Source organism: Marmota flaviventris, chromosome 1 (assembly GCF_047511675.1).
Source record: "Marmota flaviventris isolate mMarFla1 chromosome 1, mMarFla1.hap1, whole genome shotgun sequence".
NCBI lineage: Eukaryota > Metazoa > Chordata > Mammalia > Rodentia > Sciuridae > Marmota > Marmota flaviventris.
In genome coordinates this window covers 78,155,558-79,274,914 of record NC_092498.1, presented here as the reverse complement: position 1 = coordinate 79,274,914, position 1,119,357 = coordinate 78,155,558, and the positions used below count along the sequence as shown (strand labels likewise).

Sequence of the window (1,119,357 nt, the reverse complement as noted above, 5' to 3'; positions counted from 1 at the left end):
ACTAATTCTTTAAAATATTCAGAGATAGAAAATAGTTTGATTTTCCTTTAATGTCCTGAAGGGTGTATGGCCACAAAAAAAATGATCTGTGATGATTTATAGTGAGTTAAATATTATTTTAAATGTGAAATAATAATTTTATTTATTTTTTTAGACTTTATTTTTTTCAAAGCATACCATGCATATTAATTCACTTGGGCATCCCAACAGTGCAGTTATAGTGTTTTGTTACATTACAAATAAAAGCATAAAGACAAAGACATTAAATGACTGCCTTAGGAATATAAAAATGTCAGAGACAGAGCTTCTTCAAACAAACTTTGTGACTCAGGCTAAATAATTTTCTAGAAATTAACCATGCTGGTTTATACAGTCATGAATCATTAGATCCAAAAGCCTAACATTACTATGGGAACAAGATTCTGGGCAATCTCACTTACCTTTTGAGGAATACATTTTGTAAAGGCAAAAAAAAAAAAAAGTACCTTTCATTACTTTTAGGGGAACTCAGATGGCCATTAAGATTCTCAATACTAATTTGAGGAACTTATGCCGGGAGGACACCAGTGTATTTGTGTTGTGAGTCTGAGTTAAGTAACACTTGGGTCAGCCTATGGTATCTGTGTTTTCTTTCATGCTAGTATCAAATGATCACACAACTATAAAATTTCATAGTGTATATTAGCTATGGAAAGATAAAAAGCAAAATAGATAAAAAGTCACAATGCCTGAAATCCACACTGAAACACCTCAGCATCAACAAGGTGATAAAACGTGTGTGTTTTGTAAGGTCAGCAAGCACCCACACACCTATCAAGAAAGGTTGTTTGAGGAGTGGTTCAATGGCATGCTAATCAAGAATGCATAGTCTTGATGCAGTCACATTGGGTCCTGTTACCAGAGAGAGGTGGTTAGCACAATCCTGGATTTCTGTCTGAATAGTAGCCAATGCTTTACAAATAGGTTATGGTGTATCTAAAATGGGTTCTTACTAGTGACACTGAGGATATGTTCTTAATTTGAGAGATGAAATGGGCTTTTGCTGGTGAAGTGGGAGGTGATCAAGACTTATGGAATACCTAAATTCATTCATTTAGAACTTTATTACTCAAACAAGGTCCAAAGTCTAGTAGCAGCTTGTCAGTGTAAACTCTCAGAATCCACTTCAGACTTGGCTGTTTCAGAATTTCCTTCGGTTGATTCACATAAACTAGTTTTGAAGCATTCCCCACCATTCTATGAGTAAATTAAACTGAACTCTAGCAAGGCCTGGAACTTTCATTCTTAGGTCTGATGCATTAGGCAGAACCCTAAGGGGCCTATCTAGTCAATCACATCCCTGGATTCTGTTAGACCAAACATCATATAATGCTGCTTGGGACAATTACCACTGCTTTGAATAAGTCTTTTATTCAGTACAATGATCTGAGCATATAACAGGCAAACATTTTGATACATCAGATTTATATACAACTGTATATCTGTTATACTATTACATTGTGCCTTTTATCCCAGTGCCATTACTAATCAAGCTTCATTTCACTCTTGAAGATATCGGATTTTTTTTCCCCATGGTGGGAATGAACCTAGCTTCTTGTGTATGCTAGGCAAGTACTCTACCACTGAGTCACTTCCTAAGCCAAAGGTTTAAATGAGTAATTATGTGGTCAGACTCTGTATAAGTATATAATTTTCACTTTTTTGCTTGTCTATTATTAGTCCCATAGGGATAAAAGATGAGAAATTTTTCCTTTTAGGATTCTTTAGTTAATATGATATATCCAGGTTGCCCATCAATTCTGCCATCTTGGTATGTCATCCATGTTAAAATAATTATCATATATTAGTTAATCAGATATTGGTGAGTTGAAAAACAAAGGAGAAATCAAACATACTTTCAAATCCATTGTCTCTAAGTTTTAGGTTCTCTACAAAAAATATTTTGTAATATTTGAAAGAGTTAGGAAGGAAAATGCCCTGGTTCTAAAATTGAAATAATGTTGATGTGGAAATAAATTGAGATAAAATTTTAAAATTTCTTATTCCCAAAACTTAATTCAAAACTTCTTAATGAAGACAAACTCCCAGATTTAAACTTAATCTTTATCAAACCCCATTTATAATAATGTTCAATCAACCACAGAACCATGCACATTTTAGAAAATATTAAATCTTAATCAATGTTTTGATTGTTATCAAAACTTCTTATGGAGTTAATAGTTAAATAGATGGGATTTCAGTGCTTCCTAAGTTCCAAGAATTCAACTATATCATCTACACCAAAATGCATTTGTAACAATACAATTCAAGGCCATTACTCTGTTCCAAGTTCTTAAAGTAAATAAAAAGGTTTGGAGCCCTCGTTTAAACAGATGATACATCTGTGGTGCAGTTTTGGCAATGATGGATTTTCTTGGTGCATCATTGTTACCATAATGGTTATGGATCTTATGAACATAACATTTGTGGTAACCAGTTTACAATTGAGAATGAAAAGATGCATTTTCAAGGTCATAAATAAAGCTAAAATCCCTCTTATTCAAGGGAAGGAATATCCAAAACTTGACCAATTGTACAAGAATCCCAATTAACAAAAATGTTTTTCACTAGTGTGTAGGCCAATGTGCGATTGCCCTGCAATTGTGGAAGCAGCTCACTGTGGACTCAATCCATCTTAGACATTAACTTTTATTCTTAGAGCGTGTCAACTCTTCATATGTTAAACGTGGCAGATAAACTTGAACATTGAGAAATAACCCAGAAATGTATTTATCTGACAAATTTACTAATAACAAAACAATAAATTTATTGGAAAACTGTATTGATCAATCTCAGAATTCCATTAAAAATTTCATCTATTTCCTAAAAACAAGACTGAATCCGGAAGGAAAGCCCAGGACATACTCAGTCTTAGTGTTGCAATTCAATGAAATGCAAAGAACCATCAATTTCTCATCACTGAGTGATTTTATGGTAATCTGTACTGGAAATTTGTAAAGAACTGCTTTCAAATTTTGACATAATCCTGATCTATGTTACAACAGATGAAACATGGCCATGAAATCCCACAAAGCAAATCCATCTGGACACTCAGCATTCATATCAAAACCTAAAGAGAAATGAATGTGGACAATGAAAAACTAAAAATATACTCACTGAACCCAAGTGGCTTTGCCTTCCTAGCAGTTAGTGCAGAATTGGAGTCTAAGAAATGAATGACAACTTAATTCTCACCATTCCCGTCATAACTGCCATGTCAAACAGGTAAAAGTTTAAGTGGCTAGTATGGCCCTCCATATTCCAAGTATTTAACTGTGAATTGCATTACCTTTCAACTTAGAAAAATGAAACTAATGGACATCAACAATCTGTATTAGATCTATATTAGATGGTATCTCCAAGAAATGAACATCCTAGACAAAGCTAAATCAGGAATTAGGCATCATAGGAGTCTTACCTCTACCTGTCCTTGTTCTTTTTAAAAAAATATTTTTTAGTTGTCAATGGATTTTTACTTTATTTATTTATTTATATGTGGTGCTGAGGATCAAACCCAGGGCCTCACACATGCTAGGCAGACACTCTGCCACTGAACTACAACCCCAGACCCCCTTGTTCTACTCTGAACCAGTGACAGTCCAGTATCTGAATACTGCACTATATTCAAATCCTAGTTCAGATACTTGTTTGTCATATGAATTTATACAAGTTATTCACCCTCCCTCTTCCTGAGATCACTCGTCTGTAACATGGGCATAATTTGTAATATCTGTATTTTGAATATTGTTAATTCATTCAGAGATATAAAGCAATGCCTGGCACAAAGAAGTATTTAATAAAATATAATTAATTCATGCTTCAACTGTGTAATGTACTTTCTTCAACAAATATTTAAAGAGAAGTACTTCTGTAATAAGTTCTAGACTGTTTCCTCTTCTTCCTATATACTCACTTGAGTAGGTGATTTCTAGGTTCTTAAACTTTTAAGTATGTGTGCATTCTTCTCAATATCTAAAAAGACTTGAATAACAAAGTGCCCCTTATTAGAGGATGACAAGGTGGTCATCTTACTGAAGTTGGCATTGTTGAGTTTCTCATAAGGTATTCTGATATAACTTATGTGTTTCAATCAAGAATACATACACACACACATACACGCATGCACGCACACACACGGAAATCCCAAGAGAATTTATGAAGCCACTGAATAACTGTAAGACATCTGTGCACAAGTTTAATTATATTTTTTAAAAAGCTGTGAGAAAAAAAACAAATAAAATAAATTAATAAACAAATACACAGAACAGTGAAGTTACAGCAGAAGTCACCATATTCTTAAGCAAAGCATAATAGGGATATTTTTATAGAACAATATGAGAATTGTTACTCAAAACCAAGAACGGTATCTGCCTTAAAGTTCCCAGAAACTTAGACCAGAGATTCTACCATTGATGTGACTATGAACTTGACTTCAGGGAATTTTGCCTCTGAAGACTGGGGAATTCCTGTTTTTCTTGATACACTGCTGCTTGTGCTGACTTCTTCCTCTAAATAGCCTTTAAGATGGCTGAGACATACAAATTTTATCATGACCAAAGACTCAAGTTTTGTATATCTGCTTTAATGTTGTAAAAAAAATTACTATTAAAACTAACTACTTTTGAAAGTTCTCTGTCATTTTACCAAGAGAAAAACAGTACTTTTGTTACCACACTGAAAAGTAGCTTTACAAAAAATTGAAGCTCGAAGTCATTTTTTATATTTATCCTAAGAGCCAGGAAGGAGTGGTCTAGTGATAGACAGTCTGAACAGATACAGAGGAGATATTCTCCTGCTTCAAGGAATAAGGGTTGAAAAAAAATAATATTAGAATAAAAAGGAACATAATTATTAACTCATGTCTAGGGAGAAATATATACAAACAAAAAAAATCAGAGAAATCAAAATTCAAACAAGTCAAGCACAAGTATAAAGTTTGATTTTATATTATTTTGTGTTTCCTTTATCTTTATTGTTCTTGTATATTTGTCTTTTGTTGTTGTTTTGGTTGGTTGGTTGGTTTTGGTAAAAATTCACTTACCTCAAATTGTTATATCCATTATTTTCAAAACACTAACTAAATGTTAACATAACGATACATTTTATTTTAAAGTTTACTTCTCTTCATGATATTCCCTAAGAGAACAATTGGGTAAGAACAAAATTTAACCCAAGGAAAGGAGTGGTATTCAATGGTGAACCAAAAAAAATGTAAAAATGTTAGTAAATCTAAATAAGTATTCACCAACAATGATGATGAAGATGATGATGATAATAATATCTAGTTTTGGGTGATTTAAATATAAAAAGGAACTGATAACTTGATAAAACAACATGAAAGAAGAGCTATATAATTCCTGAATTTTTTCAATGTTCTAGAGAAGGATAAAAAATAGTGATTAAGTTTAGACCTGTTAAATCCAGAACTAGCTGCTCAACTTTAATACTAATATAAATAAAAAGCAGGAAAGTTTAATGAGGGTCAGGAAAAGACAAACCACAAAATAAAATAGTTAAAATTATTCCAATAAAATTATATCAGTAATTATAAGCACCTCCTATTAAATGATACACGTCAAGATTGGATTTTTTTAAAAAAAATGCCATATCTATGCTGAGTTTTCCAAAACTGAATAGCAAATACATATACACAAACTGGGATAAGGAAATTAAGTTGAAGCTATAAGAAATGGAAGAGACTTTTTATATACAGTATGATTTTCTCCACAAAGATGCAGAGGGCTCTTCAGAAAAAAACTTCCAATTAACAAGAAAGTTAAACCTAAACTTCTTTGTAAATATATAGTTTATCTGCTGTCTATAATTTTACTTTCCATCTAAGGCGGGGTTCTCTGGGTTATATATACAGTTATGTGTATGTGCATGTATGTGTGTGTGTGAATGTGTGTGTGTGTGTGTGTTGTATTCAATTTGGCAATCTGTCTTGTAAATAGAATTTTTAGAATATTAATATGTCATGTTTACTATTTTTATATTTGTCTTAACTGTTCTTTTTCCTGTCTTCTCTGGAATGAAATATTTTATGTGGGATTTTATCTTACCAGCACTATTTTGCTTATTGTCTAAACACTTGATTTGTTTCTTCCTTGGTTGCTCTAAGGATCACATCATAAATATTTAACTTGTCACAGTCTACCATTAAATAATAGTCTACCACTTCACAGTACATGAAGGAGCCTTAAACTTCTAATTACTTCCACCCACCTTTTTGTGCTACTGTTGTTATATACTTCATTTCAATGTTAAAATTTTCTAAATTATTTATTATTAGTTTTAAGTGTTCAGTTATGTTTAAAGAGCTTTTAAAACATGTAAAGAAAACATTTCCTATTAAATGACATATTTGATACATTATTATTAAAATTCAAATGAAATATTTAGTATTTCATATGTAATGATGTATTGATCATTTCACATGATCTTCAGTTTTGACAAATTTCCATCCATCACACTTTGTCTGAATTTAACAATTAATGAATTAAAACTTTATAGTAAAGGTCTACTGATGAGATCTCTCTATTTTTGTCTAGAAGTCTTCATTTTTTCCTTAATTTTTGGGAAGATATTTTATTGCATATACAATATAATACAATGATAATTATTTCTTTCAGTACTTTGAAGATGTCACAATAATATCTTTTTACTTGTTTAGCTCAGGACAACTAATCTGCTGATATTTTAAAATATATTCCTTTATAAGGAATGCCCTTTTTTCCTGTGTCTACATGTAAGTTTTTCTTTTTATCATTAGTTCATAAATATTTGATTATGATAGGCCTGGTGTCATTTTCATATTTCTTCTTGGAGTTCCTTGAGTTTTGTGTATTTATTGGATTTTACAATTTTCAACAAATTTGGAAACTTCTTGGCCATTATTTCTTCTATTATACTTTCTGTTCCCCTTCTTCTTCCTTCTGGGTTTTTTAGTACACAATTAAACACTTGGTATTTTCCCACAGGTAAATTTTGAACAATTTTTTTTAAGATTTTTTTTCTCCAGTAGTTCATTTTTGTATAGCTTTCATTGCTAGGCCTTCAACTTCAATGAATGGAATAATGGGACCAGATTTACTTTCAAATATTTAACACCAATGAACTTCTATACTCCCCCCTCCCATGGGTTATGATATGTACATATCAGAGAGTACATTCAACCTTTCATTTTGGGGGACTGGTTTATTTCACTTAGCATGATAGTCTCTAGTTCTATCCATTTACTGACAGATGCCATAATTTTATTTTTCTTTATAGCTGAGTAATATTTCATTGTGTGTAAATCCACATTTTCTTTATCCATTCGTCTGTTGAAGGGCACCTAGGTTGGTTCCAAATCTTGGTATTATGAATTGAGCTGCTATAAACATTGATGTAGCTGTGTCACTATAGCATGCTGTTTTTAAGTCCTTTGGATATAGACCAAGGAGTGGGATAATTGGGTAAAATGGTGGTTCCATTCCAAGTTTTCTAAGAAATCTCCATACTGCTTTCAACAGTGGTTGCACCAATTTGCATTACCACCAACAATATATGAATGAATCTTTTTCCCCACATCCTTGCCAACATTTACTGTTACTTGTATTCTTGGTGATTTCTATTCTAACAGCCTGTTCTTAGGGACCTATGCTCTTGTGATTTCCTTTAGCCAGTGTCTGAAAATTGTTTCTTAATATTTTGTCTATTATTGACTTGTTAAATATTTGAAAGTAAATTTGGTCCCATTATTCCATTAGAGTAAAAGAAGTAAATCTGCTGGGTGTGGTGGTGCACGCCTGTAATCCCAGAGGCTCAGGAGGCTGAGGCAGGGGGATCACAAGTTCAAAGCCAACCGCAGCAATTTAGTGAGGCGCTAAGCATCTCAGTCAGACCCTGTCTCCAAATAAAACATAAAAAAAGGGCTGGGGATATGGCTCAGTTCAATCCCTGATACCAAATATAATAAAATAAATAAAAAGCAAATCTATACTATTATTTTTGTCTGCGAGTTATTGAACGTTAAAAATGTATTTTTTTTTTACTTCTATTTGAAGGTCTTGCTAGTTAGTACGCAATTAATTTTCAAAGAAAACCTGAGTATTATAATCTATCTTTTGTTACTAATAGCACTATACCATATCCTGGGTGAGTTTTAATGAAAAGAGGCTAAGTTGGCTCACAGTTTGGGAGGTTCAAGATCACAGAGCCACAGCTGGTGATGACCTTTTTGCTGGCAGCCTCCAGAAGTGCTGCAGGGTATCACATAGCAAGAGAGAGCAAACATAAATGTGTGTTTTCTTGTGTCTTCCTTTCTTCTTATAAAGTCATAAGAATTCAGTCTTGGGCCCTCTACCCTGATGATTTTATTTAAACCTAATCACTTCCCAGAGGCCCCATCTCTAAACACTGTAGTGAATTAATTTTCCACCCCTTAACACCTCACAATATATTTAATGACTTTTAGAGGGGACACACCATAGTCTAGCAATAGCAACCTGTTATGGAAATAAATGCATTTGGAAACTTGTTAACGGTATATTTTAACATGTCTTAAAGTATAATCAGATTGCTACCTAAAACTGGTTTTTTTATGGAACTAAACGTGTTCTTAAACTTTATTTTCAATTTCTAATGGAAATTGAGTTCTTTAAAGTTCTAAAGATATTTTCAGTAATTTTCTTTTCCTCAAAAGTAAGCAGAATTGGAAATCATGAGACTTTTGGAAAAGAACTTCTCCATGTAAGATTACATTTTCAAAATTCCATACCTACCAGGCACTCTTCAAAGGTTTTATGTTTGTTATTTCTTTACTTACAGAACTTAAAAAGGAAGTACAGTATCTCTGATTATGTTGGGTCTCTCTGTTGTTGGTTCTTCATAAATAGCAGATAAAAGAATTTTATGCTCATCTTAGAGTTTAGGAGTAAGAGGTTGAATGCCATGAAACACTTAAGAGATGTTTTTATGAATAAGATTTATTTCCAAATAAATTTATACATTTGTCTGGGACTTTTCTGTCAATCTCCTGAGAGGTTTCAGGATCAGCAATAGAATTTCCAGCTTGTCTTAACAATATGAAATGAACACTACTCATGGTATCTTATTCAAAGAGAGAATCATGTTAAGATTGCTTGCTTATTTCACTCTGTTTTGTTTGGCTTGGTTTGGGTTTTTATTTTATTTTTTTAAAGCAAGCATGAAAGATTTTCTTTGTCCACAGAAGTGAAATGAATCCACCAAGTCATCCAAAAAATTGAAAAAAGAATTGAACTGAGGTAGACCCAAGACGATTGATCCTTGAATTTTAAATCCCCACAGCTCCATCTAGGTCAGCTAAGCCTTAATCTTTCATTTACAGAGTAAGTGTTTTTGAAACACATGTACTAAGAAAAGATTCTCTGGCAGAGAATGGCATGTTCAGTGGTTGGGTAATGTGCAGTAATGACATTTTGATTGTGTACTCCACAAAACTATTATGTCATTATGAAAACACTAGGTAACATTTGTCAAATCTAAGAGAAGGGGAAATTTCAAAGTTGCACCTATAATTGGTACAGTGTGAAATTAAAAATACTTTCATTTTTACTCCCAGAACCAGAATTTTGAAAGTGGTCAGAGTGTCTTCCAACATTTTAGATTAAATTAGAAGGCACAATTTGTTTTTTCTTTCTCTTTAAATGACAGCAAAGGGAAACGATTTCTCAATTGGGACAGACTTTAGATATGGACTACTGACAATGACTCTAAAACTTATTTGCTATTCCCAGTGATTGTCAAATCCCATGATCTATGAGTCAACTTAAATTATTGGAGACCCCTTGGCATTTGAGTAATTGACATTTCCCATTTAAACTAATAAGAAACATTGAAAAACAATCCTAAACATCTCTGAAACTGAAGTAGATTTTTCTGAGTTGCGAATTTAAATCCCAAGGGCCCAGAGGCTGATGTGGTAGAGGGAGCCTCAAGGTTCACCCCGGGTTCCACCCATCCTCAATGCAGCAGTTTCAAGTTTTCATTTGTCTTCTTTTCCTGAGGTTTTTAATAAATCTTGTGAAGGGAGTAAAACATTGTCTCTGTGGAAAATCCCAAAGAATGTCAAGAGCAAGTCTTGTTGATAGAAGCACAAAGAAAATAGAACAGTCTAAGAAAGCAATGGCTGCTTTGCCAGAAAATAAAGGGTGTGGACAAATTTAAAGCATAGAAATGTGATGTTTGGATGAATGTGTTGACCATGCATTATGAACAAAAACAAGAAAATCCAATTAAGGAACCTACTTAGCCAATCAAATTCTCCAGTACAAAAATTGATCATTAAATGAGATAAAACTTTAAAAGAAAACTTACAGCATGAGGCTATGTATAGGCCACACATCATTCTAAATGGAAATGTAATTCAGGAAAAAGCCAGAAGCTCATATAGTACCCTATAAAGTAACAGGTGGCATAGGCCCTTGTATGTTCCAGAAATGCAAAGAATTGGAGGCTGCTCCATAAAGTCAAAAACAGGCCATATAGAAATAAATGTCTTTGCCCACAGGAATGCTCTGGGTGCTTAGCCTCTGAACCATCAACACCATCCAGAGTTACTATTTTAATTTTAATTTTGCATATTCAGGTAAAGCTTGCTTGGTTAGTGTTTCCTCAGAAATGATGTAATGTAGTTTGGGGTGTATTTTATTGACATTTTTATAATAGCTTTTTAAAATAACTTTACTTCTTTATTTATAGAACTATTAAACATCTGAGAAGATTTTTGTTTTTCTAGTTTTATGTTACTGTTCTTATGAAGGACTTCATAAGCTGGAGTGATATTTCAGACTTGTTATTTACTGAGGATGGTGGAATAGTTTTATGGAAATGAGTGAGTCTTGTTGCACACATCTCTTAAAATGAAAAAAATAATTTTTAATAAAACTAGTCAATAATGTTTGAATATTTGCTGCTATGTTTTACATTATATATTTCAAATGCAAGATTCTATCTGTAGGCTTAGAAAAAATAATATATTTTAAAATTTCATTTCTATGATTAAATTCTTAAATAGTTTTGAAATATACAACATGGTTAAAGAAAAGTTTATTCTATTCAAATATGGTCAGTTTTACAGAAAGTCCTGGGGAAAAAAAATGTTACCTCAGCCCCAATATCCAGGATGCAGTAACAGCTAAACAATCATTCAGCTATTGTTAAATAACAGTTTGTTATGTACATCAGATGTGTAACATGTGTGGCCCAGATGTCAACTAGTATCCACTTATGACTTAAGATCCCATCTAGATTATTCCAACACTCAGAGATTCCATGTTTTGTACACAAGTAATACCAAATCCAAATGGGGTCCATCTGAGCAACTGCTTTCACTTAATAAGCTCAGCTTTAGGTCTTCTGAATGTTTTGAACATGCTATCCTTATCTCCACTGTATCACCCCAGGTGTGTAATTCAGGAGTTTTCTTTAGTATCTGTCAAATCAAAATGAAATCCCCTCACTCAAAATAATGAGGGCATATGTGGACTTTTTAAAGTCAGCGAAGTGATTTACCTCAGGGAATGAAACGTTTGTACTCCAATAATGTAAGTAACTTTACACAGAAAATTAGACACAATAATCTTTAAAAGGTTCCATTCACATATTTCTCAGACAACATCGTAGTAAATGCTTCTCTTTCTCCACCTCAGTTCTTTTTAGGTAAAGACAGATTCCATATCTCTATTCCTTGCCTTCTGTTAATCCACATGCTCAGGATGTTAGCCTTCAGTTTACCATAAAATTTTCTTAAACAAAGATGGCCCCTCACTAAAAAATTTCCAATATCAGCACTTAATGTAATATTTCTTTAGACATTGGAAAAATCACTAAAATATTAACCAAAACTTTAGTTTTCTTAGAAGGGAGAATAGTAGCCAGTTGTTAAAATCGAACATGACTTAATACCAATCATTTTATTGTTTCTCAAGTTTTCACGGACAGAAATTTAGAAGTTCCACTGGGCTGTTTTGAGTCAGGTTATCAATCAGACAATAAGTAAAGCTATAACAGGTGGGACTGGCCTTGTTTCTCTCTTTAGGTATTCTGAAAGTTTTCCCATGTGGCCTTTCCACATAGATTAGCCTGTGCTTCCTTACAACATGGTGGCCTCTGGGAAGATGGACTGCTTATACAGTAGCTCAGGGAACCACTAAGGTTTGAGGTGAGAGAACATAGACTCACTTCTCAAAGTAGCAATGTAACCAAAACATGGTATGGAAGATGGGTATTGTGACCATCTTTGGAAAATATAACTTACCACATATGTTTAATTATTTGTTCTTTATTTTCCCCAATTCTTCTTACTATATAGCAAAAAAATATTAATACTTACCTAAATGCGTTATCTTGTCACTTTATTGCTATTTTAATTAGAGTTCTTTTAGTCACTATCCATATTTTAAAATCTGTGAAATAAATACACATGCATGTATTTTTATAAAAGTAATAACATCATTAACCAGTCTCCTAGCTAACCCTGGTACAGCTATGAAATCTTTGTTAAAAGCATGTTGATGCTACTGATAGTGAGAATCTGAAGGTGGAAGGCGACATTGGTTGGAGCTCTGTTGTAGCTTTATCTCCAATATGACCCTGAGAAAGACATTTAACACTCCTAGGACTTTTCCATAAAAAGACTTTTTTAAAAAAAATCATAATTTATGAGATTTTCTCTTTTTGGAATTATAGGAAAGATAGCATTTACTGTATAAAGGAAGCAAAAATTTCAAGGAAATAGAGTATTTGTCTGAAATTTTAAAACCAGCATCAAAATTAAGACCAGAACTGAGTTCCAAGTTTACTATTCTGAACTGCACAACCTACTCAATCAATATAACAAAAGAACAACAAGGTTATATCCAGAATAAAATTAGGGCAGCTGTAAAATTGAATGAAAATTTAATCTGTCTCACTGATGATTCCATTGATCCTATCCTACTCACCTGTGCTTGCAGATTCCTGTTTGAAGAATGCTAACAGGCCTCACTAGAGATTTATTTCACTCTGGTTCACAAAGGATATCTCAAAGGAGGCTAACATAGCCTACATCCTTGTATTTTTGGCATACCCTAATGAGTGCTTTCCCTATACTCATAATCTGTCTGTTTCCCATCATACTGAAATTAGTACACATAGATTGTTTAGAGGCTATGAATTACAAAGTTACTATGTTAAACTATTTGGAAGATGAAATAGCAACACAAACCTTCCACAATTAATACAGTTAAAATTCATTTTTTAAAAATCAAATGACAATGTAATGTAAAAATGTGCTTAAATGATAGAAAGGTAAAAGGCTTACATTCATTTAGACATTTCTGCATACATTTGCTACCTTCTTTTGACACAGGGTCTTGCTATGTTGCCAGGCTGCCCTCAAGCTCCTGGGCTCAGGTGATCCTCACACCTCAGACTCTCAAGTGTCTGGGAATACATGCATGTACCTCCATGGCCAGTTTACTTTCCTATAAAAAGAATAAAAATGGAAATCCATTGCCATATGATTTAATAATTATAAGCTATCATCTGTCTTCTCATTTTTAAGAATATTTTTGAGATTAGTCTGTCACCCGTATACTTTACCCTGTCTGCAGGGTAACTGATTCTGAAATAAACATTATAGCTATTTCTTGAAATTAAAATTCAGAAGATTTATTCAAAAGAATTATGAAATCCTCAATAATATTGATAATTTTCTAGAGGAAAAAGTTATCAACATCAACCAAAGGAAAAAGAAATAGAAAACTCGAATAGGCTGTTATTCATACAGAAGGTTGCAAAATTATCAGTTATATTTTAAAAAGCCTCCAAAGATGGAAAGTCTTACCAGTGACCTTTTTAGACTGCAAAAACAATTTAATGGTTATTGTAAAACCATTTTGAGCTTTCTAAGTGTATAACCATATCTCTGCAAATAATGATAACTTTGTTTTCCCTTTTTGAAGAGTATATGGATAATCTTTACAAATATGATCACTGGAGTCAGACAGACCCATGTTTGTATGCTCAGGAGGTCAAATGAACATTCCTCTCTAAGCCACAATTTCTTGATTAGCAAAACAATGATACATAAGATAACTCATGGGCTGGTGTTGTGGCTCAGTCATTGAGCACTTGCCAAGCATGCGTGAGGCACTGGGTTTGATCCTGGTACCACATAAAAAAATAAAGGTATTGTGTCCATCTACAACTAAAAAGCCATTAAAAAAAAAGATAACTCACATAGCCAAGTGTGGTAGTGCACGTGTGTGTAATCCCAGCCACTCAGAAGGCGGAGGTAGAAGGATCACAAGTTCAAGGCCAGCTTCGGCAACTTAGTAAGACCCTGTCTCGAAATTTTAAAAAGGGCTGGGGACATGGTTCAGTGGTAAAATGCCTCTGGATTCAATCCCCAGTACCAAAAAATTTTTTAAAAATATAACTCCCATAAATTTCTAAGGCTCATTTGACTTATGAATGTTTTCACTAGAGATCGAGTATTAACTCAATCATTCATTGTTTTATCAGACAATCTGACCAATTCTATAAGACATAAAATGGAAGTAGCATAAAGAAAGGAAAAGATTAAATTACTATTAATATTGGTAATAATAACATTTATTTACTGGAAATTTCTTAGAGTTACCATAAACTGGAAAAGTATTTAATTATATGGTAAATAAGCAAAAAAAAAATAGTTTTCCTTAATAAGTTACAATAGTTATTATAAGTAGTTATTTTATTTCAACATACAACAAAATTTTCCTAGAAGAATAAATGGAGGAATATATGTCAAACAAATTTTAAAGGAAAGAGAATAAAAGGAAATATATCTTAGTATAAAAATGGAATTTTGTTGTTGTTGTTGTTGTTACCAGGGATTGAACCCAGAGGCACTCAACCACTGAGCCACATTCCTAATCCTTTTTATTTTTTATTTTGAGCCAGGGTCTTGCTAAATTGCTAAGGATCTCGCTAAGTTGCAAAGTCTGGCTTTGAATTCACTATCCTTGTGCCTCAGTCTTCTGAGCTGCTGGAATTACACACAAGTGCCACCACACCCGGCTATACCAGAAAATCTTAACCCAGAAACACACATATACATAGTCTCAAGACTTTAATAGAGGACAGAGCAAACATTAAAAATTAAAAATGAAAGAATAGAGTACCGATAAGTATTTTTACTAGCAGGCCATCTGAAAAATAATTTTTTATGTCTTCATCTCTCCCCAGCTCAAAAATTTTCCCTTTCTCTGATAACTACCCTTCCCCTGATTCTTTGGTGAGGAATCTGATCCACAGAGAATGGGCTCCCAGCAGCCAGGGTTCATTCAACATGACCTTGTTTCAGGGCAACATTCAGTACCGTGTCCAAATTAGAAAAACAGGGTCATTTTACTGGGAATTTGGATTGGAAGTGAAAGCCAGATTTAGTCTTTCTCTGGGTGGTTAGATGGATCCCACTGGGACAGGGAAGTCGCAAAAACAAGTGAGACATTTGAGGAAATACACTGAGAACCCAGGCCAAAGAGGAAGAAACAGAGACAGTCTCAACAGCAGGTCTGCCCTGGGTCTTGTATTTCCCTTAAGTGTGGCTGAATCCAGAACAGGGGCTCCATGAAATACCCCTGTTCTCTTCACAAGAACACCCCACCTCCTGACAGCTCTAGAAATGAATTAATTTATCAAAATAAATTCCAGCAGAGGAATAGGTTAAATTTTAAAATGAAGCATAATACAAATATGAAAATATTGATGAAACTTTTAATTCATCTTAAGAAGGTAAATGACATTCTAATAATGAGTCCTATGACAGTTACAAGGAAAACTACATAGAGTTTCATATACAATATCACTCCAATTTGTGAACAAATGGAAAATGGGAAACATCTTCACTAAGTATGACACAAACTTACAAAAGAATTACTTATATTTTTAATGAAAAAAAAACTCATAAAAATGAAGAAATATATTGGCAACCATCCAAAATAAAAGCAAGCAATGGTCATGAACAGACAAATCACAGAAGAAATGTAAAATGTCCTTTAATGTGAAAAATTGTAAAATGTAAGGGGATATTTTCACATATAAATACAATCTACTTGTATCAATACTGGCACCCAGATGTGAGTACTCCATGGCTGGTAGTGCTGTCTAGAAATTAATTTGCAACGTCTCTAAGAACCCTCAAATATATTCAGACCCTTTGGAGCCATTGTACTAAAACAGCACTCCTGCTTGAAAGTGCAAAATCCTAACTCAAAATGCTGCGATGAGAAAAGGGATGAATTGGCTCACACGGGAAAATTCCAAACAGTGCTTGTGTTGGAGCCGGTGTTCAAACATGTAATTACGAATCTCTCTCTGCATATCATTTCTGCTTTCAACTGTGATGGCTTTTTATTTTTCAGGCAGGTGGTTCTTTCCATATAAACAGTGGCAACCTGCACTGTAGGCCTACGTTCTACTGGCTGAATGAGCTGGAAGAAAGAAGACTCCAACTTCCCCAGGACTTTCTGTAATGCACCAATATTATACCTCATGGTATCTTCCTGGCATAACTTGGGTCACATGCTTCTCTCTGAAACAATCACTATGATTAGAGAACTGGCTCAGCTCCCTTAGACATATGCACTGCATGTGGGGTTTGTCCTGTCTGAATTAGTACCTGAATCACAGAGATAGAGTAGTGAAAGGTGGTTCACAAAGGATTATCCAGACGGCCTTTCCAGGAGAAGGGAAATGGATGGTATGCATATAAAGATAATAAGTGTCCTCCAGCCCCCTTCACCCAGTAATTTAAATTCTAAGAATCTCATTTAAGAACATAATTAGCAATCAAAGAATAAAAGTTGTATTCCTTATAGCACAAAAATGAAAAAAACAAATGAATGAAATATTCAGGATATGGTTAAATACAAATGTACTACAATAAAACTACCTGCTGCTCTATAATGTACATCATGTTATCACATCCAGCTTAAGCATTCCTTATCTGAAATACTTGGGACCAGAAGTGTTTGGGTTCTTTTGGATTTTGGAATATTTGCATATGCATAATGAAGTATCTTGGTGATAAGAATCAAATCTAAACTCAAAGTTCATTTATGTTTCATATACACATTAAACACATAGCCTGGACGTGATTTTATACAGTATTTTTCGTGTGATTGTGTTTTGACTGTCACCCCTTTATGAGGTCATGTGTAGAATTTCCCACTCATAGCATAAGTTGCCATTCAAAAAGTTTGGACTTTAGAGAATTTTACATTTCATATTTTTGGATTAGGATGCTTAACCTATACAGGCCATGTATTTATAAATTAACATTATAGTAATACTAATATTAATGCACTGCGCACTGCCCCTCTTTATCACATTACACACCTGGACATAAGTAACACAATAATTTTTCATTAATGACTCAATTACTTGTCTTTCTTTGGATTTTTGCTTTTCAAGTTTATAAATGGGTACAACAATATCTGCTTGTTCCATCTTATGTGAGGTTAACCTCATTGAACATCTACTAGTTCTTGGAATCCTTCCCACCTTTCAGTTGGATATTTCCAAGAAAGCTAAATCTCTTTCACAGAGGTAAGTAGATTCTGAAGCACAAATGGCTAAATCACTGGCTTCACAGATTCAACACTATTTCTGCTGAGGTGTGCAGGACAAGATGACAGCACACAGTACTGCTCTTTCTATGGACCCAAGGGAGTAACAGTTCTTATACAAAGGATCACAGGGATTCAGGGCTGCCCAATATACCTAAGTGCAGCTTATTCCCTAAGAAAACTGGGAAGCTTAAGCTTGCATGAATTCTATAAGTAGTCATAGTGAGGCTGGATGCTACCACAAGTGGCCAAATATCAATGAATAATTCAATAAATGGTGGTTCAAGAACGATACAAGAAAGTACTTGAGGAAGGCATAAGACCTTCTAAGTTTAAGAGCTATGACTTTCTTTCTTTCCCCCTAAAATTCAGACTACTCCTATGATGCTGTGGACTCCTCACCACCTGAGTTCTGCATTTCTCTTCCCTTATTACCACTAGGAAATTGTGTGTAGAACCAAGTTCATCAGGGGCCATGTTCCCTTGCTCTTGCCTTGACCCTGTAGCAATCCTTCAACACTCCAGACATAAGCACATTTCTTTACCCAAATTACTAGAGCTTGCCTGAAATCTGGGGCAGCTGAGAACCTAGCCTGTCCCCACAGGGTAGGAATGTATTAACCACCCTATAAAAGTTATTTTTAAAGTTTTATTTAAGGAACAGCAGCTGGAGAATAAAGAAAGAAAGGCGAAACATGATTCCTTTATACCCAGGCTGTAATCCTTCACACACCAATCTCTAGTAGCTTTCTGTGGGAATTCCATCCATACAAGTGTTGAAGTCTAACCTCTCAAACTGGAAACTGGAGAATCCAGAAACAAAATAAACAGGAATTCAAAACAATCTTGTTGGATCAGACCCTTGTAGTTGTCTTGCTTAATTATACTAGAGAAATTAGACAAAAGGCTTAAAATTCTTTCATTGGATTCAAAAGTAATTACAAAAAAAAAATTAAAGAGACATTAAAATACCATCAACTATAATGAGCTCACTGCCATTTGAAAATTATTTGCAATCGACACACTGTAAATGTTAGCAATGGGAGGTTTCCTAGCAGTTTCTGTCCTGTGGATGAGAGTAAGAATTTGAATAAGGGAGAAAATAAATTTAGCAAACTGAATAGCTATGAAGAAAGAAACAAATACTAATACAGTCTCTATTTTTTTAAAATCTCTAAATTATGATGAAAATCAGTTATTTTAGTAATCCTGTATTTGAAATCTATAATTGCCATATGCATTTTTGTTTTGTTTTTAAGGAAACAATGCATTGCCAGGATGGAATCTGTGACAATTTAACAAGATTTATTGAGACCACTTATTGTATCTGAAAGACAGTTTCCACCTCAATGAGCAAGTATGTTATAGAAGGAAAATACATAAGTGCCTACAGAAACTGAGCATATGGGATGCAAAATGTTATGATGCTGGAGATGGGGAAGCAACACATCCAGTCAAGGGGTTTCAGGAAGGATCCACTGAAAATTACCTTGTGAAATCAATAGAATTCTAGTAGGGAGAATAGGAGGTAACCGCATAACCAAGGCAAGAAGTAAGAAAGAAAAGTGCATGTTCAGAAAACAGCAAGTGTTCCCACAGGAGCAGGGGTGAGCAAAGATTTCAAAGGAAAGTCAGCTCCAAGCCTGGTTCTGGACTTGCTAGCTATTTAACCTTTACCAAGTTACGAAACTCTCTAAGCCTCTGTTTCCTCCTGTTTAAAACTGAGCTTCTAATAAGTGTGCAATGAGAGCAATACCATGACATATCTACCATGGCTGAGAGCAAAAAAGGAATGCAGAGAGGGAAGGAGGAAAGGAAGGAGCAAGGGAGAGAGGAAAGCAGGGAGGAGACGGGGAGGGAGGAAAGGAAGGAAAGAAAAATAAGTCACATTTCTGAGAGGCTTCAAATAGATATTTTAGATCCATTTGCATATAATTCTAAGAGATAAACATAAACACCATATGCAAACACCTTAAATTAAACAAAGTACGGAATAAAATTTCAGCAGATGCCTGTCTACACATTATGGTGGAATGAGGTAAAGACACACAAGGTCACAAGATACCACGGAGTAAGAAAGGAATATGGGTTCTCATTTGTGTCTCACCAAGATCTGTGTGACTCTGAAAAAATTTCTAGACTTTCTTGAGTGGGAAAATATCTTCCTCATGGAACTATGCTGAAGAATAAAAGTAAGAAGAGGTTAAAAAATAAAAATAAAAGCATGTAACACCAGGGTTTGCATATCATTAACTATCACCAGCTACTAGGTTCCTCTTCACTCTCTTGCTTCTCTTAGAGAAAGGAAAAGGAGCAATGAATCTAGGTGTGATACAAAAACGTGGTAGAACACAAGGGAGTCACGGTGGTTTGATGATAGAAGAGGGCAATGAATAAAAAAGAAACTCTCTGGGATTGCTACACAGTTATATTCATCTTTAAGAGTTTGCTTTTATTGGAGGGTTAGAGGAAAGCAGCCAGATTATTTATGAAAATTTGAAATGACTCTTACTTCATGTCAGGTCATGAAGTAAAACACTAAGAAGAAATAGTATATGCGAGTGTTAAGAGTGAGTTTGATTTATTCCAGTTAGTTATTTTTAGGGAACATATAACTTGAAACCAAAAAAGAAAACAAAAGGAAAGAAGAGGTTGAGGAAGAAGGCAAAAGAAATGGCAAGTTCCTGCAGGGAGCCATCCTTGAAAAACACAGGAAGATCTTCTCTCTGCATGTAGGCAGGGAGAGTTTAGGTTTAACCTTGGGAACTACGCATGGCTCTCCCACAAAATAGATTGCCCAAGGCACAGGACCTTTATCTTCCCTCTGCTAGGAAGACCTCGTGATCTCTCTGAAGATCGGCATAACCCAATGGGAACAGGACAGTCCATCTTTAACCTTTTTTGGAGAATATTCTATGAGAAGGCCTTTGATGTCCCCTGATATAAATAAAGCAGTCATGGGCTCCATTTTGCCAGAGTATAGAAGCTCAATCTCTATGATCGGCTTGCCTGTCCTGCCCCCATTTTTTGAAATTATATTCTGTGTCCTGTAGTTTTTTCAACTTTCTATTGCCTTAGCTTTTATTTCTCAGCCATCCCATTCCACCAACGGGAACCTCATATCCATTGCCTGCGCAGGACATGGGGGGGAGGTTCCAGTGTGTATGTGGAACACAAGTAAAAATTACTCTTTGATAAAGAGATACTCCTCCTTTTGAATAAAAGAAGTTTATGGTTGACGTAGACAAATTTCTTGAGAGAATGAGATAATGGGCTGAGAGAGGTCTTACAAAAAAAAAAAAAAGTTCATTTCTGAATCAATGTGTTTCCAATAGTGACTCCTGTTCATGCTTGACACCCCAGAAGTGTAGGTTGCCAATAGCTAAGGATTCCTAAGAGCTAGTGAGCCCTGTGAAAACTACTGTGGTATAGTCTCAGAAACCACATGGAGGAAGAAGAAGGATGATGGACAGGAGAATGTTAAGTTGGTAGAACTGAACCTTGATAGATCTTGATCAGAGTGTACACAGGCACATTCACACATGGAAAATGGGCAGTAGAAAAATAACAGCATGAATAATCTAATTCAATTAAATCAATATTATACACACACTATGTAACTGCAATATCCTTGAGACTGAGGATAATAGGAAAAGACATGGCCTTTGAGGGCTCAAAAACTGAATGGCATATACCTCTATAATCCCATTTGTATAATAACTCTAATCTTCACACATAAATTGCACAACTGCATTATAGTATAGAAGAATTTTCCTTTCTCTATACAATATCTGTTCTGATGATTTGCAACCCAAGCAACTTAAATATTCTCCACAAATTGAAAGCAACAAAATACCAGTCAGCAGAAATTTTAACCTGATTAATCTATTAGTGTGCTTTAGAAAGACTCTTAGAAAAGATGCCAATCCAAAGACTATTCACAAGGAATTGATTTGCCACATACATGGAAATGTTTTTAAAAGGAAACAAAAATTCAAAATAGATACTTCTTTGGATGGAAATATTAAAATAGTAACTTTTCAAAGAAATTATAATTCCAACTTTAAGAACATCATACACTTTCTGAGCTAGATGAGATCTCAGTTTCTTCCTATTCCACCCCATGTTTTGTGGAGGATATAACTGAGCTGAAGGAATTAAGGTGCTTATACCTGTTTATCTTCCAAGAGCAAGAATAGTAGTAAAATTTCAGTTTGCAGATGATACAATAAACAACTGAAACACAACAAAAGAGTAGGGAATAAGCTGAAGGAAGATGTGTTGATGCTGTGTAATGAGTGACAAATGTATTTCAATGTGAACATGTGCATTAGTGCATTTAAGATAAGTAACCCAAATTATTACAATAAACTATTTCATTCTAATATACTGGTTCTGATTTGAAATGAGATCTAGAAGACCTTCTAGTTTCTTCCTTATCAAAGTAAACACACTATACAAGCCCTTTGGAAAAAACATCACAATGTCATGTTCCCCAGATGCTGGACATGGAGCTACAGGACTTATTTGCCCAGCTGGATTTCAGTATTGCTTTGGTCCTATCCCTTCTTTCTATGTCAGTATTCTTGTGAATGGAAATGTTTTATCTGTACCATTATATATTGGATACTTGTAAATTGCTTTTAATTTTATAGAAGCTTACAATGTGAGATTGCTTTGAGCCTCAAAGAAGACTTCGAACTTGAACTTAGAGCTATCTAAGAACTGTAAAACTATGGGGCTCTTGGGAATGGGCAAAATGTATTTTGCATTGTCAATGAGTGTGAGCTTTTGGGGGCCAGGAACAGAATGTTATGGTTTAGATGTGAGGTACCCCCCAAAAGTTCACGTGTGAGAAAATGCAAGAAGGTTCAAAGGAGAAATGATTGGTTTGTGAGAGTCTTAACGCAATCAGTGAATTAATCCCTGATAGGATTAACTGAGTGGTAATTGGAGGCAGGTGGGGTGTGGTTGGAGGAAATGATTAATTGTGGGCATGGCTTTGGTGTAGAGTAGAGTCTCAGTCTCTCTCTCTCTCTCTCTCTCTCTCTCCCCCCCCCCACTTCTTGATCACCATGATGCTTCCCTCTGCCAACCTCTCCAGCCATGATGCTCAGCCTCACCTGGAGCCCTGAGTAATGGAGCCAGACTTCTCTGGACTAATCTCTCTGAAACTGGAAGCCCTCAAATAAACTTTTCCTCCTCTACACTTGTTCTGGTCAGGTCCTTTAGTCACAGCATTGAAAAAGCTGACTAAAACACATACCATTGCAACAGAAAAGTCCACTTAAGGTCCATTGACAAGAACTGTAAAAATCAAAAACATCATTCTTCCATAATTTTCTACCAATCTAAAGGCATTTTCACCTGTATTATTTTGTGCAATTTTGAGTAAAATTTGAGACAACTCAAATAAAATATAAAAATCATCACATGAATCATGGTCAAAAATGCAAAATAAAAAAACAAAAAACCCTTAAGTCATATTTCAGGGATAAGAAAAGAAAAAACTGAGAGTAAATATCATGTAAGTATGTTTTTCATATATGTCACAAATTAAGCATGCATTGTCCTGTTTTATATGACATGATAAAGACAGAAACTTTTTGCAAGTTGATCGGTGCAATTATAATAAACAGAACCAACTGCTAGAGTCAGCAAATGTCATACTCTTTTTGTAAGGTTCCGAAACTCCCCACATTTGTAATTTGGAGACCTAGAATGCATGAACATTTGAAAAGAAAAGGACAGAATTTTCCAAACACCTTGGATTCCCTATGTTATGGAGAATATGCCCTTTTACAACCAGGCAAACAAAACTACTGCAAGAACAATTTAAAGGTAGCCACTGTCATCATAAGAAATGAAGGAAAGATTACGGTCTATACCATGTGTCTGATTGAAACATTTAAACTTAGTAAGAACAAAGCATTATTTCCAGGAGCAACAATCTTTAAAAGTATACTATGGCTCTGGTAAATTTGTGGTCTGTCTAGATACCCATTTCTTTGTATTTGCTTACAAAAGAGTGAGGCTGTCTGTTTTAGTCAGCTTTTTTTTTTTTTTTTTTTTTTTTTTTTTTGCTACTGCAACCAAATGACCTGAGAAGAACAGTTTTTAAAGGAGGAAAAATGTATTTGGCACTCACAGTTTCACAGGTAGCCAGCTCCATTCCTCCAAGCAGAGGTGAGGCAGACCATCATGGTGGAAGGGTGTGGCAGAGGAAAGTGGCTCAGGAAAATGCACCAGGAAGGGGAGGGAGATGGAGAGGAAGGAAGGGGGGGGGGGGGGCTTTGCTCAATAAGGACAGAATATATATCCCAAAGGCACATTCCCAGTGACCTACCTCCTTGCCACAACTTACCTGCCTACAATTACACCCAGTTGATCCCTATCAGGGAGATAACACACTGATTATGTTAATACTCTCATAACATCTCACATCTAAGCTTTGCTGTGTTGCCTCATGCATGAGCTTTTGAGAGATACCTAATATCAAAACCCTAACACACTGTCCATTTATAAAATCATGGATTTTAGCCCAGCATGGTGATAGATGCCTGTAATCCCAGCAGCTCAGTAGGCTGAGGCCAGAAGATCACAAATTCAAGGCCAGTCTCAGCAGTTTAGAGAGACCCTGCCCTTGAGTTCAATTCCCAGTAACTCAAAAATAAATAAATAAACAAACAAACATGTATTTTTAGTTAAAACAAATGAAAATTTAGTTGGTAATATGAATAGTTTGGCCAAATCTTGAACATCATTATTTTTTATATGAATAGGAGAAAATGAATATTTGAAAAAGAGATAATGCCATTGGCTTTAAAGTGATCAACATAGAGTCAAAGAATATAGGCCTTCATCTTTCAACTCAAGAGTTTTATGCATGTATTAGGATTCCTATAAATTCAATTTGGTTTTACTCTCAATCTCATGTTATTTTAAAAACTGCTGAGATTAAAATAGGAGAAAGCTGATGGAAACGCTCCTTGGATCAAATTCGTATTTTTATTAAGCCACTTTACTCCTGGCAACTGCTCCGGTGGTATGGTGGTGGTAGCATTCTTCAAATGCCAACATCCCACTGGTACTGAATGTTGGGACTTTTTGCAAATAACTGAGAGCTCTGAAGTCTAATCCGTGTGAATTTCCCAGTTCGTGACTGGCAAGACTGCAAAATATCAGAGTAGACTGAATAAAATTATAGAGCCTCATGATGTTTGGATTGAGAAGTAGGTTATCACTTTATATTCCCCCTTCATACCTCATAAAAAAATTAGTGAGGAAATTTTTTTAAGCTTTTAATCAATGAAATCTTCTTCCTTCAGTTTGCTCTGGTTTCATTAGTTCATTAGTTAGCTATTAATTAAATCTGTCTTTCATGAGAATCTCCTGGTCTCTCTTCTGATTTCTTTCTTTTAGTATGTTTCTCCATGATGCCAGTTGGGTATCTTAGAGACATATATGACTCTGCATCAGCAGCTCCCTTTCTTTCCCCACAAACGTACAGAAATTCCTGGATCTTCTACATGGGAGGAACAGGCTGTGGAGATCAAAGAGAGTAATTGTGTGGTTCATCCACCTGGCAGCCCTCACTCTCCAAGTGTGACCAAGTCTCAGAGTACAAACCTGACATTGTGCTAGAATGAAACTTCTCTAAATTACGCCTAATTGAGTAGACTCTGATGTCAATAAATATTCTTTGGTATTTGCATGCATCCCTGCATGCTTGCAGGACACCTCCAAGCTTTAAACCACAATACATACTTGCTCTTCCACTATCTGTTTTGTTCATGGATGTATTGATTAAGTTAAGATTTTTCAAAATCTCTTTAACACTCTTAGTACTATTTCCTGCTATCATTTTTTTAAACATCAAAGCATATGCTTTGTCCCTCATGATTCCTTTAACCAAGTTGTCATCTGCTTTCCTCCTGAAGAGAACAAAATGATTCAATGAGAAAAGAGACCAAGAACAGAGGATTTCACAATAGGAAAATTTATTTCTAGATATTTCTAAGTGCCTCCCAATGTTAAAAATATTCTACCTATTGATAAATTTCCCAAACTCAAAGAGAAGAAAAGTGCCCTACTAAAGGCAAATCTTGTGTCACCTCTGTGGGTGGAAAAGTGGCAAGGAACACATTTCTCAAGGCTGCCCAAAGGAATGAGTCACATGGTTAATAAGGACCAGTAGTTAATGAGCACGCAGTAGTTAATAGACTCCAACAGTCTCAAGATTAGAATGTGTACATGCCCTGATGCTGTTTCTCAAGACATAGTCCAAAAATCACATCAGTGACATATTGAGAGGAAGACTTCATGGATCAAGCCTAGATTTATGGAATCAGAATATTTTAGGGTGGAAGTGGGTATTACCCATCTTAACAAGTTTCACGAGTTGGTTCTTATGAACATTGGTGTGTTTTACAAAGGGTTAAGGAAATTTTTCCTCTTATGAAAATTTGCTAAAGCCCGAACTCCACTAATTTACACTAATTCAGTCTAGGATGGGTTGTTTGTCAGAGGTTAAAGAAAAGGGACATCTGTAGAAGAGTCCTCAAAGGGATAGAAAAGAAAAAAAAAAAACATTACAGAACAAAATGAATTATGTATAACAATTCCTGTATCCTTGTGGCTTAGCATACAGCAAATCTCAGTAATTCTTAATAAGTCATCACCAATGAAATTCAGATTTCATTAATTATAAGACTATCCTTAAAGTTATTGACAAGTTCAGACTTCATGAATTTAAAATTTATCAAATTCATATACTAATTGACTAGCACAAGTAAAAAGTATTTGTTCTTATTTACAGATGACAAAAGGTTTGGCAACTTAATCTTAATTTTTGACATTCCTGGGCACACATGATCTTATTCACTTCCTGTCCTATTCTTCACATTCCCTCTAACACCATTTTTTAGCATTCTATGCTCTAGTTTAATTATTTAATTTGGTCATAAAAGGCACTTAATAAGCATGCTTTCTCATAAATTATGGTTTTTATAAGTATGGGATTTAATGTTTTATTTAGAAGTAGTAGTAGTAGTAGTAGTAGTAGTAGCAGTAGTGGTAATAGTATTGGAGATTTGACATGAGGGATGCTTTACCACTGGGCTACATCTCCAGTCCCTTTTTGTTTGTTTGTTTGCTTTTTTATATTGAAATAGGATCTCACTATGTTGGATAGGGCCTGGCTAAGTTACTAAGGCTGGCCTTGAATTTGAGATCCTCCTGTCTTAGCCCCTGGAGCTGCTGGGATTACAGGCATGCATCACCGCACCTGGCCTAAAATTTAGTTTTTAAGTTACATATTGTTAGGAAGAAATATTTATTTTTCACTATTAAAATTTCCCTGGAGAGGCAGTTTCCATGAACAGTCCCAATCTCTCTCAATCTCTTGGAAGAAGAGGAAGGTGCAAAGGGATGCATTTGATTGACAAGATGTGGAACAAGGAATTGAGACACAGCTCAGTCCCCATTCCTTTCCTTCTTCTGAGAACCTCCCTATCTATAGGGGAGTGTACATTCTGGTTATTGCCTCCAAGTTATAAAGTTGACAGAACAATCACTTTCACATCGGGAAGCCTGTGGCTGTTTAAAGCTGGCTGTAACATAGGGGATAAACCGAATTCTCAGGTTTGGTGTTGAGAGTCTCATTATTATCAAATTCTCCCATACACCATTCATCTACATCAAGCTTCTACTTGGATATCCATCTGCTCGAATATTTTTGTCTTTCTCTTAATTGGTTTCAAACCCAGGAAAATAATAGTAGTATTTATTGTACTCTTCTAATCCCCAAAACAATTATATAATTTAAACAGATATCTATATAATCTATAACATATGGCCACTCTCGTGGGATTTTCTTTATGTTCCTCTTTATTGAGGCAGGACTCTGTATTTATATTTAAGAAAAGCTATGGGAGTATGAAAATGGCATAAAAAATGTTCTAGAATAAGAGGTATATAGCAAATTGAAAGGTTAAATGCAGCACCATCAAGACAAGATTTTTTTTTTTTTTATCTTACTGTGGGATAATTGGTAAAAAAAAAATCCTTAGGAGAGAAGTTCCATTCCCCAGTGCTTCTGTTTCTCTGTGAAGGAGCTTCCTTTAGAGTAAATTCCTGACCTCCGACTTAGTGTTCATTTTTCCCCCTTCTGGAGGATGGAGATTTGACAGAGAGCCTGGGAATGCACGCCTCCGGCCACTGGAACCCCATCTTTGGGATGTTCCTGCCTCAGAGGACATGTGCACTTACTATACCCTGATAAGCAGCATTTTAGGTTGCAGCCCTGCCCATTCTCAGCATTTCTTGTGCCCATACAGATAATTTTGCTTAGGACTTGGTACAAAATTATGAAGCCCATTCTTTCAACCAATCTGAGCCAATCCTCCAAATATTTTTGTCAGCATTTATACAGACACGTTCATCTCCAGTGTCCACAACTCTTAGGCCTATCCATTGTTTTCAAATAAGTGAGAGATAAGAAGGTGATATTTATTAGGTTCCCCAAATCAGTAGAACATAAGCTCCACTGAGACTGGGACTTTACTTTTTTGTTGTTTATAGCCTAGAAAAGTGTTAATCAAATACTGGGAGTTCAATACATATTTGTTGAAAGAATTGGTATTTTATTCTTTTTATACTTAAAGAAGAAACAGTTACATATGCCATTGTTTTTCAAGAATAGATAAGAGGAAAGATGAGGAAATGACATTGCTTTATATGTCTGTGCAATCTCTAGGACTAAAAGCTTTCTAAAGTTCCTTCCATTTCTATAATTCTATAAAAAAATTGAATGATTTAGTCTCAGAATAATTTTAAAAACAAAGGATTTTTATATTTTTGTTTCATTGTATAATATTTTTATTAATAATAATCATTTTATTGATCCTTTTTAGTTATACATGACAATAGGATTTATTTTGACATAATTATAAAAACATGGAATATAATTTGTTCTAATTCAGTTTCCAGTACTTTCTATTCCCCTCTTCTCGATTCTCCTCCATTCCTGTCCCTCTAGTCTTCTGATCTGCTATTTACTTATACTTTTCTTTTTAATTAGTGGATATACATGTTGGTGAGATTCTTTGTGGCATATTCATATATAGAGAGAGAAAAGTTGGGTCATATTCACTCCATTTTCTTACCCTATTCCATCCTTTCTCCCTTTCCTTCATTCCCCCTTGTCTACTTCACTGATCTTTCTTTTATTCTTTTGTTTTTCCTCCCTCCCCTACTTATTTTGGATTAGCTTCTGCATATCAGAGAAAACATTCTACCTTTGACTTTTCACTTATCATGATAGTCTCCAGTTTCATCCATTTACTAGCAAATGACATAAAGCCATTCTTCTTTATGGCTGAATAATATTCCATTGTGTATACATGCCATGTTTTCTTTATCCATTCATCTATTGAAGGGCACCTAGGTTGGCTCCACAGCTTGGCTACTGTGAATTGTGCTGCTATAAACATTGATGTGGCTGCCAAACTGTTGTATGCTGATTTTAAATCCTTTGGGTATATACTGAGGAGTGGAATGCTTGGGTCATATGGTGGTTCCACTCCTATTTTTTTGAGGAATCTCCTAATTGCTTTCTAGAGTGGTTACACCAGTTTGCAATCCAACCAACAATGTATAAGTGTTCATTTTCCCCCACATCCTCACCAACATTTATTGTTACTTGTGTTCTTGATAATTGCCATTCTGACTGGAGTGAGGTGAAATCTCAGTGTAGTTTTCGACTTACATTTCCCCAATTGCTAAGGATGTTGAAATTTTTTCATACATTTGTTGATCATTTGTGTTTCTTATTTTGAGAAGTATCTATTTTGTTCCTTTGCCCATTTATTGATCGGGTTATTTATTGATCGGGTTATTTGGATTCTTTTGGTGTTAAGTTTTTTGAGTTCTTTGTATATCCTGGATATTAATACCTTACCTGAGGTGCAGACGGCAAAGATTTTCCCCCATTCTGTTTCCTTTGCTGTGAAGAAGCTTTTTAATTTGATGCCATCCCATTTGTTGATTTTTTTTTTTTTTTACTTCTTGCACTTCAAGAGCTCTTTTAAGGAAGTCAGTTCTGAGCCAACATGTTGGAGTGTTTAGCCAACATTTTCTTCTAGCATGTGCAAATTTCTGGTCTAATTCCTAGACCTTTGATCTACTTTGAGTTGACTTTTGTGCAAAGAGATAGGGGTTAAATTTCATTCTTCTACATAAGGATTTCCAGTTTTCTCAGTACCATTTGTTAAAAAAGGCTGTCTTCTTCATTGTATTTTTTGGCAATTTTGTCTAGTATGAGATAACTGTTGTTATGGTTTGGATGTGAGGTTTCACCCAAAAGTTCATGTGTGAGACAATGTAAGAAGGTTGAGAGGAGAAATGACTATGTTATAAGAGTGTTAACCCAATCAATGAATTAATCCCCTGATAGAGATCAACTGAGTGGTAACTGAAGTGTTGGGGTGTGACTGGAGGAGGTGGGAATTGGAGGCATGGCTTGGGGTATATATTTGAATCTGGAAAGTGGAGACCTCTCTTTCTGCTTTCTGATTATCATGTGAGCCATTTCCCTTGGCCACACTCTTCTGCCATGATGTTCTGCCTCACCTGGAACCCTGAGAAATGGAGCCAGCCTCCTAAGTACTGAGACCTCTGGAACAATGAGTTCCTAAATAAATATGTTCTCCTCTATAATTGTTATGGTTGGGTCTTTAAGTTACAGTATCAAAAAAGCTGACTAAAAGAACTGTATTTATGTAGGTTTGTATCTGCATCTTCCATTCTATCCCATTGATCTTCATACCTGTTTTGGTGTCACTACCATGCTGTTTTTGTTACTATATCTCTATAGTTAATTTGAGGTCAGGTATTGAGACGCCTCCTGCTTATCTTTCTCACTAAGGATTGCTTTGGCTATTCTGGGTCTCTTATTTTTTCAAATGAATTTAATAACTCCTTTTTATATTTCTGTAAAGAACATCAATGAAATTTTGGATAGGAATTGCATTGAATCTGTGTAGTGCTTTTGGTAGTATGGCCAATTTAACAATAATATTTCTGCCTAGCCAAGAACATGGGAGGTCTTTCCACTTCTAAGTCTTCTTCAGTTCCTTTAGTTAATGTTTTATAGTTTTTACTGTAGAGATCCTTTGCCTATTTGTTAGATTGAATCCCAAGTATGTTGTGTGTTTTTTTTTTTTTTTTGAGACTATTGTCAATTGGATAGTTTTCCTAATTTTATTTCAGGAGATTCATCATTGGAGTACAGGAATGCAATTGATTTGAGGGTATTGATCTTGTAGTTTACTGCTTTGCTGAATTTATTTATGAGCTCTAGAAGTGTTCTGGTGGAGTTTTTTGGGTCTTCTAAATATAGGATCATGCCCTCAGCAAACAGAGATAATTTGAGTTCTTCTTTTCTTCTTCGTATCCCTTTAATTTCCTTTGCTTGCCTAATTGCTCTGGCTAGAGTTTCAAAGACTATGGTAAATAGGAGTGGTGAAAGTGGGCATCCTTGTCTTGTTCCTCATTTTAGAGAAAATGCCTTCAATTTTTCTTCATTCAGAATAATGTTGGCCTTGAGTTTATCATATATAGCCTTTACAATGTCAAGGTAAGTTCATTCTATCCCTAGTTTTTCTAGTGTTTTAAACATGAATGGGTACTATACATTGTCAAACGTTTTTTCTGCTTCTATTGAGATGATCACATAATTCTTGTCTTTAAGTCTATTTATGTGGTGAATTACATTTATTGATTTCCATATGTGTAACCAACTTTGTATCCCTAGGATGAAACCCACTTGATCATGGTGCACTATCTTTTTAATTTATTTTGTATGTGGTTTGGCATATTTTATTAAGAATTTTTGCATCTATTTTCTGCAATGATACTGGTGTGAAGTTTTCTCTCAGTGATGTGTCTTGGTATCAGGTGATACTGGCTTCATAGACTGAGTTTAGAAGTGTTCTCTCCTTTTCTATTTCATGAATAATTTGAGGAGGATTGGTATTTAGTTATTATTAAATGTGTGATAGAACTTGCCTGAGCATCCATTCAGTCCTGGGCTTTTCTTTGTTGGAAGGCTTTTTGATGGCTGCTTCAATTTCATTAGTTGAAATTGATTTGTTTAAGTTTTATGTATCCTCATGGCTCAATTTGGGTAGGTCATATGTCTCTACATATTTGTCCATAAATGCAAGATATTTTAGCGTACAAGTTTTCAAAATAATTTTTGATGATCCTCTGGATTTCAGTAGTGTCTGTGTTGATATTTCCTTTTGCATCTCAGATTTTGATAATTTGAGTTTTTTCCCTCTTTCTTTTGGTTAGTTTGGCAAATAGTTTAGCAATTTTTTTCATTCTTTCAAAAATCCAGCACTTTGTTTTGTTAATCTTTTGTATTTTTTTATCTCAATTTTGTTGATTTCAGCTCTGATTTTAATTATTTCCTGCCTTGTACTCATTTTGGTGTTAGTTTGTCCTCCTTCTTCTAGGGCCTTGAGATGCAATTTTAGATTATTTATTTGGTATCTGTCTATTCTTTAGATGTATGGACTCAAGGCTATGAACTTTCACCTTAGAACTGATATCATACTGTCCCAGAGATTTTGATATGCTGTATCATTATTCTTATTTACCTCTATTTTTTATTTCTCCCCTGATTTCTTCTGCTATCCATTCATTATTCAAAAGCATATTATTTAGTCTCCAAATAGCTCTCATTACTGTGACTAAAAGATCCAAGCAAAACAATTGTAGTGGAGGAAAAGTTTATTTGAGGACTCACAGCTTCAGAGGTCTCAGTCCATAGAAGCCCAGCTCCATTTCTTGGGCCTGGAGGTGATGTGGAAGAAGAAACAATGTGGCAGAAGGAAGAAGCTCACAAGATGAATAGGAAGTAGAGAGAGCAACTCCACTCACCAGATACAAATATATATCCCAAAGCCACACCCCCAATGCCTCATCTCTTTCAGTTACCATTCAGTTAATCCCATCAGGGGATCAATTTACTAATTGGATTAAGGCTTTTGCAACCCAATCATTTTTTCCTCTGAATTTGCTTGCATTGCCTCATATGTGAGCTTTTGAGGGACAACTCACATCCACACCAAAACACCAGGTTTTACATTTGTTCTGTTTTTTATCTTATTGTTGATTTCTAATTTCATTCCATTATTGTTTGATAAAAATGCAAGGTATGATCTCTATTTTTTTGTATTTGCTAAGATTTGTTTCTTGTGAGCTTCTATTTTAGAAAATGTTCCATGTGCTACTGAGAAGACAGTGAATTATATCTTAATGGATGAAATATTCTATAGATGTCTGTTATATCCATATTATTAATTATATTTTTTAGTTCTGTAGAATGTTTATTTAGGTTTGGTTTGGATGATCTCTCCACTGGTGAGAGAGGCATGTTGAAGTCATCCAGTGTTATTGCATTGTGGTCTATATGATTCTTACCATTGAGAAGGGTTTGTTTGTTGTACATAGATGCTCTGCTGTTTGGGGCATAAATATTTATGATCATTATATATATCTTGTTGATGAATGATTCCCTTAAACATTATGAAGTGACCTTCTATGACTCTTGGCTTGAAACCCATTTTATCTAATATGAGAATAGTAACCCCTGCTTGTTTAGGAGATTCACGTGAATGGTGTGTTTTTACCCATCCTTTCACTTTCAGTCTGTGGATGTCTTAGCCTATCAGGTGAGTCTCTTGCAGACAGCATGTTGTTAGTTCTTTTTTTTTTTTTTTAATCCAAAACTTCCAAATTATGTCTTTTGGTTGAACAGTTTAGACCATTTACATTCAATGTTATTATTGAGAGACTACTTTGTGAGTTTCTTCTTCTTAAAGAGCCTTGGGTTGGGTGAATATCCAGATAACAGTATTTTAAGTCAATCTGTGACCTCTGCTGAACCCAGTATCAGCATCACTTTAAGAGTTGCCACTGAGCCCCTATTTACTATAAGCACTTCAGAGCCAAGACTTGTTCTATTCAACCTTAAATTATTCTTTGAAGTTTCTCAAACTCAAGTATAAACCTAAAATAAACATCTGAAATAGGTTGATAAAGTTATTAAAATTAGTAAATTTACCATAACTTTAAGTGAGGAATAAAATGGGGGAAGAAGAAAGATTGGGCATATAGGGGAGGGGGAAATAGAGAAAGAAGGGGGGTAAAAGGAAAATTTATGCCAAGGTAGAAAGGAGTAATAAATGAATGGTTGGTATTTGAGGCTATAGCAAATAATGCAAGAGGATGAGTAAGTGGTAAGAGGAGCAGTTTTTAACTACAGCTAGGAAAACAAAGAAAGACTGATTCCAATTAATGCTTTAAACCATTAGATGAAATACATTCAAATGGGTTGAAGGTATAATGTTGGATATTGGGTTAATAATTATTATTCAAGTAAAAGGGTTATATATATGATCAAAGTTGACATTGGAGTTATTTATAGTATATAAACCATGTCAGAGGTGAAGAAAATTTGTTGAATATTGATTTGGATTTCATTAGGTTAATAAGGTTAATCCTAATTTTCATTACGATTTCATTAAGGACATTTAGTGGACATCTATCAGTTTGGGGCTGTAGATCTCTCCCAAGCTGCTGGGGCACAGGAGCCAGTTCCCTAGTTGCTATGTACCTCTTACCAGCAGCTTCTGGTTTGTCAGCTCAGGGTCTGCAGATGACTGCTTGGAGGGTTGTGAATTGGTTGTTTCTATTGTGTGCAGGATCAGGATGCAGGCTCTGGAGCATCCCTGTGATTCCTATGGGTCACAGTGTACCTGCTTCCCTCTACAGGATCTTTGTCATGGTAGTGAAGATCCTGGTGGCTGTCTGTCAGCATCTGGCTGTGGGTTTTCTGTGGTGCAGAAGTATCCCCCCAGCTGAGGTACTGTAGTGAAGGTCTCAAGTGGTTAACATGGACACTAGTCTCCACTGGTCCAGGTTGTGAATGGTGAGTGTTGATTCCCTCTGTTTACTAAATCTGATGCAAGGTCCTGCAAGTATCCAAACAAAGCCCTGTCACTAGTCAGTTGTGATCATTGTTCAGGCTGTGCACCAGATAAGACTGGGACCAGCCCCTTCCTTCTGCATAGACTGGTAATTTCCCACTGGGTCTCTATGACACCGAATATCCAGGCAGCTTCCCTCTGGTACAACCTCCCTGGGGATCCTAGGGACTGTCCCCAGGCTTCCCATGGTGCCTCCCCTAGTGTCAGTCATTGAGGTTTGATGAATCTGCTTTCCTAAGTTTGGGGCCCAAATTACTTCATTACTGTGGCTGAGTGGAGCCAGCAGGGGAGGCTTCACAGAGCTTGTCAGAGCTAGGTGCAGTTCCCCAGCCCATTTCCCCTTCTTCACAGTGAAGAGGAGGGAGGGGGTTTTAGTGATTTGAGGCTAGTAGTGGTTCTTTCTGGCCAGATTCTGAAGAGGTCCCACTGCAGGAGATGTCCCCTGGTTTAATGGCAGCTGTCTTGTGCTTGAGGTCTTAGCATATATCTAAGAAAATATAGGATGATCAACTAGAGTTTAATCATTTTAAGTGTAATTTCTGTCCACCCAGAGGAAAAATACCTGGATTTCAACAGTGTAACTTGATACTACATTTTTAAAAATGCTTACTATTGTTTTTTTATTGTTTGCAAGACTTTAAAAAATGATTGGTATTTTTTACATCTTATAATTTGGGTGTATTAGTTTTCATCTCTGTGACCAAAACACCTGAAAAGAATATTTAGAGGAGGAAAAGGTTACTTTGGGCTCAGAATTTCAAAAATCTCTGCCCATCCGTGGTCAGCAGGCCCTAAAGCAGAAATATCATGGCAGAAGATTGTGGTAGAGAAAAGCAACTCAACTCATGGCAGAAGGAGGGAAAGAGCAAAAGAGAGAAAGGGGACAGGGACAGATACAGTCCAAGGCTACATCCTCAAATGATCTACTTCCTATAGTCACACCCCACCTGCCTATAATTACCACCCAGTAATTAATTCAAATTATTAATCCAGTAGACTAATCCGCTAATGAGATTATAGCCATCATAATCCAATTTTGTCACCTCTGAACATTTCTACCATGCCTAACATGTGTTCTGTGTCAGACATTTTTAAATCTAATACATAACATTTGGGCTTCCCTTTTTCTTATAAAAACTTACAAATTTAAAATTTTTGATAAAATTTAAATTTAAATTATAAGCACTCTAAACTGCTAAGAAATTGTATATGATACTTTATTTCTACTGTTGCATTTTAAAATACATTTGTTATTAATATGAAATGTCAATTTCACAATACCTAGTACTGTTAAAAGTGTAAAAATTTGTTGTTTCTAGATGCTTCTGGAAGATAATTAATAAATTGATGAATAGCTATGCAAATGTTCATTCTTCAACCTAGAACCTCCACTTATAAAAATTTGGTTAAACAAATAGGCACACTGTAAAAATAATTTTTACCAAAAAAAGTAATGACAGGAAAATATCCATAATATATTGCTAAATGAAAAAAAAACATCTTAAATATATTGTTATTTTCAATATTAAAATAAATGAAACACTCTGGCTCAGTTAAACAAAACTAAAAAGGTACAATGTAAACCAAAGGCCAAAATTTGGGCAAGATTTGGAAATAAACAGACTATGGATGCACAGTAGTTAGGACTAAATCCTTATTTCTGAATTGTTCCTTTCTGTTCCTTTCTGCTGCCTGTCTTGCTGAACTCCCCTGATACATCCTCCTGTCCTCTGCTTTCTGTTCCATGTATCAGAATATATTTGGTTTTCCTCTATTCAACAAACTAAGAAGTATAAGGTGAGAATACGTTCATTTCAATTTCAAATCCACTAAGAAAAATTCTCACATTGCTTAGGTGAGCTTGCTACCATAATCTAATCATCTGTATGAGACTCAGAAAGTTACAGTATATGGATGTAACTACAGGAAGTCTTGCCTTAAGATTATTTTTCCTAGGAAAAATACACTCATACATTTATAGAAGATACCTTCTGAGTTTGCTGTCCAAGAGTTCCATAACACATATAATGCATATAGATCAGTAGAGACATAAATCTACGAATGTTCATTAAAAAAAACCTATATGAATATATAAAAACACATCTAAATGCTAAGCAAATACAATCTAATTTTTTCAAGTTATATTAATTTTAACTTTATTCTGTACTTTTAAATATAAATTATTTTTATAATCAAAGCAAAAGTATTAAAATAAAATAAATATCAAATAAAATTGAATATTATTTAAAACATAAGATTCACAAATTACCTTCAGTTATTGTTGCACTGAAGGTATGAGTGCAAATTTTAAATTAAACCAATTCAAAATGCAGCATAATTTTTACAAAGTGAGTGCAAATTCAATGAAATTGTTTGGTAATCATAAAGGCTTAATACTGACTATAGAGTTAGAATGTTATCCTGTTAACATTCACTTCTATATATAGTTATAGGAGAGAATTGTAATTACTGAGAATAATTACTAGATGAGTCTGAAAAACAAACTTAGTTAATAAAGCATTTTAGAGAATAAATGCTGAATATTTTGCTAGGATTATACATACTAACTTTTCCTAGAAAATTAATGTGCTGATCTTTTTTAGGCATATTTTATCCACATTTGAGAAAGAAAATATTCTTTTTTTAACTCACTGAAAGGATCTAGAAAGCTAATAAATAGACACTAAATAGAAAATATTGTCTGGAAATACCTGTTCACTGCACTGTAGCTGCTTCTGTGTATTTTTAGTGAATCTACTAAAGTTTGAACTAAGTGTTCTGTTACTAAAGATATATACACAAAATAAGGCTATATGTCAGCCAAAGTAAGAATACTGACTCCTTGAATGAGAAATTAATCAGAATCTCTAGTTCCAGATGATTTCAATTGTTTAAAAATATTTTAATAACCTTAATCCATTGATTTAAAAAATATAAAATGTCACTTCTCATCCTCATAGAAATATGCTACAATAAGAAAGATGAACATAAATCAATTCCTTGTTTTATAGAATCATAATTGAATTACACGTAGTGAATTTGCCATTGGCGCCCATCAGTGGTCCATTTAGCGGTATCACAGGTTGCCCTTACGTTGCGCCTGGCGACTGCCTACGGAATGCCGGGGCCAAGCAGCTTGATGAAGTGCCTACTTTAAAGGGAGGGAGCATATTTGCCAGGTGCAAACTGCATCCATGAGTAAAGCACCACGTGATTGGAACCTGGAGCTTCCAGGGCTCTTACAGATGTTTGAGGTGGTTTTGAGATCCTCAGAGGACTGCTATGGTCTCAGGAAAGCATGAACAATGTTTGGACTAATGTCAGCCTAATAAAATCCCTCCCTGGCACATTCTGAGTTGGAGGTAAGAAGGAGGAAGGCGAGGTCTGAAAACAATGCCCCCAAAGGTGCCACCTCTGAGGAATGCCAGTGATTCTCCACTCCACCTGCCAGCCACTTCACAGTGTGAGCCTACAGTGTTGTCATGTAACATCTCAGGGAAATGCGACAGAGCTAGATAAAACCATGTGTGTTCACTCTAGAGATCTTGGTTCCATTGGTTTTACGTTCCTGGGTTTTCATCAGATGACCAACAAAAGTAAAATTAAGAATGCCTCTCAAAGAAAGGCCCACTATTCGTGCATTCCAATGCATTTTCTGTTCTCCATTGCCCCGCCCCCCCCCCCCCCCCCCACACACACACACTTTTTTTTCATGTTCCCTTCTGCTTCTACCACGGAAGACTTCCCTGTTTCTGTGAGCTGAGCTGGGGCTGGGGATCCTAGAGTTTGGGGGAGGGGGGCTGTCTTTACATCTCACTAGTTGAGGGGTCTCTACTCAGAAATACCTAATAATATCACTTTGATATCTGAATAGTTGACAGGAAATTCTAGAAAGTCACAAAGGAACACATGAAGGTAGAGGAAAGAACTAGATGTTGAGTTCAGATATTTATCTATTCCAAAAGATAGACTGATGGCAGAGGCCCCAGGAATCACTGGCCTTGAGCCCAGAGCTAAGTTGGGCTTAGGGGTCCATTGTGACCCCTACAGTGCTTGCAGATGGGGAAGCATACAACCTCCTCAGCACCACATGAGATTTTTTTTTTTTTAGTCTTTACCAACTCAGTAGCACAATTTGAGCATCTTGTCCTTGTAGTTAGCTAGAAAATACTACACAGATATGATTTGTAGGTAACTTTTTTAAAGGAATCTGTCAAAGAAATAACACTATTTTATATATCAATGCTACTGGAAAGATAATAAAAATGTGTCTTTTTCCTATATCAATAGTAGGGAAAATTTAAACATAACTCAATAAGATGGAAATGCTAGAAATAGAAAGCCCTTCTATGAAGTTGTATGCCTGCCGTGCTTAAAATTACACATTAATCCAATTTGCAGAGTTGGTAATCTGATAAAAATAAACAAAGCTCATATTTAGATATGAACTAAATTCCTCCATCTGCCAGAAAGCAACTACCATTTAAGCTGCTTTTCCATAGAAATATGCCTATTTCAAGTCTTGCAACCACTAATGTACTAGAATCATAAAATGAAAAAGCCTAAAATTTCATGTAAGATAACCTTTCCTCCACACTCAAAATACTTTGCAATGTGATCTACTTATTAGTTTAAAAGTCAAACTTTGGTTTACATCAGAGGCTGCATGAGTAATGAAAGTGCTGTATGGTAAGCTTGGAAACAGATCAGAACAGAAGAGGAGGAAGTGGGTGGACATGCGCCCCAACTAGACTGCTTCAATCCTGTTTCTGTAATGACCTTCATTAGTCTTACAGTTCATACAACCTCTCTCCTTCCATGCTCCTAAGCCAATTTTATATTTCTCTCTTAGATGCAATAAAAATAACTAAAATTCACTAGATGATTGCTTCAGGCAAGTTGTTACATTAAATACTTATTAACTAATTTAATTCTTCACAAACTCCCCATGGTGTAAGGGCTACCATTAATCCTCTTTGAAAAATAATTAAACTGAGTACATCCATGTTCACAGCAGCATTATTCATTCCATTATTCATTATGAAATAGTCAAAAGGTAGAAGCAGCTAATGTGTCCATTAATGGGTGACTGGATAAACAAAATGTGGCAAATGTGTGCAATGGAATATTATTCAGCCTCGAAGAGGAAGAAAATTCATACCCATGGATGAACCTTAAAGATATTATACTAAGTGAAGTAAGCATACCAGAAACTTCCATATGATTCTACTTATATGAGATATCTAAAATAGTTAAGTTTATAGTGACAGAAAGTATAACAGTGGCTACCAGGGACTGGGGAGAGTGAAGAAAGAGGGCTATTGTTTAATAGATAAACATTTCTGTTATACAACATGAAGAGTTCAGAAGACTGTACTTAACTATAGTGAACCATATGCTTATAAATGGTTAAGGTGGAAAACTCTGATATACGTATTTTACTAAATTTAAAATTAAAATAGGCAAACAGAGACACAAAGAGGTTGAACAACCCCAATTTCATATAGACATTTTGGTTTTCTACAGATGCATAGTAATATGGTTTTAATATTTAAAAATGATTTCCAATTTTTGAAAGGAAGTATGCTTGGACAAGAGTCACTCCTGCAGGATATACCCTCCATTCAGACATCCAAGCCATGACTGGAATGTTTTCTTAATGTCAGACCTTGCTCCCTCTCCTTCATGCCCACCATCCAGTGAGTCATTGCTTCTTACTGATCCAATCAATGAAATGTCTCATTTCTAGTCTCTTCCTTCCTTATCACCTCTGATACTGCTTTATTCTAAGCTGTCATACTAGGGATCCTTGCAGTCTCTCTCTGACTTGCCTCCAAAAAAGACTGTTCATTCTAGAAAAATCTCGTCAACCATCAAACTGATATCTTTCAAAACCAGATTCCTTTGAATGAAGCTTTATGTCCCTGGGTGGTATAAGCAGCCTTACAGAGCACTGTCTTTGCATCTCATATCTCATCTCTTGCTTCTATCTCTGTCCCCTAAGCTCTAGGCATAACCAACGCTTTAGAGATCCCGAATATACAGGTCGCTACTAACATTTTCTACCTCCTAATATGCTGTTCAATCTACCTGCAATCCCTCCCTTTCTTTCTCCATTGAAAAATATTTCTGGCCATTCTTGATGGATTATTTCATAAGCATCTAGTCTGAAAAAGTGTTCTCCATGCTCAGGACTTTAAAAAAGTCATACTGAATGATTTAATAGTATTAATAGAATGTTGTTATATTGGTTTATGTATTTGTCCCATGAATTTATGGCTCTAAAGTGTGATCAAAATCTTTTTCTATCACCATTGCTACCATATAGAACAGTGATGAGGATACAAAAATGTTCAATGACTGTTTGAATGCATTAGTAAATACATCATGAATGAATTAATCAATTTGGCTTCTTCAAATAAGTTCCAGCCCTGTGGCCACAAAGAAAACCACACCTTTCTGCTTGAAATGGGTCAGGTCACTAATTCTGTAGGCTGATCTCTGGGTTACAGAAGAAAATAGACAAATTTGAATAATTCTGTATTCTCCATCTCACTAAGGATACTGGAGACTAGCTGGACAGCATGGAAGAATTATTTAGCCAAAACAAAAGAAGTAAAAGAATAGAATAAAATATTAACCTCTTCCAGGCAGAAGGTAATTCACAGCCAGTCTCAAAAGTTGATCAGTTTTAAAAAAATAACTTGAGATAGACTTGTAAAATAAGTTTTAAAAATTCTACGTTGAAGAACTAGAATGACACAGCATATTTGAAACTGTTTCCATTGAGGCAACATCTTGGTTCTTGGCAATAAAATAAATGACATCCCATTCTTCAAAAAATGGTAAAAAAAAAATGCTGAAAAAAAATCTCAAAATCATTATTGATTCTAACAAGAAAAGGTATACATTAGCAACTGACAGCTTCCTGCAGAGAAGCACAAAGACACTTAGTAAAGTGCTGCTGTGGCCAATTAAGGTGTGAGATATGTTGCTGGACCATATATATGAGATGTGAATAAAAGTCAGTTATTAGTTATCAAACCCAATAACTGCTATCAATAGTTGATGATGCTTGACTGATGTGAAAGGATTGAATGAATGCAGAGAAGGAAGATGAAATTGTAAGAATTGTAGAGTCATTGCTGGAAAAACTGGAGGATCTGAGGATATATGTGACATTTTCTTTTCTTCCAGCTGAAGGTCATGAATTTAGGAAGAAAGTTATAATGAGGTTGAAAAGGAGCTTGGATTAGATCATGGAGCAAGGAATTCTGACAGATTTGGAATTTACCCAATAAGCAATTAGGAGCCATTGAAGTTCTTTGCAAGGGAAGCAAATTTGCATTCTAACTCTTAAAATTAGACTCATGTACACTGAGTTTATGGAATCAATTATGTGTGACATAAATGCCTCTAGAATCTACTAAAACTAAATCATTCTATGAGACTTGAAAGACAAAGTACTAAATTTTGAGTGATGATAGCCTTACTAAGCTTTAGCGAACCTTCCAATGTTGGCCAAATATTCCTTAGTTCACTGTACATTATTTCTTTATTTAATCTATAATGCCTAAAGCTACTTATGAATATAAATGTATATCACATTCCTGGCAGGAGCAGTGCAGGAGACAGAGAATGGTGCCCACACATTATCTATAGAATTACTTCTAAGTCTCCCATCCAATGGTCCTACTAATAAAATACAATAATCAAATGACCCATGTGAGCACACACATACTTATCTTTTCTGAATTATTACACAAAAAGAATGGATATAGTTTCTCCAACTATATAATTTCAGTTAAAATATAAGTTTGTTAACAGACATAAATTTTCTTTGGGATGTCCTCAGAGAAGTTACAATATGGTTTAACAATATGTTCATATGTCTGTCAACTAGAAGGAACATGTCATATTTTCAAAAATATTCTGGACATCGGTAATATAAGTTTCTGTTTCACACTGAAAGTTTCAACTATAAGTGCTTTAAATTGAAAAATGAGATTTAATTGAATGGCTTCTCATTCATGCAACTCTACCTAGTCTGATCCAGAATTGTGAAAGCAGGGTTTTGTTGTTTTTTGTTTGTTTGTTTTGTTTTAAATAGTGTTTAGTGAATTTTTAAACCCAACCCAATAAAATTAGAGTGTGTATGTATCCAGTACATTCACTATATGACCTCTAAATTCTGTGTTTTAGAAAAATTGCACATTGAATCCAGGAGACCAGACGGCTCAGGATATAATCGGTGGGCAGCAGAAGGCCTACTGACTCAACATGCTTCACGTAACAGCTCACATATATATAGCACTTGCAATACCAGGTACTACACTAACACAGATAGGTAGATAGGTGAGAGATGGCAGATGTATGACATTTAATCCCCACTTTTAACAAACATTCTTCTTACCCCCATCAACTAGCTTCTTATCACTCACCTTTTACAGAAGAGGAAATAGAAATAAAACAACATTAAATAACATAGCCAATGTTATACAGAAAGGAAATGACAAGGTTGAGGTTTAATCCTGGATTTAGAATTCATTGTCAATCACCAAGCTTCAGTACTTTTTCTATAAAGTATTTTCTCTCCTGTGTGCTTATATAGCACCCTCTACATGCCTGGGTCACAATGCTTCTCACAATATAGGTAAATATATACCATGGTATCCAAAATACTACATATTTTTACATAATATGCAATATATGCACGCATAGACTCATGTACATAAATATATATATGGTTATCCTGAGCAGGAAGGAATATTATTCTGTGACTCTTTTCACCCATAAATTCCTAACACAGTGACAGGATACGTGGAAAACAGTCAATAAGTATATGCTGATGAAAACTCACCTATCTCTCCGGGTTCAGTACAGCTATTAGGTATTCTTCTCTATTCAGCTGGCATTTGTTGTCTTTAGGACAGTTTATTTCACCTTCATGTTCTGCACCCTGGTCACCAATCAGGATGCTATGCCTGAAACAAAATTAATAATGATATAACATCTCTGGCTACAAAAATAATTATAATAATAGAAAATGCATATTGAACATGAACTAAGATTTCAACCTTGGTTACCCTAGACTGTCACTGTGTCTGGGTTCTATGAAATACAGAGAGAAGATTTTGTTCTGAGGCAGGTCTGCATGTCCTATGTAACTGAGCAAAGAAGCAGAATAAAATGGAATATTTATTTAGAAACATATTTAATCAAGAAACACCTGGAAGAGAAAACTAGTTTCTTCTCTAGAAGAGAATATACAACTTATTTTTTTTCCTAATCAAACCACAGGTTTTTCTTCTGTATCTTAGAATATCTTAGCTGTAGCCAGAGAATTCATTAAATTGAATGCAAAAATCCTACTGATTAAAATTTTAGCTAACATTTCAACTTACTTTTGGAATGCAATTAAGGGGCAGTAACATTGAGTCACAATTTATCTCAATATAATGACTTCTGGCTCTTATAAAAAAAACTATTAAAGAATGGGAACAAGAGCTTTCTTCTTCACAATTAATATTTACTAAGTCTCCAGGGCTGAAATGACCTCAGTCTTTCTCTTCAAGTCTACAATCACAGCTGCAGTTTTTTTCTCATTACTATAGCAACCACAGGAATGCAAGCATTGTGTTTCCTTCCCTGTCCAAAACATATAAAAAGGGCCAAAGTAGCAACAACCACCAGGAGACAGATAAATGTCCTAAAATGATCATAATTAAGAATTTACATTTATGGGAGTATTTTGAAAGCACATCTGACTTCAGAGTACTTAGATCATTCAACTATGACAAAATACATATTCATCCAAGTTTATTGAATCAAGATTAATTAGTGTCATTTACAGAGACTTTCTACAAAGAAATCCTAAATTTACCAGTTTTGTCTCTTTTTCTAAACAAATGATAGGAAAAAAGTCTCCCCTATTGAGGTTGTAGAGAACTTTCCAAATTACATAAAAACAATTTATTTATACCCAAAAGGAGCTATAAAATGACCAAAGCACAAGGACTCCATGGTTTGATTCCCAATTTTGTTGTTTATACTTCAAAATCATAATAATAGGACATTCCTTCATGCCTACATCTGCATCTTTAATATAAGTTCATTATAAGTAACATTAGTATGGTATTTTTAAAAGAACTCAGTGCAGCTTTCAAACATCTGACCCTGTTTGTATGTCTACAGCCCCAATTGGCTATTATATCATGAATTTTAATGTGAAAAAAAATGTGTTATAAATGACAGCATTCTTCCTTATAAATACAATGACTTTGGGTTTGGGACACAGATACATTTGTAGCATTGGTTGATATATTATATATATATTTGAAGAAAGAAAGGGGAAAATTTTTTTCAAATATCCCTCTCTATCCCATCTTCTATTCTGAACTTTTTTTTCAGGAAGAAATGGAAACAGAGATAAAAAAATAAATGGATATAGATAAACGTATAGATGATATAGCTCAATTCTAATAAATAAAGGTCTATATTGCTTAGTATTTTTTTCTTTTAAATTTTCAAATGGGATTGCTACTCTGTTTTCTAATATATTACTTACTTGTACTACCCTTGTCAAGCTCCGTAAGGGCTCATCTTTGGGGAATAGTTTCCTACATTAACATGTAGAATTTACGGGATAAGTGCTATAGTGCACACATTAACACAGCACAAGTGAAACACACAGGATGAGCCCCACTTTTCTTGGAGCAGTTCCCCAGAGGGAGGATCATTTTTGGTTGGTGTTAAACACTCTTCTTTCACCTGTACAGGAATCAAGGTGGAGGAAGTGTGCTGGAAGACAGAACCAGAAAGTGAGCATATCACAATTTTGCACAGGGCCTTGAATGTCATCCCAAGGCATCCGGCCAGACTCTGATGGGTAACAGGAAAACTTATCTTAAAGTAACCTAGTGACAATTTTTAAAGGACAACTGGGAAGATGGTTTGCAGTGAGGAGAGACTACAAAATAGAAAGTCTGGTGTGTTGATTTAAGGAAGACATTAAGTAGAAAGTTATGGTGAAATAGAGGAGAGGGCTGGGGTTGTGGCTCAGTGGTAGAGCACTTGCCTAGCATGTGTGAGGCACTGGGTTTGATTCTCAGCACCATAAATAAATAAATAAATGTCCATAAACAACTAATAAAATATTGTTTTTTTTTTAAGGAGATAGATTAGAAATACAGGAGGGAGACTTCACAGGACTTAATAACTTTGGATGCATCTAAGAGCAAGTAAAATAGACTAGTTGAAGGTAACCCTGACAGCTTCTAATTGGAGAAATGTGGAGGGCAGACACAGGGAGTCATATAGAAACTTCCAGATTTATTTGTAAAATTGCACAGGTGTCAGCTTCTCTCCTTTGAAGTATCCTCTGCTCTCTGCACTCAATCTTTACCACGCAGATGCCCCTCATGGTTGGAAAAATCTGTGTGTTTAACATCTCTGCTCATCTTCCCTGAATCTTAACAGAAAGTAGAAAGTACTCATCAAAGTAGTTCATGTGAAAATGCCACGAAGAAGGAAAGAACTGACCCCGTTGGATTCTTAAACTAAGAATTTGTAACAGTTTATAATTATTCTCCTTAGTGCCTTTGATCTCCATCTCCTCTCAGAAGGATTAAAAAATATGCATATATACTCATATGTGTGTATGTGTGTATATATGTATATATTTGAAGCACTACAATAAATCTAGTTTTATATATTAAAATAATAGCATGATTCTTTTAAAATAAAATTATTTTTCCTATAGTCACCAACTGTGGGATAAATTTCTACTTTCTTTTTTTAAAAAAATAAATTTATTTTAACATCTGGCTTCTTAACAAGTAAGTGTAGCTTTGGAATATGTTACATAATTAATTTTGCTATAGAAGTATACCTTTTGCTAGCAGTCCAAGAAAAAAACAATCACATTATCTCATTGCCATTAACAGATAAGAAAGCAAATAGTGTATTAGAAATGTAAATATATGTGGCATTTTATTTATTTTCCCACTCATCATTATGTTTTCATGATTTTTTTATAACATCGGTTCCTTCGTCTCCAACTGCCCTGTCACACTCCATAGGCAGTGTCCACTGTTTCTTCTGTGGGTTGCTAACCTCTAGGTAGGCTTCATCTCCTTGCTACCAAAAACAACACCCTTAATTTCACTAAGTACAGTAAAATTGCTTTCCAGAATAACCACATAGTTTGCACTTCTACTTTGCAGTGCAAGAAATTGTGTCTTCTCAAATCTTTTCCAACACTTGGTAGTAACATTTTCCATAGATTTTGCCATTCCAACTGGTGTGAAGTAAATAAGGTCTTATTGTTTTGTTTTTGTCTTTGTTTTGCGTCTTGCAATGCTAATGAGATAGAGCATCATTTCACTGACTTTGTTCCTCTTCTATGAATTGCCAAGCCAGACTATTTACCTATTTCTACTTAATTTCTTGTTTTATACACTTACTATCTGAATGAAAGTTACATATCTACAAATTACACAAAATATTTTACACAGATAACTGAGTGTTTGACTATATATATTAAGCAGCTGCCTGAAAATAGACTTACAGAAGATACTATATTTTAAGCTAACAGTTGTAAAGAAAATAAGCATTGAATATTTACTTTCCTGAGAATAAATTTACACTTACATTTATATTTCCTGAGAATTCATACTAACTGAAAATCTCACTTAAAATAAGAATCTATATGCTGAATAATTGGGAATAACCAAAACTTCCACATAAGATTGATGAAGTAAATTCTAGTAGAACATAATCAAATATACTATTGCCAACAAAATTATAACTACAAAGTTGTACAACAATTCATTTCAGGAGCATTTAATGAGTGCTTATAGAATATCAAACACCATGTTAGGTGCAGGAAATGCAGACATTCACCTCAGGCTCCACACAAAGAGCTCATTAACTAGTTAAGAAAAGCACATATAAATAATTATTAACAGGGCTTTCTGTGTATTGTGTAGACAATGTTTACATGCGATGTGCTGTGGAGCTCAAATGACAGGAAGTTGCTGTGGGTAAAAGGGAAACAGTTCAAAGAGGTGTTTAATGTTAAGCGGAGCTATAAAGGCCAAATACTTGTCAAGTGCCCCAGTGGAGTAGGGAGGCTGCCTGTTGGGAAGAATAGGAAAGTATGTGCAATGGCACTGGGGTATGAAAGAACACAGCCTGTTTGAGGACTTTCTGGTTGTTTTTATGGGAACATGTTCAACTGTTGATGGAGTCTGGAGACTGAGGAGACAAGTGGAGGCATGTGGTAAAGCTTCTTTTATGCCCTTCTTAGGAAGCCTCCAAGTGTTGAATAAAAACTTATGAAAGGGTTATGTGCACAGATATCATGGGAGACGGTGATGTCATGGTGAATACATCAGACAAGCTTCTGCTGAAGGTTGTGAAATGAGGAATCGACATATTATTTTAGGTTTTCAATAGTTAACCTGGATTCAGTGTGTAATACAAAGCAGGAACTATGGCACAAAGGCTACTTACATTGCTATTGGAACAATCCCGACCTGAACTAAAGCAACAGGTACACATGATTATGATATAGTTACAGAAAATAAAACAGCAAAGTTTTGGTGATTAGCCTAACAACTTTTGAAGAGTACATCCCAATATGAATGCATATCTAATTAAATCTTCAATAGTCTCTGAGAATACTATTCTTATCACCTCCAAAGATACTGAGCATCATGCTCCAGGAAAACAGAGCAGAATAGAGAGGGTATCTCAGTTCACTTGATTTGCTATTGATTTAATCACCAAACACTAATTAAGGAACTTGTACATGCCAGACCCTATTCTATGATCTGCAAGTAACAATGCTAGCAAAATAAAGCATCCCCTCTTATTTTTACAGGAGTTTGTAATGAGAAGAGACCAATACGTGAAAAGTCAATTACAACACAGTGCAAGAGGCAGCTTGATAAGGTTCTGAGTTGGACCTGCTCATTCAGAACTGTGTGAAGTAAAATGAAGCCCTAAGGTCAAACCAGGAAGGAAAAATCTGTTGCATGAAAGGCAGCAGGGCAGAAGTTTATGTCTTCTCTCATGACTCCTTTAATGTTGTTATCATGGCACTTTTGTACTTTAAAAGGCCGAAAGCAGATAAAGAAAAGAGAATACCCATCAAACACAGAGCAAAGGTGACTTCATGGCAGCCATTCCATTTCTTTGTAATAAAAGAACTCACAGAAACAACACATGTGGTAAATGCATAAGTAAATGTCTGAAAGGTATAAGATAGCTACGTAGAATTTCCCCAATTTACAGAGTTGAGTGTTTAATAATCAATGCCAGCAAGTAGACCAGAGAGGTGAAGCATAATAAAATATCAAGAACTAAGGAGACTGGATCAGATAACATTGTTTGCACTAAATGATAAACATGTCAAATTGGACTTAATTACCAATGATGCCTACAGTTTTGCCAGCTGTATTATAATTCAAATCACTCCTCCATTTCTTTGCCAAAATATGTTTGAGAATTTGTTTTGTGATATATGAGAACATCACGTAAGAAGTAACAAATCTAGATTGAGTTTTAAAAACACACGAATTCGTTTTTCATAATGCATGAGGACATATAATCTCCAAAGTGCTCAAGTAAATTAAGAAGAGTGTTTTGCTTATTAAAGATAATAGGAAGGTTTGGAGTTTAAAAATTGGGGATAAGGATTGCCTGGGGAATCAAATCATTAATTTTATTATTAATTTCACCAGGTAGGTTTTTTTCATAGTGTGATTCATATTGATCATGATGTTCAGCAAATGTAAATGTGAAGAATAATTTCTTCTTTGTTTTTGATGAGATTTTGGTGGATATTGGAAAGAGTACTGGATTTGAAGCTGGAAAGTCTCTAGTGCGATTAACCTCTTGCTAGCTGTATGTTATAGGGAAAACCACATAGTGGCTCTGAAACCCAAATTCCTCAGGCAGTTTCACATAAAGTTGTTGTAATGTTTAAGTGAGATAACATGTGCCAGCATTTGCAAAACAATAAAATGCCACATAAATATCAGTTCTTTATTACTCCTTGTACAATTTTAAAGGACATTATTAAATGCTAATGGAAACCAAAACAGATATATATATATATATATATATATATATATATATATATATATATATATATATATTTTTTTTTTTTTTTCCTACCAGAAGCAGACTTTATCTGCTTTCATTACCTTGTCACCTCATAATATTCATTTTGAAATTTTTCTTGAAGATGTAGGATCATAATTGATGGGCTCCAATGGAACACAGTCCAGAACTTTGGAGAACAAGGAAAAGATTAACAATTCAAAAAATACTACAGGGAAAATAGAGCCTTTAAGGAACACATTTTCTGGGATTCTGTTAACTATCCCTACAAAATTAGCCATCCCTTTTTCCCTTCGTGGCTTGTGTAATTTTACCCTCTTCTTGAGGAAGAAGAAGGACAGGCTAAGTGACTGGTACAAAGCTCAAGCTGGTAGCCACCCTGACATCTTCAGACTTCCAATCCAGGCCTGCATTAGCCATATCACCTATAAACCTTTCAAGTTGCCACTGACTCAAATAAAACCATCACGTCAGCCCATTTGTGCCATTTGTTCCTTTATCTCCCAAACCCACTTGAAATATTACCTTCCATTCTAATGGTCAGAGCTCATGACCTAAAACAGACACACACTCCTCCTGCCACCACTTCTAACCCTCAAGAGACATATCCCAAAAAGCCTCAATAAGAAAGTTTCTGTGAAGAAAAATGACAAAGTAAGGACTTGGAAGCATGATATAGGAAAAAAAAAAAAAAAAAATATATATATATATATATATATATATATATATATATATATATATATATATCAGGTAGAAGTTTCTCATCATTGCACAGAGTCTTATCCTTGACTTTTTGGAGGCCTAACATTAATTGCTTCCCTGAGCTTCTCTTTGTTAAGACTATTTCAGGAGAAAATACATTATCACCAGGCTTCAAAAGTAGCTGGTATTTTACCCTACTGCTACCCTTCATATGAACAATAATAACTTAGGATCCTAAATCTGAGGCAGTTTGTAACAACCAGTTTCCTGATGATACTCAACATCCCATCTCCTTAGCAAAACTATAGGTCAGGCCAGGCACGGTGGTGCAGGCCTATAATCCCAGGGGCTCGGGAAGCTGAGACAGGATCATGAGTTCAAAACCAGCCTCAGCAATGGCAAGGAGGTAAGCAACTCAATGAGACCCTGTCTCTAAATAAAATACAAAATAATGCTGGGGATGTGGCTCAATGGTCCAGTGCCCCTGAATTCGCTCCCCAGTACCAACCCCCCTACACAAAAAACGTACTAGTTAGTGGATTTGGTAGATGGAGTGGAAGACACTCCGAAAAACAAAAGTTTCTGAATAGTTAAAGAAAGACATTGTTGGGACTGGGTATGTGGCTCAAGCGGGAGCGAGCTCGCCTGGCATGCGTGCGGCCTGGGTTCGATCCTCAGCACCACATACCAACAAAGATGTTGTGTCCACTGAAAACTAAAAAAAATAAATAAATATTAAAATTCTCCCTCTCTCTCTCTCTTAAAAAAAAAAAAAAAGAAAAGAAAAAAAAAAAGAAAGACATTGTCCTCTGATAATATGCAAATTAACTCTTTTGGAGGAAGCATAATGGAAAGGTTTTAGGGATCAAACTAGGGACCTGGGCATAGTAAACTGTACACACTCCACCACTGAACTCTACTGTCAGCCCAAATTAACATCGTATCTTTTCTCCGCCTAAATTTTTCTGCATCTCTCAGCCAACAAAATCCCATTAAACCCTAGTAAGAAAAGAAGACCTTTTGGAGTAGCGAGATTTTGACTAATATCGGAATCATTAACACTGAAAAAACATCTGTTTTTCAAAATTTTTACTTATTTCTGCCATAGTAAATAGGAAGAGAAATAACTGGAGCCAGTAGAAATAGAGGCACAACAGCTGAAAGTTTCACAGATGGCGTTTGAACAATTGGAGACACAAACAAAGCTCTGGGCAATGAGAATATAGGCTCCCGTTCAAGGAACTGATTGGTAGGATATGGGTTTGTGAGTACAGTGGGCCAACACCCACCAGGGATGCGAAGACCCAAAGCCAGGATGGTGATCAGAGTGGGCCTGTGTGACAGCGGGCCCCCAACAGAATTTCAGGAGGTGAGCAGGTAGCAAACATCAGTTGACTTGTTGTTCTGTTTTGTTCTTAACTACATCTTATATTTCTTAACTACATCTTATAAATTAAATTCATCATGTCCAGTCTTTTGTCAAATTTATAAACTCTTCTATCATGTGTTGCCTTCATTCTGTGGGAGGAAGCGTTCTCCAGCCTGTTCTAACCAACTAAAATCGTGGGTACTGACTTCAGAGGCCCAGAAGGGGCAAAGCAGGCAGCAGCCCAGTAGACATCACTCTTTCCCTGAATCAGCGCACCCTTCTTTTTTATATCCTGAGCACAGCATGGGAAGGGAGTGTGAGGGATTATCGTACTGACCCCATAACCCCTCACTGAGAAAGAAGTCAAAATTACTGCACAAAAACAAAGGTCTATCCCAATTCCAAAGCAATTTTAATTTTTGTAGTATTTAGAAACAAAATTTGAAATAACACTCAACCTCAACAGTATAGATCATTTTTTTTTATTCCACAAAACTGTTGATTGAAGAAAGAAAGGGTAAAAGTACAGTTTGCTTTTTGGACTGGTCAGATACTGCCAATGAGATCAAAACTAATTACAAAATAGCAATTATGAAGGTTTTTATAATTATTAGTGGATAGATCAGAGCCTAAAGTCACAATTTTTTAATCCCACTAAATATCTACTGCATAATGCTAAATGCAGGTGAAACACATTATTGTTGCTGGATAAAATAAGATGAAATGTTAAGCCCTTCAGAGAATATAAAGGAGTGGAGCCAGATTTTCCTGCTTACAACTCTATATGACTATTTCTATAGAATAAGTATCTGGCTTAACTTGTGTAATCATTTAAAAGGTCCCAAAGTCTCCTTCCTGACTCTCTTCTCACCTCTCAAATGTTAAAAACACATTTCCTGACACAGCGGTGATACATGCCAGCTCCCTGTCAGTGAAGACTAGGAGTGAGAACTTTGACACAACGGCCATCAGCAACTCTCCATGGACGGCCACTGTTTGGAGCCTGTTTCTCTCTCTCTGGTGATGAAGTATCTTCTTGGTCCAGTGCCTCTACTTTTTGTTCTCCATCATTTTCCAGCAACAATCTCTTTGTGGGAGTTTCAAGATTCCAAATAAGCCACGCAATTTGTCTCTGCTCTTGGCCAAGCTTGGTTTGGGAACACAAAATTATTTCCTAACATGATCAGGCACCAAAATAATCAAACCCTTAATTTTCTAGCATTCCTGTAATTCTGCAGTGACTGGAAACTTAAAAGAAAATACACATCCAAAGAAATAATCCCATGTGTAAATGTTATGCTTAGTGGAAATTCAGGAATGAAATGATAAATAGTGTAAAATAAAATTAGGATGAAAGTAGTGTCAAAGACAGATAGGATTGGACAATTTTGACTTGCTACTATTTAGTAAACTTAATTTTCATCAATTAGCATATAGGTATGTAATAAGTACTTGGTGTTAGCCTTCATAGTAATAGTTGGACATCTGTGTATCTATAAACAGCTGTGAAAACAGAAGCATTGGAAGGAAGAAATATATATTATAATATACATAATATTGATTTTTAAAAGGTTAAGAGCAGAGTAGTAGATATTCCTAGGAGACATTTCTTGAGAAAGAATTCTATGTCAAAGGAGAACTCTAAGGAGAAGACTCTGCCTTCTTGTTTACTCTTTAAGTCTGAGAAAATAGGAACATTGTTAGAAAAAGCTAAAATCAAATTACTGAGGCAAGAATTCAAGAATAAATTAATGTAAACCCTTATACTATAAATCCCACGAGGGAATTCACAACACACATAAGCTAAGCCAGGGCCCGAGATGAGATGTCCTGCCAAAAAGAATCCTCCTAAACCTAGGAGTTACAAAATATTTTTGATACAGAACACGTTTTGGAGAAGAGAAAAATCATTACTATGTCAAGAAACATATATGCTAGGGAATGTACTTTAAGGAACAGAAATTCAGAGAATATCTGTGTGCAGAACACTGAACTAAACATACTCATACAGTTTGTATACTCAAAGAACTCAAGTCAGGTGGGTAATACTGATAAGTATGTAGCTCATTACAGAGGAAACAGACCATAGTGAAAAATGTTATGATTAAAACATATCTATATGTTTTATGAACTATACTATCATAAGTGCTATAATGTTATAATATATTAATAACTATTATACTTTAATGTTTTTTTCCACAAAAATGTTAATTAGCTTGTGGTTGCATAATATATTACATATAAATATGATCATATGTTACAGTAATAAAGTAGAAATTTTATCAAGGTCTTGAGGTTCTTGCAGTAAAACCAAACTTACAGACATATAGTCAAAATAATGGAACAATTTATTTTTAATTCTATTCTTACTTTAGCATAAATTTTAAATTAAATACATGAAAATGAAATAGTTATACTTTTCTCTTCTACATCTTCTCACCATTTTATTATATTTAAAAGCACCTGACATCAGATTATTGAGATTAATATAGTGTCATGTTAGAATCATATCTTATTTTAGAATTTGTTATATTAGCCATCAGTTAATATAAATTCATTTTCTTAAGATGGTACAAGAAACACCCATTAATTATTTTTGTTTCTTTGCTCATGTTCTACATAATATGTTCCAAAAAATAATCCATGAAATCTTACAAATGTCTAACTTCAAAATGTATAGCTTCTCAGAGGTAAATCCTGAGATTAAAAACCTGAGACATTTTAACAGCTAAGGACTTTTATTATATTCATAAAAGCATTTTTAATATGTACATATATGCATATTTACATATATATATATATATATAAAATATATAAATGTCACACCACCTTTGGTATCTTTAAATTTTTTCCATTGAAAAGCCTAATAGAAAAGAATATTACTCTGTGAAAAAGAATCTGGTCTTAGACTTTCCCAGAGTGGGAAGCAGAATACACATTGTTATTATGGGTAATACCAATGAGGAGTGCAAATTATGAAGTCAAAACAGTTTATAAATGTCTCATGTATTACACCAATCAGTCCTCAAAACGTTTGTCCCTAAATAGAAGAAAATTAAAATTTGATTATCGAATGAGCTGATGTATTCTAGATGGAGTGCTTAAACTTTGCCTTCATGACACATCATGCAGTACTTCTATAATGCTTAAAGTTGGTATGTCCTTATTAAAATACAAGTTCTAGAGGTTTAAAGCAATAACAATAATTTTCAAATATTCTCTTCAGTCATTCAAAAGAGTAAAATCAAGAAGTGTAAGAATTAATCCACACAAGACCATAACTTCAGCATTAGATAGACAACAAGTTCAAATACTCTGTAAGAGAAAGAAAGAAAAAAATTCCAACAGAGCATCTGCCACCTGCCCTGCTATGAAACCAGTTTGTGGACTCAGAAGGCAAGGCAGGGAAAACTGAAAAGACTCCACCAAACAGCAGAAAACACAGGCCAAACATCCACAGAAAAAGAAAGTGAAGCAACTGCCAAAATGATGTAAACAGGTCTGAACTCAGTAATCCATAGGCCTGGCTCTGGGGAAGGAGGTTGTGTTTGGACCAGAGGCAAAACTGTTCTGTGGTGACATATCTGAAATTCTCTAGGTGGGGTTTAGAATGTGGGAGGATGGAGAGTTAGGGCTCATTTAACCAAATTTCATAGTTAATGTCATGAGGACCATCCAGGGAGGACCCACTTTCAAATCTAGAGCTAACCATGAAGAGTGGAACACTCTCACCCCTGACTCTTCTCACTGACTGCAGAGCTGAGCAGGCGGTGGACAATCTGGTTGGGAAGTTGACCACAGTACTAAACACAGGGAGTGAAGTCAATGTTTCAACAATGAACCACTCATGGTACTCGGCAGACTTATTGAGAAAAAAAAAAAAAGTAAAATTTTCATAGTAATGATATTAATCAATATTTGGAGAACCCAGAGCCAATTATAGTACTAGAGTCTGAATTTTCTGCAAATAAAAACAAGGCCACTGAAACAAAGATAAAGTAGGCATTCAAGTGAAACAGATAAGAAAAGCTGGGAACACACAGAAAAATATCACAGTTAGCTGAAGGCCAGATCTGTATAATTCTCTCACTTATACTCTCTCTTACCCATGTCTGTTTTCACCAGTTTCTGGACAGAATTACTCAAGATCTGTAGTATTCCTTCTGAAATTTGCTACATAATAATATTTAGATGGACTGAGTAGAAATCTGTATGGTTAATATCATTCTCATCAATTATTACCTTCCTAAAGTCCTAAATGTGAAAGTCTCTCAAGTTTTGATAGATATTCAGATGTTTGGTCTGGGTGAACTCTACCTAATTCTTATAATTGTATTTTTGAGTCCAAGGTCAGCAAAGTCAGTTATGTTACAACATTTAGAAAATATGCCTCAGCCACATTTATTCCTGCTTCCACGTGCGATATGTGACACCTTGGCTGGTTGAGAATTTTCACTGAAATGGAGAGAAACTAGCTTTTCGGAAAAACAATAATGATGTGAACAAATTCATTTCCATGTATTCGTTATGTATCCAACCTCAGACACCTATTTTAAGTTCACAAGAGAAAGATATTCCTTTGTTTTCATCCAGTAAAATTTCAGGCAAGGGACTGAATGTAGGGTCTATTTCCAGGAGGCTGTTTTTGCCATTCAAAGCTCTGTCCTCTTCAGACATTTGCCGAATGATGCATTAGCAGGAGCTACAAGGATCACATTGTTTCACACCAAATAGCCTCTACACTTTGATTCATATATCACACATGTTCTGTTTCTTGCATTTCTGTTTTCACACCCACTACCTAAGTGCAAAGGGATTTGAAGACAAGTCCCGCAGTTTCCTAACTTTCAGCTGCTTTGGTTGTATTGATGGTGTAAGTTATGGAACATGTAGAAAATAGAATCAAGATTAAGGAGATCATATTTCTGTTTTATGTCCTGTGATACAGTGAAACACACTGAGTAACAATTAAGCAGAACGTTCATTTTAGCTTCACTGAATTTTCTTCAAATTGGTAAATGCAGTGAAAGAAACAACTATGCTAAGGAAGAATGAACTGGGGTATGCCTTCATAAAGTGGATCAATAAGAATAAATAGTTGTTACATAAAACCCTCTCTAAAATAATTGTTACATGAGCAAGTAGTTCCTTGTACATTTTGAGAACTTTAAAACAAGGAAGTGAATTGGAAGGACTCCAGGAAGGTTTGTTTCTGATAGTTACTGAAATATAATAACATTAAGATACCATAATATATGATAACATAATTTTATTTATGGTATTTAAAAATATACATATAGTCTATTCATGAATCTTGAAATTTTCAGTGGTTACATTTTCTAGTGAGTTCAGAATTCTCATAAATGAATTCAATAGATAACCTTGGGGAGTCCTGTCTGAGCCCATTGATTCACAGTTTACAAATGAGTTTAAATAAGTTCCTGATCCACCAGATGAATAGGTAACAGATGTTCAATTCCTTGAGAAATTATTCCTGAAATAATAGAATTAATTTTATAATCCATGGATCCATGACCATATAACTAAATCCTTTTATTTTATAGAGGAGGTAAGTGAGGCCAAAAAAAATTATAGGCTTGTTTAATAGCACGTAATGGTAACACATCCAGTTCTCTAGCTCAGAAATCCTGATTTCCAAATTAATTCTTTTGCTGCTCTACCTCATTAGACACTCAAACTGAAAGTACAGACCTATAAGAACATACTTCTCCTTCTCAGGTCTCCCATCTGGGCAGACTTTCTAACATGCAGAGTGCCTGGAAAGAGATTTTAATACCTGCTGTTCAACCACAGCAACAAAAATCTTTTGCATAATTTAGTGACTGCCATGGAACACACACATAGAAGCAGTAAGTGCAGTGCCTTGAGGATGAAGTTAACAAAGAGGAACAAGTGATCCTGCACAGAAGAATGAGAAGACGCTCTAGCGACACATTGAGTTGATGAAGGAAGAGGGGAGAGTGACTATCGTTGACGAGAGAACCATGCTTAAAAAACTAAGCATCACATAATAATTATTTTCAGATAAATTAAGAAAGGGACACAGTGTGCTGGTAATAAGGTATAAATAAATGCATAGATTCCTGATCACCTTCTTTTTATTTCAGAATTCTTTCTTGGGAAAATTTCCCATCCACTGAACACTTGCCTACCGTACTACTACTATGTTTTTGTGATACACAGCTTAGCATTATCATCTTTATTCGTTTATGTTCTAATATTTTTCAATTCTATCAAAAGCCTAAAGAACATATTAGAAGCTCTGACTAGTAGACACCAAGACAATTAGGTTGTCCAAAATATTGCCCTGAAAACATATCTTTAAGTTAGAGAAAATTTCTATATAAGTTATACAGAAATATGTACATACATGTTCATGTGTGTATACATGCATATATATACTCACACATACATATACTTACATACATGCAGATTTGACCAAGCCATACATGTAAAGAATAAAATGCTATACTTAGCAAATAATACCACTTAATCATATATCCCCATTCAATATGGTTCTATAACATACAATTGACATGAACAAAAAAAGTTAAAAATCTGCTGGACATAGTGGCACACGCCTGTAATCCAGAGGCTCTGGAGGCTGAAGCAGGCAGATCAGAAGTTCAAAGCCAGCCTCAACAAGAGCGAGGTGATAAGAAAATCAGTGAGACCCTGTCTCTAAATAAAATACAAAATAGGGATGGGGATGTGGCTCAGTTGTCAAGTGCCCCTGAGTTCAATCCCTGGTACCAAAAGAAAAAAGAAAAAAAAATTAAAAACCTAATGTTTCTTAGAGCATGTTAAAATAGAAATTTAATCTTCAAAACTAATTGGCAGTATCTGTAGAGGGTTCCAAGCCAAAATATATCACCTTTAAAGTAATTTAAATACTACATAGAAATTGTTCAATCTCTTCAAAAAACAAAGCTAAAACCTTGCTATTATGATTCATGAAATCCCGAAAGTGTTTGTTTTCTAGACATTGCAGCTATAGATATCCTTGGCTCCCAAATAATGACTGACCACTAAATCACTTGGAAGAGCAGGAGGACAGCCACTCTTAAAAGTGAAAACTCCAATTATAGGGGAGACTGACTGAGAGCTCCAGCAGGGCAGAACACGACATGTGTCAGCAGGGATGTGTCTAGAAGACAACACCACCAGTGTGGACCTGCAAGACGGTGCATTTCCAGGGGAGAGAAGTAAGCCCCTGTCTTTCCTCAATTCCATCAGTTCTTCTCACTTTGTTGGTTCTCTTTACATTTGGCTCTAATGCACCACTGAGAGATGTTAGAATATAGATAGTATATGAAGTACGAAGTCGTCAACATTTTTCAAAGAATCTTACCAATGTTATTAAAGCAAAATGGCAAATCCAGGAATTACATTGAGGTAGTTTTAAGCACGATTCTAAGTCCTCTGATTTTATAGATTCTGCCCTAGAAATACATCGTCAGTTGTCTGAATTCCATTTAGATTATGTCTCAGAATTGAATATTTGCCGACAAATACATGTATGTCAGATGCAAATATTTGATTGTTAGGTAGAATGTAGTAAGACTTTTCTCTTCTATTTGCAGGAAACTATTGTAGCCTGACTGCTTGTGAGATGGTGTGGAAATATAGTTTTTAACCATTTTTTAAAGGAGCCCCTTGACAAAGAGCTTTCCCCTTAATTTGAAGACACCTGGAATAAATTACATAATACTAAGTTTTTATATTTAATTTTGACTTTTTCTAAGTATTTTTTAGATAATGGGGAAATGAAATTTTGGTTTCTTTGTTGATGTGATAAGGAGTTACCATAGTGACACAGGCCTTATACTCCCTGGTAGCAATAAGTCAATAGAATTTTGGTACCAAGTGTACATTTATAAAGAATGAATACTTTCCACTTGGCCATAATCCCTGATAGGACATCTTTATTTACCTTGTATACCTACTCACCCTGCTAAGTATTACTGTGTGATCTAAAGAGAAGAGTAAAACAATTATTAAAATAAAATAATCTAGATGCTGGCAGATACATAATAAACTGGTGGAAAAAGAATCTGCCTCAAGACAAAGGGATAACATTTTATAGTTGATGAACTCTCTGAAGCCACTCTCAGTTCTATCTGCACTTTTATTTATCCACAGTTGTTCTAGCACCATGGTTTGAATGCTTTCAGACAAAACTCAAACCATAGCTATGTTGCCCCTTTTCTTTTTTGAATCTTTCAATCTGTTTTGACATACATCACCTGTCAATCCTCTTTCTAATCTTGTGTCTCTATGCTTTTCCTAAAACCTGTTTACTAGCTTTCATCTATTTTTATAATGAGGACAAAGTACTATGAAAAGAAGGTGAAAAGTGCTGCTGGCATCATCATCATGCCTACTGCACCTCTGTGCTGTTTTGCTTTTCTTTATTGTAGAATTACACAGGAGGGTGGAAGGGAAATAAATGAACACCAAAAAGTGACTTAGAGCAATTTATGCAAGGCTTCAGGCTAAAGCTGAATAATGTCCCATCCCTTTAAAACCAATAAAGAGTAGCCACATTCTGATAAATTAACATATTTGAATTTAAAATTAAAAGTGAAAATATACTGGGAGGATCTTAAAAACAGAATAAATTGTAGCTTGATCTAACAAGAACTTGGATCTATTTAGTTATGCCAAACTGAAATATACCTACAAAGTGAATTCTGGTTTCATAAGACTATGGTTTAGATGCATTAAATATTGAAGTACATTTCATACTTAATAAATTTAAATCATACTTATCAAACTTAAAGTTACTAAAACTTTTGTGCACAGGCACAAGATATTGTAATTAAGAATAGCAAATACATACTTAATCTTAATCAAAATTGTGAAAATTATTTTCTATAAATTTTTCCTATAATTTCTATATATTCTCTCTCTCTAAATCATGAGAACATTGGTACAAATTGCGTGTATGATTTACTTTTAACTTAAGACCTAGAAACAAACCTGATTATCAAACCAATAGTGAAACCTGGGGTCACCAATTTTGGAGACAAATGCACACTCTCATGCACACACATCAGGTTTCTTTTATACAACCTGTAACATGTTCACCTTTCTGACAGCATATGTGTTAGCAGAGGAAGCGCCTCTGTAACAGGATGTTTCTTGCAACAATCACTTCTATTTTGGTTTAGTTAGAACACTAAAACTTATTCACAGAGCTTTACTTTTTTATTATCAGTTTAATTTCAAGCTGAATGTCATTCTTTTAGAAAAATGGTGCTTCCTCCAAATAACCTGGCAGTTCCACACAGGATTATTCCAGCAGCCAGGATGATGTGTCTGGTGATTTTTGCATTCCATGTCATACTGCTACAAAAGCAAACAGAAGTCACCACTGTCCTAGCAAACCACATTGGTTTGAAGTATTTCTCTTTGTGGCTGTCCCAGAATGGGGTCTTGGTGTCTGTTCCCCCTCAGATACTCATTAATGAGACATCCATTCACTACTTGGATCCAAGTTTCACTAAAATGTGATGACCAGAAAATAGAAAGCAAGTGTCCCCAAATGAATGTCATCCTGAGTTTATATGCAAACATTTCTCTGGTTATCAAAGCTTGTTGTGCACACTGAGATAACTTCTCCGACCTCTAATATTTCACAAGCACTCACTGAAAGGTTGATAAATTGAAAAGATGGAAGGCATCTCCTTTCCTGTGTAGTCTTTGCCAGCCTCCCCAAAATTGCCATGTTATATTATATAATACTTCCTTAGCTAGATTCCAAGAATTCTATAGGCTGTAATTTAATCCTAGGAAAACCAAAGGATATTAAATGATCTAAACTGTCTTAGCCAGAAATCTCTTATTTGGCTGCCCTTTGAAGTTTGTATCTGAAACTTTTTGATGTCTTAATATTATTTTAGAAATTGGGGGGGGGGGGGAAGTTGACTTTGTAAATCATTTTAGGATCGCAGAAATGACATTATGATGATGAATGGCACAGGGCTTTTCAAAAAAATAGTCTCTCTGAATATTAAATTAATCACAAGCCAAGGCTGTCTAATATTAGCTCCTGATAACTTAGGATTCTGTGGCATTCCAGATGCTCTATGAAACAGAAATATTCTGTCTGCATTATGAGCACCTTTCCACATCTGCAATTCTGTTATACAATAAAGTCTTGTTCTTTTGTTGCAAGATTGCCCTGGTTCATTTTTTTATTATTAATTTAAACCATGTGGGTAAAGGGTAATCCAGTAAGCCATAGGATTTCAGATCAGAGCTTTCATGCAATCACTTGTAACATCAAACATCTGGATATTTAGATGAATAGAAATAGGGCAAAAATTAGCAGGAGCTAAAGCATTGTCTGAATGAATTGGTTTTAATTGTACAAGTCTTCACTTTGAATATATTTTCTTCACATGCTTAAACAATAGCCATATTATGACAAAAATAAAATCCATAACCCAATTGCATTATTTATATGTGCATTCACAATAACCAATTAGAACAATTTAAATTTAAACAACCTAAAATTTAAACAATTTAAACAACCTAAAACATATTATATAAGTTGCTTTTGCAACTCAGTTTAATTATATCTAAAAATAAATTTAACAATCTATGTAAAGAAAGCATGATATACAAGTTTTCTTGGAGCACAAACTCATATGGTTGTCTATTTAATAAAAAGTCCATACCAGAATATTTGCCTCCAATGATACAGATACACTTTGTATTTAAATTTCTACATTACTCAATTTTACATTGTAAATTAATGTTTTCCATTCCCTGTTTCTTGCTAATGCTGCACTTCTTCCTATTTCTATTTCCATTTTTCTATTTGGAAAAAAAAGGAAGTCATGATGGTATAAAATTGAGGAAAAAAATTTTGTTTTGTTTCAAGTTTTTACATTCTTTCAAGATACCTAAAAGTCACAAACAATAAATAGCATAAGGAAAATGTATTAATTCATTCTCTCAGGGTTTCTAAATCATTTGAAGCAGAATGTTGAACTTCAAAGAAGAAAAACAGTAGTTGTTTTTACTAAGTGTACTAGTTTAATGATGTTTAGCATTAAAATGATATTGAAATTAGTAAAAAGAATTCTGTTTAGTACCGAGAAAGGAGAAATAATATGTCCATCAACAAACAACAACAAAGTTAAAAGTTGACCTCTCCAAATCAGAGAAAATTTCTACTACAATCGAAATCAATTATTTCCAAGCAATTATTCTTAGAGATTTGCCTGAATGGATGTTATTTGTATTCTGTAATCCAGATGCTCTGTATTTTACTGCAGATGCCAGGTGTGGACATTCAAAAGTAAAAACCTCAAGATCAAAGAAACAAAGATTGATCCTGTTGAAATGTTTAGCCACAAGTCATGCATATGACTATAGACTTTTTGTTTCATGAGGTGTTTACATCCTTTGTTGTTAAAGCTATTTATTACCTTTGAAAACAGGTCACCTTCCTTTTTGGAATACTATAGAGTGTGATGTGGTCTTAATTTGTGTTAAGAGAACATCCATGCTCGCAATGAAAATTTCATCTTTTAGGTTATAAAAGAAAAACAGGTCAATACTTAACATAGAGATAATACAAGCTCTTAAATAATATGTGATGTAAAGTAGATGGATATGGAAATACAAAAGCTGAAGTAAACATGAAGAAAGGAAAAATACACATGTATATATAAAACTTAACCAGCTCTGAAAGGTAATTGGAGAAAGGAGAATGGAAATCATAGGTCAGAGATCCCTGGCCTGGGGCAGCATGCTCTTTTTTCTTCAAACAGACTTCAGTGGGTTGATCCGCTGGCTTTAGATGTCTCTTTTTTAATTAATTCATCAAATATTTTCTTAGTACCTCCTGTTTTACCAAGTACTGTACATACTAATAAAAATAAAACAGCACCTTCCCTCAAGGCACTTACAATCTAGGAGAAGAAACAAAAAAGTGCACTCATGTTTTCAGAATAATGATGCAGGTGTTAGATTAAGCAAAGTTGAGGTAGCCACAGCTTTAGTCAGCTTCTTGCTGATTAAAAAACTTGACCAGAACAATTGTGAAGAGGAAAATTTATTTGGGGGCTAATGGTTTCAGTGGCTTCAGTCCATTTCTCAGGGTTTGCAGTGAGGCTGAACATTCTGGCAGAAGAGTGTGGTGAAAAGAAGCATCATTCCATGATGATCAGGAAGAGAGAGAGATTCACTCCCCACATACAAAATATATACTCCAAAGTCAGAACCCCCCGTGCCCACTTCCTCCAGCCACACCCTATCTGCCTTCAGTTACTACCATCAGGGAATTAATTCACTGATGGGTTTAAGGCTCTCATAATCCAATCATTTCTCCTCTAAATCATCTTGCATTGTCTTACACACAAGCTTTTGGGGGACACCTCACAACCAAACCATAACATGGCCATTAGAAACTCCAGGAAAGGGGACCATGGTGGAACAGAACAGATTTTCCAGTTTGACTTTTTCTTGGAGATGAGAAAAACAAACATTAGGCATCAGTCAGAAAAGGAATAAGAGGTGAATGATCCTGGTAGAAGGCTGTGCAGCCCATAAGAAAGTGCAGCAAAGATATGTCATCTACAAGGAGGGAATGAGGACTGTAAAGGCAGGCAATGAGGAAAACTATTGCATAAGGGGCTTAAAAAAATACCTCCAGATTATGAACAATATTGTTCTAATCTCATCTCTACTACCCTGAGAAGAAACTATTGTATCCACTTAACTTCTCCTGTTCATTACTGAGCTCTATGTTAGGCAGGAAATTCTTTTAAGTATTTCTAGGTACCCTAGTGAACTTGCATAGTCCTCCACTCTCTGGTTCATACTGTCAGGCATATGTTCTTTCAAAATGTATAATTTATTTTTTTAAAAGTAGGTCAAAAGTGAACATTTTCATTGGTGTCCCAATATTTGCTACTTAACATAATATTTTGCAAGATCTTTAGGACCACTGTCAATAGCAAGGACTGGGATTCTACTAGACTCTGGACTCTGCTGAAGTTTGCCTAAAAATGGAGGAATTGTGTACTTACTCCCTTTCTGAACAATCTCTCTTGCTGCTTGCTATCTTTTATTCACTATTAGAATCATTTGCATTTGACATGATAATAGTGATATTTACATATTATTATGTTATTAGTATTATGTAATAAAGTTTAGCATCTTAAATCTACTGGGTACTCCCTTGAGATTTTCAGGCATTCTCTAATTATTCTTCATAATAAAGACATAAATTGATTTCAGTCAATATTTCTATTTTACAGAAACTGACAGTTTCTTAAAAAGTAAGTTTGCACACAGACACAATATCACATTATCATATTTTATTGCTCAAAGAAGTCACAAGTTCACTCAGGTCCAAGAGGTGGGCACAGATACTCTCTCTCAACGGGAAGAATGTAAAATAATTTGTGGCCACTTTTAACTACCATACTAAGCTCTTAGCTGGTAATAAAGACATTATCAAATAATATTTAACTTTCCAAATTTCTAAAATTCAATATGCTTAATCATTTTTATGAAAAAAGTAATTTCTATTATGTTAGAAATTTTAATTAGCCTAAAAAATAGCACATAATGTTGACCAGTATCCAAGTATACTTGTTATTCATGTTAGCCACTGGCTTTAAAAATGTGATGGATAGCGTTATTTATGGATAACTTCAACTCAGACCAGATGAATTGTCAAAGATGCCAAGATTCATGATTATAGGGCAGAAAATGGCAATTCTTTCACAGTACTCAAAATAATTTTTTAAAGTAAGAAGTTATGACAGACTGCATAGCAAATAATATGCTGCTTTCAAATGATTTTATAATGATAGCAACAATTTTCATGTACTTCCATGGGAAAATGTTTTTTTCCATAAGTATTTTTTAATGACTATTTGAACAGTACTTGATATTCACACAGAATTTAAACTACTCTATAATGGCTTGATTCACTTCATTAGAAAGTCTGTGGGAAGATCAGCAGCCCCTAAATTTGGGATTAAAAGGTTTCTTCCTATGGCATTTAACTTAAATCCCCAGGGACAAACGTAGGATATGAGTCTTTAAAGTTACATATATAAATGTAGACTGTCCAAAATTACAGAATTAACAGACCTGTTTCAAGATGAATAAAATGTATGACCCCGACCACAAGGGAGTTGTACAAAGAATGTTTGTGATGTTGAGAAGTTAGAGATCTAGGAGTCCACCGCTGAGAAAAGATATAGTTAAAAGTACACATTCACACTATAAACTACCAAGCAATAGTATCAATATGGAAATTAATGTCACTGGAAAATTATTTTGAATTCTCAGTTATTAAAATTTTTAAGCATATTTGGAATAATTTAGGTAAGTTAAACTATTGTTTTACAATAAATTTTATGAAACTTTCACACAGATAAATGTCTGCAATGAAAACCTAGTGTTCAAACCAGGGTGGCGGCACATGCCTGTAATACCAGAGGCTCAAGAGGCTGAGGCAGGAGGATTATAAACTCAAAGCCAGTCTCAGCAACTTAGAGAGACCCTAAACAATTGAGCAAGTCCCTGTCACAAAATAAAAATAAAATATAAAAAAAGGCTGAGAATGTGATGTCCCTGGATTCAATCCTTGATACCAAAAATAAATAAATAAAAGGAAGAAAACCCAGTGTCCAGTACAATTCAAGTGCACTGTAAATGTGAAATATAAATTGGAATTTAAATACTTAATAATAAAATAATGTAAAGTATCTTATTAATAATTTTCTTTGATTAAATGTTGAAATATTATTTTGATATATTACTTTCAATGTACCATTAAAATTGCTTTCCCCTGGATTTTTTTACTATATAATGTGACTGGCTGTTATCAATTTATTTCCCATGAGCTTCAAAGTCATCTTTCATTGCTTCATGACAATGAGCTAGATTCTTAAAACATTTCTTGTTTATAGACTACATAACTTTAAGCATTGTCAGTTGATAGTTCTAGAGATACATTGCAAGATGACAGAGACTCCCCTTCCTGGTTCTCTGCTGAGCATTTGAGTTCTATCTTGCTCCCATTTCACAGTTGGTCAGTGAGGGTGTTTAAAGACATTGGTGGAACTGTGCCCAGCATGTACCCACAGCATGAGGTCCCTCAGCACTTTCACAGCCCACCTCAGGTCAAATAATCCCCTTCTCACCACTCTTCTTATACCAACACAGCATGTTTCAGGCTTCACACCCAGAAGGCTACCCTGACTCTTTCTGGACACCAGCCTATAGGCCCCAACTTGCCTACACTGCAACCCCTCTATGTAAATTGTTTCTTGCTGCTCAGTGACTATGGACCATATCTGGACCAGTCAGCTAAGCAAACTTCTCGGGCCATCCAATTGGGTAAAATCACACTTTTTTTTTAAAAGATATATGAACCTTGATTTTTTTTTTTAAGAGAGAGAGAGAGAGGAAGAGAGAGGAAGAGAGAGAGAGAGAGAAATTTTTTTAATATTTATTTTTTAGTTTTCAGAGAACAACATCTTTGTTTTTTGTATGTGGTGCTGAGGATCGAACCCGGGCCGCACGCATGCCAGGCGAGCGCGATACTGCTTGAGCCACATCCCCAGCCCTGAACCTTGATTTGAAGTGGGTCTCCCATTGCACGGTATTTTTCCTTTAGTTTCCCAAACAACCCTGGTATTCCTTTTAAAGTTATTTTTCTATTTTCATAATTTCTGTCTTAGCTTAATAATTCTGTATATTAAACTTCCCTGGTTTAAATTGCAGTGTGATATCTGTCTCCTAATTGGACGCAGACTGATTTAGCAAAAAGGTGTAGAAAAATTTTAACTACACATTTGACTTGCAACCCATCTATTAGATGATGCTGCTATACCATGTAAAAACAGAGGAGATAGGGAAAGAGCAAGAATTTGGAAACCTTGAAAACAATGATGAAATATTTTAATTATATTTAAGTATAATTAAAAGTTGAAAGCAGGTTCAAGCTTCAAGAGACAGATAAAATGTTTGAATTGGCACTTCAAAATGATATTGAAATATGACCCTCCCACTAAGACAAAATGATTGCTTTGAAGAAAGTCTGGAAATCCTAGAGGTTAGAATCTTCTTACCCTGAAAGGCAGTTTAAGTCCCAACCCACAACTGCATAAAAGAATAGAGAGGAAGAGGTACATATGACCCCTGCTCCCCAAGGGAAGTAAAATTGGCTAATCTTTAGACACGTTTGGCAAAGGCCAATATGAAATTAAAGATAGCATTAATTTGCACAATTAAGTCATTATTAGAATAGTAATATATGAGAAAACAGTTCCTGTGTTCACTAACAGCTACTTACTAGTCCAGTTCTCAAGTAGCATAAAGAGCATTAATTAAACCATAAAATAAAACCACATTTTAACCTTACAATTTGAATGTATATAAGCCATGTTTTTCAAATATAAACAACTACTTAGAAATCTTTAGACAGAATTTCATTATTTATTTTTCAGGAGATAATACTTAATAGTGTCTATGTGAGCCAGGTAATAATAATTTTGATTTCATGTTTGGTGTGTAATTTTTTCTTACTATTTCTCAGTCAAGAAAAACACTAATTTTTATACATGTTTTAAGAGAACAACTATTTGGATGCTTTTCTACATAAAAACTAAATAATCTTTCTAACACTAGAAATATTAAAAATCATCATATTGATCAAAAACAATTCTCATCAAACAGCAAAAACAGCAAACTTTCTGTGACGTAAATTCCATTGCTCTCCAACTGTAATTTCAGTCATGTAAGCACCAGAATATTAAGCCATCAGAAAAATAATCCATGGGAAAACTGCTGATTTCACATATCTTGGACTGAATATAGCCCTAAAAATATGTTTCTGAAAGTTTGTTTAGTATTATATAACTACTTGGGTTATGTGGTTTTCATATTTTTTTGTCTATTTACTAAAACCATTGGTCCTACGTTTAATTGTTCACCACAAAAAAAGAGTCTTTCCAACCTTCCAGAATTATAGAATCGCATTAACTTGTATCAAAGTTTATGATGAGAATTGCATTAAGTTTCATACTGATAATAAATGTAATCAAGATATTTATTAAAACATGCTCAGTATGTGTGCCTCATTAAAAAGATTTATTAAAATTATTATATAGAAATCTTTCCTAAGGTTTACCAAAATCACATAAAGCATTTACAAACTGAATTTTAGAATTTTCTACCTGCATTAAATGTTACATATATGATCTAAACAACAGAGCTCAAAGCAATCTTACTGAATTGCAGGTGACACGAAACTGGGAGACTGAACTCAAGAAAAGCATACCTGAATAATAGATTAGAATGCTAATCTGATACCAAAAACATTTAAGATTTTGGGAATTACCAAGTCTACATCCAAAAAAACCAGATCTGTTCTCAAGCCACCAAAGGGCACATTCTTCAAACCCTCATTATTAATTTTTCATCTGGGCTGGGTACCAAGAAGTCTGCTGAGTGAATGCACCTCTCACCAACTCAAGAAAGCTACAGAATAGCTCAAAAGAAGCTTTGCCTACTAAAAATAACTTCTTCTTTTATTTAAATAAAACAGCTTCATTGAAATGTAACATATATAATAAACTACATATAATTTTATATTTTGATATTTGTATACAACTGTGAAGCTTCACACACACAAAAAGTAAGCACATCTATAACTGCCATCAATATCCTCATGTCCCTTTGAAATTTCTCCCTCTCAAGCATATAGCCCTCATTCGCTTTCAACCACTTACCTGACTTAAATTATTAGAGTTTGCATTTTTAGAACTTTATATGAGTGAAATCATAAAATATATACTCTCCTTTTTGCCATTCTTCTTTTTACACAGTGTAATTATTTTTTGCTTCAGTCATGTTGTACTGTGTATCAATAGTCCATTCCATTTTAATTGCTGAATAGTATGTCATTGTAAAGATGTAATAACGTTGTTTATCCAATTGTCTGTTGATAGGCATTTAAGTTGTATCCAATTTGGGTCTGTAACAAGTAAAGCTGCTGTAAAGCATCTGTGTGCAACAGATATACTTTCATTTGTCTTAAATGCCTAAGGGTAAACAACTGGATAATAAGGTAGGTGCATGTTTAACTTTTTAAGAAACTACCGAACTATTTTCTCTAGTAGTCATAACATTTTACATTATGACTAGCAATGTATAAGATGTCTAAACTCTACACAGTCTTGCCAGCACTTAGGTTTTTTGGTTTTATTTTTTGTTTTTTGTTTGTTGTTGTTGTAGTTTTTGTTTTGTTTTGTTTTGGGTACCAGAAATTGAACTCAGGAAAACTTAATCACTGAGCCACATCTTCAGCCCTTTGTATTTTGAAAAAGTTCTCGATAAATTGCTGAGGCTGCCTTTGCACTGGCAATCCTTCTGCCTAAGCCTCCCGAGCCTCTGAGATAACATGTGCACCACTGCATCAAGAGCTAGCACTTGGTTTAGTCAGTCTTTTAAATTTATCCATTTGATAACTGTGTAATGGTATCTCATATGATTTTAATTTATATTTTTCTTTAATGATGTTAAGCTTTTTTCAAGTGCTATTATAATAAAAATATTTTCTTTGATGCAGAACTTATGCAAAATTTTGTCTAACTTTTGTTGGATAGTTTATTTTCTTATATTTAATTTTTCATGGTACTTTTAGTGTATTTTAAATATACTTCCTAAGTATTCAGTTATCCAAATTGAAAATAATTTTGCCTAGTCTATGATTTGTCTTAAATGCCATTTGAAAAGCAAATGCTTAAATTTTGATGAAGTCTCATACAGAATTTTAAATTTTTTGAATCATGCTTTAGAATCCTAGCTAAGAAATCTTTGCATAACTCAAAAATCGCTACACTAAGATTTTTCTCCTTTGTCTTTTCCTAAAATTTTATAGTTTGAGGTTTTACAGTCATGACCCATTTTTAGAAAAATTTAAATTACGTTCAATATACATAAAATTAAATTTTCTGATGTAGGATCACAGAAGAAATTCATGGTGGCTAATTAGAGAACCAAAAATTCCAGTTACAGATTGAGTGATGAAACAAATTTGAGGATTGTTTAAAAATTCTAATGCCATAGAAATTTTTAGGTATTTTTGTCCATTTTCTCTTTGTTTCAAGTAGTAAGGGAAGTTCAGTTCCTATTATTCCAGCTTGTCCTAAAAGTGAAAGTTCCTTATTCTTCTTTTAAAAAAAAAATCTTTATTTTATTTATTTATATGTGGTATTGAGGATCAAACCCAAACTCAGGGCCTCACACATGGTAGGCGAGTGCTCTACCTCTGAGCCACAACCCAGTCCCCTCCCCCCATATTCTTTATTTAAAAAAAAAAAAAATGGATGTCAACTCCAAAATTTTTATATTTATTTCTTACCTGGAGAACTGAATACAAAACAGAATGTTGTAGTAAGGGGACTCATGTCATAAGTCCTAAAGAGTACTATGCCCTATCCCAGAACATGAAGAACAATCTAGAACAATGAGAAGTGAGAGAAGAGTCTGGAGAGATTAACAGTGATTAGATTACTGAATGCTCTTTTCAGTAAGTCACAGATTTCTTACTCCATCCTGGGAATGGTTGAAGTCACTGAAAGGTTGTAAACAAAATTGGGGCAGATTTGAGATTTGCAATGTTAAAAGAACTACTTTAAGCTTCAGAGTGAAAAATGTGTTACAATAGGGCAGGATATTCAGAGACCAGTTAGGAAATGTGAAACATTTTGGACAGAGAGGTGACATAAGGTAAGGAGAGCAGCAGGATAAAATGAGAGGCCCAGGTGTACCATGATCAAAGGCAAATAATCAGAATGAGAAGGCAGGTTCTTGGAATGGCTAAGAGAAAGCATGTGAGGTTTAATGGTAATTTAGAATACAGGGGGATTCTGAAGGTTCTCTAATGTCACTCAAAGGATTTCATTTTCTAACTATATACCCATACACATAATATTTGTATACATACACATTAACAAAAGTATCAAGAAATCAAATGTAAGAAAAGTTATTTAGGTTAATGATAATATGGATTAAAAGAGATGAAGATGAGTTTCAAGTATATTAGAAGATAATTTCAGATACTGAACCAATGTGACATGGGATTGGAGTACCTTCATAAAAATGAAAATTCAAATTAGAGGGGAAGTTGCTTTTCCTAGTTTTAGAGCCTTCCATTACTTAAACCAATTTCATTTCTCAATTCTGCCTTATATAAATGATTGTCTTTTATAAATTAAAATATTGCTTAGAGCTCAAAAATATTTTATGTGTTTAAGGTACCCTAAATATAGGGCTTTATATCACTTTTCTTTATTATGTGAATCTTTTTATTATATTTAGCATTATTTTAATCTATAGAATTTTTATTAGGATTAGCACTTTAACTATAAAAACTCTATTCATCTTTTAACTTTCATGCTTAAGCATTCAGTAAATTGAGGGCAATAAAATGATTAAAAAATAAAATAAATTATCATCTTCATGACTATATTAGTTATCAACAAAGGAAAAATGATAATAGATTGATGCATGTGTATTTGCCTTTTACAAATATTCTCAGCAAACTGAGTTTTATGATGAAGAAAATATATTACATTGCTATAATTTTAGATTTGAGTTGGATTTGATTTAAATTATTATTATAGAAAAACAACTGATTTTTCTTTTCAGTCTAAAATCATTGCTTCCCTATATATTTTGTTTGTTTGTTTGTTTTTATTTTTGTTTTTCCTACACAGTTTTTGCTTTGATAATCAAGCAAATCTGGTCAAAGTGACCAGATTATGTATTACAGTTAGACAAAAACAAATCCTTCAAGTCTTGCTTTATCTACTAAGAATGGATCAATTGTTGGAAACTTTAAAATTCATTTAACCAGTTTTTTCTATAATCTTAAAAGTATAAGTTTTATATCTAATTTTCTCTGAAGTCTCCAATGAATAGATCATCTTATAATTTTACCTTGTCATGAAAAAGAAATCAATCATATAATTCCTAGCACATTCTCCAAGAGAGTCAGAGATCAAGTAGCTCATGATAAGTATAATTCTGTAAAGTAGAACCTCAAATGGAGGTTTTGGACTGATGATAATCAAACAAGTCTGGAGATAATGGTCCCAAAATCCACTTCAAAGTCAGTTAGAGAATAGCAGATCAAATCCAGGGAATAGAATCATAAATCCAAGTAGGAGTAGCATACTAAACTGTGAAGCCTGAGGAACAGGGGGAAAGACTGAGACTACATCCATATGTGGAATAAAATCAAGTAGATGGAAGACTCTAGAGCAATTCGATTCTTCTTAGACACTGTGGGTGAGGTAATCTTACTTTTTAAGAATCTTTAAGCCACTGATGTGTGGGTGAGTGAGTGTGGCCATAAAGGAAAGAGCAAAATAAGCCCAAAATAGGATGTTAGAAATGCCCAGCGGAATGCATTGAAAAAGGTCTTCCTCTAGGAAGGAGACAACAAGAGAGTATGTCAAACCACTTTGTCAAATAAGGTGACTGATATGACATTACTGTAAACTTGGATGGAGCATGGGAAAATTTGTTCTAAAAATTAAAATCTTCTTTTGGTATAGAGCAATACTTGTGAGAGTGTTCCTGAAGGACACCATCTTTCAAGACACACAGAGATAAAGACAGTAATGGCTCCTCCATGATAATAATTTTCTCTATCCATGATACAAACCAATATGGAGCTTCTGTAATCCTCAAATGATAGCTATAAGAAGCCACAAAGAGGTTAAAGACAGTGGTGGAATACCCAGAAAATCCCGTCCAAGTGTTGGAGAGTCAAAAAGCAGGAAAATGGTTAGGGAAGCTTTCACTTCAAAGCTGTTAGTTCTGATACAGCCAGCATTTTAAAGCTTAAGTAAATCACTTAAATTTAGAAGAGATAATATAGGACAGAAATAAATCTAAATGATACCCTTGGCGTCATTACTTAAAGTTATTTAATAAAAATATTTAGTGAACCCACTGCAATATTCTTCACTGAAGAAAAAGATAAGCACAGTATATACATGTGTGGAAATGTCACGGTGAAGACTATTAATTTTGCAATTAATACGATTGAATAATTACAGTTTTAAAAAGTATCTAAAGAAAATGCAAATAAAAGCTGAGCACGGTGGCATAAGCCTTTAATACCAGTGGCTCGAGGCAGGAGGATTGCAAGTTCAAAGCCACCCTCAGCAATGGCAAGTCGCTAAACAATTCAGTGAGACCCTGTCTCTAAATAAAATACAAAATACAGCTGAGGATGTGGCTCAGTAGTTGAGTGCCCCTGAGTTCAATCCCCAGTACCCCCCTCCAAAAAAAAAAGAAGAAAAAGCAAATAAAATTAATGATGTAAATTTCACAGAAGGGCTGTGTAATTTTTGTTTTGGCTTTTTAGTACTGAAGATTGAATCCAGGGGTGCTTTACCGTTGAGCTATATCCCCAGTCTTTTTTTTTATTTTTATTTTGATACAGGGTCTCACAAAGTTGCTGAGGGTCTCCTTGAATTGCTGAGGCTAGCCTCAAACTTGTGATCTCTGTCTCAGCCTCCCACGTCACTGTGATTACAGGCATGTACCACTGCTCCCAGCCCCATAGAAGAACTTTTTAAATAGTTGAAGAATTCGTGTGGTAGGCTCTGTGCTGATATCAGAAAGATTAACAGGTATTAGTGGGAAGTAGTGTATTTAGTGAATCAAATTCCTGAGCTCAGTTTCTTGAATCCTGACTTGAATCCTGATTTACACATTATGAACTCAACTGTTCGGGGCTTCACTTGAAAAATGGAGAAATGATGGAAACTCTTGTATAAGCTATGGTGTGAAATAAGATAACACAAGTAGTAGGTAATTATCACTTAGTAAGTGAACATTATTATACTAGTCTCGAGAGAGTCCATAGTCTAATGAGAAAGAACATAATTGTCAAGTGTAACTCAGATTATAACTTTCAAATTTTCCTTATTCAATGTCCTCAAATTGGAGAGATGGTTGAAGGCACTGGGGATTCAGCTGAAAATCAAAGATAAAATTCTGTGCTCATAATGAGATCATTTAGGAACGAAAGGGGGCAATGTTTATGAAAGATAAAGAGGGAGGTAACAATTGGGCAAGAAAGTCTTCAGATGGTAACACAGATATAACCTGTGACAGGAAAGAAATGGGGAAGAAGAACTGGGCAGGAGAACACAGACTATGCTGCAGACATGACAGTGTCTCAGCAATACAATGGGAGCTATAGTGCAAAGTCTTTCTTTAGAAGAGTCACACATGGGGCAAGAGTAGTCAGGTCTTAGTATCATCACCACCAGACCCAGTCATTGACTGGAGACTGCCTTGGAAGATCATGTCCTGGTCTCAGAAGATGCAGTTTCAAGTTGTAGATGCTGCAGTAGAAGGCTGTGAGCTAACAATACTCCTGGGAACTGAACAAACTCTTTCTAGAAGGGTGCGGGTAGGTACACCTTCATGAATACTACAGTTCATTCTTGGTACCACATGATCACCTTTACATGCATTAAGCACTGGCTCCTTCAAGGTTCCAGTTGGTCCATCTTTCTGAGCAAATATTTTAAAACGAGAGGTAAATGGAACTAGCTATCACCCCATCACAACAATTCCTCTTGAGGCTACAGTGGTACTTCTTGTCTTCCTTTTCCACTCTACATTCCAATTTTCTGCCACCTCAGCCATTATCTCTACTAGGATAACCATATTATCTAGGTTATCTAGGATAACCATATTCATCTCAGAATTATGCAAAGGAACTGCAAGACTCCCCCAAATGGATCACCTGAGTTTCATATATTTTCCTCCTACTTCATTCTGCTTAACAGTGCCTGGTGCCTTCTTTTCATGCCTGGTTTTCCCTGGACACAAAACTTAAAAATGTCTACCTGGGACCCATACCTTGTAACTGAATGGTACCTTTGGTGTCTTGGAATATTAGTCAATTGTCTTTGAAACTCAACAACTCTATTAAGCCTTAAACTTGGCTTTTGGGTTTTTTCTGCTCTGATTTCAACTTCTCATCATTCTTCACTAGGATATCATCTAAACTTATTAACAGCCAGTCAATTCCATTGTTCTTTGCATCCCCCATACTTTAAAAAAAAAAACAAACCTGAATTGTTATACCACCAAGTTACCCCCAATGAAACTCTTAGCAAATATACCACCATTTTGTACCAGAGTCTACCTGTGTCCCACATACCACACAGGATGAGGTCCTCATTAGCAGTCATGTGAGGTTTGACCCACTTCCCAAATTTCAATTTAGTATACACCCATAACAACAACATCAGTTCAGGTTCTTCACAAAGGAGATAGTAAGGCCTAAGATTGAGTCAAGAATGCTGTAGGAATTTTGGTTTTGTTTTTGTTTTGCAGGGAGAGGGGAAGGCAGTGGAGGATGGCAACTACTGTGACAGATAAAAGGAGAAAGAAATAATTGACCTGGGAAAGGCTTGAGATCCTAATACTAATCTAATATCTATGAAAGGAAAGAGAGCAGGAATTAGACTGAAAAAAATCTCAGAAAAAATCTTGGGAGCTTTGGAGAAAATATCATCTGTAGAGAAGTCTGTGTTGGGTAGCAAGGGCCAAAGCCTAGTATTTCCTTTTTGTGGGGCTGTCCAAAAAGTGTCTTGTCTAGCTTTGAATCCTGCATTGTTTCCTTAAGGCACTGCAGAAAAATCAAAATACCTAATTGCAATCATTGAAGCTAAAAGAGAAATCCAAGCTGGGCACTTTCATAGTTACCAGCTGGGAAACTGGAATATTCTAGTCAAGGAAACTGGAAGTAAACAAGTGAAGAAGTAAATATAGATTGTGTCATGTTGTTTGTGTGTGGTAGAGAAAAAGCAAGGCAAGAGAATTAGGGAGTGAAGACAGAGAAAGAAGAGTACTAATTTATTTAGACTGGTTAATAAACCACCCTACAGATCACAGAGTGGCTCTCTGATAAACTGGGATTGCCAAAGGACCTAATTGAGGTAACGGAAACTGTCAAATACCTATGTGGGTATTTGAGAAAACGTATTGCAGTAAGAGATGGAAAGGTATTCTTTTAGCATAGCTCATGCAGAGTGAAGGAGAAGGAAAATAATGAGATGAGTCCTCACAAGTTTTGGACAGGAAATGTAGCAACTTGTAAGACAGAGTAATAACTTTTACACTGAGATGGAAAATTACCCAGTGTTTCCATTTGACCATCTAATAAACATGAAACTTAAGATGTTCAAAGCTGATCTCCTGATTTTCGCCCTTCCCCAGATCACCTCATCTTGGGGTCTTTCTCATTATCAGTTGATTGCAACTTTCTTTTCAGTTGCTTAGGCCAAAACCTTGGGATGGTGTTTGACTCCTTTCTTTCTTTCATGCTCTACATATAATCCATCAGCAACTCTTGCTGATTGTTTTTCAGAATATATCCAGAGTGCAACCACTTCACATCACTGCAACCACTACTGAACACGGTTACTAAAATAGCCCCTTCCTTAATAGGTCTCCCTACCTTCTCATTGCCTCTCATAGAATTTATTCTTCACACATTAGCTAGAGGAATTTTTTTAATGCTAGTTAACTTTCTAAAAGTTCCAATGAATTCCATTTTAATGGAAAAGCTAAGAAGTCCTTCTTGATACAACCCTGCCCCCATATTACCACATGGATTGAGAACTTTTCTTGTCCCTCACTTCTGTCATGGTAGCCTTTGTGATGTTCCTCCAATATCCAAGGTGCTCTCCCACTTTATCTTGTTTGAAATGTCAGTTTTCTTTGAAACCTTCTCACCTGGTGCTTATTGAAATAGTAACTGTTCCCAACTTTCCAGTGCTCCTCATGCCCCTTATGCTGAAAGTTTTCTTCTATAGCACTTACCACCCACAGCACAATGCTGAATTTTAAAAATCATGTTTCCTATCTTGTTTGTCAATGTATACTAAACCATTAGATCAATGTCACAGAGATCCAGCACATCATAAGCATTCAATAAACATTTTAAATTTATTATGCAATAAATTTAGTATATAATAGGATAACTTATCCATATCTGTTATACATTAATACAAGTTGTATGTTGATGTATGATTGATTACATTTTAATTCCACGTTTTTACTAAATAGGAATGTTTTTCAATATATTAACTTAATGCCAAATGAAACTGCCCATATTTCAGGTTTAAAATGGTTTGATTTTGGCAGTTTCATATGCTTCAATTTAATATTAATACTTTCCTTGTATCATAAATGAATAGGATAATAGTAAAAAATTTTGAAAAATTATTAAATTGCAAAATCACACATATAATATTTAATCTACAAATATACAAAGAACTTATGGCTTTAAGGATGAATGTAAGACCTATAAAATTTATTACAAAGGAAAGTCACCATTAAAAATAATGTGCAAAAATATAGTATAGGAAATGAGAAAAAATGGAAATTATTTGAGGGTAGTAGTTTATAGCATCCTGAGGGATATTTTTTCCTTCACACCTCTCTAATTTTCCACATGTTTTCAAAAAAGTGAAGAATTTGGAGAGGGTTCAAACAACAACTAATGTAAGAACTAATATAGATGAAAATTTGGAAAATAGATTTATCCCAAAGGCTAGTGGAAATGGAATTAATTCATATGAAGAAGAAAAGCTTGAGGCAAAGAAAAATGTAATTTATTTTAAGCAGTTTTTACAAATGACACTTTAAAAATATGTAAGGGAGCATGTCTGTTTAATCTTTCAAATCATCTTCTAGTGTTTTAGGTACCAGCAGAAATCACATTGGAATTGTATCGTTGCTCACTTTTTAATCTGCTTTTGAGAATTAAATTCTGAGTCCCAACTTCCTGTTGCTCTTCCATCCCCTAAGGCCAGGGTCAGCAAACTTCAGTCTGAGCAACAAGTTCTGCCTGTACCCATTTAAAGTAAATAAAGTTTTAAATAATAACAGCTATTCCTTTACATATTATAAGGCGTCTTCACACTACAATGGCCGACTTGAGTATTTGTGACAGACTATATTGCCTTAAACACCTAGAATATGTACCATCTGACCATTTACAGAAAAGGTTTCCAAACCTGCTATAGGTGCTATCCTTGTCTACATGGCTAATTCTAGCTCACCATGACTATCCACATTCCAGGCAGTGGGAAGAAGGACAAAGACCAAATGGAGGGGAGACTACTTCCTTTCCAAAATGTCGACTTGAAGGGCACATATAACTTCGGCTCATATTCTACTGATGGAAGGTAGTGAATCAGAAATGTGCCCACCTTGCAACCACTATGGAAAGCAGTATGGAGATTCCTCAAATAACTAGGAATGGAATTACCATTTGATGGGGGTATACCACTTCTAGGCATATATCCAAGGGAGTTAAAATCAGCACACTACAGTGACACCGCTACTTAATATTTACAGCAGTTCAATCACTATAGCTAAGCTATGGAACCAACCTAGGTGCCTTTCAACAGATTAATGGATAAAGAAAATGTGGTATATATACCCAATGAAATATTATTCAGCAACAAAAACAAATGTCTTTAGGACATTTGGTGGTAAATGAATGGATCTGGAGAATATCTAGCTAAGTGAAATAAGCCAATCCCCAAAAAACTGAAGGTCTGGTGTTCTCTCTGATAAACAGATGCTAATACACAACAAGGGGTGGGGGAGAATAGAAGTTCAGTCGATTAGAAAACTGGGACTGAAGGGGTAATAGGAATAGGAAAGATAGTGGAATGAATCTAACATGATTTTCCTATGTACATGTAAGAATACACCATAGTGAATCTCCACATCCTGTACATACACAAGACTGCTATCCTAAGTAGAATAAGATGTACTTCATGTTGGTACAAATAGGTCAAAATATATTCTACTGTCATGTGTAACTAAATAGAACAAATAAAATTTTTTAAAAAAAGAAATGTGCCCACCTTAAATATATGTGAATGAATCCATTATAAAAGGCAAAAAGAGAATATAAAACTGGGGAGCAGTGCACATCCCTCTTAGGCTTACCCATGGCAAAAAGAAGGTGGTGTAGGTGAAAAGGATAAGCCTCTAGAAGCAGCTGTCTACTTCACTGAATCAGGCAAAACCACACTGAGATTTTTGAGCATGAGAAGCACTTCACAAAGTAGAAGTCTGCTTTGTCCAAGAACTGGGCCTTGTTATATGTAATTCACCCACAACCTGATGATATTTTAAGGAGAAGGTCATCAGATTTGGTATTTGTTGTCAGTGATTAGAAAAGCCTTCAATCTCTGCAGTAGCTATGTTAATGTGGTATGTATCCCTCCTCTTGTTAGACTCTACAACACCTCCCATAATTTCAAGGACAGAAGCTACAGATTCAATTGGTTCAGGAGCACACGTACACTCCCTTTCCACTACTTCCTCTACCCCTGCCACACACATGTACACACGAAAACAAGATATGCACTCAACAATTTCATACTCACTTGTATTTTTGACTCCTTACCCTTAGTAAGTCTCCAAATTAGGATTACCATGGATAAGATTATTACATAGGGCAGGGGTCAGCAAACTATGGCCCAAGGGCCAAGGCTAGCTCTCTGCCTTTTTGTTAGTAAAATTTTAGAGACCATAGCCAGGTAAGTAACGTTCTGTTGCTATAACAAATACCTGAGGTAATCAACTTAGAAAAGCAATGGTTTATTTTGGCACATAGTGTTGGAGGTTGGCCCATTGATTGTGGACCAGTGGTGAGGCGGTACTTCCTGGCAGGGAGCACTTGGTGGATCAAAACTGCTCACCCCATGGATAAGGAAGGAAATAGAGAAAGAAGAAGACACCAGAGACTGAAGCGCTTCAAAGATATACCCACAAGTGACCTCAAACCTCCTATCAGGCCCCACCTGTAAAGTTTCCATGGCCTCCAATACAACTAAGCTAGGGACCAAACCTCTAATATGTGGGGGACATTCCAGATCCAAACTATAGCAACAGCCATGCTCATTCATTTACATATTGTCTATGGCTACTTTTGCTCCACAAAAGCAGAATCAAGTAATTGCAAAACAGATAATCTGACCTATAAAACTCAAATTATTTACCATTTCAGCCAATGAAGAGAAATTTACCAGTCATTATATACAACATTCTAGGGAGCCTTTACTTACTTATATTCTGGATTATAATCAGAATAGCAAGATATTATTTGAATGTAAGCAAAAATTTCTTAACTTTAAATATATTAAAAAAAAAACTCTACAATTGATTTACCCTCCTTGGTTTTTCACCTGGAGTTTTAAAGGACAGAAAATATGCCCATGTAGCTTAGATATTTTTGTTTTGTTTTGGCTTTTGGGGTATCACTGGGGATCAAACCCAGGGCCTTGTTCATGCTATGCAAATTTTCTACCACTGAGCTACATCCCCAATCCTTAGAAATAATTTAATAAAATAAATAAGTTTAATAAGAAAAGGATGACCTTTCAATAAATGGTGATGTGCCAATTAAATATCTAACAAAAAATTAAATAAATATTTACCACTTTTTCTATTATACATGTAATACAAAAATAATTTCTACAAAATTACTAAAATTTTGTAAAATTAGCTTTCTAAAATGTTATTAGAAAAAAAATATTAAAAATAACTTCAAGATATTGGAATAGATTCAGATTTTTAAACATGACATAAAGAGAGGCAAGGAGTCAAAAATGATTATTTGAACTACAGTAGAAATAGGATTTTTTTTCTCATCAAAAGATATTATCAAAGAACTCATACTTCCTGATTTCAAAATTTACTAGAAATCTGCAATAATCAAAAGAGTTTTGTACTGGCATAAAGACAGACATACAGACCAAAGTCATAAAATAGCACAAGAATAAGTCCTCACATATATGATTAGATAATTTTTGACAAGGGCCCCAAGACTATTCAATAGAGAAAGGACAGACTTTTCAACAAATGGTGCTAGGAAAATTGTATATCCATATTCAAAAACAATGAAGTTGAATCCTTAACCTAACACCATATATAAAAATTAACTCAAAATGCATGATAGGCCTAAATGTAAGACCTAAAATTATAAAACACTTAGAAGACAACATGGAAAAAAACTTTAAAATATGGGATTTGGCAGTAATTTCTTGAATGTGACATATAAAACATAGGCAACCACAATAGAAAAAGTAAACATATTAGACCGTGAAAATTTTTAAATTTTGCATACCCAAAGATGATCAACAGTGTAAAAAGGCAACCTACAAGATGAGAAAAGAACATTGCAAATCATTTAACTAATTAGGGATTGATATACAGAATATATGGAGAATTTCTTTTACATAAGTGTAGAGAAACAATTATTTTTCTGAAAATACTTTTCCTATATGTACCATATTTCAAAGTGTATAATACATAGTCCAAACAATAGAAATCCAATAAAGCTGCTTGGAAAAAAAGAGAGAAACAAACCAATTCCCAAATGGACAAAGGACTTCACTATTTCTCTAAAGATAAACAAATAGTCAATAAGTACATGAAAAAGGTGTTCAATATCTCTGATAATTTAGAAAGTGATAATCAAAACAATGATGAGATGCAAGCTCATACTCATTAGGATGGCTACTATCAAAAACTAGAAACTAACAAGTGTTGTGAAGATGTAATTGGAACCCTTATAAATGTTGGTAGCACATTAAAAAGGTGCAGCTGCTATGAAAAGCAGCACTTTTCCTCAAAAATTAAAAATAGAAGAACAATATTACCAGTAATTTCACTTCTGGGTATATATCCAGAAGCTTTGAGAGCAGAGGGCTCAAAGGGATGATGAATGCTGTTCAAAACAGCATTATTCACAAGAGTAAAACAAGAAAGTGACTCAAATGTCCATCAGTAAATAAAAAAAAAATAAGCAAAATATATATGCATAGAGTGGGATATTATTCAGCCTAAAAGAAAGGGAATTCTGATGTATAATGCAGCATGGATCACCCTTGAGAACATTATGCTAAGTGAAGTAAGCCAACAAAAATCAACAAAATAACAAAAATACAAATGTATAATTTCCTTTATATGCAGTACCTATTACCAGATTCAAGTCTATTGCACAATAGGTCAAGTGAGACAAGGAAGACAAATATATTCAAAACACTGACTTTATTTAAATCATCAGCTGAACAAGGAAAAGGACTCTTGTCCAAAGTACATCTTGCTAGGAGACTGATTTAGGGGTGGTTTGTGTGGGAGAGAGGTGATGCAGACTGGTGGGCACATTTTCATGTGTGGAAATTTGTGGCCAAATGATGCACAATCTGACCCTAATCACCTAGTCAGGAGATGCTTTTCAGTTCTGCAAATCTCAAGAACAAAGCTGAATGTTTCCCCACACTATTCTTGTCATTGATTAGCTTGCCTGTGTACAGTTTCTGACATGTTACACAATGACAAGCCAGAGAGGGTGACTGCTCCTAAGTCCCTCTTATGATCATCAAACTCACAGTAATGGTGTTGAAGACAAGGGTCAGGTGAGGTTAAATAGGTAGTTAGAAACAAGATTCAATCTCAATGTTCAACTTCATACCTAAAGGAGTCAAATTCATAGAGTCAGAGAGGAGAATGGTGGTTGTCAGCAGCTGGGGAGGGAAGAGAATGGGGAGTTCTAGTTTGGTGGGTATAGACTTCCCATTTTACAAGATAAGAGTTCTAGCAATGATAGTGGTAATGGTTGCGCAACACTACGAATGTATTTTATACCACTGATACTTAAAAAGTTAAGACAATGTTTTTTAAGAGTACTTTACCACTATACAAATGGGAAAACATTAGAAGTAGATTTTTAACTATACCATAGAGAGAGTGAAAGTGAAAGCCACAGAGTTGTGAGAACATATTTGCAATACACAAATCTCACAAAGGACTCATAAAAAAATCAAAAATTAGCAAAACAATTGAGCAGGCACTTTATACCAAGGAGCCAGAATCTGGTCATCTAATATGAAATGGTACTCAATTTTACTTACCATCAGAGAAATGCAAGTTATAACCTCAATGTGATACTCATACACATCTTGAGCAGAGCTTAAATAAAAGAATAGAAAATGGCAAGTATTGACAAGGATGTGAAGAAATTAGAATTCTAGTACATCATTTGTGACAATGTAAATTATTACAAATATTTTGGAAAATAATTTACCAGTAACCACTAAAGCTGAACATATCTATAAACTGTTCCACTTTGGGGTATGTCCTAAACATGAATGAATAAATATACTCACATAAAGACATATCCATAAAAATGCTATTTCTAATGCTAATTTCTAATAGCTAAACACTGACCAGTAGAAGCAATAAGTAATGTTGTATTCACATTCATGAATCCTATCCAATGAGAATGATATGCACTAATCTCATACATAAAATGTTGAGTGAAAGTATGGAGTATGATTTATTTTTATTTATTTATTTTCATATTATATTAAAAATGGATTGAATTAATCTGTCAGATACTGATATGTTGGGAAGTGATTAGTAAACAGATACAGCCAAAAGATTATGGGTGAAGGCTTCTAGGATGCTTGTAATGTTTCCTGATTTGAGTGCTGGTTATAAAGATGAGCTTACTTTGTGAGATAGTCTCAAACTATCCACATAAGTCATCTGTATTTACATTGACTCAGACTTCAGTAAAGCATACTGTTTCTTGATTTGGGCACTAGCTTCATGGGTATTCTCATTTTATGAAAAATAATTGACCTACATATATTTGATTAGTGAATTTTAAGACATATTTACTGAACTTCAAAAATGTTTAAAATATAAAATGGAAAAATTAAAAATGGATATATTGCTCTATCTCTGAAATCAGCTATGACTATAGATATACATAAAACTGAAATTGAATAGAAAGAGGATATAAGTCCCTTCTCTGTCAGCTGAAGTAATACTTCTTAAGCCATTTTCCCTGCAAAGATCTTAAATACCTACCTACGCCATTTTTAATCATTTGTCCTAAAAATATATAATGAATTACTCAGCCATAAAAAAGAATGACAATGACTTTATGACTTTTGCTGATAAATGGATGGATCTTGAGACTGTCATGCTAAGTGAAATAAGCTAATCCCCAAAAAATCAAAGTTCAAATGTTCTCTCTGATATGCCAAGCTAACACATAATAAGATGGGCAGGGGTGAGATTAGAAGTTCAATGGATTAGACAAAGGGCAATTAAGGGAGGGGAGGAGGGATAAAAATAGGAAAGATGGTAGAATGAATCAGACATAACTTTCCTATGTTCATATATGAAAATACCACTGGTGAAATTCCACATCATATACAACCACAAGAATAGTATCCTATTAGAATAAGTTATACTCCATGAATGTATAATATGTCAAAATACACTCTGCTGTCATGTATATCTAAAAAGAACAAATAAAAAAGGAAAAAATAAAAATATATAATGATTCTGAAAGAATGAGGGAAGGAGTATGAAAAGGGGAGGGGAAGGGAGAGCTTTAACAAATTTGAGAGAATTAGAGATTTACTTTATTCACTGAAAACTTTTTTTTTTTTGTACTGTGAATGAAACTTAGGGGTACCCGACCACTGAGCCACATCCCCAGCCCTATTTTGTATTTTGTTTAGAGACAGGGTCTCACTGAGTTGCTTAGTGCCTCACTGTTACCGTGACTGGCTTTTAACTCATGATCCTCCTGTCTCAGCCTCTTGAGCCTCTGGGATTACATGTATGTGCCACCGTGCCCAGCCCCCACTGAAAACTTAAAATCTCCCTTTCTCTCTGCTTACCCCTCTCCAGTCCTCTTGAGAATTATTGCTCAAATATTCATGGTCACTTGCCTTTTTTTTTTTGCTTCAATTCTAAATTTAAGATACTAGTATAAACAAAATGTTTAATGGAGTTGACCAATAGAGAAAAATTAATCATCAAATAAATAAAACTGAACATAATAACAGGTGTGGTGGCACATGCCTCTAAACCTGGCTTCTTGGGAGATTCAGGTAGGAAAAACATGAATTAGTTTAGGGCCAGTTTAGGCAACTTAACAAGACCCAGTTTCAAAATAAAAATTAAAAGGCTGGAATATAGCTCAATGGCAGGGTGACTTGACTGCCTAGCATGCACCAGGTAGTGGGTTTGATCCCTAGTACCCCCTCCACCCCACCCATACAGAGAACGAAAAAGAAAGAAAAAACATGAATATCACAGTTGTCATTTCCTGATTATTTCCTGATATATACTGAGAAAAATTTGTGGAGAACTTATCAGACTCTCTGAAAATCTGTATATATGCCACTGAATAATTATAAACTATAGGCCTAGAACCCAGGGGAATTAAGGTTAAATTTAGCTTTTTTTTAATTCCTAACTGGGTTTTTAAAAATTGTGTCTCTCTTAATTTTCAAATCTATAAATGAAAATAATGATTCCTTTTAATAGGATCAACTGCTTTGAATTACTTAGCATTTTATAAATTACTGCATGTACTATGCATGTTTACTATGAAAACAAATGCAAAGAGCTTTTTTAAAATAAAGTATAGGATCCTAACTAAGCAGAGAAACATTATTTTGTTTATTCCTATAATTTATGATTAGAAATAAAAATATTCATTATCATAACTTAGATTTATGCCTTTTTTGCTCTAATTATGGCAGCATGATTAGAAAGATCCTCATAAGATAAACAAATTAAGGTAGCATGAACTTAAATGTTTATCTTGGGTTTTTTTAATTTAAAGTTTTAAATTATTGTTACAAGTATACTTATTAAGACATGTTTTTTAACATTTCTAATTTTTTAATACTAGTATTTCAACAAAGCTTGAGTGCTGATTTTATTAATTTTGTTATAGTTAAAATATTCATTTCCTTTACTAAAATCATAAGTGATTTTAAAGGAAAAAATTGTCTTCTTAGAGTCTCATTACAGCTTCTGATCCCTATTTTATTAAACTTTACATTTAAGTTCTAGTATGTTTTCCTTCATTAAGTGCCCTAATATATTTTTATTGCAGAACTAGATCCTCACCTGACTCAAGTATACATCCACTTATATAAATAAAATAAAAATAAATCATGGAGAAACACTTAACATGATAAAAAAAAAAACAATTTCAAAATTTGTCCACATATTTAATAACACAGTTAAACAGGGACCAGAAATCATATTACTGCTTATCAAAACAAAAATAAATTTTTTCACTTACTGGTTCCTTAATTACTGTTTCATTAACCATTTTTATTTTTCAATTTTCCTTTTGCAAGAAATTTAATAAAAATCAAATAGGTGATCATCGCAAAGATTTCTTTTTCATTAACATATTTGAAGGAGAAAATTTTCACTTCTTTTCTGTCTGTATAACCACAAAATAAATTGGATAATGAAGAGTAAACACAAGCAGGAGAAGAGAAAATCTATTAAAGGACAAAGATAAAGGAAAAACCTAATCAAGGGTTTACAACAGAAGAAAGATTCAAGGTCATATTGCATTTTTTAAATTAAATTTATTTTAACTGGTACAGAGAAACACAAAAAATGTTCATATTAATAAGTATGATGTCATGTTTCAGCATATATATATATATATATATATATATATATATATATATATATATTACAATGTTTAAATCGGGTTAAACACATTATCTTCTGAAACATTTGTCATTTCTTTATGGTACAAAATTTCAAAATATTTTCTTCTAGATTTTTGAAATGTACAGTGCATTACAATTATCTATAGTCACTCTACTGTGCAACAACACACCAGAAATTCTTGCTTTGATTACCCCCTGGGAGACTAGAAAGAAGGAAAATAATTGTGCTTACTTGTAAGAAAGGGAAGGTTTCTGGGAGCTGTCCAATGTACTGAGTGAACTTCATGGCCACAGTTTACCCCCTTAATAGGGGCTGCTGTCCTCGTTGGTTCTCTCTGAAACTAGGGTGCTTCTGTAATCAGGGTTCAAGCTATTTCTTCTAAGTCACCTTTGATATTATTTTCCAAAGTGTTGCTCTGCCCCGCTTGGCTTTTTAAATATGTTTACAATGAATAATTAACCATAGCTATTGGTAAACAAAGAAGGGGGGAAAGCCTTTCTTTGTTAAAATTAGGGATTTTATGAAACTAGTAAAATTTTATTTTAATCATACTAGATTTAAATTTTTTTTTCTCAAAAAGAAAATATCTAAAGACAGCCAATAAATTTCCTGAAGCAGAATTCACTAAGGTATAGTTTCCACTCTTAAAACCTACTTGTAGACGGAACCAAACAAATGGATGAAAATAAGCCCAATAAGAGTGTCAGGATTTTTCTTTGTTCACAAGTAAATACTTGATCAGCAATTTAAAAGTCCAAAGACTCCTCAGCAGAGGGGTGAGCTGATCTACCCTTTGGCTTAACCAAAGATAAATCGTACTTTTGAAAGGAGATTGAAGTAGTTTTGTTGGGGGGTGGGGGGGTGGCGGAGGGTTTGCTTTGTCCCCAACGCTGACAATTATACAGCTAGAGAAAAATTTGTGAACTACCATTTTTCATTTTGTTGTCATGATAACTTTTTCCCTGTAATAAAATCTCCACGTGAGTGGAAGATGAGGGTAGGGAAAGGAAAGTCAAGTATCTCAATTGTTAGGCTGATTGCTACAAACAGACATTTAGAAGTCAGGGTTTGTAACCACGCAGCAGAGTTGTTTGAGATGCCCTAGAAGGAAAAAAAAAAAAAGAAGAAGAAGAAGAAGAAGAAAGCCGGTTCCAACAGCGACTCTGGGGAATGTGCTCTAGGCCCCCCCTGCCATGCTTACTTAAGCTAATGGAAGGTCTTGCCTTTCAGCAGCCGCTGCACTGGGATACCAGACAAACAGCTCCCCTCGACCCCTGGCAGGAAGGGCCCCTCTTCAGGACATCATTAAAAGCACATGCACTTGCTTCACATCCATTGGCAGATGGTGGCAAGATTCAGGACTTCTACCCTGACGCCAAGGAGAAACCATCGCGCTGGAAAATACCTTCGCTTTGAAAATCCAAATCGAAATTAAAGAACTACATGAGATAAGGAGCCTGGAGAACATTAGTTGGCTGCGGGGGTGAAGACAGACACAAAAAGCACACAGCAGGTAAGAACTGGGGTTTGTTGCCAAGAAGGAACTGTCCGCGTGGCGCAGCGAAAAGATCTCAGAAGTGGAGGCCTTTCCTTCTGCGCCCTCCAGGCGTACTCAAGCTTGTCTTCCTTCATTAGCTTCCAGAGGAGGGACGTTGTCAGAGTCTCCCCAATCGGGGCGACTAATCCTGTTATCAGCTTGGTAATAAATATTAATGTCCCCCAGCCAGCCGGTGATGGTGTTCCATCAGACCCAAGGCTGTTAAGAAGCCCCATCAGCAGCTTCGCCCCTCTCTGCGAAAAATCGATGAGACGCAGGGCCAAGTTGAAGCGATGGCGGCCTATCCCGAGAGCTGCGTGGACGCCTCTGTGCTGGACTTCGTCGCAGACCTGTCCCTGGCCTCCCCGAGGCACCCTCTCCTTTGCGACTTTTCGCCCGGCGTCCCCTTTGGGGACCCGGCACTTGAGCTCCGAGAGGGAAGGCCCAGGAGGCTGGCGCAGTTTGAGGAGGGGACCCCGGAAGAAGAGGATTGCGAAGTAGATGAAGGGGATGGGGACGAAGAGGAGGAGGAAGAGGAGGGACGCGGGAGAGGACCCTCGATACTAGGCCGCCCCAAGAGGAAAAGGGTGATCACCTATGCCCAGCGCCAGGCCGCCAACATCCGCGAGAGAAAGCGGATGTTCAACCTCAATGAAGCCTTTGACCAGCTGCGGAGGAAGGTGCCCACTTTTGCTTACGAGAAGAGGCTGTCTCGGATCGAGACCCTACGCCTGGCCATCGTCTACATCTCCTTCATGACTGAGCTCTTGGAGAGCTGCGAGAAGAAGGAAACCGGCTGAGCCGGGTGGGATGGGGGTCATCCGCCCCCTCCTCGCCTGAGCGCGCGTGGGTCTGGGGTGTTTCAGGACCTAGCAGTGAGTGTCGCTGAAAGGCAAGTAGGGACGCCCCAAGACAGAACGGCTGACCTTCCGAAGATCGGGTTCAGTATTGTAAAATCCCCACAGCCCTCGGGAAGTGTGGCAGCTGTAGAGTTAATATACATGCGGTCGCCCTCAAAGGAATGGAGATTAGGGGCCAGAGGGCTGTTAACTAGGAGTCTGGACTGTGTGAGGCTCAAGCCCAGCATCTTCTGAGGGCTGAGTGGGTGGAAAGTTCACCTTCTCAAACGACAGAGTTCAGAGCTTCTATGGAGTACAATCTTTCCTCCTTCTTTTTTAAATAGAAATAAAAAAAAAATCCTACTTTTTAATTAAAAAAAATTTTTTTTTTTTAAAGACTCAAGAGTCGGGGCTGAACCATCCCCTACAGGAGGTCCTGTCTGGCTTGTGCTGGTGGGCACAGAACCACTAGGGGTGCGATGGTGCTGAGTTTTCTGATTAGTCAAGGGGTCTCGACCTCCCATGGGGTGGACAACGTGCAACAAGTGCACCAACCTCTGAGAAAGAATCATTCTCTCTCCTCTCTCCTCTCTCTTCATTCGCCCTTCTCCCTCTGGTCTCCACCTGATTAGGGTGATCAGAGACGAGCTGCCATTCTGATATTCCCAGAGAGACCTTAGCTCATAGCAAGGCAGCACGTAGCCAGATCACAGTGGCATTTACTCTGCGCCTTAGCTCGCGTGCAGATCGCCGCGTTGGCAGAAACAATAACCTTCTTTGTGACACTTCCCGCCCTGCTTGCGAGAGGTGGGCTGGCGGTACTTCTGGCCCTAAAGCTCGGGACTCTTCTCCACCTGTAGGAGGCCCTGAGCGCGCCCACGCCCTAACCGCCCTTGGGCTTCCAAATTTCGGTGCTCTCAGAGGGCTTGGGTCTTTCTAGGAGCTATGATGCCCGAACGCACTTAAATATCTTCAGCTGTTGGGAAAGGGAATTGCTTTCATTTTAAGGGTCTCCAGGGAGGCGAATAGTTAAAGGAGGAGATACATTTTGACACTGCAAAATGCTTGCGATGGAAAAGAGATTGAAGCAGGTTCACTGCTGAGAGGCGCCTCCAGTTGAACCCTTTGTCACTCCACAATTCTTCCTTCTTTGTGATTTGCTAGCACCTGAACTGGGGGTTTTAAGAAAGGAGAGGTTAAGTGAAGAGAGGAACTGGAGCAATGATGCCCGGTTAGCTGTAAATTCACTGCTCCTAAAGAATAAACCCCCAATGGTTATTCTAGCACTTCTTTTTGTCTTTCATTGCGCATAGGCATATTCAGGTGTGGAAGCACACATAGATAATTCTCTATCACACGTTTAAGATACTTCATATAATAGAATTCGTGTTATGAAGATGCAACATATACGTGTTCTGGAAAGTTTGTGAAACAAAAGTTCAAAAAAGAAAATTTGAATCATCCCACACTAAAACACTGTCAGTATTTTCATCTGTTTTCTTCTAGTCAATGTCTCTCTCCCTCCCGCCCCCCCTCCGCCCTCCCCTTTGCCCCCTCCATCCGATGTACTGATAGATTCAATGCATTTAACAAATACTGACTTTATTTTCACCTGGCATTATAGAATGAGCACTTTTCCCTTGACTTTATTATTCAAACATGATTTTGATTACCGTATTGCATTGTCATGTGGATGTATCACAACTTAATCCAAATCCTTTACAGTTGGGTAGCTAAGACATTTCCTTTCAAAAAGTACATTAGGCCACAAAAAGCGTTCCTATAAATGCTTCTTCTTTGTAATTTTCTAATATTAGATTCCTAGAGCTGAAATCTCTGGGTAAAATGAACATACAGGTTTGTGAACACAAATGGCCAGAATTGCTTTTGCCAGTTCACACTCCATCCAACCAGCACAAGAAGGATTTTTCCTGTCCCCCCAGCCCCTTTGTCAGTACTTACAGCCCTTGAAACTTTTCCCATTTCTCCTTAACATAGGAACTGGATTAGTTCTGAAATGAGCCCCTTCACCTCCACCCCCCCCCCCTTTTTAACTCTCTCTTTCCACTAGGATTCTTTTCACCTCTGCTATAAACACATTGGAACAAACAGGTAAGAGAAAAAAATATAAACACTAAATTAACCAAACAATAACAAAACCAGGAAATTAATTATTTTCTAATTCTCTATCTCTAGCACTTTCATTAAGATAAACTGAGATTTGGAAAATGACCTATTTATCTGTTTTATGAAGTAAAATTGTTTGTTTTCCTCTTCTTTCTCTCGACAACGTTTTAGTTACCTAGATGATTATATTCGTATCTTTTAAGATACATTTAAAATTACTCATTTTGATACATGAAACAAAAATAGTTATTTCCCAATCCAAACAGTATTCTGTTCCCCAACTCCTCATAATCTCTAGTGGCTCCATCAAAACCCTACATTAATTTACCCAGTTGTCTATTCGTTCAATCAAGTATTACCTTTTTATAGATAGTGTGGATGGTTTCAAAATTGAAAAGCCTTCCTTCAAGTTCTTCTGGAAATTAAGCATCATTTTTTGAATATCTGCAAATGTTGAATAAGTAAAAAGATATGGGGATTCAATTCTTGGAGTCCTTAATATTTTGTTGGAAGAACCAGTTTTGAAAATCAGAAATAACACAGAACTAGGTAGACAAGGGACCAAGCATCACTGGGTCCTGAAAAGTAAATGCAGCCATTCATTTTCCTTATTCCTCTTCCTCATATTTCATCTTACTGTTATGATCTGAGTAAGCACATAATATTCCTATAGTGAATGCCTCTTCGGCATAGTAAATAATATCTAATGAACTTCTAAATGGAAAGGTATTACTCTATTATCTTTGTTGTCACTAAAAAACTACATTCACTGTTCTTATAACTGTTAGATTTTACAAATTCTTTGCTTTTTGTAAGTTTTTACAAGTCCCAGAATGTGATATCTTTTAAGTCATTATCATAATCATTCTACCACTAAAATAATTTGAAGCCTAGTAAGGATCAGAAACACAGAGAAATTAATTGATTTTTATTATTTACACCAAATCATCAATAGAAATAGAATGAAATGATCCACATCCCAACATTAAATCTGATGCACCACCATACTTTCACACAACTTTTCTAACCAGTGTTTTGTTTTAGTTCTCCCTATGGTAGGTCCATGTAATCAGTGTACTTTGTAATAAAAACCTTTTTTTATAATACAGCACATGCTAAGTTAAAATTGGTTGTTGGTTTACTCTTTATAATTGTTTTAGTCAATATTGATGGAAACATCAGTATACATTGACTTTTTAATAATTTCTACCATTTTTTAATCCTAATGGTGTCAGTTACTTTAAAAAATTATAATTGGTTCTTGAAATCTCAAAGTTACTTGAACATTTAGAATCTACATTTTTAGATGTTGCTTGGAAGCAATTTATTCTCTCTCTCTCTCTCTCTCTCTCTCTCTCTCTTCACTAAAAACTGCCTTTTGGTTTCAAACTAAGTTCCACATAACTCTCAGGTTACTATTAGTATTCAGACATGCAAACCATGAAAAGATATAAATGAAATCATATTTGAAAGGTATAATTAAACTTTTCAAAGAAAGCAAAATATATCAGAAGCTTTTTCATTAACAGGGAGCCACTCAGACTGATTATCTTCTACAGTTAGTTGCCCAATTTGAAAGCAGATCTGGGAAAAATTAGTGTTGGAGGTTCAGCCAAATATTCTGCTAGTATGCATGATTCCTGAATGAACATACAATTAAGGCCTGTAGGTTGGTGTTCATTATCACACTTGTCAGCATTCCCATTATAAAACACTCTGTGGAATTATGACATGGTTATCAAAATTGTGAGATGAATCTTGGTGAGCAAAATTTTAGGATATATTTTCTTCTTGATTACAAATCTTCAAAAGAAACTTCAAGCAGAAAGAAGCCACAAGTACATTTTACAGTTCCAAAATGTACCTGTAACTTTAAAAACAAGCGGATTCATTTAATACAAATTAGATAATTATTTTGTTTTCATTAAAAAAACTAGTAGATAAATACTGAATATTAAATATTAAGCTGACTTCTTCAGATTGGTATTATTCATTAAATTGTGTTTCAAATGTTTTTCTATAAGTGGTGAAGTTTTGCTATATATCTTATAGCTTGGCTTAAATTCACTCAAAGATTTCTGAACTTTGCCAACATTTTGGGTGAAGTTAGGCCCAAGTTCTGGTCAGCACCATCTCTTCCTGTGAATATTGGCCTAAAAAAAGGTTACAAAACAAGAGTCAGCAGTTCTGACCATTTTGTTTTGACTTTGGGGTTTCTTTGAATCCAAAGCTCAAAACCAAACCTGGCGGAGAAGGAGAAGGAAAGGAAAGTAGCAATGCAAACTGACAGGAATAAAATACCAGAAAGATGGAAAAACTTCTGCAAGTCTCTATAAACCAAAGCCTATAACTTTATGACACCAAATTTTTCATTCTGTGACTAGAACACATTCCTTAGAGGAGTAAAAGAAAATGCAAAGAAAAGCATAGATATATTTTAAAACATTATTTATGACTGATACTTGGTAAAATATCATCCTTTATTTGGCAGAAAGCAATGAACTTTAAATATTTGGTAAAATCAAAAATTTGAAAAATAAGACTGATAGAAATCATTATAATAAAATGCCTTATATTTCTTAGTGCTTATTTTAAAAATACCATCCACTTAGCTTCTCTAATTTGATCTTCTGCATTGAATTTCCATAAGATCTAGAAACTCTCAATTAAATTGAATCATCCATGTGCCATCTTACACATTCTTTCTCTCATCATTGAAAACAGCATGATGCTGAGCTTCCTAAAAGAGGACTGATGGTCACATATAAGCACACATCACTTTGAAAGATATTGCCTTCAAAGATCAAAAGCACCTTAACACGTTCTGTGGATGATAAATTATACAAAAGGCTGGTAGGGTCTGGCTTCCTTAAAGGCCAGATTTTACAACTTTCTATTTAGGGCTCTGTGAAGGAGATTTCCACCTGCAGCCAACAAATGTAGATGACCTCAAAGCAGCTGTGATGGACAGGTTTGTTTTTTTTTTTTTTTTTTTTTTGTAATATATATGATTTCCAATCTTCAAAAGGGAAGAAAATGCCTATGAAAATATGGAAATAGATCAGACAATTGGTGAACAATATAACACAAAAATATCATGTGTTCAAATGACTGAATGGATGATCACACTCTTAGTATACTGCAGATAATTTTGTATCTTCTTCCAGTAGTAGTAAAATCCCAAATATATTTGTTACTGGTCAAACCTTGAAGTGGTAAACTATATCAGTTCCCAGAGTTTAGTGAAATGTTGATGAAACCAGAAGTAGTCTCCAGGGAATAATCAAATAATTAGATCATTAGATCTAGATGAAGTAACAATAACCATAATAATAAGCAGTAATATCTATGATAATATATCTGTTGTATTGCTTGCTTTTGACAGCACATGTTCTAAACCTTCTATTGAGTTTGTATATGACTTTTAAAGTCCTCCTAATATTTTTAGGGTATAGACACTTGCTTCTTCCATAGTGCTGAGGAAACTATGGAGTAGAGAAGTTAATTTTCCCAAGCTCAAACAGCTACATAATAGTGAAGCTAAGATTTATACCAAGATAGGGATTTCAGAGATCAGATCTGAGGGGCTACTATTATTTGAAAACAAGTCTATACGATCATTATATTTAAATAGCAATGCTATAAGAGAAATGAACAGCTAGTCATTTTTGCATTGTCCTATGATCTCATAATTATTTCAAAATAAAAAGTAAAAAAAATGAAAAAAAATCAAATGACTATTATGCCAAACCTTTTTGACCTTGTAGAGCACCATACAAATATAAATTATCATTAATTTAAAATTATCATTAAATTATCATTAATTTTAACAGCCATCCACAGAGAGTTGAATCATGCCTTATTTTATAATTTTGCTTGAAGAGTTTCATGAAAGTGAAACTAATATTTTGTATGTGGTATTATACGGATTCTGAAATAAAAAATGGAACTTGCTTTTTAACCTGATCCTAAAGGGTATAACTAAGAAACTGAGTGTCTGACTCTGGGTCCCTTGGTCTGGACTGACATGCTTGGCCAATACAGTCTCAAGTATAGATTTGTAGCATTTGTACATCCCAGTTCTGCAACTTACTAAATTAGATAATCACTTAAAACTTAAACCAATCTCTTCTGATCTATAAGTTAGACATCATAAATACAGTTATTTAAATAAATAGAAAAGATAATATAAAGAGCTAAGTATAGTGCCTCACATAGAATAAATATTTAGCCAATGTTGTTGTTGCTGTTGTATATATTATTTCAAACTTGAATGTGTATAGAAGACAAAATGATTCTGCCTTGTAGAAGGGCTCATGAGAACATATATGAAAGCAATTTTAAAATTCTCTTTTCCGGTAGATAAGCAGAAAACTCCTACCTGAGATGTTTAAGTGGCTTCTACCTGTCTCCCACAAAAAGACATCAAGGATGAAAAGAAAAAGGGCCCCTCTTTGAAGCATCAAAAAGGGAATATGGGTCCCAAAGTACATCCTTGGACATCTTGTGTCCTATCTGTCATTTAGGCAGTCTTTAAAACTTTGACACCTGACATTACCCTCTTTTTTTTTTCACATAGAACTTTTTTTTTTTTTTTTGCACACTGACACTAGAATATTTATACAATATTTCACACACACACACACACACACACATGGTTTGTATTTTCTGGTCCAGATTCTTTTGCAAACTAAACAACATTTTTAAAAGATAAGGTTGGCCTTAGCGTGCAAATAATCTCTCAACATTTATAAATGGGTAGCTCTATTTTTTTCATATGTACTATTTCATATAATAATGTTTCCTCCTTACCTATAAAATTAAAAGGGGAATTATTAAATATTCTATTCCTTTTTAAAGTTTTGATTTAACTTTAAGTAGCTCATTTGAGGGCTGATGGTAAAGGACCATCTGAAATTTACTAAAATTTTTCCAACTTAGGAAACGTACCCAATTTCAAATATTCCGACCATGGGTTCATATTTTTGGCCAAAAAAGTGTGGTGACTATAGTTAACAAGCATTTGACAAGTAGTGGTTTTGCTAACTGCAGATCTTATTGAACATGCCACACCATTTCTTTCATCATTATTCATTTGCCTAATCTCACTAAAACCCATTAAAATTAGAGCAGATGAGCTCAGTTAAAATATATATTGGATGCCACTTTGTTTCAGGATGACAGAACCACAAGTTAAACTGCATACTCCTTATTAGTATACTACATTTCATCAAATGAAGTCAACTGCTTCTAAAGTTAACATGAAACAGGCTGAAAAATGCCCCAAACTCAGAAGCATTGCACGACAAAACACAACAAAAATCTTTCCAAATTACATCCACATGAAAATATGCACCATACCTCAATCCAAACCTCAGGGTCTTTACTCTGGATACTCTCAGACTTCTACTTATAAATCCAATCCCACACTCCATTGTACGGTCCACATATAAGCAAACCTGAATACGTGCAAAACTATTTCCATCAAAAAACCTTCACATGTACTTTAAAATAAATTGTGCATATATAAATATTTTACACCTAGTTTAAAACTTTATTTTTTTTTCTTTTTCCATCATGATTTGGTCATTTCACTTTTTTTCCCTACAAACAGGCGTGTTTTTTCATGATACTCCAAAAGTCATAATATTAATGATTATTGAATTTACCCATCTTTTGTCACTGAAATAGTCATTTAAGTGAGCATCAACATCTTTTCACATAATGAAACCAAGCACAGGAATTACTCTAACTTTTCATCAAGCATTGGACCCACTTATGTATATCAAGCCTGAATATAATTACTAAGACCAGCAACCAGACAATGGTAGAGAAGAAAGTGTCTGGAATTGCCATTTGAGAACCTACAGAGTGCTCATTGATTAGATGAGGGTCATTGACTCAACGAGAAAAACAGAATTTTCCCTGGGAGCAGAGCTGCTTCCTCTTGAGGAGATTCAGGAGTATCTGCAGTTCAGGTAATTTACCATTTCAGAAAGGTTTAGAAATGATTCAATCCTCTCTGAACCTTGGCTGTGATTGAGAAGACCTAAGCCATATTTTACAATATTATGACATTTTGTGGGTTCTTACAGCTTGCCTACAGAAATTTTCCTTGCAGGAATTTAGCCTAAGGAAATAATCAAAACTATGCACAAAGATTGAACTATCAAATATGCACCTCAGTATTGTTAATAACATCAAATATGGAAAGTAACATAGAAAAACAATGCTGTTTTGGGGGGGAATGTTTAAAAAGTGAGACCCCATTTAAAACTATTATGGCCATTGAAAGTATACTGTAGAAGAATAGTTTATACTGGTGAAGATAATTAAACAAGTGGCAAGAAAAGTATTTTATAAAACAATATGTAAGGCCTGATTTTATTCCTATTTCACATGAGACTGTGTACAAGTATATATGTTTATATATCCATACCCTTATACCTATAAATATAAATGCTCATTTATACATTCTAGAGAATTGGTTGTATTTTTGTGCTTGTTTGTATTTTTCAGATTGCTATCATCCTTTTGTAATTAGGAAAATGATAAAATTACTTTAAATTAAGTGGACAATACAACCATACATTTTATGAGCTTCACTCTTAGTGGAAGGGCAGGATGCTGTGACTGAGAACTCTTGCTTTCTTAATTTTAACACATTTAAACTAAGTATTTAAGGTCCTGAAAAGTGATGTTCTGTAACATTTTTCTTTTGGTTCTAGAAAGCAGAACCTTCCCAGCACAAAAGAGGCCTTTCCCGTCATTGCTTCTTTCTCTTTGCAAGGATTTTCTATATCCTGATTTCTAACAACCTACATTAATTCCCCAGTTTTTGTATTGTTTCATATAAAGAAAATTTTTGAGGTTTTTTTAAAAGATTAATTTTAATTCATAAATCTATCTTTAATAAAATATGTATTCTGGTGGCCCTCTCAATAAAACAAAGTTGAAATTACTTAAGAAGCTATGGATTAAATTTATTATTGCATAACAGATTAAAATTATAAAGAAAAAGTTCTTGGCAAAAATTCACTTCAGTTTTACTGACATTAGAATGAAAAACTCAACTAAAATACTGAGGGTTTCTTCTAAAACACATTTGAATTTACCCATAATTTAAACACACACACACACACACACACACAAACACAGAGTTTCTCTCTTTCTCAAGATAGCTAACAGTAATCTAAACTAATCCTAAGACATTTATTATCTCTTCAGGAATACATTTAGCATTTCTAATAATACTCTAGTTTTTATGCAAAAAAATAGTACTATAATAAATAAATAGTTTTATAATAAATAGTATTGTATTTATTATTTAATCTAGTGTGTGTGTGAGAGAGAGAGGATGAAGATAGAGACAAAAGCTGCAAAAATAAAATGTAACATTCAATTTTATTTTTTAAAAGATACATTAGTAAATGAAAAACCCTAAAGTTTTACATATTCATATATTTTTGCATATGTATTTTCTCATATTTTGCATATTCATGATTTGAAAACTTTGACATATAACAAAAGAAAAAAACACATTTCTAACATACATAATTTCAAAATACTTAAAACCTGAGCTGCTTTTAATAACTTTTATTGTTTTTAACATGTGACATTTTATCCCCATTAGCAATAACAGATGTCTAATGCATTAAAAAGGAAAATCCTGCACACGTGTTGAAACAGAGGACTTTACTGAAAGGAAAGCATGTGCTTTGATTTATATTAGTCAAAATTTAGATACTGTACTTGGTGCTATTTCAGGAAATGAAAAGGTGAGGAAATAGTTATATACCAGTAAACCGGAGCAAAAGTCTCCATAGAAACCAAAACAGTTTAAGTGGGAGCCACTTAAGCTAAATTAATACCTAGAATATGGTCATATTAGCCCCAAGAGAGCTAATTCGAACAAAACAAAACCCTGTCCATTGATTCACGGAGTTACATAGTATTTACAATTCTTCTTTGTTCATATTCAGTTGTAAAAATTAATCAGTCACTGAGATTATGAAAATTCTGGTGAATTCCCAAAACAAAACAGCATTTTTTTTTCCATTGTATTCAACTCTTCACTGATGAATAAAAGGAATACAAAGGGCAAATTCAGAAATGGTGATCAATAAATCCAATTTTGTTTGTTTGGCTGGTGTTTTGCCTCCACTTGCACAGGCACCTTCTTCCCTGCAGGCTGTTCCACAGAGTTATTGCAACCTTCCACTCACTGAAGACAGCCCAGAGATAGGTACTTCAAAGCCAATGGAGATGGCAATTCATTTACTGAACAACTACAGTGTACTAGCTGTTTGCATAAATTTTGTCATTCAGATTTTACAAAATAGCAATATGGGTATTAATATATTTATTTTACAAATAAGGAAACAAGTTTGAATTAATTAAAACAGCATGCCCCAATTTAGACAATGGTGATCTAGTTGCCTCTATCTCTAGAGGTAACCTTGACGAATGCTGCTCTACTGTAGCCAGTGCCCATGAAAATGAGATGCCAGCTTGCATAAAATCCTTGCAAAAGTGACTCAGCATTGTTGGGGGTGGAGGTGGACCATGAGCACTTTTACAAGCACTAACTGAAAAAAAATCTCTATAAAGTTACTATTCCTATTGTTTCAATTTATATCATCTTTCCAAAAGTATGTGTTGCAACTGGGGTAATTTCTATTTCATTTAATTTGTATGAGGTTTCCCTAATCTCATTTTACATATTACTATTTCTTCAGGTTCATACAATGAGAAAGAAATAGTGCTCTGAATCTGAATTTTTTTTTTAAGCTTCAGAAATACACGTAGGTGTGTGCACGCATGCACATGTGCATTTGCCATATATACATATCTCCTTCTGTGAATGATATAGTCAAAAGGCTACTAATGCAAGACCACGCCACCCTTGGTCTTTCCTTCCAGCAATATATTTCATTAAAGTCTCTGCTTCATAATCGATCATATTATAGGGTGTCAGATAAAATATCCTATTTATGATTTTTATCCTATTTATGATACTTGAAATAGTAGAGGGAGAGGAAGCAGAAAAAGGAGAAAGTACAGGGAGAGAGAAAGAAAGGAAGAGAATATGACCATTAGATAAATCTACATCCTGTGTTTTAGTTCAAGTCTATCTCCACTATGGTCAAAATGGATATCAATACCCTTGTGCTATTGGGCAAAGTTACTTACTTTCAGGTTTATTCTCTTTTCCCCCAATCTCTTTAAAATTGTTTTTTTAAATGAGATGAATTTTTTAAAATATAAAAATCTAACATTAAAACAAAGAAAATTTGTAAAGATTTGTGCAATTTGTGGGTTTTAAACTAAGCCTAGATCATGTCCATGTGCAATGCTAGTATAAGAAGTAGTTTGCTAAGTTATACTGTCACAGACAAGGAGTCCAAATAAATGACAAGAGCAGCAATGAGGTCAGGAATGTTAAGGCCCTGGCCAAGAGCACAGTGTGTACAAAGGCCAAGGAAACTTTCTTTCACAGAAGAAGACGCTACTCAGACTGACAGTAACTGTGAGTCCGAGGATGGCTGGAAAATTTTCATGAAGGTTTACATTAAATTTATTAGCAAATGGATGAAATGACAAAAGTAAATGTAATTCTCAGATTTATGGCCTTTAATTCAAAAATGAGGTTCAAGCATTGGGAGAATTTCCCAAATCAAATAATGTTATTTATAACAATTTCTTCATCAGCTTAAAGTACATTATTACATTTCTAATTTTGTGGATGTTCCTTAAAAGTACTTACTCTTTTCATACATGTAATATGTTTCATTTGTGCTCTGATTTTCTACAATTTATCTGTAGTTGCTTTTTCCTGCTTCTATATCATTAGCTATTGGATTTCCATGTATTATTCTATTTCACAGTTCTATTCATTGTTCATTTATCATCCATGACACAAATGACTACCTAAAACAGAACAAATTAAAAAGTCATTATAGCTCTCTTATACTTTCTTATTCTTCTCTCCCAGTTCCTTCTCTCTCTCTCTCTTTCTCCCTCTTACTTACCCACCATCTTTTTTATTCATTTTATACAGACATTGTCAGTTGAATTCATTGACTAAATTTAATATGCTACCATGTAAAATTAAGTTTCTTTTAAAGACTATTTCCTTCTGTAAAAGTGTACACAAATTGTATGCTTCCTACAGAAATTACAGAGGAACAAAACATGAAGATATATTTTATTTTAGCTTTGTGAAGTTATTGGTCTACATAAATGTCTCCTTTGGGAAATAGGAGTTGACAAAATGATCAAGAAGGTGAACAATTTCCTGACTCCCCTTACCCAAGTCAAATGTTCATGGTCATTCTTATGTGCAGCCCTAAACTAAACAAGCACATAAATGTCATGGTGAGGAGAGAGTGAAAAGTAGCAACAATGCAGGATCAGTTTACATTTAAATTGGGCTGGATCAGATTGAGTTTTCTTGCTGTGTTCAATATCCAACTCTTGTGCTAATTTTCATTACCAATTTAATAAAAATCTTTCATCTATTTACTGGATACCTTCTAAAGACATGGCTCCACTCTCTAACAGTTTTCTATTTGGGTAAGAATTTTTGCCCCAAATCAGCTCATAGTAGAATTAAGGACATAAAGTTTGACCAATATATGCAGATATTGGATAGGATATATGGGGAAACAATAAAATGAGCTACTATGATGAGATAGGAGAATATAAGTCAAGTATTGTAAGTTCTATAGTGTTTTATACTGCAATATCCATAAGTTGAGGCTACTGGAGATCGTAACAGGTAACAGATTGAGCAAAACTGACATAGAACTGGAGTGCAGATCATGACTAAATGCCAAGGAGTAAGTTCTAACATTAGAGCTAGTTGAAACCAAGAATCACTCCTGTTCATTATTTTTAAGAGTCTGATAGTGATTTGCCAATATCCATTCTCCATTCTTCTTTTTTTTTTTTTTTCCAGAAGTACAATTTGGGAGGTTTTCTAGCTGTGTTAGTCAGCTTTCCACTACTGTAAAATAGGCCTATGATAATCAACTTATAAAGAGAATAAATCTATATTGGCTCACAGTTTGGGAGGTTTTAATACATGACTAATCTGCCTTGTTGCTTTTGGACCTGTGGTGAAGCAGCATATCATAGCAGGAGTGCAATAGAGGAATTCCATTCAACTATGGCCAGGTATGAAAGAGAAAAAGAAACTAGGGTCCTATAATCCCCTTTGGAAGCACCCCCCCCCCCATTGACTTAAAACCTACTATTATGCTCCACCTCTTAAAAGTTCCATCATTTCCCAATATTGCCAAAGTCTGGGAACCAAACTTTTAACACATGGTCCTTTTGGTTACTTTGCACATCCAAACTATATTTCTGCACTATGTCCACTGCATGCATGTCTATATCATAAGGCAAAATGCATTCAGTTCACCCCAAGAGTCATCAAAGTCCTAACAATTCCAGCATTGCTCAAAAGCCTAAGTTCAAAGTCTCCACTAACACAAGTCTAAGTTCAAAGTTTCCTCTAAGACTAAAGGCAAATAGTTCTGAGACCCTGCAAAAAAGCAACAAAAATAAATAAATAAAGTTACCTGCTTCCAGGATATAATCCACAGGGCAAACATTTTAAACATTTAACATGACCATCTAACTAATGAATGTGTTTCAAGGTCTCACTTGCATTAGTTGTAGCCATATGACTAAAATCTAGTATTGGGGTATCAGCAGAAGTCACAGATAAAATTTCTACAGTGGAATCTTAAGGACAAAACTGACTTTCTTGCTTTTCATTCTTTCCACCAGATGAAATACAAAATTGGCATGAGACCTGGAGTGGTCATTTCTGTCCATGAAATTGCAGCCATATTTTTGAGGATGGCAAAGCAGTAAGTAAAATCTCCATCATGGTTGAGGCACTGAGCCAAGCCTACAACACATATTCAAACTCTTCATAATATAAACAAGCGCCTTGATTAACTCACTATATATATTTATTTTGTATTTCCTTGTTATTGTGCCGTATCTTACTTCATCCATCACTTCATCTCAAGTATCTGACACACACTGTGTTCTCATTAATATTAGGAAATCCCAAGGGACAGAGTAGTCTCAGACTATATTAAAGATTTTCATGTATCAAAGCAGAGTACAAGGAGACAAGGGCCAAGCTGAAATTGTTGTGTGTTAGGATGACATGAGGGAGGAGGTGCTACACACACTAGTTTATAGTACACTTCAGTTCCTCACAGCCTAGCTTCATCTCACAAGGCACCATTCTGATTTTCAGAAGGGGAAAACAGCCTAACTATATAAAATAATAAGGACTGAATCCATCTCTGTAGTGATTTTTCTGTCTTCGACAATAGAGATTTGGGCTGATGTTACTGAAATGTAGCTTATGATGACTGAATGATCATTGTTATAACCTTACCTCCAAATAGAGGTAACAAAGCATCCCAGTTAAGCATACATCCTTTTAATATTTTGGTGGGCTCAGTGTACCTCTTAAGAGAAAAATCATCATTTCATTGGTAACTTAGAATATTGCATTTTATTATCAAATTTCAGTAAACACAAACTCAAGTCACTTCTCAATAACTTCCCATATCTCAGTTAATAAAAATGATATTTACAGAAGATAACCAGAAGTATATGTATTCTTTTAATCTTGAAAACCTATATGTCTATATTGCGATTCTGTCATATGAGCAGAAGGAAATTTGCCTCTAGTAAAATTTTAGTAAATCAATTGTTTTGTCGCCACCATAGTGCCATAAACATACATTAAAAGTTCTTACTTTTTTAGAAAAAAAATAAAACTTTCTGAGTTTTAATATACACATATTATCAAGAAGATTATCCTTTATGATTTTTAATGCTTCTTCCTCCATGAAGCTAAGTAAAAAATTTTGTTTCAGGTCATAATACCAGGAACAGTTGGGCATCTTTCAGACAGTGTATGTGCGTGTGTTTCTGTGTGTTTGTTTCCTTATGGATTCCATAAATCTTAACAATGGTATATAATACCTGTTCACATTATCTAGTAGATTTAGAGTCAAGTGTTGGACTCACCACTGAAAAATACATTAAGAAATTGTACATACATTCTACTGCTAACTCAGTTAAGTTTTACTTTATCTTGTTTGCTTTTTTAATTAATTTATCTTTGTTTTGTTAAATGTCTTCCTGATTTTCTTTTGTTGACATCACTTATTTCCATTCTTTTTCTGTACTTAAATGTGTATTTAAAAATGAACATTTTTATAAAATGTTCTTGTTTAAGAATGTTTTATTTTGTCCTTTGTTGCCATTTTTTAAAACAATTAATTACACCTCACTCTTTGTTTATTGCATGGCTATACATCACAGTTCTTGGAAGTATCTTTCTCAATAAGCTAAAAATGTATTTGACTCTTTTTTTTCCCTTTGTCTTTCTATATTTTTACTTCATGTAGTCACTTACATGCAGTCTTAGCTGGGTATATAAACTTGTTAGACGACAATATTCTTTGACATTTGTTCTTATCAAGATCCATTTGGTAACCTGATTTTCATTCCTTTGTAGATGATTAATTTTCCTTACCTGGATACCTATATAAGATAATATCTTTAATAGTAAAAAATACCCTGAGAATATTTATGGTTATAGATCTGCTTTCATGAACTTGGCCCAGAATTTAGTGTGCTATTCCATTTTATGAACTCTGTTATTATTTGGATATGTTTTCTGTCATTTACTATTAATTATTGCTTGTTTTCAATTTGTCCTTGTTTTTTCTTAGGAAAATGAATTATCTCTAATTTCACAAATATTACCATAAATTGTCCTCTTTCCATAAATCCCTATGTCCCTTCTTTGGTTTATTTTCTCTCCATTGCAGTGATCGTAATTGTTTTTCAGTTTCAGTCCTCATCTTTTCCTCACACATACTCACACTTGTGGTGACATCTCTCAGTTACATAGCTTAAAATTCTATTTATATGCTAATGAATTCCAAATTTTACCTCCATTCCACAAACTTCAGACTCACATATCCAATTGCTTCCCAACAATTCCACTTGGATTTCCAGCTGACAACTCAAATTTAACATGTGTGAAACAGAGCTGTCTCCTCTGGAATAGGTTACATCCATAGCCTTCTCTATCTCAGTGGTTGCCAGTTCCCCTTTTCTTTTGCTCAGATCAAAAGACTTAAGATTTCTCTCTCTCATACTTGATGTTTTATTTTTAGTAAATCCTGTTGGCTTTACCTTCAAAATATATCTAGAATCTAACCACTCCCCCGCCCCACAACTCCAACTCCACTGCTACTAGCCAAGTTTAGGTCACTTCTCACTTAGATTACTGCAATGACCTCCTAACTAGTCTCTCTGTTCCTCCCAAAGAAAAGCCCACATGTGACATCAAAGTTGGCTCAGTTCTATGTAAACATTATTCCTTCTTGGACAAGGATATTGTGGTCAAGTAAATACTCATGAGTTATGATCAGAATGGACCATTCCTTAAATGGATGTGTCATTCTGAGGAATCAAAAAGACAAAAATGATATTTCAGCAGTCAAAAAATAAACTGTTCTTTTATTCTAATGGCCACAGCCTCTGACTGGGTACTTCACTTTCTCCTGCTTTATTACACAAATGTCTGTTGTTGTTTTTAAATTACACAGTTGAAAGACCCTCTTCTTCCAGCTCAGGGTCAATGACTTAACTTCTTCTTTGCAAAGAACATAAAATAGAGAGTTTACAATTAATTTTTGCTTTATTGCAGGTTTTTCTGCTCACCAATACTTGTTCTGTGTCATGTCATTCTAGCGCTATGATACAAAACAGGATAGTGTCCCAATTATTTGTTAATAATGTTTAGGTGATAAAGACCAGAGGTATTTATTGAGTAATTTTAGAATCCAGGAAGATATATATGAGTCTTAGTGGGAGATTACACTCCTTTCATGAGGACTTGGATGAAAAAGGTGGCCTGAGAAAGACTGAGAATTGACAGTGGTCTATATTATTAGGCTGAACAATCAAATATCTACTAAAATGTACTGATTTGCACTGATGGGAAGACTAGATTATTTGAGAATAGCGATAAATTTGAGATGTTTGTAAGAAACTCACTATGGTAGCTCATAGACAGTTGAAGATAACAGCTAAAAAGATTCCACACAGTTCAGAAGTTGAAGAGATAGCATGCCTCCTGCTACCATTCCTTGACAGATAGGACATGGATAAATGATTGAACCTCCTCCAATTAGTGTCCTTTTCCTGAACTTTGAGTCTTTAGGGAATGATGCATGGATATAAAATTAGCTGCTCTTCAAACAGAACTGGATCATCAATTAATTTCATTTACCCCTTAAATCCTTCCTTTTGCACTTAGAATTGAATGCTATTGCTTAATGTCAAGCTCCTGCATAACTTAATCCTTATTCAAAATAATAATATCAAACATATACAAAGTACCAGCCACCATTGTAAGGAGTTAGCCCTTATCAATTAATCCAATCATCACACCAACCTAATGATACTCAGTATTCCTTCCCTTTCATAGGAAGCATGGAGGGGTAAACAAATTATCTAGGGTCACTCAGGCATTGAGAAGAGAATCATATAAACCCAGGTGGACTGTCTCCAGAATTCAGGTTCTTCTCCACTACACTGTTCTCTACAGTTACTCTTCCTTGCCAGAAAAGAAAGAGGCATTCAGAAGTTCTAAGTCCTCTTATAGTCCTAGTACTCTGAGTTTTTGCTTTTTTTATAAGCAGTTTCCCCAGTTCTATAATTATAATGGTTTAAGACATTAATGATAAATGAAAATAGAATGATCATCTAATCTAATTGCCTTAAAGATTACCTAGGTTCCTTTTGTTTTTAATTAAATTTATTTATTTATTTTTGGTGGTGGGGATGGAACCCAGGACTTTGTGCATGCAAGGCAATAGTCTACCAACTGTGTTTTTATTCTATGGCATTATTCTAATAATCAAATCTCTGACATACCTATTAACACAGAGAAACAGTAAAACTAGGGACTGTGATTACAAATTCTACTGCTGATGTATTCATATGTAAAGTTGGATTGGCTTTCTGTCTTTCAAAATTTGCCATAAAATTCTCTCCAATTTAAAAAAATGTTTTCAATTTTCTAACAAAGTATTATGGTTTAGATATGAGGTATCTTCAAAAGACTCATGTGTGAGACAATACAAGAATGTTCAGAAGTGAAATTATTGAGTTGTGAGAGCCTTAACATAATCAATGCATGAATTTACTCATACAGATTAGCTGGTATAACTGTAGACAGGTAAGTGCATGGTTGGAAGGAATAGGGTAAAGCTCTATTTGCTTCCTGCTTGTGTCATTCTGAGCTGTTTTCTTCTGCCATGCTTCTCCACCATGATATTCTGGGTCACCTTAGGCCCAGAGCAATGGAGTCAGGTGTCTATGGACTGAGACCTCTGAAACTGATAGCCCTAAACAAACTTTTCCTCCTCTAATTGTTCTTTTGGTCACAACAACACAAAATCTGGCTAAATCGAAAAGTATTTAAAATATCTAATAATTCTCTATAAAATATCTGAATGCCCAACTTTTATATAAGAATCAATATAATGAAAATAACAGTGAAAGAATGTTACTTACATCTAGGAGTTTATTTTTCCTAAGGTTATTTTGGACTATAGTCTATTGTGGTGGAGGGACTGGATAAAAATAAATTAATCAATACAATTCATTTGCCATATCTGTTCCCCAGATATTAAAAATTATTGCCTATTTGCTTGAGAATTAACATCTTTAGTTTTTTTAAGTTATATTTAATTATTACTTCTCCTCAGTCTTGAAACTTGCTGTGAAGTTAAAATTGCCACTAAAGTGCTCACGATAGTTTTGTTTTTTTCAATCTTCATTAAATATACTTCATATTGCCTGGAAATATCTCTACTCTTAAACACAACCACAATAACAGATATCAACACATTTTTGTCAAATTACAAAAGAATCAATAGGCACATAGCTATTAATTGATGCTGGTTGAAACCAGAATTCAGAATGCCCCCAAAAAACAGAATCTTACAGTTTCTCAAGGTCTTGACTACAGTGAGAGAGAATAAGTCTCATCTCTTGCAGCTGTCTTTCCCTAAGGTAACTAAGATGGGAAAGGCAAAGGCATGGAGCCTCACTTGCCACAAGAAAAAAACAACTTGACTTTAATTGTGTAGGTCAAAGAAAATAACTTATGAGCTAAGAGTCTAGGCAACTAAATAGGATTTCTAAAATTCTATCATGGTTAGTAGCACTTTTTATGAAGGAATAACACAGTATTCCCTAGATGAGATACACCCTGAGATCCAGTAATGAGAACATATTACCATCTTTACCCTAATTTAGGGAAGAGAACACCCAGGAGGTGGGCATCAACCTGAATTAAAAGTTTCATGACATTTCAACCTGTCTTTTGTTATTACAACTTGGGCAAGGATGACAAAGATTTTTAAAACTAAATGTCTATGCCAAAGGACAGGCAACTACTTGCCACAATGTCTCTGAGGACATAGAGGTTAATAATCTGGGTGCTTTCCTATTTCCTACAAAGTGTATTAATTTCTTTCTTCTGATTTTTTAGCCTTCCATTCCCTTACTATCAAGCTTCATTCTCTCTTGCTTTCTATCACTCTTACTTGCCCAGGCTCCCTCTTTCACCCTCTCCCCAGATTTCGTTCCATCTCTCTTGATCTCCTCCTTGTTATTCTCCTTCTCTCTCCCTCCCTCCCTTCCTCCCTCCCTTCCTTTTTCCTCTTCTTTTTCCAGGTCTCTGGTTGATTGCCAGTTCCTCCAGCAAAGTCTCAGAGAATGTGATTAGGGACATATCTGCTCTAAGAAACAAATGTAATGCAAGAGTTTAAGCTGAAACTGAAGCAAGATTCTCTAGCCTAGCTGTCCTAGCAATCCAGCAGAATGATTAAATTCTTCCAGAAAAATATCTAAGACATAATTCATTTTAATTTACAAAGTAAGCCAATGCTCTCAAACCTTTCGAGAGAAGGAAGCAGAGAGAGGAAAAATATCTTAAATAAAATATTGCGTATAATATTTTGGGGGAAGTGTATTGAAAGTATCTTAAGAAATTCTATTTTCATATTTATGCAAATAATTTATTAACCTGTCATACACATTTAAATGCATTTGTCAAACTACAAAACATAGTTTCTGTGGAATTTTCTATATAAAAACACCCCAGACAACCAAATTGAAAATTCAAACTTTCTATTGCATTTTGAAATATTCATTTTTTTTCATCTCCAAGCATGACTTTAAAATTAACTAACTAAAATTCTATGTCATCAAGAATTTTGTACAAAATTGTACTAGTGTATTATAAACATTTTTATTTGAATTACAAGAGTAGCATTTTTGTATATTTTCAGAAATGCATACTTTTATTTGGGGCCTAAATAAGGAAAAAATGGTATCTTAGAGACATCTAAAGCTTCAATAATAATGCATGTTTGTTTTTAAAATTCAATAAAATTCATATAAATCAACCAGACATTTCCAAAGTGATACTCATTAATTGTGTGGTATTTCTGCTATTTCGTTAGCTTTCTTCTATGAGCTTTTTAAATTAAGTTCTCTGGGAAATTGTGTCCTCTTGTGGTCACTGGCAAAAACAACATGTTTTCTGAGGGAAGAACCAAACCAAACAATGGAATTAGGACTCTGAGCTTCAGGAAAACCCACGTGTGAGAAAAGAAGATCCCCTGAAGCAGCAAAGAAAGATAAAGGGTATGAGTCTCTGAAGGGAACTTTAATTAGGAAAACATCAAAATTGTTCGATTTGTATTTAAATTACCAATCATCGGATGGTTAAAAGACACACAAATGCTTACTAGGCAGCACAACTAACATTGATAAGTCTAATGAGTGACTGTACATTTCTTACATTATTTTTTCAGTTATTCCAGCAGCTCATTGTAGTAAGTTGTGGGCATGTATATCAACAAAGTTAATTGGCATTTGAGATGGGATACCAATGGACAGGCTGCACTTTCCTATATGGTTAGGAAAAAAAAAAGGGCAAAATGTTATTCAAGACCCCATATATTTCCACACCAAACTTTATTCCTGTTCCCCCTATGTCTCTTTATTCAATCTTCAATTTGAGAACAAAATGTCAGACATTTTAATGATTAATATCCATTTGAAATTTCCATTTGCTCATTTGAGATGCTCCTCAATTTCTTTTAAAAATAATTTTATTTGTTCCTTATTCTTAAAGAAATTCAGGAAAGGAAAGGTAGGATCAAAAAAATTCAGAAAAAGAAAGGTAGGATTAGTTATGTTCACAAATTAAACCACCTCATTAAAAGAGAAAGAATGAGTTCTTATTTAGGGCAAGATGTTCAAACATCAGTAAGACTACCTGGGTAATCAAAGAAGAATCTCCTTTTACACAGAGTTGTCAAATTCCTTCACTCCCGCAGACACAGACTTTATATTCCACTTTAATCAAATTCTGTCATTTAAATAACACATTGGGCAGTCTCTGTAAAGTGTTCAAATATCATTCAACCTATGATGTACAACCTCATCTGAGATCTACTCAACTGCAACCCTTCCAATTTGCGCCCCCTTCTGTAGGAATGCTCCTGGGTTTTGCTTAGGCAATTCAGAGAAATTAGTTCACAGAACTCAAAGCCAAAAAAACAGGTGACAAGTCATCTAAAGAGAATGAAGCAGAGGAACAGATTGGAGAACCCACATTTTGCACAAGCCCAAACTCCCAAACTTAGTAGCTTACTAAAAATTCTACAGTACATTTCTTTTCCCTATTTGAGAGTATTTATAATTCATTGCTGCTAAGAGAATGTCAGTGCATATTCAAACTGTAAGGATACAGAGACTTATTGCATTTGCTCAATATGAGATTTCTAGCTCTGTAACTTCCAACAGTATTTTTTTTTTCAATTTTTTAACACAGCACACATTCCTCAGGAAGGACTGCAAACATGCCAAGTTTGCAGTTTGAAAACAAAGCTCGTTTTTAATTATGCAAGTGCAAAAGAAAATTTTTTTTGCTTTCAGTTAAATTTTTTTTTCAGGGACCTTATTTTAGAAGTAGACAAAATGATCAAATCCCAATTAATCTAGCATTGCCAAAGAAGATAGTCCTCCACTGACATCCTTCCAGACCAAGTTCAGTCCTCTTAGAAAAACTCCTAACACGATTTTCAAAAGCCTGAAATTTGGATTTCAGAATGAAGTACGCTTTCACATATTAAACAAAACATTGTGGAAATTAAAATTATTGTTGCATATATGAGATATCAAGAATTATATCTGGCTTGTCAGCACATTAAAAAAAAAAGCCATTCTTGCTCCAGCAAGTGTGGAAAAGAAAATTGTTAGATAAAATGTTAGAGCCCACTATACATGAACAGAGTGGACAGCCTGCCACTGGCATATTGCAGTTTGCAAAAGCAAAGATTATCCAGCCCCAGGCATTTTTTGAAAGGTAATTCACCTAGCAAGCTACTACTTTTGCTCAAAATGTAATTTTCCAGCCTCACTTAAGAACTCAAAAAACTGGTCTCATCCTCTACTCCTTGCAAGAGTTCAAGAGAAATTTTGTCTTAGAACTGAAGTCATTAATTGTGACCTTTTGGGAAGCTTCCATGACCAGGATACTTCTGGTTAGGTCATTCATTTTAAACTCTCTTTAAGCATTCTGGCATCCAGAGCTTGGCCTCAGCTGTGAGGTCCATCTACAGAAGGCCAGGAGCCATTCACCCGCTGGAAGTTAGTGCCAGGGAAGTACTAGGCTCCCTTGTTTAAGAATTAGTCTTAGAGATTGATGACTTTGCAAGTCACACCGGCTAATGACCCCTGGTTGCTGCACCATCATGGACTCTGCTTCTCCACCTTGTACGACCCTTCCTTCTCCCCAATTCCCTTTGGTCAGGTAAGGTTTCCTTTACACTTTGCCCACACTTTCCTGTCTTGCTTACCCCCGTCACAAAGGAAAGAGTCCAATCATTCGATCTCTTTCTTTTTGAGACTCAACTACAGGGGGGAAAAAAAGTAAGATTTGAGACTGATATTAGCATAAAAAAAAAGACAGCTAAAGTGGAAAATTTTCAAGATTTCTGCAGCCTCGTTCAAAATAAGAATTTTTGAATAATCTGCAATTCAGACTTTTAAAAAAGAGAACACTTGGTAGAGAATGGAGCATAATTTCTGCCTTGTCTGTTTCCAAGAGATAAAATCCTATAGGCAGAAGATGCAAATACAAGGGTGCACGGGATGACTTTGCTTTGACAAGAAACGCCTTCGTGCTATTGAAATCAAGTGGAGGTCAAGTAGAATCTGATTTTCTGACAGGCTGTCATTTTAAAATATGGCAGCGGCTCCAGAAGCAGGCCAATCGGCATGCTGCGGTCATTGTTTCTGAATATTTCTGTGAAAATGGTGAAGGAAAACCCCAGCAGGGTTCCCATCCCTTGGAAACACAGTACTGTTTACCCCTCGCGGGAGAGATAACTCTTGCCCTCACGTCCCAACAAAGGCTTAGCCTTTCAGCCGGCCCAAAGAGCTCCAAACCCCAGGGTTTCCGGGACCGAAGCTGCGAGCCTCAGCGGGGCACAGCCACGTGGCCTGCCCGCGCGTCGCCTGGGCTCCCGCCTCCTTCTCGGAACATCCGTGGCCAAGACCCTCGGTCCAGCCCAGAAAAGGGTGCTTGCTGAGTTAGCAGTTCCCACCCGCGAGTTCGGACTAGGAAGCCAGTGGGCGGACCTCTCTGCCTGTGCAGGGCGAAGCACACAACTGGGTGTCCCCCAAATCTGCCCTAAACTATTGCCTTTGGTCTTTAGTTTGATTTAAAATGTAAAAGATGAACATGAAACTGTTATTTCACCCCAACTCCTTCCAAAAGGGAGCAAGGATAGCTTTGCCAAGATGGGCTTTTCTTCCACAGCGGCTTCTCTTCCCGCTCAACTTTGTTACTTCCAGTTTACCAGAATCTGCCTGAACACCCGCTTTGGGGATCTTTGATTTAATTCACTAGATAGAAATGCTTAAAGTGAAAACGTGTTCAAATAATTGGAATGCACTTGGGGCGTTGGGAGCATAACTGCCCACTGGACCTCTTTGGAAGGGGAGCTGGAAGATGGGTACTCTCAAGAGCAGGCAGCCCCAAAAGTATAGGCGCTATCGAATCCCCGCATCACTGTCTGATGAACTGACCTTCCAAGGTCACATGCGGAGCCTGACTTGGCAGTGCGATGGGGATGAAATGGTCAAAGGGTTCTCCACCTTGGGCTGCTGCGCCGGGTAACCGGGCCGCGGTGAAGGCGTGTGCTGCCCTCCTCCAGCTTTGCTCCTTCCCCAAAGACAAGGCTTCCCTCGTCGTGTGGGTGGGGGTGGGGGAGAGAATGAACTTCTGCCTCTAACACTTTCAGAGGCGCAGTCCTTTGGGTACAGAGAGGCTGTACATTGTGTCACTGCAGAGGGAAAAGGAGGGCCCAGATGCTTCTCCCGGAGGGGTAAGAGAGCAGGCCGGGGCATAGATCCACAGCCCCTGCTACGCAGCCACGTCCTCAGAAACGCCCTCGACCTTAAGCCCCGGCCGCCGCGGTTAAGCCCTGAGGACCCCAGGAGTTCGTCTACCTGACCACTGAGTGGACTCCGCGGTTGACACTTTCTTGCCACTCTACCCCCTCTTCCCCGCGCCCAGGACTCCCAAACCGGCCCCAAAGACCTATAGGGATCCGAGGAGGGATGAGACATCACCCACTGCGTAGAAGCTGTTGCCACCGTTGCTGTCACAGCCACTCCGTTTGGGGCAGCTACAGCGGCCAGCACAGTCCCCTCTGGCCGTTTCCCGGCGCTGTGATAGGGTGCGGGGGCGCTCCCCAGCTCTACGGCACGGAAGGAAATCGCCCCACTCCTGGCGGAGAGGGAAGGGGGAGGGCAGCAAGGAGGCGGGCGGAGGGGCCGGCCGCCCGGGCCAGGTCGTTTTTGAATGGTTTGGGAGGACGAATTGTTAGACCCCGAGGAAGGGGGGGGAGTGGGACGGGGGAGGGGGGTTGGAAAGCGGAAACTTTCCTATAAAACTTCGAAAAGTCCCTCCTCCCCACGTCAGGCCAATGACACTGCTGCCCCCAAACTTTCCGCCTGCACGGAGGTATAAGAGTCTCCAAGTCTGCAGTTTTCGCCCAACTCCCAGACACCTCGCGGGCTCGCCAGCACCGGCACCGTTTCTCGGAGGCCGAGCCGGGTGTGCGTGCGGCCGTTGGGCGCTTTCTTTTTGGACCTCGGGGCCATCCACACCGTCCCCTCCCCCTCCCGCCTCCCTCCCCGCCTCCCCCGCGCGCCCTCCCCGCGGAGGTCTCCTCACTGTCCCTCCTCCCGCTCCCACCTCGGCGGGCCGCACCGCCCGGGCCGGCGCCGCGCGCTGGGGAAGCTGGCGGGCTGAGGCGCCCCGCTCCCCTCCTCTTTCCCGGGCTGCCCTTCTGCCCCGGGCCCGCGAGGCCGCACGTCGCAGCTCAAGAGATGATGCAGGACGTGTCCAGTTCGCCAGTCTCGCCGGCCGACGACAGCCTAAGCAACAGCGAGGAGGAGCCGGACCGGCAGCAGCCGCCGAGCGGCAAGCGCGGGGCGCGCAAGCGGCGCAGCAGCCGGCGCAGCGCGGGCGGCGGCGCGGGGCCCGGCGGGGCCGCGGGCGGGGGCGTCGGAGCCGGCGACGAGCCGGGCAGCCCGGCCCAGGGCAAGCGCGGTAAAAAGTCTGCGGGCTGTGGCGGCGGCGCGGGAGGTGGCGGCGGCAGCAGCAGCGGCGGCGGGAGCCCGCAGTCGTATGAGGAGCTGCAGACGCAGCGGGTCATGGCCAACGTGCGGGAGCGCCAGCGCACGCAATCGCTAAACGAGGCGTTCGCCGCGCTGCGCAAGATCATCCCCACGCTGCCCTCGGACAAGCTGAGCAAGATTCAGACCCTCAAGCTGGCGGCCAGGTACATCGACTTCCTCTACCAGGTCCTCCAGAGCGACGAGCTGGACTCCAAGATGGCAAGCTGCAGCTATGTGGCCCACGAGCGGCTCAGCTACGCCTTCTCGGTCTGGAGGATGGAGGGGGCCTGGTCCATGTCCGCGTCCCACTAGCAGGCGGAGCCCCCCACCCCCTCGGCAGGGCCGGAGACCTAGGTAAGGACCTGCGCCTCAGCGACTCTTTGTCGCTCAGGTGATGGACAGTCGAATGGCCAGGCCGCGGCTCCTCGCCCACCTCGCCGCCTTCCCATTCTCGCACTCTCTTCTCAGCCTTCCCACCTAACCAGACACCGCTATCTCATTTCACCAGTGTCCCCGGAAATCAGTTCAGCCCCGGGTGGGGAGAGAGTCCCCAGGGGTATGCGCCCCTTGTGAGAGGTGTGCTTGTGTGCGTGAGTGTGTGTGACCGACAGGAGGGGAGACTGAGAAAGACTCAAGGTTCAAGGGTAAGGGAACGGATGGTTTTGCCAGGGCCTCCCTTTCTTTTGGCTTTAAATTTTGTTCTTCTTAAAACAAATGTTCCCGAATTCCACCTCCTCCTTTCCGCCCACCCACTTCCTCTTGCCCTCCAGCTGAAATCCTTCCAGGTTGTTCAGCATAATTTCTCGGTGGTAGTGATAACAGAGCTCACTAGTTTTAGAAAACAGCGGCAGAGACCTAAACAATAACCAACTTTCCCCCCCTCTGGGTTTTTGCAGATGTCATTGTTTCCAGAGAAGGAGAAAATGGACAGTCTAGAGACTCTGGAGCTGGATAACTAAAAATAAATATATATGCCAAAGATTTTCTTGGAAATTAGAAGAGCAGAACCCAAATTCAAAGAAACAGGGCGTGGGGCGCACTTTTAAAAGAGAAAGCGAGACAGGCCCGTGGACAGTGATCCCAGATGGGCAGCGGCACCATCCTCACACCTCTACATTCTGATAGAAGTCTGAACAGTTGTTTGTGTTCCTTTTTTTTTTTTTTTTTTTGACGAAGAATGTTTTTATTTTTATTTTTTCATGCATGCATTCTCAAGAGGTCGTGCCAATCAGCCACTGAAAGGAAAGGCATCATTATGGACTTTCTCCATTTTAAAATGGTAACAATCAGAGGAATTTTAAGAATACCTTTAGAAATAAACGTACTAGGATAAAACTGGCCAGAAAAATCATAGTCAGTTAATTCCTTTTTTCATTCCTCTGAGGGAAATAAATACTTAAAATACAAAAAAAAAAAACAACATTCTATTTATTTATTGATGACCCATGGTAAAATGCAAATAGATCCGGTGTCTAAATGCATTCATATTTTTATGATTGTTTTGTAAATATCTTTGTATATTATTTTTCTGCAATAAATAAATATGATTGAAAATTTTAAGAATCTTAGAGTTTGGTCTATATTTTTAAAGCTCAGGATTATGTTGGTGGTAAATACCTGCTTGTTTAACTCCAGAGGCACCCAGGAGGGAGGGGGCACTAATATAAACAAAGCAATGAAAAACTCAAATAAACCAGCTACTGACAGGCACAGGCATGTTATTTAAAAAGACAGCTTTATTATTATTCCAGTTTGGTTTTCAGTGGAGCTTAATAGCATCTCTCCATTTCTTATCAATCCTCCAGCAGCAAAAAAATGAGCAAATTAATTTGCCCTTTGCTTCTCTTTCTTATAATTTGAAGTAACAGCTCTAAAACATTCAGAAAAACAGTACAAAACTAGCAATGTTTTCTCTTGTTACTATATATTTTTGTCATTCCCTCCACTCTTAAAGATGAGGATTCTTAAATGTTTATTTCAGTGAAAGAATAATGTGTTATGAACATTACATACACAAATAAATACAAATGCTTGGAAAATGATAAATTCAGCAGGAGACAATTTCACTTATAATTTGCTTAACTTTTATTTCATGAATAAGTATGACATTCAGTGTCATGTTTGCTAAAAAGAAAATATTTCACTTTGTTTTTCTTATCTGTTTGAGAAGTATGCTCCTAATTTACACATAAAGATTATACATCTAAGTACAATGAATAAACAACCTGAGTTTTCAGTATCCTTGGTAACTGTTGGAACAATTACTGTTGTAAATGCATAACCATTCAGTTTCTAGTTTAGTTCTTTAACAAATATATTCTATTCAAAATTACATAGTATTTTCCCATGGAGATACACACACACACATACACACACCCCTATAATCTCATGAAGTAATGAAAAACAATAATGAGGACAAATGGTGCTTGATTTTTCTTTCATTCTGATTATTTCTGGGCCAGGAACATATTGACTTTTATGATTAATATCATTAAAAGTGATGATTCTTATCTACAATTAGTTCTTAATTTTTTTTTTTTACATCTAGTTTACTATGTTCAATTATAATTAGGGAAGCTATGAAACTGGAAAATTATATGGGTGCCTAATTCAAATAATGAGTATGTCAAATAAGTATGTGTATCTGAACAGACTGTGTTTGCTTAACTAAGGTTGAGGTTATTTTATTGCCTGAATATTTTTCTTTATTTCTTCACACAGCACCACAGAATGCTGACATGACATCATTATGAATTTATTATTGTGAATATTTTAGACTGTATTTTATAATAAGCTTGTAGCATTTACTTACATTAAAGGATTAGTGAAGGCTGGGGATTATTATTATTACTTTTATGATTATTAGGATTTTGATAGTCCTTTATCAAATAATGAAAAGGGAAGTTTATCCATAGGATGTGTGGGTATTTTTTGTGGGGTGTGTGTGTGTGTATGTGTGTGTAGGATTAGGGAGAACATCAAAATGATAATTCTCTCTTTTGTGCATATCATCCAATTACCTCCATTTTCTAAATTGTTCATGGGGGAACCTTCTTGTTCACTAGCTTGGTCTGACTATTTGATATTTCAGATTTCTTGATGTACACCAGAATGGAGCTGACCATCATTGCTGACAAGGTAAACTCTACCTTACTTCTTGATGTAAATATTAGATGTTTCAAAGAAAGAGAGCCTACTATCTTCTTTTTTTTTTTTTTTTAAATAGTATCTTACTTTTTTTTTTTTCAAAAAACATCTGGAGGAAAACAAATGCTACATTTGTATTGAGGAATACTAAACACAAAACTGAATATAATCTTTCTCCAGATTTTCAGAGCAACAAATAAATAAATAAAAGAAAGGTGGTAAACAGTTTTGAGGAGACTTCATAGTGGAAAACATTAATTTTTCAAATATAGTTTTCAGCTTGCAAACTATTTTTGCATTCCTACCCCTTGTACACATTATATAAATGCTTATTTTTAAAGAGTAGTAATAAGTCACCTGTGTTTCTTCCCTTCCACCATTATTTCTTTTCATTTTGTTTCATTTCACTTTATTTATTACTTACACTTATTTAAAGATCACATCAAACGAATTGCCACTTTTTCATCACTAAGAAGCTAACTCTTTTCGTTTAATGTGGCTACATTCAAGGTCTTTGCCCTTCAACCAGAATGCATTCACTAGGGGAAAGTATTGTATAAAAAGATCTTGGGTGGCTTCTTTAAAAATTGAATTAAGATTGCTTCCTTTATTGTGAAAATAATTCTTTTTATCTTGTTTTAAATTTCAAGTGATTGATCCCCTTCAGTCATAAGATACTTGTAAGTTTTTGTTCCCATATACGCATAGTTATCCTTTTAGTGCATATACATGCTAAATATATGCACAGATAATAATTCATGCACAGTTGCTGATACCTTCCCCAAAGTGCAAGCTATAAAATACCATTAAATAGCTGAAACTACGTAAGTACTTTTTTTTCCCACATTCGACAGGGGCAGAAGCTTCTTGCCCCTTCTGTCTTCAGGCTTATATTCATAATGGAGCTTTTTAAGGGACACTTGGCCTCTTGCAAAAAAGTAGAGCATTTTGCACATTCCACGGTTTGGCAAAGTCAGAACTAGTTATTTTCTCTAGACCGGTATCAAGTTCTTCTCAGGCATATGATTTCACTTGAAGTTCTGCCCAGGAATCCTTCAAAGTGAGCGTTTGTCCCGCTCTCATGATGTCAGGCGGTTTTCCCTGCATCTGTAATTTGAAGAAAAACAAACAAACCTGCGGGGAACAAACGCCACGGAAACCCAAACAGAACTCCGTGGGGAGCGAGGGTCTCACCTGCGGAGGGCGCGGAAGAGGGGCACCGGCTCAGGCTCCCCTGCGTGGGTGGCGGCCCGGCCCGCACGGTGGAGCGAGTGACAATGTTGGTGCCCTCCTTGGATGGTGTGGACCGGCCCGGCCCAGCCTCTGGCCGCTGCTTAAAAGCGGCTGCGCCAAGTGTCAGCGGTAGCAGAGGGAGCAGCAGCAATGGATTCAGGCAAAGGCCCAACCTCAAATTTCCAGAGACAGGCCCACATTAGCGACAAACAGGGGTCGGGACAGGGATCCCCAGGGGCCACTTTTCCAGAATTTTCTGCTTATGTGTCATAAAGAGTGCCCCACCCCCCAGCACCAGCGAAAGTGGAAAGGAAGGGCACTGGCAAAATGGAAAGAGAAATCGGCTTCTACATAATTTCTCAGAGCCGGCAACTCTACCGTTTCTCAGACACCTCCCAACTACTCTTCGCAAACTGAACACCGGAAAATGCAAGCTGAAGCATCATTAATTGTATTTATTTATTGAACAGCAAAAGATACTCTAGGTAATCACTGAATGGGCTACATTTTCCATTCGCTTTTGTTTCAAGGCCCCAGGATGGAGCCCACTTAATGTTCTTAGCAAATCAAAGCACGTGTCCTTTTGAAGAAGGTGTGTAATTGGAGTTTAAGGCATGTATGGAATTCCCAGATGTCTATAAAGTAAGAAGGAGCATGTGGGCAGGTCACTGGAAGGTGGGGCAGGTTAAAATCACTGGCACGCACGTTCCCATTTTATATTCTCCCCTTTTATAAAGGCAAAGATAAACCTTGGGGAAAGTTTGGGATGGGATCATAATAAATATTCATTTTCTTGTATCAGTCATAATAGCCATGGTAAAAAGCACATGGTCAGAAAACCTCAAAGAAAACACTCAATTATAGCCGGGATTTCGTGGGCGCCCGGCAACGAGATCGTTTGGGGTTTGCTGCAGTGAGGGCCTCCAACGGCCTTCTTTCTTGTTTACGTGGACTATTTTCTTTTCCTACTGTTTTTTTTTTTTTAACCCCCAAGTCTGTGGATGTGTCGTCGGATTTCTGCGTGAGATTTAGGCTGAAGCCAGAGGAACAAAACTCCAGATTAGGAAAAGAAAAAAACAATTCTAAGAGCATTCATTCCAGAGGCAGCCTTCTTGGGGGAGGGGAGATTGCGCGCGAGTGAAATTAAATTTCTATAAAACATGCAGTTTAAACATCTATCAGATAGAGGGAAAGCTCATGAAAAGACAATCATCAAAGTCAGCAGCTCGCCTTACTCTTTCTTTGAGGAATGTATGGGCTTATAAGAGACTGTGGAACCCGAGTGTAAGTTTGGATATTGTTGATGAGGCGGCTTTTGTTTTGGTTTGGTTTCTCGGTCTGGAGCCGGAATAGAAATGTGATTTTTTTTTTCCCGTGGGTTCAAGATATGCCCTCATTTACCTGCCCAGTCGAGCAAGAGGCGGTAAAGAAACTGGCCCTAGCCAAAGGCTGGCACTGCAAGGAGGCGAGGTTGGGAGTTTGGACTGGGAGCCAGAGCACAGAGGACTGGGACAAAGAGCGCCACAGAAGCCACCACTGAGGCAGGCAGGAGGGGGAAAGGGACGCGCCCAGGACTCGAGTGTGACAAGTGAAAAGTTAAGCAGGTACCTGAAGTTTATCTTGCCCAGATGTTAGGGCTTTTATAAAATGTCACGTGAAGGGAACAGATGTACAACTTGCGAATGGGGCCACGCCTGTAAATACAAGGAAGGCGAATGCTTGGAGGGAAATCCAGGCATAAATCATCAACCTTGCTTTTCTAGATATCCATTTTCTCCTTTAAATATTTGCTTCCGGAAAGCGAGGGAACATATTAAAGCTAAGTGGTCTTCCAGGAGAAATCACCATTCCACTCGTGCCCAGTCAGTACAAGCATTCCCTAGGTTCTTTGAGTGCGGAGGTTTGGGATGTGGGGCGTACTTTGCCCCCGCCCCGTCTGTTTTCCTTTTTCACTTCCCCATCCCCCACATTTCTTTCTGGGCTTCTTGAAGACGTTTGATCCTGAGAAACATATCGGATCTCGGTTTGGAAAAGCTGAAACTAATCAATTGCCTTTTTGAAGGGGTAGAGAGTGATAAGAAGAGCGAAAGAATGCCAGGCCTGACAGACCCCAAACCTCCAAGATACTTAGATGGGCTGAAAGATGAGCGGGTGATCTCCCTCCTGGGGCCAGGAACCAACGCTCTGAGTATCCCTGAACCCTTGGGAAGGGCTTTTACCAAGATAAGTGACCGGTCTGATTGAAAAGGATTTTTAAAAATGACTTGTACACACAAGACACTTTTCCTCCCTCCATGTATGAAGGAAGCTCAGCTTGTAAACAATATTAAAATGAATTAGCAGTTGTCCAGTTGTGAAAGAGAGTCCAATTTCTTCATCTATGTTGAAAAGAAGTGTTCATAAAGTCGTTGTGAATATTAACATGTGGCACAGACCTGGGTCTCTACACTCCATACGATTTTTAAAAATTTGTTGACTCATTTTAAGACTGTATGTTAAACACTGTATATTAACAGCTATGGCTCTTCTGTTAAATGCAACACTATTCCTACATCTCTATTAAATTGACATTGCATCTGGCTTGTCATATGGCCATACATATAACTCTCTAGACAAAATTTAAAAGTCAGGGTATTTTCTTCTACAATATTAAATCCAATTTTATTTTCTGAGTTTATCCTGTTCTTCATAGGGTTTCCTACAGATGTGGTCAGAAATGAAATACATTCAGAGTGATCACCTCAGCATTAAGGGTTGACAATTTTTTAAATGCCCAGGACCAGATAAGCAGATAGGTCCTTACTCTACATAGCAATTAATATCAATATTCATCCACCCATACCTAACCTTAATTTATTACCTTTAGGTGCATATCATATTATCTGGTTATAGCCTCCAAAGCATTCTGGACCTAGACCTAGTGGTCAGATCCTGCTCCTCTGGGTTTGCCTGACCTCCAAGGAATCATTGGATTGAACCCCAATTCCTCACTGTAATGCTTTTTTGGGGGGACTTTCAGGCCTCCATTTTCTAAACATACAACTGGATGAAACAATCTTTTCTTTTTTTTTTCCTTCTTTCCTTTCTTCCTCCCTTCCCCTCAAAACTTAACACCAATCAAGGACTTGGACTGTTGTTGAAAGAGAACTTGAAGCAGAGATCATCTCCCTACTACAAATTTAGCAATGACTTATAATCCTTCTGAGAGGAATGTGGATTCACCCTAATGAAGTCAGTGCTCCATTCCTGAGGGCAGACTTTTACCTTCCAAAACGGTATTCTTTAAAGTGTTCTTATAAATTCCTTTTCCACATTATGACAGAAGGAAATTTCTGTTAGCCTGTGGCAATGGTTGCTTCTGGACTCACTCCACCCCTGACTTCTCTTGCTACTCACATCAACACACACCTTTTAAAACCTAACTTCGTAACATATAAAAGAGACCTGGAATGGAGAATCCCTCTTCCTCTTCCATCTCTCCCAGCCGGACTGAGTGAAACTTAAAACATGTCTCATAGATCAGTTTTCCTCCTCTGATGTTAGGTACAGTCCACGACCCGGATTTTCAAATAGCCCAGGCTGGAGTCTGCAATATTTAATCCAGTCAGCTATTAAATGTCCTCCGGCTAAATCAAGAGTATAAGAAAGAATCCATACCGGGGGTAATGATACCGAGAGCACTTTGGTGGAAGGAGGGGGGGGGGGTTAGCTAGGAGTGGGCAGACAACTCCAGGGATCCTTTGATTTGGAAAATCCTGTTTTTAGAACTCCTGTCAGAGCAATAACAAAGCTAAGAAACATGAAAGAACAACTCTTTGTTCCAGGATATGGTTTTAATGAAATACTACTAACACACACACACACACACACACACACACACACACACACAAATCTATTAATAACCGCTTCAGAGACTCCGCTTTTCCTTTACCTATTAGGGACTGGGAGGGTTCGTAATGTGATCCTCTCCCTCTCCCCCTTTCCTGCTGCCTTCTTTCCCCAATTAAGCCAAAATGGTTGTTCTGATGAGCCCCGGCCGGCACGTAACTGCTAACTGAGGCTGCTTTCCGCATCCCCGGACCTTGCCCCAGCGCCAGCCTTCTTCATGCAAAGCCAGGCCCACGGGGATTTGGCTGAGAGTACCTCGCCTTCCTCCTTCCAAGCAGGGCACCCACACCTGGGGCGCTTTCCTGGTCCCGAGCTGGGGGAATTCTTAAGACCCCAACAAATGTGGCACCAGGCAGATGGCTTGCCTAAAATCTGCCTTCCTAGGCTCCCTACTGACCCTGCCAAGTTCTTTTTGTTGATTTAAACCACCCGGAGGGATTGCAACGAAGATAGCAAACGGGGTTGGGGGTAGGGCTGGGAATCCTAGAGGCAGGGGGTGGAGATCCTCAGAGAAAAAGCAACAGCATTTGGGAAGGGGGAAGAGGCAACCTCTTAGGCAGCAGGGATGAGGCATTTTAGCAGCCGCATCTGTCATCTGTAGCAGTGGACAGATAAAACCGTTCCTGATCAAAGACGCTCGTTCATAAATCACCCGTAAGAAATGGATTGTGAGGAGTAAAAGACACGTGTCGAGTAATCTCAACCCAGGAGTCTGCTTGCTGCCGCGCTGTTCCCAAAGACCCCTCCCGCGATCAATGCGTGGCGAGCGAGTCTCGCGACTGGGAATGTAAGATATGGGGTCCCCTTCCTGAACCTCCCTGGCCCCTATCCCCGCCGCCCCACGACCTCCTCCTCAGGCATCCGCCTGGGCCATCTCTGTTCCGGATTTGAGGTTATTTCAATACAGTCGGTTGCCCCAGCAGGGCAAGAGTTGCGTCTTTTTAGTTCTGAAGCGAGAAAGTTCCTGTCTCAAAAATCGAAGACATCTCTTTTTCAGGTCCCTTAGTGTCCTTACCCGCCCTAATAGTCTTTCCTCTGAGAAGAACGCAGAGATTTGCTAAGTATATGGTGCAAACAGAACGCAGCGGGGAGAGTTTAGCGAGAGCTGAAATTGGCTAGACGGGTGTTCGCTGTTCGGGTTTTCTAAGTTTCGGGCTATCGGTGTTTTGTACTTGGTTTTGCCGCCCTAGTGTAAGATCTAAGGGGCAATTGCTGTCCTCTGCTGGAGGACCAAATAGAATCTCTTTCCCCGCCTCCCACCTCCCAAGCCCCAGACTCTCTCGCACCTGCTTCCTCTGGTTGAAAAAAACAGGCGAAGGCGAATGTCCAGTCCGTGTGCTAAACGCTCTGGCCAGCTGTTGCGAGGACCTTAGAAACACTTACTGGGCGGGTTTAGAAATGCGGTGCGGCTATTTCCAAGAAGGCAGTAGACAATGCTAAGAAATAGTTTGTGAATTTGTGTGGGGGGTTTTACAGCGAAAAATGCCCCTTACCCCTTCCTCTTCCCTCAGTTTTAGCATTCTGCAGATAAGTGGGATTTTGCATATAATAGGTGTTTATGGTTCCAGGAATTGCTCTTTGATCTAGGATTTGAGGGGTGGAGTGTCTAAGCGGTCTCTAGACGCTTGTCTGATTTGAATGCTTTTCAGGATGATTTATGGCAAAAGGCTCTTTTCTGACACTTCCAGATGCCACAGCTCTTCTCTTCTAGGAAGGGATGGGGGAGACTCGCTTCCAACAGCTTTGCGGATAGAAGCCCTAGCGCCTAATAAGCCTGCCAGTCTGTCATCCTAAATTGACAGTAGTGTGCACCAGCCTCCTTCGAGAGCTGCGGACACCTTTCCCGTCTTCTAACTAAGAGGGCGAAGGGTTCTGCTATATATGATGACAAAGCTACGAGGGAAATAGAGTCACCCGCCTGCAAAGTTAGGCTCTTCCAGTAAGTCTACTTTGTGCGATTGACCACCTGCTCCCCACCCGGTTGGTGGCTTGGCGTTAAGGCGATTTAACACTTCCTCCTTTACCCCCAATGTGAAGCAGGATAGGAATAAGCCCTCCATTGGGACACTTGGTGGTTTCAGCCTCCAGCCTCAGCCTGTGGCCACAGCGGAGCAGACCGAAGTCCTGGTTCCCGAGGGGTGGAGGCACAGGCAGCGTTCAGAAGCTGCCGGGTCCTCTGGGGTGGGGGTGAAGAAGGGGGAGGAGGTGATGTCTTTCCGAAAACTCCCTGCAGGCTCAGGACAGCGAGGCGAGGCCAGGAAAAATAACCCTCCCGATTCAATTACTGCGAGCTCCACCGTGAAGCTGAAAAGCTGAAATGTGCGCCGTGGCAGGGGGGCAGGTCAGACAGGGCGGACGCTAGCGCGATTTTAGGGGACCCCTAGGGCTGAGCGAGCTGAGAACGCGCCGAAGGCATTTGTCAACCTGAAGCTAAAGGTGGGCCCAACCCTCAGTAGCCTCCAGCGGACGCTTTTCCCAAAGGAAAGGAGGTTTTCCAGTTACTACTTCTTCTAAATGTAATAGATTGGGGTGGGTGGCGGGTGTTTTCTTTCTTAGAGTGAAGGCAAATTAAGGAAGGAATGAGCCTGGCAGGCTAGGACACCAGTGGTTAAGAGGTTTGGGGCTAGGGCACTGCTAGTAAATGTCTGCTTACAGAGGAAAGTTCAGCCCTGAGTGATACTTTACTAGAATCCTAAAAGGTATGCATCTGTAATATTTGGGGGAACGGTATCTGACTATCTGTCTTTTGGGATATGTCTAGGACTTCACTCCTTTCAGGTTAGTAACTTGAAGGTCAATGATTTGCATACTCCATTGAGAAAAAAAAAGGCCAGTTTCCTGAATAAAAGAGAATGGATTAATTCTCTGAATAAACTTATTTTCCAATGCACAAGCTTTTCTCATTCTCTATAACATTGCATTACAAAACACAGAACTAGATCAGAGTTTATTGGTTTATGTAGAACCGATCCTGATTTGATAAGCTTAATCATATGACAAAAAGGCATAGGATTTTCCCCTGCCCTCTCTCAAAGGGCAGTCTAAGAGTTTTTGAAAGTCACTGCCTTTTTTCTAGAGTTTGATCACTACATCAAAAGACTCAGGTCACCTCTTGTCTTTTCTGTATGTATAGAGCATAAAAATATTAAATTAAAAAAAACTTTCCCAACTTCAAACCTATCGAATGTTTAACAGCTGAAGGATATTCATCTTTAGGAGGCAGGCCAAAATGTCAATAAAAGTTTAATTATTTCTGAAACATATGGGAGCACTTACAAAACCCAAAATGTGATACTAAGTATTGATATCGAGAGGAAACTTTACAATATACTTTCATATTTGCTGATCAAGACCTTCTACCCCCAAAAGGTTCCACAAGCCACAGAAATGTTTATTCTTCCTGACAGAGTTTCTAAAAGTAGTATAAAAGACAGGCTGGTGGCCAAAGGGATCACCTATATTCTGTGTAAGGAGAAATCAATATTGAACTCATATGTGTTTATTTTCTGTGGAAAACTATCTGTATTATCTATGATAGCAAATATTATTTCAGTAAGAAATGGGCGGGGTGTACCTCAGTGTGGTCATTTTTGTTAGCAGCTAACACAAATTGCCTTCTGAAATGTTTCATCCAAATATTCTTCCTAGCCTATAATTTTGTGAGATGTAAAGCCATTGGAAAATGATACTGGTGGTGTTATTTCTATAGTTGGCTGTGATGAGCAAGACTGATGATGTGTGACTTGGAATAACCTCCAAAATATAAGTAGAATCTTTCGATAGCTACTCCTTCCACTACAAGCTGCAGTTTCTTTTCCAGGTATATATAGTTTCTAGAGGACTATTGATCTTTTAAACTTGGCATTCAAATTTCAACTATTGAATTGCAGTTAGTCTTTCAGTCAGCTGCTGTATGGGGAACATTTCTTTGATAATCCTAGAGAGTGGGTCTGATGTTGTTGTCATAATGATTTTCCCTGTGGTTCTCTTCACAATGCCTGTTTCTTTGAGTACCTAGCTATCTTCCTCCCAAATTGAGCAGTTACCAGTACTAGCACTGATCTGTTGGTAACTTTTACATCTTCTTTGATTGGTTATCAATAGGCCCTCCACAACTGGAATAGTCTCTATTTCTCTCAGTGTTCATATTCTTTTAATTCAACCATTTACTTTATTAGAAGGACCCAGGCCCAATGTGTTTGAGATTTTTGCCCAAGGCCAATGTACCTTGGTTCAGTGCTTGGTTCTTTCCTTGGAGACATGGTTTTCAGATTTTAAGCAGGATAGTGAACTCCCAAATTGGCCTAGATACCAGAACTACTCAAACAAGAATTCCCTAAGGCTCACCAAGTTTCTCTTTTATTACAAAGTTTTGTGCAACAAAACAGACAACAAGGTCCTTTCTGACTTTTAATAAATGAAACTAGACACTAATCCATGAATCTACTTAACACCTGGTAAACTGCAAAGGCCAGGATACAAAAATGAGTATTACTATTTAGATATCACATTTTTTCATTTCCCAAGAATGAAAATGAGTATATTTATTCAAATTAAGATTCTAATATTTTGAATACATTAAATTTCAGAATACTTTTATTTTGATTTTGACAATTCCTGACACAAAGCCTTATTTGTAGAAAGGTGTCCTAAGACCATGATTTTTTACCTTTTATAAGGATAAGTAAGTACCACTAAGAAGATTCTTCTGAATTCAAGAGTGATGAAAAAGAAAGGTAATTTAAATAATATGTGCAGAAACTGTGCACCAGGCAGAAAATAGGAGTGCAGTTTGCCCCATGGAGTGATTATGGACTGAGGCAGAACCAAAGGAGAGTGGTCTATGGATATTTTTTACTACTCTGTGCAAATTATCCCAGAGACCTTTTCACTTTGTGATCTGTGATACCATTCTCACGTCTAACATGATTCCCTAATAACTTTTCATGAGTTTCTGATGTGAAGAACAACATGTCATCAGATTGTAGGTTACACAGTTCAGAAAAATAACAACTTAGGTAAAGAGTGTGTGGACTTGCTCAATTGTACATCCACAGGTGACTCTCATTTACTCATGTAAAATGATCTACTCAGTTATCTGTATAGACAGAGTTAAAAATCATCGAGATCAGCAGAAGCAATTTTGAATTGTTCACTCTTCCCCAAGTCATTTCCCCAAGTGACAGGCTGTGTGGGTGGCCACTAGGACACTGCTTTCATTCAAATAAATGAATGATGATCAGTCAACAAACAGCATTGATTTCTCACTGAGATGTAAGGGCCATTCAGAAGTGACAATGAAGAAGCCACTGAATCCAGAAGACTGGTCTCACCTGAAAATATTTCACTAATGCACAGTGGGGGCCCCAGAAGTGGCTGTTTTACCCCTGCTTTTCTTGATATTTTGGGGTGGTATAGAAAATTAGGTACCCACTACCTGTGAAAGAATAAAAGGGAGAAAAGAAAGTATCTCTGCATGAACATTCGGAAAGTATAAATTTTAGAACAAAATGAATAGAGATAAGACCAGGAACATTTTATTTTGCATTTACTGTTTTTCTTTAAATTTTTCATCAATCCATAACAACATCTTATCCATTAGCAATCACTTACCAGATTATGTAGTGTTTTGCCTACAGGAGCCTATCCATATCACTGATGTCATCCCAGCACCTTGCTTAGCACCTGGCACATGGCATTTTTGTTAATTTTAAATAACATCCCCCTTTATACTAACAGAAAATGAAGGCAGAGAGGCCAGAATCCACATATAAAAGAACCCAAAATTATCAGTTTAGAAGTCTCCTAGTTTTGTGAAGAAGGAATTCATATTAATATCTCTTAAATTTATGGTTAGACTAGAAACCCAAGTAAGCACATACGATGTTCAGAAGACAGTTATTAAAACATCAGATTAAAAAAAAAAAACATCAGATTAAGATGTTTATTTTACCTCAAGTCTTTTAGAATTAAAATAGCTATGAAACCCCAAACTGCCATTTGCCTATATGATCTCTTTGTTTTTATAAGTAAAGGGACACCCTTTTCTGAGGGCTTATGGCTTAACCTGATGAACAGGGCTTATTTCAGCCCCCTAAGACTTGTGGACCAACCACCTTTGTTCAGTGAATATTCCTCACAACCATATGTGGTAAACTTGGCACCCCAAAAGCAATAAAGAAGTTTAATGAAATACTTGGCTAACTTATTATCAGTCCATTTTAATGTCTGTGAAATTGATTCCACTTGATTCCTAAGACAGCTCCAAATAAACTCCCCATATGTGCTTCTTGACCAAACTAGGGCATCCTGTTCCAGAAGAGTCCATCCCTTCTTCTGATTCAGTCCAGTGAAAGTTCATTTTCTTATTTTTCTGTGCTCTAAACAGCTGCCCTTTGCTCTGTCACCTCCTAGGACAGCATAATAACTAATAACTAAATTGTACTCATCAGTCTTTATCTTTCAAAAAACTGAAAATTTGAGTTATTCATTATTGGTATGCACCCATTGTTTCAAAGCCAAGGGTGGTGGTTTAGACACTGAAATGTAATTGATTGTGAATTGAAAAGAAGCATTCTAAAAAAGATTTTAGATCTGGTATGATTAGTATGAATGGAGAATGCTGCTTCTCCACCCCCATCTTTCTCCTGCCTCCCCTCCTCACTCCAGGGATGCGGTGAACTTGTGTAATTTAAGGCAGGTGGTCCACATAGTGGGCTGACCACAGAGGATGAGAGAGTGTGCATTTGATACCCTGACTGCTGCTATTTAATAGACTTTAAATATACTCTATTATTTGGCTTTTGGCTATTACATTTATTTTCACTTTCTTTCAAAGGCTTTTCCCTTTCATTTCGTCATTTTCCACACACCAAAATGTAACCCTGGTCCAACAGCACCAAAGAGAGGATTTATCTATATTGTCATCAAGCTGGATGAAAACAAAATATCAAAGGGGAGCAGAGGGCACCAGTATATTTGGCTCTTGAATGCTGACACAAAATGCATGCATTTTTCTTTGCCTAGGTAATAACAACACTTTATTTTTATATAAAGCCTTTCATCTGTGAATCTCAAAGGCCTTCAAGATGTTGTTTGGGTCTGGCATTCTTCAATTGGCTGCCCTTTGTCTCTTTCAGTAAGGAAATATTGCTGTTGGATGTCATTTCATAACTGAACTGCACTTGGGTATGCATATTCAGAGGTCCAAGGGCATCGGGTGTTTCTTGAATGGATCAAATAAATGACCAGTTATGACATTCTCAAAACAACCCTTCGGGGAAGATGGGTGGCAAAGGTGATTATTGAATGTGCAGGTGGAGCAGTTGTGACACAGCAGGGTTAAGTGACTCACCTGAGGGCACACAGTGCAGTCTTTGTTACTGCTAGAATTAGAAGCCCATGTACCAGAGCATGAGCAGGGCTGTGTTTCCCTGACATCTTACCTATCTGCTTCTTCTCCTTTCAAAATGAAAAGCTCTAAGAAAAGGCACCCTGGTGCAGAAAAGAAAACATACCAATGCAAGGGAGAAAAGAGTAACAGCTTTGGACTTATTGAAAATAAAGAAATGTGTCTAAATGAGCCTAAATATAAGAATATTACTTGAACATTGATTAGAAGCATGATTTAAAGTTTCATCACTTTGAAGTTAGAAAGCATGTGTTAATCTCAGCCAGGGAGAAAAGGCATACTGTGTTTTGTTATATGCAACATAGACACACACACACACACACACACACACACACACACATATATATATATATAGCTATATACATGCACACATATGTGGATGAATATATGTATGCTTTAAGTTACCTGTATATTTCAAAACTTAAGAAGCGTTTTTTATTTTTTATAAATATCTTATTCTTTCCTAGATTTTTTTTGTCTCTGATATTCAAACTTAGTAATTTGCCCTAACATCACAATTATTAGGCTGAAGAGCTCTGAAATATAGACTATTCTTTCTTGACATCATTATGTAATTTACTATTAACCAGGGTTTGACTTAAACACTTTTGTTTAAGTTGCTTAAAGATTAAGTGTCTATTTTAAATCATTCATATCTTTACTAGCCAATATTAATCTTATTCAAAAGCTCATAGCCATGTGACATGCATATGAGACACAAGGAATGTATATGTTTACCTGATGATCAGTATGCTTATTACTGATCATAGAAATGACAGGTAGCAGGGATGTGTATTGGCTAGAAGTCTTCTATAAAGTACTAGTTTGTAGTTCTTTATCACAGTTTCCTTTTTCACCTCCATCAAAGTAAGGGTTTTAAACTGGAAACTTTCCTTAGGATCCATTCTGTGTCTTTCCACTGAACATTTATGTGTTAATATCCTCTTGGGACATCTGTCATGATCTATGTTTAATTTAAAAGCTCATTTTGAAGTTTGGGCCAGTTATCCTAACTCTGCTTTTACATGTAAAACAACTTCAGTATTTCATTCCAGTGAGAGTAGCTAATGAAAGGACTATGTATATTTTTGACAGAGAGGACTTCATAATAAAGGAGACTAGTTTTCATCTGAGAATAATTATACATTTGAAACAAAAACATTTTTAAAACAAAATTTATTTGTTTTCATTGTTCTTTCTTTTATTTTATATTCAATTTGAGTTTTTACATTGGAATTTCTCTTTCATGGTAAATGATTATTACATGTAGCCAGAAAAAGTTCTGGAACAATTCTAATAATCATACATATTGAAGCTGTTATTCATCCATCTTATTTGTAGTTATTTATTTTTTAAAAAGTCACAGATATATGTCTTTTTAATTTTCTAAGTTTAGAAAAATATAGATCTAAGCTATGTAATTTAGAAAGTTTAGCAAAAGCTGCTCCATATATCGCATTTTTTTTTATACTGTGGATAGAAATCTTGAAGTGATATGCTCATGTTCTTTATCTGTGCATATCATCTAGGTTCTCAACTTCATTTTGATCTGCTCCAGAAGAAATATGCATAAACAAGCAAGAATAGTGATGAAAAATGTTAAAAATTTAATTATCTTTGCCTGAATTTGGGCTTCTACAATTTGTACTGCATTTTGTTTCTCTCATTCATGAATCTTTGTTGCTTTGTGCTTTCTGTACAGATGAGGTAGTTTTAAGAACATGAAATTATGAAAGATGCTTAAAAATATTTCTTCCTTTATTAGATGATTTAAGTATGGTGTTTTGCTCATATTTCATATCTACAGCAATCAGATCATTAATACTGCCCTTTTTGATGTCATATGTATCCTTGTTTTGAATTTATGAAGTCTTTTGCTTTATTCATTTTGCCTTAAATGAGAGTTCCATTACACGTGCATAGTTTAGGTGTATAGAGAAAAACAAGTTTAGTTTAATAGTTTAAACTTTTCCGTGTACTAGTTGTGTTTTGGCCAATTAACTGAATTTATCTGGACATCAGCTTTTCTATAATTGGAATTATATCAAAAGCATTATCCTTCTGTCATTGTATGATCTAATATCTCAGGCAGTGCCACAATAAAATACAACGTAAAATTGATGTTTTAAATTAAATTGTCAAGAGGGTTTTTTGTTTTTTGTTTTTTACTGCCAGATGGAAAAATTTAAATATATAGGATCAATTAAAATGCTGCTTTTTCTAAAATAACTTAAAGATTGTAAAGTGAAGTATTATTTTAAAAATCCAAAAATTCTTTCTGAATCTCAAGATATACAGTTAATAAAAATAAAAACTTGAGATCTGAGAACAAATACAAAAATAGTGATAATTCAGTATCATTTCCTTGCTATGAAAAGTCTTTTTCTAATAGCTTTACTTTGTTATTTTCTTGTTAAAGAAAGTAGTTGTTACTAAGTTGCTTAAAGAGTGAGTCTATCTTAAATCATCCACATCTTTACTAGTCAGTATTAATCTCATTCAAAAGTTCATATCTTCAAACTTAGTAATTTTCCTTAACATCACAATTATTAGGCTGAAGATCTCTGAAATATGAACTACTCTTCCTTGACATCATTATGTGATTTACTATTAACCAGTGTTTGACTTAAACACTTTTGTTTAAGTTGCTTAAAGATTAAGTGTCTATTTAAAATTATTCATATCTTTACTAGTCAATATTAATCTTATTCAAAAGCTCATAGCCATGTGACATGCATATGCGACACAAGGAATGTATGTTTACCTAATGATCAGTGTGTTTATTGCTGAGCATAGAAATGACAGGTAGCAGGGATGTGTGTTGGCTAGAAGTCTTCTATAAAGTACTAGTTTGTAGTTCTTCATCACAATTTCCTTTTTCACCTACATCAAAGTAAGGGTTTTAAATTGGAAACTTTTCTTAGGATCCATACTCTGGAGTATTTCTGTTTCTTGTTTTGTTTTGTGGTCACTAACCACAGAGAAATTTGTCTTTTTTTACATATGATGGAAATAATTTACTGCTTTTAGAAATATTAAACCACAAAAAAACTCAATGTTAAAGAAACATTATGGGTCTGTCGAAGCCCTCAAAAAGCCAGGAAATTGAGAGTTAATGCAGAAGCTCTGATCTGGCTCTGTCCCAGGGACTTAAGGACTCTGAAGAATGACAGGTAGTACCCAGCCCACAGATATGTAAAAACTAAAACAAAAACAAACACTGCATTGGCAGGGTGATGTGGTAGAGGGCACCCGTGGTTAGGGCAATGTATCTGAGACACTAGTTTTCACGTCTACTTAATATAAAATAATATTATTTATAAACCCCTATTCTTATCCTAATGTGTAGGTTAAAAGTCTAAATTCAAAGATGTCTAATATGACCAGGTAGATTTTAATTGATGATATTGATATATTTAATGATATGGGCTTGACAAAAATAATGTTCTTGAATGAGTTTTAGAAGTAATATTCATTTGAATAATATGTGCATGTGGTATACATGGCAGAAATTATGCTTTTAAGCTGAACTTTTTCTTACTGATCTCACTTAAAAGGCCAGAAATCCAGGCTCTTCACCCAGATTAGGTCTCCAGAAATAAAAATCTCCTTTTTGTACCTAACATAGAAGCAAAAGTTCAACTGTAGAAGTCATATTTTTAAGTGTTGCTTCTCAAACATTATTTTTCATATATTCATGTAGAAACTGAAAATCATGAATCAGTCAAGAAAGCAGATTTGTACTGATAAAAACATTTCATCTGATTTGCTATTGTATTGTATTGAGTTCATTTAAATTACAAAACATTTTTCTTCAAGGTCTTACAATTGTAACAAATTAGAATAAATAAATATTTTAATTTAAAAAATCTTAACAATTGCCCATTGTTTTTATCTTAATATTTAATTGTTGTTTAGTGCATAGAACATATCTTGAATTTTGAATAAGTACATTTACACCAAAAGTGGTATTGTTTTTAAAGAAGTTACTTAAAATGTGATTTATCATCACAGTTAAGCTTAATTTATATCAGAATGTCCTTCTGTATTGAGTACAATGCTTTAAAACTTTTAATGTATAAAAATAAAAAGATTGACAGTTCTCAAACTATACACTTCCCGTTGGCAATATTATTCAAAGGTCATAATCACATAGGGATAATAATATTCTTTTGAAAGTATTTTGGTTGAATTGGAATTTTATCAAAAGAAATAAATGATGATAATTAATTGATAAACAGTATATTACTTCATTTATAGCGGTAATATTTGCTCTTTTGTGAATGATAAAGAAGGGTGGTAATATCCAAATGTATTCGTTATTTAAGTAAGCAAATTTGGACTTGGAAAGTTAAAGATAAATTTACTTGAGTTAGAAAGCACAAACAACTTTCAGTTTTAATCAAAAAGAAAATAACATTTTTTGGTTTTTGCCTCTCCAAATACAAGTTTTTATTTTAAAAAGCGCTCTACCTATTTTATAAGCAAATTAATTATAAATTGTATTAATTTATATATTTAAAAATACCCAATCCCATTATACAATTAAATTTTATTAAAAGCTAATAATATCTGCCTACACTAGTGATTTCAGTAAATACTGGCAAAGTAAGAAATATTTAACAATCTACTAAGCAAGGAGTAAAATTTAATTAAATTTAATTGATGCTTTATAGAAATACCTTCTGTACTGATTGAATCTTACAAATTAAGATCTAAAAATCTTGTGAAATGTTTAAAACATTATTGAATAAAGATTATATAACAAAGTATTTACAGATTCTGATGCATAATTAAAATTTCTCACAGTACATATTTCAAATTATAGGTTTGATTGGGTTGCAGTTATATGAAAGTAATGAAATTATTAAACCTACTTTTAAACATAGTTTCCCCCATAAACATGGAAAACATGTTATCAAAGGGAGAACTGAGTACAACTTGTCATTAAACACTTCTAGAAATTAAAATTTGTAATTTTAATAATCACAGCTTTGCAAATAAGAGGAAGTTTGCTTTTTTTACTCTGGTCCTAAAGGAGGGCTTTGACACATTTACATAGCAAACTTAGTCAGTGTTTGGAAATGCTTTGTAGTGGTCAAAAGCTGTGCATTTCCTTCTGTTGATCTGATTTTTTTTTCTTGCAATAAAGTAAATTAATAGAAGATGCATCAAACAGGATTATTGCAGATGTGCACATACTGCAGTGCTAATTGCTCTTATTTTTTTTTTTTACAGTCAAACCCTGCACATGCTTTAATTTATATTTGCCTGAGTTAGCTTTTTAGTGAATTAGCGGCACTCTGCCACACACTGAATAGTAATGTGCTTGCGTCACTCGATTATCTCAGATACATTATTGCCTAGAATCCATGCTTCTAATTTCTTTACCACCCACACCCATTCCTTTCTTCTGTTTGGAAGGCTGATTTGTGTTAATAAGGGACCACCAAGCCATTAACTCTAGGTCGTAACTAGCATTGTGCATAGAGAGTGTGGCTTATGATCATATCACATTTTAACTCTTCCTCCAGCATTATCCTTGTTTCCCTCAATGCTTTCAAGAGGCAATAACTCCAAATGCCTCGCATGGAAATGATAAACTGCCTGTTGTGCCTTTTCTTTGAAGGAGTTCTCCTGCAGAGTATCATATTTAAATAAATTGCCATTGAGTTTAGCAAGCAGCACAATCATGCCCATTGAGGTGGAATCTTTTGATCATATTTTGTAATGCAATCAAGGATCACATGAGGATTCTCAAACAGACCAGCCTTGCTGTGTGCTAACTAGGCGACAGGAGAAAGAGAACATTACTTGCTCTGAATTCCACTGACATAACAAAGCACACCTGTATCCCATATACTACAGACCCTAAGGCAGTGGCCACATATACAACCAGGAAATTTTTTTCACTTGATTGATTAGTAATTTCAATCAAACTATTTGATTTTTAAGAAATGCCAATATACTCAAATTGTCAGAAAGGATGAAATATGTGCTCAGAAACACAGGACTTATGTACTTTTCTGCAAGGGAATGTAGTAGATGTGAGCAGGAGATCTGGGCTCTAGGTCTACTTGTTTGTTGATTGAGTCAGATAACATCTTTCCCAAGGTTTTCCCTTCTTTCACTTCTTATGCAGACAATAATGGTCATTTTTCTGCAATAATTGTCTTAAAGATTAGAGGAGAAAATGTTCAAAGAGGACATTGGGGAAAAAACACCATACAAATGTACTGTTCTGATAACTGTATAGACTGTATAAGAGCAGTGTTCTTCTCTCATTGCCTCTTTGTGAGAATTTTCCCCTATTATTATTTCTGAAAAAAATAAGGGACTTGGGGTATCTGTCATCTACCAAAAATACAGGGTCACTAGTGAAGAACTGCCTGTTGACAAATTAATGGAGGAAACTTGGAGACACTGCTGTACTTCAACAAATAGATTTAAAAAGAGGCAGCAGATGAAGAAGTAGGCCTAGTAAAGAATTTCCTGTTATATTGGTCCAGTATTCAGACTTTCTGTAAAACTCTGAAAAATGAATGAGAAAGAACTAACTGATACCATCCCAAATCATTTCCTGCTGACAAATACTGTTTGGTAACTTGCTACCCTGCCTACTCTCTCCCTCTTGTTTTTAATAGCCAAGGAAGAGAAGTGAGAGAATGAAAAACTGAGAAAATAATTAATAAGCAGAGTTTTTTTTTTAATCTCTACTAAGATCAGTTAATGGAAATGTCATTTTTTTCTCTATAATGATTCAGTGTAGAGGTCTAGTCCAAGACTGATACCTCACCTTTCTGCCTAAAGGGAAAGGAACCAAGGGGACTAGAAGTAGGGATAGCATATCTTTGGTCCTAAACAGTGATGAGTGAGCCTGTTTCATAAAAATTAAGCAGTGCTTATCATTCTGCATCCTTATTTTAAGCAGAATTTTAGGCAACATATATGTTTTCTCTAATCCTCAAATTACAGTGTGATGTATACATAACACTCATTTTACAAATAAGGTAATAAAGTTCAGAGGGGCTTTAATAATTTACCTAAGGCTCCACAGTAATTACTTGACAAAGCCAGAAGTTCATTTTAAGTCTGTCTAGCTGAAAGCACCATGACCTCATCCTTCCCAGACCAAAATGGCCACTCTAACAGGGCTAAGGCAATACAGCTAATTACAACCTGACAATATTCTTATATATTCTGCTAAAACATTGTCCAAACATTACTCGTCTTGTTAGTAAAGTAGGATTGAGTATTCATTTGTTGTAAATATAGCACGTGTGATTAAAAACTGGGTGGTATTTTTCTGAAAAGAAACAAAAATCATTCATCTTTTCTAAAACTGGTTTTCTCATAACTTGACTTCAACTAATCTTGTTAATCAGGACAATGAAGAAAAAATTTACAAGACCCATGAGTCAGCCCATTGCAGTTTCTCAGTGTCAGCATATGGTCTTGAGCTCAGACGCATCATTTTCACAGGGTGCATCTTTGGCCATTCCTTACTGGGGAGGTGGGAGGAGAGGGAGGCAGTCTGCTTTGTTATACATTCAGGAACGCAATTAAATGTCTTTTTCCCCAAAGGCAACTCGGCAGTTTTGGGCTTGATGCCCACATTGTTAAAGCTGTGTTTGTTCTCAAGCCTTTAGAAGGATTTTTTAATATTTTAAATATTCCTGTTTCTTCATGTCCCCTCCCTATTCTCTAGAGGAATTGTTTAAATCATATGATTGATCTATTTTTAGGGAGCAATTCTGTTATAACTTTTCAGCAGGGTTACTTGTTTCCTTTTAACTCTATGATAATTTATAGGGCCCTTTAGTTGTGTTCATAGAATTTCTATCAATTTTGGTCCTAGTGTCACCTGATTTTTTTAATGCCTTATGAATTAAACATTCTGTATATTGCTGAAAGTCTTTCTTCCCAGATGTTGCATAATATGTTCTAAAAATAAGTGAAGTTTCTTTTCCCTCCATATTCAATGGTAATGATTGAATTTTAATATGGAATAGAAAAAATATATAGGTTCCCAACGAGTGAATTAAATTAAGGTACAGGCCATGTGTCTTCTTCACTTGCCTGAGATCTACCATTCACAGCTACATATGGGTGAGGCCCTTGGCTTCCAAGATCAGTTCCCTTGATTAAATTTTCCCCTTGTGTCAGCTCAGCAACATGATGGTATGCAAGCTGCCCAATCTCTCATGGCTGTTTTCACCTTTACCAGGTTGGTGACATTGGTGCCTATCCCTAGAGCATGGCGGATTAAATGGGGTCATCTATGTGAAGGATTTAAACCAATGTGTAGCACATCATATTGCCTAATAACTACTTAATCTTCTATTGTTAAGCAACTATTATCATTTCAGAAAGCATGAAAAAAATAATTCTCCCACAGTCATAATATGTATGAGGAGCCTAGTAGGAGGTTATCATGTGGGACTGCATCCATAGACTCCTTTATTATGTCTGTCTCTCCTGCCTTTCTAGCAGGACCTGTGTGGCAGCCTTCTTCACCCTAACAGGTGCTCCAACCACAGGAAAATGAACTAGAGTAAAGCATGTTTTGGGTGTTATGTATGACTTTACATATGGTAAAACTCCAGGCATTTGAACTTGCTATCTTGCTCATCAGTGTCACATGTAATCTGCTTCATCATTCAAATCAGAGGAAATAATATGTTCCGCATTTTTATGAAATGCAGGACTCCCTTGCAATTCCCGAGATCTGAATTTGGAACTGGAAATGAACCATCCCAGAACTAAGTTAAAACTAATGTTGTCAAGCCCAGTATCATGATTCAGAGGGAAAAAAAGAAAAACATCCAACCAAGGTTCACCAAATAAAGGTTTTATCAGTCCCTTTGGTCATCAAATGCCTCCTTAGAAACCAAGCTGATGAATTATATGTTGATGAATTAGAAACAGAGGAATGACTAACCCCAGCCTTCAAAGGGAAAAAGTATTTGGCCATATACTCTCATATTTTCTAAATATCATTCAATTCTACAACTGATATGTTGAAAGTAGATTTTTTTATAGTTTTATTAGGAAATAGTGCACATACCATACTGTTCACCCACTTAAAGAGTACAAGTCAGTGATTCTAAATACATTTACAGTTTAAGAACCACCACAATTTTAGAATAAGTTTATCATCTCAAAATCAAACCCCAAACAATTCAATTATCACCTTAGGTGATGGTTAATTTTAGGTATCAAATTGATTGGATTAAGAAGACTTGGAGCACTATTTCTAGATATGTCTCTGCGGGTGTTTCCAGAGGAGCTGGCATGGGAGTGGCTGGATGGAGCAGGGAAGATCTGTTCTCATTGTGGGTGGTAACCATCCAAACAGTAGGACCTGATAGCATGAAAACACAGAGGAAAGGCAAAATCTCTTTCTTTTTCTCTTCCTTCCTCCCTCCCTCCCCCCCCCCCTCTCTCTCTCTCAACTCAGAACCTTTATTCTCCCATTCTTGGACATCAGAGCTTCAGATTCTCTGGCCATTGGATTCTGGGTTTTGCATGAACTGCTCCCTGGGTTCTCAGGCCCAACAGACTTAGACTGTTAGGTCAGTGCCCTTCATTATCAGGCTAGTGGACTTGGACAGAGCCATGTCAGTGACCTTCATGGTTCTTCAGCTTGACTAACTATGGAATTTCTCTCTCTCCAAAATCATGTGGGATAATTTCCTAATAAATTCCTTTTCATGTATCTATCTATGTACCTACCTACTTATTTGCCTGCATTCTTTTGGTTTTTGTCTCTCTGGAGAATCCTAATATACTACCCTATGCCTCTATGCTCTCTAGCCCTGAGTGACCGCTAATCTACTTCTTATCTTTATTGAATAGTCTATTCTGAACATTTCACATAAATGGAATCATATAATGTAGGGTTTTTTTTTTTTTGTTGTTGTTGTTGTTGTTTTGTAACTGGCTTCTTTCATTTAGCACAGTGTTTTCAAAGTTCATCAATGTTGTAACATAAAGCAATATTTCACTCCTTTTTATGATCCTTGTTTGAATGGACCGCATTTTGTTTATCCATTTATTAGCTGATGGACATTCAAATTATCTCCACTTGTTAGCTATTACAAGTAATGCTTCTTTTTTTAAAAAAATATTTTTTTATTTGTAGTTGAACACAATATCGTTATTTTATTTATTTATTTTTATGTGGTGCTGAAGATCAAACCCAGCGCCTCACACATGCTAGGTGAGCACTCCACCACTGAGCTACAGCCCCAGCCCCACAAGTAACGCTTCTATAAACAATCATGTGCAAGTTTTTGGTTTGGATGTCTGTTTTTTTATTCCTCTTGGATAGTTGGAAGTGGAATTGCTGAATCGTATGATATCTCATGTTTACCAGTTTGAGGATCTGCCTGAGTGCTTTCAAAGTGTCTGCACCATTTTTGCAGAACTGTGTATTCAAATCTTTCAGTGATTTTGAATTGGGCTATTTGTCTTTTATTATTGAGTTGTATGTATTCTTTGTATGTTCTGGATATAAGTCTCTTACCGTATGTATGTTTTACAGAAGTTGTCTTCTGTTTTGCATTTCCTTTTCCTTTCTTGATAGTATCCTTTAAAGCATGAAAGTTTCCGTTTTGGTGTAATTCAGTTTACTTCATCTTCCTTTATTGCTCATGTTTTACTTTTTTTTAGACAGGAAATTCACTTTATTTATTTAGTTATTTGGTACAGGGCATTAAACCCAGGGACACTTTGCCACTGAGCTACATCCCCATACTTTTTTTTTTTTTTTTGAGAGTCTCCTGAAGTTGCTGAGGCTGGCCTCAAAATTACAATCCTCCTGCTTCAGCCTCCTGAGTCACTGGGATTTATAGGCATACACCACTATGCCTGGATTTGCTTGTACTTTTGTTATCATACATAATAAATCCTTGCCAAAATCTAAGGAAATCCACAAATTTTCTTCTAAGAGTTTCATATTTTGTCTCTGAAATTGGAGTGTTTGGTTCATATTGAGTTAATTTTGTGTGTGGTCTGAGGTATGGGCCCAAATTCATTGTTTTGCATATGGCTACCAAGTTGTGTGAAGCACAATTTGTCAGATAATTATTTCCCCATTGAATGACCTTGGAAAATCAGTTGACTATAGTCACATGGGTTTATTTCTAGACTCTAAATTCTACTCGTTTGATCATTATGTCTATTCTTATGTCAGGATCACACTGTCTTGATTAAGGTTGCTCCGTAGTAAATGTGAATCTCATTTTGATAATTTTTCATTATTGTTTTGACTGTTTTGCTCCCTTAACAAACATTGCTGAAAGAAATTAAGGAGTATCTACATAAATGGAGAAAATTCCATGTTCGTGCACGAGACTTAATATTATTAAGATGACAATACTGCCCAATTCATATAAAAATTTTACTCCCCAGTAGATTCCCTACTGACTTCTTAGTGGAAACTGGCAAGCCAATTATAAAATCTGTGTGGAAATTAAAGAGACCAGAATAGACAATTGTGTGGCTTCCAATTACAAAATCCATAGGTCTCCAGAAGGATTTGACCTGCTGAAAGGCATCCTAATAACAAAAAGTTCAAATACATAATTTGATATAAGTAAGTAAGATATAAGTAAGTTCTTTAACTTTTTGTTGATAAAATTATAATAGAAATTGAAAAACTAAAGAGATCCTTAATTTTTTTTTCCTTTTTTTAATTTTTTTTTTGCTTTGGATGGAATGGGAGAATCATGAAAAGTATGAAATTTATATTAAGCCTTTATAAAGTAGTAGAATATAGCAGTGCATTTTCTATTTTCTGATTTTATATATTTCCCTCTTAACTAACCATACAATTTATGATGTCTTTCAAATATGATTTTTTTATTCTTCCTCATGTTAAGGAATCATATGTTGTATATCTTTGTCCTTCTAGAATCTAGAATAATTACTGGTACATAGTAGATATTTAGAAATTGTGTCAAATATTATGAATACTTTCAACACTGATTCTTAAGTTGCAAACCTATTTTCTCTTAAGAAGTGTTGTGAGGGTGCTAGGGTTGTGGCTTGGTGGCAGAGCAATTGCCTAGTACATATGAGCCACTGTGTTCAATTCTCAGCACCAAATAAATAAATAAATAGAAGTATTGTGTCCATCTATATCTAAAAATACATATATGTATTTTTAAAAAGAAGTGTTGTGAGCTCGCAAATTTTCTGCCAAGGGTGCTGTTATTTGAGAAAGTATGAGATGATGCATTTATTTAACAGCTTCCTGTAATCTCATCTAGTAGCATAAAGAAGCCAAGTAAGCCTCCACAAAATTAATTGTGTGTATATTTGGTGTCCACGTAGGTAAGAAGCACAAATATGCAGAATTATCTGCTCAGGTTTCATTTTATGCAGAAATAATATTACAGGTGACTTGTCAGGTAGTAAGAATAAGTAAACTAGAGAATCCATCAGAATGGTTAACAAACTCATGAAGAAGGAGATTAGGTGGTGCTGATATGTGCAGGTAGCAGCTAGTGAATTCCACAACTGGAACAGAAGAGGTGGAACTTAGGAACAGATTGGGGCAACTGTTTCACACTGAGGTCCAAGACATAAGAGTGTAGGAGGCAGATTTTAATCAGTCCCTAGCCTGTATTTGATGACATAAATGGGAGCCTATTTGCTTTTCATATTTTAGATATGTAATAAATGGTCTTATTTCATGGTATTTTTTCTTGGAGGGAAGAAGAGAATTCACATTTTTAAAAAATATTTTAAATATTTATTTTTTGGTGTAGATGGACACAACACAATGCCTTTATCTCCATGTGATGCTGAGGATTGAAACCCGGTCCCGCCCGTGCTAGGCGAGCGCTCTACTGCTGAGCCACAATCCCAGCCCCGAGAGTTCACATTTTAACACTACTTCTAAATGGGTCTATCAACATAGGTAACTCATTAACAAGCAGAGGTGTCTAGTGGCATAAATTCTACACCCATTTTACAGATGAGGCAAAGGAAATTCAACGAGTTTAATAAGGTAGCCATAGACACATAGCTAGGCAGTAGCAGAGTTGGGGTTTATGCTACTGTATTGCACCACAGATTACAAAAATGGGAAATTCAGAATATGAAGCTTCTACCACAAAAGAGTAATCAGTCCCAGATTGCATTTCTGCTAGAAAACTGGACAAAAATATATGAAGCAATCATTTTCAGATATTAGACTATAGACAGTGCAGGACTGTGATCTTTGTAAAAGAAAATAAACCAATTAAGCCTCACAACGGTACCAGCTTTCTGCCTGAAGGAGTTTTCTGGACTATGGGGCAGGAAGGAGGAACAAAGAAGAGCACAACAACTTCATGAGTAAAAGAAGAGATGAGAGTTCTGGGCGGCTGAGGCAATTTAAAACACAAATGCTGGAGAGCAGGGAGCCAACTAGGAAAGGAGCACTGGAGTCTGCATGAGTGTCTTGAATCTGTAGCTGGTTATGAAATCATGCTCACATAGGAGGGAACTTCATGAGGTAGGGAGCTACTGGGGAACTGTAAGCTGAACAACTCTTAGAGCTCACGTGGGAATGGAGGATATTTCAGTTCCAGCAACTAGACAAAAAACCACCTGTTGAACACCTGGGCATTCAGCACTAAATACTAAAGTACAATGCCTTAATAGTAAATCAAAACTAGATGTAGAGTAAAAGGCATTCTAGACTTGCCCTGATATAGTTTAAAACTAAACTTGGAAACAATCAAGCTGTCCTGCAGGTTACTTAACTGCCAGTCAAATCAAAGTTCAACACATTCTAAAGAAATTGACTATATTCAATCAAAACATATGGGAGGGGAAATAGAAGCATAACGCTGTAAATATTTCACTTATTATGTGATGTCTTATAATATTACTTGAAAATACACAGCAATGTGTTAAAGATGAATATTATAAACTCCTGAGCAACTGTTTAAGAAAAACAACCAAAACAAAGAGATATAACTAATAGACAAAACATACTGATTATTCTGAAAACTAAAATGATAATTTAAAACACATCAGAAAAAGAGAAAAAAATGAACAAATAATCAATAAGAAAAAATAAAAAAGAGCATGCACTTAAACCCCAACATATGAGTAATTGTATTAGTTGACAATAGTTTAGACATCACAATTAAAAAGTTGAGATTGTGGAGGATGGGTTTGTAGCTCAGTGGTAGAGCGCTTGCCTAGCACGTGTGAGGCATTGGGTTGGATCCCCAGCACCACATATAAACAAATAAATAAAATAAAGTCATTGTGTCCATCCACAACTAATTTTTTTAAAGTTGAAATTGTAAGAATGAATTAAATAAACTTGACTATATGCAAACACTAAGTGCTTCATAATACAGGAAGCTATTCTATTGCTTGTTTTGCCTCTTCAGCTTGTGGATTTTTAGCTTTTTTTTTTTTTGTAGCATGTCTTGTAATTTTAAAAATTATTGTTAACAGCTAGACACAATGCACTTAGGTGAGTCGGCCTTTAGAACAGAATTTTATGTTCACTGTAGATGTAGATTAAAATTCCCTTGGGTTTTTGTTTTGTTTCTTTTGTTTGTTTTGTGTCTCTCTTGTTTAACCGTGGATCCTTGGACTTCTTCAAGTGCTACTGTTCAGAGAGAGTCTGTGTCTTGCAGCTCATTTATCTACAATCCACGATCTTATGGGTAGTAAGATGAAGAGGGGAGGGAAGATATTCTATAGATTAGGATTACACGTTAATCTTTTAGTGGCCCTATATCCTTGAGCTAAGAGATGACTTCCCAAGTGTTTCTCAGGAGAAACAGGAAGTATAAAGAAGGCTAAAGTAGGAGAGATGTCCTTCTTTCAGTGGGGTAAGGCACTGGTCAAGTCTTTACTATGAGGAGTAGGAAGAATAGACCACTGTTACACTCAATGGTAACCCTACATCTTCCCTGCTAGAGCCATGAGAGTATCTTCTTTGCTCTTACCATGAGGACTTGGTAGGATTCCTGGGAGTAAGTCCATAGAAGTCTCTCACACTCACACTAGTCCACACTCCAATAATCCAGTAATTCAATAATAATTCAATTGCAATTGAAGTGTTACTACCATTCATGACTCTGATGACTTTTGCTTCAGGATTTGTCTCTCCAGATTCAGTGTGTGATTTACCCATAGACCTTAGTTCTTCAATGAGTCCAAAAAAAGTAACTAATTTTCAATGTGTTCAATTTATTTTTTCCTTATTTTAAGGATAGGATAGTGGCTTCTGATTTCATTACAAATTGAAGAGGAAACCAGTCATATCCATTCAATTTTTTATTTCAGTTATTATAATTTTTAGTTTCACAATTTCTATTTGATTCTTCTTTACATATGCTACTTCTTTGTTGAGACAAATAAACAGCTTGTTTGTTTCAAGAGTATTTGTAATTGCTTATTGATGCATTTTTTATGATGGCTACCTTAGAATTCACATCAAATAATTCTCACATCTTTGTGTTAACATCTCTTAATTGTATTTTCTTATTAAGTTTGAGATGTCTTTGCATGACATGAGTTTTTATTGAATGTTTTGGGTATTATGTTACAAGACTCTGGATCTTATTCAAATTTTGTTTTTTAACAAGCTTCCTCTCACACCTCTCCACTGAGTGAAGGAGGTGAGGGTACTTTATCACTATTGCCAAATGACAGTAGAAATCTAGATTAGTGTTCTCAATAGGTCTCTGCCGATACCACACTGGCCATTTCTTGGGTCCTAATGTCATTGATTTGTGTGTCTTCTTCTCCCAATTGTCTTATATTTGTTGTGTTTATAACATCTAGACTTTTACATTTCTTCAATAAAACATTCTACTTATTCACCAAAATAACCAAATTTAAACAAGACTCACCTTACAAAAAAATTGAAAAGATTTAGTTCCTAATTTTTTTTATGAAACCAGTAGCAACTTAAAACTATATACAAAGGTTAGAAAACTTAGACTAACATTCCTCGTGAACATAAATACAAAAATCCTTTACAGAACATTAGCAAATTGATGTTGACAATTTATCAAAAATGTAATGCACCATGACTGAGGAATGTAAAGTTGATTTTACACTTAGAAATTAATCAATAAACTTGGGAATAGTAATAGACTAAAATACCTACTATGATCTTAAAATGTACCAAAACACCTACTTGAAAAAATTAAACATCAATGTGAAAAACTCCAGAAGACTTAATATAGGAACTTTAATCTAATTAAGGACAACTATTGCAAAGATATAGCTTACTATTCAATGATTGAATATTTTCCCATTAGAAACCATCAAGAACCAACCAAGGATTTCTTCTATCAGCAATGTTATTCAATATTATACTGAATTTCATAGGTGCTACTAAAAAGCAAGAAGAAATGGAACATAACAATTAGAGTAAGGAAATACCTCTACAATAACTGGATAGCAAGCCACAGATTTAGAGAAAATGTTCAAAATACGTATCTCTTACACAACACTTGTATTTATCATATACAAATAACTTATACAATATCAATAATAAGAAAACTCAACCTAAATTGGACAAAAGCTTCAAATACACATTTTACAAAAGATTTACAAATGACAAACATACAAAAAGATATCAAGGAAATGCAAATTAAAACACTGATGAAGCATTCTACTTACTGTTGGAATATCTAATTTAAAGAAGACCGACCTTACAAAAAATTGAAGAGAATATAGAGTAACTTGAACTCTTGCATGATACAAATAAGTGTATGACCAATATAACTAGAAAATAAGTTGTAGTTTTTAAAAGATTTTAAAGTTTTTAATTATGCTCTTACTAGCTCAAGAGAATTTAGAAACATATATTAGAAAAGTTTAAAATGTAAATCTTTTTATAGCAGCTGACATTTATACAGCTGTGTTCTCAATAGGTCTCTGCCGATACCACACTGGTCATTTCTTGGGTCCTAATGTCATTAAAATTGCCCCCAAATGGAAACAACATATTGTGGACGTCAGCAGCAACAATGTGGAACCCTCATATAAAATTTTATTTCAGTGTCAAGATTGATGCCACATATATAAAGTAGGAAAAATATAGCAATCATATGATGAAGTTTTCTGGGAAAGAAAGGGCAAAGATTCAAAAGAGACGAAAAAGAAGAGTTTATGGTTGATAAGGGGTGGTATGAAGGTGAGGTTTCCTGTGTGTGTGAGCCAAGGCTTGTATAGTTTGAAATTCCTACTTGCACCAGGAGTTTTTCTGCATTCTCTTAGATGTGGGATATGAGGGTAGGAAGAGGAGTAAGACTTGAAAGTTTTCAGCAGTTACATTAAAATGTGGTCAGTAAAATACAACTCAAATGTCCATCAAGTGACTATATAAAGTGACTGCAGTATACTTGCATAATAGAGTAGTATTTACAAAAATAGTAGGCTCTTTACATACAGGAGAACATAGATAAATTTCAACATCATTTTGTGAGCAAAAAAAGTCAGGCATTTTCATGAAATTCTAAAATGGGCAAAATTAACCTAAATTAACATAAAGCATCAGTGATTACTTGGGCTTGGGGAAAAAGGGTTACTGACTTCAAAGGAAAGAGGAAATTTTTTTGATGAAAAATTTTTTGATAGAAATATTCTACATTTTTATTATAATGTTGACCACATACTTGAATATACTTGCAAGTATGTAAAAATTAACACTAGAAATGGCTACATTTAGTTATATGTAAATTATATCTCAATAAACTTGATTGGAAAAAGAGGAACTTTATAAAGAAAAAACAATGATGTATTAAAGACTTAGCCTTACAAATTATAATTGACAAGGATTTATATTTTGATCAAATTTAGAAAAAAAATGTATGAATCAAAGTGTTTGGTTTAAATCCTAATAATGAATTACAAGCTGACAGTTTAATTTGAGAAAGTTATTTTATATCAATGTGCCTCTTTTTCTACTTCAGTAAATGAAACAAGTAATAATCATTACCTCAAGAGTTATTGTGAGTACTAGCTGAATATACCAAAGTACTAGAACAATGAAGAGATAAACCATTCTTAAATATTAGCTTTATTACTTTTTACAAGCATCCAGGGAAACAATGCTTTCATAAACAGTTGCTGGAAATATAATTGCATTGTTTTTTGAGGTCGCAGCATACAAAATCCCTATAATATACTTAGGCATTTGGATAACAATTTCATCTCTGGGAATGCATGCTATACAGTTGTATGCAATGAGTTTTCCCAAGGATATATAATAACTTAATTGTTTATAGAAGGAGAAAAAGGAAGGAACACAAAAACTCACATTTCTAGTTATGAGGCATTAAGATGTATTCACACACCACAGCTTAGAGGGAAATACACATTTACATACAGCAACATACACTATATATTAGTGGAGAAGTAATTAAAATTAATGATTGTTGATAAATTAATACAAGAATGATTGTATACATTACAGCAAAATACAAAATGCTAAAACAATCAATATAAGAAATTTTAGGACTGAAAAGGACAATCATATCCATATGGAAATAAAATAGAACCATATCTATAAAAAATTTTAACTCTGACACTTGTTAACTGTACGATCATCAATTTTTTAGAGCTTGTTTTCTCAAGTGTTACAATAGGGCAACTATGTGATAAAATGTATATTCACATGATATATTTTTGTGAATACTTCAGTCATATTGATGGAACATGTTAGGTGATGAATAAATGGTAATTGTTATTATTTAAATTACTTAATTTAATAAGTCATTTAAATGCATAGACTAATATGATTTTTTTGGCTAGTAAAACTAAATATGATAAAGATAAAAATCTTAGCAAAAATTTAGGAAGCCCTATGCATATTTGGTGAAATATTTGGACCATTAATTTGAAAAAAATAACAGTAAACATGTCTATAAAATTTTTGAGGAAAAATGAGACAAAATGATGGATATTACAATATATTTTAAAGGCACAATAATTTTAACAATGTGACTATGGAAAAAATAGCCAAGTCAGTGGAATGAGAATTTATAATGAAAACATATCTTTATTTACTCAAATTGATCTAGATGAAGATATGTGTATAAGAAGTTAATATGAGGTAAACTAAAATCAATGATAAATCATTTCCTTAACATAAAATATCAGGAAAGTGAATAAGTATTTGAAAAACTAGTACTTTATTTCATAACATAACTAAAAAATATATTTCAGATCAAGAAAATAATTGAAGAACGAGAAAAAAAAGATCAATATGTATCTGTTATCTAAAAATTTCCATAGCTTCAATGAATAGAAAGAGTAACAAAAATATCAACTAAACATCAAAATATCTATGATCAAAATACAATAACCCCCATAAATGAAATCAGGAGACAAAAAATGAGAAATGTCTAAAATACCTGAAATGAGTATGAGACTTGATATTCTTTTTTTTTTTGAGACTTGATATTCTTGATGTAAATATTTTCGTTTATGTTGTTTACCTTGAAACCTTTTTTTAAAATTTTTTCAAATCACTTTAAATTATTTATAATGTTTTTAATTAATTAATTTATTTATTGGATCTAATTTGTTATACATGACAGCAGAATGCATTTCAATTCAGAGTACACACATGGAGCACAATTTTTCATTTCTTTGGTTGCACACAAAATATGAGTCACACCATTCATGTCTTCAGACATATACCTAGGGTAATGATGACCATCTCATCCCACCATCTTTCCTACTCCCATGCCCCCTCCTCTACCTTCCCTCCTCTTTGCCCTATCCAAAGTTTCTTTCATGCTTTCCACCCCACTCTTATTATAGATCAGCATCCACTTAGAAGAGAAAACATTTGGTCTTTGCTTTTCTGGGATTATCTTACTTCACTTAGCATGATATTCTCCAACTCCATCCATTTACCTGCAAATGCCATGATTTTATTCTCTTTTAATGCTGAGTAATAATCCATTGTGTGTATGTATGTGTGTGTGTATGTATGTATATATATATATATATATATATATATATATATATATATATATATATATCACAATTTCTTTATCCATTCATCTGTTGAAGGGCATCTAGATTGGTTCTACAATTTAGCTATTGTGAATTGTGCTGCTATAAATATTGAAGTGGCTGCACCACTGTCGTATGCTGATTTTAAGTCCTTTGGGTATAAACTGAGGAGTGGGATAGCTGAGTCAAATGGTGGTTCCATTCCAAGTTTTCTGTGGAATCTCTACACTGCTTTCTAGATTCGTTGTACCAATTTGCACTCCCACCAGCAAACTAAGAGTGTGCCTTTTCCCCTGACATCCTAGCCAACACTTATCTTGTAAAATGCTTAGTAGATTTTATGATTTGATAAGAACAAATATTTGATGAACAATTAATAACCAAATTTATCTATGAAAATGAGATGATTTTGTAGAAGTGACAGAATCTAAATATTCTTGACTTAAATGGCAAACTAAGTACAGAATCCCACAAATAGTTTAATTAAGTTTTCTTACTCTATGAATATAAGTATTTTCAAGTGCATATAAATTAAAAAGAAAAGAGAATCTAGGAATAGTAGAATAAGAAAAATAATGTTGATAAAAACAAGTACAATTGATATTGAAAAAGCCAAACCTCATTTTGTAATAAAATGAATGAAAATTTTAAAAAGTTCCAGTCTTGCTCAGAATAGCAAATCTACCCTGATTGCCTCATCATATTGATGGGTAGGTCTGATGTTCACTCATTACCTAAGGGGCAATAATGATAGTTATTAGAGTGTTCCCTAATGAAATATGAATAAAACTTTATGCACAAAGTTATTTGCAATAGAAATAGATATAATGTTAAATATTGTATGTCATGTCCTACATTACAAGTAAACAAATGTGACATTCTTCAAAGCTGAACACTTATCCAGAAATTAAGTTATTTTCTCAAAGATTTTTGAAGATATTGAATGTAATAATGATAAGTGAAAAAAGATAAAAAACTATTGTGTAATTTTAACTATGAATTATTAAAGTGCTTATAGAAAAAAGACTAAAAAGTGGGTATGATTATGAGTATTGTTTTCTTATAATTTTTGTTATTCCAAATGTTATATTGCATTGCAGTAAAAGTTATTTCATAACAATTGTTTTATAACAGTGCAAAATGTGCTGTCTATAAAAATTCTTTTGTTATGATCATCAAATTTAGCATTGGTATATTATAAAACATTGTAGGTCATTTGTAAAAATAAATTGCTTTACTTTGGACTGATAAAAGGATGGATTATGAGTATGTTAAATATCTCTTTGGATGAACAATTCCAATAAGTTTTCATGTTACTTTTTAAAAATTTGGTTTGTATTTGTGCTTAACATTAAAAAACAAAATTCCTGATTTACTCTTTCCTCCTACACTGGAGAACACAAAGTCCTACAATGTGGAGGAGACAGGAAACTATTTGGAATTATCTTTTCAAGATGACAGAATTTATTGTTTAAAAAATTTTTTCTGAAACATTTCATTGGGTGGATACTATTTTAATGCTAATACAGTGCCAACTGTTGGTTTTTAACATTGCTTTGTTTCTTTTCATTTTTTATTTGTTCCATCATGGTATAGTCAGATTGGAGGACAGTTTCTCAACTCTTTAGTGTTACATTGTAACATGAATTGCTGCTTGATGAGAGAGTTCTCTAAAATGTCATTAGCAAAATTGATCTTTAAATAATATTCAAATTTTGAACTGATGAAAACATAAAGAATAAATGTCAGAAATGATTAAAAGCATATTAAAGTCTTGTAACATCATCTTTAAGTATACTTTAAAAGAAAGTCAATAGAAAGAGTAATTTCATTAAAAATTAATGGTAGGGAGCTTGGAAGATACCATGTCAGAGTTTCAAATAGTGATCCTGTCTTCTTTGAGACACTGCTGTGCCAGAGGCCAATAAGTATTATTGTTTACATATGAAACACTACTTCATTAGCTATAAATCCACATAATTTTCCCATATTCATTAGTAATAATAGATGTTTGCTACAGGCATGTTAATTCATGTGCTGCTTAAAACACTCAGAAGGATCTATATCACTTTCCTAAGTATTTTCTTCTATTTTGGTGTCTTCTCCATCTTTTTATTACTTGGACTTTAGTTCCATGCTTTGTATATTTTCCCAAAAAAGAAAGTCACCTGATGAAAAAAATTACCTTAATCTTCTTTGTAGTAAACAGGGCAGCTTCCACTGAAAGAGTCACAGAAAACACTAGAAATTGGAAATAAGAAATGTAGACCAGTAATAAATGATATTTGCTTTGCCTTTACCATTTGTTCACTGGTTTATATGTATTCATTTATTTAATCTTCAGATTTATTCCATGAAGTGAAAAGTTTAGGAAACTGATGCCTACAGAGGTTATAAAACTGATTCAAATTAGGTGGCTGGTAGAGGGACATGTTTTCCTGGAATGCAACTGTTTGGCTTCAGAACTCACACTGTTAATCACTATACTATGTAGAGTCTCAGAGGTTAGCTGAAAGCTTACAAACTACCCAGTGCTTTGTTGAGCTTTTCATCAGAAAGGTTGAACCTATCACAGACAAAATTAATGGTTCATTCCTAAGTACGTTAGTCTCTTTTCTGGCTGGAAACAGGATCACTATGTTGAAATTGTGGAATATACCCAGTTCCCAGGCTGAAGAGGAAGGATTCATCATGATTCAATGAAAGTATTCATCAGGAAGCATTCACTATCAGGTGAATGTCTCACTGGCTATTTAATAGTGCAATTAAGTGTGATGATCACACATAATATATGCAGCAAAATCACAATAGGGATGCATAGAAAAACACAAGTTATTTTGGTCAATATTTGTGATAGAATTAAATGGTGGAAACATTATGGTTTCTGAATTACAATCACAGATCTTGTTTATTTATATTGTGAATTAGTACAAAATACTCCCTACAAACTTTAGTTTTCTCATGTACAACAAGCTCACATGATGCCTAGTCATGATGTTTGTTATAAAGATTTTGATACTAATTTGAAAACATCTACCTTGGCATCTCACACACAATACATTTTGGTTATTATTATTTATATTGTATGGAAGAGTATGCTAAAATTGTGTATGTGAAAAATGAATACATTCATTTCATCATTCATTCAATAGATAATTATCCAGTGCCTAATCCATTCTAGGTGATGAATGGAGACTTGTTTTCACAGAAAGGCTACAGGTCAGAGAAATCTTGGATAATAGACATACACCTAAATCAAGTCATTTATAACTGACTTGTCCCAAACACAAATTGACAACAAGATCTGCTTGAGAAAAGTTAAAAGCTAAATTTAAGGCTTAAAAAACAATAAAATATGATATTTATAAGATTTTTTTTTTTAAATTTTAAGGTTAAAATTAACTTCAAGTAGTTCTTAATTAACTTTAAAATAAATTTTAATTAAATTTTCATGTATTTTTTTTTAAATCGGTTAATCACTAAAAAATAAAGCCAAATGATTTGAAATCTAGATGATTGATGGTTGAAAATCTTTAACATATAGATAAGCTATATTATCTGATCTAAGATGATCCTCACAATATCAGTGATTTGACAAAATAGTTGCTTATATTTTACACATGTACAGACCAATATAGGTATTTTGGTGGGATAATGAAGGAATCTAGGCTCTTTGAATAACCATACCATCTTCAAACACATGGCTTCAAAAAGCCACTGTATATTGGGGAAGAACATGGAACATAACATATGGAAATTTATACAAACATCCCTGGAAGTGATAGATCTCATTCCATCCACATTGTATTAGTTAGAATTTCCTACAAGGGGGACTATGGACTAGATCAGTGGCACTCAAATTGTGGTTCAGGGACTGACTGCTCATCTACAAACTATTTGTTACTGATCCTCAATAAAATGAAGAGCTTTTTCTGATGTAGATACTATGTCACTAAGGACATCCAAATTTAGTAACAATTTTCTTATTGAAGAAAGTAGTGTTGATTTGCATTCTGTTGCAAACTTCTAGCAGAGGTCTGGCATGTTGAGTAGCATTAGAATAACTGTGTGCCAAGGACAAAGAAACAACTTTTGTGACCAATAACCAGTCTCTGCTACACCAAAATATGTAATTCATGTAGATGTATATTGAGAGGCAGTTTTACTGCTACCAACTTGTCCCAACCTAGTGAGAGAGCTCAGTTATAGACACAAGTTACAGAGAGAAGATATATTACTTATAGACCGCAAGGGACAAAAGAGCTTTAGATTCATTGTGAGCTGCTCTCTCAAGACTCAGGAAAGCTGTTTGGGATGATGGAGTCTCTACTGCATGTAGCCCATCTACATCATAACTGAGGGATCCCTAAAAACAGCATTTCCAGGATTTTAAATTCCAGGGCCACATGACTTGCTGGGTTAAAGCACTAAAAGATACTTTCTTTCTAGGGAGGGAAGGTCTGGGCAGTCTTGGCTGTTCCTTTCTTTCATAAATGTTGCATTACTAGTGCATTCTATAGATATTTTTGAGCACTAAAAAAGTAAAGGAGGGGTACCTGGCATGGTGGGGCATGCCTATAATCCCAGTGGTTCAGGAGGCTGAGGCAGGAGGATCACAAGTTCAAAGCCAGTATCAGCAAAAACAAGGCACTAAGCAACTCAGTGAGACCCTGTCTCTAAATAAAATACAAAATAGGACTGGGGGGTCTGGGGTTGTGGCTCAGTGGTAGAGCACTTGCCTAGAATGTGTGAGGCACTAGGTTTGATCCTCAGCGCCACATAAAAATAAATAAATAAAATAAAGGTCTATCAACAACTAAAAAATTTTTTAAAAATTTTTAAAAAAGCCCCAGATGTGGCTTAGTGGTCTAGTACCCCTAAGTTCAATCCCCAGTACCCACCCCCCCAAAAAAAAAAAGTAAATGAGAGGGAAATTCAGTAAATGTAATACCATCTGAAGAACTGTCCCACATGTATTTCTGAATGATTAAGTGTGTTTTTTAAGAATCTTTAAGAGCCTATTGATATTATCATCTCTTATCTCAATGAAAAAATATTATAAGAAACAAGTCTCTATAATGTTCATTGAAAATATGAAGGCAAGAACAAAATTAGAACAATTTAAGACAAATGATAATATAGGCGAATGTAATAATCCACACTGTAAGTTTTCAGAGTCAAATTTTACTATCATTGTAACAAGTAGCAAACATGTGACACACATCAAACTCATTAGATAAGTATACTCAGCTAACTCACTTTAAATCTAAAGAAGTGAGATTTTTGATGCTAAGAGATTCAACAAAAATTATGAGACTTGGAATGAGGAGTTTTACATTCTTTCGTTGTGTAGATAAATGACTGTGTGATACTGAATAAAGAGTGAACATTACCAGGAAGATTGATGGAATTAAAGCTGTCAAATACATTTTAATTCTTTTGCAACAACACAGCTATTGGGAGGATTCAGAAGCCTGATTCAGGTCCTAAGAACGCTACAAACAATAAGAAATATCTACTAAAGACTGAAGGATAAGAGCCACAAATGAAGCCAATATTTGCTATGCTACATTATTTATTAGGTTCTTTATGTTGTTAAAATAAATTTTCTTTTGGAGATTCCAGGCATGACTATGATGAAGTAGACCAATGGGTAGATGTGCAATAAGGTATGGATAACTGAACAGGAAAAACAAGGAAAAGTGAGATGATTAGAGAGTGACTTCATGTTTAAAGGAAACATTTAAAACATAATGAGTCCTTGTTTAATGTTAGCACAAAGCGCATTTCAAATTTAGATGTCTTTTGGATTAGTCACTCTTTTGAGTAATCTGCAAGCTGTTTCTTTCTTTAATGTGGACAATCAAGAGTTTTTCTGGATTGCATATTGTACCATTATGTGACCTATTCACTTGAGCATAGAAATGGACCAGCATGGTAATACTTGAGAGATTCTACCATACACATCATAAACAAGGGTGGATGCAATACATCTAAAGGGGCACATGTGATCTATACCATATAGGGAAAAGCCAGTGTAGCTGCAGATGGAATTAATGAAACAGGATTTAGGATGTGCATGCATATGTTTGACATTCCTCTTTAAAACATCTCATATGGAAAAGGCAGTCTGTTTTGGTTATTCTACCTTTGATATACTCAGTGAATTCAAATCTAGATTATAGAGCATTCACATTGATCATTTAGAATGAAATGTATCTCCTGGTTTCTTTGTGATATTTTTAAGGTATCATTTTTTTTCTTTATATTCTTGCAAACTACTGTTTAAAAAGCTAGGATTCTAGTGTTAGCTCTGCCACTATATGAGCAAATCATTTTGCCACTCAAGATGTTGGTTTCTTTATCTGTAAAACAAATTGGTTCAAATAGATGCTCTGTCATACTACATTATCCTGTTTTAATCAGAGCACCAAGGATTTCCTGGTTTGTGACTGACAGGTAGGAATCCAAAGAATCACATGAAGGCAGAAAGACAGACCTCAATGGTGATAATAAAATATTTTCTGAGTGTCAGTAACCACCTACAGAATACCCAGGCATTAAATGAGAAGCTCCAGAGCCATCCTTTATTCTCCATCTTCAAATGTAATTTATTTCCTTTGACTTATTGGGTAGAATGGAAATGACTTGAGTGACTTAAAGCAAACGTCACTTGGATTTTTTTTTTTTTTTTTTGGCTATGCAATTTCAAACAAGTTAACTTAAACTTTTTGAGCTTCAGGTGTCTCTTTGTGTTGGAGTTCATTCTATACCACACTTCAGCTCTACTTTCCTTTTTTTGACTCCTCACCTGGAGAAACGAAACATCACTTAGTTCCTTTCCTTCAAGGCTCACCTGTTGCCTTCTCCAAAATCAGTTCTTGCTCTTATTATTCTACTATAACTGCTTTTGTTCCCTCCCTGAAACCACACGAAGCTTAAAGGCTTATCCTCTGCAACACTTATCCTGAAATATTGTGATTTAAAAATAACTGGTAAAAATTTTAAGAGCTCAAAAGACAACTGCCTCATGAGTGAAATACCTCACTGATTTTCCAGTCTTTCTTCTTCCTTTCTTAAGTGCCCCAGTGGAGCTGAACTCCTTTTATAGTTTCACTTGATAGTTAGAATATCTCAATACCAGAGCTTCTCAAACTCTGGTCTCAGTGCGCTTTTACACCGTCAGAAACAATCAAGCAGTCTGTGGAATTTGTATACCTGGATTATATGGGTTGGCATTTACTTTATTATTATAAGTGAAAACTTAGAAAATGTTTTAACTAAGCATGATGGGGCAAGCCTGTAATCACAGCAACTCTGGAGGCTAAGGCAAGAGAATAACAAGTTCAAAGTCAGCCTCAGCAAAAGGAAGGCACTTAGCAACTCAGTGATATCCTGTCTCAAAATAAATTACAAAGTAAGGTTGGGGATGTGACTCAGTGATCCAGTGCTCCTGAGTTCAATCCTGGGTAGAAAAAGAAAAAGAAAAAGAAAATGTTTTACTAAAGAATAACTATTTTCTAAGGCTCAGAAATACAAAGAACCAATTTTTTTGGTTTTTAAATTATTTTTTTGTTTCAATTTCATTGATTTCAGCTCCGAGTTTAATTATTTCCTGTATTCTACTGCATTTGGTTGATTTGTTCTTCTTTTTCTAGGGCTTTGAGATATAATGTTGAGTCATTTATTTATTTACTATTTCTTCTTTTAAGGAATGCATGGATGCAATGAATTTTCCTCTTAGAACTGCCCTCATAGTGTCCCAGATATTTCAATATGTTGTATCAATGTTCTCATTTACCTCTAAGAATTTTTTAATCTCCCCCTTGATATCTTTTGCAACCCATTGTTCATTCAATAGCATATTATTTAGTCTCCAAGTGTTGGAGTAGCTCTTATTTTTTCATTGCTTTCTAATTTAATTCCACTGGGGTCTGATAGAATGCAGGGTAGTATCTCTACTTTTTTTGTATTTACTAAGAGTTGTTTTGTGACATAATATATGGTCTATTTTAGAGAAAGATTCATGTGCTGCTGAGAAAAAAGTGTATTTGCTCGTTGATGGATAATATACTCTCTATATATCAGTTAAGTCTAAGTTATTGATTGTAAAAGTCATGTGTTACCATAATGAAAATTTCCTGATGTCTAGTTTAAGAAAAGACAGTAAGATTTGGCTCCTACATTCACTTGTGATATGTTGTTTTGATTGTTAATATAGTAAAATTCTGTACTCTCAAAATATGAAGTTAGGGAAAGGAGTTTTTAGTAGCCTTATATAGATAATTGTCAATATTTTCTTTGATATTACACCAAAACTCAACAGTGGCCATTTCTTAAAACTTTATTTTAATGTGGAATGTGAAATTACATCATTACACTCTTAAAACTCTCTTACACTAAAATCTATTAGTCTATCTGGTACTATGAATACATTTTTTCAGTGTATGATGCTATAACATTAGGTATTTATCATTTGAAAAATGCTTATCAATACTGGAGTTATACATAACTTCCAAATGCTTTATAATACCATTATTAAAAACTGACATTCATTAATACTACCATCCAAGAAGCATGAAGTATTGGCAAAGAAGCTCAGACTGCCTGATGTAAGTTTTTCAAAATTTTCTAATTTTGTTAAAGAGATTATATTATATCATCAGCAGAAGATATTTTTATTTGTTTTAAAGCAACAGGCCCCTTTGGATAATTTTCAAAAAAAATGTCTGCCAAATATCCATATCTGAATAACCATAGATTGTCTAGTAGTCGTTCTTTCCAATAAAAGATGACATCAACCTATTCCTCCTGTGTCTACTCTTGCCACATGCACTTATAAACAAGAAAAATTGTTTTTTATATACAGTATGTTACATAGAGATTGGCATAGATACATGCTATATTTTGAATATATACTGAATAGATAGATCTCACTTATCCTGATTGTGTCAGTTGTCTCACTGCCCAGTGGTGAAGTGTCCAATTCAAAGTCATTCTCTATTTTAATATACATAGACTGACATGCACAAACACCTATATACAATATATCTAGCTATATTAACACTGATATTTATCACATATGTGGCAACATTTACTAAAAGGAGGACAATCGCTCAGAAAAGTGTTTTTCCTGTAAGAATCTGTTTATGTTCTATAAAAGCCTCAAGCACACATAACCCTGACATATTTATGTTGAACATTACAGAAAAGTTGTTTCCTAATGTTAAATTCTCACAACTCTTGAAAAATCTGGACATTTATTTCAATTTTTTAATCAGAAAAAAGAAGTGATCACTTTAACAATGAGAAGCTGTAACTCATGAGTGGGGATAATTGATACATATAATCATCTGGGTCAATTTGTGTCTGTTCTTCAGTTTAAATTTACAGAAAAATCTGGTGATTTAATTCCAAAAGCATGTAGATATTATGCTGAGTGTGATTTTTTTCCCCTGGGCGTTTCTGTAGATGTCAGTAGAGTAAAATGCAGAACTAAGACAACTGAAGAATTTGATCAATACAGACAAGCATACTGATTTTTTTTCCTGTTAAAACATTTTGGATACTTAATTTAGAAAATTGTCTCCTTTCTTTTTACTTCATTGTTCATTCTAGTATTAGAGACAAAGCATAAATGTCTTATAGCTATTATTATTTTGGGCTAAAAGAGTACAGAGTAGGAATAATGTTGATGCTGGTGTGTGTGTGTGTGTGTGTGTGTGTGTATGTGTGTAGTTTCTCTCAAAGATTATATAAGGCAACACTGGTCTGAAATATTTGTAAATACAATCTAGAATTTCATTTGTCTAGAAAGTTAGGCTGGGAGAAAGATTGCTCACTTCAATAAAATTTAAACATCATGTGCTAGGTTAGGAATGTGTTTTTTAGGTCTTAGGTAAATGATATTTTCAAACTCTACGTAGTCCATCTTTCTTAGAGAATATACTTTTAGTGACAGCATCAGGAGAGTTCTCAACCCATTCATCATATTCTGATTTCATCTTCACCTACTAGAATTGGGCTATTTGAAACTAAAATTTTGCTGATAAGTGAATCATGAGATGAACTCGATATTGATAAATGTAAAGAATGTAAGAACATCACTCAAACTTCTCATTTTCCTTTACTTCTCATGAATGTTTTAATAATGTGGCTCAATCTTAACATTATATTAACACTTGTTAAAACCATGGAACCCATAGCTGTAAAGAATTAAACATATTAAGGTTTGAAACACACTTGCACTTTAAAAATTTTTTTAACTTTTATTTTTACTGAATTTAATTAATTTTATTGTAAATTGACAGATTATAGCTGTATTTGTGAAATACAAAGGGATATTGTGGTTTATGAATGTATTGTAGAATAGCTAGTCAAGCTAATTAACAAGTTGTGGCCTTTTTTTTTTTTTTTTTTTTTTTGCTATACACTTTCAGACAAGTTATTCAAACTTTTTGAGTTTGTAAGATAGGAACAGAAATACTTTGTGAAGACCAGAAGAAATATTTGTCTAAGTACACAATATAGACTCCTTGAACAGAAAAACATTTGGTAAATATTACTATTTTCCCTTGTATTTTCCAATAATATGTCAGGTAAAATAATACTCCCAATTAAGTTGAGACATTAATCAGTGTCAACCATTAATAATTGGAATTTCAGGATAGCAATGGGGCTAAAATACTGGGAAATATACCCAATTGTCACAGGATTTGAGACAGGAGTTGTCACAGGAATTTGTTCCATTAATAGGAATGAAATGCCCTTTTTTGGTTTGGTGACTTTCTGATGTTGCAGAATTACTCTTCTAATTAAGTGGCAGTTACTGCCATTATGCATCATTATTTTAAATGGAGTATCTGGAAGATGTCTCAAGTAGACAGTTCTCTCAATTAAGTGTGTCCTATAGGTTAATAGGAATCACTTCCTCCCCCTTGAATAATACTATTTGGAAAAAATACTGAGGGCCCAATCATTAAAAGGTCAAAATTATACTTCTCAGTGAACGGTCCATTAAGCTGAACTGGGAAAGTTTGCCATGAGTTCTTTGTTGTTGGTGTGGCTGTAAATCAATTGAGACATTACATTCTGTGTTACAGTGTAAGGTATACGTTGAGGCAAAATAATTCACAGAGAGGTCCACAATACTCTTTAAAAAGAGCCCAAAGTCTAGCAGTTCTTACAATAAGTCACCATATTATCAGGCTGGCTACAATTCATAAAATATTTTTTAAAATTTTAAATCTTCAGACAAGATAGAGAAAAAAGAAGATTGAGATGATAAATGCTAGAGGCAAAAAAAAAAAAAAAAACACTTCACAAAAGAATGGTGAGCTTAAAATAGTCACATTATCTAAAGTACAAAACATTTTGCAGGATGACAATAAACATCAAGACACTGGAAAATCTTTTTGGCTGTGGAGGAGACTTTGAATACTCCCCGACTGCTACTTCTGCCACTAAGTCTGCAGTTAATGGAAACCTGGGGTTACATGAACAAAATTTATAGATTACAAATGTCTCAGCCAAAAATATTGGATGTATGCAAGAGCCAGGGTTTTACCTGATTTTACTACCTCAATATGCTAACTTATACTATTCATGGGCTGAGAAAAAGTCACAGAAGGCAAACAAATCTTGGTCTTCCTGACTTATGATACATACAGCCTCAAATTCTTTGGCTAAAAGGATTGAACATTGTCAGAAACAAGTACTAGTGAGAAAGACTTTAAAGGAGAAATATTTGTATTTTTTTAAATCCCAGAAACAATTATGTTTCTTCAGGGCACACATAGAACAAGAAAATATAAAGGAAGAAGTTAGAACATTGTTAACGAAATCTTGCCAAATACTCCAAGAAAAATCACAAGATAATTGCATTGTTTAAATATCAGTTCATAGTCAGGAGTAGATATAATAAAAAATTTAAAAATAGCCATTCATTTATAATGGATTCATAAAATTATGTTTTATGTTATTAAAGGAATGTGCTAACATTACTTGTGACATTAACATTCTTAATGTTTTTCTTATTTGCCTCTTAGGAACTCAATAATGAGTCCTGTGGATTCATTTGTAAGCACCCTTAATATGCTTGTGATAATATTTTTATAATATCCATAATTTTCTTTTCTAAAAAGGAACTATGCCATTTTTCCAAGTTAAAACCTGTTAAAAAATCTTTGTCTTTTCCCTGGGTAAATTTAAGCTTTTCTAACTCACTAGGCAATGAAGATTCTTTATTGGCATATGGTTTCTTTGTCAAAATATGCACATACATATGCTTGATGAGCAGGATGTAAACAGAGAATAGTATTGCAAGGTCTGTTGAATAAGCAGGATCAGTATCCTGTGGAATGGGAGATTCTAATCTCTAGTTCAGATGAATCTTGACACCTGAGTTGGAGCACTGTAGTGGGTGGCTTAATCGAAAGCTTCAGGGAAGTGAAAAATGGAACCCAAACCTAAGTCCCCAACCTCTGACTTAGAGTCATGTTCTCAACATCATGCTCAATGGAACCATCTATAGAGCCTAATATGGTGTCAGGAATGGAGAAGCACCTTGCTAGTGAGAGAGATGTGCTTACTGCTCAGAACCCACCTCATGGAGAATGTTCCTTGTCTGTCAATAGACAGTCTTCCCCTATTCAGCCCTTCAGGATTCACCTCAGCTACAGAGGAACATCTGGACTGGCGTCACAATTTCCCAGAGCAGCTCACATCCAACAACTGGTCACGGTGTGATTAGAAAATGTCCAGTTCAGATACAAGTTACATAATTCTGAGGGCTATTCTAACTTCAGATCTTACCTGTTAGAGTCTGTAAACAAGTCAAAATAACACCTGGCATTTTGCCAGGGGAATGTTAGAGTTCGTAAACAAGACTGGATGGTGCCTGGCAAAATGCCAGAGGGAGTGGTTTGAGAAGTAACAAAAGGGAGCCATTAAGTGTGGAGATTCCTTATTGGTTGACTGATGTATCTAGTTTATGCTAATTAGATAAGCTGTGTGGAATGTATATATACCCCTCCTGTCCTGCAATAAAGGGCTCCTTCTCCTGCTGTATCAATCTACACAAGTTATTCGTCACCCCCCCCCCCCCCCGGTTATTTTGCTGCAGCCGTACTCCGGCACTTACCATGAGGTTGACCACAGTTTCTTGGGGCCTACATCTAGATTTCTTCTATGGCTCTTTCTGCCGTCTCCCTTTCCATTGCACCTGTGCTAGTCCCTAAAAACTCTGCTTCTAGAGAACTTAGTCTACAATAAGCATATTACAAATTTTTGATTGTCTCAGCTTCCATTATCTCTATTTGCTCTTTTACTTTGATGGTATTTGTTTTATGTCTAATGGCTTTTGCAAGGTATCATCTTAAGTGTCCAAAGATATTAGTCTTTCTCCTTGAATCATGTGGCAAATCTTGTGTTCTAAGGGCAGACAATTTTTGGTTATATGATATTATTATGAAACTTGTACTTTGTAGGACCTGTACTTAGTTGCACTTATGACAATATAACCCATAAAGTTACTTATTTTGTTAAAGAGAAGCATTTAATTGTGTTTAAAGGGTAAAAATAGCATTGTGTTTATTATTTTAGGAAGTTCTGGAATTAAGCTACTTGCATTTGGTCCTGGCTTCTATGACAAACTTTATTACAATTTTTGATGCTTTGACATAACTGATCCATCAATATTCACCTGTGCCATTCTGAAAGACAATGTAGAAAGAAAATCTAAATGAGAACCCTAAAAAACAGCTCAGTGTTCTTTAATTTTGCCTATTATGTATTTTTTCATAATAATTATATTCCTAACATCTATTTTGAACATGTTTTTATTAGTGTATAACAGCTATACATACTATTGGGTTCCTTTTGACATAATAATGCATACATGAAATATAATTTGCTCCACTTCAGTCCCTAGTACTTCCTCTTTCCCTCTCCTCTTCCCTCCCCATGTTCCCCTTCTTCTACTTGACTGGTTTTCCTTCTATTTATTTTTAAATTTTTAAAATTAGGGCTTTATAGATACAAATAAAGGTGAAATTCACTGTAGTAAATTCATATATGTACAAAGCACAATTTGGTCAATTTTATTCCAAAGTTCATTGTTTTTCATCTCCTTCCTGCTACCCCCTCCATCCCCTTCCTCTGCTCCACTTATCTACCTTTCATTTTTGCAGGACTCATCCCTGTATTTTTGTCCTTATTTTGGTTTGTCTTCTGCATATGAGAGAAAAACAATCTTTGACTTTCTGAATATGGCTCATTTCACTTAGCATGCTGTTCTCCATTTCCATCATCTACCATCAAATGTCACAATTTCTTTCTTCTTTATGACTGAATAAAACTCCATTTATATATAAATGGAATTTTATATTATATATATATATATGTGTGTATATATATGTGTATATATATGTGTGTGTGTGTATATATATATATATATATATATATATATATATATATATATATATATATATATTACATATATATACACATATATACACCACATTTTATCCATTCATTTGTTGACAGGCACCTGGGCTGGTTCAATAACTTGGCTATTGTCAATTGTGCTGCTAAAAACATTGATGAGCCTACATCACTATAGTATGCTGATTTTAGTTCTTTGGGATAAATAGCAAGCAATGGGATAGCTGGGTTACATGGTGGGTCTGTTCCTAATATTTTGATGAATCTCCATACTGCTCTCCAGCGTGGCTGTACTAATTTGCAGTCCCACTAACAATGTATGAGTGTATCTTTTCATGCACATTCTCAGCAGCATTTACAATTATGTGTATTTTAATGATTGCCATTCTAACTAGAGTGAGAGGAAACCTCAACATAGTTTTAATTTACATTTCTCTGATTGATAGAGATGTTGAACATTTTTTCACATATTTGCTGGACATTTGCATTTCTTCTTTTGAAAAATATATGTTTAGTACTTTTCCCCATTTAGTAATTAGGTTGTTTTTTATGTTCGGTTTTTTAAGTTCTTTATATATTCCAGATATTAATCCCCTGTCTGAGGAATAGGTGGCAAAGATCTCACATTCTGTAGTCTCTGTCTTCTCACATTTAATTGTTTCCTTTGCTGTGAAGGAGCTTTTTAATTTGATGCTATCCAACTTATTGATTCTTGGTTGTATTTCTGCTTTTAGAGTCTTATTAAGGAAGTCAGCATCTACATCAATATGTTGAAGTGTTGAGCTTATGTTTTCGACTAGTAGTTACAAAGTTTCTGGTCTAATTCCTAAGACTCTGATTTACTTTTGAGTTGAGTTTTGTGCAGGTGAGAGACAGGATCTAGTTCCATTTTTCTACATCTGAATATCCAGTTTTATCAGCACCATTTGTTTAAAAGGCTATCTTTTCCCTAATGTATGTTTGTGGTACCTTTGTTAGGTATTAGATAACTATATCTATGTGTGTTTGTCTCTACCCTATTTCATTTATCTTCATGTCAGTTTTGATGCCAATATCATGCTGTTTTTGTTACTATAGCTCTGTGGTATAATTTGGAATGTGGTATGTTGATGCCTCCAGCTTCAACCTTCTTGCTCAAGAATTATTTTACTATTCTGGGTCTTTTTATTCCTCAAAATATATTTAAAACTGTCTAAAAACATTGAAATAAATCTGGATCCATTCATATAAAAATGCTGGAGAAACTAGGGATAGAAGAAACTTACTTTAACATTGCAAAGGCTATATATGGTAAACCCAAGGCCAACATTACATTGAATAGAGAAAAACTAAAAGCATGTCCTCGAAAAGGAGGCATAAGAAAAGGAAATCTACTCTCACCACATGTAAGTCTTAGTCAACATAGTTCTTGAAACTCTAGCCAGGGCAATTAGTCAAGAAAAGGAAATTAAAGGGATACAAATAGAAAAGGTAGAAGTAAAATTATCTCTATTGATGACATTACCTTAGATCTAGAAACTCCAAAACCTCCACTAGAAGACTTATAGAGCTGGTAAATACACTCAGCAAGATCAACATAAATAAATCAATGACTTTCCTATAATGTTGCCTCTTCTGAGAAAGATGTCAGGAAAACTATCCCATTCACAATAACCTAGAAAAAATGCTTGAGAATAAAACTAACCAAAGAGGCAAAGGACTTTTATAAGGAAAAACTTCTATACACTGGGGAAAGGAATTGAAAGGACATTTCTTGCTTTATAAAATCAACCTTCCTGAATGTCACTTACAAAGGGTGACTCACATTAATTTTTGTATATGTCCCAGATGATTAACAATTGATGACACTTCTTTCTAATGGTCTAGTGGTTTAAATAGCCAAGTTTTCCCTCTTGCTGGATACAGTAGAAAATGCTGGCTAAAAATGAAATTTAAAAAAAATTTTAGGGTATCAATGAGCTGATAAGACCATAATGAACATTGAAAAGTAAAAAACTAATAAAATAGGAACTCAAAAAATAAGTACAATCCTACATCTGGCTTTACCTTATAGGCATTTACCTAATTCCGACAAACTTGATAATGGTCTACAGCCCATGTTTGGACAGATTCTAATACAAGAACATATAAATAAGGCTAGAACCCCAAAGAGTTGCACCTTACTATATGTCAGGTTGATTTGTAATTAAATCTAATCCCAATGCCTAAAGGGTTATAATGAAAGTGGGCTATTTCTACTTTGTGATAAAGGGCAATTTTTTTTCTCTGAGAGCTAAAAAATAAATCCGTCTTACGTAAGTGTGCAAAATGAATTTATACTTCAATGATTTAAAAATCTGTAAATAGACAAAATCTGTTTAGTTGGTTTTAATTCTTTCTGCATTATATGGCCCCATTTGCCTGTCAAAATCAAACATATACCCGTATTAGTCAGCTTTTTATCACTATGACCAAAATACTTTATAAGAATAACATAGAGGAGGAAAAGTTTGTTTGGGAACCGTAGTGTCAGAGTTTCATTTCATGATCAGCCAACTCCATTGCTCTGGGCCTGAGGTGAGGCAAAACATCATGGTAGAAAGCCATGGTTAAGAAAGCTGCTCAACTCTTGATCACCAGGAAGTAGAAAGAGAAACACTGAGGAGCCAGGGGTGATAAACCTTTCCAGGGCTCCCAGGGACCAAATTCCACCAACGAGGTCCTACCTCCCAGTGGTGTCTTCAACTATCAGTAGATTAACCCATTGATGAAGCCAGAGCCCTAACCACTGTCTAAAAGCCCCACCTTTGAACTTTGCTATTTTAGAGATCATGCTTCCAACACATGAGTTTTGAGGACATTACAGATCCTAACCATAACAATGTCCTTTCAGGAAGAACCCGTATCCATGTCTTGAAGTATTTAGACAGATAAAATTCTCAGGACTAGAAGCTCACACTAAAATACAAAGCAAGACAAGAATATGTATACATCTATTTATATATTTGTATATACATATATAAATTTAAAAAAGGAAAAGAAAATACCAAAAAAATTAGATATTTTAAATAGGACATTTAAAATTCAAAAATAATAGGATAATTGAAAGTCAAACCTCAAGATGGGCTTAGAAATCTATAATCCAGGGCACTTTCTCTTTTCCAATTTCCCTTTTTGATCCCTGTTCTTCTCTCCAACCTGTTGATGTTGAAATACTCCATAAGTCAGTTCTTGGTCTCTCCTGTCTTTACTGTCTCCCCTTGGTGTTTTCCTCCAATGGTCTGGCTTTAAATAGCATCCAGATTTTGGGACTCCAAGTTGTATGTACTTAATTCAGATCTCCCTCCCAAAGTAGAAATTTATGTTTCAAGCTGTCTCCTGATATCTCTGCTTATATGTCTGCTAGACATCACAAATACTAGATGTTAAAATCTGAATTTCTTGCTCTTCTGAAGACTGACCCACCCACAGTCTTCTCCATTTAATTCAAAAGCATCTAACTCTGTCTTTATAACACCCACACTTCAGCACCATCCTTGATTCTTTCCCTCTTACAATGCACCCAATCCCTCAGTAAAGTTGCTTGGTTCTGCCTTCAAAGATCTACATGTAACTTGTTCCTTACCTACTGCCTTCCTGATCTGAGCTAACATGATCTGCATCAGTGGCTTAGCTTCCAAATAGATCTCTCTGCCTTTAAGTTTGTTCTTCTAAAATCTGTTTCTAGCAAAGCAGCCTAACTGATCCTTTGAAGACATAAGTCACATTGTATCACTCTTCTGCTCAGCACCATGCAATGGATCCCCTTTTCACTCCTGCCAAGATCTCCAAGGCCTCCAGCATCAGGTCAGTTGCCTTTTTCCTCATGTCTTTCTCTGTGAACCAGCAGGCTGACGGACCAGAGGTTCCTCAGCACCCTCCCTGGGACTACCTTTGCTCTCACAGCTCCCTCTGGACAGCTCTTTCCTCAGACTTTCTTTAAGTCTTGGCCCAAGGTTTGTGCTGGAGCATGCTTTTACCAATGACAGACAATTACTAAATATTCAGGAACTTCACAAACCATTTTTCAAACTTTTGGTAGCTTGAAATTGACCACAGTGGGAGTATTTATGGCACAAGAAGTAATGTCCACTTGATCGTTTCATTTAAAATGTCAATTTTCACACTCTGTGAATCCAGATTCCCCTGGTCCCATTCTACTTTTTCTTTTTCTTACAGAAATACCATATAACTTATTGTTTAATGTGTTTATGGCTTTCATTACTGATTACCTATTTCTGAAGGCTAGGGTATAAGTTTTACTGTGGCAAGAGTTTTTGTTTATTTCACTGAAGACAAAGTATCAGGCATGTAGTAGGAATTTAATAAATGTGTATTGATCAAATGAATTAAAGAAAAGATAGGTGTTTTATCTTACTGAGAGGCAGAAGTAACTCTAGGTGTTATTTCATCCATAACTTCTACTTGTTTTTTTTAATCAACTAATACTAGAATAAATGGCAAAATGTGGTTAATGACTTCAAATTTGAAATTATTTTCTCTGAATGACAAAACATTTTTGTAAGCAATGTTCATTAATTAAAGGAATATTAAAACACCTGAGAAGTATTTGAGATGGCTTCATAAAGAAGATATCATTAATAAAAATTGATTTAGATATTTTCCATTTTTGCCAAAATTCTAGACAGTCTATGTAATTAAATTTATCTTAAATGGTTATTCTGCAAATAGGAATAACATACCTAGTTAATAAAGCGGTAATGCACAGAGAAGTTAATCTTTAAACAACTATATTTTACATATATATATATATATATATATATATATGTATATATACATATATATATGCTTTTCCTTTATGAGTATTTATTTCCAACTGTTGGAAAGCAGAAAACTATCATGACTTTGACTATTCTAAAATTATAAAGAATATTAGAGTTGAAATAAAGTCAGTTACTTCTTATATATTTACATTTCTTCATTGTGGAAGTCTCCAGAAGCAATGATGGGACTGGATGTAATGTTAACTGAAGACAATTTCACTTAGTAGATATGAAAAGGAAAATGTAAATGCCCATGTGTATGTGTATACACTCAAATATAAAAATCACATATTCCATTTCAACAATTCATTCTCTAAAATTACGTGTCTAATTACTGCCCAATGTACTCACTTTCAGTTTGCCTATATATTACCACTTCTATTTAATAGACTTTGGACACTCAACATTCTCAACAGGTAATTTGGCTTTTAAATGACTCTGGTATGTTAACTTGATTAAAAAATATCTAAAAATGTAGAGATGAAAAAAAAGAGAGAGAGAGAAATGTGTCACAGTAGATTGGGTAGAGAGAGGTGATGGGAGGGGAGGGGAGGGGAGGGGGGATAGGAAGGGCAGCAGAATAAAATAGACACTAGTATTGCTGTATGTATATACGTGACTATATAACCAATGTGATCCTGCAACTTGTACACGTGGAAAAATGAGAATTCATACCCCACTTGAATCAAATGTATGATATGTCAAGATAATTGTTTTGTCATGAGCAACTAATAAAAAACTAAAGTAACAAGGATGGAAAAGAAATACAAAAAAATGTAGAGATGGCAAAATGCACACATATTTTATAAAACATGAAAGAAATAATATATTTATATAATAGTTTCTTGATCAGATGTCATTGAAATAGCTTATATAGTCGTAGAAGTGATGTGTTTTTGCTGTGTGCTTTTAAATATTCCCTATTGGTTCCTTATATATTAATGAAAGTATAAAGTCTTTTTCATATATAATATGTTTTTTAGGGTACATTAGGTATACTCAAATAGTTACATTTCTCTAGCTACAGATGACAAAGAAATCACTTTTGATGCTCTCATCTTGCTTGTGTTCATACACTAGTGTCTTATTCAAGATCAGAAAATCTGCAACATTTTGTACATTTAAGCATTGTATTAACATTTTTATTTTATTTTATTTATATAAGCCAAAAGTTTTACACAAAAATATATCAAATGAAATGAAATTAACCTCTTTTAAAAAGACAAATCTTGGCAGGACACAGTGTTACACACCTATAAATCCCAGCAGCCTGGGAGGCTGAGGCAAGAGGATTGCAAATTCAAAGCCATTTTCAGCAACTTAATAATCTTCTGTCTCAAAATAAAAAAAATAAAAAAAAATTAAAATGGGCTAGGGATTTGACTCTCTGGTTAAGCACCACTGGGTTCAATCCCTGGTACTAAAAAAATAAACAACAACAACAAAAAAAAGCAAAACCAAAAAAAAAATAGAAAAGACAAATCTTCACACATGCACAAATATTCTTATTTCCAGGAACTATGGAATTAGATGAAATGTCAGAGGCCTTTTAGTAATCTTAAATATATTTCAAAATTGTTTTACTTTCTTAACTTTTTCAAACATAGAGAACCCCAACCCCACCCCATTTGCTATTTCCTTGGTTTACTACCACCACAGTGGGGAAATATTAGATTAATAAAGTCAATCCTGGAGTACGGTGGGATTAATACAAATCATATTATACATTATAAATAAATTAGAAAATAGTTTGTGATGAATTGGGGAATTTTCTCATAAATCTAGCAATAACAATGTGTAATCAGTACGGGACCTCACTTCAGTAAGTCTCATGCTTACATAATTCAACCACTCCAAGTTCTTTTTCTGATTACTCACAGTCTTTTCTGCCAATATTAGCATGGCTTCATTTCATTTTCATTTCAAAATTCTAGTTATTTATTTCTCTAAATTGTATCATAAGATCTTAAATCCATCTGCTGTCTCCAAGTCCACAAGATATTTCATGATTTCAACAGATACTTTTGTGTAGTTAGAAGTCACTGCTTTTTACTTCCTCTCCTCTGACTACAAAGGCATTGGGTTTAGCTCAAGCCTCAGAGTAAATGCAAAGATTTCGGTGGGATCCAGTGGTGGGCTTAGTAAAGGTGGTTTGGTGTTCATAATTTTTGTTGTGATAAATATTTCAACGAAAGCTTGTGTAGTGATTGCACTTATTGTGGGCCATGTTTTGAGACTTTTATCAATTAGCAATATGTTCTGCTGAAGAGAAGTGATAACATACACACCATAGCTAAAACAACTAAGCACCGTCCCTCACCCTTATAAACATGAATGCCAAGGTAAGTTGCCTGCAGCTGATGCCAATGCTCAATAGTGTTAGGGATCCAGGCTCCTTCTGCATCCCTTGTGCGTTGCCATGCTTAACATGTTGACTTTCATTCTTATGCTGGTCATTTCTTGGTTCCAACATGACTGACATAACAGGAAGCAATTAAGTCCATATTCCCAAAAAGAAGAAAGGAAAAGTACCAAAGAACTATGCTGCTATGTTTATTTTTTTATGGGAAAAGGAAAAGCCTTTCTAGAGGCCCAGTACAGTTGACTTCCTTTATCTTATCTTCTTATAGCTTAAGCCACATGACCAGTTCTAAACCAATAACTGACCGAAAAGAATAAGGTAATTACAATGGTTTAGACCAATGGAGATTTACCTCCTCGCCTAGGGCAAGAACCAAAAGACTCTGAGATCAAGGGATGGCAGGCAACTCATGAACAATCTCAATCAGTAGGAAAAGGTAATTGGGTGTTTGGAGGTAATGGACAGATGCTTCAACACCCATAATTCTACCTCATTTCTCTTCAAATTAAATAATGTTAAAAAACAGTCTATAAAGCCAAAGTATAAATTATAGCCATGGTTGGCGAAGAACATACTTTGATCTCCACCTTCATTTTCTGCCTAATTTTTAGGTATGAGGGTTATAAATGATATCCAGTTTTATTAATAACTTGATTTGTAAGGAAACGTTAGTCCCACAATATAAATGAAGTATAATATTCAGGATGTTGGCTTCGATTCTCAGTTCTGGCATATGTTAGCTATGGGACTCTTTGAGGCATGTTAACTAAGGCTCAGTGTTCTCATATGTACAAAAAGGAACATTATAATTTATTGTAGGGACATATGCCATAGTGTGATTGTGAAGATTAAAAGCTTTAGGAGCTTAGCACAGAAGCTGGCATCTTCTAAATGCCCCATAAATGTTTGCGATTGGGATTGTTGATTGTTATTACTATTCCTATGTTCAAGGCTGATTGGATGAATAAAATCATCTCAGCTCACTCAATAAGCAGTGTGTAAGGTGAGAAGAATGGGGAGAAAGTATAGTATGTCCTCTTCAGAAATTGTGGTCTCAGTTAAGGAAGTACCTAAATTTAAAAAATTATATATAAGTAATTATATATAATATTATATGTACAATTTTAAATATATTATATATAAAATTATATATATGATATATACTGCTCACCTTTCATGAAATTGCTGACCTTACGATCCAGGGAACACTTCTCAACAAATTGGGGACTTCATGGGAATTAGTACAATTTCGGGAATTTTTGGAAGACTAGAGGGAAGTGAATTCTTCTTGGATACCTTAACAAGTCAACTGCATAGTAACTACATTTTAAAGTTCAATGTGAAAGCAAGCTCCTAAAAATAAATCAATCTATGTCAATCAGATTCTGTCTATAAAGACAGGATCCATTTTTAAATGATAGTTTTAAAGCAGCCATATTAAACATTGAGCAGATTTACCCTTGACCCATTAAAACAAATCCAACTAGGCTTCATTTCTTTTTTTTTTTCATTTGCTTTTAAAAAATATACATGACAGTAGAGTGTTTATATGTACATAGAGTATAATTTACTCTACTTATTATTCCATTCTTGTGATTGTACATGATGAAGAGTTTCACTCTTTGTGTATTCATATATGGACAAATTAGTACCTTTCATCCAATCAGAAAAGCAAGTCATGTAAACTTTTCACAGATGTAAGATAAAAAGAAAATTGTTCAAAGAGCAAAAGGCATTGCATTTGAAGCATATGGATTCAGAGTCTTGTAGCTATTTGAACAGAGTGACTTGGGATGATATAACAATTCTTATAACACTATGTTTTTCTTAGTCTCTTTTTCAAAGTATAATAGGGCTGGGGATGTAACTCAGAGGTGAGCACTTGCCTAGCATACATGAGTCCCTGGGTTTAATTCCCAGCACTGCAAACAAACAAACAAACAAAAAGTTTGTCAAATGTGATAAAATAACCCTTCCAACTGAATGTTCCTTGCTGTAGGGATTTTACTAAATGTCATCTAAGGATCATTAAGAGGGGAGCTTAACACACCAAGAGGTTATTATTATGCAACAAACTTTATTGAGCACTCATTATATTTAAGATACTGTGCAAAGTTTGTGGAGAGTAAGTTTATTTTTGGCCATTTTGTTTTTTAAAGCTAGTACTGTAAAGTGCTAAGTTAATTGACTTCTCTCTTTGAAGATAACATGTAAAATCTTTTCATTTTTCTATGTATTTTCCAAGGGACTAAAAAGGAAAACAGCCTGGAGCAGTGGCTCACACCTGAAATCCCAGCAGTTTGGGAGACTGAGGCAGAAGGATCATGAGTTCAAAGACAAGTCTCAGCAATTTAGTGAGGCCCTAAGCAACTCAATGAGACCCTGTCTTCAAATAAAATATTAAAAAGGGCTGAGGATATGGCTCAATGGTTAAGTGCCCCTAAGTTCAATCCTTGGTACCAAAAAAAAAAAAAAAAAAAAAAAAAAAGAAAGAAAGCAAACATTTGAAGTTCCAGAGCATTCCAAGGGTAGAAAACAGCTTGCTGGAATTTTCTTCAAAACTTGAAAAATCTAATTATTACACATTAGAAAAGACATAAGACTAGTATGACAGGGCTCTCCTATGCTCATTACTAAACCAAAAAGATATCTTTATATAAAATATGTTCCTCTACTTGTTTTCTACAATGCTTATGTAATTTCTGTATTCCTAATCTAAAAATGTTGCAGTTTGTTTCTTTCACTCCGAATCAGCCATCACAGTTCAGAATCTGGTTCTTTGGTATAGTTTTATTAGCACGTACCATGTCAAGAGAAGTTATTACCACTTTCACCTTCTGTGACATCATCCCTTTGCAAACTTGGCCCCTCTAAACCTACAGTTTGCATATCCTTTTGGGATAAAAAGTGTTGATATTTGGGATAAATATAGTCAATGGTTGATCTTTTAATTCCTTCCATGTCCAGCAGTCATTGCTTTCCCCACATAGAACCCCAAGTAACCAACCAACATCTACACCCAAAGCCTTTCCAGTGAAATGCTTTCTCTCCTCCCCATTCCACCATCTTGTTGGAACACTGACATTTTTTTTTTCTGATAAGTGCTAATAACCAATGCCTTGAATATCTATCTCTTATGCTAACACCTGATTAATTTGAGAGCCCAATGGGAGCAAGCTGGGAACGCTTCTCATATGGGCATGTGGTCTTTTCTCTTTAGGTAACACAAAGATATTTATGGTGATCCTAGGGACACCATCTCTTTCCACCATTTGCTTCCAACAAGAGCTTATAAACAATCCCTACTGAGTAGTATTTAGTTTATTAAATTCTTATTGAAATATTCATAAGCTATAACTTATTTTTTTTCTTATTTTCCACACATGAAGTTTTATAATTTTTTTCTTCTTATTTATCTGCCATAACTTAAGTGTAAATTAGCCATGTATTAGATGCTTTGGAAACCAGTTTTGAATTGGCAGAAGGATATGTGATTGGCTGATGGCCAAAATTTGGGATCCCACCTCCAAAATTCCTAACAAAATAGGAAAATCGATTATTTAAGAGGGATTTCATTTTTATCTGTTTCCTGGTTAAGTTTTAATTAGTTCCAGATAGTATACTAATATTAGTATTGCATTAATACTGTATATATCTAATAAAGATGTTTTATAACATTAATTCTCACAACCAGGGCTAGATTGACATTGCAAGTATCTTAAATTGAATATTGAAGTCCACTTCAAACTGATCTGAAATATTTAAAGACTTGATTTAATTTACTTAATTTAACATTCTTTTGTTTTAGTTAATATTTGAACACATTTTAAGGGCATTAAAATAAACCAGTTTTCTTGTATTATAATTAGGACTATACTACTTGAATAGGATACAACATAACATTTCAAATTATTGACATTGCTTTTGTTTCACAAATTTTCCATTGTTCATTATTACTTAGCATCAGCCACTCTTATTCAGTTAAAGGTAAACATAATGTTTAAATTTTCTTTCCCACCATCTTCCTCTTCCTCACCACTGATTTTCATATAGGCAAAGTATTTTCTGATATTTGTTTTCAATTTTCTTTTTTGATTATCTTAATGAAATAAGTTCCTGGAGATCAGATACAAGGTTGCCATTTTTAGATAGAAATATAAATCACCTGATCTGATAATATGCCCCATGCTGCCTGAGACTGAAAGTTGTACCATATAACCTACAAATGTCTGTGAGAAAATTTTCAATAAAGTCAGGCAAGAGTAAATGATGAGTGTGCTTGATTTCTTCTCTAGGGTGCTGTTTCAGGGAAATCAGGGCCAATTGACCTTTTGCCAGTTATATAAGAAGTCCCCTGTGGAAACTTGAGTTATCTGGGACCATTTTCCAGTGATATTTCAGTAGCTTCTATAGTTGTCTTCCAATGCAGAAGTCCAGCTAGACTACCCACCTCGGTATGACTTGGCTCACAACAATCAAAGTTATCAAGTTAACATTCCAGACAGTACTTCCTTCTAATGGCAGGAAAACCCCACTGTGGCAACTGCAAAGAACAGAAGTTCTTTGCAGACAAAGCCCAACTAATGCAGAGTAGTGTTTTTTCTGTCATATATTAATCTGCACAGGCTTCACAACTTAGACTCTTGGAAAACTAGATTGCTACTTTTGACTGTAATCAGCTTTGAATAAATCAGTCAATAATCCATAGATTTTTTTTCATTTCTGTGTGAATAGATGGCTGTAAGAACTTATTTTTCTATTAAAAATTCTTGACTTGGTACAGATTAATTGGAAAGACAGAGATCCATTTTCTACTAGAAGAAAATTAATTGTAGCAAAGGGTCATACATAGCTAACCCTTTTGAAGTTTCTACAGTTTGTATATAAAGTAGAATTTTGTTCTTTGCTCTTTCAGCTGTCTTTTCTGAAGTGTTTTTTCTCTCTTGGTGATTTTCCTTCAAGTATTCACAAATATGGCTAGTTTGTAAATTCTGCTTGTTCATACTACACTGTGGATAGATGAATTTTCATCTAATATATGGTCTTTTCTAAGGGTTTTGTGTTGTTCCTTATACTGTTAACAACTTTCCTTGTGTTAAATATATGTCTGCCTTGATGGTCTGGTTTAGGAATTGATTTGGCAAAGTCTTAAGTAAGAGCTTATTGGACTTGCTCAATAGATTCTCACAGTTGCTCATCATGGGGAAATTGCATCCAGAGAAATAGTGGGGTAGAAGAAAATCATGTGAACTGTGGTGATATATACACTGAAAAAAGAATTCAGATTTTTTAATCCTGATCTCTTCCTACCTGCTCTATCAACCACTTCATTAAAGATTTTTGCTTTCTTTGTGTTCAAGTTCATTGATGAAAGTCCTTATAATGTTTGTACATATTTTATGTAAAATGAAGGAGCAATAAGCAATTATATTCAGAGTATTTTATGAATATTTAAAATAAAATATGTGCATTATCACTATTTGAACTCTTAGTCCAGAATTTTACTTTATGACATTAAATTTACATTAGAAGAGTGAAGCCAACAGTTAAATGAATAGACCATAAATTGACTCTCAGCAAATACAAAAAAAAAAAAGATATAATCCCTTGCATTTTATCAGATTGTAATGGAATAAAATAAAAAATCAACCTGAAAAAAATCTACAGAAACTACATGTACACGTGAGATTTAACAATACACTTTTGAATGATGAATTGGTGACAGAAGAAATTAATGGAAAAATTAACAAATTCTTAGACTCTAACAACAATAGTGATACAACATATTACAACCTCTGGGACACTAAAAAGGCAATTCTAAGAGTAAAGTTTATAGCTATAGTGCCTATATAAGAAAATCAGATCCCAAATAAACAACCTAATAATGAAAGTCAAAGCCCTTGAAAAAACAAATTCCAAAACCAATGGAAGGAAGGAAGTAAAATCAGAGTCAATATCAATGAAATCAAGGATAAAAAACAACACAAAGAATCAGTGAAATAAAGGGTAGATTCTTGGATAGGATAACAAGATTGATACGTCCTTATCCAAACTAATCAAAAGAAAAATCAAGAAGACCCAAGTTACTAAAATTAGAGATGAAAAAGGAGAAATCATCACAGACATCGTGGAAATCCAGCAGATCATTCTGGATTATTTCAAAAATGTATATTTCAACAAACTGAACAACCTAGAAGACATATATACATATTTAGACATATTTGATTTGCCAAAATTGAGTCAGAAAGTCATAGAAGATATAAACAGACCAATATCTTGTAATGAGATAGAAGAAGTAATAAAACACCTCCCAACAAAGAAAAACCCAGGACCAGATGGACTCTCAGCTTAATTCTAACAGACCTTTAAAGAAGAATTAATGCCAATATTCATCAAATTATTCCATAAAATAGAAAGGGATGGAATACTTCCAAATTCATTATATAAAGCCAGTGTCACACTCATACCAAAACCAGATAAGAACACATCAAGGAAAGAAAACTACAAATATTCCTGATGAACTTAGTTGCAAAACTTATTAATAAAATAGTAGCAAATTGTGTTCAACATCATAGTAAGAAGATTGTATAACACAACCAGGTTGATTTTTCACAGGGATGCAAGGATGATTTAACATAGGCAAACCAATAAATGTAATTTACCACATAACTAGAATTAAAGACAAAATTACTTAGTCATCTTGATAGATGCAGAGAGAGCCTTCTGTAAAATTTAGTACCCATTCATGAAAAAAACACTGAAGAAACTAGGAATAGAAGGAACCTACCTCAACATCATAGGCTATATATGAAAAAAAACTACCTCAACATCATAGGCTATATATGAAAAACCCAAAGCAATACTCATAGTAAATGGAAAAAAAAATTTAAAGCATTTCCTTTAAAATACAAGAACGTCCATTCTCACCACTCCTGTTTAATACAGTAATGGAAATTCTAGCTGGAGAAATTAAGCAAGAGAAGGAAGCAAAAGGGATAAAAATTGTAAAAGAAAGAGTCAAATTATCACTGTTTGCATGTGATATGATCCTATATTTAGAAGAGCCAAACAAACTGTATCAAAAGACAGCTAGAGTTAATAAACAAATTTGGCAAAACAGCAGGTCACAAAATTAGCATACAAAAATTAATAGCTTTCTTATATAACAATAATGATCTGCTGAGAAAGCAATCAGGAAAAAAAATTTATTTAGAGCAACCAAATCTAACCAAGGAGGTGAAAGACCTCTAAAATTCAAACTATAGAACACTGAAGAAAAGAAATTTAATAAGACTTCAGAAGATGGAAAGACATCCCATGTTCATGAATAGGCAGAATTAATATTGTTACAATGACCATACTACCGAAAGCAATATACAGATTCAATGCAATTGCTATCAAAATACCATTGACATTCTTCACAGAACTAGAAAACAATAGTCCTAAAAATCATTTGGAAGAATAAAAGACCCCAAAACAACCTAAGCAATCCTAAGCCAAAGGAACAATGCTGGAAGCATCACAATCCCTGACTTCAAATGATACTACAGAGATATAGTATCAACAGCTACATGGCAGTGGCATAAAAACAGACATATAGACCAATAGTACAAAATAGAAGGTACAGAGACAAACCCACACTTCTACGGTCATCAGATCCTTGATAAAGGTGCCAAAAATGTACAGTAGAGAAAAGATAGCCTTTTTAACAAATGGTGCTGGGAAAACAGGTTTATGTAGAATAAAAGTAGACCCTTATCTATCACACTACACAAAAATCAACTCAAAATGGATTACAACAGGAATTATTTAGGAATTAGAACAGAAACTATGCAACTCCTAGAAAAAAACATAGGTCAACACTCCAGCATATAGGTACAGGCAATGACTTTCTCAATAGGACCCCTAAAGCTCAGGAAATAATGCCAAGAGATAATAAGTGGGATGACATTAAATTAAAAGGCTTCTGAACAACAATGGATACAATTAGGAATGTGAAGAGATAATCTACAGAATGGGAGAAAATCTTTACTAATTACCCTTCTGACAGAGGATTGGTATTTAGAATATATAAAGAACTCAAAAAACTTAACACCAAAAATTAATAAATGAGCAAATAAATTAGATACTTCTGAAAAGAACAAATACAAATTGCCAACATATATATGAAAAAATGGTCAACATCGTTAGGAATTAGGGAAATGTAAATCAAAACTAAACTGAAATTTCATCTCATACCTGCCAGAATGGCAGTTATCAAGGATACAAACAATAAGCCAGGCACAGTGGCACATATCTATAATCCCAGCAGCTCAGAAGGCTGAAGCAGGAGGATTGTGAGTTCAAAGCCAGCCTCAGCAACTTAGCAAGGCCCTAAGCAACTCAGTGAGACCCTGTCTCTAAATAAAATACATATTCAAAAAAGATCTGTGGATGTGGTTCAGTTCCCAGTACCAAAAACGACAACAACAACAACAAAAATTGAATTTCCTCAAAAGACTAGACATGGAACCACCAGCTGACCCAACTATATTACTCTTCAGTAGTTGAAGAACTAAAGTCATCATGCTATAGTGATACATATATACAATTAGTTAACAGAAGAAGAGAAGACTTAGCCATGATATACAGTTGCCACCCAACAGCTTCAGTGCTATTTGGGGCATCCCTGAAAAACAGTAATAAAGTAAAATCCTTCCAGTGGGCAAAACTTCAAGCAATGCACCTGGTTTTTCATTTTTCTCGGAAAGAGAAATTACTAAAGGGGATTATATACCAACTCATTAGCTATGGCCAGTGGTTTGGCTGGATGACCAGGCAATTGGAGGGAACATGACTAGAAAATTTTAGACAAAGGAATTTTGGGGAAGAGATATGGGGAGAGACTCTGAATGAAAAAATACCACTTATAATGTTTGTGTTCTGTATATGTCTTATTTGTATATGGTATTATTCAAGTTTTTTTGTTGCTTTTCCATCTAGTTGTTCTACTCATTATTAAGATGAGATATGAAAATCTCCTACTATTATTGTATTGCTGTCTATTTCTCCCTTAGTTCTTTCAAAGTTTTTATATATTTAGGAGTGCTGGTATTGGGTACCTGTATGTTGATAACTATATCTCCTTGTTGAATTTACCATTTTATCATTATGTCATTTCCATATTTGTCTCTTGTCACAATTTTTTATTTAAATTCTATTTTGATTGATGTTAAGTATAGACACATAACTCTATTTTTATGATTCTTTGCATGGAATATCTTTTTCTTTCTTTATCAACTTACCCTATGTTCTTAGATTTAAAGTAGGTCTCTTATAGATAACATGTACCTGGAGCCAATTTTTAAAAATATTTTTAAAATTTGTTATACATGACAGTAGAATGTATTTTGACCTATCACACATACATGGAATATAACTTCCCATTCTTGTGGTTGCTCATGATGTGGAGTTATACTGGTTATGTATTCATATATGAACATAGGAAAGTTATGTCCAATTCATTCTATCATCTTTTCCATTTCCATCCCCCTCTCTCCCCCCAATTCCCTCCTCTCCAATCCAGTGAACTTCCAATCCCTGCCCACCAACTGCCTTTTGAGAGTCAGCATCCACATATCAGAGAGCATGATAGCTTCCAGTTCCATCCATTTACCAGAAAATGCCATAATTTCATTCTATTTGTATGGCTGAGTAATATTCCATTGTGTATATGTACCACTTTTTCTTTATCCATTCATCTACTGAAGGGCACCTAGGTTGGTTCTATAGCTTAGTTATTGTGAATTGAGCTGCTATGAACATTGATGTGACCATGTCACTAAAGCATGTTGACTTTACGGAGGTACTGGGAATTGAACTCAGGGGCACTCAACCACTGAGCCACATCCCCATCCCTATTTTGTATTTTATTTAGAGATAGAATCTCATTGAATTGCTTAGCACCTCACCATTGCTGAGGCTGGCTTTGAACTCATATTTGTATCTGTGCCTTTTCCTCAGACTTGGAAAATTTCAGCCATTATTCATTTAAACAGCCTTTCTATGTATTTCTCACCCTCTTTTACTACTGATTTACATAATGCATATATTAATTCATTTGACAGTGTTTCTTAAGTCATTTCGGCTCTATTCACTTTTATTCATTCTTTTTTCTTTTTGTTCTTCTGATTGAATGATTTGAATGGCCTATCTTTACATTTGTTAATCCATTCTTCTGCCTATTCTTTTGTTGAACCCTCTAGTGAAATTTTCAATTTGATTATTATACTTTTCAGTGCTAGCATTTTTTTTACTTTTAAAAATTGTCCTTTTGTGGATATTGTCATTTTGTTCAAAGATTGCATCATTGATTTCCTTTAGTGCTTTATCTGTGTCTGCCATTAGTAGCCTTAAGCATATTTAAGACAGTTGTTTTAAAATCTTTGTCTAAAAATCATGATGCATGTTTCTTCAGGCTGTTTCTGGAGGTTTATTTTGTTTCTTCATATGTTTCCCTATTTTTTTTGTATGTTATGTGATCTCTTGTTGATTATTGGGCATTTGAAAAAATATCCACCTCTCCCAGTCCTTGAAGACTAGCATGAATGTCCTTTACTGAGACTTGAGTTTAGCTTGGGAAACCATAAGTTTAGCTTGGGGACAATATTCTCAAGTCTTTTTCTGGGCATGGGTTCTGTTTGAGCTTATGGATATGCTTTTCTTTTGTCCTAGTTGCCTGTGAATATTTTAATTTTCCAAAGAGTCTTACTCAAGTTTCTTGGGGTCTACATATTTTATTTATTTCTCCAATTTCTTGCTCCCAGGTACTTTCAAGTCCACAGTATTCTTGTAGTTTTCACATGCCATGATGCCCACCACTACTTTTTATGATTTCCAACCTTTAAACTATGCCACTATTTATTTCCTGGGTTCTGAGTTAGATAAAGTGATACCATTCCTTTGTGCAGCTCACAGATAGATCAAAACTTTAGAAACAAGTTTCCTCCCTCTTTTTGACTCAAGTGAGGGAACAAGGAATTGGACTATATTGTGGACTAAATTCATATTAATTTGAAGGTCTGTTTACCTTCAAATTAATATATAATTCCCAATCTGATGTTATCAAAATGAGACTATTTGGGAGTTAACTACTTTTAGATGGGGTCATTAGAATGGAGACCCTAGGATGCAATTAATGCCCTATGAGGAGAGGAAGAAACATCAGTTTCCTGTCTCCTCATGTAAATGTGCAGCAAGAAGGGTAATCAGTTGCAAGCCAGAAGAGGGCACTCACCATAACTAAACCGCGCTAGCAACTTAATCTGAAACTTCCTGGCTCCACTATTGTGATAAGTAAAGGTTGTTTAAGTCATCTAGCTTATGGTATTTTGTTATAGTAACTGAGCATACTCAGACAGATAATTTTCTTCTGACCTGAGTACATGGAGTGGAATAAGTGTGGATGAATAAAAACACAAGAGAATTTTCTATGATTTGATTGTGACTTTTTCTTTATTGGGCATTTGTTTGATTTCCATAGGTCATTGACTGGTTTATAGAGCTCCTATGAAGTTATTTTGTTAAGTCCATAGTTGTTTATCTGATATTTCTGTTAGGAACAAATTCTTAGAGCATCGTCTTCCACCACCATGCCAATGTGATCTCTTCATAATTTAGAGTGTTTATTTTCAGAAATAGGAAATAAGACATAATGAGTTTAAACATGACACATTAGTGGGAGTATGATTATAATTACCTGGGAGTTTTCCAAGTTGGTCAAATATTTAACTAATATTTTAATATAAATTAATAGAGATGCTTCATTTTTACCAATTCATGAATTTGACTCCACAGGCCATTCTCTTCATAGGCAAATATCCTGAAGTGTACGTGGTGAATAGCCAAGTTTTATGCCCATGTATATATACTCTACATGTATACAGAGACATTCTTGAGCAATTACAAATCATGGTCTTGTAACAAACACTGTGTTTTTCATATATAACAAATGCATTATTTCCTAGTGCCCCAAATGAAAATTTGTAAATTACATCCAGGAACTCATCAAATCTGTTAGATGAATTATGTAATTCAATTTGGCAAAATTTTTGCACACAGCACAAATAGTTTTCTTTGGTTTTCTTGGATTCTGTTCTGAGAAGGAGGTAGCTGGAAAAAAAGTGAAAAATTACAGGATATGATTCATAAAAATCCCACATCTTTTTTGTGTGCTTGTACATTCTTTTTTGAGGGAAAATGTTTTTGTCCCACAGCAGTGGTTCCTCTTTCTTTCAATGAGTACTTTTTAGTCAGAAAGATATCCACACACAATATAATGAAATGATTAAAAAAAAGGATATCCCAAAACAGAGGATGCATGTCATTTAGCAGCTATAAGTACATGTAACATATTTATTAAATCTCTTTTTCATTAGAAAAGAAAGTGAAGCCTAAACTTGAACACTGCCACAGTATATACTAGAGAGCAAAGAAATGAAACCTCAGCTTTGTACGTCCTGCCAAACATTAGCCCATGTCTTTCACCCTCCAACATGTAATTGGTATCTGTTTTCCTGTCATGTTTTGAGAGAGAAGAAAATGATGCTCCTGTAATCCTATCCTCATTTCTGAGTTTCAAACAAGTGGCACTCACTAGTATTCCTTCCTCTTTTCATTTGCTGCCAACAGTAAGATTAAGCACATACACTGAAAGAAAGGACTACCAGCACTCCATTATTAGAGGTAATTTTCAGAGGTTGAAGTAAACATCAAGTAATTAGATCTCTGTAGATGGTCTATCTGTTTTTACCTTTTGATTTCTGTCTTGAAGCAGCCTAAAAACACTTCACTCACATTTGTTTTATTAAAAACTGTTATAGCACTGGTTGCTCATTATCCCGGCGGAGGAGTGCTCTTCAGTAATGGAATTCTGAGTAGTTTCAGAAACTGAAGTGTCAATTTCATGCATATGAAGAACTCAGACTATCAGAACTAAAGGGACTATAGAGTTAAGGTATTCAATTCTCTCATTTCATAGAAGGAACCAAAATCCACTTCCAACAATGTCCATATCAAGGATCTTATAAACTGCAACACTCTTGACATTAGGTTCAAGGGCAGCTGGACAGAATTTTCTTTTAAATGTGCAGCTATATTTATTTAAATTAGAAAAACATCCATGCACCAAAAAGGAAGAAGGCAATGGAAAAGAAAGTGGCAGATGGAGCACTGATGCTATTGTTGGTTTAAAGAGGTTGGGAGGAATGGCAGTCTGTGTAACCCAAGGATCTCTGTTTTTTGTGCAGAAAAGGAGATGAATACTTGAAACTTCTTAAAATAGAGAATTGGAACTGAGAAACCAAGCCTGTCACACATGTTCATAATTAACCCAGGATCCTTGAAAGGCTGTCCCCTAAGTGTTGGGATAGACTCAAGAAAAATCTGCCAGCAAACAATGGAATCACAACAAATAGGTGGCTGTTTCTTCCTGGAAACTGGGTGGGGCAAAATATTTCTCCTGAGAACTGTTAAGTCTAGACCAAGTTTTGTGATGTTAATTCACATTAGTCATGTGGTCAGAGAATCCATAAACAGAAAGATGAGCATTAAAATTGTTGTAGGTGGTAAAACTACGGGAATGTCTCTGTCAAATGGAAAAGCAAAATTGCCTGAGAGGAATATGTCCTTAATCTAGATAACAGGGAATTCCATTGATGAAAATCTTACTGAAAATGAGTTCAGAATTTAAAAACAATTAGAGTAAATTAATAAAAAGTAAGTACTTGAGTATTTAGATCAAAGAGAATTCAAATAGGAATGTGTAGAAAATTTATAAAAATATTAAAGACAAAATCCAAGCAGTAAGATAATAAGACACTAGAATAATGGAATACTGAAAAAATGAGTATGCTGTTAAAAAAGAATGAAGAAATTCTTGAAAGTTAAAATTTATAGGATAAAAATGCATACAATTAGACCTGAACAATGAAAGGAAATTGCTGAAATGCCAGCATGAAATGGCAATGTAATGGAAAATATAAAATTCAAATTTACCAACAAAGGTACAGTGAGGACTTTTATGTGTCTAATAAAAGTTATGTCTAATAATTATTAGTAAAGAAAGGAATAGGAGATTGTAAGAGCTATTGTCAAACATAAGTAACTAGAATTTTCCAGACCAGAGGAAAGGATTAAATCTTGAGATTTAGGAAACTCATTAGATCTCTTGCAGGTTGAATATAAAAAAGATCTCAGCTGCTCATGAAGAATATCTGAATAGATATTTCAGAGAGGAAGAACAAAACATAGATAACATTCAAAGGAGCAACAATTAGGCATTTGAAGACATCTTGGCGATGTCAAGGCATAAATTCGATAATAAGATAAGGTTATCATAGGGTTGAAAAAAAATCATTGGTAGTGCAGAATTCTATACCATCCATAATATCATTAAAGAATGAGCATAATAAATAAATATATTCTAAACAGGCAAAATAGGAGTAAGTTAATTATTCTCAGCCTGAAAGAAAAAAAAAAAACTGGGGTGAGCAAAGTTACCAAGCAAATAAATTACCTAACATGACAAAATCTTCATAGTTACTGACTTATTATTTTTTGTTATTATAAATAAAATATATTAATAGTCATTTGTACACAACAATAACTGTCAAGGCTTACAAAACAAGGGAAATGAATACTAAACAATGATGTGTGGGCAACAGTACAAAATTGAAGATTCTCATATTCTGCAAGAGGAGAGTGGAAGAGACATGATTAACACATTGGAGTTTCATGTGTAGGCAGCATTTTAATAATATAAGTTATCACTAAAATAGTAGAAATTTAATGTATAATTATCATTAAATGGGAAAACTAAAGAAGATAAAAGACTTATCAAATGTCACAAACTAGGGCATTATAGAAATAAGGCTGGAAACCAAAGTCTGGATTCTGAGGCTAGAATTTTCTTCTCTGGAAATATTCTGACCATGTATTTACCAAACTTAAATATTTTATGGTGTAAGTAAGCAAGAGTTGTGTTCTTAGTTGCATCTTTTGTTCTTTTTTTTGGGTACTGGGGATTGAATTCAGAGATACTTGACCACTGAGTCACATCCTCAGCCCTGTTTTGTATTTTATTTAGAGACAGGGTCTCACTGAATTGCTCAGCACCTCACTGTTGCTAAGGTTGGCTTTGAACTCACAATCCTCCTGCCTCAGCCTCCTAAGTCACTGGGATTACAGGCATGTGCCACCCTACTGGCTTCTTAGCTGCTTTTAATTCTTAAAGCACTATTTCTTAAAGAACTAAATGCCTGACTTGGTTGATCTTACACACACACACACACACACACACACACACAAATTTGTAAAACTCTGTTAGATTCTTATATGGGGCTCCATATATTTTTCCATTCACTTCCCATTGAATTTAAAAGGTGTAGTTACAAGAAGGAACTATTTCATAGCATTTGTCAGTCCTTTATAAATAGAAAATAATTATAAAGCAGAGATTTTGACTTCTGTGGCTTTGGGTTAAATTTAGTTTAGTGGAAGAGATGGACATGTATGTAACTAAAAAACAAAAAAAAAAAAAGAAAGAATAAGGGTAGGTGATTATTAGAATGCATCTGGTTAAGAGTAAGCAGACTTTTAAAATGGAGAATTTATTTCAAAATGAAAGCATTGTTTTAGTGGCACAGAAACAACCTCTAACTTCATGTCTGATGAGGGTACTACATTCTCTCAGGCTTTGGAATCTGATGAAGGAATTGAAAGTACTGCTTTATTTAAGATCAGTGTTGTAAAAAGTAAGAGGTCAGAAATTATGTTGTATAAAAGGGCAAATGGAGAGAATTAGAAATGGTTATCGCAGAACTTGATTATTGGGACTTGAAAGAAATCATTATTAGTTGTTATTTTAAAAATAATGAAAGAAAAGCAAGTGACTAGAATTTATGGAGAAATTTCTAGGGAGATTTTTAGGGATTTCTACAAAATTAATATCGACATTTCTAAGTTTCAACACTATCTGCTTTCATTGAATATACTAGTTTGGACACCAGTAAAGAAAATGGACTCTATGTAAGTCATCATGGAAAATAGTAATGGTAGTTTCTCAAAACATTAAAATTAGAACTTCCACATGATCCAGCAATTATAATACTGGGTTTATATCTAAAGGAAATGAAATCAGTATCTCAAATCAGTATCTCTCAAAGAGACATCTGGCCTGGTATGGTAGTGCATGCCTGTAATCCCAGCAACTCAGGAGGCTGAGGCAGGAGAATCCTAAATTCAAAGAGAGCCTTAGCAAATTAGCAAGGCCCTAAGCAACTTGGTGAGACCCTGTCTCAAAATAAAATTTAACAATTACTGGGGATGTGGCTAGACATCTAAGCCCATCTGGGTTCAATCTCTAGTACCAGCCCTCCCTCACCAAAAAAAAAAAAAAAAAAAAGCACGTGCATGCTTATGTTTAATGCAACACTAGTCAAAATAACCAAGAACCAGCAGTGGTGGCACACACCTGAAATTCCAATGGCTTGAAAGCCTGAAGCAGAAAGATCGAGAATTCAAAGCCAGCCTCAGCAAAAGTGAGGCACTAAGCAACTCAGTGAGACCCTGTCTCTAAATAAAATACAAAATAGGGCTGGGGATGTGGCTCAGTGGTCAAGTGCCCCTGAGTTCAATCCCTAGTACCAAAAATGAAATAAAACAAATATCCAAGAAATGTAAACAAACTAGGTTTCCATGAACTGATGAATGGATTAAAAAATGTGGTACTTATACACAATGGGATGCTGTTAAGCTTAAAAAAAAAAAAAGGATAAAACCCTATCATTTGCAACAACATGGACTGAAATGGAAAACATTATGTTAAATGAAATAAACCAAACACAGAAAAATAAATACCACATGATCTTACTTGTATGTAGAACCGAATAAAGTTGACACCACAAAAGTTGAAAATAGAATACTAGGAGAGCAGGGAAAGGGAGATTTGGTAAAAGGTGGTCAATGGATAGTAAGTTATAGTTGGAAAAAAAAAAGATATTTCATGTTCTTTTGCATAGTAGGGCAACTACTGGTAACAATAATGTACTGTATATTTCAAAATACATAGAAGCTAAAGGGAAGGATTTTAAATGTTTTCATCACAAAGAAATAATAAATTTATGATAAGGTAGATATGCTTACTCTGATTTGAATATTGTACAATGTATTCATGCATTGAATCATCACTTCATTTCCCATAAGTATATATAATTTTTATGTCATCTAAAAGATTTTTAAAAGAATTTAAAAAGAAGATGAGCCTTGTTCTGACATAAAGTTTCAATTTTTTTCATGTATTATATTACTCCTCTCAGAGGATTATGGTGAGATATAAATTAGAGCAAAAGATAAGTGTTAAATAATTATTAATATTTTTAATTTTATAATAAGTAGAACAACTGAAACAAAATACATTTAGCAAAGGAGAAAAAAAGTAAAATAATGCACTAAAATACATTCTTAAAGGAAATTACCTCTTTTTATGTGGATTTTATATCCACATATGTCTACATTCAGTTAAGAATAAATCTTCATAAGTATATAATTAAATTGTTATTAAAATAATCATTTTATTGTATCATTAAGTTGATTTTATTTATTATGTACTAATTTTTAAATCTTATTGTTTTGGAAACAAATCAACATTGGAAAAAATGCACAGGGAATTATATCATATTTTAAATGTACTGTGTAAACTTTTGACATGGAGTTCACAGTGTCTTTTCTAGATCCACTAAGAACTTCAAATTTAACTTAATGTGAGGTGAATGCAATCTTTTCTATTCTCTTAATTTCTCCAATTTTTAAATATTAAAAAGAAATTTATTCACCTCTTATCTTGAATCTTGCTTCCCGATTGTTATAACGTTTAAAAGACTAGATAAATCTTTTCCAAAGTACTTATTAAGATGTGTTAGGAATGATCCATTGACGGTCAACCTGGAGGGCTGTAAGAATGAGCACAACCCATTGATATTGGAAAGCCCAGGAGTAATTCCAATATTTGTAAGGACTGTGAGTTCAATAATTGTAAAGCACCATGAAAGTGTTAAGTTAATGATAGAAATTCATTAGACTTCTATTTTCAATTATAATCTACTCTTTTAAAAGGAACAGTTTGACATTCATTCTTATTTTTCTACTTATACTCTGCTGTTGAAGTTGCTTTCTTTTCACCATGGAAACTTAAAATAAACAAAGAACCATGAAGTAACATTTGCCATTTGACAAATCTGATTAAACCAAAGGTGTTTACCATTGAAACAGACTCTACTCACTCACTCCATCTCAGGTTTACTTTCTGTTAGACAAAATATTACTATCTTTTCCTAAAAGGAACCCAAACCATTGTCCATTGGAAACAATTATGCTTTAGAATGTTAAACATTGCAGGGGGTTATAAAATACAAAACTATGTATTGGTTTTGGAATAAATTTCAAGAGTTTTTGGAGTATGTGTTTCAAAGACATCTTAGAGTTACTGGCTAGATTTTAAAAAGATGTTGAAATCAGGAAAGAAAGAATCGTTTTGTAACTTGTACTTACTGTACAAACCTAGCCACAATTACTAGACCCATTTAAGATAGTAATTCAATAAAATGTTAAGGTTAGCAGAGATTGAGCATACAGTCTATTCTAAAGGTTAATTGTAGTTTTTGGTTAAAATATCTTTAGTATGCCATCTTTGACATATAATTTATGCCATTTGGAAAGAGGACAGACTTTAAAGCTAGATAGACATAGATGAAGATCAAATCCTGTCTCTTCACAGTCTGCAATAGATGAGTGAGTTAAACTTATTTGATGCATGGTATCCTCATTGGAATTTGCAAGTATTAACACACATGGTATAGAGTTCAAGTGTGGTGAAGTAGAATTCTGGTCAGTGTTTAATAGAATAACAGGCACATGGTTGGTGCTTAATCTATGTTAAATCTTATTATTCTTTATCTTGACCAGCAAACTACATTCAAACCAGCAACTCTCTTTCAATTTTCTTTCTTTTTTTGTGAGCTCTCATTTCATTATAAGGAAGATTTATTTGCAAGTCAATCTTTTCATTTTTAGAAAGTGGAACAGTATATGTCAAGATAAGTCATAATTAATATTTTATTTATTCAACATATATTTTTCAAATATCTGGTATGCAGAATCTAATGGTAGTCATCTAGGATGTAGGAAAATAAGAACAGTTTTATTTCAAATAGCTTTTATTCACATAGGACTAGAGGAAAATCTAATTCAGTAGAAAACACAAGACAATAGGGCATATTTCATTTTTTGAAGAAGAAGAAGAATCGTGACATTAACAACATCAATAATTTGGAACACACAACTGTGTTTTCAAATACAAAAAAAAGAATCAGAAAGAAGGTGAACATTCCATGAGCATGTTCAACAATAGTATTGTTATTAGGTATTAATCCTTAATTAGATAATTATTTTGCACATCTGGGAAAACACCACTGGCAGCACAATTTTAAGAAAAGAAGTTTGGCAACATATATTTTTCTCAGCATCTCTGAATGTCAGATCTTGGTGAATGCTAGCCAAAAAAAAATTAAGGGCAAAACCACTGGCATACAGAGGACAACAAACTGATCTTATTACAAAGACAGATATCAGACCACAATAGAAAAGACACTTTAATTTTACACTAATCCAGAAACTCCAGATTATTGGCACACAGATCAGTAAGCCTGGTCTAGAGTGTTTAATCACAAAAGCAATAAATATTGGTTTCCTGCCTGACCTGCCCACCTGATTTCAAAATATCAGGATATTTGCTTTCTAATGACATAAACTGTCAAATCTCTAACCTACAAAATGGCTATTTATGTTTTACAGTATGCTGGTTTTCCCCAGAAACTACTGAAAAGGCAATTTCCTATAACCTAGCTGTCCTGTGGATAGATTCTGACATCAACGATCCAGAAAGAGTTTGAGAATCTCACAATTTAGGAAAAGCAGATGAAGATTTTTATCTGCAGTCAACTCCTCAGATTATAGAATAAGAATTTTTAGAGTTTTTTTTAAAATTCCATTTCTATTCAATTTTAAGTTAATAAGACCAATAGGCAGATATTGCTGCAATCATTCTATCAATTATTACAAAATGCCATCTTCAAGATCGGGCACCACAATGAAGGCTAAAGGATATGACCACAATGTCCCAGAAAACATTTGCCTCTCCTTATTCTATTGGATGTTGTAACTTGCCTAAGGCCCAAACAAGAAAATAAAGGAACTCCTATCTTCATTGAAGAATCTGGCATTCTTTTACTTCCAAGATATACGGATTTAAAACTGCTTCTTTTGCCGTGTTTTTCTTCAGGTGGAAGTTTATGCATGTGGGTTTGTCTCACAAAGACATCTTCCAAAGGGCAAGGAAATTATATGTACAACTTGGATGTAATAACAGCACAACATAATTGGATAGTAGTAAGAATGGTAGAAAACTATCTTTGAAGCAAAAAGCAAATTCTGAATTAATAAAATAAAGTGCCAAGTCCCAAACTACAGACTCAAACACAGTAATTTTATTTATCTTATTTTGAAAAAAAAAAAAAGTTAAGTGGTTCTGGAAAAGGAAGAGATCAAAAAGAATGATAAAGATGACTAGCTTTAGTTTTTACATATAATGGCATGAAGGAAAGCATGTCCTGTGGAGTCTTGGAAAAGAAGCTGTCAAGGATGTTTCTGCTTAGAAAACACAAAGTAGAGATTTCAGAAATTATTCTGATTGTTTAGACACGGCAATTTGGAACTGGCAGGAAAGCAGGAGAACAGAGAAAGGAAGAAAGGAAAGTATTGGTTAAAAAGATTGGCACTGTAGAGTGAATTCACTGTGTATTTGTTAACTGTTCCAGTTTGAGAATTAAGATGCTTTGAAAAATTGTTATAACTCTAATACTTTGTCACAGGGATCAACTCCAAGCAGCTCCAGATCAATAGTCTAATGTTTGTTTAACCTAACTATTTCCAACATATTGATAACTGACTTAGTTGTTGCTTAATGCATTATATAAAACCAGCCACGAATATCATAGGAAAAATGAACTGCAGTTGGTTTGGGGAAACCGAGTTCTACGGTGTTGTGTGTGTATACTGTGTTCACTGAAGTGGTTGTCCTCTGGCCATGTGAAAATCATGCTCTGCTTCACGCAACATGTGATGGATCAAAGCAAGCTGTTCTGGTTAGGAGGCCAGGTCTATGATTTTCAATATAAATATGCCCCAAAATAGAAACTGTAAATAGGCACTTATATATATTTTAGTGATGGTGTTGATTAAGGTGATAAAATAATTAATAATACTTCTATTAAAAGGAAGTAAGTAGTACAAAATACTGAAGACCAAATATAATTGTGTCCTTTGGGAACACAAGAAATTTGATGGTGATCATGACCATGAAGAAGATCAGTTTTGAAGACAACAATAAAATGCCTTCACCTCTTAGGATAGGTCTTCTGGTTTTCATTTCTTTTGGAGGTGAAAATGTTCCCTTTATGGAAATGGTCTAACAGATGTGTTGTTCCCTACTTCTCCCCACCCAATTCTTATTGTCTCAGCAGGCAAGTGAATTCATTCCTAAAGCGGGAAAAGTATGTAAAGATAGATACCACTAGGAATGACAATGTCAAACTCTGAAAGAATGGTTATGTCAAGCTCAGAATAAATCTCTTTTAACACAGAAAATCTGCTTTGTTTCTTCTGGGGCTGTTAGATTGCAATACTTATCTCCAGTGAGAAAAATTGAGAGTAAATTTTCAGAAGATAAATAGTAAAAAATATTTAAATAAATTGTCCTAAACATAAATGCTGGGCATATAAACATATATTTGCTTATTAAAGAGGAATTTTCGCCCGAGAGACTTTCCACATGATCCTTCTATTTTACTTTCATATGGAGTCTATAAAGAAACCCAGAAAATCCACAAGGCTTTTTGATTGATCTCCAGAAATAAAACAGGACTGAACTATCAGGAGACACTAGTCCTGTGTTTTCTGAAGTCTTTGTGGGAGAAGAAGCACTGTTTTCCAAGGTTACCATGTTGTCAGTGATGCCTGAGCGTATCCCATAGGGTTATATTCCAAACCAAAGGCAAAATTATGTTCCTAGGAAATAGGAAATGCAAATTGTAGAAGTTTGTTTTTAAAATAAATATGTTTTCTCCAAAAGCTGACTTCTGTCTCCATTATCAATATGTAAATCTGTTAAAATATTTTAAAATATTTCATTTTAAATATTCTCATTTACTAAATGATAACTCCTGTTTTCAATAGAGATTCAGTTTGCCCACTACTTGAATAAAACTATTTATCAGTTTAACATACCCCTCCAAATTATGCTATATGATTGAGAAAATTAATTTTCTTGTTTTCTTTCTGTATCTATTATGAAATCTCATTAAACTCATAGCATTGTTTACTAGTAAATTTCCCCTAAATTATTCTTTTTATTTACTATGTAAGAGAGATCATAAGACTTGAAAGAATGTGATTATCATTTAAAATATGGACCAGGATAATTGGTAATGCTCAGGGCGCCACTCTTCTACCACCCTGTCATTGGGAGCCATTGTGAATGATAAAAATTAAATGTGTAAGTGAAGAAAACTATAAAAATTAAATGTGTAAGTGAAGAAAACTAGAGCAAGTGAAGTGCCTGTTCAAAAACTGCTGGTCTATTTCAAACAAAAAGGTTGATATTCTCAAAAGGCTCCATTCTGTCCCTCAGGGCTATGGTCCATCTTGTAATAGTATAATCAAAAAGCACTGGAGCTCTGTTCTTACAACTGCATTCAGCTGTGATTAATCTTCTCCACAGTTTATCCCGGTATCCTAATGATTCTAACTGCAACCAACTGGGCACAGTGTCACCTGGAAGGATGTGTGATTAACTCAACATGTCATGTTTTAAATCTCATCGACCATGGCCATGTCCTAGTGAGTTGTCTTTATCAAATTGGTGGCTCAGCAGAAGTACGTGGCTATCTTGTTGGAGGAAAGAAACATCAGTAAATTAGTATGAATGTGCTACACTGTTTGAATTTCTATTTCAACATCTAAAAAAAAATATTTGGGAGGACTGAAAGGTAATAACGGGGGATTTATAATTACAAAGTTGCTTTTAAAACTTCACAATTATGTTTCTAATTAAAATGTGATATAAATGGTGGTTTTGTTTGTTTGTTTTCTTTTTTAAGGGAAAAGGTTTCTTTTTTAAGCCTTTGGCTTCCCTGTTTGGTTTTCTTTAAGTAAATTTCTTCAAGAAATTACTACACATTAATAAGAGCTAGCAAATATAATTGGGATAAATTTCTCTGAAAATATCAAGAAAATGAAATTTACAAGAAATTCATTGCTCTTATGAGTTGACTGACCTAACCCTTGTGCAATGAAAGTCATTTCTACCTAATACTAAGTTACATTCCATTTCAGATTTCCTATTTCAAAGGGTAGCTCAAATTTCTAAGATGTTAAACCAAGTATTGAGCCATTTTTGTATATGTAATAAAAGTCTTTAAAATTAAAATGGTAATCCTAAAAAAACCAAATGCATGAAAATATGGTCTGACTGTATAACAAAAGAGAGTTATATAATTCTACTTGAGTGAAATCTTTCATCTTTGATTTACAGGTTAGAGTCCTCTCTAACTAAAACCATATTGTTCCATATCTTTCATATCATGGCCTTTCCTAAAACCTTGTTTTAATTAAGGTTTCTTTCAGATTTCTGAATAAAAGCATGACAATCTTCACTTATGGCTTTAATATATCCGTTGAGTTAGGAAAATATGTAAAAAGAAACATCAACTCTTTTGAAAGTATTGTCAGGTATTAAATATGCGAGGTATTCTACCTTGGTGTCCTTAGGTGTTTGAGTTACACATTGAAATAGAATTTTCAGAGGTAGGGATAACCTGCTTATTTATATTTAGTAAATTTCTTTGAATCTCAGAAATAAGTGTCCTTTGTTTTAAACCTTTGCAACTAAGGCAACATGTGCAAAGGTTAAATTTTGTGTTTGTTTTCACACGAAGGCACAGCTTCTAGGTTAACTCAGTTCCTTCATTAACAGTGCCTTCATTAACACATTTCCAAATCTAGAACATTCAGTGACATTGTTTAAGCCATCTTGCTTCAACAGTCTCAAAGCTAAAAGAACACAATCAGATAATGCAATAGTGTTAATCTGAAAAGTAAACAAAATAAATGGAAAAACTCAAAGCCCCTGAGGAATAGGGGAGATTATGAGTAATTGCCAGTATTTCTAAAAGAAGGAAGGATAAAAGGTAAGGGGGAACAAAAAGAAGAAGATGAAGCAATGGAGGGCAGAAAAGGAAAGGTGAGAGAATAAATTCTTGATAGCTTTGGAACAAATTAAGACCATCTTTGAAAAGTCATGTGCTTTTTTTCAAAGACTGCAAATCTTCAAGGGAACATACCTTTAGAACCACTGTCATCAAGACAAGGAAGGTATGCGGGGAGGGAGACCTCATCCTCTACAAAATTGCAAATCGTCCCTGCCTGAGAACCAGGAGAGGGATGCTAGGGAAGTAGGGTAATTTTCCTCAAAAAAAAAAAAAAAAAAAAAAAAAGACATAAAATATTGCACCATTACATACATATGTGAGTTTCCTTTGGCATGTGGACTTTGAGATACAGCATGGTTGATTCCACTGAGAAAAGCCTCACCCCAGGTCCTCCATCTTGAACTCTTGCTAGGAAGAGTTGAACCATGTGTTAAAACGAAGGCAAAACACAAAAACAAAACTAAAAAAAAAAAAAAGAAGAAGAACCACGGCCCACGGCGATCTGTCTGGAATTGCTACCCGTTCAAGACTGAAAGCAAATCCTGGAAACAATTTAAGACTGACAAAATTTACCCAATAAAAAAACTGATCAGAATGTTAGGAATGAGTATGTTTCAGGTTTTTGCCCTAAATTTCACTGGCTGTTACAGCTTCTGAAATTAACAATATCTAATATGGTAATGGATGTTTCTAGTTCATACTTTGTCTGGGAGTGGGTCACCCAGCGTAATAAAAGCGCGCTGGAAGCAGTTTCTTCCAATCGTGGTTTACTGTAACTTTAGAATCACAGCAGTTACGTTTCAGGAATCTTTAATGCCCTTTCAAGTCCATCCAAAGAACAAGTGAAGCTGCTGTTCAGAATTTTGTGCCCAGTGTTTATGTTCTATCGAATCTGTGCCACCCAGGCAGCAGACAAGACATGTCTGAGGGTGCTGGGGTGGGGGCATACACAATGATGTCACACACAGGAAATATTGGGGGAGACTTGGCACTTCACAAGGCTGGCTCCTCTTCCATGGGCTCACCAGCAGTTCTGTAAAAATAAACAGGCAATCAGAATACGGCATAAGAGTACACAATGACATTGTAGATTTTCATGCATAATCAAAGCTGATTTTTCAGCTCTCTCTGATGTTTATTTGTGTTATTCAGTTATCCATAAATAGAGTTTCTTTCCTAGGAAGTATAAACAAATGTCAAGTGGAAAAACATTTTGGATCCAAGCAATCATTGGAAATGTTCCTGTTTATATTAAAACATGTCAGGATATTTTATAACTCTAGATTCCAAAATGTACATGTTTTGTGTCTAGTACAGTCCAATAATTTATTGCAAAAATTAACTACAATATTTTATTTTAGGAGCAATTGCAGTGATTTCCTATGGAACCAGTTTGCTAATGAGAGCTAAGGACCTAGCTAGCTTCCGAAGGAGACTCACCAGGGCTCTGGTTTTTGCTTCTGTTCTTTCATAACTGGGTTGGCTGCCTGCCGGAGGCATTTCAAATCAAATTCTGAATTTGATTAGCAAATCGCTGCTACAGAACCAACATTTTATAAGAAATGCACTATGGTAGTGTGTAAATAGTTTTTATTCGGCATCATCTGTGGGGTGTTCTGCTCGGGCAAAACCAAAACTAATTGCTTGAAAATTTATACTTCAGATTTAGCCTTAATTTAGTAACACTCTGAGGGTGTTTAAAGGCAAACTTTTAGAATGATTTTTAATTTAGTCAAAAGAACAAATTGTAGCAGGAATCCAAATACATGAGGTAGTTGGATTGTGGGGGGAAGTTGGATTACTGGGATTTGAGATGCCGGGAGAACTGAGTTTGAGTCTGAGCTCTGTAATTTGCAAATGTTGCGATTACTAATGTTGTAACTACACTTCTGTGAAGCTATGGTTTCAGGCATAAATCAGAGGGAAAAGATGTTCCTTACGGTATTAGTGAAGGCTAAAAAAATAATAATAAATAGAGAAGGATGTAAATAACAAACGTTATGAGACATTAGTTATTTGATGTGTGGATTCATCTCTTCATCATCTACAATTTGCATTAAATCGAGTAGAGTGACACACAGATACATGACACACAGTGTCATGCCTGTCCTACCAGAGGAGAACTCACTATTTGTACGTTGGTTCTTTCTAGCTGGTGGGATAATAGGTACGCGGTTTTCATTTTCTTTTCATAGTGTTTATCTTCTTGCCAATGTTGTATAATGAATCACTTTCATATTAGGAAAAATGCTATGTTTGAAACACAGCTGTTTATGAAGACAAATGAACTAGTTAGCCATGTTATTTTTCAGATTTATAAAGAAAAAGTTCCAAGATTTCAATGCATCTTTAAATAAAGCAGTTGCTATTTTAGCTGAGCATTTTTTATTATATATTTAAAACAATGAAAGTAAGATATTATCCATGGAGTGGTAATAAAAAAGATTTTAACACATCCTTTAAAGAATGAGAAACAAAAGATATTCATCATTTAATGTTAGCAAATAGAAAAAAGTTCTAAAATAGTCTGTGAAGAGTACTAAAAAAAAAAAAAGAAAAAAGAAGAAAAAAAAGAAAAAAGTCATTTCTGAGGAAGTTATACCCTGTCCAAGAATGTTCAGGATACAGAGGCTGTGAGAAAGTGTTTAGACTTGGTATAAACACTTATACCAAGATTAAAGCTAGCTAAATGAGTCATACTTAATTAAAATCCTTTCTATCTAAACTGATCAGCACTCCAAGAAGAAAAATTTAACATTTAAATTTTGAAACAAATTTATGTGTAAATATACAAATTTATTTACATCTGAGAATATGTGGACAAAGAACTTGTAGAATACTCAAACTGAATACTCTAATGCAAACTGAATTGTCCTAAATCTAACCAAAGCCACAGTGAGATAATTTTTTCCCCCACATACAGGACTTGGAATTCCACAGAGAATGGGATGCAGGAAATATCCCAAGGGTCACCCACGTAAAGGATCTCTCTTTCTGGTGCAGAATCTGTGCATTCCTCACAGGTCCAACCTTGTTTTTGAGGGTGTGGGCAGGGTGTCTACAATTTTTGTCACTCACTGGTGAAAACTGAGCCTCTTCTGTTGGATCACAGAGACTTGCAAGTAGAAAACCCTTCTATCAGATATTTCTTTGTCCCTAACCTTTAAAATGATTTCCTACTAACTTCTGTCTTGAAGGTAGTCCATTTACTGTTGCACACCTTTTACCGAATCACATCCACATCCACACAACTGACCAATTCTTTCATGTCTTGCAGCTAGATGCATTTATACATAGCAGGTTGGAAAATAGCTCATATATAACGGTAGATGATCTATCTTCAAGTTCCAGCTCTGTCACTTTCTACAATTTAACTTTGAGCAAGAGTCAGTGTCTCTAGATTATCTAGATTATCTATTTTCTCTTCAAAATGGAAATAATAACCCCTTACTTGCCCTTAAGGGTGTGGGAATCCAATAAGTTAATGAAAGAGAGCGTGCTAATGGATCATACAATGTTAAATAATTACAGAATAATTGCATTACATGTATCTCCCATTGCAAAAATTTGTAGAATCTCCTGTCTTTTATTCATAGCTCTCAGTGCAAGAGGCATGATCTTTTCTTACTACTTGTCTCTACATAAATATTTCCTATGTTTTCATGTTTTTAAAGAAACACGTGGAAAGTGAGTTAGTGAAGGATCTCTGTCTCTTTAATGGCTGTTTTTGGGGGGGGAAGTGAGAAGCAATGCTCTGGAAATGTGTGGGGGGGATTCCCACTTTACTCATCCATAGAGCTATGCTCAGTTTACCTTGATTAATAAAAACACAGTCATGGAAAAGGATGGAGGAAGGGAAGACATGCAATTTCTACGTCTTTGAACTTAAGTTCCCTTACAAGCAGGGAGGTAGAGACAGTAAGCTCAGAGATAGCTGTAAAGTAAACCCACCAAAGATAAATTTTAGTACAAGAGTTTAACTAATTGAAAGACAAAAACTTCTACTACTACAAGCCTGCCTCACAGGGAACACAGACAGTTCTCTATCAATGAAGAGCAAAAGATTATTTTTACAATAAAGGGAAAGATCCAGTCAGTTCAGCAATCATAGATTAAGTTAGTTTACAAAGGTAAAAGCAGGAAGGAAAGATAAGGATAGAAAGATAAAGCATAAAATTAAATTCCTATATTTTCCCTTAAATTGATATTTAATTTTCTATGATTTAAAAAAAATATTTGTTAATCCATACTAAGATTGTTATTTGGTAGGACATATTTCCTCTTATTATGTTTATTTAATTTAATCCCTGCATTTCATTTTTCCTCCTCAAAGACAAGCAATCTGATGCTTGTTGCATAAATTATTTGTGTTCTTTAAAGCTATATATTACTGTTTTATGGCATATCTTTTTACTTTATGTAAATTTCATCTTTATACACACATGCATCATTTCTGTTCTTAATTTACTCAATACTATATTTGTTAGATGCATCATTCATATTTATTTAATCTGTAGCTACTAACTACTACATGGCATCCCAGTGGTTTGCATTCATATTTTAACTATCCATTCTCACAGTAATGGACATAGGGCTTGACTCTAACACTATAGCCATCATGAATAAAGCTGTGGTCAGTCTCCTAGCACATGAACTACAATGACTCCAGATGAGGATATCTTGGTATACATTTCCAAGAGCAAGATTACTGGGTCAAATATTTTATTGTACACTAAATGGTGTTAAATTGTTATCTAGCATACTGCCATAGTTCATCTTCCTATATATGGGAAGGTTTCACAGCCCCACAACTGCAATGCTAGCACTACCCAGACTACTGGTCTACTGATTTCTCTTGCTTACCTGAAGTACTGCAGATTGAACCCAGGAGTGCTCTGCCTCTGGTCTACATCCCTAACACTTTTAATTCTATTTTGAGACAGGGTTCTTGCTAAACTACTAAGGCTAGCCTCAAACTTGTGATCTTCCTGCCTCAGCCCCCTGAATAGCTGGGATCACAGGTGTGTGCCATTGCCCCCAGATCTTTCCATAGACTCTTGAAATAGACATAGAATGTTCACTTTGTGCCCTGGACCTCTTTCAGGCATTGGGAAGACAGCAGTGAACAAAACAGACAAAAATCTCTATTCTTATTGAATCCCTGCTCACATTTTAACTACTCATTTTCCCAAAAATGGACACAGGGCTTGACTAACACTGTACCATCATGAACAGAGCTGTAGTGAACTTCCTAGTACAGGAGCTCCAGTGACTCTACACTGACCTTATTATCTTCTGTTTACCATCTAATGTACATAAAATAAAACTTGTTCAAATTTGCATTTCTTTGATTACTAATGAGTTTGGGCATCTCTTTAAAGGATTTGTCTTCCAGCAAACCACACAATGCAGAATAAAAAGAGAATCAAAGGACTCTCATAAGTATGTGCTATGATATGTGTCTGTCCTGCAGGTTTCTTTAATTTGCTCTTTCCAGTGTTCATGAACTCATTTTATACTGTACTGTTTTGTCCTTATGTGCTTTATGAATTATATTTTATGTTCTTTCTCTCATTTCTCTCATTTCACTTTTCTTTTTGTCTCCCTGCTCTAACCATTTTATATACCTAGTAGACATTCCATAAAAACTTTATGAAATGTTCATAAACATATGTTGGGATGATTTTATAGCTCTTTAGAAGTAATATAAATCAAGAATAGAACAAGAATTTTAGCAAAGGATAGAATTTCCCAAATTATTCTTAGTTTAAACTACAATGCCACACCTGAATGTGTGATCTGGATATGTATATAAGGATCAAATCACAAAGGCATGCAGGAATCAAAAACAAAATGAGAGCCAATACACACATACACACACACACACACACACACACACTCACACACATAACAATATTACCATATGGTTGGCTGCAAGTTTTTGTAGTGAGTAGTCATAAATTTTCTAATAGTTCCCATTATCCAGTCCTACCTAACTTGCCTTATTAGTTCATTTTCTTTATTTTTCCACTTCTTAATTCTACAATGTATGTTCACCTTAACGCAAGCCTTCCTTTTCCTCTCTCATCTAATGGCAATCACCATCTATATGCTACTTCTTTTTGTCTGTGTGGTGCTAGGGATCCATCCAAGGGCCTTACATGTGCTAGGCAAGTGTTCTACCACTGAACTATAACACCAGCTCAAGAATAATACTTTGGCTTTCTTTCTCTCCTTTCATAAATTGCCATTTGTGCATGATTCTTCAGAAATTTACCTACAATATGCTTCCTTTCTCTACATTTTTTCTCCCATCATTATTTAGCTTTCTTATCACAATTGTCATAAGAATTTCTTGACCATCTCTTTAGTATTATGCTAGCTCCTATTCTATACTGTTGTCTTTTAGATACATAGTCCAATGCTGTCTGTCTCCTGTTTTGGTATCTTACTACTAAAAAGAGGATGCAACCCATGTTCCTTTGGTAATAACTAAATATCCTCCCAAGCCTTCTGTACCCATCTTTTTCTTCCCAGCCTGCCAACTTGGAAAAGAACAAGATTACCTTTCCTAAGGGCTGTACTTACATACTCTCTCAAATGTCTCTGTATTTCTGCTCTTTTGTTACTAAAAACAATTTTTAAGTACACATAATGGATTTTATACTGTTTTTGGAGATATAATGGTAAGCAAAAGGGGCTTTTATTTATAAGAAACTTATAGAAGAAAACATATCAATCAAATATTTATTAGATAATTTTCATTTATATCATATGGAATAATGCAAAGATATAGAGGAGGCATGAAAAAGAGTGACCAATTTAATTTTGCAGTTAGTGTTCAGTGAATATGTTCCCTGATCAGTCAGTGCTGTTTGGTTTGAGATCTAACAGCTAAGTTAAAAGAATGAAGAGCTCATTATAGAGTTGGTGATACGAGGAAAAGGACAAGATATGTATTCCAAGCACAGCAGAAGGTGTGCTCCAAGAAAACCTCAATATGGAAAAGAGTATGGTTTTTAGGAGAAAACTAAAGTGAGATCTCATTTCTTCACCCCCACAGGAAAGGCTGAAATAGTAAAGACTGATTATACCACATTTAGAAGAACTGTCATTCATTGCTAGTGAGAATAAAAAAAACGTATATCCATTTTATAAAGCAGTTTGAAAGTTTCTTATGAGGTAAAACATATGACTTCCTTATAACGTAGTAATTCACTCTTACCTATATGTCCAAGAAAACAGATGCTGTTTACATATGTACACACACACACACACATACACACACACGTGTGCACACACACACATGTGCACACACACGGTTTGTATAAAAAAATTATAGAGATTTAGGATTCTCAAAATTAAAAACAAAGTTACCATATGAGCCAAAATTCCAACTTTTGAGTATATAGCCAAAAGAGCTAAAAATAGAGTTTTGAAGATATATTTGTATACTTGTGCTTATTGCAGTGTTATTCACAATATGTTAATTGACAGATGTATGGAAAAAGAAAATGTGTCATACACTTATACAAGAATATTATTTAGACTTAAAAAGAAGGAAATCTTGTCATATGCTACAACATAAATGAACCTTGAGGAAGCTTGGCTAAAAGAAGGAAGCCAATCACAAAAAGACCAATACCCATGTTTTGGCTTACATGAGGTATTTAGAAGCCCCAAGGCAGTTGCTAGGGGCTGAGGTGAATGAAAAGGGACAGCAGTTGTTCAATGGCCACAGAATTTCAGTTTTGCAAGATGAAATTCAAGAGAGCTCTTGCACGACAGTGTGCCTCTCATTAACACCACCAAACTGCACACTTAAAAATAACTCTTTTTAAGTGGTAAGATTTATGTGTTTTATACCACAATTATGAAAAATAATCCATAGCAGATTTATCCATAATAGCCCCAAATTGGAAACAAGCCAAACACCCACTTGCAGATAAGTGGATAAACAAATTAGGATATGTTAATGCACTGGCATAATGAACAGCACTGCAAATGAATAAACTACTAACTGTCAGTGAAATGAATGGATGTCAAAAATATTATGCTTAGTGGAGTAAAGGAAGCCAGATTAAAAATCAGTATGAAGTGCATAATTTCATTTAAATGAAATTAAAGAACAGGCAAAACTGCATGGTGTTAAAAGGTAGTTACTGCTGGGAACTGGGAAGAGGTACAAGTGAACGTTCTTGGGTGGTGAAAATGTTCTCCTTCTTGCTTTGGGAGGTGTTTACATGTGGTGTAGGTAACAGTCTTAGGGTCTGTGCATATTATTCTATGTGCCTCGGTTTATAAAAAAAAGTCGTTGTGGTTGGAACATAGACCACAAAATAGAGAGGAGAAATGTTATGGATGAGACCTGAAATACACATGAGGGTAAGCACACAGAGCTTATGAATCCTGTTAAGATGACAGTCTTTATGCTTATAGAAATGGAAGGGCATGGGAGAGTTTCAAACAGAAGCACAACCAGATTTGCTTTACCATTTCTCTCTCTCTCTCTCTCTCTCTCTCTCTCTCTCTCTCTCTCTCTCTCTAGCTTCCTGGTTATAGAAACTAGAATAGAAAGGACACATATGGATATGGGAACTAGTAAGAAAAGTACAGTAAGTGTTTAAATGAAAGATAAAGGTAGTTTGGACTGAGAGATACAAACAAAATTGATTGTGTGCTCAAGTTATCATCTTTCTTTGGATGCCTGTCAAAATCCTACATATCCTTCCACCTTGTCTCAATTGTCACTGATTCAGTGATTAGTTCCCTGGTCCTTAGTCTAAGTTAAGTCTTCTTTCATCGTGAAGGATATTATCTCAATCTTATCAAGAAATGTATACTATATCTGATCAAATAACTTATATCTGTTTGTCAAGTAACATATGTTCTTCCTGTTTTTCATACTTGATTCTGTTGTAGGAATAAAACTCTCATATCCATGTCTTAATCTTTGGAACCTGTGAATATGCTATCTTGCATGGCAAAACTGACTTGGTAGATGTGGTCAAGGTTATGGACCTTGAGGTCAGGAAATGATCCTATTTTTCCCTGATGAGTCCAGTCTAATCACAGAAGCCCTTAAAATCAGAAAACTTTTCTCACCAGTCAGAGATAGATATGATGACAGAAGAAATGTCAGAGAGATGGAAGTTACTAGCTTTGAGGATAGAGGAAGGAGGTCAGGAGCCAAGTGATGCAGGCAGCCCCTTAAGCTGGAAAAGGTGAAGGAACAAAGTCTCCCCTAGAAACTTCAGCAAGGACTGCAGTCCACCACTACCCCACTTAGCCAGCGAGACCTGTGTCAAACTTCCAACCTACAGAACTTTTGTGTTAAGTTATTACATTTTTAGTAATTTTTTTTGCAGCAGCAGTAGAGAATTATTACAATCTCCAAGTAGATGAATGTTTTGAAAACTGCAAAGTAGCTTTGTGAACTTGCTCTTAGCACTTTGACACAGAAAGAATCAGAGTATGTCTGAAAGTGAATGAACTCAGTGTTCTCACATGTTCTCCTCATGCTGCATGTTGGAGGATGGTCCTGTAATCAACTAGTATCACTTCCATTCCTTCTCTGCCCTTGAATGCAATCCTTTTTCCACTCAAACAGATATTTTGTGCAATACCTGCCCCTCTTAGTATCTTTTCTCAGGCAAACCACCTATATGACATTAGAATGGTATGGATGCTAGTTAGCTAACATATTCTGAAAATGGACATTGTCAATTTGTACTACACAAAAAAGTAAATTACACATTTTGAAAAATCTCACAAAAATATAACAACATGTTTTCCTGTAAAGATAGTAAACATTGAGATAAGTAGAGCTCATGTAGCATTACGAAATGCTGTTACAATGTTAACAATGTTTTGTCTTCTGAAGGATGCTTTTACTCATTCAATAAATATGTTTATTATCTACAATGTATTATACATTATAAAAGTCTTTGAGTTAGATCAGCTCACCATAGAGTAGTTAATTTAATCAATTTATTACTTAGTCCTTATTTATCGATCTCTTATTTTTAGTGACTACATTGCTGATTTAACCAAGTTAAACCTAAAGATGCTACCTCTGTTCTTATATTATAGATCTCTATATCATGAATAGTGTATCGGGGAAAGAAAAAAACAGCAAATTGAGGAAAAAGTAAAATGATAGAAATAATAATAAAAATCAGCCTTTACTGAGGAATTCCTTGTGTCAAGTATTAAGTTCTTATAATGTGTTCTCATTTTATCTTCACAGCCCTGTGAAAATTTTCTCTAATTTTAAAAACAGAAAATAAAATTTAGAGACATTAAGTAACTTGCCCTTGAGTACATAATTATTAAATGCAGAAGGCCTAGGCAAGCTGACTCTAGAGTTGAGCTCCAGTCTTCCTCTGCAGTGGCAAAAGAATGGGAATACAGGGACAGAGCAAAGACGAGATGGGAAGCTAAACTTATCAGCATCTCATTTTACTTATGGCTCTATTTGATTTTTTCAAAATAAATGCTGTTTTACAAGGAATTTAGAATGGAATGGCTAAAATACACAATAGGGCATTGAATTTATTCCCTGATATACCAAGTCCAATTTCATACATACGCAAAGACTATATTAGGCACTGAAAACAGATAAAATCATGGCTCTGGGAAGAGGAGGAAAGACAAGAGAGCACGGATTGCTCTTTCTTTCACCAGGAGCTTCTAAATCTCAACTTTTCAACTAAGGCTTTATTAACACTAAGAGAAAATTAAAAATGAAATTTATTTTAGAATGTTTGCCTACTTAGGTAAACATGTGCTCAAAATAATGGCATAGAGAAAAATCAGAAACCTGCATAATTTGTGCAATATTAACTTCTGGAAGCCTTAGAGATATAATCCCAATGAATAGGATATTTGGACAAATTCATGTTTCTAAGTATATTAGACATGAATTTGTACTTACTAATGGTTTGTATTTCTATGTAAATCACTGGATTGAGGAAAATGGAGTCATTAATATTCTCAGAGGTACTGACAAGCCATTCAAAGCTCAGGCAAATGATACATAGGATTTTTCAGTTTATTGTTATACTTTTAAAAGTATGAACAAGATAGTTACTGAAAAAAAACAAAATACCAAGACTTGGACTCATACATTTTCTCATGGTTCTGTATTATATAATGACTTGAAACCATCTCTTTCATGAGAAAAGTTGCCAAAAATGGAACGTTAAGTGATTAAATAAAGAATCATTCCAGACTCCATTTAAAAACTCTAACATGATTTACACTATAATCAACAGGTCATACTGACATTTGAAAATCTAACTTTCAGTTTTTGCTTTGCAATAAAAAAAAAAAGAGAGACAGTTAGGAATTTTAGAGTGTAAATGTGCTCCTAAAAACTTGATAGTCGATCACCCTGAAGTTTTGATTGCCAGAGAGAACTTTTCTTGATTTTCATCACAGCCTGAACTGGTATCCAAGAATAAATCTGAGTACATTACTAACCCTTCCAATAGAAGTGTTTTGAAATGGCTATCTAACAAATGTAGACTACAAATCTTTCAAAAGTACACTTTCTTAGTAAACAAGAAAAAAACTCTAATATTACAGTTTTTGCTTCTAAACAATATGCTACATATAAACAGGCCTATCTATTTAAATCTTTAAAAATATATCTGGGACCTGCTCAGGGATGGTCTTGCTTTTTTTTTTTCTTCCTGAACCATCAGTGACTTTTCCCCATTCAAATTCTTTGCCACCCTAAAATTGTGTTTGAAAACTGTGTATCAGTTAAACATCCACAAGACGAATTCCCACATACCAGCCCTTTCCTAATAATTTGTTCTTCAAGGTCCATCAGTGTAGGTATAAAACTGAAATGACTTTTTGCATGGTGTTGTCACCCTCCCCCATCCAAGAAAAATGAACAGAAAATACTTACAATGGTTCTTAGCCAGGAGCATTTTATCCCTTATTCACTAGTGGTAAATGAGTCAGATATGAGTTGGCCAGGAAAAGAGCTGCTTTACCCAAAATCTTAGTATGAAATGAGTCATCTCACTCCAAACACCAATATATCCTCCAAAATAACTGGCAAGAATTTCCTATAAAAAGAACCTTGCCTTCACTCTTTTCCATCCATTTAGGTCTCTGATTTTTCTAATTTTTCAATTTCCTGCATGTTCATAATATTGCATTTATAACAAAAGCCAGGAACATTTCCACCTCTTTATCTTATTTTGAAAATCATCTTTGCGTATTGAATAGGGGAACAATTTTGATAGCTTCCTCTGAAAAAACTAAGAGCTCTGTGACTCTCAAGGACCCCCCCCCCTCTTTCTCTCTCTCGAAATGCATTCATGGTTCAACTGAAATACAAGAGCCAGTTCTAGAAGAATTTTTTCTTTTCCTCTGTTAAGAAAAGGAGTTCAAAGCCACAGAAAATACTTCAAGCAAAATCATTTTTCTTCCCACAAGAAAAATCAATCACTTTAGATATAATCTGTTCAAAACTGATAAATGAGTATGAAAGCAGACAACAAACTTCAACTCTGCTTTCCTGCACAGCAGGACATTAACATTTCCATTTGCTCTCTGCCATCAGATGAAGCTTAAAAATCACTCTGGATTGAAACTGAGGTTAAGTCCTGTAGATTATCAGGAGTCAACACACTATTCACCTGAGGATAAACAAGTGTGCTTATGAAGCCAATTCTTGCCAATGTGCTGAGATTTTTTTTTTTTTTTGTATTACTTGAGGCTCATAAAATCAATTATTATTGCTAATTATTCTAAGCTCTGCAATTTAATGGACAAAATTACGGACAATTCATTTCACTGAGGTTGGAATTTAGCCTCGTTTTTCTATATTAAATGAATTCTAGAGAATAGCTATGCTCCTTTTATATTCAACAGTAACAGATGTTAGTTTCCTCGGTTTTATAGCCCTCAGATGACAGACAACTAACTGTTTTTGGCCTTGGGAATAATTGCAACACCTTTGGATTATGAACTTGGTTCACTTCTTAGCTGGAAACATCAGGGGGTTCGTTCATATTATCAAAGACATAAAAGAAAACAAATTTCCCTGTGCTTCAAAAATCATAAGAAAATGACTTCTAATTCAAACAATATACATTTTTTTCTCTACTGATAATCTGCTCCTTAGTGCTCAGAATAAGAGAAAATACCTGCATAAAATTGAAATCTCTTATTCAGTTTATCTTTTGCTCTTGGCCAAAACAAGATGTTAAATCCATTAAACTCTGAGTATCCAGTAAAAGCAAGAAAGCTAGAATTGTTCAAATTTGTGCATTCTTGGGAAAATAGCCAACTTATGCACTAGTAGCAGGATCTGTGTAATTAATGGTGATGTTATTGATGGAGGGAATCTGATTTTCTTCTCAGAAGCAATTTGAGAGTATAAACTGGCAGAACTTTAGCAAAGCCTTTCCTGATTCAATTTCTCATTGAGGAAATAAGACCTTGAAGTCAGCCATAGAAAGTACCAATGTCAATGTACATTTGTGGTGATTTTGGTCGTGGTAGACTTTAAAGAAATCCTGAATGTAGCACTGTCCATAGAATACAATGATGGACCCAAAAAGGCACAAACTGACAAAGATTCCTTAATAAGACAACAAGGGAGCCCAATCTTAGATTGACCTTTAGTTTTTTCCCCAGAAAGCTATGTTCATATGAAGTTGAACAGAGACCAATTCCTTCCTATAATGTAAGTAAAGTAAGACTCAAGTCCACACTCAGTCTACACACGCTCTGTCTCATTTGCAGACAACTTCCACATTCATCATGTTGCTGGACCTCAAGAACAATCACAATGGACAAAGTGCGAATGCAGTTTTGGCTAGCCACTGCCTCACATTACCTCCAGCTTCTGCTCTCCTCTTTCCTTTGTTATATGAGGAATTTCAAACTGATGAGAGGAAGAAAAAGAACATCTGGAAAAATAGAAATAACTAGGGAAAGAATTAAGGCCACAAGCAGCTCTTTCCATAATGATCTGCACTAAATTACCCAACCAGGAGTGATTTTTCTCACCGACTATCTCATTCTCTCTAGTTCTCTGTGAACTGCAACCACATGCTCCAGGTCTGTGTTTCCCATGAAGAACAAAACAATTGAATTTTCTATAACCCAAAGCATGTGCTCTGGCATCTGTGGTTTTGGAGAAAACAGGTGGAGGAAGTGGGGGAGACAGGTGAAGGAAAACCAGGAGCAAGGTTCATGAACATCAGAGATGAGCCTGGATGTTACTGACCCACATGATTCCCCACACTGGATTCATACCTGCTGTCTTCCTGAGCAAAGGGCTGTTCCACATCCACCGTCAGGGAGGCCAGAGCAGAAACGGTCTCTGTCTCTTCTTGCAACTGAGCGCCAGGCAGAGCACAACCCCTTGGCACAGCAACCATCCTTACCGACTTCCAGTACTTGCCTAGAAAAAACATCCATCATACTTTATAGGAATTTTGGTTAGAGCAATAGTAATAAGAACACTCGAATAGATCCAACTCAGAACAGTTGTTAAAATTCCCCCTGTTATACACAGTTGTAATTTGGTTCCTTAACTCTTATGATTAAGTGGGTTTTTTTTTTATATATGAATGTTAAGTTGTGATGAACTCATATTCCCAAGTTTAAATCTCTCTTGCTCTAAAAGTAATACAGTGAGGGATAATCCATGATCTAATGAACTCACTAAAAGACTGACAGCTGTCTGTACAACTAAGTAAGCAAACTCTAGGCACCATTCCCCCTGGGAAACCCTTGAGAGACCTGGAGGTAGAATTTTCCTGGAAAAAAATGAATGAAATAGTAATGTTAAAAATTACTACTTGAACCATTAACTTTTAAAAAATGAAGTTAGAGTATTAAAGAAAAAAGCAAAGCCCGGCAATGCCAGCATGAATCAAATGACAACTTTGCCAGAACAATTGGGCTTGTTAGTCCTGGATATTCTCTCTTTCTCAACCTCAGGGTGTGTACTAGAACAATAATTGACTGAAAACTTTAATATATGCACTGGCTGATGTTGGAATCCTTCCATGTGTCATATTGATATTTCTTTTTGTGAGACAAGGCAGAGAAGGAGAATAAGAGGAAAATAGTCATTTCATGAGAACATGCTAGTGGGCTAAATATAAAAGAGGAGAGGCAAAGCCCTCCTTCTTGCAGCCCCTAAGCTTTTTTTTTTTTTTTTAGTGTATGTGTGTGAAATGTTGAGTCTCAAATCAAAGCCGGAAAATCTCCCTAGATGCTGACATGACTCATCAGGTTAGAGCTATCTTTACAACTTGACCAATTAGATGGAAACTTGGCATGCTGAGGATTTGCTTATTTCAAATAAAAAAAAAAAATAAAGTCTTGCTTGAGTGCAAAAAGAAGATAGATGAATACTGGACTAGAAAGTAAGCTAACTGGGCTCTGGACCCACCTCTGCCTCTGGACATCCCTATCATGCTCATAGGCCTGCTAGGACTTTATTTCTGCTTCTTCCAAGATGGGGATTGCTTCAAATATTTTCCAGCTCAAATACTTTGTGATTGGACTTCTTTACTTTACTGTTTCACAAAGGAATGAATGTCACATTAGGGAAAAAGACTCAGTCTCCCTGTGCATTCTGCATGCCAAAAACACTCTCTGACATAAGTGTCCACACTACTTTACTTACTGTGATCATCTGCTATGTCCAAAGTCTGAAAGTCACAAATGTTTTAATTTGAATCAAACAATAGTTATGTCAATGAATCCACAAACTAATATTTTTTGGAAGCTGAGACTATGCTAGATGTTGATGTCACAAAGAGGCTCCTAATCCTAAAAAATCCATTCTGGTTGAGTTAATCCTACTAGTTAACAATGGCACATCTGTGTGTAAAAATTCCATATTATCCTTGGGAGGGAATAAACGCAACATATGCTTACAGTGATAGCAAAATAAGGGAAAGTTTACTAGGGAAAAAAATAGCACTTTGTCAAGTATTTGAAAGGCAAACAGAAGCTGATCAAACTAAAATAGGGAGAGGTGGTGGTGTGTGGGTAACCCTAGAAGAGGAAATACTACATGCAGAGATATAGAAACTAGGTCTCTGTGCTTTATTGGAAGTGCAAGTGAAACACAGAAAGAGTCTGGCGTGTAATGAATGACTGCTATTGTAGGCAAAGGCAAACTAACACAATCTTGAACAACATGCCGATGATCTTGGACTTCAACCTTGTACTTATAAGTAGAAGAGGTACATAATCAGATTAATGTTTTAAGAAGATTTCTCTGGAAAGATCATGGAAGATGGATCAAAAAGTGATGAGGATAGTGGCAGAAAGACCAATTTTACATCCTGGCAAAAGTCCAGGTAGTAAATCAAGATGGAATAGAAATGAGAAGATGAATTAGGGACCTTTAGGAGGTAAGCAATGGAAATATATCTTGGCTTTTTCTTCAGTATTCCTCACATCTCTCAAACCTGAAACTTGTCCTTGAATTGATAATTTCTTTGCAAGTGCCTAATTACTCTAGAATACAATGTCATTATTATCCTACCCAACTTGGAAATGCTATAACCATCAATTAGTTTAGTAAATAGAGTTGCAATGAGTTTCACAAAATGTCACTAAGCACTACTTTAGCACATTATATTCACAAAGCTAGTGATGTGGGATGGCATTCTTTCCTTGTTCTCTGGAGTGACAAGTGCAGGGACTCTGACAAACACACCACAAATAACTGATGATTGATGGTCAAATTATGTTATAAAAACTACAGGGAGGAGACACTAGCATTACTGAACACCTAATATATGTCAAAGACTGTGTGATAGGGATTTTTAACATTTCTAATTTGTTTTCATTTAATCTTCATGTTAGATAATTTTTTCAAAGGTCACATTGCTCAGGATCAGAGGAGCTTTAATTCTTTCCCAGGACAGATTAATTCACAAATCTCTTCCTTTATACTATGCTGTCCTCCTCCATCTTCCACCCAGTACACACAAAAATATTCTCAATATATGAAAATCTTGACTTAAAAGTATTGTGCACATTACAGATTCTTCACTTTACCAGAAAAGAAATATCAAGCTATCTTTGTTCCTTAGATATGTGACTCCGCACACTTTTTTTTGGACTTTCTGGTGTGGATTTTTTTTTTTTTTTTTTTGCACAAAGAAAGACCACCATGTTCAAACTTGTTTTTTCTACACTTTATTTTAGTTTGGATATGTAGTGCTCCCCCAAAATTACATGTGTGAGACAAAGAACGTTCAGTGGTCAAATGATTTGGTTGTGAGAGTTATAGCCTAACCAGTGAGTTAATCCACTGGTATGGATTAACTAGGTGATAACTAAAAGCAGGTAGGGTGTGGTTGGAGCAGGTGGGTCACTAGGGGCATGTGTTGGGGATTATATTTTGTCCTGGTGAGCGGAGCACTCTCTCTGCTTCCTGGTGGCCAAGTTCTGAGATGCTTTCCTCCACCATGCCCTTCTACCATGATGTTCTGCCACACTGCAAACCAGAGCTTTGAAGTTGGCCAGCTGTAGACTGAGACTTATGAAGCCATGAGCCAAAATAAAGTTCCTCCTCTAATTGTTCTTGACCTATCATTTTGGTCAGTGACAAAAAAGCAACTAAAGCACTTCATTTCTCATAACCTTGTACTATTGCAAGTACTAGGTTACCAGGTGAGTCATCAATGAATCTATGATAAAACTGGAGACCAATGTTCACTGAAAAGTATAAATACAAAGTACACAAAGGTGGAGCTCTGAACTAAAATACAAGATTTTCAGACTGCTAATCTTATGCTAATTTTAGGAAAGTCATGGAATCACTTTGAAGAACAGTCTCCATATTTACAAAATAATGGCACCGAGAGTTTAATGATTATGAAAGATTTAATTCTGCTCTAATTCTCAGTAATGGTGATTCTTCTGATCTTGTTAACAAATCACTCTTGGATATTATCATACATTTGTTATGTTAAAAAAGCATTACATTTCTATGAGCCTATGAACCCGCGAAGAGGTTATTAAGCATTGACTTTCAGATAATGACATATCTACAATGACTGAGGACTTTCATTTTCAAGCACTGTAAATTTTTCCTCAAGAAGAAAACTCTTGGCCATAAATAACAAACAATTTTGCTCCCAAAAGACAATGAAAAGGCATGTATTCTTAAGATTAATCTTTAGGAAGAATGACTGACAATGATCCTTCAAATTTTGACCTATAAGTATGTGATTTTAAATATTTGAGATGTTTTTGGATAAAATTTAATGTGTATAAAATATTCTGCTGTTAAGATCAAATAATAGAAGTTTGGCTCTTATCCAAATATGTGAGGTTCCTGACTTAGAATTTAAAGATTTTAAATTCAATTTGGCCTTTAGCAAGATGTAAAAAAACAAGAAAAATGTTCTACATTAATAATGTACTTATAGACCACTATCTATGTTCACAAAAGAGAATAATTAAAATGCAAGTAGGTATAACACAGACTATGCAATATGTGGACAACTCAGACCCCATAATTTATGGGTTATATTTTCATGTGTTGTGTAGTTTTTTTTTTTTTCTTTCAGAAACAGATGTTCAAGAAACTCATATCTATTGGCGTGGGAATAATAATGCCATTAGCACATAAGAGAAATGAACCAAGCTTTATGAGTAGAGTTCACAGGAGTTGCTATTCATAAAGTAAAATATTAGCAACCGGCACCACTGAGTTGCTCTCCTATGGCAATAAAACTGCCAAAGGAGAGGAGTTTTCCATTCAAACTGGAGTGCACACTCCCTCTTCAGTCATATCCTTTATCCTTATTCGCTTTTCCCACTATGTAAATCTTCCCACTTTTCAGCACTTTTTTAAAGAACTACTCAGCCCTCATTATTCTGCATTTTTGTTTTATCTGGCAAAGGTAAAGCAAAGAATGAATGCACAATAAAGGTATGAAGTAGATAGTGGAAGGAGGACAGTCGGGATCAGGGTGGGAACCACAGATGGAATTTCACTGGGCCAGATAGGAGTCAAGAGAGGGCATCTTATGGGTGGGTACTGTGTAATCAGACTTCAGGAAAAACCATAACACTTCTGGTAATGAACAATTTGGTAAGATAATAGTTGTCAACTTATGCAAGTCTGTCTTAGAAATAAAGCGTTCACCAAATGTTTTCCCAATCAAAGCCTCCGGACAATTTAAAAATCACTTGACCCTCAAGTCTCCTGTTCCGTCGTCGTCTGGGAGCCTCAGAGTCATGCCTTCTGATTATTTTTTTAAAAAACTTCTTGCCATTAGAATGATACTGCCTATCATCTTTACACACCATGTTCTCACAGAAAAAGAAAAAATACTAAATTAAACCTCTTCCTGTCCTCCTCATGCTTAGAGTTTATCAACGCCTAGGGTTTATGAGAGAACCAGGCTTGTACATTCTCTAGAGATTCTTTTTTTTTTTTTAATTTTTTATTGTGGGTTGTTCAAAACATTACAAATTTCTTGACATATCATATTCCACACTTTGATTCAAGTGGGTTATGAACTCCCACCTTTACCCCATACCCAGATTGCAGAATCACATCAGTTACACATCCATTGATTTACATATTGCCATACTAGTGTCTGTTGTGCTCTGCTGCCTTTCCCGTCCTCCACCCTCCCCCCTCCCCACCTCTCCCCTCCCCTCCCCTCCTCTCTCTCTACCTCCTCCACTGTATAACCCTGAGGGTCTCCTTCCATTACCATGCAATTTCCCTTCTCTCTCCCTTTCCCTCCCACCTCTCATCCCTGTTTAATGTTAATCTTCTTCTCATGCTCTTCGTCCCTACTCTGTTCTTAGTTACTCTCCTTATATCAAAGAAGACATTTGGCATTTATTTTTTAGGAATTGGCTAGCTTCACTTAGCATAATCTGCTCTAATGCCATCCATTTCCCTGTAAATTCTATGATTTTGTCATTTTTTAATGCAGAGTAATACTCCATTGTGTATAAATGCCACATTTTTTTTATCCATTCGTCTATTGAAGGGCATCTAGGTTGGTTCCACAGTCTTGCTATTGTGAACTGTGCTGCTATGAACATCGATGTAGCAGTGTCCCTGTAGCATGCCCTTTTTAGGTCTTTAGGGAATAGACCAAGAAGGGGAATAGCTGGGTCAAATGGTGGCTCCATTCCCAGCTTTCCAAGAAATCTCCATACTGCTTTCCAAATTGGCTGCACCGATCTGCAGTCCCACCAGCAATGTACAAGTGTACCCTTTTCCCCACATCCTCGCCAGCACTTGTTGTTGTTTGACTTCTTAATGGCTGCCAATCTTACTGGAGTGAGATGGTATCTTAGGGTAGTTTTGATTTGCATTTCTCTGACAGCTAGAGATGTTGAACATTTTTTCATGTACTTGTTGATTGACTGTATGTCCTCCTCTGAGAAGTGTCTGTTCAGGTCCTTGGCCCATTTGTTGATTGGGTTGTTTGTTCTCTTATTGTCTAATTTTTGGAGTTCTTTGTATACTCTGGATATTAGGGCTCTATCTGAAGTGTGAGGAGTAAAGATTTGTTCCCAGGGTGTAGGCTCCCTATTTACCTCTCTTATTGTTTCTTTTGCTGAGAAAAAACTTTTTAGTTTGATTAAGTCCCATTTGTTGATTCTAGTTATTAACTTTTGTGCTATGGGTGTCCTATTGAGGAATTTGGAGCCCGACCCCACCGACTGTAGATCATAGCCAACTTTTTCTTCTATCAGACGGCGCGTCTCTGATTTGATATCAAGCTCCTTGATCCATTTTGAATTCACTTTTGTGCATGGCGAGAGAAAGGGATTCAGTTTCATTTTGTTGCATATGGATTTCCAGTTTTCCCAGCACCATTTGTTGAAGATGCTATCCTTCCTCCATTGCATGCTTTTAGCCCCTTTATCAAATATAAGATAGTTGTAGTTTTGTGGATTGGTTTCTGTGTCCTCTATTCTGTACCATTGGTCCACCCGCCTGTTTTGGTACCAGTACCATGCTGTTTTTGTTACTATTGCTCTGTAGTATAGTTTGAAGTCTGGTATCGCTATACCGCCTGATTCACACTTCCTGCTTAGCATTGTTTTTGCTATTCTGGGTCTTTTATTTTTCCATATGAATTTCATGATTGCTTTCTCTATTTCTACAAGAAATGCCGTTGGGATTTTGATTGGCATTGCATTAAACCTATAGAGAACTTTTGGTAATATCGCCATTTTGATGATGTTAGTTCTGCCTATCCATGAACAGGGTATATTTTTCCATCTTCTAAGATCTTCTTCTATTTCTCTCTTTAGGGTTCTGTAGTTTTCATTGTATAAGTCTTTCACCTCTTTTGTTAGGTTGATTCCCAAGTATTTTATTTTTTTTGAAGATATTGTGAATGGAGTGGTTGTCCTCATTTCCATTTCAGAGGATTTGTCGCTGATATACAGGAATGCCTTTGATTTATGCGTGTTGATTTTATATCCTGCCACTTTGCTGAATTCATTTATTAGCTCTAATAGTTTCTTTGTAGAGCCTTTTGGGTCTGCTAGGTATAGAATCATATCATCTGCAAATAGTGATAATTTAAGTTCTTCTTTTCCTATTTTTATGCCTTTAATTTCTTTCGTCTGTCTAATTGCTCTGGCCAATGTTTCGAGAAATATGTTGAACAGAAGTGGAGAGAGAGGGCATCCCTGTCTTGTTCCAGATTTTAGAGGGAATGCCTTCAGTTTTTCTCCATTCAGAATGATGCTAGCCTGAGGCTTAGCATAGATTGCTTTTACAATATTGAGGTATGTTCCTGTTATCCCTAGTTTTTCTAGAGCTTTGAACATAAAGGGATGCTGTACTTTGTCGAATGCTTTTTCCACATCTATCGAGATGATCATATGGTTCTTATTTTTAAGTCTATTGATGTGGTGAATAACATTTATTGATTTCCGTATATTGAACCAGCCTTGCATCCCAGGGATGAATCCTACTTGATCATGGTGTACAATTTTTTTGATATGTTTTTGTATCCGATTCGCCAGAATTTTATTGAGGATTTTTGCATCTAGGTTCATTAGAGATATTGGTCTGTATTTTTCTTTCTTTGAAGTGTCTTTGTCTGGTTTAGGTATCAGGGTGATGTTGGCCTCATAGAATGAATTTGGAAGTTCTCCCTCCTTTTCTATTTCCTGAAGTAGCTTGAAAAGTATTGGTATTAGTTCTTCTTTAAAGGTTTTGTAAAATTCTGCTGTATACCCATCTGGACCTGGGCTTTTCTTAGTTGGTAGTCTTTTTATGGTTTCTTCTATTTCCTCAATTGATATTGGTCTGTTTAGGTTTTCTATATCCTCCTGACTCAATCTGGGCAGATCATATGACTTAAGAAATTTATCTATGCCTTCACTATCTTCTAATTTGTTGGAGTATAAGGATTCAAAATAGTTTTTGATTATCTTCTGTATTTCTGAAGTGTCTGTTGTGATATTGCCTTTTTCATCCCGTATGCTAGTAATTTGAGTTCTCTCTCTTCTTCTCTTCGCTAGCATGGCTAAGGGTCTGTCGATTTTGTTTATTTTTTCAAAGAACCAACTTTTAGTTTTGTCAATTTTTTCAATTGTTTCTTTTGTTTCAATTTCATTAATTTCAGCTCTGATTTTAATTATTTCTTGCCTTCTACTTCTTTTGCTGTTGTTTTGCTCTTCTTTTTCAAGGATTTTGAGATGAAGTATGAGATCATTTATTTGTTGGTTTTTTCTTTTTTTAAGGAATGAACTCCAAGCAATGAATTTTCCTCTTAGAACTGCTTTCAATGTGTCCCATAGATTCCGATATGTTGTGTCTGTGTTTTCATTAATCTCTAAGAATTTTTTAATTTCCTCCTTGATGTCTTCTATAACCCATTGATCATTCAGTAACCTATTGTTCATTCTCCAAGTGATGTATGCTTTTTCCTTCCTTCTTTTATCGTTGATTTTCAGTTTCATTCCATTATGATCAGATAAGATGCATGGTATTATCTCTACTCCTTTATATTGTCTAAGAGTTGCCCTGTGACATAATATATGATCTATTTTTGAGAAGGATCCATGTGCTGCTGAGAAAAAAGTGTAACTGCTTGATGTTGGGTGGTATACTCTATATATGTCAATTAGGTCTAGGTTATTAATAGTGTTATTGAGTTCTATAGTTTCCTTATTCAACTTTTGTTTGGAAGATCTGTCCAGTGGCGAGAGAGGTGTGTTGAAGTCTCCCATGATTATGGTATGGTGGTCTATTAGACTCTTGAACTTTAGAAGAGTTTGTTTGACGAACATAGCTGCACCATTGTTTGGGGCATAAATATTTATGATTGTTATGTCTTGTTGTTGTATGGTTCCCTTAAGCAGTATGTAGTGTCCCTCTTTATCTCTTTTGATTAACTTTGGCTTGAAATCTATTTTATTTGATATGAGTATGGACACTCCTGCTTGTTTCCGAAGTCCATATGAGTGATATGATTTTTCCCAACCTTTCACCTTCAGCCTATGTATGTCTTTTCCTATCAAATGCGTCTCCTGTAGGCAGCATATTGTTGGGTCTTGTTTTGTGATCCATTCTACTAGCCTGTGTCTCTTAATTGGTGAGTTTAAGCCATTGACATTTAGGGTTATTATTGAGATATGTGTTGTTCTTCCAGCCATATTTGTTTATTTCTGTTACTAAACATGGTTTGTTTTCCTCTTTGATTATTCCCCCCCCTTTATTGTCCTACCTCCCACTGTTGGTTTTCATTGTTATTTTCCATTTCCTCTTCCTGTAATGCTTTGGCGAGGATGTTTTGAAGAGATGGTTTTCTAGCTGCGAATTCTTTAAACTTTTGTTTATCGTGGAAGGTTTTAATTTCATCTTCCATCCTGAAGCTTAATTTCGCTGGATACACAATTCTTGGTTGGAACCCATTTTCTTTCAGTGTTTGAAATATGTTATTACAGGATCTTCTAGCTTTCAGAGTCTGTGTTGAGAGATCAGCTGTTATCCTGATTGGCTTACCCCTAAATGTAATCTGCTTCCTTTCTCTTGTAGCTTTTAAAATTCTCTCCTTATTCTGTATGTTGGGCATCTTCATTATAATGTGTCTAGGTGTGGATCTCTTATGATTTTGCACATTCGGCGTCCTGTAGGCTTCTAGGATTTGGGATTCTGTCTCATTCTTCAAGTCTGGGAAGTTTTCTTGTATTATTTCATTGAATAGACTTCTCATTCCTTTGGTTTGGAGCTCTGTACCTTCCTGTATCCCAATGACTCTTAAGTTTGGTCTCTTAATGTTATCCCATATTTCTTGGATGTTCTGCTCATGGTTCCTTAACAGTCTTGCTGAGCTGTCTATGTTCTTTTCCAGTTGAAATACTTTGTCTTCATTGTCTGATGTTCTATCTTCTAAGTGTTCTACTCTGCTGGTAGTATTCTCCATTGAGTTTTTAAGTTGGTTTATTGCTTCCTGCATTTCTAGGATTTCTGTTTGTTTGTTTTTTATAACCTCTATCTCCCTGTATAGTTGCTCCTTTGCTTCCTGGATTTGTTTGCGTAATTCGTTGTCGAAGTGGTCTTTCATTGTCTGATTTTGCTGTTTAATGTCTTCCTTGATACTCCAGATCATTTGAAGCATGTATATCCTGAATTCTTTATCTGACATTCCATCTGCTGCAGCTGTTACCTCTTCTAAAGTTGCGTTGACCTGCATTGCTTGTGGTCCTTTCTTTCCTTGTCTTTTCATACTGCTTGCGTATCTTTCCTGCAGGTGCGGGCGGCGGCTCTGCTCTCTCCTTATTCCAATTGGGGTTTCGTGGCTACCACGCCGGCAGGTCACTGGGCCTGTTCTGGGAGCTGGCGGTGGCTCTGTTCTGCCCCTGCTCCGATTGGGCTGACGAGTGTACCACGCCGGCAGGCCACCGGGCCTGATCCGCCGGTCGGTTGCAGGTTTGCCTACCCTGCAGGTGCGGGAGGCGGCTCTACTCTGCCCCTACTCCAAATGGGGTGACGTGTCTGTCGTACCGGCAGGCCACTGGGCCTGTCCCGCTGGTCGGTCGCAGATCTGCCCACCTTTCGGGCACGGGTGGAGGCTCTGCTCTACCCCTACTCCAATTGGGGTGTCGTGACTACCCCGCCTGCAGGACGCTGGGCCTGTTCCTGGCACGGGCGGCGACTCTGCTCTGCCACTACTCCAATTAGGGTGGTGTTTGTACCACGCCGGCAGGCTCCTGGGTCTGATCCGCCGGTCTGTTGTAGGTCTGCCTACCTTGGAGGCGTGGGCGGCGGATCTGCCCTGCCCCTCCTACCACGCCTGCGGACCCCTGGGCCTGATCTGCAGGTTGATCACTGGTCTGCTCGCCCTGCGGACACGGTTGGCGGTTCCGCTCTGCCCCCACTCCAATTGGGGTCACGTGACCACCACACCGGCAGGGCCTGATCCGGGCGTGGCAGAAAGATCTGCTCTGCCCCTACTCCAGTTGGGGTGATGTGTGTACCTCACTGGCAAGCCACTGGGCCTGACCCGCCAGGGTGTCACAGGTCTGTTTACCTTGCCCGCACGAACGGCGGCTCTGCCCTGCCCCACCTACCACGCCCGTGTACCACTGGGTCGTGGGTCTGCCCACCTTGCGGGTGCGGGTGGCGGCTCCGCTCCGCCCCCTCTCCAATTGGGGTCACGCGGTCACCACGCTGGCGAGTCGCTGGGCCTGCTCTGGGCGCTGGCGGCGGCCTGGCTCCTCCCCTCTGGCTCGAGGACAAATTGAGGAGACTCGGGTGACTGTGCCTCACCCCCCCTACCAGGAGACCAACTGCTTATGTCACCGCTGGTATTGATGAAGTTCTCTCCTCCGCCGCTTTCTGCTGACATCAGATCTCTGCCATGTTGGTATCCTATGCGAATGGCAGCATTTCGTTCCCCTTGCCAGGCAACCAAAGCAACGGGTGAGTCCTGACCGGCCCTCAGCAGGACCCGGACCGAGAAGCAATTTCCGCGGGCTCCTAGCCCCGGGCCAGGGAAGTTCCGGGAGCCGGAACTCGGCCGCTCCGTGCTCTGTGTAAGCTCCTATAAGTGTAAGCTCCAAGAAGCAGTCCCGCGGGCTCAGTTCCAGGAGCTGGAATTCGGCTGCTTAGTGCTTGGTGTATGCTCTGATAGGCGCAGGGTCCAAGAAGCAGCCTCCACAGGCTCCGCAGCCCTGGGCCAGGGCGATTCCGGGTCGGTTCCGGGAGCCGGAACTCGGCCGCTCTGTGCCCTGTGTAAGCTCCTATAAGTGTAAGCTCCAAGAAGCAGTCCCGCGGGCTCAGTTCCGGGAGCCGGAATTCGGCTGCTTAGTGCTTGGTGTATGCTCTGATAGGCACAGGGTCCAAGAAGCAGCCTCCGCAGGCTCCGCAGCCCTGGGCCAGGGCGGTTCCGAGTCGGTTCGGGAGCCGGAACTCGGCCGCTCCGTGCTCTGTGTAAGCTCCTATAAGTGTAAGCTCCAAGAAGCAGTCCCGCGGGCTCAGTTCCGGGAGCCGGAATTCGGCTACTTAGTGCTTGGTGTATGCTCTGATAGGCGCAGGGTCCAAGAAGCAGCCTCCGCAGGCTCCGCAGCCCTGGGCCAGGGCGATTCCGGGTCGGTTCCGGGAGCCGGAACTCGGCCGCTCTGTGCCCTGTGTAAGCTCCTATAAGTGTAAGCTCCAAGAAGCAGTCCCGCGGGCTCAGTTCCGGGAGCCGGAATTCGGCTGCTTAGTGCTTGGTGTATGCTCTGATAGGCACAGGGTCCAAGAAGCAGCCTCCGCAGGCTCCGCAGCCCTGGGCCAGGGCGGTTCCGGGTCGGTTCGGGAGCCGGAACTCGGCCGCTCCGTGCTCTGTGTAAGCTCCTATAAGTGTAAGCTCCAAGAAGCAGTCCCGCGGGCTCAGTTCCGGGAGCCGGAATTCGGCTACTTAGTGCTTGGTGTATGCTCTGATAGGCGCAGGGTCCAAGAAGCAGCCTCCGCAGGCTCCGCAGCCCTGGGCCAGGGCGATTCCGGGTCGGTTCCGGGAGCCGGAACTCGGCCGCTCCGTGCCCTGTGTAAGCTCCTATAAGTGTAAGCTCCAAGAAGCAGTCCCGCGGGCTCAGTTCCGGGAGCCGGAATTCGGCTGCTTAGTGCTTGGTGTATGCTCTGATAGGCGCAGGGTCCAAGAAGCAGCCTCCGCAGGCTCCGCAGCCCTGGGCCAGGGCGGTTCCGGGACGGTTCCGGGAGCCGGAACTCGGCCGCCCCGCGCTCGGTGTTCGCTCCGATAGGATCAGGTTCTAAGAAGCACCCAGGCGCTGTACCCTAGCAATCTGTCTGCAAGCCGCAGGCGAATTGCAGCCTGAAATTACCTGATCTATGGCTGAATGAGCTGCGGTCAGTCGAAAACAGGGGTGGTGACGTCAGTTTAGCAACATGGTGGCTGCTGGCCTCCTCTGTGGTCTGACCGGTGTGGAGAACCGAGATGGACCGCTTCCTTCCCCCATCTCGAACCCAGAATTCAGCCCTGAGTACGGTGCTTGCGCGGCTGGCAGAAACTGCAGCGCTGTAACCCTGCGTCTCTATCCCAGTGCGCTCTGCAGACTTTAGCCGCGGGGCGATTTGCTGAATAAGCAGTGTTACCCACCGTGCAACAAACCTCTCGCGTTTGAGTCCCCGTAGCCGATCCTCATGCGATGGAAATCCTTCCTCCAGGTTCCGGAGCACCCCACTATTGCTGGAAATTCCTAACAAAATATCCTTTAACCGTCCTGACTTGTCATACTCCCACACAGTGAAGCAGCACACGGGGACAATGCACTCCCCTCGCCGCCATCTTCCTTCCCCTCTAGAGATTCTTAATACTTAATTGAGCCCATTTTATCCTAATGTCCCAAATGTGGAACACCTAGAAAAATTTAAATATAGTATATAATATATAATTATATAATGACAATAATTATACTGTAGTGATATTAATTAATATAATAATTTATATAAGCTCTGGATTATTATTTCCAACCTATTTTAATGCACCTATGTCAATTTCCTTGAAATACTATAGAATTCAAAACATGGGACTTAATGGTTAAGATTTTTTTAGCTAAATGAAGAACTTTATCAGGTTCTAAAACATTGTATAAATGTAAAGATAAAAAATGCATTGAAAATTGGTGTAAAAATTGAGTAACCCAGTAATTAAATTTTTCATCCATATTGTGGTAATTTTGAGGTTAAGTAGAGCCAAGGATAAAATTTACATTATAAAAATATTTATTCATCAAAAAATTATTTTTAATTTAGACCCATGGAATAGTCCTATTCAAAGCTTACTTTCACATGAATATTCAGCTTTAAGATGCATAAATAAAATCTGCTTAAGTCATGTATCTCAAGGCACAGAAACCAGTATATTTATAGTGATTATAAAAATGTTAGAAAATAACATAAACATAATTATGCTTGGTAGATATTCATGTATGATAATTCTTTTGTGGTTATATTGTTCACCTACAATATCACTAATATTTTTATGAAGAATAAGCTTTCTGTTTCAAAGGAATCCAAATATTTTAGATTTTTTTTCATAAAACTGCTTACAATTTTTTTCAAAGTTAAAATTTTACAGTTAACTTGAAACTGTTGGTGTCTTTAATTTTTCTTTTCAAGAGACAGTGATATTTTTGCTGAGAAATACTATCTCTACAAATCTGGAAAACTCAGAGCAACTTCTACTAAATGGGATTGTTTTCATATCTAGTTTTTAAGATATTGAAATAAGTACTGTATTCCAAAAGTTTTCAGGACTACTATCTTTTTTTTCTCCTTTCAAAATAGAAAACATCTTTGTCAAATATTTTATAAGACAAAACAATAAAAAGTTTCCTATTTATGAATCTTCAAAATTTAACAAATCAGATGCAGAAAAACTTTTGATATTTTTTACTTCATTCCATTCCAGATCAAATATGAGTTTATCTAACTGTAAGAGTTTGATCAAAGATTCCATCTATACACAGAGTTCTTAAATAAATAAAATTTTGTGCATGATTTGAGCACTTATCCTTGCTCAATTATTTCCTTGCTTTAATAAGGATCAATTTAAATATGTTTCTTCTTACAAGCACTATTTACTGTCATTGAAGTTCTCCAAAAGCTTCGAAAACATATTTTTGCTCCATTTGGTAACTATTTCTTATCAGCTTCATTGAGCTATAGTAACACTGAATAAAATTTGCTAATATTAGGATTTAATTAAGATGATGCTTGTTGACAAATGTACGCAGTCATATAATAGGTATAATAATTAAAATGCAGAATATTTTCATCACCCTGAAAAGTTCCCCTTGACCCTTTGGAATCAATTCCATACTCTCCTTCCTTCTTGACCATTGTCAACCACTGAAATTCTGCACCATATTTTTGTTTTTTCTTGAATTTGATATAAATGGGACCAGATAGTACAGTTTTGGCTTCTTTCACTTGACATAATACTTTTGCAACTAATTTTTTTATCTCTATCATCTATACCTTTGTTTCTTTATATGTAATATAATTTTTATTAATTAATTAAATTATTTTAATTATGTATATATTACAGCAGAATACATTTTGATTCATTGTACACAACTGCAGCACAAGTTCAATTTCTCTGATTGTACAGAATGTAGTATCGCATCATATGTGCAGTCACACATGTACCTAGGGTAATGATGTCCATCTCATTCCACCATCTTTCCTGCCCACAAACCCCCTCCTCTTTACTCCCTCCCCTTTGCCCCATCAAAGTTCCTCCATTTTTTTCTCATGCCTCCCACCCACAATATAGATCAGCATCCACTTATCAGAGAAAACATTAGGTCTTTGGTTTCTTGGGATTGGCTTACTTTGCTTAGTGTGATATTCTCCAACTCCATCCATTTACCTCCAAATGCCATAATTTTATTCTTGTTTAAAGCTGAGTAATATTACATTGTGTATATATACAACAGTTTCTTTATCCATTCATCTACTGAAGGGCATCTAGGTTGCTTCTACAGTTTATCTCTTGTTAATTGTGCTGCTATAAACATTGATGTGGCTGCATTACTATAGTATGTTGATTTTAAGTTATTTGGGTATAGACTGAGGAGTGGGATAGCTGGGTCAACTGGTGGTTTAATTCCAAGTTTTCTAAGGAATCTCCATACTGCTTTCCAGATTGGTTGCACCAATTTGCACTCCCACCAGCAATGTACATCCTTGACAACATGGCAGTTCTTGATAACTGCCATTCTGACTGGCACGAGCTGAAATCTTAGTGTAATTTTGACTTGCATTTCTCTAATTACTAAAGATATTGAACATTTTTTCATATATTTGTTGATTGAATGTACATCTTCTTCTGAGAAGTGTCTGTTCAGCTCCTTACCCCATTTATTGATTGGGTTGTTTGTTTTATTGGTGTTAAGATTTTTGAGTTCTTTAATCCTGGAGATTAGTGCTCTATCTGATGTGCATGTGGAAAAATTTTGCTCCAAAAATGTAGGCTCTCTCTTCTGCTCATCGATTGTTTCTTTTGATGAGAAGAAGCTTTTTAGTTTGATCCGATCTATCCCATTTATTAATTCTTGATTTTATTTATTGTGCTTTAGGAGTCTTATTAAGGAAGTCAGGGCCTAATCCAATGTGTTGAAGATTTGGACCTACTTTTTCCTCTGTTAGGTGCAGGGTCTCTGGCCTAATTCATAGGTCCTTGATCCACTTTGAGTTGAGTAATGTACATGGTGAAAGATAGGGGTTTATTTTCACTTTGGTGCATATGAATTTTCAGTTCTTCCAGCACCATTTGTTGAAGAGGCTATGTTTTCTCCATGTATGTTTTTGGTGCCTTTGTCTAGTATGAGATAACTGTATTTATGTGGTTTTGTCTCTGCATCTTTTATTCTGTACCATTGGTCTACATGTCTACTTTGGTTCCAATACCATACTGTTTTTGCTAGTTTGCTTTGTAGTATAGTTTAAGATCTGGTATTGTGATGCCTCTAGCTTTACTCTTCTTGCTAAGGATTGCTTTGGCTATTCTGTATCTCTTATTTTACCAAATGAACTTCATGATTGCTTTTTCTATTTCTATAAGAAATTATGTTGGGATTTGAATTGGAATCACATTGAATCTGTATAGCGCTTTGGGTAGTATGGCCATTTTGATAATATTAATTTTGCCTATCCAAGAGCATGGGAGACCTTTCTGTCTTTTAAGGTCTTCTTCAATTTCTTTCTTTAGTATTCTGTAGTTTTTATTGGAGAGGTCTTTCACCTCTTTTATTAAGTTGATTCTCAAGTTTGTTTTTTCTTTTGAGGCTATTGTGAATGGAGTAGTTTTCTTAATTTTTTTTTCCAGAGGATTCATCACTGACATATAGAAATGCATTTGATTTATGGGTTTTGATTTTATATCCTGCTACTTTGCTGAATTCATTTACTAGTTCTAGAAGTTTTCTGGATCTTCTAATTATAGAATCATGTCATCAGCAAATAATGATAGTTTGAGTTCTTCTTTTCCTATTTGCATCCTTTTAATTTTTTTCATCTGTCTAATTGCTCTGACAAGAGTTTCAAGGACTATGTGGAATAGAAGTGATAAAAGAGGGCATCCCTGTCTTGTTCCAGTTTTTAGAGAGAATGCTTCCAATTTTTCTCCATTTAGAATGATGTTGGCCTTGTGTTTAGCATAGATAGCTTTTACAATGTTGAGGTATATTTCTACTATCCCTAGTTCTTTTAGTGTTTTGCATGAAAGAATGCTATATTTTGTAAAATGCTTTCTCTGCATTAATTGATATAATCATGTGATTCTTATCTTTAAATCTACTGATGTGATGAATTATATTTATTGATTTCTGTATGTTGAACCAACCTTGCATCACTGGATGAACCACACTTGATCATGATGCACTATTTTTTCAGTTTGTTTTTGTATGCAATTTGCCAGAATTTTGTTGAGAGTTTTTGCATCAAGGTTGATCAGGGATATTGGTCTGGAATTTTCTTTCCTTGATGTATCTCTGCCTGGGTTTTGGTAGCAGGATGATACTAGCTTCATAGAATGAGTTTGGAGGGGTTCCTTCCTTTGCTATCTCATGGAATAATATGCGGAGTATTGGTATTCATTCTTCTTTGTAGATATTGTAGAATTCAGCTGTGAATCCATCTGGTCCTGGACTTTTCTTGGTTAGTAGGCTTTTGATGATGTCTTCTCTTTTCTTGCTTGAAATTGATCTGTTTAAATTGTGTATGTCCTCTTGACTTAGTTTGGGTTGATCACATGCCTCTAGAAATTTGTCAGTGTCTTTGAAGTTTTCTGTTTTATGGAGTATAAATTTTCAAAATATTTTCTAATTGTCTTCTGTATTTCAATAGTGTCTGTTGTGATATTTCCTTTTTCATCACAAATTTTAGTAATTTGAGTTTTCTCCCTCCTTCTTTTTGTTAGGGTGGCTAAGGGTTTGTCGATTTTATTTATATATTCAAAGAACAAGCTTTTTGTTTTGTCAATTTTTTGAATTGTTTCTTTCATTTCAATTTCATTGATTTCCACCCTGATTTTAATTATTTCCTTTCTTCTATACTTTTGGTGTTGTTTTTTTTTTTTTTTCTAGGGCTTTGAAATGTAATGTCAGATTGTTTATTTGTTGACTTTTTCTTCTTTTTTAATGAATGAATTTGATGCAATGAACTTTCCTCTTAGCCCTGCCTTCATAGTGACCCACAGATTTTGATAAGTTTTTATATCTGAGTTCTCATTTACCTCTAAGAATTATTTTTATCTCCCTCCTGATGTCTTTTGTTTTCCATGTGTCATTCAAGAGCATACTGTTTAGTCTCCAAGAGTAAGAGTAGCTTCTCTTTTAACTTTTATCATTGATTTCTAATTTCATTCCATTATGGTCTGATAGAATGCAAAGTAGTATCTCTATTTTTTTTTGTATTTGCCAAGACTTCCTTTGTGACATAACATATTATCTATTTTGGAGAAGGATCCATATTTGCTCATTGACAGATGGAATATTCTATATATGTCTGTTAAGTCCAAATTATTGGTTGTATTATTGAGTTCTATAGTTTATTTTACTTAATTTTTGCTTGGAACATCTATCCAGTGGTGAGAATGGTGTATTAAAATCACCTAGTACTATTGTATTGTGGTCTATTTGGTGCTTGTATTTGAGAAGAGTTTGTTTGACATACATAGATGCCCCATTGTTTGGGGCATAGATATTTATGATTTTTATGTCTTGTTGATGTATGAATTCCTAAAGCAGTATAAAATGTCCTTCTTTATTCCTTTTCACTAGCTTTGGTTTGAAGTCCCCTTTATCTGCTATGAAGATGGAAACCGCTGCTTATTTAGGTGTTCCATGTGATTGGTATGTTTTATTCTCACCCTTTCACCTGCAGTATGTGGATGTCTTTCCCTGTGAGATGAGTCTCTTGAAGGCAAAATATTGTTGGGTCTTTTTTTTTTTTTAATTCCAATCTGTCAGTTTATGTCTTTTAATTGATGAGTTTAGGCCATTCACATTCAGGGTTACTACTGAAATATGATTTGTATTCCCAGACACTTTGGTTATTTTTGGTTTTTAATTTGACTTGGTTTCTCCTTTGATTGGCTTTTCCTTTCATGTAGTTCCACCCTTTGCTGATTTTCATTGTTGTTTTCCATTTTATTCTCCTGGAATATTTTGCTGAGGATGTTTTCTAGTGCAAGCTTTCTTCCTGTAAATTCTTTTAACTTTTGTTTATCATGAAAGGTTTTTATTTCATCATCAAATCAGAAGCGTAATTTGGCTGGATATAAGATTCTTGGTTGGCATTCATTGTCTTTCAGTGTTTAGTTTATATTGTTCCAGGATCTCACTGGCTTTGAGGGTCTGGGTTGAAAAATCTGCTGAGATATAAATTGGTCTGCCCCTGTATATGATCTAATTCCTCTTTCTTGCAGCCTTTAAGATTCTATCCTTATTCTGTATGCTAGGCATTTTCATTATAATGTGTCTTGGTGTAGATTTGCTTTTATTTTGTACATTTGGTGTCCTGTAAGCTTCTTGTATTTAATTTTCCAATTCATTCTTCATGTTTGGGAAATTTTCAGATATTATTTCATTGAAGAGATTGTGTATCACTTTGGTTTGAATCTTTGTGCCTTCCTCTATCCCAATAATTCTTGGAGTTGGTCTTTTTTTTATTAGTTGCTCAAAACATTACAATGATCTTGACATATCATATATCATACATTTGATTCAAATGGGGTATGAATTCTTATTTTTCCACGTGTACAGATTGCAGGATCACATTGGTTATACAGCCACGTTTATACATACTGCCATAATAGTGTCTGTTATATTCTGCTGCCCTTCCTATCCCCCCTACCCTCCCTCCCCTCCCATCACCTCTCTCTACCCCATCTACTGTAACACATTTCTCTCTCTCTTTTTTTCCTTCCCCCTCACAACATTTTATATGTAATTTTGTATGCTATCCATAATTCTTGGATGCTCTGCTCATGGTTTCTTACCATTTTCACTGTGTGGTCAACTTTATTTTCAAGATTGTATATACTTTGCCCTCATTATCTGAGACATTCTGTCTTCCAAATGATCTCCTCTGTTGGTGATGTTTTCTATTGAGTTTTTTAATTTGGTTTATTCTTTCCTTCATTTCAAGGATTTCTGATTTTTTTTCAGAATCTCTCTTTCTTAAAGTAATTTTTGCTACCTGTATTTGCTACCTTATCTCTTTATTGGAGTGATCAATTTTTGCCTGTATTTGCTCATTTAGGTCTTTCTTTAATTCACAGATCATTTTAAATATGTATATTCTGAACTTCTCTGACATTTCATCAACTACACTGTCCACGGATTCTGTTATTGTAGTATCCTGGTTTGTTTGGGGCACTTTTTCCTCTTGTTTTTTCATGTTCTCTGTGTGTCTTCCTTTCTTGAAGTATGGATCTGAGGTATTATAGTTTCTATCCTATAATCTTATAGTGTCCCTGCTAATTATCTGTATCTCACCTTGGTGTTGGGCTTCCAGACCCTGCTGGTGTCCCAGGATGGATGCTACTACAACTAAAGTAGTAGCAATATCAGAGTGACTCAAAATAGCAGTGGGGTGTCCCAAGATGGATGCAACCACTTTCAGAGATGGGGCTGAATGAGTAGGCCTTATAATGGCTTTGGACTGCCTGTTATGAAGTGTAGCTGTTTCTAAGCCCTGTCTGTTTTTGCAAGGTGGAGGCTACTGTGTGGGGAGGTCTATGGCAATGGCTGCAGTGTTCCAAGATGGAGGTGGGCTAGGCCTGGCTCCCAGGTGGGCTCAGGGTTTGGTGCTGTGCCTCACCTGGGCCTGAGTTCAGGCGTGGGTTTGCTCATCTTTTAAGATTTGATTATGATGTTCCTCAAGGTGATCGTAATGGTTGATCTGAATTGTCAGATTGATTGGATTAAGAGATGCTGAAGATTAAGAGACTTCTGGGTTTGTCAGTGAAGGTGTGTCTAGAAATGATTGGCACGTGGGATAGCAAACTGAAGTGGAGACCCTCCCTAAGCACAGGCAGCACCGTCCAATAGGTTGGAGGCTTGGAAGGAATAAAAGTTGGAAGGAAAAGGAAGCAGCGGCAGATGCAAGCTCCATTCTTCTTGAACAAGTCCTTGATTGCTGTTGTGACTTCCTGAAGATTTCAGACTCTCCCTCCTTTGCTCTTCCAAAGCAGACTTTGCCAGTAATTCTCCAGGGAGTTTCTAGAAGACTTCAATCTTGAATTGGGGTAGCATCATTGATCCTTCTTGTTCTGAAACTTCAGCATTTTGAGATGCTCACTACTAGTTCCTCCAGCTCTCCAGCCTGCAGAAGGCCACTGTGGACTCTCCTGCTTCTGGTTATTTAAGCCAATTTAATAAATCCCTTTTTTATAATCATACCTCCTGTTGATTCTGTTCCTCTAAAGAACCCTAATAGAGTGATTTTATTCATTTTTATTCCACCTGAGATTCATTGGGTTTCTCTAATCTGTGGATTCATAGATTTTTAACAAGTTTGGAAACCTTTTTCCATCATTTCTTCAAATACACACATATATGAACTCTTAGCTCCAACTTCAGATTTGTTAGACTGACTGATGATGTCCCCATATCACCGATACACTATTTTTATCAGTTTTTTTTTTTCTTTCTGTTCTTTACTTTGGACAGACTGTGATACCATGTCTTCAACTTCACTGTTTTATTTTCTTTTTAAAGTGTATAAACTGCCATGAATCCCTCTCAGTTGTGTTTCTTGATTTCAAATATTGTGTGTTTCATCCTTAACTTCTTTGCATGCCTAGTGATTTCCATCTGGATGCTTGGCATTATTAGATTATTTTTGTTTTGAAAGAGAGTTGGACATTCTTTTGACATATCATTAATCTACATATCATATAATCCTCTGGAGGCTTACATGCACTCTTTTTAGGGTGGTTCCCAAGCAATCTTCCATTATGATGTCTCTATGTGATACCTTGTGAATCACGAGGTCTCTCGACTTAGGTTAACAGGATTGAAAACTATTCCCAGTTTTGTATGAACTCTTTGAATTGCTTCACCTGCTGTTTTCTATTGGTTATATCCACAGCTTTGTGGAGTTTCAACTCATACATGTAAAGAAGTATTCAGATACATGTAGCTCCCTGTGTGCATATGAACTTCATCTCCAAGGTTCTGCCTCTTGAATTCTAGTCACTTCAGTCTCCTCAAACTTCACTCTATTCTCAGCTCAGTAAAACAACTGGACCTTTTTTAGTTTCTTTCTTCTGTGCAGACAACCTAAAATCTCCCACATTAGGAAACCTCCTCATTCCGAAAAGAATATATAAAATGAAAAGGACTCAGAGAATGATGAAGCCAGTAAGGGAACATATGGATAGAAGAGAGAACGGTTTTTGAAAGAAATCCAGAAATAGGAAGAGGGAAGGGGAAAGTATTTTAAGAAAGAAGGCATGTTCAATAGTATCAAATGTTTTTGAGGGGTTAACTAAAATGAAGAATTAAATTCGTATATTGGACAAATACTACGTATCTAGAATATATATAATATTTTCTAAATTCAACAATGAGAAAATTAAAATCCCTATTTAAAAAATGAGCAAAAGATCTAAAAAAACAATTCACCAAAGCAGATATACAGAATCCAAACATGCATATAAACATCCTCAAAATCATTAGATATATGGAAATTAAAATTAAAATGAGATATCACTATATACCTATTAGAATGTCTGTAAAACAAAGAAACAGTACCAAGCAATACCAAGTGAGGATACAGAACAACAGCTTTTACTAGTGCGAATGCAAAAATAATAGAGATGCTATGGAAGAACAGATAAGCATTTTCTCATCAAGTTTATAATGAAGTTCCTATAGGACTAGGCAGTCCAACTCCAAGGTTCTTACCCAAGAGAAATGAAAACTTATGACTACATAAAAATTTGTATGTGAATGTGGAGAGCAGCTTCTTTCACTGTCACCCCAAACGGGAAATGATGCAGATTATTCAGTAGGTAAATGGACAAAAAAGTTGTGGTATATCCCTATAATATATACTACCCAACAATACAAAGTAGTGAACTCTTGATATAGTCGGAAACATGGATGAATTTTAGCGTATTTTCAAAGACAAAGAATCCAGGCTCAAAGGGCTACATATTTTATGATTCCTTTGATATAAAATTTTGGAAAAGGTAAAAACAAATTAAATAGAGAATAGATTAGTGATTACCATGGGTTAGGAGTGAGGGGAGTAGATAAGTACAAAGGGAAAGCATGGAGGAATTTTTGGGGTGATGATCTGTGTTAAAACTGTGGTGGCAGGCAGGGACATGAATGCATGCATTTTTCAAAACCCATGTTACTAGTCAACAGAAAGAGTGATTTTTTTTTACTGTTTGTAAATTTGTAAAGACAACTAAGACATGTGGGAACCCAAAATGGAAGACACCACAATAAATGAAATTAATTATGTTACAAATGAATAACATTAATACAATGAAAGGAGGGGGAAAAAAACTAAGGTATTAGATAAGGTGAGAAAGCAATTATTATGGTTTAAATATGAGGTGTCCTGCAAAGGCTCATATATGAGACAATGCAAGAAAGTTTAGAGGTGAAATAATTCGGTTAAGAGAGCCTTAACCTAAACAAAACATTCATCCACTTGAATGGATTCACTGGGTGGTAACTGTACGCAGGTAGGGCGTGACTGGAGGAAGTAGGTCACTGGGGCGTGCCTTTGTGGTTTATATTTTGTCCCTGGTGAGCAGAGTTCACTCTCTGCTTCCTAATGCCATGTCCTGAACTGCTTTCCTCTTTCCACCCTGATGTTCTGCTTCACCTTGGGCCCAGGGCTATGGAGTCAGCTGACCATGGACTGAGACCTCTGAAATTGTGAGTGCCAAATGAATTTTCTCTCCTCTAAACTTGTTTTTTTCAGGTCTTTTGTTCATAGAAGCAAAAACGCTGATAAAACAGCAGTGTTTTGACTAGATACTATAAGACTAAGGACAAAAAGAAGTGAACACAAATGTTGAGCTCTAGTTCAAACATGGATTCTTACAGGGATGTGGATCAGCGATTCTGAAACTGCTTTATGTGCACGTAAGAGTTAAAAAATAAGTAGTATACTGTCGATAATGAGAGCCAGATTTCTCACTTTTGGAGAAAGAAATTATAAATAAGGAAAAAGGGAAAGCTAGAATAAACCCTGTGGTATTGGAATTGAGTCAGATATATCAGTAGGAAATATGTTTTAAAAATATATGTAGTTATAATTAGATATGAAAATAAATATAGATGTGTGTATACATGGCTTAGCATAGTCACGTATGTTTCCTGGCTGCATTCACAGAAAGGCCTGGAAGCAATGGCACTCCAGTAGCAATGAGCACATATCATCATTTCGAAACAGATTTTTTCCATTGAAAGAATCCAAAGCTCCTTGGAGATGAGTGAATTCCAAGTCCAGGACAGTGTGATGGTAACTCTTCTGTGTTTACTTGAAACTGGTCACAGCATACCCAGATATTTTGTTAAACATTATTCTGAGTGTGTCTCTGAGAGGAGTTACTTCTGAATGAGATTAACATTTGAATCAGTGGTCTGTGTAAAACAAATTGCTTTTCCTGTCCAATCTACTGATGGGGAAACCATTAAGCTGGGACACCCATCTTCTCCCACCATTGTCTTTCGACTTGAACTAGAACTCTGTACCATTGGCTCTCCTGGTTCTCTGGCCTTCAGACTCAGACTGAAACTTGCATGGTCAGCTCTCCTGGGTCTTCCACTTGTCAACTGCAGATCTTGGGACTTTTCAACTTTCACAACCATGTGAGCCAAATGTTCATAAATAATCTCTTTTTATGTATATCTCCTATTGGTTTTCTTTCTCTGGAGAATCCAGACTAATACAGGCAGGAAAACTAAACTAATACTTTCCAAGGTAAGCATGGAATATATTGTGAGGCCAGAAAGTAAATGCTCATAGAAAGACAGTCATCTCAGAAGGACATGGGAACCAGCCTAAAGGAGTTCTAAATGGCTAGAACTGAAACAATTAAAAAGCATAAAGAATATATATATATATATATATATATATATATATATATATATATTATAAAAAATGATCATATTGGATTATGATTCATAGAATAAAATAAATATCTATGAGCCAGAGTGATATAAATGTATAATGAAAAAAAATAGAACAGAGAATACAGCTTCATATTAAAGATTGTTTCCACGCAGCAAACACAGAAGAACTAAGGAAAACAAAATCAGCACTGGAACACCTGTGTAATAATTGTTGTAGGCAAGATCCACTAATGGATGCTAAAATTAGGGGGCAAAAGTTAAAGAAGTATCTTCCTACTACATCCGTAATTCCGAAGGGAAATATTGTAACATTACACTGGAAATCTGCTTAGTCAAATGATCCATTAATGTCCCCAGGAGTAAGATATACTGACATCACATACCCCTGATACCATGCATTGGGAAGGGTACAACATCACTGCTGTGATGTTGCCAGAAATTTATCTATTCAATGTGATCATGAGGAAACACTGGAAAAACCCAAGCTGAGAGACATTCTATAAAACAATTGACTAACATTCTTTGAAAGTGTTATGATCGTAGAAGGCACAAAAAGGAACAGTCACAGCTGGGAGAAGACAAAAAGAGATGACAGTTAAATGCAATACAGGATCATGAATGAAAAACTGGAATGGACTAAGGAAATTAGTGAAAAACTCAGCTGGAATCCAAAAGATGTCATAGTAGAGCTAATAGTGTCATACTAATATTAACTTCTTCATTTTGATGTGCTTTTGGGTATACAATATATCTACATTACAGGAAGCAGTGAACATTATAGAGGAGAGCTCTGTATTGTACTTGCAACTTTTCTCTAAATCTAAAAATGTTTCAGAAGAAAAATTTAGTAAGATCATTTTTTTTTAAATCCGGCAGTGGGGATGCTGCTGGGAACCAGAGCAAGATGGCAACCAGACCAGAATGATCCAAGTGGCGTAATATATTAAAATATTAACTAGGTAGAAACATTTTTTCAAAAACATGTTTCTGAAGGGTTTGTCAAACTCTAGATTGGTAAATTGGTGAAAGAGTGAGTGTGATGGGCTTGATTTTCTTTTTACCAGGAATTGAATCTAGGAGTGCTTACCCACTGAGCCACACCCACACCCTTTTAAAAATTTTATTTATTTTTTTAAATTTTGAGACAGGGTCTTAGTTGCATAGGGACTCACTAAATAGCTGAGGCTGGTCTTGAACTTTTGATCCTCCCATCTCAGCCTCCTGAGCTGCTGAGATTACAGGTGTGCATCACTGTGCTCAGCTTAATTCACTTTTAAGATGAGAGGATTACAAGGGCCACTTGAGTTGGGTGATCATAAACTTACAGGAGGTGAAATTGCTGTGTTTCATGACAATCTCTATTAGACCTACTTATTCAGAACCACATTTGAAGAAAGTTTGTAGAATATACCCAGAGTTGAGATTTTTCTCAGATAGGTAAAGTAGAAAAGTAAGACTGGAGGTAAAGTAGACTGAAAGTTAGAAGGGCAAATAAATCTAAGTGTTATTATTTGTAAACTGTACATGGAAACAAGCAAAGAAAGGAAATGGATAATGAATGAGGAGAAATGAGGAATTAAATAGGAAATAAAATAGATTCTGAGGTATTCAGGTCAACAATTCCATCACATATGGGTCTGATGGTCTAACATATCTGTCTTTGGCAGGGAAGTGCCTGCCAGTGCTGGTTTATGATTCAGTTTTTTTTTTTTTTCAAATCTGCTAAGACAATAACAGATGGTCATCTGCTGTCCAGGTTCCTCTTATTTCCTTTTTCATTTTTTATCCTTATGAGTGTATGATTTAAAAATGAAAAAAAAAAGATTTTTTTTTTCATTTTTAAATCATACACTCACCAAGGATAAAAAAACCCAAAAACTCTATTATTATTTTGGTAGGGTTCCATGGAGGAGTGAGAGCAAACGAGTACTCTTTGTCTATTATCTGTTGAAAGTAGTCTCCTTCCTCCATTTTAACCCACAAATAAGAGTTGTTCTTGTGTCACTTGTCTTGCTTCTGCTGACCCTTCCTAGTGCCTTATGTCCTTGTGTGTTGAATTTTATTCATTTCTTCCATTGAGTCTGTTATTTATTTTTTTGAAATCATAGTTTGTTGGATGTAATCTCTGTATCTACCAATGGTTTAAATTACAGATACTTCACTACAGAAAGGAATTTCATGAATTTCCTCCAGAACCCAGGAGTGGATAAAGCTGAAACCTCTTCAAAACCTGTCAAATTCATAATGCAACTTTGACACAGATCTTATTTTTGGTGCATTATAGCACAAATATCATCATTGGCTCCAAGGATACTCCCTTTTATGTTACTCAGTGCTTACTGCACCTTATTAAATTTCAACTTCTGTTTTGTTTCTCTCTCCTATTTCCTTACATTCTAGCAAGTGGAGTAATGTATTAAAATAGTTTATTTTACCATTTGCAGACCCTCTTGTGTTTTTAGGAGAGCCCAGCTACAGAATCTATCTAGCTGCACTTGGGAATAGGAAGCCTGGTGGAACTCTGTTCTTACTTGCAAAATAGGGTGGAAACAAGAAGGTTACGTAGATGCTTCAATAGAAATAAGGTGGGCTTTGACATCACAGCCCAACTAGGTATGCATTCTTGATTTTATTGCTTCCTAGTACAAAGACCTTCAGCAAATTACCTAAACATTTATTGAGCCTCAATTCATTCATGAACAAAATGAGGAAAATAATTATGCATTTCAAAGTTGCATGAAGACTAGACATAATTTATGCAAATACTGTGCAAACATCTCTCACATTCTTCCAGTTCACCCTATCTCAATTGGAGGTATCACATGTGCATGTGAAACTCACCTGCTAAGGACTGAAGATATTAAAAAAAAAAATCACAAAGTGCCCCTGAAGAGTTTTCATTCTCAGAAGCATGCATAGTTTTATTTATTCTTTTGGTTTGATTCATTTTGTCTTGGAAGAAATGTGAGTGAAAAAATTCATAATTGCAGATGCAGTTGGAATAAAAATAAATTACCACGGCAAGTTAAGTTTCTAAGCAGATGGCAGATTTTCCTTTTTATTCTGGTACATTCTAGTAGTAGGGCTCCAATACACAATAATCAGAGTTTCAACATTTCAAGAGAATGGTTAACTAAAAATTCAGAATCAACTTTGAAAAAGCCATGTGTACGAGTTTGACCTGGCTCTGATACAAGTGAGGGTTCATGGGGTTAATAGTGGGAAAATGCCTAGCACTGCTTTTCTTCAATGAAGGTCTGCCTGGCCCAGGGCTCCAACATCAAGGCCTCTGTCTGAAGCCAAAGAATATATGACAAATAGCAGCTCACACCTGACAACAGTCAGGGTTTAAACTCAACAGGGCAGGGATTTGAAATTCTGCCAATCCTTGCATTTTTTTCTGATTAGAAGTATTTTACAAGTTTACAAGGGGCTCAAAAGTGGACTCAAGAGCTCTGTGGCTCCTTGTAATTTGGCACTGGGCTTTTAGAATGGACTATGCCTCAACTACAATTAGCCCAAACTTCCAAAATTCCACATTTTAAGTTAAAATGACTTTTTTTCTAACTATATCAGTTTTGGAAGAAGTGGGGAAAAAGTGTCTACAAAAGTTGCATGAGGAATTAATTTACTTGTGAGATAGCATAAAATATAGTAGGGGGGAAGATTCTAGAGCTAGACTGCTTGATTAATGATCTTCCTTCTGTCCACTCATTATCTTTGTGACCTTTAGCAAGTTAATTAACCTTGATGTTCCTCACTTTACTTGGCTATAAAATGGGAGTAAAAATGGCACTTATCTCATAGGGTTGTTAGAAAGATTGAGTGAATTTATATTAACAAGAGTGTTTAGAATAGTACCTGACACACTGTCAGCATCCAATGATTGTTATTTTATTATTTACTACAAGCTTATAGTGCTTGTATTTTATATACATAATGTCCAGCATCCCTCTATAACTTTGGTATAGAGAAAAAATGTTTTTAAGATGTGGCTGCAATCCCTCCAGTCTTCAAGACTCTCAACCAGCAAGGTTTCTTTTTTTCTAAGTTTCTTCTTTTGTTGGAAACCTTTTCTTCTTCCATTGGTTTCCCATTTCAAAAGGTGATTGCTTCCATCTTCTCAGTTTTCCAACCAGAAAATGTAGAAAGCAATCATCTCTCTGTGCCAATTGATTACCACCTCATACCAATTCAACTTCTGGATTAAACCATTCACCTCTGACCATAAACTCTGCTCCTCTCCTGTCTTTGGTGCAGGCATAGTGGTCTTTTGAAATGTAGGTTTGATGATGCTTCTTTCCAGCTTGAAATAAAATCTCATTTCCCTGTAAATAAAAAGCCCCTTTCTAACACTGTGGTTATCTTCTTGTCTTTCTCCCCTGGATTTCAGTAGGATAGAAATGGAGGAAAGAGGAAAAGTGGGATATGGGGGAAAAAAAGCAGCAAACCAAAATGAAATAGGAAGGGACAAAAATAGAGAGAGGAAAAACTGCACTTGGGTGTGGAATCCAGACGTTAGTCAAGCTTGTGAGATGATTTATGCGGCACATGTTGCAATCTGGGGAAACAACCCCTTTAACTATGTGCATGGACCCCTGAGGTTAAAATATTGGACAATTTCCCCATAGCAAGAGATGTATATACATTCCTATCAGCTTAGAAACAATCTGGATTTTCTTCTGGGTTGTCTGATGAAAATCACCTTCTCCATGGGAGGGATAGGTAGTGTCCTGCAGTGATGGAGGCAGGGCCAGCAATAGCATTTCAGGTAAAGGCAGAAAATGGTTCTTACCTTTATAGCAAATATTCTCTTACTCTACTCTAACTAGCTCTTTTTCATTTGGTCCAGATCTCTTAGCACCAATATAACATATTATTTTCTTTTTTAAATTTTTATCTATCTATCTATCTATCTATCTATTTATTTTTGGTACAGGGATTGAACCCAGGGATGCTTAAACACTGAGTTACATCCCCAGCCCTTTAATTTAGAGACAGGATCTCTTTAAATTGCTTAGGGACTCACTAAGTTGCTAAGGCTGGCTTTGAAATTGCTATCCTCCTGCCTCAGCATCCTGCAATGCTGGGATTACAAGGTGTGCCGCCACACCCTGTGAAGCAACATATATTCTGATTACCTATTTTAATGAAAAATCATCAGTTTTTATCATAATATTTTACCAACTAGTTATCTCCCTTTGGAAATAGAGTAAAAATAAAGGTCAACAAAGTAAGCATTAATTTGTTCTTTTTCACATCAGTGGTTATATCTAAGGGTAGTTTTCAGAACTGTAGCTAGAATCAAAATAAGAAAAAGAAAAGAAGCAGAGTTAAAAAAAAAAAAAGCAAGAGGATGAGGAGGAGAAAAACATTCACTAAATAGTACATATACAAGTCATAAAATTAAGCATACTTTTGGAGGAGATGCCAAATATACTTTCCTCTCAACTTCCAGGAAAAAAATCTGATCTCATTCTTATTTCTGTAGAATGTGTGAAAATGTATATGTGGACAACTGGCTACCCTATAGTCAGTTACCCAATTATTTGTAATATTCTTCTGCAACAAAGGAAATCATAGCTCTCTTGAAATTGTCCTCAAAAGTTGGGTAAATTCAGAGGACTAATAATTCACTTCTCATTGCCCTAAATAATACTCTCTGTGTGTATGTGTGTGGGTTAAAAAAAAAATAGAGGATTAGCTATACTGACAAATTTTATATACGAGAGAGCTGGAAGCTGATCTTCCATTTATGTAGCACACAGTTGACAAGAACAGATGGTGAAATTGCAAATATTGTTCCTTACTCACTCTGGCATGTGTCACCATTTTGCCTTGGTTGCTATAATAAGGAATTCAGAAAGACCCCAATCCTCTCTAAAATAAAGTATCCCGAATATGAGTAAAAGATAAAAGTGGGGTTTCGGAGGAAGTATTCCTACTATTTTTTTGTGATTACCTTCCTGTGTGCCACTTTGTTGCCAAAGGAACCCCAACTTAGAAAAGCAGCACGGTGACATGCCATCTCATTCCTCTATAAATCCCTCAGAAAAGCGGCTTGCTCAATCATCCCATGGCTGGTGAGTGGAGGGGAGGATTACACTCAAATTTATATCAGTTTAAAATTCTCTACACTGGTGTTTTTCAACTTATCAGCTATAAGCCATGGAAGGGTTACAGCAAATTTTTTAAAAAAACTCCTCAGATCCTTGTGCACATATTTATTTCCTCGATCCGCAAATCAAAAGATACTGTGATTATCACTATTATCATGCAGGAGGTCTACAAAGTTGGTTGACACTTAAAAGGAGTACTCTTCTTACTAGAAAAACTTAAATAAATCAAAGGAAACCTTTGGTCTATATTTGTGGTTCTCATATTTTGGGGTTTCACAGATCAATATCAATATCCTTCATGATATGTTTTTAGAACTTAAAATTATAGTCTTTTGAATGAAATACATTTAGTTTTATAAAAAAAAAAAAAAAAACTCATTTCATGGTTCTTCCCCTCCACCATCAGTGAAAATTTTATCATGGGCTGGTACCGGCATGAAGAATGGTGTTTGAGAACTCTGCTTCTCACCGCACCATGCAGCACAGTGGAAGAGTCCAATGTTGCACAGACTCTACAAGTTGTTAGCATGGGTCTCAGGAAAGGAAACATACATTTGAGGGTCCCTTATCCTACTCTGCGCTGACTCTGGCATCACTTGCTGGAGATGACTGCCATGCAGCCAATAACTAGATTCCGCTCCAAAAATTGTCAGCTCCAAGCTTTGCCATGGCAGCTCACTAAAGTAGTCTGTGCTCTTCCTAACTTAGAAATGATTCATCCTGTGGGTTGTAAAGTAGGGAGAAGAAATGGGCTCTCATATAGTTTTTCTGCTCTTCTTAATCTCCTTTTCTGCATTGTCTTGGCCAAGGAGTATAAATATCTTAAATTAGTTTAAAAATCAATCTTGGCTTAATTTTAAAAAAGTGGGACAAACATTGACAGTTTGAGTGATTCTCAATCAACAAACATTTGCAGAGCACCTATTTTATGCTAGTTACTGTGCAAAAGGTATAGCAATTAAAGACAAACGAACAAAGGAGAACATCAGCAAGAACAATCTGATATAAAAGAACATTATGCCAAATTGGGACCTGTTACAGACCTTTCTTTCTTTAAGGCTGAATAATATGCCACAGTGTATATATACCACATTTCTTTACCCATTCATCCACTGATGGACATTTAGGTTGTTCCCATATCTCCTCTATTGTGAATAATGTGGCAAAAATTATCTTCTCAAGATCCTGCTTTTAGATTTTTTTGCATAAATATTCAGAAGAGAGATGACTGAATCATATGGTAGTTCTATTTTTAAATTTTGGAGGAAAAATATGCAGCATTAAAAAAAAAAAACTATACTTCCCTTTTGTCTTTGCAAAGAAGGTTGACCCTTATATCTCACTTACCACAAGATACAATCAGTTCCTGACCCTCAGAAGGAGTCTCTACCTGTCAGGAGAAACGGTGGCCTTGCTGTGGCTTTATAAAGCCTTTTCTCCTCAGTCAAACGAGTAACTTAAGTAAGGATGGGACAGCAATGATGATACTGCTGCAAAGTACTTGCATACGTGTAGCCAGGCAGCGAGCCAATGTTAATCACAGCCTCCAGCACCTGCACACCCTCAGCTGGGGGCTCAGTTGTCAAGAGAAAGTCATAGAAGGCCTGTCAGCACCTTGCCGTGTGCCTTGGGACAAGGCTATCTAGGAACTGGACTGAATTCCCACATGCTACAAGGCTCACTTCTTAACATTTACAGAGTATTTAGATACTGTAGTCCAAACCACAACACAAAAGAAACCTTCAGAACCTGGGCTAGGAGGTGGGCTGAAACAGGGACACCACCCAGAGTTGAAAGGAGACACCTATGTGATGCTCAGAGACATATGTGATGAGGAAGTACTTTGTTTAAACAAAGAGTACCTTCAGGGCCTGCTTTCTAACAGGCGAGGGTCTCAGGCTCATAAGGGACCCAAGCTCGAATCAGTTCTCTGCTGTGGCTTCTTAAAATTCTTAATAGCATTTTAGCAAGGAAGGATTCACACATTTTCATTTTGCACTGGGCACTAAAGTAGCCATTATTGACTACTTTCCCTACTAAAGGGGAAACGGAGACCCCAATCAAGGACCTGGAATCCTAGGGGAGCACTTGAAATGGAATCGTAGGATATAAAACAGGGAAAAGTAAAACTAAGAATAGGCTTTTACATGTTGTAAATAAATCCAGCATTGTGTGCTAAGCCAAGAGCCCATGATTTTAATTTTCCAAGCCATTATGAAGTTTGAGACTCTAAAATGCTCACTCTACTTTATTACTCCATGGACATTACATACCCTTTTTCAGTTCCTTTAATCTGAAAGAACAGCCCCCAAAACAATACACATATAGAACCACATAAAAATGCAGTACATAGTGTCAAAGCCGCAGTGTTGAACCACTTTGTTCTGATTTTCACCCATGTCCCAAAGGGTGAGAGATCACTTTGCTGTGTTGTGCTTGGCTTTCCACCACTCAATTCCTTCTTAACCACAATTTGAATTCTCCTTTTGGTGATATTTCTATCAATTTTTCTTAGTAAATATATATGTACTTTTTTTTTCATCATTATCACTTTGATTTTCAACCGGACCAGGCACATAACTTGTAGGGTCTAGCGCAAAATGAAAATGTAGGCCCCTTGTTCAAAACCTACCAAGAATTTTAAGGTGGCAACAGCAACAGCGTTAAACCAAGCATGGGCCCTTGGAAGCGGTGGGGCCTACGTGACTTCACAGGTTGACAGCACAGAAATCTCCTCAATTTTCCTTGGTCAGAATTGGGAAATGTACCCATTCCTTGATCAATCACTGTTAAGTAAATTGGATGATTCAGCTTTGGAAGAAGAACATCTATCTCCCCTGGATCTGGAGATAGTTCATTTCCCCGAGTTGCATGTTGTCTGGTGGCAAGGATTCATAAGTAAAATCAGACTCCTTCTGAGTAGGTGTGGGGAGCATATGGCTGCTGGGGAGACCAACAACAGTGCCTGCTCCATCATGCCCTTGACTTTGAAGTGGAGCTCTTCATTAAAAGCTCCCCTTGATGCACACTTTGGCTCCTCTGACCTGAAGAGCTATTCAAATACCATCTACTTAAATCTACCTACATTTAATTCCCAGGCTCCCCTACACCTCAGGCCTCATCCCTGCTGCCAGCCTTCTCTGTAGGGATATTCAGGGATGCAAAAATATTGTTGTTGTCTCCTATTGCTCATCATGAAATTAAGAAACCAGACTAATAGTCATTAAAATACATAAAACCTAAAAAAAAATTGAAAATAAAGTTACCACTGAGCAAAACCTATAGATCAGTATTGTGAAGTCATCAAATTATTGGTTAACAAATTGTATGGGACACTCAGGAAGAGTTTAGAAGAAAACAGATTTTTTTAAATGGAAGAAGTGGTCAGTGTTGGGTGGTACGAAATGCAGTGTAGAGCAGGATTCTCAAGCAGATAAAGCAAGTTTTGATGTAGCACAGTGAATCCTTTCTAGGAGTCAAAAAGTTTGCATGAAGAGAACAGACTGTGCAAGCGACTTCAAAATATCAGTGTTAGGGGAGGAAAAAATGCTCTGAAGCAGATGTCATTACTAAGAAATTAGATCCAATACAAAAGGCAATGGTACGGTTTCTGATAGTATGTACAAACTGTGACTTGTCACCCCTACGTTGCTTCTGTTACTCCTTTCAAAGCATCTTCTCTTTTTTTTCTACAGTTATCCAAGTCCCACTCAGCCCTTAAGGTCAAGTTCAGAGTCTATAGTTGCAAAGAAGACTGTCTTGACCCTTACTGACTTTCCAGCACCTCTCTCCCCAGCTGACAGGGACTGAGGAAAGAAACTGTTCCTTCTCCATAACCTCAGTGCATCCTGTGAACACATTCTGTGAACTACCAACCTTGCTCGCTCTCACTCACTGGACTGTAAAGTCTTTGATGCAAGAAACTCTGCCTCCTTCTTCATAATCTCAGTGCCTTGATAACTGATGAGCATGTAAAGATGAAGTACTCAAGATGCCTACTGAAGTGACATGCTCAGAAGATACCTAGGAACAATATCTAGTAACACTCTGTGTGCAATGGCAAAAGAATGCTCAGAATAAAATACAATAGTGTGTACAGGCTGAGATATTGTTATATTATTGGTGACATTGGATTGGATGTGGGTGAACAGGAGGAGGATGTTGTCAAAGATCACTTGAAGATTCCTTGCCTCGATATCTGGAATGACATGATATGGACCTTCCTAATCCACCCTTTGTAGAAGAGAGATAGTTGGGATTCAAATGAATAAATGGTCTCCAGCCTTCCCTCTGGGTCTGTCAGTTCCTTTTTCTTGTCTCAGAGACTTTGCTCCTAGGATTTGAATTTTTATTTTTCTGTTCTCTGATAATCTTTGAATTTCATAGTTTATTCGACTTAGGAGACAATAATGCTTCTTGAGTAAAAATGGCCACACTTCATGCATGAGTGAGATTAAGGAAGGTGGAGAAGTACTCTGAGTTTATGTAAGACATGATTCAAAAATGCAATGTCAAAAATACTAGAAGGTCAGTTACACCCCTGTCTCACAAGTCTGCTGAGCAAGTGCAGCACTGACTCCAAGAGATGTCTGGAAAGAGGCTTCCCAAGTGTTTTAAAAGTGCTTCTACAGGACACTAGTAAAGCTCAGGTGTTTTCGATCCTCTTAATCTGTAGTTCTGCTGTGTGGCTGTGTGGCTTTCCTCTTCCTGACAAATGTCATGCTAATTTGTAGCAGAGCGCTGTAGATGTATGTAAGGGGAACTAAAAAATAAAAAGTCTCTGCCTTGTCTTGTTTTACTAAGTTGGCCTTCCTCATAATGAAGTCTTTCTCATTATTTTTCCCCTCCCAAGCTTAAAACCGAATTTTAACATCATTAGAAAAAAAAAGTTATTTCTGGTTAAGATTTCACTACACAATCACAATTTCCATATTTATTTCATTTTCCAGGTGAATGCTTAATGATAGAAATAGAGAAAAAAGTCTAAGTACATAGAAAATATTAGAAAAACAAGATTCTAAATCTTATCGTCTCAGTTATGTCATCAGTGTAAGATAAGATTGTCACATTAAGAATAATGCAATAAAACATGTAGGGAAGAACATTCATTATATGCTAATTAAAATAACTCTAAATATGTTTCTTTGTGCTCTAATTCTCAATGTCATTTCAATTAGCTTTACCTGGTTAGAGAATTTTTAAAAATAAAAATTTTAAAGACATACTCTGAATCTCAATGATCTTCTGTAAAGAAGTAACAGCATTCATGTTCGGGGTTTGATGGAGAATATCTTCAGCAAGTGGCTCCAGCTGCAAGAATATGAGATAAGACTATGAGCAGAATATTATGATTTTACATCAAGTATCAACAGAAGCAAAGCAAACCGAAGAACCTAATCCTCAGGAAAAGCTTGCTCCAAGAACTGATTAACATTTTGCTGATATCAGTACTAAAAGTGTAGCCTGTTTTATTTTCTGTTTTGCATCCATATAATTAAATTCCAAGGGGCTTTTCTATTGGTTACAAGATTAATCTATGAAGTCCCTGAAGCAGGTGCATGTCTGTGTATTAGTCATTTAAGATATGAGTTATTTGTGTAATTTTTGTAGGTTCTTCACAAACCAAATTCCATCATGTCTGTATACGCAGCTGGGCCCTGCAAACAAAATCTCAGGGAAGTTGCAGTAGACAGAGCAGGGAGTCTATTATCCATATTTTTGCCGTGTTTTCATATCTAACCACCTAACACATTTGAACACTTAACGGTGGAAAGCCACGAGACAGCTGTTCTTATTTACCTGCCATTGAATAAAGTAGTAGATAAAATGTTCAAGTTAAAGCAAAGGTAAAATAACTGTACAGTTTCCCTTAATTTCTACATAATTCATAACTCTGCTGATGTCTGCCTTTACATCCAGGATAAATTCCTTTCCTGAAAATCTATCATGATCTCTGGAATTACATCGATTTTTCATGGAGGAGCTCAGCAAACATTGCTTTACAAGAAATGAAAAGGAGCTGTAAATAATTTATGGAGCTTATTTGTCAGAACCAAGTCTGATGATGCAGCACTGAAAATGCCTTGGTGATGATCGTGGTGCATTGCAGGATCCTCACAAACAAAAGAGCCATCCAGCTATTATGACCCCCCAAAGCAAGGAGAAAATAGCAATAAAAGGGTTAGCAAAAGTGCAGTTTTCCTAGAAAAAGTTAATAGTCTCAAATAAAAACTGGGTGGTTCAACTATGATGTGGCATGAATGGAATTGCTGTCACTAGACGTACCAAAGCACAGACTCATCAATGCCTCTTCATCTTCAGGAAAAACTGAAAAAAACTGAGGGATTACAAGTTTCCACAGCACATGTGAGTGAATCTTCCCCGCAGGGTCTCTCTGAATTGATTATTCTATACTTCAATCATGGAATCTCAAACAATAGCACCTTTCTTCCAGATGCTGCAGGAAAACAGACTAGCTCAGGGATATTTATACATGGGTAAATTCACTAAATATAACTTTCCAGAGTGTTTTTCTTAGCTGCCAATGAAAAACCTTTAAAACATCAAAAGGCTTATGTTCAATGGTTTGGTGAGAGGAAAATACGCTACCACCACTCAGTGTCAGTGAAAAGTTCTGAAATCTTAGACTCTTTAATTTTGTTAAAATCATTTTTTCAAAATATGGTATTTCAGATCATATCTTCAAGAATATGCTACCCTTCTACTACCCTCCCAACTCAGAGGAACTACTGAATCATCAATCAGGAGTACCTCGGAAAGCTCATTTAAAAATTAAACAGGGTTGACGGAGCCACCTTGCCCATAAATAAGCTTCTCTTTCACTTATTTCTCAGCGCTCAGGGAAAATGACTTTTAATAGAAATTGGGTGGGTTTTGCTAATGAAATATTTTGAAGCATCCCTATTCATATTTTTAAGAATACAAGCTCAAGGTGATGTCAGCATGTTTAGTTCTTCATAAGTGTCTCTGTGACTTCAGATTTAAAAATATGACAATAAATTGAAAGGTGCTGGCCAGTGGAAAGAGTGTTACAGGCAGATCACCAATGCAAAAACTAATTTCTGGAATTGTCCCACCTGAGGTCTATATAACCTGGTTATATAGAAAGTATATGTGGTTCAAGTGTTCAGAGTAAAAATGCATACACAACTAAACCCACAATTTAGAATTTTCAGTGAGATATGATAAAGTTGTGTCAACTTACAAAAGCATCCCAGAGAATTATGACAATTAAATTGATCATTTAAGCTTCCCAAACCATTTCCCTGTATGTTTTAAGTGAATGTCACTTAGAGGATTAAACCTTCAGTAAATTGCCCCAATTTGTTTCATTTGGGGTGTATATGCACAGACAGAGCTGAATTCAGAAAGTTCTCAGTGTAGGTTCTTTATTTTTCCTCTGGTAGCTCTGCAAAGGAGGCAATCGGTAATATTCTGTCCTTTGGCAAGAAAGGAAACAGCATTTAGAGTCTGTTTTCATAAAAATTAAAACTTTGTATGGAAGGACCACAGAATCAAGTTGTTTTTTAGAGAGCTTGTTGACTTAGTTACTCATATTTATAAGTATTAAAACCATGAATTGAAGCACCTATTTGATAAATATTTATGAGTCTGGTTATTAGTAGTAATTTAATAAGCATAAAATAAAATAATATTAAATAAATGGTTATTTTTTATAATTTTGGGGCAAAAAATGAGAATATACACTAAAGCTATGTGATGTATTTAGTTGGGGCAATATACTGCAAAAATATTGGCAATTGAGGCTAATCAGAATTATTAAAAGATAAATAAGGAAGAAATTTATGCAAACCAAAGAACTTTTGCATGCAAAAAGTTCCAGTAAGATAAAACAGATGCAATGTAAGAAATATTATGCAACCATTATGCTATCTCTGTGGAGCAATTCCAATAAGTAATAGTAATTATCATGGAATTAAGATACACTAGATACAACCTCTAGACACACAAATCTCTCATTCAGCTTTGCTATATGTAAAGCTTAATCACAACTGTTACTTACAGCCATTCTTCATATAGAGTTGAGAATCTCAGCTCAATGATAGGAAATTTATTTTTCTCCATCTTTATAGAAAGATGAGATATTCTATGGACACGACTCAGAAGTTTGTTCAGTTGTGCATACCGTGTGATCTCTAAGTACTCTAGCTATTTTAAAACACCATAAAAATTGTGGTCATTATCATTTTCAGGTTCTTTAGAATAAGATCATCTAAATCATGAAAAGTATTTTCCGTTGGTCAGGATCCATCTGTGGAAAGAAGCAAAGCTTATCCTTGGAGAAGCTCTTGATTAAGAGTTTTAAAACACTCTGTGCTCGTGAGACATAAAAATCAGCTCACTGTTATTTTCATGATTCAAAACAGAACAAGAGAAGTTAAACAGAGCCCTTGCGAATGTAACAGGTACATAAGGTTGAATGCATTCATTAAGCAAGTAAAGGATCTATTAAATATTCTTGTAAGCTTTTATGTTACATTCTGATATTTCCCTAATATCCCAAATGTTTTCATACTTCTATGCTTTTATCGATTCTGTTCCTTCTGACTTCTTTTTCTCTACCCTTCACTGAATCAGCAAAACTGCTAATCACTCAAGGACTAGCACAAATATTGTCTGCTTCTCAAATTCTCTGATAGAAAAAATTATTTCCACCTCTGTGGCATCTCTCCTGACCAATACTCTTGTTTCCTATGCACATTATATCACAACCACATTTACCATTCTCTACTCTGTTGTGAGACATTTAAAGACTAAAATAGAGCTTGATATATGGTAGGCATTAGAGAAAAAAAAAAGGTGGAACAAATGAAGGAGGGATTAATTGAAAACAAACATGGAGATGTGGTCTTCTTTCACTCTCTGTAACTGACAAACCTGAGTGAAATATATTCTTCTACTTGGTTGCCAGCTGTGATCAAGGGATGGTTTTAAGGTGACAGACCAGAAAAACAACAGTGACAATCATTTTGTTCCCTTAGAAAACCGTGCCCACGTTTGAGACAGTTCCTCTCTTCTGTGTGTGTTGGCAGGGTTGCCTGATATGGAGACAGGTACTTCTCCAGAAGATATGCAAGAAAATGGAAAAGAAACCAAGTCCCAGAGCAAGCAGACGCAGAATGGAAATGCCAGTGGATAACAGAGGAAAATAATCACTCCAAACTGGAAAGGAACAGAAAGCCATAGCATGGAGGCAAAATTGAATGAGAATTTAAAAGGCATTGAGATTAATCCAGTTTGGGGGTAATTGGGGTCTCCACAGTACCTAGACTTTCAACCCCCACACATGGTATATTCTTTACATTTAGTCAGATGTTTGGTAATTTCTCTGAAAATAACTTACAGTGTGTCATGCATAGGGTCACATTTTTGATAGATTTATGTTGTCTACATGTTATGTTTTGATGCTTTTGCAAATTATGTGTGTGTATGTAATTTTATTTAGGAAAACTTTCTGAAGATAATCTTAGACTTGTAAAGATTTACGAAGATAGTGCCAAATACCCATATAAGGAGAAACAGGAAACTTCACCCAGTTTCCCCTAATGGTAATAGGTTACAGGAAGTCGATACATTCTTAAACTTTATTTTCTACTGTTATGGCTGGTATACAATATACGTAACTTATTTTTATGTGATATTCTGAACGATTTTTGAATTTTCATTGACTTCAGTTGACTAAGAATCTTGTAAACTTACATATTAATTTGTAATTTAAACAGAAATAAGTTTTATAGATTTTCTACATACCTAATCATACATAATCTGTGAATGAGACTTATTTATTCCTCTCCAATCTTCTTTGAATAGGTTTTCTTTTACTTACCCTATTGTACTACCTAGGATTCACATTGAAATGCTGAAATGAAGCAGTGAGAGTACATGTATTGTTTATTTCTTATAAAAGTTTTCATATTTTACCATCACAGCATTGTACATAAAAACTCCAAAACTTCAAAAAATTTCCACATCCATCAAAGTTAGAATATATAAATAATCTATAGCATTTTACTACAAATTATTTTTATGAAACTATATACAAATTATTTTTATGAAACACTATACAATGAAAAATGAACAACGTGTAGCTAGTTGCAACAAAAGAAATCAATATTTCAAATAAAATGTTGGAGCAAAAGGTGTTAGAGTCAAAGAAATACATGATATATGGTTTCACTACATAAAGTTCAAAAATAAGCAAATGAAACACAGTGTTAGAAATCAGAAAATAGACCCCTTATGAGATGGGGTATGAGATGGGGTACTGATTTGAAGAAGAAAGATGGGGTCTTTTGAGGTGCTGGTATTATTATATCTCTTGACCTGATTGATGGTTACATAGTTAATCTTTTGCAACACACCATTGATTTGTACATTCATGTACATTCTGTTTTCTGTACAAGTATTATATTTTCTAATTATAAACTACTGAAGAAAAAGTAAAAGTCTCCCAAATGACATAAGAGAACAGGGACACAAAGCCTGGATCTTCAGAACATGTTCTTTCCACTACATTATGGTGCTTCTGAAAAAACAGTGAGATTATATGTTTTGCAGCAAGAGCAACAAATTACATTCTTAGATACAGGCCATGATTCACTTACAAAGGGAGCTGAAAGTCCTCTGCAACATTTAAACTGACTCCGACAAAATGAAAAATGTGTTTAATCGTCAGGATCCAAGATGTTGGGGGAACTTTCAAAGAATATGATGATTAAGACCAAGAGGACAAGAGAAGCAGATTGTGATATAGACTTGAACTTTTGTGCTGATGAACTATTATCAATTCCCTAGTGAAGAGGTATTGGTGATTTAAACTCAACTCTCATTTAAATAATTGGCTTAGAAATGCCTGCAATTAGTTGTATATGTTTAATTTGATTGCATAAGTCAATCTGGTTATAATTTTATCCATACTGTGATGAATGAGTCAGTCATTCTCAAAATAACCCTTCTTATTTGTTTGAAGTCACTAATATCCTTGACCAAATAGATTGTGGGGGGCACTGAAATCAGGGTAGATTCTATTGACAATCCGTCTATAATGACAGACTGTGAGACTATTCAGATTAGGTCTGCCTGCACCCTACCTTCGTGTGGATGATAAAAAGGATGACATCAACACAGCAACAAGGAAACATCTCTACTCAATAGCACTTCTACAAGCCCAAGAAGTCTTATAAGAGTAATGGGAGGACCATGATGCAACAACAACATCAACAACAACAATAACAAAACTGTGTTGGTCATTCAGTGCCTGTGAGATACTGAGGAACATTTTTAAACAAGATAAGAGGAACCTATGGGCTGGGCTCTAATATTATTGCTGTGGTTATTGAATAGTGGCATAGTGGTCTATTGGAAAGTTAAAAAATTCAATTGGTAATGAATCCAGTTCTCTGGGTAAATCTGACTAGCGATATTCTTGTTATTAGGTAAGATTGTAAGTCTACAGCATAAGGAGAAAGCACTTTGAACCAGAGTGAAGTTAGGGAAGTTAGGGAAATACCACATACATTGAAAAGCCCAGGTTTTCAATATTTATACTGAAAACTGATGTTTCAATAACATCAAAGGGGAGTTGGTTCAGTGCTTTCTGTGTAGTTTTCCAGCACACTGCCACAGTTTGGACATCAATTGTTAGGAAGGTGGTTTATTTCATAGTATATGTACCAAATCTTGTGTTTACTTGCCCCTGTTTCCACAAATAAGTGGAAATTGGACAGTTATATTTCATGAGTCCTCAGTGCTCTATTTTCTTTGATCCTGGATATCCTTCTACTCATTTGTTTTTTATTTCCTCTTCCTTTAATCTGCTAATTTTCATGGTTTGAATTTTTTTCCTTCTTTTGTTTTAATAAACCTTTTCTAAAGGCTGATTTTTCTGCTTAAGAAGATCTGTTTCATTTCACGTAACAGTGGTGTTCTGATAAACATTTAACCACTAACTGTCCAAAAAAATAGCCCTCATTTGGTACTTGCTAATGTCTGTGGTGTCGACATTCCCACCAGGGCCTGTCTGAATCTACCATTGTGAGGACAGGGAACTCACACTTGAGTAGAGATGACACACTTGGCTTTCGCAGGCCCACAGGAGTCAACTGTGGCATAAAACTGATGTAAACTGAGTCAATTTCATTCATTGCTCCCAATGATTCTCTCCCCAATAAACTATTATTTTCTTGAATGAGCTTCTGCCATCTCTATAACAAAAAAATATCACTGTGTGGTGGTTGTTGCTGCTGTTATGTTGGTTGTTGTTTTGTTCCAAAGCATGGATTCATTTGACCAAAGCTTCCATATTTTTCACACAAAGTCTAATCCTGTGATATTCTATTCCACTGATCCTGCCTTACTGTTTACTTTATTCCACTCAAATGGCCTCCCCTCTACCAAAACCAAAACAAACTAACTTAAGAAGAGCCATCCACAATTCCAGAAAGTCCTTATGACTTTATCTATGTTTTTATACTATACAATAAATCTTTTCCTTAGATATTAGTTTGTCAAATCACCTTTTAAGATCTAGGTTAAATGCTACTTCTTTTAGAATATTCCTCTACCCTTTTAGCTAAAAGCAAATAATCCTACATTATATTCCCAAAACACTTTGATTATATTCCTTTGACTTTTACTTGTATTAGAACTTTTGCCAACAAAATAAATGCCCACTAAAAGGCTATTTGTTGAATGGACAGATAAATGAATGTTATAACATGTTTGCTTCATTACAAAAAGATAAATGGATAAAAATAATGTGATGTATATATGTATATATGCATATATGTAGACACACACATATACATACAATGGAATATTACTCAGCCATAAAGAAGAATGAAATTATTGAATTTGCCAGTAAATGGATGGAACTGGAGACTATCATGCTAAGTGAAATAAGCCAATCCCCAATATCCAACAGCTGAATGTTCTCTCTGATATGCAGATGCTAACACACATTATAGGCCAGCAGAGAATAGAAGTTAATTAGATTAAACAAAGGGGAAGGAAGGGAATTGAGGGGAGATGGGAATAGGAAAGACAGTAGAATGAATCAGACATAACTTTCTTGTGTTCATACATGAATTCCCCACCAGTGTAACTCTGCACCATGTACAACCACAAGAATGTAAAGTTATACTCCATGTATGTATAATATATCAAAGTACACTCGACTGTCTTGTATAACTAAAAAGATCAAATTAAAAAATTCAAGTATAAAAAAAAAAACTCGTGACTCACCCCAATAATTTTTTCAAAAAAGAAATACTTTATTTTTCTTTTACTGGTAACCATAAACTATGAGGTATCCAGTTTCACAACCCACAATTCTTTTAATAGCTCCTGAAAAACCTAAACAGATAATACAGGAGAACTGCATAATGGAGTTTTGAATTATCAAAATATCAATGGTTCATTTGGCATTTGCTGAAACAGACAGCTTGCTTTCTCATAAGCAATGCTGAAATATACGGAACATAACTTCATAGGCCATATCTACACTGGAAAGTATCTTTAAGTCATATTTTCCAAAACAGTTTTCCTCTTTTCAGATCATTGATAAATTCTCTTTCAAAGTATGGAGACACTTCAGTGTCTGAAAGAAGACCGAACACACTGCTCTGGCATAGCACACATTTCCCTGGTATTCAGCTCTCTCTTTTATTCATGAATTGGAACCATTTAGGACCTTGTAAGCTTTCCCAGATTCACACCAATTCCCCAATGGACTACACTTCAGCCATACATAATCTAAAGGATGAAAAAGAGGGCAAAACAACTTCCCTATTCAAAATCCAGTGCAAACAGACCCCTGATGAGCAACTTGGACAACAGCATCTCAAGAGTTCACCTCAGGGGTGGTTGTCAACACTCACTAGCGTCAATTCAAGAGACTTTTCCAGCAGCTTTAGAGCAAAAAGTCATCTTAAAAAGATTATCAACAAACACCATCACTGTTTAGCCACTGTTTGTGAAATCCAAGTCAAATGAAAGCAGCTAAGCATACTCAACAGGAGATGGTACTTATTTAAAAAAAAAAAAAAGAAAAAGAAGAAGAAGAGAGAAAGGAAACAGAAATCAGAATTCAAACTTCAAAAAGAGTGAGGAAGATCTAGAAAAAAATATATATATTGTATACTCCTGAGCAAAAGCACTAAACTTTCAGTACTAGAGGTCACAAGGCCATCTCAACAGCTTTCAGGTCTAAGACGATGTGGGTTTTTCTCTCTCTCTGGCTCACTCCCTCTCAAGCTTAAAGCCATCATTTATTGTGTTTTGACAGGTGGTCTTCTAACCTCTATGTTCTCAGCTCACTACCAATGCTCCTACTACCTATCTCCCATCCTTTACTTCTCCAAGGTTTTCAATGTTTTCCTTTTGGATTCCATAGGAATGGCAACTGCTTAAAGTTTTTCTCACCTCTTGGGAAAATTTCTTTCAGAGGAATCAACCCAGGGTGCCACTAATTGGCTTTGCATAACAGTAGGTAAATTTGGTCTTAAAGCAACTGTGACACTGTTTGCCAACCAGCTCCAATACAGATTACCAAAATCAGATTCCCGGGGAATTCTATTACCAGTTCTAAAAATTATGTGGCTATTCACTTAAGTATCCCTGATGCTTTTCCAAGTAAACTCATGATTCTTTTCATGTAGATATTTACTTCAATTTCTTGCAAATCCCAAGCTGGTGTTTCTAAGCGCTTCAATGAAGAAGTTCAAAAATATTCATCAAACACTGATTGGACCAATAAATCTAAGTTCTAAACTTTGCCAGGGAAAAGAAAAAAAAAAAGACTCTGGTATGTCTTCCAAATCAGTTGCCTCTAGGAATTTCCTGTACCATGCTCAAATTATTTTTAATCCAACAGTATATTATTTTGACTGACCTTGTGCATATTTCTTAAAAGAATAGTTAAGAGATGTTTTGCTAAGTAGATCATGTTGTGATAAAAATATTTAAAAAGAAGAAAATACTGGTTTGGGGTACAACACTCAGATAACTTGATTTCTTAAACATCAAGAGTTTTGGTACCCATCTATGTGTCTACACCAAGTGGAAGAGCCAACAGATCCTGCCGATTTTACAATTCCTTTGGGTTATGAACTGCATATTATTTTGCTGATAATAAGCCATAAGAAGCAGTATTTTGCTATATTGACATGGCCTGGCCAAGAACAACAAGGAAAAGAAATAGCATTCAAAAAAAAAAAAAACTGGCAAAATGTTTATGAATTCTAATCCTCTGCACATGAATAAATACATCTGACAAAGTGCAGAGTCCCTCAAAAAGGCCCTTCTTGACCTTTCTAATTTGAGTTCAATTGCATGTTCAGTGTTGAGAAGCCAGAGTGGGTTCTGCCAGTATTTTAAGCTCAAGGTTTAGTACATTTTTTGTTATTTGTAAAAGCGAAATCCCAGATAATAAGTTATAATTGCTCTATTAATCACTTGAAAAGGAGGTTTGGAGGGAAATTGAGATTTGAAATTGCAATAATTGGTATCTGAAAGACGTCTCTTTTATTTTCTTACCTAAAGCTCACCACATAAAATTGTTGTAAAAACTGCATGTATGCGCCTTTTAAATGGTGAGGTACATGCAATCTGCCTTTTATATTATTTTTTCTAAAGGAATGAAATTTAAAACTTCAATGCAGTCATGATGATCTTTGACCTGGAAAAAAATACCAAAAACCAGGCCTTGGATTATAAATTATATTGTCAATGAAAGTGAGAAGAACTCTTTGTTTCTTGAGTTGTTTCAAGTATTACATTTTCATTTCCTTTTTCCAAATGAATTATAACGTACAACACACTTGTATTTTTCTTCCATTTTTCATTTTTAAAAAAATCCTCTTTCTCTTAGCTTTGTTCCTCTGTGCACTGATAGACCTGTTATAAAAAAAAAATTTCCCTTTCAATATTCAATGTAACAACTCCATCTGTCGTCCTCACAGTATCTTGTGAGAAATCTATATTCTTGTGTACGACTCTAAGAAACTTTAATAGAAAAAAATACAGAAAGATTAGATTATTCAAACTTCCTTTATTTCACAATGAACAAATTTTTGGTTATGCTCACTCAATTGAAGATGGCCAATCAAGAGACAGGATCATATTTAGGGTATTATAATAACGCCATTAAACGTAATGTCAGACATCCAGAAAATTGAAGTCAATTTAATAGTCAATAGAGCCAAAAATAATCATTTCGGTTTTCATTTCCTGGAATTTTTTGAGCAATCTCTACACCCCTGTGGGCAGAATTAAGAATGACCATTGATATTTTTGTACCTGCCTGGTCTTTCTAAAAATGTAGAGAAAAGGCACAGATCTCAAACTTTAGCCCAATACATTTTAAAAACCATGTAACTGCACTCAGCTGAATCTGTTTTGAAACCTAATCATTTCTTAAAGAGAGGGATCATAGAAGAGATTATTCCATCCTCACTGGAAATACTCTCTTGAAAGAACAGAGTTGGACCAAGTGCAGAGATTACAATAGCAAAATGAGAATTTCATTTGAATGGGGTGTTCAAAGAGAGCCACTGAAATCTGTAATTTCCTTCCACTTAGTCAGAAAAGTAGTTTGCTTTTGGAGCCAGGTAACATTTCTTTCTGAGCAGGTCAATCATCAGTAGCCATAATCCACAACCTATTCTGATTTTCTGCACATCTGGTGTAAGCCTTTATAATGCAAATATTAAAACCAGTCTGCTTCTCTAAAATATTTCTATAGTATTTAAAATCAAATAGGGGATTTGAATATACACAGGACGTGCAAAAGATGTTATCAGGTGTTCAGGCAGAGTAGAACATATTAGCTGATAAACTAGGTAATCATTTATTTTTTGCATCTTTATTGCCACACCAAAAAAATCCAACATTCTTTTTGATGTTGATGGATCACAAGAAAATGAAAAAGATTCTAACTTTTAAGGGAATCCTAGAAACCTTGACTTGTGTGTGATCTGAAACAGCAGAAGTCCATTGTTGACACTAATCATTATGTAATTGCATCCTGTGGGTTATTTTGCTGTCTAAAATTATGCAGCCCAATATGTAAAGCACTTGAGAAGTTATCAGATTTTCTCTCTAATGTTTTTATTTTGAATTAAAAATATATATACTTAATTCAATAAATATGTCAAAATAATGATGTCAAAACAGTATAGGTTTATAAGATAATGATGACAATAAAAGATAAATGTTCAATGCAAGGAAAAAGGTACCTTTTTTCCATAAATACTATAGGCAAACCCATGTGATACTGTTAAAACAATATGAATGATAATTTTAAAAAATATATATTTATTTCATAAATAAATTTATATTTCAAGTTCACAAAAGAAAGGCAAAATATATACAATTTCATACACTATCAAATAAGTGAATTATAATAAGTGAATTATAATATTAATGCATATAGAATTGGACTTTTGGAGGGTACTAGAGATTTAACGCAGGGTTGCTTAACCATACTTGAGCTACATCCCCATACTCTTTTTCAAATGTTTTTATTTTGAAACAAGTTCTCACTAATTTGCTTAGGCCTTGCTAAGTTGATGAGACTGGTTTTGAACTTGCAGTCCTCCTGCCTCAGCCTCCCAAGTCACTGGGATTACAGGCATGTGCCACTGCATCCATCTCTGAAATACTTTTTTGAGTTGCAATTAATTGGTCCAAAAGTTTGTCAGGATTTGGACATAAAACTCACAGAAATTCAGTCCTAATTCTGCAGAGTGGTCAGTAAAATGTACTTCAATTTAATTATGTAGTATTAAATAAAAAAGAAAGACCTATAGCTATTTACATTCAAGCTCAAATCTTGGATCTAAGGCATTCTGGCTGCATGCATTAGATCAATGGATTTCTCAACTTTTTAAATAATATTCCCTTCTTATTATGGAGAATTCTTAAATGATGATAAAAGTAGATTATCAATATTTCTAAAAGTTTTATTTTTCTGAACTGACAATCCTACAAAAAATCTTAAAAAAGAAACAATGTTAAAATTTCATTTCTTATTGAACATTTTAATGTTCATTTGATTGGGTCTTATTCCCAGAGTTTATCTTTACTCATTTTTGAGTTGTGTGAAGGGAGTACTATGTGGATTCTGTGGCTGGAAAAAAAAGTTGTAGCATATATAACATGAGAGCTGTTTAATTGCACTTATTCATAGCTTGCTTACTTCCTTAAAGACAAGAACAAAATTGAGTTTTATAAGTAAGTGGAATTTTAAAAAGACATTAAAATATGCATTCATACATGTCTAAGCCTTTTATTTGACTCTTTTGCACTTGTAAATTTTACCTCATTTCCTAGAAGGGCATTTACACAGGCTTCCGACGCATCACAGATGGCCGTGAGATCGTGTCCTCCTTCCAGAGCCAACACCACACGTCCATCAGCCAGTGTCATCAGTTGCTCCGTCAAATGACCAAAGCCTACCGTGACACAAACAGAACATTTCAAAAGCATTAAATCAAAGAAAATGACCACTAGAATCTAACAGTGAGCATTTATTCTGTGTAAGTACTTTCTCAGCCTTTCCAGTGAGAACACATGTAGTGCTCATAAAAACTTTTTGGTTTGGTCCTGTTATTATCTCCTTTACAGAGGAGGGAATCAAAGCCCAAGATTACACAGCTAAAAAGTATCACAATCAAGACTTGCACCCATCTGGCTCTTTACCAGTGCCCAGTACGGTCTCTTACGACACATGCTACATGTATCTGGATGAAAAACTTGAATATTACTCAGCTGATGTTAACAAGGCAAACTATCCTATTTGCTTCCCATGTGCCTCCCACCTCCATCATGTGCCTTTAGTTTATTATAAAAGGAAGTGTTTTATACCTCACCTCACATTACTTGGCTATCACATTAGGTCTTTATAGATATTATTTTATTATGAAATATTTGATAAGTAAAACATAAATTATATCTATATATGTTATAAAGTATAATATGAGGAACATCTGCTTATTCATCTTCTACTTTAGGGCAAATAACATTAGCAATGCCTTTGAAGCCCCCCATATCCCCCTTTCAGATAGTATCAGCCTTCCCTGTATGAAATCAGGATCCTTTGCTGCTGTCAGTAGGTCAATTTATGTCTATAGAATTTATTTACCCATTCTACTATTAACAGATTTTGTTTTTGTTGTTTCAAAAAAAAATTCTCCTTTTTTGTTATTACAAACAATGTTGCTATGAATATTCTTATGCAAGTCTTCTGGTGCACATATGTAAGAATGGAATGAAACTGTTGAGTGAAAATCTGCTAAACAATGCCAGATTATTTCCAAAGGGCTATTACCAACCCCCAGTCTTAGAAGCTGTGTGTATAAGAATTCCAGTCCAGTCACATCCTTGCCAACATTTGGTATGATTTGCAAAGTGGATGAATAAATAATGTCAGCTTATTGTGGTTTCATTCAGTATAAGGAGGGAACTTTCTATTTCTAGCTTGAATTAGAGTTTTTATTCAAATGGTTATAGAATTTAATTTAATTCTTTCTCTACATGGATGGTATTTTTTCCTACAATTTGTAGTGTTGTGAGTTACATCTATTAATATTTCTAATATTACATTTATGGAATAAAATAAACTTATTCATGATTAATATCTTTTTAATACACATCTGGGTTTGTTTTACTAATGCTGTTTAGAATTTTTCACCTATATTAATGAATGGCATTAATCTATAATTTTTCATTCTCGGATTGATCATGTAAAATTTGATGTAGTTCTTCACTTGCTGTATCTCTTTCATTATCTGAAAAGAAGATTAGGTAGACAGCTCTGGCAAAACCATATGTGTCCTGCATTCTTTGAGAAAATTTTAAAATATTGATTGAATTGTAAGAGATTATAGGACTATTCATGCATTCTATATTTTCCTGGATTATATTTTTCTAGGAATTTGGTTCCTTTAGGAGTTTAAATTTACTGAAATAAAATTATTATCTTTTTGTTTATTTTGGAATTCAATTATATGTATGAGGACATTATTATCCAATATATCCTCAGTGTCTCTTGAGTTTTCTTTCATATTTCCATCTCTTTCTGTCCTGCAATGTGTATGTTTTTTATTTAAATCTATCTTCCAGACTTTCTCTCTTCAGATGGCTCCACTCTCCTGTTTAATTCCTCTATGCATACCTTCACTTCAGTGAATGTATTATTTAATTCCACAGTTTCTATTTAATTATAGCACACAACTTCCTAATTATTTTCTAAAAAATGATTCTTCTTCCTTGTTCTTGCTTTTATTTTTTTAGCATAATTGTTTTGTGTTCTGTATCCAAATTCTGAATTCTTCCAGTTTAGTTTGCTAATTGTTGTGTCTCCTGATTCATCTTCATGGTTCCCTTAATTCTCCTCTGTTTATCTAGTTGTAGTTTGTTTGTTTTTGTTTTAGAGGGTTAATTTGTTGCCTCTTTGTTGTTTATATTTTTGCTTTATATTCTCTGCAACTTTATATCTAAAAAAATCTTGGAATTCCAGTACAATGGACAGAATGTGTGTGCCATCCCAACCCCTACTCCCACTTCAAATTCATGTATTAAAATACTGACTCCCATAGTTATGGTATCAGGAAGTGGACTTTTAGGCCATTAGCTAAATGAGATGAATGCCTTTATAAAAGGCCTTCTCTGGCCTCTTTTGTCTATATGAGAATATAGGGAAAAGCCAGAAATCTATAATCCAGAAGGTCCTCACCAGAAACTGACCACGTGGGCACACTGATCTTGGGATAATATCCTTCAGAACTGTGGGAAACACACTTCTGCTGTCTATGAGCCATCATTCTATAACACTTTGTTATAGCAACCTTCACTAAGGCACTGGTGGGAGTGAGTGTGATATCTATCTTTGAAGCCTGGGAAAGTGTGATTTTGTTTGCTTCTGCTGGGGTATTTGGGATACCACCATCTCAAATCAATTTTATTTTATTTTATTTATTTATTTATTTATTTTTTTAAACTTCATTCAAATCAATTTTAAATTATCAGAACTTGTGGAGTAGTTTTGTTTGTTTTGGCATATATATTCTAACTCCAAAACTTGATTATAATTTCTTAAGAAGGAGGAATTCAGCTTTGTTCCTATCTTTCCCTTCCCCTTCTCTTCCTCTTTTTTGCTTCCTTAATTTTCCCTTCTTTCAAGATCCCTTCTATTGATAGTGACAGCTGAGATTTGTAATTGCACTCATCAGTATATTTTCCTACTCTTCCCTTTCTTTTGAGATCACCTTTTGCCATTCTTTATTTAGACCTTCAAATTTCCTTCCCATTTTAGGTTCAAGGTATTGAATTTCTTTTCCAAAACTATGCAGTAGACTATCACTGTTCAAGTTCTAACCAGATAGAGATTATTGTTATATATGCCCCCAGGATGGCCAACAACTTAGTATGTGCTCACCTTGCCTCATCTTTTGAAAGTCATCCATACATTAAAATGGCTGGTTTTCAGGTTTAACTTAGTATTTTGAGATATGTTAATGTAGGGATATTTCATGGGAGAGTCTCTCATCTTGCCAAAGTTGGACATTTCTTATCCAATCTTTTAAAAAATTTAGCATTGCATTTAAACTATTCAATTCCAAGGATTATTACAAATAGGATAAACAAAAAATAAACAAAAGCATGTGTTTTGGTATGACATTTTGCTTTTGTATGCTTTGTGAACTTATAGGAAAAAACATTTATTTTTTAAGTCAAATGCATTTTTATAACCAATAGAATATTTTTTTAGAGCATATTGGAGTTTACAGAAAAATTGAGAAGAAAATACAAAGAGCTCTTCTATTAATTCCCTTATTTTCTTGTTATATATATTAACATCATTCATTAGTATGGTCCATGTGTTATAATTTAAACACCAATATTTATATATAATTGTTATCCAAAGTCTATAGTTGGTGATTATACCTTGTGTTACACAGTTATACAGATTTTGAAAAAGGCATAATATGTATCCTCCATTACAGTGTCACACAGAAGAATTTACCTGCTCTAAAATATCCTGTAAGATTCATTAATTCATCCCTTCTCTCTGCTCCTCAACTACTCACAATCAATGTTCTTTTTTGTCTCTATAGCTTTGTCACTTATTTTTTTAATGCTTACAACAATTCAGAATTTTAGCTTCTTATATTATCCTTTCTAAATTAGAAGAACCATGATTTCATTGTCCCTTATTTATAACACTTATATCATTTAAAACATATATATATATATATATATATCTCACAACCTTGGTTGACTAAGAGAATAAACTTGAATATGCAAGTGTATACTCTTCAAATATAACTGGGTTACTCTCAAATCTAACCTTAGTTTTTCTCTCAAGTAGTGTTTGTCTTATGTTTGAAAATAACTCCTCAGAATATAGTTGCTAGAACTAAATGAAAACATATAAAATTGTCAATCAATAAGAACCGAAACCTAAACCAAGTTCCTTTTATTTTGGAACAATAAAATACTATCATCTTAATTTTGGGGAAAGCATTAAGATTTCTACCAAATAAATAACTGCCCAGATTTTCAGTTCTGGTCTAATACTTGAGGTTAGCTATGAATGGGATAAAGCAATTTCCCCCCTACTTTCTTAAAGCACTGTTAATAGTTTAAAATCTGGAATGTCCCCCAAGGGCTCCTGTGTTGAAGGTTTGATCCCCAGCTGGTGGCGCTATTGAGAGGTGGTGGAAATGGGGAGGTGGGGCCTTGCTGTAGGATACTGGTATGGAGGACATAGCCTTGAAGGGTATATCATGTCCTTTGACCCTGCTTCTCTCTCTCTGTGCTTCCTGACCACCATGAGATGAGCATCTCTATTCTGTCATGTGCTCCCCACCATGATATTATGCTTTACCAAAGGACAAAGGTTTTGGATCATGGACTAACACCTCTGAAACCATGAGCCAAAATAAACCTTTCCTTTTTAAAGTTGATTTCCTCAGGTATTTCATCACTGCAACGGAGAGCTGACTAATGCAAGCACTTTGGTGTTGATTTTAACCACTTAGCTACTATTTGGATGAAAATCAAGAGCCATTTATAATTATCCCATATTTTTATTGGAAAAATATTCTAAAAAGCATTTTAAAATCAGGGAAAAACTGTTTTATAGCATTTCAGTATTTCTCACTTCATACGGACCTCAGAATGATGCCAATAAGAATCTTTTACATAGACAACTGAGGAACGAGGCTGAGCACAGTAAACTCCACGCCTCTGCTAATCATGTGGTTAAATATTCCAGACAGCTTTTCCAAAATTTAACCAGGGCCACGGTAAAGATTGAAAAATACATAACAATAATAATGATAACAGTAACAAATCAGGCCAGTCCACTCCATCTTTCATATTAAAGGTTCCTAGAAATTGACAATTCAACCATCTAAACTCACTACTGAACAAGTTAAATTATATGTGTTTCAAAAAGAGACAGAGAAAGCCCCAAATCTGACTTAAGTTCACTCTTTCCTCTGGGAATAAAAAAAAAGTACCATAAAATACCAAATTTAGATGGGATAGTAAAAAGTGGAAGGAAAGAGTGGAATGAAGCTAATCTTTGATCTCTATCCAAATTCCTCTTTCTTTTACCTACAGGGTTTATTTCCATTCACATGTTGCCCATGTGATCTCTGGAGTTAGAGATGAAGGCAGCTGCACTCTGAGGTATGCATGCACAAAACATTCAGGTGAAGCAAAGAGATGAAATAAGCAATTTAAGAATAATCCTTAGGTTTTATTATCCTGAGTTCTACAATGTCCATTGCTGTTGTATATATTAGAAACTTCAGAAATGCCAGCTGGTTGTGATGACCAATATCAAAGTATTCATATTTTTAAAGATATGGGAGAAAAATGCTTCAGTGAAATGTGTGCCCGTGTGTGTGTGTGTGTGTGTGTGTGTATGTGCGCGCGCGCGCTTGAGTTTGTGTAACATGGTTTATAAGCACAGTCACATTTTTTATAATCACATTTACTTCCATCTTCACAAAACCCCCAAAGGTCTTCCTATAGTTGTCACAATAAATGTTTGCATAACACTCAGAGTAGAAAACATCACAGAGACCTTCTTCAGGGGAGCTAGAGTGTTCTGAGTGTGAAGACTGGTGGACCAAATAATCAAGGGAGAAAAATACTTCCATATTTCATGGAACATGAAAAGCTCAAGAAACCACTGGATGCTGAGATGAAAATCAGTTTGCAGAAACCATGCATAGCTTTAGTTTTGAAATTTTGGAGGCAGGAGTGCACAACTGCAGGAGAAACCTGGACACCTGTGCACCTATGTGGGCAGGCTTAGGTTAGTGACTGATATTGGCACACAATGACTGATTAGCCTCAGTAATATTCCTACCACTTGCATTTGATTGCAACTGAATTTTTCAAGAAATGTGTTTTTTTTTCCCAAAGATAAATTTGCCACCTAAAGCCCTTGAGATAATCTTGCAGATTAATAAATTACTACCATTATCTACACCACTACCAAAGAATCCTACACGTAATCTACTTGTTTTAAAAACAGTCTCATCGGCATGAACATTTAAGCACAAGAAGGAAGCTCTGTGTATCAAATATTTACCTTTATAACTAAATATTACACGACTGAGACACCATAATGGGACACCATTGCAGAAACGTGTTGGAAGGTCATTTTCAATTGGAAATGCTGTTTCTGTTTATTTAATAGAAACTAATTTAATTGTGTTGCCTCAAAAAATAAATATGGGAGTGATTTAAATTATAAATTTCAAGTTGATTTCCTGAGGCTCTATGGAGTCATAGCGTGTCAGTGTTCTTATTGGTTCAGAAAAGTTGCTTGAGATGAAAAGTTGTTCAAGAAGGCTCCAAGATTAAACCTTAGGTATGCAGCTAATAACTAAGTCACAGGACATCAACAGATTCACTCTTCAAAATGGCACATCTCAACTGCTTCTCTCTAATATTTCCAAATAATTCCCAGAGAATAGTGGAATAGGGAAACAACCCTGACTAGATTTATTTTCATTGTCTTTAAAAGAGAAACTATTTTGAAAACTAAAATTAACCCATGTTCATTGCAGAAAATTTGGAAAATGATAGATAATAGTAAATAAAATAGCAATATGATATATAATAAATATGCTACATGTTATACAGTATATGAATACAATGCCTATCATTCAATAAATAAGTAAAATAAACAACAGTTATGAAAAAATTTTATAGAACAGAATAAAAAGTCCATAGTTCTATCAACCAGAGATTGATTCTGCTTTTGTGTATTTGATGCCTGTTGTTTATAAGCATTTTCTAAATACAACAGGCTTATTAATGTTTTTAACTTACCTTTACAAATGTCAATATGTGAAAACATTTCTCATATCTTGTTTAATATCATTTTAAATGTATTAATGTATGAGCCAGTTCTTTGTTTTTAGATATTTAAGTTTATCGAGTTATTAGGTTTTCGATTTTATAAGAAGGCAAAAAATAGGGGCTGAGGCTGTGGCTCAGCGGTAGAGCAGTGGCCTAGCACATGTGAGGCCCTGGGTTCCATCCTCAGCACTACATAAAAACAAACAAACAAACAAACAAACAAATAAATAAAGGTATTGTGTCCAACTACAACTTAAAAATAAATAAATAAATAATTTTAAAAAGAGTGCAAAAAATAGTCCCATTTATGATAAAAATCAACACTGTATACAAGAATTTATTTGATTACAGTGTTATTATGTATTATTCAAGGAAAGTATTGAAAGAGACTTGCTCTTTTTATTGCTAACTTCTTTTTAACCAGAGTATTGGACAGAACATCAATGGTAAGGCATGTGAAGGCAAAATGGGAACTAAGTGCAGTCAACACTTTATAAACGTCATTATTTTATATCCTACGTGTTTGGCAGTGCCTGTTGTAGATGACTCTAACATTCTTCTAGAAGCTCAGAAAATAAACAGTACTCCCAGAAAGACTGTTTTTAATACGAAATTGCAAATAGATCTAGAAATCTCTGTGGAGGCTGAAACGGAGGGAATTCTGCTACAAGTTTAAGAGGGAATTCTCTCCAAATTAATATTTAGCTACTGTTGTGATCTTGCCATCCTATAATAAAACACACTGGAGTCTACAATCAGCCACCAACTCCCCATGAAAGGTACCTGGGTTATGCTTCTCTTGATTATAAAAAGTCATGACAGAGTGATTGCTTAGGCAAGTCACTTTACTTCCATTAATGAATGTCCTAATGTTTCCCTGCAAGGCATCCTCCACTATTATTTTCTGCTTAAGAAAATCTTATAGGGAAAACCCAAAAGTGATATTGGCAGCCTCCTTCCCCACGCTGCCATTCAGCAGAGGTAGGGAGGTCAGCAGTGTGAAGGTCTCTTTGGAAGAGATGATTATATCATTTTTGTAACTGCTATGGCTAAAAAAAGCCTCAATACCAATATGCTCATTTATGAACACATTAGTTTCATTCGGGCCTGAAATGTTCATGAAGATTTCCTTGCAGAGCCAATGCAGTAGGGATCACACACATTTTTGCCCCCATTTTAACTTTAAATTTAATTTTGCACATGCACTTGCATACTTTTATAGCAATATGCAGAAAGGATTACTGAAGAATGCATGTACAGAGAAGTCCAATTACAAAAACTGTAACCATTTCCCTCTCTAAACCCCTTGGTCATTAAGTGACTGTGGTGTTCTTTAGGAAAACACAGTCAAACTCAAGTTGAGAGAGAAGTTTGGGTAGCATGTGGCAGTCTCATGTATTGTGAAGCTCTCTAGCAGCACTTCAAAGCAGGATCTGATTGTTGCAGATGGGAGGAATGCTTTCCACAAAAATACCTTTTTAAGACTCATGGTGCTGTAATTCATATGGTAGGCACTTGTGATTCGTTCCTGATGATGTTGGGATCATTTAACTCACAAAACCATTGTCGCTACCATAAAATCCTTTCATCTGTAGCCAAAAAGGTTTATTTCATGCAAATGAAAATTTTTCATTAAAGTATCACCTTAATAATGGGCAAAGATATATATATTTCTGGTCATGTTTAAATGTAAATTTATGAACATATTCTAAAGATTCATTTCATGTTAAGATCTCTACTTATTTGATGTCCCAGGACTCTTTCCAAGTTCATTGAAACCGGAAATCAATTCTAGAAGAAATATGGAGATTATTATCATTAAATCTCTCAGTTGGCTTACTCCAAGCAGCCCTATAAATATTGCATACATTTTAAAGAAGGCACTTTTAACCACAGTAAAAATCCTTTTACTTTTCTAGTCAATGATGCTCCTTGAGGTAAGTTTATAGTCTCAGCACCTTTGAAAGCAAATAAACAGTTGCTTTGTGTCCTAACTGAAGTCTAAAACAATGGAATCCTTCACTGCCACTATTTTTTAAAAATAAAACTTATCCTCAGGAATTCCCAAGAATTAAAAGGGCAAGAAAGGCTGACTGGCATTTTGGCTATATATCAGTCCATCCATCTATGGTCCAAGTACAAATCAACCATTATTTAGTAAATACCCACTATGTGCCATCATTTTGTGTATAAATCTAATACTTCAAGTGGTATGTAAAAATATAAACTCTATTTGAACTTCAGTTTTCTCACCCATAAATATAACTACTATTTTTTTTCTACATCACAGATTTGAAATGAACACCTGGTCATAAAAAGACACCTAAAATGATAAACACAGAATATGGAACAGATCTTGGTACATAGTAGGTGCTTGGTATGTATATTTTAATGAGAATTTTAATCCTAATAATTTAGATCTAGAAATGAATTTCAAATTTATATATTCCAATTCTTTCATTTTAAGGATGAAAAAAACAAAGACGCAGAAAGTTGAATTTTCAGGGCAAACAGTTAACAACAGAGCAGGAGTTAGAACCTCAGCCGTGCCTTTCCCACTGTTCCTTGCTGCCAATTTAAAAGATATTAATACAGGCCATATTTTCGGATATTATTTTCAGTTTAAAAGGAGCTACTTTAGAAGGAGTTCCTAGACACCAAATGGTTTTTACAAATCATTGCTTTGGTGTGTTAAGTGTAAACAAACCAGAAGCATATGAATTAAATTTCCTTTAAAATATGCAAGTATAAAACCAGCGAGGGGAAAAAAATCCCTAGAAAATGCTTTTGGATATCATAGGGCTATTCCTTGCCACCCCTCAACAAAATTGATTTGTGCCAAACCCCAACTGCAGCTTGATTTGCCAATCACTAGTTTTTACTGCTGTTTTCAATAACGCATCAAACACATGGGATCCATTCTCTCATCGATGCTCATGCATAATTGGCCAAGTGGGATGGAATAAGAGCAGATCAGACTTGTGCTAAGCAATGATGATCCCATTATGGTAGTTTGTACTGCTCAAATCCAACCAGCATTTCCTGAGCACATCTCTAATAATAGCAAGGGAAATACAAGGAGGAATAGGCTGTATCGTTCTGGCTTCCAAGGGACTCAAATATAAGGGACACGTATGCAGATAAGTATCATTTAACACAGAGAAAGTTAATGGCTATAAAATAAAGTGTCATTAAGGTTAACAGAAGGAGGATGTAAGTCTGCTTAGAAGAGACTCAGAAGATAACAGAAGACATACACTTAAATATCTGTAGTGTTCTACATTTGTAAAACTTGGCCTTAGCTTCCCATTGCTGACATAGGAATAGTAATTTGGATTAGTTTACCTGAAATAATATATGTAAAATGCACTCACTGGCTCATGGCACACAGGCAAGGTCAACAACTATTACTGCCTCATTTCCAGTTCATTGACCCTATTCATGGTTTCAAAGCACAATTAGATATATATGTATATCTACTAGATGTTATCATCATTTTCATTTATTTACTTTTTCTCTTGCTATAAAATCACTCAATTTCATCAATATAGAACCAGAAATACTACAGTTCCCAAAAGAGCCAACTGGAGAATGAAAAGATAAGGCTTAGTGAATAGGAGCCTATACTTCTATTGTTTTTTAAAATTTGACTTATTTTTTATAATCTTCTTATTGGTTCTTTTTAGTTATACATAACAGTAGAATCTATTTTGATATATTTATAAAAATTTGAAACATATCATTTTCTGGGGGATATCAGGGATTGAACACTCAGGGGTACTCAGCCACTGAGCCACATCCCCAGTCCTATTTTGTATTTTATTTAGAGACAGGGTCTCACTGAGTTGCTTAGTGCCTAGCTTTTGCTGAGGCTGGATTTGAACTCATGATCCTCTTGCCTCAGCCTCCCAAGCCACTGGGATCACAGGCATGCACCACCACACCTGGCATGAAATATCTTATTCTAATTAGCATCCAACTCTTGTCTATGTACATGATGGTGAGATCCACTGTGGTTTATTAATATATATGTATATATATTGCTCCTGTGAATAGCAAAAATATCTTTTAGTTGACTGAGTAAATTGAGAGGGAGATTTGGGGCACTGGTGAAGGTGAGGGAGGGAGATAATCTAATCACATAAACCCTTTAAAAGCAGTTTGTCCTTTTGGTCATAGAAGAAGTTAGAGAGATTTGAAGCAAAGAATTACTTGATGTGTCCCTGATGGTTCTAAAATTGAGGACAGCAAAGGAATGTTGGTGGCTTCAAGCCAGCAAGGAAATGGGGACCTCATCTCTCCAACTGTGAGGCACTAAATTTTGTCAGATTTGGGGGGATTCATCCCCCAAACCTTCAGATTAAAGATCCAGCCTGGCCAATCATTTGGTATCAGTCTTGTGAGACCAGAAGCCAAGACCCAGTTGAGTCTGTGTAGATTTGTGACCTACAGAACTTCGAGGCAATAAGTGGGCAGTGTTAGAAAGCGCTAATTTCCCCACATCTCTGGGTGTTCTAGAGGCCTAAGGAAATCAGTTTCATCTCCAGGAGACAAATTTGAGAATATCAGGAAGGTTAGAATAATACAATGATTAGTGATTCTAAAAATGTTTACCCTCCAGCAAATACTGAGCTTTATACAGGTGTTTCATCCAGTTCTCATGCTCACTCAAAAAATACTGGATCCAATTTTCCACTGAGGAGCAGAGAGAAGTAGAATAACTTTCCCACAGTCACACAACTAGAAAGTATAGAGTCAGGAGTCATTTCAGGTTTTCTGACTTTAGATTCTGAAGCACGGACCACTGAGCATACTGCCTCTTAAAAATAAGTGAGAAGAGCCCAAAACATTTTTTTTTTAATTCTATACACAAGCATGTGTACTTGGAATGCATTAAAATAACCACTGCATGCTGCCCAAAGGGTTCATCTGCTCTCATTATTCTCCACCAAGTACCAAGTACCCATATACTAAGGTAAAAGACAGGAACCTTGACAATGCATAAATAAATTATCTGTGGTGTATGGTAGAGGTGGGTTGCTAGAAGAAAAATACAGTTGTGATGGGGTTTCAATTATGATGAGCTATTGCAGATGAGTCTCAGTGCTGCTTACTTCTCCATGACACTGAGCCAAAATCAAAATCTATGGACCGTTTTGTGAAAAAGAACCCATAAACATCACTCCTGGATGAGTCTGGGCTCACATTTTTGGTAATCTATCTCAAGCAGAGTGACTGATAGAACTGCAAACTCTTCCAAGAAACCAAGCATTTGTCATATACCTGTTATTGGCCACAGCAGATGCAACACAACAGAGTTTTTCTGACTGGTGTACTTTGCTCTCAAGGAGGTTATAGGTGACTAAGAGAATGTGCACAGTAGGAGAAGACCCTGACTCAGGAGATGGACAAGCACATTAGAGGAAACTTTAGGCTCTCTAGTGCAGAGCTCAGGATGCCAGCCACCCAGCCACCTGTCACAGGCTTCTCAGGCTTTTCATGATTAAATTCAGGTCTTTCATTGTCATGGTCTCTTGCTCCCTCTTCCCATCTTGTGCCACAATCTCATACTCACTCCTCTCTCAATATGGAAGCAATTATTGCCCAGTTTGATGAACACTGCAGTCAAATGGTGGCCCATAATTCTGAGTCTCTACTGATGGAGTACCTTGTCCACCCCTAACTAAGACACTCATTTGTTGACCTCAGTGTGATCATATCCTAATCCCCCACCATGGGAAATGTAGATATAGTCCTATGTCCTATGTGCTGCTTCAGACCCATTTTTTCTCTATATTTGTTATTTTATTAGGCTACTCTATTAGTCCACAAACTGCTAGAGGACAGGAACCACTTCCACCTGACTTTGCACATCTAGTATCTAGTACAGTGCTGGGCAATTACAATATATTTTTAAAAAGTTACTGGTGAATAAATAGTTGATAGAGTTGAAGCAGAACTCATGAAGCTGGTTGACTGTGATGATAAAGTTTATATGGCATTTACCCCAGGCTAAGTTTGATGCTAAACACTTTAGAACTTGTAGAACTCTCCAAAAATTATACAAGAAGAATTGACATTATTCTTATATTAGAGATGAGAAAACAGAGAAGTTAACTATATTGCCCAAGGTAAAATGGCAAAGATAGGATTTAAAGTTTCTGACTACAAGAGAGATTTGAAGCATAAGAAACTATGGAATCCAGTTTTGTGACTATAATATACAAATTTTAATCAGGAATCAGGGTTCATGGTTATATTAGAGATTTTTTTTTTTTTTGGACAAAAGTAAAACAGGAAAAAAAACAAGTGAAGAAATGTGTGAAAAGTGATATGTCCTTATGATATACCTCCTACAAAAAGTTTTCCTTTCAGAATATTTTAAAAAATACATAGTGGGAGCATATGCAGAAAATCTTTTTCAAGGATTAAGGATGGGGGAGGTGAGAAAAAAGGATTGTCTAAAGAAGCTCAACCCAAAGAAATACAACACACCAAAAATAAAAACCAAGTCCTCCTTGTCTCAGATTGTTTCTTACATAAGTCTATTAAACTTAGTAGGAATGTCATTCATTTAGCTTCACAGAGTGAAACTAAAGCACCACACCTTTGAGAGGACTGAATAAAATAGCTATGGGAGACCTATTCACAGAGGAGGTCATCTGTTGGGAGCCTACTATGTGACCCAAGAACTGGGCTGGATCATGAGGACATGAGTTGAACAAAAGTGGTCCCTACCTTCTCTCCTTAGTGAGAGCTAGCAGAACCAGACACCACGCCAAGTGTCTGAAATGCATTATCTCATTTAGTTACCACACAGCTGCCCAACAGGAAGATGAGTAATAAGGAAATGAACTTGCCCAAGCATCTAGATCAGTAAATGGCAAAGCTGTGCTGACAGACTGGTCACTTGACACAGGGACCTGTCCTCCAAACTGCTGGACTGTGACTAAATCCAAATGATACCGAAGCACGAGTTTAATATGTTAGTGCTATACTCATAATGCCACTCTTATCTGAATAATAAATCTCAAGCCCTAATAATTAACCTATTCCTCTTACTCAAACTTTAACTTTTCAGGGGGAAAATTCACTTTTATTCTTTGGATATGCTTCAGTTTGAAAAGAAAATATAACTTCCCTTACCCCTCACTTCTCCCCACCAAGCAAACTAATTTTTTTCAAACTAGCCAGTGAATCTAATGTTCACTTCCTTTCCTCGAGATAGCGTCTTGCTTCCTTGCCTAGTCTGGCCCTGAACTTCTGATCCTCCTGCATCAGCCTCCCAAGGAACTGGAATTACAGATAGGGACCACCGTGCTAGCTTTAGACTGGCATTGCAGCCTCAGCATTAATTCATGGTGGCATTCCCCAAATTCAGTTCAGACAATGATGTAATTGACTATTTTGGGCTACATTTGTAATTGAATGCTATTGTCAAAAAGCTTATCCACCAGGATTCCTTATTATCCTCCTGGTCACTTCATAATTAATTGCTCTTAAAAAAAGAAAGAAAAAAAAATTGATATCCTCATCCAGCACAGTATCTGACACATTCTACCAAAAGCTGTTTTCCTTTTTAAAACAGATGAACAACAAAATCCCACTATTGAATCACAGTATGCATATTACTCATAAATAGGAGAAAATTCCTCTTCAAAATACTGGATAAATATCAGCTAAATTATTAATATTCGTTGAATGGTAGAAAAACAAGTGGTTCCCTTAAAGGAAAAGGGGGACAAACTTCTCATTGCCAAAACATTCCTTGGAATTGCACTTCCCAAATGAACTAGGTTTATAATTTCAAGGCCCAAATACCTGATTTTAAAAGATAAGTATCCACCCTCTGGGCAAAACTGATGATTTCTTATTTTTCCTGCCATAAAAGGAGATTCAGGAACCCTTCAAATTAAAGGTTTCAAGCAACCATTTAATTTAGATTAAATTAGACAGCAATTGTATGTTAAATAAATATAAAATGGCTCTAGATGTATTTGTTAAAGATTAAGAATTCCATAATACATAGGCTTCTATTACACATTTGTTATTGCTGATTTTTAAAATAAATCACCATTTAATTGAAATACTTAAAGAACATTTGCAAAGGAAAGCATAGCACTTAGCAAACCTCACGAGAATCTAATAAGCCCAATAGGGTAGTTCTGAAAAAAAAATCAGCTTAGTTCCCAACATCTTTGCAGAAAAAAATCTGCCATGTAAATGCAGCCAGAATCCTATATGATCTTTATAAATGCTATGATTCAACCTGCCAATATCAGCAAAATAAAGATTTCGTTTTGAATATTATCAAAGTGGTTTTGTTCTGCTTTAGGTTATTCCCATTTGTCATTTAAGAAAAAATCATTGGATGAAAATGTGAATTTCATCATGTATATAACAGATATTTCAATATAATTATTTGAGGGAAAATGTCAAATATTCCAGAGTACCTTGCTTCACAGCTTCTATCTTGCATTTTCTTCCTGCTTTCCCATGTTGGAGAAGCGGGGAATGAAAAAGAATCGTGCTAAAGGTCTGCAACTTAAGGCACAGTTTCTTGGTAAACGAGGCCCAATATTCAACTTATAAAAAATACTTCAAAAATCTTAATAAAGAGAAACACAAGCATTTTGGGGGGAATGGTGGCATTTTTGTTCAAACACTCCAAGACACTTCAGGGATCTGAAAGATGATGAGATTGTGGAATTGAATGTTGAGAGAGTGAAGTAAACAAAGTCCAGAGTCAGGATGGGTAGATCAAAGGTACAACATTTGGGACTTGCTGGGTATGTACCAAAATACATGAAGAAGTGTAATCTGCTGGCCATTCTAGAATCATTAGGACTGGGAGGTCATAGACATCTTTCAACAAGAGTCTGTAATGAGATTAGGAAACCGAATTTCAAACCAAAGATGCTCACAGATGCACTAGGCTGGAAGTCAAGCTGGAATACACATGGGATGTGCAGCTGTTGGACCCATTGCTTCTCCCTTAGCGTGTCTGTTCAGATATTCCAAAAATAGTTAAAATTTTATAACCTGGATAATTGACAAACCCATAAAATGAAAAAAAAAAAAAAAAAAAACCTAAGGATTTTGTTAAGGTGAGACTATCAACATTTTTTCTATCCCAATTGCAAGTGTAATAACTTCAGAAAAAAAAATAGCAACTGTGCATTTAAAATTGCCTGATTAATCAAGGATGACAAAGGGAATTCCAAGCGACTATTAAAGGAATATGGCTTTTATCATAACCGTTACATCTCAAAAGAGTTGTGTAACTCATCATCATAATTTTCAACCTCAGACAAATTCATTAAAGAGAAATTACTTCTCTTAAGAGACACCCAGATGTTCTCCGCCAGCTGCTTAAATCCTCCCAAGGCTTTTGCCAATTATTATTTCCTAAAAATTGTTAGCTGCTTGAAAAGATGATCTGGTCTGCCTTGGGAAGCATCAGTAACAGAACCAGGGTAGCACCACAGGTTCTGAATTTGGATAACATTAATCAACAAATACAGAAGGTATTACCAACTGAATTCTAGTTTAGGTTCTACGACCTGCTGAATAGTTGGACCTGCCAATCCCCATCTCAAGGTTTTCACTTCTCTATGGGTCAAAAACAGAGGTGGAACAGGTTTAGTATTTCTTAAAAAGTGGTTAACTTCTGGCTAATCAGAATCACACAGTTGTTTGTTAAAATGCAAATTTCTAAGCCTTATCCCAGACCAAGTTTGAATCCGAATCTCTGGGTGAGACCCATACCACATTTAAAGTAAGTCCTCCTGCTGAGATCTAGTCTTTCTACTGAGATCCTTCTACCTGCATTGAGCTTCCAGAGCCATCTCAGACAAAATCTTGAAGATCCCTCCCAGATCTGTCATTTGGTTGATCCTCTGATATCTGTAGTAGCCAACAATTTAAAAGCCTACCAAGAAACAATAAGCAACACATAAAGAGACTTTTGTTTTTGTTTTAGTTTATCAACAAGATAAATGTTGTGTTTAATCAACAAGTTTTAAAATAAAAATCAAGAGTTTGTGTTACTGCAGGTGAGGGCTTCCATATGACTATATGAGAGGTAGTAGCATTTCAAACTGACCTTCCTATTCTGGTTGCATCTGGACTTCCTTTCAAGTGCTGCCTCCCTGTGCCCTCTCATGCCCATGAATCTGCTTTCATGAAGGGCTTGAAACAATGAATTTTATATCAACGGGCTGTCATCATCAGGTAGCTTTAGATTTGAGGGCTTCATTTCAATATTTAAATGTTAAAAGTAGAAAAGTTCATAGAAGAGTGTCTGGCCCATTTTAAGATATCTATAACAGCATGCTAATTCTGGAATGACAAAAGACTTTCTATTAAGAATTTTTTTCTCCATTAAAACTGTGTCCTAGTTCTCACTAAATACCGTCTTAAAGGAAACTGTTTATTCAAATTTAAGACCAAACCTGGTTACCAACATTTCGGTTAGTCTTATGATAGATTACAAAAGGTAAAATGCCAACATGAAGAAAATCCTCTGCTGAAGATAAACAAATGGTTTAGTGCATCATGATAACGGGCACCTCCTTGGAAACAGTGTCACATAAGTGTCCTTGTGCTTTCATCCTAACTAGCTAAGGATTTTAATTGTACTCTAAGCATATTGAATTGTCTTTATGAGTAGGCCTTTAAATTAATCATAACATTTTAAAAATCAAGTTATTTACTGAGGAACATTTTCTATGCTGTACTGTTTGTTATCTATTACTTACAAAGTAATAGGTTCAATTCTAGTAGAGGATCTGTGACAGATTAAACAAAAAGGACTTGGGCCACATTGAACCACTATTTAAGATGACGGTATTCTCAAAAGGAAATAACTTTTCAGGTTCCTGAGGTTAAAATAAAGCTTGTTAACAGGAGAATTCTGGTTCTTCCTAACAGCCATAGTTTAACATATAAAGAAGTACAGGTTCCTAGGATATCTCATTATTTCATTTGGTCAAATAATAAAATTATCAAATCTACTGAAGTCAACTTTCTGGTTGAAACAACAGAGGTGGCAGCATTTGTAGGGATGTATGTCCAACTGGCCATGGGTGAAGACATTTCCCAAGAATATATTAATCTCTTAGCAGAAGAGAGGCAGATAATAAATATGAAAACATAAAGAATCTGGTTAGTTGGTGGCTTAAATTAGGGGCAACTTTCAATGACTTGAAAAAACCCTGAAAATTTTATATTTATTCTTAATGTAAATGGGAAAAAACATTAATAATCACATAATATCTAATTTAAATTCATTAGACTATAAATACTCTGGACAAGTATCTCTTGAGTGGTACTCTGCTATTAACATTATATCTCCCTTCCTTCTGCAATGCTCTTCTCAGCTGGCTTCATGCTGTCATGTTCTCAGACTTTCCCCCTCCTGTGCCTTCTCTGCTTGATCTAGTGGTCAGCTCTTCTATCTTCCTCCACCTGAGAAATGGTGTGAGAGTCCCCAAGATTCTGTCCTCAGCACTCCTCTCTCGCCTCAAGCTGCGCTATCCCAAGCATTCCACTGTACATAAATGTCTCACTGTCATAGCTAAATCCATCACTAAGTCAGGAACTGAAATTGCCACCTCCTCCTGCCCTCCTTTCCTCTTATATCCAATCACAAACTGCCAAGAGTAACTGCATTTCTTGGCACACCCACTAGCCTCTAATTAAACACTTCTAAATATTATCCATTATCTGTCTTCCTCGGTTTCTCCTGCTGATGTCCCTACTTTGGCCAATAGATCATCTAGTTTGTGAAACCTTAATATCTGTCCATGATAATAACAAACTAGCTCAAAATACTCAATGACAAGTAAGCTTAAACTTTAGAGGTTGGTAATAAAGGCCATTATATGCTGTTATTGTCCACTGACTTTCCTGATAAGGTTTTCCTCTTGAGAGTACATTAGGTAAGAGCACAGATTTTGGAGTTCAAATTACATCTCTACAAATGGTGTCATCCCAGACAAATCCCTTACTTCCCCTGAGTCTCCATTCTTTTCTCTATAAATTGGGGATAAAAACACTTGAGGTTATGGCGAATAAATGGAACACTGCACATATTTACTTAGCACTGGGCAGTTTACTTAGTAAAGGCCAGCAAATGTCACTGGAGAACGAATGTGGTACAGTTGCTTGTATTGTGCTTTCTGTCAGCTTTGCTCTTTCTCTCATCTCTGTGTGACTCATCTCCAAAAACCAGCTCTGCTGCCCTGCAACAACTACATTCTCAGAAATTCTCTGATTGCACTACATTCTGCAGGAAAGTAACTTAATTGAAAGCTGTCTTTTCTACCATGGATGTCTTTTTCATTTTCAATTTAATCATATGATTCTGAAAAGAGTAGCTCAACATCCCAATTCTTGGCATGTCAGCCATTAAACCAGCACAGTCCTTTATACTGAAAAACAATGTCACTTTCCAACACACTCATGTCCAGAGAGTCATTTGGATGACACAGTGCTCCTCCTGAATCTCAGTTCTTCCTCGTGACTGTCAGCAAGCATTGTGATAGATATCAGTACTCTGGCATCCTTTGTTCTTTCTCAAGGAATGTATGAAAATTTCATACTTATAAACTTTGGAAACATTTCAGCTCACTTTTGCTATTATCTCTCCATCACACACGCACACAGAAAGAACTTCTTCTCCATTTGGGCACATCTAGCCTCAAAATCTAGCTTAACATGAACAAAACATGGACTCTGCCCCATACTCAGGAAAACCTCTCAGGGTCCGGAAATAAACATTCAGGGATGCTCTGCAGGCCAGATGTGCAGACTGTGAGATGGCATTGTGGGAGAAGACAGAATGAACCCAAGCCTATTAAACTTGGAATATTCCCAGAGCAGCTTGCTGTGCTCTGCAAAGACGTGGCGGGAAATCCTTTACTCCTGATTGCTATATGCTTTCTGATCATTTGGTAAAATCGATTAAAGAAGCAGTCAGGGGTTAGTTTCAGAGTAGTGGTTCTGATAGGCAGATTGAACATTGAGCCTCAATCCAAAGTATTTATAAGCATGTTTCTCTCTGAAGCCCAGTAGCTTCTAAGGCTTCTATCATCTTCTTAGCCAAATCACAGAATTCATTAAAATTCCATCCATTGCTAGCTGTAACATCTTTAACAAACCATACTGCCACTATGAGACCCAGTGTCCTTCACTTCCTTATTTTTAAAACTAACCGTTGGAGACGATGTCAAAGTCCCTTTGCAGGATGATTCTACATCACTCAAGGATTCATCTTTACCCCTGCAAAACAGAGCTCTACAGGTCAGACTCTAATTACTCTCTTTAGGGCTCCAAGAAATGGCTGCCAAATTTCTGGCTAGTGACTGACATTTCATATTCACGCTAGTACACTTTCAAACACAAACCATCCCCAAGCCTTCCTTTGTTCTTTTGAGATGTCTGTTTCCGTCATCCTAAGAAAATGCAAGAACAGTCAAACGCAGGTGTTTGGGCATGGCCTAACAACTAAGGTTCTTTATCTTTTTTTTTTTTCTTTTTTTAAGAGGGGATCTGTTTTAATGTACAGGAAAAAAAAAAAAGTCACAAAGCCTGATCCTGAAGCCTTGACATCCACTCTCGTTGTCTGAAATTCCCTCTGAAGTCCATGGGAATCCCGCACTCTGTCGGTCCAGGCCCATAATTGCTAAACGAGGAAATATCCAAGGCAACAAAATGTGAAAATTAGCAAAGGATGGGGGGAAGACCCTAAATCCAGAAAAAGTGATTTTGTTGTTGTTGTTGTTATTGGAAAAAAATGGAAGTTTAAACAGCACATTTATTTCGTTTTAATTTCTGGGCTGTCAGACATCAGCTCTGAAGCCCTGATTCGGAACACATGCAGGGTCCCTTTGAAGTTCTGGCTGCTTTTTTTTTTTTTTTTTTTTTTAACAATGGCAGCAAGATATAAAGAAATTAAATGGCAACATAATCATAAAACAGAACTTCTGGACTCCTGATTTACAAATTGTCATTCTTTCATTTCTTTTTCCCAAGGCTTCATTTTCAAAGCCTTATGTGGCACATAACTTTTTTATAATTTTTTTTCTCTTTAGGCTTAGTCTTCATCTATTCTTTTCCCCTCAAAAGTGAGGCATTCTACTTTTATTCAACTAAAAAATAGTTGATTGTGGTTTTCTGAAGTAAAGAAAGAAACAGGAAAACCCAGAGCAATTTACTAAATGGAATCTTTTTGATAAAAGCTGTGGAAATACAGGGTTTAACTCTTAAAGTACCCAATTTTTTGGCATAAAGACAAAATGTGCCTTAAATTTTCAGGCTGTCCCAAGAAAATGCCTATCTGGTTTTCATGCTGTAATCACCAAAGATTCTTACAAAAGATTTCAAGGATACTTAATAAAAACTGTTCATTTCAAATTTGGCCCAACAGATGTCACATTTGACAATACATATACCGCCCCCTCCGCCAGCTCCCACCAAAGCATACACATGTACAAATAGGAACAAATTGAGTTAATGTTGTCAGTCACTGGTTACACACATTAATTTGAATGAGATACCCAGAAATCTTGTGATTCAACAACCCCTTTTAAATGTAAATGCACACATAAACAGGCTAAAAAATTCTTAGTAACCACAATCATCTTTCTCATTCGGAATTTTATCTATGATTCCTTCTAGGATTCATCATATATATTATTCTAATATTTATACTCTTCTCAAATAACTGCTGTACTTTTTTCAACTTTTTTACATTTTTACAGTGAACTATCCTAGGGTATTTCTCCCCTTCTGTATATCCTTAATAGTCAAATTTTTTAAATTATTTTTTTTCATCCAATGTATTAACCTTCATCTACAGAATATATGTCATCTTTGATATCAAGTTCCAAATCTATATGTCAAAGTGAAATGGGAAGTTGAAATAACTATTCCTATCAGTAGTGTGTTGAGGCTGGCTCATACTGACTTATAAGATTTTAGGAATTTTGTGAGGCTAGTGTAAGTGTAGCTATTAGTAAATATCAAATTATGTGGGCTTACAATTTATAAATTATATGTTAAATATTACTAGATACTACAAATTCTTCATGTCCTCATTACTTTATGACATTTGCTATCCTTTATATTTTAGGGTTCTTTACATCTATTGTATTCATATGGTAAGAACACTCAATGAGGTGGCATATGCCTATAATCCCAGGGGCTTGGAAAGCTGAGGCAGGAGGATTGTGAGCTCAAAACCAGCCTCAGTACTTGGTGAGACCCTGTCTCAAAATAAAACCTAAAAAAAAAAAATGGGGCTGAGGATGTGGCTCAGTGGTTAGGTGCCCTTGGATTAAGTCCCCTGGTAAAAAAGGGGCAGGGGACACTCAATGATGATTTGTTATTGCATCTCTCTTCTCAAGTCATTTTAGTAACTTCCATGGTAGTACTGGAAATTGATCAACTGAGCGACTCAGTCAATCTGGGCTGCTATAACAAAATGCTATAAACTTGGTAGCTTATAAAGACTGGAAATTCATTTCTCATAAATTTGGAGGTTGGGAAGTCCAAGATGAAGATGTTAGCATTTAGTGTCTGGTGAGGGCCTACCTTCTGGTTTATACATAGCACTTTGTCACCATGTCCTCATATAGTGAAAGAGGGAAAGGCAGCTCCTTGGAGCCCCCTTTCCAGGGAACTACTCCCATTCATGAGGGCTCTACCACCCTTATCCTTATTCATCTTCCAAAGACCCCATCCTCTAACACTGGGGATTACATTTCAAGATGTTATTTTAGGGAGATAACAAACATTCAGATCACAGCAGTGAGAATAGTTTGTTTGTTTTGCATTTATTGTTATTTGGGGAGCTACTTTTTAAATGTGTACCTGCAGAGGTATCTGAATTTACTGTCCTCTGTACCCAAACTATTCAGAAAAGCTAATTCACAATTTACAGTCATTTCCTTTTTACGTTTTATCTTGGATATTTCAAGAAAGACCTGGAAGGTGGAATTTATTTGATCCTGTCTTCCTACTTGGGGTAGTGAATGGAAGAATTAGAACATACAGAATGCTTTCTGCTTGTCCATGGCCTGAAACTGCTCATAATTCCTTAACTGCATATAACTGTTTGATCCCTGCACTGCTAGTCAGTGTTTTGATTTTTCTTTTTTACATTCTCATCTTCTAGCATTTTAACTTTTTTTAACCTAGAATAAACTGCATCTTTGCAATTCCAGAATCACCTCTCATAACTTTAATGAAAACTTACATTCTCTGTGATTTCAATAGTCATTAGGAAGGTTGATAGAAGTTCCTCTTATTTTCTGGCACAGGTTCAGGTACATGTGGTCCAAATGAAACAGGAAGAAAATTATACATATTATCTTTTTTAAAGGAGGGAGGAGTAAAGTGTGGATTGCTATGTCATTACCTTAGAATTTTGGACTGTAAGAGTCTGGAAGGGAGGTACCAAGTATGTCAAGTAGCCTAATCCCTTAAGTATTAAATAATCATCAGATGGTTTGCCAAACTTCCTCCCATTCCACTCTGACAACAACAGCCTCCATCTACAAATGAAAAACATTTCTATGTCAAGTGGTTTACATTCTATTATTCTGATATGAGTGACGGTCTTGAATACAAACAGATTTTAGATATAGGAAATTAAGATCTCTTTCTCCAGAAGGGATGTGGAAAAGATTTGGCTAAGAACTAGAGAAAGTATGACCATGAAAATTAGCCATGTGTTGAAAAGATTGCATTATTTATATACATTTGCACAGCCTTTGGTCTAGTTCTCAAGAATGCTGGATTCTCTTTACATCCAAAAGAGAAAGAGAAAAATATTTAAGCAGGGAAAATAAGCATTTATATGTGGTACAGCTGAATAGTAATCTTTCCACTATTTGGATAGTTTTATAATATTTAAGATTGGTATTATTCGTAGTGCATGGGTAAGAAAATGACTAAACATATTATGTAAACTCTGGTTTAACATAATTTTCAGGATGGAAGTAGGAACTTGCTCTTCATGAATTATAATAGCTATATTTTAAGCATGTCCAGGTTTAACACAAATCTGTCTTAGTGTAAATTCTAGGCAATAGAGGATAACATTAATTTTTATTAGAATCCTTATAAGTTATGCCATATAGAATTGTTTCTCTCTCTTATTTTAATTAAAATAGGAACAATATGTCTCAGACTTCACACTATTGACATTTTGAAACAGATAATGCTTTGCTCTGGGCAGCTCTTCTGTGCAACATAGAATGTTTAGCAACATTCTCTGGGTGCTCCTGGCTAGATGCTGGCAGCACCCGCAACTTGCAACAACCACAGTGTCTCCAGATATTGCCAAACAACTCCTGGAGAGCAAAACCACTCCCAGCTGAGAACCACTGAATTAAACCAATTTTTAGGGGGGAAAAAAAGGTTACTTTGACAAATATTGGCTTTTTTGTTTCTCATCTGCTGTTAAAGAAGAAAAATCTATAGTAATACTACTTTCTATCATTTACTGAATACTATTACTGTTCCTAAAAAGTTTTAAAACATTATCTTAACTAATTATCATGAAACCTAGAAATATAAGGATTTTTTTCCCAGTTTCACAGATAAGAAAACTGAACATAGAAAAGGAAAAATAACCTCTTAAAGATTCCCCAGCTACTATGCAGGATTTAAATATACTTAGTTCTGACATTCATATCCAACCTATTCAATTCAATGAAAGTTTGTTAAGCTCTGACTATGTAAAGGCACTGCATTGTAATGTGTGGTTCTTAGCCTTCATATTGTTTCTACTTCTAGACCATAATCTTTTCTAAGAATATATCTCATTTATGAAGCACCAATTGTGCAATGTTTTTAAATGATCTTCATATAAAGTTCTCTTTTTTAAAAGCATATGTTAAGAGGCAGTTCAATGAATTCTTTTCCTTTAGAATAAAATATATAATATCATGGGGAAAGTATTGTAAGAATGAATGGGACATACAATGTATGCCTACTATATATTCACAGTAAAATGTACCATGGTATATTTTTAGAGGTATAAATTTGATCAGAACCATTTTTAGGAAGTTTCCTTCAGTCTTCACTTTCAAGATTCTTCTCCATGTGGATGATACTAAAAGTGACTGGACATTCTAATACCCACCCTCAAGATGTCACTATTCCACCAACATGTCACTACCTTACCAAGAATAAGGTAAACTATAAAAATGCATCATATACCTTGCATGTTCCCCTTTGGTAGATTTTGCTTTTGCTCTGCAATAATGTGACTGCACATCACTGGGTTGCCTGATGTGGAAGACAATGGGTCAACTCTTGTCCTAGGAATCACCTATGACTCCAAAGGTCAGTGGCTCTTGTCAAAGGTAAGGGCCACTATGATATCATCACTGGATTCTACTTTGCTTGTTTTGGTTGTGGTATAACCTATCTTTTCTCAAAATTTTCCTGTCTAATAACATGGCATCACAAAATGTGTGGAGACTTCTTACACTAGCAATTAGAACCAAATGAGAATAAGGCTAGGTCATATGATATTTTAATATATTTTTATTTCTAATTGATACATAGTAATTATACATATCTATGGGGTACACTGTGACATTTCAATACCTGTGTACAATGTAAAATGACTAGATCAGAGTAAACGACATAAATCATTCTTTGTGTTAAAAACATTCAGAATCCTCTCTTCTAGCTATACTCATCTAATTATCATCAATAGTTATCCCTCTGTGCTACAGAACATTAGAAGTTACTCTTGCTATCAAACCGCACCACTGTCCATTAACTACCATCTCTCCCCACATTTTTGCCAGATTCTGGTAACCATCGTTCTAGTTTTTATTTCTTGAGATCAACTGTTTAGCTTTCATATAAAAGTGAGAAAATTTAGTGTTTGTCTTTCTGTGCCTGCTTTATGCATTCCAGTACCATACATATTGCTGCAAATAACAGAATTTCATTCCTTTTAATGGATGAATGATATTCCATTCTATAGTTATAACGTATTTTCTTTATTCATCTATCAATGGACAGCTAAGGGTAAAGTAATCATGACATAGTGACTTATTACTTGCCCCATTTAAAAATCTTTTAAAATAAACCTTCACTTATGGGTTAAGTACTTTGAATCTCCATTATAGCTCACTTAGTAACAAACATATTTAACAATTATTCTGGACAACATTCTGTTTTTCTTGGCAAACATTTTTCACATCACAGAATTCTCATGAGTTGGGTGAAAATCTACCTCCTTATGTACCTGGAAACGATTTTTTTCCATTTAAAATATTATATAAAAAAAAAACCTTTTCATGTTGTGAACGTAACACTGTTAAGCCAGATCCCCGCCTTGAGATCTTGTACCCCTAATACCTCCTCGTGGTTCCCACCTTTGAACACAAAAAGGTTTCTTCCTTTCTCATGCAGGTGTTCCAAATGTGAGGATAATAGGGGATTTTCCTTCCAGTCTACCTATTCTTTATCCCCGGGTTTACACTCAGACTCTCTTATCATTGATGCAGATTCCTGGAGAGTTTCTAGTTGAATTATGCCTTTCCTGGGCTTAGAAACTTTAGGAAAAGTACAATATAGTCATGGTCATATCCGCTGTTATATACCATTGCTAGGTCCGTGGCCCTAAAGTTTATTGTATATATTGAATAAAGAGCTATCAGATTACCATCTCTGGTTGTCACAGTGAGGGATCTCCATGTTAAACAAGTCTGTTGGGGTTGATTTCAGAAGGAGGCCCACTCTTTCTCTAGGAGCCATGAAGGAGCAGATGGACTTGCCTTCCTTTACCTCTCTTGTGGACTCTCTTATCTGCTCTCATTTCTTCCTGAACATCCTCTACAAACTCTACTTCACCAAGTTCTTGCATTTGAATTAAGATATAAAACAATATTATTTAGCAACTTAAAATGTTCCTTGCCAGAAGCTGTCTTTATTTATAAAAATTGATTACAGACTATTTGGGGATAAAAAATTAGACCTAGATGTTGTAGTTAATGAGAAAAAAAATCAACATAGAACTTAATTATTCCACATTAGAAAATACACATAATTTGAGAATGGTGAAGAGAAACTATGAGGACTAAGTAATATGTCCAGGTTTGGATCTTAAAATGTAGAGATGGCTAAAATACTTTTAGGAACTGGGGCGCTACATTTCATTCTCATCTGTGATGGAAATCTCTTCAATTTCCCTAAAACAATAAGGACTTTCACACACAGAAACTTGTAGGTTTGTTTCACTGTGAAAAATTTAAAAAGGATCATATTAGAATCAACATGGCACAAGATCGGAACGGCACCAGCGAGGTGTGGCAATAGTCTCTATGATGAGTTTATTGGCAGGAAGCTGTGCACAGAGCCACAGCACTTAGAAAAACCATAAGTACCCCCACTGCCTTCACCAATTCATCCCTAGACGCTTGCAGAATCTTGGGGAGAAACACAAACTTTTCAAAGTCTATGGAAAGGAGGTTTGAATAAAGCTTATCTGATTTTGAAGGAACAGGGTAGCCTTAATGTACATCCACCTACTCTGTATAAAATTGCCATGCTAAATCTTCAAGTGTCTGCAGGTTGGTAAAGGACATAAGGCAGAACCATGGCCATGGCATATAACAGTGCAAAGACAGAGGTATTAGCAACCGGAGAGATTCCAACAGTGTCGTGAGTGGTTAACAAGAGATGGGATGATTAGAGGGCTCCTGTTAACTTATGTTGATTATCTAGAAAGTGGGAAGGAAAGATGATAAATCAGTGAAATACTTGAAGAGCCCAAGGATTTCAGAGCTTACACTTTCCAGTACATATTTCATCTTCTTCCTGGTAGATATTAACCTCCATGAGAGCAACGATTGCATCTTATGTTAATTACAGTTTGTCATACGGTGGCAACACAGCACCCTGGCCACCACAGCTACCCTGTCACCTCTTTCACTTGTAAGCTGCACTGGCTCCTTCTCCTCTTTTTAAAAAATAGGCATGTGAAAAAGTGTGTATGTTTCATAATTATTTTCTACTTTTATTGTATAGATATTCAAAGTAGACATTAAACCTCAGAATGTGAGTAATTTTCTACTACCTTTTACTAAAGTAGAAAGTAAATTTTATCAACTTTGCAAGAAATTGGGAATATACACTTTTTTTTTTTTTAATCTAAGGTATTTTAAAGCTTGTACTTGTTCCAATTGTCGGGTGTTTTTGGAAAGATAAGAATTGTGCCTATTGTAATTATGACGTTTGAAACTATAGACATTCAGCAGAATCTCTGTTCCCCACCGGAGCCAGCATTATTCTGATCCCAGATCCTTTGCCAGTTGTGTAAAGGTCATGTGGAGGTGAACAGAGTATGAGGTATCTGGCTCCAATTCCAGTTGGAACATTAAAGTGACTCCAGATTGATAAAATAGACAGAGGGAACAGCACACTTGACTACAAAGATCTCTAGCCAGAGCCAGCCAAATGGTGCACTCTCCATTAATGGTGACAGACACTGAAAGAGGGAAGGGAGCTGAGGGATGGTAGAGAAGGCCTACTTAGCAGGGCTTAGTTTAAGATGTAAGGAGAATGTGTGGCAGAAAGATAACAGAAGACATGAGAGTAAAAACTGGCAAAAAGGATGGAGAAAACTGTTAATATTTCCTTTGAGGACGTGAAAACTGACCTCTTCTGTGGTCCAAGTACTTGCAAGCCAGTGAGATACTGACTGGGAAAAGAAAAAAAAAAAAAAAGAACAAGGAAGCTAAAAGCAGACACTCCATGGTTGTTCTCAGAAAGCGGAAGAGAGGAAATTCCAATGGAGGTCTTTTTGAAAGATTGGCAAGAAGAATATGAAATAAGGAAACCCAAGGAGATGAAAAAGGATTGGAACATGAAAGGATTATCACCGATTAATTCTGACCTAATACCACTGCTAAGACACCATGCCAGTATTTTACCTGAACTGTGAGAAAAGTGCAGTTTTCTCTTTTTCACAAGTTAGGAAATGGGTTTTGGAAATGAGTGATTTGCCTAAAGTGTGTTGCCAAAGCCTCATTTAGTCAGCACCCAAATGCAAGTTTATCTAATCCTACCACCCTTGCTGTCATTAACCATAAGGCTGAAATTCCAACCATCCTGCTCTTGATTAACACACATATTCCCTGGCTTCAACCTGTAAATTGTTTGCAAATAGCTTACACAAAAAGAAAAAGATTGCTGAATACATCTGTTAACATTGCCCTGAATAACTTTGTATCATGTTCTATTATATCAGATTGACCTTTCCTATCAAGCCAGGAGTTCTCTGCCCGATTGCTGTTGCTCAACTCATACCTCCTTACTCCATAAATCAGCCCTGTTTACTGCTGACGATTATACTTGTTTAAAAACTCAAAGCAATGACATAGTGAGAGTTATGTACTCCAGTTAGAAACATGTTTTACTTAGAAATAGTATGAACTTTCCTTTTCCCCACACTTCCTAGTCCTCAGATACTAAAATCAAAAGTGTTTCTCTTTCACCGATGTGCTAATTCTGTTACTGAGCAAAATAATTATATTCCAGGAAATCCAACAAGATGTTGAGCCCAGGTAAGCATATTTTTATTTATTTCAGTGATGAGGTTCACTCAATCATTTCCCCGACCCTTGTCAATTGTTTCAGTTGCTCACAGGCAATCCTATTAGAAATGAAATACTGTTAGAGGGGTTCTCAAAAAGTGCTTTATCTTCATTATATGGAAAATTCTGTTCCCAACGAATCTTTAGGGAAATCTTTTTACTGACATACTTTTCTTTCATAGTTTTGTTTCAAACACAGGGAGGCTTTCCTGCCAAAGCCTCATTTTTCTCCCTCTTTTTGGCTAAAGGCCGTCTTCTGCAGACTTCATATCCCCCTTCCCTCAGTGGAGCGCACACCGAGATGACTCTCCCAAGGACACATTAGAGGGTTTTGCCCTAATCCATATTTTACTAAACAGCCCCAGGAGTGAGAAGGACCTTCACTAAGATTTGATTAAACAAATTCTTAAAACCAATAAAGTTTTTCCAAGTGGTACGAGAAAACAGCATTAGCACATGTCCCCCAACAAGACAGACATTGCACTTTTCAGTCACATTTGGTGATTAGGCGTTGGGAATGCAGCACACTCTCCCTGGGATTAGTTCAGATGCTTCAGCCTCTGGGGCAATCACCCCGAGAGTGACTTTATTGCATTGCATTGGCTGCAGTTGTGACTGAAGTGTTTCCATACATTTCAGGGCAATTTTATGTGTAACTTCTCCTCTGTCACTTTACAGGGTTATTGAAAGAGTAGAAGAAAACAAAGTAGGTAAGACCCGGCAAAGCTTGTGATGAAATTGAATCTGGCATAAAACAAAATGACATCCCCCCCCCAGGGGAAATGAGGGACAAAGCTACTTGTGACATACATGGGTTAGAAATGTGTGTATGCAGATGAGAACTTTAAAGAAAAGTTTGGTCCAATATACAGAACCTACTTTTATGATGAAATAGGATTGAAAATAGTCCTATTGAATGTTTTAGAAATGGTTAAAATGGACCAAGTTGAAAATAGTCCTATTGAATGTTTTAGAAATGGTTAAAATGGACCAAGTTATTTGGCTCACGGCCATATTTATATATGCTAAAATACTCATAAGATCCAATGAAGAGCTATCTGGCAGTTATGTGGTTAATTTGTTCACTATACATAATCATGGAGATTCATTTGTTTGGAGGAAGGGGGTATCCCCTACAGTCATCAAAATCTCCCAGTTGGCTGATAATAACAAACAGGCTCCCAAGGAACAAATAGTTGTAAAATCTCCACTATATTATGTGTTCAATAGACACAGTTTGAATATCAAGCCTTGCTTTTCTTTTTCGTAAAGTCAATAATGCAGACAAATAACAGGCCTTTTGAAAAGGAGGACCTTTTTTTTTTTTTAACTTTGGAATATTTTAATTCCGTCCCAGCAGAGAGATGAAAAATCACAGGAGAAAATACATTATTCTCACACACGAGCGCGTGCGCACACACAGGCACACACACACATGCTTTACATATATATATTAAGCATCAGATCTGTTGCAGGATTGGAGCCCTGGGAATAAAACATCTTGCTGAGAATCTCTGTAGTTTTTTATTAGACGATCATGATTAATGTCACAGAACTTGAGCAATCTTTGAAAAGAAGTCAAAATGTGCCACAAAAATTCATTTGATTGTGCCAGTGGGAATATTTCCTAACATAGTCCCAAACTTCAAAAACAGTATACAGCATGCAAATGGAGTAAGGGGCGGGGTCCATCCATTTCTTCCCAACTATATTTAATTTATTCAACAGAAAAAATGCTGGGAAAGTTGTGATCTCATTAGCATGAGAAGAGAGCATGTGGAGGTATCTGCACACTGGCCTGTTCACATGTGTTTTCCCAGGACAGGGGTGGTACTCGTATTTCTTATGGCTTCATGTCACCAGTCTGCAACCCAGATTGTAACTTTAAGATGTTATCTCTTGGCTGCTCAGATAAACAGCCCATTATGTTTTTATGGTGGGCAGTTCTGAATCCTCAGGGGATTAGAAGATATTGGCTGGAGTTTGTGGTTCCCTGCTAGACTATCAAGGGCTCCGTGGAATCTGGTCCGGACTATGTCTTTAAGCAAACACCTCTCTCATAATGGTGTTCTCACACTGCCTTCTTGGCCATGGACTTCAAAAGCTGATTGCAGGGAGGGCCAAAAAGGCAATAACCCTTAGTATAACAGAGCCAGCCTAGCAGGGACAGACAGGGCAAAGGTAAGGCGTCTCTGAGGTTGGCATTTGTGTATTTAGCCACATGGGGTGATTAGGGGCCATCTGTTCTTCGGCCCACTAACTCATAGTTTTCACGCCATCCCAGGATCAAGTACATTTCGTGCTCACTGGTGTCAGCCCCTCTGTAGCTCTCCTAATCCGAACGATACATATTTTAAGCTCACTTACCTTTGATCTCTAAATAATCATGTATGAGTAGGTGCTTGTCTATATGTGTGTGCCTGCACGCATATGAGTGTGCATGTTGGGAGCTTCTAGTTGTTTCTGCACACTCCAAAGTCACATGACACAGAGCAAAATTCAAACAGTTATTCCAGAGGAGAAAAACCTCTGGAATATTGTGTTGATAGAATATTTTTTTTTTTAGTGCATTGTTTGACTACTAATAAAAATTAGAGAAACTCCCTGTTTGAGATTCAAATACAGAGGAATCTTTCTGTCATCTTCTAATAGTGGTGTGTGTGCTACAATTCCTTCAATGAAAGCTTCGTTTAAAAAAAACACAACATTATCAATTTTTGAAATCTGTAAAACTTGAATTTTTTCTGTCAACTTTTTTTATTCATTCTTTTTAGTGATAAGTGACAATAGGATTCATTTAGACATAAAAGCATGGAATGTAAATTGTTCTATTCAGTCCTCAGTACTTCCCCTTGCCCTCTTCCCTCCCCCTGTTCCCTTCCCTCTGATCTACTCTTGATCTTTCTGCTTATAGTTTTTTGGGTTTTTTTGTAACTAGTGTCTTGTGACATATACGACTGTACATGTTGGTGAGATTCACTGTGTATATTCATACATGAAAGTTAGATCAGAGTCATTCCACTGTCCTTCTCTATCCCATCTCACCTTCATTCCTCTTTTCTGTTAATATTTTCATACCAAAGACAAAATTGGCTTTTATATGCTAGATCACAGAGACTATGCAACTTATTAAAAGTCAAATATAATGAATGTGGATATGTGCCCTTATTCACACTATTTTCTAATGACAAATAACACAGAATAATTCAAGGTTTATATAGTGATTTAAGTGTCATTACCCCATTGTACTTATATTAATTATTTTGTAATATAAGGTAGCTACCGTGATTTCTAAAGGAATAATTAAAATGCCATTAATTTTAACTGGAATAAATAAAATGATCAAAATTTGTATCTTTTGGAGCCTATAAAATTTTAAAAGTAAAACATATTTAATAGATACAAAATAAGTTGAAATTTGCCACTGGTGGTTGACCATCTTTCATTGGTCAATATCTTTAATGTACTTCAGCCTAGGCTTTTAGATTCTTCATTCTTCTTAGTAGAGATAATGAAAAAGAAGAAGTCAAGTTCATGTCCAGGTATAGGAAGAATAGGTAACTTTCAGAAAAAGTGATACTATGCTAACACAGGAACATATGGATAGCTGTTTACCAAGGAAGGGCTCAGTTTAATCTAAGCTCTGCAACAGAAAATACCCTCTATTGATGTGACATCCAATTAGCATTTTGATTTGGAGGGCGGTAAGTCTATATCTCATCCAAAAGTTATGTTTTCAATCAGTGAAACCATGGCAAATATATCCTAAGATTAAAACATGTTTTATCATTAATAACAGTGTGCTTAGTAGAGATTCCAAAATCTAAGCCATACTTTGGAAACTTTCCCTAGGCAATAACTTCCTAACTCAGCAATCTTCATACTTTCTTGGTAGCATAATCTTATTTCTTTTAAATTAAACTTATTTTAACTGATATGTAAAAACATAAAAGTTGTACATGTTAATTGGGTACCATGCAACATTTTGATAATGCACATACTATAAATGTTTATATTAGGTTAAACATATCTACCTCCTCATTTATCATTTCTTTATGGTGAAAACTTTCAAAATTCTTTCATCTAACATTTTGAAATATACAGTACATAACGGTCATCTTTAGTCACCTTATTATGCAACAATACAGCAGAACTTCTTTTCTCCTGTGTAACTATAACTTAGTACCCGTTTATCACCCACCTGCCATACACACACATACTCTTCCAGTCACTGGTAACCACTATGCTTCTCTCAACTTGTACAAGGTAAAGTTTTTAGATCCACATATAAGTGAGACCATGCATTACTTATCTTTCTAGGCCTGGATTATTTCATCTAACATAATAACCTCTAGTTCCACTTATGATGTTGCAAATGACAAGATTTCATTTCTTTTCACTGCTGAATAGTATTCCATCATTTTATAAACCACATTTACCTTACCTATCAATCTAAAGAGAATTTGAAAAACTACAAGCCTTCTTTCATATTTTAAGTGGGTTTGAGTTAGTATTTTTAAATGTGTACTTTTTAAACATTTTTAACAGATTTTAAGATATTTTAATATTAGAGCTCTGAATTTTGCTTATTCAATTTATTGAAAATGTTCACCATACAATCAAATTGACAATACTATTTCTATTTGTCACACCAAGAAACTGAATCAGAATGACTTCTTTTGGGGGTAGGGGCTAGGAAATGCCTTATTTACTTTTTCCATTCATATGATCTGAATGTGGATTCTAACTTAAGTAGATTGATAATGGATAAGTGGACAGATAGATTAAAAAGATTATCACTCACTTTGCTTTCCAATCATAGGAAGCTCCCTCAGAAAGAATACATTCTCTTAGTCACTCTCCTTCACATACCCAAGCATTATAAAACGAGTCCACTCGCTTTCCTTCCAAACCCCTGAAAATACAATGTTCTTTTAGAATTTCTTTAGCCGTCTATTCCATTTAGCCAAATACCTCTCTTGTTTTACTATACTCATGTTACCTTGTCCGTGATGCTTTCCTCAACCAGGTAAATAGCTTCGTCTTCATTTGTGTTTCCAAGGGCTATTGAAGGTATTTTATAACTAGTTATATGCATACCTTTCTTAACAGACTAGGTGCTCATCATGTGTTAAAAACTCAATAAATGTTTTCAAATGAAACAAACGAACCAAGAACTCATTAGATCTTAATAATTTCACGAAGAAACTTCTAAAACTGTGCTTTAAACCAGGTGCAGTGGTGCATACCCGTAATCCCAGTGGCTTGGGAGGCTGAGGCAGGAGGATCGCAAGTTCAAAGCCAGACTCAGCAAACACAAGGTGCTAAGCAACTCTGTGAGACCCTGTCTCTAAATAAAATACAAAATAGGGCTGGGATGTAGCTCAGTGGTAGAGCACCTCTGGATCAATCCCCCAGTACCAAAAAAAAAAAGCAAATACAATAAAATAAAATGGTGCTTTATAAGGACAGTAGCCATGTATAAATAAATGCTCCAGAGGAAACAATTCCTTGAAAGGAATGTATGAAATATGCTTTATGAACTTCTGTACATACAAAAATGTATGTTATTATCCCTCTTTGTTTCTGAAGAGATTGACTTGTCCATAACATTTTGAGAAAGACAATAAAAAACAGTGTCTAGAAAGACCACACAGGGACATGGGCTTTTAAAAGTGTTAGATCTGTGCATAGCTCCCTGGTGGACAGAACCATCACTGGAAGGGGGCAAAAAAAAAAAAAAAAAAAATTAAAGGATGCTTGGATGTGGAAAATATACATGTGTTTTATAACCACTTCTAAACTTTAATTAAATCCATTTAGCACACATAAAATAAAAATTTTGAATGAGACTAATTCTAAAAATAGAACCATAGTCCATCATTCACACCTTCCAAGTGGCCAAATCAAGCAGTTTAACCAGACGTTCTCTTGCCCAGCACAGGCAAAATGAAGGTTGCTGTTAAGTTTGAATATTTGATATTCTTCAGATAAAGTTAGCAGAACACACAGTTTCAGAATGCCCTAAACAGCGTCCTTTGAACAATTTAAACTGAAACATGGATTTTCCGAGTTATGTGGTGTTTATGTATTCTCTGCCAGCTATATTCTAAGCAAACAAAGGTGTGAAGTCCTAGACTTACAGAAAACCAGTTTTCCCCAGGTCTTTGAGGATTGTTTAGATTTCTAGGCATTATTCAAGAAATGATCATTTGGGGAGGTGTTTTTACTTTTCTTCAACGTCAGCCACGCTTCTCTGTACATCAGATGTACAAAACTTAAATTCTCACATTTCTCTATCATACTCTGTTACAAAAAATATCACCAAACCCATCTCTGAAAAATTCAGTCAGACCAGATTTTGTTCAATCAGCATTTTCTCCAATTTGACTTTTAAAAATAGAAAACATTAGTGAAGAAAAAAAAATGGGAGAGATCAAAAAAGTAATAGGTCACGATTTTAAATTAGTTGAAAAAAATCCTAGCATCAGTATTTCCTGGACTGAATGGACGCAGGCCCGTCAAATCTTAGAATGTCATATGCAGAGGAAGTTCAAAACATTTTATTTTTCTTTGTTCATGGTTGGTTTCAGGAATTTAGAATGACTTTTCCTCAATGGACAAATTAGAGCTTATTTTATCTACTTTTACCATTTCTCTATGGATATCCTTTGTACTAAAAGTTTCAATAACAGATCTTGCACTCTGTGAGCTGGGGCTGATGCAATATTCCTGCTTCTCTAATAAGACACAGGTCCTCAGGAGTGGCATGTGACCCGCGCTTACCTCATTAACAAAATGACTTTTGTACCAAAAGAAAGATTTTTATACCTAAAAATAGAATCTTAAGACACATTGTGAAAATTATCGGAGCTGACATTGGGTTTTATTATGCTTTGCGTTATTCATGAGGGACAAAGAAGATCATGCTCAAGAATGAAAAAGAAAACACTTAAGTGGGTCTGGGCAGTTTTAACAGCATGAGTGAAATACAACACCAAACAGGATGTCTCCATTCCCTTTGAACTTGAGGCATCCCATGGACCTAAGCTACTGAATTCTCTGGTTAGTTATGTGGTGCCAGACATTCAGTGGCACTTACTTCAGGAAGATAAGTTTCTACCCTGTGCTTTTATAGGTAATCGTGAATGAATCCTGTCTGACCAAATTGAGTGCTTTAACAAACTGACCGTAAAATTGTAGAAAATAATACATGTTTTTCTTGAGTCTTAAAGTAATTTGTCTCTTTTCTATTTTTTTAATCATTGAATGCCAATAAATCATCAAATCAACAGGCAGAAACATTTCCACATTTGTGTCTCACAAGGTATTGTAAACATTGGTTTGTCCATTTATTTTGGAAATAAGATTCTAATGGCAAATAAAATTTAAATTTAAGCATCAACTAATTATATGTCATTGAATTTTTCTTCTATTATAAATAACACTTAGAATTCCCTGCACATTAGGGAATCTTGCTTTTTGCCTTTTGTATTAGTGAAACCTCTACCTGCTCCTTTTTGAGGTCTCATGATTATAAAAATTAATTGTTGGTTTCTATATGGTGGGACAGTCAAAGAGTACAGAAGCCAGACCTAGCACACTGTCATTCCTCCTATTTGGAAATATATTCATGTAAAGAGTGGCTAAACATAATTAAATAATGTCTTACTATTGTATTTGAAGGCTTGTATTGTATTTGATGTCCCTAAACAGAAAACTCTGGGAAATTGGGTAGAACAAGAAGCTTCAGCCCCAGATCAAAAGTAAACTCCAACTATCAAGTCTTACACAAGTCAGAAAGATCTATCTGCTGGGCGCAGTGGCACACATTTGTTAATCCCAGCTGAGACAGGAGGATCGAAAGTTCAAAGCCAGCCTCAGCAACTTAGCAGGCACTAAGCAACTCAGTGAGACTCTGTCTCTAAATAAAATACAAAATAAGGCTGGGGGTGTGGCTCAGTGGTTGAGTGCCCCTGAGTTCAATTCTCAGTTACCCCCACCTTCCCCCCCAAAAAAAGAAAGAAAGACCTATCTGATGCAAAGGGGAATGTGCTGCATTGTTTTCTTTTTTATTTCAAAATTTAAGCATCAACCAGTTGTACCTCATCAAAAATGTCTTCTTTCACAAAGACATAAAACTTTTACTGAGGGGTCTGGGGTTGTGGCTCACTGGTAGAGCACTTGCCTAGCATGTGCGAGGCCCTGGGTTCAATTCTCAGCATCACATACAAATAAATAAAAGAAAGGTATTGTGTCCAACTACAACTAAAAAATAAATATTAAAAAAAAACTTACTGAGACAAGATCTACAAGGACCAAATAAAAACTTAAAATGTCTCCCTTCCTGCTAATTTTTTTCTATTTTAAAATCATGACCTATAACTTTCTTGAACTCCCCAAAACTCTTTTTTTACTAACATTTTCTATTTTTTAAAGTCAAATTGGAGAAAAATGCTGACTGAACAAAATCTGGTCTGACTGAATTTTTCAGAGATGGGCTTAGTGATTTTTTTTTATAACGAGAGTGTGATAGAGAAACGTGAGATTTTAAATTTTATGTAGCTGACATACAGAGAAATGCGGCTACCCACTGAAGAAAAGTGAAAAAAAAATTGGTCCTTAAGGGTGGGAATTACAGACTCGCGCTTTCTCTATTACCCTGGTCTCTTTCCTCAGCAGTAATTAGAACCTTTCCATAATACCAGTTGTAGTAAGTACCCTCCCTTCTCATCATTACCTCCTGTCACAACTTCAGTGATTCTGGGCTCTGCAATCCAGTGACCTTACCAACTTTTCCTTTCTTGTGTCCCCTTCATTATTCTCTTCTCCCTTTTTAAAATTCATCCAGCCTCAGGTAACCATGTCTTTGCCTCTTTCACTCTAATTCAACCCGGGCTACATCCATTCTGCCTTGTGGGCACCTGGACCTTTGCTGAATGTGGTGGGTGAAAATTACATTGTTATGCTCCTGGTCTCACTTTAAAGTGGTGTTCATGAAACTCGTCTTGACCCTTAAAGCTCTTCCAAGCCATTTTCTTCTACTAGATTTCCTTTCCCACTCTCCTGGATAATTATGTTACACCTTCGATGTTCAAACCTCAAACTCTCTTTCCCATTCTAATTCTCAAGATCTGATTCTTATTTCACAGAGGAGACAGTCCATCAGAAGGACACTTCAGGTACCCCCCATCACTATATCCACCCGTTCGCAGCATCTGGACCACCTGCTCTGCCTTTCCCGTGGTCACTGTGGATGCATAATCACATACCTAAGGCCAGATCTTCTATCTGTGCACTAGACTTCATCCCCTTCTCAAATTCAAGAGCATTTCTACAGCAGTCTTCTTCTCTCTCTGTAGCAGCATCAATTTTCCTTTTATACTAGGTCACTACCAGCATTACGTAAATCTGCTGCTATTTTATCAATATTATTTTTAACTATACATTCAACCCCTTGTCATTCCCTACCCACTGTTCCCTTTAGAGCAAAATTCCTCAACGAGCAGTCCATTTGTACAGATTACAGTCCCTTTCCTACAATTCCCTCTTCTCATCAGGCTTTTTCACTCACCAAACCCATTATTGTCCAGGTCAGTAGTGACCTCCATGTTACTACATGGAATGGTCAGTTCTTATCTTACTTGTCCATCAAGGACATCTGATGGAGCTCCTCTTTGAACTGCTCACTTTAGTTGGGTTGCAGCACAGCACCCTCTGCTAGTGGAAATCAGCCATCCTACATCTGTTCCCTCCTCCACATGGATCCAATGTCCTAATGTTGGGATTCACAAGCCTCAATCTTTACGTTTCTTCTTGACCTACGCTTGTCCCCTAGGTCATCTCATCTGGGCTTATGGTTTTAAATACAGTGTTGAGAACAACTACATTTATATTTTTAGCTCTGAATTTTATCCTGAACACAAAGCACATATATCCAGTTGCCTTCTCAACAGCTCCACTTGGATGTCTGGGGAACTATTCTAATCTAACGTGTGCAAAGCTGAACACAAATTGTCAGTTTAAACCCATTTCCACACCTTTCCCCATTTTAGTTAGCAGCTATTTCTTCCTACAGTTATCTTTTCCTCCATTCCTGTCTCCAGCCTCTCCCACTATACAGATCCCATCCATTAACCAGTCCAGCTCAGCCACCTTTAAAATAAACCAGAATATAACTACTTCTCACCACTCCTCTCACCTTTGTCTTCATCACTCCACCTCATACTTGTTTCCCAGCTTCGTCCTTGAGCACCCACGTTTGGTCCTGCCTCAGGGTCTTGGCCCTGGCCTTTCCCTGTGCCCACGAGGCTGTAACATTTCCACATCTCTTCCTTCATCACCTCAAATCTTGATGCAAACATCATTTATGAGTGAAGCCATCACTGATTTCTCTTATTAAAACTGCAAATCTCACTTCTTTCACCAAACCTAATCCTATCCTTGCCTTAATTTTATTGATAAAAGACCAATTCCAAGTATACTGTTTATTTATTTATTGGTATTGGGTATTGAACTCAGGGGCACTTAATCACAGAGCCATATCCCTCACCCTTTTTTATTTTACATTTTGAGACAGGGTCTCACTAAGTGGCTTAAGTTGCCAAGGTTGACTTTGAACTCATGATCCTCCTGATTCAGCGTCCTAAGCTGCTAATATTACAGGCATGCGCCACCATGCCTGGCCTGTTTATTTATTTAATTTAGGCTTTGACCACTAGACAATGCTCTCCAAAATAACTTCCTGTGATGATGTAAATGTTCAATATCTATATTGTCCAATGTGGCAGTTACTAGCTATGAGTGGATGTTGAGCATTTGAAATATATAGTTTAATTAGTTTAACTTGAAACCTAAATATCCACATGCAGCCAGTGGGGAGGTATCCTGTTAGAGAGCATAGTTTAAATACAAGCTGCGTGACAAGAGTGGTTTTGGACTGATGTCACTCCAGCACCTGCAATATCAAGCACACAGCAGGTGTCCAATGTATATCTGTGAATGAAATGAATCACTTTCTTTTCTTTCTGGTTTCATTTCCCTGGTTGAACTTTGCCTCCGCCCATGGTATTTGGTTTGTGAAAGAAACAAAGGTTACATTTCAGCTCCCATCACTCCTCAGTCCATTGTGCAAAGCAGAAACTACACTGACCCTGAGTAGGTAACTTTATTTTGCAGATAATCACCTCGTTGTTAGAATCTGCAGGTTTCTCTCTGCTCTCTACCACCACTGTCACCAGCAACATGAAAAGACAGGCAAGGATATGGGGAGAGAGGCTCAGACGTGGACGTGTTTTTCTATCTCTCTACTGTCACTGCTTTAACAATAAATGTACTTAGGGGGTCCATGATTTTTGTTTGTTTTAATCCTTTACCCACTTGAAACCCTGCATAGACTCTCTAGACTTAGCTTCAGAAACAAAGGCCAGATATGAGAAGCAGCAAGTAATAGCCTGGGAGGGAGAAAAAAATTACATTTATCTAAGATAAACTTAAGCTCTTTAAACTCAACAGTAATTATCCTTAGAAAAGAAATCTCATCTCTCCACCCAGAAATAAATTTCATCAATCTTACATGGGGCACATTTAACAACAATATGAAAGACACAAAATCAGATACACCTTCCTGATAATTGTGAATTTATTTGTGTGTAATCAATCTCCCTTTTCCACTTTGTTCTGCCCCTTGTTATCCTTTCATCATGAGAGAACAGGCAAACAGGGACCCAAGTTTACCTCTTTCCATCTTTGTAGGACTGAGTTCAAGTTCTTCAGGGTAGATTGATGCTGTCCATATACAAAATGTTTTTCAAGGACAGAAGGAAAGATTGTGGAAATAGAAGAGAGGAAGAGAGATTGCTTCTCCTTGTTTTCAAGGTTGGTTTCTAATGTAAACATAAATAGAAAAATGCATTTCACCAGGTCTAAAGTCAGATGTCTTGTGAATCCAGATCTAGCTCTTCCATAACTTGACTGTTTCTTATCATTTTTATGCTTCACTTTTCTCATATTTAAAATGGAGGTTCTACTAATATTGCTTATTTTACAGTGCTATTATAGAGATTAGATGGTAAATGTAACGTGCTTACTGTAGATTAAAATCATTTATTAAAAGTAGCTCTCTCTGCCCTAGATAGAGAATTTTAAGTCATTTGCATTAGTGGGTCTAAATATTACATTTTCTAGATGAAGACTGGAGATACCAATTTTTTAAACAAAGAATGTTTGATTGAGGACTAGTCTACATTTTTTAGCTGGTGTTTTTTTTTCTAATAAAACACTCTCATGCTCATCATTTCCCCTTATTTCTTTCCACTTTTTTTTAAGAGAGAGAGAGAGAGAGACTTTTTTAATATTTATTTTTTAGTTTTCGGCAGACACAACATCTTTGTTTGTATGTGGTGCTGAGGATTGAACCCTGGCCACACGCATGCCAGGTGAGCGCGTTACCACTTGAGCCACATCCCCAGCCCCTTTCCACTTTTCTTGATGGTCACATGGGAGTAAAAGGAGTAAGTAGACCTAGGAGAATTAGAGGTGGAAATAGTAGTTTTAGTTGCAAATAAGAATTTACTTATTCTGCTTTTCAAGTTTTTTCTTCATCTGCATGGGAGGCATCAAATAGATCAGCTGGAAACTCTCTACCCACCCTCAGAGGGCATGATCCATTCACCCACAGATCTTTCAGACTCAGGGCAAGGGTATCTCTGTCCTAGGAGAAGGATGACTATAGCTGACCTTGGATAAATAGACAGGCTAGTGAAGGAGTTTTCAACTTCCAGCTAATAAAACTTTTAAATATTTGGTGATCCACTCTACTGGGATTGAGAGTTGATTGCAATCGCCTTTCCTCTTGCTAAATACCTGAACCCTCTGGAGGCAGTCACACTAGGAGCTAAGACCCCAGGCACACTGGAAAGAATAAGCAGTCAGACTACCAACATCCTTAGGCTGTGACTTTGGCCTGGTACTTGCTAGCTATTAAGTTTGGTACTCAATGATTTACTCTTCAAGTGCCTGCAGTAGTGTCCTTTCCTAATTGCTGATCTCATTTTGCACCCTAGTGCCAAATGGTCCCCTGGAGACTACTGAGTAAAACAACAGGAAAAGTTCCAATAACCATCACAGATCCTTAATAAAATGCAGCTTTTAAAGTAGACGACCTTCCTGGAACCATCCCAAGAAGCCCAACACTCCTATTTTCTTTAGGCACTTCATGTGCCTGTCAGTTACTGAAATTAGCTCCATTTAATAAATGATTCCCTCCGCTGGCTACTTGAGCAATAAAATGGTTTTAGGGACTCTTATGTGTGCCTTATTTAGATAATTACCCTAAAACAGGAAGGAAATATTTTGCCTAAGGACAGTGCTATGGGGAGAAATTTTTGACTAAAAATAGCAACATTTGAGAAAACTGTTTATGGTAGATCTAGAAAACTGCAAATAAATGAAGAGAACAGGCAACCCATTTGAATCTGAGATAAGAGTCTAAATGTGACTGTTGGATTTTATATAGTCCACAAATATGTGCTATGAAATCCTGATCAGAGAGATTTGCCAAAATAGCCTACGTGGTTTGAGTTATATATGGGTGGCCAAATAAATCCTGAGAACATTACCTGGGCCTAATTGTCAGCCTCTCTGGGATCACCTTTGTCTTTTCATGACCTTTTCCACTCGATCTTCTGTCCTTTTGTTTTTTTTATCTTCATTTAGTTTATATCATGGTACTATAAAATAAATTTCTATACTATGGTTCAAAAATAACTTTTCATGACTTAACATAGTACATTTTCTCACTGTATATTTTACATATTTTCTTTTTAAAAAAGGTAATCTAACACAACAGATATGGTAAAATCCCAGTCACACATAGGAATGTTTCCTCAGATTTATTCTTTGTTTTTATCTTGAGCAACATGAAGACTCTTGTTTTTTCTATATGGAAACCTTTGAGATGTCTACAGAAATGCTTCCTAAATGAACTTTAATATGTAGTAGATAACATTAGTCTGTGTATATCAGCCACTATGCTTGGCTGGCTAGACTGACTCCCTGTTATAAAGGGTCTGAGAGGTTCACTCCATTGGCAGACAAGATCTCCCAAACTCTTGACTCAGGTATTGCAGCTTTGGTTAACTTAACTATCCGTTATTACTTCAGTTGTCATCTGTAAGTCAACTTGAAGCATTTAAAACTCAGAGGGCTGCATGCTGATATCACAATGCAGTCCTAGATCTGTTTAGCTTCCATGTGTAAGAGCATTAGGCTGTGTGTGCATCTGACTTGTTGTAGTCCAGAGATGTTGAAGTTCATGAACATGTTAAGATTATCTAATGCTGCCTAACATTTGTCAAGTGTTTGCTCTTTTTAAATGGGCCATGTTATTTAATTGCTAGAAATCTATGCAATAGATAGTTTTATTTTCATATGAGGATATTAAGTTTCCTTAAACGGTAAAGTAAGTTTCCCATGGTTACACTATTAGAAATCTTTCATAACCAAGTCCTAGGAAGTCATACTACAGAGTTTGCTTTTTAGAATCACTGCTTAAACCACATGGCAGGCTGGTTATGATTTATTTTTCTCTTTTAATAACAATACACATGGTACGACAAGAATTCTTATTATGAAAATAAATTGAATATATATATATACCCATGTACAAAATTTTCAAGTAAAAGAAGAATGAAAACTTAACTTTATAGAACTTATTTGATTATTTGATTTTTTTTTTAGAATAGCAATCATTCAGAAAATGAATTCAATAAATTTGGTGTCTGGACAATGGGTGAGATGATGGTTTGGCTCCTGGGGATACATGGTAGTCAAAGGAATACTATAGCTTTAAGTAGCATAGTTTTAGCAAACAGATTAGGGAAGGGGGTGGAGGATAACAAGGTGGGTGCACTGGTCAGGAAAGTGACTTCTGAGCTGAGAAGATAGTCAGGTAACACTGAAGGAAGGAGGGTTCCAGAGAGAAGACAGAGGATCTTCCTGTGTAAAGACTCTGAGATGATCCTGATCTGTTTGGAGAGATGGAAAGACTTGCAAAGCGGAAGCACAGTGAACAAAGGAAGGGCAGAGAAGAATAGCATGATGTGGAGACTGAAGAAAGGACATGTGTGTTAAAGTATGCATACTGGATTGTAGCTACAAGAAAGGCAAAGAGGGTCATCTGTCTCAGATGGCCAGTAAAACAATTTCTGCAATAAATATTTTCTCCAGTAGACAGACATTTTTTATCTCGGTAGAGAAAAGAGGAAAACAACAGGGAATAAAGGCCTTATTTATAGATTGTATTAATATATATGAAAAAAAAAAACAAGTCATTCCTGAAAAAAGGTTAAGTATCACAAAACATGTACTAATCAAAGCAGAGATTTCCAAGTTCATAACTTCAAGTTCATGACTCTAGCTATTTCTGCTTCTCTTCCTTTATTAAATAAACACCTATTTTGCCAGGTGACTCCCTTAGATTTAAAAAAAAAATCCATGCTTTAAAAATCTAAAGAAGCCAGGCATGGTGGTGCACACCTATAATCCCAGCTACTTGGTGAAGGATCACAAATTTGAAGGCAGCCTGGGCAACTTAGTAAGACCATGTCCCTAAGTCAGAAAAATAAAACACAAATCTTAAGAGATAATAGAAGAGAAATAAAAGCTTGTAATCCAACTCAAATCCATCTCACAGGATGAGATGCTACTAAGATCTGAGATTGGGGTGAAGGTGGGAGATTGGATGAGGATGCTTCTTTAAATGCACCCCTCTCTCCTTCAGTGTCACTTGACGATCTTCTCAGATCAGATTTTGCCTTCTCAAGTCACCTTTCCTGAAGAGTGGGCCCACTCCCTAGTCATTCTCCATTCCCTTCCTTAATCTGTTTACTAAAACTATGCTACTTAAAGCTACAGTGTGCCTTTGACTACCATGTATCCCAGGGGCCAAACCATGATCTCACCCATTGTCCAGAATCCAAATTTACAGAATTCATTTACTGAATAATTATTATCCTTAAAAAATCAAATGACCTAATTTAAGATGCATTTATGTTTTATAAAGTTAATGTATATTTTTTCTTTTACTTGAAAATTTGGCGCATGATTATTTCTTTAAGATATTTTCAGGCTGACTGGGAGTTGTTTTGCTGTGGCTCAGCTTTTGAGCCACATCTTCAGTAAGATAATATCGAGACATTTTGTGACTGGAGTATCACCATTCTAGTCACTTCCAAATGGTTTTGTGCATTTTATTTAATTTTTAAGCATATTCATTATTCAGTTAGTTTATGGGTAAGAAATTAGAACAAAAATTTGTGAGGATCAATCCCATTTGGTAGAGTAGACATGGATCACAGGTAACTCTGAACACATAGCTTTGATTTTTTTGTAAAATTTGAGTCCATAGCATTCTGATCAACCTTGTGCTGCTCTGTAACCTTGTAGTTCTCTTTCTTCTGTGTTGAAGAGCTCATCTTCCTATTGTCTAGGTTCCTGAAGCAGCTTCTTCTTAAATTGAATAAACATCAGTGAGGTGTTTTTTTGTTTTTTGTTTTTCACATTGATGATATCAATTTTGATGTCATTGTGATGACAAATTTCTGGTGTGTTCTACCTGGAAGTGCTCAGTTGAGGAAAAGAGTTCCAGGCACGGGTAGTAAGCTACTGCTTAGCTGCTTCAGGAAAATCACTGTCTTGCCTCTGTGGCACTCAGAATGGATGCCTAGGCAGGTCCCAGGGGCCATGCTAGCTCCTAGTCTCCCCCACATACTGTGGACTGACAGATTTGTTGCTATGACTCAACTGCTTTTGAGGTACATTTTCAGTAAGACAATCTAGGCATTCTTTTGACTCGGGTACTGCCATTCTAGTCACTATCAAACAATTTTCTCTAAGTAGCAAGAATCTTTTCTTTTTTCAATTTTGGATTTAGTATCTGAGTACTTCTACTGTACATGACCTTTCTGAGATATGGAACTGATCAAGAGTATCTGCCAATTCCTCTGAGGAAGACAGGCTTTCCACTGCAGGGAGGTGTCCTTTTCTTGGCCTCACTTGCCTTGACATTCCTCTTTCTAACTTTGTCACTGGCAATGGTCTCCTTGGCTTCATCAGTCTTTTCAGTATTTGCCTTTTCTTATCCACCATCTTGCAAGATGGGAAAGAACAAAGTCTTGTATTTTTAGAATAACTTGGAAGAAAATTATACATTTCTATCATGTCACATTTCATGTTGTATATTGAAAATGCATCCAATTTTGAGATCAAGAGAAAGTTCATTTCTACAGAGTTCTGTCTACCAAGGGATCAAGCAAAGTTTATGGTACTCTACCAATAAGAATTTACTAGGGCCATGAGAAAGTGGAAAGTTTATGGAGGTGAGTCTTGGTTGAAACTACCTGTGGGAAATATTGGGCAGAGGAGGCTGAATACCTAGCACTCTCGAGAATCATAAGAACTGATCTATGAGAACGGCTGCATTTCCTGGTGACTTGCCTGTGGCACTGAGCCCCAGTGTCACATGAGATAAACCTGGAGGGTCTGTTGGAAAAGAGCTAGGGAGAGGAAGAGTTACGTGGAAATCCAGCCATCTTCCTATGAAAACCAATTAAATATTTAAAATGTTTAAAAATATCTAAAAATATACAAATATATTAATCACTTTGATATTTTACTACTAATTTTCATTCATAATTATAAAAGCATTTTGACATATGAATTCTGACCCTAGCTAATATGTATGAAAACAACAGTATCCCTAAATGACATGTGTATCTTATCATTGATATCTTATTCTTTGTAGAATGTCACATTTTGCAAAGCATTTCCGGAAGTCCATTACCTCATTTGATACTCATAAAGGCGCTATATTTAGCCAAATAGATGTAATTGGTATTATTTCTATTTAATAGAGAACATCAAGGCACAGAAGGGTGAGTTAGTTATTTACCAATTAGACCCAAATCAATCAAATCAAAATCCTGTGTCCCTCCTTCCTCAAACTAGCCCAGTGGTTTTCAAAGTGTAGCCCTAGTCAAGAGTCTCAGCAACACCTGGGAACTTGGAAATGCAAATTGCAGGCTCCAGTCCAGACCTAAGAAATTAGAAGTTCTGGGAGTGGGCCCAGCACACCTAATTAGTCCTTCAGGCTATGCTGGTCCCTGATAGTTTGAAACCACTATTCTAGCCTACAGTGACTCTGCAACCCACAAGAGTAGTGTAAGGAGAATTTCCTTTGGGAGCAAGGAACACATTCATTTCTCAAAATTTCCTTGATTACTTTATCAGTCATGCACATGTTGGTAGACAATTCATGGTCACACAGCTGTGGCCCTTTGGCTTACACTATTGGCACTATAACATTACTTCACAAATTGTTTGATTCTTTCTTCTTTTTTTTTTTTTTTGTATTGGTTTGATTTATGAGATGAGTCAGAAACCATTTTCTTTTATAAAATCATAATAGTCAGAGCCTATGGTCATCAAAGTTTAAGGCCAAGGAAAAAACATCTTTGTGCTAAAATCAAACTAATAATATTTCTGTTGTTTGTGTTTTAACTAATTTATGCTTTCTTAAGTTTTTTTCAATTAAAAGAACTTTAGAAAGAAAATATAAAATGGAGGGCTGGGGTTGGGACTCAGAGGTAGAGCACTCACCTAGCATGCATAAGGCACTGGGTTCAATCCACAGCATAACATTAAAAAATATAAAGATATTGTGTCTACCTATAACTAAAAAGTAAATATAAAAAATATAAAATGGAAATCAGAACTATAGTTTTATTATGGCCTCTGACTAGGATTTTTAAAAACATCTCAAGGAATAAAGTACTGTATTTCACTGAATCTAAGATTCCATCAATTGGAGCACTAATTAATTGTGTGAACATTATTTTATATACTGCTCGTGAGTTAGGAAAACATGGCCAATCTAACAATGAAGTACCATCAAGCATAAGTGGCAACCAAATTTTTAGACATGTTAAAATATGAAAAAGTACATCTTAGAATTAATAAAATACATTCCACAATTTAATGTGCAGCTTCAGCTGCTATCATCCTGCAGGGCTAATTTTGCTTTTGTATTTTCTTTCCATAAGCAATGTTTACCAGGTCTCTGTTATGGCACAGTTAGAGTAATTTTGCTCTTCAAAGGTAAGCAGCACAATCCTAGCCTAAGTATTGTTTTATCACATCAGTAACTAAGTACTGCAGATGGAAAATATTCTTCTATAATTTGGTTTCTAAGTTGTCATATGGTGTAAGAAAGCAGGTAATGGAGAGAGAAAATGGAGGAAAGATAATAGTAAAATATGAAGAACTCAATCACTTGAATAGATCTTTTGGTTGTCACTTACAAATGAAATTATTCTAAAACCTAAGATAGGTTATGTTTTATATGCTGACATTTTTCTTTCTTAATTAGCTGTTTCTCATTATGTTAGTAGTTAAATACATATAAGTGAACTATGTTGCATAAATTCATAAATGTTTTGCAGATCCACTCCCCGCTTTTTAGCATGAGCTATGTACTTGCTGGAGAATATACTAATGACATACTGATGCATGGGAATTTTGAGCCAGAATCAGATCCTGACTGTCACATAGAATACTCCACATAAAATAAGAAATACAGCCTCTACCAACTGGTAATATGCTAGAAAAGCTCTGCTTGTATTTTGATTTGGAGAATTTAATTCAAATAAGAAAATCATTACCAGGAAATTTTCTATATTTTCAAAATTTAGAATAAACTTCTATAGTAATTAAAAGCTCTACTCACTTATTTGGGATATTTTTAGTAACTCTAAACCTGGTTGAAAAGATATGAAGGTGAAGATCAAGAACAGGAGATCAAACTGTGGTTCTGTTCTTCTTCAAGCTCTGTAACTTGAGCAAGGTAGTTAATTTTTTTTAATTAGAAATTTAATGGCTATTAAAACCTCTTTAATAATTTCTGGGTAATAAAATCCAGTAAAATAATAATAATAATAATAATAGAAATAGAAATAGAAATACATTCTTAGTATTACCTTGCTTAATCATAAAACTGAAATTAGATAATAGAGAGAAATATTGTGCAAAGTGCCTAGCATAAAGTAAAAGCTCAAATGTTTCTATTAGTTTTTATTATTCTATCATCAATAACAACACTAATGGGGTGAAATTAATGTTTTCTGATCAACCAAGAAAATAGTTTTCAAGAGGTTGCGATCATTCTAAGGGCCCAGGTCCAAATTATGACATTGGAATTGTCCTCTTGATTTGTTTTTTTGGATAGTTTGTTATTAGTACATAGCACACTATTGACTTTTATATGTTAATACTGTATACTCCAACTTTACTGTATTCATTTATTGGTTCTAACAGTTTTTATTGGATTCTTTGGCATTTTCTATATATGACATCATGTCATCTGCTAATAGAGATAATTTCACTACTTTCTTTTTGATTTAGATGATTTTATTTATTTTTCTTATCTTATTTCTCTGGTTATAACTTCCAGAAGAGTGGGCATCCTTGTCATGCTCCTGATCTTAGAGGAAAACCTTCCCACTTTTCACCATTGAGTATGGTATTAAATATATGTTTTTCATGGATGGTCTTAATTGCATTGAGGTACATTCCTTCTATACCTAGTTCCTTAGAAGTTTTAATCATGAAAAGATGCTGAATTTTGTTGAATGCCTTTTCTGCATCTATTGAGGTGATCATATGATTTTTGTCCTTTATTCTGTTAAAATGGTGTATTTATTACACTTATTAATTCCCTATATTGAACTATCCTTGCATTCCATTAATAAATCTCACTTGATTACATAGTGAATGATCCTTTTAATGTGATATTGAATTAGGTTTGGTAGTGTTTTGTTAAGATTTTTTTCTGATTTAATTGTGTTTATCATTCTTAAGCATGTTTATTTTATATAGCTCAATTGTTAAAAAATATGACTGGATAATTTATTCTATATCAGCATATTAAAAATGTTAAGCATAAAGCACACCTCCATATGCCAAAACAAGATACAGAGTTTTAGGAAGCAATGACTGAGATATCCTCATTGTAAAATAATAAATCCTTTATTTTCTTTTAAAAGAACTGACATTTATTCCAATGGAACTGGAATTATACAAAGTAGGCACACTTACAGGTATAGAAATATGAAATGAAGGCACTTCTGTAACTAAACTGACTTTTAATTGAACGGACAATACAATTATATTTACCTAGAATTCTGTGTTGCTTCCTGGGATTTCTGGCCATCCTCCAAGTTTTGTTCAATTAAGAACCTAAAGTATCTTCCAACAATATTTGTGGCGTATATTTTGTATTCAAATACACTATATAAATGCCCAGACTTTTATTGAATTCTAGAACTGTCAAAATGATATTGAAAATAAAATTAAAGCTATTAATTCATAATATTTAATCATTTATTCCTTATGTAATAGGAATAATTGTCATCTCTCTACTCTCTATCCCATTTCTTTATGATTAAGAAACGAATTTGATTACAAAGTTAGTGAGGGACAAAATTGAGACTTGAACATAGATCTCTGACAACCAAATAAGCTCTTCTATACTCTAATTCTTCATGCCTACTTCAAGTTTAATATTTTAAGGATTCAATAATATCCCACTACCATGCTTTTCTGAGCAGGAATGAAATGAGTTTATCTCACCAATTAGAATGTAGCAGGTGTTAACAGCTGGACTAGACACTCTTATCTAAGGCCACTGTTATAAAGGGTAAATCATTACTTCCCCATTTAATCCTTATAGTCTTTTCCATATAATTTCTATTAAAGGAACATATTGAACAAGTCATATGTTAGGAACAATTTACAGAAATATGAGTGTGTGGTAATTAAAATAGTATAAGAGAGATGAATATGTGATCCAAAACAAACAAACAAAAAATAGAAGAGGAGGAGGAAAAGGAGGAAGAAAAAGAGGAGGAAGAGATGGGGGAGTAGCAATGATTAAAAAATAATAATAAAGAAATCCTAATTCATATAACATTAAACATAACAGGAGCATCTATATGTTAGCATTCTTCCTTTAAAATATGCTGTGTACCAGGCCTTGGGCTGATTTCCAAAAATACAGTGCAGATGTACAAAGAGGGTTTAATATGATGGTAGAATGCTTGGAATTATCAATACTGCCATGACATTCCCCAGCTTTCAACCCAAACTAAAAGCATAGAAACAGACAAGGCTTCAGGCTGACCCTTCATGAAGAGTTATCTGTTAGGTGTCTTCTAGACACTCTTTTCTCCACACTCATTTGCTGTGGTTTGATACTGGCATTCTATTATGAGAAGATAAGACATCAATTCCCTAGTTATAGATCAATAGTAAAAAATAGACACATCACATTAGCTGAAATACATTTGCTTTTAAAAAAGTATAATCATACAATAAATAAAATACAAAAGTAAATGTAATCAGGTTCTTTATAGATTTTAATAATGAGAAAATTAGAGATGTAGGACAGCCACTGGCAATTTAAAGTAGATATAGATTCACTGGTGAGAAAAAGAGAGAAAAAATAAGTCAATGTCACAAAAATGCACTTTGTTTAAATGGACACAGCTCAATCAATATTCAACTGCTTGGACAAATTATACATGTAGATAGAAGGCAGTTGAGTTGCATACCTTATATATATGTATACACACACACACACACACACACACACACACAGAGGATGAAGCCTATACATCATTATTAACAGTTGGCATAGACCAACTTAGCCTTATATTTTGATAAAACTTGTGTCTTGGCATTCATTTGTAGACTGAATTAGCACCTAACTTTTTAGAAACTTGTGTTTAGGACTGGTTAATCAGAGAATTTCTGTATTTACCCCAGGTTAACTCATAGCAAAGCTTGAATTCATTTAGCAATTATCTGTCCTCAAAGAATTTTCTCTCCCTGTTTTCACAGACCTTCATAGGAATAAAGAATAGGAGGATTACCAAAAGGAGTAACTCTCTGTCAAAGAGAAGACAGTAATTCAAGACTCTAAGATATGCTATTTGATTTTTTCCTCCAACTAGTATTTCTGAAAAAAACTATGTATTCTCCAAGGGAAATGATTTATATTTCAGACTATAAACTATTTACTAAAGGAACATATTTTATATAAAAGGAACCTATTTTTATGAGACACTATCATAATACAAGGACTTTTGCATTATCCCAAAGCCAGAAAAAGTTCTATCCACATGATAAAAGCAATTTGTACACAGGAATTGACTTCATATACCAAAGAAAGTAGAATGCATTCATGTGTTAAATCGAAGAAAAAAAAATATATCTTGTTATAAAATGAATTTGAACTACAATGGTAGAGTGTCCTTGGGTTCAATCTGCAGTACTGGGGAGGGGGATAAAATAAAAATAAAAATTGCTGGGTGTGGTGTTGTACTCCTTTAATCCCAGTGAGACCAAGGGAGGAGGATGGTATATTCAAATTCAGCCCCAGCAATTTATCAAGACCGTGTCTCAAAATAAAAAAATTAAAAAATAGGAAGTGATATTGGCCTAATTATATTGTCACATTTTGTACTGTGTGCATGTATGAATATGTAACAATAAATCCCATCAGTATGTACAACTATAACATGCCAATAAAAATGTGAGAATAAATATTTTTTTAAAAATGATGTTGAACTAATGAACCTAGTCTGTTCTTTTTTGTTTAAGTTGACAATACTAGAAAGCCAGTGGGGACTGCAATATGGTGAATCGATGTTATTGTTTGAACCTGGTACTGAGTTGTCATGGAATCTTGTTTTTTTTTTTTTTTTAATTTATTTTTTAGTTGTAGTTGGACACAGTACTTTTTATTTTATTTATTTATTTATTTTTATGTGGTGCTGAGGATCAAACCCAGTTCCTCAAACATGCTAGGTGAGTGCTCTATCATTGAGCCACAACCCCAGCCCTGGATTCTCCTCAAACTATAACCTGAAGACAATTCTATCTGAACCAGTGTATTTAAAATGATAAACTGATACCTTCAAGATAATTCTTACACTGGGCTTAGGGCAAGAAATAAAGCTACTTATTCCTTGAAGGTTGGAACTTAAGCCTGGTCCTTAAACACAAGAGAGGGAGGATGGAAAACGCACTAGTCACAATTTTAACCACGTCTATATTCAGGCTGGGACTTTTGACATATACCTACCTTTCTGTTTTGTTTTTCTTTTTATTTATTTTTTAGATTGCTAACTAGATGTATAAAATAAACAAAAAGTTCTGCTGTTTTACTTGCCCTCTCTTTTTCTTTTGGAGATATTAAAAAATTATTTTAAAAGATTGATTCAAGGTGCTAAAAAAATAAGACTTAAGTATGTCTGACATAATAACCTCAAAATAACTCTCTAACATTATTCAGTGTTCTACTAGGAACACAGATGAATGTGGCCAGAATCCAAAAAGTTTAGGAGAGGAATTTGCTTTTGTATCTTATACCTACTTTTTTATGTGAGTTTTTTTAGCTCATTTCTAACTTCATTTTGGGACTCCCTGCAAATGGAGGTGATTTCTGCCTTGGGACAACAGGAGCCCAGTTTTAATTGCCTGTCCTGAACTTTCAGACTAAAGTAAGAGCCTGGTGGTTAGGAAGCAAACAAAGAAAGCCAATGGTGAACCACTGGGGGATAACTGCAGAGCTGCCCATAAACCCCGGCTTCCACCCTGTTAGTGTGGCAGCCTTACTAGAAAATAGCGCCAGCAAACTAAAGCCTACAGGAGATGATATATACAGCTGCCCAGCAGTGAGGCTCTGTTGTTAGTGTCTATCACAGTCCCTGATAGTAAAGATAAGGGTCTTGGGCATGAATTTGGCCACTGTAAAGTGTGCATGCAAATTCTCTACTAACATGCAGTTGATAAAATGATTTTGTCTTTAATGGAAAAATCTAGTAAATGCATCAAGCAATTTCATCTAAGTACAAATTCAGGAAAAGCATTTTGGTTTTAACCCCAGCTATTTCAGATGATAAAAAAAATTAGCTTCCTTATCTATGAAACATGTGAATTGGTTTGGACTACCTCTCCTATAATCTCTTTGGAGTCTAAGATCCTCTCTCCTTGTTGAGTATCTATGCCTTATCAATAGGCAAATATTCAACAAATGGGCAATTGTTACATCACCTAAAACCTGCATCTGTTTGTTTTTCTTTTCTTTTTTTAACTTTTTATTTGTTTATTTATTTATTTATCTTTTAATGTGGTGCCGAGGATCAAACCCAGTGCCTCACACATGCTAGGCAAGTGCTCTGCCACTGAGCCACAACCCTAGCCTATCTATTTGCTTTTCTTAAGAAACAGGCACCCAACAAAAAAAGTGTATGGTTTCTGGCATAGAAAAGATATTCAAGGGAAGAAATAGATATAAAGGGGTTAGAGGTGGGGGGAGAGGGTAAAGATTATATTCAGATTTACTCTGGGACAGAAAGCAATGAAGAGCTCTCCCCAAATGCATAACAATGCAAATGGATTGAAAAAAAGGTTTTATTGCATTCTTCTTGTTATTATTTGGCCTTTAAGTGTCTTCCAAGATTCCCATGTGGTAAATAAAGACTTAGTCCTCAGCTTGGTGCAATTGAGAAGTGGTGGAAACCTTACGAGCTGGGGACCAGTAGGAGATCCTTAGGTCAATGGAAGCATGCCCTTGAAAGGAACTGTAGCACCCTGTTTCTGTCTTCTCTCTTTTGTTAGCTGGCCATGAGGTGAACAGTTTTGCTTTGTCACACACTTCTCATCATGATGTACTGCCTCAGCAAAGACCCCAAAGCAACAGGTTAGCCAACCAACCACACTGTCAGCCAAAATAAACCTTTCTTCTGTAAGTTGATTATCTCAGGTATTTTGTTACAGTAATGGAAAGCTGATTAACATGATGCTGAAACTAAAAGTGGTAGAGTGGTAGAACTCATATTTCTTACATTCATAACCAAAAAAAAAAAACATGCTACTACTACTTTCTATTCTACCTTTCAAGATGACATTTGAGATTTGAACTAGATTTGGCAAAAAAAAAAAAAATGAGCAAACAAAAAGATTAATCCCTTCCAGCTAGTTTTCAGAAATGGACATGTTACAACTTCCCCCTTGGCAGGGAAAAAGTCCTGAAAGATTACCATTCCTCTCCCCTGAGAGATATTTTTGGATCCAATGGCAAGGAGCACCTTTTATAGATTTCTTTCTTTGCTTTCCATGTGTTTTGTATTGTTTGGGTTTTTTCTTAATTTGGGGTACTTTATTTATTTTTATTTTTTTAAATTTAAACTAAACTATTCACCAGTTTTAACCCAAGTGAGTTTTATCTTCAATTCAAAACTGACATCTACTTGAGTTGAATTCCATGAACAACAACAAAAAAGGATCATAAAGATAGATTTGACATAAGCAAACACCTCTTTATTGAATTTTAGCAAAATTATGCATTATTATGTTTTTTTGTCTTTGTGGAGTTGCCTGTTTTAATATGTTTTCAATAGACAACAAGGCACCAAGAACTCTGAGTAAATAATAGATGTTAAAAATAGCTACTACCTAACAATGTTACTGGAATAATTAGAGTACAGAAAACTCTCTCACATGAGCAGCCAACTAAAAACAAAGGTTGGCATGATGCTGTTTCTTTGGTTCTTTTCAAATTAATACAGCACACTTGTTCCAAACTCATCTCTCCCACTTAAAACTATTTGGGTTGTTTTTGTTTTGTTTGATTTTCAGCTCTCCCTAAAATATACAATAGTGGTTCCTATTCTTTGTGTAATTTTACATTTTTTCTTTTATAGATACCTATCCTGCCAGCATACATTTATATGCATGAACTATACATATGCCTTACTTTCACACCCAGAGCAAGGAAATTTCTTTCTTAAAGAAAGCCTCATTTCTAGCCAAATTCCATTGAATTGTGTTATTTAAATGTAATATAACACCAAAATTCATTTCTTGGTTTGGTGTCTGGTTACTACAGAACACAGACAAAAAGTTCAGCTTTGCAACACAAGAGAACACTAGTAGAGACTCCGAGAATTTTTCATAGACCACACAGAGCCTGTGAGCAAGGAGACTACTACACTTTTGCCTTTGAACCTGGAAGGGCATAACACTATTGAAAAATAGCTATCTCCACACCATGTACAAGGAAACAAAGACAAAGACTTCCATTCTTCTGGCAGAAAAAAACCCAGTAGCTTTTCCAGCATATTTTAAACAGAAGCCCTATCACTTCTGTCTTTAAATGAAAAATGGGACTCCTGAAAGGTATAAAGGTCCTGACATGTCCCACCAAGTTCACTAAAGAAACCATTCAACTTTGTTTTCCTTAAAGGCCAGTTTTCACTGAGACATGAATCTGACAGAGCAATAAACACCATTTGAATCATTTTGGTGCAGTAAATCACCAAAATTTACTGGACTTGTGTGAAACATATTGTCTTTCCAAAATCCTAAAAGATGTTATGATAGCATAGCATTTCATAAAGTCCTGAATGAGAGACTTACACTTTGCTGTCACCTTGTACCCCCCCAGAGGAGGGGTGTGGCCTTCTAATGCATCAAATCCAGCGGAAACCAGGACCATGTCCGGATCAAACTCTTTGGCCACAGGCATCAGGACAGTCCTGCACAGTAAAAAGGCAATAGTCACACATGGGAAATGCACATACTTTTAAAATTGTTTCAGTGAAAACAACTTGGCACAACTTTCAGAACTTCCCGGGAATAAAGAAAATGGGTAAAGAAAACACCATTTGAATGGATCAAAAACACATCATTTCCTTAATACTGCATCACTATTATTTTTGCATTCCAATTCAGCCTTTTCTCTTTCATCTTTTTTTCTCAGAATTGAATATACACACATAGACACACACCCGCATTCTGCAGGTACATTCTAAAACCCATCATATTACATGCACATCTGTAGCTGTTTTATCCTACTGCCTATTAAAAAAAAAAAAAAAAAAAAAAAGCCTTCTTCTTCCAAGGGAGTGACTAATGTTTTACAGAGGAAAATCGAAGCTTTAGCAAAAACCTAGCTTGCTCTAGTTAGTGGGAACTTGGTGTAAATTTGAACTATAAATTTCTTTTGGGAAAAAGTTTGCTTTCCTGACTTTTTTTTTTTTTTTAAGAAATATTTTAAAATATTTGTCATGGTAGGGGGTGACTCTTACAAAGGAAAAACACAAAATTCCTTAATAGAATCCAGACTATAATGTTAAGTGAGTCCAAGGTCAGACACACCAGGAATGTGGCAGCTCATCCATGACAGCAGCCCCTGCTGGCCCCACTCAGACACATCAGCACTTACCTCTCCAACCTTCTCAGAGCCCCCAACCCTCTCTCATCAGTGTCAGTTTTGAGGGAGAATGATGAGTGCATGCCACAGGACTTGATGAATTTTTTTTTTAAAAGTCACCCAGGCCTGAGACCAGCGTACCAATGTACAAATTCAAAGACTTTAATAAAATGGGAGCAAATGCACACTATCATGATTTTAAAAGGAATATGTTCTCTACAGTGTGTTTCTGAAAAATATCTAAGACAAATATTAAAGTGGTGTTTCTTGAGCAGTGGAATAATTCTTTTAATTTTTGTGTGTGTAAATTTCCCAGATTTTCTACAATAATCATATATTAATTTTACATTTAAAAATAAATTTCATGTCATAAGTGAGAAGTTGTTAAACTTAGAAAATAAAAAATGATGTAAATAAACTTTATCTAGAGATGTAAATTAATTAAATATTTTAATAACTTTACCACGATCATGCAAATTTTATCCTTCAATCTTATAAATGTACATGTTAGATGATTTCCATGGTATTCCTTCCAATAATTGGAAAACCACATAAAACTGGATAGCCCATCAGTGAAACTTGTAAAACCTTAATGTTATTTACTATGTACAATTAAATTCATTATTTTTTTCAATAAAATTAAGAATTTCTTCTATAGCTCTATTGTTTGAAGAGATATATTGGATCCTTTCCCTCGCCAATAACATCAGCTCTTACATTGTAAAAAGTGTCACATATAACTAATTCACTATTTGTCATATGAACAAAATAGCCATGTGTTGTTGAGATACTGGAGCAAGTTTTCTCAATGAAGCAAGAATGTTTTATCAAAACTCTACTTAGTTTTATTAATCCTAGGTACTTTCTTGAAGAACAAATAATTTGGTTTTTGTCTTAAGCAAATAACACCTTTCTTGGATCATTCCTGCATTCACACACATAAGGGTTTTACAATTTCACACAGGTTTTCAAAATGTTCCATCTCACAGGACTAATCCTATACATCTGAAGTCACTCAAGAAAATGACAAAAATTTTTGAAAAAAAAATGACAGAAATTTTTGGAAAAAAAAAACACATTATCTTATAGACTCCTTTCACATAAAATAATACATGCTTACAATTGTAGTTTGTTGAATAGTAGTATGTTGAATGAATTAGTTGTGCATGATTAGAACAGAGCAGTGTGATATTATACTCAAAAATATGCTGTTAATTATGTACTAACCTATATGGCAACAGATGTTCATAGATGGTGATGTTGGTGAAGGTTTACTCATTCATTTTTAGCAAACACATATTGAGTACCTATTATGTTCCAAACACTGTTTTGGCTTAAAGATGTGCTGAATTTTGAACTGAATCTTATTATATTTTCCTATTGCTGACCTTAAACTCTTTCTTGACACCCCCCCCCCCCAAATTGATATAATGAAGACACCACAGATCTCTTCATTTTTGCAATTATTTAACAAATGTACATGGACCTGTTTGCCTTCTTCTATTTATGACAGTCTGGATTGACGTTTATTCAAATAATCTAGGGTATCTATCTGTTAATGGTTTGAATATCTTTTCCAAAACTCATGTTGAAATTTGGTGGCTATTGTAAGAGTATTGGCAGGGGCTCTAAGAAATTAATCATTAGGAATTAATGAATTCATGCCAGCATTATGGGCCTGGACTCTGACAAAATGATGTTCTCCTGTTCTATTTTGTTTTTTCCCTCTCTCTTTTCCCACTTGCCTTTCCACCATGTTAGGACAGCATGTAGGCCCTGGCCAGACACTAACTAGCACCAAAGTCTTGAACTTCCTAGCCTCCAGAAACATCAGTCAAATAATTTTCAGTTTAATATCAATGACCTTGTTTCAGATACTCTGTTACAGAAATACAAAGTGAACGAAGAGAATGTTGGAAGAACTAAAACACTTGTACTGGAGCATCAAGTGGGAAGAATAGAAAATTTTTCTTAGAACAAACACTCGAATTCGTTTATTTAATGTTTTCTCTGAAGGACTGTATTTTCTGGCTGAAGATGGCTAACCAAACATACTTATCTTTCCCAATATCCTACTAAAAAGTAATATAAGGATACACTTATGAACTCATGGCTTTTACTATATATCAATTAAATAGACATAGAAATAACTTTAAATGCATGCATATGTATAAATTTTCTAATAACAATGACACATCTGTAACAAGAAACATACATACTATTCAGATTTTGTTTTCTAATTTTAATCTCCAATAAAAGTATCCAGGGATCCTTGAAGTGGTTGATTCCAGAACTGCACCCACAGAAAACAGAAGGGGACTCTAAGGCATCTTGTCATGACATGGTTAAGGAAATGCTCAAAAAGGAAAGAGGGGATGTCAACAGAACTTAGGAACCAATGCAAAAGAGCTCTCAATGGCTAACGCTAGAAAAATTTTAAGAAAAAAGTTAAAAATTATACTATGGATCATATTCATAAAATCAAGTAAGTATTCATGTGTCCATAGTATGATAAATAAATCACAGAGTGAAAAGGGACAGACACAGTAAGAAAATAACTCTTCCTTACAGAAAAATATCAACAAACAACTCTGAAATAATGGGGAAAATAGAAACATCACTAATTGAACAAGACAGAAATATTTGATGGAGGCAAGACTTATGGATGGATACTAAAATTACTAGGCAAAAGTTTGAGGAGAAACATTGTATTTCCATACTGCCAAAATATCTATCCAAAGATATCGCACTGGAAAAAAAATTAGATACTTTACAATAAAGAAGACTTGCAGGCATTACCTTAATTAAGTGAGCAAGGTTAATATTTTCAGAGATATGGCCCTTTGGGTCCATACTCCATGGTAAGATGTATGAAGAAAGGCAGATTGGTTCGGTGGTATTCCTGTTACAAAAATATAACCTCAAGTCTAATGATGGTGAAACATCAGAAAAAACTTAACAAGGTCATTTAACAAAATACTAATAGTATTCTTCAAGAGTCATGGCCACAAAACAAAAACAAAAAGCAAAAAAAAAAAAACTAAGGAATATTTAGACTATTACTAAATGTTGGAAGACCAAGGAAGTCTGACATCTAAGCTTTATGTGGGGATTGAATTTGATTCAAATCCCAGAAAGACATTAGTGGAAAATTTACAGTCCCACATATAATTTGTAGTTTTAACTAACAACATTATACAAATATCAGTTTCTTTATTTTGATCAACTTATGATTTCTATAAGTTATTAAGACAAAGAAAACACTACCATTTTGACAACTTTCCTATAATTCCAATATTATTTACAAATAAAATGTTGACAAACATCAGATTTCTGAAAATATTTAAGAATAAAAGAGAACGAGGGAGATGTCAACGAACAGATTTTTAACAAATATCCAGAAGAGGGAAGTTGATGGGAGCATATAAAAAAGAGAAGAAAAGAAAGCTACTGTCCTGCACATGATCTGCTATCAGGGCCCACAGAACAGGTGAGATACACTCTACCTAGTGGAGCCCCACTGAGGGAAGAGGTCTGGTGAAGGGAAAGAGAGACAGGGCTGAAAACAAATTAAAGAAATGACAGACAGTTAACAATACCAAGCCGGGTGCCATGGCCCAAGCCTATAATCCCAGTGACTCTGGAGGCTGAGGCAGGAGGATTGAGAGTTCAAAGCCATCCTCAGCAACTTAGCTAGGCACTAAGCAAATCTTTGAAACCCTGTCTCTAAATAAAATACAAAACAGGGCTGGGGATGTGACTCAGTGGTCAGGTGTCTCTGAGTTCAATCCCTGGTACCCCCACCACCACCCCCCAAATAAAAAAAGAAAGAAAGAAAAGAAAAGAAAAGACTATCTCTTGATTACCTTTTTCTATGCCAGCAACCATAGAGGACATTCAGATTCTCTTTCTTGAGGAAAAGGACATGGTAATCAAAGCTAAGGTTCTACTGTAGTTATAAGTGCCCCAAATATAGTCCTTCTTATTTGGTCATTTAAGGGAATTCAGAGGCCATTAAATACTTCTTACAGTGCTAATCCTAACTTGGGGTTTAGCAGAGGCAAAGGGACTTCAGCTCTAATACACTGTAAATCTACTGGATCATTTATGTGATCCCTGGGAAAGAAGACACCAGCTACTAATTCCTTAAACACCAATGGAAAATCAGGGATTTCTTGACAAAGAAGGAGATCCAGTGGTATGGGAGGGCGGATTAAAATGAACATACAAATGACTAGGTGAAACAGAGATAAGTAAAGAAATAGAAATACTATTCTCAGAGAAACTCAAGAAAATCTTTTAGTTTCAAAACAAAGACATGCTGAGCAATCAAAGAACTCTGGAAATAAAGACAAATGACAATCACATCTATTAACAAAATAATAGATGCTCTGCAAAGTAAAATTCTCAGAAGTTCCAAGAATATACTTCTACAAAGAAAGGAAGTAAATCAAAGAAATGGTAACACCTCAAGGGGAAGCAAATATGTCAACTATACAGTAGGTGAGAAAATATGAGACAAATAATCATTGCAGAAGCCTTGTATTTGAATAATAGAAGTCCCTGAGAAAGTCAAGAAAAGAGAGGAGAGAAAACTATCAACTCACAATAATTGTTGATACTTTTTAGGGACTGAAACTTACTCAAGTCTATGACTTAATAAATCTAACGAATTTGAAGCTGTTTTAAAAATGCAGCCTTTGTTTGACACAGGCTCATGATCTTCAGACAACCCAAAGATCTTGAAGAAAGAAAAAGGATATCCTCTAAAGAAACCAGTAGATAGCAATAGACGTGTCTTATGAGGAGCAGTCAATGTGTTTTCATTCTGAAGGAAAATCATTTTTAAACTTTATTTCTACTCCCAGCCATTACAGGCTAGTATTTCAGTGTGTCCTTAAATAAAAAATACTTTGACAGGGAAGGACTTCCAAAGCACCTTTTCTAAAAAACTCAAGAATGTACTTTTGCAAGGCAAGAAAGTAAATCAAAGAAGCAGGCATTGAACAAAATAGTTGCTATGCCACAGAAGAATAAAGAAGGCCTAATCTTGGTTTTCATGTCCATTTCTTTGCTAGAAAACAAGTGATTGAAGCAATACTAGTAGCATACATGGTTTTTGTTTGGTTTTGTGTTTTTGTATTCCTGACCTCTGTTGATTCTGTCACAGTCTTCTTGAAGAACAACCTTCCTCCTTCTTCCTTGCATATCTCCATCCCAGGTGAGAGAACATTGAACTTATAAAAATAAAGGTAAAGGCTACTACGAAGGAAGACATAGATCATATGACTAGAGACTGAACACACTCAGGAAAAAAGAATCCCATTTGCGATATCTTTCCAGTTGATTTGGAATCATTGATTCAGATTCTGAACCTCCTCAGTTGGAATCAGATCCCTGGAACGACTTCATCTCTAGTCACTGGCCAAACCATTGGCCACACTGACATTGAGTCCTGTGCAGGCCTGTCCTTAAGCTGAACCGCACTAGTCATTTCCCAATGACTCACTCCAGCAAGTGCTGAGTGAAAGAGTGAGATGCTACCCACTCATCTCCTGCTCAGCTACAAGACAGGCGCATCATAGAAGAGCGGCTCTGGCTTCCTGCCTGAAGCTCAAATTGTAAGGCATTCAAAACCCCTCAGTCTACAGAGTTACCCCAAACTATGTTTGTATTCATTCAGTGGCCGCTTACTGAACCCCTCTATGGAAAGTGCTGAGATGGAGCCGGGATACAAGGATACAAATAAATTATAACTGTGCCCTCAAGGAGACTGTGAATTCGAAGGAAAACTTTTCTTTGAGTTTGGTGTAGGAAAAGCTCAATACACACAATGTACCAAGAAACAGGAGTGTGGGCAACCAGCAGGGATGAAACCATAAGAGGAAAGTTCACCAGCGGGGACATGAAAGGTGAGAGATGTTAGTGTAGGAGGTTGCCAGGAACAAAAGTAGGGAAGATGATTCAGCAGATGGAGGGCAAGGGAGAAGGCATGGGAAATTGAAAGGGTGTGGATGAATAGTTTGCTGTGCATGGGCATATGGTGTAAATGGGGATGCAATGGAAGAGGAGGCTACAGGACCAGGAGATCCAAAGCCACACGCCTGAAACGGAACCAGGAGAGCCTGCTTTTGAGCCAATTGGGGAGGAAGGACTGTGGGCAGTGGTGAGCGTTCCAAGAACTGGAAAGTAGACAACTGCACAGTGCTTCACACAGTTACAAAGTTCAATACATTCACTTTTTTTTTTTTTTTGGCTCAGTAAATCTTTACCAACTACCTATGTTGTGCCAGGCACTGTTGTAGGACAGGGTTCACATCAGAAAACAACCTAATTGATCTCTTGCCTTGATATAATTTACTTTTAAATAGGGGAGAAAGTATATAAACAAGCAAACATGTAGTAAAGACTAAGGAGAAAAGTAAGTCATGAGAATATATGGAAAACTGCTCAATATCTCTAGCAATTAGAGAAGTGCAAATCAAAACTACACTGAGATTTCATCTCACTCTAGTCAGAATGGCAATTATCAAGAATACAAGCAACAATAAAGGTTGGTGAGGATATGAGGAGAAAGGTGGGACTGCAAATTGGTGCAACCACTCTGGAAAGCAGTAAGGAGATTGCTCAGAAAATTTGGAATGGAACCACCATTTGATCCAATTATCCCACTCCTCAGTCTATACCCAAAGGATTTAAAATCAGCATACTACAGTGACACAGCCACATCAATGTTTATAGCAGCACAGTTCACAATAGCTAAACTATGGAATCAACCTAGTTGCCCAACAGATGAAAGGATAAAGAAAATGTAATACACACACACACACACACACACACACACAGTGGAATATTACTCAGCCTAAAAGAAGAATGAAATTGTGGCATTTGCCAGTAAATGGATGGAACTGGAGAATAACATGCTCAGTAAATAAGCCAATCCAATAGAACCCAAGGCTTAATGTTTTCTCTGATATGCAGATGTTAATTCACAATTTGGGGGATGCTAGGGAAGACTAGAGGTACTTTGGATTAGACAGTGGAGAGTAAAGGGATGGGAAGGGGTAGAGGGGGGAGAAGGATAATAGAATTAATCAGACATTATTACTCTACGTAAATATATGATTATATGACCTGTGTAACTCTACATCATATACAACCAGAAGAATGAGAAGTTAGACTCCATTTAAGTATGATGGGTCAAAATGCATTCTACTGTCACGTATAACTAATTATAACAAATAAGAAAATACTAAGAAAAAAAGTAAGTTATACACAAAGTCACAGGTTGGCACAAGTTTAGATGTGTACACAGAGAAGGTCAGTGGAGGTGGTAACAACAGAGCTGAGAGTGGTACTGTATGACACAAGAGGCAGGTCACCTGCAATTATGAGCAAAGAGAAGTGGCCAGAGAGGAGAGCTCCACCAAACACCTTGACCCTGGAGGGTCTTCCAGGTATTCAGAGCATCACATGGATGTCACTGCAGGTGACACCAAGTACATGACAGGAAAAATGGTTGAAAAGAGGTCAGAAATGTGGCAATAAAGCCAGTTCCTGTAGGGCTCTGGAGGCCACCACTGGACCCTGAGTTTCATTCTGAATAAGAAAGAGAGCCTGGAAGTTTTGAGTAGGGAGTGCCCTGATCTGATTTATGCCATCTCCAAGACAGCAGACTTGTCCCTCTGTGTCATTTATCATGGCATATATATAATGGTGCATATGTGAATTATAGGTAAAAATCCAAGTCTGCATTTTTTATAGTCTAGTTGTAGGTCATGGCTTAAAAGCATCAGATTATAAAATCAGACATTTTCAAATGGTGTAAGTACTTCTGTTGATTTTTTTAAAAGATTTTTCTTTAAAATGTGTAATTATATTATGCACCTTTCCCCGTCCATTCATATATGTTGGTGCATGAAGGACAAAGGAAAGGTGCTTGCAAGGAAAACTCTTCCTGACCGTCTGCACCTGGACAAGTGGCCAAGGCAGCACATCAAAGAACATCAGCTGAACAGATTCCAGGCAGCTGCTAGGGCTGTCGGGGCTTCAGGACATCTGCCAGCACCTCACTGACCACTGGACGGCAGTGGGGAAAGCACCAAATGAAAGGATATTATCATGGGCATCTCTGGAAGAGGGTCATGTCTGGGAGCTGTGAGGACATAGGCACAGCTGGTGCTCATCTCAGCCCTAACCTGAGTAGGTCCTGTTCTACTTCCTTAGCTCAACTTTACATCTCCTCACACTCCAACACACACACACACACACACACACACACACATTTCGTTGCTTCTTCTCTCTTTTACCACCCTCCCTTTTCTTTTTTGCCTCAATTCCCCATCTTTGGCAGCTCCCCCCACACACACACACACCATAGCCAAACTATCAAATACTACTATTTACACTTTTAAAACATGTCCAGGAATGTATCACATCCCAAGTCCTCCACTGCTATCACCTGTGTTAGCATTATCACTTCCTGATGAAGACTATGGCTAAGACAGAGGCTCCCTTACTGCCTGTTTTCCCTCTTTATCCTCCATCTCTTGCTCACAATATCTCAACATGACGGCCATCAGGTCCACAGGGTTTAATCAGACCTGCATTATGTCTCTCAGCATAAAGCAAAACCTTTTATTTTTATTTCATTTTATTTTTTTATTATGACCTACAAGTCTCTGTCTCTTGCCACTCTCTGCCAGGATTCTATTTACATACATGCCTGATGCACTCTGGGAAAAGGATTTTTTTTTTTTAATGGAGGGGTACCAGGGATTGAACTCAGGGGCACTCAACCACTGAGCCACATCCCCCGCCCTATTTTGTATTCTATTTAGAGACAGGTCTCACTGAGTTGCTTAGCACCTAGCTTTTGCTGAGGCTGGCTTTGAACTCATGATCCTCCTGCTTCAGCCTCCGGAGCCAATGGGATTACAGGCATTCTTCACCATGACCAGCTGCAAAAAGGCATTTTTAAACAACAACAACAAAATATGTTTTTGTAGTAACACGTGCCTAACATAAAATGTACCATTTAACTATTTTTGCAATACAGTTCAATGTACATTCATTGTTATGCAACCCATCCTTCAACTCCAGAAGGGTTTTCAACTTCTCAAACTGAAACTCTGTATACATTAAACAATTACTCAAAAACTCACATTTCTCCCCTCCCCTAAAGCCCTGGAAATCACCATTCCACCTTGTTTTCTGTGATTGCAAACTTTTTAAAGGGTGATAAATTATTGATTAATTTCAATCATCTTGAAGTTTTTCTTTTTTTTTCCACCCTTCCTTCCCTTCTCTTCTCTTCTTCTTCCCTCCTCCTCCCTTCCCTCTTCCATTTCTTTCTTTCTGTTATTGTAAGAACACTTAACATGAGGTCCACCTTCTTAACAGAACTTTGGGTGTACAATATGGTATCGTTATTTACAATGCTGCCCAGCAGATCTCTAGAACATATTCATGTTGCATAACTGAAATTTTACACCCTTCAAATGACTTTCCACTCCCCCCTCTCCTCAGCCCCTGGTAATTACTATTGGACTCTCTGCTTCTATGAAGTGGACTATTTTAGATATCTCATATAAGTAGAAATAATGCAATATTTGGCCTTTTGTGACTAGTTAATTGCACCTAGTATAGTGTCCTCAAGGTTCATACATGTTGTCACATATGGAGAATTTTCTTTTTTAAGGCTTTTATCCAATAGTTGGATAAAATAAAATGTAGTGTTTGCATGTAAACACTACATTTTCTTTTATCCAACTATTGACAGACAGGCTGTTGGATATGAAGAACTGGAAACTTGTACACGGTTGCTGGGAATGTAAAAAGGTGAGAAACAGTGTGAAATGTCCTCAAAAAAATTAAAAATACATATACCACAAACACCATGTGATTTAGCCATCCCACTCTTGGAGATTTACTCAAAAGACTTGAAACTGGGATCTCAAAGAGATACTTGGTCTCCTCTGTGCATGGCAGCATTGTTCACAGAGGTGTAGGGAATTTACCCTGACTCTTCTTTCTCCCTAGAAGGCTTCTTCCTAGATGACTCTCTCACTTCTTTCAAATCCTTATTTATCTATTAATTTTTCTCAAGACTTTTCTCCTATACCTACCACTACCTCCAAGACTCTCTTTTGCCTTTCCCTGTAACACCTTCCAAAAAGACACACAATTTACTATGTTCACTGTTTTTCTGATTTTTCCACTACATGCAAGCTCCCCAGTGAAAGAGAGTATTTGCCCCTTTGTTTCCAGATGCATCCCAGGAGTCCAGAAGGAGGCCAAGTTCATGTCATGGTAGATATGGAAAAAAATAGTTGTTTTCTGGGCTTCTCACTCTTCCTCAGACTCTGCACATTTCACAAATATATTTAAAATGCCTCTTTTAGTGAAAGGCTGCTCTTGTTGCTTCATTGTATATAAGCTTTTTCTTTGTGTGTCTTAGTTTCCTCAACTATACCTTGGGCTGGGGAGTTGCCTAACTGATGTTCAGAGTCAGATGCAGCTGTCACATACTGTGACTGATTTATGTGCCAGAGCTTGTATGTCAAAGGAGCATATTTTCTCATTTTCTTTTCTTTTTTTTTTAGAGAGAGAGAGAGATAATTTTAATATTTATTTTTTAGTTTTTGGCGGACACAACATCTTTGTTTGTATGTGGTGCTGAGGATCAAACCCGGGCCACACGCATGCCAGGCGAGCACGCTATGGCTTGAGCCACATCCCCAGCCCCCTCATTTTCTTTCTCTTGCATTTGATAAGAAGAACCATTGCTTGAAGCTCAGCATTCTTTATGATCAAAATCTTTGTTACATCCCTCTCAGGACTCTACACGCTCAGGTACAGAGCAAACCACTTTTACTCTAAGAACAAAGTTGACATACACTATAATCCTGGAGAAGAACTATCACTCCTTCAGAGACTGGAGTCCTAATCATGACATTTAGTGAGTTTTTTTTTTTTTAAATTATGCTAACAGGCCAATGTTAATTATAGTGCTTTGTGTTTTTGAAGAAATGGATCCTTGATAAGAATAACTAACCTATGTACAAAAAGCACATATGTATTGTAATAAAACCAGACATTCTAACTAGGAATATGCATGTGTGAGTTTTCATATATATCAATATTATAAGAGTCCAGAAGTTCATTCTTTTTGTGAGTTTACAATATGATATTTAGTAAGTTTATATTGTTTTAGTATAGTAAAATGCCAACGCTAATTTTATGATGATGCTTTTTAAAAAGAACATATATTTGAAGTGATTAAGGTACTTTCCTTACCTAAGGAGTATCAATCAGGTAGCGTCAACATTTTTACTAATTCAGAAATACTGCCCGATATTGCCCTGAATTGAGAGCTGGGAGATACTTTCTCAACCATTTCTCTTCCAGGTTTTGTGATATTGCCAGGGAGTACAGTATTATTTTCTTTATAGTAACATATTTGGTGCTCCTCTTAATGCAAAATGATGCTGCCTCTGAAGGTAAAATTCTACACTTAAGCATAGTAAGCTGCATGAAATTTTGAGGTTGCTGTCTATCAAAATAGATAAAGAGATTATTGTCTGATTAGCATCTAAAAACTAAATGATATAATAAAATGCTCAGATTCTGCTGAAGTCTGGTCTAGAAAAATCAACACACCAGAATTAGGAACTTGTGAGGCATGCTTAGAGTTTCTAGAAGTGATTTAAGAGTTAATATTAAAATGTTGGTGAAATAAAAATTCTTTTGCTGAGAAATATAGAAAGCAATATATTTATAAACATCTGCATTTATAAACATATTTATTCTCCATCCCAGTCATTATTGTATAAAATTATATAAATGCCATGTATTTTAATATTATAAAAAATGTGGCAAACATTTTACAACAGCAATTCTTAAGAAATATTTTGTTATAATTCCAAACATAGGTCCAGTAACTCACAGATGGTTTTATGTGTATACGTTTATAAGCATTACTGAGAAAAATCTTCATATTTGTAATGGTGAGGGCTAAAAGGAAATAAGGTTTATCTCTTGTTCTGTTGCTATCCAGTTATAGAAGGCTGAGTCATAGGTGGCCAATTCTGAGCCACACTGAGGGGTGGGAGAGAAAAGAGTCTCCTCAGTATAAAAATCACCAGCAACTACCAGAGTAGATGTGATTTTTCCTCATGGTGCCCACAGTGGGTGCCCCTAGAGATGTTAGCTGAACATCTCTGTAGGCAGCTGCATGTCTCTCCTGTCTATCTTTATTACCCCTCCTTCCTTCTTTTCATTCTTTTATTTTTTCCATCTCTTAAATCTGTTTAAATCCAATTTATTCTTAAAGGACTTGAAAAGAATCTAAGTTGGGGGGTGTGGAATTCACACGAATGAGAACACAAATTTTTCAACTTTGTTTCCTTAAGATCAACTGGATAACCAAGGAAGAAAGTACATTCAAAGAACGTAATCCACATGTTATGGGCAAGAGAGGCAGAACAGGCTCCAGCGACATGCTTCTTTCCAATTCTTTGTTTATTTTCATTTCTATAGCAACCTGGTGGTTGTAAAACATTGCCATAATGAATAGAAAAGAGAACACAAATGACAGAAAAGTTATTATGACTGAAATTGCAGAGAATCGTTCAGAGAATGCGGTTCTGATTTTCTTTTTTTTTAAATGGGCCGGTGGCAGGAAAAATGTCAGCCTGAGTCAATAGTAAGTTGTCCTTCCAGAGGGACAATAAGATGTTTGCGACACGTGAACTCTGGAAACTTAATTATGTGCCCATTTCTTGTTATGACTTTCTTTATCCAAAAAAATCCCTGAAGAGATTTTACTACCATCGAATCAGTCATAAGGATTTTTCTGCTTTCGGTGGGGTGCAACGCGGAGCTTAGTACACATATTGCATTTCCCATCACCCTAGGAGCAGCACAAAATATTCTTTTTGTAGAGTTTCAAATGGGCCTCTCTTTGGTCTTTGCACAAGTGATTGCATTCCATAAAACATTATTACACAAAGCCAGAGAACCCTGGCTAAAAATTAAATTCAGTATTCCAATAAAATCATACATACACACTCACACACAAATGCTGGTCTTTATATTCTCCAAAGAAGAGAAGAGGGAGCTTTGGAGACATAAAAAGAAAGAAAAAGAAAGGTCAGACTTTGCTGTAAGTCAATGTTCTGTGGTTTATAGAATTCACAAAACAAATTACAGCATGACATCCTTTTCAAGGAACTGTTTGTGTCTTCGGAAAAAGTGTGTATTATTTTTGGTGAACTCTACCTTTTGATGTGGCCTTTCTGAGGGAGACAGCATCATCAAGATTTTTTTTTTTTTAATTCAATAACAATGTGAGATGAACAAAACAAAAGGCAAGCTCATTTAGTAACTTAAATCCTTCTCCTTCCCTGAGGCCTAGCCAGAAAAAGACCAAAAAAAAAAAAGAAGAAGAAATGGAGGACTGAATGGAGCTCTGAAGCTTAAAGACAGGCTACCTCTCAACCAGGAGAGCAGGCCAACGTCCTTTAATCTATATCTAAGATGACAGGTGAACAGGATTCATCCAAAAGCTAAGGAAATAGTTCATTTATGTTGGGGGAAAGTTAACTCTTTCCTTCTAGCAACAATAATAAAATTATCAACCATTTAACAGTATACTCTGTTCCAGGCAAGGAAATATGCAATCTATATGCTCTTAATGTTGTAATGCCCACGACAGAACTGAAAATACATATTTTGACCTCTGCTTTTATAGATAATGAAACTGACACTCTATGTATTACAAGATTTTGCTAAGTTGATTAAGCAAATGACTGGCTGAATTGGAATTGCTCTGAGGATCCAGACCTTTCTGAATCCAAAGACCATGTGCTGTGAAACTTGATAGTTTCACTACTTTTTAACTACATTATTGCATGAAAAATTAATTTTTCTAAATGATATGATTCTATGAGGCTGTTAAGGAATTTCATGTGCATCTAATTTTTTTAATCACTTCAATGTTTTTGTGAATTAGAACTGCTGTCAATATTTAGGCAACAGCAACATATTATTGGCACAAATCTAACCCCCATATACATTCCACTCACAAGCATGGACTTCCCATAATGGCATGATAAAGTCATTCATATTCACTATTTTATTAGCTATGAGAATATACACAATAATTAGACTATGGCTTGTCAGTTGAATTAACATGAAAACAATATCCAAGTACACACAAACATTCCAGATAAGAGGTGAAAAAATAAACTAATCATTCATTTTTCCAAATATCCAGATGCCTGGATGCAAATACACAAATAGCTATAGTTATCTGACCATTTTCACGTTTTAAAAATTGGATGTTATGGTGGCACGTGGGTACTACGGAAGTGATACAGTGACATGCTATATGAGCCGCTGAACAATTGGCAGACCCCAAAGTTCCAAAGGGTGAAAAGCTTGACAGTTAATCTTCCATGAAAGCATATTTGTCTTAGAACCAAATAATGCTTTACAGTCATCAGTACAGCAATGTGACACCCTCACATTAATAGATATCAATTGTTACTATTATAAATCTTTCCAAATAGCAGATATTGCATAAATATATCCAAATTGGTTTCTATATGTCATATTCCCATTTGAGAACAAAGTAGCTGGAGCTGAACATGACAACTTTGTCTTACTCATGGATTTTTTTCCATTTGTTCATTCAAAATGTATGTCCCAAACATTCATTGAGCATCTGCACTGAATCACAATGCCAAAGTGCCAAATGCTGATTTCATACTCTGAGGACAGGTCCCTACATTTAAGAAGCTCACGTGGCACATGTAAATAGATCTGCAAACAAATTTTCCACAATGAAAAGTAATATGTTCTCTAATACTTTTTTCTTCCATTCAAAATGATAACTACTCTAAAAAAGCATTGCTGTGCATATAGATGAAGAAAAGGCAGTTATTAATTATTCCTATGGAATAAGAAGCACTATGAAATGCTATTCGAATTGGCTGCTTAAATAATGTCTTAGTGGGTTTCAAAATTCTCAAACTACAATGAACTGCAAAAATTCTCAAACTACAATGAACTGTGATACGTGTATTCACACCACACACACACACACACACACACACACACGACTAAAGCATGTTTTGTGAAACATTACTTGCACTCCTGTAAATTTTATTATATCCCATTCCATTCCATTATAAATGTCAATATTGATTGACACAGTAAATCAATTTTAAAGCGTTTTAGTGAGTTGCTACTCATAGTTAAAATACTATGTTATTTTTTATGATATTCATTTGTATATATTAATTGTATAAAATAATGGGAATCTTTGTGACAATTTCATACACGTATACTTATGTACTGGGATCATATCTTCTCTACTTCTCTCTTCCCTCCCTCCCCAGGGTCCCTGTTCTTTTCTCCAATAGTCCATCTTCTATTTTTTTTCTTAGACTTCACATATACAAGAAAATATGTGATGATAGTTGTCTTTCTGAGTTTGCTTTATTTCCCTTTGTTCTCCAGTTCCATCCAGTTTCCCTCAAATGATATGAGTTTATTCTTCTTTATGGCTGAGTCATAGTCTTATGTATAGAAGCTACATTTTCTTTACCCCATTCATACACTGTTGGGCACATGGCCTGATTCCATAACTTTTCTGCAATAAATGTGGTGATGCAGGTGTCTCTACAGTATGGTAACTGATGTTTTCTAGTATATACCAAAGAGTATAGCTAGATTGTATGGAAGTTCTACAAAAATCACTATATATTTTTTTAAAAGGAACAATTTCTCACTGAAAGAAAATAATTCTTTACAAAGGGAATAGCATGTTCCAGTCAAGAGAATTCTGTGAATCCTTAACAGAGAAAATGGCAGAAATTTCAATGGAGCTGAATCATAACATGCATATGAGTGAAGAGTTGGAAACTAGATCAGAGGAATTAAGGGGAGAAAGGAAACCATAAGGCTAAGAGATGGGAGAAAAAATGTAGGATCAGATTTCAAAAACTTAGACACTTATTTCCTTCAAAGGAATATTTTAGTGTGACGGCAATGGTCCTGCAGAGACCATGAAGGTGGGACACGGAGCCTCACCCTTGCCTTAGGAAAAGTCTTTTTTTTTTTTTTTTTTTGGAAACTGCTGACTTATATTTCAAAGTGCCTAGTATAGTGTCCTGCACATAGCTTAAAAATAACTATTTTAACAATGACTAACATTTCTTTAATCCTTATTATATCCCATGTACCATGCCAAGTACTTTTATTTACTTTTTATTTTTTTTAAATTTTTATTGTTGGTTGTTCAAAACATTACATAGTTCTTGATATATCATATTTCACACTTTGATTCAAGTGGGTTATGAACTCCCATTTTTACCCCATATACAGATTGCAGAATCACATCAGTTACACATCCATTGATTTACATATTGCCATACTAGTGTCTGTTGTATTCTGCTGCCTTTCCTATCCTCTACTATCACCCCTCCCCTCCCCTCCCCTCCCCTCTTCTCTCTCTACCCCCTCTACTGTCATTCATTTCTCCCCCTTGTATTATTTTTCCCTTTCCCCTCACTTCCTCTTGTATGTACTTTTGTATAACCCTGAGGGTCTCCTTCCATTTCCATGCAATTTCCCTTCTCTCTCCCTTTCCCTCCCACCTCTCATCCCTGTTTAATGTTAATCTTCTTCTCATGCTCTTCGTCCCTACTCTGTTCTTAGTTACTCTCCTTATATCAAAGAAGACATTTGGCATTTGTTTTTTAGGGATTGGCTAGCTTCACTTAGCATAATCTGCTCTAATGCCATCCATTTCCCTGCAAATTCTATGATTTTGTCATTTTTTTAATGCAGAGTAATACTCCATTGTGTATAAATGCCACATTTTTTTTATCCATTCGTCTATTGAAGGGCATCTAGGTTGGTTCCACAGTCTTGCTATTGTGAATTGTGCTGCTATGAACATCGATGTAGCAGTGTCCCTGTAGCATGCTCTTTTTAGGTCTTTAGGGAATAGACCAAGAAGGGGAATAGCTGGGTCAAATGGTGGTTCCATTCCCAGCTTTCCAAGAAATCTCCATACTGCTTTCCAAATTGGCTGCACCAATTTGCAGTCCCACCAGCAATGTACAAGTGTACCCTTTTCCCCACATCCTCGCCAGCACTTGTTGTTGTTTGACTTCATAATGGCTGCCAATCTTACTGAGTGAGATGGTATCTTAGGGTGGTTTTGATTTGCATTTCTCTGACTGCTAGAGATGATGAGCATTTTTTCATGTACTTGTTGATTGATTGTATGTCCTCCTCTGAGAAGTGCCTGTTCAGGTCCTTGGCCCATTTGTTGGTTGGGTTATTTGTTATCTTATTGTGTAATTTTTTGAGTTCTTTGTATACTCTGGATATTAGGGCTCTATCTGAAGTGTGAGGAGTAAAGATTTGTTCCCAGGATGTAGGCTCCCTATTTACCTATCTTATTGTTTCTTTTGCTGAGAAAAAACTTTTTAGTTTGAGTAAGTCCCACTTGTTGATTCTAATTATTAACTCTTGTGCTATGGGTGTCCTATTGAGGAATTTGGAGCCCGACCCCACAGTATGTAGATCGTAGCCAACTTTTTCTTCTATCAGACGCCATGTCTCTAATTTGATATCAAGCTCCTTGATCCATTTTGAGTTAACTTTTGTACATGGCGAGAGAAAGGGATTCAGTTTCATTTTGTTGCATATGGATTTCCAGTTTTCCCAGCACCATTTGTTGAAGATGCTATCCTTCCTCCATTGCATGCTTTTAGCCCCTTTATCAAATATAAGATAGTTGTAGTTTTGTGGATTGGTTTCTGTGTCCTCTATTCTGTACCATTGGTCCACCCGTCTGTTTTGGTACCAGTACCATGCTGTTTTTGTTACTATTGCTCTGTAGTATAGCTTGAAGTCTGGTATTGCTATACCGCCTGATTCACACTTCCTGCTTACCATTGGTTTTGCTATTCTGGGTCTTTTATTTTTCCATATGAATTTCATGATTGCTTTCTCTAGTTCTACAAGAAATGCCATTGGGATTTTGATTGGTATTGCATTAAACCTATAGAGAACTTTTGGTAATATCACCATTTTGATGATGTTAGTTCTGCCTATCCATGAACAGGGTATATTTTTCCATCTTCTAAGATCTTCTTCTATTTCTCTCTTTAGGGTTCTGTAGTTTTCATTGTATAAGTCTTTCACCTCTTTTGTTAGGTTGATTCCCAAGTATTTTATTTTTTTTTTGAGGATATTGTGAATGGAGTGGTTGTTAGGAATGCACCATATGACAGGAAAAAGTCATGAAGACCTCAGCTAAGGGAGTGGCCTTGGGCATGGATAGTGATGGGCAGTTTCAAACGTTATTCCTAAGAAGGGATTCAAGTTAGCTAGTTGGCATTATAGCACACAGAGCAGGAACAGAAAGGATGAAGATGAAAACAGTATAAATAAAATATTTCTGTCTCTCAAACTTAAACTAGTCATAGAGATTCATGTATTCAACTGAATATTTTTAGCAAATCAAATAGTTTTTAAAACTATCATTACAAATAAACATTAATGGTTTTCTATGGATGGTCATGAAATACTTGAAAAAAATCCACTTATTAGCAGTCAGAAAAGGGTAAATTAAGCAGAGAATATGCCATCTTTACTTATCAATTGACAAAAGATTTTTTAGAAATTGTTTTAATTTGACCTAAAATGTAGAACAGTTCATATTAATAATTTGACTTAAATTATATTTTAAAAAATAAATAATGATACAAGGAAATTCTAGTGTCAATTTTAAAATGAAGGAGTCAAAATAGATGTGAAAGATGTAACATGAAAACTATTGAAGATTATTTCAAGATTGGTGGATTATAGGTAATATATTTTATTTTATTATTTACTCTTTTATGTTATGTTTTCTATAACAGAAAACACTGATTTTGTAATTATATAAAACTTGTCAGTATAGTTGTAGATAATAATTACAATCACTTATACATTAATTAATACATATAGAGGTTTTTTAAATTTTGTTTTCTTTTTCATTGAACAAAGATCAGATTACATGAGAGGAAATGGCATTTTAAAAGTGTAAATGTCTATTAAAATATACATTTTTTCCTACTAATACTTTTTTGACATTTATTTATTTTAAAAATTTTTACTTGTTATTTTTAGTTACACATGAAAGTAGAATGTATCTTGACATTATACATACATAGAGTAAAAATTCCCATTCTTGTGGTTGTATGTGATCTGCAGTTACATTGATCCTGTATTCATACATGAACATAGGAAAGTTATTTTCTAGCAAAGACACTGAATTAATAAAGTTAAAATGGCTTCTGGAGAACAAAAGTTATCTAATTAGCATTTGTAGCTGAGTCCAAAGTCAAAATACTAAAAATCTTACAGGGTTCTCAATTTAATTTTCCCAAGTGGAAAATAAATTAAGGCTTAGTATCTACTAAAAATTAAAATTACACTATTAGCCAAATACAAACTTTTTTTCTAATCATTGTATTCATCCTAAAATCATTATGCTGTCTTTTGTGAGAAGTCTTACTGGTGCTGGTTTTTATCACATTTCCATTTTCCAACTTTTCTCTAGCATAATTATATTCTTTTTATCAGCCTGAATTGTGAATGTAAACCTTTCTACTACTTAGATCAAGTTCCCAGACATAAACAGAGTTGAGACAGTACCATGAATACTCTACCTGCCAGGGAGCAAAGTCAAATAAGAAAAAATAAAAGAGAAGGAGCACTTAAAATTGCAGAAAGAGATTCAATAGACCATGATGCTATAAAATGCAGGAAGCTTACACATTTCAAGGGGAGGGATAAATACCAAGTAACAGGGAGAGAAAGATAAGAGGCTTAACAACAGCAAAAACAACAACAAAACTATTGTCACTTTGGATTTTGTGAATAGGTGCTAGCCCCCAAAATAGTTTCAGTCAAGAAATGAAAGCAGTTTATGTGGATGATAATGATATCTGAATAAATAGATATGGTGAGCTCTTTTCAATACAAACCACATCTTGACCTAAAACATCTCTACAACATTCATGTATTCCCCACAACACATTAATATTATCACACCCACCTGTCTGCATCCCACAACATTTTAAGAAGCCCAGAAGCCCTTCTCTATCCAGTGAGAGACAGGAACGAACGTGAGAAGGAGGGAGGTGCCCTGGAGCAATCTCTAGATGTACCTCGGTTTAGGCAGTCTTTTTGGACCTCAGATACTCACATGGTTCTATGCCACCTTTTTCGTAAAAAGATATGCATTTTATGCAATAGCAAATTGTGGTACTATAATGTGATATGTAACACCTAGAATACATTATACTAAGGGTTGGGTGCGGTGGCACACTCCTGTAATCCCAGTGACTTGAGAGGCTGACACAGGAAAATCAAAACTTCAAAGCCAGCCTCAGCAACTTAATGGAGGCCTTATGCAACTTAGTGATACCTTGACCTTGTCTCAAAAAAAAATGGGGGAGAGGGTGCTGGGGATGTGATTCAGTGGTTAGGTGCTCCAGGGTTCAATCCCTGGTACCAAAAATTATTTTTAAAAAAAAAATATATATATACATATATATATGTGTGTGATATTAATAAATATATATGATATATTATACTAAGTAATATGAAAACATAATTTTCCTAACAGTGTTTGGGGTGCTTTGTATCAAAAATGTGAGACCAAGTCCTTAGTCAGCATATTCTTTCTTTAAAAACAAGTTTGTTTTAAACCTTCTCTAGTAGCAAAACATTCCCAAAGCTTGGAAGAGAACATATGATCTGCATTGGCTAGTGTTGTGATAAGAAAGAATTAAAATTCTTACATGGTAGTAAAATATTTATTTGATTAGATCATTAAACATACATTGATATTAAGTGTTAAACTCAGAAAAACTACAGCAACAGAGTGTATAGTAGGAAAACTTAGCATAAATTTTTCTCTAGGTACTTATAACTAAAACAACTTTATCACTCTAGAGAGCCCATGTCAAAATATTAATAATTATAATATATTACTATGCATCAGGTTGTGCGTAAATAAACTAATCTATTTTGCAAAGACTCTCAGAAAGCATTTCTGTTAATTTTTCCCATCTTGCAGATATAAAAAATTGAGACACTTAGGTTAAGTGACTTTTCCAAGGTCCCACAAGCAAGAGGAGATCAGGTTTAAACCAGACATTCTGTTTCCTGACTCAGATACTTAACAACTTAGGTAATTAGGCAACCTGTCTTTTAATACTGTAAAGAATCAGAAAATCAATTTCCCAAATAAAAATAGTTTACACTTGAATTGACATTACATTTGATTATATTGTTTCTATTGTCCAGAAAAGCATAGAGAAACAATTCATTTAAGTCACTGTGTTATATCCAAAGATAAATATATACAAAATATTTTCATTTATACACAAACTAATAAACTGAAATTAAGGGAAGATGCTAATGCATTTGTAGAAAATAGTCTTCTTGTAGCCCACTCCAAGTTCAATAAAAGAAACATAGAGGTTATATATGCATAGTTTCTAAAACCGATCACATCCCTGCCCTCTGGGGACCATTTCTATGTAAGTAGCCCTGAGTGGTGGGAAATGATCACGTGCTAAAGCCCCACTGTTATTCATAATGAACAAAACAGCAAAATAGATTCAATTGAACAAAATAGATTCAAATGAACAAAACAGCAAAATTGTTTCAAAATAGGATCAATTCAGATATTGAATCTGCAATTAAAAATCTAGCCAGTAACTCATAGTTTCTTTAGGGCTATGAGCCTCTACCCTGAACCTATGATGCAATATCTCTTAGGACCAAATATTATAAGAGCACCTTCTTTCAAAGTACTCATTTTAAGAGAACAGCAGGATTCAGCTCCCATTACTAAAGCCTGCTCCAAAGATACTACAGATGTTGGGTCTGCGTGCAAAACAAACATCAGTCCTGCTAATGTGGTCTGTGCTGAATTCTTCATACTTAGACATTTATCCCAGTGCAGAGTCAAGGTCATTAGAGTGAAAGGCTTTAATGCTCACAGTTATTTTGCCCCTTATGTCTCTTTGCATGAATTCAGGGAAGACAAAGGTGGACAGAAGTAAAAGAAGGAATGTTTTCATGATTGCAAAGGTCTCTAGCTACCTTAGAGGCTGGGAAACATAGTCCAAGTGGGCAGTAGAATCAGCTACCATTTTTGGTTAGACAGCTTGACCTGGATTTGGCTAAGGATCTCCTCCTATCTCTTCTCTTCCTTTCTCTGCCTCTGACCTATGCAAGGGAAACATTAACTGACAGAATGGCAAGAAAAGAATCAAGAGGCTAGCAACCACAGCCTAATTAAATTTAACATACTAAGAAGTGGTAAAACCACAAGCAGCAGAGGAGTGTGCAAGTTCAGCATGGCTACTGTTTCTAAGCACAGTGGATGCCACAAGCTGGGATCAGGAAAGTCATGCTCATGTTGAAGAGCTGAAACTTCTCATGAAGACAGGAATGAGCAGAACAGAGCTACTGACAATGGGCCAGGTTTAAAAAATAATAACTGAAATTATTTTCTCTAAAGAGAAAATGTACATTTATATCAGGTATACAGAGAACAGCCAACAATAAATTAGTTTCAAACTTCCTTCTCTATAATAACACAATGATGGGGCAAGATGAACCTTTTGGGAAAGTATATTTCAAAAAATTTGCCATACAGGCAGGGCGTGTTGGAACATGCCTATAACCTGATCAGCTCAGGAGGCTGGGGCAGGAGGATCATGAGTTTAAAGCCAGCCTCAGAAACGGTAAGGCTCTAAGCAACTCAGTGAGATCCTGCCTCCATATAAAATACAAAATAGGGCTGAGGATGTGGCTCAGTGGCTGAGAGCCCCTGAGAACAATCCCTGGTACCTGCCACCAGCTTCCAAAATTTGCCATATAAAATCTAACTTACAGACAGTCCTGGGCCATACACCACACAATCAGGCTCTGCCATTCACTGGCTCTATGACGAGACATGTCCTGTTATTTCTCTGGCTTCTGACTGCTTTTGGAGAGTAAAGGATAGAGATTAAGGGAATACTTCTAGCTAATTCCTTCCATTCTCAAGTCTGATGCTGATTACTTAGCAATCAATTATCTTCGTGTTCCCATTATGTTATAAAGGCATTATTTTAAACCTTGGAGATATTAAAAATACTTAACAACAATGCCATAGACTTGAGCAGTTTGTGCAGGCACTGACCTTGTTGCTTTCCTTTGGGGTTTAAGTGAACTGTTAAAATACTTAAATCATAATAGATACAATTTCAGTGATAGTGATGAAATATCATTTTCATAAATTGTAGCAGTAATTTAAAATAACAGCATTTGCTATTTTTTTTCTTGCTTTGGTATCACACTTATTTTCTGTGTTAAAAGATACAGTGGCAGCCTTGGAACTCATTCAATGACCAGTCTGTACATCAACACAATCCCATCTCTACCATGAGCCCCATAAAAATATTGTTTAATTAATACTACATCTGAGATAGCAGAAATAGCATTCAATCGCTCAGCTCCTAATGTATGACAATGGATGATTTATCAACCAGCAGAAAGAACTAAGCCTTTCTCAGGAATGTGTTTTAAAAGTTCCTTTTCATTTTATTTTCTTATCCTGCATATTGGCAGATAGCTCCTCACTGAGGTGCTTGCCAAATACCCATGACTACATCACATTAGGCAAATTTCTGGTGCACTGGTGAACAGATTTGTTTTTTTCACTTTCTTAATAATTCACTTTAAAAAAATTCTTCAAAAAATAGGTCACTGTTTACTTCCACCAGAGGAATTAAGACCATGTCAATATGTTCCTTGCCTAATTCTGGTTTTAGTGAATGTCATAGTCCGCTCGCTGCATAAATTACAATTTAATCAAGTTAAGATAAAAAGACAAATGAATCTTTTACCCAGTATTTTTCATCAGACAGGTAGCTTCTGAGAAAAATGCCAACCAACTATTTAAAAATCTGTTCATTTTTATTAATTCCCATGGAACTGAATCATATAATCATGTGCATTGGGTTAACCAATGCATACTAATGAAATCTAAGAATAAAAAAGTTTTCTGCTATTTATAATTTCTGTTTAAATTATTAGTTCTGAGTTAATAAAATGGTAATGACATTTAACCACTGTAACTTAAACTATTGAGTTTTAACAGTTTTGAAGATATATTTTAAAGGTAAATATGGCATATATTTAATTCCTAATATAGTAAGGAGGCCTAGTATTAGATTTATAAAGATGTTCTGAAGACATTTTGTGAATCATGATGTGCAGATCAAATTTTCAAAACCCAGACAAAAGAATATTCTAAATCATAGAATAAATTACCTTAGAATTGATGCTCAGTGTCTGAAGCTTCTATTGCTGATTTTAATGGCTGTTTTTAGAACATTCAGAATTCATAAGAAACCCCCAAACTCATTTTCCCTAATGGATTTAACCCTACCCAGGGTCACCTGCAAATTTATTCTGGTATGTATTGAAGTCTTCCATTTGTTTTAATAAAAATAATCATGCAAAAGTCCTGGACATATTTATTTAATATTTTTTAAAGGAGACTAGGATGTCAAGGGTATTTTCTCTGTTTCATTTCATTAACATAAATCACTCTGGTTAAGATGAAACACCGTACATGTGAACTGCATTAAAGCAACCCTACCCCTTAGGAGGAAAGTTAGCCAAGCCAGCTCAGGGAGTAGCCTCAGTCCAGATTTTGAACTGTTCACAAACAGGTGCAGAATTTTCACACCAAAACCAACAGAAACCTGTGTGCTTCCACATAATCATTGGTAACTCTCCCAACCCCTATTTTGCTTTGTTTTATGCTATTTGGGTTGATTGAATGTACACACAAACACACACACACAATAGAAGAGAAAAAATTTCTTTACTTTGATTTCCTTAGCATGTGCCTTCAGATGAAAAACGTATCCCAGTTGAATTTATAAGTTTAAGACAAATTCTGTCATTTCAGTTTCTCTAATCTCTCAGCCTTGTAGCATTTTTCTTCTTCCCATTACTACCTAGCATAGTCATTAATTTTATCTGAGGCTCATTATGTAGTGTTGTATGTTGATTCATTCCAATTAATGACAATATAACTCTTAGGGTTTATGAACCAAGACATATTTATTATAAAGCTAATGAAGCAAAAAAAAAAAAAAAAGTTCACTCACATGAACCCTTTCGAAGTCCTTGTACCTATTTTTAATTGTTTTTGTATTTCTATAGTTATACAGGATTGAGACCCACAAACTGAAGCCTGTGTGGTTTGAAATCATCCTTGCTTGACTATAATTGTCCCAAGGCTCCTATCCATGCCCACAGAAGGCTGGGATGCTTATAACATTTATATCAGCAGCCCTTTCTTTTAGTTGTGATTTCTACTACATGTCAGTATCCCATGTTCTGTTCATTCTATAATTGTATCATAGTGATTTTCTCTTTGAACCTGGACTCTTGAATACTTCTGTATCTTCCATACAATTACCTTATAGTTTAGCACATAGTAGGTCACTTTCTTATAGGAGAGCTTTATGCACATTCATACTCATGAAAGTTACCTCCTCAAAGCCACCAGGGCTTAGCTGATCAAGAAGCCAGGACAGTTCTATGCCATTTCTGTGTCCCTAAGCAGCCATGTCAGAAGACCTCTCTTCCAATAGACTCGATTTCCATAGCATTTCCCCCACAGGACTGTACCTTCTGTGAGAAGGGACAACTTCATTGCTGAGTGTTTTTTTTTTTTCCTAAAGATTTTTTTTACATGCTGATATTTTTATTAATTTCTTTTTATGTGGTGCTGAGGATTGCACCCAGTGCCTCACACATACTAGACAAGTGCTCTACCACTGAGCTACAACTGCAGCCCCAGAGTGGTTGGTTTTATATTTTGGAAAAGAAAGAAAGTCTAATGAATCTAAGTGTCCAGGAGACCAACTTCAAGCTCCTGATTCCATAAAAGAAAAATATCAATGGAAAATGGTTTACTTTGATAAACGTATTTTAAAAGAGAAAACTAATTACAGTCATTTGATGCTAATGCAATTTTTAAAAGCTGATTGGATGACGTAACATAAAGCACAAAAACCAACCAACATTTCAGAAAAATTACATCATATAAATCTAATCCTTAACCTTTTATGTACATCCTGTGACAATTAAAAATGAAGCTTCAATAGAAGGCAAATAAAGGATGACGATTATTAAGAGATAATACTAAATCAAAGCAAGCAACAGTAAATGTAGAAGGGCAGGAGGTACAGCCTAGACGCTCCTGGTGGCAATCTGGTGAAAGCACGGGGAGCCACTACTTTTGAACACTGTGAATCACCACTAATGCAATCATGAGAACCAGTTAGTTCTCAATATAGTCTAAGTCCATTCATGATGGTTGTGGGAATTGCCATTATCTGAAAGTTTGCATCCATCCAAATTTATATGTTGACATCCTAACCCCCAAGGGGGATGGTATTAAAGGTGCAGGTTGTGGAAGGTGATTAGATCAAGAGGGCAGGGCTCTTAAGAATGGAATTAGTTTTCTTGTCAACAAAATAGGTCCCAGAGATCTGCCCTGACCCTTCCACCATGTGAAGACACCATCTATGAATCAGCAAGTAGGCCCTCACCAGACAGCATTAAAATCGTCTAGCACCTTGTTGTTGGACTTCCCAGCCTTCGGAACTCTGAGAAAGAAATTTTGGTTATTTAGAATTTCCCTCCCCCAACTTATGATATTTTGTTATAGCAGCCCTAATAGACTAAGTCAGGAATGTACTCCATTTTCATTTTGAATCGATGTGAGGACATAGTCCGTGGCATTAATTTCCTGTGTGATCTAAACACCTTTTCCATTTCATAAGCATGTTTGGGGATAAATGAAATACTAGAATAGATCAGAGCTTTTGAGCTTTCAGAAGACAGATCCTTTTTCAGTATTTTAGGCCCAGGAAAAACTTGTTAGTGGTTCACAGAAGGAAGCAATCTGTAGGTTTCATTCCAGGGAAGAATTCTTCCCTGAACTACCACTTTGGGAAGAGAATTGTCACACCTCTGGCTCTCCAAGAGCAAAAAGTACAAGAGTCTATCATCTACACATTGTGCCTTCCAGCCGCCTGGTGAGTTCCCAGGCACTCCATCTCACTGTACAAATGAGAGCTGCTGTAGCCAAGGAAGGCTGCATCCTGCCATGTCATTCAAGAAAAGCATTTTCTTCTTTTCCTATTTTAACCAGGAAAATGTGACAAAGGTCCGGTTGTCATAATATGTTTCATGACACCTGAATGCTTTCATATACACGGAGCTCTTTGCTTGCTTTATTCACTATACAATTCAACCCAGATGGAATTCCTAACGGCATTGGTAGAGTGCTTCCTCATGCAGTAAAGCAAAAGAGGGTTTTAAGGATGAAGGACTTTAAGGACTAACTGCTTTGATAGCTATAATATCTTTTGAACAAATATATGATATATATATATATATATATGGTTTAATAAAGTTCAGAATATCTGCATATCTATAAATGTTACATTTGGGATTTGGGAACAAAATGGAATTACCACTCCATGATAGCCACAGGGTCTACACTCAAAGCTGTATTGTTCTTTAACCAGGGAAAGTTATACATTTTGACTTACTGTCTTATTTCAGGGTGTGTTTTCATCATGGACTATGCTCATGTAATGAACCCTCTCCCTTCAATAACAGAGAGACAAACTTATTATCCGTTTCTTTTCCTCAACAAAACATGGTCACAAATAATGAATGAAGTCTTCAACCTTTGTAATTCCACAAATGGATTTATTCACAAAACCAATTACATATTCACATTGCAATTAGTTTCTAACTGCAAGAGTTTAAAAAAAACTCAAATCCACATTTTTAATGTGTCATATCTGATAATAAAATACATTTGGGAGATAATGTGTCTATATTTAAACTGAAACAAAATATACAGAGTGACTGTAAAATATCACCAATTTGCTATAATTGTGAATGGCAGTAACTTTACCCTAAGAAAATTCACTGGGTGATTTAATAGTGATATCAAAGGAAACTGACCTTCTTTTCCCTTTCACTTACTTTGTTGATTTTGTTTTTCCTCCTTTCTTTCTTTGTCTTCATGATGGTATGTTATCTAAGAACCACTACGATGCAACCAGTGGGGAATGGAGAGACCACCTGTAGAATATGGGTTACTCAGGGCTCAGTGTATGTGATAATATAATAATGTGTAACGTCTTGCAACTATTTTTATTAGATTTTGAGATTCTTAGGGGCTGGTTTATTTTACTTACTTTTATATTATTGTGTTTATTGAATTGGCTATGAACTAATCAAAATGCCCACTAATTTTTTTTCTCCCCTATATATCAGGATTTTAAAACTGTGTTCCATAGAATACTAGTTTCAATGAGATTTTATATATATATATATATAATGTGTGTATATATACACACACCCACATATATATGTATAATACATAATTACATATATAAATGTATGTATAAATATATGAGTATATATATATACATAATATGTATGTATGTGTGTGTGTATATATATATATTAAAGCTGGGGGAGCTAAGAGTCCTTTGTTCAAATAACTGGAGGAGATACTATATGAAATAACATAAAATTGCTGCTGTAGTTCTTAGTTTTAACTATGCTTGTACATAATATGTAATTTTAAGAGGATATTTTTTGAATACAGAATACTTTATTATGAGAAGCATTTATTATTATCCCTTATATGTAGTGTTTAGCAGAATATAGTTTAGAGGACACTTTCTTTGGTATCTCAAATTTGGAGTCATTACTGCATCCTTTGGTCTTGCAAATATCTTTATTTTGCTGATCTCACTCTGTTGAGGCTGCTATAGCAAAATATAATGAAGCAGATAGTTTAAACAACAGAAATTTATTTTCTCACAGTTCTGGAGACTCCAAGTCTAGAATCAGCATGTCAGCATGGTTGGGTCTGGTGAGGGCCTGCTTCCTGACTAGCAAGCAGTCTTTATCTTACAGTGTCCTCCCAAGGCATTTCCTTTGGGGTGTGTGTGCAAGAAATCGGAGGGAGAAAACAAGCTCTCTACTGCAGCCTATAAGGGCACCAATCCCATCAGTGCAGGGCCCCATCCTCAGAACCACACCTAACCTTGATGAGCACCCAAAAGGCTCCATCTCCAAAAACTATCACATTGGGGGTTACAGCATCAATATATGAATGTAGGGGCAAAAGTACATAGTCATTTAGTCTATAAGAGTATCCAATGAAAAATGAGCTAATATTTCAAATGAGCTGAGTAAGATTCTTCCTTCTTCTGGTGTGACATAATAATCAGTTCATGTGTCATGGACAACTCTGTCATGGACAACAGCTCTGTCAAGGACCTCCTTAATTTCTTTTAGGAGAGGCTGGTGAGTAGTGTCTTAGCTTTGTCTTCCCATTACTTCCCATTTGTCTTCCCATGTCTTCCCCCTAGGTTCTCAGTATGGTTCTTAGGCTCACATATACATTATCCTAGTGGAGAGTTAGTGTTCAGTCCAGCCTGTGCTCAAGAACACTAAGAGAGAAGTGTCAGATGAATGGTCAGTAGGATCATACATGAAATTGGAACACATTAATGTCAAGTTCACTTAAATAATGCAAAAGCAAATGCTTAACTTTTTCTTTTACAAAGAACTGAATCTGATGACATCACTTGTGACTTTCTTACCCAAAGGTGATGAATAGGGCAGGAAATAGGCCCAGACTGCATGTCCCTTGGCTTTCATAGCATGACCTGATCTCCTCATCTGAGAGAACTAGGGGTTGGATAATTGGTAATTAATTCAGATTCATAATCCATCTTTGCCAATTGGGCCACAAAGAGCAGCAGCAAGAATAGGAAAGACGGAATGCTCAATGACACCACAGCCAGCCTATGAGAAGGAAACTTCCTCGATTTTGCTTATGGGTGTCGAGGTATACTGGGAGCACTTTTGTGCAACTTCTTTGTCAGAGACGCTAGAAGCTGGGATTTAATTTTGTAGAGTCTCCTGAGGGGTCTTTATTCCTCAGGGTGTCAGGACAACTCTCACACCACAGGAGGGGTCCTCACTTATTTCCACTTCAAAGGGGCATTAATAATAATCCTCTTTATTACAGAATCCAACCAGACCTTCTGGTGTGATGATTAATTGGGAGGTGTTGTTCTTTGGGTTTTTTTCTTTTTCTTTTCTTTTTTGTTTCCATATATCATGTGTAATCATTTCAATCCCTAAATATAAATGTTCTCTCTTCTAAAAAAAAAAAAAGGAGGCACAAACAAAAATGTTTTGAAAAGTAATCACTTGTTTAAAAAATGGAAATTGGGCTTCTGTGTTGTGAGGAATGTATGTGCGTAAGGGTGAAATTCAACACTGGTAAATGATCTGACTACCTCAAAGTGAAGTTTTTGCCTTCCTACAGTGGCCTTTAACCCTGCCCTTTCCTCCAATCTGAGAAGAGCTGATGTTGATGGAACATATAATGGCCCCTTTCCTGTGTAGTAAAGTCAGCCATAAAGCTTAGTAATTAAGGGTACCAGGGAGGCCCAGCCCAGCAGGCTAGTGGTGTGGCGAACACTTTTAGAACTTCAAACAATATCAAAGTCACTGAGAAACGGGCCTAGCTCAGTTCTGGTTTGAATTAAGCCTCACTTCCACACGCACTTTTCAAATCCAAGCTCAAACAAGAAAGCCAAGGCCTTCTGGATTTCATTAGAGCCAATTATCTTATCTGTTTCATCTCAGGCCTGACCCTGAGGCTGGCAAACAGCTATTCAGTGCATTTGTGTGGTTGTTGGAGAAAGCCTCCAGTCAGCCATGGCCTGAGGACCTGCTAATTAAAACACCGTTGCCCCCCTGCCTCCAGTGATTAAATATTTTCAAGCTTTTGTAAATAATTTTTCCATTCTTTGCCCCAAGCCTCAAAGGTCCAATACATGCAGTAATTTATTTAGTTTGTCAGAGAATACTGTTGGAAATAGGGTCATAATGGAACCTTTGGAAACTTTTATATGTCTTCGTACTTCTGAAAGTGACAGTTTATAAACCAGCCAAATGTGTATACTGTTTCTGATGTAATTATGTCCTAATGGCCTTTCTCCTTTTGAAGTGATATAGTGTGTAACAGGCTTACATTTTGTCAATAATCATATTTCCTCAAATGTCTACATGATATCTAGAGTCAGAATTTAATGAGATCTTTTAAGTCCTGGAAATTTGGTCAAGGTATATTGCCTTTTTGTTTTTTTGCCTGAGGCTGGGTCATAGTTCCACTCTGCCTTCGAAGATGACTGTCAAACTCCTGTGTGCTCTCTGTGACAGGGACCTGCTAGAGAACCACTGAATTTTTTTTTTTTTTTCCATCATCAGATTCTAAGAACTCAACTCAGTGAGTGATATGGTGACGCCACTTCAGAAAAGAAAACATTCGGGGAGAAAAAGAATTTTTAGAATTAGAATTATTGGTTAAAAATATTCCCCAGACCTAGTTTATATGGGGAATGTTCTGCACTAAGATGGTCTCTTATAGTTGGACTGTGGGGAAAGGGAAGGCATTAGGGACTGCAGAATCCAGTCACAAACAGTGAAGCATGCGTGGGCTTGGTAAACACCCCAGGAAGCCACAAGGACTTCCCTGCCTCCCAGGCTCCTGTGCTCCATATGGCCACGTGTCCCAACGTGCATGTGACTCCAAACCTCTGGAACAAAACAAGACTGAGCGGCTGAGCACAGCCTCTCCTCCCTTATGCCCTGGGCACAGTCGCACAGACTGCACAGAATCGCAGCTTCTCTAGCCAATCCACTCACGTTTTATTAGAGGAAAATAAAAAACCCAGAGTTTTGTTTGTTGTTGTTGTTGCTCTTTTTGAAGTATTACAAGAAAAATTTTTTTCGGGCTCATTAGCAACATCCAGTATGCACTAATACACCTATGAAAAAGACCTATGAGACGGAACAGCTCTGCTTCTGTTGTTTTTAAAATGACACTTTGGTCTTATCCTAAATAATAGGCTTTTAATAAAAACATCCACCAAAGGCAAACAATTAAACAATACATAAAGCACCAGGGGGCAACCTCGTGGTTCAGTTACAGTCTGGAGCCATTCCAAAGGAGAGCATGTGGGTATTTTACAAGGAACAATACACTTCTCCAAAGATATTATAAAACAACAAAATTTTAAATTGGGCCACATAAGCCCTTCTAACTTGGTATAGGATTTTATGGTCAGCCCTGGAAATGGGATGATTTCGTTAGCTTCTAATTTCTCCTAAAGCATATTAACTGTACCAAATCTTACATATCACTGTGATTTTAAGAGGAAGACAAAATAATAATTTGCTAAAAGTTTTTTTTTTTTTTTTTTTAAAGTTGACACTGGCAAATACAGGCAAGTGATGCTTCTTTCATATTAATCAAATATTTTTCTTTTGGATTCTAGATGTAATCATTTGATTATCATTTATTGTCACATCCTCAAAAAGTTAAGCTAAATGGAACATGTTAGGAAACTTGTGGCAGACTTTGGTTCTCTGAATAGTTTAGAACTTAATCTCTTAATTTAAACTGAGTCATAAAACACAACACCCACCAGACATTATCATTTTTGCCTCTAATGTCATTATAGTTATCAGAAATAAGGCATCACTAAATAATTTCTGCAATGATATTTTCATTATAAAGTCCCTGGACATAAAAGAGAACTAGTACAGAAACTTGTAGAAGGGGAAGGACTTGAGTGTATGAATCAAATCAGAGACCCAGTAGGGCAATTCTAATATCTAGGAGACTTTCAGAAACTGGAAGTACAAAATGAGGCATCAAACTCTTTGGGTTACAAAACTTTTAAATGAGAAACCTATTCCTGTTTTTTTCTTGCTCTTGGTTTTAAATAAACTCCCCTTTGTTTCTTTGCCTTTGGCTATTATTTCAGAAAAACTGTTTGTTTCTGAAATTCAGTCCATTTCAGTAACTCCATTATTGCCTTAAATTCAAGAAGTTATGAACCAACTAAAAATATACAGCAAGTGAACCAACATTTTGTTTTCAAATGCAATGATATATTTCTTTACATAATAATACTTACATGGTCTTTCTTTCTTTTTTTTCTTTTTTTGATATAGGGGGATTGAACCCAGGGGGTCTTAACTACTGAGTCACATCCCCAGCCTTTTGTTTAGAGACCAGGTCTTGCTTAATTGCTGAGCTTGGCTTTGAACTCACAATTCTCCTGCCTCAGCCTTCTGAGCTGCTGGGATTATAGGTATGCACCACCACACCCTGCTCTAAATGTTATTCCTTGGTTTTCTTTTCCTATAAGTGTTTGTTTTAAAATGCAAGATATCATCACATTGAGATGTGGATAGACCTAAAATTCTGCTGAGCTTGAAAGTCTCATCTATCTCCTTTCTCCTCCCATCCACTTTAAAAATTGTGAAATGTGAACTCTAATGGCAAGAATGTTATTTTGCTGTCTTTTCCATTAAAAGCTACGTAGTTCATAAGCTCATGGCCCTCTGTATGGCTTTACAGCATCAATGCTGTACTTCAAAATAGAAGATGTTTAGACAACCAATACCCAGTACTGTGGTGCCCACAAGAAAAATGGGCAGATTCATAACAGATACCAGAATAAGCCATTGCCCTTGTAGAAGAGTGCCAGAGGAGTCTGAATGCCTGCATAAATGAGAACAGATGTTCGTTTGTAGTTTCATCTCCATAACATCAAATCATTGGGATGAAATATGGAAAACTGAGTTTATCATCCAGATGCTTGATGTCATGCAAGGACTTGAACCTCTCCCTGATGGTCTTGCCCACCAAAAAATGGTGCGAATTTCAACCCTGAACCTCAAAAGTAACATCTGAACAGATTTTCAATAGAATTTTCATGAGGATGATTCCTGCACCTGGGAAAGCCAAGTAAACTCCCACTATTAAACCACAATATATATCTAGTTTTCCCAAAAGGGACTAAAAATCTATATGTATAGGATATCAAAACAATCTCTTTTTCACATTATTCATCACCTCAAAAAATCTAGTTATAGTAAACTTTAGATATAAAATCATGAAAAAAGAAAAAATTATTCAATTTTGAGAACACAACTTAAAACCCCAAGTCACTGAAATTTGGCTAAATGTTCAATGAGGATAAGTGACTATTATTTGGACCAGAGCTTTATCTTACCAATAAATGAAGCAAAATCTGCAAATACTTATTGGAACACTGAAAAAAAAAAGTGTGACTTCATAATTCCTTCATTATAATTATCTTCCATTCTGAGTATATCATATCATAAATAACTACACAATTCCATTATTAGTAGATGAGATAATTTAAGTTGATGAATTGATCTGAGCTGTTTGACAGTCCAAAAGATCTGCTATTTCTAGCCTAGAAATCTTCACAGTATGTCATGAAAAGATTTCATTTCCTGCTATCTCAGAATACTGCACATATGTTGGGAGGATTTTGTGCAAGGCAAGGGCTTTATAATTCAGTGTTTCATCTTAAAAATAAAAACAAATCATTCCTGGGCACACAAAGGACCGGCTTATAAACATTAGGGAAAATAGTTAATTAAGCATAACAACTCTTTTATTTAGTCCTTATTATTTGAAAACCAAATTTCTGAAAAAAATTGGCTTTAGAACTACTCTAAGGCAGAAAAAATTGTTTCATAGTTGATCTAAACTTTTAAAATACTAATAAAAATAAATAGTAGCATTTGAACTACTTATTCACTGCACATATCATTTGCTTTTCAAAACTTCAGGCACTTCAAGATACTTCCTGGACTTTTTACCTGACCTCTATACTGTCTAATATCATATCTCTTTGATGCTCAGCTCAAAAATCAAGTTTGCAAGTTTCCCAAGGAAGACAGGTGTGCATAAGATCAATTTACTCTAAGGGTCAAAGAGCAGAAATTCTAAGGGTATCTAGAGACACACACCTATAGAAATTGTAATTTTTTGATGAAAATTGGTACAATATGTTACACAGATGAGAGAGGAAAAAAATGTTCTTAAATTATGTTTATTCCTGAAGCTAAAGAGCAGATAGAGCTGACAGTCTTCTAATATTTATTCCTTTGGATTTTTTCCTTGTGATGTTTTGATCAAATATATTGAAATATTGCAACATGATGAATATAGAGAATAGAATATGGATAATGAATAGAATTGTAGCTCACACAACCATAAATTCATATGTATTCCTTCTTATTGAAATAGAATATTAATAGATGAAAGTCATTATTGCTTTGTTCCCAAGATTGATTGACGGGTTCAGATTTGAGACCCACATCTTATTTATTAGCCAAGTCTTTCAGAAAGAGAAAATGTGGGCTTGATTTGTGAGCTATGATAAATGGTCTGGGAAAGATGGTAGTCAGGCCAATTTGATATGTACAGTATTTCATATTGGCAAATTGTTTCAAGAAATTCTACCCTCTTTCCCCAAATGTCTTGGCCATCTTTGGGAAAGCGTACACTATCATGAGTATAATATATTTGCTTGTCACTAACAATTGAGAATCCCTTCCAAGACTGGGAAGCATCAATCGTAGTTCTCGTAGACAAAACAAGACCCCAAATCATTTGACAGTATTGAGTATGATTCTTGGATGACAACAAATCATTCTTTATTTCAAAATTGGATCTAATAGTTCATTTATCACTTTGTATTGTATTTAAAATTTTAATTTGATGTTTCTGAAGTTTAATCACATACCCTTACAAAAAATCTAAATGCATACATAAGGAGGAAATATTTCTTGTAATAAAGATGGAAAAATATATTTCCAATTGTAAATAGAGTGGTGATCAGAAGAAAAAAGTGTTTTAGGGATTTAATGGGATAGGCTCTGTTCTTCTGTCAGATGAGGAAAAGGCACAAGAGTGGCTTGAAGATATTATGCGAGATAAGAATGATAAAAAATCTAGGAAGGATTTTTCAATTTTAAAATAACATCACCAATTTAGATGTTCAAGCCAAATGATGGACAGGCTAACAGGCATTTGCAAAGGATTTTTCACCATATTATTTTGTCACCTGCTATCCTTTACAGAGGAACCACAATTTGGGGACAAAGAGGACTGTTTCCAAAATGACACTTGTTGCCACAAACCACTAGTCACCATTTACCAGCTGTGTGACACAGAGCTACTGGCACTCAAAAGGTTTAGAATTTTTATCTGGAAAATAAGAACACTTAAGAACCTCTCAAGATTTTTAAAAATAAGCAGCTGGCAAAAATTAAATTCTCAATGAATATCCTATATTATGAGGGCATTATTAACATTATAATTTTTAAAAATGGTATTGTTTTCTATTCATTTAACATGAAATTACACTAAAGTAAAATAAGAAAAATAACCATAAAAATATTTACTAAGTGGCCCTTACCAAAAGAGAAAATTTAAATATTTACTTATGCTCCCATTTTATTTCTTAGGTAGATGAGAGACTATTCTTTTTCAGTCTATGTACATAACAACAACATTCAGAAGTTAGTCTTTTAAAATTAATTATAATAATGATGATTGTTTGATAAAATAATGAGAAAAAAATACAATATTGTACTACTTTATTTGCCTAGTCCCCAAATTATCTACCATCATTGTAAGGAAGAAACCAACCACCTTGGTACACTGTAGTTGACCATTACTAACTAGCTGTCTGAGGAGCATTTGCTCTATGAATATGACAAAAAACTCTATTCTCCTCTGTTTGAGTTAAATGCACATTTTTTATTTTTACCAGAAGCAGGGGAGGAATTATGGAAAGCCATGATTTCTATTTTAAAGACTGTCTCAGGAACAAAATTGGTGAACTAAAAACAGACATGATATCTGGTCTGTTTTCCAACCATTGCTTTAATAGATTAGAATATTTTTTGTGTGTACTATAGCAAAAAAGTATAAGCCAAAGACAAGATAAAGAGTTACAGGCTGGTTGAGTTATTTACATGTGTTCAATGGTTTAGTTCTGTAGCAATAACACTACCCTTATAAAAATTCTAGTTGGTTATATGGCCAAAATAATTTAGCAAAGCTTAAACTCATCACATTTGATAAAATAGAGATACTTCATAATCTGATTAAAGGAAAAACAGGTGGTTTACAATGAAAGCATCAACTTTTTAATTAAATTTTTATTTCCTAGATTGGACAACTTTCTTAAGTCCAATTTTTCAATCGGCATCCTGGAAACCTCAGTGAAATTGAATCATTCTGGTTCAGTTTTGCCCTGAGATAAATTTCTCTGAAGAGCTGATATAGATCCTTTGCCTTTTGAAAATCTTTATCAATGAAAAAAGTACTAACTAAAGCAGCTACAGATTATAACATGCTGACTTGGGGAGATCTTTTAAAATCAAAACTTGCTTGTATCTAAGCAATGAAGATCAATACTTTGTGATGTTTTCTTAGCTAGTCTTCAATGTTTGCCAATTATCATTTATTATCTCATCAAAACCTGAATTTAAGTACCTTGTACAGTCCTTCCTCAGTATCCAAGACTGACCATCTTAGATAATAAAATGTGTGAATGTTCAAGAGCCTTATAAAAAACTGTGTGGTGTTTGAATATAAACTATGCATATCCTCCTATTTACTTTAAGTTATTCCTAGATTACCTGTAACACCTAAAACAAAGCAAATGCTATACCAATAATTCTTATATTATACCATTTAGGGAATAATTACAAGAAAAATGTATACATATACAGAATAGATGTAATTTTTTCAAGTATTTTCTATCTATAGTTGTGTGAATCCACAGATATGGAACCCACCTGTGGATATAAGGGGCATGTAACTGAACTTCTTTTTGGAAATTGAAAGGCTACATGGGGATTGTCATTCATTCATTTACTCAATCATTTGTTCATTCAATAAAATAGGCATAATTTCAAGGAGTACTATCACCTGACTTCTGAACTGAAAATCACTGTTTACCAAAACAAAACAAAATTAAAAAGTTCTTTAAAAACCCACAAGGGTTGGGGTTGTGGCAGAGCACTTGTCTCACACATGTGAGGCACTGGGTTAGATCCTCAGCACCACATAAAAATAAATAAACAAAATAAAGAAATACCCAACCATACTTTGAAAAAGAAAAGCAACCCTTCAAGATGCCTTCCTTATTAAATTTAATTAGAAGTATGACATATACTGCTTTCTCTTACCCACTATAAATGAACCATGTGAATTGTCATATATAAATGATCACTTTAACATTTGAAAGACCCTTACAGACTTAGTCTTTAGGGAAAAAAAATAACATTCTGATGCTCATCAAGGGATCATGAAGAATTTAAAACCATTGGAACAATCTTTTGAAATGACCGGGATAGAGACTGCTGAGCTGGCATCCAGTAAACACCTGTTGAGTAAAGAGAGAGCATCTGACATCTGACACTCTTACAGTCAAATGAACAGACATTCAAAGTTGTCTGTAAAGCTGACTCCTTGAGAGGTCAAAAGATGTCATGATAGGTCTTAAGATATTATGTAGCTTCTTCAGGCTTTTCTAGGTTTACTTAATACTAGAACTTTCAATACTCCTCTTTTAGTTAGCATCATCTCTCATCTCTGACTAATTGAACCAATATTATTGAATACCTCTTTCTTTTTTTTTTTTGGCCATGCTGTGCATGAGGTATCCATGGGTTAGGGCAGGAGGCAGTGGGACACAAAGGTCTTACATTTTGATAAAATTCACTGTGCTTTGGCACTCCTGAGTATTTTAAGTCCAACAGTAGGAAAGCAGCAATGTGGCATGGCAAAAGGAGCACAGTTTTTAAATCCATAAACTGAGTTCACATCATGGCTCTTCCAATTCATGGTTCTGTGATGTATAGATAGAAAGCATTTTGGAGTTACCCATAATGCCTATGAAGTTTCCAATCTAGGACCTGGCATGTAAGACCTCAATAAATATAACCATTATTACTTTAAAATATGGTAACCTTGGAAACATATTTGATATTGTGGAATATTTTTAAAACTCTCATGAAAAATTTAAGTATACCTTTCAGTTATTTCAGGGATGAATGACAACTGCTTGGAAGAAATAAGAAGTTATCTGAAATAATATAAAAATCATCTTTAAAGCTCATAGCAAACATGAGAATGTTGGCTTGCCAACAATTTTACTTTTGTCATAGAAAAAGCATGTAACAGAACCCATATATATTATATATATGTCAATTTTTGGCTAGTAAAGGAAGTAACCATCTTATATCCCACTATAAATGTAGCTTTACAGACAATGAAGCTTCCCTTCCGAAGATACTTATCACATTCTAGAAATTATTAAAAAATAAGAAAGTAGAAAATGCATTGTTTACTCCCCACCTCCTTTTCCTGCACCCACACACACATGCCAGAATGAATGAGCTTCCATTTTAATACTGAGAAACAATGATTGTATTAAGAACGGATGAATGTGTTAGTTCTTCATCACTGTGACAAAGTGCCTGGGATAATCAACTTAAAAAGTGTAAAGGTTTATTTTGGCTCATGATTTCAGAGTTTTCACTCCATGATTCCTCAGCCCTGTTGCTTTTGGCCTATGATGAGGCAGAGCATCATGGCAGAATTCACTTGGTAGAAGAAACTGCCAATGTTATGGAGTCCAGAAGGAAAAAGAGAGAAAGGGGTTTGGGGTCCTAATTTCCCCAGCAAGGCACATACCCTCAACTGACTTAACCTCCTTCCACTAGACCCCACCTTCTACAGGTTTCACCATCTCCCAATATTACCATCAGCGAGGACCAAGCCATCAACACATGAACCCTTGGGGGACATTTTCAAATGACAGCAGTAGGCTTATACAATAATACTACATCAAAAATTATGGGAAATCTATCTTACAGACAGACAGATGATGATGATAGACAAAAGTGGGTAAAAGACTTTACGAAGTATGATCCATTTTACTTCTACCAATCCCACCCTCATGTCCTTGAGGCAATAAAGAAAGAATACTTCTTTGTAATCTTGTGACCAAACACAGGTTGAACAATACTTGATGAAATGAATGAATGACAATCCCCATTAAAACATAGGTTGAACAATACTTGATGAAGCCTTACCTGAAATCCTTCAGAAATAGTTATGTATTTTATTCTGTCTATGCACTGCTATTCTGTCTAAGCACTGCTATTCCTTAGAACAATAAATACCACTTTTATAATGATCCCTGGGAGCAAAGACAGTTCTGAATTGCAAGTGCTCACCACCATGCTTGGCAGATATGTTCAATGAATATTTTTTGAGTGAATACCTTATTTTCTTGATTCTTCCATAAACAAATTCACAGGTATTTCTGAGCATGAACATTGAATGGCAGATATGATATAATTTAAAATTAATAGGATTATTATAGCTTAAATCTGGAATAACTATGAACACACACACACACACACACACACACAAAACCCAGCAATTCTAAATTTTTACAGTTTAGGTAAATAATGACACTTTTCTACTTAAATTCAGGTAATGGTGACCTTACTGGGGAGTTCAGAAAATTTTGCTAATATAAAGTGTCTACATTTCAGGCCCAGAGATGTGCTGTTCTTGAGGACAGCCACTTTTCAGGAAAATTTAATTTACTTACCATTTCAATTAAAAAACAGTATTGTGCACTTATATCTGTTTTCATATTATTTAGTAAAAATTGTTGTGCTCATTCACCATTCCCTTTCTAATATGAGAAGTAACAGGCATGAAATATAAACTGTCCTTCACTGTTGTGCGTACACAATACATTTTTATATGAAAGCTATGTCACAAGTAGTATTACAATACCAGGAAATCTGATCTGTATTATAGATCAATGGATATGATGTTATGTTATAATGAGACTGAGAATTAATTTATATCATTCAAGTTACCAGCTTAACTTGGGAAGCAGACAAATTCATATATCATATGTATTCAAGTCTATTCTCTGATTCCTTTGAGACATCGTGATGGTTTGGATATGAGGTGTCCCCAGAAAGCTCCTGTGTTAATATTGCAATAGTCAAAGGTATCTGATTAGGTTATGAGAACAGTAACCTAATCAGTCCATCCTCATTGGAATAGACTGACTGGGTGGTACCTCTGGGCAGGTGGGCATGACTGGAGAAGGTGGGTAACTGGGAGAATTGCCCAGAATGGTTCATCTTTGCTACAGACACTTCCCCTGTCCTCTTTGTCTCCTGACGTACATGGATGAGTCATGGTCCTCTGCCATGCCCTCTGTCATGATGTTCTGCCTCTCCTTGGGCCCAGAGCAATGTAGTCAGTACACCATGGATTAAAAATCTCTAAAACTGTGAGCCAAAATAAACTTTTCCTCTTCTAGGTTGTTCTTGTTGGGTATTTTGGTCACAGGGAAGAAAAGCTACCTTACACAAAATAATCTTGTTTGTGAAGTTCCAAATATAGGAAAAGAAAATTTATAATACTTAGACCCCTATTATTTCTTTATTATAATATTCAGATATTTTACTGCTAATTAAAGCAAAATATCTTCCTACACAACCCAAGTTTACATTATTTCAGCTATTTTAAAATAAATATTGTAGACATTGCTGTGTATATTTGTTTCCCAAATATCTATAATGTAGGTAGAATTTTCCTTTCTATTTTCAATACCAAGCCAAATATATTTAATTTAAATGCATCTTTAGAGTAACTAAATAGTTATTGTCACTTTTCCTGGATTACTTTTCTAATGAGAAGTCATCTTTAAATGAGAAAATTAAGTATGCGTGACACATAAGATGGCAGAAACCCATTAAAATTACATATATTGGAAAATTTTCCCATTATTTCCCAAAGTCTCAAATACAATATTAATAGGATTTTAATTCTTGGGAATTTATAAATGGTAAATTTCGAAACTCTGAAGTTCTCATATTTCTTTTCATGCAGTTGTTTGCTTTTACTTTTAATTAAACATCTAAGCAATTAGGTATTACCGACATGCTAAAATCTCCTTCTAAAATTTTGCAAGCGAGGCTCATATTGACACATTCTGATATTTCTTCTTAAATAGACACCTTTCCAAAGACCGAACTTTAAAATTTTTAACTGCCCTTTCTTAAATTACATTTCTAAAAAAAAAAAAAAAAAAAAAAAAAAAGCATGTTTAAATTGATTTTAAAAATTCTTTGCTTTCAAAGAGAGAAAAAAAGTAGCAGAATACATTATGGATACATTTCATTTACTCCATAGAAACTGAAAACAGCCAATTAATTGGTTAATGTCTTAATGTGAGAGGGAAAACATACAGAAGTCATTAACTCTACCATAAAATGAGATAGCCAGGGCCTCTGTTCCTGAGGTAAGCTGGCTCCTCAGAATGAGGAATGCCAACCTAGCTGTGTAAAACAGGGATCTGAGTCCAGTGGAGTTTGGGAAATACCTGTTCAGCACAGTTAAATAGGTAGTGAAGGACTTTTCAGAATATTTAATATGCTAATGTCTATTGTAAATCACGTCATGTGTTATAATAGGCAGAATTTTCCAGACAGAACTATTTAAAAATAAAGTCTTTGCACCCTTTCTTTGAGGGAAATGGGGAGTATATGTCTGGGCCATTGGCCAATATACCTGTATAAATACAATTAGGTCGTGATATACTTTTTTTTTCTTACACATAGTCCTACATAGCTTTTAGTGATACTTTACCTTACTTAGAAATTTATGTTTCTCTTTCACATTTGGTGTTGTTCCAATGGACATTTGTTTTTTTTTAGTATTTGTCTTTTTTCTTTTTCTTTTTTTTATTGGTTGTTCAAAACATTACAAAGCTCTTGACATATCAATTTGTCATTTTCAGAAAGAAAGAAGTACCAACCTGAATGCTTCAAGGTACTCAACATCTCCCATGGGGGGATCAAGGCCACCTGTCCAGGCAATATTTATATTGTAGCCTTCTCCAAGGCCTGTCCCAACCTGGGAAGAGAAAAACACCAGAGTAGGTAGAGAAGAGGGCAAAGGGAAGAAAGCAAACAGAGAGGAAAAACAAGCACATGGGACCTCTTGAAATAAACATCAAACAATGTGTCAAATCAGCCCAGCCTGGCTTGACAACCAGTGCTCTGGGTTCTGCACTTGTTCTGCACTGGATCTTAGTCCTGTGGGACAATTCAGTAATCTCATGTAATTTAAAACACCAGCAAAGGACAAGAAAATTAGGGGTAATCATGCAATGTAATTACCTGAAAGATACAAATAAAAGTGGGGCTCTAAAGAAATAAACCGAACCTCATTTGGGGCTCCACTGCCAGGGAAAAAGTTCCCTTCATCATAGCGATGGAGTGAAATGTACAGGATGCTGGGGTCAGCATAAAAGGCCTGCTGTGTACCGTTTCCATGGTGAACATCCTACAGGGAAAAGAAAACAGATGACACATACAGTCATGTCTAACTCTGTATGGAGACAACCTTTCTGATTTCTAGTTCCCTGTCTTCCTACCCCACCCTCCTTCTCATTTTCTGTCTTCTCACTGTGTCCCTCTCTTTCTTTCTTCCATTCAGCCTGTTTCCACACCACCCCCTTTACTTCCTGAACTTTCAGGCAAATTACCCTTTAATGCACTCATTTTTTAAACTGGCTTCTAAAAATCAGGAAACCACAGCGAGCATGCCCTGGAGACTCCAGATGAGCAGTCATTGAAAAAGCCCAGTCCTTTGGTACAATTAGATATTTATACACCGGCCCTTTGTACTCTTTGCTTCAGTGATGGAATCTCGCATCCTGTTTTATGGAGGAATTTTATGACTTATTAACTGCCAACAGTTCATAACCCCTCAGGCTTAATTAACTGGCCTCATTGGCCCCTGAAAAAAAGACTAATGTTTAAACTACAAACTAGTATTTTGCAGAAGGATCTATGGCTTACAGAGCATTTTCGCAATTCTTGACAGAACACTAAACATACGTGTATGCATTGATTTGCCAAGTCCCACCATTAAGGTCAAAGGCTTTGCAACCAGCTGAATAAATTGGCTTTCTTGAAGCATTCAGTTCGGTTAGCAATCCCTCAGCAGTTAGAATCACTTCAAAAGAGGTGCCAGATGCAAAAAGGACTTCATACTTCATTTTGGTAAAATTGTGACGGCAAGAGTCGAAGACACAGGGAGTATGAGCTCATTAGCTCTTAAATCATTTGGGCTGAAGCAGAAAGATGGGATGGGGCTTTGTGCAATCTTGTCTAATCTGTTTAATTTTAATATTATATCATGGCTCTCTTCCCAGCTTTCCTCCTGATCTTTTTTTTTTTTCTTTTCTGTTTCCACACTACTCCCCCTTCCAAACTAAAAAAATAAAAACAAAAGCCTGTTTCATTAAAATGAATGAAACATTCTTCAGATATTTGCATATGATAATGGCTCCAAACTTGATAGTTCTTTTTTGTTGTTGTTGTTTTAATATAAACAGGTTCAGAATTAATATAAGAATGCAAAATAAAACATAGCATTTTTTAAAAAAGGGTCTTTAATGTCTTTACAGGTATTAAGAACTACAGTTAAATGCTTACTATCTTTGGAACAAAAATAAAATGGAACACTCTTAAATGTTGATAATCTATACAATAAGGTTTCAGGCAAATATTATTGCTATGTTATTAACTTATAAAGTATATAATTTCTGGTTCTGTTATAAAAGTTTTGATAATTTGCAACTACATGTTTTACATTAGTAAGAATCACACTATTTTTAAAAAATAATTCAAATAATTTTCAAGTTAGGCACTATACTAAATACGTTGCATGAATTATTTATTGATTATTATGGTGTATGTGATATTAGCCCTAATTTTAAGAATAAGAAAAATGACAGAGAGTTTCAGTAATTTACTAAGACGATATAGAGAGTAAGCTGGAAGACTAGGTCTTGAATTCATTTCTTACTCTAAATGAAAAATTCTTAATTATCACAGTTAAATTCAGATCCATTATCTCTTTGGTCCTCTTAGCAAATTTGAAAGGTGAAGTCATTGGACATTATTTCTCATTATTGAGATTTATTTAACTTGTCTCCACTCCATCCTCTAGCCTGGAACTGCTTCACTAGACACTACCAAAGCCTCCTTTTGGTATTTTCTGAAAACCTACACTAAGCCTGTTGTTCATGCAGTAGACATACAATGATTCTTTCCACCTTTTGTATAGCATGCCTACCCCAAATTAACTAAGAAATCATAACATTAGGGAAGATATGGATCATCTCAGAAACTTATTTCAGCTAAAGACACATACATCAGGGGGAAAACGTAACTTACTGAAAATATATTAATTCCTGGATTTCTAAATATTCAAAGAAAAGGAAGAGATAGCAAAATTATTTCCTTCATGGGAACAAAAATGAAACAATTTAACCCACAACGACTTTTGTGTTTGCTACTAAATATCTAGAGAATGGACCAAAAAAACATTAAAAAATAAGTGAAAAGATGTTTCCATTTCCTTAATACAACAATAATATTTAGGGTTGTAAATGTATATGCAATTGGCAAATCAGAAAAATATTGCTTTGATTGCTCTTGTTTCTCTAGGAACATTGAACAAATTTATTTTTAAAAGGTCAAATAAAATGATAATTTGAGATATAAAATTATTTTTTCTTGAAAAATATTTGGGTACTTATTAGTCCATACTCTTCTAAAGAAATACAATCTTGTTCACAGTATAATAAAGGTTTGAACTAACATTCTTCATTGAAATACACAGACCCATTCTACTGTTTGAGAAATCCATGATTCTGTATCATATTCATTAAGTATTTAGAGAATAAAGTTAAATCCAAGTATGTTTTTTGTTTTGCGTAACAACTTACAGTATAACTTTTAAGATGTCTTTATTTTTTCAGTTTTTCAGTTTTTATTGCTATAAAGTATTCATAAAAACCACATGCATACATATACTCAAAATAATCTGAGACCTGTTTCTTCATAACAACAAATATATACTATATATAGACTAAGGTAGGAAAATTATTGGTGCTTCTGAAAAATTATTATATAAATGAAATAAATTGAATCATTAAAAGCCTTAAAATAAACCATGCCTCTCAGATCTGCTGGGAAATGCAAAAACTTATCTCTGGTTAAAAAAGTATACTGTAAAAATGGATTCTGCATAAGAAGTTAGAACCAATATGTTTTCAATTTTATGTCAAAATAACTTTGAATACATCACATATTCTACCAGCTAATGTTATCACTCAAAATTATTTAGTACAAGGACTTGTGACAAAGGTCTAAATGTACTTGAACAAAAAAAGGAATTTCCCCAAATCTAAGTACATTTGTAGTAGCTATTCTTTCAAAAAAAAAAAAAGAAGAAGAAGAAGAAGAAGAAGAAAATCTAATAAGTACTATTTTCTAATTAAAAGTCACATTGCCCAAAAGCTACATGAGTCGTGCAGACAAATCTACCTCTAGGATATAGCCTGAACACAATGGCCGGTCTCGAGTGTGTTAAAAGACTGTTACACCTGCTCCCTCTCCACAGAGTGAATGTTTTTAGACTCTAAGGAGAAATGGAATGAATGACCTTCACCCACCAACTAGAATCATATCTTCCCACAATGCTCAATGCATTTGAATTTGGCTGTGACCCAAGATAGGAAGTGAATTAAGAACTCTGGTTCTGTATTTACTAGGCACATGAAAAGCCCCAGACTAGCTGTTGTACAATGGAGTAGCTCCACTTTTTGTTGGCCCTAGAATGTGTGGAGCTAGTTTACACCCACCAGCCAACATTAATGACTCTGGATGTGCAGGAATGAGGCTTTTCCACCACTGGAGAACCTTCACCCTGTCTCCTTTGCAAACTCACAGAATAGACCTGTCAGCCAGAGAGAACGGATGTCTCAGAGCCACGTGGCACTTTAAAACTTCCTTCTCCACAGCTGGAAGAAACAGGAATTTCCTCAAAGTAGCCCTGCAGCTGCAGAATTTGGAAGACTTGAAAGTAAGAATATGGGGGCTGGTGGTGAGCTCAGAGGCAACCCTTTGGACAGAACTTCATACATTTAGAGAATTTGAAACAAAAACTTCTCGTCTGATACAGCCTATTGGGAAATCAGCATCCTTTATGATTGGATAATGGAGCAAATTCATAATCAAAGGCCAGCAAGCTCACAGGAAACTACTTGGAGCTACCAAATAAATTATTTTATAAATTGTATCAGATTATCTCCAGAAGTCTTTTATTCCTGTGTTAATGTACAAAAACAAAACTTTACATGTAAATCCTCTGAAGTACAAAACATCCATCTATCATAAGATAGGCATTTAGATTACAATCCATTGTTTTTGAATGGATATCACAAATGTGCTTTCAAAAGGGACCCTAAACATTTATTATCTTCATAGAACCATAAAATGATAACAAAAATTTTTCAGAAAGTAATCACTGAAAGACTCTTAAGAATAGGATGAATAGCTGACCAATCATCTTGCCACATAATGTGGACAAATTTAGAAAGCTTAGCAATTTTATTTATTTTTCTTTTTGCACAATCTTTGGTCTTCATCTACTATCCTCTTTTTCCATTTCTGGTCTATCTTTCTAGCATAGAATTTACAGTACCAAGAGCATACTAATTTCTTCAAATGTAATATCCTATAATTCATACAAAATTAGTCATAAATTACTTAAAATGTCCTTTTTGTATGAATATGGTATGTCTTTATTTTTGCAAAAATTTTAAGACCTTGCTGCTGTAGTATATCTAGGTCTTCAGCACATTTTTTAATGGGGAACTGTGACCTACACTAAAACGTATGCATGTTTGGAAAATGCATGGAAAGCTAGGCTTCAATATTCTTTGCACAAAACTGTACACAGGAGGGATACAATAGTGAGTGTGAAAAACATCCATTCCAACCAAGCACCAGAAATGGTTATCTATCTTCCATTCCTTTTATCTTCATTTTAACTTAACTAAGTATTTCTTCACATGGCTTTGTTTGTGCTCTCTCAACCCTTTGGTGTGCCTGTTTAACTAAATCAGAGGGCTGGAGGGTGAGGCCACGACTTCCAATAAGATTTAATTATGAGTGCAGATATGAACAAGATTTAGACTATTAAGCCTTGCACTTCAAAAAAAACCTTTAACATATTTTGCCTTTAAATCTTTTATCACCTGCAAAAATTAATTAAGTGCAGATGTAGCAGGTTCGGTTTGGATGCCAGGGTTCATTTCCTGTCTATGCCTTGTCAGACAACCTATTACACCTCCTCGTGAACTGGAGGCAAACCGAAAACGGGGCTCATAAATCACCATTCAGCCTTCTTTCGCCCTTTCCTGGATTGGTCCTTTTTTGTATGGGGCAGATCTCCAGCTCATTATTCATGAATATACTTTAGACAACATGCCAAGTGTCATCTGCATTTAAACAAACCATTTGTTAAACAAATTATAACTATTGTGTAAGAATGCATCAGGTTGAAATGCAAGACTAAGTTAATGCCTCTGACTTTTAATCATTCAGAGTTCCTGCAGGGAGTCATCTCAAACTGGCATCTGAGATCCGAGATCTTTTCAGAAAAAAATGACATGCTGACTTGTTTTAATAATACCACTGTTGCACAACAAGCGACAATGATTGCTAACCAGGGGAAGTGGCCAATTGGTTACCAAAGCAACAGCATTCTTTCCAGCACATCTGACTATTTAAAGTCTATATTCTGTAGGGAAAAGTAAATTCAGGTTCTGTTGGGTTATTTTAACTGTGGAAGTATCAATTCATTTAAGGATCATAAAAGTTGCCCTGATCTGCGCCTTCTTCTCATTAAATTGCAGTTAACACCATGAAAGTGAAACGTGAATGTTTATGGTTTCAGAACTGCAATCCTGAATTTAATGAGTTTCCACATTCAAAGGAAACACACCCTTCAGTTGTTTGCAAGTGCTAAAAGCAAGACAACCTAACAGAGAAATACAAATCCACTTCCTTTTATCTATAGAGTCGCTGGAAACACAGCACTGGCCAGGAATACATACCAGATCTACAATCAATATCTTGCTTATATTTAGTTGGTCTCTCAAGTATTTGGCGGTAATTGCAACTGAATTAAAAAAGCAGAACCCCCTGTGGAATAGAGAAGAACAGAGAAATAAGAAAGCAAATCATCCAGGAAAACCATTATAAATAATGTTCAGAGCATTTTTTAAAATGCTATATGATCTCTGAAGCCATAAATCTGCTTCTGGGAGTACCTCGCAAGATTTTTCAGTCCATCTGCTAACAATTAGAGGCTTCAGAAACATGCATGGGGCAGGTGACCGCCAGGAACTGTGGCGCTTGGAGATGGGCAACAGTTCCTGGTACTTACATGGCTGCAGATTCTTCAGCGTGATGGCCTGGGGGCCTCACAACAGCAAACCCATTCTGTAAGAATAAGACAGGTTTTCAGTGGCCAGATATGAGGGGCTTGCTTGGATCTCTACACCCTACAGAACATTAGGTACACACTTAAAATACTGACTCTTAGATGCTCCTGATCTTGTTTTCTTGCCCCTATTACCATATTGCAGAATGGATAGAAACAATACATATGATCACACTTTCTCAGATCATGTCTCAAAAAGAAGGCTCCCACAGAGCCAGGGGAAGAACAGAAACTTGGGAGCTATACCTAGCTGGCAGACATGCATGTCAGCTATTATATTTGCATGATTCATTTTCAAGAACAACTTCTTTCATGACATCAACATCCTACAAAGGGAGAAGAAATTCACTCTTGGTGCAACTTTAGGTCAACGTTTGGAAAGACCTGAGAAGATCCAAAGTGAAAAATTTTTAGCTAGATTCCCTCAATGATTATTTCCACTTCGATGTCAGCAAAATGATAAATTTACACTCACACACTCACATAGACATAAAAGAAACCTCACAAAGGTGAAAAAGAGAACAATGGAAAGCCCATATTTCTTCCAGTCTATAAATTTAGCTTGGATGACTGCCAAGACTTGCAACTTTATTGGATTCCCTAAGTCAATTTCTAGCCCAAGTTCTGGAATTTTATAAAGAATTCCAGGGCTGAGTAGCAATCGGATCTATCCATGATCAAGGAATGCCTTAACCTACAGATTAGTTGGAATGCATCACGGGAAGCTGAAGTAACTCCAGCATGAAGGCAGGGAACTATAAATCCTTGCAAAGCCAGTGTGCTCAGAAAACTTGGTTGTCTGTTGTGAAAAATAATCATTCATCACATGGTTCACACCACCTTTCACTTAACTATGACTTAAGTAACATGCTCAAAAGAGAATATTTCTTTAATACATAATCTTTAAACTTTTGAAATAATTTTAATATACCCAAGGGAGTTTTTCCCCCAATTTTTAACTGTAAGCATGAAAGTATTGAGAAAACCATCTATGCCCTAGGTCTTTAAATATACATACAATTTTTCGTTACAGTGATTAACAATAAGTTGATTTGCTATATATTTTGGTGTGTGTATATAATGACAATCTCAGAAGCAAATTAGGAATTGCTATGCTTGAATCTGTGTCCTAAAAGTTATGCACTGGGAACTGATCCCTAGTGTAACTGTATTAAGAGGTAAATTGGTCTTGAGGGCTCTGTACTCATGTGGGAGTGCATTAGTTAGTGAAGTATTGGGTTCCTGATGAAAAGAATGAATTTGGCCAGAATTTCCTGTATCTTACGTGTGTTGCTTCTCTTTTGCCATGTTATGACTAAGTATGAAAAGACATCACAAGATGCTGATGCTGGGCTCTGAGGCTTCCTAGCCTCCAGAACAGTAAGTCAAATAAACTTCTATTGTTTATCCATTACCCTATCTGTGTTATTTTGTTATAGTAGCAGATAATGGACTAAGACATAAGATAACAAGCTGATTGGAAATCTTGTGAGGCAAGATTACAAGTTTGAGGCCAGCCTCAGAAACTAGCAAGACCTGTTTCAAAATAAAAAGGACTAGGGTGTATGTAGTACAGAGGTACAGAATATAAGAGAGAGAGAGAGAGAGAGAGAGAGAGAGAGAGAGAGAGAGAGAGAAGGAAAGAATGAAGGAAGAAAGGAAGGAAGGGAAGAAGGGAGGGATGTACGAATAAATGACTCCTGGAATGGTAACAAAACAGTCCTTTCTTTTTCTTAAGAACTCTCTCTGGCAAAAATACATTAATATGAAAGAAATATGAAAGTTAAAGAACTATACAAAACAAGACTGAATTTTTTTTAAAAAATTCCCTATTTTCTTCTTAATCTTTTAATTTTTTATCTTTACTGGTGCATCATAGTTTTGTATAATGGTGGGATTTGTTGTGACATATTTCCTGTATCTGACATGTGTGGCTAATCTTAAGTACATGTGCATAATATAACAATATCATTTGGCCCATATCTCTCTCCAGTGTTTCCACCCTCCTCCCCACTTCATAGCTTTCCTCTGATCTTCCTTTGCTTTTCATGTGATCACCCCCTTCCTTTCTTTTTGTTCTTGTTCTCTAGCTTCCACATATGAGAGAAATCATACAACCCTTGACCTTTTGAGTTTGGCTAATTTCACTTAAATAATGACCTCAAGTTTTATCCATTTTCCTGCAAATGATATAGTTTCATTTATCTTTGTGGATGAATAAATATAAATAATAAATATCCATTGTGTATATATACCACACTTTTAAAATTTTTGGTACTTTAGCTCTTTTTATGTTTTATTTTGAGACAAGGTCTCACTAAGTTGTTTAGGGCCTCTCTAAGTTGCTGAGGCTGGCTTTGAACTTGTGATCCTCCTGCCTCAGCCTCCCTAGCCACTGGGATTACAGGCATATGCCACTGCATCTGACCCATACTTATTTATCCACCTGGAAAAACAATAGGATGAAAACAAAAACAAATATAAGGCATGAGAAATATAATTAGCACGTAAAAATCTTAAATTAACAATATGAAAAATCTTTTACAAATAAATTTAAAATATTACATTTTTATGGGTAAAGGGCAAAGAAGAAAACATCCAGTTGTCAAAGATTATAAGAAAAAATATTCAACTTAACAAGTAATCAAATAAATACAGATGAAAACCTGAATGAAAAGCCATTGTTTTCTACCCAGAATATTCAATATTCTAATTGAATATTAGAAAATTCTCTCTGCTGACAAGAGTTATAGCTTAGGGTAACTCACATTCTTGCTGGAAAATAATCCACCTGATATATCTGGAACCTTTAGAAAAACAATCCTATCCCTTGATTTGATGCTTATAGGATTTTTGCCTTCATGGTATTATTAACTATGTATACAAGTATTTATGTAAAATTTCATGTCTAATTTATAATTAAATATTGTGAATTATCTATATTAGCTAATATTAATAGAATGGTTAGTAAATTATGACACATTTATACCAAGGAATATTAGATAGTCATTAAAACTTTGTTAGCTGAACACACTGGCACACGCCTCTAATCCCAGCAGCTCAGAAGGCTAAAGCAGGAGGATTGAAAGTTCAAAGCTAGCCTCAGCAACTTGGTGAAACCCTGTCTCAAAATAAAAAAAAATAAAAAGGGCTAGGGATGTGGCTCAATGGTCAACTACCCCTGGGTTCAATCCCTGGTACCTCCCCCCCCCAAAAAAAAGTTTGTTATAAATATTCAGTGAAACAGAAAGGACTTTGTAACATTAATTCAAAAAGTATTAGGGTCAGCAATATACACAATGATATCTCTGAAGCTAAGGTAATAGATGTGATTTTATTTTTCGTGATGATTTCATATATTTTCCAAATGGCTTTACAAAAATTATGTGTTATTTCAAAGAGAAAACTAAAAACCAAAGAGAAACCTGAGAGGTAGATGTTAATGGGTCATACCACAAGAGTTGTATTCACATAGATAGAAATGGATTTTTAAAGGACATTCTGGACAGAGTAAATGCCAGCATTCAAAGAAGAAAGAAGCTTAAGAAAGCATTATGTACAGGAAGTCAATCCAAGTAAAGTTCATGTTGAGAAAAAATATATAAAAATGAAATTACATAGGTCATTAGCTGAGTTATAGAAGAAAAAATGAGAGAGGGAATTTGAACCGCACCCCCACTTTCCCTTTCAGTCATTCCTTGAACAGAAGTCCGCCTTTCACTTACAGTCTTCTGCTGTGACTGCCACCATTCTGCTAAACTACTTCTAAACTGCTTGATTTTAGGTTAAAAATTATCTCCTTCCCAATCTCAATAAACTTTTTCTTAGTCATCAGCAGCTACTCAAATCTTCTATTGTGCCCCTAGGAACATCCAATCCCCTACACCCTCCAGCTATTCTCTGCATGCACCACTTTTCCTAGAAACCTGCTAGGACCGCCTCTCCTGCAGTCTGCTCACTGTGGTGCTTTTCTCCAAAACCTCCCAGACCAGCTTGCAGTAATAGGCAGAGACGGAGTTCTTCTGTTTCTCACTGTTGCTTTGAGATCATAAAACCCACTTCATCCACTCCCAGAACACATTATTGTAAAACAACAACAAAAGATTAAGTACTCAGGGAAAGAGAAGATAGAACACAATAAGATGACGGAGAGAGTGCTGGCTAAGGCACTGCAGGTCCCTTGTGCCCTGTTGCTCTAGAGGAGATGTTATTCTCACCACCTGCAGTTTGGATCCCATCCTCTCCTACTCTCATTTATCCACCTTCTTTCATCCACATGTTAAATTTATATTAAAATTTCCCTCCCTATTAAATATGGCCTTCACTGCGATTCAAATAGGCTCAGGCTTCTACCATTTTGGAGTATAGACAGATAGATACACACATGCATCCTAAATCTCATCAATTCCACCACTTTCCACACTTCTTTTCTTCTTTTAACAGCCACAATTCTGGTACAGATAATTTATCCTGTTTCATCTCTCCTTCTCCTAATCTCTGCCTCAATCAACCAACTACATCACTAAAGAAGCTCTTACAAGTGTGTCAATGAATCCAATAATTTTACTCTCAATCTACTAGCCCCTCATTAAATTTCAACCCTACTGGCTACTTTTTCATTTATTAAAGATTATTCCTGTGGCTTCTTGATTTCACTCTCTCTTACTTTTCTTACCTCTCTTTTTACTTCCTAATAAGTCTTCTATTCATCAGTTATTGATGTTATTCAAGGCCACATCTTAGGCTTCTACAATTTTAGAATAGATAAATGGATGAATTCAGTGGCTACCCATTATTAGATATTCCATGGATTTATGTTTCCAGGATGAATTTTCCTCTGAGCACAGACCATCATATTAGCCCACATACTTAATATCTTCATTTGGATATCTCATGGTCATTTCAAATTCAATATATTCAAAATCAAACCTTGATCTCCAGCCTTATTTAATTTTAGCAATTGCCGCAGTCCGGCTGCAGCAAAATAACCGGGGGGTGACAAGCAACTTGTGTACATTGATACAGCAGGAGTGGGAGTCATTTATTGTAGGACAGGAGGGGTATATATACATTCCACACAGCTTATCTTAATTAACATAAACTCAATACAGCAATCAACCAATAAGGAATCTCCACACTTAATGGCTCCTTGGCATTAGTTCACAAACCACTCCCTCTCGCAAAATGCCAGGCTCCATCTTGACTTGTTTACAGACTCTAACAAGCAATGATATCATGATTTGTCATTGGATCAGTTAGAGACCAATAAAGTTAATTGTCTTTAGTGGTTCCTTCTCCATAATCTTTCTTCATCTCATTTTCTCTCATAAACAATCCCTATAGATTTTATTACTTAAATTGACGTACTCATATATGTGCCTGTTCCTTGAATATTCTAACTTTTAAATTTCTACCTTTCTTTCCATCATTCCTTCAGTAATTATTGCTATTGATTTCAATATCCACACAGAAAATCCACTCAAGCAGATTTTCTCCTTACCTTTTATAAATTGGTTTTCTGTTTGTAGTCATACTCCTAGACACTGTCATTACCAATAAAAACTTTACCTTCATAATTTCAGTGCCAAACATACTAATCGCTCACTATCATGTCTTTCCAATGAAAACCTCAGATGCACTGGGACTTCCAACCCATTGACCTTATTTAATTTCTGCTATACACCATTCATCCCACCACCGTGTGCAATTTCTTCCTTATCTGGTTTGGACTTTGGTTCCACGATTATATTCACTAACCTTCTGTACTCTGTTACTTTGTCCCTTTCTCCCTAATATCCCCCTGGTCTATTAGTCTACTCAGGCTGCCATAACAAAATACCACAGTCTGGGTGGCTCAAACAACACAAGTTCATTTCTCCCTTTCTAGAGGCTGAAAATTCTGGGTCCATGCTTAGCAAGGTTGGACTGGTGAGGGCTCCTTACCTAGTTGAAGATAACCATCTTCTCACTGCAGTCCTTACATGGCCTTTCCTCAGAGCACTCAGAGAAAGAACACTCTTCTGTCTCCTCCACCTTACATAAGGGCACTGGACCTTATTAAGGTCCTTCTGATCTTAAGTAACCTTTATCATCTCCTTACAGGTCCTATTCCAAACAGACATACTAGGAACTAAGTGTTCAATGTCTGGATTTGAGTGAGGCACATTAATTCCTCAACACACTTTCGGTTTGTCCCTTTCTCCCTCCAACGCCCTCCTCTGGTACCATATTGGAAGCAAAGGACAAACCTCACTAGACAATCCAAATTGCCACCATCTTGATTGTGGGCTTCCAAGTCTCCAGAACTATGAGAGAACACATTTTAAAAAAAAAAAAACAAATTACACAGTCTGTGGTATTTTGTTTTAGGAGCATGAATGAATGAAGATACTCAGAGACCTGCCAAATACTCCTTCTGAGAACTCATCTACATTTGTAATGATATGCCTATAAGATTAATTGTTTGATTCATTTGTTTTCATTATTGTGATGAGTATGATCACAACCTCATTCACCAAAGCATTTCTTTTTTCCTTACTATTTTATTTTCTACATTTACACAGTACCCAGCAGATAGCAGTTGTCCAGTAAAGAATGATAAAACTAAATTTGTGAATAGATTCTATGCTAAACTTTTTTCTTTTCCTGCTGTCCATTTCTCCAGTCTGGCCTTGGCCAGACTGGTTCTTTAGTCTTGCAAAGGTTCACATTTTTGCAACCCAGTTATTTGTAGGAAATCACTTATTAGACTTGAGAGTACCTTCTTTCTCAGAAATACATAAAATACTTTGCACTTTATAAACAGAAAGAGGCCTGACATCCTTTAAAATAAAGATATTATTCTTACAGAAATATCTCTCAAATCGGATTCTGATCTTTTGACAGGGAATGTGTTTAGTATTTTTCTGTACCCCTTAATGTCTGGTACAAAGATTTGTTGTATTCATACCACATCAACCAGGTTTTTCCTTGGCTGAAGCACATATATTTCTTCAATTACTATTTTTTCTTTCTTTTTTTGGTGCTGGGGATTGAACCCAGGGCCAGCTTACCACTGAGCTACATCCCTAGCCTTTCATTTTTATTTTGAGCTGGGTCTTACTAAGTTGCCAGGCTGGCTTTGAAATTACCATCCTCCTGCCTCATCCTCCCAAGTTGCATCAATTGATATCTTTCAATGATTCTTTGTAATACTTAATTTTACTCATTTTTTTTTATTTTTTTATTGTTGGCTGTTCAAAACATTACATAGTTCTTGATATATCATATTTCACAATTTGATTCAAGTGGGTTATGAGCTCCCATTTTTACCCCATATACAGATTGCAGAATCACATCAGTTACACATCCATTGATTTACATATTGCCATACTAGTGTCTGTTGTATTCTGCTGCCTTTCCTATCCTCTACTATCCCCCCTCACCTCCCCTCCCCTCCCCTCTTCTCTCTCAGCCCCCTCTACTGACATTCGTTTGTCCCCCTTGTATTATTTTTCCCCTTCCCCTCACTTCCTCTTGTATGTACTTTTGTATAACTCTGAGGATCTCCTTCCATTTCCATGCATTTTCCCTTCTCTCTCCCTTTCCCTCCCACCTCTCATCCCTGTTTAATGTTAATCTTCTTCTCATGCTCTTCGACCCTACTCTGTTCTTAGTTACTCTCCTTATATCAAAGAAGACATTTGGCATTTGTTTTTTAGGGATTGGCTAGCTTCACTTAGCATAATCTGCTCTAATGCCATCCATTTCCCTGCAAATTCTATGATTTTGTCATTTTTTAATGCAGAGTAATACTCCATTGTGTATAAATGCCACATTTTTTTTTATCCATTCATCCATTGAAGGGCATCTAGGTTGGTTCCACAGTCTAGCTATTGTGAATTGTGCTGCTATGAACATCGATGTAGCAGTGTCCCTGTAGCATGCTCTTTTTAGGTCTTTAGGGAATAGACCGAGAAGGGGAATAGCTGGGTCAAATGGTGGCTCCATTCCCAGCTTTCCAAGAAATCTCCATACTGCTTTTCAAATTGGCTGCACCAATTTGCAGTCCCACCAGCAATGTACAAGTGTACACTTTTCCCCACATCCTCGCCAGCACTTGTTGTTGTTTGACTTCATAATGGCTGCCAATCTAACTGGAGTGAGATGGTATCTTAGGGTGGTTTTGATTTGCATTTCTCTGACTGCTAGAGATGGTGAGCATTTTTTCATGTACTTGTTGATTGATTGTATGTCCTCCTCTGAGAAGTGTCTGTTCAGTTCCTTGGCCCATTTGTTGATTGGGTTGTTTGTTCTCTTATTGTCTAATTTTTTGAGTTCTTTGTATACTCTGGATATTAGGGCTCTATCTGAAGTGTGAGGAGTAAAGATTTGTTCCCAGGATGTAGGCTCTCTATTTACCTCTCTTATTGTATCTTTTGCTGAGAAAAAACTTTTTAGTTTGAGTAAGTCCCATTTGTTGATTCTAGTTATTAACTTTTGTGCTATGGGTGTCCTATTGAGGAATTTGGAGCCCGACCCCACAGTATGTAGATCGTAGCCAACTTCTTCTTCTATCAGACGGCGTGTCTCTGATTTGATATCAAGCTCCTTGATCCATTTTGAATTAACTTTTGTGCATGGCGAGAGAAAGGGATTCAGTTTCATTTTGTTGCATATGGATTTCCAGTTTTCCCAGCACCATTTGTTGAAGATGCTATCCTTCCTCCATTGCATGCTTTTAGCCCCTTTATCAAATATAAGGTAGTTGTAGTTTTGTGGATTGGTTTCTGTGTCCTCTATTCTGTACCATTGGTCCACCCGCCTGTTTTGGTACCAGTACCATGCTGTTTTTGTTACTCTTGCTCTGTAGTATAGTTTGAAGTCTGGTATCGCTATACCGCCTGATTCACACTTCCTGCTTAGCATTGTTTTTGCTATTCTGGGTCTTTTATTTTTCCATATGAATTTCATGATTGCTTTCTCTATTTCTACAAGAAATGCCGTTGGGATTTTGATTGGCATTGCATTAAACCTATAGAGAACTTTTGGTAATATCGCCATTTTGATGATGTTAGTTCTGCCTATCCATGAACAGGGTATATTTTTCCATCTTCTAAGATCTTCTTCTATTTCTCTCTTTAGGGTTCTGTAGTTTTCATTGTATAAGTCTTTCACCTCTTTTGTTAGGTTGATTCCCAAGTATTTTTTTTTTTTTAAGATATTGTGAATGGAGTGGTTGTCCTCATTTCCATTTCAGAGGATTTGTCGCTGATATACAGGAATGCCTTTGATTTATGCGTGTTGATTTTATATCCTGCCACTTTGCTGAATTCATTTATTAGCTCTAATAGTTTCTTTGTAGACCCTTTTGGGTCTGCTAGGTATAGAATCATGTCATCTGCAAATAGTGATAATTTAAGTTCTTCTTTTCCTATTTTGATGCCTTTAATTTCTTTCGTCTGTCTAATTGCTCTGGCCAGTGTTTCGAGAACTATGTTGAATAGAAGTGGTGAGAGAGGGCATCCCTGTCTTGTTCCAGATTTTAGAGGGAATGCCTTCAATTTTTCTCCATTCAGAATGATGCTAGCCTGAGGCTTAGCATAGATTGCTTTTACAATATTGAGGTATGTTCCTGTTATCCCTAGTTTTTCTAGAGTTTTGAACATAAAGGGATGCTGTACTTTGTCGAATGCTTTTTCCGCGTCTATCGAGATGATCACATGGTTCTTATTTTTAAGTCTATTGATGTGGTGAATAACATTTATTGATTTCCGTATATTGAACCAGCCTTGCATCCCAGGGATGAATCCTACTTGATCATGGTGCACAATTTTTTTGATATGTTTTTGTATCCGAGTGGCCAGAATTTTATTGAGGATTTTTGCATCTAGGTTCATTAGAGATATTGGTCTGTAGTTTTCTTTCTTTGAAGTGTCTTTGTCTGGTTTAGGTATCAGGGTGATGTTGGCCTCGTAGAATGAATTTGGAAGTTCTCCCTCTTTTTCTATTTCCCGAAGTAGCTTGAAAAGTATTGGTATTAGTTCCTCTTTAAAGGTTTTGTAAAACTCTGCTGTATACCCATCCGGTCCTGGGCTTTTCTTAGTTGGTAGTCTTTTGATGTTTTCTTCTATTTCCTCAATTGATATTGGTCTGTTTAGGTTGTCTATATCCTCCTGACTCAATCTGGGCAGATCATATGACTTAAGAAATTTATCTATGCCTTCACTATCTTCTAATTTATTGGAGTATAAGGATTCAAAATAATTTTTGATTATCTTCTGTATTTCTGAAGTGTCTGTTGTGATATTGCCTCTTTCATCCCGTATGTTAGTGATTTGAGTTCTCTCTCTTCTTCTCTTCGCTAGCATGGCTAAGGGTCTGTCGATTTTGTTTATTTTTTCAAAGAACCAACTTTTAGTTTTGTCAATTTTTTCAATTGTTTCTTTTGTTTCGATTTCATTAATTTCAGCTCTGATTTTAATTATTTCTTGCCTTCTACTTCTTTTGCTGTTGTTTTGCTCTTCTTTTTCTAGGATTTTGAGATGAAGTATGAGATCATTTATTTGTTGTTTTTTTCTTTTTTTAAGGAATGAACTCCAAGCAATGAATTTTCCTCTTAGAACTGCTTTCAATGTGTCCCATAGATTCCGATATGTTGTGTCTGTGTTTTCATTAATCTCTAAGAATTTTTTAATTTCCTCCTTGATGTCTTCTATAACCCATTGATCATTCAGTAACCTATTGTTCATTCTCCAAGTGATGTATTCTTTTTCCTTCCTTCTTTTATCGTTGATTTTCAGTTCCATTCCATTATGATCAGATAGGATGCATGGTATTATCTCTACTCCTTTATATTGTCTAAGAGTTTCCCTGTGACATAATATATGATCTATTTTTGAGAAGGATCCATGTGCTGCTGAGAAAAAAGTGTAACTGCTTGATGTTGGGTGGTATATTCTATATATGTCAATTAAGTCTAGGTTATTAATTGTGTTATTGAGTTCTATAGTTTCCTTATTCAACTTTTGTTTGGAAGATCTGTCCAGTGGTGATAGAGGTGTGTTGAAGTCTCCCATGATTATTGTATGGTGGTCTATTAGACTCTTGAACTTGAGAAGAGTTTGTTTGATGAACATAGCTGCACCATTGTTTGGGGCATATATATTTATGATTGTTATGTCTTGTTGGTGTATGGTTCCCTTGAGCAGTATGTAGTGTCCCTCTTTATCCCTTTTGATTAACTTTGGCTTGAAATCTATTTTATTTGATATGAGTATGGATACTCCTGCTTGTTTCCGAAGTCCATATGAGTGATATGATTTTTCCCAACCTTTCACCTTCAGCCTATGTATGTCTTTTCCTATCAAATGCGTCTCCTGTAGGCAGCATATTGTTGGGTCTTGTTTTGTGATCCATTCTACTAGTCTGTGTCTCTTGATTGGTGAGTTTAAGCCATTAACATTTAGGGTTATTATTGAGATATGGGTTGTTCTTCCAGCCATATTTGTTTATTTATGTTACTAAACATGGTTTGTTTTCCTCTTTGATTATTTTCCCCCCTTTAGTGTCCTACCTCCCACTGTTGGTTTTCATTGTTATTTTCCATTTCCTCTTCCTGTAATGTTTTGCCAAGGATGTTTTGAAGAGATGGTTTTCTAGCTGCAAATTCTTTTAACTTTTGTTTATCGTGGAAGGTTTTAATTTAATCTTCCATCCTGAAGCTTAATTTCGCTGGAAACACAATTCTTGGTTGGAACCCATTTTCTTTCAGTGTTTGAAATATGTTATTCCAGGATCTTCTAGCTTTCAGAGTCTGTGTTGAAAGATCAGCTGTTATCCTGATTGGCTTACCCCTAAATGTGATCTGCTTCCTTTCTCTTGTAGCTTTTAAAATTCTCTCCTTATTCTGTATGTTGGGCATCTTCATTATAATGTGTCTAGGTGTGGGTCTCTTATGATTTTGCACATTCGGCGTCCTGTAGGCAATTTTACTCATTTTAAAGTAACAATAATGTACTACCCTTTCAAAAAATACAATTATAAGAAAATGTGCATAATGTACAATAAAAGATTTAGTGACTTGGTTTATGATTTTGTCATAAATACTAATGATAATAGGTAATGATTTTTATTTTGTATATAAAGTCTGTTCTCACAAACTTTGGAGAACATACAGTATACTTACTTATACTTTTTCCCTTTTAATTTGTGAACATTGCATATTATAGTATAAAACCTAGAAATGCCATATTATTCAATACCATTTTGTTTCTTTTCTACTTTACCCATTGTAAATCTCTTTGATTTATATTTTATTCAAGTTTATGATGACCAAGTAATTAATATAAGTAAATGCATATTAAAGTACTTTTTATGGACTTATATGAAATTTATGGCAATATATTTTTTGTTTCAATAATCTGATTTACTCCTGTTCAGTTTTATATTTGCTCCAGTCATGAGCATGACCAATCACAGAGCTTCAAAAGTATTTTAACATCATCAACATTAACAATGTTTCAAGTACTGAATGTGCTCCCATCCCCACTTTATTGTTTAGATTAGCATATTGATGTTTCTCTTTGGTTTAAAGGGAAGAAATGATGTGTTCTTTGGTGTCACCATGTGGGGAAATACAGTAGAATATTAGATTACCCTATATAATCTATGTGACATCCAGGAAAAAATAAATCTATGATTACTGCCCACATATAAGGATTTGAGGAAAAGGAATCTAATCATTTTAGATTAGCCTATTTTTATAACTGATAAAATTTACATTTTTTCTGGGAAAATTTATCCAAATGTCAAATTTGTTCTTTTATTCCTTATATACACAGTGAAAATTTCCCTAGGCAAATAAAAGGAAGACAGTAAACAAAGTACTGAAACCACTTTAAACATTCAGTTTTTGACTCCACATAAGCTGAGTTTATCCATGGTCATTATGGGTACAGAAAATTCAGAATGTGAAAATTATCTAACCATTTCACTTGTGTTCATAAGGTTGGGCAGAAGAGATGCACATCCCACGTCCATGGCCATTATGAATGATGGATGAATTTCCATGGTTCCATTACTAATTCCAACCTGAACAGTACAAGCTAGGTTTCAAAATCAAAGAAAACAAGAGTCTAATCACACTGAGAGTGACATAGTAAGAGCACATTATGTACCAGAATCAACTATAAACACAGAATCTAAAACAGAAAAGCAAAGATGACTTGTACAAACTTTAAGAAAAACAAGGGAACTAGAGCTTAAACTAACACTACCTAAAATATCCAGCCATCCCATTAGTTACTTACTAATTTTTATTTAATTACTCTGGATAAAAGGATAACAGTACAGAGAATAGAAAGCCTATTTGACCTTTATGAACTGACAACAAGAGATGAAATGATTGGTTTTCTTTTTTAGAAATATTTATTTATATGTAAAATATATATATATATATATATATATATATATATATATATATATATATAAATTATGATGATTAAATATTATATTCTTACTTAAATTTTTAAAAAATGTATCTCTCTTTTTTAGAAATAGTTATATGTAATATAAATATATATAAATTATGATGATCAAATATTATATTCTTACTTAAATTTTTTAAAACATGTCTCTCTCTTTTGGAAAGCTATAAGAACATCAGATAAACCCATCCTCTGGAATAAAATGTTTTCTTCATAACACAACTGCCTACTATCCAAAGATTAATTGAGCATATCAGAGAAGCTGATTGGGAGTTTGTTTTAAAATTTTCTCTTTTAGTGCACTGCTAATTTAGAGCTCATTAATTTCCTCCCAATTGTAAGTATCACTAGTAAAGTATTTCTAAATGTACCAAAGTATAAATGGGTAGTGAAACAAATGTAACAAAACCAAGCACAACATGGAAAAATTCTACAGCATGCATTTCCAAGTAAAGATGTGATGGTTGAATTATTACTTCCAATGCATTTGCTGAACTGGAAATTCATATGCAATGTTTTATGTGGTTGAAATATTTCACTGGAAGCCAAAATCCTAGCTATGCCAAAAAGATTCATATTGATGCATCATCAATTGCGAAAATGACTTTAAGAAACAGTCCTTATCTATATATAGGTTGAAGGATTTTTTTTTTAAGGAAAATAGTTGGGAATATTTTAATCTACTTTGATATTAAATGTTAAATGTAGTTATCAGATATGTGCATGTACCCTTTTATTTTGGTTAAAAAAAAGTGCTGGAAGCAGCCAGAACCTAAAATTTATATGATTATGCTAGCATGGCACAACTTTTGTTCCCCCAATTTGGTTGTCTTTTCCAACATCTCAATAGATTTATTTTCCATGTATACAAGTCCTTTACCTATAAGACAATAATGAAATAAAGGATGCATTTTCTCAATTAACAGGTTTTAAAAAATTATCCGTTGGAATAAACTTCTTATTCTTTATCTTAGGTAGCACAGAGGTCAAGAAGTGAGAAACATGGTAAAGACATAATGGTTTTGAAAGATTTAATTGAATAAAGATCCTAAAGTTCTCCCATTATACTAAAAGTTTGTTTTTAAAAATCAGTACTTGAAGGGATTGTGTCATCTGTTGGTCTTATTAGAGTTTTTTAGCTGTTTTTGGTGTAGAAAGGAGTGGGTAATCCCATCTGTTCACAGAATTTAAATATGCATAATGTTGCTCATTTCCTACAGTAGCCCTTCAGTTATAAGAATTCCCCACCTCTATTCAAGTAACATTGAAAAAGTCCATCAAAATTCTCTAGGGCCTGGTGGAACACCTATGACAGTTCACTTGAACTTGATTTGACTATACTTCCCCAACTGAAATAGTGCAAGTTACACTGATCATAGTGGTATGAAATTCAATTCTTAACCTGAAAATTTTCAAAGGAAATTAAATGCAGTGTCCTTGTTGATATCACTAGATGTTTACATTTTAGGGTAAGATTGTACAGGAAAGTTGGATGGACAGTACCTTCCCTCCTAGTAGCCTCTGATAATAGATTGGAGAATTTAGATTATCAGAACACAACTCAGGAGCAGAGAAGGACAAATATATTCTCTTCTTCTGTCTTAACTTCTCCCACTTCTGTTTACCTTGTAAGAGTTTGAGTGACAATTGGCTCAGATTCCACATTTCAGGAATAGCTCAGGAAGAGCTATGCTGTTGATGAGCTACTAATTAAGCAACAATATCAATTTGACCATTATGAATGTGACAGATTATCATTTATTCAACATGTCTTATATCAGCTTCCTTCAAGGTCCCTATTGATAATAACTGTAAATTCTTGGCTTATTCCAAATACTTTCCCTTCAGCTACACTAATTTCTATGATAAAAATGGTTTCACATGATTTATATTGTGAAAACAATATGGTGAAAGTAGAATATATCTTTTCCAAGATTTAATTTCTTTGAAATAAAACCTTTCTTAGAAGTAAAAAGAAATGTATTGTCTATTAAGGGTTGCAGATAGTTGTGAATCTTTACGAGAAAGAAAGGATCACTAGTCAGTAGACATTTCCTAACAATATCTGAACTATTTCTAAAATTTTATATTTAAATTAATAAATTAAGGTGAGTCTTTTGGGTTGTCTTTAACTGTAGTTCACTACTATGCGTAATATTTTGGAATACACAAGTTTAGCTTCTAAAACTCATTAACTTTAGCCTTAAAAAAGAACTTCTAAAAAGACAAGGTTGCCTTAGAATTAATGCTATTAATCTACAGCCTCTAAGGGAAAAAATGTTTCACAAAGAAAGATTGTCTCAATCATACTAGAATCTGGGAGGTTAAGGGAGGTAGGGAGAGTTGCCAAGAAAACAATAAGGGACATATGGGAATACCATTTTGTTTCTTTGAGGAAGCTCAGGGGAGCCAGGAAAACAGGAGCCTAACATTAGCAGTTTAACTGAATGGTGGACTCCAAAGCTTATGCCCAGCTGCCAGCCCCACTCCCTGAAGACTCCAGAAAGAAAGCGGTTGATGACAGTCCTGGAAAAGTTTTTAGGAAGCCTGGCATCTGTGGTCCATAATGCCCAGAGCCTTGAGCCTGGCAAAGCTGTGGCTATAGATGGGTCTAAATGGATTCGTGAAAAACCAGGCTCCTGGTAGGAAGGAGATGAGGCATCCGATGCTGCTTATATTACATGTAATTTAAGTTGAGCCTTTTATGAAAATAATAACAACGGATCCACTATGAAGAAGGTTTTGTTGTGAGGGAGGAAGTCATCAGGATGTGGATCTTGGTAAGGCAATAATAACCCCCTGAAAGCAATTTGTTTAGTTTATCAATCAGTGGTTTCATTTGACACAAGGCCCAACAATTCAATTGGCTGAGTTTTTTGAAATATGACTGTTTTTTGGACCACAATGACCAAAAAAGAAAAAAAAATCAGGTATTTTTTTTTTTTATCATGTAAACAGAGCCTCAGTATGAAAAACTTCAGAGAAACAGGAATGAGGGCAAAAGTGTTCTTGCTTTCACTTTTTTTTAAAGAACCAGAAATCATTTTTTTAAAAGAAAAATAATCATAGACATTTTTTTAAAGGCAGTATTACAAAATAATAGTAATGACCAAGACCTGAGCATAGATCATGCTGGGGGAGAAGGATTTATACCAATGAATAGTAAGATCTCTTTTGTCATTATACTCATATCTTTCTATAGTATATTTGTTTTCAACCAATATAGTAGAGGTAATATTTTTGATACCATATTATGCATACAAACATTTTCAACTGGATTTATAACATTTCAAAAATTTTTAAAGTAACTATTACGTTATTTGGTTAAATAATTTTAACTTTGGCCATATTGTCATTATTCTGATTATAGAATTTCTTTTTGCATTTAAATTCTAATTGTCCATGACCAGGATCTAGAAGGAGAATAGCTAACAAGCAGGTTGATCAATTCAGTTACAACTAGGCAGTTCAGTAAAATTTTCAACCAAAGAAACTGTGAATAATTAATATACGTAATAGCATTATTCAAAAAAAACACAAAGTGAATTGACCAGACTTTATTTTACAGCAAATTCGTGTGTGTGTGTGCGCGCACACACACACACACACACTGAATTTACTGCTATATAAAATTACAAAAGTGTAAAATACTTATGTTTTCTGAGTATGTATGATATGTGCAATTTGGACACTGGTATCAAAAAAAGCAAAACAATGTCTTTTGCAGAAGTTGAAACAAAAAAGCAAGACCATCTGCAATACACATAAACCAGCAGGTATCAAATTTAACACTATCAAAAGACCAAAAACAAACATAAATTATTGGAACACATTTTCCATTTGATATTATTTGTTTGTTGTATATTTTAAACAGTGAGGACAAAAACAAAGCACTAGAAAACCTTGTAAGCATGTGCCAAATTTGAGACTAGAATTTATTTCAGGAAGCATTTTTGCTGATGTCAGTTATTTATTTTTTTAAAAAAATATCATTAAGACTTTGACTAAAAGTGTAAAGTGTGTGTCAGTGACTGAGAAGAGGTCAGCAAGATTTAGAGGGGAGGCAGACACAGAATCTTAAGTAAGATACAGCAAACTTTAGTCAGTATGAGCTAAACCACAGACGAGTAATGAAATCTGGACAGTTCAAAACCAAGAATCAGATGAAGAGGCTGGATATAGGCATATCCAATTACCATGGAGCAGGCAGTTAAAACTACAAACTAGGAATTGAAATATTAGCCATCAGAAAAGCAGATGGGTAGGATAAAAACCTAGCGGGAAATGGATGTTGCAGTGGGAACATACCAGGCAGGCCAAATAGGTAACAGGTCTCCAGCAAAAAAAAATCAAAGTAATAGGCAGACTTGCTTTTTACTTCACCTAAGATCTGTTAAATGTTTCCTTGTTTGTTACTTTTCAGTGGTGTAAATCAGCACAGAAGTTGACTTTCAGGTTTTTAGAAAGCATTCAGGCACCTAGTACAAGAGGAAGTAGGAGGCTGAACGACAGCAAGCAGTTCCCCACAAGATTGACATGTAACTGCCAAGTTTTCTCCCTTCCTGTGATGTTAAAGTGGCCATTCAACAGTACCTATGCAGCCAGTATATTGGCAACATATTTGTTCTTTCCTTCATTTAAGTTGAAGAATCAAATAGAGAAACAATTTAATATGGCATTCTAATCAGTTATATTTGTCCTTTATTAGTGAGAGACATAAAATTTGCAACAGGAAAGAACTTCAGCATCCTTTCAACTATGAATTTGTTTTGAAAATACACACCTGATCAGAAGAAGGGTGTGCAAAATCTTTAATCCTGACAAACAAAAAATAGTCAAGAATGACTTTTTAAAATCATTGAAGAAGTTTGAACACAATTTTTTTAAAAACTCAAATTCCAAAGAAACAGCCCCTTTCTAGCCTTTATTATTTTTTAAACACAATGCCAAGCATATAATCAAATGTTACAAGACACAGGAAAAAGCAAAAATCATAATAATAATGTGTAAGTGGAAAATAAGGTAATACAAACAGATCACAAGTGACTCAGAATTATCAGATACTTTACCATTATTATGGGAAAGAATAGGTGTAATGGAGAGAACAAAAATTTCAAAAGAGAGATGGAAGCTGTAAAGAAGAACTAATTAGGAATCTTAGATATTGATAGTATAATGTGTGAAGTGAAAATTATTTGGATAGAATTTATAGCAGATTGGAAAGAAGACAGAAACAATGAACATAAAGATAAGTCAAGATAAATTATCCAAACAGGGGTACAGAAAAGAAAGCAAGACTGAAGATAATGAACAGAGAATCAGTGTCCAGTGGGACAGCATGAAGTCATCAAATACACACACAACAGGACCCTCAGGAACACAGGATATAGAGAATGAGGCAGGAAAAAAAAAGTGTTTGAATATTAATTAAAAGTTCTCTAATTTTTGTCAAAAATAGTAAGCCACTGGCACAGGAAGCTCAATAAACTTCTACAGAATAAATACAGAGAAATTGTATCTAATTCAAAAACCTCTAAAAAGAATAGGTAAAATATTTTAAAGATAGCAAGAAAAAAAATTAATGACATCAATGATATGAATGACAGCTGATTGCTCATCATCAAAAAAGTTTTAAAAAAGAAAAATGTAGATAAATTGGAAAGACCAAGTGTTAAATAACTGCCAATTATAGAATTCTAAACCAAATGATAATATCATTCTGAGGAAAACATTTTCTTATAAACAAAAGATGAGAGAATTTGTTGCCAACAGAACTGTAATGCAAGGAATGAGGAAGAAAATTCTTCAGATTGAAAGGAAATGATACCAGATGGAAGCTTGGATCTGCCTAAATGGATACCAAGCACCAAGAAGATTAAATATGTGGTCTAATATGAATAACATTTAGAATTTTTATTTTGTATGTATATATCTCTCTTTCTTCCCTGCTTTCTCTCTCTCTCTCTCTCTCTCTCTCTCTTTCACACACACACACACACACACACACACACACACACATATACACACACTTTTAAACTTGTTTAAAAATTTTCAGCTAATTTAAGAGAAATTACTGGTAATTTAATATGCATATTTATTATATAAAAAGTGTAACATAGAGAAAATAACAAAAAGAGCAGTAGGAGATACACAGAATTATAAACTTCTGTAAATGTGAAAAACAGTTAAATCATACAAAGTGTTTTCTGACCCTAGAAGATTTAAATTATACATGAATTACAGAAAGCAAGATGAAAAACAAACAAATACCCAAATAGTCAGACACTAAACAACACACTTCTAACTTACTCAAATGTCAAAGAAGTCAAAGGGGAAGTTAGAAAGTATTTTGAACTTAATGAAAACTAAAACACAATATAACAACATTTATAGTACCCAAGCATAGACATTTATCAAATGACACCATATCATTGAAAAAAAGGACATTCCAATCAATATAACTTATACCTTGATTAAAAAATAAATTTAATTACCTAATTCTCAAAAATCTCACTGGATTACTAAACCGCTTTCCACCTAGACAATAATAATGTTGAAGAATTGAATTTTGAGCAACTGGTTGTGGTAAAAATGTGGTCTCCCAGAGATGCCCATATCCTAATCCCTGGAATCTATAAAAATGTTACTTTAAAGGACAGAAGAGTCTTTGCAGATGTGATTAAGATTAAAGAGGAGATGGGAGGATTATCTTGCATTATCCAAGTACATTTAATAAAATCACATGCTTGCTTGCTGTTCCTTTTTGTGCCATCACCTCTCTATTTTCCCCTCTTCTGGCCCCTGGCAATCATCATTCTACTATTTGTACGAGTTTGGCTATTTTATATCCCATATATGAGTGAGATTATATAGTAGTTTTTCTTTTTGCATCTGTATTACTTCACTTGAGATAATTTCCTCTAGGTCCATCTATGTTGTCACACATGGTAGGGTTGCCTTCTATTTTTGTAAAGCGAAATGATATTCCTCTGTGTGTGTGTGTGTGTGTGTGTGTGTCTGTCTGTCTGTCTGTCTGTCTACATTCATGTGTGTTACCACTAATTCTTTTTTTTCCATAATTTTATTGCTGCACTATAATTTTACATACTGGTGAGATTCATTGTTACATGTTCACACCTGCATAGAATATAACAATATACTTTGGCTATTATCAGTCTCCAGTATTTCCCCTTGCCCTCCCATCCTCCTTCTCTATAGTTTCTTTCTTCTACTCTCCTAATCCCCCTTCAATTTTTATGAGATTGCAACCCTTACCCTGTTCCACCTTTCTCTTTTTTTCCTCGATAGCTTTCACCTATGAAAGAAAATACACAATCTTTGACTGTATGAGTTAAGCTTATTTTATTTAACACAATGATCTCACATTCCATCCATTCTCCTGCAAATGACATAGTTTCCTTCTTCTTTATATTGAATAAAACTCCAATGTGCATATATGCCACATTTTCTTTATCTATTCATTCATTGATGAACACATTGATGAAATACATGGCTGGTTTCCTAGTTTGACTACTGTGAATTGTGTACACATGTACCAGTACAGTTTATGCTGACATTAATGTTTTAGGATAAATATCAAGGAATGGTATAGCTGGGTCAGATGGTAGTTCCATTCCTAGTCTTTTGAGGAACCTCCATCACTGATTTCCCTAATGGTTGTACTATGGAACAACAGTGTGAAAGTGTAAAAATGTTCCTTTTTCTTCACATCCTCTCCAGTATTTATTATTATTTGTATTCTAAATGAATGCTGTTATAACTAGAGTAAGATTAAATCTCAGTATAGCTTTGATTTGTACTTACTTAATTGCTAATAATGTTGAATATTTTTCATATATTTGTTGGCCATTTGTATTTCTTCTTTGGGAAGTGTCTGTTAATTTTATTTGCCCATTTATTAAATAGGTTGTGTTTTTAGTGTTGAGGTTTTTTAAAATTATTTATTAATATTCTAGATATTAATTCTCCATCAGAAGAGTGGGTAGCAAAGACTTTCTCCCACTTTGCACATTATCTCTTCACATTCTTAATTGTTTCCTTTGCTGTGCAGAGGCTTTTTAATTTAATTCTATTCCATTTATTAACTTTTGGTATTATTTCTTGAGTTTAAGGGCTCCTACTGAGAAAGTCATTGCTTTTGCCTATGGGTTAGAATGTTGACCCTATGTTTTCTTCTACAAGTTGTATAGTTTCTGGTCTAATTTCTAGCTAGGTCTTTGATCCATTTTCAGTTGACTTTTGTGTAGGGTAAGAGATATGGATCTCGTCTCATTCTTCCAAATATGGACAACCATCTTTCCCAGCACCGTTTGTTAAAAAAGATATCTTTTCTCCAATGTATGTTTTTGCATTACCACAAATTCTTTATCCATTCACCTGTCTATGGACATTTAGATTGTTTCTATATCTTGGCTATTGTGAATAAGAGAGTACAGATAACTGTTTGAGATCCTGATATCAACTCTTTTGATCAAATATCTGGAGAGAAGATTGCTGGATCATATGGCAGTCCTATTTTTAAGTTTTTGATGAACATCCTTTTTGTTTTCCATAATGGTTATAACAATTTACATTTCTACCGATAATGCATCACACTTCCCTTATCCTATTTTTTTCTTCTTCCTCACCAAAATTTATCTTTTTCTTTTAAATAAAAGCCATCCTAACAGATCTCATTTTATTTTAGACTTGCAGATCTCTGTCAATTAGTGACATTGAGTGCCTTTGCATATACCTGTTGATAATCTGTATGTCTTCTTTTGAGAAGGGTTTAAGATATTTATTTGGGTCCTTTGTCCATTTTTCATCATGTTATTATTATTACATTATTGTTTTACTATTGAGTTGTGTGAGTTCATATATTTTGAAAATTAACTTCTTTCCAAAATTATGGCTTGTAAATATTTTCACATCTCACAGATTTCTCCTTTATTTTGGTAATTTTATCTTTTGTTGTGCAGAAACTTTTTATTTTGATGTATCCCACATGACAATTTTTGCTTTTGTTGCCTTGCTTTTGGTGTCATATCCAAAAAAAAAAAAAAAATCACTGCCAATACCCGTGTCGAGAAGCTTTTTCCTTGTTTTCTTCAAATAATTTTGACTTCAGGTCTTACATGTAGGGCTTTAATCCATTGAGTTCATTTTTGTTTATGATATAAGAAAAGGGTCCATTTTCATTCTATTATATGTGGATAGCTAGTTTTGTCAGCACCATTTTTTAAGAAACTAACCTTCCCCAATTTTATGTTCTTGGTATCCTTATTGAAAATTAGTTAACCATATAGGCAATGGTTTATTGCTGGGCTCTACATTCTTTTCCATTTTTCTATGTGTCTGTTTTTATGCCAGAACCATACACTTTTGATTATTGTAGTTTTATCTTATAATTTGAAATCAGGAACTGTCATGTCTCCAGCCTTCTTCCTGTTGCTCCAAGATTGTTTGACTATTTAGGATCACTTATGGCTCTATATAAATTTTAGGAATTTTTTCCCTATTTCTGTAAATGCCATTGGAATTTTAATAGAGATTACATTAAATCTATATATTGTTTGGGATTGCATTAACGGTTCAATAGTATTCATTTTTCCAATCCATGAACATGTACTATCTTTCCACTTATTTGTGGATGCTTCAGTTTCTTTCATCAGTGTTTTATAGTTTTAAATCTACAGATCTTTCACCTTTTAGTTATATTTATTCCTAAGTGTTTTATTCTCTTTGCTTCTATTACAAGTTGAATTTATTTTCTTAATTTCTTTTGCAGATAGTTCATCATTGTATACATAAATGCAACTGATTTTTGTATGTTGATTTTCTATGCTGAAGATTTACTAAATTGTTTTAATTAGTTATGACATTTAAAAAAAATTCTTTGGACTTCTATACATTTTGTAATTTTTTTATCGTAATTGCTCGGTCTAGGACTTCCAGTGCTATGGTGTAAATAAGTGACAAGAGTGGTTATCATTGTTTTGCTCCTGGTTATAAACTACACATTATCCAAACAGAAAAATCAGTAAGAAAACAGCGGAATTGACTAACAATACTGTAGATAAAATGAGACTTGCAGGCATAGATAGAACATACCATCCAACAAAAATAGAATATATATTCTTCTAAGGGACCCAGAGTAAATTATCTAGGATGGAGCATATGTTAGACCACAAAACTGATCCTAACAAATTTAAAAATATTGAAATTTTATAAAATATCATTTCTAATCACAAAGTAGAAATCAGCAACAGGATGAAAATTAGAAAATTCACCAATAGGTGGAACTTAAGCAACACATTCTGCACAACAACAGTGGTGAGATCTTTTCAAAAGTGGTGAGTCAAATGTTGCTACCTTCCAGAGTCCACTGGCCCACAAGGGGGGGAGGGAATATCCTTGCCTACCCACAGTGTCAGTGTCCATGCAGCTATTCTCCCCTTTCTCCTGGGTCTGCACCCTGCACACTTTCAGCCAGCTCTCCAATTGCACTTCTCAGGTGACAAAAGCAGTCATTCTTGGCCTTTACATAAGCTCCAGAACTCCTAACACATGGAGGCCCCCTAGTGAACTCCTTCATGCCCTGCCTTGATAGTGCACTTCTGTAGCTCAGCATAATCAAACTAATGACTGAAAGGCCACTCCTTGCATTTACAGACAGGAGTGATTTCCTTAGCCCCCTCCCCCCATCCCCTGCACATTTGGCTTAGGTGGGAGGAAAACACATGAAGGGAACTGAGCGGAATAGCCAAAATACTTAAATTCCCCTTAAAGAATCTTCCATCAATTACAGCTTTTGTTCTTTTGTCTTTTGTTACATGAACTGGACTAGGTAAGATAACTGCAGGTCTATTTGACTTTGTTTGAATGAATTAGTCGAAGAGCTGTCTAGCACACACAGCTAACATCCATTGCCTTCCGCTTAGGAATTTAGTCAAAACTGGAGTAAACACAAATATTTCACACTTTGTGAAACCATTTAGGACTGATGACAATATGGCATTTAAAAAAAAAAAAAGACAAACTGGTGGTGAAGTGGTAATATAGCTTTCTCATGCATAATCAGTACTCAGTGTAGTATTATCCTTATTATCCAAGCTATCAGAAACAGACTCTTAGGTTGTAATGTTCCTTACATGTGTAGAATGCCGTGAACACTGTATTTCAGTGTCTGTAATGTGCATGCATCCTTACCTGGCCCTTCAGTAATGCTGTGCTGCTGGCCCCTTAAAGAATCATTCCCCTCACTGAACATGCAAAACTTTTCCCCACTCTACAAGAGAGATTCTATATTTGCTTTTCTCCTCTATATGAAATATTCTTCCCCCATAATCTCTGCATTATTCTTGCCTTTCTTCAGGTCAAATGTCTCCCTGAAAGTAAGGCCTTCATGAGATACCACTCCCTCAGTTCTCCTCTAGCTGCCTTTCAAGCTTCATGTTTTGTCCATACCACATATTTTCACATGAATTTGTTTCCGATGCCTATTTTATCTCTTTATCATTGCTCTCCTTAAGGGCACCTAATTTCCCTCTCTTGGTCACCATACTATTTTTAGTATTTATAGTAGATCATCAAACAAAAGAGATGCTCAATATATATTTGTTTTATAAATGAAAAAGTAATTGAAATCAAGAAGGTTACTTTCAGCTGGGTGCAGTGGCACATGTCTGTAATCCCAGCAGCTTGGGAGGCTAAGGCAGGAGGATCATGAGTTCAATGCCAGCCTCAGCAAAAGCAAGGTGCTAAGCAACTCAGTGAAACCCTGTCTCTACATAAAATACAATAAAAGGGCTGGGGATGTGGCTCAGTGATTGAGTGCCCCTGTGTTCAAACCTTGGTACCAAAAAATAAATAAAAAATTAACGAAAAGGTTACTTTCAGTCTGAAGCAGGTGAAATGTCACAATGTATGTTGCATTAAATATACTTTAAATTTGGTTTGCTAATATGTATTATAAACAACATAATTAATTGCATACATAGTAAATAAAATACAGAATATCAAAGTCAAAATATGACATGGAAATCTATTAGAAAAGATAGAAAATCTAAAAAAAAAAGATCATTAGACTATAGGTTGATTTTTCCTTATTAAAATCAGAAGCCAAAGGAGCAGAGATAGGGAACTTTAAAATTTATAAGAGAAAGTATCAATCTTTAACTGTGTACTTACTAAATTATCTTTCAAGAACAAGGGCAAAAAGACAGCATAGATAAATAAAAATATGAGAAACCATTACTAAAGAAACTTTTAAAAAATGTGCTAGAAGAGAAATAGAATCCCAGAATGGAGGTTTCAGATACAAAGATATGTGATGAGTAAGGAAAATGGAAATACACAGGCAAATGTAAAGAGACATTGATGATGGAAAAGAATGTCTCATTAGGATGCTATTTTTTTAAAAAATAAAACTAAAGAATAAACATATAATAACATGTAATTTAAGATATAACTATTGTCTTTAAAACATTCTAAAATTCTTTGTTAATGGGGAGCAAAAGACAGTGGTAAAGATTTAGCCTTTAGTAAAGGATAAATTTTAAGAAGTAATTATTAAAATAATACAAGCAGTGTGTATATATTCCCCCAAAATTAGAATAAGGAAAACAAACTAAAAATAAATTCATCTGAAAACAAAGCAAGGGATGGGTGAAGGAGAAGGGACAAATAGTGGGACAAAGAGGAAGCAAAAACCATGATGATCAAAGTACATTTGAGCATATTACAAATCATAAGAAATATTAGTGAGTTTCTAATATGCAAAACCATATTAGAAAACAAATCCAGCTATTTTTAAGAGCTAGATATACTTCATAAAGAAAGAGAAAATTTGGGATGGGGTTGTGGCTCAGTGGCAGAGTGTTTGCCTAGCAAGTGTGAAGCACTGGATATAATTCTCAGAACTGCATGTAAAAAAATAAAATAAAGGTCCATCAACAACATATATATATATATATATATATATATATATATATATATATATATATATGAACATTTGAAAATAAAGGAATATTAAATGATAAACCAGGCAAATACTAGAAAAGGAAAAATAATTTGGTTCTGCTATATTAATATTATGTGAATACTGAGGACAAAATTTATTCAGGATAATTTTTAAATATTAATAAAAGGTTTTAAAAGAAAATAATAATTTTTCCAGATCTAATAACAGTATCAAAATATATAATACAAAATTAAACATTATATAAAGTTAAATAAATCTGTCATGATATTTAGAAACTCTAAAATAATAGTTTAAAGCATCCATTGTAGGGCTGGGGATGTGGCTCAAGCGGTAGCGCGCTCGCCTGGCATGCATGTGGCCCGGGTTCGATCCTCAGTACCACATACAAAGATGTTGTGTCTGCCGAAAACTAAAAAATGAATATTAAAAATTCTGTCTCTCTCTATTTAAAAAAAAATAAAATAAAATAAAGCATCCATTGTAGAACCCTGCAAAGATCATGTGACAAAATACAGAATATTGAACAAAATAATTAATAAGCTCTTATTAATTTTCATATAAAGTTCTTTATACACAAGAACATACTGATACAAATTTGCTTGAGTACACAAAATATATTTTACAAATAGCAAGAATTTCAGGCAAGAAAATTGATCTCATAATCTTGTATGAATTAGAATGACACACACCAAATTCTATGAATGTCTTAAGTTTAAGTCAATAACAATGACCATAACTTAAACAGACTTTTAATGCACTAATGGTACAGAAAAAGAAAAGTGACATTATTTTTAAGTAAAACTCTATTGAACAATATAGCTAGAACTTATATATTGAAAAAGACTAAAATTTTAAATATAATGAGTTGAAGAAATTACTTAGAAAATTATTAAAATAAATATTCAAGATGTCCCTCTTTTAAATAAAAAAGAAAATAGTAAAAAATAAAAGAAATTCATAAAATATAAACTATATCTAAAAAGGACAAAAGTTTATTCTATGTGAATTATAAACCTCTGAAAGAAGTGATAAAGGTAAAGAGAAGTAAACACCAGAATAATAAAAGAGATGTATCACTAAAGCTCCTTCAAACACTGAAGTATTAAAAGAGGATATTGCAAGCAAATTCATGTTAACAAGTTTATTTGGGGGGAGGGTACTGGGGATAGAACTGGGGGCACTCGACCACTAAGCAACATCCCAAGCCCTATTTTGTATTTTCATTTAGAGACAGGTTCTCACTGAGTTGCTTAGTGCTTCACATTTGGGGAGGCTAGCTTTGAACTTGGGATCCTCCTGCCTCAGCCTTCTGAGCTGCTGGGATTACAGGCATGTGCCACCACACCTAGCTTCATGTCAGCAATTTAGAAAATTTAGCTCCAATGTGCAAATATCTAGAAAAACCTAACTAAATTGATTTGAAAGAAAAATTCTAAATAGTTTTATAATTATGAAACTAATTGAATCAGTGGTTAAAAATCTTTCCAAACAAGGCTTTATAACTTTAGAGTCAAGTTCTATCAAATTTTGAAGGAATGAGCTGCCCAATTTTACCCTAATTATTATTCTGAAGTAGAGTAAAATAGAGATAATCTCAAAATTGTTTTATGAAGTCAGGAAGAATTACAGACCAATTTCAGTACTGAACATATATGTAAACATCTTGACCAAAATCCTTCAAGTCATGTATGAAAAGAATATTAAATTATAACCAAGGCAGGTTTATCTCAAGAATATATAATTTTTAATATTAAAAAGTTAATCAGAGCTGGAGTTTTAGCTCAGTGGTAGAGCACTTGCCTCGTACGTGTAAGGCACTGGGTTCGATCCTCAGCACCACATAAAAATAAATAAAATAAGTGTATATAAAAAAAGAATATACTCTTAAAAAAGATAAAGAAGAGAAATTGCATCCATATCTCAGTAAATGCAAAAATGGAATGACAAATTCAAAATTCAAGACTTAATTGTAAAAACTGTGACTTCAAAACAGAAAATATAGGGGCTGGGTGTAGTTCAGTTGGTAGAGTACTTGCCTCGCATATACAAGGCCATGAGTTCAATAGCACCACGTGCACATCAGATAGATCACTAATCTCCAGGATATATAAAGAACTCAAAAAACTAAATACTAAAAACCAAGAAACTCAATCAATAAATGGGCTATAGACACTTGTAAGAAGAAGATATACAATATATCAAAAAATATATGAAAAAAATGTTCAACCTCTAGCAATTAACAGAAATGCAAATCAAAACTACTCTAAAATTTCATCTCACTCCAGTCAGAAAGGCAGTTATTAAGAATACAAGCAACAAAAAGTGTTGGTGAGGATGTGGGGAAAAGGCACACTCTTATATTGCTAATGGGACTGCAAATTGGTGCAATCAATCTAGAAAGTAGTATGGAGATAGGATCCTTAGAAAACTTGTAATGGAACCACCATTTGACCAGCTATCCCACTCCTTGGTTTATACCCAAAGGAATTAAAAACAGCATATTACAGTGATGCAGCTACATCAATGTTTAAAGCAGCTCAATTCACAATAGCTAAATTGTGGAACCAACGTAGATGCTCTTCAATAGATGAATGGATAAAGAGACTGTGATACACACACACACACACACACACACACACACACACACAGGAATACTACTCAGCATTAAAAGTAATGAAATCATGGCCTCTGCAGGTAAATGGATGGAGGTGAAGAATATCATGCTAAGTGAAGTAAGCTAATCCCAAAAAGCCAAAGGCTGAATGTTTTTTCTGATAAGTGAATGCTAATCCATAATGGAGGTGGGGAGAATGGGTGGAATGGAGAAACTTTGGATAGGGCAAAGGGGAGGGAAAGGAAGTGGGTATAGGGTAGGAAAGATGGTGGAATGGGATGGACATCATTACCCTAGGCACATGTATGAAGACATAAATGGCGTGACTCTACTTTGTGTACAGCCAGATAAATGAAAAGCTATGCTTGAAATTGTGTACAATGAATCAAAATGCATTCTACTGTCATGTATAACAAATTAGAAAAAATAAATTAATTAATTAACTAAAAATAAATAAATCAAACAGAAAATATAGAATATTTTTATGACCTCAAGATCGGAAAGAAAATCTAAAGCCAGTCTTAAACCAGAATAACAATGAAAAAATAGAAAATGTCTTCTTGGAATACACAATTTTAAAAAATTAAATATAGCCTCCAAACTGAAATGTGATACGGTACCAGTATTCACAACGCCTTTAAATTTTTTTAAACATTAATTAGAAATGCAAAACTAAGTAAAAGACACATAAAGCATTTAATATTATATGCAACCTAAATGGAAAATAATGCTTAGGAGATACAAATTTAAAACATTTTAAGATACTTTTTACACCCACAAGATTGGCAAACACTTAAAAATTTTAAAATGCCAAATATAGACAAGAATGAAGAGTATTGGGAAGTCCTTTGTGCTGGTGGTAGGGGTGAAAATTGGCAGAAAAGACTTTGGAATTATTCTCCACACTGTCTTCTCATTATTGTTATTCTGCTATTTTTCCATGTCTGCATTTTTTTGACTTAAATAGACATTCTTCAATGTTCTCTTTTAGCTTTCTTGTTCATCCTTTCTTCTTTATTTCTTGCTTGCTTGCTTATTATTTTCTTAGTGGTTACCATGTGGATTACAATTAACATTTTAACTTTTAACAATCAAGCTCAGGCACCATCCAAAATTTGCTTTGTGGTTATGTAGCCAAAAATTCTGCTTTGTTGTTATGTAGCTCCATCTCCCATGCCTTCTTTTGTGCTCTTATTGTCATACAAATTATATCTTTATACACAATGTGCACATAAACACAGGCTTATAAATATTTCTGAGAAGAGAAAAAGAATTACAAACAAAAAACACATTTATACCATAATTTGTATTTACCTGTGTTTTTTACTTTTATTGGTACTCTTTATCTCTTCTTGAGGATTCAAATTACTGTGTAGTGTAAAGTCCTTTCATTTCAATCCCAAGGACTTCCTTTATCATTTCCATAACACTAGTTAACTAGCAATGAATTCTGTGTTTTGCATTCTTGGGAACATTTTGTTTGTTTGTTTGTTTTTTCAGTGCTGGTGATTAAACCCAGGAACTTCTACATATGAGGAAAACGCTCTACCACTGAAACACATCACAGCCCAAATTCACCCTCATTTTTGAAGGACAGTTTTACTGGATGTAGAATTCTTTAATTGATGGTCTTTTTCTTTTTTAGCACTTTGAGTATGTCACCACACTGCCCTCTGGCTTTCATGGTTTCTGATGAAATGTCAGTGTTAATCTTACAGCGGACTGGAGAATGAGCTGCTCCCCTCTTTTGGTTTTCGAGATTTCCTAATTACCTTTGGCTTTCACAGTTTAATTACAATGTGTCTAGGTGTGGATCTCTTTGAATTTATCCTGCTTTGAGTTCACTGAGTTTCTTGGATATATAGACTAACTTTTTATAAATGAGATTTAGGAAGTTTCTTCAAAAAACAATGAAAACCATTGTGTCTTAATATTCTTTTGTCCCTTTTCTTTCTCTTCTTGGGACTCCTATTTTGCATATATTGGTACACTTGAACATGTTTCATGGGTCTTTAACTCTGCTAGTATTTCTTCATCCTCTTTCTGTTTTTGAGACTGAGCTCTCTCATTCTGCCATCTTCAAGTTTGCTGAATTTCTTGCTGTCAGCTCATGTCTCATAAGTTCCTCAAGTAAGTGTTTCATTTGTATCCACTGTACTTATCAACATCATAATTCCTATTTAGTTCTTTTTTACCAGTTTCTTTTTGTTAATATTGTATTTTAGAGACATATATTCTCACACAATCTTTTAAAAATGAATTGAATTATTTCTTTGAAAATATTCAAAATCCCTGACCACCTTTGTCTAACAAGTCTGATACCTGAGCTACCTCAGGGACAGTTATTAGCTCTGTTTATTCTTGTGTATGGTCCTTACTTTCTTGTTTCTTTGCATAACTCATGCTTTCTTGTTGAAAATTGGACATTGTAAACAAATAGTATGGAATCTCATCTCTCCCCAGGGATTTTTTATTATTATTTGTTATTATTTTGCTTGGTGACTTTTCTGAACTAATTGTACCAAGTTTGTTTTCTATGTTTTATGTGGCAATGGAGTCTGTCATTTAATGACTGGACGGGGAGATTTCTTTAAATGCCCTGAACCAATAACAAACAGTACTCTAGTCTTTGCAAAGGATGTGTGTGTGTGTGTGTGTGTGTGTGTGTGTGTGTATTAGCTTATATATCCTTCAATATTTAGTCAGGCCTTGGCCTCCACCTTGACCTTCACTCTTGTTCAAGCAGAACCTCCCTTTCAGCTTAAGGTAAGAGGTCAGGGCTTTCTCAAGTCTTTTACTTATCCTGAGTGTGCACATAGCTGCATCAGGCAAATGACAGTCCAGTCTAGATTCTTAGGTATTGGATGGAACTTTTCATAGTTCTTTTGTACTTCTCATTCTTAAGTTTTTCCACTGAAGCTTTTGGTTGTCCACTATTTACCCCACTGTTATCCACCACCTCAGGCAAAGTTTATCAATTACCTTTATTTTTTTCAACATGTGCTTCTGCGTGAACCCCACATGCAGTCAAATAAAGACAGTCTTGCAAGTGGGTATTGCAAGGAAGCACCAGACAGGACAAATAATGACAATTATTTAGGAATGAGACTTTGAAGATGCTCCAATCCCATTATATCCCCTCTGGAGACTACCAAATTACTGGTTTTCACTGAGAATGCAGACTGTTATTTATTAAGTTTACTGTGGTACTGTAAAGGGAAAGATGGGAACAGGGTGACTTAAACCACCACAAAGCTCATTGTTCATATTAACATTCAGTCAGTTTGTTTTCTGAAATGCACTTACTGAGTTGTTGTGGTCCTTTCATTAATTTCCAGATTTTTGAAGAAAAAATCATCCTGACAACTTTTGCCAGTTTTGTCATTGCTTTTATGGAGGAGAGAATTATCAGAGGTTTAGGCTACCATTTATAAAGATGTCATTGTGGGAAAATTATTTTGGAATTCCACGTGGCATTACTTACTGAAATATGTTATATGGCTAGCCTAGTAGCCAACTATTTTAGTTATACCAGAGTAAAAGAGCAGGCATGTTAGAGTGTTCATGGAGCATTGTTCAAAGACAAAATTCTAGAAGCAATTAAAATGTCCAACAAAAGACTGAATAAACAAATTCTGATTGACAAGGGGAATATTTTATAGCAATGAAAACAAATGAATCATAAATGTATATCCATGAGGACAAATCCTCATAACAATTTTAAAGGGGAAAAGAAAGCTGAAAAATAATACAAATATTCCATTTTTATAAAAACAGAAAACAAGTTCAAAAGTGGTAAAAAAAGAAAAGGAATATTTTTAAAAAATACAATAGATTAATAGCTATCTGTGGTTCAGAAAGATAGGTATAAATACTGAAATAACATTAACAGTGTGAGCAAAATTCTATTTCTTAAGTTGGATGAAGATATAGGATTTATTTATTATAATGTTTTGTGATTTAAGAAGTAACTTGTCTTTTTGTACCAATTGAACATTTTATAACACTAAAAAGAAAGGTTATAGACCATTTAAAACAGATGATTTTAATCCTACTTATTCTTATTATATTTGAGCTACCTGAACACAAAAATCCTGATGTAGTAGCTGTAAGTAAACAGAGGATTATGAGATTTATAGTCTTCTGATTTATCATCCTATATGCAGGATCTGAAAAGGTCACTTCATGTCTTCAGCCAGTATTCTGTTGGTGGCCTTTACTTGAAGAGAACATTGTAAGAATGTTACAAGTTATATATTCACTGCCCAACCCACAGCAGGTATCCAATGAGGAGCAGGTGTTATTAGCAACATGACATCACAATTTCCACTTGAACATTAAAGAAATCTATCCATCATTCAGATAGTTAGGTGTCTTGCAGGTTTTGTATGTTTTGGGGGAAAGTTGTTTTGTTTTGTTTGGCAAAATGTACAGAGAGCTAAAGCAATTTTAACTTCTTTTTACAGACTGTAACATCTTAAAAATAGCACCAAATTGAAGTTTTACAATAAATTTTCATAAATATTGAACCAATTTTTATTTTAAGTTGAAAGAGTGTTCACCTTTTAGAGATTATTTCTGTTCCATATGTACTTTCTAAAATGTCCCATAAAACACACAAACAAGTATTTTAAGATACCTATTTTTCCAATATACGGAAAAATTCAGCATTTTCAGAATATTTGTGCTCCTGAATACCAGAATTTGCGAAACAGCTAAATGAGGCATCTGTAGATTTGAGGAATTATTTCACCTGTATGCATATGCCTCTGTGTGTGTGTGTGTGTGTGTGTGTGTGTGTGTATTAATAAATTGTAAAAACCTAAAAACCTTGAAAGTTCCCATAATTTCTACTGAACTTCACTGGGAATTTCCAGTCTGTGCCAAAAGTATGCTGATTTACTGCTCTAGTTTGCTGCATTATATTATATTAAAGTGTCAACATGAAACCTGCCTCATTGTTTATCTCATTCTTCTAATTCTTTAGTATTCCCAGGTGAAGAAAGAACAGAGTCTGTCAGACACGTGGAAGGTGGTCATGGTCAGTCCAACATCAAGCAAAAGTTCTAAGTAATCATATTTGTCATTTTCTTTCTTTGTAAATAAAAATAAATAAATAAATAAATGTTGAACCAATTTTTATTTATAAGTTGAAAGACTGTTCACCTTTTAGATATTATTTCTGCTCCATATTTCTGTTTCTAATCTTCTAGGGTTGCATCCTGCATGAGTTCAGTGACCTCTCCCTAGCTATCCTTCATCTCTCAAGATAGCACCCCACCCAAGCCCACCTTATTTGAAATATGGCTCTTAATTCTTTTCAATTAAAAAAAATTAGAACAATCTCCAAAGAAGCACTATTATAATATGACAATGCCATTTCATTACAGTATTGATTGACAGGAAGAATGGGGTAGAGCGTATGAGACTTGGATGTAGATGCAAAATATTAAAAACAAAATGCTTTTTTTTTATACTTAGCAGAGGGTTACATATCAGCATCCTCAAATAAGCATCCCTATGTTCTTCTGAGATCTGAATGAAGTGATGAGTAATAGTGTACCTGGCCAACAGGTACTCCACCTGTGCACTGGCATCTGAGACAGGTAGACATTGACAGGTAGACTGGGTTGAACAGGGGTCCCCAAACATGGCCCTCTACCTAAGTTATTTGGGTTCTTCACTGGCTCCAAATCATCTTTGATTTCTACCCTTCCCATAGTGGCCTACCCAAACTCTCCAAAAAGTAGGTGTTTTGTCTTGGCCCATCAGGATAGGTACCAGTGCCTCTGGTGTGGTCCTGCTGTGTTAGATTTTTACTCTGATCTCGACAACCAGAAAGGTAATTCAACTCAAAAATCTTGGATTTCATCAAAACATGCTGGACTTCATTTTGGAATACCCACTATTTGATATGTCTCAGTGTGCATAATTGAGACTCTCTGATCACTTTTCATTCACAAATAGCTAAAGTTCATGCCACAGACAACTTTCAACATTATCAATTCCACTTGATGAATTTGCAGAACAGGAAACTGAAGCCAAAAGAAGTTACATGATTTGTCAAAAATGGCACAGTATTTACGAGGCACTGTGGACCAAAATTTCTTGACTCTTAAACTGGTTCTTTTCCTCTCTTTCTTTTCTCTTTTAACCACATTTGCTGATTCTTTAACTAGAGGGATATAAACCATTTCTACAAATCCTTCTCCTTAACATAAAGAGTCAGCGTTGGTACAGCTGGTGATCAGCATGTCCATACTATATTTTGTTGATACTTAGTTTGTAAATGGCAATTTTAAATACTTACCTGCTAAAAAGGTGGAATTCAGTTTTTGTTCAGTTTTGGTTTTGGTATATAAATCTGTCCATTCCACACAATGAGGCTAATGATGATTTTGATTAATGTAAATATTATGTGGGTATTCTACTTGAAAAGGTTTCTGAATTATTGCTTAAACTTCCATAAACTTCAAACAATTAGAATTTTGAATGCTAATATAATCATGTGGGATTGTGCTAGCTTAATATTAAACATTATAATTTTGTGTTCTGGTTATTGTCTGTCATTTGAATTCTCCTGAAAATAAGGCCCTCAAATGTTCTTCTTTTAAAATGCCAACTTATTATAGTATATAACATTACTCACACAGGAAGAATTATTCTTAAAATGCTACTGGACTGGGAGATAGTCAAAACCTGCCCATGGAGCTGATTCCCTTCCACTTTTTAACTTCTCATTACTAAAGGTAAAGCCTGAATACTAACTACCAGGTTAATGGCTCCAAAAAGCCCCAAGATGAGCAGTTAGCGTCCTCACACTGATCATGTCAAATTTACAGAGACAGCTCTTTTTTTTTTTTAATATAGCTCATCTCATCAAAATTTTATTTCTGCATATTGTGACTTCTGGAACAGATGATGCATTGTAAAGTGTGCATTCCAGTCCTACATTTTAAAACCTAAGTAGAAGGAAGAATCAGGTGTAATTGAATAAAAATTCATTACATATAAAGAAAAATATCCTAATTAGATTTTTACCTTAGATTAACAAAACTCACAACGCATGTGTTGTTGGTCATAATATATTTCCCTTAAGCCCCACAATTGCTAAAAATACCGGATCAATCACCATCCAGATTGGGTTATGAAGTGTGTGAACTAGTGCATTATAAAGCTGTGTTAGCACCAACAAAGTTTATTGGGGTAACTGCATTCAAGGCACACATGGCATACCTTTAAATAGCACTGTTAAAATACCAAATAAAATGTCAACGTCTGTCAGGTCTCTGGCTTTTATAAATTGTTTAGACTGGGAAACGTTGGGGTTTAGACATTGTTCGTTTCATATGATGTAGAAAAGAAGAGACCATAAAAAGAAAAGAACAATAAAGCATAGCTCATTTTTGAAGTTCTTTCATGGAAAAACATACTCTGGATCATTACCCTCCTAATCAACAATTTCCTTCTTCCTCCCAATCTTTCCCGTCTGGTATTTACCTTTCTCCCCCCTCCTCTCTCTGGGTGGTATTCTGAGCTTATACATACTACTCAGTAATCATATTTTTAAAATTGTTTCAAAAAAGAATCCCAGGATGGCATGACAGATATGTATACACTAAGGGTATTTTTAACCTAGACCATGACTTTACTCACCATTTCTACGCTCTTAAAAACATACCAGTGTGCCCTGACCACAGAATATACTCCAGGAGAGGAAGGCCCTAAGAGCAGGATCAGCTGCTGTCTACCTACAGAGGAGTTTATTATCACACCTTAGTGGCCATCTCCCCGCCCTCCTCCCTCCATCTCCTTCCTTTTATTACCACACCACAGTCCCCACAATTCCCAAACAACAACATCTCAGTTTCAGCTTCTTTTCTGGATTTCCCACACTTAATGCAACCCAGACCTCACCTTCAGCTCTCCTGAGGCCACTCTGGAAGCCAGCTCGATGACACAGCCAACAGCCATGCGTGCAGCACCGGACGAGTGCAGCTCGTTCCAAATGGTGTCACTGTCCACCTGAGCAAACAGCCAGCAAGGAGTCCGTAGAAAGAGAGAAGAAAATGAAAGAGAAGGGAGAGATGAAGGAGGGAGGGGGCAGGAGGGCAACAGAGAGAAAGCAAATCCGTGAGGAAGGGCTGGCAGGGTAACCGCCTATGTACAATAACATTAGTCTTCCGTCTTGGCCAGCTGAGAAGGCCTTCTGGACATGGCTTTGCTTATACTTTTTCTCTACACTGACTTCTCCAATGGAAACACATTCCTGCCATGCCTCACTGCCATTCCCTGTTTAGATTTCTCATTACAAACAGCATTACATAGGCCGGATCTGGCTTAGTTACAGGCCTGGTAGAAACCAGGCCCCAGTAGTAGATAGAGTAAAAACTAAGAGCACTTAGTTATACATAAAAATTGGATTTGCAAGTGCTGGAGGGGGAAAATTCAAATACCTTTCTAACTGCAGGTTTACAGGGAGCCAAAGACAATTTTTAGGCAGGTAGCAGTAGCAGTCAGTGAGTAGGAAGTAGCAACCGCAGCTCAGGTTCTGAATCAATGGAAGGAACATGTGGTCCTCACCCTTAAAACCCTCACAGTAGTGCAAGGCGCAATGTGATTTTCAAAGGAGAAGCCTAAGATTTCTAACATTTAGTACAGTTGGCTGGATTCACTGCATGCTGCTTTCATTAAAAGTAGATAGGTCAGTAAAATACATGGTTCCTCCTATAGTAGAGAGCACCATTGTCAAAAAAGACTACCCCAGGGGCTGGGGTTGTGGCTCAGCTGTAGAGCACTTGCCTCGCATGTGAAAGACCCTGGATTAGATCCTCAGCACCACATAAAAAAAATAAGTGAAATATAGGTTAAAAAAAAAAGACTACCCCAATACTCTGGATTCTCCTTTAAATATTGGGAAGGGAATCTTTCTCATGCATGTGATATGAGATTATATATATATGAAATTTTATATATATATATATATATATATATATATATATATATATATATATATAATGAAAAGTACAAAGGTAGGGGTTTATAATTATTATATATTGCATGTTTTATGTATAAGGTATTTCTAATGTAATAAATAGAAGTATCAGATAGAAGACAGGACCAATTTTAGGATGCATGTATCATGTGAAGCACTAGAGAATGAAATACAATGTTTGTGAATGTTAAGCCTCCCCAAATGAGGCAAAAAACAAAAGTTTTATATCAAAAAATGAGAATTAGATTCAAGAGGCCTAATCACATGGAACAAATACAATAAATAAAAGTAACATATATTTACAAATTACTAAGCAGTTTTCTGAGTATGTTCACAGCTCTCTCTTTTTCTCATGCAGTTCTTCTCATCTTAAATGTTGTTAAGAACAATGAATAAATAAATAGTAAATGAGAACCATAAGTTAATAAATAATGACATACAAATAGCCTTAAATATATAAGTAAGTAGATAATTAAGATTCTCTAAAAAGTAGTCAAAAGAGAAGTCTCTGGAATCAATCTGTAAGAGACAGAATAGTGGCTTGATCATTACACCTAAATGACACAGAGCAGTTAATTAATATCTCTGTGCCCTGGTTCCCTTGCCTGTGAAAATGACAACTTTTAAAAAAAGTACCATGTGCATATGACTTCGGTCAGGATTAAAATGAGTAAGTGATAAGCAAAGGTTAGCTACTTCTATTTTGTCTACTTTTGTCCCCATTTTGAAATGCTTGGCACTCAGTGGAGTTCTAGAAAGCGTCTACTGAGCATAACAGTTTGCACCATACTCTGCTGGTTCTAAACCCTCACACAACCTGAGGCCCTGTCAGCACAAGCCCTTTACCACACCCCTGAAGAAACCTGGGGTTTCTAAAAACATTTGGCTTGTGTCATAGTCATCACTGCTCACTCAAGAGTGAAGGAATCACTCAAGTGGACACTAGATGCCAACCATTTTCCTTCAAATCAAAAGTTTTACTGAACCAATGTAAGTACATACTTATTTGGGATTCATGTGGATAAATCTTGGAGGAAGATGGCTGTGTCAATTGAAAAAGTCAAAACCCAAATGTACATTATATGGATGGTTTTGCATATCATTACAGACCTACAATGCCACACAAATGCCTGGACTCACCAGATGTTAAATTACTGGGAAGACAAAACAAATCACCAAATTCCAAAAGACTTATCGGTAACCCCAAGACAAATATAATTCTAAACCCCTTTCCACTTTTGAATATAATATATTTATATTATATTTATAATATACATTTTATTTCTTCCTCTATTTCTAAAAACAGTAGAGAAGAATTTCTGTTAGACTTTAAATATGGGATGTCCTCCAAAGGTAAAAATGAATAGATTGTGAGAGCTGTAACCTAGTAAGTCCATCCTAATTTGAAGGGACTGGTTGGGTAGTCAGGTGGGTGTGGCTGGAAGAGAAGGGTCACTGGGACTGTGTCCTGGAAGAATTCATTTTCCCTATAATCTCTTCCCCTCTTTCTCTGTGCTTCCCTGCCCCTTGAGGTGAGCAGAATTCCACCACCACACCCTTCCACCATGATTTCTATCTCACCATGGGACCAGAACAACAGAGTCAGCCCATCATGAACTAACCCTCTGCAACCATGAGCCAAAATACACTTTTTCTCCTCTAAGTTGTTCTCTCCAGGTATTTTGGCCACAGCAACAGAAACCTAACTAACACAATTTCCTTCCAAAAAATATTAAGACTATACTTTATTAGAAAAATGTTCCGGCAGCTAAGAACAATAGTAGCTACAAAAAATTTATGTGATATCCTGCCTGTCCATACTTATCTTCCTGAAAGTATTCTTGTAGAGCTAACACTCCATATGATTGTCATTAATTTTGGTGTATAAATAACCAGTCAAGAAAGTTTTTGTTTCAATTCAGCTAGCCTCCATACTACTACTACTATGAGTGAAGTTTTTTTTTTTTTTAAATAAAGATATAGTTATTGTTCTCAAGAAGTGTTGGGCACATAGGAAATCAATGCATACTAGAGGTTTTTGGTCTTTAGCCAAAGTTTAGTAGGTTAATCTCTGACTGGATTCTCTTTAGGAACCTACAGAATTTATCATTCATTCATTTACTTACACATAAAGAATATTTATCTAAATTCGACTTCAACCTATATTTTATATACATTTAGTTTATAAATAAATGTCAATAACTGTCAAGTTTGTTGGACATAATCTGATCAAAATGGGTCATTATATTGAATTTTGGGTTTATGAACAGGTTTGTCTTAATTCAGGTTGCTATAATAAAATATCATTGACTAGGCAGCTTCTACAACAGCAATCTACTTCTCACAATTTTGGAGGCTGGACGTTCAAGAGCAATGCTGCCTGAGTCTGTTTCTTGGGAGAGTCTCTTCTTGGCTTGCAGATGGCTACCTTTCTACTATGTCCTCACATGGCCTTGTGTTTGGGTTCCTCTTGCACTAGGATCTTTATGACCTTATTTATCCTATTTCCTAAGATCCTATCAAATACAATAAAATTAAGGTTATGAGCTTCAACATATAAATTTAAAGGGGATATGATTAACTCTATAGCAAGGTCATACCCCCAAAGCTTGTTCGCAAGCATTCTTTTCAAGTCATCATATTCCAAATGGTGCTGCAGGATCAAATTAACTACCCCAAACTATCCACATGCATTGCCAAGTCTTAGAAGAGCTCCAACAATGAAACAGAAGTTATAGTCCTTGTGACTAGAAGAAACATCCTTGTCTACTCTTGTTCTTCCCTTCACAATGGTAGAGAATAAATATCCCTTTTATGTTCCTCTTATTAGTGAAAGAGTTTGCCAAAAACACTTTACTACATCAGTGACAGCATCAAGAGAGTCACCTACATATGAGAGTTCTGATTACAACTACTGCAGGATTTCTTAACAGTAGGAAAAACTCTGTGAAGGGATAATGGTTGTGTTTAACCACTGGTAGTAGTTCTTTCCATGGAATAATATTTGGGGACTGGAAAGGAAGGGGAAAGACCAAGGATTATTTAAATGAGATGGCTACAAATGAGTAGGATCAAGGGGCTTAATTAGCAATCCCATGATGGTGGAAGCAAAGACTAGATAGCTTAGAATAAGAAAATTGGCAGGCATTCTAGCTTTTGGAAGTTGAAGAGCAGTGGTACAGATTTGGCTGTGAATATGAAAAATAACGTAAGATGTAGTTGGTGAGAATAATAAAAGAGGAAAAAATGGAGGTGGAGCAGGAAATTGGCACGCTGACCAAGTTAGGTCGTTACTAAGATCTTTCTGAAATAATACTAAGATATGCAAGGCGATCTCTTAACAATAGAATGATTTCCTTTTTGAAAAATAAAAGTGTTTTATCATTTTTTTCCATGCACTTCATCTGTTCTCCAACATCTTGGTGGGCGAGTGAGTGTGTGTGTGTGTGTGTGTGTGTGTGTTGTGTGAATTAAGGGACAACATCATATGAGCTGAAAAGAAGATTAGAATTGAAATAGAAGAAATGAAAAGGACTGGTTGTCCCAGGATCACAGTCCTATGTTAATGACAGCAATGAGAAACTGCCTCCATAATGATAGTTCAGGGAGTAGATTCTTTCTACCTGTGACCACTAGGTACTGGGCTTGCTGATTATGCTGCATATAAGATACGATGACAGAAAGGAAAATAATAAAAGCCATCCTTCCAGTCCTGAGAAACTAGAGAAATGCAGATCCAAAAGCAACAGAAGCAGAGAGTGGTATGTGAGCAAAAGAGGCAAATGTTTCAGGAAGCTGACAAAATGGTGAGTCTTTGCTCTGATTCACATTTGGGACCTTTGGAATCTTGTCTGCACTAAATTGGGAATAATCTAATAGACTGTAGAGCAGTGTGGAAAAAAGAATAGAAGTTCAGACTGAAGCATTACTAAGATGTTCTTGGTTCTTGTGTCGCACAAATGGAAGCCTCAAATTCCCACAATCCTCAAGGGGTATGCCCTGGGAGAGCCTATGGAATGGACTAACTATGGTTGGGGCCAAGCGCAGCCCATGGGGGAGGCACAGGGGGTCATTAGCACCAACATGAGACAAGGGGAGGGTGCTGGAGCCCAGGGGCCCTGACAAGCTTCAGTTTGTGGAAAAAGCTGAAATCAGGAGTTAATCCCTTGGCAAACTCAGCTTCAAAGAGAGAGCAAGGCGACATTGGGAGACTGACATGAAACCTGAGTATGCAAAGAATAGCTAGAGGATCCAAGGACCCCATCAGGTCTCCATCCCTTCTTTAGGTATTGAAATGCCACCATTAGAGGAAAATCTGAGCGACTGAGCAACTACTTAAAGAGAGTCAGCCTAGCAATAAAAGTTGATCTATAACAGACAGAATTTTTAAACTGAAAGGAGGTTGTTTAAACTGGAAGGGACTGAAATATTTTAACTGGAGAGAAGAGCAGTGTAGTTGGGAGGAGAAAGACAAGACGTATTCATCTTACCCCTGAGGAAGTGTGGATAAGGTTGTCTCATTTTCAAGGTCAGGAGTGTAGTCTGCTGGATAGCAGAGGAGAAATCTAGCCAGGATTCTAAACAGAAGTTCCCAAGAACATGCTGCTTACGTGGGCGAGCAGGGTATAATTGTATGTTAGAATTAATATGGCAATACCCCAATTACTGCCCCCTTGAAATTCCTCTGGCATCTTTACCAACCTTGTGTTTATGCGCCATTCAAAAATAAGGGAAAAGAAAGTATTTTCAATTGTGAAATATTTCTGACAATGTAACTAATGTTCAAAACATAAAGTAGTCTGCCCAGTAATCTGTCTACAGAAACCTTATTTTATTGCTGGAATAAAAAACTATTAATCTCAAAATAGTCCCCCTAAATTCAACTCACTTTATCAATATGTAGGAGGGCCTGAATCTAACATGGGTCCAAATCTACAGTTCAGATGTGATAAGGGAGACAGCCCACAAAAAGGCTTTCACAGAGAGGAATCTAACAAACTTAGTAAGATAGGGTGGAACTACACTTTGTAGGAGAGTTGTATGAGCTTAGCCTTCCAGAAAGATTTGGTCATCAGTGGAGAAGGTGCAGTTCCAAAGTCAGCAGTCTGTCACTGAGATCCCCTCAGCCCATGCCCTCAGTGACACAAGTCTACTTAGTAGGGTAGAGAGGGATGGGTGGAGAGAAATACAGTTATAAGTAAAACCATTACTTAGCAGACCAATAAAACTGGCTTTGTGTTTTGTACATTAGTTACATTGTCAGAAATGTTTGATAGTCATGCTAAGTTAAACAAGCCAATCCCCCCAAACCAAAGGCCAAATGTTTTCTCTGATATGCAGATAATGATCCATAATCAGAGGGAGTAGGGAAGAAAGAGAAACTTTGAATTGGGCAGAGGGGAGTGAGGGGAGGGGCGGGAATGTAGGGTTGGTAAGGATGGTGGAATGAGATGGATATTATTACCCTATATACATGTATGACTGCATGAACGGTGTGACTCTGCATCATGTGCAGTCAAAGAAATGAGAAGTTGTGCTCCATTTGTGTACAATGAGTTGAAATGCATTCTGCTGTCATGTATAACTAATTAGAACAAACAACAACAAAAACAGAGGTTGAGAAAAAGAAATGTTTGGTAGCAAGTAAACTGAAACAGGCAAAATATTTTTCTCAACAAATAAGAATAAAGTAGAAAGCTTTGGAACCAATTTTTAAAATATTATAAGCTTAAAGGAGGGAGAGAGGCAGATTCTCCACTTGCCTATAATCTTTAGAGAATCCAGAGCAACTGGCATTGCCAAAATGCATGAATATTGATACTATACATCAACAGCAGACAGCAGGATTCATTGATATGAAAGAGGAAGGGAGGGAAAGAAGGAACAAAAGAAGGAAAGGAGGAAGAGAGAAACATGGTAGTATTCCTATTATTCATTACCCAAGTCTTCTAAAATACTTAGGGAGATACTCACTCTATGGAGCAAAGGAGGAACTCTAATAGGAGAAAAGTAAAGGCCAATACACAGTTGTTAAATATGTATTTTAAGAAACTTTCCCTCTACATAACACTATTCACATTTGAAAGCAGAACATGTTGCAATCTCCCTCACGGATAGTGAAAGAGAGTAAGGGATAATGTGTAAACCTGTGTCAACCATTAGTGGTGGAGCACAGAGAGTAGAAATTGGACTTCACCACTCAAATTCAGCAGAGAAAGTCAGAAAACTAAGATGCATAGCATGTTTCATTGTATATCCCCTACCCTAAAATTCTGTTCAATTTTCTACTGCTTAGAAATAACAAAGCCAATAACAGTAATGATAGTTATCTAACAGTCATGGAGAACTTATTATGCTCCCAGAATTGTGCAACCCTCTTTACCTATATTAATTCATACCATTTTTACCACTACCATTGACATAAGTGTTCTAAATAAGCAGTTTCACATATGCAATTCACAGAGAAGATTCAGCTTGTAATTAAAGAAACTGGAATGAGAACCCAGAAGAGTATGAGCTCTTAACCCATATTGATTTTCATGCTAGTAAAATCAAAATTTAAAAATTAAAATGAAGCTTTTAAAAATATTTATTTTTTAGTTCTGGGTGGACACAATACCTTTATTTTATTTTTATGTGGTGCTGAGGATTGCATCCAGTGCCTCATGCATGCTAGGGGAGAGCTCTTTCTCTAAGCCACAACCCCAGCCCCTAAAATGACTTATTAAAAGCACATTCTAATCATATTTGCAGACTCTACAGAGTTTCCTAATTATTTCCTAAGGCTACATAAATGCCTTATCTTCAGAATTATTAAACTTCATCCTCTAAAAATTGTTAAAGTATTTTAAAAATCAATTGTTTCAAGTTGTACCTGATATAATTATGCTTTTCCTGAGTGTTGTAATTTGTTTGCCATTATTCTACAGCAGTGATTCTCAGTGAAGGTGGTTTCACCTCTCAGGGGTCATTTGGCAATTTCTGGATACATTTTTTGTTGTTATGACTGAGCCAGGAGGTGTGCTACTGGTTTCTGGGCGAAAGCCAGGAATCATGCTAAAATATGACCTGCAACAAGACAACCCCCAGGACAAAGAATTGTCTGATTCAAAATGTCAGTAATGCCCAAGTTGAGGAATCCTGCCCTAGAAACACTGAGAAAGATATAAATAAGGGTGCTGCCTTCCCTATATTGGCTGCTGGAAATACCAAAGCCAAAAATGGTAAAATGGTAACTACATGTACTTTATGTACGATCTTCATTCCTGGATCACTGTATTTTCATCTTCAGATAATTACTACTCTTTATTTAAATTGTAAATAGCTATGCTTGTTTGTTTTGGAGTCCTTTATTTGTTATTTAAATTCTTTTACCATAGGAATTAAAGGAAAAACAGTTATGTGCCAAACAATGGTGTTTTGGTCAATGACAGCATCTATGTCAGTGGTCCCATAGGATTATAATGGAGCAGAAAAATTCCTATCGCTTAGTAACACTGTAATCATCATCATGTCATAGCAAATATGTGACTAATGTGTTCGTGACAATGCAGTTACACAAACCTACTGTGCTGTCAATCATGCGAAAGCATAGCACATTGAATGCTCTACAGTACCTAACACTTGATAATGAGAATAAATGATTATGTTACTGATTTATGAACTTACTAAACTACACATTTTTGTTATTTTAGAGTCCTCACATTTATATTAAAATAAGTTTACTGTAAAAAAAAAGTCTGCTGTGTTATGCAGGCAGGGACCTAATTTACCTTGTTTATCACATCTCTTCACTGCACCCCAAGGCCATCCTGAGTGATCTACCTATGCTATGTAGATTTGCGTAAATAGACACTACTATGATGTTTGCACAGAGACAAAATCACATAACTAGGCAGATGCATTGTTCATAACATACCCTCATTGTTAAGCCATGCATGACTGTATAGAGCAAGATGGAAGAAAAAGCAAAAATGGAAATCCAAGAGGATGCCCAGAAGGTGTGGAGGAGAGGAGAGAGTGGGAACGTCATTACCCAAGTCTTCTAAAATACTTAGGTACTCTCTCTGCAGAGCAAAGGAGGAACTCTAATAGGAGAAAAGTAAAGGCCAATACATAGTTGTTAAATATCTATTTTAAGAAACTTTCCCTCTACATAATACCATTCACATCTGAAAGCAGAACATGTTGCAATCTCCCTTACGGATAATGAAAGAAGGTAAGGGATAATGTGTAAACCTATGTCAACCATTAGTGGAGGAGCACAGAGAGTAGAAGTGGAGAAAAGTACTTTCTATTTTTATTATTACTTTTAAAATAATTTTGTTCTTTTCAGATAAACATGACAGTAGAGTATATTCTGACATATTTATACAAACATGCAATAATTCTTATTCTCTTTGGGATCCCAGTCTTATAGTGTGCATGATGTGGAGATTCATTGTGGTGGATTCATATATGTACATAGGAAGTTGTGTTAGATATTCCATTGCCTTTCCTATTCCTGTCGCCCCTTCCTCCCCTTCATTCCTCTTTGTCTAATCCATTGAACTTCTATCCTCCCACCCTTTTTAATGTGTTAACACCCACATGTCAGAGAGAATTTTCAACCTGTGGTTTTGGGAATTGGTTTATTTTATTTAGCATGATAGTCTCTAAATTCTTCCATTTACTGGCAAATGTCATAAAGTCACTTTTCTTTACGGCAGAGTAATATTCCATTGTGCATATATACCACATTTTCTTTATCCATTCATCTGTTGAAGGGTATTTAGGTTGGTTCCATACTTTAGCTATTGAGAATTAGCTGCCATAAACATTGATGTGGCTGCATCACTGTAGTGTGATGATTTTAAGTCTTACAGAAATTGTGCTTCTTGTCTTGCTTTTTATTTGGAATATGACCAAACATCATTTATAGCAACACTGTCTTTCTCCCGAATTTATCTAAATAACTCTGTCAGCTGAAGAGTCAATGCTGCTATTAACCTAATCTTTAATTTATTTATTTAGGTATGAGGGATTTAACCCAGGGGCACTTAACAACCGAGCCATATCCCCAGCCCTTTTTATTTTTCATTTTGAGACAGGATCTTCCTAAGTTGCTTATGGCTTCGCTTAGTTGCTTAGGCTGGCTTTGAACTTGCCATCCTCCTGCCTCAGCTTCCTGAGACGCTGGGATTAAGGGCATGCACCACCATGCCTGACTTTGCTATCAACCTATTCTTAAGCATGGTTCTTCCCTCAGTTTCACAAATGTTAGTGACAGAGCCAGGAAAAACTTTTTGTGGTTTTTCCCATTTTTTGCTTCAGCCTCACCTTATATATATATATATATATCCTTAACACATCAAAAGAAAGTCTGCAACTCATGTTAATGATTTAAAAAAAGAAATAATTATATATCATCAGTGGCAAAATAAAAGATCAAAGGACATCATATAAATATGGGCATCTCTACAAAACAAACAAGAACAAGAACATAGACAACTTCCACCTACTAAAAGTAGGGTCGTTGAGTAGCAGTTGTTCCTGAAAACCTTAGTTTGGCCCTGCCCATTGGCAGACAGGGACAGCACAGAGAGCCTGCTGCCTTTGTGCAGCCCTGATTCATTGTGTTGCATGAATATGTGAGCACCATTTTTGCATATACTAATCCTCCCAATTGCTCACTTCCTTTGAAACAGATTCTGAGCAGCTGAGAGATGGGTATAACATTTCAAAAACCATCATTTTCACAGTTTGTTCATTCCACTGTAAATTAGGATTTTTAAAATGGTAAAAATCCAGGGCCACCTCAGGATTTTGCAAGAACACAGATATTTCCTGCATGCTCTATTATCCAGAGGCCTCTGTGCTTTTGGAAACCTTTAGGGCAAGCCCTTGGTGGCCTTCAGTAGTTCTTTGTTTTTGTTTTTTTTTAAATTGTTTATTCTGAATTTGACCACATAAAAAAAATGGACAAGAAAATAAAAGTGTGACTAGAAGTTTACAAAATGATCAGAGTTTCCAGTAAGTTAATTGTCCATAAATGTGTCACTGGACAATATCCATTATGTTAATTTATATTTCAAAAAATAATAATAACAACTGCAACTTTCTCCCCTAAGATATTTCCTCAGATCTGGAACTGAAATAATTTAAGTGTTAACAATTTTATGACGCATTTTCTTGATGTTAAAGAGATGGGTTGACAAATTAGACATATTTGGACCAAGCAGAGTTCCTGGACAGGGACAAGGTATTAAAAAAATTGGAGAGACTTGCATATAGAGGGGTGTAGATTAGGGCTAAAGGTGTTTGGATGACTCCCAAGGCCAGCCTGGTAACATACTGTGACATAATGTAAGGTAAATGGCAGAGGCATAGGGTGGGGATGGGGGTCCTTTGGTTGGAACTGTGGTTGAATAGAATGTCTTTGCCCTGTCTAAAAGGGCAGGGTCTACACAGTTTCAATCACTTTTTGTCATAAGGAAATGATGGAATGATATTTCATTAGTAGTCCTAAATATAGTGTTCTAAGGTGCAACATTTCAATATTTAATATTGATAAAGAATTCACATTTTTAAAAAATCTTAGACTAGGCTAAAATAAGCCTATCTGTGCTGAAGGCTGTCCCTGGCCTGCCAGTGTGTAACTTCTGCTATCCAAGGTGTTTTAAAATAATAATAATAAAAAAATATTTCTGTGGTGCTGAGGATCAAACCAAGGGTCTTGTGCAAACTAGGCAAGTGCTCTATCATTAAACTACAGCCCCAGACCCTGGAATGATTTATTCTTACACACAGTTTGAAAATTCTAGAGCAGGGAAGGCAAAACCATGTCTCAGAGGAACTAGCTGAGCTGACGCTTTGTGTGGTCACCATCAAAACTTAACCTAAGGAGACTTCTTCCATTTGGGCACTGGGGAAGTCTAACCAGTCTAACTCTTAAGAACGAGCATTCATGAAGGATTCCAGCCTCTGCCTAAGGATAAGAATAGAGAATGCTCTACTGAATCTAATGAAAAATGACTAGGGTTATTTTTTACTATGTCTCTTTTGTATCTCATTTTTAGTCATTTGTATTTATTGCATCTTACAAAAGTATTGTTTTGTAATGTGACAGATGGGAAATAAAACATGAGTAAACAAAACCTTTTCCTTCGCACACAATTTGAGAAGCATTAATTTCACTGAGAAAGGATTTTACTTGCAAATTGTACAAAGAAAGAACTCAATCTGGGAAAAAGGGATACAAAGAAAGGTGAAGCCACAGCAAGACTGGAAAGGTGTTTTAGGCATTTTGATTTCCAAGTTAGCCTTACCAAGCGAAGTTGTACTAAGAAAGAATGGCTTCCAATAATTTACCTGGTAGTAATCTCTATCTGGAGCTTTCCACTATCCCTGGATTTGGAGAATTTGTCAGTTTCACTTTTACTTTTACCAGATGTGACAAGGAACCAATCTTTGGGCAAAGCTTCCTCTGATTCTAGGTGGTGGCACTGGCAAGGGGATCATCCCCATTTAGTACAATAGCACTTATCAATTGTGTTGATTTGAAGGTTCGAGACCTTGAAAACCAGGACATCCACTTGCAAACTATTCAGACTTGGTTAAGTTTATTAATGGATTCAAATTCTGCCCCCTCCATGAAGATAATACCATCTTTCTCATAGGATTATTGTTAGCATTCAATTAGTCAATGCATGTGGAGTGCTTCACATAGTACAACTCAATGCCGAAATAGTAAGCTCGCAATAAACGTTAAACAAGGAGAAAAAAAAAAAATCCCAGAGTTCTGGTTCTAACATTACTTTCTATTTAGCAGCACATCAAAGAACAAAAATCATCTGTGATAATGCTGGAAGCCAGAAACTACCTCCAATCAGACAGCTACATTTTTTTAAGCAACATATGGATCTAGTTCAACTGGAGTTTCCTGAATGAACGTGGGCCTTTGCAGACTCTGCCAAGCACATGCAGCAAAGCTCAATCACTGGCACTTGAAACAAAGCTAATGCTCTGAAAAGCCGCACATGATAGAGATTAAGCTACCTGTCCTCAAAGTGGATGTGAAGGTATTTAAAATGGAAAGGGAATGACTGAGAAGCAAAGGAATTTAGGCACAGTCTCCTTTGTATAATCTAAATGCAGCTTGTTGATTTCTTTCGGAAATATTCCCAGAGTTAAATATAATACCATTGTGCCCATTAACAAAACAGATTTCATATGCACTGTACATGGTTAACGCGGTACATGACTCTTGCTCAGATGCCTTGAACATTTCACCCTGAAAGTTGGGAAATAAAACTCCTCACCCAATACTAAGCAGTTTAGTAAGCTCTTGCTGCTATGCTCTGCTGCTAGGGCCACAGGGCATTTTTGAATAATTGAGTTTAAGCTTAAATAATGATCAGATGCCCCTAGAAACCTACTGACAGACACCAGACTCAACAAAGAAACAGAGGTTTTTCATCACAGTATTGATTCAGCGCCATTGTAGGCATGTTGTATAAAAATTCACTGTAAAAGAAATTCTATTTTTAAGTTTTGCATTGCATTAGGTAAAGTGTACTTTTTAAAGAATCATCTATTGTGGGTCAAATACTTCTGTATACAGCATCTTGATTTGGTAACATAGAAAGTAGTTCATATTTTTTAAAAAATCACTGAAATCATTCTTACTTGCCTTAATGACTACAATTTTATTTTTATTTTTTTTTCTGACTAGCTTACTCTGTTTTAAGCCCCATACATTGTGTAAAGGGACAACTGCAAGCCAAATTTCTTATTTGTTGGTTTTGAGAACTGGTATTATTACCTTTTCCCACTTCAGAGGTATTTGAGCATCTCAGTATTTTTCTCTCCTCAATTCTCTATTTTTAAGGCTAGAAGTGAGGTTTCTAATAGATATGTTGTTTCTGAACATGGAGATTAGAGAACATGGGAAGAGTGAAATTCAGAGGGAAATATATCAAACTTATTAGTAGATTCAGTGGAAAAGGTAATGAAGACTTATGCATTGTCCAAAGATAGCAAAAAGCAAATAACTTCAGTCAGCATTTAAAGAAAGATGTAGGCACTGAGATTGAGGCCCTGCATAACAACTGGGCACCTTTAAGCATTTTAAAAAACATTACCCATAGCTTCCTCTTATCATAGTCGAATAAGTGCATTATTGCTTTCACAAAAGAAGAAACTGAGTTTTCAAGAGGTTAAGGAACTTAACCAAAGTTAAATAGTTGATAAAGCAAAAAGCTGAAATTTCAACCAAATTTACCCCTGGACATTGATATTGTTATAGTTGTGAAGCCCTAAACACCAACGTAGTTCTATTTGGAGATAGTGCCTTTAAAGAAGTCATTAAGTTTAAAGGAAACCTTAAGAGTAGAGCTTTAAAACTAAATGACTGATGTCCTTATAAGAAGAAAAAAAGAAACCAGGAATGCAGATTTATTATGAAGAGGCTCTCTGAGGACACAACAAGAAGACAGCCATCTGCAAACCAAGGGCAGGAGCCTTAGGAGAAACCAAATCTGCCAACACCAAGATCTTGGACATTTAGTCTCCAGAACTGTGAAAAAAAATAAGTTTCTCTTTAAGCCACCCTGACCATGTTATTTTGTTATGGCAGTCCAAGATACACCACAAATATGGTGATCTTTAAGAAGGTTTTAAAATCCTTTAAAAATTGTTTTATATTGTTTGTTCTATAGTACTCTTCATTTTTATTTTATTTTTTTTTTGTAGTTGTAGATAGATACAATACCTCTATTTTATTTATTTACCTTTTTGTGGTGCTAAGGATGGAAACCAGAGCCTCACATGTGCTAGGCAAGCACTCCACCACTGAGCCACAACCCCAGACCCTATAGTACTCTTCTTGATGATAAGCCATGAGAGCTAGAGTAAGTGCCATAGGTGTAGGGATATGGTATCTGTTTTTACACTGTACCTTCAGGGTTTGAAACATAATAGCAATGGATGTTTAATAAATTCTGTTAAGAGAATGAATTAGAGACCAAGAACACATTAATCCTATAGTCATACTTTTCCAGACAGTGTTTATAAATGTTGCTAAAATTTAAAATGCAATATAAAATCCCTCTCCTACTCAGGTCCTGCAATACATATAGGACTGTGAAGAGTCTTCTCTCCTCTTCAGGCAGCCCCATCCCTAGACTCCCAGCTCTCATTGCCCATATTTGATGCCTCCTTTGATGCATCATCTTGCAACATGGCTCTTAACTAAATCATCCACCAACACCTGCAGTGTGCCCCAATACCCTGGACCTCTATCACCATAGAGCATCTCCACCTCTTATAGAAACTCCACTACACATTAACTATTTGCTCAAAGAAAACAGATGACTTAAGACTTATATCAGTTAAATTCTCTATGACAAACTAATGGGAGCCTGCTAACTGATCTTCCAAGAAAAATTAATTTAAAAAAATCTGTTTTAAAATTAGATTATGTGAAATCTGATTATCAGAGAGGACACTAAATCACCTTCCATTTGTCACCTTATTTCACAGACACAGAAACTGAGGCCCATAGGCCTCATTGTCTTACAGGATCTGGCCCCTCAGTGTGGTCCACAGTGAGTAGCACTAACATCACCTGAGTGCTTATGAGGAATGCACACTCTCAGGCCCCATTCAGGCCTTTTGAACTGGTCTCTGCACATTCGAGCTGGAAAACCACTTTTGAAGCAGTGACAGTGTGAAGATTTGAATCCAGATTTTTTTTTCACAACTAAATCAAGGTTCTTTGCCCTGTGCATCATTACTGGGGTTTCTGAAAGCACTGTAACCCCCAGTGTATAGCACTCCCCATGGTGCCATGATTTGAATGATAAACAAGATGTTGGGTAGGTAGGCCAGGTGAGACCTCAGGGTTGCAGAGCAGCCCATTTACTTTCTGCAGAACTGGACCTAATCAAGGCTCCCCTGTCCCACTGCCTGTAGTAAATCAGTGCCCATTTCCACATACAGCTGCCATTGATAACCTATATCATCCCATTTGATTCACCATCATTTAATAAGGGATACTTGTTTAGTTCTACTTCTTAGATGAAGAAACTGGAGCTCAAATAAGTGAAATAAAAATCATCAGAGCCTTTGTATTACTGGTTTCTTAGATTCCATCTGGGAAGAGGGACACATACCCTAAAATCATAAAATCACTCAGAGCATTTCTCCAGACACTTAGGTGTCAACACTTTAAAACCTCCTGAGAGCTCTCTAAAGTTTTGGGTGATTGTCATTTTCTCTTCTGTAGAATAATGCTGAGAGTCAAACTTCTGGGCTGAGGACCTCTCATGTTCTTTATTGCAATCTTCTTCAATCATCTCTTCAGCCTATAATAATGGGTACCCTCTCTTCTCATGAGACACAACATGCCATCTCCTTAAATGTATATATTCATTTCATGTTAGTTGTTCTGCTGAAAACCTGAGACCCTTGAAATGGAGCTGGGATGGATTTATGATGACAATAGGTGGGTAAACCCACATGCTTTCTCTCTTTTGTTCAACACTGGGAGGAAGACATGAATGACAGCTCATTCCCTTGGGATCACTTATAGGTTATAATGCCCACACCTTAGCTTCTTTAGTCATGGTAAGATGAAAAAGAAACAGAGTAGCTACAGGGAAGACCTTCAGATTCCAAATAAAACCATGGATATGATGAATGAAGACTGTGACTGATATTCCATATGGAAAGAAGGCGTGAACTATTCACACGGCAGCTGGAGGAGACAAGGGGCACATGGGGTGTGTTAATACTCTGCCACAAGCTGTTCCCAGTATGATCGACTGCTTTCTGGAAGCTCCATTGACCTTGCATGTGCAATTTCTACTCACTCTTCATCTTCAGAAAAATGTCCCTTTGCTATTTACTTGCCAGTAACAAGAAGAAGTAGTGAAATATGTTTATTCTGGCAAAAATGCTACATCATGAGACTCTTAGGACATTGACATAAGATACTAGTGCACTCACAGATTTGACAAGTCATATACAGATTCCTGTGGGCTACATGGCCAGTCAAGGAATTTGAGTCCCTATTCTTATTCAGTTTCAGTGAGTTCAGACCTACCAAGACTCAGTTAGAAATAGAGCCAAGTAATTTCATTTTAGTATTTTCCTATTGCTTCTTCATTTAATCTGATGTACATTCTGCATAAAGGGTACTTCATATTATTATTCACTAGACAGGGCATACTAGAGCCCTGTTTTTATAGGGAGAAGCTTAATAAAATTTAGTCTGACTCAGTAGGTGTATGAAATGAGATTTTAACTCATCTCACAGTGGTTTGGTCCAAAGCAGAGATGCTAGGCACAGATGTGTAATTTTTTTTACCCCAAATTGATGATGTTTGAGTGCTTAGATTTAACACTTCATAGGAATTTCAATAAAAAGGAGTATGTTCTTGGCAAAAGAATTAAGTGTGCTTTCTTGTGGCTAGGGCTGTTCTCATTTAGGAAGGGAGTATTGACACTCATGTGAGGTTGGAATTATTTGAGCTTTGAGTGCACAGTCTTGTGGTTAAGAGCTTGGAAATCAAGCATCTCTACCCCCCAGCACCTACTAATTGTGTGACTTGAACAAGTTGCCATTCTGAGCTTCAGTTGCCCTTTCTGTAGAAAAGTTAGCCTTAGTATTTCTTTAGTAATAAGAACCTTGGGATTATTATGAAGATTAAAAGAGATTGAGGTAGGTTTTCACTGGAAATAGAGAATGGCTACTATTTTCTGTAAGACTTTGAATCAGTACAGTTTTTTTTTTCTGAAACTAATAGAATATATTTCAAAGGATTCTCTAGGTCCTGCTTACTCCAGAGAATCTTACCTTTCCCATTAGGACAATGTCATCATTAAAACCAATATTCTGGATACCACTAGGGTCAAAATTAAGGGTTATTATTTTATTTAGTTAGAGTACAGTCCTAAACAACTGAGTCAAAATGTTTGTTGATATGGTCTCACTTATTATTTAGGATACTGAGGATTAGATATCAATAGTTGATAATAAAATATATTTCTCAAATTTAGACACCAAAATTTGCATTCCTTTCACTATATACAAGAAACACAAAATGTGATGCAAGAAGATTGAGAACTCATTATCCTTTGGTTAATGCACTAACCAAATGGCATCAACCAGTCAGTTATCCTGGATCTTGCAGTTCAGATATAAAGAATTCTTTATCTATATCTATATCTGAGACAACTGAGGCCAAAACATAGGCATGTCATTCAAAGAGACACTAAAATGCAGGTACAAAGGCACTGGGAAATGTCATATACATGTCAGGGCATTTTCATCAACTTGAAAATGGGCAGGTATTAGAGTAGTCTAATTTTAGATGCTGCACCATTTAAACAGGAAAGTAGGTCCAAATATCATCCTTAAGGACTGGGAGCCCAAAAGTGTACAGTGCTGCTAAGATGTAGATCCACTCAGACAAGCATCTCCAAGCCCAGAGACTGCCACTGAGTCCCAGATCTTTGAGTATAAAGATAAGTGTGCCCTTACCATCCCCCCTCCTCCAGACATCCAAGGCCAGACTTTAAGAGAGATCTCTGGATCTCAGAATGAGCCTGTACCTACAACTTGACCCTTCACCACTCCTGCCACACCTCAATCCAGAGGTCAAAAGAAAGTCCAGGTTCTCTCTTCTGGAAAGAACAGCCCTACCTCCAGTTGTCCATGCCTTCATGGAAGAGAATGGGGATGGGGCACCAGAACTCTGAGCTGACTTGGCAGCCCTCTCCCCACTCGCTGAATTTTCCTGGTTCCTCACCACTCTCAGTACAAATCTCATTATTCTCTGTACTCCTCTTTAGTCAGTCACCACAAAAATCTAGGACTCCCAAGTCACTCACACCCATTGATTTTAATCTCAAAAATGCAATACTTCCCACTGACCTCAGTTCCATCCCCAGCCCTGCAAGACTCCATATGCACTCTTTGCTTTCTTTTCTCCATAACATTCACCAACACACAAACACACATACAGGTTAAACTCACGCATATTTTTTTAAATCTTTCTCCCCCAGTAGAGTATAAACTTCACCAGGATATTTACTATTTTAATTTTGTATTTTAAAAGAAACACAAAATATTGTTTTATATTAACAATGTTTTGGTCAAAATACTTCACAAACACAAATCCAACAGTGATATGTCAGTACTATGTGTTGGGTATAGGCTTGTCACAGGGATATCTGAATCTGCAAATTTTCAGGGTAGAAAAATGACAAGGGGAAAATACAAGTACAGTTTTTTCATGTCAAAATGAAAAGCTGAGCTGGGGCTCAGTTTACCTGCATTTCAGACCTAGATTCCTTTTTTCTAGGTAGTGCCATATTCTTTGTCTTCTCCAAATTTTTATTTGACCTAATGTCTTACATTTTCTTGACAGTCAGAAGTAGCAATCAGTAGATGACTGCACATTTAAATTTAGCCAAGTATCTTTTAATTTCTCTGAATTTTTATTGCAAAGAACCATAAAACTTCTAAGTTAGATAGAATCTTACAATTCATCAAATCTACTTACCTTCAGCTACCACAGAGTCTAAGGCTCAATTTCTCTTGGTCTCAATGTTTACAATCAAGGCATATATGAAACTGGGGATAATTCTCATGGGACAAAAATTATAGAAAAAGAAACTCTAGAAATGGATCTGTTTTCTTCCTCCCTGATATCCTGTTACTGACATTACTTTGGTTTACATAGTCTGTGTGTGTGTGTGTGTGTGTGTGTGTCTATAGGTGACGTGGTACCAAAAACACAAAAACCACATATGTAAAGCTTTGATGATGGTATTTTCCAGCCATCCTATTTTGTTGACAACCAAAGAACTTTCATAGCTTTTTGATATTCATGTTTATTTTAAAAAAGAAAATGAAGTATTCTTATTTCAGAATGCATCATCTTGCACTTAGCTTTAATGTCAAAGCAACTGAAAGAATTTAATCACAGATGGGATGCTACAGCTAAGTGAATTAAGGAGGAAGTTAAGGTTTTCATTTCTAATTTTCCTCTTCCTGCAATGGACATCAGATGCTTAATGGTTCTACAAAATATCACATTTTGTAGTAAACACAGAGTAATGTATACATGTTTATCTCTGCTCAGAGTGTTGTCTATATTCCTACCACTATTATTCAGTATTTAATTAGCATAATCTGTGCAATACTGGAAACTTCTTTTGTTTCCTAGAAGGAATTCCTTGGCTCCAATAATTCTTGGTGCTATATTTTCCAAGTCTAGAGCAACATAATCTTTTTGTGGAATCCATAGAATGAAACAAAACTCTCAAAACAATTTCATTAAGGCAGTTTATCAGTTTTACTTTTTCCAGGTGCCGTGGGGTGTTCCTGTTAGTATCATTTACATCAAGTTTAAAGCTAATGAAAATCCAAATACAATTAGGAGGGGAGATGGGGAAAAGAGATTCCAAATCAGGGTGGATCCTCTCCTTGTGCTGGAAGGAAGAAGACTGTGATGCCTCTTTGATAGTGGCAGCAGAGGAAATGAAGCATTGATTGCAAGCCAGGTTTGAGCGGAACATTAATATGAAGGAAATCAACATCATCCTGATTACTTCATGTGAGAAACAGATGCCGACCCCCTCCCCTTTCTGCTGATGTAACAAAAGGCATTGTGTCTACTCAGGGTAATTGGGTGGGAATAACACACGATGAAATCTAGTTATGATAAAAGAAAAAGGGTCCTGAGTCAATATGAAGACCTTAGGAACATCCAAAGTCTGGGCAAAAACCTTAAGTGGTGTACTTTACAGGGGGTGGGGGAGTAGGCAATTTCTCTACCAATTGGCAACAGTGTGGTACAACTATAAATAATACAGTGTATCATTCTGGCCTCAGCGGTTAATGCCTGGCTGCCTTACTTTAATCCACACTCATAACCAACCCTCCATGTGCTACACACATAGACTCAGTCATTATTAAGTGTTCTTGACTCGAAGTATTCTTGAAGATTTAGTTTATGACTGCTTGAGTGCCCCCAAGGCCCTCTTCATCCTTTTCTATTTAGAAGGCCTTTCCTTTGTGCTCCAATAACATGACATTTGTCCAAATCAGCCCAATGGGTAGGCCCTGAGCATCTAAGAACAGCAGCCTTGACTCATTCGTCTTTGCATCCCTGCACCTTGCCTAATCATTGGCAATAAGTCTGGCCTGACTTTTCCCAGCCCTCCACTCCTCATCGAATGGCATAAATCATACTTTCTAAAATATTGGTATTGTTTTAAAGAAGATCTTCCATGTTTGTCAACTTTCCATTGCTATGACCAAAATATGGACAAAATTAATTTAAATGAGAAAATATTTATTTGGGGCCACACACAGTCTTAGAGGTTTCAGTCCATGGTTGGCCAGCTCTATTACTTTGGGCCTGACTTGAAGCAGATCATCATGGCAGAAGGGCATGATGAAGGGCATGGCAGCCAGGAAACAGAGAGAGGGGGTGGGCAGAGAGAAAGGGACCAGAGACAAGAAATGCCCTTCCAGAACATGTTTCCTGTGACTCACTTCCTCCAAAAAGGCACCACCTCCTAAAGTTTCTGCCACCTCTCAGCAATGTCATCAAATTATTAATTCAACAATGGATTGACCACTGATGAGGTCAGAGCCCTCATGATCCCTCAAATCCCTGCCTCTGAACACTGCTGCATTGGGGACCAGGTCTTTAATACATGAAACTTTAGGGGACATTCTAGATCCAAACTGTAATGCTATCCTAAATTACAGTAGTAAAATACATTTCAACAAAATCTTTCTATTACATTGAATTTAACTATATGTCCATAGATTTTGTCTTAAGTCACTCTCTAGTATTAGAATTAAAAAAAAAAAAATCAGAGCAGTTCTTCAAATGGTTTTCCATGGAACTGTTTCCTGTTTCTAAATAACTATTTTTTTTTTTTTTTTTTTTTTTGGTACTATGGGCTGAACGCAGGGCTGCTTAACCACTGAGCCACATCTCCAGCCCTTTTTAAAAATATTTTATTGAGAGACAGGTTCTCACTGAGTTGATTAGTGCCAGGTTTGAACTCATAATCCTCCTGCCTCACCCTCCCCACCCACTGGGATTACAGTGCGTGCCATCACTCCTGGCTCTAAATAACTATTTTTGAGTAATAATTCTAAGTAACTCTTGGGGAGAATAAATGTGGAGGATCAATGTTGTATAATATATAGTAAAAAAAAAAACAACAATATAAATGTATAAACATGGTATAAAATGACAGAATTTTCTTCTGAATTCATATGTATTTAAAATATTTTTGTGCATATATATACACATAGGTAAATTTATATATCAGAAGGAAAAGCTTACATATTAATTCTGACAGGGTGAAAGAAAATGTAAGATATTTCATCTGAATGTGCCTCCTCGACAGTAGGTATTGTGAGCATGTACCCGAGAGATCTTCAGAAAACCTCTGAGCAACTGCAAAGAGTCTTGAATCATACACCCCCAATAATCACTTGATCCTTTGCCCAACGTCCCCCTCCCCCAAACACAAAAAAAGACATTTTAAATCCATGCAAGAGTGTGAGATGTAGGTGTAATCAAATAGAATATGGGCAAAGTACAAATTTGTAACATGAAGCTGATTTTGTGTTCATAGACTCATCAAGCTGCTGCTGTAAACGGTGCTTTGGTTTTTGGCCCAACTTTGACCGGTCGGGTAGGCCCAGATTCTGCCCAGGCTCTGCAGCTCCTCAACCCTTCTAGAGAATTGTTTCACCTCTTCACAGCTCCTCCTCTTCTAATCAAGGGTCTGACACTGCCCATTGACCACATTTATTTTTCTGCCTTTTGGCACTGGGAGTTTGTCTGTTGCAGGATAAAAGTGGAATTCTCTGCTGTCTGCAGGGCTTTCCCCAGGGAACAGAGCATGAAACCCAAACTTATATAAAATCATATCCTGTTTGCAAACATCATATTCCCTTTGCTTCGCACTAATCTGGTCCTGTAAACCCCAGCACAGCTTGAGAGCCCATTCCTCATCTAAACAAATGCCATAAGCCCCTTTATACTTTTACAACCATGTCAAAAAATAATATTGCCTGCCAATAGTGATGTGATTGGAGTTGCCTCCTCCGAGCCATAAAAGAAGCGCAGAGTCTGTTATCAATTTCTCTAAATGTATCAGGGGAATTATGGGTCGATTCAGTTCCAAGTTATAAATGACAACTCAAAAGCCGCAGAAGCGTTTGAAGCTGGGAGCTGATGACGACATTATCATAAAAGCCTGCTCGTCCTTGCTTTTGTGGTTTTTTTTGTGGCCTATCAAGTGAAAAAGGGAGAATAAGGCTGAGAAATGACTTCAAGATTTCTTCACACAGCAGCAGGTCACATGGTCAGGAAAATGATCACTATTTTTAGTGATATACCCTGAGGAGTACGCACTAGCTTGGTCCTGAACTGGTTTTGTTTCCAAAGTTCCTTAGTTATCTATTTCCTTATACAATGACCAAGTCCTGGGTTTTGGTAAAATGCTCTTTTCAACTGGCATATATTCTTATAGATCAATCACATCATTAGAAATGAGTCATGCCATAGTAACTAAATAAAAATGAGATGCAAAAAGGAATTCGAAGATCTTGAGATTATTCATAAAATGCAATTCTGGACAGCATAATTTAAGGCACCTTAAATATCATTTTCCCACTGAGTTGTTTGACCAACACTCCAATACCACAAGCAATTGGGGGGAGGGAATTTAATAAGTAGAGGATTTTGATTTTATAATGTTCTAAGATATCTCCAAAACCAATGAACCCATCAGCATTCAGTAGCTATATGTTAAACCACTCTATAATGAAGTTATATATCCTAAATAATGTGACTTCACTTTAATAGTTGGAAATCACTGAGCATTTTGGAGTTAAACCAATGGGTCTATTTTTAGATTGTTTAAATGAGGAAAGTGTCTTAAACAAAAGGCAATTTCAGTAGTTTCCAAGCTTCCAGGTTACCCCCATGATGCTAAATCAGATCACTCCAAGTTCATACTTGGTATTTTGCATAGTTAATGTGTCTAGGATTGTTCTTGAGGTGAAAATTTAGACTGGTTCAAATGCAAAGGACCCAGAGTTTCTCCTAGCACTTGTGTCAAAATCAAAGATCTGAGAAAACAAGATCTGAACTGATAAGATTATGACTTAGTTTCTGAAAACAAAAACACAAAAAGAATGAATCCAATTGGTTTGCTAGAGCATCAGCAAGTGGGAGTTTATATGCACACTTGTGTTCCCCCATCCTCCCAGTCATGCATAAATTCCCCAGAAGACATAGAGACTATTTCAATAAGCAAAATGCCCTTCTTTAGCCTTCTCCAGCCCTGAGACAGCCAATCTCATCCAGGCCTCCTGCCCCAGAAGTTACCATGTTACATGTTTAGAGCAGGTGAATAGAGGTACTTTGTGTTCAAGGGATGGTGAGTCAGTGGCACATCCCAGCTCAGATTTGGAGGATGAGTCCTAGGGAGTTGTCCTCAGTTCTACTCTGGGTCATGAATTCAATGTACTTGTAAAGGACTGGGGTTTGACACTCACCATTCTTTTAACGACTTTGATGTCCTCCCCATCACTGTTCCCATGAAGTCATCATTTACTTTGTTTAATTCTTTGCCTCATTTGCAGGTTAATTATTTTTTAAAGTCGTATTATCTTAACGCTTTAAAATTCACCAGTGCAATCACTACAGTTTATTAACAGAACAAAGACATTGAATCATGTCTCAATAGGTAACTCAGCAACTTGTCAGAGAGTCTGTCTCAAAGTAAAAATTAAAAAAGGGCTGGGGATGTAGCTCTGTGGTAGAGTGCCCCTGGGTTCAGTCTTAGTACTGCAAGAAAAAAAAAAAGTGAAGAAATGTTTGGAAGTGATAGATATGTTTATCACATGGATTGCGGTGAGGGTACCATGAATGTGTACTTGTGTCTAAGCTCACCAAATTGTGCACATTAATTATTTACAGTTTTTAATACTAATTATACCTCAATAAAACTGATAATAAAATGAAAATCCAGAATAAAAAAAAGCTCTTCTCTTAAAATAGCCACTTGGGGTGTGAGAAAATAAGATCAAAAATCAATGAACTCCTTTGAAAAATCAGTTTATCCTTTGAATTTAAGAATGAGTTTGCAAGGTCCCACAGGAGATTTGCTAAAATGAGCAAGGATTAATGTGGAGTGGTGATAGTTCTGTGTCAAAGGTCAAAAAGCAAAAGTCACTGGTGAGCTGCCATAAGGAGCCATGCTACCTTAGCCACACCGAAATGCTGCTAGGCTGAAGGTGGGGTTGGGGCTGCGGCTCACTGTTAAAGACTTAAAATAAGATCTTTCAGAATGCTTTCACGTGAACATACACAGCATTCCCATACTTTCAGCTTTTCACCCTTTTCTGTGGGACATGAGGAGAGTAACTTCTCTGAGCATTTAGACTCTCATCTGCAAAATGGCATAATTAATAAAAAAGTGGCCATCACACTGGCTTCCTGAAATTCAGTTGTGCATTGATAAAGTATGAAATCCAAATGGATATCCTTATTTTCGGGGCGGAGGGAGGGCAGAATCACAGGCAAAGGAACACAGAGATATTCCTTATTAAGTCTGGCATCATTAAAATGATAGAATGAGGGCTGGGGTTGTAGTACTGTGGTGGAGCGCTTGCCTAGCCTGTATGAGGCACTGGGTTCAATCCTCAGCACCACCTAAAAATAATGGTCCATCAACAACTAAAAAATGTTTTAAAAAAGAGTAGAATGAATAAAAACTATGTGGGATTTTCCTGTATAAAATTTAGTTATAACTAATGACTGTCTAAAATATGATCCATAAACAAATAGGTTTGTTCTCTCTTTTCAGTATCCAAGTAACCTCATTGATTTAAATACTTTAGTCCATAGAGGTCTGACCTAGAATTGTGTGGTCCTAACATAACTGAGCATTTAGTTCTATGTTACTGGTAAGGGTTAACTTTAAATAGATTGCAGGTTATAGAGTTTGTTCTAATCATCTACAAAAATGTAGACATTTTTCTTCCTATGTTGCTGGATTCAAACAAATTTGTCCTTGAAATGTGGTATAAATATCCTGGGTCAAAAGGCTTTGTTAATTATTGAAGACAAAAAAATGGCCTCAAGGGGTTCACAAACAAATGCCCCATAATGCAAAGCACTTTGTGAAGTTTATGCCATTTTCATCAGGAATATAATGTATGTGCATAGTTAGTGTGATTCTATTGAAAACTGAATTCCACTGCAAAACTGTGTTAAAACTTCTTGCATTAACTTTTCTCCAGCTATGTGAAAGTCCAGCAACACTGTCTTCATGAGTGTGTGGCCGTCACACAGAAACTTAAAGTTTGAAGGCCCTCAAATTCCGTTTAGTTCTGTTGCCACCATCTTGAAGTGCTATTTAAGTTTTTAACAAGTGGCTTTGCATTTGGCAATTAGCTCTGAAAATTATACCACTAATTCTGAAGTACAATATAAGCTTTACTGGAAAAAAAAAAGTCTTAAAGGTAATTTTATAGATAAATCAAAGGAGATATTTTTTTAAGTTTCTGTTATTTAAAAAGCAGTAGTTAAGAACAGAGTAGGGATGAAGAGCAGGAGAAGAAGATTAACATTTAACAGGGATGAGAGGTGGGAGGGAAAGGGAGAGAGAAGGGAAATTGCATGGTAATGGAAGGAGACCCTCAGGGTTATACAGTGGAGGAGGTAGAGAGAGAGGAGGGGAGGGGAGGGGAGAGGTGGGGAGGGGGGAGGGTGGAGGACGAGAAAGGCAGCGGAGCACAACAGACACTAGTATGGCAATTTGTAAATCAATGGATGTGTAACTGATGTGATTCTGCAATCTGGGTATGGGGTGAAGGTGGGAGTTCATAACCCACTTGAATCAAAGTGTGGAATATGATATGTCAAGAAATTTGTAATGTTTTGAACAACCCACAATAAAAAATTAAAAAAAAATAAATAAAAAGCAGTAGTTAAACTCATACTTACCCCAAGTCCACCACAAGGTAAGGAGGAAAAAAACTTTTGAGAGTCATCACCTATATGGTAAGAAAACATAAAAAAATATACATTGTGAGTATTATTATTTATGTGGATTAACATATAAATTGTGTCACATAGTATTTATCATTGTACTCATAAGAAAAATCAATGAAATTTTGGACCAATTATTCAAAGAAGTTCATTTTAAGAATGCATTGTTCTGTTTATATAAATACATAAGTAAAAACTCAAAGCAAATGAATATTAATATTATTATATATAAAGATCTATTACCCCACAGGATCAAACACAAGCCCATGAAATTTGGGATAAAAGATTTTTTAATTGGTTTACTTATCCATATTGTATATTATAATTTTAAAATTATAATTTATTAAATTATAATTTATGAAAACTCACACAGCTATTGACTAAGTGCATTCCTCCAAGATGATACTTGATCCACAAGTTTTATGAAACTATATACTGTCATTTTGAAAATATTTGAGACACTAAGATGTCTTCTCAAGTAAACACTTATTCATCATTTCTATTTCAGAAACAGTTAATATACAGGATCTACTTAAGATGTAGCTAAGGTCAAGTATACCCATAAGCCTTTCTAACATGAACAGGTTTTTAAACAAAACACTATAAAGAAAAATTTCATTTGGGAAATTATAATATCAGTATCATTATAAAAAGTCTCCTTTAAAAATATATGCCAAAATCTTTAATTATGATTCTTTTTTTGGAACTGGCATTTCATGGGACTTTAAGCAAGTATTTCATTTATCTACACTTTAATTTTCTGTACTTATCTACTTCATGAATAGACAGACAAACAGTAAGTGTTCCCAAATTTCTGGCACTAAAATCTGTCTATTCATTAACTAAAAAGAAAGATAGAACATTTCTATCTAAGATCTTAGTCAAATGGTTCTAAAGTGACTTAGATGGGTTATTCAGAAGACCAGTGGTAGAAGCAGGTGACAAACTCCTTAATTCACCTACCCCTTTATTTGTCCTGATAATGATCAATTACATAAATAATTAAAATGGAAAACAGGTTTGTGGTATAATTTACATGCCATGTTAGTAAAATTCTAATAGCAGATTGTACTGTCATCAAAGAAAGTTTATTTTAAAAACAATGAGTTGCATAAGTTTATTTTTCAAATGCAATTACTAACAGATGGAAAATAATAAAGGAAAATGTATGCACAGATGAGGACATGTCGTTATGTAAAGACATCTTTTTCTTAAAAAAAAAAAAAAAGGATACAGTTCAGTGGTGGAGTGCTTTCCTGTGTGCTAGGTTCAATCCTCAGTACTACAAAAACAAAAGAAAACAAAACAAACAGAAAATGGCAAACAAACACACACACACACACACACACACACACACACACACACACTAAGGCAAAATGTTAAAATTAGAATGCTGGCACAAGTAAAAGACACTTCAAAAAAATTCTGGATGACATGAAAGGTGAAGTTTTTTATGTCATTGCTCTTAACAAAGGTATCTCTATATCTTTGAATATTTTGCAAGACTGAATCTATATATTGCCAGTAAATTAAAATATATATATATATATATATATATATATATATATATACACACACACGCACACACATACACACACACACACACACACATATATATATATATATATATACATACATACACATATAGATAGATATCTGAATTCTTCATTTACAGTTAAAAGGGATAAAGATAATATTAAAACATAATAAAATAAATTTTAAAAAACTTATTAAACCCTAAGAGAATAGAGAAAATAAATGCTATGCCTCTTATGAAGAATATTATGTAGTAATGTTTATATAACATAAAAGGCAAATAATTGATAATGTAAATTTAGCAGTGTGTAAAAAATTTAATTCACTGCATTGACTGAATTTATTTTTTTAATGACATTACAGTACCTCGTTAATGGACTAAAGTCTGGCTAGCTACAAGGTAGAAACTGGTAATAACAATGACAGGAATATTAATGTTAAGGAAAACCTTGGTCCAGAAATGACTAGAGAGAATGTTTTCAAAGTGTCACCTTACAGAATCTTAAGTATTTAAAGAGATAAATTGTGCCTATTTTCAAATCTAATTATTTTATAATCTATAGATGTCTTTCAAGATACAAAGACTAATAGTTCTGATCCTAGTGAACTTTCAGTTAAATCCTTCCTCCTAACCTAGAACATAACTTTCAAGAGCAGTATTATCAATTTAACACAGAAATGCCACCTCCCATCTGTGTTGGAGGGACTGGGCAAGATAGCTGTATAGTAGTGAAAGAAAAGGATAAAGAGAGCAAATTACTTGATTATTAATTTCTATACATTTGTATATGACAGCTTCAATGTGATCTTTAGTTATAAATGAAAAAACAAACTATAAAAATCCAAATGTCACAAAGAACAAAAAAGTAATCTTTTAAGAGAAATAAATAATTCACTTTGAATAACAACAGAAGAATATCAGATAAATTTCTGAATTCACCATAATAAATGAAATAGTTTGGATATGTCCAAGTTGAACTTTGCACTTGACCTCAGGCCTCACAGAAGGCACCATCCTTGTGTGTGTGGATTCAGGTAGTCTACATTGAAAGTGCTGCTCTGATCACTGAGAGATATCTCTCAAACTCCACAGGTGTACAGAATGTTGCCCCAATCACCAATTGTATGAATGCTATTTCCCATTAAATATTCAAACCCAATGAGATAAAAGGCTAATTATCTGTCCTAAAAATTTAAAAACTGAATCATCAAAACTAAGTGCTTGCACCACATACATACAATGAAAAGAAGCTTTGTCCAAGTTCCAAGTTGGAATTCATTTTTGAATCAACCAAATTTAAAGTAACAGAAAGTTTGAATATTTTGAAAAAGTTAGATTTGTTCAAAATTGTCAAATTCCTTTTCTAAAAGCAGTGGTACTGTTGTATTTCATAAATAAAAGTTTGATGTTGTCAAAGTGTAAATTTCATTTCTTTTAACAAATATGTCTTCCTTCTTAAATTGTGGCATTTTGATATTAACAATTTGACCAATCATATTCCAGTCCAGTAAAGTCCAGGAGTACCTAGTCTTATGACTGAGTTGGTGGATACTTTGGGACCATAGTTAAAAAAAAAAAAAAGAAAGAAATGAAAAGAGCGAAAGAAAAACGTTTTCTATTTTCTCTTAACTAAATTAAAAAGTAATCACATAGACACTTTCCTATTTTAAATGCTTGAGTATTTTGATCAAATAAAACCATGAAAATCACTGCATCTTTGTGCTTAGTTGGGTAGGATTATTAATTCATGTTAAAATAAGAACATTTATTATACAGCAGCCAGAAAAAAAAAAGAAATACTTTATGTAACATACCTGCATGTAGAGAACTGGTTCCTTTGAAGGAACCAAGGGAAAAAGTCTGGAGCATAGATGTTTAGATCAATTTATTTGTATTTGTATTAAAGCATAACTTTAATTTTACCATATAAATTGTTTTTCATCAAAGGTTAGCAATATTCTCTCTAAACAACACTGAGTGGTCTGTGTGTGCCCCTTTGTGTCCATTTCTCTTCCAGGTACTTCTGTTGCCTATCCTGACACACATACAAACACACACACACACACACACAAACACACACACACATGTGCAGACACTCCCCAAGTACTTCGCCACACATCTTTAGGGATACTTGCTGTTCATCTTTAAAAGCAGTTTGCATGTGTTTTAAAGGATAATTGTTAACTTCCCCTTATAATTGCTTTCCAAAATACTTACATATTACTTGTCATATATTAGTTCCCAATCATTTAGGGCCAATTAACATAAATTATTTAAAATTATTATTGAAAAGAGTTATTGAAAGAGTTCAATAATTTGGAACTGACTCAACAAGTTTGTTTGAAAGAAAGGGACAAGAAAGTGTTCTAAAATAGGTTTTAATTAAAACTCTTAAAATATTAGCCACGTTATGTACTGTTGTTATTCAATTATAAAGGTAATTAATAAAATATAATTACTTCTACTAAAATAATGTTTTGTCAGTATTTTTCCAAAAATCTGTTGTTTATAGCATTCATATAAAGCTTACATAAAACTCTGCAACTTCAATTTTATTTTAAAATCTGATGATGAAATTTTGAAAAATCGTACATTGACAAAAATTATGTTTATTGATTTTCTATTTGTCATTTACTGTGGTATTTAATACCCACAGGGAAGGTGTGCACTAAAAAGCTTACGCTGCTATTTTAAATTCCATCTTACTATAAAATGTAGTATCTTAGGCACAATAATAGGACTTGTCTCTGATATTAAGTTGTACTATCATTTTGTGTGTTAAGGTCATGGGAAAAAAGCCTGTAAGACACAAAACAAATGGGAAAGGTAAAGATGAATTTGCACAAAAGGGTGAAAAGGTCTTATTGTCTTTTAGTTCAAAAACCCAAGTAAACAAATTTGGCAATGTATATATCCCTATATGCAAAACTACACTACACATCTGCTATCCAAAGAAAGGTTAATTTTAAAGTCAACATTATAGAACACACATTGTCTTTTGTAGTGCAGGATTTTCTTAATCTACTTTGAATTCTCTTGTACACGACTCATTCCACAGAGCAGTGCTGTTGGAAAAACTGACTTTTTGTCACACTGCTTGCCAAGTATTTTGGACTGACACTTGTACTGACTAATGATAGTTCTGGAATGTGCTGTTCTCAGTCAAATGGAGCCCATACAGACCTAGGAGTATCCTGGGGTCCAGCTTCTGTCCATCCAGGGGGCCGGTGCCATACAACAGTGAGTGATGTTCAGAATGAACAAGCTGTATTTCCTCCAAGCTGGCTTTTCGACCTTGAATCCTCTGAAAGAAAATAGCAGAAACCTACAGTACCTCTCTGACAACATTTAGAAGAAAATGAGACCCCCAAGTCACATTTAAGATGATTAATAATGGGCTGAGTTTCATCAGGCAGGAATGTGAGACTGATCTGCTTGGTAAAATACTCTAATACTACTTGAAAAATGAGCATATGCAAGGTTGAGATGCGATGGATTGCTTATGCCCATGTAGGAAATTGACATAAAGCTTATTCTTCTTTGGCATAAAAAAATAAATCTATAACAAAGAAATTAATGGTTGTCTCTTTTGTAAAAAATATGAGCTTAAAAACACCAGGGCTAATGTTTATCTGAAAAACAAATTTATTACCATCTTATTTTATACTTACCTGAAGTTGTTGAAATGAATTTTTCTTAAAGGACATGGGTAAATACCATGATAGTGTAATGTATTTTATGCTCATTACTTCATGTGAATGCACCTTACCACAGCATTACTCTGTGTAATGCTGTTACAATGTTACTCAAAGCTTGTCCCATGGGACCCGCAACAGTTGAGGATCTGCCTGTCAATGGCCCATGATGAGATCAGTACAGAAATTCAGAGTAAATATTTAGAAACTTGTATGGCAAATTTATGTCTTTTGAATTTAATAAAATCTCATATGACTTAAATTTTTATTTCACTTTTGCACCATTTCACTTTTAGTGTGTTTTATTAAAGTTTTAGTATATGACAGATTGGAAATTAAACGGAAACAAAAACTGCTGTTTAACCAGAGATAATTTGAGACATTCTAGACTCAATTCTTTACACTTAGGCTAGGCAGAGAGTTTTTGCCCCATCTAACAAAGAAAGGTCCTTTGACACAAACATAATTGTACTTTAAGTTAAACCTTATTAGCCAACATACAAAGTGATCTTCTTGGTCCCATTTCTTACCACATCTGTGAGCCTGATAAACATCATGCTGGTGTATGAAATTAATTAACCTTCACTTTCGGAAATGCCTATGCTTCCTAAAACTACATAAACAATATGAAGTTTTTCTTAAAACACACACCATCACAAGACAGGTCAGGTAATACTTAAGTACGGAACTCAAGAGAAATTCAGAGAGTCTGTTCAGGAAGTGCTGACCTCCCATGTTCCTGGAACCACCAGTTGACTTGGAAACATCCGGCGACAACCACACCTCTCTTGGGACCAGGACAACTCCGTGATCAGTCTCCCTTGTGTAAGGTGATGGGGCTGCTGGCAGACTCTTCAGTGTTTATGTGTAGGTTACTAGGGGTCAGGCTGGGAAAATCTCTAGGTAATGACACTTCCTCAGGGTTTATTGGACAGGAGGCAGAGTTTGCTTGTCACTGAAAATAAATGATCAGGTCACAGTGAGGGAGGAATGGTGCGAACTACAGGGGTAACAGAGGAGCATGATTTAAAGCAGAATCTCAAGATTGCCTTTATGTGCCAAACCAACAAATACCTGTGGAATTTTCTTTGCCATTACACTGAAGTTCCCTGTTCTGGACACTATCATTCAGCATTGTGTAACCCAATTTACATTTCTAGAAAAATGAAATAAGCTTTTGAGAAATCATTTCCAGGTAGTTAAGAAAACAATCCCAATACTGAAGACGAAGGCAAATTTAATGATGGCATTCAGGTCTGCCTTGTTCTGATCAATAAACAATTGTATTGAACAGGGTAATTTGCCGGTAAACATGAAATATGCAAAGGTATATGGAAGACAAACAAAAACCAAAGAAGTAGAATGACAGGTAAAGAGATAAAATGAGCAAGAGAAAAGCAAGAATCAATATTAAAGGGAAATATTTTAACTTCAAGATTTCAGAAGATGGAAAATCCCCCAAGATAAATGGTAGTAACTCCATGGTTTGAGTCATCTAAAATTGGAATGAACAGAGTGCTGAAAAACAGACTGTGACAATCAGTCCTAGTCTGGCATAATAATGAATACCATGAAATAACAGAGCTTCCAAGCTTTCACTTCTATGGGTCTATGAAATCCATAGCCACAGATATCATAAAAGCTGATACTGTGAGACATCAAAATCCTAAATAATGTCAATTCTAAAACTAAGAATTGGAGCCATGTTTGACTACTGGAATATCATAAAACTTCATCATTTTTTTCCCCTCTCTCCTTTTCTATTAAGATTTTTTTTCAGTTCCCAGTTGAATTTTTTGGCTCTAACATTAAATATCACTATTATTATGTTTTCATACACTAGTCATATATATTATACACTGTACACTCAATGCATGTCCCAAGTTCATTTCTTATTCTCCTACAATCCCAGTAGCATTCCAACTAAATGTTCAACCACACATTTGAACAATAATCTGCTAATAAGATTCACCGTAGATGACGATAGCTCAAGTGCTAGCAAATCATGAGGATGCCTGCCGAATCTTTCATCTCCCAGTGTAGTAGCAATCAACTGGCAGTATGGACACAGCATCTGGATAAGTTACCTAGCATTTACTTATTCAAGAGTTTTGCTTCTGATTTATACTCTAGTTCTTACCTCACTATTAAAATGTAAAACTGCTCGTACATTATCCCTTTGATTCTTTTTCCCGCTTCTCCTTCCATTTCCTTTGACTCTCTGAAAGAACATTACACTGGCAGATTGTGTTATTATAATAAATAGTTCTTAGAAATTATTGCAATCAAAATAAGGATGTAATCATTCTTGACAACTACCTTCTGCTTCTCTAGCTGCTAGGGAACAAACCCCATAAACACAGTGCCTGTTTCCCCCCAAAGCAAGGAAAACCAATTCAGCCTGAAAACAATCTCTACCTATAGAAAGGATCTGGAGAAAGCACATTCTAGATTTGTATCTTGCAGAAACACTACTATGGGAACTTGGATGACTAAGCCAAGAATCCTGAAATAGCAACCGCTTGCTTTAGTTCTTAACACACAGGGTCTCCTGGAGTAGTTCCATTTTGCCTCCCTTTTATCAGATGCCTTAAATTTGTCACATTCAGCTCTCTTCTCCTATCGAGATCTCCAACAGTCCCATTTTTTAATTTAGAATTTCATTTGCTCAGGCTTAATATAGATATTCTCATTTTGTCTCTTCCCGAATGTTCTACTTCCTGTGTACCCTGTATTCCTCCATTTCTCTCTTAAGATGCTCTCTAGAGTCAAAGGTCAATAGCATAATGACTAACAAAATAGGATAAAGTGCTCTGATAATCTTAATTTAGGGAGATGCTGGTTTCCGTTCTCAGAGAAAAATCAGTCTGCAGGATGTCTATGTGAAGTCATCTATGATGCTCTGACTAAAAAGGCTTTTGAGCATATTGGAACACTCGATGCATATAAGGGATGGAGTTTATCTGGAGAGTTCTCACATGAAATCCAAAGATAGGTCTTGAATTCTTTAATAGGCCTAGGAACAGAAGCTTCCAGCTCTTCTTTCAGCTTAAAGAAATGCTGTGATTTAGGACTGCTTTCATTCTGACATTATTATTCTGTGACTTACATTCAATCCGGGTCTTTCCTGGGAGTGGAAAAGTAGCCAGGACTCAGCCTACTCTGTGCTTAGGAATATGATCATATTCAATACAGACCCCCAGACAGCCTCTATTCAGGTTGGAAGTTTGACTAAAGAAGTCATTTGAAATCACCATATCATTGAGTCTCACAATGCACTATGGTTCTTTCCTAAAGAAATAGTCTTTCTGAAATAAAGCCTGTTAATGCAAACTGATTATAGAAGGAATGTTCTGAACATGATCTACAAAGTCATACTGTGACAGGATAAAACGCAGCCTACCCACACCCACCCACACACAGAGCACACACACGGTATAGATTCATATTTTTTTTCTGCCAAGGAGCAGAGAAAAAAGGAAACAGTTCTATTCCTTCCCTGCTTGTGTTCAAAGCCTGGAGTGAGGCCAGTGTCCTAATCAGTTCTCATTGGCCTGGAGGAATCAGAACCTTTTGTAAAATATAATAAAGGGCATAAAATCATGATAAAATGCATGAAAAAGCAATGCCTTTGGTTAGGGAACTAGAAATAATTTAGCAGAACAGATGGATTGCATTGGTTGGGTATTATTGAGGACATGAAAGGGCTCATTTTGTGGCAGTTCCAAACTAAGAGAAAATGTCCAACTTAAATTTGACAAGTCAAAGTACCTGCCTCCACTGGAGGAGACTCCATTTTCTTTAATCATTTTCAAAGTAGTGACATATTAGGCAAAAATGTCTACTGAAATACCTCATTTTCTGAAAATATTTCATCCATTGTCTCTAAGTAAAGGAAGATTTTTATTTTTTCCTCCAAAAATCTACAGTGCTGCCAATATTCAATTAAAAAACATAAATGAGTTATGTCAAAGTTAGATTCAGTTTTTGAATACCATATTTAATACTTAAGGAGTCAATTCGTGGTTCATTAATTATTCTTGATATATTTTTTTCTCTTAAAACAAACACAAAAATGTGGTCTCATCCAAGCATATCTCCTAGAATTTTCAAATGATAACAATCAATTGTTTCTTTGAATATTTTATAAGTCGTTGTTTTTTTTTCTAATAGCCACCCCCTAACACAGAGCTATACAATCTTTCCTCATAGCCCTCATCATATAGTAACCTGTTATCAGAATTTTTTCTCATGAAGTAGAGTAAAGGGAGGCAGGCAGTAATAGAACAGGCAGGCAGCCTACCAGACTTCTCCCTTCTGTAGGGCACATGGAAGAAAAGTAGACTGCAAGCTGAGAGCCAGAATTCTTATCCTGCTTCTTGAATGTTTTCCCTGTGCCTACAGCCAGCTGTGAAACATCTCTACAGGCCTTAGTTTCTTCATCTATAAGCATAAGGAAGTTTGCCTAAGTTTTTTCAAAGCTTCATTTTAGCCCTAACTGATAAGATTCTATGTGGCAAAATAACTTTATACTCGGTAAAAAATTCAAGAAAATATGCTTTACTTTGATTGATGAATTTGCCTGAGGCAAGCAAATACAATTATAGTGATCTATTACTGTGGTGGAGGCCAGAAAATAGGCCCATGAAGATTTTCAAAAGCAGTCCACCTCTTCCTTGAAGCCCATTTCTTAAAAGTTTAATCACTGTTGAAAAATGAGAGGATTTTCAAAGCTTATACTACTATTTGACAACCTCAAAATAATAAACACTTTCCCCAATTTCTAAATTCTTTAGGGTACAGAATGTCTGGCTTTGTTTGTATGTTTTGTTTCCTGATGCTGGGGATTGAACCCAGGGCCTTGCACACACTAGGCAAGTGCTCTCACAGTGAATTACACTCCTAGCCTGTACTTCTGACTTAAAGCTACCTGTGTGTTTCAAGTAAATGCTTGAACTCTCTCATCTCCAAATATTTGATCCATCTGCCTATTTGTCTCTACCTGTTAAGTTTATGCAAGAAGTTGAGTTTGTGTTGCAGAGGTTCTTGAAACCAGCTGCGGATGTTTAAGAGGTATGATTGGAGCTTTAGATTCACTTTGTGTGGACACAGTCTGCGCACTGGATACTTAAAGCCACTGAGTGGATTCTAATGGGTAGAATCCTGGGTCAAGAACCACATGTTGGAAGGAGCAGACTATGCTTCCTACTCATAAATTAATTCAAGATATTGTCACTATGGACCAATATTTGGGACTATGAAATATTTTTTGTTTTTAACATCAAGGAGTAAAAAACAAAATTCTTGTCTTCAAAATTAGCAAGTATCTTTACTTGTCTTAATTTTATTGATTCAGTCATTAATATTTATTTTCAAATATTTCAGAGCACATAGCAATTTCTAAAGCACTTCAGAAAGCCAGAAAATCTTATTCAACAATAAAGGTCTGGGGTGGTCATAAGCATATGTTATGTATGTTTTTTAAATTTATTTTCATCTATTTCAAATCATTATGTTCATACAACAAAAAGAAATTATGCCTTAGTTTCATTGCTCCATTTTCATAATTTTTAATAAAACCAAATCTTATACCTTATAATTTTTAATTACAAATATTTTAATGATTTAGTCTAAAGCATTGCTTTTTCAAATATCACTCATGTATGCAACAAAATTTCTTAATAAATATTTATACTTGAATACTGCAATGTTCAAATGACTTAAAAATATCTAACATTCATTTTTATTAATAAATCTTAAGCTGCTATCTAAAAATCCCTGTATTATTTTCCAAATGATTCAGAAAGAAAATCTCTCATTGTTCCTTTTATTGATTGTATTCTACAAGCAGAATTTTTAAAACTTCCATGTTGTCTCAATTTTGATTATAAACTGTGCATTGACTTTTGATGTATGTATCTGCCTGGGCCCACCTTACTGTGATATATAAATATCTCTCAGAAAATGACATAATGCATCCTGGTTTACTCATGATATCTAGATCTTCTGCACTACTTCCACCTCCGCACCCCGCAACTGCCCTATCCTTTAGAGACAATTCACAGGACTCCCTGTTTGACTTTCTTACTGCTTTGTGGTTAGATTCTAAGACACAAACATATTTAAAAAAATTTTTTTTTTACAAACTAAACAGAACAGTAAGCTGTTATGTGCTGCCATCTAGTTAGACTACTCTATAAAACAAATGTTTAATTGAATTTGCATTAACTTGCAGTATGCAGAGCTTCACAATCTTGATGTCAGAAAACCTGTACATTCCAAAAGCAATACATCTCCTTATTTGGATTTAAAAAGGGTATTTTAAGTCACTTGTGTGTGCTGGCAAGTGTGCTGAAGACATTATCCTTGAGCTGCTGGACTTCTTAAGATTTTATACTAAAGTTTCTCTCCACTTTGCTCATTGGAACTGCTGAGAAATCCCAGAAGGGGCAACAGTAGCTTGGTTTCATGTCCCAGAATTGTTTTGTAATTACTTTGTGTTGGCACTTGAATAAAAGAGTTAAACATTTCAGCACAGTATGTTGCTTATGGCTTTTACTTATGAATTAAGCGAAACAAAGTTATTCAATATTAGTCACAAAGAGGCAATGCAAATTCCACATAATGTGTAATCCAACAAAAGCATTATAAAATGTTATTATTCTCAAAACAAATGTGAAAGCAAGCAAATGTCTGTGGGTGGTTTGGTGGGGCTGGGAGACATGAGCACTTCTGGAAAAACAACTGCAAGTGCATTTCTAACAGATGATGGGTCAATCTCTATTTTTTTTTTTTTTTTTTTAAGCTCAGAGGAGCACATTCCTTTCTCCAGGAGCACAGGCACTTTAGAAACCCAGCTACCTAATCGAAGAGCTTGTTTTCTCAACAGGATACCAAATTACCCCCTGCCCCCTGCCCCAGATCCATTTCTCACGGTGACCAGAAAGCTGCTGGTTTTGCTTTGTGTTCCCAACAGAATCACTAAACTAAGTATGAATGATTCAATAGGGGAAAAAATTAAATGGTATTGGCATGAAGGACTACTAACCGCTCAACTTTTTTAAAACAGTGCCACGTCATGCCAAAAGAAGTTAACCCATGTAACCACTGTAATCTAATATAATAAGGACTAAAGTTTTCTCTGGCTGCTAATCAGCACTACTCAGCAAAGCCAATTTACACTATAGCTTACAAACTAAGAGCAAAGTGTTTACCAAAACATGCTAAAAATTTAGTCTGCTGTTAAGAAGAGAGAGTGTTATGTCTAAAGTGAGCTCCTTAGCCATTCTAATTTCATACAATATTATATCTGGAAGAAATCCTAGAGGAATTCTGCATAATATGCCCATCTATAGCATGAGAAAATGGAAGATCAACAAGGTTAAATGATTTTACTAAAGTACACAGATAATTAATGGTCGGGCTAAAGTTAAATCTATTGTTGAATAATTACCTTGGAAGGAATCCATTTTGATTAATTTACCACATTGCTAAATGAGTTGATATAATACAAAAGTTTGATTTGGGGGTCAGTCTAGCCTTTTGAAATGAAGGAGTCCTTTTAATGTTTTCAATTTGCCCTCTTTTCTATCATTTTATTGTCATTTCATTAGTGGACAATTGACCGCGCCATTGGATGAGGAAAGTTGACTTTTCTCTATGTGCCAGCAGAATTGGGACTTCTTATCTTTTTCCCAGAGAAATAGACAATAGGAACCCTAGTAAATGAAGGAAACCACATATTGACAAGCAGAAGCATGGCAAGTTATTCGACATAAGAGACACTTTCTCCTTCACACTGATCTAAAACATCACCTCCTCTCTCTTGTTCACAGAACCCCTCTGAAGCTTTCAAGACAAAGAAGGCAGCTGGCCACCGTCTTTCTCTTTTTATTTCTTTCCTAAGCCAAATCAATAAGAATCTTCAGAATCACAGCAACATAAACATATTGGCTCAAACCCTTTGCAAATTTGTAATTATATATTTCTTTGTATGATCATTTGACCAAAGTCAGGTGAGTTCACTAAATGTTAACCTCCTTGAAGATAGTGAATATATCTTTCTTCCTCTATATTATATCTCCTGCTCCTTACAGAGGTACCAGGAAACCTCAAATTCATATCAATATCATTGAACAAATATTCTGCTGTTGTCAAGATGTGGTAACTACATCAGCAATATCAGGATCAACTAACCACGTTGGAGAAAAAAATACTTAGACCTCCATTCAGACCTACTGAATCAGAAGCCCTAGGGCTAGAGCTCAGCCATCTGTGTCTGAACATCCCCAGAGAGGATTCTAATAGATGCTATTTGAGATTTTCTTCTCTGAAAGCACAAGTTGATTTCTAACCATGGGTGGTCACATAGATGTACAGGGCAAATCATGTCCAAAAACGGCAGATAACTATCTGGATATCGGGAAACAATGTGCTGATCCAGCTTGGATGCATTCCTATTTGATTATATCCTTTTCTGTGGAATCTAATAAGTTCTCTCTATTATGAAACTATTGAGTTAAGTTCTTATTTCCCACCATCAAGAGAGAACATTGTCCAGACCACTTAGGAGAGCGATACCCTAGTCTTGGTACTCTAACCCCTGGAGAACCAGCCAGCAAGATTGCACCTTCTCTTGTTCATACTAGTTAGACAAACTGGGCAAGTGAACTAGAGTTCAACATCCTCATAGCTCCTCCCAGGCAGTTTAGTAGGAATGGTCTCCATTCTGTCTTTATTTGGGTCTTTGGGGTGCTTGCTAAATAGGACTCTCACCAGAGCTGCAACCCCACTTTCTCTTGGAGTAAATACATTAACTGCAGGGAGCAGATAACTGTCATTGGCTTGGTTTCCTTTGGTTCAGAAACACTAACCAGGAAGGCTTTCAGGGGAGCCTTTTCCCTCTTTCAACTAGCTTAAGTCCCACACAGAGAAGTCTCGCTCCATAAGATCACTTGCCTTTTATGGTGGGTTTTCCCCTCAATTCTTTAACAATTCTGAATCTTATGAAGTGTGATAAATTGCTAAAATACTTGTTAGTAACTTTCTCAGTTTTTTTTCAAAATATTAAAATTCTCCAAATAATTCAGCATGAGATAAAAAGTTTAACATTCTTAGAAGAGGATTTAATAACATATTAATAAATTTGTATGTAGAATTGATTTATTAAATAACATATTTTAAGAGAAAACCATAAAAATGTGTATCAATTATTCCAAATGTGTTTAGTAAAGGCCTGGGCTGGGCAGTCCTGAATGATGGTGTAGATTCTACTCTTTCTGAGTGGAACTAAACTGCTTTGGAATAATCTGTGTTCCTTTTCATTTTCTTCTCTTCTCTTCTGGTAAAAACAGGAAGAAAAAGAAATTAAGTCATGGAAACCTTCTTTCCCTTTTGGTTCTATGTTTTATCTTACATGGAACTAAAAGTCTCCAGAAAAGGAGAACATCTATTTAGTTAATTATTTCTAAAGTTCCATTTTGAATCCTCCTAAAATCATTCACAGACAGAGGGACATTAAACACCTAGGTGTCTTAAAGTGAATTGTTTGTTAGGGCTTTTAGAAATTCCATTACATGTTTTTATTTGTTTACTTTTTACTTTGGTTACCATATCATAAAGTCAAAGAGCAAATAAATTCACATGTGCAACCATTCCTGCAATTGCACAGGAATTTGGTAACATAAAATGTGGGAAACAATTTCTTCACTTAAGAAACTAAACACTTGGGAAGTTGCCATCGAACTATGTCTGAAAACGGTTTCTGTTTGCATGCTTGTGAAGTTTTTGATAAGACACTTGTTCATGGTCTTCTTTAAGAGCTACTCCTCTGATCCTGGTTCCCAAGTGAATTATTTTTAATTCTGTGATTGTTACCAGGAAGACTCCTGTTTTCTGACTGGGTTGGGGCTTACCTAACCCATTCTCAACAACTCGAGTCCTTCCGACATTTCATCCTGTGGTTGACAACACATAAGCCAGTGAGATATAATAGAATTGCATGGTTTGAAATAATATAGGAATAAAATAAAGTGATGTAGGAGGAATTCATGAAAATGGCTGACTAGAAAGGGATGATGACAAACATTTTTAGATTTTCAGATCAGTGTGAACTATACTACATTCCACATAATTCTGCACTCTGCTCCATTCATAAACAGTACTTCAGGTTATAGCTTTTCAAAATTCCGCTAGAGCCACTGCCAATTTGGAGAGGTTGGGAAAAGGCCAAATGCTGCCATATATAACAAAGAATTGAATGTGGAAAAATGCAAGTGGCAATGTCTCAGCTGGCAAGAGCAGAAAAAAAAAATTTGCCAAGCAGGAAAATATCCATAGCAGTCACAAAGGTGAGACAAGAAAGGTCACAAGAATAAATGAGTTTTGTGTGTTAAGATCAGTCTGTAATTTCTCCATTAAGATCAGACAAACAAGTCTCCTTGGCTGCCCACTTTGTGTATTCCATATGGGGTTTGTGGAAAAGAGAATGGTTTGGCCTCCAAGCTGCACTCTCAAAAATATGAAATTCTTAAAGTTAACTCTAAAATTATCCAAAGAGCATGAAAGCTTTCTGCCATATAATATGGATGCCACTGGCAAAGGATGAATAGGACTTTACTCAGGAAAGAACCAGAGAAATATATGTAGCTCATTTTCTTTCACTTTGGGATTTTTAGGTAAAGGAAACATTTAATCAGAAGCAGAGCTTTAAATACAAAAAATGTTTGACATTTCCACTATAAACATATAATAAAATTTGTGAGACCAGTGTTCTGTTGTATTTATTCACAATCTCAACTCCTGATTGACCTACAGGACATTATCAATAATTTGATGCAAAGATAATTAATATCCTTGTAAAATGAAATATATTATTCTCCTATATCACCTTTTAAAGACAAAGTCTATAAGGAAAATTTTTCTTAGTAACGAGCAAATTGCATAAATGCTTTGCATCTTCAAAAGTCAATATTTTCACTAGATTGCAGGGAAGGACCAGACAGATGTGATTCACATTAGCAAGTATAGGCAAGTGCACTTGACCTTTAGGATCATTTTCTCTTCTTTGGCATTTATATTTCAACCAAAACATTTTCCAGGTTCTTTTAAAACTACATTTGCATAGGAATTATGTTGAATGCATTTTCAGTTGCCAAAAAATAATACACTACAGAAAGTTTTCAAAGATAGTCTATGGGTTAATATCAATTTATAATCGCACTTTTAAATGTCTGACCTTAGAATTGATACACTATGCAAAAAGTCACAAGTAGTTTGCATATAATCTGAAAAGTACTAACAAAAATCAATTTTAATTTTATTGAAGTATAATGAATTTCATTTGGTCTCATATCAGTTTTCTCATACCACAATTATAGTCAAAATATTATCCATTTATTTTTTCCCCTAGGCAAGTAAAAACTATGTTGAATTTCCTTCATTGGTAGGTCAACAGAACCAAATAGAAACATCATAAAATGGCAGCTTGTGAGATCAGGAATATTATCTGTCTTGTGAAATTTGCAATTTCAGTGGCTGAAACACATCTATAATATAATACATATTTAATAAAAATTTTTTAAAACAATCAATGATAAAATGAAGTGAGAAAATACATGGAACGTATTTTTTTAAAGAATTGTTCATATGTAAATGCAAAAAGTTACTGAATTTTAGGGAACAATGGAAATTTTTATCAATTAATCAAATAGCCCATGATTATTATATATTTTGCAAATTTGACAATGGGAGTCATTATGAATTGCTTTCACTTTTGTTTAATCTTTGAAAGCCTAAAGAAATAATTTTTTTCTAAATGAAAATGAAACTGTCATCAGAAATTTACAAAAATGAGTCTAAAAATTGGTAAAATGAAAATATTAAAAGCCCTACCATAAAATTACAAACTTATTAGCTACTTCATTAAAAAGGAGTATATTTTCTTGGTGCTAAAACTGTTATTCTTTGAATTTTATTCATTTCCATGAGGCAAAATTGGCATATATTTGAGTTCAAAGGGCAGTTTCTAACAAAAAAAGTACCAATTACTTAACATTTAACACTGCAAGCAGTTTCTCAGAAGACTAACTCAATAAATGATGTCCATTTGCAAACAAGAATGCTATCATGTGTATGTATGCTGCAACAGAACACACATATCAGGCAGCTGCTTAATACATCAACCTTGATTACCTACTGTGTGCCCAGCTCAGAGTCAGATGGTGAGTTCTATGCTATTTGTTTATGACTGATCATCAATCACAATGTTTGCTCTACATGGTTAACATTTTTTTACTACTACCCAAATGAATGCTGGCCTCTTTACATGATTTATTTAAGTAAGTAAAAAAGTGTGGCCAATTCAGGATTACCTCACATTTATTTAGCAGCCCAGTTTCTTGCAGCCGTGACCAGATGCTCTGTATTCGTCCAGCATGCTCAGGGTGGGTGGTGGAACTGCCACAAACGCACTGGTGTTTCAGCATCAGAGGGTCATAGGCAATTCCTTCAAGACAAAGAAAACATACATGTAATGGAACAAGGTAGTGGATACACACTGGACAATAACATGATCACTCCAAAAAGTTATTCTTTTTAAAATGAAATTTACAAAGAAAAAACATCTATATCCTTAAGACCCCATAGGAGGATTTAATCTGTGTATCTGCATATGTCTGCAAAAATCTCCATTAGTAGATTAACTAGTACTCAGACCTTAGTTTAGTAAATCTGTAAAGTGATAAAGATGGTGACATTTTAGGAAACTTCAGATTAAAAAAAAGAATGCCATAGTTTTACCAGTATGTAAAATCATTGTTAACTGGGGGCAGATAACTCAATTTAGTAGAAGTTTTCATTTTATCATTCACGCCACAAAATGAGCTGGTTTCTAAATCCTGAATTTATTTAATGAGTAAATTCCACTTTTCCTTTGGATCAGGGAACATCTTTGTAATAAACTGAACAATTTTCTAACTCTTTTCCATTTTGTTTAGAAATGTCATCAAAGATGGGTACTCAGTTTCTTCTTTACTTATGTTTTCCTAAAAATTTGTAGCATTTTATAAAATATATGACTATTGTAAATCTATGAGATATACAAGTCCCGTATATTGTGAGACATTGGAAGTAGTTCTTTTAAAATATAAATGATTGCTGTAATTCCTTTAGTACAGAGTTCAGTTACTTAATGAATAAAATCTATTAGAAGGTAGTATATTTCATGTTTGAAAAATTTGGTGAAATCAATTATCAAGAGTATATAAAAAAGGACTTTTTAAAGGAACAGATTAGATGATAATTACAACTCTGGTTCATTTTAGGATTTCTACCCATAACCATTTCCCTTGAGAAAGGGGAGAACATGTTACTTACAAAATTGACTAACATAAGATTATTTAACAAATCTGTTCTAATATTTGACCATCAAACTACATTATGGGGTACAGGGACTGAAGTATCCATGATAAGAAATTAAAGAGCAAAAAAAATAAAAAATAAAAAAGATCTATTCAGGAACAGATAAGTACCGAAATTTGACTTACTTACATTACTGTGTTAAAGGAATGTTTCTCAGAGGGGAAAAGTATTTGCCCCTGAGTATACCAAAATCCTACAGAAAAATATAACATATGCAATTTGAAACCATGTGGTAAAAATTATGTATAAGAAAAAATATCATTTTGCTGGTTCAAATAATATCCATTCTTAAGAGTCAATGGCTTCAGAACCCATCTTTATGCCTGCTCCTGACTTGTATGTTTTCATCCTTAGCCCTGACCTCTCTTCTGAGTAATATACTATAAACTTACCTATTCAATTGCCCACCCAAAGCTTCCATTTGGATGTCTCATAGATTTCATAAAGTAAGAATGTCTTCAATTTTGAATTCATGATCTTAACCCACACACAGTGTTCCTTATTTTAACAAAGGACACTAAGATCCATCAATGAGTATGCCAGAAACCTTTGTGTCCTCTTGACATTCCCTCTTCTATGAACCAAAGGAGTGTCTGTTTTCCCTTCCAGACAGATCTTGAATCACTCACTTCTTATCTCCACTGCCAAAACCATACACAATCCAAACAACTATTATCACTGATTTGAACTCCTGAGACAGCCTCATAACTGGCTACCTGACTTTCACTCTATGCCATTCACCACAAGACAGTAGCAATTTTTTGCTTAAACATTTCAATGACTTTACTGAGACTGAAATTCCTCAAGGTCAACATCCATAGGCTCCTCTCCATCTCTCCAGCTTCATCACATTACTCCTCCCTCCTTTGATCTCAGTTTCTCCTACAAAGGGCTCCCTTCCTCTCCTTAAAAAGGTCAAAGTCCCATCAGCCTTTGTACATGCTATTCCATCTGGGCCAGAAATTCTTCCTTCCTGATCTTCATAACTATAGCTCCCAACTGGCTAACTTCCTCTTCATCCTTCATGGTATAAAATTTTAACACCATGTCCTCAAAAAAGCATTCCCTGAAAACTAAGTGGGATCTCCTCCTCCTCTATCTGGTCTCATAGCATCCTCCATCTCCTTCGGAGCATTGCTCACATTTATGTAATTGCTGCATGTAATTTTGTTAACTGTGCATTTTCTTCACTAAATGTTAAGATATATGAAAGGACAGGCTACAGTATTGTTTATCTTTGAACTTCCAGTGTCTATCCAGTAGGTCCTCAAAAGTACATTGTAATGAATGCATGAAAGACAAATAAATGGATGGATTCAAGAACTAGGCTAGGTATTTCCATGATTTAGCCTTCCTTGGTAAATCTAATCAATGGGTCTCCTTGGCGTCTTGAAGTTCACGCAGGCTTATTTCTTTAATATTCTACTTTTTTATTTTACATGCCTTATCTTCCAACCAGGAATCTATTTTACTCAGCTTTGTATGTCTACAAAGTATTTTTCACGAAGTCCATTTTTTCCTTTGTACAAAACCCAACATAAAAAAATATTTTGCAATAAGGTCAAATGGAATACTTTAAGATAGGCAGAAAAGAAAGCAGGTAGAAGAATGGCATTCAGAACACAACATTCATGAGACATGTCTTCACAATTCAAATTTATCAAGCATTTATGAGTTGCTATTTCAGAACAGGAGCTGTTTAACATATTTTCAACTACAGTTTTGTACTACAAAAAATAAATGATATACTAATAATACAGAAACCAAAAGTATAGTATTGTTTTGTTTTGAAAATATATTCTTCAATAGTAGGAATTTTAATCATTGTGTTGCTTAACTATTTCTACTTCATCTCTTAACATATCCAAGCTCACTTCCATCATAATTTTTCCCCTTTTAACATCATTTTCCTCATAACTCACTGCCAATAAAAAGAAAATTACAAAACAAGTTGTGGTAGTTAGAAATTATTGCCAGGGATCTGGAGATTATAATAGAAAGTCCAGGAGCTTTTGGAAAGACGTTCGAATTTAAGGGGAAATAAATAAAATCTGGATCCCCCAACCTCCACTGCCTCATCTTAATGATGTATCAATGAGGTGTTAACAGGTAGACTGGAAGGTGAGACTTTAACCTCATCCTTCATCTCTACTCCTTTCCTCTTTTTTTTTTTTATTCCCTCTCAAAACTAGGGACATATAGGGTGAAAAATAAGCCTACTCTTTTCTTCAGGATTCATATGGAATTCTATTTTTCTTTGACTCTTTCTACCCCACTGGTTGTCACTGGCAATGCAAGCCAATGGATCACTCTTTCTCTCGATTAATAGGACAAAAGTTAAAAATTAAGAATTGGAAAAGTATATGAAGGAGTCTTTTTTTAGTCAGCTTTTTCCTTGCTGCAACTAAAAGATCTGACCAGAACAACTGAAGAGGAGGAAAAGTTTATTTGTGAGCTCAGGGTTTCAGAGGTTTTAGGCAGCTGGCTCTATTCCTTGGGCCTCAAAGTGAGGCCAAACATGATGAAGGAAGAGTGTGAGAAAGAGTGTGGTGAAAAGAAGCAGCTCACCTGATGATTAGGCAGCAGAGAGAGAGAGAGAGAGAGAAACTCCACTTTCCAAATACAAATATATACCCCAAACCATAACCCTAATGATCCCCCTCCTCTAGCCACACTCCTCCTGCCTCCAGTTACCACTCAGTTAACTCCTTCAGGGATCGATTCACTGATTAAGTTAAGGCTCTCACAACCTAATCATTTCCACTCTGAACCCTCTCACATTGTCTTACACGTGAATCTTTACCTGTATTTTGAATCCTAATAGTGAGTTTCATACCAAACAAACAAAACAAACCCTCCTCAAAATTCTGAATATTTTAGATAAGCTTTGAGCTTTCTCTAGGTTATTTTATTAAATGAGATAACGTATTTGAAACACTGAGTATAGTGTCTTTCCCTTCCTAAATCATTACATGTAGGTAAGTCATTTTTTAGCTCATGGAATCTATTCATGTCTATAATAGGGTTTATGTTCAGTCTAGTAAGATCTGATTGAGTAGAGCTGGTTTATAAGGAGGAGTCTAGCATCTTTAGATGCCTTCTTCTGTGTCCTAGCTACTAACATTCAGCTAATTTGCATTTCTAGAAACTGCCTGAAGTTTCACACCTTCTAAAGACATTTACTAAACACTACTGGAGCTAAGTGAGAAGAGGGAGGACTAGCACAAAACAAAGTTATATGACAGGGCATTGTAACACATAATGATGGTTCACTATGTTCAAGGTATTGGCAATTTCAATTTATTACCATTAAACTTACAATCTAGTAGTTAAAGTGAGACACATACAAACACATGACATGCATTTGTAAAACTTCCGTATGCTAAGGAAGGAAAAAATGTGGGATGAGTAAGAGGAGCGTTCTTAAAAACAAAAATATTTAAATGACAAAATGACTTGCAAATGATGGAAGGTGAGGCCATTAATAGAATGGACAGAATGAACTACGGTCAGTGCTCTCTATCCATGAATTTCATATCCACCCAGTGATTCAAAAATATTGTCGGAAAAAATTATATCTGTCTAGACATGTACATACATTTATTTCTTATAGTATTTTTTCTAAAAAAAAAAAACAGTAAAATAACAATTTACAGAGCAATTACATTGTACCAAGTGTCAAAAATAATCCAGAGATGATTGAAAGTATACAGGAGAATGTGTAAAGGTTATATGCAAAAACTAGGCCATTTCATATAAGTGTCTTGAGCATCTAGGGATTTTGGTATTCTTGGAGGTTCCTGAAAACAATCCTCCACAAATATCAAGGAATGAATGCATTTTGAAACAAAGATCATTTCTAACAATCTTCAAATACTCATAGTGGCCATTTTACTTTTCCTATATATAGTTCCCATCTATCCATAAAGCTTATCTTGCCTTATTTTTTCTATTTCCACCCCACTCTCTACATTCTACTACATTTAATATTTGCTATAAGACCTTTGATTTGGAATACATAAATAAAAGCATCAAACTGTACAATTTTAATTATATTTAATACATAATTTAATTAACTTGGTGTGTCAAGCAAGCAAATAATGTAGTATCAAAAAATGGTTATTTAAAATGTTGGTAACTTGTGCCTTTTACTAGGTAAGAAATTCCCTAAGACAATTTTGTTTGTTTTGTTTTCTCATGTAACTCACATTATTAGAGTATCAGGAGAAAAGGGAATGGCTAGAAGAAAGGTCCTTAAGAGTCTATGACCTGGATTAAGGGTTGCCACTCAGCTAGAGAGCCAGGAAGGAGCCTCAGCCAGCATGTAAGTTGGCAAAAAGTGAAGCCAAACACAATCACTACACATTTGCTGGAGGCAAAATATCTGGAAAGATTTTTCTACATTCAAGAATAAGTGATCAGGAAAAAAAAAGGACCTATGATAATATGCTACATAAACTGTAAAGGAAAATGTCATTCATAGATCAATGAACATGAGCTACGGGAGGAACCAATATGATTTTAAAGGAAATGTTTTGGCATCTTCAAATGTCAAAAGATACTGGCTCAATCAACTAGGAACCAAAAGCTAAAGGGAGAGATCTAACTCAATTAAAAAGACAATGGAATTAGTGAAAAAGAAAGAGAAATATGATAAATAGGGATAACAAAGAAATTTTGAAGAAAAAAATTAAAATCTATACAGGAGACAAAGACAGTAATTTATACATTTCAGAGAATCAGACTGGTGCTCTTGAACACAAATTTAAGAAGCCCTTGGAACATGAAGAAAAATTTCTAAGAGATGGACCCAATGAGATGAAAATGGGAAATCAGAGGATAAAATAGCTGAAGAGAAAGCTGTGATTGCCCTCTAGGAGAAAAATCAGACTAACTGAATAATGGGAATAACTAAAGAAGCTTCCCATAAGTAAGAGAGTCATGTGCATCTGTTAGTGAACACTCATCAGAAAGGTAATTTTTAAGTTAACAGGATAAAGAAAATACACCAATTCCAGAAAAGAAAAATGAGGCTGCCCACAAAGAAACACCTATCAGATTGGCCTCAGACTCCTCCCCTTTAGCGCTAGCACCCTTGAGCATAGGACATTTCCAAACTTTTCAGGCAAAAATATGTGTCCAGTAAGTCTATATTCAGACATGTGTGAAAACAAAAAGATGACATTCTCAGGTATAAAGACATGTCCCCAAATATGTATATATAGCACACAAGGAAGATGAATACATAATGATATATTTATAAATACACTATGTATGTGAATATGTTTTGATATGATACATGTCATCGAGTTGAGTTAATGTCCTAAATAAACAAGATAGCTGTTTTTATCATCTTAAGAGAGAATGAGATGAGCAAATTTTGGAGTTAATCTGAGAAATTTCAAACAGACATTAGAGGACAGCAATTTAAGAAAATAAATTACCTACAAAAAGAAATTAACCTCTCATTTCTAATATAGGTAATAATAGAAATTACTTTGAAAAATCTTAAACATATACATACTTACAAACACAACAAACACATGCATACAAATAAATATACATAAAAGACAATGCAAATTTACACATACACACATGCATACAGATATGTACAAAAATATGCAAATATATTTTTTAAAGAGAAGCCTAAGGAAGAGGTAAAACCACTGATAATATGAACAAACATTTAAATTTGTTTACCTAAAAGTAATAAAATAAAGAATGATTCTCTTGTACATTATTCTAGATTTACCAATTTGCCTTCTATGAACATGCATCAATTTTTGTAATTAGCAAAAATGTAAATATTACACAAAAATATCACTTAATATTTTAATGATTTTTCTGTATAATGCCATACAATTCACATATACTTAATCTCAATTCATTCAATTATTTATTTCTTTGCTGATTCTTTTGTTTTTTATACAATAAATGTATATATATCCACACACATATATATACATATACACACACAAATATATGTATGTATATATATATATATATATATATATGTATGTGTATATATATATATATATATATATATATATATGTATATACTAGCACCTTTCATGTGTTAGTAATGTATCTAAGTTCTAATGTAACCAAGTACTAATGTTAGAGAGAAGTGAAAAATAGTTATTTCTCAGAGACTATCCATTGTAACTTAATCTCCCAAATAGATAAATAATTATAACTTTTGATGGAAAAATACAGTCTGTTATAAAGCTTCCTGAAGGAAGTAACATATAAAGTGAAACATGAAGAACCTGAAGAATCAGATGGAATTAGCCTTGACTCACACTGAAAAATATTCAAGTATATTTAACTACCCATCATGTGTGCCACTGACTAAATATCAATTTTTAAATCTATTTTTAAATTAATTATTTAATTAGATTATTGGTAATGATAATGATTTGATTAGATTATTGCAATGACTTTCACAAGTGTTGGTTTAAAACCATTTCAGCACTGTGATTATATTTCATATTAGACTCTGGCTAAAAAGATAATGTTATAAGGGAAGAACTTATTTATATGGATTATGTAGAGTATCCTGGTATTTGAAAGAAAGAAGACTTTAGATTATCTGTTGATGTGTAAGATAAACCCCATCACATTATTAACATTAATTTATTGTTCTGATGGATACCATTTGGTATGAAGGAGCACAATCATCTTTCAGAACCTCTCTTGTAACCCATGGCCAAACCTCATCTTTATAAGGAGTAATTGAGTAGAAGAGATTAATTTAGCAGAGAAAATGAACACAGTGCCTTTTCCTTAATTTTCAGAACCTCTAATAAACACAATGCATAATCTTTAATTAGAATTTTTAAAAGCACCTTTAAAATTGACTATTATTATCCATAATAAAATAGAATATAAAATCCATATAGGATCATGGTAACCTAGCTATAATACACTTATTCTTCATTTTCACTACTGCAGCTACAGGACCCCTGTTCTTTTGGGGTTTCTTAAAACAGTCTCTCTCCGGACGATGACAGTTCTCTGTGGGCCACCAGGTATTGGCTACATCTTATGCTATGTTTGGGAATCCTCTCAGGAAATGGACTGGGGACTTCATCTTTAAACAACTGACTAATATATCCACCCTGGAACATTGCTTCGTTTTTTCCAAAAAAGGAAGTTGAGTGACTATTCCGGTTGGCTGCTAAAAATCCACATGGATAGTGAAGGTTTGAATGTCATACCTTAAAAGTTATGTAACATTAGTGTTACACAATGCTCTAGTTGTACCAAAAAAATATAGGTCTTACAGAATGGATTTAAGTCAATTTCCTACTTTTATAACTTGCTCTTCTTCGATGGAATAGCTATTGAGTGTATGAGATAGTATGACTTTTTTTTTTGAAAAAAAAAATTCCCCAAGAACACACTTGAATGTCACTTTGATCTTTTCTAAATATGCACAACAAATAAATAATTAAAAGTCAACAGAAAGGAGTTTTATGGTCAGAAATATATTGTTTCAAACATACTATAAAGAAAAGTCTTCATGTACATGTGTACATATGTATATATAAAATATATATGTGTACATATGTATTATACACATATATAATGTTATATATTATCATGTCTATATTATTATGTTTCTGGTCCATTCTTGGATCTGAATTCTTCTAAGGCCTACATAGCCTTTCTAATTAGAAACTCTTTTCTCAAACATGTCAGATTTCTCAGAGATCTCACTTCATTGATATCAAAGGAATATGTACACACTGGAGGAATCCAAATCATGTCAGGAAAGGGTGACTCCTCTAAACCATCGGAAGAAACCCTACCTGGAGTATTTCAATAACTGTCAACACCACAGGTGTTAACATCAGTATGAAACTTTATATTTAAGCTCACTTTTCAAATAGAGAAATTATTTTAGTCAATACAAATGGCACTACGACAGGATGGCTGTTATTCTGTGTTCTCTGAATAAAAGACACTTTCAGGAAAACAGAATTGAAAAGTATATAATCCTTAAAGATAATGCTCTTGCTATATTAAAACAGGAATTTCTCTATGAGCAAAATCTTCTTTGCTAGACATACAGGGCTAGTCGTAGGCATGATTGATTTTGAAGGCTTCTACTAATACTAGGTTGCAGTAACAGTGTGTTCAGGATATCTGGGCAAGTTTGCTGTGCTTCTGGAAATAGAGGGATTGGATGGACTGGTTAATCTGGCAAAAGAAATATGCTCAGCCTTTAAGGTCCTAGCATGGAATGTTGTCTTAGGATATAACACCTTCTACAAAGTAGCCCCTATGCACATTTATTAAAGATGCCTATCACAGTTAAATAACTTGGCTATTTCAGACATTGATTTTTAACTGAAAGATGATATCAAGGCTTAGGAACATGATTTCCAAAAATGTATTTTAAGTTTTAGAAGGATGAAGGCTTGCATGAGATCACAGAAGTAAAAAAAAAAAAAAAAAAAAAAAACCTCTTGAAAAAATAAAATCAGATAACCCATAAGAGCCTTTGGAGAAGGGGTACACATGCATGAATGGTCTCCTTGCTGCATCCAAGTTGTGAAACTCTTAGGGCTATAATATCTTTCATTTGATCAACCACAGTTTGAGAGCATGGAACAAATAATGAGGTACAGCAGAAGAACATGAATAATTTTCCACCCATAGGTTCACAGCACAGTTCCTTTGCAGAGGGAATTGTACCCCACGACCACCACCATTATTTTGTGTGTGTGTGTGTGTGTGTGCACACGCATGTCTTCCAGACTTGACCTTCCTCTGGCCTTAGAAATATCTAGCTTGTTTTCCTCTATGGGCAGCCATAGACTAAGGAAGAGATTGGTCAAAAAGCCCACCCAGAGGTACCATAATAAATGGAAGTGGTACTAACATATCAGGCACGGATTGCCTTGGTACTATAGACTCCCGTGAGTCACCTGTGTGGGAAGTCAGACAAAAACATCCAAACAAAACAACCAGAAGACAAACTGAGGAAACGACGCTCTTTAGAGTCCAATGAGGAAGCCAAGTATCATAAATTTCCGAGTGGCCAAATCCTAGAAGGAAAGATACTGAAGAAACTCCTAAAGAATGTTGTAGGGATTTTTGTTTCCAAAAGGGACCCATGCACCTGTTGATGTATTTTCCAGGCCCTTGAATGATAGCCATTTATGAGGCTATTAATACCAAGCCCAAGATTTATCAGATGTGCTGTTTGTCTTGTGGCCACTGTAACCTCATAAAATTTGGGTTGCATTGGGTTAAAGTGGAGCGTTCTGCTGCTGGAGTTATTCTGAGCATTTAAATCGGCTAATCCTACAAGAAGGGTGCATTTCGCTTGCCTATTAGGGAGAGTCTTTAGGGATTCCTACCAGTTGCAGAGCCAGGCTGGAGGGGGCGGTCCGTTGCAGGGTGTGGTAAAATGGAGGCAGCAGGGGAAGAATGAGTCCTGGAGAGAAGGCGATGTTTCTCTAATCCATCCATGCCAACCACAGCCAGCTGAGCCTGGCGCGCCGAGAGCGCACGTGTGTGCGGGGGCTCCGGGAAGGGCTGCTGCAGAGCAAAGAACACAGTAGACAGAAACGTGAGACCAGCATCCAGGGAGACATTGAGAGCGACATGTCAACAAATTAAGTTCATCAGGTCAGAGACATAATAAACGGTGTGAAGGGAAAAGAAAAAAAAATAGAGAGAAAGTGAGAGAAAAAACAAGATCCAGTCAATAAATCCATTCAACAGATGTTTTCACACTGAAGGCCAGAGACTGTCTGCCTGGCCCTGGAGAAGGTGATGGCAGGACACCTGTCAGTTTCAACTGATTGAAAGGAACAGACCTTTAACCCCAAGAGTAACGTTGACTTACTCGTTTCCTACCTTGATACCAACGTTTTGAATACAGCCCCAGAAGAGTTGCAATACAAAAGTGGGAGAATAATTCAACTGCTTTCCAAATAAGTCTCAATTATGAAAATCCTATCCTGAATTTATTTCAGTAATATTGTTAATGAAATTGATGGGCGCCTCTAAAAATGACCAATTAAATGGTTTTATTTTGACATCTTTCAATTTTCATATAATGGTGTAGAACAATGAGTTTTTCATGGTTTACAGGGTATAATCTCAACAATGTAATTTGTTTCTTTGATAGAGTATTAGATGTATTAGGTGTATTGTTTTTCATACTTCTAAAGTTGATCAAAGGACCAGAGTTTAGGAGCTTCCAGAAAATTCACTTAGTCTATTTCTCTGTCTTCAAAGAGACACTCTCTAAAACACAGTTGGCAGCTAATTTAACCATCAAAACTATGCAGTAATTATTTAATCTCTCACCAACAGGAATTCATGAATTTCATGCTGTTTTTTAAAATATTTTTCCTAAGGAATATGGAAAATGGCTGAACAGTGCTACAAAACCTGATTATCGCTTGCCATCAATAAGGATGGTAAAGTTCCAAAAGGTTAACAAAATTTAAAAAATGCAAGTCTAATCCCTATAATTTGAAAAATGTGTATGTTGCTTTGCTTTGACCTACAAGGCTAGCATTTCAGGACTTGATGCAAGCTTCACTTTTCTTTCCCTTTAGGTTAGATACTCCACTGCACCCAACATGTCATACTCTTCCTGCATTTCCCACACAAGGATTGACAAATCTTAGGTACATAAATCACTCACTAAGGGAGGAAGCTCACAAATCTACATATAACACAACTGTGCTCCATGCATAGTATGTGGTTTTATGTCATTATAGCTTTTTCTGTACATGACATGAATTAATGCTATACATCAATGCATGTTTGATGATGAAAAAATATAACTTTTAAAATAGTTACAGAATATAGACAGAGATTTCTGAATTCAGAAAAAATATGAATCATTGAAAGTTAACTTTAAAATGGATTATAATCAACATGTATGTGGTTGCTTCAGTTTTGCTGAGCAGAATATTCAAACCATCAATCAATTGGAAGGCACTCACTGTCATATGCTCATGCTTTGGTCATTTGCTTTGTTGACCAGAATGGCTCAGTCAATGAGGTTTAGAAGAAAATTTAATGCATTCCCAAGACCTGAACTTTTTTGTTTTCTTGAGTATCTCTATGTTCAATGCCCTGAGAATACAGAAGTATTAATTACAAAGAATATAAATATATACATATCACTTCAGGCCTTTCTAATCAGGAAAAGGAAGCTTTTCTGCATATGATCTAAACTGCACAGGTAAATATTCAAATATTGAATATTCAAATATTCTCATTTATCTTCCTGTAATCTCTTTAACTCTCATCTAAACCAACACAAAAGACTTCGAATTGAGCACTTTACTTAACCAGCCTTATTTCTTCCTACACGCATTCTCTTCCTAAAGCCCTGCTGAAAGCCAAAAGTTGACACAAAGAAGCTCTGAAGGCCAGTTGAAGTTTAAAGAACCTTCTCCACCTGTCTTTTCAGCTCTCCTTAACCTGAGGCCAACCTACATTTTCAGCCTTAGGTCATCTTTCATATTTCTAGGTTTCTAGCCAACATACTGCCTCCTGTACACAAGCATCTCCAGGGCTGCCTTATCACTTTCAACAGCCCTGCATCCTTTTACCTTACTGGGTCCTTTCCTGCCAAAAACCAATATTATAATTTTTATACCCACATTTGGTTCATTATTATATATTTATTAGTATTACATTCATTCTTTCCTTCAGCTTAACAAATGTTTCGTGGGCCCCTAAAGGTACCACAGTCCTGGTCTGTTATGTCTAAGGGTCTATGGACCTTAATCATTCCTGCCTCTACCAGCCCATCCTTTCTGTAACTCCCCTCTGCAGGTGCCTAGAAAGCTCCATATTCATCTGATACATATCTACTAAGGTCCACTTCAAACTTCAAATAGATCCTTTTTTGAGCACCCATCTAAGCCTTCTTTCTCTTTCCATTACATTCCCATCACACTTCATTTTTCTCTGTGCTTTTCCCTGCCATAGTCTTTTATAGATTTGAGATGTTTCATGTAGTCACTATTTCTCAAGCTCATAGTTTGTGCCAGACACTTTGCTAGTATGTTGAGCTTTTTATGCTTATTGTCTAGTGAGGAGAGAGACACTAAATATTTATAGTTATAAATATAATGAATACTATATAGGAAAAATTCAGGATGCTTTAAAAACTGTTTTTAAAAAAGCTGATAAAGAGGGTTAAGTAATTTTCATCTAAGAAAATACATTCAATTTGAAATGTGAAGGATTAATTAGAATGAGCCAGAGACAGAGTGGGAAGAAGCTCTATAGACATTTTACTCATGTGTGAGTAGGTGCTCACCTGTATGAAGTCATCTTTCTTTATGTAATATTGAAAGCTTTTAGAAGCAGGAACTAGATATAACTCATCTGTTGACTTGCTCTGCTATATTTTATCTTTTCTCATGCTTTCTAAATAATTATTTGTGCATTAAGACTATGTGGAACAGACACTTGTAAGTTAAAGGCCATTTTTTAAAAAATAATATCACCAAAATTTATTTATTTATTTATTTATTTATTTATTTATTTTTGGTACCAGGGATTGAACCCAGGGTTGCTTAACCACTGAACCACATCCCCAGCCCTTTTCTATATCTTCTTTAGAGACAGGGTCTTGCTGAGTTGCTAAGTGCCTTGCTAAATTGCTCGGGCTGGATTTGAACTTGCAATTGTCTTGCCTCAGCCTCCCAAGTCGTTGGGATTACAGAAATGCACCACCACTCCTGGCAGCATAACCAAATTTCAAACCAGGTGCAATGGCACATGCCTATAATTCCAGCAGCTCAGAAGGCTGATGCAAGAGGATTACAACTTCAAAGCCAGCCTAAGCAATTTAGTGGGGGTCTCACTTAGTGCCTCACTAAATTGCTTAGGCTTTTCCCTAATTAGTAAGTTCCATGAGGAAATGAGCTTTGTTTGTTATATTCCCATGCAATGCTGTACACATAGTCGATGTTAATAAATATTTGAATGTTGAATAAATAAATTAATAAAACAAAGATAGCCATCCTTAAAATTTTATTATAAGATAGATCAAACAAGCATATTAAAAGCAATCATAACAATGAAGAGTTAAGGAATGGCTGAGAAAAAAATATGAGAAATAGAGTCCAGACAAAACAATTGTCAAAGGACAATACCCTGAAATCAGCACTGGTGCCAAGAGATAATGAAGGAAAAGTTCCGGTGATTTGACGATTATTTTTCTTTGTACTTTCATGTGGTTTCCAAGTTTTCTGCCTATCATATATGTTAAAACTTTAATTAAGAAAAATGGTAAATGTTATTTAAACTAAATGGTCCAACCTTTCAAACACTTCATTAGGACAGATTCATAATCATTATACATACAAGCAGACAGGGTCAAAATGTTCAAACCTGCTTCCAAAATAGGAAAATTTAAGAAAGAAAAGGTTGTTAGTTTTCAAAATTAGTTGACTAGAATCATGTATTTTTACAAATGATGTATGACTTTTAATGTGCAGGGAGAGTTAGAACAATCCAGGAAGCCACACATTAATACAGTGCACATGAGTCACTACTTTATCAGAAAATGCTTGGCCACTTTAAATTCAAATGTCTCCTTCCTCATCAATAAAAAGGTATCCTTCTTGAGGATGAAAACTTGAGATTACATTTTTCTGTTCTAGCTGAATTGGAAGAGTTTCACTAAACTTTTTTTTCACTCTACCTAATAGAAGAGAATTTTATCTAGGTAATTTTGGGTACTTTTAAGTATGAAAGTACATGTTTTTTCTTGCATTGTCAGAAAATTAAATGTCAAATACATGAGAACCTACAGTTATTAAAAATTGGATGTATACCCAAATTCACATTTCACTTACGGCGCACAATTAGAAATGTGTCATGTCCTTCATGTAAATAGGAAGCACGTCCACCACACAGAACTTTTGATTAAAAACATTTTAAATACACACATTGAGTCTATTTCTTTTGTAAGTGTTAGTCTTTCTTTTTTTTTTTTCAGGTGATATAACTTAGGGCCTGATTTTTTTTTAATATTGATTTTTTAGTTGTAGTTGGACACAATACCTTTATTTTATTTGTTTATTTTTGTGTGGTACTAAGGATTGAACCCAGAACCTTGAACGTGCTAGGCTAGCCCTCTACCGCTGAGCCATAACCCCAGCCAAAAATAGGGCCTGATTTTGACTGGTTATTTTACCAGAGTGTCATTTTACTTTACTGGGATGTATAGGTCAACTTTTCCTTAAATAAAGTGGTCTAAACCCATTGTTCCTAAACACCAATTGCCTCCTCCCACTGGTAAAAACTAAAAAATTACTTTCACAGAAGAGTTATTACATACCTACTTTATAAAATCCTGAATATTGCCTTGTAAACATCAGTGTTGTTGTGACCCTGCCTTTCAATTGGCATAGAGCATTGCCAGTGCAATCTATTCAAAATAGGTGGAGATGGTTATGGAAGTTCTTTCTGTAACAAGCACAATGTTCTTGCTTAGAACAAAATATTTATTTTGGGATAGTTTGCTAATAGAGATTTTGAGGTAATAAACTTCTCAGGAAGACTTCAGGGTTCTATTTTGCTTACAGTAATAGTGACTTTTGTTCTTTCTGTTTTGCTTCCCTGTTGCTCTTGCTCAGAAGCCTAGTTTATGGCTTCTGGGTTTTCACTTTGTACTGAATGGTGGCATTCATTTCCAGGCACATGGATGGGTCCATGTGGGCTATAATCAATATCCTCATACAACTTTAGCTGGAGCAAATAATAGAAATCATAACGTTTAATCTTTGAAATATGCAGAATTATTTGTAATGGTTTCATAAAAGATAAAAATTAGAAGTAAAAGAAAAAAAATAACATGAGGGAAAAATAATTGGCAAAAACCCCAGTAGGTTTCCATTTTAAATTTGATTTCTAATGCCATTTCTTTAAATAATGTGACACTGTTTTTTGGTGTTGAGTAAATTGAATTTTTGTTTTGGTTCACAGTGTTTTTAATTTCAGAATTATTGCTTTTACAAAAAATTTAGAATCTTGATTATCCCTAGAGGTTATCTTGTCAGATGCCAGGGGCATTTGCATATTTAAAGACTTTGTATTATTCAGGAGGAGTGTAGAAATCTTGGCTAATTTCAAAACTCCTAAAGCTAAACATCCCTGTTAATAATTTAAGAGTAGCTATTAAATAAATAGAAATAATGTGTCTTATTCTAAAGTAGACAAAAAAATTTAAAGAAGCAAAACCAAGAAAGAAACAAATCTAAAAATAAACGGAGAAAAAAAAAAACCCTGAAGCATTGAAAAAGCTGTACAAAAATAAATCACAAAAGTGAGATGCTAGAAACAAATCCCCATATATCAGTAAACACAGCTGATTTGAATGCAATTTACCAGCTAAATGATGGTGTCAGCAAAATTGATTTGACTGAGAAATATTAAATTGAAAAGTTCTATGAAGAAATACCAGGCAAACACTAATATGATAAAGAAGTAAAATTCCCATATAGTCAAATTAAAAAGACACAAGATAGACATTAAGGAAAATTGTAGGGATCATTGATGGGATTCTTTGTAAATAATACACATATTCAATTAACAATAGAAAACTTCTAAATTTATCTGTGCCTAATAACTTGAACTCAAAATGTAAAATACTAAAGGGCAGAACTACTGGGAAAAGCTGAGAAATCCACATTACAGAGGAGTTTTGTGAAAAATTTATCATGAAACTATTTAATTTATAGAAGATTTGAATAACACAGTTCACTAGATTGAAATATATTGAATTTTCAGCCAATAAGCACATTATTTCAAGCATATGAGTTATTACAAAATTCACCACTGCAACAATGCAATGGTTAACAAACTTAAGAGAATTAATATGTTCAATGGACCTTTTTTCAACTTTACAAGGGAAGAAAGTTCCAGAATTTTCTTGAAAATATTTAGGAGATTTTGTGTGTGTGTGTGTGTGTGTATGAGATATATATTTTTAGGAAACAGAAACAGAAGCAGAAAGATGGACAAATATTGTGAATATTTTAAATAATGAAATATTTCAATAAGCCAACAAATATGTTAATATAAATAATGTACTGATAATCAGAAAATGCAAATTAATACTGTCATGAAATACCGTTTTATACTTATCACATTAATCAGTAGATCAAGTCTGGCAATACCAAGCATTACTGAAAGAAAATAGAGCAAGAGAAACTCATAGACTGCTTATAAGAAAGAGCAACCTACTTGAACCAATATAAAGAATAATTCACTAATATTTAACAAAAATAAGGATAGACAGCAAACTACAGGAAAAATGGTGAGTGGAAAAAAAGCAAAAAAAAAAAAAAACCCACATTAATACATAGGACAATTATTGAAGTTTTAAATTATACAAATTAATACCATATATTGGGGCTGGGGATATAGCTCAGTTGGTAGAGTGCTTGCCTCGCATGCACAAAGCCCTGAGTATCAATCCCTGACACCACAAAAAGACAAACAAAAAATTAATACCTTATATTAAGGAAATGCATGTGTAAATATAATAAATAAACATGAATAAAAATAATGAAAATATCTTAAAACGCAAGGGAACCTCACCCAGCAAATTCAGAAGAGAAGGAATAGAAGGGACTTGCAATAGGAGAGAGATACACAGGAAATCTCAATTGTATTTGTAATGTTTTATTTCGGAATCTTTATTTAAGAGTCTTCATTACTGCAGTATTTTTTCTTCATATATGAATATATTTTTAACAAACTTTAAATGTTTAATATGTGTTTAAGGGGCAATGGCAAGACGGCTGAATAGATGCATACAGCACTCACCTGCTCCTCCACAAAGAACCAAAGCAACAGGTGTATAGCTGCATACTGAGGTGAGTGATCATGGGAGAACAGTAGAAATCAACAGGAGAAAAATGGAAACCTTGTAAGATCCAGAGATCTGGGATAATAGCAAGAGAAACAAAATAACCTGGCACCTGCCACCCTGAATGCATAGTCAAGGAGGCGGAGCCTTCCATCTCCAGGGTTAGACATGAAGGAGAGTCCCAGAAAACTCTATCAATGCAGTTACGGGCAATCCTAGCTATTGGAAACTTTCACAAGACTCACAGGATTATAGTAAACTAGATAAGCAGTCTGAATTCTGCCTAATAGCCTGGCTTTGGAAAAGAAGTTCACATCACCTCTTAGTGTATGCCCAGAGTGCTATAGCCAGGAGTCATTTTGAGAAGGGATTTACTGTCTGATTTTTTTTTTTCTTTTACTGCACTAGGAATCGGAAACAACTTCATGTTCTCATCTCTGGGACCCCAGAGACATTCCTCTGCACTGACTCAATGGGTACTTTACTCACAAATACAGTGTAAGTCAGAGTGACTCTGACGCAAATCTGCTGAGAACCCTGCTTCATGGGGGATGGGTGTTTCCACACGGAGGGGAAGGAATGGTGCCACCTTAACAAACCCAAGAAGCGGGGGCTGCCCTCAGAGTCCTGAAAGGTGGCCAGGCATTTGTGGTTTCATGTTGGTGCCGGGACTGAAGGCAGCCACCCATTCAGTTCATACCACTCTTCCTCCCAACACCCCCCGTGGCATCTTTTACTAACAAAGCAGGGGAGAGGTCTGTGGTTCCACTGCTTCCTGCCCACAGGTACACTGTCTTGAGCGATGTCCAGACTAACAAGATCCAGAGAAAGACTTTACTCAGTGCCTGCTGTGTTCTGCTCTTGCCTCTCTACTTCAAACACTTTAGGTGGGTAGAATTTTACCTTATTCTGACTGAAATCCACTCCTGATCCATCACTGGATTCAACCCTAGAGCTGAATCAGGGAGGAAAAAAGCCCAGTTACTGCCCTGTCCCAGGTACACATGGCCAGAGGGGATCTGAGGCCCCACTCCTGGGCATGCATATCCACAGTAACAACAGAGAGGAACACCACAATTCTTGCTGACAACAAATCTACAAGTGCCCCTAACACTGATCATTCAATATCTTGTCTGACCTCACACTGCTGACAAAATTGGATGGGAGGACCATGGAGGTGATGCTGTGATTCCGCCCCCCCCCCCACCTTTCCCTGTGAAGCACTTGGGCCTGCAGCAGTGTCTAATCAGAGGACAAGTGCTTCAGGCTTCTCACTGCTACTGGAACACCCAGAGCCAGACCCCTAACAAGTTACAGACCCAAAATCAGCAGTATTGATATCTGAAAAACCTCTGTCAGTTGATAGGGATCACTATTCTCATCAAAGGAGTAGCTACATAGGGTGCAACCCACACACTCTGCCACCTGTACCACACCAGCCTGAACTACTAGAGTGTCCTCATTTTTATGGGATCTGCAAATTCAGTCTCTCCAACTCTGACACATTATACAATGTGACCAAACTCACTAATCACAGACAAAGAAACTATGGGGAGATTACACTATGGTAACCAGCTGGAAATAATATTGCATACAAATAATATTGTAATATTATTACCAGCTGGAAATAATATTGATACTGCAAGACACATCTTTAGGAGAAAGCTGCCTACTATGAAGGCCCCAGACGTGCAAATGTCAACATAGGAACACAAAATTATGAAAAATCAAGGTATATGACATCTCCTAAAGATCATGACTCTATTAAAGGACTCCAAAAATATCAAGATGAATGAAATGCCTGATTAATATTTCAAATGAATGAATTTTTAAAGGCTGAATAAGATATAAGAGAATTCAGGTAATGTTAAAAGAAATTAGGAAGACAATTCAGGATGTGAATTAGAAATTCAGAAAAGAGAGTTGGTTCTTTGAAAAAGAACCAACCAGAAATCTTGTAAATAAATAGCTCAATAAATCAAATAAAAAACTCAGATGAAAACCTCAACAATAGACTAGATAAAGCAGAAGAAAGGATGTCAGAGCTTGAAGACAAGTCTATTGAAATATCACATTCACACAGAAAAAGAAAGAAAGGAAGGAATGAAAGAAGAAAAATAGGAAAGAATGAAGAGAGCATTCAGATCTTTGGGACAGCATTAAATTGTCAAACATTTATATTATTGTTGTATATGAAGGGGATTTTTATAGTTTAGATATTTGCTGAATGCAGCAAAGTTCAGAGGTGAGAATTTGCAGAAATTATTAGATCATGAGGCCTCTGAACTCAACAATGGATTAACTCATTGATGGATTCATAGATGATGGCATTATTGGAAGGTGGTGGAAATTGAAGGAATTGTGACTTAGTTAAAAGGAGCAGGTCCTTGGGAATGAGGACTTGCGAACTATCTTGTCCTTGATCCATTCCTTTTTCTCTCACTCTCTGCTTCCTGGCTATTTGGAGGTGGGTAACTTTCCTGCACCACCCTCCTGCCATGATGTTTGTCTCTCTCCAGGCACAGACCAGTGAAGCTGACCAACCATGGACTGAAACCCTTGAAAATGTAAACTGAAATGAAAAATTTCCCCTTTAAATATTTTTTTTTCATGTATTTTATCACAGTGATGAAAAGATGACTAACACATGGAGGAAACAAAGATTAAAGGCACAGAAAATCTATTCAATAAAAGTAGCAGAGAATTTCCTAAACTTATGGAAGACAAGGACATAGACCTGAACAGAAAAGATATGCAAGTTGATATGCTATAGTCGATCTGTTAAATGTACAGGACAAAACAAACAAACAACAGCAACAGCAACAAAAAGAAATTTAGAATCTATAAGAGAAAAATAGCAAGTCATATTTAATGGTAACTCCATTAGATCAACAGCAGATTTCTTAGTAGAAATCCTATAGGACAGATGGTCATGAAATGATGTGTTTGAAGTTCTGAAAGAAAGGAATGGCTAACCAAGATTACTGTACTTTTATCAAGCCCTTCCTTCAGAAAGAAGGGAAAATAAAGACCTTCCAAGAGAAATAACAAGTCCTATCAATTCAAAGTAAAATTTATTACTGATGTAGTACAATTATGTAATTTATAACATATTTTTACATGTACCTGTGAAATTATAAATGTGTGTGTATATATGTATATATGCTGAACTATTTTTGTTTGTGATAAAAAAAATTATAGACCAATGCATATAAGTTGGAAGGTGAAGTGGTCCTTTTTGTTAAATAAAAATTTTGGAAGGTAGAGGACATGTTTGACAACTGTGAAGGTATTTATTATTCCTCCTCCCCATAGCAACGTAGCATTTCTGGATTTAGGTATGCATGAGTGGTACACAGTACAAGAGGAGCTGGATCAGCAGGTTTTGGCTGACCAGCAACAGAATGCACTCACTACTTTCTGCCAACCTTCCTTCCAGGGCCAAGTACTGATTGCTTGCAGCAGAAGTCAGGAAGAAGGTAGATGAAATACTGCCCCCTATACACTCACTGATCACATCTAGTGAGGGCAAGTCCCTTCCTTCTTCTCAGGTTCTTATTCCACATGTGAGTCTTTGTCCAGCACATTTTTCATGCCAGTAAAGAAAATACACAAACATGCACCTAAAGTAAAGTGCTAAAGGGAAGTAAAATTTTGCATATCAGATTTTAGCCTCATATTCAAATTATGAGGAATCCATCAACAATGTCAAAATTCACAAAGCAGAACTGTGATACACTGAACACTTTGGAGCTTTTTAGCCATAGCCTCAAAAGCAAAATCCAAGGGAAATGTATTCAAGAGCAGCCAGTGTTAACAAGTGAGCAGTGTAGCAGCAGTATTCAGTTAAACCATGATTCTGACTGGAGGCTTAGGGTTTTTTTTGCTAACTCTGCAGCTGTGAAGATGAACCTACTTAACAACATTATTCTTAAAATGAGCAGAATGTTAATAAAAGTTACTACTTTTTGCACAAAGTTTATAGATAGCTTCCAGTACACTTGTAAATATTCCCAGATATAAGGGTTCCTTATATCTTTATTTCCAGATAAATGGGAAAATAAATTAACAATTTTGTTGCACTATGTTCTTACATCTGTGCAAGGATAGTTGCTTTATAAATGTTTAAGATCCACCCATTTGGAGCACTTTTAGAAAATGACCCCTATAAATCAATGGAAACTGTACTCTGTTACTGAATACAAAAGAAACCACATTCAATATTTGAAATTAAATAACTAGTCTACAATGAGCAATTTCTTTCACAATAAAAAAGTTTTTTAAAAAGTTATATTTTTGTCCCTTCAATTGCTTTTCAGCTCCTACAATTTTACAATTGCCTGTAGAAAAAAAATGTTCAAGAGAGCAGATTGAAATTATTTTAATTAGGTAACAGCCCAGAGGAAGATGAAATTTTACAATGGCCTAGACTAGTATCTTCTGTCTGGTCCATAGCCAATGGACAGAACAGGATGAACAATAGGGCTCTGGTCTAGAAATAATAGCCTGAAGATAAAGGAGGAAAAAGATGGTTCATTTGAATATGATGAATCTCTTGAGCATTTTCTTTATTCCTCCTGTTAGATAATTAGAATCCAGATATAAAATAACTCAGAATTAGAGAGTTAACAAGCAATATATCATTGCTATTTAAGACACATGAATTGGATAGATTTGTCTTGAATAGATGACCCAAGTCTAAGATCTGCAGAAGAATTCTGGTGAATATAAAACTCCTGGAATTATACCCAAAATTGTATAAGAATCTGAATTGTAAATTTTTCTTAAGCCCATAGCTTTCATCAAAGGGGTCTTTAGTTTTTAAAAATAATATTATGAAGCACAGCTCTAAGAACAAATTATTAGACATAATAAATGCCCACTAATTACAACTTTTATGTTGCTTTCTAAACATAACAGTTTTAACCATGACAGATTTTTCTTCATAAACCCATGGGTTCAGACATATCATTAGTTGGGTCACGTAAGTAAAATAAGAACTCTTGCAGCTTCAGGCATGAAGCTTTTATACCCTTTCAGCCTAAGAGAGCATTTTACTAACCTTAACATAAGAGAACCGCCTGTATTTTACCACCAGCCTCTAAATCCAATTGCTTGTGTGTAAATTACCAAACATGTCAAACTTAAAAATACGAATTTATTCTTATTTTATTCTTTCTCTCAAAGTTTGAGAGAATCAAATGTAAGATATAGATATTCCAAATTTATTTTGTTACTGAACTGAAAGCTAATTGCTGATAGTACCTTGCTAAAATATTAGGGTAATGAAAAGTGGGGTGGATATTGTTTAATCTTTAATCTGTAAGTATTTTGGTATTTGACCACAAACAATCTCTTAATTTTTTTTTTCTTTTTTTCATCTCAGAATGACACAGCTCAACTCATAGCATGCAAAATAAATAAATATAATCTAGAATATCCTAGAATAAATGCTTATTGTTATTAAGTTGAAAATTGGATATTTAAAAATAATGCTATGGTACATTTGCTAAGATGAATGTAACATACAAGTGTTCATTTAACATTTATTTGAAAGGCAGCTTTTCTTAAGTTATTTCCTCAAACTTAAAAATAATGATCACAAATAAAGTATTTGGATTTGAAAACAGTTATGTAATTATTTGACGTTAGTGAAATTAATTTATTAGTTCATTCATTTTATATATCAACGCTTTGTGTTAGAAACTAGAAGATACAAAAATGAACAAAACAGATATAGTCATTCCTCTGCAGGGAGTTTAAAAAACTCCTGAGGGAGGCAAATATTCATCAAATTTCCTAATGTGCTTTCTTAAGTAAATTGAAGTTATTTTTAAAAAGCATGGGATTCAGAAAACAAAACAAAACAAAAAATACCAATAACAAAAACCTCCTGAGTTTATATTCCAGCCCTACCATCTTACTAATATGTAAACTAGAGAAAATATACTTAGGCACTCAAAGAATGTTTGTAAAATGAAGTGACAATTTGTATCTGACAGTATCTTTAGGAATAAGTGGGTTCTCTGAAAAACTTAATAAGGATTACTAATAGGGATTAACCTAATAATCCTAATAAGGATTAACCTAATAAGGATTACCATTTAAACTTGAGTAGTAGTATGTATTCATCTGTATAAGACAAAAAAATTCATTTTTAATAATATATCATTATCAGTGAATTTGCTAAGATGAATGTAGCATACAACTTAAATATTCATTTAACATTTGAAAGGAAGCTTTTAAGTTATTTCCTCAACCTTAAAAATAATGATCACAAAATTAAAAAACACAAAAATAAAGTGATCGGATTTGAAAACAATTATGTAATTATTTGACTTTAGTGGAATTAATTTATTAGCTCATTCATTTTATATATTAAAGTTTTTTTTTCTTTTTTATCCAAACTCAGATTGACTATAATAGCACAATGCATTAAAATAGGCCACGGTTTGTCCCATTTTGTACCTTCTCCTTGGTCTCCAAAATTGATGTGTCAGTTCTAGGTATTGTTTCACAGTGTTGCCCAGATCAGTAAGAAGCTAACACAGTGCCTCTGAGCTGCCAAACTTATTTAGGAACATCTCCAGAACCTAGATACATACTTAGTTTTTTATATATATTTTATTATGCTATACTAAGATTTTATATTGATAAAATTTCTTGTATTAATGTCCTGCATAGTTATCAGGATGACAAAAAAAACTCCATAAGTCTATTATATTGTCTTTATCTTTTTTAAAAAATTAGTTTTGACAAGTAAGAATTGGATATTGATGATATATAATATGATGTGTTGATAAATATATACATTATGGTATGGTTAAATCAAGCTAATTAATAGATATATCTTCACATACTTCTTGGTCTGTGTTTCTATTCTTCATGTATATTCTAATGATTGATTTCAGAAATGGTCCCTATATTTAGTCTCATGGGTCAATAATTTTTCTATCAACTAACCTAAAAATAATACTTACCATCAAACTATTATCCTAACAGCACAGTTTAAATAAATCATGTCCCATAGCAACCAGATTGTGCTAAATTCTCACTAGTTTACATGAATTGTTCACATCTATCAATTGTTCACATTTATCCTTTTATTCCACTTACGTCTTACAATTGTTTATAGCAGTTACTTCCCACTGAATGGGCACTTGGTACTCTCTAGTCTTGCCATACACCTTGAATCACTTCAGAGTCAAGTTAGATTAACTTCACCTACTTAATTTTAGTTATGCTCATTAAATGGAATGGAGAATAAATGGAAATTCTAAAATGTTAGACAATGCTTAACAACTTATCTTGTCTGATATTATTTTAGTATGTCAGACACAATTCTAAATAGAATCAATAGAAAACAAAGTAAATCTCTCTAAAATAGTTTTCCGACTTACATGAATAAACTTTTCAATTTAAAAGTCAATTGATTTGAATAAAGGGAAGGGCGTGGGAATAGGAATAGGAAATATAAATATAAATCTGATATAACTTTCTTATATACATGTATGAATACACCACAGTGAATCTCAACATCATGTATATCCACAAGACTGGGATATTAATTAGAATAAGATATATTCCATGTTTGTATAAATATATCAAAATAGATTCTACTGTCAAGTATAACTAAGAAGAGAAAATAAAAAATTATATTTATAATTTTAGTAGAGTGATATCAAAGCTATGCTGGATAAAAATCATATATCCAGAATGTGCAAAGTTTGCACTGTTTATTTTGAAGATAGTACAAATGTTCTATCAAGAGACATATGAAATAGGGAAGAATAAACATCATGAAATAAAAGTCAGTTCATTTCCCTAAAGAACACAAAATATTGTTATGCATATATTATGATTTATAAAGTACTAAAAAATGCTGTTAAAGTTATATTTAAAATATAAGACCTAAAATGTATACTAAATACGAAAAAGCTATTAAAAGCAGTTATATTTAATTGTCACCAAACTCAATTTTATTTGATTTATAACCTATCCATGAATCTACAATACCTATAGTATGTACCATATTATTTTTCCCCTCTAGTTGGTTCTTCAGTTATTTTTGCACCACTTAAATTAAAACAGTTGTCATGAGCATTCTTGGATGGTAAGAAATTTTTTTATTGGTTATGTTTGGGAGACTTTAAACCATGCATTTAATAAATAGTGGCTATTTCTAAATTAACAGAAATAAACATTATTATAAATGTGAAGAATAGGTAAATATGGCATTCCACAATGGCTCAATGGGCAACTATTTGTTTTACAATAATTCTGCATTCTAGAGCATATTTTTTCTCTAGAACATGAGGTTTGAAATAAGGTTTGTGGAAGAAATTGTTGCAATAGACACAGGAGGAAAAAAAAAATTCAAAATGTCTGGTGAATAAAAAACCTTGACAACCATATTTAGAACCTGAATTGTCTTCAACCTAAAGACAATGAGAAGTCATTGACATGTTTGAAGGAATGGAAGAACACTATTATATTAGCAATTAAGGAGTATTTAGGGTGCCTCCATTTAATTGAATTGAGATTTGAAGTTGATGAATCATGACTATTGGGTGAGTGGGTGAGCCACATGTCCTTCATCCTGTTTGTGTGCCCTCTATGAACATTTGTACACCTGCACTAGTTGATATGAGTTGCATTTGTGTTTTCTTATTTGATTGTTTTTCCTGAAGGAAAAGAGAGGAATTCTGGCAAGAAATAAGTGTAAGAGAAGAGATAGGAAAGGATAGGGAATAAAGAATAGCAAATATTATTCCTGCAGGTAAAAGGTGAAAGATCTGTTTTTATATGAGATTTAGAACTCAAGCACTATTCTTATAGCCTTGGGTGGCAAAATGCAACAGAGTTTGAATGTCTTTTCATTTCTGATAGAAAATATCATCAGGGACTCAAGGGAAGACAGATCAAGTTGGCACTCTGAAGATGGTAAATTCTGAATGCAGCGGGGCCAGCAACTCTAGTGTGGGCAGCAGCAGCGGGTGTAGCAGATCACAACATGTGTTGGTGGCTCTCAATGAAGTGCAGATTCACTCTGGAACACTTGCAAGACTGCAAAGAACACTCAGAAGTCTAAGTACCTGAGGGGCATTGACCCAGGCTCCTGTTTCAGAGTTATGCTGTAAGGGACCGTTCTGATACCAAGAGGTTGGAAATTCATAGTGATGTGAACTTCTTTGAAACCATCAACCAACCACTAGACTTACAATAAACCCAGAAGTCAGATTCCCAGAAACAGGCAGGAGGCATACATAATCCAGTTGACTAAAGTCAGTTCAGAGTTGTTGCTGTGGGTTGAAAAGAGAAAGATGGGTCCATGGAAGACAGAATGAACATGACTTGTTGAATTAGGAAGATGTTCTCTCTAACTGAGGGCAATGAACAGCGATGATAGAAGTTACTTAAATTCTTGAAGCCTCAATTGTCCCATATGTTTGAATTTGTGAATTTTGAATAACAGTAGCTATTATATAGAAATTTTTGTCAAATTTAAATGAAATGACAAAAAAAAAAAAAACAGTGTGAGGCAAGTTCTAGGCACTCAGACATGCTAACAATTACCACCCCATCTGCAGAGAATATTTAAAGTATAAGAAGCAAATTTTAATTTTAGAAAGTTATTTGTACTGTCTGCAAATTTGAAATGTATTATCTCATCTATGATTGCTAGTTTAAAATTTATATTTATTTACCTGTATAAATATGCACATATGTACAATTGGCTAAGCTTTATAATCCAACGATTAAGCAATAAAATGTCCCACATTGATTTTTTTCTCTATTTCACATGCTCTTCATTGTTATATAAATTCAAGTACTTTCTTTACTAGGGGCATAGCACAGAAAATTTCACTTTACTTAGCTTATCAAAGAGCATTTGATGTACTTTCAACTTGAGATATGATTGCCAGCCATCTGTTAGATGAACAGATGTATTAACATAGACATTATGCCCAATATGCTGAATTTTGATGAGCTAATATTTGGAATATTTAATCTCCTTTGAATTTTGATTATGCATAATTTACTGCCAGGTTATGTGCATGTGTGTATATCATGTATATAGGCTTGTGTATTTATGTGCATATATGTGTATGTGTGCATGTGTGTATAAGGATACAAATAATTACTTTTAAGTAAGATTACAAACTTGAATTCAAGATATTAAATAATTAAACAGATATACGAGCAATAGAAGAAGAATCATTAACAAATTGTGATCACAAATATTCAAAGTCTTTCTTCCCCTACATTTCTCAAGAGATAGTATTCTGTCTAGTTGGGACACACCTGGGAAATCCTTAAGTCTGGGGGTAAAGTGAGGAATAGAATTACAGGATAAGAAAGGTGCCCAGCTATTTGGACTATGATCCTTTAAGTTCCATCATTTAATTCTAAATCTGTGAAGGAGAAAAATATGTCTGCTTTTTCCACAATAATATTCCCCAATGACAGACACAGACATATTGTTCAATCAACATTTATTGAAGAGATTAATTAAATTTTAATGGATTTGATCTTTCAAAAACTCTTGATATGTTCTTAAATTTTTATCTCATTTAAAAATTGTTATAATTGAACCCATTTTACCAATGAGAAAATCAAGTTTACTAATGTGAATGTGACTTGTTAAGATATAGAGCAATTAAACATCTGAAGCAAAACAAAGTCCACTATTCTTTATACTTGTGGAGAATCTGTTTTAACAGTCATGTTATTCTCAGAATAATATTTCAAATCACATTCAGTTTTCCCTTGGTATCCAAGGGAGATTGGTTCCAGAAATCCCTGTAGATCCAACTTCCAATGATGGCAAGTCTCTCGTATGAAAAGTAGCAGTATTTACCTATACCCTTGTACATTCTCCTATATATTTTAAATCATCCCTACATTTTTTAGAATTCCTAATACAATGCAAATGTTATGTACACTGTTGCTACACTGTATTGTTTTACTCAATCTTAAGAAAATAAGTCTATACATACTTAGTACTAATATAACTTTTTCCTGAATATTTTTGATTGGGGTTTTGTTGAATCCACAAATGTGAAACTCATGGGTGTAGAGGGCCAATTGTATATTCAGAAGGTGTACGTTTGCATACATGCATGCATGTGAGTGAGTGAGTGTGAAAGAAAGGAAGGAGAGGTATTTAACCTCCACAGTTGTTTTGGTTTGCTTTTGCAGGAGTTTCTTCAAACCACATAAGACTGGAAGCTGTGCTTTCACTGTTCAGGGGCCTATTAACTGAGAAGTCTGAGGAGACACCAACTGCTCTACGCCTCCAACCTACTCATCCTAGAATATTACCTTCTAATACCCGTTCACACCCAAACCTCTCATCATTAAAGTTTTCCCACTCCCTGACTCTCATTACTTGAAATTGTAGACCTCATGTGATTTCCATTCCTTTCAATCCTCCTTGGTCTTTATTTCTGTCCCCTTCTAGCATAAACTCCATTGCTTCTCACTTCAGGCACTCAAAACAATAATAATGTTTTTCAGGGTCTTACATAGAGGGCCCATATGATTAGTCTTGTTGTTTCTGCACAATCTGCATCCTTTTTTTTTTTTTAACCAGTCTTACTATTTGATTTGTCTATTTTAAAACTACAGTTGCAGCCTGCACTGAAGAAAGCCATGGGACTACACAAATAGATACCTTTCAATAAAAATTTCGTCTTTAGCCTCAGCTGGCCTCCTTAAGGCAGCTGGGAAATCTGTGTGTCCCAAGTCCCTTTCCTCCCTCCTCCTTAGCAGCCCTTCTGAATCCCAATCATTCTCAGTAAACCCTTGACCCCACTCAGCAAATGACCTCACCTTCTACTGCACAAAGGAAATAGAGGCCAACCGAACAGCAACTCCCTCAACTTCCTGCCCCCTCCTCTACACTCTTATCAGCACCCACATCCATCCTGACGTCTTTTCCTCATTTTTCAGTTGAAGCAATGTCTCTCTTTTTGGCCAAGGCTAATCCCACCACCTGTGATCTGGATTCCATCCCTCCGGCTCCCTCAGGGAGGTGCTCCATCAATCACCCAAGCTCCTGTATCTTCAGCCTCTTGAGGTGCGAGGGATCCCTCCCTCAACACACAAAAATGTTCTTATTGCTTCCAACTCAAATACAGACATACAAGTGCATGCAGGCTTGCGTGTGCACACACACACACACACACACACAGGCACACACACACACAGTCACTCCTTTTCCCTCCTGTGTTCCCTTCAAGTTACTGCCAAAACTTCCCCTGTTCTTTATCAGACAAGCTTTTCTTTTTTTCTTTTTTCTTTTTTTCTTCTGGTTTCAAGAGTAACACATGCTTATTTTGGACATTATTTGGATATTAATTTTCAAAAAAGAAAAGGATAATTGCAAGTGGTATCTACCATACAGGGATACCAACTATGAATATTTAATATTTAGGATTTTTTTCCGTTTTCTTTTTCCTGCCATCCTGGCACCCTTTTTCTATAGCCTTCAGTTCCCATCAAAAACATCTCTGAGTTGTTAATGATTTCACTCTGTAACAATTTAAATGCCTTCTTTATTAAACTGTTAGACTATCTTCCATTCCTATCTTCTATAAATAATCATAAAAACACTTCCTGAAAACAAATCCATATTTTTCCTCTCCTCCCATTCACTTCTCTGCCTAGGACTATCTACCTTCTATCACTTCTAAGACCTTCATCACTTGAGATTTCTCTCATTAGAGTAACTCATGACCTCTTTCCAATATTAAAGAGAAGTTGAGTTTACTCACTCAGCTTCTGTGAGCTATTTGACATGGTTACTGGTTCTTTCCTTGAAGCCATCTCCATGCCAACTCCCTGCTTTCTGCCCTTCTAGGTCCTTCTTATCTCCTCTGCAGGCTTTTCTTCCTGGGCTTACATTTGACCATTGGCTTCTCTAGGCTCTTGGCTCCATTTCCATACTTCCCCCGGGAGGAACCAATGCCTAACACTCCTGTGCTGCTGGCATCCAAGATGCATACCCAGCCCACGTTAGCTCCCTTGAGGAGCTGTCTCTGCCTCTCTGTTTTGCACTCTGAATTGTTTTTCCATTTGCAAACCATTATGGCATTCTTTATGTGACTCTATCATGGCAGACCTGACTTCCCAGTAAGTTGGTGGACTTGCCCTTCTCTTTCCAGGCTTCTCTACACTATTGAGATTCTAGGCTACATAATTATTTTTAGTGTGACTCTGTCCTGTGTTGTGTAGGATGTTTAGTAGCTTCCTTTACTGTTACCCACTAGATACCAGTAGAAATCTACCCCAAAAGTTACAATAAAAAATGTCTCTAGACATTATTACATGTTCCCTGGAGACAAAATCTTCCCAGTTGAGAACTACTGTGTTACACTGTGAGTTTTGCAAGGCTGGGACTTGTGTATTCATCACTTCTTCCCCAGTATCCAGATTGGTGTCCTGCATATAAATTATATCTAATAAAGAGATGGGACAAATATAAGGCAAAATTGGGAGAAAAATTGTGGGAACAGGTTTATTTTTATAAAGGGATTCAATTTTTATTGTCAATTAAGCAAATATTATATTACTAATAAATTTCTTTGACTCATGGTAGGTATTAAAAATCACATGGGGGCAGGAAAGATGGTGGAATGAAATGGACATCATCACCCTAGGTACATGTATGACTGCACATATGGTGTAACACTAAATTGTATACAAGCATAGAAATGTAAAGTTGTGCTGCAATTGTGTATAATGATTCAAAATGCATTCTGCTGTCATATATACCTAATTAAAATAAATAAATAAAATTTAAAAAAAATCAATGAAGTCCTTAAGTTCAGGGAGGTTCAGTTTTTTAGGGGAAAAATGAATCAAACAAGCAATCAGCATGCACATGGAAACTTAATTACACAAATGAAATGTTAAAGTTTATGGCAATTTGGAAATTTCCTTGCTGCTCAGAGAGGCAACAAAAAAGGAAAATTTTCAGAAAAGACATTTTACCACATGTGAACAAAAGATATGATTGGTATAAAGGTAAGAATAGGGTAATTTCCAGTCTTATGGGAAATACTAGGGAAAGGTCTCAAATATATGCCTCAGTCTCTGAGTCTTCAAGGACACAAGTCTACCCAGACATCAAGGAGAATATTCTTTTCAAATATAGCATTAATTTAGTAACCCATATATGTTCTTGGTTTGCTCCAGTGAAATATATCCTAATGGCTAGAGGTCTAGGACATCTGAATTAATTCAATTCAGCTCATAGGCATAGATAGAAGTGTTCAATCAATCATTGGATAGAAGATGGGAACCCACTTAGATGTGAGCCCATGTGTGGAATCAGGCTGTATACTTTATCTCAGTGGGGTGGAGTGTGGGCAGAATTTGGTACCACATGGGACACAGGACAATATTTAGAGGAATTTTTTATACAGACTGGTAGGGGGATAGAGAAGGTGTGCTACTGACATCTATGATGTAGAGGGTGGAAATGCTGCTAAAATACTATTACACAGGAAAGCCCCCCCAACAAAGTATTAATGGGCTGACATTTTGGAATTCCAACAGAGCTGAGTTTGGGAAACTCTGCTCTAACCTATGCTTACAGATTCACAACACAAACTAGTATGTTAAAGGATCCAGCAGTCTTACAGTTCAGTCAATCACCATTTAATGTCTTTAAACACCAGATCTCACCAGATTATTTTATCATGAACCATGGTAATATATTAAACATCTTGGATAAAACATATTTAATGAAATAAATGTATGTTGTAAAAATAATTTTATTTATCTCTTTTTATTATTTAATGTGATTACTAAAGAATTTAAAATCACATATTTGTCTCACATTATATTTATGTTGGACAGAGCTGAACTACACAATTTTTTTACACTAATAAAATATTCCATTTTCTATAAAATGTTGAAATCCTATTTTAACCAGCAGCAATTGCTATGTTACTTATCTTTCCTCTTCTTATTATTATATTTTAATTTAATATTTAACTGCTGGTGACAACTAGTCTATGTCACCTCTTTTTTTAAAAAAAACTGTCTTTTTTATACTTAAAAAATTAATTATTATATGTAAGGTAATACCTCTCATGCTCTTCAGATGTCTAAAGTCACATTAGTTTTTCATCAGGTATTAAAATTACTAATATGTTAAAATTTCAATTTTTTGATTTTATCCTTGCTTCAAATCCTATATTTGTCCCATTTCTGAAACACTAAAAGGAAAAGAATATCAAGGTGAAAGCAGATGAGAGTCTATTCAAGTATGTCCACATGGCTACCAATGAGAATGTGTCAGTCATTTGAGGAGATTCCATACACACAAATTTAATTAAGTAATTACAAACACTTAAACTCTTTAGAGGAAAAATGGGATGCAGTAAGGGCTTTCCATAGTACATGAACAATGTTGAGACTTGAAGTCACAAAAGGTAAGGAAGAGCCCACAATATTTCTAGTATTTCTAAACAAAGTTTCCTATTCTCCAAAGTTAGCAAGTCATAGAGGAAGATGCATGGAAGCAAAAGTAGGAGTGGTATATGAGCTGGGATGTTAAGAATCTTTCTTGATCTGTGTAAGCCAAATAAAACCTTGCCAAGGTCATGTTTGCAGGCAGGCCAGCAGAATGCCTACACATCATTGGGCCTTCATGACAGCCAAGACACCCCTGGGCCCTGGGGAGCTAATAGAGGACACTTGCAGGGTAGAAGCATGTATGCTCTATTTTGAAGAGCTGTTTTTGACATTTTTGCTCCAAGCCACCCTTCTCCTCCAGCCCAGAAGTTGCAGAAATGCCACATTTGTTAAGGCAGGACAAGGTCAGAGCTTGGCCTAGGATTTGGTTGTAGGAACTCACAAAAGGAAGTGCCTAAAATTTGTAATGGATTGAATGTGTGCCTGTGTTGTGGAGCAAAGGAATAAAATGAGGAGCAACCCCAGATCCCACTGGCATTGTTCTTCTGCAAGCAACAGGAATGTGGCGGTCCAGGACACTGGAAGGAGAGGGGAGCCTGTCAGCATATTCTTCCCTTTTGTTTTCAGACCTTTTTGCTGATCTCTCTCCACTGTTTTGTCTCCAACTCTTCCAATTCAGTATCCTTTGTAAATATGCAATAATGTTTCACTCACTATTTCACTATGTCTAAGTAAAATGAGTAATTCAAACCACGTTTGCTCAAACATATTTTGTCTTCTTAAAAATCAGTTATTAAATTGCACAATCAAAAAATCCAGCAATAAGCTTTTCCTGCTACTGCTACTTTTGATATATTTTATTTAATTACAAAAATGAATAATTTGTGGAACTTGTGCTTTCTGATATGTAAATATCCCTAACAATTTGATGGAAATAGGAAGTCAAAATATAACTATATTATAGCCTAAAAAAATACCCTAATACTTTGTATATTTTTATTTCCTCTGAGCCTGTTAAAAAAATGAAACACATTTAAATTATTGTTTTTATACAGAAAATATCAATCAGAATTATTTATTTTTTAAGGAAAAAATATATTTTTATAGTATATATGCTATAAAATATAGTATTAGAACAGCTACGACATTTACATATAATATAAAATATAGTATTTTTTTCTTTGATTAGATCTGGGAGTTTTAGAAAAGAATAAAATGTAAGAGATTTTGAAGACGAGGTCATTGAAACAGATGTTATTTACCACAATATTTTCTTGAGTCCTTACAGTATTTGTCCTACAAATGGAATAAATTTTGGACTCAGGCAGTATGTGTAGATTTCAAAATATGCATTTTCATTCAAGTGGAAAAGTCTATGATTCCTATGGGATGGGAAGAGACAAAAGATGTAACTCCCTTACTCTTGGAGCAGGAAGTGCGTGCCTGACAGGGGGATGTTTGAAGTTGGACAACAGCTTACTAAATGTTAAGACAAAACCACAGTTTGGTTGGAAAGAGGAAAATGTGGGCAGAGATTTTTGATAAATGTCAGAGTGAAATGTTAATTCTAATTGTTCTGTGAAGTTGTCCTTGATTCGTGACAGGTTTGTTACTACACAGATTTCCCAGCTGCCACCTCCCATGCGGGGACTTCACCCTGTGAAGTTACCCAGACACACCCTCTTGTCCATCTCACCTCTTTAGTCCTAATTACCTTGTCCCTGGATTCTCTCAGGATAGCATTAGTGTTGTCCTAATGCATTTTTTATTCTGATCCACTGACAAATTAAGCCATCTAATTTAGCAAAAAACTCAAACTTGAGGCCTAGAGATGAAAAGCCTCACAGGTGGCATCCCCAGAATCCTGCAGACTAGACAGTGGAAGAATTCCTTCTTCCTCAATGTCATTTTCTGGAGGTGCTGCAAGCAGCCGTGTATCTATAAACGCTCTCAAGGTTTTGACTTTTGTCCTTTATGTTTTCACTATAGCCACAGAGATCTTTCTTAAAGTAATATGTGGACCAGCTCTATGTGGACCAGCAACATTCAAACAAAAGTGCTGTCTCCTTTCTTGCTCGCAAAGAGTGCCTGACATGTAACTTATCAGAAAGGTTGCAACCCCTTTTTGGGGTTGAGGTAGTTAAGCAGTAAGAAAAAAATAAAATGGGATGGAAAGCAACCAACACTCCCTGAGACTATGCCTTTGGCATTGCTACTATAATTCCACATCATTCCTACAGAGATACAGAAAATTGGAGGATTGTGTTCAAGGTTACACAATGACTACCAGAATTTTAAGCCATGTCTGTCTACAATGTGCATGCTCCTTCTTCTATAGTCTCTCCAGATGGATTTATGGGAAATCACCACTAATACACAGGAATTGAGGACCTCTTTGGACATGTATTGGGTGTTCCCTATCTATTTCATACATGAATAGCTGTGAGATTAACACATGCCTGTATCCACAAATTACTCAGAGCTTTGTCTTCTCATGATGAGATTATTGGTAATTGGTCCTGATTTTAAAACACAATCTTCAAACCACTTTGCATTTACTTTTAGGGAAAGCATGTAGGATATTTAGTGTTACATGTCTAGGAGATGTTCATAAAAATAACTAATTCTTAAGAAACTGCCTTCATCTGAAAATCCATGTCAACATTAACCAACTGAGTTTCATAGTACCAAGGCTGGGATATAGCTCAGTGGTACAGCACTTGCCTAGCATGTACCAATGAGCCCCTGAGTTCAGTTCCCAGTACTGCAGGAGGGAGAAAAAAGCTCATAGTACTAACCTATGAATTTCTGGGTTTTTTTATTTTTTATTTATTTTTTTATTTTGAACAGATGGCGTAACAAGATAAATTTCTGTGATAAATAATTTTAAAATGTTTTTTTGGCTTGCCATATCTTAGTTGTGTAAAACACATGCATTCGTTATTCTCCTAAATATCTCAGATGATTAGAGTGATACACCCAAACTGGGAGAAAGTCTATCTCTGAGCATTGTTTTCTTATTTGTTTTATTTTTTCTTTGTTCTGATTGAAAGAGGGGGGAACCACTATGGAAAAGTACTTTTCATAAACAAGTTTCAATATATTCAGGCTTATTGACCCTAACATGAGTTTTTCAGAAACATAATTTAACCATCCTTATAATTTTTGTTTTTTTAAATTTGGCCCTTTATCTGACTAATCAAATGGATTTCAAAAATTAGGGAGAAGGTAGCAGGAAGGGCCTCCTGTGGATCATTCCTTCCTATATACAGGACTTAAGTAGTCCCCTCTTGTGGTGATTCTGAGCTTGGTTATTGGATATGCTTCCATCAATGAGATAAGCACAGGAGTGACAGAAGCAAATACTAGAAAAATGCTTGCCAACTGGGGCAAACTCCTTTGTCTACTGGACACCCTAGTGGCATGCCATGTGAGCCTACCAGGACTAGACATCTGGGGATGAGCAACTGTGTGGACAGAGGCCCCAGAACTCCCAGCCAGGTCAACTTTCCCAGACATGCGGTGGGAGAAGGAGTGGCATCCAGATCTGTATAAGATCAGAACCATCAGCTGATCAGCAGACACAGGAGAAATAGCATGTGATAGGCTGGTTTGTTACAGAACAAAAAGTAGCCAACTAAGTACTGTTCCTCCAAAAGTATAAGTACAAATCCAGCTAAAGCATACAGTGATTGAAAGCTGTCCTAATGCGCAGAGATAGAGATAGGCCTCACTTTTGATCTCGTCGTGATGAACAAATAATTTTTTCAGTTATTTTCAGGAAACCAAACTCTCAGATGGCAATCTGAGTGTCACCAGTCTTCAAGTAAAAGACAGTGAGGGATGTCAGGGGTGTCGAGTGAAGGCAGTAAAGACAAGACAGCTTATTCATAAGATGAATGCAAAGACTTCTAAAGAACTTTCTCTCTGTTACCCCCCCACCACACACACCCACACACACACACACACAAACATACACACACACACACACACACATATTGTATAAGGAAACACCCAAATTCTCTAATTGCTCCAGGACTTCAAACCTTTGAGAAAAGTTACTTCTCCAAAAAGAAGACATTTAAAAACATAATCCTGAACCTTCCAATGCCAGAACAAGCTTGTCTGTTATTTCATAATCTATAACATCTTATTTTCTTAAAAATATATTTCTTTAAAATATTCCAAATATCCCACAAAAATAAGATGTTGAAGAATACTCAGTAAATTGGAACAATGCTAAAATGTAAATAGAAAAATTATAAGATTGTACATATAATATGAATTTACTTGTGTAAGCATTTAATGATTTTATAAATGTAAGAATAAACACTAAAATAATGTATCAAAATAGAAGATTTTAACAATTTCTGAGAGTTTTATTTTCTAGTTTTAATCCTCAGTATTACTAATATGTTTTTTTCAAAATAAATTAGTATAAATATAATCATTGGGGGGCATCTTAATATATACAGCACTATTCCAAGAATCAAGAAAAAAAATCAAGAAATTTGGATCAAATTATAGGCAATGAGACTTTCCAAGCATAAGTGGGTTTTCACTACAATAGTAAAAGCACATTCCAATTTTGAGCAAATAAGTAGATAGATGAAACTGCATGACATGAAAAGTACTGCTAAATCTTGTAATCATATTCCTCATTTTTTTTCCATAAGTATGTACTTCTTACTTGCATGAAGAATCTCTCATTGGAAACATAGGGAATTACCTCACAGGTCTTGCAAGTATTCTATCTATTTATTCCCATACACACATACACCCCTGACCCCTCCCCCTTTCTCTCTCGCTCTCACTCTCTCTCTCTCAAGATTCTAAAAAACAGACATTAGATATTATTTAAAAGAATCCACTGAATCATTGCAATATTTAGATACATTATCTATTATTCAAACTTCCACGCCAAGCTAATAAACTGGAAATATACTCACATAATCCCCTATTGTCTATGCAGAAAACTTAAAATATAATTACATTGAGAGATGCAATTTTAAAATAAGGTGTGAATCAGAAGACCATGTCTTAATGGTTTCCCAGGTAGCTCACAGTCATAGACACTGTAGATTTGAGACTCCAGTTAGTGATGTAACATGATTTTGTATGTGTTTTTGAGGTGCTGTGGAGTAATAGATTATGCAGATGAATTCATACACACTGCCAAAAAATAATCTCCTCCATAAGGTGTAAATAGGAACTTTACTTCTCCCCAGCAAATAGGATGACTTTATGAAGCTCATTGCTGACCTTTCAGCCTTAGTACTTGACAGTGTACCCTTGTTTGCTGAAATATTTTGCAAACAAAATGTGACTTGGAATTTTAACAGCGAATGTGATACAAGAGTAATTAATGTTGTAACAGAAAAAAATAAAATAGAGAAATCAGAGTTGCCTCCTCCTTGAATGAAATATCCACCTATTACTGACCACTGTGACCTTTCTGGGAAAAGTCACTTCCATTGGACAGGGCAGTGGCCGCAAGGCAGCAAAACACCACTCAGAGTAATTCTTTACAGATGCCAGGAACCGGAAGTCTCAAGGGGAAAAATGAAAGCCATTCACTCTTCCAATGACATAGTCCTTTGATACCACAAAGCCATTTGGTCTGAGAGCTCCAAGGTCAGAAAGGCACACAAAGATTGGTGATTAGAGAAATACTATATCAGCAAAGTGTGGCAAGCTATTAAAAGAAACTATAGCTTTTATGATTGTGTTGCTGAAGCTCCCCAGGGCTATTTGTATTAGATATTGAGTTAAGCATAACTTATTTAGGCCTAACATTCCAGAAAACATTTTGATGTCAGCTACTGCAGGAAAGTAAACACAAAGCAAAGGAGGAAACAGAGCTGATCTCAAACAGATAAAAATGGAGTAATTTAATTTTCTTGAACCCAGGCGTTTTAGAGCATTAAGAATGAGGAATTTTAGAATGGTTCTTTCAACTCAAAAACTAAAGTTTATTTAGGCATTCAGTGGAGGGGGAGAGAAGTAGCACAGGGCTTACATAATCAACTCATTGAGCTTTTATTAAATTTCGATCAAAAACTATTTTAATGTATTTAGTGAAATATTCCCAGAGTTATAATCTGCATTTGTGAGAAAACTTTCCCTTTTGTTTCCCATGCCTAATAATCACGTAATTTTTGTTCATGCATCTATTCCTAGAGGCTCTAATTTTAATAGTACTCATATCATTGGTTCATGAGGTACTTAAAAAAGGTTCATTACACATTTCCACAACTACCATCTAAATTTTCTTTATAAAATCAAGGCTTTAAACGTTGACCACACTAGCCATGTGATATGCAAACTTAAAATGAAAATCTTGGCAGGAAGGAGCATAACAAAAAGTCTGTTTACTTCTATTCTGCACCAGAGAAAGGAATGCTAGAACTCTGAACCCTTGGCTCATGCTAACATCGATGAAAGAAATCTCCTCACAGATCCTATGAAGGCTGAGCAAACCTTGGTGACTCAAGGGACAGAGAGAAGTCATTCCAACACATTAGCAATATCAGTGTCTAAAAGATTAATCATTGAAAAACATCATCACAGGTGATTTTATGATTGAAAGCTAATGAAGTGGTATAATACTTCTACCTCAAAGTGTCGGAAATTACCCAAAGAAAGACATATTGACTATCTTTGCAAAGCAGCAAGGCAATTTTCAAGAGGGGAAGGGAAACACCACTAGAAGGAAACAAAATTCTAAAGTGCTTGCCTCTGGGTGATAGAATCATGGGTGATTTTTATATTTGTCTTTTTTGCTGAGTTTTCTCAGCAAGATGCCAAGATATGTATTTCTTAGGATCAAAAAATTAAAAGAGGAGGCTGGGGCTGGGGCTGGGGCTCAGCGGTAGAGCGCTTGCCTGGCACACATGAGGCACTGGGTTCGATCCTCAGCACCACATTAAAAATAAAATAAAGGTACTATGTCTACCTACAATTAAAAAATATATATTGAAAAAAAATAAAAATAGGGAAACACATAGCCCTTTTCAAAAACATGTAAAGACCCTAAGCCATCTCCCTTAGGCTCGGTCTAGCCCTGATGAACATGGCCTGGGCAGAATCCTAGGGAAGTTATTGTAAAATTTACTGGCTGCTAAAGGGAAACTGCACGGCCATTTTTAGAAGGAAAGCCTTCTGAGTGAAGTGTTTAGGGCTTTAAAAGCATTCCTCAGGTATCTTTTACGCTTAGCCAACTCCAGGATCTATTATTTGTGTCTTCTCTAGCAAAGGTAGTCTCCTGGTTATTTTTACTCATTTCTCTTTGAAAAGCTGTTTTTCCTTGTTTATGGAAAGAATGATAACCTAACAGATATCTTTGTAATCATCTTTCTTACTCACCCAAGACTGCTGAGGATATAATGATTGCTTTGCAACTTTCTGTTCTATTCTGGTTGGTTACTGCCCAGGTAAAATGGTTGTTCACTATATGACTATCACCTGCAAACTGTATAGCCATAAAGTCATAAGAATGACCTCAGCTTAATCAGTATAGACATTACATAACTATAACTATGTAATGTATAATATGTTCTATCATATTAATCAAAACATATGTAACTATATAATTATATAACTAATACATGTAAGTATATAGTTGCAATAGATTTATATAATCATGCAACTATGATATAGTTTGATATTCTATGATGCCATTTAAGATGATTTAGTTATAAGCCAGACATGGTGGTACACATCTGTAATCTTAGGATGCTGAAGCAGGAGGATCACAAGTTTGAGACCAAAAATGAGACTGTGACTCAAAATAAAAAAATAAAAAGCCTGGTGATACAGCTCAGTGAAAAAGCATCCCTGATTTCAATTCACTGCCCTCTAAACAGAAAATTTAAATATGATTTCACAGCTAATCTATTTCAGTGATTATTTGGAAGTAAAAGTCTGTTTGGCTTAAAGAAGTCACCATTTTAGAATACCACATTAATGTATTTAGTTGACAGTAACTGATTGAAAATACTAAGGAAAAGACTAAGCCGAAAATGCCATTCAGAGCAAAAGCATTCTACCACATTTTAACCATGTTTCCTGAATGCAGTATAATGCTACAATAAAAGATATTAAAAATTTTACTTTGCAACAAATAAGGTAAGGATTTAAGTGTACTCTGCAAAATAGTCAAACACAAAATATTATAGAAAATATTTAACATCTAGGTTCATTATACTCAAAATGTTAGCAAAAGAAAAAATAAAAATGTGAAAGGAAAAAAACAAATGAAGGCATTATTTTAAATTTAAATTAAATTTAATTTAAATTTAATTTTTTTTGTGTGTGTGGTTGTTCTTAAGGTTCAGGTGAGGATAAGTTCCTGTTGGACAGTCATAATCCACCTATTCATTCTAAATTTAGAACACCAAAGAACACAAACCTGACACCAAAGTCAAGACAAATCCCCATCTATAACCCTGGCAACATTCTGAAAACATCAGAGAGATTATCAAGTAAGTGTCTGTTCATTCTTTCATGACTTCTAAGTCCCAGTCAGGTTGCTGGTTGAAAGTGTCAACAATATGGCATCAACCTATTTCTTTTACTGTTTCAAGTCAGTCTACTAAAACATACAGCAGACATGAGCCGTGCCATGCAAATTCAATGTTCATTTTTTTTGTCACAATTTTATGTTGATATTATTAGTCAAATAGCATAGCTGAAAAGAGAAACACAAAAGGCCCAGATGATTCCAAAACTTTCCCTGTGTGCATTATTATATGTTCTCTCCCCAAAGAATCCCCATACTGACATTATTTTTTTGTCTAGTTTGGTAGCTGATAGTCTAGCTACAAATACAATTGCTAATGGTGTCATCTTTTTTGTCCCATTACTCTAAAGGAAACCTGCTTGATTGCAAGACTGTTTCCTCCAGTGAGCTTGGTTCCAGACATATAGTCTCAAAAGTCCTAAAGTATTTAGAACTTCATTAGTTTAGAATAATGCTTAAAATGTTAAGCATCATTTATGTTCAAGCTAATTCCTTGCAGCAAACTTCAGACTAATTACAATTTGACCTCCTTAGATAAAGCATTAAGAAAAGTTAGGGTCTGAATAAAACTTTTTTGAAAAGTCACTTGTATGTCTATGTAAATTAGAACAAGAAGTAGAAGGAAGGAAGTATCAAACACATATTCTTTCATTAATAATTCTAAATAGCAAAAAAACTCTCTTAAGGATGTTGACCCTTTGAAGATAAAGTTCCATTTGCATAACCTAAAAGGGCCTCTTTAATCCAGTTTTCATTATCTTGACTCCAAAGTGACTGATGTCAAGATCAAGGGAGTCAACCCTGGCAGATACATTCCAGGACACCATGGAGAAATAAATCAGCCCATCCTCTAACCCAGGAGAGTCCTGCTCCATGAAGGGGATTTGTGAATCTCCTTTCTAAAACAGGAGGCCAAGTTCCATGATGCTAGCACTGACTCTCATCCTTTAGAAGTTGCTCATTCTTTTAGGTAATTGGGATGCCCTGCATCAGTTATCTAATAGGCTAATGAAGTTTAGAGATAAACCAGTTCCTGACCATTTCTTGCCCTCTGAACACTCCTGGGACACTAGCCCTATTCAGTCATTTATCTTATTATGTTTAAGAGAGAAAATTAACCCTGAAGAAAATTAGATAGCCCCATGGGTGTTAGCTGAATGTAGTATGGGTCTTCTTGTGAGGAGAGAAAGAAAAAGAAAGCAAGAGGATTCATCACATTCATTAGATCCTCTGTGACAATTAACCCTTTGTCTACCTCAGAGTTTTCTCCCATCTACAATTCAGCCTGTTATCCAATTTCTCGCATGTTGCAGTAGGTCTACTGGTCATCATAGGTGTGGGCAAATTAAAAAAAAGTCATCATTTGGTCTTTATTTCACAAGCTTGACTTAGTGCTGTTTTCACTTGCAAAATAAAAATGTGAGATCTATAATTTATTACAGTACTAGCAATTCAAGATGTTTTGCTTGGATCCTTTCTGTGCAATCGGTTACCAACATTCCAGCCTGTTTTGCTTTAGTTGGCTACTAGTTTACTACCCTCAATTTCATTCTCTAAATCTGTGTTTAAAAACAATTTAACTACACTTTGATTCTGTTTGGAAAAGCAGTTCTGAGATTCCCCTTCACTAATTCAGAGCTACATATGCAATGGGGTTAAAAAAAAAAAAGTCCTATGAAGGCAAATGACAAGATACAAATGATTCATTCGGTGCTTCTTAAATTGTACACATATTAGTTTATTAGAGTAGGTATCAGAGGCTAGGTCACTTCTGGAGTACTTGAAGAGTTTCAACCAAAGACACTTGAGTGGCCTTGAAACCCCACACTCATTGAAGTCCTGGAACATGTGGCTACAACCAGCCTTCCTGCTCTGTGAGCAGCCCCTACTGGACAATGGATCAATTTTGCTGCTGTTGGAGTAGAAACATCTATTCTCACTCCCTATTGTGGGCAGGATTTTTCATTTATCTTTTTGAAAGTAAATTATCACTTTCCTCCTAATATTGAATATTTAGTGGAAACAGATATAATACATACATCCTATAAAAATATATAGACCTTGTTAAAATATGATCTGTGGCTCAGTGGTAGAGTGCTTGCCTAGCATGTCTGAGGCCTGGGTTCGATCCTCAGCTTTACATAAAAAATAAATAAATAAAGGTATTTTTAAAAAAGAATATTGTGTCTATTAATTCAAAATTTTAAATTTATCCATTTTTTTTCTCAATTCGAGAACATCTTCTATATATAACAAACAAAGAATATCTTTAGTTTTAACAAATGTAGCTCAGAATTCTAATAACTATTATAAAAGTAATGCAATATATGGAAAAATAGGGGAAAACATTTCAGTTTGGCTATTTACCTCTATTTGTGATAACTATGTTAGATATGACATTATCTTACTTTATTGCTTCGTATGAGGGCTTTAATGATATCTGAGTTGATCTAGTTAGCATTCTTAACTACCATAGTATTTAAAAATAAATGTTTATGTTATGTTAATTTACCATAATGACAATATCAAACACCAAAAAAATGCTTAATATACCAGACCCTATAGCATACCTAACATCACATGGCAATGTATTTGTCACCAGCTACTGGATGTGATTATTGTCTTTTACTGCAAACATCTGACTACAAGATTTTTTTCCCCAACAATGGCAGAACAACAACAAGAAAATCATTATTTACCAGTACCCAAACAATGCATTTTTCATTTTTAAGATACGCATTTTTATAATCAATGGCAGAAGACACCAGATTGTCAGCTCCATATGCTTTAAAGCCTTATTTATATACAAGATCAGCAAACAACCAAACTCAGCCACATCAGGCTGACAAAGTAGGATATACTAACCAGATCTCCATTCATTCTTTATGACTTACAAAGTATCTTTAAAAGAGAGATTGTCAAGGAGAACAAAATTTAGTCCGAGATAAATGGACTCTCACCCAAATCATCTTTCCCAGTTGCCACAAAATAGTTAGGAGAGATAATTTGTTATAGTTTATACTTCCCTTCTGTTTTGTCATGTAAAGACTAAGAAGTGAGGAGTTAAGAACTTATTATGAATGTTCTAGGACAGAGTTTTAAAAAGTTTGTTCCACAGGACAATAATTTTTTTAAAAAATTCTTGGCAATTTTTAAATAAAATTCAAGTTAAACTATGTACATAAGTTGCTTTGTTACAGGATTTCTCAGAGCCAATATTTGCTAAGAAACATTGATGTCTCCACAAGGTTTATATAGAATGCAAATTTTCCAGAACTCAGCAAACTACAGAATATCTCTCTGGAATGATGTTTCAAATACACAGTTTTTGAAAATTCTCTCTTAAAATCACCCTGACTCTCTCTTTCCAGAGCTTTTAGGGAAAGTGATATTTCATTCTTTTCCAGTCAGCAGTTACCAGATTGATCACTTGCTCTGTGATAGACATGAAATATGCTCTTCTTTCTGAAGCTCACTCACCATTTCTCCCAAACCCCCAAAGACAGGGATTATTAACCCCATCTCATTGATGTGGAACTTCAGCCTCAGAACTCAAGAGGTCTCAGGACAAGTGAAGTGGCCAAGCCAGGACTCAAACACAAGAAGTGCTCACCACAGGGCCAACCTCCTTTCCCCTTTGCAAGAACCATTCTCTTTTGGTGAGACTCTTTAGTGACTCTTCTGGTATGTCTAGTACATGTTCCTACTCAGGATCAAGATGGAATATCACACACAGGCAATCCTGATGGTTTGATCTTTGACCACTGCAGACTATGTAAACTTGAATTCTATTTTGTGTGAAAAAAGTTCACATATGATGCTAATTTCATTCAGAACACTATCCATCCTAAAGGACTCTTACTTATAACACACACATTAGGAGAATACATAAATGTTCCACTGCTAACCAAAGATAAATTTGGAAATAACCCAAAGGAATGTATGTTAAAGAGTAGTTGGAGATCAACAATCATGTTATTGGTGGTCTATGGTTTCTACCTTTTTACTGACAAGCAAAATACTACAAAGCCCAAAACCATGATGCAATCCATTCTATCTCACAGTAACAAGACATTAATAACCCATGAAAAAAAGCAACATAAAATTCAGTTTTACACTTTTCATTAAAGTCTCTCTACTCCCTGGCACTAAAATGAATATAAGATGGAAAAGAGCAAGACTGATCCACAAATCATTAGAAAAATGTTGGCAAAACATACAAACTTCTGAATGACCTGTTAGCATTTATTGGGACATGTTAAACACTTAAATTGCAAAGAACTATTTTTTTTTCTATCAAGAAGCAAAAGTTAAGCAATACTCCTATGCAGAAAGTAAGTTTGAGTATACACATTCAATGGTTTGCCGTGTCCTGAATGTACTGTTTTGAACACCTCTTCTCCATCATTAACTAAGATATTAAGAAAATACCTTAATGCATGTGTAAATATTGCAAACTAAATGAAGTTAGCATTTCCCCAGAATTCTCTCTGGGATATGAAAATTTCAGAGGAGTCATTCATAAATAAATATGCATTAAGCAAATACTTGAGAATATTGGGATGTTTTGTTCTTCCTCATAATTCCTCAGTGGAAAATTAAAATTACACGATATAAGATCATAGAGAAATATGCCTTGGTCTGAGTGAGGGAAGGCAAAGTCTCTAAAGACATTAAACAATTCTATTATCAAAACTTACATATCTTATAATAGAAAAAAAAGGCACAAGTCTGAAGAATGCTAGTTATAGGCACTCAGTCTTGTTTGAAAAATTACTTTATGGTATCTTTCCATTTTAGAGAGTAGTTTCTCCTTAAACAATTATAATTTTCTCTATGAGGAAATCAATGCACAATATTTATGAGCTATTTTTAAAAAATACTGATACTTTAGCAATCCAATCTTGGTGAAAAAAGAAAGGGGGATCCTTTTCATTTTTAGAACCCCAGCAAGAAAGCAAAAACAACTCTAGGTCAGGGATACAACACATCAGATATGTGTGATGGAAATTGTCCCACGAGAGATGTATTCACTAAAACATTATGATCACCTTTTCAGCATCAATCTGCAAAGCAAAGTCAAAGTTTAAAGACACCAATTTTGTCCAAAACAAAAATAAAATGTCTAATCCTCCTGTCATAAAATCTATGAACAGTTGTGGGATATGACTTACAAATATTGGTTTTCATAAATGCAAATTGCTGCCTACGCATCCTGCCAGTTACTTCTCTTTGTGATGTCTACTCAAAGGCATTTTAATACACTTCAGTTCACATCTAGTATCCAGGAATATGAATCACGAATAATAGGCTCCTGAATTACTGATAAGGGGGATTTTGCAGAAAGAGTTGAGAAACTGACAGCCACATGCAGTCTGGAATTGAATCAACTCATCAAACATGGAGTCTCATTCTGCTATGGCTATCTCCACGCATTTTCAAGGATCCTCACCCTGGGTTTGCTGAAACACCACCATTTGATGTCATTAAATTTTGATTCAAGGTATAAAATCACCCATGGAAGAACGTCTTATACATTCATGATGAAATCAGTGTCTTCCCTTATTTGCTATATGTAAGCACATGGTTTCTTTTCTTAATGTCATTTGGAAAATTTGGATTACTCTTTCTCCCTAGAGAGTTGCACTTGACATGGACATCAAAAATGCTTAGTTTGGGCCAAGGGATAGCCACAGGAAAAAAAAAAAAATACCACCAACCAAACCAACAATATCCTGTTTAAATCAAAAGAAAACAAGGCTGCTCATGATCTTAATGGCCGTAAGCACAACATAAACCATAAATCCGTCATGCTAAGCACTAGTCCTGTTGCTAAGATGGTTGCACAAAACTGACTAGAAACAGCATTGCCATAAAACCATAAACTGACAAAAGCTTTGCCCTTAGTGTGAAAATCTCCAGGACTCTCAGGCAGTGGTCAAGATAAATTTCAGTACATTTCTAACACATTCCTGAGGAGTCCCATTGGTTATAATTATGTTTTCATCCTTTTTACCATTTGAATCATTCCTCTTGGGTCACTTAGATCCTCTGTAGTAATTGCCATTTACCCTTATGACACTGCTTCCCAGCCATATATTACTAGAAAAGCCAATGACATTTCTGAATTTTGAAATTTGTAAAGAAGCCCATAGTACCTGAAACCTCTACCTCTCAGGACTTAGTTTAAATTCATTATTTGTTGCATAATAGGAGATTAAAGATGTATTCATTTGGGATCTATACATTTTAGAAGCATAAATTTCCAAAAATCCAAATTATGGAGTTCTTCCTCAAGGTTTGCCTGGCTTCTAGCAATCAATGTTTAGGTTTCAATGGTGTTTACAAGTTATTTTTCAATATATGTCTTTTAATTTAGTTGTTCCTAATTACTAATTTATGTGAGAGAGTGCAGGTTTAGAAGCAATAAAATTAATTCACTTTTAAGGTAGATTATGATTGAAATTTCCATTTAGTTAAGCTATTTTTCCCTTACTTCTTCTAAATCAGTGATGTTTGAATTTATTTCACTGGAAAATCATTTGTGCCAGGTAGTTAACAATGGTCCAAGTGTCTCATGGAAAGATATTTACTTGTCTTAACCTTTCTTTGCAACCCTTTGAGTTCTTGTCATTTTGACTTCCTTTCAGCTAGTGACCTCTGCCCTGCTCCAATTTAAAGATAAACTAAAAGACATTTCCCTTGAATGTGTGCTTCTGCTAGTTTTTCAGTAGAAGCAGTAGGATGTAGTTCTCTAGCCAATTACTCACTATTCGAAAGGATATATGAGTTAGATAATTGAATATTGGAAGATGGAGGTTTAGAAAGAAGTAAACAGGAATGTAGATGTGCCAACTGTAAGCAAACCCAGAATTATGTGTCAAAATAAGAAAAAAAAAACTAGAGATAACAAACAAGAAATATTTTATGAATCAGTTTTTACAAAGCAATATGTGGGCATAGGTGAGAATATTTCCAAAACACTTGATTTAAAAATATGACTGGAATTGGAGTTAGCACATCATTTTTTAAAAATATTTGCACATTATTCATAGATTTTGTGTGGAAATGCACTAGAAGTGGGACATTCATTATGTAGAAGTTTACAGAAGCATCTCAGTATCACTGGTCAAACTGAGACGAGACTAAACAGACTTCTGTCTTTATACAACAGCATTTTCCCTCCCCATTTTGCAGCCATATGATCCTTTATTGTGCTGCTTTGAAATCCTATTTTTAAATTCCTTTTGATTATGACAAACTAAGAGAAGTATAATGGAGTAATTTCAAAATGATGACTAGAAAAATATTCTAAATAGCATACATGTTCACACATCTATAAGAACTCATTAAGTATTGCCATTGTTCTTCAATTTTGAAGTTATTCAGGCTGTTTGTGGGTCTCCAAGTTTTCAGTGAGCTTATGCAGGGAAATTTGATAGTCATTTCACTTCTTCACACATTACATAATGGAAAAGTAAAAAGCAAAAAAAAGGAGGAGGGTATCTAGCTAAGGCTTTACTAGATAGTGTGGATCATTTATTGGGTAAAGACTAAAGCAATCTTTATTACAAAAGAACACACCTCAGCAGACAATGAAGGAAAACATCTCCCTGTGAGCAAATAAAATACAATCCATCCATCTAACTAGTGGTTAAACCCTGGAGAGATGCACAGCTTTACCCTCCTTCCTGTGTTCCTATGCATTTGGAGGCAGGCCATCCTAGGCCATTAATTAACCTTCAGGTCTTTGAGGTCACCTCCTTGGATCTGTTCTCTATATAACAAAAAAAGAGTTATCCCCTAGTATCATACTTACCTGAATATTGACTATAGTGCAGAAATAATATATGTATTATATTTACTAGAATGCCTGGAAAATGAAAGAATAAAAAATGCACTAAAATAATTTTGGATAGCAAAGGTGTTCCTTAAGATAGACTATTTTCCAGTCAATGGGTATTCTATGATAGTATCAATTATAACGTAAAATAGTATTGTATGTATTATTGAATATCTGCTGTTGCAAGAACCTTACACTATTTTGTGGTTTTGCAAGTAAATATACATAGAGGGAAACCAGCATGACCAGTGAATTGGGTAAAAAGTTTATTTAAGTAGCATCTACTTAAATCAGTTGTACTGCATACTAGCTTGCATACTGAATAGTTTATTGTTGTGTTGCAAAATGTATAAGCTAGGAAACGTACATATACAGAAATCACATTAACAAAGTCACATTAAAAATTTTCAAAGAATCAAAAAGCAAATATAATGCATATATTAACTATTTATGTGTATGCTGTACTACAAGGTATTTGGAAAATTCAACCTTTAATAATTATAAAAATATAAAGTCTCAAAGTACTAACATATCTGGGCCTATCCTGTAGTACACTTCATTGTTTATTTAATAACTATTTATATAAATGCCTTGTTCTCTACTTACTAGATTATGAGATGCTTAAGCCAGGTAGGATCTTGCCCAACATTTAAGACAATGTTCTGCACATCACAGATGTGAGATCACAAAGGTTTTTGTAAAATGTTGACAGAGTTAAAACTGCAGAATACTCTGGGCAGGCTAAGGAGGCTTAAGTCAACTGTGGGGAGTTTATGTCAAGTTATGTGCTTAAATTTGTATTTTTTAATATATACTAAGAAACAAAGGGAATGGACATATATATTTAAATAAAAATTTTAATACCCAACGTAAATTCTACATCAAATACAACTAGTAAGCATTGAAGAGTTGGGAATTCCATAAATGACATTTTGCAGACTATTTTTCCACACCTGGAATTTATATTCAGTAGTTCATGAATCAGATCTGAGTCTCCATAACAATTTTGCCATAAATTGGCTGTGAGACTTCAGTCTGGTCTCTTAACCTCTCTGGGTTTGTACGGGGCATGGAATCTGGCTTCCATCATTTTTCTGATAGATGAATTTATGCAACGGCTTCACCACTCATGGCAAAGCCTCCACTTCTTCACTTGTAAATAAGGGATAAATGATTAAACCATATAAAGCATTTGGCAATTAATTTGTCTTCAATATATACTACCTTTTATTTTTGCTATTTTTGTCATTATTGAAATGCCTGCCATTAATAAAATTTTGTCATTCTATACTATTTTTAACAGTGCTTTCTGTAAAACTTTAAATACTGGTACTAGCTGACTATTTTTGCAGATATTTTGACTAATTTAGCTGTGTTATTTTCACCTCTGAGAAACATCAAAAACTCTGTCAGCATAGAATGTGTTTCTCCCACTTCTCCCTCTCTTTATTTGCCAATTCAAGTTCAAAAATAGTAAATTAGCATTCACTTGACATTTTTTTAAACATTCCACAAGGCTTTTTTATTTTAACCAGTTGGAAATTTGAAGAAAATCATATGAATATAAAAGAAAAAAAAAAGAGAAATTTTAAAACTAAGATGGTCATTCCATGTTGGTCTGCCTGCCTGATAGCTGTCAATAGAGCTGTGGATAAATACCATCCTTACATGCCATGTGGGAGAGAACTAGTTTTCAATTAAAATAATGAGGCAATTGAGATACATAACCTGTAGAAATCCTATAAGTGACCAAGAACAAAGAAAGCCTGGCTCTTATGATCCTTACTTCTCCAGGTCAGGGACCAGCGTGGCCAGGGAGGCTGCTTCCCTTAGGTAAGTAGATGAGGTATACGGTAATATGTGATTAAAAGTACAGCGTAGTTACATAATGGCACTTAATTTTATGAGCTTTCTAGCAAGTTCTAGCAATACACCAGTAGATTTTGTAGCTGGAGAACTGCTGTTTGCCAGGATCTATTTATTTCCATGTACTCCAGTTAACCTTTCTAGAGTTGTGGTAAGCCACAGTGAGGGTGGAGGACAGTTTCTGCTCCATAAATTAACTTCAAAGAGCAATTCAATCATATTTGATTCAACACCAACAAAAAGTGGTAGGACCTTAAAGAGGAAGAGAAACATGGAAAAGAAAACCACATTAAACTGAATAGAGACAAGCATGTTGCAGAAGAAACTATTTTCATTCAGATTTCAAATGTTTAAAATCAAAAGAGATGATTAAACAGCCAGAAGATTGACTTTAGGAAACAACTTTGATGGGGGAAAATTTTCATGATACCATCAGAAAATGTGTGCAAAGGGAAAAGATCCCTCATGGGTATACACATGCACTTAGACATATGTGCATACACATTGTGTATGTGTATTTATGTGAGTGTGGTATGTGTAAGGTTACTTTAGAAGATAATTGTCTTTGATAAAATGAAACAAGGTTCCCAAGCCACTGAAGAATAATAAATTCATAGCTTAATTTTTAAGGACCTGGATCTTATGTTTAAAAATTAGGAAATGTATAATTTAAAAAATAGATGCCTTGCTTGAAATAATGGCACAAAAGATATCTTTAAGTCATCTAAAAGGTATGATTCAGGGTACAAATCAAAACTCTTTCAGTAACATATGACAGTTTTGATAAAAAGTTTAATTGCCAATAAGATGGACAAAAAAATGTCTTCTGATGCTCATGGCTTAGATATTATGTTATGCTGGTATAAATACACTTGAAAATGTAAAAGTTTCTGTGAATGGAAGTATATTAACATAAATTACATTTAAAAACCTCGGATATCTCAAAGTTTGATGACTCCAGCTTGTTAACAAGCATAGTTGAAATAAAACAAAGATTTGGTTTCTGCTTATAGTATCCTATTTTTATTTAAAAAAACTTACAGAAGTCATATCAGTCTTCTAAAAAACAGGCATTTTTCTACGATCATAAACAAACAAAAACTATTGTAATTATCAATGAAAGTCATTTCTCAAAGTCTCTTAGTGGGCAGCAGAAGCTGTGTACTACTGCAGGAGTCCAAGGATCCTTTCTACTCTCAGCACTCAGGAACAAAATGGTAAATCCTCCATTGACCTCTGGGTTCTACTCACCAGAGGCAATGTTACTGGACAGAACAGAGACACTGTCTGTGTTTTCTGATCACAGTTTAGCATCTTAGAAGTACTGGTCTCATACAGATTTGTGCTTCATATATTTTTTACCACGGCAGTACAAATGTCACAGTATTTTCGAAATTATTTATCTGTACCTTTCTTTGAGAGACTAAAGAAATGTACAAAAAAAAAAAAAGAAGAAGAAGTTTGAAGGCCCTAGAGCTACCTAATTTCTCCTCATTGCAAATTAAGTTCCTATGTTTCAGTATATATCTATATCTATCTATATATATAGTATATATCTAGCTGTTCCTAGTACAGCAAAGTTGTTCGGTGCACATTTATTGAATTGGTATGAGCAATCACTGTTTATTAGGTTAAACTACAATCAAAAAATAGATTGAGGGCCATTGGCCAATGTATACGCATGGTCAGACATTCATAAATGTATGTTTAATAAAATTTTAGGATGATGTGTAAAGAAAATTTGGATCAATGTTTACTGAAAACTACCTTAATTTATTATTATAATTACAAGGACTCTGACACAGTTTGCCATTTCTAAATATTTACTTGAAATTGCACAAATACTGCAACATCATTTTTTTTTGTAAAAAATAGTATTTCATAAAGATTATATTTTCTAACAGAAAGAAAGGTTGTATCATTTTAATATCCTGATTCAGAATCTTCCTTTCTGTTAACTAATGAAAGTTTAGACAAGGGGAATGAAGGACAGGGAGAAGGATAGGAAAAGGAAAGATAGTGGAATGAATCTGACATATTTTGTCTATGTGCATGTATGAATACACCACAGTGAATCTCACCATCCTGTACATCCACAAGAATCGGGTCCTAATTACAATAAGATATATTCCATTCTTATATAATCACTTCAAAATGGATTCTACTGTCATGTATACCTAAACAGAACAAAAAAAAAAAAAAAAAGAAGAAGAAGAAGAAAGAAAGAAATCTTAAGGAGATCTCTATTATTGAATTGTCACCTAATGATCAATTGCATTTCAAACTTCAGTGATATTATAATTTATAATATTTTCAACAAAATATTACTTCTAAAAACAGACTTTTATGAAAAATGACTTATTTCTGCCATAAGTATATATTTTTTTATAATATGGGTATATACCATATACCCATAGTATATGGGTATTTCTTAATATTTAAAATATATTAATTCTTTAAGAGTTACCAACAAAATGAATTTTCTTAAATGGATATTACTTCACTTTAAAATCCATGTGTGAAGGTGGTAGTGATATGTGTGTAAGTAAGTGTGTGTGCCCTCAGAAAAAAAAATGACACTCTAAACATACATGTAAAAGGAAAAAAAATGAAAAGTTAATCATGTATAAAGAACTGTAGAATATAATATTGGGTCTGAAAATAGATATGAAGACTGCAGATTTAAGTACAATTACACAATAGAACTTACACTGAAAAGCACAGAAGATCAAAAGCACAATATTCATTTCATTGTTGATTGTTTACTTGTCCTTAAATAAAATGCAAAATCTATGCAGGTCATGGGTCTCTTAACAAGGTTTATTCACTTGTGGCAACTATATCATAAGATTGCTGTAAATGTCTGTATTATGAATATAAATTACTTTTTAAAAACTTAATATATTTTACATTGTTAGGTCTTAATGTCATTTCTTTTACTATTTAAACTTTTTGTCTCTAAATTGAAAATTAATCAGAGGTAAGAACTTTACTTCTCACTATCAAAGTGAAATCTGCAAAAATTCACCAAAACAGAAAAAAAAAGTATAGTTTCTTCTGTTTAAAAAAAAAAAAAAAAAGGAAACAATGATTCTATTAACTTTAGACAAAGGATACTTCCTTTGATGCGAATTGCCATTTTTTCAGCCTAGGACCTATGGGTTGCTCCAAAGGCCAAGAGATGTCAGAGGGCAAGAGCAGCATGTGGGCACTGGGGTGGTGGCACATGCTGACTAGATGTGCAGTGTGATGTCATTTAACATAGTGCAGTCCTTCCTGATGTTCTAGCCATATGTATTTTTGAATAAGACACTTATTTTTGCAATTTACAGGCTCCAATAAGTTCATCACCTTGGACAAGCCACCATGACTCCTGGAAGTTGCTATTAATGTTGCCAAAAATTTGGGCAACTGTCCTCACTGCAAATTAAGTTCCTAAGTTTCAGTATATATCTTTAAATTTCTATTTCTTTTCATATGTTCTTCACAGATTTTGAAGTTCTAAAAATTTTAGGAATATATTAACAAATATAATTCAAGATAACTTTATAAATTTGAATATATTGATTACAAGAGGGAAACATTTAAATACTTTCAACCTTAAAAGAAAGGGTAAAATATTGGGAACAATTCTGGAGATGACTAACTGGGTTAATCACCATTATTTTTTATGAAAACAAAGTTGAATCTTTTACCTCCCCCCGAAAGAAATCAAACAAAATATTTTATGAATTGACTTTAAGATTTAGAAATTTGAAAAGATGAAGAAAATCACATACATATACATGAACCCCGGAAAAGAGGTTTGAATTAAAATAACAGTTTGTCAACTAAGCTAGGGCTAAAATGATACAATGTAATTGCCGTTCATTTCTACTAACAAAGCAGTAACAAGCCAATTCAAAATTTCTGATTAGAAAATGATTGATGTTCTCAACCCTTTATTAAACCTCAGAGAGCAATAGCTCTTCTTCATATCCTCAGTATTTCTTTTTCACTATCTTAAGGCCAAAATGTCATTTTTATTTTTGTGCAGAACAAAAATCAAAGCCAAATGGTAAAAATGCAAAGATTTGGTTAAACAAACAGTGAGAATTTCAGTGGTTTTATCTGCAGCATCCCCAGCAACTAAACAAAGCTAAGATATTGTCCATCTCTTTGACAGACAAAGAACCTCAGAGGTCCAGAGTGACATGCCCGAAGGCTGGCATGTGATTGGACTAATTAAATTAAATAGCAGGAAACAGCTTTTCCATATGCCACTGCCTGGCCACACACAAACTGTAACAGTAAATCTTTTATACTAGTAGAGGAAAAGTGGAAACATTAAAAAATATACAGTATCAACACACCAGCCAAGAATCAAAAGTCACATATCCACATAACCTCCCTGGGCCTTGACTTTAATGCTAAACATCTAAGAACTTCCTAATTAATTTCAGAGTCATCTAAAAGTCTATAGTAACTGCAGAGGATGAAAAAGAATCCCACCCCCCCCCCACCCCCAGCAAAGTCTCACCAACACTTTAACTTAAGCCAATATTCTGATCCTTTAAGACATAGTTCTATACAAAATATAATATAAATCTTAATACTTCTGAATCCAAGTTAAAATGAATTTTATTGCACGTTTTCCACCATTTTTGCATATGCCTTTCCCATTACCCAATTGAAGATTAAGACACAAATTGGGAAAAAGAAAAAAAAAGGCATAGAAGTTTTTGGAACATTTGAGAAACTATCCTCCTAGGTGCTCCACAGTTTCTCACCCAACAGAATAAATTTTTGAGTTTGTCATTACAGCTGTAGCATTTTATTCAAATTCCATTTTAAACACATTCATGTATTCATAGTTCTAGGATTTCCATGGCTTGGTAGATGCCACTCATTTTAATCAATCATGATTTTCATTGCCATTTATTTCTAATACAAAAAGCAAGTACTATGAAATGGCAATTGTCACCCTGAAGAGGGCCAGGACTAGGTATTGTGGTAGAAAAATAAAGGCCAGGAACTTATTTAATAAGGATCCTGAATTAGAAGTCTGTAGAGTAGTTTTAACTGAATGACACAGAAAATGTGGAATCAAAAAAAAAAAGAAAATGTGGAATCACACCGTAACTAATCTGTTTAAATGAAAACATTACATTTATAAGACTAATATTTTTTCATATTCCATATGAGTGAGATTATGGCATATCTGTCTTTTTGTGCCGGGCTTATTTCACTTCATTTAATGTTCTCCAGAATCATCTCTGTTGTTACAAATGGTAGGGTTTCATTCTTCTTTATGACTGAATAGTACTCCATTGTGCTTATGTAGTATTGCATTTTCTTTATACATTCATCTGAGAGTGGACATTAATGCTGATTCCCTATTTGGGATATTGAGAACAGTATCACAATAAACTTGGGAGGAGAGATATCACTTATATACTGATGTCATTTCTTCTAGATATATGCCCAGTAGTGGGAATGATGGATCATTACAGTAGTTATATTTTGAAGAACCTCCATACTGTTTCCATATTTGCTATACTGACTTACAATTCCACCAAAAGTAAGGATTCCCTTTCTCTAATACTTTAATCTCTGCCTTTTAGATAAGAGTCATTTTCAAATGTGTGAGGTGATATTGTGATTTTGATTTGCATTCCCCTGATAATAAATCATTTTGATCATTTAATATACCTGTTGGCCATTCATGTATCTTGTTTGAGAAATACCTAGGCCAATTTTTAAAATCCAGTTGTTTTCTTACATTTGAGTTGCTTGAATTTCTTAAAATTTTGAATATTCACCCCTTACTAAATATATACTCAATCTTTGTTAAAACTGTGTATTAGTCCCTAGGACTAATCTTCACTGCTTCTTTACTTCTTTTTTAGGAAGCCCACTACGTACACACACATTAAAATATTAACAATAAAAATGTATAATTCAAAAACATAATTAGAAAATATTTTCTGAAGACTATCTCTTCTCTTTGTAGAATATTTACTTTGCTGTTCAGAAACTTTCTAGATCTTTGAAATCTCATTTGTCTATTTTGGTTTTTGCTGCTTCTGCTTTTAAAGTCATATTCAAAAAATTGTCACCCAAACCATGTCTTAAAGTGTTTCCTCCATGTTTCCTTCTAGAAATTTCAATTTTAAAAATTATATTTAAGTAAACCATTTGAGCTGATTTTTTGTACCTGGTGTATATGATGAGAGAAATATGTCTTATTTCATTCTTTTGCATGTGGCTATCTGGTTTTCCCAGGACTATTCAAAAACCTTTCTACAATATGTGTTCTTTTTAAAAAATCAGTTGGCTGTTTGTTGTGTGAGTGTATTTGTGGGTTCTCTCCTCTGTTCCCTTCGCCTATATGTCTTTTTATGCCAGAACCATGATGTTTTGATCACTATAGCTTTCAAATATGGAATCTTAAAAAGCTGATTTCATAGAAGTAAAAAACAGATTGTTAGTTACTAGAGGTTTGGGTGGTTAGAAGGTGAGGGAAAGGTGGGGCAATATGGTCAAAGAATGTATAATTACAGAAAAAAACAGGAGAGATATATTTTTAAAATATGTCCAGAATAAGTATAGATGTACAGAAAGTAGATAAATTATTGCCAGAGTGAGGAGAATTGGGGAGACAGGACAGGTTTGTGATGAGGGAGAGAAAAGGTGAGTGAATACTAATAGCTATGGAGTTTCTTTTTTATGTGATGACAATGTTCAGAAATTGACTGTGGTGGTCACAGCTCTGTTATCATACTAAAACTACTGGATTGAACATTTTAACATTTCATATAGCTCAATTAAAGGCTATGCAAATTATATCTTAATAGAACTGCACATACAACCATTAAATATGTAATGTAATAAACAAATTATAAATGGCACTCCCTTTTTAACATAAAAGTGGCATTTATGGTACCCAGTATTCAGGGGTCCTAAGTATTCATTATCTATGCATTTTTAACACTGATCTTAACATTTTTCATTAGATTTACTATTTCTTACTATATGAAAAGGTTGATTAAATTCATGCACCATGATCCAAAAAAAAAAGTAGTATGATCTTTGACTACAAAGACAAACCTAAATCACAGGGATTCAATGTTGCTTAAAAAAAAAAAAAGTCAGTCTAACTTGTTAAAGTTAGATTTGAGAGGGTTTTTGAAAGTAGGTGGCATTATTATTTTCATTTGTTTTATTTTGTATAATTGTAGGATAAAGTTAATTCAAAACACATGAGTTAATAATGCCCATTCATTTTGTGACTGTGTACATATGAGCAACTATTCATGCTCGTTACCCCATATCTATGTTTGAAATTAGTATTTGAATATAAAGATGATCAAAATCAAAAATATCCACAGCCCCGGCCAAGCCATAAAGAATTATCTTGGTAGGCACTAGTAAGAGACCAACCAGTTTCTTAGGTAAAGACAGACCTAAAACTGAGTCAAAGCACTGCTTTTCCTCCCAAACAGCTGCATTTCTGTCTTTACACCTTTATTAAATCTTGTCCTTCTTTTCATCTTCACTGCTGCTCTAGGGCACTAGGGTAGCATTGATTCTTCCCTGGGGACATCGATTCCTGACAACATTCAGGGAATTTAGTAGTGGCCCTGAGAACTCACAAAGTAGTGAGCAAGAGAGAAGCTACAATGAGAGTAAAGGCTACCAAAAACCTGGTGCTAAAAACGAGAAAGTCTCAAGAGGTGAATATTCTTTCAGAAAAGAAAACAAATTTAAATTGTCTAGCATCTGATTAAAGCTTCCTAGACATTAAAAGCAGCAAGAAAAGATGAAACATATTAAAAAATTAAGAAATGACAGAGATAGAATTAACAAAAATGGACTTTAAAACTAATATGAATATGCTCAAGGAGTTGAAGAAAAATGTGAATATAAAGAATAAATAAATGTAAAATGCATAAAAGAATAAAAGGAAACTTCTAGATCTGAAAAATGCATGTCTTAAATGAAAATTTACTTGATGAATAAAATTTATCTACTAGGAAGAAAAGATGTGCACAGCAATAGAAGATATAGAAATTGAAATAGAAAAACGAACAAGAAAAAATGTATACAATTAGAGAACTAGGAACAATATCATGAAATCTACCCCATATGTACATGAAGTCCCCAAAGATAAAAAGAAATAACAGGATAAAAAATATTAGAAGAAATAATGCCTGACATTTTCTAAAATTTAAAAAAGTGAAAATTCACAGATAAAAGAATCTCAGTAAAACAAAGCTGGGTTCCACACAAAGAAATCTGTATTTACGCATATCATAAACAAATTGCTGAAAACCAAGAAAATCTTAAAAACAAGCATAGAAAAAATATACTATCTGATTTTAAGACTTACTATATAGCAAACAGTAACCACATATTACCATAAGATTCTGTGCTATTAGTGTAAAGTTAAACATAGTGACCAATGAAATAACATAGTTTGGAAATTTTCTCACAAATTTATGTTCAAAAAATTTCTAACAAAGGTACCAGAATAATTAAAAGGAATAAAGATAATCTTTTCAAAAAATGGTCCTGAAAAATTTAGACATCCATGTAAGACAATGAGCTTCAATTTATCTTCATACCATATACAAAATTAACTCAAAGTAGATGTTTGACTTAAATGTAAAAAATTAAACTGAAAGAAAACAGAAGCAAAATTTTCTTTTTTTTAGGTCTCTAAAGAACTAGCCATAGAAGAAATAATTGATAGAATTATACCCACAAGATTTAAAATATTCTGCTCTTCAAAATATATGACACTATGTACACATGTATTTGTGTGTGTGTAGATGTCAAAGAATTTAATTCAAAATGTGTGTTACTCATATAGCCAAACAAAAACAATATAACTGAATTACCAGCTTATCAATGAAAGTATACAAATGACCACCACACATACAAAAATATGCTCAACATTAGACATCTTGGAAACACAAACTAAAACCACAGCAAGATTCCACTAACATTCACAGAATGCATAAAATTAAAACAAAAAGTCTGACAATACCAAGTGCTGATAAAGATGAAGAGTGATAGAAAATCTCATACATTGTTGATATAAATGTAAAATAATAAAACCTATTTTCTAAAATGATTGGGCACTTTCTTATGAAGTTCAAAATACACTTATCATACAACTCAACAATTTCACTCATAGGTAACTGCCCCCAAAGAAATAAAAAAATATTTATAGCAGCTTCATTGATAACTGTCCATGTCTAGAAATAACTGTATTTCCACCAGTAGATGAATTATAAACATCTATGATATAGACATAGTAGAGAACAATATTTAGCAATACAGACAACCATATTACCAACACATTATGATGAATCTCAGGTGCATTTATTTTGGCTAAAAAAAATCCAGACTGAAAATATCACAGATACATTTTTATACTATTTAATTATATGAAATTCTAGAAAAAAATCAAAACCAATGAACAGTGACATAAAACAGATGGATAGTTGCTTGGGGCTGAGTGAAGAATGGTAGTGGGTGCTTCCTTGATTAACAAGGAAGAAATGAATTCTTTGGAGTGATGTAAATATTATATATCTAGATTGGAATATGTATATACATTTGTCAAAATTCATTGAACTAAAAATATACAATGAATGAATTCTGTAAATAATACTTTTGAAAAGTAGATTAAAAATGCAATGATATTTAGGAAGTTTAAGTGACCACAGTATAAATCTCATTTTAAAAGTTTAATTCAACTTATCATGGAACACAATCCAGGATACTAGAATTTGGAGTGTTTTGAATTCCTGGGAGAGCCTTTTTTTGGACTTTTTATATCCAGAAATATCCTACTGAGGTAGAATATCATACTGAGGTACAAATACCCACTATGTGTGCATAAAGGTAAAAACATATGGAGATGTGGATCTTTGTATGTGGGTCAAGAAAGTAACAAGTACATAAGTCAAATTGTATATGAGTTTATCATACAATTTAAGATATTTTTTAAAAAATCAAGCCACTTAATATATGTACCAGAAAACTGAATAAGAAAGTTCACAAAATATAAAGAAAATAGGGGTTTAGTCACATCATTTACATGACCAACACATTTAAGACTGTAGAAACATTGTTATCTAATTCTTTAATAGAAGGCTCCTCACTATTTAAAATCAGGAAGCAAATTACTTAGGTTCAAGAAATCATTTCAGGATGTCTCCTTCTAAGTTCTGTTAGCATCCTCCAAACTGAAGATAGTAGAAAACAAACAAGATTCTTAGAGTATTTGTTAGAAAGCAAAGACATGGCCACGGAATATTGTTTATTTCATGCTGATTCCAAAGAAAGGCAGGTACAATACAAATGTGACAAACAAGAGAATATCTTGAAAGCTATAAGCAATGCCAATTTTCTGGGTTTTGCTTTCTGATTGATTGATAATAGGGTGGGAATTAAATTTATAAAAAACATAATTGCCAATCATATTTAAAGAGTTAGTAAACTGAGACTTGGTAGAATTAAGTAATTTGCTCCACATGGAATTGCCAGTAGGTGATGGTGTTGCAGATGAAGCTCCTGCAGTCTGACCATAGATTGAGTGTCACAATTACTAAGTGGTTACTTCTGTGGGGCAGTTCCATGCAAGGATCTCAAAGACAATGAAAAATGCCATTGTTCAGGGTCTGGTGCATACATTGTCAAGACAACACATCGATTTTCATAATAATTTTCTTTCAGTAATAATTTTCTTTATTTAAATGTGTATAAAGATGAGGTAGGTTGATTTGCTTTTTGAGAAATATCAATGTATATGAATCATTCTGTTGTCTTTACAAATCCTAATTTTTAAAAATTATCAGTAGGTTACATGGAAATAGAAATATTAATAAAGAGGATTTATTATTTGAAATGCTGTATTGTAATCTAAAAATACGTGCCAGATAATATAACAGAAGCAACAGTGATTCATATGTGAATATATTTGTAATATCAAATAAGAAATTCATCAAGAAAACAATTTACATCCCTTACCAGTGGCCAAAGTGAAAACTGAATAGCAGCTATTTTTACTAGAGCTGGCTTAAAGAAAATATTACTAATGAGGACACAGCACAAGAACTAGTTCATCAAGTTAAAAATAATCCTATACATTCACACAGAAAACAAAAGTGAGCATGTAGAAGAACGAGGAAGAAAATGGCTGTTTGCCATTTTCATCTGAATAAGGGAAAAGAAAAATAAAAATCATTCAAATGAAGTCTAAGTGAGCACAGGTTCCTTGGATGGTGGTAGGAATGAAGAGAAACACAATATATTTCCCTAGACTCAAAAGACAAAAGACAAAGATACAAAGGTAATGGTTACAGAAGAATTAAATGGTGATTTATATGGAACTGATTCCAAACTGGACTGGAGAGTTCAGGTGGGTTAGAGAATTCAGAGATGCCACAGGGAGAAAGCAGAACAGGGTTTGGAACAAGGAAGTCTAAGGCTTCCTCAATAGGCTCAAAAGCTGAAGACAAGTCCTGTGGACTGGAGCCCAAGTGGGAAATACACTAAGGTGCCTAAGTAATTAGAATATATTGGGTGGGGCAAGTGTAACATTGAACTACAAAAATGGGAGTTCATAACCCACTTGAATCTAATGTATGAAATATGATATGTCAAGAGCTTTGTGATGTTTTGAACAACCAATAAAAAAAATAAAAGACATAAAAAATGAATTACAAAGAATATAACTTCGTGATACCACTCAAAGAAAACAATGAGGATGAAATCACCAGGTAAGTCATGCCACAGACAATGGGAATATGGCATTGATAAATCACAGTATATTAATCAAATTTGTAGAAACATCCCAGTGATTCCAAGGAGGCTATTGCAATGATAAGACCACAAATTTATTTTAGTATTAATGAAGGTAGTTCCCCGGGGAAGCAGAGCCAGAGGGAAAGTGAAAGGATGGTGAGTTTGAAATTAGAAACAGGAAGACTAACTACACATATGAAATAAAGGAGAGAAGATTAACAAAGATAACTTCATACTAATCCATACCTGAGTCTAAATGTTTTCACTGACAAAATAAAGGAGCAGAAAAAAAAACCCAGCACACTTTAGAGATGAATTTACTAACTTTAAGATGAGAGTAAGTGCCGTAAATGAATTGTCCTTCTAACTAATATTAATGATAAAACTGATATTTAATCATCATTTTAAGAGGAGAAAAAAATCTTTGAACCCTTAAACCAGTAAGATGTCACATATTTCTTCTAATACTTAGATTTTGTGCCTCTGTGTCAGACTAAGAGCAATGGAAAGATTCTGGCAAGAACAAATATTTATTGGTTCAGGTTTTATAGCCCACTGGTTTCCAAAATGATGTGATGAGATCTGAGATGATGAGATAGAGATGATCTAAAGCAGAAATAAAAATATACAATGTAAGCCAGAAATTTAATTCACATATATAATCTCAAATTCCCTAGTAGTTGCATTTTAAAAAACAAGGTTAATTTTAATAATAGGATATTTAAAATATTATTATTTCAATATGTAATCAACACCATGCTTAGTAAGATATTAATAAAATTTTATACTATGTCTCTGAAATCTGGTGTGCATTTTGTACTTGAGGCAGATCTCAATTCTCACCAACCACATTTTAAGTGCTGTATAGCTATATGCAGTTACCAGTTTTAACACAGTAAATCAGGGGGTCTTTCCAGATTTTATATCAACAGAGGCATAAAAATCAAAGGAAAGACACGAACAACATGAACTTTAAGTGCAACATGAAATTTAAGTGCAAAGTAGACATAAGTGAAAATGAGTGAAGGGCAGGATTTTAAAATCATATCTATGAAGAGAAATAACCAATTTAGTTTTTAAAAAGTACAAGGAATAAAGCATCCCTTAAAGGAAAATAACCTTAATTTTTCACTCAGTTTGTATCAGACATAATCAACATCAAGACTGTGGCATTTAAATGGTTCTTTGGGAAGAAAAGGGTGAATAAAATGTATCAAATACTAGAAAGCAACAAGAATTAGCAGCAGGAAGGGCAGAAACACAGGACCAAAGTCAAAGAGAAATAAGGAAAACAGACGATGCATGAAAAAATGGAGCCAGTCATTAAGATAGTATCTCTTTAAGAATAACTCAAATGCATGGAAGAAAATTTTATAAAAAATAGTGTATGTAACTCAAAAGGGGTCAAAGGCTTACAAGTGAGTACCACAGAACTCTGAGAAGGAAGAACAGGGATCAATCTTTGCAATTTTGGATTAAGCAATGGTTTCTTAATTACAATACCAAAAGCACATGCACCGAAGGAAAAAGAGATAAAATGGATTTAGTAAAACTTAAAATGTCTGCTCATCAAGGGAATCATATGTCTGATAGGGGAATAATAAGCAAAACGTATTTTAATACACTCTTACAACTTAATAAGCCAGTTTTAAAAGTACGTAAAGACTTTGAGTAGACATTTCTCCATCATGCATCTGGCAATAAGCAAGTGAAAAGATGATCACAATCATTACTTCTTTGTGACATGGAAACCAGAGCAAAAATGGCAGCACTTCACTCCCATTAATATGGTACCATCAAAAAAGCAGGAAAACGATGTGTCAGAGAAGATATGGAGAAATTGGAACCCTCACGTATTACTAGTGGGAAGTGAAAATAATTGAGCTATGGGAAAACAGTTTGGTGGCTCCTCAGAAAGTTAGTATTACTCTATGACCCAGCAATTTTATTCCCAGATATATACTGCCAAGAAATAAAAACATGCATAAACACAAAAATTTGTATATGAATGTTCATAACAGCATAACCCATGAGAGACAAAAACTAAAACTAATCCAGCATCTGTCAACAGATGAACTGATAAACAAAATGCAGTGTATCCATACAAGGGCATAGTATACAGCTACAAGAAGAAATGGACTGATACCTACTACCACACAGATGAACCTTCCAGAGACAAAAGACCACATAATGCATGATTTCATGCATACAATATGTCCTCAATAGGCATATCCATACAGATATGAAGTGGGTGAATGGTTCCAGGGGTTGAGAGCATACAGGAACAGGGAGTGACTGCTTAAGAAGCAGAGATAATGAAAATGTTCTGGAATTAGTAGCATTAGCTGCAGAACATTGCAAATGTGCTAGAAACTAATGAATCGTACACATTAAAAGTTTAAAATGGTGAATTTTATATTTTAAAATTTTATCCCAATTTTTAAAAGCACAACAAATAGCACAGAAACTTTTAAGAAAAATAATTAGCCAAATCTTGGTCAACTACAGCTCTAGAAATAAGCTTAGAAATAATTTAAATTAGAAGAAAGAACAAATACTATCAATGGAAGGAATACCAGTGAATGTAGTGATGATAAATCACAGTCAGGTCAAAATAAATAAGAAAACAAGGGTAATTATACAAGAAATATGAGAAGTATATTCTGAAACTATGAACCAAAGAATTGAGAATCTCAGGTAAAAGCTATTAAGAATCAGGCCACAGGTTAAGGTCGTTAGCCATCTCCAAAGTCATTTCTGAACCATTCTCCCAAATGGCTTGAAATATGTACATTCCTGAGCTCCATGTCAGGACTACAGGATCAGAACCTATGGGAGTGTGGTCAGAATCTGTTTCTCTCAAAAGGACTTTTCTGCACATTCTAATTAGAAAAAATGCTTCAGAGGTCTACAACTCAATGGATGATTCTGTTTTTCCTTCCTCAACATTTTATACAGAACATGTAGGTCAAAATGATTATCAAGTGCATGCCTGACGGGTTAAAAATGTTTTAACAGAAGGGTCCTACTTAAAAACTGGATTCTGTGCCTTGGCTGGGGAATTAGATGAGCAGTGGTGAAGGTCAACTTGTCTGGTTGAAGTCCTTTTTCCCCAGGTACAGTCACTCTGTTTTACTCCATCTCAGTACTGGAACTGGTCAGGGACAAAATAAAAGAAAACCCCCCATGTTTTCATGATTAAAAATGACTGAATATATCATTGCAGGAATTAGAACCCTCAGCTGTTAGGGAAAATAAAAGAATCCTAATCTTGTAATTTGTAGCAGTAATTAAAAGAAGAGAGAGAGGCAAGTGATTCAAAACAGTTTGGTAAATACTAATGGGAGGTGGATGGTGGATGGACTGGATGGAGAAGTAGGATCAATTGAATATACTGGTCAGAAGCAGGCATAATGGGACATGTCAAGAGAACTGCTGCACAAGCTTTCGAGCAGTGCTAAAGCTTGAGAGCAAGGACTCTGGTGCCACATTAAAATTAGACTGCCACTAACTGGGTGACCTTGACTTTTACTACTCAGTGCTCAGTGCTCTTAGCTCTAGGATGGGATGATAGTGTTATTTACTTAATAAGTGAGGCCTGAACAAGTTGACAGATGTGAGTAGATTGAGAGGATTAATAGATACAAAGTGCTTGCAAGGATGTCTGGTTGCACTGTAGGGCTACAATCATTGAAAGTAAAAATCTTTTGGCAAATCAAGATGATCCAAAAATGAAACATTGTTTAAATAGTTCATAAGCCTCAAAGAAGTTATTACAAAAAGATATGAAACCGTATGAATAGAAACCTTTTTAAGTCCAAATATATTCTGAGCTTCGTGGAAAAATCATAAACCCATTTTCCCTTTATTTGTCTGAATTCTTTGATCACTCTCCTATATTAGATGGAAAAATTATCAATAATAAAGGGAAAGATAGTTTCAAAAGCCTTCTCTTGTATCTCAAAGCTTCTCAACTACAACTGGTTACAATTAAAGCCCTCAACTATTTATCACTGTAAATCCTCAAATGTACACCCACCATTTATACCTTCTACAGTTACTTATAATATCATGTTCCAATTATTGAAAAAAAAAACACCAAGAAATGCCAAATTAAAAAAAAATCTGTTATAGATTTAAAAATTCCTTTATAACATCCTTTAGAAGAAAGAAGTATGAAACAAATAAAAACTTCTTAAAGGCAATCTATGAAAAGTAGTACTCTACCCTTCAGCAATCACCTTCACCAGGGAGGAGGCTTACTGCAGAAGAAAAACTCTAATGATTTTTTTATACCAAGTCTTGGCAAGAAATATTTTTAAGGAGAAAAAAAAATGATGCTTTTTATTAAAATGATTACTTTATATAATATTTCAGAAATCAGATATACACTATAAAACCATTATTTCATCAATTCCTATCTTATTTTAGGATCTCTTCTGAATTAATCTTTTGAATAATAGTCCAAAGCCAAATTTCAGAAAATTATAACTAGCATTAATGGTATTTCCAGAATTCTTACCGAGTTATCCAAGTTATGGTCTCATAGAATGATAATGCATTATGTAATATTTAATAATTATAGCTCTATATTTCTTAACACTCTAATGCAATACTGTTGTAACTTAGAATAACATAAATCTGTACGACACTACTGAAGATTAGATTAAGTGAACCAAAGAACATAAAAAATTACTTTTAACCTATTGAACCAAAACACAGTAACACATTATGAAGCATTGACTCGAGTTTTGCTGGCAACAGCTCAGAAGAGGAGTAAGTAGATACCGCCTGGCCCGTGGGACTAGTATGGTACAGTTCCCTTTACCTGATTAGGCTCTTTGTTCTTCACACTAGTATTACAGCAATTGTTACCACGCAAGGGGAGCTCATTTAATTACTATTTTCTCTTTAAATTTATTCCCTGTCACTATATATGTGTAGTTCAAGATCTCATTGTGATAAGCGTAATTATTATAATAGTTGGAAAATTATTCATTTTAATATTTACTGAATGCTTGTTATCATCAAGGGATTATAATAAGCTTTTTAAAAATAATTTTTAAGTTGAGCAAAGTTAGGAACTGACATCTATTTATTTGAAGTTTTATATTTATAAGTTGACATTTTAATTTAAATACCAAAGATGATAGCATATCATGGGAAAATTCACACTGGGAAAAAGGAGAATACAACAAATTTTACATATGTTTGCTATTTGATAATGGCTGGTGTAAATAGTTTAGAGTCGTTATTGTCGAATGATTATTTTTTAATGGTATTAGAAGTAACTTCTCAAAATATCTTTATTTTCTTGATTCAACAAAAAAAAAAATGGCAATATATTTTGGCATATGAGACCTGGCATACAAGTTTCAAATTCAATTAAATATATAAAGTTTACACAAAGCCAAATGTATGAAAGGGGATCTTTTAAAAAAACTTTATTTGAGAAAGGAAGAGACTTATAACAGAAGGCAAGAAGGGAAACATACAAACAATATATTTACAACACAAAACAAGAGATCACCTTCAAGGGTGTAAATTATAATAAATACAGTAGATTTTAAAAGAAACATTTATCAATTAGTTCTAAGATTATTTAAGTCCAGCTTTCCTTTTCACTGGTTCCAGGTAGTTTCTTGATTAAATTCAAAGACTATCAAATTCAAACAATTAACGTCCACCAACTGTACTGATGAAGCTCTCTCAAATGACATTATAAAAAATAGTTTTTTTGTTTGTGATTACATATCTTTGAAGTAATATTATACAAAAGTCTGCTCAGCCACATGTTCCTCCCCAAATAAAATGTATTTTAAAAGATGCACTATCCCTTTTTTTATGAGATTGAAAAAAGACTTTGAAGAAAATGAATATTTATGAGATGGAAAAAATATACAATTTTATCTTAGGCATGCCATATTTTTAATGCAAAACAACTGACAAAAAAGTCATTTTAATATGAAGGAATATACTAGCCAATATGTTGGTGATAGGGAGTGTTGCCTATTATAGCTATTTGTCAAATTATCAGAAGGACTTTCATTATATGGAAAAGTTTTAAACTTTCTAACTTCTAGTTATGTTAATTTAATTTGAATGGAGCCTTTTTAAAAAAGGATAATGTATCTTTAGCAGTAACATTTTTAAAGAAATATTTTTAAATGTCACAGCAAAATGTAAACAACACGTGCCAGTAACACAGTTGAACAATGTCTACATTTGGCAAAACTGCTATATCTCCTTTGAAACAGGATACTACACCTTAAAATACCTTGAATTTAGAAATATAAATATTTTAATAGAAAAAAACCTCACAAAGATTCTAGGTCAATTTGGATTATCCATATTAAAGGGATCTTAATACAATGAACCTTTAACTAGCTTAACAAAAGTAAACCTATAAAACAAGGTAAACATATCAAAAGGGAATATGAAGGAAATGTTCCAGTGAAAAGCTTCCGTAACAATTTCCCTACTTGTGGTGTTATTTTCTTAGACAATAAATCAATTCATAGAGTGCCCTTTAAAAACAGAAAGAGTAAAACACTATCCTCAGACTTTTTTTTTTTTCCTACATTCCTCAGTACATGAATCACTTGGACTTCCTGTTTCCACAAGGCATTTCCTGTTCAGCCTCACAGAATCACTTTTCTGTAGGAGAACAGCAGGAACCTGACAAAGAACTGACTTAAATAAACATGGTCTTCTTTGCCTTCAAAGTTGTTTGTGTTTTATAGCATCAAAGGACATAGTCCTTCTGAAGGTGCATTATATACAAGTAAATTATTTTGTTAAACCCAACTTTCATAATTTTTCATTTGCCAAAATGATATGGCATGTGCCATGTCATTATGGAATTATATCTAAGAGCATCTAGTCATAATGATTATAAAATACAATACACCTTTTTTAAAAACTGGTTTTGACTTGCTATCAGGTGACAATCATACTGTATTTTCTGCAGTTGTAGATACGATAAGTATCTGATTGGACCATAATGTTGCACATTACTTCTCACCAACATTTGCATCTGCTTAATTTGATCTTTTTTCAATGCACAATGTCATCAAATTACACAAGATAAAAGTAAAATGTGCAGTGCTAGGTGAGACATAATGTTATATTTAAAGTACTCCAATTTGCATTTACATATTTAAAACCGCCTGCATTTCTAATATTTTCAATTGCAATCTACACAATAGCCTAGGACTACTGGTATGGTAACCAGAATATTTATATTTAACAAAAAAGAGAGAGGAAGGAGGGGCAGACTACCTTTAACAGTGCTCAAGACAGTAGTATGATACATTATGTACAGTGATGTGAAAATCGGATTCTATATGTTCAAAAAGACCAAAAACTAATAGGATGTTTCACTGATCAGACTGGATGAGTACACCAGCAGTCACTGATCTCAACAGATAAACTAAAAATAGCAGTGAGTTCATTTTCCTTAGAAGTAAATGGTGCAGCAGGCTTTGGAATGAATTTAAAGCCTATTAATTACTTGGATATTATGTAGCATAATTTTAGTGTAACAGGTATTTTCTTACCAGTGGAGTTTCAATTAAATCTTGATATCTACTTAGAGATCAACATAGACAGATCTCTACATAGATATATATATTCACCTGTATTAGAATCCTCAAACACTAAAATCAGATCCTTCAGAGTTATAAACTAATAGGAAATGATATCCATTTACCAAAACCTGCAATGAATTTCATGTTCAGATAATAACTTTAATTACAAATCCTGGAGCTAAATCTTTGCCTATTACCTGTTGCATAAAAGCAGCCTGCTCCCCAGATTCCATTTCCTGGATCTGAGCATCTTCATCACTGTCCACTGGCTCTTCCTTGACCTTCACAGCCCCAACTTGTCCCAGTGTGTCATCCACACAAGCACTGCTGTCGCTCCTACTGCTGTTGTCACTAGAGGGCGCTCTGTCTTCCTGCATGGCCTGGTCCCCCTGAAGCTCTTCCTCAGCTTCCTCCAGGTGACTGCCTGGTTGCTTCAGTTGTTCAATAGATTTCGAAAGCAGCTAGAAGAGAGTGTTCAGGGGTTCAAAAGTCAATAGTTCTTGATGGTAACAGCAAATTATACTTTGACCTCTAATAACTCTACTGCAACACCCTCTGATTTTTAATCATTGCTCATAATTTCAAAATAAATTTGTATGCAACAGCTTCCTCAGTAACACAAAATCTGAAGCAGTCCTTCCATCTGTATTGGCCTTTAAAAAAAGAGATTACTCCCTAATGCGCTTAGAAAATGGGGGAAAAGGTAAATAAACTGTGTCCTTGGAAACCATGAAACTTTCACAAGGACAGGTTTGATGTAGGTCATTTAATACAAATAAGCTTGGAAATAATACTTTTCTCAAAAGAGGAAAGGGAATAATACAAAACTTCCCAGATCTAATTTTTCAAAAATTTTAACCTCTATAGAAGCCCCAAATACAAATGCAAGTAGCCTTTCATGTCTATCTAATTTTTCAATACCTACACAGTCAAATTATAGTCAAGTGATAAAGCACCTTCACAGATACACTTATAAAACACAGAGACATTTATTTTGAAATTCTGAACTTTAAAAAGGCACAGGACTCTTAAAAAATTTGATACACTCAAATGTTTTTATAAATCCAAATGAAACTGAGTAATGGGAAAGAAACAAGGAATTAACTTTCAATCTAAAAATTATTATTTAGACATTTTGGTTATTTTATAGATTAAATTACATGTAATCTTCAAAAACATTTAGGTTAGCTGCTTGTTGATTAAGAAAGACAACTGATGATATTCCTAATTTAAACAATAACAAAATATCATAACAAAGACTCAATAAATGGCGAAATAGTTTAAAGATGATTTCATGTTACATGGGCCTTTTGTTTTATTTCATAATAGTCCTATTGACTGGTCATCTGTAGACCTCAAACTGAGTTTTCAAGGGTGGTAAGAATTTTTTTTGCTAAGTCAATGCCTATGCAAGCAAGATGCCAATTATTATAACTAGCAGCACACTTAGAATACCACCACTAAAAAACCATGAATACAGATTTTTATACATAAAATTTAAGTTAACCTCCCACTCAGACATAATTAGGTTTTAAAACTAAACATGTTTTAAAGTTTGAATACATAATTACTCAAACTTTGAAGGGCAAGCTCTTTAGGCTTATAGATATCCTCTGGTCCACACCATCTCAAATATTTCTGAACACACCAACAGATCCCCTCATTTTGACTATAGGTAGATGTCTTGGGAGTTTTCATTCATTTGTTCAATAATCATCTCCGTCTTTAAGACAGCATGCTCAGCATGAGAAAAAACCACTGTGCTGCCCTCAAGGCCTGGATTTCAGTGTGTGAGAAACTCATGAAATAGATAAATAAACTTACTATTTTTTAAGAAGGAAGATTTTATTTTTACGTAGGAAAAATGCTTTAAAGAAAGGAACATGGATGCTATGCGGGTCTATCCTCCTTGATATAGGAGTGGGAATGGGGAAAACGGGAGTTTCCCTGAGGAAAGGCTGGTGGGATTTGAAGACTGGAAGAAAATGCTGGAAAGATGAGGCTGGAGTTTATGCTGTTTGGGTAGAGAATCTCCAGAAATAAAGCATAATTTAGAATGAACCATATATGAGAACTAAGTATCTTGGGACCTAAGTCAGACAGGATCAAGCTAAGAGAACACGTGCTAATTAAGACCCATATCAAACTGAAGAAAGCCAGTTTCAATATTTATGTCCTCGGTGCCGACAGTCTAATTGCTATTTTTCCTGGGCAGTCAGCACAAGGAGAATATTCCTGTTATCTTGTTCTGAATGTCTTAAAGTAATCTGAAGCAACTATATTCTGTACTTGTGATCCAATGCTAAACATTAACCAGCAATCTCTGTCTTAAATTCGTAATAGTTTGCGGACCTCTGTGAAGCTGAAGAAAAGAGAAATGTAATAGTCCTGAATTCTGACTACACAATTGTAGGATCCCATGAATTTGCTTTTAGAAAGAGAACCTACAAGATCATAAAAAGCATGACAGATTTTAAATGAAAAGTCCTGGTTTGTGCTGAAAGAGGGATAAGAAAGAACACTGAGTGGCAAATGTCCACTATTCTTCAAAGACGGAAAGGACATCAGTCAGGCCCACAGCCCTTACTTCCTATGAAGAGAAAGTTAGAGGGTCTTGTGGGAAGAAGGGATTTATCTGAAAAAAGTTGAAGAAAGCTAAGGAGCCCTTCCGAGAAAGTATTTGCAGTAAGAATGTTGACAGTTCACCTGGATGGATGCTCACTCAGCTGTAGAAATGCTCCCTCTTGCTATCACAGCTTAGCTGGAAAGGTTAACGGGAGATGGCTCCTTAGAGCTGGTAGAACAACGACACACAAGAGGCAAGCAGACACCCCCAAGAGGGTGGTGGAAATGATTCCAACGACATGAAAGGCCAGAGAGCACGGGCCGCTGCTCTATGTAATGTCATGTCAGAAGACCCTGCTTACTAGAGGGTGGCTCTGAACCTCAGCCAGCTTCTGGATGTTTGTTGATATTATGGGGAGTATTCAATAATCCAGAGGAGGTTATGGTCACCTCTCATTAAGCAAAAAGACTTTTCTCCTGCTGCTTTTCTTTTTATTTATTTATTTTTCCTGGTGCCAACATGGCCTCTCAGTCACTTGAACTCCTAACCTCCAGAGTTGGGGTCTTCTGTTCTAATTCAGCTCAAAATACCAAGATCTTACCTTCCACGTCTTCAACAGTGACTGCACAGAAGTCTCCTAGATCTCTATTTCAAGCACCATTCTTTTGTTTTGGATCACTCTCTGAATACTGCGGACTCCAACCATTCCTCACCTCCAGTGGGTGCTCCAAGCCAAATCTCACTGCCCAATGCTCCCCTCACTAGCTAACTTCCCTTCTTGCTGGACTAGATCCCGCTTAACCCTCCTCAATATGAATTTTACTGGACAAAGAAGACTCCTAACCTTGGTTCACACTAAATCTCTGCCAAACTCAAACAGCTGAATGAGCCAGGAAATAAACAAACTAATTAAAATCATGCTGAGTGTTTCTCTTTAAATTCATAACCCTGCGCCTCTGATGGCCCTCCATGCTGCCTGCAAATCCTCCTCCCTTTCTCTAGTTAATTCACTTTTACTTTTCCAACTATTGCTTCGTAGTGCCTTCTTTCTTCTCAAATCTGGACATCCCTGCCTTTTCCTCACTCCCTGCTGATCCCTTTGTTCTTATTTCACCGAGAATATAGAAGCAGCAGAAGAGAAACTCAGCATCCTTCTATCACTGCAGTTACCAAGTGGTTCCTTCCAACTTTCCTGCTGTTACAATGAACAAAATGTCACTCCTATCTCATTTTATGTCCTGGATCCCATCTACTCCTGCAGTGAAGCACTCTGCCCTCTGTCCTATGTGGCCCTTCCTACTGGGACATTTTCTCATTTATACATGTTTTAGTAATATGGTCTATCTTAAGGGAGAAACTTCCCTTGACCCTCTCTCTGCTGCTGTATCTCTCCCTCCACCACGAAACCCCTTCATTGTCATTTCTCTTTTTTTTTCATTCTCTTTAGAATCTATGTCAGCTAGGTTTTTATCCACATCATTTGACCAGAATCTCTCTCATTAAGGTCATCCATGATAGCACAGATGCAAAATCCATCAGCCATGTAAATGAGATGTTAAGAGGGGTCAGTGAAGGTGGACCAATTTAGGTAGTGGAAAAAGACAAAAATCAGAGCATATTGAAAAACAAGACTGATGTCACTTGGTGCAGCCAAAGATCAGACAATCTGAGCATTAATGTGCTAGAATATAATTTTCCATGGACACCAAGTCAAAGAAGACTCTAATTCAGATAAAATCTTGAGTGTTCAATGTCCATTTTAACAGAATCCTTTCTGAAATCTTAAAATTAATGTATTTCTGAAAAATTAATGTATTTCTGAGGCCAGTGAAGTACCCAGAAATCACCTCTATTAGTTAATCAATCAAATTTTATCAGTGTTCACAACCTCACAAACACAGATACATATATGACACCGTACATAATAATTTTTAGTACACAATACAGAAACAATGGCATTTGTTCCAGTAATTCCTCTGACTTCATCTACACTCCTGATGTACTAAGGGAAACAGAAAGGGGGAAAAAAAGCCAGAATGAATAACACTGGGATCACTTGGTAATAAAAAGCCAAATGGCAAAATGTTCTTTTTTTTCCAAAAGTAGAATTCCTTAACAGTTTATAAAAGAAATATTTTTGACATAAAAAAGCAATTTATGAGTAGAAATCATATAGATATAAAATTCTGGGGTTGAAAAATGTCTAATAACATTCTTAAGACCCTTATTTTATAAAAAAGGAATCTCATGCCCCAAAGAAGCCAACTTAATCTCCGAGATTGCAAAATATGAATTTGATTGTTAAAAAAAATAGCAGAAACCTAAAACATTCTATTCTTTTCTTTGTATTCTCTTCTGAAAACTATATTATGATGACAACCGAATTAATATAAACAATTTTAATCTCTCCCCTGAGCTCTAACCTTGCATATTTAGTTGCTTACTAAATGCTTAGGTCTAAAATATCTAAAAAGTATCGTCATAAACTTTAAATAGTTCAAAAATGATCTTTAGTCTCATCCCACCCAAATGTACTGATCACCCAATCTTTCTCATCTGAGTAAACAGCATCACCCAACTGCAGGAGTCAATAATCTAGGTGTTGTGCTTGTTTTTCTCCCATCTTTTCTATTCCTTCTATTACCAAGTCCTCAGTAATCCAGTCTTCCAAATGCAGCCTGTATCTGGACACAGTTCTCCACTTCCTCTGCCACCACTGCAGTCTTAAATACCATTGTTTTCTCTAAGAACTTCCAAAATAATCAACTATTGAGGCTTGCATCTTGCCCTCTTGGACTTCAATGGTTCCTTCTCTTAATGTAGTTCTAGTAATTCTTTTCAAAATATAGTTTAGGTGATATCAGTTCTCTATGTGCAGTCCTCCAATGGCTTCTCCTTAGGCTTATAATAAAATACAAATCTCATAACATGGTGCATAGACATTCTAGGACCTGGCCCCACCTGACCTCTCATAATATCTCCTCCAGTTTCATTCTTGGACTCCAGTTACATACAGTACCTTTGCCTGTCCTAAGAACATGAACATGCCAACCTGATTCTCCCACAGGGTCTGAGGAGACACTGTCCTCTCTTCACTGCCTCAAATCTTTAAATTCCTAACAAGTTCCTTCTTATCAGATTTTACCTCTATAGTTGTCTCATTGATATTTCCTTTATATCCCTTCTAACTGTCTGGCATCATGTGACTATTTTTGTTTACAGTCGTAGCTGTTCACGTCCCTCAGTAGAATTTAAACTTCATGAAGTCATGAGCTTGATGTTTCTCATCATATTCTATCCTAGTACCTAATAATCAATTGCATAACACCTAGCTGGAGCTTCATAAATATATGAACACTTAACTTAATGCTGAGCAACAATGCTTTCACACTTTTCTCCTAGGTTATGAAGCAACGTCAATGTCTACATGACCAGTAACAACCACTTTTTTATCTTTTCTGGAATAAAGTTTCTTTTTGTATAGAGCCACCAAATTAAGAGAGAGGGAGGGAGGGAGGGAGAGAGAGGGAGAGAGAGAGAGAGAGAGAGAGAGAGAGAGAGAGAGAGAGAGAGAGAGAGAGAGAGAGAAATGGGACATCCTAGGGACAGTGTTATAAAAATGTATAAATGCACAGAGAGAGTTAACCTGCACTTCTGATTTTACTTGAGGTATTTAACTAAAGCTGTTTTCATTTAAACACTCAAATTTGCCAGAATGGAAAAATTAGCAATTAACATCAGCAAGGAAAATCCACAAACAAAAGTCACAGAAAAATATTGCCTGCCAGGTTTGACTTATTTCAGATTTTTAAAATGAAAAGTTACTTGGTGCTATTTGTAAGCATTTAGACAATGTTGTGTTCTATGTGTTTTTGAACTACAAATATCACCATTACAAGGATGGTATGGCTAACCCTTTTCTAATTTGTACTGCTGCTGAGTGGCCCCAGATGCAGTGAAATGTCTGCTTACTCTCAGTGGGGTACCAAGGTCTGTCTTTGGTTGAACATCTGGAGGTGATCCTCCAGCAAAGTTGAGCTGTTGCCTTGCTGGCTAGAAAACAGAAGACGAAACATCTGTGTGACAGATAAAATGTGCAAGCCTGCATGAATCTCTGGTGAGGCCCCATCTGTAAAACACTGTGAGCCACTCCTCTGACACCAGGTGAGTTACTATGGGGGAGACCCCAGCTGAGATGAAGACAGTGGCTGCACAGCTTCTTCTTTTCCTTTTATCTGTGCTCTTACTCATCTGTCAGTGACTCTAGTATTCTCCATAAAACTGTACAGCCATTGTGCTGGACACTAAGAATACAGCAGGCAATCCACAACCATTCCGGGCTGGGAACACCCATATACTAATACACATTGACACAGATATTCTATATGCCAGATAGCATGGCAAATGACCAAACGTCTAACACCTTCAAGTATTGCAACTAAACTCTTCAGATTTTATCAATGCCTGATGGGGTTAGAGCAAATCACAACTTCAGTATTTTACCTTCCCCGTAAGCATCATATTTTATCAGCAAATGATGCAAAATTCAATAAATAATGTTTAAAGGCCATGTCATTAATCTTTAAATATTAGAACTTTAAGCTCATCTCTATGAAACTTACATGGTTTAACACAAGTCTACAAGTCAATATAAGCATAAGTGCCTTTAAATACAATATCCTTAAATTCTAGGATTTAATTTTTTTTCCACAGAAATCCTTCATAGTCCCCACAAATAGCTTCAGATATGAAATACCAAGTAAGTATAGGAATAGGTAAAGAGAAAATCTGCTTAGGACGGACATCTACTTTTCTGACATTGTCAAGAAATCATTAAGCACATGTGTTAGAATGTGATTATTACATGACGCAAAATGACCTTTAACACAACTCACCCCTTCCTTATTTGGCCTCAGGTTTTAAGACAGATTTTGATTCAGGCAATGGCAACTGCACAAGTTCATCATTTTTCTTTTCTTTTTTATTTTTTTGTGAAATAAATGTAATATTCTTCTTTGGGAAAATAAAACCTTTTTCTTAAGCTCCAAGGAAACTAGATTTAAAAATAATGATAAAATTCTGTCTCAAATTCACAAATAGATTAGGTATGTACCAACTGTTCTCAAAAACAACAGGCAGAACTTGGAGAGCTTTCAAATTGAGAGGTCTACTTACAGGACTCCCGCCTCAAGCCAAAACATGTCATTTAAAACTTCTGTGCATTTTAGGAAAATAATCAGAGGAACCAAAATTAAATAACAAGAGAGGAAAGATTTTCTAAATATTGGTTCATTATTTACATAATTAAAAGTTTTAACTGGCAAACATCCTTTTTCTTACCAATACTGAAGAGGTATAAAATTAATCTAAGGACCAAGTGGATTTTTAATAAACATCTTTTTAACTCTAAATGTTTGTTCAAAACAATGCCTGTAATGAAAATATTTCTCAAAATTTCCTAATATTTCAATAACTTAACTGTTTTCTTCCTGAAAGGAAATTCAAATATTTTTTCTCTCGGTTAGTTTGAGAGAGGTGTCCACCCACTCTTTCATTATGTCAACAATTACTTTTATTGAGCTCTTACTACATGCAAGTTCCTGAGGAGAGAATGGTTAATGAACCAAGATCCCAGCACTGAGAGACACAGAAAGGGAAAGCAACAGAGGAGTCCATGTGTCACAAACGATGGGGGGGAGGGATAAGTATGCATGTCCATTTTAGTTTAGGTGGGCAATGAAGGCCCCTCTAAAGAGAGAATGTTAGCACTAAGACAGACCCCCAATAACAAGCTCAAATCCTGAGAAGACTTGGAGGCTGAGTACTCCATACAGAACTGTGGCTGGAGCTAAGTAAAGGAGGGAAGAGGAGATGAGGGCAGGAGTTGGGTCATGACAGCTTGGAAGCCCACATTAATGTTTTCAGATTCTATCCTACATTCAGTAAGCCACAACGGGGGAGCATTAAGCAATGCTCTGATCTGCATTTTAAATAATCACCACGGCAGCTATGAAAGATTGAACTTAGGTAGGTAATGTGCAAACAGGAAGGCTCGACTTTCAGAACATACACTCCTCAGCAAGAGAGTGTAGCCAGAGTTCTTAGGCAGTATTCTTTAGAACACAAATAAGCTGACTTCCTTTTTGTATGTCTTACATAATGGGATTTTTTTTCCCCCCTTGAAATCTTTCCGATCTTCGGTTGAGAGTACCTTGTTTTTCTTAAAAGTTTTCCTCCTGTGCTCCTTGAGGGTAAAAATTAAAGGCTTGGTGAGAAAAGGTATTTTCATTTTCTTTGCTTGGTGTTTTTGAGTGACCGAACACTCAAACAGATGTTTGAGTTCTGAGCAGACACCATCTCAAAGCCAGTGGTCCTTGGGTCACTCAACTGGAAGACCTCACCCTTTCTCCCTGAGGACCCATTCTTGGCTTTGGTAAACTGCAGAGTAATTTAAAGCTCTAGATGATAATTACACAGGGAAACAGGGGCCCAGTGTAGCTGGACCACTCAGTTTCTCAGAGAATGCCAGAAATCCATTATTTTTAATCTGAAATCTTTCTATTTTTAAGAATTAACTAATCATTTGAAAGCTTTTTAAGACACCAGGAAGGTCAAAGACAAAAGACCCATGGATGGGCCCAGTCCATAGACTGCAGCTTACAAACTCTGAATATAATCCCTAAAGTCACTTCTTGCTTGAACATTCTATGATTTAGATCAGTTAGGGATGATATCTGTGTGCTCTTAAAATACAACTTCCCCCATACTTGTGATTTGTTTTATGTCAGAAATTCAACCACTTCGCCAGGAGTTGGGGGTAGGGTAGAAATCGACTACAAATGAGCAGCACAAGGACATTTTAGAAGTTGAAACAACTGTTCTATATCTTGAGTGAGATAATTGTATGATGATATACTTTTGTCAAAAATCACTGAACTGTATATCCAGAAGAATAAAGTTTACTGTGTGGAAATTATACTTGATAAAAAAAAATCCAATCACTAAATATATTACTGTTCCAAAGAGAAAATGAGCTCTGTTTCATGGTGAATACAGAAACACAGGAGAGAGTTGGAACAAGCTTCAGTGATTTGGTTTACAACAAAGTAACCTGATGCAATACTGAGGCAAGTGGGAAATGTGTGTCTTGAAAATTTTCTAGCACTTCCAGACAACATTTTTTTTTTAATTGACAGAATAAGAAAAACAGAACCACAATGCTACAGGAGAATATGAACACTGTGATTTTGTTAGTGCTTACCAAGTTCCTAAAGTACCTTCACATAATCCTCTCATGTAACTCTCACTTTGCTGATTTGAGAATTATTGGACAAACGTTGAATACCTTGATGCAAGTTGCAAAAGTAATAAGTAGTTGTTCAAGATCTCAGTGACTTCTTTTGGAAAAGATTACCAAGCAATTCAGGTTTTGCAGTTCACACTAGCTATGTTTTAGACACAGCCATTTTTGATAATAACTTCCTGTTTGCAGGTCTGAGAGACAGTCAGGGAAAGAATCTGCCTTCTTCATTTGGATTTACAGTATGCAGCATAATGGTTGTTAACAAACAGGTCTTTGTGGAACATCATCCATTTCTCTATGCTGGGATGTTATTTTGTTGAAGTGAGTTTTTATTGCTGGTTGACAGAATTAAGTTAAAAGAAGACAATAACAGTAAGCTTAGGGTCTAGGATCACAGCTCTGGATGTAATTCTTCCTGAAGACATGGGAATACTCTAGACCAGATGACATTAAGGTCATTATAATCCTTCAGATTTCCTAAGTATTTAGAGAAAGAGCTGAAAGACGCAGGAAGAAGAACTAAAATCAGGAATTTACAAACTACAAAAGCCTTAACAAAGACACTGCTACACACTGGTGGTTTTCATGTCCACAGATCAATTAGCTATATTAAAAATTCCTCAGTGAGACTTAATTATTTCATTCTGTCAAATAAAACTATTTGTCAAGGTTGGGAAACAATCAAATTATTTAGCTTCCCTCTTCCTTTGAACTCCATGGAATCAACATTAGTTAAAGTATTCATATGGTTTTATTCCCCAGATATTTTTTCTTTCCCCTATTTTCTTACCTCATAGTCCTGTCCAACTATTGTTTTTCTCATTCAATGAAAGCGTCTCTGACTAGATTAACAGTGAAGAGTGAAAAGGAAAGGTCAAGGTCCCTCCCCTTGGTCTTCAAGTTGTAAGAGCAGCACTGGGAATGTTTATGAATGCTACACATTAATCCACTGAAATGGTCCTTTAGTTTCTTTTCCAAACAGGGGATTTCATCACATCCAATATAAAACAACAAGTCATTTTCTGTATATTATAAACCATCAGCTTGTAATTATATAGCAAAATGCTTCTATATAAATTCTCTGTGGTGATGTAAGCTGGTACCGTAGCATAAGTGGATTTTTTTAAAGCCCACATACCTATGAGGATCTATTTACATTGGGCTAATCAGGTCAAAATAGCATCTATATATGTGAGGGTAAAGTCAAAGTTTCTTTTATAAACCTTCACAGATAGATAAATAATCTAGAAGGCTTTTTACTGTTATAAAACTAAAACTGCCTTTCAATGATTGCTGAAGTTTCTGAACATGCTATCCATCTAATGGGCAAAACGTAATCCTAAATTGGTGATTAAAGACTCTGCATGGAAACAAGCTGTCAAATGAATGGAGAGAAATTAATCCTGACAACAGTAATGCCTACTTTCCTAAATGAAAGCCCTGTTCAAATTTCTACTCATCCATTTTTCAAGACTTAAAACAAAGCATTCTCCAACCACCCATAGATGAGATGCCAACATTTGCATTTCAGTTGAACCTGATGAAATCAGTAAACTTCAGCTTCAGGCTTGCTGAGCACTCACTCTTGTGAGTAGATGTTTGTCCAATCAAAAAAAAAAAAAAAAAAAGATTATGTGGCAACATACAAGAAAGGAACAAAATGTGATGTGGTTGTAGCTGGCCCTGTGGCTCTGCACTGCATGCACACTGCACCATTTGGAAAGCCCTGCAGTCCATCAGGATATCTGAATGTCCCACCGCCAAACCCAAGTGCAAACTGCGAAGTGAGTAACTGAATGGAGGGCAAAGCATGGGAAGCTGGGAAACAGGGTAGAGAAAAGGGATTTCTTCATCCTGGCAAATCCAAACAATTCACAATGATCATAATAAGATGGTCTTTCCTTTTTTATACATGTTTTCTTGCCTTGTTTTTAATTATGAGATCTGTACTTTGAACAGAATTAAAATTAGGAAAAGCTTATCGTCTGCTTGGTGACAAGAACAAGACTGAAATTACAGGAACAGGCGGTTAAGAACACAGACTTTTGTGCCATACAATCTATGTTGGAATTCCATCTCTGTCAACTGGTAGTTTTATCAACCAGATTAGTTTGCTTAGTTTAAGCCCTGTAAAATTCACATTCTGGAAATTTAAAAAAAAAAAAAGTGAGTTGCTAAGGTTGAGGATACTACAGATACAGATGCTGTTATAGAGAAGTCAGCCCATGCTAGATCCTGCATAGAAAGGGATATGGTGTTATTTAAGTTCAACTAGTTGTCTTAAGGTATCTATGGAGAAGGTGCTAATTAAATTCGCAAGGACACTAGGAGCAAGAGGGTAGCAATAAAACAAAGATTGGTACATGTTCTTTATATAATTATGTTTAAAATTTTAATCCACGCACAGGTAAGCCCTGGATAAAATCATATTTATTAGAATAAAGCTAATATAAAACATATACTTCTTGTTTTAGAATATAACGTATTACTGAAAAAAAATGTAAATGTTTGGGGCTTTATACACCTATAGAATTTGTTTCCTTGGTAATATATGTACTTTTTTTCCAATAATGCACAAAATAATTCTATATTGCAATGGACTTTGGGGAGATTTTACAAGGAAACATACACAAGCAAGCTATGCTTATATGTGACCTCAGGCATGAAAGAATGTATTCTCCTGGGCTATCATGGATAAATGGTGGTAGATGGGGAATGGGTTTGAATCATGAGGGATTATGGAGAAAATCTACCATTGATGCTTTAAAATTATTCTAAAAGAAAGGAATAAAACATATACTACTTGAATAAAGGGTTGAAATCTCTCCCAAAACAACAAAACAAAACTAATGAAAGATCCCCATTTACTCAGATCCAGCATTGAACATAATCATATTCTGCCTTGCTTGTCAGAAAACAACATCTACCTGTTTTAATAGAGGCAACCCAGGACATCTGCTTGGCCTCCCATTTACCGGTCTTGTCTTAGATATATTTTTATTATGATAAAATAGTACTCATGTCAAAATGCCTAAGTATCATAGTAATAAATATATAATAAATACTTATATCTAGACTGAACCTTGACATATATAAGATATCATCTCATGATTTATGCGTGTTTTAAAAAAAGTGTTGGCTGATATCCAGTCATAGGAATGTGTAAGAAATTTATCACAGAGCTAGAAATAAGGGAGGAAAAAGAAAGTAAAAATGGAAAGAAGAAAAAAATATATAATAAGGACAATATAATCCAGAAAGGTAATTAAATAAATTTCTAATGTTATTTTGTAAAAGAAGTCAATTTCTTCCTCACATTGTCTATCTCAATACGAAGCAAGCCGTGCTGTTTACTTGAGTGGGCCACCCTGCACTCTGCTCTCTCCTCGAGGGCCCAGAATGTTGTTTACTTAGTGCCTGAAACAGTGTCTGCACAAAGTGAGAATTCAATAAGATTTTGCTGAATACACAAATGAGTATTTCAGTCAAATAAGTACGAAACAAAGACTTCTCTTAAAATTTCTGCTCACATAGATGTGATCTGATGGAATATGAAAAACAAATATTAGAAAATTCTAGATAAAAGAGATACAAATTAATGCTACTCTATTAATACCATGACGAAGAAATAAAATTAAAAGAATAATGTTGTCATAAATGGGGGTGGGGGTGGGTAGTGTTTGCCAGAAATGAATTTAAAATACACTCTACAAAAATGTCTGAAGAGTTTGGAAAAGCTGCACATAACACCCAGATATTGATGTAGCTAGAGATGGTCCTTTTGTTTTGCAAGCAGTGATTAGAAAACTCTTTTAAAATCATGAATATGTCCAAGTAACTTTGGTGTGTTTTGTTTTAATCAATCATAGTATTTATTGTTTTACCAGAAAGTTAAATTGGTAATACTGAAACTTCAAGTGGGCTCAGGAGAAAAGTACTAATATCCTGTTTTTTTGTTGTTTGTTTGCTCTTTTGTATTTTGGGGTGAAAATTCTATTTTATAAATGCTTTTTCTTCCAACAGGAAAGACAAAATATACTGGCAAAAAAAGCAACAGTCTTCTTTTGGTACTGGTATAAAGAAACTTCATTTTTTGAAAAAGCTTACCAAAATGTAAGTCATCACAGTATAAACATACCACATATTGGCAACAGAAATTGTTTAATGCATTTGTAAATTTTAAAAAATGTCTCAAAAAAAAAACCAAAAGAAGAAATGTTTTAAGCCACAATTTTCTTATGATTAAACTTTTCAAAACACTTTGAGTGAAAATGAGGTATTCACACTCATGAGCAGAGATAAATCATTCTGACAGGATTTCCTCTGCAGTCAGCACTCTCCTTTCTAACATCCTGCATTATTTACTGGCAAATATAACTTTAAAAATAACTGTATAAACCAACTGTAGGGATATTTCTGCTAAATTCTTGAACTCTTAGACCATAATTATGAGTCAAATAATCTTTAAATACACAAATATCCCATGTAATTATCATGAAAGTATAAGACCACAGGCAGCTAACTCATCTGTTAGGATTACTAACATTTATGTTATATAGATATATATGATAGATTCTTCAAAATTTAATATTCATCATTTTATCAATGATGCTTCTAGAACTCTAGGTTTGCTTCTAATTCTTCTGAAGTTGATGAGCAACTCAATCACATCACTACAAATTTCAGACAGAAAGGGCAACTGTATTCATCTGATGTTGGCTTACATATAAATCTACTTATTTTTTTTCTTTGTTCAAACTTCATTTCTTGCTTTCCTAAGTACTCAAAATAAGAACCAAAGAGAAGTTAAGAGAATAAAAGTAAAAGACATTTTGAATATGTCATGTGCATACCTACAGGCTCATGTGTGCCTATATTTCTTGCTATGGTAAGGATCTCATGAGTGATGGCCATACTTTCATGATGCCAACTATCTAAACTCCAGTTCTAATGGATTTAATAAAGATTCAAGCATGATAATGGAGGAAATGACATGTATAAGATTCTGTGGTAATTTCTTACTAATCAGTATTCTAAATGGTTAGAGTACCCATGAATATATTTCTGTATGGAAACTTAGCTTTTGGCATTTATGTTATAGTCCTGACCCAGTATGGAGTAAATGTCTTCATCATCCCAGGGAGGAAGATGAAGAGTCGAAACTCCCTTCTTGAAAGTTTTATAGATAATATTTAAAAATAGGACACAGGTCCAATATTTTCTTTAATAGATTCTTCTCTGTTTTCTTAGACAACTGAGGGCAGGTAAAATATTTTCAAAATCTGGAGAATACCTGATGTGCACATGCCACTTGATTAAACATATGGAATACATACTTGGAGGAAAGCCAACTGGAGACCTGTGTGAGTAATCTAAACACCCAAGCTGAGAGGGGTTAACATATAAAGATCAGCTTTGTACTTTGAAGTTTTCTGGTCTTCATTTTGCCTAATTAAGACAAGATTTAATAATCAAACCACTGTACAAATAAGTACCTTAAAGTATAGGTTTGTTTCTAATTTTAGGAAGAATTCTTAACAGATTCCAAGGAATCAGCTCCACATGGGAAAAGTTTTCTGATAAGGCTTTCTTTTGTCATTGCTACAATGCAAATGCCTGCTTTTCATCTTAGTTTTATCCTGTGACTGGGGTTAGCATCCGCCTGTCAAAATCTCAAGTATGACACCAAGAAAGAAAGATACCATCTGAGCATTCCATCTGAGTCTGAAACTGTGGTAACTCTAGGTTAAAAAATACACACACACACACACACACACATGCGTGTGTGTGTGTGTGTGTATACGTATATTCTTAAAAGTATTCAATGTAGACTATGATTTCAAAGGGATCAATTTACCTAATTTATCTATAGCAGAATATATATATCCACATATTTGAAGGAAAGAGAATCACTCAAACATACACACACACACACTTCAATACTAATTTTTATAAATAAACCTAATCCCAGGTCAAAGGATTTTAAGGCAAAAAGTAGAATTGCTAACATTCCCTCCCACATAAGTTTCTTGCAGTAGACACTCAACAATTTTCAGCAATACCTAGTAATTTTGCATTGTGCTGAGAAACCACAAAACAAATAACAAACCTAACTACCATAATAGAGCAAACGTGTATTCAAGTTGATGGGCATTACACCATTAAGCAGGAAAAGAAGCTGGCTCTCTCTGAAGGAGATTGATTTTATACAAAATTATTTGACAAATTTAGACAGTCACAATTTTAAAAAGCATTCAACTGATGACACAGAGTGCAAAGCACAGAGAAATAAAGCAGAAAGACAGTTGGCCTTGCCAGCCATCCCCACTCCCAACACTCTACTCCCACATGTTGCACACACCATCTTTGAAAGCAGCAAAGTGCTGGGCTGGAAGAATTTTATTTTCAGTTCTGCACTCTGCAGCCCATGTTCCCACACCATGGCTCCCTTGGTAAGATGGAGGCCCAAAAGAAGAGAAAACGTCAGCAATATTATCAATAGAGTCAGCACATGATGACAATATCTTTTCCTATTGTCATTAGAAAGCTAATGAGACCTTTTCTCATGAAGGTTTAATGAAGGTTTACTTTGTTTTGCTTTGCTTGTTTTTTATATCACAATACAACAAAGCATTTGCTAAGTCAGGTTGTAGTTATCGTCCTTCAGTAAATAGGGTCTCACTTTTCAACATAATCCCTCTAAAACATACTTGTAGATGACATGGCACAGAAGAGAGGGAAAGATCATTTTGCGTACAAATTTGTAGAACATGCTTTACTGCTCTGACAGGTATCATACTGTAATCACTGTTTTTGTTTTTTTTGTTTTTGTTTGTTTGTTTTTTCTTTCTTTTTTCTTTTTTTTTTTTTTTTTTGTAGTTGCTTCAGCAGGAGAGCTCCTAAGCATTTGGAAGGACATAGATATCCACTGTCCATTTCAGCCTCAGTAGGGCCACCAGAAAGAAATTATTATAAGTTTCTGAGAATCTGATTCAAATGCTGTTTGGAATGAAGTGGGACATACTAAAATATAACCATAAACTACATGCATACAACTTGCTAAGCAATACCTTAGTCTTGCTATCTGCCATCACCTATGCAAACTTTTTAACTTGTCAACACATGTATGCAACTCTACTTCAAGTCCTTTTTGCAAAAATAGGGGCTTCATGCACATGTGCCTGGATGTGCTTGTATATTACAACAGGCATTCAATCATAAAATATCTTGCTAATCTATGATCTTGATTTTGCTACCTATCTCCCAAGAATGTAACAATGGTGACAACACTGGTATTGTGATGACATTTGTGAGCCCATATAACTGGGCTAAGACAGTAGTTTCCTTTCTCCTGTAACGGATTCCAAAATTCTCCTCTTAGATACCCATATCAGTAATAGAACCCCAATTTCCAAACCAACATTACAATATTGGTCACAATATTCTGGCTTGATTTGCAGGCTTACTTTGTTCATGTGGATCTGCTGCTGGTATTGTTTCTGCTTCTCCAGGAATTGCTGGTGTTGCTGCTGAATGACCAGCTGAGCCAATGTGCTCTGAGGCAAAGGTGCCGACTGGGTTCGATTCAGGGGTCTGTGACGGGGAAGTTTGTGGGTACCTCTAATACCAGGTGAAATTCTCTCTTTCGTTGCCAAGGGAGACTGAGGATGTAAGGGAACTCCACCTGAAAAACAATTATTTGTATGCGTGAATGAGTGTATGTGTGCTTACATATGCCTATATATAGATGTATTCACGCATAATTTTAGGAAAAGGTAAGAAGCCATGTGCCAGGCAAGCCTCTGAAGGAGGCTAGGCCAGGTGGTGGAACAGGAATGTGTCTGAGCAGGTGACTCAAGTAGGCTAGCCTGGTATGTATCAAGATTAAATGAAGGGAGTTCTCTCTCCACCCCCACCTGACAGATCTAGAGGAATAAATAAAGGATCATAGCCTTTCCCCGTGGTACCAGGTGCCAGGGAGATCCTTGTATGGCACAGTAAATCTTTATCAGGGCCTTGAGACATTATACTGGATCACTGATAAAATAAAAGTCCTGACATGACCTGTGAATGGTGCCATTATTAAATTACCAGTCACAAGAAGCTTTTGTTGCCGCATTTGTTCTTTCAATAATAAATGCTGCAGGAGAGCCTGGTGGCTGCTGTTGGGCTTCCCCTCTAAAGCCACGTGAGGATGGCTTGAAGATGCCGGGACGCTGCCCCCATACTGCCCAGGCAGAGGAACACCTTGCCTGAGCGTCTGTGTCTCACACTTCTGCTTTTCTTTGAGCGAATTCGAAGCCTGTGAGAAGAAATAACAAAGATATTAATCCTCTTTCATCCATGTGGGTCACTAGGTCTCTTCATCGGTAGATGAGTTTCTTATGCTATAAAAATGAAGAACATATCCAATGGCTGAGTCAGGGACATGGGTAAGAGTTGTCTTTAAACTAACCAAATTAACAAATAACAAATAAAAATAGGTTTGAAGCACTGTAAAGTATTTAGTAACTGGGCATCTGTACAGAATCTTCAAATTTTTTTTTAAAATATTAACAACAAAGCAAGATACAGAATTTTAGATGGGAAGGACAGGTTCAAGAGGTCTACTGTACACCATGGTGATTATGGTTATATAAATAAAAATATACTTGAAAATTGTGCAGCATGGATGATAAGTGTTTTTAACACAGAAAAAGTAAGGTAATATATATCTTAAGTAGCTTGATTAAGCAAATTTGATTACACATACACATGAAAACACCATGTAAGCCAGGCACAGTGGCATATGCTTGTGATCCCAGGGAGGCTGAGTCAAGAGAATTGGGAGTTCAAAGCCAGCCCCAGCAACAGCGAGGCACTAAGCAACTCAGTGAGACCCTCTCTCTAAATAAAATACAAAATAGGGATGGGGATGAGGCTTAGTGGTTGAGTGCCCTTGAGTTCAATCCCTAGTACCCCGCAAAACAACCATCATGTAAATCATGAATATATATAATTTTATGTAACCCATATGCAGATATAATATTTCTGTCAAAAAACAAAATAGTACTAATTTCAGACTTAATACGTACACAGTTTACTTCTAAAAGATTTTAAAATCTGCTGCTTAAATAAGAACTATGCTGAAAACATAAAATTTATTTGACTAGTTAAAGACTATATCATAGGGATAAAAAGAAAGCAGTCCAAAGAGAAAGCAGTTTCAAGCAAAAATATCAATTGACTCTTTCTCTGCATGTCCTCTAATAATTTCACAGAACTGTAAGTTTCCAATATTCAATTTTTAAAATGAAATTCTTAAAATAACTCAATGAAAGGAGGTACAAAATATGCAGGAATTTGATTTAAATATGTATTTTCTATTAATTCATAACAGATCCGAAATCTCTAAATATTAAAAATGACACTCCATATACTTTTGTATAATAAAGTAAACTACAAGTGAAATCAGATATCAAATAAAAATGCTATTAAGAATTTGAAATGTATGATAACACAGTAATAAGGCAATAATAATCATATCATCAATAGCAATAATGAATTATCCTATTCAAAGAATTTAATGAATGGTGGTCATTTTGGTATTACAAAAGCAGAAGTCTAATACCTCAAAATTATGTGGCATGTTTCTTTTCAAAACTCATGTTTCATCTTTCAAAATTGCTGTGCACCAGGGAAGCAAAGCAATTTTCAGTGATGGAGAAATTAAAGGACAAAGAGGTAAATGGTTTGTCTGAGTCACAGAGCTAGTCAATGCAATGTTTAATCTAGGAGTGATGCCTGGTCCTGGCCTCCTTTCCTTAAAATTTCCCACAATTCAGTGGGGAAATGGAATATTAGAGAGATCCTTTTGCCAGAGCAATGTTAAGCTTGAGAAATTAATTGTGATCGCCTCATCCACACCAAAATGCAAGAAAAAAAAAACATGAGACTTTAATCCAAACCACATTGGTTTATTCATTCAATGGTACCAAATTGCATTACCATCGAAACATTAAATGGTCTGGCTTTAGTACTTGGTCCTTTGGGAAAAAAATCTCCCCTGACCACATTAAAAGTGATACATGTGTGAATTATCAAGGAGGAGCAGCTTAGACTATTCAAACAGCAATAGCGGCAAAACACCTCTGCATGTGTCAGACACAAGAAATTTGGGGGTTAGTGTTTGTTTACTTATCATTACAAGAAGTGGGAAAAATAGGAATAGAAGAAAAATAAGTTTTAATAAGCAAGTATTTGAAAATATTATCCATGAACATTTGCTTCCTTCTAATTCCATTTTTTCTTTTCACTAGACCCAATTATTTACAAATGCTTCACATGGAATTTCAAGGGTATAGCTGAATTCAGGATTTTCAAGCTTTGTTCTTTCATCCATAGAAATAAAACAACAGCCAAAATTTGCTTTTTCCAAATTGGTATAAGATCCTAGTATCATGGGAGATAACATATTCTGTTAAAAATCCAGATATAACAAAATTCCAGACATAATTAAAAGTCTCAGACTGATTTTATAATATGCATTGAAGATACATGTGAATCTGACATGCTGGACTTGCTGCTAAAGACTGGCAAAATTGGTGACAAGGGTTGGAACAAAATTTTTTTTTAAAGCTAATATATTACAGGACATCTGTGTATGTACAGCTTAATTTACTAACCTTTCAGATATGAATTATTCTGGGTAAAGCCTACAAATCTTTGAGAAAAACTAAATTTATATTATTTTAGGGAATGCACATAAAATAATTATTGCTATCTTCTGCTAGTAGGACAATTACCTCTAAAAGATCCTATTTCAGTTGTCAGAACTTTTAAACTAACTAATTCCCTTTGGATCTCCTGGGAATAGTTTAATGTTATTCTTAGAGAGTTTTTCCAGATATGTATTTTTCAGGACCACAGCGTCAGTAACTTAAATTCCCAAAATAAAGTCATTCACAAAATAAATTCCATAAACATATGCTGCTGTGTTTGGAAGCTGTAGCTGTCAGCTCTGGCCAGTGTTGTTCCAGGCCTGGCACTCAGTGGCTCTGTGATCTCAAACTTTTAGACTCTCCTTGTCTTAGCTACCTCTTCTGTAAAAAATGTGGACTATCCTGTTTCATGGGATGGTCATCTGGAGCTATAAAATCATATATCTGGAGAGTGCTTTTTTAAAAAAGCTATAAGCCATTATACAAATGTTAGCTGTTTTATTATATGATTATGCAAACCAATATAATTCTGTGATTTCAAACTAACTGAGCACTTTTGAACAGTGTAGCAAACAAAAAATAGCACAGGACAGGTTCACCCTAAAAAGTTTTCTCATGTCTAAATATATAAGAAATGAAAGGGAGTTCCCATATGAACATAGGACTTGGGCTGTTTTAGGCAAGACTGTGTAATGACTTACATTGAGCTGGGATGGTCCTGCTGGAAGTCCCAAGGTGATATTGGGCAAAGAAGGAGAGGTATAAAGACTTAGCAGGTTCATGGAATCGTCATGAATTAGAATGCGTTGCTGTGAAACCAGCTGCTGTTAAAAAAATAAGTAAAGGAAAGTCTCACAATATCATGACATCATGAATTTTATAGTAAAATAGACACACTTCATAAGAGGTTTTTACATTATCATAATTCAGAAAAATATTTACGTTCTTATTTTTTGATTTCTGTATCCAAGGGTTACAATTGAAAAATTAAGTAAGAATTTCTTCAGATAGAAAATCATAAGAAAGGGATTAACAAACAAACTTAGGTTTTATTTCTTCTTAAAAGAACATGTCAGATATTTGTGCTTGCAAAGTAAGAGGTATCTTGAGATTATTAACATTATATTGATATTATTATATTTTATAATATTAATTTGTAATTAATATTATAATATTAATTTGTAATTAATATTATAATATTAATTAATACATTAATTAATATTATAATATTAATTAATATATTAATTTTGCAAAATTCATTTTTAAAATTCTGGTTTTATAGAATATAATAAACATGTTTGCCGTCTCTTGGTAAAGTACAACAATCAAATTAGGTAATTTCGATGAGTTTATATATGCAATTGTTTTGTATTAGTGAGTGAAAATATACATATACAACACCATCACAGTCATTATCTTCATCAGAATTAAATGTCATTTCACTATCAGAAACACATAAGAAAGTCCACACCATCACATAGGGCTTCTATAATATCACATCTTTTTGATACAAAAATCTACAAATAGACAATTCTGTGTGGTGATTTTCTTTAGATCATTCACAGTCAGAAACAGAAGTAAATGTTAAAATGTTAGGTGTTCCCCATGCCACAATAGCTTTCATTACACAGTTTTGGCATCACAGAGCTTTTTTACAACAAATACTTTTTTTAATCCAATACTAGTCATGTTTTCCCACATGTGGCCTAATATGGCTGCTTGAATTACATTTTCTGTTTAACTCTTGCTTCCCTCCAGAACTTTTATACAATAAGAGTTACAAAGGTCTTATTAGACTAAGGAACTCTGGCCTGATATGGTCCCCAAGGGAACAACATCCCTGAAAAAGAATACTCCATGTAACGGTATGACACAGTGACTGCTTTCTTCCCAAACAAAAAGCATATGGGACTCCAATAATAGACCACCTCCAAGAGGGATACTGCACACACGGGCTTTGACTAAAGTAAATATAATAACTTGTCAAGCATGTTTGGGGGAGCTGTAGATTTTCCTCTGGACAAACCTGGGATATCAATTAACTGGGGAAAAATATCACGTGCTAATACAATGCAAGCTCAGAATGTCACTGAAGAGTGATGCGCCACCAAAACACAGGATGTTATTCCAAAACATTGTCTCAATCATATGTCTGTTTGGAGATGAGTCCTAGCCTTAACATAATAAGAGCAGAAGGCTAAATGGAGTTTTCTCATTGCAACTTGGAACTCCCAGCTAACTCAGATTTTGTTTCTTCTCAAAAGAACATGTCAGATATTTGTGCTAGAAAAGCAAGAGGTATCTTGAATTTATTAACATTATACTGATATTATTATATCACAAAATTTTAAATGTCTAAAATGCAAAAGGATGAAGATTATTGGAAAGTATTTTTACATTATATTGTGTGAGATAACAATTTTATTTTAGTGACTATCAGCAATTCTTCCAAATTTGCTCTAAACAAAAAGGCCAGGTATGATTTTGCTTATCCAAATAGAGATTTTAAAATCAATTTTACTATAAACATACACCTAAATAAGAACCAAAAGAATGTTCAAGGAAGTAAAAATATTTTAACTAGCTTACTGGCAGTAAATTGTAATTTAAAATAAAAGGATAATCCATTCACTGATCTGTAGCCACAGAAAACAAATATGAAAAAATAAGCACTTTAATATATAATTTTCATTCAAGATTGTTAAAAAGTTCACAGCACTGAGATTTAAAATAGACTGTGGGAAGGACACTGTGTTTTTTTTTTTTTTCTTCTTGCCTCCCAGTGTCCTTCCCACAGCTTTCTCAAAGAGCTTATCTTTGTTTCCTAGAGAGAATTCTTGTGATATTCTGAGATGTCTTTCATCACAAAAAGCAGACATACTGAAATGAGAAAGAGATTTCTTCTTAGATAGATTGATGGCAGAGTATGCTGCATGTCCACACTGCTTTGACTAAAGTAAAAAGGATTTGGGACATTCCTACTAGGATTGCAGTCTTCTGCAGTTTCACATACAAATTGAGTGGTTCCATCTCCTGTGATGGTGCACTGATTTTCAGCGCCCACCATGTGCTAAACCCTATGCCATGGGATATTTGGAGGTTAACCTATTCTTCATATGTACTCTTGAGTTACCATGATGCTCCTATTGTAGATGAGGACACTGAAGAAAATGAGCAAGGTAATGGTGCTTCCCACTGGGATGAGCAATGAAACTTAGATGCTGCTGTAGAAAGTGCAAACTACTCTGAAAATATTAATAATAATGGTTGCTTAAGAAAACGAGAGAAAGCAAATGTAGGTCCTATGACTTATGAAGGGGTATATGGAGTACAACTGGTAGCCACCTGAACTGAGAAAAAAGCCCTATGGCTTTTCAGATGTGAGGATCTTCAAGTCATGTAGAAAATTCATGAGGATGCAAGGAAAGCTCTGTGTTCTCAGGTCTGTGGGTAGAGTCTTTTCCCACAGAGACTAATAGGCATGACATTGTATCCTACAGATTTCAGGGACTTGGACATTGCTTAGCTTCTCTCCTTTGATAATAGATAAGGAAACAGGCAAAGAGTTTATATAGATTTTCAGTGTCCAGAATTATACTTAATAGAACTGAACAACCATTTTCCTCAAATTGGCTTCTTTAAATACAGCTATCCTCAGCTAAGTTTTCTTGTGGGAGTCATCTATCTGTTCCAGTTTAACGAGTCTTAATAAAACCTAGAATGGTATTCTACACTGCTATCTGAATGCACACAAATTATGGGGAAACCATTCCACTGAGACAATGAAGGATCCTGACCAGGATTCCTTCAAGATGAAAAGGCCACCCGACCTTAGCATGGAAGTAAGCTAACAAGGATTTTCAGGAAAAGTCAAGATTTTTCCAGGAACCAATTCTGAAACTGATTCAACCCTTAATTAGTGCTATACTGCTGAGATGCCAACATTTCACAGCTTAGAATGTGGGAAAGATGGTTTCAATGTGAACATTTTTCAGAATTAGAAACTTTTATTGTAGTTAAATAAAATAGAAATATTAAATGAGTGATTGGCTATCACATAAACCTCATGAAGCAGTTAATGAGTAACTCCTTTGTGTTACTTTGATGGTGCTAGGCATATAGAGAGGACCTAGGCCTCACAGACTCACACGCTAGTCAGGTTGACAGCAAAGCAGAGGACTAACTCACAAGACTCATGATAACCACTATAGCTACACAGAGTATGTTAAAAATTTTGATGGCACAGAGAAAGGTGTCAATCTAAACCCAGGTTTTGATAGATAATTAGCCTTTACCAGATGGAGCAGGATGTTGAGATGGATATGAACTGTGCCTGGTGTTCGGGTTGGGGGAAAGGGTCTACTCACATTTTAGTAAGATCCTTCAAAATTTTACTCAGTCTCTTTTCTCACTATCACATCAATTGGAAGAATCTCTCTCTTTCTCTCTCTCTTTTTGTCTGGGGTTATACCGGGGATTGAACTCAGGGCACTCAGGCACTGAGCCCCAGCCCCAGCCCTATTTTGTATTTTATTTAGATACAGGCTCTCACTGAGTTGCTTAGCTGAGGGTGGCTTTGAACTTGTGATCCTCCTGCTTCAGCTTCCCTAGCCACTGGGATTATAGGCATGCCCACTGTGCCCAGCTGAGAGAATATCTTAAAGATAATATTTGCAGTTTGAATGAATAAAATACATGTAGACAAAAGACTGAAAATAGCCCAATAAAGCTATTTATTTAGTAATTGGAATTAAGGAGCTATTAGTTTCAATTGAAAGACTCAGCATCTGACAAAACACTGACAAAAATTAGAAAAATGGGCAATATCAAACATGGGGACATAGAAAAGCAAAATCCCTTATACAGTGCTAGTAGGACTGTAGAAGAGTCCAGTATATCTGGTGAACAATTCTACATTATAAACCAAAACAATTATACTATGCACTATGACCCAGTGATTCGTCTTCTGGGAATCATAACTACAGGAAATTCTCTCTTTAAGCTATAGGATGTCCATGGGTATATACTGAAGCTTTGTTTTTTGGTGATGGGTGGGCATTGGAGGCTGCTGGCATAGTTACCTGAGTAATGAAATGGATGAAATGGAGCAGCACCCACCAGATTTCTTCCATGATTGAAAGCATCCATACACATACAACCGGGTTTATAAACACATGGTTAGTGATAAAGAAAGGAAATTAGATAGGTGACATTGTGCCATTTAGATCTAGTAAAGTACATGGGTATAAAGCAAAAAATGCATAGTATGTAAGAATTCATGTAAATGAAAATGCAGGAGAATACATGCATGTAGTACAAGGAAAACGGAAATAGGGGAAAAAAGAAGGAACGGGTGAGGGAGGGAAAGAGATTTGGTGAGGAAGGTAAATGAGCACCTTTCTTGCTCTTAAGGGGAAAAGAAGTCAACCAATGACCCTTGATGTAATACTACATAATTTTATAATTATATATTTTTAAAGAGATAGGAAAAGTGGATGTCGAATTTTCTGTTTCTTGTTTGTCCAAACTTATCTAGAGTTTTGGGAGAAGTTTGGACTAGTAAAAAGTTAGTTTATTGCCTTATAATTGAACTCTACCACTCACTGGCTGTGAGTCTGTCTAGTCAGTCACCTACCTTCCCTGGATGTCAGTTCAGCCTAAGACTGAAGCACCTCTGAATAGCTCTATCAGATACCAGCTGTGTCTATCAGAATGGTACAAGGTAAGACATGCTCATAAGTGTCAATCAACTTTGACTTTGTAAAGTGTCAAATTCCTGAATCATGCTCAACTAAAAAGAAGAAAGCCATTTTTAGATGAAAATTCCCTTAATCATCTAATGTTTGTCCATGCAGTTACTATTATTTTTCAAGAATGTATTTATTTCAACTCTTCTTTTAGATAACTGATAGAAAATTAAGAGTTTCCTGTAATAAAAACAAAATTATTCAGGTAGTAAAAATCTCCAAGTCCTCATGTTTACTGGATTCTGAAAAATGTATTACTATTATAGAATGTATGTGAGATTTTTTTAAAAAAAGGAAAAATCATTTACAGGATTTGCTTTGCAGTTCAAAGTTGTTTTAAGCTTTGCATTTATGTTTTGTTAAAAATCCTGCTTTACAATATTGGCTCATGTTATTCCTAGTAAATGATTATTTTGTCATAGCAACCTCTTTTCCAAGGGGGAGTGTTTTATTTGCTGCCATCTAAAACCATAGCTCTACACCCACTCAGATGGGAGCATAACATTTACAGCAAATGTCACAACAGCTATTATGAAACAATAGGCAAATGAGTCATGTGAGATTGGGGCAAAACAAGTGACATTTCATATGATTTTAGAACATTTAACCTTATTATTAGAATCCTTTTACAAAATCATTTGCATCTACTGGAAGAAATATTTAAAAAATAGCAGAGCAAAGATAGCCACTGATGTTCAACTAGAAATAAACCAGCAGCTTGGCTACTGTTAAAATAGCTATCAAATAAATCTACCAAATCTAAAGTAATGATGCTGATATCCATGGAAACACATTTGAACCCCCAGGCCCACAATAATAATAATAAAGAAACTAGATAGGTAAAGACATCTCTGACTGCAGTTAGAAATAGAAACCCCTGAAGTTTAAGCTCCCCAACCAAGTTTACAAATGAGTGAAACAAGTAGCTCCAGCAGTCTTAGTTCTGGGACTGACATATGTAAGAAATAGTAGAAATGGAACAGAAGCGGTCAGAGCAGATGGAGACTCACTTTCACATGAGGGCTGCTGGCTTGAAGACAAACAAGCTAATGAGTTTTTCCTACCGGGAGTCAGCACTGATAATAACAACAAAAATGAACTTATTCCTAACTTTACAATTTACCACCTGCCTTCTGAACACAGATGCCTTTCAACCAAGTTGTTGGTGTAGGCATTATTACCTTTTACTAGATCAGGAATCTGAGAGTCAGTGGAAATTTGGTGACTTGATCACTCATCATGAGTGGTTGGTTTTGCAGTCAGGTTCATACCCAGCCTCTGAATTTCCCCTCTGTGTGCTCTATTACTCTGTGCTGTTTCCCAAGAATGGACTTATGGATACGTTCTCCTTTGATTTCTATTTTCCCTTTATCTAAATTAGGCAGGACCTGTGAATTCTGAGATGGAAAAATTTGTTTTCAACTGGGGCTCAAGAACTTTAGATATAACCTTACATATCTATTTCCTACTCAGCAAAAGGGGGTAGAATCCCATTCATTTACAAGGGCTCTGAATGAATGGGTCGGCATGCTTTCCTATTTACAGGTCATGGACTAGGCAATTCATTCAAATGCACACTATTATACTGCCATAAAATAAAACTTGCCTCTGCTGCTTTAGCAAAGATAGCAGAAGAAATCTGCTATCTGTAAATGATGAAGTATGCAACTAAATTCATGAGCATAAAATGATGTAAATAATTTGTACCCCCAAATTTTCTGTTGCTATGAAATCATTCTTCTATTAATCTCAAAAGACATCTGTAAAAATCATAAGCAATTCTAAATGATGTTTAATCAAGTATAGCTAAAAATATTTTTTCTTTCTCTGGTTTAGGTAGAAACATTTAGTGTTACAAAGCTAGGATATTAATTTGCTGACAGTCTGGGTCTGAATTCTGCTGCCTCCTCGTCTATCCAGAATGAATTACACTACAGATCTCTGAAAATGTAATGCAGCAGAAAACCACATGTTAGCCATCAGGGTTGCATTTTTTGTTCTGGGCCACAGAGAGGCTACCCATCAGTGCATAAAGGTCTGCCCACCTGGCCTTTTGGATCATAGTTCAGGCACACAATTAATTCATTATGAGGTAAGTCACTGCTTGCTTTTGAACTAGTCTTTCCAACTTTGGAGGTGAATGTCCTGTCAATGACCTGAAGAAATACCTCTACCCTTTTAAACTCCATTAAATCACATTTCCTTCTGTTTTGTTTTGTTTTTCTTTTTTTTTTTAATGGTGGGGGAGAAGGAAAAGTTTGTAGTGACAGAATATATTGAACAATTAACTGAAAAGCTAAGGCATCTAAACAGATAATTTGGGAGAGCAAAGGGTTTAGGAATATAAAACAGAACCAAACCATATAAGCAAACTCCATGAATTTATATTCTCTTTTATTTGTATATGTGTGTGTGCTGTGTGTGTATGTATGTGTGTGTATGAAGTTCACACAATCTTGGAGATTTAATTTAATAGATCATAAAAAGTTTGAAGTAAAGATAAAAATCTATTTCCAATCTTATCACTGTGTATCTCTTGGCTGTTCTTTATGTCCTGTTAAGTACTATATCCTCATATATATGCATTTATGATGATGAAATATATATATCAGCTTCTTTAGTAACTATTAAACCGTATCTCTCCTCTTCCTCCTTCTGAAAGGTAATCATCACACTAAATTTTGTGCTCATCACCCTCTTGCCATTTTAAAATAAACTTTTTACTACATATTCCCAAACAATATTATATCACTAATTAATTAAATCCTAATAAAATATAATCATAGTCTAAGTGGTCTTCTGAAACTTACTAGATTGACAAGAATTATATATAAGAATCATATATGCTACTGAAGGTAGTGGGAGTGAGTTTCTTTCAGTTTCCAAGGGCATAAAATCCATACATGGACCCATGAGAACTTATATCCTTTGGTGTTTATGCAGTTACTGAGAATCATATTATTAAAATTGCAACCATACTTTTTAAAAACTATTTGTAAATGATTTTTTCTTTTCTTAGAAATTAATTAAAGTGTTGAAGAAAACCACCTAATATTGATAATATAAACACATGAAGCAACCCAATATTCCAATAATCTTACTTATGTCTCTGGGTCATAAAATTTGTGGAATATTTATTCCACCTAGTATGTTTTTGAAAAGATACAAAGAGGGGTGACAAGATGACAAGAAACAAGAAATAGATGAAGGAACTAGAGATAATGCAAATGTCTGAATATTATTCTTCAAGTAACTGAAAGATCACCACAAGAAAGAACATCTCCCTTTCCTACTTAAGGCCCTTGAAAAATTGAGGGCAATTTTTGAGATCTGGAATGAAGGACTGTACTTCTAGGGGGATTCACATTTGCCTTTCATAAGCACCTGGGAAACTAGAAATATTTGGCCACTGTAAACCAAACTAACAACTAGAGGTTGTGTGATTTGGGGGACATAATACCATACAAGGACAAACTTGTGGTTACAACTTCTCAGTATTTGCCTCCTCCTCTGCCCTGAGCCAAGCCTGCTGTGGGGTGAGCCACTCACCAATGTAGTAGAGATATGGGCCTTCTGGGTCCCAGCTTGGTGTTGGGGGAGGGCGGGGACAGGGGTCACCTCTTAAATTATACTCCTTGGCAACACTAGGCTTTGCTTTCTATCTCTTGACTTTGTGAGGCCCAGGAAACCAAAGCTCAAACTCAAGCACACAAATGTCCTTAAAGTAAACGCAACTTCACTGGCTTCCATCCTTTACGTATCAAGGACAACATCTGGGTTTCTGCCTGAACTACATTTTAGCCTAATAATTTCATAATGTACAATAGTTTATTACACAGCCATATGTGTGTATTTGTGCGTGTATGATACATGCGAATTTACAGAACAACTGATTCTTGGCATAATGTCTGAAAGATATTCCTATTGGTCAAGATAACTGTTTAAAATCAACTGGCTTGTGTCAGGAGACAGTGGAGTAAGTTCCTTTAAAGGGAGACATGTTCTGGTTGAGGTTGGATAATCACATGGCAAAAAAGCAATAGGTGCAATCCAAGAATGTGAGATTTCAACAGTTGCTATCAGACACAAAGTACGATGACTCTATATGACACAAGAAATATGTCACAGTTATGTATAGGGAGTGATCACACCACCTTTCCTTGCCCAGAGGAATGCACAGTGAAGGAGGCATTTTAATGACAGAAAAATTAAGACTTTCAGTCAATGGACGGTGACCTCAAAACAGTGAGTTCCGCGAGAAAGGCTACTTTCAGACTCCTGGCTTTGCTTGGTCTAATACTTAAACTACAAAAATTCTTGTCAGCTCACATTTACTTTCCTCTTATCTTGTATCATTAATTACAACAAATAAATAATGTGACTTTAAAGTAATTTCTTTTAACATGTCATCATTAAAGGATAGAGTACTTATTTATCTCTATATGTCCATCACCAGGTAAAAATGACTGGCATGTAATAAGTACTTAGTAAGTGTTGGCTCGGTGGCGCTCAGTGCCCCTTGACTACAATAAAAGCACTTCAATTATTGTTCACTACTCTTTAAGTCAATTGGATAAAATTCATCTAGTTGCTAGTTGAACTTCTGAGAGGATTGTGTGAACTTGTTTTTACTTACTTATGGGTTTAATCCCATCAGAACAACCAATAATCAAACAGAAATAGCAAAATGTACACTTTGTGTACATACTCAGGATCACTAAGAATGTTTAATTTGAGGACTGTATTTCAGCACTTCCCAAACCCTGCTTGTTATCCAAACATCCAAAAGTGTCTCATCCATAAATAATATCAAGTTCACTCCATCCCATATAAAACATATTTATTTATATCAGTTAATAAACAACTGTTATTTCTCTTATAAACAACTGTTATTTCTCTTATAGGTTTAAAACATATAAAATTACGAAAAATCACTTTGTATGAGGAAGCTAATCAGGGAACCAGTTTGTAAAAGAACCAAAGAAAAAGGGTCTTACCTCTGCATGAGGAGTAGGGGGCAAAACCGAAGTCTCATTTTCAGTAACACTTCCAGTTGGCCCATTGTTGGGTGAACTGGGGCCAGACCCTGGAGAACTGCTACTGACTGAGGATTCTGAAAAACATTGCAAAATATTTATGAACAATATACCAAGATGAACTTTAGTTACTGTGACTTACAGCACTAGGCATGATTTTATCTTACTCCTAAGTGAGTGACAAGTACTGTTTCACTAAACAAAAGAACTAGGGAAGTTTATGGAATGTTTCTAAAATTTCTATTACTCTCTCTTTCCTTCTGTATTCACTGTAAAAACTACAACATAGTATTCAACAATTTCTAGAGAAGTAAAAAGATAACAGAAATAATCATAATGAGGGAAAGAAAGTAAAGAAAGGAATCTTACTTGCTTTTGTGTTATCATAAAAAAAATAAACAGTGATAGAGATGATGAACTTGCACACATCAGAAAAGCAAGTCATCAACACATGGAACTCAGAGCAGTTCATGCTGTGTTTGAAGAAAACTGCTTAAATGCTAAACTATAAACTACTCGTCATTGTATATGCTAATGCTGTACCTTATCATATAGTGCAAGCAAGTCGGAGTTGTATAAAGAAAATATAGTAGTATGTAAAATCTCAACCCTGCATCAATGACCTTATACAACATAATCTGACCTTCACTTTGTACAACTTATTGTCCAGAAGATGAAATGTTGCCTAAATTTAATGTGAAATCTTAATACCAAAAAGAAGAAATTCCTTTGAACAAAACTTAGATAACAACAACACAGACTATTTATTTAACTAATCTCTTTCTTCTTTAGGCATAAAATTCACACACATCTCAATTTATGAAGAAACTAATGTATTTACTAAACATCTAATTAAAAAATAGAAATTTCCAATTCCTAGAAATCCAGCTGGAGAAATCATCTTATCAGACCTTGGAAAATTACTAAGTGAGGTCTAATTAATTCCTCATCATAATTTGTTTAGTTCAACAATTTTCATTTGCCTCATCCTTACATTGTGTAAACCCAACTCTGCCCAAAAGAACTTGCCTCATACTTTTCAGAGATTGAGGGCGTCTGATCTGGTTTCCACTAGCATCTTTTCTCTGTCCTACAGTCTTCTTATGCATTTTGTAGGTAAACTGTTTCTCCTACAGTGCCTACCTTGTAAGTCCTAGCAATGTGGCTTGTTATTAACCGCTCTCTCTCAAATGGCACCAAATATGAAGGCTTTTGACAAATCTGTCCTCATCCTCTTAATCATTTATATAGTAACAGTTTCCAATTCCATGTTCATTATTCCATCTCACATTTCCTCCTCCTCCACCTATTCCCCCAAATGGACATTCACCTAACTTTGTGGCCTTATCCCTTTTCTCTTTCCTTTGTCAAAGCGACTCAATATGGTGACTTTAAATGTCATTTTTAGGCTGAATATTCTCATGAAAATTTTATTTCTTGCCTTAAATGCTTCATAAATTTCAGCCTGAATTCCTATGGAATGCTGGATACTTTCAATCTCCCATGACAATGCTTTCTAATATTCAATGTTTCCTGCTTGTCTTTGTATTTTATTACCCACTCCCTGACGTCATCCTCACTCTCTTCTTTACCCTAAAGAGTTAGTAGGGTTTGTCCTTTATATTATCTCTCCTCTATGTCTCACTGTAATCATTTTACAATAAGTATTCATTATTCTCTCTTGAATTGTGGCAAAATTATTCCTGAGTCACTACAGAAGTCTCCCAAAACATTCTTTCAAACTCTTGCCAGAAGGATCTTACTAAGACAACTTTCACCATGTCCATCTGCTCCAAAAGGGAGCCCACTATTATTTCCTACCATTGCCCTTTCTGCACAGTCACATAAAATCACATACTCTCCATAACTAACCTTCTCCCATTCCAGGTCTTTTTATCCTCCTTTCTCCCACTCACTTCATTGCAGGCCAATCCCACTTGTAAACTTAAAAGTTTGTCATGTACCATCTGTGGCCCAGACAACAGGCGCTCCCAAGGTCCACACAGTATTTTCTTGCCTTCCCTCAAATCAACCAATTACTTTCAATCTTCTATTATAAATATTTCTCTACTCAGATATGCATTGCCATTGGTGACAGAATTCTGATCCTGCCAGTTACTTATTGTAGCATTTGAACAAGTTATTAGTATTATAAAATGCTTGAACACATCGTGCTCACTGTCTTTCTGTTCATATTTTTTGCTTACATTTTGATTAATTTGGTCTTTTTCATCATTGTCTTTTATCTTGATGGCTCTTCTTTTAATCAAGCAAGTGAAAATTAAAACAAAAATTCTTAACTTCCCTTATCTTTCCAGTTATAAGTATGGTTTCCTATGAAAGTCTGATTACCATTTCATTTATATTTCCATATTTTTAATTTTTTCCCATTTTTTAAAAAAAACTATTTCCTTAAAACTTCTTGACTTACTGATTTGAAATTCTATTGTGAAATTTGAAATTCTATTATTATATTATTCTATTTGATATTCAAACAAAAGTATTTCTTTCTTTATGTAGAAATCACTGTACTAAGCATTAAAAGTTAAGGCAGCAACTGCTGTAACAGGAGTCTACATCATCACACAGGATAGGAACTGGGAAGAGACAGCAATTACTTTCCCAGTAACACTGAGAAAAATATTAGAGAAGGTATGATATTGAAAAAGTGTAGTTCATGAAATGGGGCAACAGAGAAGAGAAGAGGGGTAGAAAGGGCCCTGCAGGCACAGGTGTCCATGCTGAAAACTTTTTTAAAAACACAGCTTTGGGGAATCAGAGGAACAGAAGGCACTTGAATCTGAAAAAGGAAAATAGCAAGTGGTTTCCACACATCAACTGTAGTGATTTGAAAGGCGGCATGGGTTTAAGAAGAGTATACACTTAAACCCATGAAATGCAGAAGAGAGTGAAGACACAGAGGAAACAGAATGACAGCAATGGCAATTTAACTGCCATTGCACCATGGTGGCTTCTGATAGATGACTGAAAGTATTTACTATTAAGATCCAAATACAGCTCATCCAAATGTGATGAAAACTGGCAGAGAAATGGGAAATAGGACAGGTGAAGACAGCTGTGTCTTGATAGTTCAGAGCTGCCAAAGGCATTTAGAGTAAGTGCAGCATACCACTTAAAAATATCTAGCAAAGCATCACAAGTGCTGGCTCACAGGCCAGAGATGTGTGCTCGCAAATGCACTAATTCCTCTTCAAATACACATGATTTCCTGAAATAATGTATGAAAAATGGAGTTACTGCCTCACAAAATTAAGAAAACCCATCATATTTTAAATATAATGAAACTCAAATGAGAAAATGACCATGTCAGAGCCCTTATAAATGAGAACTAGCCATGATTCAGACAGGCTTAAAGATAAATTCCATGGTAATTTTTAAGGAGGGAAAAATGTGGACAAAAGTTGTAACCAAGAAGAGACTAATAGGAAAATAGAAAAGAATATGGGTGTAAATATGAGGATAGATATTAAGATTATAATGTAGAAAAAGATAGAAACATGCACACTTTTCTCTTTTCAAGTTTTTCTGTTAGTGGGAATCTACACTCTCCAATTAGAAAAACCACCTATCTTCATTTACATCGGGCAATTGAGATGTTTATTGTTCTTTTACATTCATTAAAACAGATTCACTCCCCAACCACCCAATCCCACAAAGGACCTCTATTATGAAAAATGTCTTCAGATTCTTTTTTACTTAACATATGATAATATTTCTTGAAAAAAGCCTATGATTTCAAACTTAGAATTAAATTAGTACTAATTAGTGATTATACTGATAATGATAAACAAACATAAACTTTCATAAAAGTTTTATATATTGTTCATTTCTTTAATATTCTTAATCCCTCAAGGAAAAATTTTCCCACTGCGATCACCAATACTCTTCTGCCCATAAGAATGCCAATCTATCAGAATTAATAGGAGATAATTATTTTTTTCTCAAACAGCCTATCATACTGTTAAGTTGCATTTGTATTCTGTAACCAAATATACTTTTCCATCTCCACTTCCACATTCTTTCCGTTACCTCCCTATACTAGACACTGACATGGCCAAAAGAGAGAAAGAAAATAAGTCATGTTTTCAAAACAAACTAAGGATAATATTCCAGGTAGTTATAGTGACACATACCTGTAATCCTTGCTACTCAACAGGCTGAGGCAAGAGGATCACAAATTCCAGGCCCATCTGGCAACATAGGGAGACCATGTCTCAAAATAAAATGAAAGGGACTGGGGATGTAGCTCAGTGGTAGAGCACTTGGCTAGCGTGCATGAGGCCCTGGGTTTAATTCTCAGTATCGAAAAACAAAACAAACAAAAAAAACTGGTCTTGGAGAACTACAACTGACTGACTACACTGGCAAAAGCACAATTTTTTTTGAGAATGGAGAAAAATGGTTGCAGATCACCACTTCTTTCTTGAGGCAACCAGAGGAAAAGACCAGGTATAATGCATGGCTCTAAGAAAGTAATTGATAAACAGTAGTCAGTAATACTTTGGCTAGCCTTTTTGGTTCTCGAATCCTTAGGTCTTCTCTCATTTCATACCAGGTCCAACTGGGACTAAGGGGGTTTGTAAGACATCAGGTTGAATTTCCTAACCTGTTCACCCCACTACTAACCAGGCAGCTAAAAAAATATGAACTCTTCCATTTGAGACTAGTGAAAATGACAGTTTCTTCCCCTTCATAAAAAGCAATATATCCCCCTCCTGCCATAAGTCCCAATTCACTAGTAAACACATAAAGTCATTTATGAGATCTGTAAATTTGTTGAAAAGTCAAGGTCTTGCTGTTCCACATAGTTTAATTTTCCCAGATGCATTTTGTACATTCGTGTCTGAGCATGGGGGAAGTGTTCTTCTTGGACCTCCCTCTGCTTATTTCTGATCAGATTTCATTAAAAGTTATAGTCTCCTGGTTGGCATTCCCAAAATGGACTGCCTGTTTCTGAGAAGAATAAGGTGGCTTTGGTATTCCCTGGGCATGCCTTGATTGACACATAGTTCTGTTTTTTCATTCATTTCCTGTTTAACACAGTTGGTGAATGCATAGCAAGGTTTACTGAACTATTTGTGAGTTTTCAATAAAATTTACTTTCAAGAAATATTTCTCCTCACATTAACTTTTAATATGCACCATGCATATTTATTCTAAACTAGTTTTTAAAAATTCCTGCTACCAGCATTTGTTAGTGTATGACTGATCAATCCTCAATTACCTGTCACCTCAAACATTCGCTTCTTGAATGAAGTGACAACATTTCCATCCTTCCGCCTGAGTAAGGGGCTGCTTCTCCTCTCTGCCACTTTCTGTTTTAACCTGGACCGCACCTTCAAGTTGGGCTCAGAGGCTGGGGATTGAGACAAAGAAAATAGATAAAAATTAAAAAATAAAGAGCCATTTGCTCCTGTGTTTAAAGAAAAAGTCTAAACCTTTCCTTGCTCCCTTCTCATTCTCAAATTTAAAAACCCAAGCATGTACATAAGGCATTGACTCTAAAATAATTAAACAGACACATATAGTGATCATTTTTTATAAAACACGTGAAATGTTTTTCTACTTATCTAAACATTAATGTGCAAAGGGAGGAAAAAAATCAGTTTTCTACTTAGTTCATCTAGTAGGATTGGGATCGTTCATGGGAAGTTTAATCACTAATCATGTTTGGGTCAGAGTAAGATTTATTATACTTCATTGTCAGGCCTCTTAATTCTCTCAAGGGTGAAACTCAATAACCACAAAAGCAGTAACTTAATGTGATTTTTGAGACTTTGACCTGACTTCTGGTAATAAGAAGACACCTCTGTAGCATATAATTTATGTCTAATTCTGACTCCTGGAATATTTCTTTGTCAGTAGTTTCTAACCTAAAACCCTGGGAAAACATACTCAGTGAAATAACACCACACCAGCCAGAGTCACTGTGAATAAAACTTTCTATGTACTCATTATACCATCATCTAGAAAGGGAGACTGACCAAGTCTTAGAAGTGAAAGTCTGAAATTAGGTTATCCAATATACATACAAATATTATTTATTATATTAAATATTATACTTATGCTATTATTTCTTTGGTTACATTATTCTAAATAGTGAAGCTACAGTTTTCATTTATGAGGATTTTAAAATCAAATTTTAGAAGAATGGAAACATTGGATTGGGTCTCTGTAATAGAAGTCGATGATGATGATAGAAAGGGTATTTTTAATGATGATGGTGGTGACAGAAAGGATATTTCTCATGACAACTAATATTAATATCATGCTTTCTATGTTCCAGTACTGTTCTTATCAATATTAACTTGTTTGACCCAAAGAACATCCATATGGCATAGATATTGTTTATAATATGATAATACTGGTAAAATAAACAAAAAAACCCAACCAAACTACAGAGGATAAGTAACTTGCCCAAGGTAACAGGGGTAAAAGTGATCTGTACCCAAGTAATCTGGTCTTTTCTAAATATTGAAGATAATGCTCCTCTACCTTTCCTTAAGAATAAACAGTATAAAAATTGTAAGATAATTTTCCAAAGCACCACTATCTGAAGCAGATACAATGTAATAATACAGCTGGACTTCTTAATTAGTGAAAGAACTTTTGTTTTTGAAGGAATTTATATTTTTGCCAGACAAATGAGATCAAAAGGGGACCTTACACTCTTTCCCCTTCTTTCACTTTCAGGCTTCAAACATTTATAATTATTTTTCTCTGTTTTTCTTTTTTCCATTATCTGTAGTTTTATACTAGTACTGAAAATTCTTCTGTTTGCTTTCTTGGAACTGGCTAGGTGAAATAAAGACTGGATCAAATACATAAAGGACAGAAAGTTTCTGTTTTGTTTTGTTTTTTGTTTGTTTGTTTTTAGTATGTATATGTTGGGTACCTGATTTTATGCCTGAAAATATTGAAAAGGTAAAAAAGCGAAGGCCTGAAAAATATTGTAAAAGTAGAAAATAAAGAGGTGGGGAAGAGACCAGGGGCTGACAACAAGATGATCAGTGTGACAGAGAACTGAAATGTGTTACCGTTCCTTTCATAACTTCTGGGGCTAAAAGCCCATTTTACCAAAGTGCATAAGACTGAATCTCAACTGCTAACACCTAACTTACCCAGGCATAAAGTAAGAAAATAGGACTGTATTAATTTACTTAGTTTTGTTGCCATGTACACATTTATTTTAAAATTCATTTAAAATATCAATCTTAACTCTAAAAAATCTGCAAAGTTTTTTTTCTTAGAAGAAAAATGAGGTACTAGGAGTCTCTCGGTGCTAACTACATTGACATCCTCTCTGCAGCTTTGTCCGTAACCTTGGGACCCAAATCACAGACTCTCAGATATAGACAGAAATTTATGATGGAACCTAATAGATTAAATGCTACAAACTCGCTGTCCATAGAAAGTCAGTTGCAGTGGGTGGAATAGCAAAGACAGTGCATCTTCAGGGAGCAGATGTGGGGTTGAGTCTGCACCTCACCCCTTCCCAGCTAGGGGATTCTCAATGAGACTCTAGTACTTCCTGAGCCTGATCATTCATTTGTGAAACAAAAACTAATACTTTCCCCACTTTCACCAAGATATGGTCACCCACTCAGAACCTGAGAAGAACTAAGATCTAGCTGAATGCAAAAGGAAAGAAAAAGCGTATGGAATCTATTTTATTAGCAGTACTGGTGATGGTTACCCAGCTAGGAATGGCTGAGCCAGGACTGAATGCCAAATCTCCTGATTCTCAGTCTTGTCTAACTTTTCCTAACACACTGCACCAGCTGGGACTCGGTGTCCACAGTCAAGACACAAAACTGATGACAGCTTGAAAAAACAGCAAATATCATTTAAACATTCAACGAGAAGCCTAGAATTTCACAGACCCTTCATAAAGAAATGATTTTCAAGTTTTGGTAGATAGCTTTTACTCTCATATCTATTTGAGGAAGAGCTGAACATATTAGTTCTTCAGGAAGCAAACTCCAGAATAGGAATAAGGACTGCATTCTAGTCTTGCATCTACCATCTAATTAAAAAAAAAAAACAAACACTGACCTTGAAAAATTCATAGACTCATTGAACATCTGCTCATTTATCCAAATCAGCTGACACCCACATAATGCAGTCCTGGAGTTAAAGAGGTGTGCAAGTAAACACTGACTCCACACATTAGCTATCTAGCTTTGAATGGATTACTCGACATCTTTAAATCCCCATTTCTCATGTTATAACGGGGATTGCTGTATCTGGATTTTCTTCATCTGCCCAACAGATTCCATTTTTCTTCCTTCTCAGCACCCGTGGCAACTGGTTCCCAGAAGGACACCATTCTACGCCTTTGCTGGAGTGGTTAGATTTCTTCTGGACTCAATCTACTGACAGGATACACTGGTTGCAAAATGATCAAAGATCAGGGAGGGAAGAGTGTATCCTGTACTCTCTCAGGTATGGTGCTCACCATTGGCCATAGCTTTGCACCCTTCCAACTGCACTTCCCTCTGGAGGCACCTGATTCATGGCTTCAATTCTCTGACACTCAAGAACAATTTACTCCTCTTATTTCTCTAGTCCTGGGAATAGAAGTGGCTTCCTTCTGCAGCTATTTTCTAGTTCTTCCACATCCCTCCACAGTGCCTTTAACTCTGCTCACTTCATTGCAAGCAGTCCTTCATAAAAGTCTATGACCCACGCCACAAAGGCCTGTTTCTGCCAGGGCCCTGATTAACACAGTACATTGGAGGTAGCAGTCATGGTAGAATCAAAATGTCCTGAAAGGGGAAGTCACTGGGTCTCAACTAGGGAAGAGCTTGCCCCCAAGGGATACCTGGCAATGTTTGGAGATGTTTTTGGTCATGAGTATTGGGGAACTGCCAAATAGCTTAAAGAATTATCTGGATCCAAATGTCAGTAGTGCCAAGTCTAAGAAACCCTGGGGTGAGCAATCAGTGAATGGCAGTTATTAATAAGTCTGTTACTCTGGGATGATTAAAGGAGATAATAACAACTGTCAGAGATCCTCAAAAAGTATCCCCCAAAAGGGTAAGCGAAGACGATTAGAAATTGGAGAATGCTATATATACCTTGAAAATATTAAATATTTCCATAAATTTTACTCTCAGAAAGGAATTTGAACATGTTTTTAATTTTTCTATTATTTCTATTTTAAAACTATTATTAACAGATAATAAGTGTGCATCCTTATGGCGCATAGTGTGATGTTTTGCTACCTTTATACACTGTGAATTGAGCAACTCGTGCTACTTAAGTAATCCCTCATCTAAAAAAGTCATAATTTCTTTTTGAGGAGAACATTCAAAATCCTTTCTGCTAACTCTTGTGGATTATAATATGATATTGTTAACTACAATTACCCTCTGTGTAATAGAACACCAACACATATTCCTCCTACCTGGCTGAGACTTTGTGTAACCCTCATTCTCTGATAACCACTATGCTGCTGTTTACTTCTATGGGTTCAGATATTTCAGACTCCACATGTAAGTGCAATCATGTGAATACCATTAACATTTCTAAAGAAAGCCAATCTAGTCACCATCTCTATTGGTAGGTGGAAACACGAGAAAGGCATAATTTTCAATTGTAGAGAGGATAATATTTGAGACACTGTGATTTTTTTTCATCTTCATAAATTGAAGTCATAACTTTCTAAAAACTAGGAACTACTTATATGTAAGTGCAACATTAACCTGTTTTTGCAAAATATATAATACATACTTTCTGTAAAGAAGGGGCCCTTATCCAATGGTTTAAGGAAAAGATTCTGCCTAGATTTCAATACTGGTTTTGAGTCACCAGACCTATCTCAGGGGAGAAAGTGAAGAATGGGATGATAGCTAGCCATCATATAATCCTTGCAATGCTCTATAAACTTACTACTAACAGTTTCAGAAGCCCATACACCAAAGCTCAGCATGATATGTACCTAAGCCCTAGAATTAATGACCCAGTGTGCTGACTCAGTTTGCAGTTAGAGTTAGTTCCATTTTTAATGCTCTGCTCTCCCCAGAGGCTGAAGACTTCTATGCTAGAAACTTACTAATGGGATGCTAATCCTCAGAGCCCAGAAAGAAATCACTAGATGGGGAGAAGTTCTGCTTACATGTGAATGCATTTTATGGCTACTTGAACTAATTATCTTTCTATTTTTACCCCACACCCATAACCATCTATATCTCAATTAATCACAGAAACAGAGAGCACACTTTCTACTAGCATATTCAATTAAATGCAATTTTCTGCTAAAATGATAAACTTGCAAAAAATATTATGCATGAGACCCTGGGTTTGCAAAAAATTGATCTAGTGAAAACAACACTAAAATAAATGAGAAAACCTAAAACTTTTATCTTCTCACTTGAAGGAAAAAAAAAAATTGAACTAAAGTCAACAAAACACGGAAAGAATGTTGCGCGAAGTAAAGGTATTTCAAATCTTTGTTCTCATATTGATCTGTATGGTTCGGACCAAACTTAGGGTATGAGAACAAAAACTGGGAAATAGATAGTGAAGTTAGGTAGTAGACACACAGGTTATAAAACCAGGATTCTAAGGCACAGTAAATGGCATCCTAGACTTGTCTTTTCACTAGGATGTGTGTGTGTGTGTGTGTGTGTGTGTGTGTGATAGTGTACATGAGAGTTCAGTGTCATGATCTGTTCGTGTAAACACACATACAAACACACAAACAACCTTTTGTAGAAGTATGCAGGCCTCTGACATAATGAGACCATAGTCTTGATTTCAATGGTAATTCTTTCATGGACTAACCATATGCCAGATAAGCTGATCAATCTGTGGATCATTTCATCATCTATAAAAAAGGAATGACATTCCTTATCACACATCTTGGTAAAGGATTAAAGAGGTAGAAAAAGTTTAGCCAATTGGCTGTCACATTGATGTTGAATAAATGCATGCGTCATAAGGCTAAGAAACCTAGGTTAAAACACAATAAACAAGATAAAAAATAACTAGAGGGTTAGATGGCTCTGACTGGAAGACTCCTGAGCCTAATGAATGTTATCTATAAAAACAATGAAATAGCAATAATCCTTTTCTGAACTTTTACTTAGTATATTTAAAAGACTTTTTATTAATAACTGACTTTACATATTTTCCCTACTTTTTGAATTGATCTATTTATAAATTCTACTCTATTAATTTGTTTTTTAAACATATTGCAACACATTAATGTACTATATGGACATTATTTCTGTTCACTTTTACTCTTAGGTTATGACTACTCTTTACATCAATAATTTAGACAAAAAGGTCAATACTACATATCATAGTATGTGGAAAATCTCTGTTCTCATTGGAAATTATCAAAAGGTGAAAAAGAACTACTTCTCACTGTGATAAAATATTATTATTTATGTTAATACTATTTAGAACATACTATTTCCTAATACTAAGGAAGATAATTATTCATCAAGATTAAGCACTAGATTAATGTTTCTTTACACTAAAGAATGTTAACAAGATATTCAACAATTCCACCTGCCATGAACATTTATCTCTAAAGGCTACTAAATGGAGGTCCAGCCTCCACTGTCAGCCTCCAATTCCTTTAGTGGCATTGTCCATTCTTTCTGAATGTACTGGACAGCTGTTACCTTATCCAATGGGCTGTTTTTCTCAAGAGTTTCTCCTGCTATCTCTCACTCAAAGGGCTGCCTTAAAAGTTGGCATTTCAAACATTCTGTCACTTGGAACCAAACGTGAAATCTATCACTTGCTTACTCTCTGTCCCTGATGATGATTGGGCCTCCTGGAATAGGACCTGCCCCTGTCTCTCCTCTTACTAGTCATGCAGAAATCCATGTCCCATGTGAACTGTTCAACTGAATACACATTACAATTAGGAAAGAAACTTTGGGGACAGAGTAGGAGCCTTTAATCTAGTTGATCAAAAGAGATAGGCTATGCTAATTATGAGTTTCATAATTAGACAAAAGCTATGTATTTTCAAAAGTAGAGTTTGGTAATAATAACGCAATAAATGTATCACAACTTATGCCTTTTTTTGGCTTGGGTAATATGAATCTTTAATGTTGTGAGTCAAGATTTTATACACTTTAATATTAAGGATCAAAATTTCTAATCTATTTTTAATTATAACAATTTAACAATATGAAATTCATATATAAAAGTCTTTTAAAATCACTGGGGAAATTTTGGCTTCTAATAACTAGTCATATTTATAGAAATATATGAATGTAATTTCCTGAAGAACCCTTCAATTGAAAAATACTACTGCAAACATATTTCCATTCTCTTACTGCAAACATAAAAAAGTTTATTTGGTAAAAAAAACAGTTATCCTTTTATAAAAATGATTTTGGTAAACATTACTTATATTACACAATTTACAGTGAAATCTTCTGAAAAGTGTTTATTTTGTAATCACATTTATTATTTTCTTCTGGTTATCTATGCCATACATGATTGAGATGCTTAAGACTAGGACAACTGAGGACACTTTCCAGCACATTTCCTTTGTGTTTTATTGTAAAAGAAATTGAAAGTGAGAACCAAATTGTATGTGTGGTTATGTGTCTCTTTCCACACAATTATATATTTAAAAAAATACATGGACATAGTTCACACTATCTATGAACATTTACGTATGATATGTCTTATTTAAGTGTATGATAATGTTGAGTATGTAGTTGGTCTGTAGTGTTTTACTTTGAAAGACAGCACAGCGACATATTATTATGAATCTCTATAGCTATTCATATTTCCTTCCATCAGTTTAAAGATGAATTTAATTACTGGGTTACTTTCACATATCAGAACAAAAATACTGACCAATGACATCCTCCTAATGACTAGAAAAAATATACTAACAGGCATACATGGGAAAGAATATTCCTAAGTTACCTAAAACAGCTCAGAATAGCATGAGAAGCTAGAGTGGGGACCTGGGTAAGGGAGCATGACCCCAAGAGGACTAATAGCTCTGGGATGGCATTTCCCTGCATCACCCAGTACGCCAGAACAGGGGCCCCTGGAGCTCAAAGCCCATGACAGGACACTCAGATGCCTCAACCTAACAGTGGTATTATCAGCCAAGCAGCTTCTTAGTGATCAGCTGGCTTAGATGGCTCTCGGTAAAACACATTTAATGAGTGAATGAATGAATGCAAAAAGTGATAGTCAATACTGCCCTTTTAAAAAAAACTGGGACAAGGAGTGAATTATGGTTTTATTCAAAATTTTTGGACATTTTGCATACAATCTACCATTTTAACAGATAAATATAGTTTAATCAAGCAATATGATTCTGGACAGAAACAAATTATAAGTTGTAAAATACTTAAATTATTCTTATAGTTAAAATTAAAACCTCCTGTTGACCTGATTTTATTGTTTAATTAAATTCAATAAACAGCTATGAAATAATTATGAGAACCAAGGCTTCAAATTTCATGAGGAATGGAAGCATATTTAGTTATATTCCATTGTTCTTTTTAAGCATCAAAGCAATGCCTATTATACGGTATAAACCCACTAGTTATTTAAAGAAAGGAGGAGTTGAAGGATGGGGAAAAGGGTGTGTGAAATGCTCAGGCATCTGCCTCAGAGATAAGGTGGACAGCTTTACTGCTAATGCCTAGCAAGAGTGAACATCAGCCTGGCTATGATCAATGCCCTGTGATAAGTATAAGCAGAGTGTTGTGGCTGTAAAGAAGAACTTCATTTGCTTTAAAGGATGACGCCCCAGGGCTGAGTGAAATGCTGACAGATAACAGTGGGAGGGGAGTACAGTGCTAAGCAAAGGGAACAACCATATCCCACACCCTAGGGAGGATGCCCACAATTTTGAGAAATGAGGACTAGACATAGTGCTGGGAAAAGGAATATCAAATGAAAATATATACACTTAATATATGTCTTTAAATCCTCTCTCTTTTTGGCTCTTTTCTCTCAATATATAGTTCATACTTAAATCTTTCACATTCAAATAGACACAGATCTTACTTTCTATTTCCTGCATTTGAATTTTAATTCAAGTCAAGCTTTATTTTTTAAGTAGCTTTGTACTTGCCACCATCATTTCCTTAACCTCAAGACACTACAATGTGGTTCAAGTACTCACTGAATCACTGAAACTACTATATTGCAGAGAGTGCTCAGAACAGTGAACACTGTAATAGATTTTTTTGTCTGTTCTCAGTACCTAACAACTACATAGGTTCATGATAGCAGTCAATAAAATGATTTTAAAGGAATGAATGCATGTTTATAAATGTATCCAAGCATGAAAGGAAACTTACATTAAAAGTCTGGATTTTAAATGTTGAGAAGTAGCTGAACTTCTTTTTTTTAATGCCTAAGAATTTTGTGATGCTGAATGTTATGGCAAGAGGTCTTATAGATCAGATGTGGAATGCAGAAGGAATTTCATTTTTCTGGCAAGCATCACAAATACCATGCTTTGGAGTCAAGGGACTCCATATCCCATATCCCACACAGCTTAAAACGCCTTCATATGCTAATTCTTTTATGCTTTAATTTTTCAAATACAAAGTATTTTTTTAATTTTCCCACATAACATACATACTATTTTAAATAAAATGTTAAAAATAGTCCTATTTGTGGATGTAAACTCCTATTGTAGTCCATATATTTATATCTACATGAGAAAGTTATTAAGTGCCTATTATGAGTTCTTTGAAGATGCTGGGGATACAATACCAAATAAGCTATATTTTCCTCAAGGTTTGCTCAATTGAGTAGAGAATTTTACTTTTAATATAGAAATTCATGCACAGAAGTGTGTCCAGGTATATTTGGGCATATATACTTGTCATAAAGAACACAATGAATATTGGAGACGAAGGGACCAAGTAAAGCTTAACAGAGGGGGAGCATGTGTCAGCTGAGCATTTAGAGATGACCCAAAGAAAAAACATTTAGTTTTTTTCCAAATGCAAGGAGCATTTGGAAAACCAGGTGTTAAATAACTTGTGTGAGTGCAAAACAGAAACATTTGTCCATGAACTTCCAGTTTAGTAGCTCTAGGACCTCTATAAGGTGGTGGAGGCAAGAGAGAAGGCTAGGGAGGCGGGAGAGGTTGTGCTTGCCATGGAAGAACTTGTCTTGTATGTCTCAGAAGAGAATGCAAAAGTAAATGTTTTTTTTAAATAAGCGGATAGGAAGACTAGATTTAAATTTTAAAAGATAAATGGCTTAATGGACAAATGAATCTGAAAACAGAGAAAGGTCAGTAACTGGGGATTGAAATAAAGGGATTGAAATAAATGGGAATGAATTAAAACAGCAGGCTTGATTAAAAAAAGAGGAGGCTTCAGAACAAACTTTATCTGATAAGATAAAGGAGAACTAAGAGCTCCTTGCAGCTCCCATGTTTCTGGATTAGGTCACCATGAAGAAGAGTCTCTCTAGGGAATCACATCATTTTGCTTAGTTCAGGTGGCTTTCTGGTCAATCTTCTCATATACACATATTTTTAACAATCCACTTCTTGCTACTTAGAATGCTCCCTCTCTTAATTTTAAGCCTTCAGGTGCAATCACTAGTCTGCTTGGCTCTTCAAAATTCAAAACCCTCTACTATCCCCACTCCCAGCAGAATACAAAAGACACTAGTATGGCAGTATGTAAAAACGTGGATGTGTAACCGATGTGATTCTGCAATCTGTATACGGGAGAAAAATGGGAGTTCATAACCTACTTGAATCAAATGTATGAAATATGATATGTCAAGAGCTATGTAATGTTTTGAACAGCTAATAGAAAAAGAATTATATGTTAAGATATCTAAATTGATGAAATACTCTTAAATAAATCTAATAATATCTTAACTATAAAAAAAAATTCAAAACCCCTCTGACATTAGGTGTCCTGCTTCGGCAGTGCCAGCAATGAAGGAGCAGCACTAACTTCCCACCAACAGGTATCTGTCTTCTACCCAGATACCACCTCATCTCTTGCTCCTTTCCCCTTTCAAAACCTTCTAAGTCCTTAAGGAGGTTATTATTATCTATTTTCCTTTGTAAATTTTGACTTTATAAACTTTGTGGTTTTGGAATGTTCTCGGTAATTCAGTTCTGCCTCAATGGAATCTGCAGCTTTATTCCACCATAAATCATGACTTTTCCTTTTAGTGTGTATTTATAAGGAAACACCATTATCTCTGTCAAAGTATATAAAAGGCAAAATTTCATCTCTGGATTTATTCAAGTCACCTAGAACCCTTTTCCAGAGACTTTTTGTTAAACACCTTCTATGTAGTCTACATTCTCTAGATGATTTGGGGATGAAGAAACTTCAGTAGTATTTCAAATAAAATGGTAAACTGGTAGTATGACCAAGTATACTATAGAAAATTTCAAAATAAAAACTCTAAGCAGTTGGGATAGGAAGAATAATAGTCCAATCCAAAGATGTCTATGTTCTATTCCTCATAACTTGTGAACTGACTGGTTCCAGGATACCTCCCCTCCCCTGCTTTGTGGACACTGAAGTCTTGGATGCTCAAGTCCCTCATATAAAATGGCATTACATTTGAATGTAACCTGTGCATATCCTCCCATACCCTTTAAATCATCTCTAGAGTACTTATAACAGATACAATGCAAATTCTATGTAAATACTTATTATACCACATACTGTTTAGGGAATAATGTAAATGCTTTATATACTGTTTAGGGAATAATGACAAAGAAAAAAGAGTCATGTTCATTCAGTGCAGGCATTTTTTAAAAATATTTTTGATCCCCAGCTAGTTGAATCTGCAGATGTAGAACCTGAGGATACAGAGGACTGACTATATGTCACTTTACATGCTCCAAGGGGAATTGAAGATTTCTAAGATTGTTGATCAGCTGACTTAAAGATAAGGAGATTAAACTGGATTAAATAAGTGGGCCCAATGGCAATCACTAGGGTTCTTTTAAAATATAAAAGAGACAAGCAGTGATATAGCTTGAGAAAACCTAGACTGATTATTATTGGCACTGAAAATGGAAAGCATCCACAACCAGAGAATGCAGCAGCTCCCAGAAGCTGGGAAATGTGGGAAAATGGATTTGCCCCTGAGACTCCAGAGAGGTGTACAGCATAGCTGACACCCTGACATTAGCACAGTGAGACCCATTTTGGACTTCAAACTTCTAAAATGGAAGGTAATGAATATGCATTGTTTTCACTGTGTTTGTGGTAATTTATTAAAGCACCCAAAGGGAACCAATAGAGACAACTAATGAATTCCCAAACTGGCACTGTTTGGAAGTCTGAAGATTCTGAAATACTGCTTTTAAATAAATTTGGTTTTATTGTGCTGTTTTGTATCTTATTTTTAAGGTGATAAAGAAGGATATCAAAGAGAACTATTAATGATATATGCCCATAACCAAAAGTGTTGGGATAATAATTTAAAATTAATTTATTGCTTTATCACACTTAAGTTTCTACAAAGGTAAAGACTTTAATATATTTATTTGCAAAAAAATTGAACAGTTTAAAAAGAAAGGCAAAAAGGATAATTTTTCCTTTTAAATCTTTCTGTGAAAGTTTCATGAGGGTATAAGTTAAGAGTTATTTATTGTAACCTTAAAAAACTGAGAGTACTTTGTACCTAATTAAATAACCATGATAAGCAAACAATTTCCAAGTCTTGAGTGGGAACATTTTCCTTTTCTTTTTCTTTAGATTCCAATTGAGGTATTAAATTATTAAGCCAAAAACTCTATGATAAAGACTATTTTTCAGAACAGTCCCTTTTTAGTTCAACGTAAATAAAAGAGGAGGAGAACCAATTTAAACCTCTAATTAGTTTCAAATTGTAGTTAATTAAAATATTTTTGCTTTTATATAAGATCTTTATGGAATGAGATACAATCCCAGGCTCCTACAACTTAATCAGCTAAATATAAAATGTAACCTTCCATCTGGTAAATCAATTTAACAGACATAATTGTGCCCCACCATAACTCAATAAGACACTGAGGAAAACCATTGAAATGCTATTTCCTTTTCTTTAGAAGAGAATTATGTACAATTTCAGCATGCTTTGCCTTTCTAAAAGTTAAAGTCAACAGGGAGGTATCACTCTCCTTCACATGAGTTTCCCATGAGAAAATCAACAGCAAAGTATAAAGCTTGTGCTGTTATTCATGAAACACTCCATAATGCTAACTTGGCTTTAACCAGAACATATTATTTGGCAGCTAAAACCTTTAATTAGAGTTGTGGTTTGAACAGATTTTCACTGAATTTATGTTCTGTAGGGGCTCAAAGAACAACTTTGTTTTTCTAACCAGTTTATTCTATTTCAGGTGGTTTAAATGTACTTGAGCGAGTGGTGGAAAAAAATGAGAATGTTGTTCTGATTCTTATTTTGTTGGCTTTAATTATGATTCACCATTTCTTAAGGAGTACTAAGCATCCGACAAGAGAAGGAAAATGCGACACTCCTTTCAAGAAATATTTCCTGAGTACTTGCTCTGTGTATTTATACTAGGCGTTATGGAAGGGAAAAAAAAAAAAAAGAAAATCAAGACGATTCCTTCTTAAGGGAAAAAAAGCAAGTGGAAAAATGTGTTGGCCTGATGATAGACTGGACAAGAGGAGAGAGAAAGAAGGTGATGGGGTCAGACTTGAGTCTTAAGGTGGAGGCTGCATGACACTGGCATTAGTAGAATGGGGAAATCAGGAGGAGAAGAAATTCCTGAGGTGGAAGATGGGTGTCAACTTCTATGCCTGTTTAGGACATCTTAGAAACACTGTGTGCAGTCTACAAAAGGGCTGACAGGTAGAGATGTGGATTTAGACCTCATAAAAATAACTTAAGGGAAAAGATGAACATTGTCCTGATCAGGGTTCACATAACAGGTGAGAAACCTGAGTTAGGCCTTAACATTAGAAATACTGACCTATCAGAATGGATAAGAACTAACATCATTAGATAGTGATGATGATTAAAACAGAAAAATGAAAACAACAGAAGAAGGCATGATTGAACTTGAAGATCCCATTTTTCATGGCCTACAGATGTGATGCATGCCTTAGTAGAAAACAGAGGGGGAAAAACAGATGAATGGAAGCATACAAAACTAAAACTCCAAGGAGCATGGGGTGATCAACTGGTTAAAAGCCACGGAGGGAAGGAATGTAGAAAGAGAAGGAAGGAGGGAGGGAGGGAGGGAAGAAGGGAGAAAAGAAGGAAAGAAGGAAAAGCCTGAGAAAAATTCCACTGAAAATGATTTGGGAATCCCTGGTGTCCTTTGAAAATATTGACTTAGAAGAGACTAAAGAACTGCATTGGAAGATATAGATTTCTACAACATCATAACCTAGTACAGAATTATTTTGGAATAGGTGCTAAATAAACATTATTCGGAACCCAATCATATTATAGGTGATGATAAAAATAGGCTCAGAGTCTGATAACTAAAGAAAAAAGACAACAATTATAGCAACATCACAGGGTGGTCCATCTACATAATTTTTTTATTTTTTAAAATTCACTTTTCAGGAGAGGGCTGGATTTTGAGGGTTTGGAAGCAATATTAAAGGAGCCTGTTAATTGGTAAACCCAGAAGATACTGTATTAAGGGTATAATTGCACAAAGTCTATTGGAAACAGACTCTGAGTAACTTGAAATCAAAAACTGTCTCTTAATCAGCTCTGTGTGCTCAGAGTGACCACAACTTCTGGCCCAGAGTAAGTGCCGAATAAAAGTTTGTTCGCATTTCCTTTTTCTCCTGTCTCATTTAGCAAGACTGAATGGGGCCACTGTGAAAACTATTTCTTTCTTTGCAATAGCTTGAATTTGAAGATTAGTAATGAAACTCTGGGAAGAATGACAAAAATAAATGACTGATCATAATATTTTCAGTCCCTTCCAATCTTCATTCTTTGAAGCAGCCCAAAGGCAAAATATACTCAATGTCAGAGGAAGAAGTCTCATTGATCACCACCTAAATCCCTGAGCTGCTATTCAGTTCTTACTCACCTTTATTTTCCTTCTAGTTCTAAGTTAAAAATATACAATTTCTTAGACTATGCCCTTGAATATAATTTCTACCAATATGGTTCAAAAATACTTTTCTAGTCAGTCTAAAGTTTCACCTTTTAACATTGACAATTTTTAAAAACTCAAAGAGCGACTGTAAACATAAACTTCCTGATTTTTGCCTTTTACATTCTCCTTTTAGAATCTGGACCTTAAGAGGTGAGGCCAAGAGTTATGAGGTTCCCTTATGTAGCAGCATCTCCATTCCTGCCTCTGTATTTTCCTGTGGCCTTATGTCTTGCATCTCTGCGATTTTCTCAGTACAGATTCTGTACTTATTTTTAAGCAATTGAAAGGTATTATAATGTTACCAATGTTGTCCTTGAAATATCCAACATGTTATTTCTCTTCTTGCCTCCTGTTGCAGAGTTCATCACTGAATTCTACATCTCATCTTCTTTTCCTACCCTGAATTTCTCTGGAAATCTTTTCAAGACTCTACCATTGCTGTGCTTATCCTTAAGTCCTCTTCACTTCCCAACCTCTCCACTACCATAAGCTCTTCCCTCTCTCTTTCTCTCTCTCCACCCTCCTTTTCTCTCGCCCCTCTCTCCTTCCCTCCCTCTCTCTCTCCTCTCTCCCCCCCCTCCTCCATCCCTCTCATCTTTCTTTTCTGTACAGCCCATAAAATCATTATATTTGCAATACATAAGCACACTAATTCTTGGAGAGAGATAAATATTATTCTAATAATGAATCCAAAGGGAAGTTACTTGACATGTATGCATACGCAATAGTAATGGAAAACATAATGGATCTGTCTGTACCAACATTTATAAAAGCTGGAGAAATATTCTTCATGTTTTTCTTACAACTGTAAGTGAATAACATAATGAGTCCACAGTCCTCTGTTCCCCTATACAAATGTACCAGATTTGGAAAATAATTTATTTGTGTATAGAAACTGCAAACTGACATATTTTGGCACTAATTTTACATTTCCAGTTCTCAGAATTCTGTCACTGATCAACAAATTAGTTCTTATACTTATTTGTGACAAACATTTGGAAATCCCAACTTTCAATGATGATATTATACTTTTGGAATAGTTTATTTGGAAAAAAAAGTTAAATATTTAGATGTAGAAAGAACATATCAATTTGTGGTTTTTGAATAATTTCCTTTCAATGGAAAAATGTTTGTCACAATTGGCCTTACAATGAAATGAATAGCCCAAACTAGCATGCTATTTCTAAAACATTTTGAACATTACTCATTATTGGACTGAAGTTAACTTGCAAATAGTACAACCTAATTGTTATAAATTTCTACTTTTACTGGGATGGATGCAATGTAGTACTTTGATTTTAGTAAAATTGCCTTTTTCAATGATACTAGATATGGGTTATTTCTGAACAAAGTGTAAAGGTTAAGGGACCAGATTCTGAAATAAAATTCCTGTCTTCAGACATGGCATTGTACATGCTGCTTTGGTAAATAAAATGAAAACTGAGTGAAATTATTAAACCTCCGATTGTTCTCTTATCTATAAAACTGATAAAAATTAATGAATTATATTTTGGGGATTACTGTGTGCATAACATATGCAGGTAGAACGTTCAGAATGACGACGGGCACATAGTGTCCAATGTAATCTGTTTCTACTATGTAAACATAGCTGGTTGTTGATTCTCTTCAAAAGTATTACTTAACAAATATATTTAAAATGTATGTATTATCCCTGCTACTTGTGATCTCAAAACCCAGTGATTATCTATTTACTCCTCACTGAATATCACACGAAAGTAGTTTGCTGCATTTTTATCAGTGGAAAGATGCAGTGTCTGAGCAGGTAAATCACTATCAACATCTAATTAGTTATTATGTTCCTCTTAACATTATATTCTCCATTCCTAAAACATGGTCTATATCACAAATGTCTCAGTGCATTTCTCTGGCAATTATAGTATTTGTTTTATAAACTTACATGATCACCTTTTGTAATATTTCACAGCAGGATGGATTTGACAGAAATGTATTGTGTTCTTATCAACATTTTAAATAAAATAAATCGAAAAGACCTTACAGGAAAAAAAGAGTATGCTTTGTTTTGTTTTCAGATATGTGTGTGCATTTATGTTGTGCATCAGTTGGTCATAGCCAAAAACATTTTTTGAAAGACAAAGGTATATTCACATGAAAATAGTTTGATTGCTATCATGGAGGCTACGAAACTAAAACATAAATCCTGCCACTGAGTAAATGTCATTATTACAGAGGAGGCAAGGGCAAATTAAGGGAACTCAATTGTAAAAGATTCCAACATCACAGCTTCAGTCAGGGAAGGTAGAGAATTGGGGAATGTTCCCTGTAAGTTGTAGTAGTTAAAATGGCTTTTGAAGAATGAGCAGGCAATTTGGATATGAAAAGTTCACTGAGGAAAGAACCAAAGCATGTGTGAAAAATCACACAAATTTTCAGTAAGAGAGTACCAGGGTCAGAACTGCCCTTTGGAAAGATGAATGCTGGTCAGAGTTTCACTCATTCTACATTAAGAGTCATAATCAACTCTATCCAAACTTCCAGAATGGACAGGTAAAGCAGATTCTTTCTTCCCCTCTACCCCCAAGGCCTCCAAGTAAAAGAGTCCTGAAAACTGGAGAAAAGAGTACTTGTTTTTACTGTTCTTGTAAAGCTGTGAAGAGTGAGTCTGGGCTGTTCTGCATTATGCTCTCCTTAATTTGAAGAATGTATTCATCATTGTGTACAAAGACCAGCAGAACCCAGACCAGAACTCATATTTCTAATATGAACATTTGAACACAATGAACTCGCATTATCTAAGCATCTAGACACTTAGAAGAATTTAGTTCAATGAAAACCTCCCAATACCCTCCACCTTTCAAATGAAACTGGTTTGTATTTGGTTCTTGCTCCTTAAAAATAAAAGAGCCTGAAAAATAGAATTCTTCTCAGACATTATTTCTTCTTTGGGTAATGTGATTTAGAATGCTTCTAAGGAAGGTCATGACCAAATCCAAAGGGAAGAGTTTTTTGCTGTGACTGATGAGTAAACTCTTCTCAGTGATCTCTGCTACGGGGGTTCCTGCCTTGGTTTATATCTGTGTTGTCCTATTTGACAGTCACTAGCCATGTGTGGCTATTTAAATTTAGATTTAAATTAACTCAAAGTAGTCAACAAAAATTAAGCTTCTAAATCGTACTAGCCACAATTCAGTTGTTCAATGTCTAATGGCAATTTGTAGCAAACAGTTACTAAATTGGGTAGAACCAATAGAGAACTTTTCCATCACCACAGAAAATTCTACTAGGAAGAACTAGTCTATGGTATTTTCAAGGAAAAATATATGTATAATTACACCAGCCAATGAAATCTCTTTGAAAATTTTCTTAAGTAAAATACCCAAAAATATTAAAATAGAAGTTGCAGAATAAAGACACTGAAAGTTTAGAAAAAGAAAAAAAAATCAGCACCTTAATGTCTTCTTTTCTATATTCTTCAGGTGGATCTTTGCTTTTACTCAAGAATGCTGATGATCTGTACATCTGAAGTACTTTCCCAAGAAGGAAGGTGGTTCAAATGCTAATACATTAATGTCCAATCAACCTATTAGAAACCGACTCCATATGCTTCATTGTGAAGACTGTGAGCTCCTTAATGTCAAAATTCTTTAGTAATCTACTGATTTCTTTCTTACTCAGTACTAAGGCCCAATGCAAAGTGTGTTTTATCAAATAAGGAATGAAGAGGTAACAAATACCCTCTTCAAGGACACTTTTTAACCACCTATTAAGGAATTAAAAAAAAAAGGATACAAACAACATGAAATTTGATACTTAACAATTGACATATAATTGCTAGTGTTTTATAGGAATAGTTATAATGACATGAGAATGAAAATAAGGGGTATTATGGTTTGGTTATTAAACATCTCTTGAAAAGCTGATGGGCTAAAAAACACAGGAATGTCAGAGGTAAAATGATTATAAGAGCTATAACCTCATCATTGGATTCATTAATTTGATGGATTAATAATTTGGATGAACGATGGGGTGGTAAATGTTGGCAGGTGGACCACAGCTAGAGAAGTAGATCACTGAAGGCATGGCCTTGGAGATCATATTTTGTCACTGGATCTTTGATTTCCTCTCTCTCTGCTTCCTACTTGCTACAAGCTCAACAATTTTCTTACACCATGCCCTTCTACCTTGAAGTTCTGACTCACCTCGGACCTAAAGCAATAAAGTCAGCTGACCATGTCTGAGACCTCTAAAACTGAGAACTATGAGGCCCACATCAATTTTCCATATTCTAAATTGTTCTCATTGGGAATTTTAGTCAGAGTGAGAGAAAGCTGACTAACATTAAGAGGAGAGTCAGAATAAAGGATTTATGAAAAACAACACTTGAATTTATTTTGCATGTGGATAGGTAGGATAAAAAAGGGAATCAGTATAAATAGTTGAATAAAAATAAAGAGGCTAAAAAGCAAATAATCTATAAAAGAGGAAGTTGGTGGACATAAAGAAAGATAAGGCCTTTGATGAAAATTTTGCATGCTTTGATAAACTGTTATTATGTACTGGTTTAAATACTAAGGTTCTTGAACAAGCATATGGCAGTCCACCTCCTCACCCCCAGGTATCTTTGTCACAAAGGACATTTTAATTTCAAAGGAACTGGGTGAATAAAAATTTAAGGAGAATATAATCTCACAAACGTTATTATTTATTTTGTGTCATGCTTTAATTTTTCTCATTAGCTATGTCTAGGGACACGTAAGTGCGTATATTTGCAGGAATATTTCCCCAGTGTTTCAAGTTCTACAGTTGTGAATATTTCAAATGAGAAGTCATTTTTCAATCATCTTCATGATTGTATAACAGATGGCTAAATGCTTTTAAAAGTCTTGATTATTATTTTTTGCCAATTTATCATGCCAGTCTTATCTAAAATGTCCTGCCTGTTTCTAATTGAGCATTTTATGGGGAGAGAAAAATGTGTCATTGGACTTTGCTGCAGTTAACTATTATGATGAATTTGAGATATAATCACACATAAGTACAATTTTTATTTTTTACTTAAATATTCTTCAAATCATCAATATTTTCTTATATACTGGTCATGAAGACAAATGATATATTTTCTTCTTATACATAATCTTAGGTACCATTTGGTGATTTTCATTTAACTAAGATATCTAAGATCTAAAATCATGAAGTGATATGGTCAGGTTAGATGCCAGGGTTAAGAACAGAACCCAAGTCTCCTCTTTCCTGTCAATTATTTTACATTGCATTATATGGCTAATGTTAATGATTTTTATCACTAATGCTGCACCATTTTTCTCAGCAACTCATACTGGCAACATATATACTGAAACTGCTGCATGTCAGGCACTTGGCAGGACACTTTCAAGTAGTAAGTTTATTGCCCTACAAGGTAAACATTTTCCACACTTGATATTTGAAAACTAAATTAAGCTCAAGGAAGTATTATAACTTATAGCTCTAAGCCAAGCTAGAATTCTCAGCCATCTCTATCTAATGCTAAATTATGAGATTCTTTTCACAATTGATACTTATACTAGGCTGTAATTACTTATCACAATAATCGCATATACAATCAACATCTCACTTATTGAAATGTAAAGTTCAAATAATTTTGTTCATTGATTCTAATCTAACCATAATTTTTTTAAAAAAATTTAATTATAGATGGATGCAATACCTTCATTTTATTTATTTATGTGGTGCTGAGGATCAAACCCAGTGACCTACACATGCAAGGCAAGTACTCTACTACGGAGCCACAATCCCAGCCCATTAACCATAAATTTTGAATAAAAAAAAATTCTTAGAAACATTAATTTCTGTTATGTTTGATTTTAAAATGAAAAATTATATACTATAAATTTGTTTTCTTTATCAAAAGAAAATTTTCTATCCTAAACCACTTAATTCTTCAGGAAATTTTATGGTATTTAATCAATTATAAAATGTATGATTACCTATAGTACCACTTTTAAAAAATATTACTAGAACACCTATAAACATTATCCACTAGATCCATTCAGATTTTAGACACATTTTAAAGAAATAAGCATCTTAAAACTGATAAAATATGATATTTTAAATTAATTTTCAAAACTGAAATTATTAAATCTATCAAACACCATCATTCGAAAAGTAAATTATCTGGTAAAAAATTAGACCTTATTTTTAAAAGGAGATGAAATTTCTAATATTTGGAGGATCAAATATTGGTTTGATTTTATTACCTTCTAAAATTTAGTGGGGTGGGTATTATGAGAAAAATCCAGACATATAAAGATAAAAAGTCCTTACAATTCCCAAATATTGCTTAGTTTATATTCTGTTCCAACACAATATTTTATCAAACTTACTGTCAAAGTAACAAAACTCAATGGACTGTTGATTTCTATTAAGAAGTGACACATAAAAGAAAATTTAGAATTTTTAAAAATCTAAAAATTAAACAAAAAACATAATTAAACAAAAAACTTTAGCATAAAGTTTAACATTCCTTCCAAAACATGACAAAATTATCTTAGTCTGTTCTCTCCCTCAATTTTTAGCCTATGGTCTTGTTAATCATGACCAAGAGTCAATCACTGATATAAATCTTTTTAAAAAAATCTATAATCATTTATTTGAGAGAATAATACTGTGTAAATATGAATTTATCACTTCAAAAAATTGAAAATTGAGTGTTTGAAAATTTATTTTAAATTTACTATAGATTTTAAAGTCAATGGCAAATTTCTGCTTTTATGCCCAACATGTAAAGATCTTGAAAGTCTTAACCTCATCCTAACAACAAATACAAAGGTGAACAAAGTAAAATGAAAATTATTTTCTTATAACTATCAGAGAATTAAGGCTTCAGGATGAAATGACACCATAAAAATCTAGAGATAATGCACAATATGTAAATTCACAGCCTGTCTCATCATCCTGGGAGCAGAAGGCACTGGAGTCAGTAACTAATAGGAATACTTAAACAGCACAATTGATGAGTTGTTGGAGGTACAAACTGTTGGAAGCTGACAGTAGAGCAGTGTGTGAGTTAAAAATTTAAGGGTCCATCTCAGGGAGATCCTATAGTTTCATCGTCTTTTTTTCCCCCAGGGACCCAACTAGGTTCTCTGAGTGAAGATTAGAGAAAAAAAAAAAAAAAAAAAAACAATTTTTAAAGTAAGGGTAGGATACAGGGGCAATAGCAGCGAGAAAAGAAGGTATTCTGAAATATGCCCATGGCAAAAGTAAAAATTTTGATACATATACAGAGCATTTTTTATAACAAAAGCTTTGGGATAGAGATGTAGGTCAGTAGTCTAGACACAACCACTTGTCATGTAGGAACACTGGTTTCAATTTCCAGTAGGAAGGAAGGAAGGAAGGAAGGAAGGAAGGAAGGGAGGGAGGGAGGGAAGGAAAGGAAGGAAAGGAAGGAGGAAGGAAGGAAGGAAGGAAGGAAGGAAGGAAGGAAGGAAGGAAGGAAGGAAGGAAGGAAAGAAAGAAAGAAAACAATAGCCTTCTTTCCAAGGGAAAATATTTTACAGAAACTCTCTGACCTGGGATTGGCAACTAGCCAATCTCAGCCTTCTATAGCCTTCCTTTATCACTGCAAGGCAGGGAAAAAATGGGAATCACAGGACATGAAATTAGGCCCATTAAAATATGAGATGTGAACATAAGTTTACAGACACTTCTGGACAGCACCTTACCACCACATCATCAGTATAAGAATGGTGGATTAGAATTGAGAGAGTTGAAGGACACAGACTCTATTTAAGAAAAAAAAATGTTAGGAAACTCCAAGACAAGAGGGGAAAGAAAAAAGAAGTAAGAAAATTGAAGCCTCTGACATCTGCAGCTACAACAAATATTAAATAGAACATAGTTCCAGCCAGATTAACATAAAACCTCACACCAAAAACATAATTATGAACTTTCTAAATTCTAATATATCATTCCAGCTTTCAACAAAATTACAAAGCATGCTAAAAGTCAAGGGAAACACAGTTGGAACAGCCAAAGCAAACACAGCCTCGACTCAGATATGACACAGACTTTGGAATTACTGGATAAATAACTTAAAGTTACTATGAGTAATATGTTAAAGGCTCCAAAGTAAAAATTCGATGGTATACCAGAACAGATGTGTAATGAAACAGAGAAATGGAGATGGACACTCGAAGAAAGAATAAAATGGGATACTAGAAATGAAAAGTACAGTAACCAATATGAAGAATGTCATCATGGACTGGAAATTACTGAGAAAAGAATCAATGACCCGAGACATGTCAATAGAATCTTCCCAAACTAAAAGGCTTAAAAAAATGTTTACATAAAACATAATGACCCCAAATTTCAGTACAATTACAAAAAGTATAACTAACAAATAATGGGAATACCATAATATCAAGAAAAGAAGAGAGGAAAGGAGATTAATTTGGCAATAGTAGCTGGGAATTATCCAAAATTAAGGACAGATATCAATACAGGAGTCTCAGAGTGTTAGAGTCTGTAAACAAGTCAAAATAACACCTGGCATTTTGCCAGGGGAATGTTAGAGTTCGTAAACAAGTCTGGATGGTGCCTGGCAAAATGCCAGAGGGAGTGGTTTGAGAAGTAACAAAAGGGAGCCATTAAGTATGGAGATTCCTGATTGGTTGACTGATGTATCTAGTTTATGCTAATTAGATAAGCTGTGTGGAATGTATAAATACTGCTCCTGTCCTGTAATAAACGGCTTCCACTCCTGCTGTATCAATGTACACAAGTTGTTCGTCACCCCCCTGGTTATTTTGCTGCAGCCGGACTGCGGCATCAGAGAACATGAAGCAGGACAAATATAATAAACTGAACATGTAGGCACATTGTTTTCAAACTACAGAAAAACCAAAGAAGCCAAAGAGGAGTAAGGACTTTTTATCTAGTAGCAAAATAAGAATTACAAAATAAGAGGTGTAAAAATAAGACTTATATTAGATTTTGTGTCAGAAATCAAGCAATTAAAAAGAGTGCAGTCAAGTGTTGAAACCATTGTAAGAAAAAAACACAAATAAAACACATCTAGAAATCTGTATTTAGTAAAATTATCCTTCAAACATCAAATTAAAAAAAAAAAAAGACTTTTTCAAACAAAGGAAAACTGAGGGTAGACTTGCCTTGCAAAAATGTTAAGTTTTTCAAGGAGAAAGAAATGGATATAGGTCAAAAACTTTGATGTATATTAAAAAAGAAATGTATGAAGGCAAAATATTTTATGTTTCACATTATTAACTGATGTAATAGAGAACATGGAGGTTAAATGGGTAATAAAGCAATATTATGAATAACCCTTTGTTCTTTAAAATCAGATAAAATGAATCATTCTTTTGAAAAATGTAAACTACTAAAATATACTCAGTAGAGGTAAATAATATGAATAGGTCTATATCTAATGAAAGAAACTGAATCAATAACTAATAACTTTCAAGAAAGACAGTAAAAATTTAAAGGATAAAGAGTATCAAAACTATCCCAGAACAAATTTTGGGAATATTTTAGCTCATTCTATGAGGTTGGCATTATTATACTACCAAAATCAGATAGACATTATAGGAATAGATATCTTTCTATATGCATATTTCTCATGAATATAGATAAAAAACTTCAATAAAGTATTATCAACTCAAATATAACAATATGCAAAAATATTATGGAACAAAAGCAAATGCAATTTATTCCAGGCATATGAGGCTGGTTCAATGTCTGCAAATGGGTTCACGTAATCTATTGCATCAACCAATTGAAAAAAAATCACATGGTTATATTTGTGTGTTGGGGGGGTGTGATGCTGGAGCCTGAACCCAGGGCCTTGTGCATGCAAGGCAAGCAAGCAATCTACCAACTGAGCTACATCCCCAGCCCACAAGGTCATACTGATATAAAAAAAGAACTTAACAAAATTCAATTCATGATACTCTTGGGAAACGAGAAATGAAGAAAACTCCCCATTTTGATAAGGAACATAAATACACAATCTACATCTAACCTCAAACTTATTTGATGAAGAAAAAAAAGATGCTGCTTGCTAAGACTGGTAACAAGGCAAGGCTGTCCCCTTCTTACCTCTTGTATTTGACATTATTCTGAATGTCCAAGTTAATGCAATGAAACATGAAAAATAAACGGAATGTATACAGAGTGAAAATAAAGAAATAAAACCATGTTTGTTCACAAATCACATGATCATTAATGTAGAAACATCTCAACATACCAACACCAGCAACAACACTGCTAAAACCAATTAACTATTTATGACAAGTTTGCAAGATACAATGTTTTTGTTTTTAGTGCCAGCGGTTGAAACATATATGCTAAGCACACAGAACTACACTCCCAGCAAAATATAAAGTTAATATTAAAAAGTTAACTGCCTCCCTATATCAGCAATGAACTATTGAAATTTGAAATTAAAACACAATAACATTAATAATAATACCAAAAAATAAAATAGTTAAGAACAAATCTAATAAATATATAGAATTAAAATGAAGAAAAAAAATAAAACTTTGAAGAAACCCAAGGAATTCTAAATAAAAAGATTATCTGCATTCATGGAAAGAACTCAATAAGTTCAGATGAAAATCTTCCCTACTCGACATATAAATTCAATATAACCCCAGTCAAAAATACCAGTAAGTTATTTAGTAGCCGTAAACAAAAAGATTCTAATATGGAAAGGCAAAAGACAGATGAGTCAACTCACTAGCAAAGAAGAGCTCCAAGACAATACTAACTGACTGTAAAAACTACCTTACCTGGGCACAGTGGCAAATGCCTATAATTCCAACAGCTCTGGAGCCTGAGACAGGAGGATTGCGAGTTCAAAGCCAGCCTCAGCAAAGCAAAGTGCTAAGCAACTCAGTGAGACCCTGTCTCTAAATTAAAATACAAAATAGAGCTGGGGATGTGGCTCAGTGGTCGAGTGGCCCTGAGTTCAATCCTCAGTACCAAAACTATAAATAAATAAAAATAAAAAGAACTACCCTAGGGGCTGGGGTTGTGACTCAGCGGTAGAGCACTCGCCTAGCATGTGCAGAGCGCTAGGTTCAATCCTCAGCACCACATAAAAATAAAATAAAGGTATCGTGTCCAAGTCCAACTACAACTAAAAGACAAAATATTAAAAAAAAAAAAAAAAAAAAACTGCCATAAGGCTTCAGTGATCAAGACAGTGTGTTACTGGCAAATCAAAGACAAACGACCAATAGAACAAAATAGAGTCCAGAAATAATTCCACACAAATGCAGCCAAATATCCTTTGATAAAGTAGCTAAGCAATTCACTGGAAAATAGATGGGAGCCCTTTTGACAATAATTGCAGGTGATGTTAGGCCTTCATATGCAAAGTGATGGATCTAAACAAAGACCTTATGTATTTCACTAAAATTAACTCAACATAGATCTAAATGTAAAGTATAAAACTGCAAAATTTTTATTATGTGCAAGTTGCGCATAGCTTAATAAGACAGCATAGAAGAAAATTTAGGTGACCATGGGTTTGACAGTAAGTACGTGGATATAAAGTTAAAAGCAATATCTACAAATGATAATGCTGATACATTTAATTTCATTAAAATTAGAATCTTCTTTGTTGTGAAAGACACCAATAACTGAATTAAGACAAATCACAGATTAGGGAAATTTGTAAAATGCTGAATCTGACAAGTATAGTAGTTTTATACAAGAAACTAAACATAGTCTTACCATAAGATCCAGCTAACATGCTCCTACATATTTACCCAATTGAGTTAAAACATGTTCACAAAAAATTCTGCATATTTATATAAGCTTTATTCAGAGTTACCACAATTTGGAAGCAACCAAAATGTCCTTCAATAGGCAACTGTGTAAATGAATTGTGGTTCAGCCACACATGGAATATTATTCAGAGATAAATAAGCTTCAAGCCAGAAAAATACAAGGAAGAATCTTAAATGCATATTGCTAAGTAAAAAATAGTCAGTCTGAAAAGTCCACGTATGGTATGATTCTAACTTTATGATACGATTCTGACTACATAATATTCTGCAAAATGATAGAGACAATTAAAAGATTACTAGTTACCAGGGGTTGGGTATGGGGAGGGATAAACAGGTAAAGCACAAAGCATAGGGAATTTTTAAGATCGTGAAACTATTTTGCATTATACTCTAATGATGGTGTTTTAGTCAGCTTTTTTAATGCTATGACAAAAAGACTTGATGAGAACAATTTTAAAGGAAGGAAGAGTATTTGGCACTCAGTTTCAGAGGTCTCAGTCCATACTATGGGCTCCATAGCTCTAGGCCTTCAGTGAGGTAGAACGTCATGGCAAAAGAGTGTGGTGGAGGGAAGCAGCTAAGAACATGACAGTCAGAAAGCAGAGAGAAAGAGACTCCTTCTTTCACCACAGAGAAAATATAAACTCCAAAAGCATGCCCCCAATGATCCACCTCCCCCAGCCACACCCTGCCTGCCTACAGTTACTACCTAGTTAATCCCTATCAGGGTATTAATGCATTGATAATGTTAAGGCTCTCATAACCCAATCATTTCACCTCTAAACTTTCTTACATGTTTCACACATGAGCTTCGGGAGGGATACCTAACATCCAAACCATAAGGTGATATTTTGCATTATTAACCACTGAACTTTACAACAGAGTAAACCTTAATGTAAACTGTGGACTGCATTAATAATAATCTGTTAATAGTGGTTCATACCCCCAATGTATTGATAGTAGAAGGGGGGGGTGGTCAAACAAAGGAACTTTGTACTATCTGCTCTATCTTTCTATAAATCTAAAACTGTTGTAAAAAGTCAATTATTTCAAAAAGAAGTGAAGAAGAAATTAAAATTCAGTTTGGCCCTTGTAAGCACAGAGCATCAATTAGAGCTCCTCATATGGTAAAGAAATGCAACAAGCTGCTGCTACTTTTGGACACCACACTAGGATCTGAAATGCCAAGGAATATGCAAAATCAAAAACCTTTATTCCTATTTTGACATTAGCCTTGCAAGTTGCATATAGCTTAAAAAAGAAAACGTTTATCACTTTGTCCTCAGGTTACTTGTTTTATCATAAAAGGTGAAGGAACAGAAGATCTTAAAATGATCTTCCACAACAAAGAGGAATTTAGTTTTGACATAATGAAATTAAATGAAACTGAAATTCCTTAGTAACTACAACCTAAAATCAAGACTAAGCACTCTAGGAGTGGGGGAGAGAAGAATAGAAGTTTAGTGGATTAGACAAAGGGGAATGAAGGGAAAGGAAGGGAGATGGGAATAGGAAAGATGGTAGAATGAATCAGATATAACTTTCCTATGTTCATAAATGAATACATCATAAATGAAACTCCACATCATGTACAACCACAAGAATGAGATCCTAATTAGGATAAAAGACTCCTTTAATGTATAATTTGTTGAAATACACTCTGATGTCATGTATATCTAAGAAAAAAAAAATTTTTAAATAATAAAATAAAATAAAGAATAAGCATTTCCTAAATCCTAGGCATGGTCCTCAGTGCTCTACATGGATACACGCAGCTGAGTCCTCAAGTTAACTGTATCAATCAAGTGCAACCACTTGATTGATACAGTTAACTTTATGACCAGGGAAGCAAAGTCCAGAGATGCTACATTGCCGCAGTCTGGCTGGGCACAAAATAACGGAGCCACCACAAAGCCTTGTAGATTCAAACAGCAACTCTTTATTCCCGAACTCTCACCGGCACTCTACACGCATGTTCTGGGAAAAATACACTCCCTCCACCAGGCTCTGCGTACCAATTCTCCCAGAACCCCGTGAGAACTCAACGGGAACTCAAGAAGCTGGCGCCTGAGGCAGCAGGATACGCCATATTCCCAGCAGGATCCACCCTAAACCCAGAGCCACCCTAATCCAGCAGGATCCAGCCTAAACCTGGAGCCACCCTAATCCCTGAGCAGGGTCACCTTTCAACCAAAAATGCCATGTGTCATTCCTACTTGACTATGGCTCTCAGCACTACATCATCCAGGCTTGAGGACCCGAATTTCAAACTGGCACATGTGGATTCAAAGTCTTTGTTATGGTGCCACACTTCTCAGTTCTGGGAAAACTGGTATAAAAGTTATATGAGGAGGATATTTCAGTAGTGTTAAGCTAGATTCATTGCAACAATGTGTCTAATACTAAAACACGTGAAAATGCTCCAGTGTTTGTCAATCTGAGATAAGATTCTGAGCAAGTATTTTTGTAAGCGTAAGTGCTAAGTTACTGCGATCTTGGAAGAACTGTGTGCATGTACATGTGTCACTTGACCATGTGTTTGTATACTATGAGAAAGGCAAAGAGAGGAGAAAGAGAGGGGAAAGGCGGGGGGGGAGAAAGGAAGAGAAAAAGAGAGATCTTAAGGCTTTTAAAAAATTTCCTTGTGTTCACTTTGGATTATAATAACTTGAATAGGTCACCAAGGTACCACAACATAACTGCTGACTGCTATACCAAGGGGAGATTTATAAAGCTATATATCTCATCTCTGCCTCCTTTCCAATTTACTCAGTGTGGAAAATGCCATTGGCCTTCCAAAATCTTAACTTATGTTTGGACCCCTTCCATCTTAGAGTCTTATTCTAGTGTTGCTGACTATTAAAATGAATATTTCAGTAGGGCTGGAACAGTCTTATTAGTCCAAGCCAAGCTTTATATGACTTGTGCACTTTAAGAGGTTAATCTACCCAGCCAGCTTGCTTTGTTCAGAAGTATTAAATGGAAAGACTGTAACATTCAAAGGAAGGCAAAGTTCACTGGGTAAGCCCTCAATAGTATAATGGAGCATAAAACCTCCAGAAATTTTTACAATAATATTTTATGAAACATATGCGCACACTCATTGGAACAGAATCCACAATAAATGGTTTTGAAGGTCAGCTCAAAGTCACCACATATTCAGTATCTCTGTGAGAAACAACCACTATTTAAAAAGTGCCTGGATCCAGAAGCTTCCATTCCCTACTTTGAAGTTTATTATCTGTCCATCAGTGTGTTATATAAGGAGGGAAAAGTCACCTACTGTAACAATAGTACTATTTTCAGCCAAAGTCTAAAGTTCAGTAAAATATTCCAAATTTCCCTATCAACACATACTTGTATTATGAACAAAAGGAATCACAGAGTGTAATTCTAGGAGGAAGTGCTACTTTAAGTGTGGGCAAAAAATATAAAAATTAAAATAGTTATGTTATTCTCTACTTCAAAATCAATTATATAAAGCTTTGATGTTCACTGTTGTAAAGGAATAAAAGACACTTAATTCCAACATTTAAAAGTAAAGTAAACTAAGAATCAGCATGATTAGAGCCAACTATTAGTACTATTCTGATGTTTCTAAAATGGGATTCTAAGGGCAACTATGGTTCTCTTAAGGGGAAGGAAATAAAGGTCCACTTTACAAGACAAAGGTCAGATTTCTGCAGGCAAAGGAGACTTCTATAAGTTGACTGTTCCTGAATTGTCACTGGGGGTGGAGGGACTAAAAGGTCAAGAGAGGTTCCAAATTGTGCTCACAGCTTAAGGGACACCCCTGGGGCCACCTTAATCAATTTAAGGTCATTAGGAATTTTCTTTCTCTGGTTCCAGTTTTCCTCTCTTAAATCTTATTAATATGCATAGGTAAATCAGTACTGATGTTGATTTAAAAGAAATTAAATGTATTTAGTATTATATGCTGATCAAAAGATAGAATACACCCAACAACCTCTTTTAAGTCTAAGACTGAATTCAATGAAATCCAAGTAGAAAACAGAAGTTCTAATCTAGTTCCAACAGCAAAGAATGATTATATAATAACTATTGTGGTATTTTGCTATGTGATCTATGACACTCCTATGGAGTTGATTTATTTATTTTTTATTTTTTGTTGTACTGGTGATGAAACCCAGGGCCTCACACATACTAGGCAAGTGTTCTATCACTGAACTACATCTTCAGCCCCATAGATTCAATGTAATATAAGACAGCATCTCACAAATGTTATTACCTTCAACAGTTTCCCCAGTTACCACCTGCCTCATTATGGTAAAATTTAATAGTTTACCTTTTAATAATGACTTATGAATCACTGAAATACTACAAATGATTTAGTAAAAGTACTGTTTGACAGTATTCCAATGCTCTTCTATTGAGCACAAATACATATCTAAATTTTCTCACAACAGAATTGGCAATAACCCAAATGTATTAAATTTCTAAGACTTGGAAGAGTTCTGCCTATTTGTAATTAATGAAGGATATCTCTAAGTATTTTAGATAGATAGCGTGTAGAAAACATCTGTATTTAATTATTTCATACTTTTCTTAAACAAGACAATGGGAATTGAATTAGGAATATTTTGAAACCCCTATAGAGATATTAAAGTATTAACGGCTGTTCAAGAACTTTATTGCTACAATGCTTGAAAATGTTTAGTTTTACAGATCAACAGCCTGACACTTCATAAATATCAGATTTTCAATATAAAAGGAAGAAACTTGAAATACCGGACAAATACAGAAAATATATTACTCGAAAGAGCCAAGAATTTTCACTATTACTATATATCAAGTAAACAGGCACAGAAAAGGTCTTGCACATTTGCAAAGATTTCAATAAGAGTGTGTAACATATATCCTGATCAGAATTTCTCTTGAATTTTGCTGTGAACTGAGAATTTCAATGAGAATAAATTAACAGCTTGCTATTCATTCTTCGGAGAAGAAAAACTACAACCTGTTCTCATGGAAACAGAGACAAAGTATGTGTTTTTAGTACTTATCCCTAAGTTTTGAAAAAGATCAGATTTTCTTTCTGGATGCTTACTGGTCCCAAATGCCACTTCTTTTCAAAGACAGTGTCAGCTCTGCAGTCAGTTTTCAATCTCCCAGTGGTAAGAATATATTCAAAGGCTGTGTGCTCAGCAGGACAGAAGTCTTTCTCTGTGAATGTAACTGTATCACTCATCAGTAACCTGCCATAAGGGGACTCAGTATTTTCTTTCCTTTTAGTGATTCTTTGGGCTCTTGCATGCCAGTGACTCCCTGAGACCTGGGGCAATATTCACAAAATCTTTGCCCCTAGCTCTTCCACAAGATACTGGTGCAACTAAATGTAAAGGTTGTAGATCAAAGTCCCCACATTCTAAGTCACATGTCCTTTAGGAATCAATTTTCATAAACTATATTCCATGTTTTTGAAATATATAGAGGCTACTCTTTACTTTTTTCCTTTTATCCCAGAGAAGTTTATTTATGAGAAAGGCAATATGATTTGTTGATAATAGTGAGAAATACTGATACAATATGTAAAACACAGTCATTCATGAGTCTATGCAGGCTTCCATAGAAGTATTTTACTACACCTCTCAACTCAGAAACACTAAATCCTTTAGGCTACAAAAATAAAAAGGCACAGATTGCTTTGTGACATATATGACATGTAAACATTCTTTCCCAGTATCTGGAACAATATGAGCTACACTGTGGGTAATACATTTTTATTCATGATTGATTTTATTTTTTAGATCTTCATTATGCTATAGGTAAATTATATGACAGAAAATAGCTTCAATATATGTTTTTACAATCCACATCCTCTTTAATTACTCAAAACTTCTTGGAGAATGAATATAAATATTTGAAATCATTATTACTCTATAGATTTTATATACAGAAATCTATACTTTTTAAAGTAGTCCTGAATAAAATACAACAGACTAAACTATTCTTTATGAAAACTTTTCAGATAAATTATGGATATAATTTTTTTAAAAAATGACAACTGCCCTATCTAAAAACTGTATTTGGTAAACATCATAAGATTTAGAACAGAATGTATACAAATGCTACTTTTCTGTATATCTAAATAACGTTTAAATATACTTTTTATAGTGTATATCTAAATAATGTTTAAATATACTTTTTATAGTGATAAGAGCACATAACACATTAAGTATACACATCTCAGAAAGCTCAGAAAGGAGAAGAAGATGGGAAAACAAACACAGCCCTTAGAGCTACTTAGAATTTTACTAAATTCTAAATACAAGCTTTATTATGCCAGTTCCCCTAAATAAATTTTAATATAACTATATGAGATAATTAGGTCCAAATTCTTGTTCTCAGTTCTTCAATCTGTGAGACAGTAGGCAAGTCACTTACTCAGGAAGGTATCCTTGGCCTTACCTGTTTTCACCACATAAGCAGTTAAAGTTAAAAAAATACTTTTTCAGGCAAAATAAAATTTTTATACCCATTTTTGTAGAAAATCATTGAGGCTCAGGAGAAAAATAGTGGAGGCAATTAAAGGGCTTCACTAATGGAAAATAGTTAAATTTTCTGAGGGATCAAATTTCTATTTCCTATTACTCTATTCTTCATTGTGAATACAAAAATATTTGGCTAACAATCAAATATGATTGTCTTTTAAATTTAAAAAAAAGTTGTGATTATATAGTGAATCAAGTGATGGATAAATAGGTAGGGAAGTATGTGTCTGTGTGTGTGATTCTGTGTGTGGGACTGTTTGTGTTTGCATGTGTACCCAACCATGTTGGGATGTTTGTGTGTGCTGGATGCAGGGGAAGGGAGATATTTAATACCTATAGTTCAAACTCTTTGATTTTCCTCTATAAGCGACCAAATAAAACAATCGGTAAGTTATGGAAGAGCAAGTGGGTTTGTGTTAAGCCAACTTACCAGTTTTTCGAAGGGGAAAATCGTCCTTGGTATCTTGTGCTCCTGGTAATGTGTATTTGTAGGATGGAGATGTTCCACTTAAGGGCGGAGAGCTTTGATCCAATGATGTGTGGTGGGCAGCCCTGCAAAAGAAGGTTCACCATTGACACTGGAGTTTTTACTGCATGTTGGTCAGCAATAATCAGTTGCACATGCTGTACACGCGCCTCAGCTGTGTTTATGTTCCTTTTTCCTAGTGTATACAAACCACAGCTTCATGTAACCACGTTCACTATAGAATTATGTTATGGAGTAACCTAGGATGCCTAAGAATGCCCACTGTGTGTTTGGTCATACAGTCACATAGAAAAGTTCACCTCACTAAAAAGGAGAATTTACCAAATGCCAGAGGTTTTGATAATTTGAGATTACTGTGCATGTTTTCTTAAGTGCCTTACTAGTGGGAAAAAACAATCATTGTCTGGATCCCTTTTTACTAATCAATGTAGAACAATCAAGGTATAAACATATACAAGGAGTTCTTTAAAAATAGCTAGATAGCACATTCAAGTACTTGAAGATGACTTCTTTAGTGACAAGACAATACACTGCCAAAAGTCCCAGGTCTCTTGAGTTCTAGAACAGTTCCAGAGGTGTGGCATGGAGACCACATTCTTCCTAAATATGAAACTAAATTTTAAAAATATTTTTCTTTCCTGGGTGAGTACACTGAAAAATATGCAATTGTGCTACTGGAGAGTGCTTCATAGGACTGAAACAAACCACCTCGCCACTATTTACCTTTATAATTGTTATATACAATGAAAACAATGAACAGGGCATAGCACCATTATCACAATGGTTGTTCTATCAGTACTATTTATTTGAATATTCTTAAGAATTGGTTGTTTTAAGGATATTTCATCTACCTATAACTGGAAAAAATGGTATTAAATTCATATTCACAGATTAATGATTTATGGTTATCTGGAGGTGGACCCTACTGAAGTTCAATTAAGTAAGACAGAATTGCTAAATAACATGTGAGAGCCACATTTAATATATTCAAGAGAACAGCCAAAGAATTTGCAGTTGAGAATTATTTTCATGAGGTTGTTTCTAAGTAAAAAATAGCATTATCTTTTCTTAAAACAGGCTTTAATTTTAAGGGACATATGAATTAGTTATAAATTATGAATGCAATTTTGGCTAACAATTGTATTTCTTTTAAAATGCTTTGGGATGTTGATTAAACATCTGAAAACTTCAGTAGTCAGTTTCTCAAGTTAACTGACATGCATGTGATTATAAAAACCATTAAAATGCGTAAAACATTCTGGAATCTGCCTGTTACTTTTTATTCAGGATGCACAAAAGGGTAGATACCTATAAAATAGACTTATAATTATAATAATTGTATAAAAACATCTCCTGGGATGCTTGCAATTTCCATATAATAGAGTAATTGAGTATTTACTTCCTATCCTTGATGATGTGAGCAATTAAAAAATATGTTCATTTAAAATCCTATGGTCATTCAGTAAACACATTTATGAGAGAAATGAAACCATTGTCTATTAATCTATTAATCTAAATGCGATTTGCCTTTCAATCTTTGCTCTGATTACCACATCCTTCATATTTTATAGAAAAAGAATTATATATTACATAATATCTCTTTACTGGACTTGGGAAAATACAATTCCATAAAAACTCAAATACCACAGGGCACCATGTTGTCCGTGTATGTGTCAGAAGCCATACACTGGAAAGAAATGAGGTGTAGTGGGCAGGGGTAAACTACTCACTCACTGAAGACTTAAGATTTATTTATTTAACTACCTCCCTTCTCTTCCTTTCCTTTTCCTTCTTTCCCTTCCTTCCTTATTATTTTTTTTTAATTGAGTCAAAAAGCATCTGGACTTCTAAATATAGCCATCACTTCCATTTCATATCAAGCTAAGCAAAATAAAATAAAATCACAATCTGCCAAATCTTTAGACATGTAGATATCAGATGTACCATTTGAGAACAGAAAGATTAAAAATACAAATTTATTTCTAGGTCCCACCGCATTTGTCAGTTATTTGTTCAACAAAGAAAAAAATATATTTCTTTGTCCTCAAGATGACAAATGCTAATATTTGTTAAGCACTGCTCTCGGTTATGAGTCACTTTATCACCTTATTTCATAGGACCTTCCCAGCAACCCTAGAAGGCAGGTACTATTATTATCCTCTTTTTATGGAGAAGGAAACTGATCCTTAGAGAATTCAAGGAACTTGCCCAGAGCCACACAGCTGAGAAATGGCAGGCCCAGGATTTGCGCCCTGCTCAGCTAAATACAGAACCTGTGCTCTTTACCCCTGAGAATGAAAATAGCCAAACACTGAACATACGTGTACCAGAGCTTGGGATGGCGGCTCACGGAATGATTTTTTCCATTAGTTGGAGTGTCTTTCGTTGCTGATTTACTCAACAGGAATTCTTGAAGCTTCTGCTTTACTTCTGTACTTGCCACTGCCCCTGAAAAACACACACACACACACACACACACACACACACACACACACGAGAGAGAGAGAGAGAGAGAGAGAGAGAGAGAGAGAGAGAGAGAGAGAGAGAAACAGATGTTGATTGTGAATCTTGTCCTCTCATGCATCTAGAATATTTAACAATGATTAAGAAGTAACATCACTGGTCATAGAATATAAAGTTTTCCTATTAAAATAAGAAACCAGAATCTAAAGAGGCTTTAGAAAATGGCACGGCAATACTTTGCAACTTATTAGTTAAACTGCCAATTTCCAAAAGACCTTCAATGAGTTCTTTAATTGCTTTTGCAGAAAGGGGATTCCTGGAATTAATATTAATGTCTTTTTAAGTTTAAAAAACACTGCTGAGGAACAAAACACTGTGTTTTAAAAATCAAGATTCTTGGGGGACCATATCAGATCCCTTAAATACATTAAAATGATCTTTTCTGGGTTTATAGTTTGAAAAACTTAACATTTTTAAAAACCCCTTTGAGCATTAAACAAATAAATATTGCTGACAATTCAGTTCAAGTCATCAAATTTAAACCTCGCTACGACCTGAGTTTGAACTGACCTAATATGGGGAATTATTTGGATTTGTCTCCCTCTTGTGGACGGAACGTTTTCAAGTGTGCTGTCTTAAATCTTTCCAAAGTCTGAGTATTCAGAAATTAAATGGAGGCTAGATGTGGCTTATGGAACAATGCTTAATTACTTGGCCAGGAGGAAAGAAATAATGAGGCTATGTGGAAGCAACTTTGTTATTAAACAGAATGGCTTATACAAGACTGCTTTAGTATGACATTATGTTTAAGATCCCAAAGAACAAAAATATCATCTTTCCACTGCTGCGTTTACTTCTATGATATCCTGCAGACTGAATAGAGAGCTGATATATGAATGTCACAGCCTTATACTTGAGTCTATAACTTATTATCTTAATTAAACACCGGCAGTTTTGATAAGTTTAATTCCACTGTTTATCAGGCTTCTTTACAAATGATGATGAGTTCAAGGTGAGGGAAGAGAGTCCGTCTTTTACCCTGGTGCTTCTTACTTTCTCGTCCTCTATCTTTGCCTCTGAGAGGAGGAAGCTGCTGTTCTCTGCGATGCCTCTCTACTTCCTGTTCTTGCCTCTGCTGCTCCAGTTTCTGCTCCTTTTCTAGGAGTTCTTGTTGCTGTTTTATGGCTAGAAGTTCCTGTTGCAACTTGCGAGAAGAGAAAGACATGAGAGTGTGCAATTTCTTTAAGCTTTGTAGTCAACGTTGACTGGTCAAAAGTGAAATGCTATGAGCTTTTGGAACTTGTTTGTCATTAGTTCATAGTTTTACCCACTCTTTTTGAAAAGCATCAAAATCTGAAGGCAAGCAACTAAATGTCAAGATGGTCTTATTATCACTGACAGATACGGTTTTTAGCTAACTCCATTCCCTGTGTCTCTTTATCAAAGATAATTACCAAATCATATATTTTAGTTTATGTTGATTAAATCTTTAGTTCTCTGACAAACTCCCTGTACATATGAAATATACAAACAGGCAAATGCAGGGACTGCCCAGAAGTCTATTTCACAAAGTCTCTCACATTATAAATAAATAACCTAAATCTTCAGTTCTTAACCTAAGAAATGATGTGAAAATAATCAAGGTGAATAAAATGGTGAGATATGAGTCAATTGGGGGAAATATACCTGAAATAGAATGAAGGCTGAAAATGTCAAAACCTTACAGAAAATGTTCTCAATAGACTAAGGCAATCTGGGTGTCCATAATAGGTTCATCTTTCAAAACAGCAGAAGTCTCTAGACTTTCATATAGCACATAAAAACGTTTAGATGAGAGACACTGGTTAAGATGAGATCACTTCCATGAAACTATAGTCTAATGCACTATTGTTTGGCTTTCTGAGTTCCATGAATTCACTTCTAAATAACGAATAACATGAATATGAAATATTCCTAATAGTTATCTCAAGATGTCAGCTTCCTTTTAGGCTGAGAAATTTGTATCTATGAAGAATAGTAAATGTTCCCACTGAGGAATTACTGGACTCTCTGAATTCTACTTAGCCTCCAACATTACTAGTATGAGACCTGACAAGTTACTAAACTACTCAGAGCCTCAGTTCCTCATAAGTGAGATAGAGAACAGTCTTCCTCATATTTCATATTCATAATGCATACAAATTTAGTTTTTTGGTTTGAACCATACTAGTTTTCATTATTACTATTTGTAACTTTTGACACTAATGAAAGTATATTTTTATATTAGATTAGTACCTAAACCTCTGAATTTTATACTGAAAAGTTATAGAACAAAAACAAAAAACCTCTATGAAATGGCATCAGGGTCTGTCAGGAATAACAGGAAAGCAAGTATGCAGGTCAACCATGATAGTCTTGTCACTAGCAAAGGACAAGGTTAGAAGCAGTTCTGGTTACTCTTCATATTAAAATGTTTCATTGTGGCTTAAAAAAAAATTCACTCTGATTACACTGTTTCGATGTTACTTCTACATAGATATTAGGATTGGTCACATTGATTCAGTGCTTCATCCAAAGCCCCAGTGCATCTAAACTTCAATCTCTCTTAGGAGTCTAGGAAAGCACACAGTCTCATTACCATAGCTACTATTCACTACAAAGACTGCAGGAAGGAGGTTTAAAAAATAGAAAGAAATAAAGACTTCACCCATATATTTCCAGATGTTCTGACCCCTGAGCAAGGCAGGGTGATTTAGGAGCTGTGGGGGTAGACAAGGTAAGACTATAGTTCTTGGAACAACTACTTTCTGGCTATGTAGCTTTGGAAAATTACATGATTTATCTCTACCTCAGTTTACTAGGTGGAAAAATGGGATAAGAGAAACCAAACTCAACAGATGTTGATTATTAAAGAAGCAAGAGAGTTAAAAGGGTGCATATTTAAAGCTCATGGACTGTACCTTCCTCGTGCAAGTAAAATCTTAATGAGAATTAAAAATATTAACTTTTAGCCTTATCCATAAAAAGAAACAAAATGAAATAAGTTAAAAAGTAAATAACTTCCTAATCTTAAAAGGAAATTTTAAATATGTCTTTAGCTTCTGAGAAAAATAATGCATTAATTTGGAAATCACTTTAAAAGCTAAATTTTCCTTTTAGCTTTCTCATAATCCTTACACTCTTAAGAGCTCTTTTCCAACATTTTCCAGATGTCAATAAACCTATACTGTATCATTTTGTTTATGCCACAGAATCAATTATCTACTTTCTACTATTAGTTTTTGAGTAAAGTTAAATAATAAGCTATTTTCCAAAAATTATACTAATCTTCTGACTACAAAAGGCACCAAATAAAAATGAAAAGTAGAAACTTAAAGACAAGCAACTAATATGCTAATGACTTATTGGCATTACCCTGTATTCAGGGAAACATGACTCATAGAGAAGTAAAATGAACTACACAGTTCCTTCACCAACTAGGTGGAGAGTACAAATCTTCCTCATGCATCACTTCCAACCAAACACATCTGGGAGGACTAAGGAAAGAGATCAAGGTGTCAATGTTCCCATTATTATTTCAAAATCAAATCAAAACAATACTTTTGCATTCACTCAAAAATAAGTTCATAAACTGAATAAAGTTTACTCATATTTTAAAATACAGCCCTGAGCTACAGATTCCATAAGGGACCCAAAAGTAAATTCTTACTTACTTTTAAGGTATCTTCTATATCAATAATATGAAAGAGTTCTTTTGGTAATGTTCATTAGAAAAGGAAAAGTTATATTTTGTATCAGATATTTGAGTCTTTCTTAAAATGAAGATAGATAATATAGACCTCCAGGCTAAGGAAATATCTTAAGGAAACGTATGGAAGGAGATAGTATTCGATCTTCCCAGCCACTGGAATATTAACATGGTAAAATTATATTATATTTGCAAAGATTAGTTACCTATACCAACCTCACATTAGTGGTTGTACCTGATATGCAAGCAAAAGATTAAGTTCCTAGAATACAGACTGACAAAATATAACAGAGTTCATTATATTAATAAATTAACATATGTTGAAGTCATCTTTGAAGGACTTAGATATAAAAATAAAATTTTATCATAAATATATGCTATTTTATATTATTGTCATAATAAGTTCAAATCAAATATTTACTTCATCAAATTTAAAGATCCTTGCTTTTAAAAGTCTTTGTCAAATTGTTGAAAAATATGAATAAAGTATTTCTATCTGAAGATACAAAAAAATGAATACATGGTTGCATCTATAATAATCTGATAATAGACCATTGAGAAAATAATTCTGGGATAGGATATGGATATATTTCTTTCGGGATAATCTAAACAACCCAAATCATAAAATGTCAACTCTCCTCAAAATTCAATAAGTTTTTATCTACAGTCCTATATAAACATTAAAATATTTTCATCAGTTTGTCCATATAAAACACCCTTGAGGGGCTTGGATATAATGGCATGGTGGCAGAGAGATTGCCTAGCATGTCACATGCAAAGCTCTCATTTCAAGCCCCAGTACTGAAAAAAAAGTTCTCTCGGTTCTTATAAGGTGACTAATTTATCCTTTCTGGTAAACTGTTTATGCAGATTCTATATAAATATAAAATGGGTCTTTCCAGGTTCATGGTTCTTGATGGTAAGAAGATGGGGCAAATGAACATATTGGAGAGAATCTAAATGAGAGGGGGTAGCTGGGAAGTTACTATTCCTTAGGAGTGATTCTGTTAAGCCTAAGGATAAGAGTGGTAGAGATTTCTCTATTAAGCAAAGCAGGTTTTTAGCAGGTTCTTACCCAAGGTTTTTACTAATACAACACAAATTACCTTCAAGCCATATATCCACGTCTTAATCACACTGAAACTTCCCCCTCCGTTCTCCCATGGGTACTTCTCATGCCCATGTATGTCATGGTGCAGATGCCCCGACTAAGATCAGAGACAAAAGAAACATTTGCTACCTTGATGTGTTCCTGAAGCTGAGCCTGGTGTTGCCGGGTCAAGTTCTCATGTTGTTTCTGAAACTCTGCTATCAGGAGTTGCTTCTGGATTTGTTGCTGCTGCTGGATAAGAAGTAACTCCTGCTGCAGTTGCTTTTCACGGACAACAGGGTCCACCACAGGCATCATCATCCTGAGGTCTGTCCTTAAGTCTAAAGGCGAAATGGGCTCCAGACCCACTGGAACCTCTGACTTCACATCCACTGGAGAACGAGGAAAAATAAAAGGAAGGGGGGGGAATTAATACAATAATTTAGAAACAAACAAAAAATAAGATACTATACTATATCCCGTATAACAAGTCTTAGGTCAATGATTCTAGTCATTTCTTTATAATCACAATAGAAAGGCTTTTGTATGTCAGTTTTGATAAATGGAACATGTGCTAACTTTCATTCAGTATTTTGTACTCTGCCCTGAATCTTCTGCTCTTCTCTTGTTGTTCAACAAGATGAGTTCACTGGTATCAAAGTCATTCATAAAATTTCTCAACTAGACCACTTAAAAATATTAAGTCAACTTGGGACCAAGAAATAAGACAACATTAAGAGAAAGATGTCATATATCAAGAAAGAAATTCTGCAACAACTCAATTTGTGCATTTATGAACTTTTCTAAAATTAGAGTCAGAAAGACATTTGACCATAAAAAAGTAAAACTTGTAATATATTTACAGGGATATTGGGCCTAGCAAAAAAAAGAATACAGATCTATAAGACAACTGTGGGAAATGTCAATTAACCATAAAAATGATGCAAATGGGTGGCCAAAGCCAAACACCAAAGCAGTCAAGTTTCTAAGTGCCACTCTTTAAGCAGTAATCATCTGTATCTCCATAACCTCATTTCTGAAATAAACAAAGCAGAAGTTAAGGAAACTGAAAGTTATAATTAATTAAACCACCAAAGGAAGTAAGATCTGCTGATCTAAGGATAACTATAAAATATAATATTTAAATTGATGAAAATCAAATGAGATAATGCATGTAAAGTGCTCAGTACAACTTCTAATAGATAAGAATGTTGCTTCCTAACAGTAAAGCAAGAACGCTCACTCACTGGGTCATGTCCAGATGCACTGGCTCTTTATGCCTAGTGTCCATTCTGATTGGTCAGTGTCCATGCCAAACTGGTCATGAAATATTTTGAGTATGACTCTATCCCACAGAAATCAGGAGAGATTTATAATTAAATGAGACAAATTAAAGACAGCAGGGATTTTGGAATGGAAACTGGATGTTATGTCTCTTTTGAAAGAAGTGAACTACTATTCGGATCCAACCAATTATTCACAGGGAAAATACTCAAACCCAATATACACATTAAGATAACCAAATTTTTAATTGAAATTTTTTTCAAAAAAGTAAGCATTCTGGGAGCTTAACAAAATGCTTCTATAATCCAACTCTAATATGAAGGCTGCTAGTTTTCAACTTCTGCTCTAAACTCTGAATATCTATTCCCATTTTTCCAGCTGTGCAACCCTGAGGATGTTATTGACTTCTCTAGGTATCAGTGCCTTAAAATGAGATATCTACAATAATAGTAACAATCAGGTTGTTAAAAGGCTCAAGTTAGATCATTCATAAAACTTATAGCTTATAGGACATTTCTCAATAAAATTTTTGGTTTTGCTTTTTTAAATTATATTAAAATGGCAATATCTTACATATTATAATAAATCAATATAAGAAAAAATAGGAAAATAAAATGGTATTATTTCTATTAAATATTAGAAAATAAATACACTAACACTTCTAGAAAAAGAAAAGCACACAGTGTAGCAAGTGAAAAATTACCTTCACTAGTAAAGAAATTAGAATTATAAATAAAAATATAGCATAAATATTCAATTATCATATGATTCATGTATATGTATATATCTGTGTGCATATAACACACCATTGTACAGTGCAAGCCTGTGACCAAATCATTTATTGAAAATGGTGCTGCCAATTGATATAAAAGTTCTGCAAAATCAATTTGATGATATGTGTCAAGAGTTATCAAATATTTCTGCCATTTGATTCAGATTTCCCACCTCTTGAAATATATCTTACAGAAATAATACTAATGGAGAAAAAAAGACAAGTTCAATGACCTATTGTTTACTGCAGTATTATTTTTACCAAAAATTGAAATCCCCAACTACAAGAAAATGTCAAAGTAAAATATGTTACATCCATTTGGTTAAAAAAAAAATATATATATATATATACACACACACACACACACACACACAATCACTAAAAATATAATGTTTATGAGAACATTAAAAATGCTGTTATATCATGAAGTGAACAAACAATAATAAAGATACATTTATACTACAAGTAAATAAAATTAATTTAGCCAATATACTAAATATGTATTACTTATCCCCTTAAAGTCCCTGTTTTTTTTTTCTATATGATGGGTTCAGTAGTTTTTAAAAGACAGAAATCCCAGCCCTCACTAATTATATATTTTATTTAGATTCTTAATCATATAGGTCTGTGAATTCTAATAGCAAAGACTGGTGATACAGGGAATAGGGTATGGTTGTAATTTGAATGGAAATATGAGTGATTCTTCTCCTTTTTCTTCTTTTCTCTATTTTTCAAAATTGCAACTAATATTCTGACTATTCTTATAAGTATCTAACTTTGATTTTCAGATTCCGTACTGGGAACTGCAAAGTTAATATTCCATATGGATTTAAGAGCTATTTTCAATGAGTTAAGAAAGCCTAACAGAAATCCTGTCTGTAGATGTTACAGTTTCAAATACTAAAGCTGTAAATGTCCTTGCATGTCGTTTGAATTGTATGTGCATGTGCATGTAGATGAGTACCAATCTTGGGTGTTAATATTGGCTATTTTTCAGAATTGCATGTACTGATCAGAGGTTTTCACTGATGGCACTTTTTGTGACACTCTAATAAAAATGAGAAAATGATTCATTAATAAACTCTAGTTTAATAGACAATGTCTTCTAAAACATGATATTTATGAAAGGAAAGAAATTAATTGTGACAAGTCTGAAAGCAAATGAGGATGATGGCCTATGAGATCTCTTAGTTGTAATGCCCAGTGTAGAACTTTCAGTCAGTTCTAAGGTAACATGAGATTTTGAGCATTAACTTAAAAAGCTGGCATAATTTCAACCCAAAGCAATGACTGTTAATTATATATTTCATTTTACATTAAAAAAGCCAAACTATGGCCTTCAGTTTTTACATGAAAATCCCAGTAAACAAAGGTCAGATTTTAACTCAATAAAGACAAAATGTAAAAATCCAAAAGACCCTGCAGTCTCTCCTTACTGGCATTCCTATTATCCATAAAGTATAAAGATCAAACCCTTAAATTTATTTTTCGGCAAAAAAAAAAAAAAGATAAGAAAAAAAATCCCACAACTCTCTGAAACAGTTATTGTAAACCTCAAAGGGTAATTTGACTTCTTAACCTGCTATCCCAACACAAATGATTGTGTATAACTGCTTGCCTTTGTTCAGAGACTAATCACTAAATTGTGAAAAATCACCCTCAACTTACAAAAACTGCTCTTGATTATAAATAATTGCCCAAGACTGAGAGAAAGCGGCAGGCAAGATCCCAGTCTTTCATCCAATTTATTCAGCAGCAATCCACATTCCATTTGTCTAGACTAAATATAGCAACGTTTATACAAGAAATCAATAGTGCCTGCAGAGAGGAGAGCAAAGGCATGAATATTTCATCAAACCCAGAGAGAAATGGCAATCAGCAAACTGATGGTTCTGGGTAGGTCATCTTTGGCCTGCTGGATTAGTTCCTGTTACTTGGACAATAGCTCATCTCTGCCTAATCATAATCATATCATAGTCATTCTTTCTATTTTTAGCATTAATTGCATTGTGGGTGACAAAGGCTCATCAGATTCCAAAAGGGATGTTATATTTTTCTTACATCTTTTGTGACAGGCTAGTGAGCCTCCCCAGGAGCAATAATAGTAACAATGCTAAAGCTGAATTTCAACAAGTTGAGTCCATTTCTTATCAGAGAATGTGAAAGAGCGGACATTGTCTAGAACTGCTCTGTTATCATAAATAGGAATAATCAATTACAAGGAAAAATTAACCACCAGTTTTAACAGTGAGTAAATGGAATTCTCTCTGTTCACAATGTACCTTGTTTGGAAATATTAACATTCCTCAGAAATTACTCAGAACAGGTGGTCAAGGATACATACTTTAGAAGGAAGGTGATAGGGAAAAAATAGTAATACTAATATTAGCTATAAATGACTCAGATTCTTTTAAACAGATCTCAGTACCTCGTGGACACATTTGAGCAAGAACCATGACGGAGCTTTACATGGACTCCCCCTGTTTGAGATTACAACTATATGCAAATATATGTGATTTTATATTATTCTACTTCTTATATACCAAATGCCCAGTCAGAACATTTCTACATGTATATTCTCTAGTCTGAATTACCATTTTATAAAATCCTGTTCATTCTTTCTTCACAGCTTACTTCTTTGACTATGACTCCTTTATCTGTGGAATATTTACCTACTGATATAATTATCTAGAAACAGTTTTTCATGAACCTATAAATGAAAAAGTTCCCACTTGAAAAACAAAAGAAAATCCAAGATCATACAGATGTTTAGAATAATTATGTTTATTTAAGCAACATACATATATATTGTTTAAATTACTGTGAGAAATATGAGTTATTTTTTCAATTCCAGAGCTGTTATAAAGTTAATTCGGAGTGCTAAGAATAATACAGTAGGCTTCACTTTAGATGCCCTTATTCTTAGCAAAGGTAAGCAGGGAGAATTTTCACATGTTCAAAAACAAGACTTGGGTTGCTACTTCATCAGCTGGTTTGCAAACAAGGAGCCCCCATTTTGAGAATGTTTTAGGGAACACTAGGTAAGCCCCAGGGATGGGACCATTTTAAGAATACACTCTTTTGTCCATGTACAACCACATTAAGGCTGAAGAGAGATTGTGGTGCTCTCAAAGCAACGGTGTTCAAAATACAGGTTTTCACACAAAAAATTGGCTCAGTCATACCACCAATTTGTGCATCAATTAGTTAATTTTTCCACTCAGAACTGCCACAAAAATTGGAACCATGTTTAACAATCTCATGGCTACTTTATTACCCTTAGCACTCTGAATTAACTTTTTAACAGCCCTGGAATTGAGAAACCATCTCAGTTAATATTCATAATTGCAGAGGCAGCAACTCAGGATACAGTATCCCTGCTGAGCTAATTCACACTTATGTTCTTTACACCAAAGAATGGTTGTCCAAACCACTGACAAATGGACACAGGCACTAAAACTTCTAGATCTGGGGAGAAAGAGAGGCTGCTCTGATCATGTATTCTGTTTTCTCTCTTCTTCCTTTCATGCATAGAAAGCTGGGAGAATTTGGGCCCGATGGCTTTGTTCACTGGGAGAGGCAACCTGTTGTCGTGTGTTCTGCTTTAACGTTGTCCAAATAGAGTTAATATCACTAGTTTGGGGTCTGGAAAAGATTGCAGAATAGCTGCCTCAGAATAAATGCAGTCAGGGCTTCCTCTCAGTATGGTGATGTACATGCCAAATTCTATAGGAAATTCCTTACCTAAAACCTCAGTAGGAATAGCTAAATTCTATCATTAACTTTTTCCTATTTCTATTTTGTTGATGATTTTAAACTTGGCCACAGTGGGCTAGTTCTATTCTAACACATCAACATGAATCCTGTGATACTGTGTAATCTTAGAAACTCGGATCTAAGATAACGAGATGTGTAATGATACTAGTTTGTATCAGAGAGATGATCTTCTCTCTGTGGTGTGCAGACTTTTCCTCTTGCTTCTGTACTTTTTGGCCAATCCCAAGTTAGTAAGGACTAACTTATTATAGAGACACCCAATACCAATTAGGAGGTTTTTTGGCTTAAAGTCACTAAATCGAGCTCTTTGTAAGCACATGTGCAATTGTATTGGTCATTTGTCAGCTAACTTAAGTACAGTTTTCAGTATGAGCCTTCTTGAACAGATATTAAAGTCCTTAAGGCCTGGGTGGAAGAAGACCCATCAGTAGCACGTTTTATTTCTATTTCCTAACCATACCACTTCATGTGTGAAATGTCAACTCCACCTGGAAGAAGCTTCAATAGTGCTGTGTGGTGTAGTTTCCATGTTCCTGAGAAACTAGGATTCTAGCATTCTAACCATTGCTTATGTTAACCACCTGATAAATGTCCCCGAAGGATTCACACTAGTTTATATTTCCTTCACATCATTAATTTGGCCATCCTGAGATATGATAAAGAGACTGGGCCACCTCCGAGAGCAAGTTCGGGACCTATGAACTTTTCTCCAGAGCAAAAGAAAATGAAAAACAGGCTCTTTCTTGATGACACAGGGCTCAGAATCCACCAAAGGAAGCCCATCACTGGTACTCAATACTGCTTCTTTCTAGCAGGCTGCCAGTTGTGAAAAGGTCATAGTCAATTTCAGGCTAAGATACTCATTCAATGACACTGACCTGAAAGGGGGCCTGTGGGCTACCACCCAGAAAAACCCTGTCACTTCACTCACACTGAATGTCACCATCTTCCTCTTCCAGGTTAGCATCACAAAATCCTCTTCCCCAGAAGCTACTCTTCCCCTGTGCAGAGAGCTCTGGCAAAGGAACCTTAGGGACTCTAGTTACCTAATGTCTGCAAGCAGGGTGGAATGGTTTGTGCCTGCAAAGCTTTTATTTATAAACAAGTCTGTTTTTCAATTTCTTTCTCCTAATCTGTGCTATGTGTTTTAGTTTGGGTTTCCTAAAACACTGCTTGATCAACAAAATTCGTCATCATCAGATTTTGCCCCACCTCTCTAGTTTACCCCTTTCAGAAGCTAAACCACAGTCTCTAACACATAGTATTCCTTCAGGCCCTGTAGCACTGTTCTGTGCCCAAATGTCCTCCCTTATTAATTTAACACTTTTTTTTTTACTGTATGCTATTACTCTCTTAAATATAATGGAAATAAAAATGAAGAGTTTGAGGTAGTCCCTTCTTGTCAAAGGTCACAATAAAGTACATAAATATTGTAATGGGCAGAATGGGATAGGCTGATTCAGTTCTGTGGGTAGAAGAAAGTCATGAGAGGCACACTATAATCAGAGGCACAAAAAATATACTATCTTGTTCATTACAGGACATTTTTTTTAAAAGAAAAGTCACTGCTTATTCCAGGTGGTGTGAGAAAAAACTTCACAGGAAAATTATGCTTGCCTGACCCTCCTACACCATTCAAAAGAGAAGAAGGGAACTCAGGGCACACAGCAGTATGCACGAAGAAAAAGAAATGGGCAACTGCACATGGCTTGGTGACTGGACCCCATTAAGCACAGGTGATTTAAAAGGTCAGAAAGAGGCAGGAGACAGTTATTTCACAAAGCAGGCAGTATAGCCAATGCCAGAGCCACCAGCATCAGCATCACTGTAAAGACAAGGTGTTCAACCTGCAGTGGCCTCTGAGTTTATTCCCTTCCACAATCTGACCTACCTAGTTTTGAGTAATTTTGTCAGCACTAATTGACATCAGCTGTTTTTAAAGAGAAGCAAGTGTGAAAAAATGGCTTATGCAGTGGGAGTGGAACACATGGAATGAGAGAGGCTAGAGGAAAAGAGTCTCTTCTCACCCTTTCTCCTTTCTCTGCCAGATTAATGAATTAAAACAGTGGAGGTAGGGAAACAGTAAGGGAGATAAATAGGAGAGAGGTTTTCAGGCAGAATTCATAGGCTTTGCTAAGTTGAATAGCCTATGTCTTTTCTTGAGTCCTTGAAAATTGCTTTAAACCACACCTTGATATTTCCCTTGTCTGCTACCACAACCTACCCCTTGCCTTCAAACACTGACTTGGTTTAAACAAATACAATTCTGCAATTTTATTTATATTTTTATCCTTTAAATTCTGTTGGTTTTATCATAGCATAAGCTGACTGAGGACAGAGCTTATGGATGCCCTTTTGCATTTTGTTTGTATGATTCTTTGCCTTAATAGCTCCACTGCAGCATCAGTTCTTCATATTACGCTATGTAAAGAAAATACAGGAGACTGTTAGGGCTGTATCTAAAATAACACTGAAGTCATTGTTTTTATTGCATCATGAGGTCGACACTCAGTCCCTGATCCAGCAAACATTTGTAAAGCCCCATGACATGCCAAAACAGTTTTTTTTTTTTTTTTTTTAGTCAAGACAAGGAAACATCACCTCTGCCTTCAAGAAACTCACACTCTGATGCAGGAGATCGACCCATAAGCCATGTAGAAACTGATGCAGTGGGGACAATCAGTCTGGTGTTCTCCTCTGGAAGCCCTCTGGGCCCTCTTTATTTTCTCTCTAGGCCTCTCTATGGGAATCTCTTTCACTCCAGGGCTTTATTTTCTTCTTATATGGTGACTATTCCATCTCTGATCTAAATGCCAATTCCACACAGAGGAAAATAATGCCTACCCATTCATGCTGATTGCCTCAGTAGGGTTACCAGGTATAGGCCATCTTCTGAATTATATAAATGATAATGCCTCAGTCATGAATGTGTACCCATGTAATCTTATTAGAATATTAAATCAAAATTGGCAAAAATGTAAAGTGAGAATTTTATTTTTCAAATCTCCACTTTGAAAGGTGAATTAAATAAATGTATATAAAAGGTAAAGTCTCTTAAACTTATTTAACCAAAATTCTTTGACATTTTACCTAAAATAAGTACCAGTGATTTTTTGAACATGCTAAATAATTTTTTACTGAAAGTTCTTTGTAAGAATGTGTAGTCTTGGAAGGCATATATTTTTCTAGAAAATTAAATTATAAACTTGAATCTATATAACAAAAATGGGAAATAGGAAAAAAGTAATACAGCCTTGTTTGATAATAATGCTGCACAAATTTCACTTTAGTAATGCAGATATTCCCAAGTTGATTTTCTGCTATTAATATTTATGACAGCATCATCATGAAAAAAGAAAGAATTGCTAAATTATCAAACATTAAAAGGATAATTTTTATAAGAATTTAAATTGGTTAGTACAGAAACACAATTCTCCCTCAAAGTGATTTTGTTCAAATCATAAATGTCTTCAGTTACTTAAAGTGTACTAATACATGTTATAAATGAAAAGAAAATAAATGCAAAAAGCAATCTGGGCTTTGATTTACTATTCCCTTATTTCCCAGGAGTATGAACAGGAAACAAAATAACCACAAATGACTAAAATATCAGTAGGCCTTGAAATATCAACTTAAGTTAAAGCAAACTAACTTTTTAATCAAAGCCTATATTATTTTGATTTACTTAATTCAAACTCCCTCTCTGCAAATATGCTTTTGAATTAAGCAGTCATAACAAACCATAACACAAACATGAATTGCCAACTAATTTGTAATACATACTTAGTTCTGAAGTATTGCAATGTTTGCTAGTTCTTTACTATTTGGGAACTGGGTGAAGGCTTCATTGAGCTCCTTGCACTATGGCAACAAAATCAAGCCAATTTATGTAACTTTTAGAGTAACAGGAGCTAAGAACCTAATCCATATTATTTTGTAATTTGAGATAAAAATGTAATCTGATATTAAGGTACCTGAAAAAAGAAACCTTGAATAGATGAGAAATTTTAACATTTTAAAACAGAAAATGCTGGTATTAATCTATAAGACTCATTTGTTCATTCATGTATAATTCTTCATCCAAGATCTAGAGGAAATTCATTTCTAAAGAACTACAAAGAAGGTACACAAACTGTCCTCTTCCCTATTTTTTCTACAACATATATTTTCCAACAGGTTGTTGACAAGTACTATTTGCAAATGGTTAACAAAACTTCCTCCCATGAAAACATATCAGAAGCAGAGGATTTCCTTGTAACTCCTGAACCTAGTATGTTATGTGGCATATAATATAATTTTAATAAATATTGGTTGAATAAATGATCACAGCACATACTCTAATAGCACTTATTCAGCAAAGTTTTTCAGAGTGTATTTGTACTCTTATATCAGAAACCCATATTTGTAGAAGCATGTAACCATGTGATATTTTGACAAAAGGAGAAAAAAAAGAGTTTTATTGGTTCTTGTGTGCTGTTAGCAATAAACTATTACTTGAACCAGTACAAAATTATTAATATTTTTGAAAGCTTTAATGCTTACTATATTTAAGGCACCAATATTCATTAAATGTAAAGGAGAAATAGAAGAAAAAGATAGAAATGCTGTGCATGAGAACTCCCTTCATTTCCTCTTTGATCCAGAATGTCTTTTCCTTTTCTCCCCTTTACTCTTTCAATCCTTCCGAATGGGAATAGGACTTTGATTAAACAATTCTATTTTTACTCTCAAACTCTGTGACTTCCTAATGTTTAGGAAATCTTTATTACAGAAACAAATTAAAAAGTCATTGAGACCTACTAAAGCTTTCTAATATAGGATAGCACTGGCTTTCAAAAAGCAAAAGCATTTCTTTAAATAGCTGGATACTTTCTTCAAAAAAATCTTGTGAGTAGTACCAACATATAAAGCATGAATGCAAACGTTTTGGAGAACAGGAGAAGGAACCAGTGTCCCATCCACTCACTGCCCTCCCTGTGCCTTCCCTCTGGGAATTCAAGTTCCCCGAACTCAGTTTGAAAATCACTATTCCGGGCTGGGGTTGTGGCTCAGTGGTAGAGCACTTGCCTGGTATGTGTGAGGCACTGGATTTGATCCTCAGCACCACATAATAAATAAATTAAATAAATCTGTCAACAAATAAAATATATATATTTTACAGGGGGAAAATCCCATACTGCTCTTTCATAGAACAATGTACTCTTATTTTAGAAGAACTAGAATTGTGGATATCTGAAAATTTTGAATTGAAAATAATAAATGTACATGCAATTTAGAAAAAAAGTGAGGATTAAAACAAAAAAAAAAACTCTAATATTGCATAATTTCAAAACTCACCAAACCAAATGGACTGGCAGCTATATTTATGTTATTGCCACATGGTGGCACCACTTTTGCTTGTAAATAGAAGTACCTACTATCGTTTGTCAGCAAGCACTTTGAATATGTGAATTTTAAAATATGTGAGTTTTCAGGACTCAAGCATTCTAATAAAATGTGACTTTCCTATAATGGTTCCACCAGAGTCTTTCCAAACATGGGTTAGGACAAAGTTTATCAGCAAAATGTTGATTGTTCTGTTTTTATTATTTAAATTATGAAGCCAACACTAATATACTTGTAATGTATCAAACACTGTTCAGAACAGTGTTAATTCATTTGTTCTTTTTTACAGCATTTTGAGGAGGTACTATTGGGTAACCTGTTGAGTATACACTAGTATGCTTCTCATTTACAGATAAGGAGCCACACAAGACCTTGGCAAGGTCACAGATATAAGGTAGAGCAACAGAAATAGAACACACATTACCCAGACCCAGAATCCAAGATCTCAACCACTCCATTCTAATTCTTCTTCAGTAATAAAAAATAGGCAGTCTATTTTATTTATGCACTTCAGAGTATGCCTTGGTATAAATGAGACCAAAATGTTTTTGTTAAAATAATATTACATATTTTTATTTTTAGAGGTAAAGAAAAGCACTTAACTTGTAATTGCCAATATATTCCATAGAGAGATGTATAACTGAATACATTTCTGCATATTTTGACACATTTGTATATTTTCAGGTGAGCCTAAAGCAGTTTTCTTAACACATGTGTTTCAAGGCTCTTTTTAAGAAACAGTTCTGTATTTAATTCCAAATTTAGGATTTCACCCTTTCTTTTAGTTACATAAAATTCTGTTGTGTCTAGACAATTTCCTTTTATTCTTCCCCGTTAAATTCACCATGGCCTTACTCTCCAATCTGTATATCTACAGACTCAGAGGAAGACTGCCTAATAATGAAGTCATCTTTGGTACTTGATTAACTAAATCCCATTGGATTTTTTTTTCAGAAGTAGAGATACTGAATCATAATTAACTGTAAACAGTGTTAATGAGGTCTCAGTGTATTGTTCATAAATTTTTAGACTACTTTTTTAAATTGAAGAATGTAGTACAAAAAAAAAATAATAAAATAAAAGGCAGCTGTTTTTTGACAGTGTGAGAAAAGATTTGACAGGATAGACTGTAGTAGTACAGTTTCTTTCTTACTCCAGGGTTTTTTTTGGTTCATGAATCCTTTGCATTTTGAGAAAGAATTACTGCCCATGAAAGGATAACTTGATAGATAAACAGAGAGTCTACCTTAAAAAAAAAAAGTCCTGAAGCTGTCAGAAAAACCAAGTTTCAAATACATAAATATATATCTGCATTAATTAAAGACATCCATAATTTGACATAAGAAAATGTAATAATTTTTCATGTGGCTTCTATTTAATTAGACTGTCATTAAAATTTCTATTTTTGGTGGAACTCATATAAGTATCTGTTCCTAGAACTAAACTGAATGGTGGAACTGTCAGCATTGCAAAATGCATCTCTATATTTCAGTCAGTCTTGAGATATCTGTGTACAACTTAAAGTAGAACCTCTCTATAAACAAAAGCATAGGAAATTCTAAATCATATTAAAATTAAACTGAACTCTGTAGAGCAGGGATCAGCAAGCTATGGCTCATGGGACGAAGCCAGTCTCTCTGTTACTTTATAGCCTCTGTTCTAAGAATGATTTTTACATTTTTTAAATGGTTGGAAAAAATTCTGAAAAAAAAATAAAATTATACAAAATTCAATTTTCAGTGTTTATACATTAAAGAGAACATAACCATTCTTATTCATTCATGCATTATCTACAGCTGCTTTTACACTACAAAGTCAGAATGGAGTGTCACACAGTTAGTTGTCTACAGAGTCTAAAATATTTCCCACAAGCCCCTGGCAGAGAAAGCTTACTGACCATTGCTGTAGAAAATCTTTGGTCAATTTTTATTCTCACACAACAGAAGTAAACCTTAACCCAAGATACCCCTCTCACATTTGGCCAATGTAGAAGGTTAAAAATTATCACAGTTTATTTCATCTAAAATAGGGCATGATTAGGGAATAGAATGTGCTGACAAGGAAAATACTATGTATAACAAGCTCTAAGAATTTCCATTAGGTTAATGTATTCTAGACTTTACTGTTTGCACTTCATATTAAACAGTTAACTAGAAAACAAGAATCTAAAGAAGAATGTTGGCATTTTAAAATGATTATATGCTAAGCATTTGCTATGATTTTTGTACGGTTTTTCTCATTGAATGCAACAGCCTTATTATTTCTATTTTACGTGAGGATAATAAGCAACAGACAAGTTAGAGTGACTTTGCCAATGTCACTCATACAACATTACTTTTTAAGTGGTACTTTTCTATTTGGCTTATTTAAAAACATGATAAATACTCAGAATAGTGATAAATGGAAAACACTGTATAATAATGCCATACTAAAAGACTTAAGTGGGTCCTCTTCCTGATTTCTTTTTCTAGGAAACAGAGATAATATTCCTTACAAAAATTAAAGTATAGAACAAATACTGGTTCAATTAAAATTTCTTTTAATAAAATAAAATGAAAGGCGGCTCTAATCTGTGTAGCAGTTGCTACATAGCTACATACTTTTATAAATTTATCTTTGAAAGGTCATTGTATCTTCTAGAAATCAGTATTTGAATGAGTTTTGCAAAGGAATGTTTGGAAATTAAAAATTATTGTGTTTATTTGGTATTTAAATTTTTGTTAATAATGTGTACGTTGATCTTTCTTTATACAAAATACTTTTAAACCTTGGGGTTTTAAAATACCACCCTATGTACCTCAAAGCTGCAATAATAATACTACAAGATTGGCAATTATATCCTATTGATAGAGTTGTAGCCAAACCACTAAAAAGATCTGGTACCTCAAAATCGTCCTGGTAACTAAGCACTATTTAAAAAAAAAAAAACTTATGGAAAAAAATAGTTCCAAAAAATGTTCCAAATTCATAGGAAATACATTCCTAATCATAGAGCTTAGCAAAGCCACTCTGAATCCAATAGCTTCTATTTATTTTCCACAGAATTAATAATATAATTTAGAAGAGACCAGTAAACAATCAGCAGTTTGAAATTCCTTTGTTATACACAATTTTAAGTCTCAGTTTTTTTAAAAAACGCTTTAAATTAGTGGTTTATATTTTGTAATCCTTGAAAATAAAAAAAAAAATATTGCCACAATCAAAAGAGAGAAAACAAGAGTAGATGTGATTTTTCTCTATCTTAAGAGAAATTGGTTTTTATGGGGGTGGTTCAGGTTTCCTCACCTTGCAGGGTAGAGGGAGAAGCATGAAGACAGAATTTCATGTGGTTCCTGAGTTCAGTAAGGAAATTCAACCTGGCACTTTAGGCATGTCTCCATTACACTTAGGGAGTCAGTCCAGTTGGGTTTATTCCTACCAAGGTAAATTTGGCATGGTGCATTATACAGTCATAGCCAAGGTTCAGAAATTTCTGGGCATGTCTGGAGAGCAGGTGGGGATGGCACAGCAGATGTCCATTTGCATAAATGTCTAAGGCATTTCCTAAGAAAAACTCATCTTCAGCAAAGGGAAAGCCAGACCTGACACACTTGACCTGATAACCAAGACTCAACATCTGATGGCTTGATGCCTAGTACCCAACAGCCTTCTCTTCTGTGCATGCTCACCTCCAGGACTTTGGATATGAGCCTAATTTCCACCTTATATGCTGTGCTTAAATGCTTTCACCAAACTTTTCAGTAACATCACTGTTAATATCAAGTCTTTCCTTATATGATTCTTTCAAGCACAGGATATAGAAGTTATAGAAAATAAAGCAATGAATAAACCAACCTATCTGTTGAACTTCTCTCAATTGCTGGCTAATGTCCTATATCTTGTCAATGGACAGAAGTGGAATATGGCAGAAAGAACTCCACAATTCTTATCCTGATCACTCCACTTCTATAAGTCTTTGGTTCCTCCTATTTACAGCAAAACAAAAAACTGATGTAGCTTATTCCCTCTCTTGTGGCAAGACTATTCCCTCCTCACTCCTCACTCCAAAATTATACATAACATTTTTGCATTATTTTATTTTTTAATCTCTATATGAAAGTATGTCTTATGAGAGAGATAATTACTCTTGGTCTTCAGTGACCTCTGTGGGTAAAGCAATAACCAGGAGAACAAGTTCTGACCAAAGAGAAAGGGATGGACCCTCACAAAATAAGAAATGACAGAGAACTGAATGTTGGAAAACTTTATCTAACTAAAAATTACCCTAGGTCAGGCTTTGCTTAAGAAAGAAAGCTGAATTATAGTCAAAACTGTTTATTCCTGATTGTGGTATTTGGAAACTTCTCTTCAAGCCTTCCATTCCATTTCCTTTTCTGTTGCAATAAAAATATTTCTTTTCTCTAAGAGTTGATTCTCAAGAGGGTATAATGCATAAAATATCTATTTTTGTAATTCATTACTTAAGAAAATTAGAATAGACATATTTCTCATTTAAAAAGTTTTACTATAGAGCAATATAATTCCCAGTTTGGGGAAAACCAGAAATAATATTCTGATCCTATGAAATGGAATGGATATTCAAGGACTCCCACACTGCTTAATAAATAAACAGAAAATTTCCAGGAATCATAAACAACAAAACACACTTAAGTCACAAGGCTAAAAATGAATAAAAGAAAATCTACATTATAAATATCTTACAATTCCCTTGTTTGGTTAACAATAACAACAACAACAAAAGATTATAGTACTTCCAAAGGCTTATATTTTTAAAAAAGCTAAAACAATACCACCAATTTGCTTTTATTATTTCAGTGTATTTAGATTTTGCAAAATGCATCTATTTTTTCCTTTTGTGACTTAAATGATCCCCCTTTCTACAGAAGTATCCTACATTGTCCAAAGCATTTAGTCCTGTTCAATAGCTAAAGAACTCTTTCTCCCTCCCCCTCTACTTTGGCTGCAAGTCAATTCTGTTTTCCTCGTTCCAACTGTTTTGGACATATGCTGGCCCAACTAACAATGGTAAACACAGCAAGCTGTCTCTGATATGGTGCTGATTAAGTCATACTGTAAGCAAGCAGAGTTTGGATATTAAGATGCTAAAAAAAAAAATTACTCTCAGAAATTCTCCTCCCTTTGAGAAATATTTATTCTATTTTAAATTATATGGTAAACAAACCATGGGACACTTTTAAAAATATATTTATTCAATGCTAGCCTAGGCATTTGAGATACAAAGGAAGCTAAGACATGGTCCTTATAATCATGGATTCATGGATTTACAGTCTAAAATGATAGGGGAAAGTAGAATAAAAGTGGGAGCCCAAAGAAGAACTTAAAATAATGTTTGAAGAAGGGTGCTTGCTAAGACTTAGAATAAAGAAAAGGTATAAAGTTAAAATCATGTATATTTTGAATACTATTTTGATAAATTATTAGTATAGACATAGTATCTTAACCAAAAATCTAGGAATAGAGACCCAATTACTATCATAAGCATGTGACATTAAATAATTTAAAAGAATATAAATACTGTAGTGTTTATAACAATTCTTCAGAATGGAAAAATTGTTTTTAAAAACTGTAATCTTCTTCTTTTGCACATTGGAATTGAGCACTTATTTTCCACTTAGCTCAGATTACTATATACTAGCTCCCCTTCAGTATGCAAATAGAACAGATAAAACCAAATTATAAAATAATGCCAGAAAAGATTTTTTAAAAAATCTTTTTTGGATGCTTAATAGGAACAATCAAGTTAAAAAAAAAAAAAAAAAGTAGGACTTCTACCTTGAAAAAACTGGAATTGCTCATTTATTTATCAATAAAGGTCTCACCAAGTTAGCAATTAGCAATATCCATAATTTGACAGACATAAAAGAAGAACATTAATTTATAAATATGAACTTTCTTTTTCAATTGTAGGATTGCAACTTTACTCTGTTTTCTTAGTTCGAAAATACAGGTGCTGAAAATACAAAGGTAAGAAGAATTAGGTAGTCATTACTGTCAATAAATTTGTAATTTAATCAGGGAGTGGAAACTTGGAGGGAAAACATAAAAAACATAGAATAAGCTAAATTATACACTAGTGATTCAAACAAATTGGGCTGGAGTTGTGGCTCATTGATAGAGCACTCACCTAGCACATGTGAGTCACTGTGTTCTATCCTCAGCACCATATAAAAATAAACAAATAAAAATAAAGTTATTCTGTCCATCTACAACTAAAAAATATTTTTTAAAAATAGATTACATAGAGATGGTGACTTGGGCCATTGAAAGATATCGTTCTGACATCGTAAGTACATTGTAAGATCACAGAAATAGGGAAAATTAATTGTCTATTAAAAGAAAATGAGTCAAAAGAAAGGCTTCCAAGAAGAGGCTAAAGGACAGGGAAATAATGAAAATTAGCTAACAGCAACAACAACAAAAAATACACCTCACCAATAAAAGATAGCCATTGAATAAGTAGGCCTACCAAACAAAATATAAGAAAAGGATGAATTTGAGAAACATTTCCAATGTATATTCAGCAAAGTCTGAAGTCCAACTAGATGAAAAAAGCAGGTAAACTTTTAAAATTCACTAATATATCTCTATTATGGTAGCACTGCCATAGCATACTGAACTTTTATTATATTAAAATCAGAAACCAAAAGAACATATTTTTTTTTTCCTTAAAGAGGCAAAATTATTTGAGAGCAATATGCAGGAACAGAAGTGACAACAAAATATTTTTTTAGTCATCACAATAACTGTAAAAAAATTACATTATATTTAGAAATTCTCAGAAACTTTTGATCAGTTTACTCAATAAAACAAAATAAAAGGTCAATAAAACCTGACCCACATCAAATTCTTAAGAAAAAATTTAATGAAAGAAATGAAACACTTATGCATTTAAATTGTAAAATACTGTGAACAGAAATTAAAATTGATCTAAGTAAATGGAAATACATTCCATGTTCATAGATAGGATATTTAATATTAAGATAGCAACAGTCTCCAACTTGACCCACAAATTCACTGCAATCCCTATGAAAATTCTATTATTTTTTCCACAGAAATTGACAAGTCAGTATTATAATTCATATGGAAATTAGGAAAGGGATGAAGATCAGTGGTGGAGCTCATGCCTAGTGGTAAGACATCTGCCCAGTATAGGAAGCCCAGGGTTCAATCCCTAGCACTTAAAAACTACAACAACATTCAGAATAGCCAAATGAAGAATAATATGGCAGATTTAAAATTCCTGAGTTTGAAATACACTACTACAAAGTTATAATAATCAAGACAAGTAGCATAAGAATAGATGGTCAATGGAATAGAGTCCAGAAACAAACCTTTCCATTCAAGGTCAATTGATTTTAGACAAGAGTGCCGCAGTCTGGCTGGGCAAAGTAACTGGGGGGTGACAAGCAACTTGTGAAGGTTGATACAGCGGGAGTCACTTTATTGTAAGACAGCAGAGGTATTTATACATAACTGAATACACAGCTTGACTCAAGTTAGCATCATCCAGTTACAGCAATCAGTCATTAAGGAATCCTCATCATCTTAATAATTATACACAGCTTAACTTAATTGACATAACCTAGACACAGCAGTTAGTCATTAAGGAATCTCCATCATCTTAATGGCTCGCTGGTGTTAATTCATAAACCACTCCCTCTGGCAAAGTGCCAGGCGCCATCTTGACTTGTCTGTGGTCCTCAACATCTCCCCCTTTTGTTTAATTAAACAACAAGTATGTGGCTTAGGGACCGTGCCTGTTTTAGGTTGTCCAATACTACATATGGTCCTTAGACATCATTGGATGGTCTGACCTCAAATCGTCAGCCTCCTGTCTTAGGTTGGTACCACTGTAATTGGATCTTACCCGTCTTTGACTACCAGCCCAGCATTATTTAGCCATATTTGTGGATAACCTGCTACAAGCAGAAGGGGGAGGATACAAAACGCCACGATACAATTGATGGCTCCAAGTAAGAAGCCCTTGGAAAAATTGCACCACAGATGACACCATCAGCAAAGATACGTTGGCACCATTACAATTTGTTTTCTCAATAGAAATCACAGTCCAGGTATATCACAGTGCAGGTAAGTTCACAGTCCAGGTAAGTTCTGCAGGCAGCTAGCTTAAGCTGTGGCCCTCAACACAAGAGTATTAACAATTTAATGCAGAAAGGATAGTCATTATAATAAATGATGCTGGGACAACTAGATAAGCATATGCTCTCAAAATGGACGATAGACCAAAATGTTAAAACTGATAGGAAAAACAAAACAAAACACAGGAGTGAAACATTGTGACCCTGGATTAGGCAAAGGTTTCTTCAGTAACAAAACCAAAAGCACAGTTGATGAAAGAAAAACAGCTAAACTGGACTACATCAAAATTAAAATATTTTGTTGAATATGATACCATAAGTCCACAGAATGGAATAATATAATTACAAATCATAGATATATACCTAACATCTAGAGTATATATCAAATAAGTTTTTACAATTCAACAACAAAACACAAATAACCCAATTTAACAAATAGAAAAAGAACTTGAAATGACATTTCTCCACAAAGATATTACAAATGACCAATAATCACTTGAAAAGGTTCTCAACATTATTAGTCTTCAGGATGATGCAAATCAAAACTACAATGATATACCACTAGAATAGCCATAATCAAAAATATAGATGCTAGAAAATCAAAGGCAGATCAGTAGAGGAAGCAAGGAAACTAGAAAATGCCAGGGAATAACATTGGCCAAAATATACTGTAATATTGTGAGTATGTAAGAATATGTAACAATGAATTCCACTATCATGTACAATTATAAATCATCAAAAAATATGTAAAAAATAAAGTAAATGTTCCCAAGTATACTGGCTCCAGGGCCCGGGGGTGATAAGAGTTGGCAAGCACTTATGACCCAGCAATTTCATTCCTAGGTATACACAAGAGAAATTAAAAGATATTTTCTACAGAAAAGCTTGTGCATGAATATTCTTAGCATTGTTATTCACAATAGCCAAAAAGTAGAACTAAAATATTCACCAACTGGTAAATGGATAAATAAAATGTATTATATCCATACAATGGAATAATACTCAGCAATAGTACATATAAATTGAGTCCTGAAACAGGTTACAATATAGTTGAAACTTGAAAACACTGTACTGAGTGACTGAATCCAATCACAAAATAAATATATTGTATGACTCCATTTAGATTAAATATCCAAAATTGGCAAATTTACAGTAACAAAAAAGTAAATTCGTGATTTTTATAGCTGATAGGAAGGAAAGGAAAAATAGGAATTTATTACTAATGGATATGGAGTTTCTTTTGGAGGGACAAAAAGTAGTCAATATTAGATTGTAGTGACAGTTACACAACCATCACTACTATTTAGTGAATATACTAAAAATACTGAATTGTATACTTTAAGAGGATGTTTTTTTTTTCAGTAAAGCAGTTAATAAAATCTAATTAAGTTGTTTATACTGAGACCTGAGAATAACAGGATAATATGTAGAACAATATATTTCTTCATTTCAAAAATACAAGAGATACTCAGTTGGGACCATTATATACTATTTCCTTTAGAAAATTCAAAGTATGCACAGTGACAGTTGTCAGTAACTTACTAGTATTTCATTCTAGCAGTCAAAAACTTTATGGAGAAGCACGTGATAAGATACAGGCTGGGCTAGGGTTGTAGCTCAGTGATAGAGCGCTTGCATAGCAAATGTGAGGCACTGAGTTCGATTCTCAGTACCACATATAAATAAATAAAAGAAATCTTCATCAACAATTAAAAAAAATTGTAAAAAAAGGCACAGACTTAAAATACCACCACAAATACAAACTCCATGCTTTTTAAAGATCTAGGCAATAGATCTTTGAAGGGAAAGAGAAAAATGGCTCATTTTCTTGACCCCTTTATTAAAAATCTCCTGACACTTTAGGCTTTCTGAAACTAACTGATATAGTGTGTAGTAACATAGATGGTCTCCCTTAAGAGTTTCCAAGTGGCCACTTTCTAATACCTGGAGCAAGGGTGAGGACAACATATGCTCTATGTAAAACATCTAAATGTGTAACTTGATTTCTGTGGCCTTCCACATTCACTTATTGTCTTCTCCTTAGAAACCACTCAGCTCATGTTCCTTCTTGACTCTGGGTGAACTGGTCCCATAGTCCCACAGCATCAAAATATTTCACTTCTGTTTATTTCCCTTCTGTCAAAACACAACAGGCCTTCAGTGAAGAAGCTTAATTTGCACATTCTTTCATTCAAAAAATAACTACTGTTTACCAGGTGCCAATCATTAAATTGAGTGACAAAACATCAAAGAACATATTAAGTTGCAGACGAAAATAAATATTAACCACATTACAATGAGGAAGTGCTATGTCAGAGACATATATGTACAGGGCACCATGTGCACCCCACGGCACAGCAAAGTTTTGGAGCTGGGTCTACGTAGGGAGGCAACATAGGATGTTGGTAGTAGGGCAGCTAATGTTGAAGGTAGGGGAAAAAACAGGATCATGTTATGTAACAAAGTGTGGGACTTAAAAAAACTGACATTTATTGAGTAACAGAAACTGTACCAATCCTTTGAAATCTATTTTTCTCAGTTTTTACAACTCTGTGGTGTTTAGTATTATGTTTCTATTTTACAAATGAAATACTAAGGTTTACCAAGATTTAGTTATGTTCCATGCCCAATAACTCTTAACAGATAACAGATAACATATATGTAACACTGAGTCAGGTCAGTTTGAGCCCAATTAGAACACTATTTATTATCAGTTATTCATATGGATCTTGAGGTTTCCAGAAATGTATAGAAAAGAACCTTAACAATAGCTAATAAAATATTAGAAACAGTGACTGAGATACCAGAGCAGAAGAAAGATGTACTTGTCATTATATATTCTTTCATATATTTTAGATTTCATAACATGTTATTTATTATCTATTCAAATAAATGAATACTCAATCTAAATAAATAAAGGATGACTTTGAGATGTGTATTAGCTTAGCTTATCTTTGGTACCTAAATCTAAATAAATAAAACATGACTTTGAGATGTGTATCAGCTTAACTTAGCTTTGATGCCTAAATTTATATTTATGTAGTAGAGTTAGCACTACTGCTTCTAAAACACACACACACACACACACACACACACACACTTGTATAAAAAGACTTTACAATGAAATATTTAAGTGTAAAAAGTATCTCATAATTTACATTATGTTTAGAAAAGTTATATTCCCTAACCTATTATTAAAATAGTTGTTTCCATTTTGGCTGAAGCCCCAAGAAAGTAGGTATCAACTGCTTCCACCTTCCAGACCACCAATGCACAAAGGAAAAGGAATAACTGAAAACCAGTCTGGGTACCCTGACCTCTGCAAAACTCAAAGGTATAAAAGGGCTGTGGTAAAACTGGCCGACGTCTTGGAGAAAAGAGATGGAAAATTTCTTGAGAGAGTTGTCAATGTTCCATACCCTCTTCCTCACTCTCCTTAGTGATAATGGAAGGTATACTTGACCCCCACCTTCAGATTAATGAGAAGGATGGAAAAAAAAGTACACTTAAATTGATAGGTTTCCTGAAGTTTTGGGGTCATGGACTGGTATCCCACACGAGCCTGAGGAATCAAAAAGATGAATGCCAAGGATGAGGAAGTAATTGGCCAGTCAGGGAGCATTTCACTTAGTCCAAGGAACTGTAGGTGAATGGACCCTGACAAGCACCCACCAGACAAAGCACCAGCTTTAATCATTTGTTCAAACAGGGACGTCAGTTCCCCAGCAGCAACATATTTCCTGCCTCCTGCTTTTTCTCCATGCTTCCCAGTTTCACCACCTCCATCAAGCTGGAGTGCAGGGCCAAAAGCTGGGGGAAACAGCTATGTGGGCACCGCCTTTCTTTATTTCAGGGCTGTCCATGCAGCTGGCCTGAGCCAAGGGAATGGAGGAAGTTTTATTTTGAATGAAACTTGACCGTTACATTAAGAATTACTAAACTGAAGTCATTTCAAGCTAAGGTGTCTTGAAGACTTTTAATTATCTGAATGTGACCAGAGCAGATAGGGAGCCTGCAATTTAGTACTCCTTCAGTCCTGGTTTGAGTGGGCAGAGGAGAGAGCTGAAAGCTGGCTTTCAATATTTAATATTTAATATAAGTTACAAAAGTTGTGAGAAACAAATTAGCCCAAAGAGGGACTAAATCTATTTACCATGTTGGCACCTGAGAACTAAGCATTACTGTGTCAGGAGAAACACAAGCACATTGTCCACATCTGCACAGAGTGGCATGTGGCTTGAGTAGGGTGGTCCTCAAATGCAATCTTGAAACAAACCCACTACATGGTTTTTAGATGACAGCGGCATCACAAAGGCCCTGGAACAACATTCTTGTCCTCCTTCACCACTTATTTCTCCATAGTTAGTCACTTACCATGGCCTGTGAAAGAAATGACAATAACTGGAAATATCCTATATTTAGAAAAATTTTGTTACACTTATTTATTTTTAGCAGTAGGAGAAAATGAATATGTTTTCTGGGGATTCTTAAAATATGTAAAACATGAGAAGAATAACTATTAATAATGATTGGTTAGAAAAGATGACTGGTTAAAGGGCATCCTCTGGGGCCCATTTTTTTTTAGTGAAAAAAAAATACTTTCTGTATTTGGGGACCAAATATAACAAATATAAGACCATTCTTTAAATAGCTTTTTAAAATATTAAAAGTGCTTGCGCTTGTTCTAAGTCTGTATATTGTTAAAAACTTTAAATGCTACATTCTTTTAAGATCAGCAGCTGGTAAGCTCCCTTATAAAAATAAAAAATAATTGTAAGTAAATGCTGAAAGTCAATTAAATATTTATTTAGCCCCTAAAACACCAAAAGCTTAAGGTAAACCTACAATTAGTATGTAAATAAATAAAAAATTTATCTCTTTGTTTTAAACCATTAAAGTAGTAGTATGTTCATGGTAAAACATTCCAGCAGTATAAGAAATAAATGGAAGATCGAAAGCCCACTTTCTCACTCACTACCTCCTACTACAACTCCTAGAACAAATTTCTATTAAGTTTCTGAGAATTCTTCACGACATCTGTCTTCCGTGAAATGTTATGCTTCTATCTCCCTGGACAAAACAGATACCATCAGATAGCATAAGAATTCTATTTTTATTTGCATTTGTAATGAAGAAAATTTAGGAAGAGATGACTTTAACATGTATCAGGAAGTTACAGATTAGATATAAAGAAGAACTCTTCTTTGCTTTCAAGTTATCAAAGCCCCAGGATGAAACACCGAAAGTGTTTGCAGAATCTCCTTTGACCTACATCTGCTTTTTAAATTTTAAGTCAATATCACATGGAGAATAGATCTAGAATGTTGAACTAAAAGGATTCCAAAATAACTTGTTCTAGCTTTGAAAATAATCATAATCATCTGAAGTAGCTGGGAATTTGTGTAAAGAATCTTTTCTGTTGCTAATAAGATCCTTAAAAATTCTTCTTGAGTCTATCATCAGGTAAATTTTCCCATGGAAATCTGTGCAGAAGCCCTCTAAATAAACAGCGATATTAATAGCATTCTGAAATTGCCATATAGAAAGCAAATTAAAAGACTAGTTAAACAAATAAGAAATCAAACAGTACTTGATATATTTATTTAATTACTCCAAAGAACATTTTATCACATTACCCTTAAAGCAATTTTAAATGATGTAAAATCCATTTAGTTTTCTGTGGAATTATGTAGCATTCCCAAAAATTTAGCAGACACATGAAAATGTGTGGTAAAACACTGAGAAACAGAAGTTTTATTGAATTAAATATTAAGATAAGTGACAGTAAATTTTTACATATTCAATTTACTTCCAGAGGAATCGTTTTCCATATGTGGTATTTGGCTGCTGACTTCAACACTGAAATGAGACAGAAATCAGGGAACCTAATTAAAGATCTGAAAGAACATCTGGAAATTTCAGTAAATCTTACTTATAAAGTAAAGATGCTTTGGACTTTTGATCAGATAAGATATTGCTGGCACAATGGAATTTAACTTTCTTCCAACTTTTGCCCAAAAGGTAAGAGGGGAGTCATTTTTAGCTATCAACTCCTTCTATATTTCTTATTCCTGGATCCCTAGTATTCGATCACATCTCAATGGGTAATTGTTGAATGAAAGATTGAACAAATAATTTTGTGAAAAATAATATTAAGGAATACACCTGTCTCAATCTATTTTGTATTGCTATAACAAAATATCCAAACCTGGGTAATTTGCAAAGAAAAGAGATTTATTTTGGCTCACAGTTCTGGAAACCAAAAGTCCAAGCTTAGAAATCCAGATATGACAAGGAGTTGATATCATGCCATAAGATGGCAGGTGGCATTACATGGTGGGAAAGTGCATGATGATGGCAAACAATGCTGGCAGAGAAGGTGGACCAGGTAGGATGGAATCATCTTATAACAACCTACACTCCTGGAAAGAGGAGAAGAGTTCTAATCCCTTCTGAGGGTAGTGCTCCTACGATCTAATACTTCCCACTGGGGCCCACTTTTTAAAGGTCTGACACCTCTCAATACCATTACACCATTCTAAACTCTGAAGGACAAATCCAAGCCAAATAACATCCCCAGGACTTTTAGGCTGAATTTATACAAAATTTTGTCGCCATTTTCATCTCTAAGAAGTTTGCAGATTCTTACTTTATCCTTATAGAATATATTACATAATCCCCTCATTATATTCTAGCACAAAGTGTTACTTTTACTCAAACATAGCCATGATTTGCAGCAATAACATTTTGGAACCACCTGTACAAAAACCTAGAACTTTTGAAACATATATCTAAGCTCTTTTAATAGGATTTTGATTGATTATATGTATTTTCTTTGTCTAAAAAGTTATTATACATTCATTACAAAAAACACACAACAACCACCAAATAAAAGGATAAAAGCCCAGGATTTCACCACTTAGACTAAACAATCACTGAGATCTGCTTTGGAAGTATATAATAAGGAGACCAACCTATGTAAAAAGTTTCTCATCTTGTGTTTTTCACTGAATATTGCAATAGTGACATTGTACCACATTATCAAAATTTCTCATATGTGTTGTCTTTAAGTGTAATAAAATAATCTAGCGTGTATACCCACAATAATTAATTTAACCACAAGTTACTAATGGACATTAAAATTGTTTTCAATAACTTGTTTTTTTAATCCTTTACTATGATGCCTGTATAGTGAATTTTATAGAAAATTAAGAAATACACAATAAAATCAGAAAATATAAATATCAATTTCCAATATCCAGAGGTCACCATTGTTAATACCTTATATATCATGTTGAATTTTTTTAACCTATGCATATCTGTGTATCCATCTTTGCATAATACTAAAATAAGGTTACAGATTCATATTATTTTGTACATTCAAATTGTTTTGTATTTTGTATTATTTTTCTGGGCCAATAATCTCTACCTTTTAACTTCAGGATAATTTCATCTCATCTAAAAGCCAGATAATATTCTCACATAATTCCCCATAATTATCCCAAAATTATTCATTAGAATGGTTTATCAATAATTAGCAAAGTCTGTTTTTACTACCCAGAGTTGTTGAAGACTTTCCAACTTTTTGCTATTAGTAACAGTGCTGAAATGGAGACTTTTGTGTATATGGTTTTTTCTATAATTAGAATTGTTTCCTTAGGATAGGTTCCCAGAAATGGAATTAATGAATCAAATGCCATGAACTTGTAAATCTCTTGATACCTACTGCCAAATGACTTTCCCAAGGCATTGTACCAAATTACATTTCCAACAGCAGAGCATGAAAATGCTTTTAGGATGAGTAATGTTAAATATTACAGGAAACTTTTGAACAGTTTTAATTTGATGTCAAGAATAATGAACTACACAATATAGATGCCTCCATCATTTACCAGTTAAGTACAGGTCAGTTAACCGAACATGTACTATACACATAGAATTTAACTAGTTAGGACGGAGGTATGGTACAGTTCCTGCCTGCAATATGTGTCTACTCTATTGAGCAGCTATAATATATCTGTAGTACATGATGTCAGTAGAATGCTGGAACACAATGTTACATATCCAAGGATTTATAAGAGCAAAGTTGGAGTCATCCAGTTCAATCAGAAGAGAGAAAGTTCTTGAAGTCTTCTTGGAAATTCTAACAATGTAGTTTTTCTTGGTGATTAAATAGGAGTTATCCAAGAAACATGATTGAAGACAGGACAGTCTAGCAAAAAAAATCAGAATGAGCTGTGAGGAAAGTGATTCAGAATACAATGTGGTATGCATGGGAGCAATGGCCTGCCATTGTTTTATATAGTTATTTTATTGTATTTTGTATTTTCTCAGCTTTTATGGCACATATAATTCCTTCAACAAAGTTTCAACAACACAGTACTATAATCACTTCCTATCCATGTAGCAATATAATCTACATCTCCCAAGTCTTCTCAGGAGATGGAGTGTAGCTAACGCTTTTTTAGATGTAACTTACTACCAGAATAACTGATAGTGCTACATTTACTAGGCAGGGACCAGGAAAGCTCTGCTTACTGCAATGTGTCAAATATTCCCACACAAGAAAAGAACTGTCTACTTAAAATGTCCCACTCTCCATTCTTAAGGAACACTAGACACACTGCAACATCCTTGAGGACAAAGATGACATTTTACACATCTGTTACCTTTACTGCACCTAAAACACATAGGTGCTGGATATATAATAAACAGAGTAAATATTGCATGATAAATTAATACAAAAATTAGAAAAATTTTAAAAATAAGTAAAATGTTCCAAGTATATCACCAACTGTTATGAATGACTCCACTACCTACCATGCATCACCAATGAGTAGTCTTACTAGGAAACAATGAGGCTATTAGGTAAAATAAATGACAACCATCTATCAAATGTTTACCCTGGCAGAGGGAAAGCAAATCAGCCTCAATCCCATCATCTGGCACAGGGGGGAACATCCCTAGAGACATTCAAGATCTGTGAAAACTTATTTTTAAATAATTGTGATCCAAATCCCTAACCAATGGACACTTGGAATTCTGAGGCTTAATAAAGAATTAGCTCACTATGGCAAGTCCAGAAGAAAACCATAAGTTCACACAGTACAGTTTGTTCTTAATTATTTGATTGGACTTTTGAAGTCCGCAGCATGTATTGCCTTTAAAAGTTTCTTCTTAAAACAAAATTGCCAGGATTTATTTTTTACTGAATCTTTACACACTATTAAAAGCACAGTCATTTAGTCTTTAAGACAACCATACTGTTCTTGGGGGAAAAAACACCCCCAAAACATAGGATTCTTAAGATTTTTATTTTACAATAAAATAGGCCACAGGCAAATAAACACAGTTCTGAGTTAAAAGCAGCAGAAGCATCAGATTTCAGAATTATCGTAAAACAGGAAGGTTGTAAGGGTGTAACAGAGGATGAAAGCAGCCCGAACCCTGGAGCCTTCCTGCTGATTCAGGTCATGCCAAAACACACAACGGTTTACACACAGCACAAACACGCACAAAGGTGCACACACACCATACTCCAAAGACAACCTACTTGGGAGAGCTATTCTCTTTCAAAAGGTCCAGTTCAAAAATCAGAAATAATTAAAGGAAAGGTTCAAGAGCTAATTCAACTATTCTTAAAAATAACACGCTGCCAGGACAACTTGGATTAGAACATGGTTTTCAAGCATGTGCATATTAGCAGTTTCTATTAAGGTAATGCCATCTGGGAGAGCAGTCTTCTCTCCTTGGTGATAACTCCACAGACCAGACACACACTTATATGCCTGGAACAGGGTGTACCCCATGTTGGTGCTGCATTTTTCCCTGCACCATTTCTTTCTAAACAACATCTCAGAGAAAACCTAAATATCTGCATTGGTAAATATGGCTCTGAATACACATTGCGGTAAAGAAATATGCATTGTGGTAAAGAAGGCCATATCTATATTTATAACCACATTCCAATAAAAGAAGTGAGAGAATATGCCAAATGGAGGTAGCAGCTAAATTGCTCACCAGAAAAATAAAAGAAAACCCGGTCATTATTTTCCCTTCTCTGAAATACAGCAGCAGCTCCTGCTTGGTTTGGAACAGTTACTGCAAAAAGGGAAGCTTGTGTTTATTCAGCTCTGTTCTCCTCAGCAATGTGGTTCATCAGGTTTGTAGTATATCTTTTTTTCTCAGTTTGCTTTTCATTTTTTTTAACTTTGTTGCATTAATCTGTGGATACTGTAAAGCCTTTTCAGTAGGTGGCAACTCAGAAGCCAAGAATTCAGATGCAAGCAGGAGACAATATAAAACACATGAAATACAAGCAAATTAATTTCAAAATCTAGTCACTTTACTAAGATCATAAAAGTGCATTCTTAATAATTTTATAGTTTCATTTATATGTACTTGGTATGTAACTAACAACTTGATGTGCTTGAAAAAAAATTTGGAAATACTCAATAAGAAGAGCATAAACTTGCATATATTAGTCAATTCTTGATATAAATTTCTGCATATATTAAACCAAAGTTATTATAAAGGATTATTTAATAATTACAAGTCAAATGTCCATCATCTTTTCAAATGCACAGGTGCACAAGAACAGGAAGCCAAAAAAGTGTTAGTTACAAAGGATACTAATCATAACCAAACTGATCCCATTAAAGGAGTTTATTTTTCTTGAAATAATTACACATAAAATACATTTAAATGTAGCCTCATAGAATAAGTATAATGGACATCTTATTAATACGTCACATCTTCATCTTCTGTAAATAGTGGGCCAAATAGAAACAAAATCGCCGCAGAAACATTATTACTACAAATCCTAGTTCTTAAACAATTTAAAACAAAAATGATTCTTTGAAACCTAAGCAACAAAAACAAGAGCACTTGTTCCTAGCAGGCTAAATTCCAAACAAAAAAAAATTACCTTGTTTCCCAGTATAAAAATAGAATAAAAATAAAACTAGGTGTATAGAAAAATGTTAAATCACATCACACCCACTTACACTGATGGTAATAGATATATTTTAGGAAGTGGATCCTCTCTGATATTATTCTTCACTTGGCTTAGAGGACAGGACACTCAGGATTCGTCCCACACTGGTAGCTGCTGCTTCTTGGTCATGTTTTATGATTCTTTCTCTTCTTCATGACCTTTTAACTCTGGGGTTTCCCTGGGTCTAGTCCTTGGTCCTCTTCTCTATCTATAGTCACTGCCTTGGTGATCTCATCTAATCTCATGATAAATATCACTATGTGTCAGCAACCAATTCCCAGTCTAGACCTCTCTCCTGAATTCCAAATCCACATATTCACTTCCTATAAGCAATGTCTACTTGTATGCTTAAAAGATAAGGCAAAGAAGATAAGACTTTTATATCTAAAAGATAAGTCTAAAGTACTCCTGAATTCCCCCTCAAACTTGCTCCATTTCCATACTGGCCACTGGTAAGTAACTATATCCTTCAGGGTACTCAGGTCCAGAACATTGGAGTCCATTTTTAACCCTTCCATTCTCCCAAAAGCCATATTTAATTCCACAATGTCCTTGAAATCATCCAAGCTGTTGCCCATATCAACATTTTGTTCATTTACATTGCTGTGCAGTATTCCACGGTATAGATGCACCCCAGTTTATGTACGACTGTATTATGTACAGTAGTACACCTACTGTACATGCTTACATATGCAATAAAGATACAATGAACAACTGTGTATAGTTTATGTGTCTATGTGTGTATGTGAGTTTTCATTTCTGTAGGACAAATTCCCAAAAGAGCAACCACTGGTTCATGTGGTAAGTATATTTTTACATTTTTTAAAACACAGCAAAACTATTTTTCAGAATGTCAGTATCATTTTACATTTCCATCAGCAATGTAGGAACAATTTAATTTCTCTGAATCCTAGTCAGGATTTGGTAATGACACTTAAAAAAAATTTTTTTTAGTTGTTCTAATAGGTGTATATTAACATTTCAGAGAGGTCTAAACATCATTTATGTAATGTTAGTGATGTTTAACATCTTTTCACATGCTCATTTGTTATTTGTAGGCCCTTATCATTTATACATCTCTTAATGTTTTTGCCCATTTTCTAATTGCCCTGTTTGGTTATTTTACTGTTGACTTTTGAGTTATTTAAACCTTCCAGTAGGAACCTTTTGTCATAAATGTAGGGTTTTGCTTTTTGTATATTCAAGGTTACACCTACAGATTCATATCAAAGACATTTACTAAAGCAGTAAACACAAGAGCCAATTATACATAAAATGTAACTACACTTCAATGACTGATAAAAATTCTTTTTGGTTGTTTCTCCCTTAGTTTGCCAGTGTTCACTCATATTATCTCTCTGACCTTTTTCTGCTTCTTCAGAAAAAAAATTAAATTAAAAATTCAATATTTATAAATATATATTCTACATTCATTTGTATATTTCTGTAAATCTATGGTACATATTATTATAAATCTATTACCACTCCCCCACACACACACAGAGTTCACACCCCTTTTTCAGATTTTTCTATCAATGGAACAAAAGTCTCAGTTTCAAACTTACTCTTTTTGACACTTGATGGAACATGGACGAATGGGTTTCCTTTCAATGTACACTAAGGTTTCAACAACAGTTTATATTGTACTGAAAATCACACTTATTTTCTTACTGTATTTGGTATATACCTCACAAATCCCTTTGATTTTTGTGGGGGCTAGGGAGAGTGTTATTAGGGATTAAACCCAGAGACACTTTACCACTGAGCTACATCCCCAGCCTTAAATATTTTAAGACAGGTTCTTACTCAGTTGCTTAGAGCTACTGAGGTTGGCTTTGAACTTGTGATCCTCCCGCCTCAGCCTCCCAAGCCTCTGGCATTACAGGTGTGCACCAATGCACCTGGCACAAATACATTTTGATAAGGACTTTATTTTTATTCACAATAATTCTTTTTCACAAAATGAAAACCTAGCTGTTTAGCAAGTTAATCTCATGTTTATGAGTGAGGTTTACACCCCTCTGTTTCTCCTGATTTTCCTTTGAATATTACATCTTTTGTAATATTCCATCAGAGAAATACAGCTTATACAAGTTAGTTCAACAGAACAAAATTAATACAGCAGAATTGGTTGGAGAGTTCCTGGGAGAAAACAGAGGAAGATGAAGTAACCAGAGATTTTTACAAGTTCTCCTACATCTAGGATCAGAGGAATAAAGGACCCAACATTAAAGCCTAGAAGCTAGATCTAGCAGGAGGGATCAAAATCCTTATAAGGCCACCCAGGGTGCCACATTTGTGAGAGTTACAAGGCCACGGCCAGGAAAATGGACCTTGGACTATGGAGAAAATGCAGTCATTTGGGGGGAAATGGAACCTTGCAGATGTGGTCATCATGGTAGGAGAGGGATCCTAGAGTCTTAGGAGCACAAAGTGTAGCTGGGGCAGAACCAGAGTTTCCCCATCTGTCGTTAAATCTCCACCTAATGCTTCCCACAGGCTGAACCTAAGAAAGAAACAGTTAGTAAAAGGGCCTGGAAGATGACATTTGCCAGCCTCAGCCCCTTGCAAAATAGAACAGAGTAGATGTTCAGAGAATGACCAGTACAATTGTGACCAGGGCTAATGTATAATAAACTGATCTGAGAAAGACAGCCAGATTTCACAGCAAAATGCATCTGGGCAGCTCTAATGAAAAAGAGTAGAAGCTCAAACAACTATAGAAATTTAGCTTTACATACAGTCTTGAGGTATGATTATTTATAAGGTCTATGACCTTGAATCCTTAAGGATGGGCTGTAACAATTGAGCAAGGACAGAGAATACACAATGAGCAGAAGTTGCATTGTGACCACTCCCTGTTGGGAAAGACTGGAATGGACCTCTGGGTGACTCAGTATTCCCCAACTCTGTCCCTGCTGGGGAAATTTCTAAAGATATGTTTATAACTTTTGATGTATTATTGTCCTTCATCTTTAGGAAGGGAAATACTATACAGGCTAAAATATCAACAAAACCTATCTATTTTAAAATGATAATGTTATATAAGCTTCATCGTAGGTGCTAAAAGTCAAACAGGAGACTTAGAAAACAGAGGACAGTGCCAGGTTGAGTCAGGTTGGAATGAATGGGAAGCAAAATTACAGTTTATTGAACCTCCCCCCTCCAGTGTCCCATAATGTGAAAGACACTTACCATCAGCTAACTAAGTCTGATCCTCATGACAACTTTAAGAGTTTTTATTCAAAGTTTACAGGTGACAAAAGAAAAAGAGGCAAACAGGCTGCACACCTTGTTCCAGGTGTCTCAGGGTGACTGCGGATGTAGGAGAGTTATTCATCTCTTTCTAAAAGGTGACTTTTGCCACTATACCAGGAATGCTTCTCTAAGTTTATACACTGAATCATATTCTTATATTGAAAGGATTCTCTTTTACTTAATATAAAATAGAATGACTTACTCTGAGGAGAACATCTCTTTTAAATGTCTGTGTAAAAACTGGGCAAGGGCATGGAGAACTTGGTCAAAGTGACAGGGAAAAAAGAAGCCAAAAAATGAGACCTATGCAAACTGTGCCCTCTCATAATCCATCAGAATAAGACCAGAGTTTTGTCAGTGTGCATAATAGGAGTGAGGAAAGAACTTGTATTGATTTTTTTAATGTAATCTAACTGAAAGAAGTAAACTTGCAAGTACTAAACTCAGAAAATTTTAGTCTAGCGATTCACAGACCAAAGAATAAGAAAGCCAACCTTTGTTTCTCCCTGCTCTGATTTCACTATATATAAATGTTCAGGGATGTCATAGTGTATAGTGAATCCATGGATAGAATTTCACTATTTACCATTTCACCACCTTGACATAACAGTGCACATGTACCTATGTCATATGTTTATTCCATACCCATCATTTCATTTATTATATTTGTTAAATTTCCTTCCATCCCCAAGTGGGTTTTTTTTTTTTTTTTTTTTTTTTGGCTTCTTACATCTCACATCTGGATGTGGCGCTGTGCTGGATGCTGTGGATATGAAGTACTGATACACAATATCTAATTCTAGGGAACTTAAAGTCTAGCACAGTGTTTCCAAAATTTCTCCTTCATGGTACCTTAAGCATCTCGGTAATTTTTTTACTACAGCCCTTAGGCCAAAAGAAATACTTATCAATGGATCAAGTTAAATTCAAACAACTTAACTATTTACATACTACCAGCTTAGCACCTCCGGGCACTACCCAATTTCTCAAACTTTAGAATCAGATTGGGAATTGCCACCTTTGCTTCCCATTCCATGGTGTTTTTCACAAGACACTTGATTTTTATTACAGCAACTTCCAAAATCCCAGTTGTGCAGAGATATGATATTAAAAGACATAAAGAGAGCTAACGATGAAACTGTGAATTACCTTGAGCTAGTCATTCACATGGTGTTGGATAAATGTTTCTGTATGTCTGTTGAAGCTTTAGAATATATCATGGCCTCCTGTGGGTCCACCCTGGGGTGACTAAGCACAGAGTTTTAAAATTGCAGGTTTAATGCCAGATTTCTTAACTCTGACATTGTGACCATTTGGGGCCATAACAGACCTTTGTTGCTGTCCTATACATTGCAGGATGTTTTGCATCATCTTCTGCCTCTGTCCCCTACATACCAATAGCACCAACTCCCATTTCCCAGTTTAACCACCAAAATTTCTCCGGACATCGCCTGAAGTACGTAACTGCTTGCATTTGAGATTCACAGGTTTAATGGAAGAAATAGATAAGTAAATTGAAATTTGCCAAGGAACAACATCATTGCCATTACAGAGATAGCCATCTGGTAATGACCTCTGCAAGGGCAAAGGTAGTGGTAAATTTTTAATGCATTTGATCCAGGTGATTAATGCCCCTTTCTTGAAACACTTTTATGGGCTTCTATGATCCGCGTGTTCCCTCATCTCATTAACCACCTCTACTCAATGTTTTCCTCAGTATTTATTTATTTATTTACTGCTCTCTACATGATGCAGTGGCCCAGAATTCAGATCACAGGCTAGTAATAGCCCTGGTGAGAATATAAGCACCATAAATTTAAGTAATATCTAAATGCTGATAATGTTCAATTTTATAACTATATTCCAACCCTCCTCCTAAAAACTATCCTCCAAATATCTTCACAATGATATCTAGTGGGCATCTCACAACCAACACAGTCAGTAAGGTGTTTTCATTCCTAACTATACCTGCCACCTATTGTTTGCCACACTTAAATACCACCAATATCTATCCTACTTAAGCCCCACATCTCAAGAGCTATCCTTGAAGCTTCTCTTTATCCCAACCCTATACCAAATAACAAATCTTGTCTGTTCTACTTCAAAATATCTTCAAATCTGATAACTTCTCACCTCCAGTGTTGTCACTCAAATCCAAGATACCATCATACCTTAGCTAAACCACTCTCACAGCTCTGATTCATCATCGTGCTCTGACATTTGCCCCTAAAATCTTCTTCCCACAACAGACAGAAGGATGCTTATTTAAAATAAGATTATGTTATTCACATGTTTAAAACCATACATAGAGTGAAATCCAAGATATTTACAATGGTCTTCAGAACTCCATATGACCTGACATCTGCATGTCCTTCCAAGCTCATTTCTTGCTGTTCTCTTGTCTTTTCTTGGCCTCAGTCACCTGAGCCTGTGTTTTATTCCTAGAATACCTTAAGTGAGCCCAGGACTTTTACATATTCTGTTCCCTAAACTGCAATGCTTTTCTCATAGATATTACTATTGTCATATCTAATATTAATATGTCATATCTAATATTACTATTGTCAACTCACTTGCTTCTTCAAGATGTTAAACAAAATCCCTTCTTAAGATAAATTTACTTTTCAAGATCTCCTCTCACCACAAGTGTATAGGCACCATGAAAGCAAAATTTTGGTTCAGTAAGCATATTTAACACTTACTATGGCATCTGGCATATAGTTATACCTCAATTCACATTTGTTTGATAAGATGAATGATAATCAGAATATATGAATGAGTGAAGAGGTCTGCATGTAGTGCCATAAAAGTACAGAGGAGCAGGGCATATGAACATATGGCAGGGGAAAGTGTCCTGGAGCAGGAATTGTTTTATCTTGGTTAAGAACAGAATGAAAGAACACTTGAAGTGAAGAAAACAGGTTAGTGGGTCAAAGTTCAAAGGGACAAAGCAGTAAGACTTATTCAGGAATCTCTAAGGAAGTCTGCAGAGTTGGGGAACTGGGCAGCAGTACTTGGCCATTTTGTATTCACATCACACAGATTTACACCTCACCTATTGTAAGATCTTGCTAGTGCTTCTACTTATGGTATATCAGAATATCTTAAGGTGTGGAGATTGAGGAACTTGGAAAGGAACCTAGTGTTATGGTTTAGATATGAGGTGTCCCCCAAAAGCTCAGATGTGAGACAATGCAAGGAAGTTTAAAGGTGAAATGATTGGGTTATGACAGCCTTAACCTAATCAGTGTATTAATCCACGGAGAGCAATTAAGTGGGTGGTAATTGTAGGCAGGTAAGCTATGGCTGGAAGGAGGTAGGTGTGCGTGCCTTCGGGGTACTATATTTTGTCCTCTTTGTCCTCTTTGAGCTGTGGTGCTCTTTTTTTCCTGGTCCCATGCTCCCAGCTGCTTTCCTCCACCACACCTTTCCACCATGATATTCTGCCTCCCATCCAGCCTAAAGTAAAGGAGTCGGCCATTTATGAACTGAGATCTCTGAAACAATGAGCACCAAATAAACTTTTCCTCCTCTAAAATTATTCTCTTCTTTTGGTCACAGTGGGGCAAAAACTGACTAAAACACCCAGAGAGAATAAATAGTTAGATAAATAGGCAGGATCTTTCAAAAAAATTTTAAAAGAGGTATGTTTCTGTGGATACACACGCTTGCACACTCTCAAAAGTGACAGGGGTATTTTGAACATGGCAAGAGCATTTCCCCAAATTTATTAAACAGTATTTGAAAATATGATAGGTACATGGTGCATTATATACATATACCGTGAGCTATTTTATCATTCTTGTATAAATGATATATTAGATTGCTTCTAATTATAATTGTCATTATAAATATAAATATCAGGGTAATCAACATATTTCTTTATTAATTTTTAAGCAAATTACTTCCTTATGATAGAGTTTTAGAGCTAGATTTATTGAGATATACTGCTTAAAGATCTTCCATAAAACGTGGCCTACAAAGAACATAGCCATATAGTAGTCTTCCTTCAGTAACATATTACTGCCTTTACCATACTCTTATCACTATTTTTAAAAATATATTTTAAAAGTATTTTTAAATTTAATACTTAAGTCATGTATCATAATATTATTTTGATATTTCATTTATTAGTGATACTGAACTTTGTTTCATGTATTACATGTCACTTGTCAATTTCCCTTTTAAAACATATCCTTTGGAAAGAAAAAATAATTTTCCTGTATTGCATGACTATTGCTAACATTTAAAAGTATTAGTTTATTACTACAAAAATTTATTAACTCAAGTATGCAAGGATATTATTTATACAATATATTTATATTGTATGACTATTGCTAACATTTAAAAGTATTATGTTTATTACCACAAAAATTTATTAACTCAAGTATATAAAATACATAAAGTGTTTTATGTATTTTGGTTCATTTAATCATCACAACATTCATACAAAGGAGGCTTTATTAATAAATTTATCTTACACATGAGGAAACTGAGGTAAAGAGAAGTTTTTCATCTATCATCAGAGGGAGGTAAAGTTTGTCTCAGACATGCTGTTAGCCTCTCTGGAATGAGAAGGTTCGAGGGGGAAATTAGTTTAATTTTGTATGTGTTGTTTTTCATAAGTCCATAGAACATGTAAGTCAGTGGTCCTCAACTGGAGATGGTTTTGTTGCCTGGGAGTGTTTTAGCTATTTTGAGATACTATTTATCATTACAACATGAAGGGGAGCTGGTGCTACTAGAACCTGCTGGGCAGGGGCTAGGGATGCTGCTGAACATCCTACGAGGCAGAAACGGTACCCACCGTGATGAATTGGCCAGTCCCAAAATGTTAATAGGATTGGGGCTGGAAACCCCTGATTTAAATGGACATACACTATCTTTATAGAGTTTGGAACTCAGAAAATCTGTCTAGGTCAGAGAGAAAGATGTGGTATAAACAATACAGAGTCACTGTGAACATATTCTGTTCTCTAAAACCACTCACTAGAGGCTTGGTATCAAATTTATTGTTACACTTTTTAGAATTAACCAGACTACAATATGTGAACATTTAGATACATATTAATTCAGTTTTAGAGAATCTTGTTTTTCAGGGATTGTATATAGAATTATGAATTCCTCTTTTTGTTCCAACAAAAATATTTTAAAAGAAAATCCCATATAATTAATTATTCTGTTTGTACCAAAATATTTGCAAGCAAATGGTGTCATTGCTGAGTAATACAGAACATAATATTTTAAACAAGCTAGGCAATTCCAACAATAGAAAAACACAAAATTTAGGAGAAAATATATTAGAATTACAATAGCATTATAAGCACACTGATAAATGAGTAAGCTCCACTTAGAATCAGTTTATGAACCACCTTGTGAAAGCATTATTGCACATGCCTCAATGTGGCAGGACATCCTTGTTGGTTCAAAGATATTCATCAGGAAGTTAAGTGGTACTTCTGCCATTCTGGAATCCCGGCTGACACACCAGCCTGCCAAGGTCACGTTCTTCTGGCAGGCAACACAGTCAAAGGCATCCGTCCATGCACATTAGCAAGGGGCAGAGTGCCAGCTGGAGGGCACAGCAAGGCTACTTGCTTCCAGAAAATAGAAAATGTTGTAACCAGTTGTATTTTAAAGGATTTTTTTTCAGAAAAAAATAAAGGTTTCTTGGACATTTGAAACATTTTATGCTTATTTCTAGTTGGAACACTTTATCAACCATCACCATTGATGACATGTGGTTAGTGGGGAAAAGTGTGTGCTCTGGAATCAGAAATCTGGATTCAAATCCTCACTCTCCCACTTACTAGTTGTGTGGTCTCAGGCCCTTTACATGCTTGGTGACTCAGTTTTCTTTATTTGTAAAATGAGGATATGATAGTGTCTACATTCTACAGTTCTTATGAGAATATTGTAGGTTTGGACATCTTTAAAATAGTGCTTTACCTATTCTACATGTTCATTAATATTGAATATTTTAATTTACTTTTGAAACAAAAACACTGTCATAGTTAAATACCAAAAAAAAAAAAAATGCTCATTTCCTAAATGCAATAGTCTAATATCTCAAACAAGGAAGCTCTCTCCAAGTTTTTTGTGTCTCCTTTATGGAAACTCATCATTTACCCAAGGATGTCTTTTGCCTCCTTGGAAGTTTCAGCATCATAATTCACTGCATTTAATACAGCACTGACATTATCTTGAAATACTATGTAAATGTTTCACTGCTGCTTAACTCCCCGTGCCCTGACTTTTCATAGGAACATTTTATTGTGTCTGCTGTCCTGCAGTGGAACAGGTGTTCTCAGCATCTAGGACACATCAGGCTCTCCTTTACTTCTAAGTCTCAGCACAGTGCTTGACACATCAATGGGATCCAATCAATATTAATTAATAAAAGAATAAACATATTTAATAAGGTGTTATTGATTTGATGACAATATTATATGTAAAAACAGAAGGTTCCAATTTTATACTACCTATGATTTTTTGCTTATGTCTCATTTATTTAAGTTACCTTACTGTACCCATTCACTTTTTTCCTCTTGTTGCCTTACTTTTAAAACTGACATGCTAAAAAACGAACATTTTTGGTATATAGGTCTATACATTTTAATACATGTGTAGACTCACAAAACCATAGTTACAATCGAGATGCTGAACAGTCCCATCCTCCAAAGTTCCAAAGTTCTCTAATGGCCTGCCTCACCTGTTTTAGTCAGTTTTTTCACCACTATGATCAAAAGACCTGGCAACAACACTTAAAGGAGGAAAAGTCTATTTGGGGCTCGGGGTTTCAGAGGTCTCAATTCTTAGACCTCTGCCTCCATTACTCTGGGCCCGAGGTGCAAGGGCACGTCATGGCAGAAGGGTGTGATGGAAGGAAATGGCTCAGGACATGACAATTGGCACAGCACACTCCACTCACCATGAACAAAATATATGTCCCAAAGGCATGCCCAAATGACCCACCTTCTCCAGCTATGCACTCCCTGTCTTCAGTTACCGCTCAGTTAATCCCCAACAGAGGATTAATTCACTGATTGGGTTAAGGCTGTCATAACCCAATCATTTCACCTCTAAACTTCCTTGAATTGTCTCACACATAAGCTTTTGGGGCATACCTCCCATCTAAACCATAACAACTCTCCAACCCTGGCATCTACTGCTAGTTCTATGCCACTGTGAATTTTTCAACTTTTTGTTTTGGATTAATTTCCTATTTCAGGAAATTTCCAACATAGTATTTCCAGTACCTATATCCCTTTCAACTAGTTTCCTCTATGGTTAACATCTTACACAATCATGAGACATTTGTCAAAACTAAGATGTTGATATCAGTACAATATTACTTACTAATTTATAGATTTTATTTGGATTTCACCAGCTTTTGCAAGTATCTATTTCAATATTCCAAGATTCAATCCAGGGTCCCTGGTTGTATCCACTTGCCATGTCCCCTTCTATCTCTTCTGATCTGTGACAGTTTTCAGTGTTTCCTTGTTTTTCATGCCCTTTAGACATTTAAAGATTACTGCTAAACAATTTTGTAGAACATTTCTGAATTTGAGCAGTCTGAGATTTTTCCATGACTGGACTGAGAATTTGAATTTTGGGGAGGGGAAGTACCCTTCTTGTCTCATCACACCCTCACAAGTGCAATAGATCCAGAGGTCTTGGCACTGGTGATGTCCATCTTGATCATTTGGTTGAAGATATTCTGCCAGGTTGCTCCAATGTAATATTACAAACCTCCCCTCCCCACCCCCCCACCTTGTCTATACCCGATTTACTGGAATACCAATTTAAAAATGCTACTATGACTAACTATTGCAAAAATATTTTGTCCATATCCCTACCAAGTAAAAGTCATCATGTGAAAGGTGTTTTCCATTTTCTTGTCAGTGCACACAGGAGACATGTTGTATCATACTGATCTTACGAGGGAATTGAGACTCTTGGGAGTTAAATAGTTTTTAGTTAGAAAGAGGCAGATGTAAAATTGAAGCTCACAAATATCTGAGTACCAAACACATTCTCTTCTCACTAGACTGCCCTTTCATCTACCTCAAAATAAATGTCAACAGAAGTGAAGCAATAAATTCCTGTCACTGTTTATAAGTATGCAAGTCACATATTTTACCTTTCCTCCTGAACATACCAACATACTTGAACTAGAGTGTTTATTTCACAAGGATGTTGATGAGCTATGTGATAATTAGCAAAGTGATAGACAGGATCTGTCATTACTGGGGGTACCAGATGACACAGATTAATAGTACCATGTCCAGGAAGAGGAGGACTAAAGGGAAAGTGAGATCCCATGGGAGGATAAAAGTGAATGCATGGCTAGAAAAGAAATTCAGAAGTTGAATGCTAGAAAAGTTTACAGAACATAGTATATAGACAGCTTAGAGAAAAACAAAAGTATTGTAACCACAGTATTTCCTTCTCTCCATACAATCATTAATGGGGAATGAGTAGCCTACTGGAAAGTAAGTTCATGATAACTTGTGAAGCACAGAAGAGAGGTTGTATCAGGCACAGAGAACAGCTCTGCCGAAGGGCGATGGAGGAATGGCAGATGTGGCCCTTCTATTGAGGCCTCAGGAAAGATGCTGGTCCACCTTTATGCTCTACAGCTGAAACTGACATGCTCAAGTTCAGGGCCTGGGCATTTTCAAGCGTTGCAATGTCTATGAACACTGAATACTCAGATATTAGCTGCATGCCTTGACCCTAAACTTTCTCCCCACATAATGCTAAGGTCAGATTGGGTTGCACTGATAGTCTCTCCATCTGCAAATCTTTTCCCACACCTAAAAGAATTCCCAGGGCCTGATGGCTACTATAGGCTTTAACATCTCGACTCCACAAAATTATTTTTTTTCCTGCTCTGTATTTTTCATCTTTTCCATGCCATATTATTGATCCTGTCATTAACATGAATTTTTTTTTAAAAAAAAGAAAGATGGTAAGTTTCTGCTTTTGAGCCCATAAAAAATAAATCTACCCATTGTGGCCTTTGTGTGGGTATTTGTATTTATATAACTGGGGAAAAGGAATGCAGCTCAAACAGTGTAAAACATAAATAAGAAGCAAGTCTACTAAGCCAACTACTTCCTTCCTCTTATGACTTTTCCAAACCTTTTTCCCTTTTCACTTAGCTCCGTACTTCTCAGGACAACACAGCAACAAATAAATTTCTTCCATTCTCCTGGCAAAGAAATTGCTTATCTATGCCTATCTCAAAATTTAGTCCTTAGAGTCTCTTTCATCCCTTTCAGTTAGAAGATGTGAAACCACAAAAGAGAAGCATGAAGACAAAATTTTATTCAGGTTATGCTTAAAATATTTGCTATGAAATTAGGCCTCGTAAATTGCTGAGATAGAGGGAAAGTAAGTTTGTCCCATGTTTCCCATGATACCAGGAGAATAGGGGAATGTAAAATATGTTAGCAATAAGGACATTCTAGTAAGCTCATTTTCAGAAGAAAATGAGAAAAACACACATAAATATGTACAGAACATTTTGTGCAAGGATTTATTTCATAAATGTGTAAGTTTTTTTTTTTTTTTTAGTTTTGAAAGACTCCATATTCCATGAGGGTGGTAACTATGGCTAACTTCATTAATACTTTTACAAGCATACACCCATAAATTTACAGAGGCTTAGGGAGGATTTTTGTTGAACACTATTAAGTTCAGTGATCTTCTATTGCCTTAACATACTTTAACATCCACACATGTGTTTTCATTAGCACAACAGCATCTTGGATATCCAGCATTTTAATCAGATGAATTATTCAAGAGGGTTTAAATTTCCATATAAGTAAAGGTCAAACTTTGTAATTGCAATATATTAGCTATTTTAAGTGGAAGTCTTTCTTAAATATACCCATAATCCTCATGTTCTGAAAAGGAATGCATTGAATATAACTGAATATTTCATTGACTGTGGGTCATCCAAAGAATTAGATATTTTACTTTTTGCACATATAATAATATCTACTGAGGAATATATAATTGTTTCCCAAACAATTAAAAAAAGTACTTTCTTAATTTGGGTTCTAAAGTCCATGTGGTTTACTTGGGAGATGATTCTAGAAAACATCAGTATTACAGTTGGGAAATGAGAGAGTAAAGGAAGGCAGCCAAGAAGCAAGTGTTTTACCAAGATGGACAATCAGAGCTTCATCCCACTGGAGATCTCTGCTCACCAGCACCCAACACATACTTCAGACTTAACCAAGGGGCAATGAAGTTGAGTGATCATCAACTCCTGTCAGTTACTGTTTGCAGGCTACTTCCTGGTAGCAATTCTCTGACTCCTCCAATCTGTCATACACCAGGGCTAGGCCTGTGAGGTGCAGGCTTGAACTACTAGAGAAAGCCTTCAGGAAAAGAGAGACGTATGCTACCAAGTGGCTGGCCAGGAAGCATAAAAATGATGGAACCCTGGGAGGTTTAGGTGGGGCACCTACATATTCCACCACACGTTCCCACTAGGAATCTGGGGTTTCTTTGCTCATCATTTCTAGTTGATTATTTCTTGCTGGCTGATAGTCTTCTCTTTTAATCTTCTTCTGTTTTGTTTGCTAACTTCTATACATTCAGAATGCAAATTTCAAAAGATGATGAACCTAGTTATGAAACAGAAAGTTGATGGTTTCTTTGCTTAATTCCCTTACAGGATAACCTCAGATAAATATTTGTAGATAAATATTTATTAATAAAACATGGTTTTCCTACCTCTTTTGGATACATTCTTTGTTCTGGCATTTGTCACTAATAAAATAGGGTGGAGAGCTGAGAACTGTGTATTTATGAGCTATTATTAGTAAGAAATGAACATATGTGGATATAAATACATCATTGACAGAGACCACAAATGTCTATCTAAAATTTTAGGCTTATAACATCCCCTCATTAAAATTATAGATATAAACATGTCAGGCCCATGATAATAATGGGTTTCTTCATAATTCTATTTTAGGAAATTTCTTAGAAAAGCTCTTGTATTATTATCTTAAAATATCTTTTGTTTCAAATAATAACAAAAAGAACACCAACAATAACTTTGATAATACTAACTTTGTGTGACTTCAAACTTTATATGTAAGGCCATAACATGGCAGTAAAGAATGAAAATACTATAAACCTACAATGAAAAAAAGAAATGAGAGAATAATCAAGAGAATTCACTGAATCTCTAAAGAAGGAATATGCATTGAATAGTGATAACAGCCTCACTGAAAAAAAGACAGCACAACTTGATGTTTCTGCAGTGAGTGAGCAACCAAGAGACTCAAGCTAGAGAGGTTCAAAATCTAAAGATCTGATTACAGAGTAATAAACCATCATGTCCTTTGCCCCATGGTCAAAGACATTTTCCCTTTTCATCTTTCCTATATGCTGTTCCCTTCAATCCCCAGCAATGGAAAAAACAAAGTCTCACAATCACCTATATGCTACTCCCTTTTCCACTAAAACATTGGTGAAGTGGGTCCAGTCCTAGCAGAAAGCTTGGTGCACACATAGGGCTGCAAAGTGACAAATTAATTGCCATTCTGCATAGAACTCCATGAGTTTCAGCAGGAGAATCCTGGATTCTTCAGCAGAAGAATCTAGGAAGATTCTTCTCTGGAGACATCCAATAACTCCCAAGAAGAGAACTAAAGATAGTAGGTAAAAATTTCTTCTAAATATCGTCAACCCCTTCCCACATAACACACACACTCAAAGGACTGCTAAGTACTCAAGACTGGCAGTCCTCAAGTCTACTACTCCTATATAATAATGAGCTTCCAATCTGTAAACACTCAAATATAAGTCTCCTACATGCACAGGAGATCAAAATAAATGTGGAAAGGGACAGAGCAGAGAAAAAGTCTGAAGTGCAGGTAGAAAAATAAAAATCTGATTCTAATTAATAGAGGAAGTTCCCTACTACATTAAAATAAGAACAGTGCACTTCAATAAAGGCAAAATTAAAAAAGAAATTTTCAAGCTCCTTGAAATTAAAAATAGTAACTTAAGTTAAATGTTCACTAAATCATTAAATGTCCTTGGTGATAAAATGAGGTAAATCTACCTGAAAGATATACAAAAAAAAAAAAAAAAGCAGAATCAAATCAGTAGATCTCATGTTCAATTATGAGGAATTCCAGAAAAAAATGAGAGCAAAGAACACGAAGAAGAAAAATACTGCAAGGAAATACCCAAGTCCTGAAGAAGATGAGCCTCTGAATTAAAGGGGACCACAAAGCTCTCTGAAAGATGCATAAGGCTGAGACTATCATTTTAAAATAACTGAGATAAAGAGAACAGCCTAGAAACTTTCAAAGGAAAGAGAATTGAGCTGGGATTAGAATCCACAATGATGTTCACCTTGTGTTCTATGCCCAATCACACAAGCCTTTTAATGATAAGGACCTAAAAATGACATTTTCAGACATATCAGAACTCACTAAGTACAAGCTATTGTACAATGTCCTTCAGAAGATAAACACAAGGATATAAGCAAAAGAGAAGCCATAAAGTTCTGAGAAAGGGAGGAGCACACAAGAGAAGAACAAAGAAAAAGATCCAGGCTGCGTGAACTGCCCAGAACAGCTTCTGCAGAGACAAAAGGGCAATGCCAATGAAAACAGACCAGAAGTGTTGCAGGCATGGGAAATATTTTCTATAAGCATGTGGCAGAGAGATTTAAGCACAGCAAACCAGATAGACAGAAGAGGGGTGAATTAGAAATAAACTCCAAGGAATAGGCTGACTTGAACGAGGAAAATGGCATGATCCCAGCACATGACTTGGCTCAGCAGTGATCAGCATTTGATTGTCATAAACACTAACCATGGGTTTGATACACCTAGGGGAGGGTGTACATATTTATGTGTCTGTGTGTGCATACACGCAAATGGGCATTTTTGCACATATGGGTATAGGGAGGAATTTTTTTCAATGCCCAAGGCAAGAAAACAATGTATAATGATTAAAATTTCTAAACTAAGAATTTTCTAAGTATTATTTAAAAATAATAAGGTTAAAAAATAGAAGAAAGCAAGCAATGTTGAATGTAATTGCCTCTGTGGAATGAAAAGGGGGACTAGGGATAAGCAAAGCAAAGAACTGCTATTATCATCAAAAGAATTTTTTACTTATTAAATTAAACACATGCCTTCCTTCTATTGAAAAGAAAGACTATAGAATACACAACATTTTGATAATTTTACTTATTAGTTTGTAATAGAACTTTAATTTCAAATCATGCCAAATGCCTTGAGTAGCTCTAACTATAGTCAATATTGAGATGTGAAAAAATAAAAAGGATGCTTATGATTTCCTATAAAAACTGTACCACTTAATGAGAAATTAAAAATTAATTTCCAGAACTGGTATATTTTAAATAAATAATTAGACCACTTCTCTTCTCATTCCTGTACTATGAAACAATCAAATATTTTAATCTAGCTTTAGAAATAACTATTTAGGATAGCTTGTGTTCTCACTATAGAGAACAGTGTCCCTGGACAGCTGAAATGTAATGCTTTGATATAGAAGTGTTTTAATTCATTAAATATTTTAAAAGCTATAAATAAAAAATAATCTATTTTTTTGTTTGTTTTTCAGATTCGCCAACATTTTGATAAAACATAAGAGTTAATTTTTCATCACACAATAACTTTTAAACATTTACTTGTTTGTACTGAAATTGAGTTCAGTATATCTCAGTTAACAGAAGTGTGGTTCTGGGAGGTTAAAGGAATCCTGTTGTACTTACATAAGCACGTAAAGGCAGAATTGCATTCGTATAGTTCATGAATCAGGAAGAGTAGTATGAAGGGAAAAGAGGATTTTCTTTTTTTCCTTCCTATTTTCTTGTTCATAAGAAATTCATCACTTTGTCTACTAAAGGCTGTCAAAAAGCAGTATGCAGATCTTACATTAACTTGGGTGTTTTGTTTTTTCAATCAGACCAAAAGGTGACCTCTTAAGTTTTTAGAAGTTTTTTTTAAAATTTAAAGTTGTTTTAAAGAGTCCATTTCTTATTTGGCTTCTACATATTAGCACATCAGAAAAAAGTTTGAAGAAATTAAGATAAATCATCCAACAAGTTCCTACAGCTTACGTCATGGTTTAAATTTTTATTTTCTTAACAAAAATAGTAATTTAAGTATAACCACAGTCTTAATAAAGCACATTTATACGGTATTTATAGTTTTTCTACTTACTTAAATTCCAAACACTCAAATCTACACATACGTTAACAGTATGAACACCAGTAAAGACCCTTATTATTCCTGGGTTTACTGAACACTAATAAAATTTTTTAAAATGATAATGATAAATGGAAGACCTAAGAATAGTACTGTAACTATATTATGAAGTGGGAGGAAAAGTTTTTCTTATTACCATGCAACAAGTCTGTAGATAATTTTTAAAGTGAGTAAATCAAAATTAGTATTTAAAGATATAGAGGATATCACTAGAGTGTAAGTACAAAACAAATGTTACAATTTGCAAGTACAGGAAGCAAGACTGAGGAGCAAGTTGAAGTGAGAGGACAATTTCTTTTCAGTATAAGCCTTTCTATACTGATGGATTTTTTTAAAATCATGCATCCAAATTTAATCCTCAACACTTTCACAAATGTTACATATAAATCTTTATATACACATACATGTATATAAATGAATATTTTATATTTCAAATTAAGCATGTAATACTTTTACAAAGATGAAACATAACACCAGAAGATTTGACATTAGGGGAAACCCTTGAAGAAGTTGGGGAGAGCCTGATTGTGAATTCATGATGCATGAACAATAACCCATTTCTGAATTTTGAATAAAATAAAAGGTTAGCTAATGTAAAACAAGAAACTTCATGCCCTTTCATAGACTTCAACAAGTTTCCTTTTATTTTTTTCCAGAATATTTCTTATTAGCTAAAAATCATCCTGTCATCCCACTAAATGGAAAGACAGAATAAATAATCTGCTGGAGCCCCACAGAACTAGAAGTAGCTTCAGCAAGTGCATCATGTTCTATCCATTAATATCAAACACTGGATATATTCTGAAGGAGTTATGACATTGGCTGACAATATCAGCAAGTCCACCCTAATTCTGAAAGCAACTTCCATAGGGTATAAACAATGTTGTTTTCAGGTAGAATAAACATTATTTTATAATAATGCCATTCTTAGAGTAATAAAGATATATTTTAAAAAATAATTTGAGTAGAAATCAAAACAATGTTGTAGATACCTAATGTAACAAATGGAAAAAAAGTTGTTTTTTTTGTGATTCATATTCAAATAATAGATGTCATGACAAATTATGAACCTTACTAGATCAGTGGAAAGCAATGAGGATTTTTAAAAATTGGTAAAAAGGCTAGTTCAACCCTTTTTCCTTAACAATATGTGCATATATTTTAACCCTAAATAAATGAGAAAAATGCCTATATATGAAATAATCTTCATAATGGGTATAAGCATAAATACACAAAATGCACACAGTTGTTAGTTTTCTTTTCCGCCACGTTAAAGTCCTCATAGGACATTTCTCAAATTTCTGGATGGAACAAACTCTCTGCTGACTTCCTCAACCTAGCTTGCCTGTACTTTGAAAATCTTAAGTGTGTTTATTTACCCATTAACCACCAATTCCACCAAACCAAGTGTTTGATGGAAAATTTTCTTGGAATTGAGTAAAATAATATCTTTGTACTCATTAGGGTCTGGACTATACCTCATCCTGCTTTTCATTGGCCGATTTCCTATCATCCTCCTATGCGAAGTGAAGACCTTAGGGGGATGGGGGATGAGAATAAAGGAAGAAAGGAGAAAGAAATGAGAGCTATCTTTCCTAGGAAGGGTACTCGAAGGCATTTTATCATACTCTTTTTGTTTTGTTTTTACTTAAAAATTATTTATTACTAAGCTGTCTTTGGTGCAAGATGAGGATGCACATAATACTCATGAATATAGATTAAAATTGAATAGTCTAAGCCAAGATACATCATTTCTTTGTGGCAGTTTAGCAAGCATTCCCATCTGAAAAAAAAAAATTAGCACATTAGCTGCTACTGATTTGTGTATTATAGGCAAAATACTACACTTAAGAAAATTTACAATAGTGTTGCAAAGTATGGACTTAATAAGATGTAATCTTCTGTGTCTCAAAATTCTGCACTGCTCTCCTTGGTTTCATAATCTGATGCACCGTGCTGTGCCACAGATACAAGATGCGTCCCAGTGCTCTGAACAAACCAGGCAAATAGGCTTTCAGAATTGTACTAAATTCGCACATGGGCTAAGAATTTTAGGCTGCAACTACTGGGCTTCATAAGACAAATGTGCATCTGTATGCTACTGGCAAAAATGTTGTTGTTCTGTTTACCTTTCTTTAATTTGTTCAAATTAGTTATACATGACAATAGAATGCATTTTGACACGTTGTACACAAATGAAGCACAACTTCTCATTCCTCTCGCTGTACATGGTGCAGAATCACATCAGTAGTGTAATCAAACATGTATATTGGGTAATAATGTCTGTCTCAATCTACTGTCCTTCCCATCCCCACAGCCCTATCCCACCCCTCACTCCCCTTTACACAATCCAAAGTTCCTTCATTCTTCCCTATCCCTCCACCTCACTGGATATATAAAGAACTCAAAAACTAGACACCAAAAAAAAAAAAAAAAACCTAATCAATAAGTGGGCTAAGGAACTAAAAAGATACTTCACAGAAGAAGATATACGATCAATCCACAAACATATGAAAAAATGTTTATTAACTCTAGCAATTAGAGAAGAGCAAATAAGAATTACTCTAAGATTTCATCTCACTCCAGTCAGAATGGCAATCATCAAAAATACAAGCAATAATAAGTGTTGGTGATGATGTAGGGGAAAAGGTACACTCATACATTGCTGGTGGAACTGCAAATTGGTACAATCACTATGGAAAGCAGTATGGAGATTCCTCAGAAAACTTGAAATGGAACTATCATTTGACTCAGGTATCCCACTCCTGGGTTTATACCCAAGGACTTAACACAATCATACCACAGTGATGCAGCCACATCAATGTTATGGCAGTTCAATTCACAATAGCCAACTATAAAACCAACCTAGATGCCTTTCAACAGATGAATGGATAATGAAAATGTGGTACATATACCCAATGGAAGAAGAATGAAATTATGGCATTTGCATGTAAATAGATGGAACTAAAGAATATCCTGCTAAGTGAAATAAGCTGAACCCCAAAACCAAAGGCCAAATGTTTTCATCATACTCTTGAAAGGTATTTTTATCCTCTCTGGCTATTTCCTGTCTCCTATTCTTAATTTTCTTCTTGGCTACAGGGATTTTCTACTCATTGTTATTTTGTTTAGTTCTTGAGGCCCTCTTATATTGAGTCATATAAGGAAAGGGTTTATAATTAGACAAATGTTGTAGAATCCAAAGAGTCCCATGATGGAAGGACAAAGCCACCCTACAAGAAAATGAATGTAACACAAATACCCCAGAAGAACTCCAATGACTGAAATGATAGCTTCACCTCAGGTATTTGACTTTTGTGGTTCCTTTGTAAATGGATATGATTTCAAATATACATTCACTAGATTCAATTTCACTGTTGAAATTGAAAGGAAGAATAGTAGAGATGGAGGAGTACTACCCTTTAATAATATTTCACATACTGTAACACAACAAACTACCATGTTTCCATAATAGTCCCACTCATATTGATTCCTATCTTCTTATATCTTTTACTCTCATAAAAGTTATTATTAATGCCAGAAGATTTGTAAATTGGTAAAACTGTAAAACTTTCAGAAATGAGTTCCTAAATTAAATTTTTTACTAAAAGGAATGTTCCTAATATATGAGCTTGTTAAATAATTACTCCATTAAAAAATTGTGGAAAAAAAGAGGCAAAGGAAAATGAACTTTAATCTTAAAGGTGATATTCAAAATTTTAAATAAAGGATCCCAAAACCCAATTGATCTGAAGACCTACAAAAACTTTATTCCATTTCCTTCACTGATCTTACAAATGTATTGGTTTACTTTAATAATTTTTGTTTCCATTATACTATATTAGTACTCTTTATTTCTAGTTACCAGCTCTAACTTCTACCTTCTCAAAATAAGTAAATTAATTTTGACTTAAACACTTTTTGAAAAATACCTCATGACCATAGATAGATAGATATAGATAGATAGATATAGATAAATAAATAGATAGATGATAGATAGATAGATATAGAAGTGGAGAAGGAGAGGAAGAAATCACTCAGTTGAAGTTATATTCTGTGTAGACAGTTTCCATGTAGTTGTCTTAAGAATAAATTTTAATTCAAAATTATTTATTATTAGCATGTACATAGATACATATATAGTACAAACATTCCAGTAAGTTTAGAACTCAAGAAAATAATAGGCTAAAAAAAATTAATCATGTAAATCCCACATCAGCATATTAATACTGGAAATTCACAGGTTGGTGCCTTAAAGATTTTAATTGTAATTTGATCAAACATTTTCTGTAAAACCTAATTACCAAAAATGCTAAATTCTGGGCAAGATATCAGACTTATTAGCCTAATTATAATTCTTAGAATGTCTTTTGAATTATGATCGTTAATTTAGAGAAAATCAAAACAGGGGCTTTTTTCAGAATTATTGCAAATCTAACAACTTCCTCATTGAGCCACAATATTTCTTTCATTGACTTCAATTTTGTGGTATGACCCAGAGATTTCCCCAAAATTTTCTCAATGCTTAAGAAAAATTTTCAAAATTAATTTACTTAATTAGACATGCTTCATATGAAAGGAGAAGAGGGGAGCAATTGGAAAGAACAAAGACAGCAAAATTTTGATCACTTGGCTTTAACTAAAGTTATGCAAAAGGCATGTAAGTTTTACTCTTCCTACAAGTTTTTCCCCAAAATTAGGGTAAGGTGTAGTTTCACAGTATAAAGGTATATTATTGGAATCACTACCACGCCTGGATCTTTTCTCTTAATGTCCTTGCAATATTTTATTTTTTTCCTTAATTATAGTCCAAGAAACAGGACCAGACTAAGGATCATATGGAAATGATTGCTCACTATTAAATCCATGTGAATTTTTAGTTAGCTTCAAGACCATTTTCTACCTCTTATTCTTCTAAAAGTGCATCTTTTTCTTTACTAAATCACTTCATATTGCTGACTTTTTTTGTTAAATGTCTTTAGAATATAGAATATTACTTCTACATTCTGGCTTACCTTTCTTTCAAAGACACTTTCACTGAATTTCATATTGACTACACAGAACATTTTTAAAAGTTCGACCTAAGACCCCTTTGCCTTTGAATTAGTTACTATTCTCCATGTTCCTGACTGACCCTGTGTATCCTTTTTTCTCAGGTTGTACTTCAGGATTCTGTGAAGATCTAGTTGAATTTTTTCCTTTTATGGGGGCTATCCTAAACTATAGATCCTTTGTACTACAAATAGAAGTGGTGCAGTTAATTGAAGGCTTCCTGCTGCTGTATATAGTCGGCTACTGAGGTAGTTTGAAATTCCAGTCAATTCTTCTAACGTGGAGCCAAAGGCAACTTTAATTTCCTTTGAGACCCTTATGAGATTAACTCTGATAGTATGTTTGCTGACACATTGACAAGAATTGGTTCTCCCACCTTTCACATCTATTATATGACAACTAGCAAAGTGTGCAGCTTCAGATGTGGACTCAGAGCAGTAATAAAGATAGAATTATTTCAAAATCGGCATGAAATTTTCCACTGCTCATCACTTAGCATCACTTTAATATTTTAAAGCTTTTATTGTAGTGATCATTAAGTTCTAATAGTTGACTTTGCTGTGTGTACAGTATGCTCCTTTATGGTGTCAGGAATGATGAGTGGGAGGATTTACACATCAAAAAGTGATTCTGGAAACAAGAACTACTTACATAGTAACCACTTAAAAATAATGCTGTATTATCCAAACAAAACATTATATATCAAGAAGATCATTTGATAATCTATTGTGTAATCTGGTCCAATTACTTTAAAACTGCTTTGTAAAAATTTCCCATGCAGATTGCAGTCTTCTTGAGGAAAGTCATTCTTTATGTGCTCACCAAACAATATCTCAACAAGTTTTATGTGGTACAGATGAGTGACAAGCAAAGAGGCAAAATGGCGCAATATCTCTTAGGAGGAGAAAGTATGGACTGCATATAGAAGTGGGACCAGAAGCAGCAGCAAAGGTTCAAGTTCAGATGAGTCAGAAGTCATATGCAGAAAGTAGAAGAGATACAGAAATTTTAAAAAATAAAAACAAGAGTAGTAATTTCTCAAAGTGAGAAAGAACCAAGGCCAAAGGATCTTCAATTCAGACAACAGGTAGTGGGTATCCTGCTCTGCTCTTTGAGACCAGACTTAGTTTACAGAACAAGACCTAGACTAAAAGAGTGGTCCTATTTTTTAGCAGGTCACTAATATATTCTGTCTTGGTAACATTTTAAATGACATCTTTTATATTATACATGAAAAACTGGAAGGTAGGAGTATATAAAAACAGTAGCTTAAAGAAAGAAAGAAGAGCAAGTCAGTTTATAATGTCTTGGGCAAAATGGTATAGAATGAATATCAAATATCTATATAATTACTTTAGTAAGGATTGCACATGAATTAGAAGAGTATAGTTCCCGGGGGAAAATTAACTGATTTTTGAAATAATCAAACTCAGTAATTTTAAAGAATTATCTTTTATGATCAGCAAAGTGATTAAGAATTTCAAATGGGGACAGGAATGGTGGTGCACACTTGTGATATCAATTATTCCAGAGGCTGAGCCAAGGAACCTTGCAAGTTCAAGGCCAACTTCAGCAACCTAGGAAAACTCTGTCTCAAAAATTTTTTAAAAGATGGGAGCATAGCTAAGTGGTAAAGCACCCTGGTTTCAATCCTCCAGTACCATGAAAGAAAAAAAAGAGAGAGATAAAAAGGAAGGAAGGAAGGAAGGAAGGAAGGAAGGAAGGAATTTCAAGTGGGAAAGAGACCAAAGAAACAAACCTTTTTGTATTTTTAGTCACTTTAAATATTTATCCCAATAAGATTTCTATCATAACTTATTATTTTTTTTAAAAAAAAAACATTAATATTTTTTTGTTCTGGTGTTACATCTGGTCTCTGTCCAAGTCATTATGTGTTTTCTCAGCTGTCAACACATTTGCTCTGGAATTAAATTTACTGAATAATTAACATTTTTTTCCTCCTGTAAGAATGGCTAAGGAAGCATACTATCATGTGCAAATCTACGAGGCTTTACTGATTTCAACTGATTTATTAGGATTTTTCTAGTTAGTAATGAATGGCATACTAAAAATTAAATGCATTATTTATTTCTTAAAATGATTTCAGAGTTGCCTAAAACTTCTTGAGTCGTATCTTTTTTTTTTTAATTAGAGCATTATGTTTATACTGAGTTGTGTCTTAAAATCATTACATTACATTTAGAAGCAACTTTTCTTCTGTATACATTCTTTTCCATATGTATACATTCTTTTCCATATGTATACATGTATTTATTACATATGAACTTAAATCATTATGTTTTAGCACACTCCCCTTTTACCCAAAATCTCATACAAAAATTCTCCATTTAGACTTCAGCCCAAGGGTTGGGGTGGTAAGAATCTACTGGGCAATGCTGTAGTTCATGTCCACTCACTCTGACTCACTTTCTCAATCTCTTTGTTTCTCTCAATCTCTAGAAGAAAGAGTAAGAGAAAATATACATCCTCACCCTTTTAATTCTTCTCCCTCACGCTTGAACCTTCCCCTGTATGCTTTCATTGCTTACATTTTTTAAATTTTCGTTCTTCCTCTACCCCTCATTTTGTGAAAACTGGTCTCTATTCCCTCCAAGCCCAACCCCCACCTCTGTAAGTCCAGAAGAGTTGCAAGATAAGCAAGAGGAAGAATAAGAAGATTGACTCTTGAAAGCACTAAGTGAGTAATCTCCCCTGTTGTTACTTTTGCTGCAATTCTTCATCTCACTGATTGTCCTTCAAGTCTCTGTTAAAAATTCTACCTTCACAAAAACACCCACTATGATCAGTCTATGTAATGATGCAACTCTCTCTCCCACCCATGATCCACCTTTCTCTGCCCTATTTTTCCATATGTAATAGAATAGCATTTATTACTACCCAACTACATAATTTAGTTCTTTATACTCATTATTCTATGTTTCTAACACTGAGACAGACAGACAGACAGAGAGGCAAATACTATACATTTCAAGGTCCACAAGGAAAAGTACATAAGGTTGTAAGTTTTGTTCCCTCATCTATTTAGATACCTCAACAATGTCCAGCATATAAGAGACATTCAAAAACACTTGTTGAATGAATGAAGACTGGTATCTCATCTGCCTAGTCATTCATGCTGGAAACCTCAGAGTTAATCTGTATCTGTTCTTCTACCTTTTGAATTAATGACTGATTTTTCCATTTCTGGTCCTTCTAGTTCCCTCATCATCCTCTCACTATTTCTGCCTGGGCACTTATAGTTAACAGTTAATGGAATGTGATAATTGCATAACCTATTTTAAGGAGGCTTCCATCCTTTCCAGTGCTGCCCAAGTTACAATTCCAAGAAGTTTTTCTGATGATGCAGAAATCCCTGTCCTGATTTTTCAGAGGTTCACAGTTACCATCTTTTCATGGAATTAGAGATGCTTAGTCATCTGTCTCCTGCCTGGTTAACAGCTTCATCTCATAGCAAGATCATAGACTGTGTTCTCCCACTACCCTAAAGCACCCTGAAATTCCCTTCCTTTATCTCCTTTGAAAAGCCTGCCAGACCTTCCCAATCTTGCCTATGCTGGTTTTGCCTCTTGTTGAATTAAGTCTACTTTGCCTTTTTCCTCCAATCTAGACAGTGCACTTTTGGAAGCAAGTTAATACATTGCTCACTTTGGTCTAAACATGGTGCCCATCCATGAATGCTTGTTAATAAAGTGATTCAGCCTGTTTGAGCTCAGTTTCCTCACTTAAGTGTTACCACCTAGAACATGATCTCCTGGGAGACAGGATAAAATACCACGTCAAAAGTTCACAGCATTTAGTACATGCTCAATGAATGTTATTATTCCTCCTGAAGATATCCCCATAGCCCTATTTTAATTGCCTCAGAGGGTCTAAATATAATTAGATGAAGCAAGAAATGAAATGCATGGTTTTCTCGTTTGTTGGTTGATGTTTTCTAACTTCGTTCTCCTTCAGTATTAGTAAATGAACTTTATGATGCCTCTGAGAAGTAAGATACCATGCCCTGGGAAGAAATATGACCAGGAATTGATGATCAATCCTCATGATGAAGAGAAGCAAAGGTGGCCAGCCACCTGGGTGTGAGCTCCTAGTACCTTGTTAGAAGACTGTTGTTCTGAGTTTCTCAACTTGTAGCTTTTTCCTGCAGTCCTCCACATCCTTATCCTTTACTCTGTTAAAACTTCCATCCCTATACTAAAGATGTATTTCCTAATCAGGTATCTTTTGATTTAAAAATCCTTCATAGTGTGTGGCTTGTACTTCTGAATGGCCCCAAGTGGGTTTTTTTGTACTTGGCAGAGCCAACCTAGCCATTCACAGAGAGGCAATCTCTCTATAAATGAACAGATTTCCACACGTGGGCTGTAATATATGCATAACACATTTCTCACGGTGTTAATTTTGGCTTAACATCCTCCTGATGGTCTTGATTACCTTGGAGACTTACATCCTGTCTTCTGTATATATGTAGTTGTTAGTCACTTCTACTAAGTTGTCTCACCACCATTTCTCAAGAATGATAACAGAAGACACAATATTTCAATAACTGATTTTCCTTTCAACAAATGTTCATTCAATCTCCTGTTTCAAGGCACTGTGCTGAGGCTTAGTTAAATCTTACGCTCATGTAAAATGGAAAAATTCTGTAAAGGTCCAGTTAGCTTTACAGGAAAAATAACTGGAGCTATCTCAGAATATTAATCAAAAGATTTTGTTAAAGTGAATGGCTTTGACTTGCTTTCCTATCCCTTTTCTAAAAGCTGGAGCTCCTGGACAATTATTTCTGATCAGTCATGTTATTTACAGGACTGCAAATATTATGTGAATATAAAGTATCTTGAGAAAGAAATAGCATACAAATAAACATAGTTAGAGTGTTCAGTGATAAATGCCATTTGGAATAGCATATTAACAGTGAAAAGTAATAGAGAGTAATAATTTTTAATTGGGATTATTAGAGGCTTTATCCACTTTGCTTATTTTATTCATGATGTGCTAATCAAATAGATGGGTGACTGGGCACAGATTCCGTGTAAATGATCTATGTTGTGACAAATCTCAAGGCATCTGGTTAGGTCAGATATCTCCCTTGGGGAATTAAAATGAAACAAGAAGTGTTTTTGTCCTTAAAATCTGTACTCTGGTAGATAGGATCCAACAAAGAATTAAACATTTCATCTAACTTTTCCAATGCCATGTTTCCAAAGGAAATTACATTAAACTTGTCCATTCAAAATGCAAAAGCAAGACATCCAAGAATGAGATTTCCAGCAGAATGTAATTTTAAAGACATGATTTTCCCCCATTACTGGAGATAGCAAACATTTTAAAAGCCTGTTCTTTCATAATTGGATTCCAGATCATTATTTTTTTGGCCAAAAAGAAAGGTTTTCTGCATTCTTAAAATAATTAGGCAAGATTTCAAATCAAATTATCCAATTTCAAAGCTCTATTTTTCTCTCTAAAATCCCTGTTAGAGAAGGACTGCCGATGACTAAGCTTTGTGTCATTCTCATGGCTTTATTAGGAGAATGTTCTAAGTCCTTCACTTTCTATGTAATCAGAACTATAATTTCTTCAGGTTATTTTAAGACCCAGCTATGGCTAAAGCAGGAAACTCAATTTTATTCTGAGCTCTAGACATGTCGACACAGCAGAGCAGGGCTCCAGCTTTCTGGGCTCTCTTCTTTTATAAACCCTTTTGCCTGATGTCAGACTCAGCTCTAAGCTAGCTGAACTTCAACTCTGGATATCCGGTAACTCCTTCCAGGACATCGAGGGTAGTAGGACTGTTATTTTGGAAAATGTGTGTTGACATATCATTACTCTACAAATGAAGAGCTCGTTTGTCCATAGAACACTACTCTTCCTAACTTCTACTTGAAAACCATATTCAACAGAAGGACAGTTGAGAAAACCCAGGTGCCAGAACCACTTCGTAAAAAAGCAGAACAGAAAGCTCTAACTACATATGTCTGCTTAGTTCATCATGCTCCCTTAGAATTTTATAACTTAATTAACCAGCCATTCAAACAGACTGGTTGCCTCTAATTATGCTGAAAAATTTTTTCCATGTTGCAAAGTAATATTAATAGTGAATGCCATTTCTTAAAGTAACAGGTAATCCACTTCTTCTGTAACTGTGAGCCATATCTGCAAAAGGTGCTTTTTAGAATGAAGAGAAAAATATAGCATCAATAGTATTCTGACACTAATATATCAAAAAGGCTTATATATGATACACACACAGAAACATACATATTTTTTCACAGAAGTAAGTTTATTAATATGTTTAAGCTAATATATTGCCATAAAAATATCTCATTTTAAATTCATGTATCATGTCTTTAACAAATTGCTCCATGATTTTTTTTCATGCTTGCCTTTTTTTTCATTTGGTTAAAATACAACTTTTCTAAAAAATAAAGTAACATATTTACAAAAATTTTTATTTATATATGTGTGTGTGTGTGTATATATATATATATATATATGTATATGTATATATACATATATATATATATAATATATATATGTAACTTTTCTATTGCTATTACAACAATTAAAAAACAATGTTATGGCTCTATTAGCTGAGTTTACCATGTTATCTATGTATTTATCTATCTGTCTAATCTATCTAGTTCTACATGTTTTTCACTCAACAGTATATTGAGCCTGTTCTTCTATGCTAATATTTCTAGACATTACTTATTACTTTTAATAATTATATAGCATTTGAGTAGATGGAATATGGCCGTTTGTTTCTGAATTGACCAGTGTGTAAACTGCCTTCAATTTTTTGTTACTATAAAATCATACTATAAATAAATATCCCAGTACACAAATTCTTATGCATTCATGCAAGTACGTTTGTATAACAATTAAGTGAAATTACTGAATCACAAGATGCATAGATTTTTAATTTTTTAGTACTGACAATCTGTGCTCCTCTAAAATATCATCAGCATGTTCTTCCATTGATGTGTGAGAGGGGCCTTTCCTCCAAACCCCAATCAATATTTAGTTTTACATTATTTTATTTTTATTAATATAATAGATACAAAAATTGTACCTCATGAGATTTTGACCATACCAAGATCGATCACTTACTCATACATTTATTGGCCATTTATGGTTCTTCCTCTGTGAATGTCTTCATTCCCAGCCTTTGACCATTCTTCCAACTGAGTTATTAGTATTTATTAATGATTTATAGTCCTTATTTGTGTCCTATAGATATTAACCTCTTGAGCATTCAATAAATGTTAACTTTTTCTTGCCATTAACATAGTGGAAAATAGAGGCTTAATTTGACATTTAATCTCTGACCTAGAATGCCAAATCAACTGTCATTCTTTTATAATTTTCTCTAGATAGGTTATTACGACTCATTCTAGGAAAGATCTAAGTCAGTGTAATCCTAACTCATAAGTTCATTAGTAGACTAGACTATGTAAAAATCAAAATAAATAATTCCCTTTAAATTCTCAGGTAAAACATGCAAAATATGCATTTGTCTATGGTGGAAATGTCTTACAACATGTTATTTCAAATGGGAAAACAATGAAAAATGTATAATTGACTGCTGCATAACAATGTATGAGCATGTGAGTGTAAGAACTAGAAAAAGAAAAGGAAAGGGAGTTTCTGTATTTTTTTAAAACATAAAACTGTACTTCAGCCAGAACAGGTGTCATTCCAATCACTACTTTACTAGTCAAGAGTTCCTCAGGGCATAAGAGAAGCTGCTTTTCTTAATACCCTGTTTCTTGTCAACACTTCTTTAAAAGTCCACTTTCCACCCTGGTGTCGCAATCCTGGCAGAAGCTGAGGGGTAAAAATGGAGAGAAAGAAAAAAATAAAGGCAAGAAGTCCTCTTCCTTAGCTAAGGGAACCTGGCTTAACTTTTATGCTTCTCCCTTCAAGGTCTTGTCACAAAGGAGGGCACATGACAGATCAGTGTTGAGAAAAGAGGCTGGCTGAAAGTAAGAGAACAACAAAGCTGGTATAGGATGTGAAACACACCACAACTCATTCTTTAGAATAAGTGTATGGAAAAATAGCAGCTGTGCTACACTCTGAGCATGTGAGAGAGGAAGAAGCAGCTCCAAGCCAGTCCTGCCTCTCACAAGCTTACCCTTCAGTCCTTTCATTCCCAAGCAACATACCAAGTCTGTCTGCAAGGATCAGGGTTTATGTGAGCTACAAGTGGAGAGGAGCAAAGAAAGCATCCTCTGAACTCATTTTCATGATGCATTCTATGAACTTTTACCATTTGTAAAAAACAGAGTCAGAGGCAGGGCCATGAGGTAGTTGTGAAGCTGGACCCTATTAAAAGACCAGTGTCTTCCACATCATAATGTGCTGGACTGCTGCCCTCTACATCAGCTGCCCTCCACATCAGAATGTTGTGGATTGTGTTTGTATTTAAACACTGGGAAGTAAGCTTTTTCTGTTGTGAGGTCACCAATTTTGAGCCAAGAAACTAAGCTTTGGAATAAATAATCTGGGTTTATTTAGAGGGAAATCAGAAATATAGAGAATTCTGGAAGAATTGGTTTTTATTTTGTTCTTTCCCCTAAAGAAGACTAAAATCAGAAGTTGGTCTTTTAAAATAATCATTTTATGTAATTTTTTTATGACAATGTCAGATGTTTGATTTTTCAGCTAAGGCAGATCAGATGCTTAGTGGACTATTTTCTCAGAATTTGAATGTGACACACATTAGAACATTCTCTAGGGCTCTCTTCTGAAAAGATAGGAAGGAGGCTGACCTGGACATCTCCTGTTAGTGTTTCCTGGTGAACAGGACCTGGAGTAGGACTCAAAGGTCATATTTTTTTTTCCTCTGGAGGTCAGTAATAATCCTAGCTATCCAGAATCTACTAAGGACCTAAGCATTTGACAACTTATTGTCCAAACTACATGGATATGAACTTAACTGAATAAAGTTGACCCAGAAAAAAAAAATTCTTCTTAAAGGTCTTGTAACTCCTGCTTTAGAAGCAGAAGGTATAAGTCCATCCATCGCTTATTTCATTCCTTAACTACACTGCACACAATAAACTAGGATAGAATGTGTCCACTGGAAACAGGCCTGCAACTAGAAAGTAGAGTTTAAAATCACATCTGCAAAGCCATTTTTGTCTGAAGGAAACAGCCCAAAAAACTTAAATGTCACTGAAAGATCTCCATAGTTGAAATATGACATAGTTAATATTCATAATTTATGAGCACTTAATAAAAAATACTGAAGAACAAGAAACTCTTCCTTCACATTTTTGAATTAAAAATTGGATTTTAAAATCGATTATTTATATACAAATAAATACAAAAGTACATGTGCAATTGAAATATCTTTTGCTGTAAATGGATAATATTCAAGTCACTCACTCATTCATTTACTCACCCTACAAACATTTATTCAGCAACTATTAAGTGTCAGGCATTCTTACAGGCTTAGATTTGCTTATTTCAATTTCCATGTTTTAAGTAATTCAAGAATTTTACTTTCATATATTTTTCCCTAAATGTTAATAAATGTGTTCAGAGACGGAACCCACTTTGTTCTCCAAAATTATCTCATTGACAAAACAGAAGACTGATTAACATCATTCTGTTAACTGGTTGCAAAATTAGTGCAGGACACCATGGTTTACGGAGTCCAATCTATCTAGAACTCTCTCTCATGTGCTAGAGTCTAATAGTTAGCCCTAGATTGCACATAATATGTCTAGGAGTTAGAAATCTTTGCAAACTGGCTTTCACCAACTATCCAAGTAGCTAAAATAAAATTTCATTCTCAGAATACGGAATATTTGTGAATGACTGATGTGTTTTTGGCAAAGAAGTGAATACTTCAGTGAGGCACACTATATTCAGCAATGAGATACACTTAACATATGAAAGAAAAATTTCCATGCATTACATTTCAAAAGATTGGAATGAAAAAGAAGAAAAATACTCTTGTTATCTTGATTGCAACATGTAGCTTTGGCATCATCTAAATATCACCCATAGTAGGTGTAAAACCCAATATAATATGACTTTAGAACCAATAACCAATATAATCTCTCTCTCTTTTCAAAATTTTAAACATATAAACTGGAATTCAGAAAAAAGTTATGAATAAAAAAACTCCTAAGAACTGTCATACTTATTCCAAAATACTGTTACACAGAAAATTGTCCCAATTAAAATAAATTGGGAGACAAAAAAAGATAAGTGAAAATAATTCCTGATCTATTAAGTAGCTGACCTGTAGCAATTCATTATATTCAACAGTAACATTCATTACAATATTTGACTGAAGTGTTTGCTTTTTTATAATCACTGCTATTATAGTGCTACTTAAACTGAAATTTCTGCTCAATTTATAAGCTGAACAAAATCTTAAGTTTCTGATAATCAAATGATAACCTTTATTACTAAAATGAGAATCAAATGTCTAGTTCCAAAGTATAAGAAATTTAATACATACTCCTATTTTCCTCCTATTTCCATAAGGAGACTGACATGATTCTTTCTACAGAGATAGAAAAATTATTCAATTATAATGCATGCATTATGTATGTCCATGCATATACACACATATACACACATAGCCATACAAACAGTTATATTTCGCATAATGGTAAACCACATATGTGACTGTGATGAACCTGAAAAATTCTGTTCACCTAGTATTTTCATTTTACCCTTTTATGTTTAGATGTGTTTAAATACACAAATTTTAACAGTTGTCATACCATTGCCTACAGTAGTCAACACATCAAAATGCTATATGAGCTTTAGCCTAGGAACAACAGACTACACTACATACCACAGGTATATAGTAGACTATATCATCCAGATTTATGTAAGTACATTTATGCAGCACTGAAATTGTCTGATGACACATTCCTTAAAATGTTTACCTATTATTAACACACAACTACTTACATATATAGAGAGATTGATTTTGATTGCTGTAAGTATCAAACTAAGGTAGACAAGTCATAGCAATGACTAAACAGTTCTTTGTAAACAGGTCAGATCATAACATGTTTGTGAAAAGGTAATATGTTCAAAACCAAAGTCATATACAGTATAAGCTTCAGTATAAACAATAAAGATCAAATAAACTAGGGCTCAATGAAAGTTTAAACCTAAAATTTGTATTATTATAAATTGATAGTATCAAGCACATTCATTATCACTGGGATTATTTGCCCCTTTAACCAAAACTGCTGTCACTGCACAAGGAAGACATGGTCTTGCAACCTGATCTGTTATAGGTCATTAACAAGCCAAATTACTAACATTTTAAAATACATCAGAGATACCAAAAATAATCCATGCACTGTCTTATGGCTTACAGGTGCCAAGAGAAGACAACTACATTTTCCACCATCACATAGACGAAGGCCAATTGTGGTCTAAACCCCCCGACTCCCCCAAACCCTCTGTTTTGTTGAAAATGCAACAGTCCCTCTGGTCTTCATTCTAAGAACAGTCAAATATTTTAGGTCATAGGGCCTCTGCACTGACCATCACCTCTGTCAGGAATGGCTCTCTTCCACTTTTACATGGATGGCCTCTTCCAGTCCCTAAAGCCTCTGCTAACACTCACTTCCACATTCATCTTCACAGATCCTATTCAGCAACTCCCTTTTGGTGAAGCTTTAAGATTGAGTTATCTGTCTATCTTCTTTGAATGAATCATCACACATTTATTAAAAATAAATGTATTCTATTTCTGCTTTTGCCCAACAACCATTATTAATACACCTTGATGTGACTTGAAATCTAGCATTATTCTCCCCTTTTGTTGCTCTAAATATTGCCATTTGTGCACACTAGCTGGTACTTTTGAGTTTTACAATCAGTACACCACACTTCCTAATAGATCCTTGTTAGGATTTATATGAAATTGCACTGGCTTCCAAAACATATGTAAAGTCCAGAAGAAACTGATACACTGATATTTTGAGGCAGGGAATTGAATGGCTGGTAGAGTTGGCATGGATGAGAGATTTACATTTTGCTATATACTGTTATTTATTGTAATTGACTATTATTATATATCACACATCTATTTTTTAAGGAAAGCTATTTTAAAGACAGAAATTTATAGATAAATTCTGAAAAAAAAATAGCTGTTTTAAAGATATAGTCTTCCTATTCATGAATACATGATCTCTCAAGTCTGATTATGGTTTCTTGAATGTCCTTCTGTGTTTCGTTGTTTCTGATACAGCAACTCTTCTCATTTTTTTATCTTGCCATTTCTTATGTTGTGCAGCACTGACCCTGAACTAGCAATCTGGTTGAGCTCCTCATCAGTTCAATTACTTTCTTTACCCTTGAATTCTCTTCAGTCTTATGGAATGTTCATGTCTTGGAACAGTGACAAAGCCCTCCAAAGACAAAGTTCCTGACATTAAAGAAAATATGTTTTAACTTTCCTCTTCTATTTTTAATTTAATAAAAGTTTCTATCCTAGAAGGGTACTAAATTTTGCTTGAATATTTTTCTTAATCCAGTGAGATAATCCTATTTTTTTTTCATTGAATCTCTTAACAGGATGACATTCACTAGTAGACTTTTTCCCCTTAACCATTCTTACATTCCTGGAATTACCTCTACTTTAAAAACATGGCTAATAACATATTAAAACTGTTCAAGTCCATCATAGTGAGGGAAACACATATTTAAAAAGTAGTAATACCATATCATTTTTCATCTCGTAGTTTGGCAAATGTCTACAGTCTGATAATATCTAGTGTTGGCAGGGATATGGGGAAAATGGATCTCACAGACCTGACTAGTGAAGCATAAAGATAATGTCTTTTGGTGTCTGAGGAAGTTGACTGTACAATGGATAATCAGATAGAAAGATGTCTCCCATGTCTACAAAGCAACTTCATATATTTTCTAGCCATCTAAAAATGAACTCCTATAAGGGTTTCTAATGTTATATATCCATATTCATATTTGAGACTGTGTGGTAGAAAAAAAAATGTTAAGAAACAGGATCACTGATCTTTACAGGTCAACAATATGGAAAAATTTTCATTTACTATTGGAATAAGGAATAGAATGAGACAAGAGCATGGTTTTTATTATGTTTTATTTATCACCAGTTATTTGAGGTTTCTTTTCCTTCTTGCAACATATTAGGTTAAGTTGATACACAGATAATTTTTTTCTAATGTTTTAATATCTTTCCAGAAAAAAAAGAGCAATCCCAATGAACTGAGTTTATAGCTCCAAACATAAAAAGTCCCTGGAGAGCTGCTCGAATTAATTCTTATTTTTTGCTAATGTTTAATATAGGAATGGGAAAATTCTAAATCCAAGGTCAGACCAACCTTGATTTGTTCTGTCTCAATCTTATTATTACACCAGTCAGAAACTTAGCTTGAACCAATAATGATGAGAAAACACAATTGGCAACACATGCTGAGCTACAAAGATGCACTCATCTGCTGGGTTCAATACCTATCTCATAACTTTGGTTTAATTATACATCTCCTTTCTTGGCCTACACTTCTATCATGAATTAACTCAATTTCCTGAGACTTAGTGCCTTTAGCTTAACTTGTGCTGAGATTTAAGGCTAAAACAGAGCAACAAGACTACCCAGAAAAATATTTCGTCTTTCCCTATGGATACTACTTCTTATTCCCTTCACCATTCCTCTCTTACTCAGACATAAATATATTTATTTCATTCTTCTCTTTGAATTGCTGTGCACAGAGATTGATTCACCCCTTCCATCTGTCTTTGCTTAATATCTCACTATGTGATTTCCCTATTCTGACATTTTACTTTAGATAATTTTAAAAATTACAGATACCCTTGGCATTCAAAATTTGCTTATTAAATTGTTTATCAAAAAATCCTATTTTCCTGCCTCCTTGTCAAAGAATATGGCCAATTAAATAATGCCTGAATAAATGTAGATGGGCTCTAAATAGCAAACTGAGGAGAATTATTTCAAATTGATACTATTGTTAAAAGAAAAATTCATCCATTTTTTGTTCTTTATCTAAGAAAATTATCTGCATAAAATATCACAGAGGGGAAAAATAGTATTAAATATGAAGTGGTATTTGAATAACGTAAAAGTACACCTGTAATCATTTTCACAACTAAATTTATTCTTCTCCTTGGATAAAAAGTATGCATTTATATTCAGGCAGTCTTAAATTAGCTATTTCACACTTCACATTTTGAATGCAGAAACATATCTCATGAAATTTCTATTGGCATTACTCATTGAAAAATAAAATTAAATAAGAATATTTCAAAATTCCATTTGTTCAGAATAACTGAAACATTTAAATATATATAGCTAAAGCATTGAAGGTCATTCTTGTCTTAAATTCTATATTGAATGGTTTTAATTTTTGAGTGAAGGGCTCTAACACCCTAAAATACCTATATTTTTCAAATTTACAAAGACACTGAGGAGTTATTTCCTACATAACAGAAGAATTATTTCTAAAAAATATGTAAAATTAATAGAAACATACTATAGCTCATTTGATAGAATGCTTGCCTCGCATGCACAAGGCCCTGGGTTCAATCTCCAGCACCACACACACATACACACAAAAGACAAAACACATTTTGCACAATAACACTGTACTCTTTAATCATTCATTCAGCTAAAAATAGTCTCAGGGATCAATTATGTGTGAGGCACTGTAGGAAATAAAAATAGAAGTAAAATGATCCTTTTCCTCTCAGAGCTTATAATATAACTAATTAGGGGGATGGGGACACATGTACATAAATAACCACAATGTAAAACAGAAAATGGAAATGTTCTAAGAGAGTAGTAAAGGCTCATTGGAATGGAGAAAGAAAAGGAGAAGGGGAAGAGGAAAATAAACATGACTGGGTAAGAAGGAATCAATGACTGTTGGGCATTGGGGAACTTGGATCAAGACTTGTGAGAGTTAGGATGTCCCCCAGTGAATAGTTAGAACACTGCAGAAAGGTACCTCAGAGAAAGGAAATTCCTGGATATTGTTATGTGTGGGTATGTACCCAAGTGTTGTATCAATAATAACAATAGATAAACAACAAACCTCGATTAAAAATACAGCTGTCAAGAAGTAAAAAGTACTAACTGAATGAGACCATTTGGGGGTGGGGCAGAAAGTGTAATTGCTATTAACTCTTCATCAAGCTACACTACAAATCCACAGAGCATGTTGGCCAGGACTTTGGCTCAGTCCTGGCCTTTTTAAGGGTAAATCATAGCTGATAGCTTCCCTTAGTTACCTCTCCTAAGAGCTGATACAGGCCTCTCCATCCCTTCCAAGGCAGAAGTATGCGGAGATTAAAATAGCTTCAGAATACTTCCTGCTCTGTCCTAGCTATGCTTTCATTTTATTTGACTTAGACCAATTGGAATGCCAAGGGAAAACCCCATGAGGCACTGAGCATGTGAGATAATGTGTCAGTCCCTCAAAACTGTTTGTCCAACCTATTGTGCATATCCATCATAGTTCACCATCCATGAGAAAGCACAACATGTAGGGGAAACAGCTCTTAGCACACACTGCTGTTTCTTCTTTTTTAAAAATAGATGTGTCACCTCCATTAAATACTTCCATCTCAACTATTTTAATAATTTGTCACAAATCTAGCCATTTGCCAAAACAATGAAGACTATGTATTCTAAACATTTGTTTGGAAGTTACAGTTCTCCACTCAACTAACAAAGGTGCTACTTGACCCATTATTTATATGAATCAAATACCTGGCCCAAGTTAGGTACATGTGTAATGAATACCGTATTTCTTATCTCTAAAAAGTGTGTAATATTGCACTTATGACAAGATTTTCTGACTTCCAACTTCAGCTAACGACAATCTATCTACTACTCCCCTTCTTTGGTGGACCCCAGGGAAAAGAATCTGTTGGTTTTGCTGAGCTACTAGCAAGCTCACATTGCTTGGGGAAGAAGTTTTAGCACAGCTGAGGTCAGAGCTGGAATGAAGGACAAAGATGGACATTTAGAAATAAGGAAAGCTAAGGGATTCAGAAAGGGCCTTCACTTACAGTCAATAACACTAATCCACTTGACTCTTCTCTCTCTCTCTCTCTCTCTCTCTCTCTCTCTCTCTCTGGAAAACAGAAAACCTTGGATAACAGAATTTCTCTGGCTCCATTACTGAACTACTGCTAAAGCTTCCCCATTCCTTCCCTAAGGCAGAGGTAACTAGGGATTAAAATAACTCCAGAATACTTTCTGCTCTAACACTGCTTTCACTCTATGGGACTTAGACCAAATGGCATGCTGAGGGAAAGTTTACTTTTTTTGGAAAGATTTCCTTCATGGTTTAGCCTTCCCCAAAGGCTTCACTTAACTACACTAGTTAACAGTGCCCTTCCTACCATCAATCACTTTCTATCCTACTGCCCTATTTTACCTTAGCACTTATTACTATTTACAGTAGACTTATCCATCCATCATTCAATTGAACAATCAATCAGGTGTTTCTTTGTCTGGTTTCACAGTCATGTCCTCTGTGTCTAAAATAAAACCTGGAATGTGGTTGGTTTTCAAATATTCTGTAGTGAAAAAATGAACAGATGAATGATTATTTCACCTCAGCTCCCAAAACTCCAAACAATTTCATCACCTCTGAAACCTCAACCTGAAATTACAAGAATGATCAAACACACACTTTATGCTGTTCCTTCAACTACGTCTATGTCCATTATCTACACCTATTTACATCTTGGTTTCTTTTACTATACACTTTAATTGCTGTGTAGTTCCTGTTTTTGTCTTTCATTTTGAAAATGCCTAATGGTCAGTGGATTCCTTTTATTGGGAACAAAAAAAATTATCTTTTAAGAAGACAATATGGCATTTTAGTAAATGTTATTGTTCTATTTACAAGAACTGATAAAATGATGAGTATTCCTAAAGAACCTTATTAGTTATCCATTCTAAACCATTATAACTCATTAAATGTATTAACATACCATTTTAAGATTTTTATCTAGCTTTGACTTAAGAATCAAGATATATAAAATGAAAATATTGACATATTAAAATCAAAATTCTACTTTGAGAGCAAAGAACCAATTACTAAGATCAGAATAAAGCACACATGAGGTAAACTAAGACAAATTTTTCATATATAAAACTTCACATTTTATTGTATTTGAAAAGAAATAGTTCAGCAAGAATTTGTTATACTAAAATAGAGGCTTAACTTTTTTCATATGCTGAATACAGTGTCTTATTTAAATGAGCAAATTAAACTAATATACCTTAATTACAATATCTTTTACAACTATTATATATTACTAGATGCATTTTAACATAATTAATTATAACAAATAATACGAATATAATTATAACATAATTAAATAATACAAATACATATACACCTATTTTCCTATATCTTACCGTCAACATGTATGTTCATTGTGTTTAATAATGTAACAAATGTTTTTCAAGAACAATCTCTTTATGGATTTAAAGAAATCCTCTAAATCTATTAGAGAAATTGAATATAAGTTAGATTTCTTTAAGAGTTATAACTTTTAAAAATAATGGAATCATTTGTGTGTGTGCTCCTGCCCTCATGAAATGCCACAGTCAGTGGAAGGGTCAATATCCCCAAGGAGCCCTGTTTATGAGTGATATTAACACCAAACAGAAAGCTTAGCAAAGTCTGTTCTAAAAATAACCCTGTGTGTCTCTTGTTGTCATCATCAAGCAGAGTCTCCTGTGCTTTGTGGCATAGCATCCAGGCCTCCTCTTTGCCTTTCTACAAGCATTGCTACCCAAGACCTCCCCTTTCTCTCAAGGTGGCCAGGATAAAAAGAATTCTGCAATCGCCCTAAACATTCATTAAACAACATTATTGCCCCTTGAGCAGACAGTTATCATGTTGTTTTGGCAGCAGGAAGGAATCTGTGGTTTCACTTGAATGTTATTCTTCTTTATTTAAACTACTAGAAATAACCCAAAAATGACAGAATGCTCTTTCTATAAATAATCATTCCAGAGTAGAGTTATATTAGGAGGTAACTCAGATGGCATGATAACGCCTAACAAGCTAATCTTAGACCTGCAATGCCATAAGATAGAAATACAGAGGCTAAGAATAACTGACCCAAAGGAGTCAGCCTGCTAAAGAGAGGCACAGACTTGTGGGCATCTGCAGGTTCTAATGCATATAATGATCTGAAACCCTCTTTCGTCCAGGATGGCAATAAATTATGTTGGTCATTAATATTATAATCAATAATGCTTTATAACATATTGATTTATAGAGATGGCTCAATATTCTTCTTATAGCAAATAAGAGTATAAAAATTGGTTGATGGAAACCAAAGAATTGGCTCTTTCCTAAACTTCATCACTATCTAATTAGTAAACTTTACGCTTGTGACCTACAGAATATGCACTTTCCATCCAAAAAATGTAAAATTTAACTCAAGAAAAAGTAAAATATAACATCATGACTATATATAAATATTACCACTCAATTTTCACCAAGAAAGTTCAAACTGGACCTGAATTAGACAAATTAAACATAAATTGAATTGAGTTAGCTAGATTAAACCTTTATTTCAGCTCAAGAATTTCACATTGCACATTAAAATCAGGATTTGAATGGGTACACAGACTTTATTAATCCCACGTTTCTAGATAAAGACCAAGGTGGGCATAATTCAAACATTTTGGCAAAAAGAAATAAATCCATTATATTGATATTTCAAAAAAAAATGCTCTCCTACTAAAACATTAGTAATAATGTGCTGTTTAAAAGCTGGACTAACCTTTGATCTGTGTATTGTAAAACCTTGGCAAACAGATGCCATATGCATTAGGAACACTGCTTCTGTCCAGAGTATCTGCCCCAGGACAGAGATCACTCTCATAGAACTTTGGAGTTTCCCTGAGCTCACCGCAGCTCTGGAATCTGTTTGTCAAGCACTGAGAATGTGAAGTGAGACTCTTCCAACTATACTTTCAATATGGTTTCCTACTTGTACCTTAATTCTCTCAGGATTAAGAAGTCTGCATAGACGTTTGTTTATAAATATAGCTGATTCCACATTTTTAGTACCCACCAGATATGAATAAAATTATCCTACGCTGAATGTTATTCTCTTTGAGAAAAAGTGACAGGAGTTGAAACCAGAGCCTGCCATTTCCGACCCATGGTAATCATCAGTGTTTCAGTCAGCATTTTTGCTGCTGTCATCAAAAGACCTGACAAGAACAATTATAGGAGAAAACGTTTATTTGGGAGCTCACAGTTTCAGAGGTTTTAGTCCATAGATGGTCAACTCCTTTCTTTGGGGACTGAGTTGAGGCAGAACATCATAGCAGAATAACATGATAGAGGAAACTGACTCAGGACATGGCCGTCACCACAGACAAAATATATTCCCAAGGCAGACCCCCAATGACCCACCTCCTCTAGCCATACCCTACCTGCCTACAGTTACCAGTTAATCCTTACCAGGGGATTGATTCACTGATTAGATTAAGGCTCTCATAACTGGATCATTTTACCTCTAAACTTTCTTACACTTTCTCATACGCGAGCTTTTGGGGTACACCTCATATCTAAACCATAAAAATCAGTAAGTGCCTTACCTTTCTGAACCTGTTTCCTCAGCTGTAAAATATGAATACTGCAGCAACTACAGCATAAATCAGTGATAAGGCAATGCATGGAACAGAGAAACTCTTGAACCATTAGCTATTATATCAATAATAAGAAGACTGACAAAAAAAAGAAATAAAAAAAGTTTGATCCCTCACTTCCTACATTTTCACTAAACAACTAGAAAATCAGATGGGAGTATAGCAGAGAAAAACATGAAAAGGGCATCTGGTAGTGATACCTTTGTATTCAAAATACATACCTGAATTTTAATTGCATAGAGATTTTTAAAGGATGATTAAGAATAAATTATAATGATGTTCAACTCATGAAGAGCTTTTTCTAGTTCACCTTACATGGAATTCCCTGAAAACTTTTGCGGTAAATTTTTTTACTAAAGCAAGAACTCTCAAACTACAATGTCACTTGAAGAAATTTAGTGAAATATTCTTGCTGTTTGTGGGTTGGCTTTTTGTCTTAATTTGGTTTATTTCAATTTTTATTTTAATTTCAAGTTTCAAATTTTTGAAACAACTTCATGACATTATCATATCTGAAGCCAGTTTGGAAATGTCATGCCTTAGACACTCATCAAAATTTACCTAAAACAAATGGCCAATAACATTCACATCACTGCAAGTGGGTCAACAATGAACAAAAACTATGAATTTAAAAATTTATGACACAAGTGGTAGAATATGAGGAGAAGCAGAAAAGTAAAGTTGTGGGTATTTCCAACCTTATCAGCATGCAAAAGCTCAATCATAAGTAAATGACTAGTTACATTCTGTGGTCTGGTAAATTTCTTTCTTCCTTAAAAGTGGTTTCCATTGGATTTAATTATTGGGTATTTAAAAAACACTATGTATAAAAGACCCATCACTTACTTCACTGTGGAAAAGTTAACATTATGATAATGAATGGAAAATATATTCTTATAAAAATAACTTTATAAGATATTCTTATAAAAATAACTTCTTATAAGAATAGCTTTGTTTTGTATTCATGAACCATAGCAGCTTAGAGTAACCCTAAACATAATATGCTCTTAACACTTAAAAGGATAGATCATTTAGTGTTGTAAAAAAAAAATCTTGTTTAAATTAAGTTTGTTTTGTGTAATTGACTTAATTGAAAAAGAATTGAACTAGAAATACAAGGTATTTTCTAGTTCTTCTGCCTTCCTATTGCCAATCTTCTGGGGTTAGCAAACAGGAAAACTAACCAGACACAGTTGTGCATGTCTGTAAACCCAACTATTTGGAAGGCTGAAGCAAAAAGGATTATAAGTGTGATGTCAATCTTAGCAATTTAGTGAGACCCTCTCTCAAATTTTAAAATGAAAAGGGCTAGGGATGTAGTTCAGTGAAAAAGGGTCCCAGGCTCAATCCCTAGTACCACGAAGGAACAAAGGAAGAAGGAAGGAAGGGTAAGGGAAGGGAAGGGAGAGGAAGGGAAGGAAAATGAGGAGGGGAAGGGAAGAGAAGGAGCAAGAAGAGAGCTGCTAACAGCAAAGACACCTAACAACATCCCAAGCTAACCACTGGCACTCCAACTTCCTTGTCAGAATAGGATAACCCACAGCACAGCCACACTGACTGGAAGCACATTCCAATGTATCTTTGAATTTCATTTTTAAACTTTTAAAAAATCATTTCATAAACTTTCATTTCAGTTGTTTTCAATGTAGTACAATTCAGAAAAACAGTTAAAATGTAGTTATCATTCCATGATGTAAAGATTGTTCATTATTCTTAAAATGTAATTATGACAACCTACTGGCAAAGACATTGCATTCTGAATATTTTAAAGATCGTCTTTCCTTCATATAATGAAAACAATTCATATATTATTAAATTTCTCTAAAAATTTTCTTTATCCCTGAGAGTCAACCTTAAAAGAATACTGCATTTAAGTTCACAATAAATACTTGTAACATATCAGACAGCAATTTTGACTTTCTTCCTTTCTAAAAGATTATTACAATCTAGAAAACCCAGTTTTCTTCCACAATTATGTACTGCTATCTTTTATTAGGGGATCCTATCTAACAAAAGAGAGTTCAAAGAAACACAATCTACTCAGTACTAGTAAAATGTCATGAAAATGAATTAGCAGCCACGATTTAATTAAAATCAGAGCCCATTTTCTTTACTTATTTAGGTTTTCAGAAACGAGTTTGATCACCAATGTTCACACAGTGGAAAACACTGCTGGTACCTAGCTAACTTCTATTCTTGATACTTCTGTCTTCTTCCCAACAGGTTCATATAGCCACCATTCCCACATCATCCAGAGCAACCATTCTTCTCAAAACTTGTTGAAAAATGGGTCAATGGAGATAGGTGCTATTTGGGCCAATGGGTTATGAAGGATAATTTGCTTAGGAAGCTCCCGTTAAGATCCTTTTCTTAAAAGGACACCTCAAAGAAGCAAAGTTTCCCTTGTTTGTCTCTGGAATTTGTCCTGTAATCATTACCAGGACGCCTGGACCTGCTACTGAGGGGTTGTAACTATTGGAGAATGGATCCTATGATCACAGAACCCAATGCTAGAACTAGTATAGTGGCACTATATGAGGGAGTTGAATGTCGCTGACATCACTGCGTTTCTGGTAGTGCCTGACCACCCAGCTTTATTAAATGATAAAAGTCCTTATTCGTCATTTTGACCAAAGTTTTCTTTTACTTGCAGTGGAAAACACCTAATATACCTAGCTCTACAATTAATCATTGTTAGTATTCTGGTGTAATAGCTTTGTGTGTGAAGATGAAAGGGACACTTTTTAGAAGATGTATTCCTATTTATTATAAAAAGTTCACAAAAGGCAGAAAAAAATTTCATAAAAACAAATTTCCCTCCCCTTCACCAAAGCACAAACAAACAAACAAAAATTTCTCCTGATTTCTTTCTATCTGTACATGAATTTGTTGGGGACGTGAATAGATAGATAAAAATAATAACTTCATCAAGATCTTATTGATGTTATTTTTTAAAAAAAAAAAACTGAATTTTAATTTAGCAGATTTAAAACTGTATTTGAAGGAACTATAAACATGCTTCCTCATCATAAAGAGATACTATTTCCAAAAATATCTAAGGTTAAATAAACTAATTTTTTTTTTAATCAGTGTTTGGAATCTTTTTTTAAACGTGTGTTTCTATTTTAAGCAATAGAGAATCTGTTCCTGCTCAGGAAAAAGATATCAGCACCTCTCACATCTTTCCATCTCACCTCTCCCCAACACCTCACATTGGTTTGTTTTATTAATATGTCTACATTGCCCTACTTTATAACATTTACTTTCTTTCCTATAACCACAGTCACATATTGTTTAAATGAATTCATCATCATCCCCGCCATGACTTTCACAAAGTTTTCTCTCCTTCTGAATTTACCTTATGTTTTAGGCTACTCTTGGGTGGGTTTTATTGTCAAATAGTCTCTTTTAGGTTTAAGGAGTCCCACTTTGTCCACCTATTTTCTTTGCATTTTAATAACATCTTAGCTGAGGGTAACACTAGATTGTCTTTCTTTTAGAAATTCAGAAATTTTCTTCACTGTCCTCCATCATGGAGTGTTAAGGTTGACAAGCCTTCCTAAATCTTAGGAAGGCACTTCCTCCCAACCTCCCTGTCCACAGACTCTGCTTTCCCTGCCTGAACACCTGAAGAATTATTTGTCATTAGCCAATCAGAATATGAACCAGTACTGAACACTTACATCAAATTTCTCTAAAATATGGGGAGCTCTTTTAATATGCACATTTTCCCTTTTCTTTTTTAATGAAATTATTTTTTCCCTTTTTATAAAGATTCCTTCTGTTTCATTGTTTTAGGATATCAACTTCTGGGATGCAAATAATCTTTCTGACAATTGACCTTTGTCTTTCAAATGTATTGACTTTTCTCTAATTGTATTACCTCATTTTCCTTGTATCCTGACAGTTTCAAGCTTTTCCTCCTTGTCAGTCAAGATTTTCCATTAAAGTCTATTCAGTTTTCTGCTATTTCTAAGAGCAATTTTTGTTCTATAATTATCATGTTTTTTTTTTATATTCTCAAGTCATTTATTTAGATCTAAATCTCCCTTTTCATCTCATTTTATTGTTTTATAATTCTCACCTTCAAGATCTTGCTTTGTAGAATTTATGTTTTTGTTAAAGGGTGCAGCTCTAGGAAGCAATTATTAGACAACTTGGGGTTCAATGAGTTTTCTTCTTGCTGGGATCTCTAAGATTAGTGGAGGAAGGGGCATCTCATCTCAAGGTGCTAAGGCTCATCTCCTCAGTTAAAAAGCTGTTTTCAAGCCTCCCCTTCTCCAAAGAGAGCACGTTTGTTCACCTTCCTCCATCTCACCAGTTTCTCTCCCAAATCATTTCTCATATTCCTCAGTCAAAACAGAAAACGAGAACAACCAAACATGCTGAGGGTATCCACCCTGTTTGCTTCTCTCCAGATTTAGAAATGTTATAATTCTCAGGAAGTTGTCAACTTGCCAGTAAAATCTGAAGAAGGCCCAGGAGACAAGTCTTTATGTTCTGATAAAAAATTCCTGCTTCCATTTTTTTCCCTTGGCTATTTGTACCATGATGTATGTTCTACTGGGTTATATAGATTTATTTCCTCTTATTATTGAATATTGTAGCAGGTAGAGCAGGTGTTTGCTGACTTATATGTGTGGGGGTCACTTAAGTATCTATTGATGCTGAGAAATTACATGGTATATTTCCAAATTTTTCATCTCCAAAATTGAAGTTACCTTTAGTATTTTTTTAGTATTTAATATCCGAATGTGGGATTCTTTTGGAATCAATCCTGCAGGGTTTCATTGAATTTTCTTACTTAATGAACATAAAAGTCTTCACCTCTGTCATCCTCAGAATTATGAAACATTCTTGCCCCCATTCTCAATGGGCCTGTTTATAATTAGTTTTTGATTGATATCTATCAATTATCCCAATTGGTAACAGATTTATAAGTGAAGAATCTGACTTAGAGAACAGCAAAACAGTAATTATAGGGAATATTAGAGGTGATTCTCGACATGACAGTGGCATTTCTTAGACTTATATTTTCATAATTGGAGTGTGCTTTTCAAGTAGACATAAATTATTGAATCCAATATGTTCCCTTCTTCTCATACCACACACCAAGGAACAAAAGGATTAAGGAAAAGTAAAGACACGTTTTAATAAAAATTTTAGGATTTAGAGTTAAATGTTTTAGTTTCATACATTAAAATGAGAATACATGGTGAAAAATTGAGTTGTCCCTTATTATAACTGACATTAGTTCTCTACAAACTCTAGGAAATTCCTTTATAATAACTGTTCCAGTATGGTGTGGACAGCTCTGCAGTCCAACATGTTAGGCAGCATGCCTGGGAACAGGAAAATACCCCTGCTTCTGCCAGCGCCTGCTGAGAGACCTGAATCAATATTTGTATATGCTTCAGTTTCTGCCACAGTTATCACTTACATTGGCCCACGCTGGCCACAAAAGGGGAGATGTACTTGGAAAAAAATGTGTCAATCATAGTGAATTCCAAGATTCACTATTATAAAAATTTTTAACAGAAAGATATTCACAGACTATGTTATAGAACTCTCTATACAACATCTGAATCTTACCCAAGTTATCTAGCATCACTGGGACCATATTAGGAAAAAGTACAATCATATACAACATTTGCAATCCAATAGAACATAAAAGATGCTGGATTTTATATATATACACACACACACACATACACATACACGTGTGTGTGTGTATGTGTGTGTGTGTGAGAGAGAGAGAATGCATAATGGCCAACAGAATTAAAATATTAAGTGGGAACTCTGAAGTAACTGCTAATGACAATTATACAAGAAAACTAAAATCTTTAAATAATTAATCTCAAGAAAACTTCCATAGGGATTTCATTGTTTGATTACATCCCCTTCAACCTCTTTGTCTTTTATTATTACATGAGACACACACACAAGCCATCCAAAAGTACAGACACAATTTACATAAGAAAAGGACTAGTCTTATCAGACCAAGATAGCCAAAGAAATAATAGATTTATATGATAGCTAAAGAAACCTGGTTACGGGAATAAAAATTAATTTCCCCATGTGACCTATAATCTAACTCATCTGGTAGAACATGGCATGGAAGAGTGAGGATCCTAGTTTCAATCAGTAAAAATACTAATAATTGTACCAGACATTTTAAATACATGCTGATATATCTGAACCTTAATAAGAATGCTAAGAGATCAGGAGATGGACACAATTATTCTTCACTTTGAAGATGAACAAACCCATTATACAACTGGCTAGCAATGGAGTTCATGTGCGAATAAGCTCCTAGGACAGGGCTCTCTCCAAAACTCTGCACTGCAGCCAAGTATCTTTTCTCTCTTTCAGATTCAAAGACTCCATCCACTTCTTGGCCTACAAATCACAACCAGGCCATTGGTCCAAGAGGAAGCTGAACAAGATCGGTGAGTAAATTAAGACAAGCAAGCCCCTAATTCATCAATGAATTCAAAGGGCAGACCCTACTGATGCTGGTTCACCATCATCATCACCCATTCTCTACCCCAGGCCAGTTTTCTGAAGGTTGCAAGAGCTGGGGAGATTTAAAAACCCCAAAGTCCATACTGTGGCTCTCACTAATGAAAACAGATACTTTAGGGATAGATTCCAGGCATCACATTTTGTAGAACACTTTTGGGCACTCTGAGAACCAGTGCCTCACAGAAAATCCACAATATAGATTGAGTAAATTACATTCAAGGACATACTATATGAAATAAAATCAAATACCATACAACATCATCAGGAGGATGCAGTTATGTTTCAAATTTCCAAAGTAAGTAGAACACAGAGTTTCCTTATTTACAAACAGGTTTGAGAGTTGATATTAACCTACATCGTTTTCCATTTAATAGCTAGTCCTTCAGGGCTGGGGTTGTGGCTCAGTGGTAGAGCACTTGCCTCATATGTGTGAGGCACTGGGTTCAATTCTCAGCACCTCATATAAATAAATGAATAAAATAAAGGTCCATCAACAACTAAAAATATACTATATATAAAAAAATAGCTAGTACTTCAGTGTTGCTTCTGGTATAAAAGGTAACAGCATGGACAATCTCAAGCACTTCCCTGTTAAAAATCTCATCGCTTTGAGTACAAATCACTAAGAGTCAGGGAAATGACAATTTCAGCTGAAATGGAAGTACAGGTGTGTGTGATGATCAAAGACATGGAGAACTGGCAAAGCTAGTAACACCTGCGGCCAACCTGTGTGGAAGGCAGGGCTGTGTTTCTGCCATATGAAAGAAATATCAAACTTGTACTTAGAGGCAAAGACTAGAAGGATATAGCATAGTACTGAAAAAAATAGCAAAAAGAGTTAATTTCAATGAGTCCCTCAATATTTTAAAAATATAATTAAAGTAGATATTAATATATATTTTAATATTTAATATAAGTGACAACTTCCATCTGAGATACACCTGCTGACCTGTCCAGAAGCTCACGTCAGCTTTCACTCTGATAATAAATTAATGTAATTCTGGTAGGTTTACTTTGATTAAGCAGACACGACTTGTTAGTATAGTTCCTGTCACTTAAGTCACCAAAACTGTATAAAATTGATTTATTCTGATTTCATGAAAAGACTGAACCAACAGAAGGATCTTAAAATCAATGTGACTACCAGAGTTTTAAAGAAAATTTGCTTCAAACAGGATACGCATAGATGAGAAGGTGTGTTAGCGCCAAAGCAGTTGCCCTACCAACCTGTGGAATATTGATTGTTTTTACGCCTAGCCCCACAGTGTACAGGCTGCTTTATGTTACATTCTTATCATGGAAAGCTAGACAGTGATCTGTAATTACAATTAAACCAACATGGGAACTTAGGAGATCTGAGGAAGAACTTTAAGCCAATTTAGGTAGAAGCATTCAGAAGAAAACAGAAACAAAGAGTCCCAAAATCTGAATTAGTAATAAGAAATAAATGCAAAAAGCAATAATTACAAGTAAATAACATTTCCTGGAGAATATGCTCTTTTGACAAATATAAACTGATAAAGCTGACAAGATTCATTTCCCATCAGCACATCTTTGAGAGCACAAGCACACACACAGAAAAACAAGAAACTGGAATCTGTTCCTGTTATCCTTTAAAATGTTGCACCTGCTTCTAACACATTTATGTGTATGCCACTGCATCTGCCTGACGATGCTAGACTTCCCAAATGTTTTTGACAACAATTAAAATAAGCATCTACTAATAATAATTTTATTTCATCCTAAACAGTTTCATTTTGGGCTGAGGAGAAAAAGCCACATTGAGGGGGGAAAAAAAACTACCTTTAAAACTCTGTGACAAACACATTTCAGAAGGTAGGTCTATAAATAGATGTGCTCTGTATGCACACTGTAAATATAAAATTGTCAGGCTGGCCCAGGCTGCAATTTAAACTGAAGCCCCAATATGAACTTACCTGATTTTCAAGTCCTATTAGCATATGCTTAGAAATCACTTCGAATCTCCTTTTTCTAGTTGCATAGTAAGGCAAAACACCTTCCACTACATTTTACTTATCTCACTCTCATCTTTCTTCCGAAGCAATACTTTGCAATTTCATTCAGAAGCAGCCTCCTTAAACAGACTCCGGAATATGCACAGAAACAGTAATGGAAGGGATCTAAGTTAAACCCTACAGCGGCACCAAGAAAACATCAACATCAAACAGAAAAAGCAGTCATTTCTGAAGAGAGGTGCTTTTCTTAGCTGCATTTCCCAAGCCAGCCCTCTTTCAAACATAAAAGGTCTCAGTTATGAAAGAGGATCTTACCTGAGCTGATCATACTGTGCATTCTTTGCTGAGCCAAGAGCTGCTCCCGTCCAGCCACCCCATCTGAGGAAAAACAAGAGTCACTCTCGTAAATTGTCTGCAGCATATTCCAATCACTCTTACTTCAGCTACATGAAAGATTCATCACTGCTCAGTGCACTGGCCCCAGGAGCTACCCTGGCTGGTCCTCCCTCCTCCCTGAGGAGAAGCGGCAGAGGATCAACTTCGACAATGATTTCATTTCTGCTCAGACGGACAGACACTTTTAAAAAGACCTGGACACTTTCCCCCGCTACCAACCTGTGTGCAAAGCAGAAAGGACAGAGTGGATGCTATAGCTCTCTGGAGTTTTAGGTTATCCAGGAAACTAGAAGCAGGTGGGAAATAGGAATGTGCTTCGGGGTTATTTCTTTGTCAGAATAAGTAGCAAAATATTAACTCTACCCACGAGAAAAAGAAACCAATTAAACCTGGCTTATAGTTCTTCAGGCTGCTAGGGGTTTCGTTGCAAGAACCTTCAGTCCTGCAAGTGGCTCCAGCCGGTGCCCTTGTATCTGTTTGTGTGTGTCTCTCTTCCCTTTCTCAGTCTCTCTCAGCTCAAGTTGGCTAAAGCTAGTGATAATCCATTTGCATATGAATCAACAACAGCATGGCCCACAGGCACAGAAATAGAACAATGGTCGGCCTGAGCCAAAAATAGGTCAAGCATGGCCGAGTGATTGGAGCCTGCATTAATGCATTTAAAAATACCCCAGCAAACCCAGCTGTCCAGCCTCTATCTTTCAAACCATAATTCTCTGTTGCAGGGCCTTAAAAGCAATTAACTCTTTCCTGCCTCCAAGCTCGTTTTACACACTGTTTTCATACTGGCGATTTGAGTCCAAAGGAAGGCAAGGAAAAAAATTAAGAATCATAATTCAAAGAGGGCAAATGCACATACATTTAATTTCATTTTATTTTTGTAGTATGTGTTTTTGGAAGAGAGAGAGAGAGAGAAAGAGAGAAGTGCAGAGCTCTGTATTGGTTCTAAAATAATACTGGAAGCTTTTGCTCATAATGTGGTTTCTGCCTCACCCACGCACAGCAATCCTGGTGTTCTATTTTTGTTGCCTGTTTCTCTGGCTACACTGCAGTTGGCTGTAGCACTAGAAGCTTTTCTGCCTTCTAGTTTCAGCACTGACAGGAGATTTAGTAGAGGTAGTTTCGGAAAACAAGCACACTCCAGAATAAAATTTTTATGAAGGACTGGTTTGATTTTTTTACTTGCTATTTATGTAAGGCAATTGTCCATTTCACGAATCCTAATGTGGTCTTAGTACCACCTGTCAATTTTATTGCATCCAGTTCCTACTCTATCTAAAAAACAAAAACATAAAACCATGGATGGCTAAGATCTGAAATTTCTCCGTCTTTCACTCTCTTAAGCTAAATCCAATTGACTTGAAAAAGGAAAAGAAAATTTTGATACTTTCCTATGGATGCAGAATTACCATGATTGTGCACCTGTCGATAAATAAGTAAGTATATTTAGTACTTAAATATGAATATTCTGGGTTTATCTATACATTGGTTGCCTGAAATATAGATGCCACTTTTCTTTGGAATAGCATTTATGATAGTTGATAGATTTCCAGACCAGCACACATTGTGACATTCACCTGTAAGGTAAATGCACTACAATAGGTAGGATAAAAGTTCTACAGTCTCTGGTGTACATTTATATCAGTGTCTGTGAGAAATAAATTCTGCATCCCAAAATGGAATGCCATCATCTAACCGCTCCCAAGGGCAAACACAAAAGTATAATCCACTGGTCACTGAAGCTCTTCACTCTTCATGGAAGCTTTTCTAAACTAGATCAGCAAGAAAAATACAATTCCTAAGGCATTAGTAGCATCAGGGGAAAGAAAGAGGAAAAGCAGATTGTTGCAAGGTCCTCAGAGCAATCTGACAGAAGAAAAACTTGGTCAACCCTAGGGTATGGGACAAGGAAAAGCAAAGAAGTGTTCATAGAATTTTGGCTTAAAAAAAAAAAAGTTAAATTATTTAATAGTGAACCCACTGCTGAATTCCTCTTTTTTCATAGATAACTTCTGTTCAATATCCCACTTCTTGAAAAAGCAAACTTAGACGGGTGAGTTATAAGATTTTTTTTAAAAAAATAGTTATTTCAAACTGCATTTGACTTAAGTTAAACAACAAAATCTTATGTTCCTATCAGTGGAAAAACTATTTGATTCCATCTGATATTACAAATAAGCTTTCCATGAAGAAATATGTGTGTAAAATTCAAGGGATAGAAATAATGTGGATCTGATAATTTTCCTTGTGGATGATGTATTTATATAGTGATCACATATAGCATTCTAAACCTGGGGTTAGAGTGGGGAGGTTGGCCACAATAATCTTCAAATTCTGCCTCAGGAAACCACTGCAGGATGTAAGGGTACCTGGAAGCTGCCTCATTTTGCCCAGATGAGGCCGTCCCCTCAACAAGGGAAGTTCCACTTATATCGATTTACATTTGGGAGTGCAAAATTCTGTTTTTTCATTTTACTTTAAAAAAAAAAAACATTTTTAGGGGCCAGAGTTGTGGCTCAGTGGTACAGCGCTTGCCTAGCATGCATGAGGCACTGGGTTCAATCCCTGGCATCATGTAAAAATAAAGGCATTATATCCATCTACAACGAAAAAATATTTTTTAATTATAAATAAGTATTTTTATTAAGGTATATTTGATAAATTAAGGTTGTATATATTTAAAATATACAATCAGATGAGTTGAGACAGCATACACTGTGAAAAAAATCAGCACAATCAAGCTTTTATCCATCTCCTTCGCTAGTTACTTTCCTTCCTTCCTTCCTTCCTTCCTTCCTTCCTTCCTTCCTTCCTTCCTTCCTTCCTTCTTCCCTCCCTTTCAATCTTTCTCTCTAATGGAGTCAGGCCTAAAGAGGCTTGCTAAAGGTAACCCAGGTAATTAACCATGCAGGTCTAGCATTCATGCTCTCTAGTCGGCCATCTTGCCCCTTACTAAAATGATGCAAATAATTACCTGAGATATTCAGAATAAAATTTAATAGAATCTACAGATGAAAAATAGAATCACTGTTTAAATGTGTCAAAGTATTTAACAGAATATACAAAAATCATGATAAATATATACAGGATAACAAAATCATAAAAATGTCTTTGCCATTTTGTTCAATTACACCATAAAACTGCAATTGATAAAAAAAAGTATCTCCAAGCTTTTATAGTCATAAAAAAAAGAAAGAAAAAGAAAATTGAAGAAAGTTCCAGAAGAGTATCTCCAATTTCTCAGAAATTCTGGGAAAGGGCATTCTAATGTGTATTCTTCAAGTTTTTAACTTGAAGTTCATTAACATTTCATCCCTACATGCCTTCAGCATTTTTTTTCATTAGCAGTCTTGTCTCTCATTTAACTCTTGATAATGAAAAATTACTCAGTGTGAAAAGATATTGGACACATTGTGAAATAGATCCACTTGTCTCTGGGAAGAAATATAAACATCTTCAAAACAACCACCAACGATGCTGATTGCCACAGTTCCATTATCCAAAGCTTAAATATTAAGAATGTTAATTTTTTTTCTTATACCATCAAAATATCGGTAAAGATATGTGATTAATTTGATTATTAAACCAATTTTACTGATTTGAGGAAAAAGACGTACATTTTCTTTTGTATGAATCCTAATAAACTGATATAAATGTCAAGCTAAAATAGAAGGGTAGTATTATGGTTTATATATGAAGTGTCCTCCAAAAGCTCATGTGTGAGACAATGCAAGAAAGTTTAAAGATGAAATAATTGGGTTATGAGAGCTTTAACATAATCAGTGCATTAATCTGTGGATAGGAGTTAACTGTGTGGTAACTGTAGGCGGATAGAGTGTGGCTGGAGGAGGTGGGCCATTGGGGTTGTGCCTTTGGGGTATATATTTTGTCCCTGGAGAGTGGAGCTGTCCTGTCATCCTTGACACAGCTCTACCCCCTTACCTTTCTCTTTTCTTCTCGATTCCATGTCCGGAGCTATTTTCTGCACCCCACTCCTCCACCATGATGTTCTCCCTTGCCTTGAGCCCTAAGGAATGCAGCTAGCCATCTATGGACTGAGAGTTCTGAAACTGTGGGCCCTCAAGTAAACTTTTCCTCCTCCAATTGTTCTATCCGGTCTTTTGATAACAGCACTGAAAAAGCTAACTAAAACAGGTGGTTTTTAAAAAAAAATCAATATAATAAATTCTAATTCAGTTTAATAAGCATTTTGAAATTGATCTAAATATATACTTTATATGTATACAGGTTAAAAAAGGCCAATAAGCAAAAACAAAAATCCACATTCTCTATTTACTAGAAAGTAGGAATGGGAATCAAATCCTAACATGAAATATTACTTAAAAATTATGATAATTACAATTCTTTTTATGCAAGTATGTAGGTTAAAAAATCAAAAATGTATTAAAATTCTTATTACAGAAATATCTTCATATCTGTTTTTCAGATCAGTCTTAGTAATACCTGAAGACCCCACTGTAGAGAAGCAAGGCACATAGTATAATGTGATTTATATTACCACACAATATATATTCTGTTTGTGTGCAATAAAACAGACTTTTCATGCAGTGCCAAATCCTATGATTATGGACTCTATAAAGTTTTAAAATTTGTCTCCTTGAAATACTGAACTGTGCTTTACAAGAAAGCTACAAATTACTCATCAATAACTAGTATCCTCCATTCACTCATTCACCAACACTCTCTCTTTGCTGGTCCTCACATTTCTCCAACGACTGTTAACAGCAATAAAGTTATACACATTTGTTTACAATCAACAGGGTTAATTCTCTCAGACCCCCAAGAAACAGGATGGAAGGGGAATGATAAAGTAACTTTTGCTTGGTAGTTAGCTTATTTATCTGAATTTTCTCTTTCTTAAAGGAACAGCACCCATTCTTACTAAATAGAAGATACTGCATTCATAAGTGATTATTCCCCACTGAAGAATCCTAATTGGTCATCAAATGGCTTTCAGCTGAGAAAAGCATGTCTGGTCCCATCAGCAGGTAGTTTGAGAAAATACATCTGCAATGAAATTTCAGGGAGCCTGTTTTACGTAGAAACAAAACAAATCAACAATAACAAAAATTTTAGAGTCACAGGCCTTGCTTTGCTTGAAGTGAATTTCTTCTTTCTTTCCTTCAAATGTTGATCCATGACTTATTCTATTTTTAGGAGATTACAGGGGATCAGGGTCACCTGGGAACTTGTTATAAATGAAATTTATTGGGCTCTACCCCAGAACTACTAAATCAGAATCTCTGGAAGGAATCTGTATTTTAACAAGCCCTCCAAGTGATTCTGATGCACAAATAATGTTTGAGAACTACAAGATTAGATCATCTTTTCCAAAGCAATAATTAGATGGCTAAAAATATAGATGGATAAAATATCTTTTATGGTGCAATTTCAAATTAGCAAGTATTATTAGAGAACGATTTTTAAAAATGAAAATAATTAAACTAGGTAAGAGACTAAAAACAATGCCAATAATATTCAAAATATAAAGAGACTGAGCAACACCAGAAAGTGATCTTTGCCTATTGCAAAATGAGACCAGCATTTTACACTCAGATGATGGCATGTGTCCACTGCTCTTCCCAGCTGAGCCACTCTGTTCTAGATTCTATTTTTCTGAGTGTTTGCCCATCCATCAGCCCTTGGGCAACTTACAGCTCAAAGCAGCCAATGCAGAGGGAGAAATCAATATAGTAATGCGTGGTCCTGTAATTAGAGGGACAAGTAAAACTTAATGGTCCTTTGAGAGAACCAAGGGAAGCTGTTTTTTTCTTGTATGAAAGTCAGTTAATCATATATTGAACATTTATTTCATAACTACAGAGCGAGCTCTGAAGATATAGATGCATAGAGGGATGTCCCTGCCTCTAATTTCATGGAATCGTCAGATTTAGAAGAAATACTGAAGATTTTCAGATTTAGAGGATAATGACCATACAGTGGGATAAGAAACTCTGTAACAGATGTTATTTCAATCTTCCTTAAATTTGAATTGATAATCATGGATTCAAAATAATAAACCTTGTAGTGTTGTTAGGAGGATTACAGAGAATGATATCATACCTGGCAAACAAACAGGCATTCAATAAATGGTAACTATTATTACTATAACTAGTAACAATGAAAATGCCCTTCTGTGAACCTCTAACTGCAGTGATTAAAATATCTGAGAAGCTGTTACTCATCTCCTTTTCTAAGGGACTGTATAATTTTAAAAAAATAAGTTATGCAATTGATTAAATATTGAGTTCCTTATTCATAGCCATAAAAGCTTCATTCATCAACTTGAAAAGCTAGTCTCTTTGCTTCCTGTTGTATCTGGCATGTAGTATGTCACAAAATAAATACTTCTGTAATGACAAATGATTTCTTCTCCAGGGGATGCTATTAAGTACCTACTGATCTGGAGTAAGTCCCTAATGTGCTATTTGACAGCTAATATTTCCTTGTTACTTTGCATTTTATCATAGTTTCTTATTAAAACACCAATTCAATAATAAGTAAACCACAATAAAAATTTCATATCTGAAAAACAATCCTTTGATGAAATCATGTAATGTTTAATTACTCTTTAATTCATTGCCTTTCTCTTGCCTTATCATTGACCCTGCACATAGAATATCCAGTGGAAAGATTATAAGATAAATGATCTTGCATGGTCTCCTCAACTATGATTGTCATCTTGTACAACTTGAGTGAACCAAGAAATAAAATATCTTTCTCGTGAGATATTTAAGACATTGACACTAAGAAACTAATATAAAAATGCATTCATAGCCCCACTTTACAATATTGTATCTAGTAATGGGCGACAATGGCGGAGCTTCTAGAAAAGTCTAGTTGTCAGTTGCACTGGCTAGTGTCCACATGCTCTGCTTTCAACTGGTGAATTCCTTTGAGTTTATTATTTCCTCTCAATATTCTGAACTTCAGATCCAATTTTCCCCTCTTTCAAAATTCACTTGAGAAACTTTTAACATGATTTTCAACATTTTGTACATACAATATTTCTGTGACTGTGAAACTAACATTTCACATAAGACAACTAAGCAAGTTAACATTATTTTACATTAATGAATGTGGTATATATTCCTAAATGTAGGTATCAGTACGCAGGAACCAGAAATCCTTGCTTTTGCTTAAATGGCATGTAATGGGCGTCCTATTAAGGAATTTGGAGCCCGCCCCAACAATTTGTAGATCAGAGCCAACTTTTTCTTCTATCAGGTGCAGAGTCTCTGATTTGATATCAAGCTCTTTGATCCATTTTGAGTTAACTTTTGTGCATGGCGAGAGAAAGGGATTCAGTTTCATTTTGTTGCATATGGATTTCCAGTTTTCCCAGCACCCTTTGTTGAAGATACTATCCTTCCTCCATTGCATGCTTTTAGCCTCTTTATCAAATATGAGAAAGTTGTAATTTTGTGGATTGGTCTCTGTGTCCTCTATTCTGTACCATTGGTCCACCCGCCTGTTTTGGTACCAGTACCATGCTGCTTTTGTTACTATTGCTCTGTAGTATAGTTCGAAATCTGGTATCGCTATACCGCCTGACTCACACTTCCTGCTTAGAATTGCTTTTGCTATTCTGGGTCTTTTGTTTTTCCATAAGAATTTCATAATTGCTTTATCTATTTCTACAAGAAATGCCCTTGGGATTTTGATTGGCATTGCATTAAACCTATAGAGAACTTTGGGTAATATCGCCATTTTGATGATGTTAGTTCTTCCTATCCATGAACAGGGTATATTTTTCCATCTTCTAAGGTCTTCTTCTATTTCTCTCTTTAGGGTTCTGTATTTTCATTGTATAAATCTTTCACCTCTTTTGTTAGGTTGATTCCCAAGTATTTTATTTTTTTGAGGATATTGTGAATGGGGTGGTTGTCCTCATTTCCATTTCAGAAGATTTGTCACTGATATACAGGAATGCCTTTGATATATGTGTGTTGATTTTATATCCTGCCACTTTGCTGAATTCATTTATTAACTCTAGTAGTTTCTTTGTAGACCCTTTTGGGTCTGTTAGATATAGTATCATATCATCCTCAAATAGTGATAATTTAAGTTCTTCTTTTCCTATTTTTATGCCTTTAATTTCTTTCGTCTGTCTAATTGCTCTGGCCAGTGTTTCGAGAACTATATTGAATAGAAGTGGTGATAGAGGGCATCCCTGTCTTGTTCCAGATTTTAGAGGGAATTCCTTCAGTTTTTCTCCATTCAGAATAATGGTAGCCTGAAGCTTAGCGTATATAGCTTTTACAATGTTGAGGTAAGATCCTGTTATCCCTAGTTTTTCTAGTATTTTGAACATAAACGGATGTTGTACTTTGTCAAATGCTTTTTCTGCATCTATAGAGATGATCATGTGGTTCTTATCTTTAAATCTAAGAGTTAATAACTAGAATCAACAAATGGGACTTACTCAAACTAAAAAGTTTTTTCTCAGCAAGAGAAACAATAAGAGAGGTAAATAGGGAGCCTACATCCTGGGAACAAATTTTTACTCCTCACACTTCAGATAGAGCTCTAATATCCAAAGTATACAAAGAACTCAAAAAATTAAACAATAAGAAAACAAATAACCCAATCAACAAATGGGCCAAAGACCTGAACAGACACTTCTCAGAGGAGGACATACAATCAATCAACAAGTACATGAAAAAATGCTCACCATCTCTAGCAGTCAAAGAAATGCAAATCAAAACCACCCTAAGATACCATCTCACCCCAGTAAGATTGGCAGCCATTTTGAAGTCAAACAACAACAAGTGCTGGCAAGGATGTGGGGAAAAGGGTACTCTTATACATTGCTGGTGGGACTGCAAATTGGTACAGCCAATTTGGAAAGCAGTTTGGAAATTCCTGGGAAAGCTGGGAATGGAACCACCATTTGACCCAGCTATTGCCGTTCTTGGACTTTTCCCTGAAGACCTTAAAAGAGCATACTACAGGGATACTGCCACATCTATGTTCATAGCAGCACAATTCACAATAGCTAGACTGTGGAACCAACCCCGATGCCCTTCAATAGATGAATGGATAAAAAAAAATGTGGCATTTATACATAATGGAGTATTACGCAGCACTAAAAAATGACAAAATCATGGAATTTGCAGGGAAATGGATGGCTTTAGAGCAGATTATGCTAAGTGAAGCTAGCTAATCCCTAAAAAACAAATGCCAAATGTCTTCTTTGATATAATGAGAGCAACTAAGAACAGAGCAGGGAGGAAGAGCAGGAGGAAAAGACTAACATTTAACAGAGACATGAGGTGGGAGGGAAAGGGAGAGAAAATGGAAATTGCATGGAAATGGAAGGAGACCCTCATTGTTACACAAAATTACATATAAGAGGTTGTGAGGGGAATGGGAAAAAAAAAAAAACAAGGGAGAGAATTGAATTACAGTAGATGGGGTAGAGAGAGAAGATGGGATAGAGAGAGAAGATGGGAGGAGAGGAGAGGGGGAATAGTATAGGATAGGAAAGGTAGCAGAATACAACAGTCACTAATATGGCATCATGTAAAAATGTGGATGTGTAACCGATGTGATTCTGCAATCTGAAATTGGGGTAAAAATGGGAGTTCATAACCCACTTGAATCTAATGTATGAAATATGATATGTCAAGAGCTTTGTAATGTTTTGAACAACCAATAAAAAAAAATAAATGGCATGTAATGGTTCATACTGATAATGAGACATCACCTTTCTTTAGTGAATATGTACTTTGAAATACGAATCAACCTTGACTAACCTATCTATGTTGACTAAGGCTTGTATGCACAAGCTCTCTATGGGATCAGAAGCTCTTAAAGGAAATTTCAACTTCAACACAGTACACTATTTTTGGCTGCAGTGCTATGAAAATAAAAATTCTGCAAGTCCAGTTAAATCATATTAGCATCCTGATCTCTACCACTTGATAAGAATCAAATGTGTAAGTTCATGTTATTCTACAAAATAAGTCTTTTAACATTTAGAAGTAAATGGGATTCTGAACACCAAAAATCAATTCGGTCATGTGTAGAATATGGATAAATACTACCCTTTAGACCTGTGATAAGACTAGTTTTCTATGAGCTGATATAAATATAGCAGATATCATAAAACCAACCCAAATCTTTTCATGTATTTGTTACTATAAATGATAGTGTGATATTCACCAGACCATGCCATGACCGGTCACCCAGTTAAACTGACAGAATTCTGGAATGCTTGCCTCTGAAATTAGCATATTTTTTAATGTTGCTATTCAATTCTGACTTCAGAATTCAATCTAGTCAGGTGACAAATACCAAATCTAAGAAATAGAATATACCTAAAACACAGTTTATATGCTTTTGTGAGAGATTAAAAATATATATAGCAGAGGCATATAACTAAATTATACACATTTGCGATTGTCCATGTCCCACAGTGATATGGAGTCATGGGTACAGAATTGGTCCCATTTCACGACTATCATTTCAAGAGCAGAGGGGAAGGGTTCCAAGGCCATTCAAGTTCTGACCACAGTCTGACTTAGCAGCTCAACCTTTTTTCTTTTCAAAAGTTACACAATAGACATGATGCACTGGTGACCTCCCCCCCAACACAAATTCTTCATTATTCTAATCTTTAACATCTGCTATTCTTATAATCCAGAGTTTTTATCCCTCTTTTTCTATCTGGTCAACTCTTTTTCATTTTATTAGTATATAATGTCCTTTTTGCCTATTCAAATTCTTTTTGCCTATAAAATTAGTACAACACATTTTCTTTTTGTTCATTTTGCCTGGTAGAAACCTTCCTATCCCCCTTTTTTTTTTTTCATCCTTTCCATACCTTCATTTTAGACATGGCTTTCTCTTATAGGCAGCATATTCCAGGATTTCTTTCTCCTTAATCTAATATAAAAATCTCTTTGCATTTGGTAAGTTCACAGAATGGAGACAGCAGCCCTTGCTGGTATAGTCTTCTTGGGAGCTAATAGTAATAAAATCTATTCATTCTTCAAATCTTGGTTCAAAAGGTTATCTGTGGGAAGCCATTCTCGCATGTGATCTGAGTTACCTCCCTCTCTGGGTGTTAGACATAACTGTGTCAGAGCCTTCCCCACCCTGTTCCAGGTGCAAGGGCTTGTCTGTGTGGAGGTGTGCCTGGCCACTGACCCGAAGACCAATCACTGACCCTGACCTTGGAATGCTGCCCCCCCTCGACCTTCATTGGATGGATTGGATGGAATTTTCCCTTGAATTTTTTGTTCCTCAATAAAACCTCACTCCCTGGCGTGTTCTCTCTCTCTCTCTCTCTCTCTCTCTCTCTCTCTCTCTCTCTCTCTCTCTCTCTCCTCTCTCCCTCTCTCCCCCTCTCCCCCTCTCCCTCTCCCTCCCTCCCTCCCTCTCCTCTCTTGCCTCTTGTGTTAACCTCACCACCACATTAGGTGGCTGGAGGCGGGAGCTAGGAGAAGCTGGGCATTAAAGGTAACAAGAATGTGTCTCTTTAATTTTAAAACTCACTAGTTAATTTTTATGCTTCGAACCTCTTTTATGAAGCTCGCATGCTGGTCGTGTGGCAGAGTTTTCTCCTTTGGAAAGCATTCCCTAGCCTCAGTAACCATGAATAAGAAAACCTAACTCTGTTTTCCAGTCGTGACATTAAATCCCAGAATATTTGAACAGTTTCTTTACATGTCTATTCCCCACAAAAGACCTCAGCAATCACTGAACAGAGAAAGGTCTTTTATTTATGTGCCTGTTCTACACTGCCTAGAAAACAATGAATACTAAACTCGTGTTGATTGAATGGATATACACAAATCTACATACATACACATGATGCATTCAATATCAATACACTTCCATGCATAGTTATTTTCAAAACCAAACTTCAGGCACATAATTTCTATTGTCTTCTGCACCATCTCTCCCCATTCCATCTACCACTCTTCCTCTAATCTCATCTTTGGACTTGGTTTCCTCCTTAGAAGAGCTGACCTTCCATAGCTACCACCATCACCTGGTCACAGGATGATGATTGTATTATACACAATACTTTTCAGGACTATTTTATAACATAATAAGTTTTATATCATCAATATAAAACACAGGGAAATCAGATTCTTTATAATGCTTTACTTTCTCTAGGATTTAACACAGCAATTAGAAATACAATATTCCAGAGAACTTATTGAAAATATCTCAATTTCTACACTAAAAATATTTTTTAAAAAAAGATTTTTTGAAATCCTGACTATTGTTCCTATGCTCTCAGGATTCTCTGTGGCTCTGTCTAATGGGCATGCTGGCTCCTATTACCCTTCCTCCACAGGACACATGGATATGGCTCTTCTAACACTATCGAAGCTCCAGTTAAAAGGAATTCCACCTTACATTCCCATTGACTTGAAGGGTCTCTTTTCAGTTTTTCAGATACAGTACTTGACCTAATCCTTTTGAAATAGAGCACTTAGTTCTTAAATTTTCTAGATCAAAGAGAGATATTCTGGAAAATATGGACACTTTGGCTTCAGATACTAATTTAGGTTTGATTCCTGAGAATTAATGCATCTTTTACATGAAAGACAATCACAAAACCTTCCAAATAATGTGGCATGTTGTATGGAGAAATGTCTCTGGGTTCAGAAAAAAAAAGTATCTAATTTCTGTGTCTGTCATTTATTAGGCAGTTATGAACTACACAACTGGATAAATTAACCTTTCTGAGTCACAACCCTCTCATCTTATAAATGGGGTTTTAACATCTGCCTTGCAGTATACCATTAATATTTAGAAACAGTAATTTTAAAGTTTCTAGCATTATGATAAGAATATAATAGTACTCAATATACAGTAGTTATTATTATTATTGTAACCTAGTATTTGTATGTAAATTAAGAACTGAATAATTGAGGGCCTACTTAGGTTTCTGAGTTCTGAACTAAGATAATTCCTATTTATCAAGATCACCTATAAACATCATAAAACATTATGTGAAAATCAATAGATTCCTCTATTTGAGGTAAAATAGAAATTAGATAAGAAAGATTAGAATGGAAATTCTCATCACATTAATATTATTTTCCAGGCTGCTAAATAAGCCATGAGTATTCAACAACTCACTGATTCCTAACTGCTAAATGATAAATAAGAAAATTATGGTGTATGCTAGGTTATTTGCTATGTTCTATTTGTGAGGCCAAATCTAGCAACGTAACATGAGGAACAGAACAGGATAACAACACTCACAAGAACCAGAACCTTCACAGTCAACACTGAATGACATCTATGTTTGGCATTTACTCATATCATAGGAATATCCTCAATACCCAGTCCATTCCCCAATTAATATTTTCTTTACAGATGGCAGGGATGGTCTATTTAAAAATCAATATACTGGGCTGGGGTTGTGGCTCAGTGGTAGAGCACTTACCTAGCACAGGCGAGGCCCTGGGTTCGATCCTCAGCACCACATAAAAATAAATAAACAAAATAAAGGTATTGTGCTCAACTACAAGTAAAAAAAAATTTTTTTTTAAATTTAAAAAATCAATATACTAACATTAGTTATTTCACCTGAAGTTCCTGGTCCTGTAATGAATTGGGGACTGTTGTCTTCTTATTTTGGTCCTATCTGGAGGAAATTCTCAATATCCCTGACTATAAGCAGAAGGAACCTGATGGAGGCCAATTTCAGTTATTTTAAATTTCAAACCTTAATTGGACTAAAATTTGCTACTTTTTTAACTATTTGAAAAATTACATATTGATTTCACAATAACCAGTCCTACCAAGGAAAGCTAACATCTAGAGGCAATTAATACTCTGAGGGCTAAAAGATGAGGAATTAAAAAAATGAGTCAATGGTATCCCCTTTATAAAAAGGGGAAACATTGGTAGAAAATGACATTCAACAACCTGTGTGATTGAACTTCACTTAAAATATACATTCTCTCTAAATAGGGTCAGCTGTACGTGTAACGTTGCCTAAAAATATGAAAGCTTAAATTCATATGGGGGTGAGAAAAGAGAACCCAGAATCACCTTCAAGATCTATTATAAGGAACCTATCACTGTAATTTATTTAAAGTGTAACAACTATAACCAAATTTTAAAAATTATTTGCAAATGGATCATAAACTATCTTTTAAAACATCTTGAGAAACTGAGAAACATTAAATAGAATCTATTGGCTTTCAGACATTCAAATATATATGATTCAAATCCTTTGATAGGAAAGAGCAAGATTAAAGTGATACTCAAAATTTTGAATCTGTGTCATTAAAACAACGTATGCACAGTTATGATATCTGCTTCTCTGATAATAAAATCTGGTAACTTTGAATTCTCATAAATTATCTATGTAGCATCGGTTTTAGAAAAATTGAAACTTAAAGACTGAATTAACTTGATTTGTATAAATTTTAATGACTGCATATGTCCAAGGGAAAAAATGTCTCCCAGGAATTGCTACATCTATCCAGAGGCAATTTTAAATATTCCAGAGTTAAGCTTCTTCACATGGGGTGAACTGAATAACAAACCACAATAGAACGATGAAGACACTCTTCATTCCATGCACATTCTTTTCTAGGATTTTCCTGTGATCATGACAACAATAATGTTGGCTGACACATTTTACAAATCCATTATCAAACAGATTGTTGGTGAAAATTATCTCCACTTTGCCTTTATGTGTTGATTTTTTTTTCTTTATTTACTTTTCCTAAACTTGCCCTCATTTTTCTTTTGGTTCTTCAAAATTACTGTATCCAGACTATCTATCAATGCTTTCTCAAATGTCCTTTCCATTTTTTTAAGTATCATCTTCATTTTGACAATCATTGCCTATTCCTTGAGACGTTCATTCAAATACGACTGTTTGATGCTTTAGTTTTCTCACATAGAAATCAGAAGTCAAATTTCTTCTTACCCTAAAGCTAAGAATATATTTCTTACCCATTAGTTTCCATAAAATTTTCTCCTTCTTTCATCTTTCTTTGTAGTATATATCAAATGCATAATTCAGTGTCTGGCTAATTTTCTTACTGGGAAAACTGCAGCAGAGGCAAAAGTAACACTTGTGACCATTACTTTAAAAAAATATATATTGCCGTGAAGCAAGACATTAGCATTTGCTTTAAAAAAAAAATTTAAGAGTTTCCTCATATAGTTGGGCATGGTGGCACATATCTACAATCCCAGTAACTCAGGAGGCTGAGGCAGGAGGATTGCAAGTTCAAGGCCAGCCTCAGCAACTTAGCAAGGCCCTAAGCATCATAGTGAGACCCTGTCTCAAAATAAAACTTAAAAAGGGCAGGAGATGGGCTGGGTTGTAGCACAGTGGGAGAGCACACCCCTAGCATGTGTGAGGTACTTGGTTCAATCCTTTGCACCACATAAAAATAAAGGTCCAGCCATAACTAAAAAATAAATAAAATTTAAAAAAATTTAAGGGCCAGGGCTGTGGCTTGGTGGTTAAGTATCCGTAAGTTCAATCCATTGTAGCTACCCCTCCCCCCAAAAAAAAGTTACATCATACTGTGACATGCCATATAGGGACATTTCAGTCAATAACAGGCCATATCTTTTTTTTTTTTTTTTGCGGGGGGGCGGGGGGTACTAAGCACTGAACTCAGTGGCACTCGATCACTAAGCCACATCCCCACCCCTATTCTGTATTTTATTTAGAGACGGGGTCTCACTGAGTTGCTTAGTGCCTCGCTTTTGCTGGCTTTGAATTTGAGATCCTCCTGTCTCAGCCTCCGGAGCTGCTGAGATTACAGGCATGCACCACTGCACCCAGCCAGCCCATATTTTTGATGGTGGTCCCATAACATAATAATGGAGGAAAAATTCCTATCACTTTAGTGATATCACAGTGCAACACGTTACTCACATGATTGTAGTAATTCTGATAGCATAAGCAATCACATACAGTACATAATACAGTATAGGCTTTTGTAAATTTAGTGAGTCCTAAATGTTCACTGTTCATTAATGTCCTTCATGCTCTGGGCCTTCACATTCACTTCCCACTTGCTCAGTGCCTCACCCAGGTCAGCTTCCTGTCCTGTCCCACAAGCTCCATTCATGATCAGGGTCCTATACAGGTACACCATTTTTTATCTTTTACTATGTATTTTTATTGCAGTTTTTCTGTTTAGATACACATATGTCATCATGTGATCATTGCCTATGGTATTCAGTACAGTAACAAGCTGTGCAAGTTCATAGCCTAGAAGCAACAGGCTACACGATACAGCCTAAGTGTATAGAATGCTCTACCATCTAGGTTTGTGCAAACACACGGTGATGTTTGGATAATGACAAAATCACCTTATGGCACATTTCTAATGATGTGTTCCTGTTATAAAGCAACACACTTTAAGACTTAACACTTAATACAACCCACAGGCAATTACAGTATTTAAACAACAAGTATTGTCTGCTCTGACAAATGGTGGTTCTTCCAAAGGCTCATGGGTAGAAGTAAATTCAGTATTCAAGCAGAGTTAGCATGATCAGAGAGGTCTGTGACTAGACAAGAATTTCAGGTCTATCTAAGTGTCACTACTCCCTCCATACTGCTTTAATCTATGGCCTATGAAGAAAAATCATGTCCTTGGATTCCTAAAACTGTACTCTTAAAAGTATGCCATGTGACTCCAGAAAAAAAAAATAAATAAATACATGAATAAGGGTATTGTTTGATTGTGTTTCCTTCAGGATTCATGTTCTTAATTCTTCAATATGATTTTTTAGCCTTGTGCATATTCATTTCCAAGATTTCTTTAGTATAATAACATCATAAACATTATTGCTGGAAAGTAGTTGATACCAAGACAAAAATACAAACAGTATTCACATATGGGGGAAATTATTACAAAGAAATCCCTACAGTGAAGCAGCCAAGGAGACCCTTTGACAGTGTGACAGTGCATGGTGGGGAACCATGATCCTGTCCTTGGTTTTGGCTCAGAGCCCCTCTACCTTGCCAGAAAGAACAGAATCAACTTTGCAGAGAAAATGCAGCACAGTCAGAGGTACAGAGGATCCTGGGTGAATGCTCATCTCATGCCTCAGGAATACACAACTTACAACAGGTATTTGCTGAAATATTAGAAGGAAAACAAGCCCTCTTAGAAAGGCAAGTGACAAAGACTTGGCACTTAAAGTGATCCACAGGCAATTACAGAATACAGAATAATTTTTCTTCAAATAATAACAAGGCTCTTGATGTGATGGGGTAACAGTTAAAAGTCAATGATGTGGCTAACTCAGAAGAGCAACTATAGCATACTATGCAAAACAAATCTAGATGGATTTAACTCCAGGGAGGTAAGAACTAAAGATTCATATCAGGATTTATCATTTGCATATATGATCGTGTTTTCTCTAACTATGCAGGAAAATAAGCAGTTTATTAAATTGACATTAAACTGTTTTATTATCTTCGTTTCAAACAGCTGAATTAAAAGGAAATTTCTAGATATTCTGATGTATGCTGTGGCAACAGTATTTGGCTACTGGAGACAAAGACTCTGATACTCAATAAAGAGTAAAACTGTCCCAAAGCATCCAGCATTTACAATAGCAGCATGGTGATCAAGCATACCCATTTCATGAACCCAAAAGTAATATCTAAGTAAGTCAATTCCATTATTTATGGTGTTTGAACTCCATGAAGAAAACTAGAGAACAATAGCCATTCACGCATGTAGCTATGACACAACAATCATGTTCCGGCTAAAACTCATATTCTGGTACACATGTACTCTGAGAAACAACTTTATTGGATGATAGATGATAGGGCTATTGGAAAACTGTTCGAAATCTGTTGTTGTAACCATACTACTATATTCATCATTATCATAATTATCCTATAATAATATTATTATATATATTCATAATTATTAATCAGGGAATAAGTTGAATTTCCCCAGCCTACTGCACACCCCCAAAAGCCCAACAGCTCATCTTGGCTAGAGGTCCCACGGTGGAAGGACAAATACACAAAACAGTAAATAACACAGATAAGGAGGAACACTTGGGGGGGGGGGCGGCTGAGACAATGCTGAGGCCAGTGGAGCTCTGTGGCAGGAGGCTGCACCTCACATGGACATTAGAAGTATCTCCTGCCATGGGCCAACATCTTGGCCAGGCTGGGCATGTGCATGAGAGACTCATTGAATACTTTGAGTTTTAATTTCTCATAACATATTTGTAACTGCTACTGCTGGAATATAGCAGCCCATTGGTGCCCATTGGTCCTTTTCATTTCTTATTGAAGGTTATGATTGTATTTTTACTCTTTGGGTTTTCTCATGTCTAGCAAAAATTCACATATGAACCAACAACACCTTATACTTTACTATTCCCTACTTACTTAACATTTTTATTTGATTTTTGTTAGATGAATATGTGTCCCAGTAAACCAGACTGATCATCTGTAAACTCCATTAAAGGAGAATCAAGGTGATGAATTAGAGGCACCCAGCACTTGTCTGCTTCTCCCTGAGACAGAATCAAAACAAATGGAGTATAGCTGCTGATTGGGAGGGGGCAACCAGGGGAGAACACTGGAGTTCAACAATGGACTAAGACTTAGAGGAAGCAAGAGACTGACTGTGGAATAGAGGTAAAAGGGTGCCCCAGCACCAATCACATGGGTATACACTAGGGAGCATAGGGGGTGCCCCACTCCCCTGTAGGAGTAGAAGTGAAAGAGAAAACCAGTAAATGCCACTGGCACAGCATTCAGCACTCTCTAGAAATAACAGTCTTAACAGGTAAAAGACCTTGGATTTGCATAGTTAACTGGATCTGAAGAAGTTATCAGCACTTCCCAGTATTTTCTCGCAGTGCTCTAAGTAGGAGCCATTTTCAGAAGGGCCTTATTGTCTAAGCTTACTTCTGTGGGATTCAGAGGCCCCTGCACTTTCCTGTCTCTTGGACCCCATGGCAATATACCTGCACTGGCTAGCACAGGCAGCAGCCTTGAGAGTCAGACCAGCCCAGGGAAGAGATTAACACAACTAGCAGAGTTCTATGGGGCATTACAACAGACTGTGGGGCTTGGGGGAATGAAAACACTTCCCTTTGGAACTTGTTTTACTGTAGGCTAGTCTTCGAAGTCCAGAAGAATGAGTAGTTATGGGTGACTTCACTGGGAGTCAGGGCTGGAAATACCAGAATCCTGTGCGCGGGAGCACTAGGAACCTGCTGCCATCCCCCCACTGCGTAGATCTTTGGGACTCCATAGCCTCTCCCCACTTTTGGAAGCCAATGTGGTCCTGCCACAAAGCCAATGTTATCCCTGCCCTACAAAGGTAATAGTCTTCATCACATTAAATTCTGAAGAGAATCTTCAGGGCTTTCAAATAACTCCAGAGAGAATCTTCATTTGGGGAGCCCCAGCTCTTACCCACTCACTGAAGCACCTTGGAGGGGATGAAATTTTTATTTTTTATTAATACACTTTTATTGTTGCTGTTTTGTGTTTATTTCTCTTTCTTATTTCTCCCTTTTAATACTTGACTTTTCTTTTTCCCTTTTCATTTTATTCCTGATTTCCCTTTCGTTTTTCTCTTTTTATTCCTTGAAATTTTTTTCTTCTTTTTCCTTTTTTTTTACTTTTCTCCTGAAATCTTATTTTCTTTTTAGAAGTTCATTAATTTAATTTTTATTAATTTTTAACATTTTAGTCTATATTATTTTTTCCTCCTCCTTCCCAGTGCTGGGGAAATTTGGATGAGTTGATCGGGTACTCTGACACTAGGTTACAGCTCTAGCCTGGCAAGAAGGATTTGTACATTGCTCCAGCTACAGCCTAGTCCCTTGAACCTTGGTAGATACTTCAAATTAAAGAATGGAGAATAGGGGCTGGGATTGTGGCTCAGAGGCAGAGCGCTTGCCTCACACATGTGAGGCACTGGGTTTGATCCTCAGCACCACATAAAAATAAATAAACAAAGGTTATTGTTTGACTCTTTAGCAACAGCAGAAAGAAATGACACAATTGTTGCATGCACTGCACCTACAAGTGATCTCACATTGATCACACCCACACCTTATCAGATGACACATTGCTGAAAAGAACAGAGGTGAGCACCACAATGGAAGGTTTGACACCAGCCCCTCCCTCTCCTTGTGCAATAAATGGAGCTGCACCTATGTTTAAACAGAGAATAAAAGCTCCAGTACCATCACCATGATTGGAAAGTTCACTAGAAAAACTGCTTTCAAGTAACACAGCTAATATCATCAGAGCCCAAGGAAACCCCAATATCCTTTAATGGCTTCCATTCCCATTGCAGGAGTAACCACATGGGATGCACCTCACATTTGCTACTGTCTACACTACACCTGCCTGAATTATCAGAGGGGTTCCATCTTTCTTTCCTTCTTCCTGCCTTCCCTCCCTCATCCCTCTCCCTGCTTTTCTTATTTAGTACAAGGGATTGACTCCAGGGGCACTTAACCACTGAACCACATCCCCAGCCCATTTTTATGTTTTATTTAGAGGCAGGGTCTTGGTAAGTTGCTTAGGACCTTGCTAAGTTGCTGAGGCTGGCTTTTAATCTCTAGATCCTCCTACCTCAGCCTACCCAGTTGGTGGAATTACAGGCATGCGTCACCATACACAGTGGATTTCCCACTCTTGTGAGACCTACAAATATAGTGGGTCCCTCAGGCTCTGACAAAGTACATATTGTATCAAAATCCACTAATCACAGCCAAATAAGCCAAAAGGAAACTACACTCTGAAGTCAAGTTGGCATTAAAATTCAACACTAAACAGATTGATACCTGAGGACACCATCAAGAGAAGGCTACTTACTTAGAAGGCATTCACATAAAAGTGGAAGAGATGTTCATCCTAATAGATGTGCAAATTTTAACATAGAAACACAAGAAATATGGAGAAAAAACAAGGCAATATGACACCTCCCAAAACTCCTAATTCTCTAGTAAGGAATTTCATAAATATGGGAGTAGATGACAGTCTAGGCAAAGAATTCAAAAGAATAATTTTTCTAAAGCTCACTAAAATCAAAAAGAATACAAAGGCAGACAATGGAGGAAATGAATGAGCACTTCAATAAAGAGATAGAGATTTTGAAAAAGAACCAAATAGAAAATCTTTTAAATGAAAAGCTCAATAAGTCAGATGAAAAATTCTGCTGAAAGCCTAAACAACAGACCAGATCAAGCAGAAGAAAGAATATTTGAGCTTGAGGAAAACTCTTTCAAAGTACCATATTCAGACAGCAATAAAGGGGGAAAAATTAGAATGAAGAGAACATACAGGATCTCTAGGACAACATTTAAAGATCAAACAGCCGTATAATCAGCATACTGGAAGGAGGAGAGCTACGTGCTGAAGGCATAGAAAACCTACCCAGTGTAATAATTGCAGAAGATTTCCTAAGTCCTGGGGATGGCATGGATATCCACATATAGGAGGCATTCAGAATCCTAAATAGATGTGAACATAAAAGAACCTCCTCACCACATATTATAGTTACATTGCCATAATACAGGACAAAGAAAGACTATTAAAAACGATAACAGAGAAGCACCAAGTCACATTTAAAGTCAAACTCAACAGAATAACAGATTTCCAAGAAAACTCTAAATGCCTGGAGGACATCAGATGATGTATTTCAAGTCCTGAAGAAAAATAAAATTTAAAAAAAAATTGCCAACCAAGATTACTATACCTGGAAAGATTATCCTTCAGAATTGAAGAAGTAATACAGACCTTCCACAATAAGTATAAACTAAGGGAATTCTTTACCACTAGACTAGAATTACAAAAAAAATACTTAAGAGAATCCAGTACCTAGAAGAGTTAAAAAGATTAACCCAACCATAAGAGCATGGGAAAGAGTAAATTTCACTAGAAGAGTAGACACTCATGAATATAGTAAACCATCAAATATCCAAGATGAGTAAGACAGGGAGTAATGAACACAGACTGTTCAAAATAACCTAAATAAAATGATGGAAACAACTACATACTTTTATGTAATAATCCTGAATATAAATGGTCTTATTTCTCCAAATAGAAGACACAGACTGCCTGATTGGATTTAAAAAAGAAAGCAAGATCCAATAATATGGTACATGCAGGAAACTCACCACACCTGAAAAGGCACACACAGTCTGAAAATGCAATGATGGAATATGATATTATGAGAAAATGGAATCTTACAGCAGAGCAGGTGTAACCTTTTTTATATGACAAATATAAGCCAAATCAGAAGAGAAAAATGTCACTACATACTGATGAAGGGAACAATTCATTCAGAAGATATAAGGAATATATATATATATATATATATATTGATTGATTGTTGAAGCATTTGATTTTATAGAACAAGTACTATTAGAAATAAAGGGAGAGATATCTCCCAATACAACACTAGTGGGTGACTTTAACATCCTTTTCTCACCAATGGTTAGGTCAACTAAACAGAAATCAATAAAGAAACATAATAGTCAAATTACAATATAGATCAAATGGACTTAACAGACATCTACCGAATATTCTATCCAACAGCTACCGAATACACATATCACCTCTGATTAAACGTCAATTTAAGATCTTTCTTGGTACTACAGGCAGGATGGTGCTGGGAGAGAAATAAATGTGTGTGTACAGCTCTGACTACAGGGCTTTCCAACATCACGACCTGGGGCAAATTTTCCTCAGTTCTATCTACTCATGGCTAGTACCATACATAACTAATGCCAGAGTCGCTGTGATGACATAACATGTCTGACACAAACCTAAGAATGGCTTCTGCTGAATGCATATCATTTTCACACCATCAGAAAGTCAAAAAAATCACAAGTCAAACTGTCATAAGTTGAGGACATCTATAGTAACTAATTAATTAGTATGTCTTAAACATATACTCAAAATCTATTTATTTTTATTTTAGAAAAAAAATTTAAAAAGTTAGCTGGCAACAGTTTAGGGGGAAGAAATAGAAAGGAGGAAAGGGTGCTGCTAGAAACAGGCAATCTTCCAGGAAAAAAAAAGTCAGAAATGAACTTGTAAAATAAAGGAAGAGCAAGAAAAGCTAAAATTAGCAGATTTCAGACCTTTCTAAATCATAAAATCTAGAATAATTGAATGTTGGCACACATGGGCTGACTTTTTTTGGAGAAGAGGGTACCAGGGATTGAACTCAGGGGCACTTAACCACAGAGCCACATCCCCAGCCCTACTTTATATTTTATTTAGAGACAGGGTCTCACTGAGTTGCTTAGTGCCTCGGTTTTTCTGAGGCTGGCTTTGAACTCACGATACTCCTGCCTCAGCCTCCTGAGCCACTGGGATTACAGGTGTGTGCTACTGCACCCAGCTGTAGGCTGACTTTTGCACCTAAATATTATATGATATAATAAACTATTAACATATTACATAATGTTAAACTAATGTTAATAAAGATAGCCTGAGTGGTAGTAAAAAAGTGCCTCCACTTGATAAGTATTAGATGAAAGAAAATACTAGATTATGGACAGAAAATAAGTCAATAATATTAATATCATCACCTATAAACTAATTACAAAATTTACATGGAATATCACAGCTCCAAGAAAAGTCACAAAAATTTGAAAGAGGTCCCAATGAGAGTATATGCTACATCAGATTTCAGAAGGTATTTATTGTTATAATAATGTTATTCATTCAAATATAAACAAATAGCTAAGTTAACAGAATAAAATCAACAAAAGATTAGGCCCAAATACAGGTGGAGTCTTTAGAGATGTCAGTACTAGTATAGATAAGTGTAGATTTTCATTAACTGGTGTTAAGAGAATTGGTTTTCTCTGTTAAACCATTAGATCCATGTATTAAAACTACACACACACACACACACACACACACACACACACTCTCATGCTCACTCACAAAATCCAAGTATTTTAAATATCTGTTTACAAAGGTCACGTTTCACAAGCTTTGGAAGAAAAAAATATAGAAGAACATATTGAAGTCTTCATATTAGGGATAGATTTAAGTGAAAACAATACAAATCATAAAGGAAAAATTGATAAACATGATGTAAGAATATAGTTTTATGCAAAGTCACCTTTAAAAAGAAAAAGAATTTATGACAGATTTTTAAAAAGTTTACAGTGCATCTAATCAATGAATAATTAGTTTTCAGAATATATGTCAGCAACATTTACAAATATGTTAGAAAAGACCCAATCCAAAATATACAAACAGGGAATTCTCTGAAAAAGAAATTCTAATGTGCAATCCAGTCATGAAAATGTTCAGGCATAATATAGTCAAGAGACAAAACGGTAAAACCACAATGAGATACCATTTAAAATCTAGTGGATAGGCAAAAATTGAGTCTAATAATGGCAAGTCAAATATCAGTAATAATGTTGAGTAATAGGACTTTTATACATTGATAACAAAAGTTTATTTTGTTACAGGCATTTCATTTAACAAACGCTAGGATTTCTCAAGAAATTTCCACTTGAAGTGGCAACATTTTGTATTTTCTAAAACAACTAAGTATTCTGGGTAGAATCCTAAATTGAATCTTGGCTAAGTTTACCTTCCTCTTTTCTTTTTTGCTTAATTTAAACTAAATGTATTCTTTTGAAGATATTCTTATTGTAATTCTGCTATCAACAATGAGAAATCACTATAGCACTTGAAATAAAAGTTGATTTTAAAATTAAGTAATGTAACATAAAAGGAAAGAGCTAATGAGCAGCCCATCATCTTGATAGTGCAGTACAAAATTAGTAAATGCATAAATTGCACTTAAAAGCACAATTTCTTTTCTAAAGATGATTACTGCTTTAAGAAAGGCTTCATGTCTGTTTATAGCCCTCAGGCAATTAAAGTATTGACTGATCTTTGTTTTCTAGTGTCAAAAGCAAGAATTGTAAAATGCAGATATAGTCATGATGGGCAAATGCATTTTAACCTAAAATGGAAACTTCTGGAACTATTGTTAAGATACTTTAATAAATATATCACTGGAAGAAAGATCAGAAGGTAGTTATAGTCTGTGAAATGTTAGTATTAGATCAAAGACAATTTATGGTTGTTCTAAAGTTCTCTCCATTTTTTGTGAATATATGCGATAAATGTAATTTGCTATCATGACGCATTTAAGAATCAACAGAATATTAAATTCTAGTAATATCACTTGTGTCATTGCCAAATGATAAGCTCCTCATCAGTTCTAAGTTTCAAAAACTCTTAAAAGCTAGGAAATATGATGAAAAATGAATTCTAAGACTATCTCAAAGCTCTTAAATTATAAAAATATATTTTACTATTAAAGAAGCATTTTCTCCATATAGACACAATTTGACCTCAATTTTCTAAATATCTCATCTTGATTATATCCATCTCAAATATATTTTGTAAACAGTTTTCTGGTTTCTTAAATAAACACATGTGCATATATGGACATATAGATATAGATATACATATAAAAATAATTAACTTCTCTGTCAGTTTTGATTAAGGAATTTTCACACACTGGATACTAGGCTTCCCTTGGATAGATTTTAGCTATTTATTGTCAATTATTAAACTGTCAATACATGGAGTCCAAGTTAGCTTTCAGAGGTTATTAGTATCTTCCTTATATTCAAGTTATTAGGGATCTAACTTAAATCAGAAGACATATAAGAGATTTCAGACTAGTCAGAGTTTACTGTAATGTAACTAAGTATCTATTGAATTAAATATCCATCCAAAGGAGTTTTAGTTAGCTTAGGAGTCAAAGACAACATCACACAAAGGTGAACATTGTCAATGCCCACCCAAGTTCTCTGGGGAGAGAGTGTCCCATAATTACAAATAGGAAGTGTTATTTTTCTTAACAGCAGAATGTTTTCCTAGAATTATTAGGTAAATATTTTGTAAACCTATTTAACATGGAAGGTGAGGTCTCCAGCAAGTATACTTAACAAACAGAATTCTGCCCTGTAACTTGAAAGGCTGGGGCAGGAGGATTGCAAGTTTAAGGCCAGCCTCAGCAATTTAGTGAGGCTCTAAGCACCTTAGTGAGATCCTGTCTCAAGAAAGAAAAAGGGCTGGGAATGTGACTCTGTGGTTAAGTGTCCCTGGGTTCAATCCCCAGTATCAAAAAAGGAAAAGAAAACAAGTGCAAACAACTAAAAAGTTTAGCTAATTTTAGGCTTTTCTTTTCTGGGTGGGAATAAAAAAATGGAGTCAGAACTTAATTGTTCAAAAAAATATATATCTGTGTAGAGAAAGAATGAAAAAATAAAGCAGAGAAATGGAAATAAGGTTACTGGCTGCTAGGGTGGAACATTAGAGGGGAAGAACCAAGATATCTAATGAAAATTTTAAAGGACGGGTATCATTATGTGATAATCATCTCCCTTTTCTCTTACTCTCTACAATAGTCTAAAATACCTACCAATGCCTTAAGTCTTAAAGTTTAAGCAATTAAAGTTACCTTTGAGAAATGCAACAAAATACAGAAATTTATTTCACATTCTGTCTGGGTCAGACCTGAGGCTCTCTGTGGTGAGCAGGCCAACATCTGGGTCCCTTAGAGGCTAATTCATCCAGCCATCTTAACCTCATGCTACTACACATTCAAGTCACATAACTAACAAAAATGGATTTGAGTCGAAATTCTGCCATGATACTTCTAATTATAATTTGTTTTTCCAGAATTTGCTGTTCAGAGTTCATGAGGATATCGTCTCTTGGATACTTTTCTTTATGAGTATTCATTTTATATCAGGGTTGATTGTGTCAGTCTTTGTAAGCATCACCAATGTGAATTTGTTGAGGTACTGCCACCCTGCAAGGACTTATTGCAATCATCCTTTAATCAGTGTTTTCTGAGACCTTTACCCCGCCTCCCTGCAGAGTGATATATAAATATCACACCTGCTACTTCTATTTAAGTACAATAGTGCTGTTTTGAATGTCATCTCCAAAACTCACATTGAAATTTGTCACTAACTTAAGAGTTGTTAAGAGTTGGAAACTTTGAGAGGTGATTAGGTCAAGAGGGCAGAACCCTTATGATGGATTGAGGCTGTTATGGAGGGATTGGGTAGTTATCACAGGAGTGGTTCCTGATTAAAGGATGAGTCCAACCTGATTTTCTCTACTTTGTTTTACTCTCCTTTTTTTCCATGTAATGAGGGAGCATATGGGCCCTCACCAGATACCAGCTCCATGGCCTTGGACTTCCCAGCCTCCAGAACCGTGAGTCAAATAAACTACTGTTGTTTGTAAATTATCTAGTCTGTGTTATTGTGTTCTAGCAACAGAAAATAGCATCTGAAAACAAAATTCCAAAAATTCCAGTTTAAGAATGTAATAGAAGTTGTAAGTCCAAAGAATTGGTATATCATTGGCAAAGGAAATTAAACATGAAATAGGAATTGTGCCTTATAAATACTTAGATAGCTCCAAGAGAAGTAATCCACACTGAGCTATAGAAAACACACATAAAAGGAGTCTTATTACTTATCAGTTGTACCACAGAACATAACTAGGTATGCCATTTTGATTTTAAGATCTTACACAGTTATGTGCAGAGTAAATAATACTGAAGTCACATCTGAATGTTCTGGAATAGTAGTGTTCTTAACAGATTTTGCTAATATTTTGCTGTTTATGACTGACATTCGCAGAAGCTAAAGCCTAACACAGTCATTCCAGAAGAAAATTTCCCTGCAATGAACAAAGCCCTTTTGTGCTTCTGGTAAAACATGACTCCACTAAGGCAATTAGCTGTTTTAAAAATAAACTAATTCATTTTGGAGATCTGATGTATAATTATGCAGCTGCATGGACTGGGGAGGCATAGTGACTGGCTAGAGTGTTAGTAAATTTAGAAAAAAAAAAAAAGAATCTTCATGCTGACAGTTAAAGCACTGATTTATTGTCCAATTGCCACCTATGCCTTTTTTGAGGCTACAGAATGAATCTCTTTCTACCATAAATAAATTTCTGATAATGAGAGCAGCATATCTTCAGGGATTGCAACTAAAACACATGTATATAGATCCATGCTTCTAAGAAGAATGGCACCCTCTGTAAAATTAACTCCTATCTCCATAAAAATATGACTTGAAGAATTTAATTCACTCATTCTTACAGACAGAATAATTCCACACTGGTACAAGAAACAGAATATTCGGTAACATGGGAATTTGTATGGATTCAGGGAAATGGCCAGAAGATTAAATGGCTCATATTCCATTTTCAGAGATTTGTTTCTCAGGCAGGAGCCTCCTCGGGTGAGAAGATCAAGACGGGCTATTAACCACCTCAAGATCCTTCCAAGCTTTGTTGGGTAAAGAGCTACATCTGACTGTGACACTATACCAGGCCTGGCTTACAGCCTGAGTATCCACAAAACCCACAGAGTCAATTCATGCCACATAATAAACTTTAGCTTGAAATTCTATTAACATGTTTAGATTGTCTTTCAATTACTTATATACTTCCTTAGTCAGTGAAGATAGCAACATCCACACAATGTGTCTTTATAGCTACCTCTTCCCCTCCTCTGTCCCTGTCTCCCTCCTTTCTCTTCTGCTCTTGTCTTTTTTCTCCTCCCCCTTAATCCCTAACTTCTTCGTTTCCTCTCACTTTCCTTCCTTTATGTAGTCCACATTGGAGTTATGGATGGTTTTACATCTTAGTATTTTTGTGTCTCTAACTTTCAGGTTTCTACTGCTGTATTTATTAAGAAGTAGTTCTCTAATATCCTGAAAACAGAGAATATGAGTTTCAGCTCAAAATAAACACATAAAATAATCATTATATATCTCAAACATGCTTTCAAATTATCTGAGAATGTAAAGGTTTATTAAAATTTGGTAAAGAGTCTGTCTTACTCCTCAAAAGGTGGGCGGGGGGCACTGTAGCTCAAAGACAATAAAATACAAATAAAAGACTATTTTAACATCAGTTGTTATAAAGTGCTGCTTCCTTAGGACAGTTTTGGTGCATTATAAAACTTAGACACAAACTTTGTTTCTTCAAATTTCATTTTCCCATGTCTCTGATTTGGTCAGCTTAGCAAAGCCTACCATGGAGGTTACTATGCCCAGAGTCATTTAGGGGAAAACTGATGTGGTGGGGTTAGCTAAAGAGCCTGTCTACAATGGTAAATCACAAGTCCAACTCCCCTGAATGTTGCTCATAGTTCATTAAACATTTCTTAGATAATTTAAAATTTAGAGAAGAGGTGAGAGAATATTGTGAAAAACTCCACAAATCCTTTACCTAGATTTACCCATTTTTAACATTCTGCCATATTACATTGCTAGTTCTAAATTTAATTTAATGGCACTTCCATAAAATGCAAAAAAAATGTGTGCATACACAGAAAAAGATGTGAGCCATAACTGAGGCTCAACAGATATCAGCTTGGGCAGAAAGACACAGAGAGCATTTCCAAGAGAAACATCATGGCGCTATCTCCTTCCTCCATAACTTCTTAGTTGGTCTCCAATCACACAGGTAAGAAGGGGAGATGTTCAAGGACAGAGCAAACTAAGAACTACTTATTTTATTTTTCCATTTTAAGTGATTCATATGGAACACTTTAAACTCATACAGGAGCCTCCTTACAGGATTATTTATTATACAGCTAATATAATGTAAGGTTCTTCTTAGATTCTACCTAAAGAGATCAGAGGCCCTGGCTTTTTTAAATACCTTTTTTTAAAAATTTAACTTTGTTTTGTTTATTTATTTTTATGTGGTGCTGAGGATTGAATCCAGTGTTTCATACATGTGAGACAAGTGTTCTACCACTGAGCCACGACCCCAGCCCTAGAGGTCCTGATTTTTGAAGTACTTTAAGACCATTAAAACTGAAAGGTTGATACATCAGCATGAACCTCTGAGGAAAACATTATAACAAAGCTGTAGCCAGTGAGAAGTGAACCAATTGCATATCTATAGCATGAATAATTAGGCATGTTCCAAAAAGAGTTATAGGAGAAAAAAATACCTTTTGTTTCTTGCATTTAACTTAAAAATTTCCAAAAACAATCCCTCCTTATATACTCAGAGGTTGTTTTAATGCCTTATGGTAATGGTTTGGTTTATGCCAACACTTCTTAGAGACACAGTACACTCTGTATACATGCAAATATGCATCTGGGCTATGGGTGCACATATAAATGGAAAAGAAATATTGTTTCTTAGAGATTTGTGACACTAGTGTATACATAGTACTGTTGCTTCAGCAGAAAATAGAAATGCTGGGTCTTCTCAAAGGACAAACTAAAAATAAGTCCCCTGAGTTTAATGTTAGAGTTAATGTCTTGTGTTAAGGTTCCATCATACCTACCACATGTTATTTCTCCCAGCCTGGCAAAATTTTTTTGCTGAGCTCTACAAACATGTTGGCACAGATACTCAGAAGGGCAACACAAGAGCATGGGTATAAAAGTTGCTGAAAATCCCCAACACCTTTCTTTGAATGGGTGTTAAGTCTTGCTGATGATCCCTGTATCTGCATTTGTTTCTGGGAACAGAGATTCAGCAAATCCAATAATCACAGCTTCCCAGAGTCTGAAAGGTACTGATTGCTGATCTCTGTTCATCCTGGTTTTGATATCATTCAGATAGGTGAGCTAATTTAGACTGCTGGACGTATAGAATGTTGTCTATCATAGATGATTTGGAAATTGCCAAGAGGTTTTAGTCCATTCACTTCTACAGCAGAGCACCTAGTATACCGAGTACTGTTCTCATACCTGGTATAATGCAAGATCCCTTTTCTCCCAAGGCTTGAATTCTAGTAGAAGAGGCAAATGATGAATGAGTACATCAAGAAGTGAGATTGTAGATAGTGATCACTGAAACACTGAAACAAAGCAAGGTCATGGGATGTAGAGCAATTTAAGAGGCATGTACCATTTAGAAATGACGGCAGAGAAGGTATCTCTAGCTAAATTGGTGGCACTTGAGCTAAGATCTAAAACACATGAGTCAGCCTTATAAATACCCGAGGAAGGCCCATTCCAGACAAAGGAACATCTGCAACATCTGCAATTTTCTGCATCACATAAAGCAATGGAAAGAGGTATACAAGATGCTCTCAGAAGGGATAGCGTTCAGAAGCCACCAGGCCTTGCAGACTATAATAAAGAATGAGAGAGTGTAAAGGATTTATGTGGGTAATGGGACCTTTAATTTGGAGACAACTTCATTCTCTCTAAGGGACCTTACCCTATGGAGCAGGCCCAGGACCACACTAGGGCAGCACATGTTTGGGTTACAGCTAATCAAGGACAGTACCAGCAGTGAGTTCATTAGAGGCAATGGTCTGAATATTATCAGTGTGTTGTATACCATGAGATTGAATTGAAAACTTGTCAGTAATGATCTTTTCTTAGACATAGACATGGATATGTATTATAAGTAAATACAATCTGATAGCAAAAACCATACTCAAAATCAAATCTCCCAGCTAAAGGCAGCTAAAGCAGAACACCAAATCAAAGCATCTTGTTTAGAGGAAGTCTACAACAATTACAGAAGAGGACCATTCACAGTGGAGAAGGAGACAGAGAGGAAGGTACTGGCATGGATTGCTTAGACTGGTTTCTATTAATAGTAGAATTTAAAAGCTGGGAACAGCTTTGGAAAACCAGAGTATAAACAGCCATTTACAAGTTTAAAGGAGGGGGGCATAAAATCAACATACCTAAACTATTTGAATCTTCCTAGCATATGTTTCTTCCACATTTTTCTGGTTATAGTCTGACTTTTCTCTCCACAAGGATGGTAACATTATGGGACCACAGAACTACTAACCAAGTAATTAAAGCACTTGGCTTCATCTGGGTTAATCCGGTTTTCATTGCAGGAATTAAAAACTAGCACAGAACAAGATGTGTGCAAAGGCCTGGAGGTACAAAAAGGTAAAGAGTTGCATTATGTAGGGTGGCAGACAAGGAGAATGTCCAAAGCCAGTGACACAGAGGTCTCACGTAACCCATTGTTCTTTTTTTTTAAATCATTATTCTTTTATTGATTTTTTTAAATAAATGACAGCGGAATGCATTACAATTCATATTGCACATATACAGCACAATTTTTCATATCTCTAGTTGTATATAAAGTATACTCACACCAATTCATGTCTTCATACATGTACTTTGGATAATGATGTCCATCACATTCCACCATCATTGCTACCCATTGTTCTAACAGACACTCTTAGGATGGCCATACTGATTTCTGTTGAGTACAGTGAAGACATCCTTAGCTAATATAATCATCAGTGCTTATAAATGTTGCTTTGGAGCCATAAATATTGGAATGACACCCTCATTGGCAAAATTCATAACCCCAAAATTACTCAAAAGAGATGAAACATTGAATAAAAATTGAAAGCTAAGATGTAAAAACCATGGAAGCTGTGCCTAGGGCTTGGTTGCTGGATATCAAACAGGGAGACACTCAAGCCATTTGGATTTAAGGCTTCACAGTATGCTGCAAGGGAAGCAATGTGCAAAAGTTCATTTGTTCTTTACACAAATCATTTCTCACCATAGCTCTACAGTGCCAGGCCGGGTTTCAGGTAATAGAAATATAGCACTAAACACAGAAGAAAAGGTTCTTGCTTTCTTGTATTTTCATTTTTGGACTTAAACCCAGCAGAAAATTTTCCCATCATATTTTCTCTGTCAATTATTTGAAATAAGAGTTCCATCTGATAAGGATCTCCTCCACACACTTCAAAGTAATTCTTCAAGCTAAATGAAATGCCTCAGGGATATTGTAGAGACAAATTCCTACCTCAGTTATCAGGGTAAGTAAATGATATAGATGTTCTCAAACCTAAAGGTAAGTAAGAATACTAATATAGACAATTAGTTAAATATCCAATTCAGGTTGGTATAAAGACTTATTCTTTGCATTTTTATGAATGCCATAAGTCTGAGGTTGGGCAAACTACAGAAAATTTAAACTTCTGATTTTCTAAGTATTGTTGGAATAGAGTCACACCCTTTCATTTACATATCATTGTTTTCTGCTAAAGCAGAGTTGATTCATTGTGACAAAGACCATAAGGCCCTCAAAACCCAAAATATTTATTCTTCCCTTTTAGTGAAAAAAGTTTGCCAACTTCTGCCTTAATTGATGCCCAAGTAGGCCGCCTAATGTCTGTAGTGAAAGTTTCTTTTGAACACTGCATTTTAATGATTTTAAAACAATAATTTTATTTTAATACTGAAAAAAGAAAATTCCACAGCCTTAGCTGCCATTAGCTGGGAGAACTGATTTTGAGTCTGTTTTTGCTTTCAGATTCTATTTACTTATAATACAAATCCCTGCATACATCTGAACATATGAAAGTAAATATGAAGCACATTGAGATTATCCTTATCAATTTTAGTAGCTTAAGACAAGTGGCTTTTCTGCTTTGGTTTGTTTTTTGTTTCTTAAAATCAAACAAATATATCCTTGTTTTAGAAGCCATGGAACACAGACATCACCTCCATTTAGTCTCTGACGTATTTCCTTATAGTCCTTGTTATACGTTAATTGGTTATCAAATGCAAAAAGTCATTCTGAGTGACATGATTTTACTCTCAAAGTTGACCTTACCTACAGTTCATTAGTTCTATTGTTAATAAGTGGCTTAACTGTAAGTCTCAAATTCCCACCACTAAACTGAGCTAGATGCAGGAAGGGACTGTAATTCATTCATTTTTTTTTTTTTATCATAGCTCCCCATATACTGCTTGCTACTTAGTAGGGACTCTAAATGTTCATAGAATGAATGATAGAGAAAGCTATTAGGTATGTTCTTGCATGAAGTCCTATTTATGGGAATTTTGTGAATTGCTTTCATTCATGAAATACAATGTGGTACCATTAGGTTGTTACTATTGAACACCTACACACTTTCACTTGCTCTTTTAAGTTCCCTGTTAGATGTGTCACCATTTAAAATGTGCTCTTTTTTTCCCCTTCTTCTTCTTCTTTATGTGAGTTTTGCAAGGTCAACCCACAGTTTCCCAAAATAACTCTAGGTCTGGTGTTTCCCAGAAATAGCATATATAAATAAGACATTTAATGCTGCCCTTTGATTTATGATATCTGTATTTGATGATTAATAATAGTGAGAAGTTCCCAAATTTAAACAAAAAATGTGCTGCTCTTCCCCAAAGAGAAAGTGACAGAATATCATAAATAATTTACCAAGTGCATCCACTTGCCCTCACCTCCCCCCGCCCTTCTCTCTCTCACACACACACACACACAATTGAAATATACACATGTAGGTCCCAAAACAAAAATCTTCTAGCTCCTCTTCATAGGTTTTGACTTAATCACATTGGAAAACTAAGTAAAACTAGAAGTTATAAAAACCCAACAGTTAACTATGGGGAATCACAAAGGCAATGAACAGTGCATGAGTCAGAATCATTATAGAGTAGGTGATTATAAGACATAAAGGAAAGCAGGATGACAAAAAAGCATAAATAAACATCTGGAATGAGACAGGCCTAAGGTAAAAATGATATCATCCTTGTAAACACAAGTCTAACATTACAGAAAATTTATTTTTCTTTTAAATTTATTTTTTGGATCATTTAGTTTATACTTGTAGAGTCGTTTGGAGGCTCAAAAATATGAAAAATAACGAAGTGACTAGAAATCAAAGACAACTCAGGAATTATTCAACACTAAATAAGCAGATTGCTGTTTTCTTATCTTTACAGGTCCTATTAATTCATTCTTGCATGCACTGATTTAAGCATGAAATAAATACTGATTTCTACTAGAAGCCAGGCCTTTCACTAAAATTTTAAAATAGAGATGACATCTATTTTTCTTGAGCTTATATTCTAACCAAGAAAGTACAATTTAAAATATTATACCTCCCAATGGTGAAAGCTATAAAAATTCCAGCAACAAAATCAAGTAGTATTGAATTATAACACAAAGAGTAAAATAAATGTTCATATACCCATATTGATAGAATAGCACTGGATATAAATAAGTGGTTAAATAAATGAATGCATGAATTCATTTTTTCTCATGCAGAAAAATTCTAAATTATTTATGTAGATATTTTCTTCTCAAGTAGGAGAAGGAGTTCTTTCCAACCCCTTGATTATGAGCTGCACTTAGTGACTTGCTCCCAAAGATTGGGGTATGGACAGAAGAATAAAAAAATAACTCTACACTGGAGATGTCTAGCCAACATTACCTCAGCCACGTAATCATCTGGTATGAGTCATATGGATATGTTCCTGTGAGAAAAAGGCACTTCACCTCTATGGTCTTCCCCTAAAAACCCATAACCTGAATCTAACCATGAGAAAAATATCAGACAAAACCAAATTGGTGGGATTCTATAAAATATTCATCCACTACTTCTCAAAATAGTCAAGGTTATCAAAAATGAGGAAAGTCCAAGAAAATGTTATGGACTAGTGGAAGCTAGGGAGACATGATGCTGAAATATAAAACAGTTATCCTAGATGCCTAGATGGACCACTAGGAGAAGAAAGTACAAAAAGGAAAGTCTAATGAAATCCAAAGAAACTATGGCATGTAGCTAATATTAATGTACCATTGTGGATTCCTTGATTTTAATGGATGCAGTATAGTAATGTGAAATGTGAATAATACAAAGGACAAAATTAGTGAGGGATATACAGGGACTTAGATGTATTTGGACATTTTTTCTGTAAATCTAAGATGTTCTACAGTACAAGGTTTACTTTATAAAGTTATATAATTTATCAATCACTTACCATTATTATGAGTCACAAGTATAAGATGTTATGAAAGCTCTGGGATTCATAGAGTTTTCCTGAGAAAGTGGTATTTATCTGAGCTTTAAGGGATAAACATAATATACCCAGCAAATAACAAGAAGAGCAACAAAGAGAGTTGTTCCAGACAGAGAAAACATCAGAGGCCTGGAGTATAATGAAGGCCTCATATGTTAGTTAGACTTAGCAGAAATATCCCAGAGATAGTTATAAAGAAGAAAAATATCAATGACTAATGGAGGTGGGGTAGGAAGGAGAGAGAGATACAACAAATGATCACTAAGTTTCTGGTCTGCTTATCTTATTGGGATTATAGGGGTCATTACTGACAAAGAAATAAGTTGAGGAACTGTAGGTCTGGAATAGTTGAGTAGGACTGAAAGACAGTAAATTATTTTGTATTCATTAAAATTGTTTGACTGCCACACATCCAAGGAGAAGTGTCAAGTTGGTAGTTTTACCTTTGGTCTGGCATTCAAAAGAGATTTGAAGATCACTGGTATACAGATGGTCATTGAAGCCACCTGAAATAATAAAAGTACCCAGGAAAGATAGAGAAATAAATAATCTGGTCATGAGAGTAAAGGAAAAAGAGAGAGACTATAAATAGGAAAAAAAAAAAAGGAAATTTAGAAAATGAAGTTATTCTGAAACAATAGAAAATCTCCAAAAAAGGAAATGGGAGCACTTGGTACACAATGGTGGACTGAACACAAGCTGTGACAGACAGAATTTTGGTCTCCATGATTGCTGGCCTTGGTTTTACTCCTATGAATATGATACATGGAAAAGAGGCATTAAAGATGCAGGTGGAATAAAGTTTGCAATCACCTAACTTTAAAATAGGGAGATAATCCTGGATATCTCAGTGGACCCAGATAGTCATATGTGTTCTCAAAAATAGAAAAGGAACCAGGCATGGTGGCACATGCCTCTAATCCCAGAGGCTCAGGATTGACAAGTTTGAAGCCAGCCTCAGCAACACAGTGAGGCCCTAAGCAACTTAGTGAGACCCTGTCTCAAAATAAAAATAGTTTTTAAAAGGGCTGAGGATGTGGCTCAATGATTAGTGACCTTGCATTCAATCGGAAGGAAGGAAGGAAGGAAGGAAGGAAGGAAGGAAGGAAGGAAGGAAGGAAGGAAGGAGGGAAGGAAGGAAACATTAGTGCATTAGTTGGTCAGAGAGACACAATGATGAAGAAGACACAATTTGAGGCATAACAGGAACTCTACTCACTGCTGCTAGATTTCAAGATGGAGGAGGAGGGTCATGAGATAGGAAAGTAGGTGGCCTCAGGAAGTCTGGCATGGCCCTCAGCTGACAGCATGAACACAGTACCTCAATCTTACGAACACAGTTCCACGGTCTGCCAGCTCCAAGGCAGAAACACCATGACAGAAGGCCATGGCAGAGGAAAGCTGCTCAGCTCATGGCAGCCAGAAAGCAGGGAGAAAGACAGTGAGGGAGGTACAAGACAGAGCTCCCAAGGGCAAGCCCCCATTGACCTATTTCTTCCAACCATTCCCTACCTGCCTTATCGTTTCCCTCCTCCTCCCATTAGTCTGTTCAAATTATGAATCCATCAAATGAATCAACCCACTGTTGAGGTCAGACCCCCCTTATGATTTCATCCCTTCCTATAAACCTTATTTCTGGACATTGCTGCATTGGGGACCAAGCCTTCAAGAATGTGAGCCTTTGAGAGACACCACAAACCCAAACCATAACAGAACCAAAACTATTAGCCACTGGCCTGGTTCAAAAGACAAAGACTAGGAACACTAAATATTGACGAGGCAGTAGTGCAACTAGTACTTTCAACAGAGTGCTGGTAACACTGTAAAGTAACACAACTACTCGGGACAACTGTTTGATACCGAATATTAAATTTCATTGTATTCATAGGTTACACAATGGAAAGGGAAAAAGGCATGAACAACAACATATTCATAATTGGTCAAAATTGTGATATAGTTAGGGAGTGGATACTACACAGCTGTGAAAAGCAGCAAACTAAAGTTACAAACAGCGCTGTGGGTAAATGCCACAAACTTAAGTTTTCATGAAAAGGCCAGTCACAGAAGAATATGTTCATTATAATGACAATTATGTGTACTATAGAAACAGGCAAAATGAAATGAAATTAATAGAAATCAAGATGGAGATTACCTGGGGGAAAGAAGTTGTACCAGAGATTGGAAGGGACCTCGTTGCTATGAAGTGCTGGTTGAATTCTATTTCTTCATCTGGGAGGCAGTCTATTCATTATTTTCACTGTGTGGGTTTTATCACATTAAAAAAGAAAAAAGGCCTGGCCTTAAACAGTACTTTTTAATAACAGAAAAATAATGTGAGTCTGGTATTTGAGTAATAATATACGTAGTTATATAAAGCTCTGGATGAGAAGAGGAAGCCTAGAGGCAAGAAAGAAGATGAGAGACTATAACAAACAATAATTCATTTATCAGAGATTAAGTACTGGGAGGCAACTATTGAAATGGAATTATTATAACATCATTACTTGAAAGGTTAACAGAAACACTTTTATATAACAGACTTTTAATTTCCAGCCCATTCTGTTTTAAATGTCAAGACCAGCAGCTTCAAAGTTGGGTTTACAATTAATTAATGGATACAGACAATACTAAACCATAAGAAGATGTACTTAAACACAACCATTTACAAATTTATTGAGCATGAGCATGGTACTGAACTTCTTGGGTCTCAATTTTCTCATCCTAATTTAACACCTGGGAGGTGTCACTGAGTTAATCTATGTAATGTTCAACAGAATGCTTGGCACAGAATAAGCACCCTTACCCATAAGTTAGAATCACCATCGTCAAATCACGTAAAAGTGACTAACGTCATATTAGTTGAAACACAATTTTAGAATCCTATCATTAATCAAATAACGGGATAAAGTCAAATAAAAGGATAAAAATATCATGAAAGAATGTCATTTAAGCATGAACATACAAGCAGTAATAAATCATATGTAATGGTGAAAATAAAGAAGAGAATCTATTTCTTGTAAAACTTTACAGGAACTAAACCTAATAGGAAAGCAGAGAAACTGGTCTTAAAATTGGAGGAGATTTCTATTCAAATGCTCCCTGGACCTACAAGTAGGCAGATTAACTCATAACAAAGTGATTATTTCAGTTTAAATTTGTCAGGAAAAGTTAAGGTGATTTTTAGAAAGCAGGTACTTTACACACTGTCAATATAAGTGTTATTTCATGATAAAAAAAAAACAGGAGTCCTATTATCAGAAGGAAAATAACATAATATTTCCACTAATAAAAGCAGGTGCAGATGCTATGCCACCAGGTTACAATTTTGTAGACATTTTTTGAGAAATATTGGATTTAAATAAAATCTTTTGAGATTAATCTTTTTTAAAGTTGAAAACAAAATATTTTAGAAACCTTTAATTTTGTAAGAAATACTTTCATTAAAATTCCCATTTTTATCACTTTAACTTAAACCTAATCTAAAATTTCCAAATCTGCTTCAACATTGCATAACAGATTTTTATTTTTAAATTTCATGACTTTTATAATTTTATCATAGGATCAATCTGTCAAAAAGAACTAACTTTACATTCTAAATATCAATCTGGTATCAGTTTCCAGCACTTAACCAAATACTTAGGGTTCCAAATCTTTTTTCTGACTGTTAAATCCATGTATGTCTGATAGAAATATGTATGTATACGTATGTATACACATGGTACACACACACACACACACAAACACACACACGATAGACTTTTTGCTAGATTTGATGCTGTTATTCCTTTCTCCATTTAATAGGCTTCACCACAGAAAGACTGCTACTAATTTAATTTTCTCTTTCTGGCTCTTCTAATCTTCCTTAGGAACCACTGTTTATTTTCCAGAGTCTATTAAACAGGTTGAGTTGCAAATGTTAGTCACAGCAGAACATTTGTTTTTATAGTTTTTCTATTCCATCTACCTTACAGGAAAACACAGTATTCTTTCCCTCCAAATATTTTCTATCTGAGTTCAGGAAAAATCCACTCTTGCTACCAAATAATGAATTTGAAATTCATAAAATATAGAAACTGTGACTTTTGGCCACCAAATACAGCTGTTCTATACCACCATTCCACAAAATTTTATGTAGTTGAATAAACAACTATTTAACCTGCCCTGATATCAAGCTTAGTTGCTGTCAAAAACCCTTTGTTTTCTCCTTATAATCCATAAAGGTTAAACACAAGTACTTGTAATCCTATATTTATCATCAATATGGGGATGGGCTAGGTATACATTGTGCTCATATAAAACTGCAATAACTAAGAACAAATATACAGTTGCCTTTCCCAATCATTTTAACTTCATCTATAGCAGTATACAAACTGAAGATCTGAAATATTCTAAAATAAAAAAGCCATGAGGTTTTCAGATTCTGTAGGTAGACGAACACTTTTCTTAAACATGAGAACTAGAAGGTATGCTGTAAGAAAACCAAAAGCCCATTTCCTTTCCCTTTAATAAGGAAGTTAGATGATGTAGCCCAGGGGGGTACCCCATCTTAGAGAACTCTACTAGGCTTCAGCACCATCCCCCCAACTATACTCACAAATGTTAATTTGTAATTTGAATACCATGAAAATTAAATCATCACCCTAGGCAGGCTGAGTCACTGGCAAGGGAGCAAAAATTGGAGGCTAAGGGCTATTTTCTATGGTTGCCATTAGTCAATTATAGTCAGTGAAATGAAGCTTGTCTTACCTGTTAAAAAAAATTGCCTCGCCACAAAACAGACCACTCAGAGGGAAAAAATAAAATGAAAAATTAGCCTTTTGAACATGAGCTTGAATATTATTAATATGGTATTTCATTTATTTACTCATCATTCTCATAGAAAATTTCTTTCATTCCACTTCTACAATTTTAATATAATTTTATGCTTTTTTTCCTATCCAACACTTGCTTCTCTACAGTATCTTTTTAAAAATCAAACTTGTCTGGAAGGAGAAGAATTAATTCTTAGCATTTTCACCTATGACTTAGCTATTAAAACTTAATAGGAAGTAAGGACTTCAGGCGCTGGCAGCTAAGAGAAAGTGATCTATGGAGCTGAGGTAAGAGGCAAAAAATTAAATAAATAAATAAACTAGGAAAAGGTGAAAAACCCAAAGATATACACAATCAATCTGCAAGTTTTGCCCAGCTGGTAAACCTGCTTGTCCAACTCATGCCTGCTACCAACAACAACCTCTTGGTCAGTTGCCCATAGTGGAATTGGGTCAAACATGTCTTGGCCAAAGTTGACACTGACCACAGTTTTGACCCATAGCATGGGAAAGGAAGTCACCCACTCATGTTCAGCTTACCTCTAAGAAATCCAAGAAGCTGGGTGAGGTCTGGATTTACCAAGGAAGAAACTATAGTGGACACAGAGCTGCACACACAGTGTGAGGGTCCATGTGAGGACTGGTGGGGTAGGACAGTCAGGTTTAGGAAAGAAGGGCCCTCCGTGGGAGCATGGGCAGCAAACAAAAGCCACCACCTGTAGTTCTCTCTTCTGAACTGCTCTGGGTAGAGTTCAAGAACTTAACATTTATGAATTTAAGGTCACAGCCAGACACACAACAACAACAAAAGATATTTTCAGATAGAGATATTCTTTTATGGACTTTACCTACGATATAGAAGACTGCAATATGAAACTAAATATGCAGTAGTTAAAACCCATGGGCTATGAACTCTGAAGTAAATCCATTTTTTTTTTTTTTGAGGTGGTATCCAATCTTTTAAAGGACAGTACATCTTAATTCCCTTGGAAATAAACCACTAGGATATGAAGAATATTAGTGGATTGGTTAGTACTGGTTGTAACACAAAGTGATCTGAATTCTATATTTATTGAGATAGCTTGGAGGTCAGATAATTAGGGTGCTTTTCACAGTTTCCTAGTAACCATTTTCTTTCAGAAATATTAGCCTTATTTCACATATGCTCATATAAGTTACCAAGCCTAAAAAGAGCTCTTCTCTAGATGACTCGGCCTAGTTAAGGTTCTTATTTTAATATATTCTTTTTGATGGTTTCCTCCCACAAATTGTGGTCAAATGTCCACATTATAATTATTAGCATGTGGATACTGACAGGGTGAATGCTTCTTTTGATGACACAATACTTCTCTGGGGCAAAATGCCAAGGAATTGTCAGCACAATGGCACTTACTATTTGATGGCAAGGTAGCACATGTCACAACAAAACAAATATGATTCATCTCAACAATTTTACAAAAATCAAGCCCACTTGAAGCATGCAAACCCATAAACAACTTCAAAGTGAGAAATAGGAAGAACATGGGTTCCATATTCCATAGTATGCATATGTGCATTTGCATATGCAGGTGTCCGTCCATTAAGCAATACATGCAGTATATCTTCCAATGGCAGAGATCTATCAATTGTAAGAAATAAGACTGATCTAATGGTAAGAAAAATCCATTTTAAAATGGTTATCATCTGAAAAACTCTGATATCAAACACAGAGAAGCCAGTTTAACACTACTTTTGACTAATCCAGAAAATGGAACTCTCTATAAATTTACTATTTTTGAAACTCATTAATGCCTCAACAAGGATGCCAAATTCAGTTGACATAAAGGAAAATTAATTAGAGCAGATTTTTATAACATATAATTATAAGACTATTAAGGTTCATACACAGAAACCAACCAATCTGTAAATATGAAGGGTCATCCACACAGAGACAGGCAATAACTAATCAGAAAGAAACCCTTAATTAAAAGTCTAAGAATGATATGATTATTCTTTGTAAAATAATATTTTGTAATTAGTTAACATTAAATTAAAATTTCAAAAGCAAATACATTCCTAGTGTCTCATAAATTTTATTTCTTAGTTAATAAACCCCTGCAAAGAATTTTCCCTTTCAGTTACTAACAAGTATTTATTTTATCCTAAATTAAGAAAGTAAGGCATACAAATTAATGAGATGGACACCAAGTAGTAAACTCAAAATGCTATAGGAAAAATGTAAACAGAACCACATGCATATCTTCTGGGATCTGAACACAATATATTTTCTTCTTGTTTCTTAAGAAAGGATTAAGCTGAGGAATGGACATGTGAACCAGTCATAACCTCTGAGATTCAATGAACATATCTGGAGGGAATCCTGGGAAAAGTAATCTTGTATTTCCTACTAGGTTAAGATCTCAAAAAATGTAAGCACTTGGGCTGCACTACTCACTTCCTATAACAAAACTGGAGTTTGAAGCCAATGCACCAGAGAGCAAAAGGATGATGAACAAAATCATTTTGTTATTCCTGAAGAGAGCTATATTTGAACTTGGTTTGACCTCATGAACCTTCATTTAAATCACACACTGCTTCATATTCAACTTAGTATTGGAAAAACAGATTTGAAAAATTGTTTGCCAACAAAAAGTTTGTTAATCATTCCCTTTCTTAAGCTGATAAAGGGATTGTTGACCCATTTGATGAGCCCAGAAAGAAAGAAGGGTAGAAAAAAATCAAAACCTAAGTAGAACAACTACATCTTAAATTTATTGTAGTGTCATTCATAACTGTATTTCCTACGATTTTATATCAACTGGATATCAGGCTCATGAATTTTATGAATGAAAGTAGTGAATATAAGTAAACTTAAGACTAAATGTGGCTCAATAATGCAAGTGGATCAATGCATAGTGGAAGGAAATTATCTTCATAAAATTTGTTCTACTTCTATGATTATTTAATCAACAACAGGGAAAAGAAATGGGGGACTTATTTATTTAAGGTGCAATTACATTCCTATCCCATGGAAATTTGGGATGTAGAAACTTACAAATATTCCATAACTTAGTTAAATTTACCTAGCAGGTTAAAAAATTCTTTTGTTTCTTTTAGAAATATTTTCCTTACTTCTTTATCCTTTGGTTTCAATATTTTTTTGTTATAAATGATGTTTTCAAGGTTGACACTAATTGATGATAAAGGAAAATTTTAAAACAGCAAGGAAAACACTTTCTAAAGCTGCTTTATAGCTCTCAGTAATCTAATTTGTGAGAAATGGAGAGAGGAGCACCACAGAGCGCTTTTCAATAATTTATGGTGGAGATTCATCTCCTAAGTTTAGAAACATAATTTGTGACCCAACTGTGCTGTGAATCTATTTGTGTAATTAGATGGTTGGCTACATCCCCAACTCAGCTTATTCTTCTTGCACTCTCTTCTGGGTGTACAACAGATTTTGTACTTAGATCTTTGGGAAAGTGATAAAATAAAAACCATTATTTCTAATATATTTTTAAAAATTCTGATGATTACAGAAACATAGACTTGTCTAACAGATTCTCATTGTAAGAATTTTTCCCTCTGTGGTTTGGAAGAGATAAATACCAATACATAATTTTTCCCATTTCATTTAAATCCTTTAATCACACAGGAATTTTTGATTGTGTAATTAAATCTATGATCTGTTCAAAATTTCACTCAAAATGGTAAAAAGGGCAAATGATATTATAACCATAAGTATTTCCAGTTCAAGTTTTACAGGACTCTTTGAGTTAGACTTAACAGTTTTAAATGTCAAGAAAAAAAAGAACTCATTTTATCTTTTATTTACATAAGTATACCTAAGCTACTGAATATTAATTTTCTTAGAAGAAACAAGAAAAGACTTACCCTTTTTTAATGCTTAACATACATATCCCTGATTCTATTTTTTAAATCTAAATGTTGGACTTTGACTGAAGCAAATAAACATTCAGTTAAAAAAAAAAAAAGGAAAGGAAAAATTCAGACAACAGACAGCTGTGAATTATGTATGATCTTCATGCTCAGGGGCAACTAACTAATTAGAAACCAGCTGAGAAAAAAGTAAATGCTGATGCTATCCTCCTCCATTTTTAGGTAAAAGAAAACTTTTGTTTTGAACATTTGTTCTTAGCAAGAACCAAGCTCTGCAATGAAGATTAACTTATGATATTCTACTTTACACAGTTATAAAAAAATGATTATATTTAACCTAGTAATGAGAAAACAGAATTGTTAAATAAAACTTGTTTAATTAGTTAATTATCATATGCACCTTTTCTTAGGATAATTGCTGAAATTAACAGCTGTCTAATAACATAGAAGACAGTTTTATTAATTAGAAAACTAATAAAACAAATTTCCTGTTACCTACAGATTCTTAATTTAGTGAGCAATTAAGTAAATGAATTAAATTTTATTTTGCTTTATAATGATTTAGATTTTAAACCTTTTAAAATATGTTGGACTTAATGTAACATAAGGAAAGAATTTAGGGGGAAAAAAACAATACTTGAGTTTGACTTCCAATTCCACCAGCTTTGTAAACTTGATTAACTCAACTATGGATACTTTATGTAGAAAATGGAAGAAGTACTTGACCTATTTATATTAACAAGTAAATTATCTCAAAACATCTCTTTGCAAACTGTAAAGTGTTATTAAAATATAATATACTTCTATTATAAAATTTTCCTAAGCTTTAATCTAAAATTGGAGTGACCTACCTAAAATTAGAAGGTTAATTACATCTCCTAAGAACTACAATTCATCAAATTGTTAATTAAAACATTTTTGAGCTTAAAAATTTAAAAATTTCTGTGTAAATCTCTAATATTTTTATAAGATTAATAACTATATCATACAAACCCAAGATCGTTTTTGCTCTAACTAAACCAACTTTTGATTTCATAATTAACACTTTAGAAATTTTAGCAATCTATAATTATTAATGTAGTCAATTATGCTTTCTGAATAATATGTCTGTTTTCATATTAATTTATGAGGCTCTCAGCGCATAATATAATTCCCAGAATATCTTGGTAGTTGCTAAATAAATATTTCTGCAATTAAACTAAAAAGGGACAATTTCCCCCATTTACTCAAGACTTATGAGTCTCTCCGCTTTTGTTTACAGGCAAGTATAATGGGAGTTTAGTTTTCATCTATATTGTTCAGGCAAGTATATTATTTCAATTAGATCTTACAAATGTAGCATTGACACAAATTTCCTTTTTGTTTCCATGCTGACCTTGTGTATCACCATTACACCTAGATGTGATTTAATATTATTATAAATAATCCAGTGTGAGAAATGCATAAGAAGCAGATGACTACCTTGGGTATGTAAAAAGATACACTGTAAATTCCAGCTTTTGAGACCACAGACAGACAAAAAGCAGGTTTCGCCCTAACCACATGATTAGAGAAGTTCCTAAGAAAAATTCTGATCAGAAGATCTAAATTCAATCAGCGAGTACTTTCTAACTTATTTTGTGAAAAGCATCAGAATAACAGGAGAAAAGTGAAAGCATGACAAACTTGCGTTGGGAAGCAACAACAACACTTCCTAGTAGGGTGCCCACGTGTGTCTTACCTATTGATGCAACTATGTCTCCTAACAACCCACCTGCTCTTTGTCTCTACCTGTGTAAGCAACAGACCTATCCTCCTGTGGTTTCTCACAAATTTCTCTGGACAAATCAGCTCATGGTCCAACTTTTTAGCCACAACTGTACAGCATGGGCCTCAAACTCCAAGATTCATTTCTGATACTCTGGTTGTTTCTAAGGATGTCATATATGTTCTTAAAGGCCTATGTTGCCCAGTGTTCCTACAGTTACTTCTATTTTATATTCGCCCTCATTCCTTTGCTAATTTGGGCCTATTCCTGCTCTGGCAACATTTTTTTTACTGTGTGATGCTTAATGTCTGTGCATCTATCACACTCAGCCCAGGACCTGATACACTGCCCTCCCTGGGTAGCTGGCCTCTGGACTCTAATTTGATGAATTGATCCACAACCACTCACACCACTGAGTGAGGTTCAGATGCTGGATTCCACAGCAAAGTTACCTGAGACATATACTTTTGCCCAGTCTCTCTTTTTGGGTCCTAGGCAATCCTTAACGTCCAGGGTTAAGCATCTACCATAAGGATGGCTGAACTGGGGTAGATTCAGGTAAAACTACCAGGCTGTTCCCAAATCCACAATTCTCCCAGTACCCAGGTCACCCTGATCCCAGGTCTCTGTCCCCAGGGCCATAAAGTCCTTCTCAAAATCAACCTTCTGTTATGCAAGTGACTTTAGCCAGCCTTGGGAAGGGGTGATGATAAATAAAAATGAAGTATATAAGCTCTGTTAGAAATTCTTCTGCCGCTAAAATAAAGCCATTACTGGAGACATCTAACCTTTCATTTGCTTAAGCAAAGGCTCCCATTAGCATTAATTCTGCCAATCTTCTATTTTTAAAATAATGGCAAAATTGATGAGTAAATATTGAAGCACTGGAGTTGAATCAGTTATCACAGCTGTGGATGTAAAGATCAGAATCAGGTGCTTCAGCCTTAGCAAACATTCCGTGATACTCTTATTGACTCTAGTTGCTTACATATTTTAGGCAATCAGAATTAGATGGACTTCCAAAACCTAATTTATTCACAAACATATTGAAGAGCCTAGTATTTTCCAAGCACTATCTTGGTCTAATTCCCTTTACTCTTCTAATAAGTGGCCCCTCAGCCTCAGCTTGAATGTTAAGAAAGAAAAAAAACAGGAATTTTTTTGAGAAATCTGTTTTATTTGTTAATGTCTTTATTAGAAAGTAATTCCTCAATTGGAAATAACTTATATTCTCCAAAATAGGGAGATTGCAAATATATGTTAGTACTTTCAGTCAATGAAATATTTTTAATTGAAAATATTGAATGTCATGGAAAATAGCATCAACAGAATGATAAGTGAAACAAAATGTATGATAGTTCTCAATTTCCTAAATTAAAAAGACAGATATATATTGGAGGTAAAAACTGGAGATTTTTCATTATTTGAGATATTGAGACCATTAGTGTACTTAAATCTCATACTAAACCATGGGGGCACGGACAGAAGGGGAAATATTTTCTCAAAAATAGATATATAAAACATACAAATAAAGAAATGTAAATATGTACTTAATAAAATTTAAGGTGTTTTGTTTTGTTCATTGGTTTTCAATATGTGGACTAAACCTAGGGCCCTGCACATGCTAAGCAAGCACTCTACCATTTGCAACATCCCCAGATCAGATTTAGGTTATTTTTATAACTCTGAGCTCCTTCTTAGAATGAATTGTTTTGTGTGTGTGTGTTGGGCAGGGAGATAGGGCAGGGAAACTTTTTTAATATGAACTTTTATTTGAATGTTGCATACATTCAGAAAAATAAGCAAACCACAGTAGTAGATCTTAGTGATAACACAAACAAACAGAGCCAAAATACCAGCAGAATTTTGGTATTTCTGAGAAGGTTCTGAGAACCACAGAAGAGCTCCTCATTCCCTCTTAGACACAAACTCCCAGAACTAGCCAGACTTCTAAAATTATTGATTAGGTTTGCCTAATTTTTAACTCTAAAAATTAAATCATACTCAAGGCACTCTTGTGTCTGTTTTTGCCTTTCAACATTGTATTTGTGAAGTTCATCGATGGTTATTTCATGTAACGGAAAATTTCGCTCATTTTCATTACTATATGATATTCCCCTATATGAATTTTAAAAATTTATCCTTTTAAATTTGAAGTTGTTTCCACACTTTTACTATTATGAATAGACTTCTATAAACATTGGTAAATACATTTTATTCATATATATGTAATTTCTATAGAGAATGTATCTAAAGGTCTATGCTAGGTCTTAGGGCATATGTATGTTCAGATTTAATATAATTTTTTTTGGATTTAATTTTACCAGCAAAACAAGTAATAATTCCTAATACAGTCTTCAGCTCTGCTGAAATATTCTAGAACTTATCAATTTTTCCAAGAGTTTTTCTTACTTTTTGGACATGCAAATTATTCTCTTTGCAACCCAAACCTCAATTTCCTTTAAGCAATCTAGCAGGCAACAAATCTTGTAGGGTCTGCCTTATTGAAGTATCAATAGGTCAAATTCTGCCAGAATTTCAGTTTTGCTCTCTAATGTTTTGTCAACTGATGTTTTCAGCAAAATTAATAAAATTCCAAATCTTCCAAAAAAATGTAACTTGACTTTGCAAATCTCTTTGCATTATGTTTGCAACATATTTTTGAAGACTCTCTTTCAAGTTCTATCAAGAAATCAACAAGAGACAGACCATAAATAGTGGTATTAAACAGGTGAAATGTTTGAGTGGAAAAAAATTGCTACATTCAAATTACCATGAAATAGTTATAATAACCCATTCTTCCTTCTGTGACCCTAATTAGTCCCAGAACTCTAATGAATATTCAATTAATTTAAATACGATTAAGAAAATATAACAAAGTAGTGTACTTCTTGGTAGTGGAGTCAAAGGTGTTATTGTTTTGTTTCAATACTTTTCATTTTGTACAATAAATAAGCACTGTTAGTACATAAAATATCCATAAGGATTAAACCACAGTTGAACTGTTTCCCTGTTAATATCTACTCATTGGTCTTAGTTTCATATTGCTTAAAATATGAGAGTTCTTGATATACTTTATAATAGTTATGGTTGTCTCTTCTCCACAAGATAAATACCTACAGATCCTCCTACAGTTCTTTCTGACATGTGCACAGGGGTTCATATCAATCTACAAGTTATCTATTCCCTTCACACACATTATCTATATTGTTCCAAATATATATCCTAATAGGACTACACACACAATAGGAGCCAATGAAGTTTCAAACAATCAAAATTTTTGATTTTATAAAGTATATGGTGATGATTTTAGGTGTACATGATGTTTATTTATAAAGTTACTGCCACAATATCCAGTCTGGATAAGAAAGCATAGGGTATAAAAGCTACAAATGCACATATTTTTGAGAGACATAAAAATCTCAATTTTTATAATTTCAATTTGCACAACAAAAGTCATTACTCTTGAGTTTACTTTTATGCATTTCAAATTCTAGGCTACACATGAAAAAAAAATGGTGATAGACAAGGCAACATTTCCATTTTCTCATGGACTACTAATCCAAATAGTTCCACAATAATGGTTAAGTTAGGCAAATCTTAATCTCTTCTGCTTTATAAGTAGCATAAAATTATCAGTATTTATTTTTATCTCTGGAAAAGAAACAGTAAAACACAGTTAATATTGGAGATTATCATTTTCACAAGCGGTGTAGAAATATTTCACAAAAATACAGTAATCATTAAAATAAACACTATGAGGTATTTTTCTTCACACAGAGTTTATTTTAGATTCAATGTATTTCATCATAAATCATTTGAAACCCTTATTTTTATTTTCATACACTGACATCTAAATTTGTATTTTTTAAAAGGTCATTGATGTCATAGACATATGAGGGTCAATAAACATTTCCATTATTTTAAATACATCAGTAATCCTATATTATTTTTAGGAATGAAAGAAAGAATCTGTCAACATGGGAATTTGATGACATTTACCCAAATTTCCACAACTGTTTTTAAAAATGCAAAGCTCACATGGTTACAAGCATTCATTGATTAAAATGCACACAGATATTCACTAGTTTTTGTTTTGGGGTTTTTTGTTTTGTTTTGTTTTGTTGAAGTAGAGGGGAAAAAAAGAACAGACTAAATAAATACCCAATAGTTAGGAAAAAGTTTGATCACATTGTGCCTACACTGAATAATGTGCAGCTGTTAAAATATATTGAGAGCATTTATAGCATTTAATATAAAAGGCCATCCTTGATATGTCATTGTTTTTCTTAAAAAGCATCTTGTACCAGCACACAGATATATACATATTATCATATACACATATACATATTGTGAATATGTATATGCATAACAAGATGTATATGTATGTGTGTACATACACACATATATATGTGTATGTGTATATATGTATATGGGGGGGAGAGAGAGAGCGAGAAACACATTTGTATTATCTAAAATTAGAGGGACCAATATTGCAAAAAATAAAAATAAAAAAAATAAAATTAGAGGGAAAATAAAATACCTGAAAGAACCATATTAACAGTCTTTCCCCAAGGAAACAGAAATAGAGGGAGAAAGGAACCTTTAGTATTTTTAAATTTTTTGATAAGATATCTTCAACTAAGATGCTATTTTTGTCATTAAAATACCTGAAATATTTACATAATTACACACAGAGCATGTTTAGAGTAAAGGATAAGATATGAGTCAAAAACATATCCGTAAGCCTTTTCCTTCTTTTAAGATTTGTCAAATCTATTCTAAATTCAGTCCTTCTCTTTTTTATTTTTTAAGCCCACCCACCACAAAGCATATGAAAGAATAGTGACCAGTGTTGATGAATGGCTCAGTTGAAAGCAGTGATGTCATCCACATAAACCTAGAAAACTGTGAATATAATCCGAATATCACAATAAACTATTTATTTTTGGCCATCTTCTGAATTCCAAATTAGACACAGTTCTCTAACTTTAGTGGGAGCTCTGTGTGTGTGTCTGAGAGTGTGGGAGCCAACAAAGGGTAGTGTTTGTCCCACTGAATTTAAATGTCTCCGCACATTATCCTCTTGGTTGGCCAGATGACAGAGGCCTTTGCCAGCCCTGCTCTCTTTAAATAGAGACCTACACTTTTTAAATAGAGCTCACTTGTTCCAGAGAAAGGTTCTCTTCCCTTGGACTTAAATTTTGTTCTTTAAGAAGCAAATGAGCCTCTATGGCGTCAGCAGCTCATGTATATATCAAGAAGTGTTTGACTTATAAGCAGGTTTTTGTTAAAAAGGTTAAATTAAAGTCTTCTTTTTATTCTCTGCTTTCATTTCTACCACCTAATGAAAAGGTCAAACCAACTTCAGGATAATTCCAAATATGGCTGTCAACTATCCAACTTAGCCATGCGTAAAAAGAGGTATTTGATTCCAGCAAGCTAGTTCCAAAACAATGCTTTCATTGCTATCTGTAAACAGCTCTGCTTCTGGGCATTTAGGAACAGACAGGCCTGGTTATAACATACAGGAGAACAATTACATATAGGCACTGACGAACAATGTTTGATTTAAATTTTCATTAAAAATGGCTCAGAAAGTTCTATGAACATTGACTCATATTATCCTAGGCACTTCTTTCTCTCAATAATGACAGATGCAATCTGAAACGCAATTATAGGGTCCACTCAGTCCTGCCATATTTCACCATTAATTATTTGTACTATGAGAACTTAGGAAAATTCTTTAGTGAGCAGAAAGTTACCAGCTTCTCAACACATAAAGTTGATTAGTACTATCGAATAGAAAATAATGTAAATATATAAACAAATTATACAACTCATTCAAAAATAGTCTATAGTGAAAAACTAAGTATTCATCAAAAAGTTAGAATAACTCAACGTAATTGGATTTATATTATTAAAGTTGTGACTTGATCTAATAAAACTAATTTTACCTTCATGATTAGTGAAAGCTGATTACAGTTGATTAAGAATGCAGTCTGTTGCCATGATAAGATTATTGTCTTAAAAATGCATAATTCATTTTTCTGCAGCTGTGAATTCTTGCATCATTGATATGGTGAATATAACCTCCTGCCTTTCTATAATACATACATTGGTAAGAGGACAGGGCCTTCTCAGGTCATAGAATGATTAAGGCCTCACATAATTTAAGAAACTCAAATGTAGCTAAGACATCCAGCCCTGATCAGTTGTATATTCTAGGGAAATTTAGTCATTAAATGAAATAAATGAGGAAGAAAATGTTTTATATTCTTACTCCATACAAAATAAAATAATAGAAGTCATTTTATGACAAAAATTATGAATAGTACTTGATATTAATGAGAAAGAAGAGGGTTAGCAAAACCCTACTTAGAGAAAAATGACAATGTAACAGTGTTATCAGTCACCCAATTTAAGTTCTCATTCCAAACATTTATTAAAACATTATGGTTTATACTATTTTATTGGTGATTAATGCCTCCTTTGGTCATGGCACAGTATAAAAACTATGAATTTGCAAGAGAAAAAAAAAAGAATCCTAGCAAAGTCAAATAACCAGATACCTTCATCAATCATGAGGATACCATTATCTCATCCCATACACTTAAAAAAATGAATGCATTTGGAAATAACAATTCAAATACTAAGATGAATATTGAACATATAGTGTTTGGAGGATAAAGTATAGTAATCTAGCTTTCCCCTTTTATTTATAAGATAAGCTAATATATGCAAAAAATATGTATGAAGATGTCTATTCAGAGATTTACTGCAATATTGCTGTTAATAGTAATTACTATCTTTATTATTAGTGGCCAGAATGAAGCTTTTCTTCTCCAGATAGGTAGGTAGGTAGATACTATATGCACAGGGAGTATGTTCCTGTATATGTGTGTACAAATTCAAGCTGAGTTCTAGTGTCATTCAAAACATATTTAACCTCATGAATTCTATTTTGTAAATGACATGCTGGGCTTTCTAGTTAATAAAATACTTGTCTTTAAGCCAATATATATTTTACATTATATATTTATATTTTACATATATTTTAAAATACATATATACTGTGTTGGAAACTTAACTAATATTCATTTCCAAGGCTGTTATTACAAGAGGAAGACCTTATTTTTAGAATGGACCATAGCTAACACGTGAATATTCAAGTCTTAAAAGATTATCTATATTCAATTGTCTAATTGTACTTACTTCCTGTTTATTTAACTTTGTTTCCTTCTATGAGATATATGTGTTTGTTCATTCAAACTAACCATTTTCCAACGAGGTATTTGTGAGAGAGGTGAGGCTATCTGCCAATTGGTCTTTTTTGGTTTAATTTTCTGTCACAGAAAATACACTTACATTAAATCACTAAATAATTTTCACTGATCATTTTATCACAGTGCACAAATTAGTGCTAAAATATATCTTAACTTATCACTGTAGGATGCACAAACAAAAGCATAGAATGGAATTTTCTTCAGAAAGGAACCCAATAAGCCACTTGAGGCAAATGTAGGACCCTGCCATCCCTGGATCATCTGTGTGCACTGAGATTCTGTCTCACTTCTGTGGAAGAGGGTTTGTATCAGGACAGGGACTGCTATAAAAGATGTTTCTATCTGTGATACCTTAGTAAATCAGAGACTGCCACTGATTAGCATTAGCTCAGGAAAATAATTCAGATATTAGGAACCAATCAGCTGTCAGTGTGGGCGCCTTGGCCATCTACTGTAGCTGAATTCCCAAATACAGCCCCTTGTGAATCTAAGGTCTGAATCGAAGTCACTTTCCCTAATTTGTGGCTGAGATGAGGCTGAATGGGCCTCTGGAGATGGAGACAAACTAGAAGCTAATTAGCCAGGCACTGTCTTGACTATCAAACCACTGAAAACCCCAGAGAGAAGGGAAAAAAAAAATGCCGCTTTTCCATGACATTGCAGCATAAAGAATTACAAATAGATATTGCAAAGTAGTAGGATGGTGTAAACTCTTTCACTCTAAAGTACAAAACCTATTGCAGATGTAGTTCAGTTCAGATTACTCTGAGAACAACTGTAGTATTTCAGATAATGTTTCCATTGGAAATCCCAGGAATTCAAACAATGGTGGGCCCCTTTAATGCTGATGAAATCAATGCATGAATATAGTAAGCAAAGGTGGAGGGAGAGTGAATAAGATGCATCACCAAGACCATATGGAGTGCAGATCTCAACTTTTCAGAAAAGCAAGAACATCAATTTGGGAATAATAGTATTTGGTCATATAGATTGTTGAAAATTACCTATTTCCAATAATTTCGGTGAATCTTAAATCTACAGGAGTGGCGGGTATTGTAAGAGTAATGAGTAGAACAGAGAAAAAGTTTCAATTCTTCCCACCCACAACTAATGTAACAGTAGAAAAAGTTCAGTGTTGATAGGAGACGCATCTTGTGTATAATGTTAGTCATTAATGTTGTGATTGCTGTTCCTCTCTTTAGGTTGCTCAGACTTTGAAGAGTCCTTACACTGGGATTTGAAAATCTGTGTGAAAATTAATTTCCCTCTGTGCTTAGATAGCCCTTCTAACTGTATAAATTCTTCTCTGGGTGGAAGATGGAGGGGAAAACAACGGGAATCTTTTATAATTTGTTTTCTTGTTTCCAAAATAAAAGTCATCTGAGTTTCACCCCTAAACAGGTGAATATTGAAAGAGGTCATCAGAATGTATCATAATATGTAATCTCTGTTATGCATGAATGAAAATAAAACCTGAGATAAATCATAATACATTATTTCCAAGCAAGTGTTATACCATTTCTACATTGAAAAACTATATATTTTAAATATATAAACATCTGACTTTTATATACATAGATGTACTTATAAATATATTTATTTAAAAATGTAATAGTTTGAGTTGCCACACAGTACTAAAATATTAAAAATTCATTAAAAGAAAAGATAATCCAAAAATAGAGGGAAAGACAAATGATCAAGTAAAAGGTTACAATAAGAGTTGAGAAATGATATGGGTAAAGTAATGGAATATAGTTACAAAATAAAGGCCAGATGTCTACATAACACTGAAAGACCTTATGAAGTTGCTGTCAACTTGCCAAACTCTCTAAGAGCAGAGTGGTAAAGTTGAAACTAGAAGCCAGAACTTTTCCCTAATGCACTTAATTAATGTGGTAGATCTCATTAACTCTTTTGGGTGGGGCAGGTACCAGGGATTGAAATCAGGGTCACTCGCCCACTGAGCCACATCACCAGTCTTATTTTGTACTTTATTTAGAGACCGGGTCTCACGGAGTTGCTTAGTGCCTTGCTTTTGCTAAGGCTGGCTTTGAACTCTGGATCCTCCTGCCTCAGCTCCCCAGTCTCTGGGATTACAGGCATGTGCCACTGCACTCCAATCATTGACTCTTATTGTGGAATTGGCTTTCAGAACATTAACATGAAAGCGTGGAAGTCAAGCAATTTGACTTCTAGCTTGGAAGAAAAGTTAGCATTTTAATAGAAAATTGACAAATATAAACACTTTAATAAGAAGGAGAATCCCAGAGCTTTACGTTTTGTTGTATTTGTTTATTCTGACAAACATAGTAGCTATGCCATTTTTTAGAATCATTAGAATCTGTATGCTTCTTTTATTTTATTTGAGAAGAAAAGGAAGTATTTGTTGTAAAAAAAAAGATTTAATGTATCTGTAAGGGTAATGAAATACAAAGAGAGAAAGCAAGAATAGGTCCATAAAATAATGCCAGATATAAGAAGAAGAAATAAGAATAGGGATAAGATGAAGCCAAAAATAAGACTAAATGAGATCCTTTTATGAATGTGTGGTGTGTGTGTGTGTGTGTTTGTGTGTGTATTCATTTAAGGATGAATAGTTTTACTCTATTTAACTGCAATATAAAGAAGTAAACATAGATGGGAACCTATTTCACAGTGTCCTAATGATAAAAATAAAACAAGATAGGTACAATTATTCTTATATTAATACCATACAGGAATTTCTCCCAGGAGTCTCTATAATGATGCGATGGAATGAGTAACTTCCTTGATAACATCTCAAGTGTCAGTGCAATGATAAACTTCAGAAAATATATTTTTTAATGGAACTTCAGTATAAACTAAAGCTTTTACTCCAAAGTATCATTAAGTGAAGCCAGTTCAGAAGATAGGGGCTTTTGAACTTCTTGACTGCAACTCACAATAAGAATTAACATTTACATTGTGTATGTATGTGTACATAACCCATACATATACATATGATAGTACATACTAGGAGGAGTTTTATGAGATGAAACTTAGCTAGCTACATTTTGTGCATTCTGACATTTTCAATCCTGTTGAAAATATTCATTTTAATCCACTACACTGATTTCTCCAACTGCTAATTGGTCTTTCTGTCAGTGAGAAAACAGTAGCAATGAAGGCTAAGATCTCAAGAGCTTCCAGGATTCTATAGAGACATGAGGGGAAGAGGCAGCAGTGCTTGTGAGCATCATCTGTGCAGAGATGAAGGGGAATTTGTGCAGAGATGATGAGGAACCTGAAGAAGTAGAAATGAGATGGCTAAAGATCTTGACAGACTATAATAAGACTGACAGCCAGACAGATTTAATTTGTTGCCTTGATTTAACCAATTTTAAACATTACAAAGCCTCATATTACCTCTAGGAAGTCAAATGACAATTCACTTACAGTATTTATATCAAAGTATTCTTAGATTTTATGAGAATGAGAGAAGAGATGAACAAAGAGGCAGAGTGGGGAAAACAAACTGCACAGAATCACAGAAAGAGAGCATGAGAGAGAATATGAATATGAAAGACATTGATATTGATTTGAAAACTCCCAAATATGGCAGTCTTCCCATTTTGAATCTCTGAAATTACCAGAGGAAAAATATTTAGCATCATTCAAAACCACTGGATTCAATAAACAATGAATTATGCAGGTCAAATTAACTGCCTGTTAAGTGGAAGCTATTCAAACTCATCCAAAGTTACATATGATGCACGTCAACACAAGTACAGATACTAAGAACAAAGCTGTACCAGGACACGACATGCACACACATTATTTTGTACTGTGCAGTGCATTTGAAAGTAATTTTCACTTCACTGATTCACTAAGTGTTTACTATTATTAGGATGATGCAAGCAGAAATAACTTAAAATTATTAAATATTAAAATTTTAGCCTCATAAAATTGAAACAATTCATTTGTTTATAGAATGAAGAGAGAACATTTCCTTCCACAGGATTGACAACTGCTAAGAATTTGTTATGTATTATTGCAGAACTTTTACTGAATATCTACACACACACACACACACACACACCACATATACACATTGATACATTATATAACATGTCATATAGCATATATTATAATATATAGCACATATATTACATAGCATACAACTAGTCCTTTCACTTAGCAATATGTCCTGGACATCCTTCATGTCCAGTTATACATATCTCATTCTAACTATAGACACATCACAGTGTAACCCTTCTATAATTATTTTATGATTGAAAATAGAAAGTCTACATGCATGAATTTATACAAATGTATAAATAGTTATTTATTATATGTTGATTCTAAGAAGTCAAACTCCTGACAAAGCATAAAATTTAAACTTTTTAAATGAAAAATTAGCCCTTAAATGTTTCTAATAGCACATCATATTGCCCAGGTTCCCACACCATCACTGACACTGGGTCATACCAATCTTTTAGAAAGATCCTCAGGGTAAATAAAAATGTATCATTTTATTTGATCACTTATTCACATAAACATATGCCATGTTTATTAGCCATCTGAATTTCTTCTATGAATTTTATTTGCTTAGCCTTCGTCCACGTTTGTAGTACTTTCGTGATTTGCAGGAACCCTTCAAATATTAACATTATATTAAAAATACATATTTATATATTTATTCAGCATCATATATATATACACACACACACACATATATATTACATATATTGTATATCAGTGTACAACATGTCAAATTTGCAATCTTTTTTATGGTTTCTGAAGTGTATATTTTGATGACGGCAACTTTTTAAAAACAGATTAAAGATAGCACATAGAGACTCAAGAGGTTCTCAATGAGCTGTCCATGGTCACACACATATACACTGGTGATTCAAAGGTCTGACTTCAGTAGGCTAAAGTTCCTCTGGATACAGCTCAAAAAATTTACAGTAAACAAAGAGGTCATATGATATTTTTGGCAAACTTTCCTTGCTGTTCTTGAATATATTATATGTATATAAACACATATACATACCACACACAGATACATATACACTCTTTAAAATTTCTCCTTTTACCCTTCTACATAAAAGATTACTTTCTACAGATCATTTTAGCTTCAAATGAAGTGAAATTGAGCCTAAAATCAACTTTAATTAAAATCAGCTCAGAAAACTTGATACTATGTACTATGAGGAGATTTACAGAGTTTTAACTAGTATATAAAACCTCCAGTCCCATTGGAAGAGAGCCCTCAAAATTCCTCACTTCACAATTAGCTTTATCCTAAAGGGAATAAGTTAATAATATACGTTAGTTATATCAGTACAGTTAGATTTTTTCATCAGTAAATGATATGTAACAGGGCTTGAATTTCAGGACCAGAAAGCCAATTATTTCCACCACATTTTATCTACCCTTATCCATCTACATTTTCCTTCAAAAAATAAACAATGCTAAACCACCATGTATGTTTCATTTTAGCTACTACTAAGACATGAATGATCTAACTACAAATTATGTACTAAATAAAGCCCCATTTAACAATATTAATTTTCATTAAAACAATCTACTGAATTACAATTACCAGGTACAACCATTCATAGCAGATACTAAATGTTTTACACCCTTTCCTTTGCAAAGGAGTTAAATTAAATGCTTGTCATAAATGTGAAGCACCAAATACCCCTCATAATATTTCCATAACTTAAAATCAGTTCAAAAATTCAGACAGATGGGTTCATAAATATAAGTCTATCAGAGACTAGTGTGAAAACAAACAACCACATGTAAATTTTTTAAATGAAAAATGAATGGAATCAAGGAATCTTTCCCACATTTCTTATTATCACTCACAAGAGTTCCTAATAGAATTAAACCAACTTTCAACTGAAAGTTACACATTTTTGTTCCTTTCAGATTACCACATAAATCTTTGAATGGAGGACTGTGCAATAATTTTTACATAATCTTATTTGAACTAGAAATATCCTATTTTTAATCAAATTCTGATTGAACAACCTTTTAAGACTGCAGCAGTAATAAATTTTATGCAACTACTTTATCTCATACATCACTACAATAGCTCCAAAGAAAACATATAGGAGCCATCAGTGTAAGTATTGTACAAATATTGCTATTAGTATAGTACAAATAATATTTATTTGACTCTCGTTGTTGTAATCTATATAACAATAGACTTTGCTCCTGCCAAGAGCCCTTTATCAATGTTTCAAGCATGCAAACTGAACATTCAAATATTCAGTTAGCATTCAGGAGGTTGACAGTAGCATTATTACTGATTCCAGGTGAAGATGTGGATATGAGTGCATAGGAATGCTTCAAAAAAGGTCCAGAATCTGAGGGACTAGGGATAGCCTGAATCACCAGGCTTGTAATGAGAAATTGATATCAAATTTTGCTGAATGTTTCTCCATTGATTAATTCAGTATTTGTTGTGTGTCTGCTGTATGCAAGGTCCTCATATTAGCCTCTGAAAATCCAGATAAATAAGTTAAAATATATGTCATCAAAAGAGTTCAAAGTCGGACTAGGGATATAGCTCAGTTGGTAGAGTGCTTGCCTCACATGCACAAGGCCCTGGGTTCAATCCCCAGCACCATACACACACAAAAAAAGAGTTCAAAGTCTATCAGAATAAAACAGAGAAGTAAAGCAAAAACAGACATTGCCACATCACTCTGCTACAACCAAGGAATGGATGAGGAGGCTGACAGTGTCTACACAGAGCTAGAAGGAGATGCCTCCCAGAGAATTTACCAAACTTAATGGACTAAAAAACTGTCCAACTCAGAGCTTGAGCACCCTGGTAGGTGCTCAGTAAGCATTGTTTTTAATTTTTATTTTTTTATTGGTTCTTTTTAGTTATATATGACAAGAGAATTAATTTTGACATAATTATAAAATCATGGAATATAATTTGTTCTAATTCAGTCTCCAGTACTTCCCTTTTCCCTCCTCTCCTCCCCATCCCTGTTCCCTTCCCTCTGCTCTACTGATCTTTCTGCTATTTATGTACAGTAATTCATTTTAAATTAGACTTCTAGAACTAATAAATGAATTCAGCAAAGTAGCAGGATGCAAAATCAATACCCATAAATCAATTGCATTCCTATATTCCAATGATGAATCCGCTGAAAAAGAAATTAGGAAAACTATCCCATTCACAATAGCCTCAAAAAATTCAATCTAAAAAAAAGATATGATGGATTTCTAGAATGAAAACCATAGAACACGAAAGAAAGAAATCAAAGAAGACCTTAGAATCTGGAAAAATCCCCCATGTTTTTGGATGGGCAGAATTAATATTGTCAAAATGGCCATACTACCAAAAGTACTCTATAGATTTAATGCAATTCACATCAAAATTCCAATGACATTCTTCAAAGGAATAGAAAAGCAGTCATGTAATTCACTTGGAAAAATAAAAGACCAAGAATATCCAAAGCAATCCTTAGTGAGAAAAGCAAAGCAGAAGGCATCACAATAACAGTCCTCAAATTATACTACAGAGCTATTATAACAAAAACAGCATGGTATTGGCACCAAAACAGGCCGGAATACTAATGGAATGAAATAGAAAACACAGAGACAAACCTACATAAATACAGCTATCTCACCTTATACTAGACAAAGGTGCCAAAAACATACATTGGAGAAAAGACAGCCTTTTTAACAAATGGTGCTAGGAAAACTGGAAATCCATATGTAGTGAGAGACCCTGTCTCTCACTCTGCACAAAACTCAGAATTAGAACAGAAGCTCTGTACCTGCTAGAAGAAAATGCAGGCCCAACACTCCAACCTATTAGCTCAGGAACTGACTTCCTTAACAAGACTCCCAAAGCATAAGAAGTAAAATTAAAAATCAATAAGTGGGATGGCATTAAAAAAAAAAAAAAAGCTTCTTCCCAGCAAAGGAAACAATCAAGAGCATAAAAAGAGAGCCTACAGAATGTAAGTAAGCATTTTTTGATAGGTAGATAGATGAACGTTTAATTATCCCCTAGAGAAAGGAAAATTGATAGAGATTTTGAAAGGCATGATTAGATTATTTAGACAAATAGTGCTAAAGGCATGAACTCTTGTTTTATTCAGGACTCTTCAAAAAGTACTTGTCCATGGAGAATGTAAGAAGGAATGTGCAGGAGATGAATCCTGTGTTTGTGGTGTAGGCAATGGAGATGGTATTCTGCACACAGTTCTTTCCATACATACCAAGTTTTCAATAAATTTTGTAGAATAAATTGATTTTTCTCACAACAGATAACTTAATACAGCAGCAAGATATTGATATGTAATTCGCAGTCCTAGTCACAATTGCAGGTACCACAAGATATTGACATCAGAATATAATGCACTTGTTCATCAACACAGCAAACACTTATTACCTGTTTATTTTTTAAGGCAACATGCAGGTGTAATGGTATTATGATAATGGGACAATGATATGTACATCTGCAACACTGTAGTGCATGTCTTTAGCCCTCTGTTTTTCAAAGCCCGTTTGCAACTCTCTCTCTTGTTTTTTCCTTCAGCATTCACAGGGTGATTAGGGATATAATGCTCACGTTAAAAATCACCCCCCAAATTAAAGCATAACACCTTTTGGTTAGATATCAAAATCACTGTCACAGATAGGAAAGAAAGAAATTGAAAAATGGCAAATGCATGTTTTTACCATATTATGGGAGTTGTTTCCCCAATTCTCATGAATTTTTCAGGCTGGGACACTTGAAAATACCAAAAGAAGGGATCTAAAGAATATCATCCACTTTTGTGCCCTCATGGAAATAAAAAAGTTCTCTACATTTAATATAACATCTTTGATGATTACTGTCTCTAAGCATTATTTTTTTTCCTGTCCATCTGTAAGTTCCAGATCATCTAATTTTGTTCACAGTACTTCAAATATATAGGAGCAGTTTCTTTCATTCTTTGTCTGGATTTTTTTTTTTTTTTTTTTTATTTACCAGGGATTGAACCCAGGACTGCCTAACCAGTGAACCACATCCTCAGTCCTTTTTTTTTTTTTAATTTTGATACAGGGTCTTGCTGAGTTGTTTAGGGCCTTGCTAACTTGCTGAGGCTGGCCTTGAACTTGTGATCCTCCTCAACCTCCCAAAGAGAGAGCCACTAGAAGCAGTTTCTAAAACTAGTGAGTACATCAGAAAGCCAATTTAGCAGGTGGTGAGACAGGATGGGATGGGCTGGGATAGGCTAGGCTGGAATTGAGTAGAAAATATCAGAATGCATCTATAATACGGGTATATATGATGTTTGTATTATACAAAGAAACTTTTGTTTCAAAAATATGTATGTGAAAATAATCATAATTTATAATTGTCTCATTACTATAGATCGCAGTTCACAGTTGGAGAAACTCTAGTCTAGGAAAACAAGTTCAAGTTCTTAATTCAGACTGGGTCAGTTTCCAAGCTATGTTATTCCTGGCTTTGTGTACTTCAGTAAACTAATCTCTCAGAACCTTTAGATTGCTGATGTGAAATAAGGATGGTATTCTCTACCTTTATAAAACTGTCGTAAATTATCAATTTTTAAATTAATTAATGTATGAAATACCTATTGGAGTTCCTAACACTTAAGTGTGTATAAAAATTAATATTACTTTACATTGTAGTCCCTCAGGAAATGTTAGTGGAATATAACAAATGAATTATTTTAGCATTTCAATTAAATATTGGGAAAAAGAATACAGAAGGATCCAGTCCATTGAGAACAGTTTCAATTCTATGCCAGCTATCTGATTTAATTGGAAGTGTATCTAAATTGCAAAGGAATTCCATGATTCGGGTCAAAGAAATTATGAATTTCTGCCTCTCCAAATTTAAACTTTATGCTATGTGTTCATTCTTGAATGACTTGCAACAACATGAGGAAGTTGTATCAAAAACATTATATGAAATTTATATTCCTTTTTGTTTTTATTGCAAACATTACAGGCAGGGTAAAGACAAGTTTAAAACACACACGTGCACGTATGTTTGCACACGCGCACACACACACTCTCACACACAGAGCCAGACTTTTGCAGGCCATCTGGAATTGAGGACATTAAATAAGTCCAGCATCCATCTGGAAGTAACTTTACTACAAAACTGGTTGGATGGGTAACACTTCTATAATTGATGCCAAAGAAAAAAACAAATTCTCAAGATATAAAACTGAATGACAGAAAGTGGTGGTGGGAAGCACAAGACAAAGGAAAGAGCAAGAAAAAAAAGATTAATTTTTTATTCATTTTTTTTTTCGTTCAAGAAATACAAAGTGTTTATTAAATCCCTATTTCGTGGTATGCATTGTTCTTGCACTAGGGCGATGGCAGTTCCAAAATAAAGTCTCTGCCTCCATGAAGTCTGTGTCCTAATGAGGGGAGACACACTATAAGCAACTCATCAAACACCTTGTGGGTTCCTAACAGTGCTTTGGAGGAAGCAGGATGCAGAGAAAAGCAATGTGGAGGGGGCATGATTGCTGTTTTTACTGGGTATTCCAGGACAACCTTTCTGAGAAGGTGACAGTTGAGCACAAATCTGAAGATGGAAGATAAAGAGCCACACAGGGATCTGGAGCTGAACTGCCTGAGAGTGAGAGCTCTGAGTGCTTAAAGCAGCACCTGGGTGCGCTCAGCATGCCCAAGTCCAGCCAGGGGCCAGTGCCAAAGGACAGGGTGATGGAGAGGAGTTGCAGTGAGGGGTACCATAGTTTCTTGTGAGCCATGAAAAGCATTTTTGCTTTTACTCTGAGGAAGATGAGAGACTACTAGAAGGTTCTGAGCAGAGGAAACACCAAGATATGACTCCTAAAATCTCAAGGGGGATTTTATTCCTTGAGATTTTATTCCTGCTGGCTTTGGAATATACCAGGGCTCCAATTTCTCCACATTCTCCCCATGTGTGTCTTTTTTAAAAAATAGCTATTCTAACAGTTGTAAAGTACTATCTCATTGTGATTTTGATTAGCGTTTTCCTAGTGATTGGTGACGGTGGACACTTTTTCATACACCTTTCGTTCACTTGCATGTCTTCTTTAGATGAATGTCTTATAAAAAATCTGTTATAAGGGTAGGCTTCGTGTTAAGTGTTTGTACCACTTTTTAATTGGGCTATTCATTTTATTACTATTGAGGTGTAAGAGTACCTTATATATTCTAGTAATAAATCCCTTATCAGATATATACAGCATGCAAATATTGTCTTCCATTCTGTAAGCTGCCTTCTTACTCTGTTGATAGTTTCCTTTGCTGAGGAGAAGTTTTTCAGTTTGTTGTATGCTGTTGGTAGAAACACAAAGTGGAACAACTGCTATGGAAAGGAATCTAGAATTTCCTCAAAACATTGAAAATAAAAACACCATATGGTCCAGCAATCCCACTTCTGGGTATTTATCCAAAAGAATTGAGAATCTAAGTGTCCATCAACAGTGAATGGATTACAAAAAAAAAAAAAAAAAGGTACCTACATGCAATGGAGTATTATTCAGCCTTTAAAAATGAGAAAATCCTACCATGTGCAACAACATGACTAAAACACAAAAACAGTATGCTGAGTGAAATACCTCAGTCCCACAGAGACAAATCTCCATGATTTCACTTACATGAAGTCTCTCAACAGTCAAATAGAAACAATGAACAAAATGGTGGTTTAGGGTCTAGGAAGGTGGGGGAGTATAGGGGATTAATAATCAAATTCAGTTATACAAGAAGGATAATTTCTAGAGATTTTCTGTACAACCTTGAACCCAGAATAATGATACTATATTGGATACTTAAAAAAAATCTGTTATAAGGGTAGGCTTCGTGTTAAGTGTTTGTACCAAAATAAAACAAAATATTAGAAGAAAGGAAAAGAAAAAAGAAGGAAGGAAATGTAGCCAGTCTTGGTTGAATCAGAGGGGGGAATTTAAAGAAAAACAAAGAGATCAACTAAATTTATTACACATTGGAGACCAGGATCAGCAGAATAATAGTAGAGGTGGAGCAGACAGGACTTGAGGATAGATTCATTATGGGATGGTAGAGGTAAGAGGAGTCGAGGAAGGCTTCTTGACTTGATATAGATTATATAATATATAATAAAAGGTGAGATTCTAAAACAGATAAATGAGTAAATAAGTTGGTAAGTAAATAAATAAGCAAGCAAGGAGACATAATGTACAAATGTTTGCATTTAGAGGACTCAGAATAGATCTTCTTCTGCTAATGACTAACAATTGGCTGCCAGTTGAGGAGTGGGTGGCTAGGCAAGGTGCTCCACGAATAAGACGAGGGTACAGGTATGAATAAGCAGCCAGACTTCTTTAAGGGCTCATTTTACATGAATTCTGGAATAGGAAAACAGAACCTTCAATTTGAAATAATCATTCAGTCATTACAGGCAAGCATATTAGGATGTTGTTGTACTGCCAACAATTGGTTGTTACTCTCCAGCCAGTTAATACCAGCCAGGCAATGAAGGTAATTTATCCAAGGATCAAAGAGTTGAGCTCCTACCGAGAAGCAAGTGCATGCTTTGCCAATATTTCATCATTCGGAGGTACTTTCCTTCTTTTCCTAATATGAAAGCTATAAAAGGGGAGAAAAACAGCCGCTGAAAGTGCTATTGTTAAGACCAAAAACTAATTAGTCATTGCTTCTCAAAGTGTTATGTGAAATGTCTCCAGAAATAATGGTCTGCTTTCTCAGATTTTATAGGTTTGCTGAGTCTAGTGTTCTCTGGAATTTCCTGTTTCCCTTGCTAGGGAAGACTGAGTAAACTTTACAAGTCATCTTGAATAACACAAACCTTTCAATAAAGGCGATCATTTGTGGATTCATAAAGTATACAACTAGACTTGAAATAAGGATGAGAGTGGTAAATAAAAGTGATTTTGAGATTGTGTATGTGAGTCTGACTAAATTGTTGATAATTATACGCCTGAAGTAGTCATTCTCTTTGAAGATGCTGATTGAAAATTTCACATTTCCTCTCAGTGTATTAATATTTCAGATAAGTTATGGCTTATTAATATTTGTAAATAATATGAGCCAACTCAATTGCAAATCATATAAATACTCCTGGATAAAAGCTGCTACTTAATATTAGGTACCCTTGTCATTGTACTTTACTACATTAAGTATTTCTTACTAAGATTTAAAAATGTATTAGTTTTTGTGGAAATACTGCCAATTTATGGAAACTCACTTGGTAAATTGGTTCTTAAAGGGAGAAAAAGAATGAAAAATTATTTTCATAGAATATTCGCCTTCAGAAGTTCCCATGAACAAAAGATAATAAATATAAGCCACTGAGATTTTTCTTGTAAAGCTCTTGATATCTGTTGTATACCCATCGATTCCCTGGAATTACTCCACCTGATTTTGTTGTATGTGCCTTGTAATTATGCCTGATTTATTCTGAAGACACACTGAACCAAATATCAGATGCAAATAATGAGTCTGATTTTCTGCAGTTGTGTATCCACACACTGTTGTGCTAATATATGGATGGAGTCTATTCCCCATTCAGTGTCAGCAACTACTCAGTCATGTCCAAATGAAAACAAATCTTTCTTCTGTTGTATCCTCCCAATGTTGAGAATATATGCTGGCTTGATAGAAGTTAAGTTGGGCTTGAATTTATCACAAGGGATATAATAACTGAAATATATGAAAGATCTCTTAAAAGACATGATGATCTCATCTACCTGCACAGATTCCCAAAGATGGTGTTAAAGGGACTCAAAATTAATTTGAAAAAGAGCCTAAACCTTGGTGGAGCTAACAGGGAGAAATTTCCTCTCAATATATTCTAAAAATGTAATGTACAATGAGTTTTTCAATGTTAACTCCCCAGAAACACAACCCACATGGCACTCTCTGCTTCCTGCCAAAGCACTGATAATTTAGTGTTAACTGGAGAAGGAAGATCCTCCTCTGGAGCTACGTGTAAGACTCTGTTAAATGTTAAAATATGCCAGTGACTTCATACACTCTAATATTTTGAAAGCCCAAAATTCAAATTAGTTGACAAGCCTCATCAGAGGAAAATCAGAAAGTAGCTCTCTCCCTAACACGTGTCACCTGCCCACTCAGTTATGAATGGGGAAACATGTCATGCCACCCTTGGTGCTGCATTTTTCTATTTCATGGTAACATGAGTACTTGCTGGTTAATCTTAGCTCTTATCTGACTTTCAAAATAGAGTCACTATAATACATCTCAGATGCAAACTAGCATTTTCCAACTATTTTTATATCTGTTTGAACAAAATTATCTACAACAAAATTGCTAGTAATAATTTTGCATTTTTTCGAAAACTTTTAACTTAACTTACTTGGATGTAAACATGTAAGCTATCTACAAATTTCTGTCCAATTGATTTTGGTAAAAGCCAAGGTTCAACATTATGAAGGCTATTTCATCATGAGAAAAAGAAGTAGTCTACTATACCTGGAGATTGAATTCAAAAATCAAGTATTTCCATAAACATCTCTTAGGTAAACCACAAATATCTTTGCTAAAAATACACGTTCTAACATGGTAATTTAAATACATAATAATAGAACAGTCTAAACAAGATAATCATGAAATATAATTATATTGCTATTGTTTCATTTAAATATTAAATGCTAATGGAGGGGGAAATATCTCATGAGATTTTTTGATGATCATATTATAAAAGTCACATGATAATGTCATATTCATAAAGGCAAAATTTCTTAGCTTATAAGAAATGCTGTCATTATAAAGAAGTAGAAAAAAAAAAGAATTCTGAAAAGTGAAAACTTCATGCAAACACTAGGCACCAGTGAACCTAAAACCTCTAGAATTTATATCAAACTTTGATTTTGTTCTCCAAGTATTTAGATAAGAAAATAATATTATTATTGCTCTTGCTAATATAAGATCTCATTACAATAACTAAATCCAAAATTGAAGAAGGCTATATATCCCTAAACTATTTTAAAACAATTTTACATAAGAAACTTAATTACTATGTTGAAGGAATGTAGGGGAAGAAAAACCTACTATGTTCCAATAAAATACACCAGAAATTATATTATGTGATATATATAAGAATTTTACTTAACTTCATACTAATCCGATGAATAAAATATAATTATTCTCATTATACAAATGAGGAGAATGAGGCCTGAATAATTTCAGTAACTTACCCAAATGTCCACATTCAAAAGAGGGTAGATTTGTATTCGAACTCAAATCCATCTGTCTTCAGATTCTTTTCAACAAAGCATGGTATAGAGAATACTTTCAAAATAAATCAGTTGAGTGTGAATCAATTAAAGGTGAACATATAAAAACTGTCGGACTTGTAGAACAAGGGAAGCTCTTTATTATTAGATCAAAAATCAAAAATAAATAACATGGAGCTGGTATGGTGACACATGTCTGTAATTCCAGCAATTGGGTGGGCTGAGGCAGGAGGATCACAAGTTCATGGTCAGCCTCAGCAATTTAGTGAGATCTTGTCTCAAAAAACAAAAACAAAAACAAACAAACAAACAAACAAAAAAAAACTTTAAAAGGGTTGGGGATGTAGCTCAGTGCCCCTGGATTCAATTCCCAGAATGAAAAATATAAGAAGAATAACAATAACAATAAAAACATGAAGTGTCACAACTCCAAATCAAGGAAACATGAGCTCATATTGAGAAAGAATGAATTCAAAATTATGCACAATATTTATAGGCTATACATATCAAAAGGACCTTTATAATTAAGAAACTGAGCTTTCTTATTATATTCAATGTTATATTTGTAAGAGGAGTGCTCTAGTCTCCAATATAGCACCCAACAATTCCTTCCCTCCATGTAAATGAACACAATTCCTCCCAACAAAATTTGGAGACCATTCTCCTTCCCTCTGAATCTGGGCTGACCGTGTGACTTGCTTTGCACCATACAATGTCATGTAAGTTGTACTGTTCACTCCAAGTCAAACTTTTAAACAGATCTAGCCTTCTTCTTTCACTACCTCAAGAGTTATTCTCCTTGTATGAAGCTTGTGATTATGAATGACAGAAGGCCTTGTGGAGAATGGCCCTGAGGAACTAAAAGCCACCTTGGACTTGCAATCTTCCTTCTCAGCTAAGAGCAGACACAAACCATTCTGCCAAGTGCTCTCCAAAATGCAAAACCATGAGCAAATAATTTAAGTCACTCCATACCCACTCTTAGGAAATGAAAGTGGTAAATTAGCTCTTTTCATTTAAGGCATTGCTAGCACCCTCTAACATTTTCTAAACGTATAAATGAATACTTCTATGGTACAAATAAAGCACCACCAATACACACGAAAAGTGAAAAAATCAAGAATCATTTTTTGAAATATTTTTTCTGTGAAAGCAGTTAAGTTTTAAACATCCATCAAAATAACCAATGTAGTTTTTGAAATTAAAGCAAAAAAAAAAAATCTGTTCTGAATAAACGACACTGTTCCAGGTAATTGGATTGTAAAAACAAAAACAAGTATTAATACAATCTGCTAGTTTAAACCTGTTATATGTTTAGTAAAGTGCATCTCAATTACCCAATAGCAGTCTGCTATAAAGTGACTTTTGATAGAAAACTGATGTATTTGTAGGTATTAATTCCATAGAACTCTTTGCATAACACTTTGGGGGCATATGCAGGACTATGAGATTTTTTTAAAGTTTTAAGACTTAGGTGTAGAGAAGCAGCAAAATTATTAACATAAGATAGGAAATGAGTCTAGACGGGGAAAAAAATAACATTCAGACCAACCAATTCTAAGATCAGTGATGTGTGTGTGTGTGTGTGTGTGTGTGTGCGCACTTGCGCGGGCGCACAAGCTAATGACAGGTTTGGCTGTGGCCTGCTGCTACTTTTTTCTCTCTTCAATCCCAAACCCCACAGTGATTCCTTCCTTTCCCATGACCTATTGCCAGACTTCTGCTTTCTTTCCCCACAGGCCTGCCTTCCTCGTCTTTGAAGATTCTGTTTTATAAAACCAGTGCCTCTTGCTCGCCTATCAGAGTGCTCTTCTGAGACCACCGCTAGCAGCCCACTGAAGGAAAGTGAGCCATGGAGTAGATTCAGATTTTCCTCCTGTGTATATGTTTATACTCTATTTATAATTTGCCTCTGCATTCTCTACCCAGCCTGTCTCGCCTGACAATATAAAATCTCTTATTGCTATTGCTTGGCTGATTATTAGTTGCCAATGATTCTCCTTTCAAGTCCTTTCTGCCTAATGATTACTTCTCTGTGTTTTCTTTACTAAAATGGTACAGGTATGAAAAAAAAAGCCACGAGACAGTGGGAAATTGAGAAGAATGGGAGGAGTTGATAGCATTTTTTCCTCACCATTTTATTGTCCACTAGAAGATCAATGCTACAAAATAAAGTCTTTAGTGTACTTGGAGAAAGAATAAACTAGAACTAAGGCATTAACTTCCAGAAGTAACATGTGTCCTGTTCTGATCATCTGAGAAAATAAGTGGTATGAAAAATGATAAGATTCACCTTTAGATATAGTGAGAAAATGCAAGGATCTGCAGTATCTCCTAAAAATAGATTCCAACAGAGAATGACATAATGTCAATAACAGAGAAATAGGATCAAGGGATTAAAGATACACCCAGATCAAGAGCCACCACCACCAATCCTTGTTGGGGTTGGTCCAGGGCTCAACCACCATGAACAATAACAAGCAGCCTTTCAAGATTTAGTGCTGTCCTTACAAGAGACTGTTTTCACTCAAGGTCCTCATTAATCTTGTGCATTCACCCTGAGTCGAATCACGTGGCGAGCTAAGGTTAAGAGTCTGTTCTTGGGGAGCTAACTGCTTACTTGTGAGGTAAACTCACTCATCCGTGACACTGAGCTACCAAGAGGGCAGTGAAAGAAATAATTTAGGAAATTATGTCCTGGAAGTTTCCCTTTATGAACATGGGAATCTGTCTCCCAGCTTCAAAGTTACTACATTTGGGAAACAGTTCTCTATCTTTCCAGACATAAAAAGAATTGCATGTCTTCCTTCCTTCCTTCTTTCCTTCCTTCCTTCTTTCCTTCCTTCCTTCCTTCCTTCCTTCCTCCCTCCCTCCCTCCCTCCCCTCCCTCTTTTGTTTTTTAGAGACAATATATTTGCACATTTTTTTAAAAAGTAAGTTTTGAGATGAAAGATATTTAGGAGATTGTTTTGAAATTTACCTATTTGTTAAGTAACTACTTTTAAATGAAATCATTTTGTAAAATTATTCTAAATATGAAATTTCTTGAAGACATTACAGAATCAGTTAGCTAAAGACAATATTTGCATAGTTGCTGAACAGTGTAATTCTCATTAAGGATGTGAAGGGTAAGGGAGGGTCTGAACAGTAAAAGTGCAAGCAAATCAAGGGGCAAGTTCAGAACAGAACTACAGAAATGTGTATCCAGGTCTGCATCATAGCTATGTCTTTGCACTAGCTGTTACCTCCGTCTGAAATATCCACGCATAAGATTTTCCCCTGGCGGCCTGCGTCTCATGTGGGAATGAGCTTCTATGTCACCTCACTGGTGGGGCCACTCTTGACCACACCATGTACAGCCAGCTTCCAGCACACTTCATTGTTTCCCTGTTTTACTTTCTTTTGAGCTGTATCACTACCTGGTATGTTCTTGTCCATTTTATTCACCTTTTACACAAAAAGCCCCCCAATTAAAACACAAGCTCCAAAAGAGCAAGAATCTTCCTTTTTTTTCTTTTCACCCAAGTCCCCATGATCATCCCAGGATCCACATGACTGTCTGGAAGAGATTAGCTATAATATCAATTTGTAGAATCAGTGAAAAAAGCAAATAAATAAGTGAGTGCTTTCAGCAGAACTTACTTACCCTGCAGCATGAATTTTATGAGTTATTGGTATGAACAAGCTTTATCAAACAGACACTGAAATGTCACCAATACAAGGCTGTAACAGAAACTATAAAGAGAACAGGTACCCTATTTATTGTTGGATTATTACACCAGAATCTACACTTCAAACCCAGTGTGACTTACTAGGTTTTACTGTTACAGATGAGGTGAGCACACTAAACTTTGATATTGTTGGCACCACCAATCACAAAAGGTAACGAGAGAAGTCAGCGATTTCTGCAAAGAAAATAACAGCAGGAAGTACACCTATTCTTGGGCTTGAAATTCAGACTTCATGTCAACAGTCTAGAAAGATAAATAAATCATCCTGGGTAATCAGATAGTGTGCTTGTCCCAAGTGCAGGAAAACTACATTTAGGAAGAGAATGTTTGTTCCTGCCCAGCCTTCCAAACAACTCCAGCAATTTATCTAATCTCAGTGGTTTATGAGTTTTGTTTATCTCATCTAGGTCCATTCCTCAGTCTCAAAACATTTCTGTAGAACAGCAGAGCTTTTTGGTTTTACAAAATGGGACTGTTCTCACAGTGTCTGTGCCTGAGGCTGTAATCTGCAGGTGCTGGCCTCCAAGATTCATGGGCAGCCATCGCTAGAAAGCTGCGTCCTTCCCAAAGTGCAGGAAATAGGCTGTGACAACTTTTCACAGTCATGGTGTATGCTTGTAATTTTTAATGAACCTACCCACTGACATATCCTTGCAGCTATTTGCACAAAGAAACCAGAACAGTTTTATAAAAATGGTAATATTTTTAGGAGATTTAATGAAAGAAAAGATTTATTTAAAAAAAAATAGGTCACATTTCTTGTGGAATGTCTGTTTCCTTTGGTTTCCAACTCTTCAAAGGTCTAAAAGGCTTATTTCAACAAGAGTGTAATTTATCATTCTCCTTTTTAAATAAAAGCTCTGAATAATAACAGAAGCGATAAATAGTGCATAGAATAGAGTCATTTCTCTGCTTTGGAGATTCTGAATTGTGTCTGCAGAGGAACAGTGCCACTATTAGAAAAAAAAAATTAAAATCTCATCCTCTCACTTGGAGGCAGCGAAGCACAGTCTTTGACACCCTGGGGTCTCATCTAGAGCTTCACCTTCACTGTGACACCTGCAGTTATTGAACTCTTTAAGACTCAATTTCTTCATTTAAAAAAATAAGAATAATAATGGGCTTTGAACACTGTTGTAAAAAATAAAAGATATACTTCTTTGTACATCAATTATTAACCCATTCATTATCATCATAAGGCAATTTTCTCACTGGCCATATACTCATAACAAAGAGGGCAAGGACCAAGTTAATTCCTGTTTTCTTGTCATACAGAAACAATATTAGGAACTTATCAAATTTTTTTAAAAAAATCCACCTCCCAATACTGCTTTGAAGTATTGGAGCAAGGGTTCAGTTGCATATCTATTATGGAGAAAAGGAAGAAACTGGCCATTCAGACGTGTCCATTGTCCATGTTGTATGAGTTGTATAGGTCAGAATACACTATCCCCTAAATAAAGATACTCAGAAAGAGAAACATTTTCTGTTTTCCTAAATAAAATCTATTGTTAATCAATCTCTGAATAAAAAGTAGGTAAAGATGTGCTCACTTCAGCAGCACATATTCTAAAATTGGAATGATACAGAGAAGATTAGCATGGCCCCTATGCAAGGATGACATGTAAATTCGTGAAGCATTCCATATTTAAAAAAAAAAAAAAAAACATATGTAAGGCTAAAAGTACCTGTGATTAGCCAATTGTCTCCAAACTACTGAAGAACAGAACACTAAAACAAAAATTTTAGAGGAAATCAACACAACATGAACCATCCTCCTGTACTTTTGTCAGGTAATGACTTTTTTAAAAGAATCTGTTTAGTTGTAGATGGACACAATACCTTTATTTTGCTTATTTGTTTTTATGTGGTGCTGAGGATAGAACCCAGTGCCTCTCAGGTGCTAGGCAAATGTTCTACCACTGAGCCACAGGTTTGTCAGGTAATGACTTTTAAAACAAAATCGAAACCTTACCATCCTTCAACCATCATAATAAATTGATAAAGCATGAAACTCCATCACTAATAATTATGAAGGACAAAGGCATAAAATAAAGAAAGTCTTACAAACGGCATGAATTCAGTTTTGTGTACATTCCTTAAAGATAATTACTCATACAGAGACACAACTTTGGGAATCACCTAATTATAATCTATTGCATTGCCTATGAATATTTCATTTCACTAACTCATTGAAGAAAAACTTAAATGCATGTGTGTCCACAGTTTTTGTTGTTGTTGTTTGTATGCTTTTCCTATTTTTAAAAATGAGTAAGTTTTTATTTTCTGAAAAGAAAAAAATTAAGTATTAAGATGTATTCAATAGTGAAAGTACTTCCACCTATTCTGAATTTTACTCTCTGAGGATGGCACTTCAGGATGCAGTCTCAAAGTCTTCCCACTTCCACTCTGTACCAAATATCAAGGAACTCCAGCTTTCGATCTATTTGAAGTAACAAGAACTGAATTTGCCTTTCTGACTGAAACAACTGGAACTGAAACAAACAGGGCAAAGCCAAAACAATGGTTTTCAAGATTCCGGACTTGAGAAAATAAAGGCTAATAATCCTGAGAAATGGAGAGCAAAGGAGATAAGGCCCACAATTGTCCAAAGTTGTTGCACTTCTGGGGTAGCATAGGGAGGTGAAGCCCAGGAGGAGCCTGATGGACTCCCACAATGGAGAAGAGAGAGCTAGGATGCCAAGGAGAATGAAACAGAGTGTTCTTCACAGACTACCAGAGAGAAGAGGGCAGAGGGCAGACTTTGAAAATCTGCAGGGGGTTTCCATTAACTATTTGGCAGCATAGAAATTAACATGTACAAGTAAGGGAACTAAGGCCAGGAAAGAAACACCCCACAGACATGATAGTAATAGTGATGAGCAGTCACCAGAAGAGCATTTATTCCTACCAGCCTGACTACAAAAGTTTATAAAATTAAATGCATTCATTGGGGTATCCAGAAGGGTGTTGTCTCAGTGTTGGGAAGTAAGTAGTCCAAAGTTAAATACTTCTCTAGTCCTAATAATAACAAATCTTAAAAGCAACACCCAAGAAGACAAACACTTTCACCAATAACTTAATTGCACTGAGAAAAAAGCAGGACTTACAGTAGCACATAAGTATCTAGCAACCAACAAGTTAAAATTCACAATGACTAATTTTCAATTAAAAAAATTATCTGGCATTCAAAGAATATGACCAAAGTGAGGAGAAAAAGCAGTCAGCCTAAAATGAACTAGCACTGAAACAGATGCTAAAATGAGCAGGCAAGAACATTAAGACAGTCATTAAAAACGTAATCATTTGTTTAAAAGGTAAGTGGAAATATCAAAGATACAAAAACAATAGAAATTGGGCTCTAGAAGTGAAAACTACATTGTGTAAGATAAAACATGCATGGGATGAGCTAAAATAACAGAGAAGGCAATGCCAAAGAAACTTGAAGACATAGAGAAAGAAATTACTCAAAAGATAATACAGAGGGAAATGGTATGAACACTGGGATAATGGGAGGAGAGAAGAAAAATTTAAAGGAAATTAATTCCATGATATATATAAATTCACAGGTCCAAGATTCACTGGGAAGTGAACCTCAAGCATAGAAAACATAAAACTATATCAAAACATATCATAATCAAATTGTTCAAAATATATAATAAAGAGAAAATACTTAAATTTGGAGTAAAAAAACAAATAATATACAGAATAACAACTAAGAGTGACAGCAAATATGCCATAAGAAACAATATGGGCAAAAAAATAGAGAATAAACTTATTTAAAGTGTTGGAAAGTTATTTTTTTAAAAAACCACAAAGGTAACATCATTACAGATTCTTTAAGTATTACAAGGATAATAAACACAATATGATCAGCCTTTTCAAATTACTTGAACAACATAAAGGAAATGGACAAGTTCCTTGAAAAACACTATCAATTTCACTGGAGAAAAAAATAAATAACCTGAATATCCCTGTATCTATTATAGACATTGAATATTTGTTTTAAAACCTTCCCACAAAAGAAAACTAAAATGCTTCACTTAATTATTCTATCAAACATTTTAAACACCAAATATCAATACTACATAGCTCTTCTAGGAAAACAAAGAATATATAATATTATCCTATATGGCATTACTCTGATACCACATCCTGTCTAGGATGCAACAAGAAAACTACAGAGTAATATCTCTTGTAACATGGATATGAAAGGTCTAAATAAAAATTAAGCAAATCAAATACAAAAGTAAGTAAAAAGCTAATACATCATGTCTAAGTGGGGTTTATCCCCAGAATTCTTAAGTGGTTTGAAAATTTGAAAAGCAATCAATGCGATTCTCCATATTAACAAACTAAACAAAAAAGTCAAGAACTTATTAAAGATGTAACAATAGTTTTCCACATTTGAAATCCATAAAACACTTGAAATCCATAAAATATATGTAGATTCTTTGAGTTACTCCAGAATTAAAACTTTATATGATCTTTAAAAGGAATATGTTTGCAAAACTTAAAGTGAACTTAGGTGCTAGGAAAGTTTGATACTACATAATAACTTTCTTGTATTTTGTTTCCAGACATTTCTCAACACACACACACACACACACACACACACACACACACACACACACACACTGTTTAGAAAGAGAAGATGAGCAAAGCCTGGAATCAGCATTTTTGTGAAAGTAAATTCTCCCTCTTATCGCTATTATGAAAATGAAATAAACCCTCAAAGACAAATATGGTAGAGTGTAGCTCAGTATGAAAACCTGAAGTGCTTTACTAATCCTTCATCCAACTGTTGGGAGCTAGGTGCCTCATTTTGCTACTAAGCTGAGTTTTAAGGGCACTGCTAACAGGGTATGGAGCCCGAGATTCATGGGGGCTGCTGAAATAAAAGGGGAACAGTGCAGAGGCAGTGGTTACTCATTGGCCAGTGTGGAAATATTTCAATATTTTTAAATATATTTTTTAAAAACTGATACAATTAGATATGAACTGGCTAACTATTGGCCCATGGACATTGTGGTTTAAATAGAAAACATGTACACTTCAAGCAAATGAGAACTATACCTCAGTCTAGCAGTATCATGTTCTAAGAAATAACTCCTTTAGAAACTCAGAAGAGCAATGTAGCAAGAGTCAGGAGATTAAGTTTTTGACCAATTAGCAGCTGTGTAAACTCTGTCAAGCTGCTTCAAGCCTCTAAGTATCACTTTTCTTATATGTAAAAGGAGGGGGAAAATAGGGGAACCACAGGGAAGAAGGATGAGAACCAACAAGGTAAGGAGGAAAGGAAGAAGCAGATCACAGAATAAAGATGCAAGGTGATTCTAGGGAAAATACAGAATTAGGACCAAATGTAAGGCATTTTGCATGAAAGTATTCTCTACATTAAGGATGAGGAGAGAAATAAGTTGAGATAAAAGAAACTATCCAAGTCAACGATCCTCTGCTTCTCCAATAAATATGAACTCAGCCAGGATGGTCTCCAAAAATAACACATAGCCTTTCCTCTTGATTGAAGTTATATTTTTTTCTCAATCTCTTCCAAGTTTCTTACAATGTTCTTCTTTATGTAGGAGTGACTGTTGATATCCTAATAGTCTGCCTACATAATGTGCTTATTCACTAAAGAACAGACAACTAATGAAAATAGCAAATGCAAAAACCTATGTATCTCAGGATCATTCCTTTACCTGTAATTTATTTGTCATAAATAGCTAAAAGGCATTTTATGTAACATATATAATTAAAGACACATTACTGAATAATTTAAAATATGAATAAAATATAGAGTGAAAGGTATGTCCTTGTAATTAAACTGAAATAACTTGTTTCCCTCAGCTGAACATGAAATTTAGTTTTCTCTTGGCCATGGCAAAAAAAAAAAAAAAAAACTATAAGCAAGGAAGGAAGAGGACATATCTTCTATTAAAAACATAAATGTGCTTCTTTTTTACTTTTGTCCTTTAATGGACATTATGTAATATAAGGGTCAAATTCTTCAATACATTGCTAAATACTTGAAGTAAAATAGTTTGGTAACAAAAGAAATCTGAAAGCCCTGCTTTGATCAAATACTTTTCAAATTTTCATGTAAATGCATTTGTAAAGTAAATGTCAATTAACCGTGTCTTTTAAATGTTTAAGTATTTTAATATCTTAGTAGCTGCACTCTAGTTACAGTACCTCAGTTTTAAAACATCATTCATTTCCTTGTAATTTCTTCCCTCTGGCCTTCCAATTTCCTTTTAAGCTGAAGGTTCTCATGTGTGGTCTTGGTCTGAAGTGAGTTTATGAGACTTTCACTTAGATTTCTTTTTATAATAAGCTTAGATGATATTAAAGAAGTATCAAATATTAAAGTACGTTTAGCTTGACACACACATGAATAGCACCTACCACAGAGTTAATCACTATTAACTAATAACACAAATGATAAATACCTTCATGATAAATATGCAGCATAAAAAATCAACCTTAGTTCTGCACTGATGTATGAGGTGCCATTTTACTCACCTATTTGTGTAAGTATTCAGGCTAGTGATTACCCAGACTCTTCACTATTTCTTCCTCTACGTACATGTTTATTTCAAAGATGTTGCCCAGCAAGCACATTTTTAAAGAATATGGCTACTTATGCTTTATAAACAAAGACACATCTCATAAATGGAAAAGACAATATTTTCAAGCTATTAATGTAGTTATATAGACTGAAAAATTCAAGTTTACGTCTTATTAGCCCTACATGGAAGAAAGCTATTAGCATTAGAACTTTTGAATTATCAAGAAGAACACAGATTTTTAACTTGGTGAATCCTTAGGAATTCAGAGATGGACTCATTTATCTGAAACCAAAAATTCTGCTCCTTTTTTCTTAGAGTTTTTTAAATGAAACTAGAGAATTGGTAGTATATTATATTTATCACACAATTTCTTCAAAGTTTGACAGTTCTCCACTTCCTTGTGTCCCACCTTGCTTTTGTGATATCCTTGTATCAAAATGCAATTCACAACTGAAATATTTATAATAAATTAAATACTATTATTTTTCATTTCTCTCAAATTACAATGAAACCTTCCTTATTTAGTTGGTTAAAGCTAAAGAATGCCTTTAAATGGAACTTTAGTCAATATACACTCCTGACTAAGAAGTTTTACAATTTGTTTCTAAAGCTAAATTATATTTTAATTATTCTGAAAATGAACATATTTTAAAACCTTGTTATTGATGTGGATTAAGTTGTTTCATATTATACGAGTTTCTTAAAGTTCTCAAATCAACACTCTTTCTTATGAAACTTTAAATTATGAAAGAATATATATTGTCAGTGCACCTTCATTTTATTGATATGTGATGCCGAGAATAAAATCCAGTGCCTCCCACATGCTAGATAAGCACTCTACCACTGAGCCACAACCCCAGCCCATGAAAGTATTTTTAATCAATACTCTTCATCTAGTGAGAACTTGAAAAAGTTAAAGTACTAGTGTAATGAAATGGGTAATTTCTTTTTCACCTTTTTTGAATTTTTACTAGATGAAGAGTTTCCATTTGTGAGACTTGTCTTTTCTTCTACTTTGTCAATTTTCATTTCATAGTTGAATTATGAAAACTGGAGATATGTGTCCTGTTGAATTGACATACACTTTTAAGTTTCAGGAACACTTGCTTTGTTTTCTGTCAATGTGATGAAGAGCGCAGGCTTTGGAGCAAGTCAGATGTGAATGTGAGTCTTGCAGGGATCTAATGGCCAACAATTTATTCCACCCATTTTCAGGGTCCTCTTCTATCAGGGGGTAGTCGTGTCTCCATCAGAGGAGGCCTAGAAGACTAACTGATGAAAGCAAATGATCATCACTAGGCACATGCACAAAGCCAGCCAACACAGCTGCAAGCATTCAGGACTACTTTCTACCACAACAGGGAAGCCCTCCTTTTCTGAAACCCTTGCCTCTGCCTCCTCCTCTGACTGTTAATATCTATATTTTAGACGTTTATGTTTATTAATGTTTTCTCAGTAAAATCTTTTGTTTGTTTGTTTGTTTGGTCTAGGAAATAAAGAATTATATTAGACATAACCCCACTGCCTATTTTTAAGTAATTTTTTTTTTCTCCTAGGCAGGCATCTAGAGAAAGACATATATAGAAAACAAGTCCCTGATAAATCCTGTGAACTGACTTGCAACTTTCTGTAAGGTGAGGTCCCCATCAGTACACCACACATTGACCAAATAATTCAGCTGGTGGTCCTGGCTTATTAGCTGTTGAGCACCCCCCAAATATGGCAGACATGCCTCTGCTACTGTGCTAAGCAGCTTAGCAGCTTTTCACTTTGCAAGAAATTATTTCCAAATACTTCCTTGACTAGATTATAATTCTCTGCACTCCTTTTCTCTTTACATCTTTCCTATAAAATCAAGTTTGTACCTTACAACCTCAACAAAACAGGGAATATTTGTTAATCTTATATTTACCACATTTTTTTCTAAGACAATTTGTTTGGTAAGAAAATCATTTGGAGTACTTTGAAATTTAAAAAAAAAGTTAAGACAGATACCTTAGTAAATGCCTCTTTTCACAACTTCATATATTTTATCAGGTCAAAAGAATCTATCATTTTTCCTTCCTGAAGCAATATATCTACCACCAGCAGCCTTTTTTTCTTTCTTTTTTTTAAGTACTGGGGATTGAACCCAGGGGTGCTCCACCACTGAGTTAGCCATTTTGATTTTTAATTTGAGACATAGTCTCTCCAAGTTGCCTATGCCAGCCTTGAATTTGTAATTGTCCTGCCTCAACCTCCCAAGTCCTGTGTGTACCACCATGTCCAGGTCTGAAACAATATATTTCTAAAGAAGAAAGTAAAGTAAAGGGAACAAATATTTAAACTTATTGTATGTTCTGTCACACAATTAAAATGACTTTTTAAAAAATATCGATTGATTGTTTGATACAACAGGGGCACTTAACCAGTGAGCCACATTCCCAGCCCTTTTTATTTTCTATTTTAAGACAGAGCCTCACTAAGTTGCTGAGGCTGGCTTTGAACTTATGATTATACTTCTGCCTTATCCTCCCAAGCTTCTGGAAATACAGGTATATACTATCAGACCCAACTAAAAATGGCATGTTAAAACACCATTACATTGACTTTTGAGTCCTTACAAAAATATAGGGTCTTAATGTTTTATGTATATAATATGTATATATAGTGTGTGTAATACATATATAATTTTCATGCTCAGAAAACATTCTTTGTCAAAATAAAGTTCTGTGGCTTCTTGGCAGGCAGAGTTTTGCAAAGTTCTTATGATTGATGTCAAAACTAAAATCCCTAACAATATTGTCTATCCAGGATTCTCTCTTTCTTTCTTTCTCTTTGTGGTACTGGGGATTGAACCCAGAGGCACTTTACCAATGAACTATATCCTTAAATCTCCAGCTCTTTTTATTTTTTTTTATATTTTTATTTTATTTTTATGTAAGAGGAAAGGATCTGACAAAGTTGCCAAGGCTGACATTGAACCTGTAATCCTCCTGCATCAGCCCCACCTTCCCAGCTCAGCACCACTTCTTTCTTCATGCTAATGCTGACCAATGCCTTCCTGCAGTCTGGGTCTTCAACCTCTCCATGATACACCTATCTTGCCTTCAATCTGTCTGTTACTGCCCCATGAGTCCCACCTTACTTGATGCTTCCTCATCCTGACCACAGGCAAACCAAGTTAGAAAATATTCATTTCTTTGAAGAATAAATTTGAAGAGAGATTCTTTCTTTCTCAGTAGAAAGTACAAATGGATTCAGTTCCTTCAAACAAAAACATTACATTTTTACCAAGACAGTGAAGAAACTACAACATAACCTAGCATTCCAAAAGAACAATTTTAGATTATGATTTAGAACTAGGAAAAACAAACAAAAATTCCTCCCAAAAAAAAGGATTAAAAAAAGATTGAATTAGAACTTAAAATAAATACTTTCTATTATTATTTTTTTCTACCTGTTTCTTAATTCAAACTAATTCATTTCATGATTTCACTCAGTTAAAACCAGCTATAGTTCCAATTACAGTGTTACTTCTAAGATTTGAAGGGAAATGGTTAATTTAGCCAATATTTGAGGGTGGTTTCCCTCTTAAAACCACATGTAAAACATAGGAAAAACATAGCTTCTAAAGAACTACAAACATATCACTTTTTCCAAAATTTTGTTAATTATGTGGTATCACATCACTAGCCACAGTCTATGTCTTTACATTTCCTGATGAAAAGGCATGCTCAAAAGAGGAAATGTGCTAACATTTAAGTATAACATAAGTATAATTAAGCAAACACTGTCTTCTGAAGGGAAAATTAAAATGTCAGATTTATACCATTTCATATGGTAGAAGCAACGTCTTATGCAGAGGGCAATTTCCAAGAGTAGGAAGGTGAATGCAGAGGGTACAACTAAACTCAGTTTCAAAGAGGTAACTCTAGGCTAATTATGTTCCTCTATGCTTCTGTCTATAAGCATTACACTTTTCACATTTCTATGAAAAAAAAAGACCCATAGTTAATGAGATCCATAAAGATTCCTTAATCAGCTTATATTGTGTAAGAGTATTAAAGTCTCCATTTTCACAACAGGCACATGAAATATACACTTTTATGATATATTACTAGCACAGGAACTTACATCTCTCTCCCCTTGAACCACCTGCAAATTTTAATAGTCATGTATCGCCAGGGTACCAGAAACTCATAAAAGTTTAACCTGCCAATTAACAAGTAGGTAAAGCTCCAGCCCTGCACCATAATTTGTTTGCTTCCAAGACAAGTCAGCAAAACCTAGAAAACATTTCCTTGAATTTTTTGCAAGGCAGCTATATTCCAGGACTGTTTCTTTACCAACATCACCAAAAAGGAAAGGCACACAAACACCTTACCAATGAACTATATCCCTATATCTCCAGCTCTTTTTATTTTATTTTTTTAATATAAGATAATCATGTCTGTAGGGAGTGCATAAAGTTAGTGAAATTGTGGAAGTTTAAAAATGGATTTGATTATCTCTAAAAACTTGCTGCTTGAAGAATTTTATTTGAATAGGTTGTTCTTATGTCAAATTCATTTGTGCCTTTTTAAGTGCTGTGATATGGATATATGCCATTTCATTCATTTCAGCAAGAGGTTGCCTTAGAAAATATCACATGTTTATTAGGACTATTTGCTCTTAAGTAAGTATCCAAACCACAAACCCTGCTCCCAAAGGCAGAACTCACAAAATACAGAAATCTAAAGAAACCACTCCAAGAAAGAAAAAGGATCCCAATTCTCTTCTGTTACAATGGCAATGGCTTCTAAGGACATTCCGATAGGATGACTTCAGGCTGTGTAAGTTTCACAAATGGCCCATTAGTGTCAAGGTCCTTGGTCTCAGTCCCAGCCCAGCTAGTCATACTAGGAATTACTACCATATTAAGAAATTGGCTATTTTTCTGAACTTATAGTACCAGGCAGAGCTATTTTATTTTCTAGAGCTTTGTTTATGTGAACTAGCCTCCTAAGAGGGAAATTAAAAGATTTATGCCAAAAAGTTAGTAGAAGTATTATTATGGTGTCCGATTTTGCTGTAGTTGAGAGAATATATACATACTCAAAGGCAAACAGACAGATACAAGTAAGGAAGTCATTCATTCGTTCATTCCCATTTCACTGAGTGCCTCTACAACTCAGGAACTTTACCCTATAGATAGAATAATTTGAAAAAAAAAAAAAAAAAACAACCTTGCTTTCATGTATCTGAAAATGTACTCAGGAAACCCATTTGGCTGGTTCTTCTTCTGCTTTCTCACATTTGTAAAATGAATAGTAACTACATTCATTGTGAGCTAACTTTTTGCCAAGTATAATTCTAAGTACTCCATGTACATCATCTTATTTAATTTTTCCAAAAATGCCATGACACAAACACTATGGAAGTTTGAGTTGCCATCCACCCACAATCATGACCAAATCTCAAATCCACTCTGTTAGAATTGACAACACCTCTTATGACTTTATCATCTCTATCTGAAAAATCATCTATGACCCAATCTTAAAGGATCTCAACTCAAATAAATTTTCAGTGGAATTTATATATCTACCAGAAGGAAACACAATCAGATTTTCTTTAAAAACTGGGAAGAGCAGCATCCTTTTCCTTAATAGTCTCTAGAGCACAGTGCCTACTGACATCTGAAAAACAGTTTTGAAGGTTTACTATTGTTCTATGGAATTGATGCTTCCCGGTCCTCTAACATTTAACTCATAAATGCTCTGCAAAGGTTCAAGAATCCAAACAATGCAACTTATTAAGTGCCTAGACATACTGGGCTAAAGACTGTGTGCAGTGGGGCTGTTTTCTGTCAGAGATCTTGCTTATGAACGGACCAATCACGGATGGCTGGGCACTGACTTTGAATCTTCTATTCCTGTTGATCATTCAGACATTTTTGGATTCTTTGCCTAAATAGATGTGGTCCCACGGTGAGATTTGTTTCTAGTATGAAGCCTTAGAATACGATGGATAGACAAGATTTTAATGTGCAACATTTTTGTCCCTGGTGAACAACTGATAGCTAGAACAGAGATGTTCAAAGGAACACTTTCTTTGGGCAGAAAAGAAATGATTCTTGGTTCTGAAGAAAAGATGATCAAACAGAACTCAGACTTTTTCTAGAAACAGAGCAAAGCACTCAATAAGTAGGTCTATAAAATCTAAAGATAAAGGAGTTGATTAATCTTGAACAGGCTGAGAAAGAATTGAAATCTAGAATAAAAGGGGAAAAAAAGACTTTGGACTTGGGGAAAACTATACAAAATGAGGTCAGCAGATCTTTGTATGAAAGACTACTTACCCAAGATGGTCCTTTATTTCCTCATATACCTTTAACTACTCATAGATACATAGTTTCTATAGTCCTATGACTAATTTCAATGCATGTAACCAGACTGTTTATTTCCTCAAAGAAGATATATGTGATTATTTCTGAGAACCTGTCTCAGATGAATCATTTTAAGTAATACATTTTATTTATATCAACCCATTGCTATATTCATAGGTAATATTACTTTTAATAACCAGGAAGAGAAAGAAAGAAACCAAAACAAAGAACCTAATACTTCAGATATAAGAAAAATGTTATATGCAGTATGATTAGCTGCTACATCAAAATTAGGAACCAAAAAAGTTGAATGCAAAAGTGTTTTAGCAAAAGTGCAAACATGGTTTAAAAATGTTCAGATGAAAAAGTAGGACAATATTTTGTGTACAGTATAGGCATAATTATGAAAAATTCATATAATTTTGAAACAATTAAATGATATGTAGACTAAAATGAGATTCTAGGTTATCAGTATTTTTGTAGAATGTTTTCAGTATGCTAAAAATCTTGGTGACTAAAAACCTATGCTATTTATGCTAAGTATCATAATTAATTAAGTCATACATTTATAACCAGCAATGGTCTGAAAGTAGTCTATTGTGTGATAACTTCTGGTAGACAGTACTCACAAAGCCTGGAGGTGAGGGGAGGCATGTTACCCAGAAATTTGGTCAGAGAAAAGAAAAAAACCTGCTAGGTAACCACAGTTGACTCAACAAGAAACCAAGGGTAGGGAAGACATCCCCAGAAAACTGAGCAGTCTGAGTTTCAACCCATTAGTTGTTTCATTTTTCTGGTTTTTCATCTTTTGAATTCTACAAGTTAAAGTGCTAAATTACTGCTTTTGTTCAAGCACTAAAATTGAAGGTAAGAGGAAATTATTATCAAAATTGTATTTTAAAAGAAAAAAATTGAGGCTGAGGTTGTAGCTCAGTGGCAGAGCACTTGCTGAGCATATGTGAGGCCCTGGGTTTGATCCTCAGCACCACATAAAAATAAATAAATAAAATAAAGGCATTCTGTTCATCTACAACTACAAAAGAATTTTTTTTTAATTCAAGGATGAATATTCGAATATGGTAACATTATTAACAATGTTGCCTACTTCTTTCTCCAGCTTCTTCTTCTTTTCTTTTCTCTCACTGGCAAAACTGTTCTGTACTTTACAAAGTTATTTTTTTCCCTTTTCATGCTCCATCCCTCTTTATCTTTCCAGAAAGATGCCAACATAAGCTGGCTATTGTATTTTCAATATGATGAGCAAGAGTTGTTCCATTTGAGAAGGGACCAAAAAGGCTATTCCTGCTGCTCTGTGGCTTATGTGTGCATTTACACTGACCCTGCTGATTTCCACCTGGGGAAAGGAAGATAAGTAGAGGGAGGGCTATGGGGGGAAAAAATCCGTGGAGAGACACTGAAAAAATAATCAAGAAGGGGAAATCAGTGACAGTAATTAAATATTGTAAAGGAATACCTACAAACTAGAACTATACCAATCTATAACAGGGTCAGAATTGGCATGTGAGAACAGATTGAAGCCTCTAAAGTACACACATCTAAGTATTCAATCTAAAAGAAAGCAAAATAATGAGTGCAACAGGGTGTTTATGTTGTATGACAGAAAAAATATATGGGAGCACATGGGAAGAAATAGCAAAACAACAACAAAATCCAGCTAAGTCTGTTCCTCTTTTCACCAATGAATTATTATTGATCAAATCATAAAATCTAATATAGTATTCCATAGTAATGATAATTTTACCATTAGAGTCATTGAATTTCATTACATCTTGGATATGTTTCTGACTGAAATAAAATGGCAAATTAGCAGTATCTTATCATGTAAATATATACCTCACTATATTTATACACTGAACAGGAAATCTATGCCTGTATGTACATATAGTCAATATAATTCGTGCTCCAAATTTGTAAATAAAGATATTTTCTATCCAGTTCTCAAAACATGTAATCAGATATATAGTAAGAAGTGAAACGTAAACATATTTCCCCAAGCCACTGATTTACTATCAAGCAGAGGACTTTAAGGACCAACCCAACTCTGACTCACAACTATGCAATTCTCTGATTGCATCTGCCTCAGCCACAGCCAGCATTTTATATAATCACTCTGTTTAGAACATCAGATTTCCTGTGGATTTTTTTTTTAGACTTGCTATGTTACCCCAAATTTTCTCCCTGAAGGTTAACAATAATGTACATTGCTTTTGATTGAGCTTGTTCTTGAAAGCAATGCCTCATCAAAGAAGAGCATGAAAGCAACCTTTCATTCAACTGTGTTGAATACAGGATTCACTCTAAGCACAAGCAATCCCAAATATTAACCAGCTCCCTCCTTCCAGAGTAATGACCCATATTGTCACCAGACTGCATTCTGTAAACCAACAATCATATGCCTCTCACACATCTGAAACCTTCTGAGGGCGCTCCAATGTATCCTGGATAAAAGCCAAGCCCCTTGGCTTGGCATTTGAGAACTCTCTATGAGTTCTACTCAAGGTTCATCTCCTACCTCATCCAATCTTACCATCTATACTTCGTTCCTATTGAGAAGGTTGTGGTTCCTTTACTCACCGAGCTGTGCCATGCCCTCCTGACTTCGCTAATGTTCTTTCCTCAGCCTAGAACTCTCCCCACCCTGGGCTGGTATTCAAAACCCTCCATGAACCCATGAACTCCTACTCAACTTTTTAGATTTTACTTCAAGAGTTTTTCCTCTAAGAAACCCTCTCTGAACTCTTCATCCTGGGCCACATGACTTCTTTGTTTCCAGAATAATTTGAGATCCCTGGATGGCTACACTGATTATATTATTTTTATATAATTTACTTCCCTGTTTTACCTCTGCTTAGATTGAAAGATCCTTGAGAACTGAAGAATGGGGAAGCAAGTCTTATTTTTCTTTGGTATCCACTCCCAAACCAGCCATGTTGCTTAATGCAAGATTGGTGCTTAATAAATAATCCTTTCCCAAAAAGGTACTTAAGGCATTTGCCAAATAGATTGGTGAGAGAGAGATATGAAACAAGTATATAAACAGCCATAAATCAGGAAGTGAATATGACAAGTGCCACAAAGGACAGTACAAATAAAAGCCAATGAAAGAGGAAAGAGGAAACAGAAGATTGACAACATGAACAAAAGTTCTAACTGAATTGGATCTTTTTGAGTGGGTAAAAAATTGATAAAAGAAAATAGAAACCCAGAGAAACTGCCAGAGGCCATAAAAACAGCTTGTGAACTATGCATAGTAACTGGGCAAGAGAGGTGTATATATAGCAGGATAACATGGAGCAAAAAGAAAAGGAGGATAGGAATAGAGTGTGATGGAGCACTTTGAAGGCTCATGGATTTAAGGAGTTTAAACCATATCAGATGCAAGTAAGGCAAAATCCACTTCAGGGTTTCAGTTATTTTTGTGTCTTTGTTGTTTTTATTTTTTGTCTTTGTTTTTGTTTTGGCTTGGATTTTTGGTGCCAGGAATTAAACTCAGGGCACTTGACCACTGAGCCCCATCCCCAGCCCTATTTTGTCTTTTATTTAGATACAGGGTCTCACTGAGTTGCTTAGCACCTTGCTTTTGCTGAGGCTGGCTTTGAACTCGTGATCCCCCTGCCTCAACCTCCCAGCTGCTGGGATTACAGGCAAGTGCCACTGCATCAGGCTTGTGTACAGTTTTGACAAGAGGCAACATCACTAATCATTGTTTATTAAATGCCACTTTACTATTAGGATTATTCTCCACCCCTGTCACTACCACCCCAGTATAATCAGGTCTTATGGCTTTAAATACAGCTGAGGGGCTGAGGGGCAGAGGGTGTGGTAGGCATGGTGGGGTCAATATCCAGCATCAAAAGTAAATAATAAATAACTCTAAATTAGAAGATATTAAAGTCCCCAGTTTAAAGAAGGTCCAGAAGGGCTGGGTGTTTTGCACAAGAACAAACCTATGAAACCTCAGCAAAGCTGCTCCCTCCTCTTCTCCTCTACTCCATCTCCAACTGAGATAAACAGTTATAAAATCCTGTCAAGCAGCTGAGGGAAGATGAGATGCCCAGTAGACATGTACAGATTAGAAAGGAGAGAATATAAAGATAAGAGAGAACTGTCCTTTCCTCTAGTATAAATGGTTTTCTCAGAGTACAGGAGGAGATTATCAAGTGATTTTATTTCCTATCAGCCTATAATTTCAAAACTGTGTCACAATATAAATGTATAACACTTCATAAAAATACCAACTTCTGGTAGTTTTTATAGAGCAAATCTTTGACATGCCCAAACTAAAAGGACTAAAAAGTATTAAAAGCTGGACAAAAGGCAAGAAGACTCTAAGACTCCAGAAGAGTCATAAATAGCCTAAAATCATTAAGTATAGATTGAAGAGTTTCCTATCATTTTCATACAACACTTAAGGCTTACACAAATTATACTACAGGCTGAGTGTGCCTCATTCAAAATAATTATCACTGGAGTATTTTGATTTCAGTATTTTTTCAGATTCTGGAATATATACATGAGACCTAAAGAATGGGACCCAAATCTAAACAAAATATATTTATGTTTCATATATTCCTTACATGTAAGCCTGAAGGTAATTTCTTATATAATTTTTAGTGTATCTGCATTCTAACTGCAACTTGTTACATGAGGTCAGGTGTGAAATTTTCCACTTGAGGCATCATGTTGAAGTTTTGGATTTGGGAACATTTTAGGTTTCAGATGTCTAGAGATGTTCAATTTGTACTGTGCTTATTTAGTATCTGGTAACTCATCCTTAACACTCATATCCCTCTACGTTAGCTGATGGCCCAACCTAAACACTCACACCCTCCTATGATAGAAAAAGAGAACCTAAGATAAAATTAGTTTTGCAAATTGCAAAATGGAGACCTGTATGAAAAGATCACCAGTTCTGGAAGTGGATTGTCACTGAAGGCCACCCTTCCTTTTCCAGAGGTCTTTGGTTAATTGCTTTCATCACACTTGCTGTTCCTTCACCTCACCCATCTAATTCATCTTCATCCTTCTCTACTGATTCAAATAAATTGAAGCTGGGCTTTTAATTTTCTGTGTCACTTGTCACTAACCTCTCTTATACTATAAACCCTGCTTCCTTTATATCCATTCTTTTCAAATTCTCATTCATACCTCTTCAACCCCCTCTTAGTAAATGACCATTCTTTCAACTTTTGTGAAATTAAGAAGTCATCTGTTGGGAGGGAATGCTCTCACACCCTGCTTCTTTAACAACCACTTGTCTGAGTCCACATCATCCTTAACACCTGTCTCCCATGTCAGGAGTAGAATATGCCCTTCTTCCTGACCATCACTATCTTAACCAAGTACACAACTGCTGAACAGCAGCTATGTGGGAGATTTTATATATTGTAACCTGACAATCTAAACATCTCTCTTTCACATCTATACAACACATGACTTATTGTTTTGCCAAGTGAATAAAAAAAAAAAATGGAAACAAATTCTTTGGCCACTTTTTCCAAAGGCATTATAGCTATTTTGCTCTTTTCACCTTCCTCTGAGACATGACCCCAAGCAGTATGTTCCTTCTTCCATCTAATGTTATCTCCAACTCTCCAAGCTAGCCATTAAAATAAAAATAATGAAGGACTCATCAACTCTCCAAGTTCCTGGGGTTTGGTTCTTTTGGGCTCAAGGAGAGTAAGAAGGGGACCTGTGACCTCCTAAGCATAGATTGCTTCAACATGTCCTTGCAATTCCCAAGCCTAAAGAGCTAGAAAAAGAAATGTGATTTTGAGCTTACCGGGAGAGGGCTGCCAGCTATACAGGAGCTCCGGCACTTCATGCAGCCCAGCTCCCAGCTTCTTTCTTGGAAGTTGGCCTGTGAATATGCTGGAGAGGAGTGATGATCCTCTACTCTGCTCTGCAAGACACAGAGCAAACATTCTACTGAACCTCCAGGGAAGATGCCTCATTCTTCTTGATTAGAGTGTAATCCTAAAGCTCCTCTGAGAAAATGCTATGCTTGGGGAAAAGGCACCTTGCAGAGGAGCATACCTATTTGAATGACAATCACTTTCCAGGTTGCTATGATATGGATCACCTCACTCACCCTTATTACTGTGAGTTCCCTTGTCGCCAAAACAACAAACAAAACTTGAATTATACTGTGTTTTAAACAATATCCATTACATCAATTTTTGGTCATTCACATCAATTTTTTAAAGTTAAATGTAGCTGAAAATTTCCATATGCTTTAGTTTTTCCTTTTGTTCCTTTTTTAATCACAGATTTTTTTTTTTTTCCGTCATTGTACTAAAAATCTAGAAGAAGAAAAAATGTCACTTTTTTTTTTTCCCGTTTTGTGACACCAGGGATAACTCTCACTCTGGTAAATTTGGTATAGTAGTGTGGGTTTTTCAGTTTCCCCATATTGTTTTACTCAGTACCACCTGATAAAAAGCTTATAGAAATTAGCTTTGCCACACACCACTGACCTGCGGAGTCATTTTTCAGCTTCATGAACAAGTCCAAAGAAGAGGAAATTATTTTTTATTAACCAGGTACTAAAAACTAAAGCCTTTTATAAGAGTTGCTTGCTTCTTTCCACTGAGACCAGTGGGCGAAAGAAAAGAAATCCAACTGCAATAACTTTGCACATAGGTAGCTTTATTAAAATCTATAAGGTGAAATTTTTTAATACAATCAAATCATCATAAAATATGTTAGGTATTTATGGTAAATACAACTATTATTATACACCTTTCTCCTATGACACCACCCCTGGGAGAAAGAGATTTCGTTTGTTTCAAAAATGAGCCTTTTTGTAAGGTGCATTTGGGCTCCTTTAGTTAAGGTCAAGTTGCATTTTCCATTATAAACCTGTTTCCAGGGGTTTATGACTTTGTCATAAAAATCTGCTTGGGGCTGAAATATGGCATATAGAGTCTTAGCTCAGCAGCACATTCTTTTTAAAAATGTATCAGAATTGGCTAAACACAGTTCAGTCACATTTAAATGATAAAATTATGACTGAATACATCTTAAAGAATCCAGTGTGCTAACGCGGCTCAAACACTGACTAAGTCCAGGCTCACACTTATACCCCTGTATCTTTCCACTTGTCCAATTTAAAGATCTACAAAGTCCACTAATGTCTCGAGCAAAAACCTGGCAAATGCATTAAAGTCTAAAAAAGATATAACAAAAGGAAAAGCAAAAGCAAACGAACTCTAAAGCAGTACTGTGTTTTCTGAGATCTAAATAAAAGTTTTCCAACAACAAAACCTTGATTCACCGATATTCACAATGAAAATACTTTCTTTTCTTCCTGGAAATAAGAAGACATCAGCTAAACTGTGAAAAAAAAATAATCACAAAACGGATAGAGTTCATTATGAAATGGAGCTAATCTGTGATTGTTTTTTTTTTTGTTTGTTTGTTTTTGTTTTTGGAGAACTGTCTTGAATAGTTTTTGTTTATTTTGAAACATTGTATGTTGAAGAAGGACAGTACTTTGAAGCAGCTGTCAAAAACATTCGTAATTTGAAGCTACCAGGGATACCTTCTAGGATTAGGTTGAGAAATAAATTATGCCACCCTGGAATATGAATTTACTTTGGAATTTAAGATTGAGTATTTTATCCTTGGGAAAAAAATCACTTTACCTCAGCAGGTTTCAGATTCCTCAACTGTAAGATGACAGGTTTGGATTTATGATTACCAGTATCCCTTCCAATTCCCCTTTCCTAGGATGAAATATATAGGCAATACCTGGTTTGGGGTATTGCTACTGTGTGACGTTGTTAAAGGCCACAGGAGAGCTCCTTCTCTGGCCTTCTTGACTGTTTTGGTCCTACAATTAATGGATAATAATTGGGAATGTGGAATTTTTGTCTTTGAACTCTGATGTGAATCTCACTACAACTGGCTTTTTATTATCAGGTAACCAGGGGAGGAGGTCATAGATAATGAATATCCATATGGCAGAATGTTTAAAGACCCCTTGTATTTTAATCTATCCATATGTCACATGAATTTTTAAAAGAAGATTGCATTTCTGAATGCTGTCTTAGAATTTTACATTCTCAAAGACACTCATTAACATCCACTGGGAGGAGAGGAACCTAGATATTTTCTCAAGAGGTGATATTTACATTTTGCAAAAACAGTAAATAAATTGCCCAAAGAATTCACCTAGGGAATAATCGCTAGGCTGAGCCTACATGATGCAAGAGCATTATTGACTTCAAACTGCTATTTTGAGATTCCGTGAAGTTTTTCTTTCTGTAATAAACAAGCATTTGCTTGCCTTTCACTCCATTCTAAGTTGATAACACCATATCTTAACAATAAACAGCTTCATTAGCTTAGTGCTAATGTGGCTTTATTGTTTTCCTTTCTTTGATAAAAAAGATCTGGACATGAACATACAATGACCACTTACCCCCATTCTCTTCCTCTCATCTTTATCCACTTAAAACCTGCATGTCTTCTATTTTATTCATATCCATATTTTTCTTAATCATTTACTTTTACACATTTTAACTGTATCCTCTCCTCACCCTTCTTGGTATGCCTAAAACTAGGAAGCAAAAATGATCTTTTCTAACACAGGATTGATTTTTTTTTTTTTTTTAAGTAGGCTGAATCTTGCATTTAGGAATGGAACTGGGAGTGAAGAGGTATTGCATCAATAAAGTAATTTTTATTTAGTAAAAAATAAATAAAAAAGAAATTTGTTTTACAAGATGACACCCTTCAGCCCAAAAATGAATCAGAAGAGTTTGTATGAACATACTAACTGAAGTACTTGTCTCAAGTAAAATTTCAAATATTTTGCAGTCTTTAATATATTGACTGAACATGATTATCACCAGTAATCAGACACCTGGAATTTTAAGCTTGGTCTCCATAAAGGAGTGTGAAACTCTGGGGCACCACCTCTTAAGAGTGGCAGTCAAGGGTAAAAATTAGCACCTTGACCTCTATCCTTTAAAACAATTTACAGGGTTAAAATGGGGTTCAAATAAAAATACAAGATCAGCCTCAAAGGTTAAATAAAATTAGAGAGGAGAATATATGGGGAAGCCAAGGTGGGATGAGGGGTGAATGTCAGCTCCGTTTCCAAGCTGTTGAGGATACTGATGACCTAACTTCACATCCTTTGTGAAATAAAGTGAGTCCATTCATATCACGGTCTGTTCCCTTTATAACTGCTCCCTATAAATACCTCCATAGTCCCTATCATTTCTGTAATCAGTGTGTGAGTGTGTGTGTGTGTGTGTGTGTAATTTTTAAAAACTCTACTTAATGTCCATCTGTCCCTGGAACATAAATTCTCTATGAGCAGGAATGACTCCATGTTTCTTCTTCATATTTACTCCCAGTGCCTGTGCCTGGGACATAGTACCCCCTCACTAAACACATGTAGCAGGAAGGGAAGGAAGACTGGGTAAAAGGGGGAAGGGAAAAAAGGAGAGAGGAGGAAGGGCAAATACGGAGTGGAGACAGAAATGACAAACAATTTGGGTGCTACTTAGGATACTCAACTAATAATTGTACATAAAGAATGCCTTGTCCATACATCCTTCTTAATAAAATGAATATTTCAAAATATAATACTTTATCATTGTGTGAAACCAAGTCTAAAGTAGAATCAGTTACTGACTAATATGTAGCTTTTGAAAAAGGGCACCTCCAAGTTTTTTCATATAGAAAATTTATATTAAATTTTAATGGTATAAATATGAAATCATACAGCTCTAGATTTAAGTACACATGTCCAAAGAGCATGCACACACACTACTTGACTACCACATGGGAATTCCAAAGCAGGATCCAAATACGTGTACTCAAGAATTCTACAGGGAACTCTGATTAAACATCAAAATGCAGGTTATTGCTATAAAGTATAAATTTGTTTATAAAAATAAAGTTTTAGGCTTTTTCTTGGAAATGAGGTATTGGCTTCAGGAGAGCAGTGGTTGAAGTTTAAAGTGTTAAATAAAAAATTCTAAGGGTTGGTTGGGGTTGTGGCTCTGAAGTAGAGTGCTTGGTAGTGAGCATGCGTGAGGCACTGTGTTCGATCCTCAGCACCACATAAAGATAAAATAAAGGTATTGTGTCCACCTAAAACTAAAAAATAAATATAAAAAAATTCTAATATGTGTTGACAATGTCAAGTTTCTAGCACATGGACTATATCTTTTATAATCCTAAGTAATATCAAAGAAATCCAATTCTGAGAGAATAATCATATTTGAGAACACCCTAACAAAGAATGCCATCCTTCCCAAAAGAGTAAATAGATACTATTTGAAGTGTTAGATTGCTAAAAATATAAACATGAAAGATATCTGACATAATTCATTTCTTCTACAATCTACAAACACAAAATTACAACATGACATGCCCATATGCACATTTCCAACAGAAAGTGCAAAGCCCAATCCAAACAAGTAATGAGACTGCTTTATTTTTATGTAGCATTTTCACACAGTATCTCCTTTTCACTTTAAAATAATCTCATGAGATTGATAAACCCTGTTTTAAATTGCTTTCCAGATCACACAGCTCGTGGGAAACCAAGATTCAAGGCCTGAACTTACTTGAACTTTCAAGGTCTGTCCATTTTATCATAACTGTGTCCACATACCTTATAATACTTTCTTCAGCAGAATGCCAAATGTAGAACAATGATCAAATTAAATCTACATTGTAAAATTGCTATATTATCATTTTGGCCAAATTTTTTTTCTGTAAATCATATCAACTATCATAATTGGATCAATGCTAAATGTCTTATATTTATTGTTTTATTCAGTAGAAGTTCTGTTTTATTTTGTTAAATTATGTTAAATGAAAATTTTAAAACTACCTATTAATTAATAAATGCATAGGTATCTGTGTTGTTGATTGATTTGTAAAGTGTCCTTTGATACAAGAAATGAAACATTCACACATAAAACAGCTCTAGTAAAGCTTGGCCTTGCAACCTTATAAGCACTAGCCTTGCTACATCTTGGCAGGCAGGCAATCTGCAGAGTGTAGTTCTTAAATGATAAAGTTCTACAAAGAGGAAATTTAGCATATTATAATAGCCCTTGATCCTGGGATCTGCTTTAGAATAACTGTGGAACTTCCACACACATGCACACACATGTCCATCCAGAGCATACACACTACTTGAACTACCACATTGAAATTTCCAAAGCAGGATCCTAATATGTGTACTCAAGAATTCTACAGGGAACTCTGATTAAAAGTCAAAATACAGGTTACTGCTATAAAGCATAAATTTGTTTATAAAAATGAACTAATTTTTAAAATAATATTTTATGGGATTATATACAAAAATGATACTGAACTATGGGCCTTTGCTCCCTCTTGATATTTCAGCCCCATACCACCACCAATAAGCCCAGCTTTCTCAGTCTCCATTTTAATTTGTTAAAATCAACAAGATACCTACAAGATTTTAGTGAGGAGATTAAGAGGTTCCCCACCTCTGATGGTCCCTTTAACAAACAAGGTATCACTGTAGAGGCCAGCCTCTTCCTAAATATTTAAGGTCCTTTTAGAAATGCTAAGTGGAGATTATTTAAAGACTTAAGTACACAGAAACCTGACACACTCATTTTTAATGGGGAGGTAGACTGTTGTTTATTTAGCTTTTGAAATCCATCCTAAATTTGGCTTTATGGAACCAAAAAAAGTCTAGCTTTAAATTAACAGACTGCTTTCTACTGTCCAAGGGATAATTTGAACTTCATGGAGACATGCCTATGAACGGAAATAAAAATAACTCACATTGAACTCTTAAAGCTACCCCACACGCATTTCACTTGCCACAAGGACCACTGTTTCACGCATTGCTTTTTAGCAGCCTTTAGGAAACTTTCACTGAAACAATTTCCTACAACCAAGAAAAGGAAGGCTAAAATGATTTCACAAGAAAGAGAGGAGAGAGAGAGAAAGAAAGAGAAAGAGCGAGAGCAACATAAACTTCCTGACCTTTTAGCATCTGGGGTATTAAAGCATCTCTGTCAGGGAAGGAATGGGAGATAGGGGACTCACAAAATAGTTCAAAATTCTGTGGCTTTAGTTTAGCTCACCCTCTCCTGTGCTCTAAACAAGAATGTACTCCACATGAAGTATTCCTCCCAGTCCTAAATACTTCTCCCACCTTATCTCAATTCACCCTCGCTTAAAACCTTAATTCAAAATTTAGAAATATTTCAAATAACTAGAAAAGTAACAAAAATAATATGAGAAGCATGCCTGGTTTGAAACTGGTTAATATTTGCTATATTTGCTTCAAATCTCTTTTGTTCCCTCTTCTCCTTTACCAAGCACAGCTTATGCATCTTATGATAACCTCTCTGGTCCTACTGGGCCAAAATTATCTCTTCTGCAAAACTAACTCTCTCTCTCTCTCTCTCTCTCTCTCTCTCTCTCTCTCTCTCTCTCGTCTAATTCTAATTTTAATTAATTTTATGTTTTATTTCTTGTCCAGAATCATTCTTATAAATTTGACTAGTTCACTCTACCCCTTAGGCTAAATTAAGTTGTATAATGTTTAATGACTCTTAGGTTTTCTATTTCATCTTGTGACAATGTTTTCCTTTTAAAAAAAATTCCATTTTATCTAATTTTTAAAAGTTATCAGTGCACAGTTTTATATTTATTTTTATTTTAACATCTCTATTAAATCAGTGTTTTCATTTCCATTTCCAATAAAATTTATGTGTACCTCCACACTGATTTTTTTTTTACAAACCTTGGCAGAATTGGGGGTATTTATTAATCTTTTCAGTTACTTTTTGTCAATCATATCCAAAAAGTTCAGCACTTATCATCTTTTTGAGCATTTTAGTGAACTCTGAGTGTCAAGTCCAGCAAATAAACAGAGACAACAGAAATAGTATTCAATTGCTTTCCTCATCCCTCCTCTGGCTGTTTCTAAGCTACATAAGATCCAACTGAACACCTCTCTAGTGGAAAGTGAAATACCATATCCTCTAAAAAACAAAAATCATGACTTGAAAGATTTTGTTGCAAAAAAAAGTCAATACTTAAAATATGTCAACAATAAAATGATGTGGATGCCTAATACACAGAGGGGAAAATCTTACAGTTCTGGGAAATTTTATGTTACTTAGACTGCAGGTGTCTGAGAACGTGACACTGTCGGAATGGGATTTAAGCGAATATTACAATTACAATAACAGCAATAGTTTCCATTTACCAAATATTTATGCCTGTCAGTAACTGAGATTAGTACCACCCATACAGAATACATACATACATACATACATACATACGTATGTATGTATGTATGTATGTATTCTGTATGGGTGGTACACAACACAACACACATGCACACATATGTATATATATATGTGTGTATGTGTGTGTGTGTGTGTGTGTGTGGTGTGTTTGAGAGGAAGAGAGATAATGAGAATAACTAACTGAATAGTTACAGAAAATTGGCTGGTCATAATAGTGCTAGTTGATAGGAAATCTACAGTTCAGGTCGACTAAGTAACTTGCTCAAGTGACAAAATTTATATTGTGGTTCTGGGATATAAATACAAATCTTTATAACTCTACAAACCTCTCTTCTCACTGTGTTTTGCTCACTTCATTCAAAAAAGATATAAGTGATGAGGATGATAATCTCATTTCATGTTAGGAAAAAGATATAAGTGGAAAAAATAGGAAAGTAAAATTTATGTGTATCTCCACACTTAATTTTTTTTATAAATCATGGCAGAATTTTGGGTAATTTATTAATCTTTATTAATCTACTTAATTATCTTTATTAATCTGCTCTCCTCCAGGTACCTTTTATTTTGAATAATGATAAAAACAAATTTTACTAAAGACTTACATCATGCCAGGCCCTCCTCTGAGCAGTAAACATACATGTCACTCTTGTTTTCTTAAAAATAAGCCCATGAGGAAAAACTTCTATCACCCTCATTTTACAGAAGAAACTAGGGAAACTAGGGAACAAAAAGGCTAAGTAATGTGCCCAAGCCTGCCCATGTAGCAAGTTACAGTTCTTGTCATTATATCCAAGTGTTTTACTCCAGAGCTGCCATTTTTATTAAATGAGAATGAGGAAGAAGTTAGAATATTTTGGGGAGATCCCTAGTGTCATCAAAAGTAGTTCACTATTTCGAGTTGCAGCTTCTGGGGAACACTTGTTGGAGTGTTGATGTGCTGTATAAGTAAAAGGATCTCATGGTCAACTAGAGAATGGTAGGAAGGTTAAATCCAGGTAAACAGGTCCACTTTGCAGCAGGACTTCTCAGAAACTAAAATATATCACCAATTTTATATTACTAAGATAAGGACATAGAGCACAAGGTTTTCTAATCTTCTTTGACCAAGAAATAACTATTGCTTCACAGAACAGCTGTTGACACTTAACAGTCCCCTAAGTGATTTCTCCATGATAATACAGCTAGTTAGAGGTAGACCCAGAGCTAGAACTAAAGATCTCTGGCTTCTGAGTCAGGTGCTACCTGGCACAGATAGTAAGGGATCTCAAAATTTATCCTATGGACAATGCATAACAATTTAAGATTTTCATGAGCAGGAAAAAGTATGGCACATAATGTACTGAAGTGGTGAGATATTAGCAACCTTTACAAAACCACTGCAGAAATTCAGGAGTGACATGCAAAGCAGCCTGATCTGGGATGGGATCAGAAGCAAGAATAGAAGCAACCATCCAAAATCAAAAGAAAGCCTTGTCTACTGCTAGGAGCTGGTAGTTTTGAGAGACAGAACTTGCTGCCCTACTGGTATTTTAGGTATAATTCTGAAAAAACTAAGATTGGGCATTATACCCCCTCTCCAGCTCTACAAACTTATCCTAGGGGACAGTAACCACATAGTTTCTATAAAATTAAATCTAGTCATCATATTAACGTTACTTATAAATGCAGCTAACTTCAATTTCTTCCCAAAAAATCCCAGGAAAATCACTGGCAAACCTTTGCATAAATTTTCAGTTTTCATCCCTCATCTCATCCCTGACTGCCTCTTTTTTGAACTCATATGCATGTGTGTGTGCAACTGTGTGTGGTCTATCATTTAGGGGCAAGCACAACTGAGATCTAAAAATACCTTATTTTTTCAAAACAACTACACTAACTAATGTGTATAAAGAAAACGTTACTCATGTTCACAAAATGCCAAAATAAATTTTTAAAAAATCCATTCTCAGGAAGTCACACACTCTTTAAAGTATATGACTCTTTAAAGTATAAAGGAAACTCTGATTAACCCCCTCTTTTCCTTTGCTATACAAAACAAACAACAACAAAAAACCTTCAAAATAGTTGTATCTTTCATAGTATCACATAATATTAATAATTAGGTAACAGTTTCATTTTCATCTTTTGGTGCCTTATTATCTAGTCATTAAGTCCAATTGTCTTTATGGTGCTCATTTTCTTTTTTCTTATGCAAATCTTTGATGTGGAGAAATTCCTTCCCATCAGCCTATGGCGAATGCCACTGGTAGTTAGCCACTAAAAGCATTTCTCCTCTGTCATACACAGGCCCTTTTCCTCTATAGTTAGGGGAACTGACATCACTCTATGCAGAGGCACTGAGCAAAGGTAATATATGCCATTCTTTTTAAAAAATATATATTTTTAGTTATATATTGTCCCAGTATCTTTGTTTTGTTTATTTATTTTTATGTGGTGCTAAGGATTGAACCCAGTGCCTCACACGTGGGAGGCAAGTTCTCTACTGCTGAGCCACACCCCAGCCACCATTCTTGATCCAGGCTCTGCAGAATAATGACTAGCATTCCTTCAGATACCGTCTCCCTTCCAGTGCCTGGGATGCTGATGTTCTGGACAGCACTGGAAGCCATGTGCTGAAGATTCTGAAACTACCTCAAGATAGGTCCCTGAATTGTCAGAGAAGAAGAGTGGTTGTGCTGACCTAAAGGCCTGTAACCTCAGGACTCATACAAACGAGGAATAACATGTCACTGTTTTAATTCACTCATTCTTTTGTGCTAAATTGCCACACCTTGTCTAGCTTAACAGAGAAACAGAATTGACAATTTGAGATAGAATGGGATTGCAATAAAGGCCCAAAACTTTAATTTTGGCTCTGTGTCATAATAGGGTAGCAAGGAGACAGATGTAGCAAGCTAAAAAGCTGGCAGCCCATGCCAGAGAATAGCCATTTAATATATGTGAAGTCTACTATTATTCAAAGGCAATCCAACTTCCTAAGAAACTGCAGTTCTGGAGGAAGAGATATCAAAGGGCCATGATGTTCTTGTGCATTCCTTGTTCCTTACTACTTTTTTTGGTGTGACAAGAAAAAAAAAAAGATTAATCTGTACAAAATTTAACTAGTTTGTAGACAGAAATATCACAAAAATTTGGGACTTCATAGAACTAAAAAATCAGACTGTGTCTCATTCTCAAACAGCAAAACTAAACACAACACTAAAAGGCTTCAAACAGATTAGAATAAAAAAACTTTTAAAAAATGTTTTTAAAAAAGGTTTTCAACAGTAAAAGTCCATTAAAAATTCCCAAGTGATATCTGTGACCAAAAAAATACTGTAGTGTAGATGGTGCCACCTCTACCACTTCCCCCAATCCATTCTTTCAGATGAACTCAGAGTGGCCATAGGAAAATAAGAAAGAATCCAGAAGAAGGAAGGGAAGAAATAAAGCAGAGTTAAGAAGTATGTTTTGGAAAACTTGGGATGTTTTTCCTGACCATCAAACTAATTGGAAGTAATATGTTAGAACCTACTAAGTTCCTGAGGGAACTAAACCACTAAAGAAACTACAGTCTCCAGTAAAGGAGGCAAACGATCTGATCACAGTCCCAATAGACATTGGAAGCAGGTCCTCAAAAAACAAAGCAAATAAAGAAACAAAAATCCACTTCTCCCTTCACTCCTCTTCCATCCTTATAGGTTAAACAAAATAACATTGGGGTTCAAACCTTCACCACTGGGAAGGTGTCTCCAGAAGGTGTCTAACATTGGTTACCTACACCACTGCCCACTTCAGATGTGCTCAGGGAAGATCATGGTGAAGGGAGAATTTCTCAGAAGATCATGAGAGGGGCTACAGAGAACATAAAAAAAAATGTTGTAGGGGCAATTTTGGAATAAATTGGGGACAAAATAATGTTCCTGGTACAATTTTGCATCATTTGATTATCTTAGCCACAGACACAAATACAGCTAGGTATTGTTTTTTTGAAAAAAAAAAAAAAAAAAAAAAAAGCCCACATGGTTAAGTCAAATAGATTCTTTTCTCTTAGACAAGATGAATACACATGAATCCCATGTATAATTTAAAATATTGCTACTATAATTAAAAACACAAATTTTAGAAACCCTTTAAAATAAGAAAAACATTGGGTTACTGAAATCTAATGTCAATGGAAAGCTTTTTTCCTCTCATGGATTATTTTGTCCCCTATAACCTATTTTGACATACAAAAAACAGTTATAGTTTTAAAATAATGACATGATATAATTTATTATTGCACTTCCATACCCGTAGATCTCAATAAATCATATAACCACATCATATCATTAGAATTACTAGAGTATGTTTTATTCAATAGTTTCTCTTTGTGCCAACAATTATTGTTTAATCATTTATTTTTGCCACTGAAAAGAAAGATTTTAAAAGTTCGCCATGCCTTAATTATTTCTAAAATTCTAAAGATTAGCAACGTTCCTCTACCACTGGCTTGGCAAGAGTACTATTTCAGTTGGAATTTCTCTCTGTTCAGCCTACCTCCTTCCTCATTTTCTATGAGTAGTCAAAATAGCAGAGTATCACTTTTGGAGTGACATGGCATTTCAGGAAAAGCCCACACGACAACTGTTTAAAATATTCTTTGCAAGCTTCTGACTGAGAAATAAAACACAGGCGATTCGGAGAAAGCTTTAATTGTACTCAGATTCTATAATAGGAGAAGAAAATGAGATGCAGGAATTAAGAAAAATGGGCAGGATTATAAATCCAACATTTCACTGAGCACCTTCTATACACAAGACTCTCTATGGGGCACCCATAAAATCATAAATAGAACCAGAATCGTTGTGAACCAAAAAAAAAATTGACAAAGCAGGATTCCCCCTTTGATTCAGCCCATGCTGAAACAGAGAAAAGGTTAAAGTTATTTTTAAAAGGAGCTGTCTAAGGCAAAGATAGAGACAGTCACTCTTTGGAGCTGGAGATACTATTTTCCTTTAAGTCTTCTTTTATCCTCAAAAACTCAGCTCGCCACTCCTCACCTAGCAGCAGAATTAGACAGATCTAAGACCAACAATGTCCATGAAAGACCAGGCACAAGAGGAGTGCAGCACAGACTTGAAAGGACTTATGAGCTGCTGGACTTGGGGAGGGAAAGAAAATGGTGAGGAAGCTGAAAGCAGAACATGCATTTGGCCATGAAGTGTATCCCAAGACACTGAGTCAAACTTCCATGAATGGATCTCAGTCAAAGCTAAAGACACTAAAGGTGGCAGTGAAGAATCTTCACTCTGGGAATGCACAGGGGTGAGAATAGATTTGCTGGAAGCTGAAGAAACTGAACACTCTCCTTTCTAGTTGTTACTTCATCATAATAGGTCATTTTTATTAACCTCCTACTAGGCTGCACAAAAGGGACTCTGGAATCACCTTGTATAAAGCAATGTTAAATGTGATAAACACTTAAGAGACTAATTCTCCTCCTCTGGCAGATAGGCAAGTTCAAGGTGTGAGTATAAGTTAGGGTTTAGTCTCAGGTCCTTATAAGAGCAAAAGGTATGAAGTGACTTATATAAGGGCAAAAAATCTTATCCCGCAGAGGTCATTGCAAAATAAATAAATAAATGAATTAATTAATTCATACATACAAAATGAGGTTTTCAATGCAAATTCAATGAAAATAAGACCCCATTTTAAGCTGTAAAACTGGAATCAATAGGAATTAGAAACCAAATAATGTGAGGAGTGAAGAATTATCCTGGGGGGAAATCGCATATATAATGAAGGTACCCAGCATGCATATTATGGGGCTGTCATAGGGCTTAGCTGCACCAGCAAGAAAACGTCCAAAATAGATTGCACAAGGTACATGGTATCAGAGATAGAAGTGATTAAGCTATGATGTTCAGATTTGGAGATGTGTACAGGCTTCCTGGATAAGCTATGCTGGGCCATTCAGGCAGAGAGAGAGACATGTAAGACAGAAAGACCAGGAAACTGAAAACACGATGATCAAAGGAAACAGAAAATGGATAAGCATCATCATCTGAATATTAAATGCCATAATTTTACTGAAACAAAGGATATGTTAAATAATAAAAGTGGCTTGAAAGGTAGCCTTGGGCTATATGAAGTGTGACTGTTTTTGATAAGCAATGAGGAAACTACTAAAGATTTAGAAGGAGGAAAAAATCCAGTGAGAGTAACATTGTCTGCACTACAGGCTGCCCAGCAGGCCCTGTGCTAGAGAAGTTTTCCTCCAGCTCTTAACAAATTCCTATAATGGCTGCAATGTTACATACCGCCTCCTGTCCCTAAAAATAAAGGATCAGAGGCTTCAGTGAATTGGGTTTGTTTGTGCAACAAAGTGCTCACTATCATGCTGTTTAGAGGTATTTTTTAAAGCCAACTTAAAAGAAAACTGTCAGCAAACAGCTCCAGAGGAACAAAGTCCTAAATATAACTATGGCCCTTGTTTTAGTCATTTTGAAATTTGTTATATTTAGTGAGATGTTTCAAGTAACACTCTTCTGTGAACAGAAGCAGGGAAGACCCCAAACACAGGCCAGAGAACAATACCATATCAATAGCAAAATACCTTTCCAAACTACACACAAACTTATTTTAATATATCCCAAACCAAAACTGAAAACTGGCTGCAGTCACCAGCATCCTAACACAAATTTATTCATTTCTTATGGTGCTATTACCCAAAAGGGAAATGATGGGACTTGAGCAGCACACAGGCTGAGAGAAGAAAGATATATTGAACATACACCGGTCTGGTATAATTAACAGTCTCAAAATACTTCTGCACTTGAGAAGTGCTTATTTCTTACCTGAAGCCATAATGCATATATTTGATTCCACCACTTTGCCTCTTTTTGCAGCAAGGCTCCTATAACACATAAAATTAAGAACTCCATAATCCCTATGATAAGGAAATAAACTTTTCCTTCTCAACATCAACAGTCTTGGCCACCATAGAATTTGAATGCAAGCTTTACAAGTCAGTGAGGAAAAGAAGGATAGAAAAATTATCTCCCAGCACAGAATCACATCTGCAAAAGGTGAACAGAGACAGAGAGAGCTTTCTTTTTATCCAACTCTGATGTTGTGTCTCCAAAAGCCTATCATTTATAGGAGAAATATATAGATTTTATCACTTCCTTGAAGGACTGAATGGGAGGGACATGGAATGATCTGGGGACAGGCATAGAAAGTAGGATAAAATAACCCCCTTCTGCTGATGAAAGATCAGGATAGGGTTTAAACTTCACCTTTTTTTCCCCTTCTTTGTCTCTAATTTGATATCTAATAACACAGAGACCCAAGCTGATGCTGGCTAATGATGGATGGGATTGTACAACCATGGGCTTCCAATCCCAACTCTGTTGCTTCCTAACTGAGTCTCACTGAACCTTAACTTCCTGACATTTTAAAAAAATTATTTATTTATTTTCCTGATATTTAAAAACAGAATGCTATTACATATTTTCAGAGATTGTTGAGGAAATTTAAAAATAATGCATGTAAAAATACTGAATACTAGATACTAAAAGTATATTCAATGCCTATGTTTCCCTTCAAAATCCTGATACATACTCCTTTTTATAATAAAATGTTTATTGCAAAAACAATAAAAGAAAAATGTGACCCATAATCTCCCAACCTTTAATGAATGGCTAAATGTATTTTTATATCTATTTGGTATATGTATATTTTGAAATTTTTCCAAAATGGTATAAAATAAACCCAGTATTTTTTGTGACTAGTACATTTTAAGATTAAAAAAAAAACTTAAAATGTTGTAGTTTTTTCATTTACCAATTTGCATCCTTTGCGTTCATGCTAAAAGACATTCTTTACTTTGATGTTAGTTAAATATCTATCTTCAAGCTCTTTCCTGCTTTCTTTCTTTTTTTCCTTTGATCCATCTGCAATTTATTTTTGTATATAATGTGAAGTAAAGGACTCTTTTTCTTTTCCAGAGAGTTTGCCAGCATTTCCAGAATCATTTCTGAAATAATCCTTCCTTTCTTTACTAATTTAAATGCCACTTTTATCATATACCAGAATGGATGCCAAGACGTTTTGCCAACTTTGATAGCCAAATACTGCCTATATGGAGCATTCCACGGCCCTGTGCAGGCCCGGTAGGAAAGTGTGCCAACATCCTTCACCAGTGAATATTTGCCATAGCAACAAGATGCCACAAATGTCCCATCCCTGCTCTAGTTGATTAGTTTCTAGATTTTCTAGCTCAAGTCTACTGTGGCTTTGTGATATATATGTAAAATCTTGCAGGTAGAGTACTCTTTTATTTTTCTTCTTAATCAAATTATTCATGGCCATTTCCTAATGTTTATTACTCCTGATGAGTATCATATTCACTTTATAAGTCTCTTCAAGAATTTTGGTAGGATTACTTTATAATCATAAATTTACTTTTAAAATATTAAAAGAAATGCCATCTTTACAATAATGAGTCCTTCTAAATAGAAATATAAGTAGTTCGATTAAGTCACACATTCTCTCAATTAAAAAAATGTGTGTATTTGTATTCATACATTTACATACACACACATGTATGTTTTTGTTATATGCTTAACACGTTTTTGTAAAGTTTGTTCCAGATACACGTTATGTTATTTGTTGCTATTATGAGTGAAGATATTTGTCCTTTGAAGGTGGTAGTCCAAAATACCTTAAGATGCTAAAATTGACACTATCCAGAAAAATGTTACACACAAGTTTATATTTAACCTTAGATATCCACTGGCATTAACTCTTTTCATGAACTAACCAAGAGTCCACATACCTGAGGCAAAAAAAATATGAAACAAGCAACAAAAAAGTATGTAAAATATTAAAATATTTTCTAAGGTAATGTGTACTGCCAAGTCCTGACATACATTTTCCTAAGACATACTCTTCAACTCATTTGTCTATTCTATTAAATTTGTATCTCATTAGTATTTTATTTTAAAAATTAGTTTCTTCATATTGTTTCAGAAGTATTATCTAAATTTGAGTATTGAGTACATAGTTTCTTTTCTCTCTTTTTTAACAAAATAAGCATAGGTCTGAAATCTGCCTATTAATTGTAATTTTGTCATATGTCACACATTATAATATTTTTCCTATCATTGGAACTATTTTCTTAATTGTCAGTAATTACAGTTTGATTTCCTTTTGATCCAAAAATTTAGAAAAGTGGTTTTCCTTTTATGTCTCCAGTAATTTCCTTATTTAAAAGCTTTGTTATTAATTTATACTGTATTGCTTTGTGGTCAGATAATGTAAACTGTTCTCTTTCTAGTTTGAGATATTTATTTAACCATATTAATGATATCCTCAACATTTTTTCCCAAACCATTTGTCAAAGGCTTAGAATAACTGTATACCTAACACAATTAATCTTCGTTTGCAGAAGTTTTGATTCATAAATATGAAGAGACAGCTTTCCAGAACTCCAGAGTATTAAAAGTAAAGACACTTTGGAAGCCCAACACTAATTGCTCTTTCCTTCCAGATCATGATGCAGCTTTACAAATGATGAGCTTGTTTAAAGAATGAAAAGAAAAAGCCCTCTGAGAGCATATAGATCATATAGAGTTTCCCAGAATGGTGGTAAAAGCCTACATATGAACAGATTCCAATATACCAAGTATGCTGCTGCCCCTTCTCCTTTGTGAGGTCAGTACTTGGACGGCACCTGGGTCAGGAGAGTCAAGGACAGCTGCATTAGAGGCAAAGGAAAAGCCAGCCCAGGCCACCCCGCACCCAGTAATCAATGCATCCTCCATCTCTGTACAGCCTATTCTCTTTTGTTTAATAATATACCCTGCACAAACTTATGGCAAATCTAAAGCAAATAATGTCTTGGTCTCCATTTTGCTAATTTAAATCACCTAACAACAAGGATACAATTTAATAAATGTCATTCCATTTAATGTTATTTTTTGTGTTGGTTTTGGTAAATGAAGTACCCCAACTGCATTTTAACTATAGGTATTTCTATAAATTATTTAAAATATATTCATCTCTTCCTTACTTAATGCTTTTTGTCCTACATACCATGAGTTGTTATATCATATTCCCTTTTGACTATATACGAGTTAGAATATATTTTAACCCATTATTGGATTTTAACCTTGCTGGGTCATTTTTTAAAAAAACCTATCTGAGAGACTCTAGCTTTCAAAGAAGAAATGTGTACTTACATTTGTACTTATTCATGTAAGTAAATGTCTCATTTTACTTAGGGACTAGCAAACTATAGCAAGACTAAAATGAGTTACTTCATTCATTTACACCAGGAGGGAGAAGCATGAGGGATTTTGCTCCCACTGGTAGTTTTCTTGGATAAGAGTCAGCTGCAAGACCCAAATCCAAGGGTGTTCCAGGAAATTCAGATTGATCCATCAGGAATTCTTCAGCTCTCTTACATCTGCTTTCAAAACCATATGAGAAAATCAAAAAAACAGAGAACTTATCATTATTTGCCACGAAGTGCTGTAAGCCCGAGAAAAATAACTGTCTCATGAAAGGAAAACAGCAATTGCGGAAAAAATTTAGTACCCTTGTAGTATGTTCTGAAAGTAAGACAGAAATGGATTCAAGATTACTCTCCTTGAACTTAAAGTTCTGCTTGTGAAGCTAGGTTTTGTGTGTGTGAGTCAATAAAACATAACTGGTGGACTCCCCGATTCTTTACCTCAGATTTCTGATATAGGACAGGAGGCTATCCAAAAGCAAAATAGTGAAATGCATTCAAAGATCTGTGAATGATTAGTATTGATTTCCCTAAGAAGATGCTCACAAAATAAACAGGTTTTTCATTGGAAGACAAAAAAAGTTGTTTCCCTGTATACATGACTCTGAGGCCTGTTTGCTACACCAGGCAAATGTAGTGGTTTGCTTCAACTAACAAAAGTAGAAACCAAACAGTGACCGCAACAGGAGATACTGCTTCCACAGTTTTAATTTATACTTATCTAAACTGACAATATAAACCATATAAACTAATGATATACTAAAAACAATGTAGCTCTCTATTAGTTTCATTTTCTATTATTCACACCATCAAATTTTTGAGTGGTGGACTTTGCAAAGCATTACTAACAGTATTACTAAAGAGAGAAGCCATTTATAATTTATAAGTCATACATTTCGAAAGCTGCTCCTTGACAAAAAGAAAAAAAACCCAGATCCCTATGTGTGATAAAAATAATGAAGTCTAGATAGAAATATTTTGAAAAATAACTTTTGGTTTTATTTCACTAGGTATTTGAATAAAATTGATGAGCCCATAAATCAAATAACCAATTAGAGCTTTAGATAAAATTGAGTTAAGAGAAGGCTTTCCACATTTAGTTCTACTAAAAACAATACAGATATCATTTAATAAAAACAAGCTTCCTTTTCTATCTGCTTTATTGCTTCAATTTCTCAGACATATTGAAGGGAAGGCATTTTGTTTTGTTTTGGTATGGGCTATGTTTTCATAAAATGCATGTTTATGCCAAAATAGACACTATGCATACACATAAACATATTTATATGCATATAAACACACATGTGTAAATAAATACATATCTACGGTTAGAGGTGTGTGTGTGTGTATAACTTCATTTTATCCTATCCAAAAACATAAATTTGACTTTTTTGACTAATTATTTCCTATGTGAAATTAACCTATTCTCAGATATTTTTATTTAGCATTATTAAAGATAGTGTAATATGGTCAGCAATTAAGTGAAACAAAATAAATTTATTTTATAAATATACAGAAACATAAAATAAATACATGGTTTATTAAATATAATATAAATATACAAATATATAAATATGTATACAATATGCACTAAGTAATTTACTCTTTCAGAGATTGAGCTGTGGCATTTGCTTACACTGAAAGAAAATTTTTATGTGTGTTGACATTTTTACAGGTGAACCCCTCTGATTTGTCACCTGCCAGTTACTTTAATCTCTTACATTTTCCTAAATCTGCATGAAATCATTCAGTCACATTTGTTAGTCCCTGGGTACTGTCAGCATGGGGTTCCCTTGATAGAGTGGCACCTGATTGAGCTTCTTTGTCTATTAGGGCTTTCTTTTTTTGCTGCTTCAAAACCCTAGAAGCACTTCATTTTGCTGACTAACCATTTAAAGCATCATCTATTTTCAAGTCTCCAGATTCACTAGTTTTGATCCACCTTCTGAGGAATCTGAGACCTCCTCAGGTTTTCTGGAATGCAAGTTAAGTATTTCTCAAGGTGTAAAATTGAACCACTTCCATGTTCCCTTGCCTATTTAAAGGACCAGGATCTACTTAAAATCTTAAAGGAAAAATATAAAAAACAAAATTATTCTCTTTATATGAGTAACTGTAAATTTTTTAAATGCTGAAATGTAATCGCATCTCAGTGAACTATCGTTACACCATTATTATCTCTGGAGGACAAAACACAAGAGATAGATCAGGATAGCTGCTCATTCTCTGTTCCTCTCTCCACACACACACACACACACACACACACACACACACCACACAAAGACATACACATAGTCTGTCTAATTTACAGAAAGAATAGAGTGTACCTGTAGAGACTGATATTTAAATTTCAAATTATACTAAACACATTCACCACATTCACCCTGTTAAGACGACTTTAAGACTTACCAAAAAAAAAAATATTATCTTTATTATACCTATGCTTCCTCAAATCAAGTGTTGTAAATGTGAAAAATGAGTACATTGTCCATTCTTAATGGGAAAGAAAATAAACAGATCTTCCAGAATAAATGAGTAATCTATAGGGTTAATAAATACTATTAAGTGGTAAAATACCTGCAGCATTTTGTGAGTAAAACTTGAGCTTATTTTTAAAGAAAACCAATTTTTAGTTGCTACAGACTAAAGTGTGTGTGCCTCCAAATCCCTATGTTGAAATCCTAGACCCCAGTGTGAAGGCATTAGGAGGCGTCTATGAACGGCTGCCATCTATGAACAAGGAAGCAGGCCCTTGCCAAAATTTAACCATGCTGGCACCTGGATCTTGGGTTTCCAGCCTCCAGAACTGTGGGAAATAAATTTCTCTTGTTTATAAGCCATCCAGTTAATGGTATTTTATTTTTATAGCAGCCTAATCTGACTAGGACATCAATGTTTTTAAGGGGAAAAGCCTGATTATTGATGAAATAAAGTAACTCTAAAAGTAGAAGTACTAGATTAGAGATGAACAAAGGGTTGACCCACAGATTATAATTAATTTGATGTTCACCCAGTCATCTCTGCATGCTTTTTCTTAATTCAAGAAAAGGAAAGGGAGCATCACAGTAGTGTTACAGTTAATAGAAGGAAGCCAGCATCAATATGGTGCAGGAATTAGTTCATGAATGCCAGCCTCCTTAAGCAATAGAAATACAGACTAATCAATTCAATAATTAGACAGAAAATGGAAATATGCATCAATTCAGTGTGCCAGCAATCCCAATATACCAAAGATGATGAATCAAAGCATTCTACTTATGAATCATGAAAAAGTATACATTCATTCTATGGAATCAAAATTATGGCATTAGGGAAAAATTAGTAATTTTTAAATATTATTTATATCTTGGATACAGAACTATTATAAATGTATACATTTCATATCTTATTTAGGAAGAAAGACTATTTCTACTTCTACACTGAACTTATTTTGATAAAAATTTGTAAGCGGGCACAGTATCTGCCTCTCTGTTTCCTGTTGTTTGCTGGCCCAAGCAACATGGATGGCATGTTCTAATCACATGCACACAGAGGCCTGCCACCACTCCCACGCCTACCCCATAGGGTCTTACTTATTAGGCCACCTTTTCCTTAGGCTCATTCCCAATCCTCCCTTGCTCTTCCAATAACACAACTTTGGTTCAGGAGAGTTAGAGAGCTCTCTCGGACCCTTCTTTGAAAACACCCACCTAACTGAACTATAACACTCAATATCAATAATCAAAACATTGTTTTCATCTTGCCTATTCTGTTTTATTACTTTATTCTTTTTAGCTATACATGACAATAGAATCTATTTTGATATATATTCTACAAATAAAGAGTATAACTTATTCTAATTAGGATCCCAGTGTTGTAGAAATACAAAATGTTGAGATTTGCTGTGATGTATTCATATAGGTACAAAGAAAAGTTATGTCAGATTCATTCTAATGTCTTTCTCACCTTACCTCCCTTCCCTTCATTCCCCTTTGTTTAATCCAATGAACTTCTATTCTCTGCCACCTCTTGTTATGAGGTAGCATCCACATATCAGAGAGACAATGCAAACTTTGGTTTTGGGGGATTGGCTTATTTCAGTTAGCATGATAGACTCCAAATCCATCCATTTACCAGCAAATGTCCTAAAGTCATTCATCTTCTTGCCTACTCTGTTTCACAAAAAAACTATTACTTGTTTTATGGGGGTTGAATTTTTGGAGTTCTTTGTGTGTCCTGGAGATATTAATGCTCTATCTGAAGAGCAGGTGGTAAAGATTTTCTCCCATTCTGTAGGCTCTCTGTTCATGATCTTGATTGTTTCCTTTGCTATGAAGAAGCATTTTAGTTTGATGCCATCCCATTTACTGATTTTTTACTTTATTTCTTGTGCTTTAGGAGTTTTATTTAGGAAGCCCATTCTTGAGCCTACATGATGGAGAGTTAGGCCTACTTTTTCTTCTAGTAGGTACAGAGTCTCTAATCTAATGCCAGGGTCCTTGATCCACTTTGAATTGAGTTTTGTGCAGGGTGAGATATAGGAGTTCAATTTCAATCTACTACATATGGACTTCCAGTTTTCCAGCAACATCTGTTGAAGAGGCTATCTTTTCTCCAATATTTGTTTATGGCGCCTTTGTCTAGTATGAGATAACTATATGATGGTTTGTCTCTGTGTCTTCTATTCTGTCCATTGTTCTTCAATCCTATTTTTGTGCCAATACCATGCCATTTTTGTTACCGTAGCTCTGTAGTGTAATCTAAGTTCTAGTATTGTGATGCTTCCTGTATTACTTTTCTCATTAAGGATTGATTTAGTTATTCTGGGAACCAACCTAGGTTCCCCTCAACACATGAATGGATAAAGAAAATGTGATATATATACACAATGGAATATTACTCAGCCATACAGAAGAACAAAATTATGACACTTGCTGGTAAATGGATGAAACTGGAGAATATCATGCTAAGTGAAATAAGCCAGTCCCCAAAACCAAAGGCCTAATGTCCTCTCTGATATGCGGATGCTAACCCATAACAAAGGAGGGTAGGGAAGGGGAAGTATGGCAGTTCACTGGATTAGACAAAGGGGAATGAAGGGAAGGGAGGAAGATGGGTATAGGAAAAACACTAGAATGAATCAAACATACTTTCCTATGCTCATATATGAATACATGACCAATGTAACTCCACATCATGTTCAGCCAATGAATGGGATTTAAATTGTAATGGGTTACACTCCATGTAAGTATATGTCAAAATACACCCTACTGTTATAAATATCTAAAAACAACAAATTTTAAAAACTATTACATAACAACTGGCATAACATATTAATTGCATAATTATTATTTCCATAAACATTATTTCATTTCATCTTCAAAAAATGACATGAGGATTAGCATTAGAGGACAGATATTGATGCCTGCTCTATAGCTGAGGAAATGGATATGATAGGGTCACATAGCTGTAGGGCAGCGACAATTCAAGCCAGGACTTCAAATTCTCACCTCGGGGCTTTAAGTGGTAGCTCAGGCTAGTGTGGTAACAGTTCCACATCAGGGCTTGAGCTGATTAAGAGAGATGGCTAAATTGTAAGACCCACTTACTCCTCAGCCAGGGCTCAAGGGCAGAGTATTATCTGAGACAATAGTGGTGGTCCACCCAAGGGGAAAGGCAAAGGATAACTTATTAAGTGCTTGTTTTATGCCAAGTACCTTACATAAATTATCTCATTATTCTCCCAAACAACCTTATGAAGTAGGTTTTATCATGTTACTTTTGCAGATTAGGAAAATATATCTCTTAAGAGGTTAAGTGATCATGTTCAAGGCTACACAGCTAATAAATAGGGTAAAATAAAAGTCAAAAGCATGTAAGCCTGTCTGAACTGGATGCTTATCTTCTTTTTTCTGGAATACTTCTGCTTCTACTAGACACGCTACAGAGTGAGTAGAGGAGAAACACATGTGAATGCACATGCACCCACACTCACACACTTACACATACCCATACTACCAATAAACCATAAAATATCTGTGTGTGTTTATATATGATCATATATAGCATATTGATATGGTTAAAACATACATATGTATGGTTTAATAAATAACAAAGAATGTTCATTCAAAGTAAACGAAATACATCTAAGAGGGAATTAGTTACATTTTAATTCCATTCTTTGATTTTAATAATTAATTTTTTTAGCTTTGTGTTACGAATTTTTTAATCTGATGTTTTTGGTATACATGACAAGAGAGTGTATTTTGACATATTACACACACATGGACTATAACTTATTCTAATTAGAATCCCATTCTTATGGTTGTACATGATGTGGAGTTTCACTAGTGGTGCATTCATATATGAACATAGGAAATTTATGTCCAATCCATTCTAGAATTAATAATTATTTGTACATTTGCTATATTCTAAATTATCTTACAACATGAATAACATGAATAAATTAATGCCTCCCACATTACTTTGGAAGTAGTCAGGTTAACTATCTAATTTTAGAGTTCTTTTCACATTTCTAAATATATCAAGATCAACAGAAAAGAAATTGAATCAAAAGTATAAGTTCACTATTTCTCTTTAAAATTTAGCATATCTTAAATGCCAGAAACACACACACACAAACACACACACACACACACACTATCCTCTTTTTTATTTTTCCAAAACAAATGAAATTTCAAGGTAAACTGAAAAATGTCAGTGATTAGCAAAGAAGGGTTACCTCAAGAGTTCAGGTTTTGGTGTGTTCCTTTCAAGGCTCCTTGGGTTTCACCTGGTATCAAGGGAAGCAGCATTGCAAATGTGGCATTTACACCTCATTTCCTGCAATGGAATCTCTAATCTACTATGAAATACTATTAAAGTAGAAAAATGTCTTCAATATTCAAACAAAAGAAAGTTCATCAGGATCTTTGAGGTACATGGACACAAAGATAAACAGAATAGCTCTTAATATCATTGTTAAGATCCTCTAAATATACATATTGTTCTATAATAATTACCCTAGAAGAGTGACACTATAACTATTGTCCATTTTATAGATGAATGAGTAAACTGAGGCACAGAGAGACATACTTAAGACAGCTCTTTTTATATAACATATACCATAGGTCCTCAGTAAAAAGTTTTTGAAATTATAGGACTTCACATAAATCATAACTTGAAATTTAATACATGAACAAATATACTTTTTCATACAAAAAGTAACATGCTCATTGGTGCTCACCAAGAGAGCACTACAACTGCAAATTAAAAAAAATTAAATATGCAATTTATAGTTTATTAAAATACACTACTAAGGACAGAGAAATCAGTTATATGGTTTCTCTATTGATTGCTTGTTCAAAATGTCTTGTTCTCCTTATAACCTCCAACAGCTAGCTACTATCATAACATCACCATTATGACCACCCACACCACTGACACAGGGAAGTCTGCCAGAAGCTTCCCAGCTGGTCAAGAAAGCTTTTTCTCTGGCTTTGGCAGATCATAGGCCTCCAAAGGAACTAGAACTACTTTGGGCCCAGGTTGGTGTTTTAAATTTTTCAGGAAATAATTATACCAGCAATGTCTTTTTAAACTTCCATCAAAACATTTGCGACCATTCAATACTGGCCCTAGGAATGGGAACAGGTACCCATATTAAGCAAATCACAATCTCTTAAGGATCAAAACCTTTATTTAGCAGCTGAAATGATCTTGAGACAATAGGAAACCCACACCTGGAAAACAGTCTGCTCTTGCCTTACCAGCTCTCTGCTGTGGTTCAATCATTGCTCTGCCATGCCTATCTTGGTTCTCAGGACTGAGAAGCCCTCTGAAGAACAGCAGAGCAAACTCCTGCTTGGGATGGTTCATTGGTATCCATATAATTCATTCTGCCTGGAAAGTCTGCTATTCTCACCATTCCAAATTAGTGTGATCAATCTCCTTAGCTCAGTGGCTTTCACCTTGCCTGCACCTTGGAATCAATCACCTGGGAAACATTAAGAAATACTCATGCCTGGGCCTCATCAAATTGGTTGAGTGTATGTTGCCTTATAGGACTGGTGGGGCTCATCCAGAGTCCAAGAACGCCTCATTTATAGTGAGAAAATAATGGATTAAAGAAGATCACCAGTGTCACTGCAGGTTACAATTCAATTTCAATTGGAAAAGTCCCAAAGTTGGCTTAAGATCTGCTTTTTCCTCAAGACTCTCAGGGAACAGCAATAGAGAGCACTATTACTTCAGTCTCCATATTAAAGGAAGAATATGACCAATATCAAAGAATTCTGTTCTTGCCCATTACAGGTAAACTAGTTTAGAACATTGATATATATATATATATATATATATATATATATATATATATATATATATATACACACACACAATATATATATATATATACACACAATATATATATATATATATATATATATATATTGTGTGTGTATATACACACACAATATATATAGTGTGTACATACACACACACACCCATAATATCATATTAGAGAAATTGATTTATAGTTCTTAAACAACTTCAGATACTTTACAGACACAAATCCCTAATTGATTTCATAATTATTTAAAAAGATATGAGACATGAGAATATTAATAGCCGTGACAGATTGCAGCAATTAATAACAGAGCCATTTTTTTCCCCGCTATTGTGTCTGCTATAGTGCTTTCAGGGAAATTAGTTCCCATTGTTTGTTTGGGGTTTTGTTGCACAATTCTTAATATGTTCCAATACATGTATTATAATAGACATAATTTATAGATACCAAAATAGACTTACTATCGTAACAGTACTAGAATCAATGAGATAAATATATACACAAAAAGATTCTTCATCACAAGCACTTATTTAGTTAACTCACTAAATTAGAATTTTAGGAGGAAAATTTGTTTAAAAAAGTTATCTAACTTCCTATGAACATTAATTTTTAAAGGCAAACAATCGGTTGATAGATGCCTACTACAGAAAAGAAACAAAAACAGAATCTCCTGTATTTAAATATCCACATTAAAGTTATTTTTGCAGGGGAAAAAATGTACACGTACATATTGTTAAACTGAAATCCATACCTTGATTATTGCTGCAGAACAACTGGCAACGTTTGTTTAGCAAATTTCATGCCAAGCTTCTGAAGTATGCACTCTACCCTTGTCCACACATAATTCAATATAAACACTTTTCTTCTGACAGACATTTTGAAAGATCAAAGTACAGAACAAAGGCAAAGAGTGACATGAAGCGCAAGTTCTGGACCATTGAGATGAATGGATGGATTAGCCAGAAAATTCACGATGACACCTCAGACCTGCAGAAGTGGTTCTGTTTATGTGATTATAATTTCAATGCTTAAGAGACCCAAACCTCTAAACAGCCATTTTCCTCTATGCTCCTTCAGGAAACTCTACAATCTTTCAACAAGTCCATACATCAGTGCCAATCAGTGCAATTCACCTGACATCTCATTATAGGTTTTAAGCAACTGGATGTCATCAAAAGAGGACAAATAGTTCATTACACAAACCATTGTGGACCAAAGAGAACTCTTATGCAAAAATGCATCAAACTAAATCCAGTATATTGCCAGCAAGGGCTAGATAAAAGTCCAATAAAATAACCTCATTGTAGAATATGCTCCTCATAGAGAACACAATAATCCAAGTGTCTCACACTCACAATTTGCAGACTTACATTATAAGAAGCAGTGTTCAGCTTGCATATATATATATATATATATATATATATATATATATATATATATACACATACATATATAGTTGAAATAGAGAAAGAGATTAGGAATGAAGTTTTAACTACACAGACTTCTCTGATCTAGGAGTAGAAAAAAAGGAGAATGTTTGGGTTCACTAGCTGGAGTTCAGTGTTTTCAGCAATTTCCAGCCACCCTCTAAATTAATGTTTTCAGCAGTGTCGTATACCATCATGTTGATTTTAGAATATGGCAAAACATCAAAATCCTGGCCAATGTTACTCCTTTCACTGCTAGCCTGAAAGGATATGCAATTAATTATATCACAGATTTATGGGATTCTAACTGGAACCACACTGACGGGCTTGCTAGTGAGTACAGGAAGAAGGTAACCCACTTGGGGGCTGGAAGAACCTATAGGAACACATGCACAATGATTTGCAGGAATAAATTTACTTTCTTAATAACTTGTGCACCACCAGTCTGTGAAAATTCAGCCTCCCCACCCCCTTGGAGTATCATTATTTCCATTGACCAATGATGTTTGTAGCTATGGAAAAAAAGAGAGAGAGGCTGAAAAAAAGCAAGTCTTAAAAATCCTTTAAAAAAAAAAAAAAACACCTCTTCTTGAATATTCTTTGAACCTACAAAAAAAAATTATTGCATTGGCAGGTGGTGGAAAAGTTGACCTTATAATCCCTTCCTACCTGAGAGTGATTTAGAGATTCCCTATAAACCCTTTTTTCCCTCCTGAGCAGCAGTTACACTGATGCAAACAATCCCACTTGGGGGCGGTGACAGAAACAGGCGCACTGAATGGCATACTTCCACAGTCTCTCCTTGATGGACCATGAAACACTTTTCAGAAGTTGTTCTGCATCATTCTGAAATGATGTTTAGAATAACAATGCTAGCTGTCTTGAGTCCCTTGGCTTCAGGTACAGCCTCCTTTTCTGCAAAATCCACAGAGTAGAAATTGGGGAAAATTTATTTGACACATAATGAGAAATGCCACTGAGAGAGTCAGTAAGTCAATAAAGACCAAAAGCTCAAGACAAAGTTTTCCCAAGATTTCTACATAAGGACACAAATTTACAAACATTTAAGTGAGAAGAAAAAGTATGAAAAACAGAAATGGAAAGGAAGAGAGATGAAAAAAAAATGACTAGATCTAAAAGTGAACCGAGAAGTTCATTTTCAGAAACACAGAAGCATATTATGACAATATTTAAGTACTATTATAAAAAACAAAGACACGGGTTGTTCATTACTTTTTTCTTTGAATTCACTAGAGGCTTTTACACTTTAAAAAATTTCAAAGCATAAAAACTTGTTTACACAAGCAGCATTTTACTCTTGTACTGTGACACTGAGACAGAACAGACTCAAAATTATTCATCAGCAACAACTCGGGGATTTAATTTCATTTCTAATTTAGAAAAACAGAACTATAACATGATTCCTCCATTTCTTTATAGTTACAGGTACAAAAATTTTAGGAGTACCTTTCATTTTAAACACAGAAATGATACTGAAGTAGAACAAAGGGAAGAAAACGAAGAAAAGCCCTCATTGCATGGTATTTAAATAGTGTGAAAGCCCTTAGCCAGGTGGTAGAGTTTCAAGGGATGAAAAAATGGATTTAGTAGATTTTTAAACATTAGCAGATGGAATAAAAAATAATTTATAATCACTGTGTCTAAATACCGGTAAGGATTTTTGTCAGCATTGTATTTAAGGATAAGGCTGTGGCCATTATACCCCTTGCTCCTGCCCACGGCTGCTGTGGATGGCATTTCCCTTCTTAACTTGGCCGGTGGTTGTGGAAGAATTTCTGTACCCAGTTTTGCTGCCCTGAGTGTGTATGTGAAAGCTGGACATGTTTATTCTACTTCTCCAGCATAACCCAGTGGATCCTCATGAAGCCCAACAGTGGAGAGGTGAATGTTTCAACCAGCACAGAGGGCATAGGAAAGGAATGGAATTGAACTGGTGACCTCATCCTGTAAAATTAATTTAAACTCTTTTTTTCCCTCTCAGGAAATAAAGCACAGTTTAACAAAAGAACATGTTTTGTTTTACAAACACTGAGAATATACGAAAGGCAAAGCTCTCATTGATGGAACTGCAGTCCAGAAACAGAACCCTGTGTTTGATATATGACCATTTGATCTGTGGCATTAGTGACACTGCAGATCACTGGGTAGTCAGGGATACTTGGTTAACCCGATGGAAAACAAAAATCAAACTGGATCCCTACCTTGTGCTTCACACAAAAAAAATTCCAGGTGAATTAACAGGTAAAATGTAATTGGTAGCTTGAATTTTAGAAAGAAATGCAGGGGGATATGTTTATGGTGCTTCATAGGAAAGAACTTTTAAACAATACATAAAAGAGTGTTAACTGTTAAACAAAAATAACAATAAATTTCAATCTATCAAACTTTAAAACTCCCATTATCAAAGGACAGTAAAAGAAAGCAAAAAAAAAAAAAAAAGGATCTATGATCTGGGAAAATTTACACAGGATTAGTATTAGAATATTTTAACAACTTCTATGAAGTCAACAAGAGATAGAAGCAATCCCAAAGAAAAATAGACAAAAGAGGTATTTCTCATAAAAAGAAACATTATTCTGGGGGAATAAAAACATAAAAATATACTCAAGCTCATGAGTATAACTAGGGAAGTGAAAATTAAGATCACATAAACATTGTCTGGATGACAAAAATTAAGAAATTTTTGTCAAAGTCAGTCTCAGCAAAAGCAAGGTGCTAAGCAACCCAGTGAGAGACCCTGTCTCTAAATAAATAAATAAATAAATATATATATATATATATAAATAAATAAATAAATAAAAATAGGGCTAATGACGTGGCTCAGTAGTCAAGTACCGCTGAATTCAATCCCCAGTATCCTCCCCCCCCAAAAAAATCTGAATATTTAAGAGTTGGTAAAGATGGAGCAACTGGAACTCCGCACAATGGTAATGGTGTGGGGTATAAATTGGCTTCACCATTTAAAAAATAATTTGGAATTATTAAACTGAATATGTATCTACCCTATGACTCTGTAATTCCACTTCCAATATGCCTCAAGGGAAAACTCTATCTGTACCAGAAACACACAGAAGCATATTCAAAAGAGTATTGGCCTAATAGCAAAAAAACTAAAACACGATGTAAACACCTGTTGAGGAAAAAACTAATATATAAGCCAATATGTTACATTCATTTCATCTGTAACTCTATTTGGAAGTTACTATTATCATTCAGGTGTTAAAGATTAGGAAGTGGAGTATTTTGTCCTAGGAAAAGGTTAGGTTTATTTGCTTCTGTATGAAAATCAGACCTCAGAGTAGGGCATTTCATTGCTATTCATTCCTTTGATTGCATTTCCTCTTCCTAGACTAAGCATTCCTGGAGAAAGATCAAATAATCCTGCAGGGATTCAGCACAAATCCATGTGATAGTTACTTCTGTATTTCTGTTGGCTAACTTCACACAATGCCAGGTGATCCTTCATCCCAGAGACAATGAATGGGTAAGGCACACACCACTTGATCACCAATGTCAGGAACTGCTCACAAGCATAGCTTTTTTGCCTGCTGATACTATGTTGGCCTCAGAATCCTTCTCAACACAATATTTTTCCAATGCTTTTTTTTTTCCTCTTTTAACTCTCTGTCCCATCTCTTAGTATCTATGACTTCACTTACACATTATTTTACAATCTCTCACCACTGTGTGACACTCTACTGCCATGGTATAGCATATTCTATTTTTTCTAGTTCATGAAGATAAATAAATTTCATCTCAGTCCCATTGCATTTTAAAAGAATCATCTAATATCATTCCAGCCCTGCTTATTTTTGTTAGTTTCTTTAAAGAATTAGCAATACCTATTTCCTCTCTTTGTTACCTATTCTTTCCTTCCTGTTTTCCCCTTAAGGGCTAGTAGGCAAATTCAAAGGCTAGTTTAGTCTTAATCTCATTTGTCTTCTCTGCTGCAGCTGAAGATATAGACCAGGACTTATCATATTTTAATGTGAATCCCTGGGGATGTTGTTAAAATGCAGATTTAACTGTCTGAGATTTAACACTGAGGTGCTCAATTTCTAGAAAGCTTCCAGGTGATGCCCACACTGCTGATCCATGGACGACCCTCTGAGTAACATTGCTAAATACAACTCTCCATTTTTGAATCACCATCTCTTCTTTTTACTTCCAAAAAGTGAAGTGAAAAAAAAACTGATTCTTTCCACATTTTTATTGCCCATTTTGTGCCCCCTTATTGATTTGTTTTCTTCTCCTTTATGCCTAATCTTTTCAAATTTCTGATATGAACACATATAATACTATTATTTTAGCACTATGTGCCAGTCACTGTCCCATAGAGCTTCTATTATCTTAGTCCTTACAAGAACCCATGAGAAGTTTCAGTACTATTAAAAAACAAAAACAATGCACAACTAGTATAGAGTAAAAATTCAGTCCCAATGAATTTAATTAGAAAGACTGAGATTTCAACCTTGGCAATCCTGCTTCACAATAGTTTTATTCCAGAAATCATGAGTAAGTCAGCTATGCCCACCTTGCGCTCTAAGGTAAGTGGACAGAAGGTGTGGTAAAGATGGGGGAAAGGCTCCAGAAAGAGGGCTTATGAACCACTGCAGGAAATGAGATAGACGAGGTAGAAGAACGAGTGGATTGCTATTGCAAAATAATCTGATAAAGTCCAACCATTCAGAATAAAATTTCTGAGGCTGAGTAAAAGTTGAAAAGTTTAGGAAAAGTTGGACTGAGACATAATAAGGCATTTTGCCAGGTGTTTTAGCCAACTTTTTCATCTCTGTGACCAAAAGACCTAACAAGAAGTACATAGAGGAAGAAATGCTTATTTTGGCTTATCGTTTCAGAGGTTCAGTCCAAGGTTAGCCCACTCCATAGCTCTGGGCCCAGGGTGAGGCAGAACATCACGACGGAAGGAAGTAGTGGAAGAAAACAGCTCAGGACATGGCAACCAGGAAGCCGAGAAGAGAGCTTCGCTCACCAGGAACAAATTATAAACCCAAAGACACAAACCCAGTTACCTGTCTCCTCCAGCCACACCCTACCTGACTGCAGTTGCCACCCAGTTAATCCAGAGGTCCACCGATTAGGTTAAAGCTATCACTCTTTAATCATTTCACCTCTGACACTTTTTGCATTGTCTCACACATGACCTTTGGGGATATTTCCTATCTGAACTGGGACACCAGGGAAATCTCTGAATGGACTGATCCAGTGTGCTGCCCTTTGAATACAAATGCAAAAAAAGTCATATTCTCAGAACTGAGATCAGCCACACAGCAGACACCTGGTAATGTTACCTTTTGCCTATATTTATTCCTTCCTCAATGCTCAGTCCACTGGTCTTCTTTAATTAACCCTCATAACACTGCACTTCTGAGGGGCAAATTAGAAGCAGAAAACGTTTCCATTTTGTAAATAGGAAGCAGATGCAGTGACTTAGTGGCACTTAGTGAATCAATAACAGAACTTCAAAATCAAGCCTAACTCAGACCGTACTGATTTATCTACACAGCACAGTACCAAATGCAAACCCCAAAACATAGCACAACAAATGCTGACTTCTGTCTTAAGAAAACATATAATGGGAAACTCTTCAAAATTCTTTTTCTTTTTTCTGTTTTCTTTCTTTTCTTTTTCTTTTTCTTTTTTGCTAACATAGACCGAATTCCATAAAATGGGCAAAAATGTGCCAGTTCTTCTTCTAGGATCAATAATTAATAAATTTCTTCAAGAACACAAAATTATTTAGAAGTTTGCCCATTAATCCTCACAATCATCTTTAGAAGTATCTGAGATCAGAGACTAAGAAGTCACAAAAGATATGTACCTCATTTGACATGAAGAATAAAGTAAAGAAGGAAATTATATGAAAATCCACTGTGGCTAAAATAAAAGCCATGGATTAAAGGTTCTAAGAAAAACCACCTAATTAAATCCTATCCTTCCTTAAAAGAGATAAATAGAATTAATTATAATTAATGGTTGCAATTACTTTCGTAATGTGCTTTTCTTGTCATAAACATTCTTTAATCAATCCAAAATGCAAAATTGCTTATTAGTGAGTTTACCACTTTAATACGTTTTATCAACACATGTCTAAAACTGGCACCTCTAAGTACTTGAATCAATCTGGAAGAATTTTTTTTTCCTCATAAATTCAACACTTTTGGTAATTGTCAGGCATAAATTCTTACTAGAAGAGAGATACAAACTAAACATAACAAAGCATATTTTCTGACCTTTAAAAAATGAGCCAGAACTTTTATTATTCAGGATTGCTCTACCTTCAAATACAATTCATGAATAATTCTTGCTAAGAGGTAGACAGTATAAAAGCCAGGATATGAAATTTAAGCAGGGCTATGGGTGTAGCTCAGTGGTAGAGGGCTTGCCTAGCATGAGTGAGGCCCTGGGTTCCATCCCCAGCACCTCAAAAGGAGGGCAGGTAGGAAGGAAAGAAATAGAAAAAAATATCCCCAGCATGATTAGTTGATGTGTAATGTGAATAAAGGTTATAATGTGAATAAAGTTTATAAGAAAAAAGACTTTTGCTCACCTTTTGAAATCACTACTTATATGCTTAACATTTGCACTCATAATAATGCCAAACTATCTATGTCTGTATAACCTATGCCTATTTATTGCTTTTCATGCCTTTATGAATCTTAAATCTCCACATTCCCCAGTGTTTAAAATTGTTATCATGATTTTGATGACTGGGTCATCCAAGTTACCAGGAAACTTGTGTTTCTAAGTTATCGAGATTGATATTTTTATAAAAAGTTAAGGCTCTTCTACATACATAATATACATATATCATTCCCCCCCCCCCCCCCGTCACAGATGTATAATAAACTAGGTTTGCAACACATAAGCATCACAGATTTCTATCCGGTGACAATAGAATCCTTAGGTGTCTGCAGTCATATAGTGAAATTTGGAAATGAGGACTGAAACATGATAAATGCTGAGAGTCCACATGGTCAAGTATGAAATGTTAGATCATTTGCAGCCTAACAGCTCATTCTGTTCTCCCAGAAACAATTCATAATCAGTGAGGAGAGCTACGACTCCCAAGAGAAATGCAGAATTCGCTGGTGCTCCACTTGCTCCCCCAAGGCACCTCCTTAGGAGCAGAGAAAGCTCTAAGTCAGCCCTGAGATGGTGGCCCACGCTGAGTCAGCACTTGTCCTTGAACCAAGAAATTCCAGAAGGGTGGGGAGCTGGCAAGGAGAGAAGGGAAGAAATACAGAGGACTAGGAGGAAAATAGCATATCATGTACTGACGGTAGGTCTCCTGAGTGCATCAGTAATAAATTGGCTTTCCGCCAAAATGTTTCTCTCTCTCTCTCCCCCTGCAATAAAGGAAACAGTACATTAAAGTGTTTTGTGGACTATGGACAATTTGGAAAATTACACATTTGCAACAGTATTGCTGTATGAATTAAAGTTAAGGTCTTTTCCTTAAACAGAAGTAGTATTAAACATACAGTCACCAGAAATCTAATCCTCAGTAAAATTTTATACCTATTGAGTCAGTCAGTGTTTCTAAAATAAGAGAAATGAATGTTTCGTTTGGTTTCCCTGGTGTAATATAACTAAATGTCACTGTTTACCAAATATACGAAATGAGAATGTTTAAATTAAAAATTTAATTTTAAAGTTTAAGTTCTTCCTTGGGTGGGGGCAGAAATGCTACCCAAAGGAGAAACAAGCATTCAATGGTGGAGATGTTAAAGAGACAGAAAGCTCTGGCGTGGGTAACCTCAGGAGAGAGGAAGTGGGTGAGGGAGCAGGTGCCATCCACTGTCACTTATGTGTGCATTGCTTGAGATACCGTTTCTCTCCTTGCTAGGCTGTACCAGAGAAAGGAATAAACCTCTCCAGCTTTTAGAAACTTTAGTATATTTTATAAAATACACTATTGTTCAAGGCTAGAATGTACGGAGACAAAAAACAAAACAAAAATACAGCCGGGCAGGTAGGACCAAAATTTTCTAACTAAAACACTTCCTTATAATTCTCGGAAGATGAGAAACACCATTCTACTCTAGGAAACAGGCTATTTTGGAATAAGCCTAATGAACTGAAAATTTGCCTGTAACTGTGGCATGTTACAAAACTGATACCAGACGAGGATAATTCTTCTGCCACATTACCAGTGAGAGAGTCAAACTGTCCCTCAAGAATAATGGACAGCCAGGCATGGTGAAGCATGCCTGGGATCCCAGCGACTGGGGAGACTGAGGAAGGATTGCATGTTCAAGGCCAGCCTGAGCAATTAGGGTGACCCTCAGCAATTTACTGAGACCCTGCTTCAAAATAAAAAAAAAAAAAGACTGGGGATGTAGCTCAATGGTAGAACACCGCTGGGTTCAATCCTCAGTACTTGCTCCCCCAAAACTGGACAAAGAAATGATGTATTTTGAGAGTAAATAAGCATGAAGAAATTGTTGCAGCCCTTGAAAAGTAAACATCTACTAGTATACAAGACAAATGAATAAAAACTGTCAGCAATAAATAGTAATAACTTTGAAATGAGTGCCATCAAAAGTACTATAGGGCCTAAAGAAAATAGAAATTATTCTTTAATGGTAGAAATGGAAATCTTCAAAAAGGAGATGATACTGAAGTAGCCTTTAGAAGATATAAAGAGTGTATTAGGTTAAAGTGATAGTGAAAGAACAGGCATTGGACAGAGAAGGACGGTGGGGGAAATGCTGACTCTTAAGTTTTCCTTCTTTTCACAGCAAATGAGGAGCCTCTGGAAACTTTTCATGAAAGAGATGTTTTAGGAAGTGTAGGAAAGAAGATTAAAGCAAGGATAACAAGTTGTGAGGTTGATACATGTCTAGAGCAGAGAAAATAAAGTAAGACAAAGATACTAAACAATATTACCAATGGTGGTGGGGATTGAATGCTAGAATATGAAAAGATGGAGGAAGAACTTCAAGAGGCCACTTGTGTAAATGAGTAAAATGATGGTGTACAGCAAGTCTTCTTGGTGAGAGAGATGATGAGTTTTTGGTTTTCTTTTGCTTTTTGGTTTTTGGGGTGTTTTCGTTTTTGTTTTCCAGAAATATTGAAAATGTAGGACTATAGATAGGTCAGGATGTTAGGACTGAAGACTAGTCCCTAAACTGGACCCATAGTCAAATCCAAAAAATTTATAAGGATTTTCTTAAAACAATCTAAAAAATGAAGAGCAGAGGACCAAGAACTAAAGAGTTGAGAGGGGATTGTGGACTGAGAGGGGGACAAGGCAGGAAGAGGAAGTGCTACCAGCAGGTGCCTTAACAGGACAGGAAATGGGTTTAGGGAACTATTTTTAGGTGTTGGAAGGAGATCCACTGGAGACAGAAAGCAAGTTCTGGGAAGTATGGCTACATGGAGGGCCATTGCACTGTTGAGTCGACTTTAGTGTGATTTTGGAAATTTCCTTAAGTTTTAGAAAAAAATGAATTTCAAGTTCAAGGCATGAAATGAAAGTTGAGGAAATGCAAGTGAAAGGAAGAAGAGAAGTAGAATGGTAATTTGGGATAACAGCAAATATCCTTCCCTCCTTCTCTTTGCCATCCCAATTTATAAGCATCCATTAACAATGCAAAAATTAACAGGGCAGGTTTGGGCACAAACTCTTGTGGGCTCAAATATCAACCCTGAAATGTATTTGATATTGTCCTTGGGCAAATCACTTAGTCAGTATTCAAGAAATCCCAGATTATGTGATGGCTACCTTTATATGCATTATTTCATTTAATTTTCATGACATTCTTACAACATGGTTATTTTATCTCAGTTTTCCAGTTTCAGGAGGATTAGTGATAATACCAGTATCCGAGAGATAGCTGGTAAATGTAAACCCAGAAGCCCAACGCAGGTCTGTTGATAACCGAACCTGTGTTCTTAACTACTAAATGAACTCAGAGTGTATACCTGACAGTATAACTTACTATGCCACGCCTTCGGCCAGCTTCCTGAGCACAAAGACTTGAGTATCTCCTAGATCTTTGCTTCTACACCTCTTATTTAGCATATACCCAAACCACAGCTATTTCAGAGTTAAACTCAAATGCCTCCAAGAGCCAATCAGGTAACACATGAATTTAGGGGGCTGAAGAGCCACCTAACTCCGAGATGGGGCTCAAGGAATATTCACCACCTAGTAGCAGTCAATGGTTGCCATGTGTAAAGCAAATCTATGTTCACAGATCTTCAATTTTTCAAAAGTGGATTAATACAAAGATGTATATTCTGATAATTATTCCAAAGTGTTCTGAGATGACTATATAGGGTAAGCAAAATATACAAGTCCTTTCAGCTGGGTCAAAACCCCTATATGAGTGCCCAAAGTTCACTTTTACAATACTGGTAGCTAAGAGAACAATGCTATTAGCATTTCTCACAATTTCTGGTTGATGGAAAATAGTGTGTCTGCAACAGTAAGCCTTAAGAAGTACTGTGCATGACCTGATGAGTCTTCACCTGATGAGACACATTCTGTGTTGAGTTCAGCTTAATAGCCTCCAGTGATTTACTGATGTTACTGGAAATATAACCAACACCAGTATAGTGCTTCATACATGCCAGCTAATGTTCTAAGTGCTTTGCATATAGCTCTTAATCATCCTAAGATCTATAAGAAATGGGTGCCTTTATTATTCACATTTATGTGAAAGAAAACTGAAGCACAGAAAGGTTAAATAACTTGCTCAGGGTCAGAAAGCTAGTAATCTAGGATATGATACAATTTAGCAGTTTTCACAAATGTGTTAAGTCCATATTATTTTAATGTGTTACTGAAATATTTTGGCATTCATGAATGTAAATATATATATTGCATTCGAGAGATAAACATTTATTCAAAGATATATAGATTATCTCAGTGTTTTACAACCAATGTCAGCTTACATAAAACAAGAAACACAAAATATTAAGGCTTTCGAAAGTACTTTTAAGTATCCTACCAATTATTAACTACTACCTCAGTGTAGCCACACTTAACAAGCTGAAAACTATGTATACATTTAAAGAAAAAAAAAATGGAGCTTTTTCTTCTACTGCCTACATCAGTGGACTCAATACATTATTTCCTATTCATCAAGTGCAGGTGAAATTCAGTTGCAAGCATATCTGTTGAGATTAGGACTGCCACCTAATTTCTTCCACATTTACTTCAGCCCCTCTCCAATCCATTCTCCATAGAGCAACCAGAATTATCTTTTCAAAAGCTCAATCAGAGTATGTCACTGGTTTTCTTTTGCCCATTAAAGCCATTACGACACCTAGAAACAGATCCAAGCTCTTCACAAAGACCGATTGGTCCTCATTCACTGTTCTCACAACTCCAGATCTTCCCTGACTCAGGAACTCTTATACTGTGTTCCACTTTCTAAAGAACTCCTTGCCCAATTCTTTATGTGGTGGGGTTACCAAAAGTAGCACACCCCCGCCCCCAAGCATTTTCCTGATTCTCCAGCCTCAAGTCAGCTAGGAGTTCCATGTCCTGTCCTTTTTCTTCTTTTAACTGATTTCAATCCACAATTACATATTACTTTTTGTTTATATGTTGATTTTTCTACCTCCTGCACTGATTATAATTTCACAAAGGCATAAACTGTGCTGTGCTCTCACTGTTGTATAGGTGGAAACAAACCATGTCCAGCACACAATTAGCCTGCAGTCACAGTTTAGTGAGAAAAAGAAAGAAGGGGGAAGAGAGAGATGGGAAGGAGGAAAATAAAGGGAGAAGAAAAATAACCATTAAGTTCACCCAAATTCGATTTTTTTAAATCACTGGATTGTGTGTTCACACATTTCTGATTATTTCTTACTATTCGCATTTTTTAAACTTATGCTTCTTTGTCATATATATATATATATATATATATATATATATATATATATATATGTATTTGGACATATAGAAAGAATTTCAGAACCAAAGCAAAGATATAGACATCTGTTTCAGATGTCTACATTGAAATCAACTCCTATAAATTCTATATCATCTTATAAGATCTCAAAATTATATAATTTTAAAGATTTTTTTAAAATTAAGTAACAACAGAGAAAACGCCACTGATTATGGGGATGAGAGAAGACCAGTTATTTCATAAAATGATCATTTAATACTAATTAGTTTTCCTCTTCAACCACTATTTATTGGTTTCTACTGTAAAATAAAAATAATAATAGAATAACCAAAAACCAAACCAAGATGTTTAAGTCTTAAAAATTGTTAAAAGCCAGCAGCTCAGGAGGCTGAAGCAGGAGGATGGCAGGAGGATGGCGAGTTAAAGCCAGCCTCAGCAACTGCAAGGTTTTAAGCAACTCAGTAGGACCCATCTCTAAATAAAATACAAAACAGGGCTGGGGATGTGGCCCAGTGGTTGAGTGTCCCTGAGTTAACTCCCCGATTAAAAAAAAAAAAAAAAATTTCTTACAGATTTTTAAGTCCTGTGTTCCTAATTATTCATACCTTAAGAACTCTGGAATTATATTTGTCTTTGGCATAGCCCAGTTCTTCCAATGTAATCTTATAAACTTAAAGAGATTCAGGGATTCTTGTCACAATCTCCTGAGCGACAGCCCTTTCCTATGCAAATGCTGGTTTTATTCTTTGATTCATTTTTAAGAGTTCCTAAAGGAAGGTCCTCAGACGTGCAGGTCCTCAGGACAAACCCCTGGAATGGGACAGTTAATCTGAAGCATTGTGGCTTTCCTGATGTTTGTGAGTTACTGCACTTTGTTCTGAAAAGGTAAAATTTCTGGGATGATATGTCTCTCAAATAAAAACATATGTGCTGCCCTCTAGAGGCTACAAGGAATATTGACTCAACCAGATAACACCAAAAAGGAAAAAGAAAGCAGGACCTGCTGATCCTCACTGTTTGGCTGGCCTAAATATCACATTTGGTGTCAGGCTTTAGATTTTTTTTTTTAAATATTTATTTTTTAGTTGCGGTTGAACCCAATATCTTTATTTATTTATTTTTATGTGGTGCTGGAAATCGAAAGGCTTTAGATTTTTAAAGTAAATAAACTTCACAGGGGGAAAATTAATTGTCTGAAAAACAATTCCGTATCATTATTTTTTCTTTTCTAGTTTTTATGTGCATTTTAAATCAACTCTATTTAGGTATGCTTATGTACTATAAATTTAGTCATTTTAATGATACAAATTCAATGCCTATTAAAGTACTCTTAAACCAGATTGTGCAGCTATCACCATAATCCAGCCAATTTATTGCTAATATCCATTCTCATACTAACCCCTGAAAAATACCTATTTTCAGATATGAGTGTTATTTCACTTTTAAAAAACAGAAGTATAGAATTAAACACTCTATAACAACATTTAAGACAACTCCTGTATTTTGTAATGCTGCTTTCTTCTTCAAAATATCCAGCTTTAATCAATGTCATTAAATGGAAGTTAAGCTACTTAATGACCCAAACTTTTGGGGAAAGAACATGTAAATGGCTAATTCTCAACATCTCATACAGTATATACTTAACCTTTTAAGGATTTGAGGTTGATGTTAAGTCTGTATCTAATATCTCTATGAAAATTAGCCATGTGTATACTTTTAGTGTACAGATCAACGGTCCATTTCAAAATAAGTTCTCATGTCCCAAGGTTTATAAATGATTTTAACAATTTGCCTTCATTGCTGATGAGAAACCCATTTTAACTGCATGTTCAAAAAAATCTAAATTGTATTTACTTCTTTACTAAGGAGCTTTTTAAAAAAATTCCATTTTAAATTTGTCAAAACATTTTAGTCTAGATGATGTGACATACACCCTTTGCTAAAAACAAAGATCCCCTCCAGAACCGAGATTCTCAGGAGGTTAGAACAGGGACTCAGTCTTTTGGAATGGGAAACTGGCTCTGAAACTTACTGTTACTCGAGAAAGGAACCTAGTTTTTCTGTACCTCAGTTTCCTCATGAAAGAATGGAGATAATAAAAGTTTTTATTTCATGTGTAAGTGGTGAGAAGTATGCTTGGAACGTAGCCCACAGTGACTGACTGCAATCAATAGGATCTGAAAGTTATTTTACCATGGATAATTATCATCATTTCTGCTTGAAAATAAAGAATGGGTTTTGATTGATCATAGAAAAACAGCTGAAAATAAGCAGACTGAAGATTTTTAATCATCAATTTACAATTATTTGTATCACAAGCTTTGTGGATCGTCAAGGATGTCTGTGGTCCAGTTCACTTATAAGGGTAAGGACCAAACCAGGCAGAATTCAAAAGCTGGTCTCAAAGAAATAAGTCACATCAGAGCTTTTGTGTCACAAATGTGCTGACTCTCTAATGCTTTCTGCATTGCCTGCTTTGGGTCCTTCTGAAGAGTATTTCCCTCACCATCCAAATGAGGAACTGCTCATCTCACTGAGGTTAGATTATGGGATCACAGCAAGGTGGAAGTGGAATATATTTGAGTCTAGATAGGTCAAATCAAACAAATCAAACGGGACAAGAAAGCAAAGATGGGTATTCATAGTTTTGATTAGGCCTCATTATTTTCTAAGCAATTTAGGCTTTAAAGCATTATTAATTTAGGAACAGTGTATATCTTTGTGAATCAAAACCAGTGGAGAGTTAAACCACTATAATTAATACAGCCAGGCCTGCTGACTCACCTCCACTAAACACAGTCTCTAAAAGCCAAATCCGCACATTAATTGCGATTAATGCTTCTCTCCTCTTTCAAGCACCATGGAGCAGTTTTATAAACACCAAAGTGTGTTAATTTAAACAAAATATAAGAAACCATTTTTTTTCTAGGTGGTAAAGCTGGGTCTACATATTTTCATTATTGCATAATGGTTACCTTTAGCCCATAAACCTCAAGGTCACACTAAGGTCACAATGAAGTGGCAAATGTAATAAATGAGAAGGAAAGTAACTAGAGAACATATTTAAAATGACTTTTTCTAGCTAGGTAAATAAATGTTCTTTTAGTATAGCTCATTGAGTAGGGCCGACTTAAAATAGCATCTCTACTTAAATCGTTCATCTACACTCCATGGTAAAAATTTTTAAATTTCTTTTTAGTGTTTATTTTCTCCTCCTAAAACACACATGCTAGAATTTGCTCTGTCCCAAATGGTGAGACTGAACACAAAGGCAAAGCCATCCTTGGCTTAGAATGTGCAGACACTAACATTCAAATAAAAGAACGCAAAACAAGTACTATTTAGATTGTGAAGACAACATTAAAATAAACAAAGAAGAACAAAAAGGATAAGTCCAGGCTCTTTGTGCTGCTAAAATCCACATCCCTTACATGTACATGGGGTGGTAGTAATCTAACACTAGGAGTTCATAATTTTAAAAAGCTGTGTACCTGCTACTTTCAATGAAACAAAGGCACAAGCTTGCTCAGGAAGAAAACTTGAGATCTTTCTGATCCAAATGTGTTGGTCACATGGTGATACGGCCCAGTCCTTCTGCTGTGTTTTTCATTTATATGCTGTTGATACCCAAGGTACAGCAAATAATGTCATCAATTTCCTTCAATTACCTCATAAAGGATTCATTTGCACTCGGGGAATAAAAAGGTTGCGACAGTAGCTTTAGGATCACTCAGCAGCAAGAATCGGCATTAATAACTATCCTCAGAGGCACAGAGGGAGGGAAGAAAGCCATTTACTTAACATTCTTTAATTCTTTGTGGTATAACAAGACTATGTCATGATTTAGAGCTGAAAAGCACAGTTGTTTTGCTCACAAGAAAAGTCTTTCATAGCTTACACATTTTTGTGACGCTTGGAGTTATAAGATCTGAGGCTGCCTTTTACATGGTATCCCCCTGCAGAAAGCTCTCAGCCTTCAGAGTCAAACAGAAAAAGAAAAAGGAAAAAAAATCCCAACATTACTTTACTCCCGAGACATCAAATATCCCAGGTCTTACTGTTGTATAAAGAAATTTCTTTGTACAATACTTAGATACTGCTGAAGAAAATAACTTTTGTATGCTTCTATCGTCATGTAGGGTCATGTATAGCTAATGAAGCATTCTTCCTTTGGTTTGATTACATAAAGAGTTGGTTTTGTAATATAATAGCACGTGAAGGTCAGTATGGTTATGAAAGAAACCTTAGATGCTATGACAAATCCAATAACTATCAGGGTATTTGTTCATAAAAGCAGAGCATTTCTCAAAATATTTTGCTGATTTGTTAAGGTATAGGGAGGCATTCGCTGGTTTCAGGGCTGACCTATAAGACCCTATATAGTAAGACTGACAGCAGAGTTTCTTAAAAGGTACAGATTTGTATTTTAGAGTAAAGAGACAAAAACAGGGATCATAAAGTTGAAGTGCACAAGTATCTAAACCAAAGGGGAAAAGACACAAAGATCAGGAACTCCTAATCTGCACCACCCAGCTTCACCAACTCTGGGACAGCAATGTTGAATCACTCTCCATATGGTATTTCAAAGTCCTGTTTCAGGCCATTCCCCCCCCCCCACCCAGTCTAGCATGCCAACCATCTTAACAAAAAGAGACTTGACTTTCACTTTGTGTCCCTTTTGAGTATTTAAAAGAGTGAGTGATTCACATCTTAGAAAGTAGGAATCTTTGAAGTGAAATTTCCTGAAACTTTAAAGGTACCAGACTCTCCTACAACAAAAGTAGGACTGCACTGCCCTCCAGAGGGGACTTCTTGGCAAATACGTTCCCTCAATTAATGAAATGGGAACTAAGGAGCTATGTTACAGTAATCCTCATTGCAATTTATTCCTTCCACCTCAAATACGATTTACAATATACACCTACAAATCAGTGGTGACCTACTGTTTCCCTCTAGAGTATTCAATTGTTTCAGCTTTTCTATCTTACCTCACTTTTTTTTGTCCTACTCAAAAGTAATATTTGCTACAGCATTTGCTCGTTGTTAAATATTAATTATTTTGGTTGGAGGGTGTACTTACTTATGTGCATTTTTCAGAGAAATTAGACTAAACTGATAGCCTAAGGACACCTTAACAAAGCTGAGGATCCTCAGAGATGACTTACAGGCACACGAAAGAACAGATAAGAAATTGAATATTTTACTGTTTAATTATGTTGTCATCACCTCACTGAAACTTGAAGGGTGCCCACAGCTATTGTGAGAAAAAATACAAATTTATTTTGAACTTTTTTCTTCTTGAGCTTTTGTTTTCCACGGCTGTGTAAAGTCCTCTGTCCCATCCCACATATTACTCTAAATAGGAGGTGTTTTTTGGATTCTCGCTTTCTATTTATTTACTATATCAGTTCAAAATTTTTGAGACTTAAGACAAAGTAATAATTTCTTGATAAAATTGTGATAACCTGTGCGCCTATATGAATGAAGACAAACACAAAACTGAAAAGAATTTACATGGTAAAGTTAAACTTTAACAAATATTTATGTAGGGTTTTGCAAATATGAACACATTTCATTATCATAACATCTATGGTATATGTATTATTTTTATCCACCCCTTCTACAGATGAAACACAGAGGTTAACTCAAATTGTATAGCTGGGATGTGACAGGGTTGAGATTCAAACTCAAACAGACTGGTCAATTAACTAAAAAAAGGGATTACAAAATGTATTTCAGGTTGCACTCAGAAAACAATATTCTTGCACCAAGCCCAGGCCAGCCAGTTAGCTAGCGGCTGGGTTCAGAAACTAGAAGGCCCCTGGGAAAGCTGTCGGTAACTACAAAGCTAATGTGGTCAATGCTCAGTGTCGTTATGGGGATTAGACAGGGGTCACAGCTTCACGGCAGCACCTGCATAGCTATGACATAAGCTTATATCGGACATAAATCATATCCCTTCTGTTTTGAAAGCAAATAATAAAATAGTTGTTCCATGTCTCTTGACCTTTACTTTGTGAAACTTGGATTTTCCCCTTATTGCTACAGAATGTACTAACCATCCCAGAGAAACAGACTTAGAAACTCCCAAACAGAACACACGTATAAATGTCTACCTCCTCATTTCCAAAGTGCTTTGCATCTTAAACATCACTAACATACTATTAAGTTTTAAAGTAGCTTAAAATGAGGAAAGGAAGGATGAGAAGGAAGGAAATTAAGAAAGAAAGATGGCTAAAAGAGGATATTAAAATGCTAGCCTTGACAAAGATACATGATCTACCAGCTGGTGATAAAGGGAAATCAGATGGACATTGCCACAAACAGTTGCTACATGTTGCTTTGCACAAATGTCAGTAAACCTGGTGTACAGTGAGCTTCTGAATTTATCTTTTGCATAGAATCTAAATACTTAAAATGGCTGCTTCCCCAAAACCATTGCTTTTCAAAACTTAGCATTAACATTACATAAAATTCAGTAAAATAAAATTGCCAGAACCTGAATTTTTTTTTAAGAAAAAAGACAAGGTGGATAATTACTCTTAAGACATTGAATTAAACATATGTAAAATAATTCTGACATTCACACATTCAATTTTCTATAAAGGAAAAATGCACTGTAAAAGATATTAGCAAGGAAAAAAAAGAAGGCCCTCTGGAAACCTATTGAATTAACATTACCACATTTATATAATACTAATGTCATAAAGACCAGAGCTAGTGGCCAGGAAGCATACCCAAAGAGAATACCATTTAAGACTGAGGTAGTATCTAACCCTCACATGGAATCCCATGCTGTGGCTTCGAGGGGAAAGACTAAGCAAGGGACACTGGCTATTAATACAGAATAGCTACCTAGTTGCTTGAATAAGGGATCTTATAAAACACTCTTTCACAGAAAACCTAAGTATTCTTTTTTAAAACATTAAATAATACTTTTTATTTAAATATGCACAAGGCAAATCTATGAGATTGATATTAAAACATGGCATATAACTTTAAAAAATTTTTAATGTTATTTGTTCTTTTAGATATACATGACAGTAGAATGTATTCTGGTATATTATGCATCCATGAAACCCTAAATATTCTACATAGAAAGATATGTTTTATCTTTTGCATGGTGATATTTCTATTGGTACAAAAAGTGAAACCCAACAACACATTTTTTGGTTTAGGAAATTTGTTATGAAAAGTTCAGCTAATACAGACAATGTTAGTATACTTCTCAAGAAATTAAATAAAAATTTTTAATATTATGAAAAGTACAAAATTACTAATATAATGAATAGTGACTCTGTCCCCTAATTCAAGGTTCAACATGCAAATATGAGAGTAAACATAAACAAAGTCACTGTTTTAAGAACTTACATTAAACTAGGGAGAAATTAAAAATAAATTAATAAAACCATATAAGATTTTAGCTGTTAATTAGTGCTACAGATAAAGAAGTCCAGCAAGGAGGAAAGGCAGTACTGTGTGTGCCCATGCTGACACTCCTGCACATGAGGTCGCCTGGTAAGATGTCACTGATAAGATGAAAGAACTGGTCCCTTATGTAGGAGAAAACAGTTCCGGGCTGAGGCAACAGAAAGTGGAAAGGTTCTTAACTAGGTAAGGCATATCATGCAGTGCTTTGTGGACCTCAGTAAGGTCTGGATTTTTCCCTGAGAGAGGAAGTCATTGGGAAGCCAATATGAGAAATGCATTTCCTAATTTTGGGGAAATATGACTGTACTTAAGTTATAGGAAGAATTTATATGAAAAAAAATGGTCAAAACTTGGAACTTGAACCAAGACATGGGTTAAAATAATTTCTATTATACTCTATCATATCTATAAGACCCTATCCCAACTAATGAATTTCTCAACCTTCCTTTCAATGGTCATCATTCCTGCAATGTAGTATTATTGAGAAGACTAAATAATACAAATAGTGCCTGAGAGCCTGGATTACATTAAGCGCTTATGAAGAATAGCTGTTGCTTTAATAGCATTGTATGACACTGCAAAATGTGACTTCAGGCAGAAAAAAAACACAACTTTTCAAAGGGCTGAAGAGAAGGGGAAAAAGTTAATATTTAGCTTTTGAATCCTGAAAGATATTAAGTGACTCTTGATCTCTAAGTAAATCTCCAAAAAGATGCCAATAAGAACCGTATATCAGAATAACAAACATTTTTTAACTTTATTTTATTTTATTTATTTATACGTGGTGCTGAGGTTCGAACCCAGGGCCTTACATGTGCGAAGCAAGTACTCTACCACTGAGCTATAACCCCAGCCTAACAAACGTTTAATTTCATAAGAGAACTTGGTATACAACACAAATGCCTAATTAAGATAATTAAATTATGACCCCTCCACTATACTCAATGAATTAAAATAGACATACAGCATGATAGAACTTCTATATTTCTTAGTACATATCTAATTGAATACTCCCCAAACCTGTGAGTATGACAGTAAATTCATTTTTGAAAGAGAAACAGATTCAGAGAATGTAAAAGACGTGGCTAAAGTCACACACCTAGTAAGTGTGGCCATATCTGGCCAAAAGTAAGTGCTCTGTAAATGTTAATATATAAGTGTTTCCTAAATGAACATAAGAATTTTTACTCTGAATCTCACCTCTTAATTGCTAATACTGCTTCTACAGTTCATTAAATCAGTGGGTGCTCCCTAAATTCTAATCATAAACAGTACCTGAGATGTTTGTACTTCTTTGTGTCCCACTGCAAGACCCAGAATCTTTCTTGGAGCAGCCTAGAAATTGATATTTTTAACAGGGAATTCAAGAGATTCATACAATGAGATGAGTCTGAGAAACAATAGTTACTGTATAACACCCTTTTCAATTTGTAGTTGCTACTGCATTCTCTCTTTTAAAAAAAGTAAGAATACCTGGCCCTTTAAACCCTCTACCTACTTTAAAACTGCATACTTATTGAACTTATGTGCAAAGAGAGATACACAGATTTTTTTAAAAAAAATATTGCAGTGTTTCTACTTTGCCTTAAGATCCCTGTGGTTATTTCATCTGAATGGGAGTAAACACAATTTACATGGGAGCTATTGGTTGTACTTTTGGTTTTCCACTACTAGGAATCCAAGCAAATATCTAAGGAAGGATGGTCTAAGGCTGGAAGTTCCTTCATGAACTAGTTATAAAAAATACCCTTCCTGACCACCCCCAGAGGCTCACAATCAAATTTTCACAGTATCATGAAATTTCACTTCATATTTTATTTCTTGGTAACAGCACTAAGAGTGTTACTGATGAAATGCTCATTTTCCTTTACTTTCTGGTAGGAGTGGGAAAACAGTCTTCATTTGGAAACTTTTTAATATGCTTTAAAAATACACATGCTGTATATTCTGGCAGTTGTTGGGTGGTATGAAAACTTCACAGTGCTACTAACTAGGATTGGATTGGATGCTGTTACATTAATATGGTGAATTATTATATTTTTCATAAAGTTATGTGTTCTAAAGAGAAATTATGTAAAATATTCACTCAGTGTAGTGCAGAGAATAAGAGCAATTTTTAAAAACTCCCATTCTATGATATGATGTTAAAAAAAATGGATCTGTCCAATAGTATCCTATTATCTTTGTGCCACCACACTCTCCTATGATTGCCCATGATTTGTGTGCTTTGCATTAGTGTGACAAAAGACCTGAGGCAATTAACTTGTACAGAGAAAACTTACAGTTCTGGACATCCTGTTCAAGATTGGGCAGCCCCATTGTTTTGAGTCTTTGGCGAGGGTGCTGGATGGCAATGGCGGGGAATATGTATTATAGTAATCCACGCATATCCCAAGCCAGGAAACAGAGAAACAGAGAGATCTGGGTCCATCTATCTTCTTCAACGGTATGCCTCTGGTGAACTGGTAACCTAATGGCCTCCCATAAGCCCCACAGCTTACAGGTCCCCACACCCTCCCAACAGTGTCATTGGTGAACAAATATTTAACATATGGACTTTTGAAGGATACTCATCCAAAGTATAGTAGTCCATAAATGAGTAAAGACTAGGAAAACATATCAAGGTGACAGACAAGCTATTCTTCTCTTTTCAGACCAAGAAAAATGACTATAAACTTTTATCTTCTGGCTCCCAAGAAAACAATGAGAAACTTCTACTTTTCCTTGCTGTGAGATGTCAGTGAATATTAACTGATGAGAATCGCTGATAAAACATGACACTGTCTGTTGGAAATGTAGAAAAACAACGTCCTCGGTTCCACCCACTATTACAAACAAGCAATAACATTACAAAGGTTTTCAGATGAGAGGAACATTTTGAGTGCATATTTTCAGAACATACTATTTCCAAGTCAGAGGACTTTTTTTTTTCTTTTAGTAACAACAAAAACTGCAGTTCTTTTCTTCAAATTAAAACAATTGGTTCTCAGGAAATATTCACTTTCATATTTTAATTCAACTCAAAGTTTTTAAAAAGAAAACTATATAATGAAAATTGAGGCGTCCAATAAATGCAAAACTACAAAGGCATGTGACAATTTGGGGGTTTAAGTGACCCAAATTCTCTCATAAAGAAATTGCCATAAAGGGCTGGGGTTGTGGCTCAGCAGTAGAGCGCTCGCCTAGCATGTGTGAGGCCCTGGGTTCAATCCTCAGCACCACATAAAAATAAATAAATAAAATAAAGGTATTGTGTCCAACTACAACTAAAAAATAATATTAAAAAAAGAAATAGCCATAAAGATATAATGGCAATGGGTGATCATTATTCCAAAGCAATATCAAGTTAAAGATGCTTGAAATCATCCATTTCGATATATTTGCAACATTAAGCTATCCATTTCAAAGGTTTTATGAATTCTTTTAAAATGCACACATTTTGTTTTCTCTTTTTATAGCACAATTACTGCTATCTTAAGAGGAAGAAAGAAACTTTCTTCATTATGGACCAGAATATAACTTTCTTTTAGCAAATGATTTGTAATTAAACCAATTATATGCAGCATTCAAAAATTCAAAATGTCTTTTCTGTATGTTCTAAATTAGCATTGGTCTGCTTTAGCCTCTCTAGGGAAATTTAGAGAAAAAATGAACTCATGAAAATATAAAATACATACCTTCAAACTCAGAAAGCCGCTGCTGTGTTTGGAACACAAATATTAATTACTACAGGAGAGTTCTTTAAGAGAAACACAATTCAGAGGCCTGGAAAATATTCAACTCTAATGCACGCCAAGAGCCAGCAGGGGGAGTAAAACCCTGAAAATATAGGTTAAAAGGGAAGGAAAATGCTGAATGGAGGTGCAGACAGCACCAACACAGAAATAAGGAGAATCCGCCACTCAATCAAACAAGGGATAATAATCATATTCTTTAGGGTCTTGTCCCAAGGATATAATATGCACTGGAATTATACCTCCTCCATCCCATGAAAAACGAATTTATTTCTTTCTACATATGTTCTATGGAACACAATTAGCTTATAGGGCATTTCTTCATCAGTCCTCTACTACATGAAAAAATGTCTTTTTTCATCTTCTGTTAACTAGCAAAGAGAATGAATCACCCTACTAAAAGAAAACCAGGAACTAACATTAAACAAGTGTATTAGATTAACAAATTTTTGAGTTCTGCTACATGAATGGCTAGAAGAACTGTGATTCCTATTGTCAATGACTTTTTCATCAGACATTTGTTCTAGTATGAGATAGAAAATGACATCCAACATGAGCTGAATGATTTAACAATGTAGAGGCAAAGGAGAGGGTAAACTTTCTGAAAGCAATGAACAGTAGGCTAGGAAAAAAATTCAACCTAGGTTAAAATACACTCCCTTTTCCTAGTGTTTAATACATTTCATACATAGGGACACAGCATTACCTCTAGAAGAATGGAAAATTTTAGTCTTTGAAAACACTCCCTCTCCATACATAGAATTACTAACACATATGATTCATGTACCACCTATAAACCTCTCAGAAGCAACTACCACCACTGAACACGTGTTTTCTGTCTGATTATTTTACTCACTAAGATAGTGAAGAGCTGTACACTTCACTTGCTCTTATTCCATTAAGATGCAAGGCCATGAGGGTTTAGTAGAGGGTTTAGTTGACCAGACCAGCCAACTCCCAATTATGCCATCTTTAGGAATCAATCTCACTGACCCTTTAATAGATTTGTTCATCAAAGGCATATCTTCTTATGAATTTTACTTTTCAACCCTTAGAAGTTGGTGAAGAATTTCTTAAGAGTTAAAAAGAGAGTTTTGCTAGAAAATCTTCAACTGTGCAGTTAACACTGAATTTGATAAACAGTACATTCCCAGCAACAGTCACCAAAATTCCAAGTTAAATCTGTGCCCTTGGAACAACGCCAAAATGCCACAGCATATTTGCACTTTGAGCAAATTTCAAATTCTTAAATCCTATTTTTTTCTGCCAAAACAAAGGCTTAAAATATGTGGATTCTATCTTCTCTGAAAATTTTACAATAGTAATTTTGGATGCAAATAAAAATGATTTTAAGACCAACAGAATGGGAGATTAATTTGTCTTTCTATTTTAGTACTAATACCACCTAAACTATTTCTGGAGACCACATGTAAACACAAGTACCCTGAAAAAGACACTATCATGATCTGTCTTTGAAATTAGACAACTTCATTAGAATTTTGGCCATCTTGAACCATATCCTTAACCACTCTACCTCAGTTTCCTTATCTTTTGGATGGAGATAACAATGCCTCACAAGCTTGGTGCAATGAAATAATACCTGTAAAGTTCTTAACTAGTTTCTACCACATAGTATCAATAAATGATCCTACCACTATCATAACCTGTTAGACAATTGCACCTACTTGGTTCAAGACACAATTATAACATTTGCAAAATTTAAAAAAGGCATTTACAATTTTCACTTATAATCTGAAATGCCCTGATTTTGCATATTTTAGATAATGAGAACCCTAAGATACTAAATATTTTCTTTCAAATATACCAATCCCGCTGCCCCTCTCCCCAATACTAATTAAGTAGAGGATAGGAAAGGCAGCAGAATACAACATACACTAGTATGGCAGTATGTAAAAAAAGTGGATGTGTAACCAATGTGATTCTGCAATATGTATACGGGGTAAAAATGGGAGTTCATAAAAAGAAAAAAAAAGACCTTATGGAAGGATATTCCTATTGAACTGCTCATTGCAGAAGGAATTCTAGAGAAGGTACAAACGACTTGATCATGACCCAGTACAAATGGTTAACTGAAAAAAATAAAGGTTCCTTCAAAGCATTCCTAGAACATACTGGATTGTTTCTTACTTTAGTGAGCACCTTAAAATAAATACCTTCTTATATTTTTAATAAAAGAATACTATGATTCTTTTTGGCAGAAATAAATACATACATAAAGGGGGAATTTGCTGAGAAAATAATGTTTTCTAAAGGAAATTTAGATTAGTGTAGAAAAAATTTATACTGAAATGGTTCTTCTTTCACTGAATGTGAGGGACAACCTGGAGGGGTTAAGAAGGCAAAGCCCTCTAGTGAGAATCAAGTTAGAAATTTATTCCTGTTTTATATTTTACTGTCTTTTAAAAATAATAAATTTGACATTATTATTGTAGTCTATTTTATTTGAACTGAACTTACTTTTTAAATAAAAATACTGATACATAAAAACATAAAATTGAACATATTCATGGAGTACCATGTGATACTTTCATACATGTATATACTGAAAAATGTTTAAATCAGATTAAATATAACTATATCTTCAAACATTTGTCATTTCCTTATGAAAAAAACACTCAAATTCCTGTATTTTTAAATATATAATAAATTATTATTATATACAATCATCCTACTATGTGATATACCAGAATTTCTTCTACTATAACTATAACTTAGTACCTTACAGACCTCATATGCTTTTAAAGGGGAATTTGGATTCTAGTTTTAATTGTGCTGTGAGGAATAGTTCCTTTCCACATTGCCATATTCTGCAACGTGACACAGCAGAGAACGTGCCAGACACCTAGGCAATTTTTCTGTAGATAACATGAATTCTATGATGATTTGAAATGTGCCTATTTTTTCCACTAAATTATGTTTAATGTATTGTAACTGCATGTAAATAATTTATATACCATAAACTGCCTTGGAAGTTTTAAATAGCAAGTTACTAATTACCTCCCTTGCCAAAAGTTCATAAGACATGAAGTATTTACTATTAAGTAGCTCCTTCTATCACTTTAGGGAACGCTGAAATGATTCCCAACGGGTAATTTCAGTGACCCATGCATTAAAAAAACTGATGACTAAGATACCATAGTGACATGTTAAAATCCTATGCTGCTGAGTTTGTTTGGTTAAACAGAATAGATTTATTGAGAAAGATGAAAGTAAAAGAGAATCTTCCTTTACAGGTGATTTTATGCAAGGGAATACAAATCATGAATACAGGACTCAGTGAATCGGTACCGGGAATTTTTCAGGATAGAGACTATCATTCTCAAAAGAACATTTTGAGCTTGGGAGGCTAAGGCAGAGGATCACAAGTTCAAAGCCAGCCTCAGCAACTTAGCAAGGCCTTAAGCAACTCAGTGAGACCCTGTCTCTAAATAAAATACAAAAAGGACTGGGGATGTAGCTCAGTGGTTGAGTGCCCATGGGTTCAATTCCCAGTACCAAGAAAAAAAAAATCACAAAAAGAAGATTTTTAGTGTTATGTTAAGTGTCCTTAACAAAATTTGTCCCCAAAACCTTTACCCAACTTCCTATATTAACAGTTACCATCTGTATGTCTTTCAAGACATATGATTCTTCTCTCTCATTCAGTATATCCACTTAAACTTTAGCTTGAATAAAACATAAACATTTAGCTTTTTTTAACAGAAATAGAAATTTAATTTAATATAAGTGGACAGGCATTATAAGTAAAAGAGTGTTGCATGTGATTTTTAACTTAAAAATGATAACAATGAAATATAAACTCTTTAGGGAGCTGATAAGTATCTGTTCAGTGCTTTAGAGTGCTGTTTCATTTAAATCTCTCAACAATCCTAAAAGAAGACACAACTATAATTTATAGATGAGAGACTTGAATTACAGAGGTAAAATACTTAGCCTTTTTGATAAAATGGAGAAACATAAGCATTAAAACATTATTCTCATCATATAAATATTATTTTGAGTAAGAAACTTCTACTTATTGTCACGATGGTATATGTAATGGACCAGACTTACTCTCCCATCTGAAGCAATCATAAAATGAACAACTTGTCTGAAATGAGTTTTAAAACACTAGACCTCAGACAATAAAGAATGGTGATTCCTGAGATTTGTAAAATATTCAAGATGAACCCAGAGATTGTTCCAGCTTAATTCCTTGAAAGATTTTTCCAGTTAAGGTACAGTGAGCAGAAACCCAGGAGGAACTCAGAAAACACCCAGAGTTGAAGGGGCAGAGTCCCAAGTCTGTACACCAAAGTGTTCACAGGTCAGAACCAGAAAGAAGAGAACAGCACCAAGAGACAAATTCTAGAGCTATACATAAAGCCCCTTGAGTAATCAGCAGCGTTCTCATCAGTACATTCGTGTAAGGAAACTAACCCAGGGAAAAGCCACCATAAAGGACTGGCAGCAATAGTGCCTGACAGTCACTAAGGAATACAAATAACACCTATTCACACTAAGTAGAGAGAAAACCTCATGAATCATGGCACAGTGGATACAGAAAAACTAAAGAGACTTCCCTCACAGAAATAATAAAGTCTAGATAGCACTATACTAAGCATGACTAAAAGGAACACAAAGGATAAAAATGTTAAATCACTGTGTCCCTCAATAAAGCTGAAGAATATTTTTAGGAATACAAAAAGTTTCCACCCAAGCAGGTAAATTTTTTATTACTTGGCCTATAATAAACATTACCAAGCATGCAAGAAGCAGGAAAATATGACCCCAAATAAGGGGGGAAAAATCAGTCAAACAAGGCACAAAACTGAGAGATGCTAGAATTAACTGAAAAAATAAAACATACTAAAATGGTTATGTAACTATGTCCTGTGTGTTCAATGTTAAATAGTGAGTGCTTGTATTAGAATGAACCAAATGAAAATTCTAGAAATGGAAACTATCATATGTCACATGAAAAACAACTTTGGATGAAGCTACCAGGTGATTAGACATTGCAGGGGGTAAAAAAGATTATAACTTGATGACATGGCAGCAGAAACTGCCAATGTGAAATGGATAAGAGAATTTTCAATTTTTAAATAAGAAAGGAGGAGTGTCAATATCTGAGACTATTTCAAGTGGTTTTAAAAACACGTATTTAAAGCTCCCAAAAGGTGAGAAATGTTTGGAGAAATAATGTACAAAAACTTTTCCAAATTTGATGGAAACAATAAAGACAGATCCAACAATGTCAACAAACACCAAGCACAATAAACAAAAATACAGCAAAGCTGTTATAATCAAATTGCTCCAAAAGAATCATAAAGGAAGAGAATATATTCACAGCTATTGGGGGAAACACACACACACTTTAAGTGTAGAGGGACGAAGATAAGAATGGCAGCATATTTCCTGTCAGAAACACTGTGACCAAGAAGACAGTAGTGGAACATCTTTTAAGTATCAAAAGAGAAATGTCAACTTGGATTCCACATACAGCCAAAACATCCTTCAAAAATGGAAAGACTTAGCCTGAAAGCACTCATCACCAGAAGATATGTAATACAAGAAATACTGAAAAAAGTCTTCAGGCAGAAGGAAAATGATCCCAGACGGAAGAAATGGATTTATACAAAGAAATGAAAAAATACCAGAGAAGGTAACTATGTGGGAAAACACAAGTTTTATGTTATTTAAATTTCTTTAAAGATAATCAAACATTTAAACAAAAATCATTAACACATTAATTATAATCTAGGGCTTATAATTAAAATAATATTAAAATCTATGACAATAAGAGTATATTAGGAGGGTAAAACGGGAGTATAGTTTCCATAAAATTATAGTACTATATATGAAGTACCATAATATCATTCATAGACTATGATAAATTAAAGATGAATACTATAAATTCTAAAATAACAGCTAAAATATCCCAAAAAGCTGTAAGTAATAAGCCAACAAAAAGAGATAATATGAAATAACTTCTTTTTTAAAAAAAAATGAATCATATTCCCGCTAAAAACTGGAACAAGATAAGAATGTCCTCTTTCACCACTTCTATTCAACATCATCCTTGAAACTCTAGCCAGAGCAATTAGACAAAAGAAAGAAATTAAAGGGATACAAATAGGTAAGGAAGAACTCAAACGATCACTATTTGCTGATGACATAATTCTATATCTAGAAGATCCAAAATATTCCACCACAAAACTTCTAGAACTAATAAATGAATTCAGCAAAGTAGCAGGATATAAAATCAACACCTACAGATCAAACACATTCCTATACATCAGCGATGAATACACTGAAAGAAAAATTAGGAAAACTACTCCATTCACAGTAGCCTCAAAAAAAAAAAAAAACCTAATAAAAGAGGTAAAAAAAACCTCTACAATGAAAACTACAGAACACTGAAGAAAAAAATTGAAGAAAACCGCAGAAGATGGAAAGATCTCCTATGCTCCTGGATAGGCAGGATTAATATTGTCAAATGGTCATATACTACCCAAAGTGTTATAAGATCTAATACAATTCCTATTAAAATCCCAATGACATTCTTCATAGTAATAGAAAAAGCAATCATGAAATTTATTTGGAAAAATAAGAGACCCAGAATAGCTAAAGCAATCCTTAGCAAGTGAAGCAGGAGGCATCACAATACTAGACCTTAAACTATACTACAGAGCTAGAGTAATAAAAACAGCATGGTATTGGCACCAAAATAGACCTATAGACCAGTGGTACAGAATAGAGGACACAGAAATAAACCCACAAAAATACGGTTATCTCAAACTAGACAAGGGTGCCAAAAACATTCAATGGAGAAAAGATAGCCTATTCAACAAATGGTGCTAGCAAAACTTGAAATCCATATGTAGCAAAATGAAATTCAATCACTGTCTCTCACCCTGCACAAAAATCAACTCAAAGTGGATCAAAGATTTATGCACTAGAACAGAGACCCTGTGCCTAATAGAAAAAAATGGGCCCAAATCTTTACCACGTCGACCTAGGATCTGACTTTCTTAACAAGACTTCTAAAGCACAAGAAGTAAAATCAAGAATCAATAAATGGATGGGCTCAAATGAAAAAGCTTCTTCTCAGCAAAGGAAACAATTAATAACATGAAGAAAAAGCCTAAAGATTGGGAGAAAATCTTTACCCCATGCACCTCCGATAAAGCATTAATCTCTAGGATATATAAAGAACTCAAAAAAATTAACACAAAAAAGCAAATAGCCCAATTAATAAATGGGGCTAAGGGACTGAACAGACACTTCACAGAAGAAGAAATACAACTGCTCAACAAATATATAAAAAAGTGTTCAATATCTCTACCATTTAGAGAAATGCAAATCAAAAGTACTCTAAGATTTCATCTCATTCCTGTCAGAATGGCAATCATTAAGACTACAGGCAACAACAAATGTTGGCAAGGTTGTGGTGAAAAAGGTACACTCGTACATTGGTGGTGGGACTGCAAACTGGTGCAACCACTAGAAAGCAGTATGGAGATTCCTCAGAAAATTGGGAATGGAACCACTATTTGACCCAGCTATCCCACTCCTTGATTTATACCCAAAGACTTAAAATCAACATACTATAGTGAAGCAGACCCATCACTGTTTATAGTAACTCAATTCACAATAGCTAGACTATGGAACCAACCTAGATGTCCCTCAAGAGATTAACGGATAAGGAAAATGTGGTATATACACTCAATAGAATATTACTCAGCTTTAAAGAAGAGTTAAATTATGGCATTTGCCAGTAAATGGTTGGAGTTGGAGAATATCATGCTAAGTGAAATAAGCCAATTCCACAACCAAAGGCCAAATGTTTTCTCTAATATGTGGATGCTAATTCACAATAAGGTGGGGGGCACTAGGGAAGAATAGTGTTACCTTAGATTAGGTAGAGGGAAGTGATGGGAGGGAAGGGGAGGGGATGTGGGGATAGGAAAGATAGTAAAACTAAACAGACATTATTACTGTATGTATATATGTGACTGCATGACCAATATGACTCTGCAACATATACACTCAGAAAAATGAGAAATTATATGCCATCTATGCATGATATATCAAAGTTCATAGATGCATTCCACTGTCATGTATAACTAATTAAAACAAATAATTTTTTTAAAAAAAATGAATCAAAAAATAAGTTACAAAAGGAAAAAGGAAAGAACGGTTTAGACAAGTAGGAAATAAATACCAAAACCAGATTTAAACCTAATCTTACCAATGTCTAAATACAAATGGCCTAAACAGTCCATTTAAAAGGCAGAGAGATTGCTAGATTGAATTTTAAAAATGTACTCAACTATATACTGATTTTTAAAGATTTATTTATTTATTTTAATTGGGTATATATGTCAGCAGAATGCATTTTGATTCATTGCACACAATTGCAGCACAACTTTTCATTTCTCTGTGCACTTAACATCAAAAAAAAAAAAAAAGGAGAAAGAAACAAAGAAACAAACTAAAGAAAAAACAAGTTCAAAGCTAGCCTTAGCAAAACTGAGGCACTAAGCAACTCAGTGGGACTCTGTCTTCAAAATATAAAATAGGGATGGGGCTGTGGCCCAGTGGTTGAGTGCCCCTGAGTTCAACCCTCAGTACCCCCCTGAAAAAAGGCAAGTTAAAGTGAAAGAACTGGGAAATGTATACCATACTAACAATCAAAAGAAAGTTTGACACAAAACAGATTCCAAAGCAAAGAATATCACTAATGACAGCCATTTCATAATTGTAATGCAGTCATTTTACCAAGAGGATATAGCAATTCTAAACGTTTATGAACTTTTATAAATGAGCCTTGACAAAAAACTGATAGAACTGCAAGAAGAAAAAAAACAAATCCATGATTATACAGTAGAAGATTTCAACATTCTTTACTCAATAGTTAGTAGAAAAAGCGAATAAAAAATCATTAAGGATAGACAAGAGTTGAATAGCACAATCAATAAACTTGACTTCATTAACATTTATATAAAACCCCATACTAGAATACACATCCTTTTCAAATGGGTATGCAATATTTACCTACAAATGTGGTTTTATACACATTAATGGATTAAACACTATAAAACCAGTTTAAATAAATGTAAAAGAATTCAAGTCACAGAAGTCATGTTTAATGACACCAATAGAATAAATTGAAATCACATATAAAAAAGATAAATGTAAAAATCTTCAAATACTTAGAAAATAAATAAAATACTTCTAAGTAATCTGTGTATCAAAGAACAACTTAAAAGGAAAATTTGAAAGTATTTTTGTTGTGTAAATTTAAGGTATACAACATGAAATTTTGATACATATGTATATCAATCATTAAGTGATACACATGTATATCAATCATTAAGTGATTATTATAGCCAAGAAAATTCACATCTATCATTGACACAATTTTCCTTTTTATTATTTTAAAATATTTAAAAATAATGAAAACACAGCATATAAAAAATCTGTGTATTGCAATTAATGTACCAGTTAGAGGAAATTTTATAGCACTAAATAGCTATATTTGAAAATAAGAAAGGTCTGAAGTCACTTACATTGGTTTCCACTTTAAGAAAAAGAGAGCAAGGGTTTTTTTAAAAAAAAGCAACATTATTCAAGTAGAATCCAGAACAATATAAAAATTGTCTTATTTTCATATATCTTTATCAAATGGGATTTATCTTAGTAATGCAAGAGTGGGTTATCACACAAAATCCATTAATAAAAGACACCACATTAGCAGAGTAAGTGACAAAAACCACATGAAATCTCAACAGAAGCAGAAAAAATACTAAACTTTTTTTTTTATCATCTTGTCATTGTAGGCCTATGCATATTCTCTATTTCTTAGATATAAATTATCTTAAATACAATACTTGTTTATTTCCCTTCTTATTACCAGAATAAAGGCACTTAATTCTTTTGAAGTTCTAGATTGCAAAACAAGAGTGAAAAATAATAACAGCTAATTCTTATATAGTACTTTATACTTTTCAAAGCATTTTTATATCAATTTTCTCATTATCTCATTTTTCAAACTCTGTGGGTTCACCAGAAATGGTAGCATTATCTTTATTTTATAGTTGAGGAAATTGAGGTCCAGAGAGGTTAAGTGAGTTACCCATCATTCACAGCTATTTAGAAAGAGAGTTTCATATACATGCATTATCTTTCTTGAATGTAGTGGCACATGCTCAATTATTTCCTCATAGGCCCCTTCAAATACTTTTAATATGAAAGCTTTCTAACATGCTTCTAAACCGTCGGTAATAAAGTTGATTATACATACTCGAACAATCTTACTCTGTTATAAGAGGATCAAACCAGTCAAAGAATGAGCAAGTGACCTTGTGAGGAAAACTAGATCAAGGAACTAAGAACTCATTTTATTATAACATTTGATTCCAAAATATGAAACATATTCTTCATACTTCTACAAAGTTACTCCATAACAATAAATTCTCCTTAATGAAGGAGCTTTTCAAAGCGTTATATAGAAATGCTAAAAAAAATAATACATAAGTCACTTTTTAGATCTATATCATGGAACCATGCAGTCAATTTAGCTAGAGAAATAATTATCTTACTCAAAGTACTTAACAGAGACTAATTCAAAGAACTCAAAATATACTCTGGAGATCTCTTCATCCAAGTTTAGTGGAACTGCCTCTGCACAGCTGACAGGAAGAAACGAAGGAAGGCTTTCCTCTGCTATAAATAAAATACAGAAGTATGAGACGGGGGGAATTTGAAAGTTGGTTGATTTGCTGTTCCTCTTTTAAAAGTCACTAAATTAATGTGAAAATAATTCATACAGTAAATTGTTCAAGGATTTCTCCGAACAACTGCAAATCTTTGGAAAATAATTTACTCTGTCACTATTTCTAAAATAGTCATTATTATAAAATAATGTCACTGGAGAAAAACTAACAAAAGCACTAGGAGATGAGTTTCAAGGCACAAGCAGAGGTTATTTTATTTTAATTATATAATGTTTTAATTTGGTGATTATAAGATATTCTGACAAATTAATTTCAGTTAAAATTTAAGTATGTAAATTTCACATAGCCACCATTTCTTTTTTCAACACACTGTCAGAGTGTCAGTTTTTAAATAATTACTGTAAGTGATATGACACCACTAATGTTTAAAGAAATGCCTCCATAAATGTTCAACGGCTTCCTCAAAAGACAATAGATAAGGAATAAATAGTGGCAATACTTTGTCATCTGTAAAATATGAAATGAGCATAATATCTTCAAATTGGAGCGTGACTTTTTAGAAATATTTAACACAAGATTACATGAGTAATAATAATTAAATCTCTCCTAAATGGTTAGAAACGCAACCAAGTTTCTATCAGTTTTATTCTTTAAAATATAGAGAGGACTTCTTATATACATTCAGAGTGAAAAGTACCTATGTTAAAGTGAAGACAGTGTTATTTACAATAAAAAGAGACTCTGCTTACTGAATCCAGAGGGCCCTGTTTGCTTATCTGTAGTTAAAAACTTGAATATGTAGAATGCATCTAAATCAGTGTTTCAAAGTAAAAATGTGAGAGGGAAAAAGAGATTAAAATATAAAAGTGGAAAAACAAAGCTAGACAATATTTATGTAAAAGTTAAAATGAGGCTAAACCAAATGCCAATAACAATAATAAGAAGAAGAATTATCTGACCTGACAGAACATATGCTATATATGTAATTATTCTTTCCATTTTACAGATGGGTAAACTGAAGCATTAGAGATTATAATACTTGTTCAAAGCCCTGTATCTAGCAAGGAATTGAGTTCATTCTAGGAATTACTAGAAAAGGTAAATTCTTAATTTTCTTAAAAAAATTTTAAATTGTTATGAACTAAATACTTTTATCATTATATAATTTATATTATCAGTATAGCAACAGGAAAAGTAACATAAACACATGAAGAAGTTGAAAAATACAAAATTTTGTGCAGCTGAATGTTTTTGAATGATATTAATTCATGTCTTACTTCTGTTTGCCCCTTACATATGGATTAGTCTCTTCCCCACCATTGTACTGGCCATGATCCCTTCCCCATTCACCATGTCTGCTGATAGAAAGAAGTAGTGATTTGGAATCAACCCATGTAGAGCATATTTTATAGTCTCGCCCATTTCTTCTTTACTTCCTGCTTTAAGTAAAACATTCTAAGCATTCTTAGAAAGATAAACAATATCTTATCATTCTCCCTTTCCTAAAAATGAGTCTACTTTCCCCACGATGTCTTGTGGTGATCTTCCTACATATTTGGAAATACAAATGTCATTATCATTCAATAGTTACTCAATAATTAGTAGAAAAAGCAAATAAAAAAAGCGTCAGTAGAATCCTGGAGGCTAACACAATGAAAAACAGGTCTTGAGTCTTCCCAGGGTTGAGTGAGTTCACAGCAAATCTACCTATATTAAGACTAGAATGGACCTGGTCTAACTTGGAACATGGCAATGTGCAATCTAAGAGAAGCTGTGATGTGGGATCTTCCAGTTACAGACTTATTTTTTAAGGAAGCCACAAGACTGGAACCTAGGTTTGTTGGTGGCATAGAGACTGTGCAAGACGAAGAAATGAAGAGAGCCACAGAGTCAAAGAAAGATGTGAGAAGATTGCTATAACTGAGTGTAAGCCAGAGAAAAAGGACCCACAGTAGAACAAAAACACTGTCCCCTTATTTAATTGACATAATATATTTCTTATTGCTCTGATGCTTTTGCTTTTTTTTTCATTCCCTTCATTAATTGCATTTCTTTTGGGTTCCTCTTTGTTTTCTTCCCATTTTCAAGGTTTTATTTATTTCCTTAGAATTGGTCATTCTCCTAAAAGATGGTGAGCATGGAGGGCATAGACTGACAATTCTCACATCCAGAATGTAGACTTTCACTTAATCTCCTACTTACCAACCACATTCCTCACTCCCAGTTTTCCATATCACTGGCATTATGGTTTGGACATAAGGTGTCCCCACAAATCTCATGTGTTAATTCAGGAATATTGGAAGTAAAGTGACTGGATTATGAAACCTGTAACCTAATCAGGCCATCCTAGTTTAAATGACTGGGTGGTAACTATAGGCAAGTAGGGCATGGCTGGAGGAGGTGGGCCACTGGGGGTATCTCCTAGAAGGCTGCATCTTCTCTGTGGGTCCCCTACCCATTTTCTAGCTTCTTGGCTTCCATGAAGGGAGCAGCTTCCCTCCTACATGCCCTTCCCCCTGATGTGCTGACTCATCTTGGGCCCAGAGCAATGGAGTCTGTCATCTGTGGACTGAGATCTCAGAAACTGTGAGCCCCAAATATACTTTTCCTCCTCTAAGCTGTTCTTATCAGGTCTTCTGGTGACAGTCACACAAAGCTGACTAACATACCTGGTGTCCCAAACTCTCAAAATCCTATGCATTGATTTCTTCAAATGATCAGCTTCTCAAACTCTGATGGATAAGAAGGAGACTATGCTAGGGTATTCCCCTAGCATATAAGATGGTGAGGGTAGGAGAGAAGTGTGATTAGTAATCTAACTGATATCTAAACCTATTTCCAACCAACCATTATATTCAGCCCTTAACTCATCCCCACCCATTAATCCTGGAGTCTTTAGAGTTCAGGGAACAAAATATCTTGCTTCTCAATATCACACTCTCTCTAGACATTGAATGTGAATTTCCTCCATGGTACTAACACCTCTACATCTTCCAAAAATGTGTTGATACTCCTTCTCTGCAATTTCCTTCTCTCCTATTCTCCTTGTCCTGTGTATTCATACCTTCAATCTTTATTACTACTTTAATGGCATTTCTGAAAGTAATGGAGATAAATATGTTTATTATTTGATGTTCTGGATTTGATATCATTAGTATATCATGGAATATAAGACATACAGCAAGCATGCCTTGGGCATATCATACTAAATTACTCATTGAAATACATTATCCCATATAGTGACAAGTTATATTCTTTCTGGTTTATTAATATTTTTCCCGGGAATAAATAGTAAGCTTTATTCATATTTTATTCCATCTCTAGAGGGATTTTGATCTATTTCTGTGATTAACTGCTAATGAATTCATAACTCAGCCATCACTGGTTTAAGTGAATTATTTCATTAAGATATTGCTAAATTTCATTTGCTATTTCACACTTAGACTTTTTGTCTATATATTTAAAAATGGATTGGATTACGGATATATTTTTGGCGATGTGATACTTTGTCAGGTTTTAGAATCAGGTTTTTGACTTTCAAATTAATTAAATTAAGTTAACCATTAATTGGAATGCTTTTATATGAATTCCTATTCATAAAAACAAGAATTAACCTCTTAAAAATTGAAAAGTTTACTGGTAAAAATATTTTGAGGAATAATTTTTAAATGATGATTTATCCTTTTTTCCACTTCAAATATTGCAGTTTTATATTCTGAAATTAAGAGTAGTTAGGCATTGATAATTTTCCTGCCATTAAGATTCATGGTATATCAGCATATAATTTTTTATTTTTATTAAATTTAGAAGTTCATTTCAACTTTGTTACTCATTTTTAAAATAATTATGCTTCATATTTTTTCTGGAGGCTATATCCATAAATTTCTAATAATTACTTTTAAGAAAAAGTTTTGCATATATGAACTCTACTTGTTATTGTTTCTTTAAATTTTATTGTTTATCACATCTCATTTCTCAATATTTCAATATGTTTAAGTTTTATATAATTTTTGTGTGGAGAACAGTCTTGTATTGACAACATTTAATGCTATATATTTGAAATGAGTAGAGCTTTGACTGAATCTCATGAGATATTTTGAGTTTTTCCTAAATAGTGATATTATTCTTTAAAAAAATAAACAAACACAATTACAGTTTCAATTTCCTCAGATCCTGCAGGTTTTAATTGTTTATTTCTTCCAAGTATTTGTTTGTATTATCATTCTTTGTTATTATTTCTAGTTACATATTGTGATCATACGGTATGCTATACAAGGTATCTTGGCATATAAATTAATGCCTGATAATATCATTAATCAAATATGGCATGACCATAAATTTGAGCATAAAATAAATTCAGACTTCCAAAACTACAGCAAGGGATCCTGGAGTAAGTTTATGTCCTCACAATTGGGTGTTTGTCAAAGGGTCTTTCATATCCAAAATTAAGCAAGGTCTCCACTTTCCTAATCTTATAAGATGTATGTAGATTTATCTGCCTTTAACAAAATTACTTTCTTACAGTCTACTCAATGTGAAAAGGAATGAGCATGGTGGTTCACATCTGTAATTCCAGCTACTTGACAGGCTGAGGCAGGAGGATCACAGGTTGAAGGCCATCTTGGGCAAATTAGTGAGTCTCTGTCTGAGAATACAATTTTTAAAAGGGCTGGGATAAAGCTCAGTAGTAGAGCATTTGTCTAGGATGTACAAGGCCCTCCATTTGGTCTCCAGTAAAATACACACACACACACACACACACACAGTTGAATATGAAAAAGAATAAATTCCTTCAACACAAAAATATAAACCAAATTGAAATGTGGATTTTTCAATCATTTTAAATAACCACTATCTTTAATTCTTGCATGTTTCTTACCAATGTATTAATTGACATCCACAAAGATTCAATGATGGGCCTATAATCTTACATATAGTTTAGAGTGGTCAAGGGGCACAATAATTTTTTGGATCCTGGTGCTATAGTTCCTTTCTTAAGGGCCATCTCCTTTTATTGGTCCAAATATTGAATGTACTCACTAATTTTAAGGAGTTTTTCATTAACTGTATTAGAAAAACCAAGAGCCAAGTTTAAATGCTGAGGTTTTCATCTGTCATTTGTTTGTTTAGAAAAATCAGAGAGAATGAGAGATTTAAGCAGACACTTTGAGAAATAAAAAATTGTCTTAAAGGTGTGATAAAGAAGTCTGTCAGAGAAACTATGGCTATCCTGGTCACTTCATAATATTTACTGGTTAATCTTATTTCCACCAGAATATTTTGGTTCTGAGTTTGAAGATAATCAGGAAAAATATTAAGTATCTGTATAAATTTCTCACTCCTAGAAAAAAAAAATTAATTAGAACTTCAAAGAAATAAACTGCACTAATTTTAAACAAGTTTAAATTTTGGATGGCTAGCAAATATGCTGATGGGAAGCATGTTGAGCTGACATAAGTCTAGTATCAGTGTTTCAGTCCTGTCCCTGTGACCTGAGCATCTCATACTACATGCTTCCCTAGATCTCCCAGACCTGAGAAGCTCTGCATGGGTAATGACTCCCACCCCTCTGAGCTTGTTTTTTGTGGACTAGAGTTTTCAGATGAAGGCTGTTTTTTGTTTGTTTTGTTTTGTTTTTATTTCAGGTAATATCTATTGAGAATAGAGTAAATGCCAGGCAACAGTGCTAGGTTATAGGTTATACCATTTAAAAGGGGGTAGTTATGGTCCCTAGCCCTAAAAAATATCTTGTAGCAGTCCACTACTCTGCACTTCAAATAAGATGGTTAATGAGAAAATTTTTTAAAATATCATCCTTCTAATATTTGTGTGTATATTTTGTACTTATTTGGGAGTTAAAGTTGATAAAAAACAAAAAGCAAAAACATTAAACATTTCTGCTACATTCTTCAAGCAATAGTACAAGGATCAAAATTACATTTCATCACACACCTAATAAATGATAGTGCTATATTTATCAGCTCCATTTTTGTCTGAGATGATTAGAGGTATTTGAAGTTTTAATTGAAAATATATTTACAAAAAAACCCCTGAGCATTAAAAAAAAGACAATATTCTGGTATGCCAATAATAGCAGAGATTAATAATCAAAGCCAAGGGATAATTAAGAATGGATATTTTAAATAAATGGAATTCAAAAATGTCTGACATGCTTGATTGTTTGACTAAAATTAAACAACTAATCTGAATATGACTGATGGGAATGATGCTAAAGGAACAATTAAAACAGAGCAAATCTGATAACTTCAATCATGTTAGGTCTTTTAATTCTCACTTTACCTTCTGAGGGGTATACCTGAAATGCAAAACCTACAATTTCTCATATCTATTTATGGTTGTAGAAACAAAGAAATCAGTGTGTAGCTGGTCCACTCAGACTGCCCTCCTGGATCATGTCTGTGAAACCCCTCTTGGCCTTTAATTTCCCTGATTCTCCTCAGGGTTGTTTGCCTGATGTTAGCAAAACCAGGATGCCACAGTACAAAACTTGCTTCTCTGCCATTTGTTTCAGATTACTCTTCCTACATGCTCCAATTTGCATAACTTTATTGTTTTGTGGATTCTAAGCTTATGAATTTATTACCAAGGCACCTGCCAGTGTTACTGTATTTAAGGAACTGTCAGCAGTTTCTATTTTGGGGCTCTAAGTTAGCTACAAAAATTCACTCTGGGTTGAATTTTGGCATGTGTTATAGGGTAACAAAACCAAAAGCGAATTATTTTTAGAAAAAAAAAGGGGGGAGGCAGTGGAGGGGAAATAGTTCTTGGGTTTTTCCCCCCCTCTTCCTTGAGGTAGAAATATAAAATTCAGAAGTCGGTGGTTATAGAAGTATTCTGAGCGATTAACTCTCTTCAGTTTTTCTGAAGGTTAATATCTTTTTCAACCCATTAGTCTACATTGCAGACCAATACCTTGAGGTATTGTGGCAAAATATTAAAATTATCTCTTCTAGTCAGAGACATTACACCTTGTATATGCATTAATTTTAATAGTGGAATAGCAGTTTCAAGAGAAAAGGAGTATTCAGTTAGTGAAGATTAGACTAGAACCAACAGGTTTCAGGTTCTTGACCAACATGAAAGCATCTGAGATACAACCTTCAAGGGTCCCTCTCTTGCTGCATACATTCTCACCAACAACACACAGATCTTCACTAAACAGACAAGTATTAGGGATTCTCTGAGTTTCATTGACTGCTGGAGTTTTATCTCTGGAAATAATCTTCACACTTTCCATCTTTATTTGGCAAGCACAAAAGACTTGAGAAACATACAGAACTTCTGCAAAATAATATAATCAGATTTTCTTTTTTATTTTCCCAAAGCAGAAAGGCAAAAGGTAGGTATCATGCCTTCCTGTTTTCCTCCCACATAAGAAAACATGCATGCACACCCACAGAATCTTAAGCATACAATATACCCAAAATATCTTAAAAGTAACATATATAATATTTCCAATGCAAAAATTATAAGAATGTTGAGGCTAGCTAGATGGTGATATAAATTGTTTACATATACCTCGAGCACTTTTGGGGGATAGGTACTTAGCTAAAAAGTTGGGTTAGTAAGCTATATAAAATACTGGCCAACAAGGAGAGTACACTGTGAAGTGAATAAAAGGGAAAAAAAGCTATAATCTATCTCCAAGCACTGTCAACAGGACACATATTCTGGTCCAGTCTTGAGCAAGCTGGTCCCTCAGGCAGGTGCATCACTTTTGTAGAAATGGAGGCACCAGACTGTCAGAGAACAGTATCATCGAACATGTCATACATGGAATCATACAATTCTCGCTCAAGCTCAGCCTCACGAAGTGACCTTCTAACTACACTCTGATTCCCTATAGAGAAAATTCCAGTAAATAAACACGGAGTTGGTGTGTATCCTAGATGATTTTAATTAAAGAATTTGTATAAACCAATTTGTATAAACCAATATATTTGCATTTCAGTTCCTATGTTCATACCTTGGGAGTTTGGTTAATGCAAACCTTGCCCTGTATGACAGTGCTGTCCCAATATGCTAACCCAGGAAGTGTCAGAATGGCCACTGCTAAGCTCCACTGTGAGTCTGGAAAATGTGAGTCTAGCCCCAGCACTTAACAAGCACTTTTTAATTACTGAATGAGTAAAGGCAATGCCACCTTGTGAAACCCCTGGAGGGTAGCCACTTCTCCTATTAGCGTGCTTTAGTTGCTGTGTGGTTTTCTCTCCAATTTCAACAGGAACTAAAATTCAAAGAGAAAAATAGTCATGGTTTAAGTTTTTACAATTTCATTTTATTTTAATGAACTCAATAAAAAAAAGGAGTGGAGCTAAAGCAGAGGTTTCTAAACTATACCTCATTTCCACTCTGATGTTTTCCAGTCATAATTACTGCTTAAATAAATATTCTTCAAACCATGTTATATTTTTCCTATTTGTTGGCAGTCAATTGCTAAAAGGCACCTTAGACTACTTCTAACACAACCTCCCTTTTTACAAAGGAGCAAATTAATGTTATTATTTCATCTAATCCTACAACAATAATAAAGGAAACAAGTACCAAAAGAAGATTAAAATAACCAAGAACTGATTCTCCACTAATTAAAATCAGGAAGTTTGATGAATATGATGTTAGGAAACAGAAAATTATTTCAAAAGATTCGCATATTTTATTTTTTTGCTGTTTATCCAACTTGAGTTGGTAGGCTCTTCAACTTGGTCTTCAATTTTCTGGTTAATAATAGTTTTAATTAGCTTTTTCACATTTATGTGATGATATAAAAACAAGTTCCTCCAAAATGTTTTTCTTGTTTTTTTAAGCATAAAAATTTGCACCCCAAGATGAGGTGTCACCCATTCTGTGTTCTGTTTGTAATTGTTTTAATTGGTGTAACATTCCAAATTTTGGCTTTGACTATTAGTTTGAATCATATGCAACTGCCATATCTGTAGGTCAGAAATGGTCAAATACCCGCAATTACATATGGCTCAAATTAATGCTTGTTGGAAAATGTAGTTTTTACTACAAATTAGCTATCTTCTGATGTTATCTTTTCTGCCCAATAGTATCTGGGTTCTGATATGTAAACTAAGAATAACAACATCTTAATTGCCAGATTAAATTTAATTTATAGCAAATAACTCTGCTTATTATAAAAAATAAGTATATTTTCCTGAAAAAGTATTTGTAATCATATAAGCATTCCATATACTAATTAAAAATGAAAAAAAAAATGTTTCCTTACTTAAATAAGTCTAATAACCAATAAATCAAATGTCAAGTCGTTTCATATAAATATAAATGTTAGGGCTAGGGTGGGTAGCTTAGTGATCAGGCTCTTTCCTAGAATGTATCAATCCCTAGAACCACACATACAAAAAAATAATGAATAAACAGAAATAAAAAATCAGGGTAAGAATTCATTTATGGATATCTTGTCACATAGCTATATGGATTTTAATGAGTTATTAGCAGACAGGAACGATGAAAAAAATCCTTCAAGTCTTAATTGCTTTTATAAATACCATGAGACATCCAAAATCCTAGGAAAATGAAGAGATGATGGAAAATAATATATTTAGGGTGAAGATTCTTGCTTATCTGAATAATCAATCCATGGAACAGTCGATCATTCAAAACACTACCTAACAGAAGCTCTTCTATGGATTCTAACTATGAAAACGTCAGAATTCTTCAAAATGTTTATCTTATACAAAAGGGAATATATCCACAAAGAAGTAGTTTGCAAAGATGGACTTGCATCCAAAGAAAACAGCCCACAGAGTTACACAACTCTTAACCTGCCCTTCTTAGAGTTGTTAAAACTCTGAACAATTTAAAAGTGAGGGCTGGGGGTTTGGCTCAGTGGTAGAGTGCTTGCCTACCATGTGTCAGACACTGGGTTCATTCCTCAGCACCATGTAAAAATAAATAAATAAAATAAATGTTAAAAAAAAAATTAAGTGATGGCAAATCCAATGATTACATCCATCTTGGTTATAGATGGAATGCTACATTATCAACATACTCCTCTTACTCTTCATTCTAGGCACTGAGAACATGCCAGTATGCATTGTTGTTTTGGGACAAAATCAGAAATGTGTAAGAGAAGAGGAGGAATTCAGAACTGATAATTCCTAAAGAGAAAAATTAAACATCAATTTCATTAAATAGCCAAGAAAATAATATAAATGCTTCTCAATATCTTTTACCCAAGTTCCCCTGTCCCAAACAATTTGTAAAACTCCTAAGAATGTTATAATTTTGAAGATAGATTCTTTCAAGTAATTTTATTAAAATAAACAGTATTTGAAAAAATAAATAGGAACTTTCAGTTGAATTAAGTTCTGAAAGTAAAAACTAAAATTCCTGCTAGCAAAAATGCAACTTGAAGTAAGACAATAATATATATATATACATTACCTAATACTATATACAAAATACAACTAACTATGAATAATTTGGTCCAATTTGCCATTGAAAAGGCGGTTCACTATTTACACTTATGTTATCAAGAACAAAACTCCAGCAGAATTTATTCACTTTCATTAACCATCACTAATGTAGCCAATGACAAAAAACACCAATTATCTTAAATTATTATTTTTGCTTATATTTCACTAGGCTATGTGTTTTTTTAACAAAAAATTAAAGAGAAATTATACTATACTTGACAAGTTTATACGCTAATTTTAAAAAGCAAAATGAATTTCAAAAGTAATCAGTACCTCACAGTGATTATATGGAACTTTATCATCTTCTTTCTCTAAATTGCTTTATTTAAAGCTGTTCTAGTAATTTGCAATGGTCAGCTTGAAAAGATGAAATTATTACTATTAAAAGCAGAGTAATTAATACATCAATGTTTTGTTCATAATGTTAACAAAGAAAATTAAGATTTTTTTGTTTTGTTCCTTACTTTTGTATTTTAAAAATGGAATTTTCCTTCCCAAAGTTCTGAGCTTCAAAAATTGAAGTAATTGCAATATTTTCACTAACATGTTTGTCCTCTTGACCTCTCTCTCCATAACCTAGTTTATCCATATACTTAAAATTATCACATAATTTTTATTACCTTCTGGTACTTCTTGTTCCTTTTCTTTCAGACAATGGATTCAACTCGTATTTGTGGGTCATTTGTTCACAATATACATGAACAAATAAAGTTCTTCACTTATATATAATATGCTCTATGGTTTATAGCTTTTGAGGATGCAGAAAAGAAAAAGAATTCATTGTAACTTTAAGAACTTTCAACTTGATCTTCAGAAAAAGAACTTCATACTATTTTCAGTTTGAGCTTTACTTCCCCCACTTTGTATAATCTATAGATGAATGTTTCTGTACTCCCTCCAAGTTTCCTATGGTGGAATCTCATCCTCACGTGCTGGTTTTCGAAGGCTAGGCCTTTGAAAGGTGACTAAGTCATGAGGCAAAGTCCTCATAAATGGGATTTGTGTCCCTATAAAATAGACCCCACAGAGCTCCTCCACCCCTTCCCTCATGTGAGCACACAGTGAGAAGGACAGTCATCTATGTGCCAATAAACAGGCCCTCCCACCAGACACAGAATCTGCTAGCACCTAGTTCCCCTTCAGTTTCCCCAGTAATTCTTTCATCCAGCTAGTGTTAACACTTGTAGAATGTCACAGTTGTCTGGGTGGAGGATCCTCTGATCTTCTTTGCCAGGGGTCAAAAGCTTGAGACTTGGAACATTGTGTTATCTATTGTTGATATCCAGTGCCTAAACATGGGAGCTTCTAAAAGATACAATGCCCAGACACCATTCCATTCAAATCTGTTATGGGTTAGAGCCTAGGTATCAACTGGTTTGTAAAACTCCCCCAGAGGATTCCAAGGTGCTTCCTGGTAAAAATCCCTCATGTTGAGCCTCACAGAATGCAGTTAAGGACTTGAATTTTCATTCTCACAAGATCCCTCTAGCTGATGAGTTCAGAATTGTCTATAGGGGAACAATGTCAAGCCAAGAGTCAGAGGCCACTGTAATAAAATGGCTAAGAGATAACAGTAGCCTGGGCCAGAATCATGCCAGGGGAGTAAAAGAGAAATGGTCATGGGCCTAGGTACATTTTCCACAAAAGATCCAATAAGAATTAAAGACAATCAGATATGGGGCTGGGAGATAGAAATGGATTAAGGATAACTGAGGTTTTCAGCTTGAGCACCTGTAAGAGCAAGCTTTCTATGGGCCAAGATAAGGAAGCCTTCAGAGGGAGTAAGAAACATGTAAATGGTTGACACTGTTTGTTCCAGAAATAGGCCAACTATCCCCAAGGTCAATGTCATTTAAAATGGAGCCTGCCCTTTAGGAGTGGGGTTCTAGTCCCGTCCTATTCTGTTCCTCCTAAACCTCTCTTCTCCAAGTCAGTTTCCCAGCTTTTCCCACAGTCCCCCTTACCCTCAAAGATCCTTTCTCAAATTTTCCCTGTATTTCCTGGATCTTTTTATCTCAGGGGCGGGGGGTACTATTGTTGTACCTCCATCCTGAAACTAGCTGCCATTTTCCTCTCTCTTTCACCTACCCAATATGTTGCCCTTGATTTTTTTTATCAAATCCCTACTTACTATTAGCCAGGTTTGCCTGCTTTCTTCTCCTGCACTACGACACCTTTGTTGCCCATCAGCAATCAGCATAAGCCATGCCAACTTTCAATTAAGGAGAGAATAAACAAAAAGCTAACTCTCCCACTTTCTATAAAATTGAACTATTCAGACTCAACTTTTTCAATATGAAAACAAAATCTCTTGCTAAGTAGGAAATGTGAGTTATAGTGTATCAAAAATAATATGTTCCCATTAAGTAAACCCTGAAAATTATTTTCACAGACAAAACAATCATGTATCTAACTAGAATCCTAAAGGGAAATTGTACTCTGTGGTATCTGATTTAGTAATCCACAAAAATTAGTCACTCTGTGGTAGTTTATGATCATGGAAATTACATTCAATACCTCTTCCTTCATATCGAAAATCACTTTTCTCTTATGCCCAAAGTCTGTGATTATGAAAAAGAAATAAACTGAGTAATCCAAATTGTGTTGCTCACATTTAAATCCTAAAGTCCTAGACCAAAAATGCAATTTTCAGGTTGTGCCACACTTTACAGATGAACGGTGTTTAATGCAGCTAAATCCACAGAGAAGGAGGAATGATTTTAATATCAGCTTTACCTTTGAGTGATATTGTTCTACTTGTTATTGTCAGAAGATGGTTCAAATAAAAGAGAAAGGCCCTTGGGAAGCTGAGTGATCTGAGAGCTATACATTTCTTCCACTAGAAATCTCAAAGGAATTCCTACCTCAAAGAAGAGTAAAATAAATTTAAGTAGCTTGAAAAGTTAAATACCTTTGAAAATGAGGCTAATACATAATGGAAAACAGAAATATTTCAATTTCTGCCCTACTTTTCATATAAATTCTAAATGAAATATTCAAAGCAATAAAAAAGTTACCACTCTGCAATTTAAAAGAAATGGATACCAACATTTATATGGTTCTATTGTGCACCAGGGTGCATCTCATCTGTGGCTCACTATATAATTTGATTGGAACTTGGCTTGTTCAGGAAAGAAAAGTTAATAAGGCAATTATTCATGCACTCACTGCCCAAGTCAGACAGGAACCTGAGTCTTCAAAAAAGGCACAATACATGAAGGAATAACCCTCCACAGCTCATCAGTATTTGCCATTTCTGAACTCAATCAAACCATTTCCCATTTAATCTTATTTCTGTAATTCCACAATCATACAAATTGTTTTCAAAAGCTTACAAAATGATCCTGTGGTTCAAATGGAATATCTTTAGCAATATAAAGGCATATCACTCATTTAGAATGGCCTGTCCTTGAGCTAATCATCGTTGTCTAGCTCATCTTCATGTGTCTTCTTTTCCTCTCTCTTGCATAGTGCGTAGATTCTGGTAATCATTAAAAAGGCAGTGAATCAGGAGGCAGAGAAGAGAGGTAAGTGGACTGATCATGAGAGGGTAGAATGGGAAGCACATGAAGGTCTTGAAGGTCTGGAGTGAACCAGGGAGGAGAGAGAAGAGTATGAAAGGGAAAAGACAGGAAAAAAAATGTAGTTGCAAACACTAAGAACAATTTCTGTTTCACTATTTGGACTCAAGCCAGATCTGACTTGAGTGGGAAAATCTCAGAAACATCTATAGAACTTGCCTTATTTATATCAGAGTCCTTAGGCCTTGAAATGTGGAAAGAGAAAATTACTAGGTCAAATCATGTGAAATTGCCTATCTTATAAAAATGGGAACTGTATGTGGCTCAACCTAAGATAAATATTTTTATAGCAATGCTAGTTATCTCCTTAATTATCTCTCCTTTCTCTTCCTCCCAACCACAATTTAAATAAATATGCTTGGAATTGGGCAACAAGAAAGTTTTCCCAAAGAAGCTAGAGCATGACTTGAGTTCACACAGCTAGCCATGGTTTAGCAGGAACCAGCGATCAGGGTCCCCCAAGACTGGAGCCCTTCCACAGCACCCTTGTGCCAATATGTGGGCAGGAGGATGTCCAAAGAGAAAAACGGAGTGTAAGGAAGTCATGTCAAATGTCAGACTTAATCTGCACACTCACAATTTCACTAAGGGACAAAACTTTATCTACCAAAATAGAACTAACTCCCTTCCTCCTCATGTCCCAGAGATCAATGAAGGAATAAAAATGAGTCAGCAGGAAGAATGACAGTTGCCATAAGTTAGTGGCACTTTTTAGAATAAATCCCAAGTTTGCCAAATTCAAGAGTCCTCTGCTAGTGATTAGTCAGTGTGATTGACAATAAGGGATACTTAAAAGAGTCACTGGTCCTGCAGCTCCACATTTTCAGGATTGGATAGGGAAGCCAGTACAAAGATTTGATACTCAGTATTATTACTGTTCTGAAAAATAGGAGCTCATACCATTCACAGCAAAGCTCCCCCATTAGCTGAAAGTTACAGAGAGATTTTGAAGTCCACGGAGGTGCTTCTAGTGGATTTAATAAGATCAACCATGGATCTCATGGAAGGGGGAAGACAAAGAGTATAGTCCAGTTATCTGACCAACACAATTAATCTCATAAACAGATAAAAATAATTGGCTGTTACTTTAAGCATCCTTGATCATCACTGGACACCTGAATGTGTTTGAATGTCCTTAAGACTTTCCTCCCACAGATTTGCTGATGAGCCTGTTAAAAGCCAGGCTGCCTATGGGGTGAGCAGCAGGTGCTGAAATAATGGGCTAAAGAGTGAGAGAAAATCTTTTGTTCCCACTATCTTGAGTAGTTTAGGTTAAAATTTGAAACTGAAAATTGGTCAACACTGACAAAAAACCTGCTACATTAACTAAAATAGACTCTACATGAAAAAAACGAGAATTGCTTTTCTCACTCGGTTTGTACTCCAAGGAGGGGAAATCAAAATATTGGGTGAATGTTGAGATTGTCTACCATGAATGGTAATGCATTTAGTTTCAATAACTGCATAAAAATCTTCTAAAAGCCTTCAACAATCATGTCAATAATATTCAGACTTGCCTCTTGATGACAAATACAACTTTACCTTCTTTTCAAAATTGTATGGCTAGAAACTTCTTCAAGGAACAGAATAGAGGTGATTTCAAATTTAGCTTTTTCTATACTTTGGCCAGAGTTGAATTTTACACACACACACACACACACACACACGCACACACACACACTCACATATACACACATATAGATGAATTCTAAAACTCAAATAAAGAAGTTAAATTTAGCATAGACAGCATTTACAATGGTGATTTTTCACTCCAATAATGAAGGGAACTCATAAATTTTAGGCTTTGCAAGAATAAGCAGATTTGTTTGGTTTATTTTTAAACTTATAGGCATCAACAAATAGCATAGTTTCCAAATATTTTATTTGATCTGATTTTTTTTTAATCTGGCTGGGAATTTGCTGAAAACATTCACAAGTTTCCATTTTATTGGTTGCTAGATGAGTTTTTATCTGTGGATACATTATGTCTACTCTTAAACTGCTTTTTTGGCTTTGTAGTTTACATTTAAATGCATAAGCACAAAAAGAAAAAGAAAATAACTAAAAGCTACTTAAGATCTGAGATGCAATTTTGGAAGTTTTGAAGCACAAACTCATCTTTACCAGAAACTACTCATTAGTAACAAAGAACAAAAAGAAAACACAAACAAAATGTTTTTGTTTCAATGATCAAGTGTTTTTAAGATTATCAGTTTATAACTGAAAAACACCCCCAAACATGGCAAACACTACTACACTAGCAAACGGTAACAGATTCGGATGGAGGAGATCTGGGGTGGGCCTGAGATTATGCACTTCTAGCAGCTTCTTGGTGATATTGCTACTATAATCCAAGGGCCAGATTTTAAGTAGCAGAACCTATAATGTACTAGTCAACTCAATATTAGGCCTAACTGTCTTCACCATTCTGAGATATAAAATGAATTTTCCCTGCCTATCAAATAAAGAAACAGAGGAAAAGAGAGATTTCATACAACTATTTAAGTGCCAGAACCAACATATGAAGCCTGGTCCCTTTGAAACCAAATCCCAAGCCTTGTCTACAATAATTCACTGCCTTCGTCTCTCAAGAAAAAAAGAATCTATCATTATCAATAGTTAGTGCTCCTTACTGGCAACCTGCTAATCCATGATGAATTAATTCAAATCAACAATAGAACAGTTTAAAAATCCAGGTGCTTCAACCCCACTCCAATATAGTTCTTTGTGCATGAATGTGGTGGGAATTGAGAATTCTAAATATTTTCACCATCTCCACAGGTGACTCTGGGAGTCACCAAAGTTATTCATTGGTTATGCCTTCTGAATAGAAAATCTGCTGCAATAAATATCATCTGCATTCCATTTGTTATTGAAAACGGCAAGTATGAGGTGTGGCTGATCAAGCAAGTGGGCTTGAGGGAAAAGACTTCATCTTTTCAAAAAGTTGGATGTTTATTTAGCATTTTCTATTGGATTAAAGCACTCAAACTGTAATCTTTTGATGAATCCTTTGTCCTGGGCTACAATCTTTTTGTAAATCTCCCTTATTTCAGGAAAGGCTCTGACCCAAGAGATGTTGGCATCCCCTGCAGCTTCAAGTAGAAAACCATCAATTCTAGACTCTCCCGGGGAAGCCAGCACTCTGGGGTGAAGCAGGGTCTGGCATGGTTCCTTTCTCTCTCTTTTAATGCTGTTTTAAAGGCAAGCACATGCCATCCGAAAGGATATGATTAGCCAGAGCTCCTCCCAAAGACCATCATCATCACATTTTCAGAGTTCAAGCAGGGCAGCCTTCACTCCCATTTCCACTCTTACAAGCAGATTTTTAAGAAGAACCCATCATTTTATACTAGACCATTTGTGCAAGATGGAGCAATAACATTTATGGGAAACTCTGGAGAACTCGCAAAAAAACAAAACAAAACAAAACAAAAAAACATCTAACAGAAAGAAACGAGACACAGAGTGGGGCCTTACACCACGGATTTTTTTTCCTAAGGAGAAAGTTCTATCAGTCTGAACAACAGCTCCACATGTGCCTGGAGGCTCTTTGCCTGTCTGCTCCCAGCTCCTGTAGGCACCAGTTGATCTGGTAGTTATCAGAGAAAATGGATCAGCACTAGAACAGCGTGCCACCAGTGACAAACTGGAACCAGTTACTCAAACCATGTTAGGAAAACCATGTATGTCTTACCACTACCCTGTCTATCAACATTAGAAGTGACTGGCTATCCCTATATAGTTTTTCTTCCAAAGTCTACTCTGAGAACAATCTTTACCAGACAGAAGTACAACATACTTAATTTTAGCAATTCTTTATTCAAAATATATAAAGAGCAATGCTCTCAGCATCATCAATTTACTTTTTTAAAAAACGCTTATTTTTTAGTTGTAGTTGACACAATACTATTTATTTATTTATTTATTCATTCTCATGTGGTGCTGAGGATGGAACCCAGGGCCTTGCACATGCTAGGCAAGTGCTCTACCACTGAGCCACAACCCCAGCCCTCATCAATTTACTTTTTAGAACAATCAGGAAGCCATGGCGTATAATCACTTTAGCCAAGAAAATCCTGCTGCAAGAACTGAACATATGACACCAAGTTATTCAATTACATTTCTCATTCACTGTGACACACCGAGAGGAGAATTTTTCATGTGGATAGTTTTTTAATGGAGTTTTATTCCAAAGAGGACTCCCAATGTATTTTGGGGGAACACAATGCAGCACAAAACCAGAGTACAATGCACCACTTCCCAATGAGAACATTCTAGAGACCATGTTTCTCATTTCTTAAATATTGTATGAGCATATTTTAGCAGATGACCCCAAATGAGTGCTAAATTAGCCACAGAGATGCTCTGTTAATGTGACATTTAAGAGCTCTTGTTCATAGAAACACTTCCTCTATGTGTATTGTGTACTACCTTGATGTTCAAATATGGTCCCGTCCTTGGACTAGAAGAAGCAGCAGCACCTGGGAACTTGTTAGTAATACAAAATCTCAGGTCTCACTCCTGAATCAAGAGTCTGAGTTTTAACAATATCCCCATATGACTAACAGGCACTTTAAAGTTTGAGAAACACTGGTGTTGCACTTATGGAGCAGATATTTTATATATGTTTTTTAAATTGAATTCTCATACCACTATTATATATGGTTAGATATTATCACTTTCATCACTACCATTTTATAGATGAAGAAACAAGACTTGGTAATAACTTTCCCAAAGTTCACATTAACAGAAAGGAACAGACACAAACATAGGTCCTTCAGATACAGAAGTCCAGTTTGTTTCTCTCTGCTGTTTTGAATCTACAGCATCTTCACCCAGTGTCTACAGTCAGGTGTAGGGCAGTGTACAAAGTAAGTGCACTTTCTTATGAAAAACTTCATAGTTTTTAACCAACTTTCAAAGAAATGTACATCCCCTCAAAGTATAACAATCAGTGCTTGAAATTCTTGTCATAAATACATATAGATGCAAACAATTGAAAAGCAAAGAGAGAACACAATCCACACACACACAAAAAAATTCTTAACATTGATACTTTAACTCCCAACATGTGAAGAGGACAACTGCAAATTTAAAAAAAAAAAGTCACATTCTAAAGGACTTCCAATGTATTTTGGGGGAACACAACGCAGCACAAAACCAGAGTACAATGCACTACTCTATATATTTTCTTTTAAAAGTCTGTGGTCATGCACTTTTTATTTCCTGCTGATTTTAGGATGCTTAAAAGTATAAATAAAAGCAGTATTATAAATAAAGGACTCCACACTAAAACTTTAGACCTAAGTGAAATTCAGCTCTCACTACAGATTTTAAAATGTGGTAGTTAAGAGCAGGCCTTCTAATGGAATTCAAACAAATCCTGGGTTTGAATTTTTAGGTAAACCTCTTACTGTGTACATAATAGCCTTGAGAAAGTCATGTGCATTTCTAAACTGCAATTTCCCAATATAGAATGAAGATCAGATCCAACCTACGTTTGTTATTTTACGAAGATAATATGTACAGTGAGCAGAGTGAATTGGTTACACTGATTTTAATAATTATAACCAATTATAATTAAAATCATGGTCTAATCAGTGATTATTATATTAGGAGATTTATGTAAATTTTCCCAGGGTCCAAGAAAGCTATTCATTGATTGTGTGGTCTTCTTAATAAAAGCATAGGCATTTCAAGAATGAGTTGCTGGCCCAAATGCAAAGGAAAAAAAAAGGGGCAAATGGCACCTAGTATTTTTCAATTTGCATTTTTAGAGTAAATTTATGGTTCTTAAAGTATGGATCCCAGACAGTAACATTAGCTTCACTGAGAACTTGTTAGAAAACTCAACTCTCAGGCCCCTCCCCAAATCTATCCAACTAAAATTCTGCAGGTAAGACCAGCAATCCATGTTATTTTACAAGTCCTCCAGCTGATCAGATGCACACTGAAGTTTGGGATCCTCTGTTATAAATGAAGAAAAGTTTTAGGTGAAGGATCATCTCTGGAAAGTAGTTCCCCTTGTCTCTAGGGTCCCTTTTCAGTGCACATAACTCAAGGCTGTGATAGATGCTCTCGTGATCTGGGACAGATGTCATGATAAATAAAGATCTATTTGCCCAGGAAGAAAGTCAGTTTGGACTGAGACAGAGGAAATGCACATTTACATAAATATGCAGTTCTCAACTTTCAAAAGTTAAGGTGTTTTCCTAACTCTACCCACCTCCTCAAAGGGGATTAATTTCATCATTTACATTATGTAGGGCTGTGAATACTTGAACCAAAATAACTTATCATCACTTTTTAGAGAAATAAATTCCAAGTCTCTGATCACAGGGCAAGTTGGACATCTCCTTAGGGTTCAAGTAGACATTGTTAACTAACAAGAGGCAAAATGAGGAAAAGTTTGAGGAACAGAGGTCAAGAGTGTTGACTCTAGCTGGGTATCCTGGCTCAGGACTGTGATCCTAGCTATTCGGGAGGCTGAGGCAGAAGGATCATAAGTACAAGGTTAGTCTCTGCAACTTAACAAGATCTGTCTTAAAATAAAAGTGGCTGAGAATTTAGCTCAGTAGTGGAGAGCTTCTGGATTCAATACTCAGTACACACACACACACACACACACACACACACACAAAAGGGTTGACTCACTCCAAAACATTGCTGCCTATTTTCCCACCTGGGCTTCCTTTGCAGTTACAAGCTCTGTGACCTTGAGCAACTAATGAACTAAGCTGTGCCTCATGTCCTTTATCTATTCCAAGGGGATGATTATAGCAGGACCTATCTCACATGAAGTCAAATATCAAAGGAATTCAGATATGCAGAACACACAGAATAGTGCCTAACACCTAGTAAGTGTTCAATAAATATTAATTTTAAAAGAGCATATGAAACAATGGACAAATGATGTTTTTTTTCAGATTTCATCAGTCTTAAAAAAAATCCATTTCCTTGAATATGAGGTTTACACAAATGCCTTCTGTTTTGATACTCTTCGTGACACCTAAAATAAGATCACAATCTCTATGTGGCTATTGTTACTTAATCATTCCATGTACTTTTGCCAGGTTTTTTTATTATTTTTTTTCAGGCAGATTGCTGAGAATCATGAGGACAGGACCTTTCTGATATTTGCTTTTATCCCCCACTGCTCCTGCTTCACACTAGACGCTTTAGACGCTTGGCACATATTTATCTGTCATGGTACAATATAAAAAATAAAAATCTGAATTAGAAAACACAAATTTCAGACTTCATTCATTCAAAAAAACAAAAACAACCACAAACTTGGAAATATATTCATGTAGCTTAAACCTTACTAAACTTACTTTAAATTTATGACTGCAATGTATCTACCCATCAAGCCATTTCTGTATCAACCACAGCAATTCAACTGTCTCATGAAGCTAGAGTCAAATTGCCTTAAAACTCTGTTGACAACCTACCCCACAATAACTAAAAACATGTTTATAGCACTGAACACAAAGAGCAATGAAGGTTATACCATGCATCCCTTCCAAAACCCCTTTAGGTTGTCCAGTAACACTCCAACAGAGATAAAAAGAAAGTTATTACCTGAAATAAAACCTTAGCTTCAATTTATTGCCATATTTCCAGGCATTCCATATCAAACATAACTATAAATAGCAAGATCCTCAAAATGCAAGTCTAGTCTACTTCATAATTTATCACCCCACTTTGCCTGCCTTTCTGTCCTGGAATTCCCCAGCTAAAAGAAATACCTTCCTGGTTTATCACTTTGGTTGAGAGAGTCACTGCTGATCTACTGCAAATGGGATATTGTCCCCACAGCAGGGCTGCGATGTGGAGATAGGGCGGCAGTCTTATTGCCATCTCCAGAAGACAATGGACTCCACACCCCCATTTCCCTCCCCTTGGACTCTCCTTTCTAACAGCACAGCTATGAGTTTCTATAGAACCTGTCACCAGGGAACTGTCCAACATATTTTGGCAAAGGAATGATTTCACCCTGCAAGGAAAGAGGACAGGAAGATAGTAAAAAAGAATAATCTCTTGTTTGGATGCTGGCCATCTAATTAAATTCAGAAAAGTATTGATTCTGTCCACTTAGATTAACTTTAATTTCATGTGTAATCAAGTTGCAGATTCAAATTAACCAATGTGGGTCCCTGAAACTCCTCCAAAAATGTATCAAATGGCTCTAAGTAAAATTTCCCAAGTGAATGTGATTGCAGTCCAACTTGATTTGCTGTTTATTTTCTATTCTAACATGAAATCTCTTGGACAAAAGGATAAATTGAGGCAATGTGTTAAATAAAATGCAGGCTACATGATTTAGCAAACAAAGCAAAATCATTCTCATTTTCATTAAGGGTTTGTTATTATTCCAGGGGTTTATAAAATATTCAAGAGTAACATTTTAAATTAAATTGTTGGCATGTGTAATAATTTTTCACCTAACACATCATACATTATAAAACCATTTGCATATATTAAAATCCAAATATTCCAAAGTTCACTCATGGTGACAAGGATATCAAATCTTGAAGCCTGAGCTTGGCGAACTGGTATCTGGCTAGTGTGCTTCACGTTTTTGCTAAATGCTGAGCAAGAGGAAATGAACTAAGTATTTGGATCTGAGTCTTAATAATGCTCAGTGTCAGGTCATAAATCTCCTGACAGGAAAATATTAAATTCTAAAACTACTTCTCAAAGAATTTGCAGCATTATTTTCTTCAGATTATTTGCTACATAGCACCAATGTTGTTATTTCTAAGGCAGTGTGAATATAATTGAGTCAGAAAACACAGAATGGTCCACATCACTTATCCACACATTTCTACCAACTTTCCACTTGATTGCCTTGCTGGTCTGTTTTCCATATAATTATCACTCACTAATATTGAATACTTTCTTCCTGAAATAAGCTAAAACACGCTTGAAATGCATGGCTTACAGAAAATTCATGTGGTCAGGAAATGTTTTATTTTAAAAACTAAATTAACAGTCCCCATACCTTTTTTCAAAGAATAAGACAAAGAAATAGCTATCTATGCATTTAAGTAAACATGTGCCTTATAGTTAATAATCCAAATATCCATGAATTATAGGGGGAAAATGATTTTTATGGAGTTTTTAGAATAAAGCAGATAAAACTTTTAGAGTGCAGTTTTTTTCTCCGTCTAGAAATAAACACTCAAGGTCCCTAATCAACCCATTAAATTGTTAGAAAATTGCATTTCTTGAACTTGTAAAGGGGATCACTTTAATCTTCTAAGAGAAGATTGTCTAGGACAAGATACAAAGATTTCTTATTATGATTACAGTTCAGAAGATAAAAATAGCCATCCGAGAAAATTGAGATCAAGCAGCTTCCTGACACACATCTGACCTAATTCAAAAATCTGATTTCTATCAGTTCTTGCTGAAGACTCAGTGTGGCAAAGCTTCAGCTAAGAATCAGAGACCACACAGAGGACTCATAACCCTACAGGAAATTTACATTTAAAACATTCAGGCTTGCAAAAGATTAGAAATTATCTATAATGTCTGCCAAAGAAGGTCTGTTCTGTTAATTTCAGAAAATTCACACAATGAAACATTATATAGCTGTGAAAAAGATGAAGGCAAAAAGCACTTATGTATACAGAACAAACTCTGAGTAGTACATCAAGAGGAAAAAAAGCAAGTAACATAATCTATAACATGTTTATATTTACTGCACATACCCACACAGACACACGTAGCACAACATTCTGGAAGGCTGCACAAGAGAGAAGAAATAGTGATTATTTCTGAGAAAAGGAGAGAAACAACCAGAGAAAAGGGGGAGAGAGATAGACTTTTCACTTCTTGGCCCTCCTATTTTTGAATTTTGTATCTGTACACTGAATGAATATTTTAAAGACATATCTAATCATGCCAGGAAAAGAATAATCCTTGTGTTTCAAAATATCAAGCTGTGTTAGAAGTCCTTCAGATCTAATGGTATGCCCAGGGAGGAGTCAGAACAATAAGGCCTACCACATCATTTCTTTCTCTCCCTGAAAACAGTGAATACTTTCTTTCTGAAATCAGCTAAATCATGCTTAAAATGTATGGGTGCAGAAAACTCACACAGAGGCTCCACATAACAAAGGTTTGGAGGAGCATCTTCTCTAACTACTGGGATTAAAGTCAACTTCCCACGGTAGTCCAAGAGGTATTTTAGTGGCAAAAGCCATTTCCCCTCCATCTTAATCTCCATTTGCCTCTTTATAAAAACTTCCCCAAACACTCTGGAGGGAGGAATAAAGAGGGGGTGGAGGGGAGAGATGCTTGTGATGGAAAGGCAGCTCCAAAGCCAGGCTCCAACACATCCCCATCCTTCATCTCTAAATTCCTCTACTCAAAAATTCTGAGGTAGCCACTATATTGCCCCCATATTTAGGAGAAAACAAATCCCAACTTGATGTATCTTTCTTGATAGTATTACAATCTTAAAAACAGAATATAACTTTAGCAGTGAAGACTTTGAAACAGACTGCCTGAATCCAGGGTTTAAAGACAGCAATTTACCTACCCTCTCTGTACCTATTACCTTATCTGCAAAATACAGATAATAATATTAGCTATCTGGTGGCACAATTATTCATTCTATATGTTGCAATACTTTAGTGTGAGTGATGAAATCAATTTGTTGAGTCTCAACTGGTATTTTTTTTAAATGGAATTAGATATAATGAAATGGAAAGGAATAGAAAAGAAAATATGAGCTCTTTACCATGATGAAAGTTGATCTGAAATTTTTCCCACTCATACATTATATAATGTATATATGTATAAATGTATAAATGTATATAAATGTATAAAGAATATATATATGGAGAAAGCATATGTATACTAAGTCTCAATTTTTCACTAAGGTCATATACAAAAGATTAAAAGCCTATTATATTTTAACTGTGAGGATAAAAATGTATTAATTCAACAAAAAATACATTGTACTTAAAACATTGCCTTCCTTACTTAGAGTAAGTCTTCTCAGTATTAACTGCATAATTCTTGTTGTAATAACACTGGTTGTCATCACCTTTATCATCTCTCTCCAGAACTGAGGGGTAAACAAAATCAATATATTATTAACATAAGTAATAAGTTATATTAAAATAATACAAATCTTCTTAAAGTTTAATTAATAATATAAAAATATCTATAGAAATAATTGTCATCAATTTACTTGGAAAATTTCTTAAAAACATAATTTGAAAAGAAATGATAGAGTAATTTATATAATGTGATTTAACAAGAGAGAGACTGAATTTAGGAGCCCTCAGCAACATGGTTAATGATGGACTCTGTGTGTGTGTGAATGTGGCTGTGCACACAAAGGGGAGTTATACAAGCTCATACAAACCTGAAGAAAATACCAACTTTCCTTTTCTTTGATTCCACATTCATGAAGTAACATCCCTGTATGAGATCCAGATCCAACCTGCAGTAACATGTGGAAGTAGAGGGCTGAATTGGTGTCATGGGCAATACTATTTATTACTGGACACACACATGGTAGGGATATTCCCATTTCTACATATTGAATTGTGCACAGTGAGAAGATCAAGATGTAAACACAAATCCATGTGCACAATGGTTATGGCCATGCCTCCATTGCAACTAGGAAAATCAAGCCGACTTCCTGATCTGAGCATAGATAGGTTCCTTAAGAGTCCTTAGCACCAGGCTGTCACTGACAAACAGATCCACTGTGACTTCACTCACCAAACTCAATTTCAGGTCACATACATGCCTAGAACAATGGAAACACAGTAAGAGATGCTGTCACTCCATGAAGAGTTTCTGGGCCACCATGCATCCTCCTCTAAAGAAAGATCCATCATAGTTGTTTTCAAACCCTTTCAGAACCCAATATAAAACTTAATCCTATGTAAAAGAGGCTCTCAGAGTTGAAACAGGTGTGGAGGAATCTGGAAACCATCTCTGATCATTCCCCTCGAATCCCTCTTCCCTCCACATGGCAGAAATTGAAGGAGGTCAGTGGGATAGTCTGAAAATCTCTACTCTATGGTGCATCAGAATGATCAGGAACACTGGTTAAAACCCACTGGGCTGGATTCCACCTGGGTCTGATTCAGAAGGCCAAGAATGCACATTTCTACAGGTTCCCAGGTGATGCTGCTCCCGCTGGTCCTCTGCCCTATCATCTCTCCTCAGCATGTGTTTGACATCACAAACAAGAATAATCTACATTGTATTCCTTTGTAACTAATTTGAAAGATAAATTTATTACAATAACATCCTAAAATATCTAGACTTTGAAGTCATTATATTTGAGGGTATTTTTTTTTTTCTTTTCAACCAAGCAAGTTTTAAATTCTGATGATTTTGTTTCATTAACTCAAGGCAATCTCACCAAGGGCATGAAAAGGCTCTGATAAAATGCCATCACAGCAAATGTTTCTAAAAGTTCTTTAGGTTCTGTTTGCTTACAGAACAATAAATGTTCCCTGTTTGGAAATAGTCCCCAAATGTTCCCTCTTGTTTAAACTGCAAGAATTTCTTAACATACGCGGCACACATATTGTAATCTATGAGTGAATGGAGGCCTTTCTCTTCTCAGGGAGGATGGCCGGATGCTATTTTGGGGAACAGTGAGGCTACCTTTACCATTTTTTTCCCCTAAGTCGCAAAATACTGCAATAAAGTATTGCTCAACTCAGACTGAAACAATTTTCCCATCTGTCAAAATATTTTAAATAGTATCAAGCTGGTATTACTTTGTCAAAACATTTCATCAGAGACAGTATCTAAATTTAAACAAGCAGTTCCTCGAACTATGTAAGTAAGGTGAATAAACTGTCACTGACAAAGTGTATTTTTTGGAAAATGTGCAAGGTCTCATTACAGCGACCTTGAAGGAAATGGGTGTTAAGTCAAGGATAAGTGTGCACGGGGCAAAGGAAACTAAATACCACATAAAAGGCTTAACATTTCATTGTCCTTGACATGACATATTACAGTTCTTCCCAAAGCCATAAAGCAAGCCCGGCTTTACAATAATTCTGGTCAAAGTCTCAGTAAACTTATAATTATGCAATGAAATGTGAGTGGTATAGATTTGATGTTGGAATCTGGACAAGTACATGCAAGAGCCTGGGATTTGGAATTGATGCTCACTCTCCTCTCATCAGGCATAGGACTTGGGCAGTTTCCTGGAGTTTCTGGACCTCAGTTTCTGTCTATACACACAGGTGATGCCTGCCTTAGAAAGTGGACCTGAAGATAGGGCATTACAAAGGTATTCAATGGATCTTATTTCTTGCCTCAGTATTAATCCATGAAAACTCATGGTAATTCCAGAATTTTAGTTTAAGACAACATAAAGAAGAGGGGAAATAATGGCTAGCAACCTTCATACCTACAATATTTGTGACTTACATCCTGGCTTTATATATTCTCTACTTCTGTTTGTTATATGTCTGGCATATGAAAAGGATTAGCAGAACATTTTCTCCAGGGCCGTCATATCTAACATTTGTTTTTCTCTGCCAATATTCTAGAAAAGATGTGAATATTTTCTCTTTAAGATACTTAGAATCTAGTAGCACATGATAAATTCAGGTTGAATATCACTTTAGGAGGGAGTATGGTATATGTAGAACAAGCAATGATTAAGCTATAAACTCTCCAAAGCTTAAATAATAACAGATCTGAGTTCAAGTTTAACTTATCTCATGGGAAAAGTTCTCTGCTTGCTCATGGTTAAACAAACCACACAACTATGACAGAAACAAGGTTAAAATCATGACTCTTTTTCCTCTTCAATATTTAAAAATATTCTATGTAGGCTTGATTTTCTAAACTTCACATTCTAATTAATCTAGTTCAGCAAAATTTCTAGAAGGCAGTTCATTGGATGAAGAGGTCTTTAATAATCAATATTAGTGTCACTGTTAAAATGTCTGGTTGGGCATCTAAACATAAAACTAAAGTGCTTAAAATTATACTTAAATTAAAGAGCTTGTGTTCTTATATTTGTAATATTTTCATAATATATGAAATATTTTCATAATATATTTGTAATATTTTCATAATATGCATAACAATATAAATATGTGAAATATATAAATATGTAAATATTTATATTTGTAGGTCTCAGAAATATTTTTTTTCTTCTGCCTTTTGAAAGCTTAAAGCATTTTTATTATCTCAAAATTACCAGGCCCCTACCTAGAGATCAGAAAGTTTGTTTCTTTGTACCCTCCATGATGGCAGGACAGACTTTGAGTGGTTTAAATGGTTATCAATTACTACAGCTCTCAGTTAACTTGAAAGAGAAACCTGCTGATAAAAGGGGAGTTGTAGTTTATTTAGTTTGGTGTTTCAATACATTTCTTTGGACATATATGATCTGGGAGAAAGAGAGAAGGTGAAAAGACTAGCAAATTAGAATATGGTGTTCTGGCTTTGGTAAAAGCCAATTTATCCAATACGTGTTTTTATTTTTGTTATTTCTCAGGATTAGTTGAGAAGGTACAAGAAACTAAAACATTTTAGTTTTCTCTTACTCAACTCTGAAACCATTCATCCATTTTCTTATTCAACAACTATCTATTGAGCACCTGCTATGTGTGAGGCACTAGCCAAGAAGATCTGTACACATTGGCTGGGGTTGGATGGAGATTTTTGCTATTGTGGCATTAACAGTCAAGGGTGGAGATGAAAGATCATGGACAATATACAAGTAAAAACAAATGCACAGACAATATTAGAATTATAAAAAGGGGGATTCAAAGAAAAAAGAATCCAGAGAAGAGAATAACCAGGAGAGAAAGGGACTCCAGATGGAGCTGGCTGTGAAAGGTCTCCTACCTGGAGGGATGAGAATGTGAGCAAAAGCCAACTTCATAGCCTATCAGAAAGTATCACTTAGAAATCGCAGCTGACACTTGACTACTCTGTTCAAAAAATGAGAACTACATCAACTGCCCTGTTAAGAAGGATTCCCTAGTGGGCAAGTAAGCAAGAAGGAGTGAGGCACATACGAATTTCCAGGACATGCTTGATGCTGATGCCTCTTCATTCAGGGTCCCTGTCATTCCATCCCACTTGAGAATTATCTTAGAGAAACACAAGCCTTATTCTTAGATATGTAAAAATGGCTTCCCCATCCTATCCTCATTGAAACTGAGGTATGCACCTTGAAACCTTGATTTGATACAGACAGTATGGAATGTGTCATATTCTATGCTCTCATGGTAGACAATCTAATTTCTATGATTCATGGATTTGTAAGATTTCCTTCTTAGTCACACAGAAGCTACTTCTGTTCAGCTTTTATGCAGTGTTTGCACTGCAATGCCTTATTTATGCTCCCGGGTCCCCTGCCTCAAGCTCCTCACAACACAGCCTGCAATGTCTTACCCACAACAGATGCCCATTTAAGGTTTGATAAAGAATAACACTATTAGCACCTATAGAATAAATTAATATTTCCAGGCATTGTGTTAAGAGCTGCTAATATTGCTTAAGATTGTGAGTTCAGGAATCAAGTAGTCTGAACTTAAAACCTGCCTCTGTAATGACTAGCTCTCGACCTATTGGGAAGTAATACACAATCATTATTTCTCTGCATTCCCAATCATAAAATCCAGATGATAATTTCTAACTTAGAACTTGATCAAGAACATTAATTGACAGAGTATATTAGCACTGTACCTGGTATCGTAAATGCAAACTGTTAAAGCTCTTACACAATCCCATAATAGTACCACATAACACATGAGGGCACCTAGGCATAGAGATTCAAATCTGATCTCCTAATTGTTAATGATGGGAAGAACCTGGATCAACCAAATTCCATGGGACTCATTATCAGTCAGTGTCTAGGTTAAGCAGTTAAAACAATGAAGTCAGATGATAAATATACAGTAGTTTGAACAGAGACGTTTATTTCTTTCTTGTACGACACTTCAAATTGGTGGGGCCTTCAGCCACCAAGGTTCTTTTCACCTTGCTTCCCTGACAGTTTCTAGATCACCAAATCATCTGAGGTTCCAGCAAGTAGGAGGGAGAAGGAACACAGAGAGCCACAGACATCTCAAAGCCTGGATCCAATAGGGGCACACTGGCTCACATTCTATTTCTCAAGAACTGAGCCACGCCTACCTGGAGGTGGTAGTGCCTAGCTGGTGGACCATGTGCTCAGAGACAACTCTATTTCCATGGAACAATGAGGAGTGAATGTTGGTAGACAGCTAACATGTCATGGATGTCAACACCTATGTTTCTCAATGTAAAAAGTTTAAGGTCTCATTCTATTGCTACCCTTTTGCCGCCTCTAAAACCTTAGCTCCTTATTCCAGGTGATATTGCCATGTTACAGTGGAAATCAAGTTACTACACACTCAATAGTTGCATTAACCAGTGTTCTAGCCTTTCTGTGAAAAACTATCAGTCTTCTATTGGCAACTTTATGCTACTGCATCCAGTGAAAATCTATGCTTTTAGGAAAAAATCATTTATAAAAAGAACAACTGATAAAACTGCACAATATTATATATGTAGGAAAATGGAACCCGGAAGAAAAAGTTACTTAACTGAAGTTTTAACTATTGTTACCTAGTAACTTAACCAGATGCAGAACTCTGAAAAAGAAGAGCATAAAACGAATATTTGCTTACTACCTTCCAGCATTCCAAGTGACTTAATAAAAATAATAACTGGCAGTTTTTAAACCTCAAATACTGTACAAAACACCAAACACTGCCTATGCCTTCTAAAAAGTTAGTTTCTAGCTTTACATAACAATTTCATTTTACCTTTGATATCACCTCACATAGTAGACATTATAGGTGAAGAAACTGGGACTCATGAAGGCAAAATCAATTCTTTTTGGTCTTCTAAAAGGCTAGGTTCAGACTTTACATAAGTTTTTCATGTGCTGGGAGTGTAGCTCAGTGGCACAGCACTTGCCTCACATTTTTGAGGCCCTGGATTCAATTCCCAATTGAATACCACAATACCACAAAAAAAATCATTTTACTTCACTACTACCTAACAAAGTAGATATTATATGAGAAAAGCAACTCTGGAAAGTAAAGTCAGTTTGCAAATGTCACTCAAATAGTTAATGATTATGTGAAAACTTAGGTCCTCCTGACTCTGAGACCAATGTCTTTTCTGTGATACTCCAAGCCCCAGATCCAACCATACCATGCACATTAACAATGCCTTAATCAAAAAGCAATATATCACATACCCAATATCATCATATGAATTCTTTCACATTTTCTAGCTAAAACTATATATAAAAACTACATATGCCAAGTCAGTCCCCATTGGAACCATACATGATTAGAGAACTATGCATATGGGCACAAATCACAAGTGGCAATTACATGCATAAAATCAGTAGCCCTGACCCAAGAGTGCAGGCCAACAAGCAGACTGGAGTATTATTAATCCTGTACATTTTCTACTTAATTGCTGTACCATTTTGGCTCTTAAATTTAAACTCTTAAATTTCCATTCATGAAAATCAGACTGATGATGAGACCTCTGCTCTTAACACCTAATATTTTATATTTTAGAAAACTGCACATATGATTTCAACAGCAATAGTCTCTGAACATTTAAATCATTTAAATGAATTAATTACTTTGTCAAATGCATATACACAAAAAATGACTAAGCTCAAAGATTTTTATGAGATCCATTTTCTTACATGTTGAATTTGGTGATGGTTGAGAGGGAATAGGAAAACCGAGACGTGTTAAGTCTTTATCATCAGGAACACCTAATTAACAAGAACTTTCCATTGCGTCATTCACTCACACCATTAGTGTCTGGTGGGGAAAAGGGAGAAGAAGGTGGCACTTCTCTTTTGAGGACAGACTTATTCTGATTTCACGGTCTCTATAGAATAAGTCACAAAAACAGATAAGATATTATTTTGTTCTATAAACAAATTTATTGTCGTATGTTTTTATATATGTAAATTCATACATTCAAATACAGTAGGAGTCAAAGTGTTGTCTCCATTTCTGCATTTAAATACCTAGATAGTAATATAAAAGAAAGTATTAAGCTATTTACTATCCCAGTGGGATACTAAATGAAACCTAAATAAGTCTCTGGAATAAAACTGAGGATTAAATCACTTTATGCAAGAATAAACATATATGTACTATGTCTAGATTGCTTTCTGCTATAATTACTTTCAACATAAGCTTAAAAACCAAGAATACTTCATGTTTCATCATAAAATGCAACTCTGGCTATAATATTTAAATTAATTTGCTTTATATAAGAAAATATACATTGTTATCTTCAAATCACTTAAACAACAGCTCATGATGTTTAAAATGTAATTCTGATGCTTATATTGAAAAGCAGGAAAGTTCCAATTGAATGAATCAATTTGAGGGAATATTCTTTTTAGTAATTTCACACAAAATGTGTAGGATATGGTCATATTACCTATGTAATGAATATTTTATTTAGAAAACTACATTGCAGGAAAAAAAGTGTTTTCACTTACAGAATGAAAATATTGATATTTTTCAACTTCAGTTTTAAAGAGAAAAGTTAATTTAACTCTCCTTAATTTGACAGTAACTTTCTCAGCATGGGTCTTAAAGAATGGTATAAGCCATAACTATAATCCATGATATAAGAATGGATATAAGCTATTAACTATAATTGATGATTTCAGGATTTTCAAATGCTGTTTCATAATCATTATAAAAAAATTGAAGTTTTTTTTATCAATTACATATATAAAATCACTTTGTCTTCCTTAAATATATACAGAATATTTCTTTTCTAAACCAAGACAAAGATCTGTCTAGTTTTAACATAAACTGTTTATGTGAAATAAAGTTCACATTGCACAGAGCTCAAGAACTTTATAATTATTAAGATATTTGTTTAGTTGGGTGTGGTGGCACACACTTGTAATCCCAGTGGCTCTGGAGGCTGAGGCAGTAGAACTGCGAGTTGAGAAACAGCCTCAGCAATTAGTGAGGCCCTAAGCAACTCAGCAAGACCCTGTCTCTAAATAAAATATAAAAAAGAGGCTGGGGATGTGGCTCAGTAGATAAGCGACCCTGGATTCAATCCCCAGTACCAAAAAAAAAAAAAAAAAAGAAAGAAAGAAAGACATTTGTTTATATTTACATTTACTTATATTTACTTAGGAAGATATGTCAAAGGTGAAAAACTAAGTTAATTGCTAAGGTTGGCAGTATAGATCAGTAGTAAAGCTTGTGTCTGCCATGCACAAGACCCTGGGTAGATCCCCAGCCCTGCAAAAAATAAATAAAAATTTTCTTATAGTGTGTGTTAATTAATTTTGATAAAATAACTCCTCTATATTAACATATTGCTTTATAATCTGCTTAGTTCACATAGTATTTTACAGAAATATTGTATGTGTTATTCAACATTTTTTAAGTGTCTTACACAACCTACTTTTAAAATGTCCTTCAGTTCATTGTTTCTTCATTAAGGTATTGTTAAAGCAAGAGAACTGATGTTTACTAAAGGAAGCCTTCCACAGTGTGTGAAACCAATTAAGATCAGATCTTACCCTAAACATTGCTCAGAAAAGTCAGCATATCTCAAAAGAGGTAGCTCTATGACGACGAAGAAGACCTGAATTTTAGGGTGGAGATATCTGAGTTCCTGGTAAAGTTACTTAGTGTCTCTTGAGACTTCAAGGGTTGCAAAGAGTAGAGATAGTAAAGAGTATCTTACCTGTCAGGTGTCTCTTGACAAGTCATCAAAATTTAACATCTGCTACTAAAATATGCCATTCACAGTTACCAAGAAGGAAAAAGTATTCACTATGGTGGGGGTTTATTGGACCCTTTTCCTCTAGCAGCTGGGCTCTCCCTGGCTGAACACTGGAATGATGTATCCCCAGGATTTTCCTTTACTAAGAGACCAATTATACTTTTCATCCAAGCAGGAGTTGTCTCCTGCCTTCTTGAGCTGGTACCAATCCATTTTTCTCATTCTATCAAGTCACAGACTTTCTTTCTCTATCCTTTCAGGATGAACAAAACTCTTTTTTTCCCTTATTGTAAAAAATCAAATTATGTCACCTCATTTCAAGGAAAAGATCTGCAAATGGCAGCCAGACTAAAAACTTCACTGTATGCAAAGAGAATTAAACTTCTGGAAAACTCCCCTTGCCAGTAGAGTGTGGTATCATTAAACACAGAACAAAACTTGAAGCAGCAGTAGTAGGGGAAAAAAATGTATCTTGAAATGTGATAAGGTCCATTATGTTGCTTAATGAGACTGCTTGCCTCTTCAATATATTACCCAAAGGCACTTACAAAACTGAGAGAATATATTACGTAGAAACTATAGAACTTTTCTAAATAGGTCAAATTTTGAAGCAAAGAGGGCTTCAAATCTTATGCAGTGTTACCAAAAAAAAAAAAAAATTAGGAGCTATACAAAGTGCTAATCACTTTTTAAAAATCTTACTCTTGCATAAACATTAAATGCACCACTTTAAAATGCAGAGCCACACACCTGAGGCTGCTCGTTCACTGTCATCTTAATTCAGTTTCAATAATTAACTGAATTTTAATTATACAAATATCTTTATTCATTGGGAAACCCTAGAAAAGTTGGGCACCAAAAAGGAGTCTGAAATCTAACTCATTAGATTGAGCCACACTCTTAACTGTAAATATAAAATGTTTTTCACTTACTGAGTTTTCATTTGTTTGTGTTATTGTAAAATTCTTATATAATGTTTTTAATAAAATTTCAGTTTTCTTATAGGCAAATCTATAATTACAGGTTTAGTATTTGTTTTTATAACTTTTCATATGGGATATTTAAAACAACTAGCAGTCATAGTATATGCCCAAGAGTATTTAGGCAGCAACAAAATCACATGAACATTGACTGAAGAACATAATGAATTCAAGTACAAATTAAAGGAAATTAATTGCTTTGAAAATAAAAATTTGCTTTGAGAAAATTATCTCAGATTAACAAATGTAAAAATTTCAGTCTTACATTTCTCATTTATGTTTATGAATTTTTGATAAATTGGATTAAAATAGAATTTATGAGAGTAATAATAATATTACCTGCTAGCATATATCTGCCCTGGTACCTGCACAGTCCATGTCCAGGCACTGCCTCAGATCCAAGCAATGAAGCACCAGTGCAGACACCATCTGGAAATGAATATAGCATGCCAATAACAGTGCACTCTGAGTTCCTGCTTATAGCACGGAATTGACACATTCACATCAGTAACCAGCAGAACTAGGAAGAAAGAGAATGTGCCCCATAACTTTTAAATGGGCTTGAGAGAAGAAAGAAGAGAGTGAAAACCATCCTCTTCTAACAGGCAGAAAGGAGATTCATGAAGGTTGGAGGAAGAAATGCACAAAAGGAAAAGTTCTTTGAATGTTCTTACACTTATCTAGACTAACTCCTTATTTTAAATATAAGAAAATTTAGGATCCTAGAAAGTAATAGAAAGAACGATAGCTCTAGAAATGATGTCTGCTCATGACATATTTTTACCAAGCACTGAAGCCAGCTGGGGTTCTTCTGCTAATTAAGCTCTTTTGAAGCTTATGTCCAAGTCTTATAAAAAATCCAAAACATATATTTATTGTCACAAAAATCTAACCTATGATGTATGTTTTAAAGATCAGAAGAAGAAGCATATGAATGCAAATAATGTGATGGAGAATTTTAAAACAAAAAGTAGCAAAAGGCAATAGGAAACACTCATAGGGTGTTTTAATCCTTCCATGACCTATGGATAGTGCCTAAATATTCTTTCTTCCTTCTCATTTCTTCTTTTCATGTGGCTTCAACTTTTCTCTCACACAAAAGTCTTTCCAATCTCTTCATCGCCAGTTCTGCTCTCTCAAAAAATCACTATATCCACATCTTGAATTGCTCAGAGAGGGCCAATTTGAGATGTCCTACTGCCGGGGCAATCCCAAGTTAGATAGAGAACGTGGTGTCACAGTCTCCCTTCAAGAAAGCACAGCTTACCAAACCAATGTGTGCCGCTTGTCCCCTACTCCCTTCTGAGATTCTGTCAATAAATCCTGCTCTTAAAGCAGTGTTGTCTTCATCTTAGGCTTCTCATTTATCCTTAGTTGCGGAGAGTCACAGGGGAAGTCTACTCTCTTCTTTAGGTGCCACTGCTCCCATCCTTGATACCTGATCTCACAGCATGTACCTACCTGCATTCTTAAAGAGGCATTGAGGATTTTTGTCCTCATTTCCTCTTTGCAATCCATTCTACAGGCACAGGTATTTTAAAAACTCTAATTTCAAACCTTGTTTGGGGAATACATATATATGTAGTAGGATTTTAATGCAAATGAAAGAAACAATAAACCCTAATAAGGGAGGAAATTCACAGGAGACTTTACTGATACTGGTTAAATTTAATACCCTACCTTGTTTGTAAGCATCAAGGAGTTTACTACAGTTATATAAACATGCACACTTAACAGTAAAAATATAATTTTATAATAAAGTAAAATTTTTTTAATTTTTTTAAAGAAGAGGGAGGTCAATACAGGTTTTAAGAAAACCAATCTAATAAATTTCAAAATTATTTTTTAATATTGAGACTTCCCTAATAGATACTTTAGCTTAGGAACCAACTACACATAAAGGTTTCAGTTCTGATAAAAGAAGTCTAACATTGGATGGAACACTGTCTTCTATTTATAAACATATAGATGGATTCTGTTGAAAATTAGTTCTGCAGGGGTAAAAAACTTGAAGCCACGTTAAAGGAAGAAATAAGAAGGAAAAAAGAATATTTAGGCAATATCCACAGGTAATGGATTAAAAACACATTATGAGTATTTCCTATTGCCTTTTGCTTATTTTTATTTTAAAATTCTCTATCATGTTATTTGTATTCATATGCTTCTTCTGCTGATCTTTAAAACAAACATATATTTATTGTCACATTTTTGTGACAATAAATATATGTTTTGGAATTTTTATAAGACTTGGACATAAGCTTCAAAAGAGCTTAATTCACAGAAGTTCATACAAATGCAAGTTACTTTTATTTCTTACTTCATTATATTAAACACACAAACTCCACCTGAAAACCAAAACCAAAGATCGAACCTATAGGTACACCATGAAAAATAAAGTAGGAGATCCCCATCCTTCGACAGAAAAGTTCTAGTGATGATCTACCACTGATGAGGCCTGATGTGAAGCACTGAGTAGATGTGCATCTTCTGTCAATAAACCCTCCATTCTACCATGGTGCTTAAAACAGCATCATCTTCATCTTAGGATCCTTCAGTCTCAGTTATAGGAAGTCCACTATTTTCTTTTGGTGCCACAGCCCATGAAGGCATTGAGTTTATTTGTCCCCATTTCCTCTTGGCAATCCATTCTACAGAAAATCCATTCTAGAGATTTTAACAGAAGAGTTCTGCTGACAATCTACCACCAACAAGACCCTATGTTGAGCACTGAGTAGATGTGTCCGAATTTCTCAGCCTTGGCACTGTTGACATTTTGGGCCAAGTGATTGTTGTGTGAAGTTGTCCTGTACATTGTAAGATGTAAAGCAGCATCCTAGGTCTTTCCCTACTCAGTGGCATACTTATACCTCAGTTGTGACAATCAAATATATCCACAGACATTGCCAAATGTGTCCTAGGGATAAAGCTACCTCCAGTTGAGAACAATTGCACCTGCTGTCCTTGACACTGGAAACTCACATATGAAGAATCTGAATGGATCAAGAATTTTATACTTGAAGGGAAATAAATTTAAACCAGCACAAACAGTATATTATTGTTTTCCTGAACACTATGCAGTTTCATGAAAATAGAAATAAGTTATAAATATATTGTCACTTGCGAAAATAACATGGCTTGTACTCGTCTTCTTGCCTTCATTTAGTCAGTAGTAAAACTGATTAGTCAGGATGTCAACATGTGATATAATTCTAAAGAAATAGCATTTTGCCTACTTATTTCACATCTATGAACTCCATATGACCAATTCCAATTCTCTGATGTTTTTTTTTAATAATTTCTTAGCTCTTTAGCATTCAATATAGGTAATCAATCCTTCCTCCTGATTATGCTACCATCTTATGTCATCCTAAAAATCACAATATTTCTGGTTTCCTCTTTTCTCACTTATCTACCTCCCATACTAGATCCTTTACCTCTACCCAGCTTCTAAATTTTGGAATTCCCCATGGTTGAGTATGGAATTCCCCTTGGTGAGCTTTCTTCAAGTCATACATCTCCCTACACGATCACATCCATGGCTTCACATACCACTTCCATGCCATCAGCTGCCAAGTTGACATATTTCCTCAAATGTTTCAAAAGCATTTCATCTGAGGTGGCCAAGCCTGCTCTCCTTTCACTGTGCCAGTCTTCATAGGTACCATCTCCTGAGACCCAGCTGTTCACACTACAAGATCATAACTGACACTTTCTACACTCTCACTTTCTCATACACTTCTTTATAAAGTCCTAGTAATTATGCAGAATTTCTCACTCTGTCCACTGTCTTCATCCCTAAGGCCACTCTGCAGGTGAGATTACCATCATTTCTAGACTAGGCAATAGTTTTCTGACCTGTTTCCATGTTTCTATTCTTGTACCTCTTGAATCTATCTCCCATCTGCAACTAATTTTAAAATGTTATTCAGATCCTGCAACTTCCTGCAAAAACCTTGAAATCACTTTTTATTGCACTTAAACCATTTGCAGCTCCCTAGCATGACCTACTAGGCCCTAAACAATCTGGACTCTGCCCAACACCTTCAGGTAAGCCTTTTTACATGTTTCCCCTTTTTACATGTTTCAACCATACTGGCAGGTACTCTTCCTCAAAGAGACCATTGCATTTTAAATTTTTAAAAATGCTTTACTAAAACATTGAATATCCAAGCCACAGTGACCAAAAAAAAAACATTAAAAAATGTTAAAGATCAAGTTAGAAAAGGAGGACTTGAAAATGTGAGGATACTGATATTCAGTAACCCAGTAGATGACCAAGCCCATCAAAAATTACCCTGGTGCACAGAGAAGTGGGCAGTAGCAAGCTAAATGACACTTCTAAACCTGTCTCTAACCACAGACAGATCAGAAATTTCCAACCCTGACCCTTACTTTATGAGCTATGAATGATACAGTCTTATGAGATGAACATTAGAGAGGGAAAGAGGGGAAAAAAGAAACACAGTTTATAGTTGCCAGTATTAAAGAGCCTCTGCCTTGTCTAATGTCTAAGGAGCCAAGAACAATGACTCTTCCCACTTCATTCCCTCTTCTACCAGCAGCTCCAACTCCTTTTATCCCTTTCCTTCTCTGCAAAAAAAGAAAACATATTTTCAAATCTTGTTCAGTGTTTTTATAGGTACAGAAAGCTTGGCTGAGTCTATCAAAATGACATAAGTACTGTAGACAATGAAGGGAAAACAAGGTAAAAATGAAAGACTGTAGATCATATCAGATTGCCTGATAAAAGACAAGTCAATCATTTTATATCTGTTTTGCATTTTCAGATCCAGATTCCAGACAGTGTTCCCTTTAGTAAAGGAAAGCTAAAAACATCCTTGCTCTGTTGGAGGGGGAAACAATTCTCCAAAGTTGTGAAATTAACCTCTTCCTTCATTCACACGTTCAGTTCTATTTTTGCAGTTATATCAGTAATCTAAAAGAAAAAGCACCGAAAGTCAATTCCAGGTTTCTAAAATGTCTGACTGTGCATGTCCCAGTTCTCTTCAGCACCTCCCGGAAGATTCAGCCAATTTTTATTTCTGCAGTGCATCAGTGTTTATCATTTGTTTTACAACAGCACTATGTGTTCTTGAAAATTGACTTAGATGAATTTCACCCATCCTCTACAAAAATTCAAGAAAGACAAATGGCCTGAAAAACAAAATCTACCACTGAGGCATGGTTAATTTACTGAAAGAGCATTTCTTTTTTTTCCCCCCCTCTCAGCTCAATATTTACTTCATTACAATGGTAACTCCACCCCCACCACTCTCTGTATTTGTCAAGATTTATGACAAATTTCTAGCTTGTAATTAGGCATTATGAAAATTCACTGTAGGAAAACTGTTGCCAGACAAAAGCTTTCCCATACAATTTGCTTAAGGAATAGGGGTAACTTTCACCTTCTGAAAGACTGAGAGCAAAATCATGGATGCATTTTGATTGTACTCATTTAAATAAACCTATTTCTTTTAGACAAACACTCTAAGAAGCTGTTAAGTCAGACAGACTTGGAACAAAACCCTGGCTCTCTCTTATTAGCTAGGTAACTAAAGGCACATTGCTCAAACTCTCTGTGCCTTGATTTCCCTATCTATAAATTGAAGATATTAACAATAAGTATCACACAAGGAAATTGGGATGATTAAACAAGAACACCACACAGTGCACTAACAGGCATGTGGAAGCCATTACCATTTGATTTATTTTTTTTTTTTTAATTTTTATTGTGGGTTGTTCAAAACATTACAAATTTCTTGACATATCATATTCCACACTTTGATTCAAGTGGGTTATGAACCATTTGATTTATGATGCAGAGATGGAATGAACTAGAGAAGACCCTCACCTTTGCATTTATGGCCAGCCTCAGAATTTCCCCCATTCTCATTACTAATAAAAAAAAAAGTTATCTGAGCAGCTTGCAGCCCTATAAGAAAGCCCAGGCAGCCTGGAGTTCTCCACCTCAGAGGGTAAAGGACAAGAGCTGGGATGGGGTGCAGCTTCCCATCAAAACCACCCACACCGGCCACAACACACCTCCTCACAGGATTATAGAGGCCCATGACTGAGCTCTTCCTGCAGATATGCTGTTCCTTGTTCTGAGTTGAGCCAAGTGTCTACTCCCTCTACTCCTCTCAAAGGGAGAAGGTGGACAAGGCAAGCTGTGACACTGTTCATTTTCAGAATTAACTCACAGCTGGGGTGAAAGGCAAGAGTGGTGAGTTTTCCCAGGTCCAGGACAAAAATCACTCTCGATGGAGACTTTTTCCAGCTTTCCATTATTCAAGAGTTAGGAGAAAAGCAATGGTGAGGAGACAACCAAGTGTTCTCAGGCACAATGTTTGGCTATTTGCACAGATCTCAACACTAACATCACCCTGATTGGGGGGCCAAAAGCATCTGTTACTAGGCATTTTTATAAGTCTTTACCTGCACTTCACCTCAGGAGGTCAGTATTATTATCTTCAATTTCAGGTGAGAAAAACAAGGCATAAAAAGGTTAAGAAACTTCCTCAAGGACATTGTGTCACAACAGACTGAGAATGTGACCTCAATCAGTCTGGCTTCAGATTTCATGATCTTAAATCCTATCATCTACTCCTGCTCTCACTGGAAAAACCAACCCTTGGAAACTTGGTCTTGTTTTCTGTGATTCATAATTCAATTTTCTGTAATAATATTTCTCTAAAACTTAAATTACCAAGCTGGTGTGATCCTTTAGGGGATTTTAGGCTGCTTTCATTTACTGTTCACTATGGGCACATTTCAAAATATTGCAATTCAATAAGAGTGAAGGGGGTACACAGCACAGAGGTGTGGAAGAAATAGTGTGGGCCTGAGCTCCTAACTGTGGGAGCTGTGTGAGGGGTGCATGGGGAGCTACTCATTCTATTTTCATTTGCTTGAAATTCTGTGATATCAAAAATTTAAAAGTAATAAAAATTTCAACCATAAAGAAGAAGATAACTGAAGACCTTTAGCTGGTCAGGATCCAGAGGGACACTGAGGTTCCATAGACAGTGCCTCTGTTAACAACACTAAATTTCAAGAATTATGAGTACAGGAACTCATTGATCAAAAACAGAATTTACTAATTCTAGTAAAAATATTTTCAAAATATTTTCATCTTCCCTATCATGAATAGTAAAGATATTAACAGAGTTGAATTCTTTGCTCACTCTAATTTTTGTTGTTGTTGTTATTGTTGTTGTTGCTGCTGCTGCTGCTGCTGTTGCTGCTGCTGCTGCTGGTTGGAAAAGCTTTTGTCTCCCTTCTCCTAGCAGGTTTATCTTTCCACAGCCCACAAATTACTAAATACTATTTGCAAAGTCAAACTTAAAACCATCCACCCCAATTTCCTTTTCATAGTTCTCTTAAAAACTTAAAAGAAAGAAACTCACCCGTTCTGTTGTGCATTCCCTCTTTACCAAAGTGTGCTGTGGTTTCGAAAACTAGCCCAGTCCTTCTGAACTTTTCTGTATCCGTTATAATATTAAAGAGCCACAAGGAAGGGAAGTGGTTAGTCAACTTGCTAATTTTATCAGTCCCTCCCACTGGTTAAATAGTACCTGATGCTACAGAAGCAAAATCAGTTTTCCAGCTCATTTCCTTGCTACGCCATGACTTTATGAAGACAGCATAACGAGGGGGCAGAGAGAGCAACTGTATCTGGCTTGTAGGCATGAGAGAGTTAATGAATGAACATCTTACTATTAATAAGAAGTCAAATAGACTACAGAAGCCAGCCATGCAACAAAATGAGGAGGAGGAAGAGAGAGAACGCCTGTTGGCTCCATACTCTAAGCAAACTCAATTTGGGTGGGAAAGGGAGTGATTTTTTTTTTTAATGCAATCAGAGGACGTGTGGGAAGTGTCTGGTGTTTCATTTGTTGATAAATTATTCTGCCCTGGAATGGAGCCAGTTTACCGGATATAGAAACTTCCACAACTCGGGGCCCTGGCTCCGACCACTCTCTTCCTCTGGAGCTTGGTAATTAAAATACAGGACAAAGTAGCAAATACAAGCCTTTGGATGAGGGAAAATTAAACATTCCCTGAAGAAGAAGCTGTGAACTGTGTCCTAGATGTAAAGCCTGCAACAAGAGAAGAAATACAGAGCCCGAGACATATTTTAATGAAATAAAAAGCTTTTGATGTTTTGATCCAACTCTGAAAGATTGCAACATATATAAAACACTGTCACCCCAGAACCCTAGATCAGGCAGTTTTCTGAGCTACTTAAATGGGTGGCATTTGAATTAAATCTGGAGTACTCACTTTGAAGTATATTTCCCACCATATCTAAGGATTATGGAATTAGAAAAAAGAATGTATGAAAACCAAATCATCTCGAAGGCTCATTAACCCTTGCTTTTGATTGGCTGAGAAAATGTCCCTTCAAAGAATTTCTGACAGTTTATATTATATTCACATGTGGTGATGGTTTCACAAAAAAGAGTTAAATTTAGTAGCCTGGGACAGGCTAAGGAAACCAGCAGTCCTCGACTGTCGCCCTCCCTTCTTAGTATTTCCCAACCCAGCGTTACTCACCTAATGAAACAAGGGAAAGAAAAAAGAATAACTTTGAGCAGAATTATTGCATTTATTTTCTACCTCTATAAATAAATGTTTTCTAATCAGACCTAAGGAAATGTCCAATAACAAAGTGAAATATAAGCAATGCTTTCTTCTGAGATCCCACTGAAGGGGAACAAGGGCATCATTGCAACCCCCAAGGTCTTTATATTTGTCTGTGTTCAAGGTAAAAACAAAGTCCCCAAACCAACACGGTACAACCATAACCTATGGCTTTAGTTCCTCTCGTTTTTATCGGCGGCTTTGCACCTTCAGGGAAGGAAGAGGAAAAGACAAAGCTCTAAAGAAGAAAGAAGGGAAGGAAAAATGAAAAAGGTTTGAAGAAAAGAACTATGATCACAAGCCCCCTCCCAGATCTCCACCCCACCCCCACATGCCATTGGGCTTACGCACCTCTTCAGCATCTCCTGGAAGTCTTCCTCCCAGAATCACACAGGTCTGCTGGCCCCATCAGAAATCCTAAGTGCCCTTTAGCATCCTCCCAATCCAATCAGGGGTTATTCTATGTGATGTCTTCCCAGAAGACTGAAAGCTTCTTAGCACTTATACTGTCTTGGATACTCACCTAGAGTATCAAGCTTCTCAAGCACTAAGCCCCACTTTTGAAACAAGTTTTTTGTCTGCCCTCTTTTACAGACCCTTTAAAAAGGAAATTCACAGATTATACAACCAACTGCTACAAAGCATGTTTTTAAAAGTCAATAAAGTACTTCCAGGCAGGAGTATATACCCATTTAAGAAGTTCTCTGATGCTTTCTCTTCTACCAATGAGTAAATTGGAACTCATAAGAAATAAATAAGAAGATGGTCCTTGGAAAAAGGGTAGAAAGTAAAAGACTGGAAGGTTAATAGTTGAGTGGACATTAGGATAAAATCTAGTATTAGAATAAATATAATAAAGTAGACTTGCAAGCACATGATAAAATAAAAGAAAAATAAGATTAACTGAAATCCAGATAACATGCCAAGGCAAATTACAAACTATAAAGGTAAAGAAAACATGAAGCATAGTTAATATTCTCTTATACGACCTGAGGATTATTCCTTATTCATAGAAGACTTTAAAGGAGTTCTCAACCTTCCTTCTGTTCTACTGAGCAAGGGAGCTGGAAATGCACAGACAGAACCCAGTTGTGTGTCACTCAAGCACCACAGGCCACATTGGTGTCAGTGGTATGGTTGTCTAAGTAGTGGACAGTTCATAGCAAACCTTCAAATAATGAACAAAGAACAATCTTAACAAATTCTACAGTAGTTGTGGTTCAAGAAATTCAATGCATGCTAACTTTGAAATAAAAGTTTTGGTAAGTGCAATAGATTTTGTTTCTAGACTTAAATAATTATAAACAGGTGTTTTACCTATATGAGTGTCCCAAAAGATATTTGAAAATTCAGGAAACATGAAAACTTCTTCCAGGTACAGAACTGCTCCTCATGTTACAGGACCCCCATATCCCTGACCCCAGCCCACTAAATGCCAGTAGCACCCTCTAAGCACGGTGGCATGAAGAATTTCCAAAAATTTCCAAAGGACCAGGAAGGCTAGTTAAAAACCACTACACTAGACAAATCCCTGCCTTTGCAAATTCTTCTGGCTTTGAGAGTTGGGCAGGGACATCAAGAGCACAGATTAGGGAAGGACTGCAATACATTTAGGACACATGCCCCTGCTAAAGCAGGCAGCTCCCACAACTGCAGCCAACCAGGAATATGAGGTTCAGCATTGCTAAACTTCCCATCTTTCAAGAGAACATGGACTTCTGGATTTTTACGTGAAATCTAATTTAAAAGATTACAAACACTCTTCAGACTACATAATTTATCTTCAGGCTGAAATGATCTCTGACCTAGATATTGGCAATTCAATCAAAAATATGTTTATTGACAGTTATAAAATATGCAATGTCAAAATGTTATATTCAGTGTAACAAATGGATGACTAGGCTTTTTTATCTCATTTCTAAAAAACAATTACACATAAATTAAATAAGATGCATTGCAGAGTTACAATCCATGTATTTATAGGTAAGCTCTAATATATCATTTTTTTTCATTTTTCTTTGTTCTTTTTAGTATATTCCAATTTTTCTGAAATGAACATAAGGTTTTACATTAATAAATAAATGACAGAAAGTATATTTTAATTTAAAAATAAAGAGAAGTTAGCTATGATATGCTCTGAAGACATTCCGATAGGGCCACAGTTAAAATGAACAAATGAAATTCCTCTCAAATATTTAGTCACACTCATCTCAAGCACTAGTTAAAGACTAGATGTAAAAATTAAACTGTCTCCAAATCAGAAGAAAGATGTGCCCAAATAATAAGATTCATTACCTTATGTTACAAATACATAAAGAATTCTTTTGTCTCCTATATTAGGTAGCCAGAGCCCACAGAGGCAGATCTGAATGCATATCATAGAAAGCAGCTAAATAATTGTACATTGGTTTAAAAAGAGCTAGCGTTTTTAAAAGGGTAAAATCTAAATTTCCCCATGAGCTCAATAATAATAATAACAAAATTCACCTTTAAAATGAAGGTGCTTTGGTAATTTAACTTCGTTTTTCCTATTTACAAAATTAATATTAGAAGCTGAGTCATGTTTAACTCAATAAAATTATTTTATTAAGGTCCTCTAACACTTTGAAAATACTTTATAAAGCTTCCTTATTTGCCAATCGTATCCTTCATTTTGATGAATCCTGAACCACATTTTATTCCTATGAAAACTTATTTTCCACCAAATTATAAATATTTGATTAGAAATGTCTCAAAGATGAGCATCCTAGGTACCAAACCTGACATCTTGAAACATAAGCTTACATCTTAAAAAATCACATATAATAAGGCTATTTAATATACACAGCTACATATACCTCAAATTCTATAATTATGATTGATTTTTTTTGCAATTTGTAAATATGTACCACCAGATCATACAGAGAGAGTTTTTGAACTATGGTGATTGGTGTGGAAATGATTATGTAAGTTTTGCAGATACTGCCTTTTCTTTTCTCTCATGGAGTACAGCTATGCATAGTGCTTATTTTGAAAGGAAATTCACCCCTTTTTCCTGTCTTAAGTTATATGCTGACTACAGCTTGAGTCTTAAATATGTTTTCAAGTTTATTCATTTCAATTCTGCAAAATCAGAAGATTATGCAGTTTGTAAATTAAATCTTTCCTTTTGGTTGTATCTTTCAATTTTGATTACAAAAGCAGATGTTGGCAGGTTTGAGAGTTGCTAGTTCAACACTGTTGGGGAACCCAGGGTAAACAACAAAATTACCAATTGCCCTGCATAAAAGGAGATATGAAAATCTCATAAGCATTAGCATCATGTAGTGCATTTTTCTTAAGAAAGCATCCCAAAATTAGACTCTTTAAAATGCTTTATGCATTTGACTGAACTTACTGCAAAGGTGATTATTTTTAGCCAAGAGTTTGCTTGTTGACATACATTCAAATTTTAAAAACACTGTGAATGGAATACAATGTCTTTAATCTACTTGCTGAAAAGAAAGAACATTTCAATGCCTATACGTTTGTATGTGTATGTGTATGTGTATGTATTCCCCAGTAAACACAAAATATTCAACTTCACTGGTAATCAAATAAATGCAAATTATTTACATTTTCACCCATCAACTGATGCTGAAGATGCTGATGGCAAGAACATGATGTGAAAAGCACTGTTGATAGGAGTGTAAATTGGTACACCTTTTCTGGGGGGGGGGGAACTGTCAGTTTATCAAGAATTTCTGAATCAGTTCACACTCTTTGAGAGTGATTCTATTTCTAGAAATCATTTCTAAAGAAAGAAATCAAAGATGTGAATGATAATTTATGTAAGTGAAAGTCCATCACAATGTTAATTCAAAAAGTCATTGAACAATTGCCAATAGTCTATATGCCTAATAAGAGGAATAATAAAAATTATGATATAATTATATGATGGATTATAATAAACTTCTACACATGATGACATGGAAAATACTCAGTGGCACTAAAAATGTTCATAATACAATGGTAAGTAAAGGAACAGATACAAAAATATGTATGCATAATGATACAAATCTTGAAATACAAACATATATGTCATTCACACCCTTGTATTTCACACATAACATTTTCCCACACATTTAATACAAAACAGATTTTAAAAAGCCCAGAATGTTAAGGGTGTGTCCTTTGGCTTTAGAGATTTTATTTTTAATTTTTTTTAAGAGAGAGAGAGAGAGAGAGAGAGAGAGAGAGAGAGAGAGAGAGAGAGAGAGAATTTTAATATTTATTTTTTAGTTTTCGGTGGACACAACATCTTTGTTTGTATGTGGTGCTGAGGATTGAACCCGGGCCGCACACACGCCAGGTGAGCGCGCTACTGCTTGAGCCACATCCCCAGCCCCAGAGATTTTATTTTTACTTTTACTGTGGACTGCTATTTTTCTCCTTGATAAAAAGATGCCTGCCTGGGAACCCAGAAGATTTAGAGTGAAATCAACTTCATGTTAATGTAAAATCTATTGTCAACTGGTCATCTTTTTAGATACTTCCACATCCACATTTTTTATAACTTTTAAAAACAGAGTACTAAAAGTCACATCCCATTTACTGCAAGTAAATTAGAAAAACTTTACTTAGGATAACAGTAACCAGTGTCAGTGAATATTGGATTTAAATGAAATGAAGGAGAAAGAAATTTATGGTCATTCCCGATAATACCCCAAACTTGACAAACTTTAACTTGTTTAAATATCAGAACAATCCTTAAACAAGGTTAAGTTTTCATACACCTATTTGATAGATGAAAAGACTACTTGTTATAGTTTCAATATGAGGTGCCTCCAAAAGCTCATGTGTGAGACAATGCAAGAATGTTCAAGGGTGAGATGATCAGGTTATGAGAGCCTTAAAATTAAGGTGGATTAATTCAGTGGTATGGGTTAACTGGGCAGTAACTGTAGTTGGTATGATGTGGCTGAAAGAAGTAGGTCACCAGGGATGCGACTGTGGGGTTTATATTCAGTCCCTCACGAGCAGAGCTCTCTTTGGGTGCCATGTTCTGAGTGGCTTCCCTCCTCCTTGCCCTTGCGCCATGATGTTCTGCCTCACCTCCAGCCTGGAGCAAAGAAGTCAGCCAACCTTTGAAACTGTGAGCCAAAATAAACTTTGCCTCATCTTCATTGGTCCTGCCAGGTCTTTGGTTTACAGCAACAAAAAAGCTGACTAAAACACTTCTTTGCCCAAAGATTAGGTACATTGACCAAGGCCTCATATTTGACAAATAGAGGAATAGAACTGATTACACAGCCAATGTCTAATACTATACAAAGATGTTTATTTTGAAATCCAGATAGCTCATGTGCAGTAGTCTTAATACAGACAACCAACACAACAAAATCCTAGAGGTTCATCAAGTAAAGGAGATTAATAATTAGAATAAAATAGTCTTTTCTTTCCTTTAGTTACTATGGTAGAAAAGAAAATAGAAGCTAATACAGAACTGGAAAAGGTACACAATAAATACGTAACTGAGACAATGCCTAAGCTTTCTGAACCACAAGTCAGGACATCAGGTCTGAGCATATAAAACTAAAGTGGTCCCAGAGTTTCATGCAGCCACCATATGCCAGCATTTAATTAAAAATTAAAATTATATATGTGTATGTATATGCACATGTATGTGTCTAAACTGTCATCTTACAAACTACTTGTAAATAATAATACATAATTATTGCTTTTGACTTCAAAGGGAAAGTCTTAATTATTATACAAATAATATGATTATAAAATCAAATAATACAAAAAACTGTATAAGAACAAAAGTAAAAACTGCCTCATAATCCTACACTGCAAAAGAAGCCACTGTTAAAAATTTGGCACCTCCCAGACTTTTTTTCTATTCACACATAAAAATATCACAGTAGCACTTAAGTAAATTAAGGTGGTATAAATCGCTCCATTTGTACAGCTAGTGACATGGGGCAGGACTTTTGAAATCAAACTTCCACAGTGATGTACTTTCTACCTCCTCATTTTGCTGAGAGAAAGGGGTGAAATAATTATTTTCATTTCACAACACCAAGGTTTCTTGGGCACCATTTGGGGATTTTTCAGAAAAATATCTATAGTAGACCACCACTTACTAACTATATAGTTTCAGAAATGTTATTAAATTCTCTGGCTTCTATTTTCTCACTTATAAAATGAAGCTTATAATACTTATTCCATAGACTTACTGTGAAAATTAAATAAAGTTTAATTATATAAAAAAGCTTTTGCACAGTTGCTAGTATATTGTAAATGATCAAGCATTGATAAATACAACCATTAAAACTAGTAACAAACAGTATTTAAATAGTGTTCTCTTTATACTAAGAAGGACATAGGATGATTGTGTGTGTGTGTGTCTGTGTGTGTGTTCCAATATATTTTAGTAGCTAGTTCATTTTGGCCCTTTTTCTAAAAGCTTTACTATATAGTTTCTAAAAATCCTTTTAAGATCCATAATCCTATTGAATCAGGAATAAAACATGTACTTAGTTTCAAGCAAACAATTGTTCGACAGAAGCCCCTTCACATTTTAATTACTCCCTCTTCCTTCTCCAAGTTCACTGTTATTCTCTGATTTTTAATCTTGAAAGCCAGTCAGGATACACTATTTATGCTATATTCAATAGGGAGAAAAAGAAGAAAAGGGATTTTATTCAGGACACTAACTCTAACCTTGAAATGTTATTTTCTGAACATTTGTTCTGCTCACTGAGCAAATTTTAGTCTTCAAGTCAGATGTCTAAATACAGTGCTTGAGCTCTGCTTAAAGGCTAAAAATATAGACTTCTGCACAAGGTGATGGTTACAAAGGAAGGTGTTTAGAATATGGTTCAATAGAAGCTAAAGTAATTGAGCATTTGCTATAAATTTCAGCCAGAAGAATTCCTCATCTACACTGAAGCTTTGGAGTCAAATTTTAGGCTATTGTACTCTGAAATACATATTACTTGAAAAGAGAATCAATTAAGGAAGTGGTTTCCTGAAATTCTTCACCAGGTCCTTAATTTTGATTATTTGAAGAGTACAAGTCAAGTCATGTAATCTTTGTCCACCTCTCTCTCTTAAAGAGAGGACCTATAAAAGCAGTATCTATGAAGCACAGTAGGTCTGACCAAGAAGACCGGCTACAAAGCTCATGCAATATTTTCCTCCCCTTGGAAAAAAAAATCTATGAATAGGAGTCAAAGAACTGTTTTGATGCTCAATAATACCAAATAAAATATGGCCATCATTCAGAAAGCTTACTATCCTCACACTTGGTCTTCCTCAGATACACCTTCACAAACCACAGTGTCAGGAAGGTACAGATTGGAATAGCTGAATAAAACATTGTCCTGGGTGGATAACCCTAATTATTTCCCAGTGCTATGTGTGGTCCATTTAATTTTTGGAATAGCTGAATAAAACATTGGCCTGGGTGGATAACCCTAACTATTTCCCAATGCTATGTGTGGTCCATTTAATTTTTTAAAATGTATCCTTTTAGCCAGGCATGGTGGCACACAACTGTAATTCCAGTGGCTCCTGAAGCCAAGGCAAGAGGATCAAAAGTTCAAAGGCAGCCTCAGCAACTTCGAGGCACTAAGCAACTCAGTGAGACCCTGTCTCTAAATAAATATTTTTTAAAAGGGCAGGGAATGTTCCTCAGTGGTTAAGCCTCCTCCTCCCCACACACACCATTCAATCCCTGGCACCAGAAAAACAAAAAACAAAAATTTACTCCTTTGGAGAAATTAGAAGATAACTGGTGAAGGAAGAGTGATAAGGGTGCATAATAAACATTTTTATTTGTTCTTGAGTAAATAGTGCCTGAACAAATGATCAAGTAGAAAAAGAAGTTATAATAATATTAGAAGATCTCACTAGTTTTATTATCCAAATTCCTACTTTAAATATGTATTATACATAAATTCCATGAGCTTATCTTGTCTTCTTGAATACTTTATTCCCAGAGCCAAGAAACATAACTGACAGAAATAGATCCCTAACAAATATTTGCTGAATAGGTAAATTTATTTTCACTTCCTTTTATTTGCTTTTTAACTTTTCAATCATTTTTAAGGCTAATTCACAGTTATTTTCTTAAATCTCTAAGAATTCCCCTTTCAACACTCAGAATTCCCCTTTTAATACCAGACAGAGGGAATAAGTGAACAATTGAGCTACAATTCCTTAATAAAATTTTCATGAAAAAATAATATTTAACCAGTTTATACAGAGTACATAATTAGAGCTTTGCAAAACTAACTTCCAGGAAATAATTACCCCTATTAAATAGGTAAATGTAAACCCACATATCCACTGGGTAAATATTTTGACCAGTACTATCATCTTTATCATGAAGTAACTGGGGAACAGATCAGAATATGAAAATTTCCCTAATCATTTCATTTACTCTTACTTTATAAACATCAGAATTGCCCACACATTTACGCTAAGTTTTACCCTTATAAAACTAGTGGTGTAAAAATTAGGCTGGCTATGAGATGAAGTAAACTAACAAAGGGGCAAAAAAAATCTGAACCTAAATGAATACTGTGTTGTGTCAAATGTATTTAATAAAAAGTAATTTGCTACATTGAAACATTTATCTGTAAATAAGCATTTATTGTATTTCGATATTTTTTGGGGGGGTGGAAGTGTAGTTGTACTTTGTTGAATAATGAATTGAATTTTTATGCATACCTGAGATTAGCTTTCAATATCATTCAAATTTATCTCTGAAGTGACTAAAGTTGACTTTAAAGCCCCCTAAACTTACACATCATGTTTTTGAGTTTTCAGATTCTGACTTTCAGAATAGAGACCCTACTTTCACAGAAGAGACAGCTTTTGTTATGAGGTTACATGTTCAACAGGGAAAAAAAAAATTTCTTTCTTGAATTACTAAACATCTCTTCATACCTTTCAAAGTGACCTTTCTAAATCAAATGTGAAATGCATAAAAGATTATGTCTCTTCATATGCACATATTCACAATGTCCTGGGGCATTTATTTCAGCATGGAAAATTCCTGATGTTTTAAAGTCAATTTAGAACAAAAAAAATGTTGAAGAAATAACTGCATCTTATAGAATTTTAAGTACTTCTCTTTTACCATGTTACATAAAAGGCATGTCTAAATTTAGACATATGTAGATAAACATGCCGATCCCTGAAAAATGCTAGACCACAGAAGTTCTAGGGAAAAGTCTGTATTATATTAAACATGAGACTCCATTTCCTTGTTTTGAATTATTGGTGCTGCTGTGGCAACAGCACAATAAAGAACTTTGTTGCACTCTCAGCAGAGCTATTTATATTATTTAACCTCTTCCCAGGGAGTTCTTCCTCTACCAAGTTGCTCCATTATTTTAATAAAGCAGCTCATTCAAAGGTTGTTTCTCTCTATTTATTTATTTTTTTAGTCACTGCTAAATGTGAAAAAAAATTAAAACTTACCTTTGAACTGTTTAGGCAAAGATTCTGGACCTGAAGCTCATCTCCTGAAATGTTTTTAAGTAACCAAATGCCCATTTCACAGATCACGGGATTCTAAAATGAGAGGCCAATTTCCTGCAACTGAAAGCAGGAGTGATATATAATTTTGAAATGCTCTGAAAATTTACCAAAATACCCAGAAATGGGAAACAGCTGGTTAAATAATAATGAAAAGAGTTCAGAGGACCAGAGGTTTCTACAAAAGTTCAAAATGGCATTCCTGCCTGTTTGTAGGAGGGGGCTGATGAAGTGAAGGTACAAATGCCATGCACAGAACAAAGCAGAATGACACAGACATGGAAAGGATTCCTGCTAACCAGCTGCAATGCAGTCAGGTGCAAAACAAGAATTAGGGCCAGGGAGAAAGAATCACAACAGAAGAAAGGAGTGTGAACTCTATCAAGGAAGTTCTACTTCTCCAGCCTCCTCCATCAGCTCCCCTCATACCTGCCACAGGTGCAGTAATCTCTCTTTCAACAGGCTCAACCTTTCACTCCTACTTACCTGCACTTGCGCTCCCTACTTGTCCTTCCCCCCCGCCCCAAGTCCTACACTCAGACTGGCATTTTCTTTAGACTTGGATCAGTTATCTTCACTGATAACTTACCCACTTGCCAGTGTCCAACATCCAAGGAGAGGGGTCACTGTTCCCGCCCTGCCACATGCTGGCACCTGCTACTGAGTGCACATCTCATATCATTATGAAGGCATTTTGTTTGCTTCTGACACCAAACTGGGACCTCCTCCAGCGTAGAGTCCAAACCAAGCTATTCTTTTATTATTATTTTTTTTAAGAATTAACCTATGATTACTGGATGACTGGCAACAATAATATCAAAATAAATGTACAGTTAGCATAAAAACAGCATGTTTTGAAATTGGAGGAAAAATTGCTCAGATAATAGCATGGAAGAGAAAATTAGGGTATAAAAATAAGGATATAAAAAGAAAAATTTAGGACAAAAATACATGAAGCTACTTTGGTCACTGTCAACTATGAATACATGCAAAATTTAGTAAATATTTCTCCACCTAAAATGTTTTTGAAGTAAATATTAGAAGGTCTAAAATGAATAAGCATTTTTTTTCTGTTTTTATATTTGGCTCATGAAGAAAAGCAAATTGGATAAGCTGTCGTTCCAACTATTCGTTATTTCATTATAAAATATAATGCTGCTCTCTTTCTATGGAAGAGAAAAAAATCACATACTCTCTTATTAAAACCTATGCCCTCTAGAGGTGTTCTGTCAAGCTGAGAAATGGCATATCAGGAGACATAATATGCTCCAGAGACAGATGTCCCTACTTGAAATGCATGTACAATGATCAATCACAGCTCACAACATTCCTGAAAACTCAAGTGCCACACTTAAATAACAATTATAGAAAGATGTGTTAAAATAATATCAAGAAGCTGACACAAGGTGAATGCATTAGCTGAGAAATTAAAAAGAATTTCAATAGAAAGTGAGAGGATTTTGAGGTTTGCAAAAGTCCCATACAAGAGTTTAAAAGGTAATGTAAAGGAACAGGGGGTCAATGTCCACACCTGCACTTTGATGAGCTCCTCCTTACTCATCCTCCTTTGTGTGAGTTATCCATTAAATATGCATACCTGCCTTACCATTATTTCCATGTCTAGCTTCCTAAAGGTAAAAAATGGAGTCAAACTTTAACATAAAAACATATGAGCTGGGGGCTGGGGATGTAGCTCAGTGGCAGAGCACTTGCCTAGCTACCATGAGGCACTGGGTTTGATTCTTAGCACCACATAAAAAGGAAACAAATAAAATAAAGGCATGCTGTCCATCTACAACTACCCCCCCCAAAAAAAACCAGGACTGAGGATGTGGCTCAGTGGTCAAATGCCCCCCCACTCGAGTTCAATCCCAGATACCCCCCAAAACATATGAAAACTTATATGCTTATATAACTATAGAATTTATTATTTCTAGTGTCAATCTGTGGACTGTAATTTATTTCTCAACTGAATTCCTTTCTTTAAAATGTTTCATTATAGGGCTCAGTGGCAGAGTGCTTGCCTGGTACATGTGAGGCACTGGGTTCCATCCTCAGCACTGCATACAAAAATAAGCAAACAAAATAAAGTCATGCTGTCCATCTACAACTACAAGAAAAAATTAAATATTACATTATAGACAGAATAACATAATGAACAACTGTATATCCATCCATTCCTTTGTTCAATATATAATTTTCGAGCATTTACCACACCTGTATTATTCAAGGTGCCTGGGATAACACTCCCAAATGAGACACAAAGATCCTGACTCTTTCAGGACTTAGATTCTAGCATGGAAGGCAGACAAAGTGTACACAAAGCCAAGGCAAATGACAGGTGGGTGCCACATACAACATGTTAGGGAGTACTGCATGCAGTCTTAAATAGTGTGGCCATAGTAGGGTTCAGTGAAAAGCTGACCTTTGAGAAAACACTTGAGGAAGGGAAAGGGCTTACAAACATACACACACAAGGGAACTGGTTTGGCAGACTGAAGGAGAAAGAAAGCTCAAGTACAAGTATCTGCCAGGGGCTCTTGGGGCAGAACATGAACATGAGGTAGGCTAGTGAAACTTGAGCAACTCCAATGAAGGGAAGAGTTACCAGGAGAGGGTGAGAGAGACGATAGGGACCACACCATACGATACCTTGGGGACCACTGCAAGGCTTTGGATTTTTCTGGGGGAGAGAGAAGGAATTATTGGTGGGCTTTGAGCAGAAGAATGATATGACTTAATATTTAATAGGGTCATTTGAGCAATTGCCTTGAGAACAGGTGATAGGGTTGAGGGGAAGCTGAGAGATGAAATAGGAGACTATTTTGAAATCTAAACAAAAATTATATATATAAATAAATGAACGGGGTAGTAGAAAACTGAGTGTTTTAAGGGTACAGGTATGGAATTTCTGACTGGAGTTGGGGTATCAGGGAAAGATGATATTACATGATTATTTCAAAGTTTCTGACCTGAACAATTAAAAGAATTGCTCAACTAGGATTAGGAAGACTCTGTGTTGAGTCACTTTAGTGGAACATCTGGAGTTCAATGGTTATTCAAGGTTGTCAGAACATCAGGGTCTTCATACCTGACATTCAGGTAAGCTTTCTGTGCTAGACACACAAATTTGGGGTTGTTATACAAATGACATTGAAAGCTACCCCCTTAAGAAATACATTACAGTACTCTTGAAGATTGCTTACACCCTTCCTCCCAAATAATCAGCTTTAGAATTTAGAATTTTCATTCTTAAGCCCATCTTTATATTTTATTTCATATGTTTATAACTTTAGCTATAGCAGCATTGTGCACATTTCCAGCTTTACATAAATGATAAAGTATACATAATTTTCTGCAACCTATTTTTATAAACATATTTTGAGATTTATTCATGAAAATATGTGCATCCCTAGTTTATTCATTATCAAAGATGCATAATAATACATAGCATGAAAATATCTCAAATTATTCATCCACTCTCCTATTAGTGAAATTTTAGTTTGGTTAAAACTTTTTCAATACCGTGAACCATACTGAATAAACATTCCTCAACATGTTCATGTCCCAGTGAAGTTGCTGGGCCCTGAGAAGACAAAACACCTTGTCTTTGTTCATGTATAAAATTCCTCTCCCTGCTGTCTCAATTTACACCTCTTAGTGTTGTGAAATGTCCTGGTGCCCCATAACTTCACCAGCACTTGGTGTTGTTGAATTTATGCTTTTGTTCATATAATGGATGTGTGAAATTGTATAACATTGTAGTGTTAATTTGCATTTCCATGATCAATATTGCAATTGTTTATAGCCATTTGAATTTCATTTAATCAAAACTGACCATTCTTATTTGTTCTGTTTCCCACTGGGTTAGTTATATTTCTTTTGGATATTCTAAATGTGCTAATCATTTTTATTCACAATAATTAATCCCCTCCTTTGAGACCAGAACTTTTTAACATTTCATTTAGAAAAATCTTCTGCATCACTGTCATGAAGATATTCTCTCAATTGCATTTCCAATTTAAACACTTAATTCATCTAAATTGTTTTGTGTTTTTATAAATAGTACAATTTGAACTTTTGCCCTGGCTCCATTTTATTAAATAACTCATTCCTTTCCCACCGATCAACAATGTCGCTTCTGTCTTATGTCTGGTTTCCACATACAAATTTATCCTTTGTGGGCCTACAGTCTGTTCTGTTTTGCTACAAAACAACACTATGGCTCTAAAAGAAAGTTTAGGTACTTTATGATTCCACTCTTCCCACTTTATATTTTTATTCTAAACTGTCTTTTCTTTCCTTCAACCTTTACTTTCCTACATAATGAATTAGTCTGTCAAACCTCATAAAAATATTCTATCACAGTATTAATTAGAATTTTACTGAATCCAATGCAATTTGAAGAAAACTAAAACTCATATGGTATCAACTACTCCAATCCATGAACATGGTACCTGTATCCATTTATTTAAATCTTCACAAATGACTTTCATTAATGCTCATTTTTGTACATCAAAATATTTTGTGTCTTTTATGAGATTTATTTCTAGGATTCTTTTGATTTGGGGCTAGTGTTAGTAATTTCTTCAATAGCGTATTCTAACTATGGAAATACATCTTTATCTTTGTATACTCATCTCATACATTTTACATTTAGTGCTCCTTATATGCATATTGATTATGAATAAATGAATGACAAAATGGCTAATCCCCTTCTCTACAAAATGTTGTGACATTTAAATGAGAAATAAAATCCCATAATGATGGTGAAGTATAAACATACTATTGGCTATTATTTTGTTTTAATTTGAATTGAGCTAAGATTAATATATATGAGAAAATGCAGGCAAGATTACCCACAATTTTAGAGACTCATTTCGAAAGAAACTTTCTAAAGAAGGGGAAGAAAATTTTGCAGAAGGCAGCCTTTCAAGCAACAGTGAAAATAAGAAACTAAGCCCACAAAAGAAACTTTTAAAAACATATTTTTAAAAAATCAGACTCATAATATAGAAATATATATATATAATTATAGAAAAAATACCTATAATTCCATCAACTCTAGAAAAGGTTTTATTACAAGAATATATATATGCATTATATACATATATATTTATGTACATATATACCATGTCATAGATATATATGACAACATTTATATATATACATATATATTAATATTCCTCTGTCAAAAAAAGTTTATTATACTTATAAGGTTAAAATATGTTGAGACTGAATGGTTGGCCACCTTGCAGATGAAAAAAGTAGTCATCCCAATCTGTTAAAATGAAAAACTAATGTTTCTTTTAACTGGAAAATGTTTGATGCAGATGTGAACACTACAATTGTTGGCATAATTAGTATACATTTTACAAAATAATAAACATTTGGAATATTGCTATCCTATAATAATTTATTATGCCATTAAAATGCACATATCCATAATTCCACTTTTCCAAGTCAGTACATTGGTGATGAAAGAAAAACTGAATCTTTGATCTCATGTTATTGTTCAATAAATATTGTACTACTCCATTATTTAAGAATTGTTTCTATGCTTCTTATTTTTTCTTCCAAAACTGGTTGGAACTGTAATCCTTCCCATCCTTCAGGCATGTGCTCATTCAGTAAACATTTATTAAATGCTATCCATGTGTTGGGAACTGGAGATACTGTAGTGAATGGAATGTGCCCAATGACTGACCTCACAGAAGTTTCCAGACACCTGGACAAGACCGAAATTAAAGCAGGGCTCTCCAACCTGTACTCCAATGTTGTGACAAGCAAAGCACAATATTAGGAGAGTTCCTTGGTACCCCAGAGAAGAAAGCATCACGGAATGCCCAGGTTAAGGAAGTATTGTTCAAACAATGGAAATTTAAGAATTAGGGTGAAAAAAGAGAGACAGTGGGCTTCAGGTTGAGACAAAGACCTGGAATGCATGAAATACAAAATTACAGCATTTTTAAGATCCAAAGTTAGTCTATACAGCAAGGGGAAAACTAATACCAAATGTTTTCTCTTTGTCTTTATTTAAACATATGGCAACCTGAATACATATTAATACATGGACCGCCAAGTTTGACATGGAGTCAAACTGTGAGCTCCTATTGTTCTAAGCCAAGGATCTCTCTAAGAAATTTTGTATGAGCCTGAGTTTAGGCAAGAGAATTGGATGTAATTCACAAATACCTCCTGTGCAATTTAATTTCAACATACAATGTAATACATAGAGTAAGCAAGCAGATCTGTAGCTACAAATGAATCTCTCCAATTATTGAAAATATGTCATCCTTTAAAAATCACTCTATACTTGAAATATCTGTTCCACTGCTCAATTACATTTTCTTTAAGAAAAACTACAATGAGATAATGATAAAGAATGATGACAAAAGATGATAACAACTGCCCATGACCACCTTGAAATATATATAAACTTTGTAGAAATTATTTCCCATGCATTTTAAGGAATTTCCATATAGTAGCCAGTGAATACAGAGTATTCCTTGCAGATATGCTTGGTATGCTAATCCAATTTTAATGCTTCATTTGTTCATGTCAATTAACAATGTTACAACAGAAGCAAATAATATAATTACAGAAAATTTTTGGTAACATATTTTAGACTTTTAATTAAAAATTAACAAAATGCCATTTCAAATAATGATACAAAATTCACTAACCTGGTTTTCTATTAATTTTATCAAGCTTTTCAAATGACCAAAGAAAAGGACAGCATCTTCTCAAAAAGTACTCAGAAGGAACACATAAAATCTAATCTATTGCTAAAAGCAACAATGACTTTGGTATTTCCTACCTACTCATTTTTTTATCAAAAAATAATGTATGTGCATGTACATATACAGGTACATACATATAAGTGTCCTCAAAGATAGATCATTGTGCAACTTTACAGGCACATTTTACAAAACAATATTATTTTAAAGATTTAATAGATAATATATTTTTTAATATGTAATGTTCCACAGAGGAAATGCACCATATTAACATGGCCATTTCTATATTATTTAGCATTAAGATCCTTTTCTGAGATTTGGCTTTTTTTATTGAACAATGCAACACTGAGTTTATTTTTTAATAATTTTTTAGTTGTTGATAGACTTTTATTTTATTTATATGCAGTGCTGAGACTTGAACCCAGTGCCTCACACATGCCCCACTGTGCTACCGCTGAGACACAGCCCCAGCCACCAACATTTAATTTTTTATTCCATTTCTGTTCTACCAATAATGTGAGAAATCAATGGCAAATAAAGTGAGAAAAATAAAAATAAAATAAGTCTCATTATTTTTTTCATTTACTGAGAACATTTATTGAGATCAGACTTTATGCAAGGCACTTCAATAAGCAATGAAGATAGATAAATGAGAACCAACATCACTTGCTAGGATTCCACTGTCTATCACAGTGGTTCACAATAGGGATGATTTTGCCCTCCCTCCTACAGGGAACATCTGGCAATGCCTAAAGATGCTTTTGACTGTCACTCTGTGCAATGAAGGTGTTACTGGCCTCTAGTGGATGAAGGCCAGGGATGTTGCTGAATATCCTACATGCACATGAAAGACCCTGTAAAAAATCATACAGACCAAAATATTATTAATGCTAAGGTTGAGAAAACCTGATTGAATTGTTTTGTGTGGACTTTCCCCTTCTACAAAGTCAAGATCTTCTCACCCTTTTTAATGATAACATTTAAAGAGTCACAAGAATCAACAGGTACACCAACAGTTAGGTCCACAGAATTGCCCAACCAAGAGGCAATCCCAGTTCCCATACTCATACTTCAAACATGAGGAGGCCACATACTGACTAATGAACTCTATAGACCCAAGTGTGGGGATTTTCTTTCTTGGGTATACAGTGTCATTTCTTCTACTCTTCTTTTAAACCTTTAGATGTTAGGACTTTCTCAGGCAAGGAAATGAAAACAAGGTATTTTTAACTACCTGCTCAATTGCTTGGAAAATTACTTCTTAAAACATTTAAACACCAGTTCTCATTTTTTCCAAAGCCCAAGAGTAGCCAAGTGATATAAATCTCTGGAATTCCTTGATGGGGAAAGACAATCTTTCAAAGTTTAGACGGTTTGGTACATGCACACACACACGCACAAACATATATGTATTCCATGTGTATGCACTGTATATATCTGACTACAAGAGAAATAATCATGAGTTTGCTTCAAACTCTACAAGAGCATATTGTCTGAAATTCTAGAAAACTCAATTTCGATAGAATTGCATGAACCCTCAAGGGGCCAAACACTCACCATAGTCATAGAAACTTAAACAAGAATACATTCCTTAACTATAAATGCAATATTTATTAGGCAAAAGAATCCTGATTTTGTGTAATGCTGTATATAATGAGATTGTACAATTACTTGAGTCTTCCATTTGTTCAAATAACCATAGCACAGCTGGTGGCAATAAAAGCTATTCAATTGTTTTCTTACTGTCTGAATTTGGAATAAATGGTCCAGCTCTAGAAAAGAATTTGCTCTTTTGTTTGATCAGTTCCTTCCAAGTGGTTATCAATTTACATAGAGAAGTCAAAGTAGCCCATCAGTAAATACCTCATCACATGAAGCATCGAGTACAAACGACCCCCCATTACTGAAAACACTGGTTTGGAAAATAAACAGGGGCAAATGCATCACTGCTTTTAATCAGTGTAATGAATACCATTAACTCAAACCACAAACTCCCTGTTCACAAGAAGCAAGTTATTTAGTTCCCATATCTTTCCAATGGTTTATTTTTCTCTTTAAACTTTAATTAAAATCAACTACATTTGAAAATTGAGGAGTTTAAGAAAGAATTTTCAACAACAATATTTTTTAAACTTTGTTTCTGGAACCTTCTCTGATATCCAAACATTCTTCAGCTCAGCTGGAAACACAATTCACAAACATAAATATAAGTAAAATAAGATATAAAATTGAAGCTATTCAACAATATTTTGTCCAGCAAATTCTATGTGCCAAATACTATGGGTACATGACAGATAAGACACAGTCATCAAATAAACTACCAGCTCAAACAATGTGTATACCTATTGTATGTGTATCAATGAAACTTGGACATAGGTAACAAATTTTTGAAAGTAATTGAAATATGGAATATAATTGATTTTTTGAAGGATTTTGAATATTATAAAAGAATTAGCGCTATTAAATAATTGATTTTTAAGAAAATATTAATTGGTCAAGAAATGCACATTTTAAATGACTCCAATAACTGAGCAGCACCATCAATTAAGATCAATAGTGTTCATTCATGATTGCTTAGCATTCTATCAAGTTCTAAGCAAAGAAAGAGTAAAATAAGAAATATATGAGAATAGCTCCACAGGTTTATTGATATTTTAATAGTATGTGTATCCATCTAAAATTTGTCTAGCACACAATATTTCTAGTTGAAATCCAGCAATTCCACTACAAACTATATATCAAAAGGAAATTAAATCAATATGTTGGAGAAATATCTAAACTTCCATGTTTGCTGCAGCATAGTCAAGGGTATCCAAAATATGGAATCAATGTAAGTATCCATCAATGCATACAATGGGTAAAGGAACTGTAGTATATACACACAATAGAATGCTATTCAGGATCAACATGAAGGACATCCTATCATTTGCTACAATGTAGATGTACCTGGAGATCACTATGGTAAGTGTAACAAGGCAGGCACAGAAATAGAAACACTACAGATCTCATTTTTATCTGAAATCTAAAAAAGTTGAACTCATAAAAATAGAGATTGAAAATGGTGGATACCAAAAGAGGAATTGAGGAGAGGTTGGTCAAAGGATACAAAAATCTCAATTAGATAGGAAGAATAAGTTCAAAAGATCTATTGTAAAATATAGTGCCTACAGATAATAATAATGCACTGTATTCTTGAAAACTGCCCACAGAGTACATTTTGTTTTCTCACAACAAAAAATAAGGATGTTAGGTCATGCATATGTTAATTACTTCATCTTACTCTGCAATGTATACATATCTCAAAACAACATGTTGTACATGATGAGTGTGTTCAATATTTGTCAACTAAAATAAATCAAAATATTTGTTTAATGTTTCTAAACTGCATTAGCATTGTAAAGTCAGGTCTTCTGGATATGAACCTGATCAAGCAAAATGTGCTAGGGAATATGTGTGCTGTAGACTGATCTTCTCAAAGCTGTTTTCTGTTCATAGTTCAAAGCACAGAGCTCAAGTTGAAATTTAGATATATAATTTTGACACTTTTATTTTCAGTTAGAAAATTCTTAATACCTATATAGGTTATGGCTTTTGTCTCTAAAGCTCTAGTTCTCAAAAAGTGTGACACATGGACCCTTGAAGTTTGATATTATTTTTATATAATAACATTAAAATATTATTTTAACCATATTGGTATTGGCACTGATGATGTAGAAGCAAAGGTGTATAAAGTGGCTGTTGCCTCAGCAAGAAACAAAGCAGTGGCACTAAACTATATTAATAATAATGGCTTTTCTCTAAGACCATACCATTGCCATTAAGAAAAAAAAAACCTTTAATATATATTTTATTTATGAATGCCCTTAATGAAGCAGAACAAATTAATTTTTTTCTTTAATTTTTATTGTTGGTTGTTCAAAACATTACATAGTTCTTGACATATCGTATTTCACACTTTGATTCAAGTAGGTTATGAACTCCCATTTTTACCCCGTATACAGATTGCAGCATCACATCGGTTACACATCCACTGTTTTACATATTGCTATACTAGTGTCTGTTGTATTCTGCTGCCTTTCCTATCCTCTACTATCCCCCATCCCCTCCCCTCCCATCTTCTCTCTCTACCCCATCTACTGTAATTCATTTCTACCCCTTGTTTTTATTTATTTTTTCCCCTTTCCCCTCACTTCCTCTTGTATGTAATTTTGTATAACCATGAGGGTCTCCTTCGCTTTCCATGCAATTTCCCTTCTCTTTCCTTTTCCCTCCCACCTCTCACCCCTGTTTAATGTTAATCTTCTTCTCATGCTCTTCCTCCCAACTCTGTTCTTAGTTACTCTCCTTATATCAAAGAAGACATTTGGCATTTGTTTTTTAGGGATTGGCTAGCTTCACTTAGCATAATCTGTTCTAATGCCATCCATTTCCCTGCAAATTCTATGATTTTGTCATTTTTTAATGCAGAGTAATACTCCATTGTGTATAAATGCCACATTTTTTTTATCCATTCGTCTATTGAAGGGCATCTAGGTTGGTTCCACAGTCTTGCTATTGTGAATTGTGTTGCTATGAACATCGATGTAGCAGTGTCCCTGTAGCATGCTCTTTTTAGGTCTTTAGGAAATAGACCGAGAAGGGGAATAGCTGGGTCAAATGGTGGTTCCATTCCCAGCTTTCCAAGAAATCTCCATACTGCTTTCCAAATTGGCTGCACCAATTTGCAGTCCCACCAGCAATGTACAAGTGTACCCTTTTCCCCACATCCTCGCCAGCACTTGTTGTTGTTTGACTTCATAATGGCTGCCAATCTTACTGGAGTGAGATGGTATCTTAGGGTGGTTTTGATTTGCATTTCTCTGACTACTAGAGATGGTGAGCATTTTTTCATGTACTTGTTGATTGATTGTATGTCCTCCTCTGAGAAGTGTCTGTTCAGGTCCTTGGCCCATTTGTTGATTGGGTTATTTGTTATCTTATTGTTTAATTTTTTGAGTTCTTTGTATACTCTGGATATTAGTGTGAGGAGTAAACATTTGTTCCCAGGATGTAGGCTCCCTATTTACCTCTCTTATTGTTTCTTTTGCTGAGAAAAAAAGAACAAATTAATTTTGTTGAAACCCAACTCTTGGGTGTGTATTTTTTAAATATTTTGTGTGATGATATGGAATATACACATAAAACTTGTCTACTACATATGGATGTATGGTGGCTGTCTTAAAGAAAAGTACTTATTTAACTGTTTGAACTGTGAGCCAAACTAGTTGCCTTTTCAAAAACAGAAAATAATTTTTATTTAAAAGATTAAATTAAATGCTATTCAAACCAGAATATTTGGCAAAAGTAAACCAACTATACTTGTCACTGTAAAGAAAACTACCGAGAGTATTTATTCAATGACAAAATTAGAGATTTCAAGCAAAAACTTATATTTTTTAATATATTTAGAATATTTCATTTTATTTTTCTAGTAAATCCAATATCTGGGCTTATTCAAGGGTGGTTTTTATTGGCTGCTTTCCCCCCCATATCTGAGCCATTCTTTCCTGTTTTGTTTTTAACTTTGCTTTCTTGTTGAAAACTATACAATGTGAAATAATAATACAAAGATATAACTATAGAAGCAAAACATTACCAGGGTTTGTTGTTTTAGCTATTCATTGTTCTTCTTTTTGTTATTATTGCTGTTGCTCTTTGGTGACTTTTCTGATATAATTCTCAAAAATCTATATTCTTTGTCTTGTGTAGTCACTGGTTACTACCAAGTTAGAGTCATGATTAACTAATAATTAGAAAAATATTTCCTTAAGTGCCTGAACCAGTATGTTTCCCAGCCTTTGCCAAGGGAATCTACTGATGTTGTGGTATGGATTCGACATATAAGCAGGCAATTTACAACTCTGCCTTAGCCATCACTTCCTGCTTCTTCAGTCCATCAAGGACATCCAGACCTTGAAAGATTAGGACCCTCTCAGGTATTTACTAGGCAGGTACACAGATCTATATATCCCCCTCTAAGATGGGTCCATTACAAAAATTCTATTTTAATATGAAGCAACACACTGAAATTTCATCAAAATGAATTCTAATTAAATGGCACAAAACTTATATTATGTCATATAATATGTATATAAAGATATGTATATAACATATAATAATGTACTAGTACCAATATGTTATTATTTCTTTTGAGTTATTTGTTATCTAGTATCTCTCTGGCTCCAAATGAATTATGATTCTATGCTCATCTGAACAAATTTCTCTCTGCAAAATTTATAAATGACTTAAAATATAACATTTAATCCAAGCATTAAAAGTTAAAATATGACATGCTTACCTATTTCAATAAAACTATTTATTAAAGATAGTGTAAAAAATGTCAAAGTGCTTCTTTATTCAAATTAAAATCCCAAGTAGTTGTATGAAAATCTTCCAAGATCAGGATTTCTCCCGCACTGATCCCCATGTGGTTTTCACACAATCTCAACACACACAGTTCATTTAGAGAGGCCTTACCCAACCAAAGGCTTTGACTTCATAGGCTTGTTCAAGGTCTTACTGTGAAATGATAATTATATATTTCCTGTGGCTCTTTCTGTGGGTGCTATCTACGAAGATGAGAAAGAGCACAGCATTATACCAAACACATCCAAGTCTTCCACTAAACATCATCAGAGACTTGATACTAGGACATTTCTGAGATCAATCAGACATCTTTCTATTTTTTTCTCAAATATAGCTAGGTAAGATGGGCTTTAACAAATATAAAATAAATGCTTGAAACTTTGTATGTCAAAATAAGTTCACATGTTTTAAAAGTTTCTGTCCAACTAAATTGCCTAAAATATGAGAATCTGCTTTTAAAGTGAGTTATTGAATCTCATGTCATACTGATGAAAATTAATGTGTTGGTATTTTGCTGTAGAAGCTTTTAGTTAATAAATGATATCTTACTTAAAATTAGCTGACTTGTCATCACCATTGGATACAATAAATCTTTTAAAAATATTTTATTAAACTTGGCAACTGGCTTAATTTTTAAATAAATTGACTTATCAAATGATCCATAGTTCTGGTAAAAGGTCATAATAATACTACTGTATTTTTAACCCTTTGGAAAGAAAAAATAGAGTATCATACATGGGAAATCCATAAAATTAAAAATTTAAGGACAAAGGAGCCAAGAAAGGCAAAATTAAGGTCATTAGCCTAATAAAAAATCAAGTTATATTAAACTTAATATGTATTTAGTTAGGCTATTAAATATATATTTAATGTACAACAAGAAAAATGCAGTGGAGTTAATGTTTGTTTCTATAAGAACTGAATTTGTATGTGATTGCAATGGCACAGTTATTCCAGGATCTCATGTTTGAGGTGAGTTTCAGCCATTTATTGATTCCTTAACAACTTAGTGAGACCTTGTCTCAAAATTTTAAATTAAAAAGGGTTGGGGATGTAGGTCAGTGGTAAAATGTCCCTGTGGTAAAATATTTTACTGAAAGAAAAAAAAAACTTAACTTTTGTACTTTCTACTCCCAGATACCCCTATATTTAAATATGCAAATTTGAGTTGGTATTACATAGTCCTTTGCAGCTAATTGCTTTGTGTTGGTTTTACTTTTTAAAAGAAAAAGAAAGTCACTGACATTATTTATTATTATTCATATTTAAATGATCCCTGTTGGTTTAAAAAATAATGCCTTAGTAAGAGAAACACATCAAGGATGTGTTGATATTTTTGCTAGGACAAATCTGCTTGGCTAAAGCTATGATTTTGGGGTGGACTGTATTAATAGACAGTAAATCATTGTGTTAAAATTAATTGAAAGAGAATTTCCATTTAGTTGTTATTCAAATTTTAGGACAAGTAGTCACCATGCACACTTAAAATCTCACTCCATTATTTCAACAACAAGAATGAAACAACCAGAAACTCTATAAAACTTTGAAACCTGAACAGAAAAAGATAAGAGAATGTTTTTCTTCGTATTTGTGGAAAGCATGTGCCTCATACAACACTTGTTATCCCAGTCCACACTTGTTTTCTTCAGAAGCCATAACCCTTTGGGGTTGGTGCTCTCCAATGCATCTTAGATGCAGAAAGTAAACCTTATTTTGGAGTGTGAATAAAGATGAGAATTCTTCCCATTATTCTCTTGGAGTGACAGCCTCACGGTTTCTGGACTCCCATGATTACCTTACAATACACAGTCTCAGTGTCCTGGACTGAGATGTGTGCTTTGAGGTCCCTTCCTTAACCACAGATTCCTGAACAAATGGGGAAAAAGGTTGCAGTGCTGGTGTCTGAGAAGCTGAGCAGGGGTCCTATCAGAATACATTTTCTTGAGTTAGAAATAAGTATAAAGTTGTACAACATATTCACTTATATTTTAGAGCCATCAACTCCCTATGCTAAGGCTGGTTCAGGTGATATACTGAATCTTCCCTTCTCTGCACACAGCTGTGATCTAACTTCTTATGACTTTGCAAGTCTGAGCCTGACCATCCCACCAAATCCAACTTCCGGGATGAGAGTGGTGTAATTTTCCAAATCAGGTCATTTTGTGTATTCATACTCTTTGGGAATAAATGGCCTGGTCAATTATTACCTCCGGGTTACTCTTTTACTTTCATTTACTCTCATCCTTGAGCAGTAAGCAACACTTTAAAAGCAAATCTAAATCCTAGTTCAACCACTTACTATCTCCACACGTTTGCATAGATTATAAATTCCTTATAAATCTGTTTCTTTATCTCCAAAGTAGAAACAATAAGAGTCCCTAAGACTTGTGCTGACTAATGAAACACTGAAAACTGGCACAGAACAAGCACACAGTAAATGCCAGCCTTCCCAATAGTAGTACTCTAAACACTCAGAAGCACTGTCAAAGAACACCTTCAATTAGCAAGACTTCAATCAGGTTTGAAAGGCAACCACTGGAAACTGATTAAAGGCACATCATTCTAGAATAGATCTGACTTATAATTATTGTACTGATCATCATTCATTCTTCGTTATCATACGTACTGAGCACCTCCTACATACACACCCCTAATCAATTTGATGCAGGAATTAAAAATATGAATATGTCTTCAGAAGGCTTCCATTACCACAGGAATATAAGACAATTACATACATGAGTATGGCATGGGGGTTAAGTATGGCCAAGTATAACTGAAGCATCACTAAGCTCCCCTTAGTGATGGGGAGCTCCAATCTGGAAGCAATGATTAGTATAGCATAAAATGTTTCTAAAGGAGGCAAGATTTATTTATGCTAAATATATTCTTTTGACTCTGCTCTTTCATTATCCACTAGAAGTGGATTCTAAAGTAATCAAGGGTAAATATTAAATTATTTTACCCAATCAGTATTAATTGAGGACCAACTATGTGCTAAATATTTAATTCACTAAATCTCATACCAGCCCTCAAGGATAAAAACGAGTTTTCTTCATATAACAATAAAATCTTGGTTTTTGTTCAAAGGAAAAAAAATTAATCATGACTCTCTTTATTTTGGCAAAATTTTGATCCCTACTTAATTGCCTCCTGAGGAAAACTGCAGGATTCATCTAAGTTTATAGCAACTAAAAACAGGAGATGTGATTCAAAATTATTACACTTTCTGGAATACTGAAGTTGGATGCAGAAGCATACTGATTTATAAGATGATTTTTCTCACCTTTGTAATGACTTTCTTCTTTTTCTTCCCTTTTTAATTAACTAATTAATTAATTTTTGGTACTGGGGATTAAACTCAGGAATGCTTTACCACCAAGCTACATCTCCAACCCTTTTTATTTTTTATTTTGAAACACAGTCTTACTACCTTGCTGAGGGCCTTGCTAAGTTGCTGAGGCTGGCCTTGAACGTATGATCCCCTTGTCTCAGCCTCCAGAGTGGCTGAGATTACAGGTATGCTCCACTGTACCCACCTTTTTGTTTTTGTTTTCTTAAGAAGTTATATTTTTAAAGTGTATACTGGATCTAGAAACTCAAAGACCTTAAATTCAATTCCTAACTTCAAAACCTAATAGTTGAGGCAACTATTTCTCTGAGCCAATCTCCTCGTTTATTAAAAAAAAAAAACAAAAAAACTATACAATAGAAATAAATGATCATCACAGGATTTTGCTTGTACCTTGTGCTTCTTATTTCATTGTGCTAATATTTTGCAACTGAGTCTTCCCTAATAGATTGCTTGTTACAAATAGTAACCATGTCTTACTCATATTTACATTTCTAAAATAATTTACACAGAGCTTTGCACGTATCAGGCAGTAAATAAATAATTGTTTCCCAGGTTTTAATAAGAGAAAAAGCATCAGATCTACCCTTAACCAGTAAAAGAATGTATATTTCTTTCACATACTTTGTCATGGGGACAATCTCCAAATTCATTGCAACCTAATGTCTATCTAAACCTCAGTTAAGAGACATAATATTAATGACTATCTAAATGTCCTCTTAGATACTTCAAATATGTGCTTCTCATGCCCTGAAGATTATGACTCAGTAGCTCTGAGAAGGAGTTTGAGAATCTGCATTTGTAACAAGCCCCCAGGTGATGCTGAAGTCTCTGCCCAGCTGTTGACTGGCCCAGTTCTAATTCCCTCCCTTACAGTTGGTGCTTGGCATACATTTTTTGATACTTGTTTATCCCTGGGTGCTTATTAAGCATTATGTAATTAGCCAAAAGCATTATAAAAATGTACTTTAAGAAGTTATAAGACAAGTTTGTCTGATTTACCATAAGGATGTTTTTGAAAACATTCATTATGCATTACATTCTATGGAACTTCTCAGAAGGCCCACCGAAAAGATGTTTCCAAGATCTGCTATTAGGAATAGTTGTGCTTCTCCTGAGCAGCTGGCTTGTTTTAGATCACAGACACTGTCAATCTCATAAACCTGTCATCTTTACCTCTCTTCTGTGGCTTCTGGAAAGTTCAGATACAGATACACGAGTCATTTATTTATACAAAATTATATCACTTTAGCATCTGGATTTCATGAATCTTTAATTTAACCAACATTTTCTTCCCTTACTTGTCTTTATTACTGGCCATTATTTCCCTACATCTTGGCTTTTGTATTGTTACCTTTATGTATTTCAAATATACTTAAAATATTGTTCAAATAAGAGAGCAATAAAATTGGAAAAGGGGGAAAATGGATGGATTTGTTCAACTTGTAAGAAGCAAAAGTAAATTCATCAGTTTTTGATCATGTGGCCACTGTTTCATAAAAAAAATTACAAAACAGCTGACTAATTTTTATTCACTGATTTTAAATTAGTTTTAGAAAACTTGGGTTCCAAAAGTCATAATTATCATTGCCATTACCGATGTCAATGGGCTTCTTAAAATAATTCAAGAAACACCAGCAGAATGATGGAACCAGCTCCTCACTGGCTGTGTGATCTACCAGAAGCTTCCTGAGGATCCACCATCAGTCTCATTACTTAATGTGGGCCCTTTGCCTTCTTCCCCCAGCTCCTCTGAAATCCAATCACAACTCTAAATCCCTCCAAACTAATTTCTATTTATTTGATATCTTCCAAATTTTACACAGTGTTATAATAATAACATCATGTTTTATATTTTTCCCTCACTTCACCTAACACCCCCACTTTCCATGTGGCCAGTCAGTAATTCTTTATCCTTATTAAATAACAGCATTACCATCTTTATATAGGATTCCTACAACAGGTGGCACTGCATGATAATTTCGGACATTCACCATGGATCTAAGAAATGACTTAAAAATCTGGGGCAAACAAAATTAGCTACTCGAGTTACTGAAGAAGATAAAGTTCTAGATATGCTAAGATGGCAAGGTTTCTGAAGAGTCGACAGTGATCATGAAGTCATCTCAGAAATTATGACTTTTAAAATGTTCTTTCAAAGCTCTCTTAGTGAGTGATGTCATTTCCTTCTGCAAACTCATCAGTGTCTCATCAAAACTGATCACAGAGTTGTCTGGATTTAAGGTTATCCAGGGTCTGATCACAACCTTTAAACTTAACTTTCCCTTTATTCTTTTATACATCTAATTCTCTAGGCACAGCTAATGGCTTCTCTGTCATCACCTTTTCTTGTCCATGCCATGCTTGCTATCTTAAGTACTATTCATGACTGTCACACTGCTAAATTCAACCCATCCTCCAAGAATCAAGAAAGATGCTCCTCCTACATGATGCCATCTTTCCCTGTTCTTCAATCTGAGAGGGAAAAAACTGGTTTGACTATATTTTATTTATCTTACATATCAGAGATCTAATAGCTGATAAGTTCTCCCTGTAGGAATTTACACCTACTTTTTGTTAATATCCTGAAAACACCTACTAGATCCCCTACTTCCTACAACAGCTTGGTCTTCAAATATTTGTTGAATGAACATATCATGAACTCCTGGTAGAAAGGCACTAACAAAATTCATCATAAAGCAGAGAGCTGTTTGACTTACCAAAAAAAAGTCACTTTTAATCACACCTACCATTCATGTGTATGTATAGAATGTCTATTCATAATTTTGCAAGACACACAATGAATATATAAAACGCTCAGTTGTGTTTTCAGTCTTGATTACTCACAGCATGGTTTTCCTTCACAGAGATTGGTAAGAGCTACTCATAACATGCAACTCCACATAATAGTACTATTGTACTTAATAAAGCACTAAATTCCTATGAAAGTACGAGTGATTTAAATTGCAGGATTCAAATTATTTTAAATGTGTGATTAAAAATGCTATAAAATTTCTCATCAGAGTACTTATTTTATTTGTTAAAGAACATATGTTCTTCCTCAAAATAACTTGCTATTTTTGAACTATTACTCAGCTACATACTTGCAAAGACAAGCAAAGGTTACCTCAGATAAACCTTGATTTTACAATATTTGAAAGATTTTCTATGCTATTCTATGCCAACTTAAAATTCATGAGTCATGGGTGAGTGACAGAAGTAGTCTTGGAAATAATTTTCCCTTTAATGCAACTAGCCTGAAATAAAATGTTTTGAGCAATTAATATTTTTAACCCTCCCACATGCATGATTTTGTTTGCTTCACAGCAAGGATGAAAACAAATATCAATATTACCTCCACTTTTCATAGGAAGCAGTCAAGTCTCAGAGAAGATAAGTGAATGGCTTAATGATACACAGCTGGTTAATGGCGATAACCACCGGTCTCTTTACAGTTTAAGATTTGAGGCACTGAGTTAATCATCTTTCACTTCCATTTGAACTGTCTTTGGTCAGTTATTTCCTTAAATACAGGTAATCCCAAATTTGTCAACTAATTTGATGTATTCCTTCTTATCATTATACAGGACATATTATTAATAGGACATATTATTAATTTGTAGTTGTAAAAATATTAAAAGTCTATGTGTATAATATTCATATTTCAATGACAAATTGTATGACATCAAATACTGTTTGTCACCCCTAAAGAGAGAAGCAAGTTGACATATCGTGTTTTGGGTCATTCCCTTTTCATTTGACCCATGAGAATTGTGTTAAAATAAAAACTTCTGAAATATATTGAAAGTTCCAAATTTTTCAAATTAATGTGCAATGTTTAAATACTATTGCAAAGATAGTGTTCTATATTTTCAAACCCTGCTTCCTTTTTCCTCCAGATCAAAAGCATTTCCTAGGCTACCTTACATTAAGTAGTACCATGTGATCAAATTAGGGCCAAAAGAAAGGTGGTCAGAAATGACAGATAGAACCACCAGGTATGAACTTAAAACACACCTTCCAATACCATCCTCCACATTTTCTCCTTCACTGTTTGTTGGCTGGATGCAGGGTACCCACTGGGGACTCAAAGGCCTTCCTTGAGAGTGAAGCCACTGTCAGTGAAATAAGCCAGAATTTCTAAATGTCTGGATAGAACAAAAGATCCCAACACCTTCCCCATTACCACCAACTCTAACTCAAATTGGATAATTAGAAGGTGAGAAACAATCCTTTACTGTATTAACCAATCAAGATTTGGTCTCATTAAGTATATTCTCCTCTGTAATAGAAACATGAATGAATAATTTAATTTCTCTTTTAATAACTATTTTATAAACAAAAACTGTGTAAATTCAGGTACAGTTTCCCCAGATATTATCTACTTTCAAACCAACTCAATGCTTCTGTGCTTTGGTGTTATATAGAATTGAGACAAATATAGGACTACATTAAAAGTGTTTAGTTGCTTATGAACAGCTCCAAATTCTTGCCTTCAAAACATGGCAACCATATTCTTAATTTTGATTTTTCTAAAGTAGTTCCCATGTTTCACGTACCTTATTATATACAGGATATATAACTTACATATGAGATAGAATTCTAAGTTCAGTATATAGGACATATTATTAAGCTCTTTTTGTAGTGGTAGAAATATTAAAAGCCTAAATCTACATGCATAATGTTCATATTTTAATGATGAATTTAATGACATCAAATATTTTTTTGGAAAGTTAGCCTAAGATGATCCATACCATTCCAGGAAGCAGTGACTACACGATTTCAGCCACCTCTCAGGATTTGAGGATCACTGTAACTGGCTGTAGTTCCATATTTCTCTTGTTGGTGCCTCAGCTATTTCATCATTTTTTTTGTCCCGGCCTCTCTGCTGAAATGTTAACTTTACAAGAGAAGATGATTTCATCTGTTCCTTACTGTATATTGCTCTGTGCTAGTATGTGCTGAATTCTCTCAAGATTAGCTTACTTCCATGTAAAAACTATTTGTAGTTATTTGTAGGACAGTGATAGAAGTGGAAATATAGGGAAATACAATGAGGCAACCCTTCCTTTTTGGAAAGTGAACAAACTGGAGGAACATAAACATGTATTGTGCACCTGATTCCTTTCCTTTAACTCATGTCCAACCATAATAAAGTCACTTTGCAATGCTAACTTCACAGAAGTTTGAGGAATTGGAAGCCACACATGTATACATATACAAACTTCATTGACCTGTTATCACTCAGATACTTAATGAACATACTTCAATGAGCATTTCTTGAATGGAGGTGACAGCACTGACTTGATACAACATGAAAAGCCGTCCATTTTACTTAGAGTTAAGGTCCTGCCTAAAAAGGCTAAAGGGTCAACTGGTGATGTTGTTTTGATTTGTTTTTATAATATCACAACTATTTACTCATAGGAACTCCCTGCTCTTCACCTGCCCCAAAGCTCACCCTACAGTTTAATTCAGTAAAGGCTTGGATATGTGCATGGTAACCCACTTTTTAACAAAATATTTATTGAGCCCAGACTGTGCATTAGGCTCTCAGCTAAATGCTAAGGATGCAAGATGGTCTCCTATATTTGCCCTTGTTTTGGTGATAGAATATCAAGGGACACTCACAGAAAGCCCTTTGCTATGAGAAAAAAAAATGGGATGATAGAACAATAGGCACATTAACAATCAACAGTAGTGACTCAAAGTCCAGGGACATAAAAGCCTGGAGGATACTCAGTGGGGACCATTCTCTCCTTTTCATAGGATTCCTTCTGTAAGGGAAGGACCCTTGAAGGAAGAATTTGATGGCCTAGGAAATACATTCTCTTTTACTAAGATATTAGTTTCTACAGGGGCAGAGGAGTGCAAAATAATCACTTCCTTTGAGATGTTACTTCTAAACTCAATCCTGTTTTTTTTCTTCTGTACCCTCTGATTTATCTCACACAGGCCCTTCCCACCTGGAATAATGTAGTATTTCAGTGAAAAGCATTTCACAGTCTTTACAAAAGTAACACATCTCACTATGGCAAGATTTTCCTGGTTAATGCAAGAATCCACCTTTGCTCCCCTTTTTTATTGTATCTTACTACCAGAGCTTTTAAATGCAATTCCACCTGAACGATGCAGGGTTCCCTCTTTGATTCCCACTGGATTATTATTTACTTCAGAGGTAGAAAAATATATTCATTTTCATTGGATTCCTCCAGTTGATAAGACAGAATCTTGCCTAAAATTAGCAGTCATATTCATAATTAATCAAATCCTTATTTTAAAAAGATTTACCAACTTCTCATCTTAGTTTTCTAATTACAGAGGAAGTATAAGGAGGAGGAGGGGGGAAAGGCAATTTAGCAGATATTAGTAAAAAATGTTAAAGACCTTAGGTACCTAATTACTTAATGGATTCCTTCCCCTGAGAGAAACAGAAAGATCATTCATTGATAAGGAAAAGTTAACTTGGGGGACGTAGGTGTTTGTAGAGAGCAGGAAGCACTGACATATTTGCTCACTTGAAGGAAACTTAAGAGATAACTTTACACCTATAACACTACCCACTAAAAAAATAGATACTTTAGACTATGGGAATATTCTTTCATTCTAAAAAACAAAAAAATTAGTATTTTCCTGTTTTAAAAGTATCCTGAAGTTGGAAAATGTAAAGAATATTAAATATAAAAAAAATAAGAATTTTCTTATAAGCTTTGGGACTTTTTTTTATAACAAGAACTCTTTCCTCAACTATATCCCTAAGATTTTAGCTGAAAGTAGTCTAAATTTAAGACTTGGATAGAAATAAAGTTATAGCAGGTATATTATAGATGGATTAAATTACAAAGCAATGAATGGCAAACTTTATCTTCATTTCTGGCTGCTGCAGAATAATGACTACTTTTAGATATCTGTTTGAATAATCTAAAAGATTTTTACATAAATGTTGATGAAATGAATAATTGCTGGGTGAATGAGTCTAGCTCTCATCTTTGCCTCACACCATCTGATACAATGCTCAGCACATAGCAGGTACTCAACAAATGCTGCATGAAATGCTCCCTTCCCACAGCCTGGTGAGGAGAATACTGGAGAGTCAACCCTCAGAAAAGTCTGCATCTTGTATTTCAGCCTCTTCTGCCTCATGCAGTGCATGGTTGGGGGTTACCTTCATTTTGAAACACTGAGATTAAACAATAATTATAGAGCAGCGTGCTAGAAGGAACTAGGCATGACAGTGTACCAGAAAATACTGCAGAAGGTAATGGCTCAAAAACTGCAAAGGACTGCACCAAATTTCATGTCAAAAATACCATGTCCAGTGAATGCATCGGTTCTCTCTTTTATTATGGAGTTCTTTTTTTATAAAATGTGTCTCTCAAACTTTTTAATGTCATAAGAGCACACAAATAGTTAAAAAGTTTATTTCTAATACTAGTGTTGATGGTTGTTGTTTGCCTTCTTCATGAATGCATGAGAAATGTTAAATTCATTTCACCTCAGCCACTTTAGAATCCCACTTGTGATTTAAAAAAAAATTAAAAACATCAAATAGCCAACTCAATTAGTAAATCTGCAATGGCTTTGTTAATCTACCATATTTTTAAAATTTAATTATCCCAGATACAACTTTATTAGCTAAGTTATACATAATACATTTTTTATGTTCCTAAATAAATTAAACATTGTAAAAGCCTTAAAATAAGCATTGCATATAATTTTCTGTTTTCTCCAAAGAACTAGAAGGAAAAGTTATTCAGATATTCTCCACATGACTTCAAAATTTTCCAAAATTTAAATTTTTCCAAATTTCCTTAGCTTTTGTAGACACAGTAATAAAATAACCTATAAGAAGTATATGAACAAAATCTTTACAGTTTTTAAAGGTTTTCTTTATTTTGTAAAACATTGGGCTTCTTATTAGTGAGTCTGAAAGAGAATGTTCACTTCGATGTTTCCCTCACTGTCTTGCCCATGGGTTCATCTTTCTTTTGAAGTGGCAAGATTGTCCTGAGAATGTGCAGAAAGAAAATGTAACATTTTGCAAAGAAAAATATCACTTGCAAGAATTAACAATATAATTATCTGTTATAAAATTTTTTTTAAAAGTGAGATTCCTAGTGAAGGTAAGGAGCTGAAGAAAGGGATATGGCTGCCATTTCTTTCAGCCCTTTTGCAAGAAAATTTTTGAAACACTCATGTGTACTCACTGTCCTTTATTCCTCTTTTTCTACTTATTCCTTAAACCTAATCCGATCTGACTTTCACTTCAGTTTAATTTTTCCCCACAATCATTAGTCAAAAGATCAGAATCGCTGGGCACGGTGGAGCACTCCTATAATCCCAGCGGCTGGGAAGGCTGAGGCAGGAGGATGCCAAGGCTTAGGCCAACCTAGCAAGATCCTAAGTAACTCAGCAAGGCCCTATCTCAAAAATAAAGAAATGGGGGAAAAAAGAAGAAGAAAGAAAAGGGCTGGGGATGTGGCTCACTGGTTTAGTGACCCTGAGTTCAACCCCTGGTACCAAAATAAAAACAAAACAAATAAAAGAGCAGAATTTCATTCAGTTAACCACTCTCTCCTCCTTGGCTTCCTTTCTTCACTTGGCTTCAAAAAACACTGCAGACACACACACACACACACACACACACACACACACACACACACACTGTCCTACCACAGTCCCTCCATTTTTTATTTCTTCTGTGCTCCTCGACATTGAAGGAGGCTCTATGGTCAGTCTTCAGGACTTGGTCTCTTTACCTGGTCAGCTGCAATCCCTTGGTGACCTTCTCTACACGCAGGGCTTTAAAGTCCATTTCTATGCTAATGACTCCCAAATTCTAATCCAGACCTCTTTCAGAACTCCAGACACAAGCTTCCAACTATTTACCTGACATCTTCATTTGGGTAAACACATCTCAAACTCAACCTGCCCCAAACTGTATTCCTGATATTCCTCCTCAAAACTGTTTTAGTGATAGCTTTCCCATTTTAGTTGATGACAACTTAATCCTTCCAGTTGCTCAAGTCAGAATCTTTGAGCAATCCTTGGCTTCTTTCTATATCACCTGAAATGGAATCCATTAGCAAGTCCTGTTGGGTCTAGCTTCAAAATATTTCCAGCATTCTACCCATTCTAAGTAATTTCACTACTATCACCATGTTCTGAGATATCATCTCTCTTACCTGGATTATACTGATAACCTCCTAGTCAATCTTTCTTACTCTCTTCTCCCCTACCACCACACACCTCTCCCCCCACCTTTCTCTCTTTCTCTCTCTCTCTCTCTCTCTCTCTCTCTCACACACACACACACACACACACACACACACACACAAACACACACACTCTACTCTTCTATAGAACATTTAATCTATAACTTTAAAATTCTAGATTGTTCTTCATTTTGTTCAGAGTAAAACCCATACTCCTACAACAGGTTTTATATGGGTTATAATCCAACTCAGTTCTCCATTAATGCACAGGCTTTTTCCACTATTAACTCCCTTTCTCTCCAGCCCACACTTACCTCTTAGTCTACCTCAAAATGACAACACTTCCATAGAGGAGAGGAGACTGGAAGTTGCCAGGCAGTAGGGGTAGGGGAGACGTTGAGGGTGAGTGACTCAGTGGGTATGGGGTCTCCTTTAGGAGTGTTGAAAATATTCTGAAACTAGAAAGCAGTGTTGGTTATGCAGGGTGAATGCACTAATTCCAATGACCTGTACACTTCAAAATGGTTAAAATGGGGAATTTTAAGTCAATTTTATCCATTAAACAAATGTACCAAACACATTTCCAAACTTTATTGTAGTTGTTTCCTCTGCCCCCAGAATACAATCTTGCCCCAAATATCCATTGACTATTTTCTTCCATCTCTAAGTCTTCATTCAATATGTTCTCAGTGAAGTCTATCTTGGCCACTCTACTTAATAATGAAATCTTCTCCTAACCCTGTATCTTTTTACCCTGACCAATCCTTTTATTTTTTTTCTATAACACTTATCTTCTATAATACTGATAACTTATTTATTTAATGTGGTTATTATTTATTGTCTCCTTTGCTAAAATGAGGGCAGTACTTTTGTTGGTTGTGTTCAATAATGGATTCCAAGTGCCCAGGTAGGTGTCTGATGTATATAAGCATATTATAAACCTCTATGAATAAATTTTCTTTGGTACTCTCAGACATAGGCAATGATGGAAACTACCTTCTGGTATCTTTTTAAGAGCCTGATATATTCACTATTTATTTAAAAATGTATATATTTGACCTACCATGAGCCAAGTAATTTGCTAGGTGTTAGGACCTGAATGATTACCAAATAGGCAAATACCTTATGGAGATTTGGTATAGCAGAGTAACTTTCTGAGAATTTAAGTTAGATTTGCTTTTCTTGAATTGAGCTTCACAAAGGATGAATAAAAGTTTTTTTTTTCTTTCATCCTCACGTTCCCCGGAAGGTAATCTTGGGGTAACTCAATGTCCTTAGTCTCTTGAGTGATTAGGCTGAAAAGAAGTTCAAGCTAGGTGGGCTCCCCCAAAGACAAAACTTAATGGACCTTTGCATTGCAAGGTCCAAGCCCATGAGGTACTGAACTATTTTCTTGTTCAAGAATGAAGAAGCAGAGGAGGAAGTGACATCATGCCTTGGAGAGGGGTGTCCTAATACTTTCCAGAAACATAGAAAAGTCAGGGTTTGCAATTCTACAGGGTGTAAAACAAAAGAGCCCATTTGCTAGTGCAGCCTCTGAGGTAACAATACCACACAGGGATGCCTGCTGGCAGACTGTGAGGGAGAAAGAATTCATACTAAGCACTAATGCTTTAGGAGATGAAGCGAAATGTTCCCAGCTGTCCCAGAATGAGACTGGCTGCCAGTGAAGCAATCCCAATTGAATTAGCCCCACACACCCAGGAGAAGCCACCAGTATAGACCAGTACATACTGAGAAACCACCTCCACTAGAACTGAGTAAACCTTGAAAGGATTACGTATGTATGGTGTGGTGTGTGTGTGTGTGTGTGTGTGTGTGTGTGCACACTGGAGGAGGAAAGATGAATCCCTAAGACACAGTGGTATATGCTTTCTAGTCAATCTTGTTTAGAAAAGACAAAGATTTAGCTCTTTAAGCATCTTATTAAGCTATATGGATCTGTAAGCTCATAGAAATAAAAAGTAATGTGTTATTTGTCTTCAACTCCTGTTATAACTAATGCAGTCCCTTCCACCAAGCAACTTTTCAAGAAATGAATGAAGAATGATTTAAAATGAGATGAATGGAAATGTGTTTGCATTTTGTAGTAGTTTAATACTTTCCCAGAAAAAATATCACTACGTTTCAGTGGCAAAATTGCCTAGGAGTGGGGTTTTTGCTTTTGTTTGGGGTCCTGAAATTTTTTCTGCTATTAAGAGAACTACAGTTTCTATTGTACTACTACTACTACTACTACAAAAAAAAAAAAGCCACCAGCAACCCCTCATCCTCCTGCATGGTTTGCTTTTCTATTACCCTTGCTCAGCTGTTCCTTTGCTCATATTCAGGAAGTTACTCATTTTATTTTAAAAACTTACTTTAAGCTCCTGCCTCAAAAAATAAAAAGACTTACTGTCATGCTGGGCTATTCAGCAACAATCTATTCCCCTCCATGGGATAAACTCAGCCTTCACCCCCATAGTTTATCTGCTTTGGGAGCTGGATTACTGCCTCATAAAACAGCACAACAGTACTATTATCACATAATCATTATCATTACCTCACTCTCAGCCATACAGATCCTTCTAATCCTGAACATCTTGCCTCTCTAATCTTGCTATATCCATCCTCTCCTGCTGTGAAGTTGGTGTGTACCATTTTCACAGAGGCTTAGTGTAATCACAAATGGAAAAATAAAATATATTTTTTAACTAAGCTGCATCTTATTGATACTGTTGTTATACAGGAATTTGAAATACCTCCATCTTTTATTCCAGAAAATAAAACAAATGTATGGTGGCAAAGAGGGATAGATCTTAGCCCAGGGCCATGCCTTCTTCTCCAATCTTATCTTTCTGTCATTTGCCATATTATTTAAGAGAAATTCAACATGACTTTCCCAGGTGTTGAGTTCTGTTTCTGCTCAGAAACAGATTGTCCCCACCCTGAGCAGAGTTTAAAAGGGGCAGTGCCATTCTACCATTTTTATCCAGAGGTCAGGGGTCATCATTGTTGAAATGGGCCTTCTTCATGCCCAAGTAAGTTGTAGGAGATATCCAAAGTGAAGTCCTTTCTTGATCACGTTGACAAAACATGGGGCATTTAACACTAAGGGGAAGACATGTTCTATGCCTTCCAAGGCTCAATGGAAGTAGCATTAGACTTGAGTCTAATAAAAGAAGAGAAAGAAGTTCATATCACTGTTGGTGAAATAAAATCATGTAACAGTTCACAATTATTTACATTTGTGGGACTTTTCTTTTTTCATGTATATCTATTTTCCCACTTAATATTTCTTTTTAACACCAATAAGATAGGAAATTAGAAAATAAAAATATACAAAAAAAGAATAAATGAGTGAATGAAAAAGGAAATAGTGAGGGGGAAGAAAACTATAATTACCAATATTTTAAACAATATCAGTAATCAGTTAATACTTTGGTGACTAAGAATCAACATCTTTTCATATGCAAATAGCTGTAACAAAGTATTTGTTTTTCAAGAAAGTTAATCTCCCAGTATCTATTCTTTGGTGCTACTTTATGTACTTAACAATAGAGCATGAAAGTCTTTGTTTCTCTGTCAATAAACATGATGCAAATAAAAATATTTTTCTAATGAGATTCTTCCATTCTAAATGCACATGATAAGCCAAGAGATTCATAGTAAATGAATTATAGAGAGTAGGGAACTAATAGAAACCAACAGAATTCATTTGTGATTACACCAAGGAAAATGTCAGAGAAGCATCTAAAGTAGGGAATTTAAGAAAAAAAGTACAAGGCAGAAAAATAAAAACATGAAAGGCTATGATTATCAAATAAATTAAGTAGAATTTTATTCTGGTATCACAAAGAGAAAATAATACTGACCCTAATCCTTAAGAATAGACAATGACATACATATAAATTCTTTTCTAAAGAAGAAAATGAAGAAGACTATCAGAAAAAAATTGACTGAGAAAATATAGATAGATTCTGAATGATGATACATGATCAGAAAACATCATTTAAAGGAATGAAATTCAATTTGATATTCCTAGCTTTCCTACCCAGGCACTTTTCTCAGAGCAAATCATTTGGACTTCTGCTCCTTCCAGTAATTGAGGGCTTATAATACCTCAGAAAGTTATTCTCATGAAAAAATAATAGAAGGATTGGTGATTAAAAAAAAAATACTACCTGTCTATCATACAACTTAAATTCTTCATCAAGGAGTATCAAATGTCTACCTATATCAGAAGCTGAGCTATATGTTCAGAAAACTACTCAAAGAGCCATAGTAGAATTTGGCGGAGAACTGTATATTGAGGAACAACCAATAGATACTCAATGACTCCTTTACCAGGCACTGGAGAAAAACAAAAATCCAGAAGGGCCTGATGAAGATGAATTATCCCTACAGCTGGAAGTCAGCTGTTCAAAGGCCACAATCTAAAACTCAAATCTTTGCCATTCCAAAAGGTTCCCTAAAAATCCCAGAAGTGAGTTGCTCTAGTTATACAACAGAAGCAGCCCAATCTCTAGACAGACCATTCTCTGCCTTACCTTCCACAGCACAGCACAGGCTTACAGCCTATGTTTAAAAGCAAATGCATTCTTTGCCCCAAGAAGCAAGTCACTAACTATGCTTTTAGTTAAAGCATGTTGATATATATCAACCAACGGATAGACATCAGGTAAATCAGTATCAGGGAACTTGGAAACTTGGTATGCAGCCATTGTTGAACCAAGTGACCAGAAAACATTTAGATAAACTATACTAAAATGTTATCGACTTGTGCTTTTAACTGAATGATATTAACTGCCCTTTTAATTCATTCATAAGGTAGAAAGTAATTTTTCTTTTGTCTCTTTTTGATACAGATCTACATACAATGAAAACAACAAACAGCTGAAAACACAAAGAGAAACAAACGGGCTGCAGTGTCATGAGGCCAAGGTTTAGTTCACAGAAACAGATGCAAACAACCCCTGAACAGCGGAGGACCAAAAGGAACAGAAAGAACACAGAGAAAAGAGCTCTGAGTAACGCAAGGAGAAAATACCTTTTCTCTGTTAACACCAGGGAAGACTATAAACCCACCTGTGGCAATAGCAGGCTGCCCAGGAACCACCAGGAGAACATTAGTAGTTTGCATTTTCATTGGACAAGAGATGTACTCTCTGAAATGTTCAGTATGGGTTTGGTTTTGCAAAGTGGTAATTAACAAACTTGATAGCTAAAAACACACAGCTGATCAACGATATAGCTGGAGCACAAAGTATTTGTACTTTGAAGTTACCCATGTTTATGCTAGGGTCTCCTGCTTTGAGACGAGTATCTCCAGTTAGAAATCACTGTATCTCCAGTTATAAATCTAGGAAACAGGCATGTTTTAAAGAATTTGTTCCAAAGTGCTTGCATTTAGATCTTTAGTAGGTTCTATTATCTTCAACAAGTTGCAAGCTAAGGGATCCCTTCTGACCTTTAAGGAGATCAGACTGACCACATGGACTTTAGAAACACTGGAATTTGTCATCTTGGATAAAGTCCAAATTACCCAGGAAAAAAGAAAAGGACCAAAAACAACAACAACAACAACAACAAAAAAACCCAGCATATATTATAGGAATAGGCAACCTGTGCAGGATCATTCCTTTTTACACGTTGCTTCTTAACCCTACATTCATGCAATATTCCCCTAAGTGTTATTTGTCTTTATTTACCTTGGAACTTCTACTGTGTATTGTGATAAAAGGAGGTTAAGATTCTGGGAAGTGCTAACTGTTTCCAAAAGGCATTCCCCTTCTCCTGTGGCAACTTAATATATTTGAAGCTGAGCCCATGTTTGATTAAACTATAGGAAGACTCTGCCAGGTCTTTGCTGAAATTTATCACTGTATTTCTCTTTCCTATCATCTGAAATGTTTTTGAAGAAAATCAAAGGTACATCAAAAATAGAACTTTATTTTTAACTTCTTTTTACCACTTGAAAAGAACAGGATTGTCAATGACGCTGATCTATGGGTGAAGGACAAAAACCAAGGTGGTCAGGAAGGCAGCTCAAAGTTTTCACAAAGTCCTTGGTCAGCTTTTATGTACATCAGAAGGAAACCTATGGCCCTGATGACTGAGGGCCTTCACCCACTTGCAGCCTCTGCGCCCACTATGTGGTGGCAAGGCTCTTCCTTTTCAAGTCGGGATGTCAGAGGAGAAGCTGCCAGTTGTTCAGATTCCTCCTTTTGTGAGAGTAAAGCCTGTTCATCGTTGTAACCCAGATAAAATGGGTTTCCTTCTATTTCTAATGGCAGCTTAACTGTTTCAAAAGAATGCATGCTTCTGTTTGCACATGCTCCCAGGTTTCTTGTTTTGTTTTGTTTTCCAGAGTACCAGAAATTTTCAGTCACCTTGTATTTTTGAACATTATTATCTTTCAGGGAGGAAAAACGAAAAAGAAAAAAAAAACAAAGTATCAAATCTAATACATGGAAGTATTGTGATCAACTAGGCAATTTCCAACCATAAGTGGAACTCCAGCAAAAAAATCTTTAAAATACACTTAAAATATCCATTAGCCGGAGAAGGATTGTATCTAGGGTTTAAAAATTACAGGAAAAACAACTTGTAAGCATTATCAATTTGAGGCTGAGTGCCGAGGGCAATGTTGCATAGAAGCCAGTGATTTGCCTCTGGAGTCTGTTCCCCACCTCCCTAATAGGCCTGGAAGCTACAGACAATTAATTATTAGATTATGTAACTCCCACTGCTAAAAGTTAGCGGAACATTCTATGGCTCTACTTCAAGTGTGCTGCTTTTCAGCAAAGGGTGCAATTTCATCAGCTCACTCATCTGCATCTTTGTGCTACTTAATCCTGGCTTCCCAGGGTTTTTCTTTAATTGGCTCAGCCTTCTTCTGCCCTCAATCAGCCTGATTTTTATTCTTGGGTTCTCAGTGAAGATGACTGAATATGAAAATTCAGGTACCCAAGTCTTAGAGCACTGTCAGGTATATTTACCCATCTAAAACACCTATAAAAAGAGGGTCTATCTTTGTGTGATTAATGAAGGCAGATCACCATGAGCTTCTGAAGTCAGCACTGTGCTGGGGAAATACTGGAACAACTCACTACACTGGTGTGAAGTGTGGAGTGTGGCATGCCTGCAGTTGGTTGTGGTTTACTTTACCATATAAAAATGGTAAAATAAACAACCAGTGCCATCACTCTGAGCCTCAGTTTGCTCATCTACGAATTAGGGATTAAACCACCTACCTCAAAGGGTTTTGGTCAGAGATAAGTGAAATAATAAATAAATGATAAAGTGCTTTGCAAATGATAAATGCTGTAGAAATGAAGAGATCGGTCTATTGTTGGTATCTTACAACACTAATTTCCGTATCATTGTTGCTATGGTTGTAATATAGTTTGTCCACCAAAGGTTTATGTAACGGGAGCTTAGTCCCCGGTATGGTGGTGTCGAGGAAGTAGAACCTTTAGGAAACTGGGCCTAGTGTAAGGTAACTAGGTCTAGTGTAAAGTAACTAGGTCATGGAGACATTGCCCTTAGAAGGGATTAATACTGGTCTCTTGGAGTAAGTTAGCTCTCTCTAGGTCAGCCAGTTGTAAAGCAAGTCCACTCGGTTCCCTTTCTTTTCCTCCATGTAACGCAGCCAAGGGCATCCTCAGCAGAAACAACACATGAGGCCACATAATCTTGGACTTTCAGTCTCCAAAATTGAGCTAAGCAAGCCTCTTTTCTTTATAAGTACCCAGCCTCAGGTATATCATTATAGCAACAGAAAATTGATAGAAATGGAATAACAAACTAGCTTTTGAGAATTTGTGTTTTTTTTTTTTATTATTATTAAAACATTAATTAAGGGGCTGGGTTGTAAGCCACCTCCAAGGTTTCAACATCACCTTTGATAAGAGAATACAAATGGGTAAATGAAGCCCATACCTCTCTCCTGGGCCTTAACCCAAATCTCAAATTGCTTGAAGTATCTCAGCTCCTGACATTTACCTAAAACTGAGTTCATTTCAATTGTCTAGATTTAGACTTGCCTACTTGTTACCAGTGCTATCATTCTCCTAATTACCCAGGTTATTACTTTATCCAATCTTCCTTCAAAATATCTTAAAATGATTATTTCTTTTTCCTCTGACAATTAACATCCTGGTGTGCCTTTATCATCTTAATCCTTGGTTGACATGTGTTTCCTCATAAGCCTCCACACCTCAGAATCCCTCTATTCTACTCCACATACAGGCAAGATGAATTTTCTCAAAATCCCATTTTCAGGTATCATTCATTTATACCAAATAATCAATACTCCAGTGCCATGCTAAGCTTTTAAATTCTACCCTGAGTGATTTTCCTTAATTGAAGTCATTCCACAGCAAGATGTTTCCAAGCTTTAATAAATTGCTGTTAGTAATCTGACTGTGTCAGTAATATGTGACTAGATATTTTTAAATCAGTAAGAAATACTTAACACAGACTAAAAATAACTTCTAATCATACTTTCTACAAATATTACTTATATGTACAAGAAGTAAAAGTGACTATTTCACAGCAACTCTCCAGTTGCTCTGGAGTTCCCAGGAACAGGGCAAGCTAGGCTTGCCAGCCTGCCAGGAACATGCCCCCAGCCCACAAAGTGGAATAAGCAAAGTAAGTACCCAGTGGGGGTCTTAAGTCAAGTGAGCTAAGAATAGAGTGACTTAAATTTGAGGGACTTGGGATTTGCAATTGAAAAATGGGAACAGTCTCAAGCAAACTAGAATGAGTTGGTCATACTAGTTAAGACTACGGTGTGCTATGCCAAGCTGCAGATGCACAATCAGGTCTGCGAAGTCAAAGCCATGAAGTAGGGAGCCAGAATCCATGGTGCCAAAGGCCAAAAAAAATTCACATGGACCATATTTTGAAATAGCTTGCTATTTCAAATGTTTTGCCTCCCCAACCCCACAGCTGTACATAATGAGTCTTAATTCAGTCAAGAGTATGAGCTACCACTTAACTGTATATGATGTACCAAGATCTACTGTTCACTTCACTTGTTTGGTCTAGTAAAAATTTTAAGGAAATCCAAAGTGTACAAAGAAAATCCTATTTTATAAGCCATAAAGCCAGGTATATAAGAAAGATGACTATCTTAATTTCCTTCAACTGAACTTAATCTACACCTTAAACCCACAATGCTACCTAATAGCATATAACTTAAAAATTAAGTCTCTTCAAGTAAATGCAATCAAATTAGAGATTACTCAAGTTATTTCTGATTTAAAATCTGTCAGCTTGGAATGAAACACCCAGGTCTTCTCTTCTTTAAGATCCCATATAATTTAGTAGGCCTTCTGGGTCTGAGGCCTCAGGAAAATCTAGGGTTCTTCTCAAACTTCTGCAAGCATCAGAATCACCAGGAGGGCTTATTAATTTCAGATCACTGAGGCCAGCCCCACAGGTTCTTCTACAGCAGGTCTGGGTGTGGGCCCAAGAATTTGCTTTTCTAACAAGTTCCTATGTGATGCTGATGCTGCTCATTTCAGGGACTATCCATTGAGGGCCACTAGTCTATGTGTAGGTATCTCCTAAATGACCTCAGCTCCTCATTAGTCTTCTTTCAACCTCTGAATTGTCTCCTTCAAGCTTGTCATTTCTCCATGTGGCAAGAAAACAACTCCCAGTGAAGGCAGAATGAATGTCTTGTATGTCTTAACTTGGGGATAGATCATATAATCTACACACATATAGTAAATGAGTGGTTGTAGAAACACCTCAACTAATATATCAGAATTACTGTATCATTTTGCTACCTCCACAGTGTCAGTCATTTAGCATTGCACACACGGTTCCTCTTGGTTGCATCCTGTAGCTTATTAAATACTAACGCTCCAGTGCAGAATGAAGAAAAATGACTTGACCAATAAATAGTCTAGAGACAAGTCAGGTATTATGTTATCTCTTAAATTGTCATGTTACCTTAGGTAATTCTTTAAATGTAGTAGCTCTCAGCTTTCTTCACTATAAAGTAAGGTGGAATGGCAGTCATCAAGAATATAAACAATAATAAATGCTGGTGAGGATATGGAGAAAAAGGAACACTCTTACGCTGTAGGTGGGATTGTAAATTAGTGCAACTACTATAAAATCAGTATGCTTTTGCCTACTCTCAAAACAGTAGGCATAGAACCACAATATGACCAGTTATTCCACTCCTCAGTATTTATCCTAAGGAATTAAAGTCATCATACTACAGTGATATATGCATACCCATGTTTACAGCACAATTCACAATATAGCACAACTATAGAACCAGCCCTAGGTGTCCATCAATGAATGAATTGATAAAGAAAATGTGGGAGATATATATATCCATTCATTCTTTATAATATATATATATATATATATATATATATATATATACAAATATCATTGTATTGTCTTGAACAATAATAAAAAAAACAGCTAAAAAAATAAAATAAAATTTCATTCAGCCATAAACAAAAATGAAATTATGTCATTTGTAGGAAAATGGATACAACTTGAGAACATTATGTTAAGCAAAATAAGTCAAACTCAAAAAGGCAAGGGTTATATGTTCTCTCTCATATGTGGCAGCTAGAGAAAAAAAAGGAAAAGGAGTGTGATCTCATGAAAATAAAAGTGAGATCACCAGAGTAGAAGAAAGGGACCAGAAGAGTTGGAGGAGGGGAGGGAAAGTAGAAATACTGAGGAATGACATTGGCCAAATTATACTATTATGTTGTGTGCATGCACAAATATGTAACAACAAATCCCATCATCATATACAACTATAATGAACCAATAAAAAAATATGTGGAAAAAAGAAGGCTGAGATTAACTTCCCTGGCATGACATTTCACAAAATAGCTTCAGGACTCAAAGGTAGTAGATGAGAACATGTTTTGAAAGGTAAAATATCTTTTATGATGCACATCTCTTCCCATCAGTCTAAGTTGCTCAAGGTTTAATAAACTTGGATATATATATACATATATATATATATATTTTTTTTCTTTCTTTCTTTTAATTGTTCCCTAAAACTTCAATGTTGTCAGTAACTCATTGTTGAAACTCATAATCAGTTAGTGGGGAACTGGAACAAATCATGTACTTCTCAACTACATGTTCCCAACCTTAAGTTGCTAGCTAGAAATCAACACAAGTGCTACCAATCAAAGCTGCTGCTGCTGCTGCTGCTTTTTTTTTCCCAAAGAGCTGCTGGTTGAAACATTTAACAGCATTCTACTGCTTTTAGCACAAACTGGCCCTCTTAGAAGTGAATTTCCAGTGTTAGTTTTTGATAAAGTGATATTTTTTTTGTCTTTTCTCAGTTATGTTACACAAAAATGTTATCATTTAAGCCAAACATAAAATTGTAAAAATATATATATATATAGTGTTTTTACCACATGTTCCTTTACCTATGCCAGTGGTTTTCTACCTAATGTTGGGTAAGAATCATCTGGGACACTTGTATAAAATGTGAGTTTCAGGTCCCACTCTTAAGAATCTGAAGGAAAGTTCCAGTGGAGAATCCAGAGGGGCAGTTTCCACAAGCTCTGGAGGAATCCCAAATAGGTGATCCTAATGACATGTACAGCTCTGAATGAAACACAGACTTCACACTATGACTTCAAAATCTACCTGGTCACAAACTTCCTTCTCCCCATCTCCATCTGTTCCCTGCAGTACACCTGAAGTCAGAGCTCTTGGTATTCAACCTTGCTTCTGCGGGTTTCTCAAATGGCCCCAATTTCTAAAAGGCAGGGACTTAGTTCTCCTTCAATGTCCTATCTCTCTCTGAAAACCTACCACTTGACAAGAAGTCAACAGATGTTAGGTCAAAACCAGTAAGACATGCTGGTCAAAAGCAGCCTGGTGGAGCCATAAAGACTGCCTATCTCACCTGACTTTCCCACTTAGTATCAAGTTGGTCTTAGACAAATTACTCAAATCTTGTGGCTCAGTTTTCCTAATCTGCAAAAGGACTTACTATTGTGTGGATACATGTAATGATCAGTGACTGAACAGCTAAATGTTAGCTGCCTTTTTTTTTAATTAATAAAGATGTTAAAGGCATGAATGGATAAACAAAAGAGTGAGTAAAGAAAACATTTAAGGAAACATAAGTTGTCTTCTTGGTTTTGGTCCTATTTTCCCCAGCCTAGGTTTTATTAGTAGCACTCCCTAATACCTATACACTGTTCTGTGGACATAACAGGTGTCTGGAAGGGATAAAGCTCTTGCTTTGAATTTCCTGACAACAATAAAATGTGACACAGAACACCCACTCAAACAAAACAAAGAGCCAGCAAAAGTAAAAGCTTCCAGATTAAGAAAGAAATCCTTATCTAGTATATGTCAGTGTTGTGTTATGAAACTATGAATGTAATTGACATATAACACTTTTACAATAAAAATCAAATTAAAAAAAAAATTTTGTGTTACCTATTGGCCAAGTTTCCTACAATATGATTTGAGAGCTTTGCGATGCAGACCCTGAGTTGACAAAGATAAAATTGATTTCGTAGGCTTTTACATACACAAACTTAGTAATTGTTTCAAGAGCACAGGCTGACAATGAGCCAGAGTGGGAATACAAATTGAAATCTCACCAAAAAAAAAAAAATGGTAAGAAAAGGGGGTCTAGAGTGAAAGATGAAGGTCCATATATGAATCATTCCCACAGTCTACAGAATAAGGCTGAGCATTTTGCTGAGGCAATTTTTGCTTTAGTCACAAAAGTCCTGCTGTATAAAAATAACTTGTTTTATAAATTAGCTGTCAAACCCTTGGGGAAGCCAACCATGAACAATTTGTTGTTGGTTATATTTCCATTATTGTCACTATTTAATCCATAGTTTAGTGATTAATGGTTTTCTAGGAAAACTTTTTGAAGTATAAAGAATGAAATCCGTTAAACCAAGTACGACCCGACAGGATTCATTTCTCCTGGGGTCTCATCAGTACTGAAACCGCCGTGGCATAATTAATGGTCCAAGAGATGAAACAGGGCTTCTATTCTGTCATGTCTCTTCTATTTAAGTCTTCAAAAATGAAAAATAATGAGTAAAGGTGTAAAACAAATTGCTTGATATGCCAAGAAGCAGAGTAATCCCATTAAAATAATTAGAAGTTCATCACAAATTATTAGATGCTGCTGTTTCATTGGAGAAAACGTTCACTCTGGGTGATGCCCTGATGTCTGTGGGCAGCATTTGTGACAGAGCCATTAGAGATGTTTGAAAGTACGAACTTTTGGAAGCTTGATAAGAAACCTCCAGACATGCTTCTCTCAGAATTAAAAAGCTGTTTGGGGACAGCAATCTTTTTCAAAAGTTTTGTACTTACAGAAAAAAAAATTGCTTTTTCTTTTAGTTTAATTGAGTCTCCTACATATCTGACAGACGAGCATAGAATATAAAATGGTTTATTATGAGTCTATGCTCCTGGCTTCATAGAAACAATGTTTGCATGCACAGCAGACTGGGAAGAACTACAGAGGATTTTTTCAGGAATTGGACAGCAGGCATTAAATTTTCCATTGTGCATTAAATATAATGAAGAATATTAACTATCACCCAAAATGGCTCAATACCAAGTGAGGCAACAACCTATGTCCCTGAAATGTTAGAAAATAAACCATTAATTTAATCCAAACTGATTTAATATAATTAACTTTTTTTGAGCACCAACTATGAGAAAAGCATCTCACTAATATCATAAGGAAGAGCGATAACAATGATTAATTAGAATCCATGTCTCCAGGGACCTTGAAGTCTAGTGGGGAATAAAGACATGAACAGAAATAACTATGATAGAAACATAAAATTTGAAGTGCTCTAGGAAACACTAGGGAGGAAGTGATTAGCTCCAACTAGGGAAATGCATGAAGATTTTACAGAGCAGATAGTGATAAAGGGAAGCCTATAATTTTGATAAGATGTGCAAGCCTGGGATAATGGTTAAAAGGTACTTCTCAGGAAGTGTTGGGGACTATAGTAAAAAGGGGAGAAGCAAACTAGAAGACAGGTATAATTATAGCACATACCAATTACATAGCAACTTGGAAGATTTTGGTTTGGGATCCTCTGGCAACACACTTGGCACAAAATGGGCACTCAACATGCATAGGGAGAAGAGAGTCAAGTCCACCAGCAAGCAACAAGGAGGAAAACTCCCCTAGCGAGGACAGCCATTTAAGTGTGATCTCCCTAGATAACTAGCGTTTTAAATGTGAAAGTACAGGCTAAGTTTCATTTTACATGTGCTTAAATATCATTTCTCATAATTTGTACAAGAGGCACCAATCACAAATGTGCTCATTATTTTACCTTCAATGGAAATTAACTTTTCTCACTTTGCTTTTACAAAAATATTATCTAATTTATCAGTGTTTATCTTCCCACGTGTTTATGTGTGATTTCACATGTTTCCATTAGTTTTAACAAGGGAATGACTATGATTTATTTTATAAACGAAGATTAGAAAAACTTAGGAGAATATTACACTCAAATCAAATAGTACTTTAATTAACACAAATAATAGTTAAATGAGCAAACCCCCTGAGAAGAAGGTACCTAAACCAAAATGAGTGTAGGGGGAAAACACTGTATCTGTTTCCTTCTGTGTTTATTTATTTCTCCTGTTCCCAAGCCCTCAACTCCCATATAAGCACATGCTGGTAATCCCAGTAACTCAAGAGGCTGAGGCAGGAGGTTTGCAAGGTGGAGGCCAGTCTGAGCAACTTAGCAAGAACTTGTCTCAAAAAAAAAAAAAAAAAAAAAACTGGAAAGCACCTCTGGGTTCAATCTTGTCTGTGCATCTGTGTTTTATCTCATGTGTGCGCATGTGTGCAAAAGGAGAACTCCCATATTGAGGCTCTGATTCTTACCTTCCATAATCCTGTCAAAAAGTAGAGGATGACAACTCTTATTCTACTTCAATCAGTACTTAATCCATACTGAAGATTAAAATATTTTCATTTTTTGAGCTCCCTAATTGAAAATATTTTTTATTCCTAATAAGGAAAGGCCTTTTTCTCACTTTAAAGATCTCCTAAATATTCAGGCTGTCTGCTAAGCTTACTTAGCTGGCTCTTGGGGGTCCAAACACTAGTTTACATGGTTCACCTTCCTGGGAGAGTGGGAGAATATGCCCCTGGAGAGGAGATGCAGCTTGATCTTCATAAAGTGAGGAGGAACTCAGATGTCACTCAACTGTCACCCAATGAATCTGTGAAAATCCTGGCACAGCTGAACCCGGCAGCCCTGTTGAAGACAATCCAATTTGACTCTCTTGAGATGACTTGGAGAGGAAGGCACAAAACTCAAGTCTCCATGAGCCAGACTGATTCTTTCTTCTTCTGGAGTGCTGGCTAAGGCTGCTGGACATTTTACGGAACAGAAAAGCAGATGTCATATTTTCTGAGATGAGCCTATATCAGCCTGGCAAAGGACTGTCTTCGAAGTCCCAGATTTCTCCCCCTCTATGCTTGCTCTGCAAAGATTCTCCTTTTCCAAGTATAAACCAAGCCCCAACTTCCATCTCCTTTAACTTTAATTTCTTAAGCTTTTAAGATTAAGACATTTTTCTTCCTATTGAAAATCTGTTGCATACTGTCGCTTATCTAAAATGCATCCTTCTGCTTTCTAGATTATTTCTATCTGTAGTTAGGAAGTCTCTAACAAATTATGTTGTTGGAATGCATTAATTTCATTAATAGCACTATTACTGCATCTGGTAAATAATGTTGATGAGGATAGACTTTTTAAGTCAACTTTTAAAACCATTTTTGAGAGTTTTATTTATGTTCTTTACCTTCTTTCAAAAGTATTTGGGGTGGCATACAATGAGCAAAATCCATTAACACTGCACATAAAATCAAAGTCAAATAACAAAGAGAAATATCAGAAAATACAAACTGAGGAAGAGGATCTCATTTCAGCACATGCTTCTGTACTGGGGATTGAACCCATAGGTGCTCTGTCATTGAGCTACATCTGTAGCCCAGTACCCTATTTCTCTCTCTCTCTCTCTCTCTCTCTCTCTCTCTCTCTCTCTCATATATATATATATATATATATATATATATATATATATATATATATATATATATTTTTTTTTTTTTTTTTTTTTTTTTTTTAAGACAAGGTGGTCTCACTAAATTGCTTAGGGGCTGACCTTGTACTTTCAATTCTCCTGCCTCAGCCTCGCTGGGATTACAAGCTAAAATCTGGTTATTAGTGTTGCTCAATCAAGTGAATGTAGTGAATCATTTAGGAAAATCAACCTTCTTCTGGTGCTGAGATCAAAGAGGAATTTCCCAGGTGAGTCCTTCTTCACCATTTTCCAAGTAACACAGTTATTAAGGGCTTCTATAATCATACAAAGGTATCTTTGAGGACCAGCTGAGTACATGCCCTGTTCAACTGCACAGTCCCCCAAACTTAGAAAAGCTCCATCCTTGGTTAAATTATTGCTATGACTATCTTGAAATTAATAATTTTTAACCAAAGATTTTCATTTTCATTTTACACTGGATATCACAGATTATGTAGCAGGTCTTGAAATCTTTCCTACAGATAGATAATCCCATACATTTCTTGTTCTAAGATGTTTCTCTTTTGACAATACAAAGTATAATATTTGCAGTATTTATCCTATGTTGTCCTAAGCATTAAAAATAATCCACCACCAGTTATATAAACTCACTCAGTAGCCTGAAATCTTATAAACACTAAACTTAAGCAATAAGAGAATTATTTTGAGGAAAGAGAAAACATCATTTTTCTGTTTAAATTCAAGAAATAACATTTATTGTGATGGTTTTTAGATATGGTTAGATGTCTCAGTTATAAAATCCATAAACAGACTTCTGGTTTAAAATAAGTTACTCAGTCTAGCTTGATCAAATTGAACAATTTGATCTCTGAATTTTTCCCCCTGAATCTTATTATCTAAGGAAATAAATCTTCAAATATATTGACAGATGAGGAAAATATCCTCAGAGGGCATTCTGAGATTCTCTGCCTTCAGACCTGTTATAATTACTCTTTCCTACCAGAAGGATGGACTTCCAGCCTGTTCATTACCAATTTTTGTGCACAGTTGGAAGGCATCTTTTCCATAACTTACTCACCAAATAAAACCTGGCAGCTGTTGTCCATATGATTGATGAAACTGTCTCTGCACATAATAGCACTAGAGACTTCTATTAGTACATCAAGTACAGCACCTCGGCTGCTGTTGGAATGTGCTAGATGGTGTCATGACCCCAGCTTCCCCCTATTCAACTTCTAGCAACTACAGTTTTCCAAGCACAGGGCAAGGCATGAGAGGTACAGTACTGGGCAGGACATCTCAGCTGATGTGCAGTTCAGAATCCAATGGCAACTGGCAGAGAAGCTGGGTCTTACCATGCCATGTATGAGGCATGGGGAATTACAAAGGAAGGAAGCAGAGAAATTCTCCTCAGGAATATGGCATTCACCCTTATTTTAATATATTCAGTTTTATCATAAACTTACATTTAAAACTTCAAAGCTTCAAGTTTACATAGGAGGCTAGAGCTGGATTTACTGTAAGTTCTGAATCTTAAGCGCAGGTCCCTTTTACTTGAATCAGCCCCCTTCCAAGAACTTTTCATGATATATATATATATATATTTGTAATTTTGTGTTCCTTTTCTTAACACCCCACACACACACACACACACACACACACAAACACTGTATATAATTCACACCCAAACAAAACCTGAATTCTTTCCTTCTCAAGTCCCTATACAAATGTTTGGCCTCTCCACACTTAGTCCATTTCAGAATGACAGGCTGGCACAGCTGTATTCTGCTAAAAGGTCCAATTTCTACCTTTTGGACTTACAAAGATAATTGGACCAGCTTCGAAGGCTACAAACTTTATCCCATTCAGCCTAATTTTCTCAAGCTAAGCTCTCTGCCTGAGCTGAGAGTCATGTGCCAATTCCAGTCTTCTTCCAACTGACACATAGAGACAAGAGCAGGTGAGCACATTTATTCCAGCATTGATCCCAGCACACAGAAAGGGTCAAAAAAAGAAAAAGGAAAAAGTGTGCTAAGAAGGAAAAAGCCCATCCCTTTCTAGAACTAGGACTTCTCACTTCTAGGCCAGCCTCCCAGGCTGCACAAACTTTCTACACAACCTCCCTGGGAGGAAGGAAATGTAATTTGCCTATTTTTCTCTAGAAAGATTATCCTCTAATGTCACAGATTGCCTTTAGAACAGTGACAGAAAACAAACATCAGAATTGTTGTACAGGTGAAATCACGAATTAGGGGATGAGATGTTTCAGATGATTTGAATCAGAGGAGTATGCACCTACCACAAAAACTGAGTTTTAAGCTTCATTTTCTGTAAATTCATCTGCTATCTTTGACAATGAAGTTGTCTACTTCTAAAATAATTTTTTAAAAAATCATCTGGCAATAATAAAAATGACAAAACCAGAACACGGATAGTGAATTGTTACAGTTATAGGCCATCTACAATTTTATTCTATGAAGTGACTGTGAAGAAAGGTCTGTTTAGTGGTGTTTGCAATTATTTTAACACCACATATTAACATTTCCACCAGATAAAGCACAGTGGTTAGGAGTTTCAAGCTAAAGAAACTTAATTCACATGATGCCATTTCTAGCAAAATTTATTTAGATTTCTTCTGAATAGAAATGCAAATATATCTTTTGAGCACATATAGACTAAAGAAGATTGCCATGAGGCTTAAGAGAAAAATAAATAAAAATGTATTAGCACGACAGCTTAGAAAAAGAGATATTCAAAGCATATAATTCACCTTGTAAGTACTAACAGGTCACACTATTTCAAACTGGGAGTACAAACAAAAGTTATCAAAATATTAGGAGAAATCCTTTAGAAGTTATTATAACATTACACAAAAGGCATTAAAATAATAATATGATAATAGTTCTAATAAAGGGAAAATGACAGCACACAGCAAGTGCATTGGCAGTTGATACTGCAGGACCTTCAGCTGAGCAGCAGGAGTTTACTTTTGCAAAAGACTTTCTCATGTAAATTTGGAATTTTTATCAGAAATGGTTCCAGGCTCTTTATTTGTGCTGATGAATGTTGATAACAAATGATTATCTTTTGAAATAGTGTAGCCTTTAAATCATTGTATATTAGTATGAGCTAAGAAAACTTGGCTGTTTTACAGTGTACTTTTGGACGTGATTATGAAATTTTAGCAAGTTCAGTTTCAATGAAAATATGTCTTCTCCCAAAATGGACATAAATTTTCCTTTGTTCTCCCACAAACCAGAATGCTTACAAGAAATCAACAGCATCTTATAGTAAGCAGTGGCAGTAAGCTGAGTTTTAATGTTCTTCCAAAGAAGTTTTTAGTTAAATAATTTTATTTAAATAATTGGATTTATGAGAAAACACTCAGAAGTACTATAAAATCTCTATTGGAAAATAAGTCAAGTTAAATTTCTAACTACTTCAGTTTAGTATAAATTCACAGATCAGTATTTCAAATACTTATAGGCATTCATTAAACTTTTATGTGTATGCACCAAACTAGCCTTCTAAACACCTTTACTTGAATGCCTTGCCCTTCAAGCAAGATTTACAAAAGCATCATCTCCCATATGGCCCTCCCATTAACCTCTTCCCTTGCATACCCCAAACAGGCCTTCCTCTCTCTGGCTTTGCTTTCCTCTAAGCTATAGTTAAGATGATCTTTATATAGTTAAGCTGATTCTGTTATTAGTCTTCTAATGTTTCTGATCACCCTTCATTTACCTGAATTTGACTCATAATCCACTCAAGATTCAATCACTGCCCACATACCCTACTATATCACTCTCTATTCTATCTCATAGTCTAAGCTGTAACCAGTTGTGCTGAATTGCATGGAATTCCATACACGTGTCAGAATGTCTGTCTTCTTGTCTGAAATCCCCTTCCCCAGTCTTACCACCTACTTTAGCTTCAACATCACTTCCACTGAAACTTTAGATCAGATTGTATTCCCATAGTATTCCATGTTCTTTCTCATAAGCCCTAAATCGTACCACCCATCATTGTTGTTAAGGGGAGGGCTGGGGTTACTCCTTCCCTATTCCTAAAGTTTCTTGCATGTGGAAGGATCACTACTTGTATGAACATTTCAAAGGAGAAGAGACTGACCTGATGAGTTTTTTAAAGGGAAATGCACAATCTGACTCTTATCTTCTTCCTAGGAGGCAGCTTACGCATGTGCATTACCTCTGAATGCTGTATGTCACACAGGCCTTCTTCCTGTAGGGAAGCCCACAGTTGTCTACCATTCCCAGAACTAGATAGATAAATCTCTCTAATCCTGGGGTTTAGGATAGCCATCCCTGATTCTGTGGTGGATTCCACGGATGGATTCCAAGATACCCCACAAATACCAAAATCCACAAATGCTTAAGTGCTTTATATAAAATGGTGTGGTATTTGCATAGAGCCCTCACATATCCTCCTATATACTTTAAATCATGATTTATAATACCCCGTACAATATAAGTGCTATGTAAATTGTTGTCATATTGTATTGTTTAGGAACTAATGACAAGAAAAATGAAGTCTGTACATGCTTAGTAGAGATTCAGCCATCACAGGCCTAATTTAGTTTCTGGTCCAGTGTGGTTTGAATTTACAAATGTGGAGCCCATGGATATGAATGGCCAATTGTATTAGAAAGCCCACCTGGGCTGGGGTTGTGGCTCACCGGTAGAGGGCTCGCCTAGCATGTGCGAGGCCCTGGGTTTGATCCTCAACACCACATAAAAAAAAAAAAAAAAGAAAGAAAGAAAGCCCACTTGTTCCCTAATATAGGACAGATGCCCCAATATCAGCCGAATCTGTCTAAAGGTGGTATTTTTGTTTCCCATTCACCATACTATTTTTTTTCTTATTTCTCAGGTTTTAGAAATCAGCAGACACAACAAGTAATTTTTATTGGAAACCATCAAATCTCTTGGATTATAATTATGTACCATATTTGGTGATTGTCTGTAAGCTCTGAAAGGCAGAAAAATATATATAAGTCTGATTGACTATCGTAGTCCTCATAATGAAGCAGGTGCTTCACTAATAGTAGGAACTTCAAACTGTTGCTTATTAAATAAGTAATTAGATCCCATACTTCCATTTTATCCACTATTTTGTCACTACTTTTAACATGAATTGCTGTTACTTAATAGACTACCCCATTCAACACCTTCTATTTTAATAAATATTAGATTCTTGACATCAATTTGACATTTTTTAAAAATTCCTATTAGTGACACTATAAATTATTTAAGCAAATTCTAAATTGGAGACAAATGATTTAGCACATTTAGAATTCACTAATTTGTAGATTACTTTGATCCACTATTTCACCGCAGGAAAATCACACATTTAGAAAATAGTTCAAAGAACAATTTCACTAATATTTCAGGCTATACTTAACATACTCAAAATGTATACTGTTCAGGTAATGTAGACATGTTACAGTTAAGTATAGTTCAACATGCTAGAAAGAGGTAAGCATTTTGAAAATTGGAATACTGGGTTAGTGAATTACATAATGAATGAGTTAGGAAAGAAAGATTAATTATTGTATTTTGAGAATTTCTGGTACTTTCATCTTTAATTTTAAAAATTCTGTGAAGCTTAACAGAAAACATGTTAATGTTCTAGATATATGTGTCAATAAATATTATACTATTTTGTGTTTAAGTGTTATTTTTAAAGGACTGATGCTTTCCTAAATATGACTTCTTATTTAAAATCAGGCTGGGTTCAGTGTTGCACAACTGTAATCCCAGTGGCTTGGGAAGCTAAGGCTGAAGGATCAGATCACAAGTTCAAAGCCAGCCTCTTCAATTTAGCAAGACCTAAGCAACATAGGGAGATCCGCTCTCAAAAAATGAAAAGGGCAAGGGGTGTAGCTCAGTAGTTAACTGCCCCTGGGTTCCATCTCTGATACCTAAAATAAAATAAAATCAGAATGCAAGTTTTCATTCTGACAGAACGAATAAAATGGGAACTTGACAGGAAAATATAAATCATATAATAAAAAACATCTGTCAGGGAATTTTTTTTCATAAGATTTGTCTATATGCAAATCTTATTTACATAAACATATATACTTCAAATTCTTATATTAACTATCACATATAACATAGTGAAGGATTATATGTCAATAACTTCCTTTTATATTCCTAAGAAAGGAAAAATATTCAAAAAAAAAGAATTGTAAATGAAGATCTAAGTTGTACAGGACAGGAACAAAATGTGCAATAAGCAGAAGTCTTTGGGATGTATTTTTAAACAGGAGGTTTTGAAAAGTCCAAATTTAGCTTCATAAAAAGAGGTAGTGCAAGTGTGAAGCATGTGGTCATTTTGGCATAGTCGGTGTATACTTCTCTCTTTACCTATATAAGGATATAATAAAGCTTCAGAAATGTGCAAAGCAGAAATTCTCCAGTTCTGTTTATTCACTTTCAGTCAGGTAGTAAAATATCATGTTCCATGAAGAAACCTTCAAAATGCACTACTGAAATAGCCTGCTACAGAAAAATCAGCAACTTCTTTATTTAGACACTGAGTAGTTTAAAGGAAAAGATCAGGGAGATTTTTTTTTTAAGCCAACTATATCTGTATCAGTCAGTTTTACTAAATTTCCATCATCTTACATTGTTACATTTTTTTCATACTGTTTGCTCCTTCAGCTCTGATTATCTTCCAAATTTCTCTACTGATTTTTTTGTTTGTTTGTTTAAATGTCCTTCATCTTGTCCTATTTATCTCTTCATTATTATCCTGCCTCCTTCTTCGGGCTCCCTGTGGCCTTCTTTCATCATTGCAATTGATTTCTAGCCTTGTATTTCTTTTAGATATTCAATTTCTATTACACTCTCTACTTCTAAACCTCCAGTCATTGGTCATGTTTTGTTAAGGAAGGTCTGCTCTCTCCTGTTCATCCAAGAACAGGGAAGTATGGAAGGAACAGCAGGGCCTCCACTTGTGATGTGTGTGACATCACCATGGCCCTCCAAGGCACTTTCAAAGGATTCTGGTCCTCTAACAACCACTATGGCTTCAAATTACCATTTTAAGTGGATATCCAGAATTCAAATGAACCAGTAATTAGAAATCATATAATTAATTTTTTTTAAAAACCTGAACAATCATATACAAACAGCTGGTTAAGAAGCCTTTGGCCATCAGGACGTTAAAGCCATTCCTCCCTTTCTGACACTGAGTATACAAAAAGAGGACATGAACTAGCATGGTATTCATGACATGGAACTTGGACTTCATAAATATCAATGACAGCTAACATATATCCACTATCAAAATAGCATGCAGTCATAAATTTGAGCAAAAATCAGCATGATGGAAATTTAACTCAAGAATATACTTAAAACAAATTGTTCAAAACCTGAATAAAATCAATGGCACAACTTTACTTAAACTGTTAATAGAAAGATGTACCGTTTTCCTACATAGAAAGATCAATATTGCAGTGATGCTACTTGTGCTGTTATAATTAGTATAATTACAAAGTGTTTTGAAGGGAGAATTTGCACATTGAATTTAACATATTGATTCTGGAAGAAACATGTATATGAGAATAGTCAGGAAGAATTTTAAAGAGAAAAGTAACCAGGGAGATTTTCCTTTAGATTAAAAAAAAGAAAAAAAATTATTCTAAAGCCAGAATAATTTAAACAATGTGACACTGGGAAAGAAATAACACAATTATTATAATAAAGAGAGACTATAATGAACTTGTAGAGACACGTGTATATATAAATTTAGTATAAAGTGAAAATGAAAATAAATAGATGGATCCCATGGCAATTATATACAAAGATTTTTTTAAACATGAAAAGTACAAGTAATACAGGAGGTCTTTGTTTTACTATTAATAATCTTGGGGTTAGATAGAGAGCTATCTGACCGCCTATATTTGAAATATGGCACTGTCAGTTAAAACTGTGCAATCTTGGATCAATTACTTAGCCATCATCTATGAAAACGAAGTTAACGGTATCCTATTCACAGGGCTGTTGTATCAAACTTCAATAAGATCATGCACATAAAATGCCTAGGTCTCAAGAAACGTTAACTGGGGTTTTTACTCATCATGTAAATAACAGCAGAAGCCATAAGCAAAACAAATGAGTTATGTGAATGTATAAACTTCAGCCATTTGTACAACAAATATTTGTACATAATAAAAGGTAAAAGAAAAAAATAGGTAAATATTTACAACATATATATCAAAGGATATATTAAAAGTTTTAAAAATTAATATGAAAAACAAGCACTGTAAGAAAAATATGCTAAATGTCATGAACAAGCTGTTCCTAAGGAAAAAGTAAGAACTCACAAACATATGACACTATTTCCAAACTCACTAATAATCAAAGAAATAAATTTTCTTCTTTCCTGACTAGTAAAAACTATTATTCACACTGTTCTAAAAGAGTAAGGCAAAAAAATTTTTCATACAACACTGAGAGAAAAATGAATTGGGCCGGGTGCAATGGCTCACGTTTGTAATCCTAGCAGCTTGGGAGCCTGAGGCAGGAGGACTGCAGTCCCAAAGCCAGCCTCAGCAACTAGCAAGGCCCTAAGCAACTTAGAAAGACCCTGTCTCAAAAAATAGAAAATGAAAAAGAAAAAAAGGACTGGAGATGTTGCTCAGGAACCCTGAATTCAACCCCTGGTACCAAAAAAAGTAAAAATAAATTGGTAAAATATTTTATGGTGCATTTTTAAAAGGTATATGGAAATTTGAAATAGGCATTACCTTTCCTTACCAGATCTATTTGTATGAATTTAGCCTAAGGAAAGAGAGAAGCATGCAAAAACATACAAAAATGATATTTGTTCACACTGTTTTTAAAATGGCAAAACAACCAACATCTAACAGGTAGATCTGATACTACTGAAGGGAAATAGATCAACAACACTTTTCAATAAGAAAAAAAGAAGTTAAGAAATAGTCCATGCATTATAAGCAATTCTCCATTTAAAACATATGTAGATAGCAATACAGTGTTTGCAAAAAAAAAAAATTCCTGTAAGAATATACCAGCATATTAAACTGTTATCAGTGGCCATCTAGGTGGGGTAAAATTATGGGAAACTTTCACTTTTTAATATACAATGTTCAGCATTGTTTGAATATGTTTTAACATTTAACAATTGCTTTTCTAATAAGAAAATACAGAGACATTTCCCTTTTGAAAAAAAGTAAAAGATTAAGAAACTCATAATAATTACTTTCCTAGTTTCAGATTCTCATATAATACTAACAGCTACCTGCCTTTTTAAAAACACTTTTTTGCTTCAGTCTAATAAGGTCCTTGTCAAGAATTAATAGATACTTAAGTGTTAACTTCCTTTTTAAAAGAACTACAATTAAAAGAGCCTCTTATAAAGGAATTCACAAGCATGTTTTTCAGTTCAGGCTTTAACTTGCAAGTAACATCTCCATTAGTACTTGAAACCAAGAATTATAAGCCAGATCAGGCAGAGTGTTTAAAGATATCTTAATAACAGGAAAGGGTCCAATTTAATTCAACTTTCAAACTCTTTTCATACTAGAAACCAAGCAGCTCCCCATACCCAATAAATCCTATATCTTTCATCATAATTTTTAAAGGAGAAAAAGCCACCTCTTATTAATGACATAGTAATTCATCTCTCTCAAAAACTACCATTATGTGGAGCATTCATGATCATTCATGAACATTCATTCAGGAACAACAAAACAAGATATTTGCCTTATCAATGTAGAATATTAGATTTCTCTTGAGATTATTTTCCATAGTTTTTAACAGTTTGACTAGAGCATACTCTAATTATCTTTAGACATGGAAGACCACCACTCTACTTCATGAAGAATCTCACTTCCTCAGGAAGCAGAGGAACAGCTCTATGACTAGCTATTATATCTCTGAGAAAGGATCAAGTTGTATCCTCTAAGACAGACTCACTTCTCTATTTTGGAAACAAGGGGAAAAAAAATCAACATTACTGTTCTTGGTTTAGTCCTTAATTTCTCCTGCTACAAGCAGAGCATTCTGCACAACACTCACCAGAGTCTAATTTTACATAATCTCAGAATATTTACCTATAAAATAGGAATAACATCAGCTACTTTATAAGGATGTTATAGAGAATAAAGGGGATCCTGTGCTGATATTCATAAAACAGCAAAGGGACTCCATAAATGCTACTTTCTCACCAGTTTGTCTGCAGCCAGGATCATTCATAGTAAGCACACCAAGAGAGGAAGAAAATTGTGAATTAAAACAAAAATTATAGTTATATAATCATATTCATATGATTTTCAAAGTATGCATTTTCTTGGTCTACTTGAAAAATAAAGTGTTAAAAGAAAAAGTGAAATCAACCAAAGGCAAACAACCATCATCTCCATTTTAATTACTTATTTTTGCAATATATTCACAAAAGAAAAAAAAAACAGATCAGTAAAAGCACTTGGAACAGCAGAGAATTTAAAAGTGATGGTTCTAAGTATTAGGAGTCTGGCAGCCTCTGTCCTGCTCTTTTCCTTCTTTCAGGGTACACCCTCATATTTGAATTATGACAGAGGCCCCACATCACATCTTCTACATTAAATTCTCTCAAATATTTGAATCATAACTTCTCTCCTGCTCCAGAAGCTTCAAGTGATGGTCTACCATGTGCATAATCTTTTTCCTGATAATCAAGGTCCCCTGGGGTGTAATCATACCTTCCCCATCCACACTGAACACCAAACACAGATCCTTGATGGCAAGTTAAGTCAATTTGGCTCAGGACAAAACAGCAAGTAGACATCTGCACAGGTTTTCATATCAACCCTAGCTCAGCCCATTCCTCCCCCTGAGTCACACTGTCACAGAATGAATCACATTGATCAGTTTCATTTTCATGCTCATAGGATTAGTTCACAGCTTACTTTACCTGGCATGGCCTGCACTTCTGAACAGAAGAGAGTTAAAACTAGTGTTAATTTATCTTGAATCATTTAGCAATTTTTTTGTATAAATACAATAACAGCAAAATACCTCACTGTTGCACAAAGTTATTTGCTGTCCTTTCCCCTAACACATATACTCTTGGAGAGACCTATAGCACAAACTAAAGTCCATCTACAAATCACTAAATTTTCATTTTGCTAAAACCTTATGAAGATACAACTTTCCAACCACTTAAGTTAAGAATAGTAAACATTTTCATAGTATTCACGTTGCTTCATACACATATCTTGGCACACTTGTGTGTGCCGGGTGTTATGTGTACATTATATACTTTGATTTTGAAAACCAACTGGCAAAGTAGGCATTTTTAATCCTTTTTCAACAGGTGAGAAAACTAACACAAAAAGGGCCCAGGTCACAAAGAAAGTTAACAGAGCTGGCTGACTGTCAAATAAAGATGTTCAGATTCCAAGGTCTTTTTAGCTATACTCTGCTCCTGCCCAACCACTGGGAGGTGTGCATCTCATATCCTACCCATGCTCAGTGCTGTCGCTTCATAATGACTTCATAATGACATTGTGACTTTAAAATTGATTATGATAACAACACAAAACAATCAAGTGAAATTTTTGAGAACTAGAAAACTGTTCTGCAAGTTAATTTTTTTGGTACCACACTAAAACGATGAAAACGATGAATAGGAAAACTTTTCAAGTAGTATGTCATTCTATCACATGGGAACATTGAGAGTGCCTTTATTATTTTTTTATACCAGACAACTCTCAATTATGCTTTTAGCCTTGACAAATGTTCCTCAACACTCACCAAATTTTGGCAGATGGCTGGCAACAAAAGTGAAAAAAGCATCCTCTCACACTTTAACCTATTATTCTAGCAAATGTTCCCTCAATAAAATGTAAGTTATGGAAACTCTGTTTAGTAACCATCAAACTAATTGGCATGGTATTTCAAAAGTGCTCAAGTTATTCAATTAGCTTTCAATATTTCGAGTTCACTACAGAACAGTCTCATTGTGTACCCTTAATAGAAGAACAAAATTTTCAAAAAAAAAAAAACAGAGTTTTCTTAAGAAAACTACATATACCTTTGAAAGTAAGTAAGACAAAGTTATACCTTTAAAAATCAAGTAAAGGGATACTATTTAGATTAAGGAAAACAACTTTCAAGATAATTCCCCTAATTTATTAATAATAAAAAGAATAATTGGAATTACAATGAGATAGTATGTTCCCTATCAGGAACTTAAAAAAAAAATAGTGGACCTAGTTTGGGTAAGCACTTAAGAAGTCAAGTACTCTTTTGTTAAGCCAATGAAAGCATCAATTTGGTACACATTTTCTGGAGAATATTTTGGCAGTATGTCTATAAAGCCTTCAAAGGTTTATATGCCTTGACATAGGAATAACGTTTCTAGGAATTTATTTTAGGTAAATAGTGAGAGCACTCAAAGATTATGGGCAAGCAAATACGATCAATGGTTTATAATAGTCAAATACTCAAATCAAGGTAATTAAAAATAATGTTAATAGACTGGCGTGCCCACACATTCCATTTCACACTAAACAAACATGGAAACATCATATTTCAAAATGCTACTTCATAACATGAAAAAATATTTGTGCTCTGTTGTTACAGAAGGAGGAAAAAGAACTGGCAAGATCCACTATGATTGGATGGCAGACCTAAGACTAATTTTTATATCCTTCTGTATGTGTGGTGACTACCTTACAGGATAGCCCAATCATTCCCACCTTTGGCATTCACTCTTTTTTGCCATCATCTCCACACTGTATCAAGGAGAGAAAGAAAGTCAAAGGAATAAGGCAAAAGGCATGGGATCACTTCTGATGGTAGTGCATAAAAGACGTTGTAACTTCGACCCCACTCTTTTGGATCATTCACTCAGGAGGAAGTAAGCAGCTCTGTGGAGAGCAACTGAGACCTTCTGCAAAAAGCCAGTGAGGAACTGAGGCCTCCAACCAATAGCCGTGTGAGTGAACCATTTTGCAGATGGGTTTGCAAACCCATTGAAGACTTCAGATGAGCACAGCTCTGTCCCACAGCTTGAACACTAATTTATGAGAGTTATGGAGCCAAAACATCCCAGCTAAGCCACTCTCAGATTCCTGATTCTCAGAAACTGTGGTGGAAAATAATTGTCATTTTAACTCGTTAAATTTTAGAGTAATCATTATATAACTAGTCCATATCCATGCATTACTGCTTTTAGAATTAAAGAAATGTCATTTTAAAACATTAGATATTGTTTGACAGCATAATCCTAATATATATTTTTAAGATTAACCTCAGCGTGTCAATTCTTCAAGCTAAATGTTTCCCAAAAATTCTTGGACAGGTAGGGTACATACATGTAAAAACCCATTTGCAAAGAGGTCCTACGTCAGGTATAAATTTAATCCTCTGATTGCAAGAAATTAGTAAACTCAAAAAGTATCTAGAAAGTTCCTTTGTAAATAAAGAATAAAAATAAGTTAGCTAAGAACTGAAGGTATATGTAGCTCAGTGGTAAAGTGCTTGCCTAGCATTCATAAGGTCCTGAGCTCCATCCTCAGCCCACAAAAAATAAATAAATAAATTTTAAAAATAAACTAGCTAGTTGTTCAGCACAAATAGTTAGTTGGGTTTTGGTTTGGTTTTGTTTTATTTGAAAAAAAAGAAACTATATCTAAGGAAAACAAAAGGAAATAAATACTAAAGACTAATGAACACTGATTAATAAAGAAAACTATCGATCCAAAAAAATAGTAAAACATATTCTGGTAGAGAAAGTAAAAGAAATTAGGACAAGGAAAGAATAAGAAACAAAAGGCAAACCTCAATGCTCAAGAAAAAGACCCTCCCCCTTAAAAAAAATTAAATGAGTAACAAAGGCAAGATAAATAATTAATGCAGAATAGACTAAAAGAATTAAAAGTAGTATTCATACATAGTTTGTCACTGCTGTAGATATGGTTTAAATGTGTCCCCCAACGTGTTGGAAGCATGGTCCCCAGTGTGGACATGTTAAGAGGTAGTGAAACTTTTAAGATGTGAGGTTAGTGGGAGGTTGTTACCAGTCTCTCTTCTCTCATCTCACCAGGTGATCTTTTCCTCTCACATGTACTTCTGCCACTGTGTTTCCATCTGCTATAAGGTCTTTACCAAAGCCAAGCTGATGTTGACACCATACCTTTGAACCTTTAGGACTGTGAGCTAAATGGATTTCTTTTCTTTGAAAGTTTACCTGCCTCACATTTTGTTATAGAAACAGAAAACTAACATAGTTGCTAAAGATTTTTAAAAATTCAAAAGAACTATAAAATCATCCCAGATGAGTAGAATAGGTACCTAAACAGACCAACAGTTCTAGAAGAAATTTAAGTAAACAGTTACTGTTAAATAATTGTTTTACATGTGGATTCTTTAAATAATTAAGGAATATAAAAATATGGAGTATTTAATTATGCATTTTAGAAGGTTAGAACATTCTTTAGCTGATATTTAAGTCCCTTCCTCAAAATATGTTATTGCCCTCCTTTGCAAAATTGTCATAATAACTATACAAATTATAATATTAAAGTGGTAATGTGCAACATATACAATCATAAGTGAGGATTCTAGTAACTTTTGCATTAAACCTAAAAACAGCTCATAAAACAGAAAAATTCAGGTTGGTATCTGTTATGAATAGAGAGGCAAAACTGCTGGATTAAAAACATACCAAACTTAGCACAACAGTAACATAATAATAATATATGTCCAATTGAGTTTGTTTTAGGAATACCAGCAATATTTAATATTAGTCAATCTACTAATGAAGTTTTGTAAATAACAGACCCAAATCAACTCAAACAGATCTCTCCTTTCCCCCTAAAAAACAGTCATCTTGATCCATATCCATAGGCTGGTAAACCAGGACAGTTCAAGAATAAAGACCCCCTATCTTCAACTTTGAATCCCTATCTTATAAACATTTAGTAGAGTCATTTCCAGTAAAGTCAGATGTACAGATATCCATCACTAATATTAGGATGAAATTGGGACATTATTTTTTCCCTTTCTTAAAAATTTGTTCTAATCAGTTATACATCACAGTAGAATGCATTTTGACACATTGTACACAAATGGAGCATAACTTCTCATTCCTCTGGCATTACATGGTGCAGAGTCACACTGGTATTATAATCATACATGTATATAGGGTAATAATGTCTACCTCATTCCATGTCCTTCCACCCCCACACCTCCTCCCCTCCCTTCATTCCCCTCTGCCCAATCCAAAGTTCCTTCATTCTTCCCTATCCATCCCCATTTTGGATCAGCATCTGCTTATCAGAGAAAATATTTGGTCTTTGGTTTGGGGGGTTTGGCTTATTTCACTTAGCATGATATTCTCCAGCTTCATTAATTTATCTGCCTATGCCAAATTCCATTCTTCTTTAAGACTGAGTAAAAGTCCATTGTGTATATATACCACATTTTCCTTATCCATTCATCTGATGAAAGGCATCTAGGTTGGTTCCATAGTTTACCTACTGCGACTTGAGCTGCTATAAATACTGATGTGTCTCTGTAGTCTGCTGATTTTAAGTCCTTTGGGTATAAACCGAGGAGTAGGATAGCTGGGTCAAATGGTGGTTCCATTCCAAGTGTTCTGAGGAATCTCCATACTACTTTCCATAATGGTTGCCACCAGAAATTGGGACATTCTTACCAATACAGTAGGAAAAGAACTCAAATTCATAAACAATGGAATACAGATTATATGTATATATAATACTGTTGCCTATCTTGAGAAAACCTAGTGTTTATGTGAAATCTATGAAAAAAAATAATGAGATTTTGGTTAACTTTCCAATATGTCAACAAAAACAGTGGGAAAACTTTCCTAACAAAGCCCCAATCACAATCAATCAACTAAACAACCACCAATCTGTTCTCTCTTCCTCTCCCTCTCCAGATACATCTGATAATGCTACGCACTTGAAATAAAATTATGGAATTTAGTGAAAAAAGAAAGAGGTGGCGGCCTTCTGAAGAAGTACAGGACAAGAGAGGCCATAGTGGATAAATCAGACAGTTCTAGAAAGCCATCGTACATATTAACGTGGCACACCCAGATGAGTGACTTCTCTCTTTTCAAGGAATGGGAAGTGTTTCAGAAAGTGTCTAAATATGTATTTATATGATTGACAATAACAGCTTGGAATATGCCAGTAGAGCCCAAGGGTATATAACAAATATTTTCAGCCCAATACTTGTCTTCTCTTCAGGAATACTAAGGCAAGAAAACCTTCCATGGAATAAAGAATAAAATTTCCCTTCACCTATTCCATGTTTCCTTGGAATCACTATCTTCCCAAACGCCACACTTTTCTGGGACCACATTTTAAGCCACCCATGAACAAAGTCCTTTTTTGGTGACAAGTGTTAAAAATCCTTCAGAACAAGGACACAGCCACCTCTTAGATGCTTAACACTTCCTTATTATATCACTTGATCATAATAAATTATTAAGCCACTAAAATCTTCATAGGGAAGGAAAGAAACAGTTTGCTTATATTTGAATACACATGAACAGAGATCAATTTTAATGTATCATTTTCCTTACCAAGAGCACCAACTATAGGACTTCACACATTAGCAGAAAATTGATGTACTTACTGACTGCATAAGCCCTTTTGGCTCATTGTAACATAAATCTCTCCACATAAAGAAAAGACCGACTATCTCTAGGCCTTCTATAATTTCTCTCATCCAATGATAATATTCTTTTTCCAATCAGCTCAGGCAAGTATCAGACTGCATATTAAAATCTGTATTTAATTGAGTATAATTTTGTGAAATGTGAATTTAATACTGTAGAGTAGAATAGAGTTCAATAGAATGATCCATTTATTAGAAAGAATATTTTATCTGCATTTCTCTTTCATTTCCAGAAACAGCAAATAACATCGACTCTTCATTTAAAGACAGCATTAAGTTCACTGTTAAACCATAATACATAGGTATAAAATTTTCTATTATTTTACATTATCTTTCAAGAAATAGTATATTATGACTCCATATGAAAATAATACCAATAGTATTCTCTACCAAACTTGTCAGAAACAACATTTTTTCCATGACCTCCAGTTTGCTTTTGATGAGCAGAATCATAACTAAGAGGTCTTCATAAAAAATGCTTCATCTTATTCCATGTTGACACTAACACAGTGTGCACACATTATCTGAGGCATTCATCAATGAATTTCTTTATCTTATTACCTGTATGTTATATAAAGTGCTAAACATAACTTTGGTAAATTTCGTGCATGCTAGTCTCCTGTGCTGTTTCATATCACCCAAGTGCCTACCAATTTTTCCAAGTATTACCTAACAGGGTAATTCTTAACTACCTATTGGCACCAAAATAAGATTTTTTTCCCCAGTGATATGAATCATTTCTAAGGCACATCAGTTATAATATATCTAAGAAGGCTGAATAAGAGAGATCAGATCCTTTCATATATAAATGTGAACTTAAATTCTAAGAAGTAACGCTGTGAATTCTGTTAAGCATATGAAGATGGACAGAGGCACACACTTGCTTCTGAAAATACAGCTCTAGATAAGCCAAATGCCAGTTTTCATAGCTTCATGGATTGAGTTAAAAGATTATGAATCAGACAGACCATTAATACAACAATGGCTTCAAATTCTGGCTCTGACACTTTCTGTGTTAGGTTGAATAATTACACTCCAAAGCCACGACATCCTCAGAAAAACAGGATAAAAATATATGCCCTGTAATACTGTTATGTTGTTATGAGGATTGATGCAAGAATGTATAAAGTGATTATCATAGTTCCTGGAACCACAGTTAAGAGTAAATAAACCTGTAGCTATTATTATAACAGTGTTTATGTTCCAACATCACTAATCCTGTACATGAAATACCCTTTCCTCTTTAAACTAAGTAAGGAAAAAAACTGCTGGAAGATTATTAAACTTACAATGTTGGAAGCCTTGGAACTATGAAAAAATTATGACATGAGAGATCCTTCAGAGGTACTTAGCAGTCTGTGGCATGCTGGCTGGTAGACGTTCAATGCGTGTGATTGGGGACCAGGGCTTAAAATGCTTTTTCCAGAAGTAGTGCTACCAGTGGAAATGGCAGAATTGCTAGTTTCACATTTCAAAATCAGCCTGTTTCTGAGTATAGGTCTTAGGGTGTAAACAGTTTAAACAGTGTTAGCTTTGATGCTTTATCTGAGTAAAGTAAAAATTGGAAGAAATTAGAATTCAGTCAATGTCAGTATCCATGTTTTCAGTCCTCAGTCACAGCTGCAAAGGGCTAATAGAGAATATTCATTCTCTAAGAGCAGGGCCAAAAAAGTAAAATGACCATAACCATCCCATTAATAAAGGTCTGTGGACAAACAATAATATAATAACAATCATCAGAATTTACAGCAATGAAATCGGAGTACAAGAAAGTTAAAAATTAGACAAACCATCTTTCTACATATAAAGCAAACATAAGTATGAAAAATCCTGTCCTGAAGAGGACATTTTTTTAAGGAGAAAAAAATGAAGGGGTAGGTCAAGAATAGTCCTCATCCTTATTTAAATGCCAATTCTAAAAATTAACCACCAGCATACAATAACTCTCTAATAGTATTCTGTCCCATGAACAGATATTTCTGTAACCTGGTAAAAGTATTTTTGTCCTAACCAAGAGGGAAAAATTATTAAAATAAATTAACATTTTACTGTGTCTCTAATTGGAAGTGGCTGTTCTCAACAAATATGTTTATCAAACAGTGTGACTGGCAAAATGTATTACTGTAGCTGTAGTTATCCAAATTACATGCTGTCTAAAGCAAAAAGGGCAAAAGCCATCTGGCTCATATAACTTGCATTTTCTAGACAGCTTGCAGCTGGTTCTGATTAAGCAGCATCTCAGAACTCCCAGAGATCTATTTTTATCCCTGGAAGTGTATTTTTAGGGCTCACACATCCAAGGCACAGGGCGTCTACATTAATAAATGAACAACCACCATCAATTAGGAAAAGGTTTATGTGACACTCTGGTTTGGTCTCCAGCTGTACAGGAGGGATTGCAAGTTGAATTCAATAGTCTGAAGCCTAATTTTTAGAACCTTCCTCCTCTCTATTTCAGGGTTCCAAGGAAGGAACGTAGAGAAGATGTTTCCTCTGTCTTATAAAATAGTCAAGGAAAGATATAACAAGAGACCCGATGCAGTATCTTATCTCTCCTAGGATGTAGGTACAATTATTAGGCCCAGGGCCTGAAGATTATGCTGTATTACCAATGACAGGGTCAATAATCATAAGAAAATGCAACCATACTACCAAAGGTAATCATAAATTTTTATAAAAGAAGCATTTCAGAATATTCCAGAACTAAATTTTATAATAGTAAAGATGATGAATAATAAACTTTTTTTCTCCTAATTTAACTCTCCATTGTGGTATGACTCATCATCCTATCATAATCCCAATCATCACATTGCATAAAGACAGATTTGTATGCTGCCTGGAAGGAAGCATGCAGAAAACACTGAGATTACTACAAAGACATGGCATTCTAGTGTTTGTAGGCCTCTGCCCAAAACACACAGTCAATGAATCACTAAGTTCAGTGAACAGCTCAATCTTAGGGTAACTAAATAATTCTCTTCCAAAAGAATCTTTGGACCTTTTCCCTTATCTCTGCCATTTTCCCTTCTGCTCACTACACTGCAGTGGCCTTTTGTTCCTCAAACTCCCACTCTCTCTCTTCGAGCCATAATTCTTCACAGTCTTCCCTGTTTCCTCTTCCCTCTTCTTCCTCAGCTAAATGCCCACTCCTCTCCTGTAGGCAATTTTCATTCCCCCACAATCATCAGAATTTACAGCAATGAAATCTGAGTACAAAAAGTTAAAAATTAGACAAATTATTAATTCTCCCAACAATCAGAATTCAACATAATATAAATAATCCCAACAGCCATCTTTTATATTAATTAATCTGCTCTTGGCATAAATGTTATTCCTATCTTTCCAGTTAGACTGTGATCTCCATCCTTATAGACACAGTCTTTACAAGATATATTTGCATCTCCAGACCTTAGCACAATGACCAGTATTCAGAAGTGCTTGCTGAGAGCATGACCATAATCATCTTATTGGGGCACAGATTTTTGAATACCCAGTTCTCTGGCCAGGAGTGGAATCCCAGTGACTGGAGAGGTGGAGGAAAGAGAATCACAAGTTCACAGCTAGCCTGGGCAACTTAGCAAGACCCTCTCTCAAAGAAAATAAAAAGGGCTCACAGTGTAGCTTGGGGAGGATAAAGCACGCTTGGATTCAATCTCCAGTACTGCAAAAAAATCAGCAATAAAATAGAATACCCAGTTCTCCAATTCTCTCCATTAGTTTCCTTCCTGTTTGTCATCAATGAAGTAGACACAGGAAATGCCTTTCCATTAGAAGAATGAAGTCAGATAGCATCCATGGAATACTGTGACCATTTCAGAAGTAAATCATGAGGATATCAACAGTTCCATAGAAGCTAATAATTTCACATGCTAGGACAAAAAAATAAAATAAAACAAAATCACTTTGGATGTCCTTGACATTGAACTTTTCTCAATATACAGCACTATCTTGCACAAGACAGAAAATACCAAAACTCACCCACAAAGGCTGTATTTATATTCAAGATACAGCATCAAGGCCTGACATTCTACTTCAGTGTCATGTTGAAATGATGAGTTAGTGGGCTTCTCTGATGAGTGAATCTTCCCACAATTACAAAGGTGCAGAAGCACCACCCAGCAAGAACTTTGTAAAGCTGCTTAAAATCAGATGAGATGCTGTTGCATAGACGGTCACTGACGGGATTCCCGAATCACTAATTCAAGACTGCCATTTTCTCTTTTTATTATTAGACATTCTCCTTCCGCAGCTATAATTACGTGCTTTCAAGTTTCCAGAGAACTCTGCACATCTTGACTGGTAAACTACTTGAATTCATTTTAGGTAATTATGGTCATATTTACCATCAAGACTCCAAAGGAAAGGCCGCCCTGTATCAAAATGTCAGGGAGTAGCTCATTCTTATCCTTGACGTCACTGCCATACTCCCCATGCAAATAAATGCCTTCTGATGATAAAAACAGATAATAATGAAGGGTTGCCAAGTTCTCTCCTTCGGACTGTCATGGAGAATTAAATGTTAAAATGATGAACTTGGCTATAAATAAAAGGCATTATTTCATTATAAGTAAATAAAAATTGTCATTTTACAACATGAGAAGCTATTTCATGCCTGAATTTAGAAGGAGTAGGGAGAGAATTTCAATGTAATTTACTACCTTGAGCTGAAAAATACTAACCATATTAACTTAGTTTTGTTCTACAAAAACAATACTTTCCTGATTCTAGAAGTCTATGTGTCACAGGGTACAAAGAAAGAAAAGGAAGTGACTGGTTTTAAAATAGACCTGGTGAGTGACTCAATTACATTATCATGAACTCTTCTCTACATCCGTTAGTTCTAAAGGTAACATGTGGGTTATATTTGAAAAAGGTTTAAACTTATGGTATAAGCATTGTCTAAAACAGGAAACCTTAACTAGAACTTGCATTTTTTCATTAGAAAAGTTTTAAATGTCCAAAGACAATGATTATAGTAGGCAATTTACTGAATTTGAAATTTTGAAAACTGGGCATCTCATTAGATTAAAAGTTTCTCCATGAGAGTATAATTATCTTGAGAGAACTATATCTTAAGATTGTATCACAGAATGTAGCAGAATATCTTAATTTTAGTAGGTGCTCAGTAAATGTCTGATAACCACAACTAAATTTTAAAGAATTGCCTCACCTTCCTCATTATATCTGTCTGTAGTTGTCTATAGTAGTCAAAAAGAGCTATAAGGTCAATGTCAAAAATATTACACACTCTTTTTCTCTTAAATATTTGTTTTTCCTTTCTTATTAGGCTCTAATCACCCTGATTGCAACCCAGGGAAACTTGATCTGGCTCTTCTCAAAGGTATTGTACAGTCAACAACATTCAGTTCTGCATTTCAGTACTTCAATTCTGCAATTTGGCCCAGATAACAATAGCATTCTTAGATTTAATAGATTACATTTCACACAAGATTAATTAATAAACAAAGAGTAGAGTGTATCTTAAGTAAAAGTCAGAAGCTCTTTGCAGGAGACAGGACCATAAAAGAACTGGCTTCAAGGACAAACGACTTGGACTTGAGTCAAAATTCAGTACCATCTAGCAATGTGACCCCCAGCTACTTTCTCCCTGAGGCTCAGCATTCCCTCATATTCAATGGGGGCCATAAAGGACTTACCTCATGAGTTTATTATGGGAAATGATATGTGATAAGATGTGTAAAAGCTCTTAGCAGAGTGCCAGTTACGTAAGCAGGTGATTAAAAGTTTTGTTGAAGCATAAAGTAAAAGGTCACAAAATCAGAAAAGTCATTAGTTTTAAAATATCTACGCCATTAAAACATCTACGCCCACAGACCAAAAGGACTAAAGGAATATGGGAATGACCTAATAAATAAGATTTAAAAACAAAAACACCTGCTAAATATGGTATAATGGGAACTTACATGGACTCAATGGATTCAGACTTCATCAGGAAACAATTAAGGGTTGGGGTTGTGGCTCAGTGGTAGAGCACTTGCCTAGCATGTGTGAGGCACTGGGTTTGATTCTCAGCCCCACATATAAATAAAATAAAGGTACATTGACAACTACAAAAATGTTTAAAAAAAAAAAAGAATTAAATTACATATAATGAAAAGAAAATGCATGCCTGAGCAAGGCAGGGGCCATTTCTGACTCAGTATTATGCTAAGACTTTTTTCTCTTGTGACTTACAAGCCACATAATTTAAAAATTATCTAATTATTTATACACCTGTACATTTTCTAATTGTTTTTCATGTTTCTCATGCTAACTGCACTTTTATTATTCAGCTTGCTTCCCTTTCTCCTTGATAAAAATATCAAATTTTTCTTTAAATTGTCTTCCTACACTCTATACCCACGTTGACTTCATTTATAAATTAAAGGAGATAACCTAAAACTGACTTCAGATTAGGGGAGTTATTTTTTGTATTGTTCACTGCAGGTGACATTAGGGTAAGAAAGAGAGGTCAACGTTGAGATGGAAAATGTAAAAGGTGTTGATCTGAGTAACTAACAAGAAGCACTTGAACTTGTCTCTCAAATAAAGGACTTGCTAATTTTTCTACATCATATCTTCTCCTCCCTCCCCAACATTTCCTATCCTTACCCTCTTGAATTTGGAACTGAAGAGGTTATTCTGAAATCACCCACAACTAAGCCAGCTTGTTTAAAGGGAATCACTTAACAGTACTTGTAAGCATATCACCTGGTACATGATCTGTAAAGGTCTGTATGAGAAATATCTTTTTGAAATTAGATTCACATTGCTGTGCTGCCCCTAATGAACATCAATGCAATTTGTTCTTTCAAAATAACATAAATATAAAGATCTAATAATAAGTAAAACAAGCCATTTTAATATTTATAATAAATGTGTGAGTGTGCACATATGAGCCCCTGTGTGTATTGTGTGTTATGTGTGTATGTGTGTGTATATACCAAAGATACATGGCATCTGTTTTCATCTATCTATGCCATAGCTGCTAGAAAACTCAGGGTCACAATAAATGATGAATCAAAACAAAACAACCACACTGGTCTTAAAATATTTATTTTCTTTTTTCAGTTAGGATTTCCTACTTGTATTTTTCCTTGTTACTATACTTCTTCAAAATATGTTTGCTCATCATTAGGTTGAATATGTTCTTATGAGGAATGCTCAATAATTTTGTGAATGAGGCAGTGCATAAATTAAATAAGACAAACACTTAAGCCAAATTTATTATCAAATTGCTGCCACTCCCCTTCCTGCACTTGAACTTCCTCTGAAACATGGAACTTGGATCACTAAAACAATTTCCATGTGTTCCAAAAAAACATTATGCACCCCTCCAAAGAATTTTTAAAAGGCTATCCATTTATTCAAGTCAATGGCCCTATGTATACCCATATTATCTTTTATGATTCACATAGGAAAGAAACTCCTCATTATTCTTTTATCCCCTGTAACCACAAGAATAATCAAGTAATTGAAAGGCTGAAATTCAAGGAGTCTCTTTGGGAACACTCACCCCCCCACACACACATACACTCCTACCCTTTCTTTTTTATAATGGGATCCTGGCCAAGAGACATGTTCTTGTGTATAAAAAGAATTACACAAAAGAGAAAGTCCAAAGACAATCTTCCACAGGGATTTGTTTATTTACGTCACTAAGATCTCGCTTATTCCTGACCTAATTTGCAAATAAAAAGTATTTTTAAAATAAAGCACAGTTTAGAAAATTAAAACGATGGAATAAACTTCTGCATCTTAAAAAGCAGGATTTATATAACTGATACAAGCAGAATTCCAAAAATGATTAATATTCGATGTGTATTTAAGTTTTATTTTCCAAAACTCTTAACACCTTTTGTCCCTCCTCATTGGCAATTAGCAGCTGCAATGATAGAAAATATATTCACATGCCAAAAATAATGAGTCACAGGTTTCCATGACTATGAAACACATATTATATAGTTCCATAATTCCAACCAAGTGGTCATAAGACTATGATTTCCTTGGTATAAAAATTTCTCATTGGGCTATCACTGATTTCGAAAATTAACTATTCAAAATTTGAACTGCTAAAAAAATTATCGTTCAAAAAAACCTCAAAGACACTTCCAAATTGTGTGTATGTTACATCTTATCAGGTCCCAAAAGTGTTACCAATGAACAGTGAGCTCCCACACTGAATTAATAAATAAATAAAGGAGTATGTCTTCCAAATTTCTCTGAATGTTTAACCGAAAATAAAGACTTTCTAAAAATAATTAATCAAATACATAATTATTATTTCCATACTATCGTGAATAATATTCATGCCCTGGACATGTTTAACTTGAAATTTCTCTCAAGTGTTTCACATTAAAGAAAACTACAGAACCTAACTGAGAAACAAAAAAGTGCCAGATACTAATTCTGTGTAAGAAGATCACACAATAAAAAGAAATCAAATGTTTTCCAGTTATTTTGTAGACATAATAAAATAGCCATTAACCTTACAATAGAATTTTTGTCAGAACTAGAAAATATGTTAGAGAAAAATAAACAGATGAAAATAAATTCATTTTTTTCTGTTCAATCACAATTCTTTGTTTACCTCTCCTTGATGTTTTTTTATCATGTTATAGCATAATTACATTTTTGCATGCCCATTTTTCCAGTAACACTTTTATTACCAGAAGTGGGGAACTGGGTTATTTTAATTTCTATATGTAGGGCTGGGATTGTGGCTCAAGCGGTAGCGTGCTCGCCTGGCATGCGTGGGGTGCTGGGTTCGATCGGCAGAACCACATAAAAATAAGATAAAGATGTTCTATCCACCGAAAACTAAAAAAAAAAAAAAAAAATTCTCTCTCTTTCTCTCTCTCTTAAAAAAAAAATCTCCCCTTGGAAAAAAAAATTCTATATGTATACTTTTTCTGTCATGCAGAAACTCAATGATATTTGAAAAAGAAAAAACATTATTAAAACAAACTATAAGGCATTAATAATTTGAGTAAGTTTTGATATAGTTTTGGAATAGATCAGTGAATAATAATGGAGTGCACTAAAACATTAAATTATATTTAAGCATGCAATAATGTTATAGAAAGGAAATACAAAATAGTTGAGAGGTAGAAGTAAAGCTATTTAATAAATAATATAAATAGTTGATAATTTGGGGAAAATGAGTCAAAATTTACTGTATTATCATTATAATACTAATCTATCACTTTCTATATCCATATATGTATGTATGTATGTGTGCATACATACAAAATATATGAAATTTAGTTGCATATATAAAAGCTCATTAAAAATTAGCATAAATTGAGGGTCTTTAACAGGATGACAACTTTTTAAGCCTTGAGTCAATTAAAAAAAGGAGATATGTTATATAAGAGTCTAATCTTTAATAAGAAAGATAACATACTACATAAATTTTTATTAAAAGAGATAAAAAGTTGATTTCTGTGTTACATAGAGAAGATAAACAATCTGACAGAAAAACATAAAATTCAGAAGAAAAATGACTCAATAACATGGAATTTCACAAGAGGAAACTAAATTATTAAGCATGGATAAAAGAATAAAATAACATTTAATAAATGTTATTTATTAAAGCAAGGCAAATTAAAACAACACCTAGGTACCGCTTTACATTTATTGAATAAATACAAAAACTTCTAAATATGTCCAACTAACTATTTTATTGAAAAATTGAGAATGTTAAATCCATATATTATTGCTATCTGAGGCAAGAAACTATAAACTAAGTAAATAATCCCAAAGAGAGAGAATTTAAATAAACATTTGTATTGATGTAATTTATAACAGCAAAACATTAAAAATAAACACCTATATCCTCATAGCAATAATTAAATAATTAAGGATTATCAAACAATCACTCTAGAAAGGATACAATATTACAAAGTCATTAAATTGTCTAATATGTGTAAGAACAATATAAATTGAAAAATAACATGCCCTGAAAAAAAAGGGGGAACAAATTACACAAGTTGGTATATTGACATAGTTTTTAATTATAACATTATTTGTTCTATAATTAAAAATTTAGAAAAAAAAATTGTTAGCTGTTGTTAAATTAGTAGTAGATGTCAAAATTGGGGATATATGAAAGTATCATAGTAAGGCCAAAGCTAAAAATAAAACTAATTCTTTTCCAGAAAAATTACATTTCTGGGCTGTGGTTCTTGCTCTGACATTTAAATAGAAAAAAAAATGGCTAAAACTAAAATAAAAAATTAATGTAGTAAATCTATATTGGACAAAGCAAAAATAAAATGTATTTTCTCCTTGGAAATCAAGAATTAAAGTTAGTTTTAAGCTAAAACCAGCAAATCAGGGCTGGGTATGTAGTTCAGTGGCAGAGTGCTTGTTTCCCATACATGAGGCCCAAGTTTGATTCCCAGAATCATAAAGGGGAAAAAAACTACCAAATAAATTAATTGATCTATTCAAAGAAGTTGGAATATTATAAAAAGAGTATTAAAAAATTCTCCATCAGTGCTTTTTTTTTTTTTTTCACTTTTCTCTACCAATTATACCTCTTCATTCTTCTGCCCAATAGTAGCTCATTGGTGTCTAACTGGGAAACATAAAGAAGGTTACAATCAGCTTTTATGTGTTTACATTCACCATTCAGACACAAGCTTTAACATTACCTTTAAAAAAGAACATTGATAGGTAGTTTTGTAGACAAAGCAGGCTACCCTTTATATCTGCATAACATTATCTGAAATTATACTGCTCTTTCTCTTACTTTCTGTGACTTTCATTAAATGTAACCAAAATTAAAAAAAAAAAAAAACATTGTTATGTCACATCACAGGTGTTCACAAAACTCTACTGGATCAGTCACTGTGTTGAGGCACATCTGTTGTGCCAGAAACAAACTAGGAAGTGGTGTGTGGGAGGAAAGAAAATTAAAAGTTGTCAAACATATTTCTTTAAGCATTCAACATAATCTGTTTATTCTAATTATTTTCCTGGTATTTATGTAGCCAAGTTAATTATTATACAAACTAAAGTAAAACTTTTAGGTTCCCTTAAAATTTTTCCTTCAATACTCCTCTTCCACCAACACATACAATATTATGGGATTTTCACCTTGGGATATTTTGCCTCTGGGTATTAGATTATGCTACATTTCTCCAAAATACACAACCCTTTTATGCCTTTTTAGATCAGTCAGCAACTTGAAGACTATTCTCTCAATATTTCCCTTCTAATCTGAGCAACTGTGATATGAACAAAATTAATTTAGTGCCAAAATGAATGCAAAAAACGAAAATAATATATATAATTTTGCCTGAAATCCCCAAATTATTTCACACAGATTACCAGGAAGCCCAAGTTATTTATTAATATTAAATTATACAAAAATGAGACTCAAAAGTCTTTTGATGCATCCTTCACATTTAAAAATAAGCCTGAAGTCAGGGAGGTGTGGATACATGAGCTACACCAGCCTACTCCAGGTTTGATCCCTAGCACTGCAAACTGAAAACAAAACAAAAAAAGCAAATAAAAACTAAGTAAATAAAAATGCAGGCCAGAACACCTCAGAAAAGATCTTTATAGTCCAGTTTTCCTAAATAATACTGTTTCTCAGAAAAACACTTGAAAATACAGAGAAACCTGGATCTACATATCCAGTTAGAACTATGAGAACTAACAGCTAACATTTATAAAGCATACAATGTTCCAGACACTGCTCTAAAGTGCTTTACATGGATTAATACATTCAACCCTCACATGATCTTCCTTTTGGGGTAGATATTTAATGAGTATGTCCATTGTGCAGATAAGCAAACACAATTTTTTTTTTCTCTGAGTTTCAACACAAGGCACATGGCTCCAGAGCCCATGGTCTCCACCAGCACTCTATGCAGCTTGGGCGTCACATGTCATGTGCGGCCACTACTTTTGTGCTATTTTCTATCTGTCGTTTCTCAGTTTCCACTGCAACAGATACTTGACATGCCAACTAAACAAAAGCACAATGGTGATTCCAGAAATGTCCGTTACATCACTTCTTTGAAAACAAATCATCTGAAAGATGATTTCAATTCCAAGAATGGTATTGGAACATCTTAAACCTTAATTCTATTAGTCTGCAATTAGCTCTCTGTATCTAAACAGCCTTCAGCCTACTGGGAGGAAGCAAAGCCTAGTAGAACAGCAGGAAAGGAGAAGTGTGTCTAGAACATTAGAATTTTAAATCACTTTTAATTTATCTCCAAATTAAGTAGAAGTGTCTGCACACAGGTGCAACGTGCTCCACAAGACAGGAAATCCTAAGTAGAGAAAATCCCCTAATATGAAGGAAACTGTTAAGGAGTCTTTGGGTTGTTGTAGGCAAATATTTTCAAGAAAGCTAATAAAGAAGGTAAAGAAAAAATATATTAAAAAATAACTGGAAGAAAAACAAATGAAACTTGGTAGAAATCTACATACATAGGTCAACTAAAAATCCAAGACATGTGTCATCTCACATTTTACTTGATTGTAAGTCCACAGGAAAATGAAAGCAAAGAAAGCTTGTTGGAATCTGCCTATAGACAGCTGGAAATATATCTATTGATATATAATAATGAGCCCTGACAGCAGTCTAGAGCTCAAACAAAGACTGTAAATAAAGAAGTAAAAGTCTTCTCCAGTTTTCTCCTCTTAAAAATATCGGAAGAAGAATGGCTTCTTCTTCATGTTCCATTCCTGTGAAGTATTCTGAGCACATTTTCAAAGTGCCATCTCTCATCAACCAGCTCCCTAATTCTCATTTGTTTTCCTCAGTTGTAAATAAGCAGTTGCCTAGGCTGCTTTCACTGCCTTTGCTTTTTTCAACTCTGTTGAAGAGGATAATAGGAAAATAACTCATGATGCAGGGAGAAGAAATGTAAATGACACTGGTTTCAGAATGCTAGTGGAAACAGAAATGATAAACCAAGAAGAAAGAAAAGATGAAGACCATTACCAAACAGTGAGCTACTGAAAGAGACTGCTTCCTATTTGTAGAACCAGGCCTGCTTTATTTGCCCAGAGTGGATAAAAGGCTCTGGGAGAGGCCCTTGGCTCATGGGTCTCTCTGAGGTGCTGGTTTCTCTGTCCTCCCTTAGAGCGGCCCTACAGGGGTTTGGACTCCACACCCACAGCTCCACACTTCTCTATGAAGGGGTGAAAATTCAACAGGAAGTTGGGGGAGGCACAGAAAGTCAGCTTCAGCCTTTGGTCTACTGCGTCTTACAACCCAACATTACGTGACAGAGCTGTTACCATTGATGTCCTTCTTTTTCCTATATTGATCTCTTAGTGACTCAGAACCCAAAGAGAATGGAATAGTATATAGCGCTCGGAAATCCCAACAAGATATGAAACAAATGTTTCTGCTGGTTTCCCAGATTAATGTGAAGTATATATAGGGAGCGACAACGCATTAAGGAAAATTTCTTAGAGAGATAAATTTAAGATGGGGAATGGAGGGCAGATCTTTAAGCAGCCAGAGAGGCTTCCAAAGACATGCAGCCAGCAGTGCCATGGCTTCCTGGGAAAACTAGGGAACTGGGTGGGCCTGATTCTGCTTGTGTGTAAAACAAGGGAGCTGTCTCAGACCTTTCCTAGGGCACCATCAAGATTCTATGATGTTATAACTAAAATTAACTAGCTTGGTTATATATACAAACATATATAATAAGGAATTGAAACAGACATTGACTTCTGTGAAAAAGGTCAGATACAAGAAAAACAAGTGCTGGGCTAAAGGAATTGTGCCTTTCTGTATTACTTTTTAAGCAGTTATGTCCTTAGAAGGAAGTGTCATTAATTATGTCAAGCCTTTGACTGCCCAATGGTGTTAGCCTTCTTACCAAAACCCAACAAAGTCCCACATTGTCATAGAAAAATTATGGCTTTTAGGGCTTATCTGGAATACAATGTGATCCTATAGATAGTTTGGGCCAAACATCACACAAAATTCCAAGAAACATTTGAAACTGTCCAAAAAGTGCTGAAATGTTCCACTGACAGAACCCACAAGTCAATGCAAAGCTTTCTCTGGAAGACAAAACCTTTGAGTGAACTTTTCCAGACATCCAGCCAATATATTTTATATATTATTGAAAAAACCTTCTCAAATCCAAAACAGCTCCACATGGAAGTTTGTATGAGAATGGAATTAAGCCCCCAAATTTATCACTCACAACTAGTGGATTCAATTGCTGATCCAATTACATCAGAGCATTTTAATTCTTCCTGGAAATTTGTGACAAATTACAGGCAACCGCACTCTGAGCAGAACTAAAACTTCTGTGTATTTTTAAACAAGTCAATTGTTTCAATGAGATAAGTACATTATTTCCACCAGACAGATAATTGTTTTCTTGTTCAATTGCATTACATTTGTGTAACCAGGTATAAAATGTTACAAATGGAAAATTACTGAGAAGCAAAGCAGTCATTAGAGTGACTTATACATGGAGTAAAGTTATCACAAAAGTTTTACCAATTTTTTATGTTTCTGGTATGTAGATCCCATTATTATTATCTTACTTTCTTATATGTCTTATTACAAATAAAACAGTAAAAGCAGATCCTTATGTCTAACAGATCCTTATTATCTATACAACTATATATAATACCAACAGACAAAGAGGGCAGTTGGCCAAAGTGAATGTTAAATGTCTTGTATTCAAAAATACAGATAAAATAAACCCAAGAATAAATTATGGTATTTCACAAGAAATCCAGAAATTTAGAAAATGTGGAAAATAAAAATAAAGAATTTTATCTCTATTGGAAGTAAATATTTCTAGACATTGCTTTGAAGATAGACTAATTGTTACCAGAAAAGCCCATATCTGATTACTTTTGTGACACTATTTCCTGAGAGAATTCTTAGTTGTTAACTATCCTCAATTAAGAAGCAGAAAAGCAAATAAAAGAGATATTAAATAACTAAAAGCAACAGCAGCACCTTGGTGGTACAAAGCAGATTATTTCCAGGTGGAAGTCCTATATTGCAGATGGTCACTGAGCAAGAACAGACATGGAAAGTGCCCTTGCTTACCAGGAAGGAAGAAAATTGTTATGGTAACCAATACCTAACCCACAGTGCATATCCTAGGGGCCCAGAGAGTTCTATCTGATACAAAAATGTTAATTTTAATGCTAGTAGCTTAATTCATTTGAATTAAAATTTATGACATATATTCTTCAACTGCTCAATAGTTTTTTATTTTGAATACTTTATGTCAACATACATGAATGTTGTATATGTAAAAAAAAAAAAAGAGGTTTTTTTTTTCCAAATTGATTTTGGAAATTCATCAAATTTCAAATTGTACAATTAGGAAAAATATTCTTAAAGCATATGGAATATAACTTAAACATCATACATTCATCAAATACCCAAAACAATAATGAATATAGCCTTGAAGAATGTGCCATTCAGAAGAGAAAGTATCTTTACATAAATTTAAAATGGATATTGTGGGACTACATGATGTTAACACAGATCTACAAACAGAACAGGAGGTGCAACAGAATTTTGGATGGAGTATGTTAAACACACAGGATTATTTGAACCAGGGATCCCTCCCTTAGTATTTATCACACACTGATTCTCTGAAAACATTTTAAGAGTTGAAAGTTTGTAATAGAAAAAAAAATTTTTTTAACAAGACTCAAAATTTCCTTATAGCTTAGAAATTTAAAGAGAAATTCTTCTTGTATTTATTTTTCTTTTTCACAGCCAATTAATTAAACACTATATAAAGCAGGATTTGGCCCTCTGTAAAGAATTATTTTTAAACCACAAATATAATATTTGAGGACAAAAATTTTAGCCCAAAGTTGAATCTTGACAAGATTATGTGAAACTTAAATTTCATTGTCTGAAATACTTTGACTGATACTTAAATAATAAAAACTTCAAAAATAGAGGTGAAGAAATGATTTGCTATAAAATTTTATTTTCTGAATATACTTGAGGACATTTTTGAGACTTTGAACTATTCCTGGCATACAGAAATTTTTCTCCAGAATTTTTGAGCTATAGGGAATAGTAAATATTTTTAATCTAACCTCCTTTTTTGGAAGGGAAAACCAAAGTCCTAGGAGTGAAAATATCCAATCTCAATCTACAAACCTACTTAAATGCAAAGCATGAAGCAAAGAAATCCTAATCCCTGCTCCAGTTTTCATTTAAAAGGTTTTTCTAGTGGAAAATAAAGAGATGAATAACGTCTAGGGATCTTGAACACTTGAAGCACAACATCTGAAGCTGAGATGGAGGAGGCTGACAAACCAAAGTCAAGCAAGACCTCTGCCCTCAAATCCCTTCCTACGCCAGCAGCTCATCTTTCTTCTCTGGCCCCGTAATTCTCATCTAGAAATCCTCGCACAAATCTATGTCTCATGCTTGTCTCTCTCACTCCACTGTGGACTTTGCTCTGTCCTGTGACTTCTGTTCACCTGCTTTTAGAGATTCCAAGACACCACACCCAATCTCACCCAAACAAGCTACCTATCTCACTATGGTAGTTTCAAATCATTTCACTGAATCTTCAATAACATTTCCAAATCCAAAAAATCAAAACCAAACACAATCTCCCTTAAAATTAACTGCGGTTTTCAGCTTCCCCATTCCTGTTATTACAGTTATTTTCCTCTAAAACTGTCAGTCTCAATTTTTAAAAAATATTTAATTCCTTCCTCACCTCCTGTGACTCCCATTATCTATCAGACCCCCCATCCTATGTGTTTTCAATCTCCATAGAATCACAACCAATAGGAGATACGTATTAATTCCGACAGCTTGGGAAGATTCTAAGGAACTGACTCACATGGTGGAGTCTGACGGCCAGCAGGCAGCTATAGAATGAGAATCAATATCCCACTTCAAAAGTCAAGAGAGAAGAATTCTCTCTTACAAGAGAGTGAAGGAAGAGGTCAATCTTTTATTCTCTTCAGGTTTTTCAACTAATTGGATGAGGGCACCCATGTTATGGAAGGCAATTTGCTTTACTCAGTCTAATTGTAATTTAAATGGAATCTTTTCCAAAAACACCCTCACAGAAACACCCAAAGTAATATATAACCAAATATCTGGGTAACTTGTGGCCCAGTCAAGTTGACGCTACAAATTAACCATTATGGCTTTACTTTTTAAAAGTTAGCCACCTTTTTGCCCTGCTCATCACCATCTTCTCAATAATAACTTTAGAAGTTATTAATTCTTCTTTAGAATCATTTCACTGAATCTTCTTCTTTAGAATTTACAACTTCTAAAGTTCTTATAATCTCCTACTTGTTTTCAGGAAATGGATGTGAACCAGCCCTGTCCTCACACTGTCTACATGCCATGGCACATTTATTTTCAGAAATGTGTTCTTATCATATAATTCCTCCATTGTTCTTGAACCCACAATGGATTTACTCTGAAAAATTCTGATTCTTTTTGTGAACTGACCTTTCTCTTCTATCACTCTCTTAATTCACAACTTCCATTATAACAGGCCATTGGTTTAAATATCTTCTTCACACATCTACACCTATCTACACACATCTCTCAAGACACTCCCCTTCTCTGAACAGCACTATATGCTCTTTTTCTATCCCAGTTTTAAACACCTGCCAAGGTTTGTCTCGAGATTTTCATCCTTTATGAAATTTTCTTAATAATACAAATCATTTAGGTCTTTTAATTTTTTAATTCATACAACTGTAAGAACTAAACAAAACTGTTACCCTACACTAGTCTGCCTTGTTCCCTAACTTATTTATTTCTATTGTGTATCCCTCTTTCCCTGCTCTCCGAGTTATCCCACAGCCTCCAAATATACACCTTTTATTTATCTTGGGCTAAAAATTTCTGAATCTGTGATGTGCCAGCACCATGCAGGTACTATCCTCAAGGAATTTATGTTATAATGGATAAATATGCAAACAATTATGGAGCAATGCACTGCATGCTATAATATAGGTAGATTCAAAGCTCTAAGAAAATATGAAGAATGTAACAAAGAAAAATACTACATTTTACTAGTAGAATAAGGAGTCAAGGGATAAACTTAATAGGAAAAAGGAAGTAAAAGATATTTCAAGTATTGAAATAACCAGTGCAAAGGAATCGAGAAAAGAGAATAGATAATATGTGTGTTTAAGGTATGATGAAACATTTACATATAATAGCAAAATTGTTGAGTATAAAAAAGGTACAAAACGGCTGAAAAACAAAAGATTAAATTCAGCAGAGGCATCATGGAGTAGCAGGTATAGAACCCCAGAAGCAAAACTGTCTGTAACACTGAGAATGCCAAATCCACAATGTGAGAGGCATGGCTAGAGTATGCAGCTAAGCTGCTTCTAACCAAGGAAGCTGGAAGTCCCTAACACAGAGGTGAGATTTTGCTTATCCCTCTTTGCCCATGATCATAAAGAACAAAGGACTTTTAGAACTCATTTGGTGACAAATCTAAACTCATTAGGCAACAAAACTGGCCTAAGCAAATATAAAGTCATTTATTATTTCAATTTATCTCATTTAGTATTAATATCTTTGAATTTCACTGCAGAAATATGAACCTTTTTTATTATGGGGAGTCATTTCAGATCTCACTGAATATGACAGGAAATACAGGGTAAATGGTCTTTTTCAAAACCTAGGATATTTCAAAAATCATACTACCTTTTTAAAATCTGATAAAGTCTCAATTCCAATACACAACTTTCCCTTAGGGTTTTAGATAAGACTCTCTGAAACTTGGATTTTGAACTCCCACAAAAATCAGTCAGATACACAGAGTTATGTTGTCCAAACTGTTTTCAGAGCCCACAGAAGGTCCATTTGGAATAGTTTTGCTGCATGGGGGATAAGTCCTCAGTGCCACATACCTTCTATTATTGGTCACTTTTATGACCTGTGGCAAAGTTTATTTTATTTAAGTAATATAATTTAAAAACAAAAATAAACTGCCAATCTTGAACTCTTAAGTCAACCTTCCCACCCCCTCATAATGCCAGGAACATCACAAAAAAAAAAAAAAAGGAAAAGCAACATTCTCTTTGCCTCCTATAACCTTAATAGATAGTTTCCTGGAATTGTCTATTCAAATAGAAAATTAATTTCCATGCACAGCTGGAAATACCACAGTGGCAAGCAAGAAAAACATCAAACACCAGTAGATTAAATAAAAAGTGGAGGATCTATAAAGAGTCCACAAAACAGAACCTTGTTCAGTTAAGATGGTTATAAGAGAACAGCTGTTCAATTGTTAATTTAATGTATGAAAACATCTTTTTAAGTGAAGTAGCTATAATTACGTCAGTTTTAGAGCCAGATAACTGATTAAGGAATTATATCATTCAAGAAGTACTTCTAGAATTGTTATAAAGGGAGGAGAATTAGCATTCCCCTGGATAGAGATGGAAGAGGCCCTAAGATCTACACACACATACACAGTTAAGGCTTTGCTGCCCATTTTGTGACATCTGTTTATTTCAGGTCGGGATAATGGAAAAGTTCTGGAGATGGATAGTGGCAATGGTTACACAATAATATGAATGTACTCAACACCACTAAAGTATACACTCAAGGTTACAATGGTAAAATCAACCACAATTTACAAAAGTCTTATAAATCAAAATAGGACAGCAGAAAAGAAAAATGAGCAGAGAACACAAATTCAAAATTGGAGGGAGAAAATACCATAAAGATATGGGGAAAAAAGTTCAAAATCACTTGTAATCAAGAATACAAGTAAAACTGTCTACAAAATATTACATTTAATCTTTCCAAGTAGTAAAGATGAAAATGATTGACAATTAAATTTTTTTAAACAGCAGCTTCTCTAAACCCACTGACAGAGCAAACTCTTTAAACATCTCCCTCCTTGGACTTGGACCTAATGGGCATCCCTCTTTGCACTGACAGCTATCAAGAAGAGGCTCTTGGTGCCATCTGGGGACTGTTTTCTGCTTCTATTACTGCCTCAGACAGTGAATCATACGGCTAACTCTCAACTAATAAGCAAGCAAAAAGTAGAATGATATCCTTTGCATGAACACTTTAAAAACAAAAAGAAGAGTCAGAAAACAGACCACCACCTTCAGGAACTGCCACACAGAAAAACAAAACCAAAAGTGGTATCAATGTGCAAATGACAAAGCTCCACATGGCACCCAGACAGTGGCCCTCCCAGTCCTGCTGCCTTGATTTTGAGGTTGTTAAGGGGAAAAAAAAATCATCAGTTCACAGTACAGAACTGACACTGTGTAAACAGCTACAGGGGGAAAGTTCAATAAAAATCAATGTGTTATGAAAGCAAAGACAGAGGGAAACATTTAAGGTGAATTCTACAGGTGATCTTTGCAGGACTTCATAATGAATAAAAGGTCAAGTGCAAGATATCAAGAACATTTCCAGATGTTAGGGCTTGGATTCGGAATGTTGCACAAAGGTTCACGCATTGAAGGCTTGGTCCCCAGTGCAGAAACATTCAGAGGTGGGGCTCTATTGAAGTGATTTTGATTGTGAGGGCTCCGATCTCAACAGTGGATTAATTCATTGATGGATTCATAATTCGATGACATTATTCGGAGTACTAGAAACTTTAGAAGGCGAGTCTAGTTGGGAAAATTAGGTTATTAGGGGCATCCATAGAAGGCTATGTCCCCAGCCCCTTTCTCCTTCTGCTTCCTAGCTTCCCTGAGGTAAGCAGCTTTCCTCCACCATGCCCTTCCGCCATGTTTCTGCCTTGCCACAGGCCTAAAAGCAATGGAGCCAGCTGACCATGGACTAAAACTAGGAGGCAAAATAAACCTTTCCTCTTCTAAGCCTATTTTCTTAGTGATAAAAAAAAAAAAAAACTAACACATTGGACAAAGCATAAAAGAGTTCCAAAGAGTTATACTGTGTTATAAATCATGGAGCTACATTTCTTTTATCTTTGATGAACAAAACACCTCATTCTTCAATAAATCTCCCGGCATATACTGCAAACAATGAGAGGGATCAATGTAGTTATATGAATAATTCATTCCTCAAAAAAGGAGGAAGTAAGTAGCTGGTAAAACACCTGGCACAAAGTAGAAGTTCAATAAATATTTGTTGAAGTGAACTGAAACAAATGGGAGAAGCTGGTAAAGATTATCTGTATCTATTGATGAAATTTGCTAATTATATTGTCCCAAATTTCCATCTGTTTTTACCTCTGTAAAATAACTGACCTCTTCTATAGAAAGAGCTGTAAATATGGTGTTCTTTCCACTGGCAGTACAGTTATCAAACACCTGCCCAACATGGTGTTCAGAGACTTGGTGATAATTTATCTCCCCCATAATCAGCATCTTTAATCTAGTTCTTGGTCACAAAAATGCAAGAATGCTAAAGGATGGTGCAGGGAGAGGGAAGACTGTAGAATATTAATAGCTGATCAAAGAGATTCTAAAAAGAGAGAGCCTGATGTCAGATAAGCCACCTCAAAGAGAAACACTAAATTGCCAGCCTTCTTCAGTTTCCTCACTTGCAAATTAGGAAATGGACCCAGTCAGTGGCTTCCAGCTTTTTTAACTACAATTCACACCAGTAAATATGTTTCATAATAAAAACGGTTTACACACACATAGAGACATGCTTATCTATATAAAATTCAAACATCAGCTTCATAAATTAATACTTAATCTTTAAATGTCAGTGCACTTTGGTATACTGTATTGTAGTCTATTCCATTCTGTTGTTTAATTGGAACCTACTAAATTGATTTCATAACCCATTAATAGTACATGACATGCAGTTTGGAAAACCAGATGATTTCTTTTCAGTTCATTAAAAAAAAAAACATAATTTTACTTAAAAGCAATCTAAAAATATCCACCACTCCCAAATACTACTTCCTCAATGACCTTTCCAAAGCTGATTCCTCAGTAAAATGACACAACCCTATATATTTGCCTTCCCTTCCTCCTTACAGTAAATACCCATAATGCTTTCCTTTCAAAGGCTTTAAAAGTGATTTTTCCCATGGTTTATGCTACTGCTAAACTTGACAATGGAAGTGTGCACAAGGGATTTTGCAATAAAAAGTTAAACATTTACCCAAAGAACTCCATTTACCCATAACAAAGTGCACTTGAATCTTTATAAACCATCAGGCATTAGCCAAGCAAAAGTCAGAATGATATTATACAGCAGCAACAAATGACATAAATCTGAATTTTAATTAAGTGAAAGACATTTTAAACAAGTTTATTCTCCCTTCCAAGAATTTGTTCCCTGAAACAAAAAATATTCTAACTTTCTAAAATAGCATCTATGGTCACTGTTGCAGATTTGCTTAATCTGCCACCTTCCGCTGAAGCACCCTCCGCCTCATCTCCACAGATTCGCAGGAAATCTCTGGTACAAAATGAGCTGTTTTTGGAGTCAAGCAATACTTTCCAATCACAACTCAGGTGTATTTTTTCAATTACGTATCTGGGGAAAGGCCTTGTTTACTTCTTCTCATCACAGATTTAAAACCAGTTAAACCTTCGTCTCCTCAAAGGCAATGCAACCTTGACATGGAATCCTCATGGTGATGTTGTGCTTGTCAATATTTCAAAATATTTTACTCTAAAACTTCTCTTGGTTTCTAAGCCTTAGAGGGTAAAGAAGAAATAAGTCCTACGTGTATTTTATGGCATTTGGATATTTTAATCTTTGTAGTTTATAAAATAAAATTTAGAGCCTGAAAGTTTTAAATGTTAAAAAGTTTGAATGCATAAATATTGAAGAAATACAAATATCAAGAAGTTAGGACCATTGTAATCCTGTAATCAAAGCATTCTGTGTATCTGACAAACTTGGCAAGACACATTTTTATTTTTAATTTTTGAACTACTAATTCTGGAGGAAAAACAAACACCATTAACTTCCTCTTCAGTCACTAGCTGTCTGTGCCATGTGTTTTTATCGCTTCCTGCCACAAGGAAATAACATTTGAAACAAAGAATGATATTCAAAGGGAGTTCTATGGGTTAGACCAAAATCATTTTTTCAGGAACTCAGAAGCAATGTAAACATATTTAAATGATAGTGCAGGGTAACAAAACACTTCGGAAGACCTTCACGTTTTTGTTTTATTACATGATTTCATCTAATGCTTATGAGGTCTTCAAAGATTACTTGAGGAATGAATTAAACTTGGTCAAGTTAAGTAATTTTTCTCCACCTACATGGCTAATAAATGACAGAGCCAGAATTTAAGTCCTGCTCTATTTCATACCCAACCTCATGGTAAAAACTATCTCATGCCATTTTGCCTACAAGCCTTTTGATCAAATTACAGGTTTTTATTTTAACTATTTGTTTAAATTGCCAAGGGGCTGTTTCATTTTGGTGGTATTGGAATTGAGTCCAGGGCCTTGTGTATGGCATGGTAGGCAAACAATCTACCACTGAGCTATACTCCCATCCCTAGTTGCCACCAGTTTCTGTGTATGGGTAGTGGGGACAGTGATAAAAGGAGACTGTAATAATAAGATCATAAAGACTAATTATTCTGTATCTTTAGTTCAACAGTTACTTATTAAATCCAGCAAATACACTAAGGACTAGAGAACCTAAACAAAGATGCAAAATTATAGTCCTTGTGCTAAGGTGTTACTGACAAGTTTAATAAAAGAACCCAACAGGTGAAGAAAGAAGCACAATTAGTTTGATACCTATAATTCTAAATATGTTACCACTTAATTGCACTGGAGAACTATTTATTGGTAGTGCAAGAGAACAAGAGAAGTAAATTTTTTAATGATTTCTGAATTTTATTTATTTGCTTTTAATGATTTATTTTATTCCCTTCTCCCATTTCTTTTTTTGTTTGCTCTAATTAGTTATACATGACAGTAGAATGCATTTATGTACTTTGATATGTCATACATAGATGGGATATAATTTCTCATTTTTCTGAGTATACATGTTGTAGAACTATATTAGTCAGGCAGTCACATAAGAGAAGTAAACTTTGACAGTGGATGAAATCCAAGAGATAGATAATATACTCCACATTTTTTAAATGTAAAAAATGATAATTTTCCCCAAATCAGATAAGAGGAAAAGACTGGATTGAAGTAGTCTAAGTCTAGTTAGCTTCAAAGCCCATCCTCTTTCCACCAGAATAGGAGAACTATATTATAACAAGGTTCAACCACAGCCTGTCTCATTATCTCCCCTTCGGCATGTGTGGTGCATGCAGCACACACAAATCCTTTTTGTGTAAGAGGCTACTGAGGCCTGCATGCTCCTGACACAATGCAGCAGATCAGGGAACTATATAAAAGCACATATCCTAGACCAATGATCATATTTGGAAAAAGAACATTTTACCCAGTGAGACCTTGGAACCACTGGTCAGACAAAGGAGGACTCTAATAGTCAGGAAAAAAAAAAGTTTCACAATATTGAGTTACTTGATTCAATATTTAAAATATTAAATATATGTGAAAATAACAAGTATTTTATTGTTGAAGTAAATCAATCTAGAGTGATGAGACAGATCTCATTTATCTTTCTTCAGCTTTGAAGGAGTCAGTATTACTGAGGGTATATCAAGGCTAGAGTAAACTTTTAAGAGTGTATATCTGTTGCAATATACAAAGGATGCATTTAATAAATACACTGTGGATGGACAGATGGATGGGTGGAAATAGGAAAAAAGAAAGAATGAATTAACATGCCATTTGGGCATATTCAGAATGTACTTTAAAACTCCATTTTTCTTTGGAGCTCTAAAAAATTATTTCCTCACTTTCCAGTTAAACATCTATCTAAACTTAACTTCTAAGCATAATTGGTATAAAAGCCAAATAACATTTTAGAAACAAAACAATTATATGCTACCATTTTCAATTAGAATTTTTTAAACTTTCAGTTAATAAAAATAATATACTTAAAAGGAATTTGGGGAAAATAGAAATCCTTAAGAAAAACATCTATAAACATGTTGTATGGTAGTATGAGTGACTTTAAAAACTAATTTTACTTGTTAATAGTGCAAATTGTGCTATATTAAAAAAAAGGAGAAAAGCAGTGATCTTTATTTCAATGTACATTTTAATGACAATGTAGAAAAGTTTTACCATTCCACCTTACTTTCTTGCTAGTGTTTTCCTCTTGTTGTATATAGTCATTAATGTATTAATTGCAATTTTGCTGATCCTTTTATAAACCAGTTTATGTAAGTTTCAGGGAAGGTAAACCATCCATTCACACATAGATTCATACACATTTATACATATGCCCCAAATTATGTACACACATAGGCATATTTAATTATATATAACTCTACACATGTGTATACTTTCATAAATATTTGTTGACAGGTTTAACTCCTTCATGTGTCTTGCTCTGTGCTCAACGAAAATATCTCATGCTCACACAAGTATGAGAAAACCATCTCTTTGGAAGATTCACTTGAATTAATGTCTCCTGGGAGGTTTAGGCACTTGATTTGTACCCCAGTGATGTGTGAAAAAGAGCAGACAAGAGGACTCAGGTGTGATTAAGTGTCATCACCTCAGGTGGCATTGGCTAATAGTTCCTCAACACACAGTAGTAGCTAAAGAACTAGGATGGTCCTGGCTCTGCACCTGCACCATGAGCCTTTCAGAAGACCACCAGGCTCTACAAATCTCTGGTGATTCTGGCTCAGTAGGTTCAAGAGAGGCCTAGGAATGTGGCTACAAATAAGCCCCCTAGAATTCTTATCAGACAAGCCTGGAAAGGATTGAATTTGTGTACAGGAAGCAGCATATTGAGGAAGAAAATTCAAATGTGGTTTGCCCTATTCCCTATACACTAGAAATGCATGGTGAGTGTTTTAGTCAGCTTGTTTACTGCTGTGAACAGAAGACCTGATAATAACAATTAGAGGAGGAAAAGTTTATTTGGGGGCTCACAGTTACAGAGGTCTCAGTCCATACTGGCCAACTCCATTCCTCAGAGCCTGAAATGAGGCATAACATCATGATGGAAGAATGTGATGGAAGAATGCAGTTGGGAGCTTGGCACTAGGGAGCAAAGAGGGAGAGACTCCACTTGCCAAGGACCCACCTCCTCCAACCATACCTCACCTGCCTACAGTTACCACCCAGTTAATCTCTATCAGGGGATTAATGCACTGATTAGGTTAAGGCTCTCCTAACCCAATCATTTCACCTCTAAATTTTCTTGCATTGTCTCCTACATGAACTTTTGGGGGACGCTTTATATATAAACAATAACAGTGAGTATTGACAATTATGATAGATCCTGGAAAGTCATGCAGACTTGTGGAAGTGGACATAATTAGATTTATGTTTTAGTAAGATTTGTCAAGCTGAATGGAGGAAACTGTAAAAGTAGAAAAATTGTACCAGGTCTTACTACAATGGTAGGAGCAAGACGTCATGAGTACTAAAGGCTAACAATAAAACTGGAAGAAAAAGTTGATCAAGCCTCAACCAGACAATACAGAGGGGAAGAAAATATGAGTTTCAAAAGTGGTGCTATTATTTCAAGCACAGATGGCTAAGAAAATATCTGTGATGCTCACAGAAAGAACATCAAGGAAGATTAGATTAAGTGAAGTATTAGTTAATGAACGGTCAAAGGAAAAACATTTGTTGAAAGAGGCAATTGGGACTTAACCCCAGATCTACCAAAACTTTGCCAGGAGAGGCTGGATATGTCTCTTAACTCTCAGAACCTTGGAATCCTCAATCCTGAGTAATGCTAGCAAAATATGTAGCACAGGATCGTTGTAAAGATCAAAGAAGATTATAAGTCACACTTGATACACATTGTGTGCTTAAGAGATCATTCGGTTTCTTACTTTCACTGATTTTGTGTGTGTGTGTGTGTGACAGTGTGTGAGTGCTGGTGATCAAACCCAGAACCTCAAGTGTGCTAGGGAAGAGCTCTACCACTGAGATGCCTTTTTTCACTGATTTTTATTTCCAGTGACTCAACATGCCATTGTTGAATGAATGAATTATTATTTTACTGATATTATACTTCTATCAAAAAACTAAGATGATGAGATTTGACCATTAGATAGTAAGTAATTGATGCACTTGGAGACTGCTTAAATGGCTAGGAGTTTTAAACATTGAAGTAAAAGTCAGTGTTTGCAGGGGGACTTTGTAATTTAAGTAGAATTCAGGAGTAAAATTTAATTGTGTTTTTTTGTTGTTGTTGTTGTTGTTCTGCATGTTAAAGGGATAAAGTCCATCACCTAGAAAATCTTCTTTATTAGCAATTTTCAAAAACTCTTACACTGATAGTATTTACACTATATTGTCTTGTTTAGATCTTTAGCCCCTTCAGGTAAGGAATTTGGTTACTATATCATAATTTCCATTATAAACATGAGAAAATGGAGATTCAGAAAAGTTGAGTGACTTTTAGGATAACAATGGCAGAGCCAAGAATATAATTAAGGTCTTTCTGACCACAAGTTTGCTGGGCTTTCCACTACCACCTCCCACTAAACCAATTCATTTTCATCTAGATGAGCTCTTTTCCATCTTGCTCCCAGCCCAAGTTTTCCCTAAGACACTGAAGGTGAGCAGAAGGTCAGTCTTGAGCGGTTCAGAAAGTTTTGAGAGTAATGCTCTTTCCTCAAAACCCAACCAGTACCAGAGAGCAGCTGTCCTTCACCAAGCCAGCCTCGGGAGCTGATACTACTGCCAGCAGTTCACCTGTTTCTCATTAGCTTCAACAACAACAACAAATCTGTATTCAATTGGGAAGTATTGAGACTATCATTTTGGAGACCTTCCCTGTAAAAAGGAACAAGACTTAATTTCTGTTTTAGTCAAACAGAAAGAATTGCCTTCATAATGGATCACTGTTAGGTTGCTACCAGTGGCCCTGGTATTGGATTGCTCAGATTCACATTGTGGCCCAATCCCTAAGTAGAAATACTAACCTAAGACAGGTCTATGAGACTTGGTTTCTCATCTTTAAAAGAGAATTTTAGAGTTTTTACTATGATTAAATGAGATATCACATATAAGGCACTTAGTACATACACTTGGAACCTGAAATACAATGAACACTCAGCATTTGGTAACTACTGTTCAGCAATGTGTGATGTCCGAATTTCACAGAGAAAGCAACCCTAGCCCACAATGGCCAAGGTATTCTGCAAAATATCATTTGTTAGGGAAACTGTGCTTTCCTTATGGAGAAAAAAAATGCCCAAGATAATCACTGAATTTTTCATTGACTGCAAGTGCCACATTCATTGTACTGATTTTCAATTATTCATTTATAAATAAATTAATGTACAGCTCCAATTCACAAAATGGAATAATTTAGGGCTGAAAATCTATGGCCACAGTGGAGATGCAATAATCTTGAAAATAAAATAAGTGAGTTTAGAAACACAGAAAAAAAAGACTTTTTAAAAAATGTAAGTTTGTTCTCTCACACATCATTATAACAATTAATATCTAAGTAAGATTAATTTGCTTCCTTTCAAAATAGAAGTGACTTTTCATAACTAATTAAATAATATTTCCTCTTTTAGAAAGAATATGTCATTTCCTAAATGGGAACAATTCTTATTTATTTACTTTGGGCTGCTCCTCTGTGCTTTTGTGATGCTTCCTTTAACAGGGGTTCTCAGCATTGGGTGTACACTATGATCACCTTGGAGATTCAAGGGATGCCCATGCCTATACCTCATATAGTTCAAACTACATTGAACTCATTGAGATGACTGATGGATCTGGTTCAGATTTTTACCTTCTTTTTTTTTTTTCCAGTTCTCCAGGTGATTTGAATACATATTCCAAATTGAAAATCACTAGGTTCTCCAACATCTTTCAAATAACAAATGATATCTTTTGCCTTGTTGAGTGCTATCTATAAATAAAGTTGTTTTACTCTAGTCATAAAATCATTGGCTGTGAAAGCCAGTTTTGACCTTTCTAGCACAGGACTTTGATTTCCCTGGATTCTAATCAAACACTTTCGTGAGATTCCCATTCATTAATATTCCTAATAAAGTCAGATAGGATGAAATATGTAGGAAGACCACACTGTACACAGAAACTTGATTAGAGTACTAATGAAAATAGGACAGGCAAGATGCAGAGGAAAGTAGGCACTGCAGTATTTTTTAAGAATTTAGGCATGATACTACTTTTGTAATAGCTAAAATTACAAATCTCAATGAGAAAAAAAGTAATTCTGAGAAAACCACCACAAGAAGCACGGCAGTATAACATTAAAATATTTACACAATCATATAGCTACTCTGAAGTCCTTTTTTATTCACTACCCTGAAAAATTGCAAATGAATATGCTAGATTGTGACTGTGGAACAATGAGGGTTAAGAGAACAAGACAAGCATACAAAACTTATCTGGATCTAATGACAGATAACAACAAAGAATATAATTTATATATTTTGAAGGCAATATTTGTATTTCCCTGGGTTATTGAATAGTGCCTCTTTATGCATACTCATTATGAGAATGGTAAAATAAAATAAGTTTCAAGGCACTCTCAGAGGACATGGTGAAGAAAGCCACTTGACAGCCAAGATACTTCACAATTTATGTTATTTGTCAATAATATTTTAGTTCAAAGACTGTTTCAAGTGACAAAATTAGAGAACTATTCTGCCCATCTTATACGAGCATAACCTCCCCATAAGCAACCTCTTCTGCTGGGGAAAGATGAAATAAGGTAGAAAAAAAGAATCCAAGAAAAGCCCCAAGGATTTAAAACTGATTAGGTTCACAAAAACAAGAACAGAGGTTGAGAAAATTGTTGACATTTGTCTCCTTCAAGTCATTGTAATTATTAAGTAAGTAGAATCCTAAGCACGGGTAGAAAAATTCAGGATTGAGAGATCGGTGTGTGCTCATTTAAATATTTAAGAATCTTTTTTCAATGCCTCATATGTTCATTGACTGGCAGCAATAAAGAGGGATGACCCTCCAGCACATTTTAGTTAGGCTTGGGCTTGTCCTGCTTCTCTTTCTTGCAGCTATCAATTGATAAGGGGATGCTTGCTGATTTGATGCTACCCATATTTTCATCTGCAGTCTGTCTTCAGATGGTTCTTAAACTCCTATCTTTGGGTACAACTTCTTTCCCTCCGTTTTCTTCTTAGTCTAGCCCCCAGACAACTAGCACGCTGTGGCTAACGGTACAAACTCTAGAATTAGGTACCTGGATCTAAGTGCTGGATGTTCCACTCAATTTACTTTGAAACTCTGACAGAGCAAGATAATTCGACTCTCAAGGTCTCGATTTCCCCATCTGTAAAATGAGGACAAGAATAGTATCTACCTGAGGGTTATGTATTGAGTTCAATGACCTAAAGAAAATGCAGTGGAAAAGCTCCTGGCTTGTGAATAGAATTAAATGAACACTATCTTTTCTGTCATTATCACTTCTTCATGCTGATTCTACCATCATTTCTGAACTTCTTATTCACCTTTGTTACTTCCAACTGTCTTTCCATCTTCCAATCAGTTGTTGTATCCTGGCTATTCTGCTTTTGAAACACTTTAAATTAAACCTGCCTTTCCATTTCTGTTTCTCTCACTATAGCCTGTTCCCAATGCTTATGGAAGCAAGAATACAAATGGAAGCCCAGCTATCTTCTTTCTAAATTTTTAAAAAGTATAAAGCAAACTATCAGCTGTTAAATAAAATATGTTCTACCCTCCTACCTTTAAAAATATACCTTCCTAATGACCAAGAAAGTCAAGTTTAAATTTAGAACTCTAAAACTCCACAGGGCTATAGGCCAGAAAGTCACAGTAAAAGGAAAACTGGTGCGTAGATTCTGGCCCCAGAACCTTACTGCCAGCCATGACCCACCTCTTTCCCCAACTCAGAACCTCTGGATTTTCTTCAAATTGCCCTCTCCTAAATGATGCCTGTGCAAATCTTACATATCCATCAAGGACATTTCAAACATTTCCTTCTGCAGATTTTCCTTGAGCCAGGTATGATCTCATTCTACTTCAAGTATCCAAATTACTTTATTTCTATATATCTTAATGGAACTTATGGCATTCCACCTCGAATATTTATCAGTACCTTTGTATTTGTTTTCCTGTTCTATTAGATCAGAGGTTCTTCATGTTTGATGCTACCAGCATGTTAAGAATCTCCTGATGAGCTTTATAATATGTATCCCCACCCAGAACCACATACAGGTGGGATTGGGGGTCTGATATATGAGTTTTCAAAGCTCTGATATTGATGCTAATATGCAGCCATCATTAATAAGAATTGTATACAATTCAAAACTCCCTGGGGGAGTGAGGTCTAGAATTTACATTTGTATTCAATACTTTGAGTTGAATTTATATTGATATGTGCTTTCTTCCCCTCCCCTTGCAAAATACTCTCTGGTCTACAGGCCACACATCACTCCTACAGACACAGAAATGATTTATGAGCACTGAGGCATGATGATAGTTTTCTCTAGAGAACCATATAAAAGGAGACTTACCAAAAACTAATGCAACAGTATGGATTAGGTTGTCTACGTTATTATTCTGTATGGTAATCTTACTGATAACATAGTAAATTTATTAAAGGCATGGACAGTAGATTATTCCCAATACCTAGCATAGTATCTGTCACAAAGAGCAGATGAAATCAAAGTTTGATGAGTACATGAATGACTAGAAAATATGTGAACAGAAATTATAAGCTAGCATGACTTCAGAAATTATTTTAGGTTTTTGGTAGCTGAGAATGACCACCACCACTACCCCAGAGATTCCCACATCTTAGTCCTAGAAGCTGTGAATATTGATTGCCTCATATAGGAAAAAAATACTTCATAGATGTAATTAAAGATATTGAGATGGAAAGATTATCCTGAATTATCCAGCTGGGCCCAAGATGCAATCACACCTATCCTTATAAGAGGAAGGCAGAGGGACATTTGACATACAGACATGAGCAGAAGGCAATGTGGCCAGAGAGGCAAAGACCAAAGCAACACAGACATAAACAGGAATGCCAGCAGCCACCAGAAGCCACAAGAGAAAAGGGGTGTGCTCTCCCCAGAGCCTCTGGAGGGGACACGACCCTGATTTCAACCCAGTGAAACTGATTTTAAACTGCTAGCTCCCAACCTGTGAGAGAATAAATTTTTATTGTTTTAAACCATCAAATTTGTGGTAAATCATTACAGGAAACTAATACAAGACAGAAAAGTAATACCCAGAGAGGTAAAGTAACTTGTCCAGAGCCCCAAAATCAATTATGGCAGAGCAAGTTTTTAACAAGGACTCCTTGGATCCTCTGGTACTCTTACTCTTTCCAACTTGCTATGTTGCCTACCACATATTATGGAGCCCACAGGGTACAAGATATGATCTTACAAGATGGAAACTATGAAAAATAGTAAAATGATAAATCCCAATTGTATCAGTGACATATCTGAAATATCAAAAAAATCATTTGACAAAAATGACAAGATGAAGTGTGTATTACAAAGTCCTGAAAGATACTCAGAGAAAATATTTTATTACTCCATAGGCATCAATGTACATCAGCAAATGTCCACAGGATAAGTGTGTGGGGTGGGGATGGTACTCATAAGAAATGCTGGTATGTCAAATCTATACTAACACACCAAAAAGGTGAAGCCAGGCAATTAAGTCATTTACTATTGGGGGTGGGCTAAAGTAGAAAGCTGATATATAATAAAAAAGAGGCATGGCAGATTTCTATTTGCTCAAAAGTGAACATTTCTCCTTGAGAAGGAATCAAAACTGAACATTGTGATTGGACTGGGAAGTGATGGCTTTAGGCATCACTCTTATCAGTGGAGAAAGATTTACAGACACCAGATTCTCCAGTGGCATTCACTGTATCGAGGGGGAAAAAAGAGCAACTTCATATGTGATCATTCTAAATGAATGCTTGATGTGTGGCTCTTTTTTACAATTATACCTTTACATACCACTATAACAAATTCATGACATATTTTCCAAATGAGGAAACTAGAACAAAGGGAGAGTTAGTGAATGGCACATAAAAGATAGGTGTTTTCAGAGCCTGTGCTTAAGTCCTTACGTTTATACTAATTTGTATAACTTTCCTTAATAGATAAATAGATAAAGTAACAAAAATATCCCAAGCAAAGAGATATGGGATTCTTTAGACCCAATGAGTATGAATTTTTTTCCATAGGGGTAGAGAGTAGAGAATGGTCAGGAAGTTGACAGCATCAGAAACAAAAAATTATCAAAACCTCTTTATCCTATATATTGGTTAAGAATATATGACCACAACAGGATGTAAGCATTTCCTTAATGATCCTGCAGTTATAACAAGCAAAATAAACAATCCAGCCTTAACATGTCGCTACTCCCTAAGGACCTCAGCTTCCCCTTGTAGTTTAAGAATTAGTCACTCATTTAGATTGGGACAAGTCCCTACGGATTCAGGGAGTTTGTGATCAACTAATGGGTTGTGGCATTATTGTCAAAGGATGTTACCCCACAGGAGGCCGGACATTGCATCATTCAGGGTAAGACAGATTTGTTAGTGTGTGACAAACAAAGTCTACCCAAAGAGGCTCCCCAGAGCTCTGGGTGAACGACATAGATTGCTTGTCTCTTCCTCATCTGTTCTTCCCATTTTCCTTAGAAACATGAATTTCTAGGGCAGATGCAAAAATAACTTCATCTAACTAGATATATTCCAATATAAGGGATCACATCAAATGCCACACTACAACATTGTCAAGCAATAAATAAAGCCCAAAATACATCTTCAATGGAAACACACAAGAAAGTGTAAGATCCTAACTTGATCTTTATGAAGACTTCAATTATTACATTAAAGTGTTTATAAATTAGTCATTTGAAGTAAGAGGAATTTATAGAGAGATTGGAAAGTTATCAATTTTAAGCCATCTTTCCTTTTTACATATTTTTACCAAAGGTCCTCAGAAATCTAACATATAAAAAAGTTACCATTAACACAGTAAGCAAAAAATTTCATTAAGTTTTCAAAGTTTAAAGAATGCTGGACCTATGGATTCTAAACTAACATAAAATAACTTACTGCTTACCCACTACTCAAAATCCTTTTACTTTTTCCACTATTCTTAGCTATGGTGTATATCTGTTGTGAGAGGGAAGTGGCTTAGAAGAATTGGAACAGGGAGAAGTCCAGGTTTATAAAAATAGAAGGGTCTGCTTCTATTACTGTGTTAGATAAAACAGCTCCCAACTTGGCAAATTTTCCACATTGAAGAAACTCAATAGAAGCCCACAGGTTTTGCAATCAATGACCACTCTATTGTAATGTTCAAGGCATAGACAAGAAACCTCAAAAAGGGGGAAAACATTTCAAGGGGTAGTACTAAATGGAGACAAAAGAATGAGATTTGTCACTCAGAAGATGTGAATAAAGAACAGAGAGTCAACAAATGAGTAAATAATAGAAAATCAGAGGAAGGGCCATGATTCACAACAGAGAGGAAGTAACTTGGTTTTGCTCAGGTATCTTCAACTTCCTTCTCCAAGCACCATCATCACGATCATCAGTCCCTTCCCAGGGTGTCTTTTCATTCTTCATTTATTTGGCTCCTTTAATGTGCTAGGCAATTTGTTACTCACCTAAGCGAGAAACAATAAATAAAATGATCAAGTGAGTCCTTTATATTTCCCAAAAAATGGGAGCTTAAGAAGACATGCTTTGCCCTCCGAAATCTCAGGGTATCTGAGGAAGACGAACCCCAACACTGAGAGATGAATTGATAGAAGTAATAAATGTCAGGGTCACCCAGGAACACCTCACAGAAGAATGGAGTCAGGGCAGGGTCTTGTAGGAACACTTCCAGAAGTAAGGAAGGTGCATTGAGAGATCTGCAGGTAGAAAATCTGGACCTAGGGATGGTACACACAGCTCGGTGTGCTGAACAGAACAGGATCCACTGAGGAGAAAAAGGAAGACAAACCTCAAAAGGGCACAGAATCCTCATGTGCCTTAGAAGTAATAGTCACTGACATTTCCTTAGAAAGGAAAAGGAGACTTCATCATTATACAAAATACATGTATGAAGATGTGAATTTGGTGTCAACATACCTTATATATAATCAGAGATATGATAAATTATTGTATAATGGTGTATTAAGAATTGTAATGAAAATAAATAAATAAATAAAAAGAAAGGAAAGTGACAGGATCAGACTTAGGCAAAAGGAGGATTCATCTCATAGTCAAAAACAGAATTCAAAAATACCATAAAACCCAGAGACAGAGCCAGTCCTTTTCTGGCAACTAAGTACTAAGTACTAAGAGTACTCATCCAATAGCCCTTTCTTTTCTCCCTTTGTCCTCATAGATTTCATTTTTTAAAACTTAGGAGATGAAACTCAAGTCCTATGTAGAGTTAGGTGACATAAAAGAAAAATAAAGAAAACTAAGAAAGGTAAGAAGGCAGATGGGTAAGCAGATTATCAGTTCTCCCGACAGAAGGGGAAATGAACTCCACTTTGATATCCGTTATTGAAATTTAGAGATTCAATAGTACACATTACCTAACACAAGTCATGGTATGCATTATTTTTCCTCTTTTTATCTTATTTATTTATTTTTAAATAACATTTAAAAATAACATTTAAATTCCAACAACAGTGGAATGCATTACAATCCTTATTACACATATGAAGCACAATTTTTCATAATTCTATATATAAAGTATACTTTATATACTTTTCCTCTTTCTATAATTGGCTTTCCAAATTTTTATTCTAATTTCTAGGTCTTTTCACAAACATACCATGACCCTTTAAAAGTCTTCTTTTCAATTTATTTTTTCACTGTGAATGTAAAACCAAAATGATACATTCAATCCTCCTTCATTTAAAAATAAAGCATGATAATATAGGCATTAAGCACAAAGATATTGATACATTCAAACATAACAAAAAATTACTCAAAAGAATCTTCATATTTAGAAACTTTCATTCTCTTAAAATACTTTTGAAAATAACTCTAATTGTATTTCAATGTAACATATAATGAGAGGAGTAGGATTTTTGAAGATCTCAAAATCACCAGATTTATCATTTATTTCAACAGGCTATACACCCTGGACAGATATAACATGACCCAAAATATCCACGTCCATGAACAATTTAGGCAAATACCTAGACTCCCAGTGACAAACCAAACAGGTAACCATAATAACTTGAAATGATTTTTTCATATCATATAGAAATTTAAAAGAAGTATCCAGGATAAAGTTCCAGCTTTTCCTGTAACTACAGCAATCTTGAATCTCTAGAAAGTACTGTAAATCTTAAGATCAGAAAAACACAGGTGAGGTAAAGTAGCCTTTCCATCAACAGTAGACCTGCAGGTGTTGCCACCTTACATTTCTCCAGAATCAAAAATTCATGGGTGATTTTTCTTAATAATTTGTCATTTCAACATTTGACCTTGATTTCTGAAGAACACATTCTTCAAAGAGCAAAAGACAATGGTGAGTGCCCACATAGGTACCATTATGATTACCTCTAACCGGACTCTCAGACTTAGGAGAAAAGGTTAATTACCCAATTATATCTGAAGAACAGCCATCTATCTTAAGAGGAAAGAGCCTTATATTACTAAATGCCAGAAACTTGTCATGAGAAAAGATTTCAAAAAATTTCATACGCTCAGAGTTTCCCCATTTCCTATAAATTGATATAAGATTTTAAAAGAAAACCCACTAACAGTTTAGTCATGAGCCTTTCATTTTGGATACCACAGTATCTCCAAATCAACACAAATCAACACATAAGCAACTGATATAAAAATAATTTAATCACAATTTGCAAGGACAGGAATGGTAAAAATCAAAACCACAAAAATGCCTCAGTTCTGGAAACTCAGAATGTTGCAAATCTAAATAGCAAAGACAAAGAACCAAGAGAACAAAGGAGGGAGGGAAGACAAGTGGAAGAAATGCAAGAAATTAAAAAGAGCACATGTATTTTGCTCATAAAAGAGATCTATGTGCTTACTTAGAACTTACTATATTACCACTAATTTAACATTGTTCTAAGCTAATAAATCACAACACACACACACACACACACACACACACACAGAGAGAGAGAGAGAGAGAGAGAGAGAGAGATTTGGAATTCAAGAACTAATCTTAAGCCCTACAGAAGAAAAAAATTCTATACCTGTCCCACATAATGCTATAAACAAAAGGCTGTCCATGTATCTTTTGCAGAGATACCAAAATCTTGCTCATTAAACTTTTGAAAACACATATCCTAGTATTGTTTTATGATTATGTTCATGAAAATATCAGTGAAAAACAGGCATTTATCAACCATTGTATGTTAGGACTAGATTTTTATCATAATATTTAAAACTATAAAATTATTTAAAAATATGACCCTAACATGCAATAAACAGCAAATATGTGGCTGGGAATATAAAATTTAAAATATTTCTTTAGCATATATGCCATTGTAATTTCAAATAAGCCAATATGACTTTTATGTGAATTAAGAACACATAATAATCTATATTAGATATTTTATTCACAGTGTTTGGAATAAGAACTCGAGTTTTTTAATGGCTACTTTAGCCATTAAATATTTAGCATTATTCATAAAGAAAACTTACTTAGGCAACTTTTTGAAAATGTAGCAAACTGATTTGCCCTGTTCTCTTTAAAGAAACCTTTAGTTAACTTTTAAATAATTAATTTAATCAAGAATATAATATCTCACACACACATACACAATACAAATTTTTTAAAACTGCCAATAAAATGTCAATCCTGAAACTGAAAAAAATAGTATAATGTAAAATACTCAATAATAAGCCACACCATATACAAATATGGTATAAATGTTCAAGACACATGTACTGCTAGAGACTGGCCAGTTCTTCACCAAATCCGTTTCCACCTCTTCCTGGACTACTGCTGGACTACATTTCCCAGTCTCCTTTGCTTTCAGATGTGGCCATGTGACAAAATTCTACTCCATAAAATGTGAAGGGAAGTGATATCCCTATGGAAACTTCCCACAAACAACCCATTTCTTCCATTTCCCTTCCAACAGTTCGATGAAAACAGATGCACATTCACTTTGGAATTCATGAATTGAAGAAATAAGAGCCACAAGCTGGAAGCTACATGAGGTCCTGGAAAGCCAGAGAAAAAGAACAGCCCATCACTCAGGATAACCCTTTTACTTTATTTGAGAGAAAGGACCTTGCTTTCTGTTTCAACTATATTATGGGGTTTGTTTGTAGTGTTATAATAATGGAAACAATGAGAAATCCACAAATTGAATTACCCACAAAAATTAATTTAATTGTGAGAAGCAAATTTGAGAATACATAAAATGTGCAAAATATATACTGAACATTTTGGGAAAAGGTTGCCCCTCAGGAATTGAAGAATGAATACAAGAATGAATAAAATTACTTCTATGGTTAATATTTCGAACGTAAATATCAGACAGAGAAGTTCAGACTTAGAAATAGCAAAAGAACAAATAACTGTGAAGTTAAAAGTAGAAAAGAAAATCCAAAGCAATAGTTAATAAATTTATTTCACAGTGTTTCCCATAATTACTATACCCCGTGTTCAAATTCAGTCACAATAAACTTCACAGGCCTAATTTATTATTCTGGAATATTTTTCTTCAGTACTATCTGAAAGAGATAACTGGCCAGAAGCCTGACATGATTTAGTTCTATAAAGCTTCTTGTGTTGCGATTTGACTTGTATTTCACTACAAAACCAAGTGATCATATTCATCCATAGGGAAACCATAACCTACATGATTTGTTCTATGACTCTGTTTCATTTAACATCCATTTTTTATGGTAAAATGTTGTGAGCAAACTGAAGAAAAAAATACCCAATTGATATTTGTTTGTAGCTTTGTCCTGGTTTTAGTTTCCTACTTAATGACTAAATGGCACCACAGTGGGTAATGCACTGGAGTAAAAGTGGTGAATCATTAAAGAGTTCGTAAATTTTAAAAACAGGGGCAGGCCTTCTGGGTCCCATATGCTTCCAGAAAACCCGATGTTGTGCTGTATTAATTGAACCGTGAAGCTTTTATTAGTTCTCTTTAAAAATGCTTGCAGTGGAGCTTTTATTAATGTTTGCCCTCAAATTGTTTATACTACTTAGCATTTCCATGACAATTTATATTTCAAAGAACTTTTTGATCATTAGTTAAACCTATTCTACATTTATATAAGAGAATTCAGCTGTTTAGCAAAACAGAGGCATGAAGGGAAATCCCTTAACTAATTTTTGCCCACCATTCACCAATGAAAAAATGAACAGAATACGAGATCTTGCTACAAACTTAAGGCTTTTATAAACAGCCTGGTTCTCTCACTTCACATGAGTAGAATCATTGTTATAAGTGATCCCACAAATGTGAAGAGGAAGGAAAGTTTTATACAGTAAGCTTTAAAAACGAATACAACAGAACCTCGCAACACAACTACAGCCACTCTATCTTCCAAACTTACCTAAAATACTACAAGGCCAAAGCACTGCACAGTTCTAAGGGGCATCATGCACACTGAGAGTTAGGCTTGGAAAATTCCTCTGGATGCATTTTTAACAAAATTACAACATGGAAATTAGACTCATTAAAATTAAGATCATACTGAAATCATTTTAAGGTCAATGCAGTCTAATTACTTACTTTTAAAAGGGTTCAGGCTCCAATCATGTTTTCTAAAATCATGGAATCATACTAAAAAACTGCCTTAGGTTAAAAGAGGTTTAAACTTCTTTTGAAGAAAAAATAATGCACTCTAAGCATCTTTTTTGTCCATCTCCCCATCAAACCAGAATGGCTTACATAGTAGAGAATACCTGTAAACCCCCTGGATTTTCCCCACAAATTATTGCCTCCTCTAGATTTCAACAGCATTTTAGCTATTGTATTTATTTATCATCAGAAAAAAAATAAGATAATTATGAAGTCTTAACTCACAGGACAGAAACTTCTATCTCGCATTGGACACAGGATTTAATGATGTTATGTTTTGTTTTCATAGAGTCTCAAAATGAGAAACTCTAGTACTACTAGTCAGATTAAGTTTATGTGCACTTCGCCAAGGGTAGGGAAGAGCACTAAAATGTATTAAATTACCTAGTACCTAACTCTCCCTTCCCTCCAGGACTATAGCACAAGACTTTTTAGGGAAGGAGGCTGGGAATCAGCCCCAGGCGATTTTTATTATCTGACATATTTGGGAAAAACTAAATTAAAGGAGCCCCAAAATCTTCCCTTCTGAGATCTGGAAATTCTGATAAAAGTAAATTACTAGAGTTACTATCCATATCAAGTAAATGAAGTCTTAGGCCTAGATTTATTAAAATAACTCATGACACTGAATGGACCAAAATATTAACATTTCTATATCTCCTTTTAAATGGTTTTGTCCATAAAGTTGACCAAATATTAGTATTCTTTGTGTTCCTATTGGGTAATACACTGCCTGGCATAAAACAGACATCTGGTAAGTTCTGAATGAATGAACAGCTCCACTGCAACAGTTAGCTGTCAATCATATCCAGACAGTCTTCCCTCCATTCAGGCTTTTCAATGCCAAAAAGAATACCCAACACTAACTTAGAACATTATTGAAGCAGCAAGATTAAAACAAAAACCAATGAATTCTATATACAAAAATCAGCACTTATTATTTGACTGAAAATGTGATCAAGACAGTAACAGCATGTACTTAATATCAATTGTATTTGAATATGGACAGAGAAAACATTTCTGAGAATAGTGTCAATACATGTAGAATATAAGAATTCACACTATCCCAGAGCCAGTTTTCAAAGAAAACATAAACAGGATGAATTACTAGCTATTAAAGAATTTCTGGAACTACTGGAGTGCGTCTATTTTTCTTTCTGGTGCATGATAACTCCTGGGAGCCATTTGTGGAACAACAGCAAAATAAATGGATGGTGATTGCATAAGACCAATTTCATTATCTTTTTAGATAGTTTTTTGAAAAAAAAGGAGATACATAAGAAACACACTTTTTCAAGTCTAACAATCAAGTTATATTTCACTAGTGAAATATATATGACTCTACAAGATACAGGCTGATAACAACAAAATATTTTTATGGATGAGTGAAGAATATTTTCCTTAATACACACAAAGTGTATTTCAGGCCCTGATCACAGTTTATTACCTAAAATAAATAGAAGATATCCACCCATCTGGCCATTTGCTATGACATTTCTCAATTTCACATTTCATTCATGAAAACTTCTCGGAATTGACTGAAACTTCTAAACAATATTGTTCTGAACCAAACAGGATAATATATAAGAAAAAGAGTCAAAGAAATGTCAGTGACCCTAAAATCTAATGATCTTCATTCAATTGTTGTATCATTTATCTTCCACATTTTCCCTTCTCCTAACTGAACAATTAACTATGGCTGGCAAGAACATTCTCTTTAAAATAGCAGCCTCAAATTTAATTTGCATACTTTAAATCAATTTTCTGGGGGCAGGGTATGCCAACTCCAATTGCCAAATATTACCATAAGAAAATAATATTTGGCCATGGTGGTCTAAATGAAATGCCTCTTTTAACTATGCAATTTTGAAACAATAAATTTACATAAAAATAAATGCACATATATTTGAGTGTTCTCTATATATACATACATATATATGTATATATTTCAGACATTATTTTTAATATATATATATGTGTGTGTGTGTGTATATATATATATATATATATATATATATATATATATATATTTAGTTGTTGATAGACCTTTATTTTATTTATTTATATGTGGTGCTGAGAATCGAACCCAGTGCCTCACACATGCCAGGCAAGTGCGTTACTGCTGAGCCACAGCCCCAGCCCCTCAGACATTATTTTAAGTTCATCTCAATAGAAAGAATAGTAATACAATTATAATTATAGCAAGCAACACAGTTCACACGACACACTTCAACAAAGCTCTGCAAGGGACAGAGAGGGAGGGAGGAAGGAAGTAGGGGAGGTTAGACCCATGATCCCCAGAGTGTGGTCTCCGGGCAGCAAGAGCATGCTCATCACCTTGGGGAATTTGTAAAAATCATGATTTTTGTTCCCATCCAGAACTATTAACTCAAAAACCACTGATACGGGGCTTATCTTCACAAGCTCTCCAAGTGATGCTAATACATGCTAAAGTTTGAGAACCACAGGGCTATATAAGGACTCAAATACAAGAGCCTTTGGTAACTTTTCATCTTCTTAACCAGATGACATAATGCCAATTATAAATCATGGTGTGACTAATGACTCTGGGATATATTCACTATATCCTTTAGAATCAACAAGCACAGTTATACTTCCCTATAACTTCCAGTTCCAAATTCAACATACAAGTTGGAGGTCTGTTGGAAATGTGAAGAAAAGCTGATGAGTCAGTGGAATTCCAAAATAGCTAATCTAGGTGCAGCTCTCCAGAGAGTGAAAATTTTGGCCAGAGGTTTCCCTTTTTGAGCCCTGAATACAATGTTATATAAGCTTTGACCTAGAGAGTTGGATAAGTGAAGGACAACATGCTGAAGAATCCTCCTATAATGAACCAAGCAGAAAACTCTTTTAACAATTTGTCTGTGACTGTGGTGTTTGACCCTACTCCATCATTCTCAAAACTTGGGTTGCATTTGTTCAAAAAGTCACATTATAGTTTGGATATGAGGTGTTCCCCCAAAACTCCTGTGTTAATGCAGAAATGTTCCTAGGTATGAAACTACAAATTGGTGCAACCACTCTTGAAAACAATATTGAGATTCCTCAGAAAACTTGAAACGAAACCACCATTTGATCCAGTTATTTCACTCCTCACTATATTCCCAAAGGACTCAAAATCTGCATACTATAGTGATACGACCTCATCTGTGTCTATAGCAGCTCAATTCACAATAGCTAAGCTATGGAACCCACCTAGATGTCTTTCAACGGATGAATAGATTTTTAAAAATGTGGGACCTATACACAATGGAATGTTACACATAAAGAAGAATGAAATTATGGCATTTGCTAGTAAATGGATGGAACTGGAGACTATCATACTAAGAGAAATAAGCCAATCCCAAAAAACCAAAGGCCAAATGTTGTCTCTGATTTGTGGATGCTGACTCACAACAAGTAGGGATGGGGAAGTAGGGGGAGGAGTGGAGGTTCACCAGATTGGACAGGGGGAAGTGGAGGGAAGGGAGGGGGGATGGAAATGAGAAAAACAGTAGAATGAATTGGACATAACTTTGCGGTGTTCATATATGAATACACAAGTAGTGTAACTCCAGATCATGTGCAACCACAACAATGGGAAGTTATACTCCATGTATGTATGATATGTCAAAATACATTCTACTGTCATGTATAATTAAAAAGAACAAATAATTTTTAAAGAAAATAAATTTCTGAAGACTAAAAAAAAAAGGAAACAAATTTTCCAAAGTAAAATGATTGAATTATGAGAGCTGTAACCTAAATCAGTCCATCCAAGTTTTAATAACCTAACTAGGTGGTAATTGTAGGCAGGTGGGGCATGGCTGGAGGAGGTGGCTCACTGGGGCATGCCTGTGACCCTTCCTCTTTCTCTCTCTGCTTCCTGGCTGCCATGAACTGAACAGCTTTCCTCTACTGTTCCCTTCTGCCATGATGTTCTGCCTCCCCTTAGATCCAAAACAATGGAGTTGGCCCACATAAACTAAACCTCTGAAACCAGGAGCCAAAATAAACTTTTCCTTCTCTAAGTTGTTCTTGTTGGGTATTTTGGTCACAGCTATGAAAAGCCAACACAGTTACCCTGCTCCTGGAGGAATGGGTGTTGGCTCTACTGATCACAGCACTACGTGAGCCTCACATATCACTCTTGACTCTGAGGAAGCAGGTGTTGAGATTATAATTAAATATGTATATAGGAAACAGGAGCGGCAGCAAAGAAGGGTGGAGAGGAAAAATATCCTTCCTGTGTGTCAAAGAGATAGAGGTGGAGTCAACCCACAAGCTGACTTCCAAACCCCACAGCATACTTTAAAAACAAACTGACACATAATAGGTCAAAGAGACTATGGGTACAAATTAGATTCCAGTATCATATTTAATATTCATAACTTCATGAGATTCAATCTGAATATTACATTAGAAGCAAAAGAATAAAGCCCAGTTCTCAGAGAACAATACAAGTGAAAAAAAGTTGCCCAGAAAGCAAACTGGGTTAATAGAGGATTAACTATACAATGCAAAGTTCAAGATTTATTATGAACTAATCTTCATCAGAAAGAAAATGTTCCTTCATGACTTAAATTGCTTGGTTTGAAGCAACACAAAGCAATATCTCTCACAAGAAGTCTGTATCAGTTGAAAAAGCAAAAAGACTGACCGGGCTGCACTGGTGAGCTCATCATGGGATACAGAAGGGCTGATAGGCTAGGATGCAGATTCACAGGCTTTCCTTCTCTGGTAGAGGCAGTCCAAGAGCCAGAGGAGAAACCTAGGATGTAAGAAAAAGACAAAGGGTAAGGTACAAATTATGTCAATCACACCAAAAAAAAGAAACCGATTTGGCCTTGAACCCCAACTCAGCCACAGTTGACTAGATGGGTCTCTATAGCAATCACCTCAGCTTCCTCAGTCTCTAGCTATCAAAGAGAAAATGTTCCATTCCTGCTTAGAGCACAGGAATATTGTGAGCACTGAAATAAAATAATGGGTGAAGAAGAAATCTGTGGAAAAGCACTTCATATAACTAAAATGACTTTACTGTTCCCTAGCTATTATCAGAACTATAGAGATTAAAATTATTTTTTGGCTATTTGGATATAAATCTCTCACTACACAGCATTTTAAACTCATTGCCAAATATTCACTTCTAGACGTAGGACCTGTTAGTAAAAGAAATTTTTAATGGCCTAAAAAAGGAACAAACAGTTCATACACTGTAAGAGTGGCAGAAAACTCCCATTATAATTTCCATTTCTTGAAGTCTTTTGCAATCTTGTTCCAGCTAAAAGTAGTAACAGTGGTAGTCCTTCTAGGAGTGGCACCAACAGGATGGACTCCTTGAAAGGAATTTAAGGGACTTTCTGCTTTTAATTTGAATGTACTCCCACTTATAGACACTTCAGCAGAGGAAAAGCAATAGGGAGAACATTTCCCCAACAGTTTACTGGAATGTCAGACTGTAAAAAAAGAAGAGCTTTTAAAGTTACACTCCATGAGTTTCTTACTAAAATAGTATATCCCAATTGCACTATTTTTATAGACAGATGCTGTAACTCTGAGAATTGTACATCTCTTTATCTTGAGAATCCAACATATTTATTGTGACTCGTTTTCCCATCAGTATTTTGAAAGTGTTATTACTATTTTTGCCCAAAAGTATAAAGCCAGATATAAATACATATTTTCTTTGAGGAACTATATAGCACCAAGAATATCTATAATATTTTAAATTATCTCTAAATAGAAATGTTCTATTTAGTTATTGAAACAACTCAGTAGAATCATCAGATCTAACAGGCTTCTTCTCATCCAAACTTTAGTGCTTGTTATAGGTATTGAGATTTAGTAACAATAAAAATGTACATTCTATAAATTCCCTTCAAAAATATTGATGTACTTATTTTATTAGAGTTGTTTAAAGAATCTTAATTTATGTCAATAAGAAATATCAATAAGAAAGCAGCATTCTCTCCATAAAGATGAAAAATTAAGAGCACAAAATCTTTTCTTTAAATTTTTTTATCAGGACATTAACATTATAACATACTAGCTAAGTTCCTCATAGTTACAAGGTTTTTTTTACATGTATCACTATATTTGACACTATTTTTACATGAAACACCCTAACATAATTTATGTCTCAGCCCCCCACCACCACCTGATAGGTGAGAAAATCAATTTGTTCTCTGCTTAATAATTATATAAAAAATTAAATTTACTGGAATTTGACTTTATCTAAAATTAACAAATGTGGCCTTAAAATTTTGCCATTTTTATTCTTTCAGATTATACTCTGAAATACTCCACAATCTCTAGATACATTTTTTCTAGATACATTCTTGATTCTCACTCTCAGAATCTGATTTTAAATTAAGAACAACAAATAGCAAGGAATAGGAAACCTCTAGAGAATGTAAATAGAGAAGTAAAGCAGCCCTGAAAAGTACATTTCATCAAAAGCATAGTCTGTCTTTTAAAAAAAATGTTTTTATTCTATAATGTCACTTTATACAATTAGTAACTTGTATATTTACAAATACAACTCGATTTAACAATTTCCTGGAATTTAACTTCTGGTAACTTCTGCCACTTATCTCCACAAACAACATACATAACACCTGCCTGTGACATGCTGGTTTGTGGCTAGATATGCAACTACTGTGTTTTGATTTCATAGCTCCAAACTGAAGTTATAAAGTGAATCTGAGATGGAAAAAGGAATCTAGCTTCAAAATTTCACTGTTTCTGAAATTTAGACAACTCTCTTTGCCATTTGACCTTTCAAATAACTGTCTGATCGTGACCCATTCTTCTAACATTATGAAAGTCATTATTTGAACATCTTTACAAAGAAAATTAATAGACATCTCTATGTTGATATGTATTAGTTTCTGTTTATTGTATTTCCAGCCCTAATCAAGTACAATGAACCCAAGTTATCACTACTACCACTGCACAACTGGAAATATGGTCATCTAAAGAGTTCTCCCTAAATGTTCCAGAGGATGAATCTGCAGTACGCACACATACAGTGATGTGTGGAGGTGTCACAAATTACAAATGCTTCCCTCTCCTACTGACCACAGAATCAACACACTAGCAGCCTAATTCACAAGAATCTTACATTTATTAAGATGACTTTTAACTGCTTAGAATAAAAGAGAGATCAGTGACAATGGGCAACTTATTGTCAAATTTTCCCACACTTCTTAATCCAAATGGGCTGCAAAACTTATGGACTGTTTAGAATGAAAAAGTTTTCCCCTAGTACATTTGCCATTCTTATAATAAATGAGTAATAGCAGAAGGCCTTCAAACAGGTAGATAATCCAAAAATCAATAACAAAAAAATGCAGATTATTTTTGAATATGAATTATCAAAGCATACATTATAAACATATCTTTTTTCAATTAATAGTTCCAATTAATTCAAATATGAGTTGCCCATGTTACGAAAATATATAGTTACATACTGAAGAAAAATAACAGAGAAGTGAAAAGAAAACAAAACTGCTGCTATGAAACCTTATCTCTCGAGATCCAGGAATGGTTATTTTGGCTCTGACTACCATTTGGACCCACAAAAGGGGGTGATCTCTCCCTACAAGGTGATCGACTCTGAAAGTAAGTTACTGATATAACATCTTGGGACGTTGCACAGAACAATCCAAGGGGGTGACCTCTTGCAGTGTCTCAGCTTGCCCATGCAACCAGGAAGAATGCACTAACAGGCAGCATTACTCCAGCCGACATTACACTCCTTGACATCATTGTGGCAATCTTTCCATAGGTCTTTTGGCCATTTCTTACCTGCTCAACAGTAACAACACTGCACATCAGCAGAGCTTAACAAGTCACAAAGGATTTGCACATGGGTATCTCTTCTGATCTTCACAATAACCCTTTGGAATATACCAAATAAGTTGTTATCACTCCCATTCCACAGATGAGGAGTTTAAAAGGTTTGTTCATGAACCTGTATTTGGGAAATGAAAGGACTGACTTTTTGCCAGTGCTCTCTTTGTGATACACAAGGAATTATAGGCCATTCTAGGAAAGCTGTTTGAATATCAACACCCTGTCTACCTAGCCATGGCAATTCCAGTAGTAATTCACGGAGTTACGGGTCTCCCTTACTAATGAACCTATCTAATCATTTAGCAGACTGAACTTTCTCACAAAAGATAATAAATGACTCGAAAAGTTGGGATAAAAATCTACAAGTCATGTCCCAGGAGAAGCTTTCAAATTTGACTTGGACTTCATGATCCCTAAACCCAAATAATCCTTGGGGTTTTAACCATATTCTGAGTTTCATATTATATCTTTCCCCACCACCACCACCACCACCACCCTTTTGAACAACTGCTATTATTTTGGACAGTGCTACCAATAAAGCAGAATGCTTTTGTAGTCTAGCAGCTATCAAAAACCTCATTTGTGCATCTCTAATATAGCTTTCCCGGACTTAGGGCAAGTCATAATGTACAATTCAGTCTAGTCATTCATTCAGCAGCAAGTCTCTCTCTTCACAGATGGAGTCATTAGCTGTGATTCCTCTATACAAGTGAGTTTCATAAGCTAACTCAATTTATCACACACACTGTGCAGATAGTTGATTGGTGAGATAAGTCCACTGTGCTAATGCATTAAGCACCAGGCCCTCAGCCCCAGACTCTCTCTTATACCTCAGAACCTGAAATAGAAGCACTTGAAAATTGCTTTTAAGACCTACTCAATGCAACAACCCTAATTGAGTAAACATAAGACACTCTGTCACCCACGATAGAAACCTGGGATTCTATTTCATGTCTCTGTTTTGTGCTTTTCCCAAAGAAAGTGACTAAAGCCAGAGCATCTCTTTCATATCTGAGCCCCCCACCACCACTTTCCACTTCAACTAATATTGCTTGGTTCAAGTAATTTTTCTTATTTAGACTTCTTAATCGAGACTTCTAATCTGGCATCACTGTTTCCAGGCAATGTATGAATGAATGAATTTGCAAGTAAATAAAATCTGGTGACATAAAAACTCCTCAACTGCATTCAAATTCCTTCATAATCAGTATCCTCCCACTTCCTCTTTGCTTCTTTTCCTCACATATAACTCTTATGGTTCTAAGCAATCTGTCATTGCTCCTAGCATGATGTGCAATACTATTAACTACTACCGAGGCACATGCAGTGGCTAACCAGAATGAACACTTGTATGAGCGCTAGTATGGCTATACTGCAGCACATCAACTATTAGTCTGATTATTCCTGTATAATATCATTCACATTCACATCTCTAGGTTTTTGCACTTCCATCAGCAAAGGATACTACCACCTTTTTCTACCACCTACCTTGAATTCTATAAGGCATGTTCAAATGAGAATTCTTAACCAGGTACTCCAAGTAAAAGGACAGATTCTTCATCTAGATTCCCACTGTATTTCACCATATCTATATAATAACACCCTTTATGTTAGACAATAATAACACCTCCTATATAAGTATTCTCATCCACAATAACCCTGTGTTCTTCAGCTCAGAGACTGCACTATATTCATGCCTGAAACCCCCACATCTAGCACAGACCCTGGTGCATGGCAGGTGCACAGTGAATTCTTGATGAATGAGTAAACAAAGGGATAGAGCTAAGCCAACAAACCTGTAGTTTCCTGATTTGGGGGCAAACTCATTTATCCAATTTGTTATTATAGAATTATGCAGAACTAGAACACAGTCCTTTGATTTGATCAGAGAAAGAAAGAAAAATATTCTAGAGTTCAGGCCAGGAAGAACAGTTCCAGATGGAGTGGGTACCTTCATGGATGGGTGTTAAACGTCAGGCACCTGCCAAAAAATTGTCATGAATGATGTTGTCCAAAACAGGGTAATCTCCCTATCTGTTCAGGTGAAGTGATTTTTCTGATCACTGGAAGCATTCGGCTTCTCAGTTTCTTATTAATTTTTGCTTTTCTCTCTACAAGGAAATCCACATTCTTATTAGACAAGTTACACAAGCTCAAGTTTGCATCAAAATAATCGAAGCACATTCATCAAGACACAAGAAAGTGGAATACAAAGATTTGTTCCCTTTAACTTCAGGAGCAGAAGCAGGATTGTTCTCATGATCCTCAGAATGTTCCTGACTATATTTATTTTGTCTAAGGAACAGGATGCTGGGAAGCCTGGAAGCTCTGATAATGGGAAAACTGATGGACACAGGCAAGAGCCACGCCAATGTTGCGATTTATGATTTAACCTTCCCTAAGGCCACAACCCAAACCTGGTGTACTAAGTCACCAAACACACTGGCAAAGACTGGTGTATCGGTTCATTTCAACTCATTCTGATCTAGGCAAGACTGTTTTGGAAGTCCCCACCTGCACTGCCAAAGTTTTGTTAACTTTATCCTTGGAGCACAGCTAAATGCAGAAGGTGAGTGACCAGAGAGGGTCACACATTTTACATATATTTGCTGTGCTTATATTTTAAAAGCAAATACTAAGCTCCTTTCTAAGATTTTAGAAGAGCCATTTAAGCACAGGCTACATTGTAGGGTGTAATATAGAGCAGGGAATGCAGCTTGGGAGGTTAGTTATGCATACATTTTGCATATTTAAGTTAGGATTCAGTAGTCTATACTATAAATATAACTCAATGGTAACATCTAAAAATACATAACATAATCAGGAATGGTCTGCTGGATATTTCATTTCATAAGAAAAAAAATCCTGCCAACTATACTACCTGCACTAATCAAAAGATCTTTTTGTAGTAAACCATGGCATTTAAAACACCAGGCTCAGCGCTGGGGTGCGCAGTACCCAAGTTATATCCCAAACAGCCTCTATATAAGGAAGATCATTCCATCAAAAAGCTTTACCCCATTGATTTTATTGAATTGTCTTTGAAGGCCCCTATCTGCAATTTACTTTCTTGAACAATAGAGAGTCACAGTTACCATTATCACCAATTTGAGTTTAAAAGGAGACTCATAATGCCTAGAAACTGCAGGATATACAAGGCCCCTTTTCAGTTCTTACAAAGGGGTTGTTTAAAAAAAAAAAAAAAACCTTTGTCTAACTGTAAATACACATGACAGAAGTCCAAAATAGAATTGAGGAAAGGAAGTAATAGTGGAAGTGAAGGAACTTGTAACAGACAACCTCTGATACCTGTGCAGCAGGAGGGCTTTGTGACTCACACACTATAACCTTCCCTTCAGAAAACTGCCCCATCAAGCTTGCTTAAAAGAACCTGGCTTCCCTGGTCTACCTACTACCTCACTGGCATGGAGGCACAGGTTACCATGCGCGAGCCAAACACAAAAGACCTTTATTCATCATTGTAATTTAGAGTGGCATGGCTCTCTTTTTCAAGTTCCAATATTGTGTACATTATATAAAAAAAAAGTTCTGAGATTTCTTTAATGCTGGAGCCTATCTCTTGAAGATCTGACAATACCTACCTGCAGCAAAGTGTCCCTATAAAATGTCTCACTAGCTGGGTGGTCTGGAAGTCAATTAACCTCTTTGAGTCTCAGTTGCTTAAACATGAATTATTTAACTTACCAGGTCATTGTGTGGCTTGGAGGAAATAATGTGAAGTAACCGGTAGGGAAAAAGTACTCAAAAATGCTGGCTATTATTATCATTATTATTATAGAATTGTGTTTCACTTCAGGCCAAATTCTATCCCAAGAGAAAAGTGTGACACACAGTGCCTCTGACTGGAACAGAGTCCTGCAGCACAGCTATTAATCTTTCTCACTCCACGAGGGTTACAAAAGGGATCTAATTACTAAAGCTTTTTTCCTGTCTTTCTGTTAGAAGGCAAATGTGTACTCTAAGGAAATACACTGTGCTACCTTTGCTTGTGAATATGCCATACTTACTTTAATCTTTTACTGATGTTATCTGCATTTTTTGAAATCACTTGGGTGTTGATTGCAAGGAAAACATTACAATTTTTTTTAAACTCAGCAAGTTAGTAACGACTATCACTTAGTAGAAATTTGAAAAGAAATATGAGGTCTATTCCCCTAGTATAATACAGGTCCTTCTAGAAAGAACTTTTCTGATGTCTCAGCAGATCAACATGGGAACTGCAATAGACCTTATGGCCCCTCTTGCTATAATGGGCAGTATTTCACTGATCACTTTATATTCGCTGTTTTATATATCGCTAGTGGTCCATCCAGTTTTAAGCCACCTAAGACACACCTCCAGGCATGAACATCTATGGCCCTTAGATAAAGAAATGATAACAACAGAATTCACACACAATAAAGAAGGAAAGCACACAAAAAAAGGACTGAGGATATGGATCAGTGGTTGAGTGCTCTTGGGTTCAATTCCCAGTACCAAAAATAAATAAATAAATAAATAAATAGAAGACGAAGAAGAAAACCAGGATGAGTCCTGAGCCTCTGCCCCAACCAATATCCACACTATCACTGATTCTGTTTAATACTCACTCTCTCATCTGAAACCCACTTTTTCTTTAGGCTTCTCCAGAATTTCTCCCAATTGAATAAGCCATTCCTTCATGGCCTCCCTCCAAAAAACCCACCCTTACTAATGAGCTGAACCATCTTTATGTCCTCACTCCATCCCAAAGAACTCTATTTTATATCTAGAATTTATCACAATTATTTCCATCTCTCTCTAGTTATTTTCTATCCTATGCTTTTCCTTCTTCTACAGAGCTTCCTTGTGCTACCTTAGATATATCTAAATTTCCAGAATATATTAACACCTAACAGATGAATCATCCTATTAAAAACTTGTTACTTGAACTTCACCCTACCAGTTAGTATTGACTTTTCTATTTTGCACAAACTTTTTATTTAGATTCAAGTTAAGAGACATCCCAGTTCATGCTAAGAAACTTTGTGGGCTGTATTTAGCACAGGTGCAACAGTTTAAGCTGGGTTGGAATTTAATGTGTATTTACTGGGTACATGCCATGAATGTTCAGTACAGAACTAAAGGGTAAGGTCCTGCCACACAGATTTCACACCACGGACTTCCCAGAATACAATACCAGAACCAGTCTAAAAATGCACAATCAGGACTTACCTGAGACATCCTGAATGAGAATATGGGGGATCAAGGTCTAGAAACAGCATTTTTAACATGTTTCCACAGTGATTTAAACTGAGTTTAAGCATGGAAACCACTGGAGAAACAATATACACATAAGAACAATTAAGAAACAACATAACAAAACATAGAGTAACAGAGTAAAAAGTGCACTGGCTTTGGAGTCTGACCTTAAGGCAAATTCTACCTCTCTGATTTCCAAGCTATATGCTCACAGTCAAATGACTTTACTACTCTGACCTTCACTTTCATCATCAGTAAGTTGCTGGAGCTAATAGATACTTGCAGGGTCATTAAGGACGAGAGACAATATATTTTAAATACTTACATAGTGCTCAATAGGTGAGATATCATGACAGGGCCTCTGTGTTGCTAATTGCCCCTGGAATTGTGAAATACTTCAGCACTGATAGCTATCATTTCCTAAAAGGAATAGGACAGCATAAGTGCTATAGAGATTTTGAGAAGGGAATTTTCATTGTGATTAGTGTAAGAAAGAGACTGTACCATGGAAAAGCTAGCATACAGATTTAAGACACTAATTTATGTTCAAATATGCATCGTTGGCAAAATGTGCCCGTTGCCCCAAAGTTACCTAAGTCCTATATTTCAAAAAACAATTTTAAAATTATTTATCTGTACCTCTCAATCATTTTTATTAAAATTATCTTTTTGTATTCCCCATATCATAAAATATTTTCAATACTGAAATTACCCTCAAAATTATCTCATTTTCTGTGCTAGTAACAGCATATTGCTGGTTGTTGTCTAATGTAACATATTCCATTCCCAACAAGATAGAATAATTTTATACACACTGTTTCTCAAATACACCATAGGTTATTTATATACAAAATGATAGTGCTGACCTCCTGCCAGGAGGGGGCGCTCTTTGGATTGCTATTCTACTTTAGTATAGCATGAGTTTCAGCTTTTCTGTCACTCTTGGAAGAATCATGTGAACGATTTCCACTGAGGGTCAAGGAGACTGCAAAAAGAGATTTACTGACTCCAGGAAGTCAACTGGCCCATGAGGGCATCAAGCCTCTTGGTGATCCCATTAGTAAAATAGGCTAGTCAATTAAGCTAACTCACTCAGAAATAATCCTGTTAAACCTCATTATTTCTGTGAAGAATCAAGAGCAACAAATGGAGAAAAGTTTCAAATTACAAAACCTGCAAAAATAAGGTAGCAACAATTGCTGATTATAAATACAGTATTAGAACTCCAAACAAAATCAGCACTGAATCTTCAGGACATTTATTCCCTCTGTGTGAAAAAGCTTCCTTTGAAACTGAGAATCTGTATACAAACAAGAAAGCTAAAACAATTTTTTTATTATTGCAGGCAACTTCTATTAATGTCACATAGGGGAAGAGATATAGTCTTTGCTTTCATATTTCACTTCTGCAGGAAAAAAAATATCTGCATATATCTATGCATATATTAAAATAGATCTAGACAGATCAACAAATATAAATAGCTCAATGCAACATCTGTAGCAGTCCTTCAGAGTATATTAAAGTCCTTGCTGTTTATCAGGTTGGTAAATCATATCAGCTCCTAGTTATTTAAATTGCCAGTTGCCGGGCAACCACATCTTTGTCAACTGTCACTCACTCTTAAGTTTCTTTGCAATACTTCCTTAAGGAAAAAAAAAAGTGAAAAAATCTTGAGACACTTATTTTGGGCATTAAAAAAATGCACTTTATCCCTGAGCTTAAAGGGTCTGATAATAGAGTTATATTGGGAAAACAGAACCTATTTATTGAGTTGGAGCATGGGCAATGTGTGGTACAGTTCATGATGCAGATGGAAAAATTGTGGCTCTTCTCTAAAGTTTCCCTCTCAGGACCTGGCCCACAATAGAGGTATGTTTATAACAGACGCCTACCAAAAGGAAATATGCACTTTAGGGAAAATAGGTGATTCTCAACAAAACTGATAGTTAGCTTTTGTTTCTATAATTCCATTCTCATCACTGAAGAATGAAAAACAGTTATGATCACAGTAATCAACTATTACTTGCTTTTGAAACTACTTTTTCATTCACTTATTTGTTTATTTTAGATATTTAGGAACAAACTGATTATCTTCTTGTGAAAATTTCTAACATGTATATGTTTTATTTCTATAAATGTAAATCAACATTCATTATTTTACTCAATCCAAAAGTTAATTGATCTGCTAGTAGTATAAAACTTTTCTTTAAGGTAAAGCAGGCTCCTGAGGCAATGAGGATAATAGAATACAATGGTATACAATTCACTGTGTCAATACAAGTACTTCCAGAATTGTTGCTCCCTGTCTTTCTGGATATTAGTTTCAGATCATATGTGATCTGTCAAGTTCTTCTCAGCAACAACCTTTTATAAACCCATCAATTTTTAAATGATACAGTTCTCAGTTCAGATTTTAATTACTACTATAGTTCCCAAAACGGAGACATATATGTATCTAGATACAAAGGAAATTATTAAATTGTATCATCTACTGCATTATGCAAACATTTAAAGAATAAAGGGATTATCTTATGACTTCAAGCAGGAAGTGACAGAATTTGTCAACTTTGAAACTAAAAATCTTTGTACAAAAAAAGAAGCCTTGAAAGTGCAAAGTTAAATCAAACTGGGGGTAAAGTATTGCAATCCAAATAACCAACAAAAAAATTAGTAATGGAATTATTTAAAGAACACATCTAAATGAGTAAGAAAACTAAACAAACAAAAACATACAAGCAAGAACAATTTAAAAATAGGAAAAGGAAAGGAATTGTAATGAACAAAAATGAAAACTTCTGCAGCCAATAATTATATGAAAAGCTGCTCAATGAGATATCGAATCACACCCATCTGACTGGATAACATTTTAAAGTTTTATAATCCTCGCGTTGGCAAGGATGAAGAACAACTGAAATTCTAATACACTTTCAGAGAGTATTATGTGCACACACCACTTAGAATAGCAACTTAAGACTATCTAGTCAAGCAGATGGTATATAATAATCTATGTCCTGTGGTAGGAAGAATAATGGTCCCTCAAGATGTTCATGACCTAATCTCCAGAATTTGTAAATATGTTTCCTTACATGGCAAAGTTTGCAGATGGAATTAAGGTTGGTGATAAAAATGACTTTAACATTGTGATATTATCCTGGATTATTTGGGTTGGCCATGCACAAGAATTCTTAAAAGTGGAAGGGGGAAGCAGGAAAAGAGAATCGGGTGGAGATGTGAGCATGGGATAATAGTTGGAGAGACACAGTGTTGTTGGTATTAAGCAGGAGGAGGCCATAATCCAAGGCATGTTGGCACTCTGTAGAAGCTAGAAAAGGCAAGGAAATGAGTTCTCTCACAAAGGTTCAAGAAGAAACAGCCCTGCCAACACCATGACATTAGCCCAGTGAAAGCCATGCCAGGTTTCTACTCCACAGAACTACAAAAGAAAACGTTTGTATTGTTTGAAGTGAGCACAATTGTAGAAAGTTGATTTAGCAGTCATAGAAAATTAATAAACAACCCAGAAATTCTATTCCTGAGGAAATTTTCTCATGTGTATTCATGGGAAAACAAAAACAAAAACAGTGTTCATAGTGAGGCTCTTTAGAACAGAAACTCTGGAATCAGTGCAAATGTCCAAGAAAAGGGAAGGGATGTATGGAGACTGTGTTCACATAAAAAGAACACACATAGTAATAATAACCAGGGCTTAGTCATATATATATATATACTAAGACTATATATATATATATATATATATATATATATATATATATATATATTTGTCAACTTTGACAATATATATATATATATATATATATGGAGAGAGAGAGAGAGAGATACATCTCAGTACTTATGGTACATAAATGAAAAATAAACTAAAAGATCTGTATAATATACTGTGTAAAATCATACAAAATGACATATTTATTGGTAAGTATTTTATAGTTGAAATAATAAATAAGTGAATGAGAATTATAAATACCACACTCAGGAGAGTAGCTAACTCTGAGAATGAATGAATTGTACACAGAATGCCTCAAATGCATTATAAATGCTTTATTTCCAGGAAAGAAAGAAAGAACAGTCCTGAGGTAAACAAAACGTAAAGATTTGACAAGAGTACATGATTAATAGATGACTCTTTATTATTCATATTTTATAAATTACTGAAATATTTCATAATAAAAAATAAACAACACACTCAAGTGATGTATTTTTCCAGTGTGTCCACTGGCAAACAAGCAAACTGATTCTTCCCAAGTTCACAGAAAATGATCTCACCCAAGGAAGTATCCCTATTAACTTGCCAATTAAAAGACAAAAATACCAAAAAACAAATATCAATATTTAGTCCAATTTCTGTAACCTTACAAATGTACACTGAAACAAGCAGATTTTTATTTTTCCTTTTATTTTAAGTAATTTCATCCTAAGTCTGAAGAGTCAAGAAATAATACACATCAGGAGAACCTTTTCTGCACGTCTTCTAAGAGGCACACCCATGTATGAAGGGGTTTATTTGCAAGTGGATATTTATAAATTGGACCACAGTAAATATACTGCCACCTTTCAGATAAAAAAGTAACATGGCTCATTTAGAAACAATAGTGTTTCAATAAGTTGTTAATTAGGCAAAATAATATTCTACATATTCTTGTCAACCTTCCATCAATAAGGATTAATAAACCTACTAAGAGACACAAAAACACTGAGGGAAAATTTTAAATTTATTTTTATGGTTTAGTATTGTTTTCCTTATTACTTGTACCTCTAAAAAACATTTCAAAATTCCCCATTTTTCTCTTTTTTAAATGATAATGTCTGTCTAAAGCCCCTAGTGCATTATGTAAGGATTAGGAAATGATTGTGCTGTTCTAGGAAAATATTAAAAATGAAGGGGTTTTCCACTTTGACTGCTTTTCTCTTGAACTAGAAAACCGTAACTCTTTCTCTAGGAAGCATTAATAACTTCAAATAGCGAAACTCAATTATTTTTGCTAGAATAAAAAATAAACACAAGAAGAACCTAAGAATAACATATACGTTAAATATATGACTTGGATAAATTCAAAAGCATTTTATTGCAACCCATTGTTATTCAAATAAAGCTTAATTGCTTTACAAGCCAAGGTCCCTTTCTTTAAAGCCTGAGAAAACTAAGTTAATTATATTTAGTTCTGGGTGGTAAACAATTTAATACCTGTGCTGCCAAAATGCCAACCACAATGTAAAAGGCAATAATAGCAGCTATGAATAAAAACATGTTCCTTTGTTGTTTTCCTGACTGAGCCAATCCTGAGTTCAAATAATTTGATGCTTCAACCAGCAACTCTGAATATTAAACATGAAGGCTTGCCATACTAATGCCTAAAATGAAAGATAAGAATACTATTGCAATTAATGTATAAATGCTATCAAGGTACAACTGGACTAAGAACTGTCACCTAGAACATAGTAATGTTAGGAACACCCAGCCAGAGGTTAACCTGTATTCAAAGCTTAGCACTTCATCTGACACTCTGCATTTATGTAGCACACTCCTGCACTCAACTTTCCAGAACATGGATGAAGTACTTCTTCCTCAGGAAAAGCCTTTCCTTTGATCTTTTTCTCTTCTTTCTATTTAACCAATCAGCATGAAGACTCCTTTGCTGCTAAATCAACATTCAGCCAAGTCCTTCTCTGGAGAAATGTCCTCTCTCTTTCCACACATCTCTTCAGAAGGGTCTTCCTGCTCTAAGACTGTCTCTTCCCAGGGTACTTACTTCTATTCCTCCTAAGTCATGCTCCCTAAACTTAACACAACAAGGATCTCTGATACTGCCTAGGCTACTTCTCTCCCTAAAATTAACATAATAGGAATCTTTAAAACTATCTAGGCTACTTCTCCCTTCTTTAGAGAAAATTCTCCACTCACCTCTGACAAATTACTTGTACCTGAACACATTCCCTATCAAAGATTCACCACATCCATTCTATTGATGGGTAAACTATAAACATTCAACAAATGCTCTCTGTATTAAGTTAAAATATATCTCTCTGAAACTTCTATTTATTGATTAAATTCAACCAGTCTTCTGGGGTGATCTAGAAACTCTTCATTATGTCATATAGTAATTCAAATATCTGAATAATACCAAGTTTCCTTCAAAGCTTAATTAAATATCCTTTGCTCATTGACATAAGGCTTTAACCCTAATATTTTTAGCCCACAAATATGTACAGCTGTCAATATAAATTGAAGCTAACTTACTGTATGACTGGCATTCTGCCTGGGTAATACTTTGACCTGACACAGCACAGTCCTTATCAATTAAGTCAATTTAAATGACATGTGGGTGTACCCAATACTATCACATCACCCATATTTACTACTTGAAATTATTTATCTCTATATGAAAGTATCTTGTTTTTCACTGCTTCTTGTTGAGTATGTCTCCTACCACCAGACTACAAATTCCATGAAAGCAAAGATGATGTCTAATTCACAGAAGCCACAAATTAACGCCTGGCATATGATAAATAGTCCACATAACTTCATGACTATTCTAACAAAATCGACCTAAAATCTGCACATAAGAATAAGTTATCATGTCAACTTGGGCTTTTAATTCTTCTAATTAGATTAGCTGCTACATACCAAAGAATTTTTATATAAAGCCTACTGTGAGGATATGTACATCACACTCTGCACCAAATTAAGTGGTAAAATAAAAGGGGCAGTCGCTTCCTATAAGTTGCATTTAATTTATATTTAATTATAGCATCAATTTATTTTACTTGCACATTTAAAAATCTTGGCATGGGCTAGGTGCAGTGGCACATACCTGTAATCCCAGCAGCTCAGAAGGCTGAGGCAAGAGGATCATGAGTTCAAAGCCAGCCTCAGCAACTTAGTGAGGCCCTAAGCAATTCAGTGAGTCCCTCTCTCTAAATAAAAATATTGTTTCATTTATAAAAAGGGCTGTGGATTGTTGCTCAGTAGCTAAGCACCTGTGGGTTCAATTTTCAATACCAAAAAAAAAAATCTTGATATGGTAATTTAAACAGATTCTGTCATCATCTTTGCCAATAATCAGAACTTCTTGTGAAACTTGCCATCTTCATAAACAGACTGGCCACAGCATTATACACACAGAACTTTCTCAGAAATGTCTTAACACAACCAGTTATATGGGAAGGACTAACAACTAGAATCTCAGCATTTCCTGATTTCTTTGAAAAAAATTTTTTTCAGGTTTTAGAAAGAATTGTTACTAGTCTTTGCTACAAAATGAAAAAATACCACTACAGAAATTTAATCATTCAACAAAAGGCCTAAGTGCATACCCTCATGTCACTTACATTTGAGCAAAAAAGTGGTAGGGGGTAGGATTAGGTATTTCAGGTCATCAGGTATTTTAGATCTAAGAAGATCTAAAACCTGTGTGACACAAAGAGTGGAACTGAAGGACCCTGGTGGAACTTAATCTACCTTTAAGCCGAGGGATTCTGTAAATGCTGCTATTATAATAGCTGTAAAGGAAGAAGACTCTCAGCTTGGTGCAATATCTGCTCCTGTGGGTTTACTCTACACACTCAAGAGCAAGGAGAGGTATAGTCAGAAGATATGAACATGAAGCAGAATACTCTTGAGCTGTCAAACCCTCTAGAGGCAGATGAATGAGTTTCACTCAGTGAAAGTAAAAGTCTGCAGCCCCATGAGCCACCAATGATGAAGGGCCTGCGCAAGAGTGAGCTGAGAGGCCATCATACTGGCCTGAGATGAACTCATTCTAGAAAGGGCAAACCGAATGACTAGTTGTCCCTTCTGCTCAAAGCAGAATTAACGACAGAGTTCTATGTAGTGAGGCTGACCTTATCCCAGTAATAACTGTATAGTAAGTATGGCAGTGAAGACACCAGGACATCTCATCTTCAAATACCTATTCAATAAAAGGAAGGGAATAAGAATGCAGGTGGGAGTATGGAAGAGTAAGTGAGGAATTTCCCAGGGCACTGCTCTCCCCCTAATAATTTTGAAGAACCTTATATTTTAAGGATAGTATTTTACTGGGCTAAGTTAAGCTACTCTTTTGGACCAAATTAAAACACATCTAATCCCTTCTGTATCTTCTTAAGTGTGTGTACAGAGAGTGGAGAAAGGAGGAGAGATGCTTAGAGCCACAGGCTCCTTGTAGCCTTACTACAACTTCTCTTAAGACACCTAAGAATAACTCACATACCCAGAGCAATGTGAGGATGGAATTCTTCAGATAGAGGACTTTTTTGCTTAATTAGGATTTAGAGGTTTTTTTTTTTTTTAAAGTCCTGAGACAATAAGAACAGGGGTCAGTTCAATAAAATAAGAATCAAGGATTTGTGGAGGGAAATTACGATTCAGGGAACTAACAGTGTGCTCTAGATCACATCAAGTATTTGTTCCCTTTATTCTAAACACTGCTTACCCAGTGTTGAAAGTTTATGAAATAAATGTTCCAGTGAATTCTATCTTAGAGCAGGATGAAAACTATAGTTGGCAATAATGAAATAGTACAAAAAACTAAGAAGGGATATATGGAAATGGGGAATGGTAAAAAAATGAGACCCAGTCCCTCCCCCAGTCTAAACTACTCTTGAGAGTGCTGTAGATATTGCATCAGGCATACCAATGAGCTCCAAATGCTCCAGCAATTTAAGGTTTTATATGATGAATGAGGCTGTCTTAGTGTCCATACAAGTGCCTTGGCATCATGAAAATTTGCCCTATTTATTCAGAGATGTTTGGACTCCTCTAGACTTAATATATCCCTTACTGAATACCAAAGTTTTAAAGTATTTACTATGCAAGATTTCCTGCTCAGACAGCAGCTCAGGAAGCAGAGCCCTGCCTATAGGCACTGATGAGTTTTTAGACTCCATGCACCTTGGATCAAAGGCAGGATTTTCAGATAATTTTAAACCCTTTGCTAAGGTGCTCTCTAATGTTCAAGATTTTAAAATTTATCACCTGACAGTTAAAAAAAAATCTTTTTTCAAATAAATAACTTTTCTACCGTCCTGCAAGTGCTTTTTAAGAAACCATAATCACCTCACTCGGATGTACAGAAACTAGCAAGGGAACAATACAGTTGACTTTTGAAAGGACTCTGCAAAATCCTCATTACTGAACAACAGAAGCTGTGCTCCAGCAGGGCCCCCAGTTCAATTTTAAAATGCTTGAAGCCTCGTTTGGCTTCCTTGCTAATCAGGGCACACAACTTCTCACCAGCTGAAGAGGGTTGTTTTCATAGTGGCTGACTTATTCTAAAGAAAAATGCTGCTCAATGAGAACTTTAGCTTGATGAAGGGACAGGAAATAAAATTTTATTGTAGTCACTCAAATTAAAATTTTTGGTTTCCCATTCAAAATATCAGGGGCCTTCAAATTAAATACAGTGTCAACAGACCATATTTGTTTCTAAGCTGAGATTTTGTTAAAGAATTTTAAGGAAAAAACAAGAAATGTGCATGTGTGCGTATGTATACTCATACACACACACATACACACACACTCAATGGTATAAGCATGTAGGTTAAAGTCCTTGGTTCAGGAAAGAGAAAGATTAATTTTATTTTTCAAAGTTTCATATACCAAGCAATAACTTATAAAAAGTTCTGTTTATTTGCACAGCTAATAATCAATCATCTAAACATAATTACTAACAATTTCTCATACATACAAAATGTTATTGCAATTTCCTAATTTTGTTTACATAAATTAGAATAAGGAGTAAGAGATGGGATAATATCTGAATCTAGTCCACAAATAACAGAAATTTTTTAGGATGGTATATTTTATTAATTTTATTATTTTGTTGGGCTCAAAGATACAACCCTAAAAAATAGCCCATATATTGTTTTTTCGATTATTAAAAAATATAATGAAATCCATACTCTTTTAATCTCTTCTTTACTCAAATTCTGTCCTTGCCCAGAGTACAGAGGCCACGTCCATGTTGCCAAGAGTCCCCATGCAGGGGACTGATCTGCTACCTCTGGTTTTCCATCAAAGACCTTTTTTTTCCCAGGTGAAAGCACTCCTGGGTATTTAGACAGTTCATTTAGCACTGTGTAAATTTTGCCTAGGCAATGAGTGTCCTGGCTTTGGGGGAAACAGCCATACATGCAGCCTTTGATTTTTTTTCATGAACTGACCTTGGGAGAGATCTTAGACTTCTCTAAGATCTCTAAGAAGGTGTGGCATTATAAAGTTTCCAGAGTTGCTGTAACAAATTACCACAAATTCAAAGCATTAAAACAACAGAATTTAGAGCTTTTGCATTATTTTAATGCTTTCAGTCTTGGAGGCCGGAAGTCCTGTGTATCTGTTTCACTGGGCTGATATTTCAGTGTTGACAGGCCACACTCTCTGTGGAAGCTCTAGGGGAGAATCTATTCCTCAAAGCTTCCAGCTTCTGGCAGCTGTAATCACTCCAATCTTTGCCTTGGTGGCCACCTTGCCTTTTCCTCCAATCCTGTATGTGTCAAATATACCTGTGCCTCCTTTATAAAGATATGTGTGATTGCATTTAGGCCCCACCTGCATAGTACAGAATAACCAAAATAATCTCCCCATTTCAACTCCTAACTTTAATCATATCTGCAAAATCCTTTTTGGTCATACAAGGTGACATTCATGGGTTTCAAGGATTAGAATTATGAGCAAAATAGTTCATAAAACCTGCCAATTTACTTCTTCCTGATTCTCAGAAAAAATTAATAGCTTGTTGAAAGCTGGGTGTGGTGGAGCATGCCTGTAATCCCAGCAGCTGGGAAGGCTGAGGCAAGCAAACTACAAGTTCAAAGCCAGCCTCAGCAATTTAGCAAGGACCTCAGCAACTTAGGAAGGCCTTATATCAAAAATAAAAATAAAAAAAAATAGCTTGGTGACATGATAAAATTAAAAATTAAATATTCTAAAAATTCCAAGTAGTAATAATATGATGATGCTAGTCCTTAAAATTAAATATTTAGTATTTGTAAACATACTTTGCATTCTCTAAAATACAGCATTTAAAAATTTTTAAGACAAATGATTACCAAGTTTATAAATGGGAGATTATTAGAACTGCTAGTAAACATGAAAATTATCATAACATTTATTTGTTGGAACTCTACTGTCTCATGCTAGTAATCATTATTTTAGAGAGTAAACAAAGTATAACAAAGAAAATCAGGCATGTATTAAGAGAGGCCTGGATTTTCATACCAGACTCGTTGCAGAGTAATTTTAAGCAAGCACTTATCCTCAATTTCTTTTTTTTTTCCTCCCTCAATTTCTTAATCCATAATATGAAAGATGTCCCTGAGCATTTCCCTGCCAATCAAGATTCATAACAAAATAGACTGGATCCCTTAATTCAGTGACTGCTGCAAGTTCAAAGCAATATTATCTCTTTTTCTATCAGTTCCTGGGAGATTGTAGCCTGCCACATTCTCTGCTTCTGGAGCTCTCTTTAGTACTGCATCTACTTGTGCCAAAAGCCCAAATTTCTGTGCTCATGTCCCTTAAAAGGAGACAGAGACAGGAAGGCTTGCAGTGAATCAGGAGTTCACAGTCTCCTCAAAACCACTATTAAAACTTTTGGGCTGGGGTTGTGGCTCAGTGGTAGAGCACTTGCCTCACATGTGTGGGGCACTGGGTTCAAGCCTCAGCACCACATAAATAAATAAAATAAAGGTATTATGCATCTACAACTAAAAATTGGGAAAAAAAAAAAAGAGTATACTGTGTTGGTCAATCCAGGTTGTTCAACAGAATGCCATATACCAGGCAGCTTAAACCATAAACATTTATTAAAAAGAAAAAGAAAGAAAGAAACTTTTGCAAAGAACAGGGCACACAGTGACACAAGCCTGTAATCTCAGAAACTTAGAAAGCTGGAGGATCGCAACACCCAAACCAGCCTGAGCTACCAAGTGAGACCCTGTCTAAAAATAAAAATGATTTAAAAGGGCCAACTATGTAATGTAGCTCAGTAGTAGAGCACTTCTGGGTTTGAGTCCCAGTTAAAAAAAAAAAAAGTGTATATTTGGTAGCTGAGGGTGTAGATCAATGGTAGAGCCCTTGCCCCAGCACAGAGAGGATCTGGGTTTAATCCCCAACATGAGCAAAAAAAAAGAAAAGAGAGAGACAAGAAAAAATAAATAAATACAATTTTCTTGTAAAGAGTATTTTCTTTCTTATTTTTGTCAAACCGATGAGACATTTTCCACCTTGTTACATTTTAAATGAGGCAAATTCTATCCACTTAAAAAGGCAGTTAGGAGAATTTAAAGAGAAAACAGATATAATAAGTAATTTAGCACACACTCTGGCATGTATTATGAACTCAATAAATATTATTGCTGTCAGTATCATTGCTACTATCACTATCATGCAACAGGGATTGAAATTAAATCTGTTTAAAAGTAAGAAAATCTATAGTCAATATTCTTAAATTGACTACACAAAAATTGTTAAAGTCAGAATCATAGTTTTATTCAATACTATATTCTAAGGGGTTGTCATGCATAAAAACAAATGCCAATGAATTCCACTCTGAAAACAATTTTGCATAGCTTTATTTTTAGATTCTCAAAACTGGCCTGATTCTCTTCTCCCAGGATGAACAAAATTCCCTCTGAAATTTCTAATGTAGCAAATAAAGAGAGAAGAATATTTTTACTTTCAGTTAAAAATTATTGGGGTGAGAGCAGAGTTGGGCATGGAGAGGAGGGTGACAACCAGAAGCATAAGTCTGATTCAGAATCACACATAGAGCTTAAGAATAAGCAATAATGTTCACTATGTTGATAACTGACAATTGATTTTTTTTTCCTTTTAAGTACTCCCTGTAACTAATTTCCACCTTTAAAGATTCATATGCAATTTCAAATAGGGTCATGCATGAGAATCTCTAAGCTATATTCAATCCATGAATTTTGATTATGGCAGGTATAAGTACAGCTAATGGTGGAAATTAACCACTAGCTCCATTGGTCTTGATCCATCAGTGTTTTAAAGGAGTTTATATGGTCACCCAAAGACTCATTTCTTTCCTTAGCAGTCCTTTAGTAACACTTTTTAATTAATATATACCATGACATTAATGAAAAATAATATGCTACCCAGCAGAATTAGAAATAAAGCAGGTCTAGTTGGTATTATTCAGCCACAGGGAATTTAGTCCCTGAAATACCAAGCCTTTTACTAAAGATACTTGAACTGTTAAAGCAGTCCCACAGCTCACACACACAGAGAACATTATGATGCCAAGGAATCAGCAAATTTCCAGGAAACTTCCACAATGGTTTTAATGGACCAATTCCAGGAAGGTGAATATTATAATCCAAAGTAAGTTTCCCTCTATTGGCCCTGCCTAAGAAGTGGCATTCAGACATTGAAGAAAAACACATAGACAAATGCAGGGGTAGACAGATAGTGATGTACACAGATGTATACAGACACATAAATATGTAGGTATAGCAATCTTTTAAAGAACAATTTCAGGCAAGCAAACAAGAAAGCAAAATATAATGTCACAGAAATGTTGTAGGCTGCCCATAGCAACTTCCAATAGTCAAATGGTTTTTCTCAGAGTAAGTGATATGAAAGCATTTACAGAAACATGTTGCTTTCCCTTTTTTTCTATAAAAATCATTTTTCATTTTATACTTTGGTTATCTGTCTCAAGTGCCATTTTAAATGCAAAACAACCAACATAAACTAAGCCTATGAAGTCATTTTAAAAAGTGTTCACGTATAGTTGGCTAAGTAAAAATGTTCATATCTGCTGAATAACACATGTAACCCTTAATTGTGAAATTGAGCCCAGGGATAATAACCAGAAAAAAACAGATATCACACTGCTAAAAATAAGCTGATGCCAAAGCTACCAGACTTAGCTCCTAAGTGTCTCTAAAATGACAAGAAGTCATGCTGTTTCCAGTTTAAGTCATGGATATTTGACAAGTCTCCTCATGTCATTTAGAATATCACCACTGCTTAACTAAAAGCTCAGGAGATTTTTTTTTTCCCTCCTTACGAGGGTGATAAGAGGAATGAATTTCTCTAAATATATTACTAGGTTATAATATGTCCAAAAACTATAACTATTTTCTGTGATTAATTCTGTTTTCTATTGACATGTGATAGGCAATTTTGATAGAATGTATTCTGTTTTGAACCAGAATTCATAGTTCTGCGTTTCTGTTATTCATTTCTAATGCGATTTGTGACAGAAGCTAAGAATGGTGGGCTGGGGTGGGAAGGAGAAGGATGAACAAAGATTTGCTTTCCTTAACAAGACCACGGGCATCAAGGGTTGCCATGGTGAGCAGTTTCATCACATTAGAGGCCAGAGGACCCACAGTTAGGCCAGGACCCAAAATTCGTAGACAGCTGATTTAATTCTGAGAGTTACTTTAAAAACTATTAACCTTGGAGTGCTACACAAAAATCAAATCAAACCAAAAACGAAGTCACCTTACTCAAGGGAGGAGGAGCAGGGCACACTTGAATACTGATGTAAACAACTCTATCTGAAAAGGCTGTTCCTCTCTGTCAACCTTGCCTGACCCCTGCTCCCCCCATTCCCCCTCCTCCCCCTACCCCACGCCTTGCTAGAGACCAATTTAGGCCAAACTCTTTATTTTATAGATAGTAAAATTAAGCTCACACAGGTCCAGAGAACTCAGCCAAGGTCATTTAATGTATCTATGCTATTTTCTGAATAATGTTACTTGAAAGAAACATGTTCTTTTTTTTTTTTTTAATGATTCATTTCTTCCACTTAATTCAAAAAGAAATACTAATTTTTTTGATTCCCCAAAAAGAGTAGGCTAAAAACCTCAATCACTACTTTGGAATATATTCAGATATGACAAAATATTTTACCTATTATTCCTCATATTACTACAAATTTTATGAGAGTTTCTAAACACCTTGAATGTAGTTCTCTCTTTTATTTCAGTAGTTAGCAATTTGACTGTTGTGGATTTTGGAAGCCACTAATTGTCTGAAGAAAAAAGAAATAACGTCACTGGGACACATTGGCACACCAAAGGCAAGAAAAAGCCCTTAATTGCTGTGACTTGGGAGCAAAGGGAGGGAAACAAATGAACACGCAATAAAGATTTTTCGAAAGAGGCGTGTGAAGGTGTTAGAGAATGGAACACATTCAACTCTTATTTATCTAAGTCTGTAATTACCACCTGGGCCAAAGAACAAGCAAGTGATTCTCCATAATCTATCTGCTACCATTAGCTAAAATAGCACTTAAATACTTGACGTCAACCTTTTTTTTCTCTAAAACAAATTGGGGCAGGGGATGTCTGCAAATTGTGTCTCCAATCATCAGTCATTGCAACCATAATTTTTTGATTTTTTTAATGTTCAGAGTTTTGCAAAGAACAAAGATGAGCAAGCATGATAGCCTACCTCATCTGCTTTCTTTGAGGAATGAGTCTTAGATATAAGGGGTCTCCTGCAAAGCTCAAATGGCAATGCAGGAATGTTCAGAGATGAAATGATTAGATGGTAAGAGCTATAACCAAATCATTAGATTAACTCACTTGGTGGATTAACCATTTGAATGGATGACTGAAGGTACCTTAGGCACGGAGGATATGACTAGAAGTAGGCCACTGGTGGCATGCTCTTGGGGATTATATCCTATCCCTGGATCCCTGTGTTCACTCCTTCTCTGTTTCCTGGTTGCCATGAGCTTGGATGCTTTCCTCACCAAGTCCTTCTGTAATGATGTTCTGGCTCATCTCAGGTCCAGAGCAATGGAATTGGCCCACCAGGGACTGAAACCTCTGAAACCTGAGCCCCAAATAAACTTTTCCTCCTCAAAGTTGTTCTGGTCAGGTATTTTGGTCACAGTGATGCAAAGCTGATTTACACCAGTCTAAAGTCCTTTCTAGAATTAAGCCCCTCACTGCCTTATAGTATCAAGGTTTTCTCTTACTCTCCTCCCTTGCTTGTATGTAGGAGTTTCTTTCTTTCTTTGGTGAGGGGAGAGGGGCAGTAACACTTTGGCCCGGGAAAACACCGACTCCTCTGCATTCACTGCAGAAGGCGATTCAATAGTATACAGTCTATCCCCACTCCACTAGACAAATGGTCTAGTCAAAAATCAGTTGGTATTAGAGCTAATAAATGAATTCAGCAAAGTGGCAGGATATAAAATCAACACGCATAAATCAAAGGCATTCCTGTATATCAGCGACAAATCCTCTGAAATGGAAATGAGGACAACCACTCCATTCAAAATATCTTCAAAAAAAATAAAATACTTGGGAATCAACCTAACAAAAGAGGTGAAAGACTTATACAATGAAAACTACAGAACCCTAAAGAGAGGAATAGAAGAAGATCTTAGAAGATGGAAAAATATACCCTGTTCATGGATAGGCAGAACTAACATCATCAAAATGGCGATATTACCAAAAGTTCTCTATAGGTTTAATGCAATGCCAATCAAAATCCCAACAGCATTTCTTGTAGAAATAGAGAAAACAATCATGAAATTCATATGGAAAAATAAAAGACCCAGAATAGCAAAAACAATGCTAAGCAGGAAGTGTGAATCAGGCGGTATAGCGATACCAGACTTCAAACTATACTACAGAGCAATAGTAACAAAAACAGCATGGTACTGGTACCAAAACAGGCAGGTGGACCAATGGTACAGAATAGAGGACACAGAAACCAATCCACAAAACTACAACTATCTTATATTTGATAAAGGGGCTAAAAGCATGCAATGGAGGAAGGATAGCATCTTCAACAAATGGTGCTGGGAAAACTGGAAATCCATATGCAACAAAATGAAACTGAATCCCTTTCTCTCACCATGCACAAAAGTTAATTCAAAATGGATCAAGGAGCTTGATATCAAATCAGAGACACGCCATCTGATAGAAGAAAAAGTTGGCTACAATCTACATACGGTGGGGTCGGGCTCCAAATTCCTCAATAGGACACCCATAGCACAAAAGTTAATAACTAGAATCAACAAATGGGACTTACTCAAACTAAAAAGTTTTTTCTCAGCAAAAGAAACAATAAGAGAGGTAAATAGGGAGCCTACATCCTGGGAATGAATCTTTACTCCTCACACTTCAGATAGAGCCCTACTATCCAGAGTATACAAAGAACTCAAAAAATTAGACAATAAGAGAACAAACAACCCAATCAACAAATGGGCCAAGGACCTGAACAGACACTTCTCAGAGGAGGACATACAGTCAATCAACAAGTACATGAAAAAATGCTCACCATCTCTAGCAGTCAGAGAAATGCAAATCAAAACCACCCTAAGATACCATCTCACTCCAGTAAGATTGGCAGCCATTATGAAGTCAAACAACAACAAGTGCTGGCGAGGATGTGGGGAAAAGGGTACACTTATACATTGCTGGTGGGACTGCAAATTGGTGCAGCCAATTTGGAAAGCAGTATGGAGATTTCTTGGAAAGCTGGGAATGGAGCCACCATTTGACCCAGCTATTCCCCTTCTCGGTCTATTCCCTAAAGACCTAAAAAGAACATGCTACAGGGACACTGCTACATCGATGTTCATAGCAGCACAATTCACAATAGCAAGACTGTGGAACCAACCTAGATGCCCTTCAATAGACGAATGGATAAAAAAATTGTGGCATTTATACACAATGGAGTATTACTCTGCATTAAAAAATGACAAAATCATAGAATTTGCAGGGAAATGGATGGCATTGGAGCAGATTATGCTAAGTGAAGCTAGCCAATCCCTAAAAAACAAATGCCAAATGTCTTCTTTGATATAAGGAGAGTAACTAAGAACAGAGTAGGGACGAAGAGCAGGAGAAGAAGATTAACATTAAACAGGGATGAGAGGTGGGAGGGAAAGGGAGAGAGAAGGGAAATTGCATGGAAATGGAAGGAGACCCTCAGGGTTATACAAAAGTACATACAAGAGGAAGTGAGGGGAAAGGGAAAAATAATACAAGGGGGAGAAATGAATGACAGTAGAGGGGTAGAGAGAGAAGAGGGGAGGGGAGGGGAGGGGGGGATAGTAGAGGATAGGAAAGGCAGCAGAACACAACAGACACTAGTATGGCAATATGTAAATCAATGGATGTGTAACTGATGTGATTCTGCAATCTGTATATGGGGTAAAAATGGGAGTTCATAACCCACTTGAATCAAAGTGTGAAATATGATATATCAAGAAATATGTAATGTTTTGAACAACCAACAATAAAAAATTTAAAAAAAAATCAGTTGGGCACAGTAACACATGCCCATAATCCCAGCAGCTCAGGAGGCTGAGGCAGGAGAACCAAGAGTTCACAGCCCGCCTGTCTCATTCAAGATTCCTACCTCTTTTAAGTAACGGTGAAGTGCTAAGCAACTCAGTGAGACCTTGTCTTTAAATAAAATAGAAAATAGGGCTGGGGATGTGGCTCAGTAGTTGAGTGCCCCTGAGTTCAATCCCCAGTACACCCACCAAAAAAATTAAATGAAGTCACTAATTGAAATAATAATAACAAAAGAGAGATCAGAAAGGTGGAGCAAATGAATCAGGGGAGGGAGGTGGGGAGAGAAAAGGAAGTTACTGAGAATGAGATTGATCAAATTACATTATAGGCATGGATAAATATGGCTTAATAAACCCCACTATTATATATTATGCATAATTATAATGTATCAGTATAATTTTATTAAAATAAAGATTAATACCTCAATTTTATTCATACATAGGAAAGAAGCAATCTTCTAATTTCCCAGAAATCGAGAAATTCTGATTAGTGCTATTAAACTAGCTACTAAACTATACCCATTCTGATTTTTCAGCAGAATCTTGATATCTAACAAGCAATCAAGTAGTGCTAATAGCTCTCAATCAATCAGTACTTATTAAGTTCCTAATATAAGTATTGAGCACAAACTTTTCATTGTTTTATTTTTAAAGCAGTGATTCCATCTTTAAAAATCATGGAAATACATTTGGGTTAGTATATATTCTTTATGCATACCACCTAAAACTTCAAAATGCACACTGTGTTAGCTATCCATCACTATGACAAAACACTTGAGATAAATCAACTTAAAGGAGGCAAGGTTCATTCTGGTTCATGGTTTCAGAGGTTTTAGTCCATCATCACCTAGCCCCTTTGCTTTGGGCTTGTGGCAAGACAGAAGATCATGGCAGGCAACACATGGCAGAGAAGGAGGCCTGTTCACCTCAAGGCAGATTGGAAACAAATAGAGAAAGGGGAAGGGCCAAGGTACCAACAAATCCTTCAAGAGCACACCTCTAATGACCTTCACCTCACCTCCAAGTGGCATTACCTTACCTCCAAGTGGCATCACCTCCCAGTAGTGCCACAAGCTGGCAATCAATTCTTCAACAAATGGACTTTGAGGACACAGGAGATGCAAACCATAATTCTCTTCCAAATTTTCTTCTTGTTTGGAGAGGCATGAAAGTTGTGTGCTAAGTGTCCATTACAGTTCAGAGTCTCATTCAAGATTCCTAACTCTTTTAAGTAAGAGAGATCAGATTTCAGTCATCAACAAAAGAATATCAAAGAGTATTCTGTGAAGATTTCTAAACACTAAACAATAAAGAGTAACAAGAAAGACAACTTTTCACAGTATGAGTTTTACTACTGCATTTAGCAATATGGAAACTGTTCTAAATTTGGGTGTGATGATGATATGGAGAAAAAAAAGAGAAAAATATCAGCACTGGAACAAGTTGGCACACTAAAGGCAAAAACAAGCCCATAACTGGGAGCAAAGAGTGAGAAGCAAATGAACTTACTGTATGGTTCCATGTATTTGAAATGGCCAGAATAGATAACTCCATAAAGGGAAAATATAGACTAGGTGTTGCCTGGGGTTTGGGGGGATGGAGGGATCCAGGTGATGAAAACATTCCAAAATTGATTGTGGTGATGCTTGCACAACTCTGTGAATGTACTAAAGACCATTGAATTGTATGCTTTAAATGGGTGAACTATATGGTATGTAAATGATATCTCAATAAAGCTGCTACCAAAAAAAAAAAAAGAAGCATATGTTGGAAAATAGAACACCAAGAGAAGCAAATGCAAGGGAGAAATTTAGTAAGGAAATTTAAAAAGTGAGGAATGGGGCACTAGGAATAGCATCTCCTCCCCTCATGCCACTAACCCTCACTCACATCTTTCAATTCTCCGAGACTACATGGCTCTTTCCTACTTGGGAAACTTGACAGAAACCATGTAACACATTTACTCCACCTGACATTGGTTGTTTTATTTTGTTTTGATTTGGTTTGATTTTACTTAGCTGGATACTACCTACCCTCTAGAGTAGAGCTCTCTTAGCTTAAATGCTACTTCCTCAAGAGTTAAAATATATACAATCCAGAGTAGGTTACTTATTCCTTCTCATTTGAACCCTGATGTTTTCCTTCATAACACTTACCTTTAATTACATATTTGTTTGTGTTTACTCTTTTTATTCCCTTCTCCTGCCCTGACTGCATGCTTCTTGATAGCAGGAACTATGTCTGTTTTGTGCCTACCACAATTCGGGGAAAATTTATAGAGAAAGTATTTGTTGGATAAATGAGTGCATTAAGAATGAATGAGTGGACACCACAAACAATGTCCTGAAACACTTCACAAGTTACAAACAACTGAATATGCAAAAAATGAATAAACAAAAAGTAAGGCATTTAATAAAATATTATAATAAAATAAAATATCTTGTATTCCTTATGTTTTAATATTAAAACTGGACAGAATCATAGGTCAAATAAAAGCTAAATTTACATGTCCATTCCTTCAGATACATTGATACAATACAAATTAACTGCCTATTCATTAATAAAGCTATTAATTGGGGTTAAAAAGATGAATAAAATGAAATCATTTCCTCAATGAAATTAATGTCTAGCATGAGAGTCAGGCATGTTATAAGAACTCTGGAATTACAGACAGAAGAAAGAAAACAAGTCTATCTAGGTATGTGAAGTCGTGTGTATAGTATATATCATGTAAACATACTTTTCGATAAACGTTTGACATATCATACAGTATATACCAATTTAAAAAATACTTTCCAGTAAAATTTGTGATAACAAAACCCTGAGAGTGCAATAAGGAGTATTCAACATACATTTTAAATATAAAGAAATATAGTTATGACTTCTGCAATATACAATAGTAACTAAGAAGAGGGCATGGGATTCAAATCCGAGTCTTCTTGCTCCCATTACAACATCAGTCCCTTCAGTGTATTTGAAAGGATCAAGGCTTGTGTCTTCTTTTCTTTACTGTTAAAAAGCTCTGAAAATTCAGATAAAGCAATACAACTATGTCATTTTTGGATTTCCTGAAAGACTTTATTTTATCCTATTAAAATGGCAAGGGGGTTGTAGCTCAGTGGTAGAGAACTTGCCTAGCATGTGCAAGGCCCTGGGTTCGATCCTCAGCACCACATAAAAATAAATAAATAAAATAAAGGTGTTGTGCCCAACTACAGCTAAAACACAATTTTAAAAAATGGCAAAGAGGGAAGAAAAGGAAAGATGGGAATGAGGGAAAGGGGAGGGAAAAAAAGGGATAAGAGAAGGGCTTGGGAGGGGGGACAAGGCAGGGGAAGAGAATCAATATTCAGATGCATTAATGATAAGGAATAAAGAGAACTGGCACAATTAAAGACCCATTAGGTAGATCTTCTACCTAACATCCATCACTTAGGTAAAACATGCCATTCAACCCTGTGACTACTACTGTAGTCAACTCTAAGTGCACCATGGCCAGCAGAGACCCTAAGGACAGCCTTCCCAGATCCACTGTTCTTATCACAAGGGATCTGCATACAGTTGAGACAGTTGTTGTAATTACTCAGCTATGCTAAGCTTCTGAAAAGTAGTTCTGAAACAGCTTCCCATGGTGTGGGGCTTCTCAAACCTGCTGGAGCCAGAAACAAAGTAATAAAGACCTCAGAGACTTCCCAGTCCCACCCCCACTTTATTTCACAGATAAGAAGAAATGAGTTGATCCATATTATAGCTAACAGCACACTATTTCTGCTTAGTGGTCCAAAAAAGAGTCTGGAACCCCATTAAATTCCTTATAGTAACTAGATAATAAAACTAACCTCCTCATACACCTAGTGGTTCTCCAGCCCTGTCTCTGAGAATTTTTGGTAAATATACAAGTTTCCTATAGTCTTGGTAGAATATGTGCTGTGCTGGTTTGAATTCCTTTCACTGAGAGGCTTCTAGGTGCCACCACCTTGATATATGGCTATGTAGACACTGAGAACTCTGACTTCACCCACTGAATTCCAATTGCTCAAGACACTTTTTTTTTGGTAATAGTATTACACTTCTTACTAAAAGTGAAAAAAAAATAAGAATTATTTCAACAAGATTTTTAATAAGTACTATGTAGCCAGGTGTGGCAGCACACATCTATAACCCCAGCAACTCTGGAGGCTGAAGCAGGAGGATAGAAAGTTCAAGGCCAGTTTCAGCAATTTAGCAAGTCCCTAAGCAACTTAGCAAGACCCTGGCTCAAAATAAAAAATAAAAAGGGATGTGGCTCGGTGGTTAAGCATCCTTGGGTTCGATTCCCAATACAAAAAAAAAAAAAAAAACACTTCATAACAACTTGCTTTTAAAAGTGCACCAAAATTATCTTCATAATTTGTGAAGCACACAAGAATCAAGGCAATAATAATAACAATTAAAATAATCAAAACTTAGGTGAGATTAAAAATATAGTGAAAGTCATGAATTAAGGTTCTATGAGAACAAACACACTATCAGAATAACTGAAAGAATGGTTTCAAAACTCTTCACTTTCTTTGCAGGGGATCTGAAATTATGGCTTCTGTACTCTGCATTAAAGCATTAACTGCAGCAGCTCAGGCTAAATGAATATGTAACCTGGAAGAAATAATGCATGAAGCCATTAGCACTGATAAACAAGCTAATCCTCATCACTTTATCAGATTAGTCACTGGACACTTTGAGAATCAGAGAAAATAAGGTCCTCAGTTAATGGTCCTGAGCAGGTAAACTTCAAACTAAAGAAGCAGCAAATGAGGTTAATAAACCAAAGCCAAAAGCCCTGGGCAGGCAGAGGAGAGAGGAGGCAGGCACACTACTAGGGCTGCCAGATTCAGCAAGTGACAATAATAATACAGAATACCCAGTTAAATTTAAATTTCAGATAAAGAACAAGAAATAAAGAAAGAAGGAAGGAAGATAACTTTGTTTTTATTTTTGATAATTTTGGAGTATGGGTATGATCTATTAATATTTGGAACATACTTAAATACTAAGAAGTTGGGCACAGTGACACATGCCTGTAATCCCAGTGGCTCAGAAGGCTGAGGCAGGAGGATTGCAAGTTCAAAGCCAGCCTCAGCCAGTGAGGCACTAAGCAACTCAGTGAGACCCTGTCTCTAAATAATATACAAATTAGGGATGGGGATGAGGCTCAGTGGTTCACAGCCCCTGAGTTCAATTTGTTGATAATATAAAATTCAAATTTAACTGATTTTCCTGTAATTTATCTGGCAAACTAAACACTGGTGGCAAGGAGAACAAATTCATGAGTCACACCATGCAACTTTGATTCATTTACCAACTCCATTACTGACCTTATGCAAATTCTTTAAATCCTCTGAAAGCCACCTGGAACCTGAAAGTGTTGGTGCAGGATTAAAAGTAGGTAATACTTAAATGTCTATGCATCAATACCTACTAACTCTCTTGCCCTTATGTAACCTTATGTAATTTTGTCTGGGGTGAACCTGGACTAGAAAGCCACTTTTTTTTATGCAGATTACTCATTTTAATCCCAATGGTTTCTCCTTGAGCCCAGGCAATACATAGGTTGCTTAAAACTTCACTTTATAATCAATCCACCACTATCTTTCACCCAAAGAGAAAACACAAGTTGATTTAGAGAGAGTGTTAAAAGCAAATTGATAGTCATCACTAATAAACCCCTCACCCTCAGAAATTGGTAATTTCCACAGAAAGATTAGACTTTCTGTGGCCAATAAACTAAATTGAAAAATCTCCAGCCAACTGTAATAAACACAGAATTGAAAGCTAATAAAACACCACAGGGCATTTCAAGGTAACTCAGCAGGAGAGAACTCACCAATATAGATGTGTTTACAGATGGTGACTAAAGATATAATAATTAATCTGCTTTTGAACTAATGAACAAATCACATGCTTCCTTAAAATACAAAGCACAAAGCTCTTAGCTGCTAATTAAGTTCAAGAGTGGAATAAACACTTGATTTGCAGTAAAGGATAAGGCTCATAAACAGTAATATACAGCTATCCAAGTCTTGCCTGTCAGACTCAGAAAAAACAAGTACCCTATTCAGGATGCAAAAACTGACCCAATGCTATCATACACCAGTGGTTTTCAAGTCTTAACAAGATCCCAGGTAATTTATTAGTACATGTAATGTACTTCCTTAAGGATCTTTTGCAAGGGAATTACTCTAAATTGGTTACAAGAATGCTAAACATAGTATTTTGAAAAATAATGATAATATTTAAAGCTTGTACAAGTTCAACCACTGAAATCGGAAGTGAATCAATACTAAAAGTCTAATAAGTCAGTCACTCTACCTCCTTTATAAGTAGTTAGAGCAGTTGACTTTCTGAATAAGAAAGAATTCCTTGTATAACATTTTGCAGAATCAGACTCTTGCTCATAGATGAAAAAGAGAAAGAAGACATAGTTAGGTAGACAGACAAAAAAACATGATCACGGACAGACCCCAGAGTCAACCAACTATAGCCCACGGGACTGTTTTTACACAGCCCACAAGAGTGGTCTTCACATTTTTAAATGCTTGGGGAAAAATATTTTAAAAGAAAGATATTTCATGGCACATGAAAATCATATGGACCTGAAGGAAACACAAGGAAGTTGTCCATAGATGAGGGTTACTGGAACACAGCCATGCCCACTGGCTGAGCTATTATTGCAGATGCTTTTCTGCTACAAGACCATAATGCTTGTAACACAGATCACATGGCCCAGAAAGCCCAAAATATTTACTTTCTCATACCCTCTTGCTGACCCCGGAGATGGACAGGTAAATAGATGACACAAACTTATACTGGGTATCTGTCTCAAAAGGTTTCCAAACCAGAGAAATTAAAATCACTATGGTACTTTGGAATTGATTCCATCATTGCTTAAGAAACAAACCATATTTATCATCTAGTTGCTGCATTTGACCTATATACATACCCTTTCTTGAAAAATTGACATTCCAGAAAATCTTAGAAACTCGGGTTATCTCCCCTATCTTCCCAACAGAGGATTTCTTTGCCATCCATCCCCACCCCACCCACCACCCTTCCCTCACAGCCCCCACAAATCTGTGATATCTGCCTTCACAGGCCCTTCCCTTTTCCAGTCCTTGATCCTCCTCCACACCCATACAGCAACCCTTCCCAGGTGGTTCTGCAGTTGCTCTCAGCCACCGATCGATCTCTCCAACACACCTTTCTCCTACCTCATCAAATCTCACAATTTCTTAAAAATATCAGTAGATCTTACTTCAGTATTCTGGACTCAAGAAATCACTATTATTTTATCTTTTTCTACGGATCAGAGGAAAACATTCAGAGAAAGTGAAAAAGCTCCCAAACACTACCACCATCTATTTCCTTGGCTGATAACAATATTAAAAAAAAGAAGAAAAAAGAAAAAGAAAACCTCAGTCAGGTTATCTGTTCCTTTTGGAAGCAGAAGAATGAGAAAAAGGCAGTGAGTTTGTATGTTGTTGTAGAATGGACAATCTCAGAGAGATAAAAACCTTGTCAGAAACAACACCTAGGAGCAGGACATATGGACCAGATCAATCTCTTGGATTCTCCAAAGAAAGAAAGTGATATGAGTAGGCCAAGACCAAAAAACTCCTACAGAGTTACACTACCAGGAGGTCTTACCTGTGCACACCATCCCTACCCAATCTCCAGGACCACAGCTTTACCAGGACCACATTTCTCCCGGGGAATTACACAGAAACAAGAGAGTGGGAAAGGGCTGCTGAAGATTCACTGTTGTAACTCTGTGCCTAAATTATAGTATTGCCTGTAACAAAGTAGGTGCTCCATAAAATCTAGCCCACCTCCTTATTTTAAAGAAACTGGAATCCTTATTTTATAGAAACTGAAGTCTAAATCACTCCATTTTTTCAAGGTCACACTGCTGGTTGGAAAGCTAAAACAAAAACTCAGATTTTATAAGCTTGCCCTTGCCCCAGGCCATCACTCCTGGGTGACAGTGTGAAAGACTTAGATAACCTTCACCGGATAGTCCACCTTCTTTTTTGTCAAAAGTTCTCTAAATTAGCTCTGCAACATGCTCAGAGAAGGAAGCCATCTGCCTACTCCATAAGATACCGATGACTCGTCTAAAACTTGGATTCAGCCACTTCCAACAATCTGAATCTCAGTGGCCATGATGGGTTTGGGGCAGGCCTGTGACTCAGAGTTCTGGCCAATGGTATAAAAAGGGAAATCTGCAGCAGGGAGCATTTTGTGAAGCACTTTCCTATTTAATAAGAAAAAGAAACTACTCCTTCTTCTATCACCTTTTGAAGGTTGTTATGGGAGACTGTGCCTGTGGCTATAGTGGACATCTTATAACCATGAGACTGTGAAGATTTCAAAGAACTTAACCTAGAACCAACTTTGTTGAACTGTTAAATTATCCAGTGCTGAGCAGCCTGTTGTACATGTTTTGGATGAGAGAATAAACTCTCCTATTCAAGTTAAGTAGTCTCTTGCTCGTTGCCAAAAGCATGTTAAGTAATAAATCGACCCTTGGAAGATGCCCAGTCCCTGACTTAGCCTCCACCATCTTAAAGTCTCTGCCCAGGTCATGGGAACCATAGGTAGCATCTTAGGGAAAAAGCATGAATTCTCTTTGCCAAATAGGAGGAGGATTCTAAAATGTCCAGTTCTATCCACAGGAAAGTTCTAGTCTTTACCAAGCTAAACTCTAAATGCATTTTCCCAATAGAAATATTATTATATATGTTGTGTGGGCCCCATGATGATTTTAGAGCAGAAATTATACAATATGGTTTAAATAGGCTTTTGTGGGTTGGCCTGGAAACCTAACATTGTTACTATGGAAAAAATGTTTCAAACTCCAAACAACTCTGTTCCCAATGAACTTTTGAATACAACCTATTTTAAATTGGGGGGTTGCATATTTATTTATAATTAAAATACACAGAGATGAAATGGAGTTATTAGCTACAAAAAAATCACATTTAGATTCCTGGCATTAATTGATAAATGTTCCTTTGCCATTTTGGATAAAATGGCTCTGGATAAAAGTGGGTTGTGATCTCCTGCACCTGATCACTATGCTGCCCAAGCTGGTCTCAAACTTATGGACTCAAGGGACCTCCCACCTTAGCCTCCCAAGCAGGCAGGACTACAGGCCTATACCACCACACTAAGCTAAGGTCAATTTCTTGATTTTTGTCTCTCTTTTCTTAACTGCAAAATGAAAATAATATCATGTAGAGGCCCAGAGACATTGCGATATTTACACACCATAGCATTCCCCCAACGCTATGCCTGAAAACTAGCAAACACTCAGTGTTGGTTCTATTACTTTCTATCCTCTTCCCCCCCCCCCCCCAGAATACTGCCCTTATACAACATATCAAAATTCTCACCAACCTACACACTAACTGACAGCCAGAGTTTATTCTACTGGTAAATGTGCATAAGGTCTCTAAACAAAGTCAATTCTGGCATAATCTTTCAAATGCTGTGAAAATGAGTTATCATCTCTCCCCACCTTAAATAAAGCACCATGATTGAATGCTATGAGGGCTTTTCAATACTATAATTATTGTAACTTGTATTTAAATTCTACTGAAGCCATGGATCTTGAAGTTGGCTTCTGGGGAATTGGCATGTTGAAGAAACACAGGAATAGCTTCATTTCATAAAAGGGTGAAAAAGAAACACAAATTAACAATTGCAATTCAAATCAGGGTTTATCTGATATAGAAATCTCCTTTTTTTCTCAAGAACTCATTTTTTTTATGGGAACTGATAAGTTTCAGAATACCTAAAACTACTCTCAATAGTACAATAACTTTTTCTCCTTTAAATACAAATTGCAAAGATTAGTAAATGTCTGTAAAAATAATGGCGACAGCTTTAGTATAAGACAGTAAGGGGTTAGTTAGACCCCAGTGTTCTTAATGCTTTGAAATCAACTTTGAAAAGCTGGAATTCATTCTTTTGGTTAACTTGACTGCCACACTGAGCACATCTCTGTGTATTGCTCCCTTAAATTATTCAATTTCTGGATGTTGATTAAAAGCTGTTTTGAATTCCTCTATAAATAATATCAGTGCATTTTCTTGTGGTGCTTGCCTTACTCTTGCTGTATTAGCTACAGGTCCTGCCCCTTCTCCCTTTGCTAAATCTACCAACAGACAGAGGGAACACCAGGAAAATCAAAGGTACCTTTGCTTTAGGTTCCAATCACTGCACAAAGAAACTGAAGCAGCCACCATGATTTTCCACCTGAGAAAACCCGACTCTGTACACAGAAGATTCCAGGGGCAAGTACGCCCTGCTCAGGGCAGCTGTCTCTATTTTTCAGTGTGCGAGTCCCAAAATACACTATTCAAAACTCAGTTTCAGCAAAAATTTAAAATTTAGAGGAGGGAGTCTTGTCAATTTCCCTAAAGCACTCTTTCCATTCATAAAATATAAGTTTTCAAATAAAATAATGTAAATTAATGTTCCCCATCTCTTAACACTCCAGTAATCTCTGTGTTAGGCTTTATTCCAAAAGTGAGATTTATCAGTGACCAGAGATGTAAATAAAACACAGTATCCTTGTGTGGCTCTCCACACTTTTCTCCCCACAGGACAATTTGGCCTTTCTCACATCTCTGTATCTCCTATTATGCTTTAAGTTCAAAATACCCAAAATCTACTTTACTGCCAGCATGGAAGTAAACTCTCATCCTTAAGTACCCACAAAGAGTCTTCAATTTCTCAACAACCAGCAGGCTCTACAAATCACCATCATGCCCAAGAGAAGAGCAAATCAAATTGCTTTTGAAAGATACAAAGAGAAGCAAAAACTAAAAGCTCTCATTCTTAATCTAAAAACAATGCATATGTATGAGCAACACTAAAGTCTAAATATACACTTTGTATTTCACCCACACTGCTTATGACTACAGATTTTTGCCAAAAATATTACATTTAAGCATAATACCTCAAACTTTTTGAAAATCTCCAAATCCCCTATTTCCTCCCCACTGACTACCCCCACCCAAATACACCACTATGAACTTCTGATAAAGGATAGAAAATCCTCTCATCTTAAAGATGAAAAAAAAAAAAAAACAAGGTAGAGGAGACTTCCCAAGGTAGCCTAGTGGAAAAGCTTTGTGGTTGGGGACCATCCCTCAATTTAAGAGGGATGGGCTTTGGAGACTAGGATGGAAAACTGGCTCTGTCTCTAATGAACTGCTAAAGCTGAAAAAATGCACTTACTCTTTTTGAACCTCAGCTATACGATGAGCATAACATCTTCTATGATCGTCATATATATTAAATAAGTGAGAGACTGTAAAGCAGGGCTTCTCAACCTCAGTACTACCGGCATTTCAGACCACATAATTCTTTGTTGCAAGGGGTTTTCCCATGCATTGTAGGATGTTTAGCAGCATCTGTGGCCTCTACCCACTAGATGCCAGTAGTACTCTCCCTCCTACTGTGATAACCCACAATATCTCAAACGTTGCAAAATGTCCCAATGAGGCAAAATCTTCCCTTGTGTTATATCCAGTGAACTATCTGGCAAATAATAAATGTTTAATAGATAGTAGTCACCATTATAATTATCCTTATTGTGAACATTTTGTCTATCCACTAGACATTGATTTTCAAATTTAAAAAATGTGATAAAATCCACATTTCAAACTTCCTAAATATTATCCCTAGAAACATTCTTTAGTGATAAAGATGGCAAGCATGACAAGGTCGTGGCAAACATCCCAAAGCCTGATGAATACTTTATGAAATGCATTCTCAATATGACACCTACAGTCTTATAGATAGAAAAAGAATTTGGGAGAGGTTAAAAGAGAATGTAAAAACCCACAGTTTGGACACATGGAGAAAGTTATGGCCACAAAGCACCACTTCCCAGTCATAACGTTAACTTGTAGCAGAGCTGTGACCAAAATACTGACACACATACTCCAGTTCAACAAATATTTCTCTTCATCATGACAGGTATATTGGGAAAATCCAAATTAGACAGTCAGACTTTCCAGTGTCTATTCACTGTCCAAGTGTGTTTTCCCATTAAATCCCTCTGGTAAACTGGCTGAGCTCCTCATACTCTCTTCCTGTTTCCATCACTATACTGCCCAGTTTTTCAGAATACTGACAGTTCTCTAGCATCTAGAAGACAGAAGACAAATTTAACCAAGGCAAGTTTGGGAAGCAAGAAACCAGTAGCTTCAGACTCTCTACTGTGCCATAACAAACATTTTCTGTGGCAAACATCTTCGGCTGAGATAGAACAGACAGTCTTTCAGACTTCACTTAACTAAAGTGCATTGCTTTCCCAGATCAATTTTGTCTCTAAGACCTACTCAAACACTATTGCTAGCTTTATTTTCTAAGAACATTTAGTATTAGAGGCATGCGACATAATGACTATACATCCCAAAGAAACAGCATGGAATGGATTTATAATGCACTTTGAATTCAGATAAAACATCTTTATAGAACTGTAACCTACCACTGTTACAAAGGTAGGTTAAGGACGGGATATGAAGTGTTTTGCCATCTTCTTGAGTAAGAGAATATAAGCAACCAAAATGTTAAAAAACATTGATATTTTATTGTCTCTAGTTTTATGGTAACCAAAGATAAATCAGTCTAATTCTAGAAGAGCTTTAGATACAATATTCTGTAAGAGGCCAAGTTCAACTTTGATATCTCCATGCTGGCACACCTGTGGTCATCCTATGCTCCATCTTCAAGCCTACACTACCGCCATTCAGCACATCAATGTTCAGTGTTTCCTGATTTTCCATCATGTCTGTCTTGGCCACTGTTCTCTTAGAGCCTAGATTCGTAGCTTCCAAGTTGATCATTAATCTGATGAGTTGGTCCACATCACTATAGTAATGGCTTTTCCTGTCGAGAATGTACAAAAATAGGCCCTCCAGGAAAAAACAGACAAGGATTTGAAGACTAGTAATTTTGACCACATTATTTTCTTAAACCTCAGTCTGTACTATATTAAATAATAATTTCATCCCTATTGGTTTGCTGTACATGATGCTGCACCTACCACACAGTGAATGTCAATAATAGCTATATCATTAAATTCTCTTCTTATATCCTAGTGCAAGTAGCTCCAGTTGTGAATTGTTGAGCAAGACAGAAAACAAGGAAACTATATAAATATGTTTTCATAATTAAATAAGGGGAAAGTATAATGAAGAGAGAGAATTTTCAAAATGGAACATATGGACTCACTGTTTTATACATGAAGAAATAGTGATATGGCCAAAGCGAATATACCATGTTGATGTAACATCTCTTTCCAGTGGCCTCCACCCCAGTGTAACCCTGATCAAGTCAAATTAGGTACCTGTTGTTACCCTTCCCATCTAGGGAACATGAAGGCTAACAATATGCCTGCTCTGACTCCCATATTCAAGTCTCTGAAGGGATAAAGCAAAAACAAACAAACAAACAAAACATGTATTTGGTTCACTTATGAGGTAGGAATGGTAATAATACAGACCTCATAGGATTCTTGTGAAGAATAATGAAACAATGCATGATAAGCACTGAGCCCTAGACCGAGCACAGGGTGAAGTCCCATAAATGTGGACTAATATTATTATTATTCTGAAGTGTTGGAGAGCCCCACTTCACAGATGTGGCAAATGAGACCCAGAGAGATGAAGTGATGTTGCCATGGTTAGTGATGGAGGAAGAAGCAGAACCCGGTTTTCTGTTTCTGATAATAACATGGGGAGAGGAAGAAAGATGTGAAACCATAGAAGCAAACCCATGCAGCTGATGTGACTCTTACCATCATTGCATCCTCATCTCTGCCCTTGAGTTTCCTAGGACTGCCATAATAAAGTGCCACAGACTGGGTGGTTGAAAACAGGTTGTTTTTTTTTTCTTACAAATTCTAGAAGTAAGAAGTCTAGAAGTAAGAAGTCTAAAATGAAGGTGACAACAGGGCTATGGTCCCTCTGAGACTCTGGGTTGAATCCTTCTTTGCCTCTTCCTAGCTCCTCCTGGTAGTGACTGGCATTACTTAGCATTCCTGGCCCTGCAACTCTGATCTCCACCTCTGTGGTCACATGGATTCTTCCTTGTGTGCCTCCATCACTTCTCATCTTATAAGGATACCAGGCATTGGAATAACATCCTATTCGACTCCAATATGACCTCATCTCACCTTGATTAGTCTACAAAGGCCCTTTTTTCAAATAAGGTCACATTCATGTTACCTGGGGTTAAAACTTGGGACATATCATTTGGCGGGGGGGGGGGGGGGGGGGGGGGGTGATCAACCTACCACACCCCCCTCACCTGAAAATAGTTTATTTTATTGTGGTTTAGTTGGGGGTTTTGGTCAGTTGCACGCTAAAATGCAAAGTCATTGAAATGTTCTTCATGGTAACTGGCCAATTCAAAATTATTGTAACAAAAAGCCAACTATGCCTACTTACCATGTTTACTTCCCAAGCTCATTAGTGGTTCCATGTGGTGAGAAAAATTTCCTACTCACTGCATCAAATTTAGCACATTTATTTAGTCTGAGTCAATGCCTGAAATATCCTTTCATACATTTAAGCCAATTTTCTCCAAGGTGATACAGTAAGACAGAAGTCACAGATCTTTCTCCTGTGAGTCAATCAGTATAAAATATAGCACAGAATTTAGTGAAAGGGAGCCAGGCAATGAAATGTGTCGGAAATATTACAGTTGATTTTTTTCATGTAACAAAATATTATTATTTTATTTAATACATTTGAACTAAAATCAAAATATTATTGATCTAGAATGAACTCTAATTTCATATGACTGTTTCTATAATAAGGTGGATTATTTTTTGAGACTAAAAAGAAATCACATTTTCATTCCAATTGTAAGGGGGTACACAGTACTTTTGATTAATATCCTTTAAGCAAAGTGATAGGTAAAGAATAGAGTTTTTCACTGACATTACATCAGCAAGTAACCTAAGCATTACTATTCTAATCAGGCATAATCATTCATTACTGGTGAATTCTTTCTACTGATGAAAATTTTCTACTATAAATTTCATTAATTTTGAGAAAAGAAAAATTCAGTCACCTAAAAAATGAACTAGTCTAAGCTCTGGTCAGATATATAAGAGATAAAGCAATCTATATCAAATTTTCATTAACATTCACCAGAAAAATCACTACCAAATTTGATCTAGGAGAAGAAAATTGTCTCACAGCATGAAACTATTCAGAAACAAAGAAGGAAGCTTTTACTGGAATTTTATAATGTGGATAAAATTCTCTCTTTAAAAATAAACATTACATTTTTATAGAAAACTACACAGATAGAACTCAAACTGGTAGCTAACTGTCTACAGGTAGGGTAGTGAAGTGGTTAGCTTCCAGATGGGTATCAGATTGCCTGGGTTTCAAGCCTGCCATTAGCCTTGGAAGGTGAAGAAATACAGACAACTACTGAATCCCTAACACTATTCTCAGCTGTAAAACTGGGGTGATTGTATAGTACCAATGTCGGATTTTAATGAATAATAGATTAAATGACCATAAAATCTTTGGCATAATGCCTAATTGTTATTAAGAGCACATGTTCACACCTGGCTGGTATGGAAAACTACCCAGTATCAAATGGCAAGTGCTATGAATTACCACTGTTGAAACCTTGGACAAGTAACTTAATCTCTCTGAGCATCAAATGCCTCCAATGGCAAAGCAACAATGACTTCCTCAAGGATACAAAATAATATGATGTTTATGAGTCGCTCAGTCCAATACTGGAATTCACTAAAATCTCAGGGATAAAGGTATATATGCACAGTGGAATTTAATTGTGCAAATAACTTAATAACTGGTTTGTCATTTATTTGTACTGACAATTTTTGTCACTTAAAATTATTCTCATAAATCTAAAACAAAGAATTATTCTTTGCATAGAAGGTCAGAAGTAGTACATTTCTGCAAATGTGAATAGTGCAAGATTGATCCATCATGGATTTTAGAAACTATTCACTTTAGTTCTATTCGTAATGCCTGTTGGTAGTGCATGAATAGACAATTGCCTTAAATTTCACTCTTTTTCTAATATTTATTAGCTGAAAAAAAGATATTAATGTATTTTAAATAAGAAGTATTGATGTTTGGTCACACACAAACCAGAAAACAACCCACTACTACATGCAGCTCAATTCCTTTAAATCATTCAGATATAAGAAGTATTATGAGGCACTTTCTCAGATTAGTTTTCTTATAGGTGCCTTCCCAGCAGTCACACTTGCTACTGAGATGTAGTTAATACTGGTTCCTTTACAAATCCATGGTTGCATCTTACTTCCTGGACTGTTCTATCAGGATGGACTTGAAAGAATGGATCCTCTCCTCCAGAGGGAGCTATGTCAGACCTTTATTCAGCAATTAAAAATAAAGTCTAGATAAAAGTCACCAACATTCCTTCTAGGTCTGCAGATAAGAAGACTGAAAAGTCTCCTTTCTGAGGAAGATGGCCTTAACTTGGCAACAGAAACACAAAGGATGGAGCTACAAAGGACTTGAGATCATCCCACTTGGCAAACTCTACTAATTTTTCTACCAACTCTACCAACTTCTCCTATGCTGTTTCCCACCATGCAGGAGCAAGCTAAATATTCACTTTTCCAAAAACACTTGTGGCTAAGGTGGCCAGTGAGTAAGCAGAACTCTGCTAAAAAAGTCATTTCAGAATTTTGGAAATTTGCTTTTGTGATTATAGGACACACATGTGGATGATGCTGTCCTGAATCTTTCCTCTTTTTCTACCTTGAACATAATCAGTAATGTTTTCTTGTAATCAAGAATCAATCAACAAACACAAGGACTAGCTGCCTGAGCAGGGCTACAATAGTGTTCTAATTCTAAAAACATATCCAGAAAAAAAGGATTATTCTCCCAAAGTCTTGAGATCCCCACCAGATGTTTAAGGTGCTGTCAGACTGCAAGGACGGGGCAGAGGGTGGGGTAATCAAGGTGTTACACCAAAACACAAGAGCTACAATGGCACCCTAAGAGAAGACCTCATATGTATATTTGGTATCAACACCCATATTTGGCATCATCAATATCAATGTCTCCAAATATCTGGGAAAATTGTTTAGCATATACTTGAAAAAACAGATCTGAAAAGATTTGAAATGTTAAAATTTTTCACTATGAAAATATAAAATAGTTCTATAATATCTTATTACATTTCAACTGAGAAAAAATAAGAACTACATTTTAATAGTGAAAACTAATAAAACTAAGTTTAAACAAAAATTTTTGCATTTCTTTTCTTTGATTGAAGTGTGTGTATGTGAGTGTATATATGTGTGTATATGTATATACATCTATATATACACACACATATATATAGATATATATATATACATACATAAAAGAGTGTGTTAAAAGCAAGAATTCAAGTGAAAAAGTCATAAATTATAATGTTGAAGAAAGTCATGTTCCAAAATAAGACTTGTTTTCTTCAGCAGTCTGGATAACATTTTACCTTGTGTTCAAACTATCCATGCATGCAATGAATGCAGTTTAGTCAACCTCAAATTATACCCCATTTCTAATCATCTCAGAGAAACTCAATCCGTGTCCATGGAAATGTAGCATTACGTTTGTGAACTAAGTAAAAGAAATAATACTTGGCATTTAAATGCATGAGGTGCCTTTAAATTGTCTCTCATTTTTATTTAAATATTTCAGCCTAGAAAAACAGGCTAAAAATACAACATAATATTTCAGAGATTAAATCAGCATGACAATTTGCCCTGGTCAATCACAGTATTCACCTTATTCTATAATTTATTCATAAGTGAACTGATATCTTTCTGCATTACTTTTCTTGACCTCATCCTGCGCATTTCTTAAATTACAATTAACTGACATTAGTGACTTGAATGTACATGCATTTGAATTTATCATACCTTAGATTTATCACTCTTCATCCTTAGAGGAACAGGAGTCTTCCCTAAGTCCAAGGTCAATTTTCCCACAATAGTCTACATCTTAGTTCCTACTATTTCTTTGTTACCTTCTTCTAACACTTGTTTTCTACTTTCCACAGTACCATGAACTTCTGCCTCTCTACTCATTCCTTACTTTAGGGCTATTAATCTATATAACAAAACACAAACATGAAAAGTGGCCCTAAACCTGCAAATATCTTCTGACTGGGAAGTACTTAAGCAATTTTCCTGGTCTCCCATACTTTTCAAAAAAATAGATGGAAACAGCTTCCTCATATCCCATATACACAATTATTGTGTGCTAATGTTTAGCAACTGAATCTCACAGAAAAAAAGTGTGTGTGTATGTGTGTACATGTGCATATATGTTATTCATATACATATGTATGTTATATAAGGTGTAATTCATTATAAATTACACTGACAGAAAGAATATATAGCACACAATTTATAAATAATAGTAAAATAAACAATATCCTTTAATATAAATTCCATACAGGCAACTGTTTCTTACAAAGTGCTTTCACTGATACCAATCAGGTATGTTCAAATATGAATGTTGGTTGATATTTTCTTTGCACTAAGTAAAATCAAATTGAAACAACTGCTGTGTTTGTTGAAAATTTTCTTACTCATCAATAATAGAAACAACTTCTTTATTGAACTGGATAAGACTATACAGAAACTAGAAGAATATTTCCTGGATATTTTGTCCATTCACAATGTAATTGCTATATATCCCAAAGATTTTAAGTGTACTCTGCCTTCTTAACAACTTCTCATTCATTTTTTCAAGTCTATATAATGAGTAAAACAAAATCTCTGATTTGTAGTATTTATTCACCAATTTCTATTGTATAAATATTCCCACTATGAATAATTTCAAGATAACCAATATGAACTCAACATGCACAGACTTGGAATGCATAGTAGCATAGCACTGTATAGTACATTCGTCATTCAGAATAATAACCTACCCTAAAATGGTGTAGGTTAGCATTTGAAATGTCCTCTAAAGACTGACTAATGCATTGAACCTTGGTCCCCAGTGTGGCAATGTTCAAAGGTGGGGCTTTGGAAAGGTGATTGGCTCATGAGAGCGCTAACCTCATCAGTGGATTAACCCATTGACAGATCCATGGCTGAATGGACTACTGGAAGTTGGTGGAAACTGTAGGAGGTGGAACCTAGTTGAACAGATTGTGTCCTTGGGGACATGCTCTTTGTCCCTGGTCCCTTCCCCTCTCTCTCTCTCTCTGTTTCCCAGTCACCATGAAATAAGATTTTTTTCTTAGCCATACCCTCCCGGCCATGATGTTCTGACTTGCCACAGGCCCACAACAAAGGAGCCAAGCAACTATGGACTAAAGCCTCTGAAACCATGAGCAAAATAAATCTTTCCTTCCCTAAATTGTTTTTCTGAGGTATTTTGACACAGCAACAGAACCTTGACTAACAGATATAAATAACCTTAAGAGCATAAAATAAGAAAAGACCAAAAAATAATTAGGGAGATTTGAGTTCTTAAAGTTTATTTTACTTATTTTGAAATAATTATTTAATAGTAAGAGTGCATAATTTAATTTTAATTAGCTATATTTAATAACCAGCTCACACAATTCCTGAAAGTTTAACCAGTCTGGCTCTCAGAACCAACATAAGCCAGATCCCACACATCACTAGAGAGATTTACCACTTTTAGCTCTACTGCTCTACTGAGTCTGCTCTTGCTAGAGCCAACACACACGTGCAATTCCAAAGCCATGGAACCTTTTATACTTACTTTATTTGACTTCTATGTAATATTCCCAACTCTTCCTATATGCCTCTGAATTACTCTACCATTCTTTTTCAGCTTCATTTGGTCATCAACCACTCTTCCTTAATGTTCCTGTTATGCTAAGTCCAATCCCCTTTCCTGGTCATTTTGCAACTCAGTCTGAGCAATCTCACTAATGGCTTCAGTGAGCAACTACTCACCAATGACTTAACAGACCAAACTATTCTGCTAAGCTGCAGAAGGGACTGCACACTTCATTATGAGTTAGCTCCCCTTCTTATTTACTTACTAATTAAGTAATTAGCTGGGTAATTATTTATGTCTTTCTCTCCCACTAGGATATAAGTTTCACAGGCATATGGAACATTCCAACTCTTTTCTTGCTGTCTCCTCAGAGTCTAGCACATTATCCAGCACAAAGTAGTTACTCTAGGAGTCAAATGAAGCTACAGATGAATAACAAATAAGCATTTCAAGCACAACATGTATGGAACATGACTTAGTCAATATCCCCTGAAATGTGTTCCTCTCTTGAATTCTAATTATGCTGACTGACACCAACATCCAACCCAGGATCCCTGTGAGAAAATCCCTGATCCCCCCTTCCCTGTACTGCTCACATCCAGTCACTCATGACTGCCCACCTCCTCACCTCCTAAATATCTTTCATATCCATTTCCTGTCTCCTATCTCACACTAAGTTAGTTAGGGGTCACTTTTGGCAGGACCCTACAATAGCCTCCTGAGCCCTTTCTTTCTTCCTACTCCAACTCAAATGTAGAGTGCTACCAAGACAAACTTAGAAGTCATGACTGTGGCCTTCTTCGCTTAATAATCTATCAAGGTTGCTCCCCTACCTAGAAGATGAACTCTAAACTTTCTACCCCTGTACTTAGCTCCTGTGGTCAGAACTCCGTCTAGCTCTGTCTTGATCACCTTCCACTCTCCCATGAGGAATGAACAGTCCACTCAAACTCAGATGGCTGTGGTTCCCTACCATCTATCAGAGTTCTGGCCCTCTGCACATCTGCCTGGAATGTTGACCTATATTATAAATAACTTGCTGATAATGCCTGAAATATCCTTTATCTCTTGTTCACATAGTAATTAAGGCTAATGTTAAATATCCTTGACACTCTGGAGCATTTCTTTTTTTTTCACCTTTTATTTTTTATTTATTTTTATTTGTTTTACTTAGTTACACATGACAGTACAATGACCTTGACATATCATACATTTGAATCAGATGGGATATAATTTCTCATTTTTCTGAGTATACAGGTTGCAGAATCACATTGGTCATGCAGTCACATATATACACACAGTAATAATAATGTCTGTTTCATTCTACTATCCTTCCTATCTCCCCATCCCCTCCCCTCCCCTCCCATCACTTCTCTCTACCTAATCTAAGGTAGCACTATTCTTTTTTTTTTTTCCTCACATCTTCATACATGTATTTTGTATAACAATGAGGGTCTCCTTCCACCATCCATGCAATTCCCTTTCTCCCTCCCTTTCCCTCCCACCCCTCTTCCCTTTGTAGAGGTAATCTTCTTCCCATGCTCTTCCTCTCTTTCCCATTTTGAGTCACCCCCCTTATATCAGAGAAGATATTTGGCATTTGTTTTTTTTGGGATTGGCTAACTTCACTTAGCATAATCTGCTCTAATGCCATCCATTTCCCTGCAAATGCCATGATCTTATTATTTTTTAGTGCTGAGTAATATTCCATTGTGTATATATGCCACATTTTTTAAATCCATTCATCCATTGAAGGGCATCTAGGTTGGCTCCACGGTCTAGCTATTGTGAATTGTGCTGCTATAAACATTGATGTGGCTGTGTCCCTGTAATACGCTGTTTTTAGGTCCTTTGGGTATAGTCCGAGAAGATAGTCCTGGGTCAAATAGTCCTGGGTCAAATGGTGGTTCCTCTGGAGCATTTCTTAACATCCCGAGGCATCCCTCTGCTCTTCACTTTCATATCACTCTGTTCCCTTTATCACCATTTTTCCTATTCACTAGTGGTTACTTTTGAACGCTTATGTATTCTCTACTAGACTATGAACTTCTGCCAAAGATAGACAGCATCTACCACAGGTATAAGCACATAGAAGGAACTCACAGCTCCCAGTGTGACTACAGAAATAATAAACTTTTCTGCAGAGAAAGGACACATCCAAGTCATTGCTGTTCCTTTTAAAACCATTCACCTTGAAAGTTATACACTTATTTTAATGATGGTGGCATTACTCCAAGTATTTTTGGAAGTCAACTTTCTGAATTGTCTGGGGGAATGTTCTTTAAATTATCTCAAGGAAGGCCAAAAAAAAACATCATTCTGAACAGATCTGAAGCCTAAGAAATCATAGAGTAAGTAACACAATTGTGGGTAGGAAACAGGGAATGAAATATATAAAAGATCATGTAATGATTGATATGGGTGGGCTAATAAGCTGGCTCTAAGCATGCCTAAAGGGAGAATGTCAAACAATATTTTGAGCAAAGGTCATTAGTTTTTAAAGACATTCATAATTCTTTAAAAATTATTACTTCAATAGACAATATTAATGTTGACATACAATTATAAATAATTTGCTTGATCCACCACATGAAACTCTCAAAATAGCATTTCCCAAAGAGTGTCCAATGTGAATAGTTTATCTTAAGGGGGTGAAAGAAACAAGCAATTAAAGAAATTTAACACAGAGTATTAAAGTAAAAAAGAATTTATTTACTCCTAGACTTCTCAGAGCTCTTAATATCTTAATATGACTCTCCATGAAGTCCATCTATTGTACACAGGGTTCTTCAAAGTCTTTTGACGTCAAAATCCTCCTGTGTTGTGGATGCTGTGGGTTTAATGTCCTATAAACCTTGGGAAACTGTTTCCCTTGTGGCTGCACCCTTCTTCAAGCACTATGACTTGTCAATGAACCCTACTCTGATACCAAAAGCTACAGACAGGTTTACTGAGAATTTACTCTCTTCTACCAACCTTTAACACCTGCTACAGTTAGATATGGTCTGTCCCCCAAAGGTTCACGGACTGGAGGCGTGGTCTCCAAAGTCATAATATTGAATGATGGTGGATCTTTCAGAGGAGGGCCTAGAGGAAGGTGATTAAGTGATGGGGCACTGCCCTTGGGAAGGGATTAATGCAGGAGTGGGTGAGTTCCCACAAGAGTGGGTTGTTACAAAAGAGTGAGCCTGATTCCTACCTGGTCACTTGCTCCTCTCTTTCCACATGTCCTCCTGCATGTGTTTGCATCATGTAATATCATTCATCATATTGTGATGCAGTCAGGGGGCCTTCATCAGATGCTAGTGTCATGCTGTTTGGACTTCCCAGCCATAAGATTATGAGCCAAGTAAATTCCTTTCCTTTATAAATCATGCAGTCTCTGGTATTTTGTTATAGCAACACAAAAACAGCATAAGACAATGACATACTTTATTTATCCTTACAACAATTTTATAGTGTAGATAGAACTATTATCTTCAATTTATAGTTAAGGGGAAAAGAGATTAAGAAAGGTTAAATAATAAGTCATAGACTACACAACTAGTTAGCAATAGACACCACATCACCTTGTCCTGGCCAACTCATGTGCTCAAATGCTTACCCTAACCATTGAGTAGGTTCCCTCCTGCACTGCCTCTAGGACTCTCCTCAAGTTCCCCTGGAACACACTGTTCCTTCACAAACTCCCTATTCTCACATTGATAGTTCCTACTCATTACTTTAAGGTTCATTTTATCTACTTTCCCTGGGATGCCTTCACACCAACTGGCTAAAAATAACTATTCCCATGGTACCTCATTCCTATCATGGAACTTATAAATTTACTATCTCATACACACTGCACAGAGAGGCCAGATTCACAAAGCCTAAGGGAGGAATAGCTAACACATTTACGGTAAGACTTCAGGGTCTAACTATGTTTCTACTGCTTTCTCAGGGTGAATATCTTAATAAGTTTCAAATACTTAGTTAAACATGTGAAGTATTTTCAGGAATATATCTCATTTTATTCTCAACTTTGAAAGTTATTTTTTACAAATGAAGAACCAAAATGTTAAAAAGCTAAGTGCCTCTTCTACTTATGAATTAGGCTATCCCATCACTGAGCACAGCACTTACACACAGCAGGTACTTATTTACCCACTGAGTAAATGCTTGAGTAAGGCTCACCTAATTCTGGCCTTTTTCACGCTCAGCACTTCTACCATGATATATATATATATATATATATATATATATATATATATATATATATATATATATATATATAAAACAGGTGCTGCTGATGCCACCCACGCCCCCTGGCCATTACTACTTGAATGTCTGCCCACAGACTTCCAACTGCCAGCATTTTCATGTCTTTGACTGAGGGCCTTCTCTGGGACCACAGGGTAGAAGCTCTGGGAATTAACACCCCCTGGAAGAAGCCCTCAACTAAAGAGCAATTGGCTCCATGGTAAAGTAGCCCAATTCCCATCTCCTCAGGGAGACGGTTCTAAGGCCTAGTTTCTATAGTTTCCCCCAAAGGAACTTCACTTGCTCAAAATGGTAGCTGGCTTAATACAAGACCTGGACTACCTGACTGCCTTCCCCACTCCTACTCATGACTACTGTGCCTTCTAAATAAATGACCTGGCCTTAGACCTTTGTCACAAGGTCTGATTCCTGGACCTCAAATGAGATACTATGGATGAGAACAGAATTTCTATTTTTAAAAATCAAAAGTAAAAAAATAAAGTAATCCTTTGAAAATAAGTATAATCACATTTTTTCAAAGAGAAAACATCAATCAGCCATGTACGATGACTTAGTATAAGAATTTTTAATTTATGAATTTTATGACATGGAAAAGACTATTTTATTTAGACGACACTAAAAATTGGTCAGGGAAAGTGCAACTTTAATACCTACTTTAAGTCTTAAATCTAACACCTTTCTCAGGTGCATAGGCTGACAAAAGTGAAAAATCTCACATTTTTTTTTCTTCTATTCTCTTTGAGATAGCTTTTTAAATGGTGTGTATGAGAGAGAGAGATCATGTGTGTGTGTCATCTAATCACACAGCATCCCTTAAAGAGTCCTTTGGTCTCTGATTGTAAATACGGCAAATATAAGTAGTCTCTCCCAAATACCTACACTTGATATCACTGAGGAGGTCCGTTAATGTATTAAAATTTTATCAACCATTTTCAGTGGAGAATTATTGGGATTTAGTTGGAAAGAAAAGAGGAAGGCAGGAAGGAAGGAAAGAAGGAAGGCAGCCAGGCAGAAAAAACTTTTCTCAGAGAGTTCCCAGTCTAGATAAAGAGCCAAGACAGACAGATGATTACCATTTAAGATGACAAGGATGCCCAGCATGTTTGAGGGGACACAAACACCCTAACCAACATAGGACAGGGGAAAGGGAGGTAGAGGCAGCAAAACTACATTAAGACTGACACAATGTAAGTTCTAAAATATGCTGGTTTCCTACACCAGCCAACCATAGTTCATTTAAAATTAACAGGTGCTGTTTTTAATTTAAAATTAAAATTTTTTTTAAAAAAGCCAGGCATGGTGATGCACACCTGTAACCGCTGCAACTTAAGAGGCTGAGGCAGGAGAATCACAAGTTCTAGGACAGCCTCAGCAATTCAGTGAGATCTTATCTCACAATGAAAAAACAAATTAAATGGGGACTGGAGATGTAGCTCAGTGGGTTCAATCCCCAGTACCTAAAATAATTAAGTAACATAAAAATCTATAAAACATAATACTGATATGCACACTAAAATTAAGAGAGCTTCTTTCTTGTTTTTCTCATTACAAAATTTGGATAACGTCATCAACATTAATCTCTTCATTTTGTAGGGTGCTTGCACTTGGCTCTGGGGAATCTAGATCTAATTTTTATCTTAAATATTGTAGCACTAGCATATATGAAGGGGATTTTAAGGAAGGTGGACTATGAACTTACACTTGAAGGAAAATCTGGAATTCAGAAATGGGTGAGAGGAGGGGAATTCAGAAATGGGCAAGTAGGATTTCTCAGTGAGAAATGTATAAACAGGCAACACTGAGCAACAGCATGGGACTCTTTGGACAATCAGGAGATAGGTGCATGGCCTTGGGGGTGGGGGGCAGGCAGGAATGTGACAATGCAGAGACCAGCAAAAGTCAGATCATGAAGTATCTTGAGTGCTAAGTAGATTTTGTTTCACTTTGTTTTATTCCCTAATATTTTTTAGGTATAATTCCTGTGTAATCCAGTGGTGATTATTATATTCACAGAGTTGTGCAACCATCAGCTCTATTCAATTCCAGAGCCTTTTCATCACCCCAAAAGAAACCCATTTCCACTGGCACTCACACCCCATATTCCCTCTCCTCAGCTCCTGGAAACCATGGCTCTATTTTTATCTCTGGATATTTCATATACATGGAATCACACATTATGTGGTCTTAAAAGCCTGACTTCTTGCACTTAGCATAATGTTTCCAAAATTCTTCGTTTGTAGCACAAATCAGCAATACATTCCTTTTTAATGGCCCGGGAATCTTCTATTATTAGAGATACCACATTTTTTTTTAATCTGTTCATCATCTGGTAGACATTTAGGTTGTTTCCACTTTGGGCTCTTAAAGATGGCTATGAACACTCATACATTTTTATTATGAAATTTGTTTCCTAATATACACACCTAGGAATAGAATTGTTGAGCAATATGGTGACTCTTCTTAACTTTTTGAGGCACCTCTAGAACTGTTTTCCAAAGCAACGTGCCATTGTACACCCACACAATGTTGAAAAGTGTGAGTTATCTGGAAGGCAGATGACTACTCCAAATCTTGAGGCTGGATTGGAAGATATGAAAATTTTAATTGTACAAAGGTCACTGCAGAAGTAATGTAGAAGTTGACTATAGGATTTGGATGAGAAAAGAAGCATGAAAGAATTCTGCCAAAAAAGCCAAGATAAGGAAACTGTTTAATGAAGATATTAATAGTAGGAATGGGAAGAAGGAATTGGATTCGAAAAGAAAGGGCAGGAAAAGGAAATAGCTTTTGGCAAGATTAACAATAAACTTAAATTGCCTAAGAAGAGTATGATAAACTTAAGTTGCCTAAAGTATCAGGCAAATAATGAAAATAAATAAAACACACAAGATGTAAGCAAAAGGGACTGGTGAGGATGAAGCAGAAGAATAAGCCTCATCTAAAGGAGGCAGTTGTAACAGCACCAGCCACCAATGTACAAGGACTATAGGCCTAGAGGGGTCAGTTTCTCCTTGTTCAAGAAAAGGAAATTTTTATTTAACATAAAATCTGGATTTGCTTATGCAGAATATCCTGTTTTTAAATATTACCGATTAATTTAATATTCCTTTAAATTATGTGCAGTATGGTCAAAACATGCCTACAAGATGCCAGTTTGTGATCTATCTCTCTCTCTCTCTCTCTCTCTCTCTCTCTCTCTCTCTCTCTCTCTCTCGGGGTAAAGTGAGCCAAGAATCAGAATATGCCCACTCTGAAGGACTGAATTTGTTCCCACCAAGAAGACACTAAAGAAAGAGCAGAAGCAGAGGAGGAAATCATGGCCTCTGTGCTATCCCAGAGGTTCAGGGATGACAGTTCTGAAAGAAAAGTAGCAAATAGTTAGACGGCTCAGGGAGTCTTTTCACTCTGCACACTGAAAAATGGACTTTGGGATTTGACAACCAAGAAATGGGGAAGACTGCCAGGCATGGTGGTGCACGCCTATAATCCCAGTGGCCCGGGAGGCTGAGGCAGGAGGACCCCAAGTTCTGGGCCAGCCTTAGCAACTTAGCAAAGTCCTAAGCAACTTAGTGAAACCCTGTCTCAAAAAAAAAAAAGAAAAAAGATGAGTTTGGGATGTAGCTCAGTGGTTAAGTGTCCCTAGGTTCAATTCCAGAAAGAGAGAAAGAAAGGAAGGAAGAGAGGGAGGGAGGGAAGAAGGAAAGAGAGAAAGAAAGAAAAGAAGGAAAGAGAAAAAGAACAAAAATACAGAAGCAAGAAAATGGAAAATAATATTTGATATGAGAAAAATAGAAGGCTGAATAATTTAGTTTCTTCTCTCTTTCTAAACCTTGTTTTTTTTCCCAAAAAAAAAAAAAAGGATTATGTGCCTCAAATCTACATTTAAATCTCTCAGAGAGAAATCAACTAGGCTTAATACTGTTGGCCTTCTCAATTGATAGGTATCAGACTAATCTCCTTTAAAAAAAAAAAAAAAAAGATGACCTCTGAAAAACTTTAGATCTATATGATGTACAACATACTTGGTCCTTCCAAGCTTATAGTTCTAAAAAGTTACTATGAACATGTTTTATAAACAAATGAAAAATGTTTGTAACTTGGGCTGTCTCTGACAGAGACCCAAAGTAACAATGGCTTAGAAAGACTCCAAGCTATTATGGCAACTCTACTTCAAGAGGTCATTCATCCTTGACCCAGATCTTTTTTTTTTTTTTTTTTTTTAATCCTTGTTGCTCTGCCATCCTTAGAGTGCGGGCCTCTAAGAGCAAGGCCTAAGATCACATCCACATTCCCACAAGTGAGAGGGAAGAGGCGGCAATATACCTCTGCTCTTTATCAGCCTCTCTGGAAGCTGCAAAAATCACTTCAGTTTACATCCTGTGGGCCAAACTCTGCCAACATGCTATGATTCCTAGCTGCAAGGGAGGCTAAGAAATGTCCTCTTTTTTTTTTTTTTTAATGGGGGTCTGTCCCCAGGGTCGCTAACCTAAAGACAATGAAGAGCCAGGTGCAGTAGTGCATACCTGTATTCCTAGTGTCTCAGAAGGCTGAGGCAGGGGGATTGCACGTTCAAAGCCAGCCACAGCAACTTAGTAAGGTCCTAAACAGCTTAGAGAGAACCTGTCTCTAAATAAATTATTTTTTAAAATGGCTGGGAATGTGGCTCAATGGTTAAGTGGCCCCTGGGTTCAATCCCTGTACCAAAAAAAAAAAAAAAAATAGATAAATAAAGACAATGAGGAAAAGATATTCTGGGAGACAACTAGCAGTCTCCACCCCGGAATGATATTCAATTTTTTAAGATTCAGCTCCTAAAATTCTATAAATTATTTACATTTTGGTTCAGTTTTGCAAGTGAATATAAATCTGGCCTAACCTTTATGCTTAAATATTGGAAACATGTAACATCATCACAATTTTGGCTTCATGGTGCTGATATTTATTTCAGCACTGAAGAAAGTTAAAGTTAATTTTAATTTCTTCTTACTAAATTATTTTCCCAAGAATTCTAAAGCAACTCTCATATTCTTGCCATGCTTACCAACTAGCTTTCAAAAGACTACATTAAAAACTCGAATTATAAAATTTAAAAATCATTGACATATTCCCACAGCATATGGAACTATACCACCTCAAGAATTCTTTTAAATTCTCACAGTCAATTGTGCCCTTACTGCCAGAAAACTCTTGAAGTAACAAGATGTATTCACTATAGCAAGATGTGCTCCTGAATTTTGACACTTTATTCTCATATTAGTTCACAGTACTATATTTTATCATTCAAATATGAGAGGATTAAAAATAAAATAATTCACCAGCACAAAGTGAAAATAATTCACTACTGCTTGACATATGAACATTCGAAAAGCCTACCCATGAACTATCAAGCCTCCTAAATAAATATAAAGAGGAACAATCCATAAAAAGTGATCCAATTTAAAATATAGTAATTTATGGGCTGTTTTATGTTCATTCACATTTACTAAATTCAAGAGTATATTATTTCAAAGCTACTTGGCTTCTATCTTTTCTTTAAAACATGGTATTTTCCTATAGTAGCATCTTTTATCTACTTAAAAGTATGCATATTATTATGTTCAACAAATTTAACTTCCTTCTTTTAGGACTGGCTTGCCTTATGAATGGTTTTGAATGGCTAGAGCAATGACAAAAATCATCAAGCATGATATTAGTACATAAGTTGACAGTGAAACTTGAATTTTTAAGAAATATGTTTTCTTATTATAAAACATTCTTTAAAGAAAATTTGGGAACTATTAAAAAGAAAGAAGTAGAATATTATAATAAATTACATCAAGTTGAGTCATAGATACTTAAATCATCTTTTAAAAGGGATCTTGACCAATAAGATTTTACATAGACAAGAAAACACACCCACTGATGGACACCTATTCCCAACCAAAACAAGGTGAGAACTGGAGTTGCCTGCCTGTATTAGAAAATGGAAGTCGTGTACAAAATATGTAAAACAACAGTTTTGAAGACACTGGATATCAGGGAATAATCCATGAAAAATAAGAATCACATGAGGTGAACTCTAAGAAATGGGAAACATTGCATGAACCCTCTGACTGCCCTAGCTTCCAGATCATGGCCCACACTCTTCAATCAAGGAGAAGGATTTGGGAAACAAGGGGGTCAAGACAGAGTCCTGGAGGAAGGAGAGCTAAACACAGAGATCTCTGGAAATTTGCAGATTATTCTCTTTAGATATTGGGCATAGTACTGATTGGCACATTCATGTGAGGACATAGTCAAGGTCAGGGAAAGAACCACCTGAAAGGACTAAAAGACAGTATACCTAGAACTCACACAATACTGAGAATTGTGCCTATTCCCATCAACCACAAAAGGAAAACTCATGCTTCATGGAGTGTTGAGTACAGTGCTCAGAAACTAATCTTGAAAGTAAGACCTGAAAGGATCAAATTGCTTTCAAGTCATTAACTTCATCCCATAAAAAAGTTCTCAAGAAAAATTATCTAAATGTACAAAAGTAGAAAAATATCCAGCAACCTATAATAAATATCATAATAAATTACATCAAACTGAGTTGAAATCATAATGTCTGGCATCAATAATTAGTAAGCTTGCAAAGAAGAAGGCAAAATAACCTCTATAAGGAGAACAATCAACGAAACAAAATTGATCAAGAACTGGAAAAGACATTAGAATTTGCAAATAAGGTCATTAAAATAGTTATTATAAATCTAGCCCACATGTTTAAAAATGTAAATTCAGACACTAAGTAGTTTTAAAACAACCAAATTAAACTTCAAGAGATGAACATACAATGTTGAGGAACAACAAAGTATATGTGATTACTGGCAATGATCTAGAAAATCCAGGAATAGGAATTATCCAAAATAAATCACATAGAGGAAAAGGATTAAGAGCTAAACAGAGCATCAGTGAGCTTAATATATATTTAACCTGAGTCCCTAAGGGAGAAGACAAAGAGGAGGGAAACCTAAAAAAAAAAAAAATGGAGGATAACTAAAAAAACTTTGTTCAAATTTACTATTACCTAGAAACCCACAGTTCCAAGAAGCATTTATGAACCCAAAGCAAAAGAAACATGAAGAAAGTTCTACCAAGACATAGCAAATCAAATTGTTCTAAGCAAATTTAAAAAAAAAAAAATTTTCCAAGGGATATGTTAGATATAAAGAAGAACAAGATAAGGGTGACAACAGACTTCTAATAAAAACCAATGAAAATGAGAAAACAGTAGGGCTACATCTTTAAAGTATTAAAAGAAAAAAACAGTCTAGAATTTTATATCAGACAAAAAAATCTTAAAAAAAAATACAGGTTTCCAGACATATACAAGCTGAAGGATTCATCAGCAACAGATTCGTGCTACAGGAAATGATGAAGGAAGTGCTTCAGGAAGAAGAAAGGTGATGCCAGATGGAAATCTGGATCTACACAACAAAGGAAGAGCTCAGAAAATGGAAACTCCAAGAATAAACACAAAAGATTATTTTGCCAGGCACAGTGATGCACACCTGTAATCCCAGTGGCAATGAGGCCGAGACAGGAGGATCATCAGTTCAAAGCCAGCCTCAGTAACTGCAAGGCACTAAATAACTCAGTGAGACCCTGTTTCTAATAACATACAAAACAGAGCTGGGGATATAGCTCAGTGATTGAGTGCATCCGAGTTCAATCCCTAGTACCCCCCCCCCCCAAAAAAAAGATTATTTTACTATGGAAATCTCCTGAAGAAATTATTTACTGTTATCTTGTGGGTTTTAAAACATGTAGAAGAAACAGGATAAGGGATAGGGCATAAAATTTTAATATGTTTTCAACAGTTACTTGAAAATTATAAATTCACACAGAATATTTTAGATCTGCTATACTAAAGAAATGTAAACATAGACATTATTCCAAAATCCCATTTCATTTGACCTACACTTTCCAGTTTGGCTTGGATAGGTTAGCATTATACTTTTGAAAATATAAATTCAGTTGAATTTATCACATTTGTTTTCATAGAAAAAAGGTAGTAAGTAACTTCAAAAGGGTGGTGTTGTTAGTAACCAAGCAAGGCTAGGGCCTTTCCTGAACTTTATAAATAAGAGCAAACAACTATTGTTTCACTGTAATACAAAACTCAAATATTTATTTTAGTATAGGTAACTGTAAGAAATTAGGTCAAATAGATAAGTAGGAGATTTTAAATATATTTATAGCACAAGTAACAAAAGAAAATTCCCTGGAGCAAACTATGTTATATTCATTTATGAATATGTCAAAATGAACCCCACTATTATATATAACTACAGTGTATAGAAAACATTTTTAAAAAGAAAAAAGGAAGTTCCCTTCCTCACTTTCCCAATCTGCTAAAATTAAAAGGCCCAGTTTACAACCAATAGGGCTTTTTAGGAGAATGTTTACCAGGAAGGTTAGGGAGAGAAGATAACAAAGCAAGACTAGCTTTTCAACATTAAAATGTCAGTAAAAGATGGGCTGGGGTTGTGGCTCAGTGGTAGAGCACTCTCATAGCATGGGAGAGGTACTGGGTTCGATCCTCAGCACCACATAAAAAAATAAATAAATAAAGATATTGTGTCCATCTACAACTAAAAATATTTTTCAAAAAATTGAAAATCAGATATTTTAAAAAAAGAAGTCAGTAAAAGAAATAAAATCAAAGCACAATCGGAGATTCACAAGTACAAAATTCTATATATAGCTATTCAGTTTTCTCTGATTCGGTGAAACCTATTCAATAGCGCATCTCCCAAGTTCCCTCGGTGAATAGTCATGTGCCGAAATGAAAATGGAAATACAGTGCAGATGTATCTTTTAGGTAGACAGGGAACGATGGGCTCCAAGATGAAAATCTAGTCCAGACAAAATCGCTTTGCAAAAGGGCTAACATGTCCACAAAGTAAAGTTTACATTGTTTAGTGTGCCACACCCTGAATGGAAATACTGTTGCACAGTGGAGTTTAGGAACTACTAAGCTAGACCAAAACAGAAGAGGTCTGTCTCCATGTGGAATTCTATGCATTCAAACTCTACCATATAAGACAACTACTAAATCTTTAGTAGTAAATAGAAAATTAGTGGAAATTTCTTAAGTGTTGCTGCCTCTCAGCAGAATTTATTTGAATTTATTACAGAGTTAGCTTCTTTAACCATTACATATTACTAGATTCAGTGTTCTTATAAGAATTAAATGAGACAATATATGTGAATATGCTCAATCAAGGGTCATTATGCACATATGGCAGATTTTAATGTAAGTCTTGCTCTAGCAGACCCACCAGTTGCATTCAAAGATCTTGGTCACTGGCAAAAAGTAATACTTGCCTTTCTAAATGGGCAGTACTGATTTCATGCATTTTGACAACAGTTGTGAAACTTGTTATAGTGGGATTACATCTTATGTAAGGATTGAGTTTTAATATGCTTAAATGCTTTTGATGATATTCATTCTTCTCCTGTACCCAAAAAGGCAAAACGGCAAGATAAGCATAGAAATCAACAGGAGACAAGGAATAATCAAAGGCATTTTAAATAAAATTATAAATTTTAAATGTGTTCAAAGTACCAGCAGACTTTAGAACATAATTTCAGACATGGGCTAGCATAGCAAAAACACAGTCATGATAATGATGGTATTATTAATGAAAACAACATAAATAATCCAAGCTTAAGGGGCTTATTAGCAGGGAAAAGGCTTAAAACAAATGCAAGGGAATTTGGGTCATAAAAAATGCATATGTAAAACTTATTTTGGTAAAGTGGTGAGGTCAGACCTCTAGCCTGATAAGGAAATGATGAAAAAGACAAATCAGATGTGGGGGTAAATGAAAAAATGACACAGTATCGTTTGTCATTTGGGAAAAGAATGAGAGCAACTTAATTAAATATATTGCTCTGTTTTTAAAGTAATATAACTTAATCCATCCAATAACAACAACATTCTTTCACCACCAAAAAAAAAATGTATTAGTATTGGCTATGTGCACAAATAAGTCTGAGAATCAAGGCATTATCATTTGAATTTATACTGCACACTCGCCTCACAAGATTATAAAATTAAACTCAAGCTCTTGGTCCCACTGACTAAATTTCCAGTACTCAAAAGTTACATGTGCCTATTGTAAAGCACAGACACAGAATATTTCCATTATTGCAAAAGTTCTACTGGACAGCACTGATCTCCACGAGTGTTACAAGTGCCTCGTGTATGACAGATGAGATCTAAAAGAACACACACTCCCACACACAGACACACAGAAAGCCAATAAATCAGGCATGCCTTTATTCAGAACATTTCCTGAGCATTTCTTGTGTTAGTTACTGTATTAGGCATTCAGAGACCACAAATTAAAATAAAATAATCCCTGCCCTCAAGGAGCTCACAGGGTAATAGGAAATAAAAACATAAGTAATTGGTCAATCAGAAAACACTTGTTGGTCACCAATAGTAGGACATGTACTTTACAGTGTGAAAAAAAAAATAAAAGCAGTGGGTATGTTCTCTCTGACCCTGAAGAAGGTCCAGTCTAGTTAATGACATACAATGTAGACTCTGATGTAAAATGTTTTGATGGACAAATTAAGACTTGAAACTCTGTGCTTCAAACTGAGATACAAGTTTGATGAGTAATTTGTTTTTCATTCTGCATTTCCATTGGAATTATAATCTAAAAAGATAATATAAATTTATTCTAATTAATTTGTAAATAACAGTAGTTTTAAAACTACTATTAACCAAATTTTCATTTCATTGTTTGCTGCTGCGTTTTCAATTGTGTGCGTACTAGATAAAGGCCAAATAATACAGAGTTTGGTAAATAAACTGGCTAGAGAAAAGGTGAGGATGAATTAGTCATTATAGAACACACGGTAATATAGCATCCAAAAGTATAGGCTTCCTGCACTGTACTGGTTAAAATCATCATCATCTCTGTGTATTTTCTACACAATCTGTTCTTCATTCCAGCAATCTCTGAATATGGCTTACGCATTTGATTTAGAATTCAATAACTCCACAATGCTAATCACATTTTCAAGAGAACAAAAAAAAATGCTATAGAGCTCTCAGTTGATAATCTCATTAAAACTGACATTTGAGGATTATTTTCCAGCAGAATTATGATCAAGTATGAACAAGAAAACAAAGCCTTCAAGTAAATATCGCTTGTTTGTTTGTTTGTTTTTAATCTGTTCAAAGGATATTTTCCACATTTATATTGATATAAGACATAGATAAAGAACAAAATCTGAGGTTACATCTTTATGCTCTCAAAGTCAATTCTGGCAATGTAATTTCAACAAACAACATCATTTGTCACATTATTCAATCCTGCTTTTTTTAATTTCATCAGTTCTTTTGTTCACATTCAATAACTATTTGCTGGTTTGGGTTTAAATAATTTATAAAATCTATAAACAAAAGGACTTACATTTTATGATCCTACAAACTTAAGTAAAGCATTCAATAAAAATCAGTTCACACTGTACAGACCAGGAGTCTTAGCCAAAATCAGCCATTCTTCCTGTGGACAGGGTACCTACTAGCAAACCAAACCTTCTCTGCCCTCCTTTCCATCTAGGCATGAAGGACCATGGTTCTCTTGTGGAACAGAGTAACTGCAAAGAGATCACAAATTCATTTGTGAATCATTCTGTATATCAACTAATATATTTCAGAAGTAGAAAAATGCTGTGCTTAGTAATGAAGTGCAAATTCCTTTAAAGACTTTACTCATCCAGTAGCTTTTTTAAATAGTGGATTTTCTTAATTAACACTAGAATTCGATTTCTAAGCCTGTGAGAACCACAGCCCTCATCCTAAATACTGCAGGAATTCAGAAAAGGGTTAGAACACAGTGAGCTGCAGTAACCAGAGAAGCATCGCAAAAGAGATGGGTCATGCAAAAGAGATGGGTCATATGCTGGGCCCAGAGGAAAAGCATAGCAGAGAAAGCATAGCTTCCTAATAGGTACACACCCAAATAAAACCCCAGAGGAATGAAAGTCTGATCTGGCTACAAGATGACCACTGAGAGTTCTGGACTCAGTAGGTTCATAAAAGCACTGAGAATGAAGGGCTGAAAGATATCTATGTTTTTCAGTATTCTTTCAATTAAAGGGCAGAAACTCAGTTTATGTAGAGTTTATTGCTTGAAAAATATAATCCTAGAAAAATTACTGGTAGAACTGGCCTGGAGGATGCACGGATGCAGGAACTAAATAACTATTTGTTTATTCTCATTCTTTCTCTTGCTCTCTTTTATTTACATGTTGATTTATTTTCTCAGGCAGGCTGTTCTTCCCATTTATCTAAAATCTAAGCCACTTGCTAGCTCCAAATTTAGAACTGAGATCCTTAGAGATTTATGGGGTGCAAGACAGAGAATAGCAAAAGTTAAAAATGTAAAAGTCATAAAGAGAGGCTAGGTCCAGACTATGAAAGAACTGGTGTACACCAAGGAGTTTGATCACTTAAAGAGTCAAATCTGGCATAAGTTAGTTTAGGAAATCTAAAACTTATATGAAGGAATTAAGTTTTATTTCTAGATTTCCTGAGTTTCTGTGTGCTCAGGAATAGGTTTCTACGCATGGTACTTTTCTAGAAGGGTGGACACCTGGATCCAGATGGGATAATCATGAAACTCCATCTATCTGGCCACCATGGAGTGGTCCGAGGTATGCACCTGACCTAACACAATCCAATCTGAGTGCTTCCTTGGGGTGTTCAGTTTAAAATGTTTACATTTGAACTAATATTAAAGGCTTCTGCATACTGTGTTGAAATGCTGAGTACAACTCAATAAAATTAACAGAAAAATAGGTGAGCCTTCATGGGTCCCACACTGAGCTTGTATTTTACAGAAGAACAGCAAGGGGATCTGGGTGGATGATTCTGATCAATGGAATGAGATCCATTTAAAGAAGAGATTTTAAGTACATAAAATAGAAGAAAAAAGTAGAATATCTATGAATAGAATTCAGAGGCACCACAGAGTAGAAAGGGGGACCAAGTAATAGAAGAACAAAGGAAGAATTTCTCAATAGACGTTTCAAGTAGATCAAAACAGTGACATTTGGAAAAGCTATAGAAGGAACCCTATAGCCAAAGACGCAATGAGAATTCATAATGCTTCCTGATTTATCTTAATAATGGAAATCTACATATAGAAGAGAAAGGAGGAACAGAGCTTTTGATTTTAACCAAAATGATAAGTTGAAATAAAAATGCACAACCTCCAGTCCCCATTCTTACTTTTAGATCTAAAAGAGACCTATGATCTGTGCTTCCTGCTGAGAAAATCAAAGAAGGCATGATACAGCACACTCGCACTCCTCTCTCTAACCCTTATCTTCCAGTATTCAGTTCTCTCAAGGTGAATGACGGACCCCAAGAGCAACTGTAGCCGACATCCACTTCAATGTGTGAATTAACAGGCTTTCCCCCTGGAAACCTCACTTACTGCATGTGAGTATAGGATGTGTACTACAAGGCTGTGGGCTGTGGAATCAGAACTATATTCAAATCCTTATGTCACTCTAATGCAATGATCCTTGGCAAGGCATTCAAAGTCTCCATTTACCTGGGGGCGGGGGGTAGGAAAGAAGGGAGCAGAACTAGGGAAATATGAACCAAGCTGCCTGAGTTGAGATACAGATTGGATAAGATCATCCCTGCAAAGTGCTTAGAAAACAAGCTCTGTTTAATAGTCCCCCATGCTCCTCCATAGCATCCCATAGACTTTGGGCCAAAAACATAGTACAGCAAATGTGCAGTTATCCTGAATCTGTTCTCTCCCTACAAGAGAAGACCATGCTATGGGACTCCAAATCACAGAGCTAGCTGGTTCCCTGCAAGGATTGGTGGAATTGATCCCTTAAAATCTTTTACATGTGAATATATTAGAGACAAACTGAGTCAATTTCTAGACTAGCTTATGTGCCAGTGACTCATCTTTTTTTTAAAAGGCTCACCACCACTCCAAATGGGGCTTCACTACTATCATTCTCCTAAATCCCAGAAGAGCTTTCTTTCCAAGGACTTGTACAACTCAAGCCACTTACAATTCAATCCCACCTTTAGATGGTTGTCATGTCTATACTGCTCAAAACCCCAAACATTCCATTAAGTAATCATTTGTTCACATTTACTCTTCTTCTTTTCCTCAGCAATGGGTACTTGTCATTCTTTTTGGTCCTGAGAACTGATAATAAATATAAATATATATAATATTTTATATTATGTAAATATTTTATATATGTATAATAATTATGGTGTGCTGGCAGCAGAAGCAACAGTACCTCATAGGATCAGCAGAGCAATTTTGAGCCTTGTTTCTGATTGAGTGGCTTCTTAGCCAAGTCTGTTCACTATTCCAGAAATTCTATGAGCCATTCAATATGGTAGACACATCCCAAGGTGATCTCCAATGAGTGATACCCTTGTACAGTCCCTTCCCCTTAAGATCAGATAGAACACATGACTTGCTTCTGACCAACAGAATATAGCAAAGGTGAATTTATTCCCATTATCATGTTATATTGCATTGTATAAGACTCTGTCTTATCTGAGTGGAACAAAAGATACTTTGAAAAAGTAAGCTGTCATATTGCAAGGTGCCTGTAAGAAGATTAGTTGGCAAAGAACAATAGGCAGTTTGCAATAGCTGAAAAGTAGCCTCTCTCTGATAGCCAGAAAGAAAATGGAGAGCTCAGTCCTCTGACCCAAGGAGATAAGTGCTGTTAACAATACCATGGAGCCTGGAAGCAGATGTTCACCAGTTGAGCCTCTGATAAGACTGCAGGCCTGACCAATACCCTATGACACTCCTAAGCAGAGACCTGTTGAATCATGATGAGACTCCTCAGCAGAAGACCTAGTTGAGTCATGTGTGAACTCCTCAGTAATCAAACTGAGATAATAGATATGTGTTAAGTTTCTAAATTTGTTGTGATGTGTTACACAGCAATACAAAATGAAAACAATCAACATCCCCTAAAAAAAAAATTGTATTTGGTGCTTAAATTCACTCATATTAGTTTTCATGAATTGCTACTAAATACTTCTAGTGACACATAGTTTATCCAAATCTTATCCTTCTTTCAAATTCCACTCATTGCTGTTTCACTTGAGCAGCACCAGTCCATACCCATCTCCCTCCTATCATGAGAAGAAAGTACCATAACCAGCAGCCACAACTCTCCTGTGTCTTATCAGCATCACACCACACTTTCCCTGTTGCAGAAAAGAATAACTTTCCTCCCTTTGAAGCTCTAAACTGAATTTATTATAGTAAACAGTAAACCACGCCTGAATAGTCCATATTTTTCTGTAATTCACACTGAATATGATTTAGATGAGCTCCTATAAAGTATACACTTAGAGAAAGAGACGGTAAAAAATATATTATCTTAATAGAGTAAAAAGCGCCTGGTACTGTCTGCTTATTCAAAAAACTAAAAATGTTTTCAACAAATATGTGTGAGCTTACATAAGATTACATATTACCATTTTCTGTGAAATTGCAATGCTTTCTTCTGCATCCTGGATAATACGCTCCACTTCTGACTCTAACAATACAATACCAAAAGTCTATCACCTTAGCTGTTACAAATCATGTGGGCAATTATCCTGAAAAATTCTGTTTGAAATTTGAAAGCAAAGGGATTTGGTGGGCTGAAGAAAAAGAAGAACAAGGTACTGTCCATTTTCATTTTCCTTAAGTCTGTTTATAAAGACACTAGCATATAGACAAAAATGACTAGAATATTCCATAAACCTTTTTTTCACTTTGATGACTGTAAGTTTAGCCAAAGAATCAGAGCTAATAAAAGAGTTTCCTGACCCTTACGATATGATCCCTGACCAATACAGGTTGGCTTTGGAGTGGACATTCCTCTGTCAAAACTCTTTCCTCTTAAAAATCAGGTTTTGATCTCTCTCGTTGGTGATGCTGATGATCTTAAGTTTGACAAGTGTGCTGACAAACACCAAAGGCTCCACTGATGAATAAAGGGGCATATCAGGTGAGGCCAAAGAGGGCAGGGCAGTGTGCAGGCTATGGACTGACTGCAAGAATGAATCCTCCTCAGAGGAGCATGTCTTAGCACTTCCAACAGGTTTCCTCCATCAGCAGGCAAAAGCAAGGACCCATTTCCTTATGATTATGTTAACTGATGTGGAATGCAAGTTGCACATCTATAGAGATGAGCACATTACAAATACAATGAAAATTTACGAAATCATCATAAGAGAGCCACGGGAGCAACTTGTTTTTGTGGTTAGGAAACAAATACACATGTTATCCTCGGTTTTACACTTCTTCACTTGCGTATAATTTGGAATCTATCAGTGTACCTGCTGTCTTCTTCCTAAAATGAGAATAATATGTCATCCTACTGGTCTCTCAAATGTTTTGAGAAATTATAAAAAAAAATGTAAAAGTTATAAAAACAAGCTGAAAAGAGTTGTATGTGTCTGTGATGTGTGCAATAATTAAATATGATGTCTTTATTGAAAGGAAAGGGCTTCAAGCAATAAAGCCCCCACTAACTGAAACATTAATGTAAACTACATTTTAAAACAAACAAAAAAATCAATTGAAGTAAAAATAAAAAGCCACATTTGGATGCAATAACAAAAAATGTCCATAACTACAATATTTCACTAATGAGAAGGTACAGATGCTACATACAGAAGGATTTTATGATGTCCATATGCTTCTCGAATGACTCTCCTTGTTAGCTATTTCTCCATATCTCTATTTAAGAATAACCTACACCTTCCCCCACTGAGCGGGTGTAAATTATAATATAACACATTGTAATATTTAAACAAATTCAAAAAAGTTATTCTAATAAAAAGAAATAAAAGCTGCATAAACCTAAAAAAAAAAACCTAAGATAAGGGCATTAATAAAAATCTAAATTATGGCTATCATTTAAGCTATTGAATATATTTGCACCTAAGTAGTTGGCCTTAAGATTTAAAAATCTTTGAAACCTCAAATAGTAGTTGGTCCATGGCTCAAATATAAATATCATTAAATATACAGTGACAAAACTATAAAGCTGCTCTTTATACTATAATAATGGGCACAGTTTGGTCACAGAACAATCATAAAAACTATAACATATGTAAAATTAACTTCTACTTTCAGAAGGGCTACCATTATTTTTACAGAAGTTGGCAGTTTGTTATGCCAAACAGTCTCTAGCCAGAGTGCTAGTCTGACTTTTCAATAAAGGCCAGTCCAGCACACTCATCTACAAAGGGAGAGAAAAAGGAAGAATGAGGTAAAAAAAAAAATCTGTCTTCTATCTATAAACTGCTACTTAATTTAAAACTCTTAACTTCCTTCTGCACAACCTTCTGTGCATCTAACGGTGTCCATTCTGTAGTGAAGACTATCAATTCAGGAGCAAAGCTGGGAAAGCATCTCTCTCCCTCTAGCTGGCAGCCTATCAAAGGTCAGACTCAGGATTCCTACTGTACATGCACCTGTTTTGTAGCTGAAACATATATGAAAACATTAGCTTTTTCCCCCACACAGAAAATGATACATTCTCAGGAAATAATGCTCATCTTGAAATTTGCCCCAAACAAAATAGATGGGAATAAATTAAAAACAAGTTTTACAACTATTTTTATTTCAGAAATATAATATTCTTATTAAGCATTTCAAATATGAATGGTTTCCAGAAGGCACATCAATGATTTGATGTTTGAGGAATTGGTCCAAATGGGAACAGTGTTTTAAAGGGATAAGGAATACTAATTGTCTGTGGTAAAAGGCAAATATATAACAACAAATTTTCAGTTGCAATAATTTCCATAATAAATATCAAAAGAACCAAAGAGTAGTTTTAAAAAGGATCTTTTCCAAATATGATTTTTACATTGTCCTCATTTATTAACTGCAACTTATTCTGTGCTGTTACTCATTACAGGATTAAAAAGATTTCTGGGACATCAGAAAATAACATTCAGACCTTTTCAAATGTCAAAAGGTTTTCATTCCAAAGATTTTAAGTTGTTTTCTTCTTCAATATAGATTTTTACATACTCACTCCCTTTTTCTGGATTTCAATAATGCCTGCAAGATTCAAAAACATGATTGTGCTCTGAATACTTTTATTCCTAAATCTTTCTGAGACATCTCTATATACCAAGAGTGTTTAGTCTTATAACGTTGTTATACCCTTTGGGGGAGGGGGGGAACTCTTCACTTTCTGGTTAAAAAAAAAAAAAGTTAAACTTTGTAAGCCCTTCTTATCTCACTTCCGTATTTTACACACACACACACACACATAAACACACACACAATATTCGTGTGTAATGGGATGTATGTATAACATTATATATCCTACTTTCCGCAGATTTCAAAATGCTATAGTTACTCTCGAAGTTCCTTTTTGAAGAGTACACATCTTCCTGGCAGGGAAAAAAACAAACATAACAGATCTTCCTGAAATTACAGCATATGAGACTCACTAGAGAATTTTCCAAGTCCACATCACCTGAACCGCATCCTCAGCTCCCCGCAGCAAGCCACCTCTTCTGATAACCGAGCCTGGGATCCGGAGGGCAGCTTGGTCCCACTGTATCACACACAGACACACAGGCCTCTGACACCAGCACTTCTCACTGCGGACAAGTGGGCGATGGCCTCAAAACCAAACAAACGCTGCCTGCTGGGCGATCGGGGAACGCCCCCTGTCCTCTGCTCCCTCATTCCCCACTGCGATATCCCGGTGGCGTTTAATCAATCAGTTTACCTTAATAAGCTTTCAAGATTCATCACTCTCCTCCCACTAGCCTAGGACCAGCTTAATCTCCCATCCTTCAGACCCGTGAACTTTTCTTAAAACCCAGCGTTGGGATGTACAGACTTGGAACCGAAGTCCCCCACGAAACATCATAGGTACCCCACTAAGTATTGCGCCCCTCAAGCAACATGTTGGCAGTACAAACTTTTCATTCATAGCTCCGATGCAACACGAACTGGGTGTGTGTTTGGGGGCGGGGGAGAATCATGCTACCGACCCTTCGCCTCCGTTTGACTAGCCAAATGTCACGCCGTTCATCAAAGGATCATCTAGCACCCAACTTCTGACAAAGGTACCTTAAACCCACCAACCTCTGCCTGCGAGATGCAAGGCAAGTGATATCGGCGGAGTCCGTACTGAAATGCTGTTAACCTGGGGAACCCCGGCAGGGAATACAGCGGCGCATCCGGAGGACCCGTGGCCCCCAATTCCCAGGGCTTTCCCGGAGCAGCAGCCGGGAACTGGGCTGTGGAGCCACTCACCTCCGCCCGCTCCTGCCGAGGCTGTCGCGCCCTCCTTCGCCCCGCGCTGGCGACCCCCTAACTTCTCCCCCTTCTCCAAACAGCCATCTTTCCAGGAGGAGAAGAGAATGGCGAGGCAGGAAGCAAAAGGGGGATTGAAAGTTGACTCGGTGACCACCGCAGCTCCTCCAGCAGGGACTTACCGGCCGCGGCGGGCGCTAGAGGAGGAGACCGCGGCGAGGGCGGCGGGCGCGGCGGGGCCGGCTTGGTGCGCGCTGCGCGATGTGCGGGACGCGCCGCCGCCGCCGCCGCCGCCGCCGCGCGGGGGGAGCTCGGGAGGGCGGCAGCGGGCGGCTGCGAGCTGCGAGCTGAGCGGGTGGCGGCGCGCGGAGGATTTGCTAAAAATAGCACGTCTTGGGGAGGGGAGCAGGGGACGGAGGTGGGAGGAAGACAGAGAGGCCCGACCGGGAGCCCCTGAACGGCGAGGCTGGGCGGGGCCCGGCGGGGAAGGGAGGCTGGACCGCGGCGAGAGCGCGGGCCCTGGCGCTGAAGACCTGCGGGGTCGGGAGGAGATGAGGGGGTGAGAGGACCCTGGATGAGCGGACGAGGATTGAAGAAGGACGCGCGGGGGCAGCAAGGGCCGTGTGGGGTGGAGAGGAGGACAGCTCCGGGCTGGACCAATGATTCCCGGGAAGGACCGGGAGCCTAAGACGACTTGGGATTTCCAGAGCGAAGCATGCCCACGAGAGGCGCCAGGTGATGGTCCAGCAACTGGCCCCTGGGCTGTTCACCGGCAGCTAGGACAGTGCGGGGGAGGAGCCCGGCCTTAGCCTCTCTGGATGCCCGCCAGGCGCGGGGAGCTTGGCCGCTCAGGTGCGCGCCACTTCTTTTTGACAGGCCTAGGGAGCATGGTAGGGCGGTACCTGGAGGGTCCCCACATATGTGTTTTGGAACCTAAAGACTCATTCATTCAAGAAAATTTAAGAAAATCTCTCACGTCTGGCTTTTTTTTTTTTTTTAGGACCAAATGGGAGACGTGAGGGAATATGGTGACTGCTGTTCGAAATAGGATTTTAGGTTTGCTGCATTTCAAGGCTGGACAGAGAGCACCAAGGCTCTGAAATCAACCCTCACGGAAGGCAGGCAGTGGTGGGTTGGAGAACTGACTAAGGATCCCCCTCAGTAGTTAGTATTTTTACCTTGGGGATGTTTTACTACTAATATAACTTAAAGTAAACACTATTATTACTAATACTTACAGATTTCTTTATAAAGCATACAACACTGAAATTGCTTTTTAAAATAGTGCAATCCTAAACATACTTGTCTAATGCTAAAAGTTGCTCACTCAGAGAGGATAACATTTATGGTATGTATGAGCTGACCCTCAAATGAATTAAAGGTAGTGTCTCTACATGTACATTTATGGTTTTTCTCTGTCAGCTAAAGCACAGCTAGTTCACGGATTATACTGAAGGAAAGATCAAGAGAGACCTAACCCAGTGCCCTCATTTTCAGATGAGGGAACTGCGACCCAGAGGAGCAACATGATTTGCCCAAGGTCTCGCAGTGGCAAGGTTCAGATTTAAACCAGACTACCAATGACATAACTCCAGTATAACTTGGAGGAAAAAAGTCATATGTTACCCATAATTTAATTTAAAATAGTTCAGCATTTATAGTAAGTTGAAAGCATGTGATTGCTAAAGGTATCCTCACTTTGTCCTAATCAGGAATTCATACTCCAAGAGAGAACCAGTGGTTTTAAATTAAAAAGGTCAGCTCCTAAGCCTTAGGTGCTAGAATTTCAGCTAGCTCAACTTTCTGTCTACATTGGAATTCGGTTCAATAGGGTGATGAATCCTAATAATGGGCTCTCAATGGTGAAATTGATGGTGTTGACTAAAATATTTTAGAGATGTTTCTCATTTGCATAGGAGTCAGTTATAGATATCTAGTGACCTTTCACTTTTTAAAATTGAGTCCTTTTTGATATGATCAAATGTCCAGCCTTTTTAATTTTCCTTTTAATGATGCGGTTTGCCTGCCATTGACTCTTAAGGGAAACAGCTCATTCAAAAAAAACTTTCACCAAAGTGTAATTGAAGCACTTAAAAATACAAATTCCTGCGACTTCACTGATCAACTAAAACAGGCGTTTGTGTAATAAAGGTGTGTATGGCAGAATTTGAACAGAAATTTTCTTTTTTTATTCTTTTAGGAAGATTGTACAAGAAGCAGTTAACTTCACGTATCAAAATTTTTTGTTTTTCACATCAGGGTCATTTCATAATAGGGAGCTGTCATCTTCATCATTTTCATAGACATTTGAATGCTGACTGTAAGCAAGGTGCTTGCTGGCTGCTCTGGGAGATTCATATACTTTTTTTTTAAGTTGCCCATGACCTTTATTTTATTTATTTATATGTGGTGCTGAGAATCAAACCCAGTGCCTCACACATGCAGACAAGTGTTCTACCGCTGAGCCGTAGCCCCAGCTCCAAGATTCATATACTTTAAGATAGAGTTTAGTAGAAGAGATTTATAGTTTCTTCTGAAAGTCTTGATGGGACTCTCATGATCTCTATTCAAACCTTCATTATAACATTTATGACACTGTTATATTTTTATGGTTTTATTCTCTCTTCAACTGAGCTCTAGGAATGTAGGGATAATTCATTCACATTTTGTAGTGTTTTTAAATAAATTTTATTTTTGAGAAAAGTTTTAGATTTACAGAAAAATTTCAAAGATACTACTGGTTAAGCATCCCTAGTCTAGTAATCTGAAATCGGAAATGCTGCTATTATTAAGATACATTGAAAAGAGTGGGAAACGTTTTGAGCTCCAACATTACTCCAGAAATGGAAAATTCCACTTCTGACCTCATGTGACAGGTTGCTATCAATATAAGACACACTAAAAACATTGTAAGAAATTATCTTCAGGCTATGTGTATAAGGTGCATATGAAACAAATTTCATGTTTAGATTTGAGTCCTTTCCCCAAGAAATCTCACCAAATGTGCAAATATTTCAGAATCTGAAAAAAGTCCAAAATCAACTACACTTTGGGCCCATGAATTTTGCAGAAGGGGTACTCAAATCTTTATAGAAAATTTCAATATACCCTCTTACATGTATGCAATTTCCCTATTATTAACATCTTTTATTAGTGCATTATAATTAGTGCATTGTAATTCTTACAATTAGCTGATATTTCATTATTAACTGAGGCCCATAGTTTATCATATTGCCATAGTTGTGGTTTTTTTTATTGTTATTCCTAGGTTTTTGTTTTGTTTTTATTTTTGGTACAAGGGGTGCTTAACCACTGAGCAACATCCCCAGCCCTTTTTATATTTTATTTTGAGACAGAGACTAAGTAGCTTAGGACCTTGCTAAGGCTGGCTTTGAACTTGTAATCTTCCTGCCTCAGCCTCCCACGTCACTGAGATTACAGGCGTATGCCACCATGCCCAGCTTGCCTTAGTTTTTAAATAATGTCCTTTTTCTAAAAGTTTCAGGATCTCATCTGCAATACCAAGTTGTATTTACTGATCATGTCTCCTTAGTCTACTCTTGGTCATGACAGTTTCTCAGATTTTCTTTATTTTTAATGACCATGAAAGTTTTGAAGAATACTTGTTAGCTATAGTATTGGATATCCTTGTACTGGAATATATCTGATGTTTTTCTCATAATGAGACTGAAGTGGGTTTGGAGAACAAAGAATATAAAATACCATTTAGATCACGTTTTCAAGAGACTGTACTAGGAACGTGACATATAAATTGAGATATTGACCTGAATCACCTGGCTGAAGTAGTGTTTCTCTATTATAAATGTACTATTTTCCTCCCCTTTATATTCTTTACTCTTTGAAAGGCAGTCACGTCACTCACAATAAGTGGGGAGTTAGGGCCCTTCTTCTAGAGTAGAGTATCTACATAATTAGTTTGTAATTTTTACAGACATTCACTTTTTAACTCTAGAGATCAACACAATGCCTTCAGCATAGTTGGTTTTTAATACATGTGGAATGCAAAAATAGGATTAAACAGAATTTTTTCTTCAAGAAAGCTGACAGGGTTCTGATATAAGCAAGATGGCATAATAGGACGTTTCAGGTCTGATCCCCCTGCAGAAACATCAACTACATTTGCACAAATATCCCTTCACTAGAGCTAAGGAAGACAAGTGAGAGGTTATAGTACCTATGTGTGGTACAGAAATAGAAGACACATTGAAAAGAGTGGGAAAAAACAGTTTTAAATTACAAGTATTACCCTCTCTCTTTACCCTAGGCAACATGGATAGCAATACCCTTCACTTGAGGAAAGGAAAAGGAAGTGAGCACTGAAGTTTGCTTTAGACCCCAACACCAGTCTTCCCATGTATCTCCCAGTGCTGGGCAGGCGACCATGGTCCCAGACTCCAGATCCAGACTGGCCCAGCCACCTCACAGACTCTAGAAAAGCCCCAATATCTCCAAACTCCAAGTTGCTCCCAGCACTAGGCTGGTCCCCATCGCCTCCAGCTTTAGACTTGCCCTATCAGTAGGCCAATCTCCATAGCTTTAGTTATGACCATGAAAGTTTTGAAGAATACTGGTTAGCTATAGAATTGGATACCCTTGTACTGGAATATATCTGATGTTTTTCTCATAACCCACAGATCCAGCCTCCAGGCTGACCACTGCAGAAACAGAATCTAGGTCCGCATCAGCTCAGAACATGCTCAATTCAAACAGTGCCAGTCTTAAGGCCCATCTCAGCACAAGGTCAGCCCTCATGACCTCAGTCAAAAGGCTAGGATCCTGGGATACAGGTCCCAGGCCTCCTTTGTGCCAGGCCAGTTCTTTCAGCACCTTTCCTCAGGCTACTTAATGTGGCCTCATACTCCAGTAGACCCAGAGCCTGAACATACTCCAGAAGCGGTAGTGTCAGGCCTGTCCCACTAATCCCTAGCATTGGGTTTGTCCCCACAGACCCAGTCTCCAGGACCACCCCCATGAACCCAGACTCAAGGTCAGTCCCAAAACTCTTATGTTCCAGACAGGCTACTATGGCTTCAGACACAAAGCTACAACCTGTAGGTTTTGGCTCCAGACAGGCCCCCATGAATTCAGGCTGTGCTCCTGTCCCAACACCAGGCTGACCTTAAGGTTTAAACCATTCCCTATGACTCCAGGCTCCAATATACCTAAGGTCCACTACACCCTGGCACCAGGCCAGCTCACATGGACCAAGACTCTATCTAGGACAACCTCTAAAGACCCAGACTCCATGCAAGTACTCATGAATTCAGGACCCAGGCATGCTCCATAGAGTCATACTTCAGGGCCACTCCAGTAACTGGTTAGTCCCCACAGACTCAGACACCTACCTACCCCAATGAAACCAGGTGTCAAACTCATTCTAGCAACTGTGCAGCATCTGTAGATTTGTGCTCAATGCCTACCTCAGTACCAGGTCAGCCCCAGTAAACTCAGACTTCAGGTTGTATCCCATGGATGCATATTATAGGCTCACCTTAGTGGACGGAAGCTTCAAACCCACTGCCATAGACCAATCACCAGGTCTACCCCAGTGATTCAGTGTCCAGTTCCAACAAATCCAGACATAAGTACAGCTTCCTTGAAGAACCCAGTAGTGAAAGCGTTTGCAAACCATGCCACCTGACCTTCCCAGAATTTCTAGAGAGGCTGGTGAATCACTTTCCAAGATATAAACAGTCTGTAAAGTCTACTCTTTTTGTGACTGGGGCTGTGGTTCAGCAGTGGCACACTTGCCTGGCTGTGTGAGGCACTGGGTTCGATCCTCAGCACCGCATATAAAAACAAATACATAAAATAAAGATGTATCAACAATTTTTAAAAGTCTACTTTTTTCAAATTTACAGACATAAATGCATGTGCTCAAGGATGCAGAAAAATAAAAAAAAACACAATATACTGAAAGGAACAAAATAAAGCATCAGTAACCCACCTGAAACAGATAGAGATATATGAACTGCCTGACCAACAATTCAAAATTATTGTTTTTAATCAAACTTCAAGAAAATACAGAGAAACAATTCAACGAAATTAGGAAAATAATAAGTGAACTAGTTGAGAAATTTATCCAAGAAATTGAAATTATAAAATCAAGTAAGTTCTAGTGTTAAAAAAAAAATACAAATAAAGTGATGACAAAATGCAATAGAGAGCATCAATAGCAAATTGATCAAACATAAGAAAAAAAATGTGTGAACTGGAAGATACATTAGTTTGCAAATATATACAGTATCTCCTCCTTTACCACTGGCTTACCTTCCATGACCCCCAGTGGATGCCCCAAACCACAGATAGTAACAAACCCTATATATGGCATGTTTTTTTTAAAAAAAAAAGAGAGAGAGAGAGAGAACTTTTTAGTATTTATTTTTTAGTTTTCGGTGGACACAACATCTTTATTTTATTTTTATGTGGTGCTGAGGATAGAACCCAGCGCCCTGCGCATGCCAGGTGACCACGCTACCATTTGAGCCATATCCCCAGCCCCGTGGCATGTTTTTTTTAAAAACGTACATGCATACATATGATAAAGTTTATAAATTAAGCAAAATAAATTAACAATAGCTAATAATAAATAGAACAATTATAACAATATTCTGTAATAAAAACTATATGAATGTAGTTTCTCTCAAACTATCTTATTGTACTATACTCATTCTTCTAAGCCAATGTAGCATAATACTGTATCTTTGTGATGACATTAAGTGAGGCAAATGATGCAGGCATTTTTATATAATGTTAGTCTACTATGTAAGGATTACTTGAACACAAGCACATGACAGTTGATCTGATAGCTGAAATGGTTACTAAGTGACTATTGGGTGGGTAGCATATGCAGCATGAAGGGACAATTTGGAATAGTGTGAGATGTCATCATTGCTACTTAGAAAAATGTGTAACTTAAAATTTATGAATTGTTTATTTCTGGAATTTTCCATTTAATGTTTTTGGACGATAGTTGACCAGAGTAACTGAAACCACAAAAACCAAAAATACAGAAAAAATGGGAACTCTATAGTTGTACAAGATAAAATAATGAAAAGAAATAAAGAAGTGTATGAGATTTATGGGAAAGCATCCAAATATTTCATTTATAGGATTTCAAGGAGAGGAGAAAACAAAGGACTAGAAATATTACTTAAGGAAATAAAAGCAGAAAACTTTCCATATTCAGAAAAAGATATAAATATCAAAGCTCCGGAATATCAAAAATTTTCCATCACACTCAATTCAAACAAGACATACTATACCTGAACTGCCAAAAATGAAAAACGTAGAGGAGTGGAGGGCAGTGGTATAGCTTAGTGGTAGAGCATGTGCCTAGCATGCACAAGGCCCTGGATTTGATCCCCAGCAAACACACAAAAACAAATATTTTTTAAAAAACATATGAACTACAAAGGGAAGATCCTGAAAGCAGCAAGAGAAAAGTTGCATATCACATATAAGGAAGTTCTGTAAAGCTAATAGTGAATTTCTCAGCAGAAATATTATAGGCCATTAGAGAATGTGATGCTATATTCAAAGTGCCAGAGGATTAAAAACTTTCAAGGAAGAGTTTTACCTAGAAAAACTGACCTTTAAAAATGAAGGAGAGACAAACACTTCTTTAGACAAATAAAAGATGAGGGAGTTTGTCACTACCACAACTGTCTCTCTCACACACACACATACACATACACACACAAAATGCCAAACAGATTTCCTCAAGCCCAAAGTGAAGGATTGTAACTAGTAACAGAAAAAAAATATATAAGAAAGTGTAAGATTCAGTGGTGAAAGTAAGCACACAAATTCAGAATCATCTAGTACTATAAAAATGGTGTGTAACTCACATATCTTTAATATGAAGGTTACAAGATAAAATTGTTAAAAAAATAATAATAACTACAGTAATATTTTCAGGTATACACATTATAAAAAAAGATGTAAATTGTGATATCAAAATATGCAATGGGTAGGGTGAAGTAAAATGTTGAGTTTTTCTATGTGAACAAAGTTAAGTCATCATCAACTTAAAATAGCCTATTATAAGAATGAAACATTTTAGGTAAGCTACATACATGATAAACACAAAGAAAAAAAAGTAGGTCAAAAAATTTAAACAAGAGATAAGAGCATACCAATCAAAGAAAGCCATCAGATCAAAAAAGACTTCAAGAGAGGTATAAGGGAATAAGAGATCTAAAAACACAATAACAAAATGACAATAGTAATTTCATACTTGGTGATAAGAACCTCAAATGTAAATGGATTGAATTAAACAAAAGACCTAGTATAAGTGAATGAACAGGAACAACCATGTGCTGCCTATGGAAGACTCACTTCATTTAATAAAATGAAAGTGAAAGGATGGAAAAAAATATATTCTAAAAGATACCAGGAATGATTATTCCTATAAAAGATAAAATAGATAACAAAGGTCATTAAATAATGATAAAGGGGTTGATTCATCAAGAGGATATAACAGTTGTAAATAAATGCACTACATATCATAGTATCTAAATATATAAAGTATATATTTCTAGATCTGAAAGGGGACAGCTAGGGAAGGTGGCACATACCTATAGTCCCAGCTACTTAGAAGGCTGAGGCAGGAGAATCGCTTGGACCCAGGAGTTTGGGGAAAATCTTAGCAACGTAGAAAAACTCTGTCTTAGAAAAAAAAAATGAAATATATCTTTGAAGGAAGAGATAGATTGTAATACAATAATAGTAGTGTAGCTCACTTTTAGCAATCAAGAGATCATCCTGAAGGAAAATGAGTAAGGAAGCATCAGAGTTAAACCACCCTTTAGACCAAATGTGCCTAACAGATAAATACAGAACATTTTATCCAATAGCATCAGAGGACTCATTTTTTCAAGTCCATTTGGAACATTTTCTAGTATAGTTCATGTGTTAGGACACAAAAAAGTCTTAAAATTTTAACCTTAACATCATATCGAGTGTCTTTCTAACCACACTAGAAACCAAAAACTGGGGGAATCTGAAATTTAAAAACTTACAGAAATTAAACAACATATATCTGAAAAAACAGTAGTTCAAAAAAGAAGTTAAAAATGAAGTTAAGAAACAAAATGGGCATATAATATGCCAAAACCAATGGGACACAGCATAAACACTTCTGAGGGAAAAGTTTATAGCATTCACTTACATCAAAAGAGAAGAAAGATTTCAAACAAATAATATCAGTTACAACTAAAGGAACTAGAAAAGAAGAACAAATTAACCCAAATTATTGTAAGAACGGAAATAGTAATAATCAGAGCAGAAGTGAATGAGATAGAGATTTTAAAAAATAGGGATGCAGTTCAGTGGTGAGGTGCCTCTGAGTTCAACTCCCAGGACAAAAAAAAAAAAAGGAAGAAATAATGGAGGGAGGAAAAAGAGAAAAGAATAACAATATAAAAGATCGAGAAAATTAAGACTTGGTTTCTTGAAAAGGAAAACATAGGCAACAAACCTTTGACTATAATGGTTAAGAAAGAGGAAAACTCAAATAAATAAAAATCAGAAATCAAATGAAACGTTTAAATGATACCACAGTAACTTAAAAAAATCATATGCTGATAAATTGTAGAACCTAGAAGAAATGAATCAATTTCTAGACACATACAACACACCAGGACTGTTGTATGTGTCTTGAAGAACTAGGTAATCTGAATTGACCACTAAGATTTAGGAGAATGTATCGGTAGTAAAATTTTCTGATCAAAGAGATACACCAGGTCTGATGGCTTTACTGTTCAATTATAGCATATTTTTAAAAAGAACAAATCTTAATTCTTCTCAAATGCTTCCAAAAAAATTGTTGGCTCATTTCATAAAGCTAACATTACACTGTCACCAAAGCCAGACTACAAGAAAAGAAAATTATAAACCTATATCCCAAATAAACATAGATGCAAAAATTCTCAACATTTTATACTAGCAAATCAAATTCAATAGCACATTAAAAGGATTATTTACCATAATCAAATGGGATTAATTACTGGGGTTTAACCCACACATATAGGTTCAACATACACAAATTTATAAATATGGACAACACCTAAATAAAATGAAGGACAAAAAAAAAACCCTACAATCAATCTGAATAAATATAGGAAAAGTATTCAACAAAATTTAATATCCTTTCATGATAAAAAGTATTAAAAATTTGTGTATAGGCAGAATTTATCTCATCATAATAAAGGCTATGTGACAAACCCATAGCTAATACAGTCAATGGTGAAAAGTTGAAAATTTTTCCTCTAAAATCAGGAACAAGATAAGGATACCCACTCTCACCACTTCTGTTCAACATAGTATTAGAAGTCCTGGCAGAGCAATTAAGCAAGAGAAGGAAATAAAATGCATGTAACTGAGAAAGAATTGAATCTCCTATTTGCAGACAACATGGTCATATATATAGAACACTCTAAAGATTCTACCAAAAAAACTCTTAGAACTAATAAATAAATCTGTAAAGTTTGAAGATACAATCAATGTACAAAAATCAGTAGCTTCTATACATTAGCAATAAATTTTCTGAAAAAGAATTAAGAAAACAATCTCAGTTATAACAGTAATAAAAAGTTTTTAAAATGTATAAGAAAAAAATTAACTGAAGATTGTTAAATACCTATACACCGAAAAAAAACTATAAAATATTGATGTGAGAAATTGAAAAACACAAATTAATGGAAACATAGTCTATGTTCATTTGTTAGAAGAATTAATATCATTAAAATGATTATACTACCCAAAGTGATCTACAGATTAACTTCGACCCTTATCAAATATAATGCCATTTTCACATAAATAGATAACAATTCTAAAATTCATATGAAACCACAAAAAAAAAAAACCTCAAATAGCAAAGGCAAACTTAAGCAAAAAGAACAAAGTCATAACACTCTCTGACTTCAAAATATGAGGCTATTACAATCAAAATAGCATGATTCTGGCATAAAAATAGACACTATGACCAATGGAACAGGAAAGGAAATCTAGCAATAAACCCAAATATTGATAGTCCATTGATATTTGATAAAATGCTAAGAACACATAAGAGAAAAAGACAGTTTTTCCAATAATTAATGGTGTTGGGAAAACTGGATATCTACATGCAGAAGAATGAAATTGGGCTTTTATCTCATACCATACATGAAAAATCAACTTCAAGTGGATTACTCAATATAAGACTTGAAACTATAGAACTACTAGACAACAGAGGAAAAACTCCATAATATTAGTCTAAAAAATGGTTTTTGTGGGCAAGAACTGAAAACCATAGGTAACCAAAGAAATAGTAGACCTCAAGATTACATAAAACCAAAAGCTCTCTTAATAGCCAAGAAGATAACCAATAGAGTAAAGAGACAACCCATGGATTAGGAAAGTGTATTTGCAAGTTATAAATTGATAAAATGTTAATATCCAAAATACATAAAGGAACTCAAACAACTTAAGAGCAAGAAAATAAACAACATACTTAAATGGGAAACGGACCTAACAGACATTTCTTAAACAAGACAAATGGCCAACAGATACATGAGAAGTGCTCAAAATCTAATCATTAGGTCATTGAGGTTTTGTTTTCAAAGGGTTTTAGGACGCTGGCCCCTTACTGCCTTAAGTGAATTAAATACCACAATGAGATATCATCTTGCACCTGTTAAAATGACTGTCATCAAAAACACAAAAGATAACCGAGTTACAGAGTAAAGCTGGTAAACTACTGGTGGGAATGCAAACTAGTAATCCATTTTGAAAAACAGCATTATGGTGTCTGAAAAATACTAATAAATAGAATTACTATATGATCCAACAATGCCACTACTGGGTATATATCCAAAATAAATGAAATTGGTGTTTTGAAGAGTTAACTCCAATTCCTTGTTTACTGCTCAATTATTCACAATAGCCAAAATATAAAATCAAACAAAGTGCTCATCAATGCTGAATGAATAAAAAATATCTGACATGTATACACAATGGCATATTATTCAGCCTTGAAAAAGGATGTCCTGTCATTTTCAATCATATAGACGAACCTGGAGGACATTATGTTAAGTAAATAATCTAAGCACTGCAAGATAAATATAGCATGATGTCACTTATAGGTGAAATCTAAAAAAGTTGAATTCATAGAAGCAGACAGTAGAATAGTGGTTACCATGGATGAGGCAGGGTAGGTTGGGATGTTGGTGTTGTGGAAATATATTGTCACAGGATGTGAAATTTCTATTAGTTGCAAAAGATATACACAAGAGATCTATTGTACAATAAGGTGACTATAAATCTTACCACAAAAGAAAAACTGATAAGCGTGCAAGGTAATGAATATGTTAATTAGCTCTATTTAGCCACTTAAAATGTATACATGTTTCAAAATATCACTTTGTATGTGTATATATATATATATATATATATATATATATATATATATATATAGTATGTTTAATTAAGCTGTATTAGTCAACTTTCTGTCACTATTATGAAATACCTGAGGCAGCCAACTTAAAAAGAGAAAGGTTTATTTTGGATCATAGATTTGAAGGTTCCAATCCATGATAGGCCCCTTTGTTTTGGGCCACTAGTGAAGCAGCACATTATGGCTGGAGTGTATGGCAGAGCAACATGCTCACCTCATTACACAGTAAGGGGCCAGGGTCCTCCAATCTCCTTGAAAGCATAACCTGGATGATCTAAGGACCTCCCATTGGGGCCCACCTCTTAAAGATCCACAGTACCTCCTAAGAGTGCCACCGTAGGGACCAAGTATTTAACATGTAGGCACTTGGGAAATATTCAACATAAAACTCTAGTATAAACTAAATCAATTCATTGAAAAGAAACCTGATAACATTCTCTGCATATTAGCAAGAAACAAAAGCTTCATGCTAATTTGTTTTGTTTGTTTGTTTGTTTTAATGTTGAACATACAAGGGAAGATAAATGACGTATTTAAAGGAGATGTTTAGTAGTTCTCTTCAGAAGGAAAAGAACTGTGTAAATTTTAGTATTGTTTGAAATATTTGTGGCACCCCAAGGGGGCCATACTTGCCTTCCCATTGATATTTGGCTTACCCATGAGTTACATTGTTAGAGCAGAAATAATGTGTGCCCTTTCAAGCAGCATTTTCACAGTCTTCCTGTGGTTCCTCTGTTTGTCTTTGCCCTCAGCCATAAATTGACTGTTTTCCAGAAGAGGAAAAAACCTTTTTTTTCCAGGAAAGAAGACCACATGAAGCAGAACCTCCTCCAAATCACCAAGGACATAAATGTGAGCAAGAAATAAACCACTGAGATTTTGGGTTTTGTTGTTGCCACACATCACTTAGCCTTTCCAGTCTGATTGCAAAATCCTTTCTAAGTTCCTAAAGTTGGATCACCAAGTGCTGTGCTTGATTCAATTCTCATCAGTGATCACTTTTGGGGTACAGCATTTAAGGGTCTGTTTGTGTTTGGTTATGACACAGTACGTCTTTAAAATGTTTTCCCATTATGTTTAAAAATAAACGTTGTTCTCTACAAATGAAAAAAAAAATCCATCTTTTGTTTCAACACTGTTAACAATATTAGCTGAACACCACTGTGCACAGAACAGTACGGCAGATATAGTAAATCATTTTTCTGAACATTAATTTTAGCTTGATGTTATCATAAGAGTAATGTTATAATGTTTGAGAGTAATAGAAAAGTAAATTTAGCTGCAATAATAACTCTCAGAGGTGGACTTTACCAAGAAGCTAATAGAACTTAGGTTTCAGTGACCCTCATTTGCATAGGTGCCTTCTAAGGTCCTAAATTCATAATTTAGTACCATTTTACTGAAAAGTGTACCAAGTAAATATAAGCCTGAAGACCCACCAAACCTGGATCTTTCTCCATATTTTTCAAAGAGTCCCAAGAATAAAGAGCAACACTCCCGTAGAAGGAAAAAGAGGAGGAGGAGAAAGGAGGAGGAGGAGAAAGCATATGGTCTGCTTTTGGGATTGAATCAAACCAACAGGTGTGGGGCTACCTGATGAGGTAGGTGGGCCATGGAAAAATATTGGAATGTAACTCAAAACACTCAAGAGAGGTGAAACCCAGAAATATTGGGTTTTAGAATAATATAGAGGAATAATAAAAGAAATAGATGGCACCAGTTCTGGGCCACCAGAAGCCTTGTTTATGGCGAAGCTCTGCTCTGGTGGGCAGAAAGAGACCTCTCAGATCTCAAGAAATACAGATTCTGCTAGAAAGCAAATATACAATGAGCAGAAAGGAGACTTGGATTCTACAAAGTGAGCATGCACAGGAGAATAGATTAACGGCCCTATCGTGTACATAGAGCAGTGATGGGAAGCCATCTTAAGAGGGGCTTCATTGTCTAGGCTTTCTGTGTGGAAAATAAACTTCTGCATTTTTTGTATCTCTGTGGCCCCAAGGCAAATTTTCTTGACATTGGGTCAGCTGTGCTCACCCTGAGGCAATATGGGACCAGGAGAGTCTGTGACATAGACCCTCTGAAAACTCTCAGTGCCAGGAGGACCAGTTGTCCAGTCTGCCAGTCTACTGGTCAGAGAAAAGTGAAGGACATTCACATATAAAATTGGCAGTTTTATGACAGGGAGCAAGCCCAGCTGGCTCTTCCTGGATTTCTGATGCAGCATCGACTAGAAGTGGCCATCTGGGGTCGGGTGAAAAGCTTGGATCCCACAGCTCCCCATCAAAACACAGATCCTCTCAGATACAACTACTCTCCCATGCCCAGAGATTTTCAAAGGATTCACTGCTGCTGGTGCAGATTTCCTGCTTTGTTCATTCATTCATTCAATTACTGGGTCAGTGGGCATCAGCCCTAAAATTCAGTCTTGGACCAGGAAGGAGATTGTGGATGGATCCTTTAAGAGCTCCTGGCAGCAGGAGGTATGGTCTGCCAGCCTAGTCTGCTGCTCTACAGAGCAGATGAAGACAGAACTTGCTTCCTGTTGAAACTGGCAGTTTGAGGCATGTGGGTCCTCAGAGCTTCCAGACCCACCTTGCTTCCACCACAGAGGGCAGAGTGAGAATTATGTTACTTTTCCTCTAGAGCCAGGGAGAAATCTGGGTGCCCAGTGGCTCCAGGACTGTCCCCTTTGAACCACCAGAGAACACACTGGTACCCCGGCTGGTCACAGAGCTACCAAAGCTGCATAGGAGTTCACTGGAGCAGGGTAGAGAGAAGACTGTGGATAGGCTGTAGCCTGAGCTCTCCATAGTTTTTGAAAGCAAGATGCTCATCTAGACAGGGAAAAAGGTACATGCCATGCCCCACACAGAACACCAAACCAGTTGATTTAGTAGCCACCTCCACACCCAGAGATACCCAGAGGATACGCATCAGAGGCTTGAATAGTAGCCACCTCCACAATATCTGGTGAATGCCAAATCTGGAAGTCCCTAAAAAAAATCTCTCCACCTTAAATACCTCTACACAGAGGAACTTTTGGTGTTTTTAATGTTAGTTTTTAATTGTTGTTTGTTTGGTTTTCTGTGTTGTTTTTTTTTCTTTTTTTCTGATTTTGCTCATTATTTGTTATTACATACACTTTACAATGTTAATGCATTTTTAAAAATTCATAAATTGAATTTATTCTTTATGTCTTTAAAAATTTATTAATAGGGTTTATTTAGTAGATCTTCTTTCTTCTTTCTCACTTTTAAACTTTCCCCTTCTATTTTGTCATCTTCTTTCTTCTTCTTTTGTCTCTTTGCCTTTCATCACTTTTTTTCCTCCTTTTGCCCTTCAATGTTCTATATAGGTTAATATTCATTTCATATTCAGTATAACTTATATTTTTAAGCGTATTCCATACTCTTGTTCCCTTTTTCTTCTCCCTGGTTAGTGGAGTTGTAGAGAATGTTTTCAATAAGTTTTTATTATATGTTAGTATATGGCTTGCTTTCAAACTGTTGCTACTACTGGTGGTTATTCTCCCCTTGCAAAGTGGTGCTGAGGATTGATCTTACCACTTTGACACATTGAATTGGTACTTTGACATTGAGAGATACTTCCAGCCTAAGGCACATGGTAAAAAAAAAAAAATAGCACATTAACAAGACTCTCACATAATAGTGCAAGAGATATCTACCTGAACAGAAGTGCAAATCTCAACACAGCAGTGCAGGAAAAAATGAGAAAATAAGGTAATAAGACAGCTCCAAAAGTTCATAACTCACTGATAACCAAATACAGAGATTTGGTTATCAATTTCCTATATTTCAAAATATAGGAAATGCTGGAAAAGAATTTTAAAAATTGATTGATAAAATGATCATTGAATTAGAAGAACTATAGAATGAACTAAGAAAGACAAGGCAGAACATGAACAAGCATTTCAATAAAGAGAGATTCAAAAAAGAGTGAAACAGAAATCTTGGAAATGAACAATTCAATGATAAACTAAAAATTGTGTGGAGATCTCATCAGTATACTATATAGAGCAGAAGAAAGAAAATTGGGGTTCAAAAAGAAAATGGATAAACTAGAATATTCAGAAACTAACAAAGGAAAAATTGTGAAACTATTAACAGAATACACAAAAGGTGTAGAATAACATTAAAAGACCAAATTTAAAACTCCTACTTGTAGAAAAATGAGTGAAAATGCAGGTTAATGACAGGGAAAACAATATCCAGTAAAATAATGTCAGAAAACTTCCCTCACCTTGGGAATAAAATGGACATGAAGGAGCTAGGGTTGTGGCTCAGCAGAGTACTTGCCTAGCATGTATGAGGTCCTGGGTTTGATCCTCAGTACTACATAACAATAAATAAGTAAAATAAAGGTATTGTGTCCAACTATAACTAATTTTTTTTTTAAAAATGGACATGCAGTTACTTTAACTATTAAGAACTCCAATTAGACATGACCACAAAAGAAGTTTTCCACAATGTATAGTAGATAAAATGCCAAAAGTTCAGAATTTGGAAAGGATTTTAAAAGCTATAAGTGATGTGCAAAAGCACTTGAAAAGGTAAACCCATGAGGTTTACAGATTTCTCTGCAAAAATTCTAAAGGCCAGGAAGCCATGGAAATATGTTTTCAAGCCCTGAAAGAAAGTAACCTCTGACCTATATTACCATACCCAGCAAAGTTATCCTTCAGAATTTGAAAAGGAATAAAAATTTCTCAAGAAAAGCATAAACTGAAAGAATTCATGACTGCTAGGCCAGCATTGCAGAAGATACTTATAGAAATCTTACACACATAAGAAGACAAAAATAACTAAGAAATCATGGGAAAGAATATATTTCATTAGAACAGTGATAAGCAAATCAAAATTAGGAATGAATCAAACATTAGAAATAAAAGTTACAGGAATTAATACATACATCTCTACAAAAAATGTAAATGGACTTAATTCTTCAATTAAAAAATGTAGGTTGGCAAATTGAATTTAAAAACAAGACCCAACTCTATGCTTTCTGCAAGAAACACAGCTCACTGCCAAAGCATTCATAGACTGAAAGTTAAAAGATGGAAAGGAGTATTCCATGCAAATGAAATCCAAAAACAAGCAAGAAGATATATTCTCATAGCTAATAAAGCAAGCTTCAAGCAAAAATTAGTCAGAAGAGACAAAGAAGGTAAAGATATATCGAAAAAGGGAATAATCCAACAAAAATATATGATTGCAAATATTGATGTCCTGAATGTTGGTACCCCAGTTTCATAAAAGAAATATTATTCAACATAATGGGACAGATGGGTCCCAATACAATAATAGTTGGTGACCTTAATATACTAATAGATAGGTCATTCAGACAAAAATATCACAGTACAGAATTAAGCTATACTACAGATGAAATAGACCTAACAGATATCTAGAATATTTCATCCTACAGCTGAATACACTTTCTTTTCAGCTGCTCATGTAACTTTCTCCAAAATATATATAATATATAATTATGCCATTAAAAAGTCTCAGCAAATACAAAAAATTGAAATATTTTCTTGCATCTTATATCATAATGAGATGAAATTAGAAATTAAGTGCAAGAAAAACTATAGAAACTAAATAAACACATAGATATTAAACAGTACACTTTAACTAATGAGTGAGTCATTGAAGAAATTGGGGGAAATTTAAAAATTTCTTTAAATCAAACAAAAACAGAAACACAACTTGCCAAAGGTGTGGAATATAGTGAAGGCAGTTCCAGGAGGGTGGTTTATAGCTATAAATGTCTACATGAAAAAAATCAGAGAGAACTCAAATAAATACCTAATCATGCATCTCAACCTCTTAGAAAACAAGAACAAACTGATCTCAAAAACAGCAGAAGAGGGGCTAGGTTTGTGGCTTAGTGGTAGAGTGCTTGCCTAGCACGTTGAGGCCCTGGGTTCAATCCTCGGCACCACAAATAAATAAATAAATAAATAAATAAATAAAGGTATTGTTTTCAACTACAACTAAAAAGTAATATCAAAAAACAGCAGAAGTAAAGAAATAATAAAAATGAGAGTTTAAATGAATGAAAGAGAAAATAAAAGAGAAATATAAAAGATCAATGACACTAAGAGTTAGTACTTTGAAAAGATAAATAAGATTAATAAAATTTTGATCAAACTAACCAAAGAAAGAGAGAGAGAGAAGATCCAAATTAATAAATTTAGAGATGAAAATGGGAATATTACAAGAGACATCACTGAAATCCAGAGGATCATTAGGGAATATTCTAAAACCTTATATTCCAATAAATTAGTAAATCTCAAAGAAATAGATAAATTTATAGACACATAGGAACACTAAAATTTAATCAAGAGAATATAGAAAAATGAACAATTCAATAACAAGTAATAAGATTGAAGACATAATAAAAAGTTTCCCAACAAAGAAAAGCCCAGGACTGGATGGGTTCATGGCTGAATTTTACCAGACCTTTACAAAAGAACTAATACCAATGCTTCTCAGATTATTCCATGAAATAAAAAGGGAAGGGGCACTTTCAAACTTTTTCTATAAAGCCAGTGTCACTCTGATACCAAAACTGGATAGAAACGTATCAAGGAAAAAATATTACAGACCAGTATCTTTGATGAACACAGATATAAAAACCCTTAATAAAATATTTGCAAACTGAATTTAACAACATGTCCGAAAATTATACATCATAATCAAGATGGTTCCATTACAGGAATGCAAGGATGGTTCAACATTTGCAAATCAATTAATGTAATACACCCCATAAATAGAATTAAGGACAAAAATCACATTATAATCTCAACAGATGCAGAGAAGGTCTTTGATAAAAATCAACACTCCTTTATGATAAAAATGCTGAAGAAACTAGGACTAGAAGGAACTTGCCTTAATATAACTAAGGCTATATATGACAAACTCAAACCCCAAATCTTACCAAATTGGAAAAGTTGAAATAATTTCTTCTAAAATCAGGAATAATACAAGGATGTCCATTCCCACCACTCCTATTCAATATAGTACTTGAAATTTTAGCCAGAGCAGTTAAGAAAGAGAAGGGGGAAAAGTGAGTACAAATGGAAAAGTAAAAGTTCAAACTATCCCTGTTTGCAAATGATATGATTTTATATTTAGAAGATCCTAAAGACTCTACGAGAAGACTTTTAGATTTGATAATCAAAGTGAGCAAAGTAGTAGGATAATAAAACAATATACCTATATCAATAGCTTTTCTATACAATAATTATGAACCCATATTTTCCTGAGAAAATCAGGAAAATATTTCATTCAAAATAGATTTAAAAAGAAATTACTTAGGAATAAACCTAACCAAAGAAGTAAAAGACCTCTACAGGGAAAATTAGAGAATGCTTAAAAAAGAAACTTAAGATGATAGAAACATCTCCCATGTTCATAGATAAGCAGAATTAATATTATTAAAAGTGTCATTTTACCAAAAGAAATTGAAATATTAAATGAAATCCCAATTAAAATACCGATAGCATTCTTCACTGAACTAGAAAAATCAATTCTAAAATTCATATGGAAGAATGAAAAAAACTCAAAAGAGTGAAAGTAATCCTAAGCAAAAAGAGCAATGCTGGGGATATTGGAAAATCTGACTTCAAATCATACTATAGAGTCAGAATAAGAAAAGCAGTATAATCACTGGCATAGAAAAAGACAGAGAGTAATGGGAAAGAATAGAAAACTGCAGAAACAAATCCACATAGGTGCATTCATCTAATATTTGACAAAGGTGTCAAGAACATGTATTGAAGACAGTCTCTTTTTAACAGTGCTGGAAAAACTTATACATACAGATAGTCATAGGTAGAAAAATGATACTATATTTTCATCTCTCAGACTATAAAAAAGTCAATTTGAGATGGATCTGCAAGTGGTAGACTAAAACATAAGGGAATCAGGCATGCTGGCACACACCTTTAACCTTAGAGACTGTGATGGCTAAGACGGGTGGAGTGCAAGTACAAGGACAGTCTCAGCATCTTGGAAAGACCTTATCTCAAAATAAAAACTAAAAAGGGCTGGAGAATGTAGCTCACTGGTAATGCACCCCTGGTTCAACCCCCATACCATACCCGCTAAACACACTTGCATGCACATGCAGAAAAAAAGAAGAAAGGAAGGAAGGAATGAGATAGAGAAAGAATACTTAGGGGAAACACTTCAACATATAGGAACAGGCAACAACCTTCTGCATATTGAAAATAATAGCTAGAATTGTTAAATGTAATAACATCAAATTACAGCACAGGATTGCCAGCATGAAGAGATAGCCTATGAAATGGGGGGGGGGGGGAACAACTCTTTGCCAGCTATTCTTCCAAGAGAAGATTGATATCCATAATATATAAAGAACTCAAAAAACTCAACACCAAAAAGAAAAAAAACAAATAATCTATTCAATAAATGGGCAAATGAACTGAACAGACACTTTTCAAATGAAGAAGTATTAATGGCCAACAATTATATGAAAAATGTTCATCATCTTTAGTCTTCAGGGAAATGCAGATCTGTATAACCAATGTGATCCTGCAATCTGTACACGTGGAAAAATAAGATTGCGTACCCCATTTGAATCAAATGTATGATATGTCAAGATCATTGTAATGTTTTGAGCAACTAATAAAAAAATTTTTAAAAAACTACACTGAGATTCCATCTCGCCTCAGTTACAGTGGTAATCATCAAAAATAGAAATAACAATAAATGATGACAAGGATTTGGGGAAAAGAACTGTGTGGGAATATAAATTAGTACAGCAACTATGGAAATCATTATGGAGTTTCCTTAAAAAACTAAAAATAAATCTACTATATGATCCAGCTATACCACTCCTCAGTATCTATCCAAAAACATTAAAGTCAGCATACTTTAGAGATACAGACATACCTATCTTTATTATGGCACAATTCACTCAGTTATGAAATCAGCCTAGATGTCCATCAACAGAAGAATAGGTAAAGAAAACATGATACATTTATACAATGGACGTTTTCAGCCATAAAGAAGACTGAAATTGTGTCATTTTACAGGAAAATGGATGGAACTAGAGATTGGCATATCAACTAAAACTAGTCAGACTGAGAAAGACAAATGTTATTTTTCTTATGTGGAAGATAGAAGGGCGGAAAGAAAGAAATAAAGAAGGAAGGAAGGAAGGGAGGGGAGAGGGAGGAAAAGAAAGAAAGAGGGAAGGAGAGAGAGAGGGGAAAATTAAAAAAGAACATTATGAATAAAAAAGGAAACCATTAGTGTAGATAGAAGGGATGGGGGAGCATGGGGGGGTATTGGGGAGTAAAACTGATCAAATCATGTTAGATACATGTATAAATATGTCACAAAGAAACCCACTATTCTGTATAATTAGTATGCACAAATAAAAATTGCTAAAGTTAAAAATACTTATATTGGGCTGGGGATGTGGCTCAAGCGGTAGCGCGCTCGCCTGGCATGCGTGCGGCCCGGGTTCGATCCTCAGCACCACATACACACAAAGATGTTGTGTCCACCGAAAATTAAACAATAAAAATAAATAAAAATTATTAAAAAAAGACTACTTTCTTAAATAAATTATCTGTTCATATTTGCATAAAAAAGAATATATGTTTAAAAAAAAATAAAAATAAAAAAATAAAAATACTTATATTACATATATATATGAATGACTGGGAGAGTCTGTACAAATAACCTTCTAGTAGTAGGACTACTGAAGACAGCCCTGAAATTTGGGTTTCCTAATACTGAGTCAGCATGTGCATCATTAACCCTGAGGAAGGAAAATTCATTGAGCAGCAGGCAGACCCTCTTGACCCTAGAAACTACCCCAGCAAGGTCAAAGTCTCTAAGCCAATTGTAGCATTTTTGAAATGTGGTTCTTGTCTTGGTTGTTATACAGGAAAATATTTGGGCACATTAATCATCCTCTCTATGAAGGTTTCAGTTTTCACTAGGAGTTTTTTCCTTAGAAGTCATTTCATTTTGAAAATAATTTTTCTCATGGATGCTGATAATACTTTCTCCAGAGGATTAAGTAAGTATTCTCAATTAATTTTGTCAGTTTCTAGGTCTGCAACAATGGATATTGTACTGCTCATCGTCTGTTCAGGAATTCCCCATTGAAGAAAAAGGTCTGAGGTTGTAATGTGACCCATTAAGGATTCCTTGCTAAATTCTGAATGGAAACTAGATGAATATGGTGCCTCTATTTTTAATAATTCCTTTCCTATGCAAAAAAATGTGTGGATATGATAAAGTTTAATCACAATCCATTGCTCACTTATAACCAAGAAATGCTAGTTAAATTCATATAAAGCACCATTTTACTCTGAATTGAGTATTGGTGTGGAGGACAATGGTGGAGCATAACAGAGGGTAACATGGATTTGTCTTAAGGGTGGCAGCACTCAAGAGTCAATTCTTTTACTGGCCATGTGTTTCTTTCTTTAAAAAGTAAAACATGATTGAGACAAGGGATGTGATTCAGTGGTACAGCAAATGCCTAGCATGTGAAAGGCTCTGGATTCAATCTCCAGTACTGAAAAAAAAAAAAAAAAGTAAACAAAATTAAATATTTGCGGAGAGAAAGACAATGAATAAGTAACAGTCCAACAACAAATTCTGATGGCATAAAGAAGATATTTGCTTGAAGTTATACACAACTGCAAACATCCCTCCCCACAATTTGAAAGGTTAATTTCATCCTCAAGAATGGGTCAGTTACCAGTCTCCACCATGATGTCCCTATTGGACTGGACATACAGAGCACCGTTATGTTGAAGGTGCTTCCCTGTGGCACAGGGAACAAAGCTGTGGTGGAAAAGTGCTCTGGGTATAAAAGCTTCTACTTGAAAGTTGCACACATCAGGTCACCTCATATTCCATGAGTTGAAGCAAGTTCCTTGACCACACCTCACTTCAATGAGGTGGTGAGTATAAGCCTACAAGGAGGGGACTTAAGTAGTATCAGTAATATTAAAATAATACTTATTAAGGATTTTCTACAAACCAAGCAAAAGTCTAGTACACAGCTAGTACACAGCTCATTCCACTGAATTTTTACAACAACCCTACAACTTAGATACTAATAACTATCAACACTAAAGAGGAAATTAATACCAAGTCAAAATCCCACAGCTAATAATCAGATAAAGAAGCCTAAAACTGACTGCAGAGCCCAGCTCCTAACCAATGTGCTGAATTAGCACAAAGTCCTATTCTATGGTTATGAATGTGGAAGACAAAAAATGTAATATAGAGAAATGAGAGAGAAACAAAGGAATCTCGTAGCACTAAGTTATTTACTCAGTAAACCTGATTACTTGCAACCTATACATCCCTTGCCACATCCATAATAGCATAAAAAAAGATGTTCTTAGGAACTGCATCCAAGAAGACCAATAAGGATAATGAGACAGATTACACTTATTAAAAGAAACCAAAGATCAAGACCAAGAGGACCAAGGAAATTAAGTAAGATGTGGATTCTTGGCTTTTCAGGCTAGTGAAATACATCTTCTTGGTTAGGAGAGATTTGTGGTCAAAAGTAAACTTACTCCAATTTTTTATTTGCTTAAAAGTATCAATAGTGACATTTTATCTTGAATCTTTGTTTATCCAGTTTTTGTTTATAATACATTGCTGTTACTTATTCTCAAATTATGGCATTTTGTCAGTCTGAAATTTAGTAGATATTGCTTTTAGCAATGACAATAATCAGAAAGAATCATTCTAACATGGCCATTGGTGGTCATCATCATCATTACATCAGCTAACATTCAATGAGATTTAATAAATGCATTTTCTCTACCTGCATTGTCTCTATCAATACAAATAACAACCTAGGAGAAATGCATCATTATCAACCATGAGGCAGAGAGGGTCTATGGACCCTGATTAATTTTGGGTCTGTCCATCTCTATAGAGCAGCTTTTATATTTGTGCCTAGGCAGTTGCATCCTTTGTCCTACCTGTATTACTCCAGAAATAAAAAGGAGTAGGCAAGAATGCATAGAAATGCAAATTTCTATGACTGCATAAAGGCATATGGGTTAATTGATAAATTTATTATCTAAATCTGCAATTTTAACTTCCTCTCATTCTCATCACATCAGTTCTTTCATGATATCCCATCCATCAGAAGAACAATGAACTTGATATTGATTATATTCCAGTGCAAATAAATTCCCCGTTAGTGTGCATAAGGATAAGCCTGCCATTGTTGCTGTAGAATTGTTTCTAGGGATTAAATGTGGACAAATATGTAAATTGATTATATTCTTTCTTTACTAACCTAACTCAGTCCTGTCCTATCTCTCCCTGTGCCCCCACCCATCTTGCTCCAACAGGTTCAGTTTCTTCTTTCTCAAGCCCTTCAACATAAAATAGTTTTCAGGTATGTCTGCATGTGCAGCTAGAACTTAATTCCACATCAATTTATTAGAAAAAAATGTTGTATATTTATCACGTCATTGTTTCCTCATCCTAGCCCTCTCATACACTAATAAGGGGAAACTAAAATTTTTATAGTCTTAAATATTAAATCTTAAGGTACCCTTCAAATATAAATTGCATTTTATGGTAAACCACTTACCTTGAATGGACAAATAGGTGACAGAATGAATTAAGCAATGAACACAGTACTGAATGAACACATTATTAAATGTGTCATTTCATTTTGGACTCCCACCATAACTTTTCATTAATTCTCAGTCCTTCATCATTTGTGTAATTGATAACCAGTAACCAGGTCACATTTTCAATTTAATTTCAATGTAATTTCAGTTTCATAGTAATCAGGTCACATTTTCAGCTTAAAAAGAAAGTTCCTCCACCCTCTCCAGGTGTGTTCTCTTCTCAGCCTGGCTCTGTGCCCAGTGGGCTGGCCCCTGCCTCACCCGGGTTTCCTCGCTTTTGTGCTCCTGGTTGGTGTGACCAGAGGGAGAGGGAGAGAGAGAGGTCACATCATATATTTTAGAAGCATCACTCAGAGCTTTGCCTGCTGGACAAAAGCATGGCAGTGACTCTGGTCCTGCTCATCCAGAAGTTCTCACAGCTTCAGCTCTCAAAGGGTTCTGCTAATGTGTTCTCACTCCTCAACTCTTTTCACTTAGAGATATTAAGGACTTGCTACGATTTCTTTAAGAATTCCAGAAGTACCTGCTCCCATATTCCTGTGTATTACTTGTTGAATCCTTTAATCCTGATCATGCCACTGTAAGTAGTAACTCAAATCTCTTTACCCCTTTGATTTTATCATCTTTTTTCCTGTTTGGACATTATTATGTTTTAGATATAAGGTGTCCTCCAAAAGCTCCTGAGTGAGATTATGCAAGAAAAGTTTAGACACAAAATTTGGGGGTTATGAGAGCCTTAATCCACTGCTAGGGATTAACTGGGTGGTAAATGTAAGCAGGTAAGGTATGGCTGGAGGAAGTGGGTCAATGGGGGTATGCCTTTGTATTTTGTCCTTTACTGAGGTACTGTCTTTCTCTGATTTCTGACAGTTATGTCCTGACCTGCTTTCGTCCATCATGTTCTTCCACCATGATGTTCTCCCTCACCCAGAACAATGGAGGTGGACTTCCATAGACTGAGACACCTAAAACTGTGAGCATCAAATAAATGTTTTCCTCCTCCTTTACATTGTTCTTGTCAGGTCTTTTGGTCACAATGGTGAAAAAGTTGACTACAACAGACTGTAATATAGGCTAACATCACCTGTAATAAAAATAAAACTTTGAATCAGTCAACCACAAAATGCTCAGATTGCAGCTGCCACATGGCTCTATCACCATTACCAGAATAAAACTGGGTAACTGCTTTAAGGTACATCAGGGAGCATACCAGAACCAAGATTTCCTAGTTTTCTCAAGAATAATGGATTTTTCCACTGAGGTTAATTCAAGATATCTAGGTCATGTTTATATTTCTCCAAATTATAGTTTCTATAGTCTCACTGGTGATAGAAGGATCACTGATTCTGTATGTGTATGTGTGTGTGTGTGTGTGTGTTTGTGTGTGTGGGTGTGTATGTGTGTGTGTAGTTCACTAAAATGAACTTTATGTACTTAAGATATGTCTTCCATGGTCACATCTAACACCAATAATAATAGTATTAACATGACAAGTAGCAAGTTACCTGGAAGGAGAGCCTCTAGATAAAATATGTAACTTACAGACCAAAAAGCAATCTGTTTTTGAAGTAGCACCACCAGAAAAGCACAATAATGTGTTCTTAGGGGCCAACAATTGAAGAAATTATATTCTTATCAGTCTTCAAGAGAAGGTGTTCAATAACTCCCAACCACAAAAATTTGGAATAGATCATCTAAGACCATAATGAAATATTAAGAGAACTGTAAGAACCAGAAATTTTGAATTTGAAGCTAACCATTATATATAAATAAAAGAAAAAAATATGTAGTACATTTTTCACCCAGTTGTCTCATTAGCCTGGTGGTTCATTTCAAAACTAGCAAACAACTGAAAAAAGGTAGTCCGAGTTTTTTAAAGTACAAAATAATAAAAGTAGTCTTTAATGACTGCAAAGATAATCAGCAAAATATAGATGACTCCGTAAATAGGGATTAGTCCCTTAAATGCAGTAAGGAAAAGTTTAAATTAATTATCTCGGTTTGGGATTGTATGTTTTATTATTCCTCCAGTGTTGGTATATTTTTGAAAAATTTAAAGGCAATGTAGACCTTGTACCCCTTATGAGTGCATTTATTTTCATACTTTAGAAAAACTTTCTCTAAATGAATCCAGGGTATTGTAAATCCCCAGTAGCATCAACAATGTCTTCCTACTCTTCAAAAAGAGATATTGGTGGGGTTGTTTTTAGAAAAAAAAATTCTATTATCTCTTGAATATCCTTAGAAAACATAATCCAGCAACTGTATTTTGCAAGGTATTATCTCATAATGGTTGCATACTTCAGTACTCTAAAAAAAGCATTTTATATTTATAATATATTTCTTAAATGTGTCTTCTTCTCTCTACTACCCTGGTGCATGGTTCAGATTTATCCATTTAATACTCAAGAATGAAGTACTACTTTCCCTAACTCTTTGGCTTACTAGTAAGAAAGGAATATTTTATCATCTTTAAACTTGAAATGCATTCATGATTTTTTAAAAATGTGACTTTATAGCCTGACAAAAACTGAGGTAAAAAATAGGACACGGAATACATAAATTAATGTTAAGAAAAAGCTTATTCGGGAAAATACTCTTTTCTGCTTGTTTCTCTCACTTAGAAGTTTTTAAAGTATGAAGCAGCAATTTACCCAAAAAGAACTAAAGAATTATAGGATAACTGGTAGGCTATATTAAAAAATCCTTGTATTGAAAAATGCTATTTTAATATATTTCATATGGAATTATCAGAAATCCTCTTTACTCCTATTTCAACCTGATTTAACCTCAATAGTAGCCAAAATATTAATGCCATACCAGAGTACTTTTGGAGATTAATTTCTATATTTCATAATTATGACTTTTCTACAATTTTTTAAAACTTCTAGTCTATAAAGAAAAAGTTCAGTTCAGGTGTTTGGAGAATACTTTATTTGGAAATTTGAGTTAAATATAATGGATTGAACTTGCATATACAGGCATGTCCTAAAACCCTATTAAAATGGCAATGAATTTTCTTTTTTTAAAGCATAAATCCATAAAAACAAAATGAATGGGGAAGAAGAAGATGATGTCACTATAAAGTTTTTAGAGTTTGGAAAACTAGGTGGATACATGAAACTGACTTAGAAGACAAGATGAAGGTAAATCCTGAAATAAGTCAACACACAGTTCAAGAACTGGAAATAACAAGTACCAGTAAAAGTGGAGCTGGGAAGAGATAAGAGTTGAAATAATGCAGGGCCACCCTGAACAGTTGTGCACATTTCAAATTCTCAATAGTCACAATGTAGATATGGTATCAGACAGTACAGAGTTGAATAAATAATACTGGCTCTGAGAATTCTCATTTGCTCACATGAGATGTTTTAATAGTGAATCACTGAATAACTGGGGAAACTGAGGAGACATACTAGCATATTATGTTGATAACAAGAGCACATGGGACTGACTTGAAACACTAGAGCCGCAAGGCACTGTCCAGCTGATGCCCAGATTTTAGGAATTGTATTAACAACCCCTGGGATGGAATGAGGAGGATTATCCTAGAAATCTTGTAGGTTGAGGTTAGGACTTCCCGGTAAGAGAAGGAACAGGTACACTGCGGGAGTTTGGAAAAGGGGATGCTTCTGGGGTGAGAGAAGATTTGAAAATAATGTAATAAATACCTAGGATCTGTTCATGAGGGTTCCTAAAGTCAGAGGTTTAACATTTTGTACTATTCTTCTTTGCACTATTGAGTCAGTCATTTTTAGTTATAATTGCTTCACTTGACTGCAATGCTTCAATAATTCTGATAGATACTTGTAGCCTGGAATGGTGATAGTATGGGGGCTAAAGACAGAACTGTGGAGAATGGTGCTTGTACCATACAGAGTGCTCTAGAGAGGCTTCTGCTAAGAGAAAGCAGAATCCCTGGGTTCCAGGACATGTTGAGCAAGAAAGTGAGGGACAGAGAGGAATGTATAAGCAGGGGAAACCTCTGAGGGCTGGGCATCTCAAGAATCAGTGTGAGAAAAGTTTTTTCAATCTCAAATTCTAGAATATCATAGAAAAGGGAGCCAATGTGCATTGCAGTTGGTTTCCCCAGCAAGTACTCTGAGATGAACACTGGTGTTCAGGAAGCTCCATCAAGCAAAGCTCTGAGGATCAACACCTGCAGGGGAAAAGGAAGACAGCAGGATTAAACAGAGTTAGCCATTGGGCTACAACGCAGCCATAGCAGTGCCTCAGCTGACCCCATGGGAGCTCTGAGGCTGGGATGGCCCTTTGCAATTGTCCTGAGTTGGAGTGAGCAGCCTGATCCATTTTTATCCTTTGTTGCAACACTTGGATGCAGGCTGCTCAGAGAAGTGGGTGTGGATTTGGCTAAAGAGGCTGTCCTCAGCAGAGTACAACTGTCCCCATCAGCCAAGGGCAAGAGTCCCTCAGTTCTGAACAGAGGATTTGGATGGAACAGTATAGTATCCACAAGAGTGAAGAAGACTGGTATATGGAAAGATGTTAAAAAAAATACACTGGTTATATCCAATTATCCAATGATGCAGATTTATATGGCAGGGAAAGAGAGTTTGAAAATAATTATATTAACATGAATAAGTAATCAGATGGTAAAGGTGAGTATAAAGATTGTGAAGATAGGATCAAATTTTTCTTGGCATTTTGTATTGCTCTTTATGCAAATTATGACCAAATAAAAATAATACATTTTGGTAGTCCTTATACCAACTTGAGAATAAATGTGTGTTGATTTGGAAAGTCCCTTCTTCAAGACCCAATCTCTCTTCCTTTTTTCTTTCTCTGTGTCTCTGTCTCTGTCTCTCTCTGTCTCTCTCTGTCTCTCTCTCTCTCTCTCTCTCTCTCTCACACACACACACACACACACACACACACACATACACACACATGTATACACATATCCTTAAAGATATCTGTTTGTTGGGTAAATAGTTGGATAATTGCTTTGCTATAAGTGGCTAGTCACTTAAAAGACAAATTGTAGTAGAAGTTTATTAAAACTTTAGGAGAAAAGTGAATTTGGTTAAATGTAAGGAAAAGGTCTGTTTCATGGAGGATAGACAGTAAGTGTTTTGCTCTATTTTCTGTGGCTCTGACAGAATACCTAAGACTAGCTGATCCATAATGAATAGAGACTCATTGGGTCCCTGGTTTTGGAGGCTGGAAAGACTGAAAGCATGGTGCCAGATTCTGCTTGGCCTCTGATGTGGGTCTCATGCTGCTTCCACTCATAGTGGAAAATGAAAAGACAAGAGGTCAAGTGCAAAAGAAACAAAAACACAAGGGGTGAACTTGCTTTATCACAACCTGCTCTGAGGTATTTAATCCAGTCCCAGGAAAGCAAGAATTCACTCATTAGAGAAAGGCATCAATCCATTCATGAGAGCTCTACCCCATAACAAAAACACCTCCCACCGGGGCCCACTTACCACCACTGCTTCATAGGGGACCAAGCTTCAACATGAGTTTTGGTGGGAACAAACCATATTCAAACCGTGTCAGTAAACAAGCCTGAAAGCAGAAATGAATTGTTCCAGTAGTAAGGGGGCTTTGGAGAAGTATTACAGTAGGTGGAGGGAAGGGTAACTTTGAGAGGCAAGAATCAGTAAAAAGATTTTTGTTATATTTACCTGGGTGTGAGGTCAATTCTCTTATCTGTCAAACCACAAAATTTACAGTAAGTTGTTCATTATTTACCATAACATCACAGAGTTGGATGTTTTCAACTCTGCTTTTTTTGCTTTGAATAACATTCAAGTGTGAGTACTGTCTTCCAGTGGGCTTGAGGTTGGAAGTTCTGGACTGCCAGCTGCTGACCTGCCCCATTTGGCAACAAACGGTGAAAAGGATAGTCAAACTGGAAGCTAAAAGAGGAGAAAATACCTGTGTTTAATGTTATCATCAAACTTCAAATATGTCAAAGCTCCTAAAATCAACCTATTTGTACTACCACCATGAGAAAAACAGCACTACTGTGATGAGAATTTGGTTTGGTGAGTGCACCTAATTTCATCACTTTAAATACCACCTACATGTGGACAACTTCCAAAGATACCTCCCACCCTAGATTTTCCTGGTTCTGGGTCTGCTACCCAATAAATCCAGAGACATCCAAAACCAGGCATCCGATCTCCCCTTTGCAATTCAGCACCACTTACCAGTTTCTATCCATCTCAGTTAATAACTCCAAACTTCCAACTGGTCAAGCCTAAAGTCTAGATGCATGTTGAATCTCTCTTTCACAAACTACATCCAAGTAATCAGCAAATCCTGTTAACTTCATCTTCACAACGTAGTCAGAATCTAACCACATCTCACCACCTTCATCATTCATTCCTTAGCCATCATTACCTCCCAACTGGATTATTGTAGTAACCTCTTAACTGGTCTCGCTGCTTCTACCCATTTCCACTACAGTTTATTTTCAAGACAGAAGCCTACAGGAGTAACAGCAAAGTCTTGGCAAAGTCCTACAAGATCGCTGAATGACCTTCTCCTCCTTGCCTTTTCTGATCTGATCTTATAGCTCTCTCTCATTTTCCACTAGTCTCCTGACAATCCCTTGAACATACCAGGCACACCCCTGCCCTGATCCATTGTACTCACTGTTTCCACTGCAGGAACATTCTCCCAAATATGTACACAACATATGCCATCTAATACTAATTGTAAATACTTCAGTATTTACAATTGGAAACCAGCTCCACCTTGTCCCCAGGATGCTGTCACTTCTTATCCCCTTCCCTGCTTATTTCTCTGACACATGCCTCCATCTCTCCATCTGATGTACCATACTTTTAACTTATTTATTGGATTATATACCTTCCTTCAACCCACTAGATACAAATTCCACAAGGAAGGCTAGAGATTTTTATCCCACTCAGTGTTATATTCCTAAGTTATTAGAACAGTGCTTGGGATACAGTAGGCATAATATAAATCTGATTGATTGAATGAATTCAGTGAATTAACCTTACTCTATGTATTTGAGAATACTGATGTCTTCCTGTTGATCTTTATTTTGAGGATTTCAACATGTCCCAGTCTGTGTATCCTCTAGTCCACCCTCTGCAAATAGAAGAGATTAATTTTGTTCTTTTACCTTCTAGTATTTTTAAAATCTAAGTTACTTGGGTTTTCTGTGAAGGCAGGATATAATTTACTGTGAGTATATGCGGGAGACATTATAAGAGATGCTTATGATGCAAAACCCCCAAATTCCCATCCTTCTCTTTCAGTTCATTCCTTGTGTAAACAAAGAGTTGCATATAACATTTCTAACAGAATGGAATCATTTGGGAAGGTAAAATGGAAAACTAAGTGGGTAGTTTGAGAAAAAAATACTGGAAGTCATAATTTGCCTTTCATAAATCCACACAAGTGAGAAATTCATCTAAAAATGGAAATTCTAAAACAATCAAAAAAATATGATGTTACAAACCCAAATTTCTGTTTTTCTTTTTCTCCTTTTGTGAAAGGGCTTCCATTTCCTGTGATTTCATCTCCCAAAAGGGACCATCTGTGTTGGTAAACACACTCCTGGGGCACATCTGTCCTTTCATCCCCCATCAATCAGCAATACTTAGAGAGTGTCCACTGCTCATACCGGATACTGCATTGCATTTAAAAAGATTTATACAGTGCTTTCCTTACTCTCCTTAATTTTCACAGTTGGAATGAGGAAAATTGTAAAGGCAAAAATGCCTCTTTAATTCACACTCCACTAAAGTTGAATTTGAATTGACTACTCAGCTGAATAATCAAAGCCCTCTTTAAACTGGTCCTACCATCTTTACTTCATCTTCCAAATAAAGACAATTTGTCTACTTATTGCTAGTCTGGTACATTTTCCTACTATGAGGACCATGCAATTTGCATTATTTTTATCTGCAGTTAATATATACATTTGGACATGGAGTATAGTTAAGGATCATTATCCAAGAAAAGCAGAGTACCTGGAGTCAGAAGTTTTACTCCAAACACTTCCAGTTATCATTTTTGAGGAGCAACATTAGTATAGATGTTTAAGTGCTCTAGAGGCAGATACCCTGGATTCAAATTCTGATTCCATCCCCTACTAGCTCAATAGGAATGTCACAACCCTTCTGTGCTTGTTTCCTGAAATGTAAAATGCAAGCATAAGAGGTATACATGCTTAATAATTTGTTTTGAAGATTAAATGATTATTGCCTGTAATGCACTTGATTTATTGCCTGGAAGAAAATATATGCTCAATAAGTGTTAGCTATTACCACCATTATCATTGTAACTGTGATATGTATGTGTAATTTACTCAATAGCTACTATTAGTAGTTATCTACTGGGTGGATAACTACTACTGGGTGGATAACTTATCCACCCAGTAGATAACTACCCAGTCACACACTTACCCTTCAACCAAGCTGGCAATATCACCAAAGTTCATGGGGGACAGTTTGAGCACAGAAGAAGCTGTCTAAGGACTCAGTTCAGTGGTAACAGAAGAAAGAGAATAATCAGTTGCTGTACAGAAAACTTATACAGAGAGATAGACACATACTAGAAGAGCAGAGCAGCTGATGTTAGAAGGAAAATCTAAACAACAAGGCCAAGGGGAATAGGTTAAGGGTGAAGAGTTCAAGGTTGGGGAAGGAACTAATCCTTGGGTTATTGATCTTTACATTGGGGCTGTTCACATGCTTCATTGGCTGGGGACCTGTTTCTAAAGCTGCAGGTAGAAGACAATAGTTGGAATACCTAAGAATCTAATCTTGCCTGCCCTAAACCTCACTATTCCTCCTTTTCACTACTCTCTTGCTGCTGCTTGGCCACTGACTAGGTATTTTTGATCTATCTCATCCTCCATTCTTGGTGTATGAACCAATACCTTTGATCTCTAATTCCCTAGGTATACCAATATCATCCTCAACTTGGTCAATTTGTAGACAATTATCAGACACACACTTGTTCAGGCTGCAATCATCTCACACATAAGACACAAAATATTATATCAAGTGAGAGAACATTACAAAACTATGTTTAACAAAGCGTAAGTATTCACTGAAGAGAAATGAATACTTTTGCTCACACAAAAATTTGTATAAAATGTTTGTAGCAACTTTATTCATAATCACCCAAAACTGGACATGACCTATGTGTCCTTAAATTAACGAATTTATAAATATGCTCTGGTTCTTTCATGCAATGGAATGCTACCCAGCAATAAAACAGAAGGAACTATTGATTCATACAACATAAATGAATCTCAAAGTCATTTTGCTAAGTGAAAGAAGCCAGACTGTATAGGCTACATACTATATGCTCCTGTTTATATGATTTCTAGAAAAATGTAAAACTCTCAGTACTAAAAGCAGAACAGTGATTGTCAGTGATTAAGAGTGGTAGGGTTACTGCCTAAGAGAATTTGTGGGGGTGATGAAAGAATTATCCCTCATGTTTGTGATGGTGGATACCAATAGAGATGTATACCACGAAGAGGAAATTTACATGATTTACAAAGATAGAACATTGCAGTTCCACAGAACTTTTAAGAGGCCCTCTTACCACCTTGAGACCCAAAGAACCAAGGTAAGGAGGCAGTGGACAGAATCCAGAAGAGTCCTAAAGAAAGAGTCACCTTGAGAGGAGCTGTAACCTTTGATTGAGGAATATAAGCAAACCCAGGTAATGTTCCAGGGAGTGATGAGCCCAAACAATAAATACACCAATATTACACACTGGTCGTGTAATCATATATTCATATAGGGTAATAATTCCTGATGAAATTACTATTGGCTGAACACAACTGAGAGCAAGAGTTCAAGGTGTTCTCTATATACTACATCTATAAGGGATATGTGCTTATATCCCATAGATGTAGTATATAGAGACCATCCTTGTAAATCATAGAAGAGGATGGAGAAGAGTGGAACTGAAGAGCCAACAGAAGATAACTACCTTTGGTAAGGCAGAAAATGTCAGAGATAGAGAATAAATGACCTAATCTTTATATTTTCTTGCATGCCCACTGGCAAAACCCAATCAGAGATCAGAAGTTAAGGGACCCCAGGTATCTGCAAAGGTCGACTTCCCTAGCATGTAACTAAACAGATAAGCTGAATAATGAACTGCAGGAAAGAAGGACTGGATGCAAGGCAACAAGCCAAACAACCAGCACACCTCCTATGTGTCAAACACTGTACTTGCCATTAATGATACAAATTGTATAGATGTGCCAGTCCTGCCCTCATAGAACTTACAAGAAACTTGGTAACATATAAATGAAACAAATGTGATTGATGTCTCAAGAAAAAATAGAGCAAGTTGGTCTAGGAGCATTGAACAAAAATCAGTAAGCACAGGATGCCACTGGAGCATGTGGGAGGATACCTAAACTGGTTTAGATAGTCCAGGGAAGGCTTTATAAGTAAAAGAATGCTGAAAGTGAGTACTTGGCTAATGAGGTTGGTTAGGGCAAATAAAGGAAGTGAGAAGAGGATTCCACATAATGAAAACTAGCACCATGATCAAAGAGAATTTGGGATATTCATATTGCTACCAGTTAGCTCAATATAGCTAGAATATAATTTGCAAACCAAGAAATTAAGCCACAGACAAAAATAGAGGCCAGATAAGAAAAAGCATTTTATCATGTGCTAAGGAATTTAGCATTAACTCAAGTGCAACAGATAATCCTGAAATGTTTCAAACACAGAAGTGACACAATCAAGTTTGTATTGCATTCTGTTCTAACTGCATTTTTAATCATATTTGAAACTAGGAAAAACTGGAAATACATAATCAAATTAAAGAAGACAGATATTTGAGTAATATTCCATTGTGTATATATACCACATTTTCTTTATCTATTCATCTGTTGAAGGGCATCTAGGTTAGTTCCATAGTTTAGCTATTGTGACTTGAGCTTTTAAATCCTTTGGTATAAACCAAGGAGTGGGATAGCTGGGTCAAATGGTGGTTCCATTCTACATTTTCTGTGGTATCTCCATACTGTCACATAAACCCTTTCTAACATTAAAAGGGGGGGGAATATTAAATAGGGATATGAAAAGCACTAGAGAAAATATGCAGGGGGAAGACACTTCATAAACACAACCTCAATATCTTCAGAGAGATATGAGAAAGAGTAACCATGAAAAAGATGACGGTGCAATTAGTTATTTGTGGTGGTGGCACAGGGAGGATAGAGAATTAGCAGAGTTGGTTGTTAGCAGCTAGAGCTGCTGAACAAATCACCACCAGCTTGGTGGTTTGAAACAATAGAAAATGATTCTCTCACAGTTGTGGAAGCAGAAGTCTGACCTCGTTTGGACTGAAGTTGAGGTGTTGCCATTCCTTCCAGAGACTGAAGGGCAGAACCTGTGACTTGACTCTTCAGCCTCCGGCAGCTGTGGGGACACTCCTTGAGTCATGGCCCTATCACTACAGTCTGTGTTTCTGTGGCCACAGCATCTCTTCTTTTGTGTGTGTAATTTTCCTCTGCATCTTTCTGGTCAGGACACTTAGGATGGTGCTTAGGGCTCACCCCAATAATGAGAAATAATCTCTTCATCTAAAGAGTCTTAACTTAATCACTTATGAGAAGCCCTTTTTCTCAGTAAGGTAACATTTGTAAATTCAAAGGATTATGCATGAATACCTTAGGCAGGCCTTAAAAATTCTGCCTACCACAGTCTCCTCTTCCACTGTGGAAAACTAATATAAAATACCGAAACTGAAAAATCAAGCATATTTTTAGTGACATAGAGGTCAATCCCAAAAGAATCAGTAAAAAAGGAGAAAGCTGGTTGCCTCTGTGGGGGAGGAATAGTGGGGAGGTCATTCTCAACTAATGTTCCATTAGAAAGTGAAGGTTTGAGGCTCAATGCCTTAAAACATTAACCAGATGTTATGAATTAGCCTCCATCTTTTGCCTCATGAAAGATATACTTGCTCTACCATCCATGGGAAATTTGAAGAAAATAGTCACTCAAATCCTTTTCTGTAGGGCTGAATTCTCTCATGCAACCCGGGTTGAGAAAGACTTTTGGTTGGATAGCAAAGTAAAAGTTAATGTTAAAGAAATAGAAAGAAGTGCAGAAACTGCATCTTTCAAAAGCTTTCCATAGCTCACTCTCAAGAGCCGAAGTTGAAGGTCTGACTGATGAACCGAGTTTCTAGGGAAGAAGGAAGGGTATAGTTAGATAGGTAGACAGGTACTTCTTCCTTCACAACCGATGAAGAAAGACAAAAATGGAATGGCCGCTGGTAAATTTAGGTACATGCCAAGAAGTAGAAGAAATTCACACGGGATAACTCTTTTTTTTTTCCTCTGTGAAAGATAAGAAATTTTGCATAACTTCATTTCATTCTCTTTATTATGACTATTGCCTATAAAATTTAGCCACTAGGAAATGACAATGTCAGAAGATCACTTGTCTCTTTTTAAACCAGTAATTCAGCTTCAACTTGGTACTTGAGTTAGCATCAGCTAATAATCATTTTCTGAAGTATTCCATTCGGTTTACATCTCTCGCTTCCTAGAAGGAAGAATGTTAGTGGTGAGGAAAGCTGTCAAGTCTCTGATTACTGCCTACAAATGTTATCACTTGCTACTGTTCAACAATGTTCTGATGAAAATATTACTACTAATGGAACAACATGCATATGTTCTTAGGATAGAAATAGTTTTGCTACATTCTGTTTGCTTACAAGTGAAGTAAATTAACATTGAACTGAGGTGAAAAGTAATTCCCTGAGCAAAGATTCATGAAATTTTAACTCTGAATGCACATGTCACTGAAGATTGCAGGTGACTTCAGACCTGAGCAAGTTTCTAAGTAAAGCTTCATCTAACATCATATATTGTTGCTGAATGAAAGCAGTAAATGCAGTTCCTGGAGACTAATTTCATACTCCTGGATGCACCACCCTACATGTAGTGTCATAAACTTTCCTGAAGGCTCTGACAAAAGACAAAAGATAAAGCTAGAAAGCACCCATTAACTTGATATAAAAGCAGATTTCACCCAAATACCAGCTATCTACCCAGTTGTCTTTAACATCAAACTACATTTTATTAAAACATGTCAAATGTCTTCAAAGCTAATGATAGAACTGAAATTTAAATTTTAAAAGGCTTTTAGGATATAGTATATTAAAAAGTGACAGGGAGGATTAGATACAAGAATTTTACATGAAATAAGGAATAGCAAATACATTTTTAAAATAAAATCACAGAAAATTTATAATATGTGTCAAGAGGCTTAAGCTTTCTGATGTTTTACACCAATAATTCTAGCAACAGGATTCTATCCCAAGGAAATAATTATATATGTAGACAACTATTTATGGGCAAAGATGTTCATCACACCCTTATTTTTAGTTTAGCATTAGTCTTAGTCTTGAAAGTTAAGAAACAAAATCTCCATCAATGGGGGAGTGGGAGTGGGCCATGAGGAAAATAGATGTTCATTCAATGCAACTTTATGTTAACTATTAAGATTCTTCTTTTTATATAATATAGAACTATGCAGGTTTTTAAAGGGTAAGTAAGAAATAGGGATGTACATGATAAGGAGTAAGATATCCAAATGTATTAAATGAAAAATGTAGGTTGCCAAACTACATAAAAAGTGTGATCCCAGCATTGCATGTTTATATATATATATATATATATATATATATATATGTGTGTGTGTTTTATCTGTATATATGCATAAAAGTTTGTGTTTAAATGCATAGGCAAACATTTGGAAAGATATGTACTAAATTTCACAGCAGTTATTTCTGTGTGGTGGATTATAATTGCTATGTACACTTACATATTATTTGGAATTTCTGTAACTAGCACGATTTATTCATCTCATAAGAAGAGCAAACAAAGGAATATTCATGTTTGGTTTTAAAAATATGCTTGTTAGGTGTTTTAAAGAACTAGGAGAAATACTTATGTTATGAAATTAAGCACAAGAATAAGATATATAATTATCATGTAAAGTCTTAAGTTTGTAAAACAAACAAAAAATAGAAAACATGCCAAAATGAGTAGTGGGGTTTTGGATAACTATTTTCTACTCACTTTCGCATTTTCACATTTTCCATATTGCAAATATGAAATAGACAAACAGAGTATGGAGTACATTGTAAAAATACTTAAAACTAATGTTCATCATTGAAAAATTCCCACTAGAATAGGTTCGGGTATACATACTACACAACCATGTGATTCAGTGTGTCATATGGTGTTTGTGACAGGCACTTTCTGCCAAGTGTTCATTTATTCACTTTTGAAAAGAATCTTTAAAACTTTGGCATAATCAAGAGCACCCAAATTTCTAGCTTCTGGGTCTCTGTGTGGTTAACCTAGTAAAACATGAAAAAATCAGTGACTTAAGTCTTAGAGGAAAGATTAACCATTGCATAATGTGTTATTGCACATTAATAAATATAAAATATAAATGACAATACTTCAAATTCAGAGGCTGAAAAGGTGGTGCTACTATGGTGTAAGAGTTTAATAAACTGGGACTAGGGAGGATAAGGGGGGTAAATATATGTAGGATTTAAGTTGGGCAATATTTTATTAAGATGGGGAAATTATTTCATGTAATCTTCATTAATGTGTAACAGGGTTGAATATTAACACCTCACCACCCAGCTATGCTCAGGAAATTATTTTGCATTCAATAGTGGACATAATATTTATCATAGGCCACATCTTGCAGGGAGTTAGAAGGTACCAAGCTATAGGCGAAGGACACGAACGTACCAAATGTTGGATTTTTAGACTCTTATCTTCTTGTTGATGACTCAGCATTTTAAGATTAATATTCAACCATTCATATCACCTTCTGGGGAAATAAGCTATTCTATGTAAAAGAACAGTTACTACAATCACCAGGTCGTGAAGTTTTCTGATTATATTTTCTTTTCCACAGACACATTAAGACAAAATGGACTTGTTGAATTTAATCATGTTATCATTTCCAAGAACACAAATTAATCTGAGGACAGTAGACTCTAAATCCATACTAATGATGTTTTTCAGTTGGTGAGGTACTTTGCATTTCCCATATTGTAAAATATCACATTTGCTTTCTTCCATTTGGGGCACCCTATAGAAAAATAATTTCTTCTCAGGAATTACTAAGCACTTTAAGTGCATTTACCTTGTTTTCCTAAGAAAGAGTCCAGGTTCTAGAAATTTCTTTAGCCTTAGGAGTTTGAAAGTACAAAGAGTCAGAGAGATGGAGATACCAATAATTTTTTTTTTTTTTTTTTAGGAGTACCATTTTTCTCATTCAGCTTTCTAACTGTGCTGCCAAAAATACAGGCTCCAATATTCATCTTTTCAACATTTCCGACCAAACCAATGAATTGCCTACCACCCATTTGATGGCCTTGGTTGTGTGTCCCTTTAACTTCCCACTTAAGAGACCTATTCCAAAGGCTCCTCCACAAGTCTTGAGGAAGAAAGGAGTTGGGGAGAGAAGAGTGGGGCCTCTTGTTTCATTCAAAATTCCCTTCTGACCTTCAGCCTCTATCTCTGGGACAGTTCTGGGAATCTTGGTCCCTGCTCCACTAAGGATGTGCTCCTTCTCCATCAGACACACTGTGAAGGCAGTTGGGGAGCAGTTTTTACTATCAGTTTTGGAGAGACCAGCCAGTTACTCCCACAGCTCTGTCTGTATTCACTGCCTTTTGCATGAGGCTGGTCCCAGTCCATCCCACGGACTGGATGAGTCTGGTTTCTCCATATCTGCCCCATTTAGGCCTCTCTTTGAGTCACCCACCACTAATGGGATGGGTTCTAAGGATCACCCCCTCCCGAGACCTGAGCTTCAGATTTAGTTGGACTACACAGATGTAAAAAAGGCATGGCTCCAAAGGAGAGTGTGCCAGAGGCAGGAGAAATTCAAGGCAAAGGAGAAAAATCCTGTGGTAAAACTTGAATGTAGAGGTTCTGAGAGGAGGTTGAGCATTGGAGGGGTCTTGAAGGTAAATGGGGGCTAGGTTAGAGAGAACTTTTATTTCTGAGTGAAAATGATGAAATGTTACAAATCTTATTTCTTAAGCAGTGGTATTTCTGTGATTTATGTCAACAGTTTATTTTTGAATCTTAAAAAAAAGTTATTTTGGTCACTTTAAATATACCACAGGCACATTTTTAAACTCTTAGATTTTGTTAACACCTGCAGCTTTGTCATTGTACAAAATAAGTCACATTAAATGCTAAGTGGTAAAGCTTAAATTAAGTCTTTCAAGAATAGTCTCATCTGGAAACCAGTGCTTATGGTGAGGATTTAGAGCACCATTGCTCTAATATCATGCTAATAATCATTCTTAAATTTGACTCTATGATAGATACTCAAGGAAATGTGAAGAAAGGAAGCAAATAGCTTGTTGCTTATTCATCAAAATTATTACTATGTGCTATCTAGAAGGAAGTTAATGTTGTATTTATAACCCTAAACTATGTTTACTTCTAAAAAATCTAATCCCTTAAATAGGAACTCATACTGATATTTAATCTATCATTAAAAAACTGTTACACCATCTTCACATTGCAAGACCCCTGCCCCATAATGCTAAATATGTTTTAGTTAATGCCCCCTCTATTATTTATTTACTGAGTACCAATTATGTGCTTGACTTTTACATGTTACCCAACTTGAACTTCATAACAACCCCCTGTGGTAGACTTTAGTGTCCTCATTTCAAAACAAGTCACCCAACTGTCAGTGAAGTTAAGTAACAGGGCTGAGTTACACAGCTAAAAAGTGGCCAAGCAAGGACCTAACCCAGTTTTGTCTGATTACAAAACCTGGGCTCTTTCTCCATCACACGTTGCCTGGGCATCAAGTTCAAGAAGGAACACACACACACACACACTCACACACACAATGGAGAGGGGATTCCTGGGAATGTTAGGGTCATAAATGTCTGTCTAATGGAGTCAGTAGCAAAGAAATCTGCCCACAGAGAGGCGAAGATGTAGGTCCAGATTTAGAGGATTAAGTGCTTCACTAGATAGAGGGATCAGCATGTTCAAAGATGAATACGAGGAGTAAAGCAGGAGGTTTTTAGAGATGTCCCAGTGATTTAACAATGTTATAGGTCAAAGCAAGCATAGGGGGAATGACCCAAAGTGAATTAGGCAGGGAAGAAACCATAAAAAGCTTTCTGGAATCTGGCTTGATGAGAAGGTCTTGTTTCCAGAAAGTGAAAGTTTGATTTGGGAGAAGTCTAGTTATAACTGAGTTTCCTTTGTTTAGGTCAAGTTGCCAAATGGAAATGTGGCACCCAGGCAAAAATTGTCTGCTGACTCATCCCTCATTTGTTGAGCATTGCTATAAGCCAGAAACTATACTAAGCATTGGCAATGCAAAGATGAGTAAAATGCTTTTCTATTTAGGATGCTCTACTGTAATTGATGTTTAGATTGATTCTCCATTATCATTAAGGATGGACCTCAATCACATGAAATAAAGTAACCCCGTCTCTCAAGTGGTTGGCTCAGGAAACCATATTTAAGCCAATCAGAGTTTCAAAACCTCCTTGAGACGTGGCCACAGGTGGACTCAATTCAATTTTTAAGAGACTGATAGATGATGGATATACCACTTTATTCCATAAAATAATTTGAAGCAGCCTGCGGATACACCTGTGAAGTATTAGGATAAAGAATAAATTGATGAACAATTAGAAATAAGAGGGGAAAACATAGTGATCAGCTACTAAAAGAAGCCAGTGTAATTCTGATGCTCCTAGGAGAAAAAAGAAGGAAAACATGAATAATTACAAGAATCACCAATTCCATATAAGAAGAAACACTCATAATCATTAAGTACTATCTTCCAAGCCCTGTTCTAAACACTTGAGTTATATTACCTCACTTAATCAACAGAATAGCTCAGTAAAGGGCTTAAAAGCTTTATCTCCACCTTTAAAATGAGGAAGTGGCACCCCTAAAAGTGAACTAAATTACTCACATCTTACATCTAATAAGTGACAGCTCTAAGAAAAAGTTTAAAAACAAATGAACAGCTCAGGGGACACAAAGTCTTCCTAATACATTTTTAGGAGAGAGGTATCTCTCATGGGTCCTTATGAAGAAAGTCTGTATCTTGATCTCATAAAGTAGATTTTGCTATAATAGTTAACTTGGTTGTTAAATAATGCAGAAAATCCCATGGTATATAAATAAGACTTTTTTTTTAAGTGTATGGAAAAGTCCATGAGGAATAAAGTGTAAGAGTAAAATCTCGATGCTCTGTAAGAGCTCTGTATTTTTTTCTTAGTAGTTTTGATCCTTTTCTCTGCCAGATGAGTAGAGTTTCCAGTTTTAAAAATACAGGCTTAAACTGATTGTGAAATCAATCTTTCAAAGAGGAGTGGAAAATCTACTTGCCTAGCATATACACGTGTCTATATTTGAAATACATATATGTCATAAGCCATCCATGGGCTGAGTGTGTGTGAGCCATGCACATTTAGGTGTATGGGAGGACTGGCCTGTCGTTGTGTGCTCTTTGGACTGTGTGATGAATGTGCGCCCTTTCCTCTCACTCGGCCTGTTTTCCTACCTGAGATGGGTGTGACTTATCAAGATGACAAGATACTGATCACAACACATCATGAAGCTAGACTCAACTCCCTGAAACCTTACCCCTTGCCTTATTTGGAAAGAACATTCCATCAAACCTCCTTTTGTGTGTTCCCCTGCAAAAATAAAGAGAATCCAGATGCAGCCCTCTTTCCAGCAGACCCCAGAGGTCTCAAGAGCTGTCCCTGATTCCTGCAAAAGGTATTTCTGTGTATTGCGTGCTTTCTTTGCCATTTTCTTAGTTATTGATGTAGCCAGCTCTTGTGAACCCAGCACAGGTTGTCAGCCCAGCTAGTTGGCGATACATTTATATTTATATTTATTTATATAATTATATTTCTATATATTTATATTTATATAATCATATTTATATTTATATATTTTATATATCTATATTATATATACTATGTATACATATACATACACACACATATACACATACCTATAACACATTTACATTTATATATAGCTATCTACATATAGGTTGATACATAAAGAAAACTATGTATATATATATATACCTAAAACATACCTAATTTGATATTTGATAATTCCAGTAAAAATTCTACGTTAAGAATAGTCATTTTTGAATTATTTGTTAGAGTAAATACATGTTTTTAAAAAAACTTGACGCATCATGTACTTTTATAAGGCAATTGTCTTACAAGTATGTCTTTCATCAACTTTTTGTACTGTTTTCCACTCAGACAATGATTCTACTACTAAAATCAACAGTAAATCTCTCATGCTGTATGACCAGTCATACCACCAGACAGAAATGGTCCGTGTGTGTCTGCTCTCCACACCTATAGCACTCTGTCCCCCTAGCAGCTGTTGCCCGGGGAAAGATAAACAACTCATTCCCCCTAACACTTGGAAAGAACCTGAAGGATCCAGAATATAGGGTCTATGTGAAGCTGGCCAGACCCAGCATTTTAATGAAATGCTCCAAGAGGAGGGAAAGATGAAAGGAGAAGGAAGTAATAGGAATCAAGCTCAAAAATTACAGTTTACATTTTAGTCTTATAAGGAAAATATTTTCTGCAGTTGAAGTGGTGAATGTTTTCACTATAACATTGCTTCACTGTAGATGTTATAATATACTTACTTTTGCTGAAGTGCTCCAAGCTTACAAAGATACAAAGATCAACTTGCTTTTCAAGACCAATGCTACTCAAAGTCTTTTTCACAGACCAGTACAGTTCTATGAACTCTTTGCTGTCAGTTTATGTCAAGTAGACACTGAGAACACAAATTCAGAAAGAATTGTAGAGCACTTTAACAAAAATAATTTTATGTCTACTGCATAAAGTAATCCTTGAATTTTTATTGTTACATGAGTTTTAAAATATTCTTCCTCATAATTTACTTTTATTGTGTTTTGCAAAAACATTGGTCTACAAAAGATTAGAAAATTTAGAAGAATTGTCTCATCACCACAGTTAATTTGAGAAGTACTCTACTAGACCAAGCACTGTTTATCAAAACTTAAGTGTGTGCAAATCATCTGGGAATCTTCTATAAACAGATTCTATTTCAGTAGTTCAGGGAAAGGACCAAACTTCTGCATTTCTAATAAGCTCTCAAATGATGCTGATTCAGATGATCATAGACCACACTTTGAATGTCCTTGTATAATTAAATCAAATTTGCATTTTAATAAGATTCCCCCAGATGATTCCCCTGAATGTTTAAGAAGCACTGTTCTAGAGTTTATTGGGAGTGGAGCAGTAGCATCTATTGATAAACTTGACATCCTGAAGATGCTAATTGATGGACCATAATGCCCAGAATTTTGGAAAGGTGCAGCATCTGGAAATCCTGAGTATTTGTGGCACTCCATGGAGCACTGTGTCATATTTGATGCAGGACACTGGTAAGTACTGTCTGATATCTCTGGGCCTCCTCTGTATCCAGGGTCCTAGGATTCTTGATTCACCTTAAGCATCATAGTAACTGATTCTCTGAGAACTTTTCTGTGCCCTTTCTGAGATAATTCCACTTTCTGAAACTTACTTGCTTCACCCCTGGACAGTACATTTTGACCAGTCAGAGAATCAGTACATAAAGTCATTTACTTTTCTCCATCTGATAATACTGTTCCAAGATGTAGATTTTTTTCCCACACAGCCCATCTGAAGATTTCTTTTGTGGTTGAGCAGATGTACCTACCATGTCATTTCTGGGCTTATTGGAAATGATAGAATGATAAACCATGCCTTGTACTTAACCATCTTTCTCTGCCTCAATTTCCCTTTTCTTTCACTTATGCTGCCATATGTTTACACATTTTCAACAAAATATTAGCCTAATTAGCCTTGAACTCCAAATCTGTTCTCTAGAGGACAGGGGATAACTAAGGCAGATATTTTATGTGTAAACTTATAAATGAATTTGTGCTAAATAGAACATGCTATAGTATTTTATTCTAATATAAATGAATGATACTTGGTGTCAGAGGTTTTAAAAATATTTTATTAAAATGAATATTTTCATATATCAAATATATATTCAGAAATCAATATTTGAGAAACATAACATTCTGGTAATAAAAATCTAGGTGATCAAAGATAAAAACAAATTTCCAAGGGTAGAGAGTAGATGAGGTGCCATGGTTTAGATGTGCTTTGTCCCCCAAAGGTTTATATATTTTGGAAACTTGGTCCTTAGTGTGGTTGGAAGGTGGTATGGGACCTTTAAGAAATAAGACCAAGGTCATTAGGTCATGGAGGGCATATTCCTTTGCAAAAGATTAAGATAGTTCTCCTGGGACCCTGAGTTAGTCCTTACAAGAGGATTATTATAGAAAGACCAATCTCAACACTTTTCCTTTATCTGGTTTCCTATCTCACTGCATGACCCCTCCTTTCTGGATATACTCCTGCCATGGTGCCATGTACAGAATACAATGCAGTCAGAGGTGCCCATGCTAGAACCAGTACCATGTTGTTTGGACTTTTGGCCTCTTGGCCTCTAAATCTGTGAGATAAATAATCCTTTCTTCTTTATAAAGTACTCAGCCTCAAGTATTTCATCATAGTAGTATAAAATGAACTAATACATGAAAAATTGCTGGGCACAGAGGCCATTGCATTTTTAGCAAATGGCTTTTTAACAGAAGAAAGATTAATAGAATCATAAAAAGTTAGAAATCATATATTCCTACTTCTTCATTTTGACAGATGAGCCCAAAATAAGGAAGAAATTGTTGGAACTAAAAAGATGAACTGGTGGGTGAGAATTGCAGTTCCCAGTATATGTACAGTTTACATATATAAATATATCCTTGTTGCTATTTTGTAATATTGAGAATCACACAATATTAGAGTGAGAAGAAACCGTTGCTATCACATAATATAGTTTCTAAATTTTACATGTAAGATAACTGAAGACTAAGAGGGTGAGTGACATGCATGAAATTACCTAGTACTTAAAGAAGGAAGGCATAGAGATTAGAATCCAAGTATTCTGACTCATGTCAGTAATTTTATGTGGCACTATGGTATGGGGAAATTTTAAGTGAACTACCACTATAAAACTCCCTCATAAAACTTCAGTATCTAAAGTGGTGTTTTTCATAAGAATAAAGTTTTGCTTTTCTTTTGTAAATCAATGAAAAGATTTATGAAACAAATTTAATGATTAACCATAGGATGGGAACCAAGGAATTTTGCCAAGAAAAGACAATACATCTGAGTGATACATTTATGAAAGTTGGAGAACTTCAGGATTAGAATAAATCTTAACTCATTCACATACCTAGCCTGGAGTGGCCATGTATCCTGCCCACCAGAAGGATGGCAATGACCTCAAGATGAAGACTTTCATGGACTTAGGTTCAGAAGCACTGCTGACTTACAAAAATAGAAGTAATTTCTTGAGGACTTCTATAATCCAGGAACCCAAAACAACTATATATTTAAAAGCCTTGTAATAACCCTGGGAAGCAACTGTGGTTAGTCTTGTTTTACAAATAGGATCAGGGAAACTGGAAAAAATCAAGTAAGTTATATATGTTTGCATTGATTGTCATTTCAACCTGCCTCCATATCTCATTGATATTTATTATTTATATTTATTAAACCATTTTGCACTCTAGCTAGTCAGAGTGGCAGCATAAGCAGTCATGAGAGCCCTAAAATGAGACTGGTTCAAATCCAAGCTTTTCTGCATACCAGCTGTGTAACTCTGGAAAATTACTTAACTTTTCTGTGCCTCCCATTACCTTTTATGTAAAATGGCATTTTTTTTCCTTTTTTTAGTGCATTATAGTTACACATAATAGTTGAGTTCATTTTCACATAATCATATATGCATGGAATTTAATGAACTCCATTTCCATTCCCAGTACATCCCCTTTTCTTCCCTTCTTTCCCTCAATTCCTCTTCTTATACTCTACAGGTCTTTCTTTCACTCATTTATTTGTTTATCTTAATTGGTGCTTATAGATATACATAAAAGTGGAATTCACTATGGTATATTTATACATCACATAGCATAATTTTGTCAAATTCATTCTGCATTTGCTCCCCTTTCCCATCCCTCCTCCATCGCCCTTAACCTCCTTCTTCTATTCCTCTAATCTTCCTTCTATCTTTATGATATTTAGCCCCTGTCCACTTTTTCTCCCTTACTTTGCTCTAGCTTCTGCATATAAGAGAAACATTTGACCCTTGATTTTCTGAGTCTGGCTTATCTCACCTTGCATGACATTTTCCAGTTCCATCCATTTACTGGAAAATGCCATAATTTCATTCTTCTTTATGACTGAGTAGCACTCCATTGTGTATACATACAACATTGTCTTAATCCATTCATCTATCAACAGGCATCTGGGCTGGTTCCATAACTTGGCTACTGTGAGTTGTGGTTGCTATAAACACTGATGTGATTGTATCACTAAAGTATGCTGGTTTTAGTTCTTCTGGATAAATAACAAGGAATGGGATAGCTGGGTCATAAGTTGGTTCCATTCCTAGTTTTTAGAGAAATCTCTATACTGCTTTTTCAGAGAGGTTGTACCGATTTGCAGTCCCACAAACAATGTATGAGTGTACATTTCCCCCAACATCCTTGCCAGCGTTTAATATTTGTATTCTTGATAATTGCCATTCCAATTGGAGTGAGATGAAATCTCAGTGTAGTTTTGATTTGCATTTCCCTGATTGCTAGGGATGTTGAACATTTATTGGTCTAAAGTGGCACATATTGAGTAACTCTATATATGTTAGCTAGTATTACTAGCAATTGAGAAGCCAACTCAAGCTAAAATAGACCTCCTGGTTTTCTTGGGTATAGCAAGGAAGTGCTTCTCACAGTGATTCTCAAAGAAGCCCTGTGTTTCTCCTGCTGAGCCAAACAGGCTCAGACATCTCTCTATGGTAGAACTCGCTTATAGGTGTCAATCACTGCTTCTCTCAGAGGTTATCCGTATAATTCTATAAATTAAAAAGATAAATATTTGAAGATGGTAATGAAATTTTCAAACTGTAAATCACAACAATATTCACTAACATTAAACAGGGATGAGAGGTGGGAGGGAAAGGGAGAGAGAAGGGAAATTGCATGGAAATGGAAGGAGACCCTCAGGGTTATACAAAAGTACATACAAGAGGAAGTGAGGGGAAAGGGAAAAATAATACAAGGGGGAGAAATGAATGACAGTAGGGGGGTAGAGAGAGAAGAGGGGAGAGGAGGGGAGGGGAGGGGGTATAGTAGAGGATAGGAAAGGCAGCAGAATACAACAGACTAGTATGGCAATATGTAAATCAATGGATGTGTAACTGATGTGATTCTGCAATCTGTATATGGGGTAAAAATGGGAGTTCATAACCCACTTGAATCAAAGTGTGAAATATGATATATCAAGAACTATGTAATGTTTTGAACAACCAACAATAAAAAATTTAAAAAAAACAATATTCACTAAGAAACTCTATCATACTTCTAATCAAGAAATGTACTATTTACATCAGTGGTTCTCAAACATGGCTGGACATTACCTGGGGAAGCTCTTTGGGTTAGGATTAGGGCAACCCAGAACTAACAATAACAGAATCTCTAGGATTGGGCTGAGGCATCTCTTTAAGGATCCCAAGTAATTCTAATATGCAGTCAAGAGAATCATTGGTTTAATGCCACTAAACAACAACAAAAATTCCTGGGGTTGGGTCTATAAATCAGAAACATCAATTACTGGCCACATCCCAATAAAATAGCTTAGAGTCCATGCTTACCATTATGAAATGTAAAAATACATTACCAATAGAAATTTCAGATAAAAAACACATGATAACATTTTGGGCCCTAGATCACAAAACTGGAAACAGGTTTTTAAGGTATGTTTACTAGGTTATAAACAACGTGCAGTAATTGGGGTTAAAGGAAAGCTTTATATTTATTTTCTTTCTCCTGTTCTACTTAAATAATAACCTTGGCCTTGAACAAAGATAGTTTGTCTTTTATCTACCATAAATTATTTTCATATAAAAACTGTGTGAAACTCAGTCCTTGTAATTCAGAAGAGATAATACAAAAATCACAGCTATGTAGCACCAAGGAAAAACAGTGCTGATTTATGAAACTTCACAGACTTAGAAATAGAAACAAAGCACTAAATATTCATGAAATCCCATATAGGGCTTGCACATAAGTTATCTCTCAGTGATTTGTAACTTAGTTATAGGAATAAATAATAATCTGAGTCTATTCAAATAAATGGAACCTTTCAAATGTTAAATATCACTTATTGGGGGGTCTTATTTTGTTTCGATTCATAAATAAATTATGAACATATTAAAATGATGGCCATAATCGAAACATCCCAAAGAAAAGCAAACAAAGTTTTCATCTGCAAAACAAGAGGGTAAATATGGAAAGAAGGATTAATGAAAATCCTCTAAGCAATGTTTTTAAAGAGTGGTAGAAGCTCTTTAAAAACACAAAGACACAAGTGAAAGAAGTACAATTCTGTTGTTCAGTGAAATCAACACACACCTGCCATGTAAACACAGAGTTAAAATAAGAAACTCTGTGCCGTGTGCACTTTGGAATGAATCATAAATTCAAGAAAGAACCTGGTAGGCTAATACACCAATCAAGGGATTCTTAAATTTCATTGAATTACCTTCAATTTTGGTGCCAGTTTTATAACATAATTATCCCAATTTTATTTAACTGTGCTAATGACAGATAGAGAATTTAAACACAAACACTGTGCATGCAGCCCATTTTGAAAGTGGATAGATTAAAAGCATATCACTGGTGAAATCTAACAGTTCCATTTAAGAGCTATTTATTTATTCCAAATGCATTGATTGTTTTTAAAAAAGAAATATTATTCAATTAATCATTAAAAATCCATTCTTTTCATCCTTTTTGCTCTGTGTGTGTTTCTTTCAATATGTAATAAATGGCAATTAATCCCAAATAACTCTTGTGTGTATTGCTATTCTTTAACTACTGTTAAGAACTTTAATTAGAAACAATTCACAATAAAGATCTCTCTCTCTCTCTCTCTCTCTCTCTCTCTCTCTCTCTCTCTCTCTCTCTCTCTCTCTCTCCCCCCCACCCCCTTTCTCCCTGTGGGTGTGTAAAGGGAGGGTTTCTTTCCAAAGGGTCTTGGTGTTTACCTGTGACACAAATAAATAAATGTTAGGAGATAATGTATCAGCTCCATTGAAATGCTTTCATTGTTCTTAAAGATGCAAGTGTGACATTGGGGTGTGTAAGTAATGTGCTGAGGGTGTGGGGTAACAGATCCAGCCAGACCCACGGAGAACAATCGTTTAGCTTCAGACATTCAAGAGAGACGTAGAGAGCAATAAATAGACCAAAAGATTGTAAACTAGGACCAAAATTAAGGCCTTGACAAAATGAGATCATTCAGCAAAGAAATTTTTCAATGATGGTTCTCAAGTATCCAAGGAGTACCATATCTGTGGCTCTCCATCTTCACTGAGGAGAGGACAATTGGAAAGGAGATTAAACGTCACCAGAGAAACTAAAGTAAGATATAAGAGAATTTCCCAAAAGATTTATATTTTTGAAAGAGCAAATCATTAAAAGGGTCCATGGAATTTCCTTCCCCAGAGATATTCATAAGTGTGGCATATAGTTGCTGGTTCAAAATGCTTTCATTTTGCTGTGAAAAATAATCTACTATTACAGAATGTCAAGATAGGAAGATCATGTTTGCCAATCACCATTTACTACTATAAAATATACTGAGAAGAAAAATAACATATAGCTATAAAAATTAAACATTAAAAAATATTTTTATGATCAATAGCTTAAACTACACTTAATCCTTGTCAGATAAACATTGGGAAAAGGGGAGAAACCATTGTCTTTTGGTTAACCAGTGATTTTCCACATGGCCCCATGTGAAGAAGATCTGCTATTACAAGGATGCATTAAGATGGTAAGTAAATGGACACACACCTCAGGCCGCGGTGTAAGGAAATAAAATCCTGCTCACGTTTAGATCTCAGCTCCACACTCACCTGAAAACCCTCCCTGGACACCACAGAAAAAGTCCACTCCTGCTCTCACAGCACACCGTCCGTGTTCATTGCATTGCTCTTTTTCTGGTCACTCTGTCCCACTTGCAGTTTTGCACAGCACTCACCCTATTGATGAGTCCAAATTTTCCATCTTCACATTGTCCTTGGGATAGTGATTGAACAGTGCCTTCCCTACTCTCATCTGACTGAAGAGATCCTTGGATTAAGACAGAGAGATCCTTGCATGAAGGGTGGCAGAGTGAACCATGTGCTCTTGGGAACAGGCCTATCTTCAGCATCAGGGAGAGGAATGGACACAGTGATAATGTGTCTGATCCACTGCACTGTTATTGGCCCCTCCAGAAGAAAGACAAACGAAAAACCAAGGTGAACCTGGAGTGGGTCTGGACTTTGGACCAGGACTCTGCTGTCACTTTTCAAAATTTTTATCATCTGTTTCCTGGGTACAAACATAACTAATACATATAAAGTACCTGTTACATATAGGTAATACCAAAAGTTCTAATGGTTTGTATTTGTTTTACTTATTTCATCCTAACATCCCCAACAGATTATTAATATTACTGTCATCCACTTTACAGATAAGAACATTTTGGCAAAGATATGTTAAGAAATTTGCCTGAAGTCACTCGGATATCAAGCTATGAACCAGGATTCAAGCTCAGGCTGTTGTAGCACCAGAGTCTTTATGTATATCCTCAACTCCAAACTTCTCCTCTGCAGAAAGATTAAACTTAATCACCATTAATCACCATTTTCTAGGCCCCAAACACACAGAAGAAGCCCCTAAAATTAGCAAAAATGAAATATTGCTTTAAAAATATGCAATTTCCAAGAAATAAAATATTAACTGACGGTTATGAATTCACTTAACCACTGGCAAAGCCTGTTTTTCTTATGTCTACAAAAGAAATAAAACAGATTGACACTAATAAGCTGTTTCTTGCTTTTCATTGTAGCTTATTTGAAACGAGAGCTCATGAATTGAATTGATAAGAAGTAAATTAACATATAAGGATATGAAGCAGAATGTATTTACACAAAAAGTGACTGTCGGTGAAGTAAACTGTTAAAGTCAACAACAATCACAAGTAACATTTTAAAAGATGAATTAGTAGAAGGTAGAATATAGAATTATATGAATTTAATGTCTGTTATTACTGACCCGGAGTTCTTCATAAATCCAAGTGTAACCCTAATTACCAAGGTCCCATAGGACAGAGAAAATCAAATCAGAACTATAAATATTTTTCTAAATTTCATGGCACATGCTTACACTAGCTAATTCCCAAAACTAGCCCTATCTCCAAGTGCCCCACAATGATCTATTTCTGGTGTTTTCTTAGACTACTGGTTTCTTTTACTTAGTACAAGATTCCACAGACTCATGCACTCCATTTTATTAGCCACCATGGTACAGTCTTTGCTACCTCTAATATTCAGAGATTGCTTCTCCTCAGGGTACATGTATTATCTGCCAATGACAGTTGCTGCCTACTGCCCCCACAGTTCAGGGAGGCTATATAAACTTAGGCTCATCCTAAAGTCTTGATAGAAGAACTACAACTAGCTGTAGTAGTAATGAAATACTGAGTAATGAAGCTCAGGCTTCATTTTGTAAAACTTCATTGGTCAAGAGAGATAGAAATTAAGGCCCAGAGCCTGCCCAAGGTAAGCAGCCCGAAGGAGACCTTCTGTTCATTAAATTGGGACCTAAGATGTATTCTGTCTTCAGAGGAATGATGAACCAGAAGGAAACATGCCTACACAGTGCACACAGGACAGGTGAGTTGGTTAGCAGCCAATGAAAATGATGGTCGGGATATCTGTGAAGTTGTGATCTTAGGCCAGACTTACATAGTCTGCCATCTGGTGACATATCAACAGGACAATCTGGGGGAACTTGAGCACTGTGTTGGTTTAAGGTGGTCCCAAACTAGTAGTAACTCTAAGAAGGAGTTGGAAGCAAATTCTCGGTAGAAGAAGAAAATTTCATTCTAAACTTCAAAGAATTTCCACAAATAAATTTTATTCATATGGCAGCATAGGGTTAAAGAAAAACAGGCACAAAATGAAAAAAAAATCTTGAGCAAGAAAAATAGATTGAAAATTGAACACATCTTATAAACAGCTATTACATTATGTTCTTAAAATAATTTCAAATAAGAACAAGATTGAAGATGTCTGCAGAGAATAATGAACCCCAGTACAACTGAAGAAGGACTCAACAAAATGTCTTCAAAAGAAAACTATAGTAACTAAAATTTAAAACCCATAGGCTAGATATATACCAACAGAGTCAGGTGAAAAGAGAGTAAGTAAAAGGAATGCAGAATGCAGCCCAGAAAGATTTAGAAAGAGAAGGGGGAGATGGAGAATATAAATGAGAGGTTCATGGAAAATGAAGGAGAAGTATATTATGTTTCATCAGTTTCTGCAGGAAGAAAAAGAACTGAAAAAAGGCAATATTTGAAGAGATAAATCATAAGAACTTTTCCATACTGATGAAAAACACCAATCCACAAATTCAAGAAACAAAAATTAATTTCAAGCATTACATGAAAAAAAATTTTTCACATCTAGACAAATATTGAATCTACATTTAAAAAAAGAAAGAGAAGAAGAAAGAAAAAATCTTGAAAAGCAGCTAGACTGAAATGTAATTTTTTCAAAGAAGCAACTTGAAAGAAATCTGCATTCTAACAGCAATAACAGCAATAATGATATCCAAAAAGAGGGGAAAGGATGTCTTCATTGGTCTGAAAGAATATGACTAACAAACTAGAATAGTATACCTAGCAAAAATATCCTTCAAGAATGAGGGTGTAACTGAGATATTATCAGGCCAAAGGACACAAGAGTTTTCCACCACTAGTGCCTCAAAAACATATAGGGTATAATTTAAACAGAAGGAAAGTTATCCCAAATGGAAATTTTAATATAGAAGAATAAAAAAGAGCAAAGAGAAACATAGGTAGGTATATATACATACATATGTGTGTATTATATATGTATCATATAACATTGATTATGTAAAACAAAAATAATAATGTGATTGTGGAAGTAAAAGAGGAAAACAAGTAAGTAAGGAAGGAGCCAAAATGATCATCTTTGGCTGCTACCATTTGTTTGGAAGAGAAAAACAAAGTTAAATAATATGAAAGTCTGCATTTCCTGAGAGGAAGCTAAGGGTACTCATCAACGATTTCACCAAATAAAATCTAACTCTATCTGATTTATAAGCAATACATAACACACAAAACATCTAATATAGTAGGGTTAAAACTAAGAGACAGGGGCTGGGGATGTGTCTCAAGCGGTAGCGCGCTCGCCTGGCATGCGTGCAGCCCGGGTTCGATCCTCAGCACCACATACAAACAAAGATGTTGTATCCGCCGATGACTAAAAAATAAATATTAAAAAAATTCTCTCTCTCTCACTCTCTCTTTAAAAAAAATAAATTAAAAAAAACTAAGAGACAGGAAAACAAATATTTCTAAAAGGTAACTAATAAAACTTTATTATTACCAACAAAATAGAGTTTAAGACAAAAAGCATAACTAGAAAAATGTGTGACTTTAAAATAACATCTCCATTCATCAAAAGTTATAACAAGTTAAAGTTTTAGGTAACAATTAAGCCTCAAAATATAAAGAGGAGAGAGAGAGAGAGAGAGAGAGAGAGAAAGGAAGGAAGGAAGGAAGGAAGGAAGGAAGGAAGGAAGGAAGGAAGGAAGGAAGGAAGGAAGAAAGAAAGAAAGAAGCCTATATAGGAGATGTCAAAAGCAGCGAATGAAATATGGATCTTTGAATTACCTAAAGACAGAGGTGACACCTCCCTTGGGAATTTCAATACAAAGGTGCCAACGAAGATCACCTAATGGATAAGGTGATACCTTGTTCAAAGGGGGATTCTGTGCCAGCCACAGAATTTATTAGTTCATGGCCTTCGGTTCAAATGCCTGCTGCCCGGAGGAAGAGTTATGGGCACAAGCTCATAAGTGCTAATTGGACTGCTTTTACCCTCAGCTTCAGCTCTGTTTAGCTTGAAGAGGCTTTCTCATAATAAATCCTTCTGATGTTTAAGCCTATACAATAAACGTGCCGGACTTTCTCCTGGTTAGTCTTCCTCTACCAGAGGCAGCCTGAACCATCAAGCCCCGGCATTTTCTCGACTTTTGTGTCTTTTTCTCTTTTCTTTATCCCCTCATTGACCAGGTGGGTTACCCCTGAATAAACTGTTGCTCAAGATGTGACAATGAGAAATTAACAGGCCAAACAAAATCAGAAAAGCTATAGAAGATGCAGGTGATATCACAAGCAAACCAGATTCCATAGATGATATATGTTTGTGAATATTGCAGTTAAACAGTAAAGAGTATATATTTTTTTCAGTACACAAGGAATATTTATGAAGTGTAACTACTGAGGACCATAAAAAAACAATTTCAGCAAATTTCTTTTTATTTATTTATTTATTTATTTTTATTATTTGTTCTTTTTAGATATACATGATAGAAGAGTGTATTTTGGCATATTATATATACATGGAGTGTAACTTATTCTAATTAGGATCCTGTTTTGTGGTTGTACATGCTGTGGAGTTACTCTGGTTATGTATTCATATACAAGGATATGAAAGTTATGTCTGATTAATTCTACTGTCTTTCCTATTCCCCTCTTCCCCTTTCCTTCATTCCCCTTTGTCTAATCCGATGGACCTCTATTCCTCTCCTCCTCACATTCCCTTGTCGTGGTTTAGCATCCACATGTCAGAGAGAATATTTGCCCTTTGGTTTTTTGGGGTTTGGCTTATTTCACTTAGCATGATGTTTTCCAGTTCCATTTCATTCTTCAAAATTTTGTTCTTCTTTAAGGCTGAATAATATTCCATTGTGTATATATACCACAGTTTTTTATCTGTTCATCTACTGAAGGGCACCTGGGTTTGTTCCACAGCTTGGCTATTGTGAATTGAGCTGCTATGATTATTTATGTGGCTGTTTCACTGTAGTATGCTGATTTTAAGTCCTTTGGATATACATTGAGGAGTAGGAAAACTGGCTCAAATGGTGGTTCCATTCAAGTTTTCTGAGGAATCTCCATACTGCTTTCAGAGTGGTTACACCAGTGTGCAGTTCCACCAGTAGTGTATGAGTGTACCTTTTCCCCCACATTCTTGCCAACATTAATTGTTACTTGTATTCTTGATAATTATCATTCTGACTGGAGTGAGATGGAATCTCAATGTAGTTTAAATCTGTATTTCTCTGATTGCTAGAGATGTTGAACATATTTTCATGTATTTTTTGACCATACATATTTCTTCTGTGAAGTACTTGTTCAGTTTCTTTGCCCATTTATTGATTGAGTTATTTGGTTGGGTTTTGTTTTTGTTTTTATTGTTTTGGTGTTAAGTTTTTGTTGAGTTCTTTACGTATCCTGGAGATTAATGCTCTATCTGATGAGCTGGTGGCAAAGATTTTCACCCATTCTGTATGCTCTCTGTTCATATTCTTGATTGTTTCCTTTGCTGTAAAGAAGCTTTTTAGTTTGATAACATCTCATTTATTAATTCTTGATTTTACATCTTGTGCTTTAGGAGTCTTATACGAGGAAGTCATATTCTAAGTCATATCTTAAGCTGATATGATGGAGAGTGGGCCTACTTTTTATTCTAGTTACCACAGGGTCTCTGATCTAATGCCTAGTTCCTTGATCCACTTTGAGTTGAGTTTTGTGCAGGGTGAGGGATAAGAGTTCAATTTCATTTTGTGACATATTGATTTTCACTTATAAAATCAATACCCATAAACCAGTTGCATTCCTATACACCAATGATGAATCAGCTGAAAGAGAAATCAGGAAAACTATCCCATGTACAATATCCTCAAAAAAAGTAAACTACTTGGGAATTAATCTAGCAAAAATGGTGAAAGAACTCTACAATTAAAACTAGAGAACACTAAAGCAATAAATTGATGAAGACCTCAGAAAATGAAAAGATCTTCCATGTTCCTGGAGAGGCAGAATTAATATTGTCAATATGGCCATAGTACCAAAAGCCCTATGCAGATTTAATGCAATTCCAATTAAAATTTCAATGACATTCTTCATAGAAATAGAAAAAGCAATTACGAAATTCATTTGAAAAAATGAAAGGCCCATAATAGCCAAAGCAATCCTTAGTGAGAAAAGTGATACAGGAGGCATCAAAATACCAGAACTTAAATTATACTACATAGCTATAATAACAAAAATGGCATAGTATTGGCCCAAAAACAGATGTGAAGACCAATGGAACAGAATAGAAGACACAGAGACTCACCAGCAAACTTCAAAGGACTGACTGAAATCACATAGAACTTGTTTTTTGATAATAGTGTGAGCAAGCTATGAACTAAAACAAAAACATTAACAACATAACTAGAAATTCCCCATATATTTGTAAATTAAGAAATAAACTTCTAAATAAATAACTCCTACAACAAAGGAGAAATCACCATCAAAATTGGAAAACGGTTTTATCTGAACAATAACAGAAACACTACAAAAATACTACATGTAGAACTTCAATTGGGTTGGGTATACATTAGTGGTGGAGTGCTTTCCTGGCATGTATGAGGTCCTGGATTTGATACTTAAACCACATATGTAGAAGAAAAATGTATCGCCTTCCAGAGTAATAAGTAACAAGCTGAGCATACATCTCAAATAGTTAGAAAAGGAATAGCAAAATAACTCAAAGAGGGGACGAAATGAATAATAGAAACAATCTTGAATTCAACAAAGTTCAAGCAGCCAATGAACTACATCAATCAACCACTTCAAATATTAAGAGTTTTCTTTTTTTTAAATATTGGAAAAATTAATGGACTTCTGCTGAAATTTATTTTTTAAAAAAGAACAATTACAAAAATCTAATACTAGTAATGACAAACAGAATCATACTAAAGATATTATATATAATAAAAAATACAATAACAGTATATTGTGGAAAGTATCTAGACAATAAACTTGAGAGATAAAATAGATTTTCAAAAGTTTGGTTAATAGAACAGCAACACCACTATCACCTGGGATCTTATTAGGAACACCAACTCTAGGCTTCCACCTCAGGTATACTAATCAGAAACTCTGGGGATGAAACTCAAGAATCTGTGTTCTAAAAATTTCTCCAGTGATCTTGATGGCCCTGAAGTTTGAGAACTGCAAAACCATTCCAAAACACAAGGCATTCAGTTGTGCTTACATAAATGGATAACTGGTCTCTCATTTATCAGGATTAAATAAACGGTCACCATTGATGGGGGAACAAGTTGTTAAAAGACACAAGAACAATTCAGATAGAACTTGTATTTTGTCAGGACCTAATTAACAACCTTCCACTAATTTAATGAAATTGATAGTCTGCATGAGAAGGAACATATCACTTACCAACAAGCACTTTAAAATGCCTTCAAATATTTCCTGTAAATATTATTTGCAACTTGTTATGAAATCTCTTTATATGGACTTGTCTATTATTATAATGAGGTAGCATTCAGTTCATGTAATTTCATTGTTGCTCCAAGA

The 1,119,357-nt window shown here is 35.3% G+C and overlaps 3 protein-coding genes, 1 long non-coding RNA gene and 2 other non-coding genes across 7 annotated transcripts; 4 read left to right on the top strand and 2 right to left on the bottom strand.

Moving 5' to 3' along the window:
• Positions 1-89,358: 89,358 nt before the first annotated feature.
• Ferd3l (Fer3 like bHLH transcription factor) lies at positions 89,359-90,465 on the top strand. Its single transcript, XM_027932775.2, has one exon. It carries the CDS (start codon positions 89,391-89,393, stop codon positions 89,895-89,897), a length of 507 nt encoding a protein of 168 aa, XP_027788576.1. The 5' UTR covers positions 89,359-89,390; the 3' UTR covers positions 89,898-90,465.
• Positions 90,466-110,143: 19,678 nt separating this feature from the next.
• On the bottom strand, positions 110,144-115,121 carry LOC139706074 (uncharacterized). Of its 2 annotated transcripts, none has more exons than XR_011707788.1 (3): positions 114,811-115,121; positions 110,989-111,106; positions 110,144-110,815 (listed from the first exon to the last, which is right to left on the bottom strand). It is a non-coding gene; the product is annotated as an uncharacterized lncRNA (long non-coding RNA). The 2 variants fall into 2 exon arrangements; XR_011707790.1 differs by having other exon boundaries at positions 110,998-111,106.
• Positions 115,122-115,153: 32 nt separating this feature from the next.
• Twist1 (twist family bHLH transcription factor 1) lies at positions 115,154-117,458 on the top strand. Its single transcript, XM_027932745.3, has 2 exons — positions 115,154-116,249; positions 116,792-117,458. Exon 1 carries the CDS (start codon positions 115,605-115,607, stop codon positions 116,205-116,207), a length of 603 nt encoding a protein of 200 aa, XP_027788546.1. The 5' UTR covers positions 115,154-115,604; the 3' UTR covers positions 116,208-116,249; positions 116,792-117,458.
• Positions 117,459-198,333: 80,875 nt separating this feature from the next.
• Positions 198,334-1,059,687, bottom strand: Hdac9 (histone deacetylase 9). The gene is made up of 28 exons (XM_071613675.1): positions 1,059,512-1,059,687; positions 989,334-989,444; positions 868,636-868,725; positions 680,872-680,934; positions 599,578-599,819; positions 595,664-595,814; positions 594,469-594,595; positions 592,091-592,212; positions 558,504-558,635; positions 553,220-553,335; positions 543,177-543,299; positions 539,867-540,077; positions 539,242-539,459; positions 522,104-522,367; positions 461,358-461,538; positions 450,939-451,072; positions 438,056-438,176; positions 433,291-433,340; positions 406,174-406,281; positions 369,135-369,190; positions 368,803-368,890; positions 363,051-363,170; positions 362,641-362,738; positions 318,874-318,992; positions 261,641-261,774; positions 248,506-248,590; positions 211,827-211,974; positions 198,334-198,573 (listed from the first exon to the last, which is right to left on the bottom strand). The coding sequence occupies exons 2-28, from the start codon at positions 989,356-989,358 to the stop codon at positions 198,534-198,536; spliced, it is 3,366 nt and encodes a 1,121-aa protein (XP_071469776.1). The 5' UTR covers positions 989,359-989,444; positions 1,059,512-1,059,687; the 3' UTR covers positions 198,334-198,533.
• LOC114090548 (U6 spliceosomal RNA) lies at positions 754,999-755,105 on the top strand. Its single transcript, XR_003582377.1, has one exon. It is a non-coding gene; the product is annotated as a U6 spliceosomal RNA (small nuclear RNA).
• Positions 964,278-964,399, top strand: LOC114090544 (U6atac minor spliceosomal RNA). Its single transcript, XR_003582374.2, has one exon. It is a non-coding gene; the product is annotated as a U6atac minor spliceosomal RNA (small nuclear RNA).
• Positions 1,059,688-1,119,357: the final 59,670 nt, after the last annotated feature.

Bases quoted from the DNA above. Each gene is read 5' to 3' on its own strand.
- Ferd3l (XM_027932775.2), top strand. From the start codon at position 89,391: ATGGCGGCCTATCCCGAGAGCTGCGTGGACGCCTCTGTGCTGGACTTC.
- Twist1 (XM_027932745.3), top strand. From the start codon at position 115,605: ATGATGCAGGACGTGTCCAGTTCGCCAGTCTCGCCGGCCGACGACAGC.
- Hdac9 (XM_071613675.1), bottom strand. From the start codon at position 989,358: ATGATGAGCTCACCAGTGCAGCCCG. The intron at 363,171-368,802 runs GTATGTATTCCT...TTTTCCCTGTAG, and splicing joins AGATATTGATTGTAGATCTG to GATGTTCACCATGGAAACGG. The intron at 211,975-248,505 runs GTATGTCTTTAA...TGTTTTTTCTAG, and splicing joins GAAGATCATTGAGATTCAGA to GCAAGTACTGGAAGTCGGTA.